The 1,153,433-nt window shown below is 46.0% G+C and overlaps 4 protein-coding genes and 1 non-coding gene across 13 annotated transcripts; 1 reads left to right on the top strand and 4 right to left on the bottom strand.

Annotated features, from left to right (window-relative positions):
- Window positions 1-216,318: 216,318 nt before the first annotated feature.
- On the top strand, window positions 216,319-578,888 carry CASTOR2 (cytosolic arginine sensor for mTORC1 subunit 2). Its single transcript, XM_063953739.1, has 9 exons — window positions 216,319-216,707; window positions 397,131-397,201; window positions 513,763-513,956; window positions 529,133-529,265; window positions 538,180-538,303; window positions 540,353-540,463; window positions 541,053-541,135; window positions 555,481-555,575; window positions 570,909-578,888. The coding sequence occupies exons 1-9, from the start codon at window positions 216,595-216,597 to the stop codon at window positions 570,972-570,974; spliced, it is 990 nt and encodes a 329-aa protein (XP_063809809.1). The 5' UTR covers window positions 216,319-216,594; the 3' UTR covers window positions 570,975-578,888.
- An 18,327-nt stretch (window positions 578,889-597,215) lies between these two features.
- Window positions 597,216-754,446, bottom strand: RCC1L (RCC1 like). 6 transcript variants are annotated; one of them, XM_063953734.1, is made up of 14 exons: window positions 754,242-754,446; window positions 727,609-727,697; window positions 712,550-712,679; window positions 704,364-704,662; window positions 668,985-669,114; window positions 654,425-654,553; window positions 651,735-651,801; window positions 628,157-628,208; window positions 617,974-618,058; window positions 605,140-605,321; window positions 603,440-603,527; window positions 602,937-603,110; window positions 601,804-601,889; window positions 597,216-597,666 (listed from the first exon to the last, which is right to left on the bottom strand). In XM_063953734.1, exons 4-14 carry the CDS (start codon window positions 704,646-704,648, stop codon window positions 597,589-597,591), a joined length of 1,356 nt encoding a protein of 451 aa, XP_063809804.1. In that variant the 5' UTR covers window positions 704,649-704,662; window positions 712,550-712,679; window positions 727,609-727,697; window positions 754,242-754,446; the 3' UTR covers window positions 597,216-597,588. The 6 variants fall into 6 exon arrangements, with proteins under 6 accessions (XP_063809804.1, XP_063809803.1, XP_063809807.1 ...); XM_063953733.1 differs by lacking the exon at window positions 712,550-712,679; XM_063953737.1 differs by lacking the exon at window positions 727,609-727,697.
- Window positions 667,040-667,158, bottom strand: LOC135051361 (5S ribosomal RNA). The gene has a single exon (XR_010242201.1). It is a non-coding gene; the product is annotated as a 5S ribosomal RNA (ribosomal RNA).
- A 13,013-nt stretch (window positions 754,447-767,459) lies between the features above and the next one.
- On the bottom strand, window positions 767,460-800,018 carry NCF1 (neutrophil cytosolic factor 1). 2 transcript variants are annotated; one of them, XM_063953730.1, is made up of 11 exons: window positions 799,483-800,018; window positions 793,732-793,812; window positions 786,391-786,466; window positions 783,985-784,150; window positions 783,093-783,151; window positions 781,853-781,975; window positions 780,817-780,924; window positions 780,295-780,412; window positions 779,970-780,071; window positions 770,874-771,010; window positions 767,460-769,425 (listed from the first exon to the last, which is right to left on the bottom strand). In XM_063953730.1, the coding sequence occupies exons 1-11, from the start codon at window positions 799,549-799,551 to the stop codon at window positions 769,301-769,303; spliced, it is 1,164 nt and encodes a 387-aa protein (XP_063809800.1). In that variant the 5' UTR covers window positions 799,552-800,018; the 3' UTR covers window positions 767,460-769,300. The 2 variants fall into 2 exon arrangements, with proteins under 2 accessions (XP_063809800.1, XP_063809801.1); XM_063953731.1 differs by lacking the exon at window positions 793,732-793,812.
- A 69,785-nt stretch (window positions 800,019-869,803) lies between these two features.
- Window positions 869,804-1,152,412, bottom strand: GTF2I (general transcription factor IIi). 3 transcript variants are annotated; one of them, XM_063953727.1, is made up of 33 exons: window positions 1,152,144-1,152,410; window positions 1,137,127-1,137,226; window positions 1,108,186-1,108,324; window positions 1,103,600-1,103,701; window positions 1,064,096-1,064,279; window positions 1,044,102-1,044,130; window positions 1,043,794-1,043,836; window positions 1,041,093-1,041,136; window positions 1,035,633-1,035,710; window positions 1,019,597-1,019,650; window positions 998,372-998,428; window positions 997,105-997,209; window positions 981,701-981,766; window positions 981,384-981,567; window positions 972,613-972,671; window positions 972,334-972,405; window positions 971,539-971,722; window positions 950,074-950,132; window positions 949,870-949,941; window positions 940,827-941,010; window positions 939,870-939,928; window positions 929,696-929,758; window positions 928,356-928,448; window positions 927,497-927,562; window positions 915,343-915,526; window positions 915,191-915,243; window positions 914,795-914,872; window positions 902,292-902,375; window positions 886,474-886,657; window positions 884,867-884,895; window positions 882,828-882,869; window positions 874,070-874,111; window positions 869,804-870,412 (listed from the first exon to the last, which is right to left on the bottom strand). In XM_063953727.1, exons 2-33 carry the CDS (start codon window positions 1,137,220-1,137,222, stop codon window positions 870,372-870,374), a joined length of 2,829 nt encoding a protein of 942 aa, XP_063809797.1. In that variant the 5' UTR covers window positions 1,137,223-1,137,226; window positions 1,152,144-1,152,410; the 3' UTR covers window positions 869,804-870,371. The 3 variants fall into 3 exon arrangements, with proteins under 3 accessions (XP_063809797.1, XP_063809798.1, XP_063809799.1); XM_063953728.1 differs by lacking the exon at window positions 1,035,633-1,035,710 and having other exon boundaries at window positions 1,152,144-1,152,411; XM_063953729.1 differs by lacking the exons at window positions 869,804-870,412; window positions 886,474-886,657 and having other exon boundaries at window positions 874,067-874,111; window positions 1,152,144-1,152,412.
- Between the last annotated feature and the right edge of the window lie 1,021 nt (window positions 1,152,413-1,153,433).

The following is a 1,153,433-nucleotide window of genomic DNA, read 5'->3' as shown; positions in this document are numbered from 1 at the left end:
TAGATAGATAGATAGATAGACAGTCAGAATAGATTATACTTACTGTCTCCGCTGGCTCAGGCAGTTTGGTGCAGCTGCTGGCAGATCCCGGGCAGGGAGTGAGGAGGGAGCCACAGCAGCGCACTGTAATTGGTGGCTGCAGCTGTCCCCTCTCCTTCCACATTGGCTGCCCGCTGCCACCGCTGTGAATGCTGGGATGAGGGAAGAGCATCCCAGCATTCACAGCAGCGGCGGCCAGCCTATGTGGAAGGAGAGGGACAGCTGCAGCGGCGCCGCCACCAATTACAGTGCCCTGCTGCGGCTCCCCCTCCCTCCTCTTCCTTCTCTCCTGCCCCCAGAGCTGCTCCTCTCCTCAATCCGGCACACACAGGTGACTTGTTATGAGTCAATTTGACTCATTACAATCTTTAGCGTGTATGAGCATCTTGTTGCAATGTGTGTCCTTTTTCAGGATTACACCATACCTGCGATTGCGTATGACTAGGGTGTGGCCAACAAAAAGTCACAAACGTTGCTGGCTGATGTGGTATGACTTGCAGGTGCTATAACCCTGGTGTAAGAAGCACACTGACAGTGATTACTGCATCTGATTTGAAACACATCCAGTTATGCAAAAACACACACAAAAAGAAAATAGTATGCAGTGCCCGCACGCTTGTTTCACACAAAGGGGCAGATGTACTGAGCATTGGAAAGAGATAAAGTAGAGAGATAAAGTACTAGCCAATCAGCTCCTAACTGCCATGTTACAGGCTGTTAAAGGGCTTGTTGTACCAAGCCTTGAAAAGTGATAAATTGCACGGCGATAAAGTATCAACCAACCAGTTCCTGTCAGTTTTCAAACCCAGCCTCTAACAGTTAGGACCTGATTGACTCAGAGGCATTTCAACAGAGGAGGGGTCCTGTGTGCACCTCCGGGTGTGCCCCCTCCTCTGCATGGCGCTGTGGACTCCGGCATTTTGCCAGAGTCTACTGCGCATTCGCAGGTCTCCGGAAACAAAGCGCCCGCCATGAACCATAGACCAATGCGCGGTGGCCATTTTGGTGCCGATTTCCGCCTCGATCGCAGCGCCCGACGCTGGACTCCGGAACGGTAAGTAATAAAATGGGTGCCGTGTGTTTGATGTGGGCCCCACCGCACACATTGCACCCATTATAGAAACGCCAATGGATTGGCTGGTACTGTATCACCGTGAAATGTATCACTTTTCAAGGCTTAGTACATCTCCCCCTCAGGGGTCCAGATTATCAAGCCTTGAAGAGTGATAAATTGAACGGTGATAAAGCACCAACCAATCAGCTCCTAACTGTCATTTTTCAAACACAGCCTGTAGCATGGCAGTTCGGAGCTGATTGGCTGGTACTTTATCACCGTGCAATTTATCACTCTGAAAAGCTTGATAAATCTGTGCCTTTATCTCTCTTCACTTTATCTCTTTCTAAGGTTTAGTCAATAGACTCCAAAACCACACATCTTTTGACAAATCCTTCACATAGTTCATCATAACGTGTGAGCACTCATCTATCATAAACTCAACCACAATTTGTAATATGACAAACTTTTCAACAAATTATTCTCTCAGTACAAACAATTCTTTCACATGATGCTGAGATTGCTGATTCACTGGTACTTTATCACCGTGCAATTTATCACACTCCAAGGCTTGATAAATCTGGGCTTTTATCTAGTGCTGGATTTCCCACTAGGCACTTGAGGCACGTGCCTAGGGGCAGCACCTGCTGGAGGTGGCACGGCAAGACCCCCCACCCCCTCCACCCCCTCGCATCAGAGAGCATCTTTTGATCGGGTTGTGGGCGGAGAGTCACGGGCCGCGGGGATCAGGTCGTAAGGCTGTAGCAGGGCGCCGGGAGCACAGACACAGAAGTGCAGCTGGCTGAAGGAGCTGGTGCGGGAGCGCTGGCATTCTAGGTGGGCTGCCTGCGCTGGGCTGTGCTGTGCTGGGCCGGGGGGTTTGTGGGGGGGGGGGGGGGGGGGCAAGGTGTTACTTGCCACCGGGCTGGTGTGATTTAACCCCCGAGGGGCCACCTGCTACCTGCAGCCGTACACTGTAGTGTAAACACATCCCTGGCAGCTGGAAGACAGACAAATGCCCCCACAGTGCCAGATACACAAATGCCCCAGTATCTGACACACATTGCCCCATAGTGCCAGATACACAAATGCCCCCACAGTGTCAGATACACATATGCCACCACAGTGCCAGCTATACATTGCCCCACAGTGTCAGATACACATTGCCTCAGAATGCCAGATACACAAATGCCACCACAGTGCCAGATACATGTAAACAGAGCAGCTGATCAGCATCTTCTGTTAGTCTAGCCCAAAGGTTTTCAGCCCCCAGAGCCAAAACCCCTGATACCTGCTGTGAGCGCTAGCCTACAGACAAAACCCCCGCCCCCCTCCAGAAAAGCCACACCTCCCTTTGAATAGCCCCACCCGCAACGTGACATCATTACAGTGCAACCATCATTCTGTGAAGATGGGCTGACACTGTGCCCATCTGGAGTTAATTTTCCCAGAGGGGAGAAGTGTGGAGCCAAGAAGAACCGACAGTAAAGTCGGTAAGTGCTGCTCAGTGGTGCACGTAGAAATAATGTCGGCGCGCACCCAAAAAATAAAGTGGGCGTGGCCAAATGCAACATGGGGCGTGGCCAATGAAAAGGGGGGGTGATACACATATGGGGGGGCAGATACACATATGACCCCAATAGTGCCAGATACATGTTGCCCCAGAGTGCCAGATACACAAATACTCCCACAGTGTCAGATATACAGATGCCCTGACAGTGCCAGATACACAAATGCCACACCATGCCAGATACACAAATGCCCCCACAGTGTCAGATACACATATGCCCCACAGTGCCAGATACACACTGCCCCACAGTGCCAGATATACATTGCCCCACAGTGTCAGACACACATATGCCCCACAGTGCCAGATATACATTGCCCCACAGTGTCAGATACACATTGCCCCAGAGTGCTAGATACACAAATGCCCCAATAGTGTCAGATACAAAAATGCCCCCACAGTGCCAGATACACATTGCCCCACAGTGCAAGATACACAAATGCCCCAGTGTCAGATACACATTGCCCCAGTATGCCAGATACACAAATGCCCCCACAGTGTCAGATACACAAATGCCCCTACAATGCCAGATATACATTGCCCCACAGTGCCAGATACACATTGCCCCCACAGTGCCAGATACACAAATGCCCCCACAGTGCCAGATACACATTGCCCCACAGTGCCACATAAACATTACCCCACAGTGCCAGATACACAAATGCCCCAGTGTCAGATACACATTGCCCAACAGTGCCAGATACACAAATGCCCCCACAGTGGCAGAAATACATTGCCCCACAGTGCCAGATATATAAATGCCCCCACAGTGCCAGATGCACATTGCCCCCACAGTGCCAGATATACAAATTGTCGAAGTTGAAAATATTTCAGTACACACATCACGTACAAACCATCCATTGAGACAGTGTTATGATAAGGATTGCAAAATTAATTTCATGGACTGTTTCTTTCACCGTTTTTCTCTGTTTCCCCCCATACCCAGAAAACATCCAACCGGAAAAGATGTCAGCCCTACCCAAAATGTTTATGTGAATGTATTGATATAGATATATATATTATAAGGGCACGGTCGTGCCCTTATATTAAGGCTGAATCGAACAAACGGAATTCTCCCATAGCGAACTTTTGAGATGGGGGCATGGTGTTTGAGGGGCTACACCTCAAAAGTGATTGGACGTATTGAGCCGAAATTTGGCATGGGCGCGTAGAATCGTCACCCGGTGCTGCATGCCAAATTTCAGGGCAAAATAATAAAAAATGAGGAATTGGGAGTAACCTAAAGTTCCAACTGTCAGTTTTTTTCTGTGACTTCCTTTGTGGCTTTTTGACATCGTTTTCCTATAGAGTGAATTAGAAATTTTTTGGGAAGGCATAACTCAGGATAGGGGATGAATTAAGACTTGGGGTTTGTTTTATTAGATAGATCTTGTCCCAGTGTAGTGCCTTTTGGGGTTGTGGTTTCTCAGAAAGTTACAGATTTTTTTTAATTAAGTAAAATATGCCCCATTATAAAGATAGGGCTTTTCAATTTGTTGCGGTGCGGCTGCGCAGTGGCCGCCAGCAGGGGGTTTACAGAGAGTAGCTTCACTAAGTTGGGTGTAGGAAGATGGATGACGCTGTACATCTGTCTCTGTCATTGGTGGCATAATGTTGTAAGGCTCTAGTAGCCTCACGCGCTATGCAATGGCAGTTGGGCACGAGGAGAGAGCGGGAAGCAGTCTCGTGCATGAAGAGGAGAGCTGCAGGCGGCGGGAGGACGAGAAGGAGCTGCAGGCGGTGGGAGGACAGCCCTGGGTGTGAGCCGTGAGCACAGTGGGTCTCAAGGAGAGTGTACAGCGACTTGAGGAGACCTAAGCAAACCCCTCCCCTAACCCGAAGTGGGAGCGTCTACGAGCCGCGACTACGGAGGAAGCCGGGTCCCCTTACTGGAGCGTCAGTGGGAGGAGATCGCCGGAGCCGCGACAACGAAGGAAGCCGGGTACCCTTACTGGAGCGTCAGCGGGAGGAGATCGCCGGAGCCGCGACAACGGAGGAAGCCGGGTCCTCTTACCTGAGCTTCAGCGGTAGCAGTGAGTATATGACTTCCGCCATATCTTCTCCCCCCATCCCATCTAACCTTCCCACCGTAGCATAGTAGAAGGAACCCTCCACACCCCCAATCAACGGGTGTCGCTCAGATCCCAGCAATACTTCCAAGGGGGATTGAATGGACACCGGGCAGAGCCAGAGGGGGTCCACTGGGGGGGGGGGGGGGGGGATAAAAAGCCATATAGTGCTGACTGTAGCTGAGCTGAAGGGAAGTGGGATAAATGTACATTTATTACCAAAGAAGCTCCTCACAGGTCAGTGCTTACTTCATAACTGCTGGGGTCAATCTACTGTGTATCCGGCCACCCCCCTCCCCCCTCCCCCTCCCCCCTCCCCCCTCCCGTCCCCCTGCCGTGTGTCCAGCCACCACCCCTCCCCTGCTGTGTGTCCGGCCTACCCCCTCCTCCCTGCTGTGTGTCCAGCCCCCCCCCTCCCTCCCTGCTGTGTGTGAAGCCCCCCCTCCCTGCTGTGTGTCCAGCCCCTCCCCTCCCTGCTGCGTGTCCGGTCCCCCCCCTCCCTGCTGTGTGTCCGGTCACCCCCCCCCCCCTCCCTGCTGTGTGTCCGGTCACCCCCCCCCCTCCCTGCTGTGTGTCCGGTCACCCCCCCCCTCCCTGCTGTGTGTCCAGCCACCCCCCCTCCCCTGCTGTGTGTCCAGCCACTCCCCCCTCCCCTGCTGTGTGTCCAGCCACCCCCCCCCTCCCCTGCTGTGTGTCCGGCCACTCCCCCCTCCCCTGCTGTGTGTCCGGCCACTCCCCCCTCCCCTGCTGTGTGTCCGGCCACTCCCCCCCTCCCCTGCTGTGTGTCCGGCCACTCCCCCCCTCCCCTGCTGTGTGTCCGGCCACCCTCCCTCCTCCCTGCTGTGTGTCCGGCCACCCCCTACCCCCTTCCCTCCCTGCCGTGTGTCCGGTCACCCTCCCCTCCCTGCTGTGTGTCCAGCCACCCCCCCTCCTCCTCCTCCTCCTCCCTGCTGTGTGTCCGGCGACCCCCCCCCTTCTCCTCCTCCCTGCTGTGTGTCCGGCCGCCCCCCCCCCCTTCCCTCCCTGCTGTGTGTCCGGCCACCCCCCTCTGCTGTGTGTCCGGCCACCCCCCCTCCCTGCTGTGTGTCCAGCCACCCCCCCTCCCCTGCTGTGTGTCCGGCCACCACCACCCCTCCCTGCTGTGTGTCCGGCCACCCCCCCCTCCCTGCTGTGTGTCCGGCCACCCCCCCTCCCTCCCTGCTGTGTGTCCGGCCACCCCCCCTCCCTCCCTGCTGTGTGTCCAGCCACCACCCCCCTCCCTGCTGTGTGTCCGGTCACCCCCCCCTTCCTACTGTGTATCCGGTCACCCTCCCCTGCTGTGTATTCGCCCACCCCCACTCCTCCCGCTGTGTCCGGCCACCCCTCCCCTGCAGTGTGTCCGGCCACCCTCCCCTCCCCTGCTGTGTGTCCGGCCACCCTCCCTCCTCCCTGCTGTGTGTCCGGCCACCCCCTACCCCCTTCCCTCCCTGCCGTGTGTCCGGTCACCCTCCCCTCCCTGCCGTTTGTCCGGTCACCCCGCCCTCCCTGCCGTGTGTTCAGCCACCCCCCCCTCCCTGCTGTGTGTCCAGCTAACCTTTCCTCCCCTGCTGTGTGTCTGGCCGCCACCCCCCCTCCTCTCGCTGTGTCCGGCCACCCCCTACCCCCTTCCCTCCCTGCTGTGTGTACAGCCACCCCACCCCTCCTCCTCCTCCCTGCTGTGTGTCCGGCCACCACCCCCTGCTGTGTGTCCGGCCACCCCCCCTGCTGTGTGTCCGGCCACCCCCCCTGCTGTGTTTCCGGCCACCCCCCCTCCCTGCTGTGTGTCCAGCCACCCCCCCTTCCATGTGTCCGGCCTACCCCCTCCTCCCTGCTGTGTGTCCAGCAACCACCACCCCTCCCTGCTGTGTGTCCAGCCCCCCCCCTCCCTGCTGTGTGTCCGGTCAGCCCCCCCACCTCCCTGCTGTGTGTCCAGCCACCCCCCCCTCCCTGCTGTGTGTCCGGTCACCCCCCCCCCCACTCCCTGCTGTGTGTCCAGCCACCCCCCCCCCTCCCTGCTGTGTGTCCGGTCACCCCCCCTCCCTGCTGTATGTCCGGTCACCCCCCCCCTTCCTGCTGTGTGTCCGGTCACCCTCCCCTCCCCTGCTGTGTATTCGCCCACCCCCACTCCTCCCGCTGTGTCCGGCCACCCTCCCCTCTCCTGCTGTGTGTCCGGCCACCCTCCCCTCCCCTGCTGTGTGTCCGGCCACCCCCCCATCCCCTGCTATGTGTCCGACCACCCTCCCCTCCCCTGCTGTGTGTCCGCCCCCCCATCCCCTGCTGTGTGTCCGGCCACTCCCCCCCTTCCCTGCTGTGTGTCCGGCCACTCCCCCCCTCCCCTGCTGTGTGTCCGGCCACTCCCCCCCTCCCCTGCTGTGTGTCCGGCCACCCTCCCCTCCCCTCCCCTGCTGTGTGTCCGGCCACCCTCCCTCCTCCCTGCTGTGTGTCCGGCCACCCCCTACCCCCTTCCCTCCCTGCCGTGTGTCCAGTCACCCTCCCCTCCCTGCCGTGTGTCTAGTCACCCTCCCCTCCCTGCTGTGTGTCCAGCCACCCCCCCTGCTGTGTGTCCGGCTACTCTCTCCTCCCCTGCTGTGTATCTAGCCACCCCCCCTCCTCTCGCTGTGTCCGGCCACCCCCTACCCCCTTCCCTCCCTGCCGTGTGTCCGGTCACCTTCCCCTCCCTGCTGTGTGTCCAGCCCCCCCCCCCCTCCTCCTCCCTACTGTGTGTCCGGCCGCCCCCCCTTCACTCCTTCCCTCCCTGCTGTGTGTCCGGCCACCCCCCCCCTCCCTGCTGTGTGTCCGGCCACCCCCCCTCCCTGCTGTGTGTCCGCCCCCCCCCCTGCTGTGTGTCCGGCCACCCCCCCTCCCTGCTGTGTGTCCGGCCACCCCCCCCCTCCCTGCTGTGTGTCCGGCCACCACCACCCCCAGACACGCAGCGCCTGACACACACACACGCATATGCAGCGCCTGACACACACACAGACGCAGCACCTGACACTCACACGGACCTGACACACACTCACACGCAGCACCTGACACACGCATATGCAGCGCCTGACACACACGCACACACGCAGCACCTGACACACTCACACGGACCTGACACACACGCACACACTCACACGCAGCACCTGACACACACACACATGCAGCACCTGACACACACTCACAGACACGCAGCGCCTGACACTCACAGACACGCAGCGCCTGACACTCACAGACACGCAGCGCCTGACATACGCGCACACGCAGCGCCTGACACACGCGCACACGCAGCGCCTGACACACGCGCACACGCAGCGCCTGACACACGCGCACACGCAGCGCCTGACACACGCGCACACGCAGCGCCTGACACACGTGCACACGCAGCACCTGACACGCGCACACGCAGCACCTGACACACGCGCACACAACAGGCACACGCAGCACCTGACACACACGCACATGGAGCACCTGACACACACGCACATGCAGCACCTGAACCACACGCACATGCAGCACCTGACACACACGCACATGCAGCACCTGACACACACACTCACACGCACCTGACACACGCACTCACACGCAGCACCTGACATACTCACGCGCACACGCAGCACCTGACACACGCGCACACGCAGCACCTGACACACGCACACACGCAGCACCTGACACACGCGCACACGCAGCACCTGACACACGCGCACACGCAGCACCTGACACACGCGCACACGCAGCACCTTACACACGCGCACACGCAGCACCTGACACACACGCACACGCAGCACCTGACACACACGCAGCACCTGACACAAACGCACATGCAGCACCTGGCACACGCAACACCTGACACACACACTCACACGCACCTGACACACGCACTCACACGCAGCACCTGACATACTCACACGCAGCACCTGACACACACGCAGCACCTGACACACACACACGCAGCACCTGACACACACACACGCAGCACCTGACACACACACGCAGCACCTGACACACACACACACACACGCAGCACCTGACACACACACACACACACTCAGACACGCAGCACCTGACACACACGCAGCACCTGACACACACACACGCAGACACGCAGCACCTGACACACACACACACACGCAGCACCTGACACACACACACGCAGCACCTGACACACACACGCAGACACGCAGCACCTGACACACACACACGCAGACACGCAGCACCTGACACACACACACATGCAGCACCTGACACACACACACGCAGACACGCAGCACCTGACACACACACGCAGCACCTGACACAAACACACGCAGCACCTGACACACACACACACACACAGCACCTGACACACAGACATGCAGCGCCTGACACACACATGCAGACATGCAGCGCCTGACACACACACGCAGACATGCAGCACCTGACACACACACACACACACACATACACACATGCAGACATGCAGCACCTGACACACACATGCAGCACCTGACAGACACACACACACACACACAGACATGCAGCACCTGACACACACACACACACACAGACATACAGCACCTGACACACACACACACAGACACACACACACAGACATGCAGCACCTGACACACCCACACACATACAGACATGCAGCACCTGACACACCCACACACATACAGACATGCAGCACCTGACACACACACACACACACACAGGCAGCACCTGACACACATATATACATGTGGCATTTAACGCACACATGCACAGCACCTGACACACAATCATATACACTCAGAGCACCTAACACACACATACACTCGCAGCACCTCACACACACTCGTATACACACGCAGCACCTGCCACTCACACATATATACATTCAGCACTTGCCACTCCCACATACATGAACAGCACCTAACACACACATATATACATGCAGCACCTGACACACACATACACGCGCAGCACCTGACAGTCACACACATACAGATGCGACACCTGACACAAACACATACACGCTCAACACCTGACACCCACGTGGCAGCTGACGCATACAAATGCAGCACCTGAGATACACACACATACACGTACAGCACCTGACACACACATGTATGTACACGCGCGGCTCCAGGCACACAGATACGTACGTACACACGCGGCACTTGACACATACACACGTACACGCGCGGCACCTGACACACACGTACGTACGTACGTACGTATGTACGTACGTACGTACGTACACGTGTGGCACCTGACACACACACACACACAAGCGCGTGGCTCCTGACACACACATGTACGTACACGCGCGGCTCCTGACACACACACGCGTATGTATGTATACGCGCGGTACCTGACACCTACACGTATGTATGTATATGCGCGGCTCCTGACACCCACACACATGTACACGCGTGGCTCCTGGCACACACACACACGTACACGCGCTGCACCTGACACATAAAGGCGTGTACGTACACACATGCACAGCACCTGACATACATAGATGTAGGTACGCGCCACCTGACACACACACACGTACACGCACGACACCTGACACACACGTACGTACACGCACGGCACCTGACACACACATACGTGCACGCACGGCACTGACACGTATGTACGCGCACGGCACCTGACACACACGTACATACTAGTGATGAGTGGGTTCGGTTCGTCGGAATTCAAACCCCCCGAACTTCACCCATTTTACACGGGTCCGAGGCAGGTTCGAACCTTCCCGCCTTGCTCGGCTAACCCGAGCGCGCCCGAACGTCATCATCCCGCTGTCGGATTCTCGCGAGATTCGGATGTCTGCATACGTGAAAAGGGGTCCCATGTGTAAACATGGGACCCCTTTCAGTCCGTCTGGTCCGGGTGTTCGGTTTGTTGTTTTGCCAAGTACGCGGATTTAATCTGGAACCTGGATCAGGTGAGTATAATTATCTTTTATTTTCAGGTACCCGTGGATTCTACTTGGAGAAGAGGACCGACTGCTTCGTGTCAACATAGTTAAGTATGTGTGTGTCGGCAGGTGTGAAATAAAGTTTTACTTTCACGGTGTCTGTCTCCTGTTTTTATTTGGGTATTTTTTTCCAGTAGAACTACAGGTACCAGCGGGCCCGTTTTACTCCCGCATACTGGTACTTGTGGTTCTCCAAGTACCAGCTTGCGGGGAGGCTTGCTGGGACTTGAAGTACTACTGGAAAAAACAATATTCTTTCAATTTTCTCAAGGCTATCAGCCTCCCATCCGCAGCCCTTGGATGGGGGGGACAGCCTCGGGCTTCACCCCTGGCCCTTGGGTGGCTGGGGGGGGACCCCTTCAATCAAGGGGTCCCCCCCAGCCACCCAAGGGCCAGGGGTGACTAGTTGGATATTTAGTGCCACGTCCGCAGTGCACTGTATAAAAGTGACCCCGGCTGTGGCATTATCTGTCCAGCTAGTGGAGCCCGATGCTGGTGTAAAAAATATGGGGTACCCCTACTCTTTTTGTCCCCCGTATTTTTTGCACCAGCACCAGGCGCAGAGCCCGGTGCTGGTTTTAAAAATACGGGGGATCCCCTGTCCGTTTTTCCCCCGGATTTTTAGAACCAGGACCGGCTCGAAGAGCCCGAGGCTGGTTATGCTTTGGAGGGGGGACCCCACGCAAAAAATTTTTCGGGTTTTTCACATTCCATTTAAAAAAATAATAATCTTTTAAAAAATATATAAATAATACTTGTGCCTCCAAAAAAGACAAACCAAGTACCTAATCCCTTCTAATATAAATAGATATGCTATTACCAAAAAAGAAAATAGCAAAAAAAACATGTTTTTAAAAAATTTTATTAGATTCCGCCAGTGTGGTGGATTGAAAATTACGAATTTACTGTTTAAAAGCACTGTTGTCGAATTTACAAACTTCAATTGAATATACTTTTGTCGAATTGCCGCATTTGTACCATTGCAGAAAAGTCGAATTTGTCAAATGTCGAATTTTAAAAAATCGAGTTTTGAAAGCCTGTAAGAATAGGCCACGCCCCCTTCTTCACATCAGCCGTCCCCTTCTACCCCTGTACCTTGCTCTCTCCTGATTGTGCTCTCTCCCATCTGTTGGACTAGGCCCCGCCCCCTTCTTACTCTCCAGTGACCGCTCTCTCCTGACAAGTGGACCAGGCCTGCCCCCTACACGCTGCTGGTGTCTTCATTGTTACTTGGTCTGGAGCTCTGTTGGGGAGAGAACTCACGTGAGCTCATTAAGAATGAGGAACTGGGATGTTTTAATTTTATTGTGAGTAGCGTAGTGTGGTGATGTAGTATGTTGTATGGGGGGTATAGTGTAATTATGAAGTGCAGCATATGAGAGGGCTATAGCATAGTGATGTAGTGTGGCATATGGGGGGTGGTAGCGCATAGGCGTGCGTACAGGGGGTGCCTGGTGCGCACAGGCACTCCCTAATGTCCAGCACCGCTGCAAGCCATGCTTGCTGTAGCACAGTGATCGCTGAGTGTGTGATCGGTGGAGCCTAGCCTGCAGCTCATTTCCGTACCTCCCCCCACCGCTGCGCCCGCCCCCCCTCTGCCTGCTGCTAATACTATGCTGAGTGCATTCGTCGGCGGCCTCACTAGGGGGACTGGCGTCACCTTGCAATGTGACGTGGTGATGTCCGCCCATGCTCTCCTCCCGCCCACCTGTGCTTTCCTCCCGCTGCGGTCTCTCAGTCCTAGTGTGCCGCGGCCGCCACGCCACTGGCAGTGTTCCTCTAGGAGGGACTGGGAGCCGCCGGCAGACACATTCTGCTGAGACTTACTTGTCAGTGCTGGTTCCGGACGGCAGGTGGCCGGTGGGAGGGCAGACGGGGAGCAGGTGTCACAAGGAGTGTGTGGGTAACTAATTCACAATACTTCCGCTCAACGTGGCACTGCTGGTCCTTCATCTCCCATGTCTCTTCACCAGGTGGCGGGCGGCCCGGAAATTAAGTGATGTGTTGTGCAGCAGTCAGTGTGAAGTGACTGTGAGTAACACTGGTGGTGCTGATGATGCTGCTGCAGAATCGGGAAGCAATTAATTCATAAATATAATGTACTCTATCAGTGTATTATACATACATAAACATGTACATACGTGAATTTGTGTATACATGTATATGCATGTATATACATGAGTGTGTGTGCATATATATATATATATATATATATATATATAAATAAGACTTGGGGTTTGTTTTATTAGATAGAGCATGTCCCAGTGAAGTGCCTTTTGGGGTTGTGGTTTTTCAGAAAGTTACAGGTTTTTTTAATTAAGAGAAATATGCCCCATTATAGAGATCGGGCATTTCAATTTGTTGCGCCTGCGCAGTGGCCGCCAGCAGGGGGTGTACTAGAGTGCCTTCACTTGAGAGCCGCAATATGGCCGCCTTCTCCCCGGTTATTCTGTAAATAGGAAAAGAACCTCACAGGTTCACATAGGGCAGAGTTGCCACTACTAGTGCAGGGCTGTAACGTACAGTACTAAGGAAAAGCCATATACTAAAGCGGCACGGTGACCTCACCCCTCTCAGAGACACCAGGGCGTAGCACACTGTACGGGGTACACTTGGTACACACACCAGTTAGATCAGGGCAGCACTATAGGACCCTCCTGTAATGCTGTGCTGGCGGCGTGTAGTGATCAGGGCACTGGGAGACTGGCTGGCTGGTCTCCGTCTCTGCTGCCTATAGAACTTCCACCTCTGTTATATATCAGGGCTGCTCTCCTGTGTGTTCTCTTCCTCTCCTACCTCACACTGGAACTGGCCGCCCAGAGAACGAGAGGGCAGCGGCTGACATCAGAGAGGGTGCAGCAATCTGTGTGGGCAGAGCCCCTCACAGCAAGGTGTCCTTATGCTGTGCCCCGTGTAATCACTGTGATCCATACAGACTCTCACCCTGGTATGCTCTCTATTTATTATTTATTTTTTTACACTGCGGCATGCTCGAGGGAAGGGAGCAGGCACCCCCCCACCCCACCGCCACTACTCCTCCGCCAGCATCACTGCCGAGCCGGTCAGTGTTCCGGCGGCAAAGAGCAGTAGGCAGCCACCAGCAACAACAGTCAGGAAGCTGTTACTCCCGGCAGCAGTAGCATCAAGCTGCAATTCAGCCAGCGGCACGATGATCCGGGAGACAGTGGCAGCACAGGGAAGCAGTACCCCCTCCAATCGCAGCACCAACCAGCAACCCGCCCCCAGCAGCAGCACCACCCTGATGATAGGTAAGATGCATTTTGGTGTCACAAGAAGGTGGCCGGAGTAGTGGCTGGCTGTGGTCACACCCCGGGGAAAAGTGATAGTGACTTCAGTGTCCCCTTGCGCGGGGATTGGATGTGTAGATGTATGGAGGCTATGTATGTATAGATGTGAGCGGCAGTGTGCGGATGTATGAGAGCGGCAGTGTGCGGATGTATGAGAGCGGCAGTGTGCGGATGTATGAGAGCGGCAGTGTGCGGATGTATGAAAGCGGCAATGTACGGCTGTATAACTGCGTTGGTGTGCGGCTGTATGAGTGCGATGGTGTGCGGCTGTAAGAGTGCAATGGTGTGCGACTGTAAGAGTGCGGCGGTGTGCGGCTGTAAGAGTGCGGCAGTGTGCGGCTGTAAGAGTGCGGCAGTGTGCGGCTGTAAGAGTGCGGCAGTGTGCGGCTGTAAGAGTGCGGCAGTGTGCGGCTGTATGAGAGCGGCAGTGTGCGGCTGTATGAGAGCGGCAGTGTACGGCTGTATAACTGCGTCGGTGTGAAGCTGTACGAGAGCAGCAGTGTGCGGATGTATGAGAGCGGGGTTGTATGGCTGTATGAGAGCGGCAGTGTACGGCTGTATGAGAGTGGCAGTGTGCGGCGGTAGGAGTGCGGCAGTGTGCGGATGTATGAGAGCGGCAGTGTACGGCTGTATGAGAGCGGCGGTGTGTGGATGTATGAGAGCGGCGGTGTGTGGATGTATGAGAGCGGCGGTGTGTGGATGTATGAGAGCGGCAGTGTGCGGATGTATGAGAGCGGGGTTGTACGGATGTATGAGAGCGGGGTTGTACGGATGTATGAGAGCGGGGTTGTACGGATGTATGAGAGCGGGGTTGTACGGATGTATGAGAGCGGCAGTGTATGGATGTATGAGAGCAGCAGTGTACAGTTGTGTGAGAGCGGCGGTGTGCGGATGTATGAGAGCGGCAGTGTATGGATGGCAGCGTCATAGGGAGGGATGTCTGAATGCTGTTATAGGATTCCTAATACAAAATGGAATCCGTATAGTGGGTGGGGCTGGCACCACGTTGGGCTTGATGGGCAGGTAGTGCTGCAAGCACACCCAAATTGGCGTCTGACGTCGCCCGCAGTCCACACTGTTGTGAGGAATCAGAGTTAATTTTGACTGTGTAGTGTACTCACAGAGGACCTACCGCCCGTCCCCTCCTCGCATCTGAGCAGCAGGTCAGGCTCTTATTTTCTTTTTAATCAGGAGAGGCCGAGTGAACTGTGAGCAGGGGGGCAGAGCTACATGGGACCCAGAGGGGCTGCTGTGCTGTCAGAGAAGGAGAGGAAGAGAGAGATGAAGCTACTGCAGATCCCCAGCTGATTGTGAGGTGCCGGGTTGAAGGGTGATGTGATCACCCTTCTCCCTCGCTGCCGCTGGGGACCGCATCTAGGCTTCCTCCATCGAGGGCATGCGGCGCAGCAGTGGGCAGCGTGTAATGAGTTTGTCTGACTCATTATACTGCTGCCTGTTGTGGACACCTCCGTCCGTACGGACTGGTGTACATGCCCATCACAGAGGTGACAGTGTTGGTGGAAGTGCTGCCCAGCTCTGACCCTGCAGGCCTCCCTGATCTGGCTGCGGCCGCTGCTGCTGCGGCCCGAAACCCCTGCCCGGTCCCCTCCATAGACTTCTGCCTGGCCAGCGCTGAGGTACTAGGGGTAGCCCAGCTGCGGGAAGGGTATGTCTCTGGCTTTCTCTCCGGCAGGGGAAGGTAATAGCGGCGGAGGAAGTGCTGCCCACCTCAGACACTGCAGGCCTCCCCGATCCAGCTGCGGCCACAGCTGATGCTGCCAGAACCCCCTGCTGGTCTCCTTTGTTGACTGCCGCATGGCCAGTGCTGAAGTACTGGGGGTAGGCCAGCTACGGGAAGAGTGTCTCTGCCTCGGGCTCTCTCTCTCTGGCAGGGGAAGGAAGGGCTGATTCTCTGGCACAACAGGGAGGGCTGGGCTGCAGGAACACAGCACTGGAAGAAACAGGAGGCCGAACTCATGACCAAAAAGTGAGCAGTGCAGTGATCAGCCCCCTGGTCTTTCCCTCTCTCTGGGTGCAGAGCTGTATTCTACATAGAGAGCTGGGATGGGAAGAAGGGGAACGGCACCTGACATACACATACACGCGCAACACCTGACACACACACATATACACGTGCGGCACCTGACACACACACACGTAGCATCAGACACAATAAAATAAACATGCAGCACCTGACCTACACATACACGCGCAACACCTGACACACACACATATACACGTGCGGCACCTGACACACACACGTAGCATCAGACACAATAAAATAAACATGCAGCACCTGACACATGCATATACATGCAGCACCTGACACATGCATATACACGCAGCACCTGACACATACATATACACACAGCACCTGACACATACATATACACGCACACCATCAGACACACTAATATACACATGCAGCACCTGACACACACATACACACGCAGCACCTTACTCACACACACATAGACACGTGCAGCACCTGACGCACACACATGTACACGCGCAGCACCTGACGCACACTCATGTACACACGCAGCACCTGGCGCACACTCATGTACACGCGCAGCACCTGACGCACACTCATGTACATGCGCAGCACCTGACACAGACATACGTATTCATGCACAGCACCAGACATACACTTGTACACACGCGGAGCACCTGATACTCACACACATATACACCCGCAACACCTGACACACACACACACGTGCGGCAGCTGACGCATATACACGCACCATCAGACACACTCATATATACACGCAGCACCTGACACACACACACACACAGGAGCTGACACACACATACACAGGCAGCACCTGACACACACACATATACACGCGCAGCACCTGACACCACACACTCACACGTACAAGCAATGCATTTCACGCCTACCTCCAGCCTCAGTTACAGGCTGCTGCCACCTACCCCCCTCCCTGCATCAGCTGCAAAGGCAGCAAAATATTTTGACCAAAGTCTAAAGGCCCATACACATTAAACGATGTCGCTCTGTGAGCGACATCGTCTAATGTTTCCCCCTCCCGGGCCGGCGGCCGACTGTACACACTGAGCGATATGACCGCTCATATCGCTCAGTGACGTCACGCCCCCGCCAGCCCTGCATGAAGGTTGTGGACGACAGTCCACATCCTTCATGCATGCCCTACCGACAGCGACGATTGTTGCCGACACGCGGGTCCGCGCATCGTTCATCGCTGGCGGCATACACACTTAACGATAAAACGAGCGACGTCGCTCAAGGAGGGGGAAAATGAGCGACGTCGCTCATTAAATCGTTAAGTGTGTACGGACCTTAAACAATTCGGTTTGGTTAATAAAATAATTTTGCACAGAACAGTGATGTTATACGAACATTTTCATTAAACATTTAAAAAATCAAATGTTTATTCTTACAGTAAAATTTTACATTTCTGAATAAAAAAAATAAATTTAAAAAAAGCGATGAAATTCCATAGACAAAAAACCTTACGGTTTCACATGTCCCATTAAGGCTTCTTAGACATGATCGAAATTTCAGAAACCTGCTGTAACTCTTCCACTCAAACTCCAAAAAGCAATGAAATTCCGATCATTAAGGCTGACACCTTAATGGACGTGTTCCTTGCGCAATACAGATACGGTATGCCATCACAGCCTGTGGGTAGGTGCAGATTCAGCACTCTCACAGAGTGAGATTGCTGTCACTCACACAATGGTGGAGCTGCTAATTCACAGATTTGTGTGCTCATTGGAATACACACATGCAGTCTATGCAACTGAAGGTCTGAGCGGAAGACAAAGCTGCTCAGATGAGGTATGAGTGTTGTTGATTGGAGGGAGGAGAGCGGTGTGGATGGGGGAACAGAAGTGTGTGGATAGAGGGAACACTAAGCAGCACTGATGGGTGGGGGACAAAGAAACACGGGGTAATTCAGACCGCAGCAGCGATCGCAGTCTGAATTAGTTTGTGAGGTGCGCACGTGCAATGGCCGCACTGCGCGTGCGTACCCCAGGAGCCCAGTGATATGCTATCAGCATCTCACTGGCTGCGATCACCCTGCCTGATTGATAGGCAGAGGTGGTTGCGGGGAAGGAGGGGGGCGTGCAAACAGCGTTAGAATGCCATTGGCAGGGCATGGTCTGCACAACGGAGGCGTTTCCCAACCATTTGGGGGTGGGCTGTGGCGGTTATCCCCCTGCCAAGAGCGCAGGACCCACGAAATTTACCTTCAGGATGTCAGCTACATGAATGGGGTAAGAGTGGTGTGGATATGGGGTAGATTAAGCAGCAAGTATGGGAAGGGAGACAGAGCTGTGCAGATGGGGGAAATGGTGCTGATGGGTTGAAAACTCTGGCATGGATGGGTAGAAAACTGGTGCAGATGGGAGAGAAGACAGTGTGCCATGTACTGGAGGAGACAGAGTGACGTTGAAGAGGGAAACACTGAGCAGCACAGAGAGAAGGAAACTGTGGTACAGACAAGGCACAGGTGCGGAAAGACAGATGGTGCAGATAAGTTAGTACAGACTAGCACAGATGGGAGAACACAGCAGTAGGGATTGGGGAAGACAGCAGCATGGAGGTGTATAGGGGAAGCAAGTGTAGATGCATAGACAGTAGATGGGGTATTATAGTTTTAGCAATTAACCAAGATATTTTGAGGGAGCTAAATGTGTATACTAACTGAGATGGAAGCTGTTGTAACAAGGTGGGATTGTTGTGACCGAATGGGATGGTTGTGGGCACTGTGTGGGATGGGAGCACCACAAAACTGCTCAGACCTTCAGTTGCATAGACTGCATGTGTGTATTCCAACGAGCACACAAATCTGTGAATTAGCAGCTCCACCATTGTGTGAGTGACAGCAATCTCACTCTGTGAGAGTGCTGAATCTGCACTTACCCACAGGCTGTGATGGCATACCATATCTGTATTGCGCAAGGAACACGTCCATTAAGGTGTCAGCCTTAATGATCGGAATTTCATTGCTTTTTGGAGTTTGAGTGGAAGAGTTACAACAGGTTTCTGAAATTTCGATCATGTCTAAGAAGCCTTAATGGGACATGTGAAACCGTAAGGTTTTTTGTCTATGGAATATATAGATAGATAGATAGATAGATAGATAGATAGATAGATAGATAGAGAATCCAATAGAGCACGGCACTCAGAGACAGCAAGTAGTGAAAAGTTTAAATTTATGTTCCAATGTCAACAATTGTTTCGGAGTAACACACTCCGTCGTCAGGACAACATAGTATCAAGCCAAGTAACAGACAAACAGACATTTACCCCCCTAAATACCTGTAACACCACGTTTGCCACAGCCCACCGCGTTCAGGCCTGCACTCATGTCCCCAGGCTGACTTCCGCCATGCACTTCCGGTCCCTACGTCAGCCGTCGCCAAGGAGACCACACATGCGTTCCACCCGGCGGCAGCTTGCGTTTCAGGATCGCAAGGAGGCCGGAAGCCGCTTCTCAGGGACACAAGGGGCTAGAATAAAAACAGCAGGAATTTAAGCATTACTGTGAAAAATACAATACAATAAAACATACAAAAATAGCACAGATACATAGCACACACCATGGCCAGGATTACCCCAAAGCTGATAATCATATACAGTACAATACTTATATAAACAAAGATAGACACTACCTTAAACTAACGAATTCCATTTGATTTTTTCATTTAAACCACCCGGGAAGCTAGTTCCGAGTCTCATGATCCACCTAGCCTCTTTGACAAGTAAATATTTTGCTCTGTCACCTCCCCTCAAGCTGAGGGGGATGTGATCAATCAAAGGGGTATCCCTACTAGCTGCAATATCATCACCTTCAGAGGCCGCAAATTCGCTATCGGAACTTGAATGAGGCATGTTCCTAGCCTGTGATGGAGATTTTTTTGTGCCGGAGATTTTTTGTGCCACGGTCTACTTGCTCACGGAAATTTTCGAGGTGCATTGGAGGGTTCACCCCCTGAAAACCAGCGGAAAACCTGGTAATCTTCATAGTCCGCATCTACGGACATTTTTTTATTTCTCTTGAATTTAAGCAACTATTTTTTATACTGAAGGCACTGTGATTCCAGTTTTCTCATCCAATCCTGAGACGTATCTTCTTCCAGGATCTTAATGTGATCTCGTTCAAATGCATTGATTTTAGATCTGGTAGCTGTTAATTCTTGATTTGCTTCGTCAATTACTAAAATCATCAGGTCAAACGCGCATTTATTCAGTATCGCTATCCATTTGCGTACAAATACTGGGTTGCTACTGTAATAAACAGTATGATATTAGGTTTGTGCTGATATGTTCTACATCTCATGTGGTGTACATCATTGTTTGCCCGTGTGGCTTACATTATGTAGGCCAGACAATTCGCAAATTTTCTGAACACATGGCGGCACATCGATCAGCCATTAAACTGATTTTGGAAGGAAAGAGTATAGACCAACCAGTTGCGAAACACTTTAAGCAGTCAGGGCATACTTTGGATTCTCTTCGATATTTTATGATTGATCACGTTCCCCTCAGCTTGAGGGGAGGTGACAGAGCAAAATATTTACTTGTCAAAGAGGCTAGGTGGATCATGAGACTCGGAACTAGCTTCCCGGGTGGTTTAAATGAAAAAATCAATTGGAATTCGTTAGTTTAAGGTAGTGTTTATCTTTGTTTATATAAGTATTGTACTGTATATGATTATCAGCTTTGGGGTAATCCTGGCCATGGTGTGTGCTATGTATCTGTGCTATTTTTGTATGTTTTATTGTATTGTATTTTTCACAGTAATGCTTAAATTCCTGCTGTTTTTATTCTAGCCCCTTGTGTCCCTGAGAAGCGGCTTCCGGCCTCCTTGCGATCCTGAAACGCAAGCTGCCGCCGGGTGGAATGCATGCTGTGGTCTCCTTGGCGATGGCTGACGTAGGGACCGGAAGTGCTTGGCGGAAGTCAGCCTGGGGACATGAGTGCGGGCGTGAACGCGGTGGGCTGTGGCAAACGTGGTGTTACAGGTATTTAGGGGGGTAAATGTCTGTTTGTCTGTTACTTGGCTGATACTACGTTGTCCTGACGATGGAGTGTGTTACTCCGAAACAATTGTTGACATTGGAACATAAATTTAAACTTTCCACTACTTGCTGTCTCTGAGTGCCATGCTCTATTGGATTCTTTATTACTTTGATTCGGGCACCTGAGCACGTTGTACAGATTATAGGAGTGCCGGCTGCTGCTGTATTTATATATATATATATATATATATATATATGTGTCTTATCTTCATCTCTGCAACCTCCAGTTAATGGCACACATAGTCGACAGGTGTTACCCACATATACTAGCACTCACATATGTTCCCCCTCCATGTATCATCAACTAAATGTGCTCCCCATTTGTTGGTACTAGAAGGCGAAGAGGCAAGGGACTAAAAGCCCTTGCCCGAACGAAGCTCGGTAGTGTTTGTTTGCCCAAGTACAGACCCTTAATACGGGATTTAATGTATACTTCGCAACACCTCGAAGCTTATTTAGAACATATACGGCACGATGATACATGCCCCTCAGACATTGATTCATACATACATGCTTTTTTACTATCCAACTAGGTTACTCATTTCCCACCTACTACTCTCCCCCGATCATCCAAACTTGTATATATTGTGTAGATAATATTTTCTGTTTAGTAGTAAAGTGTAGCAGTTAGTGATGACTGCCAAAGGGTGGACTGTCGAAGATTAAAATATTTAAGTACACACATCACGTACAAACTACACACAGATGGCCTCCGTGCGTGCACGTATTTGCAATTTGCGTATGATCGCTCCCGCGGTCCTGCGTATTAGCGCGTGGTATGAGTAATTACGGTAGTATTTGTGATTGCATGGAAAAGCCATAAAAACACATTACATATTTAATCCAAATAGTGCACAATGTACACATAGCCCACATGCACTGCACCAGCGATTTATACTTGTTTAAATGGTACAGCAACAAAGGGATTCACCTTTACAGGATAGGAGGGGACAGAACTAGGTTATAAGGTGGTGTTTGGTATCCAGCTGTAGGGTATTTTAAGAGCAATATTCCGGTGTTGGTTTGCAGAAGATCGCATGCTCCTGCGGATAGTTATGCGCAGGAGCAGAATATTAATATTAACTGTATTTACTGTACTCTTGATACGCGGCGGAAACCCAGAGGAGAACATCTGCAAGTGCACCTGGACCAGACATCGCCCACCTATTCAAACCGACCTATGACCTCTCCTGTACTGTAAATGACCATCCCTGTGTCCAATGGACAAAGAGATTAAATGTATAAAAGCCAGCTGCAGGCCAGGTCACTCTCTCAATCTCTGAAGGTCATCTACCTTGATGACTGAGGACTGGACCGGAAGCGCAGGCGAACAAACGTATGTACCACTGACTGTAGCCTCTTTTCTCTTATTGTAATTGTACCTTTGTTGTAACCTCCTTTTATCAATTATATGTTGGCGGGTCGGATCCCAACTTCTTAAATACAATTGGTGTCGTGTCTCTTTCTCTGCTAGATTTGTAAGTGTATTTCAGACACACGTGAAGCTGCAAAGTGCTCACGGTGTGTCGTTGAGTGTGTATGCACCGCGTGTACTGTGTACGTTCATCGCGGCGTTAGTACCCAAAGTGCGTACACGGTACGGGGCTTTGTATGCTAACTGAGTAATAAGTACGTAGGTTAAGGATTGCATACAGCAGCCGCAGCGGCTCGATGTTAAAGTGTATTGAGCGTGTTTTAAGTATTGCTTTAGTCCTGTAAGTAAATCAGCATTTACAATTGGGGGCTCGATCCGGGTTTTCACACACTCAAAGGCTAGCAGGTCATAGCAAACTCTAATCTATCAGCAAAAGGTGGAAATATATCTATGTTAAACCTTTTTCTAGTTGCTGGATGTTTTAAAACCCTATTTGTGTGCTATTAGATTGCGTCTGCTCTGTCTGGTCTGCAGAGGTGCTGATAGAACCCGTAGGTAAACAGGAAAAAAGCTATTTAAAAATCTGTGTAATTTTTTTTGGCACCAAAAGCGTAACAAAGAGTACCAATATTTTGCATACTCCCCCCACATAGTGTTGCCATAATTTATTAGTCATTTCTAAACCTGTGTGAAATCAGATACATTTGTTTGCTATATAGATAAATTTGAAATAAATGTATTTAAGGGAGTAATTATAAAAACACAAAACGCAGTTCTCGACCATTCATAAAGGGTTATACAGAACAAGTGTGGGTTGTGTTTGTGGGCGATTATAGTTTGTATTGCTCACATTTATAGAGATTGTGTGATTGGTTTTATTGCGGACGCACGTTGGTACACGTGGTCCGGACAAAGTACAGGAGAGCGTTCGTGGCGTAAAAGGCACGCTGGTCGCGTGTTTACGCAAGGTTGCATAGGAATATGGACGCAAAGTACAAAGCACACAATATTTGTTCAATTAAAGGTGGGATAGTATACATTTAATACAATAGCACATAACTATCCGATTTCCAAAAACAGGTTACCTTAAAAAAATGTAGTTTAAAAACTGTAAGTACCTCTGAGGTAAAGCGGCCGACCTAAGGGAGTAAAAATTTTCTGTACAGAAAAGAAAAACAAGGTGTATTTGAGTGAGTGAAAGTGGAGTGAGAGGATTTGAACCCTGGAAATTCGTGTCCCGTGGGTACACCAAGTGAGTGTAGACTTGGTGACGTGAGGCGGCTGACTCACGTTAATATAGATAGAGATAATACACAAATCGTGAGATTTGTAGAGGAGCGTGACATAGAATTGTGCAGAAGTATAGAAATTGTGAATTGAAGTTTAAAAGTTTTATATTACGCTCCGGCTGAGAATCGCAGCTTGTATATTCGATTCCAGTGGTCGTAGGGCGGATAGGTAACAAGTACCTATACGCTGTGCGATTGGACCGCATGTTTGTGGGTGCGATACATAGTACAACTTGATACCCCTTTACGAGCTTTTGCGTAAAATCGCGGTATCATTAGCGCTGTGTAGAGTATAAGCAAATGTGATTTGTGTAAGCCATAAAGGGAAGTTTTCGCTGGTCTCTCTTAGGAAAATCTTCAACGGTAGATATTCACTGGAAAAGGTAAGTTATTCCTAAAACTTCCAGTGAATAGAAGCCAGTTAGGGCCTCACTGGGTACGCGGTGGTCACTATTGGAGTGAGTCGTGGTATGTCAGCAGAGAAGGAGCGAGTGAAATCGCTAGGTGTCTTTCACCGTCTATTTGTGTTGTGCATTTGGGGATTGCGTTTATAGGCAGAAAGTCCGCGATGGGATCCAACTGCACAAGCAGTGGGCGTTTGGTAGCTAGGGTTCAGGCGGAAGAGTTGAGACCGAGAAGGTCAGAATTGCAGCTGAGAGGGTCAGCAAGGTTTATTATGTGTGAAAAATATGGTTCACACACGGAGGCTTTTTGCAATGAGTGGGTACGTATAACTGCAGAAGATAGGGCCCCATTCCCAAAGGTGGGTAGCTTTGAATCAGAGGTGTTACAGAACATAAGGATTAAAGTATGTCTGATTAAATCCAGAAAACAAAGGGTCAGACATACAAATTGTTGAAACCTGTGGCAGCAAGAGCGGGAGTTGCAGACGGAACTAGCTCGCACAGCAAGTTCCAAATCTAGCGGGAAAGCGATTGCGAGCGCACCACCACCACCATATATTGATGGGGAGAAGTTGGCTACAAGCAATGGTGCATCAGTAAAAGATAGGAAAGTGATAGATAAATGTGTTAACCCTAACCCTTGCCAGTTGTATCCCATCTTAAATTTTCCTCAGGATTGTGAGCAGGAAGATGAGCCCAGCACGATATCGGCACTCTCTCTAGCAGCCACCATACAGGATACTCAGGTGGGCACGGCTCAACCACCAAGGGTTGTAGCGAGGCCCCCCAGCGGAGGGGTGAGTGAGGTTGTGTTCACAGGTAAGTACGGCACCATACACTATGCAGAGACAGTAGCTCCCCGCATTATAGAGTCAAGCCAGAATGATGTAGTTGAATTAAATCCTGTCAGGGTGAATGCAGTTCCCAACGGGAGAACTGACGCTCAGGGAGTAACTTCCATCAGGAACATTGCCATGCATTGTCCCTGATCCCGGGCAGAGTTAAGGTCAATTATGTCAGAATTCCCCAATCCCAGAAAAGATCTAGTCGGATGCCAGAGGTTCATTAAAGAGTTAGGTAACGCCCACGTGCCCACAAATAAAGATTGGCGAACAGTGCTACGGATGTGTCTACCTTCAAATATTGACATCACGAAATTCATAACGGATTGTAAGTTAGACGCAGAGGTACCTCTCACTGATGAATACAATCAGGAGAATGTACGGCAAATCAACCTGAAATTAGGAGTCTATTTCCCTACTGTTGTTAAATGGAATAAAATCTTCTCTATAAGACAAAAGGAAGGTGAAATGGCATCCGAATATTTCCATCGAGCACTGCAGGAAATAGCTAGATACACTGGGATCGAGGACATTAAGGATAATGCACATCACAGGGAGGTAGCTGTCTCTGTATTAATGGATGGGTTAAAGGAGGCACTGAGGACAAGAGTGCAAACCTCTCTACCTAATTGGAGAGTTATCTCGGTGGCTGCGCTGAGAGAGTCCGCTGTCGAGCACAATCGGAACATCAGTAAGCACAGGGAGTCACAAGGGGATAAGCTGATGACGGTAAGTATACAGGCTCTTACAGGAAAGCCACATCAGCCAAAACCCCAGACCCCTGATGGTAAGTCACAGTCAATAGTATGCTTCTATTGTAATAAGGAAGGACATTTTGCAAGGGACTGTAGGAACAAAGGGACACATAACATATACAGACCCCCTAGACCTGAATACAAGCCATACTACAATTCACATAATTGGGATCAGGGACCATATAGAAGAGATTATGAGCCACATAGAGGGGAAATGAGGAGGTACCCACCAAGGAGGGACTGGCAGGCCTCCGAAAAATCACAGCTACCCCCCTCACATATTGTAGCTGCTAACGCGCTGCGGGAGGGTCCCACTATACAATAAAGGTTGGGCCACACCTGTAGTCTGCAGCCAGTGAAGTTGATTGCTAGCCTTGGTAGTGAACCAGAGGTTATGGTTGATGTAGCTGGTGTACCATTACCTTTCCTTGTAGATACAGGGGCAGCCAGATCAGTGTTGAATTCCACATCAGGTGTAAAAACCACGGGTAAAACGATTTCGGCAATGGGAGTAACAGGAACAGTGCAACAATACCCTTTGAGTAGACCTGCAGAGATTACTGTCACGTCTAGCAGAGTTTAAGGATCCGGCAGCTGAGATTTGCCTGAGGAGGTAGCAGGCTGTGAATGAACCAGATGAGGGGGCTGGATATAGTTCCTTTGCATGGGACACAGAGCAATGAAGAACGTAGGCGGGGTTTGAGAGTCAATGGAAAGTATTTATTATGTACAGGGCTGAGGTAGAGAACGGAGGCTGGAGCACGATGGTTAAAGACGTGGCTGGAGGCGAAGAACTGTGGACTGTGATTTGAAAGACTAGACTGTAGATGATGAACTGTGGAACTGCAGATGGTGGTTGAAGACGTGGTTGGAGACAAGGACTGTGGTTTGGAAAACGAGGCTGAAGATAATAATCTGCAGACTGTGGTCGGTGGTACAAAGGCGTGGCTGGTGAAGGAGATCTGTGGAGTGTGGCTTGAAAGACGAGGCAGAAGACCCGGGGCCGACTGTGCCCAAAGAGTCTTACTGGACCGGGTTTTCCAGGAGCGCTTCCACAGGCTGTAGCAGGCTAGAAATGGCAGGGCTGCAGCAGCAACAGAGAAGCGACCAAGCAGGATCAGGAGGAACCAGAATACAGCAGGAATCCTGGGAGCACAGGCTAAAGCACCTACAACAGGGTTGTAACTAGAAGCACTGGCGTCCCTGTCCTAAACCAGCGCCCTTTTATAGGGAGAGCTTCCCCTGGATTGGCTGGAAGAAACAGGAAACAGGAACTATGCTTAAAACTTGGTCTCCAGCATGGCGGCGCCCAGTAATGCAGAACTTTTTGCAAAGCCACATTGCTCACTGCCCCTGGTCTCCAAGCTACGGCTCAGCAAGTGCGACCCGCTGTAGCAGCGTCCCGCCGCCACGAGCGGACCCCCTCACCGCCGCTACTGCTGCCCATGGATCCGGCGCAGCAGCCCACCTCCGCCGCTGCCCGCACATCGCCAAGGAAGCCAGCCCCGCGGCCCCAGCGTACTGGTAAGGCTCCGGACGCTGACAGTACCCCCCCCCCCTTTGTGGGTGGACTCCAGACACCTATGTGGTTTAGTTGGAAACTTGGCATGAAATGTCCGAAGAAGTCTTGGAGCATGGACATCCTCTGCATCTACCCAAGATCTCTCCTCTGGCCCATACCCCTTCCAATCAACAAGGTACTGGATGCGACCATAACATCTGCAAGAATCGAGGATCTTGTGAATCTCAAATTCGTCTCCATGTGCTGATTGGATCTTGGGTGATTTAGGCAGAGCTGCTCTGAACCGATTAAGTACCAATGGTTTTAAGAGAGAAATATGAAATGCATTAGGAATTCTTAACTGCGGAGGTAATTTCACTTTGTAAGCCACAGGATTCAAAAAAATTTAGATTGGGTAAGGCCCAATAAATCTGGGAGCAAACTTTTTTGTAGGAACCTTTAATCTTAGGTTAAGTGTGGAAACCCAAACCCGATCTCCTACCTTAAGGCTTGGTGCAGCTTTTCGTTTCAGATCTGCATAGGTCTTATATCTCTTGGATGTCTTGAGCAAAGTCTTGTGAACTTGTTTCCAGGCTTCAGTAAATTGTCATAGTGTTGACTCTGCGGCAAGAACCTCAAGCGTAGTCAGAAGTTGGAAGTCAGGAACTCTTGGATGGTAACCATAATTAATGAAGAATGGGGAAGATTTTGTGGCAGAGTGATAAAGATTGTTATGGGCAAATTCTGCGAATGGGAGGAAGTTCAGCCAGTCGTCCCGTGAGGAGGACATGAATAAACGCAGAAAAGTCTCCAGATCCTGGTTCACTCTCTCTGTTTGACAATCCGTTTGGGGATGATATCCTGAGGAGAAGTTTAATTTCACGCCAAGAGCAGAACATAGGGATCTCCAAAACTTGGCCACAAATTGAGGACCTCTATCAGACACGATTTCCTGTGGTAGACCATGGAGTCAAAAGATCTCTGCTATAAACAATTTTGCCAACTGGGGTGCAGATGGAAGATTAGCCAGAAGAACAAAGTGTGCCATTTTAGAGAATCGGTCAACTATGACCCATACGGTGTTCCGCCTACCAGACGTAGGTAAATCTGTAGTAAAGTCCATAGAAATATGCGTCCATGGTCTTAGTGGTACCGGCAAAGGATGGAGTAACCCGGCTGGTGGACCTTTGGGACTTTTATGCTGGGCACATTTTGGACAGGCAGCTACGAATTCCTGAACGTCAGTCCTGAGATGAGGCCACCAGTAGGAGCGCTGAATGAATTTAAGTGTCTTATGACCGCCCGCATGGCCCATGAAGGAGGAGGAGTGAGCCCATGTAAGAAGTTTTTTGCGAAGATTTGGTGCAATGAAGGAGGAGGAAGTGGAGAGGTATTAGTTGCAGAAAGAGAGGTGGATTCCAGCATAAATTGCTCTTTTGAACAGTCAGAGGGTTCTTCTGAACTTAGGGAGCGAGATAATGCATCTGCCTTTTTGTTGAACCTGATCGGTAACTAAGTTTAAAATTAAAATGGGTAAAGAAGAGTGCCCATCTTGCTTGGCGTGGGTTCAGACATTGGGCTGACTGTAGATTCAGGAGATTCTTGTGATCCGTGGTCACCGAAATTGGATGCTGAGCTCCCTCCAACAAATACCTCCACTCCTCAAAGGCCAACTTAATTGCCAGTAATTCCTTTTCCCCAACAGCGTAATTCTGTTTAGCGGGGGAGAATCTTCGCGAGAAGAACGCACAAGGATGGACCTTCTTGTCCTCGGAAAGCTGGGATAATACTGCTCCTACTCCTACAGTAGAGGCATCGACCTCCACCAAGAACGGACGGCTGAGATCGGGTTCTCGAAGAACTGGAGCAGTCGTGAAGGCCTCCTTTAAAGATGAAAAAGCTTCCAAAGCCTCCGGAGACCACTTGACAGGATCGTCTCCCTTCCTAGTTAATGCGGTTATAGGAGCTATGACAGAAGAATAATTTTTAATGAATCTTCGGTAGAAGTTAGCAAACCCCAGGAAACGTTGAATTCCTTTAAGGGTAGCTGGAAGTGCCCAATCCTGAATCGCCTGGACTTTAGCGGGGTCCATCTGTAACCTCTGCCCTGAAAGAATGTAACCGAGGAATGGAATCGTGGGTACTTCAAAGGTGCACTTCTCTAACTTACAGAATAACCGATTCCTTCGTAAACGAGTTAACACTTCTTTGACTTGTTCCCGATGGGTCTTCAGATCCCTAGAAAAAATGAGGTTGTCATCCAGATGCACTACCAAGCAGTCATAGAGGAGATCTCTGAAGATTTCGTTAACGAACTCTTGAAAGACGGCTGGGGCGTTACATAGGCAAAAAGGCATTACCAGGTATTCGTAATGGCCATCGCGGGTATTAAATGCCGTCTTCCATTCGTCCCCTGGGCAAATACGTATAAAATTGTAGGCCCACCGTAAGTCCAACTTAGTAAATACAGTAGCTCCTTTAATACGGTCGAACAGTTATGGAATCAGAGGTAACGGATATCTGTTCTTAACTGTTATGTCATTGAGACCTCTATAGTCAATACAGGGCCGCAACCCCCATCCTTCTTTTTGACGGAAAAAAACCCCGAACCGGCCGGAGATGTAGAAGACCTGATGAACCCTTTCTCCAAGTTCTCCCGGATATACTCCGACATGGCCTGTGTCTCAGGAAGTGAGAGAGGGTAAATTCGACCTCGGGGAGGAGTATTACCGGGTAATAGCTCAATGGGACAATCCCAAGTACGATGCAGAGGCAAGGTGTCTGCCCCATGCTTACTGAAAACATCTTGAAAAGCTTGGTACTCCACAGGAAAGCTGGAAGGGCTGGAAGAACCGAGAGGTCTAACTGAAGGTAAACAGTTCTGAAAGCAGTCTTGTCCCCAAGAGAGAACATCCATAGTTTGCCAATCTATGTGGTGATTGTGTCTGATTAACCATGGAAACCCTAGGATTAGTTCATGAGAGGCTTTAGGAATTACAAGGAAAGAGATTTCTTCTGAATGGAGAACTCCGACCTTCATCTTGAGAGGAATAGTACGAAAGGATATAATTCCCTCAGGGAGATAACTTCCATCCACTGCAGTAACAGAAATGGTACGATCCAAATGAACCATTTGTATTCCAGAACGTTTAACCAGAGCTGACGTAATGAAGCTTTCGGCGGCTCCGGAGTTGAGTAGTGCAGGGATGAGAAGAGAAGAAGAAGAGAGCTCCATTTGGGTTAACAGGACAGACTCTTTCTTGGTTTGTAATTCTGAGAATTCTCCTAGCTTGACCTCTCCAGCACAAACTAGGAGCGGGCGTTTCCCAGATGTAGATTGCAAGTTTTAACAAAGTGATCAGATGCACCACAATACAGGCAGAGGTTCCCTTGTCGCCGTCTCTGACGTTCTTCATTGGAGAGGTGGGAGCGATTCATCTGCATGGGTTCTTCCGCAGTTGGTGATGATGGTGTTGGTGGAAGAACAACTCTAGGCTTTGGACGATCTGACCGCAACCTCTCCATACAGCGTTCTCTGTACCTCAGGTCTAACTTATGGCATAAAGAAATTAGTTTATCCAACTTATCAGGTACGTCCTGAGTTGCGAGGTCATCTTTGATCTTTTCGGAGAGACCGCTCCATAAAGCTGCAATGAGAGCCTCCTCGGTCCAGTTCAGTTCTGAGGAAAGGGTGCGAAACTGGATCACGTACTGACTGACAGTACGCGTGCCCTGACGCAGGCGCAGGATCTCCAATGAGGCGGCAGAAGTCCTGCCCGGTTCGTAGAAGATTCTTCGAAAGGTGGCCATAAATTCTGGATAGTTAGATAAGATGGGATCCATCCTCTCCCACAAAGGTGAAGCCCATTCCAACGCTTGCCCGGTAAGTAAAGAAATTATATAGGCTACTTTGGTTCGTGCTGATGGGAAGTTGGCAGACTGTAGTTCGAACTGGATTTCGCACTGGTTAAGAAACCCGCGGCATTGTTTTGGATTCCCATCGAATTTACTGGGAGGAAGGAGGAGGAAGCGGGACCGGAGGTGCTAATGTGGGAGCAGCTGTAGATACTTGACGGGTCGTCATGGCAACACAGAGAGAATCGAGACGTTCGGACATACTCTGCATGAACTTCATGATTTGAGATTGTGTGGCCTCCTGCTTAGTTAAGCGAGAACAGATATCTGCAGTTGAATCTCCTCCTGAGGCCTGATCACCCATCGAATCCATTGGGCCAGTGCTTACTGTCACGTCTAGCAGAGTTTGAGGATCCGGCAGCTGAGATTTGTCCGAGGAGGTAGCAGGCTGTGAATGAACCTGATGAGGGGGCTGGATATAGTTCCTTTGCATGGGACACAGAGCAATGAAGAACGTAGGCGGGGTTTGAGAGTCAATGGAAAGTATTTATTATGTACAGGGCTGAGGTAGAGAACGGAGGCTGGAGCATGATGGTTAAAGACGTGGCTGGAGGTGAAGAACTGTGGACTGTGATTTGAAAGACAAGACTGTAGATGATGAACTGTGGAACTGCAGATGGTGGTTGAAGACGTGGTTTGGAGACAAGGACTGTGGACTGTGGTTTGGAAAACGAGACTGAAGATAATAATCTGCAGGCTGTGGTCGGTGGTACAAAGGCGTGGCTGGTGAACGAGATCTGTGGAGTGTGGCTTGAAAGACGAGGCAGAAGACCTGGGGCCAACTGTGCCCAAAGAGTCTTACTGGACCGGGTTTTCCAGGAGCACTTCCACAGGCTGTAGCAGGCTAGAAACGGCAGGGCAGCAGCAGCAGCAACAGAGAAGCGACCAAGCAGAATCAGGAGGAACCAGAATACAGCAGGAATCCTGGGAGCACAGGCTAAAGCACCTACAACAGGGTTGTAACTAGAAGCACTGGCGTCCCTATCCTAAACCAGCCCCCTTTTATAGGGAGAGCTTCCCCTGGATTGGCTGGAAGAAAGAGGAAACAGGAACTATGCTTAAAACTTGGTCTCCAACATGGCGGCGCCCAGTAATGCAGACCTTTTTGCAAAGCCACATTGCTCACTGCCCCTGGTCTCCAAGCAACGGCTCAGCAAGAGCAACCCGCTGTAGCGGCGTCCAGCCACCACGAGCGGACCCCCTCACCGCTGCTACTGCTGCCCATGGATCCGGCGCAGCAGCCCACCTCTGCCGCTGCCTGCACATCGCCAAGGAAATCCGACAACAAGAAACAGAGAAAAATCTGCACTCTCCAAATGCCATATAGAATATCTAAACAAAACCCCGATTATAATATCTGGAAAGATCCTATAATCTCATATCGGGGGTGCTACCTAAGACAACCATGTGTAACGCCTATTAAACAAAAAGAAAATGGGGTTGTACTGCTAGGTGCACTAAACTAGAATAAAATTTAACTTTTATTAATACATTGTATTAAAAGACCGATATTTCGGACAGTGTGCGAAAGGAAGCCAGCCCCGCGGCCCCAGCGTACCGGTAAGACTCCAGACTCTGACAATTACGATAGGGCCCTTGCAAACCAAACATTCTTTTCTGTTGGCTGCATCGGCTCCGACTAATCTACTCGGCAGAGACCTGTTGTGTAAAATGCTGTATGTCATATACTGTACTCCTGAGGGTGTCTTCTTGGATATACCTGAGAACCATGCTCAAGAAGTGCAAGATATATTAGACACCCCTCAAAGACTAATGTCGCACTCTACTGTTATAGACACGTGTCCATCAAAGGTAGAGGAAATGATCTCGCAAATACCGGGTTCCCTTTGGACCAAAGATGGACAGGACACTGGATTGATGGCAAATGTAGCTCCAGTAGCAGTAAAAGATGGCAGGATAGCTCCAAATATCCCTCATTATCCTCTGAAGGCAGAGGTAGAATTAGGAGTGTATCCTGTCATAGAGCGGCTGCTACAACAGGGCATCCTAATCAGGACGTCCAGCACCGCCAATAGACCCATCTTCCCTGTGAAAAAGAGTGGGGGGAGAGGTTACAGGCTAGTGCAGGATCTAAGGGGGATAAACAAAATAGCTGAGAGCCAATTCCCCGTAGTGCCCAATCCAGCTGTCATCCTCATGCAAATTCCCTCTACAGCAAAATTCTTCACTGTTATTGACCTCTATTCTGCTTTCTTTTCTGTCCCTCTTCACCCTGACAGCCAATACCTCTTTGCCTTTACGTACAGGGGAGTACAGTACACCTGGACTCATCTCCCCCAAGGTTTCATTGACAGCCCGAGTATCTTCTCCCAGGCCTTGCATGACTGTTTACAATCCTTTCAACCTGAGAGTGGATCAGTGCTAATACAGTATCTCGATGACTTGTTGTTGTGTTCTGACTCACTCGAATCGTCCTTGAAAGATACGAAACAGCTTCTGTTTCATCTTTCCCAGACAGGACACAAGGTTTCAAAGGATAAGTTGCATTTGTGCCGGACCAGGGTCAAATACTTGGGACACTGCTTGACACAAGGACTTAGACACCTCACCACTGATAGAATACAGGCGATTTGCGACATGACTCTGCCACAAACCCAGCAACAGATCCGCACTTTCCTTGGAAAGTGTGGGTACTGTCGTAACTGGATTCCGGGGTTCTCTATAATGGCTTTACTTTTGCAAAAAATGGTCTCTTCGAACAAACAGGAACGGATCTCTTACACAGATGAGTCCGAACTGGCGTTTGAGAGACTCTGCATTAGGTATGCCAGATTATGAGAAGCCCTTCGAATTGTACGGTACTGAAAGTGCTGGGTGCGTGGCAGGAGTCTTAACACAGAGACATGGTGATGCCAGCAGACCGGTAGCTTACTACAGTGCACAGTTGGACACTGTAGCACAGTCTCTCCCCACTTGCTTTTGCGAGGTGTTGCAGCAATGGCTTTGCTGGTAAGTAAAAGCGAGGACGTAGTGTTAGGACACGACTTGAACATCCATACACCTCATGCAGTATCAGCCTTGCTAAACTCCACCCAAACCAGACATGTCTCATCTGCTTGGTTTACAAAGTGGGAATTATCACTGATGGCCACCATTAAGAGATGCAGCTCACTAAATCCTGCAACTTACTTGCCAAGTGTGCCTGGTCATGCACAAAGGGTGGAGCATGAGAACGATGGTGAAGGAGGATTTAGTGTAGATACTGATACTCATGATTGTATGGAATACCAGAACCAAACTTTCACTGCGAGACCTGACATCAGTGACAACCCACTGGAAGGAGTAGACTTTACCTTCTACACTGACGGTAATTGCCAGAAACAGACGGAATCGGGAGACTTGTGCACCGGATATGCAGTTGTAGATGATGAAGGTATCATAGAAGCTGAACCACTTGGACCACCACACTCAGTGCAAGTCGCTGAACTGGTTGCCCTAACCAGAGCATGTGAGTTGGCCAAGGGTAAGTCAGCTAATATATACACAGACTCTAGGTACACCTTTGGAGTGGTGCATTATTTTGGGGCCCTATGGCGCCTCAGAAATTTCATGACGGCAGCTGGTACACCTGTAGCGCATGCGTCTCATATCAAAAGGCTTCTGACAGCAATACAGGAACCAGACAGAGTGGCTGTTATCAAGAGTAAAGCACACACTTACAACCAAGACCCAATCTCACTTGGTAACAGCCGGGCAGACGAAGCTGCTAAATCAGCAGCAAGCACCACCATACAAACGACCATCACACCACTGATGACATTTAACACGGTCAACACACAGCAGCTAATTGAAATGCAAAATTTGTGTTCCCTACAGGAAAAGGCGGTCAGGAGTCCTCAGGACTTTGGACAGGTGGACACGGTAAGCCAGTGGCCCCCAGAGCATATCTTCCAAGTCTAGCTGAGGCGGCACACGGTCTGACTAATCTGGGCAAAGAGGGTATGTGCAAGCTGGTAAGAGCCTACTGGTGTGCACCAGGATTCTCTTCTCATGCAGGTAAGAGAGCAATGACATGTTTTACTTGCTTGAGGAAGAATATTGGTAAGACAATACCAACAGAGCCATCCCATATCCCTCCTACAGACAGACCTTTTCAGGTAATACAAATCAACTTCATACAGTTACCACCCTGTAGGAATTTGTAATATGTGTTAGTATGTATCGATGTGTTTTCCAACTGGGTAGAAGCGTTCCCTGCTGCCACAAATACTGCTACGTTCACTGCAAAGAAAATTGTGCAGGAATTTGTGTGTAGATATGGTATCTCTAGAGTGATTGAATGTGATAGGGGTACCCATTTTTCAGGTGAAGTCTTTCAGGTCATGTACAAACTGATGGGAATTAATAGCAAGCTACATACTCCATACCGACCACAGGCGAGTGCAAAGGTAGAGTGAACAGCACTATTAAGAACAAGCTGAGCAAAGTGATGGCTGAAACAGGATTACTGTGGCCAGAAGCTTTGTCACTAGTGTTGTACAGCATCAGAACCACTCCCAGGTCACCGCTTAACTTATCACCCTTTGAAATTCTTTTTGGTCGACAACCTCATGTAATGATAGACCCCCAGGATGATTTGAAATGCAATAATGAAATAACTGTGAGATATTTGGTTAGGATGAGCCAGCAGCTGAGAAATCAACAAAGAAATCTAAAGCTGGTGATTCCTGACCTACCGAACAGTAATTGTCATGACATTGAGCCTGGGGATTATGTGATGATACAAAATTTTCTACGCTCAGGTTGCCTCATTGACAGGTGGGAAGGACCATACCAAGTCTTGTTAACCAGCACTACAGCATTAAAGGTCGCCAAAAGAGAGACTTGGGTCCACTCGTCCCACTGCAAGAAGGTCGCTGACCCGGAGAAAACTTGTGACAAAGAGCAAGGTGAAGAGGTCCTCATATCACTAGAGAGTCTATTCTGGGAAAGCTGAGAGGCAGGACTGTTGAACGGCACCTGAGCGCGGAAAGCAACAAGATCAAGGACGGTTGTCGCACCATTTTCTTTTTTCACCCCCCCTGCATTTTCCTTTCTTTTCTCCTCCTTATCTTCCTTCCCCTAATGAAATGGATCTATCACAAGAGACTGCTTTTCAGGTTCTGCTAGTAATTCTGTTTTTGCTCAGGACAATTTGTTTTGGTGAGGGTCCCAGAGAGGTCGAGCAAGGATCTGGAATGGGTTCTGATGGCAAGTACGAATTTGTAGGATCTCAGGAGCAGCACATCACTCGAGTAAAGGCTGGTATCAGTAAGCGCTCTGGTAGTCATGGAGCTCGGAGGCAATGTGATGAGTTATTGTCTGATGAATATTGTATTTGTAGGAATTGTGAGAACATAGTCGAAGACGGGTGCATCCAGAGATGTCAGTCCAACAGTAAGATCGATATGAACCGACAACCATTGAGTGATTACCACTCATTAGTGGGTAAGGTCTTAAACCAGACAGAATAGTGGGTGTGCTCACAGGTACCTCAAGGACAGAGTAAGTCAGGATTAGTACCATACCCTTTAGCAATAGATGAGGTACTGGAATTATGGGGTGGGAGACCGGTGGACAAGAAATTCAATATATCTAGGCCCCCTAGCTTGAAGCTCCACCAGTACAACGTAGATAGGTCCCTGTTGTGTTTTAATATTTCCAATTTCCGAAAACCAGGAAATTGGGAAGTGACATGGAATAACCAGACAATTACTTTTTCACACAGAGCTGATAGGATTCCTATCGACTCTGAACTTGTACGCAAGATAGCCAACAGTGAAAAGTATTTCCGGTACCGGTATACACGTGGAAGCAAAACCATGTGGGTTCGAAAGGTATCGCAGGGGTATTGTGCCCACATCATCCAGCCCAATACTTGTACTGAGCAAATGAGAGAACTAGGGATTGGTTTCTTTACATGGAAAGTTTGCAATATGGTGATGTTACATTTTGTCCCCTATGTTCTCCCAGATGATGCCTATTTCATATGTGGGAGGAAAGCGTACAAGTGGCTTACTCCGAGCTCTGAGGGATTGTGTTATATTGGGAGAGTACTACCAGAGGACATGACCATAACCCACGACAAAATGAAGACGTTCATCGCAGCGCTCAGACTCCTTATACTCATACCCACTATGAACACATCATCAAGAGACACCTCATAGATATGGCAGAGCACGCAGCCTCTGATTTGATCCATGAATCCACCGGGATTCAGTTCCTCCTCGCATTAGATATTACCAGTACTGCCAGAGGAACTATAAATTATAGGTATATCCATGCGCTAGCGAACTTGATAGACAATATCACCGAGATGTATGATGACACCTTCAGGTATGCGGGAAGGGAGATACAAGCCTACAAGAAAGAACTGATGCAGCACAGGATGGTCCTTAATTATGTCACAGCCGTGACAGGTGGGTACTGTGTTACCCTGGCAACTCAATATGGTGTGAAGTGCTGTATGTATATTACAAACAGTACTGACGACCCCACGGAGATCATCAATCAGAAGATGGATGAGATCTTGCAGTTGAAGTGGGAGTTCAGGAGGAAGCACAATCTTACCGTAGCGACTGTGGGTAATGAACTGACTGGCTGGGTCTCATGGTTGAACCCGCGCAAATGGTTCTCAGGGTTAGGAGAGTGGGCACAGAATGTTATTATGAGTGTGGGGAAGTTTCTCTTCTGTATCCTGGGAGTCATCATAATTATTGGCCTGATATTCAGGTGTGTTCGAATTCTAACGCGGCGCAAGCACAGCACAAATTTAATGAGTCTAAGGAGTGAGAGCGCTGTTACAGCAGCAGATTTAATTTATGATCCATCCATAGAGACAATGTTATGATAAGGATTGCAAAATTAATTTCATGGCCTGTTTCTTTCACCATTTTTCTCTGTTTCCCCCCCATACCCAGAAAACATCCAACCGGAAAAGACGTCAGCCCTACCCAAAATGTTTAAGTGAATGTATTGATAGATATATATATATATATGTGTGTGTGTCTTATCTTCATATCTGCAGCCTCCAGTTAATGGCACACATAGTCGACAGGTGTTACCCACATATACTAGCACTCACATATGTTCCCCCTCCATATATCATCAACTAAATGTGCTCCCCATTTGTTGGTACTAGAAGCCGAAGAGGCAAGGGACTAAAACCCTTGCCCGAACGAAGCTTGGTAGTGTTTGTTTGCCCAAGTACAGACCCTTAATACGGGATTTAATGTATACTTCGCAATACCTCGAAGCTTATTTAGAACATATACGGCACGATGATACATGCCCCTCAGACATTGATTCATACATACATACATGCTTTTTACTATCCCACTAGGTTACTCATTTCCTAACTACTACTATCCCCCGATCATCCAAACTTGTATATATTGTGTAGATAATATTTTCTGTTTAGAAGTAAAGTGTGGCAGTTAGTGATGACTGCAAAAGGGTGGACTGTCGCAGTCGAAAATATTCAGTACACACATCACGTACAAACTACACACAGATGGCCTCCATGCGCATACTTGTTCTGCCGTGCGTGCACATATTCGCACGCGGTCCTGCGTATTAGCGTGTGGTATGAGTAATTACGGTAGTATTTGTGATTGCATGGAAAAGTCATAAAAACACATTACATATTTAATCCAAATAGTGCACAATGTACACATAGCCCACATGCACCGCACCAGCGATGTATACTTATTTAAATGGTACAGCAACACAGGGATTCACCTTTACAGGATAAGAGGGGACAGAACTAGGTTATAAGGTGGTGTTTGGTATCCAGCTGTAGGGTATTTTAAGAGCAATACTGTACTGTAAATGACCATCCCTGTGTCCAATGGACAAAAAGATTACCGTTTCCATTGTGTTAGGTTTTGGACAAATGTATAAAAAGCCAGGTCACTCTCTCAATCTCTGAAGGTCATCTACCTTGATGACTGAGGACCGGACCGGGAAGCGCAGGTAAACAAATGTATGTACCATTGACTGTAGCCTCTTTTCTCTTATTGTAATTGTACCTTTGTTGTAACCCCCTTTAATCAATTATATGTTGGCGGGTCGGATCCCAACTTCTTAAATACAATTGGTGTCATGTCTCTTTCTCTGGTAGATTTGTAAGTGTATTTCAGACACACGTGAAGCTGCAAAGTGCTCACAGCGTGTCGTTGAGTGTGTATGCACCGCGTGTACTTTGTACGTCCGTCGCGGCGTTAGTACACAAAGTGCGTACACGGTACGGGGCTTTGTACGCTGAGTAATAAGTACGTAGGTTAAGGATTGCAAACAGCGGCCGCAGCGGCTCGATGTTAAAGTGTATTGAGAGTGTTTTAAGTATTGCTTTTAGTCCTGTAAGTAAATCAGCGTTTACAATATGCCCCCACAGTGCCAGATACACAAATGCCCCCACAGTGCCAGATACACATTGCCCCCACAGCACCAGAAATACAAATGCCCCCACAGAGCCAGATACACAAATGCCCCTACAGAGCCAGATACACAAATGCCTCCACAATGCCAGATATACATTGCCCCAGAGTGCCATCCCCCCTCCCCCCCCCTGCTCACTGCTGCCTCTGTTTATGCTGTGTGAGGGGTGGAGAGCGCAGCGCCTCTCCTGCCCCTCAATGCTCGTGAACTCCGGTCTCCGCAGCTTCGGCGGCGGGTATCTCAAATGATGTGCCGGTTTATTAGCCAATCAGAGCTCGTGGACCAGCAGCCAATCAGGAGCCGCGGCTGCCGGTCCACGAGCTCTGACTGGCTAGCAAACCGGTGCCTTATTGAGATCACCCCTCCCCGCCACTGCAGCTGCCGGAGCAGAGACCGGACATCACAGAGATTTGAGGGGTAGGAGAGGCGCTGCTCTCTCCTTCCCTCACATAGTAGCCAGCGGGATGCAGGTATGGTGGACGGCCCTGCAGTACGGCATACTGGCTGGGAATTTCTTACTGGTACACCGTACCGCCATACTTGCAGCACTGGTGCTGCTTCATACAGAGAATGAGAGTAGGGGAGGTGGTTATAAAAACTTACACTGTCCCATGCCCACACTATAAGTCCTGTTCCCTCATAGCTATCTATTATCCTCACTTTCTCATGCCCACTCTATATATACTGCACCCTCATAGCTATCTAATGTCCTCACTGTCCCATGCCCACTCCTTATGTACTGCCCGCTCATAGCTATCAAATGCCCTCACTGTTTCATATCCACCCACTCATAGTTATCTAATACCCTGTCTGCTACATGCCAGTGACGTGCGGTGGGGTGAGGCAGGTGAGGCAGAGCCTTTCCTGTCATACTAACGTTTGTGCCAGGGTTTTGACTGTAAAGTATATGAAAAATACAAACAATATGTTATAAATATCTTCTTTGCATTATTCTAATAATTTTTATAGCCAAAACTCTGGAGTAAAAAGTCTATGGCAGTGCCTCACCTACCTATCTTTACCGCACATCTCTGATCAAAACTCAGCAAATTTCCTGGAATTTATACTGCTGCAACTGTGTATAATGCCCAATTGTACGCTTTAGTTCATATACTTGTGTGTAAATCTGGCTCTGGGGAAAGCCAGTGCCTCCTGAGCCATTTAGCTCACCGCACGTCCCTGCTACATGCCCACTCCATACATCCTACCCCCTCATAGCGATCTAAACCCTCACTGTCCCATGCCACTCCATACATCCTGCGCCATCATATTCTCCCTGTGCTTTCATGGGTTTTCTCCAGGTACTCCAGTTTCCGCTCAGAACCCAAAAATATACTGGTATTTTAGTTGGCTCCAAACAAAACGTACCCCTAGTGTGCAAGTGTACGTGTAGATGGGCCAAGTGGTTCTTATCTGCTGTCAAAGTCTATGTTTCTATGTATCCTAGCTAACTAATATCCTCGCTGTCCCATGCCCACTATATACATCCTGCGCCCACTATCAGGGCTTCCATCAGGGGTTATAGCAGTAAGATGCCTGGACCAGGCTGGAGGGCTCACTGACCCCCAGCATCAAGGGGAGCAAGGGGAACAAGATACCCATCCTGATCAGAAGAATCTTCAAGGGGCTGGCAGCGGACCATACTCAGGGGTCTATTTATTTTGTCTGTCAAAGGCATGGACCTGAAGGATGCCACCCATGAGGAGACTGGAGCTGAAGATGAATGGCAATGAGGTGACACTGGAGGGTGAGTACAGCCAGGGGTTAAAGTGAGCCGGAACGGGGCGGAACTGCGTTCCGTCAGTTCCAGTTGGAGACGGAACGCAGTTCCGCCTCCTTCGGCTCACCTCACCCCATGTGTCCCCGGCGCCGCACAGGGAGATGACGGGCGCCCGCTGAGATTGTGTTACCAGCGGGCACCCGGAGGCAGGAGCTCAGTACTGAGCTCTGGCTTCCGGCTTTGTCAGTGCGCGCTGTGGGAGAGACGTCATGACGTCTCTCCCATAGTAACGAGGAGCGGGCACACAGAAGACTGCAGCGGCCGGACATGGAGCGGGGCTTGGTAAGTACGGTGTGTTGTGTTTCTGTTTTTTTTATTTGTGTAGCGGCGCATCTACTGGGGGGGTATTGCTACTGGGGGCAAACAACTGGGAGGTGCATTACTACTGGGGGCAAACTACTGGGGGCATTACTACTGGGGGGCATCTACTGGGGGCAAACTACTGGGGGGGCATTACTACTGGGGGGCAAACTACTGAGGGGCATCTACTGGGGCAAACTACTGGGGGAATTACTACTGGGGGGCAAGCTACTGGGGACAAACTACAGGAGGGCATTACTACTGGCTGGCAAACTACTGAGGGGCATCTACTGGGGGCTAACTACTGGGGGCTAACTACAGGAGGGCATTACTACTGGGGGCATTATTACTGGCGGTGTAACTACAGGGGCTAAACTACTGGGGGCATTACTACTTGGAGGCATTACTACTAGGGGCTAAACTACAAGGGGGCATGACTACAGGGGCTAAACGACTGGGGGCATTACTAAAGGCAACATTACTACTGGGGTCAATATTACACAGGGGCATTACCATTAAGGGCATTACTACTGGGGGCACTACTAATGAGGTCATTGTAAAGGGGGCACTTCATAAGGGGCATCACTCCTGGGGACATAAGGGGCACTGCTATTGCGGGCATTTCATAAGGGGCACCACTACTATGGGCTCTATATAAGGGGCATTACCACTGTGGGCACTGTGTAAGAGGCGCTACTGCTGTGGGCATTATGTGTATTATGGGGTGCTACTACTGTGGGCATTATTACTATCGTGTAACACTCCCCTTTTATGAGACCATGCCCCTTTTTGCGACGCGCGGCGGTGCACGCAATACCTTTGTTACTTTGGCGCCGTCGGGAGGGGGGTGAGTTCCACCACCTCTCTAGGACCACTTTAAGCACTGAGTACAGCCATGCTGTGGGGGTTCTATGGGCAGGTCCTGGGGCTCTGCTTTACTGCAGTGTCACCTGTTCTGGATGGTCTCCTGTACTGCGGGGGTCTCCAGAATTGTGGAGTATCCTGTACTACAGAGTTTCCAGTACTGCAAGGGTCTCCTGTACTGCAGTACCTAATGTACTGGGGTTTTCCTGTACTGTTAAATTTCCTGTACTGGGGTCTCCTCTACTGCAGAGTCACCTATACTGCAGAGTGCCTTGAATTGCTTGGTCTCCAGTACTGCAGGGTCATCTTTACTTCAGTTGTCTGTACTGGGGTCTCTTGAACTACAAATTCTCTTCTGCTGTAGAGTCTGTAGAAAGAGAAGACGCTGTAGCAGCCTATGTCCTGTGGGTGTGGTCCTCTCAGTCACCAGCAGATAATAAGATGGGCTTTATAATCATATTTGCACCAATAACTATTTTCAGGAGGGCGTCAATGAAATCATAAGGCTTTGTGACCATGGATGCTGAGTGTAGTTGTGAATATGGGGGGCAATATAATTGTGCCTAGGGGCGATTTGACACCTAAAAACTCCTCTGCTTTTATCTCTCTTCACTTTATCTCTTTCCAAGGCTTAGTAAATAGACCCCAGAATCACACATCTCTTGATACATCCTTCACACAGTTCATCATAACGTGTGAGCGCTCATCTATCATAAACTCAACTACAATTTGTAATAAGAAAAGACAAACTATTCAACGATTTATTCTCCCAGTACAAACAATTATTTCACATGATGCTGAGATTGCTCATTGGTTGGTACTTTATCACTGTGCAATTTGTCACTCTCCAAGGGGCCTATTTATTAACATTAGTTTTAGTAAAATATTGTGAAAAAGGGTGTTTTCACACCCTTTTCAGTGGCGTAACTACAGCCCCTGCCATGGCATGGGGGCGCGGCGCTGGCGGGTTTGCTGAAAGCTGCCCGACAAAACAGTAAGAGTCAGTGACAGTGATTGATTCTTCCTATAGAGAGGACGTCAGTCTCGAGTGGCCACCCAATTAGAAGAGGTGAAGGCGGAGCTCCAGTGCCTTTGTGAGGGGTAGGGATGCCGGGCGATGCGGCACTGGTGTGGAGTTTGGACGGAGACCAAGAGGCTGGGCTGCTGCAGTGGTGGTCCCACTGCCCGTCCCTGGCTGGACCGTATATACCGCGCCTGCTAAACACACAGTCACACTGTGTCTGTGAGCTGCTGCGGAGGTGACCCCACTGCCTGGCCCCAGCCGTGAACCTGGTGTGTCTTAGAGACGCTGTTCAATCAGCAGTGCACAGCAGGTGGGAGATGCTATCAAACTTGCTGTTATAAATTATAATTTTGTTTTCATGGCAATGAGCCCTGGCCTGAGACGATAGAACCATCCAGCCTGAGGTCACTCTATAGCCTACCTACGGCACTAACTCTCTTTTATTCTGGCAATTAACCCTTTCATGGCTTAATTTAAGGCCTCTCACAAACAAAGAAACATGCAATTTAGGAATTTTAACAAAGTGCTTGTGATTGAAAGTGACTACTTCATGTCTTATGTTATGCTGCCGTAATTATTCTCTTCCTTGTACCATCTTCACAAGCGAATCATTTCACCCTCAACTCCTGCGATTGCTTATATGATCCTATCATTTTATCTTTGCCCCCCAATTTTCATTCTAAAGGGGGGTACTGATGGAGTGATATTCTAAGCAGTCTGACTAGATTGCTTAGAATATGAGCATTATCACTCCGTGTGTACCCCATACCGCGATAGCGATGCACAGCCCCGCGCATCGCTATCGCTGCTGCTAGATTGGCCTGCATGCACGCCAATCTAGCGGGTCGCTCACTTCAACCGCTCGGTGAAGTGAGGGCCCCCCCGTCTCCCCCCGCACGCTCAGCACAGATCGCGATGTGCTGAGAGGCGGGAGAGATGTGTGCTGAGCGGTCTATATGGGCCTTTAAACTGATGCACAATTTGTCCAAGTCAACCATAATTGCTCTTTGTGGCGTGCACTCTACGTTAGTATCTAGTCACTAATGGGCCTATTCATCATCAGGGTTGATTCCGCAACAAGCATGACACCCAGTGCATGAAACCCCTAGCAATGACTATTACCCACTGGCAACGAGCTTGACACCCAGCACATGATACCCCTGGCAACAAGCATAACACCTAGCACATGAAACCCCTGGCAACGAGCATGACACCCTGAGCATGAAAACTCCTGGCACCGTGCATAGAACCAAGAGCATGAAACCCCTGGCAACGAGCAGGTAATTTAAAAGTAATTAGAAGCTGTACTGTAGGGCTTAATGTGTATTGGGCATTGCAGTGTGTGGCATAATGTATCACGGACATTGCGGTCTGTGTCATAATGTATCACGGACATTGCAGTGTGTGACATAATGTATCACGGATATTACTGTGTATGTCATAATGTGTCACAGGCTATACGTTGTGTGATATACTATATCACGGGCATTGTGGTATGCGGTATAATGTCTCAGGGGCATTGCAGTGTGTAGTATAATGTATAATGGGCATTGCGATGCATGGCATAATGTGTCACAGACTTTACTGTGTGTGGCATAATGTTTTGGGGGCATTACGGTGTGTGGCATATTGTGTGATGGGCATTACTGTGTGTGGCATAATGTCTAAGGGCCATTGCAGTATGTGGCATAATGTATACTGGGCATTGCTATAAGAAGGAAAAATGACAAATAATGTAAGGGGCATGAATCAGGATTCTTTTTTTTCCTGTGGTGGCCAACGTCTGGGCGTGCAGGTTGCAAAACTGGGGTATAAGGTAGTATTTTTCTGCGATGCCACGCCCCTTTATGCAAAGACACACCCATTTCAACAAGACCACGCCCCCTTTTGCATCGTGCATCTTCGGCACGTGCAGATTCATCGCTTTACTAGTGCCAATTATGGGGGGTGGGGGCGCCAGAGAATGTTTTGGCTTGGGGGAGAAAAATTTCTAGTTACACCACTAACCCTTTTCACATTATTTTAGTATCACCTGAATGTATTAAAGGGCATTTGGAGCAGTTTTCATGAAAAACTGCTCCAAACCCTTTAATTAACTTTTTTTTAGTAACCCACATCGCATTCCCCATACTTATAATGGGAAATACGATCTGACCAGATTTACTAAAAAAAAAAATGTGAAAAAATACAGCAGTGTGCCCTGTGATAATCTCGCCAGCTCAGGCTTGCGAGTTCACAGGGCAGCACTGCGATAGGCAGGCATTTGCCCAGCTTTCTCCTTGCAGAGAAAGCTGAGCGGGGACCGGGCTCCAGTGATCAGCTCTGTGTGTCCGATGGAAACACAAGCTGATCAATGTGTAAGAAAAAAAAACACATACTCACCTGTCCAGGGTGCCGGTGTCCGCTGATCCGGTGAGCACTGCCGGGCGCCGGGTCCCCCATGTGCTGCAATGTGACCCTGGTGCAGTAAAGTGACGCTGCAAAATGGCAGCACAGTTTACAGCATCAGGGGTCACAGCGCAGGAGATGGACCCGGCGCCCGGCAGCCTCCTGAAGCAGCGCGGACCGGCTCCCTGGACAGGTGAGTATATTATTCTGCTGGGGGGGTCCATGGCGCGCGGGGGTAGTCTCGACATGGGGGTTGACAGGGCGGCGGTAGTGGTGATTTATGAGAAATACCCAGATGATGCTGCGAAGTGTCATCGCAGGGACAGAGCTTGACCGCAAGCTCTGTTCCTGCATGCGATAATTGATACATCCCTGCAATGTAATCAATTATGGCAGTGTAAGTTTGGGCGATTTTAACACCTGTCATCCGCATCCTGGAAGCAGATGGTGATAAATAGGCCCCCAAGACTTGATAAATATAGGCCCTGTGAAATGAAAAATGTATTGGTTGGTATTTTAATCTTTCTCCACTTTCTCTTTCTCCAAGACTTAGTACATTTTCCCCTAAGAATGCTTATCTCCCTGGGGAAGCTTGTACATATATTTTTAAATGTCATAAAAAAATAATCCAATTTGTGTCTGCTTCACTTCACATTTCACTTTCTGCAAGCCACTTGGTTACTTATTTTCTGCACTATCTTACCATTAATTATATTGTGCTCCTATTGTATTGTATTATATCATTGCCATAGCTATAGAATTTGTGGTGCACACGGGCCCCCGGATTCATGGGGGCTCACACCGCACACCCTGCAGTGCAACTATAATTACACTTAACTCTCCTGAGTTCCACTTTGGTCAGTACTTCAGAACAGCAGAAGTCACCGGGAAAATGGTGTGGCAAACGTTTTCCCAGTGATTTATGCATGCACAATAGAGAAGTCTCCATGAACATGACACTGGCATCATGTTCCTGGAAACCAGCACATGTGCAGCAAACTCCAGAGTCTACTACGCTGCAAGAGGAGGAGGACTGCATGGAGTCTGCATACGGGCCATCTCCTCTCTCAAAACATGATCAGTATGAATTACCGACAGTCATATCCTGACCGCCGGGATCCCGACTGCCAGTAATTTAACTGCATCCCCTCAAAACATCTCTGCATTGCATACTGTGATTTTTAGTAGTCTCAGTATCCACATGGAAGCCATTCCGCATCTGACCAGGTACGCGAAGAGGAGGGAACCACAGCTACTGACGACAAGCCTGCATTTCACCTGGTTTCAATTAGCCATGGAACCTGTGTAATCGACAAGCATCCCGGTTTAAAGGGATCAGTGGTGTAACTAGGGGCCGCAGCCCCTGCGATCGCTTGGAGGCGTGCAGGGCTGCGGGGCGCCCTAGCCGCTGCCACTGATTTTTGCTGGGAAGGAGGGACACGGAGGGCACAGTGCGTGCTTCTCCTGTGTGTCCCTCCTGGGGCTCCGGCGTGTCTGTTAAATGAAGTGCTTCATTTAACAGACACGCCGCTGCCGCCGGAGAAGCAGGAGGGACACACAGGAGAGGCGCGCGCTGTGCCCTCCATGTCCCTCCTTCTCGAATCGCACAGCAGCGGGGGAGCCCGGGGGGGAAGGGGGCTTTACCCAGCACTGGGGGAGCATATTTGGCACTGGGGGGTATGTGTGTACCTGGCACTGGGGGGTGTACCTGGCACTGGGGGAGCATTTTTAGCACTGGGGGGGCATATTTGGTACTTGAGGGGGCATATCTGGCACTGGGGGCATATGTGTACCTGGCATTCTGGGGGAATATCTGGTACTGGGGGCATATGTGGCACTGGGAGCACAGCACTAGCAACAAGCATTAACCCCTGGTTACAAGCACAACACCCAGCTCATGAAATCCCTGGCAACAAGCATTACCCCCAAGAACGAGCATGACACCCAGTGCATGAAACCCCTGGCAACGAATATTACCCCCTGGCAACAAGCTTGAAACCCAGCACATGCTACCTCTGGCAACAAGCATAACACCTACCGCATGAAACCCCTGGCAATGAGCATGACACCCTGAGCATGAAAACCCCTGGCACCGTGCATGGAACCAAGAGCATGAAACCCCTGGCAACGAGCAGGTAATTTAAAAGTAATTAGAAGCCTTACTGGTGGACTTAATGTGTAATGAGCATTGCGGTGTGTGTCAATGTGTCACAGGCATTACGGTATGTGGCATACTATATCATGGCCATTGTGGTATAATGTCTCAGAGGCATTGCAGTGTGTGTCATAATATATAACGGGCATTGTGGTGTGTGGCATAGGGTATAACGGGCATTGCCGTATGTCTCACAGGCATTACGTTGTGTGGTATACTATATCACGGGCATTGTGGTATAATGTCTCAGGGTCGGAAGACTTCCTGTTTGGTGCTGCATGGAGTAGCAGCTACCTGAGCCAGCTCCAGTGCCAGCCACCTATCTACCCTGCTACACGCCTTTTCCAGGCTTCTAAACACCCCCTTACAGCACCCCATACCTGCCTCAGGTTGCCCCCCCACCTGTGTATGGATCGCTTCCTGGCCGGGATGCCGGGGAAATCAGCCCGTTCATGGCCCGATCCTGATCGCGGGTCCACATCCAAAATGGCACCTGCCACTCCATATACATAAAAAACATGCAGCGCTATAATAAGATATATGCAGACAGGTGTCAAATAAGAAAAATTTTTATAAAATTTATTTAACACTAAGATGAAGTATATTAAAAATAAGCATATGCAACATTAAAAATAGGAGCTCATATATGATTCAAAAAACCAGTCTCTGGTATATAGGACTTAAGGGGCTCTGATAGTAATGTCCAGTGGTTAGTGGACCTATATGATATTCAGCCTTTTATAGGGATTTGAAAGATTCCACAGTGAATTACCAATCTTTAGAGATGGATGGTCCCTTAGCGGTGGTTCAGACTGCACCAATTCCAACGCAGAAATGAGGGAAGAGAATGTGGATTCACAACAGGTTTGCACACCATACGAAGAGTCCCAGGCTTGGAAGGTCCACTGTCCGATTATCTGGATGTCCCCAGGGTCCTTTTTGTAGTCCAAAGTCACAGTCCTGACGCGTTTCGCTGTCACAAGGGACAGCTTTATCAAAGGTATGTCTCCTTACTCCATTCTCCCCTTTTTATAGGGGCTTAATTGCATATGATCATTGCACCTGTCTGCAATCATTCTAATTGTGCATATATACATTTACATAAAAACATAAATTCTCTAAATCATATAGTTTAATAAGGCAAAGCTATCTATCATATAGTAATTAAATGTTAAAAACGAGTGTTTGAAAGTAGTAAATAATAAGAACAAACCCCAATAATAAATATCCATTTAATAATTATTTCAAGCACTAGATGGAATGAATAATAGCAATTCACTGGACTCCTTTGTCTATAATACATTTCTCACTCTAGTGTCCGGGATATTTCTGGTCACATGACGTATTCGTCATAGATCACATGGTCGGCATCTATCTCCACACAGTCTATTTCTGTGTCTCAGTAAATCCGCTCACGTGACCTTTACTATCGGTCACATGATCGGGTCTCCTACTCCAATCATATCATTAGACAGCAGCCCAATCCTAAGGGTCACGTGGCTCACATATTATAGCGGTGCCGCGCTCGTATAACCCATAACGCCTGATTTCCGGGAACAACATAGTTGCGGTCATGTGACACACACGTCATCAGTCACATGATCGTTTTCTCCTCTAAAACGTAGATGTATTTATCCATACATCATAATGACGTGGATCTCTAGCATGTGACCTGTAAGAAGCCAATCATGTGTATTCAAATAGACAGTCTTCCTGATGTTTCCCTCCGATCACATGATCGGCTGCCCACATCTCACATGTTATATATTGACCAATAAGATTAATGGTTGCTATAGTTACTTATAAACACTATGTTAATCTTCATTAGAAATATTCAATAGCATTCAATGTCTTCAAAAAGCAGCTTTTAACATATATAAATGCAGTTTTTTAACAGGAATCTACAAATATTCATTCCATCTACAATTCATCTCATAAGAGTATATTTAATATATATTAATAATAGGCATTCATAATACTGCATTTAATTCCATGCCTTCATTTAATCCGTAAGGATGGAGGGCATTCATTTTGAAAATCCAATAAATTTCTTGTTTCTGTAGCCTTTTAAACCTATCTCCTCCTCGCCTAGTAACCGGAATATGTTCTAAAACAATAAGCTTTAGCGTACTTGGGTTGCTCTGATGATATATTTCATAGTGTCGTGAGACACTATGATCTGATTTTTTATTAATGATGTTGCGTCTATGTTCTAAGAATCTTAATTTCATTTTCCGAGTTGTTCTTCCCACGTAACATAAATTACATGGGCATTGTAATAAATAAATTGCCCAGCTGGTCTCACAATTCATAAAAGATCTTAATAAATACTCTGTGTCATCAAGTGCACATTTTATACTTTTAGTGTTATTCTGAACATATCCACAAGTTATACATCTTGACCTATTACATTTAAAACATCCATGTGGTCTCATTGGTAACCATGTATTTGATCTAGTAGATTCTTCTTGTGTTGCCTCTTTTAATTGGCTCGGTGCTAATTTATCTTTTATAGTAATATTTTTCTTAAAAATAATACGTGGAGTTTCCGGAATCAAATCTCTTAGAATAGGGTCCTGTTTTAGTATAGAATAGTTCTGTTTCACAATTTTCTTAATTTCAAACGATCTGTTATTATATTTAGAGATAAACAAAACATCTTTTACATCTATATCTATATTGTTCTTTGCTCTGATTTTTGGTTTAAGCAAATCTTCTCTATTCATTTTCTCTACCCCTTCTAATGCTCCACTTAGGAGTTCTTCTGGATAATTTCTCAATCTAAATGATTCCAACATCTCACTTGCTTGTTTAGAAAAAGCATTATGTTCTGAACAATTTCGTTTAAGGCGTTGTAATTGACCTCTGGGAATGTTCTTCTTCCAAGGTGCATCTAAATTTAATAACCAATTCTATCAGAGACATTGAGCAATCATTAAGAACAGATTCCCATTTCTCTTGGTAATCTGTATTATCTCCAAATATGGATGATTTATTAATACGTAGGCCTCTAGGGATCATTTTTGTGTCAAAGTATTTACGTAGGTTAACGGCATCTAGCCAATTTTTTGTTTCTAATTTAATGAGTTCTTCCAATTTATAAAAATCTTCCTTTAATCCTGGATTTTCACTTCTATTAGTATCTAACATATCTTTTTCAAATCCTCCCCATTTAGATAGATAGCCTTGCCTCCTAACATTTCTATTATCAAAATTAGAGAAACAACTCATATTGGCTGCGTGGTATTGACTATGTGTGTTAGAGAAAGAAAAAAGAATAACCTCACAGGAATGTGGGTTGCCACGCGCTTGATATGAGAAGGTTCTCTCAGCTGCTGCCAAAAATTGGATAGTCAATCCAAATAATGAACAATTTTAATTTGCAATTCACTCATACATTTCATTCATCCTGTATCCATTATTTGGATATCACATTACAGATTATAGATGGAGAAATACATACATCTAATTATACTAAAGAAGTAGGAAATAATGCCTATCTTAACTATACTAGTGCTCACTATGCACCTTGGAAGAAGAACATTCCCAGAGGTCAATTACAACGCCTTAAACGAAATTGTTCAGAACATAATGCTTTTTCTAAACAAGCAAGTGAGATGTTGGAATCATTTAGATTGAGAAATTATCCAGAAGAACTCCTAAGTGGAGCATTAGAAGGGGTAGAGAAAATGAATAGAGAAGATTTGCTTAAACCAAAAATCAGAGCAAAGAACAATATAGATATAGACGTAAAAGATGTTTTGTTTATCTCTAAATATAATAACAGATCGTTTGAAATTAAGAAAATTGTGAAACAGAACTATTCTATACTAAAACAGGACCCTATTCTAAGAGATTTGATTCCGGAAACTCCACGTATTATTTTTAAGAAAAATATTACTATAAAAGATAAATTAGCACCGAGCCAATTAAAAGAGGCAACACAAGAAGAATCTACTAGATCAAATACATGGTTACCAATGAGACCACATGGATGTTTTAAATGTAATAGGTCAAGATGTATAACTTGTGGATATGTTCAGAATAACACTAAAAGTATAAAATGTGCACTTGATGACACAGAGTCTTTATTAAGATCTTTTATGAATTGTGAGACCAGCTGGGCAATTTATTTATTACAATGCCCATGTAATTTATGTTACGTGGGAAGAACAACTCGGAAAATGAAATTAAGATTCTTAGAACATAGACGCAACATCATTAATAAAAAATCAGATCATAGTGTCTCACGACACTATGAAATATATCATCAGAGCAACCCAAGTACGCTAAAGCTTATTGTTTTAGAACATATTCCGGTTACTAGGCGAGGAGGAGATAGGTTTAAAAGGCTACAGAAACAAGAAATTTATTGGATTTTCAAAATGAATGCCCTCCATCCTTACGGATTAAATGAAGGCATGGAATTAAATGCAGTATTATGAATGCCTATTATTAATATATATTAAATATACTCTTATGAGATGAATTGTAGATGGAATGAATATTTGTAGATTCCTGTTAAAAAACTGCATTTATATATGTTAAAAGCTGCTTTTTGAAGACATTGAATGCTATTGAATATTTCTAATGAAGATTAACATAGTGTTTATAAGTAACTATAGCAACCATTAATCTTATTGGTCAATATATAACATGTGAGATGTGGGCAGCCGATCATGTGATCGGAGGGAAACATCAGGAAGACTGTCTATTTGAATACACATGATTGGCTTCTTACAGGTCACATGCTAGAGATCCACGTCATTATGATGTATGGATAAATACATCTACGTTTTAGAGGAGAAAACGATCATGTGACTGATGACGTGTGTGTCACATGACCGCAACTATGTTGTTCCCGGAAATCAGGCGTTATGGGTTATACGAGCGCGGCACCGCTATAATATGTGAGCCACGTGACCCTTAGGATTGGGCTGCTGTCTAATGATATGATTGGAGTAGGAGACCCGATCATGTGACCGATAGTAAAGGTCACGTGAGCGGATTTACTGAGACACAGAAATAGACTGTGTGGAGATAGATGCCGACCATGTGATCTATGACGAATACGTCATGTGACCAGAAATATCCCGGACACTAGAGTGAGAAATGTATTATAGACAAAGGAGTCCAGTGAATTGCTATTATTCATTCCATCTAGTGCTTGAAATAATTATTAAATGGATATTTATTATTGGGGTTTGTTCTTATTATTTACTACTTTCAAACACTCGTTTTTAACATTTAATTACTATATGATAGATAGCTTTGCCTTATTAAACTATATGATTTAGAGAATTTATGTTTTTATGTAAATGTATATATGCACAATTAGAATGATTGCAGACAGGTGCAATGATCATATGCAATTAAGCCCCTATAAAAAGGGGAGAATGGAGTAAGGAGACATACCTTTGATAAAGCTGTCCCTTGTGACAGCGAAACGCGTCAGGACTGTGACTTTGGACTACAAAAAGGACCCTGGGGACATCCAGATAATCGGACAGTGGACCTTCCAAGCCTGGGACTCTTCGTATGGTGTGCAAACCTGTTGTGAATCCACATTCTCTTCCCTCATTTCTGCGTTGGAATTGGTGCAGTCTGAACCACCGCTAAGGGACCATCCATCTCTAAAGATTGGTAATTCACTGTGGAATCATTCAAATCCCTATAAAAGGCTGAATATCATATAGGTCCACTAACCACTGGACATTACTATCAGAGCCCCTTAAGTCCTATATACCAGAGACTGGTTTTTTGAATCATATATGAGCTCCTATTTTTAATGTTGCATATGCTTATTTTTAATATACTTCATCTTAGTGTTAAATAAATTTTATAAAAAATTTTTTCTTATTTGACACCTGTCTGCATATATCTTATTATAGCGCTGCATGTTTTTTATGTATATTGTTCATTATTTGGATTGACTATCCAATTTTTGGCAGCAGCTGAGAGAACCTTCTCATATCAAGCGCGTGGCAACCCACATTCCTGTGAGGTTATTCTTTTTTCTTTCTCTGGCACCTGCCACTCAGCCTGATGCCGGGGACCCTGCCTCTGGACCACAGGCTGACGGACCTGCTTCAAAAAGGTCAGGTAAACGGCCTCCCAACGCTGAGCAGCCCCCTGACCTCCCTCTGTCCTACCAAGATATAGTTAAAGCAGTGAGAGAGACAGTGCAGCCCCTGCTCCAGGAACAAGCACAAACACATGCTGCAGCTTTGTAACAAGCAGTTACTGATATAAAGAGTCAGTGTAAACAACTTGCTAAATGTATCTCTCATGTTAAACACACTGCTGGGGAAAATTTCCAAGCTATAGCTGACATGAAGGAGGGAATGATCAAGTTACATGATTCTGATGCAATGGTGAGGGCAAAGTTGGACGATCTCAAGAACAGATCGAGGCGAAACAATTTCCGTCTGATTGGCCTTCCGGAAGCCATCAAAGGACCCGCGTTGTATGACTTTCTGCATAATACCCTGCCTGATTTATTGGGGATACCTGACATTTGTTCCGATTTAGTTGTGGAAAGGTCCCACAGGACGGGTCCTGCGGGTATGTCTTCCGCTGCCTCTGCTAGACCCAGACCAGTGCTGTTTCGATGCCTCAACTTCTTACACAAAGAAGCCCTGTGGTCTGCATCACGCAAGAAGAAGGATCTCATTTGGGAAGAATCTCGGCTCTTAGTGTTCCAAGACTATTCCCCTGAGCTTACCAGGCTGCGTAAAGCTTTTTCCCCTACCTGTTCTAAATTGGGCCAAGCGGGGCGTAAGTTCGCCTTGCTATACCCGGCGAGATTGCGGGTATTTAAAGGTGCCTCATTTAAAGATTTCACAGTTCCTGAGGATGCAGAGGAATATATCTCCGAAGCAAATCGTTCCGAGAATGAGGCTGACTGACTATGTTGACCCAGGAATTTCATGGATAATGTGTAATTTTCCAATTTACATGTGATAGCTGTTCGTTTCTGCAGTGCCCTTGTCATTTTATTTTTCCCTAATGTTTTGGATGTGGTTTTGCAGTCATGTACACCTTGTCTGACTCTGAACATGTCTTCAGACAGGGGCAGTCTCCATACTGTTCTCTCCTTTCCTGTGGTCATATATTTATGTTTGGGTAACCAGTACTCCCTTTTTGATTATGATAGGTGGTGGTGGCTAGGAGTGTGTACCTCCATGCTGCATAGTGCAAGGCCTTCCTTGCCTGCAGTGAAGTCTCTTGAAGAGAGAATTCAGAGTTTTCCAAGCAAGGAATTCTCTGAAACTGTGTTTTTTGTTTTACTGTTAATATGTTTATGTGTTGTTTTGGTGTGGCTGGGTATGTCTGGTTGTCTTGTGTCCAAAGGCGTATCTAGGGTAGGGCGAGTGGGGCACGTGCCCTGGGCGCCTTGGCAGGCCCAGGAGAGGGGGGAGCCGCCGCCGGCCAGGGCATCATGCCCCCGTCAACCCTAAATGTGAGGGGAGGAGAGCGCAGCGTCTCTCCCTCCCCTCACCGCCGCTGCCAGCACTAGCAGCGCTGCTGTGTCCGGTCTCCGGCGTTAGCCAATCAGAGCTTGCGGACCGGCTCCTGATTGGCTGCCGGTCCGCGAGCTCTGATTGGCTAGCGACCGGCGCCAGACAGCCGCCGGAGACCTGGAGCGGTGAGGGAACGGAGAGGCGCTGCACTCTCCTCCCCTCACATATCAACAACAAGGCGGCCGGTGAGTGACCGGGGGGGGGGAAGAGGGGGTCGGCGGCGGCACAGTGGGCATGTATCTGGCACCAAATGGGGCATGTAACTGGCACTGAGTGGGGCCTGGCACTGTGGGGCAATGTAACTGGCACTGTGGGGCAATGTAACTGGCACTGTGGGGCAATGTATACGGCACTGTGGGGCAATATAACTGGCACTGTGGGGCAATGTATCTGGCACTGTGGGGCAATGTATCTGGCACTGTGGGGCATGTATACGGCACTGTGGGGCATGTATCCGGCACTGTGGGGCAATGTAACTGGCACTGTGGGGTATTTATCCGGCTCTGTGGGGCATTGTATGTGGCACTGTGGGGCAATGTAACTGGCACCGTGGGCCATTTTCAGTGGTCACACCCCTTCTGGAGCATGGCCACACCCCTTCTGGTGTGTGGCCACGCCCGTTCTTTCGGCGCGCGCACATCCTTCTTTTTGTGTTTTTATTTTTATTTTATTTTATTTTGGGGGGGGTGCCATTTTCCATCTTGCCCTGGGCTCCGAAAACCCTAGCTACGCCTCTGCTTGTGTGTCCCCCCCCCCACTTCCTCAGGTTCCCCCCAGTATTTCCTTACTTTTCTGTTCATGAATTGATATTGTTATTACACTGTTTTATATATTGTCTGTCTGTCTTTCTCAATATAAGACGGATTTATGGCTACTCTTAAAGTAGCGACCTGGAACGTCGGTGGTATACACTCACCGATCAAAAGAAAAAAAGGTCTTATATACCTGAATAAATTGAAGCTAGATTTTGTACTCTTGCAGCTAACACATCTCCTCTCCCCCGAAGCCCAAAAATTGGGTACTTTAGGCTGGCGTGTTCTTTCTGATGCCCCCTATACCACAAAAGCTAGAGGTGTTATGATTCTAGCTAGATCCCGACTTCCGATCCAGATAATAACATCTGCACCAGACCCAGAAGGCCGGTTTATAGTACTGGAAATTGATGTTTATGATATGAGATTGTTTTCTGTACCGTTTATGCCCCCAATAAGTACTCTAAACAATTTATCTGCCTACTCATTTCAAAACTTCTCCCATATTCATCTATGCCGTTAATTATAGGCAGGGATTTCAATATGATATCCTCGAAAATACTGGATACTAATTCTTCCACATACTCGAGATCCCCCCCCCCCCCCCCAAGCTTGGTATTCCATATATAATGCAACAATTGAAGACTACTGATGTGTGGAGATTCTTTCACCCTACGGAGAAGGAATTTACATGTCTCTCTGCCGCTCATCATACATTGTTACGTATAGACTTCCTCCTATTGTCTGATCATTAATCCCCAGTTCGGTGCAGACTAGCATAGAACCTATGGCCATCTCTGATCATTCTTTGGTTTGGGTGGAATTTTCTACTTCTCTGGATGTGGGTGCTTTTAGGAGGTGGCGATTTCCTACTGATTTTGCTTCCTCTGTTTCCTTTAGGGAACAATTAATAGTGTTTTGGGAGGACTTTCAAAAGGAAAATGCTGACATGGCTCTAACTGACCCTCAACTTTTTTGGCAGGCTGCAAAAGCTGTTCTTCAAGGTCGTATAATAGAATTTGTATCTCGCCGTAAAAAGCAGTTTGCTACCACTTCTAAATTAGCCCAACAGACATTGACTGAGACTTATACTACTTTTAAGACAAAACCCACATTATCCTCCAGACGTCTCTACCTTGCAGCTAAAACCCACTTTGAGGCCACTTTAAAAACCTTAGGAGGTAGACATGCCTTCCATAAAAATCATAGGTTTTACCGTTTTGGAAATAAAACAGGACGACTGTTATCAAATTTATTAAAGGGAGTTTCTCCAGACTCGCTTATACAGGCGCTTAAACGCCCTGATGCTTCCCTTGCTACAGAATCTAGAGATATAGCGGCTGTGCTTTCCGGTTTTTACTCGGATATATATGCAACCCCCCAGATTGATTTGGATTCTAAATCTTCTTTTTGGCAGTCTCTGCAGTTACCGGTTCTTGATTCTTCTCTGGCTAATGGCATCTGTGCTCCAATTAGTCTTCCAGAATTTGAGAAAGCAATAAGGTCTCTGAAGCCAGTTAAGACTCCAGGTCCCGATGGTTTTTCAGGGGAATTTTATAATATCCTACATTCTCGCATAGTTTCAACCCTGACGGACGTGTTCAACGTTATTTTGTGTTCCCATAAAATCCCATGATACTTTAATGACGCCATGATTCGTCTTCTCCCTAAACCAGGGAAAGACCTTAATCTCTCAGGCAGCTATAGGCTCATCTCACTACTTAATGTAGATTACAAATTATTTACAAAAATTTTAGCAGACAGATTGAAACTCCTTTTACCCTCTTTAATTCATATAGACCAGACTGGATTTATCACTGGGCGGCACTCCTCTAACAATATTCGAAAAGTCCTGGCTACGGCGCACTGGGTGGGGCTCAGTGGGGAACAGAACCCACACTTTATATTGTCTATAGATGCTGAGAAAGCTTTTGATTTAGTCAGTTGGGATCATCTGTTTACTACGTTATCACACTTTGGGTTTCCGCTGGGCCTCTCCAGTGTGCTGCAGACCCTGTATGCTTCCTCGAGCTCACGTATACTCTGCAATGGCTAACTCTCTGAACCAGTGCAATTGCATAGAGGTACCCGACAGGGCTGCCCCCTGTCCCCCTTACTGTTCGCCCTAGCTATAGAGCCTCTGGCTGTAGCTTTGAGAGAACTCCTGCAGTTTTCTGGAATTTCTATCGGTCATCGAGAATTGAAATTAAGCCTTTTTGTTGACGACATGTTATTGTTTATTACAGACCCCCACAAATCGATACCAGCCATAATGTCCTTGCTATTCAAGTTCGGCTCCTTTGCTGGATATAGAATTAAGATGTCTAAATCCGAACTTTTACCACTTAACCCCTCCGCATTACACATGGCCTCCTCTCCTGTCCTGTCGCAATTTACATTTAACACTTCCACACTTAAATACTTGGGCATCCTTATCCCTATAGAGCTTTCAAATCTTTATTCAGTTAATTTTTCTCCTATCCTAAGGTGTCGCAATCTTTATTTTCTTGGTCTACGCTCCCTATCTCCTTACTGGGTAGAGTAGCCGTACTAAAAAGCATCATATTCCCTAAGATTTCTTATGCTCTTCAATTATTACCTCTTCAACTTAACAAGGCTGATCTTCTTGCTTATGACAGACTATTCACGAAATTTTTATGGAGTGGAAAACGATCCCGCATAGCCCTATCCAAACTCAAGCTTAAGAAACCCAATGGGGGTCTAGCGGTACCGGATTTAGCAGCGTTCTCCAGGGCAGTTTCTTTTAGATACCTTTCAGATTGGCTATTAGAGTCTTCCACCTATGCTAACTATGATATTGAACAAGCCCTTGTGGCACCGTATGATCTGCGTGCACTGATACATACCCCAAAAAATCTGTTACCCATAAGTGTCAAGAACAATATACTATTTTGGGATACTTACCAAGCTTGGGGGACCATAAATTTTGCCTTAGGTAGACATCCTGGGCGATCTAGATTTATTCTATTTTTGGGCAACCCTTGTTTTACACCGGCTTTGGAAAACATCAGGTTTCAAAATTGGAAACAGAAAGTTATAGCGGTGGTGAGAGATGTTTTCGATCCAGGAGGTGTTCTGTACTCCTTTCAGGACCTAGTGGAGAAGTTTGGACTTCATTGCTCAGACTTTTTTATGTATCTCCAACTTCGCCACTATGTCCAGTCCTTACCGCCTGTGTGGAGGTCCGAGGATGGGCCTGATCCCTTGGTAGCTTTGCTCACTAGGACGAACAAACAAGGTTTTAAGACCCAATGGATTTACTGGGACCTACTACCTACGGGTAATAAGTTAAATAAGATGTGATTACTTTGGTCACAGAGGTGGAGTGTTGATTTTTCCCCGGATGTAGCTTGGGCAGATACCTTTAAAGTTGTACCAAATGTATTTAAAGTGTTACACTCTTCCCAACTGCAGGAAACTCATTACAAGTTTTTACACAGAGCCTATATATCGCCGGGAAGGCGGAAACATATGGTTCCTGCGGAATCAAGCAGGTGCCCCAAGTATAAGGCACCAGATGCCTCCTTTATGCATAATTTCTGGCATTGCCCCAAGATAATTAAGTTTTGGCACAAGGTACAATGGTACATAAGCCACACTTTTGGTATTAACATCCCCCTGACTCCGGATTCCTTTCTGGGCATGTTTGTTTCGACCTGGAACTTACCTCGCTCACACTCAAATTTTGTTCCCCTATTATGGGTGATTCTTACAGTTGGGAAGAAACTGATTTTAACTCAATGGATCTGTGCGTCCCCCCCCCCAAGGTTGAAAGTTTTGAAATCCTCTTTGATAACACTATTATACTTTGAGAGGCAATCCACCTTGCCAGATTTAGGTACCAAAGTAACCCACTTTTATAAGAAATGGGGCCCCCTGGTGGAATCCTTAGCTCCTTTGCAGCGCACTCATATATTACAACTGTTTGATGGCCTTTCGTTGACATCTTACAAAACTGTTGTTACGTTCCTGGTGCTCAGAACAAGAGAGATGTTGCGTAGTGAGTCCAGAGCACCAGAACGTGATGCTGAAATAAGGTGTGGTATGGAAATAGCCACTAGCAGCCTACCTCCATTGTTTCACCCGTGTGGTCAGTTCATACCTGCGTAACTATGGTTTCTTGGGCCCACGGCAGCCGCGTTTGAAGGGCGGATTAGGTCTGCCCAACTCCGATGCCACCAGGTCTTAGAGTGAGACAAGGCGTGAACCGAGACAGGATAATAACAAGGGGACCTCTAACTAAAGCAAACAGAAGGCTAGGGGCTACTAACAACCCTAAAACTAAATACATGTGCGGCACGCCGCCAAAGGAAAAGAACAACAAAGGAAATGCTGTCCACACGCCGACACTATACTGTTGTGTACCGGCGGTGACAGCATATGCAGAACCCTCTGCAAAACACCAGTAACAGATATAACCAAGGAATACAGCGGCCTAGGCTGACGGACGCGGCAAAGCCGCTACTCACGGAACCGGTACAAATACTGGCAAACGGACAGGAACCCCCAACGTAGCCGACACAGGCTCTCAGAACCGGAGGACAGGCAGAATCCCAAATGACAGACCGGTGGACACCAAGAAGCCAGATACTCGACCAGGAACAGACAAAGCCACAGGACTTCTGGACAGGAACGCCTCACGGCAGGACATGGGATCAGACACTGGAACCGACACTCAGGAACCGACACTCAGGAAACGACACTCAGGAACGGTCAGGAACTAGCTCAGAACTCAAGAACTATCACCGGCGTCTGTGTATTGCACTGAGCCAAAATATAACAGAGAGCCCTAATTAATTATGTCGTGCAGCTGCCCTGTTGCATGACTCCAAACTGACAAGATGCAATTAGCAGACAGGTGAGGCCAAACACATGGAAACAGGCTGCAATTACACAGACTCACCACCGACAGCAAACAAGAATCTTCTAACCCAGAGCAAAGGGAAATCCTGGCCTGCAAGAGAACTATAAACATAAAATACGGAAAACAGGAATGAACCACTACCTGTGGTTCATAACAGTACCCTCTCCTTAAGGGTGAGCTCCGAACACCCAATGACACCCACGGGGAACATAAACAGAAGTATAACATAAAATACATAACCAAAATGCAAAACAGGAATGAGCCACAGCCGTGGCTCATAACAACTGTGTCTGATGACTGATCATTTTTTCTATTTGTTCTGTTATTGCCCCAATATATGTATTTAAAAAACAAAAAATAATTTACTCTCTTTTGACTACTGGTAGGGGAGTCCTGATCTCCAAACCCCCCCTTCCCTTTTTTCGTCTGTGTGTCTGTGGTATGAATGTGTGGTTGAATGTTCTTTCAAATCTGTTTATTTTATTGGTTATGTGTACTGCCATTCTTTATATCTCTGGGGAGTTGTTTGAAGAATACGTTTTTGAGATGACTGTTTATGATTCCCTCCATCTTATCACATTCTGATTTGTACAATTCTAATGCTACATGGCTTTTTGATACCAATTGTCTGTTTGTATTCATTATTGAAAAATTCTCAATAAAAACATTTTTTTTTTTTTTAAATGTCTCAGGGTCATTGCAGTGTGTGGCATAATGTATCACGGACATTGCAGTGTGTGGCATAATGTATCACGGACATTGCGGTGTGTGTCATAATGTGTCACAGGCATTGTATGTGCTATAATGTATCAGGGGCATTGCAGTGTGTAGCATAATGTATAACAGGCATTGCGATTCCTGTCATAATGTGTCACAGCCATTACGGTGTGTGGCATAATGTGTCGGGGGCATTGCGGTGTGTGGCATATTGTGTCATGGGCATTATTTTATGTGGCATAATGTCTAAGGGCCATTGCAGTATGTGGCATAATGTATACTGGGCATTACTATAAGGAGGAAAATGACAAATAATGTAAGGGGCATGAATCAGGATTATTTTTTGTTCCTGTGGTGGCTAACGTCTGGGCGTGAAGGTTTCAAAACTGGGGTATAAGGTAGTCTTTTCCTGCAATGCCATGCCCCTTTGTGCAAAGCCACACCCATTTCAGCTAGGCCACACCCTTTTTTGCAGATTCATCGCTTTAGTGGTGCCAATTATGGAGGGGCGCCAGAGAATTTTTTAGCTTGGGGGAGAAAACTTTCTACTTACTCCACTGAAAGGAATGGTATGGTAAGCATAATTTTATGGAACTGTTTTGCAATAAATCTCCTATGTGCCATTTGTCAGCCTTTTTTATATAAATTAAACAGGTCACCTTTGTTTTGTTTTTTATAACACTACATTTAAGGCAGGAAAATGCTTGGTTTACAGTAACTCTGATCGAAATAAGTTGTGAATACATTCTGAAATAGGTCAGGGACAGGAGCGGTTCTTGGTGCGGGCAAGCAGTGCATGCGCCCGGGGCGCTGCGGCCTGGGGGCACGGCCGCAGGCACCACCGTCTACCCGCACCCCACTCCCCGGCTGCAGTAGACGCTGTGGGCTGTGTGGGCGTCCGCTGCAACCAGCTCCAGTGACAGACACTAGAGGTCATTACTGACCTCTAGTGTCTGTGCGCCGCTGCTATGGGAGAGACGTCATGACGTCTCTGCCATAGCGAGGAGCCGCGGCAGCAAGACGGAGCATGAGCAGCAGCTGCAGCGGTCGGGAAGCAGGAGCGGGGCAGTGGTAAGTATTGAAGGGTTTTTCTGTGTGTGTTTGACAGTGACAGGGGACACAGCAGCAGAGGGCACAACTACTTGGGGCACAGTAGCAGAGGGCACAACTACTGGGACAAATCTACTGGGGGCACAACTACTGGGGCAAATCTACTGGGGGCAAAGCAACAGGGGGCACAGCAACAGAGGGCACAACTACTGGGGACAAAGCAACAGGGGGCACAACTACTGGAGCAAATCTACTGGGGGCAAAGCAACAGGGGGCACAGCAACAGAGGGTACAACTACTGGGGGCAAAGCCACAGGGGGCACAGCCACAGGGCACAACTACTGGGGGCATAGCTACTGCGGGCATAGCTACAGGTGGCACAGTTACTGGGGGCACAGCTACAGGGGGCAAATCAACTGGGGGCACAACTACTTGGGGCAAATCTGGGGGCATAACTGTGGCCATGCCCTTCCCCTATGAAGCCACGCCCCTATTTTCTGGCGCGCACTAACTGTTTTGTCGGCGGGGGGCACCAGTGGAAACTTTCGCACTGGACGCCACGAGATGTAGAACCGGCCTTGATCAGGGAGGAACTGGAAACTTGTGCAACACGCTTTGAAATCAAATCTCAGTGGTGGAAAAATTGGATAATGAATAGTGAATATTAGAAATAATTTTATACAGACAAGATTGTTTTGTTTTGGTAATCCCTTTTATTCCCACACATCATGTTTGCTCAGGTGTGCTACTGGCAAGTACTGAACTGATTTACTCTGGGGCTTCTCTCATACTACTTCACCAGACATGCTCTACTAATGGGAGTTTGTAATGCATTTCAATTTATTAACAAGTTAAACATCTACATATAGGCGCACAATACTGTACTTCACATTTTATTTTATACAATTAAATTATACTATTAGCCCAAAAGCTATTGTAGTGCCAGATTTAAGTTACAAACATTTCCTGCAGCATGTCTGGGGCGTGGATGAAAGGGATCCCTGCCATGTTCCGTTTATTATTATTACCAGTTATTTATATAGCGCACACATATTCCGCAGCGCTTTACAGAGAATATTTGGCCATTCACAGCAGTTTCTGCCCCAGTGGAGCTTACAATCTATATTGCCTGCCACATGCACACACAGACATATTCATGCTAGCAAGTTCGTAGCTACCACAGGTGCAGGCAGTGCAGCTGCTATGGGGCCCAGAGCTGAGAGGGGCCCACCTTCCCTGTCAAAGTTACATGTGTTATATACAATTTTCGCCATTGGGTGGTGCGCAGGGGTCCTTTCAAACTTTTTCCATGGGGCCTGCAATATATCTAGGTAAGCCCCTGGACCTGCTCATTGTAGGGTGGTATAAAATGAACTGGAGGGCATTTTAATGTTATATAATATGAACCGAGGCACTGTAATGAGGAATAATATAGTAACATAGTAACATAGTATTTGAGGTTGAATAGAGGCAAATTGCCCATTGTGTTCAACCTGCTTTAAGTTGTGATGATTCTACATACTTGCTAAATAATGTTTTATGACTAGTTAGCTACTATAACTCATGTTACCCCCGGATTAGCCACGTTGATATTTTAAGTATTATAACCTTGGATAGCTTTTTAATTCAGAAATTTTTTTACATTACCACCTTCCCTGGCAGGGAATTCCACATCCTGATTGCCCTAACAGTGAAGAATCCTTTCCTCCGTCACGTTCGGAACTTTCTCTCCTCCAGTCGCAGCGAGTGCCCACGTGTCCTAAACTGTGTTCTTTTAATAAATAATTCCTCTGATAACTCTTTGTGATGTCCCTTTACATATTTGAAGATATTAATAATATCTCCTCTTAGGCGCCTCTTTTCTAGTGTATACATATTCAGCCTAGTAAGTCTTTCCTTATAGTCCAGTCCTTCTAGGCCTTTAATCAATTTAGTAGCTCGCCTTTGAACACTTTCGAGTTCACTGATGTCTTTTTTATACAATGGTGCCCAAAACTGAACACAATATTCCAGGTGCGGACGTATCAATGTCTTATACAGCGGCATGATTACATCCGAGTCCCTTGTCTCAATTCCCCTTTTTATGCACGCTAGCACCTTACTTGCCTTCTTTACTGCGTTTTGACATTGTATACGGTTATTAAGCCCATTATCAATGAATACCCCCAAATCTTTTTCCAACTCTGTTTTCCCTAGCCGTTCCCCATTTAATATGTAGGATCAGGGCTGTCTTAACAGCAGTGTGGGCCAGCAATACACTGGGGCCCCTACCCATCCTCCATGGGTGGGGGTGCTATCAGCGGCAGCTTTGATGTCCCACGGGCGGTAGGGGTGTTCAATCCTCCGCTCAGCATGTAGAACCTGGAGCAGTAATTTCTGCTAATAACTCCTTTACTGCACAGGGAGGGAGAACACTAACTGTAAAAGGTGGCATTTGGCTGAATGAAGGGCTCCGGTACATGACTTTCAGGGTGGTATGGGGTGTTTAATACGTAAGGGAGGGGCCGATAGTGGAGTGGACTTAATTTTCATCATTTTCTGGTGACAGAGCAGCTTGCTTGACTGCAGGTATCTCAAGTTCCTGGAAAAAGATTTCTTAGCTTTGAATAGGATAAAAAATTAGAGTGTCTCACCTTCAGAAGGTACTGGGGACTTGGGGATCAGACTTCAGGAGCCAGAGCAATCCACCAACAAATATATAAAACTGCATATTAGGCATGTGGAGCTTGAGTAGGGACCAACTGCTTGAAGGCTGATATCTCTGGATCTGGGCATAGTAGAGACAAGCTGCTAGTGTCCATCGAAAGTGGAGAATCCCAGCTTTTGAAATGTACCTTCAGAAAACCTCTAAGTCATACAGAGCCCGAGATATCTGGCTGGGAAGAGCAATTAACAGGCTTGGATGGGGACCACTGCTTTGAAGTCGGATATCTCTGGTTCCCTAGGACCGATTTTAAAAAATCTGGTACCCCTGGAAAAAGGGGACCCTCAGCTATCAGCCCATACGAAAAGATGGCCCTGTGTAGGATGCAAGTTTGTTTTTAGTCCCAAAATGCATAACCTTGCATTTGTCTGTATTGAACCTCATTTTCCATTTAGACGCCCAGAGTTCAAATTTAGATAGATCATTCTGCAAGGACTCCACATCCAATTCTGAATTAATTACCTTACACAGTTTAGTATCATCTGCAAAGATTGACACTGTGCTTTCCAGGCCTATTTCTAGGTCATTGATAAATATGTTGAACAGTAGTGGTCCGAGTACGGGCCCTTGTGGTATTCCGCTGACTACTGGGGACCAGGTTGAGGACTTCCCGTTGACCACTACTCGCTGTACCCTGCTATCCAACCATCTGCTTATCCATGTGCAAATAGTTTTTCCTAGGCCAATCTCCTTTAATTTGATCATCCGTTTCCTGTGAGGAACTGTATCGAAGGCTTTTGCAAAATCTAGGAAGACCACATTCACTGCTTTTCCTTGATCAAGATTATTGCTCACTTCCTCGTAGAAGCTAATTAAGTTAGTCTGACATGACATGTCCCTCACAAACCCATGCTGGTTCTTGCTAATAATCCTAGCGGACTTTAGATACTCCTGTATGACGTCCCTTAGAATTCCTTCCAATATTTTCCCCACTATAGATGTTAAACTAACTGGTCTGTAGTTTCCTGGAAGATTTTTGGATCCCTTTTTAAATAATGGCAATATGAACGGGGGTGCACTATATATCATAATGTGAATTGGGGGTACTGTGCGGCAAAATGTGTACTGGCAGCTCTGAAATGTGACATAGGGTGAACTTAAGCACTACTGCAATTCATAAAAGAAACTAGGGCACTACTATGGGGCATAACATTAAAGGTTGGTGTCACCCGGTGGGGAAACTCATGGTGTCACCCCCCCATGAAGCTCCTCCCATATCACACCCCACCACACCAAATCCATAGTAATGTTTTACTAAATATAACTGCTTTTGATCATTATTTTCAAAAAATTAGGGTGATTCTCCAGAAAGTGAACATAAAGTCCCATGCATCACATGCTTTAAAACATTTTTTCCTTTTAAATTGGTCTGTTAAGAAATTTTTGTTATATGAAAACTTAATTGCTTAGTAGCAGTGCCTTACCCTATTACTTTACACCCACTAAAATCTTGGTATTTTGGAGAAGCATGTGGTTTGAATTTGTGTAGCTGTCCCGTAAAGTGTACCCACTCCGTGCTGCCACGATTCACCAGCAGCATTCTGCAGACATGGAGGTGGCCAATAAGGTGAGAGCTGGGGGGAAAGAATGAAGCACACTGTGAGGATAGATGGGGAGCAGGGAGGGGAAGCCGTCAGGATTCCGGCTGTCTGTATCCCGGCAGTCAGAATACCGACGCCTGAATACTGACCATATTCTGAATGCCAACACTGGCATCCAGAATGGGTATAACATCCCGGTACCACTGGGTTGAAAGGGCTCACTGGGACATGAAGGGAAAGTATTAGTGGGGGAGACAGGCAGGAAAAAAGCCAAGGGCTTTTAACATGAGAGCTGAGAGAAGAGAGCGGGAGTGTCACAACTGAGGGCCTGAGCTGACGGGAGGCAGCCTCAGTTGTAGGGGCTGAGATGTACCGGAACCTGGGAGGTTGTATCAGACCCCTGGACATGTAAGTAACATGAATAATAACTGCCCGAAGGCGTGACCACGACAACTTGGATAAAAGTCAATGATGTTTATTATGACAACTCCGCAACACAGCAGCAGTAAAAGAAAACGTAAAAGTCAGCAAAGAATAAATACAGTTCGTGGGTACTACAGGATGGCAGGAGCCACAGGGCACTGGTAGTGTGAGATAGTTCTTATGATCTTCTAGATGGAAAGTCCTTACCAGGCCCGACTGTAGCAATGGAGATAACCCAGGATTGTGCCAGCTGGTGTTCCAGGAAAAGCTGGGTTGCTGAAGATAAAACAGCTGCTGTGGATACTGGCTGGAACCAGACTGTTGTTAGCACGGAGTGGATACTGGCTGGAACCAGTTAAATAATAAATGAACTTGGGAGCGATGAAATATGAACTGAAATGTAGAACTTGAGAGCGGAGAAATAATAATACCGGTGGAGAGTGGTAAAGTGTAGAAAGGACACCGGCCCTTTAAGGGAAGCTGTACTCTGCTGGAAGCTGAGCTGGAAGCAGGTAATGTTGTAGCTGGAAACAGATGAATCCACAATGGATTGGAGAGTCAGGCTACACCGCAGGTGGAATGCTGGTGCGGGTCTCTATGGTGGAAGTCTTGAGACAGGAGCTGGAACCTGGAAGACAATCACAGGAGAGAGACAAACAGGAACTAGGTTTGACAACCAAAGCACTGACGCCTTCCTTGCTCAGGCACAGTGTATTTATACCTGCAGCAAGGAAGGGATTGGCTAGGCAATTATGCAGATTATCAATACTGAGAACAGATTGGTGGAAATGATCAGCTGACAGAATCCAAGATGGCTGCGCCCATGCAGACACTTGGAGGGAAGTTTGGTTTGTAATCCATGTGGTAATGAAAACAGTAATGGCGGCGCCAGCCACCGGAGACAGGAGGCGCCAGGCTGACAGATGCACATCCAACCACGCGGACACAGCGGAGGCCGCGGCTGACGTAATCGCCACTCTGACACTCTGCATGCAGAAGTTCAGGGACGGCGGCGGAGGCCGCGGGAGACGCCATGCCAGGTGTAATATGGCGTTTACTGTGACAGCGTCCCAGAGTGACAGGAGAGGATACAGGAATGTACACATCAGGATAACAGATGGGATCCGGTCCTGGAGCGCTGAGCCAACCTTAGGAGGCATCTGATGGGTAAGAAATGGCGTCCAGATACCCGGATCGTGACAGCACCCCCCCCTTTAGGAGTGGCCCCAGGACACTTCTTTGGCTTTTGAGGAAACTTGGAATGGAATCTCCGGACCAAGGCAGGAGCATGGACATCAGAAGCATTGGTCCATGAACGTTCCTCAGGACCATAACCCTTCCAGTCAATAAGATATTGTAGTTGACCGTAACGGTGACGTGAGTCCAGGATCTTGGCCACTTCATACTCAACGCCTCGTTGAGTTTGGACTTTCGGAGTTGGGGGAAGTGAGGAATGAAACCGATTCCAGATCAGCGGTTTCAACAGGGAAACATGGAATGTCCTGGGTATTTTTAAGAAGGGAGGCAACTGGAGTCTGTAAGCAACAGGATTGATGACTTGTTCAATCTTGAAAGGACCGATATAGCGAGGTGCAAACTTCATACTGGGAACTCTTAACCTCAAATTCTTCGTGGATAACCATACCCGATCACCCACCTTGAGAGCAGGAACTGCTCGACGCTTCTTATCCGCAAACTTCTTGTACCTGAACGATGCCTTGAGCAGAGCTGATCGTACGCTCTTCCAGATATTGGCAAACTGATGCAAGGTGATATCCACTGCGGGAACAGAAGTTGCTGGAAGCGGTTGGAACTCAGGGACTTTAGGGTGGAATCCAAAGTTAGTGAAGAATGGTGTTGAAGCAGATGAAGAATGATACTGGTTGTTATGACAGAACTCGGCCCAGGGAAGTAATTGAACCCAGTCATCTTGAGAGGAGGACACATAGATGCGGAGGAAGGCCTCCAAGTCCTGATTCACCCTCTCGGTTTGACCATTGGTCTGAGGATGGTAAGCCGTGGAAAACTTTAGCTTGACTTGGAGGACTTGACATAAACTTCGCCAGAATTTGGCTGTGAATTGAACTCCTCGATCTGAGATAATTTCTTCAGGAAGACCGTGGAGTCGGAAGATCTCTTGTATGAATACTTGAGCCAACTTGGAAGCTGACGGAAGACCGGTGAGAGGAATGAAGTGTGCCATCTTGGTGAACCGGTCAACTACCACCCAGATGGTATTGAACTTGTTACACATGGGTAAGTCTGTAATGAAATCCATCGACAAGTGGGTCCATGGTCGACGGGGAACGGATAGTGGAACCAGTTGCCCCGCAGGCGACTGGCGGGATACTTTATGTTGGGCACACTTTGGGCAAGATGCAATAAACTCCAAGACGTCCTTTTTCAGAGTTGGCCACCAATAGGACCTAGAGATAAACTCCAGGGTTTTTTGGATACCTGTATGTCCGGCAAAACGGGAAGCATGGGCCCAATGCATGAGCTTCTTCCTTAGCATCGGCTTCACAAAACTTTTCCCTGATGGGGGCGTAGAGTCCATCCCTACCGTGGAGAATGCCAACGGATTTATAATAGGATGCTTGTCTGAAGACTCTGACTCATTTTCTTGCTCCCATGAGCGGGAAAGGGCATCGGCCTTGCGATTCTGAGAGCCCGGACAGAACTGGAGTTTAAAGTCGAACCTGGAAAAGAAAAGTGCCCATCTGGCCTGACGAGGGTTGAGACATTGTGCGCCCTTCAGGTATAAAAGGTTCTTGTGGTCTGTAAGTATGGTGATTGAATGAGAAGCTCCCTCCAACAGATACCTCCACTCTTCTAGAGCGAGCTTGATGGCTAGCAACTCCTGGTCGCCAATGGCATAGTTGCGCTCAGCTGGGGAGAACTTCCGGGAGAAGAAACTGCAAGGGTGTAAATGGCCATCTTTAGCCCTCTGAGATAACACCGCTCCTACTCCAACGGAGGAGGCATCCACCTCTAAGATGAAAGGAGAGTCGATGTCAGGCTGTTTCAGAACAGGCGCAGAGATGAACCTTTGTTTTAAAAGATGAAATGCTTGCATGGCTTCTTCAGACCACTTGGACGGGTTAGCACCCTTCTTAGTGAAAGCAGTAATAGGCGCCACAATGGTGGAAAAGTCTCGTATAAACTTTCGGTAATAGTTGGCGAACCCTAAGAACCTCTGGACCCCTTTGAGGGTTAAGGGTACCGGCCAATTTTGGATTGCTTGTAGTTTCTCAGGATCCATCTCTAGTCCGGAACCGGACACAATGTACCCTAGAAACGGAATGGACTTGACTTCAAAGACGCATTTTTCTAATTTGCAATAGAGATGATTGACACGGAGACGGGACAGAACCTCTTTAACCCAAAAACGATGTTCCTCTAAATCGTTGGCAAAAATGAGGATATCGTCTAGACAGACCACGACATGACGGTATAGAATGTCTCTGAAGATCTCATTGACAAAATGCTGGAAGACAGCTGGAGCATTGCTCAATCCGAAGGGCATGACGAGGTACTCATAATGTCCGTCACGGGTGTTAAAGGCGGTCTTCCACTCGTCACCCTCACGGATCCGGATGAGATTGTATGCACCTCGCAAGTCCAGCTTTGTAAAGATGGTAGCTCCGCTAACTCTGTCAAAGAGCTCAGTAATCAGGGGTAAAGGATAACGGTTCTTGATGGTAATGTCGTTCAAACCTCTGTAGTCGATGCACGGCCGCAGACCACCATCTTTCTTTTTTACAAAAAAGAAGCCTGCGCCGGCTGGAGAAGAAGAAGGTCGAATGAACCCCTTTGCTAGGTTCTCTTTAATATATTCCTCCATAGAATGCGTCTCAGGCAGAGACAACGGATAAGTTCGGCCTCGAGGTGGAACCTTCCCTGGAACGAGATCAATCGGACAGTCCCATTCTCTATGAGGAGGAAGGATATCAGCAGAAGCTTTACTGAACACATCCGTGAAATCTTGATATGGAGGAGGTGGAACATCAGACGACCTGGGGGAGGAAGAACAGACAGGCAATACTTTAAACAAACATGTCTCAGCACAGGAGGAACCCCATGCCAGGATTTGCGTAGTCGTCCAATCAATTGTAGGATTGTGAAGACGGAGCCATGGAAGGCCCAGGACCACAGGATGTGTGGCTCTTGGAATCACTAAAAAAGAAATAAGTTCGGAATGAAGAACTCCCACTCTCAGACGAACTGGTAGAGTCCTTAAAGAAATAACTGCATCAAAAATTTTGCTGCCATCCACGGCAGTTAAAGAAATGGACGAAGAAAGTCTCTCGGTGGGTAGGGACCACCGTTTAACATAGGCTTCGGTAATAAAGTTCCCAGCTGCTCCGGAATCAAGGAGGGCAATGACGTTCCGATAACGTTGAGCAACTTGAAGCGAGACTGGGAGATTACAATCTTGAGGAGATGGAGAGGAGATCATTACTCCTAGCCGGCCCTCTCCTTGGCGAGCTAGGATTTGGAGTTTCCCGGACGTTTGGGACAGGCATTAATGGTGTGAGACGGAGCTGCACAATAGAGACAGAGAAACTCGGAGAGACGTCTTCGGCGCTCAGCAGGAGTTAAACGGGAATGGCCAAGTTGCATGGGCTCATCTTTAGATGGTGACAGTTGACGAGGAGGAGGAGCAGAAGATTTTGGAGCAGATGATCTTCCACGCTCAGTTGCTCTCTCTCTGAAACGTAAATCAACTTTCGTGCAGAGTGAGATTAGCTCATCTAACTTAGAAGGTAAGTCTCTGGTAGCTAACTCATCTTTAATACGCTCAGATAAGCCATGCCAGAATGCAGCATACAGGGCCTCGTCGTTCCATGCCAGTTCGGATGCCAGGATCTGGAACTGTATCAGATATTGTCCTACAGTACGTGACCCCTGGCGTAAACGGAGAATCTCGGATGAAGCTGAGGTTACCCGGCCTGGCTCGTCGAAGATGCGCCTGAATGTTGACACGAAGGCAGTGTAGGAAGATAGCAGGGTGTCGGACCTCTCCCATAACGGTGATGCCCAATCAAGGGCTGAGCCACTGAGAAGAGAAATAATGTAGGCAATTTTTGTACGGTCACTGGGAAAATTGCCAGGTTGTAGCTCAAACTGAATCTCACACTGGTTGAGAAATCCCCTGCAGAATCTTGGAGATCCGTCAAATTTTGCTGGCGTTGGAAGATGAAGACGTGGAGCAGAAATGGGTAAGGTGGGTGGGGTTATAGCTGGAGTCACTGTGGTTGACGCACCAGACGCGCCTGATCCACGGAGAGTTGTCTGAATCCCATCCAGCCGAGTAGAGAGATCCTGGAGACAGCGGATGATGTGGCCCTGTGCAGCCTCCTGATGTTCTAGTCGGGCTGCCAGTTCTTGCATCGGCCTGGCCGCTTGATCCTGGTCTCCGGCTGGATTCATTAGGTCAGTGCTTACTGTCACAACTGAGGGCCTGAGCTGACGGGAGGCAGCCTCAGTTGTAGGGGCTGAGATGTACCGGAACCTGGGAGGCTGTATCAGACCCCTGGACATGTAAGTAACATGAATAATAACTGACCGAAGGCGTGACCACGACAACTTGGATAAAAGTCAATGATGTTTATTATGACAACTCCGCAACACAGCAGCAGTAAAAGAAAACGTAAAAGTCAGCAAAGAATAAATACAGTTCCTGGGTACTACAGGATGGCAGGAGCCACAGGGCACTGGTAGTGTGAGATAGTTCTTATGATCTTCTAGATGGAAAGTCCTTACCAGGCCCGACTGTAGCAATGGAGATAACCCAGGATTGTGCCAGCTGGTGTTCCAGGAAAAGCTGGGTTGCTGAAGATAAAACAGCTGCTGTGGATACTGGCTGGAACCAGACTGTTGTTAGCACGGAGTGGATACTGGCTGGAACCAGTTAAATAATAAATGAACTTGGGAGCGATGAAATATGAACTGAAATGTAGAACTTGAGAGCGGAGAAATAATAATACCGGTGGAGAGTGGTAAAGTGTAGAAAGGACACCGGCCCTTTAAGGGAAGCTGTACTCTGCTGGAAGCTGAGCTGGAAGCAGGTAATGTTGTAGCTGGAAACAGATGAATCCACAATGGATTGGAGAGTCAGGCTACACCGCAGGTGGAATGCTGGTGCGGGTCTCTATGGTGGAAGTCTTGAGACAGGAGCTGGAACCTGGAAGACAATCACAGGAGAGAGACAAACAGGAACTAGGTTTGACAACCAAAGCACTGACGCCTTCCTTGCTCAGGCACAGTGTATTTATACCTGCAGCAAGGAAGGGATTGGCTAGGCAATTATGCAGATTATCAATACTGAGAACAGATTGGTGGAAATGATCAGCTGACAGAATCCAAGATGGCTGCGCCCATGCAGACACTTGGAGGGAAGTTTGGTTTGTAATCCATGTGGTAATGAAAACAGTAATGGCGGCGCCAGCCACCGGAGACAGGAGGCGCCAGGCTGACAGATGCACATCCAACCACGCGGACACAGCGGAGGCCGCGGCTGACGTAATCGCCACTCAGACACTCTGCATGCAGAAGTTCAGGGACGGCGGCGGAGGCCGCGGGAGACGCCATGCCAGGTGTAATATGGCGTTTACTGTGACAGCGTCCCAGAGTGACAGGAGAGGATACAGGAATGTACACATCAGGATAACAGATGGGATCCGGTCCTGGAGCGCTGAGCCAACCTTAGGAGGCATCTGATGGGTAAGAAATGGCGTCCAGATACCCGGATCGTGACAGGGAGAAGGAAGATAGAGAGGGGGTAGAGAGAAAGTAGAGAGGGAGGGAGAAGTCCCATGGGCCCAGCACTGGTGGTAGCAACTGCGCCCAGTCGCTTGCACGTCCCTCGAGCTGGCCCTGCATCAGAGGCCTGGCAAGTCAAGTAGTATCAGAGAGGAGGGCAGGGGAGGGGCCCCCCTCCGATACTCCGGTCACAGACCGCCTCCTCCTACTTTGTTACAGCCTGCGGCCGGCTGCAGCCTACTGCGACCTCCTTCACTGCTACTTTTTAAATAAAAAAATGGCAGAAACAGAGGGGCCATGTTCCCTCCCCATCCCTGGATCAGCTAGTGCACACATACATAGATTTTATAGGGGAACACTGACAAAGATTGTACAGGTCCCAGGGGCACACTGACACACCCACACAGGGACCAGAAGCACACTGACACAAACACATTGTACAGGGGCACACTGACTCACATTGTACAGGGGGGCTAGCAGCCATGCAGAGGCGCATACTGTACCTTCCAAGTTCCCACCTCTGCCATAGGGCGGCTCCAGCTCCCCCTTGTCACCAGATACTGTACTGAGTCCCTGTTGCTTCTAACAATATATAAAGCCATTCTGGGGTTCACGAGTGTGCAGTGGCGCAAGACTGGGTCATTGGATTGGCGATTGTTTTATTATGTGACACTTTAGCCCACGTACACCGCGGAAGACACTTCTTGGAGTGGAGGGATCTGATTTCTGTTGGTTTTATGTCTTTGCTAACCACGGGCAGCTGTGCATTAGAGATTTGGAGGATAGTGAGTGCAGCGCTCGGGATTGGTACTACCAACTGAGTTGTAATAGAGCCTGTGGCGAGCAAAGCTTGCCACCTGCCATAATGCAATAGCCAAGGAGTGCATGCAATGTCTGTTAACACATCTCCTCTCAGGGGCCACGTGGGGAATGTGATGGTCTGCAATGTGTGGCCCCTGGGGGAGGGGCGTGCAGGGAGGTAGAAATGAGCATGCAGCGAGGGGGCAGAGGGAGGTCTGTGCAGTGCGGGCACGCCGGGCAATGGCCAGACGCACTTTATGGATGGTGCTGACAGGGTGTCTGCATCGCTGGAGGGCTGGGAGGCGGGGGAGGACGCACAGCCGCTTATGAAGGAGCAGTCCAGGGCCGGCGGCAGCGGCACTGCAGACAGTCACTCACTCTCTGCAGCAGCGCCTTTTACATTCCCTGCGTATGTGTCGGACCGGCACAGCAGCGGGGATGCGGGCATAACAAGTGTCTGTGCCTGCAGGGGGGTGCGGTATGAGTGTGGCTCTTTTTGGTGTCACCCCTTGGAGGTGACATCCGGGTGCGGGCCACACCCCCCGCAACCCCCTTGCGACACCTCTGGGCTCTACTATAGTTTAGAAAATAAACAAGGGCCCTATTATAGGTGTAAAATTAACAACTGCTGCAGAGAAGTGTCTCTCCAGAAGCATTGGGACGGGGGCCCCTGCAACATGTTGCTATGGGGCCCACAAAGTTCTGGCTACGCCCCTGCATGCTAGGGTTAATTTTGTACAGAGCCAAGTAACCTACCTGTATATTTTTGGATTGTGGGAGGAAACCAGAGTACCCGGAGGAAACCCACGCAAGTACGGGGAGACTATACAAACTCCACACAGTTAGGACCATGGTGGGAATCGAACCCATGACCTAAGTGCTGTGAGGCAGTAATGCTAACCATTACACCATCCGTACATCCATACTACTTTCCATAGGCAAAAATAGACAAATTAGTGATAGTTTAGTTGTAAAGAGCATAACTGCCAGAATCTACATTTAAAATGCAGTTGTGGCAGAGGCGGAACTACTGCCAGTGCAACCAGTGCGTTGCACTGGGGCCCACCGCTGTCCAGGGGCCCAAAGCATGTAATGAGTCAAACTGTCTCATTACATGCCGCTGTGTGCTGCGGGCAACCGCTGTCCGCAGCACACAGCCGCCCGGAGAGGAGCGCAGCGGCACGGGGGTAAGGAGGAGGAGGGAGGTGGAGGAGGGAGCCGCAGCAGCACTTTGTTACTGGTGGAGGCGCTGCTGCTGCTGCCCCTCTGCTTCACTATAGGCTGTCTTCCGAGAACAGCCTATAGTGAAGCAGAGTGGCAGCAGCATCAGCGCCTCCACCAATAACACAGCGCTGCTGCGGCTCCCTCCTCCACCTCCCTCCTCCTCCTCCTCTCCTGCCCGGGAATCGTCAGAAGCTGCACCGAGGAGCCTGAGCCAGCGGAGAGGGTAAGTATAATTCTTCTTTCTTTCTTTCTTTCTTTCTTTCTTTCTGTCTTTCTTTCTGTCTTTCTTGGGACTGCCTGCCGCAATGTGTAAAAATGGGGAATCTGCCTGTCGCAATGTGTAAAAAGGGGGAATCTGCCTGCCGCAATGTGTAAAAAGGGGGAATCTGCCTGCCGCAATGTGTAAAAAGGGGGAATCTGCCTGCCGCAATGTGTAAAAATGGGGAATCTGCCTGCCGCTATGTGTAAAAATTGGGAATATGCCTGCCGCTATGTGTAAAAAGGGGGAATCTGCCTGCCGCAATGTGTAAAAAAGGGGGAATCTGCCTGCCGCAATGTGTAAAAAAGGGGGAATCTGCCTGCCGTAATGTGTAAAAAGGGGGACGCTGTCTGCCGTAATGTGTAACAAGGGCACGCTCTCTGCCGTAATGTGTAAAAAGGGGACGCTGTCTGCCGTAATGTGTAAAAAGGGGGACGCTGTCTGCCGTTATGTGTAAAAAGTGTACGCTGTCTGCCGCTATGTTTAACAAGGGCACGCTGTCTGCCGCTATGTTTAACAAGGGCACGCTGTCTGCCGTTGTGTTTAAAGTGTACGCTGTCTGCCGCTATGTGTAACAAGGGCACGCTGTCTGCCGTTATGTGTAAAAAGGGGACGCTGTCTGCCGTTATGTGTAAAAAGTGCACGCTGTCTGCCGTAATGTGTAAAAAGTGGGACGCTGTCTGCCGTAATGTGTAAAAAGGGGACACTGTCTGCCGTAATGTGTAAAAAGAGGAATCTGTCCGCCCAGGGCCGTAACTAGGGGGGGGCTAAGGGGTCACGTGCCCCGGGCGCCGGATTTCAAGGGGCGCCGAGAACTCTGCCCGGCTCCCTCGACAATCCTTATGCACCCTCTGACTGCAGTACATGTACATGGAACCCTCCTGACAAGAGCAAATCCCTACCCTCGCCGAGCTACGGAAGAAGGGACCACGAGAACCCGCACCCGGAAGTCAGAGGACGCTTTTCACCAGCCCCATAGCCGGCACAGCAATCCCCTGCACAAACTGAGTGCGGGATCTGGAGAGAGGCGAAAAGGGACCACGAGACTCCCGCACCCGGAAGTCAGAGGGCGCACATTACCTTCTGAGTAGCCGGCGCAGCAATACCCTGCACAGGGATCCGGACTGAGGGTTAGAGCAGTCACCAAGCTCCAGGGACATCAAAGGGAAAAATGCTTCTTGCATGCCACCAGCTATTTCTCCCATTAGGAACAAGGCTCTATCCGGAACGAACTGTCTACACACTGGTGAGTGGAGAGCGATCTCTAGCAGGACCTACCACTTACTTTGTTACATGCTCAGATTTTTCATCAAACTCCACAAATGTTATCTACATTCACTCTAAGGGGACATAGGTCCCAGGATTAGGGGGCCTATGGAATAATGGGAGCCCTAAAAGATATCCTGAAATCTGCCTCAGTGTACTGTAAGTCCCTATAGAGGGACACTGTGCAGCATTAAAGACTTAAGAACAAATGGGATGGCACTGTGCATGAACCGCAACTTTATTCCATAATAAAGAACAGCATTTATTTTATTTCATTTTCACATTCTCCCATCTCTCTCTCCCTCTCCTCTATCTCTCTCCCCCTCTCCTCTCTCTATCTCTCTCCCTCTCTCTCTCCCCCTCTCCCTCTCCTCCCCCCCCCCCCTCTCTCTCTCTCTCTCTCTCTCCTGTGGGTCGATGTAATGTCAGTGAGGGGTACTATTGTGCAGTGTAATAAGAATAAGGTGCACTACTGTGTGGCATTTTGTTTAATGTTATTTATTTATCTTAATTCTTATTTTTTATTTATTTTTATTATTTTGTTGTATTTATTTTATTTTATTATTATTATTTGTTGTTGCTGGTGTGTGTGTGTGTGTGTGTGTGTGTGTGTGTGTGTGTGTGTGTGTGTGTGTGTGTGTGTGTGTGTGTGTGTGTGTGTGTGTGTGTGTGTGTGTGTGTGTGTGTGTGTGTGGGGGGCGCTAAATTACTGCCTTGCCCCGGGTGCCGAAAATCCTAGTTTCGGCCCTGGTCCGCCGTAAGGTGTAAAAGGGTCTCTACCTGGTGTAGTGGTGCTACTGTGCGGCGTAATTTGAATAATGGAGACTACTGTGCACCGTTTTATGAATTGGTATTATTTGTGGCCACACCCCTTCCCCACGAAGCCACGCCACTATGTATTTTTGCGCGCGCCTACGGCGCACACTGCCCCTGTTTTGCATGCAGGGGTGGGGCTCCGATGCCGTTTCTTGCACACAGTGCTAAAATGTCTAGTTACGACACTGTTGCTAGGTAACCATTTCTCTGGCCCTGAGCAGGTCCCCCTCACCAGATCCTCTCCAGGGGTGATGGGGTGGACTTGGATGGGATGGGGGGGGCCAAAGCATTTTGTCGCACCTTGGCCCTCCGCTTGCTAGTTCCGCCACTGAGTTGTGGTGTGATATTTTTGCTATTTGTTGCAATGCGGTAATCAAATTACCGCTAGAATTAATCATGCTTCAGGTTCCGGGACAGAGCATCTGAGAAGCAACTGTCGGAAAAGTTGGAAGAACAGTGATAGTTACCACTATCACTTTGCTTCCTGTTATGGACTTGGTTAGCTAAATGTGCATGGGCAGTTGTCGGGCTGCGCATGCGCAAGTATAGGCTGGCGGGGAGGCGGATGATCCCTCACCAGAAAGCGGTATGATCAGTCGGCTGTTTAGTATCTAAATTTAAACAAGACTTGGCCCTGACCATACTGGCATTACAATACACGCTTTTACTAGCAGAGAAGCGTTTGTAATTATATAATGTTTGACATACAGTGCTACTGGTCCTTAATGTAACACAACTTTGTAAGGGTCCTTAGGTGTGAACACTCTACAGTATGATTGGTGTAACCTGTGCCTTTGCTATTAGCCAATGGGGGGGTCATTCCGAGTTGATCGTAGCTGTGCTAAATAAAGCACAGCTACGATCATCTTCCCTGACATGCGTGGGTCCGCCCCCCCCCCCCCCCCCACCTCTCCGCACAAATACAAAAGCATCGCACAGCATTGATGCTTTTGTATTTGCGGAGTAACTCCCGGCCAGCGCAGCTCCTGCGGCTGGCCGGGAGGTGATCGTCGCTGCCACTGGTGCAGCGGCTGCATGAGATGTCACGCAGCCGCCGCGGCCTGCACCCCCTATGGTCCAGCCACACCTGCGTTGGCCGGACCACGCCCCCTAAACGGTGGCTTAACGCCGCCGTCCAGCCCCCTCCTGCCCTGCGACCGCCTCTGCCTATCAGGCAGAGGCGATCGCTACTGAATGACGGCCTTTGGCTGTCCGGCATGCGCCGGCACATGCGCAATCCCGGCCCGATCACTGCACTGCGATAAACTGCAGCGAGCGATCGGGTCGGAATGACCCCCTATATTGCTGCCACAAGTAGAAACTTTACTGAAGAAGGTAAAAATTACATAATAAAAACTGAAAAGGACTGCATAGACCTTGATAGATACATAATCAACTATTATAAAAGTTTTATATGTGACCTGCCGCCTAATTTGAAAGCGCTCTATCATTACATTAGGAGAGGTTACATTTTAACACTAGACAGAACTAGAGTGCAAATGACACTTGTGTTAAAGCCAGAACAACATCTCCAGCTATTACCCAATACATGTCATAAATACATAAATAGTGACACTAAGATTGTACTGGCATCAGGATTCCTGACTGGTATTACTGACAAAGATCTGGATTATTATTATTATTATTATTATTATTATTATTATTATTATTATTATTTATTTATTTTTCCTTTTAAATGTTAGAGAAGAAACTGATAGGGAAATATTCTAAACTGAGTCTGGTAGGAGGGACATAGAGGAAGGAGCCAGCCAACACTATTAAACTCTTAAAGTGCCCATGGCTCCCAAGGGACCCATCTATACCCCATGGTACTAATGTGGACCCCAGCATCCTCTAGGACGTAAAGGGCCCTACACACTGGCCGACATGACTGCACGATATGAACGATCTCGTTCATTAATGAACGAGATACCGTTCATATCGTGCAGTGTGGAGGCTCCAGCGATGAACGATGCGCGGCCCCGCGCTCGTTCATCGCTGGTCCCCCGTCGGCTGTGCATGCAGGCCAATATGGACGATCTCGTCCATATTTGCCTGCACTTCAATGCAGCCGGGTGACGGGGGGAGTGAAGAAACTTCACTGCCCCCCCCCCCCCCCCCCCCCCGCCACCGGGTCGCCCGTCGGCAGCTCGGTGGCGGATCAGCCAGTGTGTAGGGCCTATAAGAGAATATATAATCTAACTCCTGTAGCGAAGCAAAATGGACACTCTGCAAAGCTCCTTTAATTAGACATCTGAGGGGGATTTGATTCAGTTCAGTGGCCGCTCTTGTTTAGTCTAATGGTGCCCATACACTTGTGAGATAATCGGTGCTATCCTTCGATTTCAACTGCATCTGTGAGAGAAATTGAAGGATTGTATGCACATTTTAGGTACCTTGAGACGTGATGTGCGGGCACGCCGGTCGAATCTCACGTCTCAAGATATTATGTGCTGCACTTAATATTTATCGAATCGCAGTGCGATCACGTGTTTTTAAAAACACATGCTATATATCGCACTGCTATGTGCGATGGGCACCCGCCGGGAGCGGATGGAGGCCGCTCCCACTCGGCGGTGACATGCCCATCATGCAATTACCATGCGATCTATCGCATGATCGCATGGTAATCACTTTGGCAATTTGGTGCGATTTCATCGCACCTGAACTGCCAGTGCGATGCCCCGCGATGTTGCGTCGCTGGGCATCGCACAAGTGTATGGGCACCATTAGCCTTGTTTGTATTCAGCAAAGGATTTCTCATCATAAATGTGCTTTATATAGCTCCAGTTTACCAAATAAAATGAAAGTATTTCAAAGAGTTCAGATATAAACAGCGGAACTAACAAGTAGTAGTCCACTGTTGCCTCTGTTCTCTATTTATGTCAATGAAGACCCTGGCTAAAGCTTAAAGCTATAGCACTACAGAAGGGTCACAGGTAGCTGGGGTAGATCACAGATTAGATACTACTGACATTACAGGGGAAAATGCAGGATTCAAGTGTGGTGTGGAGGGGTGTCCGTATAAATGGGACACACACAAACAGACAGTTAGATACTGTATATCAGGGGCGGATTGGGAACAAAAAGCAGCCCTGGAAAAAATTTGTACTAGCGGCCCCACTTGGGCAGCACCAGAGGTGTAAGGTCTAGCCATGGGCCATGGCAACAGCACCCTCCCCTCCCCCCCCCCCCCCCCCCCCCCCCCGCCCACAAGACTTTCCAGATAATGGGGATGTCTAGCATCGAGGGGAAGTTAAAAGGAAATAAAATTAAATGTTATGAGCACATTATATGATACACCTTCAGAATTTAGGAAACTATATAATTCTTTAGAAAGATATATTTTCTTGCTTATTACACCAACCATATCCCAATCACTATTCACTTAATCTTATACGTCAGCCAAGCAGGCAGACAGAGCATACACTAGATCATCTGCAATCACAGGATAAGTGGCAAAGTAATTTTCATATATGCAAATTGTTTGGCATCTTATTCATTATGTCTATAAATAGGACCACATGTCCTCAAACAAAATAGGCCCCGCTGGTGCGTCGGCCCACCAGGAATCTTCCCTGTAGACCCTATGGCCAATCTGCCTCTGCTGTGTGTATATGTATGTATATATGTATATATATATATATATATATATAGAGAGAGAGAGAGAGAGAGAGAGAGAGAGAGAGAAAGAGAGAGAAATAACATACACACACACACACACATATACACACGTATTTATGTTTATATATAGTAAATAAATATAAACTCCTTTTACTGACTGGCACCACCAATGCTGTCCTTGCTGTGCCCGGTGCACGCCTTAGACCGCCTCCTTAATCTTATACATACTCCACAACAGCAGCACTCGAAGACTAAATAGCATCCACAATACACTTAGCAGTGTTCTTCCAACGTTTCAAAGTGATTTTCTTTTTTGTCAGTGAAGCAAAGTACATTTACAAAGCTTACCTTATATCAATAATATCAAAACTTCCCGCCGGGACCACATACCCGCCTGGCAGAGCACAAATGACGTCATTCCGTTGGTTGCACTGGCCTTCCAGGCCCCGGTTGAAGACGTTTTCTTAGTGAACACCCGTCACCTAGTACCAATAAGACATCAAGATAAAAACACATACTATATGAGCAAAGTTTACAAAAGTTACTATGAAACAGAATACCAGAGTAGTTTGTTATTCTGTTTCATAGTGACTTTTGTAAACTTTGCTCAGAATCTTCCCAAACGTACTTGATCCCCTTAAAGTTAAATGGAAGAATATTGGCATTTCAAACGAGCAATGGTTGCACATTTTGGGCTCTATCAAATATACCACTCCTTGTGTTCGATATCGGCAGGTGTACTTTTATGTTCTTCATAGGGTATATCGTATGCCAGTATTCTTACAGCAAGCTAACCTTAGAGCCGATACCAACTGCCTTAAATATCAAGAGGAAGATTCAGGGTTTTGGCATATGTTGTGGGACTGCCCAAAGGTGTCTCCATTCTGGGATAAAATATGGAGAGATACATTACTCACGGCCCCTCTTCCTCGTCTGAACCCTAGAGTTTGCTTGTTTGGCTTAGAATCAGAGGAATCGCACTCGCGGGTGCTCTATCGTTATACTCTAATCCTTACTACTTTGGCCAAAGTTTTTGAAGTGCAAACTTGGTTTGTGGTTGAACATCCTGATCCTCACAAATGGAGAGCCCAGTCTGAATTAGGCCCAACATGTACCTGTTTGGGGCCAAAGTGATTTTCTTTCCTATATAGGGCCACTGTGTGTTATTTTTTTTTCCTTTTGAGACCAATGTGTTTTATTGTTTTCTGTAATATAAGGCAGTCCTATAGTCTCGTTTGAGATGCCAATAGTTGACACCCACAAACACCTTCTTCCTGTCAATCTCCTTGCAATCGGCTGTGCGAATGGATTCTTCGTTAAACCCATCGCACAGCAACGATGCGCTTTGCACCCATGAGACACGCCTGCGAATTGCGGTGCATACGCATGCGCAGTTCTGACCTGATCACAGCGCAGCAAAAAAAACCTAGCCTGCGATCAGGTCTGAGTGACCCCCCATGTGCACTGCAGGTGAGTCAAATATAGCATGTACAGAGAGAGGTAGATTTGGGTGGGTTATATTGTTTCTGTGCAGAGTAAAAACTGGCTGCTTTATTTTTACACTGCAATTTAGATTTCAGTTTGAACACATCCCACCCAAATCTAACTCTCTCTGCACATGTTACATCTGCCCCACCTGCAGTGCACATGGGGGGTAATTCAGACCTGATTGCTGTGGTGCAACTGTTTCTAGGGAGTGTCCGGAAAAACGCAGGAGGGACCCAGTATTTTGTGGGACGATTCATGACGTCAGCTCCGGCCCCGATCATCGCAGCGGGTGAGTAAGTCCTGGGCTGTGCAGAGACTGCATAAACTGCTGATTGTGCAGTTCTCCAGCACATGCGATCGCATACCAGCATAAACAACAAAAACCTTCTCCTGTAGGCTGCGACTACCTGATCGCAGGACAGCAAAAATCGGTGCCCATCGATCAGATCTGAATTAGCCCCATGGTTTTGCCCATTAGCTAACAAATTTGCTACTGAGATCAAGTCTGAATTAGGCCCCTAGTTAGTGTGAAACTTGTCCAACTCAAATGATTGATTTATTTAGTCCAATTTCCCAAGTTTGAAAGGAGATTGTTTAAAAACATTTTAGTGCCATAACTTCATAACTTTTGTGAACTTATTAGTGGCTCTGGATACAAGTAAAATAGTATTTGTTGCCTCTCTGTAGAATGAAACATGACTTGAATCCAACTAGTTTTTAAACAAGAATAGAAAGTATTCTTTTAACTCTATTTTTAAAAAGTGGGGAAAATAGTATTAATATAGAAAAAAAAACATAAATATATATATATATGTGTATATATATATATATATATATATGTACACAGTGGGGTACATTTACTAACATTCGTAATTCCCGAAAATAGGTCAAAGTTCAATCACGAATGACATCGACAGTGTAAAACTGCAACTTTTTGAATTTATTACGATGGATTTACTAAGCTGTCGTATTCGTGTTTTTCTTTTCTTCCGATGTCGATGTCATTCGTTTTTTTTTACCTAATTTTACGGCAGTGATTAGCAAAACACTGCCTTTTTTTTTTTACAATCAATCTCGGCCGGATCTGTGTGATCCGTGCTGGGGTTCTTTTATTTTTTTATTTTTAATTAAACAATGTAAAATCCCCAAAAAAATTGCGTGGGGTCCCCCCTCCTAAGCATAACCAGCCTCGGGCTCTTTGAGCCGATCCTGGTTGCAGAAATATGGGGAAAAAAATGACAGGGGTTCCCCCATATTTAAGCAACCAGCATCGGGCTCTGCGCCTGGTCCTGGTCCCAAAAATACGGGGGACAAAAAGAGTAGGGGTCCCCCGTATTTTTAAAACCAGCACCGGGCTCCACTAGCTGGACAGATAATGCCACAGCCGGGGGTCACTTTTATATAGTGCCCTGCGGCCGTGGCATCAAAAATCCAACTAGTCACCCCTGGCCGGGTACCCTGGGGGAGTGGGAACCCCTTCAATCAAGGGGTCCCCCCCCCCCCAGCCACCCAAGGGCCAGGGGTGAAGCCCGAGGCTGTCCCCCCCCATCCAATGGGCTGCGGATGGGAGGGCTGATAGCCTTTGTTGTAAAATAAAAGATATTGTTTTTAGTAGCAGTACTACAAGTCCCAGCAAGCCTCCCCCGCATGCTGGTACTTGGAGAACCACAAGTACCAGCAAGCGGCGGAAAAACTGGCCCGCTGGTACCTGTAGTACTACCACTAAAAAAATACCCAAAAAAACACAAGACACACACACCGTGAAAGTATAATTTTATTACATACATACACACATACATACATACTTACCTTATGTTCTCACGCAGGTCGGTCCTCTTCTCCAGTAGAATCCAAGGGGTACCTGTTGAATAAATTCTACTCACGAGATCCAGGGGTCCAGGCTCCTCGGCAAATCCAGGGATAATCCACGTACTTGAATAAAACAAAAAAAACGGTTGCCCGACCACGAACTGAAAGGTGACCCATGTTTGCACATGGGTCACCTTCCCACGAATGCCAGAAACCCACTTTGCCTTCTGGCTAAGTGGGTTTCTTCAGCCAATCAGGGAGTGCCACGTTGTAGCACTCTCCTGATCAGCTGTGTGGTCCTGTCCTCACTGACAGGCAGCACACGGCAGTGTTACAATGTAGCGCCTATGCGCTACATTGTAACCAATGATGGGAACTTTCTGCTCAGCGGTGACGTCACTTTAGGTCAACCGCAGGGCAGAAAGTTCCCATCATTGGTTACAATGTAGCGCATAGGCGCTACATTGTAACACTGCCGTGTGCTGCCTGTCAGTGAGGACAGGAGCACACAGCTGATCAGGAGAGTGCTACAACGTGGCACTCCCTGATTGGCTGAAGAAACCCACTTAGCCAGAAGGCAAAGTGGGTTTCTGGCATTCGTGGGAAGGTGACCCATGTGCAAACATGGGTCACCTTTCAGTTCGTGGTCGGGCAACCGTTTTTTTGTTTTATTCAAGTACGTGGATTATCCCTGGATTTGCCGAGGAGCCTGGACCCCTGGATCTCGTGAGTAGAATTTATTCAACAGGTACCCCTTGGATTCTACTGGAGAAGAGGACCGACCTGCGTGGGAACATAAGGTAAGTATGTATGTATGTATGTGTGTATGTATGTAATAAAATTATACTTTCACGGTGTGTGTGTCTTGTGTTTTTTTGGGTATTTTTTTAGTGGTAGTACTACAGGTACCAGCGGGCCCGTTTTTCCGCCGCATGCTGGTACTTGTGGTTCTCCAAGTACCAGCATGCGGGGGAGGCTTGCTGGGACTTGAGTACTGCTACTAAAAACAATATCTTTTATTTTACAACAAAGGCTATCAGCCCTCCCATCCGCAGCCCATTGGATGGGGGGGGACAGCCTCGGGCTTCACCCCTGGCCCTTGGGTGGCTGGGGGGGGGGACCCCTTGATTGAAGGGGTTCCCACTCCCCCAGGGTACCCCGGCCAGGGGTGACTAGTTGGATTTTTGATGCCACGGCCGCAGGGCGCTGTATAAAAGTGACCCCCGGCTGTGGCATTATCTGTCCAGCTAGTGGAGCCCGGTGCTGGTTTTAAAAATACGGGGGATCCCTACTCTTTTTGTCCCCCGTATTTTTGGGACCAGGACCAGGCGCAGAGCCCGATGCTGGTTGCTTAAATATGGGGGAACCCCTGTCATTTTTTTCACCGTATTTCTGCAACCAGGATCGGCTCAAAGAGCCCGAGGCTGGTTATGCTTAGGAGGGGGGACCCCACGCAATTTTTTTTTTAAAAATAAGCACTTTCCCACCCCTTCCCACTGATATACATGCACGGATCTCATGGATCCGTGCATGCCTATCCAAACACGAATAAAAAAAAAAGTTCTGTTTTTTTTTAGCACTTTTTTACGAGTTGTAATTTTTCACGGCAGTGTTTGTTCTTTTTTTGCTTTGCACTTCTTAGTAAATGACCGAGATTCATACTTAAACAGCCGCGTTTTGACCGATGGTGTATTCATTCGTAATTTTTTACCTGAACTTGCAAAAAATTACGAATGCCCTCATCACTGCCGTGATTAGTGTTTAGTAAATGACCGAGATTAACCGAGATGACACTTTGAAGAAAAAACGGCATCTCGGTCAAAATCGGGAGCTTAGTAAATATACCCCAGTGTATGTGTGTATATACTGTGTGTATGTATGTATGTATATATATATATATATATATATATATATATTGCAGAACAATCAAAATGTTCCACCAAATGTACACTGTATAAATGCAGTACATTGATAATTTCAGTTCAAATAAGTATTTTAGAGGATGCAATGTTAACTGGATCTTTGAACATATTTGTTGGGAATATGGGAATGTCAGTATGTAAAGAACACATTGGAGAGTGTTCAAAAAGTGATAGACATAGCTATTTGCTGATAATTTACAATCCCGGCCCTACAAGCAATACCTGGGGCCAAATGCAATATGGTCTGAGTTTGCCATGATGCGGAATAAACTCACACAAACTCGCAAATTATGCAATGTAATAGGGTCCAAGCCGAGTTTTCAGTGCCAAAAAAAACCTCACATTTGTCCTCTCATGAGATTTCAGACCAGAAAGCTTCCAAGTTTCCAGACCAACCGGAATGCAAATTTAATTATGCGAGTTGCACAGTTAGAAAGTAAGTCACCCAGTGGCACACAAAAGTCCCTGATTTAAGCATCACACACCATATCTAAACCCTGGATCCTCCATTTTGTACTTTAATAGATAGTAAGCGTTTTTGAGAGGAGGTGGTTTCAGAGAGCGTGAGCTTGTTTTGGTGATTTTGGAGTCCTTTTGTGAGAGTTGGAGCGGACATGACATCCAGGATAGTTGTCAGAGAGAGGAGGATGGAAGAGGAGGAGGAGGTCATGTCCCATCAGCAGCCTGAGGGGGACATGTACTAAGCAGTGAGAAAAGTGGAGAAGTGAGCCAGTGGAGAAGTTGCCCATGGCAACCAATCAGCATTGACATAACATTTATAATTTGCATACTATAAAAGTATACAAAGCAGCTGATTGGATGCCATGGGCAACTTCTCCACTGGCTCACTTCTCCACTTTTATCACTGATTAGTACATGTCCCCCTGAGTCTGAAACAGAGCAGGAAGAGAGTGAGGAGCAGGAGGTGGAGGACCGTGATGAGGAAGAGGAGGCTGCTGAACCTGGCAAGATGAAGGCAGGGTGCAATGTCAGATTCTCATACGATGAAAACTGCACCCTGGTTCATGCTATATTGCAGGTATTCCCATGCCTGCTGGGTGCCCAGACACACAAGACCCCTATGTCCCGTAAGGAGGCCATGTAGAGGACGATCCAGGACTTCAAGAGGTTGCTGAAAGGCAGATGGCTGAGAAGTGCCATGAGGGTCGCAGGACAGGAGGAGGACATGCATCACCGGTCCACTACATGTAATTCGAGGAGGAGCTGAAACAGTAAATCCCTCCAGAGGTGTTTCCTTATTTTCATGTAGTGTACACGGACCATCCTGTGTCCCCACCTCGTCCTGGTAAGTAAACACACAAAAATCCCCTTTTAACTATAACAACCTAAATGAGTGTCAACTGTTGATTTTTTTAACCTCTGAAAAACATGCAAGTTTGCATGTTCCTGGACTCAGGGTCGGATTAAGCCTTGGGGGTAGGTTGGCCAATCCCGGGATAGGGATCGTCAGGATCCCGGGATTTAGGCCAAAAAACGTCTGGGATTCAATCCCGGGATTGGAAGCTCCAATCTAGGGGATTGAGGGATCAGGCGGCCCTTGGTTTTTTTAATCTAAGCAGCGTTGAGCATCCTCAGGACATTCAGACGCTGCCCGGCTCCCCCATGCAGCGTGACGTTCAGTCACAGGTCACGCTGCGCCATCCACCGTCACCTGGCGCTGACCGCTGTTGGAGGCCGCAAGACAGACGGATGTTTCCCACCCGATCGCCCCCGTTGTATGGGGAGTTACGTGTGCAGGGCGGGCGGGGTGGGGCGAGGCAAGGTCCAGGTGGGGTCGGGCGAGGCAAGGTCCGCCCCGGACACATAGGGAAAAGCCAAACCCGGGTATCCCAGAATTGACCATTTTTCAATCCCGATACATTTCTTGGCACATGCATGGGAGAGATTCGTGGGTCTCTGGACAAATGGGGGGGGGAGGCAGAGATATGGGGGGTAATTCAGACCCAATCGCTCCTCTGCGAATTTGCAGAGGTTTGCAATTAGATAGTAGCCGCCCAGACAGAGTGAAAATCTGCCCCATGCAAGTCTGCGTAAGCCTTACGAAAATTTCTGCAAACGCCGGTCAGCTGCAAATGCGTTCGCAACTCACTCATCTAATGATTTTTCCAGTCTGTTCGTAGGCCAGGACGTCACACACCCTCCCTGAAAACGATTGGGCATGCCTGTGTTTTTCCTGACACTCCCAGAAAATGGGCAGTTACCACCCCCCAAACGCCGACTTCCTGTCAGTCAACTTGCGTACACCTAGCGATCAAAAAAGACATTATTTTTTCGCAGTTTGGCCTCGCGCGTGCGCATTACGATCCATACGCATGCACAGTCGATCGATAAACAGCGCATTCGATGGATAAACAGCGATCAGGTCTGAATTGGGCCCAAGACTTCTTTTGCCAGCCATGTCCAACCATCTTTGGAAATAGTTATAGCAGTCTCTACACCACCCATATTTGTAATGTTGGTATACACAGGCTGTACATCAGGGCCGTAACTACGTGTGCAAAGTATGCTTTGCACACAGCGCACTTTAGCTGAGGACGTACTGTGCGATGTGACCCCGATTGGCCGCCCTATTTGTGTTGCAGCACTGTCTGCTGTAGGCAGTGCTGGCGAGTTCCCAGGGGGAAGGAGAAGAAGTGTCATGCTCACCTGAAGAGGACTGGAGCATCCATGGAGCTACCTTACCCAGCCGCCAACCAAGTAGAGAGGAAGTGCCGGCAGGAGTTCAGGAGCCAGTGACTGGAGTCTGCAGTGTCAATTACAGCGTACGTGGTGGAGCGGCACCTGCTGCCGGGGTGTCCTTGGGAGTGCCTGCCTGGAAGGAAGTCATCCAGGAGAAGACCAGAGTCCGCGGGAAGAAAAAAGCCACGCAGGAGCGGGGGTAGAGAGGAACAAACTGGTGGAGGAGTCCCCCTTCTTGGGGCCACAGAAGATCCAGCACTGGAGACCAAGGGCGCGTAGGCACCGTGGAAGACAGTCCAACCGGCTTCAAGACCCCGTCAGGGCCTGCGGAATGACACACACAATGAGGCCTGAAAGACCCCCTACAGAGGAGCCTTGGAGAGATGGGTGAGAAAGGAGCGCTATGGTGGGCAGGGGTGTAGTGAGGGTGGCTCCGGCGGAGCCCGAGCTCCAGGCGCCAAAAAAGTTAGAGGGCGCACTGCCACCCACCACGGACCATTGTACTGGCAGCTGCAGAGCAGGAGGAGACGAAGCAGAGGGCCGCACACTGAATCTGACTCGGAGACTAGGGCCCAGATTGATCAAGCCTTGGAGAGTGATAATAAATTGCAGTGAAAAAAGTACCAATCAGCTCCTAACTGTCATTTTTCAAACGCAGCCTGTAACATGGCAGTTCGGAGCTGATTGGTTGGTACAGTACTTTATCACCGTGCAATTTATTACTTTCCAAGGCTTGATAAATCTGGGCCTAGGTATGGAATAGGACAGGCCAGAGACGACAGCAGGATATACTGAAAGCTGGCACATGCCGGAGCTCTGCCCGCCCTCTTTATATGTTTCACTGTCTGCTTGTAGCTGTGCAGCAGGGATACTTCTGTCCTGCTACACCACTCTCTGCCTTGGCTGCTGCAGCACCTCTTTCTGTCCCTGAAACTTTTGCCCTGATCTCCACAAGGTCTAGAACCAGCCCTGTCACTAATTTAGGATTTTTATATATTGTTTCTTTTCAAATGTAACATGCCACCACATATTGACTAGGCTCCCCATTCAGTACAGGGAAGGGGGGCGCCAAAACATATGCTTGCTCCAGGCAATATGGCACCTCGCTACACCTCTGATGGTGGGAGTAGGAACCGTAGGAGTTGAGCCAGCTGCCAGCCAGGATTGGCGAGGACCCTTTGTGCAGCAAGAGCAGCTTGGTGCGGCGTTATACATCCTGGGTCTGCTCAGGAGTTCGGAGGTGGCAGAAGAGCTGCAACACAGGGTGGTGAGGAGAGACAAAGGGTTTTTTTTGTTTTCTGATGCCCTTCCGCTGCATACTCTGCTCTGTAAGACTAAGCCAACCTGTGCCCCAGTAACAAGTTAATAAGGGCGTAGGCTCCCCTTGTTCCAATAGTGCTCACATTGTTGAAGGAGTTTTTAACGGGTAGGCTCCACTTGTTAAAAAGGAGAAAATATGCAGCGCTATAAACTGGATATATAAATGTATATAATTTATTAAAAGAAGAATTTAAGTTGCAATATCTCATAAGTACTTATGTAATAACACACAATGAATACTTTTTTAAAAAGCTTATTAACATAAAACAGATGGGGCAAACTCAGCACAGCAAATCAAGATAGAATAATATCATATGTAGAAGCCTCACATGATCCTTTGTTTGGAGTCCATGGAATTATAGCCACAGTCCCAGGGGTGCATAAAACACTGATTAAATGTTGATAGTCCTTGTGGAGTGGGTTGCACAGACCTTTAGAGCTTGAATCCGGGCATCAAAGTCCTCGTAAAAGTTTGGTCCTATACTCCTTATTGTGGACGACAGCGTATCCCTGTTTTCACAAATGGTGGACTTCTAGGCGTTATTCCAGGACATCTGTAGGAATAATGGTGCAGGCTTCTCCAAAACCGACGCGTTTCGCTGTGTCTACAGCTTCATCAAGGTATATGTGTCCATTGTGAGAGTGCCCCTTATAAAGGCTGTGCTGATTGCCCAATAGTTACAGCTGTTGCTCATTGCAAATATCATACATTTAAAAATGTTTAAAATAAGACTATAACCAGTTTAATTAGATTGTGGTTAGTGGAGACAAGGTAATATGTATTAAGGAACTTAGTTTGAGTAATGATTTTTTAATTATAAAATTTAAAATGTAGAGCACTTCCTGAATATAGCTGCTGGTCACATGACCGCGGATCAGTACTTCCGGTCTCTGGAACGCATACCAGAGACTCATTGGTGGGTTTGCAGTGCCCTACGTCCGTCCACGTGATCGGCTGCAGCCCTACTGTGATGACGAGATCCCTCTGATGTATAGAGGGAAGTAGTAGTCATGTGACCGGGCTCTTTCGACCGTGACGCAAGTCACAGGAAGCGCATCACCTCCGTTTGTATACAGACACAGTCACGTGATCAGACCCTTGAAAGGGCATAATTTGCCCACAGTTGGAAGAAGACATATTTAAAGAGGTGTAACACTGTAGGGGTGCAAGGTGCCTTTTCCTGGGGAATATGGCAGGACGCAGCAGCTGAGGAACAACACAAGTCCAGTTTCTGGTACAACTGACCCCGGCCAGTTTTATTGAAACAGAAAATAAAACAAACCCCAAAATAAAAAATACCTTGCCTGTCCGGCACTAACTAAACATAAGATGTTCCTAACTGTCACTAAACAAAACACAGAGTTCTTCCGTACATACTGTATAGCTTACTTGCATCAGAAAGCGTGTCTCTCACACACAGATCCTGCAGCCTTCCCAGGCAGTCTGCCCATACTAATCAGGTTAGAAGCACTATATCACTCTTACACAGCTGAAACCCTGATTAGCCCTCTGTGAGGCCAAAGACCCGAACTGGGCCCAATGTCTAGAACTCGCCTTATCTCTCTCTCAGAGCCTTTACCCAGCTTTTACAGCAAACTGAAAAGGTTCAGACAAAACAAAAAGCATTTTTCCTAGAAGTTAACATTTTCTAAAACATGTAAGACAAGAACCTGGGACAAATATACCTGCCCTCAAACACTATCCCAGTGTTCTTGTCACATATCCCCCTCCCCTGTTTCGACCTAGGGGCCGGAACACTTGTAGCCCCCAAACAGAAGATGCGAGACAATGCATCTGCGTTGGCCAATTGTGTTCCCGGTCTATGTTCGACAGTAAACTTAAAGTCCTGCAACGCTAGAAACCATCTAGTTACACGAGCATTCTTGCCTCTATTTACATACATCCATTTTAAAGGGGCATGGTCTGTCACTAGTCTGAATTGTCTACCCAAGAGGTAATATCTCAAGGTATCTAGTGCCCACTTAATGGCCAAAGCCTCCTTTTCCACAATGGCATACCTTTTTTCATGCTCATTGAGTTTCCTACTCAAATAAATGATAGGGTGTTCGTCCCCATCTCTGGTTTGGGACAGCACAGCACCTATCCCTACCTCTGAGGCATCTGTCTGTACCACAAATTCTTTTGAAAAATCTGGTGTTATCAACACCGGTTGTGAACACAAAGCCACTTTTAACGCTTGGAACGCCTTTTCTGCATCAGGGTTCCATTTCACCACATTTGACTGCTTCCCTTTGGTAAGGTCTGACAACGGCACCGCTGTGGTCGCAAAATTAGGAATAAACCGTCTATAGTACCCAGTAATTCCCAAAAAAGCCCTTACCTGTTTTTTATTCACTGGACGAGGCCAGTTTTGAATAGCATCAACTTTATTCAATTGGGGCCTAATCAGACCTCTGCCTATGGTGAAGCCTAAGTATTTGACCTCCTCCATTGCGAGGCAGCACTTCTTTGGGTTAGCAGTTAACCCTGCCTCTCTGATTGAGTCCAGTACTGCTTGTACTTTAACCAAATGTGACCCCCAGTCTGTACTGTGAATTACCACATCATCCAAATAGGCAGCTGCATATTTTCTATGGGGCCTCAAAATTTTATCCATCGCCCGTTGAAAGGTTGCTGGAGCCCCATGCAACCCAAAGGGTAACATCTTATACTGGTACAGCCCCTCCGGAACCGAAAAGGCTGTTTTTTCTTTGGCGCTATCAGATAAAGGTATTTGCCAGTAACCTTTGGTCAGGTCCAATGTGGTGAGAAACCTGGCTGTTCCCAGCCTTTCTACAAGCTCATCCACACGGGGCATGGGGTATGCGTCAAACTTGGACACCTCATTTAACTTACGAAAGTCATTACAGAAGCGTATGCTACCGTCGGGCTTCGGGATGAGCACTATGGGACTGGACCACTCACTGTTAGACTCCTCTATGACTCCAAGTTCTAACATGGTTTTAACTTCCTTAGAAATAGCTTCTCGCTGAGCTTCAGGAATCCTATATGGCTTTAAATGAACCCTGACCCCTGGTTCTGTGACAATGTCATGTTTTATTATGGTCGTTCGGCCAGGCAGCTCTGAAAATACCTCCCTATTTTGGATGAGAAATTCTTTAACCTGATTGTTCTGATCAGCTGATAATGTCTCTGACACCTTCACTGCGGGAAGCAACCGGGGTGAAGACACCGAAGGGCAAGGCTCCGCTGACAGAGACAACCTATCTTTCCAGGGTTTGATTAAGTTAACATGGTAGATCTGTTCGGGTTTTCTCTTTCCCGGCTGGTATACTTTGTAATTAACCTCATTCACTTTTTCCCTAATCTCAAATGGACCCTGCCATTTAGCTAGGAATTTGCTTTCCACAGTGGGTACCAAAACAAGAACTCTATCTCCAGGAGCAAATTCCCGTATCTTGGCACTCCGGTTATAGACCCTCTGTTGAGCACTTTGGGCCTGTTCCATGTGCTCTCTGACAACAGGTACCACGGCTGCAATCCTATCCTGCATTTGTGTTACATGCTCAATAACGCTTCTAAAAGGAGTGGGCTGTCCTTCCCACGTCTCTTTGGCAACATCCAACAGCCCTCTGGGGTGTCTACCATACAACAAATCAAATGGAGAAAACCCCGTAGAGGACTGAGGAACTTCTCTGATGGCCATTAACAAGTAGGGCAACAAACAATCCCAGTTTTTCCCATCTCTCTCAACAACCTTTTTTAACATACTTTTTAATGTTTTATTAAACCTTTCCACCAACCCGTCAGTTTGGGGATGGTAGATGGACATCCTGAGGTGAGTGACCTTAAATAACTTGCACAATTCTTTCATGATCCTTGACATAAATGGAGTACCTTGGTCAGTCAAAATTTCTTTTGGTATTCCCACTCTACTAAATACCTGCACCAGCTCCCTAGCTATCGCCTTGGTTGTGATAGTGCGTAAAGGGACAGCCTCAGGATATCGAGTGGCATAGTCCATAATTACCAGGATATACTGATGGCCCCGAGCAGACTTTAACAAGGGCCCCACGAGATCCATGGCTATTCTGTCAAACGGGACCTCTATAATAGGCATGGGAACTAGTGGGCTCCTGAAATGGGGTCTAGGGGCATGATACTGGCACTCAGGACAGGAAGAACAATATTCAGACACTTCTTTATAAACCCCTGGCCAAAAGAACCTTTGTAAAACTCTTTCAGTGGTTTTTTCTGCCCCTAAATGTCCTGCGGTAACGTGACTGTGAGCTAAATCTAGTACCGTTCTCCGATAAGGCTGGGGAACTACCAGCTGTTCCACCACATCCTCACCCCTTTTGACAATGTGGTACAAGAGCTCATTACAGATGGTCATGTGGGGATACGTAACCCTGTCACCTGGTACCACAGGTTCCCCATTAACAATCTTAACATTCTCTCTAGCCTTTATTAAGGTAGGATCCTTTAACTGTTCAGACGCAAACAGATCCTTCTTTACCTCCAGGTCAGGCACGCTTTCAGTTCTCACTACTATGTCTCTGTTCCCGGCAAGAGGGTCCTCACTGGACTCCCCATCTGTCACTTCCCCAGCCAAACTAGCAAAAGGCAAAGGGCCAGAAAGTTCCGAAGACCCACGTACATCCATAAAATCACCGGTATTATCAACTGGCTTTTTACTTCTCACATCTGTTGATAACCGTGATTCCCACAGTTTCCAAAAATGAGGAAAATCCCTCCCTATTATGGCCTCATGCACCAAGGTAGGGTCCAGTCCCACTTTAACCATTGCTGACCCACAACAAGTTTCTATATTCACCTCAGCAGTGGCATAATGTTGGGTATCCCCATGTATGCAAGTTACCCCAATAGGTATTTGCTGGACCTTTAAGGGGTTCACTAACCCAGCTTTCACGAGGGTAACTAAACTTCCTGAATCTAGCAAGGCCTCTACCCGGTTACCTTCTAAGAACACATCACACATTTGTTTTTCCAGCTCAGGTGAAGGTACCACAGTACAGGCTAACCTAGCAAAGAAAGATATTCTGCGACATTCAAAGGCAGCATCACATTGCATGGGTTCTTGCGTGACTGGGCAATTGGCAATAACATGACCTGGCATACCACACCTAAAACATTTAACCACACGATTATCAACCCATTTGGGCAGCATAGACCGTTCTAGCCCCATTGGCCTGTTTCCAGGGCCAGTGTTTACAGTCTCTCCAGCCTTGCGTTCTTTTAACCGCCCAGCAACGTTTTCCCACGGAACAGTCTTACCAGTCTTTACTGAAGGGCGCTGTCGAGGATCTATGGGTTGCTGGGTGGTCATCAGTAGTTCCTCTGCTGCCAAATACCTCTCTACCATGTCCACTAATTGGTCAGCAGTACCCGGGTTTCCATGGCTCACCCACTTGCGCAGGACCATGGGCAAAGATCTCAAGTAGCGGTCCATGACGACTCTTTCCACCATCTGGGGACCAGTTAATGTCTCTGGCTGTAGCCATTTTTTTGTTAGCTGAATAAGGTCGTGCATCTGGGAGCGCGGAGGCTTCTCCATGGCGTACAGCCAACGGTGCACCCGTTGTGCTCGTACTGACAGCGTGACTCCCAGGCGGGTCAGGATCTCAGTCTTTAGTTTATCATAGTCCCGAGCCTCAGCAGGGCTTAAATCAAAGTAAGCTTTTTGGGGCTCACCTGACAGGAAAGGTGCCAGCAGACTGGCCCACTGTGCTTTCGGCCAGTTCTCACGCTCGGCAGTCCTTTCAAACGTGGTCAGATAGGCCTCCACATCATCAGCCTCTGTCATTTTCTGCAGGAAGTGACTGGCTCGTATAGAACTAGAGCTGGTTGGAGCACTGACGGCCACATCTCCAACCCGAGCTGCAAGTCTCTGCACCACTTCTGCTAAGGCCTCTCTATCCTGACGCTGTTGCCTGTAAAGTTCATCAACAACTGCCTGCTGTTGTCTCTTATTTTCCTCCATTGCCACCTGCTGCTGTCTGTTGGCCTCCTGCTGTAGTCTCCAATTTTCCTCCATTGCCACCTGCTGCTGTCGGTTGGCCTCCTGCTGAGCCGCTGTAGCTTGCAGCAAGGCTTTAAGCAGATCCTCCATGTCAACAGATTTTTCAGGCGGCTTTGCAGCTGCTTTCACCCAGGACATATATCAAACCCTCAGGGGTGAGTCTCAGTAACTTCACACTGGGCTGTATCTGCATAAACCACCGTTTTCTGCAGGCCTCACAAAGCTGCTGCTTTCACTTATGCGCAGAACGGCCTGCTCGCATTCTCCACCAAGTTGTAACACTGTAGGGGTGCAAGGTGCCTTTTCCTGGGGAATATGGCAGGACGCAGCAGCTGAGGAACAACACAAGTCCAGTTTCTGGTACAACTGACCCCGGCCAGTTTTATTGAAACAGAAAATAAAACAAACCCCAAAATAAAAATACCTTGCCTGTCCGGCACTAACTAAACATAAGATGTTCCTAACTGTCACTAAACAAAACACAGAGTTCTTCAGTACATACTGTATAGCTTACTTGCATCAGAAAGCGTGTCTCTCACACACAGATCCTGCAGCCTTCCCAGGCAGTCTGCCCATACTAATCAGGTTAGAAGCACTATATCACTCTTACACAGCTGAAACCCTGATTAGCCCTCTGTGAGGCCAAAGACCCAAACTGGGCCCAATGTCTAGAACTCGCCTTATCTCTCTCTCAGAGCCTTTACCCAGCTTTTACAGCAAACTGAAAAGGTTCAGACAAAACAAAAAGCATTTTTCCTAGAAGTTAACATTTTCTAAAACATGTAAGACAAGAACCTGGGACAAATATACCTGCCCTCAAACACTATCCCAGTGTTCTTGTCACAGAGGATAAATATTGTTTCTTTTTTTCCCTATGTGCAGAAAATGTATATTAATTCTCTTAACAGATTGATAACAATAGATCAGCGATGTTGTACCAAACAGAGATAGATTTTACCACTTAGATATAGATAGACATTAATTGACATAAATATTCTAAAGAGATAAATAAGAGATATAATTGATGTTAAAGTTAATAGGGTTGGGCTATTTCTATACGGTTCCAATATATAGGGAGAAGATTTAAAATAAAATAGTACCCATAACAGAACCCTTTGCTGACCTCTTGTGGCCATCTAACAGAATAAAGTTAGTAAATGTTAACGTTGATATAGATTACAATACTGCATTTAATTCAAATGCCTCATTGAGGCCACTTGGATATAGAGAGATCAATTGAAATGTCCAGAAAATTTCCTGTCGGCATAAACGGGTATATCTGTCTCCCCCCCTACATGTAGGTGCAGAGGCGGATTGGCCATAGGGTTTACAGGGAAGATTCCCGGTGGGCCGACGCACCCATGGGGCCTGTTTAGTTTGAGGACATGTGGTCCTTTTTATAGACAAAATTAATAAGATGCAAAATAATTTGCATATATGAAAATGACTTTGCCACTTAGCCTGTGATTGCAGATGATCTAGTGTATGCTCTGTCTGCCTGCTGGGCTGACATATAAGATTGAGTGAATAGTGATTGGGATACGGTTGGTGTAATAAGCAAGAAAATATCTTTCTAAAGAATTATATAGTTTCCTAAATTCTGAAGGTGTATCATACAATGTGCTCATAATATTTAATTTTATTTATTTTTAACTTCCCCCTTGATGCTGGACATGCCCACTATTTGGAAAGTCTTGGGGGGAGGGTGCTGCTGCCATGGCCCATGGCTAGACCTTACACCTCTGGTGCTGCCCATGTGGGGCCACTAGTACAAAATTTTCCAGGGCTACTTTTTGTTCCCAATCCGCCCCTGTGTAGGTGTAATATGCTCCAGTCCGACTAGTCGTAGAGAGCTGGGGGTCTTTGTTATGGTGGTGCAAGAAATGTCTTGATAGACTATGTTTCGTAAATCCATTCATAATATTTCTGCGGTGTTCCATAAATCTCAGTTTCAGTGTGCGAGTTGTTCTGCCGACATATTTCAAATTGCATCCACACTTGAGTAAATAAATAACCCATGATGAGTTGCAATTAATAAAGGTAGAAATATTGATAGTTTTCCCTTCTGAAGCTAGATCTATTAATTTGGTTTTATTACATGCGTAAGTACATGTAGTGCATCTGTTGGCTCCACATTTAAAAAAACCTTTTGGTTTCTTTGTTAGCCAACCTTGTTCGCACTTATCCCCTTTATTCAATGTATGAGTTTTGAGTTGACTTGGGGCTAATATATTCTTTAAGGATCTATTCTTTTTGAAAATGAAGGTGGGTTTTCGGTGGAAGAATATTATTCAATATTGGGTCATTTAAGAGCATATGGTAATTCTGTTTAATCATATTTTTTATTTGGTTTGATCTATTGTTAAATTTGGAAATAAATGCCAATTCATTCTTGTTCTTTTATTATTTATTATTTATTAGCAGTTTCTTATATAGCGCAGCATATTCCGTTGCGCTTTACAATTAGAACAACAATTATAGAACAAAACTGGACAAAGACAGACAGACAGACAGACAGAGGTAGGAAGGCCCTGCTCGCAAGCTTACAATCTATAGGGAAATAGGCATTGATACACAAGGATAGATGCTACCTGTTACATAATGGTTCCCCAGGTTGCTAGGTTCTTAATGGGTTGTATATGATATGATCACCCAGCAATGTTGGAAGACAAAATGTGAGTTTATGTGGACTGTACAGAGGGGATGTAACTTGATAGGGAAGCTGTTAAGGTTATGTGTGTGGGTCTGAAATTTGGTAGGCTTGTCTGAAGAGATGAGTTTTCAGAGAACGTTTAAAGGTTTGGAGACTAAAGGAGAGTCTTATTGTGCGTGGGAGTGCATTCCACAGAGTGGATGAAGCCCGGGTAAAGTCCTGTAATTTTGAGTGGGAACAGGTAATACATGTGGATGAGAGACGCAGATCTTGTGCAGAGCGGAGAGGTCTGGTAGGGAGATATTTTGAGATGAGTGAGGAGATGTATGATGGTGCAGTTTGGTTAATAGCCTTGTATGTAAGTAAAAGTATTTTATATTTGACACGGTAGAAAACCGGTAACCAATGGAGGGACTGACAGAGCGGATCAGCAGATGAAGAACGTCTGGCGAGGAAGATTAGCCTTGCAGCTGCATTTAAAATGGATTGAAGTGGTGATAGCCTATGTTTGGGAAGACCAGTAAGGAGACTATTACAATAATCAATGCGGGAGATGATGAGTGCATGCATTAGAGTTTTTGCAGTGTCTTGTGTAAGATAAGGGCGTATTTTGGATATGTTTTTAAGGTGCATGTAACATGATTTAGAGACAGATTGAATGTGTGGAACAAAGGACAGTTCAGAGTCAAAGGTGACACCTAGGCAACGAGCTTGTGGGGTGGGGTGGATAGTTGCATTGTCAACAGTTATAGAGATATCAGGTTGGTAACTACTCTTAGCTGGTGGGAAAATAATTAATTCGGTTTTGGAAATGTTGAGTTTGAGGTGGCGAGATGACATCCAAGATGAAATGGCAGACAGGCATCCAGTGACACGAGCCAATACTGGTGGTGACAAATCTGGGGAGGATAGGTAGATTTGAGTATCATCAGCGTACAAATGATACTGAAATCCAAAGGAGCTGATTAGTTTACCAAGAGAGGAGGTATAGATTGAGAAAAGCAGAGGACCTAAGACTGAGCCTTGCGGTACTCCAACTGATAGAGGTAGAGAAGAGGAGGTAGAATCAGAGAAGTGAACACTGAAAGAGCGATTAGATAGGTAGGATGAGATCCAAGAAAGGGCTGTGTCCTGAAGACCTAGGGATTGTAGTGTTTGTATGAGAAGAGAGTGGTCAACAGTGTCAAAAGCAGCAGAGAGATCTAGAAGAATAAGTAGTGTGTAATGGCCTTTTGATCTAGCAGTGACTAGATCATTCACTACTTTGGTCAGTGCCGTCTCTGTGGAGTGTTGGGCACGAAAGCCTGACTGAAGTGGGTCCAATAAGTTGTGCGAGTTAAGAAAGTGTGTAAGGCGAGTGTAGGCAAGCCTCTCGAGTAGCTTGGAGGGACTGGGTAGCTGAGAAATGGGACGGTAGTTAGAGAGTGTGTTTGGGTCAGAGTTATGTTTTTTTAGAATGGGAGTAATGACTGCATGTTTAAACAGAGAGGGAAAGATACCAGTAGAGAGAGAGAGAGATTACAGATTTTAGTTAAGGTTGGGATAAGCACAGGAGACAAAGTTTTACTGACCTGTGAGGGTATAGGATCAAGAGGAGAGGTAGTGGAGTAGGAGGATGAAAAGAGTGTTGATACTTCATCTTCACTTGTGGGATCAAATGAAGAGAAAGTGCCAGAGGGTTCAGGTAGGGAATTGAGCAGGTCACTGGCTGAGTTAGAGCATACCATTTCATCTCGGATTTTATCAATCTTATCCTTGAAGTAGGAAGCAAGTTCTTGTGCACGGATAGTAGCTAGTGGGGGAGGTGAGGGAGGGTAAAGAAGTGATTTAAATGTATTAAAAAGTCGCTTGGGGTTGTTGGCATGATAAGAGATGAGAGATTGGAAATATGTTTGTTTGGCAGTGTCCAGGGCCTGACGATAGGAGTGGTAGGTAGTCTTATATGTGAGAAAGTCACTTGGATTCTGAGATTTCCGCCACTGACGTTCTAATTTACGTGACAGTTTTTGTAGGTGTCTTGTTGATTTAGAGTGCCATGGTTGGCATCTAAGCCTACGTGGAGTGTGATGGGTAGCTGGAGCCACTTCATCAAGGGCACTCTCTAGGGTCTGGTGCAGGTGTGATACAGCAGTATCAGGTGTAGTAAATGTAGAGATTGGTGAGAGCAGTTGTTGCAGAGAAGTGGAAAGTTGCTGAAAATGTATATTGTTAGTATTTCTGCGGGTTAGAGGAGGCTTGCTTGGTTTTAGTGTCCTAGAATTTAAAGTAATAAAAGAGATTGTGAAGGTGATCAGGTTGTGATCAGAGAGAGGGAAAGGAGTGTTAGTGAATTCGGAAACTGAGCAGAGCCTGGTGAACACAAGATCAAGGCAGTGGCCCTCATGGTGAGTAGAGGAGTCGGACCATTGGGTTAGGCCAAGAGAGGAGGTTAGAGTGAGGAGTTTGGATGCATGAACAGATTGTGGACTGTCAAGAGCTATATTGAAATCGCCCATAATGATGGTGGAGATGTCAGAGGATAAGAAGTGTGGGAGCCAGGCAGAAAAATCTTCTAGAAATTGTTGTTTAGGTTGCCCAGGAGGGGGATAGATAGCTGCAACACGCAGAGAGAAGGGGGTGAAAATCCTGATAGAGTGAACTTCAAATGAGGTGAATGCGAGTGATGGAACCTGAGGAAGAACAGTGTATGTGAAAAACCATGACAGTAAGATTCCGACCCCACCACCTTTACTATTATTAGGCCTAGATGTGTGTGAGAAGTGGAAACCACAATGTGACAGTGCTGCAGGGGAGGCAGTGTCTGATTGTGTGAGCCATGTTTCTGTTATAGCCAGCAGATTAAAGTTGTGAGATATGAAGAGGTCATGGATGGATGTTAATTTGTTACAAACAGAGCGTGCATTCAATAAGGCACATTTTAGTGATTTGGAGGGGGATGGGAGACACGTGATATTTATGAGGTTAGATGGATTTCTATGTTGTTTTGAGACAGCAGAGTGTGAGAGGGAAAGGTGGTTGGGGCCTGGATTTGGTGATATGTCACCAGCTAATTAAAGCAGAAGAGTGAGATAAATATTGGTGGATGTTTGCGAGTGTTTGTACTGGTGGCCAATTGCGGTTGTCAAAGTACTTGCAGAGAGGAAAGTATAAATCTCATGAGTGTTTAGAAGAGGGGAGTGGAGAATAGAAGCTGTAATGTGTCCAGAGGGGTAAGTTTCAGGGTGAGTGTAGAATGTGTTAAATTTGGTGAGAATTCCATGATTTGAAATTAAAAACAGTAGTTTGATGAACATGCTGAGGTTGTTTGTGTTTTATGGGTTATGTGGAGTTAGAGTAAGTTGTTAAAGTAAGTTTCCTTTTCTTGATGTTGGTCAATGTTTGTTCAACTGTTTTTTTTAACTGTTCGGATAACACACTTATTAATTCCACACTTAATAAATTCCAGCAAGCTACCCCTAAACTGACTCAAAAGAAATACTGTCTCTGATTAGGAATAGGCCTACCTCTGAACATTTGGTCACCTGATTGAAATGCTTATTGATCATAGAACAAATTGCACAGGGTGGGTCAACAGACTAAAACTACTCTAGCTATTCACAATAAATTCAATCACATAAATAGGAAATTACAAGAAAAACATCACATACATTCAAATGTAAGATGTGGTTTGTACGCAGCATGTGTGTCAGTCTGAGCCTGGTAGCATTTTTTAATTTAGTACAAAGAAGGGTGGATCTTTCTATTAGATTAACCTCTAGTGCTGCTTTATTTAGTATATGTTGTGGATAATCCCTATCACCAAAGGATTCTAATAAACCGGTCGCTTGAGTCTCATATGCTTGAATACTTGAACAATTCCCTTGGGAATGTTGTTTTTCCATGATTGGTAGTGCGCACTCTTATAGTTTAAATAGGAGTTATGATCAACATCTTTTACATAGTTGGAAGTATGGATACAGTTATCTAGTATCTCCAGAGTGATATCCAAGAAGTTAATTTTAATGGGACTATAGTGAGCAGTAAAAGTTAAATTAAATGTGTTAGTGTTGAGGGAGTTAACCAATTCAAAAAAAGTGTTATAATCCCCATCCCAAATTAAGAATAAATCATCAATGTACCGCCCCTTGTTAAACTAATATTTAAAGCTCATTGATTGCATAGACTGCCTAACTTAACCTGGTGCACTACAGGTACTACAGCGGCCTGTTTGTGTTGAACTGTCCCTTAATTAAAAGTCTGAAGGGGCTCTTACTGTGCTGTAATGTGTATAAGGGGCTCTTACTGTGCTGTAACGTGTATAAGGGGCTCTTACTGTGCTGCAACATGTATAAGGGGCTCTTACTGTGCTGCAACATGTATATGGGGGGGGCTCCTACTGTGCTGCAACTTGTATAAGTGGCTCTTACTGTGCAGTATAATTTGAACAACGGACACTACTGTGTGGTGTAATGTGAATTAATACTATTATGTAGCCACGTCCCTTCCCTGTGAAGCCATGCACGCCTTTGCCATGCACTGTTCCTGTTTTAACTATGGGGAGGGGCACCAATTTTCTTTCTGGCACAGGGCACCAAAATGTCTAGTTACGGCTCTGCTGTACATACATATTAAGAAACCCATATGTGGGCTCCAAACAAAGTATACCAATTGCCTAAGTAGGTAGATGGCAGTGGCGTGACTAATATGGGTGCGGTGGGTGTTGCTGCTATGGGGCCCCGGCTGCTTCCAGGGCCCACTGCTCCCCTGGCACCCAGTTACGGGATGAACGTCCGCCGACGATAGCACCGCCCTCAGCAGCCATGTGAAGGATGTGGCAGGGGGTGTGGGGGGACCTTACCAGGCAGGCTCAGTGCACCAGCAGCAGAGCAGCACTGCCGCGATCTGCGGTAATTTCGGGATCGGGGCTTAATGTGGTGAAGTTCCCGCCCCCTCTGTTAGTCTGCTGCAGCAGGTAATGTATCTCCTGCTTAATCCCCTTCTCTCTATACCCCCACTCTCTCCCTGACACTCTCTTGCTACAATCTCTCTCTCTCTTTGACACTGTGTCTCCCACCCCACCCCCTCTCTCTCTCTCTCTCTCTCTCTCTGTGACTGGCTCTCTCTCTCTCTCTCTCTCATGCCCTTACACTGTCTTTTTCTCTGGCACTGTCTCTCTCCCTCCCTCTTTCTCCCTGACACTATCTCTCTCTCTCTCTCCCACCCTGACACTATCTCTCCAGGATACTGTCTTTCTCTCTGACACTATCTCTCCCTCCCTGAAACTCTCTCTCTCCCTGACTGTCCGTCTACCCCTCTCTCTTTCCATGACACTGTGTGTTTCTCTCTCCCTGACACTGTCTCTCTCTCTCCCTGGCACTGTCTCTCTCTCCCTCTCTCTGCCTGGCACTGTCTCTCTCTCCCTTCCTGATAGTGTGTCTCTCTCCCTGACACCCTGTCTCTCTCGTTCTTTCTCCGTGTCTCTCCCTAACACTCAGGGCCGTCTTTTTGTATGGGCTCAATGGGCTCTTTCCCAAGGGCCCCAGGGGTCTAACTGCCCTAGGCTGGTAGCTGAGGGTTCCCTCTTTCCAGGGGTACCAGATTTTTGAAAATCAGCCCTGGGGAACCAGGAGATATCTGACTTCGAAGCAGTGGTCCCCATCCAAGACTGTTAATTGCTCTTCCCAGCCAGATATCATGGGTTCTGTCTGACTTATAGCTTTTCTGAGGGGACTCTCCAAAATATGGGACCCCTTCCCTTTCAGTGGACACTGGCAGCTTGACTCTACTATACCCTGAACCGGAGATACAAGCCTTCAAGCAGCTGGTCCCTGCTCCAGCTCCACACATCTGGTTTGCAGTTTTATATCTTCACTGGTGGATTGCTGTGGATTCTGAACTCTGATCCCCAAGTCCAAAGTACCTCCGGAAAGGTGGGACTCTCTAGTTTTTTATCACATTAAAGCTAAGAAATCTTTTTCCAGGAACTGGAGATATCTGCAGTCAAGCAAGCTGCCCTCCCTCCGGAAAATGATGAATATTAAGCCCACTCCACTATCCACCCCTCCCCTGCGTATTACACCCCCCCTCCCTCCCTGGAAGTCATGTACCAGGGCCCATTCATTCAGCCCAATGCCTCTTCTAATTTAGTGTTCTCTCTCCCACCCCATCTTCCACCATCTGTGCAGTAAAGGAGTAATTAGCAGAAATTACTGCTCTAGGTCCTACATGCTGAGCGGAAGATAGAACACCCCATACCGCCCGATGATAGCACCCCCCACACCTACCGCTGGAGAATCGGTAGGGGGCCCAGTGCATTGCTGTGCCCAGGGGCCTACACTGCTGTTAAGACAGCCCTGCTAACACTCTCACTCTCTCTCTTGCTCCCATTCTCTTTCACTCTCCCTCCCTGAAATTCTCCCTCCCTCTGACACCCTCTCTCTCTCCCTGGTGTCTCCTCCCTCTCCCCCCTTTTTCTCTCTCTCTCTCTCCCTGACCCCTCTCTCTCCCTCTTTCTTGCTCCTCTCTCTCTCTTTATCTGTCTCTCTCCCTGACACACTCATTGGGGTATATTTACTAAGCTCCCGATTTTGACCGTGATGGCGTTTTTTGTTCTAAGTGGCATCTCGGTCATTTACTAAACAGTAATCACGGCAGTGATGAGGCCATTCGTATTTTTTTTCTTGTCCAAGTGAAAAATTACGAATGAATACACCATCGGTCAAATTACGCCTGTTTAGATGTGAATCTCGGTCATTTACTAACCATTCGTAATTGTATTTGCTGCCGCGAAAATGGTTTCGCGGCCGCGAAAAATTACGATTCGCATTTTTTTCCTAAAAAAAAACGCGCCAGCCTTTGAAAACCGCGTTTACATGTGAACTGAATTATCCATTACTCACACCTGTTTTTTTGGCCCTATAAAAGTGTTTCAGGCACATTCTGAACTTCTCTCACTCTGAAATGGCGGCTGTGGTGTGTGGCAATGGATTTTTGTTGGCTGTGGGATACGTTAGACTGCTCCATGAGAATTCCAGGAATCAGGACCAGGTAAGTGAACATGGCCAACAGGTTGTCCAGGTACCGCGGAGGCTGCGCCAGCCTCGTTTTTTTAGAGGTCGTTTAAACCTAAATGCATTGTCCGATGATAGGGTCATACAGATGTTCCGCCTAAATAGAAACAACATTTTTCACCTGTATGACCTTGTCAAACTGGGCATAGACCCTGAGACAGCACGCTCTCGCTCTGTCTCAGGCCTACACAAACTCCTGGCTGTGTTACACTTTATGGCTACTGGGAGCTTCCAGGCTGTGGCAGGCGACGTCATTGGGATCTCACAGCCCACCTTTTCAAAATCTTTGATGCAGGTGAGTCTAAAAATACATATGCGGTTATGGCTAAGTGTTGCTTGTGTAAGTTGAAACACCACAGTATTGTAGAGAATACCTAACATGACACTCACCTTAGCTTATTTAATGTCCACTCAGGTTTTGGATGTGTTGGAGCCACACATTAAAGCCTCAATCTGCTTCCCTACTGAGGAGTCGGAGTGGAGTGCTGTCAGGGTAGCTTTCTATGAGCTTGCTGGCATGCCCAATGTGCTGGGGGCCATAGATTGCACACACGTTCAGCTGAGATCACCTAAGGGCCGCCAGTATATATATACTAATAGGCATATGGATCAATCAACTAATGTCCAGGTGGTCTGTGATGCAAACTTAAAAATTATGAGTGTTGTTGCAGGTTACCCTGGTGCCTGCCATGACTCCTTCATCCTCAGTCAGTCATCGCTCTTCGATAAATTTGAGGAGGGACAAATGCCTGATGGCTGGCTGTTGGGTATGTTGAAAATGTTATGTGTGTATGTCTTTTAACCACAGCCTAGATTTTGGAGGAGGTGAGAGAATAATCTAACATATGTCCTAATGTTGACTATATGTTTTTCAGGTGATGGGGGTTACGGCTGCTACTCTTGGCTCCTTACTCCATTGTCCCTACCTGATTCTCCTGCTGAACACAGTTATAATCATGCACATAAGGCTACGCGGAATGTGATAGAAAGATGTTTTGGGGTGCTGAAGTCACGTTTTCGGTGTCTTGATAAATCTGGTGGCCTTTTGTTGTATAGTCCCTCAAAGGTGACTCGAATTGTGTTCTGCTGCTGTTTTCTCCATAATCTGTGTTTAAGTCAACATCTGGCACATGGTGAGGGAGAAAGCAGTCAGCAAGCAGAGGAGTTAGATACATCTGGTGACAGTGTGAGTACAATTGTAGGGAGGCAGGTACGTCAAGAAGTGATCCTGCGATATTTTACAGGTAAGTTTTATTATGCTGTAATTATCCTTCACTAAACACTTTGCTCTACTTTCTATTGTGTGTTCTGTTACTTACTGTTTGTTGTTTATAGTGGTGTGTCCATTGTGCTTAGTTGATGCTAACAAAACATTTACAGTCATTACCCTTGAAAAACATAACTACATACATACAGACCAGCTTCTTAAATTTTGGAGACGGACACAGGAATGTGTTTTTTTAACAAATTCTTTTATTTATTTGCACAAAAAGTTTTATGTTATTTTTTTCTTTTGTGTGTGCTGGGTGCTGGCTCACTGGCACGTGCTCTTGATGAACGCCGGACAGGGGAGGTTACTGGCGTTTGAACAGGGGTCGTGGTTCCCGAGCTGGAGGTAACTTGCTGAGCACCCATCATAGCAATATTGCTGCTCAGATTATTTAAACTGGCAATCAGCTGAGTGTTTGTAGCAGTGTGGCTGGCTACAATCCTGGATAAGGCCTCATTCACCACTTGATTGTGTTGAATTATCTGAACTAGTGCCTGCTGATGTCGCTGTTGTTCATCTATAATGCGGGATAAATTAGCATTCATTTGGCTGTTTTCTGCCCTAATTTGCTCCATAGAGGTAGCCATTCTCCCTACTTGTACTATTAGTCTGCCCGAGTTGCGACTAATACGCGGTAGATGATGGGGCAGACTGGCAAGGTGTTGTGTATGTTGGGTCAGGGTGGCATTGCTTTGGGCCTGTTGGCTTGTCCAACTTGCCCAAAAATCGTCCGGAATTTGGCTTGGGGGCGGAGCTTGTGGCAGTTGTGGACTGCTGGATGGTTGGGGTATATCCTGCAACTGGATTGGCATGCTTGGATCCACAGCTGTTAATTGCAGTGTGAAGGATGGCTGTTGTTCTGGTCCCTGCTGGTCCTCGGCGGACATCAGGTTGTGCTCTGTATGGGGTAGGCAACATGCAATGTTGTAATTTTTAGAATTTGTCAAGGCTAATGCAACACATTATTACATTCCTAAAACTACATTTTTGCATTAGTAGCTCTTGTTTTTTGCAACTTAAAAAATTGTTAACATTTTTTGATAAAAAAAACAACACAGGCGCAAACATTGGCAAATTAGCATATTCCTCACCTAACTAACTTCCCTCCACAACATTACACTGTTAGATTCCCTCCCCTCACCACGATATAGACTACTTACCTGTATAGTCCAGAGGAGCTGAGCAAGTAAGCCATCTACATACTGGACAGGGGCGATGTGTGAACACTGTAATAGGTTTTTTTTTTGGGCCCAAAATTTATTTGTCTTCATATTTTTGAAAAATGTGAACGTGTGTGTGCTTAATGTATACTCAAATCTGTTCTTTTCATACAAATAGGTTGTCTAGACCATCCACTAAGACCTTATCTATTTTTAATAAAGCACCTTGAGCAATTGAAGACGTGACATCACATTGCTTGTTGAGGAAAACATGTAAACTCCAAACCAACTAACAACATCTTAAGTGTACTGTGTATATTATTGCTTATGTGTTTAATTTATGTTTTTACTCACCAGATAACTGAGGTGATCTGGGCTCATCACTCTGCGAACTCGCCAATAGTGCCAGTGGTGGCTGGGGTGACACTGCCGATAGTCTTCGCCTGGGTGGGGATGATGGAGGTGCAGAATCAGAGCCAAGACGCCGTGTCTTAGTTGGCCTCCTGGGTAAGTGTCCCAAGCCCTGTGATGGGCGCCTTACAGGAGGTCGGCTTCCAGAAGCAGAACCTAGGTGCAAAATTTAGCATTATTATTTTGTACTTCTATGTGTTTTCAGAATATGTGACTACAGTGAAGACTTACCTGCAATACCACCATCATCCTGACTGGTCTGAGGCCTGTCTGGGCGGCTGGTCTGTGTGACTGTGGAAAAAGTGACCCCAACATTATTACCATGTTTTTTGTCAAATGAACCAGTGAAAACCATTAATGTACTGTAAGCATCTATTTGGTTTGGTTTCCAAAAAAAAAATAAGCTTAAGAGCTTCTATATTCATGATTTTTAGTTGAATATCAAAATGTACTTGATGTGGCACACAATAAAGTTTATACCTAAAAGATTTTGGACTCAGATATTGCAGAGATTCAGTACTTGGCAATTTTAAAATAATTTAATGTTTTAAAAATTGCCCCGCTTTTAAGTTTTTACTTAAAACAAATACATTTTGAGGTTTTAAAACAAACACACATGTTCAAGCATTATCGCAAAAAATTGCACCAAAAAAAAAAAAAAAACATTTAAAAAAACTGCACATGTTTTTGTTATTAAAAAAAAAAAAAAAAAAAGGAGCAAAAAAACACATTCAAAAAACAAACACACCTTAAGGGAGCATAGGCATGCAATCTGTTTTTTGCAAAAAAAAACATCCTTAAAACTTTAAAAATTACATTAAAGAAATTGAACACACATTTTAAGAACAATAATACAAAACAAACTTACCATCCTGCGTGGGTCGGTCCGAATCCCGGACATGAGTAGCAGACACCACCTCGCCAGGAATCAATGCCCGCACAGGCTCCTCCCAGTCCCGATAGCTTACACGTAAAGGTGGCCCACCTCCGGTTCTACGTGCAGATTTGGACTCTTTGGCCATCTTGGCCTTGACACGCCGCTTAATATCGTAAAATCGCTTGCGGCACGTGTCCTCTGTCCGCCTCACCACACCCTCACTATTTACAGCAAGTATAACTTGCCCCCACAGGGCAGACTTCCTGCGGGAGGACACCCTGGCAGCATCCTGACCAAACAATTGGCGATGGTGCTTCATCAGCTCACGTACCAACGCCATGTTTTCAGCATAGCTGAACTTTATATTCCTGCCAGTCTTGGTAGTGGTGCGTGGCTGCGGAGCCACAACACCATCACTATCACTGGAAAATCCAGCAACAGGCACCCCCTCCTCCTCCTCCTCACTAACCTCCTCCCTCTCACTACCCCCCTCCACCTCACTACCAGCCTCCACCTCACTACCAGCCTCCACCTCACTACCAGCCTCCACCTCACTACCAGCCTCCACCTCACTACCAGCCTCCACCTCACTAACCTCCGCCACCACACTGACCTCTGAGTCGGACATGACAAACAACATAAAACACTGAAAAATGAAAACACAAAACACACTCCTCCACTACTCCTACTACACACCACACAGCCAACACACGCTCACTCACTCACAAACAATGACAAAAGACTGAAATAATAAAACAAGGACAAAAAAGCTTACAAACTGGGAAAAAACAATACTACAAAGTTCACAAGACTCCTAACACACACAGTACAGCACTCAACAATCACCAAACTCCTCTCCAAATCCACCAAAAACTCCACCAAACTCACCAACTCCAAATACACCTTCCTCTCTCCTCTCCACTAGCTAAACCCACGAGGTGCGGAGTGTTTGGGGCGTTTTTATAGTAACATGCACAGACACTCCTCCTTTACGAATACAACCAATCACGGCCGCGTGACGTAAACGAAACTTAGAAGTCAAAACGCGGCAGCAAATTCCAAATCACTGCCGTAACAGACTTGTGACGCAGTCGTAAAAAAAAACCCCCAACGCGGCCGCGAAATAGCAAACGCGGCCGCAATCAACAGCAGAAAAGCACGAATGACATCGACATCGGAAGATTGAAAAAATACGAATACGAACGCTTAGTAAATGAGTCGTAATCAATTCAAAAAGTTGCAAGTTTACACTGTCGATGTCAGTCGCGATTGAACTTGAACATGATTCTGAAATATACGAATCTTAGTAAATAAACCCCATTGTCTCTCACTCCCCTCACTCACTATCTCTCTTTCCTCTCCCCTAAGGGGCATTGTAGTGACAAAATCAAAGATTTTAAATTAAAGATGTAATGCCAGATATAATAGGTATTCCAGGTGGATTGCGCAGTGATATGTGAACATTCAGAAGATAATAAAAATAGTGTAACAGGAAACTTGGGAAATAAAATGTGAAATCACTTCCTCCACTGTGGCATTTCTTAAGATGCATACACACTTGCATACACATTGGCTAAATTATCGGCCATTCTATTGAACGGCCAATATATCACAGATCCATCGGCCAGTGTGTATGAGCGATATGTCTGTGAACGCCTTTATTCACAGACATATTGTGTTGGCCTTGCAGCAGAGCTAATGGCCAATACATCCATCAGTAAAACCAATCAACATTTCTCAAAAGTATTCTAGTCCACATTTTGTCAAGAACATATTCAGCAAGTGTGATGACAGTCCCTTTGTCAACATATCAGCAGGATTGTTCTCGCTTGCTATGTAAGCCACATTGACAGACTTGTTTTCCACTAACTCACGGATAAAGTGATGTTTAATGGCAATGTGTTTGAACCATCCATAATGCTTGGTGCTGGAAGACAAATCAATTGCTCCCTTGTTATCACACGCAATGTTGATAGTCTCACTGTGGTAAAGAAGGCTAAGCTCACATAAAGTCAACCTTTATCCATAAAGCTTCTTTTGCAGTTTCTGTAAGTGCCATGTATTCCACCTCAGTGGTGGATAGATCAACAATGGGTTGCCTTCTGCTCGCCCAACTGACGGCTGCGCCTGCCAAAACAAACAAGTACCCCGTATAGGAACGACGGTCATCCTCGTCTGATCCCCAATTGGCATCACAGAAAACTTCCAAAGTCATACCTTTTGACTTTGTAAACACCAACTTTAATGAACTTTTAGCTTTTAAGTACCTTAAGATTCTTTTGACTACATTCCAGTGTCACCTCCCAGGGTTAATTGCAAACTGGCTTGCCCGGGTCACTGCATGTGTGATATCGGAGCGAGTCCCAATACTTGCATACATTAAACTACCAACAGCATTTTGATAAGGAACATCTCCTCCTGACTGGTTGGTGACATGGCCTTTACCATCTTTATGCTTTTGTCAATAGGAGTGCTCACTGGTTTTGCATCAGACATTCCATACTTGCAAAGTATTGCTTCAATATATGTCTGTTGCAGGGCCGGTTCTAGACCTTGTGGCACCCAGGGCAAAAGTTTCCTTTGGCACCCAGTTAGTGCACGGCAAACATAGGGGCGTGGCTTCATAGGGAAGGGGCATGGTCAGTTTTGCTCCCTGTAGTTTTGCCCCCTGTAGAGTTGTGCCCCCAGTAGCTGTTGTGCCCCCAGTGAGCTGTGCCCCCAGTACTGCACCCCCACTAGTTGTGCCCCCAGTAGTTGTGCCCCAATTAGTTTTGCCCCCATTAGTTGTGACCCCATTACTGTGCCCCTAGTAAAAAAATAAAGAATATTCACCAGCCCCATTCCTGTTTCCCGACCGCTGCTGCCCTCCATCTCCGGTGCCGCTCCTCAGATCTATGGGAGAGACGTCATAGGAGCGCACAGACACTAGAGGTCAGTTATGGCCTTTAGCGTCTATAGCTGTTCTAAACTGCCGTGTGGTGCGTGATGACATCAGGCACCAGAAGCGGAGAAAGGTCCTCTCCGTGAAGAGAAACTAGACGCTAACTCACTGCGCGTCTAGTTTCCCTTTGCAGAGAGGACCTCTTGCTAACCACCTCCACCACCCCAGTTAGAAGCGGCTCATACCATGGTGGCGGCGCCCCGGGCAAATGTCCTGCTTGCCCGTGGCAAGAGCCGCTACTGGTCTGTTGATCAATTGTAATTTGTAACAGTCCCATCTTTCAGGTTTTGTACAACACCTCATGCCTAACAAATAATTTGCAGGGCCTAAAACCTTTGGTTTGAATCTTTGTTTTAGCTGCTGTTTTGCATTAGTAATGTGCTTTTCTTGAACTGCTAGCAATAGATCATCCACATACACAACTATCATGAACCGCTTTTCTTCTATAGTTTTGTGATATAAGCAGTGATCAGTCTCTGACCTAATAAAGTTCCTCTCTAGCAGCACAGCATCCAGCTTTACATACCAACAAGGACCACTTTGCTTTAAGCCGTACAAAAATTTCTTTAAGAGGCAAACTTTTCCCTATTGGAACATATTCTCATCAGAATGTTCAGGTGGTTCCATATAAATCTCTTCAATTAACTCTCCATTTAGGAATGCAGACTCAAAGTGTAACTGGTATAACAATAAATCATGAAGTGTAGCAATGACTAACCTCAAGGCGTTGTGCCTTGTGACAGACGAAAAAATATCTCCGTAGTCAATCCCGAATTTTTGTGTGTATCCTTTAGTGACAAGGCGGGCTTTATAATGAGCAATAGTCCCGTCCGCATTCAGCTTTCACTTGTTCTTGATTGTCTTGCTGTTATTCGGCCTGTCAACTACAGTCCATGTACTGTTATCATCCAGAGCTGACAGCCAGTGCCGTAACTAGGTGTGTGCAGATGGTGCCTTGCACACAGTGCATTTGTGCTGTGGGCGCACCATCTGCATCCACCCCAACTGGACAACTTTGTATATTATGATAGCTGCTGGCAGCCGCTGCAGCGCTGATCAGGCAAAATGTGTATCCGCCGTGTGCTAGTTCCTCCCACCCCTCTCCGCCTGCTGTGGGACTTCCGGGTATCTTGCGTCTGCAGAGCTCAGCTGACGGTGAGGACACAAGATGGCAGGGAGGGGCGGATTCATGGACCACTGAAGGAACCCACTTGGCAGGAGCACTCATGCTGCCGAATTGCTCAGCTCGCTGTTGCCAGCAGCGTGTACCAGATGCCCCGTCTGTGTGAACGCCTGAGAACCAGGTTCACTGGCCGCACAGGCTGTAGATGACAGTTCCAGCACATCTCCTGTTATCCCGTTCTGCATGCCCAGGACCACGCCCCCGATCCTCCCCCACATGTCCGTGTGTGTAGGGGAGTCAGGAGGACGCCAGGTGTGAGAGTGTGCAGGGTCACCAAGAAAGCTGCAGCAGCAGTGAGACGTCCGGGTTCTCACCCTGACCCCAGTGACTGCATACTAGTGAAAGTATTGTAACCCCGCCCACAAGCTCGTGGCCACGCCCCGTTCCTTCCCCATGTTTGTGTGTGTGTGTAAGGAGTCAGGAGAATGCCAGGCAGTATGTGACAGTGTGCAGGGTCACCAAGAAGGCTGTAGCAGCAGTGTGACACGTCCGGGATCTCACCCCATTGACTGCATAGTGAGAGTACTGTAACCCCGCCCCACAAGCTCAGGGTCACGCCCCCTTTTCTCGTGTGTGTGTGTGTGTGTGTGTGTGTGTGTGTGTGTGTGTGTGTGTGTGTGTGTGTGTGTGTAGAGGAGTCAGGAGGATGCCAGGCATGATGTGGCAGTGCGCAGGGGGTCACCAAGAAAGCTGCAGCATTGTGACATCTCCAGTCCAGAATCTCACCCCAGTGATTGAACAGAGTGAGTAACCCCGCCCCCACTGCCCATTACTACAGCCCCATTACTCTGCCAGACATGACTTTGGGGAGATTCAAATGATTGAAAAGTCAGTTGGGTGTCTGTTTTTTCCTGTCTATTAGATAGGAAAAACCAGACACCCAACTGACTTTTCAAACAATTTAATATCCCCAATTGAATGCTGACATCTCCCTAGCGATGATGAGCAATGTGTCAGCCAGTGTATAACTGTAGCGTTGTGCCCGGCTCCCTCTCTGCATGACGCATCACTGCTGATATACAATAGCCGGCAGTGCTGGGCAGCAGTCTCAGTCTCCCCGTGTGCTCCACCCCACTCCTCCTCCACTCGTGCAGCAGCCCAGTGTCCTTGCAGCATACAGGCTGGTACAGGGATGCGCCTCCTTCCGGCAGGGTGCTGCACAGAGGATGCTGGGCGGACGTGTTTGAACAGGGCCCCCGCCACCGCCTTCACTGTCATGGCCGTCCGCACTCCCAGGAAGAGGAAGCTCCGCCGCCAAGTGAGTGCACTGCTGTCACCATTACATAGGTACCTGTGTGCGTGTCTCTCCCCCATGTGCTCAGGCTAGGCTCTGGCTACTGAAGCCTAGCTGTTGCTGCATGCTGCCAGTCATGTAAATTAAGCCACAGCATCTCTATCCATCTCCCTCCTCTCTCTGTCTCCTTTCCACCACAACTTCTCTGTTTCTCTACTTGCCACCTTTCTTTCTCTCTCTCTCTCCCTCTCTTTCTCTCTCTCGTGACTCTACCTGCCGTAATGTGTAAAAGGAGACTCTACATGCCATAATGTATAAAACATGGCTCTACGTGCTGTAATGTGTAAAAGGGGGCTCTACCAGGCGTAATATGTGACAGGGGCTCTACCTGGCGTAATAGGTAAAAGGGGCTCTACCTGGTGTAATGTGGTGTAAGTGGTGCTACTGTGCAGCGTAATTTGAATAATGGAGACTACTGTGCAGTGTCATATGCAGTGGTATTATTTTGTGGCCACACCCCTTCCCCATGAAGTCACTCCCCTATATTTTTTGTCACGCTCCATAGGCGAGCACTGGCCCTATTTTAAATATGGGGTGGGGGGCGCCGATGCTGTTCCTTGCACACATCTCTGAAATGTCTAGTTACGGCACTGCTGACAGCTCTGTATCTATTGCTGACTTCCATTCTCTCCACTTGATTTTGCTTCCTGTATATATTGGGGTTCAGAGTAAGCTATATTTGCATATTCCTCACTGTATCTCTTGGATGGAACATCTTTATTGCTCCTCATGGAACTTCTGTTTCCTGATTGGGTATCCGCATTAACTCTTTCAGGTTCAGAAACGCTTTCCGCTGCCTGTACATCCAGCGATACATATTGTTGGTGTGATTCTTGTTCCACTGTTCCAGTGATTGGTGCATTCTCCTGGAACACCACATCTCTAGACTTTAGAAGACGTTTGTTTGTAATGTCCCAAAGCCTGTATCCTTTGCTTTCTTCACAGTATCCTAGTATAATACATTCCACTGACTTTGGATCTAATTTCCGGCTTTTCTCCTTTGGTATATGTGCATAAGCTTTACAGCCGAAGACACAGAGATGGCTTACGGTTGGCTTTTTCTTGGGCCACGCCTTGGACCACGCACGGTTTTTAAGATATACTGCAGTAGACACTGCTACCACTCAAAAGCTTTTCTCCAGGCCTGCGTCAGACAACATAGTCCGTGTTCTCTCAACAATTGTACGATTTGCACGCTCACTCACACCATTTTGTTCTGGCGTGTACGTAATTGTTAGTTGATGCTGTATGCCAGATTTTTTTCAGGAACTGTGCTAAAACTGTATTGTCATACTCTTTGCCATTGTCGGATCTCAAGACTTTTCATTTCTGACCCTGTCTGAGTCTCCACCAGATTCTTGTATTCCACAATTTTATTGGGAATTAAGCTTTTAGTTTTCATGAAATACACGTGTCATCCTCTGCTTTACTAGTAGACTTAGGAAATGAGATGCGAGTTTGCCTTCCTTTTATACAACTCTCACACACAGGTCTCTCAGTATTACTCACAGTGGTTTCAGTTGCCATTCCATCGAGTAGTTTCTGGACGTTGTCATATCCCAGATGACCTAGGCACCTGTTCCACAGCTCCATCGACAGGTTTAAATCAGAGGCCGCCATTGCAGGACACTGCTCGGTGTCAAGGACATACAGTTGGTTGCACCGGGTTGCTGAAGCAATTCCAGTCCCTTTCTCATTTTTTACCATACATTTGCCCTTTGCAAACTGGACTCTGTAACCCTTTTTCTCCAGGATGCTTATAGCAATGAGATTGCTTCCCAAATCTGCCACGAACAAGACGTCTTGGATGTCCGTAATAACTGTTTCACTGTTAATTCTTAGATGCACTGTGATTGTCCCAAATTTTGAAGCAGTAAGAACTTTGTCTCCAATCCCTTTTACTGTAATGGGTTCATATGCTGTCAGTGAATTGAACCATCCCTGATTACAACTGAAATGTCTAGTGGCCCCCAAGTCCATGTACCAGCAATCCTTCTTGTGACTATCTACTACATTCAATGCTGACTCATTTGGTTTGTCCGCTTCTTCTGCATACCACTGCAATTTCTCAGTCTGCAATCTGAGAACTTGCGCCCCACTTTGTGCTTGAACTTATGCTTTTTGGACTAAGTACCTTTTGTGTATAAGGCAGAACCCTCAGCATGTGTCTCAACAGGAATTCGTTCTGCTGAGCTATTGACAATATTTTATCAATATAATCTTTCATGTCTTTACAGTCACTTAACTTTGTCCCGTACAGCATACACCTCAAGTTTATTCTACTCATCAGACCTTTGTCCTCATACGCCATTTGCAGAGCTGCCCACATGTCTTTGGCTGACACTTTCCCGCTGATAATGGAGTAGACGTGTTGTTCCATGGCCAAGCCTATCGTCCTGATGGCTCTATCCACTTCAACTGGGTTTGGGTTTGCTCCTGGCTCAATTGTGACTTTCACCAACTTTTCCCGCTTAAGCTGCATCTCCATGGCGAATTTCCACTTTGAGTAATTCTCTGAGCCTTTTAGCTTTGTCAAGTTCATGCTGTTCCCTGTACTGTATATTCTTCTCTGTATTTAATAAAATTACTTCTTCTTTAATCAACTGCACTTTTATTTCTTATGTACCTCTGTTTTGGAATGCCTTTCTGACTTGGGGTCCTGGGCCCATAACCTGTTGGCAGAGTGTTGCGGTGTCGGATAGGGATGTTAGTCCACACAACGGCACTTAACCAGGATGATTGGTGTCGAAGTCGAAAATATTTCAGTACACCCATCATGTACAAACTACACACAGATGGCATCCGTGGGCGTACTTGTTCTGCCGTGCGTGCACATATTCGCAAGTTGCATATGAATGCTCCCGCAGTCCTGCGTATTAGCGCGTGGTATGAGTAATTATGGTAGTATTTGTAATCACATGGAAAAGCCATAAAAAACACATTACATATTTAATCCACATAGTGCACAATGTACACATAGTCTACATGCACCACACCAGCGAGTTATACTTGCTTAAAGGGTATAATAACAAAGGGATTCACCTTTACAGGATAGGAGGGTACAGAATTAGGTTATAAGGTGGTGTTTGGTATCCAGCTGTAGGGTATTTTTAGAGTAATATTCCGGTGTTGGTTTGCGGAAGATCGCATGCTCCTGTGAATAGTTATGCGCAGGAGCATAATATTAATATCAACTGTATTTACTGTACTCCTGATATTCGGCGGGAACCCAGTGGAGACCAACTGCAAGTACACCTGGACCAGACATCGCCCACCTATTCAAACCGACCTATGACCTCTCCTGTACTGTAAATGACCATCCCAGCGACCAATAGACAAAGAGATTACAGTTTCCATTGTGTTAGGTTTTGGACAAATGTATAAAAAGCCAACTGCAGGCCCGGTCACACACAATCTCTGAAGATCATCTACCTTGATCACCGAGGACCGGACCGGGAAGCGCAGGCGAACAAACGTATGTACCATTGACTGTAGCCTTTTTCTCTTATTGTATTGTATTATTGTTGTAACCCCCTGCTAGTAAAATAACCGTTGGTGGGTTGGACCCCAACATAGTTTTGAAATACAATTTGGTGTCGTGTCCCATTTTCCTGCTAAGGTTTAAGGTGTATTTCTATCACATGTGTAGCTGCATTGTGCTCTCAGCGTGTCTGTGTGTGTGTGTATGCACTGTGTGTACTTTGTACGTCCGTCGCGGCGTTGGTACGCAAAGTGCGTACACAGTACGGGTCTTTGTACACTAACTGTGTAAAAAGTACGTAGGGTAAGGATTTCATACAGTGGTCGCAGCGGTTCGAATTTAAGTGTATTAAGGTATTGATTTTTGTCCTTTAAGTAAATCAGCATTCACATTGGTTTATTCAGATAACAGAGATAACAGCTTGTAGCATATAGAAGATGTTCTGCAGCAGCAGAAACTCACAGTATACATGTGATGCAATACAGCGGTGACACAGACTTAACACTCACGGGATGCGGCTGTGGGGTAGACAAGGTCACACACTCAGGAGAGCAGAAGCTGCACATCAGTGCAGTTTGTCTCTCCCAGGAAGAACTCTCTCAGACTGTGCACTAAGCACCTCCTCCTGCACTGAGCTACCACTAGGACGGAAAACACTAGAGCAGGGAAGCTGCCTCTAGTGCTGGGAATGGAGACAGACAGCAGATTGATCCACTGTCTAACAAGTGAGACCCTGTGATATACTTCATTCGACATTCCAATCATGCATGTATTGTGCACTACTGCCAAAATACAGTCACCAGCTTAAGCACCACTCCATACTGAGAGTTTGTTATATGCATAACTGTGAGTTCCGCTGTACATCCACATTGCTGCCAAATATACCACTCTACTGGTTAAGTACTGGGCTGCTTCGTGAATTTTAGAAATCCGTTGGTGTGTACTATTACTCTGCTATGCCATCATCAACAGTACACACATTTCAAACGGACATGAAGAAGAGTGTCCCCACTGTCACAACTCTCGCTGGGATGATATGGATGCTGACCATACTCGTAGGATTGGCACAGACTCAGAGCAGAGGCACGGAGTCTAATATATCAGTTGTCTTCACCAGGATCCCCACAAGTTGCTTTTTTATACCCAGTACACATAGCCATCTGACTGGGTTCCACATGTGCAGGACTGGTGTACACTGGAAGAACTGAAGGCAGGTAGTGAACTGGGCATGTACTGGAGCGTAGTTGACAGAAACAGGTTAGAACCAGACAGACAACATGGTACCAGGTGGTGGGCAGACTCAGGTCAGGAAAATAGCCAAGATCAGATCCAGAAAGACACAAGAAGCAGTACCGAAGAGAGTCATCAGACGGACCTGATCGTTACACAGGTACTGTAAGTACACTGGGATCTCTAACAGAACAGATGCTGGAGAACAGGTAGTGATCCTATTACGCTGGCACTGAATAGTGCTCAGAGACTTCCTTATATAGCTGGTGATTTCAACATGATGTCATGTAGGTGCACCTATCGCTTTGAATTCTAGACCGGAGTGCACGTTCTTATGGGAGCCACTGTCGCCGGGAGCAGAGTTGCAGTGGAGGGGAGATGCCAGCGGTCAATGCACCATCCAGGAAGTATGAATGCAGGACCTGGCAAGTAGGTACTGGGATCTGGCACACTTTGACACCGTCCTAAAAAAAACATAGGGGTCTCTTCAACATAGTCTCTATTTGTGTTGTGACACAGGTTTAGTTGATTGACAAATGAATGTACAGTACTTGTATATGACCAGGTTCGGTATGGATTACCAGGAGGTGGATGCCGGCTGTTAAAATGCGGACAGCGGTATCCAGCATTCGCCAGAATGCTGGCAGCGGGGTGAGCACTAAAAGTACCCCTTGTGTGCTCACTGCGCTCGTCAAGCTACGGGCTGGTGGCTCACACATGTGGACACACACAAGTGGGAAAAGCCCTGTTGCGCCGAGATTCCAGCTGGCGGCATTGCCGGCTGGTATGATTCCAGCGTCGGTATGCAGACTGCAGGGATCCCAGCAGCCCAGAGGTGTAGCTAGGGTTTTTGGAGCTCAGGGCAATATTACGAATGGCGCCCCCAACACCCCCCCCCAAAAAAAAAAAAAATGGGTAAAAGGTAACTGTGTGCGCGCCGAAAAAATGGGCGTGGACACATTCCTGAAGGGGCGTGGCTACTGAAAATGGGCCGTGAAAACACATTCACCTGCGCCAGTTACAACACATTATACACATTGCGCCAAGTAAAGTACGTTATACACATTGCGCCAGGTAAAGTACGTTATACACATTGCACCAGGTAGAGCACGTTATACACATTGCACCAGGTAGAGCACGTTATACACATTGCACCAGGTAGAGCACGTTATACACATTGCACCAGGTAGAGCACGTTATACACATTGCGCCAGGTAAAGCACGTTATACACATTGCGCCAGGTAAAGCACGTTATACACATTGCGCCAGGTAAAGTACGTTACACAAATTGCGCCAGGTAGAGCACGTTACACACATTGCGCCAGGTAAAGTACATTACACACATTGCGCCAGGTAGAGCACGTTACACACATTGTGCAAGATAAAGTACGTTATACACATTGCACCAGGTAGAGCACGTCACACACATTGCGCCAGGTAGAGTTCGTTATACACATTGCGCCAGGTAGAGCACGTTACACACATTGCACCCGGTAGAATACGTTATACACATTCACCTGCGTCAGTTAGAACACGTTATACACATTGCGCCAGTTAGTGTTCTATACACATCGCGCCAGGTAGACCATGCGACAGCAGGGAGTAGGGACTGAGGCAGCGGCAGGGAGTAGGGACTGAGGCGGCAGGGAGTAGGGACTGAGGCGGCAGGGAGTAGGGACTGAGGCGGCAGCGAGTAGGGACTGAGGCAGCAGAGAGGAGGGACTGAGGCAGCAGAGAGTAGGGACTGAGGCAGCAGAGAGTAGGGACAGAGATGCAGGAGAGAGTGCAGCCTGGAGCCCCCATTGGGAAGCACCACCGTACCAGCACCCTCCATGGACCATGCCCCCACCGCGTACCTGTAAGAAGCGCTCCGGTGGCCGCCTGGGTGAGGAGAATCAGCGGGGAGAGCGGCGGCATCCGGCCTCGGGGACAGAGACCGAACTGCTCTGAGGTCAGTAGAGGAGTCGGTCGGGCGGGTGTCCAGTGGGCTGCCAGGGAGCAGCGGCTGACACACGTGCGCCACTTGCAGCCATTATTCATGTGGGGGGGAGCACGTGGAGCAGAGGATGAGGGGAGGGCGGGAGATCATACTCCTCATGGTCTTCGCTCCTTCCAAGTTCCTCCCTCTGTTGGCAGCAGCACAATGACGGCGGCGGTGGGCAGCGGGCGAGGTAACTAATAGGGCCTACACACTGGCCGACATCACTTAAAGAACAAGATACCGTTCATATCTTTGAGTGTGGAGGCACAAGCGATGAACGATGCGCGGCCCCGCACTCGTTCATCACTGGTGCCCCGTCAGCTGTGCATGCAGGCCAATATGGACGATCTCGTCCATATTTGCCTGCACTGCTATGGAGCTGGGTGACGGGGGAATGAAGAAACTTCACTCCCCCCGTCCTGCCCCCCCCCCCCACCGCCGGGTCGGCCGTATCCGCCATCGGGCAGCTTGGATCGGCCAATGTGTAGGGCCCTTAAGGGGGGCTGAGCAGGTAAGCTGCCCTGGCCGGTGGCGCCCCCTTCTGCTGGACCACCCACGGCGCCCAGGGCACGTGCCCTGCTCAACCCCCCTTAGTTACGCCTCTGCAGCAGCCCGTAAATTAAACGCATCCCGTATGACCATCTATATTTTCCTGTGCTGAAATATTTCATAGACTTTTAATTAAGCACAGATGAATGAATTAAATTGTAAAGTAATTGGGGAAAGTAGCAAGCCAATTTGTGCCAGGTGAAATAAGCAGTGCTGTAATATATGCTAAATTGACTATTCTTTCTCCAAGAGATTCATTATTCCCAGACGGTTTGTCTTTTGTATGTGTATTTTCTGTGTCTTTGAAGTGCAAGCTTGTTTGCACTATCTAGTGAATAAGCCTTTGTAACTAATAATTATTCCAAGGACTGTTCAAGGTCCAGGAATACACAAGTGAGATCTGAGAATCTGCAACCATAATATCAATAAGAACACAAGGCAAAGTTTATTGCTGCCAGGTGCATGTTGTTTATTAAAGGCATACTGTATTCAACACATAATTTATTTCTTAACAAATGTCACATTGCATAAAAGAGTTATATGATTATACTATTAAGAACATGCTATAGCCTGAGGGCTAAATTTGATAACGCTTTTAAAAATGAAAAGAGGTGATGTTGCCCATAGAAACCAATTAGATTCTGTGTTTTGTCATTTTCTAAGATGCAATATAGAAATGTTAGACATAATCTGATTGGTTGTTATGAGCAACATCACCTATTTTATTTTTAGAAACTTTAGTAAATTTACACCTCAATAATGGTTGTAAAAGTGAGACAACAGGAGGACATTTATCATTAGGAAAGTTGTTTTCTAGACTAGGGTTTAGTCCTCCATGCACCCTAATGATTTAAGCATACCTCGGAGTCCCTACATGACCTTCTCCACAAGAGGGACAGAATGCTCTGCTACTGGACTTCTCTTTTAATTTATGATTGCTGTCACCTGTGGTGAAACACCTTTTTTTATCAAGTTCAACACAGGTGTCTGCAATCATAAATTAAGAGGAAAGTCCAGGAACAGAGCATTTTGTCCCTCCTGGAGAGGGTCATGTTGGGAGGCATGATTTAAAGATAGCAATGCTTGTGCACAGATGGTATAGTCCAGTGATGGGGAACCTTTGGCACTCCAGCTGTATTTGAACTACACATCCCAGCATGCCCTGCTACAGTTATGCTATTTAGCCATGCTAAGACTGTAGCAGGGTATGCTGGGATGTGTAGTTCAACAACAGCTGGAGTGCCAAAGGTTCCCCATCACTGGTATAGTCAAACTGTCGGAGGTATTAATTACCATGCTGAGGTACCATTTCATGCTAAAACTGGGCATACACTGTACAATTATCCCAAACACTGGAAAATGGACAAAACCTGTCGTTTATACAAATTGGTTAAATCACTGACAGGTTTTATCCATTTTCCAGTGTTTGGGAGCAAATGGTCGATTGTCAGTTTAGTTGCTCCCATCCATTACCAGGTTTTCATTCCAAGTTCCAACCATAGATTATCTGCCAGATAATTGTATAGTGTATGCCCAGTTTAAGCACAGGTAAGCCACCTGCGCTTAAATATACTTAAAAAGTGAACTACAGTAGTAGTGTGCGTTGCTGACCGGTTTTGCCAACCACTGATCTAGACTTTTCTCTCATTTGCCCATATAAATTCAGTATAGCTGCACCTCTTCTCTGGAACTCTGCAATACTTTAGATTCTAATACAGTTCTTCAGACTTTAACCATTTGTTGACCATCCACCGTATTACAACAGGCTACTAACTTTAAAAAAATGTAAGGCAGAACATTTTGGGAATACTATTGTGTACACGCAGAGTAATGCAATCATATAGTCACTAACTTTAAATATTTCACAGGAATTGTGTTACTGTGACAGCAATATGGAAATGACAAGTAATGCAAATAAAATGCCACTTATGAGAAGCATAGCCAGGGTGGGTGCAGGGGGAGCAGTCGCTTCCCTAATTGAAAATCTGCTCCTAATTGGCGCCTATGCCAGCCCCTGTACCATCAGTGCAGTCAGGCCCGGCGACAGGGGGGGACAAAGGGGACACTTTTGCAGAGTACCAAGGTTCAGGGGGGCCCCAAAGATCAGGGACACAAATAAAGGGGCCACAGTGCCAATAGTGGGGGTAATTCCAAGTTGATCGCAGCAGGATTGTTGATAGCAACTGGGCAAAACCATGTGCACTGCAGGGAAGGCAGATATAACATGTGCAGAGAGAGTTACATTTGGGTGGGTTATTTTATTTCTGTGCAGGGTAATAATGGCTGCTTTATTTTTACACTGCAAATTAGATTGCAGATTGAACACACCCCACCCAAATCTAACTCTCTCTGCACATGTTATATCTGCCCACCCTGCAGTGCACATGGTTTTGCCCAGTTGCTATCAAAAATCCTGCTGCGATCAACTTGGAATTACCCCCATTGTTTTTTAAAGTGTTTTCTCCAACTTCTCAATTTCAGTAGAAATACAATTAGCAGGCCACCTAAACCTTCCCACCTCCTTTTACCCCATCACTTTGTCCAGTCTCTGTGGTCCATGATGTTTTGCAATCATTATGCACATCGCTGCACTGGCGCTTTTCTGTATGTTCCTGCCGGGCTCACTGACAGTCTGAGTGAAAGGCTCCATTTTTTTTAAAGATCCCCTCTGAGGAGGCCCCAGAGATATCAGTGTGCTGAGCCCCAAGATTTTTGTTGCTGGCCCTGACCCTAACCCAGACCCCTAAACCATACTTGCCTACCTGACCCTCTCCATGAGGGAGAAAATGCTCTGTTCCTGGACTTTCCTGGTAATGTATGATTGCCATCACCTGTGGTGAAACACCTTTCTTATCAATTAACTAGCTCACCACAGGTGATGGCAATCATACATTACCAGGAAAGTCCAGGAACAGAGCATTTTCTCCCTCATGGAGAGGGTCAGGTAGGCAAGTATGCCCTAAACTAGGGGTGGGCAACATGCGGCCCGCGGACCGATCCTGCCTGGCCCGCTGTGCCCCACCAGAGTGCAATGACAAGAGGCCCGACAGGCCGCTTGTCATTGCACTGCTCGCAGACGCGGCGCCGCTGAGGAAATCCCGGTCACGTCACATGGTCAGCTGACCGGGATTTCCTCTATCTCATGCGCTGGGCGTCACGGGGGGCGGCGCTGGGCGGGCACTGCAGAGTGGGACTCGGAGCAGAACGAAGCGGCCAGTGGGGAGCACAAGCGGAGGCCAGTGGGGAGAAGAAACGGCGGCCAGCGGGGAGAAGCAGCAGCAGCAGCGCCGATCATCACTGACAGTGGGGATCGTCACTGACAAATAGGTAAACCCCCTGGATAAAGCTAAAGCTGCCCTATAAGTTATGGGGAGGGGAGTTAAAAACGGTTGTATGGGTTTAGGGGAGGGGGGGGGAGGGTAAGGACTGCTATATAGGTTTAGTGGAGGGTGGGGAAAGGGGGGTAGGGACTGTCTGCCGTAATGTGTAAAAACGGGGGCCCTGTCTGCCGTAATGTGTAAAAAGGGGGACACTGTCTGCCATAATGTGTAAAAAGGGCACGCTGTCTGCCGTAATGTGTAAAAAGGGATCTCTTTTTGAGTATTTTGTGTGTGGCCCTCGAATATTCGCTGGAAGTGTTAAGCGGCCCCCCAGCTGAAATAATTGCCCACCCCTGCCCTAAACTAACCCTAATGCCTGCAGTAAAATTCTATGTTTCTATGTATATAGTGTATTGCAAGAAAATATCTGAATCCAATGGTACCATAAGTGCGGTATATACTTGCATTTCTTTGATTGGTGAGAACTTCTCCCCTAATTGAATTCAGCCCTATGAATAGAGATTGTGTGATAACTATGCAGCAGTCACAGAAAGGGTTAATCTCTGCAGGTTGTTACTCAAATTACATTGTTGCATGTTTTTGCAGAAGTGGAGCTGGGAGCTGTAACCCACAGACCAGCTGAAATAATTAAGCTGGGTAGACACTAGACCAGTGGTTCTCAAACTGTGTGCTGTGGCACCCTGGGGTGCCTCAGGACACTTGCAGGGGTGCCTTGGATTGGTGGCCCAGGACCAATTTAAATTATTTATAGTCAATGTTATAAGCAATACCAGTGCTGGTGTCTGGCAATCATAAAATATGTGGTCAAACAGAAGCAAATCCTGTCCCCCACCATATAACTGGTCCTAAAGATGACATATAGACAGATAGATAAACTATTTTTTCAAAAGCTCCACTATGCCAAGTTAAGGGGGTTTGAGGGGGCCCCAGAGATATCAGTGTACTGGGCCCCAAGATCTCTGTTGCCGGCCATGAGTGAAGTACCTGTTCCAGGCACCGAGTACACAGCACCGTAAAAGATGTGATGTGATTACACCGCCAGTCAGAGATCATTAACGTGGGGCGTGGGGGGGAGAGTGTAGAATGCACACTACCAAACATATAGAGACTAAGGCAGGGCATTGGGAACAAAATATAACACATAGAGGGGCAGCACGGTAAAGAACACACAGGTGTTGGCCCAATATAATAACAGATATGGGTGAGTGCACATTATACTAGATACAGATGAGGGAAGTGAAGTTCACAATACATGACATATAGGGCCTAATTCAGACCTGATGACTAGGGTGCGTTTTTTGCATCCCTGCGATCAGGTAGTCACCTCCTACAGGGGGAGGGGGAAATCGCTGTACAGGGGTGCGATCGCATGTGCCGGAGAGCTTCACAAACAGAAGTTTGTGCAGTCTCTCTCTGCACAGCCCAGCACTTACTCTTCCAGTGCGATGATCGGGGCCGGAGCTGACGTCAGAAACCCTCCCTTCAAACGGCTGGTCCATCCTGTGTTTCTCTGGACACTCCATAAAAACGGTCAGTTGCCACCCACAATAGGCCTCTTCCTGTCAGTCACCTTGCGAATGCCCGTGCAATCGCTTTTCTTGCACCATACCGTTGCTGTGGACCAACGCACCTGCTCATTGCGGTACATGCGCAGTTCAGACATGATCGCAGGCTGTACTAAAACACAGCCTAGCGATTAGAGATGAGCGGGTTCGGTTCCTCGGAATCCGAACCCGCCCGAACTTCAGGCTTTTTTACACGGGGCCGAGCGACTCGGATCTTCCCGCCTTGCTCGGTTAACCCGAGCGCGCCCGAACGTCATCATCCCGCTGTCGGATTCTCGCGAGGCTCGTATTCTATCGCGAGACTCGGATTCTATATAAGGAGCCGCGCGTCGCCGCCATTTTCACACGTGCATTGAGATTGATAGGGAGAGGACGTGGCTGGCGTCCTCTCCGTTTAGACTAGAGTACTAGAGAGAGACACAAATTTTGGGGAGCATATTATTAGGAGGAGTACTACTTGCTGCTGATAGTGTGACCAGTGACCACCAGTTTAATTAATCCGTTCTCTGCCTGAAAAAAAACGATACACAGTGTGACACAGTCACATACCATATCTGTGCTCAGCCCAGTGTGCTGCATCATATGTAATACTGTATATCATTATCTGACTGTGCTGAGTGCTCACTGCTCACACAGCTTAATTGTGGGGGAGACTGGGGAGCAGTTATAGCAGGAGTACATATTTTAAGTACAGTGCACACTTTTGCTGCCAGAGTGCCACTGCCAGTGTGACTGACCAGTGACCATTGACCACCAGTATTGTGATTGTCTGCTGACCACCAGTATATTGTGATTGTCTGCCTGAAAAAGTTAAACACTCGTCGTGTGGTGTTTTTATAAACGCATTCTGCAGACAGTGTCCAGCAGGTCCGTCATTACATAATATATACCTGTCCGGCTGCAGTACTAGTGTGATATATATATATTTTAATTTTATCTCATTATCATCCAGTCTATATTAGCAGCAGACACAGTACGGTAGTCCACGGCTGTAGCTACCTCTGTGTCGGCAGTCGCTCGTCCATCCATAATTGTATACCACCTACCCGTGGTTTTTTTTTTTTTCTATCTTCTTGATACTAGTAGCTTACTTTAGGAGTCTGCAGTGCTGAGTCTGACAGACAGTGTCCAGCAGGTCCGTCATTACATAATATATACCTGTCCGGCTGCAGTACTAGTGTGATATATATATATTTTTTAATTTTATCTCATTATCATCCAGTCTATATTAGCAGCAGACACAGTACGGTAGTCCACGGCTGTAGCTACCTCTGTGTCGGCAGTCGCTCGTCCATCCATAATTGTATACCACCTACCCGTGGTTTTTTTTTTTTTCTATCTTCTTGATACTAGTAGCTTACTTTAGGAGTCTGCAGTGCTGAGTCTGACAGACAGTGTCCAGCAGGTCCGTCATTACATAATATATACCTGTCCGGCTGCAGTACTAGTGTGATATATATATATATTTTAATTTTATCTCATTATCATCCAGTCTATATTAGCAGCAGACACAGTACGGTAGTCCACGGCTGTAGCTACCTCTGTGTCGGCAGTCGCTCGTCCATCCATAATTGTATACCACCTACCCGTGGTTTTTTTTTTTTTTCTATCTTCTTGATACTAGTAGCTTACTTTAGGAGTCTGCAGTGCTGAGTCTGACAGACAGTGTCCAGCAGGTCCGTCATTACATAATATATACCTGTCCGGCTGCAGTACTAGTGTGATATATATATATATTTTAATTTTATCTCATTATCATCCAGTCTATATTAGCAGCAGACACAGTACGGTAGTCCACGGCTGTAGCTACCTCTGTGTCGGCAGTCGCTCGTCCATCCATAATTGTATACCACCTACCCGTGGGGTTTTTTTTTTCTATCTTCTTGATACTAGTAGCTTACTTTAGGAGTCTGCAGTGCTGACAGACAGTGTCCAGCAGGTCCGTCATTACATAATATATACTTGTCCGGCTGCAGTACTAGTGTGATATATATATATATATTAATTTTATCTCATTATCATCCAGTCTATATTAGCAGCAGACACAGTACGGTAGTCCACGGCTGTAGCTACCTCTGTGTCGGCAGTCGCTCGTCATCCATAAGTATACTAGTATCCATCCATCTCCATTGTTTACCTGAGGTGCCTTTTAGTTGTGCCTATTAAAATATGGAGAACAAAAATGTTGAGGTTCCAAAAATAGGGAAAGATCAAGATCGACTTCCACCTCGTGCTGAAGCTGCTGCCACTAGTCATGGCCGAGACGATGAAATGCCAGCAACGTCGTCTGCCAAGGCCGATGCCCAATGTCATAGTACAGAGCATGTAAATTCCAAAACACCAAATATCAGTAAAAAAAGGACTCAAAAATCTAAAATAAAATTGTCGTCGGAGAAGCGTAAACTTGCCAATATGCCATTTACCACACGGAGTGGCAAGGAACGGCTGAGGCCCTGGCCTATGTTCATGGCTAGTGGTTCAGCTTCACATGAGGATGTAAGCACTCAGCCTCTCGCTAGAAAAATGAAAAGACTCAAGCTCGGCCACTAGGGTCGCTTATCTTACTCACACAGCTACCTCATTGCGCATCTTTTTTTCTTTGCGTCATGTGCTGTTTGGGGAGTGTTTTTTGGAAGGGCCATCCTGCGTGACACTGCAGTGCCACTCCTAGATGGGCCAGGTGTTTGTGTCGGCCACTAGGGTCGCTTATCTTACTCACACAGCTACCTCATTGCGCCTCTTTTTTTCTTTGCGTCATGTGCTGTTTGGGGAGTGTTTTTTGGAAGGGCCATCCTGCGTGACACTGCAGTGCCACTCCTAGATGGGCCAGGTGTTTGTGTCGGCCACTAGGGTCGCTTAGCTTACTCACACAGCTACCTCATTGCGCCTCTTTTTTTCTTTGCGTCATGTGCTGTTTGGGGAGTGTTTTTTGGAAGGGCCATCCTGCGTGACACTGCAGTGCCACTCCTAGATGGGCCAGGTGTTTGTGTCGGCCACTAGGGTCGCTTAGCTTAGTCATCCAGCGACCTCGGTGCAAATTTTAGGACTAAAAATAATATTGTGAGGTGTTCAGAATAGACTGAAAATGAGTGGAAATTATGGTTTTTGAGGTTAATAATACTTTGGGATCAAAATGACCCCCAAATTCTATGATTTAAGCTGTTTTTTAGTGTTTTTTGAAAAAAACACCCGAATCCAAAACACACCCGAATCCGACAAAAAAAATTCGGTGAGGTTTTGCCAAAACGCGGTCGAACCCAAAACACGGCCGCGGAACCGAACCCAAAACCAAAACACAAAACCCGAAAAATTTCAAGTGCACATCTCTACGTAGTGATCAGGTCTGAATTAGGCCCATAGTTTCTTTGGGGGGATATAAAGAACAAAATACAGATTACAAACAGGTGAGGGGGAGAGCGCAATACAGATCATGGGGCACAATATTGGCCTTACAGGTTAGAGCAGTAATTTTCAACCTTCAACTCGCGGTACACCGGCAAGACTTTAAAATTGCCAAAGCACACCATCAGTGCCTCACGGGGGTAATTCCAGATACCTGCCCCCCCATAGTAATTCCAGATACCTGCCCCCCCATAGTAATTCCACACACCTGCCCCCTCATAGTAATTCCACACACCTGCCCCCCCCCCCCCCCACAGTAATTTCTCACTCTATTTCCAGGTTATCCAGACTATGGATAGACACTGTGTTGGCTTGTCCGTCGTGATCGGAGCTTATCTCTGATCAGGTAGCATTCACCATTCTGCACATATGCAAAAAGGGGTGGTCTTCAGTATGCCGGCTGTCGGGATCCCGGCGCACAGTATACTGGCACCGGTATCCCGACAGCCGGCATACCGACACTTATACTCCCTCGTGGGGGTCCACGACCCCCCTGGAGGGAGAATAAAATAGCCACCGTGCCCGCAGGGGCTCATCGTACTAAGATCTGATCAAAATAATGTTATCCCAATTTTACAACTGCCGCTAATTACCTGCTATTGTAATTTTTTTTTTTTCCATTGCTCGATTCACCCCACCATGTGTTTTTCCTGTAATGTTAACCTCCACTGATTGCACACCTTGCCATTGTGCCCTACATGCAGGGTACATCATACTACTACATAAGCATCAGTTTTCCCATATATGAACTTGGCCCTTGTATGGCTCACCTACCACAGTGTAACCTTCAAAGTGCGCCGAACATGGCTGCCCCATATGGTACACTTGTGGATGGGATGAAAAATACATGGACCTTGTGGTTTTGTTGGAACCCTACTCTAAACTGTAGGACTCTGAAATCACCCCCATTTTGTGTCATCTCTTCTAGGGGTGGACTATTCCACCTTGGGTAATCCTACGCTGAGCGCCCAAGATGGCTGCCGCACTTGGTACCTTGTGAGGGTGGAATACACAACCCTTGGAAGTTATTACCCAAAATGCCTACACCAATCCTGCATTATGCTTTCTGTGTGCTTAAGGTTTTCTTTTATGTCTGTGTGGCTTATCTATTGTTGTATTACTTAAATCCTCTGTATCATGTGTATTGTTTTTGATGTCTGTAAAGCGCCTTGAGTCCTGTTGGAGAAAGAGCGCTATATAAATAAAATTATTATTATTATTATTATTATTATTATTATTATTTGCGCTCGCCACACTGTTGGTAAGCCGGCGGTCGGGCTCCCGGCGCCGGTATGCTGGTCGCCGGGAGCCCGACCACCGGCATACCATACCACACCCTGCAAGAAGATAGTGATAGAGATGGGGAAAATAGCGGGAGCTGCTGCGTATGCACGAATACCTTTCCAAAGCTCAACCCCTCCCCCCCCTCGCTGCGGCACGCCCTGTATGCGTGTGTGCCCGACTGCCCTGTGTACCCAGCTGCCCTAATTGCAGGAGGATTCTTCTGGAATTTGGATAGAAAAACATCTCTCAACTAAAAGGGAAATTGGAGGGTGCTGGCATAGGGGTTGGAGGCTGAATATATACTGGACCTTGTGGCAGGACTGGAGAGACAGAGTGGGGCTAGAAGTGATGCATTTTATAAGGGGGAATAACAGCTCCCAACTTACACTCATTATTAATACATTTTATTTATAGGGCGCCACAAGTGTTTTGCAGCGCCGTACATACGGCAGACATTAGAACAATATAGGGTACACAGAACTTAACATTACAGTAACATAAAAATTAAAACAGAACATGTAACAATTAGCAACACAATTCTCAGTACACACTACAGCCGAGATGAAAGGAAGCAAAGAGGTAGTCGTCATTCTACTAGGGGCAGACAGCCGCTGGGAGAGATAAACAGTAATGAGCGAGAGGAGATGCACGTATAGACATTTGCTACGTAGGAGAGAGCTATAATTGAAGTGCGAAAGAAGAGGGTTGTGAGAACAGGAGAGAAGAGGGCCCTGCTCCAAGGAGCTCACAATCTAGCAGGTGGTGGAAGACAGATAGGTGACATGAGGTGTGAGCAAGAAAAAAGCAGCCTGATGGTAGGAAGTAAGTGAGGCCAAGGCATGAGATTGTGGTTTGGCCTCGAAAGCAGGTTATGCGGAAGGATACGCTTTGAAGAACAGGTGGGTTTTCTGTGCCCATTTGCAAGGTCGGGGAGAGTCTCATGGAGCGAGGGAGCTCGTTCCAGTGAAGAGGGGCAGCACAGGTAAAATCTTAGATTCGCACATGGGATGCAGTGACCAGGGTAGAGGATAGGTGACGGTCATTGGCCGGGAGGGAGTATGTAGGGAGATAAGGTTGGAGATAGGTAGGGAGCAGTGGAGTTAGAGACGGCCTTGTACCTGAGGGTGTGGAGTTTGAAGAAGATTATGTAGGGGAATGGGAGCCAGTGCAGGTTTTGTCGAAGAGGAGTGGCAGTTGTGGAGCGGCGGCAGAATATGATGTGGAGCCTGCTTCTTGATTTGTGCATATTTCAGACTGGCACCACACCCCCTTGGAGAATAGAGGTATTAGCTGCTGCTGTCTGTAATGATCATACAGAATTCGTTATCCTTTTATAGGAACCAGACCCATCAGACTGTGGATATGCAGGAACTCCTACATACATTGGGCTATATTTAGTGAGAGCTATTGGTGTTCAAAGTTTAACCAGCAGATCTAATAGAGTTTGGACGGAGAGGAATGTAATGATATCAGGTGGTCCCAGAACTGGTATGAATCTGCCAGGGGCCGCAATGTCCAAATATGATTATATTGTACTGTTTGTGGGCATACCTCTCAACTTTACCATAGCAATAAGAGGGGAAAAGGGGCGTGGCTTTGGATAAAGGATGTGGCTTCAGAGAAAGGGGCGTGGCTTTGTGGTAATATCGCGAGCCACTGCCCCCGTTTCTCATCACCATGGGGCATGGCCAGCGCTCAGTGAGCCACTGGCATGCCCCCAGTCACTCTGTCTCCGTGAATAGATGCTGTGTGTGCATGCGCACAGCGTCTATTCACCGCTGCTCTGCTAAGCAGGGCAGCGAGTGCAGGAGTCTCCCAACTGCCCCTCCCCCAACCATGGGACACTGCAGTCAGCAAGTGGGACAGTCCCAAAACACCGGGACTGTACCACGAAAATCGGGACAGTTGGGAGGTATGTGTGGGGAGCAATGGCAAAAACTTTTAGTGTCAGCAACTAATATTTGCAGGGACATTGGGCCAGATTCATTTTTGTAAGTAAAGCAAAAAAGCACACAACTGGGCAAAACCATGTTGCACTGCAGGTGGGGCAGATGTAACATGTGCAGAGAGATTTATATTTGGGTGGAGTGTTCAAACTGAAATCTAATATTTGAGGGCTACATGCAAAAGCCAGTATTTACCCTGCACAGAAAAAAATCTAAATGTACCGTATTTGCTCCCCTTGCATGGCAACATGGTTTGTTTCAAGCACAAAGTTCCCTGCTTTTTTTTTCTGCTTTACTTACAAATATGAATCAGGCCCATAGTTCTTATCATTGAGATGCTTAATGGATGCATGTTTGCAGAGCCGGCCATAGGTATAGGCAAACTAGGCAATTGCCTAGGGCATTTGATATGCCTAGGGGCATCAGCAGCTTCTGCTGATTAAAATGATATGCGGCATGCCTATATTCTGTATGTAGCATTTAATTTGCAGATACAGTCTCACACAGTATATAGGCATGGTGCATATCATTTTAATCAGCAGAAGCTGTTTGTGCATCCTAGTCACATAGCAATGTAAATAAGATGCATTTTCATAAAAAATGATGTGTCTTGAGGCAAGATTTATGAGGACACATCTGTATCCAAGCAGAGGCAGAGGTCACAGTGTTAGTGGCAGTGTGACTGCTGTGTGCATGTGAGTGGGTTGGTTGTGCAGTAGTGTTCGGAATATGTGTAAGGAGCATTATGTGTGTCATGTAAAAATGCATTAATAATGTGCAACATATGTGTAAAGGGGCACTATGTGTGTCATTATGTGTATAAGGCATTAATAATGTGCGGCATATGTGTAAGAGGCATTATGTGTGTCATTATGTGTTTATGGGCATTAATAAAGGTTGTCATAATGTGTAAGGCGTATTATGTTTCTAAGGACATTAATAATGTGTGTCAAATGTGTAAGGGGTATTACTGTGTGGAATTTTGTATAAATGCATTACTAATGTGTGGTATTATGTGCTCTACTATGTGGCATTGCATATAGAAAGGGCACTACTGTGTCGTCTAATGTGAATAAAGAGCAATAGGGTTTAGCGTAATGTGAATAAGGAGCAATTCAGTCTGATGTAATGTGAATAAGGGGCTCTACTGTAGGTAAAGTGATACTGCTGTGGGATGTAATATGAATGATGGACACTATCGCATGATAAAATGTGAATAAAGTTGCAGTACTGTGTGGCGTAATTGGAATTGGTGTTACTATTGTGTGGCCATGCCCCTTGCCAGCAAAAACACACCCCTTTTTGGGATGTGCGCCAAATGTGTGAACTGTTCCTATTTAAAATATAGGGGGTACAAACACCAAAATAAGGACTGCTATGGGTGAGGGCTGATGGTGCTGGGAAAGAGGTGCAAGGTTAGAGGCGGAACCAGCGGTGGTGCTAGGGGGCACCAGCCAAAATCTTGCCTAGGGCATCATATTGGTTAGGGCCGGCTCTGCATGTTTGGCTTGTCTGAAATGATACAAAGCTTGAAGACAGGCCAGTAACCTTATGACTGTGAACATACTAGGCCTTAAAAAATGAATAAGAGGGTGGTGAATTATTTTGGAAAGATGAGGTCATTTACCATGGCCCTCATTCCGAGTTGTTCACTCGCTAGCTGCTTTTAGCAGCATTGCAAACGCTAGGCCGCCGCCCTCTGGGAGTGTATCTTAGCTTAGCAGAACTGCTAACGAAAGGTTAGCAGTTCTGCTATTAAATATTTCCCTGCAGTTTCTGAGTAGCTCCAGACCTACTCCTAGATTGCGTTCACTGCAGACTGTTTGGTTCCTGGTTTGACGTCACAAACACGCCCTGCGTTCGGCCAGCCACTCCCCCGTTTCTCCTGACACTCCCGTGTTTTTCCCTGACACGCCTGAGTTTTTTAGCACACTCCCGGAAAACGCTCAGTTACCACCCAGAAACACCCCCTTCCTGTCAATCACTCACCGATCAGCAGTGCGACTGAAAAGCGCCGCACGATCAACATCAAAACTGCTAAGTTTTTAGTTAAATAACTAAGCGCATGCGTGCTGCGCACCATACACATGCGCATTTAGCAACAAATCGCAGCATAGCGAAAATCGTCAACGAGCGAACAACTCGGAATGACCACCCATGTACCATTTGGAAGACCATATATACATGTTATATTGTAAGACATTGCCCTGGGCATGTTTATAATACAAAAACAATTAGCATAGAGGAGAACCACAGGTTGGATTAGAAGAAGAGGAGAATTTAAGGTGGTGGCTAGCTATATAGTTATATTTGTGGGGATCCCCAGGAGTTGGTTGGGGTTGTGGAGAGGTTGGGAGGAGAGGTCGTATTCTGCATGGCTTTGCTGCAGAATATGGCTCCCTGTTCAAGTAAAGACAATTGTCTTAAGACATTGGTCTTCATTTTTGTATATAGATGCAATTGTTCTGAGTATGAAGAATACGATGGTTAAGAATATTCAAAGTATACGTTTTGTTATGTATCTGACGAAAGGTAATGATGACATTTTACACAATGCTTATAACTGGTGATTTTATTGTTATTAAGGATATTATATACATTGTGGAATATTGAGTGTTTCAATAAAAATTACATTAAAAAAAGTCAATTGTCTTGGATGATCAGTGCCATTTTTCAGCACTGCAGACAGAGGGGGTAATTCCAAGTTGATCGCAGCAGGAATTTTGTTAGCAGTTGGGCAAAACCATGGCCCTCATTCCGAGTTGATCGGTCGCAAGGCGAATTTAGCAGAGTTACACACGCTAAGCCGCCGCCTACTGGGAGTGAATCTTAGCTTCTTAAAATTGCGACCGATGTATTCGCAATATTGCGATTACTAACTACTTAGCAGTTTCAGAGTAGCTCCAGACTTACTCTGCCTGTGCGATCAGTTCAGTGCTTGTCGTTCCTGGTTGACGTCACAAACACACCCAGCGTTCGCCCAGGCACTCCCACCGTTTCTCCGGCCACTCCTGCGTTTTTTCCGGAAACGGTAGCGTTTTCAGCCACACGCCCCTGAAACGCCGTGTTTCCGCCCAGTAACACCCATTTCCTGTCAATCACATTACGATCGCCGGAGCGAAGAAAAAGCCGTGAGTAAAAATACTTTCTTCATAGTAAAGTTACTTGGCGCAGTCGCAGTGCGAACATTGCGCATGCGTACTAAGCGGATTTTCACTGCGATGCGATGAAAAATACCGAGCGAACAACTCGGAATGAGGGCCCATGTGCACTGCAGGGGAGGCAGATTTAACATGTGCAGAGAGTTAGATTTGGGTGGGGTGTGTTCAATCTGCAATCTAATTTGCAGTGTAAAATTAAAGCAGCCAGTGTTTACCCTGCACAGAAACAAAATATCCCACCCAAATCTAACTCTCTCTGCACATGTTATATCTGCCTCCCCTGCAGTGCACATGGTTTTGCCCAACTGCTAACAAAATTCCTGCTGCGATCAACTTGGAATTACCCCCAGAGATTCAGTTACTGGCATTGTGGTCTCCAGTACACATGTGCAGGATTTGACAGACATCCAAACTTAGGGGGTAATTCTGAGTTGATCGCAGCAGGAATTTTGTTAGCAGTTGGGCAAAACCATGGTGGTCATTCCGAGTTGTTCGCTCGGTAATTTTCTTCGCATCGCAGCGATTTTCCGCTTAATGCGCATGCGCAATGTTCGCACTGCGACTGCGCCAAGTAAATTTGCTATGCAGTTAGGAATATTACTCACGTTTTTTTAATCGTTCTGGTGATCGTAATGTGATTGACAGGAAGTGGGTGTTTCTGGGCGGAAACAGGCCGTTTTATGGGCGTGTGGGAAAAAACGCTACCGTTTCTGGGAAAAACGTGGGAGTGGCTGGAGAAACGGAGGAGTGTCTGGGCGAACGCTGGGTGTGTTTGTGACGTCAAACCAGGAACGACAAGCACTGAACTGATCGCACTGGCAGAGTAAGTCTCGAGCTACTCAGAAACTGCACAGAGATGTCTTATCGCAATATTGCGAATCTTTCGTTCGCAATTTTAAGATGCTAAGATTCACTCCCAGTAGGCGGCGGCTTAGCGTGTGCAATGCTGCTAAAAGCAGCTTGCGAGCGAACAACTCGGAATGAGGGCCCATGAGCACTGCAGGGGAGGCAGATATAACATGTGCAGAGAGAGTTAGATTTGGGTGTGGTGTGTTCAATCTGCAATCTAAATTGCAGTGTAAAAATAAAGCAGCCAGTTTTACCCTGTGCAGAAACAAAATGACCCACCCAAATCTAACTCTCTCTGCACATGTTATATCTGCCTCCCCTGCAGTGCACATGGGCCCTCATTCCGAGTTGTTCGCTCTGTAAATTTCTTCGCATCGCAGCAATTTTCCGCTTATTGCGCATGCGCAATGTTCGCACTGCGACTGCGCCAAGTAAATTTGCTATGCAGTTAGGTTTTTTACTCACGGCATTACGAGGTTTTTTCTCCGTTCTGGAGATCGGAGTGTGATTGACAGGAAGTGGGTGTTTCTGGGCGGAAACTGGACGTTTTATGGGAGTGTGTGAAAAAACGCTACAGTTTCTGGGAAAAACGCGGGAGTGTCTGGGCGAACGCTGAGTGTGTTTGTGACGTCAAACCAGGAACGACAAGCACTGAACTGATCGCACTGGAAGAGTAAGTCTCGAGCTACTCAGAAACTGCACAGAGAAGTCTTATCGCAATATTGCGAATCTTTCGTTCGCAATTTTGAGAAGCTAAGATTCACTCCCAGTAGGCGGCGGCTTAGCGTGTGCAATGCTGCTAAAAGCAGCTTGCGAGCGAACAACTCGGAATGACCACCATGGTTTTGCCCAACTGCTAACAAAATTCCTGCTGCGATCAACTCAGAATTACCCCCTTAGGGTCATAACTGCTACTACCATAAATTGTTAACTCACCTGGCAATCTCTACTAGATAATTTCCTACTGTGCCTTATAACATTGCTGGTCTTGCTTGTGGGCCTAATTCAGACCTGATCGCAGAAGCAAATTTGTTAGCTAATGGGCAAAACCATGTGCAATGCAGGTGGGGCAGATCAGAACCGGATTTAGACCTCATGGGGCCCTAGGCAAGACACCGGTTTGTTGCCCCCTCCCTCAAACCATCCATAGAACTATACTCGTATTGCTGATTCATGCCCCTTACATTATTACACACACACACACACACACACACACACACACACACACACACAGAGCCATGGGAACATTGGGGGTGGGAGAGACACATGGGGAGAGAGGGAGACATCTGGAGAGAGAGACACACTCAGACATGGGCAGAGGGAGAGAGAGACAAACCAAACTGTGGGTGCATATACGGGGGGTAAATAGTTGATAGGGAGGAAAACATATTAAAGAAAAACAGAAGGCCTCAAGAATCCATTCATCCAACATCAATATGCATCCTGCCAACACGGCCAATGCAGCTCTTACTCTCCCGCTCAGTGAAGGTGTGGATGATAATGTAATGTCTAATACCTAAATAAAATAGCAAACACCCCACAATGAATTCAGTACTGTACATAAGATCAATTCAGCTGCAATTACTATATGCACTGCTTACTCTGGTAATATTAATGTGTTTATGTTCATGTGTAGTGCAGCTTTCTCCACCCTATGACACTAGCCCACGCTGCCGCCAGACTATAGCCCTCATTCCGACCTTTTTGCACTGCTGTGCAGTGGCAAACGCAGGATTTGCATGGGGGGGTTTCCAGAACTGGGCAGAGCCAATCACGGGGGTGGGGACTTAGGTGACCCAGTATATGCTGGGTCCGTAAAACTAGTGTGTGTGTGTGTGTGTGTGTGTGTGTGTGTGTGTGTGTGTGTGTGTGTGTGTGTGTATATATATATATATATATATATATCTACACACACACACATATATATATATATATATATATATATATACATAGTCATACACACACACACATACATATACACGGGTGGTCTTCAGTATGCCGGCGGTCGGGCTCCCGGCGACCAGCATACCGGCGCCGGGAGCCTGACCGCCGGCATACCGACACTTATTCTACCTCGTGGGGGTCCACGACCCCCCTGGAGGGAGAATAGAATAGTGTGGCGCGCGTAGCGAGCCCGCAAGGGGCTCATTTGCGCTCGCCACACTGTTGGTAAGCCGGCGGCCGGCCTCCCGGCGCCGGTATGCTGGTCGCCGGGAGGCCGGCCGCCGGGAGATCGTAGTGAACCCATATACACATATACATAGCATATTAAACATGCATACATATATATATATATATATATATATATATATACACACACACATACATACAGTACACATATATATATACACATGTGTATATATATATATATATATCTCATATGTGTGTGTGTGTGTGTGTGTGTGTGTGTGTGTGTTTGTATGTATGTATGTATGTATGTATATACATGTGTATATATGTAGGCACATGGATATATATGTACTATAATTAAAATAAAGTAAACTTTTATTGCACTTGCAAGTGCCACCAGGATGACAGCAGGCTGCAGAGGATGCTAGACAGTCATTAATAATACTCATGCAGCTAAAAAAAAAAAAAAAAAAATTTTTTTTTTTTTTTTTTTTTTTTAGTGGAGGGGGGTTTCTGGGTACTCGGAAACCCCCCCTGGGTGCGCCACTGCTGTGATCAGGAAGTCGCCACCTACAGGGGAGGGAGAATTCGCTGTGCAGGGCTGCGCTCGCTTGTGCAGAGAGATGCACAAACAAAAGTTTGTGCAGTTTCTGCACAGCTCAGCACTTACTCACCCGCTGCGATGATCTTGTCCGGAGCTAACGTCAGGAACCCTCCCTGGAAACGGCTGGACATGCCTGCGTTCGCCCAGACACGCCTTCAAAACGGTGGGTTGACACCCCCGGCCAGCCTCTTCAATCTTCTAGCGTTCGCCGCTGCAAACCCTTTCTTCGTTCAATTCATTGCAGCGACGTGCCTGCACATTGCGGCCCGCACGCATGCGCAGGACATACCCGATCGCACGGTTGCAAAAAAACTGCAGCATGCGATCGAGTCGGAATGGACCCCAATGGCTGTCACATTAGCTACATGATACTTTAGCAGTGCCACATCCTAACCCTCAATATCTCCATGTCTCCTTAGCAATGCCCCCCAGGATGTGCACCCCACTATGTAATATCCCGGGGGCAGTGCCCCCACTGTGTAACATCACTGGGCAGTGATCCCAACTGTGTAACATCCCTTGGCAGTGTCCATCTCAGTAACATTAAATAACACTCAATGTGCCCATACCTCCGCAGTGTAATGCCTCTGGGCAATGCCCTCATGTATAATGGTACCTACACCATGTGCCCATGCCCAGTCTAATATTCCTGTGTAATGACACTGGCTATATTTCATCATGCATCAAGGTATAATAACCTTGTGTAATGCCACCATATGTACCCCAGTGTGCTTTCCGGCTGTGACACTGCCAGGCCGGCGGAGATCATGGCTGAGTGCCCAGCCCCACTGCCTGCTGGGATCTGGGATCCAAGATTCATTCTGACCTTGGCAGACTTTATAATCAATTTAAAATCCGAATTGCAAAGCACTGATTGTTAAGCAGTGCTTTGCCATGAGGATTTTAGATTAATTATAAAGTCTGCCACAGTCTGGATGGAATGCACTGCTTGTGGGAGGACAAAGTGTTCCCCCACAAGCGTTGCATGAACTGACTGCACGCAGGGGAATACCCGATCCTCCCCTGCAAATATTAGCCCACGGACCCCCCCATCAAGGCCGCCGAGCCTTAGGTAGACGCTTACGTTGCCTAACCGTAAATCCGCCTCTGGGGCAGATATAACGTGTGCCGAGAGAGTAAGATTTGGGTGTGTTATACTGTTTCTGTGCAGGGTAAATACTGGCTGCTTTATTTCTACACTGCAATTTAGATGTCAGTTTGAACACACCCCACCCAAATCTGACTCTCTCTGCACATGTTATATCCCCCCCCCCCCCCCTGCAGTGCACATGGTTTTTCCCACTAGCGAACAAATTTGCTGCTGCGATCAGGTCTGAATTAGGCCCTGTGTCTCCAATACCTGTTGCTGACCCTTAGCTTTCACTTGACTACCTTCTGTCTGCGGTCTTATCTGTTGGAAATATGTGTACTGACTCAGCTCCGTTGCCTGGACCATTATATAAACCCTACTGTTCAAACATGACCGTCAGTGTATGAGATTTTATGGTGCCCACACACTGAGCGATTTGCAAACGATGCATTCTCGTTAACGATTTCCCTTGAACTCCCCCGACAGCTTCCCGGCAGTCCTGGTCAAACTATATAGTACAATATACACAGGGCCGGAGCTTCCACTAGGCAGCTTTAGGCAGCTGCCTAGGGGCGCCGGGACCTGAGGGGGCGGCCTGCTACAGCCAGGGCCGGAGCTTCCACTAGGCAGCTTTAGGCAGCTGCCTAGGGGCGCCGGGACCTGAGGGGGAGGCCTGCTACAGCTGCCTGAAAAAGGTAGCGTGGTCCTATCTTTCACAGCCACTGCAATCCTCCCAGGACTCGTATCTTACAGTAGCCGTGACTGCTAAGCTCCTGTATTGCAGCCTCCAGCTCCACCTCCACAAGGCACAGGCAGTAACTGTGACAGCTCCTGGAGTCCTGGCTGGGGGTGACATGCAGCACTGCTCTTCATTCCAGGCTCTTTCACAGACTACTCAGTCCCAACTCTGCATCGCAGCCTGCAGGTAGTGGCTGCACAGTGTACTCTCTGCATTTGAGTCCACTGAGGGGGGGGGGGGGGGGGGAGGAGATGAGCAGCAGGCATGCACACAGTTTGGGGGGGATGAGCAGCAGCATGCATACAGATGGTGGGGGGATAGGACAGCAGACTTTTAACACAGTGGGGGGGGGGTGAGAGTAGCAGGCACCCACACAGACTGGGGAGATGGGGAGAAGAGAGCAGCCATGCAACAAACTGGGGGTGGGGGAGAGCCGCAACATGCCTTTCATCTGAAGGGCGGGTAGGGGGAAGGGGCAGTAGGCAGAAGTTTTGCCTAGGGTGACGAGAAACCTTGCACCGGCTCATACACATAAGATATATCTTACGATATATCTTAAGATCTGGGAGTGGCTACATCCAGGAGCATGCTGTCGTTAACGATGGCTTCAGATCCTGACTGCAGCAGGGAAGATCAGAGGATACATCAAACGAGCAGCGAGGATGAGCATCGGATAGTTAATGTTCGTGGACAACAAACATCTTGTACTTTTGTAAATGATGGATCGTTATGATGGATCTTTTTCGCAAAATCAGCCCTGAAATTGCTCAGTGTGTGAGCACCTTTAGATTTGCATTTGGGTTTATGTACCTCTTCCTTGTTTGCTCTACTCTGGCCTCCAGTGTACCAGACGTGGATTGCCTGCATATGCGAGTCTCCATACTGCCTCCATACGGTTGCGCAACATACCTTTGTACAAAATAAATATCCATTGTGGTTGCTTGCCTACTGTACCTTTATAGTGTGTCACTGATACTGGAGTTCATCCTATAAAATGAGTGGTCTAGGCAGCCCTGAGAGGGTAGGTAATACCACCGACTAGACACTGTATTTTATATAGTGCATGCACAACTTCAAGCAATACACTGTAGAGAATATACCATAGTTTTGTGCAGTATAATGTAACCTATGTATAATATACACTTCAAGTGCACAGTCTGGAACCTGAACCCAAGAGGAGGAAGTGGCCATCAGGCATTGGGGCCCACTCAGGGTTTCCCCTGTAACCTATGTGACCAATCTGAGCTGTCCATCAGAGCGCTAGCACGCCCCCACTGTGAGGCATGCATCACATTTCTTTGTTCTATGCGGTCTTATTGGCCGCTGTGTATCACCGCCCATCTGTAAAGGCAGTGTCCATCAGTGTGAGAGATGAGGCTGAGCTGCAGCTGCCTCATCTCTGTCTCTTCCTGCAGTTGAGGGAGCCCTGCAACTTTGGTAAATTTTATCTATATTGCATTAATACAAAGAAGATGCTTATAAGTTATGAATATCTTCTTTGTGTTATCCCAATCATTTTTATAATGAGAACTCTGATCATGATAGGGAACATGACAGGTGATGCACTGCCTCCCCTGACTGCACGTCCCTGTTTGTGGGTATTACCTGAGCCAGTAAGGAAAATAGTGCTGAAGTGATTAGTTGGGAGTAGGGGAGATAGGAGGTGGGCAGCACATGCCTTGCAGGGGAGAGCATATGCTTAAAAGAAGTACTATAGACACATGCACCTCATACTATACTGTATACTATATATGACATTTCAATGGAGTATCATATTTTGTACAAATAGGGTAATGTGAATTTAACAACGTCAAGCTGAACTTCTATGCCATCATTAGGCATCAGTGTTCATATTTGTGTACTATTTGTGGTATACACAAGTTGGATAATTGTAAACACCAGTGGATTCAGCATATGAGGTAGGTCACACAGTGAGACTTAATTTCAGGTTTATTGCAGTTTGCAAATGTACAGCCGTACTCATAGTAACAATGGTCCTCATTCCGAGTTGATCGCTCGCTAGCTGCTTTTAGCAGCAGTGCAAACGCTAAGCCGCCGCCCACTGGGAGTGTATCTTAGCTTAGCAGAAGTGCGAACGAAAGGTTAGCAGAACAGTGCTGAAATGTTTTCAAGCAGTTTCAGAGTAGCTGCAGACCAACTCCTTCCTTGCGATCACTTCAGTCTGTTTGGTTCCTGGTTTGACGTCACAAACACGCCCTGTGTTCGGCCAGCCACTCCCCCGTTTCCCTAGGCACGCCTGCGTTTTTACCTGACACGCCTGCATTTTTTAGCACACTCCCGGAAAACGGCCAGTTACCACCCAGAAACACCCACTTCCTGTCAATCATTCAACGATCACCAGTGCGACTGAAAAGCGTCGCTAGACCTTGTGTGAAACTGCATAGTTTTGTGTGATAGTACGCCACGCGTGCGCACTGCGGCCCGTACGCATGCGCAGAAATGCCGATTTTTAGCCTGATCGCTGTGCTGCGAACAATGGCAGCTAGCGATCAACTCGGAATGACCACCAATGGCAGGTAGCGGAGGTTAAGCGGACCATCTGGTCATGTAAGTGTAGTGGTATGTAGGACATCACAGGGAGCTGTGTAATACTATGGCGCTCACACACTGTGGCAAGATGGCACCATGCATGCACTGAAGAGATATAGACATACATCTTGGTAAAGGACCTAATGCCTCAAAAGGACATTTATGGAGATAGCATAGTAACCTACTTCAATACCAACAATAAGCATACACTTGTACACCTGATGGAAGTATGATTGGTTTTCAGTTTTATACATCTTATAGCTCAGCATACACACAACAGTAGGATTTGTTTGCAATAACATTTTTATGTCTACACTTGGGGGTAAATTTACTAAGATGGGAGTTGTACTTAAGATGGGAGTTGTACTTAAGATGGGATATTGCCCATAGCAACCAATCAGATTCCAGGTATTATCTTCTAGAAGGTGCTAGATAAATAGAAGTAGAATCTGATTGATTGCTATGGGCAACATCCCATCTGAAATAGAACTCCCATCTTAATAAATTTACCCCTTAGAGTGCAAACACTTTCAAATTTAAATAAGGCCCTTAGTGTATGTCCTTTCAGTCTAATAAATTATTTCCTCTGTATGGGTCATTAGGTCAACCACACTTAGGTCGACAGTCATTAGGTTGACCACTATTGGTTGACATGCATTAGGTCGACATGGTCACTAGGTTGACATGGTCATTAGGTCGCCATTAATAAGGAGGTCAAGGAAGCAATGGCTAATAAGAAACGTGCTTTCAAAACATTTAAATCTAATGGAGGGGAGAAGTAATTCCGGTATTACAAGGAATGCAATAAAAATGTAAAAAAGCGATAAGGGCAGCTAAAATTATAAATGAAAAAAAATCGCTATGGAGTAAAAACAATCCTAAAAAGTCTTATAAATATATAAACAGTAAAAGGTTAAAAAAAGGAGAATGTAGGCCCATTAAAAAATGAATTGGGAGCTTTGATAAATGATGACAAATTAAAATCGGAAATATTGAACACATTTTTTTCATCAGTATTTATCATGGAGGATGAGCCGGTGGCATTGTTGCATAACGACGGTGACAGTAATGACTCTTGGCTTCATGCTTATTTAAGTGAGGAAGTAGTCCTAGAGAGACTAGGTAATGTGAAGATTAATAAATCACCAGGCCCAGACGGTATTCATTCAAGGATTTTTATGGAGCTTAGGTTACAGCTAGCAAAACCCCTGTACTTAATTTACCATAGTTCAGTTAGATCAGGCATGGTACCAAGGGATTGGCGCGTAGCGGAGGTAGTGCCTTTATTCAAAAAGGGAAATAAAAATGATCCTGGAAACATTAGCACAGTTAGTTTAACCTCTATAGCGGGTAAAATATTGGAAGGCATTTTGAGGGATAGCATAGGGGATCACATACAGGTTACAAAGTTTATTAGTAAAAGTCAGCATGGGTTTGTAAGGGACAGATCATGCCAAACCATCTTAATTAGCTTCTACGAGGAAGTGAGCAAGAATCTTGACCATGGAAAAGCAGTGGACGTGGTGTATTTAGATTTTGCAAAAGCCTTTGATACAGTGCCTCATAGGAGACTGATCAACAAATTACGGGAACTTGGCCTAGGTAACATTATTTGTACATGGATAAGTAATTGGCTGGATAACAGAGTGCAACGAGTAGTGGTCAATGGGATGTTCTCCAGTTGGGCACCAGTAGTCAGCGGAATACCACAAGGGTCAGTTCTTGGCCCTCTGCTCTTCACTATATTTATCAATGATCTAGGAATAGGCCTTGAAATCACAGTATCACTCTTTGCAGATGATACTAAACTGTGTAAGTTAATTAATTCAGAAGGCGATGTGGAGTCCTTACAGAGTGACTTAGTTAAACTGGAAATCTGGGCATCTAAATGGGGAATGAGGTTTAATATAGACAAATGCAAAGTTATGAATTTTGGGAGGAAAAAACACACATGCATCCTACACTCTGGATGGGGAAAATTTAGGAGTAAGTATGGTGGAAAAAGATGTGGGGGTGCTCATAGATAATAGGCTTAATAAAAGTACACAAAGTCAAACTGCAGCAAAGAAGGCAAGTAAAGTGCTTGCTAGTGATGAGCACCGGAAATTTTTCGGGTTTTGTGTTTTGGTTTTGGGTTCGGTTCCGCGGCCGTGTTTTGGGTTCGAACGCGTTTTGGCAAAACCTCACCGAATTTTTTTTGTCGGATTCGGGTGTGTTTTGGATTCGTTTTTTTTTTTCAAAAAACCCTAAAAAACAGCTTAAATCATAGAATTTGGGGGTCATTTTGATCCCAAAGTATTATTAACCTCAATAACCATTATTTCCACTCATTTTCAGTCTATTCTGAACACCTCACACCTCACAATATTATTTTTAGTCCTAAAATTTGCACCGAGGTCGCTGGATGACTAAGCTCAGCGACCCAAGTGGCCGACACAAACACCTGGCCCATCTAGGAGTGGCACTGCAGTGTCACGCAGGATGGCCCTTCCAAAAAACACTCCCCAAACAGCACATGACGCAAAGAAAAAAAGAGGCGCAATGAGGTGGCTGTGTGAGTAAGATAAGCGACCTAAGTGGCCGACACAAACACCTGGCCCATCTAGGAGTGGCACTGCAGTGTCACGCAGGATGGCCCTTCCAAAAAACACTCCCCAAACAGCACATGACGCAAAGAAATAAAGAGGCGCAATTAGGTAGCTGTGTGAGTAAGATAAGCGACCCAAGTGGCCGACACAAACACCTGGCCCATCTAGGAGTGGCACTGCAGTGTCACGCAGGATGGCCCTTCCAAAAAACACTCCCCAAACAGCACATGACGCAAAGAAAAAAAGAGGCGCAATTAGGTAGCTGTGTGAGTAAGATAAGCGACCCAAGTGGCCGACACAAACACCTGGCCCATCTAGGAGTGGCATTGCAGTGTCACGCAGGATGGCCCTTCCAAAAAACACTCCCCAAACAGCACATGAGGCAAAGAAGAAAAAAAAGAGGCGCAATGAGGTAGCTGTGTGAGTAAGATAAGCGACCCAAGTGGCCAACACAAACACCTGGCCCATCTAGGAGTGGCACTGCAGTGTCACGCAGGATGGCCCTTCCAAAAAACACTCCCCAAACAGCACATGACGCAAAGAAAAAGAAAAGAAAAAAGAGGTGCAAGATGGAATTGTCCTTGGGCCCTCCCACCCACCCTTATGTTGTATAAACAGGACATGCACACTTTAACCAACCCATCATTTCAGTGACAGGGTCTGCCACACGACTGTGACTGAAATGACGGGTTGGTTTGGACCCCCACCAAAAAAGAAGCAATTAATCTCTCCTTGCACAAACTGGCTCTACAGAGGCAAGATGTCCACCTCATCATCATCCTCCGATATATCACCGTGTACATCCCCCTCCTCACAGATTATCAATTCGTCCCCACTGGAATCCACCATCTCAGCTCCCTGTGTACTTTGTGGAGGCAATTGCTGCTGGTCAATGTCTCCACGGAGGAATTGATTATAATTCATTTTAATGAACATCATCTTCTCCACATTTTCTGGATGTAACCTCGTACGCCGATTGCTGACAAGGTGAGCGGCGGCACTAAACACTCTTTCGGAGTACACACTTGTGGGAGGGCAACTTAGGTAGAATAAAGCCAGTTTGTGCAAGGGCCTCCAAATTGCCTCTTTTTCCTGCCAGTATAAGTACGGACTGTGTGACGTGCCTACTTGGATGCGGTCACTCATATAATCCTCCACCATTCTTTCAATGTTGAGAGAATCATATGCAGTGACAGTAGACGACATGTCCGTAATCGTTGTCAGGTCCTTCAGTCCGGACCAGATGTCAGCATCAGCAGTCGCTCCAGACTGCCCTGCATCACCGCCAGCGGGTGGGCTCGGAATTCTGAGCCTTTTCCTCGCACCCCCAGTTGCGGGAGAATGTGAAGGAGGAGATGTTGACAGGTCGCGTTCCGCTTGACTTGACAATTTTGTCACCAGCAGTTCTTTGAACCCCAGCAGACTTGTGTCTGCCGGAAAGAGAGATCCAAGGTAGGTTTTAAATCTAGGATCGAGCACGGTGGCCAAAATGTAGTGCTCTGATTTCAACAGATTGACCACCCGTGAATCCTTGTTAAGCGAATTAAGGGCTCCATCCACAAGTCCCACATGCCTAGCGGAATCGCTCTGTGTTAGCTCTTCCTTCAATGTCTCCAGCTTCTTCTGCAAAAGCCTGATGAGGGGAATGACCTGACTCAGGCTGGCAGTGTCTGAACTGACTTCACGTGTGGCAAGTTCAAAAGGTTGCAGAACCTTGCACAACGTTGAAATCATTCTCCACTGCGCTTGAGACAGGTGCATTCCACCTCCTATATCGTGCTCAGTTGTATAGGCTTGAATGGCCTTTTGCTGCTCCTCCAACCTCTGAAGCATATAGAGGGTTGAATTCCACCTCGTTACCACTTCTTGCTTCAGATGATGGCAGGGCAGGTTCAGGCGTTTTTGGTGGTGCTCCAGTCTTCTGTACGTGGTGCCTGTACGCCGAAAGTGTCCCGCAATTCTTCTGGCCACCGACAGCATCTCTTGCACGCCCCTCTCGTTTTTTAAATAATTCTGCACCACCAAATTCAAGGTATGTGCAAAACATGGGACGTGCTGGAATTTGCCCAGATTTAATGCACACACAATATTGCTGGCGTTGTCCGATGCCACAAATCCACAGGAGAGTCCAATTGGGGTAAGCCATTCCGCGATGATCTTCCTCAGTTGCCGTAAGAGGTTTTCAGCTGTGTGCGTATTCTGGAAAGCGGTGATACAAAGCGTAGCCTGCCTAGGAAAGAGTTGGCGTTTGCGAGATGCTGCTACTGGTGCCGCCGCTGCTGTTCTTGCGGCGGGAGTCCATACATCTACCCAGTGGGCTGTCACAGTCATATAGTCCTGAGCCTGCCCTGCTCCACTTGTCCACATGTCCGTGGTTAAGTGGACATTGGGTACAACTGCATTTTTTAGGACACTGGTGAGTCTTTTTCTGAGGTCTGTGTACATTTTCGGTATCGCCTGCCTAGAGAAATGGAACCTAGATGGTATTTGGTACCGGGGACACAGTACCTCCAACAAGTCTCTAGTTGGCTCTGTAGTAATGATGGATACCGGAACCACGTTTCTCACCGCCCAGGATGCCAAGGCCTCAGTTATCCGCTTTGCAGCAGGATGACTGCTGTGATATTTCATCTTCCTCGCAAAGGACTGTTGGACAGTCAATTGCTTGGTGGAAGTAGTAAAAGTGGTCTTACGACTTCCCCTCTGGGATGACCATCGACTCCCAGCAGCAACAACAGCAGCGCCAGCAGCAGTAGGCGTTACACGCAAGGATGCATCGGAGGAATCCCAGGCAGGAGAGGACTCGTCAGAATTGCCAGTGACATGGCCTGCAGGACTATTGGCATTCCTGGGGAAGGAGGAAATTGACACTGAGGGAGTTGGTGGGGTGGTTTGCGTGAGCTTGGTTACAAGAGGAAGGGATTTACTGGTCAGTGGACTGCTTCCGCTGTCGCCCAAAGTTTTTGAACTTGTCACTGACTTATGATGAATGCGCTGCAGGTGACGTATAAGGGAGGATGTTCCGAGGTGGTTAACGTCCTTACCCCTACTTATTACAGCTTGACAAAGGCAACACACGGCTTGACAAATGTTGTCCGCATTTCTGTTGAAATACTTCCACACCGAAGAGCTGATTTTTTTGGTATTTTCACCAGGCATGTCAATGGCCCTATTCCTCCCACGGACAACAGGTGTCTCCCCGGGTGCCTGACTTAAACAAACCACCTCACCATCAGAATCCTCCTGGTCAATTTCCTCCCCAGCGCCAGCAACACTAATATCCTCCTCATCCTGGTGTACTTCAACACTGACATCTTCAATCTGACTATCAGGAACTGGACTGCGGGTGCTCCTTCCAGCACTTGCAGGGGGCGTGCAAATGGTGGAAGGCGCATGCTCTTCACGTCCAGTGTTGGGAAGGTCAGGCATCGCAAACGACACAATTGGACTCTCCTTGTGGATTTGTGATTTCGAAGAACGCACAGTTCTTTGCTGTGCTTTTGCCAGCGAGTCTTTTCATTTTTCTAGCGAGAGGCTGAGTGCTTCCATCCTCATGTGAAGCTGAACCACTAGCCATGAACATAGGCCAGGGCCTCAGCCGTTCCTTGCCACTCTGTGTGGTAAATGGCATATTGGCAAGTTTACGCTTCTCCTCCGACAATTTTATTTTAGATTTTTGAGTCCTTTTTTTACTGATATTTGGTGTTTTGGATTTTACATGCTCTGTACTATGACATTGGGCATCAGCCTTGGCAGACGACGTTGCTGGCATTTCATCGTCTCGGCCATGACTAGTGGCAGCAGCTTCAGCACGAGGTGGAAGTCGATCTTGATCTTTCCCTATTTTTGGAACCTCAACATTTTTGTTCTCCATATTTTAATAGGCACAACTAAAAGGCACCTCAGGTAAACAATGGAGATGGATGGATACTAGTATACTTATGGATGGACGAGCGACTGCCGACACAGAGGTAGCTACAGCCGTGGACTACCGTACTGCGTCTGCTGCTAATATAGACTGGATGATAATGAAATAAAAAATATATATATATCACTACTGCAGCCGGACAGGTATATATTATATAATGACGGACCTGCTGGACACTGTCAGCACTGCAGACTCCTAAAGTAAGCTACTAGTATCAAGAAGATAGAAAAAAAAAACACCACAGGTAGGTGGTATACAATTATTGATGGACGAGCGACTGCCGACACAGAGGTAGCTACAGCCGTGGACTACCATACTGCGTCTGCTGCTAATATAGACTGGATGATAATGATATAAAAAATATATATATATCACTACTGCAGCCGGACAGGTATATATTATATAATGACGGACCTGCTGGACACTGTCAGCACTGCAGACTCCTAAAGTAAGCTACTAGTATCAAGAAGATATAAAATAAAAAAACACCACAGGTAGGTGGTATACAATTATGGATGGACGAGCGACTGCCGACACAGAGGTAGCTACAGCCGTGGACTACCGTACTGCGTCTGCTGCTAATATAGACTGGATGATAATGATATAAAAAAATATATATATATCACTACTGCAGCCGGACAGGTATATATTATATAATGACGGACCTGCTGGACACTGTCAGCACTGCAGACTCCTAAAGTAAGCTACTAGTATCAAGAAGATAGAAAAAAAAACAACAGGTAGGTGGTATACAATTATGGATGGACGAGCAACTGCCGACACAGAGGTGTCTACAGCCGTGGACTACCGTACTGCGTCTGCTGCTAATATAGACTGGATGATAATGATATAAAAAATACATATATATCACTACTGCAGCCGGACAGGTATATATTATATAATGACGGACCTGCTGGACACTGTCAGCAGCACTGCAGACTCCTAAAGTAAGCTACTAGTAGTATCAAGAAGATAGAGGAAAAAAAAAACACCACAGGTAGGTGGTATACAATTATGGATGGACGAGCGACTGCCGACACAGAGGTAGCTACAGCCGTGGACTACCGTACTGGGTCTGCTGCTAATATAGACTGGATGATAATGATATAAAAAATATATATATATCACTACTGCAGCCGGACAGGTATATATTATATAATGACGGACCTGCTGGACACTGTCAGCAGCACTGCAGACTCCTAAAGTAAGCTACTAGTAGTATCAAGAAGATAGAAAAAAAAAAAACACCACAGGTAGGTGGTATACAATTATGGATGGACGAGCGACTGCCGACACAGAGGTAGCTACAGCCCTGGACTACCGTACTGCGTCTGCTGCTAATATAGACTGGATGATAATGATATAAAAAATATATATATATCACTACTGCTGCCGGACAGGTATATATTATAATGACGGACCTGCTGGACACTGTCAGCACTGCAGACTCCTAAAGTAAGCTACTAGTATCAAGAAGATAGAAAATAAAAAAACACCACGGGTAGGTGGTATACAATTATGGATGGACGAGCGACTGCCGACACAGAGGTAGCTACAGCCGTGGACTACCGTACTGCGTCTGCTGCTAATATAGACTGGATGATAATGATATAAAAAAAAATATATATATATCACTACTGCAGCCGGACAGGTATATATTATATAATTAATGACGGACCTGCTGGACACTGTCAGCAGAATGCGTTTATAGAATAAAAACACCACACGACGAGTGTTTAACTTTTTCAGGCAGACAATCACAATATACTGGTGGTCAGACAGTGGTCACTGGTCAGTCACACTGGCAGTGGCACTCTGGCAGCAAAAGTGTGCACTGTTAAATAATATGTACTCCTGCTACTGCTCCCCAGTCTCCCCCACAATTAAGCTGTGTGAGCACTGAGCACTCAGCACAGTCAGATATACATAGATGATGCAGCACACTGAGGCTGAGCACAGATATGGTATACTGTTACTGTGTCACTGTGTATCGTTTTTTTTCAGGCAGAGAACGGATTATATTAAATAATAATATAATAAAACTGCACTGGTGGTCACTGGTCAGTCACTAGTAAACTCTGCACTCTCTGAGTACTCCTAAACTCCAGTAAATCAAGTGTCTCAATCTCACTCTCTCTCTTCTAATCTAAATGGAGAGGACGCCAGCCACGTCCTCTCCCTATGAATCTCAATGCACGTGTGAAAATGGCGGCGACGCGCGGCTCCTTATATAGAATCCGAGTCTCGCGATAGAATCCGAGCCTCGCGAGAATCCGACAGCGGGATGATGACGTTCGGGCGCGCTCGGGTTAGCCGAGCAAGGCGGGAAGATCCGAGTCTGCCTCGGATCCGTGTAAAAAGGCTGAAGTTCGGGGGGGTTCGGATTCCGAGGAACCGAACCCGCTCATCACTAGTGCTTGCGTGCATTAAACGGGGCATAGAGAGAAGAGACGAGGATGTAATCCTGCCACTGAACAAATCATTGGTATGGCCGCACCTGTAATATTGTGTTCAGTTCTGGGCACCGTATTAGAAAAAAGATATCGGGGAACTAGAAAGAGTTCAAAGAAGAGTCTCTGGAGTACAAGGAAAGGCTTGCTAGGTTAAATATGTATACACTAGAAAAGAGGCATCTAAGAGGAGACATTATTAATATCTTCAAATATGTAAAGGGTAATTACAAGGAGCTAGCAGCGGATTTGTTTATTAAAAGAACTCTATATAGGACGTGTGGGCACTCGCTAAGGTTAGAGGAGAGTAAAATTCCATACACAACATAGGAAAGGGTTCTTCCCAGTAAGGGCAATAAAGATTTGGAACTCCCTGCCGGAGAGGGTAATAATGGCAGACTCTGTAAATGTATTTAAAAGCGGATTGGACAAATTTCTAAATGGTAAATGTATCCAGGTCTATAGCAATTAACATATTGACATTACATTATCTGGGAGTGGTAAGAATCATAGTTTTCATGTGGTACTAAGCCATTACTCCAGCAGACACATAATATTATATGAATAGATTAATGCAGAATACAGTTTGAACCCGATGGGCAGTTGCCTCTTTTTAACCTCACTGACTATGTAACTATGAACAAGGACAACATGGAAAAAGGTCGAGACAAGTTGTTTTACTTTTTTAGGTGTTGTTTTCTTCGTAAAGTGTTGGTTTCTTTGTAAAGAACCACAATTAATGCACCATGTCCCCTCGCATGGCTCACTTCACTCGCCATGCTTTGAGCAAGGTGCCTCGCTGCGCTCGCCACAGGTTACTATTCCCAATCGTAGTCCACGTGGATCGTAAAGTATAAAATAAAAAAAAAGTGAAATACTAATGTGACTACTACATGTCTACCTTTTTCCATGTCAACCTAGTGACCATGTCGACGTAATGCATGTCGACCAATAGTGGTCAACGTAATGACTGTCGACCTAAGTGTGGTCGACCTAATGATCGTATCCCCTCTTCACTATGCTTTCATCTTGTACTTTGTTATAATCCATGATAAATTTGAAAAGCTATTAAATCCTGCCCACCCCTCCTGTGCTCCAAGCTATACAGTTTGAGAAACATATTCTAATCTTGAAATATATTTGGCTATTACAGTGCTCCTCATTTATCTATCCCATCAGACATTGCAAGATTCTCGATGTTTACAGCTCGGTAGGTGTTTGTCTGAGTAAATATACTATATTATTTTAAGAAGCTGTTTACAACAATCGGTGAGTCATGAGTCATTTTCTACTTGTTATCATTTGCCAAAATTAAAACTGCAGAAACTAAAAGTGGCAGCTGTTGTAGTCTCATACTGTATATATAGCTGTGTTTGATGCACTCATCTTGTATAGACTCAGAAAGTTCATAAACAAAATACCTACGTATGGGCTAAACTTTACTGGCAAACTACACCTACAAAAATATGAGGCATTTGTCAGTGACGTTATTTGTGTTAGGTACTTTTATTTGCAGAATGGAAGAAAGAACATAGCTGGTGAGGATGATAAAAAGCTATGTTGCAACGATGTTACAAAAACATACATTTCAAAGTCTGCATTATAGTGACTGATCTACAAACATGTCCCTTCACATTTATCTCGCAATCAGGTCGCACGTGGGGCTGCATCATGATCGTGACTAGCCATGACAGCGTACAACCTCTTCACGGGAGCGTACACACCCATGCAATCTTATGGATTGCAGGTATGTATGCAATGCATGTTCATGGTCACCGGCACGCTAGTCGTGGCAATTGATTTGCGATTGCCACGGCTAGTGGTAAAGATGGGCAAGTCTCATCTGTACCTAGGGAAAAAGTGCAAGATCACTGGGCCTGATTCATAGTTGTACATTATTTGGATGTTCACACAGTGGAGCCATTGCCCTACTAAACAGCCATTTTGCATCTGTGTAGGGAGATACTAGGGAATGCCATATAGCTGCAGGGATGCTTACCTAAAGAGAAACCAGAAATGAATTGAATTGATCAAAAAGTTTTTTTTCAAACAGTATGATTCTAGAGCCAGACGTTAGTTATGAGGATTGATCTACTGTACTTAATAAATGAGAAGAAATGTATGCTGAAAGAGAATAGAATTCGGTGGAAAGTAATAACCCTTGTACAACATCAAGCTAATCAGCTGATCCCCAAGGGTTTGCAAATCACCAAATCTCCATCATTTGACTCATCAAGGGAATGTTTTAAAAAGCAGTGGAACATCATGTGCCCTAATAGACCTGATATTAAAAGACAGAAGATTAAATTTGAGGGATGTGAATCAGGAAAATGAATTCATTAAACACATTGCTGTCTCCTTTTTAGACTTAGAATATGTTAAAAATTGGGAGAAAATTTTGATACAAATTACAAATTAGATTAAAAAAATACAAAAGATCTGAGAGTTAAAAAATAAAAAAATACCAGAGAGATTTTGGCCTATCTAAAGAAACAGTGAATCAACAAAGGAAGCTATGACCATCATTAGCACCACTCAGCAAGAAAGAAATGTCCCTTACCAGCAAATTAACACAGGGAAAGCTAATTATGGAAGTAAAACTCCATTTAAACACCACAGGAGAAATAACTTTCTGTCAAATTAGTGTGAGAAATTATTTGTAAACAAATGGATCCCAAAAGAACAGACCCAAAATACATGGACACAAAGACAATGGAGAAAGCCACTTATAGAAATAGAATCCCTGTTTATAATGACAGATACATACAGAGAGGAGAGATCTCAGATACCATTGGGGAATAGATTTGATCCACTGAGGAGAAACAGCAAAATGAAAAAATCTTTTTAAACTGGGATCCATGGATACCAAGAAAAGAATGACCCCCAAAAAAGCAAAAGGAGTAAAAGAGGAGGGACTAACATAAAAATAAAAATAGATAAAAGAACCATAAATACACAGGATAAAAAAATATCAGTAGAAAATAAAGAAAATTTCTTTAATTTAAGTTCATATAAGCTGGCTGACCAAGAACTAGAGATCCTACAAAAAGGATTTAAGATTACCTAAACTTCACACATTAATATGTTTGAAACATACATTGATTTGCAAAAACTGATATGTAAATTATAAAAAAAGTTCTTTCACTCCAAAAAAAAATAGTTCTAATGAGAATCTTACTCAAACATCCACCTCCATAACTCCCTTTAAACCTAAATATTTTTTTTGCCTAAACATGTTAAAGGAAATTGCATGGAAAGTCTTAGTATCCTAGTGGATCGAGACATAAAAAAAGATCAACAAAAAAATAGGATAAATGTAACCAAGAAAGAACGATTGGCTTGTTAACTCGCTTAAACAAAGTAAGCAAAATTATTATCAAAACATCAGAGGGCCTGTTGTGGTTATGAATAGGGAGAATTATATTGCAGCGGCAAATAGACAATAGTGATGTCACTACATATAAAAAGTTAGGAAGTGATCCCACTTCTAACATTACCAAAAAATGTAATTGATCTCACAGAGAGGTCTGTTTAAAAAGGAGCATTATTAAAAAAGGAATTTATTAACATCTCAAGCCACACAGTCGCAAAAAATGTTATCTTCCCAAAAATCCACAAAACCCCCTATACGATTCCAAGTCAAATAGTGTTACCTTGAACCTCTCAGAAATGATAGCTCACTACCTTCAGCCATTGGTAGTTCAAAACAATTTGTATTTGAAGGCTATGTCTGATATGCTAAGAAAAATTAATGGTATTATGTGGGAAGATAGTTATTTTTTAGCAAACACCAACATAAGTACTTGGTACACAATCTTAGACTTGTAAAAGGACTGCAAAGATTTAACTTTCTTTTTAAATGGAAGGTGATTACTCTCAGGAACTAAAGGGTTTTATAATAGAATCCATATCCTTTATCCTTCAAAAGAACTACTTCTATTTTAATGGGTTATTTTAGTTACACATTTTAGGAACTACAATGGTCATTAGGTTTGCCCCCAGTTATGCAAATTTATTTATGGTGTATTGGGAACACATCATGATAGAACCATATAAAAGAGAGGGTCAAACCTGGTGTGCTGGTTAAGTTTTATTGATGATATCTTTTTTTATATGGAAGGGGGATTTAGGGGTTTTAAATAAATTCTGTCAGGTTTTAAATGTGAATAATTTTAATATCCAGTTGTCTTTTAAAACCAGTCAGACAGAAATACACATTTTTAGATTTAGTTATCTTTGGTAAAATTGGAAATTTCTGCACAACAACCCGTAGGAAGGAAACAAACTCCAATTCTTACATTGATATCACCAGCAAACACCACAGACAGTGACTTGACAACATTCCTTTGGATCAGTTTAATAGACTCAAGAGAAATTGTACTGAAGAAGGAATCTTATCCACAGAAATGGAAAATATTTGAAAACCCAATCTGTAAAAGATAAATTAGTCTGGAGCATTCTAATAGAAACCAAATAGTAATAGATGAAAGGATTCCATAGATGTGACTTGTGCCTCATGTGTCACTCCACTTGTAAAGATCCAAGGAAAACTACCACCATTGAAATAAATGGTAATAGTAGGAGTTACACCATTAACAACTTTGTAACATGCAATTCTCTAAATGGAATTTTATGATTAGAATGTATTGGATTGGTTTATGTAGGTAAAACCAAAAGGAATCTCAAAATTAGGATGTCCAAACTACAATATTAGAAGAAGCCCTTTGAGCCATCCACTGTCAGAGCACTTCAAAACTGTGTATAACAATTAAAAAATTAGCATTATTAGATTTTTAGGCATTGAATAGGTTTAAAAAAAATGCACAGATGTGGAAAGAAGATGGCCCAGAAAGAAAGAGATGCACAGATGTGGAACTAAGAATGGCCCAGAAAGAAATGCAATAGATTTATGCACTGGACACTTTCACACCAAAAGGTTTTAATTCATATTGAGTGCAAATGGTTTTTAAATGAATATTTATTCATACTGTTTTAATCCTGCACCTATTTTATTCTATATTTTCTATTATATGTTTTTATATATTTGTTATTACTTTTTTTTAATCAATTTTCATGTTGCTTGGAAACCTGGATTAAGCACTTTATGCGCCTCCCTATAGCTAGGGTGGAACTGTGCGAGAACACATAGAACGGCACTAAAACTCAATGAAGGTGGAATAAAGAAAGAATACCATTACCCAGTATGGAATCATGGTTTGTTTATTTATTGACAACACTATCTCAAAACTCTAATATTGTTAGGCGCCGCGGTCCGAGTTCTCTTCGTGGCCCGGCGCCTAGCAACTAGGGACGCCAAGCGTGCTGAGCCGCCGGGTCCCTAGCGACGCTAGGACGCCGTGCGCGCTGAGCCGCCGGGTCCCTAGCGACGCTAGGACGCCGTGCGCGCTGAGCCGCCGGCTCCCTAGCAACGCTAGGACGCCGGGCGCGCCGAGCCGCCAGGACCCTAGCAACGGGGACGCCACGGGCGGACTGCGTTCCCCGTTGCAGGGTCGATCAGTTAATTAAAGACACATGTTTTCTGGTCGTGCAGCAAGGCAGCTGCACGACATTTATGTTAATCAGGCTCTGAAACCCTGATTGGAGGATTCAAGGTTTTAAGCCTTCTCAGTGCCTCACACACTGAAGGACATTCCTGTCCTCAGTCTCTGAATCTTGGTGTTTGTCATCTCATCCCAAGGAGTCTTCTGGTCCTCATCTACCCGCAACAGTCGCTAGAGGATCTCATGTGGTTTCGTGAGTGGCGGCTCTGCCGCGTGCTGCGGCCTAGGTCGCTTTATTTTGTATTCTGTTTTGGAGCATTTGCGGAGGTTTCCACTTCCACAGTCCTCCGGAACTCGGCGGTGCCGGGTAGGAGAGTGGACAAGTGGGTATTTTGGTTGTCCTTTTCCCTGGCGGTTTTCCGCACATACTCTAGTTTTAGGTTAGTTTGTAGCCCCTGGCTTTGTTGTTTAGTTAGAGGGCCCCTTGTTATCACCCTGTCTCGGATCTCTCTTTGTCTCCCATTAAGACCTGAGGGGGCATCGGAGTTGGGCAGACGTAATCCGCCCTTCAAACGCGGCTGCCATGGGCTCAAGCAACCATAGTCTCGCAAGAGAGTTCTGACAGCACGGGTGAGACAACGGAGATAGGGCGCCAGGGGCTATTCTCGTTCCCACTCTCTTTCCCAGCATTACGTTCCAGTACTCAGGTCCTTGCTATAAGATCTCCCCAGACCAGAGTATTGGAATCATAACATTATAACCGGCCCACAAAACTTAAAATTAAAGGGGGTTTAATTTTTTTTCTCATTCTGTTTTTGTGAGAGTTTATCGGCCTCATGAATCCGACAGGTTTAGGACCAAATCCCGGTCAGCTCTTAGTCAACCAGATGCAAGAACTTACTCAGATGGTTCAGGATCTTTCTCTTCGGGTGAGATCGCAGGAAGATCTTTTGCGAGCCTCCCCAAGGGTAGTCCCAGAACCAAAGATGCATTTACCCGACCGTTTTTCCGGTGACAGAAAGGGTTTTTTTAATTTTAAAGAAGCTTGTAAGCTATATTTTCGTTTAAGACCTGCATCCTCTGGTACTGAATCCCAGCGTGTTGGGATTATTATTTCATTACTCCAGGGTGATCCCCAGACCTGGGCGTTTGGTTTAAAAGCTGAGGATCCTGCGTTGTTATCTGTAGATGCCTTTTTTAAGTCATTAGGGCTCTTGTATGATGACCCAGATAGAGAGGCGTCAGCTAAGAGTCATCTGCGCGCTCTCAAACAGGGTAGAAATCCAGCGGAGGTTTATTGTACCGAGTTTCGCCGTTGGTCGAACGACTGTGGCTGGAATGACCCGGCCCTGCGCAGTCAGTTTCGCCTCGGTTTATCTGATTTCATTAAAGACAGTCTCCTCCAGTACCCCGCTCCTGAGACTCTCGATAAACTCATGGAGCTTGCTATAAAAATTGATCGTCGTCTCCGAGAGCGGAGGGCTGAAAGAGGAACAACTGTAAGGCCTAGTCCTTGTGTTTATACCTTCCCAGAGGACGTCGAGGAGCCCATGCAGATGGGTCTCTCCCGGCTGTCTCCTGAGGAAAGAACCAGAAGACAAAATTCCGGTCTTTGTTTGTACTGTGGTGGTAAGGGACATTTTGCTCGTAACTGCCCGAACAAGTCGGGAAACACTCTGACCAGGTGAATTGTGAGGGGGTTCACTTAGGTCTGCAGCTTTTCTCCTCAAACAACTCTCTATTAGTCCCTGTTAAGGTTTCCTTTGGCAGCCTCAGTTCATTAGTGGCGGCCTTTGTCGATAGTGGAGCTGCAGGAAACTTTATGGATTTAACTTGGGCTAAGGCCTTAGGCATTCCACATTTACCGTAAGATAGATGTATCACCATGCACGGCTTAGATGGGGGTCCGCTTTCCAACGGGGTAATTACTCACCGTACACCTCCAGTAGTACTTACAGTAGGAGCCTTACATTCTGAAGATATAGAATTCTACCTTACACATTGCCCGGCAGTTCCTGTAGTTTTGGGTCACCCTTGGCTTGCCTTTCATAATCCCACCATTGATTGGCGGTCCGGGGAGATTTCCCAATGGGGTTCTTTTTGTGCTAAAGAATGTATTTCTTATCCAGTCAGGGTTGCAGCAGTCGTCCCAGAGCTCATTCCTGTGGAATACCAGGATTTTGCCGATGTGTTTTCCAAAGGCAATGCGGACATTCTGCCTCCCCATCGGTCCTATGATTGTGCAATTGAACTAGTTCCAGGTGCCACTTTGCCTAAGGGGAGATTATATGCCTTGTCCGGGCCAGAAACCACGGCCATGAAAAATTATATTCAGGAAAGCCTAAAGAAGGGATTTATTAGACCATCAAAATCTCCCTTAAGTGCTGCTTTTTTCTTTGTGGAGAAAAAAGATGGCTCGTTTAGACCATGCATTGATTTTAGGGCACTGAATAAGATCTCTGTTAAAAACACCTACCCTTTGCCGTTAATTTCTGTACTCTTTGATCAGTTACGTTCCGCCGTGATTTTCTCTAAAATTGACCTTAGGGGAGCTTACAACCTCATCCGAATTAAATCTGGGGATGAGTGGAAGACGGCTTTTAGCACTCAGTCGGGTCACTATGAATACCTGGTGATGCCGTTCGGCCTGTCAAATGCTCCGGCGGTTTTTCAAGACCTCATTAACTGTGTTCTCCGTGACTTCCTAGGGAAATTCGTGGTCATTTATTTAGACGACATCTTGATATATTCTGAGTCGATGGAACAACATGTTACCCAGGTGCGTCTGGTTCTTCAAAAGTTACGTGAGAATCATTTATATGCCAAGCTGGAGAAGTGTGATTTTCACATCACAGAGGTATCTTTTTTAGGGTACATAATTTCCCCCCAGGGATTTTCTATGGAACCGAAGAAGCTCCAGGCCATCCTTAATTGGGCGCAACCCACTAATTTAAAAGCAATTCAGCGCTTTTTAGGGTTTGCGAATTATTATAGGCGGTTCATTCATACTTTTTCTGACCTGGTCGCTCCCATAGTAGCTCTGACTAAAAAAGGAGCGGATCCCTCCAACTGGTCGCATGAAGCTGAGTTGTCCTTCCGGGCCTTGAAACAAGCCTTTGTCTCGGCTCCTGTTCTCAGACATCCTAATCCGGAACTGCCCTTTATTGTGGAGGTTGATGCCTCAGAGGTTGGAGTGGGGGCTATCCTTTCTCAGGAAGATCCGGAGTCTCTGGAGTTACATCCTTGTGCCTTCATGTCCAGGAAATTCTCCTCCGCTGAATCCAACTATGACGTTGGTAATCGGGAGTTACTGACAGTAAAATGGGCTTTCGAGGAATGGAGGCATTGGCTGGAGGGAGCTAGACATACTATTTCAGTTTTTACTGACCATAAGAACCTGCAATATATTGAATCAGCTAAACGGCTTAATGCTCGGCAGGCACGTTGGGCATTATTTTTTACTCGTTTCAGGTTTATAATCACCTTCAGGCCTGGTTCCAAGAATACGAAAGCAGATGCCCTGTCACGTAGCTTCTTCCGGTTCACAATAGCAATCCTGTTGTTACCCCCATAGTTCCATCTTCGGTCATCCGGGCAGGCCTCACACAGGATTTATTTACTCAGTTAAACCAGCTTCAACACCAAGCTCCTAGACTTACTCCTGCTGGTCGTCTTTATGTCCCTGAATTTTTGAGAGGCACTGTTTTAACTGAGTTTCATGACAACAAAGTCTCAGGGCATCCGGGTATCACTAAGACCTTGGAGTTAGTCTCTCGCTCAGTGTGGTGGCCTAGTCTTTCTAAAGACGTTAAGGAATTCGTCCATTCCTGTCAGGTTTGTGCACAGCATAAGGTTCCTCGTTCGTTGCCTATCAGGCAACTCATGCCTTTAACTGTTCCTCTCAGGCCATGGTCTCATATTTCCATGGATTTCGTGGTTGATCTTCCCCTTTCAGCCGGATTCCGAGTCATTTGGTGGTAGTGGACCGTTTTAGTAAAATGGCTCATTTTATTGCTCTTCCCCGATTGCCTTCTGCTCAAGGGTTGGCAGTTTTGTTCCTCCGCCATGTGTTCAGGCTTCATGGTTTGCCCACTGATATCGTTTCTGATCGGGGTCCACAATTCATCGCACGATTCTGGAAACGTTTTTGTGCCTCATTGAAGATGAAACTGTCTTTAACATCTGGTTACCACCCACAGTCTAACGGGCAAACCGAACGAGTCAACCAGTCATTAAAACAGTATTTACGTTTGTATTCGGCCAAACTCCAGAATGATTGGTCCGAGTTTCTCCTTTTGGCTGAATTTTCTTATAATATCTCTTGTCATTCCTCCACCAAAGAGTCTCCATTCTTTTCAGTTTTTGGCTTTCACCCTAGAGCCAATTCTTTTTTTCATCATTCTCCAGTCTCCTCGCTGACCTTAACCTCCCATCTCAGAGCAATTTGGAGAAAAGTGCACCTTGCTCTCAGAAAAGCGGCCTTCCGAGAAAAGAAATTTTCTGATAGGCTCCGACGTCCTTGCACTTTTAAGGTGGGAGAGAAGGTGTGGTTGTCAACTCACAACATCAAGCTTCGACAATCCTCGGCTAGACTGGGACCCAAATTTATTGGACCGTTTCTTATCATTAAGAAGGTCAACCCAGTTGCCTTTCGGCTACGTTTACCAAGATCTCTCAGAATTGGAAATACCTTTCACTGTTCCCTGTTGAAACAATATGTTTCTTCCAGTAGATTTCCTCGGAGGACCTCTCAGGGTAGATCTCCAGTGGATGTACAGGGACAACAGGAGTTCTTGGTAGAGAAGGTTCTTGATTCTAAAATGTCCCGGGGCCGGCTTTATTTTTTGGTTCACTGGAAAGGCTATGGTCCGGAGGAAAGGTCTTGGGTCCTGGATAAGGATCTTCATGCCCCTAGACTCAAGAGATCATTTTTTCTGGAATTTCCTCAGAAACCTGGCTTTAGGGGTTCATTGACCCCTCCTCAAGGGGGGGTACTGTTAGGCGCCGCGGTCTGAGTTCTCTTCGCGGCCCGGCGCCTAGCAACTAGGGACGTCGAGCGTGCTGAGCCGCCGGGTCCCTAGCGACGCTAGGACGCCGTGCGCGCTGAGCCGTCGGCTCCCTAGCAATGCTAGGACGCCGGGCGCGCCGAGCCGCCAGGACCCTAGCAACGGGGACGCCACGGGCGGACCGCGTTCCCCGTTGCAGGGTCGATCAGTTAATTAAAGACACATGTTTTCTGGTCGTGCAGCAAGGCAGCTGCACGACATTTATGTTAATCAGGCTCTGAAACCCTGATTGGAGGATTCAAGGTTTTAAGCCTTCTCAGTGCCTCACACAGACGCCGGTTATAGCTTCCTGCATGCTGCTTTGGTTTGCTGAACGTCTTTTCCAGTTCTGCTGTGTCCGGTCATTCCTGTCCTCAGAGTCTCTGAATCTTGGTGTTTGTCATCTCATCCCAAGGAGTCTTCTGGTCTTCATTTACCCGCAACAGTCGCTAGAGGATCTCGTGTGGCTTCGTGAGTGGCGGCTCTGCCGCGTGCTGCGGCCTAGGTCGCTTTATTTTGTAATCTGTTTTGGAGCATTTGCGGAGGTTTCCGCTTCCACAGTCCTCTCCGGAACTCGGCGGTGCCGGGTTGGAGAGTGGACAAGTGGGTATTTTGGTTGTCCTTTTCCCTGGCGGTTTTCCGCACATACTCTAGTTTTAGGTTAGTTTGTAGCCCCTGGCTTTGTTGTTTAGTTAGAGGGCCCCTTGTTATCACCCTGTCTCGGATCTCTCTTTGTCTCCCATTAAGAACTGAGGGGGCATCGGAGTTGGGCAGACGTAATCCGCCCTTCAAACGCGGCTGCCATGGGCTCAAGCAACCATAGTCTCGCAAGAGAGTTCTGACAGCACGGGCGAGACAACGGAGATAGGGCGCCAGGGGCTATTCCCGTTCCCACTCTCCTTCCCAGCATTACGTTCCAGTACTCAGGTCCTTGCTATAAGATCTCCCCAGACCAGAGTATTGGAATCATAACAAATATGGCATTCTGGTAGTCACAGAGCCTAAACAGCAACATTAGGCAACAACTTCAGGTGGAACGCAAATATCACTTCTGGCTTCTGGTTTTAGCGCTGGAACACAAATTAACAGCACTTCCAATTTTGATTGGTGAGACATTTCCGATGACCAGCCTTAAATAGAATGGTTTGTTAACAGTATAGTACCTGCACTTGAAAAAGGATCACTGGATTTGAAATGTAATTTGCGGATGCCATGCCACGCTAGCGTGTACCCCTTTGAAGGACTCTATCACCAGGCAAAGTTCTGTGGTGTTTTGATGAACTTGCCTTTATTTCAGGCATTGGCCATCACATTCTGTTTGCACACACCACCATGGTATGAGGCTAGGGAATCTTGTATAAGTATATGTATATTATTTTATGCTTTTGACATTTTAAATTGTGTTACTGACACTGCATATTATTAAGCTTTTTCTATGTGTAATAAATATGTTCACCACATATTAAGTCTAAGCTTATGTCCGAATCATTGGGTATCATTAGACTTACGGGTATTATATAACATCTAATTACCACCACTTGGTAAATGTAATTGAATATCTCTAGGAAAATAGTGCTGTACACATCCATATACTCTTCTATTTATATTAGAATCCAAATATACCATCAGAAATTTGATATCACGTAAGGTTTTTGAGATTTTTAGGAAAATGTGATTTCTGTGTTTATGTATCAGCAGAGACACTAAAAATCACTATATCACAAAGAAGTGGCCAGAGAGAGAAACCTATGTTGCTGGAGAGAGAAATGTCAAGTACACATCATTGGTTGAGCTGCATAAAATAATTTCACCTCTACTTCACATTAATTGAGGCCTATTGAAGAATTTTGGGAAAGTTCTGGTTAAAGAAGGCCAGGCTTTCAGTTATTTGATAGAAAAGTTTCCGAAGTTAAATGAAGCAAAGCTAAAAGAAGACATATTTCTTGCCCCCAAATAAGGAAACTGCTTATGGATGAAATAGTTTACGCTAAATTGACAGAAATGTAGTCTGCACCTTGATCCTTCTTCAAGGCTGCTATACGTGGATTCTTATGGAACAGAAAAGAGGCCAACTATGGGGTAAATTTAGTAAGGTGGGAGTTTTTAGAACTGGTGTTGTTGCCCATAGCAACCAATCAGATTCTATCTATTATCTTCTAGAAGCATCTAGATAAATGTTAAGTAGAATCTGATTGGTTGCTATGGGCAACATCACAAGTTCTAAAAAAAACTTTACCCCTATGTATCTATCATGAATTAACTATTGAACAACAACAAGAATATGGGTATAGAATGTCACTTAAAATACACTTTTTAAATTCCCATCTAGAATTTTTCCCTGATAACCTAGGTAGTGTAAGTGATGAACAGCGGGAATGTTTTCACCATTCTGACAATGGAGCATCACTACCAAGGACGCTGGAAACCTGCAATGATGGGGACTACTGCTGGTTCTTTTTTAGAGAGATCAATGAGACACAGTACAAATGGAAAGCGTCAAATTTCTATTTCACTAAAGCAAAATAACTTTACAATTTATCTTTTAGTAATAATTAGTGTACATTACAACTAATTTGACTGTTCAGAGTTTCTGAAGTTTAATTTCTGTGATTTTTAAGCATTTTTGTAGCTTTATTTAGTATTTTATAAATGAATACAATCAGAATATTTCAATTCTGTAGAGATTAATTGACATTTTCACTTATCTTCGCTGGCATTAGTGTACAACTATGAATTAGGCCCATTGTAAAGTATTCCAACAGGTAATAGATAAATATTATTAATAATCCTTTCAGACAGAAGACAGCTCCAACCCATGTCCGATCCAAGATACAGAACACTGGTCCGAGTCGGGGCTTTGGATGTACTTAACCTTTCATGCCACCGTCCCTGGGTCCTGGATTATTCCCGGGCCATTGCTGTTCACACAGGACACTTGGAGATGATGTCCTCTCCAATCGCTCCTGGGCCGGCCAGTCAGCAGGCTTTAAAGCATGAACTGCCTTTCACATTGCAGCCAGCATGAGTCAAGTCCAGGAATATCCCTGGTCACGACCCAAGTCTGGGACCCGGGATGCACAACCCGGGTCAACCCTTTCACACGTGCCTTAGCAATAACCTGGGTTTGCAGCTCACTGTGAAAGGGGTATAAGACTGGGGTTACCATATTTTTAATTAAAAGAGGAGGACATTGTGATAACTTTTTAGACTACATTTCCTTTTGATTTTGTCCAGAGAAATGCATTACATGTACAAGGTATGGAGTAGCTAGACAAGACAAGTTTGAACTGGCATGGGACAGCAGACCAGAATGTCTCCATAGAAATGAGTACATCTTGTTACAGAACATGCTGCTTTGTTCAAGCACCAACACTCAGGGAAAGATTGGAGAATAAACTACTGTTACGATGCCGGGGCAACGGCAGGGGTCATGCTGCATTCAGCAGCATGGCCCTCACCAACGGTGTCCGACGGAGGATGTCGCTGACAAAGTGTGGGAGCGTGCATTATCAGCGACATAGTGCGTACACACTGGACAATTTGAACGATATGTTGTTCCAATCCATCGGAAGCGGGCACATCGTTCAAGTTATCAGCTAGTGTGTAACCAGCATTGAAGTATGGTTTTACTAAGTCTAAAACGAAAAGGAACTGGCAGCCTGTTGTTCTCAAAAAATGTAATGTAGGCAGTGAGGTATTTTATATTTTTTTATTATATTTTTAATACTATAAAAGCACAAATCAAATCAATAAAAATAAATTAATAAAAAACAATATATATATATAAAACATCACAACTATTGGAGGGGAAGCCCAAGGTTGAGAAAATTAAGTTATTGTACAAACAACAAGTTAAAGGCAGAAGCAAATTTGATGCTTTAAATTATTGGTAGTACATGCAGAAAAGGGTTATTGTTAGGAGCAGGTTTGCAGTATGTCCTAAAGTTAATGGTAAAATCAATTGAAGGTTCACTTACTCATATCAATTGGAGATAAAAGAAGGATATTAAGTTAAGTCACCATTCATAAGGAAAAATAGGGCAGCCCACACTGTCCTCTGATAAGAGCTCTGCATCAATGAGAATAGTAACCATTAACCACCAGTCCACAGGTAGGAGCTGCACACACAGCCTTTGCAGGATAAGCCACACCTACACTTGACGCGTTTCAACACACTGGTCATGTGTTTTTCTCATAGTTTAGTGTTAATTCAACTTCAGACCTTGTTTCCAGTATGCTCATCAGTGCACTGTAGGGGACAAAATTAGCTAATAATTGTGTTTTAGGGGACCGAAAGGGCTATGGGGATTCGTAGGTAAGTATGTGTTAGAGTGTGTCTATGTATGTAAGTGTGATAGTGTGTATGCAAGGGTGTTTTATTAAAGCTATACTATCTATGGTGCCCATGTGCTGTCTTTATTGTAATATTTGTTTTACTGGTGGGACTACAAGTACCAGCTGGCCCATTAATGCTCTGCACACTGTTTCTTGTGGTTTACCAAGTACCAGAATGCGGGGGAGGCTTGCTGGGATCTGTAATTCGGGTGGTCTTCAGGTTGCCGACTGTCGGGATCCTGGCGCACAGTATACCAGCGCCGGAACTGACAGCCGGTATACCGACAGTTTTTCTCCCTCGTGGGGGTCCACGACCCCCCTGGAGGGAGAATAAATAGCGTGGTGCGCGTAGTGCGCCACCGTGCCCGTAGCGTGGCGAGCGCAGCGAGGACCCAAGGGGCTCATTTGCGCTCACCACGCTGTCGGTATGCCAACGGTCAGGCTTCCGGCGCCGGTATGCTGGTCGCCGGGAGCCCAGCCGCCAGCATACCATACCACACCCCTGTAATTCCACCAGTAAAGCACAATATTTAATCTTTCTTTTACTCTGAAGTTACGGACTATCAACTCAGCACCCACAGGGTGCCCAACTAACCCTTCGGTGCCCTGGAAGGAGGACCCCTTTATTGGAGGTCCCCACTCCCTTAGGGAACCCTGGCCAGGGCTGACTAGTTGGGGGGTAATGCTACAGCCACAGGAACCAGTATAAACGTGTCACCCAACTTAGCTAGTAGAGCCCGGTGCTGGTCTTAAAAATACGGGGGTCCCCTATGTCCTTTTTTCCCCATATTTTTGGAACCAGGACTGGTTCAAGAGCCCAGTGCGGATCTCAGTGAATTTTTCCCCTGTATTTTTAGAACCAGTATCAGCTCAAAGAGCCCAGAGCTGATTATGCATGGGAGGAGGGACCCCATGCATGTTGTTTTGTGTGTTTTCACACACTTTTTTTACATTTTCACACAGAGAAGCCTGCACGGATCTCACTGTTCCGAGCATGTTTCTCCAAACACACTGCTCAAGAGGTGGTCTATTTGAAACTTCTATTTTGGTCCGAGTTTCCTCCATTTACACCCGTGTTTGTATGATGCACACCTGTGTTTGAAAATTTGATTCTTAGTAAAATTCCATGTTATATTGATGTCTATGGAAAATGCACTTGAGTTTGACTGATGGTGTATTTGGTCGAATATTCATGCTCACCCGTGTATTGCACTTCTAATTTACTAAATCCATGATTGGTGTAAATGAACGAGTTTGAAAATACACCTGTGTTTGCCAACCCAGGCAAACACGGAGCTTAGTTAATTTACCCCTTGGTGCCAGACTGCAATGAAGTATGACATCCACATGGTTACACTTTATGTCCACACCCATTTTTTGAAGTTGCCCTACTGTCTCTAGCATTCTATATATATATATGATCCTGCATGTCCGTTCCTTTCCAATTTTTATTGTTTCACTTGGTACTGTTTTCTCAGGGTAATTAGTTTATTGTTTAAATTTGACCTTTCATGAATCTTCTGTAATGCATCTCACATGCCTGTTGTGGTAGTCTCAAATCTTATGTGAATGAACTGCACTGTCTTATCCCATACTTCGATATTAAGCTCTGGTCTGTCTCAATAAACTCCCACAAGTCCTCTCTGCAGAGCAGCAGTTTAAACTTACATTTCTATAATACATAATTGTCATTATTCCATTTAGCCACTGATAATGTAAACCCCCGTGCTGCTGGCCATTTACTTTTCATTATTTTACTCCCTTTCAAATACAGTGTTGAGTTACTCACATACTCTTGTAGGTTTTAATGTAGGATTGCTTGTATTCTTTGGTATTGTGTTTGGGATCATGACCTGTTGCAGAATATGTTGAAGGATCAACAAACAGGGAACAATTGCGGGATTATCAATAAGAACATTCTACAAAAGAGTACACTGTTGCAACTTAACTTATCTACTGTACCTTCAGTGTAGCTTCATGTGTCATACTTAATTGCAAGCTCTTGTTATGCTACAACATATCTGTCAATTGCTAAACCAATCCTTTAATATTGAATTAAAAGCTCTTTGTGGACTGAAGAACAAAGTGATTCCTAAACCACTAGGGTTTCTGTTGTAACTTATACCCCTTTTCCACTAGCTGTTTTTACCCGTGTTTTTGCACGGGAGCGCGCATCGACACGGATTTTTAGTAGGTGGAAACGGGTCAACACGGGTTGAGTGACCCGGGAATCCAACCCGGCTATTTACCTGGGTAGAACACGGTAATGACACGGATAGCGGTGCAGTGGAAACGGTCATTACACGTGTTTTCAGACCCGAGTAACGCTTTGAGACGCTGATTGGCTGCTTCTGGGGCACTGGAAGATGATGTCATCCCTGGGAGACACGCTGGGCACATGCAGGCACCGCAGCAGCAAACAACACTACGCTGGGCACATGCAGGCATTGAGGCAGCTTGCAAACAAAACACTCTGAAGTCGCGCTGGGTACATACAGATATTTTTATTGCAGCAGCTTCCAAACAAACAGACAATATACAGCAGCAGAAGCTCCAGCACAGCAACATGGCTAGCCATACCTGGTCAGACACAGAGATCAAAGAGCTGCTTAATATTCGGGGAGAGGAAGAAATAAAAAGGCAGGTGACTGGAACAGTTAAGGATGCTATCGTCTACAAGAACATATCCCTTATGCTGGCAGAAAGGGGCATCCAAAAAACCCAGCAACAAGTCGTTAACAAATTGAAGGCACTACGCAGACAATTCACCAAAGTACATGACCATAACCGCAAGAAAAGTGGTGCTGGGCGTATGGAATGGCCATATTATGACCTATGCTATAGTGTCTTCGGCAAAACTGCGATAACAAATCCCATAGCACTATCGTCATCCAGCTCTGCCAGTCGCCAGATGTCAGTCGACGAGGACTGTGACGAAACACAGCACAGCCTTCCCAGCTCACAATGCAGCCCATCATCCCCGCTGCTTATATCGGACAGCAGTTTCGAAGACTCGACCGTCAATGATGATTCCATCAGTGCCACTATTGAGGACGTACCACAGTCTCAGGCGGAGACGTCGCAACCCCCCAAGACCACGACTTTGCGCTCAAATAGTAAGTATTACCATTACAAATACAGTTGCAGCAGTCCCTATATGTAAAGGCATGGTAATGTTGCAGAGTATAGCTAGTGTGCAGGTGGGAGAAGGCCACAAACACGTATATGCTACCACTGCTATTTTTTTATAGAATCATGGTAATGTTGCAGAGTATAGCTAGTGTGCAGGTGGGAGAAGGCCACAAACACGTATATGCTACCACTGCTATTTTTATATTGTTGCTTACATTCTGTTTCATCTCCTTCACAGTCTACAACGTTCCACAGCGGAAAAAGAAACTGAACAAAACAGAACAAACGGTCAAAGCAATGAAGTCCATTATCGTGGATCACCTGCGGCAGATAGTGAGGCAGATAGTGAGCTCAATGCCCAGGAAGATGCACGGCTTGAGAAATTTCTTGCGTCAGAAAAAGAAATGCATCAAACTTTTATGAGTCAGTTAATGGCCATGCATGATAGGCAGATGACATTTTTTGAACGCACGTTTGCACGTACCATAGGGAATACCACACAAGCACAACAGCAAGACACAGCCTACCCACACCACCCATATGGTCCATACAACTATGAGCCTCCCTCAAATCCCCAAACACAAATCCCGCAATCCTCAGAATTTCGGGTATATAGACAACTGCCTTAGAGCAGCGGGTTATAAAACAATGTTTGTGTTTTAAGGTTCTGTTTGCACTGTATCCTCAACCCTGATACATACAAATGCAAACATTATTTTGATTTTACAGAGTGCCCTGTTGGCACTTTAAACTTTTATATTGTTACCTCAGAAAATGGGCAGTGGGATCCAGATATTGGGGCTACCTTTTTATATTGTTACCTCGGGAAATGTGCGGCAGTGTGATCCAAATATTGGGGGTAACCTGATACCTGCCAAACCAAACATTAGGGTTTTTTTTTTACAGAGTGCCCTGTTTGCACTTTACTCTTTTACCTCAGGGCAGGTGTCTTCACCATGTGGCCCTCTAGCTGTTGTGGAAACACATAGCAACACATGCTGGTACATGTTGTTCCACAACAGCTGGAGGGACACATGTTGAAGACCCCTTGAGTTATGTGGAATTTTACAGTGACATGTTTGCACTTAAATATTTTATATTGTTACCTCAGAAAATGTGCGGCAGTGTGATCCAAATATTGGGGGTAACCCGATACTTGCCAAACCAAACATTAGGGTTTTTTTTTTACAGAGTGCCCTGTTTGCACTTTACTCTTTTACCTCAGGGCAGGTGTCTTCACCATGTGGCCCTCTAGCTGTTGTGGAAACACATAGCAACACATGCTGGTACATGTTGTTCCACAACAGCTGGAGGGACACATGTTGAAGACCCCTTGCGTTATGTGGAATTTTACAGTGACATGTTTGCACTTAAATATTTTATATTGTTACCTCAGAAAATGTGTGCCAACTGTTTAAAAGAAAAAATATAATAACAACTTTTGAACCAAATTTTTATAACTGAAAAACGAAATAAACAAAAATTGTTTGCACACAAAAACTTGTCTGTCTTCTCTACTGCAACATTGTTTGAAGATTAGCTGCAATGGTGGCCCTTATGCACTCGCTGGCAGCGTCATGCTCCCCCACCAAGCCTGGTGCATCATGTACAGCGACCCCCGCCCCATGATCATGTATATTCCACTCGGGGAGAAAGTTTTCCTCTTGAATCTCACATATGTTATGGAGAATGCAGCAGGCCGCTACTATATCTGGCATTATTTTCAAGTCCACATCATTCCTCTTCATGAGGCAGCGCCAGCGTCCTTTTAAACGCCCAAACGCATTCTCCACTGCCATACGGGCCGAACTTAGGGCATGGGTATATGATGTCTGTTCGGGGGATTAGTGAACATGCTGGGTGTAGCCCTTCATTAGCCAGCGCTGTAATGGGTATGCTGCATCACCAATGAGATGGACCGGGATGTCCACACCATGTACGATCACCGATTTCTGTTAATAAAACATTAATATTATTACAGGGGTAAAACTTGACTATTGGTTTATGGGCAAACATTTCAGTTTAAGTAGTAAATAATCTTACCTCTCGAGGGAAAAGCCATCCACCAAGCTTGTCCTCAGCAATACTGTAAAGATCGGAGTTGGCGAGAACCCTTGCATCATGTGACCGTCCGGGCCACCCTATGAAGACATCTGTGAAACTAAAAATAAAGGTTTATGCATTATCATAAAACAGCCAAGCCTATTTCAAACACATTAGTGAAACAGTGCTTACCAGTATTTGTGGTCCACTACCGCTTGCAGAACAATGGAATGCCAACCCTTACGATTGTAATAGTCTGCTGGGTTGTCACGGGGGGCGATGATGGGGATGTGGGTCCCATCTATGGCACCAGCACACTGTGGGTAGCCACGCTTTTTAAACCCTTTTATAGTCTCATCTAGCCGCTGTCCTGGTGGCAAGGAAATAAAGCGATGGTACATGGTATCCAGCAATGCCCGCGTGACCTGGTTGACAATCTTGCAGACCGTGCCAATCCCTACTCCAAATAAACTGGAAACTGTGCGATACTCTCCAGGGGTAGCATACCACCAGAGAGCAATCGCTAATCTCCTGGCTGGCTCAATGGGCTTACGGAACCTGGTAGTCTGCATGGTTATTGCGGGGGACAGTAGTTCCAAAACATACTCGAATGTAGCACGAGACATCCTGAAGTTTGCCATCCACTGCTCCTCCTGATATGCTAGAATAGTCTGCATGAATGCTTCCCCATGTCTGCGATCTCTCATCCACATTCTTCGGCTTCGTGTACAGTTCATTGTTATGAGAGAAATAACAACAGTGGATGATATACGCGCTCTCCTCCTTTTCAAATATTTGCGTCGATAGGTAGCCCTCTCTGCAAAGAATTGAGCTCTCCTTCTCCAGCTCTGCAGTAGGTAGCACAAGGTGAAAAGCTGCATCAAGCTGTCTGTAGCAGAAAGCAGCAGTAAACTGCAAACAGTCTGCGACTCCATGCTAGACACAGCTACTGCACCGGCGTCCATTGCTGCAATGCTGTGAGCAGGCCCCACCCCTCTGTTTTGGTCCTTTTGATGACATCATCTTGATGAGACAGTAAAAAGTCCATTTGTAATGACAGCAATAGGCTTTTACAGAGCTTACCCGGGTTAGGTGGAAACAGATCAGACACAGGAATAACCCGTGTCGAAGTGTAGTGGAAACGGTGGAGCCGACACGGGTTGTAGCCGTGTTAAACATCCCGGATCGGACACGGTACGTAGGGGGAAAAGGGGTATCATATGGTAGGAGCAATGTTATTTCTGTTTAGGAGTCATTGTCTAAAGGGTAATCATTCATTTTGATATTCATGGGTTTCACAAGTGGGTGGACACCAAACTGTAGTGACTAATTCAGTAGTCCAGTAGGAAGCAGACTTGAGTGAAGTCATTGTTACTAGTAACTATGCTCACCCAAGTGATAACAAAGAGACATGTAAGGTATTACTGTCATTCTACATTGTGTGGCCTGTTAGAGAGATATGTTTCACTAGAGCTGTATAAGTGGAGAGAGCTTTTCACAAGGCTACTGGTAGCAGTCACCAGCTACTACTCTATCATTTTAGTGGCCAGACCTTATTAAAAGAGCAACATTATTTTGTCATTATAGATTTCTCATGTAAGTGTGCTGAGGAACCAATTCCACTGCCTTAACTTAACATGCATTATATCACAAAAGTAGGACACCAGGTAGGACATTGTGGCATAGGGGCACCATGTCTTTACAATTGAAGGGAGTTCTCATAAAACACTAGGCACTATTCTAGACAGCCCAGGTGCAGATATGTGCACAACACTGCATAATGGCTAATATACTCATATAGGGCCTGATTGTGAGTCACATGCAATCCACATACAATGCAGATGTTCACATAGTTTAATGTTTATTTGCAACCATGCATGTGCGAAAAGCTCTGAAAGCCCCTTTGGTGCATGCATTACACAGAATAGATGCATGAATGTGCTGTTGTGTTCAGGTCAGGACAGTATCAGAACGATGGCAGAAAAGTTACAGGCGTTCCTGGGGTCTGACTGGGAGCTGCCTAAGTGCACACAAACATGAACCATTCAGCAGTAGTATTATGGGAGTGTCACTGGCATATCAGTGCATGTGACTATGTTCACACTAATCCAGTATAGGAGGCCATGGTCAGAGAAACTGCACCTGCCACAGAGCGGGTGCAAGTTTCAATGGTACGGCCGATGGTGGTGTACACAGGTGCTAGAAGTAGACTTCTCAGTCCTTGTACAAATGGATGTACACAAGAGAAGGATTTTGTAGTGGCATTTACATAAATATACAGGCAGGTTACCACCAATTGGGGCTGCTGTATGTGCTTTCACGTGCTACTCAGATTTAGGCCCCTAGTTCCATACATACAGTGTGGGAGCAAAAGCTGCATTCAAATCTGAATTAGCTCCAATAAGGGTGGCCAATCCGGGCCATTTTTTTCAATCCCGGGTATTGGGATTGAAAATTGATCAATCCCGGGATTCTCGGGCTACTCAGGATTGGTTTATTTCCTGTGTCAACAATGCCCCCCCAACTCCCCCGACCCCGCACACATAACTTACCACCATGGTCCCTGGGAGGGTGGGTAACTTCCTCTGGTTCGGTGTGGTCTGTGTAGCGGGTGGCGGGTGGCTGGCTGCGCAGCATGACCTCTGACTTCATGTCACGCTGCGCAGGGGGAGCCGGAAGAAGGGAGCCGGGCAGCGTCAGAGCCTCCTGAGGACGCTCAACGCTGCCCGGCATTAAAAAAAAAAACAGAGAACCACATGATCCTGAAATCCCAGGATGATTGAATCCCAGCCAATTTTTGGCCTAAATCTCAGGATCCCGCCAGTTCCGATACCTGGATTGGCCACCCTAGCTCCAATTACTGCATAATAAATTAAATGTAGAATGCATAACATTATTTTTAATACATCATTAATTGAGTAATTAAAATAGTGTACAAATAATAATGAAATAATAAAATACACAAATCACACCTAAGATATCTCAGGGTATAAATTTCTCTTGTGGCATGAATGTAAGACGGCTACAATGGATATCAATTAGGGAGCTCCATATTCTCCAAGAAGCCGATAGTCACTGAAATGAAGATATTGTGGGTGACTACAAGATAGATTGGTGCAGTCCCGAGTGATAATGCTTGATAGCACCAGGTGGGGTAAGCAGATGTTATTACCTCTCCGGTGGGCTGGTGAGAGCCGGGCGTCCCCAACTAGCAGTCCTGCAATGCCCACAACCACTATGCAGTGGGGAGGAGATGAAGAAGCCGCCTGGTTTAAATTGCTGACTGTGGCGGCGAGATGTGCAGCAGCCGCTTGTAGCAAAGACACAGTCAGGTAGGGATCCGGCTGGATCGGTTCAGGTTGCACCTATAGAGACACCTGAGCAAGGTGTGTGAGAGGGCGGGATCCTGACGCATTTTGTCACGCTCCACGTGACTTTTTCAAATAGTCACGTGGAGCGTGACGAAACGCGTCAGGAATCGGTGGATCGCCTTCAGCAGCAGCATCTAACAAATAACAGCAGCTCATTCAGAGGCAGGCTACTCTCTGTATCACCAGCTTCACTAAGAGGCATGTCGCTGACAACCTCTTAGAAAAACTAAGGCATGTCAGCAAAATGGCTTACCCCACTTGGACTTTCCTCATGATCTGTGATTTCTGATAATGCAACATATATTGTAAGAGCTTTACAGGTGGGTGAATTCAAACACGTCCCATGTTTTGCTCACACAATCAACTTGGTGGCACAGGGTTTTTGTTTTTTTAAATGACAGGGGTGTGCAGGAGATGCTGTCTGTGGCCTGGAAAATTTTGGGACATTTTTGGCATTCAACCACAGCACGTAGGAGATTGCAGGGGCTGCAAGAACAGTTAAATTTGCCCTGCCACCAACTGAAGCAAGAGGTGGTAACCTGGTGGAATTCCACCCTTTATAAGTTTCAGCAGATGGAGGAACAGCAAAAAGCCATCCAAAGCTAATCAATAAGCCATGACATTGGGAGAGGAGGGGAAGTGTGCCTTAGAACAATGCAGTGAAGAATAATTTCTGCGTTGTGCAAGGTACTGAAACCCTTTGAAGTAGCCACCTGTGAAGTGAGTTCATATACTGCTAGCTTGAGTCAGGTGATTTCCCTAATTAGAGTTCTGGAAAATCAGTTTGAGAAATTGAAGGAGGAGATTAAAAAAGCAATTTTACGATGTATGTTGGACTGGCAGATCAAGTCCTTTATTCTCATTGCCAGGATCCAAGGGTTGGCAATATCTTGAAATTGGATCATTACATTTTGGAGACTGTGCTTGATCCTATGTTCAAGTCATACATCATGTCTTTCTTCCAGACAAAGAGCTACTGGTGAGCAAGTTGTCAACTCAAGTGGTATATGACATAACAACATCTCCTCCTTTAGTTTCTCCAGCAAATTTTGCTGCCAGGATAAAAACTCAGCTTTTCCAAGAGAACCTGTGGTGATGCAGAGGTGTCAAAACAACATTTTGACATCTGGTTGGGTCTAAAAGAATTTGCCAAGATCAGTGACACCTCTACCGTAACACCATCTTATACAGTCAACATCCAAAGAATGGTGGATATTTATTTAAATTACACCATACAAATAGGCATGTCACAGAGTCCCTTTAAGTACTGCAAGGAAGAAAAGGCAATTTGGAGGCTCTTGTACAAACTCATTTTGAATTGCCCAACCCTCCAGTGTGTACTCAGAAAGAGTTTTTAGTACAGCCGGGAACTTTGTCAGCTATCGGTGTAGGAGGCTACTCCCTCACAATGTGGTAAAGATGATGTTCATTAAAATGAAATTGCACGGGGAAGACTTTTACCAGCAATTACATCAAAGTACAGAGACTTCTGTAATGGTGGGTTTCAATGGGGATTAATTAATGTTGTGTGAGGATGAAGTACACACTGATGAGAGTGAGGAATTGGATGAGGAGAATGACGTCTTCCAACTGTAGAGAGGACTAACAATACCGTTAGCTGCCTTAAGCCCATTGGTAGCTTGTTTTGTGGGGGTACAACAAACAAAGCACTTCAGTCACAAAAGTGGCAGTCCCTGTCGCTGAAGTGCTTGTTTGTTAAACTGCGCATTTCCTTTTTAATATCCAACATAAGGGTGTTAATATCCTACATACTGTAGTTGCTGTGTGTCAATGTTTCATAAATGTGCTATAAACTGCCATGTGTTTGTGTCACTAGTCTGCTGCTTAATAACCTGCCAGCTTACTGTAGTCTTTTGCCTAAACTGGATAAAAACAATATTGTGAGCTATGAGGTGGTCAAAAAGGACTGGAAATTACTGGGAATAAATATTATTGCAGTTAAAATACTGTAGGAATAAAAACATCCCAAATTATGTGATTTTAGATGTTTTATCAATTGAAGAAAAAATACAGATCCAAAACCCGACGATGAATTAGGACCAAAACCAGCAAAACTGGGCCGGCGACATCTCCAGTTAATTCCAATAGCCTGTGTTCAACTGCTTTGACAAACTGACAGATCAGAAATATACCCCTAAAAAGTAGATTATAATAACACAGTTTTTAATTTAATTTTAATATCCAGTCTCCAGTGGAAATAATATCTGTTGGTATTGGGCCTAAGTCAGGTTGGATCGCAGTGTGCAATCCAACTGCAAATTTTCAGAAAAAGATACAGGCGCGTGCTATCGGTCTATATAGTCTGTGGAGTACCTTTACTATAGGGCCTATGGTGTACTTTTACTATAGAATTTATAGAGTACTTTTACTATAGAATCTATGGAGTACCTTTACTATAGAGTCTATTCAGTACTTTTATTAGATGAGTCTATGGAGTACTTTTACTATAGTCTAAGGAGTACTTTTACTATTGAGTCTATGGAGTACTTTTACTAAGTCCTTCTGCTTTTGCACTTTTGGAAAATATCTTCCGTATAACCTTTTTTTTCTGCTGTCCTTTTTGCAAATGTATAAGGCACATTGGGGCAAATGTATTAAGCCTGCAGAAGTTATAAAGAAGTGATATAGCAGTGATAAGTGCAAGGCACCAGCCAGTCAGCTCCTGTCATTTTTCAAATCCATAATAATTGTCTGGTGCGTTATCACCTTGACCTTCACTGCTTTATCACTTCTTTATCTCTACTTCAGGTTAATACATCTTACCCATCAGAGGCGGATTTAGACCTCATGGGGCCCTAAGCAAGACACCAATTTGTTGCCCCCCCCTTCCTTAAACAATCCTCAGTGTGCTCCCCCACCTATCAATTGTAGCAGACAGGTCCCCGCTCATTATGCCCCCCAGTCAGTGTATGCTCCCCAATCTGCCCCCCAGCCAATTATAGCAGGCAGATGGTAGTTGTACTAGTGTACTGATTATTATTTATTACCAGTTATTTATATAGCGCACACACATTCCGCAGCGCTTTACAGAGAACATTTGGTCATTCACATCAGTCCCTTCCCCAGTGGAGCTTACAATCTATATTCCCTACCACATGTATACATTCACACTAGGGTTAATTTTGTCGGGAGCCAGTTAACCTACCAGTATATTTTTGGATTGTGGCAGGAAACTGGAGTAACCGGAGGAAAGCCACGCAAGTACGGGGAGAATATACAAACTCCACGCAGTTAGGTCCATGGTGGGAATAGAACCCATGACCTGAGTGTTGTGAGGCAGTAATGCTAATCATTACATCATCCGGGCTGCCCTTAAAATCACACCTGGCAACTATCTAGTCACTGACAGCCTGCCGGAAGTATTCAGCCAGCCCAGCACTCTGACATTTTTGGCGGAAATCAAAAAGGCCCTCCCAACTCCATGATCTGTCGGCATGCCCTCTGGGACCTTCCCGGCCCTTGCAGCTGCTTTGGTTGCATAGTGGTAAATCCGCTACTGCACGGTGGCAAGTTCACTAACTTAATTGTCAGACCTCGCATAATGGAGTCACACTAAAGGCACTAATATATAGTCAATACAATCACTGACTGAGGGGTGCAATAATGGACACTATATGTTATGGGGTACATGCTAATAGGGGATGGGTCACGTACTACAATCAGTGTGTGTGTTTGTGTGTGGGGAACACTGATATATAATGCAGGCACCCATACCATACTGTACCTCTCAGCAGGGGCGGATCCAGAAAAAAATTACAGGGGGGGCACCATAAGGGGCGTGGCTTCGTTGGAATGGGCGCGGCTTCGTTTAAATGGGCGTGGTATTGCAGGAAAAGACTACCTTATACCCCAGTTTTGCAACCTGCACGCCCAGACGTTGGCCACCACAGGAAAGAAAAATAATCCTGATTCATGCCCCTTACATTATTTGTCATTTTTCCTCCTTATAGTAATGCCCAGTATACATTATTCCACATACTGCAATGGCCCTTAGACATTATTCCACACACAATAATGCACATGACACAATATGCACACACTGTAATGCCCCAGACACATTATGCCACACACCGTAATGTCTGTGACACATTATGACAGGAATCGCAATGCCCGTTATACATTATGCTACACACTGCACTGCCCCTGATACATTATAGCACATACAATGTCTGTGACACATTATGCCACACACTGCAATGACCTTGAGACATTATACCACAATGCCCGTGATATAGTATACCATACACCGTAATGCCTGTGACACATACCGCAATGCCCGTTATACCCTATGCCACACACCGCAATGCCTGTTATATATTATGCCACACTGCAATGACCCTGAGACATTATACCACATACCACAATGCCCGTGATATAGTATACCACACACCGTAATGCCTGACACATTATGACACACACCGCAATGTCCGTGATACATTATGCCACACACTGCAATGACCCTGAGACATTATACCACATATCACAATGCCAGCGATATAGTATACCATACACCGTAATGCCTGTGACACATTATGACACACACCGCAATGTCCGTGATACATTATGCCACACACCGTAATGCCCATTACACAATAAGTCTTACAGTAAGGCTTCTAATTACTTTTCGAATACCTGCTCGTTGTCAGGGGTTTCATGCACTGGGTGTCATGCTCGTTGCCAGGGGGTTTCATGCTCTTGGTTCCATGCACGGTGCCAGGGGTTTTCATGCTCAGGGTGTCATGCTCGTTGCCAGGGGTTTCATGCACTGGGTGTCATGCTCGTTGCCAGGGGTTTCATGCACTGGGTGTCATGCTCGTTGCCAGGGGTTTCATGCACTGGGTGTCATGCTCGTTGCTAGGAGGTAGTCCTTGTTGCTAGGGCTGTGCTCCCAGTGCCACATATGTCCCCAGTGCCAGATATTCCCCCACGGTGCCAGGTACTCACATGCCCCCAGTGCCAAATATAGCCCCCCCCCCCCCATGTGCCAGGTACACATATACCCCCAGTGCCAGATATTCCCCGACAGTGCCACATATGCCCCCAGTGCCAGATATCGCCCCCCCCAGTGCTATATATGCCCCCAGTGCCACATATGCCTCAGTGCCAGATATTCCCCCCCCAGTGCCACATATGCCCCCAGTGCCAGATATCCCCCCCCCAGTGCCACATATGCCCCCCAGTGCCAGATATCCCCCCCAGTGCCATATATGCCCCCAGTGCCAGATATTCCCCCCAGTGCCATATATGTCCCCAGTGCCAGATATTCTCCCCCCCCCTCCCTGCCAAATATGCCCCCAGTGCCAGATATTCCCCCCAGTGCCATATATGTCCCCAGTGCCAGATATTCCCCCCCCCTCCCTGCCAAATATGCCCCCAGTGCCAGATATTCCCCCCCAGTGCGTCCCCCCCTTCCTCCGCCGCCGCCGCCGCCGCTGCTCCCCCCCCCCCGCTCCCCTGCTGTTAGGAGGGACACGGAGGGCACAGGGCACAGTGCACGCCTCCCTGTGTCCCTCCTGTGTCTCCGGCGGCCGCGGGTCACTGTAATAAAGGAAGTGCTCACGAACGGCACTTCCTTTATGAGACCAGCGGCCGCCGGAGACCCAGGAGGGACACAGGAGAGGCGCGCACTGTGCCCTCCGTGTCCCTCCTAACAGCAGGGAGGAAACGAGACCGCAGACTGACATGCGGACCCTCGTCCGCATGTCAGTCTGCACTAAAAATGACAGGGGGGGCACGTGCCTTGGTGCCCCCCCCCTAAATCCGCCACTGCCTCTCAGTCAATGTGACTGTATTGACTATGTATCAGTGCCCCATTGATTGTAGTAGGCATCTCCCATACACTGTAGGACTTAAAATAGAGTATTATAGCATGTTGTTATATCACCAGTCAGTGCGTGCTCTCCCCCCCCCACCCCCCCAATCATGACTGTCACAGGCAGATGGTAGACACTGTACTTAAAATAACACTGCCCATCCCCAATTCCCCGCCACAGTCCCGCCTGATTGGAATTTGAAGTAGCTGGTGCATGTTGTACAAAATTTTAAAAATACTGTAATAAAGTACACTGGAAGACCTCATGGTTTTCTCTGTCCACATCCTGGCTCTTCTGTCTAAGCATCTGATGTCATACACATGTGTTTCATGACTGGTCATACGCACAGAACTGCAGGACTGGAGACATAGGCATGCGCTGGAACCGGCACCCAACAGCTGTATAATCACTGACAGTCTGCTGGGAATATTCAGCCAGCCCAGCTCTCGGACAATTTCGGTGAAGCTCGTGGTCTGCCAGAAATGCCCTGTATAACAGCCTTGTCGGAGGGCCCCCTGGGACCAGCAGGGCCCCCTGAGACCAACAGGGCCCTAAGCAGCTGCTTTGGTTGCCTTGTGATAAATTTTCCTCTGTTCCCCATTGTTTCTTCTTTACAGGTATGCTGAGGATGTGGCTAGCTTTCATTAACAATGTAAACGTACATTGGCAGAATCATAGTTCTAGACATGCTACAAGATATTACATGTGATATCTATTTTTGATTGCCCTTTATATAAGAGAACAAATAATATAGTACCCTGGGTTTGAAAAATATTCCTCCATTTTTTAGAACAGAATGAAGAAGTTAGATTTAACCACATATTATTTGACATAGCTTTTTATGTAGGATAACCCATTCTGTGCTTGTTATTGAGAATACAGTCTCGGTAATCTTTTATGTCTGAGTAGAGTTCTGAACAGAAGTTGGGACAGAAACAGTGACAGATCGAAGTGTTCCATTGTGTCGCAGTCCGTTCATACAGTACCTTGTCATTACTTTACTACTCTGACACTCAGGTGCTTAGTATTACTAATCAGCGCTGTGAGAGTTGGACTGATCTGCTGATGGGTTAAAGTTGGTACACACTGGCATGATGTCAGGCTGATATGTCGGTTCTGGACAATTCAGAATGACAAATCGGCTTGATCACTCAGTGTGTATTGGCAATTAGCGGAGGCCTGCGATCGCTAGCGACATTGCTAGGTTTGATGTGCTGCACATCTAACCTATAGATAACACTAGTGACCACAGCATATGTAATGAAGGAAGGAGCGATATGTAATTTCGACTTTCATTACCTCACGCACTGTGTACCCAGGTAACGATATGTCTGCCCTTTGGGCCAACATATTGCCTGGGTACACTTCCCATCAATCTGTACCCAGATAAAGATTACTGCTGGGTTTATTAGGCATCCATTCATCACTTGTAATAGAATTTGCTTGTCTAGCTGTTTGTGCTCTGTACATGAATAAAATCTACTCAGTATTAACCCTGCTCATCTTGATCGATTTCTGCCACACCACACTGAATTGCATGTGTCCACCCACAATAAGAATGACATAGTCATGGATAAATGTGAGAAATATGGTCAGATTGAGAATGCTCACACACTGCAGGATGTCGTGAGATTGCGGCCAAGATTGCCGCTCCTTACCGATTGAGATGATTATAAAAAAATTTGTCCGGAACGCTCTGGAACGCCTGAAGGTGTTCTGAAATATTACATCGCCTGGAACGGCATTCTGGAACATCCTGGGCGAGGGGCATTGACAGAGTTTGGGGAAGGGGGGCTGCGGGAGTGATTAAGCATACCAGTAATACCAGTGTTATGAGAGCTCCTGGGGCCGCGGGGGCGCATCCACCCATAGCATTTTAAAAACCCCTCTAAAAATGCCCGCCACTGAGAAGGAGACAGATGCTAGAGGTCAAGTAGGACTGGTATGCTTCCTCACCCCTGCACGCCCTCACCCTTGGAAATGAGCATGAGAACCCAGAGCATATAACCCCTGACAACGTGCAAGAAATCCTTGACAACGAGCATTAGAACCTTTGACAATGAGCAGGTAATTTAAAAGTAATTAGAAGCCTTACTGTGGGACAAATTTTTGTAAGTGGCATAATTGCGTGTGGGGCATAAAATAGCGTCAGGGCCATAACTATGTATGAAATAATGTATTATGGGCATTACGATGTGTGGCATAATGTGTAATGTGCATTATGTTATGTGGCATAATGTGTAATGGGCATTACGGTGTGTGGCATAATGTGCAATTGGCATTACGGTATGTGGCATAATGTATATTTGGCACTATGGTGTGTGGCATAATGTGTAAAGGGCATTACAGTGTGGTGCATCATGTTTATGGGGCAGTATTATAAGGAGGAAAATGACAAATAATGTAAGGGGCATGAATAAGGATTTATTTATTTTTTTGCCTGTGGTGGACAATGTCTGGGCATGCAGGTTGCAAAACTGGGGTATAAGGTAGTCTTTTCCTGCAACGCAATGCCCTTTGCAGCAATGCCATGACTTTTACAGTGAAGCCACCCCCACTTACCTGGAGCACGCGCCTACGGTGCGCACACATATTTATTCTTGCAAAGAATAATTCTTTATTTTTACAAAGGTGCCCCCCCACTGAAGCTCCTCCCATATTAGCCACAGCTCTGCCCACCACTGCCCACCCCCAGGAGTTTCTGAACCTGTTTTTCTTCAAAAACAGCACTGACTACATATATGTCACTAGATGTACCATGTGGTGTATATAATATGGGTGGCATTCATGTGACCGGCGGTCAGCAGACCGACGGTCACATGACCTCCCCAAAAATCCCACCCCCTCACTTTACCGGTGGTCGGCATGCCGACCAACAGGAACTGTTTCCACTCGTGAGTGTCCACGACACCCATAGAGTGGGAATAGAAACCATGCGGTTGCCACCGAGCCCGCAAGGGGCTTGCTGCACTCGCCCCTACCTGCCGGGATTCCGGCATCGGTATGCTGCCGGAATCACAGCATCGGTATGCTGAACGGTGGTAAGGAGACCATCGGTCAGCCATTCTACACACATATAATATTGGTCACTAGAACGTTCCCTGTATTGTATATAAGTTACTAGAAGGTTCCCTGTATTGTACATAATGGTCACTACAGTGGTTCCTGAATTGCACAGAGGTCAATGTAATTTTCTCTGCTTTGTTAGTTCTGCGACCAATGCTATATCTTCGTACGAAGGCACTGGGATTTGCACAGCCTACAGGGGATATCTTTATACAAATCCCGCTGACTTTGACATTCGCATATTTTCACACACATTAGCGGAAATCTCTGAATCCCACAACCCTAGTCAGGGAATTTGTGGCTTAAGCCTTACACTGTCACATGAACAGTATTTGATCTTGATATGAAAATAAAATCAGTTGTCTGTTGACTTATCTTAAAGGTAAACAAGTTGCACGTGTCCCTGTTGCATCGCTCTGTCATTACTGCAATATTCCACTGACTCACCGACCTGTTTCTCAGCAATACTTTGGTTATACAGTATATACTACAGCTGGAATTTGATAACAGGTCTTACACAACCCTGAGTCATAACAATAGCTCAGTATTTCAATCATTGATCTAGTTCTTTTGTCATGTTTGTTTTGTGCTCAGCAAAGAAGTAGACAGATGAAATTGATTTTGGTCCAATTTATCTAAAACTGGTTATTGAAATTGCAACCTGTGCAGCCAACTAAGCCTTGGAAGACGTATATGAAATAGATTCCAGCGACGAGTTGATTCAGTGTTTATCAAAGCAAAGTGAGGATGAACAATCATATTTTATAATTAATAAAACTTTCCTAGTTGATGAAATGGACATACAGTATATGTGATCATTCTGAGGACATATGTAGCAGAACTGTCTGTAAACATATTTTCTTTAGATATAAGTCCAAGATATGTCTTTGATCAAAACATAAACTGGTCCCATTACATTATTTATCTAAAAATAAAATATATAGTGCCTGATTCTGAGTTGAATGCAGCGCCGATGCAGTGGAGTGATGTTTTTCGTATGTACATGCATTTGAGTTACATTGCACATGCATCCACGATTTTGTACATACTAAAAGAGTCACAGTACAGACCTGGATACACAGTATCAGAAATGTTCCTGGACACTGACTAGGAGGTAACGAGGTGGCTACAAAGACGCACAGAGTTGTTGGGCAATATGTAATAGCCTCTGAGGTGCAGGCTGCTCATGAATTTGTGCAAGGCAGCCCGTATTTTTAAAGTGGCAATCATTTACAGGGCAAAACCAGGTCAGTTTTATCTTGTAAATGATTGCCGCTTTAAAAAATGTGGACAGACTCACAGAAATTCCTGAACAGTCTGCACCTCACAGGCTGTTGCATATTGCCCCTTGCGTTTTATGGGAGTGTTATGAGCAATTAGTCGACAGTGGTTGTGTACAAAGACACTGAGCTGCTCACATAGCAGGCATTACCCAGACAAAGTAACTGCATCTGCCATAGGGCAGGTGCAAGTTTTGATAGTGAAACCGATGTTGCATCTAAGGGGGTGCCAAGTGGTTTTTACAGCACCCACAGATGCTGCGAGTGGGCATCTCAGTCCTTGCACATTTGGGCACACGGATGTAAACTGAGGAAGGGCTTTGTAGTGGCATTAGCCTAAAGAATTAGCCACTTGAATCAGGCCTATAATCTTAACATAAACATATGAATAACTAAATATATAGCAACTGTGCATAGTCTTGACTAGCCTATAACTAACCAATGAACTTAATTATGGACACAAAGATGAGCCCAAATGTAGTGCTTGAGCCTATGAAAACAATTCAGAAGGGTATATATGGGTATATTCAATTGATGTCGGATCCTTTCCGACGGAAAGGATCCGATATTTCAGTAATAAATTTGCGGCCAAATCCATCAGGTTTTGGCCATTCCCGACAATTCCGATCCACGTGTTTACCGACAAGTCGAAATTTCTGACTTGTCGGATAAACGGCAGTATGATTGAATAGGTCAAATCTGGATTCGACCTTAAATTGTCAGAAACTGATGTTTATCCGACAAGTCGGGAATTCCAACTTGAATTGCATAGACCCCATAATCTCCAATTCAAAATTGCATGCATTAGACCGTATATCATTGTGGTTTTACTCTATAAAACCGACTGCATTTGCTGCAAAAAAAGTACGTTCTCATCACATTATCAGTTTGTAACAGCTCTTAAAAGTAGGGAAGTACAGAGATGGAAAATAGAACTAATTTAGTTATTAGGTGTCCTATAACCAGAGTTGGCCACAGGGGTACAGAGGAAACCCCCGGTAGGCCCCACTGACTGGGGGGCCCACCTACTCTTCTAGGGATCAGGTTCCACACTGTGCACTTGTATTATACATTATACATATGTTACCTCATATTGCACAGGACTATGGTGTATTTTCTACAGTGCATTGCCATTATTTATCTGGTACATTATCCTGTATGCAGTAGCAGTATTTATTTACTGTACTTTACTATTCTATTTACTCTCTAATGATCAGCCAAACCTTTGTGGCAGCTGGCCACGCCTCCTCTGAAGACTGGCCACTCCTCCAAACATATGCCCCTATAACGGCATTCCCTGGTGGGCCCTTCATGCCCCAGTCCGACACTGCCTATAATAACTACATCTTTTTTTGTAGTGAGGCCCCATCAATGTTCTTACCCTGAAATATGTACCCTTCACCAAGAGGTCATTCATTTTGGGCAGCATTTGCCATTTCAGATAGCAGTAAGGCCTAATGAAAATGTATAGCCTGCTCTGTTATTTACCAACATTCTTCTGTGTCTTTCAACAAAACCTCCACTGAAACCTGACCGGCTGCTCATATGGTGCAGAGGCGCCATTGATGTCTGCACCTTGTGTATGAACATCTTGTAATAAATCATTGTCCTAACACAAAATTAAATGGACACAATCTGCCCCCCCCCCCCCCCTCCCCCCCCCTCTCCTAAAAAAAAAAAAAAGCCACAGACGTGACTTTACACAACTGGCCAACAGTTACATTTCTAGATAATTTTATGATAACTTTGCTCCTAGGGGGCCTTATTCAAGTTTGTTAGCAAAGCAAAAAAAAATTGTTATTGGGCAAAACCATGCTGCACTGCAGGTGGAGCAGATGTAACATTTGCAGAGAGAGTTAGATTTGGGTGGGGTGTGTTCAAACTGGAAATAAAGCAGCCAGTATTTACCCTGCACAGAAACAATATAACCCACCCAAATCTAAATCTCTCTGCACATGTTACATCCGCCCCACCTGCAGAGCCCAATTGCTAACTTTTTTGGTTTGCTAACAGACCTGAATAACCCCCAGAAACTGATAATGTTAATTTGTACTGCGACTGCTTCCAAGCTCACTCTTTCACAACAACATGTTTATACAAGTATATTGGATTACCTAAATTATTAGAATACAACATTAGATTACTTCATTTCGCTTTGCATAAGGGGAGTTCCCAAGAGAGGGAATAATCCCAGCGTTCAGGTTGGCATCCATTTTGAATGGCATTGCCTGATTGATTCTCTTCCTGGACTTGTACCTCCCTATTGTGGTGTGTACCCATTGGTGGTCATTCCGAGTTGATCGCTCACTAGCAGTTTTAAGCAGCCGTGCAAACGCTATGCCGCCTCCCACTGGGAGTGTATTTTAGGTTAGCAGAAGTGCGAACGAAAGGATCGCAGAGCGGCTGCAAAGTTTTTTTGTGCAGTTTCTAAGTAGCTCTAAACCTACTCAGTGCTTGCGATCACTTCAGACTGTTTAGTTCCTGTTTTGACGTCACAAACACGCCCTGCGTTCGCCCAGCCACGCCTGCGTTTTTCCGAACGCTCCCTGAAAACGGTCAGTTGACACCCAGAAACGCCCATTTCATGTCAATCACTCTGCGGCCAGCAGTGCGACTGAAATGTTCCGCTAGACCCTGTGTGAAACTACCTCGTTCGTTGTAATAGTACATCGCGCGTGCGCATTGCGCCGCATACGCATGCACAGAAGTGCCTTTTTTTGCCTCATCGCTGCACAGCGAACGAATGCAGATAGTGATCAACTCGGAATGACCACCAGAGCCAGCCCTAACCAATATGATGCCCTAGGCAAGATTTTGGCAGGTGCCCCTGTCAAAGTCAGAAAAATATCCCTATACACGCTGCCATATTTGCACCTCACGCTGGTCCGCGCTGCGCATGCGTGCGCTTTCCCGTGATAGCGCATACCCGCTGATGCGTGCACCCGCTCGCATCGGTATGCGTATTTACGGTAAAGAGTATGTAGTCGTAGCGTGCGACCCAATCGTTACATATTTACACAATTAACGTAGTTTATAGATCATGGTCCTTTTGATAGATTCTGAAAGTTTGGTTAATATAGAATGTCCCTGAACGGAGGAATCCCTCTTTGTATTGTAGGAAGGGTCTAACAGGAGTCATACAGCAGTGTTTGGTACCCATCGGAAGAGTATTTAAATAGCAATATTCCGGTGTTGGTTTGGAGCGTATTAATCGCTCGTGCGAATAGTTATGGACATAAGGAGTTTATGTCCATTACTATTATTTACTCTTACTCAGGTATGCGGCGGGAAACCCAGTTTCCCACCCACCTGAGCTGTTTGAAATCGTCACAGCCCACCTGTATGAATCAACCTATGACCTTTTGTTATGATGCGAAGCCGAATTCCTGTGTCCAATGGACGACAAGATTGTAGGGACCATTGGATTGCATTGTGTGTGGAGCATAAAAGACGGGCCTGTGGCATCCAGCTTTCACTTCTCATCAAACGGTTCTCATTGCTGATAATCGGGAAGCTGGATGTCCAGAAGCGCTTGCGATCGTTACCCTTGTGCGTAAGTTTTTCTCCGTGATCATATTGTCTTACTGTGAGCCATTTCTCTCATCTCTCTCTCTCTCTACTCTTTCTCTCATATTCTCCTTAAAGTATCTTGAATTGTATTGTATTTATAGTGTAGTTATTTGGTTAGGAAGTCTCTGTTATATTGTAGTGTATCATTTGTACTGTGATTCCTTTTTACAAGTATATTAGTTATAATACATTTAATAGGCTTTGGACCCTAAACAAGTATCTGTGTATTTTCTCATAGTGTTAAGTGTTCACAGAGCGTCGGTGACGCTCAAGCAGCTTTGTAGTTAATCAGGTTACACCAGGTTGCACTTACACACTGTCTCTACATAAAGGTATACTGTGTATCTCATTGTTAAAGGTATAGATATCAAGGTATAGCGTTGTGAGCGTCTGCGCCGCTAGTGATCTCCTCGTGGTCTCGAGCGTCCGCTACGCCATAGCGAATCATTACGTTTGTCTGTAGCCAATAGTGTGCCAGTCTGTGATCTCTGGGCCGTGAGCGAACGCGACGCTTGAGCGTCTCGCCTACGGCTGAGCGATCGTTACGCAAGTAGCGTACCCTTACGGTACTTCTTACATAGTCAGCGTACAGTGTTCTTAGACCTCATAAAGGGTTATAAGTACGATAAATAGATTCAGCTTTATCAATTGGCGGCTCGTCCTGTCCTTCACATATCTGCACTAGGTAGATCAGCAGACATTATCCCCCAGCAAAGGGTGGGAGGTTGTCTCGCAGTGCTGACGGGATAAGCGTCTGCTTCGCTTAGATAAAGAGTGCTGAAGGAATCCGGGAACCGGAGGTAAGAACAAAACGCTTGTGTCTTTTAAAACTGTTTATTTGTCTTCTGTCTTGCGTACACACGCACGCATACATATATCTGCATTTCTTTTTCATTTTCGTATATCACTATCCTGTTTGCCAATTTTATAGTTGATAGAAAAGTGCTAAAAGAGACTTGCTGTTATTTTATAGTTTAAGAATAGAGGTAATAGTTAAAAGTGTAGAGAAACACACAGGTTTGCCTGGGAGATAAGGCAAAGCCAGTGGGGTACGCGGTAGATGATCAGGGATCGTCTACATTGATAAAAGTATATTGTGTTACGGTGGATCTTTGCATTGCATACACGTGTCTCTAACAAAGACTAGCGTACGCAATCCAAAGGCCGACGCACGCAGCGTACATTACGCAACGGAGCGTCCGGTTACGCCCACGTAGCTCAAATCACGAAAAGTTGAAATTTTAGCGCAAAGCGATAATTAACGCAAAGGCGATAGTTAGCGCTAAGCGGTAAATAGCGCAAAAGGCGATAAATAACGCAAGTCTATTTTTGGAAAATCTGAAATTTAGTTTAACAGATCCTGCTCCTAATTGGTAACACAGCTGGGCTAAAGAAAATTTCTGCGCAGAAATAGATATAGAAACGAAAGTGTACATGTGTTGAGTGAGTGTGTTTTTACCACATAAGAGGTTGAACCAAAAAGAAATCGGGTACTCGTAAGGGACATACGTGTAAGTGACATATACGGTGGCTAGGGAGGCATCCTTGGTTAAACATAATATTTGAGCATTAGAGTATAGCGGACCAGTATAGAACAAGACCAGGAGGTCAGACCAGGAGGTCGTACAGACAAGACCAGGAGGTCATAAGGAGACAAAGAAGTCCGCTATAAAGGTAAGAGGCACAACCCCGGGGGTTGGTGCAGAACCCATATAGGCCATATAAGCTCTGGCTGAAGGAATTCGCAGCCGAAATTTTCGATTCCACTGATCTCTCAGTACATAACAGGTAGTGCTTATGTACTGAACGATTGTACCGCACGTCATTGTGTGCATTAGTAAACCTGACTAGTATCATTTTGCGTACAAAAGTCATAAACGCTAGTTGTACATTCTGACGTGATTTGTGTAATTTTTTATTTTTGAAGGGAAGTTCGCTGGTCACTCAGGAACTATCTAGCAACCCCACCTTTACTGGAAAGAGTAAGTGTCCTGCGGGTAACCCTCATATGTTCCAGTAAACAGAAGGTTTTTGGTAGGGCCCTGTATCGAGTACGCCAGCACCATATCGGTGTGATCAGGTCGTATTGGTCGAGGTGGGCGAGTGAGTGGGGTACTCGGTAAACCGCCACCGCCGGCCTATTTTGAATAATTTGGTTTGCTGTAAGGGTTCGCTGAAGACCGTGAGTAGTAAGCAACACCTGCAGATTATGGGGGCCAGTTGTTCAGGTAGGGGGCGATCAACCTCGGTTCGGGTTGATTCAGAGAACCGACCAGTCGGGTCGGCAAGGTACATCATGTGTGAGAAATACGGAAGTCACACAGAGGTTTTATGTGATGAATGGGAGAGAATGACTGTACAAGACAGGGAGAAATTCCCAAGAATAGGTAGCTTCAGTCCAGAAGTGTTACAAAATTTAAGGAGGAGGATATGTCTCATAAAATCAACAAAGAGACGAATCCAGCATCATGATTATTTACAGTTATGGCAACAGGAAGGTGAGATACAGAGAGGTTTGGCTCTGGCGGCGGGATCTGGGGCAGTCAGGAAACTGATAGCCACAGCCCCGCCTCCACCATACATTGCAGGAGAGAAGTTGATTGCGGAGAAAAACGCACTGGGGTGTAAAACACAAACTCTTAGCAACCCGGTAAATGTTAATGATGTTAACCAAGTAACCCATGCAATTATTGACCCGTGCAAGTTGTACCCTGTTCTGAACTTTCCTCAGGAGTGTGATCAAGAAGACGATTCGGCAACAATTTCAGCTCTCTCTCTAGCGGCCACCATATCAGAAACCACAGTAGGAACTGCACCACTCATGAGATTAGTGAAGGCCCCTAGCGGAGGGATAGGTGAGGTCGTGTCAACGGGTAAGTACGGCACCATGCATTATACCGAAACAATTTCACCACAAGTTGTAGAATCTACACAGAATGAGGTTGTTAGAGTTAACCCTGTTAGAGTAATAGCAGTTCCCAATGGGAAAACAGATGTATCAGGAGCCACTCCCATAAGGAACATTGCCATGTACACACCATTTTCCCGAATGGAATTAAGAACCATAGTGTCCGAATTTCCTGACCCCAGGAAAGACTTAGTTGCTAGCCAAAAATACATCAGGGATCTAGGGAACACTGTAGAGCCCAACAACAAAGATTGGCAGATACTGCTAAGAGCTTGTTTACCTTCAAATGTCGACTCAGTTCAATTCTTGGCTGATTGTGGACTAGATAAAGATGTACCGCTTTCAGATGTGTACAACAAAGATAACGTAAAAAGGATAAATTTACAGTTAAAGGAGTATTTCCCAGCCGTTGTTAAATGGAACAAAATATTCTCCATTAGACAAAAAGAGTCCGAAACGGCAGCAGAATATTTTCACCGGGCACTATTAGAAATGGCAAAATACACTGGTATAGAAGACATTAGGACCAACCCAAACCATCAAGAAGTAGCAGTATCTGTACTGATGGATGGTTTAAAGGAAACATTAAAGGCTAGGGTACAGACCACGCAACCATGTTGGCGAGGTCTGTCAGTGTCCATTTTGAGAGAGGCTGCTATTGATCACGACAGAAACATCACCAGGCACAGAGAATCGCAAAGTGATAAGTTAATGTCAGTAAGTATACAGGCGCTGACCACAAAGCAGCCTGCGTATGTACCATCGAATCCTGTAAGTAAGTCAACTGAAATAACTTGTTATTCCTGTAACAGACAGGGACACTATGCACGAGACTGTAGAATAAAGAGTGTACAAAGATCTTTTCAACCCCCTAGACAACGACACAACACAAGACATTGGGAGCAGGGTCCACAGAGGCGGAGTTTTGAGCCACATACAGGGGAAACAAAAAGATACCCCCCGAACAGAGATTGGCATGCCTCTGGTAGTTCCCAGCTAACTCCCTCACAAGTAGTTGCTGCCAACGGGATTCAGGGAGGTCAGCATACCCAATAGGGGTGTGGCCATACCTGTAATCTGCAGCCAGTTAAATTGATTGCCAGTCTTGGAAGTGAACCAGAGATTGCAATCAATGTAGCTGGTAAAACTTTAAACTTTCTTGTAGACACAGGGGCGGCCAAGTCAGTGATAAATTCGACAGTGGGCATGAGAACCACTGGTAGGACAATTCCAGCCATGGGAGTAACAGGAGTAGTCCAGCACTACCCTGTTAGCAAACCAGCCGAGATTACAATAGGACCTTTGCATACCAAGCATTCCTTTTTGCTAGCTGCATCGGCACCAACCAATCTCCTGGGAAGAGACTTACTATGTAAAATGGGGTGCGTCATTTATTGTACTTCTGAAGGTGTATTCTTGGACATACCTGAGAATCACGCTCAGGAAGTACGAGACATGTTAGACTCCCCATCAAAATTAATGTCACATTCCATTAGGACAAATAGGAATCCATCCCAAGTAGAAGAGATGACTTCCCAGATACCAGAGTCACTTTGGACAAAAGACGGACAGGACACTGGATTAATGGCAAACGTAGCTCCAGTAGTTGTACAAGTAAAAGATGGTAGGATAGCTCCAAAAATCCCACAGTATCCTCTGAAGCCAGAGGTGGAGTTAGGAGTTTTCCCAGTAATAGAGCGCTTGCTACAACAGGGCATTCTGGTAAGAACGTCCAGCACTGCCAATAGTCCCATCTTCCCTGTTAAAAAGAGTGGGGGGAGGGGTTACAGGCTAGTGCAGGATCTAAGGGGGATTAACAAAATAGTTGAGAGTCAGTTCCCCGTAGTGCAAAATCCAGCTGTCATCCTAATGCAAATTCCTCCCACTGCCAAATTTTTCACTGTTATTGACCTCTGCTCCGCTTTCTTTTCGGTACCTCTGCACCCTGACAGCCAATATTTGTTTGCATTCACATACAGAGGAGTCCAATACACGTGGACTCGACTACCCCAAGGTTTCATAGATAGTCCAAGTATATTTTCTCAGGCTTTGCATGATTGTTTACAGTCTTTCCAACCAGAGAGTGGATCAGTATTAATACAGTATGTGGATGATTTACTACTGTGTTCTGATTCATTGGAAGCATCCCTGAAGGATACGAAACAGCTCCTGTTTCATCTTTCAGACACAGGACATAAGGTTTCCAAAGACAAGTTGCAATTATGCCAAACTAAGGTAAAATATTTGGGACACTGTCTAACACAAGGACTGAGACACCTGACCGCTGATAGAATCCAAGCAATTAGAGACATGACACTGCCACAAACCCAGCAACAGATCAGAACGTTTTTAGGAATGTGTGGGTATTGCCGTAATTGGATCCCAGGGTTTTCCATATTGGCGCTACCTTTGCAGGAAATGGTCTCCTCAAACAAACCTGATAGGATTTCGCATACCGACGAATCCGAAACAGCATTTGAGAGACTCAAACAGTGCCTAACGCAGGCGCCAGCACTAGGTATGCCAGACTATGGGAAACCCTTTGAACTATACGGAACAGAAAGTGCTGGTTGCGCAGCAGGTGTACTAACCCAAAAACACGGTGACGCCAGCAGGCCAGTTGCATACTACAGCGCTCAGCTAGACACGGTAGCACGATCCCTCCCCACATGCTTGCGAAGCGTTGCTGCAATAGCATTGCTAGTAACAAAAAGCGAAGATGTTGTGCTAGGCCACAACCTCACAATCCATACACCACATGCAGTGTCAGCCTTATTGAATTCTGCCCAAACCAGACACGTCTCATCAGCGAGGTTTACAAGATGGGAATTGGCACTAATGGCCCCAGTAAACATCACTATAAGGAGATGCAGTGCATTAAATCCTGCAACATATCTCCCAGGTGTGTCTGGTCAGGCACAAAGGGTGGAAGGTGAGAGTGCTGGGGAAGGAGGATTTAATACAAAGGAAGATACACATGATTGTATGGAATATTTGACCCATAATGTTACCGCAAGGCCTGACATCAGTGACAATCCACTGGAAGATGCAGAACTCACGTTCTACACGGACGGTAGTTGTCACAGACAGTCAGACTCGGGAGACTTGTGTACTGGATACGCAGTCGTAGATGACCAAGACACCATAGAAGCGGAACCGCTAGGCCCACCTCACTCAGCCCAGGTTGCCGAACTGGTCGCCCTAACCAGAGCATGTGAATTGGCTAAGGGTAAGTCAGCCAATATCTACACCGATTCTAGATACGCATTCGGGGTAGTCCATGATTTCGGAGCCCTATGGCGCCTTAGAAATTTCATGACGGCAGCTGGTACACCGATAGCGCATGCAGCTCACATAAAAAGGCTTCTAACAGCGATACAGGAACCCGACAGAGTGGCTGTTATCAAATGTAAAGCACATACATATAGTCAAGACCCAGTATCACTTGGTAACAGCCGAGCAGACGAAGCTGCTAAGTTAGCAGCTGCTACCCCCATACCGACAAACACCACACAACTGATGGTATTTTATACCATCAACACACAGAAGTTGTGTGAAATGCAGAATTTGTGTTCCGCACAGGAAAGAGCAGTCTGGAGGGCAAAGGGATATGGCCAGGAGTCCTCAGGGCTCTGGACGGATGGACATGGTAAACCAGTGGCCCCCAGGACATATCTTCCATGTCTGGCTGAAGCAGCTCACGGGCTGACTCATCTAGGCAAGGAGGGAATGTGCAAATTGGTAAGAGCATACTGGTGCGCCCCAGGATTCTCCTCTCATGCGAGTAAAAGAGCAATGTCATGCCTTACCTGTCTGAGAAAGAATATTGGAAAGGCAATACCTACAGAACCATCCCATATCCCACCTGCCGGCGGCCCTTTTCAGGTAATACAAATTGACTTCATTCAATTACCCCCATGTCGGAATTTGAAATATGTACTTGTTTGTATAGATGTTTTCTCAAATTGGGTCGAAGCATTTCCAGCGGCTACAAATACCGCTATGTTTACAGCTAAGAAAATTGTGCAGGAATTTGTATGTAGATATGGTATCCCTAGAATAATCGAAAGTGATAGGGGTACCCATTTTACAGGGGATGTCTTTCAAGGAATGTGTAAGTTGATGGGAATTGATAGCAAGCTGCACACTCCGTATCGTCCACAGGCGAGTGCGAAGGTCGAAAGAGTGAACAGCACTATTAAAAATAAATTGAGTAAAGTAATGGCAGAGACAGGATTGACGTGGCCAGAAGCTTTACCCATTGTTTTGTATAGCATCAGAACCACTCCCAGGTCCCCTCTGAATCTGTCCCCCTTTGAAATCTTGTTTGGTCGACAACCGCATGCCATGATTAACCCTCAGGATGATTTGAAATGTAACAATGAAGTAACTGTAAAGTACTTAATTAACATGAGTAAACAGTTGAGGAACCAAAATGAAAATCTGAAGTTGGTGATTCCTGATCTACCTGATAGTAATTGTCATGACATTGAACCTGGGGATTATGTAATGATACGAAATTTTCTACGCTCAGGTTGTCTTATTGATAGATGGGAAGGACCATACCAGGTCTTATTGACTAGCACCACAGCATTGAAGGTTGCTGAGAGAGAGACTTGGGTCCATTCATCCCACTGCAAAAAGGTTGCTGATCCAGAGAAGTCCCGTGATAAGGAACAGACGGTAGAGGTTGTATCACTGGAGTGTCTGTTCCAGGAGGACTGAGGCGGCACCTGAGCCTTGAAGACCGAAAGCAGTTGTCGACTCCCCAATCCCTTTTATTGTTTTTCTCCACTTCCCATCCCCTCTCCCTTGAAATTTCTTTTTCCCCCTTCTCATTCTTCTCCATTTCCTCCTCAAAGATGGACTTGCCCCAAGAGACTGTGATCCGGATTTTCCTGTTAACCATGATGTTGACTAGAGCAGTCTGTTCCGGCGAGAGTACCATGGAGGTCGAGAGAGGTTCTGGAATGGGTTCCGATTATGATGATGGAGGCGTAGTTTTCCAAGATCAACCTAACCAACAAGCAAAGGCGAGTATCAGAAAGCGATCCGATAGCATTGATCATAGAAGAAATTGTGACGGATTGTTAGCTGAAGAAAACTGTATCTGCAGGCTTTGTAACAATGTCATTGAAGATGGGTGCATAAAGAAATGCCAATCCAGTTTTAATATCCATATGGACCGGCATCCATTGAGTGATTATCACTCCTTAGTGGGTAATGTATTAAACAAAACAGATTGTTGGGTATGCTCTCAAGTACCTCAGGGTCATAGCAAATCAGGGCTAGTACCATTTCCTTTAACGATAGGGGAGGTACTTGAGTTAAATGGTGGGAGACCGGTGGACAGGAGGTTTAATATCTCCAGCCCTCCTAGTTTGAAGCTCCACCAATACCATGTGGATAGGTCCCTCTTATGTTTCAACATCTCCAATCCCCGACAGCCGGGAAATTGGGAAGTGTCATGGAGCAACCTGACCATGACCTTCTCGCATAGAGCAGATAGAATGCCTACAGATACAGAGCTTGTACGCCACATAGCCAGTAGAGGAAAATCTTTCAGGTATAGATATACCTTAGGAAATAGGATTACTAGAGTTGGAGAAGTATCACCAGGATACTGTGCACATATCGTACAACCTGATACGTGCATTAAGCAGATGGAAGAATTAGGGCTAGGAGATTTCACCTGGAAGGTATGTAATATGGTAATGTCCTACTCCGTCCCATATGTTCTCCCCGATGATGCATATTTCATATGCGGGAGAAAGGCGTACAAGTGGCTTGCCCCAAACTCTGAAGGATTGTGTTATATTGGAAGAGTATTGCCTGAAGTGATGACTGTAACACATGATAAAATGAAAGACATACACCGTGGTGCCCAAGCTCCTTATACTCACACTCATTACGAGCACCTCGTTAAAAGACAACTGTCAGAAAGGTTAGAGCATCCGGCCTCCGATCTGATCCATGAATCCACCGGGATTCAGGTTCTGGTGGCGGTAGATTTCACTCGCACCGCTCGAGGAGTGATGAATTATAGATACATTTCCGCACTCGCCAATTTGTTAGATAATATCACTGAAATGTATGATGACACGTTTAGATACACTGGAAGAGAACTCCAAGCTTATAAAACAGAACTAGTACAGCATAGAATGGTTCTTAATTACCTCACAGCAGTGACAGGCGGATATTGTGTTACATTGGCAACACAGTACGGCGTGAAGTGTTGCACGTATATAACGAATAGCACCGAGGATCCGGTAGAGGTCATATACCAAAAGATGGACGATATTCTCCAATTGAAGTGGGAATTTCGCCGAAAACACAATCTCACTCTTGCTGCTGTAGGTAATGAGCTGACTGGTTGGGTGTCATGGTTGAACCCGCGAAATTGGTTCTCCGGTTTGGGAGACTGGGCTCAAGGAGTCATAATGGATGTTGGAAAGTTTCTCCTATGTATTTTAGGTGTTGTTATATCTATTGGATTGATATTTAGATGCGGGCAGGCTTTAATGAGGTGCAAACAAAGTACAAGAGTGATGAGTTTGAGGAGTGAGGAAACTGTAATTAACCTGGATTTGATTTATGACCCAACGATAGAAACCAGGATGTGATGAAAATGCGATTATACGGTCCGTTTCTTTCACCTGTTTTTCTGCTTTTCTCCAAGATAAAAAGACCCCCTTGGACGAGGAAGCTGACGAGACACTATACAGACAACGGATGGACCAAAGAAAGAGTTTTGACCACTTGAGAAATGGACACTTGATGAACTTTGCCATGGATCCCCAGTTTCCCTAGTATTTTTAAACTCACGCTAGCCCAACATTTTTTGTAAATCTGATGGCACTGACAAAGCTTGTTGCTCATGCCTAAGGAGCAAAACAGCGCAAAGAAGACGACTATCAACTGATACCGAACAAAACTTCGACGACAGATGTACATTTACCTGACATAGAATATCATTGCATTTTCCATAAGTGTTCTTCATCTTCATCTCTACAACCCTCAGGTAATAACACACATAGTATAGGGAATACAGGCACAGATATCAGCAATCACATATTCCCCCATTCATGTATCATCAACTAAAATGTGCTCCCCATTTTGTTCAAAATCCGAAAAGAGCTCGGTAAAGTTTGACAGCCCATCCACAGACCTGTACCGCAGGATAAGAAGGAATTCAAATGTATACTTCGCAATACCTCGAAGCTTGATTTACAACACGTACGGCACGATGATACATGACCCCCCAAACATGGACTCATACACACATGCTTCTGCTATCTCACTAGGTCATACCCTCTTCACACCTACTCCTCTCTCCTCCCCTACCCAACCATGGAAATGAATTAACCCCTGACATATATTTTTCTCTTTTTGAAATGTTTTAGAAGGTGGCAGTTATTATTGACTGCCAAAGGGTGGACTGTCAAAGTCAGAAAAATATCCCTATACATGCTGCCATATTTGCACCTCACGCTGGTCCGCGCTGCGCATGCGTGCGCTTTCCCGTGATAGCGCATACCCGCTGATGCGTGCACCCGCTCGCATCGGTATGCGTATTTACGGTAAAGAGTATGTAGTCGTAGCGTGCGACCCAATCGTTACATATTTACACAATTAACGTAGTTTATAGATCATGGTCCTTTTGATAGATTCTGAAAGTTTGGTTAATATAGAATGTCCCTGAACGGAGGAATCCCTCTTTGTATTGTAGGAAGGGTCTAACAGGAGTCATACAGCAGTGTTTGGTACCCATCGGAAGAGTATTTAAATAGCAATATTCCGGTGTTGGTTTGGAGCGTATTAATCGCTCGTGCGAATAGTTATGGACATAAGGAGTTTATGTCCATTACTATTATTTACTCTTACTCAGGTATGCGGCGGGAAACCCAGTTTCCCACCCACCTGAGCTGTTTGAAATCGTCACAGCCCACCTGTATGAATCAACCTATGACCTTTTGGTATGATGCGAAGCCGAATTCCTGTGTCCATTGGACGACAAGATTGTAGGGACCATTGGATTGCATTGTGTGTGGAGCATAAAAGACGGGCCTGTGGCATCCAGCTTTCACTTCTCATCAAACGGTTCTCATTGCTGATAATCGGGAAGCTGGATGTCCAGAAGCGCTTGCGATCGTTACCCTTGTGCGTAAGTTTTTCTCCGTGATCATATTGTCTTACTGTGAGCCATTTCTCTCATCTCTCTCTCTCTCTACTCTTTCTCTCATATTCTCCTTAAAGTATCTTGAATTGTATTGTATTTATAGTGTAGTTATTTGGTTAGGAAGTCTCTGTTATATTGTAGTGTATCATTTGTACTGTGATTCCTTTTTACAAGTATATTAGTTATAATACATTTAATAGGCTTTGGACCCTAAACAAGTATCTGTGTATTTTCTCATAGTGTTAAGTGTTCACAGAGCATCGGTGACGCTCAAGCAGCTTTGTAGTTAATCAGGTTACACCAGGTTGCACTTACACACTGTCTCTACATAAAGGTATACTGTGTATCTCATTGTTAAAGGTATAGATATCAAGGTATAGCGTTGTGAGCGTCTGCGCCGCTAGTGATCTCCTCGTGGTCTCGAGCGTCCGCTACGCCATAGCGAATCATTACGTTTGTCTGTAGCCAATAGTGTGCCAGTCTGTGATCTCTGGGCCGTGAGCGAACGCGACGCTTGAGCGTCTCGCCTACGGCTGAGCGATCGTTACGCAAGTAGCGTACCCTTACGGTACTTCTTACATAGTCAGCGTACAGTGTTCTTAGACCTCATAAAGGGTTATAAGTACGATAAATAGATTCAGCTTTATCACCCCCTAGCACCGCTGCTAGTTCTGCAGGAGATGCCTGGCATGAGTCGGCTGGCAGCTATGCTAACGTCTGGCACCTTTTGTTTATGAAAATGTGTCTTATTTGCATTACTATGTGGCTAGGATGCACAAACAGCTTTTGCTGATTAAAATGATATGCGGCATGCTTATATTCTGTGTGCCACTGCGGCTGTATCTGCATATGAAATGCTACATTACAGTGATTTCCAGGACTACACTGCAACGTAGCATTTTGTATGCAGATACAGCCGCAGTCACACACAGAATATAGGCATGATGCATATCATTTTAATCAGCAGAAGCTGCTGGTGCCCCTAAGCATACCAAATGCCCTAGGCATTTGCCCAGTTTGCCTATGCCTAAGGCCGACTCTGATGACCACCATTGTCTCTACCAGAGATAAAAATCATGGGCAAATACATTTAGGAGAATCTTTAGTGAGGCTTGGTTCATAAATCCACTACCCCTAGCAGAGTGGTATTTTCATTTTTGAAGATGAAGGCTGGGGGGTTATGACCTTGCATTGATTGAAAGGTCTGAATGCAATCAATATAAAGAATCAATATACTCTTCCCTTCATCCCTGAGCTGTTGGGGCACATAAGAGTAGTTATATCTATTAAGTCTTATTCATATATGGAAGGACACAGATGGAGAACTGCTTTCAATACCTGTTTATAAGACCACTGGTATCCCCATGTAGCTAGTTGACGTGGCTCTGTGATGTGAAGGTGTTTGTAGTGATCAGATTGAGGGGGGACATACTTATTTACATTTTGGAGAACTACAGTTTAAATCTTCCTGGAAAAGGTTTGGTGTACAACTATACATTTCTACAACATATTGCCTACGATAGATGGAAACAGTGCATCAAGACCTAGAAACGTTCCGCAAAACACATGTCGTGGCTGACAAAAACGATTGGGTGGATCTGGTACTATGGGACAAATCTTCCTTTTTTTTTTTTGTCATGTATGACGTACACCCTCATCTTCCTGCAGTCACTTCTGTTCTTAGTCCAAAGGTCCCTGCTGGGAGTTTCTGACTACAAGAAATCATTTGGACCCAAATTAAAGAGAACTTAATCCAGGCTTCATCACTCTCCAGGCTTCATCTCCCCGGGATAAGTTATCTGCCCAAAATATCCATCTTTGGCCCTCATTCCGAGTTGTTCGCTCGCTAGCAGATTTTAGCAGCATTGCACACGCTAGGCCGCCGCCCTTTGGGAGTGTATCTTAGCTTAGCAGAATTGCGAACGAAAGATTAGCAGAATTGCGAATAGAAAATTATTAGCAGTTTCTGAGTAGCTCGAGACTTACTCCTACACTGCGATCAGCTCAGCCCGTTTCGTTCCTGGTTTGACGTCACAAACACGCCCTGCGTTCGGCCAGCCACTCCCCCGTTTCTCCAGACACTCCCGCGTTTTATTCTGGCACACCTGCGTTTTTCCGCACACTCCCAGAAAACGGTCAGTTTCCGCCCAGAAACACCCACTTCCTGTCAATCACACTCCGATCACTCCAACAATGAAAATTCTTCGTTCGGACGTGAGTAAATATACTAAGTTTTGTGCTAAAATACTTAGCACATGCGCACTGCGTACCATGCACATGCGCATTTTTACCTTAATCGTTCCGTTGCGAAAATCGGCAACGAGCGAACAACTCGGAATGACCCCCTTTGTGTACTGACTAAAAAGTATGCACCACAGTACATTGGCTCTTTAAGATCCTCCAGAGATCTAATCCTGTGGCCTTTAAATTAGAATTGTCAGCTTCCTTATGAGTACCAAATGTGCCTCCATATTAAAATCATTGGTAATCAGCTGCTTCTCTTCTATCAGTTCTCCTCCCTGTTACGTCCTTGTTCAACAAGAATAATATGAGAAGAAGAAAAAAAAAGATTTTTATCCTCGTCTCCAAGGGTGTTTTGCAAATCTGTTTGACTGGATGTACATCCCTGAGGAATGTTTGAGGCCAAAACCACTGCAGACCACACTCTTTGTCTTCTTAAAATAATCCACACAGAATATCCAGATAATCTAGAGTCCACTCATAAGAGTGAAAGTACTGTCAGCCATCTGGTGATCTCTTTTTGGGTTCAGTATTTGCCACTCTTGGGGCTTTATTCATGTCCTGCTCTTAATGCACCATTCCCCTATGATTTTTCTCAATGGTTGCATCCATAAACCCATGGCTCTAATGAGAATTTAAAGGGACAGTCACATTAAGGTTGATGTCATGTAGCATGGCTAAATTGAATGAGTTAGAACAGCTCTGTGCACATTTCTGCACCAGAATATTAGAGGTTTATTTACCAAGCATTGGGTTATAAAACCCAGGGCTTCTGATAGTGTCCATTTTGCTATAATCAAACTGGCATAACCCCAGTCATTTTATGTACGATACCCAGTGTGTCTATATTCCTAGTTCCTGTCAGGACTGTAACCTGCGGTTCTTCCAGGAGGGAAGTCAAAATTGCCTTGCGGGTATAACCTGTGGCAGGGTAACTGGTTAAGATCGGGAGTGTATGACCTGGGACTTCGCCCTGGGTAGTTTGCGTCCACACATACCAAGAACCAGTGTCAGTGCGCATTCACATGCAAAATAAAGCACAGATTTTTGCTGCATGTGTGATTCCAAATTAATCCACTAAATCAGTTTAATCTATGACATCTGACTTTTTTCTAAATTCTGTAATATCTCCATTTCTGTCTACATTTTTTTACAAAATGTCAATACATACAAAGAATTTGTAGAAATGTATATAGAATAATGTGAATATAAGAATAGAAGGTCAGAAAGCAGTTCAATAACCAAGCAGTCTCATGTACCTTGGCTTAATGTGGGCAGTGTATTCCCTGGCTGAGGAAACTAAGATGGCCAAAGAGTGAAATAAGACATGAGCAGTATATAAGGTAATGTTAAATAAAGTGTCAAATACAGGGTTTGTAACCCTCTGCCATGAAAATGTCTTAAACTGGACACAATAATGAAAGACACTGTTATGTGTTGATAAGTGATATCAGAGAATGCCAAAGAAAATGCAAATAATGTACCACCTAATATATTAGGGTATTATTATTATTATTATTATTATTATTATTATTATTATCAGTTTCTTGCGCCTGCATGAGATGGGGACATGACCATGGCTCATGGGGCGTACCACGAGTCACGGGGGCTGATCTCACGGCACTCCCCTGTCTCTATTTCTGCCGGACAGCCAAGCAGAGAGGCAGGAGGCTGAGCTGCTTGACCCATCCCCAGTCTCTCTATTGTGGCATTTGTCAGAAATGCCAGATGGCCAGTCCAACCCTAGTCACAACCTATTGCCACACTTCCAGGAGCAGAAGATGCCACCCCTGCCAAACACGAGATAAGATGTTTGGTGGAGTGCAGCTTGGGATGTCAGATCTGAGGGTACAGTATTTAAAATTATATTACCATAATTTTTCTCAGGGCTCCTCTATTTCTCTCCCAGCCTTTCTGAAAACGATGGAGGTTGTGAGCAAAAGGACCAATTCAAGCCAAAGCCATTAATAAAACTAATTTTCTTGTTCTGTAGCGCTGGTAAAATTATACCACTTTCACATCGCCTTTAGCGGGACTTGTGCAGGGGTCCATCCCGGGTGCGACCCACTTGAGACCCCTTTCTGTCTGTCGGGCCCAACACGGCATATTGCTGCATCGATTACATCACCGCTTGGAGATCACATTCACGTGCAATAACCCGGGTTATTTTTGGCAGTGTTAAAGGGGTATTAGTTTCACTGTCACATTGTAACTCTAGGGGCTACGGCTGGGGTAGAGTGATGTCACCTTAGTAAAACACCCAGCTCCAATCCCTACAGTGTGTGGCTAGGTACTGTGGGCTTGCACCTCCTCTAAGACCAACCCTGTGCCCTTCTCACCTCTCACTTCATATGTTCCTCATCTCTTCCCTTTCAGCTCCCCTTTCTCCTCCAATCTTCTTTCCTTGCAGTACCCCCCTGACCTCGAACCATTTCCAACAGGGTTCAGCTGAAAAAGTACCCTGTAAAATCTCATTACACTTCCATGTACAGCCTCAGCCAGGGTGCGAGCTATAAGTGAATCCTATCTCTTCGTCTTCTATATAGTCACTCAAATGTTCCAAATTATGTTTTGGGGGCATATATAACACACACATTTTGTAGGAAATCACACGAAAAATCAGAATACCATTGGTTCTGCTGCTGCAGCAGATATCAGCGCTTTCCCTGTTTGCCATTGCAATAGCAATGGTGTTAACCAATGTAGTCTATGGGCTACATATTGCATAATTTATTGGGAGAGGGATTGTTCAGATCCCTCCCCGGTAACAGCCACTGGTGCATGCGCTGTCTTATGACCGCGCATGTGCAGTAGGACCGCAGCACAAAGTAAGGTGATCCCTAATGCAATCACTTTAGCTTAAACGTTGCTGGGATGGGCTCCTATTAGAGCACCTATCCCTGGATGGGATTTTTAATACATCTTGGCAGAAATGTATTTTTTATTGCCCGAATAGCAGCAATCAGAAATTCTATTTATTGAGTCTAACCTCAATAAACAGACAATGGCCCCTTAATGTTATATTCTTCTTCTAATACACTATTATTCCCCTTAGTGTCCTCTATGCTGTCTTTACATAACTAGATAGATATTTCATCAGGTAGGTGGTGTAGCAGGTCTAGCTGCCCCTGAGGAGGGTGATATTCAGCGATATAGGGGCGCCAAAATGAAACTATATCCCCCCCCCCCCCCCACAACCAAAAAGGTTGCGATGTCCCTCGGAATTATACTCTTTAAACTTTTCTTATTATATTAATAGGATGATCGAGGACTTTACGAGATGGCAACATCTGCCAATTTCTTACTTGGGTAGGTGTCACTTGTATAAAATGGTGTCTTTTCCTCGCCTACTTTACCCGATACAGATGCTTCCGTTTTTGCTATTAAAAAAAGATATACATACACTAAATAAAGCCATTACTAAATTTATATGGGCGAATAAGCGTCCTCGTATAGCGCTGTTCAAATTAAAACAACCACCCTCACTTGGAGGAGTTAATCTCCCCTGCCCGGAAGATTACTCCTTAGCAGCTAATTATAGATGCGCCCTAGATTGGATAGGTAACGGAGACAATTTTGTTAACAAGGCTCTGGAACAAGCTTTGTATCCCAGTTATGATTTGTTACAGATACTACATTTTCCGAGTTCCTTTATATTACAGGATATAAAATCAATTCCATTATTATATGCTCCTTACAAGGCGTGGCAGCAAATTAGAAAACGTTCTAAACTCACTCTGACTCATTCCTTGTTCCAGCCTTTATTTGGGAACCCGGCTTTTCAGGGAGGGGATGCGGGCAGGATTGTACGTGGTTGGCACCTCCGGGGACTCCGTTCATTGGCCCTCATTCCGAGTTGTTCGCTCGGTAAAAATCATCGCATCGCAGCGATTTTACGCTTAATGCGCATGCGCAATGTCCGCACTGCGACTGCGCCAAGTAAATTTGCTATGCACTTAGTAATTTTACTCACGGCTTTTTCATCGTTCTGGCGATTGTAATGTGATTGACAGGAAATGGGTGTTACTGGGCGGAAACAGGCCGTTTTATGGGCGTGTGGGAAAAAACGCTACCGTTTCCGGAAAAAACGCAGGAGTGGCCGGAGAAACGGAGGAGTGTCTGGGCGAACGCTGGGAGTGTTTGTGACGTCAAACCAGGAACGACAAGCACTGAACTGATCGCAGATGCCGAGTAAGTCTGAAGCTACTCAGAAACTGCTACGAGGTGTGTAATCGCAATATTGCGATTACTTCGTTCGCAATTTTAAGATGCTAAGATTCACTCCCAGTAGGCGGCGGCTTAGCGTGAGCAACTCTGCTAAAATCGCTTTGCGAGCGAACAACTCGGAATGACCTCCATTGTTTCAATTTTTGAATGATGACTGTTCGGCGGTATTATCGCTGTCCCAATTACAAACTAGATACCCGACTTTGAAATTTCCCTTTTTTGCATATTTTCAGATGCGTAGTTTTGCTACACACATTATGACGCACCTACAGCCCATTGATCGTACTTTTCTACTGGATGGCATTGTACGACGACGTTTAGACTCCCCCCATTCTACATCTTTAATATACTCTTACACCAGACGGAAGATTGACTATACTAAACTTACTGCGGGCATAGCTAAATGGAAGGATGTCTTTCCGAGAGTGGATTTGCACACTATTATTAAATGGTCTAATTTGCTTAATAAACAATTGGTATCTTCCTCTTATGCAGAGATGCATTTAAAAATTTTACATAGAGCTTACTATACCCCTAGGCTGCGATTCCTTACAGGGGCAGCAGACAATTCTCAATGTTTCAAATGCAAGTCCCCCAATGCTGATATTATACACTGTTTATGGTCTTGCCCAATTATACAATCATTCTGGGAACTAATACAGGTGTACATCGGGGTTAACTTGGGTATTCCATTTACAATGACAATGGCATGGGCCCTTTGGAATTATGTAGAACCTTACACTCCCGCTTTATCCAAGGGTACAAGACTGCTTCTGGCTCGCATTGCAGCAGCAGCAAAGAAAACAATACTATCTCAGTGGATACAAAAAGATCATATTCCTGTGTCTCTTGTGTTACCACGGTTAATATTTCTATTCCAAATGGATTGGACAGAATGTTCTCTAGATGTTGAATCTCGTGCTCCTAAGTTTTTTGCAATATGGCTGCCTTTTTTGATCACATTACCTGTGAACACCAAAGAAAGTATACGTAAAGTGGTACGGTTAACGACGTGGTATAATATGGCAACCCTCACCGATGGGTCGCCACCGTTTTGAGCTTCTTTAGATAGGTCTTTTGCCGTTGGACTTTTAACACCTCACTTATAAATATAGTCATACATATGTATAATTGACTAATTTTGATGTACTGTATTTCATGATCATTAGGGTTTATACTATTTTGTTTAGCAATTTCCCACATTTAACATGTCACAATAATATACGGACAGTGGATTTCTATGTTCGCCTTTATTGATATGTATTAATACTGTTACATGTGTGTTACTTTTCTTCTCTTCAATAAACACAATTTAAAAAAAAAAAGGTTGCGATGCCCCTGTCCAAAAGTGATGGACTTTATTATCTTTATGTATATGTACATGGAATTCATAAGCCATCATTCTAGCACACTCTGATTTTTTTTTTGAATTATTGAAATATTTGAGAATAATTTCACATCCTCAAACATTTGACGTTCACTTTCAGTTTTGTTGCATACAAGAAGAATCAAGATGCCTAAAAACCCAAAGTGTACACGGAGAATACATGTTTCAGTTACAGTACATACCAGGGCCGTAACTACCTGTGTGCCAGTGGTGCATTGCCCACAGCACAACTGCACTGTGAGTGCACCATCTGGCAGCACCACCTGGCACCCGAACGGCTGCTCTCTCTCTCTAGCCACTCACCATCACGACCGGTCCCTGGAGACTGCCACTGCAGCGCTGCCCTGTATATGGTGTGCGCTCCGCTCAGCTCCTCTGCTGCTGAGCGCATCCACTATACATATACAAACAGCAGCTTGGAAGCCGCTGCCAGCTTTACCTTCTCCCACTCCCTGGATCAGATGCTCCGTGTCCGCCCCCCAGTGTAATCGGCCTCAGTCCTCCCTCATGCTGGCAGTGGGCAGGGGAGGCGGATGGAGGAGCTGACAGGAGGATGCCAGGAGCGAGGACAGGTGAGGAAACAAGCGGGCAGCGGAGGAGCCGGAGGACAAAGTAGCTGACAGGAGAATGCGCTGGACGGTGGCCAGGAGCGGGGACAGGTGAGGGAACCAGCGGGGATGGGGAGGAGATAAACGGGAGGAGCAGAGACAGGAGCCGGCAAGTGAGGAGCGGGCTACATATACGTGCACGCACGTAACCCCCCTGCCTGCTGGCACATATGACAGTTTTTTGGGGGGTTTAGACGGATAAGCTCAGGCTGGAATGCAGCAGCTGCAAGCAGCCATCCTTCACACGGAGAGGCTGGGCTAGTCTCCACCTCATTAACTGCACTAGGTTAGTGTTCCAGATGCAGGGTGGGGGTGTTTTGCAGATCATGCAGAGTGCATATTTAATAACATGCTGGCCAGGTCACTACTCACTGTTTTCTCCAGGGCCGTAACTAGGCTGCCTGCCGTAATGCATAAAAATGGGGACTCTGCTGCCTAATGTATAGAAAGGGGGCCTCTACTGCTATAATGTGTAATAAAGGGGGACTCTCCTGCTGTAATGTGTAAAAAATGGGACTCTCCTGCTATAATGTTTAAAAAAGGGAGACTCTGTTTGACTAATGTGTAAAAAGGGGACTCTGCCTGCTGTAATGTATAGAAAAGGGGGACTCTGCCTGCTTAATGTATAAAAAGGGGGACTCTGCCTGCTGTAATGTGTAAAAAGGGGGACTCTGCCGCTGTAATGTGTAAAAAGGGGTACTCTGCAGCCATAATGTGTAAAAGGGGGCTCTGCCTGCTGTAATGTTTAAAAAGGGGGACTATGCTGCTGTAATATGTAAAAAAGGAGACTCTGCCTGCCTAGTGTGTAAAAAGGGGGACGTTGCCTGTCATAATGTGTGATAGGGACTCTACCTGCTGTACTGTGTAAAAGGGGCTCTACCTGGCATAATGTGTGTAAGTGGGGTGGTCTTCTGTATGCCGAATGTCGGGATCCCGGCGCACAGTATACCGGCGCCGGAATCCCGACACCCGGCATACCGACAACTATTCTCCCTCGTGGGGATCCACGACCCCCCTGGAGGGAGAATAAAAGAGTGTGGCACGCGTAGCGCGCCACCGTGCCCGTAGCGCTCCTTTGCGCTCGCCACGCTGTCGGTATGCCATACTACACCCTGTAAGTGGCGCTACTGTGTGGCGCAATTTGAATAATGGAGACTTTGGTACAGCGTAATATGAATTGGTATTATTTTGTGGCAATGCCCCTTCCTCATGAAGCCACGCCCCTATATTTTTGGCACACTGGTCCTGTTTTGTATATGGGGGCGCGCCGATGCTGTTTCTTGCACACAGCGCTAAAATGTCTAGTTACGGCACTGCCTGGTGTAGTGGCGCTACTGTGAGGTGTAATTTGAATAATGGAGACTACTGTGCACAGTAGTATGAATTGGTATTATTTTGTGGCCACACCCCTTCCCCATGAAGCCACGCCCCTATATTTTTTATGCGCGTCTACCGCGCACACTGTCCCTATTTTACATAGGGGGGGGCCACCAATGCCGTTTCTTGCACACAGCGCTAAAATGCCTAGTTACGGCCAGAGCCGGCCATAGCTATAGGCAAACTAGGCAATTGCCTAGGGCATTTGATATGCCCAGGGGCATCAGCAGCTTCTGCTGATTAAAATGATATGCAGCATGCCTATATTCTGTGTGTAACATTTCATATGCAGATACAGCCACAGTCTCACACAGTATAAAGGCATGCTGTATATCATTTTAATCAGCAGAAGCTGCTTGTGCATCCTAGCCACATAACAATGCAAATAAGATGCATTTTCATTAAAAAATGTGCCCGACGTTAGCACTGAGGCAAGATTTATGAGGACACATCTGTATCCAAGCAGAGGCAGAGGTCACAGTGTTAGCAGCAGTGTGAGTGCTGTGTGCATGTGAGTGGGTTGGTTGTGCAGTAGTGTTCGGAATATGTGTAAGGAGCATTATGTGTGTCATGTAAAAATGCATTAATGTGCAACATATGTATAAGGGGCACTATGTGTCATTATGTGTATAAGGGCATTAATAATGTGTGGCATACAGTATGTGTAACAGGGTACTACTGTATTTGTCATTATGTGTATAGGGGCACTAACAATGTGCAGCAAATGTGTAGGGGGCACTATGTGTGTCATTATGTGTATTAGGGCATTAATAATGTGCGGCATATGTGTAAGGGACATTCTGTGTAAAAGGGCATTAATAAAGGTTGTCATAATGTGTAAGCACATTATGTTTAGAAGGACATTAATAATGTGTCTCATATGTGTTAGGGGCATTACTGTGTGGAATTATGTGTTTAAGGTGCTCTTCTATGTGGTGTTGCGTATAGAAAGGGTACTACTGTGTCGTCTAATGTGAATAAAGAGCAATAGGGTGTAGTGTAATGTGGATAAGGAGCAATTCAGTGTGATGTAATGTGAATAAGGGGCTCTACTGTGAGGAGTAACGTTTATAAGGTAAAGTGATACTACTGTGGGATGTAATATTAATTATGGAAACTATCGCATGATCAAATGTGAATAAAGTGCAGTACTGTGTGGCGTATTTGGAATTGGGGTTACTATTGTGTGACCATGCCCCTTGCCAGCAAAAACACACCCCTTTTTGGGCTGTGCGCCAAATGTGCGAACTGTTCCTATTTAAAATATAGGGGGTACAAACACCAAAATAAGGACTGTTATGGCTGAGGGGTGATGGTTCTGGTAAAGAAGTGCAAGGTCAGAGGCGGAACCAGGGGTGGTGCTAGGGGGCACCAGCCAAAATCTTGCCTAGGGCATCATATTGGTTAGGGCCGGCTCTGGTTACGGCACTGGTACATACATACAGTACTGTGGGGGATATTTATCAAAACTTGGAGAGAGATAAGTAGAGAGAGATCAAACTTCTGTCATTTTTAAACACAGGCTGTAACATGGCAGTTGGTATCGGAGTGGTTGGTACTTTATCTCTCGCCCACCTTTGATACATCTGCCACTACACGTCAGGGAATTGCTGGAGATGGATAACTATATCGTTGAACTATATAGCGTTCGACGATATAGTGCGTATACACTGAACAGTATTGTTCAACGATAATGTTCAGTTACGTCACTGCCGCCATTCCCGAACATGCAGCTCAGCCCGACATTGATGGGTTCAGCTGCATGTCAGCTCAATATTGGTGATCGCTGAATGGTGTGCTAGAACGCATATCGTTCATCAGTCACCAATATTGGCCCCATACACGCTGGACAAAGGCCCTCATTCCGAGTTGATCGCTCGCTAGCTGTTTTTAGCAGCCGTGCAAAGTAACGCATAGTCGCCACCCACTGGGGAGTGTATTTTCGCTTTGCAAGTGTGCGAACGCCTGTGCAGCCAAGCTCTGCAAAAACATTTTGTGCAGTTTCAGAGTAGGTCTGAACTTAGTCAGCCCTTGAGATCACTTCAGTCTTTTTGGCGCCGGAATTGACGTCACACACCCGCCCTCCAAACGCCCGGACATGCCTGCGTTTTCCCTACCACTCCCAGAAAACGGTCAGTTGACACCCATAAACGCCTTCTTCCTGTCAATCTTCTTGCGATCGGCTGTGCGTATGAATTCTTCGTTAAATCCATAGCTCAGCAACGATCTGCATTGGACCCGTACGACGCGCGTGCGCATTGCGGTGCATACGCATGCGCAGTAGAGACCTGATTGCAGCGAAAATCGGCAGCGTGCGATCAACTCGGAATGACCCCTAATATAAGCCTAAAAATAAACGATAATGACATTTATGTCGTTATCATTATTCTTTTAGGCTAAAATCGCCTAGTGTATACCCCCTTCACGCTATATAACGAGCATAGATTTGTGTCAGATTAATACAATAAAGATGGTACAGTATAGAGAAAACTTAATGTCAATGCATACCCCGAAATACAATAAATGCGTAGCTCATCACATTTTCTTTTCTTTTTTTTATTTCTTTCATACTCATAAGTGCACAGTCATTCATTAACACTAAATAAATCGCGACCCAGACCCCTCATTCCACATATCACGATATGACATAAAACGTTAATGCTGCATTGTGAAGGCAACATTGTAGATAACTGGCAGCTAAGCTGTTTAAAAAATCCGATATTTCATGACTGAATGAAATACAGATTGCACAGCCCGCAGCAGCAGCAGCAGATCTGGAGGATAGGACTCAGGAGGAGGACTACACTTCCCAGTCTGCCCCAGTGCGGTGGCGCATGCGCAGTGGCGGCCGGCTGGAGTGGCAAGTTGTTTGTTCCAGTGTAGCAGCAGCTGCTCTCTCTCTGCACTCTGGAGGAGCTGCCGCTGCTGCTGTTCCATCCAGTCTTCCTGACCTGAACTCATTCTCCTACTAATCCCCCTCTTTCCTTCTATCTCCTGCCCCTTCTGCTCTCTCACCGAGCTCCTCAGCAGGCAGGGGGGCTGCAAGTCAAACAACAATATTCCCTATAGATGATCTACAAATGAGAAGAAGAAAACGATGGAACTGCATATTCTAGAACACAGGCTAAAAGTGGCCAGCATAGCCAAGGAGAACATCCAGTTCTTCACCTATGGATTAATCAAACTTGCTTTTTTGTCATCCAAAACCAGGTAAGTGTCTGCACGGCCGGAGGGCAGGGGAGAATGACATAGTGCAGCTCAGTCGCTCACTCTCACTGGTTGATTCCATGGCAGAGAACCTCAGAAAAACAACTTCATCTTATTGAATTGTTTGAATCCCACAGGGCGACTGTGAGCGTCATTAGGTGCTGGGATGCATGATGACACTGAGCACTGAATGAATGGAGCAGGTGTTGTTTTTGTCCAGAAAATAAAAGTATAACATAATCGCCAAGCCAGGACAGATGGACAGGACATAGAGCCCCCCTTACAGTTATTTGTCTCCCACATCTAAAGGGAAATGCTGCTGCTCTAAGATCTGGACAGGCTCCTGGGCATCTCTAGTGACATGTTTTCCTCCAGCTGTAGGTCTCTCTCTGGGCAGTAAACATGGGCTGGATGGTAATTTGGATTATTTATGCATTTTAGTGTTGCAGCAGATTTTTCTTTTTTTTTGAGGCCTGATATACATCTCCTGTACTGCTAGGGGAACCTATTTGTACTAGGTTTTAGAGCTAACTATTCAAATCTTTCTGTTGTTAGCTTAGTGTTTATTGTTCTATAGGTCATTAACAAGGGGCACAATTGAATGGGAAGTAAGGGGAACATGGATAAAGTTTGCATAGAGGATCAATGGTTCATCTGAAACAATGGCTTGGTTTTGATAAGGGGGAGTGGCAGTCTATCTACAGCTTGCTGAAATGTGCACAGATATTATTTGGAGCTTTGTCTCCCCAGTGGTTCAGCACTGCCATTGTTTGCAAAGTAATTTATTCCAGACCGTGTTTACTTTCTTTCCCTGTGTACTGGGGGGGATGTAACAGTGTAATTCCCACGTGTAAAAATAAGGTGTGGGTGTGTGACTGCTTGCAGCTCCCCAATGACACAAAGACTAGTTATTTAGCCTATCTGGAGTTAAATACTTAATTTGATTATTTGATAATAGCTGGTAAACCTTTTTCCTTTATGTGTCCCTATTCGGAGCAGTTAGTAGGTGTATTTAGTTATATATTGAGAGAAGGAAAGAAAAAGGCTACATTTGTTAGTATTTATAAATAAGAACAGCAGGGATGAGTCTTGGCAGATTTAAGGTGTATGGCTCCTTTTGTTTCAGTTCTGCCTTTCATCAGCTGAGTTGTTGCTTGTTTGATTAAATACTGTAGATGTTTACAAAGTGTCTTGGGGGGAGGAAATGTGGCTTTAATATGTAACACAAAAAGAAACGGTGTCTGTTACAGAGGCCTAAGATTTTTCCATGTATGCAAATTTAGCAGCATGAGGCATATTGGAGATTATTTGTGCCCCACACCCACGCAAAATTTTGCATTGATGCCTTGTTGTTGTATGTTTTTGGATTATTGCTGAGTTTGGAAAATGTCATAGAACATCTGAATGAACAAATGTCAGCCTGCCACCAATGAATGGCTTTATTCTTCACTTAATATACGTACTGCAGCATTGTATTACCCAGTGTTTACTGACTATGTCCTCTTTAGTAATGGGCCCTACACACTGGAAGGTAACACTGAACGATATGAACGTTCTCGTTCATTAAATGAGAACTCATTTAGTGTGTAGGCACCAACGATGAAAGATGCGCGGCCCCGCACTCGTTCATCATTGTTGCCCCTTCGCTTATGCATGCAGGCCAATATGGACAATCTCGTCCATATTAGCATGCAGTGCTATGGAGCCGGGTGACGGGGGGGGGAGTGAAGAAACATCACTCCCGGGTCACCCGCCAGCCGTATCGACCGTCGGGCACCTCGGCGGAACGTCGCTGAATGTGTAGGGCCCTTTAGTGTCATCTTAAATGTAAAGGGTAATACTGGAAGATCAGTGTTATGTCCTTTTGTAAGTTTTCTAATTGTGAGAGACCTCTAACTAGGCTTACCATACTATCCCTTTAAATCGGGACACTCATGAATTACACAGTTTCTGTGGCTGGCTGATTTGAAGCCTGCGTTTCACCTGGCTTTAATCAGCCACAGAACCTGTGTAATGCATGAGCGTCCAGATTTAAAGGGATAGTATGGTAAGACTACCTATAACCAACACCTATATATTTGCCTTGCGGTTTTGATTTTACCAGAGTGCGTTGTTGAGACTAGTTACAGTATATGATTGTGGCCTTGTATTTTTCTTTCCATTACCATCCTTTTAGCCTACAGTATGTGATGTATGTTCAGATGTGCCTTGACTTGATACACAAGTAGAGTTAATAACTGTATAAAAACAGTGAGTTCTAATGTCACCACTTCATTGTTTATCTGTGTATTACAAAGAATAATGCACTCCTTTATTGTAAATTCAATACAAATATGAAGTCATCCCGGCCTACTGTACATCCTTGTGCTCTGTATATAAAGCTGCTCAACGACTTTTAATATCCTCATTTTCTACTTATATTCTAATAATAGCTTGGGCATTGTAAACAGTAATGCCAGAATTGTTGATTCCAAACCAATTGAGTATTGGAGGGATAATGAACCTAAATGTTAAGGGGGGTACTCACGGAGCGATTGCTGCTTAAAATCTAAGCAATCTTACTAGATTGCTTAGATTTTAAGCAGCGATCACTCCGTGTGTACCCTTCATAGCGATGCGCAGCCCCGTGCATCGCTATCGCTTGTGCTAGATTGGCCAATCTAGCAGGTCGCTCACTTCACACGCTGGGTGAAATGAGCGGCCCCCCCTGCACGCTCAGCACACATCGCGATGTGTGCTGAGCGGGGGGGAGAGATGTGTGCTGAGCGGTCTGTGTTTACGGGGCTATAGTGCGCACTTGTAATCCCCATCTGCGTGCACACACCTTGTCTGGAGTATGCACAGTTTCGATTTCATTCTAAAGCGCATGTGCAGAATGTAGGTATAGCCACAAGAATCATCTGCATTTCCCCTTGTGCAGTCAGGCCCAGAAGCTTTTTGCTGTATTATTGGCCCTGTTTGCTAGATAAACATTTTCTGACAATCCTATCCATGACCAGTCTTTGTATATGGAAGAATAGTGTATGGGCTCATCATATCCTTAAAGAAAAATAATTCTGTTTTCATTAAAATGTAGCTAGAGGCTGATAACTTTCTAAGTAAAGTGTTGTAAAGGTTCTGATCATTCAAACAAGTGTTGAAATCAGCTATTACAGGGAACCTTTTTGGCTTCTGTCCAAGACTCATAATAAAATTACATCATTATTTATTTGTCTATCCAAATATATTTGCATTGGTATTATTGAAGAAAGAACATTCCAAGGGATTCAGAAAATAAATGCTTAGTTACTGTAAAGGTGTGTACACACTAGGCGACGGGGAATTTACCGGCGATGGACGACTATATTGTTGAACGAAATAGCGTTTAACGCTATAGTGCGAACACACTGAACATTGGGGCAGATGTATTAACCTGTAGAAGGCATAAGGAAGTGATAAAGCAGTGTTAAGTGCAAGGTGATAATGCACCAGACAATCAGCTCCTAACTGTTAATTTACATATGGGAGCTGATTGGCTGGTGTTTATCACCTTGCATTTATCACTGGTTTATCACTTCCTTATGCCTTCTCCTGGTTAATACATCTGCGCCATTATCGTTAAACAATAACGATCAGTGATGTCACCGCCGGCCCGGCATTCCCCAACATGCAGCTCAGCCGGACATTGACGGGTTGAGCTGCATGTCAGCTCAATATTGATCGCTGAATGGCGTGCGGGAGTGCTCATCGGTCACAAATATTGCCCTCATACACACTGGACGATATAAACCTGACTTTATTGTAACTTTAATGCATCATTGGGGTCAATTCAATTCGGCAACTTATGAATAGCGCCGGGAATTAGCTCCCGACGCTATTCAATTCAGCTTCAGTTAAGTCGGCGATGTCCCGTTCTCGCCCACTAAACAGGTTGAATTGTCGGGAGAACGGGCCTTCTCCGACTTAACTCCCCGGCGCGAGGCTGATTCCCGACAGAATCAGCCTCGCGCCGGCCGCGAGGCAGCACTTTTGTCGGGTTTCTTCTCTCATCCCCCGAGGATGAGAGAAGAATTCCCGACAATTGCGGGTAACTAGCGGCTGAATTGAATAGCGTCGGGAGCTAATTCCCGGGCTATTCATGTTGCCGAATTGAATTGACCCCAATGCAAGTGTCTGTATATTGGTTACAGTGATTAGCATTGTTGCCTCAATTCTGACCAGAGCACTCTTTGGGGGAAATGTAACAAACCTGGTTTTGCTGCGTATATGCCGCATTAAAAATCCGGGCAGCCTATTACATTTCACCCTTTATGTGGTGTGTGTATGATCTACAGTATCTGTGGTTATGCGGGATTCATCTGAGTGGTCAGATTTCATCACAAAGTTTGAAAAATATATTGGCGAGGTAATTGGTTTTGGTTGAAATGTAACCTAATTTTATGTGGCTGAAAAGGTAGAGTGAGAGCTCTGCAGGGGCGGGATTTATGAGAATGCCTGAATATTCTCTGTAACATGCAGAAAGGGAAATAATTGTTTAAAAAGTAATTGAAGCTGCACAACAACCTGTACAACTATTTTCGTCTCACTGTTTCACTCTTCCCAGCTGCCCAGCCTCTTAGTATTTTATTTCCTAAGGGGAGTACTAGTTTGGCTTCAATGCTCCCATAAACCTAGTGATAATGCACTGCAGGGCAATACTGAAATAAATGCAACATGAGGTGAACCCTTGTCACAAAGTGTGTGTAAAATATGTATATAATCAGTGCCTGTGGTCCATTGTTTTATACACTAAGCAGTTCTTCAATCCATTTGCCAGTGTTAATTATTGCATGCATACATGTATGCGTGTTATATATGTAATGTAAGCTATGCTGGAATTCTGGCCATTAATTCGAAAACACTTTTCACATATCATCTAATACAGGTTGAGTATCCCTTATCTAAAATGCTTGGGACCAGAAGTATTTTGGATATCGGATTTTTCCATATTTAGGAATAATTGCATGCCATAATGAGATATAATGACTATGGGACCTAAGTCTAAGCACAGAATGCATTTATGTTTCATATACCTTTATAAACACAGCCTGAAGGTAATTTTAGCCAATATTTGTAATAATTTTTTGCAATAAACAAAGTGTGTCTACATTCACACAATTCATTTATGTTTCATATACACCTTATACACACAGCCTGAAGGTCATTTAATACAATATTTTTAATAACTCTGTGTATTAAACAAAGTTTGTGTACATTGAGCCATCAAAAAACAATGGTTTCACTATTTCAGTCTCACTCAAAAAAGTCCGTAATTTGGAATATTCCGTATTTCGGAATATTTGGATATGGGATACTCAACCTTTATTGAGGTTATGATACCTCACAAAAAAGTTTTTTTTTTTGTTTTTCCCCCCAATGTAAATATTATGATAAAATTGCATTTTTGTCCCCTACAGTAAATTATACTTGGGATGGAGTTGGTAAAATAACTTATTAGTGGGGTCATTCCGTGTGACTGTGTTAATTTTTAGAAGTTTAAATGCACCACACAAAAAATATGCTGAAATTCAACATTTTACAAAATATGACCATAACATATGGGGTATTTAGTCATAAGTAATGCTTGGCAGCAGAAACAAGTGTGCACTCATAGTAGTTACATTTTGTTGTTTATATGTGTGACTCATGTTACAACAGAATGGATTTATGAACTTATGGGACTTGTATTGCTTTAAACATGTTTCCTAATTATTTAAACAATATGATTGTTATACGATACACTTATAAGACCCTAAACTTATGATTGACACACAAACCAAAAATTGTCCCTTAACAAAACTATACTTAAAATAAATTTTGATATGTGACTAATGTTACATACGAATGTGACTCGCGTTACTAATCGGTCACCAGTGAAAGTACTCTAATACAAATTACTGAAACTTGTAGAATCCACGTGAATTAATCAGTGTAGGCCTGTTTATCTTCCTGATTAACTATGAAGATGTAGAATATATTTTATCTGGTGATGTTGGCCATTTGAAATCTTTTATTAGCATAAATATACTAAAATGTTAGTGGTTATGTGAAATGTAATTTTCATGTATTGAGTCCTATATTTCATGGAATAACCTAGTGGGTTCCTTTATATATTGATGTTTGTGTATTTTTATGCTATTTTATCACCAGTATCATACTTAAGATACTAACCACGTACGTGACAAAGCCATTAATTTGGGGAAAGATCCAGATGTTTATTACCATCTCAATTGTTGGCGGCGGTATTGATTGCTGTAACTAATTGCTGATGTCTTGGGTTGTGTGTGCTTACCATTTACAAGAATCGTGCAGCCACTCTGACTAAGCTGAAGCATTGGTCTGCACACACAAGGCAAAGAGACCTACAGAGAGGAATTCCTTGTACCTCAGCCAATATCTTATGATCCATGAGTTAGGCCTTACTGTTTTCAATGTGGCATATAGTTATTTTTCACTGGAATTTATTTCCTACACCAGAAGTTCTATTACAGCAATTTGTTATGTGAAGAGACTACAAATCCCATAAATAAATGTGGTACATTTATGTAGTATTACTTGACTAATCTTCAACAACCCTTTTATAAGGAGGTACGGAAGGTACCATTAATCTAATATTCAGATTATAGTGACAGTCCAGCCTAGTCCCTGTTTGTTTGTTTATTTATTATCTTAACCTAGAGGTTCCCAAACGCAGTCCTCAAGGCAACCCAACGGTCCAGGTTTTAGGTATATCCATGGTTCAGCACAGATGGTTAAATCAATTTGACTGAGGTGCTAATTAAGCCACCTGTGGCCAAGCATGGATATCCTTAAAACCTGGACCATTGGGGTGCCTTGAGGACCTCGTTTGGGAACTTCCGGCTTAACCATTATACGTGATGCTCTAAATTAGCGGCATATTATTCATGATTAGCTATGTGGCCCATACCAATTATTTTAAAATTGTTCTAAATTGTATATTTGTAGTTCATTTTACTTTAGTAAAATGTTTACAATTTATACACATTTTGACTCTTTATCGGATCCCAATTGAGATTAGCGTCCTGCTTTGTTATTTACAATTTTGTTTTGGGCAGATGCAGATCCTACCATCATTGAGCTGTTCTCTTTATGGGAATGGTAACAAATACACCTGTGTTGTTCTTTTGCTACAGGTGTGCTGCATTACTCTCCTTGTAAAACATGTGTTGGTATACATTACTATGTTGCCCTGCACATTTATGTACAAGCTGATGAAGCTCGGGCTTGTACAAACAAAGAACTATGTTGTCAAAGTGTTTTGAACGCCTTTAATTGGTGACACTGACAGCAATAAAACCAGAGGCGTACAGAATGAGAAGCTAATGTTGTTAATCCAGCCTTTTTCTCATTTGAATGTGGCATTCATGAAGGATATTTACTGCAGTGTTTGTGGAATGTTAGTATGCCTTGTATGTGTGTTTAGTACATTATGGGGTATATGCAATTGCGGTCGAATTCCAGAAATTGTCGAAAAACTGGACTTTTTCTTTAAAAAAAAAAAAATCGACAATGCAATTCAGTACTTTCCGTCAAAAAAACGGACTTTCAAAATTCGACTTTTTGAAATTCGACATTTGTCAAATTCGACTTTTCTGCAATGGTACAAATGCGGCAATTCGACAAAAGTATATTCAATTGAAGTTTGGAAATTCGACAACAGTGCTTTTAGACAGTAAATTAGTCATTTTCAATCCGCCACACTTTGGTGGGTGAATCTAATAAAAAACTTTTAAAACATTTTTTTTTATTGGTAATAGCATATCTATTTATATTAGAAGGGATTAGGTACTTGGTTTGTCTTTTTGAGAGGCACAAGTATTATTTATATATTTTTAAAAATATTATATATATTTTTTTTTTTAAATGGAATGGTAAAATCCCCCCAAAAAATGGCGTGGGGTCCCCCCTCCAAAGCATAACCAACCTCGGGCTCTTCGAGCCGGTCCTGGTTCTAAAAATCCGGGGGGAAAATGGACAGGGGATCCCCCGTATTTTTAAAACCAGCACCGGGCTCTGCGCCTGGTGCTGGTGCAAAAAATACAGGGGACAAAAAGAGTAGGGGTCCCCCGTATTTTTTACACCAGCATCGGGCTCCACTAGCTGGCCAGATAATGCCACAGCGGGGGGTCACTTTTATACAGCGCTCTGCGGCCGTGGCATTAAATATCCAACTAGTCACCCCTGGCCGGGGTACCCTGGGGGAGTGGGGACCCCTTCAATCAAGGGGTCCCCCCACAGCCACCCAAGGGCCAGGGGTGAAGCCCGAGGCTGTCCCCCCCCATCCAAGGGCTGCAGATGGGGGGCTGATAGCCTTGAGAAAATGACAAAAATATTGTTTTTTCCTGTAGTACTACAAGTCCCAGCAAGCCTCCCCCGCAAGCTGGTACTTGGAGAACCACAAGTACCAGCATGCGGGAGAAAAACGGGCCCGCTGGTACCTGTAGTACTACTGGAAAAAAAATACCCAAATAAAAACAGGAGACACACACCTTGAGAGTAAAACTTTATTGCACACCTGCCGACACACACATACTTACCTATGTTGACCCGCTGACTGCCACGTCTCCTGATCCGACGATCCGGGGTACCTGTGAATAAAATTATACTCACCTCAATCCAGTGTCAAGATATAAATCCTCGTACTTGGCAAAACAAATAAACGAACACCCGGACCAGCGGACTGAAAGGGGTCCCATGTTTACACATGGAACCCCTTTCCCCGAATGCAGAGACCCCCCCGTGACTGCTGTCACAGAAAGGTCTCTTAAGCCAATCAGCGAGCGCAACGTCCTGGCACTCTACTGATTGGCTGCACGTCTGAGCTGTCAGACAGCGCATCGCAAAGCCTCTCCATTATACTCAATGGTGGGAACTTTGCGTCAGCGGTGAGGTAACCCGCGGTCAGCGGCTGACCGCGGGTAACCCCACCGCTGACTGCAAAGTTCCCACCATTGAAAGTAATGGAGAGGCTTTGCGATGCGCTGTCTGAGGTCACACGCGCATACAGCCAATCAGGTGAGTGCAACGAAGTAGCGCTTCCTGATTGGCTGAAGGGACCTCTGTGACAGGAGTCACGTGGGGTCCCGGCATTCGGGGAAAGGGGTCCCATGTGAAAACATGGGACCCCTTTCAGTCCGCTGGTCCGGGTGTTCGCTTATTTGTTTTGCCAAGTACGAGGATTTATATCTTGACACTGGATTGAGGTGAGTATAATTTTATTCACAGGTACCCCGGATCGTCGGATCAGGAGACGTGGCAGTCGGCGGGTCAACATAGGTAAGTATGTGTGTGTCGGCAGGTGTGCAATAAAGTTTTACTCTCGAGGTGTGCGTCTCCTGTTTTTATTTGGGTATTTTTTTCCAGTAGTACTACAGGTACCAGCGGGCCCGTTTTTCTCCCGCATGCTGGTACTTGTGGTTCTCCAAGTACCAGCTTGCGGGGGAGGCTTGCTGGGACTTGTAGTACTACAGGAAAAAACAATATTCTTGTCATTTTCTCAAGGCTATCAGCCCCCCATCCGCAGCCCTTGGATGGGGGGGGACAGCCTCGGGCTTCACCCCTGGCCCTTGGGTGGCTGGGGGGGGGGACCCCTTGATTGAAGGGGTCCCCACTCCCCCAGGGTACCCCGGCCAGAGGTGACTAGTTGGATATTTAATGCCACGGCCGCAGGGCGCTGTATAAAAGTGACCCCTGGCTGTGGCATTATCTATTCAGCTAGTGGAGCCCGATGCTGGTGTAAAAAATACGGGGGACCCCTACTCTTTGTCAACCGTATTTTTTGCACCAGCACCAGGCGCAGAGCCCGGTGCTGGTTTTAAAAATACGGGGGATCCCCTGTCCATTTTCCCCCCGGATTTTTAGAACCAGGACCAGCTCGAAGAGCCCGAGGCTGGTTATGCTTTGGAGGGGGGACCCCACGCCATTTTTTTCCGTGTTTTTTCCCGTTTTTACCCGTTTTTAAAAAATCTGAACAAAATCCGTCAAATCGGCCGTTTTTCGTCAGCGGGACTGTCGAATCCGTTTTTTACTGCATATGGTCAATTTCGGCACCCACTTGCCGAAATTAGACTGTCGAATTGTGTCGAATTGAAAAACGGCCGAAAAATTGCCGCGATTCGCCGCTAATTGCATATACCCCTATATTTGAAAACTAACAAAATAAAAGGGGTTTTTAAAAATTCCCCATGTTTTCATACAGTTTTAGTATATGACTTGTATTACTTACACACGTGTATTCACATATAGTATCCACTTACATGGTATATGTTTATACAGTAAACACTTAGTAAATAACTGTTGTATTTGGAGCAATATCCCACATTCAGCTGAGGAACAGACTGCAGTAACATCAGGTGCTCACTCTGTACCCTTCTGAATCCAGTGATGTCATTGTCACTAATTAAAGGTGCTCAAAACGAGTGCACACATCCCCTGAGATCCCCTATAATTTAACTCTTACAACTCCAAGCAAGTATGAGCAATGCAGCCTTTAAACGGTGGTACTGGACAGTTAACTATAACAAACATAATAACTATTAATGTAATATTTAGTAGCCACAGTGATTCATTAATTCTCCATACATAAATTATGTCACAATAACATGCATTATTGTACTTGGCAGAGCTTGGTAATATTACCAATATAATTTATATGGCAGAATTATTTTACACAAGTTGTGCCCATACACGTTTGACCTATCTAGTAGCACTGTGAGGTTCCCCAACCTTAAAACTACCCACTGTTATTCTTTCTCCATGTGGACAACTCTGTAAATCTCATGCAAGGTCTCCCGTTAAAAAAATTTGAGGCTGGGAATGTTTGTTTGGTTGATTAAAGATCACAATTAAAATCATTATGTTGCGGGTATTACATGTTATTAGAATAACTCATGAAGTAGGACTTTGCGCCTGAAATTGGATGTTGCTATATGAATGGATATTTTTTGAATAACTGACCTACCTTATAGTTAAGTGTAACCATGGAAACTGTTGGAGAATCTTAGTCTTAAGTAGAGTTACCCTTCAAGACAATTAGCAGCTATTGTTTCCCAATTTACTATGTATTGTCTTTGGTCTGAAAAGAGCCATTATTGTTAAATGGGGTAGAGTGTGGTGGTGTTTCTGTTTTCCTGTACTTAAAAGAACACTCATTTAATATGATAGATAACTTTTAGTTAAGATAAATGATGGTGATTATGGAATTCACAGTCTAGATCTTATATGAAAAGTATTTTGGGACATATGTATTAAATTGTGGTCTGCCCCCTAAAAATGTACATTGCTATATCATATCTATGCAGTGAGGAATATTTTTTCAGGGGGTATGTATAGTCCTACAGTCACCAGGGCGTGAGCTCCGATAAGAGCACTTCCCTGCAAAGAGAAACAGTAAATTGATTACTTACTTAATCACTTTGCCACCATGTTCAAACCTGGCCATACAATTGTGACAACATTACAGCAGGCATTGTGGTCTCTCCAGCCCACCAAAGGGCTAATGCCATCTAAAGATGGCATTAGCTGTGATGCCATCTAAAGATGGCATTAGCTGGTGCAAGGAAGTTATGAAAACTAAGCTTGTTATAGAGCTCATGTATGCCTTCTGCATAGATAGATATGGGAATGGCTGGTGATCAGAAAGCAAGAGGTACTAATGATATCTAATGCTTTCAATCCTGTTACATACTTAATTCTGTCTTTACAATCATTTCTGCATGTTTTAAGGGCAGAATTTTCTTGATCTGCCCCTTTATCTTATTTGACTGAAGAAATAATTCTACATTGTAGAGCTAAATTTGTTAGCTCTGTAACTTTTTTTCTTCTTTTAGTCTCCGCAGGTTTTTTTTGGTGCAGGAAACTGGAAAACAATAGGTTTTCCTAAACGACTGAAAGCAGATGTATGTGTGTGGACATGGTCATATTTGTGAACACTCTTTGCTTGAAGACTCTTTGCTTTTTGTACAATACATGTTTTCAAATCATTCCCCTTTGTTTGCTCTTACTGTAAAGAATCCTTTTCACATTTGAAGGCTTTTTTTTCCATTAATAGAATGGTTAAGTACAGTTTTTTTCTAATTCATAAAATGTCCACTGTAATATAATTAGCCATATGTCAAACTACAGATATGAAGGCTATGGGAGAGTCTATAACAGTGGTGTGTCCTAGTGGCTGCTTGCAGTCTGCATGTTTTTGATGGAAAAGGGAGTATAATGGTACTGTAATATAATTTGTAAAGTTTAATGTCTTTTGTGAAGTTTGTAGTTTAGGTTACATGCAGATGATGTATGAGGCATACATAAAATACACATGAAATTCCCTTCACAATTCAATAACCTGCAGAGGCAATACACTTACACACAAAAATAAAGTACCGCTCCATAATTGAAGCCTTCATAATTGTTATATGTATTTCCAGTGCTTTTACTCTGATGGGTACCCAGCAGTGCTCAGTACCGACAGTATATAAATATATGTATAGCATAATAGGGTGGTCTTCTGTATGCCGGCGGTCGGGCTCCCGGCGCTTAGTATACCGGCGCCGGGAGCCCGACAGCCGGCATACCGACACTTATTTTCCCTCGTGGGGGTCCACGACCCCCATAGAGGGAGAATAAAATAGTGTGGCGCGCGTAGCGCGCCCGCAAGGGGCTCATTTGCGCTCGCCACGCTGTCGGTAAGCCGGCGGTCGGGCTCCCGGCGCCGGGATGCTGGTCGCCGGGAGCCCGACCGCCGGCCAGCCGCAGTGATCCCGCATAATATATAATTTTTAATTTTAACTAGTTCTGGATACAGGAAAGAAAATTGGTGAAATTATTTCAGATATGAAAATAATAAGTGTCAGTTGATTTGTCTGGAGTATGTAAGCTACTATAAGGAGGTAATTCAATTGTTTGCACCAGCAGCTGTCAGTGCCCAACGGAGCAATTCAATTGTTGATCCATTTGGGCACTAACAGCTGCCAGCGCCGGTATTTCTATTCGCAGCCCGCTATGCTGGTGAGTAGAAATGTGCAATAAAAAATGTACGATACTTTAGTCGGGTGTAGCCATTTTGCTTGGCTATACCAGACACTGGAGGGGGAAATTAGTGCATAAAAAAAAAAAAAAAAGGAATTCAGTGCACCCCCTATTCTCCCGTCACTTTAGATGGGGGATTGGGTGCGGATTAACAATTAAATTCCCCACATATCATTTAGCAATTTGTAACTTTTAAGTGAATACTGGTACCTTTTTTATGGAAAAATTTTTCGGATTGAGGGGTCTCTCCTTCCGACACCTTTACCCTAGCAGCGCTGTTCTTTAATAATTCTTCACAGATTCGGCATGTGGTAAAAAAACGATGACATTAAAATGTGCCTGCCTTTCTAACCTCAAATAACGTTTTATGTGCATAATTTAAACAGTTACTGCTAAAACTAGAAGCCAAGCTGTGATTCCTATTTTCTAGAAAATATAATATACAGGTCAGCTGAAATTCTTAACTCTTGCTTATACAAAAACATCTATGGAAAGATATATTTATATAACTGTTACACATGTTCAGTGAATGCAGTTAGACACCCAGATAAGACCGGACTGAAGTAAGTAAAGCAGGCTGACAAAAACATTGTATATGTAGGAAAGTTTGGTTACTAATAATAATATAGCAGTATGAAATTTAAATTGTAGTACCAAACCTGTAACCTCTCTACTGCATCTAATGAATGAAATATGAAAAAAATAAAAAAAATGTAAGTACAGGTTGAGTATCCCTTATCCAAAATGCTTGGGACCAGAAGTATTTTGGATATCGGATTTTTCCGTATTTTGGAATAATTGCATACCATAATGAGATATCATGGCGATGGGACCAAAGTCTAAGCACAGAATGCATTTATGTTTCATATACACCTTATACACACAGCCTGAAGGTCATTTTAGCCAATATTTTTAGTAACTTTGTGCATTAAACAAAGTGTGTATACATTCACACAATTCATTTATGTTTCATATTCACCTTATACACACAGCCTGAAGGTCATTTAATACAATATTTTTAATAACTTTGTGTATTAAACAAAGTTTGTTTACATTGTGCCATCAGAAAACAAAGATTTCACTATCTCACTCAAAAAAATCTGTATTTCGGAATATTTGGACATTGGATACTCAACCTGTAAAAGTTTACATTAATACAGTAATACTATTGCATTATATTAGTAACTGTAGAGACTGAAACAAACATCTCTTATTTTGGTCAGGAGCTGAATTATTTTGTAGGATTGGAATACTGTTTACGTACTATTTCTAGGAATTTTGAAATGTCTCTTCAGAACACCATCCGGTTTACAAATGTCCTGGTAAAAGCTTGTAACTGCCATATATGCATCGTTCACAGCCGTTAAGAAGCCCACTGCTGGGGGGGGAGGGGGGGCAGTGTTGTGTGGTACATGGGGCCCTTGCATGTTGCTTTGAGGCCTACAGATGACTGGTTATGCCTCTGTTACTGTGTAGCAACAGGCCCACTCAAGGGTTTGTTACCATTGCTGGATCCAGAAATTTGACAAGTATCTACTTGAACACCAGGCTGGCACTCTGCAAATGCTAAAGATCTTATTCCACATCCATCATTAGCAGTGTAGAGATTTTAGCACATGTGATGACAGCTAGTTTTAGTTGTGTAGTGCACACATCATAAAATATTAAACTTACTATTAAAATGCCTTAATGTAGTTTATTAACTAATATTAAACAAAATTATCAAAACACTGCTGACAACACATACAATTACAGTGTAGCCATACATCAGAATTTGGTTTGATGTCTGCACTTTGAAAAATTAAATCACAGTGCTGATTAGTTATATCTGAGGCTTGTGATTGAAGATGAACGATACTTGGCCTGGGAGTGTAGTTATGACAGTAGTGGGATGGGAGTGGCTGGATTTTGTCCATCTGGGTCTTTTACATGTATAGCCAGATTGGCCTCCTATCCTATAGCGAAACGGCAGGAAATGACCATGTCACCCAAAAGTGACCATGTCAGCCTTAACCCAATTTTAGGTCTCTTCCTAATTAACAAGTAATATAGGCGATGTCTCAGATTTTGAGTTTTAAAAACCTTTAATGATTGACTCTCTGGTATCAATAATGTGTTATTGCCCCAACATGTATTACACAGCCCTCCAATACAATAGCATGTGTTTTGCGCTCAAGAAATTGGAGGGGGAAATGTCATTGTTCAAGACTGGATTATTTTGTATGTTTTATATGCTAAACAGAAAGGTCCTGAAATAGGAAATCATTGTGCCAAATGGATAGAGCTAAAATTGTGAACCGTTCTCCTTACAGCTCTAGGTCTGGCCTGACACCCACCAAACAACTGATTACGTTAATGTGTGCAACATGTAAAGGCCCATACACACTGTGCGATTTTGAGCTGAAAGCAGGTCACTTTTGGTGTGTTGAGCTGTTTTCAGCTCAAAGCCGCCCAGTGTGTATGCACAAGCGATGAGCGGTGAGCGCTGATGCGCGCTCTCGCTTCATCGCTGGCGGCCGCCGTTCATCTGCTGGTATTACCAGTAGATGAACGGCGGGGTGAACGGCTTTCCATAGCGTCCTGCTATGGAAAGCTGCTCACCCCCGCTGACATCGCTGGGCAGCGGGGAAAAGCACTCAGTGTGTATGCACTGAGCACTTTTCAGCCCAGCGATGTCAGCGATCATCGCTGTGTATACGCGCTGCGCAAAAAACGCCCAGTGTGTATGCACCTTAACAACAGTAAGAATTGTTGTGCAGAACTACTACATATGTATCTAGGTACATTTGAACCTGGAGAAACAAGATACCGTGTTTGATAGCCTTGTCACTCTGTGTTAACAGTTCTTGTATTCTTATGTTCTTTTTAAATATCTGAAACTTGTAACCAGATGACTTGGACAAAATAGATGATCTATATATCTGTTGCTGAACACATTTGTTCATGTCTCTTCTTATCCTACCATTATGCCTGTCCAATCTGTCATCTGAAACTGTAATCAATCACTTAAAGAAAATAAAAAACATTTCTTACATGAGATGTATAAAAAAATCGCACTCAAGAAATACAGTTGTATCTGCTTACATCTACCCCCTCTGCATGTTAAATAGCCCTTCTAGTCACGCTATGCCCTGACGTGACTGTAGCGCCAAGCATCTTTTTGTGCTATTTTCCCATTAAAATGTCATATTTGCAAAACTATGTACATAGGATGCATAAACAGCTCTTGCTGATTTTGATATGCAGCATGCCTATATTTTTTTGTGCAACCGTGGCTGTATCTGCATCTGAAATGCTACGCTTATACGCGTTTCGTATGCAGATACAGGCGCAGGCGCACACAAAATATAGGAATTCCATATATCATTTTAATAAGACAAGTCAGTCTGTGTTTCTTATTCACACAACATGGGACCGGTCAGCTCATTCACACAAGTCATCTCCAGCTGCGTGGTGTATTGAGGCAAGATGTGTGAGGACACCTCTGTAAGTAAAAAAAAATATATTGATTATACAATAATAACGTGAAATTCCTGAAAGCCCTAAATGGAGTTTTATATTTCTACAGTTTGAAAACGTAGCAATTGGTTCAATAGTTAAAATGAAATAATAGCTCACCTGTCATGGCACTATAGCAGAATGGTAACACAGCAATAGACACTGAGTAGCCAGTATGTTAGGCACTGCTCTTACAGTGTTATTGACTGCTCAGTCAACTACAGCATCCAGTGTTCAGGCAGAGCTTTAGAACAGGGAGGCAGCAACAGATCTGCAGTTTTAGAGCCTGTTTGGAATAAGGATTTAAACCGCTTCGATCGGGATATGTTGGCTGTCAGACACACTAACAATGTATAAGGAAAAGCAACTGACGTTGCTGTGCTATCGCCAAACTAATATACAACTACGAATGGTGTTCTTCTGGTAAGAAACTGTTGTTGAAAGGATACTGCTGAAGCTGGTACGGTTTGTTCAGAGTTACAGATGTACTACAGTAAGCCAACTAAAAGCTGACATCCGCTTTGGTGCCATAGGAGGCATAACTCTCTAAACTTTGTCACAGAAGGAATTTGGCTGCTAGTAATCCAAAAAGTTCCAAGTCTAAAGGGGGAATTAAATAGTTTTTATGCCCCTGATCTCCAGTCTAAAGTGACAGGGCGATATTCAGTCGTTTGTTCCGGCCCTGCGAGTTACTGGACGCCCATGTCACATCCAAATGCTTAAGGTGGCTATGCCTGTGCGAAGTACTGGATGATCTGCTCTACTCTTGTGTCCTAAAAAGCCCCACTTTTCCAGATTTCTACTCGCGGCCTCAGGATGGTGCGAGCAGAAATAATGGACGCCTGTTGGCACAAACAATTTAATTGGTACCGTCACTTTAGACGGAAGCTGTAGGCAGCACATAAGAATTAAATCCCCCCCCACCACCAAAAAAAAAATCAAAAAAAAATCATGTGGTTGTATTGGACTTATGGTGTGTACACACGGTGAGATTTTTTTCTTACGATTTTTACTATATAGTCAAAATCGTAAGAAAAGTTAGTGCAGATTGCAAGGTGAAAGTCACCTTGCGGTCCCGATGCGATGCCGATGCGCGGTCCCGAACGGTCGGCATCGCAAGCCTAGATAGACTGTGCAGGCAAGTCAATATTGACTATCTCATAGAAAAGAAAGTCAAAATTGACACTTAGCCAAAATCGTACATAAGCACAGTCATTATGTGCTTGCGATACCGACCTAGCCCCTATCGCACAGTGAGAATCGGGGTTAGCCCGAATCTCACCGTGTGTATGCACCTTAAGAAACGCACACTCTGGAGGTGGACTGTTCTGCTGAGTCCCTGTTTCTGCTGTTTCACCTTTATAAGAAGACAAGAGTAAAACTAAAAGAGTTGAGTCAATTGATTCATGCTTCATGGTGACAACAATGCTGGGTGGTGATGATGTTATTGTACAATACAAAGTGTTTTGTTGGCACACAGTGGATCCTTAATATTATTAGAGCTCTTTTTGATATCTATAATCATCTTTATACATTAGATGCAGTTTTTCATGGTAAGTGTACAGATCTGTGAGTGGGATTATTATTTTATATAAGAAGCAGAGGCAGAACTCTGGGAGGCAATGGAGTCATCTATCGCCGGGCTCCTGCTCTGAAGGGGGGCACCTCTCCTCCCATTCTGTGACACCATTGAATTAAGTTAATTGATAGCTGTCGCTGTTTTTTCAGTGGCCGACTTCCTCACTGGTCCCTGCACTTTACAAATCACACCCTCTTTATTATACTGAATATACTCATTTTTACAAGTATCACACCCAGGATTAGAAATCACAACACACTGGAAGCAGAAACCTTACTGATGAAGCTGTTTGCTCCTGTATAGGAAATATGAGAATTTTAACTATATGAAGATACTTCTCTGACAATTACACATAACTTCATATAGTTAGAATTCTGATGCTTCCTCTACAGGAGCAAATAGCTCCATCAGTAAAGTGTCTGCTGTTAGTGTAACAGGTCATGGGTTCTAATCCTGGGTATGACTGCTAAGAAATGTGTGATTTTAAAATAAAATACAATTAAATGTATAAATAGAGTATATAAATTGTTTTCAGAACACTACACACACACACACACACACACACACACACACACACACACCACACACACACACACATATACACGCATACATATATTTATCTTAATATAGGAAATAGGGGGGCACCAATATTTATCTTGCCTCCGGGCGACTGTGATGAATTTACGCCACTGATAAGAAGGTTAATGCTTTTTGCTTTGAAATTAGGAATGTTCTAGAATGTTTTTTTTTCTGGACTGTATGTGAATACATGTAGTAGATGTTTTTAATGAAGTAGCCATTAAGTGTCACGTATAGCATTTTATGCTGCTCCCACATACCCTGCAGTGCAATACGCCATAATAAAACAAGGCTGGGCACTTACAGATTATGAGCAGGGCCCTCTTACCTATTTATCCATCTAAAGCACAGGTTAAAGCTATGCAGAAATAAGGGCACAGGAGTGCTACATGATGGTACAATCTGGCAGATATGCTTTTCAATATATTTTGTGTAGCACCAAACATTTAAACGTGCGTAATCAGCCCAAATAAGCTCTAATCACTCACTTTGCGGTGAAGCTTTGCGGTTGAGCTATGCAATTTAGGATAGTCCCACCAAAATCAGTACAGTTGGGAGGTATGATTTAGTATGTCCACACATTAATATTTATGGAATGCAACTTGTGATCCCCAACCACCAGTTTGTTGCTGTACCTATTAAATGGAGACACCTATTTTAAAATGCCATGTCAAAGGCATCTTATTCATATTAAGGTTGTGTATTTGCTATGGTTCTACGCTTTTTGTTGACATGGCTGCTATGAAAATTCCTTACAGTTCAATTACACACGTAGAGAGAATAGAAAATTGCATGTTAAAGTATTTGTAATACCCTTTTCATTGAAATATAGAAATTACATTTTTTTTTTTATTTCTTAACCAGTGACTCAGGACCTGTCTTTAACATATCCATTAAATCCAATGTATGGAAAAGCCAGCACATTTAGAGTTTGAAAAATATTAAGAATAATTTTATGTTTCCATAATAAATAATCCAGAATTCCCATTGTTTATTATGGTCCTTTAGCACGCTACAAACAGCCTATTCCTAGGAGCAAAATAATTGGCTCCCTGTCTTATTTACAGGCTAAATACTGTATATGTAGTCTAGTTTTTTTTACCCCTTTATTATTTGATTTCCTCTTAAGTCTATTCTGTCACATGTCACTGTGGTAGTTTATAACCAAATTGGTTTGACATAGATGTGTAAGTGTCCCAAACAATTTTATTTATTCATCAAATTATATATAGTGTGTTTGGTCGCAATTTTGTCACATTTACTGTACGTATCTATGTTCCGCTCAAACGCCTAACAAATGGGTCTGTACGGCTTTTGTCTACCTGTGGCTAAACATGGTCCTAAATCTGGCATGATCATCTTTATAGGTATGTTGCGGTTTTTACAAATACTTTAGTGTAAAGGGCCCTACACTCTGGGCGATAATACTGAAAGATATGAATGATCTCGTATATTAATGAACGAGATAACGTTCATATCTTTCAGTGTGGAGGCACCAGCGATGAAAGATGCGCGGCCCCGCGCTCGTTCATCGCTGGTGCCCTGTCGCTTAAGCATGCAGGTCAGTATGGACGATCTCATCCATATTTGCCTGCACTGCTATGGAGCCGGGTGATTGGGGGAGTGAAGAAACTTCACTCCCCCCGTCACTTCCCCCCGCCGCTGGGTTGCCCGGTGACCGTATCCACCGTCGGGCAGCTCGGCGGCAGATCGCGCAGTGTGTAGGGCCCTCAAGAACTAGCAGACGTGATCACGGCAAGTTTTTATTAGCCTGCTTATTTGTTTGCTCAGAAAGTTGATAGTATATACATAATGCATTGACATGCAAACAATAATTATCCACAAGGCATGTTTAAACAAAAAAAGGACACTTAGACACAGGTAAGGCAGGTAAAGCAAACCATTACATAATCTCATTTTTTTTATGCCTTACATTGGGAAGCCTATAAACAGGGGGTTTCCTAAATGGTCATTGCATAAAATGCAGTAGTATTTGGATGAGTATTTTGCCTGTTGAAAGCCTTAAGACTCGCTCATTTTATGTAGAATGCCCAGGAGTTGTAGAGTTAAAGCCACACGTTGGTAAGGTCAGCACATTGTAAAGTTGGTTTAAGCACTGGTTACCAGGCAGGTGAAGATGAAAATGACTTTGCTTTGCATGCTGTGTGTACAAAGCGAATATGAGGAAGTGTTTGCATAGACTGACATTTTGATAATGTTAAAGATAACCATCTAGGGCCTGTAATGTAGGAAAATGCCTCTATCTTTATCCCCATTGTGGAAGTTGTAGGCAAAATAGCTGTATGTTCTCCTGCTCTTTCTCCAAATACAGTAAATGTGTCTTTGATGCAATTGACAATTAAAAGGAGCTATTAAACAGAAGCAAATAATAATGTTATGTGATTCGAGATGTTAAAAGGAAGCAAATAATGATGTTATGTGATTACATCATGTGAATTTGTTGTTCCAACCTTGTTTTGTTTATTCTGTTAGTGATTTTGTAATTCAACCGTGCCATGAAACTGCCTTGGCAACCACTGTCAAATGGCACATGATGCAGTGAGCAGCGGCCTTTTTTGAACTCAATTTGCTCTGTGCACTATAAAGTCCTTCTCCTCCTTCTTCCCCTATGCAAAGTTTTTTTTTCTTTCACATTGCTGCATCACAGCACTGGGGCCATGAGTTAATTCTTAACATATGGGTAGGTAAATTGGAATCTGACAAAAATTAACCTGTGTGTATGAGTGCTTGTGTGTTTATTTAGTAACAAGTGATATTCTTGTTATCCCTCATTACTAATCTTAAATGGTGCTCCAACCAATCAGCTCCTAATGTGGGCCATAGAGCAGACCAACATTCCTCTAACCTCCAACCATCCAACTTGTCAGTTCAAATAAAACAGTGCGCCACACGCCAACCTTTATCATCAGACCACCAACTTCTGTCCAAATTGTTATGTCACAGAAGTAGGTGTTTAGTGTCTGCCTAATTCTGCATGTTTCAAAAACTTTAAAAAAACAAACCCAAACAAACAACCTATTGCATGTCTATTTATTTACGTAGTACTAGGTTATTATTTTCCCAGGGGTGGCACAGAGACGTTGTTGACCAGAATGCCCCCATAGTGTCAGTCCCGGGAGGTACCTAGATCTGTATTACCATGGAGCCCTGTAGTGTTAGTCCCAGGAACACTTAGATGTGGATGACCAGAGCGCTCCCCGTAGTGCCAATGACCTCATTGTGGGGGGTTGTTCCGACATTTGAATATTCAATTACCTGTCGGATGTAGCCGTTCTCGACAATGCCAATCCCACTTTCTCTAACGTCCTAGTGGATGCTGGGGACTCCGTAAGGACCATGGGGAATAGACGGGCTCCGCAGGAGACAGGGCACTCTAAGAAAGAATTAGGACTACTGGTGTGCACTGGCTCCTCCCTCTATGTCCCTCCTCCAGACCTCAGTTAGAATCTGTGCCCGGTCAGAGCTGGGTGCACTTTAGTGAGCTCTCCTGAGCTTGCTAATAAGAAAGTATTTTATTAGGGTTTTTTTATTTTCAGAGAGATCTGCTGGCAACAGACTCTCTGCTACGTGGGACTGAGGGGAGAGAAGCAAACCTACTAACTGCGGATAGGTTGCGCTTCTTAGGCTACTGGACACCATTAGCTCCAGAGGGATCGAACACAGGAACTCACCCTTGGTCGTCCGTTCCCGGAGCCGCGCCGCCGTCCCCCTCGCAGAGCCAGAAGACAGAAGCCGGCGAGTGAAGCAAGAAGACATCAAAATCGGCGTCAGAAGACTACTGTCTTCATATGAGGTAGCGCACAGCACTGCAGCTGTGCACCATTGCTCCCACAATAACCCACACACTCCGGTCACTGTAGGGTGCAGGGCGCAGGGGGGGGGGCGCCCTGGGCAGCAATTAGGTACCTCTTGGCAAAAGCAGCATATATACAGTTGGGCACTGTATATATGCATTAGCCCCCGCCATTATTTTACACAAAATCGCGGGACAGAAGCCCGCCGCTGCGGGGGTGGGGCTTCTTCCTCAGCACTCACCAGCGCCATTTTCTCTCCACAGCTCCGCTGAGAGGAAGCTCCCCAGGCTCTCCCCTGCAGAAGCACTATAGAAGAGGGTGAAAAGAGAGGGGGGGGCACATAAATTGGCGTAAAAACAATATATACAGCAGCTACTGGGTTAACACTACGTTACTGTGTGATTCCTGGGTCATATAGCGCTGGGGTGTGTGCTGGCATACTCTCTCTCGGTCTCTCCACTGGGCCTTGTGGGGGAACTGTCTTCAAATAGAGCATCCCCTGTGTGTGTGGTGTGTCGGTACGTTGTGTCGACATGTCTGAGGTAAAAGGCTCCCCTAAGGAGGAGAGAGAGCAAATATGTGTGTGTGAGGGTGTCTCCGTTGACAACGCCGACACCTGTTGGATATGTGTAATTAAGTGCTACGGTGAATTTATTGCACAAAAGATTAGAGAACAGACAGGAAATCTACCCATGTCTGTCACTCTGTCGCAGAGACCTTCAGTGTCTCTCAATGCTCACTATCCAAAATAATAAACACTGATGTCGACTACGATAATGCAAAGTTACAGCCAAAAGGGCAGAAAAGTATTCAATATATGATTATTGTAATAAAAGATGATTTGCATATCACTGATGACTAATCTGTCCCTGACACAAGGGTACACATGTTTAAGGGGAAGAAAGCTGAGGTAAATTTCCCTCCTCTCATGAGGAAAAAGAGCGGGAATCTCCAGACAAGAGACTGCAGTTTCCCACAAAGAATTCTCGGGCAGTATCCTTTCCCCACTAGGGCCAGGATACGATGGGAATCTTCCCCTAGGGTGTCACTTTTGCCCAAAAGGTAACCTGTCGTAACAGCTATTCTCAGGGATGCTGCAGATAGCGTGCACATTCTGGTACACTACTCAGACCGGCGATTGTGTCGGCATGGGTTTATAGCGCTGGGGCAGCGTGGACAGGTACCTTATCAGCAGAGATTGAGACCCTAGTATGTATGTATGTGTGTATATATATATATATATGTGTATATATATATATATATATATATATATATATATATATATATAAAAACATGCCCAAAGAGACATGAGTATACTGGACAAAGCTATGTCGATTTCTGCTTGACGTGTCCTGTAGAATATGCAATGGACAGATGATGCGGACTTAAGAGGCATATGGAAGGCTGAGGATTGTGTGGAGAAGGGTTCTCGGACCTGGTCTCCACAGCTATAGCTGGTAATTCTGATGTTTTGCCTTATATTCCTGCACAGCCTAGGAAAGCACGACATTATCAAATGCAGCCTTTAGAGCAAAGAAACAAGAAAGTCCGAGGTGCGTCCTTTCTTGCCAGAGGCGGGGGCAGAGGAAAGAAGCTGCACAACACAGCTAGGTCCCAGGAACAGAAGTCCTCCCCGGCCTCTACAATAATCCACCGCATGTCGCTGGGGCTCCACAGGCGGAGCTAGGCCCGGTGGGGGCACGCCTGCGTAAGTTCAGCCACAAGTGGGTTCACTCCCTGTTAGATCCCGGGGCAATAGATATTGTGTCTCAGGTATGCAAGCTGGACTTTGAGAAGATGCCCCCTCACCGACGGCCCTGCCGGCTTCCCCCCAGAGGGCAACAGTGTTAACTGCAATTCACAAATTGCATCTTCAGCAGATGGTGGTCAAGATTCCCCTCCTTCAACAAGGAAAGGGTTATTATTCGACCATGTTTGTAGTACTGAAACCGGACGGTTCGGTCAGACCCATATTGAATTTAAAATCCCTGAACATATACCTGAAAAGGTTCAAGTTCAAGATGGAATCGCTCAGAGCGGTCATCGCAAGCCTGGAAGGGGGGGGATTTTATGGTGTCTCTGGACATAAAGGATGCATACCTTCATGTCCCCATTTATCCACCTCATCAGGCGTACCTCAGATTTGTGATACAGGTTTGTCATTACCCATTCCAGACGTTGCCGTTTGGTCTGTCCACGGCACCGAGAATATTTACCAAGGTAATGACAGAAATGATGGTGCTTCTGCGAAAGCAAGGAGTCACAATTATTCCATACTTGGACGATCTCCTCATAAAGGCAAGGTCCAGAGAGCAGTTGCTGATCAGCGTAGCACACTCTCGGGAAGTGTTGCAACAGCACGGCTGGATTCTGAATATTCCAAAGTCGCAGCTGATTCCTACGACGCGTCTGCCCTTCCTGGGCATGATTCTGGACACAGACCAGAAGAAGGTTTTTCTCCCGGCGGAGAAGGCTCAGGAGCTCGTGACTCTGGTCAGAGGCCTCTTAAAACCAAAACAGGTGTCGGTGCATCAATGCACGCGAGTCCTGGGAAAGATGGTGGCGTCATACGAAGCCGTTCCCTTCGACAGGTTCCATGCGAGGACCTTTCAGCGGGATCTGTTGGACAAGTGGTCCGGATCGCATCTTCAGATGCAGTGGCTGATCACCCTATCCCCCAGGGCCAGGGTGTCTCTTCTGTGGTGGCTGCAGAGTGCTCACCTTATCGAGGGTCGCAGGTTCGGCATTCAGGACTGGGTCCTGGTGACCACGGATGCAAGCCTCCGAGGGTGGGGGGCAGTCACACAGGGAAGAAATTTCCAAGGGCTGTGGTCAAGTCAAGAGACTTGTCTGCACATCAATATCCTGGAACTAAGGGCCATATACAACGCCCTAAGTCAAGCGGAGCCTCTGCTTCGCAACCAACCGGTGCTGATTCAGGCAGACAACATCACCGCAGTGGCTCATGTAAACCGCCAAGGCGGCACAAGGAGCAGGGTGGCGATGGCGGAAACCACCAGAATTCTTTGCGGGGCGGAGAATCACGTAAAAGTACTGTCAGCAGTGTTCTTTCCGGGAGTGGACAACTGGGAAGCAGACTTCCTCAGTAGGCACAACCTCCACCCGGGAGAGTGGGGACTTCATCAAGAAGTCTTTACACAGATTACAAGTCGTTGGGAACTGCCACAGGTGGACATGATGGCATCCCGCCTCAACAAAAAGCTACAAATATATTGCGCCAGGTCAAGAGACCCTCAGGCGATAGCTGTGGACGCACTAGTGACACCGTGGGTGTTCCAGTCGATTTATGTGTTTCCTCCTCTTCCTCTCATACCCAAGGTGCTGAGAATCGTAAGAAAAAGAGGAGTGAGAACAATACTCATTGTTCTGGATTGGCCAAGAAGGACTTGGTATCCGGAACTGCAAGAAATGCTCACAGAGGACCCATGGCCTCTGCCTCTCAGACAGGATCTATTGCAACAGGGGCCCTGTCTGTTCCAAGATTTACCGAGGCTGCGTTTGACGTCATGGCGGTTGAACGCCGGATCCTAACAGAAAAAGGCATTACGGATGAGGTTATTCCTACGCTAATAAAGGCTAGGAAGGACGTGACGGCTTAGCATTATCACCATATATGGCGCAAATATGTTGCTTGGTGTGAGGCCAGGAATGCCCCTACAGAGGAATTCCAGCTGGCCGTTTCCTTCACTTCCTACAGTCGGGAGTGACTTTGGGCTTAAAATTGGGGTCCATTAAGGTCCAGATTTCAGCCCTATCCATTTTCTTTCAAAAGGAACTGGCTTCTCTTCCTGAAGTTCAGACGTTTGTAAAGGGAGTGCTGCATATTCAGCCCCTTTTGTGCCACCAGTGGCACCTTGGGATCTTAACTTGGTGTTGTTTCCTGAAATCACACTGGTTTGAGCTACTTAAAACCGTGGAGTTAAAATATCTCACGTGGAAGGTGGTCATGCTGGTGGCCTTAGCTTTGGCTAGGCGTGTGTCAGAATTGGCGGCTTTGTCACATAAAAGCCCCTATCTGGTTTTCCATATGGACAGGGCAGAATTACGGACTCGTCCGCAATTTCTGCCAAAAGTGGTGTCCTCTTTTCATTTGAACCAACCTATTGTGGTGCCTGCGGCTACTCGTGACTTGGAGGATTCCAAGTTACTAGATGTAGTCAGGGCTTTGAAGGTTTATGTGGCCAGAACGGCTGGAGTCGGGAAAACTGACTCGCTGTTTATCCTGTATGCATCCAACAAGCTGGGTGCTCCTGCTTCAAAGCAAACTATTGCTCGCTGGATCTGTAACACGATTCAGCAGGCTCATTCTGCGGCTGGATTGCCGCATCCAAGATCTGTAAAAGCCCATTTCACAAGGAAGGTGGGCTCTTCTTGGGCGGCTGCCCGAGGGGTCTCGGCATTACAGCTTTGCCAAGCTGCTATTTGGTCGGGTTCAAACACCTTTGCAAAATTCTACAAGTTTGATACCCTGGCTGAGGAGGACCTTGTGTTTGCCCATTCGGTGCTGCAGAGTCATCCGCACTCTCCCGCCGTTTGGGAGCTTTGGTATAATCCCCATGGTCCTTACGGAGTCCCCAGCATCCACTAGGACGTTAGAGAAAATAAGATTTTACTCACCGGTAAATCTATTTCTCGTAGTCCGTAGTGGATGCTGGGCGCCCGTCCCAAGTGCGGACTTTCTGCAATACGTGTATATAGTTATTGCTTAATAAAGGGTTATGTGAGGTTGGCATCCATTGGTTGATGCTCTGTTGTTTGTTCATACTGTTAACTGGGTAAGTTATCACAAGTTATACGGTGTGAGTGGTGTGGCTGGTATGAGTCTTACCCTGGATTCCAAAATCCTTTCCTTGTACTGTCAGCTCTTCCGGGCACAGTTTCCTTAACTGAGGTCTGGAGGAGGGACATAGAGGGAGGAGCCAGTGCACACCAGTAGTCCTAATTCTTTCTAGAGTGCCCTGTCTCCTGCGGAGCCCGTCTATTCCCCATGGTCCTTACGGAGTACCCAGCATCCACTACGGACGACGAGAAATAGATTTACCGGTGAGTAAAATCTTATTTTTTTTTACAGTCAGATTTGGCATCGATTCCAACAAAACACATGGATCCACGGTTATTCCGCCGATCCATGTTTTCCGACAAGTCGGAATTGCCAACTTGCCGGAAAAACGGCAGCCAAATTGAATAGGTCGGAAGAGTTTCCGACCTGAAAAAGTCGTAAACTGACGTCTTTCCAACAAGACGGCAGTTCCGACTACAATTGAAAACACCCCTATACGGGGGTGGATAGTGGTGGCTGTACTACTGGTAGATTACTCACCCTGATGAACAGTATAATGGTAATAATGCAGGCAGTGGGATTATGTGGTATTTGCTGCTGTGTCGCTCCTCTCTCTGTGCCCAGTGGCCATGTGCTTTGCCAGGGAACAGGTCTTGGGTGGGGTTGATCCTGTGCACATACTGCAGTGGTTGATTAGTTTAGTTTTTATGCCAGTAAATCATACAGAAATAATTTCTTCACCACTTATGCTGAAACTGGAACCAGCACTGACTCAGGAGTTCGGGGAAGGGGGGGGGGGGGGGGGGGGGGGGGAGTCGAGATTCGGCGGGTGGGCGCAGTGCCCTCACCCTTAGCCACAAATTCACATAATTTCCTGGCTTGGCACAGTGATAGGGGCCATGAGTGAGTCCACGGCCGCCACAATGTCTTGATGCAGCGGCTGACTGGCAGCTGTGGAGGAGTACTTAGTGCCTGCAGTGGGTGAGGGGATGCTCCACTGCTTTATCTGCAGGGGACAGGTGTTCCAGGAACAGGAGGTCCGGCTGGCAGTCTGGTGTCTGGCCCAGGAGAGCTGCGCCTTCTTAACCTTTTTAGAGCAGCTGCAGAAGTGGGCAACCAGAGTGCACGTCTGCTTCTGTAAAAATCATTCAGTTTGAGGAGATACGTTCCCCCTAAACTGAAAGAATAGTCACCCAACTAGTTGGGAAAAATCAAACATGAATCAAATAAATGTTTGTTCCCTCACACTGCCAGGTTGCCATTCCAACTAACCAACAAGTTGTCTGGTTATAATAATATTGTTCTGGTGTATGGCCAGCTTAACTGTGATTTGATTGCTAAATGACAGGAACTGATTATTGGAGCACCCTGTTCCTTGTTTCCTGCCCAATGCGACCAACATGACACATTCAAAATATCTAATCAGAGGGTACTGCTGGACAATCCAGCATGTCTGATCAATCGATATTTCCGGTCGGTCATCCGCATGTTATCTGGCGAATATAGGTGGTTATTCAGAGTTGTTGACAAACCCAAAAAGTTAGCAATTGGGCAAAACCATGTTGCACTGCTGCAGGTAGGGCAAATGCAACATGTGCAGAGAGAGTTAGATTTGGGTGGGTTATATTGTTTCTGTGCAGGGTAAATACTGGCTACTTTATTTTTACACTGCAATTTAGATCTCAATTTGATCACACCCCACCCAAATCTAACTCTCTGCACATGTTACGTCTGCCCCACCTGCAGTGCAGCATGGTTTACAAAATTGCCAACTTTTTTTGGTTTGCTAGCAACTGAATAACCTCCTTAGGGCAGATTGTCCAAATAATTGTATTGTGTATGCCCAGCATGCCGGGACTCTATAAGTAAGCATTTCTTTAGTGTTGATGGTTGCAAAAATACACAGATCTGCAGCTTTTCACGGATCCTGTGGGATATATTTACTAAAGTGTGGTTTTCAACTGTGAAGATGTTGCGTAATCACATTGGGATATTATTTACTAAAGTGCAGGTTTATAGAAGTGGAGATGTCACCCATAGCAACCAATCAGATTCTACTTATTTATCTAGCACTTACTAGATTATAATTGCTAGAATCTGATTGGTTGCTATATGTAACATCTCCACTTCTATAAACCTGCACTTTAGTACATATATCCCAATGTGATTACGTGTGAAAAAGGGCTACAATTGGATAGCCCGATAATGACCATCTGGAAATTACCGCAGCTAATAGGATACCCCCTGAGTCTGTAATCTCCAATGGTTCAAGGACTAATGTAAAGGAAAAATATTCCCTGTACAGCCATTGTATATGGTGCCACAAGAAATCCGCAGCGCCCATTACACAGTGCATAATCAAATGAGCAAACAAGAAAACAGCACTTACAGTTCAAGACAATATAGGACAGGTATGGAAAACGCGGGAGTATGGAGTATACGATAGTGTAAGAAAAAGAAAGGCACATGACGAGAGAAGGCCCTGCTCTTGCGAGTTTGCAATCTACAAAAATGGTGGTGATTATATAAGGCATACACTTGAATAGAAGATAAATCGTGACCCTGCCCAAATGAATTTAGAATTGAAATACAAAGTATATAAAGTCTCCACTCCAGCCACAATTAGTCCTGCTCACACATTTAAAAAAAACATAAGAAGTAGAATTGATTAGAAGCCCAATCGAGAACTGCATATGTTTACCATGTAACATCAGAAATGAAGTTGGGTGGTGGAGTTGTATAGGAATTTGTGGTTGTTTGCAGATAGGAATGGTGAATGAGTCTTCCATCAAATGTAATAATTGATTACATGGGTGTTTTTTTATCAGGTGTAGATTAGCAATTTTAAAGTGGTTCTGCAATGTATTCTGAAAGTTGCATCATGTTGTGAATGGAGTCCGGTATCTGTAGGTGGGGACAAATCATCAAAAGATGGAATAATGCATGCACCACTACGACATTGCAGTGAATCACTGGTGGTGTTACACTATTGGAGGTACAGTAGCATACATGCACACAGTTCCCCTTTCAGGAACATAACAGGAGGAAGCTGTACCTAATGTACCTACCTCCTGACTGTCCCTGCTGTCAGCACAGTCCTCACTGCACATAAGACCAGATATGACAGTCTCTTGTATTTCAGCTTTCATTATATGCTGCTGGAGTCTCAACATCAGTTCCTGCTTGGCTATTTCCTAGAATGTTGGGACCGTATTTGGAAAAGGGATACTAATCAGTTAACCCAAAATTAAAATAATATACACATGTAACAAATAATTATTTCCCTCAGTCTGTTCCAACGTTACGTTGCTGGGATTTAGGACTCATCTGTAGCACAAACGACATGGTGGCTGCTCCCTGGGGTAGGACACACACTTACAGTATGCCTAAACAGTTGTCACTTTTCCAAAGTTTACGTTTTAAATTCATTACAGGGAGTTGTTGATCATAAGGGCTTCCTGCACTTGGCGTTTGTCTCTAACATATTAGTCTCTTTCCTCTCCCTACTTCGTCTTTTTCATTCATATACAGCATGGTTACCATGGTATAGCTATAGCCACATGGGATATATAATGAAACTATTAAACTAAAACTTTGCCTGACAATGACCATCTCCCTTTACTGAACACAATTTAGCAAAGAAAAGTTGTTGAGGTTAGGGTGACTGTACCTGTTAATTACTTGTGTAGAGCTGTGCACACTTTTCCCCTTATATATTCTTATTTGAACTGTGTACGTGACATATTATGTGCTGGTGTTTGTGTTTTATTTGAGTCATCCTATAGTCACATAAATATGTAGACTTATGAAGATTGCATTCCACAGTATGTTTTATTAGCATCTTTTCTGTTATGTGTCTGGGCTTAGTTCTCCTGGGACCAACAACACTTGAGGGATTGATCTCAATGCTAGTAGATTAGCAATAATTTTCTGGGTTTAATGGCATTGTTACATTTGCAGAAACATGAGAACACATGCAGAAAGTAGGCATGCCTTAGGAGTATTGCCTGTTTTTGGAAGAAAATAAACAAAATAAAAACCAATGTTTAAGGGGCCCTTACCTCACTCTTGGGGCAATTACCCATTTTGCCAATGCCGAGTCCAGTGATCAGCAAAATCCAACATGTTGGACAATCTCAATTTGCAGATTCCGACCCATAAATGATCGGGATTAAGGAGTCTGGGATTTTTAACATGCCGGATTTTGACGAACCCCTGAGTGCGCCTGTCAATATCGGGCTCCTTAGTATGGACCCAATATTCATCAATTGGGTTTACCTGAATAATGTAGACAGTCAATAGGTTAACCACTGTTGGTCGACATGAGGTTTTTTTTTTATTATATTTTTGGTGGTGTTTTCTCCATAACATGACCAGGAACCCTGATTACTGCATCGCTGGCCATGCTGCGGGCAAGGTGCCTTTCTCCGCTGCCACTGCACTTGGCACAGGTTACTATTCCCAATTGTAAGCCACGTGGATGGTAAAGTATGAAAAAGTTGAAAATAAAGAAAAAATATTAAAAAACGCATGTCAACCTTTTCCTATGTTGACCATTGCCACGTTGACCTATTAACAATGTCAACCTATAGTGGTACTGTCGACCTAACATCTGAATACCGTATGGACCCCTTTACTCAACCCACTTCTTTAATTGCAATTTAGAACTGAATCAAAGGAAGAAAAAAAAAAAATTCCCTCTTAGTCATCTTTTCCAATCAAAAGTTAAATAGAAATCATTGTTAAATCACTGGCATGGTTGCATCAGATGCGAATATGCCAGGCTGGGCTTTCCCCAACATGGTCGCATCTGATGCAACCAGTCAGAAACACCCACTGGGCGGCTTACTGAATATGGGTGTAGATGCGAGAACAGGCATTATGAGAGAGAAGCGGTCACATTATGTGTGCTGATTTTCTTCCCCATGTAAGACAGGAGTGATTACCGGTAATTGCCGGGGGTGCTATGTGCCCCCGTTATTAGCAGGCTGCAATCTACAAGATAGGACGCCGATATGCCAGGCAATGTATGAACGGTCAGTTGAACTGACAGTTCCGACAGCTGCAGCTGTTGTTGCCTGGCACACAGATCTTTCCCTGGCTGTATCGTGCATAAAAAAAACAAAAACTTGTTTTTCTTCTTCTAAGAAGCCGCAGGTGTTGCTGGGTACAGGGCCGGATTAACAATGGGGCGGATGGAGCTGCAGCTCCAAGCCCCCATTGAAAATAGGCCCAGAGAGTTCCCTGCAGTGCGGCCAGTGCTGACAGGAAAAAATATATTTCCTGTCATCACATACAGCAGCGCACTCACCTCCGGCTGCCCATTCACCCCACCACGGCACTAAACCTGGCTTTCCTTGCAGTATCGTTGTGAGGCTCCGCCCCCATGCTTATACTTACCCTCCCCGCTGCAGCTTCCCAACAGGAAAAAGCTTCATGAAAGAGGGGAAGAGTCTGGGGAGGGGCTGCTGTCTTTTGGGAGAGCTGTCTTTTAGGTGACTTGCAATCCACACCAGGCCCTGAGGTCTCTTCCTCTGTAAGTGGTGTCAATATCAGTAAGTGTTGTGTGTGTGTGTGTATGTGTTAGTAAGTGGTGTCTGTGTCAGTAAGTGTTGCGTGTGTGTGTCAGGAAGTGGTATGTGTCAGTAAGTTTTGTGGTGTGTGTGTCAGTAAGTAGTATGTTGTGTGTGTCAGTAAGTGGTGTCTGTGTCAGTAAGTTTTGTGTTGTGCCGTGTGTGTCAGTATGTAGTATCTGTCAGTAAGTGGTGTGTGTGTCAGTACGTTTTGTGTGGTATGTGTCAGTAAGTTTTGCATTGTGTCAGTAAGTAGTGTCTGTCTGTAAGTTGTGTCTGTCCAGTAAGTATTGTGTTGTATCTGTGTGTGTCAGTAAGTAGTGCCTATGTTGTGCGTGTGTGCCAGTAAGTAATGTCTGTAAGTAAGTGGTGACTGCGTCAGTAAGTTTGTGTTGTGTGTGTCAGTTAGTAGTGTCTGTCAGTAAGTGGTGTGGTAAAGAATGAGCGTTTGTTTTAATGTGGCACCTGTGAAAAAAAGTTAGTTATTAAAAATAAAAGTTTACAGCCCTTTATATGAGCCCTTTTGGCGGTGTAGTACACAGACTTGTCCGGAATTTAGACCTAACTGTCCCTACCTTACTGATGGCCACGGGATTACTTAGCCTGGTGTAGAAGCAGCTGTCCGTGGCTTGCTGGTATAATCGTGTCTCTCACTACTGCTGCGTCCAGCAGGGGAGACGTGGTGGATAAGCGGTAACACAAAGGATCTATACAAACTAACGTCCAGCGGATCCAGCGATTGCCGAGTGACGTAAACTGCTCAACTTCCCTGCAGCACGTCTCCCCCGCTGGACGCAGTGGTAGTAAAACGCGATTATACCAGCAAGCCACGGCCAGCCGCTTCTACACCAGGCTGAGGAATCCCGTGGCCATCAGTAAGGTAGGGACAGTTAGGTCTAAGTTCCGGACAAGTCTGTGTACTACACCGCCAAAGGGCTTATATAAATGGCTGTAAACATTTGTTACTAATAACTAACTTTTTTTCACAGGTGCCACGTTAAAACATAAGCGCTCATTCTTTACCACACATTTATTATTATAATTTGAGCTGCTATATATCATTAGCGCAGAAAACATTTATATATAAATTGTCAGTAAGTGATGTCTGAGGCATTTAGTTTATCTGTGTTAGTAAGCGGTATCTGTGTCAGTAAGGGTTATGTGTTAGTAAGTATGTATGTACCAATAAGTGTTATCGGTTAGTAAGTAGTGTCTGTGTCAGTAAGGGGTGTCTCAGTAAGTGGTCTGTGTCAGTAAGTTGTATCTATGTCAGTAAGGCGTGTCTGCCAGTAAGTTTGTATGTTCCAACAAGTGGCATCTGTGTCAGTAAGGGTGATCTTTGTTAGTAAGTGGTATCTGTTAGTAAATGTGTTTGTATCAGTAAGGAGTGTCTGTGTATGTAAGTGTGTGTGTCAGTAAGTTTATATCAGTGTGTTTGTGTCAGTAAGTGTCTGTCAGTAAGGGGTGTCTATGTCAGTAAGAGGTCTCTGTGTCCGTAAGGGCTATCTGTGTCCATTAGAGATGTCTGTATAGGTAAGTGGTATCTGTCAGTAAGGGGTGTCCGTGTCCAGGGCTGCGTCGGGTTGGGGGGAACTGCTGGACAGGAGTACCTGTCCTGGATAGAAAGTGGGGTTCCCTCTGGCTCTTACAGTAAGGGGCTGACACTGTACTTAAACTCTGCGCGGCCGGGCCAGAGCTTATCTTCCAGCTTAGATATGGCCCGGTAACCAGCCAACCTGGCAGCCCACCATTTGTGGGCCAGGAGAGTGCTTGGCAGCCAGCATCTTTTCACTGGTGAGAACCTTTATATTAATGTTGCTGCCAAGAGGGGTATGTGTATGTGTGTGTGTGTGTGTGTGTGTGTGTGTGTGTGTGTGTGAGGGGGGTGAAACAGAAGGAAATGTGAGTGTGAGTGTCGTGGTCACTGAGAGACAGAGGGGAATGTTTGGTTTTTTGTTTTTTTTTGGGGGGGGGGTCACTGAGAGACGGGAATGTGGGGAGGGGATCCGGTCTTTAGGTCGACAGTAAGTAGGTCGACAATGTTTTGGTCGACCACTATTGGTCGACAATAAGTAGGTCGACAGGGTTTCTATGTCGACGGGGTCTTTAGGTCGACGTGTTCTAGGTCGACAGGTCAAAAGGTCGACATGAGTTTTTTTACTTTTTTTTGTTGTTGAACTTTTTCATACTTTATGATCCATATGGACTACAATTGGGAATAGTAACATAGCCCGAAGCATGCGAGGGGACACGGTGAACTAATTGGGGTTCCCGGTCACTGTACGGAGAAAACGACACAAAAAACACCATCAAAAAATCATGTTGACCTTTTGACCTGTCGACCTAGCATCCCTGTCGACCAATAGTGGTCGACCTACTTACTGTCGACCTTACATACCGCACCCGTGGTGAGGTGGGTCACAGAGACAGGAAAATGTGTGGGTGTCACTGACACAGATAGGAATGTAGGGGCAGTATTTGAGAGACAGAGGGTAAAGCCCAGTACCCACGGGCCGATATAGGAGAGATGTGTGCTGAGCGAAGCGCTCAGCACACATCTCTCCTGCCGCTCAGCACAGCGCGATCTGTGCTGAGCGTGCAAGGGGAGACGGGGGGGCCGCTCACTTCACCCAGCGGGTGAAGTGAGCGACCCGCTAGATTGGCCTGCATGCAGGCCAATCTAGCAGCGGCGATAGCGATGTGCGGGGCCGCGCATCGCTATCGCCGAGGGGGCTACACACGGAGCGATCATCCCGATATTCTAAGCAATCTAGTCAGATTGCTTAGAATATAGCTCCGTGAGTACCCCCTTAATGTGGCGAGGGGGTTCACTGAGAGACAGGTCAATGTGGCCATGTCACTGAGGCAGAGGGTAATGTGTGGAGGGGGTGTAACTGAGAGACAGAGGGAAATATGGCTATGGGGGTAGCATATGCATGTGTGAGGCTCTGTGGGTCGAGGGGGGGGGGGGGGGGGTTACCTATTTTTTTCATCCCAGGCCCCACAATTTCTGATGGCAGCCCAGTCCCTGCCAGTAGGAGTGTTTGTGTCACTAAGTTGTATCTATTATTAAGTATGTATGTGCCAATAAGTGGGGTCTGTGTCCGTAAGTGCCATATGTCAGTTAATGGTGTCTGTGTCAATAAATGTTTGTGTTAGTAAGGTATGTCAGTAAGTGTTTCTGTGTCAGTAAGTGGAATATGTCAGTAAGGGTTGCCTGTGTTTATAAGTGATATCTGTCAGTAAGAGGTGTCTGTGTCAGTAAGAGGTCTGTGTAGGTGTCAGTAAGTGGTATGTATCAGTAAGTCTGTGTCATTAGGTGGTGTGTATGTTCATAAGTGTGTCAGTTAGGTGTTTCAGTAAGTGTGTAAGTAAGTGAGTCTATATTTGTATTTGTGTCAGTAAGGGATGTCTGTTGGTAAGCAGTGTCTGTCTGCAAGTGTGCCTGTGTCAGTAAGAGATGTCTGTCGGTAAGTGGTGTCTCTGTCAATAGGTTTCTGTATCAGTAACTGTGTCCCATGAACCCTCAGTTCACTGTTTGCTCTGTTTTGCCCCTATCTCTGCTCCCCTTTCCCTATCTCCTCTGTATTGCCCCCCTCTTTTCCAATCTTTCCACACCTGCTCTGTTTTGCCCCATTGTTTCTCCCCTTTCCACCTTCTTTGCATGTTGATACAGCTCTCTGTATCATATGGCGGTCACTGCGATGCCCCCTGTATTAAATGCTGGTCACGGAGATGCTCTCTGTATATATGGTGGTCACTGATGCTCTGTATTATATGGAGGTTACAAACTTTTTCTTGTTATAGCGCCACTATTAAGTGGTTGAAGGTAGGCATTAGCTTTGACCTCCATCGATATAGCCACACCCATGGCACAGGCCACACCCCTATTTAGACCACACCCACACCACACTGGTCACACACCCACATCACTAATCACACCACCGCAGCGCTTGTCACACCTCCTGCCGAGGCACATAATAGGCCCTTCCTAAATTTCAGCTCCAGGCCGATGTGGACCTTAATCTGGCACTGGCTGGGTAAATACGAGCCAGCACATGTGCACTGAGACACAAACGCCGGTGAGGAGAGCTGATAATAGGAGAGCAGACGGGTGATATAACGCTTTCCCACAATGGCAACAGCTGCAATAATACACGCTGCCGGTATCTTGACCAGCTTCACCGCGATCTGGAGGTAAATCAGGTCCTTGCAAATACCGTCTGTAGCCTACATGTTCGCACATCTACCCCATAAACTTCCAGCAGCTACCAATCTCAGAATGACTTCCTAGCCCCCTGCATCCTAGAGCTTTTCTTGCAGCTGGTGGCTGCAGGGAGGAGCAATATAATGTAAGTGAAATTTAAGTGAAGCAGCTCCCAGCCCCCCAGTGTATGCCTGACGACTGCAGAGAAGAGCAGCGCCCCGGAAATGTCGTATTGAGATGTCACAATGCTCTGATAAGTGATGATGTATCTGCAATCAATGTTTCTAAAAATCGATATTTGAAATATGTGTTTTAAAAAGAAAAGGTTGTTTTTTTTATAAAATCATGTTGGATACATTTTAAATAGATTTACTCCACTTAATTCAGTCATAAAAAATGGCAAATTCTGTGCGGTTTTTTGGGGGGGGAAATTAAGTGATTTAAACAGAAGCTATCATGCATATTGTTTAATTTAGATTTAACCTTAACTTTAAGGTGAGAATATCAGGGTTTTTTTTTTTTTTTTTTAAATAATATTTTATTGCAGAATTGCATACATAAATACAAATATACTGTATCAGTGTAAGGTAAGTGACAATTGTCTGAGAAAGCACATTGTATCAGGTAACGTATGAAATAGTTGGAGAAAAAAAAACAGGGAGCACACATTTCAGCCAGTGCCGTAACTAGGCATTTTAGCGCTGTGTGCCAGAAACGACATTGGCGCCCCCCATGTAAGATAGGGGCAGTGCGCGCCGTAGGCGCGTGAAAAATATATAGGGGCGTGGCTTTATGGAGAAGGGGCGTGGCCACAAAATAATAGCAATTCATACTACGGTGCACAGTAGTCTCCATTATTCAAATTACGCTGCACAGTAGCGCCACTACACCAGGTAGAGACCCTTTTATACATTACAGCAGACAGCGTCCCCCTTTTTACACATTACGGCAGACAGCGTCCCCCTTTTTACACATTATGGCAGACGGGAGAGAGAGAGAGACTTACCATCTCCCCGCTGACAGGCTCCTCGTGCAGCTTCCTCGGTGCAGGCAGGTGAGAAGGAGGAGGAGGGAGGGGGACTGGAGCCGCAGCAGCGCTATGTAATTGGTAGTAAGCGCCGCTGCAGCAGTCCCCTCTTCTTCCGTATTGGCTGCTGGGGATGCTGGGATGGAGGAACCACATCCCAGCATCCACAGCAGCGCCAGGCAGCCAATACGGAAGGAGAGGGGGCTGCTGCAACGGCGTTTACTACCAATTAAATAGCGCTGCTGCGGCTCCAGTCCGCCTCCCTCCTCCTCCTTCTCACCTGCCCGGCGCTGCTCTTTTCTCCCTCCACAGCGCGGCGGCACACAGCACAGAACAGGCGACATGTAATGAGTCAATTTGACTCATTACATGCCGCTGGCCGTGCGCCCTCAGGGCAACTGCGCTGTGTGCCAAGCCCACTTGGCATACACGTAGTTACGGCCCTGATTTCAGCAATCAACAAACAGAGAACATACATTTAAAAAAAAGTTAAATTAAAGGGCAATCTAAAAAGACCATGAAAAGGCATAATATAATCAAAATCAGAATGGGGCAAGGCCATTCGTAAGTACGTCGAGGTTATACCACAAGGTCAGAGAATACCGCCTTTCTCAGTGGGGAATATCAGTTTTATAAATAGAACATTTTGCACAATTGTCTTTATTTTTTTTACTCCCTTGTATTAGACCACCCTTCATTATGGAGCTTTATTTGTTCCTAGTGCAACTTTTGCCCCTCAGCCCCCATGCTTTGTTTTTTTTACTGTGTTCCAAAACAATAGGACCTGTGGCTTAGTAGTCACCGAGTGATGCCTAAGGGTCTTTTAGAAATATACTGTAGTAGATCTCTGTGCACAATCCATCAAATTGTGTAAAGCTAAAGGAAAACACTTTATATGGCATTGCTTTGTATTACAAAATATTGGGCATTTTTGTTTTTACCCCATGGTCACATCTCTTATTATTAGGGGTAGGTGAACTTTCCAACTTGTTTTAGTTTGACTATGGGCCAGATTCAATTACAGGACATGTGGTAATTTACTGCACCAGTAAAAGGTTTGTATCCTCAGGCTTTATCGCCCAGGCCTATTCAAATACAACCCCTTTTCCTCATGTGGTAAATTGCCAGCTACAACGCATTAACCCATAGAATCCGGGACAAGTTCCCAGAGCTGAGTGAACAGCTTTGCGGCACCCGCAATTAGGGCAGTCTGTGCATATCTCTGTTCAAGCCTCATCAGTCTCAAACAGAAATTTACATCAACTACGGGCTGCCACAAGCTATAATTAAGTAGCCCCAGCAGATCAATTAGCCCATGGTAATTAAACACAGCTAATTGAATTTGACCCTATATGCTAGTGGTTTTTAAACTTTCTTGAATCATGGCGCCCTAGAGTGTTGGCATTTTATGCACAGCACCACTAGGTCGAAAATTTCTTATTGAAAAATTCTGGAAAAAAAAAATCTTAAGAAAATTGTGCTTGCCTGTCATCCTTAGGTTCCGTTATGTGGCATTGGACAGGATTGTGCTTATTTTTGTCCACACATTTTATGACTGGCAGCCACCATCACTGGTTTTGCCCTTCACATGGACCATAAATATTTTTTTATTTGGTTTTGGATCATAAACCTGTGGCACCAGGGGTATATGCAATGACTTTGGTGTGACAGTTGGATGGAGCTGACAGAAAATTTACAATTGCTTTTCCAATGAATATGGTTATCTACATATGGTAGTTCTTGTTTGTCACCCACACAAATTCACAATAGAAAAATATAACAAAAACAAACAAACCTATAAACAACGTTATTTATTAAAAACCAAAATCTGTATGTCTCAGGTCGAGCTTGTCAGAAATGTAGGTCTTTTGATAGATACACATTTTTTGGGTTAATATATTCAGTATTATTCACAGTCCTTTACTGTTTCACTATGAAATGGATTACTCTTAAGGGGGTACACACATAGCGATTTATGCTTAATTTCTAAGTGCTTAGAAATTAAGCACACATCCCTCCGCATGTATACCCCATAGCGATGTGTGGCCCCACACGTCTCTATCGCTGGCTCTAGTTTGGTCTGCATGCAGGCACAATCTGGCTAAGATCAAATGGCTCTCATTGAGCCTTGCGGTCTAGTTAGGATCGAGCTAGCACACATTGCAGCGTGTGTGCAGACACCAACTGCGATGTGTGCTGAGCACGAATCTCTACATGTGTACCCCCCCTTAAATAGTATACATTTGCTACTTGAAAGTTGCAACCGCTTTCAGCAAATGACTAGTGAACACAAGCTCTGTTTGTTTTTGTTTATTTGAATATGCCTTTGGTCTAATATTTTTTTTCCTCATATCTTCAGTGAAAACATGTTTATTGCATTCTGTGTGATCAGTTCTCATCAGGCTCAGTTTCTTTACTAGAATGGAGAAATAACTTTGTTGATGACTAAACCATGTGACTTCTAATGCGCACTGAAAAAATTATACTTTTCTTTTCATCATTTAAGTGCTAGGGGTTTATTGTTTTTTTTTTTTTTTTTTAACCATTAAACAGTCTATTCATTTTGTGTTTTTTTTTTTTTGTGTTTTTTACTTCATGCTATGTAATCCCAATCAGAGCATTGCATACTGTGAAATGGCAGGGCTGTGCTGTGTAAGATGGTGTCCTGTAATTATTCATCTAATAGTTTTGTCCATCTCCCAGACTCCTTTTTTTTTTAGTTACAAGACCAACTAGAATGTGTCTGACCTCACATGAATAGCTGTAGCACTTTTTGTCTTGTTTTTGTAACAGCCCTGAGGGCAAAATCTGTTTTTAATGCAGTGACCTTTGTCTCTGCTATTAGACACAATGCAGGTTTTACACTGCTGGTTTACTATAGTATAGATGTAAGCACCAAACACTTTAAATCTTAAGAAGCATTATGCTGATGTGTTATCTAAGATTTATGTTGTCTTGTGCAGTTGCCCACAGTGTGTATGCTTATATATATTTCAAGTGTGGTTGGAGGCGGCACTTATGTATGTGTGTGTGTGTGTGTGTGTGTATGTATATATGTGTGTGTATATATATTTTATATATATATATATATATATATATATATATATATATATATATTGTGGAAGGGTGACACAAGGAGTATATTTGGGCTGTTTGGCACTGGGCCCTTTTTGCTTTTATTTGTGTCAAAACAAGTGAGTGTTGTGATTTGAACCATATCAATATATTATTTTTTATGTTTTAGAGTTTATTGGATTTTTTGTTGACTAAGGGGACCCTTCTGTGCAGAGCCTTAGCTAGAAATGTCAGTGCTTGATCAGGGGGAAAACACACCCGCTTGTATACACTTTAACCAAATTAACCATAAATATTAATTTTCTGCTCCCCCTCCCCCTCCTAAAGCATATAGCCTTGGGATTATGCCCCTCTTAGCCCTAGTTATGACCCTGCATCAGTGCTACCTCCCATGTGATTTCTAGTCATTATGGTGTCTCCTTTCTGTCATTATGCTAATCTCTTATTTATCACTAATGAGAAAAATGCTTTGGGGGAATAAGCTTCAGTATATTTAATAGGTCACTGAGTAAAAGTGAGATACAACTTTACAGAAAATTTGCTGTGAGAATAGCTGAGTTTTTTTGCCACGTGTGACCCAAAATGACTCCAGTGCCTGTTTATAGATAAAAAAAAATAAAAAATGATAGGCTATTGATTGGTCATGCTGGTAAGCGTGGCTGGAATATGTTCCCAGATCACTATTGGCCTCGGTGTACAGTCTACTTCAGACCAAATTTAGCAGAATGCTGTAATACTGGAAGTGTGCTGGCCATTTGACTTGTTTGTGTTGATATGTAGTTAAATGGTTAATCGCTACCTGCTGTCTCTTACCTGTGTGTTATTGTGCATTACTCTGAAATAACTAAATAAGATCACATGTCTGAGTAAATATGATTCACCAAACTCTAGATTCCAAGTGCAAGACTTCTTTAAATGCTGCTATAAAAGGATCTGCATGTGCAGAAGTATGTCACTGTGTTATTAGAGCGCTACAGTGCTGTACAGCTCTTAGCTTAAAGCCCAGTACTCACGGGCCGATCAAGGAGAGATGCGTGCTGAGCGAACCGCTCAGCACACATCTCTCCTGCCGCTCAGCACAGCGCGATCTGTGCTGAGCGTGCGGGGGGAGACGGGGGGGCCGCTCACTTCACCCAGCGGGTGAAGTGAGCGACCCGCTAGATTGGCCTGCATGCAGGCCAATCTAGCAGCGGCGATAGCGATGTGCGGGGCCGCGCATCGCTATCGCCGAGGGGGCTACACACGGAGCGATCCTGCCGATATTCTAAGCAATCTAGTCAGATTGCTTAGAATATCGCTCCGTGAGTACCCCCCTTAAGAGAGATTGATACCTTAACGTATTGAGTGTTTGTCTTCTATCACTTGTACACTGTTATATTGAATAAAACCTACTTCAGTTTGTAATCAACATGTGGACTAACCTCCTTGCTCACATCTGCTATGCACCTACCAACTTATAGGCATTTGCCAACTGTTTTTACCAAACAGAAAAATTGGCCCATTTGTGGCCACCTTTAAACACTATAGATGAAACCATCCAAAATGTAATATTTTACTGTATGTTCCCTCTTTTCTAAATATGCTAATTTTAGAGATGTTGGTAGGGTAAATAACTTTTAATGTGTGTTGCCTAAACAAATATTCATCAGCTTTTAGATGATTAAGCTATGACCAGTATTGACTAACATTGTGCCTTAGTAATGATACCAAGTCCTAATGAATTGGCAGGCAACATTGATAGGACTATTGTTTCAGCCTGTAAAATGTCTCCCTCCAGTGCATGTAGGAAATGGATTCACTTAAGGATATCATTTGCACACAATGGTATGAATTAACATTTGTGTTTTGGTGCTTTTAGAAACCATTAAAATTTAAGGTCAAAATCAAAAATAAATGTAAATTTCTAATTTTTTAAGTAAAGTGCAAATGGTTTAAATGCGGCCTTGTAAGCTTATGTTTACATGCTGACTTTATTATCACGTGATAAGCATCCCAAGACGATCCACTTCTTAGTCAATTGGAATCTGTCATTTGGAATGATTTATTTATCAGAAATAAAACTCTAAACACCATATAGTAGAATTAGGATTATATATCTGCTTAGTGCAGGTACGGACAGGCATAGGCGAAAGTAGACATTTGGTTATGGGTGGTCCCACTGCTATTTTTGTAGAATAATATGTTCAGAAACTTCTGGGGGTGGGCGGAGCTGTGGGTAATGTGGGAGGAGCTACATTGGGGCACCTTTGCAAGAAGAATTTGTGCTCGCCTCAAAAAAGGTGTGTGGCCTCACTGCAAGGGGCATGGCTTTGCTACAAGGGGCATGGCCTTGCAGGAAAAGACTACATTATACCCCAGTTTTGCAACCCATACGCCCAGACATTGCCTACCACAGGAAAAATCCTGATAACCCCTTAAATTATTTGTCATTTTTCCTCCTTATAGTAATGCCCATTACACATTATGCCACACACCGTAAATGGCCATTACACATTATGCCACACACCATAAATGGCCATTACACATTATGCCACACACTGTAAATGGCCATTACACATTATGCCACACACCGTAAATGGCCATTACACATGCCACACACTGTAATGCCCATTTCACAATATGCCACACACCGTAATGCCCATTTCACAATATGCCACACACCGTAATTCCCATTACACAATATGCCACACACCGTAATGCCTATTACACATTTGCCACAGAAACCGTAATGTCTATTACACGTTATGCTACACACCTCAACACCCATTATGCGTTATGCCACATACCGTAAAGCCCATTACATATTATGCCGCACAGTTTTAGCCCTGACACCATTTTATGCCCCACACACAACTTATGCCACACAGTAAGTCTTCTAATTACTTTCAAATTACCTGCCTGTTGTCACGGGTTTCATGCACTGGGTTTAATGCACGTTGCCAGGGGTTTGATCTTCTGCTCATTGTCAGGGATGAGGGCAGGTGCGGGCATCAGTAAGCATAGCGCTAGCCCCCACAGTGGATTGAGACGCGCTGGGGTCAGCAGAAGCGCTTCCGACTGTAGCAGTATAAAAAAAGCTCTTAAAATGCCCGCTGCCGAGGAGACAGGGGCTAGAAGTCAAATGTGACTTCTAGCGTCTGTCTCCTCATCGGCGGTGGGCATTTTAATTTTTTTTTAACACTGCTACGGACGGAAGCGCTTCTGCTGCCCCTAGCACGTCTCAATACACTGCGGGGGGTGCAGAGGCTAGCGGTATGCTTACTGATGCCCGCACCCACCCTCCCAAACTTTACTGGGGTGAAAAATAGCCCTGGTAATTTTATTAAATTTATGGTGATCCGGATAATGGGTGGTCCGGTGCACCCACGGACCACCCCCTAGTTTTGCCTATGCTGACAGGCAGCTTTAACATTTGTCGGAAGTAGTTATCAAGTATGACATTATTTCTGTTATGGCAAATTGATTAATGTAACACTATTTTTTATTGGTATGGCAAATAAATAACCACTGAATGCATTTCTGAATTGCCCGAATGCAGGGCCAGTGCTATGGTGTTCAGCACCCCCTGCAAATTATAAATTTGGGCCCTCCCATATTTAACAAAGGGACAGTCTTCACGCGAAAGGCGTGTGCTACAAATAAGGGGTGTGGTCTCACAAAGAAGGGGTATGGCCACAGAGTAGTACCCCCAATTCAATTACACCACACAGTAGCACAGTCTTATTCACATTACACCGCACGTAGTGCACCTGATTCATGTTATACCACACATTTGTGCCCATTATACACAAAGACCACAGTAGTGCCCCTTATACACAAAATCCAAAGTAATGCTCTTTATACGCCATGCCCACAGTAGTGCCACTTATACACATAATGCCCTCAGTAGTAGTGACGTAAGGTGTGTGAAAAGAGCAGTAGAGAAATAAGAAAGGGGAGGTGGGAGAAGTCAAAAGGTAAGAGGAACAGTGTGTTGTGAGGGGAACAAGGAAAAAGTGAGTGGTGTTGGAAAATGGTGGAACAAAGGTGAAGTACAGATATTTTAGATGGGGTACAAGGTGACAAAGACATTAGGGAGACAGCCAGATGCTGGGCAGAGAGAGGGTGGGAGACAGATACTAGGGTAGAGAACAGTGTGGGACAACCAGATGTTGTGGAGATAAAGGGTAGGACAGCCAGATGCTAGACAGAGAAATGGGAAAGCAATCAGATTCTGAGCAGAGAGGAGAGATGATAGCCAGATGCTGGGCAGAGAGAGGGGGGAGACGGACGCTGGGCAGTCAAATGGTAAGAAATTCTTATGCAAGGCAGAGAGTGGGATAGACATATGCTAGGCAGAGAGGGGGACAGGTGCTGGGCAGAGAGAGGAGGGGAGACAGATACTGGGAAGAGAAAAGTGTGGGATAGCCAGATGCGGGGCAGAGAAATGGGAAAGTAACCAGATTCTAGGCAGAGATATGGAGTTAGAAGCCAGATGCTAGGCAGAGAGTGGGGGGAGACAGATGCTGGGCTAAGAGAGGGGAGAGACGGGGGGGGCAGCCATATGCTGGGCAGAGAGGGGAGACGAGGCAGGTGCTGGACAGAGAGAGGAAGGGACACAGATGCTGGTCGGGGGAGAGGGGGGACACATGCTGGACAGAGAGAGAGGGGGGGCAGATGCTGGGCAGAGAGGGGAGGCAGATGCTGGGGAGAGAGGGCACTAGGCACAGAATACGCATAGACAGATTTAAACATGTAGCAGTCAGAGAGAGACACAAGCTGCATAGAGAGGGTGGCAGAGATAGGCAGGAACTGTGGGGACACAGGAGGCAGGCTGATTACTCACAAACGGGGCCATTTTGTGAGATCTTTAGTGTTCTAGAGGTCAGGGGAGCATGTGACAGTCTCCTCCAATCAGGGGCTATAATAATCAGTATGTGCAGAGCTCCTCCAATCACAGCTCGACACATGCCCTTTTGCTGAGATCAGGGAGTGAGTATTTCCTCTTCGTGGAAAGGACCCTGGACATAAAGTGAGGGCATAAGTTTTCTTCTGCCCTTGCAACATGTTAATTTTTTCTCCGATCTCCATTTGTTGTAGGGTATTTTGTTGCATTTATGCTGCATTGTACCCTCGTGGACTCACTTTGCTCGAAACAGGTTACTACATACCCTCCAACAATTTACACATAAAAATCGGTACAAATTTGAAAAAGTGGCGTGGCCACGCCCCTTTTCTCTGACGTCCTAAGTGGATGCTGGGGACTCCGTCAGGACCATGGGGAATAGCGGCTCCGCAGGAGACAGGGCACAAAAGTAAAAGCTTTAGGATCAGGTGGTGTGCACTGGCTCCTCCCCCTATGACCCTCCTCCAAGCCTCAGTTAGATTTTTGTGCCCGGCCGAGAAGGGTGCAATCTAGGTGGCTCTCCTAAAGAGCTGCTTAGAGTAAAAGTTTTGTTAGGTTTTTTTTTTATTTTCAGTGAGTCCTGCTGGCAACAGGCTCACTGCATCGAGGGACTTAGGGGAGAGAAGTGAACTCACCTGCGTGCAGGATGGATTGGCTTCTTAGGCTACTGGACACCATTAGCTCCAGAGGGAGTCGGAACACAGGTCTCACCCTGGGGTTCGTCCCGGAGCCGCGCCGCCGACCCCCTTGCAGATGCCGAAAAGTGAAGAGGTCCAGAAACCGGCGGCAGAAGACTTTTCAGTCTTCATAAGGTAGCGCACAGCACTGCAGCTGTGCGCCATTGTTGTCAGCACACTTCATAGCAGCGGTCACTGAGGGTGCAGGGCGCTGGGGGGTGCGCCCTGGGCAGCAATGATAGTACCTTATTCTGGCTAAAAATACATCACATATAGCCCCTGGGGGCTATATGGATGTATTTAACCCCTGCCAGGTCTCAGAAAAACGGGAGAAGAAGCCCGCCGAAAAGGGGGCGGGGCCTATTCTCCTCAGCACACAGCGCCATTTTCCCTCACAGAAATGCTGGTGGGAAGGCTCCCAGGCTCTCCCCTGCACTGCACTACAGAAACAGGGTTAAAACAGAGAGGGGGGGCACTTATTTGGCGATATGACTATATATATTAAAATGCTATAAGGGAAAAACACTTATATAAAGGTTGTCCCTGTATAATTATAGCGTTTTTGGTGTGTGCTGGCAAACTCTCCCTCTGTCTCCCCAAAGGGCTAGTGGGGTCCTGTCCTCTATCAGAGCATTCCCTGTGTGTGTGCTGTGTGTCGGTACGTGTGTGTCGACATGTATGAGGACGATGTTGGTGAGGAGGCGGAGCAATTGCCTGTAATGGTGATGTCACTCTCTAGGGAGTCGACACCGGAATGGATGGCTTATTTAAGGAATTACGTGATAATGTCAACACGCTGCAAGGTCGGTTGACGACATGAGAGGGCCGGCAAACCAATTAGTACCTGTCCAGGCGTCTCAAACACCGTCAGGGGCGTTAAAAACGTCCTTTTACCTCAGTCGGTCGACACAGACACGGACACTGACTCCAGTGTCGACGGTGAAGAAACAAACGTATTTTCCTTTAGGGCCACACGTTACTTGTTAAGGGCAATGAAGGAGATGTTACATAATTCTGATACTACAAGTACCACAAAAAAGGGTATTATGTGGAGTGTAAAAAAACTACATGTGGTTTTTCCTGAATCAGATAAATTAAATGAAGTGTGTGATGATGCGTGGGTTTCCCCCGATAGAAAATTATTGGCGGTATACCCTTTCCCGCCAGAAGTTATGGCGCGTTGGGAAACACCCCTTAGGGTGGATAAGGCGCTCACACGCTTATCAAAACAAGTGGCGTTACCGTCTCCAGATACGGCCGCCCTCAAGGAGCCAGCTGATAGGAGGCTGGAAAATATCCTAAAAAGTATATACACACATACTGGTGTTATACTGCGACCAGCGATCGCCTCAGCCTGGATGGGCAGCGCTGGGGTGGCTTGGTCGGATTCCCTGACTGGAAATATTGATACCCTTGACAGGGACAGTATTTTATTGACTATAGAGCATTTAAAGGATGCATTTCTATATATGCGAGATGCACAGAGGGATATTTGCACTCTGGCATCAAGAGTAAGTGCGATGTCCATATCTGCCAGAAGATGTTTATGGACACGACAGTGGTCAGGTGATGCAGATTCCAAACGGCACATGGAAGTATTGCCGTATAAAGGGGAGGAGTTATTTGGGGTCGGTCCATCGGACCTGGTGGCCACGGCAACAGCTGGAAAATCCACCTTTTTTTACCCCAAGTCACATCTCAGCAGAAAAAGACATCGTCTTTTCAGCCTCAGTCCTTTCGTCCCCATAAGGGCAAGCGGGCAAAAGGCCAGTCATATCTGCCCAGGGATAGAGGTAAGGGAAGAAGACTGCAGCAGGCAGCCCATTCCCAGGAACAGAAGCCTTCCACCGCTTCTGCCAAGTCCTCAGCATGACGCTGGGGCCGTACAAACAGGTGCGGTGGGGGGTCGTCTCAAGAGTTTCAGCACGCAGTGGGCTCACTCGCAAGTGGACCCCTGGATCCTACAAGTAGTATCCCAGGGGTACAGATTGGAAATTCGAGACGTCTCCCCCTCGCAGGTTCCTGAAGTTTGCTTTACCAACGTCTCCCTCCGACAGGGAGGCAGTATTGGAAACAATTCACAAGCTGTATTCCCAGCAGGTGATAATCAAAGTGCCCCTCCTACAACAAGGAAAGGGGTATTATTCCACACTATATTGTGGTACTGAAGCCAGACGGCTCGGTGAGACCTATTCTAAATCTGAAATATTTGAACACTTACATACAAAGGTTCAAATCAAGATGGAGTCACTCAGAGCAGTGATAGCGAACCAGGAAGAAGGGGACTATATGGTGTCCCTGGACATCAAGGATGCTTACCTCCATGTCCCAATTTGCCCTTCTCACCAAGGGTACCTCAGGTTCGTGGTACAAAACTGTCACTATCAGTTTCAGACGCTGCCGTTTGGATTGTCCACGGCACCCCGGGTCTGTACCAAGGTAATGGCCGAAATGATGATTCTTCTTCAAAGAAAAGGCGTCTTAATTATCCCTTACTTGGACGATCTCCTGATAAGGGCAAGGTCCAGAGAACAGTTGGAGGTCGGAGTAGCACTATCTCAAGTAGTTCTACGACAGCACGGGTGGATTCTAAATATTCCAAAATCGCAGCTGTCTCCGACGACACGTCTGCTGTTCCTAGGGATGATTCTGGACACAGTCCAGAAAAAGGTGTTTCTCCCGGAGGAGAAAGCCAGGGAGTTATCCGAGCTAGTCAGGAACCTCCTAAAACCAGGAAAAGTGTCAGTGCATCATTGCACAAGGGTCCTGGGAAAAATGGTGGCTTCTTACGAAGCGATTCCATTCGGCAGATTTCACGCAAGAACTTTTCAGTGGGATCTGCTGGAAAAATGGTCCGGATCGCATCTTCAGATGCATCAGCGGATAACCCTGTCTCCAAGGACAAGGGTGTCTCTTCTGTGGTGGCTGCAGAGTGCTCATCTACTAAAGGGCCACAGATTCGGCATTCAGGACTGGGTCCTGGTGACCACGGATGCCAGCCTGAAAGGCTGGGGAGCAGTCACACAAGGAAAAAATTTCCAGGGAGTGTGATCAAGTCTGGAGACTTCTCTCCACATAAATATACTGGAGCTAAGAGCAATTTACAATGCTCTAAGCTTAGCAAGACCTCTGCTTCAAGGTCAGCCGGTATTGATCCAGTGGGACAACATCACGGCAGTCGCCCACGTAAACAGACAGGGCGGCACAAGAAGCAGGAGGACAATGGCAGAAACTGCAAGGATTCTTCGCTGGGCGGAAAATCATGTGATAGCACTGTCAGCAGTGTTCATTCCGGGAGTGGACAACTGGGAAGCAGACTTCCTCAGCACGACCTCCACCCGGGAGAGTGGGGACTTCATCGGGAAGTCTTCCACATGATTGTGAACCGTTGGGAAAGACCAAAGGTGGACATGATGGCGTCCCGCCTGAACAAAAAACTGGACAGGTATTGCGCCAGGTCAAGAGACCCTCAGGCAATAGCTGTGGACGTTCTGGTAACACCGTGGGTGTACCAGTCGGTGTATGTGTTCCCTCCTCTGCTTCTCATACCTAAGGTACTGAGAATTATAAGACGTAGAGGAGTAAGAACTATACTCGTGGCTCCGGATTGGCCAAGAAGGACTTGGTACCCGGAACTTCAAGAGATGCTCACAGAGGACTCATGGCCTCTGCCGCTAAGAAGGGACTTGCTTCAGCAAGTACCATGTCTGTTCCAAGACTTACCGCGGCTGCGTTTGACGGCATGGCGGTTGAACGCCGGATCCTAAGGGAAAAAGGCATTCCGGAAGAGGTCATTCTTACCCTGGTCAAAGCCAGGAAGGAGGTGACCGCACAACATTATCACCACATGTGGCGAAAATATGTTGCGTGGTGTGAGGCTAGGAAGGCCCCACGAAGAAATTTCAACTCGGTCGATTCCTGCATTTCCTGCAAACAGGAGTGTCTATGGGCCTCAAATTGGGGTCCATTAAGGTTCAAATTTCGGCCCTGTCGATTTTCTTCCAGAAAGAAGTGGCTTCAGTTCCTGAAGTCCAGAAGTTTGTCAAGGGAGTACTGCATATACAACCCCCTTTTGTGCCTCCAGTGGCACTGTGGGATCTCAACGTAGTTCTGGGATTCCTCAAATCACATTGGTTTAAACCGTTCAAATCTGTGGATTTGAAATATCTCACATGGAAAGTGACCATGATGTTGGCCCTGGCCTCGGCCAGGCGAGTGTCAGAATTGGCGGCTTTGTCTCACAAAAGCCCATATCTGATTGTCCATTCGGACAGGGCAGAGCTGCGGACTCGTCCCCAGTTTCTCCCTAAGGTGGTGTCAGCGTTTCACCTGAACCAGCTTATTGTGGTACCTGCGGCTACTAGGGACTTGGAGGACTCCAAGTTGCTAGATGTTGTCAGGGCCCTGAAAATATAGGTTTCCAGGACGGCTGGAGTCAGGAAAACTGACTTGCTGTTATCCTGTATGCACCCAACAAACTGGGTGCTCTTGCTTCTAAGCAGACGATTGCTAGTTGGATGTGTAGTACAATTCAGCTTGCACATTCTGTGGCAGGCCTGCCACAGCCAAAATATGTAAATGCCCATTCCACAAGGAAGGTGGGCTCATCTTGGGCGGCTGCCCGAGGGGTCTCGGCTTTGCAACTTTGCCGAGCTGCTACTTGGTCAGGGGCACACCCTGGCTGAGGAGGACCTGGAGTTCTCTCACTCGGTGCTGCAGAGTCATCCGCACTCTCCCGCCCGTTTGGGAGCTTTGGTATAATCCCCATGGTCCTGACGGAGTCCCCAGCATCCACTTAGGACGTCAGAGAAAATAAGAATTTACTTACCGATAATTCTATTTCTCGTAGTCCGTAGTGGATGCTGGGCGCCCATCCCAAGTGCGGATTGTCTGCAATACTTGTACATAGTTATTGTTACAAAAATCGGGTTATTATTGTTGTGAGCCATCTTTTCAGAGGCTCCGCTGTTATCATGCTGTTAACTGGGTTCAGATCACAGGTTGTAAAGTGTGATTGGTGTGGCTGGTATGAGTCTTACCCGGGATTCAAAATCCTTCCTTATTGTGTACGCTCGTCCGGGCACAGTATCCTAACTGATGCTTGGAGGAGGGTCATAGGGGGAGGAGCCAGTGCACACCACCTGATCCTAAAGCTTTTACTTTTGTGCCCTGTCTCCTGCGGAGCCGCTATTCCCCATGGTCCTGACGGAGTCCCCAGCATCCACTACGGACTACGAGAAATAGAATTATCGGAAAGTAAATTCTTATTTTTCCTATACTTTTCCTGCAAGTTTGGAGAGCCAAAAATCTGTACAGACCATAAAAAAGGTACTGTACCTGCCAAAAAGGTACAGTTGGAGGGTATGGTTACTATTCTAATTAGTTTGTGACGTTAACCCAGTGCATTTTGGGAAAGGTCCTCTCCACAAAGGGAATCTAGGCGCTACCAGGGAAGGGAGTTTAGGCTCTGCACCGCAGTGAGTTGCAGGGACTTCCCCTGCTGCTGCTCTCTCACACTCTGACTCATAGAATAAGCATACGATCTAACACCCCCCTCTGCTGACGGTGCCTCTGCCTCTCATGCAGCGTGAAAGGCTCAGCAGCAGCCGACAACAGCAGAGCAGGGAGAGCGTCTCTCCAGCCTGGTAACTCCCTACTTTGCAGACTCTGCTAAGTGTGTAGCTATGGGGGTTTAGTATGGTATGCCGGCGGCCGGGCTCCCGGCGACCAGCATACCGGCGCCGGGAACCCGACCGCCGGCATACCGACAGCGTGGCGAGCGCAAATGAGCCCCTTGCGGGCACGGTGGCGCGACGCTATTTTATTCTCCCTCCAGGGGGGTCGTAGACCCCCACGAGGGAGAAAGTGTCGGGATTCCGGCGCCGGTATACTGTGCGCCGGGATCCCGACAGTCGGCATACCCAGCTCCGGGCCTGCCCGAACGTATTTAAAAGTGACATGAGTATAGAAACTCTGCATGGTCACCCTTTTGTTTACCCATTATTTTCATCTTCCTGTGGACACATTTTAAGGATGGATATTAAACAATCTGACTGTATTTAGTATACATAATTAAATAATGTCTTTATGGGCTGAGTATACTTCATGAGAGTGTTTTGGGTTTATTTTTCAATAATACTATAGCTATCATTAATGGATTTTTACTGTTTGAGTTAAAGCCTCTCATGCTAAATTGACTTACATATGTGGGTATTCTTGAATGTCCTTTTACCAATATGTAAACCATCCCTGTTGGGACAATTGAACAAAACCAGCAGCTTATTTTTTTTGTTATTGAAATGCCGCCCCGCTCTGGGATTGGGACAGTTGGCAGTTATGTTGTGGAGGTTGGGCCTTTTGATGATGCCTCTAAGTACGGGTGTGGTTCATCAAATCGACAGTGTCTAGGTCGACAATGTTTAGGTCGACCGTCACTAGGTCGACATGGATGGAAGGTCGACAGGGTTTCTAGGTCGACATGTGCTAGGTCGACAGGTCTAAAGGTCGACATGAGGTTTTTTTTTTTTTGTGGTGTCATTTTCTTGGTAGAGTGACCGGGATCCCAAATTAGTGCACCGCTTCGCTCGCCATGCTTCGGGCATGGTGCCTTCGCTCCGCTACCGCTTTGCTCGGCACACTTTACCGTTCCAATCGTAGTCCACGTGGATCGTTAAGTATGAAAAAATTTAAAAAAAGAAAAAAAATGTGAAAAACTCATGTCGACCTTTAGACCTGTCGACCTAGCACATGTCGACCTAGAAACCCTGTCGACCTTCCATCCATGTCGACCTAGTGACTGTCGACCTATAGTGGTCGACCTAAACATTGTCGCCCTAGACACTGTCGATCTTCAGACCGGATCCCTCTAAGTACATGTATGTCAATAGTACACATGCTGAGCCTGGGAGCAGGTACGTTCTCTCTCTTCCCATGCCAACAACATTGATGCTGCCCTATTTCCTCCCGTCGGGGATGGAGTGTGGTTTAAAATAGTTATTAATTTATGTATTTACCTGTGTGCAGTAACCACTCTGCTTCTAGTCATTAGACTTAATGGGTTGGGAATGGGATCCTGGCGGTCAGAATACAGACGCCAGGATCCCGACCGACAGAATGACAGCAGGGGGGAGAGTGCAACAGGTTCTATTCCCACTCCATGGGTGTCGTGGACACCCAGGAGTGGGAATAGCTGTGGCAGCGCTGGCAGCATTCTGGCGGTCGGGATCCCGGCGTCAGTGTTCTGACCGCCGGGATCCTGACTACATCACGACTTAATACACTGCCAAATATCCCAGTAAGAAGTTTTCACCTCTGCAAATATTTTTAGGTTTTGAATCTCCTCCACTTTTTTGTTTTTATATCTGAGATGTTTCATATGCTTCCTGAAATACACATTTTATCTTACGTCCTAGAGGATGCTGGGGATGGGTATAGACGGGCTCCGCAGGAGACATGGGCACTCTAAAGACTTTAGATGGGTGTGCACTGGCTCCTCCCTCTGTGCCCCTCCTCCAGACCTCAGTTAGATCCTGTGCCCAGAGGAGACTGGATTTACTGCAGGGGAGCTCTACTGAGTTTCTCTGAAAATACTTTTTGTTAGGTTTTTTATTTTCAGGGAGCACTGCTGGCAACAGGCTCCCTGCATCGTGGGACTGAGGGGAGAGAAGCAGACCTACTTAACTGATAGGCTCTGCTTCTTAGGCTACTGGACACCATTAGCTCCAGAGGGTCGGAACACAGGTGTTGTCCTCACTGTTTGTCCCGGAGCCGCGCCGCCGTCCTCCTCACAAAGCCAGAAGATAGAAGCCGGGCGAGTATAAGAAGAAAGAAGACTTCACAGGCGGCAGAAGACTTCAGATGTTCACTGAGGTACCGCGCAGCGGTAACGCTGCGCGCCATTGCTCCCACACATACACACACAGAAGGCACTGTAAGGGTGCAGGGCGCAGGGGGGGGCGCCCTGGGCAGCAATATTAACCTCAAGGGACACTGGCTAATATATTAGATACTGCGGAGGCAGTATATTGAAACCCCCCTGCCAGTATAAAGAATTTGAGCAGGACCGAAGCCCGCCGTTGAGGGGGTGGAGCTTGATCCTCCAGCACTAACCAGCGCCATTTTTCTCCACAGCAAGCTGCAGAGAAGCTGCTCCCCGGACTTTCACCTGCTGAGCAAGTACAGAGGGCAAAAAAGAGGGGGGGGGGCACATTTAATTGGCGCAGTGATTGTATTATTTATTCTATAAAAGAGCGCTGTACAGTCTGGGATTTTATTCCAGTGGCGCTGGGTGTGTGCTGGCATACTCTCTCTCTGTCTCTCCAAAGGGCCTTATTGGGGGGCTGTCCCCATAATTGTATATCCCAGTGTGTGTGGGGGTGTCAGTACGTGTGTGTCGACATGTCTAAAGCGGAAGGCTCGTCTAAGGAGGAGGTAGAGCAGATGTTTGTGGTGTCTCCGTCGGCGCCGCCGACACCTGATTGGTTGGATATGTGGAATATTTTAAATGCAAATGTGTCTTTATTACATAAAAGATTGGACAAAGCAGAGTCCAGAGAAAAAGCAGGGAGTCAATCCATGGTTTTGACTGTGTCACAAGGCCCTTCGGGCTCTCATAAACGTCCCCTGTCCCAGGTAGCAGACACTGATACCGACACGGATTCTGACTCCAGTGTCGACTACGATGATGCGAGGTTACACCCAAGGGTGGCCAAAAGTATTCATTATATGATTATTGCAATAAAATATGTTTTGCATATAACAGAGGACCCCTCGGTGCCTGACACGAGGGTATGCATGTTTAAGGAGAAGAAACCTGAGGTAACCTTTCCCCCACCTCATGAGCTGAACGCTTTATTTGAAAAAGCTTGGGAAACTCCAGACAAGAAACTGCAGATTCCCAAGAGAATTCTTATGGCGTATCCTTTCCCGCACAGGACAGGTTACGGTGGGAATCCTCGCCTAGGGTGGACAAGGCTTTGACGCGCTTGTCCAAAAAGGTGGCGCTACCGTCTCCAGACACGGCAGCTCTCAAGGATCCTGCTGATCGCAGACAGGAGACTACCTTAAAATCAATTTATACACATACGGGTGCCTTGCTCAGACCAGCAGTAGCGTAGGCATGGGTATGTAGCGCAATAGCAGCATGGGCAGATACCTTGTCATCTGACATTGACACCCTAGATAAGGATAGCATTTTATTGACCTTGGGTCATATTAAAGACGCAGCGTTATATATGAGAGACGCTGCGAGAGACGTTGGGATGTTGGGTTCAAGAGCCAATGCCATGGCAATTTCTGCTAGGCGAGCCCTGTGGACCCGCCAATGGACGGGTGATGCCGATTCAAAGAGACATATGGAAACTTTGCCTTACAAGGGTGAGGTTTTATTTGGGGAGGACCTCGCAGACCTGGTTTCCACAGCTATCGCGGGTAAATCTTCTTTTTGCCTTATGTTCCCCCACAGCAAAAGAAAACACCTCAATATCAGATGCAGTCCTTTCGGTCGCATAAGTCCAGAAGGGGTCGGGGCTCTTCCTTCCTCGCCAGAGGTAAGTGTAGAGGGAAAAGAATGCCTGTTACAGCTAGTTCCCAGGAACAGAAGTCCTCCCCGGCTTCTACAAAATCCACTGCATGACGCTGGGGCTCCACTGCAGGAGTCCGCGCCGGTGGGGTCACGTCTTCGACTCTTCAGCCAGGTCTGGGTTCTGTAAGATTTGGATCCTTGGGCGATAGAAATTGTATCCCAAGGCTACAAACTAAAAATTCGAAGAAGTGCCTCCTCGCCGATTTTTCAAGTCTGCTTTGCCAGCTTCTCCCCCAGAGAGGGAAATAGTTTCAGCTGCAATACAAAAGCTGTGTCAACAGCAAGTGATTATCAAGGTTCCCCTAATGCAACAGGGGAAAGGGTACTATTCAACCCTATTTGTGGTCCCGAAACCGGATGGCTCGGTCAGACTCATTCTGAATCTAAAATCCCTAAACCTGTATCTAAAAAAGTTCAAATTCAAGATGGAATATCTCCGGGTAGTGATCTCCAGCCTGGAGGGGGGGGATTTTATGGTATCACTAGACATAAAGGATGCATACCTTCATGTCCCCATTTATCCTGTTTATCAGGCGTACCTGAGATTCGCTGTACAGGACTGTCATTACCAGTTTCAGACGTTGCCGTTTGGGCTGTCCACGGCCCGAGGATTTTCACCAAGGTAATGGCGGAAATGATGGTGCTCCTACGCAGGCAGGAAGTCACAATTATCCCATACTTGGACGATCTCCTGATAAAAGCGAGATCGAGAGATCAGTTGCTGAAAAGCGTGTCACTCTCCCTGAGAGTGCTGCAGCAACACGGCTGGATCCTAAATCTGCCAAAGTTGCAGTTGATTCCAACGACTCGGCTATCATTTTTAGGCATGACTCTGGACACGGAAAAGAAGAGGGTTTTTCTTCCAACGGAAAAAGACCAGGAACTCCAGAGCATGGTCAGAGACCTGCTAAAACCAAAAAGAGTGTCAGTTCATCAATGCACTCGAGTACTGGGAAAGATGGTGGCGGCCTACGAGGCCATCCCCTTCGGCAGGTTCCATGCGAGTACTTTTCAGTGGGACCTTCTGGACAAGTGGTCGGGGTCCCATCCACAAATACATCAGAGAAAAAGCCTTTCCCCCAGGGCCAGGGTGTCTCTCCTGTGGTGGCTGCAGAGTGCTCACCTTCTAGAGGGTCGCAGGTTCGGCATTCAAGACTGGGTTCTGGTAACCACGGACGCAAGCCTCCGAGGATGGGGAGCAGTCACACAAGGCAGAAATTTTCAGGGACTGTGGTCAAGCCAGGAGGCTTGTCTACACATCAACGTGCTTGAATTAAGGGCCATATACAACGGCCTACGACAAGCGGAGACTCTTCTTCGCGACATACCTGTTCTGATTCAATCAGACAATGTCACAGCAGTGGCTCATGTAAACCGCCAAGGCGGGACAAGGAGCAGAGTGGCAATGGCGGAAGCCACCAGGATTTTTCGCTGGGCGGAAAATCACGTAAGCGCGCTGTCAGCTGTCTTCATTCCGGGAGTGGACAACTGGGAAGCAGACTTCCTCAGCAGACACGATCTCCATCCAGGAGAGTGGGGTCTTCATCAAGAAGTTTTTGCAGAGATAACAAGTCGTTGGGGGCTTCCTCAAATAGACAAGATGGCGTCACGCCTCAACAAGAAACTTCAGAGGTATTGTTCCAGGTCAAGGGACCCTCAGGCTGTAGCGGTAGACGCCCTGGTGACACCATGGGTGTTTCAGTCGGTCTATGTCTTCCCTCCTCTTCCACTCATCTCAAAAATACTGAGAATCATAAGACGAAAAAGAGTCCAGACAATACTCATTGTTCCGGATTGGCCTTGAAGGGCCTGGTATTCAGATCTTTAGGAAATGCTCACAGAAGATCCGTTGCCTCTTCCTCCCAGGGAGGACCTGTTGCAGCAGGGGCCCTGCGTGTTCCAAGACTTACCGCGGTTACGTTTGACGGCATGGCGGTTGAACGCCAGATCCTAGCTAGGAAAGGTATTCCGGGGGAAGTCATCCCTACTCTGATAAAAGCTAGGAAGGAGGTGACGGTGAAACATTATCACCGTATCTGGAGGAAATATGTATCTTGGTGTGAAGCCAAGAATGCTCCTACGGAAGATTTCCACCTGGGCCGTGTTCTCCACTTTCTGCAGACAGGAGTGGATATGGGCCTAAAGTTAGGCTCCATTAAGGTGCAGATTTCGGCCCTGTCAATATTCTTTCAGAAGGAATTGGCTTCTCTCCCAGAAGTCCAGACTTTTGTAAAGGGAGTGCTGCACATCCAGCCTCCTTTTGTGCCCCCAGTGGCGCCATGGGACCTTAACTTGGTGTTACAGTTCCTTAAGTCACACTGGTTTGAACCTCTTCAAACAGTTGAGTTAAAATTTCTCACTTGGAAAGTGGTCATGTTGTTAGCCTTGGCATCTGCGAGGCGGGTGTCCGAATTGGCGGCTTTGTCTCACAAAAGCCCTTATCTGATTTTCCATGTGGATAGAGCAGAGTTGAGGACTCGTCCTCAATTTCTGCCTAAGGTGGTTTCATCGTTTCATATGAACCAACCTATTGTGGTGCCTGTGGCTACGGGTGACTTGGAGGATTCCAAGTCTCTGGATGTAGTCAGGGCCTTAAAAGTTTATATAGCCAGGACGGCTCGGGTTAGGAAAACAGAGGCACTGTTTGTCCTGTATGCAGCCAACAAGGTTGGCGCTCCTGCTTCTAAGCAGACTATTGCCCGCTCGATCTGTAACACGATTCAGCAGGCTCATTCTACGGCTAGATTGCCATTACCAAATTCGGTAAAGGCCCATTCCACTAGGAAGGTGGGCTCTTCTTGGGCGGCTGTCCGAGGTGTCTCGGCATTACAACTTTGGCGAGCAGCTACTTGGTCGGGTTCAAACACTTTTGCTAAATTCTACAAGTTTGATACCTTGGCTGAGGAGGACCTCATGTTTGCTCAATCGGTGCTGCAGAGTCATCCGCACTCTCCCGCCCGGTCTGGAGCTTTGGTATAATCCCCATGGTCCTTACGGAGTCCCCAGCATCCTCTAGGACGTAAGAGAAAATAAGATTTTAAACCTACCGGTAAATCTTTTTCTCCTAGTCCGTAGAGGATGCTGGGCGCCCGTCCCAGTGCGGACTAAATTCTGAAAGGCTTGTATATAGTTATTGCTTACATAAGGGTTATGTTACAGTTTTGATCAGTCTCTGGCTGATGCTGTTTTGTTTCATACTGTTAACTGGTTCGTTTATTCCATGTTGTACGGTATGGATGGTGTGGGCTGGTATGTATCTTGTCCTTAGATTAACAAAAATCCTTTCCTCGTACTGTCCGTCTCCTTTGGGCACAGTCCTTTTAACTGAGGTCTGGAGGAGGGGCATAGAGGGAGGAGCCAGTGCACACCCATCTAAAGTCTTTAGAGTGCCCATGTCTCCTGCGGAGCCCGTCTATACCCCATGGTCCTTACGGAGTCCCCAGCATCCTCTACGGACTAGGAGAAAAAGATTTACCGGTAGGTTTAAAATCTTATTTTCCCTCTTACCATACATCATTTTTATATTTAAAACTTGTAGTTTGTTTTAACCTAGCCAAACAGGCCCAGCAGCTGATCAGGCCACATACAATATGAAACATTGTTTGTGTGGCTACTTTCTGACAATAAGCTCTGTGGGCTGTGGAATGAGCAGGTCATGTGTATCAGATAACCCAAATTAGACCTCTGCTAAGAAGCCACACAGAGTTTTAGCTAGGGCTCCAGAGAAGCAAACACTAGTGTATTATTTGTTTTCAGTCTTGTGCTACTTTGTGTGAAAATTAATTGCTAAATTCTCTAAGGACTGTTTACACAATTAGTCATTTGAAAATGCAGCAGTACTCTGCCTAAAACAAAATAGCCATATGTATATATCTGTAACTTGTAATTTTCCACACGCTTTTTATAGTGCAACGACACTTACAAATTGAAATGTTATATGAAGCATGATGGTAAATATGTTATACAATCCGCCCGTAATTTTCCTATAGTGTTTGTTATTATCACAGACTAGTGTCCACCCCTTCCCACCCTCTGTTCTGTCTGCTTTCCCTCTCTTATTTTGTTATGGCTCCACCCCACCATTCTATCCCTCCCCCTGTCCTCGCTGTTCACCCCACACTACTCCTTTCTCAGCGGCTGGTCCTCCTCTTTTAGGACTGTTCTGTCCAGGGGCGTTTCTACAGAGGAGGGGGCCCGTGTGCACCTCCGGGTGGGCACCCTCCTCTGAATGTCGCTGTAGACTTCGGCAATGTGCCGGAGTCTACTGTGCATGTGCAGGTCTCCGGAAACATGGCGCCCGCCATGATCCGGAGACCAATTTGGCTACCGCGCATGCGCGGCGGCGATTTCCGCCGCGGATGCTGCTGCGCCCGCCGCTGGACTTCGGTTAGGTAAGTATTTAAATGGGTGCAATGTGTGTGGTGTGGGCCCCCCCTGGACCTAGGGACCCGTGTGCACCGCACCCATTGCACCCATTATAGAAACGCCAATGTTTCTGTCTCTCAAAGGTTATCCGGTCAGGATTCCGGCAGTCAGAATACAGATGCTGGAATTCCGACACTACTCAGAATTCCGATATGGGCATCCTGAATAGGGTCACTGGCCCGGAGCCAGGATCCCGAGCGAGCATTCACCAGGCTGCCAGAGAGTGGGTATGGGGCTGTTGGTATGGTATAGGCTGTGGGGGGAGGGTTAGGATTAGGCTACAGCCTGGGAGGGTGTTGGTATAGACTGTGGGGAGGGTGGTTGGGTTAAGGCAGGGAGGGTTAGGGTAAGGTGGGGGTAATTTTAGGCTGTAGGAAGGGGGGGGGGGGTTTAGGCACCACTGGGGAGGGTTAGGGTTAGTCTGCGGGAGTGGGTGTGTTAGGTTTAAGCTGCTAAAAGGGAGGGTTAGAGACCGAGACCTTCTGCAAGTATTATATAGATCTGTTGGACATGTTATATGATCTCCTAATGACCACACACATAGACCAACTCGCACGGATGGTGTGTTGGTTAGCATTGCTGCCTCACAGCATTGAGGTCATGGATTCGATTCCCACCGTGGCGCTAACTGTGTGGCGTTTGTATATTTTCCTGTGATTGCGTAGGTTTCTTCTGGGAACTCCGGTTTCCTCCCACAATCCAAAAATATACCAGTAGATTTATACCCCTTTCACATCGCACTAAAAACCCGGTATCGACACGGCATATTGCCGTGTCGAAACGGGTCCGTGTGCAATGTGAAAGGTCCTTTGGTGAATTAGCGGGTCACCTGACCCGGTAATTCAACCCGGTAAAAAAGAAGGGTTATTACCGGGTTGATTACCGGGTCAGGCGCAGTGTGAATGGGAGCCGTTCCGATGCGACACGGCTCCCATTCACAGCATAGGCAGAGGCGGCGCAGGAGATGAGCTCATCTCCCGGCGCCGCCTCCACCCCCGCCCCTGCTGCTGCTGCGCCCTCCGCTGCTATGGCAACCGACCCGGTATATTGCCGGGTCGGAAAGCCAGCAACGGAGCGCAAATGCCGGATCCCACCCGGTAAGTACACGTTTCTCTTACCGGGTAGGATCCGGCATTTGCGATCTGAATGCAGCATAATTGGCTCCCAACAAACATTAACCTTCGTGTGTAAGTGTGTGTATGTACATGGGCAGACTAGATGGGCCAAGTGGTTCTTATTTGCTGTCAGCTACTATGTTTCTATGATCTTTTGGCCCAATCAAAATTTAAACAGATTGGATTTTGTTTGAAACCAGGGTGTCATCTGGTACCATTAACTAAAAAAAATAATTGTATGTGACCAGCTTTTAATGTCCATAGAAAGTTCTTAGTGAAATATTCAAAGCTAATAGATACAGATACCGGCCCTCATTCTGAGTTGATCGCAGCAGCAAGAAAGTTAGCAATTGGGCAAAACCATGTGCACTGCAGGGGAAGCAGATATATCATGTGCAGAGAGAGTTAGATTTGGGTGGGTTATTTTGTTTCTGTGCATGGTAAATACTGGCTGCTTTATTTTTACACTGCAATTTAGATTGCAGATTGAACACACCCCACCCAAATCTAACTCTCTCTACACATGTTATATCTACCCCTCCTGCAGTGCACATGGTTTTGCCCAATTGCTAACTTTCTTGCTGCTGCGATCAACTCAGAATGAGGGCCACCATGTATAAAGATACACATTATCTTAGATCCAGAGGGCGCATCAGATTAAAAAATTTAAAAGGATTTTAAGATATTAATTAATTACAATCAAAAGAAACATTAATAAACAGTGCCACATAACAATACACGAGAACGAATGAGAATTCTTTACGGACTTTCCACTTTAAATAGTTGATGCAGGAATGTTTTTAGTATCCAGAGTTTTACTGCACATTTAAATTGAAGGAGTTCAATAAATAGGAGGCGGCTACAAGTGTAGATAGATAGATAGAGTCTGCACTATGCTGCCACCTCTCTGTAACTCACCACTAAAGTGTAGATCCGTTGGCTGTTGGCTGAGCTATATTGGTAGGGATCAGCAACTTAGCAGCATTCCCATGCAGCGGGAGGAGAGGGAGGGCGCGACTCACAGGAGGTCCGTGCCGAGCTCTGTGATGCGAGCCTCTATTGAGTGCGGCTTCGGATATGAAACTCTGTGCTGTGCAGCTCCGGTCTTTAAGAGGCTGATGGTGATGTCTCTCGAATGCCGCTTGGATTATGTCCGTGTGTAGAAAGTCCAGGCTGGCTAAATGCCTTTCTCTGCCGTTGGGGTAAGGCGGTTTCCTCAGAAGCAGTAGCATATCCTATTTGGAGCTGTAATTTTACAGCTGCTAATTAATTCTCCGTCGGGGCTATCCTATTAGCCCCGATGCCGGCATGCTCTTCCCCAGATGTCAGCACTTGTAAGGGATAATGCTTCAGGTGCAAGGTACATCAGGACCTTCAGAGCTGCAATAATACATGGACCTGGGAACTTTATCCTGGATCCCATGTGTTATCGCCCGCAAAAGAATAGGATAGCCTGGTACTCGCCATTGGGATAAAATCGCAATTCCTGCCAAATCCATTCCTGCTGGGACTAATTGGATACCCCCCTTAGACACTAATCTCCAAACTGCAAGTCTCCACTCCAAACTGCAAAAATTGACGTTGATGATTAAAGCTTTTCTGTACAGTACTGCAGACAAGTGTATGCACTGCTGTCACCTTCTCACTGACTGGAAATGAGTGCTGCAGGATAATGTCATATTGCAGCAACCAGCTCCTGTCACTGTGGAGGAGTCTGCATTTTGGGGTCACCTCTTGGAAGGGGTGGTCTTCTGTATGCCAAATGTCGGGATCCCGGCGCACAGTATACCGGCGCCGGAATCCCGACACCCGGCATACAGACAACTATTCTCCCTCGTGGGGGTCCACGACCCCCCTGGAGGGAGAATAAAATGCCCGCAAGGGGCTCCTTTGCGCTCGCCACGCTGACGGTATGCCGGGGGTCGGGCTCCCGGCGCCGGTATGCTGGTCGCCGGGAGCCCGAGCGCCGGCATACCATACTCCACCCTTGGAAGGGGTTACCACTCTTTTAACACTTCTGATAAATGAAAGATGATCAGTTATAATGCCTTTCATCATTCCACTTTTTAGAGTACTTCATTCTCCATCACTAACCACAAAAGCAGATTATTAACCTAAAATTTGTTACATGCCTGCTTATTTAGGACAAATCTCAATAGTAGTATGTCCGCTTTTTTTCTTCTACACAATGAAATCACTGACCGTGCTTATTTTAGGTGTGTATCCACCAACCTTCATGGTGCATTTCCAGGAACCCAATGACAGACATGGGTCCTAGCCCACAGGTTAAGAATTCATGATTGATCCAACTACTAAAGCAGAATAGAGAAAAATTTTGGATCATGGATACAAATCTATGGATTTGGTCCTCCTCCGTAATATTACACATACCTCTAAGTACATGTATCTCCATAGTACACATGCTGAGCCCGGGAGCAGATGAGTTCTTTCTCGTCTCATAACAACAAAATTTATGTTCTCATAATTCCTCCCACATTTATATACAGTCTCTTTATATAGCGCAGCATATTCTGTTGTGCTTTACAATTACCGGGAGTCATGGGGGCATGTCCGCGTGGCATGCTAGCCGAGCGCCATGGAGCTGCTCAGCCAGGCCTCCAGACAACCGGGCCGTCTCATTGGACAATCAGTCAAAGTCGTAAAAAAAGTTTGCTCATATCGCACCATGTGTATACAGCTTGTGATGCCGATGCACGCTCCCGTGGGGTCGGTATCGCAAGAAAAAATAGACTGCAGGTAAGGCAATTTTGACTACATTGGGGTCAATTCTATTCGGCAACTAAAGAATAGCGCCGGGAATTAGCTCCCGACGCTATTCAATTCTGCTACTAGTTGCCCGCAATTGTCGGGAATTCTTCTCTCATCCCCGGGGGATGAGAGAAGAAACCCGACAAAAGTGCTGCCTCGCGGCCGGCGCGAGGCTGATTCTGTCGGGAATCAGCCTCGCGCCGGGTAGTTAAGTCGGAGAATGCCCGTTCTCCCGACAAAACTACCTGTTAAGTCGGCGAGAACGGGACATCGCCGACTTAACTTTAGCTGAATTGAATAGCGTCGGGAGCTAATTCCCGACGCGATTCTTTAGTTGCCGAATAGAATTGACCCCATTGTGTACAATCTTGTTTCTAGTACAGTCAAAATTGTATATAGTCAAAATCGCAAATAATATAGTAAAATTGGTGGCTCCGGGGAGTTCAAGGGAACTCGCATAATCAAAATTGGCACATAGTCAAAATCTCACCCATACCTCCCAACTTTTGAAATGCATGAAGAGGGACAGTGGCGCACGTGAAGCGTGCGCGCCCAGAAAGGGTGCGTGGCCTCACGGCAGAGCTGCAGTTGCGATTTATACCCCCTTTTACCGTCACTGAGGGGGCATGCCAGTGCTCTCTGAGCTGCTGGCATACCCCCTCTGTCACCTGTGAATAGACGCATTTGCACAGCGTCTATTCACCGCTGTTCCGCTAAGCAGAGCAGCAGTGACAGGAGCCCACCAACTGCCCCCCCCCCCCACCGTGGGACTTCCCCGCAAAAATCGGGAAGATGGGAGATATGCTCACCGTGTGTGGAGGTATGCACACCTTTTACTTCCTGGTTCACTCTTTGACTATTGCTATACCTTATGCTCCCAATGCTCTCCTGTTTGCACCCCTATGTGACAATTCTGTCATATAGGGGTGCAAACAGTCCTGCTTTCCTGAACCTAGTGAGTTAGCTCTCCCCTCTAATATTTTTCATGCCTTTATCTTCAAAATATACCTCAGCTGAACTGTAAAAGCCATATAAATATAGTGGATTATGTTTTCTCCAGGGACAAAGTTGCTCCTCCTTTTACTTGCTTTACTCCTACCTCTGAATCAGTCCCAGTGTGGCTAATGTGCAAATAGCAGAGCAGTAGGTGCAAATGGTAGTGACATCTCCGCACCACTGGCAATTTGCCCCCAGCTTAAGTAATTGACCTGATCATGCTTTCTAATGATAAATTACCTGGTATCCGGTTGATAGGTCGACAAGCATATATGGTCAACAGGTTCAAATGATCGACACAACATATGGTTGAAATAAGTTTTTTGGGGGAGGGGGATTTTTTTTTATTTTTGTTCAGCTTTTTCATACTTTACCATCCACATGGACTACGATTGCGAACGGTAACCTGTGCTGAGCACAGCAGTAGCGGAACCCAGGCACCTTGCCCAAAGCATGGCGAGGGAAGTGAGGGAACACGGTACACTAATTGGGGTTTCATATGCTGAAACTTACAAATTGACACCCAAAAATCATTAAAAATTTGTGTTGGCCATTTCATGTGTTGACCATTTTGACCTTTTGCCCATGTCGACCATTTGGGGTCAACCTTTTCATTGTCAACCTATTATACCACAACCAAATTGTCTGTGGCATCTTGGCCAGACATGAAAAACGCACAATACTTAAAAATATCCACCAGTAGCATGGGTTCCCTCTTGTGGTTTGTTCTAATGCTTAATCTGTCCTCCTAACTGGTCCCACAGTGCTGCCCTGCTGGCAGTGCCTTGTATAACCACATATAGCAGATCTATCTACATTGCTGTATGCTAGTTCTCAAAAACTGTTTTGTTGTTTCACTGAATCATTGTAGACGTTAAATGTAACAAAAAACAAGAAAATTAGAAGCGTGAAGTCTGCTGAGAATCCTTCTATCATGACATGTTTACTCCTCCAGAAGAACAGTTTGTACATAAGTTTTTTAATAAATAAATTGAATCTGATCTGCATTTACAAACTCCCCTTTGTTTGCAGCACTGATACTGTTTGTGGAGTTTGTCATTTATAGTCTACATATCTTCTAAATTTAACTAAAATTAAGTTTCAGAGTTCAAAATTTAGATATGGCTATGTGTACTAAATTATTCTAGATTAGGGGATAAAGGTATCCTGTAAATGTACTTACATTGTTGTGTTCATTTCTGTTTCTGGGCCTGATTCAGAGATAGATGCAGTTTGTGCAGCAGCTGTCCGAAAAAAATCAGCAAAAAGCAGCAGGAGGCGTCTTGTGTAAGTAGACTCCTCCTGGCAGCTTCTGTAATCCGTTACTGCACCCTAGACGCAGCATCGGATCAATTGCATGAACATCGGCCATATGACTAACCATCAGGTTACCTAGGATGGCCGGGCTGTTCACGCCACTGGGGCCACAGGTGCCAGGAAGATGCAGACCATGCCTCTCCACTGCCAGAAACGCTGCCCAGCTCAGCCCACCCCCTGCTCTCAAACACCGGCGGCCTGTTCATCAGGCTGTGGCTTGCAGGCACCGCATGCAAGGACGCAGGATCGGGTCCTGCACATTTGCAGCCGCTTCACCAATGAGGATTTAGGTAAACTATTGGGTTTATGTACTGTATATCTCTTGAGTCAAACCCTCTATTTGATTATCCACTTCAGCTGGTAAATCTGCAAATGTGAAATAAGTGAATAGAACAAATTCACATTTGTTACAAATACAGGTTGAGTATCCCTTATCCAAAATGCTTGGGACCAGAGGTATTTTGGATATGGGATTTTTCCGTATTTTGGAATAATTGCATACCATAATGAGATATCATGGTGTTGGGACCTAAATCTAAGCACAGAATGCATTTATGTTACATATACACCTTATACACACAGCCTGAAGGTCATTGTAGCCAATATTTTTTGTAACTTTGTGCATTAAACAAAGTGTGTGTACATTCACACAATTCATGTATGTTTCAAATACACCTTATATACACAGCCTGAAGGTCATTTAATACAATATTTTTAATAACTTTGTGTATTAAACAAAGTTTGTATACATTGAGCCATCAAAAAACAAAGGTTTCACTGTCTCACTCTCACTAAAAAAAAAAGTCCGTATTTCGGAATATTCCGTGTTTCGGAATATTTGGATATGGGATACTTAACCTGTACTACAAATCTTATCGTGTACTGGATGTAGTGTTTGTAATCAGCGGAGGCAGCCATCATTTCACTAGGAACTAGTGACTTCACACTGCAACTTATTTGTATCATTGGGTGATATTATAATTTTTTTTTTGTGTGTGTGTGTGTATATATATATATATATATATATATATATATATATATATATATATATATATATATACATACATACACACACTGCTCAAAAAAATAAAGGGGACACCAAAATAACACATCCTAGATCTGAATGAATGAAACATTCTAATTAAATACTATGTTCTTTACATAGTTGAATGTGCTGACAACAAAATCACACAAAAATTATCAATGGAAATCAAATTTATTAACCCATGGAGGTCTGGATTTGGAGTCGCACTCAAAATTAAACTGGAAAACACACTACAGGCTGATCCAACTTTGATGTAATGTCCTTAAAACAAGTCAAAATGAGGCTCAGTAGTGTGTGTGGCCTCCACGTGCCTGTATGACCACCCTACAACGCCTGGGTATGCTCCTGATGAGGTGGCGGATGGTCTCCTGAGGGATCTCCTCCCAGACCTGGACTAAAGCATCCGCCAACTCCTGGACAGTCTGTGGTGCAACGTGGCGTTGGTGGATGGAGCAAGACATGATGTCCCAGATGTGCTCAATTGGATTCAGGTCTGGGGAACGGGCAGGCCAGTCCATAGCATCAATGCCTTCATCTTACAGGAACTGCTGACACACTCCAGCCACATGAGGTCTAGCATTGTCTTGCATTAGGAGGAACCCAGGGCCAAACGCACCAGCATATGGTCTCACAAGGGGTCTGTGGATCTCATCTCGGTACCTAATGGCAGTCAGGCTACCTCTGGCGAGCACATGGAGGGCTGTGCGGCCCCACAAAGAAATGCCACCCCACACCATTACTGACCCACTGCCAAACCGGTCATGCTGGAGGATGTTGCAGGCAGCAGAACGTTCTCGTTGGCGTTTCCAGACTCTGTCACGTCTGTCACGTGTTCAGTGAGAACCTGCTTTCATCTGTGAAGAGCACAGGGCGACAGTGGCGAATTTGCCAATCTTGGTGTTCTCTGGCAAATGCCAAACGTCCTGCACGGTGTTGGGCTGTAAGCAGAAGCCCCACCTGTGGACATCGGGCCCTCATACCACCCTCATGGATTCTGTTTCTGATCGTTTGAGTAGACACATACACATTTGTGGCTTGCTGGAGGTAATTTTGCAGGGCTCTGGCAGTGCTTCTCCTGTTCCTCCTTGCACAAAGGCGGAGGTAGCGGTCCTGCTGCTGGGTTGTTGCCCTCCTACGGCCTCCTCCACATCTCCTGATGTACTGGCCTGTCTCCTGGTAGTGCCTCCATGCTCTGGACACTACGCTGACAGACACAGCAAACCTTCTTGCCACAGCTCACATTGATGTGCCATCCTGGATGAGCTGCACTACCTGAGCCACTTGTGTGGGTTGTAGACTCCGTCTCATGCTACCACTAGAGTGAAAGCACCGCCAGCTTTCAAAAGTGACCAAAACATCAGCCAGAAAGCATAGGAGCTGAGAAGTGGTCTGTGGTCACCACCTGCAGAACAACTCCTTTATTGGGGGTGTCTTGCTAATTGACTATAATTTCCACCTGTTGTCTATTCCATTTGCACAACAGCATGTGAAATTGATTGTCAATCAGTGTTGCTTCCTAAGTGGACAGTTTGATTTCACAGAAGTGCGATTGACTTGGAGTTACATTGTGTTGTTTAAGTGTTCCCTTTATTTTTTTGAGCAGTGTGTATGTATGTGTATATATTGTATGTAAAACATGGGGATACAGAAAAAAAGAAAAGGGGGTAATAAAATGGGAAGCGAATAATTCAAGGGCGGGTGAGGGAAACGGGTCAACCACAGGCATCAAATAAACAAAAATCACAAAATATATACAAGTCACCTGATTCTCCAGTTGGGGTTTCGTTTAAATTGAAAGGAGAGGAAGATCTCCCTGGAGGTGGACTTGCAGGGGGTTCGTTTTTTTGAACATCGAAGGAGCATTATTAATAAATGTCCTACACACACTGTGTCTAGGCCCTTTTCCTTGAAACATTCTGCCGATCCCACTCCTCTCTCTATTGTATGTATTGAACATGTCATTCCTACTGCTAGAGGTGGAGATAGATTCAAAATACTTTGTGCACGAGAAGTTTTTTGGATGCTCAAGTTTAATTAGTTACACCGAGGGTATCAATGAGACCATTGAACTAAATTCTGTTCTCTAATTTAAACCTATAAATGCTGTAAATATATGGTAATTTTTTTATTCATACAGTTTTGCATGTATATGATATATATCATCATGTCCACATCCTTATATATAATCGGTCACTTTTATATATTAGGGATATCTACTTAAACAATTGTAATAGTTAGACAATTGTAAAAGACATGGGTCCATTTTCTAATTTGCATATCAAAAGAAATGTGTTTATATGTTTATTTGCTCTGTGTATATATACAGAAAATTAGCCCGTATATACGATTGTCCAAGCAAGGGTTCATGGAATAGATATATATCATATGTATTCTTACTACAAAGACCAGAATGCATCCGGGTACTGCAGAAAGTTTTGCGGTCCCTGATAGGAGAGAAGAAACCTGTTGCAGTGTAATGTGCCTCACCATTGGTTCTTCCGTTCATTCGGCTGGAGCCCGGTCACGTGACCAATTCTAATCATGTGAGCGGAACTCCGGGAACCGGTAGATTGTGCATCCACTGTCAAAGATCTCTAAGAAGGGAATATCCCCTCGAATGTTGATATATAGAACATATATTATAGAACATGAGTTTCCATAAACTATGGGTTATAGCGCAGGATCTATTGATTCATATTGATAAATCTATTTGACATTGAAAAAGCTCTAGGAGACTGAACATATCTTGTACTACAAATTACACAACACACTGCGACGACGGTCAATGTAATACTATCTGTGATAGGACAATCATAGTGTATACTTCTTACCCATTGGACATGATGTGGTTGAGGTACGGTCACGTGACTGTACTGATCATGTGATCGGAGCTCCAGTAACCTCCAGATGCTAAGATTGTTGTTGTTATTTCTATTGCGAAATTTATATTGTTTTTTAATGTATTAGTGTTGTGACTATATTGGGACACATAGGACTCTTCCTCATATATATTTTTTTAAACTAATTTTCAGAACGGCTTGTTCAATTATGTGAGTGTCTAACTGACATAGACCGGTGACACTGATTAAGTTACTCAGTAGGGTATATAAAGAGGCTGAGATGGGCATTTGTTACAGGCTCCTGGGAAAGCTGGTTATACCAGAGAAACGCGTTGATCCTGAGCCCACCACGCTGTACACTGTGATTTGCCACTTGGAATCCTATTACACGCTGACATCATTTGGACTTTCATACCTGTTTGGGATTTTTCAACACCTGGCCTATTGGATCCCAGCTGATAGAGGAATCTTTCCTAAGCTAAGGGATAAGGGCACTGCATCACCTACAATTGGCTTACCGGTCACATCATACCCAATATATATGGGACATTGTTTATACTATTCATCATCCGGTATATCATCTATCCATAATACAGGAATATCCAATTTCAAGTCCTAGTCAGCCTTTCCATGTATTTGTGGAAATATAATATCATTAACACAGATCAGTGTGGATTTTAACATCCTTGTGCGTGTATGTGTATATATATATATATATATATATATATATATATATATATATATATATATATATATATATATATATGATTTTACTGTGTATTATTTAATAAATGTGTTATAATTTACATTCAATAAGCCGTTCTGTTGGCCTTTTTCATAAGACAGCCAGCGCTGGTGTATACATAATTTTATCTTTTGCTTTTACATAGGGAACTGACCTTCCCTACACCAGCTGCTGTTGATAGCGCACTTGAAAATCTATTCATTTACTTGTTTGCGGGGGAAGCGTCCGTACCCTCTGTTATATATAAATGCCATGGGAGCCATTTCATAATGGGAGAAAAGAGAGCTGTAGAAAAAGGGACTGCACTAGTCTCCATATCGAAATAGAATTGAGTTTTATAGAGAACTTTTGCTGATGGTGGAGGGGAGGAAGATTTTCAGTGCTGGGCAATAGTGACCCAAGAACATAATGGGCATATTTGGGTACATTACAACTAGGGTACCAATGCAGAAAGACAAGAGCAGGGTTTGGGGTTAATGTGAGGCATTAAACATCTTGAACCAGGACAAACACTTCCACCCAGAATGGGCTTAAAATGGGGCATTTCCAGAAGACATGGAAAATAGTACCCTCAGAATGACAGAGACGCCAACAAAGTTTGGAAGTAGCATGCCATATCCTATGTCATTTATAGGGGGTCAGACACAATCTATTTCAAAGTTTAACATGCATTTCAGTATGACTGGTACATTTAGATATGGAGGAGAGGTGGATAAGTTCCCATTGTTGAGTAAAGGTACATTGAATGTCCGCCTCCCATTGAAGCTGAACAGAGGATTCGACCATTAAATCTGGGGGTGACAATAACCAATACCAAAAAGATATGGCACCATGGGAGGACGATTTAGACAATCTACTCAAAAGATTATCTAGGGAAGCCTGAAATACAGGTTTAGAATGGGAGGGTTTTGGATCCTGCACTGACCTAGATTCAGAGTACAAACGTAATCATGTAAGGGCCAGAGATGGACAATAATTATTGGAAATTCCTATCTGTCCGTATGGCGGTGCGCCCAGAGTCAAAAAAATAAAACAATAATACGTGTACAAGGAGAAAAGTATGACTCTTGTTTGGGCGCACTCTTGTTAAATTATCTAAGTTTTAGTTGATAAATGAAGTGCCCGAAGGTTAGTGATATAGTCTTTGGATTCTGCTCTCTAAAATACGTAAAAACTCAAGATGACAAATTAGACAGAAATAGCCATTGATATGCCTGATGGGAGATTTGTCTTCCAAAGAAATTATAAAATGTTCAGATCTTAATTATGCCTGGATAATTGCATATCGGAAAGTAGCTACATATTATGCTGCCTCCGTCTGCCAAAGATCTGTACAAACTGAGTTTGTATTAATGCAGCCCTAGATTGGGTTAGGTACGTGAGTGGAAGAGCCCACACACTACTAAACTCCGCTGCTCGGAATGGAAGTGAACAAGCCCGTGACCGGGTGAAACGCGTTTTCCGTTTGGGCACTTTGCCTGTCCGACATCTAAATGGGTGATATTTAATGCCTTACTGATGCATGTCTGATATATATATTTTTTTTTGGGTGATATTTATTGCCTTTTTCATTAAGCATTAATGCTTTTTTTTTTTAATACTTTTTGCGCCTTTGAAACAATCTCTGTCACCTAAATTACTGGTATTTCCAGCAGAGCTGTATGTTTTCTTCTGGGCACCTTGCCTGTCTGACATCCAAATGGGTGATATCTAATGTCTTACTGATGTATGTCTGACATTTTTGGGGTGATACTTATTGCCTTTTTCATTAAGTATTTATGCTTTATTTGAATACTTTCTGTGCCTCTGAAATAATCTCTGTCACATAAATTGCAGGTATTTCCAGCAGAGCTGTATTTCATATGTGTGTACTCCCCATGTGGGTACTTTGGGATACAGACTGGTGATAAGGGTGGGCAATTTGTGGCCCCGCAATTGCTATTTCTGTCTAATTTGTCATCTTGAGTTTTTACGTATTTTAGAGAGCAGAATCCAAAGACTATATCACTAACCTTCGGGCACTTCATTTATCAACTAAAACTTAGATCATTTACCAAGAGTGCGCCCAAACAAGAGTCATACTTTTCTCCTTGTACACGTATTATTGAAGCCTGAAATACAGCAGGATTAGTACTTATTTTATCCACCCAATGCTGAAGTTGGGAATAATAAAACCAAGCAGAGGGGTCTAAATTAAATTTAATACTAAGGTCAGCAAATAGAGGAAGGAAAGAAAAAATCTGCTAAAGACCCAATGCCTAACCATACCCAATAGGACATATGAAGCTGGGGCAATGCACCATCTAGCGCCCAAAGAGAGACATTTCTAGTAGGGAGGGTAATGTCCAGATGGGATGAGTACTTAAGTGTGCCAGGGACAATGGAGATTGCGGGCGGAGTAGCCATGATAACCAAAGAAGGTCAGGGAGAGGAAAATCTTGAAGGAGGGCAAGTTACAAATCAACCCAAGGGGGTAAATTTACTAAGATGGGAGTTCTATTGAAGATGGGATGTTGCCCATAGCAACCAATCAGATTCTATTTCTCATTTATCTGGACCCTTCCAGAAGATAATACCTGGAATCTGATTGGTTGCTATGGGCAACTTCCCATCTTAAATAGAACTCCCATCTTAGTAAATTTACCCCCAGGTGTAGATTGGGGAGGGAGAAACCAGTCACATAATTGACAGCGCAGGCCAGCCTCATGGTATCTAGTGATGTCGGGGAGGGTGAGACCCCCTTTGATTTGGAGCGAATCATTCGGGTGTAAGCTACAGGTAGTCTGTTGGGCTTACGTTTCCACACATACGAGAGCATCAATCACCTCATGTGGCCTATTATATATAATAATAAACCTAGAAAACCACAATTTGATGGCAGATTAGAAACACTTGGACCATCTAGTCTACCTGCTCAGGGCCGTAACTGGGGGGGGGGGGGAGGGGGTCACGCGCCCCGGGTGCTGGAACGAGGGGGGCGCTAGGGAGGCTGTTCCATAGGCAAAATTACATGAGGGCACCGTGCGCGATGCTGTCACACGCATCGAGGGAGGAGAGGGCGAGAGGACGGAAACGAGTCTGGCAGCGGCTGAACCCTTGTGCGCGGGACTGATGAGAACACGCTGGCTGCAGTCACGCTGCAGACTCCTCAGATAGGGGAACTTTCACAGCAGTCTCCAGCAGCCCTGAGCAGTGCACACAGCCCTCCCCCATGCCTGGGAACAGGGGGAGGGACACAGTGCAGCAGCGTGGCCTCTGAACGAGCGGGAACTGGAGCCGAACTGTGACAGAGAGAGGAGAAGAGATTTACGAGGTATGTTTCTCTGCCAGACAGCTCCCCCTCTACAACGTGTGTGTGTGTGTGTCAGTGTGCATCTGGTCCCTATACAGTGTGTGTGTCAGTGTGCATCTGGTCCCTATACAGTGTGTGTGTCAGTGTGCATCTGGTCCCTATACAGTGTGTGTGTGTCAGTGTGCATCTGGTTCGTATACAGTGCGTGTGTGTGTCAGTGTGCATCTGGTCCCTATACAGTGTGTGTGTGTCAGTGTGCATCTGGTTCGTATACAGTGTGTGTGTGTCAGTGTGCATCTGGTCCCTATACAGTGTGTGTGTGTCAGTGTGCATCTGGTTCGTATACAGTGTGTGTGTGTCAGTGTGCATCTGGTCCCTATACAGTGTGTGTGTGTCAGTGTGCATCTGGTCCCTATACAGTGTGTGTGTGTGTGTGTGTCAGTGTGCATCTGGTTCGTATGCAGTGCGTGTGTGTGTTTGTCAGTGTGCATCTGGTCCGTATATACATTGTGTGTGTCAGTGTGCATCTGGTCTCTATACCGTGTGTGTGTGTGTGTCAATGTGTTCATAAACAATCTGTTTTTGTGTCAGTGGGATCGTGGTCTGTGTGTGGGTGTCAGTGTTCCCCTGGGACCTGCACCATGTGTGTGTCAGTGTGCCCCCTATACAATCTATGTAATGTGTATACACGGCTCCTCTCTGCTGTAGTGTGCATAAGTGTCTCCTCTGCGGTGTAACGTGTATAAGCTGTTGTACTGTTTTGTAACATTTATAAGTGGCTGTACTGTGGTGTAACGTGTGGGATTATATATAATTGTATTATAATTATCTTTTTGTGTTTAAATTTTTTATTTTATTTTAGTTAATTTATGTTTTTTACTTATTTATTTCCCTGGAGGAAGGGGGGGGGGGGGGATTTACTGTCTTGCCCCGGGTGAGAGCAATCCTAGTTTCTCTGACGTCCTAGTGGATGCTGGGGACTCCGAAAGGACCATGGGGAATAGCGGCTCCGCAGGAGACTGGGCACAAAAGTAAAAGCTTTAGGACTAACTGGTGTGCACTGGCTCCTCCCCCTATGACCCTCCTCCAAGCCTCAGTTAGATTTTTGTGCCCGAACGAGAAGGGTGCATACTAAGGGGCTCTCCTGAGCTGCTTAGAGTAAAAGTTTAAAGTAGGTTTTTTATTTTCAGTGAGACCTGCTGGCAACAGGCTCACTGCACCGAGGGACTAAGGGGAGAAGAAGCGAACTCACCTGCGTGCAGAGTGGATTGGGCTTCTTAGGCTACTGGACATTAGCTCCAGAGGGACGATCGCAGGCCCAGCCATGGATGGGTCCCAGAGCCGCGCCGCCGGCCCCCTTACAGAGCCAGAAGACTGAAGAGGTCCGGAAAATCGGCGGCAGAAGACGTCCTGTCTTCAATAAGGTAGCGCACAGCACCGCAGCTGTGCGCCATTGCTCTCAGCACACTTCACACTCCGGTCACTGAGGGTGCAGGGCGCTGGGGGGGGGCGCCCTGAGACGCAATAAAAACACCTTATATGGCAAAAAATACATCACATATAGCTCCTGGGCTATATGGATGCATTTAACCCCTGCCAATTTTTCCATAAAAAAGCGGGAGAAAGGCCGCCGAGAAGGGGGCGGAACCTATCTCCTCAGCACACTGGCGCCATTTTTTCCTCACAGCTCCGTTGGAGGAAAGCTCCCTGACTCTTCCCTGCAGTCCTGCACTACAGAAACAGGGTAAAACAAGAGAGGGGGGGCACTAATTTGGCAGATAAATATATACAGCAGCTATATCAGGGAGAAACACTTATATAAGGTTATCCCTGTATATATATAGCGCTCTGGTGTGTGCTGGCAAACTCTCCCTCTGTCTCCCCAAAGGGCTAGTGGGGTCCTGTCCTCTATCAGAGCATTCCCTGTGTGTGTGCTGTGTGTCGGTACGTTGTGTCGACATGTATGAGGAGGAAAATGGTGTGGAGGCGGAGCAATTGCCTGTATTAGTGATGTCACCCCCTAGGGAGTCGACACCTGACTGGATGGTCTTATGGAAGGAATTACGTGATAGTGTCAGCACTTTACAAAAGACTGTTGACGACATGAGACAGCCGGCAAATCAGTTAATACCTGTACAGGCGTCTCAAACACCGTCAGGGGCTCTAAAGCGCCCGTTACCTCAGATGGTCGACACAGACACAGACACTGACTCCAGTGTCGACGGTGAGGAAACAAACGTATTTTCCAGTAGGGCCACACGTTACATGATCACGGCAATGAAGGAGGTTTTGAACATTTCTGATACTACAAGTACCACAAAAAAGGGTATTATGTGGGGTGTGAAAAAACTACCCGTAGTTTTTCCTGAATCAGATGAATTAAATGAGGTGTGTGATGAAGCGTGGGTTTCCCCCGATAAAAAACTGCTAATTTCTAAAAAATTATTGGCATTATACCCTTTTCCGCCAGAGGTTAGGGCGCGTTGGGAAACACCCCGTAGGGTAGATAAGGCGCTCACACGCTTATCAAAACAAGTGGCGTTACCGTCTCCTGATACGGCCGCCCTCAAGGAACCAGCTGATAGGAAGCTGGAAAATATCCTAAAAAGTATATACACACATACTGGTATTATACTGCGACCAGCAATCGCCTCAGCCTGGATGTGCAGTGCTGGGGTGGCTTGGTCGGATTCCCTGACTGAAAATATTGATACCCTGGACAGGGACAATATATTATTGACTATAGAGCATTAAAGGATGCATTTCTATATATGCGAGATGCACAGAGGGATATTTGCACTCTGGCATCAAGAGTAAGTGCGCTGTCCATTTCTGCCAGAAGAGGGTTATGGACGCGACAGTGGTCAGGTGATGCGGATTCCAAACGGCATATGGAAGTATTGCCGTATAAAGGGGAGGAGTTATTTGGGGGTCGGTCTATCGGACCTGGTGGCCACGGCAACGGCTGGGAAATCCACCTTTTTACCCCAGGTCACCTCTCAGCAGAAAAAGACACCGTCTTTTCAGGCTCAGTCCTTTCGTCCCCATAAGGGCAAGCGGGCAAAAGGCTACTCATATCTGCCCCGGGGCAGAGGAAGGGGAAAAAGACTGCAACAGACAGCTTCTTCCCACGAACAGAAGCCCTCCCCCGCTTCTGCCAAGTCCTCAGCATGACGCTGGGGCCTTACAAGCGGACTCAGGCACGGTGGGGGCCCGTCTCAAGAATTTCAGCGCGCAGTGGGCTCACTCGCAAGTGGACCCCTGGATCCTGCAGGTAGTATCTCAGGGGTACAAATTGGAATTCGAGACGTCTCCCCCTCGCCGGTTCCTGAAGTCTGCTTTACCAACGTCTCCCCCCGACAGGGAGGCAGTATTGGAAGCCATTCACAAGCTGTATTCCCAGCAGGTGATAATCAAGGTACCCCTCCTACAACAGGGAAAGGGGTATTATTCCACGCTGTTTGTGGTACCGAAGCCGGACGGCTCGGTGAGACCTATTTTAAATCTGAAATCCTTGAACACTTACATACAAAGGTTCAAATTCAAGATGGAATCACTCAGAGCAGTGATAGCGAACCTGGAAGAAGGGGACTATATGGTGTCTCTGGACATCAAGGATGCTTACCTCCATGTCCCAATTTGCCCTTCTCACCAAGGGTACCTCAGGTTTGTGGTACAGAACTGTCACTATCAGTTTCAGACGCTGCCGTTTGGATTGTCCACGGCACCCCGGGTCTTTACCAAGGTAATGGCCGAAATGATGATTCTTCTTCGAAGAAAAGGCGTCTTAATTATCCCTTACTTGGACGATCTCCTGATAAGGGCAAGGTCCAGAGAACAGTTAGAGGTCGGAGTAGCACTATCTCAAGTAGTACTACGACAGCACGGATGGATTCTAAATATTCCAAAATCGCAGCTGATTCCGACGACACGTCTGCTGTTCCTAGGGATGATTCTGGACACAGTACAGAAAAAGGTGTTTCTCCCGGAGGAGAAAGCCAGGGAGTTATCCGACCTAGTCAGGAACCTCCTAAAACCAGGCCAAGTGTCAGTGCATCAATGCACAAGGGTCCTGGGAAAAATGGTGGCTTCTTACGAAGCGATTCCATTCGGCAGATTCCACGCAAGAACTTTTCAGTGGGATCTGCTGGACAAATGGTCCGGATCGCATCTTCAAATGCATCAGCGGATAACCCTGTCTCCAAGGACAAGGGTGTCCCTCCTGTGGTGGTTACAGAGTGCTCATCTTCTAGAGGGCCGCAGATTCGGCATTCAGGACTGGGTCCTGGTGACCACGGATGCCAGCCTGAGAGGCTGGGGAGCAGTCACACAGGGAAAAAATTTCCAGGGCTTGTGGTCAAGCATGGAAACGTCACTTCACATAAATATCCTGGAACTAAGGGCCATTTACAATGCCCTAAGTCAGGCAAGGCCTCTGCTTCAGGGTCAGCCAGTGTTGATCCAGTCGGACAACATCACAGCAGTCGCCCACGTAAACAGACAGGGCGGCACAAGAAGCAGGAGGGCAATGACGGAAGTTGCAAGGATTCTTCGCTGGGCGGAAAATCATGTGATAGCACTGTCAGCAGTGTTCATTCCGGGAGTGGACAACTGGGAAGCAGACTTCCTCAGCAGACACGACCTCCACCCAGGGGAGTGGGGACTTCACCCAGAAGTCTTCCACATGATTGTGAACCGTTGGGAAAAACCAAAGGTGGACATGATGGCGTCCCGCCTCAACAAAAAACTGGACAGATATTGCGCCAGGTCAAGGGACCCTCAGGCAATAGCTGTGGACGCTCTGGTAACACCGTAGGTGTACCAGTCAGTGTATGTGTTCCCTCCTCTGCCTCTCATACCCAAGGTACTGAGAATCATAAGAAGGAGAGGAGTAAGGACTATACTCGTAGCTCCGGATTGGCCAAGAAGGACTTGGTACCCGGAACTTCAAGAGATGCTCACGGAAGACCCGTGGCCTCTACCTCTAAGAAAGGACCTGCTCCAGCAGGGACCATGTCTGTTCCAAGACTTACCGCGGCTGCGTTTGACGGCATGGCGGTTGAACGCCGGATCCTGAAGGAAAAAGGCATTCCGGATGAAGTCATCCCTACCCTGATCAAAGCCAGGAAGGATGTAACTGTGCAACATTATCACCGTATTTGGCGTAAATATGTTGCGTGGTGTGAGGCCAGAAAGGCCCCTACAGAGGAATTTCAACTGGGTCGTTTCCTGCATTTCCTGCAAACAGGACTGTCTATGGGCCTAAAATTAGGGTCCATTAAGGTTCAAATTTCGGCCCTGTCAATATTCTTCCAAAAAGAACTAGCTTCAGTTCCTGAAGTTCAGACGTTTGTCAAGGGAGTACTGCATATACAGCCTCCTTTTGTGCCTCCAGTGGCACCTTGGGATCTCAATGTAGTTTTGGGGTTTCTAAAATCACATTGGTTTGAACCACTCACCACTGTGGACTTAAAATATCTCACATGGAAAGTGGTAATGCTGTTAGCCCTGGCTTCAGCCAGGCGTGTTTCAGAATTGGCGGCTTTATCCTATAAAAGCCCTTACCTAATTTTTCATACGGACAGGGCAGAATTGAGGACTCGTCCTCAATTTCTCCCTAAGGTGGTTTCAGCATTTCACTTAAACCAGCCTATTGTGGTGCCTGCGGCTACTAGGGACTTGGAGGATTCCAAGTTACTGGACGTAGTCAGGGCCCTGAAAATATATGTTTCCAGGACGGCTGGAGTCAGAAAATCTGACTCGCTGTTTATCCTGTATGCACCCAACAAGCTGGGTGCTCCTGCTTCTAAGCAGACTATTGCTCGTTGGATTTGTAGTACAATTCAGCTTGCACATTCTGTGGCAGGCCTGCCACAGCCAAAATCTGTAAAAGCCCATTCCACAAGGAAAGTGGGCTCATCTTGGGCGGCTGCCCGAGGGGTCTCGGCTTTACAACTTTGCCGAGCAGCTACTTGGTCAGGGGCAAACACGTTTGCTAAATTCTACAAATTTGATACCCTGGCTGAGGAGGACCTGGAGTTCTCTCATTCGGTGCTGCAGAGTCATCCGCACTCTCCCGCCCGTTTGGGAGCTTTGGTATAATCCCCATGGTCCTTTCGGAGTCCCCAGCATCCACTAGGACGTCAGAGAAAATAAGAATTTACTTACCGATAATTCTATTTCTCATAGTCCGTAGTGGATGCTGGGCGCCCATCCCAAGTGCGGATTGTCTGCAATACTTGTACATAATTATTGTTACAAAATTCGGGTTATTATTGTTGTGAGCCATCTTTTCAGAGGCTCCTCTGTTATCATGCTGTTAACTGGGTTCAGATCACAAGTTGTACGGTGTGATTGGTGTGGCTGGTATGAGTCTTACCCGGGATTCAAAATCCTTCCTTATTGTGTACGCTCGTCCGGGCACAGTATCCTAACTGAGGCTTGGAGGAGGGTCATAGGGGGAGGAGCCAGTGCACACCAGTTAGTCCTAAAGCTTTTACTTTTGTGCCCTGTCTCCTGCGGAGCCGCTATTCCCCATGGTCCTTTCGGAGTCCCCAGCATCCACTACGGACTATGAGAAATAGAATTATCGGTAAGTAAATTCTTATTTTTGGCCCTGACCTGCTTCATAGTGTCTTACTAATCTAAGCGCTTGGCTCACTGATCAAATAATTGCTAATTCCTATTGTACTGATTCTTTACATTATGTGTTTTTGTTCTGATATTTTACTGTGCTTTCTTCTCCTGCCCCATGTGTTTGCTATTATACAGTCTTCTGATTTTTCTGTTTTGTATGTGTGTGCTGTGTAGACTTTCTATAAATAGACTCAAGTGAAAAAAAAAATAAAAAAATATTGCCAATTCCACTGGGTTACGTTCTTGTGTTTGTTGGTTCAGCCCCCCAAAAATAACTTCACTCGCCGCTTGTAGGCAAATTCTGTGGTAAGATAATTGGTACCTCTGACTAGATTTTGCCCACACTATATTAAGGGTTGTCAGTTAATATATTGTATGATTTGTGTGTGACTACAGAAATATGTTATATGTATTAACTTTGGAATATTGAATATTTGTAGTTGAAATGTAGAAAATACTTTTATTTTCTGTTACAAGGGGATTTCAAATGACCACAGGACTTAACGCCCTAAGGATGCACTTAATGTGAATTTCTGTTCACACCTCAGGAGGGTGTAAACACAAATCTGCGTAAAAGGCTTACTGCATGTGGTAATTGCATAGCTCCGGGAACTAACCTGCAGGATATAAGCGAGTAGCTCCAGACACTTAAACCCAGACCTAAAAACCAGTGGTAAATTCCAAGACTAATTGAATTTCCCCCTAAGTGTGGCTCATAGGGACATTGTAGCATTTGCAATGGATAAGTGAAGAAACCCACAAGGCTAACTTGAAACTCGTAGATAACTGCTGTCCCTCCTAAGTTACATCCCTGGAGTATTGGAGGAGTTTTTAACAACTTTGAGAGACTCCTACTGAAAAACTGACTGCATATGCACGTTGTCCGTTTCTGGAGCCCGTCGGTTGCAGGAGAGAGATCGTAAGATCCCTCTCCTGAGAGAATGCCTCCACAGTCCTAAAACAGTATCTGCATAGTTTTGTGAAATACCGGCTTGATAAATAGACCCCTATAACTCCGTTATAATGGCAATATCTGGAATATAGCAGGTCATAAGTGTTTTTTTTTTGTGACAAATTCATTCAAATAATTTTCATTTGCAAAAATGTAAGCGGTCAGTGTGTAGTACAGTAATGTTGTATTTAAACTGCACATCTTCTTGGCAATTAGAGGGAAATACAGAAAAAAAGTGCTAGTTTGTCAGTTGACTAATGTAATGTACTGCTTGCAAGCAAAGGTTTGGCTATTTCCTCTCCCGTGGTTACAGGGAAATATTTTGACTTCAACAATTGTTTCAAAGAACAAACTTGAGCTGATGTGTTTTAGCATTGTCACTGTTTGTGACTGCTTTGCATCCTATTCCAGTTTCAGCTGTTTCCTCTGATGTACATCAATAGTACATCCTGTCAGTGGCATACTGATATCAGGTCATGAGAACACATTACAAAGGCAACCTAGAAATCAGCATTACATTACACTTTCAAATAGAACAGTAATTAAAAAAAATATATAGGAAGGTCATTCAAATTGTGCAAGTGACCTTTAAAAAAAAAAATTCTATTAAATCCTCATAAACATATCTTAATACTGTTGTATGAGCTGGGTTTACCCTTCTGTGCCATCATATCGGACTGTGCAGATGGGGCATCTGTTTATAAAAATTTTTACATGTGTTCTTTTTGGCACCCATTTCATCCTACCTGCCATCACCCTTACTCTCTTTTGAACCTGTAATTCCCCCTCACCCCTTCTTTTTCTTTTTCTTTTCTTCAAAGTGTCCTTGTCTATGTCTAATTGTCGGACTTGTTTTAGATGTCTTTTTTTTTTTAATGTGATGTTTGAATAACGATGGATACTATTTTGGTTATTTGGGATGTATTTTGTGCTTATCTAAACTTCTTATCATTTACAGTATTATGCTGCACCTGTTGTACCTATTTTCCTGATCACAGTTTTTATCTTCTGTCCTTGTTACTTAAAATCAATAAACATATTGAAAAAAATCAATCAATCAGGAATAGCTACTCAACTCCGTCTTTTATCCTTTCTGTCAGCAGCCCTTTTTGTTCTCTTCTCTGTTGACCTATCATAATAGATGATCACTTAATTAGAACTACGCTCCTTACGTGACCTCATCACTTTAGTTTAAGGAATATGGCAGTGACATCTGCACATATCACATCTAAATATAAATCTCAGCTCATGCGATTAACTTCTCGGAAGACTTTACTTTTTATGGCTAGTTAGAGGTAGCTTTCAGTCTGATATGTGTCACATGCTTCATTGGCATACATTTAAGGCTAGAGAAGCGCTAGAACACTCTCCCCTGGTTAAAGCCCTGACAATAATGTGCAGCACTTGCTCACCTCCTCTCAACGTTTCCAGTATTTCCAGCACACAGTGTAAAAGTCTTGGTTGTCAGTGTAGAATTGGTTCTGACCTGCCGCACTTCAGGAAGGGAGAGAGAGAAGTGACTGCTTCTGCAGCAGCCTCTCTCCCCAGCACACTCTGCTGTGTGCTGGGCTGGGGATAGAGGCAGCAGTAGTCAGTCCTCTCTCTCCCGGTGTGGGGGAGCAATCCCACCCGCTGCCCACTGGATTGGACACCCTGTGCGGCACTATAGATCATTTTTCATATTCTGTAAGGAGGGCTGCCCCTGCATTGACCACGCCCCTCCCTGTACCAGTGCCCGGCAAAGCTGTTGACGCCTCTGTTTATGATAGCATACAGTAGACAGCACATCTGTGGCCTCAAACTCTGTAGCTTCCAAGGTTTCTGATCACATGAGTTTAGTTGCGTTGGAATTGGGATACTGGTGGTTGGGATGCCGGCTGTCAAAATACCAACAGCGGCATTTTGAATGTTAAAATACGGACACTGGTGAATTTAGGTAGCTAACCCTGATCCCTAACTCCCCATACCGTAAGCCAACTTTTTTTGCAGACTAAATCCAACCCTCCCCCCCCCCCCCCCTCCCTGCAGCCTAACTCTAACCTTCTCCTCCTCCCCTCCCCGCGCAGCATAAACCTAATCTCCCCACCCACCCCGCTTACCTCTCCGGCGGCCTGTGCAAGCATCATTCGGCATGCCAGGAAAGTGATGAATGTCAGGATTCCAGCGGCAGCATTTGGAGTATTGTTGGTATTCCGGCGCCGGTATTTAGACATCTGGGATCCCAACAGTCGGGATCCTAACCGGATCCCGTTAAGTTAGTATCACAGGATATTTACCCCACTCCAATATCTACTTTAAGCCATGCATTTAGCATTATTGCCGAATGCCAATATTAGAATATTTAGGATTAAGGCTGTTGTTTATTTAAATCGTGGATGGCATGTGTGTTAATAACTTCACATTGCAAATAGGCTTTTACTACTATTATACTAATGATGTTAGAGGTTTCAAAAGTCCACTCCATGATAACCTTGTCAGTTGGTATGGCTTTAAATTTAGGATTCTAAGTGTTATTCTGTATAACAAAAAGTCACATGAAAAAATACATTTTGTGCACGCAATTTAACACCGAGGATGAGGAAACCATAGGGGAAATTAAATTGCTTTATAACCTCTCACAGCATAGCATCTATCCATTGCCTTTTTTTTTTCTTTCCTTCTGTCTGTGATGTAAGCAGCTTTAATTTCACTGCATGGTGCAAGTTCTACAAAGTATCTATTAGCATCCCGCAAACTCACAGCAGTGCTTCTTGAAAAGACTTCTTCAGATCTGATTTTTTTTTTTTCATAACGACATAGTTATTAGAAGTATTCCCATAACTAGAAATAGTGCAGGCAAGAAATTTTATCGAAATGACCCAGAGACTCTGCAAATTAACGACACATACACACTCTTCTTCTTTTTGTATCATTCTCGTTAGGGAGACCAATCCCGGACCGTTTTTTCAATCCCGGGAATCGGGATTGAAAAATGCTCAATCCCGGGATTCCCGGGATTGAACTGTACGTTTAATTAACCCCCCCATTTCAAGTTCAGAATAAAAAAGTTAAAAAAAATACCGTACTCACTATGGAGTAAAGGGGTCCCCAAGGTCTAGAGGCAGGACAGAGCTGGCAATTGGCAGTGTAGTAACAAACAGGGCCAGCCGTTGGTAGTGTGTCACCCACAGGTCTGGCATCCTCCACCGCTCAGTATGATGGTGGGCAGGCGTGCTGGAGGGCAGGCGCGCTGGAGGGTGGACGCAGCGGACCCAGCTGGGATGGGGCTGCGCAACGGGACCTTGCAGACCTCACACCACACACAGCAGGGCAGCAGGAGCCAGGCAGCGTCTTAGCCAAGCGCTAGTGCTCAGTGGCGCTGCCCGGCTAAAAACACAATATGCGCAGCTTAATCCTGTGAATCCCGGGATTGGAGGCTCCAATCCCGGGATTCAAATCCCCGCATTTTTTGGCCTCAAATCCCAGTATCCCAATGATCTGGATCCCAGGATTGGCCACCCTAATTCTCATCTCTCATTATTAGTGTTATTTTGTGTTTTAATACTGCTCAGTTTAGGCTTATTTATAGTTAAATTAATCTCGTCAGTGGATAGACGTCATGGGACATATTCAGTTATACTGCAGCAAGTTTTTTTCCTATTCAGTTAGCTGGACACATTTAGCCCCATATTTTTCAAAGTGATTTAAATTAACACAGCATTTTCTCGTAGTCCCAGCCACTGAGCTTATGAAAAGTTTCTGAAAATCCATTTTTAAGGTAAAAATGTTGGGACTTGGTTCAGAACCCCTGTGACCACCTCCCCTAATGATTAATTAGGCTCTTATTACTTAATTATTCATTAATTAATTATCTTATATGTTATTTTGGGCTTATTCTGCAAAGTGCAGACTAATGGGTGTTGTATGTATATGACTGGTGTTTTTAACCTTGCAGGTGGGAGTTACAGGGTTTATTTTTAACACTTTATATAAGTGGCTTCAAAAATCTGTTTACTGGTATTTTTATGCATCCTAAAGTAACCTAGAGCATTTACTTTCTTGAAAAATCTTGTTTTTGTATGATTTTTTTCACTTAAAAAAAATGCAAACTGCCATTTAAAACATTTTAAACATAGAAACATTGGGGGGGAATTCAATTGTTATCATCCTCCGATCTCCCATCGGGAGATTGCAGGGACGATATTCAATTGATCCCTGATCGCGCCCATTAGTGTCTGGCTAAGCCGCATAAAGCAGCTAAACCTGACTAAGCTAATGGACGCAATCCCAAAAAGCCCAAACAGGTAACTTTTAACGCATATTAACTTGCACCCCGGCAGCTGATCATGCCCGAACGGAGCTACAATTGAATAGCTCTGTTGTGTGCCATCTGCTGGCTGCCAGCCGCCAATACAATTGAATTCCGGCATAGAATTTGACGGCAGATAAGAACAACTTGGCCCATCTAGTCTGCCCAAAATATTTTTCTTTTGCCCACTAATATACATCTATACTATTATCCTAATTTTTGTATTATTTTTTTTTTGGGGGGGGGGGTAATTTGGGAGTACAGCGTAATTTCCCCACACTTACCGCGGCTATTAACAGTCCAAATAACTGCTTTTCCCATTTGAATTGGCTATGAACCGGGATGCTGTAATTGGATTTAGAGCAGGTTAATTCAAGCTGAGGTAAAATATAAATATATATATATATATATATATATATATATATATATATATATCTAATGGAATATACCCCTAGTTCAGTGGTTCCCAACCTCTGTCCTCAAGTACCCCCAACAGTTCATGTTTTCCAGGTCACCTAGCAGTTGAACAGTTGTACTCCTAGTCACTGACAAATTTTAAAAGACCCACAGGTGGAGCAAATAATTTCACTTGCAATCCTGTGTGGAGACCTGGAAAACGTGAACTGTTGTGGGTACTTGAGGACCGATGTTGGGAACCACTGAACTAGGGGTATCTTTATTTTTTGTCTCTCTTATATGCTGTCTTGATTTGCCATTACAGATTCCCCACCTGCAGTGCTGCACGGTTTTGCCCATTTGTGTGCATTTTTGGTTTGCTAACAAACACGAATAAGGCCCCTAATTCTCTAGTGCAGCATTCAAGTGTTTTGTTTATAATGGCTGGGTGCCCACCCCAGAGGCGTCACCGGGTGTGGTGACACCCGGTGCGCGCTCCTGATCTCCTGCCGCGATCGCTACAAAAAGGGGGCGTGATCTTGTACTTAGGGGGCGTGGCTTCGCGGGGATCCCGGAATCGTCACTCTGGGGGCGTGCCCAGCATCTCCGGAGATGCTAGGCTTCCCCCAGAGCCAGTCTCCGTCCGCTGTCGTCTCCTCTTCTGTGACAGGAGCCGGGTGCTCTAGGAGACTTTCTCACTGCAGCACCTGGTTCCTGTCAGTGCGGAGGAGCTGACATTTGGTGTCACCCTCCTCCAGGCGTCACACCCGGGTGCGGGCCGCACCCCCCGCACCCGCCTTGTGACGGCACTGGCCCACCCTACTATACAGCCTGGAGCTCCCTTGCCACCTCTTTATGTCATGTATGCTATGTAGCTCAACAAAACACTTGTGCCCCTGTTCTGTTCAACGTAAGTGGCACTTTCAATCTGCCCAACTTCTTCCAACAGCCAGTGTAGTCCTCTGTTATTTTAAAATATTCCAAGATGAGCACTGTGTAAATATAGAACTATGTGTAATTTTTTTAAAAATAAATAAATATATATTATAATAAATAATCAGCATCAGTACATTAGTACTGTAGGAGCTGTGATTGTTATAATCAAGTTGACCATCGGAAGTTACTATAATAGAAGTCACATACAGTACAGGTGCAAACAGCTACCCAGAAGAGAATTGTCTGCACAAAAGTAGGATATTGTATTTTCCCCAAGCCATGCAGTACATAGATATACTGCCAGTGCTGAAAACATGCCCTAACAAAAAAACCTGATTGGAATCTACGCCATTGCCCCAGCGCTGCAGCCTGCGATGCTAACTACTGCGCCACCTTGGAAAAAAACAATGTCTATGGGACATCTGGGAAACAAAAAAATCAAAAGTGCTTCAATTACTTCTATTATTCAAGGCTCAGTAGTTTTTGTAATGAGATCTACTCAATATTTAAAAAATATGCTTTAAAAAAAAATAAAAAAAATAATATATATATATATATATATATATATATATATATATATATATATATATATATAAACGGTATAGACAAAGCACACAATATAATCCATTTTTATAAAGGTTCATATCAGAACTGCAAAGTCAGCAATTTCTCGGATAATCTCATACAAGATGTGTAATACATAGTTCTAATGCATCTTTTTCTAATCTTACACACTTCAGAAGTTGGGGCACATGGACCTGAAAACTATTACAACAGATGGCAACACCCTAGTGTAACACATCTAAAAATAATCAATTATTTTATATTTACCTATGAACAGGCTATTTCACGATCTTTGTTAAAATGAGATAATGAATTAATTGTAAGTTGATGTTAACGCCAATACATTTTCTGTGTAACTTCAAAACCTATTTAAAACGGTATTCTACTTGGTAGTAAGGGCATTACATTTTGCTTGCATAGTTAATTGTTGCAAATGTAACTTATGTTTCTTGTTACCAGGAGATAAAAATCTCACAGATAGCTATAATTTTCCAAAAAGTGATTATACCACTTGTCATTGGCTGCTGTGAAGGAATAATGTATCCTGCTGTCGTCATGTGATGTTGGGTGGGTGTGGGTGTCTGTAGTTTGATTTGTACATTCTAGAAATACTGTTCATTTTTGTGCTCCTAAAGAAATATACCATGCAAGTGTACTTCAGATGTGATCTAAATATATGCATCATTCAAATTATACTGGAGTAGAATTATACTGGGCAGCATTACTTATGGGGCCGGATGTAATGCGCCCGAGTTCGGATGCCTTGCGGGATGCCAGGCAAACTCGGATGTTTTTTTAAACCATGCCTTGTAAGTGATTGATTGCCTCTTTTAAAAAAAAAGTATGAGTTCAGCTGAAATCTGGCGGCGTTACATCCGGCCCATAATCTTAGAGGTGTGCACAGGTTTTTCCATGTGTGCCCTGACACACCATTATGTCTGTGGGCCCAGCACTGCTTGCAGTGCAAAGTGTCAATAGAGGACACAGAAAGCCCTTAAAATGTACACTCTCCAGTCTGTGTAGTGTGTACTCCTTTACACATCTGTGTTTCAATGCGGTTTGGAGCACATGAAAAAATCAAACAAGTGGAGCAATGAGAGATATCAGACCAGACCTTTTTTTCACTTTGGACGCTTCAGGGTGAGCATTAGGGTAAGGTATACCACACATTTCATAGCATTTATATAAACCATATTGTCACAAAAGAGCTATAATCGCCTAACCAGTGCGATATATGTATAATTGCCTGCCTTGTGTTACAGTTATTTCATTCCCCCATTTACTATTGCATGTTAGCCATCTATATACACAGATTTATTCACAAACGCTTCTATTTATCACTGATTTAATTGTCCAAATGATTCAATATTTATAAATAAGTCAGCCGGGTACTGTATTTGATAAATAATTCTTTAATTTTGCATTTCGTGTACAGATATGTATATATATTTATATGTGTATGTGTAATACACACATATATATATATATATATATAATCAAAAGTCATACCGGCACTCCCAGAGGTAAAACAGATTCCTTTGCTGCGGTGCCCTCCAAGTCAGCAATGTGACAAACGTAGATAGTGGAGAAACGGCGGCACTCAAGCAGGCTTAATCGTTGTGAGGATAAAATTTCCTTTAATCACCTACATGTTTCGGGGAAAATCACCCCGTCCTCAGGGCTCAGACAACAATAAAAACATGTGTATATAACACTTAAATACACCACAGACAAAACGACAATAATACAAAGATTGTACTCACCTGTCCTCACGGCGCTGCCGCCCATCCGCACATGCTGCACGCTTCCGTGTCGCTGAGTGGTGACGTCACGGTGCGCCGCGGGACAGGGAGATCGTCATAGCAACAAACAGTAAACAATTACAGGCATCCATCACGCCTGTATGAAAAAACATAATACATTAAAGAGACAACACATTTAAAAAGACAACACATTTAAAATACATATAAATCACCGCCAATGGAGAGGTCCCAGCAACACATAATCCAAGTATTTAAACTACCTCAGTAAAGACATGTTGAATGCTTCTATTGTTAATCATACAAAGTACAATTAGCAATTTAGAAAATAATAAATACAGGTGACCGACCCCACATAAAAGTATATAATAATAATAATATTTGGCCCTAAAGTAGACATTGGATGCCCAGATTCTCATTAAGGCCACCGGGCGATAATGTACCCAAATTGAAGATCCAACGGGACTCCTTCTGCAAGAGTAATCTATCCCTATTGCCACCCCTCAAAGAAATAGGGGTGCTATAGGTGCCTTGGATGTGCCACATGTAACACCCTACAAACTGGCACTACTTTCAATCACCCTCAAACGGGCCAGAAGATCCCTATTAGATATCGCCTAACGTGTACTACCACCCATGTAATTTATTTACTTACATGCCCATGTGGTCTAGCCTATTTAGGCAAAACCATACGACAATTTAGGGAACGGATGGCACTTCACAGGAGTGCCATCAAAAAAGCGTTTGAGAAGGGCACGAGTGACCAGCCCTTTGCACGTCACTGTTTGACAGCTAAGCATGGGGTGGCTAGCATTCGGGCTATCCTTATTGATCATACCCCTATTTCTTTGAGGGGTGGCAATAGGGATAGATTACTCTTGCAGAAGGAGTCCCGTTGGATCTTCAATTTGGGTACATTATCGCCCGGTGGCCTTAATGAGAATCTGGGCATCCAATGTCTACTTTAGGGCCAAATATTATTATTATTATATACTTTTATGTGGGGTCGGTCACCTGTATTTATTATTTTCTAAATTGCTAATTGTACTTTGTATGATTAACAATAGAAGCATTCAACATGTCTTTACTGAGGTAGTTTAAATACTTGGATTATGTGTTGCTGGGACCTCTCCATTGGCGGTGATTTATATGTATTTTAAATGTGTTGTCTTTTTAAATGTGTTGTCTCTTTAATGTATTATGTTTTTTCATACAGGCGTGATGGATGCCTGTAATTGTTTACTGTTTGTTGCTATGACGATCTCCCTGTCCCGCGGCGCACCGTGACGTCACCACTCAGCGACACGGAAGCGTGCAGCATGTGCGGATGGGCGGCAGCGCCGTGAGGACAGGTGAGTACAATCTTTGTATTATTGTCGTTTTGTCTGTGGTGTATTTAAGTGTTATATACACATGTTTTTATTGTTGTCTGAGCCCTGAGGACGGGGTGATTTTCCCCGAAACATGTAGGTGATTAAAGGAAATTTTATCCTCACAACGATTAAGCCTGCTTGAGTGCCGCCGTTTCTCCACTATCTATATATATATATATATATATATATATATATACAATTGTCCGGCACTCCCTCCCGGATAAGAATTATTCTTGCTGCGGTGCCATCTTAAGCTCCATGGAGCTATTGTAGTATATGCAAATAAGCGGCACTCACCAGACTTCTTATAAAAATTAAAACGGTCCTTTATTAGATCCTACGTTTCGGGGATACCCCCGTCGTCAGGGACAGCATGAACATATGTTCATGCTGTCCCTGATGACGGGGGTATCCCCGAAACGTAGGATCTAATAAAGGACCGTTTTAATTTTTATAAGAAGCCTGGTGAGTGCCGCTTATTTGCATATACTATATATATATATATATATATATATATAAATCGCAAGTCCGGCACTCCATGCTTCAGGCTGTAGCTGCGGCGGTGCCCTCGCAATGATGGGGTACAGGTTGCATAGGTGCGGCACTCATACCAAAAAATGAAGAAGAAAAAAATTTGGTATGAGTGCCGCACCTTTGCAACATGTGTGTGTGTGTGTGTATGTATATATATATATATATATATATATATATATATATATATATATATTCATATATATATTCATATATATGTATGTATGTATGTATTAGGATTTTGGTACCTACTGGTAAATCCTTTTCTCGTAGTCCGTAGTTTTCCTGCAAATGTTATTTGGTTCAGTACCACTTTGCTTAGTTGAGTACTGCATTGTTGCTTGGTAAGTAAGGTTTCAGCCGTTGCTGAATAGTTCAAGCTAGCTGTCTTGACGTGCCTTGTATGTGTGAGCTGGTATGAATCTCACCACTATCTGTGTTAAGTCCTTCTCTCGAAGTATGTTGTCTCCTCGGGCCCAGTTTCTAGACTGAGCCTGGTAGGAGCGGCATAGAGGGAGGAGCCAGCCCACACTCTTAAAGTGCCAGTGGCTCCTGGTGGACCCGTCTATACCCCATGGTACTTATGTGGACCCCAGCATCCTATACGGACTACAAGAAAAGGATTTACCGGTAGGTACCAAAATCCTATTATATAAAATGCGAAAGCCCTCACTAATGATCACTATTGCTCTTACTTTCCGATTTGTTAGGAAGATGACGGGCTAGTGGGTTAGAGATAGGGAGCCTGAGATTTGTGTACATGCTGTTTGTGGACCGGTGCCTGGTTAAGGTATCAGGTAAACTTGCTGTGATAAAGACCTGTTTACTGTGCTGTGAAAGTAAACTGACTGCTTTTCTCTACAACTGTGTCAGCGTCTTGTCTGGTGGAAGGTCGCTTGTTACAATAGGTATTCTGCAGGTGGGAATTAGGAAAACTACGTAATTAGAATTTTCATAAACCTCCCCTAAGGGGATGAAAAGGGGTTGACATAATGACGTCACTACCGATGCATGGCTTGCGCTGCGTGAACGATAACGCCCAAGCGGACAATCAGTTCAAAATTTGGATTGCACCTCCAGTGTGTAGAATTTCATAAACTACAAAGATGGTCCTGTCTGTTTTTACCGTATCTGCTACGGGTGCTCCTCGGGTAACGCCAAGAACCATGGATTAATATTTCTTACATTAAGATGTCTCAAATTTTACATCTCTATAGATTTACCAAATTTTTAACACATTTATATTTACAACAGTTAAAAATATCAGAAACTCCTGTGCGAAGAATAGGTAGAACAGCTAGATTAATATAATAATAAAATAGCCACTAACTATTAATTTTTTTTATTTTTAATTATGTATACATGTTTACTAAGTAGGACAGCTTATAGGGGCAGTATGTGCATTTCCTACCCATTTACTGTACACTCCATTCAAGATGGCATATGGTACAGTACAGTGCAAATACTTTACAGTTATTGGTACTTTTTGGTCTGACAGTACCAACACATCCAAGTGCCACCCCTAGGCACATGCCCCATAGCTTATCTTACCGGCGCTAATGACAACTAAGGGCTGATACTGGCATTAGCACAAAGTTGCAAATGTATTATGGCTGCAGCAGCGTCCGACTTAGAATTAATCCCTTCATGAGTACTAGTGTCTAAGCATATAAAATATGGTTAAAGACGGAGTTACAGAATCGGTTATAAAGCACCATTAATTACATAGTACTAATACCAAAGTGTATTGGAGAAAGAAAATATCTTTAATAACTATTATTAATTTTTGTTTCTAAAACTAATTCAAGAACTTTTATTTCTATCTAAGACCTTTTTTACACGTTTTTCTTAGTTTTTATTGCAGGGCTTAATGCAGAAATATTGTAGTAACAGATTCACGCTACTGTGCTAAAGCCAGCTTCTGGCACATTTCTACCAAGTGCCCCTCTACTCTCTGCTTTCTACACAAGGCAGATCAGTGATGGGAAATCATTCTCATTTCCCTGGCCTCCTCTGTGCCTGATCTCACCAGGGGGAGGAGCTACGGCCGAGCAAGGTACCCGAAAAGTACCCTTGCGGGCTCGATTCGCTCGCCGCGCTTCGGACACGGTGGCTCGCTCCGCTTCGCTCGCCACCGTGCCCGAAGCGTGGCGAGCGTACTTTTCGGGTACCTTGTTCGGCCGTAGCTCCTCCCCCTGGTGACGGGTCTCCTCCCCTAGGTACGTCAGACGGTTCCTTCTCCCACTCCGATATAGAATCAACCCTACCCCCACGCCACTTGAAACAGCTTAAAGCAAAACCTCCACCACCACCTCGAGCTAGCTGCGGGATCACCCGGCCCCCCTCTCCCTAGCCGCGGAACACTGAAAGCACTCAAAGTCAGCTCCCTCTCCCCAGCCGTGGGTTACCCACTGCAACAGAGGCACAACTCACCAAATCGAGGAGAGCTGCCACGGAGCTGTGCCATGTCCGGACTGGCAAGGCTCCACCTCCTGTTTTTAAAGCCTGCAGCCAGCCACCACGCCATCACTCAATCTGGCAGGCTAGGGATTGGCTGCAGTGGAGTGCGTCCCAGGGACCCACCCATGTTGGAAAAGTGAGTCCCCGGTCAGGAATAGTGAGTAAAATACGCGCTATAGCGCATTTTTGCGAAAACTGGACCCATACAGACTCTCTTCCTGTATTTGGATGTTGGCAGCTTTTCCTGCTTTGAATAGCAGTACTCCTTTAACAGTATGGAAAATAGTGTCCAATGTAGTTTTAGTGGCTTTTATCGTCATTGTAGCACATAGTGATAAAATGTAGTAATAGTACAGAAATAGCCTGTATTACCTGTATGAAAAAGAATATGGAATATGTTTGTTTGAAGTAAGCAAATTATTTGTATTATTTGGGGGGGGGGGGTGTAAGGAAATGCACTATTGTCTGACCTTTCCTGTATGTAAATCTTTATTTAGAGTAGTTTTTTTTTTCTGATTGTGGAGATAGAAAAAAAAATGTGTGTGAATTGGTAACTACCTAGCAAACAAGAAGTTACAGAATGGTATTTTATTACTTGGATGTACTTTTAAATGAAGGATTTTATTACTTGTTGAATACACAAATTCCCACCTATGTGTTTGTTACACCAAGCAGCCAAATATCATTTATATGCAATATATGCTTACAATACTAACCCTGGATTACCCAGGTTCTATGACTGATTTAGTCAGCCAGCCACAGAACCTGTGTAGTTCATTAGTGGCCTGGTTTAAAGGGATGGTATGGTAGGTCTCTGTATATATGAATTTCACCCAGCAATGCAGCTCAGAGTACACTAACTCTGTAATTCTCAACAATTTCCATAGAAATGTGAACAGTGCACACATAGTATAGTTATGTAAAACTTAACGCAAAAGAAAAATTCCTGGTTTTGTTGATGATCTACTTGACCTGACATATGTGGATAATCCATCTAATTAGTGTAGTTGGCCATTTCAGTACAATGAAGTATGCAGCCATGCAATCTCCATAGTCCAGTATTAGCAGTAGAGTGGGTCACAATGAAGAGCTCTGTCACAGGATGCCACCTTTCTAACTAGTCAGATTATCAACAACAGCAAAGTGTTAGGCCACATAGAATGGGACTGCTGAGTGCTGAAGTGTGCCGTGCATAAAAATAGTCTGTACTCCGTTGCAACACTCACTACCAAGAACTTAATGGATTGGGTTTCCAGGCCTGAGCAGCTGCCTACAAGCCTTAAATCGCCATATAGAATGCCATTAGAGCTGTAGAAATGTGTTCTCTGAAGTGACATATCAAGGTTCACCATCTGGCAATGTGACTTATCGAAGCACAAGAAAAGGGGAAAAAATGCTCTGCGCACCAAAAATCACTTAGAATTAATTAATTGATTAATTAAGTGCAGTCTAGCAAGTAGAATGGTTGACTCAATGATGCTTGACCTTTTTTAAATAAAAAATATTTTATCAAACAATAAATGACACAAAACAAAATATATATATGTTTTGTGTCATTTATTGTTTGATAAAATATTTTTTATTTAAAAAAGGTCAAGCATCATTGAGTCAACCATTCTACTTGCTAGACTGCACTTAATTAATCAATTAATTAATTCTAAGTGATTTTTGGTGCGCAGAGCATTTTTTTCCCTTTTCTTGTGCTTCAATTAGTTGTTCAGCCTAACCAGCTGTTTGGCTCAGCAGCCCATTAGGTCACGATTTTTATTGATTACCATTTGGTAAATTATCACCATATATTGTATTTCAGCGCCAGATATATATACAGTTTGAGATCTATCTCTAGCTGTATGTGTTTATAATTTTTCACGTTAAATGTGACTTATCAGTTGAAATTTAGCAGATGGGAGAGCGCTGCCTGCCCGATTGTGTATTGCCAACTGTAATGTTTGGCGGAGGACGAATAATAATGGTCTTGGACCGTTTATCTTGGTTTGGACTGGGCCCTTTGGTTTCAGTGAAGAGAAAGCTTAATGCTACAGCATGCAATGACGTTCTAGATCATTTTGTGCTTCTAACTTTGTAGCAACAGTTTGGGGGAGGTCCTTTCATGTTTCTGCAGGACAATGCCTTGTGCACGAAGCGAAGTCCACCAATACATGTCTGACTTCAATCATAACGAGCACTTATCGGGATGAATTGGGACATAGACTACAAGCCAGGTTTTATGACCAACATCAGTGCCCTATCTTACTTAATACTCTTGAGGCTGATGTCATGTTGCAGAATGTAGTATAAAGCCTCCCCAGATGAGTAGTGATTGCTACAGCTGCAAAAAAAGAGACCAGCTCCATTTTGTTGCCAATGGTTTTGGAATGGGTTGTTCATCAAGCACAAATGGCTGTGATGTCCATGTGTCCCTATAGCTTTGGCCAGACAGTGCATGCATGTTTGGGTTCACCTTTGTGTGTGTGTGAGCCACTTGTTTAGTGCTGCCCCAAGTATTAACAGAAGTGCTTCATATATGTTACCTGTGTGCTTGTTAAGCGAGCAATACATGCTATGAATGTTGTATTAGAAGTTGGGAGCACAGATTGGAGGGCCACCATTTTAGCAGCAGTAAATAAAGAGATATCAGTATGCTCTGGTGTGCTGTGAGGTAGAACAGCTGATCTTACACCAGAACAGCTTAATCTGTGTTAATAAACTAAAGATGCTGTATAGGTTTTTGCTTGCACTATTTATTATGAGAAATGCCTACCTGATTTGCTGTCACAGGCTGTTGGTGTGAACCCACTGTGTCATTAGTGGTTTGATGCTTGCTTACCTGGGAGTGCTTATGAAGTGAAAGCTTTTGGGGAGGGTCGGAGAGGTTGACTATACGTGATGGCTGCTGTGCCGTCTGTGTAGCGCAGTTAAGTCGTTACATTAGAAATAGTTTGGGGCAGATGTATTATCCTGCAGAAGGCATAAGGAAGTGATAAACCAGTGATAAGTGCAAGGGGATAAACGTACCAGTCAGTCAGCTTCTAACTGTCAATTTGGATATTGGAGCTGATTGACTGAAGTCTAAGCAATCTGACTAGATTGCTTAGATTTTAAGCACGGATCTGCCGTGTGTATGCCCCCCAGTGATAGCGATGCACTATCGCCGGTGCTAGCAGGCTCAATCTAGCGGGTCGCTCACTTCAGCTGTGTGAAGTGAGCGGCCCCCCGTCGTTGCTCCCCCTCGCTCAGTACATCGCGCTGTGCTGAGTGGGGGAGAGATGTGTGCTGAGCGGTCTGTGTTAAGATCGCTCAGCACACATCTCTCCCGTCAGTACCCCCCTTAAGGACCTGCTTGTTTACAATCTCATGCGGGTACATGAGAGTTGGCTCAGAATAGACTTGTTGAGTAAATTAAGAATGGATAGAGAGAGGTCCTGGGTTGAAGCCAAACGCTCCCCCCCCCCCCCCCCCCCCAAAAAAAAAAAGATAGGGTATATTATTTATAACACATTTCTTAATTCATTCATTATTGCCAAACAGGGATAATAACTAAAGACGTTCATTAAGAAGGAAATGTAATTACTGTACACCACAGAGACATCTTTGAACATAGAAAACACTTTTGAAGTAATGCTGAAACTGCTATTTTGTATACAGATCTGGATGACCACAGCAAAACGTAATCATTTTATGAAATAACATTTAAAGGCCCTTGCTTCTAGGACAGAGCTTTTACAAAGTGTGTTCTATTCTTTTTAAATATGGGCAGTATCGTTTCCTGTGTTCTGTACTTTTTTTCAAACCGTGTTAGCTAACAAAAAGGACTGTGCTGGTGGCTTTCCCTACCTCCTGTTATTTTAATTATAGATATCTTGTATAGCTCAAACAAGGTATGAATAATTGTGAATACTTTTCAGAGCTTGTATCCAATAGGCAATGTCAGATGGCGTTGCCTATTTGGTACAAGCTCCAGAAAACTTAGCTGGATAACTTCTAAAAATGGCAGGTTTTGGACGTTTGATCACATTTTAGTCCTTAGTACATCCTGCCTAAAGTCTTGTATAGTGCCTCTTACCAAGGTTCAGGTAACCTAGGCTATGGATACCACTTTTAGCATAGTGGTGATTGTGACCAGGAACTTGAGCCACCTTTCTAAGATGACCAGCATTGCATAAACTTTCATGCTGCAACGCAGTCAAGGGGAAATATTGGCGCTGTGAGCCAAATATGGGTGGAATGTGAAATTATGTAGCCTTAGTGCTGTGCAAAATTGTATAAATGTGTGGTTAAATGTATTGACAGTGCACTTTTACATATTTGTTGAAAGAGTCTGTGTGACTAAGTATTTGATTAACCATTTTGTAGTGTATTTTGGTATTTCTTTAGCTTACAGTTTCCATAAGGAAGGAGACACTTATGTGTTAAATCAGATTGTGTTTAAATCAGAATAATTAAGTGTGCTTACTGGTGGCTAACTATGCTGTGTATTATACATGGCTGTGGAATTGGAGACAATTTTGTGTGGAACCTGTAGGACTGTATCCACTCCGACTCCAGCTTCAAAATGAAAACTTAGTACACATATCAGCAATCGCATTAACGCATGTACAAGCGCCTATGATTCATTATTCTCAATTTCCCAGGTACTACCTTGGGGGTAAGATGCATCATAGCTAAGGAAGGACCAAATCTCACAAGGTGCATTTTTTGAGGTTTGATCGCTTTTCTCATGTGTAGATGTATCGCGTTCTGATGCTTGGACCCGGTAGGCAGGTGTTGCCTAACAGAAGCCTATGGGCTTCTTATTCAGACTTCCTTGAGAGGTATTGAATTGGATCCATCCCAGCACCCCCTGTTTCACATGCGTCACCTGACGTATGCACAGATGGACTCCCGAGTCATAATCCGGTAATCCTTCTATCACAAAGGACCATGGGAAATGTCCTTTGTGATTTTTTACAGCGTATACAGATTTAATAAACTCTGCTATGCTTGCGATGAGTGGTTTGGTGCACCACATGCAAAATACGATGCTTGATGCATTCTTCTGCCCCATATCAGTCTCACGTGTCTCATCACGTGAGCCTGATCATTATCATGAATAATTTTTTTTTCAAGTGGCAAGAAGCAAAAGCCAATAAAGTACTGTTGTCCGAGACAAAAAAAATAAATGCGTAGTTTGTGACATATTTTATTTCATTTAAATTTAGCAAAGTTTTCTTGTCCAGAATTTTTATAGAATAAAGATATTTGGGGGTACATTTATAAAAGCTTGGAGAAAAGTCCTAACCAATCCGCTTCTAACTGCAATGTTACAAGCTGTTTAAAAGATGGCAGGTGCTGATTAGTGTCGACCATTTCCATGTGTCGACCATGTCAATGTCGACCAATAGAGGTCGACCTTAACACTGTCGACCATTCATACTGGAACATTTTCATGCTTCAAGCCTGCATCTGCTTGTATCCGATGACTATCAGAATAGTGCCAAATGATGTTCTATACTCCGGCTGTCTTTGTGTTAAACTTAGTGTCTCCAAGCTCAAGCCTGCTGCCCGGTAACAAGCACAATACAGGTCCATAGTAAGCGACCAGTGAGAATTAGTGGATGCTAACAAGGATGTGTTGCAGCAGCATGGCCACACATACCCAAAAGTAAGTGGTTCCAAGTCCCCGGTGTAGGAGCTCTGTTGTGGCAGCGAGTTAGCCACCCATGATGCTATATGAGGAATCTGTAACAGGAGATTATCATAGGTGTGCGCAGGGGGGGTGCCTGGTGCGCACAGGCACCCCCTAATGTCTGGCACCCCGATCTCACATGCCTGATTCAGCAATCGCCGAGCAGGCTGATTACCGATTACTTGTCCCCTCTGCGCTGCACCCTGTAAGGACTGCATTACTGACCGGACGCCTGGGTTAATCAAGGGTGCCTCTGACACCGGCTTTCAAATTCCCAGCTCCACCTCCATGTACAAAAAGAGTGTGATGTGACGTGATTACGTCATGCTGCTCGCACGCCCACCCGTCACACCCGCCATATACACACCTCTCTCCTTCTATGCTATGCCAACGCCAGCCACTGATGAGGATCAGCATGCAGCCAGCGTTCCTCTTAGGAAGACAAATTCAATACTGGCAGGCGTTTGGCAGCAGCATTGACACGTCACTCGTTTTTCCAGCAGCAGCAGTACTAGTCTGAAACTGTGAGTGTCAGTGAGTGACTGACTTGTAAGTAAGCTGCTGCAACTTGCAGGGGAAAGAGAGGGTGAGCCAGAGTAGGCTGAGGGGTATCCGGACTCCAGGTCGACAGCACAAAGGTCGACACACCTTAGGTCGCCACCAATTGGTTGACACACCTTAGGTCGACAGGAACAAAAGGTCGACAGGAACAAGGTCGACATGGAAAAAGGTCGACATGAGTTTTTCACGATTTTTTTCTTTTTTTGAACCTTTTCATACTTAACGATCCACGTGGGCTACGATTGGAACGGTAAAGTGTGCCGAGCGAAGCGGTAGCGGAGCGAAGGCACCATGCCCGAAGCATGGCGAGCGAAGCGAGCCATGCGAGGGGACGCGGTGCACTAATTGGGGTTCCCGGTCACTCTACGAAGAAAACGACACCAAAAAAACATAAAAAACTCATGTCGACATTTTCCATGTCGACCTTGTTCCTGTCGACCTTTTGTCCACGTCGACCTTTTGTCCATGTCGACCTAAGGTGTGTCGACCAATTGGCGTCGACCTTAGGTGTGTCGACCTTTGTGCTGTCGACCCTCAGTCCCAGACCCGGCTGAGGAGGAGCAGTGTAATTGCAGTGAGTGCCATCAGGGGTGTTTGTTTGGTGCACACCACAACATCTGACAATGTATCTGCTTTATTAGGATTGGTACAAAGGTGGATATTTTATATGCGTTGACCATCAATAGATGGTGCTAGACATGCCCAAAAGGCGGTGCTAGACACACCCCTCCGAAGGTGCACCCCCTAATAAAATGTGCTGCGCACGCCAGTGGAGATTATTGATGGCAAAAGGGAATCCCTATACCCAGGAGTGGCAAGTAAGCCCATTAGTTGTTCAAGGAAGAACAATCATTATTCAGATTGTACTGCTTGTTAGTTACAGTAAGGTTGTCCGGTCACAGTGATAATGTAACTACCAAGGTGCTTAAGTACAAAAATGTATTTGCTACTAAGCGCTTCTGTCAGGCCTGCTCCTGGGGTGGGGAGGGGCTTCTGATGTTAAAGGTCTGGGGTGGAGGGCCAGACATTTCTCACCTACCACCACTTCCTGAAGCTCACTGTAGTGATCAGGCTGTGGCTGGTAACCAAAAGGAATGTATAGTTTAGACTCATTATTGGTTAGTATAACCATTGACTGAGTAATATGTGGAGCTTCAGTAAGTGTGAGTTGGAGAAATATTGTTTATTTGCTATACGTGGGTCCCCTTACACAATTTTGCTATAGGTCTCATGCCTAACTACTTACCTGTTGTTTCTGAGAAAGTGAGTGATCACTTCTAACAATCCAAGGGAAAAAACGGGGACAACTCTCCCAACATATACCTTAAGACTGAGGGGCAAATCGGATTTAGAAAAAGAAAAGAAAAATGACGTCTGTGTGGGTGGGGGATGGTGATTGGGTAGGGACTTAGAATGCTTACTTCTCCCCATCCATTTTTCACATAAAAAGGTGGTCGGAGCCTACTTTGAAACTTGTTTGCACCCATAAAGACACTATTACCCTGGGTGGCTGTTGAACACATTTTCAATATTTTGTTTGGAGGGCAATACATGCCCTATCACCTCAGTAATACCACCTGTGCATGTGTGGGTACTCATATCTTAAAGAGGGGAGTCCTCTCTTTCAAATAATGTGTCCCCCTTATGGTTATTGTCTGGTGCCCACCTGTGTTCACCAGATAGAATCATCTTGCGCTGCAGGAAAAAAATAATTTTCTATAAATAGGGTGCCCTATCTCTACCATACCAGCACAGACATGTTAGGTATGGGGAAAAGAGTCTCCATGCTGGTTAATGTCTTGTGATCCCCAGACAATTACTAAAACAATATGTACCATTTTCCACAATAAAATAATAATAATACCAATAATAATGGGATCCCCTTGCTTAATGTAGGGTTTCTAAATTACTTTTTTTTTTTACAGTATATCTTGTTGGGCTACCATATTATTCATACGCATAATGGGGAATTTAGTTGATCACGGAAAATTTTCACGTGAAAAAAATTAGACTTAGCAGCAATTTATTTCCCGACAGTGTTATTGGGCAATTCAATTGTGGTCCTTTTTTATTTGCGTGAAAATTTACCCATTTTCACGCGAGAAGCACAGGTTCCAGGATAAGTTTCCAGATCCATGTATTTTCATGGCCACAAAAACAAGTCAATTATCTGGGATTTTTTTTCCTCCTGCAGGTGAAAAAAAAAATCCCTGATACTGCCAGCTATCGGGACTAATTGAATAAGCCCCTGGGGATCAATTAGCTGTGGTAATTTATTGCTGCTAATTGTATTACCCCCATAGTGTTTAAATTGTGGTCGTGAAAATTAACAAAAAAAGTTTACATTATCATTTTCAAGTGGAGACTTTGTTGTGGAAACCTCATAGAATACAGTTTTTTTTTTGTTTTGGACAGATTGATTTTTTGTATACAAAATAATACTAAAATAACATCTTTGGCTATTTAGGTAAAATTGTGTACAGCATGTTAGATGTAACAAAAGATTAATGGTATTTTCTGGAAATGTAGTGTCCTTTGAAAGATGGCATCATTTTTGTAGGTGCTTCATAAAAAAAAAATAGTGATATTGATTTTGGACTGTAATGAGTGCAAATATCCCTAACTGCGCTTAGTTTAGTGGTGAGAGAAAAGGTTAACAAAGTGTTAAAATCATACAAGTTGGTCACCAATAACTAACATTTCTAACTTCCAGGAAACTATGCGAATGGGTTACTACATCACATGTTGCTTCTTAGACATATAGGGGGGTATTCAATTATTTGAAAAGTCGGTTGGGTGTCTGTTTTTTCTTATCCTGTCTATTAGATAGGAAAACTCAGACACCCAACTGACTTTTCAAACATTTGAATTCCCCACATAGCGTCAGCTCTATGGTACTCTAACACAGTGGCGGAACTTGTGAGTGGTGGGCCAGGTGCAAAAATATAATTTGGGCCCCCCTCCACCGTAACCCAAGTTCACAATGTGCCGCACAGCAGTGGATGACGGAGAGTGACAGCATAAAGCAGGGGCAGGCAGAGGGTTACAGTGGAATGCAGAAGGAGGCAGTAGGTGACAGGGATACAAGCACAATGTCCTGTGTGGTGTGGAGAACAGGGGGCATGTACCTTGGTGGGGGCAGGAGCGCAGCGGGCTCTACTCTGTCTGTGACAGGAGTCCCTGCCCCTTGTTCTTTCCTCAGTTTGGTATCAGGCAAACTCTGACAGTGTCGGTTACACTGGTTGTGAGCTGCCTTTAATTCACAGGCAGTGGTGAATCAGAATAAATGTGCAACTGTCTTAATTAGAGGCAGTATGTGACTGATCATCAGTGCTAATAGGTGGCAGGACTCCTCTATCAGTCTGACAAACATAAGGTCAGCCCTGCCTACTTAAGACAAGGGGACGGTCCATCAGGCAGTGAGGCCCACCCTGTTCTCTGCACTGGGCCATTCATCCGACATTGCTCAAAAATGGTTTATTGGAGGGCTAGGGGTTAACTCATTGCTGATCTGGGCAGCAGTGGGCCCTTTAGTCCTCAGGGGCCCCAGTGCAATGCACCTGCTGCACCAATGGTAGTTCCGCCTCTGCTTGAACACTTAATATTTGTACTGCACTAATCAAGTCTATACATGGCATTTATTAGTCATATGAAGGAGCATACTCCATATTTAACAAATGTGACCAGTGGTGCAATTGGACACATCTACATAGTTGCTTAAGGTGCAGTGGTTAGGTGGGACTAACGTACTGAATGAGATTTTAATATTGTGTTGATTAACATAATGTGAGCTTGCAAGCAGGGCCGTCTGAACCTTCTGTTTCCTCTGTAGCGTCTTATACACTTTCCATTCTTTGTGCTACTGTGTCCACTAACCTTATGATTGTTACGTGATGAGTTTGATTTGCTCATGCTCTGAATTGTATGATTATACCTTCTGTGAGAATTGACACAAGTCCTGTTCCATTAACTGTTCTCTTATTTGTATATTCATGTCTCTCTCTTGTTTTACATTTATTTTTCTTTCTGTTTCATTGTTTTCCTTGACTGATGCTGCAGAACTCGTGATGCCTTTTAAATAAAGATTGCTAATCATGATATTTGAGGGAACACTAACCCAGATTATGAACGTTTTCTCATGTGATTTCTCCGAGGAGCTATAAAGAAATATAAAGATTTTTGGCTAAATTTAAATATATCTTGGGATTATAGATAAGTCTTGCTTGTGTACTAAAAGTTCTCACCCCTACACCTACCTGCAGTAAGGAAGTGGAGTGACACAGTTAAAGGGGACGTAGTTATGTGACCAGCAGTCAGGAGACCGGCGGTCACAATACCGACGCCTGGAACCCGCCCTCTTACAATACCGACAGTCGGCATACCGACTGTCAGGGACTGTTTCCTGAAAGTCCAAAACATCTTTAGAGTGGGAATAGAACATGCAGTGAACCCGCAAAGGGGCTTCATTGCGCTTGCGCCCCCCCCCCCCTCTCCCATCCCCTTCCCCGGCATCCAAAAGCCGGGATCACTGTGTCTGTATGGTGACAGTCACATTTATTTATTTTTTGTAAAGAGGGTGTGGGCCCAGCAACTAGCAATGATGTCGTTGTCTCTCACAGAAATGTACTGCATTTACCCAAAGTGACAACATAGGACAGATGGTACTTTCACATTTTCCTTTCTGCCCACAACATAAATTAAAAGAAACATTCAGTAGTCATTTACAGTAATATAATTGTCATTGACTTGTAAGGTGCCACAAAGTTATGCAGTATCACACAGCAGGGAAAATAGGGCAACCATAGAACAGGAACATGCAAGATAAACGAAATAAATACAGGTTGATTATCCCTTATCAAAAATTCAAAATCCCACATCTTTGGGTCCTCTACTGAGATAATGACATATTTGATATATTATGTGTATATATAGATATATAATATGTATATGTGTGTGTGTGTGTGTATATATATATATATATATATATATATATATATTTTTATTTATTTATTTATATTATATATGTCATTATCTCAGTATGGGAACCAAAAATGTGTCCTTTTGAATAAGGGATACTCCACCTGTACCTGCCATGAAAACAAAGGGAATGGAGTTTTTTTTAATTTTTTAATTTTTTTTAATTTAATTTTTTTGTACAAAGGAGGATTTTCAGAGCATATTTAATTGTTTGAATGGGGAGAGTCTGGAAGTTCTGCTGGGACATTTCTTGGTGGGTAGCAGCATACGAGAATTCTGTTATATAGGATTCAAAAATAATTATCAGCTAGCAGGTGAGGGGCAGGTCAGAGGTAATTCTAAAGGCCCGTATTCACGGGCCGATGTGGGAGAGATTTGTGCTGAGCAAACCGCTCAACACACATCTCTCCCACCGCTCAGCACAGCGCGGTGTGTGCTGATCGTGCAGGGGGAGACGGGGGGGGGGAGGCGCTCATTTCACTTAGTGGGTGAAGTGAGCGACCCGATCTAGCACCAGCGATAGCGATGCGCGGGGCTGCGCATCGCTGTCGCTGTGAGGGCTACACACGGAGCGATCATGCTTAAAATCTAAGCAATCTAGTCAGATTGCTTAGATTTTAAGCAGCGATCGCTCCGTGAGTACCCCCCTTAAGAGGCTAGGATACTTGGCAGATAAGTTTTTAAACTGATTGAGGGATAACCCGCCCCCATGGCAGAAAAATCTCATGAATATTACGGTTAGTGGCTGCAGCAGCACAAATATTGAGGGTGGTCGAGAAGACTAGATTTATTGTGACACTTAAGACGGATTGAAGCGAGAATTGATGGGTGTGAGGAATGACAGCTACATGTGTAACTCAGAAAATTAGAATATCGTGCAAAAGTTCATTTATTTCAGTAATTCAACTTAAAAGGTGAATCTAATATATTATATAGACTTATTACATGCAAAGTGAGATGTTTCAAGCCTTTATTTGTTATAATTTTAATGATTGTGTCTTACAGTTTAAATAAACCCCAAATCTAAAATCTCAGAAAATTAGAATATTACATAGAATTAATAAAAAAAGGATTTCAAATACAGAAATGTCAGCCCTCTGAAAAGTATAATCCTGAATGGAGCAACAATTGAATTGCTCTGTCAAACGACATCTAGTGGCTGCTGGCATACAAAACACTTTAATTCCTCCCGTTGAGGTGAGGAGCAGCGTTAACGTTTTATTATATAGACTATGACAGTTGCATATCTGTGTGTGTGTGTGTGACTGAGTCTCTGAATCGATATACGAAATGCTACAATGTAGCAGTGGTAGCTTTTTTTTAAATAAGGTTCTGTTCTGCTCCGTATACAGACTGTCACACACAATCTACAAGTATCCTATATCAAATTAATCAGCACAGTCTTCGCAGGCATCTCGCGTCGCATGACATATTGAGGCTAGATGTATGAGGACACACTTGTAGTTTCTATTGCAATTCATTGTCTTGTTACTCCTTAATGCCTTCTGAAGATTAGAAGAAACCAGAGAATTATTGAGGACTTTGGAAAAGGTCAGCTGCTTACTTGATAACATTCCAAGAATCCTAGCATGCTGCTAACTCCAGCAGGAACATTAAGTAGGCTGGCAGTGGCCGCCTTAACGGATAGCATAGGCTCATTCCTGAAGCATGCTTACTGGAAAGAAATACTCAGTGCACATTTAGAAATAGTCCGTTCCTCTTGCAGCAGTGTTAAGTTTCTACTAGTGTCTACTGTACTTGACCAAGATGAAAAAGGATCAGCACCCGCACTTCATAACTTCTAGTAATGCTTTTATTGGAAAGTAGTAGATGACTCCATTGTTAGGATTCCAGAACCTGGAATTTGTCTGATCTGTTTTCGTTCTGCCTGCTAACATTTCAAGATATCTGTTTCTGTTCTGACCATTGGGGCCTTAAAAATAAGCTGAAGAAGTGAGCTTTGCAAAAGTACTTAACATTACAATTCTGCAGTACTTTATCTGTTATTCTCAGATATTTCAGTAAGGCTGTGTTAAAATCTTGTTTTAATCATGTCCAAATCATATTTAATTTTTATTTTTTTTATACTACCTCCATAGGTTGTAGCAAATGTATTTTTCCAATTTGAGATATGGAGGTGAAGGCGTTAACGTGGACAAACTTTAGTCTTATAAGGTCAAAGTGACTACACTCATTAATCTGTCCTCTCCAGATGCCTAAACAAAATGATTTACATTTCCTGGGCCTAGGTTGCCAAATATTTAACACAGAGATTGTATTTGCTAATTCAGAGATGTATGCCAACCTGATGGGATAATTTGTGACTGACTGTCACAATACCGATGCTGGGATCCCGGCATCTGACATGGCATGCCGACCAACAGGGACTATTCCCACTCGTGGTTGTCCACGAGACCCATAGAGTGGGAATAGAACCTGTGGCGAGGGTACTGAGCCCGGAATGGGCTTCGTTGCACTCTAACCTGCACTCTTCCTGATCACTACTGCAGCTGCCTGGAGTCAGCAGGGTGACGGGGAATCTTGGAGGACTGGACTCTGGAGGGTGAGATTCTGCCTACACGTTAGAGTAGCTGAGTCAGGCTGAGGGCTGCTCTTCAGATTACTTCCACAGGAAGAGATGGCAGTGTACCCTCTCAATTAATCACTCCGCACCCATAATCTGCAGTTTGCTCCTAAACTCCATGACCTGTAACCTCAGGCCTCTCCCCAGCACTCTCTGCCCTGTAATCCCAATAGACCTCACACACATCCTCCTCACACAAACACTACTGCCTCAAGGACATGGAGCCCCCCTATTTTCCCCTACATGAGTCCCTAAGGAGCATCTCACCCCCCCCCCCTTCCCTTCATGACGTGTAGCCAGCCCTGATGTGACAGATACCCTCACCCCTCACACCACGCAACTTACCGTGTCGGCTGAGGACTTCCCACAAGATGAGCAGGCAGCAAGTTCTCCAGCTCTGCCTTATGTCTGGTGGATGCTGGTGGCGAGAGGAGGCTGGGGAGGGAGCTGGGAGAGATGAGAGGAATCTGATACGAATGAAGCTGGGATGGTGGTGTGACTCTGATTTAGCGCCACCTCTGAGGCACAATATCACGAGATGTCAGTGACATTTCCAGAGGCAGTGACAGAGTGCAGTGAGCTCAGCGGCGGCCGCTGGTTACTGAACAGCTAGGCCGTCAAGGAGAACCAGAGTGCAGGCAGCAAAATGCCGTTCTGCCCTCCATAATTGTGGTGACTATGTGGGGGCACTTTAAGTGTGGGGGCCCCAGGATCACTGCCCCTGCTGTCCCGCTTTTAATCCGGCCCTGCCCGTACTGCACAAGTGCAGATCGGGTCCTGCATCGCCAGATGTCGGATGTGTGAAAGGCTGCAACTATTTGTGGGCATGCAGAGGGCGACGATGAAGAGTGTTTTACAAAATGGTGTGTGTCAGCCCCGTTTTGTAGGCGTGTCGAGGCCAGGATCTGTGTCTACCAACACAGCTTCACTGGTCCTGGCAGCGTGAAAACACCGGCCATCCCGAGTAAGCCGAGATGACCAATGTTAACGTAGAGCCAGTTCTTTGGGAAGTGAAAGTAAAACAATTATTTAAAAGGTGTTTTAATCTAAAGAAGAACGTTATGCTGTGCTTTGCATAAAATAATGAGAAAAATAAATAAAGACCTAGCCAGAGGGACACATTATACATACCTCCCAACTGTCCCGGTTTTCGCGGGACAGTCACTTTTTTGGGGGACTGTCCCGCTGTCCCACCTGTAGGCCGTAGTGTCCCGCGGTGGAGGTGATGCTGTGCGTCTATTCACTGGTGACAGAGGGACTGGAGGCATGCCAGCAGCTCATAGAGCACTGGGCATGCCCCCAGAGTGATGGAAAATGGGGGCGTGGCTTGCGATCGTGGCATTGCTGCAAGGTCATGCTCCTTTTACATAGGCCACACACCATTTTCTGGAGTGCACATCTTTGGTGAGTGAGAGGACCCTCTTTAGGGATTCAAAATGTTGGGAGGTATGCATTATAGATAAATAATAATAAAAGTAACCCATAAAGCACTCAGTACAATAGGATTGAACGTCTTTGTACAATAGGATTGTACGTATTTTCTAGTCTAGACAACTGTATTAAATGAGATGCACATTATGTATATTCTAAGCATATAACAGGTAACTGTGTGTAACGCTCACATTCTGTGGGTTATGTTGTCTCTAATTGCTGAGAAACACAGTATTAACTACTTTTGTGGCTGGCAGACGTTACTGTTGTGTTTTGCCCAGCTGTCAAATAATAATTACACACTGACCTCATTCAAGTCATGCATGAAATCCTGTGACTTACCTTCATTTATGTTCGTTGTAGCCTGTCTTAAGGGCCCCATAGACTACTGCGACATGTTGGACCCTCATGTTGCAGGCGATCACCCCGGCAGCCTCCCGGGGGGCAGCATCGCATAAGATACATCGTATGCTGTCCTTTTGCATACAATGTATCTTGTGCGATCCCAGCCATGCCTGCGGGGTCCGACATATCACAAGTGCAGCACATTCAATCTAGGGGATCCGATCCAATGCTCACGGGAACGCGCATCGGATCGGATATAAAACACATCTGAAATGCCCGATTTCATCCGATATATCGTCCCGAATGGCCAAAATCAGATGAAGTCGGGCATTATTGTTCTAGTGTATGGGGCCCTTTAGAGATGAAGTCTGTTCATTGATATGTTATGTATTTTAGCAACCTTTATGTTGCAGTAAGAAATTAAGTGTTAGTGGTGACCAGATGTAAAGAACTACTAAGGCCCTTTGAAAATTCAGAATATTTAAAAGAAGCAAAGGAATAAAGATCGGTTTACTATCTATCTTCCTTGTAGAGCAAGTGTATGTATGTACAGTATGTATAGATACAGTGCTGTATATAAATATACCTGGTAATAAATAAATAATGGATTTGTTGTGAAGGTGCATGGCCATTGAATAGTACCACTTCACATTACACTGGACAGTAGTACCCCTTATTCACGTTATGCCACACTGTTGAGCCGCTTATACACATTATGCTACACAGTAGAGCCCCTTATACACGTTACACCATGGTAGAGCTGTTATGGAAGTAGCTGTATTTAACTATTTACTTGTTAAAACAAATACATTAAAAACACTATATATTCCCTGACTGACCTGACCTCACAACCCCCCAATTCCTCAATGAAAATAAAAGCCCAAATGTAACCCCCCACCACAGACCTGATAACCCCCCATTCTGTAATTGAAAATAATGCCCCAAAACTGCCCCCCCCCTCCCGATCTGATAATCTTCCGATGCCTCAATGAAATTAATGCCCAAATCTGACCCCCCCCAACCGCCCAATGCCTCAATGAAAAATAATGCACCAAATGTGACACCCCCTCAGACCTGAAACCCCCCCAAATCTCCCAATGCCTCAATGAAAATAATACCCTGGAACTGCCATCCCAGACCTGATAATCCCACTATGCTTCAAATAAAATAATGTCCCAGAATTGCCTGAGGGACAGAGAGAGATGCTGCAGCAGCCTGAGTGAGGTGCTGCCACTTCTAATGCAAAGAGAGGTGCAGCAGCTGGGGCAGAGACAGCTGCGGCAGCATCTGAAGTAGAGACCTGTATTGCAGCTTCCAGGAAAAAAAGAGGTACTGCAGCAGTGAGGGGCAGAGAGTGGTGCTGCAGGACAGAAGTAACCCTGCTGCACAGCTATAAGCAGACAGCGGGCGGGATGTACTTATGTACATCGCCGCCTAGTGCCACGATGCTGATTTCATATGTACTTATATATGCAATCAGCATTGCGGAGGACAGCTCTTTTTCGATAAGAGCTGTCCTCTGTGATGCGCAGCGGCTGCCTTACTTCCAGGATTCAGCGGGTGCGAGGCATGCTGGGAGGGATCCGATCAGATGCCTGCAGCGAGAAGCCCATTGGCTTCTATTGGGTATCGCCAGCAAAAGCTGGTGAACCCTGCCACGGTGCTGACCTGGCGGCCGGGGGATAGTACATTAGGAAAATTTTCCGTTTAGTACATCCCACCCAGTGAGACATATAAAGAGGGTGGGCAGACCTCCGGCATGTGCCAGTTGCCAGTGTCTCCTGCTGTCACCACTGGCCTGCCCTGTTCCCAACCTAGTCTGAGTCATTGTGCATCCCCTTGACTTCTCCACGTCATACTCTGCGGCTGCCAGTACAGTGCAGACCGGGAAGGGGGGTGGCGGGCGGCATTGCACCCTCTAACTTTTTCGGAGGCCGGAGCTTGCACTCCTCCGGAGCCACCCTCACTACACCTCTGCTCACAGGTACTAGGATGCTCCCAGGACTTATACTTATGGTAGTATGAGTTTATGTAAAATCCAGTTGGCAACAGTGAGAGAGATTGGAGTAGATATTGTGCTGAATGCACCCAGAGAGAATAGAGTACAAATGTTAGGGGTCAAGGGGCAGGGAGCCAGGAACAATGATGCAGCTGGTATGTTGTCAGAAATTAGGATCTGGAGCAGCAACTAAGTGCAGGCAGACTAGCAAGGAGTCATAGAGTATAGTGCTGCTGATCAATTATCAGGAAACCAGTAAGTGGAAAATCCAGCAGCAGGTAAGCTTCCATAGGGCAGAGCGCTATAACCAGCAGGGAAGCTCAGCCCTGTCTGCCTTTTATATCCCCAGCAGCCAATCATGAATCCCACACAGAACAAGCACCCACCAGTCTTGATTGGAGGCTGCGATCACGTGACTGCAAACACAAAGTGCCCTCAGATGCAGCACCGAGGTGGAGAGGCGTCCCAGCTGTTCAGCAACAGCCGGGACCAGCAGCCATTGTGAACTACAGTGATGCTACAGTGCGGCAGCTCGAGAGTCCCAGCTGTCTGGCAACAGGCGGGATAGAGGGATCAGTGTGAACCGTTGTGGCCAGTGGGGGTGGCTCATGACAGCAGGAAACATCTACGTATCACCTCCTTCAATTATTGTCAAATGTAGTAAACCGATCTAAATGACTGACTGCTCCGGTTAAAACACATTTCTTTTTTTGTTTTTTTTCAACGAGATGCAGATCATTTGCTGGCTGTCGGGATCCCGGTGGTCAGGATACCGACGCCGGAATCCCGGCGCACAGGGGCTATCCACACTCATGGGTGTCCACGACACCCACAGAGTGGGAACAAAACCTGTGGCGAGCGCAGCGAGCCACCAAGCCCACAAGGGACTCTTTGCGTTTGCCCCGCTGCCGGCATACAGGCGACTGGGATGCCGCTGTTGGTATACTGATGGCCATCATCCCGACCACCGGTAAATCATACTGAACCCTTTTTAACTGGCCTACAAGAAATTTTGCCGTCACGTCCCTTTTTTTTCTCCTTTGTGAGAGGCTGCGCCAAGAATCCATGATGGGCAGGCTTACTTTGCCCATAGTAGCACTGCTTGGTGAATTAGGCGAATAACTAGAAGCAGACCCGGTATACAGCATGAATTGTCACCCCAGTTTCTGTGTCTAAAGCTGGGTACACAGTAGATGATCCTGGATCGTGGCCAACAGCACGATCGACGGAACCTAATGTCAGTCGGCTGCACACACTGATCGATATATTGCGCGACATATCGTTCAGTGGCCACATCCGGGAACATGCTGTTGTTAAAGATATCTTGTGATGTGCCTATACTGCAGGCAGATCAGGAGATGCGAGGAACGACGCATGGGAGTGCGCAATAGTGCCTAAACACTAGACGATCTGGATGATTTGTAATTCAAGTTTGGCTCAAAACAACAAAACGTCCAATATATCGTCTAACGTGTACCCAGTTTTAAGGGGGCAAGCAATAGTCTGCAGCACTGCTTGTTTCTTCTGATCAGGTCCTCCGAGTCCAGCCACATTTTCACAATTGTAGAATTGCTCACTAATGTTTGTTCTGTTCATCAGAAAAATGTCTCTTGTTAAATTAATCCACCTCCTCTCATGGGGATGTAGTTAATATACCATCTTTCATGATCCCAGTGTTCAGGAGCCTGATGCCGGAATTCCGACAGATGGTAAAATGCCGGCGGTCGGACCATCGATCGATCCCTGGTATTCCGACACGGGTGGTGGGTCCACGCCACCACCCGAGGGAGAATAGAACCAGGTCCGAAACTCGCTGCCGGCATTGCGACTGGCAGGATGTTGCTGTCGGGATCCTGACTGCCGGTTCTCATAATGATCCCCCTCTCAATAGCTTAACAGGGTCTCTGACCATTATCTTATGACCGAGATTTTGCACAAGAGCAACCCAAAGAGTTTTATCAGGAATATACTGTACATTTCAGGTTTGGAATCAGGGGAATATTGAATGAAAAAAGTAAGCAAAGTGAAGACTGCTTTACAAACAACATGAATAGTACTGGATCCTGTGAACCAACTAGGTTTTGTTTGCTTAAGGGCATTTTGTTTGCAGATAATATTCTTGTTTTAAAGCATGTGATGTTTATTGGTTGAGATAACAGGACATATATCAAGCTGTCCCTTAAAGGAGTAATTAAATTAACATTTTAATATATATTGACTTGAGGTTTTATATTGCTAAAACTAAAAATATATATATCCCATACAGCTACTAACTTGTCTGTGTATGTTCAAAGCGTAATCTGCTATCAACAAAGGAAAGATCCATGATTATGTAACTTTCATGGATGCTACTTTCTCCCTAATTACCTAGCTTATTCTGCAATACTACTCAAATACTTAACATTATTTCTGAAGGTGAGGCAGCAATTTTGTGTACACTGATGGGGGTTGCTAAGTAATCAGCTATCCCCCCCCCCCTCCCCACACACACACACACACACACCTAGGACTCTTTTTTTTTTACAGAAGCCAAGTAACCTACCAGTATATGTTTGGACTTTGTAGGAGCAAACTAGACCACCAAGAGGAAACCAATAGACACACTGATAAAATGTGCAGTCTCTGAGGTGTTGGTGGTGCTTTGAGGTAAAAGTGCATATCACTGTGCCACCATTCTGTTCAAGCACTTGATAGTAATAACATTGTACAACAACAAAGTGAAACAAATGAAAGCATACTGATCAAATGCAGACCTCCCAACTGATCCGATTTTTGCAGGACAGTCCCGTTTTTTGGGGGGACTGTCCCGCTGTCCCACCCACGGGCCTCAGTGTCCCGCGGTGGCGGGAGGGCAGTTGGGAGGCTCCTGTCATCGCTGTCCTGCAGAGCAGTGGTGAATAGGCGTTTATTCAGTGAAGGGAGAGTTAAGGGGGGTACACACGGAGCGATAATCTAAGCAATCTGACTAGATTGCTTAGATTTTCAGCAACATCGCTCCGTGTGTAGCCCCCTCAGCGATAGCGATGCGCGGCCCCGCACATCGCTATCGCTGCTGCTAGATTGGCCTGCATGCAGGCCAATCTAGCGGGTCGCTCACTTCAAATGAAATGAGCGGCCCCCCCGTCTCCCCCCGCACGCTCAGCACAGATCGCGCTGTGCTGAGCGCCGGGAGAGATGTGTGCTGAGCGGTTCGCTCAGCACACATCTCTCCCAAATCGGGCCGTGAGTACTGGCCTTTAGAGGGGGCATGCCAGCAACTCAGAAACAGGTCTGAAACAAAATACTATATTAGTCCAATCATAGTAGAGTATATTATCAAACACATTTCACTTGGCTCAGCCCCACACCCCACTCCTGTTATCTGAAACTGAGAAACAGCTGGAGCTGTAGGACTCAGTCAGTCCATAGGTCTTCATTAAAGTTCTTTGTTGGACAGCTATGGATAGATTATGGTATTCAGATTTTCTCAGCTGTATTTGAAGCAACTGGCTGCAGATTATGGGGTCTGTTCATCAAACAGTGAAAAGTGTGGAGAAGTTGCCCATTGCAACCAATCAGTTGTGTATAATTTTATAGAATGCACTTTATAAATGTTACTTCAACACTGGTTGCCATGGGCAACTTCTCCACTGGCTCACTTCTCCACTCTTTTAACTGCTTCATGAATAGACACTAATGTCAAATTCTGGGATCAATACCTATTTACTTTAAAATGTAGCATTTTGTATTCCGTAGAAATTATTCAAAAGAAAGTTGAATACCTCCCATAGCCTTTCCTAGAAGTAATCACAAATATGCATCTCTGAATTTTAAAAATACTTTGGTTTATTTTTATAGACTGCAAAACTATAAAAAGGATGAAGAAAAATCTGCTTCATTATTCTCGGCAATAAGATATAAACATTGGTTGAATTTCCTTCTTGAATACAAAGGTCTTGGGAAGGTCAATCTGTCGTACAGTTTACCCAAAGTAAATGACATGTAAAATGTTTACAAACACTTTAGGTAGTTTTTGGTATCTAGCACCTAGGTGAGGCAGAATCAGCATGTCAATGACATTTTGTTCATTTTGTCCAGTCTACACTGCATTTGGAATAAAATAGTTATATGTATGACACACTGAGTACCTAGTACTCCTCTTTGTGTTGCTACTAACTACGCCTGTGTTTGTCATATAATAGACATAGGGTGTTGGGATAGGTAGTATATGAACACTGCTTGTCCTTTGAAAAAACAAAGTTGGCTCCAGTGGTTACGCAGAACTGTTCCACTGGCCTGGACTTTCTAGATATTTTAGTGTGAGAAGTTTATTTTCCCTCATCAAGATTGGCAGAAGGTGATGATGAACAGAACACCATTATTATCAATTGTAAAGCTTGTGAGTTGCTCACAGAGGTAATCACAGAAACTAGGCAAACTCCTAAAATATGATTATGCATATTTCTCTAGCATCCATAAGGGATATTGGGGAAACATAGTACGATGTGGTATAGACTGGGTCCAAAGGAGCCGGTGCACTTTAGAAGCTATTAGAGACGTCCTGCACATTCCTAAAAGGTGACAGAGGAGGATGAGTAATCTTATTATAATGTAAACAAAGAAATCCTCTGCTACTTTTCCTGCATCAAGAGAGTTAAATTCTCTACTTGAAGAGACTTGGGTTAATCCTGATAAAAAAAATTTCATATCCCAAAAAGGTTCCTCACATCATTCCCTTTTCCTCAGGATGATAGGAAGAAATGGGAAAATCCACCGATTGTTGATGCATCGGTATCTAGGTTATCACGTAAGATAATCTTAACTGTCCCTGGGGCAGCCTCCTTATAGGACACTGACCGCAAGATTGAGACCACTCTCAATTCTGTATATACAGCTGCTGGGGTGGCCCAAAGACCCACTATTGCTTGTGCATGGATCACTAGGGCCATTGCAAAATGGTCAGGTAACCTGATTGAGGGATTAGATTCCTTATCCAGGGGGGGGTAGTTTTACTACGAGCAGCTCCAGCGGCTCACCAGCGCAATTTTCCCTCTGCAGTTCTACACAGACAGGCTGTCGGTGAAGCGCAGCTTCTCCAGAAGGACTCCAGCTTACCTCAGAGGTACCAGGGGCTCATAGTAAGGGGGGGAGCATTATTAGAGTACTAAGCTCCTATCAGGGTTCTTAGTCTGCGACCCAGCTCAGGGCCGGCTCCAGGCATGTTCGACATGTGTGGCCGCGCAGGGCGCCACCCTCAATGGGGTACTTAAAAAAAATCTAGCTCGGGGTGCTAGTAGGCCTGGAACCGGCCCTGACCCAGCTAAGCTTGACATTAGCACTAAGGGCGTGGTGTGGTTGGCTCCTATATACTCTGTGTCTTCCTGGAAGGGCTCTGTGTGGGTTAACTGTGTTTTAACCTTTCGTGTGTGTGTGTGTGTGTGTGTGTGTGTGTGTGTGTGTGTTTTTCACATTTACAATGTCAGGCAAGGAGTGTGTTTCATACACAGCAGAGTGTCTTTCTTCCTCAGGGGGATCACTACTGTGTACTCAGGATAGTACACATTCTCAGGCTAGTGGGTCCAAACCAGCAGGGTTTGATTCCCTTAAAGGGATGATCTCACATATTTTGAATAAATAATCCCATAAATGAAAGAGAGACGCAATACTTAAGGCAGTCTGTGGATGTGGTGATGAATAGAGATTCAGTTCCCATACCGGCATCTCAGACCCCTACCATTTGTCCGCAAGAGCGTACACTGGCCCAGATCCTGCAGGCTGACACTGATGATGATGTTTCAGGAATACAGGCTCTGATAGAAGTTATTAGAGATATCCTGCACATTCCTGATAAGGTGACAGAGGAGGATGAGAAATCTTATTTTAATGTAAACAAAGAAATCCTCTGCTACTTTTCCTGCATCAAAAGAGTTGAATTCTCTATTTGAAGAGACTTGGGTTAAGCTTGATAAGAAATTTCAGATCCCAAAAAGGTTACATCATTCCCTTTTCCTCAGGATGATAGGAAGAAATGGGAAAATCCACCAATTGTTGATGCATCGGTATCTAGGTTATCACGTAAAATAATCTTAACTGTCCCTGGGGCAGCGTCCTTAAAGGACACAGCTGACATCAAGATTGAGACCACTCTCAAATCTGTATATTCAGCTGCTGGGGTGGCCCAAAGACCCACTATTGCATGTGCATGGATCACTAGGGCCATTGCAAAATGGTCCGGTAACCTAATTGAGGGATTAGATTCCTTATCCAGGGGGAATGTAGTTTTACTCCTACAACATGTACAGGACTCTGCAAATTTTATGGTGGAGGCCATAAAAGAAATAGGCTTGCTCAACACACGCACCACTGCCATGGCAGTGTCAGCACGCAGGGGCTTATGGCCATGCCAGTGGACTGCGGATACGGATTCCAGGAAGGGCGTGGAAAGCCTACCATACACCGGTGAGGCCCTATTTGGAGATGAACTGGATACGTGGATATCCAAGGCTATAGCGGGTAAGTCTACATATCTTCCTTTCCGCAGCCCCCCCAGTTAGGAAGACCTACTCGGCTCCAACTTTACAGTCCTTTCGGACAGCCAAATTTAAAAATAAAACCAGAGGATCTTCTACAGCCTCCAGAGGCAATAGAGATAAACCCAGAAAACCAGCAACTGCAGGTTCACAGTAACAGAACTCAGGTTCTGTTTCCTCAAAGCATTCAGCATGACGGTGGACCACACTTCCTGGACGACAGGCAGGTGGGAGCACTATTAAGAGATTTCAGTCACACATGGGCGACATCATGCCAGGATCACTGGGTCAAAGATCTTATCACTCGGGGGTACAGGCTAAAGTTTCAGGAACTCCCACCTCACAGATTCTTCAAATCAGGCTTACCAGCTTCTCAAGAAGCAAGTATGACTTTACAGGAAGCAACTCAAAAGCTGGGACAGACTCAGGTCATTGTTCCAGTTCCACCTCATCTGCGCAACAAGGGTTATTATTCCAACCTGTTTGTGATACCGAAGCCGGGCGGTTCGGTAAGACCCATTTTAAACCTCAAGTCACTGAACCCGTACTTACGAGTGTTCAAATTCAAGATGGAGTCTCTGAGAGTGGTGATCTCAGGTCTGGAGGAGGGGGAATTCCTGGTGTCTTTGGATATCAAGGATGCGTACCTTCATATTCCAATCTGGCCGCCTCATCAGGCTTATCTACAGTTTGCATTACAGTACTGTCACTACCAGTTCCAAGCCCTGCCATTTGGCCTCTCCACAGCATTGAGGGTGTTCACCAAGGTAATGGCAGAGATGATGTTTCTCCTCCGCAAACAGGGAGTGAACATAATTCCGTACCTGGACGATCTGCTGATAAAGGCACCATACAGGGAAAGGTTGTTGGACAACATTGCCCTCTCAACTCGTCTAGTCCAGGATCACGGGTGGATTCTGAACCAACACTGAGGCTTCCATTCCTGGGGATGATACTAGATACCGAGGCACAGACCGTATTCCTTCCATTGGAAAAGGCTATGGTAATCCAGTCGATGGTGAGGGATGTTCTGAAACCGACCCGGATATTGGTTGTCAGGAAACCATTCTCCCAATCAACATTCTGGAACTAAGGACCATATACAACGCCCTTCTACAGGCATCACATCTTCCTCAAGATCAAGCCATTCAGGTGCAGTCGGACAATGTGACGGCAGTAACGTACATAAACCGGCAGGGCTGAACGAAGAACAGAGCATCAATGTCAGAGGTAACAAGGATTCTGTTCTGGGCAGAAAGACACGCTGTGGCGTTGTTGGCTATCTTCATTCCGGGATTGGACAACTGGGAAGCACACTTCCTCAGCAGACACGACTTACACCCGGGAGAGTGGGGTCTTCACCTGGAGGTGTTCGGGTGCTTGACACATCAGTGGGGGTTCCTCAAATCAACATGTGGACCTCTCCTCTCAACAAGAAGCTCAAACGCTATTGTTCCATGTTGAGAGACCCAGGCTGTGGCGGTGGATGCTCTGATGACTCCATGGGTTTACCAGATGGTGTACGTGTTTCCACCACTTCCATTGATCCCAAGACTACTCAAAAGAATAAAAAGAGAAAAGATTCAATATATACTCATTGCTCCGGACTGGCCAAGAAGGGCCTGGTATGCGGATCTACTGGAGATGCTCTTAGAGGACCCGTGGCCTCTACCTCTTTGCGAGGATCTTCTGCAACAAGGGCCATTCATTTATCAAGACTTAACACGGCTACGTTTGACCTCATGGAAGTTGAGCGTCAAATTCTAGCCGGAAATTGATCCCGGACAGGGTTATTTCAACTTTGATCCAAGCCAGAAAGGGGGTAACGTCTAAATATTATCCCCGTATTTGGAAAAAATACGACCCTTAGTGTGAAAACAGGGAATTTCCTGCAGTGGAATTTCAACTGCGATGTTTTCTCCTTATTCTGCAGTCAGGGATGGACGTGGCCCTACGCTTGGGCTCCATAAAAGTCCAGATTTCGGCCTTGTCCATTTTCTTCCAGAGACAATTGGCATCCCTCCCGGAGGTTCAGATGTTCTTGAAGGGTCTTCTGCACATCCAACCGTCCCTTTGTGCCTCCCACAGCACCTTGGGATCGCAACGTGGTGTTGCAGTTTCTACAATCAGAATGGTTTGAGCCTATACAGGAGACTGACGTGAAGTTTCTTACGTGGAAAACCGTCACACTGTTGGCCTTAGCTTCAGCAAGGCGTGTGTCGGAACTGGGGGCGTTGTCTCACAAAAGCCCCTATTTGATTTTTCATGAAGATAGAGCTGAACTCAGAACTAGTCAGCAATTTCTTCCTAAGGTGGTGTCTGCGTTTCATATCAACCAACCTATTGTGGTTCCAGTTGTTACTGACACCTCTGCTACTTCAAAGTCCTTGGATGTTGTGAGGGCTTTGAAGATCTAAGTGAAGCGGACAGCTCGTCACAGAAAATCAGGCTCGCTGTTTGTTCTCTATGATCCCAATAAAATTGGATGTCCTGTTTCAAAGCAGTCTATTGCTCGCTGGATCAGGCTTACTATCCAGCATGCTTATTCTACGGCATGTTTGCCGATTCCAAAATCTGTACAGGCCCACTCTACTAAGTGGGTGGGTTCTTCCTGGGGGGCTGCCCGGGGTGTCTCGGCTTCACAGCTCTGCCGAGCAGCTACTTGGTCAGGTTCGAACACGTTTGCTAAGTTCTACAAGTTTGATATTTTGGCCTCTGAGGACCTTTAGTTTGGTCAATCAGTTCTGCAGGAACCTCCGCACTCTCCCACCCGGTTTTTGATATTTGGTACATCCCCATGGTACTAAATGGACCCCAGTATCCTCTAGGACGTAAGAGAAAATAGGATTTAAATTACCTACCGGTAAATACTTTTCTCGTTTTCCTGTACTGTTACTTGTTAAGTACTGTTGTTGGTTCAGCTGTTGCTGTTCCTCATCAAGTTTGGTTAGCATGGCTTTCCTCTTGTTTTGTGTGTGCTGGTTCGAATCTCACCACTGTACTTTTAATTCCTTCTCTCAAGGTATGTCCGTCTCCTCGGGCACAGTTTCCTAGACGGAGTCTGGTAGGAGGGGCGTAGAGGAAGGCGCCAGCGCACAGTATCAATTTCTTAAAGTGCCCAAGGCTCCTAGTGGACCTGTCTATACCCCATGGTACTAAATGAACCCCATTATCCTCTACAGACTCCGAGAAAATGATTTACCGGTAGGTAATTAAAATCCTATTTTTGTGCACTTTCCCATTTGCTCCTGAAGGTAGGAAATTCTGGGAAGAAGCCCCGGGGATTGACATATCAGTCTCTCGACTGTCCAAAAATGCGGTGCTGCCTGCCCCGGGCTCCTTTACCATGAAGGATCCTGGGGACAAAAAAATAGAGACTACTCTCAAATCTATTTACATGGCAGCAGGTGTATCGCAGAGGCCGGTCATAGCAGGTTGCTGGATGACCCATGCCATTCATACGTATGCTACTCAAATTCAGGGTGGCCTCTCTGGGATATGCCTCTGGTCACTATGGTGACTCTCCTCAAGCACATTCAGGGTGCTACACGCGTCCTGTGTGACTCACTTAAGGAGATGGGGAATATTAATGCTAGGACTTCTGCTATGGCAGTGTCGGCACGCAGGGCTTTGTGGTTGCGTCAGTGGATAGCGGACGCAGAATCAAAGTGCTGTTTGGAATCCCTCCCCTTTTCTGGGGAATGGCTCTTTGGGGTTGAGATGGATATGTGGATTTCCAAAGTCACTTCTGGGAAATCCACGTTTCTCCCCTCTGGGGCCCCGCCGGCTAGGTGTTCTTATCCGGGCCATCTGTTCCATCCTTTCAGTCTAACAGATTTCGATCTACGTCCAGAGGTGCCTCCAATGCGAATAGAGGCACCAGAGATAAGTCAAAAAGAGCTGTCACCACCGGTTCTCAGGAACAGAACACCAGTTCCACTAAGCCCTCAGCATGACGGAGCCCACCCACCCAGAGAGATCTCGAGCTGGGAGCTCGACTGCGTCACTTCAGCCGCATCTGGGAAGGCTCCAGCTAGGATACCTGGGTAAGGGAACTCATTTCTCAGGGCTACAAGCTGGAGTTCGACGGTGCTCCTCCCCAACGATTTTTCAAATTAAGCTTGCCAGCTTTGGAGGTTATGCGGGTTACGTTGCAACAGGCCATCCAAAAGTTGGTCCAGTCCCACGTCATTGTTCCAGTACTGATGCCACAACGAGGCAGGGGTTATTACTCCAACCTGTTTGTGGTACCACAGCCAGACGGCTCAGTATGGCCCATCTAAAGTCCTTGAACCCTTACCTAAAGGTTTTCAAGTTCAAAATGGAATCCCTGAGGGCAGTGATTGCGGGTCTGGAAGAACAGGAATTCATGGTCTCCTTGGATATCAAGCACGCCTACCTTCATGTTCCAATTTGGTCAACTCATCAGGCTTATCTGAGGTTTGCCCTATTGGATGATCACTACCAGTTCCAGGCACTACCCTTTGGCCTGTCCACGGCTCTGAGGGTATTCACGAAGGTGATGGCGGAGATGATGCTCCAACTCTGGGTCCAGGGTTTTAATGTTGTCCCTTACCTGGACGATCTTCTGATCAAACCAAGATCCAGGGAGCTTTTATTGCTCCATATTGACCACACTACCCAGCTTCTGTCACACCATGTGTGGATTCTCATTCTACAGAAGTCCCACCTGGAGCCGACTCAATGGCTCCTGTTCCTGGGGAGGTTGCTGGATATGGTGGCCCAGAGGGTGTTCCTCCCAGAGGACAAAGCGAGAACACTTCGGGAGATATTCCGCATGGTGCTCCGACCTGCTCGAGTGTCCATCCATCTTTGCATCAGATTGTTAGGGAAGATGGTCGCCTCATACGAGGTGATCCAATATGGGAGGTTCCATGCCAGAATGTTTCAATTGGATCTCCTGAGCAAATGGTCTGGCTCACATCTACAGATGCACCGGATGATTCGGCTGTCACCTCAGGCAAGGATTTCCCTCCTGTGGTGGCTGCAGTCCTCCAATCTCCTGGAAGGCCGGAGTTTCGGGATCCAGGACTGGAACTTCCTCGCGACGGATGCGAGTCTGAGAGGACGGTGAGCTGTCACCCAAGGGGTGCAGTTCCAGGGTAGGTGGTCAACCCACGAAGCCCTCCTTCTGATCAACATTCTGGAACTTCGGGCGATCTAAAATGCTCTGCTTCAGGTCTCTCCTCTGGTCACGGATCACGCGATTCAAGTTCAGTCGGACAATACCACAGCGGTGGCATACATCAGTCGGCAAGGAGTGACAAAAAGCAGAGCCTGCATGCGAGGGTATCAAAGATAATCCTCTGGACGGAAAGAAATGCAAGAGCAATGTCGGCAACCTTCAATGTCGGCAACTAGGAAGCGAACTTCCTGAGTCATCATGATCTCCACCCAGGGGAGTGGGGACTCCACCATCAGGTGTTCCAGCAGATCATTCACTGGTGGGGCTGTCCACAGATAGACATGATGGCTTCTCTACTCAACAAGAAGCTTCACTGGTATTGCTGAACCAGGGACCCTCAAGCGAGGGCAGTGGATGCACTGACGTCGCCTTGGCCTTACCGGCTGGTCTACCTGTTTCCTTCGATTCCGTTGCTCCCAAGGGTGCTCAAGCGAATCAGAAATCAAGGAGTCCAGGCAATTCTGATTGCCCCGGATTGGCCTCGGAGGGCGTGGTACACAGATCTTCTGGACATGTCCGTCGAAGACCCTTGGCCTCCACCACTAAGAAGCGATCTTCTTCAACGGACCGTTCGTCTACCCGGACTTACGGCGACTTCGTTTGACGGCATGGAGGTTAAGCGGAACATTGCACTTGGGACGTTTCTCACGTTTCCTGCAGGATGGTGTGGATAAGGGCTCACATCTGGGTTCCATTAATGTCCAGATTTCAGCTCTCTCAATTTTGTTTCAGAAGAAATTGGCAGTGTTGCCAGAAGTTCAGACCTTTTTGCAAGGGGTACTTCACATACCACCTCCTTTTGTGCTGCCTACTGCACCCTGGGATTTGAATGTGGTGTTGGATTTTCTACAGTCCTCCTGGTTTGAACCTCTGACGACGGTAGAAGACAAGTACCTCACGTGGAAGACGGTGATGTTACTGGCCCTGGCTTCTGCTAGACGTGTCTCAAAATTGGTGGCCTTATAGTGTAAAAGTCCATACTTGGTCTTTTACAAGGACAGAGCGGAGTTCCGGACTAGGCAGCAGTTCCTGCCAAGGTAGTCCCTGCGTTCCACTTGAATCAACCTATTGTGGTTCCGTCAAGTTCTGGCACTTCTGCTCCTCCGGAGACATTGGATGCTGTGCAAGCCTTGAAGGTCTTTGTCAGGCAAACTGCTCGGATCAGAAAGACTGATTCCTTGTTTGTGCTATATGATGCACAGAAAAAGGGTTGTCTTGCTTCGAAGCAGTCCATTGCTCGTTAGCTTAGGCTTACTATCCAACAGGCCTATGTGTCGGCAGCCTTACCTGTTCCTAAGTCTCTGATGGCCCACTCTACAAGATCTTTGGGCTCTTCCTGGGCGGCTGCCCATGGAGTCTCGGCCTTGCAACTATGCAGAGCTGCTACCTGGTCGGGGAAGGACACTTTTGTTAAGTTCTACAAGTTTGATACCCTGGTCAAAGGGGATTCCCAGTTTGCTGCAGCAGTCTCCGCACGTTCCCGCACGTTCTGGAAGCTATGGGACGTCCCCATCGTACTTAGTATCCCCAATATCACTTATGGATGTTAGAGTAAATAGGATTTTAATTACCTACCGGTAAATCCTTTTCTCGTAGTCTATAAGGGATATTGGGCGCCTGCCTCAGTGCGTTGACTTTTCTGCAGGTTCTCTGTTATGTGGTTACCTGTTCAGCTGTTACTGTTATTGTTACCAGCCGTTGCTGGTTGTTATGCGTTTGTGGTGTGCTGGTATTAAATCTCACCACTCTTTGTTCTCATGTTCCTTCTCTCATATATGTCCTTTCTCCTTCGGGCACTGTTTTACCTATAACTGCGTAAAGGGGAGGGGTGTAAAGGGGAGCAGCCAGCACACCCAGTGAAGAAGTTTAAAGTGTGCTGGCTCCTTTGGACCCCGTTTATACCCCATCGTACTAAGTCTCCCCAATATCCCTTATGGACTACGAGAAAAGGATTTACCGGTAGGTAATTAAAATCATATTTTTACCACAAGATGCTAATTTAGCTCATAGATTGACTTAAAAGTAAAATGGAACAGATTTTGGGCCTAATTCAGATCTGATCACTGGGCTGCTAATTTTGCTGTCCTGTGATCAGATAGTCGCTGCCTACAGGGGCAGTGTAAATTCACTGTGCATGTGTAGCTGAGCTGCAAAAAATCTGTGTGTGCAGTCTCTGCGCAGCCCAGGACTTACTCTTCCAGTGCGATAGAATCAGGCTGATCGGGGTGGGAGCTGATGTCAAACACCCTCCCTGAAAATGCTTGGACACGCCTGCGTTGTTTCCGGACACTCCCAGTACATGCTCAGTATCCACCCACAAACGGCATCTTCCTGTCAATCACCTTGCGAATGCCCGTGCGATCGGATTTTTCGCACAATCCCGTCACTGACTGGCGATTCCCGTTGTTGCTGTCCGACGCGTGTGCGCATTGCGGTGCATGCGTAGTTTGGATCTGATTGCCTGCCGTGCGAAAACGCACAGCAGCGATCAGATCTGAATTACCCCCATTGTTCCATCAGAAAAGAGCTGTTTTGACCACTTTACACTGCAAACATTACAGCTTGCCACGCCTCAAATATGGATATATGTGAAGTATATATACTAATGGCGATCAATCGGAGCCCTCCCTGCATTACGGTCAGATTTATTTATTGAAGCTGTTGTTTATTTTACATAAAATTTAGTTTTTGTGCTATTACAGGTAGATGTCACTTTTGTTGATTAAATGTATTGTTTTAACTTATTTCTGGGATTAACTGTAATTAGTGTACCTTTTGAAGGTTAGAAGGCCCTACCATGCGCGATAATATATATATTTATAATACATACTGTTACAATTGTCTTGAATTCATTAAGCTACAAGCTGCCTGAAGTTGCTAAAGCTTCTGCTAATGGGATCAGTAGGCTAGCAGACTGCCACGCAGAGCTGGATATTACTGTGTTGTGGGAAGCAGCATACAGTATTTGTAGAGCTTGTTGCAGTCATTAATTATGTTATATAAGGTTTGAGGATGTTTTCGCTTCTTCATATAGCTTATTAGTAATGCTTTCTGTTTGCTTACTGCAGATCAGGGTTGGAAAACAAACTGTTTAAAAAAAAAAAAATGTTTTTTTTGTTAAACCAAATTATTTTTTTTTGCATTAATGTTTTAATGGAAAAAAATTGAACCATGTATTAGAAACCTCGATCAACCATGTTTCAATGCTTTCTACATTAATAATGTTATTTGGCTTTGATTTGATTTATTTTACATATTTCAATAAAACCAAATGTTTACTGCTTATTATTTCTATTACATCTGAATATATGAGCTTGCGATCAGGGCCATCCTACCTCTATGTCTGTCTGTTTTTGCCCAGTTTTGTTCTATAACTGTTGTTCAAATTGTAAAGTGCAACGGAATATGCTGCGCTATGTAGGAAACTGCTAATAAAGAAATAATAAAATAAATAGACTAAACATATTAATACATACAAAGTACACTCATAATAGATGAAATTGAAAATAAGAACAACAAGTTAATGTTGAACATTAGTCTTATTTATTATAATTAAATAAATCTGAATAGTAATACAAAATGGAAAATGCAAAAGCACTATACACACACACACACACACACACACACACACACACACACACACACGGTTGGTTCTAGTCCTTTTTGCGCCTCGGACGGGAAATAGGGGCGTGGCTTCATACAGGGGGCGTGGTCAGTTATGCCCCCTGTACAGTAGAGTAGCGCCGCTGAAATGCTGTGCGGTGCGTGATGACGTCATCGCGCACCACACAGCAAAGGACCTCTCCACGAAGAGAAACTAGACGTGTAGCGTCTAGTTCCCTTCATGGGGAGGACCTTTGCTGTGCGGAGCGCGATGACGTCATCACGCACCGCACAGCAAAGGGCCTCTCCACGAAGGGAAACTAGACGCGTAGCGTCTAGTTCCCTTCACAGCGGGACCAGCGGTGGGACACAGCGGGGGGTGGGGGGCACAGCAGTAGCGGATTTTACCATAGTGCGGCGCCCTCCAGATGGCGCCAGCGCCCTCCGGAAGGCGTCGCGCCGGGCAAATGTCCTGCTTGCCCGTGGCAAGATCCGCTAACACACACACACAAGCACACAAGCACTGGTCATGTCACTGGCATTAAACACTTTGAATACAAACATGTTTTTTAGTATAATGGGCTTTCTTTAATAAGTTACGGTGCCGTGCCTGTACTAACAGCATAATAAAAAAAACAGTGGTTTTATTTTAAAAAAACATTTGGTTTAAACAGTGGTTTTACCCAAGGTGGTTTAAACCAGCCAACACTGCTGCAGATACTACGTTTCCAGGTTTTTCATCAAAAATATGTTTAAACCTACAATAGCTGAAACACTTGACTGTGATTTAATTCAGAAAATTGATACATTAGTAGTTTACATCATTGTAGCATGTGAAGAGCATTTTCACAGGATATTTTTGCGCAAATTTATAGAGGGCTCTCTAACGTGTTCTATCTTTGGGATGCAGTCAGTTTACCTCCAATCAAAATCCCGACGTTCAAAATCCCGACACCAATTGACCGATGGTCAAAATCCCGACAAGGTCAAAATACCGACATGGACAAAATACAGACATTTAAAATACCGATAAGGTCAAAATACCGACATGTAAAATGCCGACAGGTCAAAATACCGACATGAGTTTTTCATGATTTTTTTCATTGAAACCGACTTTTTCATACTTTACCATCCCAGTGGACCTGGAGGGGGAATATGGCGAGCGTACACGGTACACTTTATATGGTGTCCATGTTGACTTATGTCGACATACACACAAAAAACAACAAGAAAACGTGTGTCGGTATTTTGACCTGTCGGCATTTTACATGTCAGTATTTTGACCTTGTCGGTATTTTAAATGTCGGTATTTTGTCCATGTCGGGATTTTGACCTTGTCGGGATTTTGACCATCGGTCAATTGGTGTCGGGATATTGAACGTCGGGATTTTGATTGGAGGTATTTCATACCGATCCCCTATCTTTCACCTTTTTATTTTTTGCAATGTAAATATTTAAGGATGAATGCTTTAAATACTCCTGTTAGGACTTAACCTGTGATGGTATAAATAAGGTGGGTTGCAGTGATGACAATTTAGCACTTGTTTGCCTTCAATTACACAATATTTTAATGGTTTTCTCCCAGAGCATTTCTGTCAGAATGATTGAGGTGTGATAATCCCTTTAGAATACAATAGAATAAAAAGCATACCTTACTGGCAAACATGATCTGTAAGCGGTTTGACATCATCAGGGCATGACCAGGTAGGAAAAAAGCGTAACTACGAACAAGAGCAGGCAATTAAGTAGTATACACATTCCCCACTTGTTAGACACAATTAATGGGCCTATGTAGTAAGTCGTGTAGAGAGATAAAGTACCAGCCAATTGGCTTGTAACCACCATGTTACAGGCTGGGTTTGAAAAATGAAAGGTGCTGGTCGGTTGATGGTTTATCTCTCCGTGTTATCACTCTCCAAGGCTTAGTACATTTGCACCTGTGAGGCTACATTCCCTCTTTAAAGGAACAGCAGAACATGAATTATCTTATAAGGAAAGTCAAAGTGCTGGGTGTGTATAATAATGTATAGAGCAATATTACTCAAGGAACCAAGGACGGATTAAGGGAGAGGCGACAGGGGCGGTAGTCCCGGGGTCCCCACACACTGTAAGTGGAGTTTTGTAACTCTAGCAGCTCAACTGTCAGTGTCAGGCGAGGCGCTATGTACATGCAGTCTTGTGGGATAGTATAGTGAATTCCCACGAGACACTGATACTGATCTAGGGATGGACGTTAGAAGCCCAGCATTGAACTAGTGAAAAGATTTGCGCACGTGCAATACCGCCGTATCGCGGATGGCAAGGGACGGGATAGGGGTTGGTTCTCTGGGTGGGATAAGGGGCGGGGCTTGGAGCAGTCAGGGACGTCACCTGTTCGAATCACCATCGGATCATTACCATTTGATGGCGGCAAACATCGGAATGTAACCATCGAATGATAAAAACACTACCATCGCAAGAAAAACCTTGATAGCCGATAAACATTGACCATCGATGTCCATCCCTATACTGATTCTGAGTGGCCATGTCTGGTGCAGGGGCGCGCAGTCCCTGCTTCTACGTCGCTATGCCCAGGAAGTCTAATTTCTGTGTGGGGTCGCTGTGTGTGACTGCTGAAAGGGGTGCTTTTTGTGTGTTTGACTGCTACCGGGTGGTGCTGTGCGTGACTGCTGTGCGGGAGGGCACTGTGTGTGTTTTTTTTTTATGGTACAAGGAAGGGGGGGGGATTGCTCATGCAAAATTAAACTAACGGGGGCCCCCACCAGCCTTAATCCAGCCCTGCAAGGAACAGTAATAACTTTGATATGTAGTGTATATCCACTTCAGTATTCCAGTTACCAACTAGTGAGCCACTTGACCATGGTAAACTATGTTTCTTCTAATAAACATGCTTCATTGGAATGTTGTAGGAAAACGACATACATTTGGTTGCAATTTTCTATGGTGCAATACTTCTATTATCCTGAAGATGGTGCTGCACAACATGCATAAACCACAATTTTAGCTGTAAAATACTGTAGCTCAATCAGATTTCCCAATACACACGGTTATTTAAAAAAAATAAACAGTGTCTGTTATAGGCAAAAACTTTGGATGAGTCCTTCATTTAAATATTAATATCATTAACAACCATCCTTACAGAAATATGTTCTACCGGTCCACCCATTTTTACCCACTGCCTTGTGACACAATGGCGTAAAATACCTGCAGTACTTCACAAGTCTGTAACAGAAGTAACTACAGCTGTACTAAACATAACTGGTGTCTGTACTGATCAGTATAATGACAAATGTAATGAGCTGACTTGTAATGCGACAGTGATCTTGTTAAGCCCATGCATAATATTTGCTTTCTTAATACAAAGGCTGATTGAGCTGGAAAACTTCATAGATAAATGCAGCCTGTGTTTGCAGGCCTACGCTGCTGGGAATATGAGCTGTGAGGCCTTGTGTTTTGTGTTAGATTTAAACTGAAGCAAACCTAAAATTTGCAGATATTTACTCGCGTAAATAATACTGCCACAATACCAAAATAACAACTAGATCCAAAATGTAAGCTTAATTTCAATACAGGTTGAGTATCCCATATCCAAATATTCCGAAATACGGAATATTCCGAAATACAGATTTTTTTTAGTGAGAGTGAAATAGTGAAACCTTTGTTTTCTGATGGCTCAATGTACACAAACTTTGTTTAATGCACAAAATTATTAAAAATATTGTATTAAATGACCTTCAGGCTGTGTGTTTAAGGGGTGGTCTTCTGTTTGCCGGCGGTCGGGCTCCCGGCGCTCAGTATACCGGCGCCGGGAGCCCGACAGCCGGCATACCGACAATTATTTTCCCTCGTGGGGGTCCACGACCCCCATAGAGGGAGAATAAAATAGTGTGGCACGCGTAGCGCGCCACCGTGCCCGTTGCGTGGCGAGCGCAGCGAGCCCGCAAGGGGCTCATTTGCGCTCGCCAAGCTGTCGGTAAGCCGGCGGTCGGGCTCCCGGCGCCGGGATGCTGGTCGCCGGGAGCCCGACCGCCGGCCAGCCGTAGTGAACCCGTGTTTAAGGTGTATAGGAAACATAAATTGTGTGTATGTACACACACTTTGTTTAATGCACAAAGTTATAAAAAATATTGGCTAAAATGACCTTCAGGCTGTGTGTATAAGGTGTATATGAAACATAAATGCATTCTGTGCTTAGATTTAGGTCCCATCACCATGATATCTCATTATGGTATGTAATTATTCCAAAATATGGAATAATCCGATATCCAAAATACTCCTGGTCCCAAGCATTTTGGATAAGGGATACTCAACCTGTATTTAAAGGTTTATAAGTGAGTTATAGATGCTTACATTGTAGGTTAATGTCTTCACAAGTTATTGTCCTTAGTAAATAGCCATTCTGGGGGGGGGGGGGGGTACAATTGTTTACCCTTCCCCCTCACAGCTACCACTAGATGGCGCCCAGTGGAGCAATGCAGTTGTTTCTCCACTCGGGCGCTCATGCAGAAGGGGGAACACATTTCAGCAAGCAACCTCCTGAGATATTACCTGAAATGTGCAAAAACTCAGTGGTTTGGGCGCAACAGGAATTTGAGTGCCCTAACCAGAACTTTGCGCAGCTAAACCCGGTACTAATGGGTGTGCACACATTGCATGCACACCTAAGGGGGCAACAGCTCTGTTGGGCGCCGATACATTTGGGTGGCAACAAAACGATTCAAGTCCCCTCTCAGTATGATATAGCATCTTGCACCATCTTACAGCTATCCGGATGATAGATCTACAGTGTCTAGGTTGACATGCATTAGGTTGATGGGTCAAAAGTTGACAATGCTTAAGGTTGACAGGTTCAAAAAGTCGACATGGCAATGGTTGACACATTTTCTGTTTCTGAGACAGACTGATCTCTGTGCAGAGACGTAAAAGGTGAGTTATTGCATGCAGTGCATTCGCAGATATGAATTTACGCATGTTTACGTATGTCCGACCTATTCTGAGTTAGATGGAATTGGCTTACCATGACATTTGGTATTTCAGGATAGGAACGCGTGCTGCAACAATGCCATCTCACAGAACCACCCTGGGAATGCTATATGCATGTGTCAAGAGCTCAGAGCCGTGCGTATGTAGAAGGAATTCTTTTTTCTGGCAGATCTCTTGCACGGGGCTGGTGGCTGTGCCCATACCATATATGGTGATTGACGTTAAATCAATGGGCGGCACAGCTTCCTTCTTGCAGCCACACAAACCCCCTGCATTAGCTGTGCAGAAACTTGCAGTAGAATACGGTAGTATATCAGGCTTCAAACACAGCCATTTTGCATGCAACTCGTGTGTGGACTTAAATTGAAGTTTACATAAACACAACATAAACACATTAAAAAGGATTTAAATATTGGTACTTGGGGGTATACATACAAACTATAGGCGGGATGTAATGAAATCTGAGTTCAGCGGCCGTGCGGTATGCTGGCCAAACTCGGATGTTTTTTTAAAGGGGCAATCATTTACAAGGCATGGTTTAGCCTTGTAAATGATTGCCCCTTTAAAAAGCGCCCGAGTTCAACCGGCATCATCACACTGAACTCGAGCATCATTACATCCTGCCCAATATGTAAAATATATTAGAGAGAAAGAAAACCATAACACTGCAGTATTTCTTTTTTGTTTGAAAGCAATTTCGCAAAAAATGCGTTAGTTTTTTTTCCGTTTGTTTGGTTTATAATAGTAGGAATAGTTACTGCACTTAACACATACTTGCGTACTTTTGAAAACTAGAATCATGGAGACTACAGTAGGACGTGACTTGCAAAGAGTATTGCGCCGTCGCGGGTACATATCAAACTCTTGCCAAAGGCGTGTCTAGCTCCACATATGAGCATGTCTATGCTTAAATGCTTGTTGCGAGGGTTTTCTTTATACCATTAGTAACACTATATTTTGGGAAGTTTTGCAAGTAATGATACTAACATTGCTGTCTGCAATACTGGGTTCCTTGTTTGTAATATTTATTCGCTGAGATAATCTTTTGTTCTCACTCAGCACAATATATATGATAGATGTGATGCCTATGCAATACATTCCAAATGCAATTTGACCTTGTGTGAATTCATCCCTAAGCGTATACTTATGATTTTGGTGTATTAAATGTTATTTTATTGCAGGGTTGCACAATTTAAATCAAACAATTAATTCATGATTTACATAAAAACATTAAAAAACTACAACTTTTGCTTAGAAAGAGATAGACGTGTATGTGCGGCCAGTCCTTTTTTTTTTTTTTTTTTTAAGCTCAGTTGGGAAGAATAATGGATGTTGTATAGGAGATTCTACCAAGTATATACTACCAAGTGACGTACGCTGGAATACTATTGCAGACTGTTTGGAGTCCTTTCTGAAAAACTGGCCTATTCTTCTTAGATGTGATGAAAATAAAGATTATTAACAAAGTTAATAACTTTGGTATTAAGCGGAGTGCTGAAGATTATTTGGCTCGACTGAAACCTGTAGCTGTAGTCCTAGATCGTACACAAAGATGCAACTGCACAATCAGTGAGGTCGTACAAGTGTGGAAAAAGCTGTTATAGGCCCTACACACTGGGCGATAATAGTCAAAGATATAAACGATCTTGTTCATTAATGAACGAGATACCGTTCATATCTTTGAGTGTGGAGGTGCTGGTGCCCCGTCAGCTGTGCATGCAGGCCAATATGGACGATCTCTCGTCCATATTTGCCTGCACTTCTATGGAGCCGGGTGACGGGGGAGTGAAGAAACTTCACTGCCCCCCCGCCGCCGGGTCTCCAGTCGGCCGTATTCGCCATCGGGCAGCTCGGCGGCGGATCGTTAAATGTGTAGGGCCCATTAGATGATCTTGAAGAGATTGGACACCACAGCAATGTGGCAAAGGCAAGAGCTAAAATTGCACTCACAGATGCCCACTTGCTGGCTAATATACTTGATCCTAGGTATAGGGGAAAATCTTAGTCCTGCTGAAACTGAGACTGCTATAGAGTTTGCTCATGTCAATAATCGTCAGATTATGCCGGTCATCAACTTTCGTGCATCCATGAAACCATTTGCACCATACATGCTTGAAGTGAACACTTTACGCCAAGTATCTCCTCTAGGATGGTGGATGTCCTACGCATCTCAACTTCAGTTACACTTCTGTAGTAAATATTCGGAAGCAGATGTTCACCGCAGTTTCAAGTGCAGGAATTGAAAGGATTTTTTCCACGTACGGCTTTGTACAATCCAAAACACGCAAAAGATTTGGAAATGAAAAAGCAGCTAGGCTAGTTGCATGCTACAGAGTCTCTATTCTGTTGAGGACAAACGTGAGGACGTGGACAGACATGTACATGTTTGACTCAGACTTAAACAACTGTAATTCACAGCCTAATTGTACTTCTTGATGCAACTATTTAGTGTGTATTTATTCTATTACTGTGTTCATTCTGTTACTGTTCTCACTTCAAAAATTGTTCATGTATTACTAAAACAAGGTGTAAACATCTAAAATTTAACAGTTTACTTAAAAAAAGTTAATTAAAAAAATCCTATTTAAATCCACAAAATCTGATTTAAATCAATAAAAACTGATTTTTTTTATTTTTAATTTAAAAAAATCTGATTTTTATGCAACCCTGTTTTATTGTGAACACTGGACTGTCTGAAACTTGTAGGTCCTACCTATATTTATTGGATGTGATGTTTTCCATACCTTTGTAGCTTTAGCCAATTCATTACGGACACCAGATACTCTATTTAATCAAATGTGGTTAACTAAAGAAAGATTCCTAGCAAAAATTCATACCCTTGTAGCAGCAGCAGCAGATGCTATGGGTCAGTGCACACCAGCACAGATAAAAAAAGACCCTGTGCGTGATCATGTGCTGCTGTCTCTCTCTCTTCTGTCAGGGGTTCACACAAGGTGGGATAATGAGTAGTCAGCAGGGACTCCTTAGAAGCTACAGCAAATCACTGAGCTTACAAAGAAATTCATTAGGGGCACCCCTGGCAGGTTCTGAAGAATCCAGGAGAATTGAAGTACAATGCCGGGCAGCAGGAGATTTATGACTAAAACGGTAGCTGCGGGATGGTAGGCAACTATGATGTAACAGCTACCCGGTATTTAGCAGCACAGTAAAACTGTATGACACATTGGCAACAAGGGCCTGATGTAGAATGTGCAGAGAGATTTATATCCCTTTCAGACTACCACGATAATGCAGGATATTGCCAGGTGACCTGAGTCACAACCAGGGCCGGATTTAGCCTCAGGGGGGCCAGGGGCGCTTAAGACAGGATGCCTACTCCTACTCCGGCCCTCCAAATCTTGGCAGCACCGCCCCCACTTGTCATCCTACTCTCCCCCACTATGGGACTGCACAGTGCAAGTGCAGCTGTCAGAAAATGGAGGCTTTCAGCGCTACCCAGCCACGCTCTGTCTAACCTCCGCCACAAGCCCTGGCGTGCTTCGTCATCTGTGCAGTCTCCTGGCATCCTGTGAGGTGAGCCGCTACGCTGTGTCTTCCCTGTCAGCACCGATGGATCCGGCGACCTTAGCAAACTTCCTAGGCCTCACCACGCCGGAGTTCCCTCCAAAACCAGCGATGGATGTTCCCATGACAGTTCCTGGTCAGCTGACCTTCTTGGGCCCAATCTAGAATCACTTCCTCATCAGGTGAATTCTTCAACCAGTCAGCAGTGAGCAGGAGGTATAAATTCCAAGTCCCAGCACTGGCAAGCTGTCAGTGCTTTGTTGTCTTTTACTTTGTGTAGAGATCCTGAATCTCCAGCTGTAGTTGACTAAGTACTAATCCCATCTCAGTATTAGTGGACTCCCTGGCTGATATTAAAGGGCCATACCACTATTTACATCTCACTGTGTCCAGGTGCATAGGTGTGCCATCCCAATGCATCTCAAGACTGTTCTGAATACCACCGCGGCATCTGTGCCTTGGTGGTTCCAACCAGCATCCGGAAAACCTGCATTGCTGACATCAGACAGCATTCTCAGAAAACCTGTGCTGCACTTCGGAAAACCTGCATTGCTGACTCCACACAGCATTCTTAGAAAACCTGTGCTGGAGGTTCCGTCCAGCACTTCAGAAAACCTGCATTGCTGACTCCACACAGCATTCTTAGAAAACCTGCTCCGCTGGTTCCGTCCAGCATCTGGAAAACCTGCTTTGCTGGTTCCGTCCTGCATCTGGAAAACCTGCTGTGCTGGTTCCGCCCTGCTTTCTGCAAATCCACACCGCTGGTTCCGTTCAGCCTCTGCTAATCTGATTGCTGGTGACTCCCAGCATTTCTACTGCTAAGACTTCATAGACTTCCCGTTCTCAGTGACCATCCAGCTACCCATTTCACTGGTGGTTCACGCCACCAGTGTTTCAGTATTCAAATAGCTGGTCACTTCCTCTCCTACGTTCCTCAGCCAACTGCCACATTTGCATAAGGAGATCGTATCTTAAGCCTGCGCAATTCTGTCCACAACTCTAAAGTCCAGACCCAGAGACCAGACCTAGACTGGGTTCACAAATAACCACAGCCGTGACAGCAGCAGTGTGCTTGGGGGAAGAAGAAGAGTGTATATTAGATTGTGTGTATAAAATTTAAATTGATGGTGTGTGTATATATATATATATATATATATATATATATTGAAACTAATGCTTTAATAATGCCTGGATACACACAGAAAAATAAAACCTACAATCTGTCTTGTCACATGCAAGAATAGCAGCAGCCTCTGTACTTAATTACACACTGGGACAGGACTCAGGAGGACTCACTGTGTGTCTCTGTCTCCAGTCCTGAATGCTCTCATCAGATAACAGGTTGCACAGGACTCAGACATATCAGTCTAGCCTGCTGTGTATGGAAGGGGGAAACTGGGATCCCTGGGTCACTTACAGCCCTCCCCCCTTCTATATCACCTTTGAACGGGAAGCTCTGTGCTAGCCTGCCTGCATTCTGGATGCTAGGTTCTTCATTCTGCTGCTGCACAAGAGGGAGACCTGGTGATGTGTGCACCGGGCTGGGGGTTGGGAGTGTCTTGGCCTTGACAAAGAGTCTGTGATACAGTGTCTATCCTGCGCCTTGCAGAAGTGAGCTGCGTTGAGACTTCTAGTATCTTTTTCTGATCGAATGTGCATTCAATTGCTATACAATTTTATAAAACCACTTCACAGACTACACTGATTAATATGATATGCGACACTTCTTTTTGTGTGCGACTGGAACTTGTTGTGGAAAACAAAAGCAGCGGCTGCTGAATCGCAGCACTTCATTTACATCTTCAGACTCAGTCGCCAAGTTGCACAGGATTTTGGCGTGCTGAGAAGGGATGTTTGCTTTACCTATAAAATTATAGCTATAACATAACTGGGCCTAGCTAAAAAAAATAACTTCACTCAAAACTCCAAAATTAGTTTCAGGTGGTCTTCAATGAAATCAAATCTGCTGACTGCATTCACTTGGGTCGCTACTTGCTTAGAGACCTTTTTTTGCCTAAATGGGAAGCTGATATGTGAAATTACTTGACTGGCTTCAATCTGGCTAAGCTGGAAGAGGATGGTAGAGTGTGGGACTATTAGATGTACCAGGCACTCTGGCTGATGCAGCAAATAGGGCGTGCATGGTAGAAAGCGTTAGGGTTTTTATTTCATTTTGAGGGTCATTCCACGTCAGTTCAACAAGGGTTGTCAACCACCCATCTCAGATTTTATGAACATTTTTTAGTTAAGAGAGGATGTCAAAAAAACTATTTCTGCCAAATATCTCAACTGTCTGACAATTCGTTTATTATACGTTGATTTTTCAGTTTATTAAATTATTTACTAATCGCGGCTTCTTTATCCAGTTTAGTTGAAGTATGACAGGTGTTTATTAAGGAATCACAGCAAAATTTGCACCTCTAATTTAACTCTTCTTCCTGAATCCAAAAATCCAAACCAAATCACTTAATCTGCCTTACGTTTCGAGTTACAGCAAAAACACATTTTTTGAAAAATACTTAAAAACGCTAGGTTCAATCAACATTAGATATCCTAAATTTTTTTAGGCGTTTTTAACACAGAGGTTCCCAAACGTGGTCCTCAAGGCACCGCAACGGTCCTGGTTTTAAATGTATCCATGCATGGCTACAGGTTACTGAATTAGCACCTTGGTCAATTTGATTTAACCATCTGTGCTGAGCCATGGATATACCTAAAGCCTGGACTGTTGCGGTGCCTTGAGAACCTCGTTTGGGAACCTAAGGTTTAATAAAAGTATACATTACTACCATACAAAAAAATCAGCATGGTACTCTGTTTCATAGTGGAAAAAATAATCATTACGTTGGCGTTCAATTACTGTTGTATCACATACATAATTAACACAAGAAACCACGAAATGTAAAAACATAAATATAACTTGAGTCCATAACAATCACATTCTTTCCCTTGTTTGGAACCTGTTGTAACGGTCTTGAATTTTTCGTGTCAGCAGACAGTGCCTTCCAGTCCTTCCTTGGATAGTGGGCACTTCCGTTACACAGAGGACGTGAAAAAAAGGAACAAAACACTGAAGGCCAGGACAACACATTTGTTGATTTGGTTTTGTTTCATGAAGTGTACCAGCGTTTCATGAAGTGTTCCTCCTCATTAAATTGAATAATATACCCATTGTGCCAGATGTTATCATACACTGTTGCTATGTATGTTCCAGGTTGCAGATCACTTTTGTCTACATTTTTTGTGACTGGTCAAAGTGATACTAAAGGGGTTATGCAATTAATCATGGTAAATTAACACAGCTAATTGTCCCGCCGGGGGCTGTCCGATTAGCCCCGTAAAGCTGCATCCCGCTCCGACTTATAAGGGATTTTGTTTCACCTGCCTCAGGCATGCAAAACCAAATCCACAGAAACGGGGCTGTTTCTACCAAAAACACACTGGTTTCACTGAACCGGTGTGTTTTTGGGAGATAATGTATTTTTTTACAGGCGACCAAATTGTATAGCCAGTAAAAAAATAAAAATAAAAAAAAATGAGTGAAGCATCAGGAAAAATGTATAGATTTATTTTCACCTGTAATTGTATACCCCCCAAACTGTGGTTCCTGCTGTCTCCATGTCATCTGATGACATTTGGAATACGTGTGGTTCATCATAACTAATAGGCCGAAATTGGTGATGAGTACGTGTTCCTACCACAGTCTTTGCTGTTTCTAGATGGCTATGCAGCTTGGTTTTGCAGTCTTGTATTACATTTCAAGACTGTAATACTGTAATCGAGTGGGGTAGTATGGGGTCAGAAGCTGTTTCAGGTACCTTGGGCCCTGGTCATGTAATGCCTTGAAACTCCGTAAGCCAATCTTGAAGATGATTCACCATCTTACAGGCAGCCAGTGAAGGGAGTAGAGGATGGGGTGTTATGTGGTTAGAACGGGGCTGGTTGGTTAACAGCCTGGCAGCTGTGTTTTGCACCAGCTGTAAGCGTTGCAGTTCTTTGCTGGGAGACCAAGGTAGAGGGTATTACAGTAGACCTATCGAGATGATACAAATGCTTGTATGACTTTTGGCAGATCATCTGAGGGAAATAAGTGCTTGATTCTGGCTATGTTCCTCAGGTGAAAGAATGAGTATTTGATTGTGGCTGATATCTGATGTTTAAGTGTCAAGCCACCATCCAGGACAACACACACGATCAGTGGTCTGTAATTTTGAATTCCCGAGTGTTCCCGAGTGTAAGTCCAGTTGGTTGGCTATGCTGCAGTCTTGTCCTTTGATGTTGCGGTCGTATCATAAGGACCTCTGTTTTATCAATTTCATGATTTTGTTTCCTCCACTATGAAACAGAGTACCATGCTGATTTTTTGTGTGGCAGTAATGTATACCTTTATTAAGCACCTAAACATTTTTGGGATATCTTATGATGTTGTTGTTGTTGTTGTTATTATTATCCTTTATATGGCGCCACAAGGGTTCCGCAATGTCCAATTACAGAGTACATATGAACATAATCAAAACAGGAAAACAGTGACTTACAGTTGAAGGCAATATAGGACAAGTACATGGTAACGAAGCATAACTACATCAGTAGACGACACTGAGATAAGTATCAAGGTGGCTGAAACTGCAGGGTTTGGGCAGTTGAGGATTATTAAAGTAAGAAAAGGATAAGCACATAAGGGAAGAGGGCCCTACTCGTGAGAGCTTACATTCTAAAGGGGAGGGGTGGACAGATGGGGGTGACGCAGATGGGGTAGATCGAGCTTGGGACAAAGGGTTAGGATGAGATTTGGCTGGGTTTGGTAAAGAAGTGGGTCTTAAGAGCCCATTTGAAGTTCTGTAGCGAGGTGGAGAGTCTGAGGGGGAGAGGGAAAGAATTCCAGAGTAAGAGAGCAGAACGTGAAAAATCTTGGAGATAGGAGTGAGAGGGGAGGTGAATGTAGTGCCTTTGGTGAGGAAGATGAGCCGGGCTGCAGCATTGAGGATAGATTGTAGTGAAGAGAGGTAATTGTCAGGGGTGCCAGTCAGGAGGAGATTACAGTAATCCAGTCTGGAAATAATCAGTGAGTGGATAATGCTCTTGGTGGCATCCTGGGTGAGTAAGGGTCTGATCCTGGAAACGTTTTTGAGATGAAAATTACAGGTTTGTGAGAGGTGCTGAATGTGTGGTTTGAAGGAGAGGGAGGAGTCAAGGATTATGCCAAGACAGTGTACTTGGGGGCTAGAGGAGATAGTCATGCCATCAATGGATAATGAGGTTGTGGGAGGTGAGGTTGTGCGGGAGGGTGGGAAGATGATCAGCTCAGTCTTCGACATGTTGAGTTTAAGAAAGCGCTGGGACATCCAGGAAGAGATAGCAGAGAAACTGTTGGAGGTACGAGTGAGGAGAGGTCGGGAGGAAAGGTAGATTTGAGTGTCATCCCCGCATAAAGATGATATTGGAAGTTAAAAAGAACTAATGAGATCACCTGAAGAGGAAGTATAGAGAGAGAAAAGGAGAGGACCAAGAACAGAACCTTGGGGGGACACCAACAGTTAGTGGTAGTTGGGGGGAGGTAACGTCATGAGAGGAGACAGAGAAGGAACGATCAGAGAGATAGGAGGACAGCCAGGAGAGGGCAGTATCACGCAGACCAAGAGAGTGAAGGGTTTGCAAAAGGAGAGGGTGGTCCACAGTGTCAAAAGCAGCAGAGAGGTCAAGAAAAATAAGCAGAAAGTAGTGGCCCTTGGATTTGGCTGCATGGAGGTCATTGCAGACTTTTGTGAGAGCAGTTTCAGTGGAGTGGAGAGAGCGGAAACCAGACTGGAATGGGTCAAGCATTGAGTGGGAGGAAAGAAAGGCAGTGAGGCGGTTATAGACAATACTCTTAAGGAGTTTGGAGGCAAAAGGGAGGATAGAGATGGTTCGATAGTTGGGGAGGGTGTTTGGATCAAGGGTAGGTTTTTTAAGAATAGGGGCGATAAGAGCATGCTTGAAGGCTGAGGGCACAGTGCCTGATGAGAAGGAGAGATTGAGAAGGTGGGCAAGATGGGAACAGGCAGAAGGCGAGAGGTAGCGGAGGAGGTGGGAAGGGATAGGGCCAAGTGGGGAGATGGTGGGGGGAGGAACAGATGAAGGCCATGACCTCCTCACCAGGTACATGGGAGAAAGATGTCAAAGTTGCTGAGAGGGAGGGGGAGGGGTGACAAGGGATGGGTAGTAGCTGGTTGCTGGTCTGGTGGGATGTGATGTCCTAACGTATGGAGTCAATCTTGGATGTAAAATAAGTGGCAAAGTCAAGAGCAGACAATGAGGATGGGAAAGGAGGTAGTAGTGAGCAGAGGAGAGAGTTCAGAGTGGCAAAGAGGCGCGTGGGTTGGAAGACTGGGTAGAGATGAGAATTTTGAAGTATGATTGTTTAGTGAGGGAAAGGGCAGCTCTGAAGGATGAGAGCATACATTTAAAATGGAGGAAGTCTACCTTAGAGTGTGATTTCCTCCACTGTCGCTCGGCAGCATGTGAGCATTTTTGAAGATATCTGGTGCTTCTGGTGTGCCAGCGTTGAGGTGTTGATCTGCGAGGATGAATAGTGGTTGGTGGAGCGACAGAGTCAAGAGCAGAAGTAAGAGATGCATTGTATAGGGATGTGGCTTGTTCAGGGCATGAGTGAGAGAGAATTGTAGAGAGAAGTGAGTCGAACAGGTAGGATAGGGATGAGGTGTCAATAGCCTCAATGTTACGCTTAGTGATGGTAGCCTTAGGAGGGAGAGATGGGGAAGTGGAGATAGATAAGTTGAACGAGAGCAGGTGGTGGTCAGAGAGGGGAAAAGGGGAATTGGAGAAATCAGAAATATTGCAGTGGTGAGTGAAAACCAGATCCAGTGAGCTTCCGTTCACATGGGAGTGTGAGGCGGTCCACTGGTAGAGACCAAGTGAAGAGGTGAGGTAAAGGAGTTTAGAGGCAGGTGATTTTGTGGGGTTATCGATAGGGATGTTGAAATGGAGGGAATATCAGAAGAGAGGAAGTGAGGTAGCCAGGAAGCAAAGTTGTCGAGGAATATGGAGGAAGTTCCAGGTGGATGGGTAGATGGCAGCAACTCAAAGATTAGTAGGTTTGTAGAGGTATATCACATGGACCTCAGATGTAGAGAATATAAGGTATGGTTCTGGAGGTATAAGTTGGTATGTGTAGTTAGAGGGTAAAAGGACCCCAAAATCACCACCATGGCGTCCCCTGGGTTGGGCTGTGTGTGAGAATGTGAGGCCCCCAGCAGAGAGTGCAGCAGGAGAAGTAGTATCAGAGGGGGTAATCCAGGTTTCAGTAATAGCTAGGAGATGCAGAGAGTTGGAAATGTTGATTGAACCTAGCGTTTTTAAGTATTTTCAAAAAACGTGCATTTTTACCGTAACTCAAAACGTAAAGCAGGTAAAGTAATTTGGTTTAGATTCGGGAGAAAGAGCTACCTTAGGGGTCCAAATTTCATGGTGATTCCTTAATAGACACTTGCGATACTTCAAATAAACTGGACAAAGAAGCTGCGATTAGTAAATAATTTAATAAATTGAAAAATCAATATTTCATAAATGAATTCAGACAGTCGAGATATTTGGCAGAAATAGTTGTCTTGACATCCTCTCAACGAAAAAAAAAACAACCTAAAAATCTGAGATGGTTTTTTTTTTGGGGGGGGGGGGGTGATTTGATGTGGAATGACCCTTATGTTATCGTACTCCATAATTTCTTTGCTTATTTTTTCAAAATGATATATAAAAATACTGTAGGTTACCATTTTGCTGACGATGTCCATTTTAAAGAAATAATTTGGCAGTGTTGAAACAGTTTTAAATTCATTATGCAGTACGTATATGTAGTAATCTATAGGAAATATAAAGTGTTCTTCAGATCCTTAAGTGTCTATAAAATTAAATCTCTCCTGTATGAGAATACAGAATCATATGTTCAGTATTTCCAAACCTCACTCATGAAATTATGCTCTTGACCACAAAAGTATACTTGACTGAATTTCTCAGTACCGTACTAATGACAATGATGCAAAGTAATTTGGGAGTATTTGCATGTAAAAGGGGATGATTTGAATACTGCCTTCATTCCCAGGGGCAGCTCAGCAGCCTATGTGGTATTCATTTTGCTCCCTACCTCCACGCACGTGATTTACAGTCCCCTGTTTACTGAGAAATTCTACCAAGTTCGTTTATATTTGTGTGAAATGAAGACTTCAGTTGGCTTCCTGCTGCGGACCACTGCTGTGAGGATGATGCTTTGGGGTTTTGGCTGAAGGCAATGTTTTTATTAGCTTGTACTTAAAATATTCTGTAACAAGAGAATGTGGTCTAAAATCTGCGAGATTGTTGCAGTGGGTGTGGGATCACTGAGATACCATTACTGCTAGCTAGGGATGTGCAGAATTCCTGTCAACAGCACAAGCTGTGTTCAGATTGGGACGCTGAGGTGTGGATAACGTGCTGGATAGAATGTTTGTGTCTGTTTGAGGACAAGTAAACTCTGTTTTGGACAATAAATTATTTTTGTTGTAGTCTTTGTGCCATATATATTTTTATGGGATGTGGTCAGGTTCCCTGCGGTTGAAATCCCGATGTCCAGAATGCAGACATTGCCATCCCGATGGTCAGAATCCTGATGGTAAGTACAGTACTGGGGTTAGGGCTAGGCTGCGGGCTGTGGAAGGGGTGGGTCAGGGTTAGGATTACAGTTAGGGTTAAAATACTCACTGGGATCATTGGGATTTTGAATGTTGGATACCGCTATTGGTACTCGGACCGTTGGGATTTCAACTGCCGAGATATCAATACCATCCCATTTTTACTGTCCTTGAAGATAGTATATGTAGCTTCTCTGTTATCCAAGTTTCTAGGTTGCGTCCTGCTCTGAGCCAGTATGAATAACACTTGCGTGTAAGAAATAATGGTTCTCATTACTTAGCATGTGCACTGACAGATATTCATAGCTCAGATATCTAAGGATGCTACAAGAAAGGACATAATGCAACATTGTATAGGTTTAAAAAGTAGCTACCATCTTTTACAGATTACTTGCATTTGGTATATGAGCTCTCCAATTCCGTAATGCTACCCTCTGCGTCACCTTACTGATTCCTGAGACTCTTGTATTATTTTTCTTCCTATCACATTTGCTGTTACGCCAATAGTTGCTTGAGAACTGTATTTTTGTTGTTGTCATAATAAAAATAAATTGCACAAAGTAAAATAATTACCTATCTTTTTGCTTCAAACTGTTCTGAAGAAATGCAGTAGTTAAAATAAAAAAGGACTGTCAGTGTGCCGCTACAGTGCAACTTTTCTGCCTTACCTTTTCTGATATCACTGGTTTTAGTACTATTTCCTTTGTTACCAGGGCCTGCAATGCCTTTTCATGGTAAAGCTCCTTCTGCTTAGTTGGCAGTATAACTTGTTGGATATGTTGGGCCAAAACACAGTTAATCCACAGGTCATCAGCAGCAATAAAAACAAGTGGCTAAGCCAGCCTGTTACTGTAGGAACAGAACTTACAGGCAGTGTGCTCTGCAGAACCTTTGTCACTGGGGCATGGACACTGTTTATGCTGCCACATTATACAGCATATTACTCTTCAGCAAAGGAAGCTTCGCACTTCAGGAAAAGCTCTAGAATTTTTCGTTATTATTATTGTTATTATTATATAGGGCCTAATTCAGATCTGATCGTAGATGTGCAAAAAAACGCATAGTTACGATCAAAATCTTTGACATGCGGGGGGACGCCCAGCACAGGGCAAGTCCGTCCCACGTGCAGGGTCCTGCTCCCCCCCCACTGACATGCAAAAGCCTTGCACGGTGGCAAGGCTTTCGCACCTGCCGAGTATCTCTGTGCCTACACAGCCTAGGCCACCCGACATGTTTTTTGGCCACAGCAGCTGCGTGTGACATCTGGTCCAGACACGCCACTGTTGTCAGGACTTCGCCGCCCTCCCCCCATGCCGCCGCAACGCTGTTCCATGCAGCCGACCGCCTCTGCGTCCAGGGTCTGAATTGGGCCCATACTTATATGGCACTATCATATTCCACTGTGGTTTCTAATTGTCACTGAGGCTAATTTTCTTTTATGCGTTCTTCCCAATTTAAATATATAATCTCTCTCTTAATTGTATTGCAGACCTATGTCCTGGACAGCAGGACATTTATAGTTTTTAAACCCAGCACTAAGCAGACATGCGTGGTACGGTTCCCTTTTGGCCAAAAGCCTGGACACACTTTATTAAATGGTAATAATAAATGTATTTGCAAATGTTTTAAAAATAAAATGTACCCCCCAGCCCTGGTGTCTATTGGTGCTTTGGCCCCTGTCCACTATGAATGGAGCTCTGTAGAGCCAACAGGGGTGTCCTTCATTCCTAGAAGCCCATAGGTAACTCATCTGTAGCCCATGGATGAAGTGGTGGCTTTTGCCCACACATAGACCCATTTAAACGACAGTGACCAGCAAGATAATCTGTTAATGGGGCCTCCTGAGTTTGTACTCAAGATGTGCATATACTTGTAGGAATCACCTCCAGCAAGTTATTGCACTGGAGTCCGGTAGCTGCAGCATCCAAGTACATGGAAAGAGGGAGCCAGGACCCAGGGTAAAGATTCTACAGGTATTTTGTAGACTTTAGATTTCCAACTTAGACTTACTGGTATCAATGAGTGACAAGGGGCTATGGGCCTAATTCAGGCCTGATCGCCGCAGCAAAATCTAATGGGCAATACCATGTGCACTGCAGGTGGGGCTGATATAACATGTGCAGAGAGAGTTAAGGTGGGTACACACTAGGCAGTGTGCTCTATAAGCAACATCACCTACTGTTTCCCCTCCTGCGTTAGGGGGGTTGGCGGCAGTGCGTACACACTGAGCGATATTAAACGATATCGCTCAGTGACATCACACCGCGGCCGGGCATGCTCACAGTTTTTGGACGATAGTCCATATCAAGCCTATTGTGTATCTTGTTTCTGTGCAGGGTAAATACTGGCTGCCTTATTTTTACACTGCAATTTAGGTTTCAGTTTGATCACACCCCACCCACATCTAACTCTCTGCACGTTATATCTGCCCCACCTGCAGTGCACATGGTTTTGTCTCCCCCCACCCCCCACCCCCCATGCTAGATTATTAAAAGTATATGCAAAAGTATATGCAAATTGTTACACGGGATTAGACTTTTCATTTTTATAGTGTTACTTGCATTCATATATACAGATTTTCATATAGGCCTTTCTGTAATGCAGGTAACAAGCAAGGATTTATAATGTATTACGATTTATCAGGGAGTAAGTGATATTAGATTAATAATTGACAGATTACAGATGAAAATAACAAAACAAACTAGTCCATCTGGAATGGAAAGAGAAGACACAGCTGTCTGAGTTTGACAGTATAAGTGCATATGAATATAACAGTCTGGAGCCCCCATGGCTTCGATCTAACCAGGTCAGCTGAGTGGTCTTGACCCTTTGGCTTTCAAGACCGTTTCAAAATAAGAGTTTTTCTCTGACGTCCTAGTGGATGCTGGGGAATCCGTAAGGACCATGGGGAATAGCGGCTCCGCAGGAGACTGGGCACAGCTAAGAAAGATTTAGGACTACCTGGTGTGCACTGGCTCCTCCCACTATGACCCTCCTCCAGACCTCAGTTAGAATCCTGTGCCCGGCAGAGCTGGATGCACACTAGGGGCTCTCCTGAGCTCCTAGAGAGAAAGTATATTTTAGTTTTTTTATTTTACAGTGAGATCTGCTGGCAACAGACTCACTGCAGCGAGGGACTAAGGGGAGAAGAAGCGAACCTACCTAACTGGTGGTAGCTTGGGCTTCTTAGGCTACTGGACACCATTAGCTCCAGAGGGATCGACCGCATGGAACCGGCCATTGATGTTCGGTCCCAGAGCCGCGCCGCCGGCCCCCTTACAGAGCCATAAGCAAGAAGAGTCCAGAAAATCGGCGGCAGAAGACATCAGTCTTCACCAAGGTAGCGCACAGCACTGCAGCTGTGCGCCATTGCTCCCATACACACTTCACACTCCGGTCACTGAGGGTGCAGGGCGCTGGGGGGGGGGGGGCGCCCGCCCTGAGCAGCAATAAAAACACCTTGGCTGGCAAATATATCACAATATATAGCCCCAGAGGCTATATATGTGATAAATACCCCTGCCAGAATCCATAAAAAAGCGGGAGAAAAGTCTGCGAAAAAGGGGCGGAGCTATCTCCCTCAGCACACTGGCGCCATTTTCTCTTCACAGTGCAGCTGGAAGACAGCTCCCCAGGCTCTCCCCTGTAGTTTTCAGGCTCAAAGGGTTAAAAAGAGAGGGGGGGCACTAAATTTAGGCGCAATATTGTTTATACAAGCAGCTATTGGGGGAAAAATCACTCAGTTATAGTGTTAATCCCTGCATTATATAGCGCTCTGGTGTGTGCTGGCATACTCTCTCTCTGTCTACCCAAAGGACTTTGTGGGGTCCTGTCCTCAGTCAGAGCATTCCCTGTGTGTGTGCTGTGTGTCGGTACGGCTGTGTCGACATGTGGGATGAGGAAGGTTACGTGGAGGTGGAGCAGAGGCCGATAAATGGGATGTCGTCCCCTGTGGGGCCGACACCAGAGTAGATGGATAGGTGGAAGGTATTAACCGACAATGTCAACTCCTTACAAGGCTGGATGACGTAAAACAGCTGTGGGACAGCCGGCTTCTCAGCCCGCGCCTGCCCAGGCGTCTCAAAGGCCATCAGGGGCTCAAAAAAGCGCCCGTTACCTCAGATGGCAGACACAGATGTCGACACGGAGTCTGACTCCAGTGTCGACGAGGTTGAGACATATACACAATCCACTAGGAACATCCGTTACATGATCTCGGCAATGAAAAATGTGTTACGCATTTCTGACATGAACCCAAGTACCACATAAAAGGGGTTTTATTTTTGGGGAGAAAAAGCAGCCAGTGTTTTGTTCCCCCATCAGATGAATGAATGAAGTGTGTAAAGTAGCGTGGGTTCCCCCAATAAGAAACTGGTAATTTCTAAAAAGTTACTGATGGCGTACCCTTTCCCGCCAGAGGATAGGTCACGTTGGGAGATATCCCTTAGGGTGGATAAGGCGCTCACACGTTTGTCAAAAAAAGGTGGCACTGCCGTCTTAGGATACGGCCACCTTGAAGGAGCCTGCTGATAAAAAAACAGGAGGCTATCCTGAAGTCTGTATTTACACACTCAGGTTATATACTGAGACCTGCAATTGCCTCAGCATAAATAGTGCTGCTGCAGCGTGGTCTGATACCCTGTCAGATAATATTAATACTATAAGACAGGGATAATAGTTTGCTAACATAGAGCATATTAAAGACGTCGTCTTATATATAAAGGATGCACAGAGGGATATTTGACGGCTGGCATCCAGAATAAATGCAATGTCCATTCTGCCAGGAGGGTATTAGAAACCCGGCAGTGGACAGGTGATGCTGCCTATAAAAGGCACATGGAGATTCTGCCTTATAAGGGTGAGGAATTGTTTGGGGATGGTCTCTGGGACCTCGTATCCACAGCAACAGCTGGGAAGAAAATTTTTTTTTTACCTCAGGTTTCCTCACAGCCTAAGAAAGCACCGTATTTTCAGGTACAGTCCTTTCGGCTTCAGAAAAGCAAGCGGGTCAAAGGCGCTTCCTTTCTGCACAGAGACAAGGGAAGAAGGAAAAAGCTGCACCAGCAGCCAGTTCCCAGGATCAAAAATCTTCCCCCGCTTCCTCTTAGTCCACCGCTTGACGTTGGGGCTCCACAGGTGGAGACAGGTGCGGTAGGGGCGCGTCTCGGGAACTTCAGGGACCAGTGGGTTTGCCCACAGGTGGATCCCTAGGTTCTGCAAATAGTATCACAGGGATACAGGCTGGAGTTCGAGGCGACTCCCCCTCGCCGTTACCTCACCTCAGCCTTGCCTGCTGCCCTCGGAGAAAGGTAGTACTGGCGGCAATTCACAAGCTGCACCTCCAGCAGGTGAAATCAAGGTACCCCTCCTTCAACAAGGCCGGGGTTACTATTCCAAAATGTTGTGGTACCGAAACCAGACGGTTCGGTGAGACCCATTCTAAAATTAAAAGCCTTGAACACTTATATACGAAGGTTCAAATTCGAAATGGAATCGCTCAGGGCGATTATTGCAAGCCTGGAGAATTTCATGGTATCACTGGACATCAAGGATGCTTACCTGCATGTCCCTATTTACCCTCTTCACCAGGAGTACCTCAAAATTGTGGTACAGGATTGTCATTACCAATTACAGACGTTGCCGTTGGTCTGTCCCCGGCACCGAGGTATTTACCAAGGTAATGGCCGAAATAATTATCCCGTACTTGGACGATCTCCTTATAAAGGCGAGGTCCAGGGAGCAGTTGTTCGGCGGAGTAGCACTATCTCGGGAAGTGCTACAACAGCACGGCTGGATTCTGAATATCCAAAGTTGCAGCTGGTTCCTACGATGCATCTACTATTCCTGAGTATAGTTCTGGACACAGAACAGGATAAAAAGGGTTTCTCCCGGAGGAGAAGTCCAAGGAGTTGTCGTCTCTAGACAGAGACCTCCTAATACATATACTGGTGTCGGTGCATCAATGCACGCGAACCCTGGGAAGGATGGTAGCTTCTTACGAAGAAATTCCATTCGCCAGGTCCCATACAAGGATTTTCCAGTGGGATCTGTTGGACATGTGGTCCGGGTCGCATCTTCAGATGCATCAGTGGATAACCCTGTCTCCAAGGGCCAGGGTGTCGCTGTTGTGGTGGCTGCAGAGTGCTCATCTTCTTGGGGGCCGCAGATTCGGCATACAGGACTGGGTCCTGGTGACCACGGATGCCAGCCTTCGAGGCTGGGGGGCAGTCACACAGGGAAGAAACTTCCAAGGCTATGGAAAAGTCAGGAGACTTCCCTACACATAAATATTCTGGAACTAAGGGCCATTTACAATGCCCTAAGTCAGGCTAGACCCTGCTTCAACACCGGCCGGTGCTGATCCAGTCAGACAACATCACGGCGGTCGCTCATGTAAACGACAGGGCGGCACAAGAAGCAGGATGGCGATGGCAGAAGCCACAAGGATTCTCCGATGGGCGGAAAATCATGTGTTAGCACTGTCAGCAGTGTTCATTCCCGGAGTGGACAACTGAGAAGCAGACTTCCTCAGAAGACACGACCTCCACCCGGGAGAGTGGGGACTTCATCCAGAAGTCTTCCAAATGATTGTACACCGTTGGGAAAGGCCACAGGTGGACATGATGGCGTCCCGCCTCAACTAAAAGTTAAAAAGATATTGCGCCAGGTCAAGGACCCTCAGGCGATAGCTGTGGACGCTCTGGTAACACCGTGGGTGTACCAGTCGGTGTATGTGTTCCCTTCTCTGTGTTTGGGTCTACTGCTCTGTGCTGCCACGTCGTCATGGCAACCGGGAGACGAGTGCTAGCGGAGTAATCTGAGCGTAGCTGATACTCCGGTTCGGGTCTTTTGCTGTGCAGTGGTTACAGGCTCTGTGCACGGCAGGGGATCCGGTGCTGGTTTTTGTGCTCACCGTCTGTGAGGTCTGAGTGGGGCGTGGACAGCACCTGCTATATAAACCCTCTTCTCAGGTTAGGCAGATGCTGCTGAATCTTTGTTGGTTAGTCAGTTCCTGAAAGCTAGCTAGTACTGTGTAAACTTTGTATTTGTTTGTTGCTTACTGCAAATAGGCCTTGGGATTTGGTATTACACTATGCCAATCCAGACCTAGCAGTAAGACTGGAGTCAGTCGTTTAACCTGCTGGGGTTCTTTTGCTACTCTGTGAACCTAGCAGGTTTGCGGCTGTATTCTCAGACTTGCCTGCCAAAATCCTTTCTCACTGTGCAAGGTGTTCAGGTGTCAGTTTAGTGGCAGTTAGCTGAACCAGTGCACTGCAAGTGAGGACTAGGATTGTGGAGACTCTCCTTGTGTCTATTACTCCATCTCTGACCAAGGAGTTTACTGCCACACCCGTTGGTAACCCTTTAGGGTTTTGCTGTTGCCCTTAGCAACAGCATTTCGGGTTCTCTACGTATTAAATCACAACATCTCGCTTCTTTCCATCTGAGCATTCCTAATACTAGGGAGACACCCAGTTTCTTAGCCTTTGGGCTTCTCTGTTCACTTTGTGTTTATTTTGTTACCCTATCACCTTCTATGTATGTAATGTCATATTCCCCAGTCTGTCTGTGAGTTCATTTGTTTTGCATCCCGCTCCGTTCAGACACCAGTACATTCCTGCTGGCACTGGTGTGCATAACATATTCAGCAGCCTAATACTCCTGTTGAAATTTTGTGGGAATATGGAGCATACCCCTCAAAATACTTTGCAACAGGTGGTCGATCAGGTGCAGGTCCTGACTCGACAATTTAATGATTTGTCCATTAAAATGCACACCTCGCAGGCCGCTGGCGGAGCTCCCGCAGCAGCAGTGCCTTCAGGGGTTAAGGAGCCGAAAGTAAATCTCCCGGATCGTTTTTCTGGAGATCGCTCGCAGTTCTTTTGTTTCAAGGAGAGCTGCAAGCTATATTTCCAGCTTAGTCTTCTGGGTCGGAGATTCAGCGGGTGGGCATAGTGATTTCCTTGCTACAAGGAGACCCACAGGTCTGGGCATATGGGTTGCAGCCTGACTGTCCGTCGCTTAAAAGTGTTGATGTTTTTTTTACGGCACTGGGCATGTTGTATGATGATTCTGACAAGACGGCCTCAGCCGAAGCTCAGATTTCGATCCTTAAGCAAGGGCGAAGGCCAGTTGAGGTTTATTGTACGGAGTTTCGGAGGTTGGCCCATTATACCCAGTGGAATGACCCAGCCCTGAGACACCAGTACCGAAGAGGTCTTTCTAACCAGTTAAAAGACCAACTGGTACAATATCCCTTGCCTGATAGCTTGGATCAGCTCATGCAGTTATCCATTCGGGTGGATAGACGGCTGAGAGAGCGCAGGCTTGAAAGGGAGACCGAGGTTTCCTTCTTTCCCAAGGGAACCTCAGACTCTGAGGAATTTTCCGAGGAGCCTTAGCAGATTGGGGCTACCCGCCTCTCCTCGCGTGAGAAGACGCGGAGGAGACAGCAGGGGTTATGTTTGTACTGTGGGAATAAAGGTCATGTGGTAGTATCATGCCCAGAAAAGCCGGAAAACTTCAGGGCCTGAGGGTGATGGGAAATATCCTGTCAGGCCAGAAGTCAGAATTTCCCAAGAAGACTTTTATCATTCCGGTGACCTTGAAGATCCTCGGTCAAACTGTCAAGACTGAGGCCTTTGTGGACAGTGGGGCCGACGGGGTTTTTATGGACCGCCAATTCGCCCTGAAACACTCTGTTCCCTTAGTACCCTTGGCATCGGAGATTGAGATTTGTGGGTTAAACGGGGAACCATTATCCCAGGGTAAAATTACCTCTTGCACTAGCCAGATTTCTTTGTTTTTTGGAGCCACACACTCTGAAAAATTGTCCTTTTATGTGACTGTCTGTACTTTTGCCCCATTGGTGTTGGGGTTACCCTGGTTAAGGGCCCACAATCCTCAATTTGACTGGGTCTCTGGGGAGATTCTTAGTTGGGGTACTGATTGTTTCAGGAGTTGCTTGAGCCTTCCAGTCAGGCTTTCGCAGCTAAGTTTGCCAGGATTGCCAGGATGTTATGCAGATTTTGCGGACGTGTTCTCCAAAAGAGTTGCAGAGGTACTACCTCCCCATCGCCCCTATGACTGTGCCATTGATTTGTTGCCGAATGCTAAGCTTCCCAAGAGCAGGTTGTACTCCCTGTCACGTCCTGAGACTCAGGCTATGGCAGAGTACATTCAGGAGAACTTGGCTAAGGGGTTTATCAGACCTTCACAGTCTCCAGTTGGATCGGGGTTCTTCTTCGTGGGTAAAAAGGACGGTTCGTTGCGACCCTGCATCGACTTCAGGGAATTAAACCGTATCATGATTAAAAACTCATACCCACTGCCTCTCATTTCGGTCTTGTTTGACCAGCTTCGTACTGCCACCATTTTTTCTAAGATTGACCTACGCGGTGCGTACAATCTAATCCGAATAAGAGAGGGGGATGAATGGAAGACTGCCTTTAATACCCACTCAGGGCATTATGAATATTTGGTGATGCCTTTTGGGCTCTGTAATGCCCCGGCAGTCTTCCAGGACTTCATGAACGATGTGCTCAGGGAATATTTGGATAGATTCTTAGTTGTATACTTAGATGACATCCTAATCTTCTCCCATTCCCTGGAGGAACATCGGAAGCATGTACGCTTAGTCCTCCAGAAACTCAGAGACCACCGGCTTGGGGCGAAGCTGGAGAAGTGCGAATTTGAAGTTCAGCAAATCGCATTTCTAGGATATATTATCTCCCCAGAAGGTTTCCAAATGGAGGGTTCCAAGGTACAGGCAGTCCTGGATTGGGTGCAGCCCACTAGTTTGAAGGCGCTTCAGCGTTTTCTGGGCTTTGCGAATTTTTATAGACGATTTATCGCTGGATTTTCGTCTATAGTGGCGCCCTTGGTGGCACTCACTAAGAAAGGGGCGGATGTTGCTCACTGGTCTTGTGAGGCCAAAGCGGCTTTTGCCTGTCTCAAAAGGGCATTTGTCTCGGCCAAGGTGCTGCGACACCCAGATCCAGAGCGTCCTTTTGTGGTGGAGGTGGATGCCTCTGAGATGGGTATTGGGGCAGTGCTCTCTCAGATGGGGGTGTCTGATAATCGCCTTCATCCCTGTGCTTGCTTTTCCCGTAAATTTTCGCCTGCCGAGATGAATTATGACGTGGGTAACCGGGAATTGTTGGCTATTAAGGATGCACTCGAGGAGTGGAGACACTGGCTTGAGGGGGCTAAGTTTGTGGTCTCAATTCTCACCGACCATATGAATTTGGCATATTTAGAGTCGGCGAAGTGCCTTAATGCCAGGCAGGCACGATGGGCTTTGTTTTTTGCTCGCTTTAATTTTTTGATAACATATCGCCCTGGGTCAAAAAACATCAAGGCTGATGCGCTCTCGCTGAGTTTTGCTCCAATCCAGGAGACCACCGAGGAGCCATTGCCCATTGTGTCCCCATCATGTATTAAAGTGGGCATTACCCAGGACCTCTTGTCATTAGTCCTTAGAGCACAGGAGCAGGCTCCTCCAGACCTTCCGGTAGGTCTTTTGTTTGTGCCTCCTAGGTTAAGACAGCGAGTGTTCCTGGAATTCCATGCCAAGAAGTCGGCAGGTCACCCGGGTATTGCCAGAACTCGGGAGTTGCTATCTAGGGCGGTGTGGTGGCTAGGGATGTGGATCAGTGGGTTCGGGCATGTGACATCTGTGCCCGAAATAAGACTCCTAGAGGGGTTCCTGTTGGCCCATTACATCCACTCTCTATTCCATCTAAGCCATGGACCCACATTTCAATGGATTTTGTGGTGGACTTGCCCAAATCCTCGGGGATGACAGCCATCTGGGTTGTCGTTGACAGGTTTTCGAAGATGGCGCACTTCGTTCCATTGGTTGGGCTGCCATCGGCCAGATGCCTGTCTGAATTATTTATGCTGCATGTTGTGCGCCTCCACGGGTTGCCACTTGATGTGGTCTCTGACCGCGGATCCCAGTTTGTGGCCAAATTCTGGAGGGCATTTTGTTCCGATCTCCAGATTTCTGTCAGCTTGTCGTCAGGCTACCATCCGCAGTCTAATGGGCAGACTGAAAGGGTGAACCAGTCCTTGGAGCAGTTCCTCAGGTGTTATGTCTCCAAGTGTCAGACTGACTGGGTTGCTCATCTGTCCATGGCGGAGTTTGCCTATAACAACGCGGCTCACTCTGCTACAGGGATCTCTCCCTTCCTTTGTGTGTATGGGCATCATCCTAAGGCCAATTCTTTTGACCCCCAGGACTCCACGCCTGGTGGTTCCTCTGTGGTTTCGGTCCTTAGAGGTATTTGGAGGAAAGTGAAGAAAGCCCTTGTGTCTGTGTCATTAGTGACCAAAAGGGTTTTTGATAAGCGGAAAAGACCCTGCAGTTTCAAATTAGGAGACTTCGTCTGGTTGTCTACCAAGAATTTGAAGTTGAGACAGCCATCTCATAAGTTAGGCCCCCGGTTCATCGGTCCTTATAAGATCACTAGGGTTATCAATCCGGTGGCATTTCAGTTAGATCTACCCCGTTCTTTGGGTATCAATAAAACATTTCATTGTTCCCTTTTAAAACGGGCGATTTGTAATCCTTCTTCCAGTGGAAGAACTTCCCCTCTTCTGATACGTGGCCAGAGGGAGTTTGTTGTTGAAAGGATTCTTGACTCCAAGATGGTTCGGGGTCGGCTGTCATTTTTGGTGCACTGGAAGGGGTATGGCCCGGAGGAGCGGTCGTGGGTGCGCAGTTGTGATCTTCATGCCCCCAGACTGTTACGCTCTTTCTTCTCGCAGTTCCATGATAAACCCGATGGTAGGGGTTCTTTGACCCCTCGTCAAAGGGGGGGTACTGTTAGGGTCTCCTGCTCTGTGCTGCCACGTCGTCATGGCAACCGGGAGACAAGTGCTAGCGGAGTAACCTGAGCGTAGCTGATACTCCGGTTCGGGTCTTTTGCTGTGCAGTGGTTACAGGCTCTCTGCACGGCAGGGGATCCGGTGCTGGTTTTTGTGCTCACAGTCTGTGAGGTCTGAGTGGGGCGTGGACAGCACCTGCTATATAAACCCTCTTCTCAGGTTAGGCAGATGCTGCTGAATCTTTGTTGGTTAGTCAGTTCCTGAAAGCTAGCTAGTACTGTGTAAACTTTGTATTTGTTTGTTGCTTACTGCAAATAGGCCTTGGGATTTGGTATTACACTCTGCCAATCCAGACCTAGCAGTAAGACTGGAGTCAGTCGTTTAACCTGCTGGGGTTCTTTTGCTACTCTGTGAACCTAGCAGGTTTGCGGCTGTATTCTCAGACTTGCCTGCCAAAATCCTTTCTCACTGTGCAAGGTGTTCAGGTGTCAGTTTAGTGGCAGTTAGCTGAACCAGTTCACTGCAAGTGAGGACTAGGATTGTGGAGACTCTCCTTGTGTCTATTACTCCATCTCTGACCAAGGAGTTTACTGCCACACCCGTTGGTAACCCTTTAGGGTTTTGCTGTTGCCCTTAGCAACAGCATTTCGGGTTCTCTACGTATTAAATCACAACATCTCGCTTCTTTCCATCTGAGCATTCCTAATACTAGGGAGACGCCCAGTTTCTTAGCCTTTGGGCTTCTCTGTTCACTTTGTGTTTATTTTGTTACCCTATCACCTTCTATGTATGTAATGTCATATTCCCCAGTCTGTCTGTGAGTTCATTTGTTTTGCATCCCGCTCCGTTCAGACACCAGTACATTCCTGCTGGCACTGGTGTGCATAACACTCTGCCTCTCTTACCCAGGATAATGAGAATAATAAGAAGGAGAGGAGTAAGAACTATACTCATTGTTCCGGGTGGGCCAAGAAGAGCTTGGTAACCAGAACTCCAAGAAATGATCTCAGAGGACCCATGGCCTCTGCCGCTAAGACAGGACCTGCTGCAGCAGGGGGCCTGTCTGTTCCAAGACGTACCGCGGCTGCGTTGGACGGCATGGCGGTTGAACGCCGGATCCTGAAGGAAAAGGGAACTCCGGAGGAAGTTATCCCTACGCTATTTAAAGCTAGGAAAGAAGTGAACGCTAACCATTATCACCGCATATGGCGGAAATATGTTGCGTACGGTGAGGCCAGGAAGGCCCCAAAGGAGAAATTTCAGCTAGGTCGATTTCTGCGCTTCCTACAGTCAGAGGTGACTATGGGCCTACAATTGGGTTCCATTAAGGTCCAGATTTCGGCTCTATCGATTTTCTTCCAAAATGGAACTGGCTTCACTGCCTGAAGTTCAGACTTTTGTTAAGGGAGGGCTGCATAGTCAGCCCCCGTTTGTGCCTCCAGTGGCACCGTGGGATCTCAATGTGGTGTTGGATTTCCTGAAGTCGCATTGGGTTGAGCCACTTAAATCCGTGGAGCTATAATACCTCACGTGGAAAGTTGTCATTCTGTGGGCCTTGGCGTCGGCCAGGCGGGTATCAGAATTGACAAAAGCCCTTATCTGTATTTTATATGGGAAAGGCGAAATTGAGGACTCGTTCCCAATTCCTTCCTAAGGTGGTATCAGTTTTTCATGTGAACCAACCTATTGTGGTGCCTGCGGCTACTTGGGACTTGGAGGATTCCAAGTTACTGGACGTAGTCAGGGCCCTGAAAAGTATATGTTTCCAGGACAGCTGGAGTCAGGAAGACTGACTCGCTATTTATCCTGTATGCACCCAACAAGCTGGGTGCTCCTGCTTCTAAGCAGACGATTGCTCGCTGGATCTGTAGCACGATTCAACTTGCACATTCTGCGGCTGGACTGCCGCACCCTAAATCTGTAAAAGCCCATTCCACGAGAAAGTGGGCTCTTCTTGGGCGGCTGCCCGAGGGGTCTCGGCTTTACAACTTTGCCGAGCTGCTACTTGGTCAGGGGCAAACACGTTTGCAAAATTCTACAAATTTGATACCCTGGCTGAGGAGGACCTGGAGTTCTCTCATTCGGTGCTGCAGAGTCATCCGCACTCTCCCGCCCGTTTGGGAGCTTTGGTATAATCCCCATGGTCCTTACGGAGTCCCCAGCATCCACTAGGACGTCAGAGAAAATAAGATTTTACTCACCGGTAAATCTATTTCTCGTAGTCCGTAGTGGATGCTGGGCGCCCGTCCCAAGTGCGGACTGTCTGCAATACTTGTATATAGTTATCATTAACTAAAATGGTTTTTGTTGAGCCATCTGTTGAGAGGCTCTGTTATGTTCATACTGTTAACTGGGTATCATATCACGAGTTATACGGTGTGATTGGTGTGGCTGGTATGAGTCTTACCCGGGATTGAAAATCCTTCCTTATTGTGTCAGCTCTTCCGGGCACAGTATCCTAACTGAGGTCTGGAGGAGGGTCATAGTGGGAGGAGCCAGTGCACACCAGGTAGTCCTAAATCTTTCTTAGCTGTGCCCAGTCTCCTGCGGAGCCGCTATTCCCCGTGGTCCTTACGGAGTCCCCAGCATCCACTACGGACTACGAGAAATAGATTTACCGGTGAGTAAAATCTTATTATAACAAACATCAACATTTTATCCCCGATTATATATTTATATATTTATATATATATATATATATATATATATATATATATATATATATATATATATATAGTGCATCTGACTGGAAGAAGATTGTTCAGTACAGTAGAATATTAAGATTGTGCCACATTAGAGTACTTATGAATTTGCATTAAACTAAAAGGTAATAAGTTATTAGCACCGGTTTATCAGATAAAACACCCATTTTCGGAGAGTACCTGCAAATATTAAGTATCACCCCAGCGTACCATTTATGGACCTCAGCAGATATCTCCATATTTGCTGCATCCCTAAATTTGCTACAGCAGCTGTATACCCCAGAGGTACTGTGAAAGCTGTCCGATTTACCAAAATGCAGAATGCGAACTTTAAGGCCATCCATTACAAGACTGTCTCTGATGCCCCACGTCAGTGGTAGGAAGACCAACTCTACCCATCTGCATGGAAAAGACATTCAGAATTTGTTTTTGTTCTACCAAGTAGTCAAAAAATAATAATTATTGTACAGAGCTTGGAGGTTTGGCCAAACTGCTGTATTCTAGTCCCATAATCCTTTTCCAGTTGATATGGGGGATAAATATTCTTTTATGTTCCAGAATCGAGGCGATGTTGACTACAAACATAGCATTCGTGACACAACATCTTTCCCAAGATTGTCAGACCAACTCTCCAGAATGTACCAGACTGCGATATGAATGTCAAGAGACTTATATGTACTGTACTGCTCAGATTGGTATCCTGTTATTATATCAGGATTTCCAGGAACTGCAAAATTGCTGCTCCCAGTCTTTACCAAATTATTCAGCCTCTGTGGTGGGGTTCCTATTGTCTGCTCCTGGTAGTACCTTCTCTCAGAGTTTTTTTCCAGGTTATCCTCCAGTGCCATGAACTTGATCTGGCTGCAGGAAACTGAGGCCATAAAGAGCCCCACTATGTCCTTGAGAGCTGCCAGTGTGATGGGCCCGGGGTGGCTGACCTGAGTGTGGGAGATCCAGAGCGGCAGAAGAGGGGTGGTAGCCCCCTGTACATGGTACCCAGCTAGTTTTCACAACCATCCACATTGTGCATCGTCCCAATGCTCAGAGGAGCTCAGTGTCTGAGGAGCACGTCTTCTATGGGCTCTGCGGATTCACCATGCTCTGGCTACAGACTCCTATCCCTATCATGCAGCATAAAATGTTTTGTAAAAACAGAACTTGTTACCGGGGCTAATAGAATATCCCCCTTTATCTATTGTGGAAAAACAGTGACTTGCAGAAATCCGTCGAAATCAACAGTTCGTTTTACCGCTGCTCCAGTCACATTTTGCTCTACAACTGGCACAGCTGCATGGTAAGACATTTATTTATTTATTTTTAAACTCTCTAGGGAAACAGAAAAAGTTCCAGTCAATAAAAACATACAGAATATAGGGGGGTAATTCAGATCTGATCGCTGCTGTGCGTTTTCGCATAGCGGGTGATCAGATCCAAACTACGCATGCACCACAGTGCGCCGGTGCGCAGACGGCTACAACGGACATCGCCGGTCAGCTGCGGGATGGTGTGAAGGATCCATTTGCACGGGCGTTCGCAAGGTGATTGACAGGAAGAGGCCGATTGTGGGTGTCAACTGACGGTTTTCAGGGAGTGTCCGGAAAAACGCAGACAGGCTCAAGCGTTTTCAGGAAGGGTGTCTGATGTGAGCTCCGGCCCCGATCAGGATTCAATCACATTGGATAAGTAAGTCCTGGGCTGTGCAGAGACTGCACAAACTGATTTTTTTGCAAAAAAAAGCAGCCCTGCGATCAGATCTGAATTACCCCCATAGTACAAACGTTTCACAGGTAAGACCTTTATTTTGTTGATGGTTGAACCGTTACCCCAATCTCATTTTTCTATTCGACTGGCACATCTACGTGGCAAGACATTTATATCGATTCCTCCACCATATTTTTAAGTTCAGCCATTCTCTCAAAATAGGTCTCACAGTAACAAAAAAACTTATAGGACATTATATATATATAAAAGCCATAAGGTGTGTGGCAGGTGCACATTAAACCTAGCAGGCATATGATGTGTGAGACAGTTGCCAGGTTTTAAGACTCTGTGATAGTGTAGGACCTACATGAAGGTGGGGTACCTTGGCGAGCGGTTTGCAGGCTTCTGTGCATTGGCCAATTCACTAACTAAACCCATATCATTTATTTATTGATGTGTTGAGGATAAGTGAGCTTGCTATGGTGAGTGCTGGGTTTTCTGTTCGTGTGTATGTGTATAATATATATACACACACATACATATATATATATATGTGTGTGTATATATGTGTGTGTGTGTGTGTGTGTGTATATATATATATATATATATATATATATATAAAATCTACCCTTATTTCTTATTTTCTGTTTGTAATGGAATAATTAGGGATGAAAGCATAACAATAATTCTGTTGATGTTTATTAAGAGGAAACAAGGTCTCATATACAGTATACACTGACTAGCCTTTAATATATGCCTTATGCCACTTATAGCTACCATTCTCTAATAATAACTAGTGAAACACAATCCTGCTTTATATATATATATATATATATATATATATATATATATATATATACATACATACATACATACAGGTTGAGTATCCCATATCCAAATATTCCGAAATACGGAATATTCCGAAATACAGACTTTTTTGAGTGAGAGTGAGATAGTGAAACCTTTGTTTTTTGATGACTCGATGTACACAAACTTTGTTTAATACACAAAGTTATTAAAAATATTGCATTAAATGACCTTCAGGCTGTGTGTATAAGGTGTATATGAAACATAAATGAATTGTGTGAATGTAGACACACTTTGTTTAATGTACAAAGTTATAAAAAATATTGGATAACATGGCCTTCAGGCTGTGTGTATAAGGTGTTTATGAAACATAAATTAATTCTGTGCTTAGATTTAGGTCCCAGGGATAGTCAACCTGAGTGTGTGTGTATGTATGTATATATATATATATATATATAATTCTAGATAATATGACTAATAAACATATGGACATATAACTCTTATACTGGCTGTCTTCCCTTCACTTCTGACTTTTCCATACCCTTCCACACTACTCCCACATCCTTCTGAATGTTGTCAAGTTTCTAAAATGTGTTTTCTTTCTTATCTTGCGTCAGTAAGATCGTATATATCTTTTTATAATCTAGTGTATGAAATATCTGTATTTCATATATTTCTGAAACTTGTTTTTTTACATAACTAATTTTATCTCTTATATTTGGAAATATTATTTTTTTTTGGATCGGTTGTAAACTGAAATAAAAACAGATTACATAAAAATAGAGTCCTTAGTTTCTATAAACTTAAGTTTATGAATACTTAATTTCCCATTCTCTACAGTGCTTTTATTTTTGTATTTTTTCCATACTTTTCCTATATCCTACAAATATTTTCCTTAAATATATGTAATAATCTAAAACTGCAGCAGCTTGGGGACATGATATAGTGTGAGGTGCAATCCTAGTTACAGAACAGAACAAGAAAGCAGATAGAGAGCAACACGAAATTATAGATATAAAAGATTAATGCAAATCTATGCATAGTATATGCATTCCACTGTACAAGTTTATATTAATCAAATACATTTTGACGTTAGATTGCTGTTATATGCAGAAAATACATTAGCTAAAACGTTTAAACATTTTCAGCTTCATAAGGTTTTATTATGTGACAAATATCAGCTCAGTGTTAAGTGTATACTCTTTGTGTATAATAATATTATTTCTAAATAAAAACAAATGTAGAACAGAGGGTGGGAACATTCAAAAATCAATATTTACAAACGTGTTGAGGAATCACTTAAGGGAAATGTTTCACTTAGACGGTGTAATAAAATAATTATGGGTAGAAAGTTAATAAAAAAGGGCAAGAGGGCTTTTGAGAACAAAAAGGGAAAGTGCGCTTCCAGCAGTGATTGAGAACAAACAACAACAACAACAACGAAGTATACACTTTTTTTCTTTTGTATTTCAGTGAAAAGAATGAAGTATTAAATTAGAGCTTAATGGGATGAAGAAATAAACTAGGAAATTTATTAAGGAACCAGACTGCAAGGGGGAGGAAATAATAACCTGGGATCCCAAATCAAATTAACCTGGTCACCCTGGTCTCTTAACTATACTAAACATATTTTACAATCTACAGAAGGCAGAAAAAAGGGTCCTTCCAGAGTTTTCCTGTAGCAGATTTTGTGGTGTCTAATATGTGAAGAGCTGATTTATCACATTGGAAACTAAAGCATTGGGATTGATAACCACTGGAGTGCTGACCATGGAGAAAGTTGAATTTTAACAGAATATTTTCAAAGTGTGACATATCTTCCAGAACAAAAAGATTTTTAGACACTCCATATATGTGTAAAATACGTGAAATAATTCTATCTAACAGGGATCTACATAGCCTGCTAGATGAGAAACACAGCTTGGCTTTGGAAAGAGTATAGCACACTTTTAGTGTAGATGCTCTGTGCTGTCCTACGGCACATGGAAAGGTAGTGCAGTAATCCCAGCTTTTGTATCATTTGTTTCACTTTATTTACACAGTCAAGTATCCTAAATTGTGGATCAAATGCATATGAGACCCAAAGTAACAATATCTCGTGATGCTTCATTTATTCACATCACTTGTTATAAGGTGATGGTTATTTTGCAAAGCTTAATAATTCCTGCAATAAAGAGTACTACATCTGAAATAGGATATTAATACCATTAGGGTGAATTTCTGCATCACTTTTCTGACCATTTATCTCCATGATGTAATATGTGTGCTGGGCTTTATAGCTCTGGATTCTTGTCTTCTTGTCTGAAATAAAAATAAAATAAAATTCAGATATTGAAGTGGGTAAGGGTACCATTTTATTTGACTCTGTGTTGCTTTCATTGCTAATCTGGGCACAATGTAATTCGGCTACCAGTAAATTACTTATCCCCATGATCAGCATATTATTTTGCCCAGTGTCCAGGACATACAACCAGATTTCCAGTATACTGCATACAAGCCAAAATGTTAACCCTGCACCACCTAAAGTCACTGCTATACAGTACCTTGCCCACCACATGACGACATAACTACTCCATGCCTGCCATATTCTGTGTATCGCAAAGCATAACAACCTTGTCCATGACCCACAGCTTCATGCCTTCCTCATACTCATATTGCCAACAAAACAGCCTAATACCCACTACAGCGGCCCATGTATTTGTAACGCATGTGAAAGTATCTGTCATCACTATAGCTTTATAACTGGTACAAGAGATCCATCTGGGATCATATGGATCTCTTTATATGCTCCTCTCCATATAGTCTGCAATTCTGTCTACACGCCCTCAACCTGTCCCTGCCCCCATACCAACGTATGAACGCCCAGTTGCTCTCACAAGTGGAGATATGACTGAGATGTACTTTTTGGAGACACTGTAGTCCTAATTTGTTAAAGTGAGAATGGTGGAATTACCCCTGCTATACTCTAAGCCAGGATTAAACAAAATTATGTTTCTGTGAGCTCAAAGATATTTATGTCCTCTTGACCATTGGATGTGTTTATCCTCTGACCATCTTAATAGGAATTTACCATCATGTATGCTGTGATGTTCCAAAGTATCTTCAGCAAAGGAATTATCTTCCAAAAACATTTGAAGCTAAAATAAATATCTTCTCCTGCATTGGTTTGTATTCAGTGATCAGCAGTTATGCCCCAAACCCTTAACTGTTTTTGACTGTCTTGAGGTTGAGCCCAGTGTCTCCAAGCTTAGGCTCCTCTACCTGCTACCAGCGCAGTACTGACCCATAGGAAAGTAGCCAGCATAGATTTAGGCGATAAACTAGGAGGTGTTGCAGCAGCGTGACCACACATAAGTAAGTGGTTCCAGGTGCTAGTAGCCTTTGAGAAGTGGTGAGAGGTGCTGATGTATTAGCCTGTAACAATTATATTTCAATATAGTGAAATGTCCTAACTTTTCCCTGTTTGTCCTGTGGGGAGGATGAGGCAGCCCCTGGTTCCAGAAGAATCTTCCCCCCACCCTGGTGGCTATGTTCAGTGAGCTGCCGATGGGTTCTAGCTGACACCCACCCGAGTTTGGATTCCTATAGGAAGCCGGAAGGCTCTAGTCTCAGTAGCAAGGATACTGCTGTTCCCGAGTTTAGCTGCTTAGCCTCTTGAGCCCATTTTCATCCAGAGAGAGCAGTCAGCAGTTATTCTGGATGTATTTTTTTTTTGGGGGGGGGGGTGAGATGAAGAGATAACTGCCCCATTTCTAGATTTCAAGGTGTCTGGTATTGGCCAAGGACTGTGCTTTCTCCATGCAACCTCATGCACAAAGGCACTGGTGACGATGTTAGACCTCTCAATGATGTACGTGCACAGTAAATGCATGGATTGCTTAAAGGGACTGGCTGGTTTACACATTCTGTATTGTGTGCTGATACTAAATAAAAGGAGTTCTATTTTGTGTGTATTCACTTAATCTCCTTGATGATTGTGTATCATTTGTATGCAGTGACATTCTTTATTTCCTCAACTAGCAATAGGCTGTGTTTAAAAAAAAAATATTTTATTGGACCTAATGAACATCATCTTGCTCCAAGATGCTTACATCTATTTGTATCTTCTGTTTATCAGTAAGTGCAAAATGTTTAACAGTTCATTAGGTGGCCTTACTGTTGAGCACTGTGTCTCCAACCATAAGCTGTCTGCCTGCTTCTGAGCACAGCATTGGTCTATCACAGTGGTTCTCAAACTCGGTCCTCAGGACCCCACACAGTGCATGTTTTGCAGGTAACCCACAAGTGCACAGGTGTATTAATTACTCACTGACACATTTTAAACAGTCCACAGGTAGAGTTAATTATGTCACTTGTGATTCTGTGAGGAAACCTGCAAAACATGCGCCGTGTGGGGTCCTGAGGACCGAGTTTGAGAACCTGTGGTCTATCATATAGGTGGCCAACAGGTGTTACAGTAGCGTAACCACACGGATGTAAGCCCATTCAGTTTGCTTAAGGGATAGAATATATATCTTCTCGGCAGTCTGTGCTGTTTAGCAAAATAAGGTCATCCGGTCACTCTTACAAAGAGCTTAGATTTAATGAACTAGGAGAAGAAAAACCATACATGCCACATGTCATATTTCCCAATAACACAAATTTACTATTTCCCATTGCTGTGAATTTACTACTTATTTGAGGGTAGGGTTACAAGGGCCTAGAGTTGTGTTTTGTTTGGGAAAATCAGGTTGTTTCTCTAAAATGTGCACGTTTTTTATATTTAAGATGTTAAAGTTGGTAAGTATACAAATATCACATACTGTATTCCTCTACTACTGCTATTGTTAGTATTATAATCCTTTTAATAGCGCCAAAAGGGTTCTGCAGCGCCTAACAGAGTACATAAACAAAAAAGAAAACAGTGACTTATACCCCTTTTACACTTGTAGCACGGGTCGCAGCCGGGAGCCTGACATGGCTGCGACCCGTGCTACAGCCCCTTCTACACTAGCTCCATCAACTCGGCATATTGCCGGGTTGGTGACGCTGATGCGGCAGGGGCGGCGCTGGGAGATCACATGATCTCCCAGCGTCGCCCTTCCATTCACTGTGAATGGGAGCCGTGACGCCTCGACGCGGCTTCCGTTTACACTACACAGCTTACCGGGTTGAACACGTGTTCAACCCGGCAAGCTACCCGGGTAGGATTCCCGGATCACTTGATCCGGGAATTTGCAGGAGGACCCTTTTCCACTAGGAAAAAACACGAGTAAATGCGCGCCCCCGCACATTTACCCGTGTTTTTAGAGCTAGTGAAAAAGGGGTATTACAGTATAAGACCATGAAGGACAAGTACATTGTATATAAACTATGAGGCATCAGTGGTCATAGCACTCAAATAAGCAACAGGGTTATTCTGTGTTCTGAAGCACTGAAAAGTACAGTATTTGTAAGTTTTATGTTGTAAATGCAGGTAGCATAAAGAAACAAATATTCAAAAAGGTTTTTACAGACATTGTGCGATTGTCATGGTTGTTCCAATATTTGTTTTCTTGGTCATGCATTGCAACCTGACCCAGCCAACTACCTTCTGAGGCTTTTTCATGAATAATAAGCGAAATGCTGCTGAAGGAAAGTAGCTTCTCTCACCAAGCCTCATGACTATTTAATTACGTGGAGCAACCCAGAGATGAAAACATATCACCAAGTAATTCAGGCCGTTTAGCCATCAGAATACATATTAAACTGGCTTGCAGAGCAGTGTTTTTACAATGTAGTTTATGAGAAACTATAAAAAGACAATCCCCCCCCCCCATCATTTCAGATGCTGAGCGGTAAAATGTCTTCTCTTCGGTCTCTTGCATTTTAAAGCAGGATTTTGTCAGGTTACAATTTCACATTTATTAGTCTTAACTTTGAATGTGCAAAAGTGTGTAGTTAGTCTAATATACCAATATGTAGTGCGGCCAGGTTTCTATGCCAAAATCATGGGATGTATTTATGTGACCCGGTCACAACACCTCCCCCTACATCCCGCCCCCTGAGAATCCCGACAGTCGGCATGATGACTAGCAGGGACTATTCTCACTTGTGGGTGTCCACAACACCTATAGAGTGGGAATAGAGCCCATGGCAGCGTGGTGAGCGCAGAGAGCCTGCAAGGGGCTTGTTGCGCTCGCTACCCCCTGCCGGCATTCCGCTGCCAGGATACCGGCGGAAGCATGCTGACTGGCGGTCATGCATACCCAACCCCAAAATCACCACAGTGCACTCAGTGGGTTACTGGTCAGATTACTGGTGGTGGGAGTGCAGAAAAAAATTGACATCACTTTTATGTTGTTTTTTTTTTTGTTTAAGTGTACTTATGCTACAGCACCAGATTCAGGTGGGTGTGGCACTGAATGGATTAAGTCATGGCAGACAGGCACAGAGACTAGTGTATTTAAAATAATGCCTCTGTATCTACTGTACATGAACTCAAGAAGTGCAGGGCAGGCTGGTAGTCCCAGTCTGAGAATTGCCATACTAGACCACTGAGGAGATATAGGAGCAACAGCTAGAGGACTGCTGTCCTTGTATCTGGCCGCTACAACTCTGGATTTCTGGATGGGAGATCTATAGATAAGATATCTTCTCCTGCACTAAGAATTCCACACACCAAAGGGGAGAATACTGAACCACCAGGGCAGATTGGTTCATAGTAAGCAGCTAGTGGCGAATTAGCCATCACCATCCAGGAAGCGCTACAGTTGTGTGCCCACATGTACCCAGAAGTAAGTGGCACTCCAGTTGCTTGTGTAGGAGCCTTGAGGTGTCTGCAGTTTAGCCTCCTCATCTTTCAGCCCCTTTGAGATGGGAAGATATTTTTTGAAAGAAATGACACACATTGTTGCTAATCTAGTCCTGGAGCATCAATGATAAACTCTCACAGCTTGGCCAAGTCCTTATCGGCACAATGAATACTCTTGGCCTCACGCTAGTTTTGTTTTAGAAGCCTCTGGCTTGAAAATAAACCCAGACAAACCGATACCCCATTTGGTTCTCAGTCACAACCCCTCAAGATATAACTTCTCCCATGGAGAGGTGTTAATTTCCAGGTACTAATGGCAAATCTGGTGCTCTCTTTTATGTAATGGGTGCCTGGAGTATCTTGCTCTCTTGTCCATTACTATAATAAGAATGCTATTGCTCCTGTTTGTAAATTACAATTCTTCCCACACCATCAAGCAGCTTGGTTTGGCACAAGTACTGGATAACTGAAGTAGTGAGTGATGGGGCTTGAGAGGCAATGTTTTATAAATCACATCTTAGAAGAGTGGATCGCCACCTTGGGTATGAGTACCCCAATGCGTGTGCGTGGTGATGGGGGGTGGAGGTTACTTGCTGTGATTTTCAGGGGTTCCCCTAAATGTTTTCTGTAATGGCAGGACATCCAGGTGATAGTTAGACATATAGGGAAAGCAGTACCCTAGGGATCTCTAACCCATGAATTACAGTATGACCCTCATAACAGGCAGATACATACAGTGACGTGGCATCATCCTCTGATACTGCAGGTTAATATATGCTTATGGATTCAAAATAATACATCTGTAAAATATTTAATTGAAAGAGTATCCCTGTTACATAACAAAGCTTACAAAAATACTAAGCAATATGTGCAGTTGTACTGTCTATTTACATTGTCTGTAATGGTAACATGTGAGAAATACAGTTGTACAATGCAATCTATTCTTGTCTTTTCATTCTTTTAAAACTTGTCTATAGCACATCTATTACTTTTGTATTTAGCAGCACCCATACATTTTATCGAATTACAATTCTATTCATTATAAATGTTTTGGAAATGTTGGGGGTACAAAAAATGGAAATAGGCTGCTGTGTACATGTGGAAAATGATTGATAACCACTGTTGTTGTGTATCCAACTTATTGTGGAGAATCAGTCCACAATCACCTGTAAGAAGTTAAGATTCCTGTCAGTTGTGATTATGGAAGCAGTGGCATCTCTGGGGTCAGTGTCTCAAAGTGTGCCAAATAGAGCCCATGCGCATCTGTAAAGGGTGTATGGTCTCACAGGGAAGGAGTCCTGGCCTTGTGGCACCCCACACACACACACTTTTTTTTTTTTTTAACTCTGTGGGCATGCCCATAACTCCCAGAGATGTTGGGCTGCCCCTGGCTCCTCATTAGTGTGTGGGTGTTGGTGCTGCCGATAATGGCAAAGTGCACCTTCCAGGCACTGAGGATTAGACTGCATTTCAGATAGTGAAACCCTGTGTGGTCCGCGCCCCACTATTGACGACATTGTATGGAGGTAAACAGCAGACCGATTTAGCTATTCTATATGGTGGAGAGGCTTTGCAGGCCACAATGCAGCCTCAGCCTGGTGTGATCCTCTGAAAGCGAATGAAATTGAAATGAAATTGAAATCTAGATTTGATGATAAGGCATCATCCATCTGGGCTGTAAAACATACTCTCCTGGAAGTTGCAGGAGACTCGCGATTTTTCAGGTAGTATCCCACATGCCATTCGCTTCCTAGTGAAGTCTCCCGATAAGAGCTGTCCTTTCAGATCTCTGGACTTCAGGTTTAGGACCCGGGAGTCCTTCTGCACATGAACGCAGGGTGCTGGGAGGGATCTGATTAAGTCCCTCTCAGAAGGAAATGTGGAAAGAAGCCCATAGGCTTCTATTGGGTAACTCCATCTAAAGATTGCATTACTCACTGGGTCCAAGCTCTGGAATGTATCACGTTCCAGAGCTTGGTACATATTTTAAAAACATTTACAACATTAGTCAGAGTCGTCTTATCTGGAGGAACATGTTGCAAGGTTTAAGGGAGGTTTGATAAATTTACAGTTCTAACATGAAGTAGTGTATTGCTTGAAAAATAAATTTTCCCTTCAAGTGTGCTATAGCAAATGTTTTTATTGTTTATATGAAGACTTCAGTGACGGCAGAAGACTTCAGTGTCCTGGAGGTACCGCGCAGCGGTCGCGCTGTGCGCCATTGCTCCCACACACCAACGGCACTACAAGGGTGCAGGGCGCAAGGGGGGGGGGGCACCCTGGGCAGCAATATACCTCTTTAAGAAGCCTGGCATGACATGTATACAGTGCACGGACACTGTATACAAACCCCCCCCCAGCATGAACCGCTAAAATAACAGCGGGGCTGAAGCGCGCCGAGCAGGGGGCGTGGCTTAGCCCTCACAGCACGATACAGCGCCATTTTCTCCAACAGTCCCCGCCAACAGCACTGTGTGCAGTAGCAGTGTAAATGAAGGGGGGCACAGTGATTAGTGCAATATATAGTAAAGTATAGCACTATATTAGATAATGGCCGTGTAGTCAGTGTGTTGTGCATAAGTGTCTGTGTTTTCCCTGTCAGATACCCACTATAGCTTTTAGTACACATGTGTCGACATGTGTGAGTGCTCTGTCGCAGACAGTTATGGGAATCTGTCGGCATTGCCGACTCCTGTGGTACTTGATTGAGTAAATGAAGTGTCAGCAGGTCGGTAGTTGTATACTTTTCAAAGAGTAAACACGTTATGGGAGATGCAGTAATATGTGGGTGACCCTGTCGGCACCAACTGTTAATACTGGGTGTAAATTAACATGCTGTAACTAACTTATGCCTGTATATATATATTTATATGTATATGTATGGTACGGTTCCATGGGCCTGTAGCTCGAGCACAGACATGGTAGTATTGTGGGGGAGTGATATTAAAATGATATACGTATACTTCCCTCGGACCTCTCGGGGTCGCAAGAATGTTCTTTTGCCTGGTACTACTCCCTGCTGTCGACGAATACTATGTTTTATGTCGACCATAAGGTTTCCTGGTTAGATCCACAACTGGGGCATTCAGTACATGGACATACACATTCAGAACACATTGATGTCACTAGGGACCCGGCGGTTCCGGACAAACTGCTTATATGTATGATATATATATATATATATATATATATATATGTAGGATATGTGTGTATATGTGTATTACAATATGTATATTCATATTACGATTTCTAATGAATGCTGAAGTAAAAGTATTCCTTCTCATGTGCTGGTCGCTCTGTTGATACAGCTCTAGGTCGGCCGTGACGAGTTGGTCTCAGATCCTCACAAGGCGTCTGAGTGTTTATTCTTTTCCCGCCGCGGATAGAATACTGTGAAAGTCAACTCCTGGTCGGCACGGGGCCCTGTCGCAACGGATCGTATACAGGAAGCTAAGTGATATATTATTTCTGTGCCTTTAAGTTATTTGCATTTCATGCGCATGGGGGAGTGCTTGTATTCGGAAAGGCATCCGATAGAATTACCCTAGAGAGAGAGGGGATGTTTCTTATGTTGGTTCTTCTCTATAACATTGCGGCAGGCTGCCGTGCGACTACAGGAGGGGTGACCAGGGGAATGCTGAGGCTGACTGAGAGATATACTGGAGTTTTTCCCTGTGACGGTGTACCGCTGTTTGGGGATGCCTCAGTTAAGTCACTCTTGGCAGATACCACTGGTAAGTCTACCTTGGTGTGATAGGTTCCCTCACAACAGTTGGTGACGCATTCTTTGTAGGATGCAGTAATTTTAACCGGTTCGATACCGTTCTTTTTTCCCTTTCTGTGCAGATAGTGGAAGGTGAAAAGGTAAGAGTTCTGCAACCTTGTTAGGTTCGCAGAAGCGGATATCGTCTTCTGTTTCTACCACATCCACCGCATATCGCTGGGTCTATCTGGCTGAAGCCCACACCGGTGGGAACTCGTCTAATACTCTTCAGTCAGTCCGGGAATGGACTTGGATCTGTGAGTTAATAATGGAATCCAAAGGGGGACATACTGGAGTTTACAGTTGATTCCCCTCACTGATTTTTCAAATAGATCTTACCGATTCCCCTCTGAAAGGGGAGGTAGTACGCGACGCCATACCAGAGTTGCGTCAGGTTCAGGACATTGTCCTGCTGTCCCTAAAAAAAATGTAAAAAAAGAAACAACGATTTCTACTTACGAAGTTGAACTACAGGTTGGAATCTCCCAGGCCAGGGAGCTCCAGCACGTAAAGGTAGAAAAGGGTTTAAATGCGTTTTTCTCCGCATTCAGCTTACCTGGGTTGATGTCCAGGATTGTCTTTGCCATTTCACCGGAGTGATAGCAGTATGATGGTTTTCTTTCAATAGTAAGAGCCATTGTTATTCTGTACTGAGATGCTCTCCTGATTAAGGCGAGGTCAAGAAACAAGTGGTGAAAATCGTTGTTTCTCTCTGACTGTTCTTCAACACAGGGAATGGCTGTTGTTCCCAACGACGCAGATGTCGGAGGTGGGTATCAGAGTAGATACTGAACTGTTGAGGTTCTGTGTTTTCCTGTGGAAAGAGGTCTGAGGATCTGGAGTCGGATCAGATTAGCAGTGACAATCCATCAATATGTTCCGTTGATGAAGAAGATGGGTGCGGCCTAAGAGGCCTTTTCGGTGAGCAAGTCAAATGCCAGAGTGGTTTTCACGGGACCAGTTGAAAATGTGGTCCGGGTCTCACCTGCACATGCACCGGAATATAATCCTAATGGCCAGGATATCACTCCTGAGGTATCTGCTCAGTTCTCACCTCCTAGAGGGACGAAGGTTCGGGATCCAGGATTAGATCCTGGTGTCCATGCATGCAGATCTCCGAGGCTGGGGAGCAGTCCTTGCAATGGAAGTATTTCCAGAGGGAAAGGTCAAGCTGGGAAGCTTGTCTGCAATAAGCTTTCTTGAATTAAGAGCTATTTTCAATGAACATATTCTTCGTGATCTGCCGTCTTGATTCTGTCGGATGACTTGACAGCAGTGACGTAAGTGAGCCGCTAGGGCGGAACAAGGAGCAAAGCCGCAATGGCAGACGCAGCAAAAGTTTTCCGCTGGGTGAAAAGACTGGTAAACGCTATATTAGCAGTCTTCGTTCCGGATGTGAACGACAGAGAAATAGGTTTCCTCTGCAGACGCGATCTCCATCCGGGAGAAATACAGTCGTCATCGAGAAGTTTTCACAGAAGTGACAAGTCTTTGAGGAGTGCCTCAATTGGACATGTTGGCGTCTCGCCTCAATGAGAGACCTCAGGGATATTGTTCCAGGTCAAGGGACACTCAAGCTCTAGCAGTGGATGCCCTCGTGACACCCTGGGTGTTTTCAGTCGGTCTATGTGTCCCCTCCGCTTTCACTCTTCTGAAGGTGATAAACGTAAGAAGAACAAAGGTTCAGGCGATCCTCATTGTTCCGGTCTAACCAAGGAGGGCTTGGTATCCAGTTCTTCAAGATTTACTCATAGAAGATCCCTGGCCTCTTCCTCTACAGGAGGAACTGTTACAGCAAGATCCAGATGTGTATGAAGACTTAACGCGGCTGCGTTTGAACGTCATATCCTAGCCCGAAAGGGTATTCCCAGTGAAGTCATTTCCACACTAATTCAGGCTAGAAAAGAAGTAACTGCAAAGCCTTACCACCGTATTTGGCGTAAATATGTGTCTTGGTGTGAATCCAGGAAGGCTACTACGGAAGACTTTCAGCTGGGTCATTCTTCTCCATTATTTGCAAGCAGGTGTGGATGCAGGCCTAACGTTAGGCTCCATTTCAGTGCGGTTTTGGCCTTATAAATTTTCTTTCAAGTAAAGAATTGGCTACCTTTCCGGAAGTTCTGACCTTCATGAAAGGAGTACTGCACATCCAACCTCCATTTGTGCCACATTGGCACCGTGGGACCATGACGTGGTGTTTAGTTTTCTTGTGTCACACTGATTGGAACCTTTATGAAAGGTTGTGTTAAAATTTCTCTCTTGGAGAGTGGTTATGCTTTTGGCTTTGGAGTCCGCAAGGCGGGTGTCGGAAGTAGTGGCTTTGTCTCACAAGAGCCCCTGTTTGATCTTTCATGTGGACAGAGCGGAATTGAGAACTCGGATAATAGTTCTGCAAAATAGTGGTTTCTGTGTTTCGCAGAAAGCAACCTATTGATGCCTGTGGTTCCTTAAGCATTGGCTGATTCAAGGTCTCTCAAAGTAGTCAGTGCTTTGAATATTTATGTCGCCACTTGGCTCAGCTTGGGAAAACAGAGGCTCTGTTGTCCGGTCTGCTCCCAGCGTGATTGGGGCGCCTGCATCTCTGCAGTCTGTTACACGCTAGATCTGTGATATGATTCGGCGTGCTCGTTCTACGGCTGGATTGCTGTTACCGAAGTCGGTGGAGACGCATTCTACTAGGAAGATGGGCTCTTTTTGGGCGGATGCCCGAGGAGTCTCGGCGGTTTAACTTTGCCGAGCGGCCACATAGTCGGGTTCAAACACTTTTGCTAAGCTCTACAAGTTTGATACCCTTGCTGATGGGGACCTTATGTTTGCTCAATCGGTGCTGCAGAGTTGTCCGAACTCTCCCGCCCGGTCTGGGGCTTTGGTATAAACCCCATGGTCCTTACGGAGTCCCCAGCATCCTCTAGGACGTCTGAGAAAATAGGATTTTAATACCTACCGGTAAATCCTTTTCTCTTAGTCCGTAGAGGATGCTGGGTGCCCGTCCCAGTGCGTACTGTGTCTTCAGTTATTGGTTATGGTTACACTCTTGTGGTTTCTTTTCTGTCAGGCTGTTGCTGACGTTGTTCATGCCATGGCATGCGGTGTCTTATTATTGGTTGTGTTGACACACAGGTTGTGTTACATATTCTCTCAGCATGTGGCTGTGTATTTTTCATGCCGTTGGCTGGTGTTCTATTGAATGCCACGTTCTGCGGTATGTTCGAGGTGTGAGCTGGTATGACACTCACCGTGTTTAAACAATAAATACTTTACTCGAAATGTCCGTCTCCCTGGGCACAGTTCTCTAACTGGAGTCTGGAGGAGGGGCATAGAGGGAGGAGCCAGTTCACATCCATTCAAAGTCTTATAGTGTGCCCATGTCTCCTGCGGATCCCGTCTATACCCCATGGTCCTTACGGAGTCTCCAGCATCCTCTACGGACTAAGAAAAAAGGATTTACCGGTAGGTATTAAAATCCTATTTTTGGTGGCCCATAAACAGCACTCTTGGTAACTATTAATAATAATAATAATAATAATTTTATTTATATAGCGCTCTTTCTCCAATAGGACTCAAGGCGCTTAACAGATACATAGCATAATATAGTACAGAAAATAATGAAGTACATTTTCATAAAATACAGAAGCATGAAGATACTAAAAGGGACACTATGGAAATGCTTTAGTAAACAGAAAAGTCTTGAGTCTACTTTTGAAGGATTCTATAGTTGGGGCCTCTCGCACTGTGCGGGGAAGTGAGTTCCATAGAGTCGGAGCCGCATGACTAAAAGCTCGACCCCCAGATGAATTACGGTAGATTCTAGGTACTGCTAAAAGTCCTTCATCTACAGATCGCAGTAATCGAGTGGGGCAGTATGGGGTCAGAAGCTGTTTCAGGTACCTTGGGCCTTGGTCATGTAATGCTTTGAAACTCAGTAAGCCAATCTTGAAGATGATAACTATTGATAACAAATGGTTAATAATTATCATGCTGTTTTGATTTAAAACATCCAGTAGCTGCTTCTTCTGTAAGTGGTAAGCACAAATTTAAAGGTGGTTTAATTGGTCTTAAATAAATTATTTACTACTACTACTACTACTACTACTACTACTACTACTACTACTACTACTACTACTACTACTGTTTTCAAAAATACATGTAAAGTATACGTTTGCATACTTTAACAGAACCTGGCATATCTGGCTGTCTTTATGCATATGTTATGACAGGGGTAGATACGGGGGCGATGTTAACACTGCAACTCACCTCTGCCATGAGAACACCAGGACCAATGACTACTACTCCTCTGTCCAAGAACATCATGACTGCCCCGGGGACTACCCCTCATGCTGAGCAGGGAACTGAGGAGCGAGCGCACCAGGACCAGACTTTGCTGGGTCATTTCCATTGGACATTAGTGTGCTCCCCACATTCCCACACCCACCCGCACTGCTCTCATGAAACCAGGACATATATAATTTTCGCAAAATAATGTTAGTACAGTTTTTCTGCAAATGTGTTTTTCTCTTCTCTTTCTTCTTACAGCGTACTTCCACCCCACGGTGTGCTATTCCTGTAATGTTTACCTCCATTGATTGAACACCCTGCCAGCAGTAACCTACGTAGTGCGCCCCACATGGCTGCCTCGGATGTTTCCTCCGTGGGCAGGGTGTGCTTCATTTGGATCTTTCCATGCATGATGCATACTCCTACACTCGTGTCCGTTTTCCCATACATGCATCTGGGGCTTGTATGGCTTATCTCCCACTGTGTAACCTTCATAGTACGCCCAACATGGCTGTCTTATCTGGTGCGCTTTTGGATGGGATGTAAAATACATGGACCTGATAACTTTGTTGGAACCCTACTCTGAACTTTAGGACTCTGCAATCTCCCCATTTTGTGTTATCTCTTCTAGGAGTGGACTATTCCACCCTGGGTAATCTTACGCAGTGCGCCTAAGATGGCTGCTGCACCTGGTACCTTGTGAGGGTGGAATATACAATCCTTGGAGGTTATTAAACAAAATGCCTACACCAATCATGCATTATGCTTTCTGTGTGCTCAAGGTTTTTTTTTTATGTCTGTGTGGTTTATCTTTTGATGTATTACTAAAATCTTCTGCATTATGTGCATTGTTTGAGTTCAAGTTGGCGCCACGGATGGCTGCCTTGGTGCTGCTCTGCCAAGCAGCCTTCGTTTTTAGTTTTACATGTATAATATGTCTAATATGTACAGTTGCAATGTGCAGTATGAACTCATACGTGTAATGTATGCTACGTTTTTCCCCTTCTTATGCTATGTATTCCCCCTTCATGTTGCTGCTTGGCAATGCATTGTACCACGAAAAATTAATAGTGTACATGAGTACACCTGGCTAATAAAGCTGATTCTGATTCTGGTTAAGAGAGTAATGAAAGGGCCTGGATGGAGACTGCACACCGGCCCCTCCTCTCTAGCAGACAGTGACTCTGAGCACTAGGTGGTGTGCGGTCACACCATTTTCCCACCAATTTTCTCTAGTGCGAATGCGCAAAACACCAGGAAAATGGCACAGTGGCCATTTTCATGGCATTTTGCTCATGCGCTGTAGGGGAAATCACCAGTTTTCCTGGAGACCTGTGCACCACCTAATGCTTAATGCACATTATAGATATGCCAGTGTGTAGATGAGGTTTTCACTTTGTGTGCCATATATTCAACATTACAAGCCAACATAAATTCTGGAGTGCCCCCACCATTACAATATATACAGAAGTGATAAATGATAGCAAAAATTTCAGGGGCTATGTTTGTTTGTTTTTTGTAATAAGTTTGCTGAGGTTCGGTTGCTATGCTAACCATCCTTGAGTGTCACCATCTGGTACTAGTGCCAAGGGTTGCCCACCCCTCTGCTATTAAATTTAGAATGAACTGTTTTATATCTGATATTTTCTGTAAAACATGGCTGAGAGAGGCTGTGTGCAGTGTCCTTTTAATATGGATATTGACAGGACGGATGTGACACAGGAGAACGGCGGTTGGGAAGGATGCTGGCGGCTAGAGCTGAGATAGTGGAGGTGGAGGCTAGGGCTAAGACTTCCGGGGGGAGTGGGGGTGGCAGCTATGTCTAACACCCCCCCTCTATTGCCAGGAAAACTTCTGCCTCACAATCTTAATTTTATTGATATTTTCTATTCTATTTAAATCCTAAAATTTTGACATGTATAATTGTATCACAAACAGCTCTTTTATGTAAGACCACTTCCCTTTTAGGCTTAATGGTTTGCTTGGCAAGAACTATAGTGTTCCACAGCTGTAGCCTACCGTCTTTCACTCACCTATAAATCTGCTTTTGTTTTGGTGGTGTTGTTTCAGCTACAGTAGAGGAATAAATTGGCTGAAATAGGCGGCTGCTTAAATGGTTACAATTACAGAAAATATTGACTAAAGGTTTATTGAGAAGTGCCAAGCCTCACAATGATTCCCACTTTCATTAGGGAGATGATTGTGTATATGATGGGAAGGAGGGTGGGAGCGACGTGCTGATAGAATTTTACCATGGACTGAGTTGTTTCATCTCGGCAAGGTTTACTGGTCTATTAATACATGTGATCTACATTCTGTGAGCTGCTAAGATAAAGACAAGACATATGTTTTCTAACTGTCAAACATTGCAAGCCTGACGGGGAGGGGAAGTGCTGAATGGCTGAGCATGCTGTCCTTAATCTGTCATAATACAGACATAAATACATACAGTGCTAACATACATGTAAACTGTATTTGAATATTTCATTCAGAAGCAACATTTGCTCTAAACCATAGCAACGCTCAGATTTTCTTTATTTGTGTAACCTCTACTAGACCGATAAAGGCTAACAGCTTCTTATTGGCTGTTCAATTGTTGCAACTCAATGCAATATTGGTAGACAATCTCTTAAGAGTCTGGGATAAACACTATGGAGTTCTAGGGGACTTAACTGCTACCCCAGTAGTCAGAACCTTTGTCATAACTGCTGAAAGTCTCCCCTGTCTCCAGGCTGACCTTGTACAGCACAGAGGGAAAAAGGATCCAAGATCAGCATGAGAGGCATCTCAACTGCTTGGTCCCATAGCAGCTGCTACCCTGGCAGTTATGCCACTGGTTATACCCACATAGTTATCAATCTTGCAGCAGATCTATGCCAGTGTTCACAATTAGGAATGTATAACGTTGCTAAAATATAAAATTCATTTCATTTGAAGCAAGCCATCTAATGTATATAAAAAGAATAGGCTACTTTTTGGTTAGCAGTCTGTATTAATATCTCATAAACATTACATAAAGGGAAAATACTCCGCACCAAATCCATATGTTGCAGTTTGCCTGAATCTAACATTTAGTTTCCATATTAAAACGTAAGCAAGAGAGGCCTACAGATTCTAGTTGTATAGATCAGTTTGGTTCATGGATGTGCTAGGTCTGGTATACATAGCTGGGAAAGAAACGTTTTAGTCCGTTTGTCATATGGTCATGCCCTGTCTGTTTTCTGTAGAGTTCACCCTTTTTAACCACTGGAAATTGTGATGAACTAGGGAGTGCAGCATTTCACGACCACATGTCATGCCCCCGTCCTCTTTATGCTGGTGGCTAGCCCACCACTCTGGGAGCTGATTTGCAGCCCCAGCCTCACCCGACGCACGCCCTCAGAATGTCATACACCAGGAGAAGTGCTATTGTGGACACAAGGTCACATCCCCTTTGGCCTGTGCAAGGAGTCCACACTGGGTGACACCAACCCTAGTCACGCCAATGCCCATATATAATATCTGCTACCTCTTTGTTAAATAGCTCCAATGCTCAAAAATGTAGCAGTCCTTTCAACACAGATGTTTTCGTAGCATTGATCACATTTTTGCACTTAACAGACAGGCCCCTCAGAGATTTGGTTAATAGCCAAAAAAAATTCGGAAATTTATTACCGTATTAATATTACAATACAAAAATGTCTAACAATTGTGTTTAAATGATCTAAAAAAAATTTTGTTTTTCCTTTTAGCTGCAAGTTTTTCAGTCTTACAGAAACTCCAGAAGATTATACCATAATTGTGGATGAAGAAGGTTTTTTAGGTATGTTGATTTGTTATGTGTGCTATACAAAATGTACATGTGTGAAATAATCCCAATATCGCTTCATGCATGGTCCCAATATGACCCACCTTAACTTAAAAATATTCCAGGTTCATTATCAGTCAGTGCCAGCCATAGCAGCATATCAGTAGATGAATCTAGGCACCTGCATGTTGTGCCAGTTGTTAGGCGTACCTAAAACAGTGAGTAATTTACATAATCCACTAATGCACATTGAGCACCAGCTGTAGACATGAAGCAGAAGCAGCTGCCAGGACTGGCAACGGAAATCTTGGGGCCCAGTACACAGGTTTTTGGGGATGCTCTGCCCTTCCCGGTAGGTACAGGTTCATCGCCACTGGATCATCCTAGCCTGTGTCACTCCAGCCTGTGTTTATCCAGCACAATCCCTGTCTCTCCAGCCCCCAGCAGGTATAGAGCTTATCAACCATTGGCTTATTCTTGCCTGTGTTGCTTCAGTCTGTGTTTATCCAGCACAATCCTTGTCTCTCCAGCCTTCTTTCCCCTTTGTCTCTCCATCTCCATTCATCAGCTCGTCTTTCCTGTATCTCGTAGCCTCATTTGCCCTGTGTCTCTCAGCCTCATTCCCAACACCTGTGTCTCTCCGCATCATCACCCCCTTCTGTCTCTCAGCCTCAAGACCCACCCCCCTCCTGTTGTGTCTCTCAGCCTAATCCTTCCAACTGTGTCTCTCAGCCTCATCTCCCCCACTGTGTCCCCCAGCTTCACCGCCTCCCCCCCCCCCCCCCCCCCCCCGTGTTTCTAAACCTCATCCCGTGCTTTTCAGCATTATCAGCCTAACCCCCAGTGTGTCCCAGCCCCATCATCCTTGGTCTCTCCAGGTATGGGTCGTTGGGTCGACAGTCATTAGGTCGACCACCGAAGGTTGACATGGGCATTAGGTCGACACGTACTAGGTCGACAGGTGAAAAGGTCGACATGAGTTTTTGGAATTTTTTTGGTGCCGTTGTCTTTGTAAAGTGACCGGGAACCCCAATTAGAGCACCGCGTCCACTCGCTTCGCTCGCCATGCTTCGGGCAAGGTTCCTCGCTCTGCTACTGCTGCGCTCGGCACAGGTTACCGTTCCCAATTGTAGTCCACGTGGATCGTAACATATGAAAAAATCCAAAAATGTAAAAAAGTGAAAAACTGTCGACCTTTTGACCTGTCGACCTAATGCCCATGTCGACCTGATGACTGTCAACCTAAGTTGTCTCGACCGAACGACCGTATCCCGTCTCTCCAGCACGTCATTATATTTTCCCAGCCTCATGTCTTAAGCTTTATCCTCCCTACATCTCCAACCCCCTCCCTAACACATCTCCCAAGCACAACTCACTCTTTCCTCCTGCGGGTGTGGATCATTAAATCGACAGTCACTAGGTCGACAGGGTTTGAAGGTCGACAGGGTTTCTAGGTCAACATGTTCTAGGTTGACAGGTCAAAAGGTCGACATGAGTTTTTCATGTTTTTTCTGTGTCGTTTTCTCCGTACAGTGACCGGGAAGCCCAATTAGTGCACCGTTTTTGACTATGTGATTTCCCTTGAACTCCCCCAGAGCCCAGATAGCACAGATCTTGACTATCTGTACTTTCTATTTTGTCTATGTACGGTTTTGACTAAGTGCCAGTTGTGACTATACTTTGTACTAGATAGTACACTAGATAGTCAAGACTGACTTGCCTGCAGTGTATCTAGCCTTGCGATACCGACCCCACGGGAGTGCGCATCAGGATCAAATCTCTATTGCAAGCTGCCTAACACCTTGAGATATGCACTTACTTTCCTTAAGATTTTAACTATATAGTCAAAATCTTACAGATTTATCTCACCGTGTGTACACACCTTTACATTGACAGTGTGGCTCTTGGCTGTAATGTAACTGCCAAGTGGCTCACTTCAGATCCCAAGGGGAGAGAATGCTGTACTCGCCAACTTCCTGCCAAATTGTACAGCAGTAGTGGGAAGAGATTCCAGTAGGTTAGTACTGGCCCTGCATTGTAGAAGGACAATGTGTAGATAGCAGTTATTGGCCTGTATTTGTGGTTATTGTATGACAGCACTACCAACAGGGTTCAGTGTGGCCCCAAGGTATTTACTACCTTGGCCCCTGTTTGTTTATGTGACCAAATTTAGTCTCTGATACCGTTGCTTGGTGATAATATTGTGTGTACCTTGTGTAAAGGGGGGTACACACGGAGCGATAATCTAAGCAATCTGACTAGATTGCATAGATTTTCAGCAAGATCGCTCCGTGTGTAGCCCTAACAGCGATGCGCAGCCCCGCGCTTCGCTATCGCTGGTGCTAGATTGGCCTGCCATACAGGCCAATCTAGCGGGTCGCTCACTTCACCCGCTGGGTGAAATGAGCGCCCCCCCCCCCCCGTCTCCCCCCGCACGCTCAGCTCAGATCGCGCTGTGCTGAGTGGCATGAGAGATGTGTGCCGAGCGGTTCGCTCAGCACACATCTCTCCTGCATCGGTCCGTCTATATGGGCCTTTAGGTTGAATTATCTTTAATTTCACATTCACTCGACAGTTGCTTAGAGAAGTCTGTAATTGTTGAAGGTAAATAGAAAATGCCTGAAAGTCTGAAAGGTTAGAAATTATTGTTCAATAGTGAAATTGTCTTCAGCTGATTATTTAAAACAAATGAATCAATCAAGTTTTTATAAAAAAATAATCAACAAATAACTATCAATTAGAATGGTGTCCATCCTTTTACCAAGTTGCAGTGACTATGTTAAAGTTGGCAAACCGTAATTAAACAGTAATTGTGTATTCAAATCTGCAGATAAATACTTTGTGTTTTTGTCTGCTTTTATTTACTTTAGCTTGATTGAGAAAATGTAATTTAATCAGGAGTGCTTAAACAAGGCTGTATAGGGGGGTACACACGGAGCGATCCGTGCTTAAATTCTAAGCAATCTGACTACATTACTTAAATTAAGCACGGATCTCTCAGTGTGTATGCCCATAGCGATAGTGATGCACGGTTCCGCGCGTCGCTATCGCTGACTCTAGATTTGTCATGCATGCATGCCAAATCTAGTACATCGCTCATTTCACCGCTGGGTGAAATGAGCCCCCCCCCTCCCCTCGCTCAGCACACATTTCGCTGAGTGCTGAGTGTGGGCGGGAGATGTGTGCTGAGTGGTCTGTGCTAGAGTGCTCACCGCCTATCTCCCCTGTGTGTACGGGGTTTAAATGTATTTTGTATCTAAAAATCTGCCAAGAAAAGATTGTGTTTTACATCTCTATATGGGTGGTCTTCAGTATGCCGACTGACGGGATCCCGGCGCACAGTATACCGGCGCCGGGATCCCGACAGCCGGCATACCGACACTTATTCTCCCTCGTGGGGGTCCAAGACCCCCCTGGAGGGAGAATAAAATAGCGCGCGCGCCACCGTGCCCGTAGCGTGGCGAGCGCAGCGAGCCCGCAAGGGGCTCATTTGCGCTCGCCACACTGTCGGTAAGCCGGCGGTCGGGCTCCCGGCGCCGGTATTCTGGTCGCCGGGAGCCCGACCGCCGGCATATCGTAGTGAACCCCTCTATATAGTAGTTTTAAGAAATTATCTTTGCACTTTGAAAGCTTAAGCATTAATCACTGTTCATTGTGTATTTTGTTTATGTCATGAGTCCCATTTTAGAATAACCTATATCTAATTATACAATGAAAGTTAAGTTTTAATATATCAGTACTGCGAATATTCTGAGAGCATCCTCTCTTAGAGTACTTTGTTTTCTCCCTGACTATTTACCTGAATCAAACTATTAAATCTAATACATACTTTATTGTTCTTGTTTCAGGATATAAAGTGCTATACCTCAAGTTTATAATCTGCCTGAAATGTAATTTTACCTAAAAGACTTGCACACTATTTTCTGTATGAAACTGGCTTATTTGATTTATTTTTTTTGGTGGGGGGGGGGGGGGGGGGGGGGATTTAGAATAAAGAAATAAAAATAGCTACTGTAAATGGTTAATGTTATTGTTCACTCAGTGGTTTATTCCAAGAACAAAATGGTTGTTTTATGCCAGGGGTGGCCAAACTGCGGCTCTTTCATCCGCCGCATGCGGCTCAGCCGGGTCCTGGCCACCGCTGCCCTGGCCCCACCGTTCCCCCGTGCTCACTGCGCTGCTGCTGTCATTCTGTGAGGGGAGGAGAGCGCAGCGTGCGCTTCTCCTGCCCCTCACTCTCCGGCGGCGGTCCGTGAGCCAATCAGAGCTCGTGGACCGGCAACTAAGGCTGCCGGACCGCGAGCATTCATTGGCTCACGTACCGGCGCCTAATTGAAGAGACACAGCCTCCGGAGAGTGAGGAGCAGGAGACGCGCATGCTGCACTCTCCTCCCCTCACAGACCGCAGCAGCAGCCCGGTGAGCAGCACGGGGGAAGGGGGGGGGGGGTCATGTGTATCTGGAACTGGGGGCATTGCTGGCACTGTGGGTAAGTGTATACCTGGCACTGGGGTCATAGTTGGCACTGGGGAGACATGTATATCTGGCACTGTGGGGTCACTGGCATTGGGGGCATAGCTGGCACTGTGGGGACATATATATCTGGCTCTTGGGGGACATGTATATCTTGCACTGGGGGGCATATCTGACACTGTGGGGACATATATATCTGGCACTAGGAGCATAGCTGGCACTGTGGGGGCATATATATCTGGCACTGGGGGCATATCTGGCACGGGGGCATAGCTGGCACTGGGGGCAGAGCTGGCACTGTGTGGGGACATGTATATCTGGCACAGGGGGCAGAGCTGGCACTGTGTGGGGACATGTATATCTGGCACTGGGGGCAAAGCTGGCACTGTGTGGGGACATGTATATCTGGCACTGGGGGCAGAGCTGGCACTGTGGGGACACTTCATTGGGGGCATAGCTGGCACTTTGGGGACATATATATCTGACACTGGGGGCATATCTGGCACTGGGGGGACATGTATATCTGGCACTGTGAGGCATATATGTATCTGGCACTGTGGGGACATATGTGTATGTGGCACTGTGGGGACATATGTTTCTGGCAGTGTGGAGGCACCCATTTTTGACACTTTTATATGTATGTGGCACTGTACTGGGACATTATATGTATTTATCACTGCACAACATGACTAAAAACGGAGTTATGACACAAGGTCATACTCCTACAAACGTCATAACGACGCACAAAATGGGGTGTGGCTTTGTGAAAAATAGGCCACGCCCATATTTTTTTGCGTGCGCGCCTTCGGCGCGCACATGATACTGGCTTCTTGCCCTTGACTACAGATCTTTTCTGGCTCTTTGCCTCTGGCTGGTTGGCCACCCCTGTTTTATGCCATGCATTCTTATGTATCACCTGACAGTGTCATCATTGCAATCATATTTTGTGCAGTATTTGTCTTTTTTTGTGCAATAATACACACACACACACACACACACACACACACACACACACACACACACACACACACACACACACACACACACACACACACTGCATTGCCAAAAGTTTGATGACATTAGAACCTTGTGTGCATGTTGAACATCCAAATAAAGGTAGGTTTTCCATTGAATTTTGCGAACATGACTGTGGAGATCCGCAGCTGCTCAGCCATGAGCATTATTGATAATGGGCGGTAAGGCTTGGCTAAGTCAGCCTTCCAATTCATCACCATGGTGTCCGATGGGGTTGAGGTTGAAGCTCTATGCAGGCCAATCTGTTCTACACCAAGTTCTGTAAACAATTTTCGATGGCCTTTGCTTTGTCAACAAGATAGAGCCTTTCCCAAACATTGCCACAATGTTGGAAGGACAAAATACTCTAGAACAGTGATGGGAAACCTTTGGCACTCCAGTTGCTGTTGAACTACACATCCCAGTATGCCCTGCTATAGTTTTAGCATAGCCAAATAGCAAAACTGTAGCAGGGCATGCTGGGATGTGTAATTCAACACCAGCTGGAGTACCAAAGGTGCCCCATCACTGCTCTAGAATTTCATTGTATGCTGTAGTGTTAAGATTTAAATTCTCTGGAACTAAGGGGCCTGGGTCAATAAAGCTCTAAACATTCAGTTAGGAAACATTATTATGCTGTCTTCTAAACCCAGATGGTTAAATGTGATTTTCCTCTCCAAGTAATGGGATCTGATCAAAATAGCGGCAGTTGGGATCTCGAAAGTCAGGAAACATACAGCGGGATCCTGACGGCCAGAGTCCCAACACACTCTGGAGGTAAGTACCAGGTTTACGGCACTAGGGGGAGTTTTAGGGTTAGGCTGTGCTGGAGGGTTAGGGCTAGGCTGGGAGAGATGGCGGTTTGACTGTGGGAGGTAGGGGTAGGATCTGTTTGGGTTCTGGCCATCAGGATTATGTTGTTGGTATCCTAACTGCCAGGAGTTCGTACTTCGTACCCAACAGCCAGAGAACACTTTTCCACTGCTCAAGGGTCCAATACCGATGTGCTTTTCACCACTCTAGCTAATGTATGGCATTGCACACATTAATTTGAAACCATCTTGGTTTTAGCAGCCCAATCCACTTATAGTTCTTGTGCTGATTTTATTTCCAGAAGCAGTTTGAACTGTGTACTGAGTGTTGCAAAACACAGATTATTTTTATACACTGCACACACACTCATTCTGTGACTGTGTATGGCCTAATGCTTTGTAGCGGAGCAGCTGTTCCTAAGCTTCTCCAGAATAATGGTGCATACAGTTGGCAATCAAATTTATTCCATACTTAACTGCCCCAATCAGTGCCATGATGAAAGTCACTGTACTTTTCAGTATGACCCATTCTACTGCTAATTTTTGACAATGATGATTCCTAGGTCACAGTCTCCAGCTATATAAAGCTAAAAATTGAGCATCCAATCAAGCTGGGAGGCATTTGATATGCCGGCTGTCGGGATCCCGGCGCTTAGCATACTGGCGCCGGGATCCCGACAGCCAGCAAACTGAGAACTATTCTCCCTTGGGGTGTCCACCCCTGGAGGGAGAATAAATAGTGTATCGCGCCACCGTGCCCGCAGCGAGCCCGCAAGAAGCTCTTTTGCACTCGCCCCGCTGCCGGCATGCTGGCGGTCGGGATCCTGAAGCCAGCACGCTGGGCGATAGGTTCCCGACAGCCCACATACTGTAGTATACCCAATCAAGCCACATCTGACTCCAAAGTCTGTTTGGGTCATACCTATAGTCCTATGGAAATTATTGGCAGATAAAGTATAGCTGACAAAGCAGTAATGTTTTCCTAAACCCGCAATCTCCACCCTTTCAAGTTGCTATAAATGCAATGGCCCACAACATAAAAACATGAAATCTTGTCTTTCCTAGTGGTTACAGAGCAAGTGCATTTGTGTGCCCCTAGCCAGCATTGTACACAAGGATTAGACTAGTCCACCTGCCACCTCCCAACAGTAAAGCTACATACACACGGCGCGATGCAGCTTAATGGCCGATACTGACTAAGTTGTGGCCGGAGGCATGTATCGGCCCCGCCTGCACCCACTATATTTTCTTGCGATGATGATTTTGAGGGACAGCGCATTGCCATCACAAGCTTATGCACATGTTGCGATATGCACTATGTTTACGTGCGATGTGAACTATATTTCTCTATCGTCCTAGTGGATGCTGGGGTTCCTGAAAGGACCATGGGGAATAGCGGCTCCGCAGGAGACAGGGCACAAAAGTAAAGCTTTCCGATCAGGTGGTGTGCACTGGCTCCTCCCCCTATGACCCTCCTCCAAGCCAGTTAGATTTTTGTGCCCGGCCGAGAAGGGTGCAATCTAGGTGGCTCTCCTAAAGAGCTGCTTAGAAAAGTTTAGCTTAGGTTTTTTATTTTACAGTGAGTCCTGCTGGCAACAGGATCACTGCAACGAGGGACTTAGGGGAGAAGAAGTGAACTCACCTGCGTGCAGGATGGATTGGCTTCTTGGCTACTGGACACCAGCTCCAGAGGGACGATCACAGGTACAGCCTGGATGGTCACCGGAGCCTTGCCGCCGGCCCCCTTGCAGATGCTGAAATAAGAAGAGGTCCAGAATCGGCGACAGAAGACTCCTCAGTCTTCTAAAGGTAGCGCACAGCACTGCAGCTGTGCGCCATTTTCCTCTCAGCACACTTCACACGGCAGTCACTGAGGGTGCAGGGCGCTGGGAGGGGGGCGCCCTGGGAGGCAAATGAAAACCTATTTTGGCTAAAAATACCTCACATATAGCCTCCGGAGGCTATATGGAGATATTTAACCCCTGCCAGAATCCGTTAAGAGCGGGAGACGAGGCCGCTGAAAAAGGGGCGGGGCCTATCTCCTCAGCACACAGCGCCATTTTCCCTCACAGAAAGGCTGGAGGGAAGGCTCCCAGGCTCTCCCCTGCACTGCACTACAGAAACAGGGTTAAAACAGAGAGGGGGGGCACTAATTTGGCGTTAGAAATATATAAAAAAGATGCTATAAGGGAAAACACTTATATAAGGTTGTCCCTATATAATTATAGCGTTTTTGGTGTGTGCTGGCAAACTCTCCCTCTGTCTCTCCAAAGGGCTAGTGGGTCCTGTCCTCTATCAGAGCATTCCCTGTGTGTGTGCTGTGTGTCGGTACGTGTGTGTCGACATGTAGGAGGACGATGTTGGTGAGGAGGCGGAGCAATTGCCTGTAATGGTGATGTCACTCTCTAGGGAGTCGACACCGGAATGGATGGCTTATTTAGGGAATTACGTGATAATGTCAACACGCTGCAAGGTCGGTTGACGACATGAGACGGCCGACAAACAATTAGTACCGGTCCAGACGTCTCAAAAACACCGTCAGGGGTTTTTAAAACGCCCGTTTACTTTAGTCGGTCGACACAGACACAGACAGGGACACTGAATCCAGTGTCGACGGTGAATAAACAAACGTATTCCTTATTAGGGCCACACGTTAAAGGCAATGAAGGAGGTGTTACATATTTCTGATACTACAAGTACCACAAAAGAGGGTATTATGTGGGATGTGAAAAAACTACCATAGTTTTTCCTGAATCAGATAAATTAAATAAAGTGTGTGATGATGCGTGGGTTCCCCCCGATAGAAAATTATGGGCGGTATACCCTTTCCCGCCAGAAGTTAGGGCGCGTTGGGAAACACCCCTTAGGGTGGATAAGGCGCTCACACGCTTATCAAAACAAGTGGCGGTACCGTCTATAGATAGGGCCGTCCTCAAGGACCAGCTGACAGGAGGCTGGAAAATATCATAAAAAGTATATACACACATACTGGTGTTATACTGCGACCAGCGATCGCCTCAGCCTGGATGTGCAGAGCTGGGGTGGCTTGGTCGGATTCCCTGACTAAAAATATTGATACCCTTGACAGGGACAGTATTTTATTGACTATAGAGCATTTAAAGGATGCATTTCTATATATGCGAGATGCACAGAGGGATATTTGCACTCTGGCATCAAGAGTAAATGCGATGTCCATAACTGCCAGAAGATGTTATGGACACGACAGGGGTCAGGTGATGCAGATTCCAAACGGCACAAAGGTGTATTGCCGTATAAAGGAAGAGGAGTTATTTGGGGTCGGTCCATCGGACCTGGTGGCCACGGCAACTGCTGGAAAATCCACCGTTTTTACCCTAAGTCACATCTCTGCAGAAAAAGACACCGTCTTTTCAGCCTCAGTCCTTTCGTCCCTATAAGATCATATCTGCCCAGGGATAGAGGAAAGGGAAGAAGACTGCAGCAGGCAGCCCATTCCCAGGAACAGAAGCGTTCCACCGCTTCTGACAAGTTCTCAGCATGGCGCTGAGACCGTACAGGACCCCTGGATCCTACAAGTAGTATCCCAGGGGTACAGATTGGAATGTCGAGACGTTTCCCCTTCGCAGGCTCCTGAAGTCTGCTTTACCAAGGTCTCCCTCCGACAAGGAGGCAGTATGGGAAAAAATTCACAAGCTGTATTCCCAGCAGGTGATAATTAAATTACCCCTCCTACTACAAGAAAAGGGGTATTATTCCACACTATATTGTGGTACTGAAGCCAGAAGGCTAGGTGAGACTTATTCTAAATCTAAAAATTTTTTGAACACTTACAAAGGTTCAAATCAAGATGGAGTCACTCAGAGCAGTGATAACGAACAGGAAGAAGGGGACTATATAGTGTCCCGGGACATCAGGGATGCTTACCTCTATGTCCCAAATTTGCCCTTCTCACTAAGGGTACCTCAGGTTCGTGGTGCAGAACTGTCACTATCAGTTTCAGACGCTGCCGTTTGGATTGTCCACGGCACCCCGGGTCTTTACTAAGGTAATGGCCGAAATGATGATTCTTCTTCGAAGAAAAGGCGTCTTAATTATCCCTTACTTGGACAATCTCCTGATAAGGGCATAGTCCAGGGAACAGTTGGAGGTAGGAGTAGCACTATCTCGGATACTGCTACAACAGCACGGGTGGATTCTAAATATTCCAAAATCGCAGCTGATCCCGACGACACGTCTGCTGTGCCTAGGGATGATTCTGGACACAGTCCAGAAAAAGGTGTTTCTCCCGAAAGAGAAAGCCAGGGAGTTATCCGAGCTAGTCAGGAACCTCCTAAAAACAGTGCATCATTGCACAAGGGTCCTGGTAAAAAATGGTGGCTTCCTACGAAGCAATTCCATTCAGCAGATTTCACGCAAGAACTTTTCAGTGGGATCTGCTGGACAAATGGTCCGGATCGCATCTTCAGATGCATCAGCGGATAACCCTATATCCAAGGACAAGGGTGTCTCTCCTGTGGTGGTTATAGAGTGCTCATCTTCTAGAGGGCCGCAGATTTGGCATTCAGGATTGGATGCTGGTGACCACGGAGCCCAGCCCGAGAGGCTGGGGAGCAGTCACACAAGGAAAAAATTTCCAGGGAGTGTGATCAAGTCTGGAGACTTTTCTCCACATAAATATACTGGAGCTAAGGGTAAATTTATAATTCTCTAAGCTTAGCAAGACCTCTGCTTCAAGGTCAGCCGGTATTGATCCAGTGGGAAAAACATCACGGCAGTCGCCCACGTAAACAGACAGGGCGACACAAGAAGCAGGAGGGCAATGGCAAAAACTGCAAGGACTTTTCGCTGGGCGGAAAATCATGTGATAGCACTGTCAGCAGTGTTTCATCCCGGGAATGGAAACTGGGAAGCAGACTTCCTCAGCAGGCACGACCTCCACCCGGGAGAGTGGAAACTTCATCGGGAAGTTTTTTCCACATGATTGTAAACCGTTGGGAAATACCAAAGGTGGACATGATGGCGTCCCGTCTGAACAAAAAACGGGACAGGTATTGCGCCAGGTCAAGAGACCCTCAGGCAATAGCTGTGGACGTTCTGGTAACACCGTGGGTGTACCAGTCGGTGTATGTGTTCCCTCCTCTGCTTCTCATACCTAAGGTGCTGAGAATTATAAGACGTAGAGGAGTAAGAACTATACTCATGGCTCCGGATTGGCCAAGAAGGACTTGGTACCCGGAACTTCAAGAGATGTTTACAGAGGTCTTATGGCCTCTGCCGCTAAGAAGGGACTTGCTTCAGCAAGTACCATGTCTGTTCCAAGACTTACCGCAGCTGCGTTTGTTGGCATGGCGGTGGAACGCCGGATCCTAAGGGAAAAAGGCATTCCGGAAGAGGTCATTCCTACCCTGGTCAAAGCCAGAAAGGAGGTGACCGCACAACATTATCACCACATGTGGCGAAAATATGTTGCGTGGTGTGAGGCCAGGAAGGCCCCACAAAGAAATTTCAACTCGGTCGATTCCTGCATTTCCTGCAAACAGGAGTGTCTATGGGCCTCAAATTGGGGTCCATTAAGGTTCAAATTTCGGCCCTGTCAATTTTCTTCCAGAAAGAATTGGCTTCAGTTCCTGAAGTCCAGAACTTTGTCAAGGGAGTATTGCATATACAACGCTCTTTTGTGCCTCCAGTGGCACTGTGGGATCTCAACGTAGTTCTGGGATTCTTCAAATCACATTGGTTTAAAACCAGTCAAATCTGTGGATTTGAAGCATCTCACATGAAAAGTGACCATGTTCTTGGCCCTGGCCTGGACCAGGCGAGTGTCAAATTGGTGGTTTTTTTCTCAAAAAAGCCCATATTTGTTTGTCCATTCGGACAGGGCAGAGCTGCGGACTCGTCCCCAGTTCTCTCCCTAAGGTGGTGTCAGTGTTTCACCTGAACCAGCTTATTGTGGTGCCTTGCACCTACTAGGGACTTGGAGGACTCCAAGTTGCTAGATGTTGTCAGGGCCCTGAAAATATAGGTTCCAGGACGGCTGGAGTCAGGAAAACTGACTTGCTGTTATCCTGTATGCACCCAACAAACTGGGTGCTCTTGCTTTTAAGCAGACTATTGCTAGTTGGATGTGTAATACAATTCAGCTTGCACATTCTGTGGCAGGCCTGCCACAGCCAAAATATGTAAATGCCCATTCCACAAGGAAGGTGGGCTCATCTTGGGCGGCTGCCCGAGGGGTCTCGGCTTTACAACTTTGCCGAGCGGTTATTTAGTCAGGGGCAAACACGTTTGTAAAATCCTACAAATTTGATACCCTGGCTAAGGAGGACCTGGAGTTCTCTCATTCGGTGCTGCAGAGTCATCCGCACTCTCCCGCCCGTTTGGGAGCTTTGGTATAATCCCCATGGTCCTTTCAGGAACCCCAGCATCCCCTAGGACGATAGAGAAAATAAGAATTTACTTACCGATAATTCTATTTCTCGGAGTCCGTAGTGGATGCTGGGCGCCCATCCCAAGTGCGGATTATCTGCAATACTTGTACATAGTTACAAAAATCGGGTTATTATTGTTGTGAGCCATCTTTTCAGAGGCTCCGCTGTTATCATACTGTTAACTGGGTTTAGATCACAAGTTGTACGGTGTGATTGGTGTGGCTGGTATGAGTCTTACCCGGGATTCAAAATTCCTCCCTTATTGTGTACGCTCGTCCGGGCACAGTACCTAACTGGCTTGGAGGAGGGTCATAGGGGGAGGAGCCAGTGCACACCACCTGATCGGAAAGCTTTACTTTTGTGCCCTGTCTCCTGCGGAGCCGCTATTCCCCATGGTCCTTTCAGGAACCCCAGCATCCACTACGGACTCCGAGAAATAGAATTATCGGTAAGTAAATTCTTATTATATATATATATATATATATATATATATATATAGACAGAAATATAGCCCGAAGGGCGCTAGAGCATCAAATTCAATTGTCCATATATAAGTCCATACGTTTTTATGGATCCTTTCAATCGTGTTGTTAATGGACTCGATTAACTCCCAATTTGAAGTGGATATTCTGATCTCTTTCAGATCCAGTGTTCGGTTGCAATCAGCCAAATATTTTACCTAAAAAATACCCTCTCACCAAGAGATGTAGACACCCAAAATATAGCCTTAGATTAGTAAAATTCCGATGTTTATTAATAACATCCAACATAAAATATATAATGTGTGGAGACCGAGGTCTGACAGGTATTTTAGCACTGTTAAGTTTGTGTGCCACTTATCCTGACGAAGGGGCTGCATCAGTGGCGGAACCAGCGAGCGGTGGGCCCATGTGCGACAAAATGGCTTGGGCCCCCCCATCCAATCCAAGTCCACCCCCTCACCCCTGGAGAGGATCTGGTGAGGGGGGACCTGCTCAGGGAAGTGGATACCTAGCAACAGTGCCGTAACTAGACATTTTAGCACTGTGTGCAAGAAACGGCATCGGAGCCCTACCCCTGCATGCAAAACAGGGGCAGTGCGCGCCGTAGGCGCGCGCAAAAATACATAGTGGCGTGGCTTCGTGGGGAAGGGGTGTGGCCACAAAATAATAACAATTCATAAAACGGTGCACAGTAGTCTCCATTATTCAAATTACGCCGCACAGTAGCACCACTACACCCGGTAGAGACCCTTTTACACCTTACGGTGGACAGATTCCTCTTTTTACACATTACAGCAGACAGCGTCCCCTTTTTACACATTACGGCAGACAGCGTCCCCCTTTTTTACACACAACGGCAGACAGCGTGCCTTTTTTACACATAACGGCAGACAGCGTGCACTTTTTACACATAACGGCAGACAGCGTCCCTTTTTACACATAACGGCAGACAGCGTGCCCTTGTTACACATAGCGGCAGACAGCGTACACTTTTTTCACATAACGGCAGACAGCGTGCCCTTGTTAAACATAGCGGCAGACAGCGTACACTTTTTTCACATAACGGCAGACAGCGTGCCCTTGTTACACATTACGGCAGGCAGATTCCCCCTTTTTACACATTGCGGCAGACAGCGTGTCCTTGTTACACATAGCGGAAGACAGCGTACACTTTTTTCACATAACGGCAGACAGCATGCCCTTGTTAAACATAGCTGCAGACAGCGTACACTTTTTTCACATAACGGCAGACAGCGTGCCCTTGTTACACATTACGGCAGGCAGATTTCCCCTTTTTACACATTGCGGCAGACAGCGTGTCCTTGTTACACATAGCGGCAGGCAGATTCCCCCTTTTTACACATTGCGGCAAGCAGATTCCCCCTTTTTACACAATGCGGCAGGCAGATTCCCCATTTTTACACATAGTGGCAGGCAGATTCCCCATTTTTATACATTGCGGCAGGCAGATTCCCCGTTTTTACACATTGCGGCAGGCAGATTCCCCATTTTTACACATTGCGGCAAGCATATTCCCCGTTTTTACACATAGCGGCAGGCAGATTCCCCATTTTTACACATTGCGGCAGGCAGATTCCCCATTTTTACACATTGCGGCAGGCAAATTCCCCGTTTTTACACATTGCGGCACACAGTCCCCCTTTTTTGTAGGAAAGAAAGAAAAAGAAAGAAAGACAGAAAGAAGAATTATACTTACCCTCTTCGCTGGCTCAGGCTCCTCGGTGCAGCGTCAGACGATTCCCGGGCAGTAGAGAATGAGGAGGAGGGAGGTGGAGGAGGGAGCCGCAGCAGCGCTGTGTCATTGGTGGAGGCGCTGCTGCTGCTGCCCCTCTGCTTCACTATAGGCTGTTCTCGGAAGACAGCCTATAGTGAAGCAGAGGGGCACCAGCAGCAGCGCATCCACCAGTAACAAAGCGCTGCTGCGGCTCCCTCCTTCACCTCCCTCCTCCTCCTTCCCCCGTCCGTGCTGCTGCTCCTCTCCTCTGTGGGCGGCTGTGCGCTGCGGGCAGCGGTTGCCCGCAGCGCACAACGGCATGTAATGAGTCAATTTGACTCATTACATGCTTGGGCCCCTGGACAGAGGCGGGCCCCAGTGCAACGCACTGCTTGCACTGGCGGTAGTTCCGCCTCTGGGCTGCGTCCCCGCAACGTTGATGCACTAAGTATTAAATTGCACTTTCAGAAGACTCCGAGTGCCGCCTCACTGTTCGTTTGCTTTGATACAGAGGTGGGCTACCCTTCAGAGGAAGGCACCCTGAGCAAATATCTGGTTGCAGTGAGGGACTGCTCGAGTACTGGGTCGTTTGGATGGTTTTATATATATATATATATATATATATATATATGGAACAAGCAGAGGCCGTGCTCCATAGTGCATGAATCTGTTTAAAAAGTTTTAATACACAATCTTGAACTTTACGGCCTCCTGGCGAAGTCTGAGTGATGAAACGCGTTGGTACGTGGCCTACCGTTTAGATGTCTGACAATGGAACCTGGTGAAAATTGCTGTGTACCCCGTGTTGGATATGTCCAAGCTATTAATACTTGTGGTGGCCTGACCGCTACAGTTGGTACGTAATTTTAAACCTGTATTGTCCCTACTGTTCAAGATTGTGTATTAAAACTTTTTAAACTGATTCATGCATTATGGAGCGCACCCTCTGCTTGTACCTGTTATAGATTTTTTACCTGGCTGTGGATCCGGGATTATTGAGGGGAGCTGCCAAACTAAGTTGACTGAGTGCCTGCAGACCGGCGGTGGAAGATCCTTAACTAGAAACCAGCTTGCAATTTGAAGGATATTAATCCAGTCTGGGACTTGTAGTTCCACACGTGAATCTGAAGGTGGATTTATTGTTAAAACTTATATATGTATATATATATATCTATATATACAAGCTAACAACCGGCACTCTCACTTCCAACATCACCTGCCGCGGTGCCCATTACATGTATGAACAGTTCAGCCGAATTATGGCACTCTGCGGTCTCATTCAGTCAATAAAACACAGCTCCAGAAAGCTTGTAGCGACGTTTCGGCTTTAATAGCCTTTGTCAAGCATAATCACCAACACAGTTTAACAATTCTAAGTGCACAATTTAAATACCCTTACCTCTCTCATAAAACATGACAACACCCATTTTAACTATCAGTACCACTAAGAAAACATTTCTACTTGCACCACTAGGCATGGTGCTATCATAGCCATTTAGTATCCAGGTAATGCATGAATGCAGTCTCTGGGTGACAGAGTATACTCCCTTATAGAGAACAAGCAACTTGTGGACCATGCTTTGGGCAAATACACTAAAATATTTGCTTATTGAAACTATAAATATTCATAAGTGAAAAGTAAAGTACGGAAATAGACTCAAATAAAACTGTATTTAATTTTCAATGTACGTTAGTAGAAGAAGAAATATGGCTAATACAGAATTGAGCAGACAACAATGTAATTCAGTTAGCTGGACTGTAGAACAGACTACAGCAGGAAGCTCTGATGAAGAGGGAAGGATGGATGTAACGGATCCCCAGTATGGCTCTGTGCAAAATGTCATTACAGCAAGGATTTGTGGAATATAGTACAAATTTATATTCCTAATTCTCACACAAATGCCTCCCAGTACAGCTACAGAAAACATTTTATTGTCATTTAAGTGTCTCACCTACTTAATTATATACATACTAGTTAAAAGCCCATCAAAATGACGGACACCGGGACCAGGTTATATTAGGAAGACGGGCGCTACTCACACAGGAGTTTCGGGGTTTAAGAATTACCTGCTGCTGGGTGCCGGGACTCTGTCATGCTGAGTGTGTGTGTAGCGTTAACTTTTTATAAATATAAATGCTGTATATCTGTAATGGGCAGGCTATAATGATGCTGCACTACACCACTTGTAAGCTCACCAGTCTTTGCGCAGCTCCCAGCCAGTCTGGGGGGTAGAGGACACCAGCAGCTGTCCGGAGAGGTCTGGCCATGGCCTGTCCAGACTATGGGAGTGGCAAGCAGAGAACCCTGCCCCTCCATTGGTGTACAGTATATATAAAGCAGCTGAGCCGCTTATCTACCTCACCCGCAGCCCCAGCACCGACCCCTCCTCCTCCCGGTCACTGCTGTGCTCACCTGACACAGGGTTTTACCTCTTCCTGCCAGACTGATTCATCTTCTCCCCCCACCGGTAAGTGGCCACACGTGTCCCCGATGCTCTGAGTGCTGCGGGACAGTGTTGTGGTTCCTGCATCCGATTCCTGGTTACTAAGTCTCGGGATGGAAAGTAAGCTGGGATTGCAGCATAGTATATGGAGGAGGGGGTGCAGAGTATGTGGTATATGGTGGGAGCAATATATGGAGGGGGAGGCAATCAGTAGACCGCCTGTTGGGATCCCGGCGGTCACAATGCTGACACCGGAATCCCAACAGATGGTGAAATGCTTCCACAGGAATACTGGCGAGCCAGGCTATTCTCCCTCTGTAGGTGTTCCAGACACCCATAGAGGGAGAATAAAACCTCTGGCGAGCCACCATGCCCGCAAGGGGCTTTCTAGCGCTCACTCCACTGCTGGCATACTAGAGGCCGGGATGCCGCTCTCCGTATCTTGACGGCTGGCATCCCGGCCACTGGTAATTAGTATGTATTCCTATGGAGGAGGGGGTGGCATGTATATAGGGGGCACTATATGGAGGGGTGTGGGGGTGCAGTGTGTATTTAAGGGCAGTATATTGTGGGGGTGCAGTGTATATAGGGACAGTATATAGTGGGGGGGGGGGGGTGCAGTGTACATAGGGAGTGTGTGTGTACGTATCACACAGAGGTGACTATTAAAAAAAATCTGCAACTCTCTCCACTGTCCCTATCTGTCCCTACCAATCCAGTCTCTCCCCAGTCCCTATCTAACCCACCCCCCCTCTCTCCCCATGTCCTATCTGCCCCTACCTCCCCCCTCTCCCCCCTCTCCCCTGTCCCTATCTGCCCCAAACTCCTGCCCTCTTCCCCCCCCCCAGTCCCTATCTGCCTCTTCCCCACTCTCCACCCCTAGTCCCTATCTGCCCTTACCCAAACTCTCTCTCCCCAGCCCTCTCTCTCCATATGCAGCAAGTGTGAAACAGTCAGATCAGTATTATTACCACCAGCAGCAGATTAGAAGGCTGTAACATCTCCCTGCAGCTTCACATTCAGTTTGAGCTGTCACAGCAAACAGGTGAGGAGCAAAGTTGGCTTTTATTATATAGAATTATTTTTATATTATAATTATCTAATTATTGGAGTTGACGAGGAATTCGGGGAGTAAACAATGGGTGAAAATAGAACTACTCTCCACCGGTTTGCACCTTGATTTTCTGCCATGGTGTTCAAAGATAGGACGAAATGACCACCTGACAGGTGGTCCTACTTTGACAATGTGGGGGAAGTTGCAGGACAAACTAGGCATTTCAATAGCGGTGTATCCATTGACTCCCTTTGTTTGCAATCCCAGGTTCCTACCTGGTACTTCAGATGGAACCATTGCTTCTTGGAAGGACGCGGGTGTCACCAGAATATGCCCTCTCATTTCAGTTGGCTCGTATACACCTTTTGAGACACTGTTAGAGGAGACAAGTATGTCGAAAGCAGACTATTGGTTCTAAATACAGATTCAACATCTTATCTCATCCTTGGGGGGCAGACTATATGGGATAGGGACCTTACCCCATTCCAAGAATTATGTACCCAACCACTCACCCCCACTCATGTCATTTCCAAGATACACCAAATTCTCTTAACGGCAGTTTTGCCCCCTAGCCCAACATACCAAGAGTCCTGGGACTTAAAGGAATTCAGATAAACTGGGATAAGACATATCAGACAACTAGTGCCTGCTTGTCTAGTATTGATGTAATGGAGACACAATATAAATTATTATTGAGATAAATTATTTTCTCTAACGTCCTAGTGGATGCTGGGGACTCCGTAAGGACCATGGGTAATAGACGGGCTCCGCAGGAGACTGGGCACTCTAAGAAAGATTTAGTACTACTGGTGTGCACTGGCTCCTCCCTCTATGCCCCTCCTCCAGACCTCAGTTAGAATCTGTGCCCGGTCAGAGCTTGGTGCATTTTAGTGAGCTCTCCTGAGCTTGCTAATAAGAAAGTATTCTCTGCTACGTGGGACTGAGGGGAGAGAAGCAAACCTACTAACTGCGGCTAGGTTGCGCTTCTTAGGCTACTGGACACCATTAGCTCCAGAGGGATCGAACACAGGAACCTAACTTTGGTCGTCCGTTCCCGGAGCCGCGCCGCCGCCCCCCTCGCAGAGCCAGAAGACAGAAGCCGGCGGGTTGAAGCAAGAAGACGTCAAAATCGGTGGCAGAAGACTCCTGTCTTCATATGAGGTAGCGCACAGCACTGCAGCTGTACGCCATTGCGCCCACACTAACCCACACTCTCCGGTCACTGTAGGGTGCAGGGCGCAGGGGGGGGCGCCCTGGGCAGCAATTAAGTACCTCCTGGCAAAAGCAGCATATATACAGTTGGACACTGTAATATGCATGAGCCCCCGCCATTAATTTTACACAAAATCGCGGGACAGAAGCCCGCCGCTGAGGGGGCGGGGCCTTCTTCCTCAGCACTCACCAGCGCCATTTTCTCTCCACAGCTCCGCTGAGAGGAAGCTCCCCAGGCTCTCCCCTGCAGACTTACAATAGAAAGAGGGTAAAAAGAGAGGGGGGGGGGGGGGCACATAAATTTAGCGCATTAATCATATATACAGCAGCTACTGGGTAAACACTAAGTTACTGTGTGATTCCTGGGTCATATAGCGCTGGGGTGTGTGCTGGCATACTCTCTCTCTCTGTCTCTCCTAAAGGCCTTGTGGGGCTCCTGTCCTCATATAGAGCATCCCCTGTGTGTGTGGTGTGTCGGTACGCGTGTGTCGACATGTTTGACGAAGAGGGCTATGTGGAGGCAGAGCAAGTGCAGATGAATGACGTGTCTCCGCCGACGGCGCCGACACCTGATTGGATGGATATGTGGAAGGTGTTAAATGATAATGTAAACTCCTTGCATAAAAGGTTGGATAAAGCTGATGCCTTGGGACATTCGGGGTCTCAGCCCATGCCTGATCCTACAGCGCAGAGGCCGTCAGGGTCTCAGAAGCGCCCACTATCCAAAATTGTTGACACAGATATCGACACGGATTCTGACTCCAGTGTCGATGACGATGATGCAAAATTGCAGCCTAAAATGGCTAAAGCCATCCGCTACATGATTATAGCAATGAAGGATGTATTGCACATATCAGAGGTAAACCCTGTCCCTGACAAGAGGGTTTATATGTATGGGGAGAAAAAGCAAGAGGTGACTTTTCCCCCTTCACATGAGTTAAATGAATTATGTGAAAAAGCGTGGGATTCCCCCGATAGGAAAGTGCTGATTTCCAAAAGGTTACTTATGGCGTACCCTTTCCCGCCAACGGACAGGATGCGCTGGGAATCCTCCCCTAGGGTAGATAAAGCTCTGACACGCTTATCTAAGAAGGTGGCCCTGTCGTCACAGGATACGGCCGCCCTGAAGGATCCTGCAGATAGGAAGCAGGAAAGTATCCTGAAGTCTGTTTATACACATTCAGGTACTCTACTGAGGCCGGCAATTGCGTCGGCCTGGATGTGTAGTGCTGTAGCAGCATGGACAGATAATCTGTCTGAGGAACTGGATACCTTAGACAAGGATACCATTTTACTGACCCTGGGGCATATAAAAGACGCTGTCCTATATATGAGGGATGCCCAGAGGGACATTTGCCTACTGGGCTCTAGAATAAATGCAATGTCAATTTCTGCCAGAAGGGTCCTGTGGACTCGGCAATGGACAGGTGATGCCGACTCCAAAAAGCACATGGAGGTTTTACCTTACAAGGGTGAGGAATTGTTTGGGGACGGTCTTTTGGACCTTGTTTCCACAGCTACGGCTGGGAAGTCAAATTTTTTGCCATATATTCCCTCACAGCCTAAGAAAGCACCGTATTACCAAATGCAGTCCTTTCGATCACAAAGAAGCAAGAAGGTCAGAGGTGCGTCCTTTCTTGCCGGAGGCAGGGGTAGAGGAAAGAAGCTGCACCATACAGCTAGTTCCCAGGAACAGAAGTCCTCCCCGGCATCCACTAAATCCACCGCATGACGCTGGGGCTCCACAGGAGCCAGGAGCGGTGGGGGCGCGTCTCCGAAATTTCAGCCACCAGTGGGTTCGCTCACGGGTGGATCCATGGGCTATACAGATTGTGTCTCAGGGATACAAGCTGGAATTCGAAGTGATGCCCCTCACCGTTGCCTCAAATCGGCCCTGCCAGCTTCCCCCATGGAACGGGAAGTAGTGTTAGCTGCAATTCACAAGTTATATCTCCAGCAGGTGGTGGTAAAGGTTCCCCTCGTTCAACAAGGAAGAGGATACTATTCCACAATGTTTGTGGTACTGAAACCGGACGGTTCGGTCAGACCCATATTGAATTTAAAGTCCCTGAACATTTATCTGAAAAGATTCAAGTTCAAAATGGAATCGCTCAGAGCGGTCATTGCAAGCCTGGAAGAGGGGGATTTTATGGTGTCTCTGGACATCAAGGATGCTTACTTGCATGTCCCCATTTATCCACCTCATCAGGAGTACCTCAGATTTGTGGTACAGGACTGTCATTACCAATTCCAGACGTTGCCGTTTGGGCTCTCCACGGCACCGAGAAAATTTACCAAGGTAATGGCGGAAATGATGGTGCTCCTTCGAAAGCAAGGAGTCACAATTATCCCATACTTGGACGATCTCCTCATAAAGGCGAGGTCCAGAGAGCAGTTGCTGATCAGCGTAGCACACTCTCAGGAAGTGTTGCAACAGCACGGCTGGATTCTGAATATCCCAAAGTTGCAGCTGATTCCTACAACGCGTCTGCCTTTTCTGGGCATGATTCTGGACACACACCAGAAGAAGGTGTTTCTCCCGGCGGAGAAGGCTCAGGAGCTCGTGACTCTAGTCAGAGACCTCTTAAAACCGAAACAGGTGTCGGTGCATCGCTGCACGCGAGTCCTGGGAAAGATGGTGGCATCATACGAAGCCATTCCCTTCGGCAGGTTCCATGCGAGGATCTTTCAGTGGGATCTGTTGGACAAGTGGTCCGGATCGCATCTTCAGATGCATCGGCTGATCACCCTGTCCCCGAGGGCCAGGGTGTCTCTTCTGTGGTGGCTACAGAGTGCTCACCTTCTCGAGGGCCGCAGGTTCGGCATACAGAACTGGGTCCTGGTGACCACGGATGCGAGCCTCCAAGGGTGGGGGGCAGTCACTCAGGGAAGAAACTTCCAAGGGTTGTGGTCAAGTCAGGAGGCTTGTTTGCACATAAATATCCTGGAACTAAGGGCCATATACAACGCCCTGAGTCAAGCGGAGCCACTGCTTCGCAACCAACCGGTGCTGATTCAGTCAGACAACATCACCGCAGTGGCTCATGTAAACCGCCAGGGCGGCACAAGAAGCAGAGTGGCGATGGCGGAAGCCACCAGGATTCCTCGTTGGGCGGAGAATCACGTGTAAGCACTGTCAGCAGTGTTCATTCCGGGAGTGGGCAACTGGGAAGCAGACTTCCTCAGCAGGCACGACCTCCACCCGGGAGAGTGGGGACTTCATCACGAAGTCTTCACTCAGATTACAAATCGATTGGAACTGCCACAGGTAGACATGATGGCGTCCCATCTCAACAAAAAGCTACAAAGGTATTGCGCCAGGTCAAGAGACCCTCAGGCGATAGCTGTGGACGCACTGGTAACACCGTGGGTGTTCCAGTCGGTCTATGTGTTTCCTCCTCTTCCTCTCATACCCAAGGTGCTGAGAATCGTAAGAAAAAGAGGAGTGAGAACAATACTCATAGTTCCGGATTGGCCAAGAAGGACTTGGTACCCGGAACTGCAAGAAATGCTCACAGAGGACCCATGGCCTCTGCCTCTCAGACAGGACCTGTTGCAACAGGGGCCCTGTCTGTTCCAAGACTTACCGCGGCTGCGTTTGACGGCATGGCGGTTGAACGCAGGATCCTAGCGGAAAAAGGCATTCCGGAGGAAGTTATTCCTACGCTGATAAAGGCTAGGAAGGACGTGACGGCAAGACACTATCACCGTATATGGCGAAAATATGTTGCCTGGTGTGAGGCCATGAAGGCCCCTACAGAGGAATTCCAGCTGGGCCGGTTCCTGCACTTCCTACAGTCTGGAGTGACTATGGGCCTGAAGTTGGGGTCCATAAAGGTCCAGATTGCGGCCCTATCCATTTTCTTTCAAAAGGAACTGGCTTCTCTTCCTGAGGTTCAGACGTTTGTTAAGGGAGTGCTGCATATTCAGCCCCCTTTTGTGCCACCAGTGGCACCTTGGGATCTCAACGTGGTGTTGGGTTTCCTGAAATCCCACTGGTTTGAGCCACTTCAGACCGTGGAGCTAAAGTATCTCACGTGGAAGGTGGTCATGCTATTGACCTTAGCTTCGGCTAGGCGTGTGTCAGAATTGGCGGCTTTGTCATGTAAAAGCCCCTATCTGGTTTTCCATATGGACAGGGCAGAAGTACGGACTCGTCCGCAATTTCTGCCGCAGGTGGTGTCATCTTTTCATTTGAACCAACCTATTGTGGTGCCTGCGGCTACTCGTGACTTGGAGGATTCCAAGTTGCTTGATGTAGTCAGGGCTTTGAAGATCTATGTAGCCAGGACGGCTGGAGTCAGGAAGACTGACTCGCTGTTTATCCTGTATGCATCCAACAAGCTGGGTGCTCCTGCTTCAAAGCAAACCATTGCTCGCTGGATCTGTAGCACGATTCAGCAGGCTCATTCTGCGGTTTGCCGCATCCAAAATCAGTGAAAGCCCATTCCACAAGGAAAGTGAGCTCTTCTTGGGCGGCTGCCCGAGGGGTCTCGGCATTACAGCTTTGCCGAGCAGCTACTTGGTCAGGTACAAACACATTTGCTAAGTTCTACAAGTTTGATACCCTGGCTGAGGAGGAACTTGTGTTTGCCCGTTCGGTGCTGCAGAGTCATCCGCACTTTCCCGCCCGTTTGGGAGCTTTGGTATAATCCCCCTGGTCCTTACGGAGTCCCCAGCATCCACTAGGACGTTAGAGAAAATAAGATTTTACTCACCGGTAAATCTATTTCTCGTAGTCCGTAGTGGATGCTGGGCGCCCGTCCCAAGTGCGGACTTTCTGCAATACGTGTACATAGTTATTGCTTAATAAAGGGTTATGTTATGTGGGCATCCATTGTTGATGCTCTGTTGTTGTTCATACTGTCGACTGGGTAAGTTTATCACAAGTTATACGGTGTGATTGGTGTGGCTGGTATGAGTTTTACCCTGGAACTCCAAAATCCTTTCCTTATAATGTCAGCTCTTCCGGGCACAGTTTCCTTAACTGAGGTCTGGAGGAGGGGCATAGAGGGAGGAGCCAGTGCACACCAGTAGTACTAAATCTTTCTTAGAGTGCCCAGTCTCCTGCGGAGCCCGTCTATTCCCCATGGTCCTTACGGAGTCCCCAGCATCCACTACGGACTACGAGAAATAGATTTACCGGTGAGTAAAATCTTAATTTTGCCCAACTAATGTGCATGAATATTGTCCAAGCCTATACCCCTCTTTGCTGTAGATGTGGTCAGGAGCAGGGCTCATTAATACCCCTTTCACACAGCCCCAAATTTCCCGGGTTATTGCACATGAACGCGCACCAACCCGGGAAATTTCTCGGTGTGAAAGGGTACAGGGTCAAAATCCCGGGATTCCTGCCCCGGCATTTCAACCCTGCAATCGACCAGGGTTGGTCCCGGGATCCTCCCGGGAACCTGGTCTGTGTGAACGGGAGCCGGGTCAATGCGCCCCGGCTCCTGTTCACTTTCTATGTAGCAGGCGGCGCTTGGAGATCATGTGATCTCTTGCGCCGCCCCCGCCGCGTCACCGCTGACGTCAGCAACCCGGCAATATGCCGGGGTACTGACTGCGGTATGCAAGGGGTCTTACCCGGGAATGTCCCTGCATGATCCAGGGACCGTATTCCCGGGTAAGACCCCTGCATATCTGGTGTGAAAGGGGTATTATGCATATTTGGTGGGCTAGCTCTGTGATTGTTTCATACTGGGATACTATTAGAAGGCTAGCCGCGGAGATACTGGGTTTGTCTGTTCCAATGGGGCCTGACTTTTGGTTATTGTCTCACTCTGATATACCTATCTTTAAATATAAGAAGTCATTACTAAGGCATATGAATAAAGCAGCTAGAGCGGTATTGCCGGTTCGTTGGCATTTGTCCTCACCACCACCTGTGTGGGATTGGTGCTATCGTATGGACTTCTATATGGATGGACGAAATCTATTTCTCTACTCCAGAGAAGCATCATATTTATTTAGCTATCTGGTTCGGGTGGTTGGAGTTCAAATCATCCTCTTCATATAAGGCCTTAGTACCTATGGATTCGGTTTGATATGGATGTGCATAACTTTTTTAGTATTTTTATTGCAAGTTCTTGAAGTGTGTGGGAGTGGTGTCCCATGCCGTCACGATCTATCCCCTTACCTTCTTTCTCTCTCCTCTCTTTCTTTCTCTCTGGTCTATCAAGTTTAACTCTTCTATGGATATTTGTTTGGTGTTTTCTGTTATCATGTTTCTGTTATCATGTTTCTGTTATCATGTTAACTAGTTTCAATACAACAGTAGTTAATACAAATACTGACTATTTAATGGCACCCCTCTTTTTCTTATTGTATGTTCTTTTGTACTAATGCCTATTAATGACCTGTATATTGATTGTATATTTGAAAACTGGTACCTGTACTTGGGAAAAAAAAGAATTTATAAACAAAAAATAATTATCCAGTTATTATTTAGTTATGACTGTCAGTTATTTATATTGGACACGCATATTCCACAGTGCTATACAGAGGATATTCAGTCCTCATCAGTATGCATGGTGTAGTAACATAAAAAAAACTTGCTTTTGGAGTATTTGTTATTTTTTTATATTTACTTAGGCAACAAAGTCATAACTGAAGAGCTCAGGCTGGAAATAGAAGTAGAAAGCAATGTATTTAGTAAAAGCTGTGGGAGGGCTCATACAAACCATTAGTTATCAGTCATCTGAAGGTGTAAAAATAAAAGTTTTAAGGTTCTTGCTAGGTTTATCTTTTATAATGTTTTGGCATAGTGGTATGAACTGTTGGGTTTCAGGGCATGTAAAGAATGAAAGAAATAGCATATTGTGAAAAGAAAGATGTGTGATGATTGTTAGATGATGTGGGATGGGCTCAAGATCAGACCATAGAACCCCCTGGCTAGCACAATTAAAGCGTGTCAGAACTATCCACGTGGACATCTATTGGCAATAGTAACCTGTGGCGAGCCGAGTGGAGTGAGCCACAGAGCCCAAAGTGTAGCGAGTCTATGAGGCTAAACGTTTTAATGTTCTGAACAAGTTTAATGATGTTCTGAAGCAGTTCAGTTACACTAACCCAGGGGGTCCCATGTTCTGAGCCTGTGGGATGTATAAAAATCTAACAGTTGAGATAATCATGAAACTCTACACATAGTTTTGCTTATTTGTTGATAAGAGTGGACTATCAGCCATTTACGTATTCCAGATGGACAGTGCCCACATAGCAATAATAGTATTTATTTGAACACTTGCTTGGTATGTCAACCAATATCCCTTAAACAAAGTATCACTTAAACATGACAGCACATTGGCTGCAACTTTTATGTCACATGCCTCCTGTGATTATCGTTAATGTTTATGTCACATGCCTCCTGTGATTATCGTTCATGTTTATGTCACATGCCTCCTGTGGTTATCGTTCATGTTTATGTCACATGCCTCCTGTGGTTATCGTTCATGTTTATGTCACATGCCTCCTGTGGTTATCGTTCATGTTTATGTCACATGCCTCCTGTGGTTATCGTTCATGTTTATGTCACATGCCTCCTGTGGTTATCGTTCATGTTTATGTCACATGCCTCCTGTGGTTATCGTTCATGTTTATATCACATGCCTCCTGTGGTTATCGTTCATGTTTATGTCACATGCCTCCTGTGGTTATCGTTCATGTTTATGTCACATGCCTCCTGTGGTTATCGTTCATGTTTATGTCACATGCCTCCTGTGGTTATCGTTCATGTTTATGTCACATGCCTCCTGTGGTTATCGTTCATGTTTATGTCACATGCTTCCTGTGGTTATCGTTCATGTTTATGTCACATGCCTCCTGTGGTTATCGTTCATGTTTATGTCACATGCCTCCTGTGGTTATCGTTCATGTTTATGTCACATGCCTCCTGTGGTTATCGTTCATGTTTATGTCACATGCTTCCTGTGGTTATCGTTCATGTTTATGTCACATGCCTCCTGTGGTTATCGTTCATGTTTATGTCACATGCCTCCTGTGGTTATCGTTCATGTTTATGTCACATGCCTCCTGTGGTTATCGTTCATGTTTATGTCACATGCCTCCTGTGGTTATCGTTCATGTTTATGTCACATGCCTCCTGTGGTTATCTTTCATGTAATAATAGTTTGATTAAAACTTTGTTGTCCAAGTAAAAATCTAGCTATTGCTTTAATTTATGCTTGTCTACACTGTAAGAAATTGGTAAAGACAAGGAATATCAATTAAATATAAGCATAATCCATCACTACAAGAATGTGCTGCATTTCTAAAACCCGTCTCAAACAGATATGTAGGTTAAAGAATGAAATGTGTTGACGCTCAGCAGTACTGGGATGCAGCTTCAGACGCAGCTAATAAACGCTGAGTGAGGCGAATGTACACAATGGATAACCAGATAATGATGTCGGTGGAAGTAAACATTTCTGCACTTACTTCCTAGCAACTATCTTTCTGAAGAGATGGAAGAAAAGTATTTTTGGCAGATGTTTAACAGAGATTCCACTGCTGCTGACAAGAGCTCAGTCTAGTCCGAGACTGTGTGACCATTAGTTACTGGGCAGAATATCCTGCAGCTACATAGGAATGGGCGAAATGTATGCTGGGCAAACAAGAACATACTTTCTATTGCTGCCACGTAGGAGGAAATAGAGCCTTAATTTTGTCTTTAGGGCTCATACTCACTGGTGTATTTTTAGTGCCTTTTTTTTAAAGAATGTAAAAGGGGGATGTGGCCGGTAAGCCAAGTCATGCAACTAAAATGGCCACCACTACCACTATCAAGGAACAATGGGGCAGATGTATTAAGCCTGGAGAAGTGATAAAGCAGTGATAAGTGCAAGATGATAACACATCAGCCAATCAGCTCCAATATGTAAATTGACAAGAGCCGATTGGCTGGTGTGTTATCACCTTCCGCTTATAACTGCTTTATCTCTTCTCCAGGCTTAATACATCTACCCCAATGTCTGCACTGTATGCCTAGTGTGAACTGAATATATGTAGCTAATGTTGTGCAAAGTATGTTTTAATGTGTACATCTTAAATCTTATTTTTAGTGGTGGATTAGGGTATTTAGTCCCAGCGCTGTGCGCAGTTATAGAATTCTATAAACCTATTTTTTTAATTTATTAAATGTGAACTTTTAGCTAATATTATTTTTTTTTATTTTTTTTTTAAAGTCTTTATGACCGTTGAAAAGTATATTAACCGACTGTGTCCTGTACAGCTAATAACATGTTTATTAGTCATTTACTCTGGTGACAGTGGTGACTTTTTGAAATTTCTGTGTTTTTAAGTTTGCTAGGGATGTCTTAAATCACAGGTTCTCAAACTCAGTCCTCAGGACCCCACACAGTGCATGTCTTGCAGGTCACGCAGAAGGTGCACAGGTTTATTAATTACTCACTGACACATTTTAAAAGGTCCACAGGTGGAACTAATTATTTCATTTGTGATTCTGTGAGGAGACCTGCAAAACATGCACTGTGTGGGGTCCTGAGGAATGAGTTTAAAAACCTGTGTCTTAAATAAAGGAGACTGTTAGGTGTCTAGTAAAATTGCTGCTCAACCTCAATTCAGATATTCGAAAGATGAACTCAGTTGACAGATTCCTTTGAAATTGAAGGTCTATGTTTAAGTTTGAAAAGCATATATGCTAATTAATGCAGTATTTAAGAATGTCCTAATGTGTTTTTCTTACGGGTGCTGGTTTACTCCCTGCCAACTTGTGTTTGTTAAGTCTATGTAAAACATAGGTCTGCAAACTCGGTCTTCAGGACCCCACACAGTGCATGTTTTGCAGGTCTCCTCACAGAATCACAAGTGAAATAATGAACTCCACCTGCGGACCTTTAAAAATGTGTCTGAGAGTAATTAATACACCTGTGCACCTGCTGGGTTACAAAACATGCACTGTGTGGGGTAATGAGGACCGAGTTTGCAGACCTATGATGTAAAAGAAGGACTTTGTTTTTTTGTTTTTATTTTTAAATTCAATACATTTTTATTACATTTTGCATATGTCATATAGAAACATTCTAACATTACAAACAGTTAAAATAAAATAAAATAAAAGTGGTTACAGAAAAAAGGAACAGATGGTGTAGTCTCATATACAAGCATTGGAATACTTGGACATGTTTAGTACAAGTGCAAAAATTATTTAAGTGTTCTTTACGGTACAGGTGGTGTTTGGAAACGTAACATTATATCAATCTATTAATGATATAACTTTAATGGTGTATGCTGCATTGGGAAGCATTCCTAACCCTAGACTTAGGGTTGATTAGCATGCGGCGAGTCCAGCCATCTATCCTAAATACTATGAAATTTCAGTTCTCCATTCCTTGACAAGTACACAAATTTTTCATGTTGGATAGTGTTGTTAACTAAAGATTTCCATATTGCCAGCGTGGGACCACTAAGGGCCATCCAGGTTCTGGCAATACAAACCTTGGCAATTGTGCAGAGGTTGAAAACATAATGTCTAGCCCTTTTATGAAGATGTTCTTCATGAATTATTGATAGTATGCATGCAGCAGAAGTAAGCACATCTCTGGGTAACCCCATGGAAACAATAACTTTGATGATTGCCTTCCAAAATCTAGTTAAGATAGGGCAGGACCATGACATATGCCAAAAAGTTCCCTCTCCTAGGGTGCACTTAGGATATCTCGCATCTGCTCTTCCACCAATGCGAAAGAGCCGTATAGGGGTCATGTGTACTCTATGTACCAAGAAGAATTGGATTTGTTGGAATCTCACTGAGTTAGTGGAATACCGAATATTTCCTAGAGCCTCCTGCCAGTCCTCCTCTGTGATATCTTCCATATCCGAGACCCACTGCAATTGAAGGCCTAGTAAAGTATTATTATGGAATGCTGCAAGCAACGCCGCATAAATTCTAGATACCAAATATTGTGGGCCGACAATAGGGTTTTAAAAGAAGGACTTTGTAAACTCAAAATTTAGAGAAATCTTTTGACCATTTTAGGAGTATTACATCTCTATTCAGTGTGTACTTTGGTGCATTTAACCGAGTACTGTCCTTATGAAGACATTTATTTGGGGCTAATTAATGTCTACTTCAAGAAATGCCTGCATCTGCTTGTATCCTATGACTGTTAAGCACAGAACTCCTAACCATTCTCCGGCTTTCTGCTGTTGAGCCCATTGTCTCCAAGCTCAAACCCTCTGTCTGCTACCAAGTGCAGCACTGGTCCATAGGAAGTAAGTAGTCAGCATTAGCCAGAACCAACCTGGAGATGCTGATGGGGAAACAGGCCAGGTGCCAGTGGAGGGGCATGGTGGTGGCTGTGAGTTGCACACCCACAATGCAGAGGAATGAGTTAGAAACAGGCGATTTACTAATGGTGAAAGGGATTACCTATTCCCTAGCAGTGGCAGAATAAGCCCACTGAAGTTGATTAAGGTAGTAACCTTTACTGGACCGCCTGACAGAATAAAGTTATTCTGTCACAGGGGTTGCCACCAGAAAGCAATTGTTTCTAGTGTTAATCTACCCTCTGGTGGTGTTTGTCTATTACCTTTTAAACACATTTTTTAAATGTAACCACATATAAGCATGTAAATGCATGGGGAAGCCTACAAGAAGCCCTACAACACGGATGTTGTAAAATGTATGTATTCATGTCTGGGTTTGAGGTGCAGTTTTACTACATTAATAGCTTTGTTCTCTATTTACTCAGGTTACAAAATTAATCCTCAAAAGATAGAAACTGTTGATTTTTATATGGACACCACAATGTTCACTGTCAACAACAAAAATTCCCTTTTAAATGGCAGTTTAAACAAAATTAAATACCTCGGCATTCAGATTGCTAGACATTACCACTAATTGTTTCCAGCAAATTTTCCCTACATACCTTCCCAACTTAAACAGGATCTTGACAAGTGACATTCCAACTTCACCTCCTGGGTAGGCTGTATCAATACCATTAAGATGACTGTCCTCCCCAGACTTCTATACCTATTCCAAATATTGCTGACCTGGCAGCTGAAGTGCATTAGACAGCCTGGAGGGAAACCGGTGGAATCAAGCTAGGTGTAAGTACGCTATTTGACATGTCACATGATGTCAATGTCATGTAACACGTCATCCTGAAATATTCCAGTGTTCTATTTTGTTTTTTGAATTTTGAATAACAGATATGGGAGGCTTAACCTGTATTTACAGACACAATGTGTTGGCTCTCATCCTGAGCTTTCTCATTCCTTGTCTACCTGAGATTATGTTGTTAAACGATTTGGGCTTCTGCACCCTCCAGTCGTATAATTCTAATTTTCAATACTCCTAGCTCTCGTCCTTGGTGACGAATGGTATTAGATACTGTACCTTAATGATCTCACACACAACCAAACCTTCCCTCCTTTCTCAATCCAATTTCCATATTCATAACAAATGGGTTTCCCTATGCTGAGCTACTGTGCATTGCTGGACAGGAGACGTTTCCTGAGACCTCCAAAGCGGTGACTGACATCAGCCCAAGTGCCCGAGTTGACCCAAGCAGCAAGCCCCTTTATTACATCTTAAATATAATTCAGTATATCTCTTTATTTCAACACACACATATACACACATATATATATATATATACATACACTGCTCAAAAAATTAAAGGGAACACTTCTTAAACAACACAATGTAACTCCAAGTCAATCACACTTCTGTGAAATCAAACTGTCCACTTAGGAAGCAACACTGATTGACAATCAATTTCACATGCTGGGGGCGTGGCCTGGATATCCTGGAGAGTAGATGTGGATCCCAGAGCTCCTGCTTATTTAACCCTATTACTAAACCTCATCCTCTCCTCATCATCGCCAGATTGCTTCTAATTCCTTATAGGGATCCTTTATATCCTCTGGCACCTGCTGTGGGGGACCCGCGGAGTCGGAGAGTGCTTTTAAGCGCTCCCGCGGACTGTGGCCTTCCCCCTGGCCTAAAGCCGGGAGCTCGATTTTGGGGCTGGATCGACGGAACGGGCCGGACGTCCTTCAAGAGCCCATCGCCTCTCTGCCTCCACACAAGTGTCCTCCAGCACCTCCGGAGCCGCTCCAGAGGACGAATCAACCAGCAGAGACCTCCTGCTCCCTCATACTGCAGACGGCTCGTGACCCGATGGAAGCGCCCGGAGCTCAGACTGCGGACCCGCCAGCCGGAAGAAGACGGGATCGAACGTGGGCAACGGGGTAAGTCGAGAGGTTGACTCTCCCTACACCCCTAGCCCTAAGACCCATTCTCCGGAGCCGCAAAGAGTTGAGGCCTAACCTCTGGACCGGAGCCGGGACCTCAAGTAAGACGCCGGCCCGCCCACAGGTCACAGACCCGATTTGCCCACTCTGGAGCCCCCTAACAAGCCCCGGAAAGACCCCTCCCTCCTGCTCTTTCTGCGAGTGCAAATTCCCCAACAAGCTTGGCCACTGCTCACTGCTAAAGCCTATCCGGAGGGGCACGGACGCTGCATGCCGTCCCCCCTCGATTGCTACCCCCCCACAGTGGTCAGAAATATTGCTGGCATTCGATCCTGCAGGAAACCCGATCCACCTCTACATAGGAGATCATTGGAGCTAGCTCCGAACCCAGCCGGTGAACCCCCTCTCCCGCTCCCAGCTGCAGTTCTTATCCCCCGCTGAGTGGTGCCGCCCCGGTCACTGGCTGGTCCGTATCCGGGGCACGCTTCCGCGTTTTCTGAACGGGGGTCAACGCAATAAACGGCCTCCTCAGGTCACATTACACCCCCCTCCGGTGGAGAGGTACCGCGAAAGCTCTCGTCCGCTTCTTCCCACCAATATTCTCCACATCTGCAGAGTCCCTCCAGCCTCTAAATTTCTCCTATTTGCTGTCTGGCGCCCACACATCGCCATGTACTGCCCTGGACTTTTGTTCTCTACTACTCTACCCGAAGCCACCTGATGGCCATCTGAAACCAGGCCACGGGGGATGACCGCTCCCTAAGAACCATGTCGCCACATGTATCCTGCTGATCCTGACACACCTTGAGCTACTTGCAAACATCCTCCCTACTACCCCCCTTCCGGAATATGAGACGTACCTCGAAATCCTCTAGACGGAGCAAAAACAACCAACCACGAAAAGTCACGAGGTCTCAATCTGATCTGAGGCCCTTCCTTCATCCCACGATATCCCCACAGATGGAGAGCCATTCCTCTCCCCGCTCCCCTACCTCTCCCTCAGCTTCTTTGACCTCGAATCCAGCTGATGAGATGGCTGACCTTACGTCAGCTAGTAGTCGCGAGCTCCGGGATATCCTGACCTTCATGAGGTCCCTTCCTACGAAGCAAGACCTTCAAGACACCATCAGGAACGAGCTCGCCTCCATCAAAAGCGATATTTCACACCTATCCGACCGAGTGGTTACCCTAGAGGAAGACCAAGAAGCCAATGCTTCCTGTATGTCCCAGCTGAGGGACTCTGTCCTTGCTCAGTCCAAAGAAATCTGAGCTCTACAATCCAGAATGACGGATATCGACAACAGGGGCAGACGGAATAACATCCGAGTCCGGGGTCTCCCGGAGGAGGTTCCCCAATCTGGGCTAGTGGACGCCCTGTCCAAGATATTCAACGAACTTTTGGGAACAAAATCGGATAATGTCATCACTTTCGACAGAGCCCACAGAGCCCTTAAACCGAGGGGCCTCGCCACTGACCGGCCTCGTGACGTCATTTGCCGGCTCCATTACTTCGCCCAGAAGGAGGAAATCATGTTCAAAGCCAGACAACTTGATGGTATTGATTTCAATGGCAGCACTATAAGCCTCTATCAAGACCTTTCCTGGTACACACTCCAGCAGCGGAAATCCCTGAAACCCCTGACAGACTAACTGCGGAAACGTCAGATCCGCTACCGCTGGGGATTTCCCTTTCACCTTCAAGCCTGTTCCTCTGGGAAATGGTACACCCTGTCGTCCCACACAGGCCTCAACCCCTTCTGTACCTCCCTAGGCCTCCCTCCATTGCCCATTCTGGACTGGGAATTTCCTCTTTCGGATGTACCTCCTCCTAAACGGGCTCCTAACGTGGAACCATGGCAAGAGGTTCGAGGCACTGAGAGGAGATCCCAGTCAACTACATCTCCTTCCACAACCAACTAGCTGTAAAAGACCCGTCTGATTGATATTGTTATTCCCCACAACAGAAATGCTTGCTGTTAAAGCAATGTTGGAGGGTAATTTTTTCTCTCTCGAAGGGTACACGACGAGGTTACATGTCATCTCCCAGTTATTTACAGAGGTCGTTGATAAATGGTTAATGTTCCTGTATATGCTGACCGGCGAGGGGAGGGAGCTGCGGACTTAGCCGCTGCCCTTGTCCCCCCTCCGACCACCCCCTTTTTTTATCCCTCTTCCCTCTCCCTTTTCCTGTGTCAGTTTCAATATGTTATTGCTGTTATTATGGTTCGGGTTGCGGTTCACCCCCATTCCCCCTACAATACCCGCCTCTGGCTATTTGCCGGTAGGGAGACTGACGGGGTCACGGCTCAGTCTCTCTCCTGCGGGTCTTTTGCTGATGTTATTACATTGTTTTTGTACTCCTTTCTCTTTTATTTCTTTTTCCATGCTTGCTCTTCCTTCTCCCCCTTCCTCCTCCCTCCACTTTAAGGTTCCTGGGAACGTGTTCTACTTCATTCCGCCATGAGCACCCCGGGAAAGATTAAAGTACTATCCCTCAATGCACGAGGTCTCAACTCTCCGGAGAAGAGATCCAGTCTTCTACGTCTGTTAAGGTCTGAAAGAGCAGACGTTGCATTAGTACAGGAGACCCATTTCAAGGTTGGAATCCGTAACCCCTCTATCACCAATCGCTACTTTCCAGTAGCGTTCTACAGTAACACCCCCGGTAGCAAATCCAAGGGAGTGGCTATTGTTTTCTCCAGGGATTTACGTGTCTCGGACGTAGCCATACACAGGGTGGTTCCGGGAAGGTTCCTTATTTTGACTTGCAAGATCTCTGAGCAAATATTCACCTTTGCGGTGATGTACGCCCCTAACCAGGCCCAACTATCCTTCTTTAACTCCTACCTCCCGAAATTAGATTCTTTGTTGCAAGGTGTCACGGTTTTAGGTGGTGACTTCAACTGGACATTGGACCCTAATACTGACACCTCATCCCAAACCTCTAGATTTGTTGCAGCTAAATACCGCCGCGTTAAACACCTACTCCACACACAACAACTAGCCGACTCCTGGAGAACCCTCAACCCCTCAGGACGTGACTACTCCTATTACTCACACCCCCACCGGGTTTATTCCCGCATTGATTATTTATTCCTCAGCCACAGACACCTCCCGCTTCTTATAGATGCCACTATTGGCCCTATCACATGGTCTGATCATGCTCCGGTGACCCTAACCTTGACCCTCCCTCACGGCTCTCACAAACAATGGACCTGGAGACTCAATGAGTCCCTCATATATGACACACTCTGTAAAGAAGCCTTAGACAAAACTCTAGATGACTATATTGCCACGAATGTCACGGATGATGTCTCCCATCTCACCGTGTGGGAAGCACATAAATGCGTCCTTCGCGGCAAGTTGATACAACTGGGCACCCACAAAAAGAAACAGAGACAGTCTCTGATCACAGGTCTTTTACATAAAATTCACACCCTCGAGACATCCCACAAAGTATCCCTGTCAGATGTGACCCTAGTAGAACTGTCAGAAGCCCGCTCCCAGCTGAATAAGCTCCTCTCTAACAACATAACCCACTCCATCCGTAAATGTAAACAGAAATACTACCAGTGGGGCAATAAGCCTGGCCGAGTCCTAGCTCATGCTATACGAGCTCAACACTCGGCCTCATTTATTGGCTCGGTGAAAGACGCCGGGGGGACTCCCAAATTTAAATCACCCGAGATTGGGGCCTGTTTCGCACACTTCTACACCTTGCTCTATAATCTAGAGAACACATCCCCTGATGCAAATCCCCACCTTCTACACCAAAAAATAAGGGACTATCTGAAGTCCATCGACTACCCTGTTCTTCCACCTTCGGAGCTTAATACATTAGAAGCCCCCTTCACCACCCAAGAGATAGACCGGGCCATCTCCTCTATGGCGTCGGGGAAAAGTCCTGGCCCCGACGGCTTCACTATCGCATACTATAAGGTGTTTAAAGATAGACTGCTCCCTCTCCTGCTCCGTGCATTTAACTCAATTTCATCTGGCTCCCACTTTTCCCGTGATTCACTTGAGGCCCACGTATCGGTGATACCGAAACAGGGCAAAGACCCTTCGGCCTGCTCCAGCTACAGACCCATCTCCCTCCTCAACGTAGACCTGAAAATCTATGCGAAGATTTTGGCAAACAGACTTAACGTGCTGATCCCTCTCCTGGTCCATAGCGACCAGGTGGGTTTTGTGATGGGCCGAGAGGCCAAAGACAACACCACCAAAATCCTCAACCTTATCCACCTAGCATCCCACAGTTCTACCCCCACCATTTTACTCTCTACTGACGCCGAAAAGGCATTTGATAGGGTCAGTTGGAAATTTATGGAAACCATCTTGGAGCACATAGGCTTAGGTCCTAATGCACTCACATGGATAATGGCCCTATATGATTCCCCGACGGCAAGGGTTCGCGTAAACGGCACCCTGTCGGATCCATTCACCATAACCAATGGCACCAGGCAGGGCTGCCCACTATCTCCTTTGATCTTCGTGCTATGTATCGAGGCATTGGCCAGGTCCATTCGGGCTAATCAGGCTATCAAAGGTTTCACCGTAGGTGATGGTGAATATAAACTAGCCTTATTTGCCGACGACCTCTTGGCCATAATATCACACCCTACTGACTCCCTCCCGCACCTAATGAAAGAACTAGACCTATTTGGACACCTCTCCAACTTTAAAATTAATTATAATAAATCTAGTGCTCTTAACATTTCCGCTCCTGCAGACTCCGTTATGTCCCTTAAACGCTCCTTTCCTTTCTCGTGGCAACCTTCCCACATAACATACCTAGGTGTTAAGTTGAGCGCTAAAGAGTCCCAGTTATTCTCACTGAACTATTTACCCCTATTGCAAACGATTCGGAATGACTACTCCAGATGGAATATGAAATTCTTATCCTGGTTCGGAAGGATAAACGTAGTTAAGATGAACACCCTCCCTAAATTATTATATGTAATGCAGACCCTCCCGATCCATATCCCGGAGACCTGGTTTCGATCTATTTCATTCTTGATTCAACAATTTGTTTGGCAACGGAGGAGACCTAGGATTAGTCGCTCCCAATTGACAAAACCGATTGTAAGGGGAGGCCTTCAGCTTCCCGATATAAAACATTACTACCATGCCATCCTTTTGAATAGAATTATAGATTGGACGAGATACCGAGAGCTTAAACAATGGGTGAAGTTGGAGGGCCTGTACGTACAACAATTTCCAGAAATATTCCCTTGGCTCCCCCCCCCCCCCCCAAACTGCTCAACCCCCACCCTACCATTACTCCTACACTTGCTACGTGGAAATCACTGCGCATATTACCCTACATCTCTTCTAAATTCAGCCCCCTGACGTCCTTCCTGGCCAACCCTGAATTTGCTCCGGGAATCAATCCAGCCCACTTCTCACACTGGGCATCATCAGGTTTGTTCAGGGTCGGCCAGATGGTGTCATCAACTGGAGTAAAGCAGTTCTCAGACCTTAGGGCAAAATGGGACATCCCCCAACAGGACTTTTGGAAATTCCTGCAAATAAGACACTTCTTGATATCTAGCTCTAGACTCCAGAAAGCCGCCAGAGAGATGACCCTTTTTGAGAAACTTTGCGTCGCCGTCCATGACCCGACTCATACTATCTCCACGCTTTACAAGATTGTCTGCCATACCCAACCCACCGATACTCCATCCTATGCTGTGGCATGGGAAAGAGACCTAGGCATCTCTCTATCGTGTAGAGACTGGGAAAAAATTTGCTTAAAAACCCATACAAGCTCTGTTTGTGTCCAAGTAAGAGAGACTCAATATAAAGTCATGACAAGATGGTATAGGCACCCCTCCCTGCTCCATGCTATGTACCCCTCCTCGTCGGCACTCTGCTGGCGCTGCTTCTCCTCCTTTGGCACCCTTCTACATATTTGGTGGACATGTCCACTAATACGACCCTTCTGGCAGGAAGTTATACACATCTCCCAGATCATCCTTAAGACCCAAATCCCACATGACCCAGCATTCTGGCTCATCAATCATTCAACAATTCCAATGTCTCAACACAAACACTCCCTACTACGACACTTAAGCAATGCAGCACGTGCTGTGATCCCAGCTAGGTGGAGATCCCAAACTCCTCCCACGAGTCGTACATGGTTCACGAAATTGAATTATTTCATGAGAATGGAAGACCTGTTCCTCTCATCGATAGGCAAATCTAGTGAATTCGATACTACTTGGGCCCCCTGGTTGGAATACAAGACCTCCCGGGCTTACCTGGCCACTCCCTTGGATGGTAACTGAAATTTTTCTTCTCTACATCCCATAACCTTATTAAGTGGTAACCCCCCCCCCCCTCTACATTCCCAACCCCCTCTGCCCTTCTCTTACCCTTTTCCTTTCTTACCCCACACATCTCTTTACTTCTATCTTATCGCCCTCGGGCGCCCCTATTCTTTTACTCGTTTATTCTATTACTCTACATATTCATGAAGTGTGGGAGTGCCTTCACAAATGTAGGACAAATTTATTTCCTACATCACTTAGTAAACGCCACCCCTAACACACCTATGCGTTCCTACAGGGTTGTTTACTCTTCCCTTTGACATCTGTACAACTCGACTTGTATTCAATGACTATGCACTGTTGGTATTGATGTTTTTCTACCTGTATTTGTGTGGGGGTTTTCCCTCTTTTTGTTGATGCATTTAAAACCTTTAATAAAAACTGATTAAACAATTTCACATGCTGTTGTGCAAATGAAATAGACAACAGGTGGAAATTATAGGCAATTAGCAAGACATCCCCAATAAAGGAGTTGTTCTGCAGGTGGTGACAACAGACCACTTCTCAGCTCCTATTCTTTCTGGCTGATGTTTTGGTCGCTTTTGAAAGCTGGCGGTGCTTTCACTCTAGTGGTAGCTTGAGACGGAGTCTACAACCCGCACAAGTGGCTCAGGTAGTGCAGCTCATCCAGGATGGCACATCAATGCGAGCTGTGGCAAGAAGGTTTGCTGTGTCTGTGTCTGTCTGCGTAGTGTCCAGAGCATGGAGGCGCTACCAGGAGACAGGCCAGTACATCAGGAGACGTGGAGGAGGCCGTAGGAGGGCAACAACCCAGCAGCAGGACCTCTACCTCCACCTTTGTGCAAGGAGGAACAGGAGAAGCGCTGCCAGAGCCCTGCAAAATGACCTCCAGCAAGCCACAAATTTGCATGTGTCTACTCAAACTATCAGAAATAGACTCCATGAGGGTGGTATGAGGGCCCGACGTCCACAGGTGGGGGTTGTGCTTACAGCCCAACACCGTGCAGGACGTTTGGCATTTGCCAGAGAACACCAAGATTGGCAAATTCGCCACTGGCGCCCTGTGCTCTTCACAGATGAAAGCAGCTTCTCACTGAGCACATGTGACAGACGTGACAGAGTCTGGAGACGCCAAGGAGAACGTTCTGCTACCTGCAACATCCTCCAGCATGACCGGTTTGGCAGTGAATCAGTAATGGTGTGGGGTGGCATTTCTTTGGGGGGCCGCACAGCCCTCCATGTGCTCGCCAGAGGTAACCTGACTGCCATTAGGTACCGAGATGAGATCCTCAGACCCCTTGTGAGACCATATGCTGGTGCAGTTGGCCCTGGGTTCCTCCTAATGCAAGACAATGCTAGACCACATGTGGCTGGAGTGTGTCAGCAGTTCCTGCAAAACGAAGGCATTGATGCTATGGACTGGCCCGCCCGTTCCCCAGACCTGAATCCAGTTGAGCACATCTGGGACATCATGTCTCGCTCCCTCCACCAACGCCACGTTGCACCACAGACTGTCCAGGAGTTGGCGGATGCTTTAGTCCAGGTCTGGGAGGAGATCCCTCGGGGAGACCATCCGCCACCTCATCAGGAGCATGCCCAGGCGTTGTAGGGAGGTCATACAGGCATGTGGAGGCCACACACACTACTGAGCCTCATTTTTACTTGTTTTAAGGACATTACATCAAAGTTGGATCAGCCTGTAGTGTGTTTTTCCACTTTAATTTTGAGTGTGACTCCAAATCCAGACCTCCATGGGTTAATAAATTTGATTTCCATGGATAGTTTTTGTGTGATTTTGTTGTCAGCACATTCAACTATGCAAAAAACAAAGTATTTAATAAGAATATTTCATTCATTCAGATCTAGGATGTGTTATTTTAGTGTTCCCTTTATTTTTTTGAGCAGTGTATGTATGTATAGGTGTGTGTGTGTGTGTGTGTGTGTGTGTGTGTGTGTGTATATATATATATATATATATATATATGTGTGTGTATGTATAGATGAGTGTGTATATATATATATATATATATATATATATATGTGCGTGTGTGTTTCTGACTTTGAGGAAAGGATGGGAGTGCGTTAGATGTAGTTGTGACTGTAGTGTAGGGAAATTGTAAATTTGTGTAAGTTTTTTTTGCCTCATAGATTCTGTTGGTTGATTGATAAGATATAGACACACACACCTTCCAAAAAGCAGCAGGCTTTCATTTTTTGTAATAAAGCATTTTTGTGTTTAGTAGGGTCCTCTTTTATTGCTGTCCTGATAGGGCAATTGTGATAAGAGTACAGCAGCAGTCATAGCTGACGCGTTATTAATCTCTCATTGCCTAGGAGAATCATGGTGCACTTGTAATGTTGCTATGTGCATACTCATGTGACTTGATCAGATGATTCAGCAGCACTTAACTACAGGGATGAGTAGGACTTGCCAATCACAGTTTTGAGCTGCAATGTAAAGGGAGAAAACCACATACCCTTATCAGCGGGTGTGGTATGTTTCCTCTGCACTTGGGATCTCAGCGCCCAGCAAACCGGCGCCTGGATCCTGCGCCAAAAATACCCTTTGCAGGCTCGCTACGTGCGCCTCACTATTTGTTTCTCCCTCCAGGGGTGTCATGGACACCCCAAGAGGGAGAATACTTGTCGGTATACTGGCGGTCAGGATTCCGGCATCGGTATGGTGAGCATCGGGATCCCAACAGCCGGTATATCAAGTGCCTCCCTTATTAGCCAAGGGGTAAAGCCTCTCATGAGAAAAAGAAAATGTATAGCTCGGTTTTATATGTCATTAGAGAGGAGCAAATTGGCAACTTTCAAATAGGGAACATAAGTGGAAATAATTGGTTATTATCTTTTATCAATTCATATTAATTGAAATAAGCATAAAACAAAATGCTGGTCTCTGTAATCGGCTGTTGAGTTAGTAATCCTTCCACATGTGTGCCAGTGGATCAGTGGGCTAAGGACAAGCTGTTTTGCATCTGAGAGCAAAACATCTAAGAATAGAACTAGCAGGATATAATAGTGTTCAGATTGATTTTGTTAAGGATCCTTCACACCTGACTGACGTAATGTTACAGCACTATTATGACTCACACAGCTACTTATAGAGAGTATCGTTGAAGTGTGTCTTTCATTTTAGTTATAATTTTTTAATGTTCTTGTTCACGTCTCTGAAATAAAAAAGATAGCATTATATTGTGTGCTTGTACAGGTTGAACCTCGCTTATCTGAAAATACTATGGTTAATTTTGTTTATGCAAAAAATTGTTTTATTCCAAACAAAGGGGGAGATGTATCAAAATTTAGGGAAAGTGAAGGCAGATAAATTACCAAGGAATCGGCTTCTAAAGCTGGGTACACACTATATATTGGCAGATATATCCATAGTTGCAAACTTCCAGGCTGCTCTCCCCGGGAGAGAGCAGCCAGGCCGGCATAGAAGGAGAGCAGGGCGGGCTAATGACACATCACAGGGGTGGGGTGAGGATATAAATATAGCTGTACGGGGGTGTGGCAGTTGTGATGATGTAATTGTAGCCATGCCCCCGCCCTATAATGCTGAGATTGCCGTCATTAAACAGCAGGGGGCGTGGCTACGATGGCTCAATTCAGCGAAAATTGCATCATCGGCTTCCCGGACCGCCCACTCTACTCGCAAAGTCTGCGGCCAGGTCTGGGGGGGCTGCAAGAATCGGGAGACTTGCCTATTTTTACGGGGAGCTGGGATGTCACAGCTGGGCGTGCAAATTTAAATTCCCACCCAGCTGGATGAGAGGACAGACACATATAGCAGCCGATCAGTAAGGGTGAATACTTACCTGAATTGGCCACTCTGTAGGCGCGACATTGGGTCATATGTCAGTCTGGTGTGTAAAATGTGAAATATGTCAGGAACTGATTGGTTAGTACTTTAGCTCTTTCCACTTAATCTCTCTTCAAGCGATGTTAAATCTCCCAAAAATGTCCACATACGTGTGGTAACATTGTAACAAACTCCTGGGTCAAGCGCAATCTTACCAGATAAGACACTTGAATACTTTTGTATATAAAAAGAACTGAAATGTAAATGTATACCTTTATTGGAAACTAGCGTTTGCTCACAGCTTTGCTCACGTGTATGTCTGTTATTGTTCAGCAGAACTAATTTTAAAATTTTACCAATATTGTGATATACATTTTATATTGTAGACCATGATCACAAAATGTCTTTGTAACAATATTTGCCATTTTTTCTTCAGGGTTTAACACAAAAAGATGCTTGGGGCTACTAACTCGTGAGCAAGCCGCGTAAAGCTGCCCATGGGGAAAAAAAGCTGGTTCTGAGATCTACGCCTGCAGCCCTGAGCGTTTGTCTCTATGACCGTACACACACACCAATAAGCAATAATCCACAGTTTTCTTTATTTTTTTATGTAAAACATGTACTATTTTTCTGGGAAAACTAGGTTCAGGAACTACAGGTCTGGGGGTGGAGCTATTAAAAAAAAATAAAAAAAAATATATATATATATATATATATATATATATACTGTAATCGATAGATAATAGAATGACATTTTTTGAAAATAAGACATTCAAAATGGACTTTAAAATAAAAATTGTCTTTCGTGAAAATACATTTTGGCGCAGGACAGGATCAATGTTTATTTCTAGGTCACTATGCTATACCATAGTGGAAATGCAATCCAAATTCATCCCGTAGTTTTTGCCTGATGCCGGTACGAACAGACAGACACAAATTCCATTTTTTTTATTTTCTCCATAGTTCATACACCATGAGTACATTTCTCCCAAAATAAATTCTTTGTACAAACACAACCATTACAGCTTTTATTATAAGTATAGATGATCGCAAATTTTAAAAACTATTGAGCAACTTCACGTGACAAATTAAAAATGAAACTAAAATGATGTGTGTGATACAGAAGTTTCCGTTACACGTAAATAATCTAGGATGCACAAAATACATACTTAGGGGTATATTCAATTGAAGTCGAAAACTGCCGTCTGTCGAAAAGACGTCAGTTTTCGACTTTTTAAGGTCGAATCCTGATTCGACCTATTCAATATTTTCCTAAATTTTTCGACAAGTCGATGAATTCAACTTGTCGAAAAGCACGTGGATTGGCGGAATAGCTGCCGATCCACGTGCTTGTGTCGAAAACGGGGCCAAAACCTTGACCATCTCAGTCCGACATCAAAATGATGTCGGACTGAGATGCGGACCCAGAGGAGGAGAGGGGGGGGAGCCGCAGGAAGAAGGGGGACAGCCGGTGGGCATACAGGGAGATCAGCGCTACAGTAGCGCTGCAGCTGGATGTCACTCAGCCGCCTGACCTCACGGCAGCTTCCACTCGGCTCCAGCACGCTGCTGGAGCCGGGTGGAAGCTGCCGTGAGGTTGGGCGGCTGAGTGACATCCAGCTGCAGCGCTACTGTAGCACTGATCTCCCTGTATGCCCACCGGCTGTCCCCCCGCGGCTCGCCCCCCTTCTCCTCTGCGTCCCATCTAAATTCGACTTGAAAAAGTCGAATTAAGATGGGATTGAATAGGGGTTGTCGGATCCATTCCGACAAATACATGTCGGAATGGATCCGACTTTAATTGAATATACCCCTTATACCGCTTTTATACTAAGATGACGGGTCGCACCCAGGAGCCCGATATGGGTGCTTCCTGGGTGCAACCCGTCAAGAGACCCCTTTCAGACAGCAGCCCGTCCCAGCATATTGCGGTGTTGGTGATGTCACCACTGACATGTGCGATTAAATGATCTCCAAGCGCCGCCTCTTCTCTATGCAGTGAATAGGTCCTGGGTTGCATCGACCCGGCAAACACGTTTACACTGCACCGCGATCCGGGTCCTTCCCGGTACCTACCTTGCAAGCTAGCCGGGTTGGATTCCCTGGTAACTGGAGCTGGTTGAACCCTTTTACACCGAGTACTCCTGGGTTATCACGGCAATATCCTGAGCTTTTAGTGGTGGTGTAAAAGGGGTATTACCTTCTCTTCAGGTTTCTCTTCTGGGAGAAGATGCTGCTTGGCACTTTGGTGTGATGGGTGGGTAGGGGGGGGGGGGGTTGTCATGTTATCAGGCCCCCAAAATGATGTGATTTGTGGGTCACCAGAGGATCGTAACTTATACATCTTTGTGATTTGCTGCTATGAATTAATAAACTTGTTTACAACCGTCAAGTACAAGCCTGGTGAGGTGCTCTCTTGCATACCCAGTACTTATTAATAAATATATATAATAAAACAAGGTCAGAGCGCACGAAAGCACCTAGTAGATATTAATTGTGCTGACATGGGTAATGATGTCAGGAGTCACTTTGCTCAGTGATAAGGGACACATGCCTTTTATTAACCCTGATGCAACTGCTTGATTAATCCCTTTGCTTGCAGCAATGTGCAGTGTGTTAAGCTTCTCTCACCTTAACACCAGCTATTTAATGACATTGCAATGTGGAACACTGTGCATCCTCTTCTACTAGAGCGCTTGTGATTGTTTGTTCCGGCTTTTAATGAAGTCTAGTATATCCACATCTTTGTCAGCCTTAGGTAACGCTGTTTTCTAGTATTTGGCCAAACTGCATAGAGATTTATTAAATCAGGTCCAATTTAGTTTGGTGAAGTGTAATCAGTGCTTAGCTTGTTTACAACACTTCAGATTTTTTTTTAAATTATATATAGGTTAATGGGGATGTTTACTAAATGAATCTTGCAGGAAATATCAATCTGGGACTACAGCTGCTGTGGTCCCCATGTATGAAGCAGCCCCCAAAAGTTTCTACAGAGACTGCTAATTGGTCAAATTTGGGAATGTGAAGCATTGTAAAACTTGACCCCGAGAGCTAATTCCATGTTTAGATGGCACCAGCTATTGTAGCCTGTGGGCTACATTTCACAAACATTTCTGGGAGAGGGATCCATACGCAGGATTGTTTGCTTGCACATGCGCATTCTGATGATAAATGTTTCTTATTGCTGCGATAAGAGGTTGTAATTTCCTGGACCAATTACTGATATTTAATGAATATGCCCCTTAATGTGATGAAAAAGCAAGCCTATACCTAAACCCTTGTAATTGCTAATGTTACGATATTAACGTGTGGCTTCAGGAAATTTAGCACATAGGTGCCGTTTCAAATGGGGTTTTTTCCCTCTAGAGGCCACCCAGCTGCAGCAATTCAGTTCTGCTGTATGGGCGCGCTGCGGCGGACACCTTTTCTCTGACGTCCTAGTGGATGCTGGGAACTCCGTAAGGACCATGGGGAATAGACGGGCTCCGCAGGAGACTGGGCACTCTTAAAAGAAAGATTAGGTACTATATCTGGTGTGCACTGGCTCCTCCCTCTATGCCCCTCCTCCAGACCTCAGTTAGAATCTGTGCCCGGCCAGAGCTGGATGCACCTAGTGGGCTCTCCTGAGCTTACTAGAAAAGAAAGTATTTGTTAGTTTTTTTTATTTTCAGTGAGATCTGCTGGCAACAGACTCACTGCTACGAGGGAGAAGATAAAGATGAAAAACGGCGGCTGGGGGGGGGGCGCCCTGGGCAGCAATTAGTTTACCTTTTGGCAAAAATAGCACATAATACAGTGTATAACACTGTATATGTGCAAAAAACCCCGCCATTAACATTATAAAAAGCGGGAGAAGCCCGCCGCTGAGGGGGCGGGGCTATCTTCCTCAGCACAGCCAGCGCCATTTTCTCTTCACAGCTCCGCTGGAAGGACGCTCCCCAGGCTCTCCCCTGCAGTATTCAGTACGACAAGGGTAAAAAAGAGAGGGGGGGCACATAAATTTAGGCGCAAATTGGTGTTAATAAGCAGCTATTGGGAAAAATCACTCAGTATAGTGAAAATCCCTGTGTTATATAGCGCTGTGGTGTGTGCTGGCATACTCTCTCTCTCTGTCTCCCCAAAAGGACTTTGTGGGGTCCTGTCCTCAGTCAGAGCATTCCCTGTGTGTGTGCGGTGTGTCGGTACGGCTGTGTCGACATGTTTGATGTGGAGGGCTACGTGGAGGCGGAGCAGGAGCCGATAAGTGTGATGTCACCCCCTACGGGGCCGACACCGGAGTGGATGGATATGTGGAAGGTATTAACCGACAGTGTCAACTCGTTACATAAAAGGTTTGATGACGTAACAGCCTTGGGACAGCCGGCATCTCAGCCCGCGCCTGCCCAGGCGTCTCAGATGCCATCAGGGGCTCAAAAACGCCCGCTAGCTCAGATGGCAGACACAGATGTCGACACGGAGTCTGACTCCAGTGTAGACGAGGATGAGACAAATGTACAGTCCACAAGGGCCATCCGATGCATGATTACGGCAATGAAAAATGTGTTGCACATTTCTGACATTAACCCGGTTACCACTAAAAAGGGTATTATGTTTGGGGAGAAAAAGCAGCCAGTGACTTTTCCCCCATCTGATGAATTAAATGAATTGTGTGAAGAAGCGTGGGGTTCCCCTGATAAAAAAACTAGTGATTTCTAAGAGGTTACTGATGGCGTACCCTTTCCCGCCAACGGATAGGTTACGCTGGGAGACATCCCCTAGGGTGGACAAGGCTCTCACACGATTATCTAAAAGGGTGGCACTGCCGTCTCAGGATACGGCCGCCCTAAAGGAGCCTGCAGATAGAAAGCAGGAGGCTATCCTGAAGTCTGTATATACACACTCAGGTACTATACTGAGACCTGCTATTGCTTCAGCATGGATGTGTAGTGCTGCAGCAGCATGGTCTGATACCCTGTCAGACAACATTGATACCCTCGACAGGGATGCTATTTTGCTAACCATAGAGCATATAAAGGACGTTGTCTTGTATATGAGGGATGCACAGAGGGACATTTGCCGGCTGGCATCTAGAATTAATGCAATGTCCATTTCTGCCAGGAGAGTATTATGGACTCGGCAGTGGACAGGTGATGCTGATTCTAAAAGGCACATGGAGGTTTTGCCTTATAAGGGTGAGGAATTGTTTGGGGACGGTCTCTCGGACCTCGTATCCACAGCAACAGCTGGGAAGTCGAATTTTTTACCTCAGGTTTCCTCACAGCCTAAGAAAGCACCGTATTATCAAGTACAGTCCTTTCGGCCTCAGAAAGGCAAGCGGGTCAGAGGCGCATCCTTCCTGCCCAGAGGCAGGGGTAGAGGGAAAAAGCTGCACCAGACAGCCAGTTCCCAGGAACAAAAATCCTCCCCTGCTTCCACTAAGTCCACCGCATGACGCTGGGGCTCCACAGGTGGAGCCAGGTGCGGTGGGGGCGCGTCTCCGGAACTTCAGCGACCAGTGGGTTCGCTCACAGGTGGATCTCTGGGTTCTACAAGTGGTATCTCAGGGATACATGCTGGAGTTCGAGGCGATTCCCCCTCGCCGTTACCTCAAATCAGCCTTGCCAGCGGCTCCCAGGGGGAAAGGGAGGTAGTGCTGGCGGCTATTCACAAGCTGTACCTTCAGCAGGTGATAATCAAGGTTCCCCTCCTTCAACAGGGACGGGGTTACTATTCCACAATGTTTGTGGTACCGAAACCAGACTGTTCGGTGAGACCCATTCTAAATTTAAAATCCTTGAACACTAATGTAAGGAAGTTCAAGTTCAAAATGGAATCGCTCAGGGCGGTTATTGCAAGCCTGGAAGAGGGGGATTTTATGGTGTCGCTGGACATCAAGGACGCTTATCTGCATGTCCCCATTTACCCACCTCACCAGGAGTACCTCAGGTTTGTGGTACAAGACTGTCATTACCAATTCCAGACGTTGCCGTTTGGTCTGTCCACGGCACCGAGGGTATTTACCAAGGTAATGGCCGAAATGATGATACTCCTTCGGAAGAAGGGAGTTATAATTATCCCGTACTTGGACGATCTCCTTATAAAGGCGAGGTCCAAGGAGCAGTTGTTAGTCAACGTAGCACTATCTCGGGAAGTGCTGCAACAGCACGGCTGGATTCTGAATATCCCAAAGTCGCAGCTGATTCCTGCGACGCGTCTGCTGTTCTTGGGCATGATTCTGGACACAGAACAGAAGAAGGTGTTTCTCCCGGTGGAGAAGGCCCAGGAATTGTTATCTCTGGTCAGGGACCTCCTGAAACCAAAACAGATGTCGGTGCATCACTGCACGCGAGTCCTGGGAAAGATGGTAGCTTCTTACGAGGCAATTCCATTCGGCAGGTTCCATGCAAGGATCTTTCAATGGGATCTGTTAGACAAGTGGTCCGGATCGCATCTTCAGATGCATCGGCTGATCACCCTGTCCCCGAGGGCCAGGGTGTCTCTGCTGTGGTGGCTGCAGAGTGCTCATCTTCTCGAGGGCCGCAGATTCGGCATACAGGACTGGGTCCTGGTGACCACGGATGCAAGCCTCCGAGGTTGGGGGGCAGTCACTCAGGGAAGGAACTTCCAAGGACAGTGGTCAAGTCAGGAGACTTCCCTTCACATAAATATTCTGGAACTAAGAGCCATTTACAACGCCCTGAGTCAAGCAGAACCCCTGCTTCAAAACCAACCGGTGCTGATTCAGTCAGACAACATCACGGCTGTCGCCCATGTAAACCGACAGGGCGGCACAAGAAGCAGGATGGCGATGGCAGAAGCCACAATGATTCTTCGATGGGCGGAGAATCACGTGCTAGCACTGTCAGCAGTGTTCATTCCGGGAGTGGACAACTGGGAAGCAGACTTCCTCAGCAGGCACGACCTCCACCCGGGAGAGTGGGGACTTCATCCAGAAGTCTTCACGCTGATTGTAAATCGTTGGGAACGGCCACAGGTAGACATGATGGCGTCCCGTCTCAACAAACAGCTAAAAAGATATTGCGCCAGGTCAAGAGACCCTCAGGCGATAGCTGTGGACGCACTAGTGACACCGTGGGTGTACCAGTCGGTTTATGTGTTCCCTCCTCTTCCTCTCATACCCAAGGTACTGAGGATTGTAAGAAAGAGAGGAGTAAGAACTATACTCATCGTTCCGGATTGGCCAAGAAGAACTTGGTACCCAGAACTACAAGAAATGATCTCAGAGGACCCATGGCCTCTGCCTCTCAGACCGGACCTGTTACAGCAGGGGCCCTGTCTGTTCCAAGACTTACCGCGGCTGCGTTTGACGGCATGGCGGTTGAACGCCGGATCGTAAGGGAAAAGGGCATTCCAGATGAAGTGATTCCTACGCTGATAAAGGCTAGGAAAGACGTGACAGCACAACATTATCACCGTATATGGCGAAAATATGTTGCTTGGTGTGAGGCCAGGAAGGCCCCTACCGAAGAATTCCAGCTGGGTCGATTCCTGCACTTCCTACAGTCAGGAGTGACTATGGGCCTAAAGTTAGGATCCATAAAGGTCCAGATTTCGGCCCTATCTATTTTCTTTCAAAAAGAACTGGCTTCACTGCCTTAAGTTCAGACGTTTGTTAAGGGAGTGCTGCATATTCAGCCCCCTTTTGTGCCTCCAGTGGCACCTTGGGATCTTAACGTTGTGTTGGATTTCCTGAAATCCCACTGGTTTGAGCCACTTAAGACCGTGGAGCTAAAATATCTCACGTGGAAAGTGGTCATGCTATTGGCCTTAGCTTCGGCTTGGCGTGTGTCAGAATTGGCGGCTTTGTCGTGCAAAAGCCCTTATGTGATCTTCCATATTGACAGGGCAGAATTGAGGACTCGTCCCCAATTTCTCCCTAAGGTGGTATGAGCGTTTCATTTGAACCAACCTATTGTGGTGCCTGCGGCTACTAGGGACTTGGAGGACTCCAAGTTACTAGATGTAGTCAGGGCTTTGAAAATATATGTAGCCAGGACGGCTGGAGTCAGGAAAACTGACTCGCTGTTTATCCTGCATGCGCCCAACAAGCTGGGTGCTCCTGCTTCAAAGCAAACTATTGCGCGCTGGATCTGTAGCACGATTCAGCAAGCTCATTCTGCGGCAGGATTGCCGCATCCTAAATCAGTAAAAGCCCATTCCACAAGGAAGGTGGGCTCTTCTTGGGCGGCTGCCCGAGGGGTCTCGGCTTTACAGCTTTGCCGAACTGCTACTTGGTCGGGTTCAAACACGTTTGCTAAGTTCTACAAGTTTGATACCCTGGCTGAGGAGGACCTTGCCTTTGCTCATTCGGTGCTGCAGAGTCATCCGCACTCTCCCGCCCGTTTGGGAGCTTTGGTATAATCCCCATGGTCCTTACGGAGTTCCCAGCATCCACTAGGACGTCAGAGAAAATAAGAATTTACTCACCGGTAATTCTATTTCTCGTTGTCCGTAGTGGATGCTGGGCGCCCGTCCCAAGTGCGGACTCTCTGCAATACATGTATATAGTTATTGCTTAACTAAAGGGTTATTGTTATGAGCCATCTATTACTGAGGCTCAGTTGTTGTTCATACTGTTAACAGGGTATGGTTATCACGAGTTGTACAGTGTGATTGGTGTGGCTGGCATGAGTCTTACCCTGGATTCCAAATCCTTTCCTAGTAATGTCAGCTCTTCCGGGCACAGTTTCCCTAACTGAGGTCTGGAGGAGGTGCATAGAGGGAGGAGCCAGTGCACACCAGATATAGTACCTAATCTTTCTTTTAAGAGTGCCCAGTCTCCTGCGGAGCCCGTCTATTCCCCATGGTCCTTACGGAGTTCCCAGCATCCACTACGGACTACGAGAAATAGAATTACCGGTGAGTAAATTCTTATTTTTACATATAGCGAAACAAAGGAAAAGTTCCACATTTTCGAGTGGAGATCGTAGCCGACAGTGTCAGCACCTATAAGGATTATACTGAGTTGCAACATATTTGTGTTTATATTGACAATTTCAGGTCACTTTGGAAATAAAAGCTTTTTTTCCTGCAAACAATATAAAGCCATTACTTAGTGGTTTATTTCCCGGTACAGCAGTATTTAAAGAACAGTAAAGCAAAGGTATGGAGAAAATGTGCTGTTACAGATTAGTTGTCAGGATGTTTTCCCCATAGTTCATGTTATTTCTGAGTACACACTGCTTCTTGTCTGTTCGAGTTTGGTATGCCTTTCAGTTGCCGGTTTTGTTTGTGTGGTGTTATTGGCCTTCACATTTTGTTTTGTATAATTTACTTAGTTTTTCATTAACAGCAAAATCATGGCCCTCATTCCGAGTTGTTCGCTCGCAAGGCGATTTTAGCAGAGTTACACACGCTAAGCCGCCGCCTACTGGGAGTGAATCTTAGCTTCTTAAAATTGCGAACGATGTATTCGCAATATTGCGATTACAAACTACTTAGCAGTTTCAGAGTAGCTTCAGACTTACTCGGCATCTGCGATCAGTTCAGTCAGTGTCTTTCCTGGTTTGACGTCACAAACACACCCAGCGTTCGCCCAGACACTCCTCCGTTTCTCCAGCCACTCCCGCGTTTTTTCCGGAAACGGTAGCGTTTTTATCAACATGCCCATAAAACGCCGTGTTTCCGCCCAGTAACACCCATTTCCTGTCAATCAAACTACGATCGCCGGAGCGAAGAAAAAGCCGTGAGTAAAAATACTATCTTCAGAGCAAAATTACTTGGCGCAGTCGCAGTGCGAACATTGCGCATGCGTACTAAGCAGAAAAACGCTGCGATGCGAAGAAAATTACAGAGCGAACGACTCGGAATGAGGGCCCATGTGTCCTCCTTTTTGCTCCACTGGAATGGTTCAGTAAAAATAACGTGATGGGGAATTGTCCCTTGGAACACTACTGCGTTCGACATACTTAGATGCATCATCTCCGGATGAAACTGTCCCTGGAAATTAATTTAAAATGTAGGTAGCTATGTTATTGATGACCATGTCTGTATATCATAGTAATAACAGAAAACAAACTTTGATACACTTTTTATGTTACAGTGAAATAATAATAATTGGCAGCAGTCCCTCTTTGCCAACCATGCCAACCACTCAGGCATACACACCGATATTAACAAAACCATACCTAAGAGCCATACTCTTTTTGTTGCCAAATATACTAGGACAGGCCTGGTCAACCTCTGACTCTCCAACTGTTGTGAAACTACAATTCCCAGCATGCCCTGCCACAGTTTGCTATTGCGGAATGCTAAAACTGTGGCAGGCCATGCTGGGATGTGTAGTTGAACAATAGCTAAAGAGCCACAGGTTGGCCAGGCCTGTATTAAGGTCTCCTTTCTATGCATGTAGCGGGGACCAAATGTATTGGGATACTTACATAGAAAAATAGAATTTTATGGCAAATAAGAACTTTTTACCCTGTCTAGTCTGCCCTGTGATAACAGATAAAAAGGTAGAAGCCAACTTCTGGGTCAAATGTAATAGGGTGCTGGATTCTGAAACTGCTGAAATTACGGCAGGTAAGCAGACAAATTTAAAGTGACAATATTTAGTAAAGCAAAACCTACTTAGTTTTAGCATACTAAACATTGCTGCTGTAAATTGTGCTGATTTTGCACCTAAGTCGTGCTTTTTCGTCACAGCCCCATGGAAGGCATGTCGTAAAAGCAACAATTTAGTGGCTAATGTGCTACATAGAAGCGCGCTGAATTACTAGCATCAACCCTGATTTTTATTTATTTTTTTACAAACTACAGTGCGTGTGTTAGGTGCAATGTGGATTTCAGATAACCTCAAAAGTTATAACGGAGTTCTTTTTTAAAGAAATAATAAAGCAGAACTGCTAGTTTACTTCAACTAAATGCAGCATCAACCTTAAACTAGGCTGCTGGGGTATATAGTCCTATGCTTGTTTTCATTTCAGCCCATGTCTGATGAAATAAACACTTCTCATGCTTGTCCAACTTTGTTAGCTAGACTATGGCCCAGAACACCCTCTAGTGGTTAATCAAAGACGGCATATAAAGAAATAAACAAAACTTTTGCAGTCGGACACACCACTCAAGCACTATGCAGAGGACAGGATCAACATCCATTTTGACCCAAAACAGTGTGTACTTGCAGCCCCATATATAGTGTTGCACTTTATTTTGATTGCAATCATGCAATGTATCTTGTCAATTACCCATTCACACAGCTGAAAATTGTGTGTGTTGCTACAGGTTATTTCATTCTGATATAGTTGTGCTACATGAGACAACTTAACTTCCATTATGAACAAAACATGAACACTGTGCTTGGACCTTTATACTAGGTTCAGTATGTGGAGTAAAACAGGACGGGATTTGTTCAAGGAAGAGTCACAGTTTTACCTCATAAATAAATCATCCCTCATTGCAGTCTGTGTTCCTATGCATTTCCAGGGATAATGTCCCCTGTGCTGCAACTTAATCATAGAGGCCATTATAATGATCTTTATTTGCCATGTAGGTGGCTGTTTTGTCATTATGTGTGCATACCTCCCAACATGACCCTCTCCAGGAGGGACACAATGCTCTGCTTCTGGACTTTTTTCTTCATTTGTGATCGCCATCACCTGTTTTGAACAGGTAAATGAATAAAGAAAGGTATTTCAGCACAGGTGATGGCAATCATAAATTAAGAGGGAAGTCCATGAGCAGAGCATTCTGTCCCTCCTGGAGAGGGTCATGTTGGGAGGTATGTGTGTGTAATAACTTCACTTTCACAGGATAGCATTGTTTTCCCCCAATACTTAACCAAAAGTTTCATGAAAAATGACTTGTATTGAAGAATGAGGAGATGTTAGGTACGTACGACACAAGTATGCGGCAATTGCGGCTATGTCCTTCCCACTACCAGTGTGTGCTTCACTAACACAAACCATATCCCCAAATATATTTTACATATACTGTATATTCAGACTAGTAATGTGCACCGGAATTTTTCTGGTTTTGGATTCGGTTCCACGGCCGTGTTTTGGATTCGGACGCGTTTTGGCAAAACCTCCCTGAAAATTTTTTGTCGGATTCGGGTGTGTTTTGGATTCGGGTGTTTTTTTACAAAAACCCCTCAAAAACAGCTTAAATCATAGAATTTGGGGGTCATTTTGATCCCATAGTATTATTAACTTCAATAACCATAATTTCCACTCATTTCCAGTCCATTCTGAACACCTCACACCTCGCAATATTATTTTTAGTCCTAAAATTTGCACCGAGGTCGCTGGATGGCTAAGCTAAGCGACCCAAGTGGCCGACACAAACACCTGGCCCATCTAGGAGTGGCACTGCAGTGTCAGGCAGGATGGCAGATTTAAAAAATAGTCCCCAAACAGCACATGATGCAAAGAAAAAAAGAGGTGCAATGAGGTAGCTGTGTGACTAAGCTAAGCGACCCAAGTGGCCGACACAAACACCTGGCCCATCTAGGAGTGGCACTGCAGTTTTCTAGCGAGAGGATGAGTGCTTCCATCCTCATGTGACTCTGAACCACTAGCCATGAACATAGACCAGAGCCTCAGCCGTTCCTTGCCACTCCGTGTCGTAAATGGCATATTGGCAAGTTTACGCTTCTCATCAGACGCTTTTAATTTTGATTTTTGGGTAATTTTACTGAACTTTTATAGTATACTTGACGACACAAAGGTAGAGCAATGGACTACTGTACTGTACTGCTATATATATTCTGGTGGTCACAGCAACATTCTGCACTGTCCCCTCCTACTATATACTGCGCACAACTAAAATGCAGCACAGGTATGGATGCATAGTATACTTGACGACACAGAGGTAGAGCAGTGGACTACTGTACCGTACTGCTATATATATACTGGTGGTCACAGCAACATTCTGCACTGGCCCCTCCTACTATATACTGCGCACAACTAAAGGGCAGCACAGGTATGGATGCATAGTATACTTGACGACACAGAGGTAGAGCAGTGGACTACTGTACCGTACTGCTATGTATATACTGGTGGTCACAGCAACATTCTGCACTGTCGTCCTACTGTATACTACAATGCAGCACAGATATGGAGCATTTTTCAGACAGAGAACGTAGATATTTTCAGCACACTGAGCACAGATATTTGCAAGCACACTGAGCAGATATTTGCAGCACACTGAACACAGAAACTGAGAGAACGCAGCCACGTCCTCTCGCTATCATCTCCAAAGCACGAGTGAAAATGGCGGCGACGCGTGGCTCCTTATATAGAATACGAATCTTGCGAGAATCCGACAGCGGGATGATGACGTTCGGGCGCGCTCGGGTTAACCGAGCAAGGCGGGAAGATCCGAGGCTGCCTCGGAACCGTGTAAAATGGGTGGAGTTCGGGGGGGTTCGGATCCCGAGGAACCGAACCCGCTCATCACTAATTCAGACAGATTAAAGATAGGGGGCAGGTGTTCCCACAACCTAATTCCTCCCACCCTCAACTTCACACGGCATGGTTCTGCTGTATGGCGTGCCTACTACCCAGTGCTGTGATAGTATTAACTGCAGGCAGCACACCCTATGCATGAGGGGCATTGACGCCATTTATGCGTAGATCATGCAAAAACAGTTTACAATGACATTTTATTGGCAGGGCCACCACTAGATACTTACGCTGGATAACTAACTCAATACACACCTGTTATATTACATATTATATTCAAGATCTCCTAAAAACCCACTCTAATTACTCATCAATATCCCTTTTATCTTGTTTAATAAATTTTATCAATCTTTCATAAGAATCCAATGTTACGTTAAAGGCCCATATAAATATGGCTATGTAATGTATGTAGTTGCAATATTTACATTACAAACACAGCATTTTTGAAAAATTGTACTGCCGACATCCGCACTGATGACATGCATCATGCCGACATGTCAGTATCAACATTGTGAATGTCTGCATTTAAATGTTTTCAGTGTGTACATGTTTTTGTTTTTGATTTTTAATACAAAGCTGATTTTACTGGTGCTCAGTGACTGTACACACAACTTAAGGGACCTACACACGGAGCAATATAAGCTAACGATATAGACTATATAGTCTATATCGTTAGCAAACTAGTGCATATCGTTCCGTGTGTATAGTACTAACGATGAACGATGCGCGCTCCCGCATATTGTCATCGCTGGAAAAAATCGACTGTGCATGTTCATATCGTTTGTGTGTTTGTAGTGAACGATATTAGGCTATATAGTTCATAGTCAAAATCGTTCAGCGTGTATAGTCAGTATAGTTGGTTCTGGACTCCGGGAGCTTCAATGGAAATAGTTACGCTAAAATCGTTCATAGCCAGAATCACACCGTGTGTAGGCCCCTTTAGCTATCAGGATGCTTTCACCACCTCGACAATCCAGTAAAGGGGCCTAGTAAATAGATAATGAGATCACTGTGGCTTCAGGCAAAAAAAAAACAGTAAAAGAGAAAGCGCTAGTAATCAGTACTGGTTGAGTATCCCTTATCCAAAATGCTTGGGACCAGAAGTATTTTGGATATTGGATTTTTCCGTATTTTGGAATAATTGCATACCATAATGAGATGTTATGGAGATGGGGCCCAAGTCTAAGCACAGAATGCATTTATGTTTCATATACACCTTATAAAAACAGCCTGAAGGTCATTTAATACAATACTTTTAATAACTTTGTGTATTAAACAAAGTTTGTGTACATTGAGCCATCAGAAAACAAAGGTTTCACTATTTCACTCTCACTCAAAAAATTCCGTATTTTGGAATATTTGGATATGGGATACTCAACCCCGTCACTGCCTCCCCGCCGCTTCGTCCGTCAGCCGTATCCGCCGTCGGGCAGCTTGGCGGGGGATCGCGCTGTGTGTTGGGCTCATTAGTTGCAATGCAGTGTCCCATCCTGGCCAGGAATTTCTAACATTATAAAACGTGACTTCAGGCAGTGAGTACTAGAATAACTGGCGTGCAGTGGTGCTGGGTGGCACATGTGCCCCTCCGCCTTCCCCGACCTCTTCTGAGAGTTCGCCCATTGCCATGACCGCCATCTTTGGCTTCAGCCCACCAAGAAGGTATGCATGTGTACAGAACAATACAGTCCTGTGTCAGTCAGTAAACACTGCACCAGTGTCCTCTTATCTGGACATTCACCACTTGGCCACTTGCCATGTCTGCCATCGTTTGCTTGGCAGTGTAGTCCTTTATGTATTTATATTGTATTGTTGTAGCTGAAATAGGAAAGGGAATAGAGTGATGTTTTATTAGATCCATGACTGGATTGGTTCCAGTGTTTAACCTTTCAATGATAAAGGTCCATTTTTATCTCCACAATAGCTGACTGGTTACTGAGGGGTCTATTTACTAAGCCTTGGATGGAGATAAAGTGGACGGAGATAAAGGTGTCTGCCTTGGACAGAGATAAAGTACCATCCAATCAGCTCCTCACTGCCATGCCACAGGCTGTGTTTGAAAAATGACAGAAGCTAATTGGTTGGTACTTTAACTCCAACCAAGGCTTAGTAAATAGACCCCTCTGTCCCATCTACTGCAGGAGTCCGACATCTTCAGCCAGCAGACAAACTGCTGCTGACACTGCTTACCTTGGTCGGTGGGCAGAGTCAGTGATTTCACTCTGGATTCTGGCTACAGTCGTTGGCTAGCTTGTTTTTGATGTCTGAATCTAAGTGCACAGATTGGCTAAGCTCAGAGTCTGTCAGGGGTGGCAATGAGGCTAGTAAGTTACAGGGATCGAGTCACATGGGTCCCAGATACCGACTCATTGTCATTCTCACGGATGTAGTGCACTGCGCATGTGACTTCTGCTGTAACACTTAGCAAAAACATTGGTGTTCTGAACCCCATGTTTTTAACCAACGTTTTGTGACCACTGTTAAAAACATTGGTACTACTGATGTTTTCATTTGATGACTCATACGTAATCTGAAGAGAATCCTAAAGCACACAGCACATAGCTTTCGCACAATGCCAGCAATCATTTCCATCCAGCTATAAAAACAATGTTGCATCTCTACCAAATGTTCCTTTGGTCAGATGTTTGTCTGTGGTTCTTTTGTGCTCATTATCTCAACAGGGTCTCTTTACCTGGCCAAAGACCTTAATTATTTATTCAAGGGTGTGCCCCATTCTGCTGTACTGTGTGACTTTCCTGTAAGAAATAAAGGATAATAATGATATTATTATTATTATTATTATTATTATTATTATTATTATTATGTGTAAAGGTATCATAGAAAGTCTAATAAAGCCAGTAATCTTTGGAGAGAGAAAGAGGGAGTATAAAGAAGGGGAGAGAGTGATGTAAATTGGTGTTAAAAACAGGTAGAAGAAAGAGGAAAGCAACAAGAGGAAGATAGGCCAGCAGAAAAAGATGTGGGAATGGTGAGACCAGCGGAAGAAGATGTGGGAATGGTGAGAGAGACGGACAAGCAAAAAGTTTGAGACCTAAAGGTGGGAAGAGAGGCAGATTGGGAAATAGGGGCAGACAGTTTATAAAGGTGGTGGGGGAGAAGGAAAAAAAAAAAAAAGCCCAGCAGCACTGGACAAACCAACGAATAACTGGTCCATATTACTATCATAGAATTATCTAAACTACCATTTGTGCAGTATTGAAATGTATATAATGCAGTTACTAAGTAGATGAAAATGAACGTAAATTAAAGGGGTCCGAAAGTGTGCAGTCTCTGAAGGTGTAGAACAGTGGTTCTCAACTGCAATCCTCAAGTACCCCCAACATTTCTGTCTGTGGAAGTAGGTGGGATAATTACTGACCCAGCAAAATACATGAACTCACCTGTGCATGATCAAAGCATTTCACAAAACATGACCTGTTAATGGTACTTGAGTAGTAGAGATGAGAACCCCTGGACTAGCTTGTTGACTTTCGGATATACCTCTCCTAAGCTCCTCTGGTTGATATAGTTATTGACTGGGACCTGTAGTTCCTCAAGCTGCCTTCTGTTTCTAACAATCATTCTCTGTGCTGACAACCCCTAGGAATAGGTTTGTTAAAAATATTAGAGGATAACCGGGGGGACCTACCATCTCAAATAAAAGCAGGTAAGGGAATGCTTTGGACTTTATTGCGGAGAGAGACAGGGGCCGCCACCGTAATATCCTGGAAACGATAGAGCCATTTGGATGGTATTCATTCTGACAGCTATGATCCTGCCCAGCCACAAAATGATAATCCACTTCCTAGAACCCAGATCAGCCTGTTTAGAACAAAGTTGTTGGAAATTTTGCTGAAATAACGTCATACTGTGATGTCAGAAAAATCCCAAAAATATCTACGTTTTTGTGTTACCACTTGAAGCTATAGTGGGCCTCAAGGGATTCAGGGACCTGATGGGAGACATGAACAAGGATGGTCTCCGATTTTGAGTAGTTGAATTTGTATCTGGACAACATGATAGCGGTCCAGGAGACTAAAGATCGGACAGATCCGTGGCTGCGAGAGAGTTAGCAAAATGTAATTGGCAAGGAGAGTCATTTTAGAGGTGGTGTCTCTGACACACACTTTCTGAATGTTGGGATTCATTCTGATAAGAGACTAGGGATTCAGTTACCAAGGTGAAGATCAGAGTGGATAAGGGACAACCCTGTCTGGTACCATTTTAAATAATAACCCCCCCCCAAAACCCTCCGCCCCCAAACAAAAACAAAAAACACAATGATCTGATGTGGTACCATTATAGAGACCTAGAGTGAAGAGTAAGAACACCAGTCAGAAGGTCCCTCATTATTCTGAAGGATTGTAAAGTATGTAGCATAAAGATCCAGAAGATCCTATCAAATGCCTTCTCTGTTTCAAGCTTAAGAACAATAGCTGGGGAACTTCTTGAGTTTATAATGTGAATTAAATCTATGGTCCTGTGCGTTTTGTCCTGCGATTGACGCCCTAGTATGAAACTCAGTTGATCGTAGTGAATCAAGGCGGGGAGGACCTGATTAAGCCAAATGCCAGGATTTTATCTTAAATTTTAACTTCCAGATTGAGAGGGGAGATATGTCTTTTCCTGGCACAATTGTGTGGATCCTTAGTGCTTGTTAGAAATTATTTTTATTCTTAGAGGCCATGTTTATCAGGGCCGTCTTTTGAGCCACCCGAGGTTGGAGGGAGAGGCATCCGAAAGGGAGTTTAAGATAAAATATTGTGTAAGAAGGGAGCTAAGGTGCGTGAAGGCTATAATTTAATCACCATGTCATCAGACAAGGGCAGTCAGAGGTGCCAGAAAGGTCAGTTGAGATCGGGGAATCGTTGGACTAAATTATGGGGTAGACCTGAACTTGTGTCAAAGGGAGGGCAAAGTCGTTACTGAGCAATATCATATCTATATGGTAATAGGAGTTGTATACTGGAGAGAAGTACGTATATATTAAGTTAGAGGTTCCCTAATCTGCCAGGAATCGTAGAGGAGCTCAGATTACATGAGAGCAAGAAGGGCTTTAAAATTATGGAGGTCAGCTTTGCCCGATTTAGTGATGACCGGGGTAGACCTATATAGCGTATGGCAGTGGTTCTTAAACTCTGTCCTCAGACCCACACACATTTCACGTTTTCAAGATCACCTATCAGGTGCACAGGTGTATTCGTAACTCACTGATACATTTTAACCACTTAACTGACATTCTCCGATCACATGCGACCACACCACATCACTGTGTCCCCCAGTTTTTGATGAGGAGATCCGTTCTGCAGATGTGCGGAAGTACACTCTGCCTGGGTAAGTGCTAGTACGGCAGGGAGTGAGTAATGATGGCTTGCTGCTGTAGAGTGGCAGGGGGGAGAGAGATGAACAGGAGGGCTGTGTAGCAGAGAAAATGTCTAAGGGTGTCAGGAGCAGAGGCCAGGAGGGATTAGTAGGAAGCAACAGATCCTGAGCCACTACCTGGTCCAAGTCTATGGGATGCCTCAGAGTGACACAGGGTCTGCGCAGCAGCTTCCTCAGCATTGAGGGTGAGCAGGTCAGCCTTAATGGCAGTGTCTCACAGTACATGTGGGATTTCCCCAATCTACACTTATTTATGGGATCTACAGTATATATTAGACTGTCAACAGAATCTTGTCCTTCATTTTGTACAGATGAGCTGATAATTGTACTAAGTAGCTACAGAAGGCTTCTAGACTGTTGCAGCTAAGCTTCATAGCATTGTAACCTGTATCTGTCACCATATTCCAGTATGGATAATCATTGGATGGATGTTTAAGAGTTAATTTATATACAGCGTAGTCTTTAGTTAGCAAGTACAGACGTGTCCTCTTATATCCTTGCTGCAGTCATGCTAAACAGCCCATCAAGTCACGCCATGACGTGGTGGGAATCTGTAGCTGGTGAGCGTCTTTTTTTGCGTTTATTCAACTGCAATGGGTATTAGACACAACATAATGCAATGGGACGCACAAGCAGTTGATTAAAATGATATGCAGCATGCCTATATTCTATGTGTAATTGCGGTTGTATCAGCATCCGAAATGCCACGTTACAGTGTTTTCCAGAAATAGCATAGTATTTGTATGCAAATACAGTTGCAGTCACACAAAGAATATAGGCATGTTGCATATAATTTTAATCAGCAGAAGCGACCTGTGCGTCATATTGCATTACATTCCATCTAAGACGCATTGTCGTGGAAAAAAATTACAAAAAAAGACGCTTGGTGCTACAGAGTCACATGGCACTAACGCGTTATGTGTAACTTATAGTGCACAGAGCAAAGATGTAAGAGGACACGTATGTATAGTAATGTGATTTCAGTGTCATATTTTTTTATCCAGTTGCCGTATACTCCCCCCACTTACCCCAAAAAAATGGCCAATTTCCATTTATTCCACAAAACAACGTGAAGCCAAGATGTTCTCGGCAGTATAATGGGGAAATAGCACTGTACCTGACCTTGAAATGTTAGCATGATTTGGCAAGGAGAAAACAGGCTTCATGTTTTGTCCTGTTGATTGCTAGTCAGCTGTCACCTATTTGCAGAATGAATGCCCTACACATACTGCATTTAGAGCTCTTGCCCTGCAGTGAAAAACATGTTTTCCTCATCCATACCAGACAGAAACACACCCAGCACTACTACGTACAATCTTCTCTATGACTTCTTTGTAAGAAATGAACGGCATTGATGTTTTATGGTGGTCTTATAAAAGCGGATTATTGATTTTCTTGTGGAAAGCTAGTGCTTTTCATGACTATGCTTTTCTAATCCAAGTTTCATGTTCTGAATACATGAAAAACAAATCAGGTTGAGCAATGTTTATAGAACCAGTGCAGAGAAAATACACAGTTTGTTTGTTTTTTTTTTTCCTTTTATTTTTATACTTATTTATCAATTTAAATCATATTTGCTCCCCCCACCCCATGCCCAAGGACAGCGTTCATGTGATCATTGCAGCGATTTCATTTACTTATTGTACAAATGTATTTTTATTATGGTCACTTTGTGTATATTATTGTAAATAACGGAAGTGTACATCAACTGCCTCCATTGTAAAGTTTTGCATATTTTTTTTTGTACAACGCGCACAAATTCCTCACTGTTTTTTATAGCTGTTGCTAGTGGCCTCCTACATACTTTCTAAAGAGCAAGTAGGAACCCTGCATGTGCTTCTGAAAAGGTGTTCGGCTTCACTGTGGCATGTCCTCATGGAACACCTCAGTTTTACATCACTCTCAGGGTGTGCCCTGCACTCCCAGTGATGCTGGGCTGTCCCCAGGCTCTCCCCGTACTATGGGCTTGACGAATGTTTGTAAGGTATTGCTTAGCCGCAAGGAAGCAGCTGTGCAATTCTGTGTCATTAAAATTCTAATGTAGCTGGAGACACCTGTAGTAGATAGATGCCTCCTGTTAGCATTAGGGAGGAGAGTAAATGAAGGCTGTATAGGCATGAAATTATATAAGGGGTCTTTGGTTTGTGATGTGTTAATGAGAGAGCTTGTGTAGGGGAGGTAACGTAGGAGGTGTATATATCTAGGGAGGCAGCAGCAGCACTTCATTTTGGGTACCTGGAAATCCCGCCCGCCCTCCCCTTTTTTGTTGTTTTGATGCTCTCTGATTGGCTACTATTTGGCTTTAAATTTCAATTTTACCTTTCGGCGGGAAGGCACTTTTGACCAGTGGCCACATGGGGCATAAATAGTCTTTGAGGGGCAACTACCCTTTCCAAGGACGGCTCGTGAGTTCTGCCCGTACGGGGGTACGATGGGCATTTTCGTAGGAAATGGTCATGCTATGCCATAGTGAAGGGTAGTGTTTGCCTTATCAGGGCAGGTTATGCTTTTGGCCGGATGAGGCGTTTAAGTCACCTCATATTATAAAAGATGGGGTGTTTAAGTCGCCGCCATTAATATATAACATCAATTGGCTAGAGCTGGTCATCAAGCGCTTTCCTTGCCATCCCTTACCAGAAGGGTCATTCCACTTAATAAATACATTAATGACCTTTTAAAACTTACGCAGTTGTTGTCCATGTCTTATTGTGTCTGTGTCATTTATTTTAGAAGATGAGCTAGCTTATTGGTTATGCAAAGGTAATCACAATAAATCAATAGACACCTTATCTGAGTGCTGCATCTGAGGACACAGCAGATGGTCGCGGTTCATGATGGTTACAGGCACCGGCCAGCCTGCTTAAACTGAAATTCACTCAGGGTGGCAGTAGGATCCAGACACCGGGGTCCAGAAAGTCTGTGCCTGACGACGCAGTCCCTGGACCCATCACACCTTAAAAACATGGGCGACGCCTCAGTTTTGAATATTTGTGCCATTTGCCACCCCCGCTTTGCCCCCCAAATGCTGCAACATGTCAGTCATGCTTCTGCTGACAAGGGCCTGCGAACGACATCACAAGAGCCATTCTGCACATGTGCGCAGACCTCCAAACACCTGATGGTTTGCATACAAATATGAATTAGGCCTTGTGAGTCCATTAGCATACGCTCGCCTTCTGTTTACCTGATGCACTGCTATGCAGAGCAGTGATGGGACTGAGTGCTCCTGCCCCCACAACTTTTCCCCAAAAAAGTGGACTGTGCTGATGAAAGCAGAACACTTGGGAGGCATGTCCTATATAACAGTCCATGCAGATCGACTGCTCTCTGTTTCCCAGAATGCAGCACGTATGAAATAGATCTTTCTGATTATAAAGGAAATAACTTATTTTAGTCTTGCCTAATAAATTGCAATCTGCGGCATGTCTGGACAAGAATTTTAAAAGTGCAGTAAATTAATGGTCATAATTGATATCTATGACTATTTAAGTTGCTTTACATAAGTACTACTGTATATATGAGTTGAAGTTGTACTACACAGACGCTACAAATATCTGCCATGGGAACTTTCCTAGTTGATTCCTTTATATCAAACAGTAAAAAATATTTATTTATTTTTTAACTGTGTAGACAGCGGGGACCTGACAGAGAGTAGTGCCATGTGGTGTCTACACCAAGGACAGGTTAGTAATCTAATGGAACGCTATATCAGTTCAGCTGCAGAACCCAGTGAATGCAGCTGTCAGGGTTGTTTTCACCTTTCTGTTCATCCTTTCATCTTTGCCCTTCTTCATTGAAACAGCTTCTGCTACAAATTCTGTACACATGTGGCTCTGTATACTGAGTGATCAAGATGCCAAATACAAGGCATGCAGCTACTCCAAGCTGACGACTACGCTAGGGTCAGAGTAAGCAAGGGGGGGCGAGGCACATAAGAGAGGAAGGCCTGGGGGAAGGGGTGGTGTCTGTTAGGTTGTGTGTATTAAATTTAAACCAATGGTGCATATTAGATTAAAACTAATAGTTTAACAATACCTGGGTAATGTTTATAGTGCCACCTAATTGATATTTTTTTTAATAAAGTTTTCTTGTTGTGGAACAAAGACAGCTTAACCTTAAAATACACACACAAAAATAAAATCTATAATTTTTCTTGTCACTTGCAAGAATAGTAGCGGTCTCTGTACTACATATACACTGGGACAGGACTCAGGAGGACTCAATGTGTGTCTCTCTCTTTACACCTGAACGCTCTCATTAGATAGCAGGTTACACAGGACTCAGACACCCAGGCGGGGATGAGGGGAAGCTGGGATCCCTGGGTCACTTACAGCTCTTTCCCCCCTACTATCTCTTCTTGGTTGGGAAGCTTCGTTGGTAGCTCATGAAACCTGTGTCTCTGTCTGTACTGCATATTGTCCTGCCCACCTTTGGGCTGCCTGGTTCTGCTGCTGCACAAAAAGGAGAGGTAGTGATGACAATGTGCGCAGACCGGGGCTGACAGAGGTGGGCCCGGGTACAGTACAGTATCCCCTGCGTCCTTGTCGTCCCTGACGCCCCCCCCCTTTAATCTGGCTATGGCGTACACATGCCACAAAGGTGTAAACATCATCTCTAGAAGAGGAAGGCAAAATGATTAATGTGAAATGGTGAAGGATTGTCAGTTGGTCATTCTAAAATTTGACTTCACCTTCTACTCAAATACACAGCAACACAACATTGTTCAACAGTTATTTCCAAGGTGATGTTTCAGAGGGTAGCAATCCTATCATAGCCAGGGATGCATCACAATGTGCAAAATAACAAAGTAAACTATAAGACTGCTTCTGGGTTGCGGATACATACCTCCCAACATGACCCTCTCCAGGAGGAACAGAATGCTCTGCTTCTGGCCTTCCCTCTTAACTTACGATTGCTATCACCTGTGCTGAAACACCTTTCTTATCCATTAACCTGTTCAAAATAGGGGCCGGCAATCATACATTAAGAGTAAAGTCCGGAAGGAGAGCATGGTGTTCCTCCTAGAGAAGGTCATGTTGGGAGGTATGCGGATATGAGTGAATGTCTTCTACTGTCAGGTGTTGAAATTGAAAATCAGGCTCAGTGTTGGTGAACAATACAGTGATTCCAACCACACTGCTTTTTTTCTTATTGTTTTCGTAGTTTCCTCTTGGGGAAAAAAAAACAAACAAAAAAACATAGCATGCATCATTCCTCTTTGATGCTTGGACAAAACACATTGTGATCCAATTGTCAACCAAGATTTGTGCCATTTTTATCACGTAAACATAGTTTAAGTACATAGCTTTATGTGTTTTCCATCTGTTAATTTATCAGGACTGCGTGGTCAAAAATGAGATAAATGCCCAACACATTTGTGGGTAGCGTAGGTGATTGAAGTAATTTATCACATTGCCTTTATTTAGGCTTACCATACTATCCCTTTAAACGGGGACACTCATGAATCACACAGGTTGTGTGGCTCGCTGACTTCAAGCCTGTATTTCGTCTGGTTTTAATCAGCCAGAACCTGCGTAATTCATGAGTATACCGGTTTAAAGGTATAGTATGGTAAGTCTACGTATTGGAGTCCAGAACAAACTTGCCAACACTACTGCAAAATTGGCAGTTGCTGTCTTAAGGGCCCCCGTACACTAATGCGACATGTCCATCTGACATGTCGCAGGCGATCACCCCGGCAGCCTCCGGAGGGGGGGGGATGCAGCATCGCTTAAGATACATCGTATGCTGTTCTTTTGCATACGATGTATCTTGGGCGATCCCAGCCATGTCTGCGGGGCCGGACGTGATTGAATGTGCAGCACATTCAATCTGGAGGATCCGATCCGATGCTCACGGGAACGCGGATCGGAAACACCTCCAAAATGCCTGATTTCGTCTGATATATCGGGCCGAATTGGACATTATCATCCTAGTGTATTGGGGCCCTTTACAGAGAGTTTGGCTTTGTCTTTCTGAACCAAAACAGTAATGATTTATGGCATCCAGTCCTAATGGACCTGGCTATGCAGCTAAAATTCGTAAATTTTAATCTACATCATAAGCAAACCTCCCAACACCTTAGCATATTGTTATCCAGTAATAAAATATTATGAGAAGCAATTTTACCCTTATATCATTTGTGTTCAAATGCAGAAATGTATTTTGTTAGTGCAAGAATGGGGCAATTTAATTGTTTGTATTGTAGCTCCCATCTAAAGAGCCCTGGAGCTGTTCAATTGTTAAGTATGACCAATTGAATCCCCACCCTCCGCTTTAATTCCCACAACAGACCCTTTTTAAAATAAAAATAAAAATTAGAAGTAATCACACAAATATTACTCCTCGGAACTATGGGAGATTTAATTATTATTATTATTATTATTATTATTATTATTATTATCATATGCTATGGAGAACAATTAAATATCTGTACAGGAAAATGAGGCTTTAAAAATGTATAAATGAGTAATTTTCCTCATATCTCCCATGCTCATCAGCAAAGTGGCTCTCAAACATTGTGATAATGATCTTTGACCCCTAACAATATTGAGGGTCCATTGAGATACATAGTAAGTAACACTTGATTGCTATAACTTACCTATACAGGTTGAATCCCATATCCGAATTGGTTGAGTCATTTGGATATCTGAGGTTTCCGTATTTTGGAATATTTGCAGCCCATAATGAAATGTATTGGAGGTGGGATCCAAGTCTAAATGTGAATATACACAAATATACTCATGTCCTGAAGGTAATTTTATATAATACTAGCTGTTCTTTCCGTTCTTCACACGGGAGTTTCTGATTTTCACGGTTGTAAATATAAATGAGTGTTAAAAATTTGGTAAATGTATAGAGTTGTAAATTTGAGACGTCTTAATGTAAGTAAATATTAATCCATGATTCTTGGCGTTACCCGAGGAGCAGCCATAGCAGATACGGTAAAAAGTGACAGGACCATTTTTGTAGTTTATGAAATTCTACACATTGGAGGTGCAATCCAAATTTTAATCCGATTGTCCGCTTGGGCATTATCGTTCACGCAACACAAGCCACGCATTGGTAATACGTCATTATGTCAATCCCCTTTTCATCCCCTTAGGGGAGGTCTATTAAAATTCTAATTACGTAGTTTTCTTATTTCCCACCTGAAGGATACCCATGTTAAATTTCTGCTTATTAACATATTGGGAAGTAAGAGAATTAGTGATGAGTCAGTCAGTGATATAGATTTAATAATTTTGTGCATGAAACAAAGTTTATGTACATTGAACTATCAGAAAGCAGTGGTGTCACTATGGCAGTCATGCTCAGAAGGATTTTGAAATAGAATTTTTGGATATGGCATACTCTGTTTTTAGCAACTTCTACATTGGTTTACCACCTCTGCTTCTGCTGATAGGTTATCAGTTTGCCTGATGATGTGAATATTTAACAATATATCTTGAATGGTATCCGGTCTCTAGGTTGACCACTATTGGTCGATATTAAGTATGTCAACATGATCTGTAGGTCGACATGTTCTAGGTCGACATGAGTTTTTCACATTTTTTTGTTTCATATTTTTTACCTTTTTCATTCTTTACGATCCACGTGGACTACGAGGGGACGTGGTGCACTAGTTGGGGTTCCCGGTCACTCTATGGAGAAAACGACAACAATTTTGTCCTGTCGACCTTGTACATGTCGACCTAGAGACCTAGAAACCATGTCGACCTTACTGTCGAACAGTAGTGTTTGACTTAGACACTGTCGACCTATGATCCAGAATAAAGTGCTAAGTGCATGTGTACCTGAAGCTTATTTAAAGTGCATTTATCTGCTAAATAATGTACTCAGCACTGGTTGTTTGAATCATGGAACTTGCAAGTGCCCCAGGGGCTGGTGCAGATGTAAATTATTGATCAATGGTTCTCAAACTGGGTACCGTGGCATCCCGGAGTGCCACTGGGCACCAGAAAGGGTGCCCTGGCTTGGTGGTCCACAACCAATTCAAATTATTTATGGTCAGTGTAGAAGACAAAACCAGTGCTTGTGGCTTGCAATCATAGAATATGTGGTGGACAAACTAAAGCGAATCCTGTCCCTCACCACATAACTCAACCTAAGAATGATATATATAAGAAACTTATTTAAAAAATAAATAAAAAAAAAATCTGAATTTCTCAATAACAAACCTTTGGCCTAGGGGTGTTGTGAAAAAAATTCTTATACTCCTAGGGCGCCATGATTCAAAAAAGTTTGTGAACCACTGGTATAGATCATTAGCACATGGAAGCAGTGTGAGACTGGGTCATGAAGGGACTGGGGAAATGCAGTGGTAAGGGCCCATGCTTAGGGGTGTAGCCACAGAGGTTTTTCAACCATTAGTGGTGCATGGCCTAGGCCCCTTGATAAATACAGTGTGTGTGTGTGTGTGTGTGTGTGTGTGTGTGTGTGTGTGTGTGTGTGTGTGTGTGTGTGTGTGTAGATAGATAGTAAATACTGCTAGTGCATACAAAAAACAGCACTGCACTGTACAAAGGTTTAATTCAGCTTCTAACGCTGAAGTGTGAAATCGCTATTTAGTGATTTCTGCATATGCCGCTGCATGCATGAGGACTGTCCCGCAGCACTCAGATCAGAGGCATCGGGGAGACGTGACAGCTTACCGTGCCTCCCCTGCCTATCTTTTCTACACATCTCTGATCAAAACTCACCAAATTGCTAGCAGTATATACTGCTGCACCTGTGTATAATGCCCACATGCCCCCTTGTTCTCATATATCGTGTGTAATTCTAGCTCTGGTACTAGCCAGCGTCTCCCTAGCCATTTACCTCACCGCACGTTTATGACACACACACACACACACCCATGACAGAGCCCCGCCTCCCAGCAGCAGGACTTCCAGAAACCCGTTAGTTCCTGTGTGAGTAGCGACCACCCTCCTAATATAATCCAGCCCTTGTGTCCGTCATTTTTACTGGCTTTTAACTAGTATTGAAATGATTGATTAAGATCCATAACTGGTTAAGCAAACTCTACTAGCAATGAGTTTTTATTCTAGTACAGCATGCAACAGGAGTTGGTAAAGTAGCCCATTAATCTCATTCTACTCACAGTGAGGTCATCCTGGGCTTCCTAGGTTTTACCAGTACTCAACAGATTAGTTTAAATATGTATATTGCTGGAAGGATTTTATGAAGCCATTGCTTCCATAGTAAAATTAAATATTTAGTCTGCTGAAAATAGGCAAGTCCTACTGGAGTTTATTCAAGCAACTATATTACTGTGTTCAGTCAAACAAAATAAAATACTTACATTAATAGCACTGTTATGTAATACTAGTTATATAATTCCAGTCTGTGCCAAAAATGACTGTTCTAAAATGTCAGAGTTACAACATACTGGATGGGATCTAATATCTCTAATGCTTGTAACCTAGGATTTTCCTAACACTTTTTTTTCTTTTTCATTTTGTTTGCTATGCTTACATTATGCTTAATCATATTTTAAAAATGATGCCTCTTCCTTCATTACCTAAAGGGGGTACACACGTAGAGATTCGGGCTTAGCGCAATGTGGGCTTAGCACACATAGCAGTTGGTGCCTGTACACACTGCAACGTGTGCTAGCCTGATCCTAACTAGACTGCAAAGCTCAATGAGAGCCATGCGATCTAGCCAGATTGTGCCTGCTTGCAGAGAACAATCTAGAGCCAGCGATAGCGACGTGCGGGCCACGCATCGCTATCGCTATGGGGTATACACACGGAGCGATGTGTGCTTAGTTTCTAAGCAATCTAGTCAGATTGCTTGGAAATTAAGCAAAAATCACTGTGTGTGTACCCCCCTTTAGCATACCTCTCCGCTAGAACACAGTGGATGTATGTAGTCACTATTACAATATCTGTCCTGATTTGAGGGAACTATACTACAGATCAGGAGTTGGTAGATAAGTCACTATTGGATGCCCTATGTAACAATGGCCTGCATGCGTGGCATTGAAATGGTGTATTCCCCATTTTGTGGGTGTGGCAGGCCACCTATGACTCCCTCTAATGCACCCTGCCACTTTGCAGCAGCAGGTATATATTGTCTGATTTCCTTACTGAATAAGATGTATTTCATATTTATCGTTATGATTGTTCTATATGTAATTTCATTTAAGAAAATTCCCCCAATTTACTGTTTGTTTTGTCTAAAAGAAAAAAAAAGAAAAAAATCTTCTCATTTATGGCCATCACTTCCCACTTGTCATTTGTGAGTAGCTATATGTATTACCTGATGGCTATATCAGCGTACCGTTCTCAATCACAGTCCACGTGGATGGTAAAGTATGAAAAAGATTAATTAGAAAAAAGCAAAACCTTAAAAAAAACTCAAGTCGACCATTGTCATGTCGACCAACTTAACCTATTGACCATATTGACCGTATGCATGTAGACATATTGACTGTCGACCTTTTGCATGTCGGCCTATCATCTGGATACCACCACCACCAAAAATGAGCAAGTCTCATGATAATGCATTCAACATATCGGTTAATTCTGGATCTGTATTATATATTTTACCATACTGTTCCCTTTCGCTACACTGACACCAAAATAACTTCAATCACATTCCCATTCTGGCGTTTAGTCAGTTGTCATTTGCTCCCATACAGTTCCAGATTTTCTTTCCAACCAGAAAGATTGGACAGATAATCTTACAATGTGTATCCATCTTAAGTCTCCACAGAAAAATGCCTAGAACGGCCCACTCAGGAGTAAAAGCCATAAAGTTGACCAGGTGGGTCTCACCTCCCCACCTTACCCTCCAGAAGCCCTGGACCACTGGACACTTCTAGTGATAAAGACCAGCCTCCTCCCTGGCACATGTATAGCAAGTATGAGAATCACACAGACCAGTGTTTCCCAAACTGGGTGCAGCACCTGCAGAAGTCAATGTAGAAGGCACAACCAGTGCTTGTGGCTTCCAATCATATAATATGTGGACAAATAGAAGCAAATCCTGTCCCTCACCACATAACGGAACATAAGGATTACATAATATGCACTGCTTATTTAATTTAATAACAAACTTTTGGCCTGGGGGTGCTGTGAAAAAAATTCTGACACTCAGAGTGCCATGATTCAAAAGAAGTTTGGAAACCAATGGGATAGACCCATTCTATACTGTCTGTTGGGTACAAATAAGTCCTATGATACACATTCAAGAAAAGCTCATAATATCTACTAGGAGTCTGCATTGTGCACGAGATCATCAAATACTCAAGCTAAATCAGTATTATGGTGTGTTAGTGATGTGCACCGGACATTTTTCGGGTTTTGTGTTTTGGTTTTGGGTTCGGTTCCGCGGCCGTGTTTTGAATTCGGACGCGTTTTGGCAAAACCTCACCGAAAATTTTTTGTCGGATTCGGGTGTGTTTTGGATTCGGGTGTTTTCTTTTAAAAAACCCTAAAAAACAGCTTAAATCAAAGAATTTGGGGGTCATTTTGATCCCAAAGTATTATTAACCTCAATAACCATAATTTCCACTCATTTTCAGTCTATTCTGAACACCTCACAATATTATTTTTAGTCCTAAAATTTGCACCGAGGTAGCTGTGTGACTAAGCTAAGCGACCCAAGTGGCCGACACAAACACCTGGCCCATCTAGGAGTGGCACTGCAGTGTCACGCAGGATGGCCCTTCAAAAAAATACTCCCCAAACAGCACATGACGCAAAGAAAAATGAAAGAAAAAAGAGGTGCAAGATGGAATTGTCCTTGGGCCTTCCCACCCACCCTTATGTTGTATAAACAGGACATGCACACTTTAACGAACCCATCATTTCAGCGACAGGGTCTGCCACACGACTGTGACTGAAATGACTGGTTGGTTTGGGCCCCCACCAAAAAAGAAGCAATCAATCTCTCCTTGCACAAACTGGCTCTACAGAGGCAAGATGTCCACCTCATCATCATCGTCCGATTCATCACCCCTTTCACTGTGTACATCCCCCTCCTCACAGATTATTAATTCGTCCCCACTGGAATCCACCATCTCAGGTCCCCGTGTACTTTCTGGAGGCAATTGCTGCTGGTGAATGTCTCCACGGAGGAATTGATTATAATTCATTTTAATGAACATCATCTTCTCCACATTTTCTGGAAGTAACCTCGTACGCCGATTGCTGACAAGGTGAGTGGCGGCACTAAACACTCTTTCTCTGACGTCCTAAGTGGATCCTGGGACTCCGTAAGGACCATGGGGAATAGCGGCTCCGCAGGAGACTGGGCACAACTAAAGAAAGCTTTAGGACTACCTGGTGTGCACTGGCTCCTCCCACTATGACCCTCCTCCAGACCTCAGTTAGAATCTTGTGCCCGGCTGAGCTGGATGCACACTAGGGGCTCTCCTGAGCTCCTAGAAAGAAAGTATATTTAGGTTTTTTATTTTACAGTGAGATCTGCTGGCAACAGACTCACTGCAGCGAGGGACTAAGGGGAGAAGAAGCGAACCTACCTAACAGGTGGTAGTTTGGGCTTCTTAGGCTACTGGACACCATTAGCTCCAGAGGGATCGACCGCAGGACCCGACCTTGGTGTTCATTCCCGGAGCCGCGCCGCCGGCCCCCTTACAGAGCCAGAAGCAAGAAGTGTTCCGGAAAATCGGCGGCAGAAGACTTCTGTCTTCAACAAGGTAGCGCACAGCACTGCAGCTGTGCGCCATTGCTCCTCATGCACACCTCACACTCCGGTCACTGATGGGTGCAGGGCGCTGGGGGGGGCGCCCTGAGGGCAATATAAGACACCTTGGCTGGCAAATCATCACAATATATAGTCCCAGGGCTATATATGTGATAAATTACCCCTGCCAGAATCCATAAAAAAGCGGGAGAAAAGTCAGCCGAAAAGGGTTATCTCCCCCAGCACACTGGCGCCATTTTTTCTTCACAGTGCAGCTGGAAGACAGCTCCCCAGGCTCTCCCCTGTAGTTTTCAGGCTCAAAGGGTTAAAAAGAGAGGGGGGGCACTAAAGTTAGGCGCAATATATGTATACAAGCAGCTATTGGGGGAAAAATCACTCAGTTATAGTGTTAATCCCTGCATTATATAGCGCTCTGGTGTGTGCTGGCATTCTCTCTCTCTGTCTCCCCAAAGGACTTTGTGGGGTCCTGTCCTCAGTCAGAGCATTCCCTGTGTGTGTGCGGTGTGTCGGTACGGCTGTGTCGACATGTTGGATGAGGAAGGTTACGTGGAGGCGGAGCAGAGGCCGATAAATGGGATGTCGCCCCCTGTGGGGCCGACACCAGAGTGGATGGATAGGTGGAAGGTATTAACCGACAATATCAACTCCTTACATAAAAGGCTGGATGACGTAACAGCTGTGGGACAGCCGGCTTCTCAGCCCGCGCCTGCCCAGGCGTCTCAAAGGCCATCAGGGGCTCAAAAAAACGCCCGTTACCTCAGATGGCAGACACAGATGTCAACACGGAGTCTGACTCCAGTGTCGACGAGGTTGAGATATATACACAATCCACTAGGAACATCCGTTACATGATCTCGGCAATGAAAAATGTGTTACACATATCTGACATGAACCCAAGTACTGTACCACATAAAAGGGGTTTTATTTTTGGGGAGAAAAAGCAGCCAGTGTTTTGTTCCCCCATCAGATGAATGAATGAAGTGTGTAAAGAAGCGTGGGTTCCCCCGATAAGAAACTGGTAATTTCTAAAAAGTTACTGATGGCGTACCCTTTCCCGCCAGAGGATAGGTCACGTTGGGAGATATCCCCTAGGGTGGATAAGGCGCTCACACGTTTGTCAAAAAAGTTGGCACTGCCGTCTTAGGATACGGCCACCTTGAAGGAGCCTGCTGATAAAAAGCAGGAGGCTATCCTGAAGTCTGTATATACACACTCAGGTTCTATACTGAGACCTGCAATTGCCTCAGCATAAATAGTGCTGCTGCAGCGTGGTCTGATACCCTGTCAGATAATATTAATACCCTAGACAGGGATAATATTCTGCTAACATAGAGCATATTAAAGACGTCGTCTTATATATGAAGGATGCACAGAGGGATATTTGCCGGCTGGCATCCAGAATTAATGCAATGTCCATTCTGCCAGGAGGGTATTAGAAACCCGGCAGTGGACAGGTGATGCTGCCTTTAAAAGGCACATGGAGATTCTGCCTTATAAGGGTGAGGAATTGTTTGGGGATGGTCTCTGGGACCTCGTATCCACAGCAACAGCTGGGAAGAAAAATTTTTACCTCAGGTTTCCTCACAGCCTAAGAAAGCACCGTATTTTCAGGTACAGTCCTTTCGGCTTCAGAAAAGCAAGCGGGTCAAAGGCGCTTCCTTTCTGCACAGAGGCAAGGGAAGAAGAAAAAAGCTGCACCAGACAGCCAGTTCCCAGAATCAAAAATCTTCCCCCGCTTCCTCTGAGTCCACTGCATGACGCTGGGGCTCCACAGGTGGAGACAGGAGCGGTGGGGGCGCGTCTCGGGAACTTCAGGGACCAGTGGGCTTGCCCACAGGTGGATCCCTAGGTTCTGCAAGTAGTATCACAGGGATACAGGCTGGAGTTCGAGGCGACTCCCCCTCGCCGTTACCTCACATCAGCCTTGCCTGCTGCCCTCGGAGAAAGGTAGTACTGGCGGCAATTCACAAGCTGTACTTCCAGCAGGTGAAATCAAGGTACCCCTCCTTCAACAAGGCCGGGGTTACTATTCCAAAATGTTGTGGTGCCGAAACCAGACGGTTCGGTGAGACCCATTATAAAATTCAAATCATTGAACACTTATATACGAAGGTTCAAGTTCAAAATGGAATCGCTCAGGGCGATTATTGCAAGCCTGGAGAATTTCATGGTATCACTGGACATCAAGGATGCTTACCTGCATGTCCCTATTTACCCTCTTCACCAGGAGTACCTCAAAATTGTGGTACAGGATTGTCATTACCAATTCCAGACGTTGCCGTTGGTCTGTCCCCGGCACCGAGGTATTTACCAAGGTAATGGCCGAAATAATTATCCCGTACTTGGACGATCTCCTTATAAAGGCGAGGTCCAGGGAGCAGTTGTTCGTCGGAGTAGCACTATCTCGGGAAGTGCTACAACAGCACGGCTGGTTTCTGAATATTCCAAAGTCGCAGCTGGTTCCTACGACGCGTCTACTGTTCCTGGGTATGGTTCTGGACACAGAACAGGATAAAAAGCGTTTCTCCCGGAGGAGAAGTCCAAGGAGTTGTCGTCTCTAGACAGAGACGACCTAATACAAATACAGGTGTCGGTGCATCAATGCACGCGAGCCCTGGGAAAGATGGTAGCTTCTTACGAAGAAATTCCATTCGCCAGGTCCCATGCAAGGATCTTCCAGTGGGATCTGTGGGACAAGTGGTCCGGGTCGCATCTTCAGATGCATCGGCGGATAACCCTGTCTCCAAGGACCAGGGTGTCGCTGTTGTGGTGGCTGCAGAGTGCTCATCTTCTAGGGGGCCGCAGATTCGGCATACAGGACTGGGTCCTGGTGACCACGGATGCCAGCCTTCGAGGCTGGGGGGCAGTCACACAGGGAAGAAACTTCCAAGGCTATGGAAAAGTCAGGAGACTTCCCTACACATAAATATTCTGGAACTAAGGGCCATTTACAATGCCCTAAGTCAGGCTAGAACCCTGCTTCAACACCGGCCGGTGCTGATCCAGTCAGACAACATCACGGCGGTCGCTCATGTAAACCGACAGGGCGGCACAAGAAGCAGGATGGCGATGGCAGAAGCCACAAGGATTCTCCGATGGACGGAAAATCATGTGTTAGCACTGTCAGCAGTGTTCATTCCCGGAGTGGACAACTGAGAAGCAGACTTTCTCAGAAGACACGACCTCCACTCGGGAGAGTGGGGACTTCATCGAGAAGTCTTCCAAATGATTGTACACCGTTGGGAGAGGCCACAGGTGGACATAATGGCGTCCCGCCTCAACAAACAGCTACAAAGATATTGCGCCAGGTCAAGGGACCCTCAGGCGATAGCTGTGGACGCTCTGGTAACACCGTGGGTGTACCAGTCGGTGTATGTGTTCCCTTCTCTGCCTCTCTTACCCAGGATAATGAGAATAATAAGAAGGAGAGGAGTAAGAACTATACTCATTGTTCCGGGTTGGTCAAGAAGAGCTTGGTACCCAGAACTTCAAGAAATGATCTCAGAGGACCCATGGCCTCTGCCGCTCAGACAGGACCTGCTGCAGCAGGGGGCCTGTCTGTTCCAAGACGTACCGCGGCTGCGTTTGACGGCCTGGCGGTTGAACGCCGGATCCTGAAGGAAAAGGGCATTCCGGAGGAAGTTATCCCTACGCTATTTAAAGCTAGGACAGAAGTGAACGCAAACCATTATCACCGCATATGGCGGAAATATGTTGCGTGCTGTGAGGCCAGGAAGGCCCCAAAGGAGAAATTTCAGCTAGGTCGATTTCTGCACTTCCTACAGTCAGAGGTGACTATGGGCCTAATATTGGGTTCCATTAAGGTCCAGATTTCGGCTCTATCGATTTTCTTCCAAAATAGAACTGGCTTTACTGCCTGAAGTTCAGACTTTTGTTAAGGGAGTGCTGCATAGTCAGCCCCCGTTTGTGCCTCAAGTGGCACCGTGGGATCTCAACGTGGTGTTGGATTTCCTGAAGTCGCATTGGGTTGAGCCACTTAAATCCGTGGAGGTACAATACCTCACGTGGAAAGTGGTCATGCTGTGGGCCTTGGCGTCGGCCAGGCGTGTATCAGAATTGGCGGCTTTGTCATACAAATGCCCTTATCTGTATTTTATATGGATAAGGCGGAATTGAGGACTCGTTCCCAATTCCTTCCTAAGGTGGTATCAGTTTTTCATGTGAACCAACCTATTGTGGTGCCTGCGGCTACTTGGGACTTGGAGGATTCCAAGTTACTGGACGTAGTCAGGGCCCTGAAAAGTATATGTTTCCAGGACGGCTGGAGTCAGGAAAACTGACTCGCTATTTATCCTGTATGCACCCAACAAGCTGGGTGCTCCTGCTTCTAAGCAGACTATTGCTCGCTGGATCTGTAGCACGATTCAACTTGCACATGCTGCTGCTGGACTGCCGCACCCTAAATCTGTAAAAGCCCATTCCACAAGGAAAGTGGGCTCTTCTTGGGCAGCTGCCCGAGGGGTCTCGGTTTTACAACTTTGCCGAGCTGTTACTTGGTCGGGTTCAAACATTTTTGCAAGAGTCTACAAGTTTGATACCCTGGCTGAGGAGGACCTAGAGTTTGCTCATTCGGTGCTGCAGAGTCATCCGCACTCTCCCGCCCGTTTGGGAGCTTTGGTATAATCCCCATGGTCCTTACGGAGTCCCAGCATCCACTTAGGACGTCAGAGAAAATAAGATTTTACTCACCGGTAAATCTATTTCTCGTAGTCCGTAGTGGATGCTGGGCGCCCATCCCAAGTGCGGATTGTCTGCAATACTTGTTTATAGTTATTGCTTAACTAAAGGGTTATTGTTGAGCCATCTGTTGAGAGGCTCAGTTATATTTCATACTGTTAACTGGGTATAGTATCACGAGTTATACGGTGTGATTGGTGTGGCTGGTATGAGTCTTACCCGGGATTCAAAATCCTTCCTTATTGTGTCAGCTCTTCCGGGCACAGTATCCTAACTGAGGTCTGGAGGAGGGTCATAGTGGGAGGAGCCAGTGCACACCAGGTAGTCCTAAAGCTTTCTTTAGTTGTGCCCAGTCTCCTGCGGAGCCGCTATTCCCCATCGTCCTTACGGAGTCCCAGCATCCACTACGGACTACGAGAAATAGATTTACCGGTGAGTAAAATCTTATTTTCGGAGTACACACTGGAGGGAGGGCAACTTAGGTAGAATAAAGCCAGTTTCTGCAAGGGCCTCCAAATCGCCTCTTTTTCCTGCCAGTATACGTATGGACTGTCTGACGTGCCTACTTGGATGCGGTCACTCATATAATCCTCCACCATTCTTTCAATGGTGAGAGAATCATATGCAGTGATAGTAGACGACATGTCAATAATCGTTGGCAGGTCCTTCAGTCCGGACCAGATGTCAGCACTCGCTCCAGACTGCCCTGCATCACCGCCAGCGGGTGGGCTCGGAATTCGTAGCCTTTTCCTCGCACCCCCAGTTGCGGGAGAATGTGAAGGAGGAGATGTTGACTGGTCACGTTCCGCTTGACTTGACAATTTTCTCACCAGCAGGTCTTTGAACCTCTGCAGACTTGTGTCTGCCGGAAAGAGAGATACAACGTAGGTTTTAAATCTAGGATCGAGCACGGTGGCCAAAATGTAGTGCTCTGATTTCAACAGATTGACCACCCGTGAATCCTGGTTAAGCGAATGAAGGGCTCCATCCACAAGTCCCACATGCCTAGCGGAATCGCTCTGTTTTAGCTCCTCCTTCAATGTCTCCAGCTTCTTCTGCAAAAGCCTGATGAGGGGAATGACCTGACTCAGGCTGGCAGTGTCTGAACTGACTTCACGTGTGGCAAGTTCAAAAGGTTGCAGAACCTTGCACAACGTTGAAATCATTCTCCACTGCGCTTGAGTCAGGTGCATTCCACCTCCTTTGCCTATATCGTGGCCAGATGTATAGGCTTGAATAGCCTTTTGCTGCTCCTCCTTCCTTTGAAGCATATAGAGGGTTGAATTCCACCTCGTTACCACCTCTTGCTTCAGATGATGGCAGGGCAGGTTCAGGTGTTTTTGGTGGTGCTCCAGTCTTCTGTACGCGGTGCCTGTACGCCGAAAGTGGCCCGCAATTCTTCTGGCCACCGACAGCATCTCTTGCACGCCCCTGTCGTTTTTTAAATAATTCTGCACCACCAAATTCAAGGTATGTGCAAAACATGGGACGTGCTGGAATTTGCCCAGATGTAATGCACGCACAATATTGCTGGCGTTGTCCGATGCCACAAATCCCCAGGAGAGTCCAATTGGGGTAAGCCATTCTGCGATGATCTTCCTCAGTTGCCGTAAGAGGTTTTCAGCTGTGTGCGTATTCTGGAAAGCGGTGATACAAAGCGTAGCCTGCCTAGGAACGAGTTGGCGTTTGCGAGATGCTGCTACTGGTGCCGCCGCTGCTGTTCTTGCAGCGGGAGGCAATACATCTACCCAGTGGGCTGTCACAGTCATGTAGTCCTGAGTCTGCCCTGCTCCACTTGTCCACATGTCCGTGGTTAAGTGGACATTGGGTACAACTGCATTTTTTAGGACACTGGTGACTCTTTTTCTGAGGTCTGTGTACATTTTCGGTATCGCCTGCCTAGAGAAATGGAACCTAGATGGTATTTGGTACCGGGGACACAGTACCTCAATCAAGTCTATAGTTGGCTCTGAAGTAACGATGGATACCGGAACCACGTTTCACACCGCCCAGGCTGCCAAGGCCTCAGTTATCCGCTTTGCAGCAGGATGACTGCTGTGATATTTCATCTTCCTCGCAAAGGACTGTTGGATAGTCAATTGCTTACTGGAAGTAGTACAAGTGGTCTTCCGACTTCCCCTCTGGGATGACGATCAACTCCCAGCAGCAACAACAGCAGCGCCAGCAGCAGTAGGCGTTACACTCAAGGATGCATCGGAGGAATCCCAGGCAGGAGAGGACTCGTCAGACTTGCCAGTGACATGGCCTGCAGGACTATTGGCATTCCTGGGTAAGGAGGAAATTGACACTGAGGGAGTTGGTGGTGTGGTTTGCGGGAGCTTGGTTACAAGAGGAAGGGATTTACTGGTCAGTGGACTGCTTCCGCTGTCGCCCAAAGTTTTTGAACTTGCCACTGACTTATGATGAATGCGCTGCAGGTGACGTATAAGGGAGGATGTTCCGAGGTGGTTAACGTCCTTAGCCCTACTTATTACAGCTTGACAAAGGCAACACACGGCTTGACACCTGTTGTCCGCATTTGTGTTGAAATAATTCCACACCGAAGAGCTGATTTTTTTTGTATTTTGACCAGGCATGTCAATGGCCATATTCCTCCCACGGACAACAGGTGTCTCCCCGGGTGCCTGACTTAAACAAACCACCTCACCATCAGAATCCTCCTTGTCAATTTCCTCCCCAGCGCCAGCAACACCCATATCCTCATCCTGGTGTACTTCAACACTGACATCTTCAATTTGACTATCAGGAACTGGACTGCGGGTGCTCCTTCCAGCACTTGCAGGGGGGCGTGCAAATGGTGGAAGGCGCATGCTCTTCACGTCCAGTGTTGGGAAGGTCAGGCATCGCAACCGACACAATTGGACTCTCCTTGGGGATTTGTGATTTCGAAGAACGCACAGTTCTTTGCTGTGCTTTTGCCAGCTTAATTCTTTTCTTTTTTTCTAGCGAGAGGATGAGTGCTTCCATCCTCATGTGAAGCTGAACCACTAGCCATGAACATAGCCCAGGGCCTCAGCCGTTCCTTGCCACTTCGTGTCGTAAATGGCATATTGGCAAGTTTACGCTTCTCCTCAGACGCTTTTAATTTAGATTTTTGGGTCATTTTACTGATCTTTTGTGTTTTGGATTTTACATGCTCTGTACTATGACAGTGGGCATCGGCCTTGGCAGACGACGTTGATGGCATTTCATCGTCTCGGCCATGACTAGTGGCAGCAGCTTCAGCACGAGGTGGAAGTGGATCTTGATCTTTCCTTATTTTTTTAACCTCCACATTTTTGTTCTCCATATTTTAATGCGCACAACTAAAAGGCACCACAGGTATACAATGTAGATGGATGGATACTATAGTATACTTATGGACGACGAGTGACGACACAGAGGTAGGTACAGCAGTGGCCTACCGTACTGCTATATACAGTGTAATGGACCTGGTGGACACTGTCAGCAGACTGCGTTTATAGTATAAAAAAAAAAGACACCACAGGTATACAATGTAGATGGATGGATACTATAGTATACTTATGGACGACGAGTGACGACACAGAGGTAGGTACAGCAGTGGCCTACCGTACTGCTATATACAGTATAATGGACCTGGTGGACACTGTCAGCAGACTGCGTTTATAGTATAAAAAAAAAAAGACACCACAGGTATACAATGTAGATGGATGGATACTATAGTATACTTATGGACGACGAGTGACGACACAGAGGTAGGTACAGCAGTGGCCTACCGTACTGCTATATACAGTATAATGGACCTGGTGGACACTGTCAGCAGACTGCTAAACTAGTATAAAAAAAAGCCACCACAGGAGTGTTTTTCAGGCAGACAAACGTATACTGGTGGTCACTGTCAGCAAAACTGTGCACTGTACTCCTGCTATAACTGCTCCCCAGTCCCCACAATTAGGCAGTGTGAGCACTCAGCACAGATATATATCATGCAGCACACTGAGCACAGATATGGTATGGAGCGTTTTTTTCAGGCAGAGAACGGATAAAAAACTAGCAAAACTCTGCACTGTACTCCTCCTAACAGCTGCTCCCCAGTCCCCAATCCTCCCCACAATAAGCTAAGCAATCAGATCAACTGTGTAGTATACTATTAATAATTAACTATATAAACGGAGAGGACGCCAGCCACGTCCTCTCCCTATCAATCTCAATGCTCGTGTGAAAATGGCGGCGACGCGCGGCTGCTTATATAGAATCCGAATCTCGCGAGAATCCGACAGCGGGATGATGACGTTCGGGCGCGCTCGGGTTAGCCGAGCAAGGCGGGAGGATCCGAGTCTGCTCGGACCCGTGTGAAAAAGGTAAAGCTCGGGTGGGTTCGGTTTCTCGGAAACCGAACCCGCTCATCACTATGGTGTGTACACACAGTGAGATTTTTTCTTACGATTTTGACTATATAGTCAAAATCGTAAGAAAAGTTAGTGCAGATCACAAGGTGAAAGTCACCTTGCGATCCCGATTCGATGCCGATGCGCGGCCCCGTGCGGTTGGCATCGCAAGAATAGATAGACTGTGCAGGCAAGTCAATTTTGACTATCTTTATAGAAGAGAGAGTCAAAATTGACACTTAGCCAAAATCGCACATACAGTAGTCGGTATCGCAAGCACATAATGAGTGTGCTTGCGATACTGACTATGTGCCGACCTAGCCCCTGTCACATAGTGAGAATCGGGCATAGCCCGAATCTCACCGTGTGTATGGGCCATTAAAAAGAGCGGGGAATTATGTGAACCATTTGCCCATCCCCTGACTGATCAAGTCATAAGCTAGGTCCTCACTTAGAAATTTATAATAGAAGTAAATGGCCTTATGTGAGGGTGTTGGTCCAAAGGATTATGCCAGTCGGCAGCTGAGGATGCTCACACTGCAGAAGCATTGTAATGTTGCGCCTGAAAGAGAGTTAGGAGATAAGCAATCCTGTCAGGGATTGCTGTGCTTTGAAATCAAGTAGGTGACTTAAACTATGAACCCCCACCCTCCACCCCACCTTCCTGAAAGTCTAGATTATGTAAACACAGTATGTGGATCAATTTATGAGCATTAAGGCAGGACTTACGATGCAGAATGTGCCAAAGGCGTCTAGACATCATTAGTAGGGAATTGTCATGAACCTCTGCCGAAACTTTCTGATCATGGATATGAAGAAAGTACTTTAAAGCCTTTGTTGGTAAAAACTGTACTCTAGGGATGTATAGGCGTAGACATCTTGGTCTTGTATATTACATACAGAATTCTTGGCGCAACATTTGAAGACAGAGACTAATGTCAGACTGAATATAACATTTAATAATCTCAAATTAAAAGATTGCTTAATAAGCATATGATTAAAAATGATTAGTTCATTCAATGGGTATAGCCAATATAGAATACTCTGTGTTGAACCAATTTTAATTAAAAGTCAATGCCTCAACGGCAAAAAATGTCCTGAGACCTGGTATCCTTAGCCAAATAGGCTTGTGATGTATCTCATTAAACCAGTCTATGTCAATATTTCAACGGTGTAGCCTCTTATCTTTCTACACTTTGCTGTGCAAATAACTTGATCCACACTGGGAACCTTTCCGCAACATGCAGTCATTAAAGTAACTTTATGGGGGTAAGTCCACTACTTCCTGGTGACACTTTAGCTGATTACAGCGCTCATGTACCTCTCACTGATAGTATGGTGGATCCCCGTCTCCGCCGTCCTCGTTCCCCTCTGCTAATGTGGTCCGTAGAAGATTTGGGCTCGTCCTTGCTGTAGAACAGTGGTGCAGCTTCCAACGCGTTTCCCCCCTACGGACCACACACGCCGGCTAACGTCACCGGAAACCGCAAAACCGGAAGCCAGAGCGGTGCGTTCCACAGACTGCAAGCTGTGTAGAGCGACGGATCACCACGGCTCTGGGAGGCGGCTGACATTAGCAGAGGGGAACGAGGACGGCGGAGACGGGGACCACCATACTATCAGTGAGAGGTACATGAGCGCTGTAATCAGCTAAAGTGTCACCAGGAAGTAGTGGACTTACCCCCATAAAGTTACTTTAATGACTGCATGTTGCGGAAAGGTTCCCAGTGTGGATCAAGTTATTTGCACAGCAAAGTGTAGAAAGATAAGAGGCTACACCTTTGAAATATTGACATAGACTGGTTTAATGAGATACATCACAAGCCTATTTGGCTAAGGATACCAGGTCTCAGGACATTTTTTGCCGTTGAGGCATTGACTTTTAATTAAAATTGGTTCAACACAGAGTATTCTATATTGGCTATACCCATTGAATGAACTAATCATTTTTAATCATATGCTTATTAAGCAATCTTTTAATTTGAGATTATTAAATGTTATATTCAGTCTGACATTAGTCTCTGTCTTCAAATGTTGCGCCAAGAATTCTGTATGTAATTAACCCTAACCAGTGAGGGTACTGGTTTAATCTACGGCTGCACCATTTTGTTTGTCACTTTTGTAGAAATTTCTCCCTCCTTTTCCCCTTTTTTTTCTCTTTTATCTGTCTTTCTTTTTTCCATAAAGGAGTTAGCGCAGATAATATCATACTTTAAGTTCCATCTTGGTCTTGTAGCCAATCTGTTAGAAATCTCAACTGGGAGTCATGGTTATAGACGAAATATATCCCTCCATCAGATTTGGGTTGATACAGCTTTCTAAGGCTAATACAAGCCTTGCTGTCCTACCAGAGAAATTACCAAAACAGCTTGTTAATAAGCTGAATGCCGTTTGTAGTGAGGAGAATTGGTAGTGACTGCAGCATGTAATAGAGACGGGGGAAAGTAATCATCTTGATAAGGGCAGTCCTACCAAGATAGAAGAGGGACAAGTGTTTCCAACCCATGAGATCCTCAGTAATAATTTGGATAAGCTGAGATACATTCATTTCATATTATAAAGCAGAATTCTTAATCAAAATAATACCCAAATATTCTAGGTAAGAGAAGGCTCAGATGAACCGGAAGGAGTGGTGATGGAGAAACATTGCCTTTGATTTGTGCGCATTAACTTTTAGGCTAAAGATGTAGCCAAACTGCCCATTGTTTGGCATAATCAAAGGAAGTGACTGTTGGAGGCCCACAATATATATAAAAGGATGTCGTCTACATATTATGAATACGGAGTAGAGAATCAATAGCAAATTTGAAGAGGAGAGGGGATAGAGGGCATCCTTGACAGGTGCCCTGTCCTAACTCCATGGGCTTGCACGCAGTTCATTAATCAACAGTGACGTAGAGGGAGAATGATGGGGGGAAAACGAAGCAGCTAAATAGAGTCTGGGGCAAATTCCCTACGATTTAAAACCTCAAACAAATGGGGCCAGCAGTGATTTTTATAAAAAAAAAAACCTGTAGTGTTTCAAGTGGACTGACTCTCTAGAAAAGTAGGTCAGTGATGTTAAAAATAAAATCTTTTACAGATAGGAGCGTATATCAAATAGCAATTTCATAATACTATATGTAAGAAGTTTCTGTTCAGCTTTGATCAGATATACTTCCTTCCCCCTCCAGCCCTAATGCTGGTGGAATTGGTACTTGAGGCATGCCACAGTGTCTCCCGAGCCACTTTGAGTTATCAAAGAGTCCCATGCCCTCCAGGGCTGGAGTTCAGGGCCCTTGGGCTCTGTGTCTGACTGACTCAGAGGAATGCAGCGAGCACATTACATCGGACACTAAAGTGCACTGAGCAGTTTCTCTCAACGTACTCTACCCGAATGTTAGGCGTGAAGACGTCAGGCAGTGTTTATCAGTGAGCCATATTTACACACCCACGCATATATGAACCTGATAGTTCATGTGGGCATTATACAAAGGTGCAGCAGTATATACTTTGTTATCCTAAGTATAATACTAACCCTATTTATAAGTTATAAATATCTTCTTTGTATTCTAATAATTTTTATAATCATAACTCTGGATATACAGGAGTATGACAGCTGAGACTCTGCCTCCCCTTATGTCACGTCACAGATGTTTATATCCCGGCGGGAGTGACGTTAGCAGGTAGTGATTGATTGCACTGGTGAGTGCGGCTACACCACCAGCCACCACACTACACGGAGCTTTCAGGATGACTACGGAGGTGACTACATAGCTGCAGACATTTAAGCTGGAAGCTACTGTGCGTTAGTCTTTTAAATAACTGGATAGCACCGGTCACTAAACCCCGGAGCTAAAATCCTGCTGTAAGTCCCGCAGATAATTTAATTCCGCCTATAGTCTCTGTAGAGGAAATTAATGAATAAGTTGGTTTTGTCTATATGTGCCGGTTGTTTGTCATACTTGTTATGTTTGAACCTGACAATGGGGGTCATTCAGACCCGATCGCACGCAAGCTTTTTTTTGCAGCGGTGCGATCGGGTCTAAACTGCACATGCGTATGCACCGCAATACGTAGGCGCATCAGCCACCAGCGACGGGGATCGCCGGACAGCGACTGGTTTTACGAAGAAAGCAATCGCACGGGCGATCGAAAGAAGGTTGACAGGAAGAGGCCGTTTGTGGGTGTCAACTGACCATTTCTAGGGAGCGTCCGGAAAAACGCAGGTGTGCCCAGCCGTTTGGAGGGAGGATTCCTGACGTCCGCTCCTGACCAGATCATCGCAGCGGCTGAGTAAGTCCTGAGCTGTGCAGAGCCTGCACAAACTTTTGTTTGTGCAGCTCTCTGCACATGCATTCGCACCCCTGCACATTAACTAACCCCTCCCCCTGTAGGCGGCAACTACCTGATTACAGCACTGCAAAAAAACGCCTGCGTGCGATCAGGTCTAAATCACCCCCAATTTCACCAAATAGTGTTATGCTGAAACTCAAAGCTATATCCCCAAGCTGTTTTGTTGTGAGAGTATTATACACGTGAATAAAATTGGCAAGAGTGCTTTGGGTAAGGCTGGCAAAAGAGCATTGGATGAAGACTAGAATTTTGCAACAGAAATAAAACAAAAACAAAGAACAGTTCTATAGTTCATGGATGTTTTGTAAGCAGAGACTTCATTTAAGAAGGTAGCTTACTGTAAGTCGTGTAACAGGAATATTATTAAAATGTTATCTTGTAATATTTATATTAAACAAGTATAAAGTTAAATCTTGAACAAAGCATGAATGAGCCTTTAAGTAAGAAAACAGAGAACTCATGTAACCTTATTGACTTCTGATAGACAATTCTAAAAGATTGTTGGGTGCCTTTGGGATTGACATTAAATAAAAATGTGTGACATTGCTAGACTTTTGTTAATGATCATACAGTCATTATAGACTTCTTTAGCCAGAATTTGTGTGATACCATGCACTTCTCTCTAGATCAGTGGTTTCCAAACTTTTTTAAATCACGGCGCCCTAGAATATCATAATTTTTTTCACGGCACCCCTAGGCCAAAAATTTCTTATTGAGAAATTTAGAAAGAAATATTACATTAAGTAGATCGCGTTTATATGTCATCCTTAGGGTCAGTTGTGTGGTGAGGGACAAGATTTGCTTCTGTTTGGCCACATATTTTATGACTGGCAGCCACCAGCACTGGTTTTGCCTATTATATTGACCATGAATAATTTGAATTGGTCCTGGACCACCAACCTAGGGAACCCCTGCAAGTGTCCCGAGGCAACCATGGAGCCACGGCGCATATATATATATATATATATATATATATATATAAGCTAGGTGACCCATAGCGCCCTACGGGCGCTCTTCACATCGTCGCAAAGGGCTACGCCCCCTTAACCCTTGCATGCCTTTGGGCCGTGCAATATTTAGATTATATGGAGTATTTCCTCCAATCATAATTCTGTGAGTGGTTAAATATTGCATGGACAAAGGGCGTGCGATGGTTAATGGGCCGTGGTCCCTTGTGACGGCGTGAACAGCGCACGCAGGGGACGATTAATCACCTAGTAGGTGCTGTGGTTGGGGGAGTGGCGGGTGTGGGGCAGACGCGGATGGGGGAGGGAGTCCGGGGGTGCTCGCGGTCTCCGTGTGGCTGGCTCCGGCCTGGGCGCAGTGATATCAGACAGCCTCTCTCTGCCTCGGTCTGGAAATCCCCGCCGGCCGGGGAGGGGGGAGATGGAGCTGGGGAGAGAGGGCGGGGGGGAGAGAGGAGAAGGCAGGGGTGGGAGACATAGTGGCCATACATACAGCGGTGGCGCTGACTGACTGAGGAGCGCCGTCCTCCTCCTCCTCCTATTGGCCTAGCTCTGTGACTCTGATTGTGACTCCACCCAGTGTTAGCCACACAGTCACAGAGTGACAGATCTGGGCAATTATATAGGAGATAAAACACCTCTTGTAGGCTTAATAGCCTAAACACATGAAGCACTTCTTGTAGGCTTGATAGCCTAAACACATAAAGCATTTCTTATAGGTTTAATATCCTAAACACATAAAGCACTTCTATTACTATTCTAAACACATAAAGCACTGCTTATAGGAGTAATATCCTAAACACATAAAGCACTGCGTATAGGGATGAATATCCTAAACACATAAAGCAATGCTTATAGGATGACTATCCTAAACACACAAAGCACTGCGTATAGGGATGAATATCCTAAATACATAAAGCAATGCTTATAGGATGAATATCCTAAACACATAAAGCACTGCGTATAGGGATGAATATCCTAAACACATAAAGCACTGTTTATAGGAGTAATATCCTAAACACATAAAGCACTGTTTATAGGAGTAATATCCTAAACACATAAAGCACTTCTATTACTATTCTAAACACATAAAGCACTGCTTATAGGAGTAATATCCTAAACACATAAAGCACTGCGTATAGGGATGAATATCCTAAACACATAAAGCAATGCTTATAGGATGACTATCCTAAACACACAATGCACTGCGTATAGGGATGAATATCCTAAACACATAAAGCACTGCGTATAGGGATGAATATCCTAAATACATAAAGCAATGCTTATAGGATGAATATCCTAAACACATAAAGCACTGTTTATAGGAGTAATATCCTAAACACATAAAGCACTGTTTATAGGAGTAATATCCTAAACACATAAAGCACTGCATATAGGATGAATATCCTAAACACATAGGGGGTCATTCCAACCCGTTCGCACGCTGCTGGTTGTCGCAGCGGTGCGAACGGGTCGGGACTGCGACTGCAATGTGCACGCGCGTCGTTGCCCAGCGACAGCCGTCACCGGGCAAAGACCATAAGAAAGTGATTGCTAGTGCGATTGCAAGAAGATTGACAGCAGGGAGGCGTTCTGGGGCGGATACTCACCATTTTCTGGGAGTGGTAAGTCCAACGCAGGTCTGTCCAGGCGTTTGAAGGGTGGATGTCGGACGTCAATTTTCGAGACCTGCATCGCTGGATTGATCGCATAGGGTAAGTAACTCTTACCCTGGTCGTGTTTTAGAGGACTCTCTTTTTTGCATAGCAGGGCGGCACAAGCGATCGCAGCCCTGCTATGCAGAAATACACTCCCCCATAGGCGGTGTCTAGTTGATCGCACGGCCAGCAAATAGTTGCTACGTGCGATCAACTTGGAATGAATAACACAATTATCATTGTTTTCAGACCACTAATCAGGCAAATGTTTTTTTTCCAAACATCGTTGAAGAACGTTTATTTAAACTTATCCAAAATAATGTAATTAAAAAAATATTGGGGGGAAAAAATGTGAAAAATTAGTAAAATATCAATTTCTCCAACATCGGAACATAGGATCATCAACGACAAAATATCAAAAACCATATTAACTTGCGCAAAGCAACCACCAGGTACAAACTGGGGTGGATGAGGGGGGAAGGGGGGGGGGGTTAAGTTACATCTCGCGGGTGGCTGCTCCTCTGTGCAGCTGCTGGGTGGGGGCACAGCACACACTGGGGAGAGGGGAGCAGAGGGGCTAGGAAGCGGATCTAGGCACGGGCAAGCAGGGCAGACATCCCGCAGGCGCCCGCCGCCCACCTGCACCCCGCATTCCGGCTGCAGCAAGCATCATGGGCAGTGGGGCGCCCGCTGCAGCCGAAGCTTAATAATTGACCTCTAGTGTCTGTGCGGTACTATGGGAGAGACGTCATGAAGTTTCTCCCACAGAGAGGAGCCGGCGGCAGCCAGAGACGGAGCAGCGGCAGCAGCGGTCGGGAAGCAGGAGTGAGATTGGTGAGTGTTTTTTTTTTTCTTTACTTTTTTTGTAAGCGGCATAACTACTGGGGCATCTCTACTGGCGGCATATCTGGTGGGGGCATCTCTACTGGGGGCACATCTAATGGGGGCATCTCTACTGGGGGCACATCTAATGGGGGCATCTCTACTGGGGGCATAACTACAGGGTGATCTCTACTGGTGGCACATCTAATGGGGCAAATCTTCCGGTGGCATCTCTACTGGGGGCATAACTACAGGGGCATCTCTACTAGGGGCACATCTAATGAGGGCAAATCTACAGGGGGCACATCTAAGAGGGCATAATTACAGAAGCATCTCTATGGGGGCATATCTACTGGGGGCATAACTATAGCGGCACATCTACAGGGGGCATAACTACAGGGGCACATCTACAGAGGCTATGCCCCTTCCCTATGAAGCCATGCCCTTATTTTTTTACGTGCGCCTTAGGCGCGCACTGACCCTGTTTTGCCTGTCATGAGGGGGGCGCCAAAGGAAACTTTTGCCCTGGGCGCCACAAGGTCTAGACCCGGCCCTGGCTAGAATATCATCTTTCAGCAGCCAGACACTCTGTGTATTTGACCGGTCACATCATTTGCGACCAGATCAGGTAACACAAATAATATGCTGTCTGGTGTGGTTGCAAGCGACGCAACCATGCCAGGCAAGTGGTTAAATATTCAGCATGTTATTTGGTCTAGACTTGGCGGTCCTCCGAATGTTTGGTGTGCTCATATATTGTAAGTAGTATTCCAGCTGGAGATGTTCTTGGACCTGTCCGACATGCAAAGTATAACTGGCAGGATACCACCGCAGCTGTCACTACAAAGCTTCTGAACAGAACAGCATTTTGGTATATTTTGTGTTTCTGGCTTTGAAGATGTTTGTTAGTTTTGTTTGTATCATCCCACACTAGTCCCACAGCAGATGTTGTCCTCTAATGACTTAATCTTGTCACATCCACCCAGGTAGTCAATTTGTACTTTTTTATGTGTCATTTTATGTAAGTGCATCAAAATAATCTACAAGCTTCTTAGCTATATACTGTCAGTTGGGAAGATGTTTGGAACTATTTTACATTCAGGACACACTTCACTATAAAGAAGTAATTCTAATAGCTTGTGAATTGTATGCATTGGCGACTTCCTATAACAAGAAAAAAGGCATTTTGTTTCCCCCAGCACTCTGAATGATAACAGTAACCAGATTTAAATCCCACACAATATTGGAATTCAGAGATCTCGGTTACATATATTTGCGCAAATGTATGAATAAGCCCCAAAGCCGCGTCAAGGCCTCTCTGTATATTATATATAATCAGCATAAACCAGAAAGCCCAGTGCAGCATACCAGTGAAAAAACTATAGTGTTAATAAATTAGTGTTAGGAAGCCGAAGCTATCGGGGAAGTGATACTTATCACTTCCTTTATAGCTTCGGCTTCCTGACACTAATTTATTAACACTATAGTTTTTTCACTGGTATGCTGCACTGAGCTTTCTGGCTTATGCTGATTTTTTGGGGTGCCACACCCTGCACCTAGATATAGTGCTAGGGACCCCAAATATACAGAGAGGCCTTGATGCAGCTTTGGGGCTTATTCATACATTTGCGCAAATATATGTAACTGAGATATCTAAATTCCAATATTTGTGTGGGATTTATATGTGGTTACTGTTATCATTCAGGGTGCTGGGGGAAACAAAATGACTTTTTTTCTTGCTTGGAAATACCCCTCCCTTTCAAGCACCTGCATGATATCACTAAGCTAATTGAGCATCTGCCACTATATACAACTTCCTATAACGCCTGGCAGATGTTTTAAAGGGGAATTCATTTAAAATGCAAAACATGGTTTGTTTTGCCTTTTTAATTATTGCCCCTTTAAAACATTGGCCAGACTCTCCGGTAGATTGCCGATGCCTGCAATTCGCAGGCTATTACATTTACCCCTAAGCATTTGATTAAATGGAGTATCTGACCTCTACTCAGAAACACATTTTGCCAAAAGTAGTACAAGCTGCAAAATCATTGCCACTATGCAGTTGTTGAACAATGTCTCAGTTGCTATAAATTTACCTAATTTCAGTGTAAGTAGCATGTCATGAGATGCTGAATTTCAACATGAGGCTATGACTTACAGTGTACTGTACATAAATGATAAGTCTATTAAGCTCCACTGCCACCTACTGTTGAAAAGAAAACTGGAAAACAACTTCAAGTTACAGCCCTAAGGCTCTTGGTTTGGGGAAAAGCACGTTAGCAAAATGTTACAGTAGGTGGTGGTAGTGCGATTTTAAAGACATTAAAGCTTTCCTATATGATTTATTTAGTTATAAAGAAATGTGATAGCCAATAATAATAATAATAATAATAAAATAATAAGTTCTGGCTACAAAAAGGCATCCAATAGACTATTTGAAGCATCACCATTCTCGTTCTTCCAAATGACATTGGGAATTGCTGCTTCTGGGTGAGTACACACTATACAATGTATTATTCAATCTTTGTAGTTTCAACTACTATCGTAAAGTGTGTTCACTCAATCCATCATTAACAAACGTTCATCGCATCGTCCGTCAGATCGGATTATGCGATGTACACTGTGGGACACATCTTGTGGTGTGTACGCAGGACCACATTATATGTTAAACTCTGAAGCTTGCCTCTGTTCTATTTGATGATTACATATTGTGTACAGGACGGAGCAACGTTCCGAAGATTGCATATTGTGTATGCTAGAAATCTTGTGTTCTGGGATTAGAAACAGAATTTGAAAGCAGATATGAACCTTTTGGGCCACTAATGCTGCCCTAAACACATGTACAAGCACACGCTTACACACTAGGGTGGATTTTTGTTATTAGCCAATTAACCTACCGGTATATTCAGGAAACTGGAGTACATGGAGGAACCACACGCAAGTATGAGGAGAATATACAAACCCCACACAGGGCCATTGTGGTAATCGAAGCAATGATCTCAGTGCTGTGCTGTGAGGCAGTAATGCTAACCATTACACCATCCGTACTGCCCATTGAATGACTGTTGCATCATTTTTTACGTTGTTCAAGTGTGTACCTAACTCAAGTTGGCAGATCAGTTCAAAATTCATATATGGTGGCAAGTGTTCAAGACGTTTGTCATTTTAAAGGATTATCTAGACACTTTTGATTGCATAGTCGCATGAAAAGTTCTAAAAGCTGGTGACTAAAGTGGTAGTTGTCTTCCTGTCATATTTACTGGCTACTATGTGATTTGGCTCATTAAAAGCACCCAGTGAACGAACACTTATTTGAATGTAGCTAATGGTTCTATTGGTTGATTTACCAATATCTGAGGTTTCAGATGGGTCTCCTTAATTGACATATGTATAGATGTTTGGGATTACATATCCTAGAGTAGAAATTATGCATTATTACTTATTTTGATCAGTTATATTCAGTATCTGCTGAAGCAGTTCTAATGACTTCCAATATTTCATCTCTCATAAGAAGAATAACACTTTGTAAGCCTATTGTGGGTTTTCTCACTGAATAATTAATTGGAATAGAACAATGTAATGCTGTTTACCCACCCACTGAGAAAAAGTATTTGGAATGTTCTAGATGAAAAGCTTTTTTTATCAGCACTGTGCTTTGTTTGCCCAAATAATTCATTGGATATCTTATCGGATCAGCTTGATTTCAGTGTTAAAGCTTCATTGTTTCAAAAGAATGCTGTACTCGAAACTTTTTTGCTTCAAAGTAACGTGGTCTGATGAGGGCACGTGTTTGTTTTTATACTAAACCTTCATCAAACACTAGAATCTCAAGAGTTTTTTATTGTATATTTTTGACTTGTTTTTTTTTTTTTTATTTGTTTTCACCTTCAAAAATGACAGATCCTGGAGATTATGGAGATTACAGATTTGCTGTAAACAGGATTAAAAAAAAAGCACAAAACACATTTTCATCCTGAATCTCACTGTTAAAAGCCACAAAATAGCAGCTTCTAAAGCTGGCACAGTTACTACACACAATTGGCCATATTTAGAGAAGAACATACATACATGCTTCCATAAACTGTATTTGGAGTTTCACATATTGTAAGGTACATTCAATTTAAAAAAAATAAATAATAATCAGCGCTAAATGGTCATAAACTAAATGAGTAGGTCAGTAATTATACACATTTAATTCATAATAAAATTCAATAAAACATCCTTATGGAATCAATAAAATAAGTGCAGAAAAACCCCTTAAAAAAGGGGAAGTATGGAATGTTACTCCCGATCACATTTATCTCAAAATGGAGGAAATAATAGGACCTGTTCCCATAATGTAGTCCCCTTCTAGGTTTATGCGGACCAAATGGATAGTCTGAACTACGCAATAGTTACCACAAGTATGTCCAAGGGTTATTAAGCGGCTCAGCACTCCGCAAGATTGCAGTTCCTTGGTGAGGTGGAAGCAAAGCAATGTCCTCAGTTCAGATGGTATACCTCCAGCACAAGTCCATGAAAATCAGTAGTGGGGTCTTGGTTCAGGTCCTCAGGTCTCCAGATGGTACAAGTCCAAAAAGTGATCCAAGGGAGCAGCTTACTTTCACAACTGGATGGATAGGGGTGGTCTTCAAGCATAGATGCAACCAAAACTAAATACAGGTTAATATTTATATTTACTTACAAGAACCCACATTAGCGGCCCCATTGTGTTCTGGATGCAATGTGATACACTATCTGGTACATATCGCTAGTAAGAAATGTATTGTGTAATAGAGATAAATGTAAGAAAGTAATACAGACACCACTTTGCTTATATGTTGTAACATACAGGCAATAATTCTCGGCTCAATGTGTTTACCTGGAAGTATACATACTTTCCATTCAGAATGCATGGGCACATAAAACAGATGTGTCCTCAAACATCTAGCCTCAATATGCCACACAGCGTGAGATTCCTGGCGTGAGTGAGCTGCGAGGTCCATTGCCACTCTTCTAATGTCAGACATCCTTTTTTTGGCCAAAAATTATAGATTTGATACAGTATGTGACACTTATATATTGTGTGTGACTGAGTCTGCATAAGAAGCACAACAGAACTTGTACTGGAAAAAAGCTACATCTGCTACATTGTTCATATACAGATTCAGAGACTCAGTTGCACACAGATATACAAATGTCACATATCAAACTAATCAGCTCACTCTCCTGGTATATCCTAGCTGCATCATGTTGTGACTAAGATGCATTTTTGTAAAAAAAAAGATGCAAAATTCGCCCGATGCTAACAGTCTCTCACAGGACCGGGTGCCCCTAGAGGGTCTATTTGGAGCAATTGCAGCAGCGACGTACAGGACACAATCTGTAAAGCCCCGTACACACGGGGAGATTCCCCAGAGATGTGTGCTGAGTGATCTAGCACAGACCGCTCAGCACACAGCGCGATGTGTGCTGAGCGCTCTTTTCACTCATCTGTGAAATGAGCAATGTGCTAGATTGCAAGCAGGCCAGTCTAGCACCGGCGCTATCTCTGTGGGGCATACGCACAGAGAGATCCGTGCTTAATTTCTAAGCAATCTGGTCAGATTGCTTAGAATTTAAGCACGGAACTCCCCGTGTGTACCTCCCTTAAAGGCCAGTACTCATGGCCCGATGCGGGAGAGAAGTGTGCTGAGCGAACTGCTCAGCACACATCTCTCTCGGCGCTCAGCACAGCGCTATCTGTGCTGAGCGTGCGGGGGGAGATGGGGGGGCGCTCATTTCACCCAGCGGCCAATCTAGCACCAGCGATAGCGATGCACGGGGCTGCGCATCGCTATCGCTGTTAGGGCTCCACACAGAGCGTTCTTGCTGAAAATCTAAGCAATCTAGTCAGATTATCGCTCCGTGTGTACCCCCCTTAAGAGTATATCTGGAAAGACAACAAGAAAACTGGTGATGCTTCAGATGTAGAAGGCTCTTTCACAGAATTTACTGGGCACTTATTGTACACAGTTTTTGCATAAATATTCTTTGTAACTCCATTAGATAAATCATGGAAAAATAAATAATAAATGGTTGCTAATCTCCTTACTCATTCTCCCACTTCCCTAAGATTTCATGTCTTGTCTCACCGACAAAGTGTGGGTTTATAGAAGTGGAGATGTTGCTCCTAACAACAAATTAGATTCTAGCAATTATTTATTAGAACAGGCATTCCCGACCTCTGTCCTCAAGGCACACTAACAGTCTAGGTTTTAGTGATATCCATGCTTGAGCACAGGTGACTTAATTAGTACCTTGTCCTCAGTTATTTTAATTTAACCATCTGTGCTGAAGCACACGGTGAGATATTTTCTTACAATTTTGACTATATAGTAAAAATTGTAAGAAAAGTTAGTGCAGCTCACAAGGTGAAAGTCACCTTGCGATCCCAATTCGATGCCGATGCGCAGTCCCACGCGGTCGTCATCGCAAGCCTAGATAGACTGTGCAGGCAAGTCAATTTTGACTAACTCATAGAAAAGATAGTCAAAATTGACACTTAGCCAAAACCACACATAGTCAGTATCGCAAGCACACTCATTATGTGCTTGCGATACTGACCTAGCCCGTCAGATAGTGAGAACTGGGCATAGCTCGAATCTCACCGTGTGTATGCACCTTAACTAAAACCTACACTGTTAGTGTGCCTTGAGGACTGAGGTTGGGCATGCCTGTTCTAGAAGGTGCTATGTAAATGAGAAGTAGAATCTGGTTGCTATGGGCAACATCTCCACTTCTGTAAACTTTCACTTTAATAAATAGGGCCCTTAGGGGGGTATATTTACTAAACCTAAAACTCCTCTTTCTCCTGCAAATCATCTGGAGAAAACACTACCCCCCCCCCCCCCCCCCCCCAACTTCTCCCTATTTATAGAAGAGAGAACTGCAGTCAAGTAAACATTTTCACTGAGGTTTTTCTCAGTGGTGCAGCCCCATAGGCTACAATAGGGAGTGATCAGTTACCTTTCTCACATGCTCCGCAGCCTTAGATATGGGACTATTTAGGACTGGGTATGGGAGAAGTAAGAATGGCTGGAGGTGGGGACTGAAGGGGGTGGGGTGAAAAGCTGACTTGACCTGGGTCAGGGTTGCCGACATTCCAGCTCCCCCGCTGGGAGCGGAGGCGAGGTCGGTGCATGCGAGCGTTACGTGGCATAGGAGGAGTGGTGTGGCTCAGGATACGAGGCCGCGCAGGTGGTGTGGTGGTCGCGTCATTGGGGCCACGCCCCTATTATACAATGACGATATTACAGGCATTTTATAGCAGGGGGCGGGACTACGATGAAGCGATTCAGCATGAAACGTGTCATCGGGCTCCCTCGGACCGCCCACTTCTGCTTTGTAAGTGGGTGGCTGAGGGGGGGCTGCGCTGCTGCAAGAGACTTTCCCATCTTTTCCAGCCGATCGGGAGTAGCACACGATTTTAGGGAGCCTCTCGGACGTTCTGGGAGGGTAGGCAAGTATGACCTGGGTCCATTATTTACATATGAATACCACCACAATCTTTGTTCCTATAGCTACAGCGGGTGGCAGTTTTCAATGGACGGGGTTTTTCTGGTTATTAGATTGGTCCAATATATAATTAATATTTAGGGTCCTATTTAATAAGCCCATTTTTCATAAAAAACTGTGAAGACTGAACTGGCCACATGAGTAGTGGTAATAATCGATTGACATTTGCACTTTTACAAACATCTACTTGAATGCTTTTATTTGTTGCCATGAGGATATTTTCTCCTTGGTATTTAATTGATTTTGCTTCTGTGCATTGCACGCATATCTACAAAGTTTCTAATGACTATTTTTCTTTAACTGAAACACTGCTGGATTTTGCAATGAAAGAATCCATCTCTGTTTGAATTAACTGGTGAGAATCCTCCTAGGGGCAATGATCGGTTCTGGATTCCTCTAATCCGCTCATACAGAAATAACCTAATATGTTTTAGCAGAAGTTGCAAATTACTTTAATTAGTGGAGCCAGTTTCCTCAGAGGAAAAGCTTGTTTTTATGTACCAATACATTTTGCATATGATTAGAGGTTTTCATTTCAATATGATTGCCATGCAGTGTAATGCTTGATGAGAGCTCTTACTCCTCCCAAAATAATGGCACCTTTAATTCATCTGATCAATCTAATAATTGTGTAGGTTTTTCTATCCTGTTTTATATCTGGTGGGAAAACGGCTTCCTTGCCTAAACTGAATAGGGAGACATGTTTAGTAATGATATAAATGTGCAGGGTAAAATAAGAGGTATCAAATGTCTAATTATGATTCTACTTGGGAGCCCAACAGATAGTGCGGTAGGAGACAGTCCTACAGTTCTGATGCCTGAAGGTTATCTTCTATAGGAGACACATGATAACAAAAGACAAATAAATAAAAGACACTGAGACATAATTTGGCATTAAAAAACTTTAGCAGTATGTCAAATGACATTAGATGATAAACTGTATGGTGGCATAGAAAAGAATAGCCAGGAATCTGCACGGACCATCAATAAACGCAATAATATTCCTTTCAAATACTTACAAAAACTAACCATAAACAACACCTCTGAAAGCTAATAGGCTATTTAAACACCATGTGACCACCCCACAATCCTATCCCCTGCCGTATAAGTTAACCAACGACAAGCTTATTCAGCCTTCTTTTACAGATGGACATCGGAAGCCAACCATCATATGATGGCTAGGCTTCCGCCATTGATACTTTCGATGCGATGGTTACTAACCATCACGTCAAAAGTATTGGATGGTGAAGACTAATTATATGACTTGTGCATGCATTAAAACCATGCAGCGCGGTTGGCAGGAGGCGGGATTGGGGGCAGGATCGGGGGGCGGGGCCAGTACTCCTCTACACTCATCAATGGGTATGACCTGCTCAGTGATACTAGCCTACAATGCAGGCTGCATGTGGTCTGTATATACTGTTCCAGCACTGGGAGTACCCTCTGTATATACTACTTCATCACTGGGCATTGTGAGTGTATAATATATAGATAATATACGCACACAATCCCCAGTGATGAAGTAGTATATACAGAGGGTACTCCCAGTGCTGATGGAGCAGTGTGTATACATATATAGAGTTGCAGCAACACTAGGAGTGCACACATTGGGGCGGATGTATTAACCTGGAGAAGGCATAAGGAAGTGATAAACCAGTGATAAGTGCAAGGTGATAAACGCACCAGCCAATCAGCTGCAGTATGTTAATTAACAGTTAGGAGCTGATTGGCTGTACATTTATCACCTTGCACTTATCACTGGTTTATCACTTCCTTATGCCATCTCCAGGTTAATACATCTGCCTTATTGTGTGTTATCAGTCACACTGTATGTGCTGAGCTCCGTGTATCAGACTGTGGCAATTTCTGTGTGTGAGTGGCTGGCTGCTGCAGCAGGGAGAGAGCGGGCTGTACTGAGAGCCAATCAGAGCTAACAATGTGCATTGTTGCCTAGCAGCAACCTAGAGAGAGGAGGGAGTAATGGGCCCTACACACTGGCCGACATCACTGCACGATATGAACGTTATCTCGTTCATTAATGAACGAGATAACGTTCATATCGTGCAGTGTGGAGGCACCAGCGATGAACGATGCGTGGCCCCGCGCTCGTTCAACGCTTGTGCCCCTTCGGCTGTGCATGCAGGCCAATATGGACGATCTCGTCCAAATTTGCCTGCAGTTCTATGGAGCCGTGTGACTCCCCCCGTCACTGCACGCCGTCGGGCAGCTCGGCGGCGGATCGGCCAATGTGTAGGGCCCATAACAGGACTGAGCTGGCTCATGTGTGAGCCAGAGAGTCAGCCTCCAACGAGCCCAGGAAGAATCTTTTCTTCAAGAGATTCTGAAGAGGCTGGATAGGTTGCAAGTGATTATTAAGGCGAATGGAGTGATGGGTGTTGCAGTAGAAGAAATGTGAATGAATATGGAGAGGTGGTGGCCTTTCCTGTAATGCCGCTTTCAGACAGGTGACCTGGGAATTTGCAGAGTCTAGCAAGCTGGCAAATTTTTAGCTCCATGACCCTGGTCGACTTAGTCCTGGGTTGGTTCCTTTCACACATGCAGTAATCCCGGGGTTGATGTACGTTAACGTGCAAAAACCCAGGATATAGCTGCATGTGTGAAAGGAGATAAGCAGATCATTGATCATTTTGTTAAGGAAGTTTTACGCTGGAGCCCGATTGCAGACTGTTTAGCAGAGCTTGAGAGGATGAAAACAAGGTTGTCAATTTTATAGAAGTCGGTTAAATGAGTTATTGGAGAGCAGGGACGGATTGGGGCCTTAATTCGGCCCTGGCAATCGTGAATGCGCGCGCATCACTGGGGGCGCACACGCGTCACGGGGGGTGTGTGTTGCGCGACATATGGGATCATGCCGCGAGTCATGGGGGCGTGGACTTGTTGCACCCCCCCATTACCATGGTGACGGTTGCTTGGGGCGGGTGAGCGTCGCGAGTCCGGGGGCGTGGACTCACGGCACGCCCCCATTTCCATGGAGACGATGGAACCAGAGAGCCGGAGGCTGCGCTGTGCACGGCCTTCCCGGCTCCCTGAGTGACCGATTCGGCCCACCTGCCCATCGGCTCTTCTGGCTTGTGCCAGAAGTGCCAGATGGCCAGTCCGGCCATGTTGGAGAGACTTTAGGATTTTTGGTCAGGTAATATTTCAAGTATTTCAGGTCCCGGTGAGCAGAGCAAGGGCGATAGGGGAGGTCTTCCCAGGCCCCCACACTGGTGTTTGAATTGGAGGAACCTCAGTCCGGCGGCTCCGCTGTTCATAAAAAGCAGCCACCGGGGAGCTCCTTCGTGTATAGTGAGTGTCGCTGGATTGTGCAGTGACTTCCTGCAACACACTGAGGCGGCCATGTCTGCTGCTGCTGATTGCTGCACACAACTGGCAGAGTGTGGAACGATGTGTGCAGCATGTCTTTCTCCACTCTGTGGACTGGCCCATTGGGAGAGGTTAGTGTGTCAGAGGTGCACTCAGGGGTGTAGTGGGGGCCCCCACAACTTTGTTGCCCCTGCGACCCCACCACCCTTAATCTGGCGCTGCCAGTGGAGGAGGTGCTTTAATACTCCTTCCTCGGTATGATGGGATGTTTACATATGAAGCTATTGCCTGCTTTGTAAGATATCTTGTATATGTATTGATCCACAAAAGCCCAGGGGTTCCCTAAATTAAATCAATATGACAGTACTTGAACAGTGTGAGAGAGCCATAGATTATGAAATAGAAGCATTGTCAATACATAAATACATTCATTTGTTCTAGCTATTTTTAAGTTGTTACAGCACTGACGTGACATACATTATTAATTGCATGTGGAATATTGCTTAATTTTATTGCAGTATTTGCCGCATAGATTAACATGTAGCTTTGTTGTGCTCAATTACAGTCAAGCTGTGTATTATTTATACTATAAGGATACATGTATTCATTTATACTGTAGCATACTAGTTTTTCTAATACAGAAGTGCTCTCTAACCACTGATTAGTAGTGACTAGTGATGACAACATCTCTAAGTACCGCATTTAAAGCCAGTAAAAGAAATATTCATTTTCTTTGTGTTTTATACAGGTATAACTGATCATGAAGCAGTGTAAGCAGGGTTGGCAACAGAAATCTTGGGGCCCCGCTACAGTGACATCTCTGAGGCACCCTCAGATTAGATAGATTATATATATATATATATATATATATATATATTTAATACAGTGTGTGTGTGTGTGTGTGTGTGTGTATATATATATATATATATATATATATATATATATATATATAGCTATATACTGTGTGTGTATGTGTGTGTGTGTATATATATATAGTTTTTTAATTTTGATTTCCCTACATGATGGCTGAGGCCCATCCTTGACTGTTTAGGGGTACTCTCCTCATGATACTCCCCTTGTACTTGCATTTGCAGAGGCTCTATTGACTGAGGTGCCACTATTTGGATAAGTTATCCAGGAGTTTTTTTTCTGTGAAGTAAGTGGAAATCAGTATTTGGTATAGGTGTCATTTGGTATTACTTTTAACCCTTACTACATTGGGAACCTGCTATATATTATTTGTTGTTTTATCTATAGGCCAATATGCTGGAGTGACCGGTAGTCCGTCCACAGTGTTGTACTGCCGATTTATACTTGTTTTAGTAAGTACGCCATTAATATAACCTCTGGCGACACACTACAGTTGGGTGACATGATACTTAACTCTCACTCTCTATTTTTCATCTCAGTGGGTATACTTGTAAGTGAGATATCCACATCTGGTTGTATCACTACCTCCTGGCACTTCTTTCTTGTAATTATGCGAATTGCACTTTAATGGTGATTTTCTGATTGGGCCCGTGAGACTGATTGTATATATTCATTCTATGTATTTGTTATTTGTATAGGTTACGATCATTTGACAATATGATTATATGTATGGCTTGTCTTGATAAAGGCTCCATTTATTGAGCCGAAACGTCGACCTAATAAAGCCGATTGTGAGACCCAATAAAGCCTATTGTGAATTAAGAAATTTCGTTGGATGATGTGCAAAGGAGAGTGCCCCCCAGGAAACTGGAACTACTACTATATATATATATATATATATATATATATATATATATATATATATATAGATATATATAGATATAGATATATATAGATATATATAGAAAAGAGTCCAACAATGTGGAGGTGCACTCTTCCAATTACACGATTTCCAGCAGCTTCAGTTTTTCACAATAACTTTATTGTAGTCGATATCAGGCTTATTTCGGTCGACATTTCGATCCTCAGTTTAGGATCTTTATCAAGACAAGCTTCCATTTATACACAATAGTTTGAAAGCATCACATATAGATTACTACAAAAAAACAGACAAAAAACATAAAGATACATACAATAACAAAAAACAAAAACATTGATGGATTACCAGACCCCAGCAACCTTAGTTCACAATTAACACCCACTCTGGGTCATATGTGCAGTACCACGTCTCTGTCAGCAATCACCGTGCGCAAACCACAACACCGTGGGCGTGTGCCACCGGGAACTAATGTATAATACTCACACCACAGCAAATCATGCAGCTACACCACACCACCCCTGTGTTACTAACATCGTACACTTACTCGAAAAAATCAATAAGTCGTATTCAGACAGTATCGGGGCTGTACAGCTTACAAGTCAACAGTCAGATGAAGATTCTGCTGTAATGGATCAAAACATGTGGAGATGGAAACGCATCTAGATACACACATATACACTTGCGTATACATCTAAACATATACACATGTGTAAATAGGGGGCCACCAATCGATAGGAATAAATAATACTTACTCAGAAAATTACCTAATTCTCAATCATGGAACAACTCAGACAACCGTGATAGTAACTCTGGAACAAATACCAGAAAGCTGTAACAACCATCCAATGGAGGCCCAAAGGTGTGTAAATCCTTAAAAGTTTCAGTACTCACCCAAAAGGATCAAAACTCTCCCTCACAGCATCTACAGCCACACAGTAAAAAAAGCTCATGTGCTGACCTTATATACCCCTACACAGGAAGTGGGCAGTGTGCACGTGAAAAGAGACCTACCTCGCGCAATTCTACATAACAGGCAAGATTCAATAAGAACCTGCATGCCTATCATCTCCTACATGCTCATATATGCCAAAACACACGGGTAATATAATTTCTCTGACGTCCTAAGTGGATGCTGGGACTCCGTAAGGACCATGGGGAATAGCGGCTCCGCAGGAGACTGGGCACAACTATAAAGAAAGCTTTAGGTCTAACTGGTGTGCACTGGCTCCTCCCACTATGACCCTCCTCCAGACTTCAGTTAGAATCTTGTGCCCGGCTGAGCTGGATGCACACTAGGGGCTCTCCTGAGCTCCTAGAAAGAAAGTATATTTTAGGTTTTTTATTTTACAGTGAGATCTGCTGGCAACAGATTTACTGCAGCGAGGGACTAAGGGGAGAACAAGCGAACCTACCTAACTGGTGGTAGCTTGGGCTTCTTAGGCTACTGGACACCATTAGCTCCAGAGGGATCGACCGCAGGACCCGACCTGGATGTTCGGTCCCGGAGCCGCGCCGCCGGCCCCCTTACAGAGCCAGAAGCAAGAAGTGTTCCGGAAAATCGGTGGCAGAAGACTTCTGTCTTCAACAAGGTAGCGCACAGCACTGCAGCTGTGCGCCATTGCTCCTCATGCACACCTCACACTCCTGTCACTGGGGGGGGGGGGGGGGGGCGCCCTGAGGGCAATATAATACACCTTGGCTGGCAAATCTACACCATATATAGTCAGGTAGGCTATATAGGTGTAAAAATACCCCTGCCAGAATTCCAGAAAAAGCGGGAGAAGTCCGCCGGAAAAGGGGCGGGGCTATCTCCCTCAGCACACTGGCGCCATTTTTCCCTCACAGCTCCGCTGGAAGGACGCTCCCTGGCTCTCCCCTGCAGTGTCAAGCTACATAAGGGTAAAAAAGAGATGGGGGGCACTAACTTTAGGCGCAGTATATATAATATAAGCAGCTATAAGGGAAAAAACACTCATTTATACTGGGATCCCTGTGTTATATAGCGCTCTGGTGTGTGCTGGCATACTCTCTCTCTGTCTCCCCAAAGGGCTTTGTGGGGTCCTGTCCTCTGTCAGAGCATTCCCTGTGTGTATGCGGTGTGTCGGTACGGCTATGTCAACATGTTTGATGAGGAGGCTTATGTGGAGGCGGAGCAAATGCCGATAAATGTGATGTCACCCCCTGCGTGGTCGACACCTGAGTGGATGGTTCTGTGGAAGGAATTACGCGACAGTGTCGACTCCTTGCATAAAAGGTTTGACGACATACCAAATATGTGCCTGCCCAGGCGTCTCAAAAGCCATCAGGGGCTTTAAAACGCCCGCTACCTCAGATGGCAGACACAGATGTCGACACGGATACTGACTCCAGTGTCGACAACTATGAGACTAATGTATCTTCCAATAGGGCCACACGTTATATGATTGAGGCAATGAAAAATGTGTTACATATTTCTGATGTTACCCCGGGTACCACAAAAAAGGGTATTATGTTTGGAGAGAAAAAACTACCAGTTGTTTTTCCTCCATCTGAGGAATCAAATGAAGTGTGTGAAGAAGCGTGGGCTTCCCCCGATAAGAAACTGGTAATTTCTAAGAGGTTACTAATGGCGTACCCTTTCCCGCCAGAGGATAGGTCGCGTTGGGAAACATCCCCTAGGGTGGATAAAGCGCTCACACGCTTGTCAAAGAAGGTGGCACTACCGTCTCCGGATACGGCCGCCCTGAAGGAATCTGCTGATAGAAAGCAGGAGGCTATCCTGAAGTCTATATATACACACACAGGTGTTATACTGAGACCAGCTATTGCTTCAGCATGGATGTGCAGTGCTGCAGCTGCATGGTCAGATTCCCTGTCGGAAAATATTGATACCCTAGACAGGGACACTATATTGCTAACCGTAGAGCATATTAAAGACGCACTCTTATACATGAGGGATGCACAGAGGGATATTTGCCGGCTGGCATCTAAAATAAGTGCAATGTCCATTTCTGCCAGGAGAGGGTTATGGACTCGGCAGTGGACAGGAGATGCAGATTCTAAAAGGCACATGGAAGTTTTGCCTTATAAGGGTGAGGAGTTGTTCGGGGATGGTCTCTCGGACCTCGTTTCCACAGCAACAGCTGGGAAGTCTACATTTTTACCCCATGTTCCCTCACAGCCAAAGAAAGCACCGTATTATCAGGTACAGTCCTTTCGGCCCAATAAGGGCAAGCGGGTTAAAGGCGCGTCCTTTCTGCCCAGAGGCAGAGGTAGAGTGAAAAAGCTGCAGCATACAGCCAGTTCCCAGGAGCAAAAGTCCTCCCCTGCTTCCTCTAAGTCCACAGCATGACGCCGGGGCTCCACAGGCGGAGCCAGGTACGGTGGGGGCCCGTCTCAAAAATTTCAGCGATCAGTGGGCTTGCTCACGGGTGGATCCCTGGATCCTTCAAGTAGTATCTCAGGGGTACAAGCTGGAATTCGAGACGTCTCCCCCCCGCCGTTTCCTCAAGTCTGCCTTGCCAACAAATCCCTCAGGCAGGGAGGCAGTGTTAGAGGCAATTCACAAGCTGTATTCCCAGCAGGTGATAGTAAAGGTGCCCCTACTTCAACAAGGACGGGGTTACTATTCCACAATGTTTGTGGTACCAAAACCGGACGGTTCGGTGAGACCCATTTTAAATTTGAAATCCTTGAACACATATATAAAAAAATTCAAGTTCAAGATGGAATCGCTCAGGGCGGTTATTGCAAGCCTGGACGAGGGGGATTACATGGTATCACTGAACATCAAGGATGCTTACCTGCATGTCCCCATTTACCATCCTCACCAGGAATACCTCAGATTTGTGGTACAGGATTGTCATTACCAATTCCAGACGTTGCCGTTTGGTCTATCCACGGCTCCGAGGGTATTTACCAAGGTAATGGCCGACATGATGATACTCCTTCGAAAAAAGGGAGTTATAATTATCCCGTACTTGGACGATCTCCTGATAAAGGCGAGGTCCAGGGAGCAGTTGTTGGTCGGGGTAGCACTATCTCGGGAGGTGCTACAACAGCACGGCTGGATTCTAAATATTCCAAAGTCACAGCTGGTCCCTACGACACGTCTACTGTTCCTGGGGATGGTTCTGGACACAGAACAGAAAAAAGTGTTTCTCCCGGAGGAGAAGGCCAAGGAGCTGTCATCTCAGGTCAGAGGCCTCCTAAAACCAAAACAGGTGTCGGTGCATCACTGCACGCGGATCCTGGGAAAGATGGTAGCTTCCTACGAAGCAATTCCATTCGGCAGGTTCCATGCAAGAACCTTTCAGTGGGACCTGTTGGACAAGTGGTCCGGATCGCATCTTCAGATGCATCGGCTGATAACCCTGTCTCCGAGGACCAGGGTATCTCTGCTGTGGTGGCTGCAAAGTGCTCATCTTCAAGAGGGCCGCAGATTCGGCATACAGGACTGGGTCCTGGTGACCACGGATGCCAGCCTTCGGGGCTGGGGGGCAGTCACACAGGGAAGAAACTTCCAAGGACTATGGTCAAGTCAGGAGACTTCCCTACACATAAATGTTCTGGAACTGAGGGCCATTTACAATGCCCTAAGTCAGGCAAAACCCCTGCCTCAAAACCAGCCGGTACTGATCCAGTCAGACAACATCACGGCAGTCGCCCATGTAAACCGGCAGGGCGGCACAAGAAGCAGGACGGCGATGGCAGAAGCCACAAGGATTCTCCGATGGGCGGAAAATCACGTGTTAGCACTGTCAGCAGTGTTCATTCCGGGAGTGGACAACTGGGAAGCAGACTTCCTCAGCAGACACGACCTCCACCCGGGAGAGTGGGGACTTCATCCGGAAGTCTTCCAACTGATTGTAAACCGTTGGGAAAGGCCACAGGTGGACATGATGGCGTCCCGCCTAAACAAAAAGCTAGAAAGATATTGCGTCAGGTCGAGAGACCCTCAGGCGATAGCTGTGGACGCTCTAGTGACACCGTGGGTGTACCGGTCGGTTTATGTGTTCCCTCCTCTTCCTCTCATACCAAAGGTACTAAGGATAATAAGGAGAAGAGGAGTAAGAACTATACTCATTGTTCCGGATTGGCCAAGAAGAGCTTGGTACCCGGAACTTCAAGAAATGATCTCAGAGGGCCCATGGCCTCTGCCGCTCAGACAGGACCTGCTGCAGCAGGGGCCCTGTCTGTTCCAAGACTTACCGCGGCTGCGTTTGACGGCATGGCGGTTGAACACCGGATCCTGAAGGAAAAGGGCATTCCGGAGGAAGTCATTCCTACGCTGATTAAAGCTAGGAAAGAAGTTACCGCAAACCATTATCACCGCATTTGGCGAAAATATGTTGCGTGGTGTTAGGCCAGGAAGGCCCCAACGGAGGAATTTCAGCTGGGCCGTTTTCTGCACTTCCTACAGTCAGGGGTGACTATGGGCCTAAAATTGGGTTCCATTAAGGTCCAGATTTCGGCTCTATCGATTTTCTTCCAGAGAGAACTGGCTTCACTACCTGAAGTTCAGACTTTTGTTAAGGGAGTGCTGCATATTCAGCCCCCTTTTGTGCCTCCAGTGGCACCTTGGGATCTCAACGTGGTGTTGGATTTCCTAAAGTCACATTGGTTTGAGCCACTAAAAACCGGGGAATTGAAATATCTCACGTGGAAAGTGGTCATGTTGTTGGCCTTGGCTTCGGCCAGGCGTGTATCAGAATTGGCGGCTTTGTCATGTAAAAGCCCTTATCTGATTTTCCATATGGATAGGGCAGAATTGAGGACTCGTCCCCAGTTTCTCCCTAAAGTGGTATCAGCTTTTCATCTGAACCAACCTATCGTGGTGCCTGCGGCTACTAAAGATTTGGAGGCTTCCAAGTTGTTGGACGTAGTCAGGGCCCTGAAAATCTATGTTTCCAGGACAGCTGGAGTCAGAAAGACTGACTCGCTATTTATCCTGTATGCGCCCAACAAGTTGGGTGCACCTGCTTCAAAGCAGACTATTGCTCGCTGGATCTGTAGTACGATTCAGCTTGCACATTCTGCGGCTGGACTGCCGCGTCCTAAATCAGTGAAAGCCCATTCCACAAGGAAGGTGGGCTCTTCTTGGGCGGCTGCCCGAGGGGTCTCGGCTTTACAACTTTGCCGAGCAGCTACTTGGTCGGGGTCGAACACATTTGCTAAATTCTACAAGTTTGACACCCTGGCTGAGGAGGACCTAGAGTTTGCCCATTCGGTGCTGCAGAGTCATCCGCACTCTCCCGCCCGTTTGGGAGCTTTGGTATAATCCCCATGGTCCTTACGGAGTCCCAACATCCACTTAGGACGTCAGAGAAAATAAGATTTTACTCACCGGTAAATCTATTTCTCGTAGTCCGTAGTGGATGCTGGGCGCCCATCCCAAGTGCGGATTGTCTGCAATACTTGTATATAGTTATTGTTTAACTAAAGGGTTATTGTTGAGCCATCTGTTGAGAGGCTCAGTTGTTATCATACTGTTAACTGGGTATTGTATCACGAGTTATACGGTGTGATTGGTGTGGCTGGTATGAGTCTTACCTGGGATTCAAAATCCTTCCTTATTGTGTCAGCTCTTCCGGGCACAGTATCCTAACTGAAGTCTGGAGGAGCGTCTTAGTGGGAGGAGCCAGTGCACACCAGTAGTCTAAAGCTTTCTTTATAGTTGTGCCCAGTCTCCTGCGGAGCCGCTAATCCCCATGGTCCTTACGGAGTCCCCAGCATCCACTACGGACTACGAGAAATAGATTTACCGGTGAGTAAAATCTTATTATAAACAATGGTGAGTGCTGAATTTTCTGTTTGTACATATTTAAGTAGGTGGCCATGGACTACATGCACCCCACCCTATGAGCGGTGAGTGCAGACATTGCACCCCGCTTCTGGGGTGGCGAGTGCTGTGGTTTTATATTTGTTTGTATATTGCAGGGTTAATCTTTGGTTAACTCATATTAACTGTGGCCACAAGCTTTTTCATGCACTCCTATGTAAACTCAATTGTTCTAAACCTGTGTCAGCTGCTCCTTAGTAATTTATCAGCCAGTGTCAGGTGACTAGTGTATCTTTAAAAGCCATAAGGTATGTGGCAGGTACACATTAAACCTAGTGGGCATATTTGCAGTTATATTATGTGTGATACAGTTGCCATGTTTTAATTTTTAAGAATCTGTGATAGTGTAGGGCCTGCAAGAAAATGGGGTACCTTGGCGAGCGGTCTGCAGGCTTCCGTGCATTGGCCAATTCACTAACTAAACCCCCATCATTTATTTATTGATGTTGTTATGAGGATAAGTGAGCTTGCTATGGTGAGTGCTGAATTTTCAGTTTGTGTGTGTATGTATGTATATGTATATATATATATATGCAGATAGATAGATAGATAGATAGATAGATAGATAGATAGATGATATAGCTTTTGACCTGGAAACTTGTTTAGCTGATATCTAGGTTTCACCCTTATAATGACATCAGTTTAGTGCCTAAGCAGTAATACTCGTCACACAATTGGTCACACAATTGACTGCCAGCGGGATGCATCACAGTGCAAATGTTATTAGTGATTGTCCTCTCTGACATTGAGCCCCTCCAGAGTACAATATAGAGCTGTACTAGAGTTCAAGCTGACTCATAAAGGCAGCTGAAGGTCTATAAGGGATTTCTGCTTTTTACTAAATCTTAATTTACACAACACGTTTGATTACTCGTAAAGCAACAACCATAAAGCTAAATTGGTTTTGCTGTCCTATTTCACAAGAGACCAAAACAGGACTCGAAACAAAACGTTTCCTTTTCCAAATGTTTGTCTTCTACCAGCTTACCTGTCTAACGTATTGATTTGTACATGCCCTTCTACATACATTGCTTGAGCTTTCAAATTTCCTTTTATGTTTTTTTACAAAGGCCTTTATATCACATCAAGGGCAGAGTAACTTATTTTTGTTTGCATGCTTATGACACGGGTCAGCTCAGCTAAATTGGAATTAGGCCGTTTCTTGCGATAATTTGAAAGCTAGAAAACACCTTTAAATCTCTGAACCAGTGAAAATGTAATTATTATTATGACAGACAATGCCACAACAGGGTACAGAGGCACATGTGACGATATTAAAAAATAATGCTGGGAGCAGATGAGGGCCTAAGGCACACTGCATGCTGGAAAATGGAAGCAGACATTCAACATTACCAGCCCAAAAAATATCTGATGTGTCACCACCATTACAACATATACAGTCATTTACAAAAGTAATACATGTGTAAGAAAATGGTTAGTTTATTCCCATATTAGGAAGCTAGATTACTCTGTTTAGGGTGGTAATTTGCAACATGGACACACACAGTATACATGCTTAAGACTTTTGTACCGTTATTTGAATATAAGTAGCACTAACTGGATTTTTTGGGTAGTCTGCCTCACTCCCAGAAGATTGGGCACTCCTCCTGCATTCTGCCTGCGTTTTAGTGAAGCAGGCAGAATGAGGAGGCAATAACTGCAGTTATGGCTCCGAGTAGAGGGGCAGGGTTAAATTATGTGAAAATGCATCATTTAGCCCTACCCTTTCACCACAAACCTGCATATTACAGCAGTTTACCCCAAAAGTGGCTACCAGCGTGTCCTCTCCAGGCTTCTCCCAGAGAGCAGACATACATACTGTAGTAGGCAAGTATGACTAACTGTGGCAGTCTTCACTCACCAGACTTCGGTAGGTATGCAGGCCATATTTTGGAACACTGCCATAACTAGACATTTTAGCACTCACCCCCCCTCCCCCATATGTAAAGCAGGTCCAGTGCGTGCCTACGGCACACAACAAAATATAGGGGCGTGGCTTCATGGGAAAGGGCGTGGCCAGAAAAATAATACCAATTGACTTCTACTTTTTTCAATTCCGACGCACAGTAGCGCCACTTACACACATTACACAAGGTAGAGCCCCTTTTACACATTACGCCAGGTAGAGCCCGTCACACATTATGCCAGGTAGAGCCCCTGTCACACATTACGCCAGGTAGAGCCTCTTTTTACACATTACTCCAGGTAGAGCCCCTATCACACATTACGCCAGGTAGAGCCCCTTTCACACATTACAGTGGGTAGCGACACCTTTTACACCATACGGCAAGCAGAGCCCTCGTTTACACATTACGGCAGGTAGAGTCCCCTTTTACACATTATGGCAGGCAGAGCTCCTTTTTACACATTATGGCAGGTAGAGTTCCCTTTTACACATTATGGCAGGCAGAGCCCTCTTTTACACATTACGGTAGGTAGAGCTCCTTTTTACACAAAATGGCAGGTAGAGCTCCTTTTTACACATTACGGCAGGCAGAGCTCCTTTTTACACATTACGGCAGGCAGAGCTCCTTTTTACACATTACGGCAGGCAGAGCTCCTTTTTACACATTACGGCAGGCAGAGCTCCTTTTTACACATTACGGCAAGAAGAGCTCCCTTTAACACATTACGGCAGGCAGAGCTCCTTTTTATACATTACGGCAGGTAGAGCCCCTTTTTACACATTATGGCAGGTAGAGTTCCCTTTTACACATTACGGCAGGTAGTGCCCCTTTTTACACATTACGACAGGCAGAGCCCCTGAGACACATTATGCCAGGTACAGACGCAGATACACTATATGCCAGGTACAGGCCACATTATGCCAGGTAAAGCCCCTAGCACAGACACACAATGCAGCGCTGAAATGGGTGTTGCCATTGGTTCTGCGCCCACAGTGCATATGCGCTGTGTGCCAGGCATCACTGGTACACACCTAGTTACAGCCGTGCTTTGGAAGGAGTAGCACAACAAGTGAGGGGACTGACATCGCAATTGCCATTCAAAACATCCACAAGTGCTTCTCCACTGGTCCATTTCACTGTTTTCACTATTTGATACATCAATCCCTATGTTACAAACAAATAGAAATGATATGTAAAGCTTTTTGTTATAGTTTTACTGTAATTACAGAAAAAAGCACCTTCTTAGATACTGTTAGTTGTAGATTCAGTCCTCTCAGCTGTCATCCCACTGTGCCCAGATGTCAGTACTGACTCCCACAGTGGACATATCTGCCTAGCAACTAAATAATTTGCTCTAGAAAGAGAACAACATGTGGGATGTGGTGTACACCAGCAATTTACTGAGCAGTTTTATCTAAAATAGATATACTGAAAAGGCTTTGTATTTAAAGGTCAAGATGTATATTTAAGTACATGTTTTTGGAGAACATTCAACTATTTATTAGAAATGATGACGTTGTGTACGGAGCTGCTTATCAACTAATTTTTTTATGGACTAAAAAAATACAACTTCTCACCAATTAGCCAAATTCTTTTTAATGTACGCTAACTGCTAACTAGGAGTGAAATATTCACTTTGTTGAAATTCAAAATTAAATATTTAAAAATATTCTCAGTTTCAGAAAATAATATCAGTTATGACCAGGCCCAGCGCTACCCACTCAGCAAAGGGATGCAGTGCAGGTAGGCGCCAGGCTTGAGAGGCACTCTCCCTGCCCTGCATCCCCGCTGCTGCGCCGCCTGTCCCCCCTGCTGCTGCCGGCTGCTGTGCCTGTCACACTGTGACAAGCAGCGGTGCCGGCAGCTTTAAGCATCCTCTCCCCTCCCAAACTGTGTGACAGTGTGCAGTGTTTACTCATTGTGCAGGAAGACCCAAAAGTGGGCGGAGCTACATGGAACCAAGGGGCGGAGAAACAAGGGACCAGGCTGATAATGAGGAGGAACAGGAAGATGGATAGCTCCGGCCAGCCAGACTTCCTTTTAGTAAGAAGTAAAGAGTGAGTGAGCTTGAGAAAGTGTAAGTGTGTGTGTGTGTGTGTGTGTGTGTGTGTGTGTGTATATATATATACATATATATATATATATATATATGTGTGTGTGTGTATCTGTTTGTGTATCAGTGTGTGTGTGTGACTGGGTGGTCAAAATGTTTGTAAGCAGCACTACTACAGGGGGGATTTTGTGTCAGCGCCACTACTAGGGGCATTTTGTGTAAGCGGCACTACTACGGGGGGATTTTGTGTAAACGGTACTACTACGGGGGGATTTTGTGTAAACGGTACTACTACGGGGGGATTTTGTGTAAACGGTACTACTACGGGGGGATTTTGTGTAAGCGCCACTACTACAGGGGGGGGATTTTGTGTAAGCGACACTACTGCAAGGGGCATTTTAAGTGGCACTACTACAGGGTGGGATTTTGTGTAAGTGGCACTACTACAGGGGGAATTTTGTGTATAAGAAGCACTACCAGGTGCTGTGTTATGTGAATAAGATTGTGCTACTGTGGCATAATTTAAAATGGGGGTAGTATTGTGTGGCCATGCCCCTTCTGTGTAAGACCACACCCCTTTTTCAGTGTGCACCAAAGACGTGTGCTGTCCCTGTGTAAAGTATGGGAGGGCGGAAATTTTATATTTTTTAGGGGGCGCCAAACACCCAAGCACCGGTCCTGGTTCTGACTTAAACTTTTAAATGTAATTGTATTGTTATATTATACATTTATTTTATTACTCAAAATAGACCTTGTTTACAAAAAAGTTTCTGTGAGGGAATGCATGCACATTAGATAATGGCACAAAGTTCTCTGTTGTTCTGCCCTTTAGACCATAGCCAATCAGGACTGCAACTGGGCTCCAGTACTAAAAGACCCCATTGAGACTACAGATGTATGTTTGGGGAGTATTAATTAATCTGAGATGATAACAGAGATTTGCCATCACTGTTTATTGCAGAAATAGAATTAAGCTCAGTTCCCTGGTAATACTGGTTGCTGAGTACCCTAAAACCCCTTTCACACCGCAGCTTGTACCCGGTAATTTGCCGTTTTTACTGGCTTCCTAAACGGTTCGAGCTGCGATGTGAAAGGGTCACCTTCAATTTACCATTTACAAAATACTGGTATTTTGAAACGGTAAAAAAGCAGGGTCCTACCCGTTTCAGACCCGTTTAATTGTGCAGTGTGAAAGGGTCTGAAACGGTATTTGCAAGCCCCAGAAGGTGATAGGCTGTCTCCATGTGTGATGTCACCAGGCAGAAGCAGGAAATAAACATTTAAAATGACAACCACTGTTTTGTATGGGTGAAACGGGTTCAGTGTGAAAGGTACCAAAACGGTAATGAAATGGTAATATACTGGTTACAACATGCAATGTGAAGTAGGTTTAACTGCTCAGACCCGTTTTAAGAACCGTTTCAAAAGCAGGTCTTGCGATGTGAAAGCAGCATAACTGTACTGCTTGCCAGACCATGTAGGAGCTCAGACATATGCATAGACACTGGAAAGCCCAGTTCCACCTTTCTAATAAATAAAAAAAAGTGAATATAAATGTAAAATTAAAAGAATGGTTTACTTCACTAAAGCATTTTCTCTAGATGTAATAGTGATAGGACAACAGCAATACTGTTTTCTTTCTTAAATAGGCTTTAGTATAAAAGCTGCAGCGATGGACACTGCCAGCGGTATACATTAATACATATAAAAACAGAGTAAGGTCTTTTCACCACTTAATAAATATGCCCAGTTTTTTATTTAACAAAACTGTAATGTTGGAAAGGCATTTGTAATACGGAACAATGTATTTTATCTTCCTGCTCCTTGTATGAATATTTTAATATGTTAGTAGAAGTGTACATAAAATACCATGCGTGTTTGAGAAAAAACTAAATTTCTTTCTTTGTTTTTATGTTCTTTACAGAACTCCCATCCTCCGAACATCTAAGTGTAGCAGATGCAACATGGCTCGCCCTTAATGTGGTCTCAGGGGGTGGAATTTCATCCAGCTCTCAACCTATTGGAGTAACCAAAATAGCTAAATCAGTCATTGCACCACTGGCGGATCAGAACATCTCTGTGTTTATGTTATCCACCTATCAAACAGACTTTATATTGGTAAGGCATTTTGCTACTTTATTTTTTTATTTTTATTATAAGCTTGTTATTTTAAGTCATTTATTGTGCACTAACAGTCCATTTACAAAAATAAAAAGCTAGAACTTTTCTCTGTGGGAACTTATTGTAAGAAGAACACTCCTGCGTTAGACCAAGTTAGAAGATGACACTTGTTAGCGGTATAATTATATCTTTTTAAACTCTCAGAGCATAAACTAAAATCACAAAAATACAATCTTCTAGGATTTTTTTTTTTTTCAGCCTAAATGTGTAAAGTATGAGCAAGTTTTGTGCTACAGGTAATTTGGTAGTCAGGCAATTCTATTCATACTAGATCAAAGATCAATTTTATATAAATGCTTCCGTTCTCTTGCCCTCCTGCATTGGCTTAATTCATACTCCCTACTTCATTACATGTGATTTGAAAGAAACAGCTTAGAATGCATTGGTGTTGAGATGTTCTACTCTTACAATGCTTCAATCTTAGTCACCTTACATGGTGGTGATCTCAGTTACTAAAATGTCTCTGGTCGGCTAGTCCCTAAGGGAGAAATGTAATTAGCCGTGGTAATTTGCTGCCGGCTAATTGAAGCAGCAGGGCTATTCAATTAGTTCTGAGGGCAGCCCGCAGACTGCAGTTAACAGGGATTTTTTTCAAGCCTTGGCAGGCTTGAAAAGAAATCCCCAATAAATTGCCTGTTTTCGGGTGCCGCAACCATGTTAACACATAGGTCCAGGAACTTATCTCAAATTCTATGGGTTAACGCTCATTAACAGTTAATTTACCAGGCGAGAAAAAGGGGCTTTAATTCAATAGCCCTGGGAGTAAAAGCCGAAGGCTACCACCCTTTTTCACACCCACTAAAGTATCAGGGCTAATTGAAGTTTTCCCTTAGGGGGATTTCAATTGGGTGCAAGGTTTTCACTGCAAAAAAAACACACATATACTCACACACATACACACAGCTCTGCTTCAGGAGTCCGGATACCAATGCTGGATGAAGTAGACACCGCTTTGGAACGTGAGTAATTACGGACTAGCTTAGCTAATTGGAAACTTACAATTTCTTAATTAGTCCTTAAGGATGTTCCACAGGGGTACTAAACATTGCTGTTTCTAAACAATATGCCTCCCAGTGTGAACAGTAAAACTGTGCCCCTATCCCCCGGATATTTTAAAGATGTAGTATATCGAGAAACATTTGCATGCACCAAAGGGGGTTGTGGCATAACTGCAAGGGACATGGCCTCTCAGGAAAAGACTATCTTACACTCCAATTTTGCACCCTGCACCTCCAGATGATTAGCCACCACAGGAAAAAAAAACTCCAGATTCATGCCCCTTACATTATTTGTAATTTCTCCTTTATAGTAATGCCCCTTACACATGATGCAGCACACCGTAATGCCCCTTACACATGATGCAGCATACCATAATGCCCCTTACACATTATGCCACACATTGTATTGCCCCTTTCACATTGTGCCACACACTGTAATGCCCCTTACACATTATGCCATATACCGTAATGCCCCTTACACAATATGCCACACACCGTTATGCTCCTTATAACATTAAGTACCCCTTACACTTTATGATGTCCCACACAGTAGTTCACCACCACCATATTATGCCACACACACATTATGCCATACAGTAAGGCAACACAAACTTTTGAACTAATTGCTAGTTGTCAGGGGTTTCATGCTGCCTCCCATTTGGTGCCTGCGATCACGTGGGTGCAGTCACTTGGTCAGGGGGATATTTAATAAAACATAATTATATCATAAAAGCTGGAAAATGTGATATTTATGTTTTATGGAGATAAATATCTCTTCTCCAGTGGCAGTTGCAGCGCAGTCCACAATTCAAATAGGGGAGCCACACAAACTGCCACCCCAAACGTTGCCAAACATTGCTGTTCGGGACTCACTGGCAGTTGGTGTGGCTCCCCTATTTGAATTTTGGACTGCGCTGCAACTGTCACTGGATCTCCGTAAAACACAAATATCACATTTTCCAGCTTTTATGAGATATTTATGTTTTATTAAATATCCCCTTAGTCACTGTAGCTGCCAGCATTTTCCGCGGTCCCGGCACTTCTGGGTACTGCTGTTCACATCTTCGCCTTTCCCTCTTATTAGAGGTACTAATGGTCCTCTAACATCCACCACAACGGACTCCTCTGCAGTGGTGGCCATTTTGTGAGGGAAATTTTAAATCATATTCCATGTGGACGGCCAGACTGCATGGAATACTGCTGCTGAAACACTGGCCACCCGTCTTGCCTGGCATTAGAAATGTCCCTAGTGCCAGAGGAAGTTCTGCTGATTTTTCCTAAACAATAAAGATTTTAGGAAAAATCAGTCTTGCTCTAGAAGTGCGAAAAAATAGACGCAGTGATTTGTATAGAAATCACTGCCTCTCATTTGCTCTCTTTTAATTGAATAGCAAACGTTTTAAAGTTCCCACTCTCAATAGTGTTCTATGCTATGTTGTCGGAATTCTATAAACTTTCTATAAATTCTGTAACATAATATATAATTATTTAAAATAAATAAGCTTATAAATAAATAAATAAATAAATAAATAAACTTTCCTTTCCAATTGCATCCCCACTGTACAGTCCACACATATCCTCACATGTTTTCTCTTTCTTCACTCTCCCATCTTCCTGACCCCAGGCCAACATTGCTGTGTGATCATATCATACAGCCCACCAACAACCCTTGCAATCTGGTGGACCATTATATAATGAATAAATCCTATCAATGCCTATTTCTTTATAGACTGTAAGCTTGAAAGCAGGCCCTTCCTACCTCTGTGACTGTTTTGTTTCAGTGTTGTTTCCAGTTGTAAAAATAGGATTTCTCCGGCTGGGTCCACAGGTTATCCACAGGATAACATTGGGATATGCCGGAGCGACAGCGGAAATGGCACCAAATAGTCACAAGCTTTCTGGCCTCCCAGGATGCATCGGGCTACTCCATATAATCCCGCCCACCGACTCAGTCAAATCAGTTTTTTGTTTGGTGCGGCAGGAGCCGGACCATGGTCACAGGGATGCTGCTAAGGCAGCCCTAAGCTTTTGTTATTTTATTTTTATAGTCTTACTAAGTTTTGAGTGATCTTTCCTAACAGCGTCTTAAACGCATGCTGGAAAGAGTCGCTCCAACAACTCCCCGCCGGGTGTTGCAACAACGCTTACCCGCGGGTATTAGTGCTGTCTTGACGGGCGTCTGTGTTGGATGTTCTAGCAGGTCCAGCAGACGTTACCAGGCTGTGGCCGGAGCATGGGGAGAAGGTAAGGCACCGATTCCACTTACTAGAGGAATTCGGACACAGCCGCACTGTATGGGAGGAGACTACCAAACAGTGGCTAATGCGCCGCCACTCTTAAGTGCAACAACGCTATGCTGCAGGGATCATAGGTGCCAGGACTAGGCTGAGGCCGCGATCCTTGTGGTTTATGTCAGCAGGGGGAGTCAGACGCTCTCCTGGTCGCCCCTCCCCCCAGTTCATGACCAGTTTCCGTGCGTTTCCTGTCCATGAACTGATGACCTCACTTCCGTCTCAGACGCTACCACGAGGGTACTCGGTCGTAGCTTAGACGTTGCGATTGTGTACACTAGAGTTGCCGCCGAGACCGGTTCGCAGACAGGAGCGTCTGCATACACTCATCGTTCACGGAGCGTCTGGGTCTGTTATTGAGCGTCTGTGTCTCTCATCAGTTACCGGTGTGGCAGTGTACACCAGTAGCGTCTGAATCCACTCAGCGTCTGTCAGGCGTATTGATTGATTTTGGAAGTGGGGTGAGTCTCCCTGTATCCCACTCTAACTGAGTAAGGGTTATACAGTACTAAAATTCTTTCTACTTGTAAGTATGAGTAGTTAATTTTGGTACACAATGCATATGAGACCTGTACAGTACTATTGTTTTCTGCATAACATGTCTGAGAAAACTTGTGATAATAGCTGTTTAAAAACAGAAGTGCAGTAATTGTAATCCTACATACTAGAAAAGTATTCTTTGGTTGATTATATTCTCATATGACAATGTCTAATAATTAACATGTGACTGACTGCTAGTGTGATTGCTGACTTTTATATGTTTGTCAAGCATTGTTTCTGATACTCAATTAAGGTGCTCGGATTGTAGTCAAATTGATATCACTTCTATATCAATATAGGTGATTTTCAGTCACAGAGAGTGTAGTTTTTGTAAGATGGATTATTTACCATGTCTAGGAGCGGCAAAAGTGACGAAGACACTTTATCAGGGGCTCCTACACCCTTAACATGCTTATCTTGTAAGATAGGGATTTTGGATGAAATAACCCAGTATGTTGCTTATGAGGAGTTATGTGCTAACTGTTTTGCGTATAAGCAAACTAAAAAGCAGGCCCTAGCGCAGTAACCAGTAGAGCCACCATGGGGTATGTTCACACAGACTTTGTCTACAATAGCGGACAGATTAACACTTGCAGTTCCACCCCCGGGAATAGCTTACACTATTAACCCATACATGCAGCTCCCTCCTTATGGTTTGATGCCAACAGCTTCTACAAGTTGCCAGGCTATTAATACCAGGGTAGATACATCCATGTTACAGACTACACAAGATGTTACAATAGATGAGTATACAGTGTATTCAAATACCCCATATGATGACCAGTCGGAGGTCTTCAGCACAGAGGATACAGCTGAGCTCATTGATGCCATGAAAGCTATTATGTGTCTGGAGGAACCAGCCAAAGCAGTGTCAAAATCTAAGGCACCTAAGTTTAAACGTCCAAAATTGGTTAAGACTGAGTTTCCGGAGTCAGAGGATCTGACAGAAATTATGGAAGGACCGTGGGCTACTCCTAATAAAAAGTATAAGATTCCGAAGAAATGGGATTCTTATTATCCTTTTTCAGCTGGGGACTGTTCAAAAAGGGAGGTTCCTCCTAAGGTAGATGCACATGTTGTACGACTTGTGCGTAAGTCTTCTTTACCATTACCGTCTACCTCACTGGATGATGTCACAGATAGAAGAGTAGATGGTTTCTTGAAAAATATTTTTTTCTCTCTCAGGGGCTGTGGTAAGGCCAGCTATGGCTTCAGCCTGGATGGCGAAAGCAGTGGTAGAATGGGCGGAGGAATTAGAGAGTGGCCTCGCCATACCTACCAGGGAGCAGGAGTCTCAGCTAGGCTATATAAAACAGGCTGGGCAATATTTGGAAGAAGCAGCAATTGATATGGGTACGATTGCTTCTAAAGCATCAGTCTTAACGTTAGCCGCTCGTACAGCAGTCTGGCTACGTTCTTTTGAAAGCGGATGCAGAATCCAAGAAAGCTCTTGAAGTGTTGCCTTTCACTGGGAATATTCTTTTCGGAAAGCAATTGACAGATATCCTGGAGTCGGAAGCTGAATCCAAGAAAGTTACATTTCCGGCAAGCTATGCCCCTAAATCGAGGGGAGAAAAATTTCGGCCGTTTCGATGGAAAGGTAGATCTAAAGGAAAGGTTGAGACTAACCAACCCCAGTACAATAAATCAGCTAGGGGCAAGAAGCAGTGGGCCAGTAGACGGCCAGCTTCCAAACCAGAGCAGAAGCCATCAGTTTGAGGGTACGGGCCTCTGCCTGGAGGATTCCAGGGTTGGGGGCCGACTCCTTCACTTTGCACACATTTGGCGCCAGTCGACGACAGATGCTTGGGTGCAGAAGGTGGTATCTCTTGGTTATGGTTTCCCTTTCAGGAAGCAGCCTCCTCAAAGGTTCTTTTGCACCAGCCCGTCTCATATAGAGTCAAAGGCCAGGGCTCTGCAAGAAGCAGTTCAGAAATTGCTTCAGTCTGGGGTAATTATCCCGGTACCCCTGACACAAAGGGGACGGGGGTTTTGCTCAAACCTGTTTTTGATCCAGAAACCAAATGGATCATTCCGACCAATTCTCAACCTCAAAGGGTTAAACGAATACATTTGGGTTCCAAAGTTTCATATGGAGACATTACGCTTCATAGTATTGGCCATGGAACCAGGAGATTACATGGTATCTCTGGATGTACAGGATGCTTACTTGCATGTGCCCATAGCATGGTCACATAAGTGTTACCTCAGGTTTGCCATCCTCCAGCAGCATTATCAGTTCCAGGCTTTGCCCTTTGGGCTAGCAACAGCCCCCAGGGTATTTACCAAGATTATGGTGGTTATGGCAACTTATCTCCGCAAGCAGGGAATAAGAATTTTTCCATACCTAGACGATCTGTTAATCCTGGCTTAATCTCAGGAGTTACTCTTGGGCCATCTCCAACAGACAATAGTTAGTCTACAAGGACACGGATGGCTTATAAATTGGGAGAAGTCGTCCCTGAATCCATCACAACGGATGGTTCACTTGGGGGCCATATTGGATTCAAGTCTACAAAGGATTATTTTACCGGAGAAGATCATCTCCAAATTACAGGTAATGACCCAGGAATTGTTGCACAGTCAGACAGTTTCAGTCCATGCAGCAATGCGACTGATGGGTCTGATGGTGTCAACATTCGACATGGTGGAATATGCGCAATTCCACTCCAGACCCTTGCAGCACCTCATTCTAACCAGATGGGATGGAAGACATCAGACAATAAAGAGACAGATGATAAAGCTTCCAGTAAGTGTAAAAAGGTCACTAGCTTGGTGGCTACAGACGGACCATCTAGACAAGGGGGGGACCCTTTTGGATAGCAGATTGGCAAGTACTGACAACGGATGCCAGTCTTCAAGGCTGGGGAGCAGTGTTCAAAAATGTTTGGTTCCATGGAAAATGGATCACGAAGGAAAGTTGCCTGCCAATAAATTTGTTGGAAATAAGGGACACATATATGGCTCTAGTTCAGGCAAAGGACATTCTGTGGGGAAGACCAGTCCAGATCCGTTCAGACAATGCAACAGCAGTAGCATACCTCAACCATCAGGGAGGTACTCACAGCAAAGGACTGATGGAAGAAGTAACTCACATACTAAGGTGGGCATTGCTTCATCTTGCGGCACTATCCGCAGTGTTTGTACCGGGAGTTCTAAACTGGGAAGCAGATTTTCTCAGTCGACACACCATTCAGGAGACCGAATGGGCATTACACCCGGAGGTATTTCAAACTCTAGTAGACAGATGGGGTCTGCCAAAGATAGATCTCATGGCGTCCCGTTGGAACAACAAAGTTCCAGCATACGGGTCGAGAACAAAAGATCCCGGGGGCGATCCTTGTAGACGCACTGTCAGTGAAATGGGAATTTCATCTGGCATATCTATTTCCTCCTATCTCCCTGTTGCCCAGCGTAGTGAGGAAAGTAAAGCAGGCAAAGGGAGCCATAATTCTAATAGCTCCAGCCTGGCCCAGAAGACATTGGTAGATAGATCTGCTAAGGATGTCCCTGGAAGCTCCAATTCTGCTTCCTCAACGTCCAGATCTACTGATGCAGGGGCCTTGTTGTCACAGCCATCTGGAACGGCTGTCTTTGACGGTGTGGCTGTTGAAACCTCTATCCTGAAATCAAGATGTTTTTCACAACAGGTAATTCAAACCATGCTTAGAGCAAGAAAGCCTTCTTCAGCTCGGATTTATCATCGAATATGGTAGGCCTGTATTCTTTGGTGTAACAAGGGAGGTATGAATCCAAGATCTTTTAAAGTATCCAGGATTTTCTCAAAGCAGGAATGGATAAGAGTTTAAAAATGGCTTCTTTGAGAGTTCAAGTATCAGCATTAACTGTATGGTTTCAGAGAAAGATTGCGAACCTGCAGGATGTGCGTACTTTCTTTCAGGGAATGTTGCACATTCAACCACCGTTTGTTCCTCCTGCAGTACCCTGGGATTTAAATCTGGTTCTTAAATTCCTTCAGGGGGCTCCGTTTGAACCACTTAAGAGAGCAGATCTTAAATGGTTAACGGTTCTTTTTCTACTGGCAATGGCGTCAGCTAGAAGAGTGTCAGATTTAGGGGCACTATCGTGTAAGTCTCCTTTTCTGATCTTTTATCCAGATAAAGCAGTTCTCAGAACTAGATCTGGTTATCTACCGAAGGTGATCTCAAAGTTTCACCTGAACAAAGAAATTGTAGTCCCAACTTTTCAGGTATCAGGACTGTCTGCGGGAGAAGCGTCGCTGGATGTAGTTCGTGCATTAAGAATTTACGTGGATCGTACTAGCGCCATCAGAAAGACAGATTCTCTCTTCATTCTTTACAGATTTCACAAAAGAGGATGGCCTGCTACTAAACGGACGCTAGCAAGATGGCTTCGAATGACAATTTCAGAAGCATATTCTCGTGCTGATCTCCCTGTTCCGGCTAATGTCTCTGCATACTCTACACGTAGGGTAGGTCCTTCATCGGCAGCACAGCATGGTGTTTCAGCAGAACAGATTTGTAAGGCAGCCACATGGTCTTCCATTAACACATTCATTAGACATTATGCCTTGGATACTTTTGCCTCTCATGACGCAGAATTCGGGCGAAAGGTTCTCCTGGCTAATCAGGAGCGTCCCCACCACTAATAATGGCTTTGGGAATCCCAATGTTATCCTTTTTGATAACCTGTGGACCCAGCCGGAGAAATATACCGTTATGGTAAAAACTTACCGTTGATAACGGGATTTCTCCTATGTCCACAGGTATCCACAGGGATCCCACCCTGACGCACCTGATTTGAGGATCTTGACAATCACTAAACCTCTTCCCTCTTGTATGGAAGGGTGTGCATGTGTGTTCTTATCGCCTGAATAGGGTTCTACATGATACTTCTGCCTAATTGCTGTGAAAACAACTGATTTGACTTAGTCGGTGGCCGGGATTATATGGAGGAGCCCGATGCATCCTGGGAGGCCAGAAAGCTCGTGACTATTTGGTGCCATTTCCGCTGTCGCTCCGGCATATCCCAATGTTATCCTGTGGATACCTGTGGACATAAGAGAAATCCCGTTATCAACAGTAAGTTTTTACCATAACGGTATATTTTGGTTACCTACTGGTAAATCCTTTTCTCATAGTCCGAAGAGGATGCTGGGGTCCACATTAGTACCATGGGGTACAGACGGGTCCAGCAGAAGCCATTGACACTTTAATAGTTTGAGAGTATGGGCTGGCTCCTTCCTCTATGCCCCTACTACCAGACTCAGTCTAGAAACTGTGCCCGAGGAGACGGACATCTTCGAGAGAAGGATTTAACACAGATAGTAGCGAGATTCATACCAGCTCACACATACAAGGCACATCAAGCTAACTAGCTTGAAAAACTCAGCAACTGCTGAAACATTACTTACCAAGTAACAATGCAGTACATAACTAAACAAAGTTGTACTGAACCAGATAACGGTTGCAGGAAAACGAAGCTCTGGGCGGGTGCCCATCATCCTCTACGGACTACGAGAAAAGGATTTACCGGTAGGTAACCAAAATCCTATTTTCTCTTACGTCCTAGAGGATGCTGGGGTCCACATTAGTACCATGGGGATGTACCAAAGCTCCCAGACCGGGAGGGAGAGCACGGATGCTCCTGCAGAACTGATTGACTGAACTTCATATCATCAGAGGCCAAAGTATCGAACTTATAGAACTTAGCGAACGTGTTCGACCCAGACCAAGTAGCCGCTCGGCAAAGATGTAACGCCGAGACACCCCGGTCATCTGCCCAGGAAGAACCCACCTTACGAGTAGAGTGGGCCTTAACAGATTTTGGACACGGCAAGCCTGCCATAGAATAAGCATGCTGGATAGTGAACCTAGTCCAGCGAGATATAGTCTGCTTTGAAGCAGGACACCCAATTTTCTTGGGATCATACAGGACAAACAAAGAGTCCAATTTTCTGTGATGAGCAGTCCTCTTCACATAAATTCTCAAAGCCCTCACCACATCCAAGGACATTGACGAAATTGAGGAGTTAGTAGCCACTGGCACCACAATAGGTTGGTTGATATGAAATGCCGACACAACCTTTGGAAGAAACTGCTGACGTGACCGGAGCTCAGCTCTATCTTCTTGGAATATCAAGTAAGGGCTTTTACAGGACAAAGTCCCCGATTCTGACACACGTCTAGCAGAAGCTAAAGCCAACAACGTGACAGCCTTCCATGTAAGAAATTTGACCCCAACCTCCTGTAGAGGCTCATACCAGTCTGACTGGAGAAACCGCAACACCACGTTAAGGTCCTATGTCGCCGTAGGCAGTACAAATGGAAGTTGGATGTGCAGAACTCCCTTCAAAAAGGTCTGAACCTCAGGGAGGGAAGCCAATTGTTTCTGGAAGAAAATGGACAGTGCCGAAATTTGGACCTTCACAGATCCCAACCTCAGGCCAATATCCACACCTGCTTGCAGGAAGAGGAGAAAACATCCCAGTTTAAACTCCACCGCAGGAAACTTCTTGGACTCACACCAAGAGACCTAATTCTTCCAAATACGATGGTAATGTTTAGACGTTACCACTTTCCTAGCATGTATCAGGGTAGGAATGACCTTCTTCGGAATGCCCTTCCGAGCTAGTATCAGACGTTCAACCTCCATGCAGTCAAACGTAGCCGCGGTAAGTCTTGATAGGCGAACGTCCCCTGCTGCAGCAGGGCCTCCCGAAGAGGCCTCGGCTCTTCCTGCAAGAGTATCAGAAGGTCCGCGTACCAAGCCCGCCTTGGCCAGTCTGGAGCAATGAGGACCGCTTGAACCCTTGTTCTCCTTACGAGCTTTAGAACTCTTGGAATGAGTGGGAGTGGTGGAAACACGTACACCGACTGGAACACCCACGGAGACACCAGGGCGTCCGCCGCCACTGCTTGTGGGTCCCTCGACCTTGAACAATAGCGTTGAAGCTTCTTGTTGAGATGAGAGGCCATCATGTCTATTTGGGGTAACCCCCAAAGGTCTGTTATTTCCTTGAACACCTCCGGATGGAGATCGTGTCTGCTGAGGAAGTCTGCTTCCCAGTTGTCCACTCCCAGAATGAAGAATGCAGAGAGCGCCAACACGTGTAGGATTCTTGTCACCTCTGACATTGCAGCTCTGCTTTTCGTTCCGCCCTGTCGGTTTATGTAAGCCACCATCTTTACATTGTCCGACTGTACTTGAATGGCCCGATTTCTTAGAAGATGGGCCGCCTGAAGAAGACTGGTGTAGACGGCTCTTAGTTCCAGGATGTTGATGGGCAAGCCGGCTTCCAGACTTAAACACCTTCCTTGGAAGGTTTCCCCTTGAGTGACTGCGCCCCAGCCCCGGAGGCTCGCATCCGTGGTTAGAAGGACCCAGTCCTGAATCCCGAACCTGCGGCCCTCCAGAAGGTGAAGCAATTGGAGCCACCAGATGAGTGAAATCCTGGCCTTTGGCGACAGACAAATTCTCTGGTGCATGTGTAGATGAGATCCCGACCACTTGTCCAGGAGATCCAGTTGGAATGCCCGGGCATGGAACCTCCCGTACTGGAGAGCCTCATAAGAGGCCACCATCTTCCCCAAAAGGTGAATGCATTGATGAACCGACACCCGGGCTGGCTTCAGGGCATCCCGGACCATTGTTTGTATCACCAATGCCTTGTCCTGCAGAAGAAACACCTCTGCACTTCCGTGTCGAGGATTATCCCCAGAAAAGACAACTTCCGGGTTGGTTCCAAATGAGATTTTGGAAGGTTCAGAATCCAACCGTGGACTCTGAGTAGGCGGGTCGTGAGTACAATGGACTGCAACAGCTGCTCCTTGGATGATGCTTTTATCAGTAGATCGTCTAAATAGGGAATGATGTTCATCCCCTGTTTTCGGAGTAGAACCATCATCTCCGCAATCACCTTGGTGAACACCCTTGGGGCTGTAGAGAGGCCGAATGGCAGGGCCTGGAACTGGAAATGACAGTCCAGTAATGCAAAATGGAGATAAGCCTGATGCGGTAGCCAAATCGGAATGTGGAGGTACGCATCCTTGATATCCAGGGATACTAGGAATTCCCCCTCTTCCAGACCTGATATCACCGCCCTGAGAGACTCCATTTTGAACTTGAACTCTTTAAGAAAAGGGTTCAGTGATTTTAGGTTCAGAATGGGCCCGACCGAACCAACCGGTTTTGGTACCACGAAAAGGTTGGAATAGTAACCCATGGCTTGCGAATGAGGAGGCACTGGCACAATGACCTGTGCCTCCACCAACTTCTGAACCGCTGCTTGTAGGACAGTCCTGTCCGCCAGCAGAGCTGGCAAGCCTGATTTGAAAATCGGTGAGGAGGGAGATTTTGAAATTCCAACCTTTATCCCTGGGACACACTATCACCCAGGGACCCAGGCCGAACGATACCCAGACGTGACTGAACTGTCTGAGCCTTGCTCCCACCGGCCCCACCTCCAGGCCGCGCGGTCCACCGTCATGCGGAGGACTTTGGCGTACTGGAAGCAGGCTTAGTTTCCTGGGAACCTGCCCCAGCAGGTTTCTTGGATTTAGCTTGACCTCCCCTAAAGAAGGTATTGGACGGTTTGGCCTTTCTAGGCTCTTTCGGCCGAAAGGACTGCAATGCTGATGAAGAGTAGGATTTCTTCGGAGCAGGTGCAGCTGAGGGAAGGAACGGAGACTTACCCGCCGTAGCCGTGGATATCCACGCATCCAAAGCTTCCCCAAAGAGAGCCTGACCTGTGTAGGGTAGGGACTCCACACTTTTCCTAGATTCCGCGTCGGCCGACCACTGGCGCAGCCACAGTCCCCGACGAGCTGATACAGACATGGAAGAGATCCCCGCAGCCATGGAACCCAGGTCTTTCATGGATTCTACCATAAAACCTGCTGAATCATTAATGTTACGCAAAAACAATTCAACATCACCCTTATTTATTGTATCCAAATCCTCGGGCAAGATGCCTGAACTTTTCACTATAGCTTTTGCAATCTATGCACTAGCAATAGTGGGACGTAATAGGGCCCCCGAAGCGGTGTACATTGATTTAAGTGTATTATCAATATTTTGATCAGCCGGCTCCTTTAAGGCGGTAGATCCCGAAACAGGCAAAACCACCTTTTTTGAGAGTCTGGACACAGATGCGTCAACAATTGGTGGGCTTTCCATTTTTTTCCTATCCTCCTCAGGGAAAGGAAACACCACCTGGACCCTTTTAGGGATCTGGAATTTTTTCTCAGGGTTTTCCCATGCTTTCTCAAATATAGCATTCAATTCCTTTGATGCAGGCAAGGTTAGCGAGGCTTTCTTATTTTCAGTGAAAAAAGCCTCCTCAACCTGCTCAGGTGTTGTATCATTAATATTCAACACATCCCTGATAGCCTCTATCATCAATTGCACCCCCTTTGCAGACCCCCGCAACACATCCCCATTACCGTCTGTGGTATCAGAATCGGTATTCGTGTCATTTTGCATGACATGAACAAGCGCACGTTTGTGGGGGTATATAGTGGAGCATCCTGAGGTACCAGAATTTGGCCATACTGCCATAGAGTTCTGTAATACCTGGGTTGCGGATTCAAGACTTGCAACCCTATCTGAAATCTGAGAAATCCAAGATTTGATAGAGGAAAACCACTCGGGTTCCCTTGCTGGAATCTGTTTTAAACCAGTACAATCCTGATTACATGAAATGGGATCATCCTGGGAGGACATATCCTCCGCAGCATATGACACAGTGTCCCTGGACATAGCTAAAGGAGACCACAAAACACCACACACACACACACAGTTTCCCACCCAAGAACGGCAAGAGAGACAGAGATTGGAGCCAACCCACACACAGCGCTTTTAACCAAAGGGAGACCCCTTGTCTGCGCTGACTGTGCACCTTAATAGGATATGCAGTCGTATTGCAGCCTCCCCTCCCCCCCCCCCCCCCCCCCTTCTACAACTCCCTGGTACCGTGAGAGATAGCTGGAGTTGCTGTGGAGGTACCTTCTTTCTCCTGATCAGCGCTGTGCAGGTAGGAAAATGGCTCTGAACGCTGCTGGGTCTGCGCTGAGGAGAAGCTCCGCCCCCAAAATGGGGCTGTCTTCCCGCTCTTCATCTGATTATACTGGCCTGAGGATTGATGCTGGCTGAGATCCTGGGACCCCGACAGGCTTTGTGACCAGTGTAGGGTGTAAGCACTGACACAGGGCGCCCCTCACTATGTACTGCTGAGCCATCCCGGAGCGCTCCTACCCTGCTACCGCCATCTTCACACCAGCCCCCTCGCCACAATCTTCAGCTCTGTAAGGGGTTGGCGGCATGCTGCTGGGGTGAGCGATCCCCTGTGGCGGGGAACAATCTATCCCCTCAGGAGCTCAGTGTCCTGTCAGCGGAGTAAGTGGCTCAGACCCCGCAGGGCGGACACTACTCCCCCCCTTCGTCCCACGCTGCAGGGAGGCTGTTGCCAGCAGCCTCCCTGTAAAATAAAAAAAGGCTAAAATAACATTTTACTAGAAAAGCTCTGGAGAGCTCCCCTAGCTGTGACCGGCTACTCCGGGCACATTTTCTAAACTGAGTCTGGTAGGAGGGGCATAGAGAGAGGAGCCAGCCCACACTCTCAAACTCTTAAAGTGCCAATGGCTCCTGGTGGACCCGTCTATACCCCATGGTACTAATGTGGACCCCAGCATCCTCTAATACGTAAGAGAAATGCAATGTAATTTGTTGCGCTATATAAGAAACTGTTAATAATAATAAATAATAATAATGAATTCTTAGGAGGTACCATGCTCTCTTTATTATATTTATTTGTTAGCAGTGCAGGTCTGTATTAATAGAAGCACCTTATAATGAAGCACCACTGGTCTTTCTATTGAGATAGACTAAACTCTTTCAGTTCCTCCACCCTTCTCTCTTATAGGACATAAACCTAACCCCATGAGCTTTAAAAATGGTCACACCCACAAAAACTGTTGCAGCTGTTAATTACATTGGTTAATTACAGCAAGTGAAATATGCTCTAGGTCAGAAGTTGCCGCTATGACTGTTACATTCCCTTCTCAAGAAAATAGGTTATAGTGTTACAGTTTATGAATCAACACATTAATGATATGTTCTAGGGCTATGTTTCTATTTTGAATTTATTTTGGAATGCAAACTATAAGGTACAAATAGCAATCTGTTGCATAACAGAAGTACCTAAGTGAGTTTAGCAAAGAATAGTCAAGTACAAATAAGTAAAGCGACATGATTGCATCCTTACGTTATTGCTCAGCTGTGGATTTTTTAAACACTCTTTCAGGTACGCGAGAGGGATCTGCCTTTTGTGATGCACACGCTGGCAGCAGAATTTACTATATTGCAAGTAGTGAACGGAGAGACTGTAGCTGCTGATAATCGTGGAGTGACGAATGGATTTGTGAAACCCAAGCTTGGTATGAATCATGTACCAAACATAAAAGGAAAAGGGATATTGGAAATCTGACATTCACATGTTATTGTAGATGGCATCAAAGACTTCATTACCAGTCCATACAGTCAAACGTGATTTTCAGAATAGTTTATCTAAAATATCTATTTGAGCTTACAATTGATTGTGCTATTTAATCATTAGGTATTACTACTACTACAGATAAATTTACTTTCTGTAGCTGGTAATTGACTGTAACTGTAAAACAATGTAGTACAAAATATTTCCATGTTGCTTATGAGATAATTGAATCTCTTGATTGGCTTCCTTGAAAAACAAGTAAAATTAATTATACTAATCACTATTTGTACAGTTCACTTGATTTGGCAATTTTTTTTTTTAAATAAAGTATTTTTATTTCGAAGGAGAGTAGTTTGCATACAGACATTGCATAACAGGAACACATTAAACACGTAATGACCTGTCCTCATCGGGGAACAGCATTCACTTTCGACTTATTTTCAAACTATGTAATTTGCTCATAGGCGCATAGGAATGTACAGTTATATATACCATTATTTTGCATTATCCGTATACTCTAGTATTCATGAAATCACATTATACTTTGTTTTGTTTCCCCCCCCCCCCCCCATCAAATATAACTCTTACGGACAATCCGTCTGAGTAAAACCCTTTAAAAGAGAAGAAAACAATCAGAAACCAAACACAGAGAACCCCAGAAATAAAAAAATTAAAAAAACAAAGAGACAAAAAACATTATGGGGAAGAGGACGCATTGGGGGATACTAGCACTCTAAATCCTACCCTGTCCAGATGGGCACAGAGCCACTCTCTCATTCACAACCCATTGGGTGAGAGGGAAGCCTATGGCCCTAGAAGATCATAACTTGGCAAATCCAGGACCTGTTAGTAACCCTATCACCATTAAGTTGTAGGGTCTGGGACGGAGTATATGGATTCCAGCCATGGAGACCAAATTCTTTCAAATTTAGCGGAGGCATTGTGTTTCATATAAATGTATCGTTCCTTAAAAACAGTGTCGTTTATTAGTGCCCTAAGAGCGGGGAGTGTAGGGCCCTTAGGGGCCATCCATAGCCTCGCAATGCTCACCTTCGCCATTGCACATATGTTGCGAGCATATAGGCCCTCTGGACCAGACACAAAGTCAGAGCTACCCATTCCCAGGATGCAAAATTGCGGAGTAAGCATGGCCTCGTCCACCCCTGTGTTCCCCAGAATCGATCCGACCCCCGCCCAGAAAGCCCGCAACACCGGACAATCCCAAATGAGGTGCCAAAAAGTACCTGCAGTCATCCCACACTTAGGGCAGTCACCCACACGACCCGTCCCGAATTTGGCCAGTCTGGCCGGGGTCATATATATTCTATGCAAGAGGAAGTATTGTATCTGTTGATACCTGATGGATTTGGTAACCGTGCACGGAGTTTCCAAAGCAAGGGCCCAGTTCTCTTCATCTATGGGGCCCAGATCCTGCTCCCATTTGACACGGAGACGTGTCAAAGGATCTATATGGAGTTTGGCGAGTAGATAACCATAAGCATGGGAAATCATCTTAACTCGACCCAGCATACTTACAAAGGTCTTAATGGGAAATGGTATAATTTTAGGGGGGGAATTGGCGAATTGGGACTGCAAGGCATGTCTGAGCTGGAGGTATCTAAAAAAATAGGAGTTAGGCAAATTAAACTCATCTTTTAGTTGTTGGAAGGATTTGAGCGTATTATCCGTATAAAGGTGATTTATGGAAATCACTGATTTAGGGGCCCAAACTTCCCTCCCCTCGAGCGCATACAGTTCAGGGAGCCATTTAGAATACCAGAGGGGGGTGTCTGGGTCCAATCCATCACATTTCAAAAGAATTTTTAGTGCCTGCCACACCTTCATGGCTTGGTATATAAGAGGAGGGAGGAACCGGGCCAGGCTCCCACTCAGCAACACCTGCAGGGGGGATAAGTCGGGGAAGTAGCATTGGACAAATACCCAGTGTAGAGAAGTGACGCCAGTATCCTGCACCCATGCACTAATATGAGACAGCTGAGCGGCATAGTAGTACATCTGAAAGTTTGGCAAGGCCAGACCTCCGTCGCTGCGCAGCCTGGTGAGAGTGTTCAGTTGTATTCTAGGACGTTTGCTAGCCCATATTAAAGAAGACAGGACACTATTCAATTTTCTAAAGAAGGATGGATGAATATATACAGGGGATTGCAGAACCACATATAGAATCTTAGGTAGTATTATCATTTTTACGAGGCTGACCCTGCCAGATACAGTCAATGGAAGCTTACACCAAGTCTTGGATTTACGAGTAATTTGTTGCATGATCGGATCAAGGTTCAAAGGTGTAAAGTCAGAGGGGTCATTGGTTACCTGAATCCCAAGATATTTAAATTTCGCCGTCCAACATAGCGGTAGGGAGATTTTAGGAGCAGCAGGGGGGGGGGGGCAATCACAGGCATAATAGAGGACTTAGACCAGTTAATATGAAGGCCTGAATATACGCCGAACTCCTCAATCAATTGCAACACTGTAGGCATAGACCTGGTGTAATCCTGCAAAAACAACAGCATGTCGTCAGCGTAAAGGGCAATCCTATCCTCACGAGGGCCGGTATGAATGCCTACCACGCCTGGGTGGGACCTTATTAGACAGGCCAAGGGTTCGATGGCCAGGGCAAACAAGGTTGGGGACAGAGGACATCCCTGCCTGGTCCCGCGAAACAGGCGGAACGAGGGAGAGATATAGCCATTCACTGAGATCCTGGCAGTCGGGTGCTGATAAAGCAATTTAATCCATTTTATAAAATTAGGCCCGAAACCCATAGCTGTCATGACCTCCCATAGATAGGACCACTCGATACTGTCAAATGCCTTGGCGGCATCCAGTGAGACCACTACCGAGTCAGAGGGGAAGTCATATGGGATTTGTAAGATGGTATATAATCTACGTAGGTTAATAGAAGTGGACATCCCTGGCATAAAGCCGGTCTGGTCGGAGTGGATAATGGAAGTAATTACGGTGTTGAGTCGAACTGCTAAAATCTTTGCCAGGATCTTAGCGTCAGTGGGAATCAATGATATCGGTCTATAGGATTCTGGGGATCTAGGGTCTTTTCCGGGCTTCGGGATCACTATAATAATCGCCTCCGTCATAGAGGGGGGAAGTTGATCATTAACAAAAATATCAGAATACAGGGCATGAAGCCTAGGACCGAAGAAATCAATGTGGGTCTTGTATACCTCTGAGGGGATGCCGTCATAGCCCGGTGCCTTGCCGCTGGGAGACAAGCCAATAGCCGCCGTTACCTCTTCCAGAGTTAAGGGTGCCTCCAGCATCTCAGAGGCCTCCGGGGGGAGTGTGGGTAGGGGAATATTACTTAAATAAGCGGAGAGGTCTGATGTCGAGTCTACCAGTTGTGAACTGTAGACCTCAGCATAGTAGGAGCGGAATAGCTGCGCAATTTCCGGCGTGGTGTTCACAAGGGCGCCATCGCTACCGGTCATCTGAGCAATTGTAGAACCTGGGCGGTCACTGTGCACCAATCGAGCCAACAGGCCACCTGGCCTATCGCCCTGCATGTAAATATTAGTAGCCTGAAATAGAAGCGAGCGCGAGTTTTTATCAGACAGATGAGCCACCCATGCCGACTGGGCCGCCAGCCAGCGTACCTTCAGCGCAGGGGTGCCATCCACCAAGTATCTAGATTCCAAATCCCTGGCGTCACTCTCAAGGGCTCGCTCTCTCTCCCTGCAGGACATTTTGAGGGCAGAAATACGTCTAATATACGTTCCCCTTAGGAATGCCTTAAATGAATCCCAAACCACTGTTCCGGGGGCCGAGCCTACATTGTCAGTAAAGTATCCCTCCCACTGAGTCACCTGGTCAGAGCAGTCACCTATTTGCAGCAGCCAGGAAGGATGCAGTTTCCAATAAGATTGACCCCTCTGGCTCACCATAGCGAGAGTCAACACCATAGGGGAGTGATCAGATATACCCCGGGCCTCGTATTGGACGTCAACCACCCTAGGGAGAAGAACGGGGGAGAGTAGGGTCAGATCGATCCTGGAGAACGAACCATGCGTGCCAGAGAAGCATGAAAACTGTCTAGTCGTAGGGTGCCGAGCTCTCCACACATCCACCCACTGCAAATTATTCAGAAAATCAGCAAATTTAGTAGGACTAGAGCGGACCCCAGCAGCCTGCGGAGAGCGCCATCTGTCTAAAGCTAAATTCATGACATTGTTAAAGTCACCCAAGCAGATTACCGGGGTGTCCGGAGAGGAGGCTATGAATGAAGCGGCTTGCTGTAGTACATCGTACGAGAATGGGGGGGGGATATAAACCGCCAGTATGTAGTAGGGTTGGGAACTTAGTCTACATTCAAGGAACACAAATCGACCGTATTTGTCAGTCTTGACCGATACCAGCTCAAATTGGACCGATTTCTTTATCAGGATTGACACACCCCTGGAGGAAGAGGAGTGAGAAGCGTGATAGGCCCAGCCCACCCAGGGTCTTCTAAGTGACAGTAACCTATTCCCCTCCAAGTGAGTCTCGCAGAGACATGCAACATCCGGGCCATATTTCCGAAGTGTAGTTAATACTAAGGAACGCTTTATCTTATTATTTAAACCTCGAACATTCCATGTCAGAAATTTCAAATTAGCCATAGATCTGGTAATATTTTATGTAGTAACCTAAAGATACAGTCCAGCGAATATTCCTGGAAATTGTTAGTGAGGGTAATAACAGTGCTATACTACTCAATCCCTGATTCTTAATCGACAGTATCCAATGCATCAGACATACTTCCCACATCAAAATGAATGTACTCCAAAACAAATTTAAGCATGAGAAAAATAACAAACTATAGAAAGAAAAAAACTTGTGTAAGGCACAGCAACAAGCTGTTCGCTGAACTCTCCCCCCCTCCCCGTATACCACCCCTAACTTCGGCATACTTAAATCCCAAACTATCGTTTCTATCTCTCAAGGGCTAAATACTAAACAAAACCCTTAACCAAAGTCAAGCGATCAAGAGAAAGAAAAGAAAAGTCCTGAGCCACCAACGCCAAGGGGGTGCTCCCTGGACAATGGGTAGATGCCTCTGGTGGTCCCAACCGATCATTAGACAGTGCAGGGCCTCAATCCGGGGCCATCTGGCGCGCTCCCGGAGCATATCTGTCCAGCCATTGGGCCGCCTCTCTAGGGGAATTGAAGAATTTGGTTTCCCCGTCCGCTACCACCCGGAGTCGGGAGGGGAATAGCATAGAGTAGGAGACGTTCAGGTCTCTGAGGCGCCTCTTGATAGGCATAAACTGGGCTCGATCCTTCTGGACTTCCGCGGCAAAATCAGGAAAAGCAGACACGGTAACCCCGTTTCTGGTAAGGGGGCCTTTTGTGCGTCCCAACCGGAGGACCGAGTCACGGTCCTTATAATGCAGAAATTTGGCGATGAAGGTGCGCGGAGGGGCGCCAGGAGGTAGAGGAGGAGATGGTATCCGGTGTGCACGCTCCACCGTAAACTGCCGTGAAGGATTCAGCGCCGTACAGTTCCTTAAGCCATGACTCCAGGAAGACCTCAGGCTGGGAGCCCTCCTCCTTCTCCGGCAGGCCCACAAATCGCACATTATTTCTACGCAGCCGACCCTCCATGTCTAGTAATTTGGATTGAAGGGATGTTACTTGCTGGGTTACCGTGGAAATAGATTGTTTCATAGGACCGCACATATCCTCCAGATTCGAGACACGGGTTTCTGCCTCCCCCACTCTCTCTCGTATGCGCTGGACGTCCTGCCGAAGCAGTGAGAGATCACACTGCACTTTCTCCATCTTATCTGAAAGACGCTGTTCCGATCCAGCTATTGCCTCCAGCACTTGTTGAAGAGATGGAGCTGCGGGTGTGTTAGGGGATTCAGCAGCTGTTGCAGATGGGGAGTAGGAGTGGGACGGAGAGGCCCCCTGCGAAGCGGCCTGCGAGGCCCGTTGGTTTAGTGGGTTAGGTTGTCTGGCAAATTTCTCAAGCTTCGCCGCAGCCGTGCGCTGGCCGTCCCGAACCATGACGGACAATAGGTAGTAACAGACACTCCGGTATAATCTCAGGTCAAAAGCGTAGAAGGAGACTTCAGCAATGAGTGAATTTTAGGGTTGTAATAAGCAGAAACACATCCGCAGCTGGTCTCCAAAGTAGTAGGCAAATGTAAAAGAAAGTACTGGCAGCGTCCCAGAATATAGGTGAGAGCAGGAGCGATGCAGTTATTTAGTATGTAAAATAAGACAGCAACTGAAGTCAAAGTGTAATTTGATCCCAGGAGGTAGAAGTCACTCACCAGTTACATATCAGTCAGCCTTTAAGTGAGAGTGTTCCCTCTATGACTGGAAGCAGCAGTCCAGAGCAGTGGGGCCGGGAATCTCCAAAATTGAGGCCGGGGATCCGGAGGAGGTATAGGCCGCAAATCCGGAAGTATGTCTCCTCGGCCGTACAGACCCCGGGGAGAGCGGGGAAATCGCCTGCCGGTGCCCTGCAGCGTAGGGAAGAAAAGCAGGGTATTCAGGCACACCAAAGGGGCCAGGATATTACAGGAGGATGTTTAATCCAGGGAGCTCCCGGGATCTGCTTCCTACTCCTGTGCTGCCGTGGCCACGCCCCGATTTTGCAATTTTTAAATCTATCTCGCTTTTATAAAATCAGTGTTCTCATCTTAATTAATGGGTACAGTTTACCTACACTACATAGGCAATCATAATCTTACAGACTACTTATATTTTAATAAAACTATATACTTTTAAATGGCCACATTACCTAATGAGAATTCTTGTAACACAATATGTAATAGACCGATACAAATAATTTGAACCCCTATCAGATGTGGCTCCAGAGGTGTGGCTGCAGCCCAGTCCAAAATTCAAATAGTTAGACACACCAACTGCCACCCCAAACACTGCCAAACAGTGCAGCTTGGACTCACTGGCAATTGGTGTGGCTCCCTATTTGAATTTTGGACTGGGCTGCAGCCTCACTTCTGGAGCAGTCACTGATCCCAATGTAAAATTATAGATGTTTCACATTATGGTGGGATGCATGGTGGATCGCATTGTGAATGTGATGCATCCCACCAGTGGCGGATTGTACTTATGGGCTGCAGGACTGCAGCCCCAGCAGGTAAAATCCGCCACCCAGTTCAGTGTGGGCGAAGCCAGATGCAGTCCATGACTGCACTGGCTTCACTGTGACTGGCAGTGACTTCCTATTGGAAGTCCAACCTGTCAGCCGCAGACACACAAGGCAGTCCCATTGGTAGGTGTTTCCTCCTCCGGGACTGCCAGACCAGGCTGCAATTAGCAGAGAGACGGCTTCCTGTAGGAAGCCCCTCCCTGCCTGGTCATCAGCCCAATCCTGCTTCTATGGGCTGCAGCCAATGCAGTCCATAGAAGCCATGTGTTTGCACATGCGCACTCAAGCCGCCGCTTGTGCGCATACACCGGGACCCTGCACCTGTCAGCTCCATTGCGTAGGTGCCGGGACTCTCTGGCATGGGTAGCAGCAACCCCCGTACCTAAAAAAAAGGTAGGCGCTGCCAGGCAACCCACCACTCATCACATGCATGTCGGTTTTTACTAACACTGTTTGCATGAATATTTAAGCAAAGGACAACTCTCAAGATGAGAGCTATCCTTTGCGGTGTGGGTACTTATGGGTTGGGAGTCCGTCTGCACATGTATTTAGTGACTCATGCACTGTGGGAGGTGCTGGATCCCTCTCAGGGTGTGATAGAAGCCTAAAGATAGTGTTATCCACTGCATTCTAAGCTTGATGCATATGCGGTATTTAGCCAAACCTATTAACACTTATTAACACTGCATTTTCTGAGGTTTGGACGCATTTTTAGCAATGCTGCATCCCGCCCTGTATGTGGAATTTCTCTGGCCCTACACAAAGCAGTTCTACTGTTCAAGGCATGAATAGAGCGATGGGATCACATTCTTATTGGTAAACATGGGTGGCCTAATAATGTGAGGTCCTGCACAAACATTCTAGTAACCTTTACCAGCATGCCTGGATATTATTCGGTCAGTTTTAATAGTATCATTATCTGGCATCACAGTGATTTAGGGTGACATGTACTAAGCAGTGATAAAAGTGAAGAAGTGAGCCAGTGGAGAAGTTGCCCAAGGCAACCAATCAGCATTGACGTAACATTTATAATTTGCATACTATAACCATATACAGAGTAGCTGATTGGTTGCCATTGGCAACTTCTTCACTGGCTCACTTTTCCACTTTTATCACTAGTGCCCATGCACATGGATATATTACATACAGTAGCAGCATGACTGCAAGCTATTGTCATCTGTTAGCCACTTTGAATAGATCTCTGCAGTGTTGCTCAGTAGGCTTAAGGCCCGTATTCACGGGCAGATCTAGGGAAAGATGTGTGCTGAGCGAAGCGCTCAGCACACATCTCTCCCCCCGCTCAGCACAGCGCGATGTGTGCTGAGCGTGCGGGGGGGAGCCGCTCATTTCACCCAGCGGGTGAAGTGAGCGACCTGCTAGCACCAGTGATAGCTATGCGCGGGGCTGCGCATCGCTATCGCTGTAGGGGGTACACACGGAGTGATCGCTGCTTAAAATCGAAGTAATCTAGTCAGATTCCTTAGATTTAAGCAGCGATCGCTCCGTGAGTACCCCCCGTTTTACAAACAGGAATCTAAACTCATTGATATGGTAATTACATGTTAAATGGTCCTTTGTCCTAATAAAGAACATGCACTAATTACATTATTTCTGTATTTTTATGTATATTGCAACTAGGCATTCTATATTGTCTTTTAATAAACACTGACAGTAAAATGTTATTATGATAAAAATAGGATTAATTTCTCTGCTCCTTTTCATTTAGTTCAAAGACCAGTTATTCATCCACTTTCCAGTCCCAGCAATATGTTCTGTGTTACCAGTCTGGATCCTTATACACTCCCAAGTGTGACTACACTCCTAATGGATGTTATGTTTTACTCCAATGGGTAGGTATCTAGTATACGGCAAGCATTAGGCCTTTCAGCATCTAATACATGTATAGTACTGCACTTTTTTTTGTAGGACATGTTAAGGGTCTAGACCCCCAGTGTCTTCAGTAGACCTAATGGGAAGAATGCAGAAGATCTGTCCTATTATACCTACGTCAGTGAGGTGCTTGTAGTTTAGTATGTAATGGCAACTAAACCAGTTTATTACTGTTTGGTTTTGTAAGTTATGTCTTTCAAAGTACAATAGTTGAATCCTTCCATTACACCTTGGGTTAACATTTGAGACTTCAGAGTCCTCCAAGAAGTTATCTACTGAAAGTATAAATCATATTCCCAAACTAAATTTGCAACATGTGTCATCTTTTATTCTGGCGCTTGTGGTTAAACACATTAAACTAACGAACTTTTCTGCTGCGCACATGATTAACAGTTCCTGTAAGGCCGGGTACACACCTAGACTAGAGCGATATCTGCACAATTTGCCATCCCGGACAGACAAATCATGTGTGTATGCCCCATGGCATGCTTCCGCAAGTCGCATGCGAGATCTTCTGGTTGGCTGAGCTGCACGGCCAACCAGAAGATATTGTATGTGGCGCTGTGCACGTTAATGAAGGATCTGGAACTAGTTAATTACATCGGGCAGTGTGTACCAGCAATCTTGCATAGTCCGGGACGAATTTCCTTCGGTTGGCCTGATGTGTACCCGGCCTAGGAGCTGAGACTACTCTCTTCTAACCGATTTGATGCATGTATGGTGTAATTTCTAGGTAGCAGGTAAGTATATTAGAAACCTTAAATTTAAGCTTTGATTTCTACTGGAAACAAGTAAGAGATAACAGATGAGTCACTTAGACTAGGATCCATAGCATAATAAATACAACTACAGGAGGGATTTATATACCGTGACAGTGAGAGAGAAAACCTCTACATAATCTGTACCCTTGACTTGACAATGGTCTTTTAAATAGGAAATAAAAATTATGCAACATGGCTTCAAAATAATCCCTGATTGTGCATGTGAAGTAATGTACCAACGGAGTTGTTTCCAGGCTTTACAATTCTCAACGCTAAGATTGCATATGAATATTCGTTGCATATATTTACATGCCTAATAATAAGTTTACAGCAGTGGCGTGCGGTCTGGTGAGGCAGAGCCTTTCCTGTCATACTAACGTATACGCCAGAGTTTTTACTATATAATGTATATGAAAAAATACAAAGAATACATTAGAAATATCTTCTTTGCTATTTTATTCTAATAATTTTTATAGTCCAAACTATGGAGTAAAAAGTCTATGGCAGGTGAGGCACTTTACCGCACATCTCTGATCAATACTAAAGGGAGGTACTCACGGAGTGATATTCTAAGCAATCTGACTAGATTGCTTAGAATATAAACCTGATCGCTCCGTGTGTAGCCCTTACAGCGATAGCGATGCGCTGCCCCTCGCATCGGTATCGCTGCTGCTAGATTGGCCTGCCGTGCAGGCCAATCTAGCGGGTCGCTCACTTCACCCGCTGGGTGAAGTGAGCGCCCCCCCCCGTCTCCCCCCGCACGCTCAGCACAGATCGCGCTGTGCTGAGCGGCAAGAGAGATGTGTGCTGAGCATCTCTCCCCGCATCGGCCTGTCTATATGGGCCTTAACCAAATTTCCATTAGTATATACTGCTGCACCTGTGTATAATGCCCACATGAACCCTTTGGCCTATATATTGTGTGTAAATCTGGCTCTGGTACTAGCCAGTGCCTCCATTTACCTCACCTCACATCCCTGGTTTACAGGTGTACATTTCAGATGAAAAAGGTCTGCTATTCATAAGTGTCTTAACTTGTTTTCCTCACCAATTCGCATCAATGAATAAATCGGTGAATCACTATAGAACTTGTTATTTGAAGCAAATTTGTATTAGCTGTGATATGCGTTAATGTGTACCATGGTAGATTAATGAAAGACACTATAGTCCACAACATGTATGTTATGATCTTGGCTTCTCTTCTACAGTGGAGTCCATTACTGAGCTCTGTGTGCTGTGTATTTGTAGAGTAAAAGATTCGGTGGTAGGCAGTGAGGAATCTGGTCACATCCGGTTCTTCTCCTTCTCCCTCATTGAGGGCTACATTTCTTTGGTGATGGATGTACAGACGCAGCAGAGGTAAGGTCTATCTGAGAGTTGTAGTTGTCGGACATGAATAGGTGCACTCCATTGTGGGAAATTAACTTGGTCTGATTTCAAAATCAGAAATACCAATAGACATGGTTTCTGAGGGAAAAGGAGATGAGAAGTGAAGGGACCAATTAGTGGGGCCAGGGCTTTGTCCTGAATGCTGTGTCATCTCCCCGGTTTTAGCCCCTAAAACCTGTATGGGGAATTCTGCATAACAAATATCATTCATTTGTTTCTTTTACAGCAAGTCTGTTCAAAATATTTTAATGTTATTCTTTTGAAAACATTTACAGAACTAAAGTACCCTCTTGAATGGTTCAAAAGATTGTTTTCATTTAGTGGTAACATGTACTTGAGTCACAGGTTCATGGGAAGTATAGAGTAGCGGTGAGCGACAAATGCCTTTTATTTCGTTTCTTTTAGGAACAGTCTGAATAAAGTTGCCTTGTGCTGTTTATATGCATTGCAGTGTATTAAAAACAACAATAGGGTTGTTATTCAGAAGCCTTTACTTTGTGTTGTTAAGATTGAATATGTAATCTTTTCCTGTTCAATTATGTACCACCTTTGTGCATAGGTTTCCTAATAATTTGCTGTTTACAAGTGCGTCAGGCGAGCTCTGGAAGATGGTTCGTATTGGCGGACAACCTCTTGGTTTTGGTATGTACGTAAAATAATCCCATAATATATCATGGGTGATGTATCAAGCAGTAAAAAGATTGGCCAAGTGGAGAAGATGATCAACCAATCAGCTTCGAGGTAGCTTTTATCAAGTGCATTCAATAAAATGCTAGGTAGAAGTGATTGGTTGCTGTGGGCAACTTCTACACTGCTTTATGCATCACCTTCTACATTACAATTGTTAGGTTTGGTCCTAGTCCTTCAACCTCTGCAACTATCTTAACGGGCAACAGTCTTAGCTTCTGATGACTGTGTCACAGGTTTTAACATTTGTCCCCAACAGAGTTTAAGCGAAAGCAGGTTCTACTACCATGGTTTGGATTCATGTTGATGGTTTGGAATTCATCTGATCATACCATCATTTGCACAGATACTTGACACGTGCCTCCAGTTGTATTTACTTTCATTTACATAGCTGTAGGTTTCAAAAGTAACATAGCGGTATGATTTAGCACAGAGGTTCTCAAACTCGGTCCTCGGGGGCACACAGTGCATGTTTTGCAGGTCTCCTCACAGAATCGCAAGTGAAATAATTAGCTCCACCTGTGGACCTTTTAAAATGTGTCAGTGAGTAATTAATACACCTGTGCACCTGCTGGGTTACCTGCAAAACATGCACTGTGTGTGCCCCCGAGGACCGAGTTTGAGAACCTCTGATTTAACACAATGGGGGTCATTCTGAGTTGATCGCTAGCTGCCGTTGTTCGCAGCGCAGTGATCAGGCTAAAAATCGGTATTTCTGCGTATGTACCGCAATGCACACGCGCGACGTACGGGTATAAAGGCCTTTGTGGTTTTGCACAGGTTCTAGCGACGTTTTCATTCGCACTGGTGGCTGCAAGAAGATTGACAGGAAGGGGGCGTTCCTGGGTGTCAACTGACCGTTTTCAGGGAGTGCTTAGAAAAACGCAGGCGTGCCAGGGAAAACACTGGCGTGGCTGGCTGGACGCTGGGCGAGTGTGTGACGTCAAAAGCCAACCCACCAATGTTAGAATCAACGCACACGAAGAGTAAGTACAGGGCTGGTCTTGTTTTGCACAAAATGTTTTTGCAGGCGCTCTGCTGCACAGGCGTTCGCACTTCTGCAAAGCAAAAATACACTCCCCAGTGGGCGGTGACAATGCGTTTGCACGGCTGCTAAAAACTGCTAGCGAGCGAACAACTCGGAATGACCACCAATGTCAGGAAACAGCCGCCACCAACGTACAAACAGAATTGTTTCCACATATACTTAAATGGAAATGTAATACAATCTAGTTCCTAAGACCAACTACAGATTTTTTTGTAACATAGCTGTAGATCTGTAATATATAATAATATAGTTAAACAGAGGTAAGAACGATCTAAAACACAAAATTGTACATAGATTGTACAAAGCATGGGGTCATGAGCTGTGTGAGAGGCAGGCTGGTTAAACATGCATTTGCTTGACAATAATAATAGTGGTATTTTGGGCAAGTGTCTACCTTGAGTACAAAAAAGGTTTACTGATCAGTGAGCTGCGGTAAGGCATGGGGAACTGGAAGACAATCTAAGAGATAGAACTGAGTCATATTGTGTAACTAGAGAAGTCTTGCAGTTGCCCACCTGAGGGGGAGAGCAGAACGAGAAAGAGTTTGGCAGCAGATGCAGGAAGATTATAACGTGGAGCTTGGAAAAGACTTATAGAGATGATATATCTAGGGTGTCCTGACTAATGTACGGTGCCTGGCTGCCTGTGAGTAATCTGATGTAGTAAGATCAGGTGCCTTCAATATTTCTTCACAATAACTGTAGGGGGCTTAGTTAGTAATCATAAACGTGGTAGTTAATGTTGAAGTGATAAAGAGGGTGAACCAAGATCTATGTGACACCGAATACAGGAACGGATTTTAAAGATGGCTACTGGGCCTATTTATGAAAAAAGTCCCTAGAGGTAGGCTTTTTTTTTTTTTTTATATCGGTCTCTCTATGAAGTTGTTAACACCGTAGGTAACCCCCACTAGTAATAATATTCAACGGGTTTCTCTGGCAATAGCCTGCCCATGCAAAAACATTTAACAAGGGTCACTATAGTGTGGCAAAAGTCCACTAAGTGAGCAGTTCTATTACGCTTGTAAGCACAATTACAATAAGCCGATTCTGGTGGCGCTACAGGTAATTAAATTGGCAGTCTGTGAGTGTCACGTGTAATAATTTATTGTAAAATACAGATTTGAACATAGATTGTCACGTTTCTACATTAGAAAATGTAGCTGTTAAGAAAATAAATAAATATAATTAGTTGTATTAGAGTGCTGTGTCAAGGAGGAATCACAGTATAGCAAGTGTATCTGCTATTTCACTTGCAGTTAGCTTCTAACTGTATTTCTCTTACGTCCTAGAGGATGCTGGGGACTCCATAAGGACCATGGGGTGTAGACGGGCTCCACAGGAGACATGGGCACTCTAAAGACTTTAGATGGGTGTGCACTGGCTCCTCCCTCTATGCCCCTCCTCCAGACCTCGGTTAGATCCTTTGCCCAGAGGAGACTGGATGCACTGCAGGGGAGCTCTACTGAGCTTCTCAGAAAAAGACTTTTGTTAGGTTTTTTTATTTTCAGGGAGCACTGCTGGCAACAGGCTCCCTGAAAATAAGGCTCTGCTTCTTAGGCTACTGGACACCATTAGCTCCAGAGGGTCGGAACACAGGTCTCACCCTCGTTGTACGTCCCGGAGCTGCGCCGCCGTCCTCCTCACAGAGCCGGAAGATAGAAGCCGGGTGAGTATAAGAAGAAAGAAGACTTCAAAGGCGGCAGAAGACTTCAGATCTTCACTGAGGTAGCGCGCAGCGGTAACGCTGTGCGCCATTGCTCCCACATTCACACACACTGACGGCACTGTATGGGTGCAGGGCGCAGGGGGGGGGGGGGGGGGGGCGCGCCCTGGGCAGCAATCATAAACTTCTAGGGTCACTGGCATAGATATATATATATATACTGCGGAGACAGTATATTACAGAAACCCCCGCCAGTATAAACATTTGAGCGGGACCGAAGCCCGCCGTTGAGGGGGCGGAGCTTGATCCTCCAGCACTAACCAGCGCCATTTTCTCCACAACACGCTGCAGAGAAGCTGGCTTCCCGGACTCTCCCCTGCTGAACACAAGTACAGAGGGCACAAAAGAGGGGGGGGGGGGGCACATTTATTTGGCGCAGTGAGTGTATTATTATATCTATATATATATATATATATATATATATATATATATATAAAAGCGCTGTACTGACTGGGATTTTATTCCAGGGTCCGGTGGCGCTGGGTGTGTGCTGGCATACTCTCTCTCTGTCTCTCCTAAGGGCCTTATTGGGGGACTGTCTCCATATAGATATATATACCTGAGTGTGTGGGGGTGTCGGTATCTGTGTGTCGGCATGTCTGAAGCGGAAGGCTCATCTAAGGAGGAGGTTGAGCAGATGATTGTGGTGTCTCCGTCGGCGACGCCGACACCTGATTGGTTGGATATGTGTAATGTATTAAATGCAAATGTGTCTTTATTACATAAGAGATTGGACAAAGCAGAGTCCAGGGAAGTAACAGGGAGTCAATCCATGGCTTTGGCTGTGTCACAGGGCCCTTCAGGGTCTCAGAAACGTCCCCTGTCCCACGTAGCAGACACTGATACCGACACGGATTCTGACTCCAGTGTCGATTACGATGATGCGAGGTTACACCCAAGGGTAGTCAAAAGTATTCATTATATGATTATTGCTATAAAAGATGTTTTGCATATCACAGATGACCCCTCTGTCCCGGACACGAGGGTGCGCATGTTTAAGGAAAAGAAACCTGAGGTAACCTTTCCCCCGTCTCATGAGCTGAACGCTTTATTTGAAAAGGCTTTGGGAAACTCCAGACAAGAAACTGCAGATTTCCAAGAAAATTCTTATGGCGTACCCTTTCCCCGCGCAGGACAGGTTACGGTGGGAATCCTCGCCCAGGGTGGACAAGGCTTTAACGCGCTTGTCCAAAAAGGTGGCGCTACCATCTCCGGACACGGCAGCCCTCAAGGATCCTGCTGATCGCAGACAGGAAACGACCTTAAAATCAATTTATACACATACGGGTGCCTTGCTCAGACCTGCAGTAGCGTCGGCATGGGTATGTAGCGCAGTAGCAGCATGGGCAGATAACTTGTCATCTGACATTGACACCCTAGATAGGGAGAACATTTTATTGACCTTGGGTCACATTAAAGATGCAGCCTTATATATGAGAGACGCTGCGAGAGACGTTGGGCTGTTAGGTTCAAGAGCCAACGCCATGGCTATTTCTACTAGGCGAGCCCTGTGGACCCGCCAATGGACGGGTGATGCCGACTCAAAGAGACATATGGAAGTTTTACCTTACAAGGGTGAGGTCTTATTTGGGGAGTGTCTCGCGGACCTGGTTTCCACGGCTACCGCGGGTAAATCTTCTTCTTTACCTTATGTTCCCCCACAGCAAAAGAAAACACCACAATATCAGATGCAGTCCTTTCGGTCGCATAAGTCCAGAAGAGGTCTGGGCTCTTCCTTCCTCGCCAGAGGTAAGGGTAGAGGGAAAAGAATGCCTGCTACGGCTAGTTCCCAGGAGCAGAAGTCCTCCCCGGCTTCTACTAAATCCACCGCATGACGCTGGGGCTCCACTGAGGTAGTCCGCGCCGGTGGGGGCACGTCTTCGACTCTTCAGCCAGGTCTGGGTTCTGTCAGACGTGGATCCTTGGGCGATGGAAATTATATCCCAAGGCTACAAACTGGAATTCGAAGAGGTGCCTCCTCGACGATTTTTCAAGTCGGCTTTGCCAGCTTCTCCCCCAGAGAGGGAAATAGTTTTAGCTGCAATTCAAAAGCTGTATCAACAGCAAGTGATTATCAAGGTTCCCCTGGTCCAACAGGGGAAAGGGTACTATTCAACCCTGTTTGTGGTCCCGAAACCGGATGGCTCGGTCAGACCCATTCTGAATCTAAAATCCCTCAACCTGTACTTGAAAAAGTTAAAATTCAAGATGGAATCGCTCTGGGCAGTTATCTCCAGCCTGGAAGGGGGGGATTTTATGGTGTCACTAGACATAAAGGATGCATACCTTCACGTATATCCTCCTCATCAGGCGTACCTGAGATTCGCTGTACAGGACTGTCATTACCAGTTTCAGACATTGCCGTTTGGGCTTTCCACGGCCCCGAGGATTTTCACCAAGGTAATGGCGGAGATGATGGTGCTCCTGCGCAGGCAGGGAGTCACAATTATCCCATACTTGGACGATCTCCTGATAAAAGCGAGATCGAGAGATCAATTGCTGAAAAGCGTGTCGCTCTCCTTGAGAGTGCTGCAGCAGTACGGCTGGATTCTAAATCTACCAAAGTCACAGTTGATTCCAACGGAACAGAAGAGGGTTTTTCTCCCAGTGGAAAAAGCCCAGGAACTCCAGAACATGGTCAGGGACCTGCTAAAACCAAAAAGAGTGTCAGTCCATCAATGCACTCGAGTACTGGGAAAAATGGTGGCGGCCTACGAGGCCATCCCCTTCGGCAAGTTCCATGCGAGGACATTTCAGTGGGACCTTCTGGACAAGTGGTCGGGGTCCCATCTACAAATGCATCAGAAAATAAGCCTGTCCCCCAGGGCCAGGGTCTCTCTCCTGTGGTGGCTGCAGAGTGCTCACCTTCTCGAGGGTCGCAGGTACGGTATTCAAGACTGGGTTCTGATGACCACGGATGCGAGCCTCCGAGGATGGGGAGCAGTCACACAAGGAAGAAATTTTCAGGGACTCTGGTCAAGCCTGGAGGCTTGTCTACACATCAACGTACTGGAGTTGAGGGCCATATACAACCGCCTACGACAAGCGGAGAATCTTCTTCGCGACCTACCAGTTCTGATTCAATCAGACAACGTCACAGCTGTGGCTCATGTAAACCGCCAAGGCGGGACAAGGAGCAGAGTGGCAATGGCGGAAGCCACCAGGATTCTTCGCTGGGCGGAAAATCACGTAAGCGCTCTGTCAGCTGTCTTCATTCCGGGAGTGAACAACTGGGAAGCAGACTTCCTCAGCAGACACGATCTCCATCCAGGAGAGTGGGGACTTCATCAAGAAGTTTTTGCAGAGATAAGTCATTGGGGACTTCCTCAAATAGACATGATGGCGTCTCGCCTCAACAAGAAGCTTCGGAGGTATTGCGCCAGGTCAAGGGACCCTCAGGCAGTAGCGGTGGACGCCCTGGTGACACCATGGGTGTTTCAGTCGGTCTATGTGTTCCTTCCTCTTCCGCTCATCTCAAAAATATTGAGAATCATAAGACGAAAAATAGTGCAGACAATACTCATTGTTCCAGATTGGCCTCGAAGGGCCTGGTATTCAGATCTTCAGGAAATGCTCACAGAAGATCCGTGGCCTCTTCCTCTCAGGGAGGACCTGCTGCAGCAGGGGCCCTGCGTGTTCCAAGACTTACCACGGTTACGTTTGACTGCATGGCGGTTGAACACCAAATCCTAGCTGGGAAAGGTATTCCGGAGGAAGTCATCCCTACTCTAATAAAGGCTAGGAAGGAGGTCACGGCAAAACATTATCACCGTATCTGGAGGAAGTATGTATCTTGGCGTGAAGCCAAGAATGCTCCTACGGAAGATTTCCATCTGGGCCGTTTTCTCCACTTTCTACAGACAGGAGTGGATAGGGGCCTAAAGTTAGGCTCCATTAAGGTACAGATTTCGGCCCTATCAATTTTCTTTCAGAAGGAATTGGCTTCTCTTCCAGAAGTCCAGACTTTTGTAAAGGGAGTGCTGCACATCCAGCCTCCTTTTGTGCCCCCAGTGGCACCATGGGACCTTAACGTGGTGTTACAGTTCCTAAAATCTCACTGGTTTGAACCTCTTCAAACAGTTGAGTTAAAATTTCTCACTTGGAAAGTGGTCATGTTGTTAGCCTTGGCATCTGCGAGGCGGGTGTCCGAATTGGCGGCTTTGTCTCACAAAAGCCCCTATCTGATTTTCCATGTGGATAGAGCAGAGTTGAGGACTCGTCCTCAATTTTTGCCTAAGGTGGTTTCATCGTTTCATATGAACCAACCTATTGTGGTACCTGTAGCTACGGGTGACTTGGAGGATTCCAAGTCCCTTGATGTAGTCAGGGCCTTAAAAATTTATGTAGCCAGGACGGCTCAAGTTAGGAAAACAGAGGGACTGTTTGTCCTGTATGCAGCCAACAAGGTTGGCGCTCCTGCTTCTAAGCAGACTATTGCTCGCTGGATCTGTAACACGATTCAGCAGGCTCATTCTACGGCTGGATTGCCGTTACCAAATTCGGTAAAGGCCCATTCCACTAGGAAGGTGGGCTCTTCTTGGGCGGCTGCCTGAGGCGCCTCGGCATTACAGCTGTGCCGAGCAGCTACTTGGTCGGGTTCAAACACTTTTGCAAAATTCTACAAGTTTGATACCCTGGCTGATGAGGACCTCGTGTTTGCTCAATCGGTGCTGCAGAGTCATCCGCACTCTCCCGCCCGGTCTGGAGCTTTGGTATAATCCCCATGGTCCTTACGGAGTCCCCAGCATCCTCTAGGACGTAAGAGAAAATAAGATTTTAAACCTACCGGTAAATCTTTTTCTCCTAGTCCGTAGAGGATGCTGGGCGCCCGTCCCAGTGCGGACATATTTCTGCAAGGCTTTTATATAGTTATTGCTTACATAAGGGTTATGTTACAGTTAAGATCAGTCTTTGGCTGATGCTGTTTTGTTCATACTGTTAACTGGTTGCGTATATTCCATGTTATACGGTGTGGATGGTGTGGGCTGGTATGAATCTTGCCCTTAGATTAACAAAAATCCTTTCCTCGTACTGTCCGTCTCCTCTGGGCACAGTTCTTTAACTGAGGTCTGGAGGAGGGGCGTAGAGGGAGGAGCCAGTGCACACCCATCTAAAGTCTTTAGAGTGCCCATGTCTCCTGCGGAGCCCGTCTATACCACATGGTCCTTACGGAGTCCCCAGCATCCTCTACGGACTAGGAGAAAATAAGAATTTACTCACCGGTAATTCTATTTCTCGTAGTCCGTAGTGGATGCTGGGAACTCCGTAAGGACCATGGGAAATAGACGGGCTCCGCAGGAGACTGGGCACTCTTAAAAGAAAGATTAGGTACTATATCTGGTGTGCACTGGCTCCTCCCTCTATGCCCCTCCTCCAAACCTCAGTTAGGGAAACTGTGCCCGGAAGAGCTGACATTACTAGGAAAGGATTTGGAATCCAGGGTAAGACTCATACCAGCCACACCAATCACACTGTACAACTCGTGATAACCATACCCAGTTAACAGTATGAACAACAACTGAGCCTCAGTAACAGATGGCCCATAACAATAACCCTTTAGTTAAGCAATAACTATATACATGTATTGCAGAGAGTACGCACTTGGGATGGACGCCCAGCATCCACTACGGACTACGAGAAATAGAATTACCGGTGAGTAAATTCTTATTTTCTCTGACGTCCTAGTGGATGCTGGGAACTCCGTAAGGACCATGGGGATTATACCAAAGCTCCCAAACGAGCGGGAGAGTGCGGATGACTCTGCAGCACCGAATGAGCAAAGGCAAGGTCCTCCTCAGCCAGGGTATCAAACTTGTAGAACTTGGCAAATGTGTTTGAACCCGACCAAGTAGCAGCTCGGCAAAGCTGTAAAGCCGAGACCCCTCGGGCAGCTGCCCAAGAAGAGCCCACCTTCCATGTGGAATGGGCTTTTACTGATTTAGGATGCGGCAATCCTGCCGCAGAATGAGCTTGCTGAATCGTGTTACAGATCCAGCGCGCAATAGTTTGCTTTGAAGCAGGAGCACCCAGCTTGTTGGGCGCATGCAGGATAAACAGCGAGTCAGTTTTCCTGACTCCAGCCGTCCTGGCTACATAGATTTTCAAAGCCCTGACTACATCTAGTAACTTGGAGTCCTCCAAGTCCCTAGTAGCCGCTGGCACCACAATAGGTTGGTTCAAATGAAACGCTGATACCACCTTAGGGAGAAATTGGGGACAAGTCCTCAATTCTGCCCTGTCCATATGGAAGATCAGATAAGGGCTTTTACACGACAAAGCCGCCAATTCTGACACACGCCTAGCCAAAGCGAAGGCCAATAGCATGACCACTTTCCACGTGAGATATTTTAGCACCACGGTCTTAAGTGGCTCAAACCAGTGGGATTTCAGGAAATCCAACACAACGTTAAGATCCCAAGGTGCCACTGGAGGCACAAAAGGGGGCTGAATATGCAGCACTCCCTTAACAAACGTCTGAACTTCAGGCAGTGAAGCCAGTTCTTTTTGAAAGAAAATAGATAGGGCCGAAATCTGGACCTTTATGGATCCTAATTTTAGGCCCATAGTCACTCCTGACTGTAGGAAGTGCAGGAATCGACCCAGCTGGAATTCCTCTGTAGGGGCCTTCCTGGCCTCACACCAAGCAACATATTTTCGCCATATACGGTGATAATGTTGTGCTGTCACGTCTTTCCTAGCCTTTATCAGCGTAGGAATCACTTCATCTGGAATGCCCTTTTCCGCTAGGATCCGGCGTTCAACCGCCATGCCGTCAAACGCAGCCGCGGTAAGTCTTGGAACAGACAGGGCCCCTGCTGTAACAGGTCCTGTCTGAGAGGCAGAGGCCATGGGTCCTCTGAGATCATCTCTTGCAGTTCTGGGTACCAAGTTCTTCTTGGCCAATCCGGAACGATGAGTATAGTTCTTACTCCTCTCTTTCTTACAATCCTCAGTACCTTGGGTATGAGAGGAAGAGGAGGGAACACATAAACCGACTGGTACACCCACGGTGTCACTAGTGCGTCCACAGCTATCGCCTGAGGGTCTCTTGACCTGGCGCAAATTTTTTTTAGCTTTTTGTTGAGGCGGGACGCCATCATGTCTACCTGTGGCCGTTCCCAATGATTTACAATCAGCGTGAAGACTTCTGGATGAAGTCCCCACTCTCCCGGGTGGAGGTCGTGCCTGCTGAGGAAGTCTGCTTCCCAGTTGTCCACTCCCGGAATGAACACTGCTGACAGTGCTAGCACGTGATTCTCCGCCCATCGAAGAATCCTTGTGGCTTCTGCCATCGCCATCCTGCTTCTTGTACCGCCCTGTCGGTTTACATGGGCGACCGCCGTGATGTTGTCTGACTGAATCAGCACCGGTTGGTTTTGAAGCAGGGGTTCTGCTTGACTCAGGGCGTTGTAAATGGCCCTTAGTTCCAGAATATTTATGTGAAGGGAAGTCTCCTGACTTGACCACTGTCCTTGGAAGTTCCTTCCCTGAGTGACTGCCCCCCAACTTCGGAGGCTTGCATCCGTGGTCACCAGGACCCAGTCCTGTATGCCGAATCTGCGGCCCTCGAGAAGATGAGCACTCTGCAGCCACCACAGCAGAGACACCCTGGCCCTCGGGGACAGGGTGATCAGCCGATGCATCTGAAGATGCGATCCGGACCACTTGTCTAACAGATCCCACTGAAAGATCCTTGCACGGAACCTGCCGAAGGGAATTGCTTCGTAAGAAGCTACCATCTTTCCCAGGACTCGCGTGCAGTGATGCACCGACACCTGTTTTGGTTTCAGGAGGTCCCTGACCAGAGATGACAATTCCTGGGCCTTCTCCACCGGGAGAAACACCTTCTTTTGTTCTGTGTCCAGAATCATGCCCAAGAACAGCAGACGCGTCGCAGGAATCAGCTGCGACTTTGGGATATTCAGAATCCAGCCGTGCTGTTGCAGCACTTCCCGAGATAGTGCTACGTTGACTAACAACTGCTCCTTGGACCTCGCCTTTATAAGGAGATCGTCCAAGTACGGGATAATTATAACTCCCTTCTTCCGAAGGAGTATCATCATTTCGGCCATTACCTTGGTAAATACCCTCGGTGCCGTGGACAGACCAAACGGCAACGTCTGGAATTGGTAATGACAGTCCTGTACCACAAACCTGAGGTACTCCTGGTGAGGTGGGTAAATGGGGACATGCAGATAAGCGTCCTTGATGTCCAGCGACACCATAAAATCCCCCTCTTCCAGGCTTGCAATAACCGCCCTGAGCGATTCCATTTTGAACTTGAACTTCCTTACATAAGTGTTCAAGGATTTTAAATTTAGAATGGGTCTCACCGAACTGTCTGGTTTCGGTACCACAAACATTGTGGAATAGTAACCCCGTCCCTGTTGAAGGAGGGGAACCTTGATTATCACCTGCTAGGAATAGCCGCCAGCACTACCTCCCTTTCCCTGGGAGCCGCTGGCAAGGCTGATTTGAGGTAACGGCGAGGGGGAGTCGCCTCGAACTCCAGCATGTATCCCTGAGATACCACTTGTAGAACCCAGAGATCCACCTGTGAGCGAACCCACTGGTCGCTGAAGTTCCGGAGACGCGCCCCCACCGCACCTGGCTCCACCTGTGGAGCCCCAGCGTCATGCGGTGGACTTAGTGGAAGCAGGGGAGGATTTTTGTTCCTGGGAACTGGCTGTCTGGTGCAGCTTTTTTCCTCTACCCCTGCCTCTGGGCAGAAAGGATGCGCCTCTGACCCGCTTGCCTTTCTGAGGCCGAAAGGACTGTACTTGATAATTCGGTGCTTTCTTAGGCTGTGAGGGAACCTGAGGTAAAAAAGTCGACTTCCCAGCTGTTGCTGTGGATATGAGGTCCGAGAGACCGTCCCCAAACAATTCCTCACCCTTATAAGGCAAAACCTCCATGTGCCTTTTAGAATCAGCATCACCTGTCCACTGCCGAGTCCATAATACTCTCCTGGCAGAAATGGACATTGCATTAATTCTAGATGCCAGCCGGCAAATGTCCCTCTGTGCATCCCTCATATACAAGACGTCCTTTATATGCTCTATGGTTAGCAAAATAGCATCCCTGTTGAGGGTATCAATGTTGTCTATCAGGGTATCAGACCATGCTGCTGCAGCACTACACATCCATGCTGAAGCAATAGCAGGTCTCAGTATAGTACCTGAGTGTGTATATACAGACTTCAGGATAGCCTCCTGCTTTCTATCTGCAGGCTCCTTTAGGGCGGCCGTATCCTGAGACGGCAGTGCCACCCTTTTAGATAATCGTGTGAGAGCCTTGTCCACCCTAGGGGATGTCTCCCAGCGTAACCTATCCGTTGGCGGGAAAGGGTACGCCATCAGTAACCTCTTAGAAATCACTAGTTTCTTATCAGGGGAACACCACGCTTCTTCACATAATTCATTTAATTCATCAGATGGGGGAAAAGTCACTGGCTGCTTTTTCTCCCCAAACATAATACCCTTTTTAGTGGTAACCGGGTTAATGTCAGAAATGTGCAACACATTTTTCATTGCCGTAATCATGCATCGGATGGCCCTTGTGGGACTGTACATTTGTCTCATTCTCGTCTACACTGAAGTCAGACTCCGTGTCGACATCTGTGTCTGCCATCTGAGCTAGCAGGCGCTTTTGAGCCCCTGATGGCCTCTGAGACGCCTGGGCAGGCGCGGGCTGAGATGCCGGCTGTCCCAAGGCTGTTACGTCATCGAACCTTTTATGTAAAGAGTTGACACTGTCGGTTAATACCTTCCACATATCCATCCACTCCGGTGTCAGCCCTGTAGGGGGCGACATCACACTTATCGGCTCCTGCTCCGCCTCCACGTAGCCCTCCTCATCAAACATGTCGACACAGCCGTACCGACACACCGCACACATACAGGGAATGCTCTGACTGAGGACAGGACCCCACAAAGTCCTTTGGGGAGACATCGAGAGAGTATGACAGCACACACCACAGCGCTATATAACACAGGGATTTTCACTATACTGAGTGATTTTTCCCAATAGCTGCTTATTAACACACATTGCGCCTAAATTTATGTGCCCCCCCCTCTCTTTTTTACCCTTGTTGTACTGGATACTGCAGGGGAGAGCCTGGGGAGCGTCCTTCCAGCGGAGCTGTGAAGAGAAAATGGCGCTGACTGTGCTGAGGAAGATAGCCCCGCCCCCTCAGCGGCGGGCTTCTCCCGCATTTTATAATGTTAATGGCGGGCGGTTTTGCACATATACAGTGTTATACACTGTATTATGTGCTATTTGTGCCAAAAAGGTAAACTAATTGCAGCCCAGGGCGCCCCCCCCCCCCCACCAGCGCCCTGCACCCAACAGTGACCGGAGTGTGTGGTGTGCTATGGGAGCAATGGCGCACAGCTGCTGTGCTGTGCGCTACCTTAATGAAGACAGGAGTCTTCAGCCGCCGTTTTTCATCTTTATCTTCCGTCTTCTGGCTCTGCAAGGGTGACGGCGGCGCGGCTCCGGGAACGGACGATCGAGGTCGGGCCCTGTGTTCGATCCCTCTGGAGCTAATGGTGTCCAGTAGCCTTAGAAGCACAAGCTAGCTGCAAGCAGGTAGGTTTGCTTCTCTCCCCTCAGTCCCTCGTAGCAGTGAGTCTGTTGCCAGCAGATCTCACTGAAAATAAAAAACCTAACAAATACTTTCTTTTCTAGTGAGCTCAGGAGAGCCCACTAGGTGCATCCAGCTCTGGTCGGGCACAGATTCTAAGTGAGGTCTGGAGGAGGGGCATAGAGGGAGGAGCCAGTGCACACCAGATATAGTACCTAATCTTTCTTTTAAGAGTGCCCAGTCTCCTGCAGAGCCCGTCTATTCCCCATGGTCCTTACGGAGTTCCCAGCATCCACTAGGACGTCAGAGAAAAAGATTTACCGGTAGGTTTAAAATTTTATTTTTCTTGATAGAGTTCAAAACTACTGACATAGGACACAAAATGTGACAGAGGATCAAACATTCTAATGCCCCCGACACATTTAGCGACCCGCCGCCGAGCTGTCCGACGGAGATACGGCCGACGGGTGACCCGGCGGCGGGGGGAGTGAAGTTTCTTCACTCCCCCGTCACCCAGCTCCATAGCACTGCATACTAATATGGACGAGATTGTCCATATTGGCCCACATGCATAAGCGACCCGGCACCAATGATGAACGAGCGCGAGGCCTCGCATCGTTCATCGTTGGTGCCTACACACTGAACGATATGAACGAGTTCTCGTTCATTAATTAACGAGAACGTTCGTATCGTTTACTTATATCTTTAAGTGTGTAGGGCCCTTAAGACCTGCCTATAGATCCCCTTCCACGCTAAAGAGATATCCTAAGGCATATATATATTCTCATGGATACTGTATCTAACAAACAAAAAGTTGGAGGCATTTTATGGAAGAGTGCTAAGAAAACGTTACAAATGATAAGTTTTGTATTAAACTCTTGCAGAGCATATGCCATCTCCCACTTTTTATATTTAATTGAGAATTACTCTTTTTTTTTTTAGATGAATGTGGGATTGTTGCCCAAATCTCAGAGCCTTTAGCTGCTGCTGACATCCCTGCCTATTATATCAGTACATTTAAGTTTGATCATGCACTGGTAAGTTTCATAAAACCTTAAATGCGTATTACATTTTTCAGCAGTAGTAATATGACTATAAATGCAATGGCATGATTGTTTGTATTAGGCAAAATACTGTACTTTGTATCTGCGTGTATATTGGCCGCTACATTTGTCTCTGCTGGTTATAGATCACAAGATTAGGGTCAGATTTACCTGCTAGATACTAGATTTGTTGTACATAAACAACCCGAGCTACTGTACCTGTGTATATTTATTATCCTGTATACTGGAGACTTAGGGGTATATTTTAAGTGCGGGTTTATAGAAGTGGAGATGTTGCCTATAGCAACCAATAATATTCTACTTATCATTTATCTAGCACTTTTTAGAAGATAATAGCTAGAATCTGGTTGGTTGCTGTGTGCAACATCTCTATTTCTATAAACCGCATTTCCTTAAATATACTTCCTAGTTACATACCTGCCTAATTTTGCCCCATGTTTGCTAGCCCTTCCCCTAAAACCACCTTCTGAATATCATAATGTGCACAACATTAAGTTGGATATCACCCATCAACCTTCCAATCCATTTGGGAGAAACCGGTCTATCAGGATAGCAGTATGTTGTTAGGCCCTGCTTTGCACACTAGCCACCAAATTATGCTTAGATTTACTTACTAGATACAAATGAAATGAAGCCAATAAAGCTAATTTACAAAAGGGCAAATACCTCTTTTAGTGTAACAAGCCTGTTTTTGAACAAAGCACGTGAATTGGTGGGACAGAATTTCAGGTTCCATAATTTTGCCAAGAGGAGTGTGATGGAAGCGGGCCTACTTTTTCTAAGTGGGTTTAGGTACATTGACAAACCCAATGTGTACTGGTGCCATTTCACAGTCTAACAATTCCACTTATTGTTTTGTTAGCGTACAGTGTACAATTAGTGTCCCCTGTGTGATAGTCTCTACCTAAAATCACAGTTACAGCTGCTATTATTTTCCTACTTAAAATACAAGGGTTAGGCAGGACAAGGTCCCCATAAGTCTTTATCCTTTCAAGCTGTATTGAGATGTGGTTGGAGTTGCTTCTTTTGTCACAAAGTATCAATTACTGTTACTTTGTGCATGCGCAGGACCCATTCTGTGTGTGTGCGCGAATGGTTCCTGCGCTGTTGGATGCAGGACAGCAGCTGACTGTCAGTGATTGACAGTCTGCTGCCATGCGGAGGGCGGGGAGGGAACAGAGACAGCCTCAGTTTTGTAAACAGAGGTGTGTCGCCGTCATTTAGGGGGAGGGACAGGTGTCTTGTGGTTCCCCATGGGTGCCAAAAGCCGCCCAATAGTGAGTGATTTGATGCTGCAGCTTAGGACGCATCATCACCACTGCTGCTTCCAAGGAACAGATGCATCACTTCATGTCAACAGTGTGCCCATTTACAAACAGTGATATTCAGCAATATACTGTTGGTATGACAAGGCTAGCAAAGCATTGGTTAATTGCAGCAGGAATATGACCGTGAAATCAGCTTAATTAAGTATTGTACTCAGTCACCAGATCTTATCTCACTTGAACATCTGAGGAAAACTATCATATGTGTTCTTTGGTCTAGATATTCTCCACCAGACACATCAACAGTTATAGGATTGTAGTTTAAAAAATGTGTTTTGTGCATGCCCCATTGCACTCAGGTTCTGAGGACAGATCGGGTGGCAACTTCTCACTATATACATGTTGTTGATACTTCATTAAGTACACTTGCTTGTTAACACAAATATCAAAGCAGCCAGTTATGTGGAAGCAACTCTGTACACAAAAGCATACAGACAAAGGGCCTAATTCAGACCTGATCGCTTGCTAGGGTTTTTTTGCAGCGCTGCAAGCAGATAGTCACCGCCCATAGGGGAGTGTACTTTTGCTTTGCAAGTGTGCGATCGTATGTGCAGCCAGGCGGTACGGAAAATATTTGTGCAGTTTCTGAGTAGCCCGGTCCCGGAATTGACGTCAGACACCCGCCATGCAAACGCTTGGACACGCCTAGGTTTTCTCTGACGTCCTAGTGGATGCTGGGAACTCCGTAAGGACCATGGGGAATAGCGGGCTCCGAAGGAGGCTGGGCACTCTAGAAAGATTTATGACTACCTGGTGTGCACTGGCTCCTCCCACTATGACCCTCCTCCAAGCCTCAGTTAGATTTTGTGCCCGGCCGAGGTTGGATGCACGCTAGGGGCTCTCCTGAGCCCTTAGAAAGAAAGTATAGATTTAGGTTTTTTATTTTCAGTGAGACCTGCTGGCAACAGGCTCACTGCAGCGAGGGACTAAGGGGAGAAGAAGCGAACTCGCCTGCTTGCAGCCAGATTGGGCTTCTTAGGCTAATGGACACCATTAGCTCCAGAGGGATCGACCGCAGGCCCAGTCCTTGGTGTTCGGTCCCGGAGCCGCGCCGCCGTCCCCCTTACAGAGCCAGAAGCAAGAAGAGGTCCGGAAAATCGGCGGCAGAAGACATCAGTCTTCACCAAGGTAGCGCACAGCACTGCAGCTGTGCGCCATTGCTCCTCACACACACTTCACACTCCGGTCACTGAGGGTGCAGGGCGCTGGGGGGGGGCGCCCTGAGAAGCAATTATAACACCTTGGCTGGCAAAAATACCACAATATATAGCCCCAGAGGCTATATATGTGGAAAATACCCCTGCCAGAATCCAGAAAAAAGCGGGAGAATAGTCCGCGGAAAAGGGGCGGAGCTATCTCCTGCAGCACACTGGCGCCATTTCTCCTTCACAGATCCGCTGGAAGGAAGCTCCCTGGCTCTCCCCTGCAGTCTACACTACAGAAAAGGGTAAAAAAAAGAGAGGGGGGGCACTAAATTTAGGCGCTGTATAAATTATATAGAAAAAGCAGCTATAGGGGACATAACTCAGTTAGTCCCTGCATTATATAGCGCTCTGGTGTGTGCTGGCATACTCTCACTCTGTCTCCCCAAAGGGCTTTTGTGGGTCCTGTCCTCTGTTGGAGCATTCCTTGTGTGTGTGCGGGGTGTCGGTACGGCTGTGTCGACATGTTTGATGAGGATAATGATGTGGAGACGGAGCAGATGCCTTTAGAAGGGATGTCACCCCCTGCGGGGCAGACACCTGAGTGGTTGAGCTTATGGAAAGAAATGAGTGCACGTATAGACTCCTTACATAAGAAATTTGACGACATGCCAAATGTGGGACAGCCGACTTCTCAGCTCGTGCCTGTCCAGGCGTCGCACAGGTCATCAGGGGCTCTAAAACGCCCGCTACCTCAGACCGCAGACCCAGATGTCGACACTGATACTGACACCAGTGTCGACGACGATGAGTCTAATCTGATACCCACTAAGGCCATTCACTGCATGATTGAGGCAATGAAAGAGGTGTTACACATTTCTGATATAAATACAGGTACCACTAAAAAGGGTATTATGTTTGGGGAGAAAAAACTACCCGTAGTTTTTCCCCCATCAGATGAATTAAATGAAGTGTGTGAAGAAGCGTGGGCTTTCCCTGATAAAAAATTGGTAATTCCTAAGAAGGTACTAATGGCGTTCCCTTTCCCGCCAGAGGATAGGTCACGTTGGGAAACACCTCCTAGGGTGGATAAAGCGTTTACACGTTTGTCTAAAAAGGTGGCACTACCGTCTCCGGATACGGCCGCCCTCAAGGAACCTGCTGATAGAAAGCAGGAGGCGATCCTGAAGTCTGTATATACACACTCAGGCATTATACTTAGGCCAGATATTGCGTCAGCTTGGATGTGCAGTGCTGCCGCTGCGTGGTCAGATAAACTGTCAGAAAATATTGACACATTAGACAGAGACACGATCCTGTTAACCATAGACCATATAAAAGACTCAGTCTTATATATGAGAGATGCACAGAGGGAAATCTGCCGACTGGCATCTAAAGTTAGTGCATTGTCCATTTCTGCTAGGAGAGGCTTATGGACTCGCCAGTGGACAGGAGATGCAGATTCTAAAAGGCACATGGAAGTGTTGCCATATAAGGGTGAGGAATTATTTGGGGATGGTCTCTCGGACCTAGTTTCCACAGCAACGTCTGGGAAGTCAGCATTTTTACCCCATGTCCCCTCACAGCCTAAGAAGGCGCCGTTTTATCAGGTTCAGTCCTTTCGGACCCAGAAAAACAGGCGTGGAAAAGGCGGGTCTTTTCTATCCAGAGGCAGAGGTAGGGGAAAAAGGCTGCAACAAACAGCAGGTTCCCAGGAGCAAAAGTCCTCCCCCGCTTCTTATGCCAAGTCCGCCGCATGACGGTGGGGCTCCACAGGCGGAGCCTGGTACGGTGGGGGGCCGCCTCAAGAATTTCAGCGATCAGTGGGCTCGCTCACAGGTGGATCCCTGGATCCTTCAAATAGTATCTCAGGGGTACAAACTGGAATTCGAGGCGTCTCCACCCCACCGGTTCCTAAAATCTGCCTTGCCGATTGCTCCCTCAGACAGGGAGGCGGTGCTAGCGGCAATTCACAAGCTGTATTCCCAGCAGGTGATAATCAAGGTACCCCTACTTCAACAAGGCCGGGGTTACTATTCCACACTATTTGTGGTACCGAAACCGGACGGTTCGGTGAGACCCATTTTAAATTTGAAATCCTTGAACACATACATAAAAAAATTCAAGTTCAAGATGGAATCGCTCAGGGCGGTTATTGCGAGCCTGGAAGAGGGGGATTACATGGTATCCCTGGACATCAAGGATGCTTACTTGCATGCCCCCATTTTCCATCCTCACCAGGAGTACCTCAGATTTGTGGTACAGGATTGCCATTACCAATTCCAGACGCTGCCGTTTGGACTGTCCACGGCACCAAGGGTATTTACCAAGGTGATGGCGGAAATGATGATACTCCTTCGAAAAAAGGGAGTTTTAATTATCCCGTACTTGGACGATCTCCTAATAAAAGCGAGGTCCAAGGAACAGTTGTTGGTGGGAGTAGCACTATCTCAGGAGGTGCTGCACCAGCACGGCTGGATTCTGAATATCCCGAAGTCACAGCTGGTTCCGACGACACGGCTACTGTTCCTTGGTATGATTCTGGATACAGTCCAGAAAAAAGTGTTTCTCCCGGAGGAAAAAGCCAGGGAGTTGTCATCTCTAGTCAGAGACCTCCTGAAACCAAAACAGGTATCAGTGCATCGCTGCACGCGGGTCCTGGGAAAGATGGTGGCTTCTTACGAAGCAATTCCCTTCGGCAGGTTCCATGCCAGAATCTTTCAGTGGGACCTGTTGGACCAGTGGTCCGGATCGCATCTTCAGATGCATCGCTTGATAACCCTGTCTCCAAGAACCAGGGTGTCTCTACTGTGGTGGCTGCAGAGTGCCCATCTTCTAGAGGGCCGCAGGTTCGGCATACAGGACTGGGTCCTGGTGACCACGGATGCCAGCCTTCGAGGCTGGGGGGCAGTCACACAGGGAAGAAACTTCCAAGGACTATGGTCGAGTCAGGAGACTTCCCTTCACATAAATATTCTGGAACTAAGGGCCATCTACAATGCCCTAAGTCAAGCAAAATCCCTGCTCCTACACCAGCCGGTGCTGATCCAGTCAGACAACATCACGGCAGTCGCCCATGTAAATCGACAGGGCGGCACAAGAAGCAGGATGGCGATGGCAGAAGCCACAAGAATCCTCCGATGGGCGGAGAATCATGTACTAGCACTGTCAGCAGTGTTCATTCCGGGAGTGGACAACTGGGAAGCAGACTTCCTCAGCAGACACGACCTCCACCCTGGAGAGTGGGGACTTCATCCAGAAGTCTTCCAGATGCTGGTAAACCGTTGGGAAAAACCACAGGTGGACATGATGGCGTCCCGCCTCAACAAAAAGTTAAAAAGATATTGCGCCAGGTCAATGGACCCTCAGGCGGTAGCTGTGGACGCTCTAGTGACCCCGTGGGTGTACCAGTCGGTTTATGTGTTCCCTCCTCTGCCTCTCATACCAAAGGTATTGAGAATAATAAGAAAGCGAGGAGTAAACACAATTCTCGTGGTTCCGGATTGGCCAAGACGAGCGTGGTACCCGGAACTTCAAGAGATGCTCTCAGAGGACCCGTGGCCTCTACCGCTCTGACAGGACCTGCTACAGCAGGGGCCCTGTCTGTTCCAAGACTTACCGCGGCTGCGTTTGACGGCATGGCGGTTGAACACCGGATCCTAAAGGAAAAGGGTATTCCGGAAGAAGTCATTCCTATGCTTATTAAGGCCAGGAAAGATGTTATGGCAAAGCATTATCACCGCATATGGCGGAAATATGTTGCATGGTGCGAGGCCAAAAAGGCCCCAACAGAGGAATTTCAACTAGGTCGATTTCTGCATTTCCTGCAAGCAGGAGTGAATATGGGCCTAAAACTAGGCTCCATTAAAGTACAGATCTCGGCTCTGTCGATTTTCTTTCAAAAAGAACTAGCTTCAGTACCTGAAGTTCAGACATTTGTGAAAGGAGTGCTGCATATTCAGCCCCCGTTTGTGCCTCCTGTGGCACCTTGGGATCTCAACGTGGTGTTGAGTTTCTTAAAATCACATTGGTTTGAGCCACTAAAAACCGTGGATCTGAAATATCTCACGTGGAAAGTGGTCATGTTATTGGCCTTGGCTTCAGCCAGGCGAGTGTCAGAATTGGCGGCTTTATCATGTAAAAGCCCTTATCTGATTTTCCATATGGATAGGGCAGCATTGAGGACTCGTCCCCAATTTCTCCCTAAGGTGGTGTCAGCGTTTCACCTGAACCAGCCTATTGTGGTGCCTGCGGCTACTAAGGATTTGGAGGACTCCAAGTTGCTAGACGTTGTCAGGGCCCTGAAAAATAAGAATTTACTTACCGATAATTCTATTTCTCATAGTCCGTAGTGGATGCTGGGACTTCCGTAAGGACCATGGGGAATAGCGGCTCCGCAGGAGACTGGGCACAAAAAGTAAAAGCTTTAGACTAGCTGGTGTGCACTGGCTCCTCCCCCTATGACCCTCCTCCAAGCCTCAGTTAGGATACTGTGCCCGGACGAGCGTACATAATAAGGAAGGATTTTGAATCCCGGGTAAGACTCATACCAGCCACACCAATCACACTGTACAACCTGTGATCTGAACCCAGTTAACAGTATGATAAACGTAGGAGCCTCTGAAAAGATGGCTCACAACAATAAACAACCCGGTTTTTTGTAACAATAACTATATACAAGTATTGCAGACAATCCGCACTTGGGATGGGCGCCCAGCATCCACTACGGACTATGAGAAATAGAATTATCGGTAAGTAAATTCTTATTTTCTCTGACGTCCTAGTGGATGCTGGGACTTCCGTAAGGACCATGGGGATTATACCAAAGCTCCCAAACGGGCGGGAGAGTGCGGATGACTCTGCAGCACCGAATGAGAGAACTCCAGGTCCTCCTCAGCCAGGGTATCAAATTTGTAAAATTTTGCAAACGTGTTTGGCCCTGACCAAGTAGCTGCTCGGCAAAGTTGTAAAGCCGAGACCCCTCGGGCAGCCGCCCAAGATGAGCCCACTTTTCTTGTGGAATGGGCTTTAACAGATTTTGGCTGTGGCAGTCCTGCCACAGAATGTGCAAGCTGAATTGTACTACAAATCCAACGAGCAATCGTCTGCTTAGAAGCAGGAGCACCCAGCTTGTTGGGTGCATACAGGATAAACAGCGAGTCAGATTTTCTGACTCCAGCTGTCCTGGAAACATATATTTTCAGGGCCCTGACTACGTCCAACAACTTGGAGTCCTCCAAGTCCCTAGTAGCCGCAGGCACCACAATAGGTTGGTTCATGTGAAACGCTGAAACCACCTTAGGGAGAAATTGAGGTCGAGTCCTCAATTCTGCCCTGTCTGAATGAAAAATTAGGTAAGGGCTTTTATATGACAAAGCCGCCATTTCTGAGACACGACTGGCTGACGCCAGAGCTAACAGCATGACCACCTTCCATGTGAGATATTTTAATTCCACAGTGGTGAGTGGTTCAAACCAATGTGATTTTAGGAACCCTAAAACTACATTGAGATCCCAAGGTGCCACTGGTGGCACAAAAGGAGGTTGTATATGCAGTACCCCCTTGACAAACGTCTGAACTTCAGGCAATGAAGCCAGTTCTTTCTGGAAGAAGATCGACAGGGCCGAAATTTGAACCTTAATGGATCCTAATTTTAGGCCCATAGACAGTCCTGCTTGCAGGAAATGCAGGAAACGACCCAGTTGAAATTCCTCTGTGGGGGCCTTCTTAGCCTCACACCAGGAAACATATTTTCGCCAAATGCGGTGATAATGTTTCGCAGTTACATCCTTCCTGGCTTTGATCAGGGTAGGGATGACTTCATCTGGAATGCCTTTTTCCATCAGGATCCGGCGTTCAACCGCCATGCCGTCAAACGCAGCCGCGGTAAGTCTTGGAACAGACAAGGTCCCTGCTGGAGCAGGTCCTTTCTTAGAGGTAGAGGCCACGGGTCCTCCGTGAGCATCTCTTGCAGTTCCAGGTACCAAGTTCTTCTTGGCCAATCCGGAGCCACGAGTATAGTCTTCACTCCTCTCCTTCTTATGATTCTCAGTACTTTTGGAATGAGAGGCAGAGGAGGGAACACATACACTGACTGGTACACCCACGGTGTTACCAGAGCGTCCACCGCTATTGCCTGAGGGTCCCTTGACCTGGCGCAATATCTGTCCAGTTTTTTGTTGAGACGGGACGCCATCATGTCCACCTTTGGTTTTTCCCAACGGTTTACAATCACTTGAAAGACTTCTGGGTGAAGTCCCCACTCCCCCGGGTGGAGGTCGTGTCTGCTGAGGAAGTCTGCTTCCCAGTTGTCCACTCCCGGTATGAACACTGCTGACAGTGCCACCACATGATTTTCCGCCCAGCGAAGAATCCTTGCAGCTTCTGCCATTGCCCTCCTGTCTGTTGACGTGGGCGATTGCCGTGATGTTGTCCGATTGATTCAATACCGACTGACCCTGAAGCAGAGGCCTTGCTTGACTTAGGGCATTGTAAATGGCCCTTAGTTCCAGGATATTTATGTGAAGAGACGTTTCCATGCTTGACCACAAGCCCTGGAAATTTCTTCCCTGTGTGACTGCTCCCCAGCCTCTCAGGCTGGCATCGGTGGTCACCAGCATCCAATCCTGAATGCCGAATCTGCGGCCCTCTAGAAGATGAGCACTCTGTAACCACCACAGGAGAGACACCCTTGTCCTTGGAGATAGGGTTATCCACTGATGCATCTGAAGATGCGATCCGGACCATTTGTCCAGCAGATCCCACTGAAAAGTTCTTGCATGGAATCTTCCGAATGGAATCGCTTCATAAGAAGCCACCATTTTTCCCAGGACTCTCGTGCATTGATGCACTGACACTTGGCCTGGTTTTAGGAGGTTCCTGACTAGCTCGGATAACTCCCTGGCCTTCTCCTCCGGGAGAAACACCTTTTTCTGGACTGTGTCCAGAATCATCCCCAGGAACAGTAGACGTGTTGTTGGAATCAGCTGTGATTTTGGGATATTTAGGATCCACCTGTGCTGACGTAGCACTACCTGAGATAGTGCTACTCCGACCTCTAACTGTTCCCTGGACCTTGCCCTTATCAGGAGATCGTCCAAGTAAGGGATAATTAAGACGCCTTTTCTTCGAAGAAGAATCATCATTTCGGCCATTACCTTGGTAAAGACCCGTGGTGCCGTGGACAATCCAAACGGCAGCGTCTGAAACTGATAATGACAGTTTTGTACCACAAACCTGAGGTACCCTTGGTGAGAAGGGTAGATTGGGACATGGAGGTAAGCATCTTTGATGTCCAGAGACACCATATAGTCCCCTTCTTCCAGGTTCGCTATCACTGCTCTGAGTGACTCCATCTTGAATTTGAACCTTTTTATGTAAGTGTTCAAGGATTTTAGATTTAAAATTGGTCTCACCGAGCCGTCCGGCTTCGGTACCACAAACAGCGTGGAATAATACCCCTTTCCCTGTTGTAGGAGGGGTACCTTGATTATCACCTGCTGGGAATACAGCTTGTGAATAGCTTCCACTACCGCCTCCCTGTCGGAGGGAGACGTTGGTAGAGCAGACTTCAGGAACCGGCGAGGGGGAGACGTCTCGAATTCCAATTTGTACCCCTGTGATACTACCTGCAGGATCCAGGGGTCCACTTGCGAGTGAGCCCACTGCGCGCTGAAATTCTTGAGACGGCCCCCCACCGTGCCTGAGTCCGCTTGTAAGGCCCCAACGTCATGCTGAAGACTTGGCAGAAGCGGGGGAGGGCTTCTGCTCCTGGGAAGAGGCTGCCTGGTGCAGTCTTTTTCCCCTTCCTCTGCCCCGGGGCAGAAATGAGTGGCCTTTTGCCCGCTTGCCCTTATGGGAACGAAAGGACTGAGTTTGAAAAGACGGTGTCTTTTTCTGCTGAGAGGTGACCTGGGGTAAAAAGGTGGATTTTCCAGCCGTTGCTGTGGCCACCAGGTCCGATAGACCGACCCCAAATAACTCCTCCCCTTTATACGGCAATACTTCCATATGTCGTTTGGAATCCGCATCACCTGACCACTGTCGCGTCCATAACGCTCTTCTGGCAGAAATGGACATCGCACTCACTCTAGATGCCAGGGTGCAAATATCCCTCTGTGCATCTCGCATATATAGTAATGCATCCTTTAAATGCTCTATAGTTAATAATATACTGTCCCTATCCAGGGTATCAATATTTTCAGTCAGGGAATCCGACCAAGCCACTCCAGCACTGCACATCCAGGCTGAGGCGATTGCTGGTCGCAGTATAACACCAGTATGTGTGTATATACCTTTTAGGATATTTTCCAGCCTTCTATCAGCTGGTTCCTTAAGGGCGGCCGTATCGGGAGACGGTAACGCCACTTGTTTTGATAAGCGTGTGAGCGCCTTATCTACCCTAGGGGGTGTTTCCCAACGTGCCCTAACCTCTGGCGGGAAAGGGTATAGTGCCAATAATTTATTAGAAATCAGCAGTTTTTTATCGGGGGAAAACCACGCTTTATCACACACCTCATTTAATTCATCTGATTCAGGAAAAACTACTGGTAGTTTTTTCACACCCCACATAATACCCTTTTTTGTGGTACTTGTAGTGTCAGAAATATTCAATGCCTCCTTCATTGCCGTGATCATGTAACGTGTGGCCCTACTGGACATTACGTTTGTCTCCTCACCGTCGACACTGGATTCAGTATCCGTGTCTGGGTCTGTGTCGACCATCTGAGGTAACGGGCGTTTTAGCGCCCCCGACGGTGTCTGAGACGCCTGAACAGGCACTAATTGATTTGCCGGCTGTCTCATGTCGTCAACAGTTTTTTGCAAAGTGCTGACACTGTCACGTAATTCTTTAAACACGACCATCCAGTCAGGTGTCGACTCCCTAGGGGGTGACATCACTAACACAGGCAATTGCTCTGCTTCCACATCATTTTCCTCCTCATACATGTCGACACAATCGTACCGACACCCAGCACACACACAGGGAATGCTCTGAAAGAGGACAGGACCCCACGAGCCCTTTGGGGAGACAGAGGGAGAGTTTGCCAGCACACACCAGAGCGCTATATATATACAGGGATAACCTTATGTAAGTGTTACTCACTTTATAGCTGCTGTTTTATATTAGCTGCCAATAGTGCCCCCCCTCTCTTGTTTTACCCTGATTCTGCAGCAGGACTGCAGGGGAGAGTCTGGGAGCCTTCCTTCCAGCGGAACTGTGAGGGAAAATGGCGCTTGTGTGCTGAGGAGATAGGCTCCGCCCCCTTCACGGCGGCCTTTTCTCCCGCTTTTTTTAGGAAAACTGGCAGGGGTGAAATGCATCCATATAGCCCAGGAGCTATATGTGATGTATTTCTTTAGCCATATAAGGTTTAAACATGTTTTATTGCGTCTCAGGGCGCTCCCCCCCAGCGCCCTGCACCCTCAGTGACCGGAGTGTGAAGTGTGCCTGGAGCACTGGCGCACAGCTGCAGTGCTGTGCGCTACCTTATCTGAAGACAGGAACGTCTTCTGCCGCCGATTTCTCCGGACCTCTTCGCTCTTCTGGCTCTGTAAGGGGGCCGGCGGCGCGGCTCCGGGACCCATCCAGGCTGAACCTGTGATCGTCCCTCTGGAGCTAATGTCCAGTAGCCAAGAAGCCCAATTCACTCTGCACGCAGGTGAGTTCGCTTCTTCTCCCCTTAGTCCCACGATGCAGTGAGCCTGTTGCCAGCAGGACTCACTGAAAATAAAAAACCTATTTAAACTTTTACTTCTAAGCAGCTCAGGAGAGCCACCTAGCATGCACCCTTCTCGTTCGGGCACAAAAATCTAACTGAGGTTTGGAGGAGGGTCATAGGGGGAGGAGCCAGTGCACACCAGCTAGTCTAAAGCTTTTACTTTTTGTGCCCAGTCTCCTGCGGAGCCGCTATTCCCCATGGTCCTTACGGAAGTCCCAGCATCCACTAGGACGTCAGAGAAATATATGTTTCCAGGACGGCTGGAGTCAGAAAATCTGACTCGCTGTTTATCCTGTATGCACCCAACAAGCTGGGTGCTCCTGCTTCTAAGCAGTCTATTGCTCGCTGGATTTGTAGTACAATTCAGCTTGCACATTCTGTGGCAGGCCTGCCACAGCCAAAATCTGTAAATGCCCATTCCACAAGGAAGGTGGGCTCATCTTGGGCGGCTGCCCGAGGGGTCTCGGCTTTACAACTTTGCCGAGCAGCTACTTGGTCAGGGGCAAACACGTTTGCAAAATTCTACAAATTTGATACCCTGGCTGAGGAGGACCTGGAGTTCTCTCATTCGGTGCTGCAGAGTCATCCGCACTCTCCCGCCCGTTTGGGAGCTTTGGTATAATCCCCATGGTCCTTACGGAGTTCCCAGCATCCACTAGGACGTCAGAGAAAATAAGAATTTACTTACCGATAATTCTATTTCTCATAGTCCGTAGTGGATGCTGGGCGCCCATCCCAAGTGCGGATTGTCTGCAATACTTGTAAATAGTTATTGTTAACTAAAGGGTTATTGTTGAGCCATCTGTTGAGAGGCTCAGTTGTTTTCATACTGTCAAACTGGATATAGTATCACGAGTTGTACGGTGTGATTGGTATGGCTGGTAAGAGTCTTACCCGGGATTCTAAATCCTTCCTTATTATGTCAGCTCGTCCAGGCACAGTGTCCTAACTGAGGCTTGGAGGAGGGTCATAGTGGGAGGAGCCAGTGCACACCAGGTAGTCATAAATCTTTCTAGAGTGCCCAGCCTCCTTCGGAGCCCGCTATTCCCCATGGTCCTTACGGAGTTCCCAGCATCCACTACGGACTACGAGAAATAGAATTACCGGTGAGTAAATTCTTATTTTTTCAGAGACTCCCAGAAAACAGTCAGTTGCCACCCACAAACGCCTTCTTCCTGTCAATCTCCTTGTGAACGACTGTGCAAATGGATTCTTCGTTAAACCCATCGCACAGCAACGATCCGCTTTGTACCCGTGCAACGCGCCTGAGCATTGCGGTGCATGCGCAGTTGTGACCTGATTGCAGCGCAGCAAAAAAACCTAGCATACGATCAGGTCTGAATGGCCCCCATGGTCAAGATGTTCAGATGGTGTTCAGACCAAACACGAGAATGAGTGAGAAAATTGCTCTAAGTGACTTTAACAGTGGTGCCATATGGGATAGGGTTTAGTATCTGCTGATTTCCAGGGATTTATATCACAATAATCTTTAGTGTTTGCAAAAAATGGTACACTAAACAAAGTGTGTCCAGGGAGTGCATTTCTGTGAGTGAAGACCCTTGAAACGAGTTCAGAAGAGAGTGGCCAGACTGGTTCAAGTTGACCGGAAGACAATAAAAACTCAAATAACAATGCATTGTAACAGTGGTGTCCAGAAGAGCATCTTTGAACACGACACTGAGCCTTGAAGTGCATAGGCTACAATAACTCAAGACCACACTAGATTTCACTTGCTAATTAATTACAGGAAACTGAGGCTACAATGGGCACAGGACAGATGTAGATTGGAAAAGCTTCACCTGATCTGACAAACCTTGATTTCTTCTGCGACTTGTCAGAATTTGGTGGAATCCTCATACGTCCATATAGTGGTGTAATGTAAAGGGGAAAATTTTCTGGTAACAAATTAGGCCCCTTAATACCAACTGAGAATCGTTTAAATGCTACAGCCTACCTGAGTTTTGTTGGTAGCTATATACATTCCTTTATGACCACAGTTTAGCAATGGCTACTTTTACCAGGATAAGCATCATGTCACAAAGCACGTGTCACCTCAAGCTGGTTCAACGAAAATTACAATGAGTCCAGTGTGCTCCAGTGACCTCCACATTCATAAAATATCAATCCAGTAGAGCATCTTTGAATCTCTAAGGAATATTTCCAACACCTTTTACGACAATTAGGCTGTTCTTGAGCAAACTGGGGTCCCACCCAGTACTAGAACGGCGTACCTTACAAAGTGGCCACTGAGTGTATAATAAAATGGGCACAATTAAGTTCTTCACTAAAGTTCTTTTCAGACTGAAATCCCGGCAATTCAGTGTCGGGTCGTTTTGCTGGTCTCTGTCTGACCCCCTCCCCCCTTCACACAGAGGAGCAAATTTCTACACGGTAATTTGCGCCTCAACCCAGGTATTTTGTCTGTGTGAAAGGGTCAACCAGAGTAGAAATTCCTGGGCATCTGAACCTAGTAAGTTCCTGGGTCGAAGTCTTGGGAATTTCAACCCGGGTTAACCCTGTCACATAGAAAAAGGACCCGTGTTTATCGGCAAATTACCGGGTAGAACTGCTTCACTCGGTAATTTCACTTTCTGTGTGAAAGGGGTATAATTCACAGCTTTTGTCTGTTAATCTATTTTGCTATTTTACTGTAATACGACATATATTTGACTTCAGGTGCGGTAATTATGATGCATAGCCTTATGTTGTCATCAGCATTGCTTATAATGGAGGTAATTCCGAGTTGATCGCAGCAGGAACTTTGTTAGCAGTTGGGCAAAACCATGTGCACTGCAGGGGAGGCAGATATAACATGTGCAGAGAGAGTTAGATTTGGGTGTGGTGTGTTCAATCTGCAATCTAGATTGCAGTGTAAAAATAAAGCAGCCAGTATTTACTCTGCACAGAAACAATATAACCCACCCAAATCTAACTCTCTGCACGTTATATCTGCCTCCCCTGCAGTGCACATGGTTTTGCCCAACTGCTAACAAAGTTCCTGCTGCGATCAACTCAGAATTACCCCAATGATCTGTTGATTAATGTATTTGTTCTTAGTGTTAGCTGCATTATAGATCAGCATATTTGTTTTCTTCACATTTTGTTTGATCTTTGCAGGTACCTGAAGAAAACATTAATGGTGTCATTAATGCTCTACAAGTCAGCCAAGCAGAGAAGCATTAGAGGTCCTCTGGCTGGTGGCTCCTTTTTATTCTCTGTGCAGTATTTTGAGACAAGGTGAATCTCTAGAGGTGCCATGAAGGACAAGAGACACTGAAATGGAGATGAACACGAAAATCTCCAGCAATTTTTTATTTTTTTTCCTTTTATTCACATATTGGTTTTCTTTTGTTAGTTTCCAAAGTGATCTGTAACCTTCCTGCTAACTTGTTATGGGGGTGGGGGGGGGGGAAGAAAAAAGAAAAAAAAAAAGAAAAAATAGAATTTCACAGTTGCAATTAGTTATTACTGAGATGCAGTGAAGCCTTGGTTGTATATATATGATCTGCACCTTATAGATGTGTTAATGTTTCATTCGGGAGCATCTTTCTGGAAAGTTTTGCAAGCTTAAAAATGAATGAACATCACACAATGGTGAAGAATATTGCACTGTATTCATCTATACTACTTCAAATGACATCAGACTTGCATAAAGATTGTAATCCCACAACTAAGTACTACATATTTTAGTAGGTCTCATGCTTCTAATCCTTGCCAACTCTTGAGAGCAATAGTTTTCCGGCTCCTCCTGCTTGGGACACGGATTGAAGTTGTTGGGTGGAATGGATGACCTACATCAGCTGATCTCACTGCAGTTTCCATGTAGAGATGAAAGAGGGAGTGTTGGCAGCTTTGTATAGTTCCATGCACCTTTATTCTGCTTTTACCCCCCTTTTTGTTTCTATGCATGGTGAGCTGTGCTTTTGTAGTGAATATGCTAGCCAAAAGAGCCTTTTAGAGCTTTTCAATTGTTGGACTATGACCATGTAAATCATGCAAGCAACATCATTCTTTTGGCCTTGCTTTCAAAGCCGCCACTGCGGCCAAACAAATGCATCTTTGTAAAAGAAAAAAAAAAGTAGTCATGACTAAGCAATTCATAAACTAATTTCTTTCAACTATACAGTAAGAAAATAATAATAAAAAATACAATCCCCTTCCCCGCCCCGCATGACTAATGTGGATCCTCACTCGTAACTATGTTTGTCCTAAACCTCTACGGTCACGGTTACACAGCAAACACTAAACCGAACCCTTAGTTGATAATTGTATTTTGTGCGAATACCTGCATTGAATCTCTTGCACTATACACTTAAATATTTCCTAAAGACTGAATTGTGACTATGATTAATTATGGTAGCAAACAAATTTCTGAAAATTCATGGGAAATCAAGTTAGTGGAATTTACATTATTTGCTATGATTTGGTGCAATTGGCAGGTTTAAAGCACATCAACACCTCCTCTTAGTGAAGGCAAGCACATTGTAGGCTATAAGCCTGACTGGTTCATCACCAAAATGTGCTGACACAATGGCTGACTTCATTGTGCGGAGGTGACAAGTATATTTTAAATACAAATGTGGCCTAATAGATGTGTATGCAATAGCAGTTTGCACAACTTTAGAAATTGTTAAATATTTTTTTTCTTGCCATAAGATATCATTAATGTTTATCACTCAGAATTCATCAGGGTAATGAACTGTTAGGTCAAGAATTTGGACTGGAATTTGGACTGATATTTCATACTTTGTATTATAGTGTATAATTCATTCAGCTTCACTGATTGTAGCCATTTGTTACTGTTCCTGGGCAGCTTACCCCACCATATGTCTCACCTGCACTCCTTTCCTTAGCAGCTGTTTTCAACAACCGTAGTGATCATTTTATAAAAATAATTAACAGTTTGCATATTCACACATATTTTAACAATATTTATTTGTTAGACATATCCTGCCAGTTCCAGATTCTTTTATTTTTATTCAATAGGTCTGAATTGTACTTAACCTTTTATAGTATCAGGCAGAAGCTCTAATTACTTCATCATATCAGCGTAACAGAAAGTGTGATGATAATACAGTGGACGTAATCTTTGGTACTCAACATTGCTGTTCTCCTCTTGACATTCTTTGTATGTGTGTGTGTATGTATATATATATATATTCTATACACATACATATACAATGTTGTTTATGCATACGCACATGCTGTTAGTGCAAATTCAGATATGTATTGAGGCCTGCAGACAAAACAAAAATTGTAGAAAGACATTCTTGTGATCACAAATAAATTACCAATCTCATCCATCTTAAACACACTCAATAATTAGAGTAAATATCTAGACATAATCAAAATGCTTTCAAAATTACCCCCCCCCCCTCCCCCAAATTTTACAGACCAACCACTAAACTGTTTATTTTCCTAATGATACCCTATACAAAGACATAATGGGACTTTAATTCTGCTCTTAATGTTGCCTGCACAAGAGAATGCATATACTAGACATGCCATTAAATGATCTGTTTGTTCAAGATATGAGAATACTCGGGGTATAGTCTACTACAGGGAATGAAATCTTGTTTCATTGTTTCACCATTTCAATGGTAGAAGAGGGCAGTCACATTTGTAGAGTCCATGTGAGACAGAATGTACAATTAATATCAGTCACTTGCAGGAATGAAGCCTTAAGCTGTTCGTCTGATCATCAACCCTAGAGCTTAAATGTTAGATATTAATTATACAGGTATCTGACACCATTTCCTTTTGCCTAGATTAGGATAAAACGAAGCTTCAAAAACTGTTAAGGAAAAAAAAGTTGGAGAACAAATGAAAGAAACTATTTTTTTTGATCGAATTATCAGAGTTTTGTCATTAAATTCTAATAGTTACTTTTATTTTGAAGTGTCTGTATAGTTACTCAACATTTTAATGTTATTCTATACATCTTTATTCTTTAGAGAAGTAGAACATTCTGAATATATAGTGTATAAAAGGAGCAGTGACAATTACTGACGCACTGCACATTAGCGTGTCAGTAATTACATAGATGTACAATATACAGTATAGGACCATCCAGGGTATTGGCAGCAGTGACAGAGAATGACCTTCTGTCTCCCTTTTACCGACCTCCCAGCACTGCTGTGACTTTTGCACATTCTCTGCAGCGCATAGCTGGCTCGCAGGCAAGTAATGGGGATTCTACCCAACAATGTCTGAGCAAGGTTCAGTTAAATAACCATCATCACCGCCTCCTCCCTTTACCAAGAACCCCTATTAGTGCATAATGTCAGGATCTCCTCATACAATTATTTTATTTTATTTTTATTACAATTGGTAAATCTACCTGTCAAGTGCAATACAATGCGGTTCCCTGGAAAAATTGACTTTACATAAAATATTTGTACAGAATTTGTGTATACAAATGTTTAATGACCGTGACTGAAAAAACAACAAGATGAATATTTTATTAGAGCCAAAGATATATTCTGGACTGTAAGTGCTCACAGTTTATGCACAGGACAAATGTCCTCCCTTCGCTAAAATCATCTGCTGTACCAAATTTGTTTAGCTTCATATATTAATGTTTTGTTACTTTGTGATTTATATTAATCACAATATTTTAAACTGCGAAAAAGCACAAATCTGTAAAACATTGTTTGAATTGAAAATAATCGTAAACAAATGAGTCCTCTATGTCCAGCATTTATATGAGGAAATCCTGAAACAATGAGCCAGGGGGAGTATTTGTAAATATAGATTACAATGCAATACACTAATTCTCCAACAGTAGTATTTTTACATCTGCTTTTTGTGACACTTAGTATACACTTGTAGGGCTACACATGATGGAGGCAACCATTGGAATGGGTTTACATACTGTATGTGAGTTAGACAGTGGCCAGGATCCCAACGCAGTTGTGATGCTACATAAAGCATTTTAGCTGTGCAGGCACTCTAACTTTAAACGTGTCACTTTACCAGCGCGTTTAAAGTTATAATGCCCCCACGGTTAAAATTCTGTAAGTAGCATCACAACTGTGCAGCGATACTGGCGCTGCCATTTTGGTTTCAACGTAGTCACTGTTGACAAAGTGACTGATTATATACTGTGGGATGAACCATTTTTAATGAGATCGTGACTTATTAATTCATTAGATTACACTGACATCCTTAGTCCCTTGTAATGCAACTGGATGAACGCTGCCTCTGTTGTATTGAAGAGACAGTAACACTTTATAAAGATTTGAGATTGCATACTTGCCAACTCTCCCGGATCATCTGGGAGACTCCTGAAAATAGGATGGGCAAGTCTCCTGGAGCCGCCCCCACCCACCGAAGTGGGCTGTACAGGCAGACGATGATGCGATTCACGTTGAATTATGTCATCATGGCCCTGCCCACCTGCTTCACAATGCCGGTAATAGAGGTATTGTATAGCACGGGTGGGGCCACAAAGTAATTGCATCATCACCCCCCCCCCCCCACCCCCCAAGTACCATCCTCCTCTGCGGCGCCACATCCCTTGTAATATCGACCTGGCAGTCCCCTCCTGCAGAGGCCAGACCAAAGGTCAGCAAGTATGCTGATAATGTATACGCTTATACAGTCCTCCAATGAGCACAGCTAGCAGAGTGCATGCCTTGAAATAAGCCCAGAATAAAATGCCATATGATACATATGGCTCTGCAGCACTTCATATGGTGTATCTTCTTGCTCTGCCAAAGACTTGCTCTTAGTAAAGTTGTGTAGGTTATTGTGGATGACTTATTAGCATTGGTGCACCAGCAAGCAGTTTATTCTTATCTAGTGTTGCTGCCTGGAAGGACCATGAACTAGGGATTACTTGAATCTGGCAGCAACCATTGTGAGCCTTACTGGAATGAAAAAGAGTTATTCTAACTTTTATTTTTGTAAACATTGCACTCAGGCCATTTGTTGATACAGAATGTATGGTGTGTGCTTCTGTTTTTAAAGATGATGCCTTTTTTTAGTCCATGTTATTAAATCTGAGAAGTAGGCCATCAGCTCTTAATAGAAGAACGATAAGAGTTAATTTCTTCCCACCAGCACTACTGGAGTTAAACATTGGCCAAAGTGTCATGTCTCCCAGTAACCGTACATATTAGCCACCAGGAAGTGACAATCCTGGGGAAAGGATATATATGAGGTTCTCTAGCTAAAGCAAAAACAAATGAAGTACCGTTGATTGCTAAAATAATGTAAGTCGTGTATATCTGGACAGGTCGCTTGTGCATAAACTACTATGTATTCTCTACCCGCAGTACATACTTAATGTTTTGTAGTAGGTGGAAATCCCCATTTCATTTTGAGGGCCTTTTTTTCTGATCCTGGTAGCATAGAACAGATGATTTAATTTGGGATACAGGCATTTGTGAATGAAATGCCGTTTACATGATCTAGCTCTCTGCTACATTAGAGCTACATTGGGTCTGTAACACTAAAATGTCTGCGTTGCAGCTTCCTCCCCTCATCCTTGAGTAAAATAGAAGGTGGTTTGCCATGATACTACTATAAGAAACCCAATTACAGATTTATTGATTGAGTTTCAACAATCTCTTAGTAAGTGTCCACGTTGTCTTGGTGTATTTAAGTATGTTCACACTAAAGTATCTAAACTTGCAATAGTTTCAGAAGCTTACTAATATTGTACATTAGATTCCCATAGCAATATGCATCACAGGCTGTTCCAATTTGTAAATCAGCCATATGCCTAGGATGCATTGAGAAGGCAATGCTCAATAGCTCTAGCTAATCACACTAGCTATATCCATTAATAGTGAATTTCTAATATTTTTCTTATCATACTGGCTTTATGTACTTCTACCTACCGTAATAACCCAGCACATGGAGTAATGGTGGAAAGGCTCTTTAGGTGCATTGCCCAGGAGAACCTCAGGGGTACCTATGCTGTAAAACCAGTCAGGGCGACACGATACTGTAGTGTTGTTACTTGTTTAGTTTTACGCATTGTTTGTTGCGTTTATTGGCGGTTTTTTAAGCTATTGATTGAAATGTTTTTCTTGCAGTACTGTGAAAGGAGAGAGCCAGAATTGAAGCCATGCAGGTGTCAGGTGATAGGGAATGTGCAGAAATAAAATGAGTATTTTTAAAAATATATATTAGGGAAATGGATTTGTCTGTTATTGGTTATAAACTGGCCCAGCACTGAATAAAATAGATTCATATGGGCTTCATGGTTCAAGAATTAATATTGCTAAAATAGAAGTGGATCCTTAATGAGAACACTTTATCATTAACCAACAAGATGCACACGTGGGATGCAGTAAAAATCCCGCCCGTGGGGATCCCAACTGTCAGAATACCGACGGATCTTGGAGGTAAGTACGGGGGTTGTAGTTAGGCTGTGGGAGTGGAGGAGGTTATGGTTCGGTTGTAGGTGGGGTGGCTTTAGGGGTAGGGTGTAAATACCAGGCTCCATCGGGATACCCAACCCGTTTTGTAGGCATCTATCTTTATACCATTCTGAGCAGCCTCTTTCACTTTATTCAACTGACACTTGAAAGGACTCTCTAAGACATAGAATGTGACTGTACTGATAACTTATGTTGTTAAACTTCTTTAAAAAAAATTACATTTTCAAATAAGTTGTCATGACTTAGAAACTGTTGAATAATATTTATAACAAATAGTAAGCTTATTTAATAACACAATGCAGTGCTTTAACCCATAGAATCCGATTGCTGTGATTTTATTAAGGTGTGCTTGATTAGGGTGTCAGTCCTATACACTTACATGTTCCAACTTTTAGTGGGAGAGGCTAGAGCAACCTGTAACAATCAGTGAATTGGAATGAGTACTACAACACATAAGGGGAAGTATGGTCATTTTGCGATGGGGCAATGTCCTGTCCAGTTGTGTGATTGTAAGGATGCAGTTTACCCAACAGTTCTGTAGAGTGACACCAAGTTCCTGATGCTGGAAGATTGCAATATCAAACACATCCTTACATGAAGCACAGTTCGTAATAACAACTTTTTAGTTGTGTTTATATCAAAATGAAGGTGCTCGGTTGTTATGGGTTACAGCACATTTGCACACATTGCACTATGTTATTGAATGTCATATCATGTTTAATTTAGGAGCCTCTTCTATTTGAACTAGATTTGCTTTCATTAATAGGCAACTAAATATGTTTACTTAATTATCCGTGATCTTATTGCAGTGCGATATTTTGTATCCTCTTATGACTATTGAGCATACAGCTAGTGTGCTTGATCATTTCAATTTATGTTGTTTTGCCTTTGTCTGTGTTACTTTTGTGTTTACTATACATATCTGCTGGAAACCCTTTAATAGTATTAGAGATAATTGGTAGCCAATGCTGAAACGGATAACTTGCGGTGGTCATTACATTATAAAAATTGAGTCAAAATGGCATGTTACCATGAATTTGAAAATCAGTATTTGCTTGAAAGTGTGCACGCTATCTACACTAGAGGCGGACATTTTGTGGACTGTGCCAGTATTCAGAAGAAAGCAGCTTTTTAATTTACTATATTGAAATAAGTGCATCAACAAGCACTGGTGAAATTCATTTTGTGCCTCATGTCTTAGTAAAGTCACTAGAGAATGGATGGGAATAAAATAGGTTTAGTCCACAAAATGACTACCTACGCCTTGTGCAATGGTTGGGTCCACTTTCACTAGAGCTCAAAGGAAGTACATGCTTATTATGACTGGATAATCACAGATTTGTGTGTCCTGCATCGTCGGAAATATCAAACTCCATGTAACAAGCTAATATATTTCTTTGTTTCTGTACACTTTCCAAATAATTTTCACACTCCATTTTAAATTGTTACCCTGTAAAAATCTTACTTTGGTGTTAATTTGCACAAGGCACAAGTCATCCAAAGAAAATAAGTATTACTTTTATTATAAAAGAAAAGAAAGTCTTTTCTCATTACTTTGCTCATTTCTTAGTATTGGTGCCTTTCTCATACCTCTGTTTTGAAATTGTGTTTTTATTGATTATTATACCCTTGGACTTAGTCTCATTGTGTAGAATTTGGGAATGAATAGATAAAAACAAATTATTTTACTTCATGCTTGAATGACCATATTTGTGTGCTGAGTTCTTATTTGTTCACACTACCTGGTACATGTTCATCCTACATTGAACACTGTCAAAGTGTAGGTTATAATGATATACCCTGTAACGCTGTCACATATAACAGTTGTCTAAGCAAGACATCCTCTCAACACAATAAAACATTCATTTTTGTATCCACTAGCAGTTAGGGTGACAGTAGCACTTTGAGAAAATAATTTGGTACGGTCATCTGTCATATTCACGCTATTAAGTGTCTCACATCAGTAGAGGATGTTTCACAGTTTTAAAATGAAAACCAAATGTAATTTGAGGCTTATATTTTTTTCCATCATTAGTAGTTAGGTTTTTTTTTTAAATAGAAAAATAAAATAAGGGGGCTACAGAGAAAATGGACAAAAGGCTACAGGCAAGGAGTAGGACATGTGTCAGGCTCATAATAATTGAGTGAGGAACATTACAATGCATTCAGATGCACACCGCATACATTACCAATAGAAAACATTGTACAAACGGTAAGGTCCTGTCCTCCTAAACCATAAAAGGTAGATGGTTGGCTAGCCAAGTAAGGTAGCCCCAACTGCGGTGTATTCATGCCAGGAAAGTAATTTGCAGATAGGACAGGATGTCTTCTCTATCTCTAAATTACATTTTCTGCTGCTGGGTACACTGGGCTCCACAAGGATAGACATTGGGGTATAGAGTAGGATCTTGATCCGAAGTACCAACAGGCTCAAAAGCTTTGACCTTCTTCCCAAGATGCATAGCACCGCCTCCTGTATACCCCGCCTTCGTGCACAGGAGCTCAGTTTGAAGTTGGTGCTTGCAGTGCAAGCATGTAACAGGAAGAGCTGCTCACAGCAGCTCTAGAAAAGCTTTTTCTGAGGAAAAAAGAAGACTACAAGGGCTGCAGCAGAGGCACAGATTGTGCTGGATGTCAGTAGACATTGCCTGCTGCAGCTTCATCTGTCCCCCAGCAGCGCTGTACACTCCCGTGCCCTAGTTGCTGGGTACCTACAGCAGGAGGCTTCGGTTTTCTTCCAAGTTAGTCACACACGGCTGGGGCTCTCCGGGTTCGCGTGGCCGCACTTCGGGAGGAGGTAAGTGGGTCCCGCTCGCGGGACCCGCACTTTATCGTGATCCGGCGCGGCCGGTGGGAGGCGGGCCACGCGCGCGGCCGGTGGACACTGTGGCAGTACAGGCGATCCCACTAGATCACCAGGGCATGGGTGCAGGTCAGGTTTTCTCTCTAAACCTTTTTTACAAGTAGCCGGTGGTTTTGCCAGCAGAGGGGATAAGGCTTAAACCTGGAGCCCCTCCCCCAGCCCCAGGGCGCCATTTTCTGCAAATGTTCCCGCCCTGGAGCTGCATATCTGTCTCTCCCTCACTCCCTGGCAGTGTCTGCGGCGCCATTATCCCTCAGCTCACTGTTCCTGGGACTGCTTGGGCAAATCCTCCTATGTAAAGCCGCCTGGTTGTCAGTGCTGTGACTTTACAAGACACTTAAGTATTCTACTTGCCTTTTTTAGTCAGTGTTAGTTAAGAAAGAGGGCACTTAGTCAGGGTTTCCTAGTACAATTACCCTGTGATATGCATCCAGTTCTACTGTGTACTGTTATATCTATTGTTATATAGCTGCGTAAGCTAGTCCAGTGCAGTATTATTGTTAGTAATAACCTCTGCATTGTACAGACTGTGACTATTTGTGTGTGCATTTCGTGTCTTTCATTCAACCTGCTACCCCTATATTCTATAACCTGAGGGGGCTTGGTGCGTCAGGTTTTATCTAATATAGGATATTCACAAAGATCTACTGTATTACGTATTTTTCTCTGTGATTTAGTCACCATATCTCTCCTTTATCTCTGCTGGTGCTGACTACACTGCGCAGGGGTTTGGGCTAGAGGTATTGTGCTGCTGACAAATTGTACTGTGTTACTTGATACTGCAAGTTATATCATGTCTGCTTCTGAGGGTAACGGTTCTGGGGCTGAACACACTGCCGGTGTTGCTGAAGCCGCAGATACCTATGAGGAGAATATAGCGGCTCTGGTTCTGGAGGCTCCTTGCCCCCCAGTGGGACGGTGGCAACGGGGGCAAATAATGACCCGCCGTGGGCCGCTTTTTCCGCGCTTCTGCATACGCTAGTTCATAAACTAACACCCCCTATGGGACCCCAATGCCGGTGCAACCGTTTGTGGTCCCTGCAGCTAACCCGCCGTGGGCGGACAATTTATCTGCTCAAATAAAGAAGTTGAACCAGTCCCTGACTACTAAAAAGTCTGACCGTCGCTCGCCTACGTCCAAGGGGTCAGCTAAGCGGGCGCTTGTCTCCTGACAATCCACTGCTGTCACTGACACCTCGTCGGATGAAGACGGCACTTACACTGACCCCACAGGTTCTGACTCAGATACGGCTGATGGGGAGGGTGGTTCACATGTGGATGTTCCTGATCTTTTGGAGGCTATTAAGTAAATTTTACAGATTACGGATGATCCCGAGCCATCCGTTCCTCCTAAGAAACCAGATAGGTTCAAGCGTCAGAAGGTGATTAAACAAGTTTTACCTCACTCTGACCACCTAATTGATATACGTCAGGAACCCTGGGAAAACCCGGGTACGAAGTTTGTGCCTCAAAAGAAGATGCTGGCTCGCTATCCCCTCGCGCCGGAGCTGTCTAGGAATTGGGAAACGCCTCCTCCAGTGGACTCACATGTGGCTAGGATGGTGGTTTCCTCAGCTCTACCGGTCACCACCGTCACGTCTCTAAAAGAGCCTACGGATAAACGTGTGGAGGGTTGTCTGAAAGCGATTTACACCCTCACGGGTGCTGCACAAAGGCCCACTATTGCAGCTACTTGGGCTGCAGAGGCCATTGAAGCAAGGGCCTTGGAGTTAGATGCTGAAATCTCCTCTGACCATGCTATACAATGCTTGTCTTATATTGTCACAGCTTCTCGTTGTATTAAAGAGGCGGCTTCTGATGCCGGTATCCTGGCAGCCAAGGCCTCTACTACGTCAGTCCTGGCTCGCCGGATATTGTGGCTGAGATCCTGGTCTGTGGATCTGGACTCTAGAAAAACCCTGGAGGTACTCCCTTTTAAGGGAGATATTCTGTTTGGGGAGGATTTAAATAAGATTGTGGCTGACTTGGCTACTGCCAAAACTGCCTGTCTGCCAAGTACTGCTCCTTCTGGGTCGAAGGCTAAAGGTACTTCCTTTCGCCCCTTTCGTCCTTCAGGTAAAGCAAAAGGTCAGGCGTACAACAAGCAGGCCCGCACTTCCAAACCTGGTAAGCCTAAGCCCAAAAGAGCCTGGGCGGCCCGTCAGCCAGGATCCAAGACAGATATGCCTGCTGCATGACGGGGCGGGCCTCCCTCTGGGGGATCCCAGGGTGGGGGGCTGGCTTCTAGGGTATACCCAGGAATTGTCGAAGACCATTTCAGATGCCTGGGTATGGGAAGTAGTCAGCTTTCAAGAACCGACCCCCTCATCGATTTTGCCAGACAGATGTCCCGTTGGACAAGACAAAGGCAAACACTCTACATTCGGTGGTACAGACCCTCCTGGATACAGGAGTTGTAGTACAGGTGCCTTTTGCGCAGAGGGGCTTGGGGGTACTATTCTCCACTGTTTCTAGTCCCGAAACCGAATGGGTTCTCCCGGCCCATTCTCAACCTCAAGGCATTGAACAGGTTTGTGAAGGTTTCCAGGGGCCGGATGGAAACCCTTCGCTCTATAGTTCTGGCCTTGGAACCTGGGGACTTCATGGTCTCCCTGGATATACAGGATGCTTACCTGCATATTCCTATAGCAGTGTCTCATCAGCAATACCTCAGATTTGCGATTGGCAACTGCCATTACCAGTTTCGGGCGTTACCTTTTGGTTTAACAACGGCTCCGCGAGTCTTTACAAAAGTCATGGCGGTGATGACGGTGGTACTCCGCCGTCAAGGGGTCAGGATACTGCCGTATTTGGACGACTTGTTAATCCTGGTAAATTCCCAAGAACTTCTCCTGCGTCATCTAGATGTGACGGTCCGGTTTCTGCAAGCCCACGGGTGGCTCATCAACTGGAAGAAGTCATCCCTGATCCCTGCTCAGAGCATGGTGCATCTGGGAGCACTATTGGACACTCACAACCAGCAGTTGTTCCTGTCTCAGGAGAAAGTCCTGAAACTTCAGGACAGGATTCGTTGCTTCCCATCTCGTCCGCAAGTGTCGATACATTCGTCGATGCAGGTGCTGGGCCTCATGGTGTCAGCATTCGACATGGTGGAGTACGCTCAATTTCACACTCGCCCTCTCCAGAGGCTGATTCTAGCCAAATGGGACGGCCTGCCTCACCGCATCAGGTCTCAAATGATCTCATTAACTCCGGAGGTCCGTCTGTCGTTGCTCTGGTGGCTCCAGGACCAACAACTGTGCAGGGGCCGTCGGTTCTGGATATCCGACTGTTGACGACAGATGCCAGTCTAAGAGGTTGGGGCGCGGTGCTGGAGCAACACTCCCTTCAGGGGCGGTGGACCAAGGAGGAGTCCCTCCTCTCGATCAATATTCTGGAGTTGCGGGCGGTCTTCAATGCCTTGAACCTAGCCCAGCATTTAATTCAGAACCGACCTGTTCAAGTACAGTCAGACAATGCCACCACAGTGGCTTACATAAATCATCAAGGCGGCACTCAAAGCCGCCTAGCAATCAAGGAAGTCTCACGGATTCTACAGTGGGCAGAACGCCATCTACCGGCCATATCAGCAATATTCATTCCGGGAGTCCTGAATTGGGAAGCGGACTTTCTCCGTCGTCAGGACGTGCATGCTGGCGAGTGGGGCCTCCATCCAGAAGTGTTTCAACTCCTAGTGGAAAGGTGGGGCCTTCCAGATGTAGATCTGATGGCGTCTCGACACAATCACAAGGTTCCGGTCTTCGGAGCAAGGACAAGGGATCCTCAAGCAGCATTCGTGGATGCGCTGGCGGTACCGTGGAGATTTCGGCTGTCGTAGGTGTTCCCTCCGATGTCACTCCTGCCCAGGGTAATTCGGAAGTTCAGTGCGTCCCCTCCCATAAGGAACTGCTTTAGGACATCTCCAATGTCTATCCTTGTGGAGCCCAGTGAACCCAGCAGCAGAAAACGAGTTTTATTGTAAGAACTTACCTTTGTTAAAACTCTTTCTGCGAGGAACACTGGGCTCCACAAGGCGCCCACCCTGACGCACTTAGCTTCTTTGGGTTGGTATGGCATTAGCCGCTGACACTTCTCCTGTCGGGAGAGTGTGGTGTTTGTGGCAATTGGCAGTTGTCGTCTCTTTTACTTGCTACTGGATTGGGCTGGTTAACAAAACTGAGCTCCTGTGCCCGGAGGCGGGGTGATATAGGAGGCAGTGCTATGCATCTTGGGAAGAAGGTCAAAGCTTTTGAGCCTGTTGGTGCTTCGGATCAAGATCCTACTCTATACCCCAATGTCTATCCTTGTGGAGCCCAGTGTACCTCGCGGAAAGAGTTTTAACAAAGGTAAGTTCTTACCATAAAACTCGTTTTACTTTAGTAATGATATGGTTATTACAGTCCTTATATACAGTCCTTAGGTCGACACTCAATAGGTTGACTACTGTTGGTCGACATGCATTAGGTTAACACATGAAAAGGTCGACATGAGTTTTTCATAATTTTTTTTAACTTTAACCTTTTCATACTTTTATGATCCACTTGGACGACGATTGGGATTAGTACCCTGTGCCTGGCAGAGCGAGACACTTTGCCTGAAGCATGGCGAGCGAACACAGTGCACTAATTGGGGTTCCCGGTCACTTTACGAAGAAAGTGACACAAAAAATTAAATCAAACTCTTGTCGACCTACTGCCTGATGACCTAAATAGGGTCGATCTTACTATAGGTACAGTTACTTTGCTGTGTTCATCTGGTTATGACATGTCATACGGAGACATATTCCTGTGCCATCTGTTTTCAACGCAGCCTGCGTCTGTGGGAAAACAACACCCTGCTACAGTACACTGTGCTAAACCACTACTGCTTAAGCTTTTTTTTTTATTGGATAGGACTATTTTCATTGCAAGAGTTTAATGCATGATTTACAGGTCTTTGCATCTGTGGCTTTCTGCTGTGTCTTTGGTAGGAAGAACATGAAGTCACCAGGCCTTACACCATAAAGTACTTTCTTAAATACTGTAGTACTAATCTGTCTGAAGAGTTGAGCACATCCACAGTGGAGGAAACATTGAGGAGGAGAATAAAAGGATGTGTGCTACAAGAAAATGGCCACCGCTCTCCAGCACCCTGATTGCTATATCTGTCTACTCAAGGATGTGTGATTAATCAGGGAATATGTAATGAACTGCTTAAAACCTAGGGGAAGGGAATAAGAAATACCAGTAAACCGTACAGTGCAGCATATTTCTCTTACGTCCTAGAGGATACTGGGGTCCATTTAGTACCATGGGTATACACAGATCCACTAGGAACCATGGGCACTTTAAGAATTTGATAGTGTGGGCTGGCTCCTCCCTCTATGCCCCTCCTACCAGACTCAGTTTAGAAAATGTACCCGGAGGAGCCGGTCACGCTTATGGAAGCTCCTGAAGCGTTTTCTACATTTATTTTCTATGTTTGTTGTTTTCAGGCAGGCACCAGCCTGCCTGCTTCGTGGGACTTAGGGTCGAGGAGAAATGGCCCAACTTCTTGAATGGTTAATGGTCCTGTTCCCCGCTCACAGGACACTGAGCTTCTGAGGGAACTATTTGCAAGCCCCACCACGGCGGGCGTACATTCCCACAGCACGCCGCCACCCCATACAGAGCCAGAAGAATGAAGAGTGGTTTCTATACGGGGCAGAATGCATCTCCGGACACCGTACACAACTGCATCCCCGTACCCATACGGGCACAACAGCCTTAAAATGGTTCTCTCCATTTTAAGCACCAGATTCCTCAGCCAGTATAAAAAAAAGCGACATTTTCCCGCTGCAGTGGACACAGACGCTGACAGGACAGGGACGCGCAGCTCCTCCAGTGTGACTCCAGATTACCTCAGCGGTACTAAGGTTTCATAGCAATGGGGCAGCGACTATTAGTGTTCTAAATCCCCTATCAAGGTACTTAGTCTGAGACCTGGCTAAGCTTGGCATTAGCGATAAGGGTGCGGTGGGGGCTGGCTCCAGCCACCTCTGTCTCTCCATGAAGGGCTCTTTGTGGGATAATTGTGCTTAACCTTTACTGTGTGTGTGTTGTCACATTTACATTATGTCAGGCAAAGAGTGTGTCTCTTGTACCGCAGAGTGATCCTCTTCACCAGGGGGCTCACTACTGGGTACTCAGGGTTCACAGACTAGCGGGGCTGAACCGGAAAGGGTAATTCTCTTAAGGGACTGATCTCAACTCTTTCTACAAAATTGTACCACAATGAGAAAGAGACACAATACTTAAAACAGACTGTGGATGAGTTTATGGACAGAGACTCAGTCCCCAAAACAGCGCCCAACTCCCCTGTCCTTTGTCCGCAAAAGCGTTCTCTGGCCCATATCCTGCAGTCTGACTGACAGGTCAGACATGGGGGAGGTGGACTCAGAGGGGTAGGGGTGGGGGATGCAGCTCTATCACAGGGAATAGAGGCTCTTATAGAGGCTATCAGAGATGCTCTGCACATTCCTGTTAAGGTGTCAGAGGAGTGTGAGTAATCTTACTTTAATGTAAAAAATAAGTCCTCAGTCACTTTTCCTGTGTCAAAGGAATTGAATACCCTGTTTGAAGAACCATGGGTTAATCCTCATAAGAAGTTTCAGATCCCTAAAAGGTTGCTCTCATATTTTCCTTTTCCTCTGGAGGATAGGAAAAAATGGGAAAATCCACCGATAGTGGACACATCAGTCACTAGGCTCTCACGTAAAATTGTATTGCCTGTTCCTGGTCCAGCCTCCCTGAAATACACGGCTGAGCATAAAATTGAGATTACACTCAAATCATTGTACCCAGCTGCTGGGGTGGCCCAAAGACCCACTATTGCATGTTCGTGGATCACTAAAGCCATTGCTAAATGGTCAGGTGACCTAATTGAGGGGTTAGATTCCTTATCTAGGGGTATGTTGTCTTACTCCTGCAGCATATACAGTACTCTGCGAACTTTATGGTGGAAGCCATAAAGGTAATAGGCGTGCTTAACGCACGCACCACCGCTATGGCAGTGTGGGCACGCAGGGGATTGTGGCTATGCCAGTGGACTACTGACACGGACACCAGGAAAGGCACGGAAGGCCTACTATTCACAGGAGAGGCCTTGTTTGGAGATGAATTAGACAAATGGATCTCCACATCTACTGCGAGTAAGTCTAAGTATCTTCCTTCCGCAGCCACCTCAACCAGGAAGACTTATTTAGCTTCTAAGTTTCAGTCCTTTCGGACGGCCAAGTTCAGGGGCAAATCCAGAGGTGCTTCTACGTCCTCCAGTGGCGCAAGAGGTAAACCACGCATACCAGCAACAGCAGGTGCTCAGGAACAGAGTTCAGGCTCTGCTTCCTCAAATTCTTCAGCATGACTGTTGACCGCAATGCATGGAAGGCTGTCCGGTGGGAGCCTAACTACAATTCTTCAGTCAGATCTGGTCAAATTTGTACCAGAATCCCTGGGTCATAGATCTTATTTCCCAGGGCTACAGACTGGGGTTCCAAAGGCTCCCACCTCACAGATTCAGTTCAGGCTTGTCAGTTTCACAAGAGGCAAGTATAACTTTACAGCATGCCATCCAAAAACTGGTACAGACTCGGGTCATTGTTCCAGTTCCACCTCATCTACAAAACAAGGGATATTATTCCAACTTGTTCGTAGTACCAAAGCCGGACAGTTTGGTAAGACCACTTCTGATCCTCAAGTCTTTGAACCCGTACTAACAAGTGTTCAAATTCAAGGTAGAGTCTCTGAGAGCGGTGATCTCCGGTCTGGAGGAGGGGAAATTCCTAGTGTCTCTGGCTATCAAGTGCATACCTTCACATTACGATCTGGCCGCCTCATCAGGCTTATCTCCAGTTTGCACTGCAGGACTGTCACTACCAGTTCCAGGCCCTGCCATTTGGTTTCTCCATAGCACCAAGGGTGTTCACCAAGGTGAGGGCAGAGATGATGTTTCTACTCTGCAAACAGGGAGTGAACATAATTCCGTACCTGAACAATCTCTGGATAAAGGCGCCGTCTAGGGAAAGGTTGCTGTACAGCATTGCTCTCACCCAAACTCCTCCAGGATCACAGGTAGATTCTGAACCTTCCAAAATCTCACCTAGAGACAACACGGTGGCTCCCATTCCTGGGAATGATACTGGATACGGAGTCGCAGAAGGTATACCTTCCGTTGGAAAAGGCATTAGTAATCCAATCAATGGTTCGGGAAGTCCTGAAGCCAACAAGGGTGTCGGTACATCTGTGCATTCGCTTACTGGGAAAAATGGTGGCCTCTTACGAGGCGCTTCAATACGGAAGGTTTCACACAAGACCCTTCCAGCTCGATCTGTTGGATAAATGGTCCGGATCACATCTGCACATGGACCAGAGGATCCGTCTGTAGCCAAAGGCTAGGTTCTCCCTTCTGTGGTGGCTACAGTCTCCTCACTTCGTCGCAAGACGGAGGTTCGGAATTCAGAACTGGATTCTGTTAACCACAGAAGCAAGCCTCAGAGGTTGGGGAGCAGTCACTCAGGGGGTGCAGTTTCAGGGAAGATGGTCACGTCAGGAAGTCATCCTTCCACTCAACATTTTGGAGGTGGCGATAGATGCCCTGACAACACCATGGGTTTATCAGGTGGTGTACGTGTTTCCTCCACTTCCTCTGATCCCAAGAATTCTAAAACAAATAAAAAGGAAAAAGGTTCAAGCAATACTCATCGCTCTGGACTGGCCAAGAAGGGCCTGGTACGCGGACCTTCTGGAGATGCTCCTCGAAGATCCGTGGCCCCTACCTCTTCGCGAGGATCTTCTGTAACAGGGCCCGTTCGTCTATCAGGACTTACCGCGGCTACGTTTGACGACATGGAAGTTGAACGGCTGCTTCTAGCTAGGAGAGGGATCCCTAACAAAGTTATCCCAACTATGATCCAAGCCAGGAAGGGGGTAACGTCTAAGAATTACCATTGTATTTGGAAGAAATCCGTCTGGTGTGAGAGCAGAAATTATTCTGCGGTGGAATTTCATCTGGGACATTTCCTGCTTTTTCTGCAGGCAGGCGTGGATGTGGGCCTGCGTCTGGTCTCCATAAAAGGTCCAGATGTCGGCCTTGTCCATTTTCTTTCAGAAACAATTGGCTTCTCTCCCTGAGGTCCAGACGTTCTTAAATGGTGTTCTGCACATCCAACCTCCCTTTGTGCCTCCCACGGCACCTTGGGATCTCAATGTGGTGCTGCAGTTCCTCCAATCGGACTGGTTTGAGCCTTTACAGGAGGTGGATGTAAAATATCTTGCGTGGAAGACCGTCGCACTGTTGGCCTTGGCTTCAGCAAGACGTGTGTCGAGGCTTTGTCTCACAAAAGTCCCTATTTCATTTTCCATGAGGACAGAGCTGAACTCAGAACTCGGCAGCAATTTCTTCCTACAGTGGTGTCCGCATTTCACATCAACCAACCTATTGTGGTTCCGGTTGTCACCGACAGCTCTGCTACTTCAAAGTCTTTGGATGTTGTGAGGGCTTTGAAGGTGTATGTGAACAGAACAGCTCGTCACACAAAGACAGACTCGCTGTTTGTTCTTTATGATCCCAATAAGATTTGGTGCCCTGCTTCAAAGCAGACAATTGTACGCTGGATCAGGCTTACAATCAAGCATGCTTATTCCACGGCAAGTTTGCTGTGTCCAAAATCTGTACAGGCCCACTCTACTAGGTCGGTGGGTTATTCCTGGGCGGCTGCCCGGGGTGTCTCGGCTTTACAGCTGAGCAGCTACTTGGTCAGGTTCGAAGTTCTACAAGTTCAATACTTTGGCCTCTGAGGACCTTCAGTTTGGTCAATCAGTTTTCCAGGAACCTCAGCACTCTCCCACCCGGTTTGGGAGCTTTGGTACATCCCCATGGTACTAATATGGACCCCAGTATCCTCTAGGGCGTAAGAGAAAATAGGCTTTTAATTACTTACCGGTAAATCCTTTTCTCGTAGTCCGTAGAGGATACTGGGCGCCCGCCCAGTGTTTCGTTTCTTCCTGCACTGTTACTTGGTTAAGTATTGTTGATTCAGCCGTTGCTGTTCCTGGTTTAAAGTTTGGTTAGCTTGGCTTTCCTCTAGTTTGTGTGTGCTGGTTCAGAATCTCACCACTATCTATATCTATCCTTCATCTATCCTTCTCTCAAAGTATGTCCGTCTACTCGGGCACAGTTTCCTAGACTGAGTCTGGTAGGAGGGGCATAGAGGGAGGAGCCAGCCCACACTATCAAATTCTTAACGTGCCCATGGCTCCTAGTGAACCTGTCTATACCCATTGTACTAAATGGATCCCAGTATCCTTTACGGACTACAAGAAAAGGATTTACCGATTTTTTAATGGACAGTCATATCTGGGTTCTGGTCTTTAGGTTAACAGGGACTCTAGGTCAACATGACAAAAGGTCGACATGAGCTTTTCACTTTTATTTTAAGTTTTTGAACTTTTTCATAATTTACAATCCATGTGGACTACAATTGGGAACTGTAACCTGTGCCGAGCGCAGCGGTAGTGGAGCAAGCCATGCAAGGGGACACAGTGCACTAATTGGGGTTCCCACTGTACGGAGAAAACAACAAAAAAAACTCATGTTAACCTAGTACATATCGATCTAGAGATCCTGTCGACCTAGAAACCATGTCGACCTAAGTCTAATCTACCTAACATACCACACCAGGCGTGAATTTCTTTCCTGGATTTTACCAGGATTCCTGACGTATGTCAACTAAATGTTCAGAGTGAGGTAAAACTTGTTTAACCACTTTCAGACGTTTAAATCTGTCCGGTTTCTTAGGGGCAGTATCAGGCTCTTGGTCATCAGCAATTTGAAGAATTATCCTGATAGCCTAGTCAGGAACATCCACCTGTGAAACAGATTCCCCATCAGAATTATCAGTATCTGTGGGGGTCAGTATATACGCCATCCTCGTCAGATGAGGTGTTTGGGACGTTGGTGGATTATGAGGAAGTAATAGCCGCTTGGAGGACCCCTTGGTTTGAGGCGGGTGAGGGTGAGATTTCTGTTTATTCAGTGATTGGTTCAATTGCTGTAACTGAGTGGACAGTTGATCTGCCCATGGCGGATTAACCGCAGGGACCATAAGCGGTTGTACCGGCATAGGAGGTCTCATAGGGGGTGCAAGTCTAGTTACCAGCGTACTCAATAACGTGGAGAAAGTAGCCCAAGGTGGGTCGTTATGAACCCCCGTTGCTACAGTTCCACTGGGGGGTAGGGAACCCTCAGAACCTGAACCCTCTGCTGCTAATTTTTACTCTAATATTTCTGCAGCGTCACCACCACGCAATGTTAGATCAGCCCCTAGCTCCATTGCACCTTGTAGCCGACATGTTCGAAAGCTCAAATCACGGGCAACCCAGTACAATATCAGCAGCCTAATACCTTAACAAGAACCCCATATGCAGTGTATTAGCACAAACAGAGAATTCAAGAGGTATATGGTGACTGAAAATCACAGAGAAAAATACACAGTAAGTATATCCTGTGAAACACCTATATTAAACAATAACCCTGACGCACATAGCCCCCTCAGGTTACAGAATATAGGGATAGCAATCTGAGTGAGATACACTAAATGGAAGTCACACAGCAGCTATATGCACACACACACATAGTTTCATTGTACAATGCAGAAGTTATGACATGCAATAAAACTGCACTGGACTAGCAATACAGAGTAATACTAAGTATAGCTATACACTCAACAGATATACATCCAGTCTTTACTGTGCATTGTTATATCACAGGGTACTTGTACTAAATAACCCTGACTAAATGCACTTTTTCTTAACTAACACTGTCAACAGACATGCAGAATACTTAAGTGTCCTGTAAAATGCACAGCGCTGACATGCAGGCGGCTTTACAGAGGAAGCTTTGCCCAAACCGTCCCAGGATCAGCTCAGCATGCAGTTATGGCGCCCAAACGCTGAGAGGGAGTGAGGGAGAGAGAGAGATGCAGCTCCAGGGCGGGAACATTTACTCTAAATTGCGCCCTGGGGGAGGGGCTACAGGTCAGAGCCTTATCCCCTTGCTGGACTTCACCACCGGGTACTGTGGGCCTAAGTAAACGGATTTTTGAGAGAATCCGACCTGTGCCCTTGCCATGGTGGTCTGGTGGGGTCCCTGTACTGCCACAGTGTCCACGCCAGCGCGCGTGCGGCCCACCTCCCACCGGATCGCGGTTTACAACGGGTCCCGCCTGGGGGTCCCACTTACCTCCTCCCTGAATGCGGCCATGCGATCCTGGAGAGCTGCGGTGGTGTGTGTGCCTGACTGAAGAAAACCGGAGCCTCCGCTATAAGTACCCGGCAACCAGGGAGCGGGAGTATACAGCGCCGCTGGGGGAGGTGATGGAGCGGCAGCAGGAGATGTCTGACTGCCATCTAACACTCACAGTGTCTCTGCTGCAGCCCTTGAAGTCTTCATTTCTCACTTAATAAAGCTCTTCTGAGGGCTGCTGGAGCAGCCCACCTGTTGTATGCCTGCACTGCATGGCACCAACTACAAAACTGAGCTCCTGGGCACGGAGGCAGGGTTATAGAGGAGGCAGCGCTATGCATTCTGGGAACAGTCAAAGCTTTTAGCCTGTTGGTGCCTCGGATCAAGATCCTACTCTACACCCCAATGTCATTCCCTGTGGAGCCCAGTTTACCCCACAGCAGAAATGACAGGAGCTAATTGGTTGGAGCACCATTTAACATTCGTAATGAGTAATAACAAGAATATCACTCGTTATTAAATCTACACCTATTTGTGCATCTGTGCTCGCTCTTTCTGGGACCAAGGCATTTAGTTGATCACTTACGGTGAAAACTGCACATGGTTTGAAAAACTCCTATCACATTTGCATCTGACCGACATTATCTAGCTGCTACACAACTTGGAAAATAAAGAAACATTAGAGCTGCCTAGATAGATATAGATGTACATATAAACTCAACCATCTAACTGCCTTGATGATGCTCATATACAGATGAACGCAAGTATATTTTATGACACATACCTAAGATGGAGACACACACACACACACACACACACACACACACACACACACTCTCTCTCTCTCTCAACTGAATGCATGTGTTGCTTTTACAATCTCCATTAAATGCTTTTTCGAACATACTATAGGAATGTACAGTATACCTTACACACGCTATATTTAATTAAAGCTAAAGTGGCAAAGTATGAAAAGGTAGACATTTTATAATGTTGCAGAATCACGTATAACGTATATAAATGATGCAAATGCAATGCATCTAGGGTGGCCAATCCCAATAGGGATTGAAAGATGATCAATCCCGGGATTAGTTTGTTTTCAAGGGGGTTAATTCAGACCTGATCGCTACTGTGTGTTTTCGCACAGCGGGCGATCAGGTCTGAACTGCGCATGGGCATGCTAGACATGCGATCGGCATCTCAGCCCAGCGATTGCCTCTGCCTGATTGGCAGGCAGAGGCGTTCGCTGAGCGGGAGGGGGCGGGCCGGCGGCATACGGCCGCCATTTTGGAGGCACAGTCCGGGCAAAGCAGGCGTGCCGCGGCGTGACATCACACGCAGCCGCTGCGACTTGGGATGCTGCGTAAAGTCGCCTACCAGCACAGCAATGATGCGCAGGTAGGGGCTTACTTGCCGGGTGCGATAGCATCGCCGCCGTGCGATGACATTGTGCAGCAGGGGGAGGGCTAAACATGCGGGCGGCTTAGCCCTGTGCTGGGCGTCCCCCCGCATGTCAGGATGGCTGATTGCAGCTGTGCAAAATTTTGCTTGTTGGGTCAGGAGGGTATCCTGTCCCACATATTAGGGTTTCTTATGCTTTCCTGCCTCTATGTCAGGCCTGGCCAACCTGTGGCTCTCCAGCCCAGCTGTTGTAAAACTACAAGTCCCATCATGCTTTGCCACAGTTTTGCTATAAGGGAATGCTAAAACTGTAGCAGAGCATGCTGGGATGTGTAGTTTCACAACATCTGGAGAGCCACAGGTTGGCTATGCCTGCTCTATGTAGTTCTTAGTCCCCAAAACATAATCAACAGCAGATATTTTTATTCTGGAAGAATCCTAGCTCGCTTTCTTTAGCCACAGATATGTCCACATACAGTGTTGCTGAAGTCGCTGCAGGTTTCGGCGACTTGTCCATGATCAACCGCTTTCTCACTCAAAATGTGCATCTTATTCGTATAAATATAACAACTGCACACAACAAAACTACACTTCCCAAAAAAATAAAGGGAACACTTAAACAACACAATGTAACTCCAAGTCAATCACACTTCTGTAAAATCAAACTGTCAATCAGTGTTGCTTCCTAAGTGGACAATCAATTTCACATGCTGTTGTGCAAATGGAATAGACAACAGGTGGGAATTATAGGCAATTAGCAAGACACCCCCAATAAAGGAGTTGTTCTGCAGGTGGTGACCACAGACCACTTCTCAGCTCCTATGTTTTCTGGCTGATGTTTTGGTCACTTTTGAAAGCTGGCGGTGCTTTCACTCTAGTGGTAGCATGAGACGGAGTCTACAACCCCCACAAGTGGCTCAGGTAGTGCAGCTCATCAAGGATGGCACATCAATGCGAGCTGTGGCAAGAAGGTTTGCTGTGTCTGTCAGCGTAGTGTCCAGAGCATGGAGGCGCTACCAGGAGACAGGCCAGTACATCAGGAGACGTGGAGGAGGCCGTAGGAGGGCAACAACCTAGCAGCAGGACCGCTACCTCCGCCTTTGTGCAAGGAGGAACAGAAAGAGCACTGCCAGAGCCCTGCAAAATGACCTCCAGTAAGCCACAAATATAGAAACATAGACTTTGACGGCAGATAAGAACCACTTGGCCCATCTAGTCTGCCCCTTTTTTATTTTATCCTTTAGGCAATCTCAACCCTTTTTTAACCTTAATTCTTTGTAAGGATATTCATATGCCTGTCCCAAGCATGTTTAAATTGCCCTACAGTCTTAGCCTCTACCACCTCTGATGGGAGGCTATTCCACTTATCCACTACCCTTTCTGTGAAGTAATTTTTCCTTAAATTTCCCCTGAACCTCCCCCCCTCCAGTCTCAATGTATGCCCTCGAGTTCTAATACTTCTTTTCCTTTGAAGAATGTTTCCCTCCTGAACTTTGTTAAGACCCTTGATATATTTGAAAGTTTCTATCATGTCCCCCCTTTCCCTTCTCTCCTCCAAACTATACATGTTAAAATCTTTTAGCCTTTCCGGGTAAATTTTGTGATGTAGGCCATGCACCATTTTAATTGCCCTTCTTTGTACACTCTCTAGTGTATTTATATCCTTCTGGAGATAGGGTCTCCAGAACTGGACACAGTATAACAGATGGGGCCGTGTCTACTCAAACGATCAGAAACAGACTCCATCGTATGTGTATAATACTAATTCCTGTGTAGTTACGGATGCAGGCCAGCATCTTGACAGGTGTTTTGCTGCATCTGCAATGTGTATATAGGGAGGCCAATCCCGGGGCATTTTTTCAATCCCAGGATTCGGGATTGAAAAATGCTCAATCCCGGGATTGCAGTAGGGATCAGTGTAGGGAGCAGGGAGAGTATATGTGGAGGGCAGCGAGGGGTGAAGGGTGGGTGTAGGGAGCATGTAAGGAGCAGGAAAGGAGGGTGGGTGTAGGGAGCAGCGGCAGAGTGAGTGTAGGGAGCATGTAAGGAGCAGGAAGGGAGGGTGGGTGTAGTGAGCAGGAAGGGAGGGTGGTTGTTGGGAGCAGCGGGAGGGTGGGTGTGTATGGAGCACGTAAGGAGCAGGAAGGGAGGGTGGGTGTAGCGAGCAGGGAGGATTTCAGGAGCAGAGAGGGAGGGAAGATGTCTGGAGCAGTGAGGTAGTGTGGGTGTAACGACAACACTTACTAATTAATGGGCCGCGGGCACCAGCCAATAATTCAATCACACACCAGCAATACATGATAGACTTTCCCAGTATTAAGCTCACAAACAGGTCATGAATATATATTGTCTATACATACAATCCTGGGCCGCGGGCACCAGCCATAGGACACACACTCACCGTGCTGGCGGCATTTCAAATGTAACGCTGGCCGCCAGCCAGTCAGAACTGGCAGTCAATCAGGAGCCGCGGTTGCTGCCGCGTCCCTGATTGGCTGCCGGTCTGCCAGCTCTGATTGGCTGGCGGCCGGCGCTACATTTGAATTGCCGCCAGCGGCTGCTGTATCTATCTCGCTGACAGCCGGGCAGCGCTGTGCTGTAGTGCTCAGCGCTGTCCGGCAAAACTGCGCATGCGCACTCTAATCCCGTGAATCCCGGGATTGGAGGCTCCAATCCCGGGATTCAAATCCCAGCATTTTTGGGCCCAAATCCCAGGATCCCGCCGATCCCGGGATTGGCCTCCTTATGTGTATACAAGCTAAATTTAAAGAAATATAGATAACGCTCTTCTCAAAGAAACTCAAACTAGTGGTATGAGGACACATCTGTATATCCTTGAAAAGGTCAGGGTTTTTTTTCTAAAAATGGCATTAATATGGTATAAAGTTTCTATTACTCCAAATAAAGAGGGAAGCCCTGGTAATGTCCAGGGTCCAGCTTGCGGTGTGAATGGGTTTTAAGTCGGTGTGGACAGTTTGAAACCTGTGTTCAGTGACCTGGGCTAGACCCAGGATTGTGGTGTGAAAGGGTTATTAGACACTTCTGCTCTCACTACTGTATACGTATTGCAGTGTATACAGCTCGCACTAGCCCTTTTTTTACGTTTTGTACCCCATACCTCACCTAGTCCTCAATATAAAGTTACTGAAAAACAAATTAATGACCCATTCACCTGGTGATCAAGTTAAAGATAAAATAAAGAAAGAAATGTGTATGGAGATATATATATACATACGGTTCATAGTTGTTTTGTGAACACTAATAAGGAAAATTGATTTAGGCAACACACAGTAATATTACTCAGTAATATTGGCTCCGATTTCTCAGATTTGTAAGTGAGCAATGTCAGCTTCAGCAATCCTCTACTGTGGGAAGGACTGCGCAAACCCTGCAACGTGCACTTTGCATATCTGAGCATTGTGCAAATCCACAGGTGTCTACATCTGCTCCACCATCGACACAACATCAGCCATACCATCAACTGCTCAAACAGCCGACATACACACACACGTATGTGCATAGATACCCATTTCAGCCTTTATTTTCCCCCAATAAGCCAACATACATTTTACACAAGAGAGGGTTATAAATTGCTCCAGTCAGTTTCACATGGGTACTGTATTCTGCCCCATTTTTATATGAATCACTGGGTCATAAACAGCAGTGTGTAATACATTGTATAAGATGATGTGCAGATCACAGAAATGTTTGCTAATTCTTTCCTTGTGCCACAGACACAGCTAAGTTACATCAAACAAGGCAGGACGATTCCCATTTACAACAAACTAGTTGCATTGGTCTGTCTTGATCAGTATCTCATGAAATCTTACATGCCAAGACTGAACAACAGTACATAACAGAGTACCCTGCAATTCTTTTCTTCTACTCAGGTAATTGATTTCACCAGCGCAATCATGTGGTCAACACCACATGCAACTTCCACCACTTCTCCAGGAACAGTTACCTAATGAAAAGTCAAAACAGAGTTCTAACATTAAAGCATCATCAGCGTATTAGGATATTTCAAGTACAAAAAGATAAGCTATATAAAAGGTAGTGTTCAGAGTACAGGAAATAAAGACACGAACGCAGAAAAGCTGCAATATCTCCCGCAACTCACACTGCCAATACAACTTGAGTGAGAGCCACCAGAAGCTATGACTTTGTAGGGACTATCCTGTCACAGCTGGAAATGATGCAAGGACCATAGCTAGTATACTATTTTATGGGAATTATAGGCATAGCATGTTCTGTCATCTAGCTAAATCATGTATATCAGGTAACCTTTAATTCATTGTGCTCTTTATCTATGTATGGCTTGTAGTTTATCAATTAATTTACACAATAGCACTTCATCCCCTACCTTGAGTCTATTTCTAGATGTATGAGCCACAGCATCTAGTGTATTCATTCCTCATTTCCTGCCACTTCTATTTGCTAACAGTATTGAAGTGAATAAGACGAGAAAAACCTGAAGCCAATGTGAGGCTGGAGCTGTGCATTCAAGGAGTTATGTTAGTGGAGTCAGGGCTACGTGTGACAGGGGGAGCGTGCTGATCTGATGAGGGGAACTGAGGTAAGCAGGAAGACAAAGACAGCAAAAGGATCAAGCTTTCCCTGGCTGCAGCGTTTGTAGTAATGCAAAGCTCCATAAAAACTGGTGCAGGAAATGCAAAACAAGTTCCTGCACCCAACTGTTATGTCTATGAATAAGCACGGAATGCCACTAGTTACACTGGCAATACAATCTGACTGTCACTAGATCAGCATAACATGCATCTTAGAAATATCCTGTACTCTGAGCTCCCTTATTATTCTGTATTGTTTTTACTAGTGTACTTGACTGGTTTTCTTTTATGCTATATAAAGACAATGGATTTCAGGTTTCCCCTCCTAATCATGATTATTACAAAGAGGGAATTAGGGCCCTCATTCCGAGTTGTTCGCTCGTTAGTGGTTTTCGCAACGGAGCGATTTGTCGCAAACTGCGCATGCGCAATGTTCGCAGTGCGTCTGCGCCAAGGTAATTTGCCAAAAAGTTAGGTATTTTACTCACGGCTTAACGAAGAAATTTCTTTGTTCTGGTGATCGGAGTGTGATTGACAGGAAGTGGGTGTTTCTGGGCGGAAACTGGCCGTTTTATGGGTGTGTGTGAAAAAACGCTGACGTTTCTGGGAAAAACGGGGGAGTGTCTGGGCTAACGCTGGGTGTGTTTGTGACGTCAAACCAGGAACGAAACTGACTGAACTGATCGCAATGGCAGAGTAAGTCCCGAGCTACTCAGAAACTGCTAAGAAATTTCTATTCGCAATTATGCAAATCTTTTGTTCGCAATTCTGCAAAGCTAAGATTCACTCCCAGTAGGCAGCGGCTTAGCGTGTGCAAAGCTACTAAAAGCAGCTAGCGAGCGAACAACTCGGAATGAGGGCCAATGTCCTTTTTCCAATTTTAACGTCTCTCCTCCTTATATTATACTCCTCCCTATATTACACATTTCACTCCAAGGCCCTCATTCCGAATTGTTCGCTCGCTAGCTGCTTTTAGCAGCATTGCACACGCTAGGCCGCCGCCCTCTGAGAGTGTATCTTAGCTTAGCAGAATTGCGAACGAAAGATTAGCAGAATTGCGAATAGAAATTTCTTAGCAGTTTCTGAGTAGCTTGAGATTTACTCCTACATTGCAATCAGCTCAGCCCGTTTCGTTCCTGGTTTGACGTCACAAACACGCCCTGCGTTCGGCCAGCCACTCCCCCGTTTCTCCAGACACTCCAGAGTTTTATTCTGGCAAGCCTGCGTTTTTCCGCACACTCCCAGAAAACGGTCAGTTTCCGCCCAGAAACACCCACTTCCTGTCAATCACACTCCAATCACTACAACGATGAAAATTTTTCGTTCGGACGTGAGTAAATCTACTAAGTTTTGTGCTAAAAATACTTAGCGCATGCGCACTGCGTACCATGCGCATGCTCATTTTTGCCTTAATCGCTCCGTTGCGAAAATCGTCAACATGCGAACAACTCGGAATGACCCCCCATGTCACCTTTATAAAGAGAACGGTGTCTCCATGAAGAAGTCTATGGATAAACTGTTCTAAGTTTTGGCATCAGCAGGCAAGTAAACAACAACCTGGAAGTAGCTAGGCATTCCATATGTGCTCTACAAGTAATGCTGCAAGCTTATTGTGGCAATAACGTGGCTTGGAACTGCATACACAGGGTCTGATTCAGAGTCACATACAAGTTTGAATGTGACTGCTTCTAGCGATGTCTTAGTAAACGGAGCATGAATCACAGGCTGAACATGCATCTTTAAGTATTTCCAGATGATTGTGACCCATACTGTACATAAGAGAAGAATTCCATGGAAGTGTAGCAAGAGATGCAATCTATACTGATTTGTTTATATATACAGTGTATACCAAATTCTGCCACAAATCCTGCACCTAGCATTGTCAAGACAACCTCTGCTCTCGTGGATGCAGAACTGGAGTGCAAGAAGGTCATAACCATGCTACCAAGATGGCCAGGGACTACAGGCAGTGACTATGGGCCTAACTCAGATGTAATATGTGCAGAGAGATTTAAATTTGGGTGGGTTATATTATTTCTGTGCATGGTAACTACTGGCTGCTCTATTTTTACACTGCAATTTAGATTTCAGTTTGAATACACTGCAACTACAGTGTAGTTAGGGGACTCAGACACTCATTTCGTGCACTGTATATACTGTAAAGTCAATGAGCTACATTATTCCTTTCACACATTAGTTGCGTCTGCATACACAAGTGTTTTAACACATTCATTTGCGTCTGTATTAACTATCCACACAGTGATTTGGCATCCAGGAACTTAGGGAGGAGCTTTTATCTCTCCCCATTATACTTAATACTACGGGATTTGGACGCTCACATATCCCTAACATCAACAGACCATACTGTATCTGTAACTTGTTCGTTTGCATCTGTATATGCTGTACTATTTGCATCTGTACTGTATATACTATTATAGACTGTATGACATACTGTAGCATAATGTAGCGTAATGAGAAACACCAGTAAAGTAGTTCTTACGCTGTAGTTCAGTATTGTATTTTAATGGAGACCACACGCTTGCGCATTGGTGATTTTAAAAAGCGACATCTGGTGGATGATCTTAGGTATTACACTCAAAGGTAACGCCAAACGCTCTGTGCGCCTCCCTTCAACTAGGCGTGCCTCCTTGCACCCAGACACGCTGCGTATGCCTGATCGTGACTAACGCCTCAGTCAGCCAAGATAACGGAGGACTCATCTGTAATTCTCTCTCTGCACATGTTATATCTGCCCCCTGCAGTGCACATGGTTTTGCCCTTTAGAGAAAAATTATGCTGTTGCGATTAGGTCTGAATTAGGCCCTGTATCTGTTAAACCTTGCTCACCTTTACATAGTTCTATTTATTTATGGTTATAGAAAGCACTATTTTTAAGTCAAGCCTTTACACACTCTTTCGTGCTGGTATATGGCATATTTGAAAATAAATTGTAAAGAGAAATGGAATTACTTTTATTGGCAATGCAACAATAATGGCTAACATTATAAATCGTCAAGTAGTCTTTATTCAAAAGCAGCATATAAGTGCGGAGGATGTGTGTAGCAAAGTTATATAGCGCCTTGACATTTTATTGGCGGAATTCAATTGATTATCGCGCCCGATCTCCAGTCTAAAGTGACAGGAGATCACGTGGGACGATATTCAATGGAGTCCCGTTATCACGCCCATAGAGGTCGGGTGTAGCCGCGTAAAGGGGATAAACTCAACCAAAGTGCTGGACGCGAACACGAAAAATACACCTTTCACTCATTTCCGCTTATCAGCCTGGGGGGGGGGAGGGGGGGGGGGGTGCGAGCTGAAATGCAGACGCCAGCAGTCATCGCGCCCGAACGGACCTACAATTGAATAGCTCCGTTTGGGCACCATCTAGTAGCTGCCGGCGGATAAACATTGAAATCTGTAAATAGGAAAGACGAACATGTTTTCTATTGTATTTTTTGTTGCTTTTTTTTTTTTAAAGTCTCCATGTCTCACTGTAGAAATACCATGTAGTACTTATAATGATAACTTACCCGCCATGGAAAATACTGATCATCAAATCGTCCGGTACCCAAGCAACCTCTTATATTTTTACCCCAAACAAAGAGTTCCCCGTTGTCTGAAAGTGAAAGCGAATAAACACAATGAAGTACGTGTCATGTCTGAATGAGTTAATAAAATCCATCGTTCATGTAAAACAAAGTACACAGTAAGATGGAGACATTGAATTTTCCTGCCTTTCTCAGATATTCTAAATGCTACAGCATCTTTCAGCAGACTACTTTATTTTAAAACAGGTTATCTTCTTACATGTTTAGTCACATGGTACAGGGTAGCTCTTTGCTTTGGACACTGTACAAAACACTAGCTAAATAATACCGTATTATATCCAATCTGTCTTTTACTCATCATAAATTATATGAAGCACAAGGAATATAAATAGTAGGTAAGAAAAACAACACCCAACCCTCATTCACTGTGTCATTTATGTAAAACAGCAGTACAGAGGTACTTACATGCCGTGTCGCATAGATATCATAATTATTAGTAAAAAGTTCTCCCTTGGTTTTGGTGGAGCTATTTTGTCAAAGTGTACTCTTAAAGTAACACTAAACTCTAATTTTATACTTTGGAGTGTTGTATACTAAGTGGTCTTACCTTAATGAACAAGATCTCTCTCTCCATGCAAACCTGTCTTGTACTACCAGTATATATATATTTATTTACTTATTTTATGAATTCTCATTACTGTATATCCAATCACTAAATTAGGAAAATGCACAAGCCCCAAATTTCTATCAGCAGTGTTATTGAAATGTTTACTCTGCTTTATTTGTCTATGGGGCATATATATATATATATATATATATATATATATATATATACACACACATACACACACTGTACATACAAATACACAGAAGAAAGATAATATATCCTAAGTGGATTTTTTCAGTGTGGGCAGAACTGTGTTGTATATGTGAAAAGCAGTAATCTATCACTGTTACATGTATAAATATATGGCTGCTAACTTTAGTGTTCATTTTCTTTTCTCTGACTGCATCTATGTGACATGGCATTTCTATCATTGGATCAGATGATACATGAGGTGAAACAATGGAAACGACAGATCCAGCATACAAATGGTGCTTAATCACAAACTTACTTGTGACTGCAGCAAAGTGCCCAAGTCCAGAAAAGATCTTGGCGACCCTCACATTCTGGTTGAAGTCACTTAAGCCAAACAATGATGGAGGAATCATCTCAGGGACTGCAGTCTCCAGCATGCTTGGGCCTTTTCCAAGGATACCATAACCCCAAACAAAGATATTCCCATCATCTACACACAAGAGAATATATGATTTTATTGGTGTACAGTGTCAATATGCAGTTGTCTCCTACATCACAAAGTGTTTTGAATGGGCCAAAAATACAGTATCTAAACATTAGCACTTTATAATTTGGTTTTCTTCCAGTTGGGATAATATGGTTTAATCTTCATTTAAATATGCACTCACTGATTCAGCCCTTCCCACTTCCAGAAAGGACTCCATAACACGATGAAGAGCTGGGAGAATCACCTTTCCGTGCAAGCATACTGACAAATTAACTTTCATTGAAATATAATTAAGTTATTCAAAGTTAGCAGTAATTTAGTTTTACACTCACCATTTAAAAGAGCACAGCTAGTACCACCACACGCTACCTGCTTCACCTTCCCAACATGCCGGAATGGTAAATACTGGGGTACATTAACCTAGATGATATCCAATATACATTTATTATCTCTGTCATTGCAATCAAACAAACAAACAAACAAACAAACCTGTTTATTTACTAAACAGAGGTTAAAATTGTTTTGGTTGAAAAGATTTTAGACAAAGGGGGTACCCAATAAGGCACAGTAATTTACCATGGTTAATTGGTTTGCCAGGGGCTGTATTTGTCTGTAATCCAAAGAATAAAAAATCTAGGAAATATAAAAAGTCCTTTGGATGCAACGTGTCAGAGGTCCTCCTGGAACTGTGACTGGAAACACTTCTTGTATATTTAAAATCCATCATAAAACAGTATTGTGTAATTATGTATATATTATTTGGAGGTAATCTACATATCAAAATTGCTCCTGTCCTGTGAGAAAGTCATTACTGAAAATAAGTGCTGCCACAAAGGTTAATATCCCAAAGTATATTTCAGATAAGCTACAATGGGTGTGGTATTGAAAGTCGACAGTAACTAGGTCGACAATGTCTAGGTCGACCACTATTGGTCGACAGTAACTAGGTCGACAGGGTGTCTAGGTCGACAGGGTCTTTAGGTCGACATGTTCTAGGTCGACAGGTCAAAAGGTCGACATGAGTTTTTAATGTTATTTTGGTGTCGTTTTCTTCGTCGAGTGACCGGGAACCCCAATTAGTGCACCGCGTCCCCTCGCATGGCTCGCTTCGCTCGCCATGCTTCGGGCATGGTGCCTTCGCTCCGCTACCGCTTCGCTCGGCACAGATTACCGTTCCAATCGTAGTCCACATGGATCGTTAAGTATGAAAAGGTTCAAAAAAAGAAAAAAATTGTGAAAAACTCATGTCGACCTTTTGACCTGTCGACCTAGAACATGTCGACATAAAGACACTGTCGACATAGACACCCTGTCGACCTAGTTACTGTCGACCAATGGTGGTCGACCTAGACATTGTCGACCTAGTTACTGTCGACTTTCAGTCCGGATCCCGCTACAATTACAGTATATTTTATTTCGTTACAAGGTTTGGCTCTATTGCACAAACCATGGTAATTCCAAAAAGTCAATACACACTTGCTGCAATAGTTGGTTGTATGCCTGTAATGGTGATCTTGTGGTTAACAGTGGCTCAATGTCCATAGGCAATATGGCTGGTGTAATGGTTAGCATTACTGCTTCACAGCACTGAGGTCATGGGTTTGATTCCCACTATGGACCTAACTGTGTGTAGTTTGTATTTTGCTCCCGAGCTTGTGTGGGTTTCCTCCGGGTACTAGGGTTTTCTCCCAAAATCCCAAAATAAGTGTGCACTTGTACATGTGTTTAGGGCCGACTAGATGGTTCTTATCTACTGTCAAATTCTATGTTTCTATACTGAAAGGATCTACTTGTGTTTCAAGCCTAGGTGCACTTTAAACTAGAGCATTTCTGTAACTGTAATTAGTGCTGTGCTCAGAACCCTGTATTACAGTGAGTACAAGTAAAAGAAATGTCACTAGTTTTAAAAGTAGCAACTTACAATAACATTTCTTTATATTACACAGTTACAGTAACTTGAATTTGCACTTACAAATCCATAACTAGCACTAAGTAGTGATAGTAGGAGAAATGGGCTGTTAACGTTACTTACTTGTGAGAGGTCAGTGATGGATGCAAACTGCAAGTATTCAGAATTTCCCCAGCCATATACATCTCCTTTATCCGATACCGCCAGACAACAATCTCCATAGGTGGCCACCTGAACTACATTCACACCATCCAAATCACCAGAAAGCTTTGTAGGAACACTGCTGATGTTATAATGACCAATACCTGGAGAAAGACAATAAAAAAATAAAAAATTCAACTAACGTCTACAGAATCAATTTTTTCATGTTTCTAAATAGTTTTAATCACTGCAGAAATGTACAAATGTAAGTACATATTTTTGAGTTATTTAAGTCAAATCAACCTTTTGTGACTACACTTGCATAGAGCAATTTCAATATGGCAGCCATGCCAGACCAACATTTGTTTACTATGAAGAGTTTAAGCATGTAGTAGGTGAGATTCTCACCTTTTCAGTGCCTACATATGATAGAAATTTGTAGGGCTATATGAGCGACTTCACATTGGCTTTATTAGTTTGTTATTGTTCTTTTATTGCCCGGATATTACACAATATATAGAAAAACAGGTTAAAAAAAATAAAATTAAATCTGCATTGATGGGCCCACATGTTAAATTGAAACAGACGTATTATTGAACTGCACATATTACATTTATTTTTGCTATTTTTGTTACTTGCTATAAACAAATACATTGCTTTCTAACACACTACCTTATCTATAGTATTAAGATTTTTATTGCACCCTGGGCAGTGGTCAGGGAACATGGGTAAATTACCCCAAATGGGGTAAAAATGAAATTCCTGGGGGTAATGGACGGTCGCGCTGCTGAGACACAGCCCCGTACAGCACTGGCCGGCTCGCAATATGACGTGCTGACATCACACCGCGGTCCCTCCTGCCCGCCCTGTGCTCCTGTCTGCCCTGTGCTGTGCTGACGTCACACCGCGCTCCCTCATGCCGTCCGTCCTGCGCTGTCCTGTCCTCCTACCCGCGGCCCACCAACCCACACACAGAACTTGAAGTGTTCTGGGGCTGACCGCTGACGGAGTTCTGCAGGATCAGACAGTGGCCCACATAACAGTGGGAAATTCCCACTGACATTACTGAGGCGAGGATGTGACTATCTGTCTCCTAAAAGTCGTGTCCCCTTCCCCCCTTATCCATCTTTCTTACATTCATTCTGTGTTTTGGGGAGAAAGTGTTAATTAACCCATTCATTGCCAAAAAAATAATTGGTGAAAATAATAATAAAATATATATATATATATATATATATATATATATATATATATATATACACATACATACATACATATATATATATATATATATATATATATATATATATATATATATATATATATATATATATATATATATATATAGTTAGTCCATGGATGCAACCCGGCACTCTGCTGTCCCCGTAGGAGTTTTCGCTCTGGTGCCCTCCTAGGGGTGAAATGGCCCCAAAACAAGCTGAAGGGTGTAGGCGGCACTCAGAGTCTTGCACACTGTCGTTTAGAAAAAAGCCATGTGTGTTTATTAATCGACGTTTCGGGAGACGAACTCCCTTCCTCAGGACACAGCAAACAAGTGACAAACCAAACTTAACAACTTAAATACCTTTGTGAAAAGAAAATTGGGTATCCCGCACAGAACCTAAACAATAATAAATGAATACCAGCTTGTACAAGAATTATCTCACATTGATTTAGTATCAACGCCGGAGGTGCTCCACGGAACTGAATATCACATACTCTAACAAAGGAAACCCAGAAATGATTTCCAGAAGAAAAAAGTCCCTTTGTGGAGCACTCTTTTGTGTGTATAATTATTGATTTAATAAAACATAACTTTTATTCACTCTTGTTAAAAAACTAACTAGACATGAACATACAATACAAGTACAATAAACATGTATATAATGCGCTCACCAAATAATAATGGTAGTGGTGGTATTTTTAAAGCATCAGACGGATAAATACATGTAACACATCAATACACCAATTGTTAAATTTTAATTATAAAACTTTAGATGCTATTTCATAATCATCTCCAGCCAATGGTACCCTTGAAACGAATCTTAGTGAATTAACCATTTTTCATACAGTTCATTCACAGGCTATCTGTTTATGATAACTTATATTAAATCATAGACAATATGCCGTAGGTGCTGCATTAAACATGATACCATGATCTACATAAAGCCACATAGATAAATCATAACTCATGCTCCCAATGATCAGAGGAAATTATCATCCTGAACATATGACTTTAAAAATTATTTTGAAAAAAATTATTATGCAAGCTACCCAGAAAGCCAAATATCTGCATTAATGGTTGTTTCTTATAACAGTTATTGTCATAGCCTGGCTTCCATGCCCTCTCCCTTGTGTAAGTGTCAGATATAAGTTTCAGTGCACTATACTAGGATAGAAAGTGATAACCAGTATATATGCACAATAATGTATGATTTCCTTCCTTTCAAATCAAGGTGGCTAACGTCGGCATATCTAAATATATTTATAGGTGATATGGACACTTTTAACCAGATGGTAAACTCCTTAAATGCACTTGACAACCCGGTTAAATTCACCTGTCAGGTTGACCAACACAGCATCAACTTTCTGGACATAACTGTCACTTTGACTGAGGGCCGAATCACCACTAGTCTATTAGGTATATGCAATTGCGGTCGAATTCCCGAAATTGTCGAATTTCGGGTCATTTTCGACCAAAAAAAAAAATCGCCTATGCAATTCAGTGCTTTCCGACCAAAAAACGGACTTTCAAAATTCGACTTTTTGAAATTCGAATTTTTGCAAATTCGACTTTTCTGCAATGATACAAGTGCTGCAATTCGACCAAAGCATATTCAATTCAAGTTTGGAAATTCGACAGCAGTGCTTTTAGACAGCAAATTCGTCATTTTCAATCCGCCACACTTTGGAGGGTGAAAACAAATAAAAAAAATTTAAACATGTTTTTTTTTGTGGTTTTTTTTTTTGGGAATAGCAGATCTATTTATATTAGAAGGGATTAGGTATTTTTTTTTTTTTTTTTTTGGAGGCACAAATATTATTTATATATTTTTTAAAATATTATTTATTTTTTTATTTATTTTTTATGCTGGAACGGTGAAATCATAAAAAAAAATGGCGTGGGGTCCCCCCTCCAAAGCATAACCAGCCTCGGGCTCTTCGAGCTGGTCCTGGTTCTAAAAATGCGGGGGAAAAATTGACAGGGGATCCCCCGTATTTTTAAAACCAGCACCGGGCTCTGCGCCTGGTGCTGGTGCCAAAAATACGGGGGACAAAAAGCGTAGGGGTCCCCCGTATTTTTAACACCAGCATCGGGCTCCACTAGCTGGACAGATAATGCCACAGCCGGGGGTCACTTTTATGCCGTGCCCTGCGGCCGTGGCATTAAATATCCAACTAGTCACCCCTGGCCGGGGTACCCTGGGGGAGTGGGGACCCCTTCAATCAAGGGGTCCCCCCCCCCCCAGCCACCCAAGGGCCAGGGGTGAAGCCCGAGGCTGTCCCCCCCCATCCAATGGGCTGCGGATGGGGGGGCTGATAGCCTTTTGTGATCATGAAAAGAATATTGTTTTTTCCAGCAGTACTACAAGTCCCAGCAAGCCTCCCCCGCAAGCTGGTACTTGGAGAACCACAAGTACCAGCATGCGGGAGAAAAACGGGCCCGCTGGTACCTGTAGTACTACTGGAAAAAAAATACCCAAATAAAAACAGGACACACACACCGTGAATGTAAAACTTTATTTCATACGTCGACACACACATACTTACCTATGTTCACACGCCGACATCGGTCCTCTTCTCCATGTAGAATCCAGGGGTACCTGAAAATAAAAGATCAATATACTCACCTCAACCAGGCTCCAGAGATAAATCCACGTACTTGGAGAAAAAAACAAACCGAACACCCGCTCCATGCCGGACTGAAAGGGGTCCCATGCTGACACATGGGACCCCTATCCCCGAATGCAGAGAGACCTGTCAGTGACCGCTGTCACAGAAAGGTCTCTATAGCCAATCAGGAAGCGCAACTTCGTTGCGCTCATCTGATTGGCTCTGTGCGTCTGAGCAGACAGCGCATCGCACAGCCCAGTCCATTATATTCAATGGTGGGAACTTAGCGGCTAGCGGTGAGGTCACCCGCCGGTCAGCGGCTGACCGGCGGGTGACCCCCCCGCTAGCCGCTAAGTTCCCACCATTGAAAGTAATGGAGCGGCTTTGCGATGCGCTGTCACATCACAGACAGCGCACAGCCAATCAGATGAGCGCCACGGAAGTAGCGCTTCCTGATTGGCTGAAGGGACTTCAGTGACAGGAGTCACGTGATGTCCCGGCATTCGGGAGAAAGGGGTCTGATGTGAAAGCATTGGACCCCTTTCTAGTCCGGTATGGATCGTTGTTCGTTTTTTTGTTTTGCCAAGTACGTGGATTATCTCTGGACCTGGATGTACCTCTGGACGCTGGAAGGTGAGTATAATTTTTTCACAGGTACCTCGGATCGTCGGAGACCGTGGCAGTCGGCGTGTCAACATAGGTAAGTATGTGTGTGTCGGCGTATGAAATAAAGTTTTACTTTCACGGTGTGTGTGTCCTGTTTTTATTTGGGTATTTTTTTTCCAGTAGTACTACAGGTACCAGCGGGCCCGTTTTTCTCCCGCATGCTGGTACTTGTGGTTCTCCAAGTACCAGCTTGCGGGGGAGGCTTGCTGGGACTTGTAGTACTAATGGAAAAAACAATATCTTTTTATTATCACAAAAGGCTATCAGCCCCCCCATCCGCAGCCCATTGGATGGGGGGGGACAGCCTCGGGCTTCACCCCTGGCCCTTGGGTGGCTGGGGGGGGGGGACCCCTTGATTGTAGGGGTCCCCACTCCCCCAGGGTACCCCGGCCAGGGGTGACTAGTTGGGTAGTTAATGCCACGGCCGCAGGGCACGGCATAAAAGTGACCCCCGGCTGTGGCATTATCTGTCCAGCTAGTGGAGCCCGATGCTGGTGTTAAAAATACGGGGGACCCCAACTCTTTTTGTCCCCCGTATTTTTGGCACCAGCACCAGGCGCAGAGCCCGGTGCTGGTTTTAAAAATACGGGGGATCCCTGCCCAATTTTTCCCCTGCATTTTTAGAACCAGGACCAGCTCGAAGAGCCCGAGGCTGGTTATGCTTTGGAGGGGGGACCCCACGCCATTTTTTCCCCCGGGTTTTTCCCGTTTTTTACCGTTTTTTAAAATCGCGGCAAAATCCGCCAAATCGGCCGATTTTCGCCCGCGATTCTGGCGAATCCGTTTTTCATTGAATATGGTGAATTCCGGCAGGCACCTGCCGGAATTCACCTGGCGAATTGAGTCGGAAAAAAAAACGGCGAAAAATTGCCGCGATTCGCCGTGAATTGCATATACCCCTATATAGGAAACCCACGGACAGAAACACTCTTCTACTCTCAAGTAGCCAACACCCACCGGCATTAAAGAATAACCTCCCAGTGTCACAATTCCTCAGGGTGATGCGGAATAATTCAGAAAAAGACACCATGGAGAGTCAACTATCAGAGATGACCAGTCGATTTATACAACGAGGCTACAGGAAGGAAACAGTATCCGGATGTCTCTTAAAGGCCAGGAATAAGTTTGCCGAACCAACTATCAATACCAATGATACAACAACTGCAAATCGGATGGTTTTCACCACCACATACAGCAACGAATCAAATAAGATCGCCAGGTCCGTCCGTAGACACTGGCCAATTCTCGCAACTGATGACCAGCTTAAACTAAAAAGAAGTGGTCCCCCAATGATGGCTTATCGTAGGGCACCGAACCTGAAACAGTTACTGATGAGACCACTGATGGAACAGGGTCCCTCCCCTCCACGACACAAACTTGGCTTCATGAACAACGCCCAGGATGTTTCAAATGCACAGGCTGCACCACCTGCAGGGGTATGCTCACAGGACCGTCTTTTCCACACCCCCATTCAGGACGACCAATAGCGATTTAATTCAGACTGCACTGTCTGATGGATCACCTCATTTATATCCTTACCTGTCCATGTGGACTTTACTATGTTGGGATGACCTCCAGGCGATTCAGAGACAGGATGGCAAATCACAGAACCTCTATCCATCAAGCAATCATAACCGGTACAGCGACATTACCAGTAGCGCGACACTTTCTGCTATCAAGACATCAGGTATCGGATCTCAGAACAAAACTTATTGATTGGATACCTCCACCACCCCGAGGGGGGGACCGTATCCTGTTGCTTAAGAAGAGGGAGAGTTCATGGATCCATAGATTGGACACCATTGCCCCTAGGGGCATGAATGAAAATAACCCATTATCAATTTTCTTAAAATAACTGTGAACCCCTCATTTTTCTTCATAAATCTGAACTCCTATGTCTAATCAACTTTTTTTTTTTCCCCCCAATATACCGACTATGTATTCTGTTTGTCCACCTCTATGATTTGTTCCTTGAATTTATCCTGAACCCCTAACCAAGTACTTTGTTTAATGTACCTGATATACACTCTACTTGTACTATTCGATATCAGTATTACTTGTATGATCTGAAGTCATTACTAATACCTTGCATTTATCTGCTGCTAATTAACACACGTTATGTTTACCCGAATTGAACTCACAGGCTTCATTATATACCCCATTAGGAGAACACAACACAATGGGCAAACCTTATTTGATTTAATTAATCTTTCTACAAATATACACTAATGTGCATCTATACGTAAAAATATGTCTATACTTTATTCATTAAGTGATGAGCCCTATATTATAAGATGCTCCCACACTTGTACATAGACTTGTAAGTGACTGAGGATGTGTCAATACACACACCGCACTGCCCATTAGCTGCCGCGGCTCACTTCCGGTAATACCGGAAGTCGGCACTTGCGTTCCATTATGCGTTCCACCAGGTCCGGCGCATGACCCCAGCGTGAGGTAGCACTTGACAATGGCTCCCTCCACCAATATGCCTCCCCGGCGATGCGGTTGTATAAGCACTACAACAGATTACACATATTTAACATATATTAAGTCCATATTAACACGCGCGATCACTTCCGGTTTCACAGGAAGTGACCCCGTGCGTGTCACCATGCGTTCCACCACGCTTTCAATCATCAGGAAGGCGGGATTGGCGCCTTTTATGGGTATATAATAGGGGCCTGTGAGGCCCATCTGGTGCTCCAGTTTCCCTACTCAACTTTGGCTCCCGTTGCACTGCTGTATGGATGTTTTTTGCTGTGTTACCTTGATAAAGGTCCCGGTGTGGACCGAAACGTTGGACATTACCTGGAAAACTGTGAGATAAAACTTTGAAATAAATATTCACTTTTTTGATTTTCTATTTTAATTTGGAGAGTGCTGTCTTTCCACATAGTGGAGTTACTGTATGTTGTACTATGGGCCCCATCCCCTACGGGATTGGACTCTGACTGGCACCCCACCACTTATCTATGTTAAGTGAGAGTGCAGGGACCCCCCAATAAATATATTTTGGGGTATAAGGTAAAAAAGTTTCCTGACCCCTGCTGTAGAGGTACACAGAAAAACGACAATCTCGGTACTACAGTAATTTGTCAATAAGTGCGCAAATAAGCATTGTGGCGATACCTGGCAGCACATAGCGCTAAATTTAGTTTCTCCCAGACTATAAATATAGTGTAAGTGGGGAAAAAGGGATACGATATGTTCTATGAACAGAAAAATAGAAACCAGACGATACGGCTCCCCAAAAACACTATATCCACATTTTTATACCCAATGTTAGTAAGGAAGCTTCCGAATTATTGTTTACCAAACAAATATTTTACTCACAAATAAATGTTAAATCAACACCACTGACCCTCAAACCAGTCATGACGTCTCTCCCATAGATCCAAGGAACGGGCGGCCAGGCGGAGGTCAGCGGCCCGGAAGTAGGAACGGGGCTGGTGAGTATTCTGGGGTTTTTCTGCGTGTGTGAAGGAGCGCTACTTGGGGGCAGCTTCTACTGGTGGCAGCTGTACTGGGGGCATAAGTACAGGGGCATCTGTACTGGGAGCATCTTCTGCTGGGGGCATAACTACAGGGGGCAGCTTCTACTGGGGGCATCTGTACTGGGGGCAGCTTCTACTGGGGTCATAACTACAGGGGGCATCTGTACTGGGGGCAGCTTCTACAGGGGGCATCTGTACCAGGGGCAGCTTATACTGGGGACATAACTACAGGGGGCATCTGTACTGGGGGAAGCTTCTACTGTGGGCATAACTACTGGGAGCTGCTCTACATAATTTAAATTGGGGATACAATTGGGTGACCACGCCCCTTTCTTTTTTTAAACCATGCCCCTTTTTTTGCGGCACGCGCCTACAGCGCGCACAATCCCTTTAGAACTGGGGCCCCTTTAAGCACTGCCTCTCTCCCTCCCCATGACTCTCCCCCCTTCCCTCTCTCTCTCAACATGCCTCTCTGTGTGTGTGTAAAAGGGACTAACATGTAAAAGCATCTCCACTACTGTCCGGTGTAATGTGAATTGATATTAGCCACGCCCCTTCCCACGAAGCCACGCCCCTTTATGTTCCACTAAGGGACGCCAAAATATATACCCGCTTACCAAAAAAATTAGGCTTGGGCCGGTCCTGGGGGTAATTTAGACCTGATCGCTGCTGTGCGTTTTCACCAAATCAGATACTCTGCGGGCTGAGGCGATTACCAAGAGGAAGAGAGTCTTTGTGGTCAACAACCTGAGGTCAGCAGTAGCCAATGGTTCAAAGGGAGGCTGTTGTAATGCCCGAAGAAACAAGGACAAATCCCAAGGAACCACTGGAGGGACAAGGGGAGGTTGAATTCAGAGTACCCTTGAAGGAAGGCATGGACATCCGGCATAGGAGCAAGTCTTTACTGAAACCAGATGGACAGAGTTGATACTTGACCTTTGAGAGAAGCAAGGCGGAGACACATGTCCAGGCCAGCCTGTAACAATGCTAGGAGTCTAGAAATCCTTAACACCAGAGGATCATAGTGTCGATGAGCACAACACTGAAAGTAAGAGTGCCAGATACAGTAATATATGTGAGCTGATGCTGGTTTCCAAGCATTAAAAATGGTTTGATTAACCGTACTGAAAAACCCTTTATTCCTTAGGATGGATGACGCCAAAGACAAGTGAGCTAGGTCCAGGTGAAGTGAGAAATTAAAAGCTTGGGCTGCATCATGTAGTCCCACTGTTCAACGGTGAACAGCTCCTGCTGGCACCAAACAAAAACTGAATAGCCTGAGCTGTGGGTGGGGTATGAGGGAGAGTTACCCAGTGCATCCTGGGAGGCTCAAAGCTTTGCTGTTCGGTGCCTGAATCCTGGTCTCCACCAAGCATACCCCAAGGTTAACCCTATGGAGACCATGGACCCTGAAGAAGAAATTTCATATAGAAGGGAAAGAAACAATTATACCAGACATATATGGAAAGTGCCAGTTCCTAGGGTTACAGAAAGTCCCAATCTAGTGCCAACAGTCCAATAAAGTCTCAAATGGCATAAAGTCCAGCATAGCCATGGTTCCTGTCCTATTCTCCAATGCATTTTGAGGTTATCTTTTTTAAAGGTGGAATTCTATTCATATGTATCAATCATAAATTTGTTGTTCCTACATTCGACGTCTCCACTGGTCCATGAACTCAGAAAACACAGACCAACCAGACAGTAAGTCCAAAGAGAGACAAAGATTCATCTTGAGGCCTGGGTCATCCTTCAGTGGGTTAATGCAATATCCAAATTTGCTAAAAAAAATTCCTATAGCTATAAACTTCTATTTAAGTACTATTTTCCATTCTTCTGGCGGTGCCGCACCGAGAAATTGCGCTGTTTATCCACACAAGTGTTTATATCAATGCATGTAGCATGAAGTCGCACAGAGTGGTATAAGATATTGGCACACCAGGAATGTATTATTGTAACAATTTTAATTGGGGTTTTTTCCCCATTATTTTCTTAGGTTTTTTTTCTCATCCAAATGATGACTGTCTGATTGAGAAGTGAGCGCTATGAAGGGTCTTATGTTTTTATTGATATTTGATGCTACAGCATGATTAACAAGCTACTGGCATTTGGTGGCGAATACAGGGAGGCAACAGGCAGCGCTGCAGAAAACACTGGCGTATACAAAGACGTAGCAGCTGCATGAACTGCGCCCATCTCTGAATCAGGCCAACAGCACATAGTATGCAGCACACTGAATACACTGGAAAGTGATGTAATGCGTACCATTCTAGCCCTATCCTTACACTCGTTGATGTGACAATCAAACATACAATCCAGCAACTGTTGTGTACTAACAGGGAAAGGCTTATAGAGGGAACTACAGATGTAGCCACCTTTATCTTGACCGATTCTCCGCCTAGACGGACGTTTTGTCACACTAAGGCGATAGCTTAGCTTGCGGAGTTTAATCACAGGCAGACGCGTTGTGGCGATTCTAGATACTCAGCATGCATTACACGTCTCCACCAATGAGTGGCTAATGCTCCACTAATCCAGTACTTTCGATCCTATAGCGGCGGATTGATCTACAGCTCTGGCAATGGTCAGTGACAACTGTAATGTTAATAGATGGTGACCAATGGTCAGACGGTGAGAGTTCTCAATATAAATAGTTTATACAGGCCCAAACGAACATGTTAAAACACTTGTGTATTCAGACGCAAGATTGTGTATGGAGACGCAACTAATTGTGTAAAAGGAAGTATGTACAATGCATAAACACCGTGCTTTTGAAATACATGTACAGTATGAGCGTCCGAGTTCCCGTGACATTCACTTAATTATAATTTTTTTCTTTGTTATACATTCAATGGAAGGGTGCACACAGGTTTCACATAAATCTTGTCTTGTAACCTGATCGGAACTCCCTACCTGTCTACTGCATGAACTGTGCAGGCTCCCAGGGGGGAAGGGGAAAGTGGGTAGGGCGAGGCAGTGGAAAATACAGTGTTCAAAGAACGGGCCAATGCTGAAGGAGCGTCAGAATCCCCTAGCTAAAATACACAGGGTCGATAGGGATAAGCAAGGTCTATGCACATAACGATACACCAGACCCCATCGCATCACAAATTTACAAAATGTCCGAGGCACATTGCCCCGTGACCTACAAAATCTGTGCTGTTACTTGCGCCATAGCCGAGGGCCTCCATGGGGCAAGGAGTCATAGGCGGTAGCCATTTCAATTGAGTCTGCCCTGCTATAGAATTGTATGTGTACCGTACGGTGCATAGAACCTTGACAGTAGAAACTCTCCTGCAGCTTTGCCCTTATTTATGTAAAACTTGTGTTTTGTCAGTTTGCTATGCGATCGAGCCCGGTGTAACGTAATGTGCATAGACCTCGCTTATCTCTATCGCCCCTGTGTATTTTGGCTAGGGGATTGTGACGCTCCTTCAGCATTGCCCCGTAGCCTGCAAAACTTATGCCATCTCTCACTCCATATCCGAGCGCTGTCTGCCACGTGGTGGGGGTTCAGGGGCGGCGGCCATTTTTGCCAAAGTGTTATGCGATCGAGTCCGGTGTATCGTAATGTGCATAGACCTTGCTTATATCTATCGCCCCTGTGTATTTTAGCTAGGGGATTGTGACGCACCTTCAGCATTGCCCCATAGCCTGCAAAATCTGGACTGTTACTTGCTCCGTAGCCTAGGGCCTCCGTGGGGCAAGGAGTCATAGGTGGTAGCCATTTCTATTGAGTCTGCCCTGCTACAGAATTGTATGTGTACTGTACGGTGCATAGAACCTTAACAGTAGAACCGCTCCTGCAGCTTTGCCCTGGTTTATGTGAATAAAAAAAAATAATAAAGTGTCTGGAAAAAACTAACATGCATTCGTACTTTAGGAATCGCACCCGGGACTCTGAGTATAGGAAGCGGAACACTTCACCACTTCGCCGCAGACAAATGAATAAATCCATTGGTTTTGATTATGCTGTAATGGCTATGGGATTAGGACGCTAACATACTGTACAAAATTCCTAATCTCAAGAGGCAATAGTGAACTTCTAACACGTCCATTTGCGACAGTGTACACTACTGGTCTTATGTTGTTTTGTCTGCGGGACTTGGACGCTTACATATTCATAAAGTACTGTAAATGGATCATATACTGCATGCTGTACTATTGGCGTCTGTACCGTATATACTGTATTAAATAATGAGTATTTCCTGTATTAAATAATGCAGCGTAATGAGTATTTACTGTATGCAGCGTAATGAGATGCCTTAGTAAAGTGGTCCTTATTATATATTTCAGTATTGTATTTTATGGGAGACCACACGCATGCGCAGTGGTGATTGTAAAAAGCGACATCTGGTGGATGATCGCAGGTATTACACGTAAAGGTAACGCCAAACGCTCTGTCTGCCTCCGTGCCATTAGGCACGCCTCTCTGTGACTAGGCGCGCCTCCCTACGCCCCGGTACGCTGCGTATGCTCGATCGGGACAAACGCCTCAGCCAGTCAAGATAAAGGTGGCTACATCTGTACAGTGGGTGGGGTAATTATACTGGGAAAACATAACTTCACAATCTGCTTATATTTATACTGCATAAACAGATTTGTATTTTAAGTTGAAGCATTTCCTAATTGGCAGTCACAGAGCATGAATTGGCAACAGTCAAGTAGGTAGACCTAAGCACAGATTATTCCACCCAGTTTGGGGTTCATGGATATAGCCTGGGGTTGTTCTGATTGCATGCTAGAGTGATCTTGCAAAATGAATCCTCAAAATGCTCCCCTCATTGTACATGTAGACACAAAAAAACTGCAAAAAAATTACCTGTTTGCCCATCAGCTCCCCAACCACATGAATACACTTCTCCTTGCTCCGTCCTGAACAGACTATGATCTTGTCCACATGCAACCTGCAAACAAAGAGAAAAACAGCATTTACAGAAGCTGGCTGCACACAAACACTGCTTAATATGTTGTGAGCAAAAAAAAAAACCCCCAAACCAACAAACCTAAAATCCCACCAGTAATACAATGAAATCTATCACAAAAATGGATACATATTATCTCAAAACCCCCTCCACGCATGCCAAATGCAGCATTCGGAAAAGTTTTACATGGCATGCAGAAAATTCAGATTATTTTAGGACCAATATGCAAGTTTCAGACAAAAACCAAAGCCCGATAGTTTATTATTTAAAGAGCAATTTATTTGAACAGTTACAGATTGTAAACAATACCGATAAGTCTAAAGTGACAAATTCACACGCACACGTAAATGTTTCTATTTATGTTGTTTGAGCGCCTGGCTCCTATGCCTACAGCTCAGCCTTAATGGGAGCTTGCTATTATCCCATTACCAAACCACTTGTCACATTTCACCTCAGCTGTCCTTGGACTCTGTGCTGTATCGCCTTGGATCTCTCATTGTAGTTCTTGGACACTCCACTGCCATGATGGCCCAACCTAAATGGCAGTGCCACTTCTAGTCTTATCTCAGGCTGCATCCACCCAAACCCCTCTTCCAGCAAGACTGAGCAGCTCAAGACTCTGAGACCGTGGACTCCATCTTGGAGGATCTCCAAATCTACACAAACAGCCTTGATCAAGTGATGCTGGGTGCACGATGTGTTACCCAGCCGACCCAACGTCCAATGTAACGATACATCTGCTGTCATGTTCAAACTGAACGATGTAACGACTGATAGAACGATCTGTTGTTCCGTCCTTCATTACTATGCATGGTTCCACAAACAAAATTGTCGGACTGAGCAGAATGTACGGCCAATCTGACAATGCAACAAATAATGCTGGGGGAGCGCACATAGTGCGTACACACTGGACAATTTGAAGTTCTGATCAGCTGAAAATCGGGAAATCATTGAAGATGGGTATGGGTCGTTGGGTCGACTCAACTTAGGTCGACAGTCATTGGGTCAACCACGATAGGTCGAAATGTGTTAGGTCGACAGGGCAACTAGGTCGACATGGTCGTTAGGTCAACCTGTACTAGGTCGACAGGTGAAAAGGTCAACATGAGTTTTTGAAAAAAAAAAATTGTGTCGTTTTATTCATAAAGTGACGGGGAACCCCAATTAGTGCACCGCTTCGCTCAGCACAAGTTACCGTTCCAATCGTAGTCCAAGTGGATCGTCAAGTATGGAAAAATCCAAAAAATGAAAGAAAGAAAAAAGTGAAAAACTCATGTCGACCTTTGGACGTGTCGCCCTAGTACAGGTCGACCTAATGACCATGTCGACCTATCGTGGTCAACTCAATGATTGTCGACCTAAGTTGCGTCGACCTAACAACCGTATCCCTTCAAGATATCGTCTAGTGTGTGCCCAGATTTAAGCTCTCAACACAGCCGAGAGTCCCTATAGCTGGGGTGGATTCACATGAAGGTTTGATGGTTGTACTTTTCTCCCAAGAGGATGAAGCTAAAGCTCTAAGTAAATAGAAGATTCCCTATGAAGATAACCCTTGAGCCCTGCCCCCGGCTTCCAATTTGGCCCAAAGCGGGTCACAGTTGACGTTACATGTCTTTCTCCTCATTTCCATCCCCCGTTATATACTTACTGACTTAGACTAGTTTATGGTGATTTTCTTTTTACCTTTTTGGAGGTTATACTTGACTCTCACTTAAGTGTGGTTTTGTTTATTGCACATCGTTTACTTATTTGCCTATGTTAACCTTTTGTTTCTCTTAATACTGTATCTGATATTTGATACTTTTACCTTGCTCCTTCCCTCTATATAGAGTTACTTATGTTGTTATTTTTTATATTCTGACTGTTATATACTAGATGGGATGGATAGATTCAATGAAACCCGCCTCAATCCTAATGGTTAAGGTTTTGACTATTAATGCCAATGGTCTGAACTCCCCTAATAAATATAAATTCTTTTCTTTTTTTTTGTGGAATTAGTTTTTATTGCAATAGACACATGGAATATACAAAACATTTAGCATTTCAAAAGGGTAAACATAAGTAGTTGAGAAGCATTAGTGTAACCTCTGGACTCCTAAAACAGCAACCTCTGTCCTGACCGCACTGAATTCCTCCCGTTTATTGGCACCATACAAGAGAATGTCATCCATAGCTGTATAATGATCAGGTCTGGAGAAACATTTCTTAATTGTGTGTGGAGAAGTGGTTCTCCAATAAACTGGAATGACCGCTTTAGCAGCAGTATTGATATGTTTAAGAAGTGACTTTTTATAGCAGGATATGGGGACTGTGAGCCTATACAAGAGCCAACAGAGGGATCAATTGGGGAGTCTACATCCGTGATCTCCTTAATCAATTCCAAAGCTGGATACCATAAGGGTCAAAGAGCCGGGCACCAAATATGTAAGGAGGAACCTAAAACTTGGGTACTATTATTTATTTATTTATTAACAGTTTCTTATATAGCGCAGCAAATTCCGTTGCGCTTTACAATTTGAAATAACAATAACAAACTGGGTGATAACAGTCATAGAGGTAGGAAGGCCCTGCTCGCAAGCTTACAATCTATAGGGAAATAGGCATATGTACACAAGGAAAGGTGCTATCTATTGCATAGAATGAAAAGACATGTGAGGATATGTGTGGACTGTACAGAGTGGATGTAATTTGATAGGAAGGTTTATGAAAGTTATGTGGGCGGTTCTGGAATGTGATAAGCTTGCCTAAAGAGATGAGTTTTGAGGGAACGCTTGAAGGTTTGGAGACTAGAGGAGAGTCTTATTGTGCGTGGTAGGGCATTCCACAGAGTGGGTGCAGCCCGATGAAAGTCCTGCAGTCGTGAGTGGGAGCGAGTAATGAGTGTGGATGAGAGACGCAGGTCTTGTGAAGAGCGAAGAGGTCGGGTTGGGAGATATTTTGTATTAAGCGAAGTGATGTACGTTGGTGTAGTTAATGGCCTTGTGTGTGAGTAAAAGTATTTTATATTGAATGCGGTAGAGTACAGGTAACCAATGGAGGGACTGACAGAGTGGATCTGCAGACGATGAACGTCTAGCAAGGCAGATAAGCCTCGCCGCTGCATTCAGAATGGATTGTAGTGGTGAGAGTCTCGTTTTGGGAAGACCAGTTAGGAGACTATTGCAATAATCAATGCGGGAGATAATGAGAGCGTGGATTAGAGTTTTTGCAGTGTCTTGTGTAAGGTATGGTCGTATTTTGGATATGTTTTTTAGATGCATGTAACATGATCTTGAGACAGATTGAATGTGGGGAACAAAGGACAGATCAGAGTCAAGGATGACACCTAGGCAGCGAGCTTGTGGGGTAGGGTAGATAGTCGAGTTTTCAACAGTGATAGAGATATCAGGTTGGTACCTACTATTGGCCGGTGGAAATATAATTAACTCTGTCTTTGAAATATTAAGTTTGAGGTGGCGAGATGTCATCCAGTATGAGATGGCAGAAAGGCATTCAGTGACACGGTCCAGTACAGATAGGGACAAGTCAGGGGAGGATAGGTAGATTTGAGTATCATCTGCGTACAGATGATACTGAAAACCAAAAGAGCTGATTAGTTTACCAAGAGATGAGGTATAGATAGAGAAAAGCAGAGGACCCAAGACTGAGCCTTGCGGTACTCCAACTGCAAGAGGTAGCGAAGAGGAGGTAGATTCAGAGAAGCGAACACTGAAGGAGCGATTAGATAGGTACGATAGGAACCAAGAAAGGGCTGTGTCTTTAAGACCTAGGGATTGTAGTGTCTGTATGAGAAGAGAGTGGTCTACAGTGTCAAATGCAGCACATAGGTCTAGAAGAATAAGTAGTGAGTAGTGGCCTTTAGACTTCGTAGTGACCAAATCATTAACCACTTTAGTCAGTGCCGTCTCTGTGGAATGTTGGGAACGGAAGCCTGACTGAAGTGGGTCCAACAAAGTGTATGAGTTAAGAAAGTGTGTGAGTCGAGTGTAGGCAAGTCTCTCAAGTAGCTTAGAGAGACAAGGGAGCTGAGAGATAGGGCGGTAGTTTGAGAGAGCATTAGGGTCAGAATTTTGTTTTTTTAAAATAGGAGTAATCACTGCATGCTTGCAGAGTGAATGAAAAATACCAGTAGAGAGAGAGAGATTACAGATGTTAGTTAAGGTAGGGATGAGCACCAGAGACAGAGCTTTACTTATTTGTGAGGGTAAAGGATCAAGAGGAGAGGTAGTAGAGAAGCAGGATGAGAAGAGTGATGATACTTCATCTTAATTTGTGGGATCAAATGAAGAAAGAGTGCCAGAGGGTTCAGGTAAAGAACGGAGCAGGTCACTGGCTGCCGAAGAGCATACCATTTCATCTCGGATCTTAGCAATCTTCTCCTTGAAGTAGGAAGCAAGATCCTGTGCCTTGATAGTGGCTGGTGGGGTAGGTGCGGGAGGATTCAGAAGTGATTTAAATGTACTAAAAGAGCAAAACACCCTGGGGAACATACATGCGAGAACACTATGGCACCTATAACATCTGGATAATACTTTAAACTGGGTCTCAATGATAGAATAGCTCACTGGAGCACGAGAATGTAGTTTCAAAGATTTTAAACCAATATTTTGGATTCAGCTGTATACCAAAGTCACACTCCCAGTCCACAGTAAATTTAGGTAGTCCCTTGAATGTGTTCTCAAACAAGAGAGTTTGTACCCCACCCAAGGAAATGGGTCGGATGAGAGGGGGCCAAAAAAGTGTTTCAAAGCTGGTTGAGGATCTCTAAACATGCTCTATGCATGTCTTTGCCTTGCAGATAATGCTTGATTTGAAGAGAATGCCATATCTCTAAATCTTGCAAATCCATGTTGTCTGAATGTCACCAAAGGTAGACACACCCAAAGAATTAATCAGCTGGCCAATGCGTGATACCCCGGCCCGTGTCCATCAATTGAACGTAGAGGGAGTGGTTCCTGGGGCAATGTCAGGGTTGTTAAACAATGATGTCAACTGAGAGACTACAAAGGAAACAGGGTTGCTTCTGAAGACAATTCCAACAGACCAGCATTGTGCCACCATAGTTGGGTGAGAAATAGGAAGCAGCAGTAGAGAAATTGAATAAGAAATGGGATCAGATCTGTCTACGGTCTTGTCTGCTCCATAATCCGTCCTGAAATAACAGCAGCAAGGTATGTGTCAAAATGGGGAAGTTGAAACCCCCCAATATACAAATGTCAGAAAAGTACATCATCTCTGACCCCTCACGAAATCCCTGACTAGATGGTGGACAGCTTTAAACCACTGCTTAGGTATATGTATGGGGAGAGAATTTATTTATTTTTTCTCATTGCATAAGGTGGACATTAATGTGAGTCCATCTGGGGATATGGCGCTGTAGTACCCTGGAGTGAAAGTGAGCAAAAGGTACTGCTTCAAAAGATATCCCAGTAACTGCATACACCACCGTATGGACACACGACGAGGAAGCAAAATCGACTTCACCCAGGACTGTAGAACTAGAGTCTTGTCTATAGGAAGAAAAACCTTTCAACTGGATGTGTTGAACAGGAGCTCCAGGAAAATCATTTTCTGGCCCGGAACTAGGTTGGATTTGGGAAAATGGATAATGCAACTGCGTTCCTCTAACACAGGTAACAGCACCTGCAGCTGGTCTTAGAGAACAGTCGGGGAAGGTGCTTTTATCAACCTGTCATCTAGGTAGGGATGATGGTGATACCCTTGTGACGCAATGATGCGATAATGGGGGCTAGGACCTTAGCGAACAGTCTGGGGGCGGAAGATAGCCTGAAAGGCAGAGCCCAAAACTGAAAAATGATGTGCCACAATGGTAAACCAGAGGATCTTGTGAACCCGCTCCCAAATAGGAACCTGCAAATAGGCATCTGTGAGGTAACATGATGCCAGGGACTCCCCTACTTCCACTGAAGCAATGACTGAACGTAAAGATTCCATCTTGAATCTTTACACCCTAAGATAAGGCTTTAACCCTTTTAAGTTCAGAATGGGGTGAAGAGTTCCATCCGGCTTTTGCACTAGAAACAGAGTAAAATCCCAATCACTCCTGGAGTGCAGGAAGCGTAGACACATCCAGGAGAGCTCCTACTGCCCCCTGGAAGGCAGGCCAACGTACCCTTTCCTCTACGGTTACTACAAACAGTCTGCAATCGAGAGCCTAGTAAATCCAGAATGTATCATTGAAAAAGGACACACCAAACCCAGAAATTCTTCCCCAACCGGACTCAGATATCCTGGAACAAGAGAAGACTAGCACCTACTCTCAAAGTTCCGGGACTGATCTGAAACAAGTTATGCATTCTGCCAGTCCTCCTGGCCATACAACCTTTTGGCATGGACTTCCTCTGCCCACTGTTTGAGGCCAGGCACTCCCCAAGAATTGAAAGGGACTAAACCATAGGGGACTGGTGCCGGCAGGAACCAGTGGGAGATATGCAATCTTACCTCCTGTTGCCTGAGTGATGATCTTGTCATGCTCTGGAGAAAACAGGGACATCCCCTTAAATGAAATCTCGTCTAATCTCTTCTTAGATTCGGCATCCACCTGCCAGGATCATAACCATAACCAAACGGTTCTTTTGGCTAAAATGGATAATGTGGACATACCAATAATGAGGGAAATTACATCTAATGATGCATAACCCACAAATATGGATGTTTGCTTTAGGTTGTCAATGAGTACAAGACAATCAGGTGTTGCCCCAGACTGGATGCCCTGTGCCAGTTGTTACGACCAGACTTCCATAACCTTGGCCGCCCAAGACCTTGCTAAACTGGGCGACGAGAAAACAATGACTAAAGCAAAGCTTCAGACTTGGGGCCTTATTCAGATCTGATTGCAGCAGCAAATTTGTTAGCTAATGAGCAAAACCATGTGCACTGCAGGGGAGGCAGATATAACATGTGCAGAGAGTGTTACATTTGGGTGGGGTGTGTTCAAATTTAAATCTAAATTGCAGTGTATAAATAAAGCAGCTAGTATTTTCCCTGCACAGAAACAACACAACCCACCCAAGGGGGTCATTCCGAGTTGTTCGCTCGTTATTTTTTTCTCGCAACGGAGCGATTAGTCGCTAATGCGCATGGCCAATGTCCGCAGTGCGACTGCGCCAAGTAAATTTGCTATGCAGTTAGGTATTTTACTCACAGCATTGCAAGGTTTTTTCTTCGTTCTGGTGATCGTAGTGTGATTGACAGGAAGTGGGTGTTTCTGGGCGGAAACAGGCCGTTTTATGGGTGTGTGTGAAAAAACGCTACCGTTTCTGGGAAAAACGCGGGAGTGGCTGGAGAAACGGAGGAGTGTCTGGGCGAACGCTGGGTGTGTTTGTGACGTCAAACCAGGAACGACACTGACTGAACTGGAGCTACTCAGAAACTGCTAAGTACTGTCTATTCGCAATTCTGCTAATCTTTCGTTCGCAATTTTGATAAGCTAAGATTCACTCCCAGTAGGCGGCGGCTTAGCGTGTGCAAAGCTGCTAGAAGCAGCTTGCGAGCGAACAACTCGGAATGACCCCCCAAATCTAACACTCTGTGTACATGTTATATCTGCCCCACCTGCAGTGCACATGGTTTTGCCCATTAGCTAACAAATTTGTGGCTGCGATCAGATCTTAATTAGGCCATTAGTCATCCTGTAAGGCAGACTACTGGTTGTGGGCAGAACTGTGGCTCGTGCCAGGCAGACAATAGGCACATCCACTGAAGGGGGTATCTGTATTCACAAATGGATAAATTATACCTAAACCCAGCAGAAAGTTTAAAAGGCCTCTCGGGCTTAAGCCAAGCTTCTCCTAACACTTCTGCAAAGTGAGCAAAAAATAAGATTTTACTTACCGGTAAATCTATTTCTCGTAGTCCGTAGTGGATGCTGGGGACTCCGTAAGGACCATGGAGACGGGCTCCGCAGGAGACATGGGCACTTTAAGAAAGAATTTAGATTCTGGTGTGCTCTGGCTCCTCCCTCTATGTCCCTCCTCCAGACCTCAGTTAGAGAAACTGTGCCCGGAAGAGCTGACAGTACAAGGAAAGGATTTTGGGAATCCAGGGTAAGACTCATACCAGCCACACCAATCACACCGTATAACTTGTGATAACTTTACCCAGTTAACAGTATGAACAATCACAGAGCATCAGATAAACTCTGATACAACTATAACATAACCCTTATTTAAGCAATAACTATATACAAGCATTGCAGAAGAAGTCTGTGTCTGTGTCCCCTTGCATTATCTGGGCCAGAGACCTTTTCTGGGAACTGGATGGGACCCGAGTGGATGATATGGAGGGGTCAGTAAACAGTACATCCTACACAGACTGCCTCCAATATTTAGTCTGTTGTTCAGACTCAGAGAATTTCTTTGCAAGCATTGACATATTCTTTTGCAACATTCTCACCCACTCCGGCTCCTTCTGAGAGGGACGGGCCACCACATTACCCTCTTGTGCATCTAAAATGGGTTCTTCCTGGGAAGAACCCTCCCATGTCTGACATGTTACACACTTGTACACACACACACACACACACACACACACACACACACACCCTATCACACAGGGGAGCTATTGGGGACAGACCCACACCAAAGTCTATCAGAGACACAGAGGGATTTGCCAGTCCACACACTGTGCCTTATATGTGAATTGTGGAAATATTACCCACTTACAGCGCATATACCAATAATAGGCCCACAGACCTAATTATAATGAACACTCCACTTCTATAACACCCTGTACTTGTATCAGCGTTGTCATGAGGAGAAACAGCGTTCAGGAGCTTCACACTGGCGTTTCTGCAGGAGAAAATGGCGCCCAGTGAGTGTTCTGGCAAGTCTGAGGAGAAACCCCGCCCCCCTGTAATGGCGCGATTCAGCCTCAGCAATGTAACATTTATACTGGCTGAGGAAGGCACATCAGTGGCTGTACATGTATGTACCCTTTTTGCCAGTGAGAGTAAGGTTTTAAAACATGCCCTCAGAGCGCCCCCCCCCCCCGCGCTCTGCACCCTTGTGCCGAGAGACATGGTGCGCAGCGTCCCGCCGCGTACCTGTATGCCGCCAACGATGACCGGAGGATCCCCTCTCTGCAGGACTCCGGTAATATACTCACCAGCCTTCTGACTTCTGGCTGTTACGGGGTAGCGGCAGTGCTGTGGGAATGAACGCTGACCAGGCTTTGGCTGTGTTCAGTACCCTTCAGGAGCTAATGGTGTCCTATCAGCGGAACCATTACCTAATTGAGAAGTTGGTTCCTACTTCCCCCCCTAAGTCCCACGAAGCAGGGAAGCTGTTGCCAGCAGCTTCCCTGTAAAATAAAAAACCTAGGAAAGTATTTTTTCCAGCAAAGCTCTGTAGAGCTCCACTAGTGTGCATCCAGTCTCCTGGGTACATTTTCTAAACTGAGGTCTGGAAGAGGGGCATAGAGGGAGGAGCCAGTTCACACTGTTGAAAAGTCTTAAAGTGCCGAAGGCTCCTGCGGAACAGTCTATACCCCATGGTACTAAAGTGGACCCCATCATTCTCTAGGACGTAAGAGAAATATATTACAGAGTACGGGTGCATGGCCATATGTGTTACAGAGCATGCAAAGACACAATTACTAAAATTTGTCTAATATATACATCTCTCTGTACCAGACATAAACAGAATCAGTCATATTTGATGTCATTTTTTTTTTAACAGTGTGCTATCATTATGCCATCCAGAGCAGACTAAATATGGTAGGACAGTCATTGGCTAATTGTCAGGTTAATGTTAGTTCCTCTAATGTTATTTCCAAAAGTAATGTATTGTAAGCTCTCGTAAGTAATAATTTCTAAAAAAAAATAAAAAATACAAAATATCTGAAAGTCTACGATATTGTATAAATTATTAGTCATCTTAATTGCACCTTGTAAATGAACAATAATATCTAAGCACGATACTAGAAATTAATGTACCATGTTGTGCACTAGCAGCTGTTTTCATTTACACAAATTCATGTACTATATACTAGTTTCTATAAATATAATCAATCACAGATTAGCAGTACTGGGTGGCAGCACCATGCCAAAAATCACTGTACCTGAACAACTCTGCTTTCTAGTTTCCGAACCCTGTGAATCAACTGACTTTCACTAGAGGAAAGAGACACAAAATAGTTAAGAGGAGCCTGTTAAAATAGGATTTTAATTACCTACCGGTAAATGCTTATCTCGTAGTCCGTAAGGGATATTGGAGGAATATAGTACGATGGGTATAGACGGGGTCCAAAGGAGCCGGTGCACTTTAAATTTCTTCAACTGGGTGTGCTGGCTCCTCCCCTCTATGCCCCCTCCCACAGGCAGTTATAGCTAAAATAGTGCCCGAAGGAGAAAGGACAAACAGTACTTGAGAGAAGGAACATAACAACGAGTGGTGAGATTTACACACCAGCACACCACTAACATAAAACAACCAGTTGCAGCTGGTAACAAGACAGCAACAACTGAACAGGTAACCATAGAAGAGATAACCTGCAGAAAAGTCAACGCACTGAGGTGGGCACCAATATCCCTTATGGACTATGAGAAAAGGATTTACAGGTAGGTAATTAAATCCTATTTTCTCTAGCATCCATAAGAGATATTGGGGGAATCTAGTACGATGGGGACCTCCCAAAGCTTCCAGAACGGGCGGGAATGTGCAGAGACGTCTGCATCACCGCCTGCCCAAACTGGGAATCCTCTTTGGCCATGGTATCAAACCTGTAGAACTTCACAAAGGTGTTCTTCCCTGACCAGGTAGCAGCTCGGCATAGTTGCAAGGCTGGGACTCCACGGGCAACCGCCCAGGAAGAACCCACCGATCTGGTAGAGTGGCATTCAGAGACTGAGTACCAGTTAAGGCTGCCGACACATAGGCCTGTTTGATAGTAAGTCTAAGCCAATGAGCAATGGACTGCTTTGAAGCAGGGCAACCCTTTTTCTGCCCATCATATAGCACGAACAAGGAATCTGTCTTTCTGATCCGAGCCGTTCTCTTGACATAGATCAAGGCTCGCACCGCATCCAATGCCTCTGGAGAAGCAGAAGTGCCAGAACTTGACGGAACCACAATAGGTTGATTGAAGTGGAACACAGAGACTACCTTCGGCATGAACTGCTGCCTAATCCTGAGCTCTGCTCTGTCCTCATAAAAGACCAAGTAAGGGCTTTTACGCGATAAGGCCCCCCAATTCTGAGATAAGTCTAGCAGAAGCCAGGGCCAAGAACACCACCGTCTTCCACGGAGGTACTTTTCTGCTAAAGTCATCAGAGGTTTAAACCAGGAGGACTGTAGACATTCCAACACTACATTCAAATCACAGGGTGCCGTGGGCGGTGCAAAAGAGGTTGAATGTGAAGCACCCCTTACAAGAAGGTCTGAGCTTCTGGCAATAATGCCAATTTCTTCTGCCAGAAAATTGAGAGAGCTGAAGTCTGGACCGTAATGGAACCCAGAAGCAAGCCCTTAACCACACCAGCCTGCAGGAAATGTAGGAAACGTCCCAAGTGGAACTCCGCAGGCGGATACGTGCGTTCCTCGCACCAATAGACATATCTTCTTCAGATATGATGATAGTGTTTTGACATCACAGGTTTCCTGGCCTGAACCATGGTAGCAATAACCTTTTTGGAAAGGCCCTTCTGAGCTAGGATGTTCCGCTCAACCTCCATGCCGTCAAACAAAGTCGCTGTAAGTCTGGGTAGACGAACGGTCCTTGCTGAAGAAGATCTCTTCTTAGTGGTAGAGGCCAAGTGTCGGACGGACATGTTCAGAAGATCCACGTATCACGCCCTCCGAGGCCAATCCAGGGCAATCAGAATTGCCTGAACTCCTTGATTTCTGATTCGCTTTAGCACCCTTGGGAGTAATGGAATTGGAGGAACCAGGTAGACCAGCCAGTAAGTCCAAGGCGACGTCACTGCATCCACTGCCCTCGTCTGAGGGTCCCTGGTCCGTGAGCAATATCAACGTAGCTTCTTGTCGAGTCGAGAAGCCATCACGTCTATTTGTGGGCGGCCCCACCGGTCAATGATCTGCTGAAACACCTGATGGTGGAGATCGTGACGACTCAGGAAGTCCGCTTCCCAGTTGTCTACTCCCGGAATGAAGATTTGCGGACAGTGCTTTTGAATTTCTTTCTGCCCAGAGGAGTATCTTTGACACCTCTCGGATGCAGACACTGCTTTTTGTTCCTACTTGTCGAATGATGTACGCTACTGCCGTGGCGTTGTCGACTGTACTTGGATTGCGTGATCCCTGAGCAGAGGAGAGGCCTGAATCAGGGCATTGTAGATCGCCCAATGTTCCAGAATGTTGATCGGAAGAAGGGCTTCGTGGGCTGACCACCTGCCCTGGAACTGAGCCCCCTGGGTGACAGCTCCCCATCCTCTCAGACTCGCATCCGTCATGAGGAGGATCCAACCCTGAATCCCGAAACTTCTGCCTTCCAGTAGGATGGAGGACTGCAGCTACCACAGGAGGGAAATCCTGGCCTGAGGTGACAGCCGTATTATCCCGATGCATCTGAAGATGTGATCTGGACCACTTGCTCAGGAGATCCAATTGAAACGTTCTGGCATGGAACCTTCCATACTGTATCGCCTCGTATGAGGCTACCATCTTCCCCAACAATCTTATGCGAAGATGGATGGATAGTCGCGTAGGCCGGAGGACCAATCAGACCATCTCCTGAAGTGTTCTCGCTTTGTCCTCTGGGAGGAACACTTTCTGGGTCACTGTATCCAGCAACATTCCCAGGAACAGGAGCCGCTGAGTTGGCTCCAGGCAGGACTTCTGTAAATGGAGGATCCACCCATGGTATGACAGAAGTTGGCTAGTGCGGTCTATATGGAGCAATAAAAGCTCCCTGGATCTTGCTTTTATCAGGAGATTGGAACATCATCTCTGCCATCACCTTCATGAACACATTCGGAGCTGTGGACAGGCCGAAGGGTAGCGCCTGGAACTGGTAGTGATCGTTCAAGCAGGGCAAACCTCAGGTAAGCCTGATAAGGTGGTCAAATCGGGATATGGAGATAGGCGTCCCCGATACCCAGGAAGACCATGAACTCCTGTTCTTCCAGACCTGCAATCACTGCTCGAAGGATTCCATCTTGAATCCAAAAACTTTTAGTAAGGGTTCAAGGATGTCAGATTCAAAATGGGTCTTACCGAACCACCCGGTTCCGGTACCACCAACTGGTTGGAGTAATAACCCTCTCCCTGTTGTTGCAGTGGCACTGGAACAATCTTAGGATGGCCTGTTGCAGCGGAACACGCGTATCCTTCAGAGCTGTTAAGCTTGATTTGAAAAATCGGTGGGGAGGAGCACTGTCGAACTCCAGCTTGTAGCCCTGAGAAATGAGATCCTGTACCCAAGTATCCTGGCAGGAACTTTCCCAGATGCGGCTGAAGTGACGCAGCCGAGCTCCCACCTCGGGGTGGGCGGGTAGAGTCATGCTGAGGCCTTAGCGGAAGCTGAACTAGTGCTTTGTCCCTGGGAACCAGTAGCTGCTGGCTTTTTTTGCCTTACCTCTGGTGCCTCGTGCAGCATTTGAGGTGCCACTGGTTCAAGATCGAAACCCAGCGGTCTGAAAGGACTGAGTAGATGGCCATGGGTAGGAGCGCCTAGCCGGTGAGGCCCCTAAGGGGAGAAATGTGGCATTACCCACAGTAGCTTTGGAAATCCCCAAAACCAACTCAACCCCAAATAGTCACTCCCCTGACAAAGGCGAGAGACACCACACTACGCTTGGAATCTGCATCCGCTGTCCACTGGTGCAGCCATAAAGCTCTGTGCGCTGACACTGCCATGGCAGTAGTACTCACATTAATAGCGCCCAACTCTTTAAGAGAGTGGCACAGGACGCATGCAGTATCCTGAAGTTGTTTGATCAGAGTAACCCTAATCACCAGATACATATCCCCACGAGGCCCTCTTGAACTGGGCCGCCCAGGTGTGAATAACATGTGTCAACCAGAAACCTGCTATCACAAGTTTTTGATATATACCAGTTGCTGTGGAATAGACTTCAGCATCAACAGCCAGGGGATCTTCCCAGTTTTTCCTGTCTTCAGGAGAAATGGGAAAGTGTTAAGAAGCGTCCGGCCACCTGGAAATTTTTATCAGGATTTTTCAAGGTCAACTTAAACATATCATGTAATTCTTTAGAATCAGAGAAAGTGACGCTAACCTTTTTCTGTGAGTAGAAAAATTAATGCTTTACTGCATCGTCTTCTACTGCGAGTTGTAACACATCCCTGATAGCAAGTATGAGGGGCTCAAGCCCTTGTGCAGGAGATGAATCCTCAATAATAGCGTCCAGCCCCTCCCCCTCCTTTTGTCCCTCTTCATCAGTTACTGAGAGTAAGCAGGCAGCCCACGTGTATGTGGCCCAGAGCCAGGGAAAAGGGTCTGTCCTCTGCCTCTTTCAGCCAGGTGCTCTGTGTCTTATGACAATTTTGCAGAGGGCTGAGAAAATATGTCCCCCCAATACCTGTTTTCACAACCGCTAGCCAGTGTACACAGGGGGCTATAATGGGACCCCCCAAGAGGGTCCCATATGCCGACCCTGCGTTTTTGCCGCACCAAGAACCGGGGGACCCCCCTAGCGGAGCCCTCGGTTTGTACTCACTACTGTCGTAACCTTCAGCCAATGTTAGGGGTGCACAGCAAGCTGCGATTGTGACCGCTAAGGTGCAGTGCCCCGCTGTACAATACCCTCTCAGGATGGTGGTCCTGCAGCGGGGAAGCGGCTCTGACACCACGCAAGGCCGGTGACCCGTCTCCTCCCCCCTCATCCCTCCCTAACTCCCACGGTGCAGGCATGCTGTTGCCCAAACAGCATACCAAAAATAACAAAGATTTTAAAGAAACTGAGAAAAAGCTCTTGGAGGTTCAGAGATGTGCATCCTCTCTCGAGGGATCTTTTTTCTACTAAACTGCCTGTGGGAGGGGGCATAGAGGGGAGGATCCAGCACACCCAGTTGAAGAAAGTTAAAGTGCACTGGCTCCTTTGGGCCCCATCTATACCCATCATACTAGATTCCCCCAATATCCCTTATGGATGCTAGAGAAATGCATATTTTGCATATTTAGTCTTTTAAAATAAATTGAGCTTAACAAACAAATTACAAAGGGAGAAGTACAATGTGTGGACAAAAACTCCAGAGCTTAACATCTAACCATTGTAAAATGTACTAAAGTTAAGAAACAGTCACAGAAAGTGGTTGGTTAATAAACTCATGCATTTGCAAGATCCTGCTAGTTCTCACCATTCCGGATAACACCTTTTATTTTCTTCTGATCCAACAAAGACATGGGATGGATGTAATGGCTTGCGAGACGTCCGGAGCTCTGAGACACCTGCCGAACTCGTACATTTTTTTTAAAGCAGCAAACGTTTACAAAGCAAAACCTTGTTTTGCGTTGTAAAGGTTTGCGGCTTTAAAAAAAACATGTACGAGTTTGGCTGGAGTTGCCATCCGGGGGCGGGGACGGAGCCAGCATTGGGGCCAGGTGCGGCATTGGGAGATGACATCATCTACGCGCTGCCTCTCCCTATGCAGTCAACGGGTCCCGGGTCACATTGACCTGGCAACCCGTTGACACTGCACCTGACCCGGGAATAACCCTTCTTTATTAACGGGTTGAATTAACGAGTCAGGCAAAACTCGTCCATGGCTCCTTTCACACTGCACAGCGACCCGTGCCGACTCTGTAATATACCGGGTCGATACCGGGTTATTTTTGCGGTGTGAAAGGGGTATTACAGACTAAGGGGTATATTTAATAAAATGCCCTCAACAACCAGATTCAAGCTATTATCTTATACAAGGTGCAAGAAAAATGATAAGAATAATCTGATTGGTTTCGATGGGCAACACCACCTCCACTTCTATTTAGTAAATATACCCCGAAGAGCCAACATGAAACAATGATGGCATTACAAATGGACCTGATGAGGATCCGCTAGGTAATACTGGCAGACGGAATGCCGGCTGTCAGTATACAGACAGCACTCAGATGCTCCTGCTGATAGCACGTGAGGTTATATTGAGAGCATGCTTAGTACGCCAAGTGTGAAATTATGCAACACAATGTTTTCAACTGTTTTGCAAATCAGTATCAAGAAAAATAAAAATGGAAAGAAACATCTTGAACATAACTTAGATGTTTAAGGAATGCAAATATATTATATGGTAGTGTGTTGGCATTTTTTTTATATAATTAGCTGCGACTCCCCACCCACTACCTATCATTGCATCACTTTTCCTCAAGTGAATGATTCTTAAACACGGACTATAAGATGGGCTGCTCAGCCTGGCCTAACACTCACCAGACCTTGAACGTGATTTAGCAGGAAACCTTTAAAAGTTCTAAGTGCATTCATATACCCATCAGAGGCACAGACAAAGTGGCTACAGCTAAGTGTCAAAAATGTAAAACAAGTGCCCACACATATCAAAAACACTTTAAGGGGGATATTAAAATGTGGGTGATGTCTGCAAAGCGCCGTCAGAACAGCATAATGGGAAGGAAAACATGAAATGTTGCATTAGTGTAAGTCTCGGGAACATGCAAAGGGATGTCACATCACCAAGAACAAAGGCTTTGTTGTAAGGAAACTCTTTAACATTTATAGATTGTTAAATTGTTAGATTGTTTCTCAATGAATCCCACTCAAAAAAATAGGATTTTACTTACCGGTAAATCTATTTCTCGTAGTCCGTAGAGGATGCTGGGGACTCCGTAAGGACCATGGGGAATAGACAGGCTCCGCAGGAGATAGGGCACTTTAAGAAAGCTTTGGATTCTGGGTGTGCACTGGCTCCTCCCTCTATGTCCCTCCTCCAGACCTCAGTTAGAGAAACTGTGCCCAGAGGATATGAACTGTAATAGGAAAGGATTTATGTAACCTAAGAGCGAGATTCATACCAGCCACACCAATCACACCATATAACTTGTGATAAACTACCCAGTTAACAGTATGAACAAGTAGCATAGCCTCGGTTCAAGACCGACCAACTATAACATAACCCTTATGTAAGCAATAACTATATACAAGTCTTGCAGAAGAAGTCCGCACTTGGGACGGGCGCCCAGCATCCTCTACGGACTACGAGAAAAAGATTTACCGGTAGGTTTAAAATCTTATTTTCTCTAACGTCCTAGAGGATGCTGGGGACTCCGTAAGGACTATGGGGATTATACCAAAGCTCCCAAATGGGCGGGAGTGTGCGGATGACTCTGCAGCACCGATTGAGCAAACAGGAGGTCCTCCTCAGCCAGGGTATCAAACTTACAGAACTTTTCAAAGGAGTTTGAACCCGACCAAGTAGCAGCTCGGCACAGTTGTAGAGCCGAGACCCTTCGGGCAGCCGCCCAAGAAGAGCCCACCTTCCTAGTGGAATGGGCCTTAACCGATTTAGGCAATGGCAATCCTGCCGTAGAATGCGCCTGCTGAATCGTGTTACAGATCCAGCGAGCAATTGTCTGCTTTGAAGCAGGAGCGCCAACCTTGTTGGCCGCATACAGAACAAACAGAGCTTCAGTCTTCCTGATCCTAGCTGTTCTGGTCATGTAAATCTTCAAAGCCCTGACCACATCCAGGGACTCGGAGTCCTCCAAGTCCCGTGTAGCCACAGGCACGACAATAGGTTGGTTCATATGAAAAGATGAGACCACCTTGGGCAGAAATTGAGGACGAGTCCTCAACTCTGCCCTATCCACGTGAAAAATCAGGTATGGGCTTTTATATGATAAAGCCGCTAATTCCGAAACACGCCTTGCAGAAGCTAAGGCCAACAATATGACCACTTTCCAAGTGAGGTATTTCAACTCCACTGTTTTGAGTGGTTCAAACCAAGGTGACTTGAGGAAACTTAATACCACGTTAAGATCCCAAGGCGCCGCCGGAGGTACAAAGGGAGGCTGAATATGCAGCACTCCCTTCACAAAAGTCTGTACTTCAGGAAGAGAAGCCAATTCTTTTTGAAAGAAAATGGATAAAGCCGAAATTTGGACCTTTATGGACCCTAATTTTAGGCCTAAATTCACTCCCGTTTGAAGGAAGTGAAGCAGACGGCCCAAATGGAACTCCTCCGTAGGAGCAGCTCTGGCCTCACACCAAGAAACATATTTCCGCCATATACGGTGATAATGTTTTGATGTCACATCCTTCCTAGCCTTGATCAGGGTAGGAATGACCTCCTCCAGAATCCGTTTTTCAGCTAGGATCCGGCGTTCAACCGCCATGCCGTCAAACGCAGCCGCGGTGAGTCTTGGAACAGACAGGGCCCCTGCTGCAGCAGGTCCTGCCTTAGAGGAAGAGGCCACGGATCTTCTGTGAGCAACTCTTGCAGATCCGGATATCAAGTCCTCCTTGGCCAATCTGGAACAATGAGAATTGTTCTGACCCTTCTTAGTCTTATTAATCTCAACACCTTGGGTATGAGAGGCAGAGGAGGAAACACATAGACCGATCTGAACACCCATGGTGTCACCAGAGCGTCTACCGCTACCGCCTGAGGGTCTCTTGACCTGGCGCAATACCTCTTTAGCTTTTTGTTGAGACGGGACGCCATCATGTCTATTTGAGGCAGTCCCCACCGATCCACGATCTGTGTGAAGACTTCTTGATGAAGTCCCCACTCTCCCGGATGCAGGTCGTGCCTGCTGAGGAAGTCCGCCTCCCAGTTGTCCACCCCCGGGATGAACACTGCTGATAGTGCGCTTACATGGCCTTCCGCCCAGCGCAGAATCCTGGTCGCCTCTGCCATGGCCACTCTGCTCCTTGTGCCGCCTTGGCGGTTTACATAAGCCACTGCCGTGATATTGTCCGACTGAATCAGAACCGGTTTGTTCTGAAGCCACTCCTCCACCTGGCGTAGGGCGTTGTAAATGGCTCTTAACTCCAGGACATTGATGTGGAGACAAGTCTCTAGGCTTGACCAGAGACCTTGGAAATTTCTTCCCAGTGCGACAGCCCCCCAACCTCGGAGGCTCGCGTCGGTGGTCACCAGGATCCAGTCCTGAATGCCGAACCTGCGACCCTCTAGGAGGTGAGCACTGTGCAGCCACCCCAGGAGAGATACCCTGGCCCTGGGAGACAGGGTGATCCGTTTCTGCATCTGTAGATGGGGCCCGGCCCATTTGTCCAATAGGTCCCATTGGAAAGTCCTCGCATGGAACCTGCCGAAGGGGATGGCCTTGTATGAAGCCACCATCTTCCCCAGAACCTTTGTGCAATGATGCACCGAAACCTTTTTTGGCTTTAAAAGGTTCCTGACCAGGGCTATGAGCGAGCTCCTGAGCCTTCTCCACCGGAAGAAAAACTCTTTTTTGGTCTATGTCTAGAATCAGGCCCAAAAAGGTCAGACGCGTTGCAGGTACTAGCTGGGATTTCGGTAAATTGAGAATCCAGCCGTGCATCTGCAACGTCTTCACGGACAGAGACACGCTGTCCAGCAACTTCTCCCGAGATCTCGCCTTTATAAGGAGATCGTCCAAGTACGGGATAATTGTGACTCCCTGCTTGCGCAGGAGCAACATCATTTCCGCCATTACCTTGGTGAAAATTCTCGGGGCCGTGGACAGACCAAACGGCAACGTCTGAAATTGGTAGTGACAATCCTGTACTGCAAATCTCAGAAACGCCTGGTGAGGGGGGAAAATCGGAACATGAAGGTACGCATCCTTTATGTCCAGGGACACCATCCAATCCCCTCCCTCCAGGCTGGCGATGACCATTCTGAGCGATTCCATTTTGAACTTGAACCTCTTCAAGTACAGGTTCAGGGATTTTAGATTTAGAATGGGTCTGACCGAACCGTCCGGTTTCGGTACCACAAACAGGGATGAATAATAACCCTCTCCTTGCTGGAGATGAGGAACCTTGATTATCACCTGTTGAATGTACAATTTGTGAATTGCCGCTAACACTAGCTCCCTCTCTGACGGGGAAGCCGACAGAGCCGATTTGAAAACCCGGCGAGGGGGCATGTCTTCGAATTCCAGTCTGTATCTCTGGGAAACTATCTCTATTGCCCAGGGATCCACCTGTGATTGAACCCAGACGTGGCTGAAAAGACGAAGACGTGCCCCCACTTGATCTGACCCCCCCCGGAAAGCCCCAGCGTCATGCTGTGGACTTTGCGGAAGTAGGGGAGGACTTCTGCTCCTGGGAACTGGCTGAGTGCAGCTTTTTTCCCTTGCCTTTACCTCTGGCAACGAAGGACGATCCTCGTACCTTCTTGTTTTTATTGGAATGAAAGGACTGCATTTGATAATGTGGTACCTTCTTAGAATGCTGCGGGGGAACATAAGGTAAAAAATTCGATTTACCGACCGTAGCAGTAGAGACTAGGTCCGAGAGGCCTTCTCCAAACAACTCCTCCCCCTTGTAAGGCAATGACTCCATATGCCGCTTTGAGTCGGCGTCTCCCGTCCACTGTCGGGTCCACAAGAGCCGCCTAGCAGAAATAGACAGAGCGTTTATTCTAGAGCTTAGTAAACAAATGTCTCTCTGAGTATCCCTCATATACAAGGCAGCATCTCTGATATGCTCCATGGTCATTAGAATGGTATCCCTATCTAAGGTGTCCATCTCCGTAGATAAGGAGTCTGCCCATGCCACGACAGCACTACAAACCCAGGCCGACGCCATGGCCGGCCTAACTATAGTTCCTGAATGTGTGTAAATGTGCTTCATGGTAATTTCCTGCTTGCGATCAGCAGGATCCTTGAGGGAAGCAGTATCCGGAGAAGGCAGTGCTACCTTCTTGGATAAGCGTGTCAGCGCCTTGTCTACTTTATGCGCAGATTCCCATCGTATCCGATCCTTCTGTGGAAAAGGATACGCCATGAGAATCCTTTTGGGAACATGGAGTCTCCTATCCGGAGATTCCCAAGCCTTTTCGCATAATTCGCTTAGCTCAAATGAGGACGGAAACGTGACCTCAGGCTTTTTCCCTTTATACATGTGAACCCTCGTGTCAGGGACAGGGGGCTCCTCCGTGATATGCAAAACCTCTTTTATGGCAATAATCATGTACCTAATACCTTTTGCCACCTTCGGCTGTAATTTTGCATCCTCATAGTCGACACTAGAGTCAGTATCTGTGTCGGTATCTGTATCAGCGACCTGGGATATGGGGCGCTTTTGAGACCCTGAAGGTCCTGGCACCACAGGGACAGGCATGGACTGGCTACCTGACTGATCCCTAGCTTCAGCTTTGTCTAATCTTTTATGCAGGAGATTTACATTTGCATTCAAGACATTCAGCATAGCCACCCAGTCCGGTGTCGGCGTTGCCGACGGCGATCTGACATTCAAGCACTCCCCCTTCACATTAAGCGAGCCTTCCTCATCAAACATGTCGACACACACGTACCGACACACTGCACACACCCAGGGAAACTTTTTCTGAAGACAGTATCCCCTGAAAGGCCCTTTGGAGAGACAGAGAGAGAGTATGCCAGCCAACACCCCAGCGCAACAACCTGGAGACCAACACAGAATGCTTTTCCCCAGCAGCGCTGTATTATACTTTATCCGCCAATTATGTGCCCCCCCCTCTCTTTTTAAACTCCCTTCTCCGTGTGTAAGCAGGGGAGAGTCTGGGGAGCTTCCTCTCAGCGTTCTGTGGAGAGAGAAATGGCGCTGGTGAGTGCTGAGGGAGAAGCCCCGCCCCCTCGGCGGCGGGCTTCTGTCCCGCTCAAAATCGTGTAAAATGGCGGGGGCTCAATTATATACATGTACAGTGCCCAGCTGTACATGTATATACCTATTTGCCATCTAAGAGGTGTTATTATTGCTGCCAAGGGCGCCCCCCCTGCGCCCTGCACCCATACAGTGACCGGAGTGTGTGAGGTGATGTGGAGCAATGACGCACAGCTGCAGTGCTGTGCGTTACCTCTGTGAAGCTGAAGGCCTCTGCCGCCTGAGACGTCTTCTTGCTTCTGTTCTTCTGGCTCTTTGAGGAGAACGGCGGCGTGGCTCCGGGGGTGGACGCCCAGGACGAACCTGTGTTCACCCCCTCTGAAGCTAATGGTGTCCAGTAGCCGAGGAAACAGATCCTATCAGTTAAGTAGGTCTGCCCCTCTCTCCTCAGTCCCTCGATGCAGGGAGCCTGTTGCCAGCAGTGCTCTCTGTGAAAAAAGTAAAAATCCAAACAAAAATACTTTCTGTAGCAAAGAACTCAAGAGAGCTCTCTGCAGTGCGCCCTTCATCCTCTGGGCACAGTGTAAAACTGAGGTCTGGAGGAGGGACATAGAGGGAGGAGCCAGTGCACACCCAGAATCCAAAGCTTTCTTAAAGTGCCCTATCTCCTGCGGAGCCCGTCTATTCCCCATGGTCCTTACGGAGTCCCCAGCATCCTCTAGGACGTTAGAGAAAATAAGATTTTAAACCTACCGTTAAATCTTTTTCTCGTAGTCCGTAGAGGATGCTGGGGACTCCGTAAGGACCATGGGGATAGACGGGCTCCGCAAGAGACATGGGCACTTTAAGAAAGACTTTAGATCTGGTGTGCACTGGCTCCTCCCTCTATGCCCCTCCTCCAGACCTCAGTTAGAGAAACTGTGCATCAGTCCAAGACCGATGAGACTATAACATAACCCTTATTTAAGCAATAACTATATACAAGTCTTGCAGAAGTAGTCCGCACTTGGGACGGGCGCCCAGCATCCTCTACGGACTACGAGAAAAAGATTTACCGGTAGGTTTAAAAATAAGATTTTACTTACCGATAAATCTATTTCTCGGAGTCCGTAGTGGATGCTGGGGTTCCTGAAAGGACCATGGGAATAGCGGCTCCGCAGGAGACAGGGCACAAAAAGTAAAGCTTTTTCCGATCAGGTGGTGTGCACTGGCTCCTCCCCCCATGACCCTCCTCCAGACTCCAGTTAGGTACTGTGCCCGGACGAGCGTACACAATAAGGGAGGATTTTGAATACCGGGTAAGACTCATACCAGCCACACCAATCACACCGTACAACTTGTGATCTAAACCCAGTTAACAGTATGATAACAGCGGAGCCTCTGAAAGATGGCTTCCTTCAACAATAACCCGAATTAGTTAACAATAACTATGTACAATTTATGCAGATAATCCGCACTTGGGATGGGCGCCCAGCATCCACTACGGACTCCGAGAAATAGATTTATCGGTAAGTAAAATCTTATTTTCTCTATCGTCCTAGTGGATGCTGGGGTTCCTGAAAGGACCATGGGGATTATACCAAAGCTCCCAAACGGGCGGGAGAGTGCGGATGACTCTGCAGCACCGAATGAGAGAACTCCAGGTCCTCCTTAGCCAGAGTATCAAATTTGTAAAATTTTACAAACGTGTTCTCCCCTGACCACGTAGCTGCTCGGCAAAGTTGTAATGCCGAGACCCCTCGGGCAGCCGCCCAAGATGAGCCCACCTTCCTTGTGGAGTGGGCCTTTACAGATTTAGGCTGTGGCAGGCCTGCCACAGAATGTGCAAGTTGGATTGTGCTACAGATCCAACGAGCAATCGTCTGCTTAGACGCCGGAGCACCCATCTTGTTGGGTGCATACAATATAAACAACGAGTCAGATTTTCTGACTCCAGCTGTCCTTGCAATATATATTTTTAATGCTCTGACAACGTCCAGTAACTTGGAGTCCTCCAAGTCACTTGTAGCCGCAGGCACTACAATAGGCTGGTTCAGATGAAATGCTGACACCACCTTAGGGAGAAAATGCGGACGAGTCCGCAGTTCTGCCCTGTCCGAATGGAAAATCAGATATGGGCTTTTGTAAGATAAAGCTGCCAATTCTGACACTCTCCTGGCAGAAGCCAGGGCTAGAAGCATGGTCACTTTCCATGTGAGATATTTCAAATCCACCTTTTTTAGTGGTTCAAACCAATGAGATTTTAGGAAATCCAAAACCACATTGAGATCCCACGGTGCCACTGGAGGCACCACAGGAGGCTGTATATGCAGCACTCCCTTAACAAAGGTCTGGACTTCAGGGACTGAAGCCAATTCTTTTTGAAAGAAAATCGACAGGGCCGAAATTTGAACCTTAATAGATCCCAATTTGAGACCCATTGACAATCCTGATTGCAGGAAATGTAGGAATCGACCCAGTTGAAATTCCTCCGTCGGAGCACTCCGATCTTCGCACCACGCAACATATTTTCGCCAAATTCGGTGATAATGTTGCACGGTTACTTCCTTCCTTGCTTTAATCAAAGTAGGAATGACTTCTTCCGGCATGCCTTTTTCCTTTAGGATCCGGCGTTCAACCGCCATGCCGTCAAACGCAGCCGCGGTAAGTCTTGAAACAGACAGGGACCCTGCTGAAGCAAGTCCCTCCTTAGAGGTAGAGGCCACGGATCTTCCGTGATCATCTCTTGAAGTTCCGGGTACCAAGTCCTTCTTGGCCAATCCGGAACCACTAGTATCGTTCTTACGCCTCTTTGCCGTATAATTCTCAATACTTTTGGTATGAGAGGCAGAGGAGGAAACACATACACCGACTGGTACACCCAAGGCGTTACCAGCGCGTCCACAGCTATTGCCTGCGGATCTCTTGACCTGGCGCAATACCTGTCCAGTTTTTTGTTGAGGCGAGACGCCATCATGTCCACCATTGGTCTTTCCCAACGGGTTACCAGCATGTGGAAGACTTCTGGATGAAGTCCCCACTCTCCCGGGTGAAGATCGTGTCTGCTGAGGAAGTCTGCTTCCCAGTTGTCCACTCCCGGGATGAACACTGCTGACAGTGCTATCACATGATTCTCTGCCCAGCGAAGAATCCTTGCAGCTTCTGCCATTGCACTCCTGCTTCTTGTGCCGCCCTGTCTGTTCACATGGGCGACTGCCGTGATGTTGTCCGACTGGATCAACACCGGTTTTCCCTGAAGCAGAGGTTCTGCCTGGCTTAGAGCATTGTATATTGCTCTTAGTTCCAGAATGTTTATGTGAAGAGACGTTTCCAGGCTCGTCCATACTCCCTGGAAGTTTCTTCCTTGTGTGACTGCTCCCCAGCCTCTCAGGCTGGCGTCCGTGGTCACCAGGATCCAATCCTGTATGCCGAATCTGCGGCCCTCCAATAGATGAGCACTCTGCAACCACCACAGAAGAGACACCCTTGTCCTTGGAGACAGGGTTATCCGCAGGTGCATCTGAAGATGCGACCCTGACCATTTGTTCAACAGATCCCTTTGGAAAATTCTTGCGTGGAATCTGCCGAATGGAATTGCTTCGTAAGAAGCCACCATTTTTCCCAGGACTCTTGTGCATTGATGTACAGACACCTTTCCTGGTTTTAGGAGGTTCCTGACAAGCTCGGATAACTCCTTGGCTTTTTCCTCCGGGAGAAAAACCTTTTTCTGAACCGTGTCCAGAATCATCCCTAGGAACAGCAGACGAGTTGTCGGCATTAACTGGGATTTTGGAATATTCAGAATCCACCCGTGCTGTTTTAGCACTTCTTGAGACAGTGCTAATCCCATCTCTAGCTGTTCTCTGGACCTCGCCCTTATTAGGAGATCGTCCAAGTATGGGATAATTAATACGCCTTTTCTTCGAAGAAGAATCATCATCTCGGCCATTACCTTTGTAAAGATCCGAGGTGCCGTGGACAATCCGAACGGCAGCGTCTGAAACTGATAGTGACAGTTTTGTACAACGAACCTGAGGTACCCCTGGTGTGAGGGGTAAATTGGAACGTGGAGATACGCATCCTTGATGTCCAAGGATACCATAAAGTCCCCCTCTTCCAGGTTCGCTATCACTGCTCTGAGTGACTCCATTTTGAACTTGAACTTCTTTATGTACAGGTTCAAGGACTTCAGATTTAGAATAGGCCTTACCGAGCCATCCGGCTTCGGTACCACAAAAAGAGTGGAATAATACCCCTTCCCTTGTTGCAGAAGAGGTACCTTGACTATCACCTGCTGAGAGTACAGCTTGTGAATGGCTTCCAAAACCGTCTCCCTTTCGGAGGGGGACGTTGGTAAAGCAGACTTCAGGAAACGGCGAGGTGGATCTGTCTCTAATTCCAACCTGTATCCCTGAGATATTATCTGCAGGATCCAGGGATCTACTTGCGAGTGAGCCCACTGCGCGCTGTAATTTTTGAGACGACCCCCCACCGTCCCCGAGTCCGCTTGAGAAGCCCCAGCGTCATGCTGAGGCTTTTGTAGAAGCCGGGGAGGGCTTCTGATCCTGGGAAGGAGCTGCGTGTTGCTGTCTCTTCCCTCGACCTTTGCCTCGTGGCAGATATGAATAGCCCTTTGCTCTCTTATTTTTAAAGGAACGAAAGGGCTGCGGTTGAAAACTCGGTGCCTTTTTCTGTTGGGGAGTGACTTGAGGTAGAAAGGTGGATTTCCCGGCTGTAGCCGTGGCCACCAAATCTGATAGACCGACTCCAAATAACTCCTCCCCTTTATACGGCAAAACTTCCATATGCCGTTTTGAATCCGCATCGCCTGTCCACTGTCGCGTCCATAAAGCTCTTCTGGCCGAAATGGACATAGCACTTACCCGTGATGCCAGTGTGCATATATCCCTCTGTGCATCACGCATATAAAGAAATGCATCCTTTATTTGTTCTAACGACAGTAAAATATTGTCCCTGTCCAGGGTATCAATATTTTCAATCAGGGATTCTGACCAAACTACCCCCGCACTGCCCATCCAGGCAGTCGCTACAGCTGGTCGTAGTATAACACCTGCATGTGTGTATATACTTTTTTGGATATTTTCCATCCTCCTATCTGATGGATCTTTAAGTGCGGCCGTCTCAGGAGAGGGTAACGCCACTTGTTTAGATAAGCGTGTTAGCGCCTTGTCCACCCTAGGAGGTGTTTCCCAGCGCTCCCTAACCTCTGGCGGGAAAGGGTATAATGCCAATAATTTCTTTGAAATTATCAGCTTTTTATCAGGGGCAACCCACGCTTCATTACACACGTCATTTAGTTCTTCTGATTCAGGAAAAACTATAGGTAGTTTTTTCATACCCCACATAATACCCTGTTTAGTGGTACCTGTAGTATCAGCTAAATGTAACGCCTCCTTCATTGCCAAAATCATATAACGTGTGGCCCTACTGGAAAATACGGTTGATTCGTCACCGTCACCACTGGAGTCATCGCCTGTGTCTGGGTCTGTGTCGACCGACTGAGGCAAAAGGCGTTTCACAGCCCCTGACGGTGTTTGAGTCGCCTGGACAGGCACTAATTGATTGTCCGGCCGTCTCATGTCGTCAAACGACTGCTTTAGCGTGTTGACACTATCCCGTAGTTCCATAAATAAAGGCATCCATTCTGGTGTCGACTCCCTAGGGGGTGACATCCTCATATTTGGCAATTGCTCCGCCTCCACACCAATATCGTCCTCATACATGTCGACACACACGTACCGACACACAGCAGACACACAGGGAATGCTCCTAACGAAGACAGGACCCACTAGCCCTTTGGGGAGACAGAGGGAGAGTTTGCCAGCACACACCAAAAGCGCTATATATATATCAGGGATAGCCTTATAATAAGTGCTCCCTTATAGCTGCTTTGTTATATCAAAATATCGCCATAAATGTGCCCCCCCCTCTCTGTTTTACCCTGTTTCTGTAGTGCAGTGCAGGGGAGAGACTTGGGAGCCGTCCTGACCAGCGGAGCTGTGAGAGGAAATGGCGCCGTGTGCTGAGGAGATAGGCCCCGCCCCTTTTCCGGCGGGCTCGTCTCCCGCTATTTAGAAAAATTAGGCAGGGGTTAAATATCTCCATATAGCCTCTAGGGCTATATGTGAGGTATTTTTAGCCTTTATAGGTACTCATTTGCCTCCCAGGGCGCCCCCCTCCCAGCGCCCTGCACCCTCAGTGACTGCCGTGTGAAGTGTGCTGAGAGGAAAATGGCGCACAGCTGCAGTGCTGTGCGCTACCTTTAGAAGACTGCAGGAGTCTTCAGCCGCCGATTCTGGACCTCTTCTGATTTCAGCATCTGCAAGGGGGCCGGCGGCGTGGCTCCGGTGACCATCCAGGCTGTACCTGTGATCGTCCCTCTGGAGCTTGATGTCCAGTAGCCAAGAAACCAATCCATCCTGCACGCAGGTGAGTTGACTCCTTCTCCCCTCAGTCCCTCGCTGCAGTGATCCTGTTGCCAGCAGGAATCACTGTAAAATAAAAAACCTAGCTAAACTTTCTCTAAGCAGCTCTTTAGGAGAGCCACCTAGATTGCACCCTTCTCGGCCGGGCACAAAAATCTAACTGGAGTCTGGAGGAGGGTCATGGGGGGAGGAGCCAGTGCACACCACCTGATCGGAAAAAGCTTTACTTTTTGTGCCCTGTCTCCTGCGGAGCCGCTATTCCCATGGTCCTTTCAGGAACCCCAGCATCCACTAGGACGATAGAGAAATCTTATTTTCTCTAACGTCCTAGAGGATGCTGGGGACTCCGTAAGGACTATGGGGATTATACCAAAGCTCCCAAATGGGCGGGAGTGTGCGGATGACTCTGCAGCACCGATTGAGCAAACAGGAGGTCCTCCTCAGCCAGGGTATCAAACTTACAGAACTTTTCAAAGGAGTTTGAACCCGACCAAGTAGTAGCTCGGCACATCTGTAGCGCCGAGACCCCTCTGGCAGCCGCCCAAGAAGAGCCCACCTTCCTAGTGGAATGGGCCTTGACCGATTTAGGTAACGGCAATCCCGGCGTAGAATGCGCCTGCTGAATCGTGTTACAGATCCAGCGAGCAATAGTCTACATTGAAGCAGGGGCACCAATCTTGTTGGTTGCATACATGACAAACAGTGCTTCTGTTTTTCTGACTGTAGCCGATCTGGCCACGTAAATTTTCAAAGCCCTGACCACATCAAGGGACTCGGGATCCTCCAAGTCACGCGTAGCCACAGGCACCACAATAGTTCATATGAAAGGATGAAAACACTTTTGGCAGGAATTGAGGACAGGTCCGCAATTCCGCTCTATTCATATGGAAAACCAGATAGGGGCTTTTATGTGATAAAGCCGCCAATTCAGACACTCGCCTAGCCGAAGCCAAGGCCAATAACATGACCACCTTCCAAGTGAGATTTTTCAACTCCACCGTTTTAAGTGGTTCAAACCAGTGTGACTTAATGAAACTTAACACCACGTTAAGGTCCCAAGGCGTCCCCGGAGGTACAAAAGGAGGCTGAATATGCAGTACTCCCTTCACAAAAGTTTGTACTTCAGGGAGAGAGGCCAATTCCTTTTGAAAGAAAATGGATAAGGCCGAAATCTGAACCTTAATAGATCCTAATTTTAGGCCGAAATTCACTCCAGTTTGCAGGAAGTGAAGGAAACGGCCCAGATGGAATTCTTCCGTATGAGCATTCCTGGCCTCACACCAAGAAACATATTTTCGCCATATACAGTGATAATGTTTAGATGTCATGTCCTTCCTAGCCTTTATTAGCGTAGGAATGACCTCATCCGGAATACCCTTATCCGCTAGGATCCGGCGTTCAACTGCCATGCCGTCCAACGCAGCCGCGGTAAGTCTTGGAATAGACATGGCCACTGTTGCAACAGGTCCTGTCTTAGAGGAAGAGGCCACGGATCTTCTGTGAGCATTTCCTGCAGATCCGGATACCAGGTCCTTCGTGGCCAATCTGGAACAATGAGGATTGTTCTCCCTCCTCTCCCTCCTACCATTCTCAACACCTTGGGTATGAGAGGAAGAGGGGGAAATACATAGACCGACTGGAACACCCACGGTGTCACTAGGGCATCTACAGCTACTGCCTGAGAGTCTCTTGACCTGGTGCAATACCTCTGTAGCTTCTTGTTGAGGCGGGACGCCATCATGTCTATCTGTGGCAGTTCCCACTGACTTGCAATCTGTGCGAAGGCTTCCTAAAGAAGTCCTCTCTTGGATGCAGGTCGTGTTTGCTGAGGAAATCTGCTTCCCAGTTGTCCACTCCCGGAATGAACTGCTGAAAATGCGCTTACATGATTTTCTGCCCAGCGGAGAATCCTGGTGGCTTCTGCCATTTCCACTCTGCTCTTTGTGCCGCCTTGGCGGTTTACATGAGCCACTGCGGTGATGTTGTCTGACTGGATCAGAACCGGTAGGTCGCGAAGTAATGTTTCCGCTTGCCGAAGGGCGTTGTATATGGCCCTCAGCTCCAGGATGTTGATTTGAATACAGTTTTTTTGACTTGACCCAAAGACCTTAGAAGTTTCTTCCGTGTGACTGCTCCCCCACCTCGGAGGCTCGCATCCGTGGCTACCAGAATCCAGTCCTGGATGGCAAACCTGCGACCCTGCAGAAGGTGAGCACTCTGCAGCCACCATAGGAGAGACACCCTGGCCCTAGGGGACAGGGTGATTAACTCATGCATCTGTAGATGTGATCCGGACCACTTGTCCCGTAGATCCCATTGGAAAATCCTCGCATGGGACCTGCCAAAGGGAATGGCCCCGTAAGATGCCACCATCTTTCCCAGGACCCGAGTGCAGTGATGCACTGACACCTGTTTTGGTTTTAATAGGTTTTTACCAGAGTCATTAGTTCCTGGGCCTTCTCTATCGGAAGATAAACCCATTTCTGGTCCGTATTCAGAATCATACCCAAGAAGGGTAGACGAGTCATAGGAACCAACTGTGACTTCGGGATATTGAGAATCCAGCCGAGTTGCTGTGACACCTTCAGCGAAAGTGACACGCTGTTCAACAACTGCTCTTTTGATCTCGTAGGAGCACCATCATTTCCGCCAATTACCCTGAAATTGGTAATGACAATACTGTACCGTAATTCTCAGGTACGCCTGATGGGGTGGATAAATGGGAACATGAAGGTATGCAGCCTTTATGTCTAGATACACCATAAAATCCCCCCCTTCCAGGCTGACGCTGATCGCTCTGAGCGATTCCACCTTGAATTTGAACCTTTTCAAGTATAGGTTCAGAGATTTTAATTTTAAAATAGGTCTGACCGAACCGTCCGGTTTCGAGACTACAGCCAAGGTTGAGTAATATCCCCTTCCTTGCTGAAGGAGGGGAACCTTGAGCACCACCTGTTGGAGATACAATGTGTGAATTGTATTTAATATTATCTCCCTTTCTGGGGGAGAAGCCGGTAGGGCCGATAAGGAAAACCGGCGATGAGGCACCTCTTTGAATTCCAGCTTGTAACCCTGAGAAACAATTTCTATTGCCCAGGGATCCACCTGTGAGTGAACTCAGATGTGGCTGAAGAGTCGAAGACGTGCTCCCACTGGGGCGGACTCCCTTAGCGGAGCCCCAGCGTCATGCGGTGGATTTAGTAGAGGCCGGGGAGGACTTCTGTTCCTGGGAACTAGCTGTGCCCTGCGCCCTTACCTCTGGTAAAAAAGGACGCTCCTCGTACTTTCTTGTTTTTCTGCGACCGAAAGGACTGCATTTGATAATGTCGTGCTTTCTTAGGCTGTGAGGGAATATAAGGCAAAAGATCAGATTTACCAGCTATAGCTGTGGAGACCAGGTCCGAGAGCCATTCTCCACACAATTCCTCACCCTTGTAAGGTAAAACCTCCATATGCCTCTTTTAGTCGGCATCACCTGTCCATTGCATGTTCCACAGGACACGTCTAGCAGAAATCGACATAGCGTTGACTCTAGAACCCAGTAGACCAATGTCTCTTTGAGCATGTCTTATATATAAGACTGCATCTTTTATATATCCTAGGGTCAATAACATGGTATCCTTATCTAGGGTTTCAATCTCCGCTGATAAGGTATCTGTCCACGCTGTTACAGCGCTATAAACCCATGCCGACACAATCGCCGGTCTGAGTAGTGTACCAGAATGTGTGTAAATGGACTTCAAAGTACTTTTCTGCATCATATCTGCAGGATCCCTGCGGGTAGCTGTATCTTGGTATGTCAGCGCTACCTTTTGGGTAAACGTGTCAACGCCTTGTCCACCCTAGGGGAGGATTCCCATCGTATCCTGGCCCTAGCAGGGAAAGGATACGCTATGAGAATTCTTTTGGGAAACTGCAGTTTCTTGTCTGTAGATTCCCGCTCTTTTTCACACAATTCATTTGGTTCATGAGAGGGGGAAATGTTATCTCAGCTTTCTTCCCCTTAAACATGTGTACCCTCGTGTCAGGGACAGATGGGTCATCAGTGATATGCAAAACATCTTTTATTTCAATAATCATATATTGAATACTTTTCTGCCAGTTTTGGCTGTAACTTTGCATCATCGTAGTCGACACTGGAGTCAGACTCCGTGTCGGTATCAGTGTATTATTTTGGATAGTGGGCGTTTTGAGACTCTAAAGGTCCCTGCGACATAGGGACAGACATGGGTAGATTCCTTGTCTGTTCTCTAATCTTTTGTGCAATAAATTTACCTCAGCACTTAATTCCACATATCCAGGCAGGTGTCGGCGTTGTCGACGGAGACACCACACAAACACACATTTGCTTCATCTCCTCCTTAGAAGAGCCTTTTATCTCAGACATGTCGACACACACGTACCGACACACCACACACTCAGGGAGTCCTCTTATCTGAAGACAGTTCCCCCACAAGGCCCTTTGGAGAGACAGAGAGAGAGTATGCCAGCACACACCCAGCGCTAATACCCCAGGAAAAAACACACAATGTAAACACCCAGTAGCGCTGTAATACTATTATTTGCTGCCAATTATGTGCCCCCCCCTCTTCTCTGAAACCCCCTTTCACCGTGGATAAGCGGGGGAGAGTCCAGGGAGCTTCCTCTCAGCTGTGCTGTGGAGAAAATGGCGCTGGCGAGTGCTGAGGGAGAAGCCCCGCCCCCTCGGCGGCGGGCTTCTGTCCCGCTTAAATATAATAAAAACTGGCGGGGGCTCTTTATATATACAGTGCCTAGCTGTATATATATCTCTTTTGCCAGAAATGAGGTTTATATTGCTGCCCAGGGCGCCCTGCACCCTTACAGTGACTGCCGTGTGTGAGAGCAATGGCGCACAGCTGCACTGCTGTGCGTTACCTCAGTGAAGATCATGAAGTCTTCTGCCGCCTCTGAAATCTTCTTTTCTTCTCATACTCACCCGGCTTCTATCTTCCGGCTCTGTGAGGAGGACGGCGGCGCGGCTCCGGGACGAACTCCAGGGTGAGACCTGTGTTCTGACTCCCTCTGGAGCTAATGGTGTCCAGTAACCTAAGAAGCAGAGCCTTGAAACTCACAGAAGTAGGTCTGCTTCTCTCCCCTCAGACCCTTGATGCAGGGAGACTGTTGCCAGCAGGCTCCCTGAAAATAAAAAACCTAACAAATATACTTTCTGTCAGAAAGCTCAGGAGAGCTCTCTGAAAAGCACCCAGTCTCCTCTGGGCACAGTATCAAACTGAGGTCTGGAGGAGGGGCATAGAGGGAGGAGCCGGTGCACACCAGATCTAAAGTCTTTCTTAAAGTGCCCATGTCTCCTGCGGAGCCCGTCTATCCCCATGGTCCTTAAGGAGTCCCCAGCATCCTCTAGGACGTTAGAGAAAATGGATATTATGTTTCAGAAACTGGTTTCTAGGAGGGGGTAAAACGGTTATAAATAAAATATATACCTAACGTTCATACATCACTTTCCCGTTTTTACAGAACTATTAATATTGAAACCCAAGGCATAACAAGGTCATCCAATATTTCTTACCTGTAAATCTCTCCTTCGATAACCTGTCTCGCACACTGTCCATATGAATTGTTCCCAATGCTAAAAACTGGAACAATAATTTATATTAGGTCTTGGCATTTTGATTTGATATGGCTCATTCATTCAAATTGTTCATTACACAGTAACTTCTACTTGACAATCTCTAAATAAAACATTGTGAACATTCTATAACGGATATTTCTGGCAGTGACATTTCCATGTAAAAAACAAAACAAAAAAACAACCCAAAACCGTTATGTTTATGGATCAGAATGAAATCTATAATGTCATAATTCTGTTTGTTACTATACATCTCTATTGGAATATATACCGTAGCATAAGTAACGTTATCGCAATTTAATCAGAAAGAGATTACAAGATAGCCCTAGCCTATCTAGATAAGATACAAGGGAATGACAATGGGCTTATTAGTGTGAATTGACATTCCATCGTAGAAACACAGATATAATATGACAGATGAGGACCAACATGTCTAATAAATTTGCAACGGCACCCTAGCTCATCACAAATGTCACATTTTAGGGCCACAAGAGTGCATAATTTCAAATGTCTTTGAATAAGGAGTACAGTGTTTACCTCCTTTACAATTCACTTCTTTCACAGTTATCCCTTTCCATCTGCATATTGGGGGTCATTCCAAATTGTTCGCTCGCTAGCTGCCTTTAGCAGCATTGCACACGCTAGGCCGCCGCCTTCTGGGAGTGTATCTTAGCTTAGCAGAATAGCGAACGAAAGATTAGCAGAATTGCGAATAGAAAATTATTAGCAGTTTCTGAGTAGCTCCAGACCTACTCACAGATTGCGATCAGATCAGGCCGATTCGTTCCTGGTTTGACGTCACAAACACGCACTGCGTTCGGCCAGCCACTCTCTCGTTTCTCCAGACACTCTTGCGTTTTTTCCGGGCACGCCTGCGTTTTGCCGCACACTCCCAGAAAACGGCCAGTTTCCGCCCAGAAACACCCACTTCCTGTCAATCACACTTCAACGATGAAAATTCTTCGTTCGGACGTGAATAAATCTACTAAGTTTTGTGCTAAAATACTTACCGCATGCGCACTACGTACCATGCGCATTTTTGCCTTAATCGCTCCGTTGCGAAAATCGGCAACGAGCGAACAACTCGGAATGACCCCCATTGTACAGAGTTACTATACAGGTCTAGCTGGTACCAGTACACCCAACACTGCTTTATATGACAAATAATTTTCTTGTTCACAGTTTTTACAGTTTATAGAACACTAAATTTATAAATAAAGGTCAGTGGTATTATCCTACAGGTCAGATAAATCTATACTTGGCCAAAGTACTACATGGGACAATACACAGACAAACATGATGCACACTATAATTATATATTTAATTAGTAAGATCCAATAAAAAAAACTTATCTCATGCAGATACAAAAAGACACCAGTAGGCCCACTCACACATCATAGCCTTCTTGACCCCATAGTATGGGGATTTTACTGCAAGCTTTTCCAATGCGCACTGTATGTATGGTGCATTGCAGACTGCAACTGATCTCTAACTTGGCAAAGATAAGCATGTGCAGTAGGTGGTCAGACAACTGGCTCAGCTCTCTTATGGTTGAGTAAGAGGTGAGAGGGGAGCAACAGACAGTAAGAACCACCAGGAGTTTCACCGGTACCCTGGTGGGCCTGTTCAAGCCAGCCGACAACACCAACTAAATCTTTATGCAATAACTACTGGCTTTGCCTTTTCATTTATTTCCAGTTTACATTTATAGGCCATTTGTGTGGACTGGGCTGGGGTGGGCGGGTCTTCAACCCAATCCAGAGTATCCCGAGATTGACCTTTTTTCAATCCTGATACCTGGGATTGAAAAAAAGGCCGGGGATTGGTCTCCCTAGAGCTATCCAATTGTTAAAAAAATGTTGCTGTAATTTACCCATAAAAAAAAAAAAAATTGGAAAGAAAATGTAAAATTAGACTGTACCTCCACAAAATAAAAATTGGGTAATAGTATAGATGTCTATTACTGTCCCAAATAATAATATTTTTTGCACTTTAAAAATGGCAGACATACAGTACATTTTTTTTCTTTCAATTCTAACTAATAAAATGAAAATGTAAAAAATAAAGGTGATTTTGGGGATATTTGAAGCAACTTCCAAAAAAAAAATAATAAAAAAATAAAAAAAAATTTTTAAATTTAAATAAATACGTTAGTTACATTTGGGATCCATAAAAAAAAAGTAAAAAAGATGATTTTGGGTAATTTGAGGTTACTTTTTCCCCAACAAAATAATGAGATGCAATTATTGTCACAATTAAACTAATTGAGAAACCCCACAGCTGTCTGCTTGAAATTTAAGGTGCCATGGGGAAAAAAAAGAATAATGCTTATAATTAGATATGTCTCTAAATCATCAGAATTGTGCCAAACTCAAAGGCTATTCCATAAGGGCCTTAGGTGGTTATACCTTAAATAACATATAACATAAAACTATGTCTAGCTAGCATAAACATTCTCCAGTGCTAGGGACAGGTAGCAAAAATATATATGTTTTTGTTACAGTATCTTCAAATAATTTTTTTTCTAGCTACAATAAAGTTTATTTTTCTCAAGATGCAACACACAATGGTTTTTAAATATTTGTAGTTTACATTTACATGAAATGCAATGATCAACTCTGTTACTGTACCTCCTTCTTTATCTGTCAAAACAAGGGAGTGTGCCCTGCCACAAGACACTTGCAACACTCGTGTGTCTTGCGGCTTGTCCAGTGGCAGAGGAACCGGTGATGGCTCCAGAATGTATTCATAACCTTTAGCTACAAAACAAAGTTCAATAGAAGTTAAATAACAGCAGTACACATCCTGATCTACATGTCAGGTTATTATAAAGATATACAGGTTGAGTATCCCTTATCCAAAATGCTTGGGACCAGAGGTATTTTGGATATGGGATTTTTCCGTATTTTGGAATAATTGCATACCATAATGAGATATCATGGTGATGGGACCTAAAGCTAAGCACAGAATGCATTTATGTTACATATACACCTTATACACACAGCCTGAAGGTAATTTTAGCCAATATTTTTTATAACTTTGTGCATTAAACAAAGTGTGTCTACATTCACACAATTCATTTATGTTTCATATACACCTTATACACACAGCCTGAAGGTCATTCAATACAATATTTTTAATAACTTTGTGTATTAAACAAAGTTTGTGTACATTGAGCCATCAAAAAACAAAGGTTTCACTATCTCACTCTCACTCAAAAAAGTCCGTATTTCGGAATATTCCGTATTTCGGAATATTTGGATATGGGATACTCAACCTGTATCTTATATTCTACATCCTCGTTTGGACCACATGACTAACCACTGCAAAACCAGGTTACATAACTATTCTTTGTGCTATAGGTTTCTCATACTTTGCAATATGCCAATGTCTAGTATTTTAGACTTTACTCATCTATCTGCTCTGGTACATCCTCTCACACTACATATGTGGCACTATTTCAAGCATCTATGGCAGTATTTCATTAAGTCATCTTTTTTATGGTCTACTATCATTTTATTGTAAGTGACATTTGGTGATGTCTTTGAATTACTACTTAGTACAGTGTTGTTAAACTGTGGTATTTGGGTCAAAAATTATATTTGGTAGACACCTTGGGATGAATGAATTATAAAACAAAAAATGCTGGATTTAACTATAACCCACATTGGGAAATATTTATTAAAACATAGTAGTAATATCATTATTATTAATATTATTATTATTAACAATAAAACAACAACAACAGGTGAAAATAAAAAGGTTGTCTTGCCCACAACAACTAAGTTATGTATAATGTAAACAAGGTATATAACATGTTACCATGGTCTAACGTCAAATACAATGCAGCTGTGGAAAACCACTAACGCTATGGACCTTTTTTCTAGCTCTATTAATAACGGGATTTTGGTACTTACCGGTAAAATCATTTTTCCGATTCCACAGGGGACACTGTAAGGTCATTACGGTGGGGGTATAGATGGTGGACAAGTGGAGCCGGCATTTTAAATTCTTTGAACAGTGACTGACTGGCTCCTCCCCTCTATGCTACCCCAACAGACCAGTTTCGAAAACTGAGCCCGAGAGGAGACAGCTCGATACAACACGACATAGTAGGAGGAGAAAGAACGAGAATACATACACACACTGCTCAAAAAAATAAAGGGAACACTAAAATAACACATCCTAGATCTGAATGAATGAAATATTCTTATTAAATACTTTGTTCTTTACATAGTTGAATGTGCTGACAGCAAAATCACACAAAAATTATCAATGGAAATCAGATTTATTAACCCATGGAGGGCTGGATTTGGAGTCACACTCAAAACTAAAGTGGAAAAACACACTACAGGCTGATCCAACTTTGATGTAATGTCCTTAAAACAAGTCAAAATGAGGCTCAGTAGTGTGTGTGGCCTCCACGTGCCTCTATGACCTCCCTACAACGCCTGGGCATGCTCCTGATGAGGTGGCGGATGGTCTCCTGAGGGATCTCCTCCCAGACCTGGACTAAAGCATCCGCCAACTCCTGGACAGTCTGTGGTGCAACATGGTGTTGGTGGATGGAGCGAGACATGATGTCCCAGATGTGCTCAATTCGATTCAGGTCTGGGGAACGGGCGGGCCAGTCCATGGCATCAATGCCTTCGTCTTGCAGGAACTGCTGACACACTCCAGCCACATGAGGTCTAGCATTGTCTTGCATTAGGAGGAACCCAGGGCCAACCGCACCAGCAAATGGTCTCACAAGGAGTCTGAGGATCTCATCTTGGTACCTAATGGCAGTCAGGTTACCTCTGGCGAGCACATGGAGGGCTGTGTGGCCCCCCAAAGAAATGCCACCCCACACCATTACTGACCCACTGCCAAACCGGTCATGCTGGAGGATGTTGCAGGCAGCAGAACGTTCTCCTTGGCGTCTCCAGACTCTGTCACATGTGCTCAGTGAGAACCTGCTTTCATCTGTGAAGAGCACAGGGCGCCAGTGGCGAATTTGCCAATCTTGGAGTTCTCTGGCAAATGCCAAACGTCCAGCACGGTGTTGGGCTGTAAGCACAACCCCCACCTGTGGACGTTGGGCCCTCATACCACCCTCATGGAGTCTGTTTCTGATCGTTTGAGTAGACACATGCACATTTGTAGCTTGCTGGAGGTCATTTTGCAGGGCTCTGGCAGTGCTCCTCCTGTTCCTCCTTGCACAAAGGCTGAGGTAGCGGTCCTGCTGCTGGGTTGTTGCCCTCCTACGGCCTCCTCCACGTCTCCTGATGTACTGGCCTGTCTCCTGGTAGCGCCTTCATGCTCTGGACACTACACTGACAGACACAGGAAACCTTCTTGCCACAGCTCGCATTGATGTGCCATCCTGGATGAGCTGCACTATCTGAGCCACTTGTGTGGGTTGTAGACTCCGTCTCATACTACCACTAGAGTGAAAGCACAGCCAGCTTTCAAAAGTGACCAAAACACCAGCCAGAAAGCATAGGAGCTGAGAAGTGGTCTGTGGTCACCACTTGCAGAACAACTCCTGTATTGGGGGTGTCTTGCTAATTGCCTATAATTTCCACCTGTTGTCTATTCCATTTGCACAACAGCATGTGAAATTGATTGTCAATCAGTGTTGCTTCCTAAGTGGACAGTTTGATTTCACAGAAGTGTGATTGACTTGGAGTTACATTGTGTTGTTTAAGTGTACCCTTTATTTTTTTGAGCAGTGTGTGTATATATATATATATATATATATATATATATATATATATATATATATATATATATACACACACACACACACACATAGATACACACACACACACACACACACACACACACACACACACACAGTATCCCTTATCCAGAATGCTTGGGACGAGAAGTATTTTGGATATCGGATCTTTACGTATTTTGGAATTGCATACCATAATGAGATATCATGGCGATGGGACCCAAGTCTAAGCACAGAATGCATTTATGTTTCATATACACCTTATGCACACAGCCTAAAGGTAATTTAGGCAATATTTTTTATAACTTTGTGCATTAAACTAAGTGTGTATACATTCACACAATTCATTTAGGTTTCATATACACCTTATACACACAGCCTGAAGGTCATTTAATACAATATTTTTAATAACTATGTGTATTAAAGAAAGTTTGTTTACATTGTGCCATCAGAAAACAAAGATTTCACTATCTCACTCAAAAAAATCCGTATTTCGGAATATTCTGTATTTTGGATTATTTGGATATGGGATACTCAACCTGTATACACACAAATATTAAACAAACAAGAACAATTGTCATTGTCATCTGTCAACATTAATGTAAATAACTGAAGAAAATTCTCCCACACTGGAGAAACTAAACCCAAAGATGCCCAGCGCTGGGAGGGCGTCCAGTGTCCCCTGTGGAATCGGAAAAATGGATTTACCGGTAAGTACCAAAATCCTGTTTTCGCTTTTATCCACTAGGGGAACTGGGAAGTCATTATGGTGGGGATGTCCCAGAGCTCCCATTACAGGTGGGAAAGCGCTGAGAGTCGTGTAAAACCGCTCAACCAAACTGAGCAGCCAAAGCCGCTAAAGTATCAAACTTGTAGAACTTGATAAACGTATGTTTCCCCGAACAAGTTGCTGCTCTACACAACTGCGTCAAGAAAACTCCTCTAGTAACCGCCCAGAAAGAACACACTGGCCTAGTGAAATGGGCGGAGACCGAAGTAGGCGAAGGTGGCGATGCTGCTAAATACGCCTGTCGAATAGTAAATCTGATCCAACGTGCTAATGTGTCTGTTTTGAGGCCAGCCATCCAGGCTTGGCGGGATCATAGAGCACAAAAAGAGCAAAGTAGCGGTTCTCTCTACATAAATCTGCAGGGCCCGAACAACGTCCAGGGATCTTGAAGAGGGAGAGTCGCCTGAGACTACCGCAACCACAATAGGCTGATTAATATGAAAGGCTGAAACAACCTTAGGAAAAAAAAAAGAGCTGTGAGTGCGAAGTTCCGCTCTGTGCTCATGGAAGATCAAATACGGAGGACAGCACGAGAGAGCTCCCAACTCAGAGACCCGTCAAGCCAAGGCCAGTGCCAACAGTAACACCACCTTCCACGTAAGGAATTTGAGCTCCATCGATCCCAGAGGCTTAAACAGGAATGATTGCAAAAATGAAAGAACCAGATCCAGATCCCAGGGAGCTGTGGGAGGAACGAACGGTGGCTTAAGGCGGATAACCCCCTGAAGAAAAGTCTGTACCGCAGCCAGTAAGGCCAATTTTCTTTGGGGAAAAAATTGACAGGGCAGAAATTTAAACCTTTAGCGACCCTAGGCTCAAACCCACCGAGAGGCCAGCCTGGAAGAAAAGGAGAAGCCTGGCCAACCTAAAGGAAGTAGGCGAGAAATTACGCTGTTCACACCATGAGATGTATGACCTACAAAATGCGGTAATAGTGTCTAGAAGTGACCTCCTTTCTAACACTCATCATAGTAGGAATCACTGGTGTTGTGATGCAGTTTTGTCTTAAAAGTTCCCACTCAACAACCACGCCGTCAAACATAGCCGCTGTAAGTCTGGATAAACGAAAGGACCGTGTGACAGCAAATCCCGTCTCAGAGGTAGCGGCCATGGGTCGTCTATGACTAACTGAAGGAGATTGCTATACCAAGTTCTTCAAGGCCAGTCTGGAGCCACGAGTAGAACTCTGACAGTTTCCCGTTTGTTTCTTTTGAGAAGACGTGGCAATAGGGGAAACGGCGGAAACAGGAACGCAAACTGGAAAGTCCAAGGGATCGTCAATGCGTCAACCGCCTCCGGATCTCTGGTGCGAGAGCAATACCGAGGAAGTTTGTGGTTCCTTCTGGACGCCATGAAATCGATCTGCGGGGGTCCCCATCAAGGAACCAGTTGCTGAAAAATCTGCAGATTTAGTTCCCATTCACCTAGATGCATATCCTGACGACTTAGGTAATCGGCCTCCCAGTTCTCCACTCCTGGTATGAACACCGCCGATATTGCTACTGCATACCTCTTGGCCCATAAGAGGATCTTGGTGACCTCCTTCATAACGGCTCTGCTGCGGGTGCCCCCATGGCGATTTATGTATGCCACAGCTGTGGCATTGTCTAGACCATTTATGACTGACTGCAGAGACTCCATATTGAATTTGACTATTCTCAAAAAAGGATTGATACTCTTTAAATTCAGAATGGGTCTTACCGAGCCGTCCACCTTCGGCACCATGAACAAACTGGAATAAAATCCCTGTTTCTGTTGGTGTAAAGGTACAGGAACGATGACACCCTTCTCCAGGAGATTCTGTACCGCCAAGAGAAGAGAATCCCGATGCTTCTGTGAAACTGGTAAACCTGTTGTAAAATATCTTGGAGGCGGATGTAACAAACTCGAATCTGTATCCCTGAGTAACCATGTCTCTTACCCAGGCGTCTGTGCAGGTTTCCGACCAAATCTGTACGAAACTTAGTAACCGAGCTCCCACCCTGGGATCCCCCAAGAGGGAGTGAAGCACGTCATGCGGCAGGCTTAGTGGCTGATTTAGGGTCCGTCTGTAAGGCAGCTGTAGCTGTGGCAAGACCACGTCCTCTGCCACCTCTGAAAGACATGGCTCCACCTCTAGCATGTCCTCTGAACTTTGACGGAGGCCGAAAGGACCGAAAAGACAGTCCAGAGTAAGTCTTTCTGGGAGGAGGAGCTGCAGAAGGAAGATATGTTGACTTACCTCCCGTGGCCTTAGAGAATAGCGTGTCCAGTTCCTGACCAAACAGGAACTCACCATTATACGGTATTGCTTCTACCGCTTTCTTGGAATCCACATCTGCTTGCCGTTGCTTAAGCCAGAGCGCACGGTGAGCTGAAATAGACAAGGCCGTTATCCTGCATCCGATGGTTCCGGCGTTCTTGGATACTTCCCCCAAATATACCACAGACTCTCTGATATGTTCTGCCAGAGAAATCAATTGATCTGTAGGGAGACCAGATGGTAAACCTGTTACCAATTGTTCTGCCCAGGATTCAATTGCCTTGTTAACCCACATACCAACCAGAGTAGGACGAATAAGTATCCCTGCTGCTGTGTAAATAGACTTTAAGGTATATTCTAACCTGCGGTCTGCTTGCTCCTTTAACAAGGTAGCGCTAGCCACCGGTAAGATGGTCTTCTTTGACAATCTACATAGAGAGGGATCTACCCAGAGGAGGGTTGTCCCACGTAGCTCTATTTTCCTCTGGGAAAGGATACAGCAGTAACAGTCTACGTGTAACTTGGAATTTCCCATCAGGGTGCTTCCATGCTAGTGCAAAATGATCATCTATTTCCGTGGAAATAGGAAAGGAGGTCGCACTCTTTGTTTTTTTGTAAAAAAAAAAGCAGGCTGTGGAGGAGTCGGATCAGATTCTGTAATTTGTAACACCTGGCGCACTGCCACTATGAGAGCATCTAAGCCCTCTGATTCAATATCCTGAATTACCTCTGTATCGGGGTCCTGAGGAGCCTCATCCTCCTCTAACGGAGGGATATCTTCCATGTCTGAGTCGTCAGACTGCAAAACCGCTGGTAACGGTCTCTTTTTGGAGCCTGCCTGTGTAGAAACAGAGGTGGGGGATTTAGATGCCCCCATAGACTTACGTAACTCCTCTACTGACCTGGCTAGACAGTGCGCCCACTCTGGTTCAGATAGAGAAGTTTGAGCTCTGGATTCTTCTCTATCTTTACGGGAAGCTGCCAGCTCGGCCGACAGATCTGTCATGACTCCGGACAATTGAACCAGCCATGGTGGAGTGGGATCCTGCATATAGTTGCAGGTGCTGGACTTCACAGTTATCACAATGGCCCTCATTCCGAGTCGTTCGCTCGGTAATTTTCTTCGCATCGCAGTGAAATTCCGCTTAGTACGCATGCGCAATATTCGCACTGCGACTGCGCCAAGTAATTTTACAATGAAGATAGTATTTTTACTCACGGCTTTTTCTTCGCTCTGGCGAACGTAGTGTGATTGACAGGAAATGGGTGTTACTGGGCGGAAACACGGCGTTTTCGGGGCGTGTGGATAAAAACGCTACCGTTTCCGGAAAAAACGCAGGAGTGGCCGGAGAAACGGGGGAGTGTCTGGGCGAACGCTGGGTGTGTTTATGACGTCAAACCAGGAACGACAAGCACTGAACTGAACGCAGATGCCCAGTAAGTCTGAAGCTACTCTGAAACTGCTAAGTAGTTTGTAATCGCAATATTGCGAATACATCGGTCGCAATTTTAAGAAGCTAAGATACACTCCCAGTAGGCGTAGGCTTAGCGTGAGCAACTCTGCTAAATTCGCCTTGCGAGCGATCAACTCGGAATGAGGGCCAATATAATGAACCCTCAATCTGTTGAGTGAACTTTGCAGAGCACTTCTTACAAGCATATAGCTTCTGAGAAGCCATGGAAAAAGTGTATCTGCCAGTCATTGTCCATAATAAAAAAAAAAAAAAGTATAACTCACAGACGTTCCTTAAACAGTTTTATTATATAATAGTGACTCTAACTATTCTCCCCCTCTATACTGGTATCAACGATACCCGACTACCGCTCTGAGCCTTCCGGTTCTGCAGCGTCCTTCCTCTTCTGAAATGGCACCGAGCTGCAGAAAGAAGACGCGGCCTTCTGAGCACTGCACTTTGGAGCGTAGCTCCGCCCCCCGCCTCTGGCGCCCTGCTAGGCGGGAAATTCAAAGATGCTTTCTAGCGGTTAGCGCTGAAGTATCGCCACTGTACAGAGTGGCTCCGGTACTCAGCGCGTAGACAGAGTGCCCTGCCAGAAGAAGACGCGGCTTTCTGAGCACTGTGCTCCGGAGCTTAGCTCCACCCCCCTGCCTCCGGCGCTCTGCTAGGCGGGAAATTCAAAGATGCTCCAAGCATGAGTGCAGAAGTACCACCGCTGTACAGAGCGGCTCCGGTACTCGCGCTGGAGCAGAGTGCCCTGTAGGAAGTGATCCGGAGGCTCTGCTAGTCAGAGCGCCGTTTATACTCACAACTGCCTTGCTGAACCGGCTGGGCACTAGGCTGTGGGGACCCTAGCAGACATGCATGCAGTGTCTGTACGAGTTCCTCCAGGACTGAAGTCCTTGTAGCCGGGACAATGGCGGCAGTTTAAAGAAACTGTGCCAAAGTCCCACCGGCAGCTCCCACGGTGCAGACAGAGAGGGGCAGTAGGCTACCTGTCTGTCCGCAGCTGGAAAAGAGAGAAATCTCTGGAGAAGCCCAGAGAGAGGACCGGCTCCCTCTGGCACATTTTTGAAACTGGTCTGTAGGTGATGCATATAGGGGAGGAGCAAGTCACTATTCAGAGAATTTAAAGTGTCGGCTCCACTTGTCCACCATCTATACCCCCAACGTAATGACCTTCCAGTGTCCCCTGGTGGATGAAGGAGAAAATAGGATTTTGGTACTTACCAGGTAAATCCTTTTCTTTGAATCCATAGGGGGCACTGGAGTACTCTTGGGATATGGACGGCTTCCACAGGAAGTAGGCACTGAATAAATTAATTTTGGGACTATACCTCCCCTCCATATCCCTGAGTACCTCAGTGTTTTTTACTGAGCCGAACAGGAGCGATAGAGAGGTTGACAATTGAGCATTACATATAACATAACGGACAACAATAAAGTTAACCCAACATTACTGACAACTAAACAGTTGACACCATAACTTGTTAATCTGAACCAGTCGGTGAAAGTGTGTTACCATAAGATCTACTGAACCTACCCCAAACCGCTCTGGGTGGGCGTCCAGTGCCCCCTATGGATTCAAAGAAAAGGATTTACCTGGTAAGTACCAAAATCCTATTTTCTCTTTCATCCACTAGGGGTCACTGGAGTACTCTTGGGATGTACCAAAGTCTCCTCCGTGGCGGGAGAGCTGTTTGGCACCTGTAACACTAAACGGCCAAAGCTAGATGCTGATGCCGCAAACGTATCAAACTTGTAGAGGCGCACAAACGTGTGCACCGAAGACCATGTAGCCGCCCGGCAACGCTGTGTCGTAGAAGCTCCACGACTCGCTGACCATGATGTTCTCACAGCACGTGTGGAATGAGCTGTTATCGATGTAGGTGGCTGTAACCTAGCATGAAGGTAAGCCTGACGTATGGTCACTTTAATCCAACTGGATAAGGTCTGCCTAGAAGCTGGCCAACCCATCTTGGCAGCATCATAGAGAGTAAACAACGTATCCGTCTTACAAACGGTCGCCGTTCGATACATAAATGCGTAATGCGCGTACCACATCCACCTACCAGAGTCTCCTGTTAACATAGGAACTACTATTGGTTGATTGATGTGAAAAGATGACACTACTTTTGGCAGAAAAGCAGAATTTGCTCGGAATTCCGCTCTGTCATCATGAAACCTAAATACGGTGGTTTGCACGACAAAGCACCCAACTGAAACACGCCTTGCTGACGCTAAGGCTAAAAGAAACATTGTTTCCCCAAGTGAGAAATTTAATATTCACTTGTTGTAAGGGTTCATAAAAAGACTAAGAAATCTAAAAACCAGATTCAAGTCTTATGGCGCAGTAGGTAGAGTGAATGGAGTCTGAACTCTGAGGACACCCTGCCTAAAAGGTGTGAACCGACGGCAATAGGGCCAATCTACTATGAAAATAAATGGACGCCGCCGATATCTGCACCTTTAGTGTGGATAAACTCAGACCTCCATCTAACCCCATCTGTAGAAATAACAAAAGACGGGATAACTTAAAAGATGATGTCGGAAACTTCAGAGCTTCACACCAACCTACATAGGCACGCCAAATTCTGTAATGATGAGCTGCCGTAACCGGCTTCCTAGCTCGTAACATGGTTGGAATAACCGATTCTGGAATGCCCTCTTTCCTTAAGAGGGCTGTCTCAACAGCCACCCCGTCAAACGTGGCTGCGCTAAATCGGGTAAGAGGAATGGACCCTGCTGTAACAGGTCCGAACGTAGTGGGAGCGGCCAAAGACAGACTGCGAGTAGACCGCGGAGATCCGAGAACCAAGCTCTCCGGAGGCCAAAGAGGCGTCACTAGTATAACTGTGACGGACTCTCCTTTGATCCGTTTTAGCCACAGAGGGAGCAGCGGAAACGGTGGAAATAGATACACGAGACTGTATGGCCACGCGATTGAGAGAGCATCCACCGCCACTGCCTTTGGATCTCTCGTTCTGGACACGACCTGGGGCGTTTGATGATTGCGGCGAGATGCCACCAGGTCCACCTGCGGGTAACTCCACTTCTGGAGCAGCATGTGGACACATCTGTACCTCCCGCATTGCCCTCCGGTTTTTCGTTTCTCCTTGTTTGTTGATGTATGCGACTGCTGTCGCATTGTCTGACTGCACCTGAACAGCCTGAGCCTGCAGCCCGTGCACTACTTATAGTAGCGCATTGTAAATTGCCCGGAGTTCCAGGACATTTATAGGCAGCAATCTTTCGTGATCCGCCCAGAGACCATGGAGCTGATAATTTTGAACTACAGCTCCCCAATCTCTGAGACTTGCGTCCGCCGTGAGAATTATCCAATTCCAGGCACCGAACCGTTTCCCTGCGGTTAGATTCTGTACTTTGAGCCACCAGAGTAGAGACTCTCTGGTCCTTGGAGACAACCTCACTTCTGCAGTAAATCTGCAGATGCGAGCCCGACCACTGTGCGAACACATCCAATTGAAAAGGACGAGAGTGAAGTCCTCCGAACTGAAGCGCTTCGAAAGCCGCCACCATTGTCTAATAGGCGAATGCCCAAGTGACCGAGACTGTGCGTGGCTTGAGCACTAATTGTACCAGATGACGAATGACCTGTACTTTCTGTTCGGGTATGTAAATTCTTTGATTTACCGTATTGAGAATCATACTTAAGATTTGAAGTCGTTGAGACGGAATCATCCAGAAATTCGCGTAGACAATGGTAGGAAATCAGATTTTCCTCCCCACTTGGTCTGCGATCTATCTCGTTTGGAATCCGACTCCGCCTGTTAGGAACGTAGCCAAAGTGGACGTTATGCGCTACTAGCGAAGCTAGAACGCAAGAACCAACTGCCAACGTCCAAAGAAGCTGTAGGCAGCAAGAAGTGTAAGGTGGTCTTTATTTAGGGCAAACCTGAACCGGAATGCCCTGCCACTACAGCCTTGTTACCTCAAACCCTTACCAAAGCAGGGCGAAGCAACAGCCCTACTGCTGTGTAGGGTATACTCCGATATGTAGTAAAACCCCCAATAAATGCAATTGTCTCTGATTGGAAATTGTTCAGCCTTCGCTGAGAACCTGACGTACTGGCTTGGTGCTATGAGGGCTGGTGGCAATCGACCGCAACAATCTAACTGAAACTGTCTGTGCCGTCTTTACACAGAGTACTAACCACTATATGATCACGGCAACTTAAACAAGCCAGGTAGGAGACGAACCTACAATCTTGTTATGCATAGTCAGATGCGATATACATTGCGCCACTGGCCCAGATTCGTATTTGTCCGACACACTGTGTGACCGACTTTGCAGCGAAGCTGCTTGTTTGATTATGCATAAATGCATATAGCAGAGGATAGTTTCAATCTGCCTACCTCTGGGTTATGGGCCCAGCATGCATCCATTGCAGTACTCTGCTGCACATGTAAGTGCAAGAGATCATGTACTCCAACCAGTAAGTACACCACGGAAATAACGTGTGTATAAACCTGCATTACCGTGCATGTGGTTACCAGCAATAGTGAATCTTCCTGTAGAGTCATGCTGTACAAAAACAATTAATAAATTAAACTCCTAACAACACCCCGCTCCTCCAGAGTCTAAGTGTTGTAGGGCAGCAACTTCCGAGAAAGAACCAGGAAGTAACATTAAAAGAAAAAAATTGTCTTTTTTTTTTTTTTTTTTTTTTAAACACCTGTTAAACCAGGATCTGAACCAGTGTTCATGCAAACACAATGTTCACTGTGGCCGGAAAGCCTAACCACTTGGCTACCGAGCCACCTGTAAAAACAATAAGCAAAACTGCTGTGGTGTGGCCATGTCTGCAGTGCTCAACAGATAGTGTTAATAAGCACTGAGTGCTGATCAATTATTCTTGCTTACTGCAAAATAGACTTTTAATGTCAGCATATTATATATACATATATACAACAATGTATATTCACACATGTTCAGACTTTAATAATATATATATATATATATCTATATATATATATATATATATATATATATATATATATACACACACATAGTATCTACAGCACCTTGTATTCCCAGGTGGTCTCCCATCCAGGTACTAACCAGGCCCAACACTGCTTAGCTTCCAAAATCAGTTGAGATTGGGCGTATCCAGTGTGGTGTGGCTGTAGATCCCCTATACACATATCCTGTACACAGGTATAACACATTTTTACAAGTCTGAACTAAATGTGACCTCTCACAGGCTTAAAACCTGAGATGACTGCTGCTTGACCACAGCTTAGTTAATGGGCCCTTCTAGTGGCCGGCGCCGGGAGCGCGCTCTGGAGAGCTATCCTGACTGTAAAACCTATAGTAGGTTTATATTGATAGTGTAAGCCCAAACTGAGCTATTTTTAACAGTTTAAACTAGCATGTATTAGTATGCAATCTAGTTGGATCACCAGTTTCCCAGATGGTAAAACAGTATGCAACCCTGCTTAGCTTCCAAGCTCAGATGAGTTTGGGCGTATCCAGTGTGGTGTGGCTGTAGATTAAAAATACCTACAGCACCTTGTACTCCCAGGTGGCTAATCAGGCCCAACACTGCCTAGCTTCCAAAATCAGAAGAGATTGGGCGTATCCAGTGTGGTGTGGCCAAGTGATTTAAGCCAAAGCTGCTGCAGGTGAGTGAACTCACACGGCTCCACAGATACTGATTTATAAGCACCATGTGCTTTACAATTGTTATAATATACTTACTTTACAACAAATGAACAAAACAAGTATTTGGCTGCCACAACCATGAATCAGATTTGCAGTGTTTAGGATAATATCATTATAAACAGTTATGATATAAATAATTATGTATATCCATGTTTTAGACATGGCAGGGAAACTGCTTATTAGTAATTGCTGGTGTCTTACTCATGCAGACAGACAATACAACCAAAACAAAAACAAAGACCGACAACTTGCACGACTCAGTAAATAGCACTAAGGTGTCTCTATTATATCTGGCCAAGTGCAGTGCACGCCAGCCATATGCCTGCTCCCAAATTCCCCTTAACACCCCTGCGCCTTCAATGGAGGAGAGATGTAACACAGGAATTTCTGGAAATACAACAGGAAACATGGTTAATCTTGCTTTAACCAGGACTTCATAGCCTTTTGTAAAACATATGCAGCTCTGCTGTATTCCCTTATCAATAAGAGTTTAATCATGAGATTTTATCCAGTGACCCTGACATTTCTGTGTGCAGGGAACATCACTGTGGCAGCAAAGTTACTCACTAGGCTAAGAAACCTGCCTTTTGACTCTCATTTGTGTGTCCCCCCATGCTCCGTATACCGTTCTCTCTACACGGAGCCGGGCTATGGTGGAGAGGGAGCCCGAAGCGGCATCGAGGGCCTGGGCCACACACACACACACACACACAGTGTCCCACACAGTGGGGCGGCAGCGTGAGCTGACCGCCCCGTTCAACATACCTGGACCCTGTGGTGAGGGCTATGACGGGCCTTCTCTGTAAGTTCCGTCCAGCCTTTACTGCAGGTTTTAGTCCTGCAGGTGGTAGTGAGGGAGCTCTTTTTTGAGAGGTCCGACACCCACAGCTGCTAAAGCAGCCTTCACTTATCCCGGACCCACCTATTGGAAGGGGGGGAAGGGATGTTGAAAATCGTTGAAAAAAGAAAAAACTTAGAAAAAAATCCAATGAAATGTGGACCTCTGTGGCAGCAAAGCCACAAGCCTACTAACTGTGTCGAGCACAGAAAAAACACTGAGGTACTCAGGGATATGGAGGGGAGGTATAGTCCCAAAATTAATTTATTCAGTGCCTACTTCCTGTGGAAGCCGTCCATATCCCAAGAGTACTCCAGTGACCCCTAGTGGATGAAAGAGAAATAGACTACTATCTTGATCACACCAATAGCACAGCCTTTATAAATATAACCAAATATCCAATGGTAGCAGTGCATATAACATATAATGTATTCCCTTGTAGGAATAGTGCTTACTTTTATCTCTTCTACTTCTATGAAACCCAATTTGAGAATCCTTATTTAGTCCCATGCCCCAAACCTTTGTGATGTCGCTTGTCTTGGAAGATAATAGCGTGAAACCATAGCCACAGGCTGCAGATGAGATCTGCAAAATCACAAACAGGATAACAATAAGTTTAGGGCAACGTGGCCACTTATATTGAAGGATAAAAATAATAACTTTGGGCAGAAGTTATTCAGGATGCTGTATTTGCTTGCACTGTGCTGCTCCATCTTCCTGTAGAGGTCACTGGGAAGATGGTGCCGCAGAGGAGAAGCACGTTTTCTGGAGCAAGGTAAATATACTTCTTATGTATATTGTATACTTTTGAGGTTGCACTGTAAATTCAGAGTGCAGCAGCCTTACGACACTTCGGAAACAAAACACCAATGCTCCAAACATATAGTTCAATTAATATTTTAAGTGTTGGCAAATGGCGCCATTCCCAAAAAACATGTTTGCCTCGGAAAACCCTCTACAGTCAAACAGGAAATAAGAAATAAATATATTCAAATTTTATAAAAAAGTGCATACAAGTGCATAACAGTGAAAATAATTTCTTAAAAATGCTTAAAAAACATACAAATAGGGTGATACAATGCAGGTACAAGTATTCAGTCCTTATGGGGTCTCTCACTAATTGTAATGGCTGCGGTGGGCTTAACTCTTTAACAAAGCAAGAAGGTCCCGAGCTGCAGAGCACGGCACCGCCGCAGATCGTATATACTCAGGGGAGTTTGGTGTGAACCCAGGCAGCCGCCGGGGCCCCCCAAGAAGCTCGGGCTCAAGTAATTAGTGCCTGGCACCCCCTTCCTGCTGACATCATGTGCCGACCACAGCGCCATATGTCAAGGAAACCACACTAGCATCTTCCTCTTATTAGGACCGCCTTTTTTATTTGACTGTAGCGGTGTTAAGCTGAAGGAAAAGGGAGAGGGGTCAGAGGGGAGAGAAACACTCAGATGGTGGAGTATATTACAGATGAGAGACACATAAGGAGGACAGAGATGAGAGCTATAGAGACAAGGGGGTATATTTACTAAAGTACAGGTTTTTAGAAGTGGAGATTTGCTTATAGCAACCAATCAGATTTTAGCAATTATCTTTTAGAAGGTCCTAGATAAATGATAATGTGATTTTGGTACTTACCAGAAAAATCCTTTTCTTTGAATCCATATGGGGCACTGGAGTACTCTTGGGATATGGATGGTGCGATAGCAGGGATAGGCACATTTAAATATTTAAATGCGTAACCCTCCACCCTGTCCATACTCCCATAATGCACCAGTGTTTTTACTGTGCTGAACAGGAGACAAAAGAGAGAGTAACAGTGGAGAATTACATGTAACATTATAACATAACGAACAACTAGAAAGTTGAACAGACAACAGATAATCATCTGAACATTCAAACAAGCAGGTGGTAATGCTTTTTCACAAGATAAACTGAACTTACCACGAGACAGGTGAAACTGCTCTGGGCGGGCGTCAGGTGCCCCCTAAGGATTCAAAGAAAAGGATTTATCTGGTAAGTACCAAAATCACATTTTCTTTCTCATCCACTAGGAGTCACTGGAGTACTCTTGGGCCGTACCAAATTTTCTCCCTTGGGCAGGAGAGCTGGTTGGCACCTGTAACACTAGACGGCCAAAGCTAGATGCTGATGCTGCAAAAGTATCAAACTTGTAAAAGCGCAGAAACGTCTGCACGGACGACCATATAGCTGCACGGCAAGCTGTGTTGTGGAAGCTGTACGACCTGCTGCCCATGACGTTCCCACCAGACGCGTGGAATGTGCTGAATTAGATGCAGATGGTGTAGACTAGCATGAAAGTAAGCTCGACGAATGGTCAGCTTAATCCATCTAGCCAAGGTCTGTTTGGAAGCTGGCCAACCTACCTTGACTGCATCATAGCGAACAAAGTATCAGTTTTACATACTGTCGATGTTCGAGCCACGTAATTACGAAGAGCGTGAACCATATCCAAAATAGCTGGAGTTCCTCAATCTTCTCATAAAACGGGAACTACAATTGGTTGATTTATGCGAAAAGCTAATAATACCCTTGGTAGAAAAGCGGGATTCGTCCGAAGCTTGCTCTATCATCATGAAACACCAGATAAGGTACTTTGTATGATAATGAACCCAATTCAGAAACACGCTTTGCCGAAGCTAAGGCTAGGAGAAAAACTGGTTTTCCCAAGTTAGAAACTTAACATCAACTTGTTGTAAGGGTTCAAAATTTGAAGACTGAAAAAAAAATAACAACTAGATTTAAGTCCCATGGAGCCGTAGGTGGTATAAATGGAGGTTGAACTGTAGGAAAGTTTGAACTGCTGGCAAAAGAGCCAAACGCCACTGAGAGAAAAGTGACAAAGCGGATATCTGCATCTTTAGGATTTGCTAAATGTAGTCCTCCATCTAATCCAGTCTGTAAAAATAGTAAAACACGGGATAACTTGAAAGAAGACGTCGGAAATTCTGGGATTCACACCAAGCAATATAAGCTCGCCAAATCCTGTGATAATGAGCTGCAGTACCTGGCTTCGTCGCTCGTAACATGGTTGGTATAAACGACTCTTGAATGTCCTCTCGTCTTAAGAGAGCGGTTTCAGCAGCCACCCCGATTACGCAGCCATGCTAAATCGGGGTAAAGAAATGGACCATGCTGCAGAAGGTCTGGACGTAGAGGTAGTGACCACGAATCGTCCGTGAATAGACCGCGGAGATCCAAGAACCAAAGTCTCAGAGGTCAATAAGAAGCCACTAGTATGATGGTTGTGGATTCTCTTTGATCTGCCTTAGCAACCGAGGGGGCAACAGAAATGGCTTTACGGCCAAGCTATCATGAGAGCGTCCACTGACTCTGCCTTTGGACCTCTTGTTCTTGACAAATATGTCGGTATCTGGTGACTTCTGGTGAGATGCCATTAGATGCACCTGTGGGAAACCCCTCCGCTAGACTAACATCTGGAACTTCTGGATGTAATGCCCATTCCCCTGGATGAAAATCCTCGCGACTGAGATAATCTGCTTCCCAGTTGTCTACGCTTGGAATGAATACTGCTGTTAATATCACTTGATGATGTTCGGGCCAATTCAGGATTCAAGCAACTTGTCGCATGCCATGCAACTCCAAGCCCCTCCTTGTTTGTTAAAGTATGCGACTGACGTCGCATTGTCTGACTGAACCTGGACAGGCTGACACTGGAGAATGTGGACTGCCTGTCGCAGAATGTTGAAAATAGCTCTGAGCTCCAAGACATTTATTTACAGTACTCTCTCACGGTCTGACCACAGACCCTGAAACTGACAATGTAGAACTACAACACCCCAGCCTCTGAGGCTTGCCTTGGTTGTCAGAATTATCCAATTCCAGACTCCGAACCTCTTTTTTGCAGAGAGATTGCTTGATTGGACACTCTGACCCTTGGAGACAAAGGCACTATTAAATTAATCTGTCGATGGAAACCTGACCACTGTGCTAGAAAATCCAGCTGAAAAAGACGCAAGTGAAATCTTCCGAACTGGATTGCTTCGAAAGATGCCACCTACTTTCTTAACAGTTGAATGCACAAGTGCATTGAGAACAACTTTGGTCTAAGCACCAACAGTACCAGATGACGAATACTTTGTGCTTTCACCTCTGCAAGACTCGTTGCTCTACCGTATCATGGATCATTCCCAGAAATTGAATTTGTTGAGACGGAATAAGGCTCGACAATCCAACCGTGCTGTACTAAGACATCGTACTTTAGTAACACATTTTGAAGGAGCATTTGTTGATATAAAGCCTTGATGAGAAGGTCGTCTAAATACGGAACTATTATTAACCCGTGGAGGATCTGTGTTGCTCCGAATTTTGCCATGGCTCCGTTACCAGCTTATTGAGTGAATCTGACAAAAAAACAAACAAAAAAAAAAACAGTCGTCCTTTGTTTTTCTGCAAATAGGACCTCATTCTTTAACAGGTTCTTCAGTTTCTGTAAAATATAGAACCTGGCACGTGGCTCTGATGAGCTCAACAATGTTGGAAGCATCAGGAATCTGCGCGACAATGTGTTCACTATCTGACTCCAGCCACCATCCTTTTCCTGAGACAACAATTCAGGTACAGTATCGTCAGATTGTAAAAAGGACAATATAGGGACTTTCTTAGAAACCCGATGACTACTATGAGGCGTTCGAGTTTTTGTAGACTTTTTTTTTTAATGCAATATTTTTATTGAAGAGATGTCGAATAAATCAATACAGGTCAAACAGGAGACTATGACACCAAATAGCTTCAAAAGAACACACATGCTATCCCATAGGATATGTAGACACATAGAAATGAGGGGTGCATCAGCATTGCAATAGAAGTTTCGACAACAGATTTTCTGTAATTTAACGATAGTCGAGAAGAGAAGAGGAAAGAGAAGATCAGGGATGAAAAGAGAAAGAAAGAGAGAAGAGGGAGGGTGGGGAAGGAAAAGGAGACCACTTAGGAGGTATTCACGGTTAGATTGCTACATAGATGATGGCCATAACCACCATCAGGCCTAAACACAGGGAACAAATGCTCAATGAATTTGGCACCTAAACAATAAGGCTTTGATACAGTAAATCACACCCGGGAAATAGAGGTTTTAGCATAATTGAACCAGGCTTCCCATGTTCTCATATATTTGTCCGACCTATCACACAAAGAAGCTGTGATTTTCTCCATCGTGGAGATATACCGAATTTTAGACAGCAACATGCTCATGGGAGGAATACTGGGCTTTTTCCAGCATTTAGCTAACACACATCTGGCAGCATGAAGGATTTGGAGTAAAAGACAATTCGTGCGGCTGCAAATATTAGACAAAGGCAGGCCCAGCAAGGCCGTCCAAGGACCCAATGTAACTTGGGTGCCAAGAACAGATCCAATAAGGGTCTCCACTTGGACCCAGAAAGGGCGGATTTTGGGGCAGGACCACCAGATGTGTTTGATGTCTCCAATCTGACCACACTCTCGCCAGCACAATGGGGAGGACCCAGGGAAAATCCTATGCAAAGTCGCTGGGACCAGATACCATCTGGTATAAACTTTATAGGAGTTTTCCTTTACTAGGGAGGAAATAGAGGACTGGGCGACATTTTGCCTAATGATCTCCCATGAATCCCCCCCAGGTGGGGGGCCCAAGTCCTGCTCCCATTTACTTTCATGAGGCAGAGTGTCTGCTGAGTTCAGTGAACGTAATAAACTATACAATATAGAGATAATACCTTGTCGTGTAGGAGAGTAAACACAGAGTCGCTCAAAAGGGGTAAGTTGGCGAATGACCTTAGACTTTGGTAGGGAACTCAAGAAAGAGCGGAGTTGTAGAAATTCGTAAAGAACAGGTTGGGTGATACCATATTTGTCACTTAAAGTGTTTAAAGAGCGCCAGGAAGTACCCTCAATTAAATCAAAAACCAGTTCCGGACGTGGGTTCAGTTGGAACCACGAATGGGAACAGAGGATGGAGCCAGGAGGGAAATCCTGGTTATCCCAGATAGGAGTGATGGGGGATGGGAACGTAGAGAGACCATAATGCCGAATGCAGAAAGACCATAGGGAGCAAGTGAGTTTTGTAGTGGGAGCGCACGCTTGTATCTTCTGATGAGGCTTAACAGGTGTAAGTAAGGAAACCAGAGTGGAAACCTTGGCCGACAAAAGTTCAATTTGTATCCAGGGTAAGTGGGGTATTTGAGAGAACCAGGTAAGTGCCTGGCTCAGGTGAGTGGCATGATAGTATTTGCGGATATCCGGTAAACCTCTGCCTCCATCCACCGGGTCCCTTATCAGGGTGGAAGTCTTAACTCTAGGGGGTTTACCAGACCATACGAATTTTAAGAAGAGTTTCTGCATTCGACACAAAGCCTCTGCGGGGATGCGTACTGGGATTGTTTGGATCATATATAAAAGCCTGGGTAAGATGTTCATTTTCACCGAGACTATACGTCCAAACCAGGACATGATCTGTTTGTCTTAAGCTCGTAGATCAGATTCAATACAATTAAAAAGGGTTGGGAAATTTTCGGAGTACAGGGACCCATAGGAACTCGTGATAAACACACCTAAATATTTAATTTTCTTGAAGCGCCAAGACAAATTAAAGTTAGTGGCAAGGAGAGACCTGGTTTCCTCACTGAGCTGCAAGGGAAGAGATTCCGACTTGGAGTAGTTGATGCGGTACCCTGAATAATGAGAATATGATGATAAAGTTTTAAATAGGTTAGGGATGGATGTATGGGGAGAGGAGAGAGTTAACAGGACATCATCCGCAAATAATGATAATTTAAACTCCACATCCTCAACTAATACACCTTTAATATCAGGGTTCGCTCTAACCATACATGCCAGGGGTTCGATAGTCATAGCAAAAATTAATGGTGACAAGGGGCACCCCTGGCGCGTACCGTTGGAAATTTGGAATAGACAAGAGTCCTTGCCATTTACCCGAATTCTGGCTGAAGGGTTGGAGTAAAGTGCCTGGATGCCCTGGAGTAGGCTTCCTCCCAGGCCGAACCTACGCAAGGTAGCAAACATGAAGGGCCATAATATTTTATCAAAAGCCTTCTCTGCATCAAGCGAGAGAAGGATAGAAGGCATTTTAGCTTTGTTAATAAGATGAACTAATAAGAATTTACTTACCGATAATTCTATTTCTCATAGTCCGAAGTGGATGCTGGGGACTCCGTAAGGACCATGGGGAATAGCGGCTCCGCAGGAGACTGGGCACATCTAAAAGAAAGCTTTAGGACTAACTGGTGTGCACTGGCTCCTCCCTTTATGACCCTCCTCCAAGCCTCAGTTAGGATACTGTGCCCGGACGAGCGTACACAATAAGGAAGGATTTTGAATCCCGGGTAAGACTCATACCAGCCACACCAATCACACCGTATAACCTGTGATCTGAACCCAGTTAACAGTATGATAACAGAGGAGCCTCTGAAAGATGGCTCACAACAATAATAACCCGATTTTTGTAACAATAACTATGTACAAGTATTGCAGACAATCCGCACTTGGGATGGGCGCCCAGCATCCACTACGGACTATGAGAAATAGAATTATCGGTAAGTAAATTCTTATTTTCTCTAACGTCCTAAGTGGATGCTGGGGACTCCGTAAGGACCATGGGGATTATACCAAAGCTCCCAAACGGGCGGGAGAGTGCGGATGACTCTGCAGCACCAAATGAGAGAACTCTAGGTCCTCCTCAGCCAGGATATTAATTTTGTAGAATTTTACAAACGTATTTGCTCCTGACCAAGTAGCTGCTCGGCAAAGTTGTAAAGCAGAGACCCCTCGGGCAGCCGCCCAAGATGAGCCCACCTTCCTTGTGGAGTGGGCATTTACAGATTTTTGGTTGTGGCAGGCCTGCCACAGAATGTGCAAGCTGAATTGTACTACAAATCCAACGAGCAATAGTCTGCTTAGAAGCAGGAGCACCCAGCTTGTTGGGTGCACACAGGATAAACAGCGAGTCAGATTTCCTGACTCCAGCCGTCCTGGAAACATATATTTTCAGGGCACTGACAACGTCTAGCAACTTGGAGGCCTCCAAGTCCCTAGTAGCCGCAGGCACCACCAATAGGTTGGTTCAGGTGAGACGCTGAAACCACCTTGGGGAGAAACTGAGGACGAGTCCTCAATTCCGCCCTGTCCGAATGGAAAATCAGATAAGGGCTTTTTCAGGATAAAGCCGCCAATTCTGACACGCGCCTGGCCCAGGCCAGGGCCAACAGCATGACCACTTTCCATGTGAGATATTTTAACTCCACAGATTTAAGTGGTTCAAACCAATGTGACTTTTGGAACCCAAAACTACATTGAGATCCCAAAGTGCCACTGGAGGCACAAAAGGAGGCTGTATATGCAGTACCCCTTTTACAAACGTCTGAACTTCAGGGACTGAAGCTAGTTCTTTTTGGAAGAAAATTAACAGGGCCGCAAATTTGAACCTTAATGGACCCCAATTTCAGGCCCATAGACACTCCTGTTTGCAGGAAATGTAGGAATCGACCCAGTTGAATTTCCTCCGTCGGGCCTTACTGGCCTCGCACCACGCAACATATTTTCGCCAATTGCGGTGATAATGTTTTTGCGGTTACATCCTTCCTGGCTTTGATCAGGATAGGGATGACTTCATCCGGAAAGCCTTTTTTCCTTCAGGATCCGGCGTTCAACCGCCATGCCGTCAAACGCAGCCGCGGTAAGTCTTGGAACAGACAGGGTCCTTGCTGGAGCAGGTCCCTTCTTAGAGGTAGAGGCCACGGATCCTCCGTGAGCATCTCTTGAAGTTCCGGTTACCAAGTCCTTCTTGGCCAATCCGGAGCCACGAATATAGTGCTTTCTCCTCTCCATCTTATCAATCTCAGTACCTTGGGTATGAGAGGCAGAGGAGGGAACACATACACTGACTGGTACACCCACGGTGTTACCAGAGCGTCTACAACTATTGCCTGAGGGTCTCTTGACCTGGCGCAATACCTGTCGAGTTTTTTAATCATGTGGACGACTTCTGGGTGAAGTCCCCACTCTCCCGGGTGGAGGTCGTGCTGAGGAAGTCTGCTTCCCAGTTGTCCACTCCCGGAATGAATACTGTTGACAGTGCTATCACATGATTTTCCGCCCAGCGAAGAATCCCTGCAGCTTCTGCCATTGCCCTCCTGCTTCTTGTGCCACCCTGTCTGTTTACGTGGGTGACTGCCATGATGTTGTCCGACTGGATCAACACCGGCTGACCTTGAAGCAGAGGTCTTGCTAAGCTTAGAGCATTGTAAATGGCCCTTAGCTTCAGGATATTTATGTGAAGTGATGTATCCAGGCTTGACCCTAAGCCCTGGATATTCCTTCCCTGTGTGACTGCTCCCCAGCCTCGCAGGCTGGCATCCGTGGTCACCAAGACCCAGTCCTGAATGCCGAATCTGCGGCCCTCTAGAAGATGAGCACTCTGCAACCACCACATGATGGATACCCTTGTCCTTGGTGACAGGGTTATCCGCTGATGCATCTGAAAATGCGACCCGGACCATTTGTCCAGTAGGTTCCACTGGAAAGTTCTTGCGTGGAATCTAACGAATGGGATTGCTTCGTAGGAAGCCACCATTTTTACCCAGAACCCTTGTGCATTGATGCACTGAGACTTGGTTCGGTTTTAGGAGGTTCCTGACTAGCTCGGATAACTCCCTGGTTTTCTCTTCCGGGAGAAACACCTTTTTTCTGGACTGTGTCCAGGAACATCCCTAGGAAACAGAAGACAAGTCGTCGGAACCAGCTGCGATTTTGGAATATTGAGAATCCAATCGTGCTGCCGCAACACTACCTGAGATAGTGCTACACCGACTTCCAACTGTTCCCTGGATCTTACCCTTATCAGGGAATCGTCCAAGTAAGGGATAACTAAAATTCCCTTCCTTCGAAGGGATATCATTTCAGCCATTACCTTGGTAAAGACCCGGGGTGCCGTGGACCATCCCTACGGCAGCGTCTGAACTGATAGTGACAGTTCTGTACCATAACCTGAGGTACCCTTGGTGAGAAGGGTAAACTTTGACATGAAGGTAAGCATCCTTGATGTCCCAAGACATCATGTAGTCCCCTTCTTCCAGGTTCGCAATCACTGCTCTGAGTGACTCAATCTTGAATTTGAACCTCTGTATGTAAGTGTTCAAAGATTTTAGATTTTAGATTTAGAATCGGTTTCACCGGGCCGTCTGGCTTCGGTACCACAATAGTGTGGAATAATACCCCGTTCCCTGTTGCAGGAGGGGTACCTTGATTATCACCTGCTGGGTGAATGGCTTCCAAAACTGCCTCCCTGTCAGAGGGAGACGTCGGTAAAGCCGACTTTAGGAAACGGCGAGGGGGAGACGTCTCGAATTTCAATATGTACCCTTGAGATATTAGCTGAAGGATCCAGGGGTCTACTTGCGAGTGAGCCCACTGCGCACTGAAATTCATTGAGAACGGGCCCCCACCGTGCCTGAGTTTGTAAGGCCCTAGCGTCATACTGAGGGCTTTTGTAGAGGCGGGAAAGGATTTCTGTTCCTGGGAACTGGGTAATCTCTTCAGCCTTTTTCCTCTCCCTCTGTCACGAGCAGGAAAAGAGGAACCTTTTGTCCGCTTGCCAACAAAGGACTGCGCCTGATAATACGGCGTCTTATTTTGAGAGGCGACCTGGGGTACAAACGTGGATTTCCCAGTTGTTGCCGTGGCCACCAGGTCTAAAAGACCGACCCCAAATGTCCCCTTTTAAAGGCAATACTTCCAAATGCCGTTTGGAATCCGCATCACCTGACCATTTTACTGGTAGAATTGGACAACGCACTTATACTTGATGCCAGTCGGCAAATATTCCGCTGTGCATCATGCATATATAGAAATGCATCTTTTAAATGCTCTATAGGCAATAATATACTATCCTTATCTAGGATATCAATATTTCCAGTCAGGGAATCCGACCATGCCAACCCAGCACTGCACCTCCAGGCTGAGGCGATTGCTGGTCGCAGTATAACACCAGTATGTGTGTGAATACATTTTTGGATACCCTCCTGCTTTCTATCAGCAGGATCCTTAAGGGCGGCCATCTCATGAGAAGGTAGAGCCCTTGTTCTTACAAGCGTGTGAGCGCCTTATCTTCTGAATCTTAAGGGCATTATCTATTTCTTCAATAGTTATCTCCGAACCCAACTGAGAAACCACCGGAGCACTCAACGACGGTAAATTGCATTTATCCAAAAGGGACTCAATCCCCTCGCTGAATCTCAGTGAAGGTGAGGAAGCCGCATCCGCATTATATAGCGATTTATAGTATTCCTCAAATTCTCTAAGAATGTGGTCAGGCTCATGTGTCAATACCCTTTGTTTAGTACGGATAGACAAGATATTTGGGCTCTCAGCTTCCTGGCAAGAAGTTTGTCTGCCTTATCCCCTTTTTCGTAATAAATCTGATTGAGGCGCCTAAGGCATTGTTCCGTCTTATGAGAGAGCAACATATTGAGTTCACCCCTAACTTTAAGCAGCCGATCCAAGTCAGCTGGGTGCAGGGAGGACCTATGAATTTCTTCCAGACGATGGAGCTGGTCAGTCAACTCCAAAATCTTCTGGGAGCGTTGTTTAGTGAGCCTAGCTGCGATCTGTATGAAGTGGCCCCGAAGGACTGCCTTATGAGCCTCCCACAGGGTCATATTGGACATACCAGGGGTCTGATTCAAGTTAAAGTAATCAGTCAGTACCTGAGAGACTTGTGGCAGAACATCAGTATGCTGGAGAAGGGCGTCATTGAGGGACCAGGAGGGAGGAGAAAGGGTGCAGGACAAACCTGAGAGGGTCAAAGATACCGGGGCATGGTCAGACCATGTAATTGGGTGAATAGAACATTTTTGGATCTTAGAGGTTAAATCTCTCCCAGTCATAATCATATCAATCCTCGTATAAAGATTATGCACTGGTGAAAAAAAAGTATAGTCTTTGATTAAGGGGTCAAGGACTCTCCAAGAATCAAAGAGTAGGTGGTTTTTAAGTAATGACAACATGGCTCTAGAATTACGATTGCTTGTATGGGACTGGGAAGGGGGGAAGGGGGGGTGTGCGATCGAGGCTGTGGTGGAGTATGGTATTGAAATCTCCTGCCATTAAAACATCACCTTTTCTATATTGGGCGATCTTGGAGTCTAAGAAAGCGAAGAATGAGGCCTGATTAGCATTAGGGGCATAGACATTAATCAGAATTATAGGAACATTATTAAGTTTGCGTGGGCGGGAAACATTATGGCGACCCCCCGTTTCTTCTGGGAGTGATCGCATGCATGTATAACTACCGGGTGACGTCTAGATCACAATTCAGGATGGGAAGTACCTCTGAAATGTGTCTCCTGAAGGAACACCAGATCTCCCGCAACCTGTTTTAGAAAAATAAATAATTTAGTCCTTTTCTGGGGGCTATTAAGACCCTTCACATTGTAAGTTATAACGTTAACCGACATAACAGTGTATCAAAGAGCAGAGCTATAGCATCCCTAAACACACCGGGTTGGTCTCCTGGTCTCCTGAGGAAACAACGGAGAGATGAGAGGGAGAAGGTAGGAAAAAGAGAGAAAGAGGAGAAGAAAGACATCGAGAACAATACAAACAGAACAAATGCAACAATAAACCGAGCCAAAGACCCATTGTACTTATCGTACGGGTCCACACGTTTGAGCTCCCGTATGGGATATTAAGGGGGAAAATATCTCCCTTATGCTCAAAACCGGCTATGATGGCTCAGTGGAGGGTGTGGCGTCACACACCTATGAACCTACGGGAAGAGGAGGAAGGAAAAAGGACGAATAGGGCGACCCTGGGGGGTCGGAGCAACATTTGGTAACAGTAAATCACATCAGAACCGTATGAACATTAACAACATGAGTTCAAACAGAGAAGCTCAGTGAAAGAGAATAGAAAACATCTAAAATACAAAACACTATAGAATATAGTAATATGCAGTAACCCATCAAGGCAGTTCGTGGAAGAAAGGTCACGGAGGGTCACGTCTGGAGGAGGTTTTTGCCGGGACCGTCGACCAAAGACGGCGAGGTGCACGTTGTGGGAGAGGTGAGCTCGGGGTGCGTTGAGGGCCAGGTACAGCCTGTGGGGGAGAAGGCTTACCAGGCGCCGGGGGGGGGGGGCAAGTTCAGTTTCAGAAGAAGCCGGTGGGCATCCTCCTTGGATCGTGCCAGTAGCCGCTTCCCATCAAGCTGCACTATCAGGGTGAAGGGATAACCCCATCTGTATCTGATTTGGTTCTCCCTGAGAATCTGGGTAAATTCCCTCAGATCAAAGCGCCTCTTAAAAGTAGTAGGGGATAAGTCCTGAAATACCAGCAGCCTATGTGTTTCAAGCAGACACAAGTCCTTGTTACGAGCAGCAGTTAGAACTCTGTCCTTAGTTTTGAAATAATGACAGCATAGAACCACATCTCTCGGAGGGGACGATGGTGACGGTTTTTGGCGCAGGGAGCGATGAGCCCTGTCCAGGAGGAAAAGCTCAGGTGGAGTGTCCGGCAGGATATGTTGAAAGAAGCGGGTGAGGAAATCTTCCAATTGAGCAGGTTCCACCGACTCCGGAATATATTTAATGTACAGATTGTTACGTCTTGCGCGATTATCTGCGTCCTCCCGTTGGTCTTGGAGGAGGTAAATGTCTTCCTGCATGACAAAAACGGAGTACTCCATTTCCTGCTGGAAATTGATAACTTCGTCAAGTTTCTGTTCGACGTCATTAGTACGGGCACCAAGGTCCGAGATCTCATCTTTGAGACCGGAGATGGCCTTGTGGATCTCAGAGTGGAAGGCCTGTTTCAACGACTTCATCTCATTAAGGATAGAGGAAATGCAGTCTTTCGTGGAAGAGTCTAGCACAGGTGATTCTTCCTCTGATTCCTGATATAGGAGCAGGTTGTGGGGCGGGAGGCGGTTTAGAGGAGTTAGGCTTCATTTTAGAAATAAAGGAGGTCAAATCCGTGGATGGTGCTGATTTTTTGGACCTAGGCATGGCATATGACAGTCCCGGAAATAAAGGATGATCAAAATTCAAAACTGAGCAATAGCATAGAAAGTTAGAGTTCCATTATATTATGTGCAATGAAAGTAAACATGAAGCCCCCAGGGCAGCCTCCAGTATGATTTAGCAGAGCATTCCTCTGCGTAGTAGCATCACAGAAGGCTGGAGCATAATTCAGATGTAGTAGGTTGCACGAGCCAGGAGATGGCGCACCCTGGTTATAGATTGTAATGTAAGGAGGCCCAGAGTCCTAAAAATACATCAGGGAGCCCCAGCAATATACAGCAAGGCACAATAGTACTCAGATGGGGGCCACAGCAGTGGGAGCCTATGCAGGGGGTATTATAGGGCTGCAGGGGTACCCAGTGAGTGGGGGCAATCGCTGGTGCAGTGAAGGGAGAGGCAGCTCACTTTTAGGTGAGGAAGGATGGCCACCGGCAATGAGCCCCTCCAAGGACTGCAGGTGACATCTGGCCTTCCAGGAGCTGTGGAGGGGGGCCTTATAGCTTTCTTGCAGTGAGGTAGGGCAGAAAAGTAGAGCCTGCGGCCGGCATGCAGGTCCGCTGGAACTGGGGGGGAGAAAGGAAGATGCAGATAGGAGCCCTCCGGGACATACACTAACTACCCTGATGCTGGACAGCCCACCTGCTCCGCTATACAGAGAGAGCAGATGGCCGCCGCTGTGGGCTACCCACTGCTGAAGCGTCTGGCGGCACTGCTCCCGCCGATCCCAGCCGCCAGAGGAGAGTCCAGGCTGTGAGGGGGAGCGGTGAGGTAAGCTCCAGCGAGCGGGCCGGTAGTGAGGGCGGACCCGGTCACCCGCGCACGGCTCCATCGCCCGTGTCGGAGTCTCTCCAAAATCCAGGCCCCGGCTTCACATAGGTAGTAGGGCCGCAATCCGCAGAGACAGCCTGAGCTGTCTCCCGATTCCGCAGCACGCTCCCACAGAGGCAGGAACACGGGGTGAGAGGATGGGCCACAGAAGCAGGGGGAATGGAGGTGCAGAGAGGGGCAAAAAGGGCTTTCTGCAGGCTTGCAGGCTGGAGCCCATGTAAAGAGCAGCTCTCTCGGTTGCCAGCCAGGCCACGCCCCCCAGTTTTTGTAGACTTTTGTAAACCATGCAAAGCGCTGGTAAACTGTGGCTACTCAGAAAGCAATGATTTCGCATCAGTCCTTGCTGCCTCACAGGCTCTTCGTGTATCGGTCAATTCTGACGCCAGATCAGCCATTACTCCATCATTAAGCAACACATTATCACAAACATCGCAGACAAGTTGCTTTTGTTTTAACCTTGCGGCTGCTTTTCTAGTCATCTTCACACTGACAGACACAGTTATACAGTGACCTCGACTCAGTAATAAACTGAAGGGTTTGTGAGACAAAGGCTTAGCACTTTGCTACAACTATGTCTAATCAAAGAGTGCATCACTGACCCTACTAACACCCCTGCCCCATCTGATGGCTGTGGTTAGTAGTACCGACACCAATACCAGCAATAAAGAAGCAGGAAGTAACACACAAAATATACGTTATGGTAAGAACATACCGTTGATAACGGTATTTATCCTAAGTCCACAGGTTCCACAGGATACCATTTGGATATGATGAAGCGACAGCGGATTTGCACCAATCGGTCAAAGCTTTTCGGCCTTCCAGCATGCAACGGACCCGTTCATATATCCCCGCCTCCTGGCTCAGGCAAATCAGTTGTGTTCCAAAGCTCAAGGTAGGAGCATCAGGCGAGAAGAACACACATACACACCCTTCCGTACAAGAAGGAAGAGGTTAGTGAGTAAAAGGATCCTCAAATCAGGTGCGTCAGGGTGGGATCCCTGTGGAACCTGTCGACTTAGGAGAAATAGCATTATCAACTGTAAGTTCTTACCATAACGTATATTTCTCCAGCAGGGTCCACAGGTTATCCATAGGATAACATTGAGATTTCCCAAAGCAATTTAGTGGTGGGGACGCTCCTGATTGGACAGAAGAATCCTTCGCCTGAATTCAGCATCATGAGAGGAAAAGGTATCCATGGCATAATGTGTAATGAATGTGTTAATGGAAGACCATGTGGCTGCCTTACATATCTGTTCTGCTGAAGCACCATGTTGTGCTGCCCATGATGGACCTACCTTACGACTACAGTGAGCAGAGACATTAGCCGGAACAGGGAGATCAGCTTGAGAATATGCTTCTGAAATAGTCATCCAAAGCCACCTTGCCAGTGTCTGCTTATCAGCAGGCCATCCTCTCTTGTGAAATCCATACAAAATGAAGAGAGAATCTGTCTTTCTGATGGCACTGGTATGATCCAAGTAGATCCTTAAGGCATGGACCACGTCCAGCGATGCATCTCCCGCAGAAAGGCCCGGTACCTGGAAAGCCGGGACTACAATTTCTTTGTTAAGGTGGAATTTAGATATTACCTTAGGATCTAGTTCTGAGAACTGCTTTATCTGGATAAAAAAAATAAAAAATAATAATCAGAAATGGGGAACGACATGACAATGCCCCTAAAATCTGATAATCTTCCAGCTGACGCCATGGACAGTAGAAAGAGAACTTTAGCTGTTAACCATTTAAGATCCACTTTGTTAAGTGGTTCAAATGGGGCAACTTGAAGGGCCTTTAGGACTAAATTTAAGTCCCAATGCACTGGAGGAGGAAAAATAGGAGGTTGAATGCGCAGCATTCCCTGGAAAAAAGTATACACATCCTGTAAGTTGGCAATTTTCTTTTGAAACCATACAGTCAATGCTGACACTTGCACTCTCAAGGAAGCCACCTTCAAACCTTTATCCATTCCTGCCTGAAGGAATGCTAAGACCCTGGAAACTCTGAAAGACTTGTGGTCCATTTTCCATTCACTGCACCAATGAATATAGGTTTGCCATATTCGGTGATAAACGTGAGCTGAGGAAGGTTTCCTTGCTCTGAGCATTGTTTGAATTACCTGCTGTGAGAATCCTTTTGACTTCATGATAGAGGTTTCAAGAGCCACGCCGTCAAAGACAGTCGATTCAGATGTCTGTGTGTAACAAGGACCCTGCATCAGTAGATCTGGACGTTACGGTAGCAAGAGTGGAGCACCCATCGACATTCTCTGCAGATCTGTGTACCAATGCCTTCTGGGCCAAGCAGGAGCTATTAGTATCACGGCACCCTTTCCTTGCTTTATCTTTATCACCACCCTGGGTAATAGGGTGATTGGAGGAAACACATAAGCCAGATGAAAGTCCCATCTCACTGACAGGGCATCCACAAAGATCGCGCTGGGATCCTTTGTTCTTGACCCCATCATAGATAGCCCTTCTTCTTACTTCTATCGTAAGAACCATAGTCTGCGTTCTTATCGTCTGATGCAAACCCATTCCATTTGGCAAGAATCAGCTACTGCAGTGGCCTCGAGTGGAACTGTGCATACTCCACCATGTTGAATGTTGACACCATCAATCCCATCACACACACTGCTGCGTGAATGGATACCTTTTGACTGTGTAACAAGTCCTGAATCCTTGACTGAACCTTGGATATCTTGTTCAGAGGTAAAATAACGCTCTGAAGACTTGAATCCAGAACAGCCCCCAAGTGAGTCATCTGCTGTGACGGAACCAGAGAAGATTTTGCCCAATTTATGAGCCACCCGTGATTTTGCAGACACGTTATTGTCTGTTGCAGATGACATAGGAGCAATTCCTGCGACTGATCCAGGATTAAAAGATCGTCGAGGTATGGAAAAATTCTTATCCTCTACTGGCGGAGATAAGCTGCCATTAAAACCATAATCTTGGTAAATACTCTGGGGGCTGTGGCTAAACCAAAAGGTAGGGCCTGGAGCTGAAAATGCTGTTGGAGGATAGTGAAACTGAGATAACACTGATGGGACAGTGCTATAGGAACATGTAGGTAAGCATCCTGTATATCCAGGGATACCATATAATCCCCTGGTTCCATGGCCAAAATAATGGAACGTAAAGTCTCCATATGAAACTGAGGTACCCAAATGTACTTGTTCAGCACTTTGAGATTGAGAATGGGCCGAAATGACCCATTTGGTTTCTGAACTAGAAACAGGTTGGAGTAAAAACCCTGTCCTTGTTGTGCAGGAGGAACTGGAATGACCACTCCTGACTAAAGTAATTTATGAACTGCCTCTTGCAAAGCCCTGGCCTACGTCTCCAGAGATGGGCTGGTACAAAAAAAACGTTGAGGTGCGTGCTTCTTGAAGGCAAAAGTATAACCTAGAGATACTGCTTCCTGCACCCAGGCATCTGTTGTAGACTGCTGCCAGATCTCTGAAAACTGAAGAAGTCGGCCCCCTACCCTGGGATCCCCCAGGTGGAGGCCCGCACCATCAGACTGATGGCTTATTATCTGTTTTACCACCCGGTCCTCTGGTAGCCCAATGCTTTTTAGTCTTACCAGACTTGTATTGGGACTGCCTGCCATCACTTTTTCCTTTAGCTTTTCCTTAAGACCGAAAGGGCCAAAAAGCCGTAACTTTAGGTTTGAAATTGTATGTGGATGGAAACTTTACCTTCTTGGAGTCTGCTTCTGACTCCAAAATATCTTTCAATTTTTTACCAAAAAGAATATCTCCAGAAAAAGGCAAAGATTCCAAAACCTTCTTAGATTCTGAATCAGCTTTCCACGTACATAGCCAAACTGCTCTGCGAGCAGCAATTGTTGAAGCTGATGCCCTGGAGGCAATAGTACCCATATCCAGAGCTGCTTCTTCCAAGCACACTGCAGACTGTTTTATATGTGCTATATGGGATTTTTGCTCTCTAGATTCTATTGAAAAATCCCCCTCCAATGCATCAAGCCCAGGCAGCCACTGCCTTTGCCATCCAAGCTGAAGCCATGGCTGGCCTTACGATTGCCCCAGACAGGGAAAAAATGGTTTTTAAAAAACCATCCACTCTCCTATCCGTGACATCATTTAATGATGTTGAAGGCAACGGTAATGTAGGTTTTCGCACTAATCGAATCACATGCGTATCTACTTTAGGAGCTACCTCCTTTTTAAACAATCTCAGCTGGAAGAGGATAATTGGAATTCCATTTCTTTGGAATTTTAAACTTCTTATTGGGCGTAACCCAAGCCTCTTCCATGATTTTCGTCAGCTGATCTGACCCTGGAAACTCAGTCTTAACTGTTTTGAGACGTTTAAACACAGGTGCCTTAGTTTTTAACACAGGCTCTGCTGAATCCTCTAAGGAGAAAATGGCTTTCATTGCTTTAATTAACTCAGCTATATCCACTGAGCTGAGACTTTCCTCCTCATCTTTGTATGCCGAATCAGAGTTTATTGAGCTTTCATCCTCCGATGAATCCTCATCAGAAACGTGTAGCCCGTGAGGATGAAGATTTACTTACCCCTGGCTTCCACTGACTACCACTGTTTCTTTTGAGAGTCTGCTACTGGAAGTGATAAACCGTAGGTGGGAAGCTGCATGTAAGGGTTAATCGTGTAACCTATCCCTGGTACAGCAGTTGGAGAAATTATCCGTTCAGCTATACTGGATAATGTCTGTTCAAACATAGCCCAAGGTGGATCAACCTGCACCTGAATCTGCCTTGTATTTTTCAAGAGACTCTGGTGAAAGCTAAAACAATTTGCACACAAACCATCCTGAACCAGATCCTGAGAGGTTAACACAGCTTAGCAAGACAAACATGATATGAGTGTTGGTGTTGCTGTGAGTATATCTTCCTCACCTTTGCCGCTCCAGCTTGCACCAGCATTGAGCATCGGAATAGAAAAAAAAATGACAGAATATATAGTAAAGTCAGCAATCACACTAGCAGTCAGTCACATGTTATAAATTAGTATAATAAGAAATATGAGCACATCATCAACTACATTTCAAGTATGTAGGAGAACATATTACTGAATCATGTTTAAACAGATTTACCGTGGAGGCGTGGCCTGGAGGCTGAGTGAACAAGCTGTGTTTCTGGTGAGCTCCCAGGGACCTGGGAGTTTTCATATAAAATCTCAGCCTTTACATTATTTTTATTGGCCTAAAATACCCTGCATACGTCCCTATAGCACTGGGGCAGGTGGCGAGTTTGAGCTGCGGAATCGGGGAGCCGGTCTCCTGGCTCCCGCGGATTGCGGCCTACTCGTCGCCCAGAATTTTCACTCCGTTCCTCGGCGGAGGGACGGACCTGCCGTAGACGCTGTACGGACCTGCCTCCACCCTGCTCATCGCAGGGACATTGAAACAGAACCCCTGGGGATCCCTGTTGGCTAGCGGAAGGAGACCTGGGACCTGATAGAAGCCGGGAGGTGCGCTCCGGGGCGCGGGCGGCGGCCATCTTGGAGGACGGAGCATGGGAGCTGAGGCGGCGGAGGCACGGAGAAGACGCCTGACGGACCTAAGAGGTGAGCGTATAGCAGCATCCTCCCCACTGAAGTGACTGCTCGCCACCCCCGCCCGAGTCCCGGGTGTGTACACCGTCCACCGGCAGCGCGCTGCTACGAGGGGCCGTGGGCCCGGCCGGGGCTATCCCCCCCCCTGCTTGTTGGATAAAAGCGTGCAGCCGGGATCTCTTGCTCCTGGGCCTACGAAGGGACTGCAGCTGCGGGACCCGACGGAGCGCCATATCCCTGCTCTCCCCCACCAACATTTACCTATCCCCGCTCCTGCCACATCCAGCGGCATCCAGCAAGAGTCCGCAGTCGTCCCCCTAACGGTCGACCACCAGGTGGCGTGCGGATCGGTTTGGGGCCCTCTCTGGAGGTTGTTTCCCGTCTTCCGGACCTCACCTGATTGCTGAGCCCTGCTCACCCTCCCCCCTGCTCACCCTCCCTCCTGGACCCACAGCATTGACATCGCAAAGCACACCTGGGGGCCCTAAACTGAGGTGAGCCCCACACATGCTGGCACACCATCTCTCTCCCCAGCATTTGATTTAAACCTATACGCAGGAGGTGCCTCTTGGCCCTTTTCAGTGAGACCATCATTCACCGGGCTCAATCTCGCTCACTCTCCCCCTAAGGGCCACCTATAACCATATATAACTGGGGCTATTTGTTTCTATCTCAAGGCACTGGACTTTTCCTATACTACAACCTACAGCCCGGGGGTGCCACCCCCCCGGCCCTCTGCCGGAGTCTCTCTATACGATACCCAAGTCCCCCATGATCTCTTCAAGCCGGGGAATGCTCTGCTGAATTCCCATGGGCACGACCCGGGGGGTCTTCTCATGCTCTGTCTCTATGCAGCCTACATGATGGATCACTAATTACTTACGTTATACCTCAGCTCTGACCTATGACCTTCGCTATCTTCGGGACTGTCCTACACCATGCCTAAATCTAAATCCAAGTCTAAGAAAGCCACAGCTTCGGCGGAAATCTCGACCTTTATATCCAAGATGAAGTCTAGTGCGGCCAAACCCCTAGTTGCCCCCCCTTCTGACCTGGTTTCGGAATCTGAGGAAGAATCATCAGTCCCTGAACCTTCCATGAAAGAATGCTTCTCCTCAATTCTAACGGAAATGAAGTCGCTGAAGCAGGCTTTCCACTCGGAGATCCACAAAGCCATCTCCGGCCTTAAGGTCGAGATATCCGATCTTGGAGCCCGCACTAATGAGGTGGAACAGAAAATCGATGAAGTCATCACCTTCCAACAGGAGCTGGAGCGCTCAGTACAAGTCATGCAGGAGGATATATACCTTCTCCAAGATCAACAAGAGGACGCTGATAATCGCGCAAGACGTAACAACCTGCGCATTAAATATATCCCAGAGTCAGTAGAACCAGCCCAACTGGAGGATTTTCTCCTCAGGTTCTTCCAGCACCTCCTACCGGACATTTCCTGCGAGCAGTTCCTCTTGGACAGAGCCCATCGCTCACTACGTCAAAAGCCCTCAACCTCATCTCCCCCGCGAGACGTAGTTTTACGCTGTCACTATTTCAAAACCAAAGAGAGAATTTTGTCAGCTGCCCGGAATAAAGATGTGTGCCTCTTCGAATCACATAAGCTATTGGTGTTTCAAGACTTATCCCCTACTACTCTCAAGAGACGCTTTGATTTGAGGGAGTACACCCAAATCCTCAGAAATAACAAAATCCGCTACAGATGGGGCTTCCCTTTTGCTCTAATTGTACAGCTGGATGGGAAAAGTCTGGTAGCACGTTCCAAAGAAGAGGCTCACAGGCTCCTGTTGAGACTGAACCTGCCCCCCCCGGAGGCCAACAAACCTCCCTCCCCACGGGATGCGCCAGATCTCCGACATTCCCCAAACTCACCCCTCCCTCAGCGAGCGCCTAGACGTCTTTGGTCGACAGTCCCGGAGAAAACCTCTACAAGCCATGACCCGCCGTGAAAGTTTCTGCACAGATGTACTGCTGGGTCACTATAGGCGTAAAATGTCAATGTTTTACAAACTAGTTTAGAGTTGTAAGAATCTCTTTCTGAGTTGAGATTGTTTATTTGCTTATTTACTTATATAATTCCAACGGTGGTCCACTGTGGCAGGTTGTTACAACGACCCCCTCGGTCGCCCCCCCCATAAGTTTAATTGGTGGGCGTCCCGGTGGCCGAGGCCGCGCCCTCCACCGAGCCTCCATAGTCAGTTTTGAGCATGAGGGAGTTCTCTTCTCCCTTAAATTCCCCATACGGGTGCTCAAACATACAGACCCGTACGCAGCGTACAATGGGTCGGTGGCTCGGTCAATTCTACTTGTTTATTTTACAGTATCTTAAAGGTCTTTTTGTGACTTTTATGATTTTTCTTTTTTTTCTTCTTTCTCTTTTTCTTCCCCTTATCTTTCTTCCCCAACTTCCCGCTCTTTCTCTCCCCCTTGTTCCCCTCGTTTCCCAGGGAGTCTACTTAAGGTTCAATAAGAACTCTTATGCTATACTTATACCTGTAACATTATGTCTGTTAACGTAATATCCTACAATGTGAAGGGCCTTAACAGTCCTCAAAAGAGGACCAAGTTATTTCTTTTTCTGAAACAGGTGAGGGGAGATCTGGTATTCCTTCAGGAGACGCATTTTAAAGGGATTTCCCACCCTGAACTATGTTCTAGACGCCACCCTGTTGCCATACACGCCTGTGATCGCACTCATAAGAAAAGAGGGGTCGCCATTCTGATTCCCGCCCATTTACATTTGGAATCAGACCGAATCATTAAGGATAAGCGCGGTAGGTTTCTCATTATAGTAGGTAAACTTAATAATGTCCCTATCACCATGGTTAATGTCTACGCTCCCAATATTAACCAGGCCTCGTTCTTTGCTTCCTTAGACTCCAAAATCGCCCAATGTAGGAAAGGTGACCTCTTAATAGCAGGAGACTTTAACACCATACTACATCATAGTCTGGATCGCTCCCATCCCCTCCCACGGTCCCAGTCCCGTATCAGCACCCGCAACTCTAGAGCCCTACAGTCGCTGCTTAAAAATCACCTCCTATTTGACTCCTGGAGGGTTGTTGATCCCCTAATTAAGGACTACACGTTCTATTCTCCAGTCCACAATCTATATACTAGAATTGATATGATTATGGTCGGAAGGGACCTAACATCCAGAATCCAGAACTGCTGTATTTATCCAATCACGTGGTCTGATCACGCCCCGATTTCTCTGACTCTGACTGGGCTAGCCCGCACTCCTCCCCCCCCCTCCTGGTCGCTTAACGACGCCCTCCTCCAACAACCTGAAGTATTACAGCAAACCACTCAGGTATTAACTGACTACTTCAACGAGAACCAAACCCCCGGTATATCCGATACGACCCTGTGGGAGGCACACAAGGCGGTCCTTCGGGGCCACTTCATTCAGACTGCGGCCAGGATCACCAAGCAGCGCTCCCAAAAGATTCTAGAGTTATCTAACCAGCTCCACCAAATGGAGGAAGTGCATAAGTCCTCTCTAGACCCTGCTGATTTTGAGACGGTTCTTAAAATCAGAGGAGAACTTAATTCACTATTGTCTCATAAGACTGAAATGTGCCTTAGACGTCTTAACCAGATTTACTACGAAAAAGGGGATAAGGCGGATAAACTATTAGCCAGAAAGTTGAGGGCTAGGATTTCCTCCAAAAATATCTTATCCATTCGCACCAAACAAGGGGCTTTGACCCATGATCCTGACCGCATTCTGGGTGAATTCGAGGAATTTTACAAATTGCTGTACAACTCGGAATCTACCCCCCCCTCATCACCGAGACTTGAAAAGGGAATTGATTCCCTCCTAGACAAATGTAACCTACCGTCACTGAATAGCGCGACAGTGTCCCAATTAGGCTCTGAGATTACTATTGAAGAAATAGAGAACGCACTAAAAACTCAGAAACCGGGCAAAGCCCCTGGACCCGATGGGATGTCAATTACTTATTATAAGAAATTTAAGGGATTGCTTCTACCCCACCTTTGCCGGCTCTTCAATGGTTTCCTAAGTGGTAACCCTCTATCACCCCGTACCTTAGAGGCACGAATAGTCTTAATACATAAACTTGGGAAAGATCCCAACTCCTGTGCCAGCTACCGCCCCATTTCCTTATTGAATAACGATATTAAGTTATTCGCCAAAATTATAGCCTTAAGATTAAACCCTGTCCTCCCGCGCCTAATACACGCTGACCAGGTGGGCTTCATCCCAGGCCGACAAGCCAGAGACAATACACGAAGAACTATTAATCTGGTTCATCTTATTAACAAAACTAAAATACCTTCTGTCCTTCTCTCACTAGATGCAGAGAAGGCTTTCGACAAAATACTATGGCCTTTCATGTTTGCCACTCTACGCGGATTTGGTCTGGGAGGAAGCCTACTTCAAGGCATTCAGGCACTTTATTCCAACCCCTCCGCTAGAGTTCAGGTCAACGGCAAAGACTCTCAACTCTTTCACATTAGCAACGGTACACGCCAGGGGTGTCCCTTGTCTCCACTAATTTTTGCTATGACGATCGAACCTCTGGCGTGTACGGTTAGGGCCAACCCCGATATCAAAGGCATACATGTTGGGGAAGAGGAATTTAAACTGTCATTATTCGCAGATGATGTCCTCCTGACTATCTCCTCTCCCAATATATCCATCCCTAATCTATTTAAAACCCTCTCATTATACTCTCATTACTCTGGATATCGTATTAATTACTCCAAGTCGGAGGCCCTCCCACTACATCTTGATGAGAATACCAGATCTCTCCTTGCTGCTAACTATAACTTCTCTTGGCGCTCCAAGAAAATCAAGTACCTTGGAGTGTACATTACAAACTCCTACGACTCTCTATACTCTGAAAACTTCCCTGCCCTTTTCAAATGTATAGAGTCTGACCTTAGAGCTTGGGACAAACAGATTATAGCCTGGTTTGGACGGATAGTTTCAATTAAAATGAACATCCTCCCGAGGGTCTTATATCTGATCCAAACAATCCCCGTGAGCATCCCTGCTGAGGCCCTATGTCGAATCCAGAAATTATTTGTAAAATTTATATGGTCTGGTAAGCCCCCAAGAATTAGGACCTCCACTCTGATACGTGACCCGCTGGCGGGGGGTAGGGGATTGCCGGATATTCGTAAATATTATCATGCAACCCACCTGAGTCAGGCTCTGGCATGGTTCTCCCCTGCCCCCCACCTGCCTTGGATCCGAATCGAGCTTCTGGCGGCCGGGGTCTCCTCTTTGGTTTCCCTCCTCTCACCGACCAAGCCACTGCGGTCATTACAAACCTGTATCCCTTCGACAAAACTCACTTGCGCCTTGTGGCTCTCCTGCATTCGACATTATGGCCTATCCACTTTCCCATCTTCTATCACGCCCATATGGGATAACAGGGACTTCCCTCCAGGCTCCACTTTGCAATCTCACTCGTGGCTTCATCTGAATCCACGCCCGGGTATCGTATTTGATTTCATAGAGGGCTCCTCATGGCGTTCTCTACAATCTTTAAGTGACAGATACGATATCCCCCAACCCGTGTTTTACGAATATTTACAGCTCCGCTCCTTTTTAAGTTCCCTTCCCAAATCCCAGGTTATCCGCCAACTCACCCCCTTGGAACGTCTATGTATTTACTCTCCTATGCGGCAGGGTATTATCTCTATACTCTACGGATTATTACGTTCCCTGAAGGCAACAAGCACCCTCCCCCATGAACAGAGGTGGGAACGGGACCTAGGCCCTCCACCTGATGAAGACGCATGGGAAACCATTAGACAAAAGGTTGCCCAATCATCAATTTCCTCCCTTGTGAAGGAAAACTCTTATAAAGTCTACACTAGATGGTATCGGGTCCCAGCAATACTGCATAAAATTTTTCCCGGGTCCTCCCCATTGTGCTGGCGTGGATGTGGCCAGATCGGAGACTTTAAACACATCTGGTGGTCATGTCCCAAAATGCATACGTTCTGGTCTCAAGTGGAGGCTCTCTTAGGTTCTGTCTTCTGTTCAAGGATAACTCTGGACCCCTGGTCAGCTTTGCTGAGCCTACCTTTACCCAACCTAGACAACCAAGCTAATAGCTTAGTTCTTCAAATCTTACATGCAGCCCGCTGTGTAGTGGCAAAAAATTGGAAAAATACCAATACTCCCTCTAGAAGCATGCTAATTGCTAAAATTTGGCATATTTCCACGATGGAGAAAATCACAGCCTCCTTACATGACAGGTCGGACAAATTTAGGAGGATATGGGAACCATGGTTCACCTATAATACGCCCCACGCTACCGGGATTGGATGAGATATGTCACACTATGAGGCAGCTCTCTACACCACATAGGTCCCAATTAACTTAAGAGGTGTAATACAGACCCTGGTTGTACAGATGGTGTGATTGGTAGCTGGGAAATATTACTCTCCTATCACATGTACTCACCTAGTCCGCCTCTCTGACGAACCACCACTCTCCCACCCCCCCCTCCCTCTCCTTTCTTGCCCACACTCTTTTTCTCTCTCCTCTTATCAGAACCTTTCTTATTATTTTCTTTATATGATTGTTTGATGTTTAAACATAAAAAATTGTGATGGTCGAGTCATGCATACATTGGGTATTGTCACAATATGCCTTTGTCTCTGTAATATTCGGTTACTCCCTAGGGGATAACTTGTATGTGATTAAGCATTTACTTGGAGCTATCATCTCCTGTTTGTTCTGTACTTGCATGCTCGACTTTTCTTTAATAAAAATATTAATTAAAAAAAAAAAAAACAGATTTACCGTATTCAGACGCATAGCGAAAGAAACAACAGTAATAGTATACAGACTCATATGCAATAGGCACTTATCTAACTATTCGTACTCAAAAAGGTAGATAGAGACTTAGTGCTGTATTACCCGTACTCAGTATAGTGGGATACACGGAGACTCACCTCGCTTCCAGGACCGATCAATACGTTAGCGAATGCTGAGTGGATCCAGATGCTACTAATGTACACTCCATGAACCTATAGTGAACACAGACGCACCTGTCACACAGCCGCCTATGCTGCGGCGTCTGAGACGGAAAACAGTTCATGGCGGGAGACTCGGAGTAAACTGGTCATGAACTGGGGGGAGGGGCGACCAGGAGAGCGTCTGACTTCCCACTGCTGACATCAACCCTAGGGATCGCGGCCTCATACTATTCCTGGAGCCTCTGATCTCTAAGGCCTAGCGCTGGTGCACACAAGGTGTCCGTATTCCCCTTCTTAGCGGAACCGATGCCTTACCTTCTCCCCGTGCTCCGGCCACAGCCTGGTAACGTCTATTGGACCTGCTAGTATATCCGACACAGACGCCCGCCGAAACAGCACTGTACTCGTGGGTAAGCGTTGTTGCGACCTGGCAGAAAGTTGTTCTTTCTAAGGTACGTATAAGACGCTTTTTAGACAGATCACTCAAGAAGAAACAGTAAGACTACAAAAATAAAATAAGAAAGCTTAGTGCTGCTAAAAACCAGCAGCCCTCTGACCATGGTCCGGCTCCTGTCGCACCAAACAAAAAACTGATTTGCTTGAGCCAGGAGGCGAGGATATATGGACGGGCCCATTGCATGCTGGGAGGCCGAAAAGCTTTGACCGATTAGTGCAAATCCGCTGTCGCTTCATCATATCCCAATGTTATCCTGTGGATAACCTGTGGACCCTGCCAGAGAAATGGCGTCCATACATGTGGTTAAGCAAGAACATACGCATACATATTGTTTCAAACGTTTCTAAGCAATACAAATAGATCTTTTTTCCCATATATAATGAGAGAACCCTTAACTATGGAACCCTCGTTATATGCAGTCTTCTATGCAACCTCTGGGAGCGTACCGAGCGCTCCCTGTAATTATACATGTCCACAATCATGCCCCCAATGCCTGACGCTCACCCAGTGGGGATATGCGATAGGCAAATCATAGATCATGCTCCCTGCACCCTCTGTGTGCTGGGAGCCGTGTGCGCTGCACCACAAACATGGTCCTAATCCTTGCCGCTCACCCAGCGGGGATACGCAACAGTCATATACATAGATCATGCTTCCTGCACCTTCTGTGTGCCGGGAGCGGTGTGCACTGCAGTCGGCGCCTATTTGGTGCAGAGACCCCTTCACTGTGCACAGCAAGCTCATCTGATGCGGCTCTGGGGTTCTCCCGGCGGCGACTCTCGGAGGCTCTCACCGCTACAGTGACAAGGGACCTCCCCTACGATCTCTCCTCCACACCGGTGCACATAGCATTCCCGCCAATAACATGGAGCGTCGGCAGTAAACCGCCCGCTCTTTGCTTATCTTAAAGCCAGTGGAGTCTTCCCCTGAATGAATCTCTGCAGCTGGAGGAGCCGGATGCTCAATCCCGGACCCTCACTTCTTAGTAACTGGGGAAGGGATTGTGTGCTGTATGGCTGAACATGGCAGTGCTCCTCTGCAAGCGCCCACGTGTCAGCAGCGGCTGGAGGCAGTACAAACCCGGAACCACACTTCTCAGTAAGTGGGGAAAAGATTGTCTGTAAAAAAATAAGATTTTACACACCGGTAAATCTATTTCTCGTAGTCCGTAGTGGATGCTGGGGATTCCGTAAGGACTATGGGGAATAGACGGGCTCCGCAGGAGACAGGGCACTCTAAGAAAGAATTAGGACTACTGGTGTGCACTGGCTCCTCCCTCTATGTCCCTCCTCCAGACCTCAGTTAAGGAAACTGTGCCCGGAAGAGCTGACAGTACAAGGAAAGGATTTTGGAATCCAGGGTAAGACTCATACCAGCCACACCAATCACACCGTATAACTCGTGATAAACTTACCCAGTTAACAGTATGAACAACAACAGAGCATCAGACAAACCTGATGCAACCATAACATAACCCTTATTTAAGCAATAACTATATACAAGTATTGCAGAAGAAGTCCGCACTTGGGACGGGCGCCCAGCATCCACTACGGACTACGAGAAATAGATTTACCGGTAAGTAAAATCTTATTTTCTCTAACGTCCTAGTGGATGCTGGGGACTCCGTAAGGACCATGGGGATTATACCAAAGCTCCCAAACGGGCGGGAGAGTGCGGATGACTCTGCAGCACCGAATGAGCAAACACAAGGTCCTCCTCAGCCAGGGTATCAAACTTGTAGAACTTTGCAAAGGTGTTTGAACCTGACCAAGTAGCCGCTCGGCAAAGCTGTAATGCCGAGACCCCTCGGGCAGCCGCCCAAGAAGAGCCCACCTTCCTTGTGGAGTGGGCTTTTACTGATTTTGGAAGCGGCAATCCAGCCGCAGAATGAGCCTGCTGGATCGTGTTTCAGATCCAGCGAGCAATAGTTTGCTTTGAAGCAGGAGCACCCAGCTTGTTGGACGCCTACAGGATAAACGGGATGCGGTCAGGATGCCGCCGGACGGAATCCCGGCGGTCGAAATACAGACGCCGGAATCCCGACCGCCACAATCCCGACATATTCTCCCTCCGTGGGTGTCCACGACACCCATAGAGGGAGAATATAATAGTGTGCCGAGCGTAGCGAGGCACCGTGCCCGCAGCGTGGCGAGCGAAGCGAGCCCGCAAGGGGCTTCGTTCCGCTCACCACCCCTGTCGGGATTGTGTGGTCGGGATTCCGGCGTCGGTATTTCGACCGCCGGGATTCCGACCGGCGGCAATTAGTACTGATCCCGGATAAACAGCGACTCAGTTTTCCTGACTCTAGCCGTTCTGGCTACATAAACCTTCAAAGCCCTGACTACATCCAGTAACTCGGAATCCTCCAAGTCACGAGTAGCCCCAGGCACCACAATAGGTTGGTTCATATGAAAAGATGACCCCCACATTTGGCAAAAATTGCGGACGAGTCCGCAATTCTTCCCTGTCCATATGGAAAACCAAATAGGGGCTTTTATGTGACAAAGCGCCAATTCTGACACACGCCTAGCCGACGCCAAGGCTAGCAGCATGACCACCTTCCACGCAAGATATTTTAACTCCACGGTTTTAAGTGGCTCCAACCAGTGTGATTTCAGGAAACTCAACACCACGTAAAGATCCCAAGGTGCCACTGGGGGCACAAACGGGGGCTGAATATGCAGCACTCCCTTTACAGACGTCTGAACTTCAGGTAGAGAAGCTAGTTCTTTTTGAAAGAAAATGGATAGAGCCGAAATCTGGACCTTAATGGACCCCAATTCTAGGCCCAAAGTCACTCCCGACTGTAGGAAGTGAAGGAAACGGCCCAGCTGGAATTCCTCTGTAGGGGCATTCCTGGCCTCACACCAAGCAACATATTTTCGCCGTATACGGTGATAATGTTTAGCCGTCACGTCCTTCCTAGCCTTTATTAGCGTAGGAATAACCTCATCCGGAATCCCTTTTTCTACTAGGATCCGGCGTTCAACCGCCCTGCCGTCAAACGCAGCCGCGGTAAGTCTTGGAACAGACAAGGTCCCTGCTGCAACAGATCCTGCCTTAGAGGCAGAGGCCATGGGTCCTCTGTGAGCATTTCTTGGAGCTTTGGATACCAAGTCCTTCTTGGCCAATCCGGAACAATGAGTATTGTTCTCACTCCTCTTTTTCTTATGATTCTCAGCATCTTGGGTATGAGAGGAAGAGGAGGAAACATATAAACCGACTGGAACATCCACGGTGTCACCAGTGCGTCTACAGCTATCGTCTGAGGGTCTCTTGAGCTGGCGCAATACCTCTGTAACCTTTTGTTGAGGCGGGGTGCCATCATGTCCACCTGTGGCAGTTCCCACCGACCTACAATCTGCGCGAAGACTTCTTGATGAAGTCCCCACTCTCCCGGGTGGAGGTCGTGCCTGCTGAGGAAGTCTGCTTCCCAGTTGTCCACTCCCGGAATGAACACTGCTGACAGTGCTCGTACGTGATTCTCCGCCCATCGAAGAATTCTGGTGGCTTCCGCCATCGCCACCCTGCTCCTTGTGCCGCCTTGGCGGTTTACATGAGCCACTGCGGTGATGTTGTCTGATTGAATCAGCACCGATTGGTTGCGAAGCAGGGTCTCCGCTTGACTTAGGGCATTGTATATGGCCCTTAGCTCCAGGATATTGATGTGAAGGTAAGTCTCCTGACTTGACCACAGCCCTTGGAAACTTCTTCCCTGAGTGACTGCCCCCCACCCTCGGAGGCTTGCATCCGTGGTCACCAGGACCCAGTCCTGAATGCCGAACCTGCGGCCCTCGAGTAGGTGAGTACTCTGCAGCCACCACAGAAGAGACACCCTGGCCCTGGGGGATAGGGTGATCAGCCGATGCATCTGTAGATGCGATCCGGACCACTTGTCCAACAGATCCCATTGAAAAGGTCCTCGCATGGAACCTGCCGAAGGGAATGGCCTTGTATGACGCCACCATCTTTCCCAGGACTCTCGTGCATTGATGCACCGACACCTGTTTTGGTTTTAAGAGGTCTCTGACCAGTGTCATGAGTTCCTGAGCCTTCCCCGTCGGGAGAAAACCTTCTTCTGGTCTGTGTCCAGAATCATGCCCAGGAAGGGCAGACACGTCGTAGGAATCAGCTGCGACTTTGGAATATTCAGAAACCAGCCGTGCTGTTGTAACACTTCCCGAGAGCGTGCTACACTAATCAGCAACTGCTCTCTGAACCTCGCCTTTATGAGGAGATCGTCCAAGTATGGGATAATTGTGACTCCTTGCTTTCGCAGGAGCACCATCATTACTGCCATTACCTTGGTAAATATTCTCGGTGCCGTGGACAGACCAAACGGCAACGTCTGGAATTGGTAATGACAATCCTGTACCACAAATCTGAGGTACTCCTGATGAGGTGGATAAACGGGGACATGAAGGTAAGCATCCTTTATGTCCAGAGACACCATAAAATCCCCCTCCCTTGCGATGACCGCTCTGAGCGATTCCATCTTGAACTTGAACTTTCCAAGTATATGTTCAGGGATTTTAAATTCAATATGGGTCTGACCGAACCATCTGGTTTCGGGACTACAACATGGTCGATTAATAACCCCCTCCTTGTTGAAGGAGGGGAACCTTGACCAACACCTGTTGAAGATACAATTTGTGAATTGCAGTTAACCCTGTTTCCCTCTCGGGGGGGAAGCCGGCAGGGCCGTCAGTGAGGAGGCATCTTCTCAAAGTCCAGCTTGTATCCCTGAGACACAATATCTATTGCCCAGGGATCTAACAGGGAGTGAACCCACTTGTGGCTGAACTTACGAAAGCGTGCCCCTACCGGGCCTAGCTCCGCCTGTGGAGCCCCAGCGACATGCGGTGGATTTCCGTAGAGGCCGGGGAGGACTTCTGTTCCTGGGAACTAGCTGTGTTGTGCAGCTGGTTTCCTCTGCCCCCGCCTCTGGCAAGAAAGGACGCACCTCGGACTTTCTTGTTTCTTTGTTCGAACGGCTGCATTTGATAATGACGTGCTTTCCTAGGCTGTGCAGGAATATAAGGCAAAATATCAGAATTACCAGCTATAGCTGTGGAGACCAGGTCCGAGAACCCTTCTCCACACAATCCTCAGCCTTCCATATGCCACTTAAGTTGGCATCATCTGTCCATTGCATATTCTACAGGATACGTCAAGCAGAAATCGACATAGATTTGCCTCTAGGACCCAGTATACTCATGTCTTTTTGGGCATGTTTTATGATATATATCTCTTAAGACAGCATCTTTAATATATATATATATATATCTATCTATATATCTCTATCTATATATATATATATATCTATCTATATATCTCTATCTATATATATATATATATATATATATATATATATATATCTCTCTCTCTCTATATATATATATATATATATATATATATATATCTATATATATATCTATATATATATATATATACACACACACACACACACACACACACACACACACACACACACACACACACACACACATACATACTAGGGTCTCAATTTCTGCTGATAAGGTACCTGTCCACGCCGCCACAGCGCTATAAACCCATGCCGACACAATCGCCGGTCTGAGTAGTGTACCCAAATGTGCACGCTATCTGCAGGATCCCTGAGAATAGCTAGGGCTACCTTTTGGGCAAACGTGACACCCTAGGGGAAGATTCCCATCACATCCTGGCCCTAGTGGGGAAAGGATACTGCCTGGGAATTCTTTGTGGGAAGCTGCAGTCTCTTGTCTGGAGATTCCCGCTCTTTTTCCTCATGAGAGGAGGGAAATTTACCTCAGCTTTCTTCCCCTTAAAATGTGTACCCTTGTGTCAGGGACAGAAGAGTCATCAGTGATATGCAAATCATCTTTTATTACAATAATCATATATTGAATACTTTTCTGCCATTTTGGCTGTAACTTTGCATTATCGTAGTCGACACTGGAGTCAAACTCCGTGTCGATATCAGTGTCTATTATTTTGGATAGTGAGCATTGTGAGACTCTGAAGGTCTCTGCGCCATAGGGACAGACATGGGTAGATTTCCTGTCTGTTCTCTAATCTTTTGTGCAATAAATTCACCTTAGCACTTGCACATATCCAAACAGGTGTCGGTGTTGTCGACGGAGACACCCTCTCACACACATATTAGCTCCATCTCCTCCTTAGGGGAGCCTTTTACCTCAGACATGTCGACACACACGTACCGACACACCACACACACAGGGGATGCTCTATTTGAAGACAGTTCCCCCACAAGGCCCTTTGGAGAGACAGAGAGAGAGTATGCCAGCACACACCCCAGCGCTATATAACCCAGGAATCACACAGTAACGTAGTGTTAACCCAGTAGCTGCTGTATATATTGTTTTTACGCCAAATTTATGTGCCCCCCCCCCCCCCCCCCCCTCTCTTTTTCACCCTCTTCTATCGTGCTTCTGCAGGGGAGAGCCTGGGGAGCTTCCTCTCAGCGGAGCTGTAGAGAGAAAATGGCGCTGGTGAGTGCTGAGGAAGAAGCTCCGCCCCCTCAGCGGCGGGCTTCTGTCCCGCGATTTTGTGTAAAATAATGGCGGGGGCTCATGCATATATACAGTGCCCAACTTTATATATATCCACTTTGCCAAGAGGTCTCCAATTGCTGCCCAGGGCGCCCCCTCCTGCACCCTACAGTGACCGGAGTGTGTGGGTGTAATGTGGGAGCAATGGCGCACAGCTGCAGTGCTGTGCGCTACCTCATATGAAGACTGGAGTCTTCTGCCGCCGCTTTTGAAGTCTTCTTGCTTCTCACACCGGCTTCTGGCTCTGCGATGGGGACGGCGGCGCGGCTCTGGGATCGGACGACCAAGGGTGCGTTCCCGTGTTCGATCCCTCTGGAGCTAATGGTGTCCCGTAGCCTAAGAAGCATGACCTATCCGCAGTTAGTAGGTCTGCTTCTCTCCCCTCAGTCCCACGTAGCAGAGAGTCTGTTGCCAGCAGATCTCTCTGAAAATAAAAAATCCTAACAAAATACTTTCTATCTAGCAAGCTCAGGAGAGCTCACTAAAGTGCACCCAGCTCGTCCGGGCACAGATTCTAACTGAGGTCTGGAGGAGGGACATAGAGGGAGGAGCCAGTGCACACCAGTATTCCTAATTCTTTCTTAAAGTGCCCTGTCTCCTGCGGAGCCCGTCTATTCCCCATGGTCCTTACGGAGTCCCCAGCATCCACTAGGACGTTAGAGAAATAAAATGTAAAGTCTGGAGCTAAATCCAGCACGTACCTTTCCCTGAGAGGCACAAACACACTGGTGGTGTTATGGGAGTATAGAGAGGGTGGAGGGTTACACATTTAAATATTTAAATGTACCAATCCCTGCTATCGCACCGTCCATATCCCAAGGGTACTCCAGTGACCCCTAGTGGATGAAAAAGAAAAGTAGAATCTGATAGGTTGCTATGGGCAACATCTCCACTTCTAAAAACCCGCACTTTAGTAAATATACCCCTAGGAGAGAGGGGGACAGGGATTAGAGAGAGAGACGAGAGGTGGACAGAAATGAGAGACCGACAGGGGAGGGGGGCTTGAGACGAGACACAGCTGGCGACCTGGCAAATGAAGTAGCTTTGCCAATATAGCTACCAGTACTCTGTGTGCTATCTTGTGAGCACATCAGTATTATCCACCTTCGTCCCAATATTAAGTGCTAGCATAACACTGCCCATTTGTACATTTTCATAGCATAAGAGCAAGTGCTATAATTAAATTCTCTTCCTGTTTTATAATTAGATGTATAGAGGTGATCATTTCTAGGTTAGTGTACTGTCTACCGATAAACCTAAATAATATTATATTAGGTAATCTCATATTGAACGTTAAGTGAACTTTACACAGTTCACTCTGCAATACTGGCAGAATAGTTCTATACGGTTTTCAACTTAAAAGTCATATTTGCATTTTACATATTTTAAATGCATATTTGTATAACATACCTTTTCATCCATATCCAACCTATATGGAGTTAGCTGGAATTGTTTGGGTTTTTTCCTTCCTGTGTCCGGTACTACAAAGCTGGGTATCCCTAATGCTCCAGTGTAAGAGAAGCCCCAAACAAAAACACGGTCCTTTCTCTTAGATGTTTTTCCAACATACTGAAAGGTTGGAAGCTCATCCCCGGATTTGCTTTTCCCCACCGGAGTTGCTAAGTGTCTCACAAGTACAAATCTGGGTTTCAGGTTGCACAAGCCTCGGCCAACAAGGAACGATGTACTTGCCATTCTTCTTCCTAAGGCTGGAATGACAAACAGTTTATAAAAATATTGATTGTCATGGCTAGGGCAACCACAGAATAAGAAATAAGAATGTTAATAGTAACACAAAAGCATGCAAGCTCTGCTTGTGTGTCATTTGTAAGCTGATTTGTAGTTGGAGGTGTTGGACCAACATGTAATCAATGTAAACCAACAGTGATGCAAGATTCTTGTCACACTAATTCTAGAAGACTGTTTTAAACGCTTCAATCGCTTATTTTCGTAAAGCACACAACACAAAAAAAAATCTACAAAAGACTGGCCATGATAAAAACTGTAAGGTTACTTATAATGGTAAAAGAAGAATAATCTTCATTGTTTATTTGTATGCTGACACAAATTCAATCAACATAAAATACAGGAACAATATCAAGCACAACAAGACATGGGACCCGATGCTGATTGGATCTCAGGTTTCTATCACATGCTGGGGGCCGCCTAGCGCAGGGCAAGGCTACTCAGCATGCTGACCATGTCATCCAACGGCTGCGACCGCAATTCAGCTGTGGATGCCCCGTCTTCGCAGCCCGGCTGTCACAGGGGCCTTGCGAGGCCAAGAAATGTGTGACCTTAGCCTCGCCACTCCGAAAAAACGTAGCAGACACGCACCCAATTTCTGGCAATGCTGCCCGTTCCTGCCCCCTGAACGCTTCTGCCTGTCAATCAGGTAGAGGCTGTTTACGGAGGGCTGCCTGCGATCATGCGCAGTATGTGTCCTCATCTGCAGTTTTCCGATAATCGTGAAACTGTGCAGCGGATCGCACAAGTAATCTGTACTGAATGAGGGCCTCAGTCCCACACAGAAATAAAAGTTTCATATCAAATTAATCAGAACGGTTTCCTTGTGCATCCTAGATGAATTGGGTTGTAACTAAGACACGTTTTCGGGCAAAAAAAAAAAAAAAAAGATTCTCACGCAACCTGGCGTGCCAATATCTATACCAGAATAATACAGCTTCAATAATATTGCAGCATGAAACATAATAGGTACAGGCAGGATCCTGGCGGTCACAACCTTGGCTGTGGAATCCAGACACTCAAAATGCCAATGGATTCCAAAACTGAGTATTAGTGTTAGGGTTAGATTTAGGGTCAGGCACACTAATCACAAGAAAAAACATTTCTGTAATAGGTATCTATTTAGTAAAAGCTAAAAACAGCTATTCTCCAACACTTTAGCTGGAGAAAGCTGTAGATAATAGGATTTTTGGTTACTTACAATTGAATCCTTTTCTCTTGAGCAGACTGGGGGATGATGGACAATGGGAACTGCAGGTTGGGACTAGAGATGGCACTTAATGTAAACTGTAGCTTTAAATCCAGAGCGTCTATCCCCTGCAACCCCATAATTCCAGTACATATTTAAAAGATTTCGAAAAGGAGTTGCAGTAACCAAGTGAAACTGTTAGAACAATAAAATAAACCAGTAGGGAAAAGATGGTCAAGAACCAACACCTTGCACAACTGATTGTGAGGGAAAGAATGCAGTATCCCCAAGCACGCTTAAGAGAAAAGCACTAAATGGTAATGAACCAAAAAATAAGAATTTACTTACCGATAATTCTATTTCTCATAGTCCGTAGTGGATGCTGGGGACTCCGTAAGGACCATGGGGAATAGCGGCTCCGCAGGAGACTGGGCACATCTAAAGAAAGCTTTAGGACTATCTGGTGTGCACTGGCTCCTCCCCCCATGACCCTCCTCCAAGCCTCAGGATACTGTGCCCGGACGAGCGTACACAATAAGGAAGAATTTTGAATCCCGGGTAAGACTCATACCAGCCACACCAATCACACCGTATAACCTGTGATCTGAACCCAGTTAACAGCATGATAACAGAGGAGCCTCTGAAAGATGGCTCACAACAATAATAACCCGATTTTTGTAACAATAACTATGTACAAGTATTGCAGACAATCCGCACTTGGGATGGGCGCCCAGCATCCACTACGGACTATGAGAAATAGAATTATAGATAAGTAAATTCTTATTTCTCTAACGTCCTAAGTGGATGCTGGGGACTCCGTAAGGACCATGGGGATTATACCAAAGCTCCCAAACGGGCGGGAGAGTGCGGATGACTCTGCAGCACCAAATGAGAGAACTCCAGGTCCTCCTCAGCCAGGATATCAATTTTGTAGAATTTTACAAACGTATTTGCTCCTGATCAAGTAGCTGCTCGGCAAAGTTGTAAAGCCGAGACCCCTCGGGCAGCCGCCCAAGATGAGCCCACCTTCCTTGTGGAGTGGGCATTTACAGATTTTTGGCTGTGGCAGGCCTGCCACAGAATGTGCAAGCTGAATTGTACTACAAATCCAACGAGCAATAGTCTGCTTAGAAGCAGGAGCACCCAGCTTGTTGGGTGCACACAGGATAAACAGCGAGTCAGATTTCCTGACTCCAGCCGTCCTGGAAACATATATTTTCAGGGCACTGACAACGTCTAGCAACTTGGAGGCCTCCAAGTCCCTAGTAGCCGCAGGCACCACCAATAGGTTGGTTCAGGTGAGACGCTGAAACCACCTTGGGGAGAAACTGAGGACGAGTCCTCAATTCCGCCCTGTCCGAATGGAAAATCAGATAAGGGCTTTTTCAGGATAAAGCCGCCAATTCTGACACGCACCTGGCCCAGGCCAGGGCCAACAGCATGACCACTTTCCATGTGAGATATTTTAACTCCACAGATTTAAGTGGTTCAAACCAATGTGACTTTTGGAACCCAAAACTACATTGAGATCCCAAAGTGCCACTGGAGGCACAAAAGGAGGCTGTATATGCAGTACCCCTTTTACAAACGTCTGAACTTCAGGGACTGAAGCTAGTTCTTTTTGGAAGAAAATTGACAGGGCCGAAATTTGAACCTTAATGGACCCCAATTTCAGGCCCATAGACACTCCTGTTTGCAGGAAATGTAGGAATCGACCCAGTTGAATTTCCTCCGTCGGGCCTTACTGGCCTCGCACCACGCAACATATTTTCGCCAATTGCGGTGATAATGTTTTTGCGGTTACATCCTTCCTGGCTTTGATCAGGATAGGGATGACTTCATCCGGAATGCCTTTTTTCCTTCAGGATCCGGCGTTCAACCGCCATGCCGTCAAACGCAGCCGCGGTAAGTCTTGGAACAGACAGGGTCCTTGCTGGAGCAGGTCCCTTCTTAGAGGTAGAGGCCACGGATCCTCCGTGAGCATCTCTTGAAGTTCCGGTTACCAAGTCCTTCTTGGCCAATCCGGAACCACGAATATAGTGCTTACTCCTCTCCATCTTATCAATCTCAGTACCTTGGGTATGAGAGGCAGAGGAGGGAACACATACCCTGACTGGTACACCCATGGTGTTACCAGAGCGTCTACAGCTTATTGCCTGAGGGTCCCTGGACCTGGCGCAATACCTGTCGAGTTTTTAATCATGTGGAAGACTTCTGGGTGAAGTCCCCACTCTCCCGGGTGGAGGTCGTGCTGAGGAAGTCTGCTTCCCAGTTGTCCACTCCCGGAATGAATACTGCTGACAGTGCTATCACATGATTTTCCGCCCAGCGAAGAATCCTTGCAGCTTCTGCCATTGCCCTCCTGCTTCTTGTGCCACCCTGTCTGTTTACGTGGGTGACTGCCGTGATGTTGTCCGACTGGATCAACACCGGCTGACCTTGAAGCAGAGGTCTTGCTAAGCTTAGAGCATTGTAAATGGCCCTTAGCTTCAGGATATTTATGTGAAGTGATGTCTCCAGGCTTGACCATAAGCCCTGGAAATTCCTTCCCTGTGTGACTGCTCCCCAGCCTCGCAGGCTGGCATCAGTGGTCACCAGGACCCAGTCCTGAATGCCTAATCTGCGGCCCTCTAGAAGATGAGCACTCTGCAACCACCACAGGAGGGACACCCTTGTCCTTGGTGACAGGGTTATCCGCTGATGCATCTGAAGATGCGATCCGGACCATTTGTCCAGCAGGTCCCACTGGAAAGTTCTTGCGTGGAATCTGCCGAATGGGATTGCTTCGTAGGAAGCCACCATTTTACCCAGAACTATTGTGCATTGATGCACTGAGACTTGGCTCGGTTTTAGGAGGTTCCTGACTAGCTCGGATAACTCCCTGGCTTTCTCCTCCGGGAGAAACACCTTTTTCTGGACTGTGTCCAGGATCATCCCTAGGAACAGAAGACACGTCGTCGGAACCAGGTGCGATTTTGGAATATTGAGAATCCAATCGTGCTGCCGCAACACTACCTGAGATAGTGCTACACCGACCTCCAACTGTTCCCTGGATCTTACCCTTATCAGGGAATTGTCCAAGGAAGGGATAACTAAAATTCACTTCCTTCGAAGGAATATCATCATTTCGGCCATTACCTTGGTAAAGACCCGGGGTGCCGTGTACCATCCATACGGCAGCGTCTGAACTGATAGTGACAGTTCTGTACCATAAACCTGAGGTACCCTTGGTGAGAAGGGTAAATTTTGACATGAAGGTAAGCATCCTTGATGTCCCGAGACATCATGTAGTCCCCTTCTTCCAGGTTCGCAATCACTGCTCTGAGTGACTCAATCTTGAATTTGAACCTCTGTACGTAAGTGTTCAAAGATTTTAGATTTAGAATCGGTCTCACCGAGCCGTCCGGCTTCGGTACCACAACAGTGTGGAATAATACCCCGTTCCCTGTTGCAGGAGGGGTATCTTGATTATCACCTGCTGGGAATACAGCTTGTGAATGGCTTCCAAAACTGTCTCCCTGTCAGAAGGAGACATCGGTAAAGCCGACTTTAGGAAACGGCGAGGGGGAGACGTCTCAAATTCTAATTTGTACCCCTGAGATATCACCTGAAGGATCCAGGGGTCTACTTGCGAGTGAGCCCACTGCGCGCTGAAATTCATTGAGACGGGCCCCCCACCGTGCCTGATTCTGCTTGTAAAGCCCCAGCGTATACTGAGGGCTTGGCAGAGGCGGGAGAGGGTTTCTGTTCCTGGGAACTGGCTGATTTCTGCAGCCTTTTTCCTCTCCCTCTGTCACGGGGCAGAAATGAGGAACCTTTTGCCCGCTTGTCCACGAAAAGACTGCGCCTGATAATACGGCGTCTTCTCATGTTGAGAGGCGACCTGGGGTACAAACGTGGAATCCCCAGGTGTTGCCGTGGCCACGAGGTCTGAAAGATCGACCCCAAATAACTCCTCCCTTAATAAAGCAATACTTCCAAATGCCGTTTGGAATACGCATCACCTGACCACTGACGTGTCCATAACCCTCTACTGGTAGAAATGGACAACGCGCTTAGACTTGATGCCAGTCGGCAAATATTCCGCTGTGCATCACGCATATATAAAAATGCATCTTTTAAATGCTCTATAGGCAAAAATATACTGTCCCTATCTAGGGTATCAATATTTTCAGTCAGGGAATCCGACCACGCCAACCCAGCACTGCACATCCAGGCTGAGGCGATTGCTGGTCGCAGTATAACACCAGTATGTGTGTAAATACCTTTTAGGATACCCTCCTGCTTTCTATCAGCAGGATCCTTAAGGGCGGCCATCTCAGGCGAAGGTAGAGCCCTTACAAGCGTGTGAGCGCTTTATCCCCCCTAGGGGGTGTTTCCCAACGCACCCTAACCTCTGGCGGGAAAGGATATAATGCCAATAACATTTTAGAAATTATCCGTTGTTATCGGGGGAAACCCACGCATCATCACACACCTCATTTAATTTCTCAGATTCAGGAAAACTACAGGTAGTTTTTCCTCACCGAACATAATACCCCTTTTTTGGTGGTACTCGTATTATCAGAAATGTGTAAAACATTTTTCATTGCCTCAATCATGTAACGTGTGGCCCTACTGGAAGTCACATTCGTCTCTTCACCGTCGACACTGGAGTCAGTATCCGTGTCGGCGTCTATATTTGCCATCTGAGGTAACGGGCGCTTTAGAGCCCCTGACGGCCTATGAGACGTCTGGACAGGCACAAGCTGAGTAGCCGGCTGTCTCATGTCAACCACTGTCTTTTATAAAGAGCTGACACTGTCACGTAATTCCTTCCAACAGTTCATCCACTCAGGTGTCGACCCCCTAGGGGGTGACATCACTATTACAGGCAATCTGCTCCGTCTCCACATCATTTTTCTCCTCATACATGTCGACACAAAAGTACCGACATACAGCACACACACAGGGAATGCTCTGATAGAGGACAGGACCCCACTAGCCCTTTGGGGAGACAGAGGGAGAGTTTGCCAGCACACACCAGAGCGCTATATATATACAGGGATAACCTTATATAAGTGTTTTTCCCCTTATAGCTGCTGTATAGTTAATACTGCGCCTAATTAGTGCCCCCCTCTCTTTTTTTAACCCTTTCTGTAGTGTAGTGACTGCAGGGGAGAGACAGGGAGCTTCCCTCCAACGGAGCTGTGAGGGAAAATGGCGCCAGTGTGCTGAGGAGATAGGCTCCGCCCCTTTTTCGCGGACTTTTCTCATGCTTTTTTATGGATTCTGGCAGGGGTTAAATGCATCCATATAGCCCAGGAGCTATATGTGATGCATTTTTTTGCCATCCAAGGTGTTTTTATTGCGTCTCAGGGCGCCCCCCCCAGCGCCCTGCACCCTCAGTGACCGAAGTGTGAAGTGTGCTGAGAGCAATGGCGCACAGCTGCAGTGCTGTGCGCTACCTTGTTGAAGACAGGACGTCTTCTGCCGCCGATTTTCCGGACCTCTTCTGCCTTCTGGCTCTGTAAGGGGGCCGGCGGCGCGGCTCTGGGACCCATCCAAGCTGGGCCTGTGATCGTCCCTCTGGAGCTAATGTCCAGTAGCCTAAGAAGCCCAATCCACTCTGCACGCAGGTGAGTTCGCTTCTTCTCCCCTTAGTCCCTCGATGCAGTGAGCCTGTTGCCAGCAGGTCTCACTGAAAATAAAAAACCTAATCTAAAACTTTCACTAAGAAGCTCAGGAGAGCCCCTAGTGTGCACCCTTCTCGTTCGGGCACAGAGATCTAACTGAGGCTTGGAGGAGGGTCATGGGGGGAGGAGCCAGTGCACACCAGATAGTCCTAAAGCTTTCTTTAGATGTGCCCAGTCTCCTGCGGAGCCGCTATTCCCCATGGTCCTTACGGAGTCCCCAGCATCCACTTAGGACGTTAGAGAAATCCTAATTTCTCTTGCAGCAAGGCTGGGGGGACACTGGACCATAAGACGTTGAACAGCCACCCTCAACGGAGGGAACACTCAGGATGCCTGACTGGAGAACTGTACACCCAAAGTGAGGGCTGCCAGAGGCAAAAATAATCGTTAGGGTAGACTTACCGTTGATAACCCTATTTCTCCTAAGTCACCAGGATAACATTGGGATATGAGGTAGCAACAGCGTATTGGCACCAAATGCTTTCAGCCTCCCAGAATGCAACGGGCCCGTCCCTATGTCCCCGCCTCCTGGCTCAGGCAATTCAGTTGTTTCTCCAAAGCTCAAGGCAGAAGCATCATAGAGAGCCCTAATCAGGCGAGAACACCACACATGCACACCCTTCCGTACAAGAAGGATGAGGTTAGTGAGTGAAAGGATCCTCAAATCAGGTGCGTCAGGGTGGGATCTCTGTGGATCCTGTCCACTTAAAAGAAATAGAGTTATCAACAGTAAGTTTACCATAACGATTATTTCTCCTGCAGTGTCCACAGGTTATTCACAGGATAACATTGGGATTTCCCAAAGCAATTTAGTGGTGGAGATGCTCCTGATTGGACAGGAGAATCCTTCGCCCGAATTCAGCATCCTGAGAGGCAAAGGTATCAAAGGCATAATGTCTAATGAAGGTGTTAATGGAAGACCATGTGGGTGCCTTACATATCTGTTCTGCTAAAGCACCACGTTGTGCTGCCCATGATGGACCTACCTTACGAGCAGAGTGAGCAGAGACAATAGCCGAAACAGGGAGATCAGCTTGAGAATATGCTTCTGAAATCGTCATTCAAAGCCACCTCGCTAGTGTACGCTTGTCATCAGGCCATCCTATCTTGTGAAACCTGTAGAGAATGAAGAGAGTGTATGTTTTTCTGATGGCACTGGTACGATCCACGTAGATCCTTAAAGCATGGAAAACGTCCAACGATGCATCTCCCCCAGAAAGGTCCGGCCCTTGGAAGACCGGGACTACAATTTATTCGTTAAGGTGGAATTTAGACACCACCTTAGGAAGATACCCAGATTTGGTTTTGAGAACCGCTTTATCTGGATAAAAAAAAAAAATCAGAAAAGGAGGTCAACATAACAATGCCCCTAAATCTGAAACTCTTCTATCTGAAGCAATAGCCAGTAGAAAGAGAACTTTAGCTGTCAACCATTTAAGATCCACTCGTTTTAGTGGTTCAAATGGGGAAACTTGAAGGGCCTTTAGAACTAAACTTAAGTCCCAAGGCACTGTAGGAGGGGAAAAAAATAAGATTTTAAACCTACAGGTAAATCTTTTTCTCCTAGTCCGTAGAGGATGCTAGGGACTCCGTAAGGACCATGGGGTATAGACGGGCTCCGCAGGAGACATGGGCACTATAAAGAACTTTTAGTATGGGTGTGCACTGGCTCCTCCCTCTATGCCCCTCCTCCAGACCTCAGTTACAAAACTGTGCCCAGAGGATATGGACAATATGAGGAAAGGATTTTGTTAATCTAAGGGCAAGATTCATACTAGCCCACACCAATCAACCCATATAACCTGGAATATACACAACCAGTCAACAGTATGAACAAAAAACAGCATCAGTCAAAGACCGATTCCAACTGCAACATAACCCTTATGAAAGCAACAACTATATACAAGTCTTGCAGATTTAGGGGGTAATTCCAAGTTGATCACAGCAGGAAATTTTTTAGCAGTTGGGCAAAACCATGTGCACTGCAGGGGGGGCAGATATAACATTTGCAAAGAGAGTTAGATTTGGGTGGGTTAATTTTGTTTCTGTGCAGGGTAAATACTGGCTGCTTTATTTTTACACTGCAATTCAGATTGCAGATTGAACTCACCCCACCCAAATCTAACTCTCTCTGCACGTTATATCTGCCTCCCCTGCAGTGCACATGGTTTTGCCCAACTGCTAAAAAAATTTCCTGCTGCGATCAACTTGGAATTACCCCCCTAGTCCGCACTGGGACGGGCGCCCAGCATCCTCTACGGACTAGGAGAAAAAGATTTACCGGTAGGTTTAAAATATTATTTTCTCTTACGTCCTAGAGGATGCTGGGGACTCCGTAAGGACCATAGGGTTTATACCAAAGCTCCAAACCGGGCGGGAGAGTGCGGATGACTCTGCAGCACCGACTAAGCAAACGCAAGGTCCTCCTCAGCCAGGGTATCAAACTTGTAGAATTTTGCAAAGGTGTTTGAACCCGACCAAGTTGCTGCTCGGCAAAGCTGTAATGTCGAGACGCCTCGGGCAGCCGCCCAAGAAGAGCCCACCTTCCTAGTGGAATGGGCCTTTACGGAATTTGGTAACGGCAATCCAGCCGTAGAATGAGCCTGCTGAATCGTATTACAGATCCAGCGAGCAATAGTCTGCTTAGAAGCAGGAGCGCCAACCTTGTTGGCTGTATAGAGGACAAACAGAGCCTCTGTTTTCCTAACCCTAGCCGTCCTGGCTACAATAATCTTTAAGGCCCTGACTACATCTAGGGACTTGGAGTCCTCCCAGTCTCCCGTAGCCACAGGCACCACAATAGGTTGGTTCATATGAAAAGAAGAAACCACTTTAGGCAAAAATTGAGGACGCGTCCTCAACTCAGCTCTATCCACATGGAAAATCAAATAGGGGCTCTTGTGGGACAAGGCCGCCAATTCTGACACCCGCCTTGCAGATGCCAAGGCCAATAACATGACCACCTTCCACGTGAGAAATTTTAATTCAACTGTTTGAAGAGGTTCAAACCAGTGAGAACTCAGGAATTTTAAGACCACGTTAAGGTCCCACGGTGCCACTGGGGGCACAAAGTGGGGCTGGATGTGCAGCACTCCCTTCACAAACGTCTGGACTTCTGGGAGAGAAGCCAATTCCGTCTGAAAGAAGATAGATCGGTCCGAAATCTGTACCTTACTGGAGCCTAACTTCAGGCCCATATCCACTCCTGTCTGTAGAAAGTGGAGAAATTGGCCCAAATGGAAATCTTCAGTAGGAGCATTCTTGGCTTCACACCAAGATACATACTTCCTCCAGATACGGTGATAATGCTTAGCCGTCACCTCCTTCCTAGCCTTGATGAGAGTAGGGATGACTTCCTCCGGAATACCTTTCTCAGCTAGGATCCGGTGTTCAACCGCCATGCCATCAAACGTAACCGCGGTAAGTCTTGGAACACACATGGCCCCTGCTGTAAAAGGTTCTCCCTGAGAGGAAGAGGCCACAGGTCTTCTGTGAGCATTTCCTGAAGATCTGAGTACCAGGCCCTTCGAGGCCAATCTGGGACAATGAGTATTCCCTGCACTCTCTTTAGTCTTATGAGTCTCAATATCTTTGAGATGAGAGGAAGAGGAGGAAACACATAGACAGACCGAAACACCCATGGTGTCACTATGGCGTCTACTGCTACTGCCTGAGGGTCCCGTGACCTGGCACAATACCTCCGAAGCTTCTTGTTGAGGCGTGACGCCATCATGTCTATTTGAGGAATTCCCCAAAGACCTGTTATCTCTGCAAAAACTTCTTGATGAAGTCCCCACTCTCCTGGATGGAGATCGTGTCTGCTGAGGAAGTCTGCTTCCCAGTTGTCCACTCCCGGAATGAAGACAGCTGACAGAGCGCTTACGTGATTTTCCGCCCAGCAAAGAATCCTGGTGGCTTCCGCCATCGCCACTCTGCTCCTTGTCCCGCCTTGTCGGTTTACATGAGCCACGGCTGTGACGTTGTCTGATTGAATCAGAACCGGAAGGCCCCGAAGAAGAGTCTCCGCTTGTTGCAGGCCGTTGTATATGGCCCTCAATTCCAGTATGTTGATGTGTAGGCAAGCCTCCTGGCTTGACCATAATCCTTGAAAATTTCATCCTTGTGTGACTGCTCCCCATCCTCGGAGGCTCGCGTCCGTGGTCACCAGAACCCAGTCTTGAATCCCGAACCTGCGACCCTCTAGAAGGTGAGCACTCTGCAGCCACTACAGGAGAGACACCCTGGCCCTGGGGGACAGGCTTATTCTCTGATGTATTTTTGGATGGGACCCCGACCACTTGTCCAGAAGGTCCCACTGAAACCTGCCGAAGGGGATGGCCTCGTAGGCATCCACCATTTTTCCCAGAACTGGAATGCATTGATGAACAGACACTCTTTTTGGTTTTAGCAGGTCTCTGACCATGTTCTGGAGATCCTGGGCTTTTTCCAATGGGAGAAAGACCCGCTTTTGTTCCGTGTCCAGAATCATGCCTAGGAAAGATAGCCGAGTCGTTGGAACCAATTGTGACTTTGGCAGATTGAGAATCCAACCGTGCTGTTGCAGCACTTTCAAGGAGAGCGACACGCTCTCCAGCAATTTGTCTCTCGATCTCGCCTTTATCAGGAGATCGTCCAAGTATGGGATTATTGTGACTCCCTGCCTGCGCAGGAGCACCATCATCTCTGCCATTACCTTGGTGAAAATCCTCGGGGCCGTGGAAAGCCCAAACGGCAACGTCTGAAACTGGTAATGACAGTCCTGTACAGCGAATCTCAGGTATTCCTGATGAGGAGGGTATATGGGGACATGCAGGTATGCATCCTTTATGTCCAGTGACACCATAAAATCCCCCCCTTCCCGGCTGGATATGACCGCTCGGAGCGATTCCATCTTGAATTTGAACTTTTTTAAGTACAGGTTTAGGGATTTCAGATTTAAAATGGGTCTGACCGAACCATCCGGCTTCGGGACCACAAACAGGGTTGAATAATACCCTTTTCCCTGTTGAACCAGGGGAACCTTGACCACCACTTGCTGTTGACACAGCTTTTGAATTGCAGCTAACACCACCTCCCTTTCCGGTGGCGAAGCTGGCAAGGCCGACTTGAAAAATTGGTGGGGGGGCACCTCTTCGAATTCCAGCATGTAGCCCTGGGAAACAATTTCGATTGCCCAAGGATCCACTTCTGAAAGAACCCAGATTTGGCTGAAAAGTCGAAGACGTGCCCCCACCGGTGCGGACTTCCTTAGGGGAGCCCCAGCGTCATGCTGTGGATTTTGTAAAAGCCGGGGAGGACTTTTGCGCCTGGGAGCTAGCCAACGCAGGTGTTCTTTTCCCTTTACCCTTACCTCTGGCAAGGAAAGAGGAGCCCCGACCTCTTCTGGCCTTATGCGACCGAAAGGAATGCATCTGATACTGTGGAGGTTTCTTTTGCTATTGGGGAACAAAAGGTAAAAATGTAGATTTACCCGCGGTAGCTGTGGCAACCAGGTCCGTGAGCCCCTCCCCAAACAACACTTCACCCTTGTAAGGTAAAACCTCCATATGTTTCTTGGAGTCTGCGTCACACGTCCATTGGTGGGTCCATAGAGCTCGCCTCGCAGAAATAGCCATCGCATTTGTAATGTCCACCCACAAACAAACACATGACATTTACGGTGCCGAAAACTTGAACTAAATTGTGGGGTGCTAGTGTGAATCAGGTTCGGGTGATCAGAGCGGCAGACCTGCTTTACCTCTCAGACACAATGACAACACAAACATAATATAGTATCCAACTCCATTTTATTATCCTAACAAAATTTACAAGTGGCAGGTAAACAGGAAACTGGCGCACAATTGAAGCAGGCTGGTTATGGCTTCTAAATAACAGTCTCAGGTAACCAGCGTTAGCAATACAGGTAGCAGGTAAGCAAGTAACTGGTGCACAATTGAAGCAGGCTGGTTATGGCTTCTAAATAATAGTCTCAGGTAACCAGCGTCAGCAATACAGGTAGCAGGTAAGCAGGAACTTGTGCACGATTAAAGCAGGCTGGTTATGGCTATTAAACGACAGTCTCAGGTAACCAGCGTTAGCAATACAAGTAGCAGGTAAGCAGGTAACTTGTGCACAATTAAAGCAGGCTGGTTATGGCTACTAAACAACAGTCTCAGGTAACCAGCGTCAGCAATACAGGTAGCAGGTAAGCAGGAACTTGTGCACGATTAAAGCAGGCTGGTTATGGCTATTAAACGACAGTCTCAGGTAACCAGCGTTAGCAATACAGGTAGCAGGTAAGCAGGAACTTGTGCACAATTAAAGCAGGCTGGTTATGGCTACTAAACAACAGTCTCGGGTAACCAGCGTCAGCAATACAAGTAGAAGGTAAGCAGGAACTTGTGCACGATTAAAGCAGGCTGGTTATGGCTATTAAACGACAGTCTCAGGTAACCAGCGTTAGCAATACAAGTAGCAGGTAAGCAGGAACTTGTGCACGATTAAAGCAGGCTGGTTATGGCTATTAAACGACAGTCTCAGGTAACCAGCGTTATCAATACAAGTAGCAGGTAAGCAGGTAACTTGTGCACAATTAAAGCAGGCTGGTTATGGCTACTAAACAACAGTCTCAGATAACCAGCGTCAGCAATACAGGTAGCAGGTAAGCAGGAACTTGTGCACGATTAAAGCAGGCTGGTTATGGCTATTAAACGACAGTCTCAGGTAACCAGCGTCAGCAATACAGGTAGCAGGCAGGCAGGAACTTGCATAAAAAGAACTATCAGTACCAGCATTCCTTAATAGCGGACAAATGCATTAACGTTAGCTTTCACACTGCTGGGCGGAGCTTGCATAAAATGAACTAACAGTACCAGCATTCCTTAATAGCGGACAAATGCATTAACATTAGCTTTCACACTGCTGGGCGGAGCTTGCATAAAAAGAACTATCAGTACCAGCATTCCTTAATAGCAGACAAATGTATTAACATTAGCTTTCACACTGCTGGGCGGAGCTTGCATAAAATGAACTAACAGTACCAGCATTCCTTAATAGCGGACAAATGCATTAACATTAGCTTTCACACTGCTGGGCGGAGCTTGCATAAAAAGAACTATCAGTACCAGCATTCCCTAATAGCGGACAAATGCATTAACATTAGCTTTCACACTGCTGGGCGGAGCTTGCATAAAAAGAACTATCAGTACCAGCATTCCTTAATAGCAGACAAATGTATTAACATTAGCTTTCACACTGCTGGGCGGAGCTTGCATAAAATGAACTAACAGTACCAGCATTCCTTAATAGCGGACAAATGCATTAACATTAGCTTTCACACTGCTGGGCGGAGCTTGCATAAAAAGAACTATCAGTACCAGCATTCCTTAATAGCAGACAAATGTATTAACATTAGCTTTCACACTGCTGGGCGGAGCTTGCATAAAATGAACTAACAGTACCAGCATTCCTTAATAGCGGACAAATGCATTAACATTAGCTTTCACACTGCTGGGCGGAGCTTGCAATAAAAGAACTATCAGTACCAGCATTCCTTAATAGCGGACAAATGCATTAACATTAGCTTTCACACTGCTGGGCGGAGCTTGCATAAAAAGAACTATCAGTACCAGCATTCCTTAATAGCAGACAAATGTATTAACATTAGCTTTCACACTGCTGGGCGGAGCTTGCATAAAATGAACTAACAGTACCAGCATTCCTTAATAGTGGACAAATGCATTAACATTAGCTTTCACACTGCTGGGCGGAGCTTGCATAAAAAGAACTATCAGTACCAGCATTCCCTAATAGCGGACAAATGCATTAACATTAGCTTTCACACTGCTGGGTGGAGCTTGCATAAAATGAACTAACGGTACCAGCATTCCTTAATAGCGGACAAATGCATTCACATTAGCTTTCACACTGCTGGGCGGAGCTTGCATAAAATGAACTAACAGTACCAGCATTCCTTAATAGCGAACAAATGCATTAACATTAGCTTTCACACTGCTGGGCGGAGCTTGCATAAAAAGAACTATCAGTACCAGCATTCCCTAATAGCGGACAAATGCATTAACATTAGCTTTCACACTGCTGGGTGGAGCTTGCATAAAATGAACTAACGGTACCAGCATTCCTTAATAGCGGACAAATGCATTAACATTAGCTTTCACACTGCTGGGCGGAGCTTGCATAAAATGAACTAACAGTACCAGCATTCCCTAATAGCGGACAAATGCATTAACATTAGCTTTCACACTGCTGGGTGGAGCTTGCATAAAATGAACTAACGGTACCAGCATTCCTTAATAGCGGACAAATGCATTCACATTAGCTTTCACACTGCTGGGCGGAGCTTGCATAAAATGAACTAACAGTACCAGCATTCCTTAATAGCGAACAAATGCATTAACATTAGCTTTCACACTGCTGGGCGGAGCTTGCATAAAAAGAACTATCAGTACCAGCATTCCCTAATAGCGGACAAATGCATTAACATTAGCTTTCACACTGCTGGGTGGAGCTTGCATAAAATGAACTAACGGTACCAGCATTCCTTAATAGCGGACAAATGCATTAACATTAGCTTTCACACTGCTGGGCGGAGCTTGCATAAAATGAACTAACAGTACCAGCATTCCCTAATAGCGGACAAATGCATTAACATTACAAAACAAATATGCGGGGCACAGCACTAGTGGGGAGCCTCTCCCCCTGGAATACAGTAAATTGCTCCCACATTGCAGAGTCCTGGCAGCGGAAGGGGTTAAATAAAGGGACACAGGGGTACTTAGGGGAGCCTCCCCCTGAATTTAACTTAGGGTGTGGGGCTTGCAGAGTTTAGCAACGGAAGGGGTTAAATTAAAAGGACACAGGGGTACTTAGGGAAGCCTACCCCCTTTTAACAATGTGTCCCCTTTGCAGAGTTTTAGCAGCGGAAGGGCTCAAGATAGGGCACAGGGAAATAAAGGGTGTCTACCCCCCCCCTTTTTGGCAGAATTTGGGCAGCGGAAGGGTTTAAGATAGGGCACAGGGAAATAAAGGGTGTCTACCCCCCTTTTTGGCAGAGTTTTAGCAGCGGAAGGGCTTTTGCCAGGGCAGAGTTTGGGCAGCGGAAGGGTTTAATAGTTATCTCACCCCCTGCTGCGGCGCTTCTGCCACCTACGATCCGGCCTTCGTCTTCGGCGCCACCCGGGATGCAGAGCACCGCACCGGGGATGCACCTTCGAGCAGATGTCGGCCCCTGGATCCAGTCCTCCGTCTCCTGGCTCGGTCACTGGCGTCCTGAAGAGCTGCTGAACCTCCGCGATGTCTTCTCCCTCTCTCCTCTTTAGGCGTCCGGTCGGCGTCACAGGTCTCCAGCCGCAGGTCGCTTTTCTCCGTGCAGCAGGCTCCGGTCCGCGCCGTCATCTCCCACGCTGGGGTCTTCTCGGGTCCTCGCCGTACTCCAGCCGCCAGGGGTCCTCGCTGGGGTCTTCTTCCCGGGGTCGTCCTTCGCGGTGCCTGCGCGCTTCTCGCCACTCCAGCGGCCGCTTTTCTTCCTGATCCAGGGGATGGGGGTCTTCACTGCTCTGCTGAACGGGCTGCGGTTCCTCCGTTCCAACGCTCCAGTCTCTCGGCAGCGGCGGCTCTTCTCCGCACTCCATCCCCGCTGGCTCTGACGCGGCCAGCTCTTCCCCTCTGCAGCAGGGTCTCCAGTCGTCTTCAGCGCCGACGATCTCCATGGCGTGGCAGGCGGCTCCTCTTCTTCCCCAGGCAGGTCATCACGTCAAATCCCGGTGGCGGCTGAGCTGGGCAACAGGCTCACTTGAGCAGAGGCTCCTCACTTCAGGCTCCCGAATACTACATGGCTCCACTTCCCCAGGTACACTTTCCCATCCTCCAGGGTCTCTTTCTCCTGTGCTGTGAGGCTTCTTTTAAGGGTCCTGGTGCTCCTCCACCTCCCCTCTCCTCTATGATGACTGGCTCCCGGGGCCCCAGCAACAGACTACCCCCTGGTCACTCTGCCCTACAACCCAGGGGACCCAATCAGCTGGGGACATGTTTCCCAGACTTTTTATGTTGCTGGGTAAGAAGTGACAGGACCAGAGAATTGGCGGCAAAATCCCTGTCCCAATCTGACAGGGTCACATAAAGTTCACCCCACGATCTACTCTGGGACTTGTAGTTCCACAATGTAAAAAAAAATCACAAGGGGATCTCCATGGTGCAATAGCTTCAGGGTATTACATTCTTCCCCCCTAAAATTATACGTGTCCTCACGTATACACCTTAACACTATACATCGGTTAACATAAGCCTTGAACTGGGTACAGCTCTGTTGGCAAACAAGTCATTGTGTCTGGAGCACAGGCCCGCCTGCGATTCTCTGATCCTGTTCGTGACGCCAAAATTTTATGTAATGTCCACCCACAAACAAACACATGACATTTACGGTGCCGAAAACTTGAACTAAATTGTGGGGTGCTAGTGTGAATCAGGTTCGGGTGATCAGAGCGGCAGACCTGCTTTACCTCTCAGACACAATGACAACACAAACATAATATAGTATCCAACTCCATTTTATTATCCTAACAAAATTTACAAGTGGCAGGTAAACAGGAAACTGGCGCACAATTGAAGCAGGCTGGTTATGGCTTCTAAATAACAGTCTCAGGTAACCAGCGTTAGCAATACAGGTAGCAGGTAAGCAAGTAACTGGTGCACAATTGAAGCAGGCTGGTTATGGCTTCTAAATAATAGTCTCAGGTAACCAGCGTCAGCAATACAGGTAGCAGGTAAGCAGGAACTTGTGCACGATTAAAGCAGGCTGGTTATGGCTATTAAACGACAGTCTCAGGTAACCAGCGTTAGCAATACAAGTAGCAGGTAAGCAGGTAACTTGTGCACAATTAAAGCAGGCTGGTTATGGCTACTAAACAACAGTCTCAGGTAACCAGCGTCAGCAATACAGGTAGCAGGTAAGCAGGAACTTGTGCACGATTAAAGCAGGCTGGTTATGGCTATTAAACGACAGTCTCAGGTAACCAGCGTTAGCAATACAGGTAGCAGGTAAGCAGGAACTTGTGCACAATTAAAGCAGGCTGGTTATGGCTACTAAACAACAGTCTCGGGTAACCAGCGTCAGCAATACAAGTAGAAGGTAAGCAGGAACTTGTGCACGATTAAAGCAGGCTGGTTATGGCTATTAAACGACAGTCTCAGGTAACCAGCGTTAGCAATACAAGTAGCAGGTAAGCAGGAACTTGTGCACGATTAAAGCAGGCTGGTTATGGCTATTAAACGACAGTCTCAGGTAACCAGCGTTAGCAATACAAGTAGCAGGTAAGCAGGAACTTGTGCACGATTAAAGCAGGCTGGTTATGGCTATTAAACGACAGTCTCAGGTAACCAGCGTTATCAATACAAGTAGCAGGTAAGCAGGTAACTTGTGCACAATTAAAGCAGGCTGGTTATGGCTACTAAACAACAGTCTCAGATAACCAGCGTCAGCAATACAGGTAGCAGGTAAGCAGGAACTTGTGCACGATTAAAGCAGGCTGGTTATGGCTATTAAACGACAGTCTCAGGTAACCAGCGTCAGCAATACAGGTAGCAGGCAGGCAGGAACTTGCATAAAAAGAACTATCAGTACCAGCATTCCTTAATAGCGGACAAATGCATTAACGTTAGCTTTCACACTGCTGGGCGGAGCTTGCATAAAATGAACTAACAGTACCAGCATTCCTTAATAGCGGACAAATGCATTAACATTAGCTTTCACACTGCTGGGCGGAGCTTGCATAAAAAGAACTATCAGTACCAGCATTCCTTAATAGCAGACAAATGTATTAACATTAGCTTTCACACTGCTGGGCGGAGCTTGCATAAAATGAACTAACAGTACCAGCATTCCTTAATAGCGGACAAATGCATTAACATTAGCTTTCACACTGCTGGGCGGAGCTTGCATAAAAAGAACTATCAGTACCAGCATTCCCTAATAGCGGACAAATGCATTAACATTAGCTTTCACACTGCTGGGCGGAGCTTGCATAAAAAGAACTATCAGTACCAGCATTCCTTAATAGCAGACAAATGTATTAACATTAGCTTTCACACTGCTGGGCGGAGCTTGCATAAAATGAACTAACAGTACCAGCATTCCTTAATAGCGGACAAATGCATTAACATTAGCTTTCACACTGCTGGGCGGAGCTTGCATAAAAAGAACTATCAGTACCAGCATTCCTTAATAGCAGACAAATGTATTAACATTAGCTTTCACACTGCTGGGCGGAGCTTGCATAAAATGAACTAACAGTACCAGCATTCCTTAATAGCGGACAAATGCATTAACATTAGCTTTCACACTGCTGGGCGGAGCTTGCAATAAAAGAACTATCAGTACCAGCATTCCTTAATAGCGGACAAATGCATTAACATTAGCTTTCACACTGCTGGGCGGAGCTTGCATAAAAAGAACTATCAGTACCAGCATTCCTTAATAGCAGACAAATGTATTAACATTAGCTTTCACACTGCTGGGCGGAGCTTGCAATAAAAGAACTATCAGTACCAGCATTCCTTAATAGCGGACAAATGCATTAACATTAGCTTTCACACTGCTGGGCGGAGCTTGCATAAAAAGAACTATCAGTACCAGCATTCCTTAATAGCAGACAAATGTATTAACATTAGCTTTCACACTGCTGGGCGGAGCTTGCATAAAATGAACTAACAGTACCAGCATTCCTTAATAGTGGACAAATGCATTAACATTAGCTTTCACACTGCTGGGCGGAGCTTGCATAAAAAGAACTATCAGTACCAGCATTCCCTAATAGCGGACAAATGCATTAACATTAGCTTTCACACTGCTGGGTGGAGCTTGCATAAAATGAACTAACGGTACCAGCATTCCTTAATAGCGGACAAATGCATTAACATTAGCTTTCACACTGCTGGGCGGAGCTTGCATAAAATGAACTAACAGTACCAGCATTCCCTAATAGCGGACAAATGCATTAACATTAGCTTTCACACTGCTGGGTGGAGCTTGCATAAAATGAACTAACGGTACCAGCATTCCTTAATAGCGGACAAATGCATTCACATTAGCTTTCACACTGCTGGGCGGAGCTTGCATAAAATGAACTAACAGTACCAGCATTCCTTAATAGCGAACAAATGCATTAACATTAGCTTTCACACTGCTGGGCGGAGCTTGCATAAAAAGAACTATCAGTACCAGCATTCCCTAATAGCGGACAAATGCATTAACATTAGCTTTCACACTGCTGGGTGGAGCTTGCATAAAATGAACTAACGGTACCAGCATTCCTTAATAGCGGACAAATGCATTAACATTAGCTTTCACACTGCTGGGCGGAGCTTGCATAAAATGAACTAACAGTACCAGCATTCCCTAATAGCGGACAAATGCATTAACATTACAAAACAAATATGCGGGGCACAGCACTAGTGGGGAGCCTCTCCCCCTGGAATACAGTAAATTGCTCCCACATTGCAGAGTCCTGGCAGCGGAAGGGGTTAAATAAAGGGACACAGGGGTACTTAGGGGAGCCTCCCCCTGAATTTAACTTAGGGTGTGGGGCTTGCAGAGTTTAGCAACGGAAGGGGTTAAATTAAAAGGACACAGGGGTACTTAGGGAAGCCTACCCCCTTTTAACAATGTGTCCCCTTTGCAGAGTTTTAGCAGCGGAAGGGCTCAAGATAGGGCACAGGGAAATAAAGGGTGTCTACCCCCCCCCCCCTTTTTGGCAGAATTTAGGCAGCGGAAGGGTTTAAGATAGGGCACAGGGAAATAAAGGGTGTCTACCCCCCTTTTTGGCAGAGTTTTAGCAGCGGAAGGGCTTTTGCCAGGGCAGAGTTTGGGCAGCGGAAGGGTTTAATAGTTATCTCACCCCCTGCTGCGGCGCTTCTGCCACCTACGATCCGGCCTTCGTCTTCGGCGCCACCCGGGATGCAGAGCACCGCACCGGGGATGCACCTTCGAGCAGATGTCGGCCCCTGGATCCAGTCCTCCGTCTCCTGGCTCGGTCACTGGCGTCCTGAAGAGCTGCTGAACCTCCGCGATGTCTTCTCCCTCTCTCCTCTTTAGGCGTCCGGTCGGCGTCACAGGTCTCCAGCCGCAGGTCGCTTTTCTCCGTGCAGCAGGCTCCGGTCCGCGCCGTCATCTCCCACGCTGGGGTCTTCTCGGGTCCTCGCCGTACTCCAGCCGCCAGGGGTCCTCGCTGGGGTCTTCTTCCCGGGGTCGTCCTTCGCGGTGCCTGCGCGCTTCTCGCCACTCCAGCGGCCGCTTTTCTTCCTGATCCAGGGGATGGGGGTCTTCACTGCTCTGCTGAACGGGCTGCGGTTCCTCCGTTCCAACGCTCCAGTCTCTCGGCAGCGGCGGCTCTTCTCCGCACTCCATCCCCGCTGGCCCTGACGCGGCCAGCTCTTCCCCTCTGCAGCAGGGTCTCCAGTCGTCTTCAGCGCCGACGATCTCCATGGCGTGGCAGGCGGCTCCTCTTCTTCCCCAGGCAGGTCATCACGTCAAATCCCGGTGGCGGCTGAGCTGGGCAACAGGCTCACTTGAGCAGAGGCTCCTCACTTCAGGCTCCCGAATACTACATGGCTCCACTTCCCCAGGTACACTTTCCCATCCTCCAGGGTCTCTTTCTCCTGTGCTGTGAGGCTTCTTTTAAGGGTCCTGGTGCTCCTCCACCTCCCCTCTCCTCTATGATGACTGGCTCCCGGGGCCCCAGCAACAGACTACCCCCTGGTCACTCTGCCCTACAACCCAGGGGACCCAATCAGCTGGGGACATGTTTCCCAGACTTTTTATGTTGCTGGGTAAGAAGTGACAGGACCAGAGAATTGGCGGCAAAATCCCTGTCCCAATCTGACAGGGTCACATAAAGTTCACCCCACGATCTACTCTGGGACTTGTAGTTCCACAATGTAAAAAAAAAATCACAAGGGGATCTCTATGGTGCAATAGCTTCAGGGTATTACACATTGGCTCTGGAACCCAGCAGCCCAACGTCTCTTTGAGCGTCCCTCATAAATAAGATTGCGTCTTTAATGTGGGCTAATGTTAATAAAATGGTATCCCTGTCTAGGGTATCAAGGCCTTCTGACAAGATATCTGTCCATGATGCAACTGCGCTACATACCCATGCCGATGCTATTGCCGGTCTGAGCAAAACACCTGTATGCGCATAAATAGACTTTAAAGTAGTCTCCTGTCTGCGATCAGCATGATCCCTGAGGGCTGCCGTGTCCGGAGACGGTAGCGCCACCTTCTTGGACAGGCACGTCAAGGCCTTGTCCACCCTGGGAGAGGATTCCCAACGCACCCTGTCCTGAGCAGGGAAAGGATACGCCATAAGAATCCTTTTGGGAATCTGCAGTTTTCTATCTGGAGTTTCCCAAGCTTTTTCAAACAACTCGTTCAGCTCATGAGAAGGGGGAAAGGTTACCTCAGGTTTCTTCTCCTTATACATGCGCATCCTCGTGTCAGGGACAGAGGGGTCATCTGTGATATGCAAAACCTCTTTCACTGCAATAATCATACACTGAATACCCTTTGCCACTCTTGGGTGCAATCTTGCATCATCGTAATCGACACTGGAATCAGAATCCGTGTAGGTATCAGTGTCAGTTATTTGGGATGGTGACGTTTTTGAGACCCCGACGGGCCCTGTGACCCAGCCCAATCGGTGGATTGACCCCCAGCTTTTTCCCTGGACTCTGCCAGGTCCAGTCTCTTACGTAATGAGGCCACACTTGCATTTAACATATGCCACATGTCCATCCATTCATGAGTCGGCGTTGCCGACAGACACACCACTCATTCGCTCCACCTCCTCCTTGGACGAGCCTTCCGCCTCAGACATGCCGACACAAACGTACCGACACCCCCACACACACAGGGATATATCTATAAGGGGACAATTCCCCAACAAGGCCCTTTGGAGAGACAGAGAGAGTATGCCAGCACACACCCAGCGCCTACAGATACTGGAAAATAACCCAGATAGCGCTTTTATCACCAATCAATGTGTAATACACTCACTGCGCCTTGAAAATGCCCCCCTCTTTTCCAGCCCTCTGTCACCGAGTTCAGCAGGGGAGAGTCCGGGGAGCCAGCTTCTCTGCAGCGTTCTGTGGAGAAAATGGTGCTGTTAGTGCTGAGGGATCAAGCTCCGCCCCCTCCAGCGGCGGGCTTCGGTCCCGCTTCAATATGTAAAAAATGGCGGGGGATTTCTCCATTTACTGCCTCCGCAGCCTAATGCCTCCTGATATGCCATACCCGAGGTTTATTGCTGCCCAGGGCGGCCCCCCTGCGCCCTGCACCCACTAGTGCCTGTACTGTGTGTGTAGTGTGTGGGAGGAATGGCGCGCAGCGTTACCGCTGCACGCTTACCTCAATGAAGATCTGAAGTCTTCTGCCGCCTTGAAGTCTTCTTTTCTTCTTATACTCACCCGGCTTCTATCTTCTGGCTCTGCGAGGAGGACGGCGGCGCGGCTCCGGGACGAACGGCGGGGTGAAACCAGCGTTCCGACTCCCTCTGGAGCTAATGGTGTCCAGTAGCCTAAGAACAAGAGCCTATCATTTAAGTAGGTCTGCTTCTCTCTCCTCAGTCCCACGATGCAGGGAGCCTGTTGCCAGCAGTGCTCCCTGAAAATAAAAATAATAAGATTTTAAACCTACCGGTAAATCTTTTTCTCGTAGTCCGTAGAGGATGCTGGGGACTCCGTAAGGACCATGGGGATAGACGGGCTACGCAGGAGACATGGGCACTTTAAGAAAGACTTTAGATCTGGTGTGCACTGGCTACTCCCTCTATGCCCCTCCTCCAGACCTCAGTTAGAGAAACTGTGCCCAGAGGAGACGGACAGTACGAGGAAAGCATTTTTGTTAATCCAAGGGCAAGATTCATACCAGCCACACCAATCACACTGTATAACTTGTGATATAGTATCCAGTTAACAGTATGAAAACGACATAGCATCAGTCCAGGACCGATGAGACTATAACATAACCCTTATTTAAGTAATAACTATATACAAGTCTTGCAGAAGTAGTCCGCACTTGGGACGGGCGCCCAGCATCCTCTACGGACTACGAGAAATAGATTTACCGGTAAGTAAAATCTTATTTTCTCTAACGTCCTAGAGGATGCTGGGGACTCCGTAAGGACCATGGGGATTATACCAAAGCTCCCAAACGGGCGGGAGAGTGCGGATGACTCTGCAGCACCGATTGAGCAAACAGGAGGTCCTCCTCAGCCAGGGTATCAAACTTACAGAACTTTGCAAAGGAGTTTGAACCCGACCAAGTAGTAGCTCGGCACAGCTGTAGCGCCGAGACCCCTCTGGCAGACGCCCAAGAAGAGCCCACCTTCCTAGTGGAATGGGCCTTGACCGATTTAGGTAACGGCAATCCCGCCGTAGAATGCGCCTGCTGAATCGTGTTACAAATCCAGCGAGCAAAAGTCTACTTTGAAGCAGGGGCACCAATCTTGTTGGTTGCATACATGACAAACAGTGCTTCTGTTTTTCTGACTGTAGCCGATCTGGCCACGTAAATTTTCAAAGCCCTGACCACATCAAGGGACTTGGGATCCTCCAAGTCACGCGTAGCCACAGGCACCACAATAGTTCATATGAAAGGATGAAAACACTTTTGGCAGGAATTGTGGACGGGTCCGAAATTCCGCTCTATCCATATGGAAAACCAGATAGGGGCTTTTATGTGATAAAGCCGCTAATTCCGACACTCGAAGCCGAAGCCAAGGCTAATAACATGACCACCTTCCAAGTGAGATTTTTCAACTCCACCGTTTTAAGTGGTTCAAACCAGTGTGACTTAATGAAACTTAACACCACGTTAAGGTCCCAAGGCGTCACCGGAGGTACAAAAGGAGGCTGAATATGCAGTACTCCCTTCACAAAAGTTTGTACTTCAGGGAGAGAGGCCAATTCCTTTTGAAAGAAAATGGATAAGGCCGAAATCTGAACCTTAATAGATCCTAATTTTAGGCCGAAATTCACTCCAGTTTGCAGGAAGTGAAGGAAACGGCCCAGATGGAATTCTTCCGTAGGAGCATTCCTGGCCTCACACCAAGAAACATATTTTCGCCATATACGGTGATAATGTTTAGATGTCATGTCCTTTCTAGCCTTTATTAGCGTAGGAATGACCTCATCCGGAATACCCTTATCCGCTAGGATCTGGCGTTCAACCGCCATGCCGTCCAACGAAGCCGCTGTAAGTCTTGGAATAGACATGGCCCCTGTTGCAACCGGTCCTGTCTTAGAGGAAGAAGCCACTGATCTTCTGTGAGCATTTCCTGCAGATCCAGATACCAGGTCCTTCGTGGCCAATCTGGAACAATGAGGATTGTTCTCACTCCTCTCCCTCCTACCATTCTCAACACCTTGGGTATGAAAGGAAGAGGGGGAAATACATAGACCGACTGGAACACCCACGGTGTCACTAGGGCATCTACAGCTACTGCTTGAGGGTCTCTTGACCTGGTGCAATACCTCTGTAGCTTCTTGTTGAGGCGGGACGCCATCATGTCTATCTGTGGCAGTTCCCACTGACTTGCAATCTGTGCGAAGGCTTCCTAAAGAAGTCCTCTCTTGGATGCAGGTCGTGTTTGCTGAAGAAGTCTGCTTCTCAGTTGTCCACTCCCAGAATGAACTGCTGAAAATGCGCTTACATGATTTTCCGCCCAGCGGAGAATCCTGGTGGCTTCTGCCATTTCCACTCTGCTCTTTGTGCCGCCTTGGCGGTTTACATGAGCCACTGCGGTGATGTTGTCTGACTGGATCAGAACCGGTAGGTCGCGAAGCAATGTTTCCGCTTGCCGAAGGGCGTTGTATATGGCCCTCAGCTCCAGGATGTGGATTTGAATACAAGTTTTTTGACTTGACCCAAAGACCTTTTAAGTTTCTTCACTGTGTGACTGCTCCCCCACCTCGGAGGCTCGCGTCCGTGGCTACCAGAATCCAGTCCTGGATGGCGAACCTGCGACCCTGTGGTAGGTGAGCACTCTGCAGCCACCATGGGAGAGACACCCTGGCCCTAGGGGACAGGGTGATTAACTGATGCATCTGTAGATGTGATCCAGACCACTTGTTCCGTAGATCCCTCATCTTGAGTGCCGGATGTGTTCTCAAGTATATATATATATATATATATATATATATATATATATATATATATATATATATATATATATCCCCGAAGTTCCAGTATATTTATTGGCAGGAAACCATCTTGGTCCACTGCCCCTGGAAACAACTCCTTCCTGACACCGCTCCCCAGCCCTGAAAGCTGGCATCCGTTGTCAGAAATTTCCAATCTGATATCCAAAATGGTCTCCCTTTGTCCAGATGGTATGTCTGTAGCCACAAGGCTAATGGCCTCCTCACTTCCAGAGGAAGGACCATACTCTGCGTTTTTATTGTCTGATGAAAACCATTCCATTTGGAAAGGATCAGAAGCCTCGAGTGGAACTGAGCATACTCCACCATGTCAAATGTCGACACCATCAACCCCATCACACGCATTGCTGCATGAATGGATACCCTTTGACTGTGTAGCAGCTCCTGAATCCTTGACTGAATTTTGGATATTTTGTTCAGAGGTAAAATTACTCTCTGAAGACTCAAATCCAGAATCCAACATAGCCCCCGCTGTGAAGGATCCAGGGACGACTTTGCCCAATTTATGAGCCAACCGTGTCTCTGCAAACAAGCTTTCTCTAACGTCCTAGTGGATGCTGGGGACTCCGAAAGGACCATGGGGAATAGCGGCTCCGCAGGAGACTGGGCACAAAGTAAAAGCTTTAGGACTAGCTGGTGTGCACTGGCTCCTCCCCCTATGACCCTCCTCCAAGCCTCAGTTAAGATTTTGTGCCCGAACGAGAAGGGTGCAATCTAGGTGGCTCTCCTGAGCTGCTTAGAGTAAAAGTTTAAATAGGTTTTTTATTTTCAGTGAGACCTGCTGGCAACAGGCTCACTGCATCGAGGGACTAAGGGGAGAAGAAGCGAACTCACCTGCGTGCAGAGTGGATTGGGCTTCTTAGGCTACTGGACATTAGCTCCAGAGGGACGATCACAGGCCCAGCCATGGATGGGTCCCAGAGCCGCGCCGCCGGCCCCCTTACAGATGCTGAAGCAAGAAGAGGTCCATAAATCGGCGGCAGAAGACTTTCCTGTCTTCATAAGGTAGCGCACAGCACTGCAGCTGTGCGCCATTGCTCTCAGCACACTTCACACTTCGGTCACTGAGGGTGCAGGGCGCTGGGGGGGGGGGCGCCCTGGGAAGCAATGAATTTACCTTATTTGGCAAAAAATACATCACATATAGCTCCTGGGCTATATGGATGTATTTAACCCCTGCCAGTTTTCCAGAAAAAAGCGGGAGAAGAGCCCGCCGTGAAGGGGGTGGGGCCTATCTCCTCAGCACACAGCGCCATTTTTCCCACACAGCTCCGCTGGTAGGAAGGCTCCCAGAATCTCCCCTGCATCCTGCAACTACAGAAACAGGGTAAAAAAAGAGAGGGGGGCACTTATTTGGCAAAATAACAGATATAAGCAGCTATAAGGGATAGACACTTATTCTAAGGTTGTCCCTATACATATAGAGCGCTCTGGTGTGTGCTGGCAAACTCTCCCTCTGTCTCCCCAAGGGGCTAAGTGGGTCCTGTCCTCTATCAGAGCATTCCCTGTGTGTGTGCTGGGTGTCGGTACGTGTGTGTCGACATGTATGAGGAGGAAAATGATGTGGAGGCGGAGCAATTGCCTATAATGGTGATGTCACCCCCTAGGGAGTCGACACCTGAATGGATGGCCGTAATTAAGGAATTACGTGACAGTGTCGGCACGTTACAGAAAACTGTTGACGACATGAGACAGCCGGCAGCTCAGTTAGTGCCTGTCCAGGCGTCTCAAACACCGTCAGGGGCTATTAAATGCCCGTTACCTCAGTGGGTCGACACGGACCCAGACACAGACACTGACTCCAGTGTCGACGGTGAAGAAACAAACGTATTTTCCAGTAGGGCCACACGTTACATGATCACGGCAATGAAGGAGGTTTTGCACATCTCTGATACTGCAAGTACCACAAAAAGGGGTATTATGTGGGGTGTGAAAAAACTACCCGTAGTTTTTCCTGAATCAGATGAATTGAATGAAGTGTGTGATGAAGCGTGGGTTACCCCCGACAAAAAACTGCTAATTTCTAAAAAATTATTGGCACTATATCCCTTCCCACCAGAGGTTAGGGCTCGTTGGGAAACACCCCCTAGGGTGGATAAGGCGCTCACACGCTTATCAAAACAAGTGGCGTTACCGTCTCCAGAAACGGCCGCCCTTAAGGAGCCAGCAGATAGGAGGCTGGAAAATATCCTTAAAAGTATATACACTCATACTGGTGTTATACTGCGACCAGCAATCGCCTCAGCCTGGATGTGCAGTGCTGGGGTGGCTTGGTCGGATTCCCTGACTGAAAATATTGATACCCTGGACAGGGACAATATATTATTGACTATAGAGCATTTAAAGGATGCATTCCTATATATGCGAGATGCACAGAGAGACATTTGCACTCTGGCATCAAGAGTAAGTGCGATGTCCATTTCTGCCAGAAGAGGATTATGGACGCGACAGTGGTCAGGGGATGCGGATTCCAAACGGCATATGGAAGTATTGCCGTATAAAGGGGAGGAGTTATTTGGGGGCGGTCTATCGGACCTGGTGGCCACGGCAACGGCTGGGAAATCCACCTTTTTACCCCAAGTCACCTCGCAGCAGAAAAAGATACCGTCTTTTCAGGCTCAGTCCTTTCGTCCCCATAAGGGCAAGCGGGCAAAAGGCCACTCATATCTGCCCCGGGGCAGAGGAAGGGGAAAAAGACTGCAACAGACAGCTTCTTCCCACGAACAGAAGCCCTCCCCCGCTTCTGCCAAGTCCTCAGCATGACGCTGGGGCCTTACAAGCGGACTCAGGCACGGTGGGGGCCCGTCTCAAGAATTTCAGCGCGCAGTGGGCTCACTCGCAAGTGGACCCCTGGATCCTGCAGGTAGTATCTCAGGGGTACAAATTGGAATTCGAGACGTCTCCCCCTCGCCGGTTCCTGAAGTCTGCTTTACCAACGTCTACCCCCGACAGGGAGGCGGTATTGGAAGCCATTCACAAGCTGTATTCCCAGCAAGTGATAATCAAGGTACCCCTCCTACAACAGGGAAAGGGGTATTACTCCACGCTGTTTGTGGTACCGAAGCCGGACGGCTCGGTGAGACCCATTTTAAATCTGAAAGCCTTGAACACTTACATAAAAAGGTTCAAGTTCAAGATGGAGTCACTCAGAGCAGTGATAGCGAACCTGGAAGAAGGGGACTACATGGTGTCTCTGGACATCAAGGATGCTTACCTCCATGTCCCAATTTGCCCTTCTCACCAAGGGTACCTCAGGTTTGTGGTACAGAACTGTCACTATCAGTTTCAGACGCTGCCGTTTGGATTGTCCACGGCACCCCGGGTCTTTACCAAGGTAATGGCCGAAATGATGATTCTTCTTCGAAGAAAAGGCGTCTTAATTATCCCTTACTTGGATGATCTCCTGATAAGGGCACGGTCCAGAGAACAGTTAGAGGTCGGAGTAGCACTATCTCAAATAGTACTACGACAGCACGGATGGATTCTAAATATTCCAAAATCGCAGCTGATTCCGACGACACGTCTGCTGTTCCTAGGGATGATTCTGGACACAGTACAGAAAAAGGTGTTTCTCCCGGAAGAGAAAGCCAGGGAGTTATCCGACCTAGTCAGGAAACTCCTAAGACCAGGCCAGGTGTCAGTGCATCAGTGCACAAGGGTCCTGGGAAAGATGGTGGCTTCTTACGAAGCGATTCCATTCGGCAGATTCCACGCAAGAACTTTTCAGTTGGATCTGCTAGACAAATGGTCCGGATCGCATCTTCAAATGCATCAGCGGATAACCCTGTCTCCAAGGACAAGGGTGTCTCTCCTGTGGTGGTTACAGAGTGCTCATCTCCTAGAGGGCCGCAGATTCGGCATTCAGGATTGGGTCCTGGTGACCACGGATGCCAGCCTGAGAGGCTGGGGAGCAGTCACACAGGGAAAAAATTTCCAGGGCTTGTGGTCAAGCATGGAAACGTCACTTCACATAAATATCCTGGAACTAAGGGCCATTTACAATGCCCTAAGTCAGGCAAGGCCTCTGCTTCAGGGTCAGCCAGTATTGATCCAGTCGGACAACATCACGGCAGTCGCCCACGTAAACAGACAGGGCGGCACAAGAAGCAGGAGGGCAATGACGGAAGTGGCAAGGATTCTTCGCTGGGCGGAAAATCATGTGATAGCACTGTCAGCAGTGTTCATTCCGGGAGTGGACAACTGGGAAGCAGACTTCCTCAGCAGACACGATCTTCACCCGGGGGAGTGGGGACTTCACCCAGAAGTCTTCCACATGATTGTAAACCGTTGGGAAAAACCAAAGGTGGACATGATGGCGTCTCGCCTCAACAAAAAACTGAACAGATATTGCTCCAGGTCAAGGGACCCTCAGGCAATAGCTGTGGACGCTCTGGTAACACCGTGGGTGTACCGGTCAGTGTATGTGTTCCCTCCTCTTCCTCTCATACCAAAAGTACTGAGAATCATAAGAAGGAGAGGAGTAAAGACTATACTCGTGGCTCCGGATTGGCCAAGAAGGACTTGGTACCCGGAAATTCAAGAGATGCTCACGGAAGACCCGTGGCCTCTACCTCTAAGACAGGACCTGCTCCAGCAGGGACCATGTCTGTTCCAAGACTTACCGCGGCTGCGTTTGACGGCATGGCGGTTGAACGCCGGATCCTGAAGAAAAAAGGCATTCCGGATGAAGTCATCCCTACCCTGATCAAAGCCAGGAAGGATGTAACCGTACAACATTATCACCGTATTTGGCGTAAATATGTTGCGTGGTGCGAGGCCAGGAAGGCCCCTACGGAGGAATTTCAACTGGGTCGATTCCTGCATTTCCTGCAAACAGGACTGTCTATGGGCCTCAAATTAGGGTCCATTAAGGTTCAAATTTCGGCCCTGTCGATATTCTTCCAAAAAGAACTAGCTTCTGTTCCTGAAGTTCAGACGTTTGTCAAGGGAGTACTGCATATACAGCCTCCTTTTGTGCCTCCAGTGGCACCTTGGGATCTCAATGTAGTGTTGGGATTCTTAAAATCACATTGGTTTGAACCACTCACCACTGTGGACTTGAAATATCTCACATGGAAAGTGGTAATGCTGTTAGCCCTGGCTTCAGCCAGGCGTGTATCAGAATTGGCGGCTTTATCCTATAAAAGCCCTTACCTAATTTTTCATACGGACAGGGCAGAATTGAGGACTCGTCCTCAATTTCTCCCTAAGGTGGTTTCAGCATTTCACTTAAACCAACCTATTGTGGTGCCAGCGGCTACTAGGGACTTGGAGGATTCCAAGTTGCTGGACGTAGTCAGGGCCCTGAAAAATAAGAATTTACTTACCGATAATTCTATTTCTCGGAGTCCGTAGTGGATGCTGGGGTTCCTGAAAGGACCATGGGGAATAGCGGCTCCGCAGGAGACAGGGCACAAAAGTAAAGCTTTTACAGGTCAGGTGGTGTGTACTGGCTCCTCCCCCTATGACCCTCCTCCAGACTCCAGTTAGGTACTGTGCCCGGACGAGCGTACACAATAAGGGAGGATTTTGAATCCCGGGTAAGACTCATACCAGCCACACCAATCACACCGTACAACTTGTGATCTAAACCCAGTTAACAGTATGATAACAGAGGAGCCTCTGAAAGATGGCTTCCTAAACAATAACCCGAATTAGTTAACAATAACTATGTACAAGTATTGCAGATAATCCGCACTTGGGATGGGCGCCCAGCATCCACTACGGACTCCGAGAAATAGAATTATCGGTAAGTAAATTCTTATTTTCTCTATCGTCCTAAGTGGATGCTGGGGTTCCTGAAAGGACCATGGGGATTATACCAAAGCTCCCAAACGGGCGGGAGAGTGCGGATGACTCTGCAGCACCGAATGAGAGAACTCCAGGTCCTCCTTTGCCAGGGTATCAAATTTGTAAAAATTTACAAACGTGTTCTCCCCTGACCACGTAGCTGCTCGGCAGAGTTGTAATGCCGAGACCCCTCGGGCAGCCGCCCAAGATGAGCCCACCTTCCTTGCGGAATGGGCCTTAACAGATTTAGGCTGTGGCAGGCCTGCCACAGAATGTACAAGTTGAATTTTGTTACAAATCCAACGAGCAATCGACTGCTTAGAAGCAGGTGCACCCAACTTGTTGGGTGCATACAGTATAAACAGCGAGTCAGATTTTCTGACTCCAGCCGTCCTTTAAATGTATATTTTTAAGGCTCTGACAACGTCCAACAACTTGGAGTCCTTCAAGTCGTCTGTAGCCGCAGGCACTACAATAGGCTGGTTCAGGTGAAACGCTGATACCACCTTAGGGAGAAAATGCGGACGCGTCCGCAGCTCTGCCCTATGTCGAATGGAAAATTAAATAAGGGCTTTTATAAAACAAAGCCGCCAGTTCAGATACTCTCCCGGCCGAAGCCAGGGCCAGTAACATAGTCACTTTCCATGTGAGATATTTCAAATCCACATTCTTTAGTGGTTCAAACCAATTGGATTTGAGGAAATCTAAAACTACATTTAGATCCCACGGTGCCACCTTAGGCACCACAGGAGGCTGTATATGCAGTACTCCTTTGATAAAAATCTGGACCTCAGGGACTGAGGCCAATTCTTTTTGGAAGAATATTGATAGGGCCGAAATTTGAACCTTAATAGATCCCAATTTGAGACCCATAGACAATCCTGATTGCAGGAAATGTAGGAAACGACCCAGTTGAAATTCCTCCATCGGAGCACTCCGCTGCTCGCACCACGCAACATATTTTCGCCAAATACGGCGATAATGCTTCGCGGTGACTTCCTTCCTTGCCTTTATCAAGGTAGGAATGACTTCTTCTGGAATGCCTTTTCCTTTTAGGATCTGGCATTCAAACGCCATGCCGTCAAACGCAGCCGCGGTAAGTCTTGAAAAAGACAAGGACCCTGCTGAAGCAGGTCCCTTCTCAGAAGTAGAGGCCACGGATCGTCCGTGACCATCTCTTGAAGTTCCGGGTACCAAGTCCTTCTTGGCCAATCCGGAGCCACTAGTCTTACTCCTCTTTGCCGTATAATCCTCAATACCTTTGGTATGAGAGGCAGAGGAGGAAACACATATACCGACTGGTACACCCAAGGTGTTACCAGCGCGTCCACAGCTATTGCCTGCGGATCTCTTGACCTGGCGCAATACCTGTCCAGTGTTTTGTTGAGGCGAGACGCCATCATGTCCACCATTGGTTTTACCCAACGGTTTTATAGCATGTGGAAAACTTCTGGATGAAGTACCCACTCTCCCGGGTGAAGGTCGTGTCTGCTGAGGAAGTCTGCTTCCCAGTTGTCCACGCCCGGGATGAATACTGCTGACAGTGCTATCACGTGATTCTCCGCCCAGCGAAGGATCCTGGCAGCTTCTGCCATTGCCCTCCTGCTTCTTGTGCCGCCCTGTCTGTTTACATGGGCGACTGCCGTGATGTTGTCCGACTGGATCAACACCGGTCTTCCTTGAAGCAGAGGTTCCGCCTGGCTTAGAGCATTGTAGATTGCTCTTAGTTCCAGAATGCTTATGTGAAGAGACTTTTTCAGGCTCGACCACATTCCCTGGAAATTTCTTCCCTGTGTGACTGCTCCCCAGCCTCTCAGGCTGGCATCCGTGGTCACCAGGATCCAATCCTGCATGCCGAATCTGCGGCCCTCCAATAGATGAGCCTCCTGCAACCACCACAGAAGGGATACCCTTGTCCTCGGCGACAGGGTTATCCGCAGGTGCATCTGAAGATGCGACCCTGACCATTTGTCCAACAGATCCCTTTGCATGGAATCTGCCGAAAGGGATTGCTTCGTAAGAAGCTACGATTTTTTCCCAGGACTCTTGTGCATTGATGTACAGACACTTTTCCTGGTTTTAGGAGGTTCCTGACCAGGTCAGATAACTCCTTGGCTTTTTCTTAGAGAAGAAAAACCTTTTTCTGAACTGTGTCCAGAATCATCCCCAGGAACAGCAGACGAGTTGTCGGCATTAATTGGGATTTTGGAATATTCAGAATCCATCCGTGCTGCTTTAGCACCTCTTGAGATAGTGCTAAACCCATCTCTAGCTGTTCTCTGGACCTTGCCCTTATTAGGAGATCGTCCAAGTATGGGATAATTAATACGCCTTTTCTTCGAAGAAGAAATATTATCTCGGCCATTACCTTTGTAAAGACCCGAGGTGCCGTGGACAAACCAAACGGCAGCGTCTGAAACTGATAGTGACAGTTTTGTACAACGAACCTGAGGTACCCCTGGTGTGAGGGGTAATTGGAACGTGGAGATACGCATCCTTGATGTCCAAGGATACCATAAAGTCCCCTTCTTCCAGGTTCGCTATCACTGCTCTGAGTGACTCCATCTTGAACTTGAACTTCTTTATGTACAGGTTCAAGGACTTCAGATTTAGAATAGGCCTTACCGAGCCATCCGGCTTCGGTACCACAAAAAGAGTGGAATAATACCCCTTCCCTTGTTGTAGAAGAGGTACCTTGACTATCACCTGCTGAGAATACAGCTTGTGAATGGCTTCCAACACCGTCTCCCTTTCTGAGGGGGACGTTGGTAAAGCAGACTTCAGGAAACGGCGAGGTGGCTCCGTCTCTAATTTCAACCTGTACCCCTGAGATATTATCTGCAGGATCCAGGGATTTACCTGCGAGTGAGCCCACTGCGCGCTGTAATTCTTGAGACGACCGCCTACCGCCCCCGAGTCCGCTTGCGAAGCCCCAGCGTCATGCTGAGGCTTTTGTAGAAGCCGGGGAGGGCTTCTGTTCCTGGGAAGGAGCTGCCTGTTGCTGTCTCTTCCCTCGTCCTCTGCCTCGTGGCAGATATGAATAGCCCTTTGCTCTCTTATTTTTAAAGGAACGAAAGGGCTGCGGTTGAAAGGTCGGTGCCTTTTTCTGTTGGGGAGTGACTTGAGGTAGAAAGGTGGATTTCCCGGCCGTAGCCGTGGCCACCAAATCCGATAGACCGACCCCAAATAACTCCTCTACGCATCGCCTGTCCACTGTCGCGTCCATAAAGCTCTTCTGGCCGAAATGGACATAGCACTTACCCGTGATGCCAGTGTGCAGATATCTCTCTGTGCATCACGCATATAAAGAAATGCATCCTTTATTTGTTCTAACGACAGTAAAATATTGTCCCTGTCCAGGGTATCAATACTTTCGATCAGGGACTCTGACCAAACTACCCCAGCACTGCACATCCAGGCAGTCGCAATAGCTGGTCGTAGTATAACACCTGCATGTGTGTATATACCTTTTTGGATATTTTCCATCCTCCTATCTGATGGATCTTTAAGTGCGGCCGTCTCAGGAGAGGGTAACGCCACTTGTTTTGATAAGCGTGTTAGCGCTTTGTCCACCCTAGGAGGTGTTTCCCAGCGCTCCCTAACCTCTGGCGGGAAAGGGTATAAAGCCAATAACTTCTTTGAAATTAGCAGTTTTTTATCGGGGCACCCCACGCTTCATCACACACGTCATTTAATTCTTCTGATTCGGTAAAAACTACTGGTAGTTTTTTCACACCCCACATAATACCCTGTTTAGTGGTACCTGTAGTATCAGCTAAATGTAACATCTCCTTTATTGCCAAAATCATATAACGTGTGGCCCTACTGGAAAATACGGTTGATTCGTCACCTTCACCACCGGAATCAGTGCCTGTGTCTGGGTCTGTGTCGACCGACTGAGGCAAGGGGCGTTTTACAGCCCCTGACGGTGTTTGAGGCGCCTGGACAGGCACTAATTGAGTGTCCGGCCGCCTCATGTCGGCAAACGACTGCTTAAGCGAGTTGACGCTATCCCGTAATTCCACAAATAAAGGCATCCATTCTGGTGTCGACCCCCTAGGAGGTGACATCCTCATATTTGGCAATTGCTCCGCCTCCACACCAATAACGTCCTCATACATGTCGACACACACGTACCGACACACAGCAGACACACAGGGAATGCTCTATACGAAGACAGGACCCACTAGCCCTTTGGGGAGACAGAGGGAGAGTCTGCCAGCACACACCAAAAAGCGCTATATATGACAGGGATAGCCTTATGATTAAGTGCTCCCTTATAGCTGCTTTTATATTAATATATTGCCATTTATTTTGCCCCCCCTCTCTGTTATACCCTGTTTCTGTAGTGCAGTGCAGGGGAGAGACCTGGGAGCCTTCCTGACCAGCGGAGCTGTGACAGAAAATGGCGCCGTGTGCTGAGGAGATAGGCCCCGCCCCTTTTTCGGCGGGCTCGTCTCCCGCTATTTAGTACATTTAGGCAGGGGTAAATATCTCCATATAGCCTCTGGGGCTATATGTGAGGTATTTTTAGCCTTTTTAAAAGGTTTTTCATTTGCCTCCCAGGGCGCCCCCCTCCCAGCGCCCTGCACCCTCAGTGACTGCCGTGTGAAGTGTGCTGAGAGGAAAATGGCGCACAGCTGCAGTGCTGTGCGCTACCTTAAGAAGACTGCAGGAGTCTTCAGCCGCCGATTCTGGACCTCTTCTTGCTTCAGCATCTGTGAGGGGGCCGGCGGCGTGGCTCCGGTGACCATCCAGGCTGTACCTGTGATCGTCCCTCTGGAGCTTCATGTCCAGTAGCCAAGAAGCCAATCCATCCTGCACGCAGGTGAGTTCACTTCTTCTCCCCTCTGTCCCTCGTTGCAGTGATCCTGTTGCCAGCAGGAATCACTGTAAAATAAAAAACCTAAGCTAAACTCTCTAAGCAGCTCTTTATGAGAGCCACCTAGAATTGCACCCTTCTCGGCCGGGCACAAAAATCTAACTGGAGTCTGGAGGAGGGTCATAGGGGGAGGAGCCAGTACACACCACCTGACCTGTAAAAGCTTTACTTTTGTGCCCTGTCTCCTGCGGAGCCGCTATTCCCCATGGTCCTTTCAGGAACCCCAGCATCCACTTAGGACGATAGAGAAATATATGTTTCCAGGACGGCTGGAGTCAGAAAATCTGACTCGCTGTTTATCCTGTATGCACCCAACAAGCTGGGTGCTCCTGCTTCTAAGCAGACGATTGCTCGTTGGATTTGTAGTACAATTCAGCTTGCACATTCTGTGGCTGGACTGCCACAGCCAAAATCTGTAAAAGCCCATTCCACACGGAAAGTGGGCTCATCTTGGGCGGCTGCCCGAGGGGTCTCGGCTTTACAACTTTGCCGAGCAGCTACTTGGTCAGGGGCAAACACGTTTGCTAAATTCTACAAATTTGATACCCTGGCTGAGGAGGACCTGGAGTTCTCTCATTCGGTGCTGCAGAGTCATCCGCACTCTCCCGCCCGTTTGGGAGCTTTGGTATAATCCCCATGGTCCTTACGGAGTCCCCAGCATCCACTAGGACGTTAGAGAAAATAAGAATTTACTTACCGATAATTCTATTTCTCATAGTCCGTAGTGGATGCTGGGCGCCCATCCCAAGTGCGGATTGTCTGCATTACTTGTACATAGTTATTGTTACAAAAATCGGGTTATTGTTGTTGTGAGCCATCTTTTCAGAGGCTCCTTCTGTTATCATGCTGTTAACTGGGTTCAGATCACAAGTTGTACGGTGTGATTGGTGTGGCTGGTATGAGTCTTACCCGGGATTCAAAATCCTTCCTTATTGTGTACGCTCGTCCGGGCACAGTATCCTAACTGAGGCTTGGAGGAGGGTCATAGGGGGAGGAGCCAGTGCACACCAGCTAGTCCTAAAGCTTTTACTTTGTGCCCAGTCTCCTGCGGAGCCGCTATTCCCCATGGTCCTTTCGGAGTCCCCAGCATCCACTACGGACTATGAGAAATAGAATTATCGGTAAGTAAATTCTTATTATTGTCTGTCGCAGATGACACTGAAACAATTCCTGAGATTTTGCCAGGATTAATAAATCGTTGAGGTATGGAAAAATCCTTATCCCCTGCTGACGGAGATAAGATGCCATTACCACCATAATTTTGGTGAACACTCTGGGAGCTGTGGCCTGTCCAAATGGTAGGGCCTGAAACTGAAAATGATGCTGGAGGATAGCAAACCTTGAAAAATAATGTGCCAATTTTAAAGGCGTTCAAATTTGTTTTGTTCACTATCACTACAAAGTGTACCCTATACAGTGTCAATTTTATATGAAGACTACAAGAGGATATCCCTTAGGGCGCAACTGTAATTTTATGGCTTATGGTTTTACGCAATAATTATTAAATATTTATAATAACAATCAGGTATTAAATGAAAGGAACCAGTCTACATATTTTTACTTTTTTACACAGCTCTCTATTTACATATTATTTGAATATTAAAATAGGATAAATCCTTTTCTCGTAGTCCATAGAGGATGCTGGGGTCCACATTAGTACCATGGGGTATAGACGGGTCCACTAGGAGAAATTGGCACTATAAGGAGTTTGAGAGTGTGGGCCGGCTCCTCCCTCTATGCCCCTCCTACCAGGCTCAGTCTGTGCCCGAGGAGACGGACAACTTCGAGAGAAGGATTTTTACACAGATAGTGGCGAGATTCACACCAGCTCACACACAAAGCAAACCAAGCTAACTAGCTTGAAACATCAGCAACGGCTGAACAAGATTACTTACCAAGTAACAAAACAGTACGTAACTAAGAACTAAGCAGTACTGAACTAAGTAACCACTGCAGGATAACGAAGCGCTGAGCGGGCGCCCAGCATCCTCTACAGACTACGAGAAAAGGAGTTACCGGTAAGTAATTAAAATCCTATTTTCTCTTACGTCCTAGAGGATGCTGGGGTCCACATTAGTACCATGGGGATGTACCAAAGCTCCCAGAACGGGAGGGAGATGGTGGAGGCTTCTGCAGAACTGATTAACCAAACTTTAGGTCCTCAGAGGCCAAAGTATCAAACTTGTAGAACTTAGCAAACGTGTTCAACCCCGACCAAGAAGCTGCTCGGCAAAGCTGTAAAACCGACACACCCCGGCAGCCGCCCAGGAAGAACCCACCTTACGAGTAGAGTGGGCCTTAACAGACCTAGGACACGGCAAGCCTGCCGTAGAATACGCATGCTGGATAGTGAACCTGATCCAGCGAGATATTGTCTGCTTAGAAGCAGGACACCCAAGTTTCTTGGGATCCTACAGGACGAACAGACTCCGATTTTCTGTGACGAGCAGTCCTCTTCACATAGATTTTCAGAGCCCTTACAACATCCAAGGACTTTGATGAGATTGAGGAGCCAGTAGCCACTGGCACCACAATAGGTTGGTTGATTTAAAAAGCCGACACAGCCTTTGGAAGAAACTGCTGACATGTCCGGAGCTCAGCTCTATCATCATGGAAGATCAAGTAGAGGCTCTTACAAGATAAAGCCCCCAACTCCGACACATGTCTAGCAGAAGCTAAGGCCAACAAAGTGACAGCCTTCCACGTGAGAAACTTGACCTCAACCTCCGGCAGAGGTTCAAACCAATCCGATTGGAGAAACTGCAACACCACGTTAAGATCCCAGGGCACCGTAGGTGGTACATAGGGAGGCTGGATGTGCAGAGCCCCTTTCAGAAAAGTCTGAACCTCAGGAAGGAAAGCCAACTGTTTCTGTAAGAAAATGGATAGGGCCAAAATCTGGACCTTTACTGATCCCTGTCACAACTGAGGGTTTAGGCTGACGGGAGGAAGCCTCAGTTGTAGGGGGTGAAATGAAATCAAACTTAGATGGTTTAATCAGACCCCTGGACATGTAAGTGTGGAAGGAAACCCGAAGGTGTGACCATGACAAGCAGGTTAAAAGTCAAATGAAAGTTTATTAAACAGACTCCGTATAATCACAACAGCGTTCACAGTCAGAATTAGCAGTGGCAGATAATACAGTTCCTGGATCACTAAACCATAAAAGGTATAACAGAGCACTGGTAGGTTGCAGAACGGATGTTATAGTCCTTGGGTAGAATAACCTTACCAGGCCAGGCTGTAGTAGTGGAGACAACCGAGGAACACGCCAGTAGGTGTATGAGATGATGCTGGTAACTGGAATGCACTGTAGGAGTCACTGGACGGAACCAGCCAGATGGTGGAGACACGGAGTTAAAACTGAAAGATGCTAGGGTGCGTGGAAACAGATGAAATGAAGAGTGGTTACCGGTGGTAGTGGATACTGCTGGTAAGTAGAAATCCGCTGGGAGAACACCGGCTCTTTAAGGAGGCTGAATTCTGTTGGAAGCAGGTTGCTGGAAACAGATGGGTTAATAGCTGAAAGCTTGGAAGCTGGAAGCAAACGAAGTAATAGCTGAAAGCTGAAGCAGTCACAGAGGATTGCAGAGTCAGGCTGCACCGCAGGATGGAAAGCAGGTGCGGGTCTCTTTGTGGATGCTGGAGACAGGAGCTGGAACCTGGATAAACAAACCACAGGAGAGAGAGACTGGAACAAGGTATGACATTCAAAGCACTGACATCTATCTGGCCCAGACACAGGATACTTATACCTGCTGCTATGCAGGCATTGGCTAGGCAATTATGCAGATTCCAGAGATGGTGGATTGGAGGAATTGGAGCATGTGATCAAATCCAACATGGCTGCGCCCATGCTGGAACCTGGAGGGAAAACCTGGTTTGGAATGATATGTGCAAACATAGTGATAATGGCGGCGCCGGCCGCGGAGGGCAGGAGACGCTATATAACAGTTACATGCTGGGACACATGAAGGACAGCGGAGACTGCGGGAGGCATGATAAATTACTCTGAGAACCCGCAGCAATAACACAGTAACGGCGGCGGAGGCCGCGGAGGACGGGAGACGCCATGTTGGATTCAAACATGGCGCCGCTGTGGTAGTGTCTCAGAATGACAGGAGGGATGTGCAGAGTGTTGACACAGATGAGATCCGGATTTGGAACGCTGGGCCAGTCTCAGAAGACACCTAAACGGCAGGTAATGGCGTCCAGATACCCGGATCGTGACAATCCCAACCTAAGGCCCATATCCACACATGCTTGCAGGAAGAGGAGAAACCGTCCCAGTTGAAACTCCACTGTAGGAAACTTCTTGGATTCACACCAAGATACATATTTTTTCCAAATACGATGGTAATGTTTAGACGTTACTCCTTTCCTAGCCTGTGTCAGGGTAGAAATAACCTTGTTCGGAATGCCCTTCCGAGCTAATATCTGGCGTTCAACCTCCATGACGTCAAACGTAGCCACGGTAAGTCTTGATAGGCGAACGGCCCCAGCTGTAGCAGGTCCTCCCAAAGAGGAAGAGGCCTCGGCTCTTCTAGCAGTAGATCCAGAAGATCCGCGTACCAAGCCAGTCTTGGTCACTACGGAGCAATGAGGATTGCCAGAACCCTTGTTTTCCTTATGAGTTTTAGAACTCTTGGAATGAGTGGAAGTGGAGGAAACACGTACACAGACGAACACCCACGGAGTCACTAGGGCGTCCACCGCCACGGCTTGCGGGTCCCTCGACCTGGAACAATACTGCCGAAGCTTCTTGTTGAGACGAGAGGCCATCATGTCTGTTTGAGATACACCCCAAAGATCTGTTACCTCCATGAACACCTCCGGACGGAGTCCCCACTCTCCTGAGGAAGTCCGCTTTCCAGTTGTCTTCTCCCAGAATGAAGATTGCCGACAGCGCCAATGCATGTGTTTCTGCCCAGGGGATGATTCTTGTTACCTCCGACATTGCAGCACTGCTCTTCTTTCCACCCTGTCGGTTTACGTAAGCTACTGTCGTTACATTGTCCAGCTGCACTTGAATGCTCCAATTCCTCAGAAGATGGGCCGCTTGGAGAAGACCGTTGTAGACGGCTCTTAATTCCAGAATGTTTACCGATAGTCCGGCTTCCAAACTTGACCACCTTCCTTGGAAGGTCTCCCCTTGAGGGACTGCGCCCCAGCCCCAGAGACTTGCATCTGTGGTTAGAAGGATCCAGTCCTGAATCCCGAACCTGCGGACCTCCAGAAGGTGAGGTAATTGCAGCCACCAGAGGAGTGAAATCCTGACCTTCGGCAACAGACGTATTCTCTGGTGCATGTGTAGATGAGATCCCGACCACTTGTCCAGGAGATCCAGTTGGAAGGGCTGAGCATGAAACCTTCCATACTGCAGAGCCTCGTAAGAGGCCACCATCTTCCCCAGAAGGTGAATGCAGTGATGAATCGACACCCGGGCTGGCTTCAGGACATCCCGGACCATTTTTTGTATCGCCAACGCTTTCTCCTCCGGAAGAAACACCCTCTGCACTTCCGTGTCGAGGATCATTCCCAGAAAGGACAACCTCCTGGTCGGCTCCAAATGTGATTTTGGAAGATTCAGGATCCAACCGTGTTCCCTGAGTAGATGGGTCGTGAGAACAATGGACTGTAACAGTTTCTCCTTGGACGATGCCTTCATCAGCAGATCGTCCAGATATGGAATTATGTTCACCCCATGTCTGCGGAGCAGAACCATCATCTCCGCCATCACCTTGTTGAAGACCCCCGGTGCTGTGGAGAGGCCGAATGGCAGTGCCTGAAACTGATAGTGACAGTCTAACAGTGTGAATCGGAGAAAAGCTTGATGCGGCGGCCAAATCGGAATGTGGAGTTACGCATCCTTGATATACAGGGATACCAGGACTTCCCCCTCTTCCAGACCTGTTATCACCGCCCTCAGAGACTCCATTTTGAACTTGAACTCCCTCAGAAAGGAGCTTAGCGATTTCAAGTTCAGAATGGGCCTGACTGAACCATCCGGTTTCAGAACCACGAAAAGGTTTGAATAGTAACCTTTGTTTTGCAAATAGGGTGGAACTGGTACAATGACCTGTCACTCCACCAACTTCTGAATAGCTTCCTGTAGGATAGCCCTGTCCGCCAGCAAAGCTGGCAAGCTTGATTTTAAGAATCGGTGAGGAGGGAGATCTTGAAACTCCAGCCTGTACCCCTGGGACACAATATCTTGCACCCAGGAATCCAGGCCAGACGGCACCCAGACGTGACTAAAATGCCTGAGTCTCGCCCCTCACCGGCCCCACCACCAGGCCGCGCGGCCCACCGTCATGCTGAGGACTTTGGCGTACCAGAAGCAGGCTTCTGTTCCTGGGAACCCGCAGCAGCAGGTTTCTTGAATTTTGGCCGACCTCCTCTAAAGAAGGTGTTGGACAGCTTGGCCTTTCTTGTTTTAGCAGCCTGAAAGGACTGTGATGCAGCTGAAGAAAAAGGTTTCTTCGTAGCAGGTGCAGCTGAGGGAAGAAAAGGTGACTTAACCGCTGTAGCAGTGGAAATCCACGCATCCAACACTTCCCCAAAGAGAGACTGACCTGTATAGGGTAGGGTCTCCACACCTCTCCTGGATTCCGCATCGGCAGACCACTGGCGCAGCCAAAGACCTCTACGAGCTGAGACAGACAAGGAAGATATCCCTGCAGCCATGGAACTCAGGTCTTTCATGGATTCCACCATAAATCCTACAGAATCCTGAATGTTACGTGAAAACAATTCAACGTCAGTTTTATCCATTGTATCCAAATTTTCAAGTAACGTGCCTGACCACTTAATAATAGCTTTGGAAATCCATGCACAGGCAATAGTAGGACAGAGTCTCGCCCCTGAAGCCGTGTATATGGATTTGAGCATAGTGTCAACTTTGCGATCAGCCGTTTTCTTTAACGCGGTAGATCCTGGGACAGGTAAAACCACCTTCTTTGAGTGTCTGGATACAGACGCGTCAATAATGGGTGGGTTTTGCCATTTTTTCCTATCCTCCTCTGGGAAAGGGAAAGCAACCAGAACCTTTCTAGGGATCTTACATTTTTTTCTCTGGGTTTTCCCAGGCTTTCTCAAATATAGCATTTAATTCCTTAGATGCAGGGAAGGTTAGCAAGGCTTTCTTATTGTCAGTGAAGAAAGCCTCCTCAACCTGCTCAGGTGTTGTATCAGCAATATTCAACACATCTCTAATGACCTCTATCATCAACTGCACCCCCTTTGCAAGAGATGCCACCCCCCTCAGCACATCCCCATCTGCCATGTCAGAATCGGTATCCGTGTCATCTTGCATAATCTGAGCAAGAGCACGTTTGTGGGAACATACAGTAGAGGGCCCTAAGGTAACAGAACCGGAGCAACTGCCATAGAGTTCTGTAAAACCTGAGTTGCAGATTCATTTTGTGCAACCCTATTAGAAATCTGAGAAATCATATTTTTAATTGAGGCTAACCACTCAGGCTCCCTTGCTGGGACATGTGCTAACACAGTACAATCCTGATTACATAGAATGGGATCTTCCTGAGAGGACATATCCTCTGCAGCATATGACAGAGTCCCTGGACATAGCTTAATGGAGACCACAGACACTCCACACACACACACAGGGAAGGGAAGACAGTTTTTCCCCTAAGAAAGGCAAGAGAGACACAGAGAGATTGGAGCCAACCTACACACAGCGCTAATTGATAGGGAGACTCCTAACCAGCGCTGACTGTGCACCTTAATAGGTTACACAGTCTGTATACAGCCCCCCTCCCTTCTACAACCCCCTGGAACCATAAAAGATAGCTGGAGTTGATTTGGAGGGACAGCTCACACTGACAGCGCTTCTGCAGGCAGGAAAATGGCGCTGAGCGCTGCTGGGTCCGCTCTGAGAAGCTCCGCCCCCTTACATGGCGCTGTCTCCCCGCTCTTCTGAAGATTATATTGGCCTGAGGAATTCTGCTGGCTGCGATCCAGGGACCCTGACAGGCTTGTAGGTCAGTGTAGGCGCTGGCTCAGGACGCCCCTCACAGCGCCGCACTGTGTACCGCTGAGCCCCGGAGCGCAGCTAGTACGGCGCTCCATACCCTGTTGCCGCCATCTTCACACCGGCTCCCCGCTTGCTAGGGGGGCCGGTGACTAACTCGTCACCGATCTTCTGGCTCTGTAAGGGGTTTGCGGCATGCGGCTGGGGTGAGCGATCCCCTGTGGTGGTGAACATTCGATCCCCTCAGGAGCTTAGTGTCCTGTCAGCGGAGATAGTGGCTCAGACCCCGCAGGGAGGACACTATTCCCCCGAAGCAGGGAGGCTGTTGCCAGCAGCCTTCCTGTGCCAAACTCTAATTAAAATAATAAAACTAAAAGGACTCCTATGGAGCTCCCCTAGCTGTGACCGACTCCTCCGGGAACATTTTCTAAACTGAGTCTGGTAGGAGGAGCCTAGAGGAAGGAGCCAGCACACACACTTAAACTCTTAAAAGTGCCAATGGCTCCTAGTGGACCTGTCTATACCCCATGGTACTAATGTGGAACCCAGAATCCTCCAGGACGTAAGAGAAAATAAACCCCTATGTTTGTTGTTCGACTGGAACGTGAGAAAATAAGATTTTACTCACCGGTAAATCTATTTCTCGTAGTCCGTAGTGGATGCTGGGAACTCCGTAAGGACCATGGGGAATAGCGGCTCCGCAGGAGACTGGGCACAACTAAGCGGTCACCTCCTTCCTAGCTTTAATCAGCGTAGGGATGACTTCCTCCGGAATGCCCTTTTCCTTCAGGATCCGGCGTTCAACCGCCATGCCGTCAAACGCAGCCGCGGTAAGTCTTGGAACAGAGAGGGCCCCTGCTGCAGCAGGTCCTGTCTGAGCGGCAGAGGCCATGGGTTCTCTGAGATCATTTCTTGAAGTTCTGGGTACCAAGCTCTTCTTGGCCAATCCGGAACCACAAGTATAGTTCTTACTCCTCTCCTTCTTATTATTCTCAGTACCTTGGGTATGAGAGGCAGAGGAGGGAACACATAAACCGACTGGTACACCCACGGTGTCACTAGAGCGTCCACAGCTATCGCCTGAGGGTCCCTTGACCTGGCGCAATATTATATTTTTTTTTAGCTTTTTGTTGAGGCGGGCTTGCCATCATGTCCACCTGTGGCCGTTCCCAGCGATTTACAATCAGCTTGAAGACTTCTGGATGAAGTCCCCACTCTCCCGGGTGGAGGTCGTGCCTGCTGAGGAAGTCTGCTTCCCAGTTGTCCACTCCCGGAATGAACACTGCTGACAGTGCTATCACGTGATTTTCCGCCCATCGGAGAATCCTTGTGGCTTCTGCCTTCGCCATCCTGCTTCTTGTGCCGCCCTGTCGGTTTACATGGGCGACCGCCGTGATGTTGTCTGACTGGATCAGCACCGGCTGGTGTTGAAGCAGGGGTCTTGCCTGACTTAGGGCATTGTAAATGGCCCTTAGTTCCAGAATATTTATGTGTAGGGAAGTCTCCTGTCTTGTCCATAGTCCTTGGAAGTTTCTTCCCTGTGTGACTGCCCCCCAACCTCGAAGGCTGGCATCCGTGGTCACCAGGACCCAGTCCTGTATGCCGAATCTGCGGCCCTCTAGAAGATGAGCACTCTGCAGCCACCACAACAGCGACACCCTGGTCCCTGGAGACAGGGTTATCAGCCGATGCATCTGAAGATGCGATCTGGACCACTTGTCCAACAGATCCCACTGAAAGATCCTTGCATGGAACCTTCCGAAAGGAATTGCTTCGTAAGAAGCCACCATCTTTCCCAGGACTCTCGTGCAATGGTGCACCGACACCTGTTTTGGTTTTAGGAGGTCTCTGACTAGAGATGACAACTCCTGGGCCTTCTCCTCCGGGAGAAACACTTTTTTCTGTTCCGTGTCCAGAACCATCCCCAGGAACAGTAGACGCGTTGTAGGAACCAGCTGCGACTTTGGAAAATTCAGGATCCAGCCGTGCTGTTGTAGCACTTCCCGAGCAAGTGCTACTCCGATCAACAACTGTTCCCTGGACCTCGCCTTTATAAGGAGATCGTCCAAGTACGGGATAATTAAAACTCCCTTTTTTCGAAGGAGTATCATCATTTCGGCCATTACCTTGGTAAATACCCTCGGTGCCGTGGACAGACCAAACGGCAACGTCTGGAATTGGTAATGACAGTCCTGTACCACAAATCTGAGGTACTCCTGGTGAGGAGGGTAAATGGGGACATGCAGGTAAGCATCCTTGATGTCCAGTGATACCATGTAATCCCCCTCATCCAGGCTTGCAATCACCGCCCTGAGTGATTCCATCTTGAACTTGAACCTTCTTATATAAGTGTTCAAGGATTTTAAATTTAAAATGGGTCTCACCGAACCGTCCGGTTTCGGTACCACAAACATTGTGGAATAGTAACCCCGTCCCTGTTGAAGGAGGGGTACCTTGATTATCACCTGCTGAGAAAACAGCTTGTGAATCGCCTCCAGCACTGCCTCCCTGTCCGGGGGAGCTGTCGGCAAGGCAGATTTGAGGAAACGGCGAGGGGGAGACGTCTCGAATTCCAGCTTGTACCCCTGAGATACTACTTGTAGAATCCAGGGATCCACCCGTGAGCGAGCCCACTGGTCGCTGAAGTTCTGGAAACGGGCCCCCACCGTACCTGGCTCCGCCTGTGGAGCCCCAGCGTCATGCGGTGGACTTAGAGGAAGCGGGGGAGGACTTTTGTTCCTGGGAACTGGCTGTATGTTGCAGCTTTTTCCCTCTACCTCTGCCTCTGGGCAGAAAGGACGCGCCTCTAACCCGCTTGCCTTTCTGGGGCCGAAAGGACTGTACCTGATAATACGGTGCTTTCTTTGGCTGTGAGGGAACATGGGGTAAAAATGCTGACTTCCCAGCTGTCGCTGTGGAAACGAGGTCCGAGAGACCATCCCCAAACAACTCCTCACCCTTGTAAGGCAAAACTTCCATGTGCCTTTTAGAATCTGCATCTGCTGTCCACTGCCGAGTCCACAATCCTCTCCTGGCAGAAATGGACATTGCGTTTATTTTAGATGCCAGCCGGCAAATATCCCTCTGTGCATCTCTCATGTATAAGACAGCGTCTTTAATATGCTCTACGGTTAGCAATATAGTGTCCCTATCTAGGGTATCAATGTTTTCCGACAGGGAATCTGACCACGTAGCTGCAGCACTGCACATCCATGCTGAAGCAACAGCCGGTCTCAGTATAATTCCTGAGTGTGTATATACAGACTTCAGGATAGCCTCCTGCTTTCTATCCGCAGGTTCCTTTAGGGCGGCCGTGTCCGGAGACGGTAGTGCCACCTTTTTAGACAGACGTGTGAGCGCTTTATCCACCCTAGGGGATGTCTCCCAACGTGACCTGTCCTCTGGCGGGAAAGGGTACGCCATTAGTAACTTTTTTGAAATTACCAGTTTTTTATCGGGGGAAGCCCACGCTTCTTCACACACTTCATTTAATTCATCAGATGGGGGAAACACCACTGGTAGCTTTTTCTCCCCAAACATAATACCCCTTTTTTGCGGCACCTGGGGTAATATCAGAAATGTGCAACACATTTTTCATTGCCGTAATCATATAACGAATGGCTCTATTGGAATGTACACTAGTCTCATCGTCGTCGACACTGGAGTCAGTATCCGTGTCGACATCTGTGTCTGCCATCTGAGGTAGTGGGCGTTTTAGAGCCCCTGATGGCTTTTGAGACGCCTGGGCAGGCACGGGCTGAGCAGCCGGCTGTCCCACATCTGCTATGTCGTCAAACCTTTTATGTAAGGAGTTGACACTGTCGCGTAATTCCTTCCACATGTCCATCCATTCAGGTGTCGACCCCGCAGGGGGTGACATCACATTTATCGGGACCTGCTCCGCCTCCACATAAGCCTCCTCATCAAACATGTCGACACAGCCGTACCGACACACCGCACACACACACAGGGAATGCTCTGACTGAGGACAGGACCCCACAAAGTCCTTTGGGGAGACAGAGAGAGAGTATGCCAGCACACACCAGAGCGCTATATAATGCAGGGATTCACACTACACACAGTGATTTTTCCCCTATAGCTGCTAATATTACACAGATTGCGCCTAAATTTAGTGCCCCCCCTCTCTTTTTTACCCTATGGAGTCTGGAAACTGCAGGGGAGAGCCTGGGGAGCGTCCTTCCAGCGGAGCTGTGAGGGAAAATGGCGCCAGTGTGCTGAGGGAGATAGCGTCTTCTTGCTTCTGGCTCTGCAAGGGGGACGGCGGCGCGGCTCCGGGACCGGACGACCGAGGCTGGGCCTGTGTTCGATCCCTCTGGAGCTAATGGTGTCCAGTAGCCTAGAAGCCCAAGCTAGCTGCAAGCAGGTAGGTTCGCTTCTCTCCCCTCGGTCCCTCGTAGCAGTGAGTCTGTTGCCAGCAGATCTCACTGAAAATAAAAAACCTAATTGATGCTTTCTTTTCTAGAAGCTCAGGAGAGCCCCTAGTGTGCGTCCAGCTCGGCCGGGCACAAAATTCTAACTGAGGTCTGGAGGAGGGGCATAGAGGGAGGAGCCAGTGCACACCAGGTAGTCCTAAATCTTTCTTAGTTGTGCCCAGTCTCCTGCAGAGCCGCTATTCCCCATGGTCCTTACGGAGTTCCCAGCATCCACTAGGACGTCAGAGAAATAGTCACTAATATTCTCTCTGTAGCTGCTGTGCCTGTAGCCCATACCAACACTAATATGTACAGGAATGACAGGTTACTATGTATAAATTACTGACAGACCAGAATATTAAATGCCTCACCTGCAGGATGCCAGATTTATATGCCTGAGCAGCTAAGCTTACAGTACATATATAGCTCTATACAGCGATACTGTGACACCCATGCAGCCACTCATCTTATCATCGGTGCCGGCGCATCATACTGTACACGCTGTTAGCAGCCAGCACGGGCGCAGCCATATTGCTGACCTCCCACAGGCAAACAAACTACAACTCCCGGGTAGCAACTCATGGTCTCAGCTCCACCAATCAGAGTGGTGCGCGAGAAGGGACGACGCATACTGTAGTTTAATTGCGGATGCTGCCACCTTGCGGGGGAATGATGCAATTAGCCCCGCCACTTCCTCGGACACGATGGTCCGTGCAGTAATTTCACCCACAGACCCCCATAACCTTGGTTTATGTCATGGGAATGATCCCTCACTGGAGGCGGAACTCTATGTGACATTGTGGCAGTCGGTGTTAGCGTTAGGACAAATGAGAAGTTGCGGTCACCGACATTACTAATTCTCATTGGTCAATGGCAGGAACATAATAAAATGGGGAGTGAACTGTGCTAGATAATGTGTGACATATTAGTTGGGCTCAGTCTCTGCTATAGGGTTGAAGACTAGTAGAGAATGCTGAACTCGTCATTATGGCTGTGCATGAGCATACATTCATTGCTCTGCTTCTGGACTTTTCTCTTACTTAATGTATGATTGCCGGCACCTGTGTTGAACAGGTTAATGGATAAGAAAGGTATTTCAGCACAGGTGATGGCAATCCTGGAGAGGGTGATGGCAATCCTGGAGAGGGTCATGTTGGGAGGTACCTGTATGTTATCGCATAGTTAAAATCAAAGATAGCCAAAATCTCCCTGTGTGTATGCACCTATAATCTAATCAGTCAACATGTTACATGTTGCTGACACATTCAGACCGGGAAGTATTACTAAATCACAAAGATTAGTCTGTCTAAGGGGCCCTACTCACTGGCCGACCCGCCGACGAGCGACCCGGCGGCGGGGGGGCAGTGACGGGGGGAGTGAAGTTTCTTCACTCCCCCCGTCACGCGGCTCCATAGAACTGCAGGCAAATATGGACGAGATCGTCCATATTGGCCTGCATGCACAGCCGACGGGGGACCAGCGATGAACGAGCGCGGGACCGCGCATCGTTCATCGCTGGAGCCTCCACACTGAAAGATATGAACGAGTTCTCGTTCATTTATGAATGAGATCGTTCATATCTTTCAAAAAATCGGCCAGTGTGTAGGGCCTATAACTTTGCCAAGCTGGACTACTTTATCTTTGTACATATATGAAAGGTAATTGACTTTTATCAAGTTATCTTCAGTTTATGGGACTAGCTTATCGAGTAGCAATGTTGTAAGAGATCTTGTACAATGCAGATTGCAATCAGGAAGTACAATCATTTTAAATTAATTTCTTTGATAGCAGTTTTTAATATGATATTGTTATTCTGAAACATGTTTTTACAACTCAGTCACTACCTGTTGGCAAATTAATAATTCATGTATTACTGGGGTAATGTGTTTTCATTACCCCAGTAATTTTGGGGTAATGCTCCATACAGTAATTTTGAGGTAAACGTCCATTATTATTGTCTACTCTCCTGGAACATCTGGGAGACTAACACATTTTTAGGGAATTACATGGACTCACCAAAGAGTAGGTGATTCTCCCGCATTCCCACCCACTTCCTGTTCAATTGGACAGGATGGAGGGTGAGATGAGCTTGGCCTAATAACTAGAAGCACTCATTTCTGCCCCTTTCAGTGATCAGCTGTAAGTCCCTCCGGGCACTATCCAGGATGGATTGCTTGGCAAGAAGATGACTGGTATTTGTGAGGTATCTTGCTGTGGAAACTTTGGGTGGTATTCAAATGATATATTACACCCAATCTCCTTTCTAAAGTGATCGTAATCAGGATTAATTGCATAAAGAGTTGGGCGTCTCTCTACCCCAGGGGTAGCGAGCTGAAATGATGATACTATGTCCGTCAGCAGAAACAGAATGGGTGTGGAAGGGGGTGAAAAGAATTGAATACCTCCCTTTGACAGCTCAGAGTAATGAGTGAACCTTGACTGATGATCACAGCATGGGGGGAGTGTGTTACTCACTCTGCTATTGAAAGTGACTTTCACTGTAATATGAGGTTCCGAACGAGGTGCATTTCATGGTACACCCGGTTAATGGGCAAATGCTGTTTCACCACCATCCTGCAAACTTCTCCTACTTGAATCCATAATACTGATGTATGCAGTGGTCCAAAAGGGAATTTAGAAGGGGGTTACTAACATGTAATAGAATGGCAGGGTATCTGGGATATAGCTAGACCCTCAGAAACTATAGGGATTTTCACTCCCTCCTTCCATCCCTCACCCCTGCACCTGTCACTCCCTCCTTCCAATTATCAGCCCAGCACCTCACTCCCTTCCTTCTATTTCTAACCTATAGTACTCCAGCCAGCATTAGGTATTTACTACAACTGACAGTGATTCTGACCGGCAGGCAGGCATAGAGTTTGGTGACATTTGTAAAAAGATCCCTGTTTGTGTCAAAGGAGTAGCCCCCCTTCCCCTTCTTGCTGCCCTTACAGCATCACAGTCAAGATGCGGCCCCAGGTCCCAACTGTGGCAGTTCTGTGCGGTGGCAATTGCAGCCCTCCAGTCGGCCCTCTCTCTATCCACCAATCAGAGAAAAGGGGGGATTGTCTGTACCTGCAGCAGATCCTCAGTGCAGAAATGAATGCACTGAGTGGATCTGTGAATCTGAGCAGCTGTGAGTCAGATTCACAGCGGTTAAGGAAAACCGCTATGTCCAGGCCCAGTGCTCAAAGTACCATTGTATACTACTGGCCTACTTCGAGCACTGAATGTATGTGTATTTGAATGGTTAGCACCCCTGTAGTACTTATAGTTAATGACTATGGACCCTATTCAGCAGCGATGGCGGCCAGTGACCGCTAATGGCGGCCAGAGATGCGATCGCAATACAATTGCGATCGCAACAGTAATTTAGTGTAACCCGCTGCCTGCGCAGTTTGTCCTGTATGCTCCCAACAAGATTGGGGCTCCTGCTTCCAAGCAGACTATTGCACGCTGGATCTGTAATACAATTCAGCAGGCTCATTCTACGGCAGGATTGCCGTTACCGAAGTCGGTGAAGGCCCATTCTACCAGGAAGGTGGGCTCATCCTGGGCGGCTGCCCGAGGGGTCTCGGCATTACAGCTTTGCCGAGCTGCTACTTGGTCGGGATCAAACACCTTTGCGAAGTTCTACAAGTTTGATACCCTGGCTGAGGAGGACCTCTTGTTTGGTCAATCAGTGCTGCAGAGTCATCCGCACTCTCCCGCCCGTTATAGAGCTTTGGTATAAACCCCATGGTTCTTGAAGCATCCCCAGCATCCTCTAGGACGTATGAGAAAATAGAATTTTAATACCTACCGGTAAATCCTTTTCTCTTAGTCCGTAGAGGATGCTGGGCGCCCGTCCCAGTGCGGACGGTGTCTGCAGTTATTGGTTGTAGTTACGCACATGTTGTACTGAGTTCAGTCAGTCTGTGACTGTTGTTGATCATGCCGTTGCATGCGTTGTTATTGAATGCCATGTTGTACGGCGTGTTGGTGGTGTGAGCTGGTATGTACTGTATCTCACCTTAGTTTAAAACGTTAAATAAATCCTTTCTCTATCGTCCTAAGTGGATGCTGGGGTTCCTGAAAGGACCATGGGGAATAGCGGCTCCGCAGGAGACAGGGCACAAAAAGTAAAGCTTTTACAGGTCAGGTGGTGTGCACTGGCTCCTCCCCCTATGACCCTCCTCCAGACTCCAGTTAGATTTTTGTGCCCGGCCGAGAAGGGTGCAATTCTAGGTGGCTCTCATAAAGAGCTGCTTAGAGAAGTTTAGCTTAGGTTTTTTATTTTACAGTGATTCCTGCTGGCAACAGGATCACTGCAACGAGGGACAGAGGGGAGAAGAAGTGAACTCACCTGCGTGCAGGATGGATTGGCTTCTTGGCTACTGGACATGAAGCTCCAGAGGGACGATCACAGGTACAGCCTGGATGGTCACCGGAGCCTCGCCGCCGGCCCCCTCGCAGATGCTGAAGCAAGAAGAGGTCCAGAATCGGCGGCTGAAGACTCCTGCAGTCTTCTAAAGGTAGCGCACAGCACTGCAGCTGTGCGCCATTTTCCTCTCAGCACACTTCACACGGCAGTCACTGAGGGTGCAGGGCGCTGGGGGGGGGCGCCCTGGGAGGCAAATGTAAACCTATATAAGGCTAAAAATACCTCACATATAGCCCCCAGAGGCTATATGGAGATATTTAACCCCTGCCTAAATACAATAAATAGCGGGAGACGAGCCCGCCGAAAAAGGGGCGGGGCCTATCTCCTCAGCACACAGCGCCATTTTCTCTCACAGAAAGGCTGGAGAGAAGGCTCCCAGGCTCTCCCCTGCACTGCACTACAGAAACAGGGTTTAAACAGAGAGGGGGGGCACTAAATTGGCGACATAAATATATTAAAGATGCTATAAGGGAGAAACACTTATATAAGGTTGTCCCTATGTAATTATAGCGTTTTTTGGTGTGTGCTGGCAAACTCTCCCTCTGTCTCTCCAAAGGGCTGGTGGGGTCCTGTCCTCTGTCAGAGCATTCCCGGTGTGTGTGCTGTGTGTCGGTACGTGTGTGTCGACATGTATGAGGACGATGTTGGAGGAGGCGGAGCAATTGCCTATGATGGTGATGTCACTCTCTAGGGAGTCGACACCGGTATGGATGGCTTATTTAGGGAATTACGTGAGAATGTCAACACGCTGCAAGGTCGGTTGACGACATGAGACGGCCGACAAACAATTAGTACCGGTCCAGGCGTCTCAGAAACACCGTCAGGGGTTTTTAATAACGCCCATTTACCTCAGTCGGTCGACACAGACACAGACACCGACACTGAATCCAGTGTCGACGGTGAATAAACAAACGTATTCCTTATTAGGGCCACACGTTAAGGGCAATGAAGGAGGTGTTACATATTTCTGATACTACAAGTACCACAAAAAAGGGTATTATGTGGGAGTGAAAAAACTACCTGTAGTTTTTCCTGAATCAGATAAAATAAAATAAAGTGTGTGATGATGCGTGGGTTTACCCCGATAGCAAATATTGGCGTTATACCCTTTCCCGCCAGAAGTTAGGGCGCGTTGGGAATGAATAAGGCGCTCACACGCTTATCAAGTGGCGTTACCGTCGCCAGATACGGCCGCCCTCAAGGAGCCAGCTGATAGGCAGCTGGAAAAATATCCTAAAAAGTATATACACACATAAGGTGGTTATACTGCGACCAGCGATCGCCATCAGCCTGGAGATGCAGTGCTGGGTTGGCTTGGTCGGTTTCCCTGACTGAAAATATTTGATTGATATAGAGCATTTAATAGGATGCATTATATATTTATGTATGCGAGATGCACAGAGGGATATGTGCACTCTGGCATCAAAATAAGTGCGTGATCCATATCTCCCAGAAGATGTCATGGACACGACAGTGGTCAGGTGATACATATCCCATACGACACATGGAAGTATGGCCGTATAAAGGGAAAGAGTTATTTGGGGTCGGTCCAACGGACCTGGGGGTCTCGGCAACAGCTGGAAATCCAACCTTTTTACCCCAAGTTACATCTCAGCAGAAACAGACACCGTCTTTTCAGCCTCAATCCTTCCGTTCCCATGAGGGCAAGCGGGCAAAAGGCCAGTCATATCTGCCCAGACATAGAGGAAAGGGAAGTAGACTGCAGCAGACAGCTCCTTCCCAGAAAAGGAAGCCTTCCACCGCGTCTGCCAAGTCCCCAGCATGACGCTGGGGCCGTGTAAGCGGACTCAGGTTAGGTGGGGGTGTAGTCTCAAGAGTCTCAACGCGCAGTGGGATCACTCGCAAGTTGACCCCTGGATCGTACTAGTATTATCCCAGGGGTACAGATTGGAGAGTCGAGACATCTTTTCCTCGCAGGTTCCTGAAGTCTGCGTTACCAACGGCTCCCTCCAACAGGGAGGCAGTATTGGGAAAAATTCACAAGCTGTATTTCCAGCAGGTGATAATCAAAGTACCCCTCCTACAACAAGGAAAAGGGTATTAGTCTTCCACACTATATGGTGGTACTGAAGCCAGACGGCTTGGTGAGACATAGTCTAAATCTGAAATCTTTGAACACTTACATAAAGGTTCAAATCAAGATGGAGTCACTCAGAGCAGTGATAGCGAACCGGAAAGAAGGGGACTATATGGTGTCCCTGGACATCAAGGATTACCTCCATGTCCAAATTTGCCCTTCTCAACAAGGGTACATCGGGTTCGTGATACAGAACTGTCAATATCAGTTTCAAAAGTTGCCGTTGAATTATCCACGGCACCCCGGGCCTTTACCAAGGTAATGGCCGAAAAGATGACTCTCTTCAAAGAAAAGGGCATCTTAATTATCCCTTACTTGGACGATATCCTGAAAGGGGCAAGTTCCAGAGAACAGTTGGAGGTCGGAAAAGAACTATCTAAAGTAGTTCTACGATAGCACGAGTGGATTCTAAATATTCCAAAAATCGCAGCTGTGTTTTCCGATGATACGTCTGCTGTTCCCAGGAATGATTCTGGGCATAGTCCAGAAAAAGGTATTTCTCCTGGAGGGGAAAGCCAGGGAGTTATCCGACCTAGTCAGAAACCTCCTAAAACCAGGCCAAGTATCAGTGCATTAATGCACAGGAGGCCTGGGAAAAATGGTGGCTTCTTACGAAGCGATTCCATTCGGCAGATCTCACGCAAAACATTTTCAGGGAGATTTGCTGGACGAATGGTCCGGATCGCATCTTCAGATGCATCAGCGGATAACCCTGTCTCCAAGGACAAGGGTATCTCTTCTGTGGTGGTTGCAGGAGGCTCATCTACTGGAGGGCCGCAGATTCGGCATACAGGATTGGATCCTGGTGACCACGGACGCCAGCCTGAGAGGCTGGGGAGCAGTCACACAGGGAAGAAACTTCCAGGGAGTGTGGACGAGCCTGGAAAAGTCTCTTCACATAAACATTCTGGAACTAAGAGCAATCTACAATGCTCTAAACCAGGCGGAACCTCTGCTTCAAGGAAGACCGGTGTTGATCCAGTCGGACAACATCACGGCAGTCGCCCATGTAAACAGACAGGGCGGCACAAGAAGCAGGAGTGCAATGGCAGAAGCTGCCAGGATCCTTCGCTGGGCGGAGAATCACGTGATAGCATTGTCAGCAGTATTCATCCCGGACGTGGACAACTGGGAAGCAGACTTCCTCAGCAGACACGATCTTCACCCGGGAGAGTGGGGACTTCATTCAGAAGTTTTCCTCATGATAATAAACCGTTGGGAAAAACCAATGGTGGACATGATGGCGTCTCGCCTCAACAAAAAACTGGACAGGTATTGCGCCAGGTCAAGAGATCCGCAGGCAATAGCTGTGGATGCGCTGGTAACACCTTGGGTGTACCAGTCGGTATATGTGTTTCCTCCTCTGCCTCTCATACCAAAGGTATTGAGGATTATACGGCAAAGAGGAGTAAGAACGATACTAGTGGCTCCGGATTGGCCAAGAAGGACTTGGTACCCGGAACTTCAAGAGATGGTCACGGACGATCCGTGGCCTCTACCTCTGAGAAGGGACCTGCCTCAGCAGGGTCCTTGTCTTTTTCAAGACTTACCGCGGCTGCGTTTGACGGCATGGCGGTTGAACGCCAGATTCTAAAAGAAAAAGGCATTCCTGAAGAAGTCATTCCTACCTTGATTAAGGCAAGGAAAGAAGTCACCGCAAAGCATTATCACCGCATTTGGCGGAAATATGTGGCATGGTGCGAGGGTCGGAATGCTCCGACGAAGGAATTTCAACTGGGTCGTTTCCTACATTTCCTGCAATCAGGATTGTCTATGGGTCTCAAATTGGGATCTATTAAGGTTCAAATTTCGGCCCTGTCTATATTCTTCCAAAAAGAATTGGCCTCAGTTCCTGAGGTCCAGACTTTTGTCAAAGGAGTACTGCATATACAGCCTCCTGTGGTGCCTCCGGTGGCACCGTGGGATCTAAATGTAGTTTTAGATTTCCTCAAATCCCATTGGTTTGAACCACTTAAGAAGGTGGATTTGAAATATCTCACATGGAAAGTGACTATGTTACTGGCCCTGGCTTCGGCCAGGAGAGTATCAGAACTGGCGGCTTTATCTTATAAAAGTCCTTATTTAAGTTTCCATTCAGATAGGGCAGAGCTGCGGACGCGTCCGCATTTTCTCCCGAAGGTGGTGTCAGCGTTTCACCTGAACCAGCCTATTGTAGTGCCTGCGGCTACAAACGACTTGGAAGACTCCAAGTTGTTGGACGTTGTCAGAGCTTTAAAGATATACATTTCAAGGACGGCTGGAGTCAGAAAATCTGACTCGCTGTTTATACTGTATGCACCCAACAAGTTGGGTGCACCTGCTTCTAAGCAGTCGATTGCTCGTTGGATTTGTAACACGATTCAACTTGCACATTCTGTGGCAGGCCTACCACAGCCTAATTCTGTTAAGGCCCATTCCACAAGGAAGGTGGGCTCATCCTGGGCGGCTGCCCGAGGGGTCTCGGCATTACAACTCTGCCGAGCAGCTACGTGGTCAGGGGAGAACACGTTTGTAAAATTTTACAAATTTGATACCCTGGCAAAAGAGGACCTGGAGTTCTCTCATTCGGTGCTGCAGAGTCATCCGCACTCTCCCGCCCGTTTGGGAGCTTTGGTATAATCCCCATGGTCCTTTCAGGAACCCCAGCATCCACTTAGGACGATAGAGAAAATAAGAATTTACTTACCGATAATTCTATTTCTCGGAGTCCGTAGTGGATGCTGGGCGCCCATCCCAAGTGCGGATTATCTGCAAGACTTGTACATAGTTATTGTTAACTATTTCGGGTTATTTTGTTTAGGGAGCCATCTTTCAGAGGCTCCTCTGTTATCATACTGTTAACTGGGTTTAGATCACAAGTTGTACGGTGTGATTGGTGTGGCTGGTATGAGTCTTACCCGGGATTCAAAATCCTCCCTTATTGTGTACGCTCGTCCGGGCACAGTACCTAACTGGAGTCTGGAGGAGGGTCATAGGGGGAGGAGCCAGTGCACACCACCTGACCTGTAAAAGCTTTACTTTTTGTGCCCTGTCTCCTGCGGAGCCGCTATTCCCCATGGTCCTTTCAGGAACCCCAGCATCCACTACGGACTCCGAGAAATAGAATTATCGGTAAGTAAATTCTTATTTTTCCTCAAAATGTCCGTCTCCCTGGGCACAGTTCCTATAACTGGAGTCTGGAGAAGGGGCATAGAGGGAGGAGCCAGTTCACACCCATTGAAAGTCTTATAGTGTGCCCATGTCTCCTGCGGATCCCGTCTATACCCCATGGTTCTTGAAGCATCCCCAGCATCCTCTACGGACTAAGAGAAAAGGGATTTACCGGTAGGTATTAAAATCCTATTTTTTCTGATTCAAACACCACAGACATGAGGTGGTCCAGCCAAGGTCACCATACAATGATAAAGTTGTCAGTTTTACTCTTAAATATACTGTAACTCGTGATGTGCTCCATTCAGGGCCGGTTCCGGGGCTTCTGGCGGCCCGGGCGGCATTAGGGGGCGTGGCTTCGTACAGGGGGCGTGGTCATTTACGCCCCCTGTACAGACTGAAATTATGTGTGGTGCACGATGACGTCATCGCGCACAGCAAAGGTCCTCTCCACGAAGGGAAAATAGACAGCGTCTAGTTTCCCTTCGTGGAGAGGACCTTTTCTGTGCGGTGCGCGATGACGTCATCGCGCACTGCACAGTAAAGGACCTCTCCACGAAGGGAAACTAGACGCGTACGCGTCTAGTTTCCCTTTCCAGCGGCAGCGGGGGGGTAGCGGCCAGCGGCAGCAGGCGGGCAGCTGGGGCACACAGCAGCATCGGATCTTGCCCTGGTGCGGCGCCCTCCGGAAGGCGGCGCCCCGGGCAAAAGTCCTGCTTGCCCGTGGCAAGATCAGCTACTGGCTCCATTGTACAAGTGAACCAACATTTTGCTGCATTCAATATACTGTATGTCATATCAATTTCTGAGTGTTTTTATCACTTCAGGGATACAGTATATCTGTGAAGCAGGGAATATGATGGTGAGCTAGGGATTTGAACATTAGTGATAAGGAACAATTAATCTTCCACATATATATGAATACATGGGACAGAGTGCCTTCCTGGCCACACTCCCTCCCACAAAATGGAGAGGAGGAAGGGAATATGTTATGGAGACGCAGCTGCTGAGGACTAGGTACTAACTCTGATATATTTTTAGGGTGTTTTCCTTGAAAGGGACAAAAGATGCTGAAAAGCCGACAACGACGTGAATCTGCTTCCAAATATTGGTCTAGGGTTTCCAACATATTGTGCTGAAAAATACATGTTTTTCTTTGGATGGGGGGACAGGACCATCACAGACCATACACCTGCCTTGACTTTAATTTTCCCCTCCTGCCCAACCCACTACACTGTAGTCTGCATGGTGGTTATCCTCTGCTTGTGTCTACTGCTCTCTGCTCCCCCACGTGTCTGTCTTTATCACCCCCTTTTAATTAGTCTCCAGTGTTTTATGTATGTATATCTCTGTAACTCTGTCTCCCCATGTTTTGTGTGCATCTTTGTCTTGGGTATATGTCCCTTTCGGTTGGGGGGGGGGGGGGTGTGTACCACAACCAGTTTCTCTCTGCTCATACCACACAAATGTTTGGGACTGTCTTCACCACATGGGTGCCTGTCCTTATCCCCACCCCTTCCCCTCCCTTATGTGTGTCCTCCATCCTGCTGATTCTACCTTCATATCCCTCCTGGCGCATTATCTTGCTCCACACCTTCTCCCCTTTATATTACATTTCTTCCCTCTTCCTCCCTTTAATTCATCCTGTTTTTATGAAGTGATTGGCAGAACCAGTGCTGTTGGCTGCCGATCAGGACAAACAGAGGTGGATGAAAAGAGGCACAACCATGTCCATCACCACATAATTAAACCTAAGGGTGGCTAGTAAGCACTATATTTTCTGATTGAAATGCAATTTATTTATTCATCAAGTTCAAAACCACATCACTGCATTTCTTTTGATGCACATTTTTCCTGCGCATAGATCCCACTTTTTTATTGTGTATAAGAAATAAAGCGCTGTTGCATATCACAGCCAGTAGTGGATTTACCAGAAGGCCACCACAGTGGCTGCTTAGAACCCAGTTACTCCCAGGGGTCCCGCCAACAATGCTGTATAAAGGGCATTTCTGGTAGACTGTGATCTTCACCAAAATTGTCAGAGAGCTGGGCTGGGTAAATACTCCCAGCAGGCTGTCAGTGATTAGATAGCTGTTCAGTGCTTCAGAGCATGCCTGCATACCTCCCAACATGACCCTCTCCAGGAGGGACAGAATGCTCTGCTTCTGGACTTTTCTCTTAATGTATGATTGCTGACACCTGTGTTGAACTAGTTATTTGATAAGAAAGGTGTTTCAGCACAGGTGATGGCAATCTTAAATTAAGAGGGAAGCCCAGGAGCAGAGCTTTGTGTCCCTCCTGGAGAGGGTCATGTTGGGAGGTATGCAGAGCCGGCCCTAACCATTATGATGCCCTAGGCAAGATTTTGGCTGGTGCCCCCTAGCACCACCGCTAGTTCCGCCTCTGACCCTGCACCCCTTTCCCAGCACCATCAACCCCCACCCATAGCAGTCCTTTTTTTTGTTTTCCAACCCCCTGTAATTTAAATAAGAACAGTGTGCACATTTGGCCTTACACATATGCCGCACATTATTAGTGCCCTTATACACATAATAACACACATAGTGCCCCTTACACATGTTACACATTATTAATGCCCTTATACACATAATGACACATGTAGTTCCCAACGTGAGTCAACTGGCAGCTCTGCTAACGTCGGGTGCCTATTTTTTATGAAAATGCATCTTATTTGCATTGCTATTTGGCTAGGATGCACAAGCAGCTTCTGCTGATTAAAATGATATGTGGCATGCCTATATACTGTGTGCGACTGTGGCTGTATTTGCGTACGAAATGCTACACACAGAATATAGGCATGCCGCATATCATTTTAATCAGCAGAAGCTGCTGATGCCCCTAGGCATACCAGATGCCCTAGGCAATTGCCTAGTTTGCCTATACCTAGGGCCGGCTCTGGAGGTATGTGCCTATGTCTCCAGTCCTGCAATTCTGTGCGTATGACCAGTCATGAAACATGTTTCTATAACATCAGATGGGCAGAGAGAGGAGTCTAGGACGCACACAGAGAGAAACATGAGGTCTTCCAGTGTACTCTATTACAGTAACTTTTTTAATTTTGTGTAACATCCAACTAGTACAAATTCCAATCTTTTTTCTTTCAACTTTTGCAAATAATATAAAATTAAATGGAAAACAAGGGCATAGGTGCTGTGAGTGCAGCTGCTATGGGGCACAGCTGAGAGGGGCCACCTTCCTTGTCAAAGTTACATTTGATATATTCATTATTCACCATTGGGTGGTACATAGGGGCTCTTACAAACTTTTGTTCTAGGTATCTAGGTATGCCCATGGACCTGCTCGTTGTAATATAGTATAAAATTATAATGTTACATAATATGAACTGGTGCACTGTAATGTGGCACGATATGAAGTAGAGACACTATAATGTGGCATAATATGAAACGGGTGCATTAATGTAATGTGGCATAATATGAACTTGGGACACTGTATGTCATAATGTGAATTGGGAGTAGTGTATTGCAGCCCTACAATGTGATATCATATGAACTAGGGCACTGCTATGGTCATATGAAAAAAATAAACTAGGACACTATTATTGGGCATACAATTAACTAAGGCACTGTTATGGTTCAGAACATGAACCAACCAGGGCACTATTATATGGCATAGAATAAATAACTGTTACGGAGAGGTGTATCTGTAGAAGCATTGGGAAGGGGCCCCTTAAAAATTTTGCTATGCGGCCTATAAATTTCTGGCTACGACCCTGAATGTAAACACTACAGTATTTCTTTCTAGAACAATATGCTCCCTTTAGTGTTACATAATTATGTTTGTTGCAAATAAAGAGTAGTACATTATATTGACACAGAAAAAGTTCAAAAGCCTCAGATGTGAGCAAATTCATTAATAAAGTTAAAAATTATAAAGAGATGCTACAAAAAAATAGATTTATTCTGGAATAAAAGGCACCTCCAGAGATTTCCTTACCACAGTGGTGACAACTTAATTAACAAAATGTAAAAATGATTGGACGCCTATCTTACATATAACATTGCTTCTAGCTATAATTACTATATCACATTCAAAACGTATCCAGGGAATTAACCATAATCGGAGCTTCAGCAAGTTAGGGAGTTGAGAAATTGCCTGATTGCTTATGTACTTGGTGGACCTTACAAAATCTTGCTCTGAAGACCACAAATTAAATGTTAAGTTTGTAGAAAAAAGTGTATTTTGCTCAGTGTATTACTGTCGGTTATGGGTTCTTTAAGCCAACCACAGTATTTGAACATGAACACTTTGCTAATTTACTGTATGTTGAAACATTTGCACAGTTGCAACACACTGTGTGACAATCACTTGTACAGCTATTGCCAGTTACACTGAACTGCTTCCTGCTTAGTCAATAATGGCATTCCTCAACATTTTATTTTCACTGTAAAACTATATTTCATAGAACACCACTCAATCCACTGAATCTCATAATGATAAAGAACACTTTTTTGTATACCTATAGCAAATCAAAACAGTATATGAAAAGTAGTAAAACATTTGTATAGACTGCTTAAAGAAATGCAAAAACAATAATTTAACAGCTACCAACTATATATAATCATAGATGTTGCATCGAGACATGATAACATATGTGGCACGGTGAGGTAGCATTGTCTAGGTTTGCTGTGGATCAGAGAGATAGGCAGGAGCATCTTAATGTATAGGCACGCTGGACAGCTGCCAGGGTCCCACAATTCTAGGGGCCTTTGAGTAGGGGCGGGTGGTGGTTACACAATCAGAGCAGCGAGGCAGCACTCTCTACCTGCCTTCTAGTCTGCTGTTAGACAGTAAATGGCTGTCAGCATGCTGATTGGTGGATGTCTGGAGCTATCCACCAATCTATTCACTGTATGGGACCATGTGAAGAGATGGAGCAGGACTGCAGGAGGGGCATGTTATGATTTTTTTTTTTTGTATTGGATCCAAATTTAATTGGGTGTGTAGGGGTTCCAGTGCATTGTTTTGTACGGACCTGGAGATAGGGCCAGTTAGTGGTTACAGGACCTGATTCAGAGGAGGACGCATAAGTGCCTGCAGCTATCAAACATCTTTGGCTTTATGCAAATGCTGCTACAAAATACTTCCCCTATGTACATCCTTGTGTCAGAATGTGCAAGGACTGTGACGCCCACTTCCAGCGACCGCACGTGCAGTAATACTGTACCACCTGGATCGTCTTTAGACACCATTGGTCGCACCACTGAAACTCTCACTAGCCCTATAGCAGGTGCAGTTTCCTCATCTATATATGGCCTCCTATGTGGGTGAATGAGCATCTGTGTATGCAACAACTGTCACTGACAATCCCATATCACACCCATAAGACAGACCACCTGCATGCATGTGCTAAGCCATCTCCCTTTCACTGCCCAGGAACACCCACTTTCACTATAATTCTCCCTGCGTGCACCTGAAGTTAGGGTGGTGACTGTGCACAGACACAATCGGGATGTATGAGCAATAGCATACAATCACTCCACTGCATCCGCCATCAGCAGTGTGTCCTCCTCTAAATCAGGCCGCAGTTTGCTGGCAAACAGTAAAAGGAGGAAACAGCTTACAGTTGAAAAAATTATACATTAGGGTGTAATTGATTTAACAAAGATGTATGTAGGTGGAGATAGCTCATTGTTCAGCTGCATTCTGCCATCACTCATCTGTTCTGTTACCCTCTGCCCATCTCTGCGGATCTTAATTTTTCATTAATCGCAGTTCAATTAGTTCACTGTACGAATCTTGTTCTTTGTATCTTCTGTACATCGGTCCAGAATAAGCTCTTTGCTTGGCCTTGGTGGAATGGCAGGTTGGGCTTTAGTTTTATTTTCCCCTTCATTGTCTTCCTCTACAATGAAAGTAAGACAGTAAATACAGTTACATTTTAATACACCGCAAATATCTATACATTGTCTCGAAAGAGGATAGGCAAAACCAGTGCCAATCATAAAACATGTGGACGATCAGAAGAACAACTGTACACCACCACATAACTGACCCTACAGATGACAAGTAGGCACAATTTACTTAATTTAATATTTTTTGCATATCTATCAATAAATAATCTTTATCCTAGGGGTGTCGTGAAAAAAGATTCAAGGAGGTTTGGGAACCACCGGATTAGCCTCTTGCCATATTGCATTCCTTAAATGTTTTAAATCAGTACATTTAGATATAAAAAAAGAATTTACATTTTTGTTTTGATAGTAATATATGCTATTGTAGCTTTTGGTTATCATAGAATTGTCTCTTTACTTTTATATATATATATATATATATATATATATGGTGCCACAAAGGTTCTGTAGGACCATTCGGTATATTGGGGATTGTATACAGCAAAATATGTAGATAATTTAGACAGATACAAACTAGTTTACAAATTTAACTATTGTCGAAAAGTGCTCTGTTCTAATCCACAGATTACATAAGAATTAGGGGAGGCAGCAGGAGAAGGTGCACCACTCGTAACTAACATTTTAGAGGAAACATGGTCAGCAGAGCTGTGAAATACAGAGGCTGGAGAGTTAGGAGTTGAGGTAGGCTTGAATGAAAAGATGAGTTTTAAAGCTGGTAGGGTGTTTTTGGGGTTAATGCATGTGTGGAGATATAGGAGCAGTTTGATAAGTTTTGAAAGCCACCGTGAGGTCAAGAATGTTAAGAATCCAAAAGTTTACCAGAGATTTTGTGGAAGCTGTTTCAGTGGAATGGAGAAAAGGAAAACTTGATTGGAGTGGGTCCAAGAGGGAATGGAAGTAGAAGACAGGGAGGCAGTAGTAGACCACGCGCTCAAGGAGTTCGGAGACGTAGGGAATGAGAGAAATGGGATGGCAGCTGGAGTGGGAGGGCTGGGTCATGGAAGGGTTTCTTGATAATGGGGGAAACAAAGTTTGTTCCAGAGGAGATGGATAGGTTGAGAAGTTGAGGGAAGGGCAACACAATAGGTTGGACATGGTGGTGGCAGTGATAGGAGAGTTGAAGGTGGGGGAAGAAGCCGTGAGGGCTGAAGGATTGGTAGAAGCTGAGACATAAAGTAGGACTGTTTGGAAAATGAGATCACAGAGCTGTAGGGGGAAAGAAATAATTTAAGTTCAAAGTATTTTACATTTACATGAATATGATCAAATATAGAAAATGATGCCACATTTCATTCAACTTAATTCTCATGCACCTAAGTGCAATAAGAGACAACATAGAACTGTATTTTATACGTAATTACTTGAAGAGGATGTGTGTACAACTTGTAGTGGAGTGTGCTGAAGCCGTATACTCTGTGTTGTAAAGGTCAATACTTACCAGTGGCTGTAGACTTCCTATCATCAATGATAGACTGACGCTGTTTCAGATATTTTTTGCTGTTCCTCCTATATGAATCCTGACTGATCTCTTTACGTTTTTGCTTGTGAATGCTATTAGCATTTGAAATTGTTCTTCTACAATGCAAACAATACATTAATATACAATTATTTTATTGAACAAAATTATTAAAATAAACATATGTTCATATCGCTTGCTCTCTTAATGAGCTAATTTTACTGGAATTTATCCCAACTTATAAAAAGATTCATGCTGATAAAAGCAATTTACAGATACACTGTGGTTTTCTGACATAACTGCACCTGCCCGTGTGCTTTGCCAAATACAAAACACACCATTTATGCTTGCCTTGCTCTTCTATCTTCATATGTATGCATACATAGCCCTGTTAATCTGTGTTTATATCATTCACCTTCATTATATTTTATAACGGGACGCTTAACAGCTAGTGAAAGGAAATCCCTGGATATGATAATCATTGTGGCAACCTTGTTGAACTGGAGCATGGTTAGGTGCCTTTAAGATACCAGTAATCAGGACAGGAACAGAGCTCTATACCACTCTGTGCCACCCCTGCCCAGAAACCCGTGACATAATGATGTAACACCTTGGGGAGGGCCCGTTAGTACTAGGAAGTGGAGCACTGCCCAGAGCGTCCATGAGCTGCAGGATTGCTACTGGCTGCAGGGGCTACGAGGCTGCCCCTGGGGCCCTTCATCCTGTGGGACAGCACTTCTGACATACCCCTAGTTACTCCCTGCCAGTAATGTAAATTCAGTAAAAAAAAAAAAATCTGCAGTGGGGTACATTGGTTTCCACAGGGAAAATCGGGGTGTAGAGATGGATCTTGATCCAGGCACCAACAGGCTAAAGCTTTAGACTGTCCCAGGATGCATTGGGGCCTCCTCTATAACCCCGCCTCCAGGCACTGTGAGCTCCATTTGTAAATTGGTGCCTGCAGAAGCAGGTCACTTAACAGGGGGGCTGCACTGGGCATCCCTGAAAAAGCTTTTAGAAGTCTTCAAGAGCTGCAGCACTTACATGTCAGGTGACATTCTTTGCCGCGGCTCCGTCACCTCCCCAGCGGTGTCGAATACTCCCGCTGGCTCTATTCCCAGGTACTTGTGGTGGAGATGATCCGGCGTTGGGCACACGGTCGCAGCACTCTCCTGGTTTGCATGGCTGCTATTAAATCGTGTTCCGATCGCAGTCTAAGGAGATGTACTGTGACGCTGGCGTGGACACTGTAACCGAGCAGGGACCCCACTATATCCACCAGGGCATAGGAGTACAGGTCGGGTGTACTAATGCCCACTTTATTAAGACTCCATAGTACCAGGTGGTGAGGACCAGCATAGGGGAGAAAGCGATTGACCTGTAGCCCCTCTCCCAGCTCCGGGCGTCATCTACTGTGGTGTTTCCGCCATGGAGCTGACTCACACTCTCCCTCACTCTCTGACTGAGATGCTGGGCGCCATCTTCTGAGAATAGCTTCGACTGGTCTCTGGGACTGCAGGGCAAGGTCTTCTCTGTAATTCCGTCTGTATATCAGCGCCGTGATTTTACACACACTTAAGTATTCTACATGTCATTATTAAGACCGTGTTAGTTAAGAACAAGTGTACCTGGGCCAGAATATATTGTACGAGTATCCTGATATATACATCTGGTCTCAGACCATGCATTGTTATATATATAATATACATATACTAGTCCAGTGCAGTTTTATTGTATTACTGAAATAATTATCTGCATTGTCACTGTGACTGTGTATGCCTATATCTGCTGTGTGGATTTCACTTTCAGTGTATCCCAGCTATATCTACTGTATCACTGTATTTGATTGCTCGCTAGCAGTTTTTAGCAGCCGTGCAAACGCCTTGTCGCTGCCCACTGGAGAGTGTATTTTAATTTTGCAGAAGTGCGAACGCCTGTGCAGCAGAGCGCCTGCAAACACATTTTGTGCAAAACAAGACCAGCCCTGTGGTTACAAGTGACACGGTAATGACGTCAGATACCCGCCCGGCCACGCCTGCGTTTTTCCAAACAGTCCCAGAAAACGGTCAGTTGACACTCGGATACTCCCTCTTCTTGTCAATCTTCTTGTGATCGGCTGTGCGACTGAATGCATCGCATGAAATCCGAGAACGCTCCTGCATCCTTCAGCGCATGCGCCAAGGATTTGCCTGAGGGGAAAGCTTTGTATGACTGTCTGTGTACTATGGGGGTCAATCCGACCCGTTCGCATGCAGCAGTTTGTCGCTGTGGTGCGAACGGGTCCGGAATGAGCATGCGCGGCCGCAGTGTGCGTGCACGACGTTGCCCGGCGACAGGGGTCGCCGGTTTACATCTCGTCCAACAAAGAAAGCGGTCGCACAGCCGACCGCAAGAAGATTGACAGAAAGAAGGCGTACCTGGGTGGATCCAGACCATTGGAGACCGTTTTCGGGGAGGGCAGAAGAAAACACAGGCGTGTCCAGCAGAACGGAGGGCGGAACGTCAAAGCCGCCCCCAGCATCGCAGAGATCGTCGCACAGGGTAAGTATGTCCAGGCCTAGTCTACTAGCATCCCTGCTAGGCTAAAATACACTCCCCCATAGGCGTGGACTAGTTGATCGCAGCAGCAGCAAAAAGTTGCTGGCTGCGATCAACTCGGAATGACCACCAATGTGCCATACTTCTCCCAGTCAGTCTGTGTCTCCCTTAACCGATCAGGAGCAACCGTGCCGGAGTTCTCAACTATGCTCAATACGCTTGTGACACGCCTTATTCCCCCTATGGGACCTCCTGTGCCATTACAGTCACATCTTGTCCCTATGGTAAATCCACCTTGGGTGGATAATTTCTCAAACCAGTTGCAGCAATTGAGTCAATCATTGGTTAGACATAAAACTGCCCCAAGTCACTCTCGTGTCATGGGGTCATCTAAGCGGGCTGCTTCCTCCTCACAATCCACTAATCTATCCGAAGATTCTTCTGATGAGGATGGGGAGTATACTGCCCAGTCAGACACTGACACAGCTGCTTCTGACGAGGAATCTACTACTCAGGTTGATGTCCCTGACTTAGTGGTTGCTATTAAGCAGATCCTACAAATCACTGATGATGACGAGGATTCCACTACGTGTCTAAGAAACCTGATAAGTTTGAACGTCAGAATGTAACTAAAACGTTATTACCGCATTCTGACCATCTAGTGGACATATGACAAGAACCCTGGTCTTCTCCTCCAGGAAAGAAGTTCTCCCTGTCTAAAAAGGATGGTAGCTCGCTATCCTCTCCCTACAGAGTTGTGTAACAAGTGGGAAAATTCACCGCCGGTGAATTCCCATGTCACCCGTCTAGTGGTGTTGTCTACTCTGCCTGTCACCACTGTCGCCTCACTGAAGGTACCGACAGATAAACGTGTGGAGGGATGCCTGAAGTCTAATTACTCCCTTACAGGTGCTGTACATAGACCCATTATAGCGGCCTATTGGACTGCAAAAGGAATTGAAGCATGGGTTCAGGCATTAGAGGATGAGCTGCTCCAGGATATATCTGACATTGCCAGATAGTATCTGTCTCACATAACCACCGCCGCCTATTACATTCAGGAGGCGTCCTCTGAGGCGGGTGTGTTTGCGGCCAAGGCATCGACTACTTACATCCTGGCTCGCCGTATTCTGTGGTTGAGGTCATGGAAGGTGCACCTGGACTCCAAAAAGACCTTGGAGGTACTCCCTTTTAAGGGAGACATCCTGTTTGGGGAAGACCTCAATAAAATTGTGGCTAACTTGGCGGCTGCTAAGACTGCCTTTCTCCCTAACACTACTCCTTCTGCACAGAAGGCAAAAGGTACCACTTTTCTCTCCTTTCGGCCTCAAGGGAAAGCAAAAGATCAGGCATACCCGAGACAATCTTTTGCTTCCAAAACCACTAAGCCCAAGGCTAAACAATCCAGCCCGTCAGCCTGCTTCTAAACACGACAAGCCTGCTGCATGACGGGACAGGCCTCCCCCCCCCCCCCCTGGGGGATCCCAGGGTGGGGGGCTGACTTCGGCGATTCACCCAGGTCTGGTTAAAGACCACTTCAGATGCATGGGTGCAAGAAGTTGTCTCTCACGGGTACGCAGTCTCTTTCAAGAGGTGTCCCCCTCGCCAGTTCTGCACAATGGTTATCCCTTCGGATCCGTTAAAAGCGCAAGCTCTACAAATGGTTGTGAGTTCCCTCCTGGATACAGGAGTGGTGGTGCCGGTAGCTTTATCCCAGAGGGGCAGAGGATACTACTCAACCCTGTTTCTAGTACCGAAACCCAAATGGGTCTTTCCGGCCTATACTCAACCTCAAATCACTGAACAAGTTTGTAAGAGTATCCAAGGTCCGTATAGAAACTCTGCGCTCAATTGTACTGGCCATGAAACCAGAGATTATATGGTATCTATGGATATACAAGATGTTTGCCTGCATATCGCTATTGCCATATTGCATCAGCAATATCTGCGGTTTGCTATTGGCAACCTTCACTATCAGTTCCAGGCTCTGCCGTTTGGACTGGCCACGGCCCCTCGGATCTTAACCAAGATTATGGCCGTGATGAAGGCTCATCTCCGTCGCCAGGGAGTAAGGATCCTGCCGGATCTGGACGACTTGCTGATCCTGGCAAACTCCCACGATGTCCTCCTCAGTCATCTGCAACTGATGGTAAACTTCCTACAAACCCACGGATGGCTCATCAACTGGAAGAAGTCCTTGCTGGTTCCTGCTCAGAGCGTGGTGCACCTGGGGCACTGCTGGACACACACAATCAACAGCTGTTTCTGTCTCCAGAGAAGGTCCTGAAGCTTCAGGACAGGATAAAATACTTCCTCTCTCGCCCAAGAGTGTCGATACACTCGGTGATGCAAGTACTAGGCCTGATTGTGTCGGCTTTCGACATGGTAGAGTATGCTCAGTTTCATTCCCACCCTCTGCAGAGGTTAATCCTTTCCAAGTGGGACGGTCTACCTCATCGGATTAGATCTCACATGAACTCCTGGACTCCGGAGGTTCGTCTATCGCTGACCTGGTAGCTACAGGATCAGCAGTTAAGCAGAGGCCGTCCCTTCTGGACCCCCAACTGAGTCCTACTGACTACGGATGCCAGTCGGAGGGGCTGGGGCGTGGTGTTGGAGCAACTCTTTCCAGGGTCGGTGGACCAAGGAGGAATCACTCCTCCCAATAAACATTCTGGAATTGCGGGCACTGTTCAATGCTTTTCTCGTCCCTGCCTCTGTTAAAGGATAAGCCTGTTCAAGTACGGTCAGACAACGCCACCACGGTGGCATACATAAACCATCAAGGCAGTGGCGCACGCAGGGGGGGTTTCCAAGTACCTGGAAACCCCCCCCTGATGAGCCAAGTTTTCCTTTTGAGACAGAGACAGCTGTGTCTCCGTCTCAGCAAAATAGCCGCGATCGCGGGTGCGGAGCTGCAGCAAACACAGAGAGCTAAGTATGCAGCTCTCTGCTAACAGTCACGGGGGCGGGGGCTCCTTCCCTCCTCACACGTCCGCTCCTCTGCTCCCAGCCCACTGTGTACTGTATACAGTATGTAAGTTTTAAATCTTTGTTTCTGTGTGTATTTGTACAGTATGTATGTGGGTTTGTTTGTGCCTGTGTATGTACTGTACGTACGTATGTTTCATTATATGTTTGTGTATGTATATATGTGTGATATATATATATATATATATATATATATATATATATATATATATATATATATATATACACTATATACATACACACACGCACATACATACATACATACACAGTTCAGATATGCGACTGGCACTATCGTGACTTAATCTGCAGCAAAATAGATCCAGTAGACGGCGGTGCTTACTATTTTCAAACTGTTTTCAAAGATACAAAAAAACAACCATACATGTTCTTACCTCTATAGGATAACATCCAGTGATCTCTATGCCGCTGTCCCTGCAAACGATGACATCAGAGATCACTGGGTGTTATCCTATAAAGGTAAGAACATGTACAGTATGGTTGGTTTTTTTGTATGAAAACGGTTTGAAAATAAACTGAAACGTTGGAGTAAGCACCGCCGTCTACTGGATTTATTTTGCTGTAAATTACGTCCCGAGAGTGCCACCCGCATATGTGAACTATATTCTAGCCGACACCTGGGTATTTATTTATGTATGGATGGAGTGCAGATTGTCCGGGACTATATATATATATATATATATAAAATGAATGGCACTCCTGACTAATACTAAGTCAGATAATATGTATGGAGACAGAACGGCACTCATAGAGACTGGTAAACCATAGAAAATCGGCACAGGACACTGTAGCTGTTTGACAACGTTTCAGAGTTACTGTAGACTCTGAAATGTCGACAAACAGCTACAGCGTCCTGTGCCGATTTTCTATGGTTTACCAGTCTCTGAGTGCCGTTCTGTCTCCATATATATGTATGTGTGTGTGTATATATGTGTGTGTGTGTGTGTGTGTGTGTGTATATATATATATATATATATATATATATATATATATATATATATATATATATATATATATATATATATATATATTACACATACATGCACATATACATACATACACACCCACCCACGGAAACCCCCCTTGCTAGATCCTGCGTTTGCCCCTGCAAGGTGACACTTGAAGCCGCATGGCAATGATGGAAGTGTCAAAAATCCTTTGTTGGGCGGAACGCCATCTGCCAGCAATATCGTCAGTGTACATTCCGGGAGTCCTCAACTGGGAAGCGGATTACCTCAGTCGTCAGGACGTGCATGCCGGAGAGTGGAGTCTTCATCAAGAAGTCTTTCAACTTCTAGTGGACAAATGGTGCCTACCAGATGTAGACCTGATGGCATCTCGACACAATCACAATGTTCCGGTCTTCTGATCAAGAACCAGGGATCCTCAAGCAGCGTTGAGGACACATTGGCAATTCCATAGAACTTTCGGCTGCCCTATGTGTTTCCTCCAGTGTTACTCCTGCCCAGGGTTCTATGGAAGTTCAAGCAAGAAGGAGGAATACTACTTCTAGTCGCTCCAGCGTGGCCAGACTGCATTGGTTCTCAGACCTGCAGCGTCTATTGATAGAGCATCCCCTTCTACTTCCTCAAAGCCCAGCCCTCCTCGTTCAGGGCCCGTGTGTCTACCCGGACCAGGCCAGACCGGCTTTGATGGCGTGGCTCTTGAAGCATCACTCCTGAGGGCCAAAGGATTCTCCGAGGCGGTTATCCAAACTATGCTGAAGGCCCGAAAATCGGCATCTGCAAAGATATATTACAGGGTTTGGATTTCTTACTTCACCTGGTGTGCTGCTAAGAATTACGATGCATACAAATTCAGAACTTCCAGACTTCTGGCTTTTCTGTAACAAGGCCTGGACTTAGGCCTTCGTCTGGCCTCCCTCAAGGTTCATATATCTGCCTCGTCTGTGTGGTTTCAGAGAAAAATTGCGTCTATTCCTGACGTTCATACTTTCACTCAGGGCGTGTTACGGATTCAGCCTCCCTATGTCCCTCTTGTGGCTCCATGGGATATGTCTGTTGTCCTGAATGCCCTGCAAGAGTCTCCATTTGAACCTCTTGAGTCAGTGGACCTTAAATGGCTCACGGCCAAGGTCCTGTTCCAACTGGCTATTGCCTCTGCTAGGAGGGTGTCAGACCTAGGTGCTTTGTCCTGTTGTCCATCCTTTTTGATTTCTCACCGTGTCCGGGCAGTTCTTAGAACTGGGTATTTGCCTAAGGTGGTGTCATCTTTTCACCTTAACCAAGAGATTGTGGTTCTGGCCTTTATCTCTTCTGATTTGTCCTCCAAAGAGCGGTCTTTGGATGTGGTACGGGCTCTCCGTATTTATGTGGAGAGGACTGCCTCTATCAGGAGGTCAGATACCCTTTTTGTTTTGGTTTTCACAAACGTGGCTGGCCTGCGAATAAACAAACCTTGGCCAGATGGATTAGAATGGTGATTGCACAAGCATATGCACAGGCTGGACTTCCAGCTCCTGCTGCTATCAAAGCCCATTCTACTCGACCTGTTGGACCTTCTTGGGCAGCCCGCCAAGGCGCTTCCGCTGAACAGTTGTGCAAGGCGGCTATGTGGTCCTCAGTGAACACGTTCATCACATTCTATGCCTTTGATACTTCCGCCTCCCGGGATGCTTCCTTTGGACGCCGGGTTCTTGTGCCCGCTACGGTGCGTCCCATCTCATGAGGAACTGCTTTAGGACATCCCCGATGTTTCCCTGTGGAAACCAATGTACCCAGCTGCAGAAAGGGAAATTTATAGTAGACCTACCATGGTTAAATCTCTTTCTGCGAGGTACATTGGTTCCACAGGGCGCCTGCCATGACGCACTTAGCTTCTATGGGTTTGTATGCCATTAGCCGTTAGTCCCTTCTCCTGTTGTGAGAACGTGGTTCTATTTAACTAACATCTACCTTCTCTTTTAACCGCTCCTGCATTGGACTGGTTAACGAAACTGAGCTCACAGTGCCTGGAGGCGGGGTTACAGAGGAGGTCCCAGTGCATCCTGGAACAGTCTAAAGCTTTAGCCTGTTGGTGCCTGGATCAAGATCCATCTCTACACCCCGATGTTTCCCAGTGGAACCATAGTACCTCGTAGAAAGAGATTTAACCATGGTAAGCCTACCATAAATCTCCTTATTTGACCCTGGTGCATGACAATATTACCAAGTATCTGTACCGTATACTGTATGCTTTAGTGGATCAGATATAGGGGTACGACCACTGAGTCAACTTTTGACATGAATTATTAGATCCCATTAGTTGCATGTATGAGGGTGGGGCGATTGTACCTGGCTCTCATACACTGTACAGCTTCAGTGTTAGGTCAGGTTACCACTGAAGATTGATTTTATTTTTTTCATATCTGAACAATTTTACATTTTGGTGTGTGTGTGTGTGTGTATGTCGGAGGTTATAAAGAGTCTTTTGAACATATTAGATGTTGGAAAATAAGGTTACAGACCAATCAAACAAGATATGAACCCCTCTACTGTTAAAATTTGATATATAGGTCAGCATTGCTCATACCTCCGTGGTGGCAATCCCTTTGACTGGCTCCTATTTGAAGGAAGAGCATCCCCAGATTTTTGGAGATAAATTGCAGGGAAATATCCAGTGGTGCTGTCTTTCCTGGATCAAAAACAGTTAGCCACTCAATGAACAACACTTATTATTTATTGACAGTGTATTGGGTAATTGTATCACGTAGACATTATGCCTATTATAAAAACATTAAGCAATAGATCATTAAACAGAATTCTATAAATAATGAATTACGTGAGCAGTATTTTTATTTGTAATCATGGTCAATAATTGATTGTACAGGAAATCTGTTCCTGCTGATTGCTCGTACCTGACAACCCACCAGCCATCAAGGAGCTTGTGGATTACTTCAACTGTATCCCCCTCCTTCACAGACAACTCATCCTCCATTTTTGCAGAATAGTCTCTCGTTGCGACATGTAGTTCACCTGTTTACAGATAAGTTGAACAGTTCTGCATGGCACTAATTGGTTTTACCTGTCTGCCAGAAACAGGTTCAGCACAAAGGTCTGATTTTTTTTCTTGGGAAGTGACAGTAACATTGACAGATAATGTCCCTCTATACTGGGGATTAAATTAGATACATTAGGACCTACTGCTTTTAAGATTTCACCAGGTAGAAACTGAAATACACAATTTTACTTTTTCCATGTATTGGAGCTACTTTTTTTTAGACCGCTTCACTACAGTATAATGCACTGAGATAAAGGACAGAACTTATATTGAAAGAAAAAGAAATATCTAAGATGCTAATATCATCTTTTCTCTGCTCTAAAACATATTTTGCTAAATCCAACACCAATAGTAATGCTGTACATAAGCTCATTATAACCTTCATAATTGGGATCTTGTTCTTCAGGCTCATCTGGGCTATCAAGTGGCTCAAGGTAAGCAGCCGGTAGCCAACCCCGCTTGTTCTTCATCTGGCAGAACCACCAACCTGAAAGACAGAAAACATTCTACAGTATAAACCATGGTTCTGTGATAAGACACATAAGGCCAAATGCAAAAGGGGACAATTTTTTGGGCAGGTACAAACTGGCAGCTTCTCGCAAGGTTTAAAGGTGTGAGGTTTGTCTGCAGCTCACAAGTGTAAAAGTGATTTACAGAGTTCGAGGCTATTACATATGTGAAAACATGACCGTTTGTTTGTGCCTAAACTCGCACCTTGTAATGCGAGTTTCATTACAAGGTACGAGTTTGACAGAGCATGCGCAGATCAGCGAAATTCATGCATGCTTCTAAATGTAAAAAAAAAAATCGACCTGCCAACCCCCCCCCAAGAGCATAACCAGCCCGGGACTCTTTGAGAAGGTCCTGGTTAAAAGATCTAGGAAACAAAAAATGTGTAGGGTTCTCCTGGATTTTAAGAACCAGCACCATGCTCCACTAGTGGTGGGTAATGCCTCAGCCAGGGGTGACACTTGACGAGGTCCCGTGGCCGAAGCATTATTCCCCACTAACTAGTTAGCCCTGGGTGTGTGCGAATGGATCCTGCAATGTTGCAAGTAACCCTGCATCAGACTGACAGTGATTGACAGGAGCGACAGCCTCCGTTTGTGAAAACGTAGGCGCATCAACACCTTTTTGGGGGAATAGGTCAGGAATCTCCACCCTTGGATGGAGATTTCCTTGCCCTTGTGATGGGCAGCTTGCGTGGCACCATGGTTGCTATAAGCCGCCCAATGGTGGGTGCCTGATCCGATGCTGCGTCCTAGGACACAGCTCAGATCACCACTGTCCCTGTGTTCTGAATTTTATGGCCTCATCAAACTTTACATCCCAGCCTATAACGATGTATACCAATGAATTTATATTTTAATTAAAATATAGCCCCCCCCCCCCACACAAAAAAAAAATTAAAATACCATTTTCGTTTTTCTCTACTACATCAACCGCATCTTCAGCTTTTACTGTCAGCTCTGTCTTGGAACTCTTTTCATAGTCTGCAATTACTCGGTAGGACTGGAGAATAATTGGACCTGTTATATCTGACATAAGAACATACAATACTTAATGAATAGCCATCATACTATAAAACAAGACGTCTATGCTTTTTCTCAACAACACATTAAACATTTTCATCCTATTTTCTTTAGCTGTCATTATGTACTATCTAATCACACTGCTCCCTAAGGGTGGCAGTATAATAGCCTCTGATTTTCCAGTGAACTGCAAATTGCCATGTATAATAGAGACTAAATTGTCCAAAAACTTTCAAAGTATTTACAGACATGGTCCCCATTACAATTTTTTTCTGTGTTCTTCATACAAATTGCAAATTGTTTGATGTAATAAACGGCAAGTCCATAAGCCACCAAAACTATGATAAAACTGCCGATTGCAGTGAGTGCTAAAGTAATAAAATAAAAAATTGTGCCCCATTTTAAAAGTAATAGTATAATCTAGTCACATAATAAAAAATTTATTACTAAGCTGGTAGCACCAAAAAAATAATGTGGCTTCAAATAAAAAATAATAAATATTGCCTTATTGTAAATAAATTATTACTATATATGGTTAAATTATAAAGAAAAGAAAAAATGCCAGGAGAAAAAAAGCTTAGTACTTACCTGTCCCCTCATTAATGGCTTGATCATACCTGGTCTAATGACTAGTTAGAAAAATGACTAGTTAAAAAAAAACCCACATAGTCCGAACACAACTTAAGGGGGGTACTCACGGAGCGATCGCTGCTTAAAATCTAAGCAATCTGACTAGATTGCTTAGATTTTAAGCATGATCGCTCCGTGTGTACCCCCTACAGCGATAGCGATGCTATCGCTGGTGCTAGACTGGCCTGCCTGCCAGCATTCCCTAATAGCAAAACTGTGGCAAAGCATGATGGGATTTGTAGTTTTACAGCAGCTGGAGAGCCACAGGTTGGCCAGGCCTGCCGTAGAGTGTGACTAGGTCACCCCTCCCCCATACCCACATGTAGAGGGAGGTCAGTTCTGTATCCTGCACAGTTGTGTGCCTTACATACATATTTGCATAAGTTCCCATTGTGTGCAACTATAGGGTGGTTTTGTGGGGGCCACTGCATTTTTTGTACTGTTATTGGGTTAAGCCTAGCTGTTATTTAAACAAAATAGATATTTTCCTTACCGGACACATTTTTCTTTGTGGTTTCTACCTTCAGCAAGAATGTTTCAGGCTTACGACCACTGAAAATGCAGCAATAAATGTGTTACAAAACGCAACCAACCATATAACCTATTACCACAACATCCTCCTCGTTGAGTGTAAGAAATATGTCAGGCAATTCATTGCTTCATGCTGGCTGACATGTGCTATAGCAAATGAAACTAATTTACATATATGTAACTGAAACTGGGCAACAGTAGGTGACACCATGATTGCTAATTAAGTGATGGTGTAATAAAAATATATTGGTAAGTAAGTCATAAGTCATAGGACCTGTTTGAGAGATGGACGCAATGTTTTGCCACTTCGCATGCAGCTAAGTCACACTGCACATGTGCAGCAATGGTCTTGCAACAGGGTCACAAGTAGGATTTTTTTGCAAAGTGATTGACAGGCAGGGTGGCGATTCTGGGAGGTAATGGGGGAGTGGTGATTCAATCGCAGGCTTGTCACAACCGTTTCTGGTGCATTTAACAGCTTGTGCTGCGATCTTGTAAACATGACTCCAGCGTCTTACTTCCAAAGCCCATGCTGCGCGACCATAAGGAAACTCAGAAGTTTGATGATCAACCGATGTGTGTCCGATGGTTGCGTCTTCTTACACAAGCGGCAAATCTGAGACACAGTGGGCATCTCAATACAAATCCTGGTGGCTGTGATATTTGCATATTTTGTTGCACAGTTGCTGTGTACAGGATCGCAGCTGAGAAGGCATTTGCTTTCATCTCTGAATCAGGCCCAAAGACATTAGCAAGACACAGCATTTATTACTCTTATTATTGATTGTAATCATTCTATGCTAAAGCATGTGTGTCATAACAGTACTAATCAGGAAAACATAAAGTATCCTCACTTGTTGCTTGATGTGGGGTTCACATCATCTGGTCTGACCTTGAAGAAGTCGATAACATGAGGGCAGCGGGATATCTTAGGGGGCAGATTGATTAGAGACGAGCAATAATCAGCCAGGGTGATCTGTCTGTTCTCTGTAGACCTCAGGCCATCAAACCACTTTGGTGCTGAAAAAGCAACATCATTGTCAAATCTGTAGTGGGGTTATTGTTACATTATATTATCATAATGCAACACAAGGTAAGTCGCAGATAGATGATAAATTACATATCTACCTTCAATTGGATTTCAATTTTCTAGTTTACTTACATTGTGATTTTTAACTAATTTAATCTATGGCTAATAAGCTGCTTTATAACACATAAGTTAAGCAAACTAGACAATAAAAATTATTTTGGTTTAATAAACACATCAAATATTTCTCATTACTGTGGTTGGATCAATGTAAGAAACGCTACTATCATTTAGGCAAGTGCTACAGGCTTTTAAAGTTGTCACACTGAAACTCATGTTTTATCTTCATCAAACAGGTGGTTCAACCGATAGGTTTCAGTTCCCCTTCCATGTATTCAATATGTAAAAGCTGTCTAAAGAAAGTATAAGAAATAGCACACACAAGTAGCAGCTGTGTTGTCAGTGGTAGCTACACTATGTACATATTCCTAAGTTTCCATTTATGCAGGTAGTGCTTGCAATGGTCAGAGTTTGTACTCATCTAGAAATGATTGTGTAAGGTTAGTGAGTTGACAATGATATAACTACAGTGCTCCTTATACTTTTGTTTTCTGGTAACAGGTAGGGTTCTATTTGCTACATGAGTGCTCAGTCATTTTATTTTTGGTTTTGGCTTTTATGTAAGAGCTCTTATTCTATCAGGTGATTTGATGAGAGAGATATTAATAGATGGATGGGGTATAAAGATCGAATTGGAGAGAGACAGAAAAATCAGGGTAGATTTTTAAGGCTGATAATGGCCGACGAAAAGGTGGGTCTCCTTATGAACTGGGAATTGAACAAGAAATTGTCTGGTGATTTGTTTATATGAACCTTTTTACGCTTAAGGCCCATATAGACGGGCCGATGTGGGGAGAGATGTGTGCTGAGCGAACCGCTCAGCACACATCTCTCCCGCCGCTCAGCACAGCGTGATCTGTGCTGAGCGTGCGGGGGAAGACGTGGGGCCGCTCACTTCACCCAGCGGGTGAAGTGAGCGACCCGCTAGATTGGCCTGCATGCAGGCCAATCTAGCAGCAGCGATAGCGATGTGAGGGGCTACACACGGAGCGATCATGCTGATATTCTAAGCAATCTAGTCAGATTGCTTAGAATATCGCTCCGTGAGTACCCCCCTTTACTGTTACACCATATAATTGAGAAATATGCAGTTGATATTTAACAGTTTTATCCTATTGAAATAATAAATATTGTATTTATTTACTGTACTTGTATTTGTATATAGTGTTTTAAAATGTAAACTGTAAATTCCCTAATGTGCCACCAGATTTTGGGATCTATTCATAAAGCAGTGAAACCCGTGGAGAAACAGACCAGTAGAGAAGTTGCCCATGGTAACCAATCAGCATCTCCCTTACATTGTATAGAATGTACTTGATAAAGGCTTCCTTCAAAGCTGATTGGTTGCCATGGGCAACTTCTCCACTGGTCCTTTTCACCACTCTTTTTACTGCTTCATGAATAGACCCCTTAATCTGGGCATTTTATCATTTTCATCACTTTCTTAATTGTCCTCCACATTGTTTTAGCAGACGACTGATGCAAATGCTATACTTCCATCCCCAAATGCCAGCTGTGTCTACCACACCCTGTGATATTATGTTTGAGGAAGTGTTAAAGTTCACGGTTGCTGTAAAAATGTCATATATAGGCAGAGAAGAATAAACAAAGCCATGCACAATACATTGAATTCACGGAATTGATTTGTTTTGCTATTATTTGCATGATAGGAAGATGATATTAAGTTTCCCTTGTACAATAAACAGTTGTCTAGCATCCACAACACTTTCACCAACCTCACCCTCCATTAGTGGGAACCCAGACAACAATTAAACAAAACAAAAACCTTTCTACCACCCAACATCTAATATACACCCATCATTCCATCAGTTAGGAAACAGGTAGAGGTTAGTAAAATGAAAATCTTACTTATTACAGAAAATACAAGTACAGCAAGAAGGATTTTGAGATTATTTAGGATTGTAAATCCTTTATTAAAATTTACTTTGAAACATTTTGTTGTAGTGTTTTAATACAATAATATGTATATAAATTATACAACTAATATACAACTAAACAAACCCTGTCATCCAAATTGCAAAATAATCACAACTTTAGTGAAGTCCTTTTCACAACACCAAACGTGTCATAAAGTATTACTTAGCAGATTTACCTGGTAAGTGAGGGATAGTTCTGTGTTCTTTGTTTATGTCTCCAGACTCAATGGGAAATAATTCCTTCAGTGCTTTCTAGAAGAAATGTAAGTAAGCTATAAGTAAGTAAGCAGTATATGCTATGGCCAACTGCTACTTCTCCATGACTTCACATAGGGTTTTATATATATATATATATATATATATATATATATATATATAAAATGGCAGAAGAGTTTCCAACAACTGAAACATTTTCCATGGCATCTGCTACAGGAATAGTGATTTGTAACATATAGTAGGCATACCCTTTCCCTATACTTACTAGGAGTTATGTCTTCCGATACGGCGAATCAGACTGACATATAGAGCATATTGTCTAAGTGTGTTCCCATTATTGCACACTACCAAATGGGCGAACCTGGCAAACAAAGGCATGCATAGGAATGTAGTCGTGAACGATATATCGCGCAGTGGTGCAAAATATCGAACAGTATGTACAGGACAGCCAGTGTATCGTTACATTGGCCATCCTGTCGGCTGGGTATACACATCATGAAGCGTGTACCCAGCTTTAGTCCCACACTACTACCATTACTCAGAAAATAAGGTAGCTAGAGTCAGAAAATATACAGGTACTCGCCTAAAATGAAAAGCTGACTTACAGCATCTTCATACACTTATATTATTCATTTCTGAAATTAGTTCACCGATTTCTCCTTGTTCAGGAACTACGTAGATATAAGAAGTATAAATTATACAGAGAAAAATGGTGGCAGTACTGCAAACACATGGGTACCATCCAAAAAACCCACTAGACTCTATAACACCAACAGAATATTATTATTACCCTTGTGATTCTATTTTATTGTATAATTTCTATAGGTAGTAAAATGAAGAAAGACAAGGTAAGGACAGAAAAAGACCACTAGTGCCAATTGCAGATTATGATCCAATACGGAAAATTGTATTCAGCATGCAAAACATGAAGACGGACACTATATTGTTGGTTGCATAAACTGTCACATTGTCAGGTACACAATTTCACAATCTATTCTGGAAATTGGGGACATGTAACAGCTACATTATGCACTGAGAGGGGATATACAGTAGCAACACTTTTCACAGCTAGAAGGGTCCTGACAGAAGGTAGGAGGAGGATCACCATTCTAACTACAGCTGGTTCTGGGGACGCCTGGCCTAATCAAAATCTAGCTGTTTTGTCTACTTGTTATGTAGACCATTTGGAATGGTGAGAGACCACCTAAACATTCTGTAGACGTTTTTATATTTCTGTTTTGAATAAAATGTTATCACACTATGGGAAAATATCAATTTTTTCATATACCTGCTGAGAATAAAGGACGGAATTGGGAGGCAGAATAAGGAGAAATATCCCACTGGATTGTACCCGCTTCCACACACGTTTATTGTCTACCATAAACAGTAGACAATATTTAATGGTACGAGGCCAATATTTCCTTATTATAGTGAATTGATTTTTAATCATAATATACTATATGGTTGGTTGTTCTTTTGTTTTTTTATGAGCGCCCATGGACTTTTATGGTGATGTGTGAATTGTCCATATCCATTCAAGTGTAAGGTGACACTTTCCTTTCTCCATTGTAGTCCAAGGAGCAGCCTTGGCGCACTTGATTTTATCTTAACTTTGTTCTGTTTTTACTTTTCACAGCACATGGGTCTGGAAGTATATGCAATATTCACAAATCATGAGATTTACTGATTTTTATAGATGGAATTTGTGGAATTTTATGGCAGGCATACACAAATTGGAGTATAAGAACAAACAATATCATCGGAGATACTCAACGCTGGTGGTAAAAATTCCCAATTCCCATGTAACATAGAATGGGCTTTTATCTCTGAATATAGTTGTTTACATAAAGATATCGAGAGAATTATAAAAAATAATTGGAAATTGTTAGAACAGGACCCCATTTTAAAGGGGAAAATCCCCACTAGGCCTTCCTTTATATATAGAAAATCTGGGTGGTATTCATGTGACCGCCGGTCAGCTGACCGACAGTCACATGACCTCCTCCACAAGCCCGACGGGTCACTGTCCCGATGGTCGGCATGCCGACCAACAGGGACTATTTCCACTCGTGGGTGTCCACGACACCCATAGAGTGGGAATACAACCCGTGGCGACTGCAGGTCGCCACCGAGCCCGCAGCGTGGCGAGCGCAGCGAGCCCGCAAGGGGCTTGCTGCACTCTCTCTCTTCCCTGCCGGGATCCCGGCGTCGGTATGCTGCCGGGATCCCGGCGTGGGTAAGCTGACCGGCGATCAGGAGACCGCCGGTCAGCCATACTACACCCAGAAAATCTAAGTCTTTGAAGGATAAACTGGTTAGAAGCACCCTTAATGAACAAAAACAAAGCAGTGAACGTGTACGAGGTTTCCATCGCTGCGGATCTTGCTTAGTTTGTAAAACTGTGAAGACCAATACCTCTAAATACAGAGAAATTAAAATCAATGGGAACTGTTATAAAATCAACCAGTTTATTACTTGTACATCCAAGAACGTAGTCTATGCCAATGAATGTAAGTGCGGTCTTATTTATGTTGAAAAGACTACTAGGATGTTAAAAACAAGGCTCTGTGAACACATTTATAGCATTAGAAAGGGGTTAGAAACACAAACCCTCTCTATGCATTTTAAACAACAACATGGCTCAAAAGAATGTGCAATAAGAAATTTTTGGGGAATAGAATTAGTTAAGGGTACATGAAAAAATAAAAATATTGAGACTAGGTTAGCTAAAACCGAAATGAAATGGATTTTTAATTTGAAAACATTGGTACCACAGGGTCTCAATGGGGAATTTGAATTGAAATTGTTTTTAAATTAATATTATTTGCACTTTATATTATTTCATTGAAGGTTGTAATGGGGACTTTTAATGGATATATAATTGAGACTATTTGTATTAATCTTTAATTTTTATGTTTTTATCTTTTATCTATGCACTTTATGATGCCATACTACTACTACTACATACTATGTTTACGATGACTTACGGAACGCATGTGACCCGCAAATAAACTTTATTATTATTTATTTATTACCAGTTATTTATATAGCGCACACATATTCTGCAGCGCTTTACAGAGAATATTTGGCCATTCACATCAGTCCCTGCCCCAGTGGAGCTTACAATCTATATTCCCTATCAAATGTACACACAGACACAATCACACTAGGGTTAATTTTGTTGAGAGCCAATTAACCTACCAGTATATTTTTGGATTGTGGGAGGAAACCGGAGTACCCGGAGGAAACCCACGCAAGTACGGGGAGAATATACAAACTCCACACAGTTAGGGCCAACATAGTTGAATTCTAACATGGACCGTATGACCGGAAATTACGTTTTAAGTGTTGGAACGCACTTTGAGCCGCAAGGAAGTGAACTTATAGCGTCCGGGCAGAAGTCTATGAAAGACGTAATGTCACGTGACCGGAAGTGACGACCGCCGTAGCGCAGCGTTTTTGAACAACGTAATTTACATTGTTACACCTGAAAACTGTTTGAGGATCATAGGGGTATATATATAGGGGAGAGTTTTAGTATTGCACAATCCGCTTTTGAGAAAGGTTACAACCGAAACGCGTTAAGCGGGATTGTGCTGTGTATCCTGACGATTCCCTCTACATTTCTCATCTACCTCCTGGAAGGAAAGCCGTGAGTTACCGGGACTCTGACTATACCTGCTGTAAAAACCATATCAGCAATCCAGTGGGGTGCCATTTGGGAAAGAAGGAATACCGTTTTGAGATATGCCTTTTTTATTTGTCTACCATGTGAGTGCACCTGTGTCAAAAAAAATATCCGTTTGTCCAAGGGTGTACTGCACTATTTTTTCCCCCTTCCTTTTCTCGTTATATGTGCATTGGAAGTGGCTGGCTATTGAGCTGTTAGAAGAAGTCTGAATACTAATCCTGTGGAACGGGATAATTCCAATGATACTAAGATGTGCCTGAAACCATTTGGAGTTTTGTGAGTGAGATGTATTGAAAATAGAATCCAGTGTCATCTGACAAAAGCATTCTACACTATTGTGTTTTTCTTTTTTTGTTTCTTGTTATGTACCTTAGCGGCAATTGCCAATAAGGACATACGTTATATAGGTTTGGTCCATTTACATGTTAAATCCAGGGAGCGCCTAAGTGGAGTATATTATCTGTACATTACTATTAAACTGTAGTTGCCATGTTCTTGACCATTTTTCAAGCCTAGCTAGGTCATCAATGTACTTTTATGTAATTTTTTTTATACTGAAATCCTGGGTTTTCTGTTCTAATGGACATACTGTACACTAGCTGGCCCATGTAATATTACCTCTTATGTTGTTCTGTATGCTGACCGTGATTATTCTATCTGGCCCTACTCTGTATATTGGACAAATGCACCACACCTCTTAATTTCTAATGACAGTTGCATTGCACAATTATCTCTGACTACTTGTAGCTTTTTACCTGTCCTTGCTTGGAATAAAAAGATATATCAGTACCTCCTGATGCTCCACTAACACTTCTAAGTTTGATGGTGCCACATAGTGGTAAGCATCTGGACAAACTGGTGAGCCATGTCTGTAACGCTGCCAAATCTTTAATAGCTGAAAACTGGAAGTCTCCCACAGCACCTTCATTAGTGGCCCCTCGGCCCTGGTTAATTTGGTGGCCTCAATGGAGTATATTACATGCTTGCAAAACAACTTCCTGCCCATTGCACCTATTAGAGATATGCCAAAGTGTACACTTTGGCCCCTGGGTACACACCACACACCCTGCACTCATATAAGTATACTTACCCCTCTGGAGTTCCATGGCGGCCAGCACTGTAGACAGAAATCACTTATAAAATATAGAGCTGTGAACATTTACCTGGTGATTTGCTAATACGCTATAGAGATATCCCCGGGAACATGGGGCCTGCGCCTTGTTCCCGGGGACATCTCTATTGCACATTAACAAATCACAGCATCAGCAGTAGATGCTGGCAGAAAACCAACATATACTGCACCACGAGGCAGGTGGGGGCCCGCACGGAACCTGTACACTGACCCCCTCCTCCTTTAAACCTCCCTTGTCCCTGGCCACTTTCACATGGCATCATTTTCAATCATCACCTCTACCTGGTCACTAACTTCCCAACTCTCCCCCTTTTTGCATTTCTTTCCCTCCCCTCAGTGTCTCCTTTTTCATTTGAATATGTTTTTGTTCCCTATTCCCATATTTACCATCCCTTTTTTCTCATTTTGTTATTGCCTCCCACACTCCCCATCCCCCTCCCCCATCCTTGTTATTCGTTAATATTGTTTGTTCTCACTTCAATTCATGTTTATTATTCTATGCCTATAACAAATGTCCAGTGGGTCCTGGGCATGTTACTTTGGCAACCGGGTATACTTTTTAGTCTTTGGAGTTTATTCTCCTTTCTACACTGTTTGTACAATTTTGTTATGTGGGTACTATGCGTACCCTATGTATTGTACCTGTTGTTTATGTAAAATGATTGAATGTAAACATTTTGTCTTGAAAACAAAACAAAAAATATATGGAGATATCACTTATATGTACAAGCTTTAAGACAACTGCAGTAGCACTAACTACCTCAGTATACAACATCAAAGCATTTTTATTAGGAATTCTTTCAAGAATCAAACAAAAACAAAAAAGGTAAACAAAAACAGAGCAGTTGCTGTTATTTTTGAAGAAATGAATGTAGAAATAAATTAGCATGGAAAACATAGAAGACATAATAAAATAGGAAATTAATTTATTTAAACATATAATTCCATGTGACATACCTCCCAACATAACCCTCTTAATGTATGATTGCCGGCACCTGTGCTGAAACACCTATCTTATCCATGAACCTGTTCAAAACAGGTGTCGTCAATCATAAATTAAGAGAAAACTCCAGGAGCAGAGCATTGTGTCCCTCCTGGAGAGGGTCATGTTGGGAGGTATGAACCAGAGTAGAGTTAGTACTGAAATCAGAGACGTGAGGTGAGGTTAATGGCTCAGGAGGCATTAGCTACTACCAGAGTCAGATTTACAAACAAGGGCCCTCATTCCGAGTTGTTCGCTCGCAAGGCGAATGTAGCAGAGTTACACACGCTAAGCCGCCGCCTACTGGGAGTGAATCTTAGCTTCTTAAAATTGCGACCGACGTAGGCGCAATATTGCGATTACAAACGAGATAGCAGTTTCTGAGTAGCTTCAGACTTACTCTGCCTGTGCGATCAGTTCAGTGCTTTTCGTTCCTGGCTGACGTCATAAACACACCCAGCGTTCGCCCAGGCACTCCCGCCGTTTCTCCGGCCACTCCTGCGTTTTTTCCGGAAACGGTAGCGTTTCCAGCCACACGCCCCTAAAACGCCGTGCATCCGCCCAGTAACACCCATTTCCTGTCAATCACAATGCGAACGTCGGAGCGATGAAAAAGCCGTGAGTAAACTTACTTTCTTCATAGTAAAGTTACTTGGCGCAGTCGCAGTGCGAACATTGCGCATGCGCACTAAGAGAATTATCACTGCGATGCGATGAAAAACTCCGAGCGAACAACTCGGAATGAGGGCCAATATACGAGTCAAAGCATTCATGTGGGCATTATACACAGAGATGTGTGGAAAAGATAGGCAGCGGAGGCACTGTCAAACCTGCCATAGACTTGTTACTTCAGAGTTTTGACTATAAAAAAGGAGTAGAATAATATAAAGCAGATATTTCAAATACAGTATATTCTTTATATTTTTCATATACTTTATATAGTCAAAACTCTGGCTTATATGTTAGCATACCTCCCAACTGTCCCGATTTTCGCGGGACAGTCCCGTTTTTTGGGGACTGTCCCGCTGTCCCACCCGCGGGCCGCAGTGTCCCGCGATGGGGGGGGGGGGGGGGGGGCAGTTGGGAGGCTCCTACACTCACTGCTCTGCATAGCAGAGCAGTAGTGAATAGACGCTGTGCGCTGTCTATTCAGCGCAGACAGTGGGAGAGAGGGCATGCCAGCAGCTCACAAGAGCGCTGGGCATGCCCCCTCAGTGACGAAAACGGGGGCGTGACCCACGAAGCCACGCCCCTTTTCATATACCACGCCCCCTTTTCGGGAGCGCGTGTGTCCCTCTTCATTGGGGACCAAAGTTGGGAGGTATGTGTTAGTATGACATGAAAGGTTCTGCCTCACCTCAGCGCATATCACTGACTGAAATACAGCTTATCTTTTATTTAACTACATAAATTTTAATTGCAGAAGTAATGTTCTGTTTAATTTAATTAGTCTAGTTACCAGGTGAAGTCAATAATAAAAAAACAAATAAACTCACATGGAATTCATAGATTTCAGTATATTTCCTGTACACAACTTTTTCTGTAAGATCCTGCCACTTTACCATGAACATGTACACCTAGTAAATCAGAAAACAGTAATGAGCATTAATAGATCACAACATATTTATTATTATTACATACCTCCCAACTGTCCCGATTTTGGCGGGACAGTCCCGTTTTTCACGGTCTGTCCCGCTGTCCCACCCACGGGTCGCAGTGTCTCGAGAGTGGGGGAGGGGCAGTTGGGAGATCCCTCCCTGTCACTCGCTGCTCTGAGGAGAGCAGCGGTGAATAGACGCTGTGCGCATGCGCACAGCGCCTATTCCTGACAGAGAGGGAGAGGGGGCATGGCCAGCAGCTCTCACAGCACTGTCCATGCTCCATAATGACGAAAACGGGGGCATGGCTTGCGATCGTGGCACTTGCCACGAGGCCACGCCCCTAATTTCGGGGCACATGTCCCTCCTTGAATACAAGCAAAGTTGGGAGGTATGTTATTATCCTATATTTATATGGCACCACAAGCGTTCCAAAGCACCTAACACAGTACATAAACAAATGGACAACCTAGTAAACAGTAGTGATGTGCACCGGACATTTTTCGGGTTTTGTGTTTTGGTTTTGGATTCGGTTCCGCGGCCGTGTTTTGGATTCGGACGCGTTTTGGCAAAACCTCCCTGAAAATTTTTTGTCGGATTCGGGTGTGTTTTGGATTCGGGTGGTTTTTTTTACAAAAAAACCTCAAAAACAGCTTAAATCATAGAATTTGGGGGTCATTTTGATCCCATAGTATTATTAACCTCAATGACCATAATTTCTAGTCTATTCTGAACACCTCACAATATTATTTTTAGTCCTAAAATTTGCACCGAGGTCGCTGGATGACTAAGCTAAGCGACCCAAGTGGCCGACACAAACACCTGGCCCATCTAGGAGTTGCACTGCAGTGTCAGGCAGGATGGCACTTCAAAAAATAGTCCCCAAACAGCCCATGATGCAAAGAAAAATTAAAGAAAAAAAGAGGTGCAAGATGGAATTGTCCTTGGGCCCTCCCACCCACCCTTATGTTGTATAAACAGGACATGCACACTTTAACAAACCCATCATTTCATCGACAGGGTCTGCCACACGACTGTGACTGAAATGACTGGTTGGTTTGGGCCCCCACCAAAAAAGAAGCAATCAATCTCTCCTTGCACAAACTGGCTCTACAGAGGCAAGATGTCCACCTCCTCCTCATCCTCCGATTCCTCACCCCTTTCACTGTGTACATCCCCCTCCTCACAGATGATTAATTCGTCCCCACTGGAATCCACCATCTCAGGTCCCTGTGTACTTTCTGGAGGCAATTGCTGGTGAATGTCTCCACGGAGGAATTGATTATAATTCATTTTGATGAACATCATCTTCTCCACATTTTCTGGAAGTAACCTTGTACGCCGATTGCTGACAAGGTGAGCGGCTGCACTAAACACTCTTTCGGAGTACACACTGGAGGGGGGGCAACTTAGGTAAAATAAAGCCAGTTTGTGCAAGGGCCTCCAAATTGCCTCTTTTTTCTGCCAGTATACGTACGGACTGTCTGACGTGCCTACTTGGATGCGGTCACTCATATAATCCTCCACCATTCTTTCAATGGTGACAGAATAATATGCAGTGACAGTAGACGACATGTCAGTAATCGTTGGCAGGTCCTTCAGTCCGGACCAGATGTCAGCACTCGCTCCAGACTGCCCTGCATCACTGCCAGCGGGTGGGCTCGGAATTCTTAGCCTTTTCCTTGCAGCCCCAGTTGCGGGAGAATGTGAAGAAGGAGCTGTTGACGAGTCTCGTTCCGCTTGACTTGACAATTTTCTCACCAGCAGGTCTTTGAACCTCTGCAGACTTGTGTCTGCCGGAAAGAGAGATACAACGTAGGCTTTAAACCTAGGATCGAGCACGGTGGCCAAAATGTAGTGCTCTGATTTCAACAGATTGACCACCCGTGAATCCTGGTTAAGCGAATTAAGGGCTCCATCCACAAGTCCCACATGCCTAGCGGAATCGCTCTGTTTTAGCTCCTCCTTCAATCTCTCCAGCTTCTTCTGCAAAAGCCTGATGAGGGAAATGACCTGACTCAGGCTGGCAGTGTCTGAATTGACTTCACGTGTGGTAAGTTCAAAGGGTTGCAGAACCTTGCACAACGTTGAAATCATTCTCCACTGCGCTTGAGTCAGGTGTATTCCCCCTGCTTTGCCTATATCGTAGGTAGCTGTATAGGCTTGAATGGCCTTTTGCTGCTCCTCCATCCTCTGAAGCATATAGAGGGTTGAATTCCACCTCGTTACCACCTCTTGCTTCAGATGATGGCAGGGCAGGTTCAGGAGTGTTTGCTGGTGCTCCAGTCTTCGGCACGCGGTGGCTGAATGCCGAAAGTGGCCCGCAATTCTTCGGGCCACCGACAGCATCTCTTGCACGCCCCTGTCGTTTTTTTTAAATCATTCTGCACCACCAAATTCAATGTATGTGCAAAACATGGGACGTGCTGGAATTTGCCCACATGTAATGCACGCACAATATTGGTGGCGTTGTCCGATGTCACAAATCCCCAGGAGAGTCCAATTGGGGTAAGCCATTCTGCGATGATGTTCCTCAGTTTCCGTAAGAGGTTGTCAGCTGTGTGCCTCTTATGGAAAGCGGTGATACAAAGCGTAGCCTGCCTAGGAACGAGTTGGCATTTGCGAGATGCTGCTACTGGTGCCGCCGCTGCTGTTCTTGCTGCGGGAGGCAATACATCTACCCAGTGGGCTGTCACAGTCATATAGTCCTTAGTCTGCCCTGCTCCACTTGTCCACATGTCCGTGGTTAAGTGGACATTGGGTACAACTGCATTTTTTAGGACACTGGTGACTCTTTTTCTGAGGTCTGTATACATTCTCGGTATCGCCTGCCTAGAGAAATGGAACCTAGATGGTATTTGGTACCGGGGACACAGTACCTCAAGCAATTCTCTAGTTTCCTGTGAATTAACGGTGGATACCGGAAACACGTTTAACACCACCCAGGCTGCCAAGGCCTGAGTTATCCGCTTTGCAGCAGGATGACTGCTGTGATATTTCATCTTCCTCGCAAAGGACTGTTGGACAGTCAATTGCTTACTGGAAGTAGTACAAGTGGTCTTCCGACTTCCCCTCTGGGATGACTATCGACTCCCAGCAACAACAACAGCAGCGCCAGCAGCAGTAGGCGTTACACTCAAGGATGCATCGGAGGAATCCCAGGCAGGAGAGGACTCGTCAGACTTGACAGTGACATGGCCTGCAGGACTACTGGCTTTCCTGTCTAAGGAGGAAATTGACACTGAAGGAGTTGGTGGTGTGGATTGCAGGAGCTTGGTTACAAGAGGAAGGGATTTAGTTGGCAGTGGACTGCTTCCGCTGTCACCCAAAGTTTTTGAACTTGTCAATGACTTCTGATGAATGCGCTCCAGGTGACGTATAAGGGAGGATGTTCCGAGGTGGTTAACGTCCTTACCCCTACTTATTACAGCTTGACAAAGGCGACACACGGCTTGACACCTGTTGTCCGCATTTCTGTTAAAATAATTCCACACCAAAGAGGTGATTTTTTTTTGTAATTTGACCAGGCATGTCAATGGCCATATTCGTCCCACGGACAACAGGTGTCTCCCCGGGTGCCTGACTTAAACAAACCACCTCACCATCTTCTCCTCCTTGTCAATTTCCTCCTCAGCGCCAGCAACACCCATATCCTCATCCTGGTGTACTTCAACAGTGACATCTTCAATTTGACTATCAGGAACTGGACTGCGGGTGCTCCTTCCAGCACTTGCAGGGGGCGTGCAAATGGTGGAAGGCGCCACCTCTTCCCGTCCAGTGTTGGGAAGGTCAGGCATCGCAACCAACACAATTTGACTCACCTTGGGGATTTGTGATTTAGAAGAAAGCACAGTTCTTTGCTGTGCTTTTGCCAGCTTAAGTCTTTTCATTTTTCTAGCGAGAGGATGAGTGCTTCCATCCTCATGTGAATTTGAACCACTAGCCATGAACATAGGCCAGGGCCTCAGCCGTTCTTTGCCACTCCGTGTCGTAAATGGCATATTGGCAAGTTTACGCTTCTCATCAGACGCATTGAATTTTGATTTTTGGGTCATTTTACTGAACTTTTGTTTTTTGGATTTTACATGCTCTCTACTATAACATTGGGCATCGGCCTTGGCAGACGACGTTGATGGCATTTCATCGTCTCGGCCATGACTAGTGGCAGCAGCTTCAGCACGAGGTGGAAGTGGATCTTGATCTTTCCCTATTTTACCCTCCACATTTTCGTTCTCCATTTTTTTAATGTGTGGAATTATATGCCAGTAATATATCAATAGCAATGGCCTACTGTACCGTACTGCTATATATTATATACTGGTGGTCAGCAAAATTATGCACTGTCCTCCTACTATATATACTGCGCACAACTAAAATGCACCACAGGTATGGATGGATAGTATACTTGACGACACAGAGGTAGGTAGAGCAGTGGACTACTGTACCGTACTGCTATATATTATATACTGGTGGTCAGCACAATTATGCACTGTCCTCCTACTATATATACTGCGCACAACTTAAATGCACCACAGGTATGGATGGATAGTATACTTGACGACACAGAGGTAGGTAGAGCAGTGGCCTACTGTACCGTACTGCTATATATTATATACTGGTGGTCAGCAAAATGTAAATAATGTACAATCAAATCAAATGTCCTTTACACTCTTTTAAATTATAATAAGTTATAATATTCTGTATCCATGACTGCATTAAAAAAAAATCATACTTCCCAAATAAGTTTATGCATGACATTATTACAATACAATCAATATTCAGTCCTGTGCAGAAATCTGTGTATTCGTTCAGATGGTCGACACTCATTAGGTCGACATGGACAATGGTCAACACATGGAAATCGACATGGCTTTTTAAAGATTTTTTTTTTTTTTTACTTTTTCAGGCTTCACCATCCACGTGGACTATGATTGGGAATAGTAACCTTGCCCGCAGCATGGCGAGTGAAGCGAGCCATGTAAGGAGACGCAGTACACTGATTGGGGCTCCTGGTCATGTTACGAAAAAAGATGACACCAAAAACAGTTCAAAAATCCATGTCGACCTTTTTCATGTGTCGACAATTTGTCCATGTCGACCATGTCAATGTCAACCAATAGTGGTCGACCTAATGACTGTCGACCTTAACATTGTCGACCATTCATACTGGAACCAGAAATCTGTTACCTAACTCCCCCCCCCCCTCCCGCCCCCCCTCATACAAAAGTGTTTCCCATTTTAGGCTTATATTTTTGTTTGTTACAAATCCCATTCGCATTTGCATTGTAATCAGTTAATATACACTGTGTATACATATGCTAGGAAAAATGGAAACCGTTATAGGACAATCATACAGTTCTACCCTCTTCTCTCAGTACCGTAATTAAGCTTGAAGTTTGATCTTGCTAAGAAGATTTAGCTGCTTACACTAATAAGAATAAATATTAATAAATAAGTAAATATAAACAAATATTTATCATTCTTTACACTGTCCTTACAATAGTATAAATGCAACATAACATTTATGGAAAATATTTACATGTACTACATTACAAAATTGCATAACCTACTGTTATATGGAAATATATTGCTTTGTCAATAAGGAAACATCCATTAAATAGTAAGAAATGTATATTAAAATGTACTTACATAATGCTGGCTGGGAAGGAATCTCTTCTCAAAGCCAAGCAGCTGGACATGCCTGGTGTAGGACGTCATTATACAATGTAATATTCTGCAGTTGCTGCACAGCTGAGGATGTTACTACACTGAGGCTACAGCCTTATATATTCAGCAAGTGCCCACAGTAAAAAGGAGGGGCTCAGCACTGATTGGCTGATGATAACAGTACCATTATCAAGTATTTTATTTTCAGGAGTTCAGTCTGAGAAATTCAACTTCTTCCTAGAAAGAGGATATTTACAGAAGAATAGTGACACATACACATATTTTGAGAACTTGTGTGTGTATTTATAATGTGACATGTATCACATACACCGGATACAGGTCAAAACGGTAGGTTTATACTTTTTCCACAAGTCTGGTCACTCATATGGTATAAGAGCAGTTCACAGCAGGTTACAAGTCACAGCATAACACTTTATGCCCTGACAAGCAAAATTAGTACAGACTCCAGTGGCTCCTAGCGTAACCCCACACCCACAGCCTATCACCTGGGCAGCTTGTCTACTATCAGGAGCATGATCCCTGTGCACTGACAGCATTTTTAAGGCTAGCTAACAGGTGCTACTAATCACCTTAGCTGCAGTTCATATCTGACCTTGAAACCTCAGGCCAAATGTAATAGAGTGAGAAAGTGAGAGATTTGGTTAGGTTTTCCAGTTTTTTTTAAAGTGGCAATCATTTACACAGCAAGATGAACCTACTTTTGCAGTGTAAATGATTGCCACTTAAGAAAAAACCTGCAAAACCTTACCAAATCTCTCACTTTCTTAAACTCTTACTCTATTACATTTGGCTCCTGGACTGCATCCATATCCAACTGCTGTTGCCACTAGTACCCTTCTGTTAAGTCAAGGGTGGTGAGATGCTAACTTTTCTACTAATTCATCAATTTAGGGCATAGGGTCAAATTGAGAAACTTTATTTTATTTTCAGAAATCATTACAGAATCTTAAAACTCCCGAAAGTTTAGACACTAAGCCAATGGTATTATTCCATTCACTGTTTGACTCTTCTATGACCCCTAGACGCAGCATCTCCTCCACTTCCCATTTTACTTCTGCCCATTTAGCCTCAGGTATGAGATATGATCTTTGCTTTATCACCACTCAGGGAGGAGTAATAATATCATGTTGTATAATTTGGGCTTTCCCCGGGATGGCAGAGAACACATCTTAGCACTGTGCTACTAAGTTTACGACTTCTTGTTTCTGGGTGGGATTCAAGGTGACTTCAAATGGAACCTGACAATCTGGAGTTTTCATGGCCGCTAAAGGGGGCTGACTGGTACTCTCTTTCCAGGGTTTTAATATATGAACATGGTAGACTTTCTTCTACCCTCTTGCTGAACCTTATAGTTAACAGGTCCCACTGCTTCTATGATTTTATAAGGGCCTCACCACTAGGCACACAATTTGCTTTCAGTGGTGAGTGCAAGAACCAGTACCTTTTCACCCGGCTTAAAGGACCGGTTACCTGCAGTAATGTCATAACTACGTATTTGACGCTGTTGAGCCCATCTCATAAGCTCGTTCAGAAGTGGCTCAATTTGCCTTAAACGTTCATACAGTTTGGCCACAAACTGAACGATGTTAGGCTCTTGTGGTGACTGCTGCTTCCATGGCAGCCATCGGGGGTTCTGCGGGGTCTGGAGTCCCGGGCGCTTACAGATAAGGGGGCCCACACCTGGCTCCTACTGCCAATACCTGTAGAGCTGTACCAGGCTGCGCAACAACAGCAGGCTGATGCCCAGGAAGGACTTCTTAAAACAAGCCTTACCTGTGCATCAGCTCTCCGTGAATCATTCTTGCAGGTCCGCAATGCTTCACCTGTATGTAACATCACATTGTGTGACTGCACATTAGGGTGGAGTGGTGCAGTAGATTCGTTTTTTTCTGGGGGGGGGGGGGGGGGGGGGGGGGTTGCCCTGTCAGTTTTGTCAGTCCCGGGCTCCACAATTTCTGATGGCAGCCCTGGCTGCTTCCACCCTTCTTTTAACAGATCTTAAATTCCCCTGGGTTGTCTACCACAGATATGTACGAAGGTACTAAACCCCTTAGAGGCTTGGGGTACCTATTGAACTGTAAACATCATATATGGTAGGAGTAGGTCCCAATTACACTTCTCCTGAGACACCGCCCTGCTTAAGGGTTCGGTTAAAGTATTCAACCAAGCTGTCTATCTGCGGGTGGTAATCTGAAGTAGTAATTCGATCTACCCCTAACAAAGTTCTTTCATTAATTTAGAACAAAAGGGGTACCCTGGTCCATCAGGACCTCTGTTGGTATTCCCAAATGGGTTCATATAATTACTAATTCCTGGGCAATACTGCTAGACTTCATAATTACGTTGCTATATGGCCAGTGAAATGTATGAAGGGCATATCGTGTGCTGCCACAGGGGGTGTGATCAGTGTTGCAAAGCAGTTCTCCTTGTGTGGACAGGGGGATGTTCTGGCACGCTACTTCGCTACACTACCTTCCCACACTACATCTCTGCACTATATCACATACACTACATCTCCGCACTGTATCCCTATGCTACCTCCCCACACTACATCTCTGGTGGTGAAGGGGGCAGAGACACAGGTGGAGAAGGGGGGCAGAGGCATAGATGGTAAAAGAAGCAGTGGCACAGGTGTGAAGGTGTCAGAGCTAGAGGTCAAAGACACAAAAGGTGCAGTGGGACAGATTCTAAAGGGGCTGTGGCATGAATGATATGGCCAGACATAGGCAGTTGTTGTGGGATCTGATCCATCTGATGGGAGGCGGCTGCACTGCCTGACATTACAGGTGCTTCTGACAGTTGGATGAAGGGACAGGGTATAGGGGTGAGGCTCAAGTGAGGGCATCTGGATGAAAGGGCAGGGTATAGAGGTTAGGCTCCCTGAATTATGGGATGGGATGTAGGCACGACGGTATCTGGATCAAGGGACAGTGTGTAGGAGTGAGGGTGCCTTGAAGAAGGATGGGTGTAGGAGTGAGGGTATCTGGATGAAGGGACAGTGTGTAGAGGTGAGGGTGCCTTGAAGAAGGCTGGGTGTAGGAGTGAGGGTATCTAGATGAAGGGACAGTGTGTAGGGGTGAGGGTGCCTGGAAGAAGAGATGGGTGTAGGGGTGAGGGTGGCTGGAAGAAGGGATGGGTGTAGGCATGATGGTATGCATCTGGACATGCTGACATGCTATTCAATGTCTCAAATGAGCATTCAGTAAGCAAACATTTATAATATATATGTAGTACAGAAAAAAAATATCTATCATTAGAATATCTATAAAGAGTAAAAATGGCCCAACCTCTTGAAGGGTTAATGGTCCCCTTCCCCGCTGACAGGACACTAGTTACTGAGGGAACTATTCGCAAGACCCACCACGGCGAGCGTACATTCCCGCAGCACGCCGCCACCCCTAACAGAGCCAGAATATAGAAGAGTGGGTTAGCAGGTCACCGGCCATTATGGCATGAGGGTACGGAGATGCACGACTTCTATGTGGGGCGGCTGGGTCTCCAGACTCAGTACACAGTTTGGATGCACCGCTTCTGAGGGAGCTAACTGAATTTAAGTACACTACGGGTGTACACAGTACCCAGACTGGCATTACAGATTTAAAAGGCGCTGACTCAATTTTAAGCACTAAATTTATCTCAGCCAGTATAAAGAAGCAGGAAGACCGTGCGCCATTGAAGGCGCGGGGCTTCACTGTGAGCGGATCCAGCAGCTCACCAGCACCATTTTCCCTCTGCAGTGGATACAGACGCTGACTGACAGGGATGCGCAAGCTCCTCTGGAGAGACTCCAGATTACCTCAGCGGTACCAGGGGGTCATAGCAGTGGGGGAGCGCTTACTAGTGTACTAAATCACCAAACTGGGTACTTTGTCTGTGACCCGGCTAAGCTTGGCATTAGCAGTAAGGGCACTGTGTGCTGGCTCTCCTGTGTGCTGTCTCGCCTGAAGGGCTCTTTGTGGGTTAATTGTGCATTTAACCTTTTCCTGTGTGTGTGAGCTGTCACTGTCACAGTATGTCAGACAAAGAGTGTTTCATGTAAGGCACAGTGTTCCTCTTCTCCAGGGGGTTCACTGCAGTGTACTCAGTGCAATACATCCTCCCAGGCTAGCGGGGCAGAGCCAGCTTGGCTGGATTCCATTATGGGAATGATTTCCAATATTTCTAGTAAATTGTCCCACAATGAGAAAGAGACGCAATACTTAAGAAAATCGATGTCTGAGTTTATGACCAGAGTCTCAGTACCCAAACCAGAGTCTCAGTCCCCTATCATTTGTCCGCAAAAACGTCCTTAGGCCCATATCCTGCAGTCTGACTCTGATGAGGAGGGGTCAGACATGGAGGAGGTGGATGTGGACTCAGAGGTGGGGGAGGCTACTCTGTCACAGGGAATAGAGGCTCTCATAGAAGCTATCAGAGAAGTTCTACATATCCCTGATAAGGTAACAGAGGATACTGCGGAATCTTATTTTAATATATAGACAAAATCTTCAGCCACTTTTCCTGTGTCAAAGGAACTAAATACCCTGTTTGACGAACCGTGGGTTAATCCTGATAGGAAATTTCAAATCCCTAAAAGGTTGATATCATCTTTTCCCTATCCTCCTGAGGATAGGAAAAAATGGGAAAATCCAATGATTGTGGATGCATCAATATCTAGGCTGTCACGGAAAATTGTATTGTCGGTCCTAGGTGCAGCCTCCCTAAAAGACACAGCTGATCGTAGAATTGAGAATACTATCAAATCTTTGTATGCAGCTGCTGGGTGGCCCAGAGACCCACTATACCATGTAGGTGGATTACTAAGGCCATCGCTAAATGGTCGGGTAACCTAATTGAGGGGTTAGGTACCTGGCCTCAAGGGGAGATTATTTTACTCCTGCAACATATACAGGACTCTGCAAATTTTATGGTGGAAGCCATAAAAGAAATAGGATTGCTTAATGCACGCACCACTGCTATGGCAGTGTCAGCATGCAGAAGCTTATGGCTATGCCCGTGGACTGCTGACGCGGACTCCAGGAAAGGCGTGGAAGGCCTACCATTCACAGGAGAGGCCTTATTTGGAGATGAAATAGACAAAGCTACTGCGGGTAAGTCCACGTATCTTCCTTCTGCAGCTCGCCCAGCCAGGAAGGTCTACTCAGGACCTAATCTACAGTCCTTTCGGACTGCCAAGATTAAGGGCAAAACCAGAGGTTCTTCTACAGCCACCAGAGGCGCTAGAGGTAAACCACGAAAACCAGTAACTGCCGGTTCACAGGAGCAGGGCTCTAGCACTGCTTCCTCAAAACCTTCAGCATGACGGTGGACCGCGATGCCTGGAGGACTGGCAGGTGGATGCCCGACTACAATCTTTCAGTCACATCTGGACAACATCATGCCAGGATCCCTGGGTCATAGATCTCATTTCCCAGGGCTACAGACTGGAGTTTCAGGAGCTCCCACCTCACAGATTCATCAAATCAGGCTTACCAGTTTCACAGGAAGAAAGTATATCCTTACAGGACGTCATTCAAAAAGTGGTACAGACTCAGGTCATTGTTCCAGTTCCACCTCATCTGCAAAACAAGGTATATGAGGGGTAATTCTGAGTTGACTGCAGCAGCACGTTTGTTAGCAATTGGGCAAAACCATGTGCACTGCAGGGGGGGCAGATATAACATTTGCAGAGAGAGTTAGATTTGGGTGGGTTATTTTGTTTCTGTGCAGGATAAATACTGTCTGCTTTATTTTTACACTGCAATTTAGATTTCAGTCTGAATACACCCCACCCAAATCTAACTCTCTCTGCACATGTTATATCTGTGCCCCTGCAGTGCACATGGTTTTGCCCAACTGCTAACAAATTTGCTGCTGCAATCAACTCAGTATTAAGCCCATTATTCCAACTTGCTTGTAGTACCGAAACCGGACGGTTTGATAAGACCGATTTTGAACCTCAAGTCGTTGAACCCGTACTGACGGGTTTTCAAATTCAAGATGGAGTCTCTGAGAGCGGTGATCTCAGGTATGGAGGAGGGAGAATTCCTAGTGTCTCTGGATATCAAGGATGCATACCTTCACATTCCGATCTGGCCACCGCATCATGCTTATCTGCGGTTTGCACATGCAGGACTGCCACTACCAGTTCCATGCCCTGCCATTTGGTCTCTCCACGGCACCGAGAGTGTTCACCAAGTTGATGGCAGAGATGATGTTTCTACTCCGCAAACAGGGAGTGAACATAATTTCATACCTGGAAGATCTTCTGATAAAGGCTCCATCCCGGGAGCGGCTGTTGGACAGCATTGGCCTCTCAACCAGACTACTCCTGGATCACGGGTAGATTCTGAATTGACCAAAATCTCACCTCGAACCGACGCAGAGGCTTCCTTTCCTGGGAATGATACTGGACACAGAGTCTCAGAGAGTGTTCCTTCCCTTGGAGAAGGCTATGGAAATCCAGTCGATGGTTCGGGCTGTCCTGAAGTCAACCCGGATCTCTGTGCATCTGTGCATTCGCCTTCTGGGGGAAATGGTGGCCTCTTACGAGGCGCTTCAGTATGGAAGGTTTCATGTGAGGCCCTTCCAGCTGGATCTGTTGGACAAATGGTCCAGATCGCATCTTCACATTCACCAGAGGATCTGTCTGTCACCAAGAACCAGGATCTCCCTTCCGTGGTGGCTACAGACTTCTCACCTCGTCGAGGGTTGGAGGTTCGGGATTCCGAATTGGATTCTGCAAACCACAGACGCAAGCCTCAGAGGTTGGGGAGCAGTCACCCAGGGGGTGCAGTTTCAAGGAAGATGGTAAAGAAGTCGTCCTTTCAATAAACATCTTGGAACTCAGGGCAATCTACAACATCCTTCTGCAGGCCTCCTCTCTACTTCAGAATCAGGACATTCAAGTCCAGTCAGACAATGTAACAGCGGTAACCTACATAAACCGACAGGGTGTAACGAAAAGCAGAGCAGCAATGTCAGATGTGTCAAGAATTCTCCTCTGGCCGGAAAAACACACCGTGGCATTGTCAGAGGTCTTCATTCCGGGAGTAGACAACTGGGAAGCAGACTTCCTCAGCAGACACGACCTAAACCCGGGGGAGTGGGGTCTCCACCCGGAGGTGTTTCCGGTGGTTGACACGTCGGTGGGGATATCCACAGATCGACATGATGGCCTCTCGACTCAACAAGATGCTCAAGCGGTATTGTTCCAGGTCTAGAGACCCACAAGCAGTGGCGGTAGACGCTCTGACAACTCCGTGGGTCTACCAGCTGGTGTACGTGTTTCCTCCACTTCCTCTGATCCCAAGAATTCTACAGAGAATAAAAAGGGAAAAGGTTCAGGCAATCCTCATTGCTCCGGACTGGCCTCGAAGGGCCTGGTACGTGGATCTTCTCGAGATGCTGATCGAAGATCCGCGGCCTCTGCCTCTTCATGAGGATCATCTGCAGCAGGGCCCGTTCGTCTAACATGACTTACCGCGGCTACGTTTAACGGCATGGAAGTTAAACGGCTGATTCTAGCCAGAAGAGGGATTCCTGACAAGGTCATCCCGACTATGATCCAGACCAGGAAGGGGGTAACGTCTAAACATTACCACCGTATATGGAAGAAATATGTCTCTTGGTGTGAAACCAGACAATATTCTGTGGTGGAATTTCATCTGGGACGTCTCCTGCTTTTTTTGCAGTCGGGAGTGGATGTGGGCCTGCGCCTAGGCTCCATTAAAGTCCAAATTTCCAAAAAGGCCTTGTCTATTTACTTTCAGAAACAATTGGCGTCTCTCCCTGAGATCCAGACATTTTTGAAAGGTGTTAAGCACATCCAGCCTCCCTTTGTGCCTCCCACGGCACCTTGGGATCTCAATTTGGTGCTGCAGTTCCTTCAATCGGACTGGTTTGAATCGTTACAGGAGGTTGACGTAAAGTACCTTACGTGTAAGACCGTCACACTGTTGACCTTGGCCTCATCAAGACGTGTGTCAGAGCTAGGGGCAGTGGCGTAACTAGAAATTTTTCTCCCCCAAGCCAAAAAATCCTTCGGCGCCCCCCCCCCCCCCCATACACCCCGTAATTGGCACTAGTAAAGGTAGAAAAATGCGCGCGCCGCAGGCGCGCGCTGGCAAAAAGGGGTGTGGCTTTGTCAAAATGGGCATGGCTTTGCGTGGAGGGCGTGGCATTGCAGGAAAAGACTACCTTATACCCCAGTTTTGCAACCTGCACGCCCAGACGTTGGCCACCACAGGAAAGAAAAATAATCCTGATTCATGCCCCTTACATTATTTGTCATTTTTCCTCCTTATAGTAATGCCCAGTATACATTATTCCACATACTGCAATGGCCCTTAGACATTATTCCACACACAATCAGTGATCGCGCTGATCCCAAAAAAAAGTGGGTCCCAGGGACCCTTCACTTTTAAAAATTGGGGTCCTACCGGTCTTTTTCTGGGTCCCATCGGAATGAAGGTTCTTATTAATTTTAATCTTGTTTGGACACTACAAAAGTGTTGCAAGATGGGGGGGATGGGGTGACAATGCTGCTGGGCTGTGTAGCACGCAGGACACCCTGCACCAGAGCTGTAACTAGACATTTTGGTGCCCTTAGGCAGAAAGTGAATTGGTGTTAGACCACTTAGACCATAAAGAACAGGTAGTGCGCGCCGTAGGTGCGCCGCAAAATTTTAGGGGCGTGGCTTCATAGGGAAGGGGCGTGACCACATAATAGTATCAATTCACATTACACCACACAGTAGTGGCGCTTATACACATTGCACCAGGTAGAACCTCCTATGCACACTGATCCAGGTAGATCACGTCATACACTTTGCTCCAGGTACAGCACGTCATACACTTTGCACCAGGTACAGCACGTCATACACTTTGCACCAGGTACAGCACGTCATACACTTTGCACCAGGTAGAGCACGTTATCATACACATTGCATCAGGTAGAGCATGTTATCATACACATTGCCGCTAGGTAGAGCAAGTTATCATACACATTGCCGCTAGGTAGAGCAAGTTATCATACACATTGCGTCAGGTAGAACACGTTATTATACACAATGCGCCTGGTAGAGCACGTTATTATACACAATGCGCCTGGTAGAACACGTTATTATACACAATGCGCCTGGTAGAGCACGTTATAATACACATTGCACTAGGTAGAACACGTTATTATACACAATGCGCCTAGTAGAGCACGTTACTATACACATTGCACTAGGTAAAGCACGTTATCATACACATTGCGCCTGGTAGAGCACGTTATTATACACATTGCACCAGGTAGAGCACGTTATCATACACATTGCGCCAGGTAGAACACGTTATCATACACATTGCGCCAGGTAGAACACGTTATCATACACATTGCGCCAGGTAGAACACGTTATCATACACATTGCGCCAGGTAGAGCACGTTATCATACACATTGCGCCAGGTAGAACACGTTATTATACACATTGCGCCAGGTAGAACACGTTATTATACACAATGCGCCTGGTAGAGCACGTTATTATACACAATGCGCCTGGTAGAGCACTGAGGCACATTGCAGTAACCACTCACTTATCACCTCCAGTTGTACGAAGGGGCCGTTTGACACAAGTGGCTCCGCCCCCAGCAGCAACTCACTGACACTCACCATTTTTTCTGACAGCACAGTGCAGTGAGTGCACTGGCACAAGTAGCCAGCCTGCGCCTGTAGTAGCCGCAGCCTGGAGGAGCTCTATGTGAAATCGCAAGCAGAGGCTGTTCTCTGGCAAGAAGGAGCTCGTCCAATCGCTTCCCCTGACGGGCTGGCCACTGCTAAATATACCGATAATCAGTTCCAACTGTGTCAAAGTAGTGGAGCCCCAGGTGCAATGGGAAAGTCAGTGTCACTGCACAGTTGTACTGATTACTGGTATATTTAGCAGTGGCCAGCCCGTCAGGGGAAGCGATCGGAGGAGCTCCTTCTTGCCAGCCTCTGCTTGCGATTTCACAGATAGCTCCTTCATGCTGCGGCGCCGGCTGGCTACTTGTGCCAGTGCACTCACTGCACTGTGCTGTCAGAAAAATGGTGTCAGTGAGGCCCTGACACTCTGAGCGGCCTCACATTGCACACACGGAGCTTGCAGCCCCCGGACATCCCGCATCTGCACCAGCTACTCCAGGTGAAGCGGGGCGATGCAGCACTGTCTACTGCTTACCTACAGCGGGAGCTGTGCAGCCCGGCCGGCTCCTGCTGGAAGGTAGTTGTCGGGTCTCGGTGGGGCGTTGAGCGGGTCCCGGGTAGGGGGGTGGCGGCGGGCAGATCCGGAGCTGTACTCCCAGTCGCAGAGGAGGGTGCTGGCGGCAGAGCGGCAGTGGAGCCGGATGAGCGGGGCCAGTCTGTCAACCCTGCAGCACAGATTCATGTGCTGGCGGGGAGCAGGATTCAAAGCGGAAGATGCTGCAGGCTGTGATTGGATGGAGACTACAGGAGGTGATTGGCCGAGGAAACAGCCAGTCACCTCCTGCATTCCGCTGACAGGCTTAACACATGCAAACACATATTCAGATGAGCGCGTCCTGTGGGACCCGCTCATCTTCTAAATGTGAGTCCCGGGCGGCTGTTTCTGGGTAAAATACGCGCCATAGCGCGTTTTTGCGATCACTGACAATAATGCACATGACACAATATGCACACACCGTAATGCCCCCTACACATTATGCCACACACCGTAATGCCCCCGACACATTATGCCACACACCATAATGCCCCCGACACATTATGCCACACACCGTAATGCCTGTGACACATTATGACAGGAATCGCAATGCCCGTTATACATTATGCTACACACTGCAATGCCCGATACATTATAGCACATACAATGTCTGTGACACAGTATGACACACACCACAATGATCCTGAGACATTATACCACATACCACAATGCCCGTGACATAGTATACAACACACCGTAATGCCAGATACATTATGACACACACTGCAATGTCCGTAATACATTATGCCACACACCGTAATGCCCATTACACATTAAGTTCTACAGTAAGGCTTCCAATTACTTTTAAATTACCTGCTCGTTGCCAGGGGTTTCATGCTCTTGGTTCCATGCACGGTGCCAGGATGTCATGCTCGTTGCCAGGGGTTTCATGCACTGGGTGTCATGCTCGTTGCTAGGGGGTAGTGCTTGTTGCTAGGGCCGTGCTCCCAGTGCCACATATGCTCCCAGTGCCAGATATTCCCCCACAGTGCCAGGTATATGCACCCAGTGCCAGATATTCCCCCACAGTGCCAGGTATATGCACCCAGTGCCAGATATTCCCCCACAGTGCCTGCTTCCCCCCCCAGTGCCAGGTATATGCCCCCCCCAGTCCCGGGTATATGCCCCCAGTGCCGGGTATATGCCCCCCCAGTGCCAGGTATATTCCCCCAGTGCCAGGTATATGCCCCCCCAGTGCCAGGTATATGCCCCCAGTGTCAGGTATATGCCCCCCCAGTGCCAGATATTCTCCCACAGTGCCAGATATTCCCCCCCAGTGCCAGGTATATGCCCCCAGTGCCAGGTATATGCCCCCAGTGCCATGTATATGCCCCCAGTGCTAGGTACATGCCCCCCCCAGTGCCAGTTATATGCCCCCAGTGCCAGGTATATGCCCCCAGTGCCAGATATCCCCCCCCAGTGCCTGCTTCCCCCCCAGTGCCAGGTATATGCCCCCAGTGCCGGGTATATGCCCCCCCAGTGCCAGGTATATGCCCCCAGTGCTGGGTATATGCCCCCCCAGTGCCGGGTATATGCCCCCAGTGCCAGGTACATGCCCCCTTAGTGCCAGATATTCCCCCCCAGTGCCTGCTTCCCCCCCAGTGCCAGGTATATGCCTCCAGTGCCGGGTATATGCCCCCCCAGTGCCAGGTATATGCCCCCCCAGTGCCAGGTATATGCCCCCAGTGCCAGGTACATGCCCCCAGTGCCGGGTATATGCCCCCCCAGTGCCAGGTATATGCCCCCAGTGCCAGGTACATGCCCTCAGTGCCGGGTATATGCCCCCCCAGTGCCAGGTATATGTCCCCAGTGCCAGATCTGCCCCCCCAGTGCCAGGTATATGTCCCCAGTGCCGGGTATATGCCCCAGTGCCTGCTCCCCCGGCCCCCCCCTATGTGTTGGAGGGACACGAGCGCATCGCGCGTCTCTCCTGTGTCCCTCCTGGCTCTCCCCCGGCTGGTCTAATAAAGGAAGTGCCGTTCGTGAGCCAATCAGAGCTCATGAACGGCACTTGCTTCCTTAGACCGGCCGGGGGAGAGCCAGGAGGGACACAGGAGAGACGCGCGATGCGCTCGTGTCCCTCCAACACATAGGGGGGGGGGCCGGGGGAGCAGGCACCGCAGGGAGGGAGAGGAGATCGCAGATTGACATGCGGACGCTCGTCCGCATGTCAATCTGTTCTAAATCAGTGGCGCCCCCGCAGCCCCTCGCCCCCAAGCCACCGCGAGGACTGCGGGGGCAGTAGTTACGCCACTGGCTAGGGGCGTTGTCTCACAAGAGTCCCTACTTAATTTTCCATGAGGACAGAGCTGAACTCAGAACTCGTCAGCAATTTCTTCCTAAGGTGGTGTTCGCTTTTCACATCAACCAACCTATTGTGGTTCCGGCTGTGACGGATACCTCTGCTACTTCAAAGTCTTTGGATGTTGTGAGGGCTTTGAAGGTGTATGTAAAGAGAACAGCTCATCACGGAAATCCGACTTGCTGTTCGTTCCTTATGATCCCAATAAAATTGGGTGTCCTGCTTCAAAGCATTCAATTGCACGCTGGATCATGCTTACTATCCAGCATGCTTATTCCACGGCAGGCTTGCCGGTTCCAAAATCTGTACAGGCCCACTCTACTAGGGCGATGGGTTCTTCTTGGGCGGCTGCCCGGGGTGTCTCGGCTTTACAGCTCTGCCGGGCAGCTACTTGGTCAGGTACGAACACGGTTGCAAAGTTTTACAAGTTCGATACTTTGGCCTCTGAGGACCTTCAGTTTGGTCAATCAGTACTGCAGGAATCTCAGCACTCTCCCACCCGGTTTGGGAGCTTTGTTACTTGTCCATGGTACTACATGGATTCCCAGTATCCTCTAGGACGTAAAAGAAAATAGGATTTTAATTACCTACAGTCACGATCCGGGTAACTGGACGCCATTATTTACCTTTCAAGTGTCTCCTGAGGCTGGCTCAGCATTCCAGGGCCATATCCCAGCTGCGTTGCTGATATCCTCACTTCGCATCTCCTCCCTGTGATCCTGCAGCGCTGTCACAGCAGCTTTATAAGTCTGACTTCTTAAATCCTAAAATGGCGTCTCCAGCCCTCCGCGGCCTCCGCCGCCATCCCTGTGGTTCCAGTGTGCAAATAATCAAATATGCCCTCCGCGGCCTCCGCCGCCATTACTGTCATTTCTCCACATGGTTTCACAAACTGACTTTCCCTCCAAATGCTAACATGGGCGCAGCCATGTTTTTCCCACTCACATGCTATCACTGCACCTATCCGCTGCACTGCTGAACTCTGCATAATTGATCAGCCAATGCCTGCCTCACAGCAGGTATAAATATCCTGTGCCTGGACCAGGAAGTTGTCAGTGCTTTGGTTGTCAAACCCAGTGTTTCCAGTCTCAGCTACTTTTGGTTGTTTGCTAGTTCCAGGTATTTCCAGCTTCTGTCTTCAACTCCACTAGAGACCCGCACCAGTTACCAACTTGCGGTGCAGCCTGACTCTGCAGCGTCCTATCATCGCACCCTGCGACTGGCAGCGTTCTAACACCGGCTTCCAGCTGTATCCAGTCTCCTGTAACTATCTGTGCTCTGCCATCAGTTTCCAAGAAACCATCGGTGCTTCGCCATCGGTTTCCAAGATACCATTGGTGCTTCGCCATCGGTTTCCAAGATACCATTGGTGCTTCGCCATTGGTTTCCAAGATACCATCGGTGCTCCGCCATCGGTTTCCAGATACCATCGGTGCTCCGCCATCAGTTTCTAGATACCATCGGTGTTCCGCCATCGATCCCTAGCATCACCAGTTCCGCTCATCTGTTCACCAGCTACACTGGTTCATCAAACACTTCCACACCATGGACGTGCAGTCAGGGGAGGCAGTGCCTCCCCTGTCATAATCATTAAAATAATATAAAGAAAATACTTATGACACATATTCTGTGTCATAAGTATATGCATTAGGCTTTATATTATTTTAATGATTCTTGGTGCCTAAATATTCTTTTTAAATGAGTTTAGGAGGCACCGCTGTCGGTGCCTCCCGCTGTCAGTGCAAAGGGCAGGAAGCGGGGAGGCAGGACCAAGAATTGGGCAGTAAAAGCCCATTAAAAAATGCAGCTGAAGGGGAGTGGCAGGGGCGTGCTTTCAACCCATAGCACGCCCCTGTAGCTAAGACTGACCACCAGCAGCAGCAGCGGTGGAGCGGGAAGCTGCCGGCTGCCCGTCAGCCCAGAATCAGCAGAGTGGGAGGGGAGCTGTCCCGGAACCCAAACCTCTGTCCCGCCCGGGGTGTGAGCGCACCTTCCCCTTGTCCCTTCGCCGCCGTCGTCCCTGAGTCCCACCGCCGCTGTCCACGAGTCCCGCCGCCGCTGTCCCTACTCAGCCCCTGAGACCAGCTTCCTGCTGCCGCCAGCTGTCTTCCGCTCTAAGGGGCTCCGGAGCATCGCCGCAGCTGCCAGCTTCTGCGTCCTGTGGATGGTGGATCGTGGTCCCCCCAAGGCGAGTACCACACACACATACATACACACACACACACACACACACACACACTCACTCTATCTCTCTCTCTCTCGTCTGCTGATGTAATGTGTAAGAAAAATAAAAAAAGGGGACGTCTGCCGTAATGTGTAAAAAAGGGGGACGCTGTCTGCCGTAATGTGTAAAAAGGGGACACTGTCTGCCGTAATGTGTAAAAAAGGTGACGCTGTCTGCCGTAATGTGTAAAAAAGGGGGACGCTGTCTGCCGTAATGTGTAAAAAGGGGACGTTGTCTGCCGTAATGTGTAAAAAAAGGGGACGTTGTCTGCCGTAATGTGTAAAAAAGGGACGCTGTCTGCCGTAATGTGTAAAAAAGGGGACGTTGTCTGCCATAATGTGTAAAAAAAGGGGATGCTGTCTGCCGTAATGTGTAAAAAGGGGACGTTGTCTGCCGTAATGTGTAAAAAAGGGGGACGCTGTCTGCCGTAATGTGTAAAAAAGGGGACGCTGTCTGCCGTAATGTGTAAAAAGGGGTACCTAACTTTGAACCCAAATTCCCCAACTATTTCAACTCAAGGGCTACCTAAAACACTTATTTAAAAAAAATAAATGTTGAAATAAAAAAAATAGAAGTAGGCAGGCACTGTCAGCCTACTTCCATGACATCACAAGTGGCGGTAAGGTTCATCGCCGGACTTTGCGGATCATTATGGCTGCAGTGCCTCACCAGCCAATGACACCACCGCACGCCACTGTTCCACACAGTTCATCATCTGGTCCGGTTCTACCCGGCATTTCATTTGTGATTACCCAGTGTCATTGATTCTTCAGTACTCCCAGCTTCCAGTGTAACATCAGCTGGCCAGGTCCTATTCTCAATTCCATTACTCAGCAGATGGGTGTTGGTCAAGGACTTTCCATCTCCTAGTTCAGCGGTGGCCAACCTGTGGCTATTGAGCCACATGCGGCTCTTTCTTTCTTCAAATGTGGCTCCTAACACACAAAGTCACATGACCACAACAGATCCGGTAACCCCTGCTCTCCAGAGAAACACGCAGCAGCACTACAGGGACTTAGAACTGAGGGAGCCAGATACTAGAGATGAGACACCCACCAGCAAACAGAGGACACATAATGGGCTGCTGCAGTGGCATGAATTGGGGGAAGCTGAAGTGACACATGAGGGTGCTGGCTGAAGTGACAGGAAGGTGCTGGCTGAAGTGACACATGAGGGTGCTGGCTGAAGTGACACATGAGGGTGCTGGCTGAAGTGACACAGGAGGGTGCTGGCTGAAGTGACACATGAGGGTGCTGGCTGAAGTGACACATGAGGGTGCTGGCTGAAGTGACAGGAGGGTGCTGGTTGGAGTGACACATGAGGGTGCTGGCTGAAGTGACACAGGAGGGTGCTGGCTGAAGTGACACATGAGGGTGCTGGCTGAAGTGACACATGAGGGTGCTGGCTGAAGTGACAGGAGGGTGCTGGTTGAAGTGACACAGGAGGGTGCTGGCTGAAGTGACACAGGAGGGTGCTGGCTGAAGTGACACAGGAGGGTGCTGGCTGAAGTGACAGGAGGGTGCTGGTTGGAGTGACAAGAGGGTGCTGGTTGGAGTGATACATGGGGGAGCTGAAGTGTATTATGTGAATCTGGATTTTTCAATATATTTTATGTGGATCTGGCTTTTACAATTATTTTATGTGGAAGTGGCTTTTTCAATGTATTTTATGTTGGCTTTGGCTTTTTCAATGTATTTTATACCAGGGGCGTGGCCTAGAAGGCACTAGGCCACACCCCATTTTTGCATGTGCGCCTTCGGCTCGATGTCGGCTCTTTGACGTACTAAACACACTTTTTTTGGCTCTTTGTCTCTGACTGGTTGGCCACCCCTGTCCTAGTTACTCAAGACTGTCTTGTGATATCACCACACCTCAAAGACATTCCAACCACTGCTGCATTCCTAGGAACTGTATACTGTTTTATTTCTTCATACCTGAATGCTGCAACTGCCGATGTACCATCTGAACTGTGCTTAAATAAACATCTCAACTTTTCTCCTGTTGTCGTGGTCACGCCTTCGGGCTTTGGTACTGCAGGTCCATCTGTATGTCAAGGAATCTCATACCTCCCAGGTTCACATACACATCAGCCCCTACAACTGATGCCTCCCTTGGTCAGCACCAGCCCTCAGTTGTGACACCTACCAGTAAATCCTTTTCTCGTAGTCCGTAGAGCAGAGGTTCTCAAACTCGGTCTTCGGGGGCCCACACAGTGCATGTTTTGCAGGTCTCCTCACAGAATCACAAGTGAAATAATTAGCTCCACCTGTGGACCTTTTAAAATGTGTCAGTGAGTAATTAATTCACCTGTGCACCTGCTGGGTTACCTGCAAAACATGCACTGTGTGGGCTCCCGAGGACCGAGTTTGAGAACCTCTGCCGTAGAGGATACTGGGCGCCCGACCGGTGTTTCGTTCTTTCTGCACTATTACTTGGTTAAGTATTCTGGTTTGTTCAGCTGTTGCTATTCATGTTTCAAGTTTGGTTAGCATGGCTTTCCTATTGTTCTGTGCTGGTTCGTAATCTCTCCACTTTCCTTATCTATCCTTCTCTCAAAGTATGTCCATCTCCTCGGGCAAAGTTTCCTAGACTGAGTCTGGTAGGACGGGCATAGAGGGAGGAGCCAGCGCATACTATCAAATTCTTAAAGTGCCCAAGGCTCCTAGTGGACCTGTCTATAACCCATGGTACTAAATGGATTCCCAGTATCCTCTACGGAGTACAAGAAAATGATTTACCGGTAGGTAACTAAAATCTTATTTTCGTACCACTCCCAGATGCTTAATGTCAATATATTAAATGCTATAGCCTTAGATACTTTTTTCAGCTAGAAATCTGTCCAATCCATTTTTAAATGCATTTACAGAGTTCGTCATTATTACCTTCTCTGGCAGGGATTTCCAAATCCTTATTGCCCTTACGGTGAAGAACCCTTTCCTACACTTCGTACGGAATTTTCTGTCCTCTAGCCTCAGTGGGTGTCCACGTGTCCTATACAGAGTTCTATTAATAAACAATTTCCCTGCTAACCCTTTATATTGACCCTTTACATATTTGAAGATATTAATAGTGTCTCCTCTTAGTCTCTTCTTTTCTAGTGTATACATATTTAACCTAGTGAGCCTTTCCTCGTACTCCAGTATCTCTAACCCTTTAATTAGTTTAGTAGATCGCCTTTGAACTCTTTCGAGTTCCCCGATATCTTTTTTTATAATATGGTGGGCAAAATTGAACACAATGTTCCAGGTGTGGACGTACGAATGATTTGTACAGCGGCAGGATTACATCCTCGTCCCTTGTCTCAATACCCCGTTTTATGCACGCAAGGACTTTACTTGCCTTCTTTGCTGCATTTTGACATTGTGTACTATTATTAAGCCTATTATCTATGAGCACCCCTAAATCTTTTTCCACTACTGTTACTCATATGAGGATGTAGAGAGCTCCAGATGTTAGCGGCGGTTGCCAGCAGGGTCTCATGCCCGGAGGTCTCTGCATAAACTGACATTGTCTCACTTCACACCTCGATTTAGAAATATACAGTATAGTGTTCCATCGGAGGTTTAAAAGGTGTGCTGCTGTGCTAGGCTGTTGGTGGTGACAGGTAAAAAAAAAACTGCAGTGGAAGGTTGTTAACCTCCTTTTGTAGAAATGAGAACTCAAAAGATAATAAATAGATCTCCTAACCCCTTCAGTGGTGAGTTTTCAATTTAAAAACACACCCTGGGGGGGGTGTTTTTAAATTGGTGTGGGAGCAGGGAGGGGGGAAGGTGCAGGGGGGGGGGGGGGAGTGACGGGGCAGGGCGAGGTTATTGCCTGGCGATTCCCAGCCCCATCGCTGATTCCGGGCCGTGTAGTGGTGCACGGGAATCAACATAAGCCATTATACAGCTAAGCCAGCCCTCCCACCCGGCCAAAAGGAGATCGGGGGTGGGCTAAACTCCGTAATGAAGTATGCTGATTCCCGGGCACCATGCAATCTGCACGGCTGTCCCCAGGCAATCAGCAGGTAGTATGCACGGAAATCTTCCGAGGTAGCCAGGGCTATCAGCGCTGGCTACCCCGGAAGAGTTCCGTGCATACCACTGAAGGGGTTAATGTGAAGAATTAAAATATAAGAAAATAAACTCATAGTTTATGAGTGCCATTTATTTGTTTTTACATTTTATCTATAAATGTTGCCAAAATAAAATATACCGTATATACTCGAGTATAAGTCGACCCGAATATAAGCCGAGGCACCTAATTTTACCACAAAAACCTGGGAAAACTCATTGACTCGAGTATAAGCCTAGGGTGGGAAATGCAGCTCTAGCCGTACACAGCACTCATAGTGCCAGATATGCCCTCATACTGCCAGATATACCCCACAGTGCCAGATATGCCCTCATGCTGCCAGATATGCCCCACAGTGCCAGATATGCCCTCATGCTGCCAGATATGCCCCACAGTGCCAGATATGCCCTCATGCTGCCAGATATGCCCCACAGTGCCAGATATGCCCTCATGCTGCCAGATATGCCCCACAGTGCCAGATATGCCCTCATGCTGCCAGATATGCCAGATGTGCCCTCATGCTGCCAGATATGCCCCACAGTGCCAGATATGCCCTCATGCTGCCAGATATGCCCCACAGTGCCAGATATGCCCCACAGTGCGATATGCCAGATTTGCCCTCATGCTGCCAGATATGCCCCACAGTGCCAGATATGCCCCACAGTGCCAGATGTGCCCTCATGCTGCCAGATATGCCCCACAGTGCCAGATGTGCCCTCATGCTGCCAGATATGCCAGGTATGCCCCACAGTGCCAGATGTGCCCTCATGCTGCCAGATATGCCCCACAGTGCCAGATGTGCCCTCATGCTGCCAGATATGTCAGATATGCCCCACAGTGCCAGATGTGCCCTCATGCTGCCAGATATGCCCCACAGTGCCAGATGTGCCCTCATGCTGCCAGATATGTCAGATATGCCCCACAGTGCCAGATGTGCCCTCATGCTGCCAGATATGCCCCACAGTGCCAGATATGCCCTCATGCTGCCTGATATGCCCCACAGTGCCAGGAAGGGTACTTACCCTCCATCGCTCCCGCGTTGTCTTCTGAAGGAGGGACACGGAGGGCACCGCGCGCGGCTCTCCTGTGTCCCTCCTGCGTCTCCGTCTCCGGCGGCGTGTGTGTGTTAAATGAAGTGCCGGTTCGTGAGCCAATCAGAGCTCACGAACGGGCATTTCATTTAACACACACACACGCCGCCGGAGACGGAGACGCAGGAGGGACACAGGAGAGCCGCGCGCTGTGCCCTCCGTGTCCCTCCTTCCACTGACTCGAGTATAAGCTGAGGGGGCTTTTTCAGCACAAAAAAACGTGCTGAAAAACTCGGCTTATACTCGAGTATATACGGTAAATGTTTACTTGTCACAGCCCAAGTGGTGAGATTGTGGTGAGAGGGCTTGTGTTTCACCACAATAGCCCACATTCTGGTGGGATCAGCTCCCTCCAAGGGAGAAGAAAACAAGACCTGGACATTCTACAGCTGCAGTAGAGATTTGGAACTCCGGATTTTGTGGATTACCCAGATCCAGCAGGAAGAGTTTAAAACTCCCATTCACCTAGTTATGTGCACTGATGCCCGTTAGAGGCCAGCGAGTAGGATACAGTTCTATGGCACCAGGGACTGTGGACATTGGCTGTACCAGGACAGCAGGACAAGTGGGGCTGCAAGCCATTGCAGCGGACTGATTGCTGAGCACAAGGAGTGCTAGGACTTTTTATATTTGTTTATGTTCTGTTATGTACTTGTGTTAACAGGCCTAAGCCTGTGTGTGTGTGTACATTTAAATAAATATATATATATATATATATATATATATATATATAATATATATGTAAAGAGAGAGATAGGGGTATCAGCGACCGACAGTGTCTGATAAAATATGATATAAATATGAAGAAACTTGCTGGATACGTAATAAAAAATAACAGTATATTTATTTATACAATTTAAAAAATGATTAGGGTGGGTAAAAAAGCGGAGGATATATAATGCTAAATGAGACTGGGTAAAAATATAGCTAAAACAACTAGATCAAATACATTCAATAGAAACAATAAATAATTAAATATAGGATAAGAGAGTGCTGCTTATCTTAAAAATGGAGAGTCAATTGAGGTACACCCTGAGGTATATATATAGTAGAAAACATACTGCGGCACTCGGAGATTTAAACGTGTCAAATTATATTTCAAAACAGCAACATGGGAGCTTTCATGTTGCTGTTTTGAAATATAATTTGTCACGTTTAAATCTCCGAGTGCCGCAGTATGTTTTCTACTATGTACTATCATTGGATCTGAGGGCACCGGAGTCCAATATTACGTCTGAGGGAGTGCCGGTCTAAAAGAATTGATTTTATTTATATATATATATATATATATATATAGAAGCAATGTACGGCGGCACTCGGAGTGCCGCCGTACATTGCTTCTATTATGTGGACCTGCTGAGGTACCTAGGAAGGCACCGGGACATTTGTCTATCTATTGGGAGTGCTGCCCGAACGACGTCTATATATATATATATATATATATATATATATATATATATATACATATATAATATCTATATACACATACAGGGGCGGAACTCTGGGAGGCAGTGGAGTCGGCTGCCGCCGGGCTCCTGGCCTCAAGGGGGCGCATCTTCTCCACACTGTCTCCCGCTGCCTGACTCCTGAAGAGGAGCTTTCGTGTCAGTGTCAGGGGGAGCCCGCAGATCAGGAGGACTGGAGGAGCTACTCGCAGCCTGGAACCTGTCACCGGAGGAGGAGGAGCTCGTAGCAGCATGCGCACCCTCAGCGTTCTGAGGGAAAATCCCACCGGCCAGCCGCTGTGTGCTCCAGCTCTGCGGGTAAGTGGAGGTCCAGGGCAGCCTCACTTACCCATCCTTGTGACGGTCACATTATCGTGCGTGCCGAATGCCGGTGATTGGGCGGGCGGGCGCGCGCGCGGGAGGGGGGGGGGGTCTTATTGTATACATTGCTGGGAGGTGCTGCACTTAGGATCCCTTCAATAATGACACACACAGCAGCACCATTATATAATCAATATTTCAATCTGGTACTATAGATTGTCACCAGGATACCATACCTGATGACAATCTATAGTACCAGATTGAAATATTGATTATATAAAGGTGCTGCTGTGTGTGTCATTACTGAAGGGATCCTAAGTGCAGCACCTCCCAGCAATATATTAAAACTTCTTGTGGGGGCACCAGAATAAGTAAATGTATATATATATATATATATATATATATATATATAGAGAGAGAGAGATGTGGAATTCAGTGGCACTCCACAGACTTGAATATATTAAGAATAAATAATTAATCCATGAATTAAATAAAGTATGGAGTATTAACTGTATACAAGTCTGTGGAGTGCCACTGAATTCTACATCTATATGAGACCGTTGCTTTGACCTAAGGAGGGCACCACAGCAAGAATTAATTGTACCCTCAAAGGAGTGTCAGGCTCACAGTCCTATAAAAAAATAAAATATATAGATATATATATATATATATATATATAGAGATATATATAGAGGCAAAGTGTGACATCCCTAGATGCTCCCAACACCAGGTAAGAGATACTGCATGGCACTCCAGGACGTCTTTGAATCAATTACATTTTACTGCAATATATAACCCAGAATCGTTGATATATTGCGGTAAAAGTTTATTGATTTAAATAAGTCCTGGAGTGCCATGCAGTATCTCTCACCTGGTGTTGGGAGCATCTAAGGAAAGGACGCCACACTTATATACATCATTATCAACAAGGGCACCCAGGCAACTGCATATACAATAGTGAGTACTGAACCACAAGATGAATATATATATATATATATATATATATATATATATATATACATATATATATATATATAGTATTATCATTTATACCCCTTTTCCACTAGCTGTTTTTACCCGTGTTTTTGCACGGGGGCGCGCATCAACACGGATTTTTAGTAGGTGGAAACGGGTCAACACGGGTTGAGTGACCCGGGAATCCAACCCGGCTATTTACCTGGGTAGAACACGGTAATGACACGGATAGCGGTACAGTGGAAACGGTCATTACACGTGTTTTCAGACCCGAGTAACGCTCTGAGACGCTGATTGGTGCTTCTGGGGCACTGGAAGATGATGTCATCCCTGGGAGACACGCTGGGCACATGCAGGCATTGAGGCAGCAAACAAAACACTCTGAAGTCGCGCTGGGTACATACAGATCTTTTTATTGCAGCAGCTTCCAGACAATATACAGCAGCAGAAGCTCCAGCACAGCAACATGGCTAGCCATATCTGGTCAGACACAGAGATCAAAGAGCTGCTTAATATTCGGGGAGAGGAAGAAATAAGAAGGCAGGTGACTGGAACAGTTAAGGATGCTATCGTCTACAAGAACATATCCCTTATGCTGGCAGAAAGGGGCATCCAAAAACCCCAGCAACAAGTCGTTAACAAATTGAAGGCACTAAGCAGACAATTCACCAAAGTACACAGCCCATCATCCCCGCTGCTTATATCGGACAGCAGTTTTGAAGACTCGACCGTCAATGATGATTCCATCAGTGCCACTATTGAGGACGTACCACAGTCTCAGGCGGAGACGTCGCAACCCCCCAAGACCACGACTTTGCGCTCAAATAGTAAGTATTACCATTACAAATACAGTTGCAGCAGTCCCTATATGTAAAGGCATGGTAATGTTGCAGAGTATAGCTAGTGTGCAGGTGGGAGAAGGCCACAGACACGTATATGATACCACTGCTATTTTTTTAATAGAATCATGGTAATGTTGCAGAGTATAGCTAGTGTGCAGGTGGGAGAAGGCCACAAACACGTATATGCTACCACTGCTATTTTTAAATTGTTGCTTACATTCTGTTTCATCTCCTTCACAGTCTACAACGTTCCACAGCGGAAAAAGAAACTGAACAAAACAGAACAAACGGTCAAAGCAATGAAGTCCATTATCTTGGATCACCTGCGTGAGGCAGATAGTGAGCTCAATGCCCAGGAAGATGCACGGCTTGAGAGATTCCTTGCGTCAGAAAAAGAAATGCATCAAACTTTTATGAGTCAGTTAATGACCATGCATGATAGGCAGATGACATTTTTTGAACGCACGTTTGCACGTACCATAGGGAATACCACACAAACACAACAGCAAGACACAGCCTACCCACAGCACCCATATGGTCCATACAACTATGAGCCTCCCTCAAATCCCCCAACACAAATCCCGCAGTCCTCAGAATTTCGGGTATATAGACAACTGCCCTAGAGCAGCGGGTTATAAAACAATGTTTGTGTTTTAAGGTTATGTTTACACTGTATCCTCAACCCTGATACCTACAAATGCAAACATTATTTTGATTTTACAGAGTGCCCTGTTGGCACTTTAAAGTTTTATAGTGTTACCTCAGAAAATGGGCAGTGGGATCCAGATATTTGGGCTACCTTTTTATATTGTTACCTCAGAAAATGTGCGGCAGTGCGATCCAAATATTGGGGGTGACCCGATATCTGCCAAACCAAACATTAGGTTTTTTTTTATACAGAGTGCCCTGTTTGCACTTTACTCTTTTACCTCAGGGCAGGTGTCTTCACCATGTGGCCCTCTAGCTGTTGTGGAAACACATAGCAACACATGCTGGTACATGTTGTTCCACAACAGCTGGAGGGACACATGTTGAAGACCCCTTGCGTTATGTGGAATTTTACATGTTTGCACTTAAATATTTTATAATGTTACCTCAGAAAATGTGCGGCAGTGCGATCCAAATATTGGGGGTGACCCGATATCTGCCAAACCAAACATTAGGTTTTTTTTTATACAGAGTGCCCTGTTTGCACTTTACTCTTTTACCTCAGGGCAGGTGTCTTCACCATGTGGCCCTCTAGCTGTTGTGGAAACACATAGCAACACATGCTGGTACATGTTGTTCCACAACAGCTGGAGGGACACATGTTGAAGACCCCTTGCGTTATGTGGAATTTTACAGTGACATGTTTGCACTTAAATATTTTATATTGTTACCTCAGAAAATGTGTGCCAACTGTTTAAAAGGAAAAATATAATAACAACTTTTGAACCAAATTTTTATAACTGAAAAAACGAAATAAACAAAAATTGTTTGCACACAAAAACTTGTCTGTTTTCTCTACTGCAACATTGTTTGAAGATTAGCTGCAATGGTGGCCCTTATGCACTCGCTGGCAGCGTCATGCCCCCCCACCAAGCCTGGTGCATCATGTACAGTGACCCCCGCCCCATGATCATGTACATTCCACTCGGGGAGAAAGTTTTCCTTTTGTATCTCACATATGTTATGGAGAATGCAGCAGGCCGCTACTATATCTGGCATTATTTTCAAGTCCACATCATTCCTCTTCATGAGGCAGCGCCAGCGTCCTTTTAAACGCCCAAACGCATTCTCCACTGCCATACGGGCCGAACTTAGGGCATGGGTATATGATGTCTGTTCGGGGGATAAGTGAACATGCTGGGTGTAGCCCTTCATTAGCCAGCGCTGTAATGGGTATGCTGCATCACCAATGAGATGGACCGGGATGTCCACACCATGTACGATCACCGATTTCTTTTAATAAAACATTAATATTATTACAGGGGTAAAACTTGACTATTGGTTTATGGGCGAACATTAGTTTAAGTAGTAAATAATCTTACCTCTCGAGGGAAAAGCCATCCACCAAGCTTGTCCTCAGCAATACTGTAAAGATCGGAGTTGGCGAGAACCCTTGCATCATGTGACCGTCCGGGCCACCCTATGAAGACATCTGTGAAACTAAAAATAAAGGTTTATGCATTATCATAAAACAGGCCAAGCCTATTTCAAACACATTAGTGAAACAGTGCTTACCAGTATTTGTGGTCCACTACAGCTTGCAGAACAATGGAATGCCAACCCTTACGATTGTAATAGTCTGCTGGGTTGTCATGGGGGGCGATGATGGGGATGTGGGTCCCATCTATGGCACCAGCACACTGTGGGTAGCCACGCTTCTTAAACCCTTTTATAGTCTCATCTAGCCGCTGTCCTTGTGGCAAGGAAATAAAGCGATGGTACATGGTATCCAGCAATGCCCGCGTGACCTGGTAGACAATCTTGCAGACCGTGCCAATCCCTACTCCAAATAAACTGGAAACTGTGCGATACTCTCCAGGGGTAGCATACCACCAGAGAGCAATCGCTAACCTCCTGGCTGGCTCAATGGGCTTACGGAACCTGGTGGTCTGCATGGTTATTGCGGGGGACAGTAGTTCCAAAACATACTCGAATGTAGCGCGAGACATCCTGAAGTTTGACATCCACTGCTCCTCCTGATATGCTAGAATAGTCTGCATGAATGCTTACCCATGTCTGCGATCTCTCATCCACATTCTTCGGCTTGGTGTACAGTTCATTGTTATTAAAGAAATAACAACAGTGGATGATATACGCGCTCTCCTCCTTTTCAAATATTTGCGTCGATAGGTAGCCCTCTCTGCAAAGAATTGAGCTCTCCTTCTCCAGCTCTGCAGTAGGTAGCACAAGGTGAAAAGCTGCATCAAGCTGTCTGTAGCAGAAAGCAGCAGTAAACTGCAAACAGTCTGCGACTCCATGCTAGACACAGCTACTGCACCGGCGTCCATTGCTGCAATGCTGTGAGCAGGCCCCACCCCTCCCTTTTGGTCCTTTTGATGACATCATCTTGATGAGACAGTAAAAAGTCCATTTGTAATGACAGCAATAGGCTTTTACAGAGCTTACCCGGGTTAAGTGGAAACAGATCAGACACGGAAATAACCCGTGTCGAAGTGTAGTGGAAACGGGGGAGCCGACACGGGTTGTAGCCGTGTTAAACATCCCGGATCGGACACGGTACGTAGGTGGAAAAGGGGTATGACTGTATCAGTGCGCAGTATGTTAGTGTCCATGGAATAAAGTGACTTGCATACTCCCTTTAGTGTGGACGGTGTAATGGTTAGCATTACTGCCTCACAGCACTGAGGTCATGGGTTTTGTTCCCGCCATGGCCCTAACTGTGTAGAGTTTGTATATTCTCCCATTGCTGGCGTGGATTTCCACCAGGTACTCTGGATAGGTAGGTTATTTGGCTCCCAACAAAAATTAACCCTAGTGCATGAGTGTACAGGGGCAGACTACATAGGCCAAGTATTTCTTATCTGCCATCAAATTCTATGTGACAGGTCTCGCAATAGTACAGCTGTCTGGTTCTCGCCTCCGGCCGGGGAGAGGGAGTGCAGACTAGAGTCCTGGGAGCTGCTATCCACCTCCTCCTTCTCCAGTGTGACCTGCCACCTCCACACTTCCCTATGATTTGTCCCTGAACTGTGATCAGGACTAACGCTAGGAGAGAAAGCCTTGTGATGAACATCTGCTTAATTCTCCATGTCCGCCACCCTGCATGACACCCTGCCTGCTGTATGTGAGAGTGTAGAGAGCAGTCACTGGACGTTGTGTCCCCTATACTCTGCGGGATATCAGAGTTATTTCTGCGTCTTCCGTCATTCTGCTGCGGAGCCCATCCACACACTGCTGATGCGGGGGTCACCCACTTTATAGGCTGCTACACAGGTACTTATGGTGTTAAAATAGGAAGAAGAGCTGTTGTGTAGCCTACACATGGAGCCCTCCTCATCAATCCCTATAATTATGGGGATTGTTATTAACTGAGCCAGGGCAGTCGGACTTAATCCCCTGCTGTATTGTTCTTGAAAGTGGCGTTTGTGTGTTTTTGATATATACATACTGTATATCGGCACACCACTGCGCCAAAGCATCTACATTGTGACACGCTAGTGGGTGAGGGAGTACTGTAGATTTGCTATAAAGGTATGCTGGTGTCTATTTTATTGTGATGACTGACTTGGAGTGCGTCCACTTTGTATGTGTATCTATATTACTATTGGGAAAGGCACCTGAGCACGCTACTACTGTTCAACATGAGTGCCGGATAGCTATATATGAAGGGCGTGTGTGTCTACAGTATGTAGGGGGGGGGCACCAACACTTATCATGCCTCCGGGCGACTGGGGCGAACTTACGCCACTGTACACATATATATATCTGACAGAAACACCCCAGTTCTGTCATGGTATGGTACTTTCACATTAGTTTAATGTTGCTAACTAAAAGATTGTGTAAATAAACTCTAAAGGCCCATATAGATGGGCCAATGTGCGGGAGATGTGTGCTGAGCGAACCGCTCAGTACACATCTCTCCCGCCGCTCAGCACAGCCTGTGCTGAGCATGCGGGGAGAGATGGGGGGGGCGCTCATTCCACTAGCACCAGCGATGCGCGGGGCTGCGCATCGCTATCGCTGTAGGGGGTACACAAGGAGCTATCCTACTTAAATTCTAAGCAATCTAGTCAGATTGCTTAGAATATCGCTCCGTCAGTACCCCCCTTTAGCTGCTCAAAGATCTTATACCAGAAATGTGGCTGTTATCTACAAGGGCACCGTATTCATAAAGCATAAAACAGAAGAATAAGAGTGCATTGGTGGAGTGCTGTTTTAGCAATACAAGATATTTGCTAGCAGGGACGGACTGGGTCTGAAATCGGCCCTGGCATTTGTGTGCACACGCGCGCCTTAGGCGTGCGTGTGCACAAGACAGGGGCTCGCGCGGACACTACCGACTGGGGCATGGATTTGCGGCACACCCCATTTTCCATGAAAATGGGTGGGGGAACGCGACACAGCACTCGGGGGCATGATGTGAGTCATGGGGGCGTGGACTTGTGGTATGGAGATGTGCAGGGGAGCAGCCAGACCAGAGAGCCTTCCCGTCTCTCAGTGTGACAGGACCAGCCCACCAGCCCTTCTGGCATTTGCCAGATGTGCCAGCTGGGCAGTCCGGCCCTGTTTGCTAGACACTTTTACATGAACAGTGAACCAGCTACATCTTTGTCCCTAGTCTAATACACCAAAGGCCGCTTCAAGCAAAAGTAGCAGTAGGCTTAGAGAATTACAAGTGAACATAAAGTCTTACTTTTAGGACAATAAACTCACAACACTTCCTCTTTACATGTTTTAAAAAGAAGAAGTGTGCACATGTGTCAGAGTTCTGTGTTAGCTCATGACTGTTTCATCATGCAATTTTCTCTTTTAACCTAAACATAGGAAGCTGTAATGGAGCTTGAAAGGAAAGATAATGCACGTAGCCTAACTGCAACTAGTTGCAAAACACAGCACTGTGTGGGATAATCAGGTTTGTTAGCAAAGCATAAAAGCACACTAATAGGCTACCAGGTTACACGGCAGGTGGGGCAAATAAAACATGTGCAAAGAGAGTTAGATTTGGGTTTGTTATATTATTTCTGTGCATGGTAAAAACTGGCTGCTTTTTAGATTTCAGTTTGAACACACCCCACCCAACAATGCAAATACAGGTTGCCATAGCAGCCTCAGCAGTTCATAAGCTGCACATGGCCATAATTATATATAAGATGAATGGTGGTCATTCCGAGTTGTTCGCTCGGTAATTTTCTTCGCATCGCAGCGATTTTCCTCTTATTGCGCATGCGTAATGTTCGCACTGCGACTGCGCCAAGTAAATTTGCTATGGAGATTGGTATTTTACTCACGACATTACGAGGTTTTTTCTTCGTTCTGGTGATCGTAATGTGATTGACAGGAAGTGGGTGTTTCTGGGCGGAAACTGGACATTTTATGGGAGTGTGTGAAAAAACGCGACCATTTCTGGGAAAAACGCGGGAGTGGCTGGAGAAACGGAGGAGTGTCTGGGCGAACGCTGGGTGTGTTTGTGACGTCAAACCAGGAACGACAAGCACTGAACTGATCGCACTGGAAGAGTAAGTCTTGAGCTACTCAGAAACTGCACAGAGAAGTCTTTTCGCAATATTGCGAATCTTTCGTTCGCAATTTTGATAAGCTAAGATTCACTCCCAGTAGGCGGCGGCCGAGCGTGTGCAATGCTGCTAAAAGCAGCTTGCGAGCGAACAACTCGGAATGAGGGCTAATATTATTAAATGGTGCAAACTGTACCTGTATACTTAAGAGGAGCATTGCACATCTATTAATGTGCTGCTATGACAACCTGTATTTGTTGACAACAAGAAACAGTATTCGGCACCCGGGAACTCTAAACCTGTCCCCTGCAACCTGTCCATGAATGATGGTTCAGGTGTCCAATGTCACTTCTGCCACAGCGCCGGTGCTACATTGGGACTGCAGTGGACAGCAGGAGGAGATGCATGGAGTGCCGGGGGTGGGGGTATAGGGGATAGAGAGACTCTCCCTCCCTAACACTGTCTGTTTCTCCCCCTCTTTTCCTGATACTGTGTCTCTCTCTGGCAGTGTCTCTCTCTGGCAGTGTCTCTCTCTCCCCTAACTCTATCTTGCTCCTCCCCCCTCTTTCTGACACCGTCTCTCTCTTGCAATAAATAGTGGCAAACTGCTCTAATCAAGCTGGTAACAATCCTCAGGTGCTGCGGGAGGGGGTTACTATAGACAAGAAAAACAAAAGGGATTTTTCCCACGCACTCTGCTGGCTGTTAGTAAGAAGAACTATATACTATGTAATAATAGAAAATTTAGAGCTCTTCGTTACATATGTTTTGCAAAACATATGTAACGAAGAGCTTTAAATTTTCTATTATTACATAGTATATAGTTCTTCTTACTAACAGCCAGCAGAGTGCGTGGGAAAAATCCCTTTTGTTTACCGTCTCTCTCTTCCCTGACACACTCTCCCTCTGACACTGTCTCTCTCTCCCTCCCTGACAGTCTTTCTCCTTCTCTCCCCCTGACACTGTCTCTCTCCCTCCTTGACACTCTCACTCTCTCTACCTGAGTGTCTCTCTCTCCCTTTCTCTCCCTGACACTCTCACTTTCTCCCCTCTTTCTCTCTCCCTCCATGCATACCTCCCAACTGTCCCGATTTTCGCGTGACAGTCCCATTTTTTGGGGACTGTCCCGCTGTCCCACCCGCGGGCCGCAGTGTCCCGCGATGGGGGGGGGGGGGGGCAGTTGGGAGGCTCCTGCACTCACTGCTCTGCATAGCAGAGCAGTAGTGAATAGACGCTGTGCGCATGCGCAGCGTCTATTCAGCGCAGACAGTGGGAGAGAGGGCATGCCAGCAGCTCACAGAGCGCTGGGCATGCCCCCTCAGTGACGAAAACGGGGGCGTGGCCCGCGATCGCGGGTCCTCCCGCAAAGCCACGGCCCCTTTTCATAGGCCACAACCCTTTTTGGGAGCGCGCTCTCTCTTGCTCCTCCCCCACATTCTCTCTCTGACACCCTCTCTCTCCCCTTTCATCCCTTTCTCCCTGACACCCTCTCATTCCCTATTTTTCTATGAAACCATCTCTCTCTCCCTCTCCTCTGCCCCTGACACCCTTTTTTTCTCTCTCTCACTCCCCTCACTATCTCTCTCCTGTTCTCCTAAAGGGCATTGTAGTGACAGCAGCAGGGGGGGGGGGGGGGGGGACTTTCAGAATTTTGCTGTGGGGCCCACAAAGTTCTAGTTATGCCCCTGGCTAGGTCTCATAGGAGAAATGTCTCCCAAGCTATGCCGTGCGCTGACTGGACACATGTACAGTCTATTATGCTGCCTTAACTTCAGCATCTGAATGATGTAAGATCGTTGTATGGACTAAAACTCATTGCACTTTATTATAAAACAGATGTGCTGGTCCTCTATCACGTGTGCTGCAAGGCTGCTGAAGATAATTATATACTGTATGTATCCAGTTGGACCTGCCCACCCAACTATCCCCCCCCCCCTGCTGAAATGTGGACAAGTGTGCGTTTCCCTCTCTGCTCCTATGTCCTGAATTTTTTTGGGAATTTGGACATGCACCTTCCAGTGTGATTTTTATTAATATATATTCAAATTGTGGTCATTATCTTGTTTATTGTTTTTTTTGGGATTGTTGTCTTTATTTTACTCACATGGATTACAATATTGTAGACATTACTGGCACCAAAAGATTTACAAATAAGGACGTGTCTAAGATTCTCTTTACGGATACAGACCAGCTGACTTTCGACATGGATAGTCTAGCTGAGACTTATTCTGATTTATTAAATCTAGTAAGAGGCTTGTTGAACTTGAGTTACTAGGCCTGACAATATCCCAGTACCCCAAAGATAATCTTATCCCAAGGGGATTTAGAAATAAAAAAATCAACCCACTTTGGGCTGGTCCAATAAAGAGTTCTGTTAATCTTGGCACCAGATATTAAACCAGTGCAGTCGGGATTACAAGATCTTGGTCATACAAGTTAATTCCGACATAGAGAATGTACAAAAGGAAATTGTATTGTGTCAGGCCTCCTGTATTTACAATTTAAAATCGGACACCAGTAACGACGGGCTTACAAAACTAGAAGAATCTATTTCCTGCTTTAAAGCAGAATTACTTTCCATTAAAAAGAATACATACAGGAGGGTAAACGAGGACTATAAAGAATTGTGTGTATATCCTTGGTTAGCAGGCCAGATTGCAGACAACACTGGAGAGGGGCAGTGCCAGATTAAGGTCCACATGGACCTGGAGCTGAAATTGATGAAGGACCTACTGTGTGCCATCACAGGGACTGTGCAACCAGTGCTGTGATTAGTGATGTGGGGAGATATCCTGTGCGGCAGCACCAAGGGGTGTAAAGTCATTCCAGTGGCAAGTTAGAATTTGGAGCTCATAGGGTCATCTATGCTCATATGTGCCTACACAATGCCTAGGTGTACTCCTCTATGTCTTTATGTGCCTGTATGTGCTCCTCTACATCCATATATGCCTATGTTTATATGTGCTCCTCTATGGGTTGGGTATGGGATCCTGACAGTGAAGATGCCGGCGGCCAGAATACCGACAGTGGCATCCTGATGGTCAGAATCCTGATATTACTTGGCAAGTATACTAACCCTACCCCTTACCCTCTCCCTAACCCTCCCTCAGCCTAAAACTAACTCTCCTCTCATGCAGCCTAACCCTAACCTTCTCCATAGTGCTTAACCATAACCTCTCCTCCCGCAGCATAACCCTAACCTCTCCTCCCGCAGCATAACCCTAAGCCTCCCTGGCATACTTGAATTTTGTAAAGGGGGGAGAGAGAGAGAGAGAAGGGGACAAGAGAGAATAGGGGAAGAGAGAAAGAGATAAAGGTGGTGAGAGAGGGGGAGAGAGAAAGAAAGGGGGAAGTAATGGGAGGAAAAGAGAGAAATGAGAGGGAGAGAAAGAGAAGGGGGAGACAAAGTAAGAGAGAGAGTGAGGACGGGGATAGACAGAGAGAAGGGGAGACAGAGAGAGCGTAAGAGAGGGGGAGGGGAGAAGTGGAAGAGAAAGGGGAAGAGAAAGGGAGAAGGGGGGAGTGAGAGAAGGAGGGAAGAGAGAAAGAAGAGGAGACAAGGGTGTAACAGAGAGGAGGGGGGTATACAGAGAGAGATAGACAAGGGGAGACAGAGAGAGAGACAGAGAGAGAGAGAGAGAGAGAGAGAGAGAGAGAGAGAAAGTAAAGGGTGGAGACAAAGAGACAAGGGGGATGATAGATATATCTATAGAGAGAGAGAGAGAGAAGGGGAGACACAGAGAGGTGAAAGAGAAGTGGAAGAATGGTAATCCCCTAAGAGAGGAGAGAAAAGGGGGGGAGACAGAGACAGACAGAGAGAAATATAAGGGGGGAGACAGAGAAAGAGAGGGACAGGGAGAAGGGTGGGAGACAGAGAGAGGGAGAAGGGTGGGAGACAGAGAGTAGGGGAGACAGAGGAGGGAGGGGGAGCGGCAGAGAGATAGAAGGGGGTGTCAGCAAGAGAAGGGGGAAATGCAGGGAGAGAGAGAGAGAAGGGGGAGAGGTAAGAGTGAAAGAGAAGTAGAAGGGGGAGAGAGTGAGAGGACAAAGAAAGCAGCAGAGAGAGAAAGGAGAGAGAAGGGGGATACAGGAAGAGAGATAGAAGGGGGGGACAGAGAGAGAGAGAAAATGAGATGGGATATGGAGAGAGAAGGGGGAGGAGAGACAGAAGGGAGGGAGTGAAAGAGATAAAGGTAAGAGAGAAAGGGGGGAGAGAAAGAGATAAAGGGGGTGAGAGAGTGAAAGGGGGAGAAGTAAGGGGTTGGAAGAGAAAGAAAGAAGTGAAAGGGGAGAGAGATATAAAGGGGAGAGAGTGAAGGAGGAGACGGAGAGAAAGAGAAGGGGGAGACAGCGAGAGAACTGGGGAACTCAGAGAGAGAGAAGAGGGAGAGGTGAGGGGGAGAGGTGACAGTGAAAGATAAGAAGGGGGAGAGAGAAAGAAAAGAGAAAGCGGGAGAGAGAAAGGGGAGACAGACAAAGAAGGGGGGCAGAGAGATAGAGGGAGAGAGAAGGGGGAGACAGAGAGAGAGGGGGGAACAGAGTGAAAGGGGGGCGAGAAAGAGATAAAGGTGGTGAGAGAGTGAAAGGGCGGAGAAGTAAGGGGTTGGAAGAGAAAAAGTGAAAGGGGGAGAGAAAGATATAAAGGGGAAAGCGTGGAGGGGGGAGACAGCGAGAGAATGGGGGAACTCAGAGAGAGAGAGAAGGGGGAGAGGTGACAGTGAAAGATGGGGAGAAGGGGGAGAGTGAGAGAGAACAGACATAGTGGGAGAGAGAAATGGGAGAGAAGGGGGAGACATAGAAAGAAGGGGGGGCAGAGAGATAGAGGGAGAGAGAAGGGGGAGACAGCGAGAGGAGAGGGGGAAACAGAGAGAGAGAGAGAAGGTAGGAGAGAAGTGTGCATTAGTGAAATGGTTGAGACAGGCATTCCTATCCCCCCACACCCTGTACAAAGGGCACTATTTAGCTCCTCCTTCACACCGCCCCTTGCCCACAGGTGTCACTGTGTACCTTTGGTAACAGCAGGTCCCACCATCATCAGCGCTGCAGTAGTGGGTCCCCCCCATCATCAGTGCCGCAGCAGCTGATTCCCCCGTCATCAGCACCACAGCAGCGGGCCCCAGTCATCGACGCCGAGCAGCTGGTCCCCAGTTATCCATGCCGAGCAGCAAGTCCTTATTCATCCATGCTGAGCAGCGAGTTCCCAGTCATCAGTGCCAAGCAGTGGGTCCCAAGTCATCAGCGCCAAGCAGCGGGTCCCCATCATATGGTTTTCACCCTGGGGCTGGTCACTAGATCATGATGCTGAGACCCAGCAACAGTAGCAACAGCGAGGAGGAGCTAAGAGCAGAGAAGGGGGAGGAAACGTGAGGAAAGGTGTTGGAATGCCTCTTTCTGTTCTGTTTCAGCCGGTGGCCAGCCTCTACTCTCACTCTTAGCGCTGGATGATGGCTCTGCCATATGCCGGTGCGTATGTGGGCACTAGGTGGGGTGGAGGGGATAAGTGGATGAGGCTTCAGACAGCCACTGATGGTGACAGAAAAAAATATTTTTTCTTGTCACCAATGTCTAACAGCACCATCTGGGCCTATTTTCATGGGGGCCCTGGAACTGCAAGTCCATTTGCTCCATTGTTAATCCGGCCTTGGAGAGGGTATTTGGAAGTAAGAAAAAATCTGAATTACAGTTTACTGATATTGATTCATATACACCACACAGTGACTCAGATCAGTCCAATAAGAGCTCTTTTTAGAGGAGACAAGATATATACAGTACAAGGAGAAGGATAAAAGAAAAAAAACCTGCAGGAGAAGGGGTGTCAAACACATGAAGGGGAAAGGGTCAAAAGGTAATGATGAAGTAGTGGTTTTTTATCTTTCTAATTATACTCCTGCTATTCCTGAACTGACTGTATTGAATAAAGGTCTATTGTTTGTACAGATATACAAACAGAAACCATCTGAATGTGAAATTGAACTTTACAAGTTCTGCAGACAGCACAGATTAAAGGACTTCTTTCTAGATAAGCACCTACTATTTTAGATACCACTACCCTATTTAAAAAATATAGTACCTTCGATCCCTCTTCAGCTAACCCCTCAATTGAAACCTTTACAAGGTTGGTAAAAAAAATGATATAGTACCCCAGCTACATAGGCAAAGATGCACCACTCCAATTTAACCCATGATGGATCTTTGGCTATACGGTCACTGAGAGACAATACTGAGATTATAATTTGCCCCGTGGATTGTAATTATGAACCACATGGATTATGTGAATGAGATTATGAGACAACTATCTGACACAGTGGGGTTTATTTACTAAGATTCGTATATTTCAGAATCATGTTCAAGTTCAATCGCGACTGACATCGACAGTGTAAACTTGCAACTTTTTGAATTGATTACGACTCATTTACTAAGCGTTCGTATTCGTATTTTTTCAATCTTCCGATGTCGATGTCATTCGTGTTTTTCTGCTGTTGATTGCGGCCGCGTTTGCTATTTCGCGGCCGCGTTGGGGGTTTTTTTTACGACTGCGTCACAAGTCTGTTACGGCAGTGATTTGGAATTTGCTGCCGCGTTTTGACTTCTAAGTTTCGTTTACGTCACGCGGCCGTGATTGGTTGTATTCGTAAAGGAGGAGTGTCTGTGCATGTTACTATAAAAACGCCCCAAACACTCCGCACCTCGTGGGTTTAGCTAGTGGAGAGGAGAGAGGAAGGTGTATTTGGAGTTGGTGAGTTTGGTGGAGTTTTTGGTGGATTTGGAGAGGAGTTTGGTGATTGTTGAGTGCTGTACTGTGTGTGTTAGGAGTCTTGTGAACTTTGTAGTATTGTTTTTTCCCAGTTTGTAAGCTTTTTTGTCCTTGTTTTATTATTTCAGTCTTTTGTCATTGTTTGTGAGTGAGTGAGCGTGTGTTGGCTGTGTGGTGTGTAGTAGGAGTAGTGGAGGAGTGTGTTTTGTGTTTTCATTTTTCAGTGTTTTATGTTGTTTGTCATGTCCGACTCAGAGGTCAGTGTGGTGGCGGAGGTTAGTGAGGTGGAGGCTGGTAGTGAGGTGGAGGCTGGTAGTGAGGTGGAGGCTGGTAGTGAGGTGGAGGGGGGTAGTGAGAGGGAGGAGGTTAGTGAGGAGGAGGAGGAGGGGGTGCCTGTTGCTGGATTTTCCAGTGATAGTGATGGTGTTGTGGCTCCGCAGCCACGCACCACTACCAAGACTGGCAGGAATATAAAGTTCAGCTATGCTGAAAACATGGCGTTGGTACGTGAGCTGATGAAGCACCATCGCCAATTGTTTGGTCAGGATGCTGCCAGGGTGTCCTCCCGCAGGAAGTCTGCCCTGTGGGGGCAAGTTATACTTGCTGTAAATAGTGAGGGTGTGGTGAGGCGGACAGAGGACACGTGCCGCAAGCGATTTTACGATATTAAGCGGCGTGTCAAGGCCAAGATGGCCAAAGAGTCCAAATCTGCACGTAGAACCGGAGGTGGGCCACCTTTACGTGTAAGCTATCGGGACTGGGAGGAGCCTGTGCGGGCATTGATTCCTGGCGAGGTGGTGTCTGCTACTCATGTCCGGGATTCGGACCGACCCACGCAGGATGGTAAGTTTGTTTTGTATTATTGTTCTTAAAATGTGTGTTCAATTTCTTTAATGTAATTTTTAAAGTTTTAAGGATGTTTTTTTTGGCAAAAAACAGATTGCATGCCTATGCTCCCTTAAGGTGTGTTTGTTTTTTTAATGTGTTTTTTTGCTCCTTGTTTTTTTTTTTTTTTTTTTTTTATAACAAAAACATGTGCAGTTTTTTTAAATGTTTTTTTTTTTTTTTGGTGCAATTTTTTGCGATAATGCTTGAACATGTGTGTTTGTTTTAAAACCTCAAAATGTATTTGTTTTAAGTAAAAACTTAAAAGCGGGGCAATTTTTAAAACATTAAATTATTTTAAAATTGCCAAGTACTGAATCTCTGCAATATCTGAGTCCAAAATCTTTTAGGTATAAACTTTATTGTGTGCCACATCAAGTACATTTTGATATTCAACTAAAAATCATGAATATAGAAGCTCTTAAGCTTATTTTTTTTATGGAAACCAAACCAAATAGATGCTTACAGTACATTAATGGTTTTCACTGGTTCATTTGACAAAAAACATGGTAATAATGTTGGGGTCACTTTTTCCACAGTCACACAGACCAGCCGCCCAGACAGGCCTCAGACCAGTCAGGATGATGGTGGTATTGCAGGTAAGTCTTCACTGTAGTCACATATTCTGAAAACACATAGAAGTACAAAATAATAATGCTAAATTTTGCACCTAGGTTCTGCTTCTGGAAGCCGACCTCCTGTAAGGCGCCCATCACAGGGCTTGGTACACTTACCCAGGAGGCCAACTAAGACACGGCGTCTTGGCTCTGATTCTGCACCTCCATCATCCCCACCCAGGCGAAGACTATCGGCAGTGTCACCCCAGCCACCACTGGCACTATTGGCGAGTTCGCAGAGTGATGAGCCCAGATCACCTCAGTTATCTGGTGAGTAAAAACATAAATTAAACACATAAGCAATAATATACACAGTACACTTAAGATGTTGTTAGTTGGTTTGGAGTTTACATGTTTTCCTCAACAAGCAATGTGATGTAACGTCTTCAATTGCTCAAGGTGCTTTATTAAAAATATATAAGGTCTTAGTGGATGGTCTAGACAACCTATTTGTATGAAAAGAACAGATTTGAGTATACATTAAGCACACACACGTTCACATTTTTCAAAAATATGAAGACAAATAAATTTTGGGCCCAAAAAAAAAACCTATTACAGTGTTCACACATCGCCCCTGTCCAGTATGTAGATGGCTTACTTGCTCAGCTCCTCTGGACTATACAGGTAAGTAGTCTATATCGTGGTGAGGGGAGGGAATCTAACAGTGTAATGTTGTGGAGGGAAGTTAGTTAGGTGAGGAATATGCTAATTTGCCAATGTTTGCGCCTGTGTTGTTTTTTTTATCAAAAAATGTTAACAATTTTTTAAGTTGCAAAAAACAAGAGCTACTAATGCAAAAATGTAGTTTTAGTTATGTAATAATGTGTTGCATTAGCCTTGACAAATTCTAAAAATTACAACATTGCATGTTGCCTACCCCATACAGAGCACAACTTGATGTCCGCCGAGGACCAGCAGGGACCAGAACAACAGCCATCCTTCACACTGCAATTAACAGCTGTGGATCCAAGCATGCCAATCCAGTTGCAGGATATACCCCAACCATCCAGCAGTCCACAACTGCCACAAGCTCCGCCCCCAAGCCAAATTCCGGACGATTTTTGGGCAAGTTGGACAAGCCAACAGGCCCAAAGCAATGCCACCCTGACCCAACATACACAACACCTTGCCAGTCTGCCCCATCATCTACCGCGTATTAGTCGCAACTCAGGCAGACTAATAGTACAAGTAGGGAGAATGGCTACCTCTATGGAGCAAATTAGGGCAGAAAACAGCCAAATGAATGTTAATTTATCCCGCATTATAGATGAACAACAGCGACATCAGCAGGCACTAGTTCAGATAATTCAACACAATCAAGTGGTGAATGAGGCCTTATCCAGGATTGTAGCCAGCCACACTGCTACAAACACTCAGCTGATTGCCAGTTTAAATAATCTGAGCAGCAATATTGCTATGATGGGTGCTCAGCAAGTTACCTCCAGCTCGGGAACCACGACCCCTGTTCAAACGCCAGTAACCTCCCCTGTCCGGCGTTCATCAAGAGCACGTGCCAGTGAGCCAGCACCCAGCACACACAAAAGAAAAAAATAACATAAAACTTTTTGTGCAAATAAATAAAAGAATTTGTTAAAAAAACACATTCCTGTGTCCGTCTCCAAAATTTAAGAAGCTGGTCTGTATGTATGTAGTTATGTTTTTCAAGGGTAATGACTGTAAATGTTTTGTTAGCATCAACTAAGCACAATGGACACACCACTATAAACAACAAACAGTAAGTAACAGAACACACAATAGAAAGTAGAGCAAAGTGTTTAGTGAAGGATAATTACAGCATAATAAAACTTACCTGTAAAATATCGCAGGATCACTTCTTGACGTACCTGCCTCCCTACAATTGTACTCACACTGTCACCAGATGTATCTAACTCCTCTGCTTGCTGACTGCTTTCTCCCTCACCATGTGCCAGATGTTGACTTAAACACAGATTATGGAGAAAACAGCAGCAGAACACAATTCGAGTCACCTTTGAGGGACTATACAACAAAAGGCCACCAGATTTATCAAGACACCGAAAACGTGACTTCAGCACCCCAAAACATCTTTCTATCACATTCCGCGTAGCCTTATGTGCATGATTATAACTGTGTTCAGCAGGAGAATCAGGTAGGGACAATGGAGTAAGGAGCCAAGAGTAGCAGCCGTAACCCCCATCACCTGAAAAACATATATAGTCAACATTAGGACATATGTTAGATTATTCTCTCACCTCCTCCAAAATCTAGGCTGTGGTTAAAAGACATACACACATAACATTTTCAACATACCCAACAGCCAGCCATCAGGCATTTGTCCCTCCTCAAATTTATCGAAGAGCGATGACTGACTGAGGATGAAGGAGTCATGGCAGGCACCAGGGTAACCTGCAACAACACTCATAATTTTTAAGTTTGCATCACAGACCACCTGGACATTAGTTGATTGATCCATATGCCTATTAGTATATATATACTGGCGGCCCTTAGGTGATCTCAGCTGAACGTGTGTGCAATCTATGGCCCCCAGCACATTGGGCATGCCAGCAAGCTCATAGAAAGCTACCCTGACAGCACTCCACTCCGACTCCTCAGTAGGGAAGCAGATTGAGGCTTTAATGTGTGGCTCCAACACATCCAAAACCTGAGTGGACATTAAATAAGCTAAGGTGAGTGTCATGTTAGGTATTCTCTACAATACTGTGGTGTTTCAACTTACACAAGCAACACTTAGCCATAACCGCATATGTATTTTTAGACTCACCTGCATCAAAGATTTTGAAAAGGTGGCCTGTGAGATCCCAATGACGTCGCCTGCCACAGCCTGGAAGCTCCCAGTAGCCATAAAGTGTAACACAGCCAGGAGTTTGTGTAGGCCTGAGACAGAGCGAGAGCGTGCTGTCTCAGGGTCTATGCCCAGTTTGACAAGGTCATACAGGTGAAAAATGTTGTTTCTATTTAGGCGGAACATCTGTATGACCCTATCATCGGACAATGCATTTAGGTTTAAACGACCTCTAAAAAAACGAGGCTGGCGCAGCCTCCGCGGTACCTGGACAACCTGTTGGCCATGTTCACTTACCTGGTCCTGATTCCTGGAATTCTCATGGAGCAGTCTAACGTATCCCACAGCCAACAAAAATCCATTGCCACACACCACAGCCGCCATTTCAGAGTGAGAGAAGTTCAGAATGTGCCTGAAACACTTTTATAGGGCCAAAAAAACAGGTGTGAGTAATGGATAATTCAGTTCACATGTAAACGCGGTTTTCAAAGGCTGGCGCGTTTTTTTTTAGGAAAAAAATGCGAATCGTAATTTTTCGCGGCCGCGAAACCATTTTCGCGGCAGCAAATACAATTACGAATGGTTAGTAAATGACCGAGATTCACATCTAAACAGGCGTAATTTGACCGATGGTGTATTCATTCGTAATTTTTCACTTGGACAAGAAAAAAAATACGAATGGCCTCATCACTGCCGTGATTACTGTTTAGTAAATGACCGAGATGCCACTTAGAACAAAAAACGCCATCACGGTCAAAATCGGGAGCTTAGTAAATATACCCCAGTGTGTTATAAAAGGTTATTATTTGATCCAACAGATAAATACAAAAAAATAAATTAACTCAGTCATTCAGATGGGCTTTACCAATGGTTGGATAGACATACACACGGTCATGTTTATGACACAGGGTTTTCCAAAAATCCCGTTACTTTACATGCTACCCAAAAGTCATAAATCGACGGTCTCTCCACCTGGGCAAACAATAATTTCTTCAATGGATTCACTGTGCCAATTTATTTCACAATTTGTAGATTATTATCTACAGTCAGTGATGCATAATACACCCTATCAGCTGATGGATACCTCGCACTTTCAAAATAATTTGGCAATTCTTGGTTCACCTCCTGCTGGTTGTCTGCTGGTGACACTTGATGTCACCAGCTTGTATACCAATATTAACCATAATGAAGGAATGAGGCAGTCCAATGCACCATCAGTTAAAGTCTACATTATAAAGGTCTGTTTATAGAGATTTTATTGTTACTCATTGAAGTGATATTGCATAAGAATTATTTCCTTTTTTAGAATTATTATTTTCTACAGTTGAAAGGCACCATGATGGGGTCTAATATGGCCCTTAGTATGCCAATCTGTACTTGTATGAGTATGAAAAAAACATACATTATGGCGAACCTAGTATACCTAAATATGTAGCTAGCTATATGCAATACATAAATTACCTTTTTTTGTGTAGATTGGAACTGTTAGGATGCTGGAGGACTTCGTGGATTTACTCAAATCCTTATCTGGGTCCATCAGATTTACATGTAATTATAGTGCTATAGTGTACTCGCCACCCCCAGGCATCCCAGCCTGGGGGTGGCGAATACAGCCCATTCCGGTGAGTGCGGTGGTTTCCTGTATATATACAGTATATATATATATATATCTCTTGGGCTTCTGGGTGAACTCATGCTGTGATGCTGTCTATCTTGACAAAGGTTCTAAGTGAACCAAAAACGTTGACATGCTGCTACTTTGATTGCTGCTAATTCTATCACGTGCATCTCACGCGATGGAGCAAAGTGGTGAGTGCCTGTACTACTGGATTTGATATTTATAGACTTTTTTGGCCCATTATGGTGCACCGCCTTGTACAGTATACTATTAAAGCTGTGAGTGTGGATTCACTATATATATATATATATATATATATATATAGCGTTGTGAATACTCTCCGGATGCACTATATATTTATATATATATATATATATATACATACATACACTATATATATGCATCCGGAAAGTATTCACAACGCTTCACTTTTTCCCCATATTTTATTATGTTACAGCCTTATCCCTAAATGGAATAAATTATTTTTTTCCCCTTGAAATTCTACACACAATACCCCATAATGACAATGTGAAAAAAGTGTTTTTGAGATTTTTGCAAATGTATTAAAAATAAAAAAAACTAAGAAATCACATGTACATAAGTATCACAGCCTTTGCTCAATACTTTGTTGATGCACCTTTGGCAGCAATTACAGCCTCAAGTATTTTAGAATATGATGCCACAAGCTTGGCACACTTATCTTTGGGCAGTTTCGCCCATTCCTCTTTGCAGCACCTCTCAAGCTCCATCAGGTTGGATGGGAAGCGTCGGTGCACAGCCATTTTCAGATCTCTCCAGAGATGTTCAATCGGATTCAAGTCTGGGCTCTGGTTGGGCCACTCAAAGACATTCACAGAGTTGTCCTGAAGCCACTCCTTTGATATCTTAGCTGTGTGCTTAGGGTTTTTTGTCCTGCTGAAAGATGAACCGTCGCCCCAGTCTGAGATCAAGAGCACTCTGGAGCAGGTTTTCATCCAGGATGTCTCTGTACATTACTGCATTCATTTTTCCCTCTATCCTGACTAGTCTTCCAGTTCCTGCCGCTGGAAAACATCCCCACAGCATGATGCTGCCACCACCATGCTACACTGTAGGGATGGTATTGGCCTGGTAATGAGCGGTGCCTGTTTTCCTCCAAACACGACACCTTGCATTCACGCCAAAGAGTTCAATCTTTGTTCCATCAGACCAGAGAATTATGTTTCTGATGGTCTGAGAGTCCTTCAGGTCCATTTTGGCAAACTCCAGGCAGGCTGCCCTGTGCTTTTTACTAAGGAGTGGCTTCCGTCTGGCCACTCTAATATACAGGCCTGATTGGTGGATTGTTGCAGAGATGGTTGTACTTCTGGAAAGTTCTCCTCTCTCCACAGAGGAATGCTGTAGCTCTGACAGAGTGACCATTGGGTTCTTGGTCACCTCCCTGACTAGTGCTCTTCTCCCCCGATCGCTCATTTTAGACGGCCGGCCAGCTCTAGGAAGAGTCCTGGTGGTTCCGAACTTCTTCCGTTTACGGATGATGGAGGCCACTGTGCTCATTGGGACCTTCAAAGCAGCAGATATTTTTCTGTACTCTATTTGTGCTCAGACATGCACTGTCAAGTGTGGGACCTTATATAAACATGTGTGTGCCTTTCCAAATCATGTCCAATCAACTAAATTTACCACAGGTGGACTCCAAGTAAACTCTAGGAACATCTCAAGGATGATCAGTGGAAACAGGATGCACCCGAGCTAAATTAGTGCTTCATGGCAAAAGGCTGTGAATACTTATTAACATGTGATTTCTTCATTTTTATTTTTAATAAGTTTGCAAAAATTTAAAAAAACTGTTTTCACGTTGTCTTTATGGGGTATTGTGTATAGAATTTGGAGGGAAAATTTATTCCATTTTGGAATTAGGCTGTAACATAACAAAATGTGGAATAAGTGAAGCTCTGTGAATACTTTCCAGATGCACTATATATATATATATATATATATATATATATATATAGCTATCTCTCTCTCTCTCTTTCTCTATATATATATATATATATATATAAAAAATAGGAGTAAAGCGCCACGTGTGAGGGAAAACAACACCTGGAAATAAAATATATATTTATATGTAAAAAACACTCCCTTGTAAATAATAGGGTGTCAGCCGTCCCCTAAAAAGTTTTACAGCATTGGTAAGATGCTGTATAAAATTAAGATGAGTATGGGTAGATAGGGGTACTGGCGACCAGCTGGTGTTTTTATATACCAAAATATTTAGCGGACTAGGGTAATATGTATAAAGGACTGGATTAAGAAAAAAACTCCTTTTTTTTAGGTAAAAGAGAAATAACAATTTATTTTATCAATCATAAAAAATATTTTACACTTGCTTTCTAAAAGATATATATAAAACCGATTCCTCTACAAATATAAAAAAATGTATTAAAACGGATTATATAATAAAAAGCAGTTATATAAAAATATATTAAGACATAAAATGGAAAAAAAATAATTTTTTTGAATTAGTAGTTATTAAAAAACAGCTTAACTTAGGATGGAGGGTCATACAGGAGTTTTTTTCTTAATCCAGTCCTTTATACATATTACCCTAGTCCGCTAAATATTTTGGTATATAAAAACACCAGCTGGTCGCCAGTACCCCTATCTACCCATACTCATATATATATATATATATACACACACACACACACACACACACACATACATATCTGCCTCAGCACTACAATGGTGACCTGTGCCAAACACACACCACCTCTGGGATAACCATCACTTGAGAATATATCTGGGCAAAGTTCTGCCACCATGCTCTACAATCCAGTTTTTCCTGGCTTTGGGCACCATTTGGTACAGAATCTCTATATGCCTTTGGCCACTGAGGGGCAGAGGGTCCCCAAGCCAGACTATCTATCTATCTATCTATCTATCTATCTATCTATCTATCTATCTATCTATCTATCTATCTATCTATCTATCTATCACTATAGATATGTATACACACCTATGGGGCTATAGCTGAATAGTTACAGGATGTGTGAGATTTGTGGAATCATTTGTCCTTTTGTTGTCTGGGAACCAGGGGAGGGAATGTATGACTTGTTCTTTCATACATTACATAACCCTGTAGCGATGTGTACAGCACCGGGAGGAAGCGGAGCTCTGGGCTGTTGTTGTACATATTGACTGTCTCTTTTTGTTGTCAGTTTATTAAATCCATATCCACCCAGCAGGGTGTCATTAGCCATCATGCATAAATATTGTGTTCAGATTGCATGTATTTATTTTTTTTCATTCACCTGACAGGCTTGAGTTTGACCCACATGTAACATTAGTGCCGGAAAGAATGGCTTATGATGAAAACCACTAGGCAGAAGTGCAGGTCAGTAGCATGTTGTGGTTGTGGGCAGACCCGGGTGCTGGGTGGAGTAATGCTGCGTTACTTTGTTGTCCTGCAGGTATCCATGGGCCACTCTGTTTGATATGACAGGTGCCGGCGGATTGCTTGTCAAGCAAGAAGAGCGCCGCTATTGGGGGCGAGGCTACATGTAAAAAACAAGTTTCCTGGCCGTCAGATGGCCCCCACAGCTGGACAGGTTACAGTGGTCAGGTACTGGCAGGGGTGCCCCACAGGCGCCCCTGCCAGTACCTGACCACTGTAACCTGTCCAGCTAGTCTGTGCCACAGTAGTGAATACTGCAGGGCACAGGCATGAGGAGAGCCCATCCCTAGCAATTGGCGCTGTAGACTGTGGCTTTATGCAGGCACCATGTCCCAGAGACTTCTCTACTGCAAATGTGCAAATCTCTGGAAAAATGGCCACAGCGCCTTTTTCCCAGTGATTTCTGACTGCAGCACCAACCGATGTGGGACTCAGAAGAGGTAAGTATTATTATACTGTACTTATACATACACCAATGACACCTGTGTCTGTACCATATACACCTGGTTTACTACAAGTCATCATCACCATAATCATTGTGCATCTGCCCTATACCATATCTCCCAGCATCGGTACCTAGGAAACAGGTACTCCGCTTGGGTGGCGAAGCCGCACCCGCACGAAAAAGGGGCCATGGCCTATATAAAGGGGGCATGGCTTAGCGGGCATGTCGCAACCGTAAGCCACGCCTCCCATTTTTGTAACTGTGGGGGCATGGCCAGTGCTCTGTGACCTGCTGGAATGCCCCCAGTCCCTATCTCCTGTGTATAGATGCTGTGCACTAAGCAGAGCAGCCTTCTGGAGCGGTCTCTCCGATAAACTCAAGGATGACTTAACTACACAGGATATCCCCTCAAGGCTTGATGATCTTATTTCTTTATGCAATAAGCTGGATCTACGGTACAGAGAGCGATGCTTGGAGAGGTCCAAAGGTGAACGTCCCAAAGTCCGGCTAGGCCAATTCCCATGGCAATCCTCCCCTCCAGCCGAAAAACCTATGCAGGTTAATCGATTGCGGCTTACTAACGAGGAACGCTGGAGACTTTGTATGTATTGTGGCTCAGCGAGCCATTTTGTTAAGTTCTGTGATCTTCGGCCGGGAAACTCCTGCTCCTAGCTTACGCAGGAGAGATAAGCTAGGAGTATTCACTGAATCACCTCCAAGATAGGACTCTGTTCTAACAACGCTTCTTGAAGTGCCTCCTACCGCCCTCCACATCTCTGCTTTACTCGACTCGGAGGCAGCAGGAAGTTTTATTACCTCCAACTTGGTCCTTGGTCTTCTTCATCCGCCAAGGCTGGATTCTTTTTTGTAAAGAAGTATAATGGCCTGTGGCCCTGAATTAATTACTGGGGTCTCAACAAAATTACCGTTAAGAATCGATATCCTCTGCCCTTAATGACTGAGTTGTTCGACCGGGTAAAGAGGGCCACTGTCTTCACTAAGTTAGATCTGCGTGGAGCCTACAACTTAGGGGGTAATTCCAAGTTGATCGCAGCAGGAAATTTTTTAGCAGTTGGGCAAAACCATGTGCACTGCAGGGTGGGCAAATATAACATGTGCAGAAAGAGTTAGATTTGGGTGGGTTATTTTATTTCTGTGCAGGGTAAATACTGGCTGCTTTATTTTTACACTGCAAATTACATTTCAGATTGAACACACCACACCCAAATCTAACTCTCTCTGCACATGTTATATCTGCCTCCCCTGCAGTGCACATGGTTTTGCCCAATTGCTAACAGAATTCCTGCTGCGATCAACTTGGAATTACCCCCTTAATTCGTATTCGACCCGGGGATGAATGGAAGACAGCCTTCAATACACGTGACGGGCATTACGAATATCTTGTGATGCCTTTTGGACTGTGTAATGCCCCAGCGGTTTTCCAAAACTACGTTAACAAGCTTTTTATAGATCTGCTCTACAAGTGTCTGGTGGTCTATTGGATGACATTCTAATCTTTTCTAAAAACCTTGAATCTCATTGTGCCCAAGTTAAGGAAGTTTTGTCCCATCTAAGGAGTAATCGACTCTTCTGCAAGTTGGAGAAGTGTACTTTCGAGGTTCCTTCTATCCCCTTTCTTGAATACGTTATTTCCGAAACTGATCTTTGAATGAATCCGGCCAAAGTGCAAGCCATCCAGATTTGGTCTGTTCCCTCCAAGCTTAGAGGCATCCAACACTTCCTAGGCTTCGCTAACTTCTAAAGGAAGTTCATCAGGAACTACTCTTCCATTGTGGCTCCCCTCACTGCATTAGCTAGGAAGGGAGCACACCCGGCGGCTTGGTTACCAGAGACGATGGAGGCTTTCTTGACTCTGAAACAGGCGTTCACATCCGCACCCATTTTCCAACAACCTGACTTAAGTCGTCAATTCCAGGTTGAGGTTGATGCATCTTCGGTGGGAGTGGGAGTCATCCTATCTCAAGTCTTTGAGGACAAGAAAGTTCATCCTTGTGGATATTTCTCCTGGAGTTTCTCACCAGCGGAGTGTAATTATCCTATTGGAGAACAAGAGTTGCTGGAAATTAAGCTCTCCTTCGAGGTATTGAGATATCTGCTTGAGGGGGCACAACATCCAATTAGAGTATTCAAAGACCATAAGAATTTGCTGTATCTTCAAACTGCAGTGTCTGAATCCACGACAAGACCGATGGGCACTTTTTTTCACTCATTTCAACTTTAAGCTCAGTTTCCGTCCAGGTCCACTAAACAAGATGGCGGATGCTCTCTCTCGTTCTTTAAGCTCCAACGAGTCCCCAGTTCTGATGGAGAGGCACCCAATCGTGGATCAAACATCCTTCCTGGCAACTCAAATTTTTCCGACACCTTCCGCCCAGGAAAATCTTCATAGCTCCTAATCTTCGGAAGAAACTCCTTACTTGGGCTCATGCTTCTCCATTCATGGGTCATGCTGGTGGACCCAAAACTCTCAAATTCATTCAGTGATCCTATTGGTGGCCACATCTCAAAGCGGATGTGCAAGAGCTCATTGCTGCCTGTCCAAAATGTGCTCAACACAACAGCTCAAAGGGCTCACCACCTGGTCTTTTACACCCACTGCCTATACCCACCCAACTATGGACTCACATCTCTATGGACTTTGTTACTGATTTACCATCATCTAAAGGTCGGAATACCACCTGGGTCATAGTAGATCAATTTTCGCCTCAGAGGGAAGGGGGTGGGGGTACTGTCAGGCACTTGGGGCTTATATCCAGAGCCAGGGTCTAGGGCTTGCCCGTCCAGCTGGTGGTGGTGCTGCTGAGGTACGGTGGGACTGTCGGCGGTGACGGTGCGGCTGCCGGAGTGTGGGAGACAGAGGACCTGGTGGATAAGGGGGCGTGCTCGTGTGTCTGCAGCACTGGGAGCCGCTGTGTTGAAGACTAAGGTTCTCTGTGTCCAATCGCTGTTCTCTGTGGAATGCTCAGTATAATGAGCTCCTTCAGGAATTTCCTGTGGTTTCCCGTGATACAAAGGGTCTACAACTCCGCTGTGCAAGCCTGTTTGTCACCTTCCCCTGCACCCCTGTGGGTGGCTTCTCAGTTCCGCAGTCCACAGCTGTCCGCCCTCCGAGCGGCACTGTGGGTGCCCTGCGACTGTAAAGGGGCTCCCCGATCATCTGCAGTGCCTCCTAGTCATGTCTATTCGGCATCCATTCCTCAGTCTTCGAAGCAGCAATATCCAGTGTTCTTCAGTCACTCCTCCACAGCATTCATTCTTCAACAGTATATCCAGTGTTCTTCAGTCACGCCTCTGCAGCAATCATTTTTCAAGTTAAATCCAGTGTACTTCAGTCACGCCACCGTGGCATTCTTCAACATTGATATCCAGTGTTTTTCGGTCACGCCACCGCATCATTCATTCTTCAACAGTTAAATCCAGTGTCCTTCATTCAAGCCTCAACAGCATTCAATATTCAGCATCGGTCTTCTAGGTTCTTCAGCCACGTCTTTTTATTGGACATTCTTACAGTTCCTTCCAGAGTATTGCAGCCCTGCCCTTAAGTTCTGTTCTTCAGTTACTCATCCTAGAACCTCGAGTTATAGGAGAAAGAACTACATCCGGCCTCCCCAGTTCCGCCCTGCTTCCACAGCCACTCCTCCGATGAAAACCCAGCCTTCGGATTCTCAGCTTCAGCCCATTGTGACAATATAAGGGCACGCTGCAGTATACTTTGCTGTTTTGTCTGGTTGTGTCCATATAGAGACTACAGACTAATTGTGACTGTGCAGTATAGTGACTGTATATAGGGGCACGCTGCTGTGTGTTGCACTGTACTGGCTGTGCTTTACTCAAGTGCGCTTTGTTCACGTGCATCTATAAGCCCTGTAATCCTCGCAGTTCGAGCCAAGCTGCAAGTTTAAAAATAGAAAAATAAAAAATATATGTATTGTTTCTGTACTGGTTAGCTGGTGCACTTTACTCAAATGCGCTTAGATCACGTGCATCTATAAAGCCCTGTGATCCACGCAGTTCAAACCGAGCTTCAAATTTAAAAATAGAAAAATTAAAAATATATATCTATTGGTTTTGTTCTGGTTGGTTGGTGCGCTTTGTTTACGTGCATCTATAAGCCTTGCAATCCGCGCAGTTGGAGCCGAGCTGCAAGTTTATAAATAGAAAAATAAAAAATATATATCTATTGTTTTTGTACCGGTTGGTCGGCATGCTTTACTCAAGTGTGCTTTGTTCACAAGCATCTGTAAGCTCTGTGATCCACGCAGTGATTTGCAACTTGAAAAATGGATAACTATCAGTTTATACTAGTGCAGCAGCTGCTGCCACTAGTCTTGGTGACGATGCTAGTCCAGCAACATCATCTACTAAAGCCTTTTTGAAAGGGAAGGTTTAGTGCAGAAAAACATAAAATTATCAACATGCCATTCACCACATGCAGTGGCAAGGAAATGCTCAGGCCTTGGCCTTTATTTCTGAGTGGTGGTTCTGCAACTGTCAGTGAGGTATCTTCTTCTGCCTCTCATGACGATGTAAGAACTTTTCACTCTGTCTAGAAGAGTTGTCATAAAAATTAATACCACTAAGGCAGTAGAACAAACTGTGCATTCAGAACCGTCAAACATTCCTGAGGAACATTTAGGGGTGTCCACATTAGCTCTGTATGAGTCTGACATTTCTAACACTGTCCTCATAGGAGAAACCTCTTTTGCCTCCTTCCATCGTTTCTGCACCAACTGCACATGTGGGGTACACTACAAGTAAAGATGATGATGAGGACATAATAGAAATTGAGGATTTATGTGTGTACTACTACTATCTGACACTGAGGATGTTCATGATGTTGTTGTGAATCAGCCACCAGCGGCTGCAGTTCTGGCCCGTGATAAGAAGAAAGCCATTGTGATGCCTGAGCATAAGACCAAAAAAGTCACTTCTTGGGTGTGGGATTATTTTTACCCTAATCCTGACAATGTTTGTGAAAGCATCTGCTCCATTTGTGAGGCCAAAGTTAGCAGAGGTAGGGTCATTAGCCATCTAGGCACCTCCTTCATGTTACGTCATTTGTGGCGAGTTCATGAAATTTATTTTACAAGAATATAATGTAATTAACACCCTCATCATCAACCTCCTCATTAGTGATCGGAGGTAGTCCTTCCAAAAATTGTCTTGTGGAGGCCCAAACAAAGCAAGCACTTCAGCCACAAAAGTGTTAGTCCTTGTCGCAGAAGTGCTTGGTTTCATAAACTGTGCATGTTCCATATTGATTTCAAAATATGCAGAAAGTAATCATACAGACAGCTATGGAGCATCATAGCATTAAATACAAGTACAAAAAGTACACAAATCATTAAATCAATAACCGTATACATGAAATCTCAATACACAAAACACAGAATACATTCAAAAAAGAAGAACATAAGAGGGGAGAAAAACGATACAAAAGACAAAGACACAATAGGGTAAATGAATAGACAAGAAAAAACATACTGCACATGCCCAGGGGCACAGCTATCGTAATAAACTTGAACACTTACAAAGCTGCGTCAGAGTTCAGAGAACTCAAAACCGATAAATCAATAGGAGCACTGTAAATAGTAGAATGCCCCTGTGTTTCTCTGTATTCACTCCACTTAAGCCATCGCATATGAATTGAGGAAGCCGATGAAGAGTATTCGCTACCGGCTGTCTCAAATATAAAATGTTTATGGATTTTATCAATAATGGTATGTATGCAAGGTACCGACTGCGATTTCCACAGCTGCCTTATTGCAGCTTTAGTTGAAATCAAATTATGGGCAAGAATGTAACTGTCACAACTTAGTAACCGATGCTCAGTGTGATGTAGCAGAGCAACCACTGGATCGTCAGGGAGATTTATTCTCAATATGTCAGGTATAAGTCCACAGCGGCCTCAGAACCGGGCACTCCCAAAAGATATGAAGGATAGCACTAACACAGCCACACTTTCTCCAACATTGGCCCTCATTCCGAGTTGTTCGCTCGCTAGCTGCTTTTAGCAGCATTGCACACGCTAGGCCGCCGCCCTCTGGGAGTGTATCTTAGCTTAGCAGAATAGCGAACGAAAGATTAGCAGAACTGCTACTAAATAATTCTTTGCAGTTTCTGAGTAGCTCCAGACCTACTCACAGACTGCGATCAGCTCAGTCCGTTTAGTTCCTGGTTTGACGTCACAAACACGCCCTGCGTTCGGCCAGCCACTCCCCCGTTTCTCCAGACACTCCCGCGTTTTTCCCTGACATGCCTGCGTTTTTTAGCACACTCCCGGAAAACGCTCAGTTACCACCCAGAAATGCCCCTTTCCTGTCAATCATTCACCGATCAGCACTGCGGCTGAAAAGTGCTGCAGAATCCATAGCAAATCTACTAAGTTTTAAGTTAAATAACTAAGCACATGCGCCCTGCGTGCCTTGCGCATGCGCATTTTGCAACAAATCGCAGCATAGCGAAAATCGGCAACGAGCGAACAACTCGGAATGACCCCCATAGTTGGGACACAGAGGGCCAGATAAGATGTTGCCGCTGTGGACTGACGTATGCTCTATAATGCAATTTGAAAAACATTTCAGAATGTTGTAAACATTTAGACATTTTAAAACACAATAAGGAGATCGAGTCCCACTCCGCATCTTGAAATACTCTGGATAGATCTCTCTCCCACTTAATTTGAGATAATAAATTACTCGTCATATTCAATAAAACAATATATTGATACCATCTAGATATACCGTAACCCTATGGCCAGGAGATGACAATCTAATAGATAAACTACTGGCAACAGAGGAGTAAACAATGTATCCGTATTAGTATATAGCCAATGACGCAATTGCAAATATTTGAAGAAGTCGTGCTTCAGGATATTAAATTGTGATCGCAGCTGGGAAAAGGAAATTATCCGCACTAAAAATGTCTTTCAAGCTCGATTTTCCCGCTTCAACCCAAGAATATAGTCTGAAATTAGGGATAAAGTTGGCAATAGTCTTGATAGAAAGGTCAGCTGCTGGTAGGGAGACTGCATTATCAGCTGAGATTACTGCATGCCAGATCTGTATTGTGGATCTAATCGCGGCACCAGGACCAGTCCATGAAGGGGAAGCCTGCGCAGGGAATAACAACAAATCAGTGAGCGCATGTGTTTCTAGAAAGGAACATTTCATAATGACCCAAAGTTTAGGGGACTGTATGGCAAACCAGTCTCGGGCTTGACTGACTAAGGAGGCAAGCAGGATGATAACTGTCTAAATCAGGATAAGCAACGCGCCTCCGGAGCGTTTAGGTAAAATCAAGGTTCGCCTGGCTATACAGGGCCTAGAACCTTTCCAAATGAACTGAGAAAAAATTCTATTAGCTTTAATACTAAAGGACTTAGGGAATTTACAAGGGATACCACAAAATAAGTACATTAGTTTAGGTAACAACAGCATCTTAGCAGCAGCGATACGTCCTAGCCAAGAAATTTCATGAAGCGACCACTATTTAATCAATCTCTCGAAGGAACCCAGCAAGGGCGTAAAATTACAGTCAAAGAGGTCAGTATCCTGAGCTAGATGCACGCCTAAATATTTAATGGATCTCGTCTGCCATGCAGTAGGACAAGTGCTGTCGGTAAAATATGAAGTGGAAGGGCTTCAGTTTTAGAGGTATTTAATTTATAGTAGGAAACTTTTGTGTATATATCTAAAATTGCATGAAGCCCAGAAAGGGAGGTTTCAGGGTGAAAAAGGCAGAGCAAGATATCGTCAGCAAAAAGGCTGATCTTGTGATTAATTCCTCCTATCTCAGGGCCCTCTACATCTGTAGCGGTTCTAATAGTCTCTGCCAGGGACTCGATAGCCAAAGCAAAGATAAGGGACGACAAAGGGCACCCCTGCCTAGTGCCAACCCCCAAAGAGAGGCAGCCATTCACAAAAACCCTTGCAGAAGGGACAGAATATAGAGCCAAAATGGAATCCGAAAATCTTTCCCTCGAAAACCAAATTTAAATAAGACAGACTTTAGATATCCCCAATGCAGCCTGTCAAATGCCTTCTTAACGTCCAATGACAAGACTAACAAAGATGATCTATACAAATTACAGTATTTAATAGTATTAAGGACTCTCTGAGCATTATCTGGATCCTGCCTGCCCGGTACAAAACCAATTTGATCTGCAGCTATAAGAGAAGGTAGAAAGGACCAGAGGCGATTGGCAATCATCTTAGCATAAAGCTTTCTGTGTTTAACAGCGCTATCGGGCGATAATTTTGGACCGAAGTGGGGGTATTACCCGGTTTAGGGATGGCAACGATTTGCGCTTCCAAGATCTCCCTCGGGAAGTTCCTAGCACCAGATGCCTCATTGAAAACCTTTAACAAAACCGGAGCCAATTCCGCCTTAAAGCTTTTATAGAAATTAGACGGAAATCAGTCAGGACCAGGGGCTTTATCAAGCTGCAAAGCATCTATAACCGCTTCAAGTTCCGAATTGGACCAAGTGGAGCAGAGGGCCAGGCAGGTCTCAGAATCTAACTCAGGAAGGGACAACTTACCTATAAAGGACTGAAAGTCCGCCTCGATGGGTTGGGGAGTATCAGGATCAGATTGCAAATTATAGAGTTGAGAATAATACTCTACGAAAGCGTTTGCAATGTCATGTGGATCTGAGACCTTAGAGCCCGTAGAAGTATAAATATGGTGAATTCGAGCCATAGAACGACGACCACGTAATTTCCGGGCTAAAAGCCGGCCAGCTTTATTCCCAAAGACATGAATTCAAATGATATATCACGCCCAATCTCCTCTATAAAATGATCCCTGTTATTGTGCATATTGTGCCCATAGTAATCAGGTTTAGCCGTGTAAAGGGTTGGGTGCCTCGCTACTCCATGGGCAGCAAGTTGAAACAATGATACCATGCCCCCAAGGGCAGAAACAGAACGGGTGTGGAAATAGGTGAAAAGAATTGAATCCCGCCCAAAATTTCTGATTCAATGAGCTATATTGCATGTACTTCACGGAGAGTAAAGGTGTTAATTCGTTCCCTCGCAGAAAGCAGAAGCTTAAAGATGGACTTATTAAGGGGATCTACTTTGTGCGCAGCCTCAAGCCTGGCTACCTCACTCTCAGCTAACAAAAAGTTACACTTATGAGCCCTCGAGCCTAGATGCTGCTTGAATGGCTGACCCCCTTAAAACAGCTTTGAAGGAACACCAATGACTAAAAACTGAGGTGTCCTCAGGCTTATTAGTATCCATATACAGTTTAAGAGATTGAATAGATTGGAAGGCCTCCGGGTTGGAAAGTAGATAGTTCCCTAACCTCCAGGGATCAGGGGCAACTTTACGAGCACCCTATTCCCAGACAACCATTAAGGGGGAGTGGTCCGACCAAGTCATATGGAGTATATAAATTTTACTAATAGATGGTAGTGTCCACTTATCCGTTAAAAGTAGATGGTAGTGTCCACTTATCCGTTAAAAGTAAAACTAGGTCGATTCTAGAGTAAAAGGAATAATCTCTAGCTGTGGGGTGCTTGATCCGCCAGGCATTGTAAAGGTCATTATCTCCAAATAAATGATGGAGACCTAAAGCTTTGTCTGGGGGAGTCAGAGGTCTAGAGGGGAAAGACATGGTGGGACGAGACCTCTCAATAGAGGGGTCAACAACCATAATAAAATCGCCAAGCACCTTTTGCATGTTTATGTACCAGCGAATATAGCTTTCTGCAAAATGTGAGCTGTTTAGAATTAGGGGCATAACACGAAACTAGAGTGACCTCAGCATCATCTAGGCGTCCTATCAAAATTAAATAACGTCCTTCTGGGTCAATATATTGTGAATCTAATATAAAAGGGCAATGAAGTGAGACAAGAATAGCTACACCTGCCTTTTTAGTGGGGCCGTTCGCCATATAACAGGTAGGGTAACGATTATCAGAAAAACGCGGGGGGGGGGGGGGGGGGTCAGACCTCCTAAAATGAGTTTTCTGAATAGCAACTATGTTCTTTTTAATTTTATGGAAGGTAGACAGGGCTAACCTATGCTTTTGTGGGGAGTTTAATCCCTTAACGTTCCGTGGGGGTAATTCCAAGTTGATCGTAGCAGGAATTTTGTTAGCAGTTGGGCAAAACCATGTGCACTGCAGGGGAGGCAGATACAACATGTGCAGAGAGAGTTAGATTTGGGTGGGTTATTTTGTTTCTGTGCAGGGTAAATACTGACTGCTTTATTTTACACTGCAAATTAGATTGCAGATTGAACACACCACACCGAAATCTAACTCTCTCTGCACATGTTAAATCTGCCTCCCCTGCAGTGCACATGGTTTTGCCCAACTGCTAACAAAATCCCTGCTGCGATCAACTTGGAATTACCCCCCAAGATACAATATTAACCATAGAGAGTACTTGAATGTCTGATAGTGATAGGTAAGTAAATAAGCTCGAAGAAACCACAGTCTGTTCCCTAGGCACATAAACTGGGAGACAAAAAGTAGACAACACAAAGGCAGAGCCTCCGAAGTATAAGCCTGTTGACTGGTCAACCTGAGCCAACGAGAAATTGATTGCTTAGAAGAAAGACGACCAATCTTTGTGGTATCATAAAGGACAAACAGCGAATAAGATTTTCGATGAAGAGCCGTCCTCTTGACATAAACCTTCAGAGCCTTCACCACATCCAAGGACTCAGGCCCAATGGAAGCGTCAGACAACACCGGAATCACAATGGGTCGATTGACATGAAAAGCGGAAACCACTTTTAGCAAAAACGGAGGACGGGTCCTGAGTTCCACCCTGTCTTCATGAAAAATCAAATAAGGGCTCTTACAGGATAAAGTCCACAATTCAGAGACACATCTTGCAGATGCCAATGCCAGTAACATCACCGTCATCCAGGTGAGAAATTTTAACTCCACCCTATGCAAGGGTTCAAACCAGTCCGACTGAAGAAAGGACAAAACCACATTGAGATCCCATGGAGCTGTGGCAGGTACAAAGGGCAGTTGCAGATGAAGAACTCCTTTTAGAAAGGTTTGTACTTCCGGCAACATTGCAAGTTGTTTCTGGAAGAAAATAGAAAGAGCCGAAATCTGGACTTGGACGGAGCCTAGGCGTAGGCCCATATCCACTTCTGCTTGCAGAAAAAGTAGAAAACAAACAATTCTAAACAACACAGGAGACACCTTTCTACTTTCGCACCAGGAAACATATTTCTTCCAGATACAGTACGATGATAATGTTTTGACGTTACCATCTTCCTGGCTTGGACCATGGTGGAAACAACCAGGGAGGGAAGACCTTTTCTTGCTAGAATCTCCCTCTCAATTCCAAACTGTCAAACGTAGCCGCTGTAAGTCTGGATAGACGAACGGACCTTGTTGAAGAAAAGCTTTTTGGAGAGGTAGAGGCCAGGGATACTCAGAGCTATGGTTAGAGGTCCAAGTACCACGCCCGTCGAGGCCAATCCGGGGCAATTAGAATTGCTTGAACGCTTTCCCTTCTTAGTCTTTTTAGAACCCATGGGATTAGTGGTAGAGGAGGAAACAGATACACAAACTGGTACCCCCACGGCGTCGTCAGCGCATCCACTGCTACAGCCTGCGGATCCTTCATTCTGGAACAGTAATGGCATAGTTTCCTGTTGAGATGAGAAGCCATCAGATCTATCTGCGGACAGCCCCACTGATGGATTAGCTGTTAAAACACCTGGGGATGTAGACTCCATTTCTCCGGATGGAGGTCGTGTCGGCTGAGGAAGTCAGCTTCACAGTTGTCCACTCCTGGAATGAATATGGCTGAGATGGCCTTACGTTGGCCTCCGCCCAGAGGAGGATTTTTGACACTTCTCGCATCGCCGCTCTGCTTCTAGTTCCCCCTTGTCGGTTTATGTTCGCCACTGCCGTGGCATTGTCCGACTGAACTTGGATCGGCTGATCCCACAGGAGATGGGAAGCTTGCAGCAGAGCATTGTAAATTGCCCTGAGTTCCAGGACATTTATGGGCAGTGCCGATTCCTGAACTGACCATCTCCTTTGGAACTGGACTCCTTGGGTCACAGCCCCCCAACCTTGCAGGCTGGCATCCGTTGTGAGTAGAATCCACAAGTGGATATTGAAAATCTTGCCTTCGATCAGGTGAGGAACTTGCAGCAACCATAATAGAGAAATTCAGGCTTTCGGAGATAAGGTTACTTCCTGATGCATGTGAAGACGAGACCCTGACCATTTGTCCAGCAGATCCAGCTGAAATGGGCGGGCATGAAATCTGCCATGTTGGATTGCCTCGCAAGCAGCAACCATCTTGCCCAGCAAGCGTATGCAAAGATGAATGGACACCTTGCGAGGGCGGAGCACCGAGCGGACCATAGCCTGGATAGCCAAGACCTTGTCCATCAGAAGAAACACCTTTTGAGACACTGTATCCAGTATCATTCCCAGGAACTGAAGACGTGGGTCGGTTCCAGGTGAGATTTCTGGAAGTTTACGATCCACCCATGATCCGTAAACAGCCAAGTCATCAGATTGATGCTGTGCAATAGACGCTCCCTGGACATAGCCTTTATCAGGAGATTGTCCAAGTAGGGGACTATGGAGGTCATTCCGAGTTGTTCGCTCGCAAAGCGATTTTAGCAGAGTTGCTCACGCTAAGCCGCCGCCTACTGGGAGTGAATCTTAGCATCTTAAAAATGCGAACGATGTATTCGCAATATTGCGATTACACACCTCGTAGCAGTTTCTGAGTAGCTTCAGACTTACTCGGCATCTGCGATCAGTTCAGTGCTTGTCGTTCCTGGTTTGACGTCACAAACACTCCCAGCGTTCGCCCAGACACTCCTCCGTTTCTCCGGCCACTCCTGCGTTTTTTCCGGAAACGGTAGCGTTTTTTCCCACACGCCCATAAAACGGCCTGTTTCCGCCCAGTAACACCCATTTCCTGTCAATCACATTACGATCGCCAGAACGATGAAAAAGCCGTGAGTAAAATTACTAAGTGCATAGCAAATTTACTTGGCGCAGTCGCAGTGCGAACATTGCGCATGCGCATTAAGCGGAAAATCGCTGCGATGCGAAGATTTTTACCGAGCGAACAACTCGGAATGAGGGCCTATGTTGACTCCCAGTATGCGCAGTTGCAACATAATCTCCGCCATGACTTTGGTGAAGACCCTCGGAGATGTGGACAGACCAAAGGGCAAGTCCTGAAACTGGAAATGGTTGTCCAAGATGGCGAACCTGAGGTAAGCCCGATGAGAGGACCACATAGGGATGTGTAGGTAAGCATCCTTGACATCTATGGATACCAGGAATTCCCCCTCTTCCAGACCGGAGACCACTGCCCGCAGGGATTCCATCTTGAATTTGAACACTCGTAGATATGGATTTAGAGACTTCAGGTTTAAGATGGGTCGCACCGAACCATCCGGTTTTGGAACGACAAAAAGACTGGAGTAAAAACCCCTGTTGTGGAAGGGAAGAGGTACAGGAACCACCACCCCTGTCCACAAAAGTTTTTGAATGGCCTCTTCCAAGGTAACTTTTGCTGCGGGCAAAATTGGTATGCCCGATTTGAAATATCTGTGAGGAGGAAGTGTTTGAAATTACAGCCGGTAACCTTGGGAAATGAGGTCCCTCACCCAAGGATCCTGGCAGGACTTAGCCCACAATGGGCGAAGTGTTGAAGGCGAGTACCCACCTGAAAATCGCCTTGCCGCTGGGGCCGTCACGCGGAAAGCTTAGCGGCAGGGGATCTGGTGGTCTGGTCCAGGAAAGCAGCAGCTGCAGGTTTACGGGACTTACCACAAGATCCTCTCGGAGTGGTGGAGACGCCCCGACCCCTTCCTCTGAACGCCTCTCGAAAGGACTGCAAAGAGGGTCCTGTGTAAGTACGTCTAGCAGGTGGCGCAGCCAACGGCAGATAGGTAGACTTACCCGCCGTGGCCTGGGAGATCCATTTATTTAATTTGTCCCCAAACAAGGCATCATCTGTAAAGGAAAGATTTTCTACACCCTTTTAGGAATCCCCGTCCGCTGACCGGGTGGTCTTCAGGTTGCCGACTGTCGGGATCCTGGCGCACAGTATACCGGTGCCGGAATCCAGACAGCCGGCATACCGACAGATTTCTCCCTCGTGGGGGTCCACGCCCTCCTGGACGGAGAATAAATAGCGCGCGCCACCGTGCCCGCAGCAAGCCCGCAAGGGGCTCATTTGCGCTCGCCACACTGTCGGTATGCCGGCGGTCGGGCATCCGGCGCCGGTATGCTGGTCGCCGGGAGCACGGCCGCCGGCATACTATACCACACCCCCGCTGACCATTGACGTAACCATAAAGCTCTGCGTGCTGAAATAGCCATAGCAGTAGTGCGGCCATTTATCTTACATAATTCCATTATAGCCCTCGCTCATAAAATTAGCAGCATCCTGTATGTGTTGTAGCAGAGTAACGACCTCATCCTGGGGCAGAGAGAAACCATCAATAACAGAATCGGACCACTTTACCATTGCCCTGGAAATCCACCCATAAACAATTGTGGGGTGCTGTGCTACACCCGCTGCCGTATAAATTGCCTTGAGAGTGGTCTCAATTTTACGGTCAGCAGGTTCTTTCACGGATATAGCCCCTGGTACCGGCAGTACCAATGTCTTAGACAGTCTGGACACAGACGTGTCGACCAACAGGGTCCCAGACCTTCCTGTCCTCAGCGGGAAGGGGAGTTTAACTCTTTAGACACAGGAAAAGTGGCTGAGGACTTTGGTCTAACATTAAAGTACAACTCCTCATCTGGTTCAGACTCCTGATCTGGGATGTGAAGAACTTCTCTAAGCGCAAAAATGAGGGCCTCCACTCCTGGGGACAGAGTGCTGTCCTCATCCATCTCATCATCATCCACATCAGGCTTATCAGAATCAGACTGGAGCACCTGTGGCAGTGAGCATTTATGTGAAACCACCAGAGGGGGCTGAGAAGCCTTTCAGGTATCTGCTGTTTTTGCCATAGAATCAATAGACTGTTTCAACACCTGCCTCTTCCTTTTAGCTGCAGCTAATTCTGAGTTGACATTCTGAATCTGGCATTTAAAATTGTCCAAAAAGTCAGGTGCCTGTGAACTGTGGGGGTCATTTGGACCTGTTCGCACGCTGCCATTTTTCGCAGCGCAGCGATCAGGTCACTACTGCGCATGCGTATGCACCGCAATGCGCATTGACCAGACAAGCTGAAGTGATCGCAAGAGCTGAGTAAGTTCAGACCTACTCAGAAACTGCACAAAATGCTTTTGCAGGGCTCAGCTGCACAAGCGTTTGCACACTTGCAAAGCGAAAATACACTCCCCTATAGGCAGCGACTATCTGATCGCAGCGCTGCAAAAAAGTAGCTAGCGAGCTATCAACTCGGAATTACCCAGTGTCCCTGTGGAGATAAGGAGCACTGTTCACACATGAGCGACCCCGCTGAAGACGGGGTTGAGTTACAGAGCAGCACACATTACCATGTCAACAGACATCTTGCAGAACTGTAATACAGCGCAGCCCACTGACCAACACCTCCACACAGACCCTACAGAGCCCCTGGAGTGACACTGAGGACCGGACACCAGCACACAGAACACAGCAGTACAATGTGTAAAATATGTGTATGACTTGACAGGAGTGCAGCGGCGTCACCGCTGGAGTGCTCCCCCCTCTCTATGACCCCATGGTCTTGTAGCAGCGTGGGTCTCTGGAGGAGCAGCGTTCATGCAGCCTAGATGATCCGCAACAGCAGGAAATGGCGCCTTCCCACCTCTGGTCCCGCTCCGGGAAACCCCGCCCCCTGTAATGGCGCGCGGTCCCTGATTCATAGATAAGACTGGCCATGTCATTAAAACATCAGAATATGTATAACATTACACACAAAGCCTTTAGTGACAGTGACTACTGCGGGGCATCTGCCCTGAGCCAGTTTGTCTGCGGCGGGCACCGCAGCTCGTGGCCCGTGACCGCCGCACGACTTGCTGTCAAAACTGCACTGGGGACCCGCTTACCGAGACCCCGGTGTAACACTTACCGCACCTGGAATTTCGGCATCTGTTAGAGGGTGGCAGCTGGCTGCTGGTGTTGGCACACATACTAACAATGTGTGATCAGTACCTCAGCTCAGTGTCCTGTCAGCTGGGATTATGAAGCATTAACCCTCAGGAGGTTGGTTCAGTCTCCCCTCTAAGTCCCACGAAGCAGGTAGCCTGGCTGGCAACCAGGGTTACCTGAAAACTATAAACTAAAACAAAAACTAAAGGAAACTCTCTGGAGCTCCAGAGAAATGCACCCGGCACCTTGGGCACATTTTTCTAAACCGAGTCTGGTAGGAGGGGCATAGAGGGGAGGAGCCAGCACATACATATACACACTAAAGGTTATAAAGTGCCAAGCTCCAGTGTACCTGATTTATACCCCATGGTACTAAAGTACAGAACCGCAGTATCCACTAGGACGTAAGAGAAATAAAATAATATTTTATATATATATATATATATATATATATATATATATATATATATATATATATATATACACACACAATACAAAGTTCCCGGCACTCAAACTGTAAGCAGCAGCAGCCACGGTGCCCTCCTCAACGGATATTAATGTAGGTAACAATGGAGGCGGCACTCTCTGGACTTGTAACAATAAACTGACACTGTACCACCACATACAGTACTAACGTTTCGGATAGTTTAATCCTTCATCAGAGTACAAAAACAGACATAACATGAACTTACCTATATAGATACCAGTCACCAGTGAATCAAACACACCCAGAGCGCGGCTTCCCGGCAGCATGCAGTCGCCATGACGTCACTGTACAGCGCCCGGCGTCAGGCTTCCCGCAGCCGTCCAGGTTGCCTAGGAGACAAGTGAAGCAGAAACATTTTGACTGTGAAGCCCCAAGCACCAATAGATCGTAGCGCTTCCGTATTAACACACATAGCATAATATTAACAAATAGATTTAAGGGTTTCAAAACATGCCTCCCATTAAAAAATTGAGATCACAGGACATAGCCTATGATTCTACTACTTATTGGTACCCACAGACTCGAATGGTACCGCAACTAAATATAACAACAATTATAATTACACTAAAGAGCTGTATAGTAAAATGACCATACATTTAGTGAAGGCATGTTTTAGATAACCCCAGTCTACTGATAGGGTTAGAATGGAGACTCAGAGATAATGAACAAGAACCAGAGAGCGATCAGCATATCATAGTGGTAAATATAGTCAAGAAAAAATCTAAAAAAGATCTGAGGAAGCAAAAAAGCAAAATTTAAAGAAAACATGTCAGCGAGAGATGTTCATTTAACCCTGCTGGGGCAATGGTGCCCAAATTGAAGATCCATCTTGCTTCTAGTTTCAATAGGGCTTTCTCACTATTTCCCCCTCTGATAGATGCTGGTACATGATCTATCATCTTGTATTGCATTGAGGCCAACGGATGCTTATGTTCTCGAAAGTGCCGTGCAACCGGCTGGTCACAGGCTTGTCCTTCCAACGCTTGTCTTATAGTACAACGGTGAGCCGCCATCCTCTCTTTAAATTGTCGGGTCGTCTTCCCGACATACAATAGCCCGCAAGGGCATCTGATGAAGTAGATTACATACCGACTATTACATGAGAAGATGTGTCGTATATGGTATATCCTTCCAGAGTGTGGATGTACGAAGGTATTTCCCCTTTCCAGATAACTGCAGGTTACACACCCTGTACAGCGGTAATTGCCAGGCTTTTTAGAGAGAAAATGTTGGCTAACAGGTTTAGAGAAAGAAGTAATGTCTGTGCGGACAATACGATCTCTGATATTCCGTCCACGGCGATAGCAAGGCATAATAGTACTGTTCTTTAAGGAGGATAGGCCAGGATCCTGACTAATCAGAGGCCAGTGTCTTTTAGCTGTTCCTACAATATCCCTACTAGCTGTGGAAAAAGTGCTCACAAATGGAAAAGCATCCTTATTCGTCCTTCTCAACTTAGTTTCCATAGTACTCTGGCGTGGAATAGACAGAACTTTTGCTTTGGCACATTGAAGCATTGTGCGGTCATAGCCTCCTGCCATAAATTTGGCTATCATCTCATCCATCAGAGTGGATGCTTCATCCGGGTTGCTGCATATTCTGTGTACCCACAGTAACTGAGAAAAGGGGAGTCCCTTCTTCAAGGCTGGAGGGTGATGGCTTGAGGGAATCAATAAAGTATTACGATCTGTCGGTTTTTGGTAAATAGATGTGCTGATGCCGGATCCATTTGACTTGATTTTAACGTCCAGATAATGAACCTCTTCTTTACTAATGGTGTATGTGAATTTGATGTCTTCATCGACCCTATTTGCTTGCAGTAAGGTCTGCTCAAGCTGTTCCTGGGTCCCCGTCCAGATCAAGATCACATCATCGATGTAGCGTAAGTATACAAGAATGTTCTTGGCAATCTCTGGTGGTGATAGAAAGATACTGCGTTCAACATTGAACATGTAGCAATTAGCATAGGTAGGGGCCACACAGGACCCCATTGCACAGCCCCTTCGTTGCAGAAAAAATTGCCCATCGAACATAAAGTAGTTGCGGGTCAACGTCAGCTCCAAGAGCCGGAGATATAACTTCACATCTGGCCCCGTGTAGTTAGCATTATTACTGATCATCATTCTCACCGCCTCAATCCCTTTATGATGGGGGATATTTGTGTATAAACTAACGACATCCAATGTCGACAAGATGAATGGCGGGGTTGATTCAGTAATGCATTCCAGATGTTTCAATAAACTTGTAGTGTCCCGTAAATATGTGCTTTGCATCTGCACTATAGGTTGCAGGTAATGATCTAGGAATTGAGAGATTGAGTAATATAGGGACCCTCGGGCCGATATTATTGGTCGTCCCGGAGGACATTTTGCGTCCTTGTGCAATTTGGGGAGAGTGTACAGTATTGGCACTACTGGATGACTTACAGTCAGTGCTGCTGCACATTTTTCAGTGATAATCTGCATATTCACTGCCTCCGCCAATAGATTGTCAATCTCCCTTTTAAAGCCAATAGTCGGATCTGACTCAAGTTTTTCATATACCCTGGTGTCATTCAGCTGCAAAAGAATGTCCTGTTTGTAATATTCCAGGTCCATTACCACAATTGCCCCACCCTTGTCGGCGGGGCGAATCACGATGTCATCATATTTACTGATGTCAGACAGTGCTTTAGACTCCTCCCGTGATAAGTTGTACCGTCCTGGATTTTTGCACAATCGTTTATCACGGATACAGTTGTCCATCAACCTTGTGAAGTTTTGAATGGAGGAATTTTGAGAAACGGGGTCAAAGAAAGAAGGCTGTTTCACAGGTAGATCAGTTTCTGGTGCATATGGAGCGGCTTGATTAAAATGCTCCCTAAGCCTGAGAGCTCTGTCTAATTTATAGACATCCACCTTACTTAAAAAGGCATCATGCTTGTTTGTGGGAATAAATGATAGGCCGCGATCCAATACCTTTAACTCTACCTCAGTGAAGTTCCTAGCAGAGAGATTGATCACTATTTGTTCTTTTTCTGATCTGCCTTTTTGCCCTCTCTTGCATTGTCCCCCTCGTCGGGTAGTATGTCGCCGCGGGCCTCCCTCTGTGCCCGCGTGCTTACCCCTAAAGGGGGTTTCTTTGAATTTCCTCGTCTTCCAGCTCTGTCCGATTCACTAGCTGATGAATTACCACCGCCTGAGGAATCCGTCTCAAAGTTTTTTCTTCCCCGTTGTTGCATGTAAGTCATCCAGTAGTGCCAATACTGTACACTCTCCCCAAATTGCACAAGGACGCAAAATGTCCTCCGGGACGACCAATAATATCGGCCCGAGGGTCCCTATATTACTCAATCTCTCAATTCCTAGATCATTACCTGCAACCTATAGTGCAGATGCAAAGCACATATTTACGGGACACTACACGTTTATTGAAACATCTGGAATGCATTACTGAATCAACCCCGCCATTCATCTTGTCGACATTGGATGTCGTTAGTTTATACACAAATATCCCCCATCATAAAGGGATTGAGGCGGTGAGAATGATGATCAGTAATAATGCTAACTACACGGGGCCAGATGTGAAGTTATATCTCCGGCTCTTGGAGCTGACTTTGACCCGCAACTACTTTATGTTCGATGGGCAATTTTTTCTGCAACGAAGGGGCTGTGCAATGGGGTCCTGTGTGGCCCCTACCTATGCTAATTGCTACATGTTCAATGTTGAACGCAGTATCTTTCTATCACCACCAGAGATTGCCAAGAACATTCTTGTATACTTACGCTACATCGATGATGTGATCTTGATCTGGACGGGGACCCAGGAACAGCTTGAGCAGACCTTACTGCAAGCAAATAGGGTCGATGAAGACATCAAATTCACATACACCATTAGTAAAGAAGAGGTTCATTATCTGGACGTTAAAATCAAGTCAAATGGATCCGGCATCAGCACATCTATTTACCAAAAACCGACAGATCGTAATACTTTATTGATTCCCTCAAGCCATCACCCTCCAGCCTTGAAGAAGGGACTCCCCTTTTCTCAGTTACTGCGGGTGCAGAGAATATGCAGCAACCCGGATGAAGCATCCACTCTGATGGATGAGATGATAGCCAAATTTATGGCAAGAGGCTATGACCACACAATGCTTCAATGTGCCAAAGGAAAAGTTCTGTCTATTCCACGCCAGAGTACTATGGAAACTAAGTTGAGAAGGACGAATAAGGATGCTTTTCCATTTGTGAGCACTTTTTCCACAGCTAGTAGGGATATTGTAGGAACAGCTAAAAGACACTGGCCTCTGATTAGTCAGGATCCTGGCCTATCCTCCTTAAAGAACAGTACTATTATGCCTTGCTATCGCCGTGGACGGAATATCAGAGATCGTATTGTCCGCACAGACATTACTTCTTTCTCTAAACCTGTTAGCCAACATTTTCTCTCTAAAAAGCCTGGCAATTACCGCTGTACAGGGTGTGTAACCTGCAGTTATCTGGAAAGGGGAAATACCTTCGTACATCCACACTCTGGAAGGATATACCATATACGACACATCTTCTCATGTAATAGTCGGTATGTAATCTACTTCATCAGATGCCCTTGCGGGCTATTGTATGTCGGGAAAACGACCCGACAATTTAAAGAGAGGATGGCGGCTCACCGTTGTACTATAAGACAAGCGTTGGAAGGACAAGCCTGTGACCAGCCGGTTGCACGGCACTTTCGAGAACATAAGCATCCGTTGGCCTCAATGCAATACAAGATGATAGATCATGTACCAGCATCTATCAGAGGGGGAAATAGGGAGAAAGCCCTATTGAAACTAGAAGCAAGATGGATCTTCAATTTGGGCACCATTGCCCCAGCAGGGTTAAATGAACATCTCTCGCTGACATGTTTTCTTTAAATTTTGCTTTTTTGCTTCCTCAGATCTTTTTTAGATTTTTTCTTGACTATATTTACCACTATGATATGCTGATCGCTCTCTGGTTCTTGTTCATTATCTCTGAGTCTCCATTCTAACCCTATCAGTAGACTGGGGTTATCTAAAACATGCCTTCACTAAATGTATGGTCATTTTACTATACAGCTCTTTAGTGTAATTATAATTGTTGTTATATTTAGTTGCGGTACCATTCGAGTCTGTGGGTACCAATAAGTAGTAGAATCATAGGCTATGTCCTGTGATCTCAATTTTATAATGGGAGGCATGTTTTGAAACCCTTAAATCTATTTGTTAATACTATGCTATGTGTGTTAATACGGAAGCGCTACGATCTATTGGTGCTTGGGGCTTCACAGTCAAAATGTTTCTGCTTCACTTGTCTCCTAGGCAACCTGGACGGCTGCGGGAAGCCTGACGCCGGGCGCTGTACAGTGACGTCATGGCGACTGCATGCTGCCGGGAAGCCGCGCTCTGGGTGTGTTTGATTCACTGGTGACTGGTATCTATATAGGTAAGTTCATGTTATGTCTGTTTTTGTACTCTGATGAAGGATTAAACTATCCGAAACGTTAGTACTGTATGTGGTGGTACAGTGTCAGTTTATTGTTACAAGTCCAGAGAGTGCCGCCTCCATTGTTACTTACATATATATATATATATATACACACACACACACACACACACACACACTATATATATATACATATATATATATAATTTTTTCTTGTAGCAGTACAAAAACAAGAAAAGAAAAAAAAAAGGGGGGGACCGTGAGGGCTCTCAGAAGGAGTAAATAACTTCTATGCCATATGGGAAGAGCAATCCAAAGGAGGTGACTGCAGGGTGTCACGGGGAAGAGTCATTACAAGTAACAGCTATATCCGGTCATGAATCAGCCTCCGGAGTGAGGCAGGTATGATAGTTTAAAAGAGAGCACTGTGTAGTTACAGACACCTGAAGAGCGATCAGTAGTGCTTGAGGTATCCGACCACCCCAGGTTGAAGGACAATAGGCCAGGCCAATTAGAGCAGCAGATATAAGCACCGCAGTCTATTGGGAGAAACAACTAGCAAATTCCCTCAGATATAGAGCTGTGGCCTCCCCCAAACTTTAGGGCAGAAGGCACATTCACAGGGGAGAGAGCAGGAGCCAGCTTACCTCCCAGAGCACCCCTGGCTGATATGCAGCAATAGATGTCTATAGGCAGTCAGTATATCCAGTGGGGCTCACCTGCCAGAGCGTCTGTCAGCCTGTGTTCAGCCAAGATGGCTGCCGCAGCTCAGGAGGATGCCAGTGGAGACGAGTCCCGTCGCAGCAAACTGGTCGTATTTTCCGTCTGTCCGGGCTGGGACTAGCTGCACGGGATGTGGAGGGAAGCCCGCTGGCCTCAGGTATGCAGACGCAGCCAGGGCAGCAGCGGTTGAGGTCACGATCTCCGCCGTGTTCACGGCGGAGCTTAGGAAGCGGGTCCGGTCCTCAAGAGAGCCCCCAGCCCCACACGAAGGAAAGGCCGCAACTTACAGGGACGGATTGCGCCGACCCCCGGCTCCGCAGCGCAATGCACCCCAGTGCAAGAGGTACCCACAGTGCCAGAAGGGTCAGTAGGGGCAGGCGTTGGTTGGGGAAGAGGGAGAATGGAGGAGATGGGGAGACTTTTCGCTGGAGCTCCGGTAAATTACTGCCTGTCTCCTTCCCGTCCAGGCGACGTCCCCTGCATGTCCTTTTTAATATCCAACATAAGGGTGGGACTGAGGGCCCAGGACAATTTCACATTGCACCAGCTTTCATTTCTGTTACTGCTGTGTGAGGGGGCACTGCACATAGCGCTGCAGGGTAGGGGGTGCTATTGGCAGCACGTGTCAATTATCTGTTTTAATTACTTTCACTTGCAGCTTCCTCCCTTTTTGGTGCCCAGCATCTCCTGACCGCCCCTGTCTCCTACCCTGACCCATTCTGTAACTAATACCAATACAACATTCATGAACTCAACTTGTGATTTATTTGTTATTCAGTCACACTGTTCTTTATTACATTTCAAGATGCTGACATACCCAGGATTCGAACCCATTGCCTGTGGCATTGTAGTTAGACAATCTATTCATTGAGCTATCTGCCCATGCATAGAAAGGTAGACAATTCTAAGCTAGAGAATTCTAACTATTTGAAGTTTACCTTAAACTTTGTGAACAAATGATCAGCATTGCAGCTGAGCAGATCTATGTAGTGTGTGGCTGCAAGAGTTTGGATGTGTGGCTGCACACCACATAGATCTGCTCAACCGCAATGCTGATTGTTTTTACAAAGTACAAGTAGCTTCATAGTGTTCATAGTGTGTATGCAGGATCAAACAGCTCAATGAGTAGGGTGTTTAATTAGAATTATACAGGTTACAGGTTTGAATCCTGGGTATGCCAGTATATTGAAATGTGTTATATAATGTATTCTACCTCATTTCAGTTTCTAGATTGTGCATTTGTAATAGCAATAATAAATAATAATAAAACATGTGAAATAATGAATGAAAGAATATACTGTAGTGTAATTGAACTGATAACACATTTTAAAGACTCAGCTCTTAGAAAACAATTTATTTGTTGCAGGATATTCCAGTAGACAGGAAGGGATGTAATAAAGAATATGTTATATCCAATGAGAGATTTTATCTATCTCTGTCACTCAGACCATTTGTACTAAATATTATACCAGGACATCAATGAATAAAAGCTCTTGAGAGAAGCCAAACCTGAAAAACATGCAGTGTGTTAGAAGTGGACCATATTTGTGGTTCAGAGAAAGCACCCAGCCTCCTTATTTGCTATGCTGAGTCAGTGAGCAGTGTGTCTTCCTGCACGGATGGAAATATTCCTCTCCTCTTCCATCCTAAAGGCTTCCCAGGAAGTCAGTTTAAGTTATGCACCATAAAAGAATCCAATTGGATCAGATAAACATAATAATATAAAAGACATGATGGATCTTCAAACCTCCAAATCAAAAATATATGTTCCTTGAAATCCAGATATCATTCTTTCATGACAATCTTTTCTTATCCAATTCACAGAACTTGGAAGAAGAAAGAGAAATTTCTCTCTAAAATTTACCAAAAATAGTCTGTATAGAAGGTGCTCCTATTATATGACGATATTACACATCCTTGTGGTTCCTTTCAGTGTCATCATCTTTAGCTTAAAAAAAAAGAAACAAGAATTCTATTATGGTAACTTTTTCTGCCTTTACAAATGATGAAATAGTTGTTGGTCATTGCATTTTTCCTAGCATCCATGAAGACATTTTAAAAAAGCTCCTCATACAGTAAATTAAAAAACTGTGACTTAAACAACAAAATTAAGGGGTCTATTTAGCAATAATCGTGATATGACTCCAGAACATTTGGCTAGGCTGTCCTGCGAAGTCCCCGCCAGTATTCTTTTTGACCAGCTGAAAAGAATGTCTGCCTCTATCCAGAACTGCGCAAGCTACAACTTTAGGTCGGGTATGCGAATCCTGATGCCCCATATAATATGCTTGCTTAAGTAACACTTTTGACTGCTAACTAGGCCCCACATTTGTAATGCTCCACCTCCCTGCCCTGGGGAGGGGTAAAAGCACTAGCACATCTTTAGTTTTAGGATCAATTATCCTTCACATACAACTATGAGGTTTCCCCGTTAGAAAGGTAAAGAGCCCTGGCTCCAGAGATAGAACCCCATTTAGCAAGTCTGGTGCGAGAGAGAGGCTGTAGCTGGCATACTGGAGCAGGCTTTGGAGCTTGCAGCTGGAGCATAGGAGTCTATGGGGCAGAAGATTTGGGGAGTGATAAAAGGGAGAGAGATAAGTACCAGCCAATCAGCTCCTGACATTTTTCAAACACAGCTTGTAACATGACAGTTAGGAGCTGGTTGGTTGGCACTTTATCACCGTGCAATTTATCACTTTTCAAGGCTTAGTACATCTGGTCCACAGCCTGTAACATGGCAGTTAGGAGCTGATTGGCTGGTACTTTATCTCTCTCCAAGGCTTAGCACATAGGGGGAGATGTACTAAACAATGAAAAGAGTGGAGACGTGAGCCAGTGGAGAAGTTTCCCATGGCAACCAATTAGCATTGAAGTAACATTTATCATTTGTATACTATAAAATTGTACAGAGCAGCTGATTGGTTGATGGGGCAACTTCTCCACTGGCTCACTTCTCCACTCTTATCACTGCTTAGTAGATCTCCCCCTCTGTCACAACTATGGGGATCATTCCGAGTAGATCGTAGTCCTGCAAAATTTTGCAGGGCTACGTTCATGACAATAGACATGCGGGGCCGGATAGCCCTGTGCTGGGCATCCCCCCGCATGTCTATTGTCATGATAGTAGCCCTGCAAATTTGTGCCCCCCCCCCCCCCCCCCGCAGAAGTGCAAAATCAGGCAGAGGCAATCGTAGCTCAGTGACGGCCTTTGGCCATCTGGCATGCGCCAGCACACTGCGGCGCCAGCGCATGCGCAGTTCTGACCCGATCGCTGCGATAAACTGCAACGTGCGATCGGGTCAGAATGACCCCCTATATGCGTCTCTTCCTAGTAGCATAACATTTTAAAAATAAATGTAAAATGTAAGTAATATTTTTATCCAATTAACGGAATGACATTAAACCTAAACAAGATGCCGATATATAGTTCCGAAAGTTAATGCTTGTGACGTTTGTTGGGGAACAAAGTGAAATGAACATTTGTCAGTAAGTGTGTGAGTATAGGTCCATTTTTTTTTTACAGTTTTCAGTATTCAGTACAAAAGTCCATGTACAGTATCAGCCTGACTGGCAGCAACACCCATGTGTACAAGGGCCCTCATTCCGAGTTGTTCGCTCACTAGCTGCTTTAAGGAGCATTGCACACGCTAGGCCGCCGCCCTCTGGGAGTGTATCTTAGCTTAGCAGAATAGCGAACGAAAGATTAGCAGAATTGCTACTAAATAATTCTTTGCAGTTTCTGAGTAGCTCCAGACCTACTCCTAGATTGCGATCAGCTCAGTCCGTTTAGTTCCTGATTTGACGTCACAAACACGCCCTGCGTTCGGCCAGCCACTCCCCCGTTTATCCAGATACTCCCGCGTTTTTCCCTGGCACGCCTGCGTTTTTTAGCACACTCCCGGAAAATGCTCAGTTACCTCCCAGAAACGCCCCTTAACTGTCAATCATTTACCGATCAGCAGTGCGACTGAAAAGCGTTGCACGAACACCAGCAAATCTACTAAGTTTTGTGTTAAATAACTTAGCGCATGCGCTCTGCGTACCATGCGCATTTAGCAACAAATGGCAGCATAGCGAAAATCGGCAACGAGCGAACAACTCGGAATGACCACCAAGGCCTTATGCAGCTCTGTGCCAGGTTTGCACAAAGTGCCCTTAATCATACAGACCACAGCATCACTGTATTTTCTCTCAGAGAGCACATTTAGGACCTGAACCTGAGGTGGAAGTAAAGCAAAAAAGTGCCAAAACTACTGTCAATTTTTTATTTAACTATATAAAACTATTTTTTTTCCAAAAACAACCCCCCCCCCAAAAAATAATAATAATAATAATAATATATAATAATATATATATATATATAGATATATATATATATAAATATAATTTTTTTTTTTATGATCAAATTATTTAAATAATAGCTGTTTAACACTTATGCAGTAGAATTTTATTAACAAATCTGGATATTTGTTAATAAAATTATACTGTGGGACGGGATGTAATGAAGTCTAAGTTCGGCGGTCGTGCAGGATGCCGGCCAAACTCTGAAATTTTTTTAAGGGGCTAAACCATGCCTTGTAAATGCCCTTTTAAAAAAAAATGTCAAGAGTTCGGCCAGCATCCCGCACGACCGCCGAATTCAGACTTCATTACATCCCGGCCTGAATCGTATTTAGGGCCTAATTCAGCATGAGTTTTAGTTGTGCGACTATTCGCACAACTACAACTCATTGCACTAACATGCAGGGGGCTGCTCAGCACAGGGCAAGGCCGCCCAGCATGCCGGGTCCCTCCCTGCTAACATGTGAACGCTTCACTTAGCAGCGAAACGCTCGCATGATAAGTTTAGCCCCCGTGCTTACGCAGCCTAGATGTTCCCGCAAACTCCACCCCAAAAACACTGCATCGACGCCCCCGTCTGCCCCGCAAACACCTCTGTCTGTCAATCAGGCAGAGATGTTTGCATTAGTGAGATGCCGCCGCATCTCACTGTGTGTGCACACGCAGTGCGGCTCCTGCGCATACTGCACAAGGGCTTCAGCATGCGACCGCATCGCAGATGCGTCTCATGGTGAATTAGGCCCTTAAATTGCTATTATTTACATAATGTGATGATAAAAAAAAAAATCGACAAGTTTGGAAAAAATATTAGCCAGTTAAGTAGTTAAAATGTGCGTAGAGATTTACATTTGACAGGGTTGTCAAGACTTAAATCAAAACTGCATTCATATATAATAAGAGACTAATGCTGCTCCTCACCTCTACGGGGGCAATTCAAGTGTTGTGTGTGCCGGCAGACACTATATGGCGTCCGAAAGAGCAATTCAATTGTTGCTCCGTTCGGGTGCACACAGCCGCCGGCTCTGACATTACTGTTATGTTCTTCCGTCATTTTGATGGGTTGGTAACTAGTATAAATTTGTGGGCTACATGCAAAAGCAGCCAGTATTTACCCTGCATGTAAAATAATACATTTATATGTACCCCTTGCATTGCAACATGGTTTGCCCAGGTGCACAGTCACTTGCTCGTTTGTGCCTACTCCCACCTAAGCATCAGTCCCTTATTCTACAATACATCATTTCTAATCACACAAAAAGACTACCTTCTTCTACAGGTTCCTCTGTTTGACTCTTGTCAGGTTTACCTACAAATAAAGGACAAGAAAAGCAGCAATAAATCCCATTGTGTGTATTAGAGAAAATGCCAGTTTTGGCAGCATACTGTAGTGTCTTTGTTATGTACTGTATAACTAAAAATAGTGTTATATGTGAGAACAAGAATCAGAGAATAATCCTTTGTAATGTATGTGGGGCTTTGGTGCAGTGTCTGTAGCACATATAAAGCTGCCTTTTAAGTCCCTAACAGCCAGAGTATTTTTACACCTTTGTGACCAGGCATCATCAACACTATTTCTAAAAATTGTTACAGTACAGAGAGGACAAAAAACACAAACGCAGTGTAAAAAACAAAAAAAGGAAAACAGCAAGTGCGTGCATTGTGGAGACCTGTATTAAATAGTACAGCTTAACACAATGTGGAAATAGCAGGGCCAGCATTTGCAATAAATTAATGTGTTCGGTTTTCAAATGTAATTTTGTTTGGGTGTTAAGAAGAACCCTATCACTGAGGTGCAACCAAGAGTGATGCTTAACCTGGGTACTGATGATGTTCTCAGCTACTGGGCCATGGTGCAACCACGTTCTGGGGAGGATGGAGGCATCTAAAATGGTCAGGGGTGATACTGCATCTAGTATAGACATTGTGAAGTGTAACCCCTAGTGTTCTCTAACGCTATGTTGGCACTATACAAATAAATTATAATAAAGTCAATTATTGATTGAAGGGCTTATATATTTTGCAAGTCTGATAATAAACACCAATAAGTGGCATTTCTTAGCCAATAAACTAATTATAAATGCTTTAATTGGTCTACTTTTCCCTTATCTGTATGTCGTCTGAGAGCTGTGTGAATTTATTAGATTAATTACAATATTATTTTGCACCTACTGTAGATTGTATTTTATTCATTCTATTTTATATGCTACTTGGCGTGTACCAGTCACCAGCTCACTTTTTAGTCTTTTCTCTACTGCCTGCCACATCAGCTTTTAATACCCTGATCCAGGAGGAGACATGAAGGGACAGGTCTGTGGATGGCATCAATGAATGAAGGTATAGCAAGGATGGATCTAGAGCAACTCTACCACCTCATGCAATCAAGGACACTGGTGTCCGCAGGTGGGGAAGGCTGGCAAATATGAAACATAACAGACATGTCTATTATCTGACCCCTGTGGTATATAACGTTTCCCAGAGTAGTTTTAAGCAAAAAATAAAAAAGGCAAATAGTTGCAAATTGCAAAGCTCCAAAAACTTTTAAATTATTCCAATCAGTCTCTCTGGAGGACATCTGCAGTAATGGCACTACCAATTAACTTTTTTGTTAAACAGGTATGTCTATTTGAAATCTTCCAATGTCTCCTATTAAAATCAATGATGTAAATGTCATCAATTAAACATAATGCCTGACCCGAATCATCATTGTACATACTGTATTAGATCAGCTGCTCACACAAACTGCAAGCATAGAAAAGGCAATACTGGCTACAATAATACCTACTATACAAGATTCCTTATATAAAAGAGCTATAAATATCATTAACAAACATTCAAGTAAAAAGCTCCATACCTTGCTAGTACTTGAAAATTTTTATATTGGGTTTACTTTTAGGGGGGTATTCTATTAGTTGTGATAACGTGATCCGCGAACGTGGCTAATGTTATCGCACCTATCCCCGAAAAATCATGTTAGCGCACCCATCCTATCCCAAATTGGCGATAATGGGATTTGCGCGATAATTCTAGCCGGCAAAAGCAGTGATAACTATAGGAGAAAATGGGGATATCTGCCTGTACCCCACAAAAAGCAAAACTAATATACGAAAACATTATAGAAGTCTATTATTGGTTATAATAAAAGTATTTAGTGTAATTAAATTAAGTCAAATGGCTGTTATATGCATTTTTTTAAATGTTAAAAAATGACAAAGCATTTTTTTTTCAGCAAAATAAGTGCTGTCATTACATTTGGGGTACATAAAAATGGGTATAAGTATAAATTTTGGTCATTTCAAGGGACTGTTAATAAAAAGTGGAAACAGGTCGATTACTCCAACCTGCAAGTCTAAAAACACTTGTCCCACTCTAAACACACTCTTACCTGTTCAATACCTTGTACCCCAATTTCCATCATTTTGCTTTTTTACCCCAAAAACGACATGTCATTATTAGCTAATTAGAAAAAACAAAAAACTTCTAAATGCCTAATTGGTCATTCAGCGTGGTGTCCCACGGGTGCAGAACCAAATCCTGACAGTTTTAGCTCAAAATAGGGATTTTGCACTACTTATCCCCTGCTCAGAGATAGTGAAGAGAAATCCACAATAAGCCCTATGGAAACTTATCGCGATAACTTATTGCCGGTAATAGGATACCGAATTATCGCATTCGCGATAATTTATTGCAAAACCACAATATCGCGGCTAATAGGATACCCCCCTTCATGTGGGTATCCGGGCTATACATCTATACACTAACAAGGTCAACAGTCAATAGGTCTACCACTAATGGTAGACATGCATTAGGTCGACAGGGTCAAAAGGTCAACATGACAATGGTAGACACACATGGTAGACACAATTTTTTTTAATGTTTATTTCATTTTTTTTCTGCTTTTTCATACTTTACCATCCATGTGGACTACCATTGGGAATAGTAACCTGTGCTGAGGGCAGTGGTAGCAGAGCGAGGCACCTTGCCCGAAGCATGGCGAGTGAAGCGAGGCATGCGAGGGGACACAGTAAACTAATGGTGCTTGTTTGTGGCAGAAAAGTGACACAACACCCTAAAAAAAAAAAATAATAATAATGTCTACCATTTCCATGTCGACCTAATGCATGTCTACCATTAGTGGTAGACCTATTGACTGTAGCCCTTTTTAGTGTAGATCTAATAATCCACAGCCCTTAATGTGTAACCCCGTGTGAGCTAATGTTTGATGTTGTTGTAGAATATGTATTTTAGGATTAGTTCGTTTTTAAGTAAACACTAAAAATAGGATTTTAATTACCTACCAGTAAATCCTTTTCTTGTAGTCCGTAGAGGATGCTGGGGTCCACATTAGTACCATGGGGTATAGACGGGTCCCATGGAAGCCATGGACACTTTAAGAGTTTAATAGTGTGGGCTGGCTCCTCCCTCTATGCCCCTCCTACCAGACTCAGTCTAGAAACTGTGCCCGAGGAGACGGACATACTTTGAGAGAAGGAAATACACAGATAGTGGCGAGATTCATACCAGCTCACACATAACAACAGAAATCCAAGCTAACTAGCTTGAAGCAATTCAGCAACGGCTGAACAACAGTACTTAACCAAGTAACAAATGCAGGAAAACGAAGCGCTGGGCGGGTGCCCAGCATCCTCTACGGACTACAAGAAAAGGATTTACCGGTAGGTAATTAAAATCCTATTTTCTCTCTTACGTCCTAGAGGATGCTGGGGTCCACATTAGTACCATGGGGATGTACCAAAGCTCCCAGTATGGGATGGAGAGCGCGGAGGCTCCTGCAGAACCGATTGACCAAACTTTAGGTCCTCAGAGGCCAAAGTATCGAACGTGTAGAACTTAGCAAACGTGTTCGATCCTGACCAAGTAGCCGCTCGGCAAAGTTGTAAAGCCGAGACACCCCGGGCAGCCGCCCAGGAAGAACCCACTTTACGAGTAGAGTGGGCTATAACAGATTTTGGACACAGCAAGCTTGCCGTAGAATAAGCATGCTGGATAGTACACCTGATCCAGCGAGAAATCGTCTGCTTAGAGGCAGGCCACCCAACCTTGTTGGGATCATAAAGGACAAACAGCGCGTCCGACTTTCTGTGACGAGAAGTTCTCTTCACATAAATCTTCAAAGCCCTTACAACATCCAAGGACTTTGAAGTAACTGAGGAGTCAGTAGCCACTGGCACCACAATAGGTTGGTTGATATGAAAACTCGACACAACCTTTGGAAGAAATTGCTGACACGTCCTGAGCTCAGCTCTATCTCCATGGAAAATCAAGTAGGGGCTCTTGCAGGACAATGTCCCCAATTCCGACACACGTCTAGCAGATGCTAATGCCAATAGTTTGACCGCCTTCCAAGTAAGGAACTTGACATCAACCTCCTGTAAAGGTTCGAACCAACCCGAATGCAGGAACTGCAGCACCACATTAAGATCCCAAGGAGGCACAAAGGGAGGCTGGATGTGCAGAACCCCTTTCAAGAAAGTCTGAACCTCAAGGAGGGCAGCCAATTGTTTCTGGAAGAAAATGGACAAGGCCGAAATCTGGACTTTTATGGAGCCCAACCGCAGGCCCACATCCACACCTGCTTGCATAAAGAGGAGAAACCGTCCTAGTTGAAACTCCACCGTAGGAAACTTCTTGGATTCACACCAAGACATGTACTTTTTCCAAATTCGATGGTAATGTTTAGACGTTACTCCTTTTCTAGCCTGTATCAGGGTAGGAATAACCTTGTTTGGAATGCTCTTCCGAGCTAAGATCTGGCGTTCAACCTCCATGCCGTCAAACGTAGCTGTGGTAAGTCTTGATAAGTGAACGGCCCCTGTTGCACAAGGTCCTCTCGAAGAGAAAGAGGCCTCGGATCTTCCAACAGTAACTTCAGAAGATCCGCGTACCAAGCCCTTCTTGGCCAGTCTGGAGCAATGAGGATTGCCTGAACTCTTGTTCTTTTTATTAGTTTGAGAATCCTTGGGATGAGTGGAAGTGGAGGGAACACATACACTGTCTAGAACACCCACAGAGTTACCAGGGCGTCCACCGCCACTGCCTGTGGGTCCCTCAACCTGGAACAGTACCTCCGAAGCTTCTTGTTGAGGTGGGAGGCCATCATGTCTATTTGAGGTACACCACAAAGACTTGTCACCTCTGCGAACACCTCTGGGTGGAGGCCCCACTCTCCCGGATGGAGAATGTGTCTGCTGAGGAAGTCCACTTCCCAGTTGTCCACTCCCAGAATGAAGATTGCTGACAGCGCCACTGCATGCTTTTCTACAAAGAGGATGATTCTTGTTACCTCTGACATTGCAGCTCTGCTCTTCGTTCCACCTTGTCGGTTTATGTGGGCCACTGTCGTTACATTGTCCGACTGAACCTGAATGGCCTGATCTTTCAGAAGATGTGCCGCTTGCAGAAGACTGTTGTACACGGCCCATAGTTTCAGAGTTTATCGGAAGGATGGATTCCAGACATGACCACCTTCCTTGGAAGTTTTTCCCTTGGGTGACTGCTCCCCAACCTCTGAGACTTGCACCCGTGGTTAGGAGGATCCAATTCTGAATACCGAATCTGCGTCCCTCTAGTAGGTGAGAAGTTTGCAGCCACCAGAGGAGCGATATTCTGGCTTTCGGTGACAGACGTATCCTCTGGTGCATGTGAAGATGAGATCCCGACCATTTGTCCAGGAGATCCAGTTGGAAAGACTGTGCATGAAATCTTCCGTACTGTAGAACCTCGTAGGAGGCAACCATCTTTCCCAGAAGGCGAATGCACTGATGTACCGATACCCGGGCAGGCTTCAGGACATCCTGGACCATTGCTTGTATCACCAATGCTTTCTCCTCCGGTAGAAACACCCTCTGTACTTCTGTGTCGAGGATCATCCCCAGGAAGGACAGTCTCCTTGTCGGCTCCAAATGCGACTTTGGAAGATTCGGGATCCACCCGTGATCCTGGAGTAGTTGAGTTGAGAGAGCAATGCTCTGTAACAGCTTCTCCCTGGAAGACGCTTTTATCAGCAAATCGTCCAGATAAGGAATTATATTCACCCCCTGCTTGCGGAGGAGTAGCATCATCTCCATGACCTTGGTGAACACCCCCGATGCCGTGGAGAGGACAAACGGCAGTGCCTGGAACCTACAGTGACAGTCCAGCAGCGCAAATCTGAGATAAGCCTGGTGAGGCGGCCAGATCGGAATGTGAAGGTACGCATCCTTGATAGCCAAAGAAATTTCCCCTCCTCCAGACCTGAGATCACCGCTCTCCTAAACTCCATCTTGAATTTGAATTCTCTCAAATAAGGGTTCAATGACTTTAAATATTGGCCTGACCAAACCATCCGGTTTCGGTACCACAAACAGGTTCGGATAATAACCCTTGTTTGTTAAGTGAGGTGGAACTGGAACAATAACATTTGACCTTAGCAATTTTTTAATGGCTTCCTGTAGGATAGCACTTTCTGTCAGCAAAGCTGGTAAGCCTGATTTGAAGAATCTGTGAGGTGGGAGTTCTTGAAACTCCAATCTGTACCCCTGGGTAACAATATCTTGTACCCAGGGGTCTTGGCCTGATGACGCCCAGACATGACTGAAATTTCTTAATCTTGCTCCCACTTGCCCGATCTCAGGGCTGGGAGGTCCACAATCATGCCGCGGATTTTGAGGAAGCAGAACCGGGTTTCTGTTCCTGTGAACCTGCTGATGCAGGTTTTCTGGATTTCCCCCGGCCTTCTCTAGAAGAAAGTGGCAGGGGGTTTGGACTTTTTAGCTTTCGCGGTCCGAAAGGCCTGCATGTTAGATGTAGGATAAGATTTCCTAGTAGGTGGTGTAGCTGAGGGAAGGAATGTTGACTTACCAGCAGTTGCCGTGGAGATCCACGCATCTAACGCTTCCCCAAACAGAGCCTGACCTGTGAAGGGTAGGTTCTCCACACTCTTCTTGGATTCCGCCTCCGCAGACCATTGGCGCAGCCAGAGTCCCCTGCGTGCCGAGACAGCCATGGAAGAAGCCCTCGCATTAGGATGGCCAAGGTCCTTCATGGCCTCCACCATGAACATGCAGAATCCTGTATGTGACGTAATAACAATTCAATGTCACTTCTATCCATAGAATCTAATTCCTCTAGTAATGTGCCTGACCACTTTACTATGGCTTTAGAAATCCACGCACAAGCAATAGTAGGCCATAAAGCTATGCCAGTAGCTGTGTATAATGATTTGAGTGTAGTCTCAATATTACGGTCAACCGGCTCTTTTAAAGCGGTGGACCTTGGGACAGGTAAAACCACTGTTTTAGACAACCTAGACACAGAAGCGTCTACTACAGGTGGGATTTCGCACTTTTCCTGTCCTCTTCAGGGAAAGGAAAAGCAATGAGAAACCTTTTTGGGATCTGGAATTTTTTCTCCGGGTTTTCCCAGGATTTTTCAAACAATGCGTTTAATTCCTTAGACGCAGGGAATGTAATAGAGGATTTCTTAGTATCAGTAACGTAAGTCTTCTCTGCAGGTTCAGGTACCTTATCAGTAATGTGTAAAATGTCCCTAATAGCCTCAATCATACATTGCACCCCTTTAGAAAGGGATGTATCTCCCCCCTGCATATCCCCATCACCGTCACCTGTATCAGAGTCGGTATCCGTGTCAACTTGCATTATTTGGGCAAGAGCACGCTTCTTAGTGTAATTAATTGGGGTCTTTGAAGAGGTAGTGGGAGCTGAATACGACAAAACCTCAACAGACTTTTTCAAAACCTGTGTTTCAGTCTCATTTTGATTTATTCGAGATGAAATCTGGGATAACATTCCCCTAATGGAATCCACCCATGGGGGTTCGCATTCAGAAGGCTGAAACAGTATATTACAGTCCTGAGTACAAGGAATAGACTCTTCAGGCGAAGATACACACTCTGCAGCACAAGATACAGAGTTCTTAGACATGTTTATGTGAGTTATACATTCACACACAGGAAAATGCAGACACAGTTTCCCCCAGAGTACCTTCAGAGAGACACAGAGTATAAGGAGCCAGCCACACATCGCCCCAGTAGGCAGTTTATACAGTAAACAGCCGGCGCTTTCTGAATAACCTTAATAGATTAAACAGTTAATATCTCACTCCCCTCCCGTCTATAACACCCTGGTACCGCAAATGTATGCTGGAGTTATGTGGAGGGCAGCGCTCTCTGTCAGCGTCTCTTCAGTGTGATCTGCAGGGAGAAAATGGCGCTGGTGAGTGATGGATCCACTCTGAGGAAGAAGCTCCGACCCCTGTAATGGCGCTTCTTACCACACTTAGAGATGGCCTGAGGTAATTCTGCAGCAAACAGTGGGTTAGACCTTGTAAGCTATACATGACCAGTGTAGGGTATTGTGCTGGCCCAGGGTGTCCCTCACAGCGCCGCACTACAAGTACCGCTGAGCCCTCCGGAGCGCAGCCTGTCAGAGCTGCGCTCCTACCCTTGTGCCGCCATTTCCCGCCGGTGACCAGCTTACCGGGGCACCGGCGTCATACTCACTACTCCATCTTATGGTTCTGTTAGGGGGTGGCGGCCATGCTGCGGGAGTGACCGGTCGCCTCGAGGGCTTGCGATCAGCACCCTCAGGAGCTCAGTGTCCTGTCAGCGGAGATAGAGGACCATAAACCTCTAGGGTTGGTTCCTACTCTCCCCCTAAGTCCCACAAAGCAGGGAGGTTATTGCCAGCAACCTCCCTGTACCCAACTCTTTCAAAAAAAATAATAAAACTAGAAAAACTCCTAGGAGCTCCCCTAGCTGTGACCGGCTCCACAGGGCACATTTTCTAAACTGAGTCTGGTAGGAGGAGCATAGAGGGAGGAGCCAGCCCACACTATTAAACTCTTAAAGTGCCCATGGCTCCAAGGGACCCGTCTATACCCCATGGTACTAATGTGGACCCCAGCATCCACTAGGACGTAAGAGAAATAAAAAGAATATTGGAACCACATATTGCCATAACCTTAAATATTTTGTTTTAACATGTGCTTCAAAACGTATGATTTACCAGATTTTGTAGACTGCTCAGTTTCACAGTCTTCTGTTACTTCTGAAATATAAGGAAAGAATGTACACTTAGTTGATAATTTCTCATTGAAGACTGTATATAATATAAAATAAGACATTTACGGGGACATGTACTAAGCAGTGATAAAAGTGGAGAAGTGAGCCAGTGGAGAAGTTGCCCATGGCAACCAATCAGAATTGACGTAACATTTATAATTTGCATACTATAAACATATACAGAGCAGCTCATTGGTTGCCAGGGGCAGCTTATCCACTGGCTCACTTCTCCACTTTTATCACTGCTTAGTACATATGCCCCTTAGAAATGGCAGAAATCTTAACTGATTTGTGGCGTATCCCCCATCTAACCATTCACTATACTGTATCTACAGGAAGCCTGGTTTAGTGCCCACCTAGGGTCTCTGCATTTCAATACATGAACATCTCAGACCCAAATGATAAGATTGGAGAAGTCATTATGATGATCAACAGCTTTTGAAGATTTCATGGGATGAGCTAGGCAAGCATAAACAATAAAAAGGTTAATACTGTTTGTGATTTATTAAGAGTTGGATGTGTTTGCGCTCCAAACATACACACAAAAACAAGTGCACAAATAAGCATATTTATGTATGTTCAGTTGGATGTGACTGAAAACATTAGTATTAGTGACAGGCATATGCCAGCGGTACAAGTGCATATAATTACACTTAACAATAGTCTACAGGTGCAGCTTGCTACAGTCACATTAACCAATCTGTACACAATCTAATAATTTAATGAAATATTGGGCCTAATTCAGATCTGTTCGCTCGCTAGCGTTTTTCGCTGATCAGCGATCAGGTAACTACTGCGCATGCGTATGCACCGCAATGCGCAGGCACGTCGTACGGGTACAAAGCAGATCGTTGCTGTGCACTGGTTCTAGCGAAGAATCCATTCGCACAGCCGATCGCAAGGAGATTGACAGGAAGAGGGCATGTGTGGGTGGCAACTGACCGATTTCTGGGAGTGATTGGAAAAACGCAGGCGTGTCCAGGCTTTTGCAGGGCGGGTGTCTTTTGTCAATTCCGGGCTCGAATAGGCTGAAGTGATCGCAGCGGCTGAGTAAGGTCAGAGCTACTCCGATACTGCACAAACTGTTTTTGTACTGCTCGGCTGCACATGCGGTCGCACACTTGGAAAGCTAAAATAGCTAGTGAGCGAACAGATCTGAATTAGGCCCATTGGCCCTCATTCCGAGTTGTTCGCTCGCTAGCTGCTTTTAGCAGCATTGCACACGCTAGGCCGCCGCCCTCTGGGAGTGTATCTTGGCTTAGCAGAATAGCGAACGAAAGATTAGCAGAACTGCTACTAAATAATTCCCTGCAGTTTCTGAGTTGCTCCAGACCTACTCCTAGACTGCGATCACCTCAGTCCGTTTAGTTCCTGGTTTGACGTCACAAACACGCCCTGCGTTCGACCAGCCACTCCCCCGTTTCCCCAGCCACTCCTGCGTTTTTACCTGGCGTGCCTGCGTTTTTAGCACACCCCCTGAAAACGGCCAGTTTCCGCCCAGAAACACCCACTTCCTGTCAATCACTCTATGATCTCTCGAGCAGTTAAAAACGTCGCTCAAGCTTGTGTAAATCTACAAAGTTTTGTGTGAAAGCACTTGCGTACCATGTGCATTTTTGCCATTTATTCACTTAATCGCTGCACTGCGAAAATCGGCAGCGAGCGAACAACTCAGAATGACCCCCATTGTCTGTTAATTTGCAATGAAGTTTTATTACTGTGTTTGTTCCAAATTATAATGCATTACAGTATATGATGGCACTATATAATTGTCTCCAGGTGAAGTCACCATGCAGCAGTTGCTTGGTAATACACCAGTAACAGTGGAGACTATGATGTAAGCAAGGTGTTTCTTCTTCTACATCACTACCACAGAGCTGTAATGCAAGGAGAGAGCATAACACAGCATGAAGCGCTGCTCAGAAACAGTCAGCATAGAAAGCATGGGCTCTGATACGTTTGCACTGTCAGAAATATACTTACGATTGTTAAGCACCAATCCAGGAAAAGGCCTATAACATAAAAAGATATTAGAAAACAAAATTAGTCCTACAATTTCTGTATTTCTTTCCAGGTTACATTTTAAAAATACTACCAAAAACTTTTTAGTGAGTTGCTATAAAAAACATATTGTGTGGTAACTATTTCAAACATTTAATTATATACAGTACACGTTTGTTTTTATTGTTGTTAAACAATTAAGGAAAATTCCTGTCAGGCGTACAACTTCCTCTTTATTCTGAAAGGTCATCACCAATCTTGCTTAGTCGTCTTGTTTATATCCACAACTCTAGACTTGTTTTGTTTCTATTCACACCATGAATTTATCAGTAGCTATAGGAATTCCCCCATTAAAAAGAGGTTGGGAGAAAAAAGTTGTTTCTGTATAATTAAGGAACTATAACATAACCACTGACCACCAAAATGAAACAGAAATTACATACAATGGTTGTAGGGAATCTGGTCAGGATGCCGGCAGTCAGAATACCGATGCTGGAATTCCGACTCAACTCTGAATGGTGACACCAGTATCCTGAAAAGAATCACCAGCTCGGTGACGGAAGCCCGTCCGCTGGGTTTCTGAATGAGAAACCGCCACAGAGGTATACCCCCCTGGGGGTGGGGAGGATGTGGGGGTGGTAGTTTAGGCTGCGGGGGGATGGGTTAGGCTGTGGACAGGGGGGGAAAGATAAGGTTAATGCTGTGGGGGAGGGGGGGGGGGCTAGGTTAAGGCACCCCCAATGAGGGTTAGGGTAAGCTTGCGGGGAGGGGTAGGTTTAGACTACGGGGAGGGGGGGTTAGGTTTAGGCACCATCAGGGAGGGTAAGGCTGCTGGGGGAGGGTTAGGGTCATGGTGCAGAATGGGGGTGTGGGGACTAAGTGTAGGCTGCGGGGAAGGGGAGGGTTAGCCTACGGGGAGGGTTAGGCTTAGGCTGCAGAGAGGGAGGGGGGTTAAGTTTAGGCACCACCAGTGAGGGCTAGGTTTAGGCTGCTAGAAGGGAGGGTTAGGGAGCCAGTGGGAGAAGGTAAATATGTTTACCTTCCCCTGTCGGGATTCTGATCATCGGGATGCCACGGTTGGTATTCTGACCGCCGCCATCCCAGCCGCTGGCATTTCAATCCCTACCCGAATGTAGAAATATACAGGGACTAGTGAATACACAGGACTAGAACATCAATATTTATAGTCGGGCAGAGAAATGATTTTAAGTTTATTTCCCTTATTTCTATATTTGTCTCAGCTACTCACTGACTATGTAGCATGGGGATGGGGCACTGTGCAATTCAGAGTAAACTTCATATTGCTGAACACATTTATCTACAAGAGGTTCAGTCAGCACATCTGACATACAGTATACTGTATATACAATTACTGAAATTAAAATGTGATAATTATGAAGATCTAGGGCCGGATGTAATGATGCCCGAGATCACCAGGAGCTGCCTTGTAAGTGATTGACTTTTCACAAAACACGTCAGAGATCGGCCGGCATCTTGCACCTCCGGCGATCTCGGGCATTACTACATCCGGCCCCAAGTGTTACCTAGGTTATCAGTGGAATTATGTAACTCTACTTTAAGCCACTCACCTTATAACAGTAAACTTTATAAATTCTGCTGAGTCCAGTATTCTGCGCATGGAACTTATTTCTAGGTAACTTGGGGCTTTGAATGAAACCCCTGATGGCATTCCATCTACTACAACACATCCTGGATTGGTGGTTATTTTCCTATAGGGCACTTTCACTGGGAAACTCATGCCAATTGCTTCCCCTATAAAATAGCAATGCTAAATGTGAATATGTATAGGTAAATAGTAAAAAAAAGGAACTGTAACAGAAGTAGTTAAACTGAAACTGACACATACATAATGTGGCTGATGCGGGTGGAATGTGTGTCTGTAGATGGTGGGAGTTTTCGCACTGTGCATGTTCTGGAACAGAGCATACAGAAGTACGGGTGAAGCAGAGCCATATGCATTTCAGTAGCATCTACCTCCACAACTGATGCAGTGCAACTGGGCTGTAATGGGGCATTCTCCCCTAGGTGTGTATAGTGTTGGACTGAGGCATGTAGGGCCCACCGGGGGGATGCAGTGTTAGGGGCCCATGTTAGGCTTGTGACCAGTCTACAGAGGGTGTGTGGCCTTCCACCTCATTGGTTTGACTAACCATTAGAGAGTGCAACGTTTGGGCCCCTTCATAAATATATACAGTAAATTCAGCTGCTGCATGCATGATAATGTACCACATTAATAACAGCAATGCACTGTAGAAAAATAAGATTTTAAACCTACCGGTAAATCTTTTTCTCGTAGTCCGTAGAGGATGCTGGGACTCCGTAAGGACCATGGGGATAGACGGGCTCCGCAGAAGACATGGGCACTTTAAGAAAGACTTTGACTCTGGGTGTGCACTGGCTCCTCCCTCTATGCCCCTCCTCCAAACCTCAGTTAGAGAAACTGTGCCCAGAGGAGATGAACAGTACGAGGAAAAGATTTTTGTTAATCCAAGGGCAAGATTCATACCAGCCACACCAATCACACCGTATAACTTGTGATAAACTACCCAGTTAACAGTATGAACAAACAACATAGTCTCGGTCCAAAACCGATGAAACTACAACATAACCCTTATGTAAGCAGTAACTATATACAAGTTTTGCAGAAGAAGTCCGCACTTGGGACGGGCGCCCAGCATCCTCTACGGACTACCAGAAAAAGATTTACCAGTAGGTTTAAAATCTTATTTTCTCTAACGTCCTAGAGGATGCTGGGACTCCGTAAGGACCATGGGGATTATATCAAAGCTCCCAAACGGGCGGGAGAGTGCGGATGACCCTGCAGCACCGATTGAGCAAACAGGAGGTCCTCCTCAGCCAGGGTATCAAACTTATAGAATTTTGCAAAGGTGTTTGACCCCGACCAAGTAGCAGCTCGGCACAGCTGTAGTGCCGAGACCCCTCGGGCAGCCGCCCAAGAAGAGCCCACCTTCCTAGTGGAATGGGCCTTAACCGATTTTGGCAACGGCAAACCTGCCGTAGAATGCGCCTGCTGAATCGTGTTACAGATCCAGCGAGCAATAGTCTGCTTTGAAGCAGGAGCGCCAATCTTGTTGGCCGCATATAGAACAAACAAAGCTTCTGTCTTCCTGACCCTAGCTGTTCTGGCCACATAAATCTTCAAAGCCCTGACCACATCAAGGGACTCGGAATCCTTCAAGTCACGCGTAGCCACAGGCACTACATTAGGTTGGTTCATATGAAAAGATGAGACCACCTTAGGAAGGAAGTGAGGACGAGTCCTCAATTCCGCCCTATCCACATGAAAAACCAGATAGGGGCTTTTATGTGACAGCCGCCAATTCCGAAACTCGCCTTGCTGAAGCTAAGGCCAACAACATGACCACCTTCCAAGTGAGGTACTTCAACTCCACCGCGTTGAGTGGTTCAAACCAATGTAACTTAAGGAAACTTAACACCACGTTAAGGTCCCAAGGCGCCACCGGAGGTACAAACGGGGGCTGAATATGCAGTACTCCCTTCACAAATGTCTGAACTTCAGGAAGAGAAGCCAATTCCTTTTGAAAGAAAATAGATAAAGCCGAAATTTGAACCTTTATGGACACTAATTTTAGGCCCAAATTCACTCCAGTTTGAAGGAAGTGAAGGAAACGTCCCAAATGGAATTCTTCCGTAGGAGTATTCCTGGCCTCACACCAAGAAACATATTTTCTCCATATGCGGTGATGTTTCGATGTCACGTCCTTCCTAGCCTTAATCAGGGTAGGAATGACCTCCTCCGGAATACCTTTTTCCGCTAGGATCCGGCATTCAACCGCCATGCCGTCAAACGCAGCCGCGGTAAGTCTTGGAACATACAGGGCCCCTGTTGCAGTAGGTCCTGTCGAAGAGGAAGAGGCCACGGGTCTTCTGTGAGCAACTCCTGCAGATCCGGATACCAAGTCCTTCGTGGCCAATCCGGAGCAACGAAGATTGTTCTCGCTCCTCTTCGACTTATTATTCTCAACACCTTGGGTATGAGAGGAAGAGGAGGGAACACATAGACCGACCTGAACACCCAAGGCGTCACCAGGGCGTCTACCGCCACCGCCTGAGGGTCCCTTGACCTGGCGCAATACCGCTTTAGCTTTTTGTTGAGACGGGACGCCATCATGTCTATTTGGGGCAGTCCCCACCGACCCACGATCTGTGCGAAGACTTCCTGATGTAGTCCCCACTCTCCCGGATGCAGATCGTGTCTGCTGAGGAAGTCCGCTTCCCAGTTGTCCACTCCCGGAATGAACACTGCTGACAGTGCGCTTACATGACCTTCCACCCAGCGAAGAATCCTGGTGGCTTCTGCCATTGCCACCCTGCTCCTTGTGCCTCCTTGGCGGTTTACATGAGCCACTGCTGTGACATTGTCCGACTGAATCAGAACTGGCTTGTTGCGAAGTAATGCCTCCGCTTGACGCAGGGCGTTGTATATGGCCCTCAACTCCAGGACGTTGATGTGGAGACAAGTCTCTAGACTTGACCAGAGACCTTGGAAATTTCTTCCCAGTGTGACTGCTCCCCAACCTCGGAGGCTTGCGTCCGTGGTCACCAGGATCCAGTCCTGAATGCCGAACCTGCGGCCCTCTAGGAGGTGAGCACTGTGTAGCCACCATAGGAGAGATACCCTGGCTCTGGGAGACAGGGTAATCCTTTGATGCATTTGTAAATGAGACCCGGACCACTTGTCCAGTAGGTCCCATTGAAAAGTCCTCGCATGGAACCTGCCGAAAAGGGATGGCCTCGTAAGATGCCACCATCTTCCCCAGGACACGTGTGCAGTGATGCACTGAAACCTTTTTTGGCTTCAATAGGTTCTTGACCAGAGCCATGAGCTCCTGAGCCTTTTCCATCGGAAGAAAAACCTTTTTCTGGTCTGTGTCCAGAATCAGGCCCAAAAAGGTCAGACGCGTTGTAGGAACCAGCTGTGACTTCGGAATATTGAGAATCCAGCCGTGTTGCTATAACATCTTCACAGACAGTGATACGCTGTCCAGTAACTTCTCTCGAGATCTCGCCTTTATGAGGAGATCGTCCAAGTATGGGATAATTGTGACACCCTGCTTGCGCAGGAGCACCATCATTTCCGCCATTACCTTGGTAAAAATTCTCGGGGCAGTGGAAAGCCCAAACGGCAACGTCTGAAATTGGTAATGACAGTCCTGTACCGCAAATCTCAGGAACGCCTGATGATGAGGAAATATCGGAACATGAAGGTATGCATCCTTTATGTCTAGGGAAACCATCCAATCCCCCCCTTCCAGGCTGGCGATGACCACTCTGAGCGATTCCATCTTGAACTTGAATTTTTTTAAGTACAGGTTCAGGGATTTTAAATTCAAAATGGGTCTGACCGAACCGTCCGGTTTCGGTACCACAAACAGGGTTGAGTAATACCTTTTTCCTTGTTGCAGAAGGGGAACCTTGACTATCACCTGTTGAAGATACAATTTTTGAATTGCATTTAACACTAACTCCCTCTCTGAAGGAGAAGCTGGCAGAGCCGACTTGAAAAACCGGCGAGGAGGCACCTCTTCGAATTCCATCCTGTATCCCTGAGAAACAATCTCTAGTGCCCAGGAATCCACCCGGGAGTGAACCCAGATGTGGCTGAAAAATCGAAGACGTGCCCCCACTTGAGCTGACTCCACCAGGGAAGCCCCAGCGTCATGCGGTGGATTTTGCCGACGCAGGGGAGGACTTCTGCTCCTGGGAACTAGCTGTGTGCAGCTTCTTCCCCTTGCCCTTACCTCTGGCAAGAAAGGACGATCCCCGTACCTTTTTGCCTTTATTTGAACGAAAGGACTGCATTTGATAATGAGGCGCCTTCTTAGGTTGCGGGGGAACATAAGGCAAAAAATTAAATTTACCTGTTGTAGCAGTAGAGACAAGGTCCGAGAGGCCTTCTCCAAACAACTCTTCCCCCTTGTAAGGCAACGACTCTATATGCCGTTTTGAGTCGGCATCCCCCGTCCACTGCCGGGTCCACAAGAGTCGCCTAGCAGAAATAGACATAGCATTTATTCTAGAGCTTAGTAAACAAATGTCTCTTTGAGCATCCCTCATATATAACGCAGCATCTTTTATATGCCCTAGGGTCATTAAAATGGTATCCTTATCCAGAGTTTCAATCTCTGCTGATAGGGAATCAGTCCATGCTGCGATAGCACTACAAACCCAGGCCGATGCCATAGCCGGCCTAATAATAGTACCAGAATGCGTGTAAATGGACATCATGGTAACTTCCTGCTTGCGATCAGCAGCATCTTTGAGGGTAGCAGTATCCTGGGATGGCAGTGCTACCTTTTTTGATAAGCGTGTTAACGCCTTGTCCACCTTAGGCGAAGATTCCCATCGTATCCTGTCCTTTTGTGGGAAGGGATACGCCATAAGAATCCTTTTGAGAATTTGCAGTCTCCTGTCTGGAAATTCCCAAGCCTTTTCGCACAATTTGCTTAGCTCATATGAGGACGGAAAGGTGACCTCAGTTTTTTTCTCTTTATACATGTGTACCCTCGTGTCCGGGACAGGGGGTTCCTCAGTGATATGCAAAACGTCTTTTATCGCAATAATCATATAACGAATACCCTTAGCCACTTTTGGCTGTAATTTTGCATCCTCATAATCGACACTGGAATCTGAATCCGTGTCGGTATCTGTGTCAATGATTTGGGATAATGTGCGCTTCTGAGACCCGGAAGGTCCCGGTGCCACTGGGACAGGCATGGTCTGACTACCTGCCTGTTCCCTAGCCTCAGCTTTGTCTAATCTCTTATGTAATAAATTTACATTAACACTCAAGACATTCCACATATCCATCCAGTCCGGTGTCGGCGCTTCCGAAGGCGACCTGACATTCATGCACTTCCCCTCCTCCTTAGGTGAGCCTTCAGCGTCAAACATGTAGACACACACGTACCGACACACTGCACACACACAGGGAATCTCTTTTCTGAAGACAGGTTCCCCCTAGGCCCTTTGGAGAGACAGAGAGAGAGAGTATGCCAGCACACACCCCAGCGCTATAACCCAGGAAAAAACACAGTATGTTCCTTCCAATAGCGCTGAAACACCTGTAACCGCCAATTATGTGCCCCCCCCCCTCTTGAAAACCCACTGTCACCGTCTGTAAGCAGGGGAGAGTCCGCGGAGCTTCCTCTCAGCGCTGTGCGGTGGAGAGAAATGGCGCTGTGAGTGCTGAGGGTGAAGCCCCGCCCCCTCGGCGGCGGGCTTCTGTCCCGCTCAAAATATGTAAAACATGGCGGGGGCTCTTTTATATACATGTACAGTGCCCAACTGTACATGTATATATCTCTGTTTGCCATAGGAGAGGTTTATATTGCTGCCCAGGGTCGCCCCCCCTGCGCCCTGCACCCTTACAGTGACCGGAGTGTGTGAGGTGTATGGGAGCAATGGTGCACAGCTGCAGTGCTGTGCGTTACCTCAGTGAAGCTCACGAAGTCCTCTGCCGCCTTTGAAGCCTTCTTTCTTCTCATACTTACCCGGCTTCTTTCGTCTGGCTCTGTGAGGAGGACGGCGGCGCGGCTCTGGGACGAACGTCCAGGACGAACCTGTGTTCCAATCCCTCTGGAGCTAATGGTGTCCAGTAGCCTTAGAAACAAGACCTTGCAACTCAGAGAAGTAGGTCTGCTTTTCTCTCCTCAGTCCCACAATGCAGGGAGCCTGTTGCCAGCAGTGCTCCCTGAAAATAAAAAACCTAACAAATATACTTTCTTAGCAGGAAACTCAGGAGAGCTCCCTACAGTGCACCCATCTCCTCTGGGCACAGTCTCAAACTGAGGTCTGGAGGAGGGGCATAGAGGGAGGAGCCAGTGCACACCCAGAGTCAAAGTCTTTCTTAAAGTGCCCATATCTCCTGCGGAGCCCGTCTATCCCCATGGTCCTTACGGAGTCCCAGCATCCTCTAGGACGTTAGAGAAATACACCATCAAGTACATAGCCTGGAACCTGATCCTTAGAGCAGGAGGTGGGCCCCCAGGCAATAGGGCCCACCGGTGGATTTCCCTGTACCCCTGTGGGCCAGTCCAAGCCTGGGCGTGTAGTTGCAACTGCGGGCAATGCAGACCAGTATGTGTAAATAGGTCTGTTTCCTGATGTATCTATTGCATCTAGTATAGGGCTGGTACAAGTGCACACTGATGGAGACTAGTGCCCAACATCCCAGCATCCTGATAGGGGGCGGACACACCGAAACATGCATATGACTCCGCATATGGGCAGATATATACATTTTGTTCCAAGCACACAATGGAGGAGTACAGTATATTTTCCAGATTTCCATCCATCTCAGCCTCAGGGACAATATATACAAGACTGCCCTGATCCTAGAGGTCTGTGAAGAATGTATACCATGACAATAATATAGTGCACCTACTTGTTGCCAATAAAAACACATAAATGCAAAAATATACAGGGTGGATAATAAGTATGGGACACATCTTTTTTTTTTTTTTTTTTTGAAATAATGTTTTATTGATTATATAAGGATATAAACATACAGATGCAACGTTGTAACAATAGATGGCATATAAGGAACGAATGACATATTATGATCAGGAGGGAGGGGAACTCAATAGATCTATCAATAAATAGTTGTCTCGCTTGCCTCCATGAAGACAGATTACCAAAATGCTACAACTATCCATTAAAGTTAAGAGAAAGGGGGGGAAAAACAAAGAATATGAAGAAGGGGGGGGGGGGGAGGGGGGAGGGAGGGAAAGGTCGGCCAGTCCGAGCCACCGATAGATACAACTTTTCGATGTAGGTAAGGTCCAGACAACATCTCAAATAATCAGCATCAAACATATAGAATGTAGCACTAGGTATTAGATGCTAAATGGTTGTCAATGGAGGTTCAGCGTTGAAATGCAAGGTCCATGGTGTCCATGTCTCGGTGAAAGAGAGTGGGGAGTCTCGAAGAGAGGCCGTAATTCGCTCTAACTTATATGTGAACCAAATTGCATTAATAGTAGCGACCATAGTAGGAGGGGCCACAGATTTCCACTTGGATGCTATTAGACATTTGGCTGTGTTCAGAATATGTTTAATTAGGGCTCGTTGATGGCGCGAGGTGTTAGGGATGGGACGGGAGAGTAGTGAATAAAAAGGTGAGTCCGGCACGGTTAAGTGCGTAACTTCTAGAACCAATTTATGAATTTGTCCCCAATATTGACGAATTGTTGGACAAGACCACCAAACATGCAGCAAGCTCCCCCTGCAACCACATAATCTCCAGCACTCGTCCGAGCACGTTGGATAAATAGAGTGTAATCTAGTAGGTACCAAGTACCAGCGATAGTACAATTTATATGAGTTTTCGGCTATACGAACCGAGATAGAGCTCTTGGTAATTTCCTGTCTAATATCCTCCCATTCCTCTACGGTTAAGGACTCCCCCACCTCCCTCTCCCACGCCAACTCGTGACTCTCCTTGGGGGGGACATTGTGTGACAGTAACACTCGATATATGCGTGAAAGGAGACCCTTCGTTAAGCGAGAGCCGCAGCACCATATTTCCAGGGGGGTAGCTATGGAGGGATTGGTGGGTTTAGGGAGTGAACCGTAGAAGTGTCTAATTTGCAAAAATTGGTAAAATACCGAGTGAGGGAGCAAGTAGCGGGATTGTAAATTTTCAAAGGATGGGAATGAGGAAAGAGGGGCAATGTCCTGAAGGAAGAGAATATTGTGTGTTGTCCAGTGTTGAAATGCAGCGTGGTTATTACCCGGTGGGAACAGTGGGTTGTTCCATAGAGGAGTTAGGTAGGGATTGTGGGATCGGAGTTGATAGAAGCGAGTGCAAAAATCCCACACTGTCAGGGAAAAGCGCACTGTTGGCAAAAGTAAAGTAGAGGCGGGTCGGGAGCGGGGTGGGGACCACAGCAGGGTTGCAAGTGAGAAGATATGGAGAGATTGTGCCTCAATGCATGTCCACGTTCTCTGCGCTGGAGGTGAGTGCCAGAGGACACATGAAGCTAGGTGTGCGGCTCGATAGTATCGAGTAAGGTCTGGTACGCCAAGACCGCCTTCCGAGCGGTGTTGTTGTAATAGCCGTATCTTAACCCTGGGTTTCTTCCCAGCCCATATAAAGCTAGATATATCCCGCTGTAGATTCTTTAATATTTTGACTGGGATGTGGATAGGCAGGGTTTGCCATAAGTACAATATCCGTGGTAATAAATTCATTTTGACTGCTGCTATACGGCCAAACCAGGAAATAAATAATTTATTCCAGGCCGCAAGATCTGTTTTAATCTGAGATATCAGTCGTGGGAAGTTAGCAGCATATAGCGATGAATAAGATTTGGTTAGATAAATACCTAAATATTTAAGTTTAGTATTTTGCCATTTACAGGCAAAGGAAGAGCGTAAAGTAGTGATATCCTGCGGGGGGATATGTAAATCTAGGATCTCTGTTTTGTCTGCATTGAGTTTATAGTTTGAAATGGAGCTATATGTATGGATCTCCTGAAAAAGCTGTTGTAAGGACGTGTATGGGTTAGTCAAAGTCAGGATGACATCATCTGCATATAGAGCGATTTTATATTCATGGTTGTCCACCAGGACACCTGAGATATTGGGATTCAGACGGATTTTCGCCGCCAGTGGTTCCATAACTAGGGCAAAAAGTAAAGGGGAAAGTGGGCATCCCTGACGGGTGCCATTTTTGATAGACAGGGGCGAGGAAGTAAGGCCATTAACCAGAATTGACGCTGAGGGGTTATCATAAAGCGAGGTGATGGCATTATAAAATGAGCCTTGGATACCGATTGCTTGAAGAGTATGCTGTATGAAGGGCCAGGCTACCCTATCAAAGGCTTTTTCCGCGTCAAGAGCCACCACCAATGTTGGGGTGGCGTCCCGATGGGAGAGATGAATGAGATCTATAAGGCGTCTAGTATTATCCGCAGCCTGTCGATTGGGGATAAAGCCTACTTGATCTGGGTGTATCAGTGTGGGAAGGTGAGGGGCAAGTCGATTAGCCAGGATTTTGGCGAATAACTTTAAATCTGTATTCAATAACGATATGGGTCTATAGTTCTTTAGTTCCATAGGATCTCGATCAGGTTTGGCAATAACTACAATATTGGCTCTGGTAGTCGCTGCATCGAGGGAGTTCCCCTCCATCAGCGAGTTAAATAGTGAATGTAACATGGGGAGAAGGGCTTGGGAGAATTTCTTATAGTATATGGCAGTATATCCGTCTGGACCCGGTGCGGAGGAGCGACGGAGCTGCCCGATTGTGAGGAGAATTTCTTCGCGTGTAATAGGATCATTGAGCAATTCAATGTCCGTTGTGGATAATTTCGGTAATTGACAAGAAGAAAGATAGTGTTGGATATTTGTTATATAGTGTGGGTCAGTAGCAGCCTCAGAGGGGAGGTTATAGAGGGAAGCATAGTAATCCTGAAAGAGGGAAGTCATCACTTTAGGGTCAGTCGTTGCGGATCCGTCAGGACATCTTAATGCCAGGATTCGATTGAGCGTGCGTTTCTCACGCAGTCGCCGAGCCAAAAGTGTATCCGCCTTATCCGACTTTTCATAGAATTTTTGGCGGATCCATAATAACGATTTGATCGTTTTCTTTGTGAGTATTTGGGTTAGTTGCCCTTTCAGGGCAAGTATCTTTAAATATAGTTTACGTTTGGGGAAACGCTGATGACGGAGTGTCATAGATGCTAATTCGGTCTCCAGATCTGCGATCCGTTTAGACTCAACCTTCCTCTGAGTTGATGTAAGGCTAATAAGGAGCCCCCGCAACGTTGCTTTGTGAGCTTCCCATAATATTGTGGGCGATATTTCGGGGGAGACGTTATCATTTAGGAAGTGGTGAATCGCTTCCTCTATTCGAGTCACATTATCAGACTTAAGAAATAAGGACTCATTAAGGCGCCACTTGCGGGAAGTCAGAGGTCTATGGGGACAAGCAAGATCAAGCAGAATCGCATAGTGGTCAGACCAGGTGGTCGGAATCACTTGGGCTCCCAATAGGGATTGGGTGGAGTCCCTATCTACAAATACATAATCAATACGCGTGTATATATCGTGTTGTGGGGAATAGTGTGTATAACCCTTAGCAGAAGGATAAAGTGTTTTCCAAGCATCATATAAATTATGTGCGGTGACACAGGTCTGAAGGAGTTTAGATAATTTGGCGTGAGGAGAGGGCCCTACATCTGGTCGGGATCTGTCAACATGGGGATCCATTGTAGCATTGCAGTCACCGGCCATAATGACCCAGGAATTCGAGAATTTAGAGAGGTGGTCAGAGAGCGTTCTAAAAAAGGAGCCTTGCTGCATGTTTGGAGCATAAATTGACGCCAGAGTAATGGGAGTTTGATTAAGGGATCCGGAAAGAATCACAAATCTGCCATGGACGTCACAAATTGTGTCTTGGACGACTAAGGGTAGGTCTCGATGAACCAGGATGGCAGTGCCTCTACGTTTAGTTGACATTGTGGAGTAGAAGGCATGAGGATAGCGTTTAGAGCTTAAGGAGGGGTGAGGGGTCTTAAAATGGGTTTCCTGTAGGAATATGATATCCGCCTTTTGCCTGGCGAAGAACTGAAATGCCATGGACCGCTTGGTCGGGGAATTAAGGCCATTGACGTTAATGGATAAGACTTTCAAAGTCATGGGGGTCGAAGGTCTGAGCAGCTCAGTAGAAAGGGTAGCTCTGGACATGGACGACCTTGGGGTATGAAAGAGGGGGGGTAGAGAGAGTGGTAACAGGTAAAAGAGATCGTGTAGACGACCTGTAGGGTTAGACCTTTTCCTAGAGGCGGGTTAGGTCTAGGAGTGAGGGGGCGGGCACCAAGCGGGCGGCCCCTTCGGGGTGTGGGATCACATCTATAGTAACACATAACTAGGAAACGAGGAACATATAAGAGGGTATAAGGAGGGGGAGGTACATTCCGCGAACCAGGACAGGAGGGGAACGGAAAGTTCAGATCAGGCAGTAAATAGAGATAAGTAGAAAATAAAGGACAGCTCTATCATCATACATATTGACGATTACTGTGCGAATTTACATAGATTAAACCAAGGCATCTCAAGGCATAACATTAAGGTGGTTCACCATATTGTACGGATAAATCAATGTCGGTGCTCGACCACAATAATGTCTATAATCGTCATCTCCAGGGTCGGTGTCCGAGTAGCCCCCTCGGCTCTAGCAGTAGATTAGCCTTCCCAATTCAAGGCACGCAACCAGCAAAGGAAAGAGGGACCACTCTGAACCGAGACACAGGAGGCTCAAACTGCGCACAACTGATCTAGCTAATAGACCCAGATGGGGCCAATAATATTGTATAAACTAAAGTGTAAGAAACTAATGTAACATATGGATTATATCAAGAGAAGAATCAGTTGCAAAACAGCCCATTTCTCTATAGTGAGAGTCAAGGTGGGCAACATGTAAGGAGCTATATCCCCGAAGTAGGCAAACCGAGCCCGGAGGGGCAGACCGTCCCGCGGAGCAGAGCAGGCGGTGAGACCGTCTATCCCCAAGGGCGCGGCCAGCCCCCCCTAGGTCAGAGCCGCCCAGCAGCGCCATGTAGGGACGAAATAAAACATCTTGGAATACTGAAATAGGCAGACCTTAGAGATCTAACATGTAAACTAATATATCAGTATGTCATTATAACAGTAAACATGGGAAGGGTTCAGAAAACATTGTCCAGTACAATCACTGATCCGAAGAGGGGATTCCGCTCGTTTATTTAGTAGACCATTCGGGAGTAGGAGCCTCAGGTCTCCCAGGGGGGGCGACAGGAAGTTGCTTTCGGATCTCGTCAGGAAGAGACTCAAATAAGCCCAAGGTTTTGAGAAAATCATATCCCTGGGAGGGCGTTTTTATCGAGTGATGAGAGCCATCTTTCGTGACATGAAGCTGGAACGGGAAACCCCATTTATATTTGATGGAATTATCTCGAAGGACTCTAGTGATAGCGGTCAGGTCCTTGCGCTTTCGGAGTGTGGAGGGGGCTAAGTCCTGGAAGATCTGCAGTTGGGTTCCAGAATAGAGAACCGTTTGTTGATCCCGTGCCACCATCATAAATTTCTCTTTCGTCTTGTAATAATGAAACCGCAGGATGACATCTCTTGGGGGTTGGGACGGTGGTGGACGTGGGCGTAGAGCTCGGTGTGCTCTATCGAGAAGGAGGAGGTCCTTTGAGACTTCGGGGATCATGGTTTGCAATAGGCCCTCTAGAAAGGTCGGGAGGGTCTCCATAGTAACGCTCTCCGGAATGTTACGGATCCGGACATTGTTCCGGCGATTCCGGTTGTCCATATCTTCTAAGTGTTCTTCTTGCTGGGCAATGTCCGCCCGGATCTCCGCTAGTTCCTGTTCGACCACCACCTGGTATTGGCAGACTTCATCCACTTTACGTTCCAGGGTATCCGTGCGGGTGCCGAGATCAGCTAGTTCAGTTCTAAATTCAGTCAGGATTGACCTCATTTCCGTTTGAATGGTCTTAGTGACGATTGCCACTACATCTTGGGTCGTAAGACCTGACTTTGGTGTAAGATCGTCATCGGCATCCGACTGGGGGTCCACAGAGGGGGAGCCTCGTGATGTAGCACCTGCTTTTTCCCATGCTCGGAGGATACTAGGCTTAGCTTGGGCAGGTGTTTTGCGATTCTTTTGTGACATGGCGGAATGATAGAGGTTGATAGCTGTCCGGTGGTAATACCGGGCCAGTAGAGTTGTTGACACGGTCACGGGATGGGCTGGGAGCAACTTCCAGAGATTTGATAGATGTTATGAAATGTGAGGTCCTAATCACATCCTGGTCGCAGAATGATTTAGTGTAGAGCTGGTATCATATGAACCTCATTTGGTAGTGGGCATAATAAGTAGTAATTAAGTGTGGAGCACAGGCGGCATCGTCGAATGAGGTAGGTAGTCCCCACTAGTGCCGATCCCGGTAGCCAGGTGGGAGAAGAGAAAAAAAAAGAAAAAAGGAGGGGGGGGGCACGCCCACCAGGTCACGGACCAGCCAGTGACCGGTCGTCGTGCAGCAGGATCTTATCACTGAACGTGTGCCCACTTCAGCTGATGGCACAGCACATCGATGAGTCGAGCCTGTTGCCCCACCACACGCCTCCCGCTTCTCTCCCGTCTCTCGGGGTCCCGTCCCGCTTCTTGATCCGTGCTCCGGGGCCTCAGTGCTGCATGCAGAGTGTTGGAGGCTGGACGGCCGGAGGTCGTAGGAGTCAAAGCAGACCTACTATGCTGCCCAGTGAGCCATCCACAGCCGTGAATGGACTCGCAGCGGGGCAGGGGGCCTCTCGCGATCTCTTTGTGCTCAGCGGAAGCCTGCAGGGGAGGGGGGGGAAGAGCCCGCTGCACGGGGTAGCCCTCACCCCAGTGTGCTTATAGGTGATGCGGCACGAGGGTAGTCGCAGAGCGATCTATGATGCCTCTGACAGACCGGGGGGGGGGGGGGGGCGCCGTCTGGCTGGCGTCCGGATCGTGGCAGCAATGAGCGGGTGGTTGATTAGTGCTCGCGGGGGGGGAGGGAGCTTCTGTTACCTCAGTGTCGCCGGGTGTATAAGTCGGAGGCCTCGGCACAGTATCCTCCGGTCACCGCCGAGTCTCTCCTCTCCTTTCGTCCCCCAAGATGGCCGCCGCACGAACCCTGCAGTGCCGTCGGGACGGCGTCCGGATCGTGGCAGCGATGAGCGGGTGGTTGAGTAGTGCTCGCGGGAGGGGAGGGAGCCGCTACTACTTCAGTGTCGCCGGGTGTGTAAGCCGGAGGCCTCCGCAGAGTATTCTCCGGTCACCGCCGAGTCTCTTCTCTCCCTCCGTCCGCCAAGATGGCCGCCGCACGGACCTTGCAGCGCGTCGCTCAGCTCCAGTTCGGCAGCAGACGGGTCCCGCTGGACGGGGATCAGCACTGGGCTATCTGTAGGGATGTCCGCCCAGGGGACCAGGACCAGGCTGGGCCCACTGGCGCTCCAGGAAGGTAAACCACGCTGCGGGGGGATGCTGGAAAATCGAGGCCCCGGTTTCTGTACAGCGAGTGGGCCGCAATCCGCAGGAGCCAGTAAACCGGCTCCCCGATTCGGCGGTACCGACTCACTGTCTGCTCCAGTAATGTAGGGTGCTGATCCAAGGAGTTTGGGTGCTCATATAAGGGTGAGGAGGCTTATTACTAAACATATACTCCCAGGTCCCTGGGAGCTCATGAGCATCACAACCTCCACGTTCAGCATCCAGGCCCGACACATCTTTTTTTTAATTTACAAGAGCGTGGCACTTGCCCATCTTTAATATGTCTTGTATTTCAAAGTCTGACTTTGGGAGTTAATGTTGGTCTCCTTTCCAGGACATTATTTCTTAATGTTACGGCCGAGCGATGAAGCCTGTATGCTGACTAGCCCGACCGTAGACAGACCCATGCCCACGTGAGACTGATTGTGCATGCTTTGATCGAGCACAAAGCACCCACTGGCTGACTAGTGTAGTTGTGGTCAGACACCCACACACAAGCTGCATATTTGTCACTTTCTTTCTCCCTTTTTAATCCTTGTCGATTTACTTGACAAGCCAAGCTCGGTGGTAACAATCCAACATATGTGATCTCAAACCTTGAACAGTGCTTTGAACTCATGTACCTTGGTTATGTATTACACAGATGGTCATTCAGACCCTACCGCTTATGTGACGTCACACGCAGCCACTCCAGAAAAAAAAAAATGGCCGCTGACCGCCTGATACTAGGGGTCACCCTTAGATCCGATACGCTCTCAATTAGACTGCGAATGCATCGGTAGGCGGCCTTACACATGCTGAGCAGCCTTGCCCTGTTCTGTGCGGACCCTAGCATGTGCAGAGATGAACGCAGATCTGACTGCATATGCAGCCATCTGCCTTCATCTGTGAATAACCCCCATAGTCCTTAATAAATGTGCTTGTTCCAGTCCTAGATACTTGCATCTAAAATGTGTCCCATTATTATGAGACACCCTGTTAATATAAAACCAACCATCCAAAGTGCAGCACTACCCACTATGAATAATCACATACAATAGCACAGTATTCTGCCAAGCTCTGCATCTAAAGCGTTTTAAGGAACAACATTAATCTGTGTGATTCAAATCACATTTAATGTCACATAAGGGTTTTGGAAAACTCACCTAGTTTGTTATTCTTAGTGTAAATGAATTAAGGACAATATAATTTATAGTCATACAATCTTCCTTTCTTCTGCACAGCCAGTACATGTGCTATGACTAGAGTATACAGTAATGGAAAGAAGAACCCTTTACTATTGTATATACTTTCTGAATACAAAATGGCAGTGCCCTGTTACGCCTCACAGCTTACCAAACTTCTGACTGAACACTTCGTTGACTTGCTCCCGCAACTGACGGGCTTTGTCAACTTTGATTGCTCTCTCATTGTCCACATCTGCAAAATAATATAAATAAAATGCATTACAGATGATTAAGGATGAATATCTTATTTGTTATGAAAGCAAATGTTTTAACAGCACATCCCTGCCTCACTGACAGCAGAACATTTCTGCCTCACTGACAGCAGGACATCCCTGCCTCACTGATGGCAATCACATCCCTGCCTGACGGCAGCACACCCCTGCCTCACTGACGGCAGCACACCCCTGCCTCACTGACGGCAGCACACCCCTGCCTCACTGACCGCAGCACACCCCTGCCTCACTGACGGCAGCACACCCCTGCCTCACTGACGACAGCCCATCCCTGTCTCACTGACGGCAGCACACCCCTGCCTCACTGACGGCAGCACACCCCTGCCTCACTGACGACAGCACACCCTTGCCTCACTGACGGCAGCCCATCCCTGCCTCACTGACGGCAACACACCCTTGCCTCACTGACTGCAGCACATCCCTGTCTCACTGACAGCACCTCACCACCTCAATGACAGCAGCACATCGCCGCCTCACTGACAGCAGCAGATCCCCGCCTCACTGACAGCAGCAGATCCCCGCCTCACTGACAGCAGCAGGTCCCCGCCTCACTGACAGCAGCAGGTCCCCGCCTCACTGACAGCAGCAGGTCCCCGCTTCACTGACAGCAGCAGGTCCCCACCTCACTGACAGCAGCAGGTATCCGCCTTACTGACAGCAGCAGGTCTCCGCCTCACTGACAGCAGCAGGTCTCCGCCTCACTGACAGCAGCAGGTCCCTGCCTCACTGACAGCAGCAGGTCTCCGCCTCACTGTCAGCAGCAGGTCTCCGCCTCACTGACAGCAGCACGTCCCCGCCTCACTGACAGCAGCACGTCCCCGCCTCACTGACAGCAGCACGTCCCCGCCTCACTGACAGCAGCACGTCCCCGCCTCACTGACAACAGCAGCTCCCCGCTTCACTGACAGCAGCACGTCCCCGCCTCACTGACAGCAGCAGGTCCCCGCCTCACTGACAGCAGCACGTCCCTGCCTCACTGACAGCAGCAGGTCCCCGCCTCACTGACAGCAGCAGGTCCCAACCTCCCTGACAGCAGCAGATCACCGTTCGCTGACAGATATACACAATTCTCACCCTATTTTATTCACTTACACGGTTATCCAATTATGTGTTTATTTATTACATTTTATTCAAATTAAACAGCCTATTCAGAACTATTGTTTACTCCTATTCTGTTTCACAATATTTTGTCACAACAGGGGCCATTTTCTATCAAAGATATACCACTTTTGGGTGTGCGGTCGCGCTCTGATATACGCACACCTTGGGTGGTTGAACACACACTAATGTGTGCATATATCAAAGCGACAGCACACCCAAGAGTGGTATATCTACTATACTATATATATGGGTTCGGTATGGATTACTGGCGGGCAGGATACCGGCTGTCAAAATCCCGACAGCAGCATCCCACCGGCCAGAATGCCAGCAATGGGGCGTGCGCCGAGAGTCCCCTTGCGGGCTCGTTCAGCTCGCCACGTTGCGGGCTCGGTGGCGAGCAGGATCTTTTCCCACTCTGAATGTCATGGACACCAACAAGTGGGAATAGACCTGTTGCGCCGGGATTCCGGCTGGCGGCATTTTCGGCTGTCAGGATTCTGGAGTCGGTATCCTGAATACCGGGATCCCGACTGCTGGCAAATTGACTGCATCCCATATATATACATACATACATACATACATAACACAATATTGTGCAAGCACAGTTTTAGGCAGGCGTGGAAAAAAATGCTGCAAAGTAAGAATGCTTTAAAAAATAGAAGTGTTAATAGTTTATTTTTGTCAATTAACAAACAGCAAAGTGAATGAAGAGAACTCTAAATCAAATCAGTACTTGGTGTAACCACCCTTTGCATTCGCATTACGCATGCGCAAGGAGTAATGGCGACAGAAATTGCCTACAGATCATAATTGCAATGTAGCCGCTGTTTGACATACAGTAAGCCAGCATTTCTGGGTGGAAAAAGTGCGTGCCCAGGTGTTGTTTGGGGAGGGGGTCTGATGTCAGCGCAGACCACTTCCAGGCGATCTAAGTCACAGATTAGTGGCATCCTCAGACCTATCCACATTTGCTCAGATGGCAAAGATTCTTTGATGTACCGGGAATTGCGCATGCATCTGTGAGTGGATAGCGAACTGTGATGTATTCACAATTTTGCACAGGGCGATTTTCTTGCTGACGGGGTGGCGCCTTTCCACTCGCAGACAACAGCAATTTCTATGAATAGCAATCCATGCTGAATTAGGGCCTCGGTATGGAGGTTGTTCAAAACATCTTGGAGAACTAACCAAAGATCTTCTGTGGATGTAGGCTATCTCAGATCCTTCTGTCTCTTCATGTAATTCCAGACAGACTCGATGATGTTGAGATAAGGGCTCTGTGGGGGTCATAGCATCACTTCCAGGACTCCTTGTTCTTCTTGACGCTGATGATAGTTCTCAAAGACATTGGCTGTATGTTTGGGGCCATTGGGGGTCATTCCGTAATAATCGTTCGCTGCCGATATTCGCAGCGCAGCGATGAGGGAAAAAAAATAAGATTTTACTTACCGATAAATCTATTTCTCGTAGTCCGTAGTGGATGCTGGGGACTCCGTCAGGACCATGGGGATTAGCGGCTCCGCAGGAGACAGGGCACAAAAATAAAGCTTTAGGATCAGGTGGTGTGCACTGGCTCCTCCCCCTATGACCCTCCTCCAAGCCTCAGTTAGGATACTGTGCCCGGACGAGCGTACACAATAAGGAAGGATTTTGAATCCCGGGTAAGACTCATACCAGCCACACCAATCACACCGTACAACTTGTGATCTGAACCCAGTTAACAGTATGATAACGTAGGAGCCTCTGAACAGACGGCTCACAACAATAACAACCCGATTTTTTTGTAACAATAACTATGTACAAGTATTGCAGACAATCCGCACTTGGGATGGGCGCCCAGCATCCACTACGGACTACGAGAAATAGATTTATCGGTAAGTAAAATCTTATTTTCTCTAACGTCCTAGTGGATGCTGGGGACTCCGTCAGGACCATGGGGATTATACCAAAGCTCCCAAACGGGCGGGAGAGTGCGGATGACTCTGCAGCACCGAATGAGAGAACTCCAGGTCCTCTTTAGCCAGGGTATCAAATTTGTAGAATTTTACAAACGTGTTCTCCCCCGACCACGTAGCTGCTCGGCAGAGTTGTAATGCCGAGACCCCTCGGGCAGCCGCCCAGGATGAGCCCACCTTCCTTGTGGAATGGGCCTTGACAGATTTAGGCTGTGGCAGGCCTGCCACAGAATGTGCAAGTTGAATTGTGCTACAAATCCAACGAGCAATCGTCTGCTTAGAAGCAGGAGCACCCAGCTTGTTGGGTGCATACAGTATAAACAGCGAGTCAGATTTTCTGACTCCAGCCGTCCTTGAAATATATATTTTCAATGCCCTGACAACGTCCAGCAACTTGGAATCCTCCAAATCGCTAGTAGCCGCAGGCACCACAATAGGCTGGTTCAGGTGAAACGCTGACACCACCTTAGGCAGAAAATGAGGACGCGGCCGCAGTTCTGCCCTGTCCGAATGGAAAATCAGATATGGGCTTTTATACGATAAAGCCGCCAATTCTGACACTCTCCTGGCTGAAGCCAGGGCCAGTAGCATGGTTACTTTCCATGTAAGATATTTCAAATCCGCCGATTTGAGAAATCCCAAAACTACATTAAGGTCCCACGGAGCCACTGGGGGCACAACCGGGGGCTGTATATGTAGTACTCCTTTTACAAAAGTCTGGACTTCAGGAACTGAAGCCAATTCTTTCTGGAAGAAAATCGACAGGGCCGAAATTTGAACCTTAATGGACCCCAACTTGAGGCCCATAGACAATCCTGTTTGCAGTAAATGTAGGAATCGACCCAATTGAAATTCCTCCGTGGGGGCCTTCCTGGCCTCACACCACGCAACATATTTTCTCCAAATGCGGTGATAATGTTGTGCAGTCACCTCCTTCCTGGCTTTTACCAGTGTAGGAATGACCTCTTCCGGAATGCCCTTTTCCCTTAGAATTCGGCGTTCAACCGCCATGCCGTCAAACGCAGCCACGGTAAGTCTTGGAATAGACACGGTCCCTGTTGAAGCAGGTCCCGTCTTAGAGGTAGAGGCCACGGATCTTCCGTGAGCATCTCCTGAAGTTCCGGGTACCAAGTTCGTCTTGGCCAATCCGGAGCCACGAGTATCGTTCTTACTCCCCTTTGCCGTATAATTCTCAGTACTTTTGGTATGAGAGGCAGAGGAGGAAACACATACACTGACTGGAACACCCACGGCGTTACCAGAGCGTCCACAGCTATTGCCTGAGGGTCTCTTGACCTGGCGCAATACCTGTCCAGTTTTTTGTTGAGGCGAGACGCCATCATGTCCACCTTTGGTTTTTCCCAACGGTTCACAATCATGTGGAAGACTTCTGGATGAAGTCCCCACTCTCCCGGGTGTAGATCGTGTCTGCTGAGGAAGTCTGCTTCCCAGTTGTCCACTCCCGGAATGAACACTGCTGACAGTGCTATCACATGATCTTCCGCCCAGCGAAGAATCCTTGCAGCTTCTGCCATTGCTCTCCTGCTTCTTGTGCCGCCCTGTCTGTTTACGTGGGCGACTGCCGTGATGTTGTCCGACTGGATCAACACCGGCTGACCCTGAAGCAGGGGTTTTGCCAGGCTTAGAGCATTGTAAATCGCTCTTAGCTCCAGTATATTTATGTGAAGAGACATCTCCAGGTTTGACCATACTCCCTGGAAGTTTCTTCCCTGTGTGACCGCTCCCCAGCCTCTCAGACTGGCATCCGTGGTCACCAGGACCCAGTCCTGTATGCCGAATCTGCGGCCCTCTAACAGATGAGCACTCTGCAACCACCACAGCAGAGACATCCGGACCATTTGTCCAGCAGATCCCACTGAAAAGTTCGTGCGTGGAATCTGCCGAATGGAATCGCTTCGTAAGAAGCCACCATCTTTCCCAGGACTCTTGTGCATTGATGCACAGACACCTTCCCTGGTTTTAGGAGGTTCCTGACAAGTTCGGATAACTCCTTGGCTTTCTCCTCCGGAAGAAACACCTTTTTCTGAACCGTGTCCAGAATCATTCCCAGGAACAGCAGACGTGTCGTCGGGGTCAATTGAGATTTTGGAAAATTCAGAATCCACCCGTGCTGTTGCAGCACTATTTGGGTTAGTGCTACTACGTCCCCCAGCTGTTCCCTGGACCTTGCCCTTATCAGGAGATCGTCCAAGTAAGGGATAATTAATACGCCTTTTCTTCGTAGAAGAAACATCATTTCGGCCATTACCTTGGTAAAGACCCGAGGTGCCGTGGACAATCCAAACGGCAGCGTCTGAAACTGATAATGACAGTTTTGCACCACGAACCTGAGGTACCCTTGATGTGAAGGGCAAATTGGGACATGCAGGTAAGCATCCTTGATGTCCAGGGACACCATAAAGTCCCCTTCTTCCAGATTCGCTATCACTGCTCTGAGTGACTCCATCTTGAACTTGAATTTTTGTATGTACAGGTTCAAAGATTTCAGATTTAGAATAGGTCTTACCGAGCCGTCCGGCTTCGGTACCACAAATAGTGTGGAATAATACCCCTTTCCCTGTTGTAGGAGGGGTACCTTGACTATCACCTGCTGAGAATACAGCTTGTGAATGGCTTCCAATACCGTCGCCCTGTCTGAGGGAGACGTTGGCAGAGCAGACTTTAGGAACCGGCGAGGGGGAGACTTCTCGAATTCCAACCTGTAACCCTGAGATATTATCTGCAGGATCCAGGGGTCCACCTGTGAGTGAGCCCACTGTGCGCTGAAATTCTTGAGTCGACCCCCCACCGCCCCTGAGTCCGCTTGTAAAGCCCCAACGTCATGCTGAGGGCTTTGCAGAAGCCGGGGGGGGGGGGGCTTCTGCTCCTGGGAAGAAGCTGCTTGGTGCACTCTCTTACCCTTTCCTTTGCCTCGGGGCAAATATGACTGTCCTTTCGCCCGCTTGTTCCTATAGGAACGAAAGGACTGCGGCTGAAAAGACGGTGTCTTTTTCTGTTGGGAGGGGACCTGAGGTAAAAAGGTGGATTTCCCGGCTGTTGCCGTGGCCACCAAATCCGATAGACCGACCCCAAATAATTCCTCCCCCTTATACGGCAATACTTCCATATGCCGTTTGGAATCCGCATCACCTGACCATTGTCGCGTCCATAAACTTCTTCTGGCAGATATGGACATCGCACTTACTCTCGATGCCAGAGTGCAAATATCCCTCTGTGCATCTCGCATATATAGAAATGCATCCTTTAAATGCTCTATAGTCAGTAAAATACTGTCCCTATCCAGGGTATCAATATTTTCAGTCAGGGAATCCGACCAAACCACCCCAGCACTGCACATCCATGCAGAGGCGATGGCTGGTCGCAGTATAACACCAGTATGAGTGTATATACTTTTCAGGGTAGTTTCCAGCCTCCTATCTGCTGGATCCTTGAGGGCGGCCGTTTCAGGAGACGGTAACGCCACTTGTTTTGATAAGCGTGTGAGCGCCTTATCCACCCTAGGGGGTGTTTCCCAGCGCGCCCTAACCTCTGGCGGGAAAGGATATAATGCCAATAACTTCTTTGAAATTAGCAGTTTTCTATCGGGGTTAACCCACGCTTCATCACACACTTCATTCAATTCGTCTGATTCAGGAAAAACTACAGGTAGTTTTTTCAGACCCCACATAATACCCCTTTTTGTGGTACATGCAGTATCAGAGATATGAAAAGCCTCCTTCATTGCCGTGATCATATAACGTGTGGCCCTACTGGAAAATACGTTTGTTTCTTCACCGTCGACACTAGATTCGGTGTCCGTGTCTGGGTCTGTGTCGACCGACTGAGGTAAAGGGCGTTTTACAGCCCCTGACGGTGTCTGAGACGCCTGTACAGGTACTAACTGGTTTTCCGGCCGTCTCATGTCGTCAACTGATTTTTGTAATGTGCTGACATTATCACGTAATTCCATAAATAAAGCCATCCATTCCGGTGTCGACTCCCTAGGGGGTGACATCACCATTACCGGCAATTGCTCCGCCTCCACACCAACATCGTCCTCATACATGTCGACACACACGTACCGACACACAGCAGACACACAGGGAATGCTCTTATCGAAGACAGGACCCCACTAGCCCTTTGGGGAGACAGAGGGAGAGTTTGCCAGCACACACCCAAGCGCTATAAATATATAGGAACAACCCTATAGAAGTGTTGTCTCCCTTATAGCAGCTTAATATATATATCAAAAACGCCAAAAAAAGTGCCCCCCCCCTCTCTTTTTTACCCTGTTTCTGTAGTGCAGTGCAGGGGAGAGTCCTGGGAGCCTTCCTCGCAGCGGAGCTGAGCAGGAAAATGGCGCTGTGTGCTGAGGAGATAGGCCCCGCCCCCTATTTCGGCGGGCTCTTCTCCGGAGTTTGTGAGACCTGGCAGGGGTTAAATACATCCATATAGCCCCAAGGGCTATATGTGATGTATTTTTTAGCCAGAACAAGGTATTCTCATTGCTGCCCAGGGCGCCCCCTGCAGCGCCCTGCACCCTCCGTGACCACTGGTGTGAAGTGTGTGACAACAATGGCGCACAGCTGCAGTGCTGTGCGCTACCTCATGAAGACTGAAAAGTCTTCTGCCGCCGGTTTCTGGACCTCTTCGCTTTTCGGCATCTGCAAGGGGGTCGGCGGCGCGGCTCCGGGACCGGACTCCATGGCTGGGCCTGTGTTCGATCCCTCTGGAGCTAATGGTGTCCAGTAGCCTAAGAAGCCAATCCATCCTGCACGCAGGTGAGTTCACTTCTTCTCCCCTAAGTCCCTCGTTGCAGTGAGCCTGTTGCCAGCAGGACTCACTGAAAATAAAAAAACCTAAAAACTTTTTCTAAGCAGCTCTTTAGGAGAGCCACCTAGATTGCACCCTGCTCGAACGGGCACAAAAACCTAACTGAGGCTTGGAGGAGGGTCATAGGGGGAGGAGCCAGTGCACACCACCTGATCCTAAAGCTTTATTTTTGTGCCCTGTCTCCTGCGGAGCCGCTAATCCCCATGGTCCTGACGGAGTCCCCAGCATCCATTAGGACGTTAGAGAAATGGCATTTATGTGCATGCGTATGCCCCGCAATGCGCATGCACGACGTACGGGTACAATGAACGATGTGGTTTTGCACAGTCTCTAGCGAAGATTTAAGTCGCACTTACGGCCGCAGAGTGATTGACATGAAGTGGGCGTTTCTGGGTGTCAACTGACCGTTTTCAGGGAGTGTTTGGAAAACCGCAGGCGTGCCAGGGAAAACGCAGGCGTGGCTGGGCGTTTGCTGGGCGGGAGTGTGACATCAAATCCGGACATGAATAGGCTGAAGTGATCGCAAGCGCTGAGTAAGTTTTGAGCTACTCTGAAACTGCACAAATTGTTTTTGCAGAGCTCAGCTGCACATGCGTTCGCACTTCTGCTAAGCTAAAATACACTCCCCAGTGGGCACGGCTGCTAAAACTAGCTAGCAAGCGATCAACTTGGAATGACCCCATTGTCCTGCAGCAGAAAACACCTGGAGCCAATCAGACGCCTCCCTGATGCATTGAAGCACAAAGAAACAAGCAACGTTGAGGACAGTAGATGCAGTGGTCGACCAAGGAAACTTAGTGCATCTATCATGCTTACTTCCCTTTGAAATCGGAAGATGTCCAGCAATGTCATCAGCTCAGAACTGGAAGAAACCAGTGGGATCCAGATACACCCATCTACTGTTCTGAGAAGTCTGGCCAGAAGTGGTCTTCATGGAACAATTGCGGCCAAAAAGCCATACCTTCAACGTGGAAACGAGGCCAAGCGATTCAGCTATGCACGACAACTTAGGAACTGGGGTGCATAAAAAGGCAGCAAGTGCTCTGGACTGATGAGACAAAATTTAAAATATCTGTGTGTAACAGAAGGCAGTTTGTTCGCCGAAGGGCTGGAGAGCAGTACAATAATGAGTGTCTGCAGGCAACAGTGAAGCATGGTGCAGGTTCCTTGCAAGTTTCAGGCTGCATTTCAGCAAATAGGGCTGCATTCCTGCAGATGATCACTAATGTCCCAACACTGTCCATGATTTTAGGAATAGTTCTGGTATACAAGCTTGGGTGCAGAGGCTGGTACCAGTTCACTGTATGCTGCAGGATGGGATGGCTCCAAATCTAGACAGCAAGCATTTGCACCATTTCAGCTGCACCAGCTCATAATGCATCTATCTTCCTTGTTAATAAAGTTGCTCTGTGCTCATTAGAGACTAGGGGGAAATTTTACTAAAGTTCGACTTTGGTCGATCCCCCCCCCCCCCCTCCGCCCCCCGAAAAAGCCGCAATTTAGTGAACTGTGTATTTACTAAGTATTCATTTCCATGGAAGTCACATGGCAAATGGGTCTTCGTACTACATAGCACGACCAAATTGGCACATGAATCTCACACAAAAAACACACCTCAATGCACCACTTTCAAAAATCAACATATGCAACTTTCCACTGGCTCACTTTTCACTGCTTAGTACATCTCTCTCCAAGGTTTGATATATCTCCACCTAAGGGAAGCATTGTTCCAGTTCATACACACAGGGCCCAATTCAGATCTGATCGTAGATGTGTTAAATTTAGCACATCTATGATCACTTACTCTGACATGTGGGGGGACGCTCAGCACAGGGCCCCTACCCAACGCACAGGTACAAAAGCGTTGCACGGCGGCGATGGTTTTGTACCTGACGAGTAGCTCCCTGCCAGCGCAGCTCCTGCGCGCTGGCAGGCCGCTACTCGCCACGTCCCGGGTCGCAGTGGCTGCGTGTGATGCCATGCAGCCGCCGCAGCCGCCCCCACAATGGTCCAGAAACTCCTCTATTGTCCGGACCGCGCCCTGCCAATGGCTTCTAACGCCATTGGCATGCCCCCTCCTGCCCCGCCTCTGCCTGTCAATCAGGCAGAGGCGATCGCTGCCCTGAGATGATAGCATCTCACTGGGCTCCTGGTGTACGCACGTGCAGAGCGGCCGCTGCGCGTGCACACTCCACAAATTAATTCAGACTTTGATCGCTGCTGCTGCGATGCAGTCTGAATTACCCCCACAGTATGTTCCACTGGTGTGCTTATTGGTGTTACATTGGGAATGGCTGCTGTTAGTGTCCTCCTTAAGAGGCCTCAGCAGTGTTGTCAACAGCTCACTAACACCTTTCACTACCACCTTCAGTAGAACAGGCTAGATACCACATTCCTAACATTTAAGCCCGAGTTCAGCAGTGAACATCCTGTCATAGCTGGACAGGCTGTGCATCCGCATGTGCAGTTACTACTAACCTGGCTAACTCTTTTAAGTTATACAGTAGATATTCAGACAGCCATCTAGCGTAATCCTACATATACCCTGTTTTTTGGGGGGGTTCTCTGCTTTTCAGTCAATAATTATTACTAACTACTATTACTGTTGCAGCTTACAAGCTAGTCACTCACACCGTGTCATCTGCACACCAATCTGGTGTCCTAGTTGTAGAAGAGATGCCATCAAATACACCTGAAATGACCAGTGACATTAACTATAGTTGCAGGTACATCTACGCCCCCTGTCCAGATACAGCCAGCTGCCAGGGTCCTCAGCCCTCTCTTAGCACTGGTCCCTGTATGTCTGGACTGCCTTGGCTATAGAAGGTTTAGCACCACATATTACAAGGCAATACTATTTCCAGGCTAATTAGAAGCCTTTCAGAACTGCTGGGATGGCCATTGTCACAGCCTCTATCTGTCCACTGGTCTAGAGGAACTGCAGTCTAACGGGTGTACTATGAATTGCCGGCTGTCGTGATTCCGGCGCCCAGCATACCGGCGCTGGGATCCCGACAGCCGGAATGCCGGCAGCGGGGTGAGCGCAAAAGAGCCCATTGCAGGCATGGTGGCTATTTATTCTCCCTCCAGGAGTCTTGTGGACACCCCAAGAGGGAGAATAGTTGTCGGTATACCGGCGATCGGGATCCCGGCGCCGGTATGTCGAGCGCCGGGATCCCGAAAGCTGGTATAACGACTGCCACCCCAGTCTAACACTAGCAGGATCCCCAACGGACACAAGGAGAGGGATTTTACATTATACTGACATTTTATGTGTATATAAGATGTATTCTCATACATCTAGTGTAATTGCCCCATATGGCGCGAGAAGTTCAGTGGGAAAAGCTGCTCACAGTGTCCTAGACATTAACAGCGCAGGTTTTGGTTTTACACACATACATAGTCGCAGATGAAGCACAAAAAAAGCCGCAGGCGTCCATATCCAGTGGCCTAACTACCAAGGGTGCACAGGGTGCAGCTGCTATGGGGCCCGTGCTACTCCCAGGTCCCGCTGCTCCCTGCCACGGAGTACCTCTGATGCCCGCCGTTCCCCCTTCACCCCCAATGGAATAAACGTCCACCGCTGATAGCACCCCCCTGCAGCCACAGAGGATGTAGCAGGGAGGCCCTACCTGGAATGCTCAGAGCAGCAGCAGAGCAGTGCCATGCCACGATTTACATAGATTTAGGGGGCGGGGCCTAATGCTGTGAAGCCCCGTCCCCATTAGAGACCTCTGCTGTAGCAGGTAATGTATCTCCTGCATGCCCCCCCCACCCCCCTCTCTACCTTCGCTCTCCCCCTGTCTCTCTCTCTGGCACTGTCTCACCCTCCTTGATAGTGTGTCTCTCTCATTCTCTCTCTCCCTGACACCCTCACTCTTTCTTGCTCCCGCTCTCTTTCGCTCTCCCTCCCTGACACTCTCTCTCCCTATGACACACGCTCCCTCCGTGATGCCCTCTCTCTCTACCCCTCTCACCCCATTTTCTCTCTTTCTCTCTGACACACTCTCTCTTGCTACTTTATCTCTTTCTCTTATTCCCTGTATTTATTTATTATCATAAAATGCACATTGGGGTAAATTTACTAAGATGTGAGTTCTATTTAAGATAGAATGTTGCCCATAGCTACCAGTCAGATTTCAAATATTATTTTCTAGAAGTAGAAGTAGAATTTGATTGGTTGCTATGGGCAACATCCATCTTAAATAGAACTCCCATCTTAGTAAATTTACCGCATTGTGAGTGATATACAGTAGATGCTCAGCACAGCCAAGTCACACGGTGCGCTGAGATTGGCTCTTTGTCAGAAAGAGAGCAACAGTGTTGGGGTTATTGCAGATAGTAAGTTTGGGTGGCTAATAAAATGAACGTATAATAAAAATGTTGTAGCACTGGTGTCTAGATTGAAGAATACTCAAGCCACAAATGTGAGCTGTTTCTAATGGAAAGTAATAGAAATAAAGTACTAAAATGGGAACCATGCCATGTACCTGGTATAGTTACTTGTATAATATTGAGATCTTCAACTCCAGATGCTGTAATCGATGTGTTATTGGCATTGATCCTTTCTTAAAGGGATAATAAAAATAGATTGCAGCACGATTATGATTTGAATAAGATTTTATATGAATGAAGAAATAATGTACAACAGTGTGACACTTCATACAAGACATCAGGATTATACATCAATTACAGATGGAAAGAGATGTTTTATTATAACAACGTAGCCTAAATAGCCATGAGTAGTCAAGCATATTTAGTCATTTACAATGATTATTAAACAATAGGCATGAATTGTTAAACAATGTAGAGGGCAAGGTCTGCTACAATAAAAATGAATACTATTTGATGTAGATTAATGGGTGGATAATTAGTGGAACACTTACTTTGTGGGTAGTGTAAAGATGTGTCCTTGGCTGCAGCCTCAAATAATTCAGGCCTGGTGAAAGAGAATTATAAACATTATATACATACATTTAAAAAATATGTTATAATACATTTTAAAATACAGTATAATACAAAGTAGAAATTGCCTTACTTTTTAATAATAAATTTAATCTTCGCATGGTTTCTGAGAATTTTCTCTAGTCTAGGAATGCCAAAAGTAGAGGGTCTGCGGAATGGAACTCCCTCAGGCAGTCCTTCAACGTAGAAATCTTCTGGGTAGGACTCAAATAGTGCAAATGGGACCTTGAATGGTTCTTTCATACCCAAGGCTTCACCTTAACAAAAATTTTTTATAATGATTATAATATAAATTATTTCAGTTGTTTTAAATCAAGAAGGAAAGAAAAAGATTGAAAATGTATTCCACAAAGAAGAAGCCTAAACGGTCATGAGAATGACTGCAGGCGCTGGCACTTTAAGCTGATCACAATTCTGGCAGATCAAATTCTTCAAATAGGATCTAATCCAATGTGGTTTTGATAGTTTAGGACGTAGTGACACTCTTTTACAGAATTATAAGTCAAACAGAGAAATGGAGAGCAACCTCAACTCCAGTCCAAAAACTTACCAGTGATCTCAGTATACTATCGAATTACAAGCTATGTATGCTTTAGATTTTACTTAAATATGTAAATTTACAACCCTACTTCTTCTTTTCTCTTTTATCAATGGACGTTAAAGTACTAGCTTAAATTCTTGTTACAAGCGTAAATTTTTTATTTTTTTTAAATTCGACAATTTTTATTGTAGATTTTTGTTTCATTTACAATACAAAAAACAAAACATAACCTAAAACTACAAGCATTGCTGATGACAACAGTATCATGCAATATATATCCCACCATACAATAGTAAATAAACATAATCGGACGTTATCTGTAAATAGACCTATAAGACATACCACTGCAATCCTATAGATAAGAGTAGAATAAAAATAAAAAAATAAATAAAAAATATACAACGAATTCCAATGGCATTATGTGGATCTGTCGTTATTCAAAAACTGTTGTATACATTCATATCCGATATAGAAAGTAGTAACTTGGGTGAGAAACATTTAAATAACATAATCATGCAAACAGTACAAATTCCTAGCTACAGGTAGCATCGGGAAATATTATGCAGAAGCTATTCTCGCATCTGCAGATGTAGCAATGTGAGTACCTCTAACATATGGCGATGCCAGCCATCTATCCCATATCGCATAATATTTAGTAATGACTTTCCTGGACATGTAGAATACATTTTTCATGTGCCACCGTAGTATTCACTAGGGCAATCCAGGAATCAATATCTGGGCCAGTAGGTGCCATCCACGACCGGGCTATAGAAACCTGTGCAAGAGCACACAGGCTGATAACATAACGTCTGGAGGGGGCATCCAGCAACTCCTCATCCACCACCGCCAGTATACACACATGGGGGGTCAGCACATCAACAGGTATACCAGTGGAAACCATAATCTTAAGTACTTCCCGCTAGAAGGCCTGAACCACCCCACAGGACCAAATCATATGCCAGAAAGTGCCCCCATCCAGAGTACATTTGAGACATCTAGAATCCATTCTTCCTCCGAATCTCATTAACCTCTCAGGAGTAATATAGACTCTGTGTAAAACAAAAAGATGCACCTGTTGGTAACGGACCGCAGTGGTCGCCAGTCTAGAGGCACCCAGTGCATCCTCCCAGGTGTCATTAGATATGAGCCCTAGATCACTTTCCCATCTAGATTTAAGAGAGAGAAGGGCCTCACCATGATAAGCACGTAGTAGAGTCGAGTAAAATATGGATATAGTGCAATTTTGGAAATTAACAAATCGTTCCCGAAACTGGCGTGTCCCGGAGCACCAAGGGAGTGTCCGCAAATTGAGTTTGGCAAGCATTGCGGAGTTGTAGATATCGATAAAAATAGAAGGTAGGAATATTATAATCCTCCTGCAATTGTTGGAAAGACTTAAATATACCCATATGATATAATTGCCCAAGAGATTGCCCTCCCCGGCAGTTCCAGACCTCCCGTATCTGTAACGAAGCAAGCTCGTTAAGAGTATGTGCGTAAGCCAAAGGCGTTTCCGGGTCCCAACCCTCTCCCTGGAGCAATCTATGCGTCTGTCTCCATACCATAATTGCTTGTTTGACAACGGGGAGGTTAAGTAGCGATACATTGTCACTCAACAGTAGTTGTAATGGGGTGCAATTCTGATCAGTTACATAGAGAATTCGGGAGATCAATTCATCTCTAGCAGGATCATGTAACCACTTACTGATATGTACCATTTGTGCCACTAGATAATATAAACTGAATTTAGGGAGGGCCAGGCCCCCAGAGTTGGGTGGGCGTGTAAGGGTGTCTAATTTTATTCTGACCCGGCGGCTAGACCATACAATAGAGGACAGAAGACTATCTATTTTCCTAAAGGTTTTTAATGGGAGATAAACAGGAGAGTGTTGTAATGCATATAGCAACTTAGGCAGGGCCATCATTTTCACTAAATTAATTCTACCCGTTATAGTTAGAGGTAAAGTCCCCCACACCGCAATACGGGAATGCAAATAATCCATATGAGGTTTTATATTCAAGAAAAAGTATTGAGAAGGATTATTTGTGACCCAGATTCCCAAGTACTTAAATGAGTCCACCCAGCAGAGAGGGAGGGCCACGGGCGGGACACCAGGACAAGCACCACGAAAGGGCAGTATGCAGGACTTATCCCAATTGATGGACAAACCAGAGTACCCGCCGTAGGTGTCAATAACACGCAGCACGTGTGGCATGGTATTGCAGTAGTCTGATATAAACAGCAGAATATCATCCGCGTATAGAGCAATTTTGTCCGTGACGGGGCCCACCCGGAACCCCCCCACCCGCAAGTCAGAACGCACCAGACACGCTAAGGGCTCCACCGCCAGAGCAAAAAGAATAGGGGATAGCGGGCAGCCCTGCCTTGTACCCCTAGCTAGAGGAAATGCAGAGGAGATAAATCCGTTTATCGAGACCCTGGCTAATGGGGCGGAGAATAGTAGCTTGACCCACCGTATAAAGCGTGGTCCAATGCCAAAGCGGGCCATAGACCCCGACAAGAATGCCCACTCCACTGAATCAAAAGCTTTAGCAGCGTCAAGATACACTATAACAGAAGTGTCGGCGTCCCCGCGAGGGCCCTGTAAGTGTGTGAACAAACGCCTAAGGTTAGTTAGAGTCAGTGGCATGCGGTGAGGTCAGTGGCTGGTGAGGCACTACAGCCATAAAGTCTGCCGAATCCTGCCGATGGCCCCTACCGCCGCCGAGCCAATGCCCGCTACTTGCCCTGAGCCGCTGCCTGCTGCCACCACCAATGGCTTACAAACTCACCCACCATCAACTGACCCAGCCCTCCACCACTAATTTGCATCTCAGTCCGATGCCGCCAATGCCCGCTGCCTGCCTGCTCATCATACTTGTGATATATTGTACATTTTTATAGAAAAAATAAATAAATTAGTGTTTGGGACTGGGAAGGGAGTGGGAGGAGGACATGAATGCAATTTTGTTGTCCAGGGCTTCCATTAACTTAATGGAAAAGGGTCTGAATGGGTTAAAAAAAAAATGATTGAAGTCCCCCCTCCAAAGTATAACCTGCCTCGGGCTCTTTGAGCCGGTCCTGGTTGTTTAAATACTGGGAAAAAATTGGACAGGGGTTCCCCGTATTTAAACAACCAGCACCGGGCTCTTTGTCCGGTCCTGGTTCCAAAAATACGGGGGACAAAAGATGTAGGGGTCCCCCGTATTTTTAAAACCAGCACCGGGCTCCACTAGCCAGGGACATAATGCCACAGCCGGGGGACACATTTATGTAGGTCCCTGCGGCCGTGGCATTACCCCCCCAACTAGTCACCCCTGGCCGGGGTTCCCTGGAGGAGTGGGGACCCCTTAAATCAAGGGGTACCCCCCCTCCAGGCACCCAAGGGCCAGGGGTGAAGCCCGAGGCTGTCCCCCCCATCCGTGGGCGGTGGATGGGAGGCTGATAGCCACGTGTGTAAAAAAAAGAATATTGTTTTTTGTTGTGGAACTACAAGGCCCAGCAAGCCTCCCCCGCTTGCTGGTACTTGGAGAACCTCAAGTACCAGCATGCGAGGAAATAATGGGCCCGCTGGTACCTGTAGTTCTACAACAAAAAAAATACCCAAATAAAAACACAACTCGCACACCGTGAAAGTAAAAGTTTATTAAAAACACACTTACACACTCACACATACTTACCTATATCCCACGCCGGTCACGTCCACTTGTCCAGTAGAATCCAATAGGGGTACCTGTAAAAATGAGAGAGAGATTACTTACCTACATCCCACACCGGTCACGTCCACTTGTCCAGTAGAATCCATTAGGGGTACCTGTAAAAGTTAAAATTAGGCTTAAGGTGGGTACACACTAGAAAGATATATCTGCAGATCAATTGATCGGCAGATATATGTACGGATGGATCGGGCAGTGTGTTGAACATACACACTGCCCGATTCGTCGGGGACTGACGTCATGAACTGGGCGGGCGTGTACACACGCCCGCCCAGTTCAGCTGTCAATCACCGCCGGCCGCCGCAGCATGTGTACGGCCATAGTTCAATCCACAGGAGGGAGGGAGGGAGGGAGAGAGAGAGAGAGAGAGAGAGAGAGAGAGAGAGAGAGAGAGAGAGATGTGCTGTACTCACCACAGGCGCCTCAGGCTGTCCCTGCACTCCGGACGTGGCTCCGCTGCAGACAGACACCCGATGCTGAGGCTGGAGGAGGCGAGCGCCGCCCGCCGCTGCTGAACTTTTAGCACTTTTAGGGGCGAACGCCAGCAGCAGGTGACGGAGTAAGGGGGGGGGGGGGGGATGAAGGGAGGGGAGCAGCTTACTATCCCTCCGCCTCGTATGGATGATTGGACCAGCGGATCCAGTGCTGGATCCGCTGTCCAATCATTTCTGCCTTGCTGACAGTGATGTCAGCGAGGCACTTCTAGAGATGCCGCTTTGCCTATGTTTTTCAATGGGCTTTTACAGCCCAGTTCTTGGCCCCGCCCCCCGCTCGATCCCCGTTTCCATTATCTACGGGAGGCACTGCTATCAGTGCCTCCCAAACCTATTTCAAGCCCTAAAATTATTAGAATAAAATAAAGAACATACTTATGACACAGAATATGTGTCATAAGTATGTTCTTTGTGTTATTTTAATAATTAATCACAGGGAAGGCACTGCCTCCCCTGACTGCACGTCCCTGGTTAGAGTGGACCGCCCCGGCACGAAACCGGTCTGACTCTGGGTGGATAATTTGGGTGATAACAGAGTTTAGTCTGAGTGCCAGGATCTTGGCTAAGACCTTGACATCAGTAGAAAGTAACGAGATAGGTCTATACGAATCTACCCGCTCCGGATCCTTATCTGGTTTTAAAAGTACTATTATCAAAGCCTCTGTCATAGAATCTGGCAGTGAACCGAATTCCAACAAGTCATTGAACAGAGCAAGCAATTTGGGGCCATAAAAGTCAATATGCTTCTTATAGAGCTCAATAGGAATTCCGTCTAGCCCTGGTGCCTTGCCTCCAGGAAACGATTTAACGGCTGTTCAATCTCCGTCAATGACAAGGGGGAATCCAGGAATTCAACCGCCACATTAGAGAGCGAAGGCAATGGTATACCGGCAAGATAATTGTGTATTTCTGTGAAATCAGCCGATAATCTCGTACTATACAAACTTTTATAATAAGCAACAAATTGGTCCGCTATTTCAGGGGTTTTCACATAAGCTACACCATCATCCCCGCATATCGCAAGGGCAGTATTAGAAGATTTATCTGTCGCCGCTAAAGGTGCTAAATAAGTACCAGGCCTGTGGCATAGTATGAGTGTTGGGCATACAGCAAACGGTATTTGGCTTTATCAGAAAGACAGTTCCTCCATTTGGATTGCGCAAGCAACCATGCGTCCTTGGAGGATACCAATCCATCATGTAAATATTGGAGTTCTAGGGACCTACATGACGCTTCAAGCTCCAATTCTTGGCGTTTGTAGCCAGTTTTTAAAGTAGCAACCCGTCTAATTAAGGAACCCCGTATAAAGTCTTTAAATGCGTCCCAAAGGATTGTTGGGCTAGCAGTACCCCCGTTCAGCTCCAGGAACTCCCGCCATGCATGCTCAAGCTCCGCACCTGTACCCATCTGTGAAAGCCACAATGAGTTAAATTTCCAAAATAATTGCCCCCGGGTACCCCCTGTATCCAAATTCAATAGTATTGGCGAGTGGTCAGAGATACCTCTAGTTGCATACTGGACATCTACAATTTTAGGAAGTAAACAGGGGGAAACCAGGGCCATATCAATCCTAGAAAAGGAGGAGTAAGTAAGCAAGAAACAGGAAAACTGGCGGGCAGCTGGATGCCATGCCCTCCAGACGTTCACCAAACCCATACCCTCCACCAACAGTGCAAATTTACCCGGACGTGGACGAGGCACAGTAGTATTGGTGCTGAATCTATCCACACTGAGACAGCTAACAATAATAAAGACATAGAATTTATCTGACATTTAAGAAAAATATATCTACCCCACTGATCCACCTGAATCTGACCCAAGACAAACGGGACAGACCTGCGAATCAAGATGGAGACACCTCTGGAATGAGAGGTATGTGTGGAGTGGTATGACCACCCGACCCAAGGCTTTTTAAGAGATAAAACTTTGGCTCCCTCCAGGTGCGTCTCCATAAGACAAATAATATCTGCAGAATACTGCCTAATTTGCCTAATCACTAAGGCCCTTTTAATTTTATCATTAAGGCCCCGCACATTCCAGGATAAAAAATTTAAACTAAGTGATGCCATAATATATAATAGCACCAAGTGCTAAATGTGCCAAAAACATTGAAACTATATGAAAAAGATAGAAAAGCAACCCATTGAGAAAGGTTTCTCTGAACATGTCGCAACAGCAATGCTTAAAAAACATCAACAGACTAAATCCCCTGTCCCCCCCCCCCCATACAACCCCCCACCCTGTATACCGGCCCGAACTGTAGCATACCTAATCCCTAAAAACCTCCCAACAACTAAAAAACTAGTAAAGAGGACAAAAAAAAACAGTGGCCAAAGGCAGGCATTGCTTCCCCGCCCAGGCCTAACCCTCCCAGGGCCAAACAGGCACCCAACACCGGAAAACACAGGGGCCCAATATCAAGTGTAACATTTAGTATACTAACAATAAAGTTTATATCGTCCCTCTAGAAGGAAAGAATCAATAAACATCAATACAGCAACTGTATACATATATACTTAATGACAAATTGTAGCCCGGTCAGCGACCAGCATCAGCATTCAGTCATTTGCCAGAGCGCGCCCTGCCGGGAACTGCCGATCAACCCACGTCGCCGCCTCCCGCGGGGTCGAGAAGAATTTCGTCTCTCCTCCCGCGACCACCCGCAATTTTGAGGGAAATAGCATAGCATAAGGGATATTAAGTTCCCGGAGGAGTCTCTTAATTGGAAGAAATTGGGCTCTCTCCTTCTGAATATCAACCGCAAAATCAGGAAAAACCGAGATCCGGGTACCATTCCATTTAAGTGGGCCTTTGGTACGTGCCAGGGTAAGAACCATGTCCCGATCTTTGAAGTGAAGGAATTTAGCAATAAACGTACGGGGAGGAGCCCCCGGCGGTAGTGGCCGCATAGGGATTCTATGTGCTCGTTCCACCGCGAAGTGTGACGTAAAAGCATCCGTTCCAAAGAAATCTGTAAGCCACTTCTCCAGAAATTGCTCAGGTGCAACACCCTCTTCCTTCTCAGGCAAGCCCACGAATCGAATGTTATTCCTTCCCAGACGCCCCTCCATATCGGTTAATTTTTTCTGCACTTCCGTCATCTGGGATTCAAGGGTAGTTGTGCGTTGTCCAAGCGAAGCCACAGTATCCTCAACAGTAGAAATGCGGGTTTCCGCCTCCCCCACTCTCTCTCTAACTCGTGGTGGATCCTGATGGATTATAGATAGATCGGATTGCATTTGAGTGATTTTGTCAGCTAGCCTGCCTTTGCTGGCATTACCTGCATCCAGTACCCTTTGGATAGCATCCTTTGAAGCCTCAGGGGGATTGGAGCCAGCACTCGTAGCCGGAGAGGGGTCAGAGGAACCATCCTGCGACCCCCCCGTCCTCTTATTTTGCGCAGGGGGATTTCTAGCGTATTTTTCAAGCTTGGCCGCAGCCTGTTGATTCTTCCCCATAGTATTTTATATAATCACCCCCAGAGGGAGTTACAGCACTAAATGTGAAAGTTATGGTAAAACAAGCAGGCAGACCTCCAGTCGGTGTTATATCAACAAATCAGGAAACACACAGTGGTGGGCCAGCAGCCTCCAGCTGGATATATATAATGAAAAGGTAAAAAGTCACAGTGATATAATCCAAGCAGCAACTATGCAGCCTTTGCACAGGCACACAGGGGACACCCTACAGAGGATCACCCCAGACTTTAATGCAGATCAGTAGGCTTTGGAAGGGTAGCCCCAATCCAGTAGCTCCAGCAGGGGTTCCAGAGGCTGCAGCTGGGAGCACCAGGGAGGCTTATTGGTATAGTCACCCCCCTCACCACCCTATTATGAGAAACAGGAGGACAGAGGCAGCAGGAGCGTTGCTTCCCTGCAGGAGGCAGCAGACACTAGGGGCACACTCAGCCCAGCTGATCAGAATATATCCCCAGCACGACCGCGCCTCCCAGCCGCCGACCGGAAGTAGCACGGCCAGCCGTGGCCGCAGCACGGGAGACCGGAGCTGTCTTCACAGGGTCTGAGCGGCAGCAGGAGGTGGGAGGCAAGGAGCGCACACAGCGCGACCGCGTCTCCCAGCCGCTGACCGGAAGTAGCGCGGTCGGCCGCGGCAGGGGAGTCCGGAGCCCTCTTCACAGCAGTGGGTCTGGGCGGTAGCAGGAGGGGGGAGGCAAGGAGCACACACAAATCTCTCCCCGGCAGCCCGACAGGCAAAGCAGAAGCAGCGCACAGCGTCCCACATGGCACGGCAGCAACCAGGTCGGAATCGTCCTGCCGGCCAGTCACCCCCACAGGAGAGCAGAGCGGGCAATACACACTCAGGAGGGTGCACCCAGTATTAAGGCAAGTCTGGGTCACCTTTTAATCCCGGGGGGGAACTTGCAGGATAGGTTTACAGGAGATTCGGGCAAGAAAGCTCTGCACAGTACGTGCTACTCCATGCCCATCGTAGCCACGCCCCTGCTACAAGCTTAAATTTAGTAATTACATCAGGATACGCTCGTTAGGTCGAACCAACTTAGGTCGACAAGCATTGGGTCAACCACGATAAGTCGACATGCGCTAGGTCGACAGGGTAACTAGGTCGACCTGTACTAGGTCGACAGGTCTAAAGGTCGACATGAGTTAAAAAAAAAAAAAATCATTTGTTTGATTTTTCCATACTTGACGATCCATGTGGACTACAATTGGAACGGTAAACTGTGCCGAGCGAAGCGGTAGCAGAGTGAGGCATCTTGCCTGAAGCATAGCGGGCGAAGCGAGGGGACACTGTGCAATTGGGGTTCCCCGTCGGTTTATGAAAAAAAGACACATTTTTCCCAAAAAAACTCATGTCGACCTTTTCACCTGTCGACCTAGTACAGGTCGACCTAACGACCATGTCGACCTAGTTACCCTGTCCACCTGACGCATGTCAACCTATCGTGGTCGACCCACTGATTGTCGACCTAAGTTGAGTCGACCCAACGACCCATACCCCTCACATTAATTATTCACCCAGACCAGATGGGATTTATGCTGAGGAAGTCTACAGTTCAGCTGAATGGGGCTACCCATGGTACGTGCTCAGTAAATTTGCTTTTGGGCCTCAATTTGTCCACAGGATTCAGTTATTATACTCTTCCTCGGCGGCACAAGTGTCTGCCAATGGTTATAATTCAGCTCCATTTCCGGGACCCGTCAGGGTTGTCCGTTATCTCCAGCCCTGTTCGCGATAGCCATAGAGCCATTGGCCTGCCTTTTTTGCACTGATCTAGATGTCCATGGTATTAGAACTGGTTCTAAAAAACTCCCACCTTAGTAAATTTACCACTATGTCTCTCTAAAGGTGGGTACACACTGATAGATATATCTGCAGATCAATTGATCTGCAGATATATCTATGGACGGATCGAGCAGTGTGCTGTGCATACACACTGCCCGATCCGACGGGGACTGACGTCATGAACTGAGCGGGCGTGTACACGCGCCCGCCCAGTTCAGCTGTTAATCACTGCTGGCTGCCCGTACACACACAGCGATGCGCCAATATATTGGTAGATATACTGGCCGTCGGCTGTGCTGCGGGGCCGACGCGATGTCTGTGAATGACGGAGTTCACAAACATATCGCTCGTACACACTGGTCAACGAACCCGCAATATATCGGCTGTTCAATAGAACGGCCGGTATATCGGCCAGTGTGTACCTACCTTAAAGTAATAGTTTTGCGGCCGATTCCCGATCCATTTAAGTGGAGGGTCTTGGTGAATGATGTGTTTAAACATGAAAAACATATGTTCAAATCTCGCAATTCAATGTCTAAATTTCCGGACAAATGAGACAGGTTGTGTCACTCGAGGTTAGGCAGGGAGACTGGTGCAACAGTAACCCCACAGACTAATCTATCTATACTACAGTATGTATGGGGTGCGATTTGATGGGGCAGTACTTTCTCTGCTTATCGCACTATACCAGTGCCGTAACTAGGCATTTTAGCGCTGTGTGCGAGAAACGACAGTGGCGTCCCCCCCCCCCCCATGTAAGACAGGGGCAGTGCGCGCCGTAGGTGCGCGAAAAATTTATAGGGGCGTGGCTTCACGTGGAAGGGGCGTGGCCACAAAATAATAGCAATTCATACTACGGTGCACAGTAGTCTACATTATTCAAATTACGCTGCACAGTAGCGCCACTACACCAGGTAGAGCCCCTTTTATACATTACAGCAGACAGCGTCCCCCTTTTTACACATTGCGGCAGCCAGTCCCCCTTTTTACACATTGCGGCAGCCAGGACCCCTTTTTACACATTGCGGCAGCCAGGACCCCATTTTACACATTGCGGCAGCCAGGCCCCCTTTTTACACATCGCGGCAGCCAGTCCCCCTCTTTACACATTGCGGCAGCCAGGACCCCTTTTTACACATTGCGGCAGCCAGGACCCCATTTTACACATTGCGGCAGCCAGGCCCCCTTTTTACACATTGCGGCAGCCAGGCCCCCTTTTTACACATTGCGTCAGCCAGACCCCATTTTACACATTGCGGCATCCAGGACCCCCCCCCTTTTTACACATTGCGGCAGCCAGTCCCCCTTTTTATACATTGCGGCAGCCAGGACCCCTTTTTACACATTGCGGCAGACGGTGTCCCCCTGAGAGAGAGAGAGAGAGAGAAAGAGAGAGAGAGAGAAAGAGAGAGAGGGATATACTTACCTTCTCCCCGCTGACAGGCTCCTCGTGCTGGCATCTCCCTCTCGGTGCAGGCAGTGAGATGAGAAGGAGGAGGAGGGAGGGGGGGCAGGGAGCCGCAGCAGCGCTATTTGATTGGTAGTAAGCGCCGCTGCAGCATCCCCCTCTCCTTCTGTATTGGCTGCCCGGCGCTGCTATGGATGCTGGGATGAAGGAACCGCATCCCAGCATCCATAGCAGCGCCGGGCAGCCAATACAGAAGGAGAGGGGGATGCTGCAGCGGCGCTTACTACCAATCAAATAGCGCTGCTGCGGCTCCCTGCTCCCCCTCCCTCCTCCTCCTTGAACCCGGCGCTGGTCTCCTCTCCCTCCAGCCGCGCACGGCGCACACAGAGGCGGCATGTAATGAGTCAATTTGACTCATTACATGCCGCTGGCCGTTGCTCCCTCAGGGCAACTGCGCTGTGTGCCAAGCCCCCTTGGCACACACGTAGTTACGGCGCTGCACTATACTAACAGCATGCCAATATGATTTTATATGCCTCTGCTGTTTTCCTGAACCTGGTATATATTGCATTATTTTCTCTTCTGTTTTTGTATACTGTTTGTCAGACAGGTGTATTTGTTGCTGCCCGTTGGTCTCTTTGTATTCTGCTAGTATAGCACACTGACAAACCACTCTGAATTTTCTATGTTTTGATGACTGTATTGTTTTTTAACAAGAAAAATACAAAAGAAAAGATGATTTAAAAAAATATGTAAATATACAGACACGAAGGTTATTAAGTAAATCATTTACGTTACTTACCACATTTCTCATCAAAGAGTGCCTCCACTTTTTGTTTTAGGTCTGTTATTTTAGCATTCCAGGCTTCTGTTGTTGACAGAAAGAAAGACATGATCCTTCGCATGGCAATCTTGTTTTACTTTGTATGATACATTACTGCAGAGGTAATTAATTTGGACTTTTATTCCAAATCACAGCAGAAATATACATGAGATATTTCTTAAAAGAGTCAACATGAGATATTCAAATGTCAAGATACTGTACTGTAAGTTTGGGGCCATATTTGCTAAACAGCATTTTTGATAACAGTATTTGATAACAGAGGCCGATCTTTTGCCACTAGGGGGAGAAAGCTTATATTCCCCCCAAAAGTTTCCTTTACATTGGGTGGAGAGAGTTATACATTATGTGTATAGTGACACATGGTTACCGATACAGGGGGGCCTATGGACACTCGTGGGTGTTGTGCCACTGTGGATCTGTTGCCGCTGGTGAATCTATTAAAACTGGTGGAGGGAGTTAATTTTACAATGGGACCTATGAACACAGTAGAAAGGGGAATGCAAGACACCCCTGTGATGTTTTTTTTTTTTCAAATAAATGTTCAAATATCTTTTTAAAAATTTGTTCTAAACGAAATAACATTTTTGTAAAACAACAATTTCAGAGTGGTTTTTGGTAAAAAAAATTGTATCCAGTTAAGTGAATAAAAAATAAATAAATTACACTTTAGGACAATGGCAACATTAGCAAAAAAGGTTAGGGAGAAAGTAGTTTCTTGTATTTAACCAAACAACAGATCTCCTTGAAATTAAAATCTTGTTAAATTCACAGAGCACAATTATGTATATTAGACATTAAAATGAAAAAAAAATTTTACCAAAGGAAAACTCTCTTCCCCGCGGTTTACAAGTCACAGTGGAACCATTAGTGTGTTGAGTACTGTGTGATACAATTTTGGATTTGTCTGAACCTGCAAAAATACAAAACATTAAAACGTAGTAATTTAAGTAGGAGTACCTGAAGCACATTTAAAACAAAGTGCAGTATGTTGCGAGATGATAATCCAATCAAATCGGACTAGATTATTATGTGGCATTTTGGTGTCCTTGGCAGATGATCCCTGTGGTCGTGTGTGAACATTCACATTTTCACTAGTCTACCTAGCACCAATGTAAAGCAAATGTGATCTAGCCCTTTACTGCAAGTGCCCAGCAGCTGTCTCTCATCCAATTTGGCCATCTATACTCGTACACCAGGTAAACTGGACAGTGATGACAGCGGCCTCTTCAAGTATAGGAATGTGGTGAGTATGTGGCTAGCTTTTACTTGCACTTTGTGGACCTCATTTACAAAGAGCACCAGATGCACTCTACCATGGTTTTGCCTCTATGAGCCCTCATGGTCCAATCATTAAATTCCACACCTTTAATCCCTGAAAGCCATCACTGTACTTGAGATTGTGCCTTGATGTCTCGAGAAGAAAACAAACCTTTGGGCATATTGTAAATGTCTCAGTAATGTCCTACCCCCGAGCACCTATGCAGCACCTCTTCCAATTTAATATGGGTTTTTTTCTCCTAAAATGCTGCTACTTTTAGCCTTACTTATGGCTAATACAGTCATGAGTATGAAGGAAACATGGGAACTGTGGTTAATACATTTGGTACTTTTTGAAGATAGTGTAACTTTTCATCATTGCTTTGGGTGCACGTTAAAATACACAACAGTATTAATGGGTTGGATGGAAAGCATTTGCAGAGGCACGTGCCACTGTAATAAAGACGCCATGTAAAGGAGACTGTGTGAAATAAGTATAAATAAGAATAGGTCGGGCTCCAGCCCCAGAAACTACTAGCACCACCCTGAAAAATATTAATTGACGAATTACAAACATTTTCCAACGTTGGCCACCTGTAAGTGGCTAGTGGTGATGGAAATTCTTTAAGAATAGCTTTGAACATTTGTGTGTTTTTTTGCAATATGCAGAGTTCCATGCAAGTCTGCACAATGGATGGATATCGTGATTTTCAGTAACTGCGCGTGTGGGGACCTGCAGTCATCACACATATGACAAGTGTGTTGTAGATGTGTATTCAGATCTGTGTAATTTCAGATAGATCACCACACACCCTGCAACCTTTGTAGACCAACCACTGACCCCAAAGAGTGTAAAGTCAGTACTGAAATCAGCAGTATGTGCCTTCATGGCAGTCTTACCTTCATCTGTAACTTCTGCAGTTGTATTCCTTGGACTCCGCTCTCTGCAATTATTCTGAAATGCTAGAAATAAAAAATGTTAACCAGTGACTGCACAAATAATGGAAAGAATCATACATAATAATGTGTAGCAGCATCACACGCGCTAACCAGTGCGGAGTGGCGGCAGACCTCGGGATTCCAGCGTTTGGGATCCCAGCACGGGCATTTCAATCCATATTGGGATGCCTGTGTCGGTATTCCAAACAATGTTGGGATTCCGAACAGCTGGGATCCCGAACGCATCCCATTTCAGGCAATAGGATTTGAGTGAAAGCAAAACGTAGTCAAGTATATGCTATTTTATTTACATTTTTTTTAAACAATATTCTTTTCTACATTGTTAGTCTGTAATAATGGTTTAGATGATGACATATCATATTTGATCTCAATACTGTATTCTGCACTTCTATAAAAGCTTATTTTGATCTTTTTAAATATTGCTGATTTCTGATCCCACCTCAGGAGAATCACCATATTTGCCGACATTGTGACTTTGTCAAGCTAATTCTTCTTCTGTAGCCTGCAAGATCTGCAACATTTTCACCTCCTTTGTATGAAACTGTATAGATTGCCAAGATCATAATCCAAAGAGTCATAGAAATATTTTTACTGTCATGCATAAATAAAGACTTAAATGCATTGAATGCCAGACCAGGATCTATGGAGACTGTTACTGAAGGAAGAATCTTCTTGATGCCTGCATGCCGGCAAGGTGCTGCCAGCGGGAAGGAAGCAGCACTGGGTATAAAAGAGGGAGCCAGCAATGCTATTGGAACTCCCCCTCTCTCCCGCTGCCTACTACCTGTGCTTATAGCTTAAGATAACCACAAATCCAAAATCTCAGAAAATTAGAATATTACATAAAATAAAAAAAGGATTTTAAATATAGAAATGTTGGCCCTCTGAAAAGTATAATCATGGATATGTACTCAGTACTTGGTTTGGGCCCCTTTTGCATGGATTACTGCGTCAATGCGGTGTAGCATGGATTCTATCAGCCTGTGGCACTGCTGAGGTGTTATGGAAGACCAGGATGCTTCAATAACGGCCTTCAGCTCTTCTGCATTGTTCGGTCTCATGTCTCTCATCTATCTCTTGGCGTTGCCCTATAGATTCTCTATGGGGTTCAGGTCAGGTGAGTTTGCTGGCCAATCCAGCACAATAATCCCACGGTCACTGAACCAGGTTTTGGTACTTTTGGCAGTGTGGGCAGGTGCCAAGTCCTGCTGGAAGATGAAGTCAGCATCTCCATAAAGCTTGTCTGCTGTCCTGGTAGACGGCTGCGTTGACTCTGGTCTTAATAAAGCACAGTGGATTAACACCAGGAGATGACGTGGCTCCCAAAATCAACACAGACTGTAGAAACTTCACACTGGACTTCAAGTATCTAGGATTGTGTGCCTCTCCATTCTTCCTCCATACTCTTGGACCTTGGTTTTCAAATGAGATGCAAAATTTGCTCTCATCAGAAAAGAGGACTTTGGACCACTGAGCAACAGACCAGTTCTTTTTTTCTTGTCAGAAAAAGGCCATTCAAAAGTGTGGGGGAGCTTCACAAAGAGTGGACTGAGGCTGGAGTTAGTACATCAAGAGCCAACACACACAGACGGATCCTGGACATGGGCTTCAAATGTCGTATTCCTCTTGTCAAGCCGCTCCTGGCAAACAACGTCAGAAGCGTCTTACCTGTGCTAAAGAAAAAAAGAGAATCTATGGGGCATTGCCAAGAGAAAGCTAAGAGACATGAGACCGAACAATGCAGAAGAGCAGTAGGCCACTGTTAAAGCATCCTGGTTCCATAACACCTCAGCAGTGCTACAGGCTGATAGAATCCATGCCACGCCGCATTGAGGCAGTTAATTATGCAAAAGGGGCCCAAAGCAAGTACTGAGTACATATCCATGATTATACCTTTCAGAGGGCCGATATTTCTGTATTTAAAATCCTCTTTTTATTGATTTTATGTAATATTCTAATTTTCTGAGATTTTGGATTTGGGGTTTTCTTAAGCTGTGAACCACAATCATCAAAATTATAACAAATAAAGGGGGACATTTACTAAGTAGTATTAAGAGCGGAGAAGTGAGCCAGTGGAGAAGTTGCCCCATCAACCAATCAGCAGCTCTGTATTATTTTATAGTATGCAAATTATAGATGTTACTTCAGTGCTGATTGGTTGCCATGGGCAACATCTCCACTGGCTCACTTCTCTGCTCTTATCACTGCTTAGTAAATGTCCCCCAAAGGCTTGAAATATCTCTCTTTGCATGTAAAGAGTCTATATAATATATTAGTTTCATCTTTTAAGTTGAATTACTGAAATAAATGAACTTTTGCACGATATAATAGTTATGGTAGACTTACCGTTGATAACTCTATTTCTCCTAAGTCCACAGGATCCACAGGATAACATTGGGATATGAGGTAGCGACAGCGGATTGGCACCAAATGATCAAAGTTTTCGGCCTCCAAGAATGCAATGGGCCCGTCCTATATCCCCGCCTCCTGGCTCAGGCAATTCAGTTGTTTTGCAAAGCTCAAGGCAGGAGGATCATAGACAGCCCTAATCAGGCGAGAAGAACACACATGCACACCCTTCCATACAAGAAGGAAGAGGTTAGTAAGTGAAAGGATCCTCAAATCTGGTGCGTCAGGGTGGGATTCCTGTGGATCCTGTGGACTTAGGAGAAACAGAGTTTAACAGTAAGTCTACGATAATGATTATTTCTCCTGCAGGGTCCACAGGTTATCCACAGGATAACATTGGGATCACCCAAAGCAATTGAGTGGTGGGGACGCTTCTGATTGGACAGGAGAATCCTTCGCCCAAATTCAGCGTCCTGAGAGGTAAAGGTATCAAAGGCATAATGTCTAATGAATGTGTTAATGGAAGACCATGTGGCTGCCTTACATATCTGTTCTGCTGAAGCACCACTTTGTCTTGCCCATGATGGACCTACCTTACGTAGAGTGAGCAGAGACATTAGCTGGAACAGGGAGATCAGCTTGAGAATATGCTTCTGAAATCGTCATTCGAAGCCACCTCGCCAGAGTCTGCTTGTCAGCAGGCCATCCTCTCTTGTAAAATCCGTGTAGAACGAAGAGAGTGTCTGTTTTTCTGATGGCACTGGTACGATCCACATAGATCCTCAAAGCACGGACTACGTCCAACGATGCATCTCCCGCAGACAGGTCCGGCCTTTGGAAGGCCAGGACTACAATTTCTTCGTTAAGGTGGAATTTAGACATAACCTTAGGAAGATACCCAGATTTGGTTCTGAGAAGCACTCTATCTGGATAAAAAAAATCAGAAAAGGAGGGCGACATAACAATGCCCCTAAATCTGAAACTCGTCTAGCTGAAGCAATAGCCAGTAGAAAGAGAACTTTAGCTGTCAACCATTTAAAATCCACTCGTTTTAGTGGTTCAAATGGGGCAATTTGAAGGGCCTTTAGGACTAAACTTAAGTCCCAAGGCACTGTAGGAGGAACAAAAGGAGGTTGAATGTGCAGCATTCCCTGGAAAAAAAAGTGCGCACATCCTGTAGGTTAGCAATTTTCTTTTGGAACCATACAGTCAATGCTGACACTTGCACTCTCAAGGAAGCCACCCTTAGACCTTTGTCCATTCCTAACTGAAGGAATGCTAGGACTCTGGAAACTCTGGAAGACCTAAGATCAAATTTCCGTTCACTGCACCATTCAATATAGGCTTGCCATATTCGGTGATAAATGCGAGCTGAGGAAGGTTTCCTTGCTCTGAGCATTGTTTGAATTACCTGTTGTGAGAATCCTCTTGCTTTCAGGATGGAAGTCTCAAGAGCCACGCCGTCAAAGACAGTCGATCCAGGTGCTTGTGATAGCAAGGACCCTGAGACAGTAGATCTGGACGTTGAGGGAGTAGGAATGGAGCATCCATCGACAACCTCTGCAGATCTATGTACCAATGTCTTCTGGGCCAAGCTTGAGCTATTAGTATCACGGCACCCCTTCCTTGTTTTGCCTTTCACATCGGCCTGGGTAACAGGGCAATTGGTGGAAACACATAGGCCAGACGAAAGTCCCATCTCACTGACAGGGCATCCACAAAGCTTGCTTTGGGATCCATTGTTCTTGACCCGTATACGGGAACATTGTTGTTCTGACAGAACGCCATGAGATCTAACTCCGGTAACCCCCACTTGTCTAGCAGAATTTGGAAGACCCCGGGGTGTGAAGCCCATTCGTTTGCATGAATGGCGGGTCAACTGAGAAAATCCACTTCCCAGTTTAGGACTCCCAAAATGAACACTGCGGACAAGGCTGGATAATGAAGTTCTGCCCACTTTAACGTGTGACTTACCTCCTTCATTGCTTTTTGGCTGCGAGTTCCTCCCTGATGGTTGAGGTACGCTACCGTCGTTGCATTGTCCGAGTGGATTTGGACTGGTTTCCCCTGAATGATGTCGTTTGCCTGAATAAGTGCCATATATATGGCCCAAAGTTCCAATATATTTATTGGCAGGCAACTCTCTTCCTCGGTCCACTGCACCTGGAAGCAACTCCTTCCTGACACCGCTCCCCAGCCCTGAAGGCTGGCATCCGTTGTCAGAATTTCACAATCTGATGTCCAAAAGGGTCTCCCTTTGTCCAGATAGGATGTCTGCAGCCACCAGGCTAATGACCTCCTTACTTCCAGAGGAAGGACCATAGTCTGCGTTTTTATTGTCTGATGAAAACCATTCCATTTGGAAAGGATCAGACGTTGCAGAGGCCTTGAGTGGAACTGAGCATACTCCACCATGTCGAATGTCGACACCATCAACCCCATCACACGCATTGCTGCATGAATGGATACCCTTTGACTGTGTAGCAGCTCCTGAATCCTTGACTGAATTTTGGATATTTTGTTCAGAGGTAAATTTACTCTCTGAAGACTCGAATCCAGAATCCAACACAGCCCCCAAGTGAGTCATCCGTTGTGACGGAACCAGGGACAACTTTGCCCAATTTATGAGCCAACCGTGTCTCTGCAAACAAGCTATTGTCTGCCGCAGATGACACTGAAGCAATTCCTAAGATTGTCCCAGGAATAAAAAGTCGTCGAGGTGTGGAAAAATCCTTATCCCATGCTGACGGAGATACTGTAAGATGCCATTACCACCATAATTTTGGTGAACACTCTGGGAGCTGTGGCCAGTCCAAATAGTAGGGCCTGAAACTGAAAATGTTGCTGGAGGATAGCAAATCTGAGATAGCGCTGATGGGACAGTGCTATAGGAACATGAAGGTACGCATCCTGGATATCCAGGGATACCGTAAAATCCTCCGGCTCCATGGCCAAAATAATGGAATGTAAAGTCTCCATATGAAACCGAGGCACCCAAATGTACTTGTTCAGCACTTTGAGACTGAGTATGGGCCGGAACGACCCATTTGTCTTCTGGACTAGAAACAGGTTGGAATAAAAACCTTGTCCTCGTTGTGCAGGAGGAACTGGAATTATCACTCCTGACTGAAGCAACTTCTGAACTGCCTCTATCAAAGCCCTGCTCTTCATTTCCACTGAAGCCTGGCTGGTACAAGAAAACCTTTGAGGAGGGTGTTTCTTGAAAGCAAATGCACAACCGTGAAATACCGCTTCTTGCACCCAGGCATCTGTGGTAGAGTGCTGCCAGATCTTTGCAAACTGAAGAAGTCGGCTTCCCACCCTGGGGTCCCCCAGGTGGAGGCCCGCACCATCAGGCTGATGGTTTATCTTCTGATTTGAAAGCCGGCCCTCTGGTAGCCCAATGCTTTTTAGTCTTACCAGACTTGTCAGACTGAGACTGTTTGCCATAAACCTTTCCTTTTGCTTTTCCTTGAGTCCAAAAGGGCCGAAAAGCTGGAAATCTAGGCTTGAATTTATGCGTGGAAGGAAACTTCACTTTCTTGGAGTCTACTTCTGACTCCAAAATACTGTTTAATTCTTTAACAAAAAGAATATCTCTACTAAAAGGTAAAGACTCCAGAACCTTCTTAGATTCTGAGTCAGCATTCCATGTACGTAGCCAAACCGAGCTGCTACTGCTGAGGCTGATGCCTGAGAGGCAATTGTACCCATATCCAAGGCTGCTTCTTCCATAAAAATAGCTGCCTGTTTAATATGTGCAATATTGGATTTTTGTTCTCTAGATGCCATTGAAAGGTCATCCTCCAATACATCAGCCCAGGCTGCCACTGCTTTTGCCATCCAAGCAGAAGCCATGGCCGGTCTTATGATTGCCCCAGACAAGGAGAAAATGGTTTTAAGAAAACCATCTATTTTCCTATCTGTGATATCATTTAATGATGTTGAAGGCAATGTAGATTTTCGCACCAATCGAATGACATGCGTATCTACTTTACTTTGGGAGCCACCTCCCTTTTTAAACAGTCCCCAGCCGATAAAGGATAATGGGAATTCCATTTCCTTGGAATTCTAAACTTCTTACTGGGTGTAACCCAAGCCTCTTGCATAATTTCTGTCAGCTGTTCTGACCCAGGAAACTCAGTCCTAACTATTTTGGGACGTTTAAACACAGGTGCCTTAGATTTTAACAAAGGTTCTGCTGCCTCCTCTAAGGATAGAATGGCTTTCATAGCACTAATTAGCTCAGGAATGTCCACTGAGCTGAGGCCTACCTCCTCGTCTCTGTATGCAGACCCAGTTTGCGATGAGTCCCCATCCTCCAACGAGTTCTGATCTGAAACATTTGTTGACTGTGAAGATGTTGTTTCATGTCTATGTGATTTACTTACCATCGGCCTTTCAGCCTGTTTCTGTTGAGAGGCTGATGATTCCTGTACTGGATGTGATAACATCCATGTGGAATGTTGCATGTAAGGGTTAATATGGTAACCTATCCCTGCAAAAGTAGCACATGGGGGTTCAACTTGAACCTGTGCCTGCCTCGGATTATTGAAGAGGCTTTGGTGAAAGCTAAAACAATTTGCACATAATCCATTTTGAACCAGATCCTGAGAGGTTTAACCCAGCTTTGCAAGACAAACATGACATGATTGTTGGCGCTGCTGTGCAGAGTGTATCCTTCTCACTCTTACCTCTCTTAGACATTATAAATAAATCACACACCTTTATAGTGTTAACTACACAAATTGTGACTGCAGTCACTTTAAAATTTGTTAAAGTGACATACAATCCTATTGCTCCCTGCTTTGCACAAGCATTGAGGATCGGAATACACAGAAAACTGACAGAAAATAGTAAAGTCAGCAATCACACTAGCAATCAGTCACAGGTTATACATTAGTATAATAAGCAATATGAGAACATAATCAACTACAGATACATTTCAAGTATGTAGGAGAAACATATTACTGCATTACCTTATATAGGAGTTTAAACGTATTCAGTCGCACAGCGAAAGAAAACAGCAGCAATAGTTTACAGACGCATATGCATCAGGCACTTATGCAACTATTAGTACCAAAGGTAGATAGAGACTTAGGGGGTAATTCCAAGTTGATCGCAGCAGGAATTTTGTTAGCAGTTGGGCAAAACCATGTGCACTGCAGGGGAGGCAGATTTAACATGTGCAGAGAGAGTTAGATTCGGGTGTGGTGTGTTCAATCTGCAATCTAATTTGCAATGTAAAAATAAAGCAGCCAGTAGTTACCCTGCATAGAAATAAAATAACCCACCCAAATCTAACTCTTTCTGCACATGTTATATCTGCCTCCCCTGCAGTGCACATGGTTTTGCCCAACTGCTAACAAAATTCCTGCTGCGATCAACTTGGAATTACCCCCTTAGTGCTTTATCACCCGGCTCAAGAGAGTGGGATACAGGGAGCCTTCACCATGCTTCCAGGATCGATCAATACGTTAGTGAACGCTGAGTGGATCCAGACGCTGTTAGTGTACACAATCGCCCCGTGAACTTACAGTGAACACAGACACCCAAGTGAACACCTACACACCAGTCATACAGCTGCCTATGCTGCGACTGGGTCCTTTTAGATACACAGCATCTAAGACGGAAGCAGGAAATCAGTTCATGGCGGGAAACTCGGAGGAAACTGGTCATGAACCGCGGGGAGGGGCGACCAAGGGAGTGTATTACTCCCCACTGCTGACATCAACCCTAGGTATCGCGGCCTCATACTACCCCTGGAGCCTATGATCCATGAGGCCTAGCGCTGGTGCATCCAAGGTAGCAGCTGCATCAGCGACTGTTTTGTAGTCTCTATCCCGAAACAGTGCGGCTGTGTCTCGCGGTTCCCTACTAAGCGGAACCAATGCCTTACCTTCTCCCCGTGCGCTGGCCACAGCCTGGTAACGTCTGCTGGACTTGCTAGTACATCCTACACAGTCGCCCGCCGAAACAGCACTGTACACGTGTGTAAGCGTTGTCGCGACCCAGCGGGGAGTTGTTGGGTCGACTCTTTCTAAGGTATGTACAAGGTGATTTTTAGAAAGATCGCTCAAAAAATATAGTAAGACTATAAAAATAAAATAAAAAAGCTTATGGCTGCTAAAAACCAGCAGCCCATTGACCATGGTCCGGCTCCTGCCACATCAAACAAAAAACTGAGCCAGGAGGCGGGAATATAGGGACGGGCCCTTTGCATTCTGGGAGGCCGAAAGCTTTGATGGTTTGGTGCCAAGCCGCTGTCGCTACCTCATGGATAAACTGTGGACCCTGCAGGAGAAATTCTAATTTTCTGAGTTTCACCTGTAAATCATCTAGGCTTCCCTAATTGCATCAGGAAGAGATAATTAGTGACCATACAAATGATTTGATGCAGTGGAAGTTTTAATGTGCACCAACTAAGCTGCAGCTCACTAGATCAGTGGTTCCCAAATTTTCTTGAGTCACCCAAAGTATCAGCACCACCTAGGCCAAAAGTGTCTTATTGAGAAATTCTGAAAATAATATTAAATTAAGAAACCTGTCAGTTATGTGGTGCAGGTTAGGATTCACTTATGTTTGTCCTCATATTTTATGATTGGAAGCCACAAGCACTGGTTATGTCTATTACATTAACTGTAAGTAATTTGAATTGGTCCTGAACCACCAATCCAGGGCACCCCTGCAAGTACCCAGAGGCACCTCAGGGTGCTAAGGCACACAGTCTGAGAACCACAGCACTATACACATCACAAACACAGTTTCTAAGATGTTATACTACAATATAAACACTTAGAAAGCCATATAGTGAACACTTAATAGAAGGTTTGAGGTATATGTAATGCTTAGTGAAGAATATATTTGTGGGCATTTTAAAAAACACACTGGTTGTTCATAGAGTAACATTAGTAGATAACTAAAATAGAATATTAAGGGACAAGTCATACACGCGCGCACAATCATATAACATATATAAAGTGAGGAATATTCTTGTGTAATATTGTAAGTAAAAAGGTTACATGTACTAGGTGGGTTAAAAGTATTACGAAAAAAGGGGGTGAAGAGAACCTAAATTCTCACTAGGGCTTACCCAGGTAGGCCTGGGAACTAAGGGGGTCATTCCGAGTTGATCGCTCACCAGCTGTTTTTAGCAGCCGTGCAAACGCTATGCCGCCTCCCACTGGGAGTGTATTTTAGCTTAGCAGAAGTGCAAACGAAAGGATCGCACAGCGGCTACAAAATAATTTTGTGCAGTTTCAGAGTAGCTTCAGACCTACTCAGCGCTTGCGATCACTTCAGACTGTTCAGTTCCTGTTTTGACGTCACGAACATGCCCGGCGTTCGCTCAGCCACGCCTACGTTTTTCCTGGCCCGCCTGCGTTTTTCCGAACACTCCCTGAAAACGGTCAGTTGACACCCAAAAACGCCCACTTCATGTCAATCACTCTGCGGTGGCCACTGTGACTGAAAAGCTTTGCTAGACCTTGTGTGGAAACACATCTGCCGTTGTGAAAGTACGTCGCGCGTGCGCACTGCGCCGCATATGCATGCGCACTGCGCCGCATATGCATGCGCAGAAGTGCCTTTTTTTGCATCACGCTGCGCAGCGAAAATTTTCAGCTCTCGATCAACTCGGAATGACCCCCTAAATTACATACTATTAGGACATAGCTTGGGTGGAGGCACAGTCTATTTACGTGTCCTACCTAGTGAAGAAAGGTAGAGGTGGGTTACATAATAAGTCATTAATGCAATTTCTTACCTTCAGTATTTATTTTATCAATAAGCTCGGGAGGCAGATGAGGTGCCACAAGCTGAGGCCTATTGGGAAAGAATTTGCTATTAAATGTAAGTAACAAATTGCCACTTCTCATCTTAGGACTATGGAAAACTGGAGTTTAAGCATGATATGGCAGCTATCACTATTTCTCATCTTATACAGTAGAATTTTAAAAACATTATGTGATTTGTGCCTTCTCTTAAGGTGAGTACATACTGGCCAATATATATCGGCCGTCAATTGAACAACTGATATATTGATGATCCCTCGGCCAGTGTGTACCACCAATATGTCTGTGAACAACATTGTTCACAGACATATCGCATCAGCCCTGTAGCACAGCCTATGGCCCAAAGATATACAGATATATGGGCACATCGTGCTGTGTATACGGGCAGTCAGCCGATTGCCCTGCACAAGCCAGCAGTGATTGACAGCGCAACTGGACTGTAGATATTCCTGCAGATCAACTGATCTGCAGATATATCTATAAATGTGTACCCAGCATTAGTATTTATTTACATGCAAAAAAATTGTCGGCATGTACAGTATATAAATAACATTAAAAGATGACATAAAAAAATATAAATAAAATGCTATTATACATTATCTACAGTTAAATCACATGAGTACAGAGAGATAAACACATTTATATTTTCCTGGGGTGCTCTCATGAGAATTATAAAGTTGAATGTATGTGAAGGAGGCTACTATACATGTGATTTTATATTATTGCACAATTAATTTTATGCCTTTTCTAGTTATCATATGTTATTAAAGTTATATATATTGTACTTTTCTAATTCTTTTATATGCCTTTTTTTTTTTTTTTACTTTACTTTGAAATCAAGCATTTGTAAATCTCATCCGGAAATCCTACCAGTACTGATTCAACAAATTAAACACGTCACAATTTGGTATAATAAATGTTGCACTTACTTCTTAACAACAAACTTGATTTTGGAACTTAATCTTACTATCCTTTCTAGCCGAGGAATCCCAAACCATGTGGGGCTACGGAATGGAATTCCTTCTGGTAATCCTTCCACGTACAGGTATTCTGGATTAGACTCAAACACTGGGTAAGGAACTTTTAGTGCTTCTGAGAGGCCTAGGGCTTGTGCTAAAATACAAGAAAGCAACTTAAAAAATAGAAAACATTGTCAGCTGTAGCCTGGTAAATAGCCTTCACTATCTATTCACTGAATTGTTCCTATCATTACTAGATGTACCGTTTTGCTAGTTAAGGTGCAAAAAGAAGTTTACTACTACAGAAACTATTCCATTACTATAGAATTACTTTCAAAGATATTTGTGATTCATACAGTATAGACTTCACATGGAATTGGAAGAACTATTTTTCATTATTGCTAATGCACTGTATGTCTCCCAATTAAACCTTTGATATGTTTTGTTCACTTTGAATGCTTTCTTTTAGAATATATTTTCAGTACCATACTTATTAAGAGTTGTGTACATAAAAGGCTGACTTACTTAAATTACAAGACAATCATTATAGGAGACATTTGTAGCATACGGGGGTACTCAATTATTTTTTCAATCGTTTTTCGCCCATTTTTGAACCTTTTTTCGCCCACGCCTTTTCACTTTTTTTGTTGTTGAATTGACATGGGCGAAAACTGACCCAAAAACGGACGAAAACGCCCGCAAATTTGACAGAACATGTGGATCGGCGGTGAATTCGCCGATCTACGTGGTTTTCGCCAGTGCCGGATTTTTCAACCAGCCGAAAAATCGGCATGGGCATTGAATAGTGCAAATTTAAAAAAACCTCAGATAATTGACGATTTTTCGACTAGTAGAAAGATCCGGCAATAATTGAATAGCCCCCAGAGTGTATTTCTTCTAGCAAGGTGTTTTATGCTTATCTTTGAAATATGTGAACAGGTTATTCACATAACGACTCATTATTTCTGTAATATGTGTACGCTTGCCACAGCATGTGAGAGATCATACAGAACAAAGGGGGTCATTTCAGACACGATCGCAAGCTAGCTTTTTTTGCAGCGGTGCGATCGGGTCTGAACTGCGCATGCACCGCAATGCGCAGGCGCGTCGGCCACCGGCGACGGGCATCGCCAGACAGCAACGGATTTTACGAAGAAAGCGATTGCAGCAGTGATCGCAAGAAGATTGACAGGAAGAGGCAATTTGTGGGTGGCAACTGACCATTTCTAGGGAGTGTCCAGAAAAACGCAGGCATGTCCAGCCGTTTGGAGGGAGGATTCCTGACGTCAGCTCCTGGCCGGATCATCACAGTGGCTGAGTAAGTCTTGAGCTGTGCAGAGACTGCACAAACTTTTGTTTGTGCAGCTCTCTGCACAAGCGTTCGCACCCCTGCACATAAACTACCCCCTCCCCTTGTAGGCGGCAACTACCTGATCACAGCACTGCAAAAAAACGTCTGCGTGCGATCAGGTCTGAATCACCCCCAAAATTTGTTATCGCATTTACTCTATGTCATTAATAAGACAACTTCTATCATGTATTCATGTTGTGTATGAATATAGTAATATATGGAATTGGTATGTTTTACACCGGAAGGCGGGATGACGGCTGTCAGTATATCGACAGCGGCATCCCGTTTGTCAGAATCCCGGCAGAGAGTCCCTTCGCTCACCGCGCTTCAGGCCTTGCGACTCGATTCACTCGCCACAGGTTATATTCCCACTCGGTTGGTGGCGCGGACCCACCAACCAAGAAGGAATACCCTGCGGAGATCGGGATTCTGTCTGGAGGTATTTCACTGGCATTTGGGATACCGGCATCGGTCTCATGAACGCCCTGATCCCAACAGCTTGTATTTTAACTGCATCCCTAATATTCCTAGGATTTAAACATAATCTGCCATAACAAAACTGGTCAAAGTACCAATTCTGTTCAGTGCATTGAGGTTTTTTTTTTAAGATGGACCACAAGTGTTAGTGTGTAATTCTTACTTGACTCCAAGGGGTAGATTTACTAAAGCTTCTAAAACAATGCAGTGGTAGTGTTGCCTATAGTAATCAATCCGATTCTGTTTATCATTTTGTAGGATGCAACAGAGAATGATAGCTTATATCTGATTGGTTGCTATGGGCAACACCACAACTTTTAATTTTTAGAAGCTGTATTAAATCTATCCCCAAGTGTCTAAGTACCATTACTCCTTGCCTTCAACTGTGAATGGGCCATTATTCTTGGCCTACAAAGTTCCTTGAGACATGTGTGATTGTGCTGTTATTCCTGGCCTCCATTATTCTTAGAGGTCTGTTTATTACGGCCGGGTACACTCTAGAACAATCTCGGCCCAATATGTAGTTTCCGTCTGAATCGGAATGACATACTGGCTAGATCGTTCAGTGTGTGGCCAATCTACACGCTCCCACGGCCAACCGGATGATATCGCATGTGGTGCAGTGCAGTGTAATGAAGGACAAAACAAGGGATTGTTCTGTCCTTCACTACATCATCTGATGTGTACCACGGATACATACAATATGTCAACCTGTTGGTTGGCATATCATCCGGGTACACATTGTTCTAGTAAGCCTTGGAGAAGATAAAGTAGAGAGAGATGAAGTACCGGCCAATCAGCTCTTAACTGTCCATGTTACAGGCTGTATTTGGAAAATGACAGGAACTGGTTGGTTGGTACTTTGGGGGTCATTCAGAGTTGTTCGCTCGGTATTTTTTTCTCGCAACAGAGCGATTAGTCGCTAATGCGCAATGTCCGCAGTGCGACTGCGCCAAGTAAATTTGCTATGCAGTTAGGTATTTTACTCACAGCATTACGAAGTTTTTTCTTCGTTCTGGTGATCGTAATGTGATTGACAAGAAGTGGGTGTTTCTGGGCGGAAACTGGCCGTTTTATGGGTGTGTGAGAAAAAACGCTACAGTTTCTGGGAAAAACGCGGGAGTGGCTGGAGAAACGGAGGAGTGTCTGGGCGAACGCTGGGTGTGTTTGTGACGTCAAACCAGGAACGAAACTGACTGAACTGATCGCAGATGCCGAGTAAGTGTGGAGCTACTCAGACACTGCTAAGAAGTGTCTATTCGCAATTCTGCTAATCTTTCGTTCGCAATTTTGATAAGCTAAGATTCACTCCCAGTAGGCGGCGGCTTAGCGTGTGCAAAGCTGCGAAAAGCAGGTTGCGAGCGAACAACTCGGAATGACCCACTTTATCTCTCCCCAAGGTTTAGTACATAGGCCTCCTAGTCTCCAAGTGTCAGCGTACCATTTTTTCCTGGCCTCCAAGTGTGAATGTCACATTTCTCTGGCAGGGTCCACAGGATAACAATAGGATATGATGAAGCGACAGCAGATTTGCACCAATCGGTCAAAGCTTTTCCAGCCTCCCAGCATGCAAAGGGCCCGTCCATATATCCCCGTATCCTTGCTCAGGCAAATCAGCTTTTTGTTTGGTGCGGCAAAAGCCGGACCATGGTCAGAGGGCTGCTGGTTTTTAGCAGCCCTAAGCTTTCTTATTTTATTTTTATAGTCTTACTGTTTTTCTGAGTGATCTTTCTAAACAGCGTCTTATATGTACCTTAGAAAGAGTCACTCCAACAACTCTCCGCCGGGTCGCGACAACGCTTACCCACAAGTACAGTGCTGTTTCGGTGGGCGTCTGTATCGGATATACTAGCAGGTCCAGCAGACGTTACCAGGCTGTGGCCGGAGCACGGGGAGAAGGTAAGGCATTGGTTCTGCTTAGAAGGGGAATACGGACACAGCCGCACTGTTTTGGGAGACCACCAAACAGTCGCTGACGCGGCTGCCACCTTGGGTGCACCAGCGCTAGGCCTTAGGGATCAGAGGCTCCATAATTAGTATGGAGCCGCGATCCCTAGGGTTGATGTCAGCAGTGGGAAGTCAGACGCTCTCCTGGTCTCCCCTTCCACCGGTTCATGACCAGTTTCCTCCGAGTATCCCGCCATGAACTGTTTCCCGCTTCCAGCTCAGATGCTGTACACGAAGGGGACCCAGTCGCAGCATAGGCTGCTGTATGACTGGTGCATCCGTGTTCACTGAGCGTCTGTGTTCACTCAACTGTAGGTTCATAAAGCGGCAGTGTACACTAGTAGCGCCTGGATCCACTCAGCGTTCGCTAAAGTATTGATCGATCCAGTAAGTGAGGTGAGTCTCCCTGTATCCCACTCTACTGAGTACTGGTTATACATCACTAAGTATCTATCTACCCTTTGAGTATGAATAGTTAGATAAGTGCCTATTGCATATGAGTCTGTATACATTTACTGTGGTTTCTTTCGCATTGCGTCTGAATACATTAGATCTATTTAAACCTGATGCAGTAATATGTTCTCCTACATGCTTAAAATGTAGTTGTAGGTGATGATGTGCTCATATTGCTTATTATACTAATGTATAACATGTGACGGACTGCTAGTGTGATTGCTGACTTTACTATATTTCTGTCAGTTTGTTTATGCCGATGCTCTTTGTTAGTGCATGGGTAGGGTCGGATTGTATATCACTTTAAGAAATTTAAAGTGATTACAGTCACAAAATGTGTAGTACACTGTGGGAGTGCTGATTATTTATCATGTCTAAGAGCGGCAAAGGTGAGGAAGGTACACTCACAGCAACACCAACACTCATATAATGTTTGTCTTGCAAAGCTGTGTTATCCTCTCAGGATCTGGTTCAGGATAGTTTGTGTGCAAAATGTTTTAGCTTTCACCAGGGGTTAATGGAAAATACAAGGCAGATTCAGGTGCAGATGGATCCACCTTGGGCTATATTTGCACAGACTTTATCCAGTATAGCTGAATGGATAATTCCTCCAACTCCTGTACCTGGGATAGGTTACACTATTAACCCTTATATGCAGCTCCCTACCTATGGTGTATCACTTCCAGCAGCAGCTTCTCAATAGAAACAAGCTGATAAGCCGATGGTAAGTAAATCTTCACCCTCACAGGCTACACATGATGCAGATGAGGATTCATCGGAAGATGAAAGCTCAATTAATTCTACTTCGGCATACGAAGATGAGGAGGAAGGTCTCAGCTCAGTGGATATAGCTGAGTTAATTAAAGCAATGGAAGCCATTCTATCCTTAGAGGACTCAGCTGAGCCTGTGTTAAAAACCGAGGCAACTGTGTTTAAACGTCCCAAAACAGTTAAGACTGAGTTTCCAGGGTCAGATCAGCTGACGGAAATTATGGAAGAGGCTTGGGCTACACCAAATAAGAAGTTGGAATTCCTAGGAAATGGAATTCCAATTATCCTCTTCCAGCTGGGGATTGTTTAAAAAGGAAGGTGGCTCCTAAAGTAGATACGCATGTAGGGGGTAATTCCAAATTGATCGCAGCACCAATTTTGTTAGCAGTTGGCCAAAACCATGTGCACTGCAGGAGGGGCAGATATAACATGTGCAGAGAGAGTTAGATTTGGGTGGGGTGTATTCAAACTGAAATCTAAATTGCAGTGCAAAAATAAAGCAGCCAGTATTTACCCTGCACAGAAACAAAATAACCCACCCAAATCTAACTCTCTCTGCAAATGTTATATCTGCCCCCCCCCTGCAGTGCACATGGTATTGCCCAATTGCTAACAAAGTTTCTGCTGCGATCAACTCAGAATTACCCCCGTAATTCGATTAGTGCGAAAACCTACATTACTTTTGTTTCAACATCATTAAATGATGTCACGAATAGGAGAATGGATGGTTTTTTAAAACCCATTTTTTCCCTGTCTGGGGCAGTCATAAGGCCAGCCATGGCTTCAGCTCATATAAAATAGGCTGCAATGTTCCTGGAAGAAGCAGAATTGGATATGGGTACTATTGCCTCCAGGGCATCAGCTTCAACAATCGCTGCCCACAGAGCAGTTTGGCTACGTACGTGGAAAGCCGATTAAAAATCTAAGAAGGTTTTGGAATCTTTGCCCTTTTCTGGAGATATTCTTTTTGGTAAAGAATTGACAGATATTCTGGAGTCAGAAGCAGACTCCAAGAAGGTCGTTTCCTTCCACATAACAATTTCAAACCTAAAGTTCCGGCTTTCCGGTCCTTTCGGTCTCAATACAAGAAGTCTGGTAATACTAAAAAGCATTGGGCTACCAGAGATGCCTGCCAATAAATATATTGGAACTTTGGGCCATATACATGGCACTTATTCAGGCAAAGGACATTCTTCAGGGAAAACCAGTCAAGATCCGCTCGGACAATGCGACGGCAGTAGCGTACCTCAACCATCAAGGAGGAACTGGCAGCCAAAAATGATGGAGGTAAGTCACAAACTAAAGTGGGCAGAACTTCATCATCCAGCCTTGTCCGCAGTGTTCATTCCAGGAGTCCTAACCTGGGAAGCGGACTTTCTTAGTTGACAAACCATTCAGGCAAGCGAATGAACTCTACACCCGGGGGTCTTCCAGACTCTAGTAGACAAGTTGGGGTTGCCAGAGATAGATCTCATGGCGTCCCATCTGAACAACACAATACTCACATACGGGTCAAGAACAAAGAATCCCAGAGCGATCTTTGTGGATGCCCTGTCGGTGAGATGGGATTTTCATCTGGCTTATGTGTTTCTTCCAATCAACCTATTACCCTATTACCCTGGGTGGTGAGAAAGATAAAGGTGCCGTGATACTAATAGCTCCGGCTTGGCCCAGAAGACATTGGTACACAGATCTGCAGAGGATGTCGTTGGATGTTCCACTTCTGCTCCCTCAACGTCCAGATCTACTGATGCAGGGTCCTGGTTATCACAGACATCTGGATCGACTGTCTTTGACGGCGTGGCTCTTGAAACCTCTATCCTAAAGTCAAGAGGATTCTCACAACAGGTAATTCAAACTATGCTCAGAGAAAGGAAACCTTCCTCAGCTCGCATTTATCACCGAATATGGCAAACCTATATTCATTGGTGCAGTGAATGGAAAATGAACCCTAAATCTTTCAGGCAGGAATGGATAAAGGTTTGAAGGTGGCTTCCTTAAGAGTGCAAGTATCAGCATTGACTGTATGGTTCCAAAAGAAAATTGCCAACTTACAGGATGTGCATACTTTTTTTCCAGGGAATGCTGCGCATTCAACCTCCTTTTGTTCCTCCTACAGTGCCTTGGGACTTAAGAATAGTCCTGAAAGCCCTTCAAGTTGCCCCGTTTGAACCACTTAATAAAGTGGATCTTATATGGTTGACAGCTAAAGTGCTCTTTCTACTGGCTATGGTGTCAGCTAGAAGAGTATCAGATTTAGGGGCATTATCATGTCATTCCCTATTTCTGATTTTTTTTATCCAGATAAAGCAGTTCTCAGAACTAGATCTGGGTATCTTCCGAAGGTGGTGTCTAAATTCCACCTTAATGAAGAGATTGTAGTCCCGGCTTTTCAGATAGCGGGCCTTTCTGCGGGAGATGCATCGCTGGACGTGGTCCGTGCATTAAGGATCTACGTGGATCGTACCAGCGCCATCCGAAAAACAGATTCTCTCTTCATTCTCTACGGATTTCACAAGAGAGGATGGCCTGCTGATAAGCAGACACTGGCAAAATAGCTTCGGATGATGATTTCAGAAGCATATTCTCAGGCTTATCTCCCGGTTTCGGCTAATGTCTCTGTTCACTCTACTCGTAAGGTAGGTCCATCTTGGGCAACACAACATGGTGCTACAGCAGAACAGATATATAGGGCAGCCACATGGTCTTCCATTAACACATTCATTAGACATTATGCCTTGGATACCTTTGCCTCTCATGAAGCTGAATTCGGGCGAAGGATTCTCCTGTCCAATCAGGAGCGTCCCCACCACTAAATTGCTTTGGGAAATCCCATTGTTATCCTGTGGATAACCTGTGGACCCTGCCGGAGAAATATACTTTATGGTAAGAACTTATCGTTGATAACGGTATTTCTCCACAGGATCCACAGAGATCCCACCCTAACGCACCTGATTTGAGGATCTTTTTACTCACTAACCTCTTCCTTCTTGTACGGAAGGGTGTGCATGTGTGTTCTTATCGCCTGATTAGGGCTATCTATGATGCTCCTGCCTTGAGCTTTGGAATACAACCGATTTTCCTGAGCAAGGAGGCAGGGATATATGGACGGGCCCGTTGCATGCTGGGAGGCCGGAAAAGCTTTGACCGATTGGTGCAAATCCACTGTTGCTTCATCATATCACATTGTTATCCTGTGGATCCTGTGGACTTAGGAGAAATACCATTATCAACGGTAAGTTCTTACCATAACGTATATTTTTGTTGGCCTACAGGTGTGAATGTGACATTATTATCAGACTCCAAGTGAAAATGTGATATTATTCTTGGCTTCAAAGGGAAGTGTTCCATTATTCCTAAGGGAATACATTGTATGTATCCGTGGTAGCGCAGGCTATTACATTTATCCCCTGGTCAGTGTGCCATTACTCCTGGTCTCCAAGTGTAAATGTGCCATTGTTCTGAGAGACACATTTACATACCTCCCAACTGTCCCAATTTTCGCAGGACAGTTCTATATTTTTGGGACTGTCCCGCTGTTCCATCCGCGGACAGCAGTGTCCCTCGGTGGAAAGGCAGTTGGAAGGCTCCTGCACTCGCTGCCCTGCTTTGCGCATGTGCACAGCGTCTATTCAATGGAGACAGAGGGACTGGCTCACGATCGCGACATGCCCGCAAAGCCAAACTCTCTTTCTGTAAGCCACACACTCTTTTCGGGCAGCCGCAGCTTCGCCGCGCAAGACTAGTTCCTCTTTTCAGAGTCCAGATGTTGGGAGTTATGCATTTAGGCTGTTCCAAATAAAATGTATTGCACATCTGATAATCAGGGACTCACTGTACAAAAACAGATTTGGGACACACAGCTTGCACAAACAATAAAATTGGTAGATGCTGCAAATGGTAGAATGATTAGATTTTACTTTTGCAGAAACTGCTTGGAAGAGCAATACAGGAAAACTGTCACTGTTTACTAATACAAGTATAATTATTAATAATAATAAAAGCACAATTTACCAAATTTTGTGTTAAAGATTTCCTCAACTTGTTTTCTTAATTTAGTAATCCTGACATTCCAGTCTTCTTTCGCTAGATAACAAAGACACAACAGAGAATGTAGCCGGTTGTTATTTCATAACATATTGCAATGAACTAACACAGAGTACAGGAGACCGTAAAGAGAAAGGTGAGATACAAGATGCTATGTCTTGTCATATGTACCTCCAGCGTTTGTTCTGTTCTGAACAGCTTCTGAATTTGTCTGTGTGAGCAGCTCTGGTCTGTAAAAGAGAACAGCTAAATGGATGTGGAAATAGCAACACCAATTAAAATGTCCAAATCCAAAATCGAATGTTACTAGCAGAATATCCATGTAGATGAGTAAAAACAACAGGAGAAAAATATAAAGTTAAACACTAAATGAACCTTTCACTCTGTTCTAACAGACAAAGATTCTGGAATAGGACACTTCCACCACTTTTATCTCAGACCTTGGGGATAATTCAGATCTGATCGCAACAGCAAATTTGTTCGCTAATGGGCAAAACCATGCTGCACTGCAGGCAGTGGCGTAACTAGAAATTTTTCTCCCCCAAGCCAAAAAATTCTTTGGCGCCCCCCCCCCCCCCCTTCATGCTCCATAATTGGGAGCAAGAGAGGGATAAATATGCGCGTGCCAAAGGCGCGCGCGCCAAAAAAGGGGCGTGGTTTTGTTGGAGTAGGCGTGGTTTCGCATAAAGGGGCGTGGCATTGCAGGAAAAGACTACCTTATACCCCAGTTTTGCAACCTGCACGCCCATACGTTGGCCACCACAGGAAAGAAAAATAATCCTGATTCATGCCCCTTACATTATTTGTCATTTTTCCTCCTTATAGTAATGCCCAGTATACATTATGCCACATACTGCAATGGCCCTTAGACATTATGCCGCACACAATAATGCACGACACAATATACACACACTGTAATGCCCCCGACACATTATGCCACACACCGTAATGTCTGTGACACATTATGCCACACACCGTAATGCCTGTGACACATTATGACAGGAATCGCAATGCCCGTTATACATTATGCTACACACTGCAATGCCCCTGATACATTATAGCACATACAATGTCTGTGACACATTATGACACACACCGCAATGTCCGTGATACATTATGCCACACACTGCAATGCCCGATACATTATAGCACATACAATGCCTGTGACACATTATGCCACACACTGCAATGACCTTGAGACATTATACCACAATGCCCGTGATATAGTATACCATACACCGTAATGCCTGTGACACATACCGCAATGCCCTGCCCATTATACCCTATGCCACACATCGCAATGCCAGTTATGAATTATGCCACACTGCAATGACCCTGAGACATTATACCACATACCACAATGCCCGTGATATAGTATACCACACACCGTAATGCCTGACACATTATGACACACACCGCAATGTCCGTGATACATTATGCCACACACTGCAATGACCCTGAGACATTATACCACATATCACAATGCCCGCGATATAGTATACCATACACCGTAATGCCTGTGACACATTATGACACACACCGCAATGTCCGTGATACATTATGCCACACACCGTAATGCCCATTACACATTAAGTCCTACAGTAAGGCTTCTAATTACTTTTCAATTACCTGCTCATTGTCAGGGGTTTCATGCACTGGGTGTCATGCTCGTTGCCAGGGGTTTCATGCTCTTGGTTCCATGCACGGTGCCAGGGGTTTTCATGCTCAGGGTGTCATGCTCGTTGCCAGGGGTTTCATGCACTGGGTGTCATGCTCGTTGCCAGGTGTTTCATGCACTGGGTGTCATGCTCGTTGCCAGGTGTTTCATGCACTGGGTGTCATGCTCATTGCTAGGAGGTAGTCCTTGTTGCTAGGGCTGTGCTCCCAGTGCCACATATGTCCCCAGTGCCAGATATTCCCCCACGGTGCCAGGTACTTACATGCCCCAGTGCCAAATATAGTCGTCCCCCCCATGTGCCAGGTACACATATACACCCCCAGTGCCACATATGCCCCCAGTGCCAAATATGCCCCCAGTGCCAAATATGCCCCCAGTGCCAGATATTCCCCCCGTGCCATATATGCCCCCAGTGCCAGATATTCCCCCCCAGTGCCAGATATTCCCCCGTGCCATATATGCCCCCAGTGCCAGATATCCCCCCCAGTGCCATATATGCCCCCAGTGCCAGATATTCCCCCCCAGTGCCATATATGCCCCCAGTGCCAGATATTCCCCCCCAGTGCCATATATGCCCCCAGTGCCAGATATCCCCCCCCAGTGCCATATATGCCCCCAGTGCCAGATATTCCCCCCCAGTGCCATATATGCCCCAGTGCCAGATATCCCCCCCCCAGTGCCAGATATGCCCCCAGTGCCAGATATTCCCCCCAGTGCCAGAAATGCCCCAGTGCCAGATATTCCTCCCCCCCCCCCACGCCGTCGCTTTTTGGAGGGACACGGAGGGCACAGCTCGTCTCTCCTGTGTCCCTCCTGCTGCATCATCTCCGGCGGCCGCGGGTCTAATAGGGGGAAGTGCCGGTTCGTGAGCCAATTAGAGCTCACGGACGGCACTTCCCCCTATTAGACCCGCGGCCGCCGGAGATGATGCAGCAGGAGGGACACAGGGAGGCGCGCTGTGTGCCCTCCGTGTCCCTCCAAAAAGCGGCGGAGGGAAGGAGACTGCAGACTGACATGCGGACGCTCGTCCGCATGTCAGTCTGCTGTAAATCAGTGGCGCCCCCGCAGCCCCTCGCCCCCAAGCCACCGCGAGGACTGCGGGGGCAGTAGTTACGCCACTGACTGCAGGAGGGGCAGATATAAAATTTTCAGAGTTAGTTAGATTTGGATGGGTTATATTGTTTCTGTGCAGGGTAAATACTGGCTGCTTTATTTTTACACTGCAATTTAGATTTCAGTTTGAACACACCCCACCCAAGTCTAAATCTCTCTGCACATGTTATATCTGCCCCCCCCTGCAGTGCACATGGTTTTGCCCATTTGCTAACAAATTTGCTGCTGCGATCAGATCTGAATTAGGCCTTTTGTTAGGACCTACATGTTTCGCTGATTGGTCATATATACAGTAATAGAAAAAGCGGACCATAACAAGGACATTCAGCACAGTGAAAGGCCAGGGGATTCCATTACTTATGCCAGTATTGTGTTTGTTGTGACCAGTTATATGAATCACAGGAATTTTAATAATGAAAACAATGTATTTCAGGTAGGTACTTTTTTAAAACTTCTTATTTTAATTATATCCCTTACAACATAAGCAGTTGACTTTATAAATGCTTTTTTTTTGTTGTGATATGCATAACATGTGCCCTGTTTTTATTTAAGCAATATATTATTTTAATCATTTCAACAGAACAATATACTTGCCAATAGTACAAGTCATGGTATAAAGAACTGTGAGTTCTTATACGCTCTCTGATTGTCTGTGTCTAGTACATAGTTTACGCTATTACTCTGTGCAGGCTATAAGCTAATTCAGGGGGTTTAGGGGGGTACACACGGAGCGATTTTTGCTTAATTTCTAAGCTTAGAAAAGAAGCATACATCACTCTGTGTGTATGCCCCACAGCGATAGCGATGCTTTGCCCCGCGTTTTCACCTGTCCGGAAGCAGACACATGGATCCAGGAACTTATCCCAGTTCCTGTGTGATTTTGTGCACATACAAAAAAAACAGCCCAGTGGGTAATTGAATGGAAAAAAAATGCAGTAAAACGAGAATTTACAGCAAAAACGTATTACGGATAATTGAATTCCCCCCCATAATGGGAATGCGGCACATCAGTTAGCAGTTACACATCTTCTCCACAAAGAAATGGTCAAGAAGGAGGAAAGCTAGTGGGGGTGGGTGGCCAGGTGCAAACGCACTATTTCTAGGGGGGAGTTTATAAATGCTTGATTTTACAGCAAATCTGGCCAGCCCATGAAGACGGAATAATTAGCTATAGGTGTTTCTTCAATTGATGTCGGATCCTTTCCGACAGAAAGGATCTGACATTTGAATATTCAATTAGCGGCCAAATCCGAAAGGATTTGGCCGTTCCCGACAATGCCAATCACACTTTTTTTAAAGTCGGATTAACATTGTCGGAAACGGGGCTAAAAGCTGTCGGATTTGGCCGCGATTACGACAAAACACGTGGATCCGCGGCTTTTTCCACCGGTCCACGTGTTTTCCGACTAGTCGGAATTGGCAGGAGTACTAAATAGGTCGGAACAGTTTCCGACCTAAAAAAGTCGGAAACTGCAGTCTTTCTGACAAGACGGCAGTTCCGACTACAAGTGAATACCCCCCATAGTCTGCCTCATACAAAGTGCAGTGCATGTAATACTTCAGACATATAGAGGACCAGTATCACAATAATTGTGGCTTTTTTTTTTTTATTCTAGCGCGTGTGGCACCATTCTACAGCTTAGTTCCCTGCTCTGTGGAGCACTGGAGCAAGTCTGGGAGTCCTGGGGAACGGCAGAAGAACCTAGCACCGACCCTAGACATATATGTACACAGTGGTTTCTTATACACTTGATAGTGTATATAGGCCCTCATTCCGAGTTGATCGGTCGCAAGGCGAATTTAGCAGAGTTACACACGCTAAGCCGCCGCCTACTGGGAGTGAATCTTAGCTTCTTAAAATTGCGACCGATGTATTCGCAATATTGCGATTACTAACTACTTAGCAGTTTCAGAGTAGCTCCAGACTTACTCTGCCTGTGCGATCAGTTCAGTGCTTGTCGTTCCTGGTTGACGTCACAAACACACCCAGCGTTCGCCCAGGCACTCCCACCGTTTCTCCGGCCACTCCTGCGTTTTTTCCGGAAACGGTAGCGTTTTCAGCCACACGCCCCTGAAACGCCGTGTTTCCGCCCAGTAACACCCATTTCCTGTCAATCACATTACGTTCGCCGGAGCGATGAAAAAGCCGTGAGTAAAATTACTTTCTACATAGCAAAGTTACTTGGCGCAGTCGCAGTGCGAACATTGCGCATGCGTACTAAGCGGATTTTCATTGCGATGCGATGAAAAATACAGAGCGAACAACTCGGAATGAGGGCCATAATACAGTATTAACAATTAGCAATATAGATGATCTAAAACAGTGATTCCCAAAGTGAGTCCTCTCCCTTAACAATGCATGTTTTCCAGATCTCCTAGTTGGTATTTGGGTGTATTCATTATCGGCTGACATATTTTAAAATAAGAATTTACTTACCGATAATTCTATTTCTCGTAGTCCGTAGTGGATGCTGGGAACTCCGTAAGGACCATGGGGAATAGCGGCTCCGCAGGAGACTGGGCACAAAAGTAAAAGCTTTAGGACTACCTGGTGTGCACTGGCTCCTCCCCCTATGACCCTCCTTCAAGCCTCAGTTAGGATACTGTGCCCGGACGAGCGTACACAATAAGGAAGGATTTTGAATCCCGGGTAAGACTCATACCAGCCACACCAATCACACCGTACAACCTGTGATCTGAACCCAGTTAACAGCATGATAACAGAGGAGCCTCTGAAAAGATGGCTCACAACAATAATAACCCGATTTTTGTAACAATAACTATGTACAAGTATTGCAGACAATCCGCACTTGGGATGGGCGCCCAGCATCCACTACGGACTACGAGAAATAGAATTATCGGTAAGTAAATTCTTATTTTCTCTGACGTCCTAGTGGATGCTGGGAACTCCGTAAGGACCATGGGGATTATACCAAAGCTCCCAAACGGGCGGGAGAGTGCGGATGACTCTGCAGCACCGAATGAGAGAACTCAAGGTCCTCCTCAGCCAGGGTATCAAATTTGTAGAATTTAGCAAACGTGTTTGCCCCTTACCAAGTAGCAGCTCGGAAAAGTTGTAAAGCCGAGACCCCTCGGGCAGCCGCCCAAGATGAGCCCACCTTCCTTGTAGAATGGGCTTTTACAGATTTTGAAATATTAGGTAAGGGCTTTTATAGGATAAAGCCGCCAATTCTGATACACGCCTGGCTGAAGACAGGGCTAACAGCATTACCACTTTCCAAGTGAGATATTTTAAGTCCACAGTGGAGAGTGGTTCAAACCAATGTGATTTTAGGAACCCCAAAACTACATTGAGATCCCAAGGTGCCACTGGAGGCACAAAAGGAGGCTGTATATGCAGTACCCCCTTGACAAACGTCTGAACTTCAGGAACTGAAGCCAGTTCTTTCTGGAAGAAAATCGACAGGGCCGAAATTTGAACCTTAATGGACCCTAATTTTAGGCCCATAGACAGTCCTGTTTGCAGGAAATGCAGGAAACGACCCAGTTGAAATTCCTCTGTAGGGGCCTTCCTGGCCTCGCACCACGCAACATATTTACGCCAAATACGGTGATAATGCTGAACGGTTACATCCTTCCTGGCTTTGATCAGGGTAGGGATGACTTCATCCGGAATGCCTTTTTCCTTCAGGATCCGGCGTTCAACCGCCATGCCGTCAAACGCAGCCGCGGTAAGTCTTGGAACAGACAGGGTCCCTGCTGGAGCAGGTCCTTTCTTAGAGGTAGAGGCCACGGGTCCTCTGTGAGCATCTCTTGAAGTTCCGGGTACCAAGTCCTTCTTGGCCAATCCGGAGCCACGAGTATAGTCCTTACTCCTCTCCTTCTTATGATTCTCAGTACCTTGGGTATGAGAGGCAGAGGAGGGAACACATACACTGACTGGTACACCCACGGTGATACCAGAGCGTCCACAGCTATTGCCTGAGGGTCCCTTGACCTGGCGCAATACCTGTCTAGTTTTTTGTTGAGGCAAGACGCCATCATGTCCACCTTTGGTTTTTCCCAACGGTTCACAATCATGTGGAAGACTTCTGGGTGAAGTCCCCACTCCCCCGGGTGGAGGTCGTGTCTGCTGAGGAAGTCTGCTTCCCAGTTGTCCACTCCCGGAATGAACACTGCTGACAGTGCTATCACATGATTTTCCGCCCAGCGAAGAATCCTTGCAACTTCTGTCATTGCCCTCCTGCTTCTTGTGCCGCCCTGTCTGTTTACGTGGGCGACTGCCGTGATGTTGTCTGACTGGATCAGCACCGGCTGACCTTGAAGCAGAGGTCTTGCTAGGCTTAGAGCATTGTAGATGGCCCTTAGCTCCAGGATATTTATGTGAAGTAATGTCTCCAGGCTTGACCACAAGCCCTGGAAATTTCTTCCCTGTGTGACTGCTCCCCAGCCTCTCAGGCTGGCATCCGTGGTCACCAGGACCCAGTCCTGAATGCCGAATCTGCGGCCCTCTAGAAGATGAGCACTCTGCAACCACCACAGGAGAGACACCCTTGTCCTTGGTGACAAGATTATCCGCTGATGCATCTGAAGATGCGACCCGGACCATTTGTCTAGCAGATCCCACTGGAAGGTTCTTGCGTGGAATCTGCCGAATGGGATTGCTTCGTAAGAAGTCACCATCTTTCCCAGGACCCTTGTGCATTGATGCACTGAGACTTGGCCTGGTTTTAGGAGATTTCTGACTAGTTCAGATAACTCCCTGGCTTTCTCCTCCGGGAGAAACACCTTTTTCTGGACTGTGTCCAGGATCATCCCTAGGAATAGAAGTCGTGTCGTCGGGATCAGCTGTGATTTTGGAATATTGAGAATCCAACCGTGCTGGCGCAGCACTATCTGAGATAGTGCTACCCCGACTTCCAACTGTTCCCTGGATCTTGCCCTTATCAGGAGATCGTCCAAGTAAGGGATAACTAAAACTCCCTTCCTTCGAAGGAGTATCATCATTTCGGCCATTACCTTGGTAAAGACCCGGGGTGCCGTGGACAATCCAAACGGCAGCGTCTGAAACTGATAGTGACAGTTCTGTACCACAAACCTGAGGTACCCTTGGTGAGAAGGGTAAATTGGGACATGTAGGTAAGCATCTTTGATGTCCAGAGACACCATATAGTCCCCGTCTTCCAGGTTTGCAATCACTGCTCTGAGTGACTCCATCTTGAATTTGAACCTTTGTATGTAAGTGTTCAAGGATTTTAGGTTTAAAATTGGTCTCACCGAGCCGTCCGGCTTCGGTACCACAAATAGTGTGGAATAGTACCCCTTTCCCTGTTGTAGGAGGGGTACCTTGATTATCACCTGCTGGGAATACAGCTTGTGAATGGCTTCCAATACTGCCTCCCTGTCTGAGGGAGACGTCGGTAAAGCAGACTTTAGAAAACGGCGAGGGGGAGACGTCTCGAATTCCAATTTGTACCCCTGAGATACCACTTGAAGGATCCAGGGGTCCACTTGCGAGTGGGCCCACTGCGCACTGAACTTCTTGAGACGGGCCCCCACCGTGTCTGAGACTGCTTGTAAAGCCCCAGCGTCATGCTGAGGACTTTGCGGAGGCGGGAGAGGGCTTTTGTTCCTGGGAACTGGCTGTTTGTTGCAGCCTTTTTCCTCTCCCTCTGCCAAGGGGCAGAAATGAGGCGCCTTTTGCCCGCTTGCCCTTATGGGGCCGAAAGGACTGCGCCTGATAATACGGCGTCTTCTTAGGTTGAGAAGCTACCTGGGGTAAAAATGTGGATTTTCCAGCAGTTGCCGTGGCTACCAGGTCTGATAGACCTACCCCAAATAACTCCTCCCCCTTATAAGGCAATACTTCCATGTGCCTTTTAGAATCCGCATCACCTGACCACTGCCGCGTCCATAAACCTCTTCTTGCAGAAATGGACAGCGCGCTAACTCTTGATGCCAGTCGGCAAATATCCCTCTGTGCATCACGCATATATAGAAATGCATCCTTCAAATGCTCTATAGTCAGTAATATACTGTCCCTATCTAGGGTATCAATATTTTCAGTCAGGGAATCCGACCACGCCAGGCCCGCACTGCACATCCAGGCTGAGGCGATTGCTGGTCGCAGTATAACACCCGTGTGAGAGTATATACATTTTAGGATATTCTCCAGCTTTCTATCGGCAGGTTCCTTTAGGGCCGCCGTATCAGGAGAGGGTAGTGCTACCTGTTTTGACAAACGTGTGAGCGCTTTATCCACCCTAGGGGGTGTTTCCCAACGTGCCCTATCCTCTGGCGGAAAAGGGTACGATGCCAATAACCTTTTAGGAATTATCAGTTTTTTATCGGGGGAAACCCACGCCTCATCACACACTTCATTTAATTCCTCGGATACAGGAAAAACTACAGGCAGTTTTTTCTCACCAAACATAATACCCTTTTTAGTGGTACTTGTATTATCAGAGATATGCAATACATTTTTCATTGCTTCAATCATGTAACGTGTGGCCCTAGTGGAAGTCACGTTTGTCTCCTCATCATCGACACTGGAGTCAGTATCCGTGTCTGTGTCTGCCATTTGAGGTAACGGGCGTTTTAAAGCCCCTGATGGCGTTTGAGACCCCTGGACAGGCACAAGCTGAGTAGCCGGCTGTCTCATGTCGTCAACGGTCTGTCGTAAAGAGCTGACACTGTCACGCAATTCCTTCCATAAGCTCATCCACTCAGGTGTCGACTCCCTAGGGGGTGACAACTGTATAATAGGCAATTGCTCCGCCACCATCTCATTTTCCTCCACAAACATGTCGACACAATCGTACCGACACACCGCACACACACAAGGAATGCTCTGATAGAGGACAGGACCCCACTAGCCCTTTGGGGAGACAGAGGGAGAGTATGCCAGCACACACCAGAGCGCTATATATAGACAGGAATACCACTATAAAATGTGCTTTTCCCTTTATAGCTGCTGTTAGTATCAAAACTGCGCCAAATTAGTGCCCCCCCTCTCTTTTTTACCCTTTTCTGTAGTGCAGGACTGCAGGGGAGAGTCAGGGAGACGTCCTTCCAGCGGAGCTGTGATGGAAAATGGCGCCCGTGTGCTGAGGAGATAGGCTCCGCCCCCTTCTCGGCGGCCTTTTCTCCCGCTTTTTTGTGAGTTCTGGCAGGGGTTAAAATACATCCATATAGCCCTGGGGGTTATATGTGGTGTATTTATGCCAGCCAAGGTGTTTTACATTGCTGCTCAGGGCGCCCCCCCCTAGCGCCCCGCACCCCCAGTGACCGGAGTGTGAAGTGTGCCTGAGTAACAATGGAGCACAGCTGCAGTGCTGTGCGCTACCTTGTTGAAGACTGATGTCTTCTGCCGCCGATTTTTCCGGACCTCTTCTTGCTTCTGGCTCTGTAAGGGGGCCGGCGGCGCGGCTCTGGGACCGAGCTCCGAGGCTGGGCCTCTGTTCGGTCCCTCTGGAGCTAATGGTGTCCAGTAGCCTAAGAAGCCCAATCCACTCTGCACGCAGGTGAGTTTGCTTCTTCTCCCCTTAGTCCCTCGATGCAGTGAGCCTGTTGCCAGCAGGTCTCACTGAAAATAAAAAACCTAAAACTAAAACTTTCACTAAGAAGCTCAGGAGAGCCCCTAGTGTGCACCCTTCTCGGCCGGGCACAAAAATCTAACTGAGGCTTGGAGGAGGGTCATAGGGGGAGGAGGGGAGGAGCCAGTGCACACCAGGTAGTCCTAAAGCTTTTACTTTTGTGCCCAGTCCTCCTGCGGAGCCGCTATTCCCCATGGTCCTTACGGAGTTCCCAGCATCCACTAGGACGTCAGAGAAAAGAGTAATTCGTGATATTGAGATCAGAGCCGGTGTCAAAGGGGACACCTGTACCGGGGCTCAAAGATCAGAGGAGCACAAAGGATATGCCACTTAGTGCCCGGCAGGAATGTGAGCCGTCTTGTTCAAATAGAGCTTTGAGCTGTAGACGGTGTGGCCGCAGAGATATCATTGTATGTGTATATATATATATATATGGGCCCCAGAGGTATCATTGTACCAGTCCCCAAGATTTCTGTTGCCAGCCCTGATTGAGATGTGTGCAACATGAAATGTTAGGGTTCCCTGAAGTCCACGTTTGTCAAACACTGGTGTATAGTATAAGCTGTTGGATAGATTTAAAAAAACAGGGTGTCAAACATATTTATCTCATATAAATAAGTTAAGAATTGAGCTCTCTAAGCACACACCCACCTCATGTTAAGATGCATGCGTCTTCTTGCTGGAAGCTGCTTTCTGTGGTCTGGTGCGCTGATTGAGGGCTTAGATACACACATAAACTTGGTAGGAAAAGCTGCTACCGCTGGGCATGTGCAGCAGGGATGGGCGGTGAGCTAAATGGCTCAGGAGGCACTGGCTAGCACCAGAGACAGATTTACACGCAATATATGAGCCAAAGGGCGCTTGTGGGCATTATACACAGGTGCAGCAGTATATACTCCTGGAAATCTGGTGAGTTTTGATCAGAGAAGTGCGGAGAAGGTAGGTAGGGGAGGCACTGCCTTATCTGCTATAGACTTTTTACTCCAGAGTTTTGGCTATTACAATTATTAAAATAATGCAAAGAAGATATTTCAAACATATTCGTTCTATTTTTCATATACTTGATACAGTCAAAACTCTGGTGCAAACGTTAGTATGGCAGGAAAGGCTCTGCCTCACCTGCCTTTCCCAACTGCATGTCACTGATGTGCAGCAGTTCCATTCTGTCCCTTTTACTGCATGTTAATACAGATGTGTATTAACTAGCTTCAATAGGCAAGGTAGCACAAAATTCCTGGTGCGTAAGAGCCGCTATGTTCTGGGCACTCTGCTAGTGCTGGGTTTATTTTTATCCATATATGAGTCTTATTCACAACACGATGCAGCTAGGACGCACCAGGAGACTGTACTGATTAATTTGATATTTGACACATATTTCTGTGTGCGATTTAATCTGAATACGAAACACAGCAGAATTTGGCATGGAAAAAGGCAGCGGCTTCTGCATCGTAGCACTTCGTATACTCAGTAGCACACAGAAATATAAGCACTTCATGTTATCACAGGACACACAGTGGTATGTCTTGGTTACATCACGTTGCGATTAAGACTACTTTACAGCAAAAAATTATAGCAGCCACTAACAGAGTCTCATGGGACTTGGCGCACGAGAGGGTTTGTTTGCACGACTGCAACAAAGACGCATGAGTACACATCTGTGTCTAGTGAAATCATATATCACTGCTGTTGTGATCATAATTCAAGCCTCTGGATGGGCCGGTGTGTGTTTGTTTGTGTGGTGTGTGTGTATGTGTGTGTTTATGAAGGCAGTGGATCTAACATGCCATGCTGCATTTGGCAGAATGGCTTCATTAGCGGTATCTTCTGGTTGACCCTGCAGCAGGGTCAACCAGAATATGTTGCATGTGACCACGGTAGCGTGCAAATCGGGAATACACACTTAACGATATGACCGATTTGTTGTTTGATATGACCGATTTGGTTGGAAACAAAAAATTGTCCCAATATTATTCTAGTGTTTACCCACCCTTAGACTTATTTTTTTTTTTAATCAGGTTTAAAACTTTATTGTATTTAAAATTATTATAGTTAGTGTATGTGTGTATATATAGAGAAATAAAGGCAGGTACTTAACCATCATGCAATACCATCAGGGAAGTGTTTGAATGGCTCCAAATTTATTCTGCAGCAGGGCAACGACCCCAAACATATCGCCAATGTCATTAAGAACTAACTTCAGGAAAGAAGAACAAGGAGTCCTGGAAGTTATGATATGGCCCCCACAGTCCCTGATCTCAACATAATCAAGTCTGTCTGGAATTACATGATTAAACAGAAAGATTTAAGCAAGTTTACATCCACAGAAGATCTGTAGTTAGTGCTCCAAGATGTTTGGAAAAACCTCCCTGCCGAGTTCCTTCAAAAACTGTGTGCCTAGAAGAATTGATGCTGTTTTGAAGGTAAAGGGTGGTCACACCAAATATTGATTTGATTGAGATTTCCCTCATGTTCATTCACTTTGCATTTTGTTAATTGATAAAAAATATTTTACTTACTTACGGACTACGAGAAATAGATTTACCGGTAAGTAAAATCTTATTTTCTCTAACGTCCTAGTGGATGCTGGGGACTCCGTAAGGACCATGGGGATTATACCAAAGCTCCCAAACAGGCGGGAGAGTGCGGATGACTCTGCAGCACCGATTGAGCATACACAAGGTCCTCCTCGGCCAGGGTATCAAACTTTGCAAAAGTGTTTGAACCTGACCAAAGTAGCCGCTCGGCACAGCTGTAATGCCGAGACCCCTCGGGCAGCCGCCCAAGAAGAGCCCATCTTCCTAATGGAATGGGCCTTAACTGATTTTGGCAGCGGCAATCCAGCCGCAGAATGAGCCTGCTGAATCGTATTACAGATCCAGCGAGCAATAGTTTGCTTTGAAGCAGGCGCCCCAAGCTTGTTGAAAGCATAAAAGGTTAAACAAAGATTCTGTTTTCCTGACCCTAGTCGTTCTGGCTACATAAATTTTCAATGCCCTGACCACATCAAGGGACTCGGAATCCTCCCAGTCCCGCGTAGCCACAGGCACCACAATAGGTTGGTTCATATGAAAAGATGAAACCACCTTGGGCAAAAATTGAGGACGAGTCCGCAACTCTGCTCTATCCACATGGAAAACCAGATAGGGGCTTTTGTGAGATAAAGCCGCCAATTCCGACACTCGCCTTGCCGATGCCAAGGTCAACAACATGACCACTTTCCAAGTGAGATACTTAAATTCCACCGTTTTAAGAGGTTCAAACCAGTGAGACTTAAGGAAACGTAACACCACGTTAAGGTCCCAGGGTGCCACTGGAGGCACAAAAGGAGGCTGGAAATGTAGCACCCCTTCACAAAAGTCTGTACTTCCGGAAGAGAAGCCAATTCCTTCTGAAAGAAAATGGATAGGGCCGAAATCTGAACCTTAATGGAGCCTAATTTTAGGCCCAAATTCACTCCAGTCTGTAGGAAGTGAAGGAAACGGCTTAGATGGAATTCCTCCGGAGGAGCATTCCTGGACTCACACCAAGAGACATACTTCCTCCAAATACGGTGATAATGTTTCGCTGTCACGTCTTTCCTAGCCTTTATCAGAGTAGGAATGACCTCATCCGGAATGCCCTTTTCCGCTAGGATCCGGCGTTCAACCGCCATGCCATCAAACGCAGCCGCGGTAAGTCTTGGAATAGACAGGGCCCCTGTTGTAACAAGTCCTCTCTGAGAGGAAGAGGCCACAGATCTTCTGTGAGCATTTCCTGCAGATCCGGATACCAGGCCCTTCGAGGCCAATCTGGAACAATGAGAATTATCTGTACTCCTCTTCGTCTTATGATTCTCAATATCTTGGAGATGAGAGGAAGAGGAGGAAACACATAGACTGACTGGAACACCCACGGTGTCACCAGGGCGTTCACTGCTACCGCCTGAGGGTCTCTTGACCTGGCGCAATACCTAGGTAGCTTTTTGTTGAGGCGTGACGTCATCATGTCTATCTGAGGCAGTCCCCACTGACTTGCAATCTCTGCGAAGACTTCCTCATGAAGTCCCCACTCTCCTGGATGTAGATCGTGTCTGCTGAGGAAGTCTGCTTCCCAGTTGTCCACTCCCGGAATGAAGACTGCTGTCAGAGCGCTTACATGATTTTCCGCCCAGCGAAGAATCCTGGTGGCTTCTGCCATTGCCACTCTGCTCCTTGTTCTGCCTTGGCGGTTTACATGAGCCACTGCGGTGATGTTGTCTGACTTAATCAGAACCGGTAGGTCGCGAAGCAAATTCTTCGCTTGAAGAAGGCCGTTGTATATGGCCCTCAACTGCAGTACGTTGATGTGAAGACCAGCCTCCTGGCTTGACCAGAGACCCTGGAAGTTTCTCCCCTGTGTGACTGCTCCCCAACCTCGGAGGCTCGCATCTGTGGTTACCAGAACCCAGTCCTGAATGCCGTACCTGCGACCCTCCAGAAGGTGCGCACTCTGCAGCCACCACAGGAGAGATACCCTGGCCTTGGGGGACAGGGTGATCATCTGATGAATCTGTCGATGAGACCCAGACAACTTGTCCAGAAGGTCCCATTGAAAAGTCCTCGCATGGAACCTGCCGAATGGAATGGCCTCGTAAATCGTCACCATCTTTCCCAGAACTCGAGTGCAGTGATGCACCGACACCCTTTTTGGCTTCAATAGGTCCTTGACCAAAGACACGAGTTCTTGGGCCTTTTCCGTCGGAAGATAAACCCTTTTCTGGTCTGTATCCAGAACCATGCCTAAGAAAGGCAACCGAGTCGTTGGAACCAACTGTGACTTCGGGATATTGAGAATCCAGCCGTGCTGTTGCAACACCCTCGGGGAGAGTGATACGCTGTCCAGTAACCGTTCTCTCGATCTCGCTTTTATTAGGAGATCGTCCAAGTACGGGATAATTGTGACACCCTGCTTGCGCAGGAGCACCATCATTTCCGCCATTACCTTTGTGAAAATCCTCGGGGCCGTCGAAAGCACAAACGGCAACGTCTGAAATTGGTAATGACAATCCTGTACAGCAAACCTCAGGAACGCCTGATGAGGCTGATATATGGGGACATGAAGGTATGCATCCTTTATGTCCAGGGAAACCATATAATCCCCCCCTTCCAGGCTGGCGATGACCGCTCTGAGCGACTCCACCTTGAACTTGAACCTTTTTAAGTATAGGTTTAAGGATTTGAAATTCAAAATGGGCCTGACCGAACCGTTCGGTTTCGGGACTACAAACAGGGTTGAGTAATACCCCATCCCCTGCTGCAGCAGGGGGACTTTGACCACCACTTGCTGAAGACACAATTTTTGAATTGCATTTAACACTATCTCCCTTTCTGGGGGAGAAGCCAGTAGGGCCGATTTGAAAAACCTGCGAGGAGGCACCTCTTCGAATTCCAGCTTGTAACCCTGGTACACAATTTCTATTGCCCAGGGATCCACCTGTGAGTGAACCCAGACGTGGCTGAAAAGTCGAAGACGTGCCCCCACTGGGGCGGACTCCCTCAGCGGAGCACCAGCGTCATGCGGTGGATTTTGTAGAGGCTGGGGAGGACTTCTGCTCCTGGGAACTAGCTGTGGTTGGCAGCTTTTTCCCCTTGCCCTTACCTCTGGCAAGAAAGGAAGATCCCCGCACTCTCTTGGGTTTATGCGACCGAAAGGACTGCATCTGATAATGTGGTGCTTTCTTAGGCTGTGAGGAAACATAAGGCAAAAAAGATGATTTACCTGCCGTAGCCGTGGAGACCAGGTCCGTGAGACCTTCCCCAAACAATTCCTCACCCTTGTAAGGTAAAACCTCCATATGCCTCTTCGAGTCGGCATCGCCCGTCCATTGTCGAGTCCATAGGGCTCGTCTAGCCGAAATCGCCATAGCGCTGGCTCTGGAACCCAGTAGGCCAATGTCTCTTTGAGCATCTCTCATATACAGGACAGCATCTTTAATATGACCCAGGGTCAATAAAATGGTTTCCTTATCCAGCGTATCTATATTGCCCATGCTGCTACAGCGCTACAGACCCAAGCCAACGCTATCGCCGGTCTGAGTAAGGTACCAGTATGTGTGTAAATAGACTTCAAGGTAGTCTCCTGCCTGCGATCAGCAGGATCCTTGAGGGTTGCCGTATCTTGAGATGGCAGCGCTACCTTCTTGGATAAGCGAGTAAACGCTTTATCCACCCTCGGGGAGGATTCCCACCGTATCCTGTCCTTAGTCGGGAACGGATACGCCATAAGAATCGTTTTGGGAATCTGCAGCTTCTTGTCTGGAGATTCCCAAGCCTTTTCAAATAATTTGTTCAGCTCGTGAGATGGGGGAAAGGTTACCTCAGGTTTCTTTTCCTTATACATGCGCACCCTCGTGTCAGGGACAGAGGGGTCATCTGTGATATGTAACACCTCTTTTATAGCAATGATCATATAATGAATACTTTTAGCCAATTTTGGCTGCAACTTTGCATCATCGTAGTCGACACTGGAGTCTGAATCCGTGTCGGTATCAGTGTCTACTATTTGGGATAGTGAACGCTTTTGAGATCCAGAAGGTCCCTGCGGCATAGTGAAAGGCAGGGTTTGACTCCCTGTACACTCCCTGGACTCAGCTTTGTCCAACCTTTTGTGCAATAAATTCACATTTGCATTTAAAACATTCCACATATCCAGCCAGCCAGGTGTTGGCGTTGCCGACAGAGACCTCACACTCATTTGCTCCACCTCCTCCTTAGAAGAGCCTTCCGCTTCAGACATGCTGACACACGCGTACCGACACACCACACACTCAGGGAATTCTCTATCTGGAGACCATTCCCCCACAAGGCCCTTTGGAGAGACAGAGAGAGAGTATGCCAGCACACACCCAGCGCTAATGACCCAGGGAAAAAAGAAAATTACCCAGATAGCGCTTTTAGTATATATCTATATAACACTGCGCCAATTTATGTGCCCCCCCCCCCCTCTTTCAAACCGTGTTCAGCAGGGGAGAGTCCGGGGAGCCAGCTTCTCAGCGGTGTGCTGTGGAGAAAATGGCGCTGGTGAGTGCTGAGGATCAAGCTCCGCCCCCTCAGCGGCGAGCTTCGGTCCCGCTCATCTATTTAAAAAAAAAAAACTGGCGGGGGATCTCTGATATATCACGTAGAGCCCATAAATGCCCTGATTTTGCCAGCCAGAGGTTTAATTGCTGCCCAGGGCGCCCCCCCCCGCGCCATGCACCCTTACAGTGCCTGCCGTGTGTGTGTTGTGCGGGAGCAATGGCGCGCAGCGTTACCTCAGTGAAGATCCGGAGTCTTCTGCCTCCTCTGAAGTCTTCTTTCTTCTCATACTCACCCGGCTTCTATCTTCCGGCTCTGTAAGGAGGACGGCGGCGCGGCTCCGAGACGAACAGCTAGGAGAGACCTGCGTTCCGACTCCCTCTGGAACTAATGGTGTCCAGTAGCCTAAGAAGCAGAGCCTAGCAGTTAAGTAGGTCTGATTCTCTCCCCTCAGTCCCTCGATGCAGGGAGTCTGTTGCCAGCAGGCTCCCTGAAAATAAAAAACCTAACAAAATTACTTTCTTTCAGGAAACTCAGGAGGGCTCCCTGTAATGCACCCAGTCTCCTCTGGGCACAGTATCAAACTGGAGGAGGGGCATAGAGGGAGGAGCCAGTGCACACCCATATCTAAAGTTCTTTTTAGTGCCCATGTCTCCTGCGGAGCCCGTCTATTCCCCATGGTCCTTACGGAGTCCCCAGCATACTCTAGGACGTAAGAGAAATAAAGTGTATCCACATGCAATAATATGGCAGTAAATTATTCAAAACAAACTTTATCGCAAAAAAAAAAAAGGTACTTTCTGTTGATTCCTTTTCTCTAAATCAGGCTGGGGGAAACTGGACCGAACCAACTGTTGGAAGACGTCTGGATGAAGTGACCACTACCCCAAGAGAAATGGCATTCTACTTAGGAAATCCGCTTACCAATTTCCCACACCTGGTATGAACACCGCCTAGAGTGACGCATCAAAGTCCTCCATTCAGGAACGCTGATAATTTACAAATGCCACTGCCGTGGTGTTGTCCAACTTAATACGTACAGGACGGCTGGCTACATTCTGGAGGTTCTGGGCCTTGGACTCTGGCAGTAGAGAGGTGTCGAAGGACACCCCCGGGAACAGCAGGCGCTGACAAAGAATCAGGTGAGACTTCTTGAAATTCAGGATCCAGCCATGATCCTGAAGTACTTGTACCATGCAATCTAGGTGTACCTGTAACTGTGAAACCAAAACCGGCCTTCATAAGCAGATCGTGGGGAGCAGACCGACATGAAGACCTCCTGGCCTATGATGGGAACTTTGCGGTCTGCGGTTAACCGCAAGGTTAATTGGGGTCACTCTTGTGGGTGACCCCAATTAACTTTGCGGTTAGCCGCAGACCTCAAAGTTCCCATAATAGGACAGAATGGAGCTGCGCTAAGCTCCATTCTAGCCGCTGCGCTCTGCCTGATTGACATGCCAGGAGCACACAGCCAATCAGGAGAGCGCTATGACGTGGCGCTCCCTGACTGGCTGGCGGGATCTTCAGTGACAGCAGTCACGGGGGGTCCCGGAATTCGGGAAAAGGGTTTCATATGTAAACATGGAACCCCTTTAGTGCATTGGACCGGGCTTTTTTTTTTTTAACCCTGTGGATTCTACATGGAACGAAGAGGGCCGATCATCACTGGAAAATAGGTGAGTATTTTGGGCTTTTTTTTGACAAGGGGACCGAAGGGCTCCGTGGGACACTAAGTAAGTATGTGTGTGCGTGTAAGTGTGCATCTATGTTAATTAAAGTTGTACTGTCACGGTGTGTGTGACTTGTTTTTATTTGGCTATTTCTTTTGTTGTAGAACTACAGGTACCAGCGGGCCTGTTATTTCCCCATATGCTGGTACTTGTGGTTCTCCAAGTACCAGCAAGCAGGGAAGGCTTGCTGGGACTTGTAGTTCTACACAAAAGACAATATTCTTTTTTTACACAAACAAAGGCTATCAGCCCCCCCATCCACCGCCCAGGGATGGTTGGGGGGGGATTTGGGGAACAGCCTCGGGCTTCACCCCTGGTCCTTGGGTGCCTGGAGGGGGGGGGGGACTCCTTGATTTAAGGGGTCCCCACTCCTCCAGGGAACCCCGGCCAGCGGTGACTAGTTGGGGGGGGGTAATGCCATGGCCGCAGGGACCTATATAAAAGTGTCCCCCGGCTGTGGCGTTATCTCTCTGACTAGTGGAGCCCGGTGCTGGTTTTAAAAATACGGGGGGACCCCAGTCAATTTCCCCACGGTATTTAAACAACTTGGGCTGGCTCAAAGAGCCCGAGGCTGGTTATGCTTAGGAGGGGGGACCCAACGCAATTTATTTTTATTTTTAACTGTTTAAATACTTTTCATACCGTACGCAATGAAGCTCTGCACGGATCTCACTGATTCGGCCGGGCTTCATTGTGTTATGTCCGGCAGTGTTTTACTAATCACTCCCGTAAAACACTGCCCGACAATACGAATAACATCGACATCGGAAAATATGAAAAACTAAAACTCGGCACCTTAGTAAATTACCTAAAATAATTTCAAAAAGTTGCAGAAACAGACAGCCGATAAAATTAGAGATTAAACTACCACCAATTCGGCAAGAACATGAATCTTAGTAAATAAACCCTCATATCTTCACAGGCTATACCAAGCGTTTTCCCACCAAGAATCGGGTACACCCCTCTACGTATGCACTTAAAGAACACTGGCCTGCTGGGGGTTGCAGTGGGGAGCAGTGTAGGTGCGAAAGCTACAATTTTATTTTATTTAAGTGCCAGCTCCACAGTTTTAACCCACTACCCCATGGTCCAGTGTCCGCCAGCTATAATGAAGGAGAAAGGGCATATTACCACAAATGATACATGCAAATTGAAGATGTTTTTGCGTAGACAGCATATGCAGCTATTTTCCAACTAGTGATCATCTTCATCATCATCATCATCATCAGGCATGCTTGCACCTTCCTATACAAGGTGCAAAAGGTAGGCCTCCTAACAGGCGTGCTTACAGATTAATCTGGCACTCATTTCCAGGAACATGCTCTCACTGAACTTTGCTTATGTGAAAAAGCATCTTCCCACCCCAGTTCCCCCTCTGTCATTGTGCCCAAATTGCATATGACTCAGACTAGCCAAATTTAGTGGTGGCATAAAGAGTATGTTTCAAAGTTCCAAATTGAAATGTGTATCCAGAGGTGACCTTTGCCCTTCAGCACCCTCCAACTGCCTGCTCTAATGGCCCCTACCTACCCACAGTATGTTATGGTAAGCATAAATAAAATCAGCGGATCCCAGGATGGCAGGAAAATTTTAAATGGTGCATATAGTAGATCGGGACCCAGCACACCCTCTGGTGCCAGGTATCCCTTCCCAGTGTCAGAACGGAGTTATCGACAAAGAACAGGCACTGTTACCCTGCTCCCAAGTGCCTTAAGAAGGCTGAGGCATGCTGTAGGAGAAATAAAGAGCAAAATCTCCCTATTTCTAATAATAAACTGAGTCTGGGTGGGGTGAAGGGCTCAGATACGTACGGGGTTCCAGTTTTCAATAATTTAACTATTTACTGCCTACTCATCAGCCTCCCGTCTAAGGGGGTCATTCCGAGATGATCATAGCTGTGCTAAATTTAGCACAGCTAAGATCATTCACACGGACATGCGGGGGGACGCCCAGCACAGGGCTATCCCGCCCCGCATGTCAGTGCCTGCCCCCCCCCCCCCCCCCCCCCGCAGAAGTGCAAAGGCATCGCACAGTGGCGATGCCTTTGCACTTCAAGAGGAGCTCCTGGCCAGCACAGCTTTAGCATGCTGGCCAGGAGCTAATCATCGCTCCCCCGGCCCGCAGCGGCTGCGTGTGACGTCACGCAGCCGCTGTGACCCGCCCCCCGCTCGGTCCTTCCATGCCTGCGTTGGCCAGACCGTGCCCACGAAATGGCTACCAAATGCCACCATTCAGCCCCCCCCGACGCCCAGCGACCGCCACTGCCTGTCAACCTGTCAATCAGGTAGAGGCGATCGTAGCGGCACGACGGCCTTCTGGCATGCGCCGGCGTCGCAGTTCTGACCCGATCGCACCGCTGCGATGAACTGCAGCGTGCGATTGGGTCAGAATGATCCCCTAAACCCATAGCTGTGCAGTGTTCCTCAGATATGGGCAAAAGAGAACTATTAGACATCAAATTCCGTATCATGTGTGCAGTAAATATGTCAAATAATGTCCATAACATCAGGAAATAAAACACTTACCTTTTAACAACAAATTTTATCCGGTTTCCAACCTGAATAATCTTTTCCAGTCTTGGAATTCCATACCAGGATGGGCTTCTAAAAGGGATGTTCTCAGGCAGCCCCTCAACGTACATATCTGTGGGGTTAGCCTCAAACTTCTGGTAAGGTACAGGCATGGGCTCGGTTTTTCCCAAAGCTTCAGCTGCAAACAAAAGACATTAAAAATACTGAACTATAAGCACTAGCATACCTCCCAACTTTGTCCTCATCGAAAGAGGGACACATGCGCGGCGAAGTCGCGCGCTCCCGAAAAGGGGGCGTGGCCTGTGAAAAGGGGGTGCGTCTTCGCGGAGGACCCGCAATCGCGAGCCACGCCCCGTTTTCGTCACTGAGGGGGCATGCCCAGCACTCTGTGAGCTGCTGGCATGCCCCCTCTCCTTCTGTCTCCACTGAATAGACGCTGTGCGCATGTGCATAGCGTCTATTCACCGCTGCTCTGCTAAGCAGAGCAGCGAATGCAGGAGCCTCCCAACTGCTTCATCCCCACCACGGTACACTGTGGCCCGCGGGTGGGACAGTCCCCAAAAAACGGGACTGTCCCGCGAAAATCGGGACAGTTGGGAGGTATGCACTAGGATTAAAGTACAAGGTTAACTGAATTACCACCTCCCTAATATCTCAATACAGAAATGTTGCTGGAAGGAACAGAATAAAATCTTTATTAGCAATCATGAATTTGTTTGAAGATTCATGAAATAAATATGTGTATGAGTAAAGCATATCACTAACATGGGAGAAAACAAAAGCACTTACCAAACTTTTTACTAAACAGCTGATCAACAATTTTTCTTAATTTTGTTATTCTTGCATACCACTCTTCTTTCACTAAAAATAAGCCAGTGAGAAATAGTGTAAAACAGAACATCCAGAAATGACAATGAATATTGTTGTCAAACCTGGTCGTGTACCCCATTTTACAAAAGAATGTAATTCTAACTACAATTCCAACTTAAATAAATGAAACAATAGACAAATAAAGAGGCTATTTCAGACAAAATCTGAGAGCATGACATAGAAATGAAGTCAAATTACCTCCTGAATTTGTTTTTTCAGTGGTCATAGCTTCTATTGTAGTGTTCAAAAGTTCAGGTCTATAAAAAGTGATATTAGAACATTAATATAATTGAAGACATTTGCAGAGCTCAACAATGACACATATAAATTATAACAAATTAGAAACCTCTTTCATTCGGTTCCTTTAATCATTACAAGTCCGATAACAGATCAAGTGACAAATATACAGAATAAATCAATACATATTCGGCAGATGTACAGTAACTGGGCACAAATACAGGTTGACTCAACTATACTTCACAGTAGTGTATGGATTACACATAAGGTTACAGTAGATTAAAAAAGAGGAAGTATAGACATACAGTAGGTTATTAAAAAAATCCAAGAAACCGTAATAATTAATGAGATACTAATGTAACCAGTGGGTGCACCCATATATGTTCAGTCTCCACCATTACATTAAGAGCAAAACCTGTGTAATGTAATAAATTATATTTTCCTACATCCGACTACTGTTGGAATATGTGCAACCCTGGAACATACAGGGATAGATTTATCAAAATTCGGAGAGAGATAATGTGGAGAAAAATAAATTACCAACCAATCAGCTTCTGGCTGTCATGTTACAGGCTGTAGTTGAAAAATGACAGTTAAGAGCTGATTGGTTAATACTTAGGCTGGTATTCAATCACCAGTGAAGACACATCGGTACAGATGTTTTTTGCATTTTTTACCCTAAAAATTCTCCCCGAAAACACACAGGTTCAGAGAAACTTGTGTGTTCTTGGTAGAAACAGCCCTATTTTTGGACGAAAACGGGGGTGTTTTCTGGGATTTTGCTTTGCCTGCCTGAGGCAGGTGAGACAATATCCCAGATAAAACGCAGCTCGCGCCTGCTTATCGGGGCTAATGGTATAGACCCTGGCGACACAATTACCCACTTTAATTCTCTCTCAGCTCTGATAAATCTCCTGCTTAGTCCCTGGTCCTGGAAGATTAGAAACCCATTCATATGATCAGTCATGAAAGTGCTAACTAAGCATATGAACCCAGAAAGTCTTTTTTGATAGATTATTACCTGAAAATCTGAGTAACATGCTTACCAATATTTACCACAGGTCATGCTATGCCTGTACAGCAATTTGTCTTTTCTACAGGTTCCAGAACAATATAGAATTTAGCTGCTCATCTGACAGGAAATGCATTCTGACATTATATTTGTGTTTTTATAGGTTATAGGTATAGGACGCCTCATAATCTCAGAGAATACCAATAATATTATTTATACACTATAGCACTTTTCTCCCAATAGGACTCAAAGTGCTCACTGCCTGGTGGATCTACCTCATAGTGAAAATGTGTATATGAAACATATAATAATTGATTTTAAACTATAATTTAAATGATTAATTGTATATTTAAATGTAATCCCCAAGTGATGTTCATACATTTATAATCTCCTGTAAAGGGTGTGGTATAAAAAGTCTACATTCAAAATGTCGACACCAAAATGCCGACATGTTCTGAATGTTAACAGTCTGAATGTCAATATGGATGTTAGGGCAACAGAAGAAATGTGGACATTCACAAATGTCGACATGGGCAAAATATCAATATTTAACACGTCGACACCAGGTGTCAACAGTAGCATACATTTTCTGCATCCTTTACCCTAAAAATAACACTAAAATGTACGGTCAGCAGTCTGGTGTGAACTTGTTACATGTCGACATTATGAACATGTCAACTTTTCTGGCTGTCAAGATTCTTACCGGATACCCCTGTAAATTATATCACTGTACCAGTGTCTCAATAGATCTCTCTTGCTCACTGTTGCTGATAAACATAGAGGAGATATACACAGTAGAATTGAAATAGCAATAATTTAAAAAGGCAAAACCAGGTTGGTTTTACCTTTTAAATGATTGCTACTTTCAAACATCAGGCAGACTCTCCGAGAACCCGCAGATACTTGCAGTTGTATTTTAAGATTAATTGTCCTTTAACCCTTTTGCTGCTGAGGGGTTTCTCACCCCTGTGCTGAGGCCATTTTACAAAGTTAGTGCTCATCACATTCCAACATCAGTATCACGGATTTTAATAATAACAACAACAACAACAACAACAACAACAACAACAACAACAACACTGTGCTATATTGTATGGTGCTCACAGGTGCTAATTTGTTAGAGGGAATTTGCCTCTTTCATCTGTGGATTACAGATGAAATTTCAGGTGTGATAGGGCACCTAGTACCCCTCTAAAAACATACGGAAAACAAAAGCTTTTATGTAGTCACAAAATTTGAAAGCGAGGACACCATCTTTCTATATTATAGTGTTGGGGATATAGAGGGACTTAAAGTCCCTCTTTCCACCATTTTAATTAATTACTTTATTTGCAACAGTGCTGCCGACACGCATGTGCACACTTCCAATTTTGGCAGGAAATTTTGTTTTGGGGCGAGCTATACCTGCCGCTACAAAGGTCAGGGTAGCTCACTCTCTTCACTGTAGACCTTATTCAGGTTTGTTAGCAAACAAAAAAAACTAATGCACACTAATGGACAAAATCATGTTGCCCTGCAGATGGGACAGATGTAACATGTGCAGAGCGAGTTAGATTTGGGTGGGGTGTGTTCAAACTGAAATCTAAATTGAAGTGTAAAAAATAGGATTTTAATACCTACCGGTAAATCCTTTTCTCTTAGTCCGTAGAGTATGCTGGGGTCATCATAGAACCATGGGGTATAAACGGGATCCGCAGGAGACATGGGCACTTTAAGACTTTGAAAGGGTGTGAACTGGCTCCTCTCTCTATGCCCCTCCTCCAGACTCCAGTTATAGAAACTGTGCCCAGGGAGACGGACATTTCGAGGAAAGGATAATTTTGTTAAAACTAAGGTGAGATTCATACCAGCTCACACCTCAAGCATGCCGCAGAACATGGCATTCAACAGAACACAGGCCAACGGCATGAACAATTTCAGCAACAGGCTGATCAAAACCGTAACACAACATGTGTGTAACCACAACTAATAACTGCAGATACAGTACGCACTGGGACGGGCGCCCAGCATCCTCTACGGACTAAGAGAAAAGGATTTACCAGTAGGTATTAAAATCCTATTTTCTCATAAGTCCTAGAGGATGCTGGGGTCATCATAGAACCATGGGGTTATACCAAAGCTCTAGAACGGGCGGGAGAGTGCGGATGACTCTGCAGCACCGATTGACCAAACTTAATGTCTTCATCGGCCAAGGTGTCAAACTTGTAGAACTTTGCAATTGTGTTTGACCCCGACCAAGTAGCTGCTCGGCACAGTTGCAATGCCGAGACCCCCCAGGCAGCCGCCCAGGATGAACCCACCTTTCTAGTAGAATGAGCCTTCACCGATTCCGGTAACGGCAATCCCGCCGTGGAATGAGCATGCTGAATTGTGTTACAAATCCAGCGTGCAATGGTCTGCTTGAAAGTAGGACACCCAACCTTATTGGGAGCAAAAAGGACAAACAGAGCCTCTGTTTTCCTAATCAGAGCCGTTCTGGCAACATAAATCTTCAAAGCTCTGACCACATCCAGAGATTTTTACTCAGCGAAGGCGTCGGTAGCCACAGGCACCACAATAGGTTGGTTCATGTGGAAAGAGGAAACCACCTTCGGTAGAAATTGTTGACGTGTCCTCAATTTAGCTCTATCTTCATGGAAGATCAAATAAGGGCTTTTGTGAGACAAGGCCGCTAACTCAGACACCCGCCTTGCAGATGCCAAGGCCAACAGGATGACCACTGTCCAAGTGAGGAATTTCAACTCCACCGTCCGTAAAGGTTCAAACCAATGTGATTGAAGGGACTGCAACACCACATTAAGATCCCATGGTGCCACTGGAGGCACAAACGGAGGTTGGATGTGCAACACGCCTTTCTCGAAAGTCTGAACTTCTGGAAGGGATGCCAATTGTTTCTGAAAGAAAACCGATAAGGCCGAAATCTGTACCTTAATTGAGCCCAATTTTAGGCCGGCATCCACACCAGCTTGTAGAAAATGGAGAAAACGTCCTAGCCGAAACTCTTCTGTAGGAGCCCCCTTGGATTCACACCAAGAAACATATTTTCTCCAAATACGGTGGTAATGTTTAGACGTTACCCCCTTTCTGGCCTGAATAAGTGTGGGAATGACTTCACTGGGAATACCCTTACGGGCTAGGATTTTGCGCTCAACCGCCATGCCGTCAAAAGTAGCTGCGGTAAGTCCTGATACACGCACAGCCCCTGTTGTAACAGGTCCTCGCGCAGAGGAAGAGGCCAGGGATCTCCTATGAGTAATTCCTGAAGATCCGGATACCAAGCCCTCCTTGGCCAGTCTGGGACAATGAGGATCGCCCGGATCTTTGTTCTTTTTATGATCTTTAGAACCTTTGGAATGAGAGGAAGTGGAGGGAATACATACACCGACTGAAACACCCACGGTGTCACCAGTGCATCTACTGCAATTGCTTGAGGGTCCCTTGATCTGGAACAATATCTCTGAAGCTTCTTGTTGAGACGACATGCCATCATGTCTACTTGAGGAACTCCCCAATGACTTGTCACCTCTGCGAAGACTTCTTGGTGGAGGCCCCACTCTCCTGGATGGAGATCGTGTCTGCTGAGGAAGTCTGCTTCCCAGTTGTCCACCCCTGGAATGAAGATCGCTGACAGAGCGCTTGTATGCTTTTCCGCCCAGCGGAAAATCCTTGTGGCTTCTGCCATTGCCACTCTGCTTTTCGTTCCGCCTTGACGGTTTATGTACGCTACTGCTGTTACATTGTCCGACTGGATCAGCACAGGCAGATCTCGAAGAAGATGTTCCACTTGCAGAAGGCTGTTGTAAATGGTCCTTAACTCCAGAACATTTATGTGGAGACAAGTTTCCTGACTTGACCATCTTCCTTGGAAGTTTTCTCCCATTGTGACTGCCCCCCAGCCTCGGAGGCTTGCATCCGTGGTGACTAGGATCCAGTCCTGTATCCCGAACCTGCGGCCCTCTAGGAGGTGAGAGCTGTGCAGCCACCACAGGAGTGATACCCTGGTCTTGGAAGCCAGGATTATCCTCCGGTGCATGTGTAGGTGGGATCCGGACCACTTGTCCAACAGGTCCCACTGGAACACTCTGGCATGGAACCTGCCAAACTGAATGGCCTCGTAGGCCGCAACCATCTTCCCCAGCAACCGAATGCATTGATGGATTGACACTCTTGCTGGTTTCAGAATTTGTTTGACCAGACTCTGAAGTTCCAGAGCCTTTTTGGAAGAAAGACTCTCTGTAGTTCTGTGTTCAATATCATTCCCAAAAACGACAACCGGGTCGTCGGAATCAACTGTGATTTTGGCGAGTTTAGGAGCCAACCATGTTGCTGAAGAACTGTCAGGGAGAGTGCAACGTTTTGCACCAACTGGTCCCTGGATCTCGCCTTTATCAGGAGATCGTCTAAGTATGGGATAATCGTGACTCCTTGCTTGCGAAGGAGAACCATCATCTCCGCCATCACTTTGGTGAAAATCCTTGGAGCTGTGGACAGACCAAACGGCAACGTTTGAAACTGGTAATGACAATCCTGTATTGCAAACCTCAGGTAAGCCTGATGCGGAGGATAAATGGGAACATGTAAGTAGGCATCCTTTATGTCCACCGACACCATAAAATCCCCTTCCTCCAGACTGGAGATCACTGCTCGGAGAGACTTCATCTTGAATTTGAATTTCTTTAGGTAGAAATTTAGGGATTTCAGGTTTAGGATTGGTTTGACCGAGCCGTCCGGCTTCAGGACCACAAACAGGCTCGAATAAAAACCTTCTGCCTGTTTTGACTGGGGAACCCTGACGATAACTTGATTTTGACACAAATTTTGTATTGCGACGCAAACTACCTCCCTGTCCGGAAGAGAAGCTGGTAAGGCCGATTTGAAAAAACGGCGAGGGGGAACGTCTTGAAACTCCAGCTTGTACCCTTGGGATACTATTTGTAAAACCCATGGGTCTAGGTCCGAACGAACCCAAAACTGACTGAAGAGTTTGAGACGTGCCCCCAACGTCATGCGGTGGAATTGGCAGAAGCCTGGGAGGACTTCTGCTCCTGGGAGTCTGACAACGCTGGTGATCGTTTACCTCTTCCCCTTCCTCTAGTAGCAAGGAAGGAAGAACCTTGGCCCTTTCTGTATTTATTGGGCCAAAAGGACTGCATCTGATAGTGATGCCTTTTCTTTTGTTGTGGAGGAACATAAGGTAAAAAGGATGACTTACCCGCGGTAGCTGTAGATACCAAATCATCAAGGCCGTCACCAAATAAGGCCTTACTTTTATATGGTAGAGACTCCATACTTTTCTTGGAATCAGCATCAGCATTCCATTGGTGAATCCACAACGCTCGCCTAGCTGATACTGCCATGGCATTGGCCTTTGATCCCAAAAGACCAATATCTCTCACAGCTTCCTTAAGGTATGCTGCAGCGTCCTTGATATAACCCAGCGTTAAGAGGATGCTATCCCTATCTAGGGTATCTATTTCAGAAGACTAGTTGTCTGCCCACTTTTCGATAGCACTACTTTACCATGCAGACGCAATGACAGGTCTGAGTAGCGTACCTGTGGTCGCATAAATGGACTTTAACATAGTTTCTTGTTTACAATCTGCAGGATCCTTAAGGGCCGCCGTGTCAGGTGACGGGAGAGCCACCTTTTTAGACAAACGTGACAGAGCCTTGTCCACAGTGGGGGGTGACTCCCACTTTTCCCTATCCGCCAAGGGAAACGGATAAGCTACCGTAATTCTTTTGGGGATCTGAAACTTTTTGTCAGGACCTTCCCACACTTTTTCAAATAGCGTGTTCAGTTCATGAGAGGGAGGAAACGTCACCTCAGGTTTCCTTTCCTTATACATACAGACCCTTTTATCAGGGACAGCCGGGTCCTCAGTGATATGTAGTACCTCTTTAAACGCCACAATCATGTACTGAATGCTCTTTGCCAATTTTGGATCTAATCTGGAATCGCTATAGTCGACACTGGAATCAGAGTCCGTGTCGGTATCAGTGTCTGGCAACTGGGCCAGCGTACGTTTCTGCGACCCTGAGGGGACCTGACTTTGCAATAACATATCTTCTACAGATTTCTTCCATGCCTGGGTCTGAGACTCAGACTTATCTAGCCTCTTACTAATAAGAGCCACATTAGCATTCAAGGCGTTCAACACATTTACCCAATCCGGCGTCGGCGGTGCCGACAGGGTCACCCCCACAGCCGTTTGTGTCCCTAATACAGCCTCCTCCTGGGAAGAGCCTTCAGCCTCAGACATGTCGACACACATGCACCAAACACCCACAGACACACCGGGCATATAGGGGACAGACCCACAGTAAAGTCTGTCAGAGAGACACAGAGGGGATTTGCCAGCTCACAACCCAGCGCTAAATCAATGGGTCTGAAAACACCAAGAATTAAAGCGCTTTTACAATCACATATATATTGCACCAACTGACCTGCCTCCCCCCCGTTTTGCATCCCTGGTACTTGTCAGTGTGAGGAGGACCAGCGTCTCTGCAGCCTGCGGAGAGGAAATGGCGCAGTGAGGAAGAAGCTTCGCCCCCTTCATGGCGCGCTTCTGTCCCGCTTTTTCTGATGTTTATACTGGCGGGGGTTAGGACAGTGCCGTGGCACTAACGTCCCCTCTTGCCAGTGGAATAATGAGGATGATTTTAGCTGCCCAGGGCCGCCCCCCCCCCCCGCACCCTGTAGTGCTGTGTGTGGGAGCTCGGCGCGCAGCGTCTGCCCGCTGCTCGGTACCTCAGAAAATGCCGTCAGTGAAGCTGAAGTCTTTTCTTCGGTTACTCACCTGTCTTCTGACTTCTGGCTCTGAAAGGGGGTGACGGCCAGCTGCGGGAGTGAGCATCTAGGCGTACCCAGCGATCAGCACCCTCAGGAGCTAATGGTGTCCTGTAGCCAGAAGCAGAGCCCTTGAACTCACTGGAAGTGGGTCATATTTCTCTCCCCTAAGTCCCACGAAGCAGGGAGACTGTTGCCAGCAGCCTCCCTGAACATAAAAAAACCTAACAAAAAAGTATTTTTCAGAGAAACTCAGTAGAGCTCCCTGTAGTGCGTCCAGTCTCACTGGGCACAATTCTAAAACTGGAGTCTGGAGGAGGGGCATAGAGGGAGGAGCCAGTTCACACCCTTTCAAAGTCTTAAAGTGCCCATGTCTCCTGCGGATCCCGTCTATACCCCATGGTTCTATGATGACCCCAGCATTCTCTAGGACGTATGAGAAATAAAGCAGCCAGTATTTACCATGCACAGAAACAATATAACCCACCCAAATCTCTCTGCACATGTTACACCTGCAGTGCACATGGTTTTGCCCATTAGTGTGTTTTTTTGTTTTACTAACAAACCCGAATATCCCCTTGTGTATGCATATGCAAGGACGAGCCCCAAGCATACTCTGCAGGGAAGGGGTTAACGTAAGTGTAAGTCTTTCTTCCCAATGGTGAATTGAGAAACAAACTAGTATTTACTAAATTCACACAGGTTTTTTTTATTAGACTTAATACTAACAAATTAATACATATGAACTTTTGATTAGCAATGTTAATATTACATATACATACTTGAAAACAGCCTACACTTCTATTTATAATCAGGTTCATGTTTTGACTCTGACACCACTGTTAGAAATCCATTCCCGACATCTACTGCTTGTTGGGTCAAAAAGAATTACTTCCTAAAGAAGACACTAATCACATAACAACAACATACTTTTTGATGACATATCGTATCCTTTCCCGTGCTAGCAGTATCCTTTCGAGGCGTGGAATTCCATAAGTTGATGGTCTCCTGAATGGGATTCCTTCTGGCAGGCCTTCCACATACAGGTCTTCTGAATTTGACTGGAAAAGGTGATATGGAATGGATACTGGACAACTGACGTTTATGGCTTCAGCTTTTAAAAGAATACATAAAACATAATGTTCACCAACAAAAAAATAATACAATATAAAATAACATTATGAACTAATTAATACTGTTATTACTACCAAGTCATCTCTGTTAAAAAGCTGAGCATATCAACGTACCATACTTTCTTTCAAACAATTCTTCCACCTGCTTTCTTAGCTCAGTAATTCTTGCATTCCACTTTTCTGGGGGGAAGGAAAACAGATACTGAACTTAACATCACACAATAACCAGCTGTTACCCCTAATGAGCACTGGCACAGAGAGATGGGTACAACCCCCCCAGAGCACATGCACCATCTGCCAGAATATAACTGGGAAGATGGCGCTGCCCAGGGAGGAGGGACACGCTTCCCATGGCAAGCAAAATAAAATGCTTAAACAACAACCTCCTCCCAATCACGGCTACGCTAGTACTTTTTACCTGACCCAGGTCTGGTGTCGCTCTCTACAGCCCGGTTATTGACCACCAAGGTTGGCCCTATATGATAGGTCAGGTTTAAGGGGGAGAATCAATTCTTCACTATTGCTGCAAAGTGCCTTAGGGAGTGCTCAGTGGTGATGAGGGGGGTACTTTTTTCAGAACAATACTTTCTTTTGACTGTAAGTTTGGCGACTATCTTTTTTCTACTTGGCTGTTACAAGGAAAATGAGCATACATAATAAACTCTGCACTTACCATGGCTTTGTTTCTAGTTATTCATTTATTTATTTCTTTTTAAAAATTGTGTTTGTTTTTTAGATTTATAAGGGACTACAGAAAAAAAGGGAAGGGGAAGGGAAGTCACACAGGGCCTGATTAAGAGGTGGATGCAGGGACGGCATTGGATGCAAGTTATGGTTACCGCTCTGAGACACAGATCGAAATTAAAATCCATGCAATTTTGATTGGCATTCTGGGTGGTAACTAGTGGGGTGGCCAGCAAGACTCGGATGTGTCACGGTCAGTGACTGCAAGCAGCTGCAGTGACTCAGACGCACAGCAGATGATTAGCGCAGCAGCCCAGGGCATCTCAATAGGAAGGCCGCCAGCTACAGCATTATCATACAAACACAGACACATCGGCAAAAGACGCATTTCGCAACTGCAACTAAAAGAAAACATGTTGTTTGAGTAAGCATCAAATACATATACATTCTGACAAATGAATGCAAAATATATAATAAAAACAGTTTTCATAACAACTTATAATGCTGCCAAACAAACCAAAAAACATTGATTACCTGAGGGTTCTCCCTGCACCTCTCTAATGGGAAACTATAGGACAGAATTTAGGTTGTTTATATAATAAATACTTCTATACTCCAGTTCTTGTGCTGTACTATGCTAGTACTGAATATGAATCATTTTTATGTTTGCTATGTTTTTGTAAAATATATATATATATATATATATATATATATTTATTTAAGTTAAATTAGTTCATAATGGTAAATGTAACATTAATAGTTTAACCATTTGCACTTTGGCTAGCGCAGCTTAATATTTCTTACTTTTAGGTATTCTAGTTAGGATGGCAATTTCCCCTTTGGAAGCAGCTGATGGGAGGTGTTTTTAATAATACCAGTACCTTTTTTCAGATCAGTTGATATTTATATGCACTTCGTTTGCTGTGAAAGACTGAATGTGGATCCCTGCCTGGTCACTTCAAGCTAACCCTCTAAATGTTAGTGTCTGAAGTGAAATAAAGATGGATCCTGTCCTGGAAGACTGGCCCGACTTAGAATTGACCTAAAGACTCTTGGACTATATTGTCTATTGATGGCAAAGGTCCAAACGCGCTATGCGGCACTCCTGCTACCAAGAAAGAATAGGCTAAGTAAGCCATCTGTGACCATTTCACCCTCGAATCAGAGACTAGCAGTACTAACTGGTTTTCACTAAAACCTAAGAATAGGCCTGACTACCTGCTACGGGAATAGGGCAGGAAGGAAAGTTATGCAAACCAAATTACTATCCTTTTACACTCACTTAATACATGATCATGGCTACTTCTGGACAACGTATAAAAATTCCTGGCAGTTAGTATAAAAGTCCAGGGGGTATATTTAATAAAATTCAATTTTGGAAAGCACTTTATAAATCTTCAAAATCGATTCCTTTTGGAGTTTCTAAACTTTTTCAAAAATCCCTTATTTACTAAAAATCGAACTCGATTTGGATTCATGTTTGGAGGGGATTTAGAATTGAATTTATGAAATCCTTTCCTAAATCGAACCTCAAATACCTTGAAATCCCCAGCAAAATAGAATAGAACACCCTCACTGCATCATATTGTTGCAAATGTATCAAATGCACACTAATTAAAGGGGAAGCTCTCTCTTTACATTGTTTATACATGAAAACATAAATGATGTTTAAAATTTTGTAGTTAAAAAAAATTGTCAAAAAAATTGTGTAACTGTATTTTGCATAATTTTTTTGCGTGATTATGCAATAGACAGCAGTAGAGCACAATGTCGAACATTTTTGCAAAATGATATAAAAAGCGGGATTTTAAAACCCACCGGTAAATCCCTTTCTCATAGTCCATAAGGGATACTGGGGTTCACTTAGTATGATGGGGTATAGAAGGGGTCCAAAGGAGCCGTGCACTTTACATTTCTTCAACTGGGTGTGCTGGCTCCTCCCCTCTATGCCCCCTCCCACAGCCAATATAGATAAAACTGTGCCCGAAGGAGAAAGGACATACTTGAGAGAAGGAACATAATAACAATGGGGGTCATTCCGACCTGATTGCACGTTAGGATTTTTCGCTGCGCTGCGATCAGGTCACTACTGCGCATGCACCGCAATGCGCAGGTGCATTGTACGGGTACAAAGCAGATTGTTGATGAGTGATGGATTTAACAAAGAATCCATTCACACAGCCGATCGCAAAGAGATTGACAGGAAGAGGGCGTTTGTGGGTGGCAACTGACCCTTTTCTGGGAGTGTTTGGAAAAATGCAGGCGTGTCCAAGCGTTTGCAGGGCGGATGTCTGACGGCAATTCTGGACAAGAACAGGCTGAAGTGATCGCAGCGGCTGAGTAAGTTCTGAGCTACTCAGAAACTGCACAAAACGTTTTTGTAGTGCTCGGCTGCACATGTGATCGCACACTTGCAAAGCAAAAATACACTCCCCTAAAGGCGGCTATCTGTTCGCAGCACTGCAAAAAATAGCTAGCGAGCTATCAACTCAGAATGACTCCCAATGAGTGGTGAGATTCATACACCAGCACATCATAACATAAAATGACCAGCAACGGCTGGTAACATCAGCAAAACTGAGCATGTAAACTTTAACCAAGAACCTGAAGACAAGTCAATGAACTGAGGCGGGCGCCCAGTATCCCTTATGCACTACGAGAAAGGGATATACCAGTAGGTATTAAAATTCCGTTTCTCTAGCATCCATAAGGGATACTGGGGTTCACTTAGTACAATGGGGACGTCCCAAAGCTTCCAGAATGGGCGGGAATGTGCGTAGACGTCTGCAGCACCGCCTGCCCAAACTTGGCTAGGGTATCAAACTTGTAGAACTTCACAAATGTGTTCTTCCTCGACCAGGTAGCAGCTTGGCATAGTTGTAAGGCCAAGACTCCACAGGCAGCCACCCAGGAAGACCCCACCGATCTTGTAGAGTGGGCCTTCAGAGACTGTGGATCAGGTAAGGCTGCCGACACATAGGCCTGTTGGATAGTCAGCCTAATCCCACGAGCAATGGGCTGCTTAGAAGCAGGACAACCTTTTTTCTGCGCATCATAGAGCACGAACAATGAATCAGTCTTTCTGATCCGAGCCGTCCTTCTGATATAAATCTTCAAGGCTCGCACAGCATCCAATAACTCCGGAGGAGAAGAGGTGCCAGCACTAGACGGGACAACAATTGGTTGATTCAGGTGGAACGCAGTGACAACCTTTAGCAGGAACTGCTGCCTAGTCCTGAGCTCCGCTCTGTCCTCGTAAAAGACCAAGTTGGGACTTTTACGCGATAAGGCCACCAATTCTGAAACACACCTATTAGAAGCCAGGGCCAGTAACATCACCGTTTTCCACGTGAGGTACTTGTCTTCCACTGTCGTCAGAGGTTCAAACACCACATTCAAATCCGTAGGCGGCACAAACGGGGGTTGTATGTGAAGTACTCCTTGCAAGAAGGTCTGGACTTCTGGCAACACTGTCAACTTCTTCTGAGAGAAAATTGAGAGAGCTAAAATCTGGACCTTAATGGAAACCAGACGTAAGCCCTTATCCACACCAGCCTGGAAGAAACGCAAGAAACGTCCCAAGTGGAATTTTGCAGGCAGATATGTGCATTCCTCGCACCAAGAGACATATCTTCTCCAGATAGGATGATAGTGTTATGACGTCACAGGCTTTCTGGCCTGAACCATGGTTGCAATAACCTTCTTGGAAAGACCTTTGTGAGCTAGGATGTTCCGCTCAACTTCCAAGCTGTCAAACGAAGACGCTGTAAGTCCGGTTAGATGAACGGTCCTTATTGAAGATCTTTTCTCATTGGCAGAGGCCAAGGGTCTGCGATGGACATTTCCAGAAGATTCGTGTACCACGTCCTCCGAGGCCAATCCGGGGCAATCAGAATTGCCTTGGTCCCTTGATTCCTGATTCGCTTGAGCAACCATGGGAGCAACGGAATCGGAGGAAACAGGTAGACCAGCCGGTAAGGCCAAGGTGACGTCAGTGCATCTATTGCCCTCGGCTGAGGGTCCCTGGTCCTGGAGCAATGCCAGCGAAGCTTCTTGTTGAGCCGAGAAGCCATCATGTCTATCGGTGGGCAGCCCCACAGGTCGATGATCTGTTGAAACACCTGTTGGTGGAGAACCCACTCTCCTGGGTGGAGATTGTGACGACTCAGGAAGTCCGCTTCCCAGTTGTCCACCCCCGGAATGAAGATGGCTGACACTGCTCTTGCGTTTCTTTATGTCCAGAGGAGTATTTTTGACACCTCCTGCATGCAGGCTCTGCTTTTTGTCCCTTCTTGTCGATTTATGTAGGCCACCACCAGGCAATCCAGGTTCATTGTCCGACTGAACCTGGATTGCCAGATCCCTGAGCAGAGGAGAGACCTGAAGCAGAGCATTGTAGATCGCCCGAAGTTCCAGAATGTTGATGGGAAGTGGGGCTTCGTGGGTTGACCACCTGCCCTGGAACTAAACCCCCTGGGTGACAGCTCCCCATCCTCTCACTCGCATCTGTCGTGAGGAGGACCCAATCCTGAATCCCAAAACTGCGACCTTCAAGCAGGTTTGAGGACTGTAGCCACCAGAGGAGGGAGATCCTGGCCTGAGGTGACAAACGTATTATCCAGTATATCTGCAGATGTTACCCGGACCACTTGCTCAGTAGATCCAATTGTAATGTTCTGGCATGGAACCATCTGTATTGGATGGCCTCATATGAGGCCACCACCTTTCCCAACAATTTTATGCAAAGATGGATGGATATCCGAGTAGGCTGTAGGACCAGTCGGACCATCTCCTGGAGTGTCCTTGCTTTGTCCCCTGGGAGGAACACTTTCTAAGCCACAGTGTCCAGAAACATACACAGGATCAGGAGTCGCTGAATAGGCTCCAGGTGAGACTTCAGTAAATTGAGGACCCACTCATATTGTGACAGCAGCTGAACAGTGCAATCTATATTGAGCAGGAGAAGTTCCCTGGATCTCGCTTTTATCAAGAGATCGTCCAGGTAAGGGACAACATTGACCCCCTGGACTCCTAGTTGAAACATCATCTCTGCCATCACCTTCGTGAAGACCCTCAGAGTTGTGGACAGGAAGTAGGGTAGCGCCTGGAACTGGTAGTGATCGTCCAGTAGGGCAAACCGCAGGTAAGCCTTATGAGGCAGCCAAATTGGGATATGAAGATAAGCATCCTTTATATCCAGCAAAACCATGAACTCCCGTTTTTCCAGACCCCAATCACTGCTCTCAGGAATTCCATCTTGAACTTGAAAACCTTTAGGTAAGGGTTCAGAGATTTTAGATTCAGAATGGGCCTTACCGAACCGTCCGGTTTCAGTACTACAAACAGGTTGGAGTAATAACCCTTTCCTTGTTGTTGTATTGGCACTGGAACAACGACTCGTGACTGAACCAACTACTGGATGGCCAGTAGTAACGGGACTCGTGTATCCTCCAAAACTGGTAAGCTTGATTTGAAAAATCGTTGGAAAGGAGCACTGTCGCGCTCCAGCTTGTAGCCCTGAGAAATAAGGTCCTTTACCCAGGTATCCCAGACGCGGTTAAAAAGACGCAGTCAAGCTCCCACCTCGAGATCCCCTCGGGGTGGGGGGGCACCATCATGCTGAGGCTTTTGTGGAAGCTGCGCTGGTGCTTGGTTTCTGAGAACTGGCAGTAGCTGATTTTCTTGCCTTACCTCTGGTGCCTCGTGTCGCATTGGAGGCACCCCGGGCTCTTGATCGGAACCTGTTAGTCCGAAAGGACTGAGTAGACGGCGCCTAGCCAGCGGGTCTCAGAGGGGAGAAATGTGGATTTCCCCGCAGTGACCTCAGAAATCCACACATCTAGCTCAACCCCAAAGAGCCACTCCCCTGAGAAGAGAATAGACTCCACACTGCACTTGGAATCTGCGTCCCGACAAAGCCCTGCACTCTGACACTGCCACGGTAGTAGTCCTAGCATTGATAGTGCCTATTTCCTTGAGGGAGTCACACAGGATACGTGCAGTGTCTTGAATGTGTTTGAATAGGGTCACCCCCCGCAAGGCCCTCTTGAATTTGAGTAGCCCAGGTATGGATGGCATGAGTCATCCAGCAGCCCGCTATCATATACACCAGCCGCTGTGTAAATAGACTTCAGTGTAATTTCTATTTTCCTATCCCTAGGGTCCTTTAGTGGAAAGTAGCCAAGAGCTGGTAGCACCGCCTTTTTTGAGAGGCAGGAGACGGAGACGTCTACGTCTGGGGGTTCTTCCCAATATTTCCTACTTTCAGGTGTAAGTGGGAATGTTGTAAAAACCTCTGTGTAACCTGATATTTTTTATCAGGATTTTTCCAGGCTTGTTTAAATATGTCATCTAATTCCGGTGAATGAGGAAAAGTGACACTGAGCTTCTTCTGTGCTAGGAAAAACGACTGCGGTACACCCGCATCTTACAAAGGGATTTGTGATACATCCCTGATAGCAAGAATGAAGGGGTCCATACCCTGTGCAGGAGTAGAATCCTCTGCATTAGGCGCTAAATCCTCCCCCTCCTCCTGTATCTCCTCTTCAGATTCTGAGAGCAAATCAGTTAGCCCATGTTTTAGTGGCCCTAAACTAAGGAGAGGGGGCTGTTTATCATCTGCTTTAGCAGCCAGATTTGCAACAGCTTGTTGCAGTTGTTGTGTTGTCTGTTGATTAACAGAGAGCTGAAAAGACATGTCTGCCATCATAGTTTTTATGGCACCAAGCCAGGATGGCTCCTGACCCTCCCCCCCAGTCTCCTCAATAACTTGGGAGGATTGATTGCATTGCTCACATGACAGGAAGCCCACGGTTGAGGAAGAGAATCTGGTGTGACAGACACTGCATAATTGGTGTTTGACCATGTTTACAGTACAACACACAAAAGGTATAACAGCAAGCCTGCCCTTTACTGTATGTGAGGAGACCCAGTGAGAGAGGGACAGCACACCCAGCCTGTCAGACTCAGTAAGACTGCAGGCTAATAAATATATCACAGTAAAGCCGGATTGTTGTCCTATCCAGGACACTATAATGTGTACAATAGCGGCTCTCCCCCTGTTTTACACCCCTGTAGCAGTTTGCTGGGTATCCCGGAGTGCTGGAGGAGCTGTGTGTTCTTGCTGCTGCAGCGCTGGGCAGAGAAAGGCACCAAAATGCCGCTGGTCCCACTCTGAGGAAGCTCCGCCCCCTCTAATGGCGCCAGAGCTTATACTGTTATCTATACTGGCAATGTCTCCTGATAATGTAAAAACCTCACAGTGTATGCTAATTTTTACTCTGCTGCCAGTGTACGCTAAAGCCCCCCTGGGAAGGGTCCCATATGCCGCCCCTGCCATTGCGCCGCACAAAGAACCAGGGGACCCACCCTAGCGGGGCCCCCGGTTTGTACTCACCATTCTTCTCACCTTCAGGCTGCGTTAGGGGTGTGCGGCGTGCTGCGATTGCGACCGCCAAGGCGCAGTGCCCCACAGAACAACAACCTCTCAGGACGGTGGTCTGCAGTGGGGAAGCGTCTCTGACACCTTACAGAGGCCGATAACTGCCCCCCCCCCCCCCCCTTAACTCCCACGGTGCAGGTATGCTGTTGCCCAAACAGTATACCGAAAATAATAGAGTTTAAAATAAACTGAAGAAAAAATCCACTGGAGCTTCCAGAGTGTGCATCCTCTCCCGAGGGCACATTTTTCTAAACTGGCTGTGGGAGGGGGCATAGAGGGAAGGAGCCAGCACACCCAGTTGAAGAAATTTAAAGTGCACTGGCTCCTTTGGACCCCTTCTATACTCCTTCGTACTAAGTGAACCCCAGTATCCCTTATGGATGCTAGAGAAACAAGTCTTTCAAATAAATATATATATATATATATATATTTATTTATTTTTTCTTTTCTAAATCCAAAGATGCATTCTTTTATGGATTGGGTGGCTATATGTGCCTCTTTATACTTATGCTTAGCAGGAGTTTGTGGATTTAACAATGGAGTCAGAAGCCAAGAGCAACAGCCATACCATAAATAACCTTTTTGGGTGGAAGGGGAACAAATTAGAACAATATAGTAACATTTACTATTAGTTGCTTTATTAGCACATACTGGTATCTTACACAACAACCATCCCACTGGCATTGGATGTAGGCATCATGGGTTGAATCAGAATAGCCAGTTATTTCACTCATGTTTTTACATTTCTATATATTTTTCGGCCAAACTGTCCAATATTATGCTCTAGTGCTATCCATTGCACAATAATAGAATACGTTTGTTGTCTATAAGTAGAAATATGTGCTCTATTCAACTCATTAAGCTGCTGATGGTGGTCTGATCGTTGCTCCAGGGTTATCTCAGTCAGGTGGTGAATTGTTTTGTGTAGGTAGGTGCACAACATACCATAACCTTGGATATCCATTACTTTTTAAGTATCCAAAAAGGTATAGGTTTTTCGGTACTTAAAAAGTCATCACTATCAATTTCCTATCATTAGAATAGGATTAGAAGCCAAAATCGAATGTCAAAGATCATTCTAAGCATTTGGGGATTTGAGGTTCGATTTAGAGTTCGATTTCAAATTGAACTTTAGTAAATTAGGGGATTTCATGTTGGTCTATGGGAAAACATCAATGTTTTTCAGAAATTTGGTTTCTATTGGGATAGGACTTGAATCTGCCTTTAGAATCGATTTGACATTCGATTTGGGCTTTAGTAAATCTGTTCAACCCAAATCGAATGGAAATTTAATTGAACAGAATGCCCGATCTCTTGAATCACCAAAACGAACTTTAGTAAATTTTGCCCCAGGTGACTGGGCATCCCTCGGCTTCCCTTAACTCGAATCCTTAAAGCTGCACAATTCCCCTTCCCTCTTTAATTAGCCCTAGCCGCCACCCCCCAAGGGTTAGGGACGGAAGGTATGGGGGGGGGGGGTAAAAATACTTATCCCCTCCGATGTCGGGATACTTCGGTCGGTCATGTGACAGCCGGCATCCCAACTACAGGGATATAGTATGCATTCCATGATAACAAACCTTCACGAGCTAACTCAATTAGACGCAATGTTTTGTAGTAACCCTGTGGCTATGTTTCTGCACAATGTTTAATTAATAAGCATTGCTGTTTGCTTGCACCTTATATGGGTGAGAGCAAAAGCGAGTAACATTTTCATTAATATAATTGTATTAATGAAAACATAATATAATTGCAGTATTTTACTATGAAATTGAATCAGACCCATAAGAAGTACATCTTAAGACAGGAACCTGATTGGTTTCACAATAATGGCAACCAACGGCAACAAGCAATTTAAAGAATGCCAATGACATTAACTGCAAGGGAAGGGAGCTTTTTTCTTTTTTTTTTATAAATCAAGAACTGTATACGTGTTTTATATTACAATGATGATTTTACCAAAACTGTACTAGTAATGTTACATTTTTCACAACTGCATGACAGTTCCACATTCCAGGAATATTTGGGGCTTCCCTTGTTTGCAGAGGCAGGGGGGACCTTATCTTAATGTATATTGAACTACTGCTACACTTTTGTTATCTGGGATAGGATGACGGCATCCATACCTGAACCACATCAACCCCTTACACAGACAATTAATTCTATCAAATTTATTTCCTGGAATGTAGGTGGGCTCAACACCCCCCTATTAAATGTAAAAGGATTTCTTTGTCCCTCAAAATACTTAGTTGACTTGCAAGAGACTCACTGGAAGGCAAATGAGCGCTCAGCCTTACATGAGGGCTGGATTGAAGAGTGCCTTTCTGCCTCTTACCGTTCCAAATCTAGGGGAGTAGCAACTGTTTTCATCAGGCACCTTCCTTACACTACCTTAAATATGGTTTTGGACCCAGAGGGTCGATACATCTTAACAGATTTTCAGATTTATGATGCCAAATTTACATTGTTTCATGTGTATGCACCTAATAGTGACTTACAGGCTATTACTCAGAACATAGTGGGTCATTATGCAGCGATCTGCGTTCATCTTTGAATAACCCCCATAGTACAATAAATTATAATGTAACATTTGGCAGAGACTTTAAGACAGTATCAGAGCCAGCTATCGACAAGTTCCCAATACCATTGAATCGCACAGCATATCTCCCAATTGTCTGCAAACCACTCTTTGGTGGACCCCCCATTTTCGGATTATAACCTTGAGTATTGGGACAACCCCGACTTGTTTTAGGAAAACATCTACAGTGATTAAGGGGGGACATAAATTTATAATGAAATATGTTGCAAAGAGAAATAAGGAAATTAGGTCCCAACATAATGAATTACAGCATTCTATACAGGATTGCCTGCGGAATTACATTTCAAACCCCAATGAAACCACCCACACCAAGTATGTTCAATCTCGTAAATTATTGGACAGCACAGGCCCAATTGAACCTGGATTACACTAAACAAACATATTTTCGCTGAGATAACAAAACAGGAACAGTACTAAGTAATATGACTAAATCCTTTAAACGTAAGCTCCACATGGCAGCCCTTTACGATAGTCACTCCTCTACTCTGCTTACCAAAACTTCAGACATTGCTAGGACATTTCTAGCTTATTAACGTCATAGTTATGGCGCTACCCCGCATGACAGTGTCTGAATGTCTGAGTTAATAGATGAGGCAGCCCTCCCTTGTATTCCCCCGGAACAGAGGGAGGCACTGGGAAATGAAATAACTGAAGAGGAGATTGCTGGAGCTATATCAGCTATGTATTTGAATACATTTCCAGTAGAATTACAATATCATGCTTTAGGAGTTTGTAGTAACAGTGCTTCATGCACTTTTCTGTCATATTAAAACGGAAGCCCCTGCCTAGTTTTAATCAAGCATTTACCTTCCTTATTCTAAAACCAAACAAAGATCTGACCCCTCCCTTTCTCCTACCGTCCTTTTACCTTGCTAAAGGTCAGTTTTAAAATAATGGCCCAAATATTAGCAGACAGACTGCAGGTCTTTCTTGACTCTATACTTATGGACCATCAATTGGGCTTTGCCGGAGGTAGACACTCTGTGCAGGGCATTTGTACAGCCATTGCAGCGGTGATCGTGGCTAGTCTCAAATCTGACTCCTCAAGTATTCTTTTGCGCCTTAATGCCACAAAGGCATTTGATATGGTGTCTTGGACCTATTGTTACGAAAGGAGAGGATTTGGACCGAGTTTTCAAGCTCTAATTAATTTTTTTACACTCTTCCTACTACCTCGTTGTTAGTTAATGGGACTGTGGGAGGGGGCTTTTGATGTCCAGGGGAACAAGAATGGATTGTCCTTTTTCACCTTTGCTCTTTAATTTGGCTCTGGACCCCATATTCAGAATCTTAAAGAATTGGCCACCGTTTCAGGGTATAAAAATTGGAGAGGAAATTGTGAAAATATTGGCCTTTGCGGACAATGTTCATTTTATTTGTATCAGACCGAAGTGGGACCTTTGGACCGATGATGGTGCGAATCAAAGAATTGGATTGGTGTCGGGATTTAAGGTTAATTTTGAGAAGTCTACCACCTTCTGCCTGAGACAGGGTTATACACATCCGGCATGGTTTAGGGAGACTCCCATTGGATGGGTGACTAAATCTATAACATATTTAGGGGTGAAAATTTCCCAAAATCTCAGTATGTCATATGCACTCAATTTGAACACTGTTACACAGGGGTACATTTACTAAGCAGTGATAAGAGCGGAGAAGTGAGCCAGTGGAGAAGTTGCCCATGGCAACCAATCAGCACTGAAGTATCATCTATAATTTGCATACTATAAAATGATACAGAGCTGCTGATTGGTTTATGGGGAAATATCTCCACTGGCTCACTTCTCCGCTCTTATCACTGCTTAGTAAATGTACCCCACAGATGTGTCCTCCTACATCCTTGCTGCAGTCACGTTAAATAGCCTTTCAAGTCACCTCGTGCAGTGGCGTCACTCGGTAGCACCAAGTGTCTTTATCTGCGACTTTTTTATGTTAAAATACGTCTTTGACACATCACTGTGTGAATATGATGCACAAGCAGCTTATGCTGATTAAAATTATATGCAGAATGCCTATATTCTTTGTGTGACTGCGGCTGTATCTCCATACAAAATGGTATGCTACAGTGTTTTCCTGGAAATCACTGTAACGTAGTATTTTGTATGCAGATACAGCCGCAGATGCACACAGAATATAGGTATGCCACATATAATTTTAATCAGTAAAGTCTACTTGTGCGTCCTAGCAATGCTTTTAAGACACATTTTTGGCAAAAAAGATGCCCGGCGTTAGTAGAGCTGCATGGGACCCGTCAGCTCACACATGCCAGGCATCTCCCCCTGCATGGCGTATTGAGGCAAGATGTATGAGGACACATCTGTACACATTATTAAGGATGAAGCAGAGAAGTGGCGACATCTTAACCTATCGTATTTAGGCCACACAAACTTAGTGAGAAATATCTTGTTCCCAAGAAGTCTTTACACTCTTCAGTCTCTAAGATACTATAGAGACTGAAAGAATAATGCACACTTTTATTTGGAATGGTAAGAGGGCTAGTGGTACTACTTTCCCTAATATTACTGCTAACAGTCATGCTGCCCATCTTCCATATTTAAGAGACTGGCTTCATAACAAAGATAAATATACTAATACTACATCGGAGACTGCTTTTTTGAATGGCATTAGCTTAACCTCTTTTTTGTACTTACAGGATAGAGAGATACTTGTATTGGTTAAAGCTAACCCATTATTAATGCCTACCCATAAAGTATGGCATATTTTGCGCCACAAGCTCTCCTTGAACTCATATGTATCAACATTTCTTTCTTTGATACATAATTCTAATTTTCAAAATGGGACTGCCGGTCATCCTTTTACTTTCTGTTACAGGCAAGGTATTACTTGTGTTCGACAATTCATGACTTGTCGATCACACTGCTGTTTGCACAGGTGCTGCCACAATGAGGGTCATTCAGATCTGATTGTAGATGTGCTAAATTTATCACATCTACGATCATTTACTCGTTTGTACTTGGCGAGTAGCTCCCTGCCAGTGCAGCTCCTACGTGCTGTTAGCATCTCACTGGGCTCCCGGGGTGCGCGTGCGCACTTTACAAAGTGATTCAGACTTCGATCGCTGACGCTGCAGTCTGACTTACCCCCAATATCCTATGCTTTGACCTTTTCTTTTAGCTTATTTACAATCCCAGCATTACAGATGGAGCCCTCCTCATCTATCCCTTTAATAGGATTAACTGAGCCAGGGCAGTCATACTTAACCCCTGCTGTAATGACTTAATCCCCTGCTGTATTGTTCTCTCTGTATTGTATTGCAGCTGAGAACAATAGATGAAAGGCTTATGCTAATAAGCCTTGGTGCACCTAGGCGCAGCAGAGAAGGCTAGAGGAGCGTGGCTCCATCTGTATGTGGCTGGTCTCTCCAGGGTGCTCTCACCGGATGATCATATTAACTCTTTAGATGGCTTGTCAATGAGGGAGAACCCCTCCTGTAGACCAATATTGATACATTATTATTTTCTTCAAACTCCTTTACAGTATGATACACTGAAAACTGAATTGGCACAATCCTCAATAACCACAAAAAAAAAGCTGTTATGAACACTTGAAACATCTATTAAGCTAATCCTTGCAGCGTCCTATGTAGAACTATTTCTGAACATATTTAGTAGTACTTGACCCATCATCGTAGACACCTTATGCGGGAGACAGTAGATCATTCATGCCCTATGTGTGGCTCACAAATGGCTGAATTAATGCTCTGTTTATGGGTATATCCGGTAATACGTGATTTTGGTATGGGGTACGCTAATCGTCATTTATTTAATTGCCTATTCCTGACTTCAGAATGGAAAATTTTTGGCATCTTACCCGAAGGAACTCGTATAGTGCAGAAGGAACGAAAATTATTGACATTGCGATATCAGCAATAGCCAAAAAATGCATTCTTCAAATGTGGATACAGCCTGAGCCCCCTCCGTTTTCCTTCTTTTGAGAAAAACTCTGTCATCTTTTATTAGAATGTAGTGGTTGGAGGCCTCGCTACAAAAGGAGAGATTTAATGTTTGTTTGTTTTTTGGGGGGGGGTTTAAACATGGGAGAGCTACATAGCTACCCTCTCCCACTCACTTAAGGAACAAATTTGGAAGTGTTTTAGGAATTCGTTATTTTATAAGATGCGTGTATATTACCAAGATCCACCAATTTCCCTCACTAATGATTAGATCATGGTTGATCTATGCCTTGGTGAACTCTTGTTTCTTAAACATGAATGGATGGAAAGTAGATACATGGATCCAGGTTCACACCATTTTCTCAGTCTTCGTTCTCTTTTTTGACACCATTTTGGAACATACTGCTTATTTGATCTTGTTGAATGCATCATAACTGTTCTTGATATGTGTTGCACTATACTCATATTGAAAGTACTTCTTTGATATTGTATTTGTGTTTGTCATGCTTCAATAAAGAAAAAGTTGTTTGGGGAAAAAAAATACTTGAGAGCAATACAACTACATTGCTAGCTTATACTGATCAACGTGATGTGCAACATTTGCATATCTGTGTGTTGATCTGTGTAAGAAAGGCTCCGATACGAAGCTCCGTAGATTTTTCCCAAGCAAAGTTCCATTGTGCTTCATCTGTGACTTTGTAAGTGTTTAACACTATTCCCAGTGCAATTAAAGTCGCAGCCCAGCTTCTCTAATACACTGAGAGAGGTGTTTCACTGCATATAGACATTAGTTATATGAGGACACATCTCTAAAACAACTACTGTATGCAATTCTAACAGCAAATTTAACTCAGTAATGCTTATGACTGAAAAAACCTTACCAAAATTAAACTCCCGTGTTTTCCTCTTGCATTGTATTAACTGTTCATTAACTGGTAGGCTTTCTACGCTTTTCTGCTTCTTATGAGGTGGCACATATTCATCATCTAAGGAGAGGAAAGGATATGAAGGGGTTAACATAGGACACTCCGACAATTGCCAAAAACTCGGAAATCAAAATATAACAGCTACAGAAAAATACTGGTGATGGAAGTTAATGCATACTTACTTCTCTCCCAAAATTACAGTGACACTCATGAATTTTAGGTATTTAAGGTATTTCTACCAGCACCCGCGAAAGTGGACAACACTACCACCTCTTGCACTTTTCTGGTTTAGTGGGCACAGATGAAGCGATACACTATGAATCTCATATTCTCAGTCCAGCCCACCTCAACGTAATGCTGGGAATTACAGCAGAGCACAATCCACAGCACCATACCCCTATCCCTCCCGCATGGCTCTACCCCTCTCGATCTCTAGGAGAGCAGATCGGAGAAGTAAGGAAGTATGAGTCAATATGAAAAATGATTTGTGCTAGAGAGCAATATTCAAGTTGTCCTGTACTTTATTTCCCTGATACTGTTTACAGTTATCAACCTGTTAGATGTGCAATTTTGATATTACAACCATTGTTCTCATCTGTGTTCATTGTACATGCAGAGGTCATCGATATTAAGCTGTTCATAAAGTGTTTTCAACCAGACTACTGTTATAGAAGCTGCTCCTTTCCTCTTCTCTATGTTGAAAGCAGCATGGTAAAATTTGAAGCATGTGTTTGATCCTGTCTGCACAGAAATAAAGGGTTCCTGTTTGATTATACTTTCTGCTGCTCCTACATAGCGTATGTGCTAACACAATAACAGTGTATTTGGTTTGTCATAAACAAAATACAACATAAAAAATGTATGGAGAACATAGTCCCATTCTAAAAATTCAGGTACCCATCATCAGCAATTACAAGATAACAGTTTGTCAGGGAACATTCAAAGAAGGCCTTCAACGTTCAACAAATAGTCGGAATACTCATATATGCAGAGACCATTCTATCTGACAAATGTGTCTACTCGAATAATAAGTTTCCCAATTGTCTAATAACTCAGCCGAAGAAGCTTTCCTCCCACAGAATCCAAAAAATTTCTCTCAACGCCAGTGAACTCCTTCTACCCACCTATTATTTATATACGCAACAACAATGGCATTGTTAGACTGCATACAGATCGGTCTACCCTGCAAGGTTGATTGGGCCTTTTTCAAAGCATTCCTTACCACACTGAGTTCCAGTACACTGCTTGGAGGCGGTATCACTGCCATGGACCAAAGACCCTGTAAGTGAAGATGCAAGGTTACTGCCTCCATCCTTGAAGACTTGCATAGATTATTACAATTTCACAGAACCAGCGGGATGTCAGTGAGTGTGCCACTAAATAGAAACATCTTTTTAAAAATATATTTCAATGTATTTTATTTATGGGGTGTCTAGCACCACCCTGGGGCAGATCCTTTAATTATTAACAGTTCCAACCCCGTGGCCATTGATTATTGATTAATATATTAACATTAATTAAACTATCGCCCAAACTCCAGAATCTATATATGCCCCTGTAGTGATCCTACAAATGAAGATGAAGTGTCTGCACTCTTCTCATCTGCCTACTCTACTACCTCTCCCGTTGACTCTATACCCTCACAAATTAGTAAAGCTCTGCCTGCTGTGCTCATCCCAACCTTAACTAAAATCTGTAATCTCTCTCTGTCTACTGGTATCTTTCCTTCTCTGTACAAGCATGCAGTGATTACTCCCATTATGAAAAAACAAAACTCTGACCCTAACTCTCTCTCTCTCAAACTACCGTCCCATCTCTCAGCTCCCATGCCCCTCCAAGCTACTTGAGAGACTTGCCTACACTCGCCTTACACACTTTCTTAACTTACACAGCCTACTGGACCCACTTCAGTCAGGATTTCGTGCCTAACACTCCACAGAGACAGCACTGACTAAGGTAGTGAATGATTTGGTCAATGCTAAATCTAAAGGCCATTACTCACTACTTATTCTCCTTGATCTCTCTGCTGCTTTTGACACTGTTGACCACTCTCTTCTCATACAAACACTACAATCCCTAGGTCTTCAGGACACAGTCCTTTCTTGGTTCTCATCCTACTCATCTAATCGCTCCTTCAGTGTTTGTTTCTCTGATTCCACCTGCTCTTCGCTACCTCTCTCAGTTGGAGTACCACAAGGCTCAGTCTTAGGGCCTCTGCTTTTCTCTGTCTATACCACATCTCTTGGCAAACTAATCAACTCTTTTGATTTCAGTACCATCTGTATGCGGATGATACTCAAATCTACCTACCATCCCCAGATTTGTCACCATCTGTATTGGCCCGTGTCACTGAATGCCTTTCTGCCATTTCATCTTGGATGACATCTCGCCACCTCAAACTTAATATTTCCAAAACAGAATTAATTATATTTCCACCAGCCAATACTAGTTATCAACCTGATATCTCTATCAGCAATCATCTCTACCCCACAAGCTCGCTGCCTAGGTGTCATTCTTGATTCTGAACTGTTCTTTGTTCCCCACATTCAATCTGTCTCAAGCTCATGTTACATACATCTATGAAACATATCCAAAATACGACCATATCTTACACAAGAACAGCAAAAACTCTAATCCACGCTCTCATTATCTCCCGCATTGATTATTGTAATAGTCTCCTAACTGGTCTTCCCAAACATAGGCTCTCACCAATACAATCCATTTTGAATGCAGCTGCGAGGCTAATCTTCCTCGCTAGACATTCGTCTGCAGAACCGCTCTGTCAGTGCCTCCATTGGTTACCGGTATTCTACCGTATTAAATATAAAATACTTTTACTTACATACAAGGCCATTAACCAAACTGCATCAACATACATCTCTCCACTCATCTCAAAATATCTCCCTATCCGACCTCTCCGCTCTGCACAAGATATGCGTCTCTCATCCACACGCATTACTTGTTCACACTCAAAATTACAGGAATTTATCCGGGCTTCACCCACTCTGTGGAATGCCCTCCCACGCACAATAAGACTCACCTCTAGCTTACAAAGCTTTAAACCAGGGGTGGGGAACATCAGGCCCGAGGGCCTTATAAGGCCCGCAGAGCCACTTGATCCGGCACGGCCAGGCTCACCTAACTGGGCGCCCGCTGAGTAGCAGCCGGAGGCAGGAGCTCACTCCTGAGCTCCGGCTTCCAGCTCTGGCAGTGTTATGGGAGAGATGTCATGACTTCTCTCCCACAGTTCTGAGGAGCGAGCGGCCAGGCGGAGGGCAACGGTCCGGAAGCAGGAGCAGGGCTGGGGAGTATTGTGTTTTTTTTTCTTTTAATGTGTGTGTGTAAGCGTCGCTACTAGGGGGCATATCAACTGACTGGTGGCATATCTAATAGGGCATAACAAGTGATGGGGCATATCGAATGAGGCATAACAAGTGACGGGGCATATCTAATGGGGCATAACAAGTGACTTGGGGCATACTTACTGGGGCATAACAACTGACTGGGGGTATATCTACTGGGGGCATAACTACTGACTGGGGGCATAACTACTGGGAAATAACAACTGACTGGGGCTATATCTACTGGGGGCATATCTACTGACTAGGGGCATACCTACTTGGGCATAACTACTGGGGGCAGACTCATTTTTAAGTTGATAATTTTTGTATGGCCCCCAAAGGATTTTAGAAATATCCAAATGGCCCTTGGTAGAAAAATTTTTTCCCACCGCTGCTTTAAACGTTCCCTGAAAACACACCTCTTCAGACAAGCCTATCAAATTCCAGACCCACCCACATAACCTTCAGTACTTCCCTATCTAATTACATCCTCTCTGTACAGTACACATAACATCACATATCTTGTCTTTCTCTTACGTCCTAGAGGATGCTGGGGTCCATATTAGTACCATGGGGTATAGACAGGTCCACCAGGAGCCATTGGCACTCTAAGAGTTTAATAGTGTGGGCAGGCTCCTCCCTCTATGCCCCTCCTACCAGACTCCGTTTAGAAAATGTGCCCAGAGGAGCCGGTCACAGCTAGGGGAGCTCTACTGAGTTCTCTTTGTAAGAGAGTTTTATTTATTTCTTTCAGGATTTTTTGTTTTACAGGGAGGCTGTTGGCGACACCCTCCCTGCAGCGTGGGACTGGGGGGGGGGGGGTGAGCAGCGTCCGCCCCGCGGGGTCATGAGCCACTGCTCCCGCTGACTGGACGTTAGCTCCGGGGGACCCGATCGCGCCCCGCCACAGGGGAACGCTCGCCCCAGCAGCCGGCCGCCACCCCCCCAGATGCTGAACATGGCGAGTTAGTCACTATACCCCCTTGCAAGCGGGGGGACAGTGTGAAGAGGGCGGCTATTAGGGCGGGAGCGCGGCCTTGACCGTGCTCCTGGGCGGCTCAGTGTACCTTGGTGCGGCGCTGGGGGGAGCGTCCTGGGCCTGCTCCAGACCCCACACTGGTCATCTCCTGACGGGGTCTGCGGATTCGGGTCAGCCTCTGTTCCTCCAGGCCAGTATAATCTCTTTACAGAGCGGGAAGCCGGCGCTATTGAAGGGGGCGGAGCTTCTCCTCAGAGCGGACCCAGCAGCGTTCAGCGTCATTTTTCCTGACTGCTCTCACTACCAAGTGGATCCAGGTCCCTCCAGAGCAATCTCCAGCTATCTGTACGGTACCAAGGGAGTTGTAGAAGGGGAGGGGGGGGGGGGGGGGGGAGCTGTATACAGACTGTGTCACCTATTAAGGGACACAGTCAGCACTGGTTAGGGACTCCCTATACCTTTAATAGCGCTGTGTGTGGGTTGGCTCCAATCTCGGTGTCTCTCTGCCATTCTTTGGGGGGAAACTCTACCTTCATAATACCCTGTGTGTTTGTGGGGTGTTGTGTGTGTGTGTGTGGTAACATGTCTAGGGACAATGTATCATATGCTGCAGAGGATTTATCCTCACAAGAGGACTCCATTCCATGTAATCAGGATTGCACAGTTTTAGCGCAGATCCCTGCTAGAGAGCCAGAATGGTTAGTCTCTCTGAGGGGGACTATTTCCCAGATTTCTGATAGAGTTGCTAGGACTGAGCACGCCACTCATGTCCTCCAGTCCTCTATGGTTGTTTGGTCTGATACTGCCTCCTCGGGGTCCCCTGTGATTCATTCTCAGAAACGTGCACTTGCAATGTTGCAGGATGACACGGACACCGACTCTGACACTGCAGACGGGGATGTGTCGAGGGGAACGGCATCACTTGCCAAGGGGATACAGTTGATGATTGCGGCTGTTAGAGATGTTTTGCACATTTCGGACACAGCTCCGGATCAGATGGAGGAGGCCTTCTTTACAGAAAGCAAGAAGCCCCCCCTCACCTTCCCAGCATCCAAAGACTTTAACCCTATCTTTGAAAAGGCCTGGGAAACTCCAGAAAAGAAATTTCAGATACCTAAGAGGGTTCTGGTTGCTTTTCCCTTCCAAGAGGAAGATAGGAAAAAAATGTGAGTCCCCGCCATTGGTCGATGCCTCTGTATCTAGGCTGTCCAAACAGGTGGTGCTGCCGGTACCAGGATCTACCGCATTGAAAGACCCGGTGGATCGCAAGGTGGATGCTACGTTAAAATCCATGTACACGGCTTCTGGGGCTATATTAAGGCCTACTATAGCCTGTGCTTGGATTGCAAAAGCTATTGCCAGGTGGTCTATCACTATGCAGGAAGAATCGGCTACGCTGGATAAAGATGACGTTGATATGTTTTTACGCTATATTCAGGATTCTGCAGGGTTCCTAGTGGATTCCATGAAAGGACCTGGGCTCCATGGCTGCGGGGATCTCCTCTATGTCCGTCTCGGCTCGCAGGGGTCTCTGGATGCACCAATGGTCTGCGGATGCGGAATCCAGGAAGAACGGGTCAGGCTCTCTTTGGGGAGGCGCTGGATGCGTGGATTGCCACGGCTACCGCGGGTTAAGTCTACTTTTCTCCCCTCAGCTGCACCGGCTACAAAGAAGCCTTTTACACCAGCTGTGTCAAAGCCCTTTCGGCCCACGAGGCAAAGAAAAAACAAGCCTTCAAACACCTTCTTCAGAGCTGGTCGTGCAAAAGGAAAGAAACCTGCTCCCGCAGGTTCCCAGGCCCAGAAGCCCACTTCTGATGCCACTAAGCCCTCCACATGACGGTGGACGGCTGGGCCTAGAGGACGGTCAGGCGGGGGCGAGACTCCGACAGTTCAGCCACGTCTGGGTGTCGTCTGGTCTGGACCCCTGGGTCCTGGATATAGTGTCCAGGGGGTACAGACTGGAGTTTCAAGATCCCCCGCCTCACCGTTTCTTCAAGTCAGGCTTACCAGCTCTGCTGGCGGACAAAGCGATTCTTCTGGAGGTCATCAGAAAATTGGTGGTGTCGGAAGTCGTCGTTCCGGTTCCGCCTCAGCAGTGGAACAAGGGTTATTATTCAAACCTTTTCGTGGTACCGAAACCAGATGGTTCGGTACGGCCTATTCTGAACTTAAAGTCTTTGAACCTTTATCTCAGGGAGTTCAAATTCAAGATGGAATCTCTGAGAGCTGTCATCTCAGGGCTAACGGAGGGGAGTTCCTGGTGTCTCTGGACATCAAGGATGCTTACCTCCACATCCCCATTTGGTCCCCGCATCAGGCATACCTCAGGTTTGCGCTGTTGGGCGACCATTATCAGTTCCAGGCGCTGCCGTATGGCCTCTCCACAGCACCAAGGATTTTCACCAAGGTGATGGAGGAGATGATGGTTCTTCTCCGCAAGCAGGGGGTGAACATAATTCCTTATCTGGAAGATCTCCTGATTAAGGCATCGTCCAGGGAGAGGTTACTGCAATCCATCGCGCTCATGACACAGCTGCTCAGGAAGCACGGTTGTGTCCTGAACCTTCCAAAGTCTCATCTGGAGCCGACATGGAGGCTGTCTTTCCAGGGAATGATCCTCGACACGGAGGTGCAGAGGGTGTTTCTCCCGGTGGAGAAGGCATTGGTGATTCAAACCATGGTCCGGGAGGTCTTACGGCCTACCCGGGTGTCGGTTCATCAATGCATCCACCTTCTGGGGAAGATGGTTGCCGCCTACGAGGCTCTGCGGTACGGCAGGTTTCCTGCTCGTCCATTTCAACTGGACCTCTTGGACCAGTGGTCGGGCTCTCACCTACACATGCACAAGAGGGTACGCCTGTCTCCGAAAGCCAGGATTTCACTCCTCTGGTGGCTACAACTTCCACACCTTCTGGAAGGCCGAAGGTTCGGAATTCAGAACTGGATCCTCTTAACCACAGATGCAAGTCTAAGAGGTTGGGGAGCAGTCGCTCTGGGGTAAACCTTTCAAGGAAAGTGGTAGTTTCAAGAATCCCTTCTCCCGATAAACATCCTGGAGCTAAGGGCCGTGTACAACGCCCTCCTGCAAGCAGCACATCTGCTACAAGATCGGGCTGTTCAGGTACAGTCGGACAACGTGACCACTGTGGCCTACATAAACCGACAAGGCAGAACGAAGAGCAGGGCTGCAATGTCAGAGGTGTCACAAATCCTTCTCTGGGCAGAAAGGCATGCTGTAGCGATGTCAGCTATCTTCATTCCGGGAGTAGACAACTGGGAAGCAGACTTCCTCAGCAGACACGATCTCCATCCAGGGGAGTGGGGCCTCCATCCGGAGGTGTTCGAGGAAGTAACCGCTTGGTGGGGGGTTCCTCACATAGACATGATGGCCTCCCGCCTCAACAAGAAGCTGGGGAGGTACTGTTCCAGTTCGAGAGACCCTCAGGCAGTGGCCGCACTGGCAACACTGTGGGTGTTCCAGTCAGTGTATGTGTTCCCTCCACTTCCTCTGATCCCAAGGGTTCTTCAGCTGGTAAGAAGAACAGGGGGGTTCTGGTAATCCTCATTGCTCCGGACTGGCCGTGAAGGGCTTGGTATGCGGATCTGCTGGATCTTCTTCTGGAATATCTGAGGCCCTTACCTCTTCAGGAGGATCTGCTGCTGCATGGGCCGTTCACCTATCAAGACTTACCACGGCTACATTTGACGGCTTGGTGGTTGAATGCCAGATCTTCGCTCGGAAAAGTATCCCGAGCGAGGTTATTCCTACCCTGATTCAGGCTAGGAAGGGGGTAACGTCTAAACATTACCACCGTATCTGGAAAAAATATGTTTCCTGGTGTGAATCCAGAAAATTTCCTGCGGTGGATTTTCAACTCTGACAATTTCTCCTTTTCCTGCAAGCAGGAGTGGATATGTGCCTGAGATTGGGCTCCATCAAGGTCCAAATCTCTGCCTTGTCCATCTTCTTTCAAAAGCAATTGGCTGTCCTTCCTGAGGTTCAGACCTTTTTGAAAGGGGTTCTACACATCCAACCTCCTTTTATGGCACTAATGGCACCCTGGGATCTAGATGTGGTGTTGCAGTTCCTACAATCAGCTTGGTTTGAGCCTCTACTGGAGGCTGACATCAAGTTTCTCGCGTGGAAGGCGGTCACTTTGTTGGCTTGGGCTTCTGCTCGATGCGTGTCGGAATTGGGGGCATTATCTTGTAAAAGCCCTTATCTGATCTTTCATGAAGACAGGGGGCGGAACTTAGGACTCATCCGCAGTTCCTGCCTAAGGTTGTATCGGCTTTTCATTTAAACCAGCCTATTGTGGTGCCAGTGGCTACTGACTCCTCAATTGCTTCAAGGGCCTTGGATGTTGTGAGGGCTTTGAAGATCTATGTGCAGAGGACAGCTCGTCATAGGAAAACTGACTCTCTGTTTGTCCTTTATGATCCCAAGAAAATTGGGTGTCCTGCTTCGAAGCAGTCGATTTCACGCTGGATCAGGTTCACTATCCAGCACGCCTATTCTACGGCAGGATTGCCGTGTCCGAAATCGGTTAAGGCCCACTCTACTCGTAAAGTGGGTTCTTCCTGGGCGGCTGCCCGGGTTGTCTCGGCACTGCAGCTTTGCCGTGCTGCGACTTGGTCTGGTTCGAACACGTTTGCCAGGTTTTACAAGTTCGACACTTTGGCCTCTGATGACCTCAAGTTTGGTCAAGCGGTCTTGCAGGAGCTCCGCGCTCTCCCTCTCGTTCTGGGAGCTTTGGTACATCCCCATGGTACTAATATGGACCCCAGCATCCTCTAGGACGTAAGAGAAAATAGGATTTTAATTACCTGAAACGGTAAATCCTTTTCTCGTAGTCCGTAGAGGATACTGGGCGCCCGCCCAGCGCTTCGTTTTCCTGCTTTGGTTTTATAGTTCAGTTCTACCTGGTTCCTAGGTAAGTTCTGCACTGTTTACTGTTTCAGTACTGTTTCAGCTGTTGCTGTATTTTTCCAGCTTGTTAGCCGGGTTTGTCTGTTGCGTGAGCTGGTATGAATCTCACCACTATCTGTGTATTTCCTTCTCTCGAAGTATGCTGTCTCCACGGGCACAGTTTTCTAGACTGAGTCTGGTAGGAGGGGCATAGAGGGAGGAGCCAGCCCACACTATTAAACTCTTAAAGTGCCAATGGCTCCTGGTGGACCCGTCTATACCCCATGGTACTAATATGGACCCCAGCATCCTCTACGGACTACGAGAAAAGGATTTACCGTTTCAGGTAATTAAAATCCTATTTTCTTTACTCTCACACCCTCCTGACCCTTGGCCAACATTGCTGGGTGATCATATCATACAACCCATTAAGAACATAGCAATCTGGTGGACCGTTATGCAAATAGTAGCATCTATCCTTGTGTATCAATGCCTATTTCCCTATAGATTGTAAGCTTGCGAGCAGGGCCTTCCTACCTCTACGTCTGTCTGTTTTTACCCAGTTTTGTTCTATTACTATTGTTCTAATTGTAAAGCGCAACGGAATATGCACAGCAAAGCAAGTGACAACAAGTAGCTCAGAGGGGACGGATCAGGTACCTCTGTTCAAGAAGTAGCATAGGAGCTGATGATCATACAACAGCCTGCTCTGCAGATTGACCGTTAGCTAGAACTGCTCAGAGGTGAACTTCAGTTCCCCTACATGCACTTATTGTCATAAACAGCTGCGACTCTTGGAAGGTTGCGTCACTTAGAAAGCCACCTATGGGGTGGCTGCTCCCTGTTAACCAGTTCCATTGGTGGTAAAGCGTAAACTACTGGAAAAACAATGTGGGATCAAATTTAAAAGTCTAATTTCTACCACTGTGGTCTCTACCTGTGCTTCCTGGATTCAGGCCCACATACTGCTATTATTTGAACTTGCATTGTGCATAGATTTCAACTGTAGTTTGCCTTTCCCAACATTTGGAATTATATTTTGTCTTTAACCCTTATTATTGTGGTTTCATTCATTGTTGCTCTATACTGGGCAATAGATAATAATTTAAATATATATATTGTACTTATTTGCACTATTGCAGAAATACTCTACAGTCTTTCATGACTGTCATTGAGCATGGGGTAGATGTAAGAAGCGCCTGTATGAAGAGGGGTCAATGTAAGAATGGTCAGACACCTGCAACTATTGATTTCAACAGCTGCAGGTGCCGAAGCACTATCTCCCGAGCAGGGACATCGCTTTCCCTGGTTGTGGCGGGTGTCGGCTCCGGGCTGCAGGTGAAATCTTGCACATACCCAGTGAGCCGGCTGGGGGAAGGGGGTGGGGGGAAACACACAGCACATCAGCACTAGGTAGATGCACTGTGGGCGCTTGCAGGCATCGCCGGAGTGGGGAGTTTTCACTTGCCCTCTCCAGCAGCCGAAATGTTCATATATCTTGGCGCTAGTGCTTTCCGCTTCCCCTCTGTAAAGTGGGAAGAGTGCGGAAAAGTGGCAAGAGTGATACCGGCACAATATGCCGGTATCATACATCTACCCCATATTTTTTATATTGATTAGTACCTTTAAAATACTGATTAGTGTCCTGTTGACTCTCTCAATAATATGAATCCATGATAAATCCTTACTACTTAGCTGAAATCCGAGAACAGAAAGTAAAAAAGGTTACAGTCTGGTTTATCAAATGTATAAGGTGTTATTCATAAAACAGTTAGCATTGTTCCCCAGATTGGCGATGGAGAAATAGACTAAATTAATGTTGTTTCTAGCCTAATCTATTTGGGTGTTGGCGATCTATGTGCTCTATATAAAGTGATCTCTTCTACAAATACCGAGTTGCTTGGGCTCAATTTACTTCCCATGCCAAACTAGCATACCCCATAATACCCATACTTGCAGAATCATGGCCCTCATTCCGAGTTGTTCGCTCGCAAGCTGCTTTTAGCAGCTTTGCACACGCTAAGCCGCCGCCTACTGGGAGTGAATCTTAGCTTATCAAAATTGCGAACGAAAGATTAGCAAAATTGCGAATAGACACTTCTTAGCAGTTTCTGAGTAGCTCCACACTAACTCGGCATCTGCGATCAGTTCAGTCAGTTTCGTTCCTAGTTTGACGTCACAAACACACCCAGCGTTCGGCCAGACACTCATCCGTTTCTCCAGCCACTCCCGCGTTTTTCCCAGAAACGGTAGCGTTTTTTCGCACACACCCATAAAACGGCCTGTTTCCGCCCAGAAACACCCACTTCCTGTCAATCACATTACGATCACCAGAACGAAGAAAAAACCTCGTAATGCCGTGAGTAAAATGCCTAACTACATAGCAAATTTACTTGGCGCAGTCGCACTGCGGACATTGCGCATGCGCATTAGCGACTAATCGCTCCGTTGCGAGAAAAAAATAACGAGCGAACAACTCGGAATGACCCCCATGCACAAAGGGGGTAATTCAGACCTGATCGCTGGGATGCGTTTTTTGCTGCCCTGCGATCAGATAGTCGCCGCCTACAGGGGGAGGTCTGTGCAGGTGTGCGATCGCTTTTGTTGCAGAGCTGCACAAACATCAGTTTGTGCAGTCTCTGCTCAGCCAAGGACTTACTCAGCCGCTGCGATTGTTTCAAGCTGATCGGGCCAGAGCGGATGTCAGACACCCTCCCTGAAAACGGCTGATCCCACCTGCGCTTTTCTGGACACTCCTGTAAAATGGTCAGATGGCACCCACAAACGGCCTCTTCCTGTCAATCACCTTGCGAACGCCTTGCGTTAGAAATTTTCGCCCCATCCCATCGTTAGGCACCAATGCCCGATGCAGTCGACCGACACTGCCGGTGCAGTCATCCGACGCGCCGGCGCATTGCGGTGCATACGGATGCGCAGTTCAGCTTTGATCGCTCGCTGTGCGAAAACACGCAGCAGCGATCAGGTCTGAATTACCCCCAAAGAGCTGATCACTTTAACAGTACACACTATCTGGAATTCACAAGGAGGATTTCTGTACACTATTTTCATTAAATGCACATTACATGGCAAAAACGAAAAAACGTTGCAGGCTGATAATCATAGGTTGCTGTCTGAATTAGGAGAAAACCCAATGCATTTTGTTGCAATTTAGTCATGAATAATGTCATAAAGTAAATGCTAAGAATCACGGAGTGACTTATCATTAAGATGTGACATTATCTTTGCAGGATTTCACCAAACCTTACATTGGCAATTCTAGGGCTACTAAATACTAATACGCGGTTACCAGCCTTCAACAGTGACTTTTATGTGTCCTAGCTGGTTTCAGGAGCAGCTTGCTGAAAGGTATCTTCAGTAGGAGGCAGTACACAAATTATATTAATAACTGAAATACTTAGGCGCTTAATACTAATGAATAAAATAATAAGATTTTAAACCTACCGGTAAATCTATTTCTCCTAGTCCGTAGAGGATGCTGGGGACTCCGTAAGGACCATGGGGTATAGACGGGCTCCGCAGGAGATAGGGCACCTAAAAAGAACTTTGACTATGGGTGTGCACTGGCTCCTCCCTCTATGCCCCTCCTCCAGACCTCAGTTAGAGAACTGTGCCCAGAGGAGATGGACAATACAAGGCAGGATTTAGCAATCCAAGGGCAAGATTCATACCAGCCCACACCAATCAGACCATGTTACCTGGAACATACATAACCAGTTAACAGTATGAACAAACTACAGTAACGGTCCAAGACCGATGTCAACTGTAACATAACCCTTATGTAAGCAACAACTATATACAAGTCTTGCAGAGTTTCCGCACTGGGACGGGCGCCCAGCATCCTCTACGGACTAGGAGAAATAGATTTACTGGTAGGTTTAAAATCTTATTTTCTCTTACGTCCTAGAGGATGCTGGGGACTCCGTAAGGACCATGGGGTTTATACCAAAGCATCCAATCGGGCGGGAGAGTGCGTATGACTCTGCAGCACCGACTGAGCAAACGCTAGGTCCTCATCAGCCAGGGTATCAAACTTGTAGAATTTAGCAAAAGTGTTTGACCCCGACCAAGTCGCCGCTCGGCAAAGTTGTAAAGCCGAGACGCCTCGGGAAGCCGCCCAAGAAGAGCCCACCTTCCTAGTGGAATGGGCCTTAACCGAATTTGGTACCGGCAATCCAGCCGTAGAGTGAGCCTGCTGAATCGTATTACAGATCCAGCGAGCAATAGTCTGCTTCGAAGCAGGAGCGCCAATCTTATTGGCCGCATACAGGATAAACAGAGCCTCTGTTTTCCTAATTCTAGCCGTCCTGGCTACATACATTTTTAAGGCCCTGACTACGTCCCGGGATCTGGAATCCTCCAGGTCACTTGTAGCCACAGGCACCACAATAGGTTGATTCATATGGAACGAAGAAACCACTTTAGGCAAAAATTGCGGACGTGTCCTCAATTCAGCTCGATCCACATGAAAAATCAAGTAGGGGCTCTTGTGTGACAAAGCCGCCAATTCTGACACTCGCCTTGCTGATGCTAAGGCCAACAACATGACCACCTTCCAGGTAAGAAATTTCAACTCAACCTTGTTAAGCGGTTCAAACCAGTGTGATTTTAGGAACTGCAACACCACGTTCAGGTCCCATGGTGCCACTGGAGGCACAAAAGGGGGCTGGATGTGCAGCACTCCCTTTACAAACGTCTGGACTTCTGGAAGAGAAGCCAATTCCTTCTGAAAGAAAATCGAGAGGGACGAAATCTGTACCTTAACCGAGCCTAATTTCAGGCCCATATCCACTCCTGTCTGTAGGAAGTGGAGAAGACGACCCAGATGAAAACCTTCCGTAGGTGCATTCTTGGTCTCACACCAAGACACATACTTTCGCCAGATACGGTGATAATGTTTTATCGTCACCTCCTTCCTAGCCTTTCTTAACGTAGGGATGACCTCTTCCGGAATCCCCTTTTTCGCTAGGATTCGGCGTTCAACCGCCATGCCGTCAAACGTAACCGCGGTAAGTCTTGAAATACACAGGGCCCCTGCTGCAACAGGTCTTCCCTCAGAGGAAGAGGCCAGGGATCTCCTGTGAGCATCTCTTGTAGATCCGAGTACCAGGCCCTTCGAGGCCAGTCTGGGACAACGAGTATCGTTCGTACTCTTCTTCGTCTTATGATTCTCAACACTTTTGTGATGAGAGGAAGAGGAGGAAACACGTAGACCGATTTGAACATCCACGGTGTTACCAGAGCGTCCACTGCTATTGCCTGAGGGTCCCGAGACCTGGCGCAGTACCTCTGAAGTTTTTTGTTGAGGCGTGACCCCATCATGTCTATTTGAGGAGTTCCCCAAAGACGTGTTACGTCTGCAAAGACTTCTTGATGAAGTCCCCACTCTCCTGGATGGAGATCGTGTCTGCTGAGGAAGTCTGCTTCCCAGTTGTCCACTCCCGGAATGAAGACAGCTGACAGAACGCTTACATGATTTTCCGCCCAGCGAAGAATCCTTGTGGCTTCCGCCATCGCGACTCTGCTTTTTGTCCCGCCTTGGCGGTTCACATGAGCCACTGCTGTGACATTGTCTGATTGAATCAGAACCGGTAGGTTTCGAAGAAAACTCTCCGCTTGTCGAAGGCCGTTGTAAATGGCCCTGAGTTCCAACACATTGATGTGTAGACAGGACTCCTGGTCTGACCAAAGACCCTGAAAATGTTTTCCCTGTGTGACCGCTCCCCATCCTCGGAGGCTCGCGTCCGTGGTAACCAGGATCCAGTCCTGAATTCCGAACCTGCGACCCTCCAGGAGGTGAGCACTTTGCAACCACCACAGGAGGGACACTCTGGTCCCTGGGGACAGAGTTATTTTCCGATGTAAGTGCAGATGGGACCGGGACCACTTGTCCAGAAAGTCCCATTGAAAAGTCCTTGCATGGAACCTGCCGAAGGGAATGGCCTCGTAGGCCGCCACCATTTTCCCCAGAACTCGAGTGCATTGGTGAACTGACACCCTTTTCGGTTTTAGCAGGTCTCTGACCATGTTCTGTATGTCTTGGGCTTTCTCTATTGGGAGGAAGACCTTCATTTGTTCCGTATCCAGTATCATACCTAGGAACGGTAGTCGAGTTGTCGGAATCAACTGTGACTTCGGTAGATTTAGAATCCAACCGTGTTGCTGGAGCACTCTCAACGAGAGCGCCACACTGTTCAGCAATTTCTCCCTTGATCTCGCTTTTATCAGGAGATCGTCCAAGTACGGGATAATTGTGACTCCATGCTTGCGCAGGACCACCATCATTTCCGCCATTATCTTGGTGAAAATCCTCGGGGCCGTGGAGAGTCCAAACGGCAACGTCTGAAATTGGTAATGACAATCCTGTACAGCGAATCTCAGGTATTCCTGATGGGGGGCATATATGGGGACATGAAGGTACGCATCCTTTATGTCCAGAGAGACCATAAACTCCCCCTCCTCCATGTTGGCTATTATCGCTCTGAGAGATTCCATTTTGAATTTGAATCTTCTTATATACAGGTTTAGGGATTTCAGATTCAAAATAGGTCTGACCGAACCGTCCGGTTTCGGGACCACAAATAGGGTTGAATAGTAACCTCTTCCCTGCTGGTGCAGGGGGACCTTGATTATCACTTGCTGTATACACAGCGTTTGAATTGCAGCTAACACTACATCCCTTTCCGATGTGGAAGCTGGTAGGGCCGATTTGAAAAATCGGCGCGGGGGCACCTCCTCGAATTCCAATTTGTAACCCTGGGAAACTATTTCCAACACCCAGGGATTCAGGTCCGAACTGACCCAGGCCTGACTGAAAAGTTGAAGACGTGCCCCCACCGCTGCGGACTCCCTCAGGGGAGCCCCCGCGTCATGCTGTGGGTTTTGGAGCAGCCGGGGAGGACTTTGGTTCCTGGGCACCTGCCGAAGCAGGTGCTCTCTTGCCTCTGCCCTTACCTCTGGCGAGGAAAGAGGATCCCCGACCTCTTTTGGACTTGTGCGACCGAAAGGACTGCATCTGATAGAGTGTTACTTTCCTTTGCTGTTGGGGAATATATGGTAAAAAATTTGATTTACCTGCTGTGGCTGTGGAAACCAGGTCTGTCAGCCCATCCCCAAACAATACATCACCCTTGTAGGGTAGTACTTCCATATGTTTCTTGGAATCCGCATCACCCGTCCATTGGCGAGTCCATAAGGATCTTCTCGCTGAGACAGACATGGCATTGGCCCTAGAAGCTAGCAATCCAATGTCCCTTTGAGCATCCCTCATAAATAAGACTGCGTCTTTAATATGGGCTAGAGTTAGGAATATAGTATCCTTATCCATATTATCAAATTGATCTGTCAGCTCATCTGTCCAAGCTGCAATTGCGCTACACACCCATGCCGACGCAATTGTCGGTCTTAGCACAGCACCCTTTTGAGAATAAATACACTTTAAGGTAGTTTATTGCCTGCGATCTGCAGGGTCCTTAAGGGCCGCTGTGTCAGGAGACGGTAGCGCCACTTTCTTGGACAAGCGCGTCAGGGCTTTGTCCACAGTGGGGGGTGATTCCCAAATCTCCTTGTCCTACTTAGGGAAAGGGTATGCCATATAAATTCTTTTGGGGATCTGCGGTCTCTTATCCGGAGTCTCCCAAGCTTTTCATAAGAATTCATTTAATTCATGAGATGTGGGAAAGTTAATAATCTGTTTTTTTTCCTTAAACATGTGTACCCTTGTGTCGGGGACAGAGGGTTCATCCACAATATGCAACACATCCCTTATTGCCACAATCATACACTGAATGGTTTTAGTCACCCCAGGGTGCAATTTTACTTCGTCATAGTCGACACTGGAATCAGAATCCGTGTCGGTAGTAGTGTCTTGTGTTAAGGGACGCTTTTGAGACCCCGACAGGCCCTGTGAGTCGGTCCAATCTGAGGATTGACCCCCTGATGTCCCCCCTAAATCAGCCTTATCAAGCCTTTTATGTAAAGATGCCACACTTGCATTCAACATATGCCACATGTCATCAAATCTGGAGTCGGCACAACCGACGGGGACACACCACTCATTTGCTCCACCTCCTCCTTGGAGAAGCCTTCCGCCTCAGACATGTCGACACACACGTACCGACACCCCACACACAGGGATTAACCTATAAGGGGACAAAACCCCAACCACGTCCTAAGGAGAGACAGAGAAAGAGTATGCCAGCACACACCAGCGCTTAAAAACACTGGAAAAAATATGTCCAGATAGCGCTTTTTTATATATAATATGCCAATTCCCACTCACTGCGTCGCTAATGTGCCCCCCTCCTCTTTTTTCCAGCCTGTGAGTTCAGCAGGGGAGAGACCAGGGAGCCAGCGTTTTCCTCATGCAGCTTCTGTGGAGAAAATGGCGCTGGTTAGTGCTGAGGATCAAGCCCCGCCCACCCGACGGCGGGCTTCGGTCCCAGTGATTTTTCCATAAAATGGCGGGGGATCATAGATTTACTGCCTCCGCAGTCTAATCCAACTGTATTTGTGCCAAAATGTGAGGTTTATTGCTGCCCAGGGCGCCCCCCCCCCTGAGCCCTGCACCCTTCAGTGCTGCTCTGTGTGTGTGTGACTGGAAGCAATGGCGCGCAGCTTACCGCTGCGCGCCTTACCTCATGAAGATCTGATGTCTTCTGCCGCCTAAGATGTCTTCTGCCTTCTCTATCCGGCTTCTATCTTCGGCATCTGTGAGGAGGACGGCGGCGCGGCTCCGGGACGAACCCCAGGTGAGACCTGTGTTCCGACTCCCTCTGGAGCTAATGGTGTCCAGTAGCCTTAGAAGCAGTGCCCAACTTGACAAGCCAGCTCTGCTTCTCTCTCCTCGGTCCCACGATGCAGGGAGCCTGTTGCCAACAGGACTCCCTGAAAATAAAAAACCTAACAAAATTCTTTTTCCACAGAAAACTCTGGAGAGCTCTCTGCAGTGCACCCATTCTCCTCTGGGCACAAGATCTAACTGAGGTCTGGAGGAGGGGCATAGAGGGAGGAGCCAGGGCACACCCATAGTCAAAGTTCTTTTTAGGTGCCCTATCTCCTGCGGAGCCCGTCTATACCCCATGGTCCTTACGGAGTCCCCAGCATCCTCTAGGACGTAAGAGAAATATAATATTACCCAGCAGCGGATTGGCATGCCGGGACGCCAGATCGGATTCCGTTTGGCCGGTCCGGCGTCCCCTCTTGACTGCCCGCCACCCCCAAGCAGGCTGCCAGCCGCGATCGCTGCAGCGGTCACTGAAAGCTTCTGCGCATGCGCAGAAGCTCAGTGAAGCACTTTTAACATGGCTGCCGTCTAAGCTTCTGCAGCCCCTCCTCCTCCCCATAATGCATTGCTCAGTATTACGAGCAGTGGCTCCGCCACCCCTCCAGCCGCATTCACGTCTAGTATTGACGTGTTCCGCCTCCCAGCCCTGTCACAGCACACTGACTGCAGTGCACAGACAGGACACTGTGACTGCATAAAGGACTGCATCACACACCAATATGTGTATATAAATATATATATATATATATATATATATATATATATATGTATATACATACACACACACACACACACACACACATATACAGGGGCGGATTGGTATGCAGGTACGCCGCAGCGGATTTCGTTTGGCCGGTTCGGTCGTCTCCTCATTGGCTGGCCGTCACCCCCTATGCAGGCCGCTGCCGCCAGCCGCGATCGCAGCAGCGTTAACTGAAGCTTCCGCGCACACGCACAAGCTCAGTAAAACATTTAAAAAATGGCTGCCGTCGGAGCTGCTGCGCTTGCGCAGCCGTGCTTCACTGAGAGCGAGAGCTTCAGTTAACATTGCCGCGCTGGCGGCGGCTTCCATAGGGGGTGGTGACGGCCAGCGAATGAGGGGCAACAAGCAACATTACTGACGGCTCCGCAGGTGAGTGCTGCTGCTGCAGCATATGGGTTGATCGGGCGCGAGGGGGAGACAGTGACAGGGCACTACTGTGTGGCACAGTGGCAGTGCTGCTAAATGTGCATGAGATGTTATTACTGTGTGTGCAATATACTGCATCTAAAAGGCATTATTACTACTGTGTGTGCAATTTAGTCTAGTCCCTTACCCTAACCGTCCCCACCCACAGCCTAACCCTCGTTCCCGTAGCCTAACCCTCCCCCCCCCCCCCGCAGCCTAACCCTAACCTCCCCTCCCTCAGCCTAACCCTAAGCTCTCCCTGCAGTCTAACCCTAACCTCCCTCCCCCGCATCCTAACCCTATCCCCCCCCCCCCCCCCCGCGGCCTAACCCTCTCCTCCCGCGACCTAACATTAACCGCTCCTCCGGCAGCCTAACCTTAACACCCCCCCCCACCCCTGCAGCCTAACCCTAACCTCCCCCCGCAGCCTAATCCTGACCCTCCCCGGAGCCTAACCCTCACCCTGCAACGTCAGATAAAATGCCTCTCAGTCTGATAGGTATTTTATCTGCCTGTGCAGCGGCAGATTAGCAATGTGTATAACGTGCTCTGCATGGTACAATATGTATAATGTGCTTTACCTGGTGCAATGTGTATAATGTGCTTTACCTGGTGCAATGTGTATAATGTGCTCTACCTGGTGCAATGTGTATAAATAATGTGCTCTGCCTGGCGCAAAGTGTATAATGTGCTTTATCTGGTGCAATGTATATAATGTGCTCTGCCTGGCGCAAAGTGTATACCGTGCTCTACCTGGCGCAAAGTGTAGATGTGCTCTATCTGGCACAATATGTATAACATGCTCTACCTGGCACAGTGTGTATAGGAGGTTCTACCTGGTGCAATGTGTAGAAGCGGCACTACTGTGTGGTGTTGTGTAATATGAATTAGCATTATTGTGTGGCCACGCCCCTTCCCCACGAAGCCATGCCCCTAAAATTTTGCTGCGTGCCTTTGGCACACACTTTCCATCCCTACATTTAGTCAGGCCTTCTGAGCAGTAATCCCACGCACTTGACAGACTCCACCCCCTCAACAGACCCCACCCCTATTAGAGCTGCTTTCATAAATTTTCCGGGCTGGTTTTTGATCCCAATCCGCCCCTGATATTACCCATTCAATATGTAGGATTCATTATCCACTGCTCAAAAAAATAAAGGGAACGCTTAAACAACACAATGTAACTCCAAGTCAATCACACTTCTGTGAAATCAAACTGTCCACTAAGGAAGCAACACTGATTGACAATCAATTTCACATGCTGTTGTGCAAATGGAATAGACAACAGGTGGAAATTATAGGCAATTAGCAAGACACCCCCAATAAAGGAGTTGTTCTGCAGGTGGTGACCACAGACCACTTCTCAGCTCCTATGCTTTCTGGCTGAAGTTTTGGTCACTTTTGAAAGTTGGCGGTGCTTTCACTCTAGCGGTAGCATGAGACGGAGTCTAGAACCCACACAAGTGGCTCAGGTAGTGCAGCTCATCCAGGATGGCACATCAATGCGAGCTGTGGCAAGAAGGTTTGCTGTGTTTGTTAGCGTAGTGTCCAGAGCATGGAGGCGCTACCAGGAGACAGGCCAGTACATCAGGAGATGTGGAGGATGCCGTAGGAGGGCAACAACACAGCAGCAGGACCGCTACCTCCGCCTTTGTGCAAGGAGGAACAGGAGCACTGCCAGAGCCCTGCAAAATGACCTCCAGCAAGCCACAAATGTGCATGTGTCTACTCAAATGATCAGAAACAGACTCCATGAGGGTGGTATGAGGGCCCGACGTCCGCAGGTGGGGGTTGTGCTTACAGCCCAACACCGTGCAGGACGTTTGGCATTTGCCAGAGAACACCAAGATTGGCAAATTCGCCACTGGCGCCCTGTGCTCTTCACAGATGGAAGCAGGTTCTCACTGAGCACATGTGACAGACGTGACAGAGTCTGGAGACGCCAAGGAGAACGTTCTGCTGCCTGCAACATCCTCCAGCATGACCGGTTTGGCAGTGAGTCAGTAATGGTGTGGGGTGGCATTTCTTTGGGGGGGCCGCACAGCCCTCCATGTGCTCTCCAGAGGTAGCCTGACTGCCATTAGGTACCGAGATGAGATCCTCAGACCCCTTGTGAGACCATATGCTGGTGCGGTTGGCCCTGGGTTCCTCCTAATGCAAAACAATGCTAGACCTCATGTGGCTGGAGTGTGTCAGCAGTTCCAGCAAGACGAAGCCATTGATGCTATGGACTGGCCCGCCCGTTCCCCAGACCTGATTCCAATTGAGCACATCTGGGACATCATGTCTCGCTCCATCCACCAAAGCGACGTTGCACCACAGACTGTCCAGGAGTTGGCGGATGCTTTAGTCCAGGTCTGGGAGGAGATCCCTCAGGAGACCATCTGCCACCTCATCAGGAGCATGCCCAGGCGTTGTATGGGGGTCATACAGGCACGTGGAGGCCACACACACTACTGAGCCTCATTTTGACTTGTTTTAAGGACATTACATCAAAGTTGGATCAGCCTGTAGTGTGTTTTTCCACTTTAATATTGAGTGTGACTTCAAATCCAGACCTTCATGGGTTAATAAATTTGATTTCCATTGATAATTTTTGTGTGATTTTGTTGTCAGCACTTTCAACTATGTAAAGAACAAAGTATTTAATAAGAATATTTCATTCATTCAGATCTAGGATGTGTTATTTTAGTGTTCCCTTTATTTTTTTGAGCAGTGTATTTACAATCCCACAGTAAGCGAGGCAGCTAATCTTTTCGATGGCCTTTTGTACAAGAAGTGGAAGTCAGAAAGAGAAAATATTTGTTTTCTATGAAATTAAGAAAAACAAAATGGGTAGGTAACATTGCCATGTACCCAGTAGGTCACACACAAGAATGCAGTGTCTTAACTTGCTATGGCAACATCACACAAGAGGGAATCATTGCCAGAGTGCTAAACTGAAAAGTGGCTTTGTTAAGTATATTTTGATATTTTGCTTGTAATCTAAAATCAATAAAACAAATTAACTTCTGCATTTTTTCATGATTTTAGCATACCATAAATACCATTTAAATAGCTGCAGATTTATGTTTGCAAATATGTTGAAAATATGCAATAATTGCCTTCTGAATGGTAAGTCACAAGTTTTGTCATGTACGCTTCTTTAGCTAGATCTACAATCAACACAGGTCATAAATCAACACTAAAGATATCTGAATTAATGGTTGGTTAATTCTATGAATCACTCTTTATATTTCCTAACCTCCATTATCGTCCATCTCTGTTCCCACATTGGAATCCTCGCCATAAGCATGTCCTTGAAACATAAAAAAAGAGGGATTATTTAATAATATATTACTGTGAGTTGCTAAATTAGTGATATTCGCGAAAATATTGTACTAAAAGGCTGTTGAGCTCCTGAAATAGTTAGACAGCTCAGGATTCAAAAGGAAGCATGAGCAGGGAGTCACGTGATTGGCAGCCAGTACTGTAGCCAGGTCACGAATTAGGCCAGTATGCTTAGCAGCAACTACATACAAATGTGCAGCTTTGAACTAAACCAATCTCTCACTAGGCAGAAAAGCCCCAGTGACAAGAACAGCACAAGAGAATAAAACTGAATGAGAACATGTGACTGTCCTATACAAGCAGACTGTGATGACAGTATAAACTATACATCAATGTAAAGGTGTGTACACGCGGTGAGATCCTTGCTATGTCCGATTTTGACTATGCGATTTCCCTTGGAACTCCCCCAGAGCCCAGATAGCACAGATTTTGACTATCTGTACTTTCTATTTTATCTATGTGAGATTTTGACTAAGTGCCAATTTTGACTATACTTTGTACTAGATTGTACACTAGATAGTCAAGATTGACTTGCCTGCACAGTGTATCTAGCCTTGCGATACCGACCCCACGGGAGCGCGCATCGGGATCAAATCTGTATTGCAAGCTCCCTAACACCTTGAGATGTGCACTAACTTTCCTTAAGATTTTGACTATATAGTCAAAATCTTACTGATTTATCTCACCGTGTATACACACCTTTACTTTTTTAGAATTTACAGAGATAGGTCCAGTATTTTCCACAGTATGCACAGTAACAATTAGGAATTCAAATCCCCAAAGCAGTTTATAATACTGGGATTTTGAGATTACCCGACTCCCAATTTTGTGATCCAGGGATTATTCCTGGGATAATAAGTAAAAGAAAAAGGGGTAATAAAAGCATTAAATTTTTAAATATGATATAGTTTTTCTTTATTTATAACAAAACAGTAATGCAGTTTTTTGGTTAGAGGCTTGTCCTAATCTGCTTTCTATTCCCAGTGCTACCTACTACTTCTCTTCACAAACCCCCATGACCTCCCTGCTATCTTACAACCCTCATCTTCCCTGCTATCCATACCCCCTGCCAGGGGCGTAGCTAGAACTTTGTGGGCACCATATCAATATTTTGAAGGGGCCCCCGTCCCAATGCTTCTAGAGAGACACTTCTCTGCAGCAGTTGATAATTTTATTCCCTATAATAGTGCCCTAGTTCATTTTCTGAACCATAGTAGAGCCTTATTTAATGTTATGCCCCATAATAGTGCCCTAATTTCTTTTATGAATCATATTAGTGCATAAATTCACCCTGTGTCACATTTCGGAGCTGCCAGTACACATTATGCCGCACAGTACCCCCAATTCACATTATGATATATATTCATATTGTGCCTCATTACAGTGCCCCAGTTCAAATTATATAACATAACAATGCCCTCCAGTTCATTTTATACCACATTACAATGAGCAGGTCCAGGGGCATAACTATATATATCAGGCCCCAAGGAAAAAGTTTGAAAGGACCCTACGTACCACCCAATGGCGAAAAATGTATATAACACATGTAACTGTGACAGGGAAGGTGGTCCCCTCTCAGCTCTGGGCCCCATAGCAGCTGCACTGCCTGCACCTATGGTAGCTATGCCCTTGCACACTGCACTGTTGTAATTGTTATCCAGTTCCCCCACATAACCCCATCCTTCCTGTATCAATCTCTCCCCTCCAGTCCTCCCTATCAATCTCCCCATCCTCCATGCCATTCATTTCCCCACTCCTATCCTCCCTGCTATCCCCTCCCTCTATTCCTCCCCACTTCCTCCTTGATATCTTCCGCTCAACTCCTCCCCATTCACTTACCCTAGTCAAACAGTGGGAACGATGGTCAGAAGAGAACCTCTTCTTGTCGCTTCTCTATCGCTCTTGACAGCTGGTGCGTTGTCCAGTCCTCTTGGAGGCCCAGCTGCAGCAGAAGAGCTGGATTACATGTAACAGTGGCTCTCAGACACTGACAGACTGTGAGCACGTAGAGCTGTGATGAGGTTACCGCATAGCGTGTTCCAAGCATATCAATAAGAGCCACCACATCACATGGACTGCTACAGGACTCTTCTACTGTGGGTGGCCAGCAAAGGATTGGACAATGTGCCCAGCAACAAGAATTGGAGCACCTAATCTGGCTCCTCGCTCCCCTAGCTCCCCCTCCCCTCCCCCCGACACAGTGTGTTATGACTCCCACAATACCTGGGATTTAATGTTTTCAATCCCAAGCATTTCCAGAACCATAAACAGTCCAGGATCCCAGCACTGCAATAGTAGCAGTGTCCTGCCATTTTCCATTCTGGTCAATGACTCCTCTTCCCCACACAGCCCATCCTCCTGACTCACTTACTATACTGTACGCAATAATAAAGCATCTTGCATGAATAACCCTTTTGTCCAGCTTTACTCTCTGAGCAGTGTAAACAACTTCAGTAAATTATAAGATTATTTTCTTGCCAATTGCTGGAAGGCAGAATATGCTCACTGATGTATGCAGAGGCTGTAACCCAAGTGATTATCTCTTAGAATTGGTATCAGTACCAAAATGTACAGTTTGATACATTCTAGTTATACTATACTACGACAGTAAAACAATTCTCATTTTAGTTTTTAGTTGTTTTTTTTAAAGAATCAGTGTGAATGTATTTGTAATGAAAGCTCTTGTTCCTTTGCACTCAAGATTCATCATAGTTTCAGCAAGTTTATAGTGTGGCAAACTGTACTGGATGGAAAATAAGATTTTACTTACCGATAAATCTATTTCTCGTAGTCAGTAGTGGATGCTGGGACTCCGTAAGGACCATGGGGAATAGCGGCTCCGCAGGAGACAGGGCACAAAATAAAAGCTTAAGGATCAGGTGGTGTGCACTGGCTCCTCCCCCTATGACCCTCCTCCAAGCCTCAGTTAGGATACTGTGCCCGGACGAGCGTACATAATAAGGAAGGATATTGAATCCCGGGTAAGACTCATACCAGCCACACCAATCACACCGTACAACTTGTGATCTGAACCCAGTTAACAGTATGATAAACGCAAAGGAGCCTCTGAAAAGATGGCTCACAACAATAATAACCCGAATTTTTGTAACAATAACTATATACAAGTATTGCAGACAATCCGCACTAGGGATGGGCGCCCAGCATCCACTACGGACTACGAGAAATAGATTTATCGGTAAGTAAAATCTTATTTTCTCAGACGTCCTAGTGGATGCTGGGACTCCGTAAGGACCATGGGGATTATACCAAAGCTCCCAAACGGGCGGGAGAGTGCGGATGACTCTGCAGCCCGAATGAGAGAACTCCAGGTCCTCCTCAGCCAGGGTATCAAATTTGTAGAATTTAGCAAACGTGTTTGCCCCTGACCAAGTAGCTGCTCGGCAAAGTTGTAAAGCCGAGACCCCTCGGGCAGCCGCCCAAGATGAGCCCACTTTCCTTGTGGAATGGGCTTTTACTGATTTTGGCTGTGGCAATCCTGCCACAGAATGTGCAAGCTGAATTGTACTACAAATCCAACGAGCAATCGTCTGCTTAGAAGCAGGAGCACCCAGCTTGTTGGGTGCATACAGGATAAACAGCGAGTCAGATTTTCTGACTCCAGCCGTCCTGGAAACATATATTTTCAAGGCCCTGACAACGTCAAGCAACTTAGAGTCCTCTAAGTCCCTGGTAGCCGCAGGTACCACAATAGGTTGGTTCATGTGAAATGCAGAAACCACCTTAGGTAGAAATTGAGGACGAGTCCTCAATTCCGCCCTGTCAGAATGAAAAATTAAGTAAGGGCTTTTATATGATAAAGCCGCCAATTCTGACACACGCCTGGCTGAAGCCAAGGCTAACAGCATCGACACCTTCCATGTGAGATATTTTAAGTCCACAGTGGAAAGTGGTTCAAACCAATGTGACTTTAGAAAACTCAACACCACATTGAGATCCCAAGGTGCCACTGGAGGCACAAAAGGAGGCTGTATGTGCAGCACCCCTTTTACAAAAGTCTGAACTTCAGGTACTGAAGCCAGTTCTTTCTGGAAGAAAATCGACAGGGCCGAAATTTGAACCTTAATGGACCCTAATTTTAGGCCCATAGACAGTCCTGTTTGCAGGAAATGAAGGAAACGACCCAGTTGAAATTCCTCTGTAGGGGCCTTCTTGGCCTCACACCACGCAACATATTTACGCCAAATGCGGTGATAATGTTTTGCGGTTACGTCCTTCCTGGCTTTGACCAGAGTAGGAATGACTTCTTCTGGAATGCCTTTTTTCCTCAGGATCCGGCGTTCAACCGCCATGCCGTCAAACGCAGCCGCGGTAAGTCTTGGAACAGACAAGGCCCCTGCAGTAGCAGGTCCTTTCTTAGAGGTAGAGGCCACGGTTCGTCCGTGAGCATCTCTTGAAGTTCCGGGTACCAAGTCCTTCTTGGCCAATCCGGAACCACGAGTATAGTTCTTACTCCTCTCCTTCTTATGATTCTCAGTACTTTTGGTATGAGAGGCAGAGGAGGGAACACATACACTGACTGGTACACCCACGGCGTTACCAGAGCGTCCACTGCTATTGCCTGAGGGTCCCTTGACCTGGCGCAATATCTGTCCAGTTTTTTGTTTAGACGTGACGCCATCATGTCCACCTTTGGTTTTTCCCAACGGTTTACAATCAGGTGGAAGACTTCTGGGTGAAGTCCCCACTCTCCCGGGTGAAGGTCGTGTCTGCTGAGGAAGTCTGCTTCCCAGTTGTCCACTCCCGGAATGAACACTGCTGACAGTGCTATCACATGATTTTCCGCCCAGCGAAGAATCCTTGCAGCTTCTGCCATTGCCCTCCTGCTTCTCGTGCCGCCCTGTCTGTTTACGTGGGCGACTGACGTGATGTTGTCCGATTGGATCAACACCGCCTGACCCTGAAGCAGAGGTTTTGCTTGACTTAGGGCATTGTAAATGGCCCTTAGTTCCAGAATGTTTATATGAAGAGATGTTTCCATGCTTGACCACAAGCCCTGGAAATTCCTTCCCTGTGTGACTGCTCCCCAGCCTCTCAGGCTGGCATCCGTGGTTACCAGGATCCAATCCTGAATGCCAAATCTGCGGCCCTCTAGTAGATGAGCACTCTGCAGCCACCACAGGAGAGACACCCTTGTCCTTGGCGACAGGGTTATCCGCTGATGCATCTGCAGATGCGATCCGGACCATTTGTCCAGTAGATCCCACTGAAACGTTCTTGCATGGAATCTTCCGAATGGAATCGCTTCGTAAGAAGCCACCATTTTTCCCAGGACCCTCGTGCACTGATGCACTGAGACCTGGCCTGGTTTTAGGAGGTTCCTGACTAGCTCGGATAACTCCCTGGCCTTCTCCTCCGGGAGAAACACCTTCTTCTGGACTGTGTCCAGAATCATTCCTAGGAACAGTAGACGTGTCGTTGGAATCAGCTGCGATTTTGGAATATTTAGAATCCACCCGTGCTGACGTAACACTACCTGAGATAGTGCTACTCCGACTTCTAACTGTTCCCTGGATCTTGCCCTTATCAGGAGATCGTCCAAGTAAGGGATAATTAAAATGCCTTTTCTTCGTAGAAGAATCATCATTTCGGCCATTACCTTGGTAAAGACCCGAGGTGCCGTGGACAATCCAAACGGCAGCGTCTGAAACTGATAATGACAGTTTTGTACTACAAACCTGAGGTACCCTTGGTGAGAAGGGTATATTGGGACGTGGAGATAAGCATCTTTGATGTCCAGAGACACCATATAGTCCCCTTCTTCCAGGTTCGCTATCACTGCTCTGAGTGACTCCATCTTGAATTTGAACCTTTTTATGTAAGTGTTCAAGGATTTCAGATTTAAAATTGGTCTCACCGAGCCGTCCGGCTTCGGTACCACAAACAGCGTGGAATAATACCCCTTTCCTTGTTGCAGGAGGGGTACCTTGATTATCACCTGCTGGGAATACAGCTTGTGAATGTCTTCCAAAACTGCCTCCCTGTCGGAGGGAGACTTTGGTAAAGCAGACTTCAGGAACCGACGAGGGGGAAACGCCTCGAATTCCAGTTTGTACCCCTGCGATACTACCTGTAGAATCCAGGGATCCACTTGCGAGTGAGCCCACTGCGCGTTGAAATTCTTGAGACGGGCCCCCACCATATCTGAGTCTGCTTGTAAAGCCCCAGCGTCATGCTGAAGACTTGGCAGAAGCAGGGGAGGGCTTCTGCTCCTGGGAAGCGGCTGCATGGTGCAGTCTTTTTCCTCTTCCTCTGCCCCGGGGCAGAAAAGAGTGGCCTTTTGCTCGCTTGTACTTATGGGAACGAAAGGACTGAGTTTGAAAAGACGGTGTCTTTTTCTGCTGATGTGAAGTGACCTGGGGTAAAAAGGTGGATTTTCCAGCCGTTGCCGTGGCCACCAGGTCCGATAGACCAGCCCCCTTTATACGGCAATACTTCCATGTGCCGTTTGGAATCCGCATCCCCTGACCACTGTCGCGTCCATAACGCTCTTCTGGCAGAGATGGACATAGCACTTACTCTTGATGCCAGGGTGCAAATATCCCTCTGTGCATCACGCATATATAGTAATGCATCCTTTAAATGTTCTATAGTTAACAAAATATTGTCCCTATCCAGGGTATCAATATTCTCAGTCAGGGAATCCGACCATGCGACTCCAGCACTGCACATCCAGGCTGAGGCGATTGCTGGTCGCAGTATAACACCAGTATGTGTGTATATACTTTTTAGGATATTTTCCAGCCTTCTATCAGCTGGTTCTTTGAGGGTGGCCGTATCAGGAGACGGTAACGCTACTTGTTTAGATAAACGTGTGAGCGCCTTATCTACCCTAGGGGGTGTTTCCCAACGCGCCCTAACCTCTGGCGGGAAGGGATATAATGCTAATAATTTTTTAGAAATTAGCTGTTTTTTATCGGGGGAAACCCACGCTTTATCACACACCTCATTTATTTCCTCTGACTCAGGAAAAACTATTGGTAGTTTTTTCACACCCCACATAATACCCTTCTTTGTGGTACTTGTAGTGTCAGAAAGGTTCAATGCCTCTTTCATTGCCGTGATCATGTAACGTGTGGCCCTACTGGACATTACGTTTGTCTCGTCACCGTCGACACTAGACTCAGTATCTGTGTCAGGGTCTGTGTCGACCCACTGAGGTAACGGGCGTTTTAGCGCCCCTGACGGTGTCTGAGACGCCTGGACAGGCACTAATTGATTTGCCGGCTGTCTCATGTCGTCAACAGTTTTTTGCAAATTGCTGACATTATCACTTAATTGTTTAAATACAATCATCCAGTCAGGTGTCGACTCCCTAGGGGGTGACATCACCAACACAGGCAACTGCTCCGCCTCCACATCATTTTCCTCCTCATACATGTCGACACACGCGTACCGACACACAGCACACACACCGGGAATGCTCTGATAGAGGACAGGACCCCACTTAGCCCTTTGGAGAGACAGAGGGAGAGTCTGCCAGCACACACCCAGCGCTATATATATATATACAGGGATAACCTTATATAAGTGTTATTCCCTTATAGCTGCTGTTATTATCGTTATTTGCTGCCAAAAATGCCCCCCCTTCTCTTTTTTACCCTGATTCTGAAGCAGGACTGCAGGGGAGAGTCAGGGAGCCGTCCTTCCAGCGGAGCTGTGAGGGAAAATGGCGCTTGTGTGCTGAGGAGATAGGCTCCGCCCCTTCACGACGTCCTTATCTCCCGCTTTTTTGTGTAAAAATGGCAGGGGTTAAAATACATCCATATAGCCCAGGAGCTATATGTGATGTATTCTTTTTGCCACCTAAGGTATATACTGTTATATTGCGTCTCAGGGCGCTCCCCCCCAGCGCCCTGCACCCTCAGTGACCGGAGTGTGAAGTGTGCTGAGAGCAATGGCGCACAGCTGCGGTGCTGTGCGCTACCTTAGTCTGAAGACAGGATGTCTTCTGCCGCCGATTTCACCGGACCTCTTCGTCTCTTCTGGCTCTGTAAGGGGGACGGCGGCGCGGCTCCGGTGACCCATCCAGGCTGAACCTGTGATCGTCCCTCTGGAGCTAATGTCCAGTAGCCTAAGAAACCCGATCCACTCTGCACTCAGGTGAGTCCGTTTCTTCTCCCCTTAGTCCCACGATGCAGTGAGCCTGTTGCCAGCAGGACTCACTGAAAATAAAAAAACCTAAACTAAACTTTTATTCTAAGCAGCTCAGGAGAGCCACCTAGATTGCACCCTTCTCGGCCGGGCACATAAATCTAACTGAGGCTTGGAGGAGGGTCATAGGGGGAGGAGCCAGTGCACACCACCTGATCCTTAAGCTTTTATTTTGTGCCCTGTCTCCTGCGGAGCCGCTATTCCCCATGGTCCTTACGGAGTCCCAGCATCCACTAGGACGTCTGAGAAACACTGCATATACTGCATGCTGGGTATAATATAATCATAACAGCTATTGCTTCAGAAACGTAAGGGTTGAAATCAAATTTAATTCACAAAATAGGAGCGTTAATACACAGTGCAAAATTTAAATGTCTTTTTTGCATGGAAGATCACTTATAGAAGGCACCAAGAATGAAAAGAAGACAGACATGGAAGTGTTCCTACAACATACTATGACACTAAAGGTGGCTGTCACCTCGATATTAAGGCCGAAAATATGCCAAGCCAGTGCAATAAACCAATGTATATACAGTAACACCACAAATTCCAAATGAAAATCAACACTTTAAATAAATAAAATTAGGTCAGTTACTACCTTACTTTTCTGCACTAAAACCTTAGAAATAAATGAGGAAACATTCAATGTACTGATCGAGGGGAAACAGAAGGTTGCTCATTTGACAAGATCATCAGGTCACATAGACAAACTTATCCTCAAAATGAGCCTAAATTAACACTGTGTGAGAAAGCAGTTGTAACAGTACTACGTAAACTCCGCTGTCTTGGAGTAGGGGTCTCTGTGTATGTATAGGTGACTGCAGGGAGTTGATGGCTTCACTCCAGAGAGGGCTTGTAGCTGAAAATACTGTAATTTCACATTATCTACAGTCAGTTTAATAGTGCAAACTACTGGCATAAAACAAGTTTAGTTATACAACATACGAAATAATATTAAACAATGCAGGGCGATTCAATTAGCCATGAGACAGACCACAGGGTTTTAGCTCATGGGTTAAGTGCCAAGAACGATTCAGTTGCTGCCCACGGTAAGCACGCAACTGGTTCCGATTGTGCATTTACTAGGGCTATTTGTGATGTAATTGACAGGCAGTAATTGCATAGTTCCGGGCACTTAACCCGGGAGCTATGCTTTCCCACGTTAGCCGTGGGCTTACTGTGAAAAGTAATTGAATAGCTCTTGGCACCTAACACGTCCTGCGGCTAATTGAATCATCCCCAAAGTGTCTATAAAATGAAAAAGTGTAAGTGAAGAGCTGGCTTTTTGAGACAAGATGCAATCTTGTGAGTAGCTCACATATTTTTACCTTAAACTGCAAAACCATACTTTATATAGATTTTATAGTACAAATAAACTTCAAATTTGACCAAATGGTCAAGTATTACTAAGCTTTTTAAAACCATATGGAATGGTAGCGGCTACAGCCCCTTTACTGAATGTTGGCTCTGACATCCACAGACCACGTGACCTATGGAACATACCATTTCACCAGCAACGGCAGTGGGAAGAGCAAGGTCGGTGGGCTAGCAGATTTACTATCCATGTCACCATCTATTCCCTTTAGTAACTTGGTGGCAAGCGGAGCGAGCCACCAAGCCTGAAGCATGGCGAGTGAAGCGTGCACACGAGGGTACACTTTGGGTCCCATGTTCTGCACCTTGCGGTTCACATGGTATGTTCCATGGTTCACGTGGTCTAACTCCCTCTGAGGCAACATTCACTGAAGGGGACATAAACCTAATCTTTTAAATATAGCCAGAACTGGCTTAAAATGGTATTGGATAAACTTTGTAACAAAAAAATACCTCATAACAATGTTTCTGTGTTGTCTACTTTAATCATTAGAAGCAAAGTTTTTACAAACAATTTTCAGCTTGCTGGCAAGTATTACATTTATGGGAATTGTTTTGATCCTAGTTCCAAAAAACTTAGTGTACCTTTTTCCTACAGATTGGTGGCAGCTAGCCTACCGGCTGAAACAATATACGATAATGCAGCCTATCAAATTGTTCCCATAGAAGTGGACAAATTAATATCTGATTGAATTTACCAGCAACTGTCAGAGCAAGAATCTCTCAGCAAGAAAAGTCGTTTGATTGTGTTGGTTTATTTCAGATTCTGCCTTCAAAGTAATAAGACATAATTCCCCCAAAAAAGACAGTCTTAATACCTTGTATACATATAATTGGGGGAAAAAATGTGTAACCTGCCGTAATAGCCCAAAACATTCATTTTTTTTCTTAGCTGTACTAGATAATGATAGGATTACGACAGCTACTATAAGTTTTTTAAATATAACTATAAGTTACCACACAATATGTGTACAATTATCTCTACATCAATCTTCAGAAATATCCTCCAATGCATCTTATCCTTTGTTAAATTTCCCAAAACAATACTACACAAAATAAAACAAGAACAATGGAACAAGTTTGCCAAAATGTGATGTTTATATATAGGTAGTGCTTTAATACCAGCCACACACTGATAAATAGAACGCAACATAATGAACACACGCTGACTACAAGCTGGCAATTCATGTACAATTTATTATTCATTTACATAGAATCAATCTGCATTGTGTGAAGGAGACAGCAGGACAACAAACAAACATCTGAAAAAAAACATACTAAACTAGCTGGCATAGGCATAGTTCATATAATAAATAAGCTGCAAAGAGCGGTTAGTATTAATGCTATAAATTCAAAAGCAGAACTATATTTTTCTATTACAGTGCAAAATATGTATAGAGTAACAACCACAGAAAACTGACCTAGGAGAATAACATAAAAAAAACTATCACACTTGAGTGTACTAAAATGTATTAATCACACACATATGTAGGCCAATCTCTAATTCCTAAGGACTATACAGGTACTATAAATAGCTCCAAAAGATAACGGATATATGAATAAAATATTTACAAACTTACCTATATTAAAATACAAGTTGCATATCCAAATAACAGCAGAAGGGACTTCCAATTTAAGAGGGACAAAAACACTGGTTTACCTGATTTGCAAACTGTTATTTCCACAGATACATAAGAATAAAGGTAACTAAAAGTCATTGGGAATATGGAGGAAAATAGCTGCCAACTATTATCCATAGATTTAAAATACAAAGTTACAGCTTTAGTCATGGATATATCGGTTTACAGTTCATTGGATTTAAAGCAAGCTGCTTTCTTTTCTTTCCATTATAAGTAGCAACTGCTGAAAGTGAAGAGGTACAGTGACTAGTTTGGTTGAATCTTGTTTCAGAGACATGCTGCCTTTTGTTGGATTTGGCTTCACTTGCAGAATAACATATATCATTGCAGAAAGTGTCACCATCAGTGGTGATGTGAGATAGGTCAAGAAAGTTGTGTAGGGAGTCAAGTTCAAAATCTTTAGCATTGGGAGGGACCTGAGCGATTCCATTATGAGATGCGCTGAATAATATACTCTGTACGTCCTGCTGTGTGTTTAGTCTAGAACACTGGTTAATATTCTGTTGTGTATTTGAACTAGAAAACTTTGCAGTCTGGTGCTGTGCATTTGACCTGGAAAACTCCAAAGTGTTGTTGTTTGCATTTACTGCAGCCAAGTCCAGCCCCTGCATCTTCTGGAGAAGGTGTTTGGTGGCGCTGAGGTTTGTGATACGGCGTTCTGTATGAATGCCAGCTCTCTGGACCATGGTTTTTAAAATAGTCTCAATAGAATGAATGCCTAGAGCTTGATTTTTGTACCACTGTGGATCTAGCTGCTGTAAGCTGGGTTTCCAGTTTATTGCCAGATAAAATGGGGCACTAGCCTCCTGCATTTTTGGAGGTCTGTGATGAGTAAATATTTTGTAGTTCCTTACAGGACACCTTTCAGGATTTTCAGGGCTAGCGAATGCTTTAGGTCTGTGTTTAAATTCACACTGTCCGGCAACTACATGGTTCTTTCGCTGACTATCTTTGTCATACTGGAGGTACTCATTGCCATTGTCATCTTTAGATAGAATTATGTCCCCCCACCGTAGATGCCTCATTTCTATATTGCCTCTTATTCCAAAATAAATGCAATTATTTAGCCACATTGTATTCTGCAAGGAATAAGCATTATGTGGCCCCAGCTGTTTAGTGACATACAGCTGATGAATCTGCTCATCCGTTAACTCATCCGATGCATTCTGCCTGCACCCTTTTCCTTTTGTCTTTAGTTCCCTCTGTTTCAGTTTCAAAGCATCCCTTGTAGGTTTAAAGATGGCATCAGTAGACATACTTGTGGGATAGTTTACTTGCTTAAGGTAGCGCTCAGTGCTCTGGAATATTGACCTAAGTGTTAGTGGCTCATATTCGCTGTTATCTTTCTTCTTGACATTGAGCAAGTAGTGTGACATTAGGTGGCTGAGCTCCCCTGGTGGTATGTCATAAATAGGCCTCCCTTCATTAAAGTTCATAGAAAAGTAGGCATGTAGGTTATGGATGTCACACATGGTTTTCCTCAGAGTGTTCTTATTTTCTGTTCGCTGCAGAAATGATTGAAGATCTTCAGAAAACAGAAAGTCAGTCTTATTGTTTGTAGCAGCTCTGGTGCCAGGATTTACGGATTGCTCTTCAGATTCTTCCCCAGAGGAGATATCTGTAAAATATCCATCAGCTTCCAAGACGTCCGTGTTCTGTAGAAATTCTTCTAGTAGAGAGTTAATGTGTAATATTTACTATATATACACACATCCCTCTACAACAGTATGTTTATACACATGCCTTCATTTACTACAAATGTTAAGTCTCCTACAAAGTGATGAGCTTCACCTTCATGCTACTGTGACACAGTGAATATGTTTAACTCAGAGCGAGCTAGGATCATACGCACTCAGTGCTATATTAGAATTACATTTGACTATTCTGTTCCATATAGAAATTTTCATGCATAGTATCAGCATGATTAATTTAACTATTAATAGTTAGAGCATTAACGTAAAGCTTTGTACACAGGTCTATGTAAAATTAAAGACTCCATCACTAATTTGTTTCAATCTGAAACAAATGAAAAACTGTAGAAGCATCACCGCAATTTAAGCATTGTACACCATAAAAAGTCAATGCTCCTAGTACAAGAAGTGTGTGTGTATGTGTGTATGTATGTGTGTATGTATGTATGTATGTATGTATGTATGTATGTATGTATGTATGTATGTAGGTATACATTTTATATATATATATATATATATACATACATACATATGTGTATGTGTGTATATATATATATACACACATACATATATATATGTGTGTGTATATGTGTGTATATATATATATATATATTCTCCTATTATGGGGTGTATACAATTTATGTCGGATCCTTTCCGACGGAGAGGATCAGAGATTTGAGTATTCAATATGGCCGTTCCCGACAATGCCAATCTGACTTTTTTTTTAAAGTTTGATTGACATTGTCAGAAACGGGCCTAAAACCTTTCGGATTTGGCCGCGAATCAGACAAAACAAGTAGCCGCCGATCCACATGTTTTCCGACAAGTCAGAATTGCGGACCTGTTGGAAAAACGGCAGCCAAATCGAATAGGTCAATTTGGCTATCCAACCTAAAAAAGTCGGAAACTGGCGTCTTTCCAACAAGACGGCAGTTCCGACTACAATTGAATACACCCTTGAATCCACTACAAAATAAGAGAAAAAAACTTTGATGTATAATGCAGGAGAATTATACATCAAATCAGACAGGTAATATTCAGGACAGACATGCTTCCAGCCATCTCTAACTTGCTCCTGACGGGAAGATGCAGTAGATATATGTAATCCCCACCTCTAAAATGATTAAGCATGTTATGCTCTGTTTTGCACTTGTAATGGTATCAAAGCTTTTTAACAAACATAAAAGATAAATGATAGTATCTCACAGTGCACAAGTAAAGCTGCTTATGTACTGTACAACAGTTAGACAGCTACACCTTTGCACCAAACAACAACATGTATCAATACAAAACATTGTGTGCGATGGTGCTAAACATTTAATAAAACAGCATTTCCCTTATATGCACTTGTGTCCGCTGTCTCTGTAATCCGTAGAGTTAACCACAAAGATAATAAACACAGAAAAAAGAGGTTGCATATTAGTTCATGAATCATAGTACATACAGGGGGGAATTCAAATGTTTGAAAAGTCGTTTGGGTGTCTGTTTTTTCCTGTATCTTAGATAGGAAAAAACAGACACCCAACTGACTTTTCAAACAATTGAATATTCCTCATACTGTGACAAACCAGCAATCAACCATCACCACCAGTAACAAGGATTCAACTGGGTCACCCAATAACCAAAGCGCTTACAGTCTCAGGGCAAATGAAATAAGTGTGAGAATTGGATAAACATGGATCTCTTCCTCTTTCTTTTAGAGGATTTTGTATGTTTGTCATGTGATCTGTAATAAATGATTTTATACTATAGAACCTTTGTTTTTTTACATTTCTATGAAACTTCAACATTGTTGAGAGTGAAAACTTGACTTGAAGGAAGAATGTTCTGAATGAAAAAGGAAGGAAGGGCTCTTCAGGTTCATCCAATACTCATCCATTTCATTCGACCTGAGGCTTTTGTTAGTGGAAGACCACACTGAATCCTTATTACAGTTGGGGATTGTGAATTCCTTGGTCCTGTCATTCTTAAACTCTCATAAATATGGAGTATGATTCATGAACTGTAATATGCAACCCCTTTTTTCTGTATTTAACAATGGACATAAGTGGAATATAAGGCAAGTGCTGTTTTACTGTATGTTTAGCGTGTTGCACACAAGTTTCTGTATTGATGCAAACCATTTGACATTTGCATGTAATACTATATTATCAATGAATCCTGTTTCATAACGAATAACCTGTGTCCTTTAACTCAGGTGTTCTTATTTAATCAATTGTATTTCCTGAGCCTCTGGTAGTCCTGTTTTATATAATGAGAGATTACTTGGAGAATTTTTAAAATCACTTATGCTGATTATTAGATTTATAGTAATTTACACAACGTGTAGTCTGAATACATAAAATATTCTGGTAAGTGTTAAAACTGAGGTAGCACGCTTTCAATCTGAACATAGCAATGTGATCAGTAGCCTAGCCGGGGGGGAGAGAGGCGTCTGCAGGGGGAGCAGAATTCGGCAAAGGGAGTTCTTATCGGAACAAAAGAGGCATGTTGAGGGGTCTGATGGCATGTAAGGGACATGTGGCAGATCTGATGGGCTTAATAAGATCAACGCAAGAAACCCTGGGCCTGTGATGCCTATTTTACCCATATATGCTCCCCGTCAAGCCAAAAGTTGCCTATGCCGCAAACTATGATTCATTGGTCTTAAGTGAACAATATTGAAGCACAACAAAATAAGTCAATTTCACTATACTGCCAATGAGGATTCTTTATACACGCATACAGTATTTTCTCTAGATTCTGTATATGCCCAGTTATGGCAATATAAACTAGTACAGGCAATATATGCAGTAGCTAAAATAAACTGCAAATTGAAGGTCTATTGTCCAGTACTGTTATGAAGTATTTATAAAATTGGAGTAATAAAGCAGTCTATCCCTGCATGAAAGGATGTTAGAATTGCAATCTCAGTGGAAATACTGCTGCTACTTTTCAGCCTCACTAAATTAAGATGACTGATTGATATGGCACATGGATTCATGGACTCCTGTAAAATACAAAGCTTTTTACAGAACTGCACATGTTTGATTTCTAAATAGTTCATATTTGGAATTTTAAAAAAAATCATTACCTTGGAAATTAAATTTATAGTAATCCTGGTCTTCAGCCTCTTCTTTTATTGTCACTGTGGTTAGTGCAAATGAATTTTCTGCAATTAAAAATTATACGGTCATTCTTCTGTTTTTATATTAAAATAGTGAATTTATAGCCGTTTATGAATGTCTGGCAATTGCAAAGTATACAGCAATTAATTGGGCCAATTCTCTGTTCTGCAGAATACTGCATCAGTTGACTGGTAAACATGTTGGATTTTGCCAATCTCGATTCGCCGATTCTGACCCAAAAATGTTCAGATATGGCAAGTTGGGGAATCTTAACATGAAAACTTGCTGATCACGGGAGATAACAAAACATAAATAAACACACGTGTCTTAAGTATAAAAATTTATTTGTAGAGTATAAAAGTAAAATAAAAAAGAAAGAAAATAGGATAAAAGGAAAACCTTATAAACAAAATATAGCATCTCTTCTGGACAATATAACTTTCTATAAAGCTATAGAAAACTAACATGTTAGCAAAACTAGAGAAACAGAGAACGCTTTTGGCTTAAAATTCATAAACATTCATATAGTGAATTTATTTTTCTATTTAGGTATAATTTAGATTTTATAATGCTCAAAATGAAACTACAAGAAATTAAAGCACTATTTGTCATAAAAAAAGATAATATAAAACTTAGCATAAGATTCTTTTAATTATAGGTAATAGGTATTGTAAGTTAACTGGTACATAGGTCTGCTCATAAAGACAAATAATATTCAAGGTCATTAAGCCGTTAATTGTGCAGCACAGGGGATTTGTATTCATCACACTTTAACGTTATTCGTTTGTGTACGTGATGAGCATAAGTGAATGCAGGGTAGATGTATTATACCCGCACATACCGTATCATTATATTGAGGCGAAGCAGGAAGAGGCAGCAACAACAAGTATATCAGTGGCGTGCGGTGAGGTCAGTGGCTGGTGAGGCACTGCAGCCATAATGTCCGCCAAGTCCTGCCAACGAAACCTACCACCGTGGAACCAATGCCCGCTACCGTCGCCATCCCTGATGCCCGCTACCCCCACCACTAATGGCCACTGCCCCCACCGATGGCTTACAAAATCACCCACCATCAACTGCCCAGGCCCCCCGCCACTAATTCGCATCTCAGTCTAATACCGTCGATGTCAATGTCTGCAGCCAGCCTGCTCAGAAGACTTGTGATGAGCAGGCGGCTAATATATTGTACATTTTTATAAAATAAATATTAGTGTTTAGGACTGGGGAGGGAGTGGGAGGAGGACATAAATGCAATTTTGTTGTCCAGGGCTTCCATTAACTTAATAGCGCCGTGGGTGCGGCGCTATTAATTTAATGGAAGTCCTGGACAACAAAATAGCCAGCAGTGGGTGACAGGGAGATGGTGACGCCAGGTAGTTGACAGCAGTGGGTGAGAGGGAGAGGGTGACAGGGACACGGTGACACCAGGTAGTTGAGAGCAGTGGGTGAGAGGGAGAAGGTGACAGGGAGATGGTGACAGCAGCGGGTGACAGGGAGTGACGCCAGGGAAAAGGTGACAGCAGCGGGTGAAAGGGAGTGATGCCAGGGAAAGGGTAACAGCAGCGGGAGACAGGGAGTGACGCCAGGGAACGGGTAACAGCAGTAGCAGTGGGTGAGATTATGACAGAGAGAAATAAAGGGTAATAGGGATAGGCAGTGAATTACATTATAGTGCTATTTACTTACCTGGTCCTGGGCCTAGAACTGCAGTGTGGCGCTTAAGGGCCCCATACATTAGACCGATAATGCCGGCTTTCAGCCCAATTCTGGCATTCGTCCCGATATATTGGGTGAAATCGGGCATTTTTGGTGTGCTTTCCCCCCGATCCGATGCACGTTTCCATGTGCATTGGATCGGATCCCCCTAGATCCGACATATCACGAGTGCTGAACTCGTTATATGTCGGATCCCGCAGTTAATGGATGGGAAAGTAAAAGATACATCGTATGCAAAAAAAACGGCATACGATATATCTAATACTATCTTACCAACGGGGAGGATGCCGGGAGGTTGGAGGAAATCTTATATGACATGACGGACCGTCATGTTGTATAAGTGTATAAGAAACAGCATTGGCACCCCCCTCCTCGTATTTAAAATAGGGCCAGTGCGTGCAAAAAAATATAGGGGCATGGCTTCATGGGGATAGGGCGTGGCCACAAAATAATACCAATGCATATTAAACTGTACAATAGTCTCCATTATTCGAATTACGCCGCACAGTAGCGCCACTCACACACATTACACAAGGTAGAACCCCTGTCACACATTACGCCAGGTAGAGCTCACTTTTACACAGTACGGCAGGCATTGTCCCCTTTTTACACAGTACGGCAGGCATTGTCCCCTTTTTACACAGTACAGCAGACATTGTCCCCTTTTTACACAGTACGGCAGGCATTGTCCCCTTTTTACACAGTACAGCAGGCATTGTCCCCTTTTTACACAGTACGGCAGGCGTTGGCCCCTTTTTACACAGTATGGCAGGCTTTGGCCCCTTTTTACACAGTACGGCAGGCATTGTCCCCTTTTTACACAGTACAGCAGGCATTGTCCCCTTTTTACACAGTATGGCAGGCGTTGGCCCCTTTTTACACAGTATGGCAGGCATTGTCCCCTTTTTACACAGTACAGCAGGCATTGTCCCCTTTTTACACAGTACGGCAGGCATTGTCCCTTTATACACAGTATGGCAGGCATTGTCCCCTTTTTACACAGTATGGTCAGGCATTGTCCCCCTTTTTACACATTACGGCAGGCATTGTCCCCTTTTTACACATTACGGCAGGCATTGTCCCCTTTTTACACATCACAGCAGGCATTGTCCCCTTTTTACACAGTATGGTCAGGCGTTGTCCCCTTTTTACACATTACGGCAGGCATTGTCCCCTTTTTACACATTACGGCAGGCATTGTCCCCTTTTTACACAGTATGGCAAGCATTGTCCCCTTTGTACACATTACGGCAGACATTGTCCCTTTTTACACAGTACAGCAGGCATTGTCCCCTTTTTACACATTACGGCAGGCATTGTCCCCTTTTTACACAGTATGGTCAGGCGTTGTCCCCTTTTTACACAGTACGGCAGGCATTGCCCCCTTTTTACACAGTACAGCAGGCATTGCCCCCTTTTTACACAGTACAGCAGGCATTGCCCCCTTTTTACACAGTACAGCAGGCATTGCCCCCTTTTTACACAGTACAGCAGGCATTGCCCCCTTTTTACACAGTATGGCAGGCATTGTCCCTGAGAAGGGTGGAGGCACAGGGGCAGCAGAGCCCGCACTCACCTCATGCTCCCCTGGGCCGCGATGCTTGAAGTGGGTGTAGAGGGAGAAGGGAGCACCACCGCCCTGGAGTTCCACTGCTCCGTGCTGCGTGGATGGCCTCCAAGTTGCCCAGTGCGGGGAACTGCTGCCGGGTGATCCGCATTGCTGTGGCCAGCCGTACTGCGGTCACTGCGTAGGCGCCGGCTAACAGAAAAACATTTCAAGTTCTGACGGCACCGGGCACCCCCCTCTCAGGTCTGTCACTATACAGGGGGACGGGCTGGGGGACGGGCAGGCAGGGATGGTGGGGCATGTTCCTTGGTGCCCCCCTCCCGATTCAACCACTGGCCAATCGATTCCGACTAAAGTGACAGGGGCGTACTTTCATATGAGCTGAAAGCACGCCCTTGTCAAAGCGGCACTTCTACTAGGTGCTGCTTACAGGGATTTTTTCAATGGGTGTTTGCTGTCCATCGCCTGGCCCCCGCCCCCCGCTTCCGGCCCGGTCACGCTGACATCGGGAGGCACCAAGAAAGGTGCTTCCAAAACACTTTAAAACAGGTTTTTTAATAAAGATAAATATGATTAAAATAATATTAAGGCTAAAGCAGATACTTATGACACAGAATATGTGTCATAAGTATCTTCTTTCTATTATTTTCATCATTATGACAGGGGAGGCAATGCCTCCCCTGCCTCCCCTGACTGCACGTCCCTGAAGTATATACTGCAATTAAACAACTGCAAAAGGAAATCACTAGCGTAACACTGACAACGTGGAATATAAACAAAATGTATTGTAAAAACTATACAAATGATGGAAGAAAAATGACATTGGAAGCAGATTATCTTTTTCTGAATTAGAGAAACTTGTTTGTCAGGGATCGGCGTTCAGTGGCATCTCACATACCAGTGCGCTGGTGTGCAGGCCCCCGGAGGTCACGGCCCCAGTTTGCAGCTGCATGAATGCTCTGTCCGCGGGCACGGTGGCCATTGTCATTGTGTACCCCTGAAGTCTATCCAGTGTGTACCCCGCTGTGTTCCCGCCATCTGTGCAGCATGGGCGCCGCCATGACACTTGCGGTCAGCTGACCTGTAACACCCAACCCTGCGCTGTGTCTGCACACAAGCCTTGCTTGGCTTTGTGGACTTGTGTATATATACAGACTGTGTGGATCTATCGCTGTTGGTTTCCAGACCAATCACCGGAGTTACTTATTGCCTGTATTCACTGTCATCAGTTGCATTACTATCATCTGCATATTTGATCCTGTTACCATCTACTTCCAAGTCGACCATCGATGTTTGCCATCGGCTTCCAAGCCGATCATCACTGTTGTTAATCTCACTGGTTTCCAGACCATCACCTGTGACTGTTGTTATACCTCTGTCAGCTTCCTTGCTCAAACCATCAGTATTGTCATTGTGCTCCAGTTACTGTTCATACCTCTGTGTGCTAAATAAACATCATTGCGCACATGCGCAGGAATTTACTACAGCCTCGTTTCCTCCACCGCACCACCACTGACCCACTAGTGTCCCCTCTGGGAACAGACACAGTTACAAACCTGACATTGTTTTATACATTTTCTCACAAAATCATTCAGTAGTTTTTCAGTGTACAGTAAATCAGCAATAAAAGTCACCGATATTGCCAGAGTCTTAGCCAAAGAACTACATCTTCACTACTCATGCGCAAACAAAGCCAATGAAAGACTATGGGGGAGATGTGTCAAAAATTTGAGTTAGATCAAGTGGAGAAACATAGAAACATAGAATTTGTCGACAGATAAGAACTACTTGGCCTATCTAGTCTGTCCCTTTTTTTTTTTTTAATCTCTAACCTTAATTGATCCTTATTTCTTTGTAAGGATATCCTTATGTCTATCCCATGCATGTTTAAATTGCCCACAGCAAACACTCCAGCTTCTAGCTATTACATATCTAGTATTTGTTTAATGTACTGCAAAATTAGATTTGGTTCTTTGATAAACTTGCCTTGATACCATCGTAAGCTCAAATATTATCTGGCTGCTGTCATCTATGGACACTGATTGTATTCCCCTTAATACAAGCTACAAAACGTAAGATGTTTTTTTGATGTTTAATACTGTAGAAATAGGTAATGAATAGACATAACAATATAGCGACATACCAGAGTCCTCACTTGGCTCCGCTTTCACCTGTACAGGATAGTAGCTTCGACATGGCAAAAGAGTAAAAGAGTTTCAGAATAAACACTCTATCCAAGTATTCACATGCTATAAGAACAATTGGCAAACTAAAATAAAGGTAACCTACAGAGTCTATTAGGTAGCTTCCATTTCCCATTTCTACGCAGTGCACATTTTTTTCGCACATACAATGCATTTAGCGTTCACTGTAGATACAGGGTGCTGATCAGTAAGGAGGCCATATTTTAATTTTCATACACAAAATTGTACATGTAAAGCCACGGTAGCCATAGCGATACATCACAACTAAACTTAGGCCCATCATAATTGAAATATAACCTCCACACTAATCACAACGCTGTACCTAGAGTGATGAATTTATAACTTCAACATAACTAAGGTTACAGATCCTTTTATCAGATTACACTATTTTTTGTAATCGACAACGTAAATATATTTTCCCTGTGCTTGCGAGGGTTTCCTCCGTGTACTCCGGTTTCCTCCCACAATAAAAAAAAATACTGGTAGGTTAATTGGCTCCAAACAAAATTAACCCTAGTGTGAATGTGTACATGTACAGTACATGTGGTAGGGATTATAGAGTGTAAACTGGTGTGAATGGCCAAATATTCTCTGTGGAGCACTGCAGAATATGTGCGCGCTATATAAATAACTGGCAATAATCTGTAAGTGTATGTAGTATAAATGTTTTACATTATTTATACAATGTCATTGAAACTGAAACGACACCTAACAATTGGCTTCCAGACAGGGGCGTCTTAAGAGAGGAGGGGGCCCGTGTGCAGAATCCGGGTGGGCCCCCTCCTCTCCACGGCATTGTAGGTTCCGGCAATATGCTGGTGTCTACTGCGCATGTGCAGGTCTCCCGAAACATGCCCGCCATGTTTTGGAGACAAAAGTCGTACTGCGCATGCACAGCGCCAATTTTTGGAAGTGTTTCTTTGCCGCGACGGCTGCCGCTGCAGCGCCCAGCGGTGGACTTTGGAACGGTGAGTATGAAAATATGGGTGCAGTGTGTGCGGTCTGGGCCCCCCCTGGACCCAGGGGCCCTTGTGCACCGCACACATTGCACCCATGATAGAAACGCCAATGCTTCCAGAGCAGAATTTAATGAAATCATCTAGTGAAGCCTCACACCAAAACCATAACAAATGTGCTTTCTCATTTTTCAAACTTGGATAATTAAAGCATCACTGCAACTGCTTGCAATCGCATGCTGGGGGCCGCCCGGCATGCTAATGGCGGCAAGCAATGCAATAGCAATTTGATTGCATCGCTAAATAAGGGAAGACCCTGCCTCTGCAGCCTGGCTGCGAAAGCAGTCAGGCCGCTGCTATGTTTCACGTGGCAGCAGCCGCATGTGACGTCACAAGGCCGCTCCAAAAATGGCCCAGACTTGCCTCCATTTTTGATGAACAGCCCTGCAACATCGCGTCACCGGCCCCAATCGCCCAGCAAATGTCTCTGCCTGTCCATCAGGCAGTGGAATTCGCATTATTGAGATGCGATCGCATCTCCCTGCATGCGCAGTGCGGGCCCTGCGCACTAACCAGAAAACCGTGGAAAAGCGGACACATCTCAGATGCGTCTTCAGCTGAATAAGGTCCTAAATTCTATTTAAAGGTGCAAATCCTTTTAACAACAAGGTGCGCTTTATTGGTTTATTTTTGTAAATTAAATCATAATCATGAAAAGATTTTCCTTATAATTTTCCTATAATAATTTTCCTTAGAGACGGATTCAAGATACTAGTGATTTGTTTTCCAACTGTCATATCACCATAGCAACGCACATGTGATGTGACATATAACATCTGGGCAATTCAATTAAATACAAGTTTTCTTATCATTGTTTTAATGAGGCTAAAGTGCCAAGAACAATTCAATATATAACCACAAGATGGAAAAGTGCTTAATATTTTTTTTTTTTTGCTTTCACCTCCACATTTTCGATATACTTTTGAATTTTACACTAACAGTAATGCCAATACAATCTATTTTACTGATAGAGAACCTCAGTGCATGAGAAGAAGGTTATACTGCATTCTAAAATTTCAAACGCAGCATTACAATTTTATACTGCAAAGCGAGGCATAAACCTGTAAGAACTAATTCAACCTATTTAAAATGCAGTTACATAAATGTAAAAAAGAACATTAACATTATGGGCCTAATTCAGACCAAGTCGCGCGCAGGCTATTTTTTGCACTGCTGCGACCAGGTAATCGCCGCCTACAGGGGATGGGGTAAGAGCTTTGCAGGGGTGAAATCGGCTGTGCAGTGAGCTGCACAAACAAAAGTTTGTGCAGTTTCTGCACAGCTCAGGACTTACTCACCCGCTGCGACGATCCGGACAGGTGGCAACGTCAGGAAACCTCCTCCGTAACGGCTGGGCACGCCTGCGTTTTTCCGGACACTACCGGAAACTGGTGAGTTGCCACCCACGAACGCCTTCTGCCTTTCTTTGTTAGATGCGTTGCTGCTCGGCATTGCGGGCCATGCGCATGCGCTGTTTAAACCAGATCGCACGGCTGCAAAAAAAATGCAACATGCGATCGGGTCTGAATGACCCCCTAAGTGCAATAATACACAAGACTGCATTTGAAAGTAATGTAATTTGCCAGTTGTAAAGGTTCATATAATATGTCATAGGTATGAGTACCTTTCTGAGTAAGATGCTTCTGTCTCAGCTGTATTGCTTTCATCTACAACAGATTACAGAAAATATTTTACTACAAATGTCATCTAAGGTATTCAGTGAATAAAGCGGGAAGTAAAATGTGGTGTAGAGTATGCTATAACAAAGATGCAACACAGCAATACATCTAGATTCCTTTTGAAACATTCTTCCCCCATATAAAATAATATTATTTTATGGTCACAGGCCATGGGCATTTACCAGGTCAGCATGCACTGTTTAGTACTGAACTTAAACAAAAAAGCCCTTCCTTCCCATAGTTAGGTATTTACCTTTTAAATTGATCCCATCAAGAAACGGTCTGTGTCATAAAACAAGAAAAACACAAAATAGTAATTATTTCATAATATAAATTAAAATAGCAGAGTTTCAATATACAGAAGAATTCTAGAACGGTCTTCCACTACATTACAACAGATAGGAAAAGGAGATTTATGGTAGACTTACCATGGTTAAATCTCTTTCTGCGAGGTTCACTGGATTCCACAGGGAATACATCAGGGTGCAGAGTTGGATCTTGATCCAAAGCACCAACGGGCTAAAGCTTTGACTGTTCCCAGGATGCATTGCACCGCCTTCTCTATAACCCCGCCTCCAGACACTGGAGCTCAGTTTCGTTAACCAGTCCAATGCAGTAGCAGGTAAAAGAGACGATAGATGTTAGTCACATAGAACCACATTCTCACGACAGGAGAAGGGACCAGCGGCTAATGCCATACAAACCCAAAGAAGCTAAGTGCGTCAGGGTGGGCGCCCTGTGGAATCCAGTGTACCTCGCAGAAAGAGATTTAACCATGGTAAGTCTACCATAAATCTCCTTTTCTGCAGCGGGGTACACTGGGATTCCACAGGGAATACATCGGGGATGTCCTAAAGCAGTTCCTACTAGGAGGGGACGTACCGTAGCGGGCACAAGAACCCGGCGTCCAAAGGAAGCATCCGGGGAGGCGGAAGTATCAAAGGCATAGAACCTGATGAACGTGTTCACTGAGGACCACGTAGCCACCTTGCACAATTGTTCAGCGGACACGCCATGATGGGCCGCCCAAGAAGGTCCAACAGACCGAGTAGAATGGGCTTTGATAGCAGGAGCTGGAAGACCAGCCTGTGCATAGGCTTGTGCAATCACCATTCTAATCCATCTGGCCAAGGTTTGCTTATTTGCAGGCCAGCCACGTTTGTAAAAACCAAAGAGTACAAAAAAAGGTATCTGACCTACTGAGGGAGGTAGTTCTCTCTACGTACATACAGAGAGCCCGTACCACATCCAAAGACTGCTCTTTGGAGGACAAACTGAAGAGATAAAGGCCGGAACCACAATCTCTTGGTTAAGATGAAAAGATGATACCACTTTAGGTAGATAACCAGGGCGAGTTCGAAGAACTGCCCGGTCACGGTGAAAAATCAGAAAGGGTGGACGACAGGACAAGGCGCCTAAGTCCGACACTCTCTTAGCAGAGGCAATAGCCAATAAAAACACAACCTTAAGTGTAAGACATTTAAGATCCACAGACTCAAGAGGTTCAAATGGAGCTTCTTATAGGGTATTTGAGACAACAGACAGGTCCCATGGAGCCATAGGGAGGCTGAATTCATAAAACGCCCTGAGTGAAAGTATGAACATCAGGAATAGACGCAATTTTCCTCTGAAACCACAATGACAAGGCAGATATATGAACCTTGAGAGAGACCTGACGAAGGCATAAACCTAGACCTTGTTGCAGAAAAGCCAAAACCTAGAAGTTCTGAACGAATAGGCATCATAATTCTTAGCAGCACACCATGTGAAGTAAGAGTTCTAGACCCTGTAATAAATCCGTGCAGAAGCCGGTTTGCGAGCCTTCAACATAATTTGAATAACCGCCTCAGAGTGAAGCTTCAAGAGCCACGCCGTCAAAGCCAGTCTGGCCAGGTCCAGATAAACACAAGGGCTCTGAACGAGGAGATCTGAGCATTGAGGAATTAGAAGAGGCCTTTCTTCCATTTTATCTTGGATGACATCTCGCCACCTCAAACTTAATATTTAAAAAACAGAGTTAATTATATTTCCACCGGCCAATAGTAGGTAACAACCTGATATTTCTATCACTGTTGAAAACTCGACAATCTACCCTACCCCACAAGCTCGCTGCCTAGGTGTCATCCTTGACTCTGATCTGTCCTTTGTTCCCCACATTCAACCTGTCTCAAGATCATGTTACATGTATCTAAAAAACATATCCAAAATACGACCATAGCTTACACAAGACACTGCTAAAACTCTAATCCATGCTCTCATTATCTCCCGCATTGATTATTGCAATAGTCTCCTAACTGGTCTTCCCAGAACGAGACTCTCACCACTACAAACCATTCTGAATGCAGCTGTGAGGCTAATCTTCCTTGCTAGACGTTCATCGTCTGCAGATCCACTCTGTCAGTCCCTCCATTGGTTACCTGTATTTTACCGTATTCAATATAAAATACTTTTACTCACACACAAGGCCATTAACCAAACTACACCAACGTACATCACTTTGCTTATCTCAAAATATCTCCCAACCCGACCTCTTCGCTCTTCACAAGACCTGCGTCTCTCATCCACACTCATTACTCGCTCCCACTCATGATTGCAGGACTTTCATTGGGCTGCACCCACTCTGTGGAATGCCCTACCACGCACAATAAGACTCTCCTCTAGTCTCCAAACCTTCAAGCGTTCCCTGAAAACTCACCTCTTTAGGCAAGCATATCAAATTCCAGAACCGCCCACATAACTTTCATAAACCTTCCTATCAAATTGCATCCACTTTGCACAGTCCACACATATCCTCACATGTCTTCTTATTTTTCCCTTTCCCTTCCTCTCGACCCCGTTTCATCATTGCTGTATGACCATGTCATACAGCCCACCAAGAACCTTTGCAATTTGGCGGAAAAGTATGCAATAGATAGTACCTATCCTTGTGTATCTATGCATATTTCCCTATAGATTGTTAGCTTATGAGCAGGACCTTCCTATCTCTATGACTGTTTGTTATTACCCAGTTTTGTTATATCATTGTTATTTACAATTGTAAAGCGCAACAGAATTTGCTGCGCTATATAAGAAACTGTTAATAAAATAAACAATAATAAGAGGACGCTCTATTGATAGACCCTGCAGGTCTGAGAACCAATGCCGTCTAGGCCACGCTGGATCAACTAGAAGTAGTATTCCTATTTCTTTCTTGAACTTCCATAGTACCCTGGGCATGAGTCACACTGGAGGGAACACGTATGGCAGCTGAACGTTCCATGGAATTGCCAGTGCATCCACAAATGCTGCTTGAGGATCCCTTGTCCATGATTCGAAGACCGGAACCTTGTGATTGTGTCGAGACGCCATCAGGTCTACATCTGGTAGGCCCCCCAAGACTTCCGGGTGAAGACTCTACTCTCTGGCGTGATTGTCCTGACGATTGAGGAAGTCCGCTTCCCAGTTGAGGACTCCAGGGATGAACACTGCTGATATTGCTGGCAGATGGCGTTCCGCCCAACGGAGGATTTTTGAATCTTCCAGAATTGCCATGCGGCTTCGAGTGCCGCCTTGATGATTTATGTACGCCGCCGTGGTGGCGTTGTCTGATTGTACCTGAACAGGCCTGTTCTGTACTAGGGGCAGGGCCAGTGTCAACGCATTGAACACTGCCCGCAATTCCAGAATGTTTATCGGGAGGAGAGACTCCTCCCTGGTCCACCAACCCTGGAGAGAGTGTTGCTCCAACACCGCGCCCCAACCCCGCAGACTGGCATCCGTTGTCAGGAGGACCCAGTTGGAGATCCAGAAGGGACGGCCCCTGCTCAACTGTTGGTCCTGTAGCCACCAGCTCAGTGACAGACGAACCTCAGGAGTCAAGGAGATCATTTGAGACCTGATCTGATGAGGCAGGACGTCCCACTTGGAAAGGATTAACCTCTGCAGAGGGCGGGAATGAAATGGAGCGTACTCTACCATGTCGAAAGCCGACACCATGAGGCCTAGTACTTGCATCGCAGAGTGTATCGACACTCTTGGGCAAGAGAGAAAATATCTGATCCTGTCCTGAAGTTTCAGGACTTTCTCTGGAGACAGAAACAATCGTTGGTTGTGTGTGTCCAGTAGTGCTCCCAGGTGCACCACGATCCAATCAGGGACCAGCGAGGACTTGTTCCAGTAGATGACCCACCCGGGGGCTTGTAGGAATTGGACCGTCAGTTCCAGATAACTGAGGAGAACCTCTTGGGAGTTCGCCAGGATCAGCAAGTCGTCCAGATGCGGCAGGATCCTGATTCCCTGACGGCGGAGAAGAGCCGTCATCACAGCCATGACCTTGGTGAAGATCCAAGGGGCCATGGCCAATCCAAAAGGCAGTGCCTGGAATTGATAATGTAGGTTGCCAATAGCAAACCGCAGATATTGCTGATGCGACATGGCAATAGGTATGTGCAGGTAAGCATCTTGTATGTCCGGGGATACCATATAGTCTTCGGGTTCCATGGCCAGCACTATAGAGCGCAAAGTTTCCATACGGAATTTGGATACTCTCACAAACTTGTTTAATGATTTGAGGTTGAGTATAGGCCGGAAGAACCCATTTGGCTTCAGAACTAGAAACAGGGTCGAATAGTATCATCTGCCTCTCTGAGACAGATGTACCGCACTACCACTCCTGTATACAGGAGGGATTGTACAACCAAGTGTAGAGCTTGCAATTTTAACGGATCCGCAGGGATAACTGTTATACAAAATTGGCGACGGGGGTCGTCTCTTGAAAGAGATTGTGTACCCATGAGAGACAACTTCCCGCACCCAGGCATCCGAAGTGGTCTTTAACTGGGCCTGGGGAAACAGCAGAAGTCGGCCTCCCACCCTGGGGAGGCCCGCCCCGTCATGTGGCAGACTTGTCTTATTTGGAAGCAGGCTGACGGGCAGCCCAGGATTGTTTAGATTTAGGCTTAGTGGTTTTGGAAGCACGAGCCTGTTGCAGATACGCCTGACCCTTTGCTTTCCCTGGAGGTCGAAAGGAACGAAAGGTGGTACTTGTTCAGATCCTCCCCAAATAGGATGTCTGCCTTAAAAGGGAGCACCTCCAAGGTCTTTTTGGAGTCTAAGACCACCTTCCAGGACCTCAACCACATAATTCAACGAGCCAGGATAGACGTAGTAAATTCCTTGGCCGCCATTACACCTGCATCAGAGGCCGCCTCCTGAATATAGCGGAAGGCTGTGGTAATATAAGACAGATATTGTCTGGCAGCGTCAGAAAAATCCTGAGGCAGCTCATCCTCAATTGCCTGAACCCATGCTTCAATTCCTTTCGCAGCCCAGGAGGCTGCCATAGTGGTTTTATGTACCGCACCAGTGAGAGAGAGTAAATAGACTTCAGGCATCCCTCCACACGCTTATCCGTTGGTTCCTTCAGTGAGATGACAGTGGTGACAGGTAGAGTAGATGACACCACAAGACGGGCGACATGAGAGTCCACCGGCGGTGGAGTTTCACACTTGTTACTCAACTCCGCAGGGATAGGATAACGAGCTAGAATCTTTTTAAACAGGGAAAATTTCTTTCCTGGTGAGGACCAGGATTCCTGACGTATGTCAATTAAGTGGTCAAAATATGGTAAGACTACCTTAGCAACCTTCGGATGTTTGAACTTATCAGGTTTCTTAGACACAGTAGTAGGCTCAATGTCATCATCTATTTGAAGAATTAGCTTAATAGCCTCCACTAGGTCAGGAATATCAACCTGGGTTGTAGATTCCTCCTCAGAAGCAACTGTATCAGTGTCTGACGGATCAGTATATTCCCCATCCTCATTGGAAGAATTATCTGAAATATTAGTGGATTGTGAGGAAGAAATGGCCCGTTTAGATGACCCCTTGGCCCCAGAGGGGCATGGGGTAGACTTTTGTCTAACCAAGGATTGATTTAATTGTTGTAATTGGGTAGACAGAGTATTCGCCCAGGGCGGATTAACTACAGGGACAATATGTGGCTGCAATGGCACTGGAGGTCCCACAGGGGGCGTAAGACGTGTCACAAGTGTACTCAGCATACTTGAGAACGCTGCCCAAGGTGGGTCCTGATTGGCCACAGGTGCTGCAGGTTGACTGGATGTATGGCAATCTGTGGTGCCAGTACTGCAGGATGCAGAAGCGTCCGCAGATTTCCCGCCCTCTGTGGCAGACATTATAAGGAATGTAGCCTTAGGGCGTAACAGTACAATATAGCCAGACAAACACAATGCCTGTAAAAACAATGCCTGTTATGTGACAGTAAACACAGGACACAAAACAGAGGATTTAAATGGTATGAGGTGACTGAAACACACAGTAAAAATACCAAATTGTATATTCTGTGTAACACTATAAGCATAGGGAATGACATTGGGGATGTTCTAAAGCAGTTCCTTATGGGAGAGGACGCACTGTAGCGGGCACAAGTACCCGGCGTCCAAAGGAAGCATCCTGGGAGGCGGATGTATCAAAGGCATAGAACTTTACGAACGTGTTCACTGAGGACCACGTAGCCGCCTTGCACAATTGTTCAAGGGTCGCACCATGGCGGGCCGCCCAAGAAGGTCCAACAGACCGAGTAGTTGGGCCTTAATAGTAGTAGGAGCTGGACGACCAGCCTGTACATAAGCATGTGCAATCACCATTCTAATCCATCTGGCCAAGGTCTGCTTGTGAGCAGGCCAGCCACGTTTGTGAAAACCAAACAGTACAAAGAGAGAATCAGACTTCCTGATAGGAGCTGTCCTCTTCACATAGATACGGAGAGCCCGTAGCACATCCAAAGACCGCTCTTTGGAAGACAATTCAGGAGAGGCAAAGGCCGGGACCACAATCTCCTGATTAAGTTGAAAAGAAGACACCACCTTAGGTAGGTACCCGGGACGTGTTCTAAGAACCGCCCGGTCACGGTGAAAAATCAGATATGGTGACTTACAGGACAAAGAACCCAAATCCGACACCCGTCTGGCAGAGGCAATAGTCAGCAGAAACAACACCTTAAGAGAAAGCCACTTAAGGTCTGCCGATTTAAGAGACCCAAACGGAGAGACCATTGCAACGCCTCCAGAGCCACCGACAAGTCCCAAGGAGCCAACGGAGGGTTGTAAGGAGGTTGATTCCGCAACACGCCCTAAGTAAATGTATGAACATCAGGTAAAGTTGCAATTTTTCTCTGGAACCAAACCGACAAGGCAGAAATATGAACCTTGATGGAGGCAAGACGAAGGCCCAAGTCCAGGCCCTGTTGTAGAAAAGCCAAAAGTTTGGTCGTACTAAACTTGTAAGCGTCATGATTGTTAGATGCGTACCAAGCAAAGTAAGAATTCCAGACCCTATGGTAAATCCGAGCAGAAGCCGGTTTCCAGGCCTTCAACATGGTTTGAATGACCGCCTCAGAAAATCTTTTGGCCCTTAAGACGGAAGCTTCAAGACCCACGCCGTCAAAGCCAATCGGGCTAAATCCTGATATACACAGGGGCCCTGAACGAGAAGATCTGAGCGCTGCAGAAGTAGAAAGGGCATTCTATCGAGAGACCCTGAAGGTCTGAGAACAAATGCCTTCTGGGCCACACTGGAGCGATTAGAAGTAGGATTCCTCCTTCTTGCTTGAACTTCCTGATTACTCTGTGGTTGTGATGAGATGCCATCAGGTCCACAACTGGAAGGCCCCACTTGTCCACAAGGAGTTGAAACACATCTGGATGGAGGCTCCATTCTCCGGCGTGTACGTCCTGATGACTGAGAAAGTCCGCTTCCCTGTTTAGGACCCCCGGAATGAACACTGCGGATATGGCTGGCAGATGGCGTTCTGCCCACTGAAGAATCCTTGATACTTCCCTCATTGCTATGCGGCTTCGAGTGCTGCCTTGATGATTGATGTAAGCTACCGTTGTGGCGTTGTCCGACTGTACTTGAACAGGTCTGTTCTGTATTAAATGCTGGGCCAAGTTCAATGAGTTGAACACCGCCCACAATTCCAGAATGTTTATCGGGAGGAGAGCCTCCTCCTTGGTCCACCAACCCTGGAGGAAGTGTTGCTCCAACACCGCACCCCAACCTCTCACACTGGCATCCGTCGTCAGAAGAACCCAGTTGGAGATCCAGAAGGGACGACCCCTGCTCAATCGTTGGTCCTGAAGCCACCAACTCAGTGACAGACGGACCTCCGGAAACAAGGAGATCATTTGAGACCTGATCCGTTGAGGCAGGCCGTCCCACTTGGCAAGAATTAGCTTCTGCAGAGGGCGGGAATGGAATTGAGTGTACTCCACCATGTCGAAAGCTGACACCATGAGACCTAGCAGAGATAGGAAGCATCGAATCCTGTCCTGAAGCTTCAGGATTTTCTCCTAAGACAAGAACAACCGCTGGTTGTGAGCGTCCAACAACGCCCCCAGGTGCACCATGCTCTAAGCAGGGACCAGGGAAGATTTCTTCCAGTTGATGAGCCACCCGTGGGCTTGCAGAAACTGGAGCGTCAGATCCAGATGGCGTAGGAGAATTTCTGGGGAATTCGCCAGGATCAACAAGACGTCCAGGTACGGTAGGATCCTGACCACTTGACGGCGGAGCACAGCCGTCATTACCACCATGACCTTGGTGAAGACTCACGGAGCCGTGGTCAAACCAAAAGGTAACACCCGAAATTGGTAATGGAGGTTGCCAACCGCAAACCTCAGGTACTGCTGATGCGACACTGCAATGGGAATATGCAGGTAAGCATCCTGTATGTCCAGGGAGACCATATAATCCCCAGGTTCCAAGGCTAGAACAATAGAGCGAAGAGTTTCCATACAAAACTTGGAGACCCTCACAAATTTGTTAAAGGACTTGAGGTTAAGAATGGGCTGGGAGAACCCATTCGGTTTTGGGACTAGGAACAGCGGTGAATAGTACCCCTTGCCTCTCTGAGCCAGGCACCTGTACTACCACTCCTGTGTCCAGGAGGGACTGTACTACCGAATGAAGAGTCTTTGCCTTCACCTGATCCGAAGGGACGTCTGTCAGGCAAAATCGATGATGGGGACGATTCTTGAAGGATACGGCGTAACCTCGAGTGACTTCCCGTACCCAGGCATTGGAAGTGGACTTCAACTATTCCTGTGTATACCCTAGAAGTCGGCCCCCCACCCTGGGATCCCCCAGAGGGAGGCCCGACCCGTCATGCGGCAGGCTTGTCAGTTTTGGAAGCAGGCTGACGGGCAGCCCAGGCCCGTTTAGGCTTATTGGGTTTGGAAGTGCGAACCTGTTCCGGGTACGCCTGACCTTTTGCTTTCCCTGAAGGACATAAGGAGCGAAATGGAGTACTCGGCACCGAAGGAGCAGTACTAGGCAGACATGCTGTTTTAGCAGAAGCTAAGTCAGCCACTATCTTGTTGAGGTCTTCTCCGAAAAGAATATCTCCCTTAAAAGGGAGTACCTCCAGGGTTTTCTTAGAGTCCATGTCCACAGACCAGGACCGTAACAAGAGAATCCGGCGGGCCAAAATGGACGTAGTAGAAGCCTTGGCTGCCAGAATACCGGCATCAGAAGCCGCCTCCTTAATGTAATGAGACGCTGTGACAATATAGGACAAGCATTGTCTAGCATGATGAGAAGCGTTGGAAGGCAACTCCGCCTCCAGCTCCTGAGCACACGTTTCCAAAGCTTCTGCAGCCCATGTCGCTGCAATGGTGGGCCTATGCGCAGCACCGGTTTGGGTGTAAATTGCCTTTAAACAACCCCCCACACGCTTATCCGTCGGCTCTCTCAGGGACGTGACGGTAGTTACCGGCAGAGCTGAGGATACCACCAGCCACGCCACCTGCGAATCCACTGGCGGGGGTGTTTCCCAATTTTTACTTAGCTCCGCAGCGAGGGGGTAGCGAGCCAGCATCTTCTTCTGAGGCGTGAATTTCTTTCCTGGATTTCCCCAAGACTCCTGACGTAGGTCGACTAAATGGTCAGAGTGAGGTAAAACTTGTTTAACCTGTCCGGTTTCTTAGGGGCAGCATCAGGCTCCGGGTTATCATCAACTTGAAGAATGAGCCTGATAGCCTTCAACAAGTCAGGAACATCCACCAGCTTCCCCATCAGAAGTATCGGTATCAGAATCTGTGGGGTCAGTATACACGCCATCCTCATCAGACGAGGTGTCTGGGACGTTGGTGGATTGTGAGGAAGTGATTGCCCGCTTAGAGGACCCCTTGGTCTTAGGCTGGCGAGGGTTAGACTTCTGAGTAGTCAGTGATTGGTTCAATTGCTGTAACTGATTGGACAGTTGATCTGCCCACGGCGCGTTAACCGCAGGGACCATAAGCGGTTGTACCGGCACAGGAGGTCACATAGGGGAGTTAGTCTAGTTACCAGCGTATTCAATAGTGTGGAGAAGGTAGGGTCATTTTGAACCCCCGTTGCTACAGTCCCACTGGGGGGCAAGGAACCCCCAGAACCTGAACCCTCAGCTGTTATGTTATCCCCAAATGTGTCTGCAGCGTCAACACAACGCAGTGTGGGATCAGACCCAGCACCGTTGCCCTTTGTAGCTGACAGTCAAAAGCTCAATGCAAGGCAACACTGTACAATATCAGCAGCACAGTACCTGACAAGAACCCCCTGTGCAGTGTATTTCAGCACAAACAGGGAATTCTAGAGGTATATGGTGACTAAAAATCACAGAGAAAAATCCACACTGAGTATATCCTGTGAACTACCTATATTAATGATAAACCTGACACACTTAGCCCCCTCAGGTTATAGAATATAGGGATAGCAATCTGAGTGAGATACACGAAATGGAGGTCACACAGCAGCTATATGCACACACACAGAGTCACAGTTTGTACAATGCAGAAATTATTACATGCAATAAAACTGCACTGGACTAGCAATACAGAGTAATACTAAGTATAGCTATACACTCAACAGATATAACAATTCACAGTAAAGACTGGATGTATATCACAGGGTACTTGTACTAAATAACCCTGACTAAATGCACTTTTTCTTAACTAACACTGTCAGCAGACATGTAGAATACTGAAGTGTCCTGTAAAATGCACAGCGCTGACATGCAGGCGGCTTTACAGAGGAGGATTTGCCCAAACAGTCCCAGGATCAGCACAGCTTGTCCTAATGGCGCCCAAACGCTGACAGGGAGTGAGGGAGAGAGAGATATGCAGCTCCAGGGCGGGAACATTTACTCTAAATGGCGCCCTGGGGCTGGGGGAGGGGCTACAGGTCAAAGCCTTATCCCCCTGCTGGACTTCACCACCGGGTACTGGGGGCTTAAATAAACGGTTTTATGAGAGAAAACCGACCTGTGCCCATGCCCTGGTGGTCTAGTGGGATCCCTGTACTGCCAGAGTGTCCACGCCAGCGTGCACGGCCCGCCTCCCACCGGCCGCGCGGGATCACGATTTACAGCGGGACCCACTTACCTCCTCCCTGAGTGCGGCCACGCGATCCAGGAGAACAGTGGTTGTGTGTGTGACTAATTTGGAAGAAAACTGGAGCCTCCGCTGTAGATACCCGGCAACCAGGGCGCGTGAGTGTACAGTGCCGCTGGGGGAGGTGATGGAGCTGCAGCAGGAGATGTCTGACTGACATCTAATACAAACAGAACAAAATACAGGTACAGCTTGGTGTGCTGGGGGGCACCAGGGGTTTATCCCCAATGTATTTCTGACATCTAATACAGTCAGTGTCTCTGCTGCAGCCCTTGAAGTCTTCAATTTTCTTTAAAAGCTTCTTCTCAGGGCTGCTGGAGCAGCCCCTCTGTTGTATGCCTGCTTACTGCATGGCACCAACTACAAAACTGAGCTCCTGTGCATGGAGGCGGGGTTATAGAGGAGGCGGCGCTATGCATTCTGGGAACAGTCAAAGCTTTGAGCCTGTTGGTGCCTCGGATCAAGATCCTGCTCTACACCCCAATGTCATTCCCTGTGGAGCCCAGTGTACCCCGCAGCAGAAATAGTGGTAGCAATATGTGATACAAGAGACTGGAATCCCACACAACAGCTACAGGCACACTCAGTCACATGTACAATGCAGAAGTTATTACATATAAACAATAAAACTGCACTGGACTATTAATTTACATATAAATAATTTTGAGTATAGATATAACAATGCACAGTAGATACTGGATGTATATCACAGAATACTTGTACCAAATATTCAGATAGCAGTACACTTGTTCTTAACTTACACTGTCTAAAATGACATGTAGAATACTTAAGTTCCTGTAAATGCACAGCACTGAGGAGACAGGCGGTTTTACAGAGGAGATAGAGCCCTGCAGTCACGGAGATCAGTCCAGCTAGTAGTGAAGATGGCGCCAAAATCTCTGTCAGGGAGTGAGGGAGAGTGTGAGGCAGCTCCAGGGCAAGAACACCAGCAGTAGATGGCGCCCGGAGCTGGGGGAGGGGCTACAGGCCAGCGCCTAATCCCTGTGCTGGTCCTCACCACCGAGTACTGTGGAGCCTATATAAAATGGATTTTATTAAATCCGACCTGTGCTCCCTGCCCTGGTGGATATAGTGGGGTCCCTGTGCAGTACAGTGTCCACTCTGGCGGCGCAGTTCGTCTCCTGGGACCGCGATTAACCGGCGGGTCCCACCTGGGGGACCCTCTTAACTCCTCCCTGATGTGCAGCCACGTGATCCTGGAGAGCGTCAGCGGGGGTGTGCCTGATGACTGGTGCGCCTCCGCTGCAAGTACTTGGGAACCCGGCCGTGGGAGTATGCAGCGCTGCTGGACAGGTGATGGAGGTGGAGCAGAGCATGTCAGAATGACATAGAAAGTGATGCAGCCCTTGAAGTCTTCTTGAAAAGCTCATTTCAGGGCTGCGCTACCTGTTAGTGACCTGCACTGCAGGCACTAACTTACAAACTGAGCTCCAGTGCCTGGAGGCAGGGTTATAGAGGAGGCGGTGCAATGCATCCTGGGAACACTGAGGAAGCCACCAACGGCATATCGAGGCGGTGAAACGCGTATGTGGAGGAGTGGATAAGTGAGTTTATAGCCGGCCGGCTAAGTTATTTACAAAGCGATTGATAGGCATACTCTGTATGACGGCTCATTAACCAACTAACCAACTCGGCACCCGGACCCCAGTGCTAAGGAGGAATAGGGAGTGCGCTCCCGGACCAGAGTATTATTGTAGCCATACTTTCATTCAGAGACAGCCTCGACACCCTAGTTCTAAAGGGAAGGACATTCAAAAGCTAGCCATAACCGCATCATTAACATCGCTTTGCTGACTTACGGCTCATGGGACGGTTATTAATCAATGACTGGTATTCAGTTTAACCCCACAGACATAGGGGCATCATAAGAATATTTTATTATCCCTTTGCTGCTATAAAAATATATTTTACGGACATCAGACAAAATACTATACATTGCAGGGACGCCTGCAAAGATATAGGAGTCACCTATGAGCAGTTTTATAGTCAGTGAAACGACTATGTGTGCACTTAAGTTCTTAATTTTCGTTTTTAAAGGGATTTATGTATGCTAATTATGTGTTATAGAGGCATTGAAGGTCCTTATTACTATATTTATTGTTTGTGCAATATATGAAATCCGGCCGGTGATTGTATAAATATTTTTAATGATTGTGATAGTGAATAAATGTCTATAATTGGATGTTAAGCGCAGTTCCAGTTTGTTTTTTTATTTCTTGTTCTATTAAAGTGGTGGCAGAGGAACCAAGCCCCAGGAACGTGCGGCTAACATCCGATTTAAACACTAGCGCCCAATTTTGTGTTTTCTTTCTTGTACTAAAAGCTTTAGCCCGTTGGTGCCTCGGATCAAGATCCAACTGTACACCCCAATGTATTCCCTGTGGAATCCCAGTGTACCCCGCTGCAGAAATATACAGTAGATAGGTAAACACAGAAGATATACAGCTCAAATAGCCACAGTGTTTGAAATATAATATAACAATATTTAGGGTGTCACAGTATTATGACATGTCTGGGTCTGCACCAAGGCAAGTTTAAAATAAGCAAAATAAAATTAATGTGACATACATCATCATCACACTCTGTGGCAGGGTTCCAGCTTTTGGGACTCCTGACTGCCTCTGAATAATCACCAGAGTAAAGTCACACTCTGAAAGATTATTTACAATATTAAGGGGGGTATCCAATTAGAGGTAATACATTGGGTGCGAAAAAGCGTCCGTTTTTCACCGATATTTTTTTACAGGCTTTTAATTTGGTCGCCTGTAAAAGAAACACATTATCTCCTGAAAACACACAGCCTCAGTGAAACCTGTGTGTTATTGGTAGAAACAGCCCCGTTTTCGCATGAGGCAGGTGAAACAAAATCCCCGATAAGCAGTGTCTCGCGCTGGCTTATTCGGGCTAATTAGATATCCCCTGGCGAGAAAATTTGCCGCATTAAATTACCTTAGCTAATTCGATACCCCCTAAAGGTGTTACTGAAGTCAAATACTAAAAGGGAAGATTATTTTATCAAGATTGTGATGTACGTTACTAACTTTACAGTGAAATTAGGCTGTACTATTGATGTTATAATGCTCAAAACTGCATGACAAGTAGTTAAAAAAATAAGATTTTAAACCTACCGGTAAATCTATTTCTCCTAGTCCGTAGAGGATGCTGGGGACTCCGTAAGGACCATGGGGTATAGACGGGCTCCGCAGGAGATAGGGCACCTAAAAAGAGCTATTACTATGGGTGTGCACTGGCTCCTCCCTCTATGCCCCTCCTCCAGACCTCAGTTAGAGAACTGTGCCCAGAGGAGATGGACAATACAAGGCAGGATTTAGAAATCCAAGGGCAAGATTCATATCATCCCACACCAATCATACCATGTAACCTGGATCATACATAACCAGTTAACCGTATGAACAATAACAGTAACGGTCCAAGACCGATTCCAACTGTAACAGAACCCTTATGTAAGCAACAACTATATACAAGTCTTGCAGAGTTTCCGCACTGGGACGGGCGCCCAGCATGCTCTACAGACTAGGAGATATAGATTTACCGGTAGGTTTCAAATCTTATTTTCTCTTACGTCCTAGAGGATGCTGGGGACTCCGTAAGGACCATGGGGTTTATACCAAAGCATCCAATCGGGCGGGAGAGTGCGTATGACTCTGCAGCACCGACTGAGCAAACGCTAGGTCCTCATCAGCCAGGGTATCAAACTTGTAGAATTTAGCAAAAGTGTTTGACCCCGACCAAGTCACCGCTCGGCAAAGCTGTAATGCCGAGATGCCTCGGGCAGCCGCCCAAGAAGAGCCCACCTTCCTAGTGGAATGGGCCTTAACCGAATTTGGTACCAGCAATCCAGCCGTAGAATGAGCCTGCTGAATCGTATTACAGATCCAGCGAGCAATAGACTGCTTCAAAGCAGGTGCGCCAATCTTATTAGCAGCATACAGGACAAACAGAGCCTCTGTTTTCCTAATTCTAGCCGTCCTGGCTACATAAATCTTTAAGGCCCTGACTACGTCCAAGGATCTGGAATCCTCCAGGTCACTTGTAGCCACAGGCACCACAATAGGTTGATTCATATGGAATGAAGAAACCACTTTAGGCAAAAATTGCGAACGTGTCCTGAATTCAGCTCGATCCACATGAAAAATCAAGTAGGGGCTCTTGTGTGACAAAGCCGCCAATTCTGACACTCGCCTTGCTGATGCTAAGGCCAACAACATGACCACCTTCCAGGTAAGAAATTTTAACTCAACCAGTGTGATTTTAGGAACTGCAACACCACGTTCAGGTCCCATGGTGCCACTGGAGGCACAAAAGGGGGCTGGATGTGCAGCACTCCCTTTACAAACGTCTGGACTTCTGGAAGAGAAGCCAATTCCTTCTGAAAGAAAATCGAGAGGGACGAAATCTGTACCTTAACAGAGCCTAATTTCAGGCCCATATCCACTTCTGTCTGTAGGAAGTGGAGAAACCGACCCAGATGAAAATCTTCCGTAGGTGCATTCTTGGTCTCACACCAAGACACATACTTTTGCCAGATACGGTGATAATGTTTTACCGTCACCTCCTTCCTAGCCTTTATTAAAGTAGGGATGACCTCTTCCGGAATCCCCTTTTTTGCTAGGATTCGGCATTCAACCGCCATGCCGTCAAACGTAACCGCGGTAAGTCTTGAAATACACAGGGCCCCTGTTGCAACAGGTCTTCCCTCAGAGGAACAGGCCAGGGATCTCCTGTGAGCATCTCTTGTAGATCCGAGTACCAGGACCTTCGAGGCCAGTCTGGGACAACGAGTATCGTCTGTACTCTTCTTCGTCTTATGATCCTCAACACTTTTGTGATGAGAGGAAGAGGAGGAAACACGTAGACCGATTTGAACACCCACTGTGTTACCAGAGCGTCTACTGCTACTGCCTGAGGGTCCCGAGACCTGGCACAATACCTCCGAAGCTTTTTGTTGAGGCGTGACGCCATCATGTCTATTTGAGGAGTTCCCCAAAGACGCGTTACGTCTGCAAAGACTTCTTGATAAAGTCCCCACTCTCCTGGATGGAGATCATGTCTGCTGAGGAAGTCTGCTTCCCAGTTGTCCACTCCCGGAATGAAGACAGCCGACAGAGCACTTACGTGATTTTCCGCCCAGCGAAGAATCCTGGTGGCTTCCGCCATCGCGACTCTGCTTTTTGTCCCGCCTTGGCGGTTCACATGAGCCACTGCTGTGACATTGTCTGATTGAATCAGAACCGGTAGGTTTCGAAGAAGACTCTCCGCTTGTCGAAGGACGTTGTAAATGGCCCTGAGTTCCAACACATTGATGTGTAGACAGGACTCCTGGTCTGACCCCAGTCCCTGAAAATTTCTTCCTTGTGTGACTGCTCCCCATCCTCGGAGGCTCGCGTCCGTGGTAACCAGGATCCAATCCTGAATTCCGAACCTGCGACCCTCCAGCAGGTGAGTACTTTGCAACCACCACAGGAGAGACACCCTGGGCCCTGGGGACAGAGTTATTTTCCGATGTAAGTGCAGATGGGACCTGGACCACTTGTCCAGAAGGTCCCATTGAAAAGTCCTTGCATGGAACCTTCCGAAGGGAATGGCCTCGTAGGCCGCCACCATTTTTCCCCAGAACTCTAGTGCATTGGTGAACTGACACCCTTTTCGTTTTTAGCAGGTCTCTGACCATGTTCTGGATGTCCTGGGCTTTCTCCAGTGGGAGAAAGACCTTCATTTGTTCCGTATCCAGTATCATACCTAGGAACGTTAGCCGAGTTGTCGGAATCAACTGTGACTTCGGTAGATTTAGAATCCAACCGTGTTGCTGGAGCACTCTCAGAGAGAGCGCCATGCTGCTCAGCAATTTCTCTCTGGATCTCGCTTTTATTAGGAGATCGTCCAAGTATGGGATAATTGTGACTCCATGCTTGCGCAGGACCACCATCATTTCCGCCATTATCTTGGTGAAAATCCTCGGGGCCGTGGAAAGCCCAAACGTCAATGTCTGAAATTGGTAATGACAATCCTGTACAGCGAATCTCAGGTATTCCTGAAGGGGGGAATATATGGGGACATGAAGGTACGCATCCTTTATGTCCAGAGACACCATAAACTCCCCCTCCTCCATATTGGCTATTATCGCTCTGAGTGATTCCATTTTGAATTTGAATCTTTTTATGTACAGGTTTAGGGACTTCAGATTCAAAATAGGTCTGACCGAACCGTCCGGTTTCGGGACCACAAATAGGGTTGAGTAGTAACCTCTTCCCTGCTGGTTCAGGGGAACCCTGATTATTACCTGCTGTAGACACAGCGTTTGAATTGTAGCTAAGACTACATCCCGTTCCGATGTGGAAGCTGGTAGGGCCGATTTGAAAAATCGGCGAGGGGGCACCTCCTCGAATTCCAGTTTGTAACCCTGGGAAACTATTTCCAACACCCAAGGATTCAGGCCTGAGCTGACCCAAGCCTGGCTGAAAAGTCGAAGAAGTGCCGCCACCGGTGCGGACTCCCTCAGGGGAGCCCCAGCGTCATGCTGTGGGCTTTGGAGTAGCCGGGGAGGACTTTTGTTCCTGGGCACCTGCCGAAGCAGGTGCTCTTTTGCCTCTGCCCTTACCTCTGGCGAGGAAGGAGGATCCCCGACCTCTTCTGGACTTGTGCGACCGAAAGGACTGCATCTGATAGGGTGGTACTTTCTTTTGCTGTTGGGGAATAAATGGTAAAAAGTTTGATTTACCTGCTGTAGCTGTGGAAACCAGGTCCGTCAGCCCATCCCCAAACAATACATCTCCCTTGTAGGGTAGAACTTCCATATGTTTTTTGGAATCTGCATCACCCGTCCATTGGCGAGTCCATAAGGATCTTCTCGCAGAGATAGACATGGCATTGGCCCTAGAAGCCAGCAAACCAATGTCCCTTTGAGCATCCCTCATAAATAAGACTGCGTCTTTAATATGGGCTAGAGTTAAGAATATAGTATCCTTATCCATCTTATCAAAATCAGCTGTCAGCTCATCTGTCCAAGCTGAAATCGCGCTACACACCCATGCCGACGCAATTGTCGGTCTAAGGACTGCTCCAGTATGAGAATAAATACACTTTAAGGTAGTCTCTTGCCTGCGATCTGCAGGGTCCCTAAGGGCAGCTGTGTCAGGAGACGGTAGCGCCACTTTCTTGGACAAGCGCGTCAGGGCCTTGTCCACAGTGGGAGGTGATTCCCAAATCTCCCTGTCCTGTTTAGGGAAGGGGTATGCCATATAAATACTTTTGGGTATCTGCGGTCTCTTTTCCGGAGTCTCCCAAGCTTTTTCAAAGAAATCATTTAGTTCATGAGATGTGGGAAAATTTATAATCTGTTTCTTTCCCTTAAACATGTGCACCCTTGTGTCGGGGACCGAGGGTTCATCCGCAATATGCAACACATCCCTTATTGCCACAATCATACACTGAATGCTTTTTGTCACCCTAGGGTGCAATTTCACTTCGTCATAGTCGACACTGGAATCAGAGTCCGTGTCGGTAGTAGTGTCTTGTGTTAAGGGACGCTTTTGAGACCCCGACGGGCCCTGTGAGTCGGTCCAATCCGAGGATTGACCCCCTGATGTCCCCCATAATTCAGCCTTATCAAGCCTCTTATGTAAGGATGCCACACTTGCATTCAACATATGCCACATGTCCATCCATTCCTGAGTCGGCACAACCGACGGGGACACACCACTCATTTGCTCCACCTCCTCCTTGGAAAAGCCTTCCGCTTCAGACATGTCGACACCACGTACCGACACCCCACACACACAGGGATTAACCTATAAGGGGACAAAACCCCAACCAGGCCCTTAGGAGAGACAGAGAGTATGCCAGCACACACCCAGCGCTTAATAACACTGGAAAGATATGACCAGATAGCGCTTTTATATATATATATAAAATGACCAGATTCCCACTCACTGGGCTCAAAATGCCCCCCTCCTCTTTTTTCCAGCCTGAATGTTCAGCAGGGAAGAGACCAGGGAGCCAGCGTTTTCCTCATGCAGCTTTTGTGGAGAAAATGGCGCTGGTTAGTGCTGGGGATCAAGCTCCGCCCACCCGACGGCGGGCTTCGGTCCCGGTGATTTTTTTATAGAAAATGGCAGGGGATCGTAGAATTACTGCCCAGCAGCCTAATCTACCTTGTCAGTGCCCAAATGTGAGGTTTATTGCTGCCCAGGGCGCCCCCCACCTGCGCCCTGAACCCTTCAGTGCTGCTCTGTGTGTGTGAATGGGAGCAATGGCTTACCTCATGAAGATCTGATGTCTTCTGCCGCCTATGATGTCTTCTGCCTTCTCATACTCACCCGGCTTCTATCTTCGGCATCTGTGAGGAGGACGGCGGCGCGGCTCCGGGACGAACCCCAGGTGAGACCTGTGTTCCGACTCCCTCTGGAGCTAATGGTGTCCAGTAGCCTTAGAAACAGAGCCCAACCGTTAAGCCAGTCCTGCTTCTCTCCCCTCAGTCCCACGATGCAGGGAGCCTGTTGCCAACAGGACTCCCTGAAAACAAAAAACCTAACAAAATTCTTTTTCAACAGAAAACTCTGGAGAGCTCTCTGCAGTACACCCATTCTCCTCTGGGCACAAGATCTAACTGAGGTCTGGAGGAGGGGCATAGAGGGAGGAGCCAGTGCACACCCATAGTAAAAGTTCTTTTTAGGTGCCCTATCTCCTGCGGAGCCCGTCTGTACCCCATGGTCCTTACGGAGTCCCCAGCATCCTCTAGGACGTAAGAGAAATGTAAGAAAGTCAAATATGGTACTCACCTTTTAATACTAAAGGATATTATGGATTTGTTGGCTAAAATCTGCTGTATAGTTTCAATGTCATATTTTAATGGATCTGTGAGTGGTACATCCTTTGGCAGGCCACATACAGTGATCGCAGTGGGGTCTCTTGTTAGCTTGTCATAGGGAACAGGCACTGGAGCTGATTTTCCTAAAGCATTACCTAATAGAGGAAAGACAAACATAATGGAGTCAATTCAATTACCCGTGAGAAGGGGTTAGTCGGCAACACCACCAATGGAAACAGAACTTTCCTCAATCGCAGCCGAATTTCACCTCGGACTAGTGGATTTTTCTATGCAGACTTACAGTGCTGCAAACAAAAATCTGTGAGTCTAGAATATCGTAAGTGCTGCATATAGCCAGACTTAGGCTGGGTAGACACTATTCCAACATAGCAGTGATCTGGTAAGCAGCCAGAGTACAGGCGGTCTGCAGGTTGACTGTACACACAGCCAGACACGCTGATATATCGTGACAGGGCTATCGTGACATGTCTGTGAATGATCTTCCTCACAGACATATCAGGTGTACACACCCGCCAAATCACTATCGATATACTGTTTGTTGCTGAAATGAAAGATATATTTTTAGTGTGTACCCAACCTTACACTAACCACAAGGGTACTTGTGAGTAACTTAATTGACCCTTTTGTATCTTATATATATAACTTTTCACTGCAACTTGTACATGGCACTGACTGCTGAAAATATGTATATTTTTTTGTTTATCATTATTTTAACCATGAATTCCCTTATTCTAGGGACAGGAACATTCATTCATACATTCAATAAATATTAAATATACTGTCATACATTACATTTTATTATCTATTGCCATAAAAACAGCATATTTAAAACACAATTTAAAAAGGATGATTTATAATAAAAAAAGAGGATTTTTGTTCACTTACCGTTGAATCCTTTTCTCTGAAGCAGGCTGGGGAACACTGGACCATGGAATTGCAGGTTGGCTGGAGAAGTTGGCACAGAAACTATACTGTAGCTTTAAATTCTAAGCTCCTCCCCCCTGCAGCCCCATAATTCCAGTACTTCTTTATAAGAGTCTGGGACGGAGTAGCAGGAACACAATGAAACTGTTATAACAATCAAATAAACCAGTAGGGAAAAGACAGTCAAGAACCAAAACCTTACACGACTGAGCGTGAGGGAGGGAATGCAGTGTTCCCCTGCCTGCTTCAGAGAAAAGGATTCTAGGGTAAGTGACCAAAAAATCCTCTTATCTTTCAGCAAGGCTGGGAAACACTAGACCATGGGACTTTCTCCAGCAGCCCCCAGGGTAGGGAATGCTCAGACTGCTTGACCGGAGAAATGTAGGTGACGCCAGGGGCAAGAACCTGAAAATGCTAAAACGAGTGGACAGAGGACCAGAGAGCTGCACGACAGACTTGTTTCACCAAAGCCTTGTGTTGTGCTGCCCTGGAGATTGCCACTGCCCCTACACAGACCCCCTGGTGTTGGTCGCCTTGCCCTATGTGCGATGGACAGAAAACAGGATTTTGGTACTTACTGGTAAATCCCTTTCTCCGATTAAACAGGGGACACCGAAGTGCTCTAACAATGGGGTATAGAGTGTGCGCTTCCCGGGAACTGGCACTTTAGAATTTAGAAGTGTGAGTAGCTCCTCCCCCTCTATACCTCTTCTACAAGTCAGTTTTAATAAACCGTGCCCAAGGAGAGCTGGAAGAATAAACTTCAGAGGAGGAGTGAAGGAAGTACACACAACAGACACAACACATAACAGGTGTGAAACATAGGTAAAACAGTAAAAATAAAATTTAAAAAAAGAACTGAAAACAGTTAAACACATAATGACAATAACCATGGCAGATAGGAACAGCGCAGGGTGGGCGTCAAGAGTCCTCTGTGGAATCGGAGAAAGGGATTTACTGGTAAGTATCAAACTCCTGTTTTCTCCTTTATCCACTAGGGGACACTGGAGTGCTCTTTACAAAGGGGACGTCCCAGAGCTCCCATCACGGGTGGGAGAGCGCTGAGAACCCTGCAAGACAGCACAACCATTTTGAGAAGCCGAGGCCGCAAAACTGTCAAAACTGTAAAACCGGACAAAGGTATGCTGGCCGGAACCAGTGGCCGCTTGGCTGCCTCCCACGAGGGACCCACAGAGCATGTAGAATGCGCTATAATGGAAGCCGAAGGCTCCCTGGATGAGGCCAGACGTATCCATTGTGCAAATGTCTGCTTTGATGCTGGCCAACCAGGCCAGGTGGCATTATACAGAGCAAACAATGAGTCTAATTTCCTCAGAGAAGCAGTCCTGTCCACATAGAGCCTGAGAGCCCTGACAACGTCCAGAGATCTGGAAGCGGGAGAGTCTTCTGGAAGAACCGATGCCACAAGTGGTTGGTTAATGTGGAAAGTCAGGACCGCCCCTGAAAGGAATGACATATCCTTACAGAGTTCGGCCCTATCTTCCTGGAAGATCAAGTATGGAGGGCAACAGGGCAGAGCTCCAACACTTTTCTGGCAGAACCCAGGGCGAGTAGAAGTACCACTTTTGATAGGTACTTCAACTCCACCTTCTTCAATGGTTTGAACAGAGAGTCCTGTAAGAATGAAAGGACAATCTCCAGGTCTCACGGTGCCGTGGGAGGAACAAAAGGTGGATGTAAACAGACAACCCGTGAAGAAAGGTTTGAACATCTGAAAGCAAGACCAGTTTCTTCTGGACAGAGACGGACAACGCAGACACCTGCACCGACCTAGACGTAATACGGCTGAGAAAACCTGCTTACAGGAAAAAGGAGGAGCTGTGACATCTTGAAGGTAGTGGGAAACATTCCACGACGTTCACACCAGGATGGGTAAGCGTTCCAGATGTGGTGGAAGTGCCTGGAAGTAACTTCCTTCCAGGGGCCCAAGCATAGTAGGGACAACTGCCGACAGAATCCCTCTTTGCCTTAGTAATGCCCTTACAACAGCCACGCAGTCAAAAAAAATCACCTTAAGTCTGGATAGACGAAAGGCCCCCGTTGTAGCAGATTCTCTCGTAGCAGTAGAGGCAACAGATTAGCTATTAGAAGCAGACAAAGGCTGGAATACCAAGCTCTGCGTGGCCTTCTCTCTCTTGGTATTTTGGGGAGGTGGCTTCGAACACCTGATGGTGGAGTATGATGGCAGATGTACATCTTAAAAGCCACCTAGCCTCCCCAGCGCTGAACAAAACGAGGTAGCAGAGGGAGTGGTGGAAACAAGTAGACAAACTGGAACCGCCAAGATGTCGTGAGTGCATCTACCACTACAGCTGTCAAGTCCCCTTGTCCGAGAACAATACTGCGGCAGTAGATTGTCAAAGTCAGAAAAATATCTCTATGCACACTGCCATATTTGCACCTCACACAGGTCTGCGCTGCGCATGCGTGCGCTCTCCCGTGCGTGCGCATACTCGCTGTTGCGGGCACCCGCGGGCGCGCGGTATGTGCATTTACGGTAGAGTTCATGTGTTCGTAGCGTGCGACTCTTTCGTTACATATTTCCACTATATAATGTATTTTGTAGATCATGGTCCCTTTGATAGATTCTGAAAGTTTGGTTAATATAGAATGTTCATGAACAGAGAAATCCCCCTTTGTTTGATACGAAGGGTCAGACAGGAGTAATACAGTGGTGTTTAGTACCCATCGGAAGAGTATTTAATTAGCAATATTCCGGTGTTGGTTTGAAGCGGATTAATCGCTCGTGCGAATAGTTATAGACATAAGAAGTTTATGAACATTTACTGTATTTGCACTTACTTATCCATGCGGCGGGAAACCCAGTTTCCCTCCCACCTGAGCTGTTGGAAATAGTCACAGCCCACCTGTATGAATCAACCTATGACCTTTTGTTATAATGCGAGGAGGAATTCCTGTGTCCAATGAACAATAAGATTGTAGGGACCATTGAATTGTATTGTGTGTGGGGCATAAATAGACAAGCCGATCACATCCAGCTCTCACTCTTCAACGGTTATCATTACTGAAAATCGGGAGCTGGATGTCCAGAGGCGCATGCGATCGTTTCCTTTGTGCGTAAGTTTTCTCTGCAATCATATTGTCTTTCTTGATGTTATGGGCCATATCTCCCTCTCTCTCTCTTCTCTTCTTTCTCTCGTACTCTCTTAATTGTAATAGTATTGTATTGTATTTCCTGTGTAGTTATCTGGTTAGGTAGTCTATGTTATATTGTAGTGTATGACTTGTATTGTATTAATTCTTTTGCAAGTATAACATTCATAATATATATATTAGGCGTTGGACCCTAAGCACGGTATCTGTGTATTTCTTATAGTGTTAAGTATTCACAGAGCGTCGGTGACGCTCAAACAGCTTTTAAGTTAATAAGGTTACACTGTGTTGCATCTACACCCTATCTCTACACTAAGGTTTTACAGCATATTACATTGTTTTTGGTTTAGATTTAAAGGTTTAACATTGTGAGCATCAGCGCCGCTGGTGATCTCCTCGTGGTCCCGAGCGTCCGCTACGCTATAGCGAATCATTACGTTAGCCGGCAGCCAATAGCGTGCCTGCCTGTGATCTCTCGGCCGTGAGCGAACGTGACGCTTGAGCGTCTCGACCACGGCTAAGCGATCGTTACGCAACGAGCGTACCCTTACGGTACTCCATACGTAAATAGCGTACAGTGTTCTTAGACCTCATAAAGGGTTTTATATAAGATAAATATTTAGCTTTATCAATTGGCGGCTCGTCCTGTCCTTCACATATCTCTGCTAGGTAAATTCAGCAGATATTATCCAGCAGCAAAGGGCGGGAGGTCATATTCCTCGTAGTGCTGTTTGGATAAGCGTCTGCTTCGCTTAGTAAAGGGTGCTGAAGGAATCCGGAACCGGAGGTAAGAACAACACGCTAGTGTCTTTTAAAACTGTTTATTTCTGTCTTGCGTACACACGCACATATCTGCATTTCTTTTTCATTCGTGTATTTTCATATATCACTCTCCTGTTTGCCATTTTATAATTGATAAAACGTGCTAAGGGAGATTTGTCGCTATTTCATAGTTTAAGTGTAAAACCCACATGCAACTCTACCTAAGGTAAAAGGAGAGATTGGTGTGTTGCGCGGTAGACGATCGAGGATCATCTACATTGATAAAAGTGTTAGTTGTGTTGCGGTGGACATTGGTTTTGTGTACACGTGTCTCTAACAAAGGGCTGAGACTCGCGTACGCCAAGGCCGACGCACGCAGCGTAAATTACGCAACGGAGCGTCTGGGTACGCCCACGTAACTCAAGTCACACGACAGTTGATTTTTAAGTAGCGCAACAGGCGATAAGTAGCGCAACAGGCGATAAGTAGCGCATCAGGCGATAAATAGCGCAAAATCTATTTTTAGTGTCCGAAATTTAGATTAACAGATCCTTCTCCAAATTCACAACACATCTGGTCTAAAGAAAATTTCTGCGCAGAAATAGAAATAGAAGCAAAAGTGTACGTGTGGTGAGTGAGTGTTTTGTATATATAAGTTTATACAATTTTACAGGTTGAACCACAAGAAGTCGAGTTCTCGCAGAGGTACATGAGAGACTTGGGTTCATTCGTCCCATTGTAAGAAGGTTGCTGATCCAGAGAGGTCCCGTGATAAGGAACAGACGGTAGAGGAAGTTGTATCACTGGAGTGTCTGTTCCAGGAGGACTGAGGCGGCACCTGAGCATTGAGAATCACAAGATCAAAAGCAGTTGTCGATTCCCTGTTCCCTTTCATTGTTTTTCTCCACTTCCCATTCCCCCTCCCTCAAATTATTTTTCCCCCTTCTCATTCTTCTTCGTTTCCTCCTATAAGATGGACTTGCCCCAAGAGACTGTGATCCGGATTTTCCTGTTGACCATGATGTTGACCAGAGCAGTCTGTTCCGGCGAGAGTACCATGGAGGTCGAGAGAGGTTCTGGAATGGGTTCTGATGACAGAGATGGAGGCGTAGTTTCCCAAGAACAACATAATCAACAAGCAAAGGCGAGTATCAGAAAACGATCCGATAGCATTGACCATAGAAGGAATTGTGAAGGATTGTTAGCTGAAGAAAACTGTATCTGTAGGCTCTGTGACAACGTAGTTGAGGATGGGTGCATTAAGAAATGCCAATCCAGTTTTAATATCCACATGGACCGGCATCCCTTGAGTGACTATCACTCTTTAGTGGGTAGTGTGTTAAATCAAACAGATTGTTGGGTATGCTCTCAAGTACCTCAAGGTCACAGCAAATCAGGACTAGTACCATTTCCTTTAACGATAGGGGAGGTACTTGAGCTAAGTGGTGGGAGGCCGGTGGACAGGAGGTTTAATATCTCCAGTCCTCCTAGTTTGAAGCTCCACCAATATCATGTGGATAGATCCCTCATATGTTTTAACATTTCCAATCCCCGAAAGCCGGGAAATTGGGAAGTGTCATGGAGTAACCAAACCATGACCTTTTCATATAGAGCAGATAGAATGCCGACAGATACAGAGCTTGTACGCCACATAGCCAGTAGAGGAAAATCTTTCCGATATAGGTATACCCTAGGAAATAGGATTACGAGAGTTGGAGAGGTATCACCAGGATACTGTGCACATATCGTACAAGCTGATACGTGTACTAGACAGATGGGAGAATTAGGGTTAGGAGATTTCACATGGAAGATGTGTAATATGGTTATGTCCTACTCCGTCCCATATGTTCTCCCCGATGATGCATATTTCATATGCGGGAGGAAGGCGTATAAGTGGCTTGCCCCAAACTCTGAAGGATTGTGTTATATTGGAAAAGTACTGCCTGAAGTAATGACTGTATCACATGCCAAAATGAAGGATATACACCGTGTTGCCCAAGCTCCTTATACTCACACCCATTACGAGCACGTAGTTAAACGGCACCTGATAGAAAGAACAGAGCATCCGGCCTCTGACATGATCCATGAATCCACCGGGATTCAGGTTCTAATCGCGTTAGATTTCACTCGCACCGCCAGAGGAGTGTTGAATTATAAATACATATCTGCGCTCGCAAATTTGTTAGACAATATCACAGAAATGTATGATGACACGTTTAGGTATACTGGAAGAGAACTTCAAGCTTATAAAACAGAACTGGTTCAGCATAGAATGATTCTCAATTATCTCACGGCAGTAACAGGTGGATATTGTGTCACACTGGCAACGCAGTACGGCGTGAAATGTTGCACATATATTACAAATAGTACCGAGGACCCGGTCGAGGTCATAGACCAAAAGATGGACGATATTCTCCAACTGAAGTGGGAATTTCGCAGGAGACACAATCTCACCCTTGCTGCTGTGAGTAATGAGCTGACTGGTTGGGTGTCATGGTTGAACCCGCGAAATTGGTTCTCCGGTTTAGGAGAATGGGCTCAAGGAGTCATAATGGATGTTGGGAAGTTTCTCCTATGTATCTTAGGTGTTATCATAACGATTGGCTTGATATTTAGATGCGGTCAGGCTTTAACGAAGTGCAAACGAAGTACCAGGGTGATGAGTTTAAGGAGTGAGGAAACTGTAATTCCAATGGATTTGATTTATGACCCAAATGTAGAAACAATGATGTGATGAAAATGCGATTTCTACGGTCCGTTTCTTTCACCTGTTTTTCCGTTTTCTCCAAGGTAAAAAGACCCACTTGGACGAGGAATTTGATGAGCCGATATACAGACAACAGATGGATTAAAGAAGAAGTTTTGACAACCTGATACGCAGATTTTTGATGAACTTTGCCATAGATCCCCAGTTTCCCTAGAAATTTTAAAATTACGCTAGCCCAACACTTTTGTAAATCTATGGACATTGACAAAGCTTTTGCTCGCACCTTATGGGCAAAAGCACAAAGAAGACTGCATTCAACAGACACCAAACAAGACTTCAACCGACAAATGTTCATTTACCTGACATAGAATACCACTGCATTTACCGTAATTATGTCTTTTCTTCATCTCTACAACCTTCAGGTAATTACACACATAGTATAAGGAATACAGGCACAGATATCAGCAATCACATATTCCCCCATTCATGTATCATCAACTAAAATGTGCTCCCCATTTTGTTCAAAATCCGAAAAGAGCTCGGTAAAGTTTGACAGCCCATCCACAGACCCGTACCACGGGATAAGAAGGAATTCAAATGTATACTTCGCAATACCTCGAAGCTTGATTTAAAACACGTACGGCACGATGATATATGACCCCCAAGCACGGATTCATACACACATGCTTCTGCTATCACACTAGGTCATACCCTTTTCCTACCTTCTCCTCTCCTCCCCTACCCAACCATGTAAATGTATTAACCCCTGACATATATTTTTCTCTTTTTGAAATGTTTTAGGAAGTGGCAGTTATTGTTGACTGCCAAAGGGTGGACTGTCAAAGTCAGAAAAATATCTCTATGCACACTGCCATATTTGCACCTCACACAGGTCTGCGCTGCGCATGCGTGCGCTCTCCCGTGCGTGCGCATACTCGCTGTTGCGGGCACCCGCGGGCGCGCGGTATGTGCATTTACGGTAGAGTTCATGTGTTCGTAGCGTGCGACTCTTTCGTTACATATTTCCACTATATAATGTATTTTGTAGATCATGGTCCCTTTGATAGATTCTGAAAGTTTGGTTAATATAGAATGTTCATGAACAGAGAAATCCCCCTTTGTTTGATACGAAGGGTCAGACAGGAGTAATACAGTGGTGTTTAGTACCCATCGGAAGAGTATTTAATTAGCAATATTCCGGTGTTGGTTTGAAGCGGATTAATCGCTCGTGCGAATAGTTATGGACATAAGAAGTTTATGAACATTTACTGTATTTGCACTTACTTATCCATGCGGCGGGAAACCCAGTTTCCCTCCCACCTGAGCTGTTGGAAATAGTCACAGCCCACCTGTATGAATCAACCTATGACCTTTTGTTATAATGCGAGGAGGAATTCCTGTGTCCAATGAACAATGAGATTGTAGGGACCATTGAATTGTATTGTGTGTGGGGCATAAATAGACAAGCCGATCACATCCAGCTCTCACTCTTCAACGGTTATCATTGCTGAAAATCGGGAGCTGGATGTCCAGAGGCGCATGCGATCGTTTCCTTTGTGCGTAAGTTTTCTCCGCAATCATATTGTCCTTCTTGATGTTATGGGCCATATCTCCCTCTCTCTCTCTTCTCTTCTTTCTCTCGTACTCTCTTAAACGTAATAGTATTGTATTGTATTTCCTGTGTAGTTATCTGGTTAGGTAGTCTATGTTATATTGTAGTGTATGACTTGTATTGTATTAATTCTTTTGCAAGTATAACATTCATAATATATATATTAGGCGTTGGACCCTAAGCACGGTATCTGTGTATTTCTTATAGTGTTAAGTATTCACAGAGCGTCGGTGACGCTCAAACAGCTTTTAAGTTAATAAGGTTACACTGTGTTGCATCTACACCCTATCTCTACACTAAGGTTTTACAGCATATTACATTGTTTTTGGTTTAGATTTAAAGGTTTAACATTGTGAGCGTCAGCGCCGCTGGTGATCTCCTCGTGGTCCCGAGCGTCCGCTACGTTATAGCGAATCATTACGTTAGCCGGCAGCCAATAGCGTGCCTGCCTGTGATCTCTCGGCCGTGAGCGAACGTGACGCTTGAGCGTCTCGACCACGGCTAAGCGATCGTTATGCAACGAGCGTACCCTTACGGTACTCCATACGTAAATAGCGTACAGTGTTCTTAGACCTCATAAAGGGTTTTATATAAGATAAATATTTAGCTTTATCAAGATGATTTGTCTGGACGCCATAAGATCAACTTGTGTAAGGCCCCACCGATGGACCAGTTGTCGAAACACCCGAGGATGGAGAGCCCGCTCCCAAGGATGTATGCCCTGATGACTTAGGTAGTCGGCCTCCCAATTGTCTCTGCCGGGAATGAATCTTGCTGATATTGACACGTCGTTGTCACGGTTCGGGTAACTGGTCATCATTTCTTACCCGTCAAGTGTCTTATGAGGCTGGCTCTGCGTTTCAGGGTCGGGTCCCAGCTGTGTTGCTGATGTAAATATTCTGCATCGCTTCACTGTTGGCCCGCAGCGCTGTTACAGTGCCCTTCTCAGTATACTTGTCAGGTCCCAGAATGGCGTTCTCATCTCGCCGCGACCGCCGCAGCCGTGCCTGTGCTTTCAGTGTGCACAGAGGTGGGTGTGACGTCTCATGCTCACTGCAGTCTCTGTCACTGTCCCTGTGGCCTTGCTGCGCGGGTGAACAGGTGTGGCGTCTCCTGCCCGCCGCGATCTCCGTTGCCGCCGGTCCTGTGCCTTCAGTGTGCAGAGAGCAGGGTATGACGTCTTCTGCCCACTGCGGTCTCTGCCGCTGTCCCTGTGGTCTGGCTGTGCAAATGGATAGTGTGGCGTCTCCTGCCTGCCGCGGCCTCCGCCGCCATTGCTGTTGTTTTCCACATGATTTTCCCCAAGCTGACTTTCCCTCCAAGTGATAACATGGGCGCAGCCATGTTGCTTCTGGTCACATGCTATTGTTTCCTCCAATCCACTGGGCTACAGAACTCTGCTTAATTGGTTAGCCAATGCCTGCATCCCAGCAGGTATAAATATCTTGTTTCAGAGCTGGAGGATTGTGAGTGCTTCAGTTGTCATCCCAGTGATACTAGTCTCTCCTCATTGTGGTTGTTTCTGTCTTCAATACTCCACTAGAGACTCGCACCAGTCCTACTCCTCATGGTGCAGCCTGACTCTGCAGTGTCTCATCATTGCACCCTGCGTCTGGCAGATTACTAAACACCAGCTTCCAGCATTTCAGCTTCCAGCAGTGCCCTGTCTCTGTTCTACATCGATGCCCTGCCATCGTTCCCCAGTAATCTGCGATCCCAAGCATAACCTGTGATATTTATTCGCTCTCTAGCTACATTAGTGCACTCCCGCACTTCCACTACAGCTATTCAGTTGGACCACTCCCATCTGGTAAAACCCGGCAGTTTACAACACAGTCACCAGCTTCTGAATTACCTCAGCTGGCCAGTTCCTGTTTCCAATCCGCTTCTGAGCACATAGGTGTTGGTAAAGGACATACCACCTCCAGGTCCTTCAAGACTGTCTCCTGATTGCACCACACCTAGAGACTTCCTAATGCGCTTCTAGGAACTGTGACTTGTTATCTGTTGTATACCATACTGCAAACTGCCAATACACCTGTTGTGCTGTGTTCTTAAGAAAACACGTTGAACAGATCTTCAGTTGTCGTGGTCACGCCTTCGGGCACTGGTACTGCAGGTCCACACGCATGTCCAGGAGTCCTATCTTACCTCCCAGGTTTAAGTACTCCTCAGCCCCTACAACTGAGGCTTCCCATAGTCAGCACCAGCCCTCAGTTGTGACAGTCGTATTCCTCCGCCCAGAGAAGGATGCTGCTTACCTCCCTTATTGCCGCTCAACTTCAGGTGCCATCTTGTTGGTTTATGTATGCCACTGCAATGGCATCCTACGACTGGACTCTAACGGCTTGGCCCCGCAACAGGGCGAGCCTAGAACACTGCCTGCCATTCCAAGATGTTTATAGACAGAGTCACTTCCTGTGGAGTCCAGCGACTTGGAAGTGGGTGTCCTGAGTCACTGCGCCCTACCCTCACAGGATTACGTCTGTGGTGAGTCCAATCCCACACTCTGAACCTCTAATCCCGGAGGTGAGATGAGGTCAACCAGAGTAGAGATATCCAAGCTCTAGGGGCCAATGTCACTCTCTGGTGAAGGAACAAGTGGGATCCCAACCTTTGTAAATCCAGCTGAAAAGGTCTTGAGTGGAACGGCCGTAAGGAATTGCTTCTAAGGCCGCAACCATCCTCCAGAGTAGTCGTAATGCATAAATGCATAGACACTCGTTTGTGTTGTAGGATCCTATCCTGAATGGCTTTCACCTTGTCCTGAGGGATGAAAATCCTGTCTCACAGTTTCCCAGAATATACCCAGAAACTGTAGTCGCTATGGGGGTAATTCAGACCTGATCGCTTGCTACCGTTTTTGCAGCGATGCAATCAGGTCAGAACTGAACATGCGTATGCACCGCAATGCGCAGGCGTGTCGCACAGGTACAAAGCGGTTCGTTGCCCTGCAATGGGTTTGTGCGAAGGATCCATTCGCACAGGCGATCGCAAGGTGATTGACAGGAAGAAGGCATTTGTGGGTGTCAACTGACCGTTTTCTGGGAGTGGTTGGAAAAACGCAGGCGTTCCCAAGCGCTTGCAGGGCGGGTGTCTGATGTCAATTCCGGTCCCAGACAGGCTGAAGTGATCACAGCAGCTGAGTAAGTCCTGGGCTACTCAGAAACTGCACAAAATCTTTTTGTACCGTTCGGCTACACATGTGATCGCACACTTGTACAGCTAAAATACACTCCCCAGTGGGCTGTGACTATGTGAACGCAGGACTGCAAAACACAGCTAGCGAACGATCAGGTCTGAATTACCCACTGTGTCAGTTGTAGATGGGTGGATCTTGGCTTTTCCGAAGTCACATGTCGTATGAGGAGTCTGTGAGGCACTCCTATGTTCTGGAATAATTGGTTTCTGGAAGAAGCCTTCCAGGTAGAGAATGATCTTGATGCCCCTTGTCCTCAGGAGTGCCATCTTTATTGCCCATGACCTTCATGAACCCCCTGGGGCCCGTGGCAGGCCGATGCATAAGGTCTGGAACTGATTATTTCAGTCCTCAATGGCGAGTCGCCGATACATCTGGTGAGGTGGACAGATGGGTATGTGCAGGGAAGCGTCCTTGAGGCCCAAGGACACTAGGAACTCTTTCTCCTCTAATCCTGCAATGACTAAGTGAAGGGATTCTATCTTGAATTTGAAAAACTCTCAGAAAAAGGATAGAGATCCTTTAGGTTCAGAATAGGTCTGACCGAGCTGTACGGCTTCAGAACCACGAATAAACAGGAGTAGAACCCCTGTTTTAGCTGAGGTGTGGGGACTGGCACCAACACTCAAGCTGTCAGGAGTTTGTCTATAGCCTCCTGTAAAACAACACGCCTGTTGTCTGAAGCCAGCAAACAGGTGGTAAAAAACCGAGGAGGCGGCTGGAACCGGAAATTGAGTTTGTACCCCGGAGTGATGAGGGCTAATACCCAGGCGTCTGGGCAGGATTCTGCCCAGACATCCCGAAGACCCGCAGACGAGCTCCCACCCTGGGGTCCGCCGGGTGAGAGGGAAACCCGTCATGCACTGGGTTTCGTGGTGGACTTGGCGTCCTGGAGGGAAAAGGTCGCCGTTCTCTGAAACCATTAGATAGTGCTGATTCTTCTCTGGAACAACCTCTGAATCTTCCAGAGGTATGAAAGGACCAAAAGGTAGGTCCAGATTAAGGCCTTCGACTGGCCGGCACAGCTGAGAGAAGAAAAGTAGACTTACACCCAGTTGCCTGGAAAATCCACTTGTCCAGGTCAGGCCCGAACAGGATGTCGCCAGTAAATGATAACACTTCCACCTCCCTCTTTGATTCTGCATTTGTTTGCCACTGTTGCAAACAGAGAGCTCTGCAGCCGACACCGCTAAGGCGGAGGACCTATAAATGAGATAACATACCTCCTTAGATGCCTCGCCTAGATAAGCGGCTGACTACTCACTGTGCTCTGCAAAGGGAATAAGATCCTTCTCTGGGAGTCCTGCTCGCAGACCCTCAGCTAGTTGTTTCACCCAGACTTCAATGACCCTGTTGACCTGGCTGCCTACCAGTGCAGGACGCAGTGTTATGCTTGCTGCTGTGGTAATAGACATTCATTTTCTGTCCACTGCCTCCTTTAAGGAGGGACTGGCAGCCCTGTCTTTTTGGAGAGACGAAACACTTCGGAATCTACTATAGGGGGAGTCTTGCATAACTTCTTGCTGTCAGCAGGTAAGGATATGTCGACAAAAGTCGATGGGGCACCTGGAATATTTTATCCGTGTTTCCTGGCCGCTCCAATGCTCGAAAGGAGGCAGCCGATCTATGCTTTATTCCAAAGTAGAACGGCTTAGCAGGACCGTGGTCCGCTTCCTCCACCTTTAAAACTTGGCGTATTGCGAAAATCAATGCCTCAATGCCCAGGGACACAGGCTCCGGTTCCTCTGGGATCTGTTCCTCCCCTGTGTGTGGAAACCAACCCCACACTAATGGGGGCATATGCTCATCTTTGAGTCGTCCGACTGCAGAACACAGGGTAACTGTCTCTTTTTGAAGACTTGTGTCACAGAGGGGGATGGGACTATGCCCTTAGTGAGCCCTTTCACTGACCTTACTAGGACCCGAGCCCATACAGGTTCTGGGTCTGGTGAGGGGTCTGATTTCTGAGATCTGTCAATCAGGCAGAGGCGATCGCTATCCTAAGAGCCGTCGGCTGTCTGGCATGTGCAGTTTAGACCCAATCGCTGCTGTGCAAGAACGCACAGCAGCAATCGGGTCTGAATGACCCCCTAAGAGTTAAGGCAGGCAGGAGAGTAGGGCAGAGGAGGAGGATAATCACTCTAGCCCCAATCAGTGCTGTTAGCAATGCTAAAACACTAGGCACAGTATATGAAGTGACTAAAGTGAAAGTGAAACTCAGTTACGTGTTCAATTACTCTCCTGACAAAACCTCTAAATCATTGAAAACTCACGATCTTGTGTAAGGTCTGATCGCTGCCTTAGAAGGTCATCGGAGTGCTCAGCAGCAGCCGCTCTTAATCAGTGTTACAGGGACCACTGGAGAGTGGGTCCTCTGCCTTTAGTAAAGGGCGCCGGCTTCTGCTATCCCGTGATAGCGCCAGGGCAGCTGGGAGCAAGGAGCTAAACTCAGGAAGTTAGCTCCGCCCCCCTGCAACGGCGCTCTTTTATGCGGACCACTGCTGGGACTGCCTATATCACGCCATTTGTTTGTGCCTGGCAGGCTGATAATCGGGAGTCAGGCATAATACTCGCAGAGCTGCCCTTTGCTTGCCGGTGGCAGTTGTGGCTAGGGGGACGAGACGCATGCCGCATGAAGCGGCATCCAGTGCTACCCCAGAGATGATGGTCTCTGAGCCAGGGAATCAATGCGCGTACTTTGAGCAAATGCGGATGCCCTTTTCATTCTCTTTAGAATTCTTGGGATCAGAGGAAGTGGAGGAAACATGTACACCATCTGATAGGCCCATGGAGTAGTCAGGGGGAGTCTACCGCCACTACCTGTGGGTCTCTCGACCTGGAACAATACCGCCTGAGCTTCTTGTTGAGATGAGAGGCCATCATGTCGATCTGTGGATATCCCTAACGACTTGTCAAGCATCTGAACACTTCCGGTCTGAACACCTCCCTGGGTGCAGGTCGTGTTTGCTGAGGAAGTCTACTTCCCAGTTGTCTTCTCCTGGAATGAAGACCGCTGACAACGCCACAGCGTTTCTCTCTGCCCAGAGGAGAATTCTTGACACCTCTGACATTGCTGCTTTGCTTTTCGCTCCGCCCTGTCGGTTTATGTACGTTACTGTCATCACATTGTTCGACTGGAACTGAATGGCCCGATCTTGAAGAAGATGTGAGGACTGCAGAAGGGCGTTGTATACGGCCCTGAGTTCCAGAATGTTGATTGGAAGGACGACTTCCTGACTGAACCATCTTCCTTGAAACTGCACCCCCTGAGTAACTGCTCCCCAACCTCTGAGGCTTGCGTCTGTGGTTAGCAGAATCCAGTTCTGAATTCCGAACCGCCAACCCTTGACGAGGTGAGAAGTCTGTAGCCACCACAGAAGGGAGATCCTGGCTTTTGGTGACAGATGGATCCTCTGGTGCATGTGAAGATGCGATCCGGACCATTTGTCCAACAGATCGAGCTGGAAAGGTCACTATTGTCCCCAGAAAGCGAATGCACAGATGTACCGATATCCGGGTTGCCTTCAGGACATCCCGAACCATCGACTGGATTACTAATGCCTTTTCCAACAGAAGAAACACCATCTGCGACTCCATATCCAGTATAATTCCCAGGAATGGGAGCTTCCGTGTTGGCTCTAGGTGAGATTTCGGAAGGTTGGTTGAGAGAGCAATGCTGATCAGCAACTTTTCCGTGGACGGTGCTTTTATCAGGAGATCGTCCAGGTACGGAATTATGTTCACACCCTATTTGCGGAGTAGAAACATCATCTCTGCCATCACCTTGGTGAACACCCTCGGTGCCGTGGAGAGGCCAAATGGCAGGGCCTGGAATTGGTAGTGACAGTCCTGCAGTGCAAACCGTAGATAAACCTGATGAGGCGGCCAGATCGGAATTTGAAGGTACGCATCCTTGATATCCGGAGACACTAGGAATTCCCCCTCCTCCAGACCTGAGATCACCGCTCTCACAGACTCCATCTTGAATTTGAACACTCGCAAGTACGGGTTCAACGACTTGAGGTTCAAAATTGGTCTTACCGAACCGTCCGGTTTTGGTACTACAAACAAGTTGGAATAGTAACCCTTGTTTAGTAGATGAGGTGGAACTGGAACAATAACGTGAGTCTGTACCGGTTTTTGGATGGCATGTTGTAAAGGGGTGGTCTTCAGTATGCCGACTGACGGGATCCCGGCGCACAGTATACCGGCGCCGGGATCCCGACAGCCGGCATATTCTCCCTCGTGGGGGTCCATGACCCCTCTGGAGGGAGAATAAAATAGCGTGCGTAGCGTGGCGAGCGCAGCGTGGCGAGCCCGCAAGGGGCCCATTTGCGCTCGCCACACTGTCGGTAAGCCGGCGGTCGGCCTCCCGGCGCTGGTATGCTGGTCGCCGGAAGCCCGACCGCCGGCATACCATAGTGAACGCGTTGTAAAGTTATACTTGCCTCTTGTGAAACTGGCAAGCCTGATTTGAAGAATCTGTGAGGTGGGAGCTTTTGGAACTCCAGTCTGTAACCCTGGGAAAATAGGATTTTAATACCTACCGGTAAATCCTTTTCTCTTTGTCCGCAGAGGATGCTGGGGATGCTTCAAGAACCATGGGGTATAGACGGGGTCCGCAGGAGACATAGGCACACTTTAAGACTTTGATTGGGTGTGAACTGGCTCCTCCCTCTATGCCCCTCCTCCAGACTCCAGTTTAAGTAACTGTGCCCAAGGAGGCGGACATTTCGAGGAAAGAATTTATTGTTAAACCACGGTGAGCATCTTACCAGCTCACACCTCACTATGCCGCAGAGCGTGGCATTCAATAGAACACCAGCCGACGGCATGAAGAATATGCAGCAATACGCTGACATAAAGCGTAACACAATCTGTGTGTGTAAACACAACCAATAACAGTACAACGCATGCCATGGCATGAACATCATCAGCAACAGGCTGACTTAAACACAACACACCACGTGTGTAAACATACCCAATTACTGCAGATACAGTACGCACTGGGACGGGCGCCCAGCATCCTCTACGGACTAAGAGAAAATGATTTACCGGTAGGTATTAAAATCCTATTTTCCCATACGTCCTAGAGGATGCTGGGGATGCTTCAAGAACCATGGGGTTTATACCAAAGCTCTAGAACGGGCGGGAGAGTGCGAACGACTCTGCAGCACCGAATGACCAAACAAGAGGTCCTCCTCAGCCAGGGTATCAAACTAGTAAACTTCGTAAATGTGTTTGATCCCGGCCAAGTAGCAACTCGGCCAAGCTGTAATGCCGAGACTCCTCGGCCAGCCACCCAGGATGAGCCCACCCTTCTAGTAGAATGGGCCTTCACCGATTTCGGTAACGGCAATCCTGCCGTAGAATGAGCCTGCTGAATCGTAGCACAGATCCAGCGCGCAATTGTCTGCTTGAAAGCAGTAGCCACAATCATATTGGGAGCCCATAGGACAAACAGAGCCTCTGTTTTCCCAATATGAGCCGTTCTGGCGACATAGATTTTTTAAGCTCTGACCACATCGAGAGACTTCGATTCCACCAAGGTGTAAGTAGACACTGGCACCACAATAGGCTGGTTTACGTGAAACCACTTTTGGCAGAAATTGCTGACGAGTTCTCAACTCCGCTCTATCAGCATGGAAGATTAAATAGGGGCTTTTCTGAGACAAAGCCGCCAATTCAGATACCCGTTTGCGGATGCTAAGGCCAACATCATGACTACTTTCCAAGTAAGAAATTTTAAAGCAACCTTATGTAAAGGTTCAAACCAATGAGATTGCAGGAACTGCAACACCACATTAAGATCCCATGGAGCCACAGGGGGCACAAAGGGAGGTTGGATGTGCAACACGCCCTTCAAGAAGGTCTGTATTTCTGGAAGGGAGGCCAATTCCTTCGGACAAAGAATAGATAAGGCCGAAATTTGTACTTTAATGGAGTCTAACTTTAGGCCCGCATCCACACCTGCTTGCAAAATATGGAGCAACCGCCCCCGCGGAAAACTCCTCCGTAGGAGCTTTCTTGGATTCACACCAAGACACATATTTTCTCCAAATACGGTGGTAATACTTTGCCATTACTTCTTTTCTAGCCTGAAGAAGTGTGGGAATGACTTCACTGGGAATATCCTTCCGGACTAGGATTTGGCGTTCAACCGCCATGCCGTCAAACACCGCCGCGGTAAGTCTTGATACACGCACGGCCCCTGTTGTAACAGGACCTCTCGAAGAGGAAGAGGCCAGGGATCTTCTATGAGCAACTCTTGAAGATCTGGATACTACGCCCTCCTTGGCCAGTCTGGAACAATGAGTATCGCCTGAACCCTTGTTCCTCTTATGATCTTTATCACCTTGGAATGAGTGGAAGTGGAGGGAACACCTAGACCGACTGAAACACCCACGGTGTCACCAGGGCATCCACCTGTATTACTTGAGGGTCCCTTGACCTGGAAAAATATCTTTGAAGTTTCTTGTTGAGGCGAAACGTCAACATGTCTATTTGAGGAATTCCCCAACGACTTGACACTTCTGCAAATACCTCTTGATGAAAGCCCAACGCTCCTGAATGGAGATCGTGTCTGCTGAGGAAGTCTGGTTCCCAGTTGTCTACACCCGTAATGAAGATCGCTGACAGAGCGTTTACATGCCTTTCCGCCCAGCGGAAAACTTTTGTGGCTTCTGCCATTTCCGCTCTGCTCTCCGATCCGCCCTGGCGGTTTACGTACGCCACTGCTGTATGTTGTCCGACTGAAATAAGACGGGCAGACCATGAACAAGATGTTCCATAATGTTTATGTGCAGACAAGCTTCCTGGCTTGACCATTTTCCCTGGAAATTCGTTTCCCCCTGAATGACTGCACCCAGCCCTGGAGACTTGCATCCATGGACACCAGGATCCCATCCTGGATCCCGAACCTCCGTCCCTCTAGGAGGTGAGAACTGAGCAGCCACCACAGTAGAGAAACTCTGGTCCCGGAAGATAAGATTATTTTCCAGTGCATGTACAGGTGACACCCGGACCACATGTCCAATTGGTCCCGCTAAAAAACACTCTGGCATTTAACCTGCTCACTGAATGGCCTCGTAGGCCGCAACCCACTTTTTCAGCAATGGAACGTATTGATGGATTGACACTGTTGTAGATCTGACCCGACTCTGGATCTTCAGAGCTCTTTCCATTGGAAGAAACAAACTCTCAACAGTTCTGTACCTAACATGTTTCCCAACGCCGACAACAGCGTCGTTGGAATCAACCGTGATTCTGGCAAGTTCAGGAGCCAACCACCTTGTTGAAGATCCATCAGGGATAAAACAACGTTTTGCACCACTTGTTTCTTGCCCTCCCCGTACGCAGGAGAGCGTCCCAGTACAGAGTAATAATGCTTTTACTATTGAAGGAAATCATCATACCGCCATCACTCTGGTGATATGGCACTGACAATCCTGAATAGCAAATCCAGGTAAGCCTAATGCGGAAGAACCGTATTTAGACCCTCTATCTCCTTTAACAGATTGGAGATCCCTGCCCCGAGAGATTCCATCTTGTAGTTCAACTTCTTAAGTAGAAATTGTTTGGAATTGTTCTGACCAGGCCTTCCGGCCTCAGAAGTACGAAAAAGCTTGAATAACAGCAGTGATCGCAAGGTAGGAGTAAGTTTCGAGCTGCTCAGAAACTGCATGAAAATTTTTACGCGCAGTTCTGCAAACCTTTCGTTCGCACTTCTGCTAAGCTAACATACACTCCCAGAGGGCGGCGGCCTGGCGTGTGCACTGCTGCTAAAAGCAGCTAGCGAGCGATCAACTCGGAATGAGGGCCTCTATTCATAAACTCATCTACAGTCTGTTTTAAGTATTCCTTCTCTTTCTCATTGCGGGACAATTTTTTCGAAAGAGTTGTTATCATTCCCTTAAGAGAATTAACCCATTCTGGTTCAGCCCTGCTAGCCTGTGAACCCTGAGTACCCAGTAGTGAGCCCCCTGGTGAAGAGGAACACTCTGCGGTACAAGACACACACTCTTTGCCGGACATAATGTAAATGTGACAGCACACACACACAGGAAAAGGTTAAGCACAATTAACCAACAAAGAGCCCTTCAGGGAGACACAGAGGTGTTTGGAGCTAGCCCCCACCGCGCCCTTATCTCTAATACCAAGCGTAGCCGGGTCACAGACTAAGAACCCTGATAGGGGACTTAGTACACTAATAGTCGCTCCCCCCCTGCTATGACCCCCGTTACCGCTGATGTAATCTGGAGTCACACTGGAGCTACGTGTCCCTGTCCTGTCAGCGTCTGTATCAACTGCAGCGGGAAAATGGCGCTGGTGAGCTGCTGGATACTCTCATAGTGAAGCCCCGCCCCTTCAATGGTGTGCGGTCTTTCAGCTTTTTTTATACTGGCTGAGGAATCTGTTGCTTAATATGGAGAGAACCGTTTTAAGACTGTTGTGCCTGTATAAGTACTGTGTACAGGGACGCAGTTGTGTACTGTGTCCGGAGATGCATTCCGCCCTGTTTAGAAGCCGTGCGTCTCCGTACTCTGATGCCGCTATAATGGCCGGCACCTTGCTAGCTGGGACGCTGGCTCTGTACTCACCACTCTTCTGGCTCTGTTAGGGGTGGCGGCGTGCTACGGGAATGTACGCTTGCCGTGGTGGGTCATGCGAATAGTTCCCTCAGGAGCTCAGTGTCCTGTCAGCGGGGAACGAGACCATTAACCATAGAGTAGTTGGGCCATTTTTCCCCCTAAGTCCCACGAAGCAGACAGGCTGGTGCCAACCAGCCCTGCCTGAAAATAACAAACATATAATAAGAATTTACTCACCGGTAATTCTATTTCTCGTAGTCCGTAGTGGATGCTGGGAACTCCGTAAGGACCATGGGGAATAGCGGGCTCCGAAGGAGGCTGGGCACTCTAGAAAGATTTAGGACTACCTGGTGTGCACTGGCTCCTCCCACTATGACCCTCCTCCAAGCCTCAGTTAGGACACCGTGCCCGGACGAGCAGACATAATAAGGAAGGATTTAGAATCCCGGGTAAGACTCTTACCAGCCACACCAATCACACCGTACAACTCGTGATACTATATCCAGTTTGACAGTATGAAAACAACTGAGCCTCTCAACAGATGGCTCAACAATAACCCTTTAGTTAACAATAACTATTTACAAGTATTGCAGACAATCCGCACTTGGGATGGGCGCCCAGCATCCACTACGGACTACGAGAAATAGAATTACCGGTGAGTAAATTCTTATTTTCTCTGACGTCCTAGTGGATGCTGGGAACTCCGTAAGGACCATGGGGATTATACCAAAGCTCCCAAACGGGCGGGAGAGTGCGGATGACTCTGCAGCACCGAATGAGAGAACTCCAGGTCCTCCTCAGCCAGGGTATCAAATTTGTAGAATTTTGCAAACGCGTTTGCCCCTGACCAAGTAGCTGCTCGGCAAAGTTGTAAAGCCGAGACCCCTCGGGCAGCCGCCCAAGATGAGCCCACCTTCCTTGTGGAATGGGCATTTACAGATTTTGGCTGTGGCAGGCCTGCCACAGAATGTGCAAGCTGAATTGTACTACAAATCCAGCGAGCAATAGACTGCTTAGAAGCAGGAGCACCCAGCTTGTTGGGTGCATACAGGATAAACAGCGAGTCAGATTTTCTGACTCCAGCCGTCCTGGAAACATATATTTTCAGGGCCCTGACAACGTCTAGCAACTTGGAGTCCTCCAAATCCCTAGTAGCCGCAGGCACCACAATAGGCTGGTTCAGGTGAAACGCTGACACCACCTTAGGGAGAAATTGGGGACGAGTCCTCAATTCTGCCCTATCCATATGGAAAATCAGATAAGGGCTTTTACATGATAAAGCCGCCAATTCTGACACTCGCCTGGCTGAAGCCAAGGCCAATAACATGACCACTTTCCACGTGAGATATTTCAGATCCACGGTTTTTAGTGGCTCAAACCAATGTGATTTTAAGAAACTCAACACCACGTTGAGATCCCAAGGTGCCACAGGAGGCACAAACGGGGGCTGAATATGCAGCACTCCTTTCACAAATGTCTGAACTTCAGGTACTGAAGCTAGTTCTTTTTGAAAGAAAATCGACAGAGCCGAGATCTGTACTTTAATGGAGCCTAGTTTTAGGCCCATATTCACTCCTGCTTGCAGGAAATGCAGAAATCGACCTAGTTGAAATTCCTCTGTTGGGGCCTTTTTGGCCTCGCACCATGCAACATATTTCCGCCATATGCAGTGATAATGCTTTGCCGTAACATCTTTCCTGGCCTTAATAAGCGTAGGAATGACTTCTTCCGGAATACCCTTTTCCTTTAGGATCCGGTGTTCAACCGCCATGCCGTCAAACGCAGCCGCGGTAAGTCTTGGAACAGACAGGGCCCCTGTTGTAGCAGGTCCTGTCTGAGCGGTAGAGGCCACGGGTCCTCTGAGAGCATCTCTTGAAGTTCCGGGTACCACGCTCGTCTTGGCCAATCCGGAACCACGAGAATGGTGTTTACTCCTCGCTTTCTTATTATTCTCAATACCTTTGGTATGAGAGGCAGAGGAGGGAACACATAAACCGACTGGTACACCCACGGTGTCACTAGAGCGTCCACAGCTATCGCCTGAGGGTCCCTTGACCTGGCGCAATATCTTTTTAACTTTTTGTTGAGGCGGGACGCCATCATGTCCACCTGTGGTTTTTCCCAACGGTTTACCAGCATCTGGAAGACTTCTGGATGAAGTCCCCACTCTCCCGGGTGGAGGTCGTGTCTGCTGAGGAAGTCTGCTTCCCAGTTGTCCACTCCCGGAATGAACACTGCTGACAGTGCTAGTACATGATTCTCCGCCCATCGGAGAATTCTTGTGGCTTCCGCCATCGCCATCCTGCTTCTTGTGCCGCCCTGTCGATTTACATGGGCGACTGCCGTGATGTTGTCTGACTGGATCAGCACCGGCTGGTGTAGGAGCAGGGATTTTGCTTGACTTAGGGCATTGTAGATGGCCCTTAGTTCCAGAATATTTATGTGAAGGGAAGTCTCCTGACTCGACCATAGTCCTTGAAAGTTTCTTCCCTGTGTGACTGCCCCCCAGCCTCGAAGGCTGGCATCCGTGGTCACCAGGACCCAGTCCTGTATGCCGAACCTGCGGCCCTCTAGAAGATGGGCACTCTGCAGCCACCACAGTAGCGACACCCTGGTTCTTGGAGACAGGGTTATCAAGCGATGCATCTGAAGATGCGATCCGGACCACTGGTCCAACAGGTCCCACTGAAAGATTCTGGCATGGAACCTGCCGAAGGGAATTGCTTCGTAAGAAGCCACCATCTTTCCCAGGACCCGCGTGCAGCGATGCACTGATACCTGTTTTGGTTTCAGGAGGTCTCTGACTAGAGATGACAACTCCCTGGCTTTCTCCTCCGGGAGAAACACTTTTTTCTGGACTGTATCCAGAAACATACCCAGGAACAGTAGTCGTGTCGTCGGAACCAGCTGTGACTTTGGGATATTCAGAATCCAGCCGTGCTGGTGCAGCACCTCCTGAGATAGTGCTACTCCCACCAACAACTGTTCCTTGGACCTCGCTTTTATTAGGAGATCGTCCAAGTACGGGATAATTAAAACTCCCTTTTTTCGAAGGAGTATCATCATTTCCGCCATCACCTTGGTAAATACCCTCGGTGCCGTGGACAGTCCAAACGGCAGCGTCTGGAATTGGTAATGGCAATCCTGTACCACAAATCTGAGGTACTCCTGGTGAGGATGGTAAATGGGGACATGCAAGTAAGCATCCTTGATGTCCAGGGATACCATGTAATCCCCCTCGTCCAGGCTCGCAATAACCGCCCTGAGCGATTCCATCTTGAACTTGAATTTTTTTATGTATGTGTTCAAGGATTTCAAATTTAAAATGGGTCTCACCGAACCGTCCGGTTTCGGTACCACAAATAGTGTGGAATAGTAACCCCGGTCTTGTTGAAGTAGGGGTACCTTGATTATCACCTGCTGGGAATACAGCTTGTGAATTGCCGCTAGCACCGCCTCCCTGTCTGAGGGAGCAATCGGCAAGGCAGATTTTAGGAACCGGTGGGGTGGAGACGCCTCGAATTCCAGTTTGTACCCCTGAGATACTATTTGAAGGATCCAGGGATCCACCTGTGAGCGAGCCCACTGATCGCTGAAATTCTTGAGGCGGCCCCCCACCGTACCTGGCTCCGCCTGTGGAGCCCCACCGTCATGCGGCGGACTTGGAAGAAGAAGCGGGGGAGGACTTTTGCTCCTGGGAACCTGCTGTTTGTTGCAGTCTTTTTCCCCTACCTCTGCCTCTGGACAGAAAGGACCCGCCTTTTCCACGCCTGTTTTTCTGGGTCCGAAAGGACTGAACCTGATAAAACGGCGCCTTCTTAGGCTGTGAGGGGACATGGGGTAAAAATGCTGACTTCCCAGACGTTGCTGTGGAAACTAGGTCCGAGAGACCATCCCCAAATAATTCCTCACCCTTATATGGTAACACTTCCATGTGCTTTTTTGAATCTGCATCTCCTGTCCACTGGCGAGTCCATAAGCCTCTCCTAGCAGAAATGGACAATGCACTTACTTTAGATGCCAATCGGCAGATTTCCCTTTGTGCATCTCTCATATATAAGACTGAGTCTTTTATATGGTCTATGGTTAACAGGATCGTGTCTCTGTCTAATGTGTCAATATTTTCTGACAGTTTATCTGACCACGCAGCGGCAGCACTGCACATCCAAGCTGACGCAATAGCTGGCCTAAGTATAATGCCTGTGTGTGTATATACAGACTTCAGGATCGCCTCCTGCTTTCTATCAGCAGGTTCCTTGAGGGCGGCCGTATCCGGAGACGGTAGTGCCACCTTTTTAGACAAACGTGTGAGCGCTTTATCCACTCTAGGGGGTGTTTCCCAACGTGACCTATCCTCTGGCGGGAAAGGGAACGCCATTAGTACCTTCTTAGGAATTACCAATTTTTTATCAGGGAAAGCCCACGCTTCTTCACACACTTCATTTAATTCATCTGATGGGGGAAAAACTACGGGTAGTTTTTTCTCTCCAAACATAATACCCTTTTTAGTGGTACCAGTAGTTATATCAGAAATGTTTAACACCTCTTTCATTGCCTCAATCATACAGTGAATGGCCTTAGTGGGCATCAGGTTTGACTCATCGTCGTCGACACTGGTGTCAGTATCCGTGTCGACATCTGGGTCTGCTTGAGGTAGCGGGCGTTTTAGAGCCCCTGACGACCCATGCGACGCCTGGACAGGCACGAGCTGAGAAGTCGGCTGTCCCACATTTGGCATGTCGTCGATTTTCTTACATAAGGAGTCTATACGTGCACTCATTACTTTCCATAAGCCCATCCACTCAGGTGTCTGCCCCGCAGGGGGTGACATCCCTTCTAAAGGCATCTGCTCCGCCTCCACATCATTATCCTCATCAAACATGTCGACACAGCCGTACCGACACACCGCACACACACAAGGAATGCTCCGAATGAGGACAGGACCCACAAAAGCCCTTTGGGGGGACAGAGTGAGAGTATGCCAGCACACACCAGAGCGCTATATAATGCAGGGACTAACTAAGTTATGTCCCCTATAGCTGCTTTTTATATTATATATGTATTGCGCCCAAATTTAGTGCCCCCCCTCTCTGTTTTTACCCTGTTCTGAAGTGTAGACTGCAGGGGAGAGCCAGGGAGCTTCCTTCCAGCGGATCTGTGAAGGAGAAATGGCGCCAGTGTGTCTGAGGGAGATAGCTCCGCCCCTTTTCCGCGGCCTATTCTCCCGCTTTTTTCTGGATTCTGGCAGGGGAATTTACCACATATATAGCCTCTAGGGCTATATATTGTGGTATTTTTGCCAGCCAAGGTGTTTTTATTGCAGCTCAGGGCGCCCCCCCCCAAGCGCCCTGCACCCTCAGTGACCGGAGTGTGAAGTGTGCATGAGGAGCAATGGCGCACAGCTGCAGTGCTGTGCGCTACCTTGGTGAAGACTGATGTCTTCTGCCGCCGATTTTCCGGACCTCTTCTTGCTTCTGGCTCTGTAAGGGGGACGGCGGCGCGGCTCCGGGACCGAACACCAAGGACTGGGCCTGCGGTCGATCCCTCTGGAGCTAATGGTGTCCAGTAGCCTAAGAAGCCCAATCCGGCTGCAAGCAGGCGAGTTCGCTTCTTCTCCCCTTAGTCCCTCGCTGCAGTGAGCCTGTTGCCAGCAGGTCTCACTGAAAATAAAAAACCTAAAATTATACTTTCTTTCTAAGGGCTCAGGAGAGCCCCTAGTGTGCATCCAACCTCGGCCGGGCACGAAATCTAACTGAGGCTTGGAGGAGGGTCATAGTGGGAGGAGCCAGTGCACACCAGGTAGTCCTAAATCTTTCTAGAGTGCCCAGCCTCCTTCGGAGCCCGCTATTCCCCATGGTCCTTACGGAGTTCCCAGCATCCACTAGGACGTCAGAGAAAATAAGATTTTAATTACCGGTAAATCTATTTCTCGTAGTCCGTAGAGGATGCTGGGACTCCGTAAGGACCATGGGGAATAGACGGGCTCCGCAGGAGATAGGGCACTTTAAGAAAGCTTTGGACTCTGGGTGTGCACTGGCTCCTCCCTCTATGCCCCTCCTCCAGACCTCAGTTAGGGAAACTGTGCCCAGAGGAGATAGACAGTACGAGGAAGGATTTTTGTAAATCTAAGGGCGAGATCCATACCAGCCACACCAATCACACCGTATAACTTGTGATAAACTTACCCAGTTAACAGTATGAACAACAACATAGCCACGGTTCCACCCAAAAACTATAATATAACCCTTATGTAAGCAATAACTATATACAAGTCTTGCAGAAGAAGTCCGCACATGGGACGGGCGCCCAGCATCCTCTACGGACTACGAGAAATAGATTTACCGGTAAGTAAAATCTTATTTTCTCTAACGTCCTTGAGGATGCTGGGACTCCGTAAGGACCATGGGGATTATACCAAAGCTCCCAAACGGGCGGGAAAGTGCGGATGACTCTGCAGCACCGATTGAGCAAACAGGAGGTCCTCCTCAGCCAGGGTATCAAACTTATAGAACTTTGCAAAAGTGTTTGTCCCCGACCAAGTAGCTGCTCGGCACAACTGTAATGCCGAGACCCCTCGGGCAGCCGCCCAAGAAGAGCCCACTTTCCTAGTGGAGTGGGCCTTAACCGATTTCGGTAACGGCAATCCTGCCGTAGAATGCGCCTGCTGAATCGTGTTACAGATGCAGCGAGCAATAGTCTGCTTTGAAGCAGGAGCGCCAACCTTGTTGGCCGCATACAGAACGAACAAAGCTTCAGTCTTCCTGATTCTAGCTGTTCTGGTCACATAAATCTTCAAAGCCCTGACTACATCCAGGGACTCGGAATCCTCCAAGTCCCGTGTAGCCACAGGCACGACAATAGGTTGGTTCACATGAAAAGATGAGACCACTTTTGGCAGAAACTGAGGGCGAGTCCTCAACTCCGCCCTATCCACGTGAAAAACCAAGTATGGGCTTTTATGTGATAAAGCCGCCAATTCGGAAACACGTCTTGCCGAAGCTAACGCCAACAACATGACCACTTTCCACGTGAGGTATTTCAACTCCACAGTTTTGAGTGGTTCAAACCAAGGTGACTTGAGAAAATGTAACACCACGTTAAGATCCCAAGGCGCCACCGGAGGCACAAAGGGAGGCTCAATATGCAGCACTCCCTTCACAAAGGTCTGTACTTCAGGAATAGAGGCCAATTCTCTTTGAAAGAAAATGGATAAGGCCGAAATCTGGACCTTTATGGACCCTAATTTTAGGCCCAAAGTCACTCCTGTTTGAAGGAAGTGAAGTAGACGGCCCAAATGGAACTCCTCCGTAGGAGCAGCTCTGGCCTCACACCAAGAAACATATTTCCGCCATATACGGTGATAATGTTTTAACGTCACGTCTTTCCTAGCCTTGATCAGGGTAGGAATGACTTCCTCCGGAATCCCTTTTTCCGCTAGGATCCGGCGTTCAACCACCATGCCGTCAAACGCAGCCGCGGTAAGTCTTGGAACAGACGGGGCCCCTGCCGCAGCAGGTCCTGCCTTAGAGGTAGAGGCCACGGATCCCCTGCGAGCAACTCTTGCAGCTTCGGATACCAAGTCCTCCGTGGCCAATCCGGAACAATGAGTATTGTTCTGACCCTGCTTCTTCGTATTATTCTCAACACCTTGGGTATGAGAGGAAGAGGAGGAAACACATAGACCGATCTGAACACCCAAGGTGTCACCAGAGCATCTACCGCTACCGCCTGAGGGTCCCTTGACCTGGCGCAATACCGCTTTAGCTTTTTGTTGAGACGGGATGCTATCATGTCGATTTGAGGCAGTCCCCAACGATCCGTGATCTGTGCGAAGACTTCTTGATGAAGTCCCCACTCTCCCGGATGCAGGTCGTGCCTGCTGAGGAAGTCCGCCTCCCAGTTGTCCACCCCCGGGATGAACACCGCTGACAGCGCGCTTACATGGCCTTCCGCCCAGCGTAGAATCCTGGTCGCTTCTGCCATGGCCATTCTGCTCCTTGTTCCGCCTTGGCGGTTTATATGAGCCACTGCCGTGACATTGTCTGACTGAATCAGAACCGGTTTTCTCCGAAGCAATTCCTCCGCTTGACTCAGGGCGTTGTATATGGCCCTCAACTCCAGGACGTTAATGTGGAGAAAAGACTCTTGGCTTGACCAGAGACCTTGGAAATTTCTTCCCAGTGTCACTGCTCCCCAGCCTCGGAGGCTTGCGTCCGTGGACACCAGGACCCAGTCCTTAATGCCGAACCTGCGACCTTCTAGTAGGTGAGCACTGTTCAGCTACCACAGGAGAGATACCCTGGTCCTGGGAGACAGGGTGATCCTTTGATGCATTTGTAAATGGGACCCGGACCACTTGTCCAAGAGGTCCCATTGAAAAGTCCTCGCATGGAACCTGCCGAAAGGGATGGCCTCGTAGGAAGCCACCATCTTCCCCAGGAACCGCGTGCAATGATGCACTGAAACCTTTTTTGGTTTTAATAGGTTCCTGACCATGGCTATGAGTTCCTGAACCTTTTCGACCGGAAGAAAAACCTTTTTCTGGTCTGTGTCTAGAATCAGCCCCAAAAAGGTCAGACGCGTTGTAGGGACTAGCTGGGACTTCGGTATATTGAGAATCCAGCCGTGTATCTGCAACGTCTTCATGGACAGAGACACGCTGTCCAGCAACCTCTCCCGAGATCTCGCCTTTATGAGGAGATCGTCCAAGTATGGGATAATTGTGACCCCCTGCCTGCGCAGGAGCACCATCATTTCCGCCATTACCTTGGTGAAAATTCTCGGGGCCGTGGAAAGCCCAAACGGCAACGTCTGAAATTGGTAGTGACAGTCCTGCACTGCAAATCTCAGGAACGCCTGATGCGGGGGGAATATCGGAACATGAAGGTAAGCATCCTTTATGTCCAGGGACACCATCCAATCCCCCCCCTCCAGGCTGGCGATGACCGCCCTGAGTGATTCCATTTTGAACTTGAACCTCTTCAAGTACAGGTTCAGAGATTTCAGGTTTAAAATGGGTCTGACCGAACCGTCCGGTTTCGGGACCACAAACAGGGTTGAGTAATATCCCTCTCCTTGCTGGAGATGAGGAACTGTGACAATCACCTGTTGAATATACAATTTTTGGATTGCTGCCAACACTAGCTCCCTCTCTGACGGGGAAGCCGGAAGAGCCGATTTGAAAAATCGGCGAGGAGGCAAGTCTTCGAATTCCAGCCTGTATCCCTGAGAAACAATCTCTAATGCCCAGGGATCCACCTGCGAGTGAACCCAGACGTGGCTGAAAAACCGAAGACGAGCCCCCACCAGATCTGCCTCCCCTCGGAAAGCCCCAGCGTCATGCGGTGGACTTTGCAGATGCAGGGGAGGACTTCTGCTCTTGGGAACTAGCTGTGTGCAGCTTTTTTCCCCTGCCTTTCCCTCTGGCAACAAAGGATGATCCACGTACCTTCTTGTTTTTATTGGAACGAAAGGACTGCATTTGATAATGAGGTGCCTTTTTTTGTATGCTGCGGGGGACATAAGGTAAGAAATTTGACTTACCAGCCGTAGCCGTAGAGACAAGATCCGAGAGGCCGTCTCCAAACAACTGCACCCCTTTGTAAGGCAAGGACTCCATATGCCGCTTTGAATCGGCATCTCCCGTCCACTGTCAGGTCCACAAGAGCCGCCTAGCAGAAATAGACATAGCATTATTCTGGAGCTTAATAAACAAATGTCTCTCTGAGCATCCCTCATATACAAGGCAGCATCTCTGATATGCTCTATGGTCATTTGAATGGCGTCCCTATCTAAGGTGTCAATTTCCGTAGATTAGGAATCTGCCCATGCCACAACCGCACTACAAACCCAGGCCGACGCTATAGCCGGTCGAGCAATAGTACCGGAATGATTGTAAATGTGTTTTAAGGTAATTTCCTGCCTGCTATCAGCAGGTTCCTTGAGGGAAGCCGTATCCTGAGAAGGCAGTGCCACCTGTTTGGACAAACGTGTCAGCGCCTTGTCAACTTTTGGCGAAGATTCCCAGCGCATCCTATCAGTTTGTGGAAAAGGATACGCCATGAGAATCCTTTTGGGAACTTGTGGTCTACTATCCGGAGATTCCCAAGCCTTTTCGCACAAGTCACTTAATTCAAATGAGGATGGAAAAGTGACTTCAGGCTTTTTCACTTTATACATGTGTACCCTCGTGTCAGGGACAGGGGGTTCCTCAGTAATATGCAAAACCTCTTTAATGGCAATAATCATGTACCGTATACCCTTAGCCACCTTCGGCTGTAATTTTGCATCTTCATAGTCGACACTTGAGTCAGTATCTGTGTCGGTATCTGTGTCATCGATCTGGGATATGGTGCGCTTCTGAGACCCCGAAGGACCTGGCGCCCCAGGGACAGGCATGGACTGGCTACCTGACTGATCCCTAGCTTCTGCCTTGTCTAATCTTTTATGCAATAGATTGACATTTGCATTCAAGACATTCAGCATATCCACCCATTCCGGTGTCGGCGTTGCCGACGGCGACCTGACATTCAAGCACTCCCCCTCCACATTAAGCGAGCCTTGCTCGTCAAACATGTCGACACACGCGTACCAACACACTTCACACACACACAGGGAACCCCTTTCCTGAAGACAGTATCCCTGCCAAGGCCCTTTGGAGAGACAGAGAGAGAGTATGCCAGCACACACCCCAGCGCAATAACCCTAGAGACCAACACAAAATGTTTTTCCCCAGCAGCGCTGTATAATATGTAAACCGCCAATTATGTGCCCCCCCCCCCCCCTCTCTTTTAAGCACCCTTTCACCGTGTGTAAGCAGGGGAGAGTCCGGGGAGCTTCCTCTCAGCAGTGCTGTGGAGAGAAAATGGCGCTGGTGAGTGCTGAGGGAGAAGCCCCGCCCCCTCGGCAGCGGGCTTCTGTCCCGCTCAAACTTAGTAAAATATGGCGGGGGCTCTTTTATATACATGTACAGAGCCCACCTGTACATGTATATAGTCTTTTTGCCATGCAGAGGTTTATATTGCTGCCCAGAGCGCCCCCCCCCATGCGCCCTGCACCCTTACAGTGACCGGAGTATGTGAGGTGTATGGTAGCAACGACGCACAGCTGCAGTGCTGTGCGTTACCTCAGTGAAGCTGAAGGCTTCTGCCGCCTGACGACTTCTGTCTTCTGTACTTCTAGCTCTGTGAGGAGAACGGCGGCGCGGCTCTGGGGGTGGACGCCCAGTAAGAACCTGCGTTCACCCCCTCTGGAGCTAATGGTGTCCAGTAGCCGAGGAAGCAGAGCCTAACTATGACAAGAAGGTCTGCTCCTCTCTCCTCAGTCCCTCGATGCAGGGAGCCTGTTGCCAGCAGTGCTCCCTGTGAAAAAGTAGTAAAAGGTAGAAAAAAAATAAAAAATCCAAACAAAAATGCTTCTAGGCAGAGAACTCTAGAGAGCTCTCTGCAGTGCACCCATCTTGCTCTGGGCACAGTGTAAAACTGAGGTCTGGAGGAGGGGCATAGAGGGAGGAGCCAGTGCACACCCAGAGTCCAAAGCTTTCTTAAAGTGCCCTATCTCCTGCGGAGCCCGTCTATTCCCCATGGTCCTTACGGAGTCCCAGCATCCTCAAGGACGTTAGAGAAAAAATAAATGCAAAAAACTCTTCAGGAGCTTCCATAAGCGTGACCGGCTCCTCCGGGCACATTTTCTAAACTGAGTCTGGTAGGAGGGGCACAGAGCGAAGAGCCAGCCCACACTATCAAATTCTTAAAGTGCCCATGGCTCCTAATGGACCCGTCTATACCCCATGGTATTAAATGGACCCCAGTATCCTCTAGGACGTAAGAGAAAATCATTTAGCTACAATAAGGGCTGCACTGCAGCCCCTGAAAACATGCCCTAGTCCATAAGGTACATAAAGAAGACTGAAATTCTGGGGTTGCAGGGGGAGGAGCTTAGAATTTAAAGGTACATTGGGGCAGATGTATTAATCTGGAGAAGGCATAAGGAAGTGACAAACCAGTGATATGTGCAAAGTGATAAACGCACCAGCCAATCAGCTCCAATATGTAAATTAACAGTTAGGACCTGATTGGCTGGTGCATTATCATCTTGCACATATCACTGGTTTATCACTTCCTTATGCATTCTCCAGGTTAATACATCTGCCCCAATATACTTTATGTGCTAATTCCTCCAGCCAACCTGCATGGTCCAGTATTCCCCAGCCTTGCTGAAAGAGAAATAAAATAAGATTTTACTCACCGGTAAATCTATTTCTCGTAGTCCGTAGTGGATGCTGGGACTCCGTAAGGACCATGGGGAATAGCGGCTCCGCAGGAGACTGGGCACAACTAAAGAAAGCTTTAGGACTACCTGGTGTGCACTGGCTCCTCCCACCATGACCCTCCTCCAGACCTCAGTTAGGATACTGTGCCCGGAAGAGCTGACACAATAAGGCAGGATTTTGAATCCCGGGTAAGACTCATACCAGCCACACCAATCACACCGTATAACCCGTGATGCTATACCCAGTTAACAGTATGAAATATAACTGAGCCTCTCAACAGATGGCTCAACAATAACCCTTTAGTTAGGCAATAACTATAAACAAGTATTGCAGACAATCCGCACTTGGGATGGGCGCCCAGCATCCACTACGGACTACGAGAAATAGATTTACCGGTGAGTTAAATCTTATTTTCTCTGACGTCCTAAGTGGATGCTGGGACTCCGTAAGGACCATGGGGATTATACCAAAGCTCCCAAACGGGCGGGAGAGTGCGGATGACTCTGCAGCACCGAATGAGCAAACTCTAGGTCCTCCTCAGCCAGGGTATCAAACTTGTAGACTCTTACAAAAATGTTTTAACCCGACCAAGTAACAGCTCGGCAAAGTTGTAAAGCCGAGACCCCTCGGGCAGCCGCCCAAGAAGAGCCCACTTTCCTCGTGGAATGGGCTTTTACAGATTTAGGGTGCGGCAGTCCAGCCGCAGAAAGTGCAAGTTGAATCGTGCTACAGATCCAACGAGCAATAGTCTGCTTAGAGGCAGGAGCACCCAGCTTGTTGTGTGCATACAGGAGAATTAGCGAGTCAGTTTTCCTGACTCCAGCTGTCCTGGAAACATATACTTTTCAGGGCCCTGACTACGTCCAGTAACTTGGAATCCTCCAAGTCCCAAGTAGCCGCAGGCACCACAATAGGTTGGTTCACATGAAAAACTGATACCACCTTAGGAAGGAATTGGGAACGAGTCCTCAATTCCGCCTTATCCATATAAAATACAGATAAGGGCTTTTGTATGACAAAGCCGCCAATTCTGATACACGCCTGGCCGACGCCAAGGCCCACAGCATGACCACTTTCCACGTGAGGTATTATAGCTCCATGGATTCAAGTGGCTCAACCCAATGCGACTTCAGGAAATCCAACACCACGTTGAGATCCCAAGGTGCCACTGGAGGCACAAACGGGGGCTGACTATGCAGCACTCCCTTAACAAAAGTCTGAACTTCAGGCAGTGAAGCCAGTTCTATTTTGGAAGAAAATCGATAGAGCCGAAATCTGGACCTTAATGGAACCCAATTTTAGGCCCATAGTCACCTCTGACTGTAGGAAGTGCAGAAATCGACCTAGCTGAAATTTCTCCTTTGGGGCCTTCCTGGCCTCACAGCACGCAACATATTTTCGCCATATGCGGTGATAATGGTTTGCGTTCACTTCTTTCCTAGCTTTAAATAGCGTAGGGATAACTTCCTCCGGAATGTCCTTTTCCTTCAGGATCCGGCGTTCAACCGCCATGCCGTCAAACGCAGCCGCGGTACGTCTTGGAACAGACAGGCCCCCTGCTGCAGCAGGTCCCGTCTGAGCGGCAGAGGCCATGGGTCCTCTGAGATCATTTCTTGGAGTTCTGGTTACCAAGCTCTTCTTGGCCAACCCGGAACAATGAGTATAGTTCTTACTCCTCTCCTTCTTATTATTCTCATTACCCTGGGTAAGAGAGGCAGAGAAGGGAACACATACACCGACTGGTACACCCACGGTGTTACCAGAGCGTCCACAGCTATCGCCTGAGGGTCCTTGACCTGGCGCAATATCTTTGTAGCTTTTTGTTGAGGCGGGACGCCATCATGTCCACCTGTGGCCATTCCCAACGGTGTACAATCATTTGGAAGACTTCTGGATGAAGTCCCCACTCTCCCGGGTGGAGGTCGTGTCTTCTGAGAAAGTCTGCTTCTCAGTTGTCCACTCCGGGAATGAACACTGCTGACAGTGCTAACACATGATTTTCCGCCCATCGGAGAATCCTTGTGGCTTCTGCCATCACCATCCTGCTTTTTGTGCCGCCCTGTCGGTTTACATGAGCGACCGCCGTGATGTTGTCTGACTGGATCAGCACCGGCCGGTGTTGAAGCAGGGGTCTAGCCTGACTTAGGGCATTGTAAATGGCCCTTAGTTCCAGAATATTTATGTGTAGGGAAGTCTCCTGACTTTTCCATAGCCTTGGAAGTTTCTTCCCTGTGTGACTGCCCCCCAGCCTCGAAGGCTGGCATCCGTGGTCACCAGGACCCAGTCCTGTATGCCGAATCTGCGGCCCCCTAGAAGATGAGCACTCTGCAGCCACCACAACAGCGACACCCTGGCCCTTGGAGACAGGGTTATCCGCCGATGCATCTGAAGATGCGACCCGGACCACTTGTCCAACAGATCCCACTGGAAAATCCTTGCATGGGACCTGGCGAATGGAATTTCTTCGTAAGAAGCTACCATCATTCCCAGGGCTCGCGTGCATTGATGCACCGACACATGTATTTGTATTAGGAGGTCTCTGTCTAGAGACGACAACTCCTTGGACTTCTCCTCCGGGAGAAACCCTTTTTATCCTGTTCTGTGTCCAGAACCATACCCAGGAACAGTAGACGCGTCGTAGGAACCAGCTGCGACTTTGGAATATTCAGAATCCAGCCGTGCTGTTGTAGCACTTCCCGAGATAGTGCTACTCCGACGAACAACTGCTCCCTGGACCTCGCCTTTATAAGGAGATCGTCCAAGTACGGGATAATTATTTCGGCCATTACCTTGGTAAATACCTCGGTGCCGGGGACAGACCAACGGCAACGTCTGGAATTGGTAATGACAATCCTGTACCACAATTTTGAGGTACTCCTGGTGAAGAGGGTAAATAGGGACATGCAGGTAAGCATCCTTGATGTCCAGTGATACCATGAAATTCTCCAGGCTTGAAATAATCGCCCTGAGCGATTCGATTATGAACTTGAACCTTCGTATATAAGTGTTCAAGGCTTTCAATTTTAGAATGGGTCTCACCGAACCGTCTGGTTTCGGTACCACAACATTTTGGAATAGTAACCCCGGCCTTGTTGAAGGAGGGGTACCTTGATTTCACCTGCTGGAAGTACAGCTTGTGAATTGCCGCCAGTACTACCTTTCTCCGAGGGCAGCAGGCAAGGCTGATGTGAGGTAACGGCGAGGGGGAGTCGCCTCGAACTCCAGCCTGTATCCCTGTGATACTATTTGCAGAACCTAGGGATCCACCTGTGGGCAAGCCCACTGGTCCCTGAAGTTTCAGAGACGCGCCCCTACCGCACCTGTCTCCACCTGTGGAGCCCCAGCGTCATGCGGTGGACTCAGAGGAAGCAGGGGAAGATTTTTGATCCTGGGAACTGGCTGCTGGTGCAGCTTTTTCCTTCTTCCCTTGTCTCTGTGCAGAAAGGAAGCGCCTTTGACCCGCTTGCTTTTCTGAAGCCGAAAGGACTGTACCTGAAAATACGGTGCTTTCTTAGGCTGTGAGGAAACCGGAGGTAAAAAAAATTCTTCCCAGCTGTTGCTGTGGATACGAGGTCCCAGAGACCATCCCCAAACAATTCCTCACCCTTATAAGGCAGAATCTCCATGTGCCTTTTACAGGCAGCATCACCTGTCCACTGCCGGGTTTCTAATACCTCCCTGGCAGAATGGACATTGCATTAATTCTGGATGCCAGCCGGCAAATATCCCTCTGTGCATCCTTCATATATAAGACAACGTCTTTAATATGCTCTATGTTAGCAAAATATTATCCCTGTCTAGGGTATTAATATTATCTGACAGGGTATCAGACCACGCTGCAGCAGCACTATTTATGCTGAGGCAATTGCAGGTCTCAGTATAGAACCTGAGTGTGTATATACAGACTTCAGGATAGCCTCCTGCTTTTTATCAGCAGGCTCCTTCAAGGTGGCCGTATCCTAAGACGGCAGTGCCACCTTTTTTGACAAACGTGTGAGCGCCTTATCCACCCTAGGGGATATCTCCCAACATGACCTATCCTCTGGCGGGAAAGGGTACGCCATCAGTAACTTTTTAGAAATTACCAGTTTCTTATCGTGGGAACCCACGCTTCTTTACACACTTCATTCACTCATCTGATGGGGGAACAAAACACTGGCTGCTTTTTCTCCCCAAAAATAAAACCCCTTTTATGTGGTACTTGGGTTCATGTCAGAAATGTGTAACACATTTTTCATTGCCGAGATCATGTAACGGATGTTCCTAGTGGATTGTGTATATATCTCAACCTCGTCGACAGTGGAGTCAGACTCCCTGTCGACATCTGTGTCTGCCATCTGAGGTAACGGGCGTTTTTTTTTGAGCCCCTGATGGCCTTTGAGGCGCCTGGGCAGGCGCGGGCTGAGAAGCCGGCTGTCCCACAGCTGTTACGTCATTCAGCCTTTTATGTAAGGAGTTGACATTGTCGGTTAATACCTTCCACCTATCCATCCACTCTGGTGTCGGCCCCACAGGGGGCCACATCCCATTTATCGGCCTCTGCTCCGCCTCCACGAAACCTTCCTCATCCAACATGTCGACACAGCCGTACCGACACACCGCACACACACAGGGAATGCTCTGACTGAGGACAGGGCCCCACAAAGTCCTTTGGGGAGACAGAGAGAGAGTATGCCAGCACACACCAGAGCGCTATATAATGCAGGGATTAACACTATAACTGAGTGATTTTTCCCCCAATAGCTGCTTGTATACATATATTGCGCCTAAATTTAGTGCCCCCCCTCTCTTTTTAACCCTTTGAGCCTGAAAACTACAGGGGAGAGCCTGGGGAGCTGTCTTCCAGCTGCACTGTGAAGAAAAAATGGCGCCAGTGTGCTGAGGGAGATAGCCCCGCCCCTTTTTCGGCTGACTTTTCTCCCGCTTTTTTATGGATTCTGGCAGGGGTAATTTATCACATATATAGCCCTGGGACTATATATTGTGATGATTTGCCAGCCAAGGTGTCTTATATTGCCCTCAGGGCGCCCCCCCCCCCCCCAGCGCCCTGCACCCATCAGTGACCGGAGTGTGAGGTGTGCATGAGGAGCAATGGCGCACAGCTGCAGTACTGTGCGCTACCTTGTTGAAGACAGAAGTCTTCTCCCGCCGATTTTCCGGAACACTTCTTGCTTCTGGCTTTGTAAGGGGGCCGGCGGCGCGGCTCCGGGAACGAACACCAAGGTCGGGTCCTGCGGTCGATCCCTCTGGAGCTAATGGTGTCCAGTAGCCTAAGAAGCCCAAACTACCACCTGTTAGGTAGGTTCGCTTCTTCTCCCCTTAGTCCCTCGCTGCAGTGAGTCTGTTGCCAGCAGATCTCACTGTAAAATAAAAAACCTAAATATACTTTCTTTCTAGGAGCTCAGGAGAGCCCCTAGTGAGCATCCAGCTCAGCCGGGCACAAGATTCTAACTGAGGTCTGGAGGAGGGTCATGGTGGGAGGAGCCAGTGCACACCAGGTAGTCCTAAAGCTTTCTTTAGTTGTGCCCAGTCTCCTGCGGAGCCGCTATTCCCCATGGTCCTTACGGAGTCCCAGCATGGTCCTTACGGAGTCCCAGCATCCACTTAGGACGTCAGAGAAAAGTTTTAACACTACAACAGTAATTGTTCTTATGTAAACAAAGATTTCCCTTTTCTTTTTCATTAAACAATTGTCAGCAAAGGGCAGAGGCATAAACAATCTCAGCGACATACACTCGGCGACTGTATCAGATTAATGTATCGTCTTGCATATGCCCTCCTGCAAAGTTTACTGAGCACATTGCAAATGGCTAAAAAGAAGGAAGCTAAAAAGAGAATTCAATGTATTCAGTAAAAGTTGAAAGGAGGCTTGCTTGGTTATATTGTGAAATCAATCCAGAAAAATATTTATTCCTATGGTCAGAAAAGCTATGCAGTTGTTTTGAAGATTGGTCTGGTGATAATCCATGCTCCTTTTACACACTCCTAAACAATTTTCCTTTAAATATAATAGTTAAGTAGGGTAAGTGGCCCCCTGACTAATATCATCCAAGCTTAAAGTATATTACAGCATACAGGTCATCTGGATTCTGCAGCAAATAAGTAGAAATATCAAACTGCCCCTTAAGGCAGCAGAACAATAATAAATATGATTTTAATATAATATTATCAGCTGAAACATGTATATTAAAAAATTGGTGGAGTTCCAGAGCAAAAATGTGCATAAAATGAAAAACTACAAATGTCATAGTACCATAGCAAATACAGAACAAATCTTCAACTGATTTTCTGAGAGAGTCGCCGTCTGCTGTAAGCCTTAGTGCCTTGATTACTGGTTCTTTATCATCCAAATTACCTGCAACAAAATCAAGTCCAAAAAGATTGTAATATTCAACATTTAAAAAAAAAGAAAGAAAGAAAACAACACTATACAATAAAACATAGGTCTTAACAGTACACTATTTTTTTTAATCTATCGATATAGTATATATATAATTTATTTGTAAAAAAAAGAATACCGATTCCTATGCGCAAAGGGCATAGCTACCACAGGTGCAGGGAGTGCAACTGCTATGGGGCCCAGAGCTGAGAGGGGCCCACCTTCCCTGTCACAGTTACATGTGTTATTTATATGTTTAACCACTGATAGAAACTTTAGGGCCTTCAATAATATGTAGTTATGCCCCTGGACCTGCTCCTTGTAATGTGATAGAAAATGAACTGGAAGGCATAATAATGTTACATAATATGAACCGGGGCACTGTAATGTGGCACAATATGAAGTGGAGGCACTAAAGCATGGGCGTAACTATAGTGGATGCAAGGGTGCCATTGCTAATGGGCCCAGTGGCTTAGGGGGATCTATACCAGGGACGTGCAGTCAGGGGAGGCAGTGCCTCCCATGTGATTAATTATTAAAATAATATAAAGAAGATACTTATGACACATATTTTGTGTCATAATTATCGTCTTTATTTAATTCTAATGATTTTCCTGGCTTAAATGTGTTTGGGAGGCACTGATAGCAGTGCCTCCCAAACATAATGGAAACGGGACAGTGCGGGGGGGCAAGCAGTGGGCTGTAAAAGCCCATTCAAAAAGATGGGTAAAGCGGCACTGAAACAAGTGCCTCGCTGACAGGGACACCACCCCCATGTCAGCGAGGCACCTGTGACTGGACAGCGGATCCAGTGCTGGATCCGCTATCCAATCACCCATACGCGGCGCAGGAGGCGGTGAGTGGCGTTGGAGGTAGCTGGGAGGAGCAGTGGCCCTGCAGTGTGTGCAGCTCTCCCCCGACTTCCTCCGCCGGCACCGTCCTCCAGCTGACAGGAGCGGCGGTGTGTGGCTCTCCCCCTCCTCCGCCAGCTCCGTCCTCCCACTGACAGGAGCAGCGGTGTGCGGCATTCCCCCCCCCCCCCCCCACCTCCGACGGCTCCGTCCTCCCGCTGACAGGAGCATCAGTGTGCGGCTCTCCCCCTCCTCCGCCGGCTTCATCCTCCCGCTGACAGGACAGCGGCGTGGCCCTGCAGTGTGTGCGGCTCTCCCCAGCAGCAGCAGGTTAGTCTCTCTCTCTCTCTCTCCCCCTCCTGTGGCTTGCAGTTTGTAAGTATAATGTTCATTTTTACAGATACCCCTATTGGATTCTACTGGACAAGTGGACGTGTGTGAGTGTGTTTTAATAAATTTTTACTTTCACGGTGTGTGAGTTGTGTTTTTATTTAGGAATTTTTTTGTTATAGAACTACAGGTACCAGCGGGCCCGTTATTTCCCCGCATGCTAGTACTTGAGGTTCTCCAAGTACCAGCAAGCGGGGGAGGCTTGCTGGGCCTTGTAGTTCCACAACAAAAAACAATATTCTTTTTTTTTTTTTTTTTTTACACACATGGCTATCAGCCCGGCACCCACCGCCCAGGGGTGCTGGGGACAGCCTCGGGCTTCACCCCTGGCCTTTGGGTGCCTGGAGGGTTAGTGACCCCTTGATTTAAGGGGTCCCCACTCCTCCAGGGAACCCCGGCCAGGGGTGACTAGTTGGGGGGGTAATGCCACGGCCGCAGGGACCTACCTAAATGTGTCCCCCGGCTGTGGCATTATGTCCTTGGCTAGTGGAGCCCGGTGCTGGTTTTAAAAATACGGGGGACCCCTACATCTTTTGTCCCCCGTATTTTTGGAACCAGGACCAGACTAAGAGCCCGGTGCTGGTTGTCTAAATACGGGGAACCCCTGTCCAATTTTTTTCCTAGTATTTAAACAACCAGGACCGGCTCAAAGAGCCCGAGGCTGGTTATACTTAGGAGGGGGGACGTCACGCATTTTTTTTTTTTTTTAAACCCATTCAGACCCTTCTCCATTAAGTTAATGGAAGCCCTGGACAACAAAATTGCATTCATGTCCTCCTCCCACTCCCTTCCCAAACACTAATTTTTTTTTTCTACATTTTTTTTACAATATATCACAAGTATGATGAGCAGGCAGGCAGCGGGCATTGGCGGCATCGGACTGAGATGCAAATTAGTGGTGGAGGGCTGGGTCAGTTGATGGTGGGCGAGTTTGTAAGCCATTGGCGGTGGCAGCGGGCATCGGCTCAGAGGCAGTAGCGGGCATTGGCTCGGTGGCGGAAGGGGTCATCGGCAGGATTCGCCGGACATTATGGCTGTAGTGCCTCACCAGCCACTGACCTCACCGCACGCCACTGATCTAAACTCAGGTTGTAAAGTTGCATACCAATTTTCCAGGTCTGCCTGCCACTGTAATGTGTCATGATCTGAACTGCTCATTATAATGTAGAGGGCGCTATAATGTTACATAATAAGAAGTGGAGCGCTGTCCATGTAAGTTAGACTGAGTTCAATCACTACCGCTAACTTCAAGTATGTCACCTATATCTCATGCCTTATTGTACTCCTGGTATGTTTCTTTATTAATGGTTAATGCCCCTCTACCCTTATCATCTAGAGAACTTATTTTTATTCTTGATGCTATATTTACATCTATATGTTCTCCCACGTGACAATTCACATGCGGTCAAAGGGATGTAGTTATTCTGATTTCTCATTGTGGACCAGTTTACTGTGCCATTGATATATTATTGTATAACCATGTGTATAACAAACTTGTACCGGTCTGTCCCCTCCCCCTATCCTCTTTTTAATTTTGTACTCCCTCCCTTTACTTCTATTGATAAATAAGTTCAATAAAAATGTAATTTAAAAAAAAAAAAAAAAAGAAGTGGGGCACTGTAATGGGCCACAATATGAAATGGAGGCACTAGCGGCCTGATTCCGACTTGGTTGTTCTTGTTGCTGCTATCTTTTGCCATACGCAATTGCTATTATTTGCTAACATGCGCAGACGCTAACCTGCGCATAGTGATACCACTGCTGTGATATTTCAGTACCATCGTCACAAATGGGAACATGTCACAGAGTCTGAGTGCCTCTGAAGACGTGTGGGCTCAGCTGTTCTCCTGGAACGCAAAGGGCTCTCCAGAAGCAAGTAAGATCACAACTGCTAATTTGTGCACGCCCAGAAAATGCTGCCTGAACGGCCATGACACGCCTGCGTTTACCTGACCACTACCCATTATCACCCCCAAATGCTGTCTTCCTGTCACTCACTTTGCATCTAATTCTTTGTTACGTCCGCTATAGCAATTCAATCGCTGTGCATGCGCACTGCGGCTCATATGCATCTGCAGTAGGAAAATACTGACCGATTTGTGTCTAATAGCCGCCTTGTGTCCGCATCTGAATCAGGCCCAGAATGTCATAATTTGAACTGAGGATACTGTGTGGCATAATGTGTACTGGCAGCCTTACAATGTGACATCATGTAACCTAAGGAACTACGATGGTTCATAAAATAAACTTGGGCACTACTATGGGACATAATATTAACTAGGGCACTACTATGGGTTGAGAAATTAACTAGGGCACTATTGTGGGGCATAAAATGAGTAACTGCTGCGGAGAGGTGTCTCTCAAGAATCACTGTTACAGGGGCCCCTTCAATATGTTGCTATGGGGCCCACAAAGTTCTGGCTACAGCCCTGCCTATGCATAATATAAAAAGACAAGTGCCAATGGTTGATACATTTGCAGTTTTGATACCCTTCTCCTTTTGCTCCTCTGGCCACTCCTACATATTTTTGAATGGTTATTTTATAGTTGACACAGACTGCCAAATGATATTAATGATACCAAGGAAACATATAGCAAATCTTAAAAGACAATCAGTACAACTCTTTTTAGTGCTGCACATTGCAGTGTATTCAATTAGTGTTGCATCCTCTCCGACGGAGAGGATCCGACACTGCAGCATTCAATTTGCGGGCATTTGACAGGTTTTTGCCCATTTTCAACTATGCCAATCAGACTTTTTTTAAAGTCGAATCGGCATTGTCGAAAACAGGCAAAAAACCTGTCAAAAATGACTGCAAATTCGACAAAGTACGTGTATCGGCGGCAAATTCGCCGATACATGTACTTTTTCGACAGGGTCAGGTTTTCCGATCCGTTGAATTTATTGAATTTGGTGGGCACGAATTTGCCTGAAAAACATTTTTCGACCCGAACTGAATACACCCCATTGTCTTCAATGGCTTACATGGTACACAGGTATGCATGCACTGCATTTTGAGACAGGAATGAGAGAAAAACATATGGAAATGAAGACTTAAGGTATGTTCATTGCTGGGAATATTATTCCTGTTTACTGTTTGTCACCAGCCTAACAAGTAACAATTTGGCAGGGATATCGTGTATATACTGTACACAAGATTAAGACCAAACACAAATATAAGAATTTGTGTATATCATGAAATATTTGAGCTTACTTACAATATTGTAGAAAATCGTTCTGGAAATCCTTCCTGGCATCTAAGAAGGCTTTTCCTTTCTTACTGCCAATAATCACAGCTTCTGAATCGTAAACAGCAATGCATGCTACTTCTGCCTTCACCCTGGCAAACTCCTTGCACTACAGAGAAAAATACCATATATCTGTATACTGTATAAGTAAATATCTAAATAGATCAATAATCAATATTCCAAAAGCGTAGCAATGCTGTAACAGCGCTAATTATATTACGTTCAACATGGACTGTTACTCATGTGGGCTGACTCAGAGTTGCATGCAAGCTGACTACAAGTGCATCCACATGTTGCCTGTATGCAGAGTTCTATACATCCTTGCATGTGCACTGCCTATGAATTCGCTTGTGACTGCAGTCATCATCACTATCAACCAGGGCCGGATTAAGGGCCACATGGGCCTGGAGCTGAAAATATTCAAGGACCTATTATTAGAATCGGGGGAGGTGTGAGAGCCATATGGACATGTACATCCCCTACACTATCAGCTCCAATGTCTCTCTAAATATGTAAAAATATAAATAATTGCATGAATTTGTAAGAAAAATAGAAATGCAATCTTAATAGATATAATGTGGCCAGCTGGTGGCTAGTGATAATCATGATGCCATGATGATGGGCCTATTTTTATGTGGAGGCCTGGAGTTGGAGCTCCATCCACCCCATTGTTAATATGGCCCTGCTATCAGCCCCATAGCAGGTGCAAGAGATCTGTCTACAATCAGCCCATCATTCCACTTACACACCCACAACACAATTTCAGAACACTTATCCTAAATGCAGACACTCCACTGCAGCCCAGTTATACCCGTTAACTGCAACTGGAGATGTAACCAAGATGCGCAAGACTTGGAATCGCCCATAGCTGCTCATAATTTGTGTATGTACGGCTCAAAATCACGCACAGTGCAAAACAATACCACAAGTTCCATCCGTAGAATGGACTTGTGTGGAACTCTGAAGTAGCCAATTACGTTTGGTGTACGATAGTGGAGCATATATTATTCTGGTTGGGAATTGTATTTTAAGAGTGTAATGAATAATAATAATGATTTTGTCTATGTATTAACTAGATAGCATAGTCCACTAGTTTTATATCAGTGGTAGGGTAACCCCTTCAAATCTAACTCTCTCTGCACATGTTATAAGTGCTCCCCCCCCCCCCCCCCTGCAGTGCACATGGTTTTGCCCATTAGCTAATAAAGTTGCTGCTGTGATCAGGTCTGAATTAGGCCCTTAAAAGGAAGCTAGATACCACCTTTGGGAGGTAACCTCGTTTGGTCCGCAGGACTGCTCTATCATGATGAAAGACCACAAACAGAGAATGGCAAGAAAGTTCTTCTAAGTCTGACACCAATCTTGCTTATGTTATGGCCTATGCTGTTAACCATTGTAGGTCAACAGAGTCCAGAGGTTCAAACAGGGACTGCCGCAAGGCACAGAGAACTATAGACATATCCCATGAGACCTGCACTTTAAGAGAAGCAAGGAGGAGGCAGAGATCCTCACCTACCTGGAGAAAGGCAAGGATCCGGGAAATCCGAAAAACCAGAGGATCATAGTGATGTTGAGCACAACACTGGAAGTAGGCATGCCATACACTGTAATGGATACGAGCTGAAGCAGGCTTCCAGGCCCGGAGCATCGTCAGTACAACAGAACAAGAGAAACCTTTAGATTTTAAGAAGGATGACTCAAGAGCCATGCAGTCAAAGACAGACAAGCTAGGTCCGGGTGCAGACAGGGACTTTAAGACAAGAGTTCTGGTTGCAGAGGGAGTGGGAATGGTACGTCTATGGAGAGACTGTGGATATCCGTGAACCAATGGCTCCTGGGCCAAGCCGGGGATACAAAGATCGAAGTGCCGCCCTCCTGCTTGAATTTGCAAAGCACTCTGGGTAGGAGGGATACCGACGGGAAGAGGTATGCCAGATGGAAGGTCCATGTGACTGCCAGCGCATCCACAAAGGCTACGCCGGGGTCTCTTGTCCTGGACCCGTACAAGGGAAGCTTGCAGTTGTGTCGGGAGGCCATAAGGTCCACCTCTTGAAGATCCCATTTGTACAACAGGAGCTGGAAGACGTCTGGATGCAGAGACCACTCTCTGGAGTGTATATCTTGGTGACTGAGGAAGTCTACCTCCCAGTTGAGAATCTCCAGGATGAAGACTGCGGAGATTGCCTGGTGATGGAGTTCTTTTTACTGGAGAATTTGTGTTACTTCTTCCATTGCCGAGACACTGCGAGTGCCTCCCTGATGATTTAGATAAGCCACTGCTGTGGCATTTTCTGATTGGACAACCCTGAAGAATGTCTTGAGCCAGGGTGAGGGTCCAACAGCATGAAGCTCCAGAACGCTGATTGGCAAGTCCCGTTCTGCTGGAGTCCAGTGGCCATGAAAGGAGTGGGTTCCGGTGACTGCTTCCTATCCGTGGAGGCTTGTGTTCATTGTGAGAAAGACCCAATCCGGGATCCAGAATGCCCGGCCCTGGGCAAGGTGGGAGGTCTGCAACCACCACAATAGGGAAGTCCGAACGGTCACAGAGAGAATCATTGTTTGTGATTTTATTTGCTTGGGGCATCCGTTCCACATGGATAGGATCAGGCGCTGTAGGGGCCATGAGTGGAACTGAGCATATTCCACCATGTCGAAGGTGGAAACAATGGATCACAATGTCTGCATGGCTGAGTGACTGGATACTCTATGACTGTGGAGTCATCTGCGCACTCTTAGGTGAAGAGACGCAATCTTGTCCTGTGGGAGGAAGATCCTCTGTGCGTGAGCATCTAGAAGAGCTTTCAGATGTACCATCCTCTGAGAGGGGCTCAGACTTCTGTCAGTTGATTAGCCACCCGTGTCATTGCAGGAAGGCTATGGTAAGCTGAAGATGGTGGATGAGGACATAGAAACATAGAATTTGATGGCAGATAAGAACTACTTGGCCCATCTAGTCTACCCCTTTTTTATCCTTTAGGTAATCTCAACCCTTTTTGAACCTTAATTCTTTGTAAGGATATTCATATTCGTATCCCAAGCATGTTTAAATTGCTCTACAGTCTTAGCCTCTACCACCTCTGATGGGAGGCTATTCCACTCGTCCACTACTCTTTCTGTGAAGTAAGTTTTCCTTAAATTTTCCCTGAACCTGACTCCCTCCAGTTTCAGTGTATGTCCTCGAGTTCTAATACTCCTCTTCGTTTGAAGAATGTTTCCCTTCTGAACTTTGTTAAAACCTTTGGTATAGTTGAAAGTTTCTATCATGTCCCCCCTTTCCCTTCTCTCCTCCAAACTATACATGTTAAGATCTTTTAGCCTTTCCGGGTAAGTTTTGTGATGTAGGCCATGCACCATTTTAGTTGCCCTTCTTTGTACACTCTCGAATGTATTTATATCCTTCTCGAGATATGGTCTCCAGAACTGGACACAGTATTCAAGATGAGGCCGTACCAATGACCTATACAGTGGCATTATTACTTCTTTTTTCCTGCTACTGATTCCTCCGGCTGTGCAACCAAGCATCTGACTTGCCTTTCTCATTGCTTTGTTGCATTGCTTTCCTGCCTTTAAGTCACTTGAAATAGTGACTCCTAAATCCCTTTCCTCCTCAGTAGTTTCCATTATAGTACCCTTAATACTATATTTAGCCTTTGGGTTTTTGAGACCCAAATGCACGATTTTGCATTTTTTAGCATTAAACTGTAGTTGCCACGTTCTTGACCATTTCTCAAGCCTAGCTAGGTCATCAATCATTTGTTTTACCCATCCCGGTGTGTCTACCCTGTTGCAAATATTTGTATCATCTGCAAAAAGGCATACTTTCCATTTAATACCATTTGCAATGTCACCAACAAAGATATTAAAGAGAACTGGTCCAAGTACAGATCCCTGGGGTACTCCACTGGTAACATTTCCTTCCAAATATTGCACTCCATTTACTACAACTGTCTGTTTCCTATCCTGCAACCAGGTTCTTATCCATTTAACTGTTTTGTAATCCACCCCCACGCTTTCAAGTTTATTTAGCAGTCTGCGATGTGGGATAGTGTCAAATGCCTTACTAAAGTCTAAATATGCTACATCTACAGCTCCCCCTTGATCTATTATTTTCATCACAGAGTCAAAAATAAGAATTTACTCACCGGTAATTCTATTTCTCGTAGTCCGTAGTGGATGCTGGGAACTCCGTAAGGACCATGGGGAATAGACGGGCTCCGCAGGAGACTGGGCACTCTAAGAAAGAATTAGGACTACTGGTGTGCACTGGCTCCTCCCTCTATGCCCCTCCTCCAGACCTCAGTTAGGGAAACTGTGCCCGGAAGAGCTGACACAATAAGGAAAGGATTTGGAATCCCGGGTAAGACTCATACCAGCCACACCAATCACACCGTACAACTCGTGATACTATACCCAGTTAACAGTATGAATAACAACTGAGCCTCACGAACAGATGGCTCATAACAATAACCCTTTAGTTAGGCAATAACTATATACAAGTATTGCAGACAATCCGCACTTGGGATGGGCGCCCAGCATCCACTACGGACTACGAGAAATAGATTTACCGGTGAGTAAATTCTTATTTTCTCTGACGTCCTAGTGGATGCTGGGAACTCCGTAAGGACCATGGGGATTATACCAAAGCTCCCAAACGGGCGGGAGAGTGCGGATGACTCTGCAGCACCGAATGAGCAAACTCAAGGTCCTCCTCAGCCAGGGTATCAAACTTGTAGAATTTTGCAAACGTGTTTGATCCCGACCAGGTAGCAGCTCGGCAAAGTTGTAAAGCCGAGACCCCTCGGGCAGCCGCCCAAGAAGAGCCCACCTTCCTCGTGGAATGGGCTTTGACTGATTTAGGATGCGGCAGTCCAGCAGCAGAATGTGCAAGTTGAATCGTGGAGCAGATCCAGCGAGCAATAGTCTGCTTAGAAGCAGGAGCACCCAACTTGTTGGGTGCATGCAGGATAAACAGCGAGTCAGTCTTTCTGACTCTAGCCGTCCTGGAAACATACATTTTCAGGGCCCGGACTACGTCCAGCAACTTGGAGGCCTCCAAGTCCCGAGTAGCCGCAGGCACCACAATAGGTTGGTTCAAATGAAACGCTGATACCACCTTAGGGAGGAATTGGGGACGCGTCCTCAATTCTGCTCTGTCCATATGGAAGATCAGATAGGGGCTTTTACAGGACAAAGCCGCCAATTCTGACACCCGCCTAGCCGAAGCCAAGGCCTAAAGCATGACCACTTTCCACGTGAGATATTTTAATTCCACGGTCTGTAGTGGCTCAAACCAATGTGATTTTAGGAAATCCAACACAATGTTGAGATCCCAAGGTGCCACTGGGGGCACAAAAGGGGGCTGAATATGCAGCCCTCCCTTAACAAACGTCTGAACTTCAGGCAGTGAAGCCAGTTCTTTTTGAAAGAAAATAGACAGGGCTGAAATCTGGACTTTAATGGATCCCAATTTTAGGCCCATAGTCACTCCTGACTGTAGGAAGTGCAGAAATCGACCCAGCTGAAATTCTTCTGTGGGGGCCTTCATAGCCTCACACCAAGCAACAAATTTTCGCCATATGTGGTGATAATGCTTTGCTGTCACATCTTTCCTAGCTTTTATCAGCGTAGGAATGACTTCAACCGGAATGCCCTTTTCCATCAGGATCCGGCGTTCAACCGCCATGCCGTCAAACGCAGCTGCGGTAAGTCTTGGAACAGACAGGGCCCCTGTTGTAGCAGGTCCAGTCTGAGAGGCAGAGGCCAAGGGTCCTCTGAGATCATTTCTTGTAGTTCCGGGTACCAAGTCCTTCTTGGCCAATCCGGAACGATGAGTATAGTTCTTACTCCTCTCTTTCTTATTATCCTCAGCACCATTGGTATGAGAGGAAGAGGAGGGAACACATAAACCGACTGGTACACCCACGGTGTCACTAGAGCGTCCACAGCTATCGCCTGAGGGTCCCTTGACCTGGCGCAATATCTTTTTAGCTTTTTGTTTAGGCGGGACGCCATCATGTCCACCTGTGGCCTTTCCCAACGGTTTACAATCAGTTGGAAGACTTCTGGATGAAGTCCCCACTCTCCCGGGTGGAGGTCGTGCCTGCTGAGGAAGTCTGCTTCCCAGTTGTCCACTCCCGGAATGAACACTGCTGACAGTGCTATCACGTGATTTTCCGTCCATCGGAGAATCCTTGTGGCTTCTGCCATCGCCATCCTGCTTCTTGTGCCGCCCTGTCGGTTTACATGGGCGACCGCCGTGATGTTGTCTGAATGAATCAGCACCGGCTGGTTTTGAAGCAGGGGTCTTGCCTGACTTAGGGCATTGTAAATGGCCCTTAGTTCCAGAATATTTATGTGTAGGTAAGCCTCCTGACTCGACCATTGTCCTTGGAAGTTTCTTCCCTGCGTGACTGCCCCCCAACCTCGGAGGCTTGCATCCGTGGTCACCAGGACCCAGTCCTGTATGCCGAATCTGCGGCCCTCTAGAAGATGAGCACTCTGCAGCCACCACAGCAGAGACACCCTGGCCCTCGGGGACAGGGTGATCAGCCGATGCATCTGAAGATGCGATCCGGACCACTTGTCTAACAGATCCCACTGAAAGATCCTTGCATGGAACCTGCCGAATGGAACTGCTTCGTAAGAAGCTACCATCTTTCCCAGGACTCGCGTTCAGTGATGCACCGACACCTGTTTTGGTTTCAGGAGGTCTCTGACCAGAGATGACAACTCCTTGGCCTTCTCCTCCGGGAGAAACACCTTCTTCTGTTCTGTGTCCAGAATCATACCCAGGAATAGCAGACACGTCGTAGGAACCAGCTGCGACTTCGGAATATTCAGAATCCAGCCGTGCTGTTGTAGCACTTCCTGAGATAGTGCTACTCCGATCAACAACTGCTCCCTGAACCTCGCCTTTATAAGGAGATCGTCCAAGTATGGGATAATTATAACTCCCTTCTTTCGAAGGAGTATCATCATTTCGGCCATTACCTTGGTAAATACCCTCGGTGCCGTGGACAGACCAAACGGCAACGTCTGGAATTGGTAATGGCAGTCTTGTACCACAAAACGGAGGTACACCTGGTGAGGTGGGTAAATGGGGACATGTAGGTAAGCATCCTTGATGTCCAGTGATACCATGTAATCCCCTTCTTCTAGGCTTGCAATAACCGCCCTGAGCGATTCCATTTTGAACTTGAACCTTCTTATATAAGTGTTCAAGGATTTCAAATTTAGAATGGGTCTCTCCGAACCGTCTGGTTTCGGTACCACAAACATTGTGGAATAGTAACCCCGTCCCTGTTGAAGGAGGGGAACTTTTATTATCACCTGCTGGAGGTACAGCTTGTGAATTGCCGCCAGCACTACCTCCCTGTCCGGGGGAGTAGCTGGCAAGGCTGATTTGAGGTAACGGCGAGGGGGAGACGTCTCGAATTCCAGCTTGTATCCCTGAGATACCACTTGTAGAACCCAGGGATCCACCTGTGAGCGAACCCACCGGTCGCTGAAGTTCCGGAGACGGGCCTCCACCGCACCTGGCTCCACCAGTGGAGCCCCAGCGTCATGCGGTGGATTTAGTGGAAGCAGGGGAGGATTTCTGTTCTTGGGAACTGGCTGTATGGTGCAGCTTTTTCCCTCTACCCCTGCCTCTGGGCAGAAAGGACGCGCCTTTAACCCGCTTGCCTTTCTGGGGCCAAAAGGACTGTACCTGATAATACGGTGCTTTCTTTGGCTGTGAGGGAACCTGGGGTAAAAATGTCGACTTCCCAGCTGTCGCTGTGGAAACGAGGTCCGAGAGACCATCCCTAAACAATTCCTCACCCTTGTAAGGCAGAACCTCCATGTGCCTTTTAGAATCAGCATCACCTGTCCACTGCCGAGTCCATAATACTCTCCTGGCAGAAATGGACATTGCATTTATTCTAGATGCCAGCCGGCAAATATCCCTCTGTGCATCTCTCATGTATAAGACTACGTCTTTAATATGCTCTATGGTTAGCAATATAGTGTCCCTGTCAAGGGAATCAATGTTATCAGACAGGGAATCAGACCACGCTGCTGCAGCACTGCACATCCATGCTGAAGCAATAGCAGGTCTCAGTATAGTACCTGAGTGTGTATATACAGACTTCAGGATAGCCTCCTGCTTTCTATCCGCAGGCTCCTTTAAGGCGGCCGTATCCTGAGACGGTAGTGCCACCTTTTTTGACAAGCGTGTGAGCGCTATATCCACCCTCGGGGATGTCTCCCAACGTACCCTGTCCTCTGGCGGGAAAGGGTACGCCATTAGTAACTTTTTAGAAATCACTAGTTTTTTATCAGGGGAAGCCCACGCTTCTTCACACACTTCATTTAACTCATCTGAAGGGGGAAAAACCACTGGTTGCTTTTTCTCCCCAAACATAATACCCTTTTTTGTGGTACCTGGGTTAATGTCAGAAATGTGCAACACATTTTTCATTGCCGTAATCATGCAACGGATGGCCCTAGTGGAATGTACATTAGTCTCGTCGTCGTCGTCACTGGAGTCAGACTCCGTGTCGACATCTGTGTCTGCCATCTGAGGTAGCGGGCGTTTTTGAGCCCCTGATGGCCTTTGAGACGCCTGGGCAGGCACTGGCTGAGAAGCCGGCTGTCCCACAGCTGTTATGTCATCGAACCTTTTATGTAAGGAGTTGACACTGTCGGTTAATACCTTCCACATATCCATCCACTCTGGTGTCGACCCCGCAGGGGGTGACATCACATTTATCGGCACCTGCTCCGCCTCCACATAAGCCTCCTCATCAAACATGTCAACACAGCCGTACCGACACACCGCACACACACAAGGAATGCTCTGACTGAGGACAGGACCCCACAAAGTCCTTTGGGGAGACAGAGAGAGAGTATGCCAGCACACACCACAGCGCTATATAAACAGGGATTTACACTACACAAAGTGAATTTCCCTATAGCAGCTATAATATACAGTTTTGCGCCTAAATTTAGTGCCCCCCCTCTCTTTTTTACCCTATGTAGTCTGGAAACTGCAGGGGAGAGCCTGGGGAGTGTCCTTCCAGCGGAGCTGTGAGGGAAAATGGCGCCAGTGTGCTGAGGTAGATACCCCGCCCCTTTTCCGGCGGACTTCTCCCGCTTTTTTATGGAATATATGGCAGGGGATTTTACACATATATAGTCTTAATGACTATATTATGTGTTATTTTGCCAGTAAGGTACCCTTATTGCAGCCCCAGGGCGCCCCCCCCCCCCCCAGCGCCCTGCACCCATCAGTGACCGGAGTGTGTGGTGTGCATGGGGAGCAATGGCGCACAGCTGCAGTGCTGTGCGCTACCTTAATGAAGACCGAAGTCTTCTGCCGCCGATTTTCAGGAACATCTTCTTGCTTCTGGCTTTGCAAGGGGGACGGCGGCGCGGCTCCGGGACCGGACGACCGAGGCAGGGCATGTGTTCGATCCCTCTGGAGCTAATGGTGTCCAGTAGCCTAAGAAGCCCAAGCTAGCTGCAAGCAGGTAGGTCCGCTTCTCTCCCCTAAGTCCCTCGTAGCAGTGAGTCTGTTGCCAGCAGATCTCACTGAAAATAAAAAACCTAAATATAACTTTCTTTTCTAAGAGCTCAGGAGAGCCCCTAGTGTGCATCCAGCTCGGCCGGGCACAAAATTCTAACTGAGGTCTGGAGGAGGGTCATAGAGGGAGGAGCCAGTGCACACCAGGTAGTCCTAAAGCTTTCTTTAGTTGTGCCCAGTCTCCTGCGGAGCCGCTATTCCCCATGGTCCTTACGGAGTTCCCAGCATCCACTAGGACGTCAGAGAAATAATGATCTGGGTGATCTGCTATTGCCTTGTCTGCCTCCACCAAATTCTCACTCTCTGTCTTAAGTCTTATTATTCCTCCATTTGATTTTTTTCTTTCATTTATATACTTAAAAAAAGTTTTGCCCCCTTTATCTACTGACTGGGCCATTTTCTCCTCAGCTTCTGCCTTTGCACGTCTGATTACTTTCTTAGCATCCTGCTGTTTGTCAAGATACACCTCTGTCGTTATTATTTTGAGTCTGTTTGTATTTCCTAAAAGCCATTTTTTTTGCTTTCACACTAGTTGATACTTCTTTTGTGAACCACACTGGCTTCCTTTTCCTGGTGCTTTTCCTAACCCTTTTGATACAAAAGTCTGTTGCCCTTAGTACTTCCCTTTTCAGGTTTTTCCACCACTCCTGCACTCCTTGCAAGTCCCTCCAGCCCGCCAATGAATCACTTAAACATTTCCCCATTTTTGCAAAGTCAGCATTCCTAAAATCCAACACCTTTGTTTTTGTGTGATAGGGGTTGGATCCTATCTTTATACTAAACCATACTGCTTAATGATCACTGGAACCCAGGTGCTCACCCACATATGTGTCTGATATCCTGTCACCATTTGTGAGAATTAAATATAATATTGAGTCTTTGCGAGTGGGCTCCCTCACCAATTGTTTGAGAGATGCTCCCTGTAAGGAATTTAGAAATTTGCCACTTGTAGCTGAACTAGCAAAAAAACCCTCCCAAATTACATCAGGTAAATTAAAGTCTCCCATGATTATGACTTCTCCCTTTAAAGCCATTTTAGTGATGTCCAACAATAGGTTCCTGTCCAAATCCTGCCCCTGGCCTGGTGGTCCATAGATCACCCCAATGCAAATAATATCCTTCTCCCCGGTTTCTATGGTGATCCAAAGGGCCTCAGTTTTGTCTTCAATATTTTGTATTAAAGTAGCATTTATGTTTTTTTCACATACATTGCTACCCCTCCTCCGATTCTTCCCATTCTATCCTTCCTAAATAAATTGTATCCTGGTATAGCAATGTCCCAGTCATGATTCTCATTGCACAATGATTCTGTAATTGCCACAATATCCAGGTTATCCCTTGTCATTATTGCAATTAGCTCTGGAATTTTGTCTCCTAAGCTCCTAGCATTTGCACACATAGCTTTAAGAATTTGGCCGGTGCATCTGTTACTAGTAGCCATGTCAAGAAAGTACAAAATAAATGACTAGTTTAAAGTTGAAATTCCTTGTTTGGTGATGTTGCTCAGTGTTTGTTATTTATTTTCTTTTACTAGTCAGTAATCATACTCTGTCCATTACACCACGACTACACCTCACTAAATATAAAGATATAGTACACCTGACCACAATGGCCAATTGTTCAAAGGAGGTAAACACCAGTCAGCATGCAATAATAAACTGTTTCACCGAGCAACTTCCCCACACATGCAATGACAATTACAAGAAAATCCTTACATCAAAAAACATACATGAGTTTGTATAAGAGAGAACTGTAGTGAGCAGATTGGGGATGCTTTTTCATAGGTTAAAAAAACAGATAATATGCATAAGATGAATTACATACTTTTGAGGCATTAAGGCAGTCCATTTGTGGTAGTGTTGGTGTGTTGATGTTTCCCTTCGGTTTAACACAGGTATAACGCTAATTTTATAATAACACTTTTATGTCAGCACTTCTATGGAAGCACTACCACCCGACGGCTACCAGCCTTAGCCTAGACCAGGCATTCCCAACCACGGTCCTCAAGGCACACCAACAGTGCAGGTTTTAGTGATATCCAGGCTGCAGCACAGATGGTTAAATCAAAATAACTGAGCTACTAATTAAGTCACCTGTGCTGAAGCCTGGATATCACTAAAACCTGCACTGTTGGTGTGCCTTGAGGACCGTGGTTGGGAATGCCTGGCCTAGACAATAAATAGAAACAATTGCCATGTGAATGCAATGATTGCAAACTCCTCCCAATACAATCCCACTTCAAACTAAGGCAATAAATTATCAATATGTTTAGGGAGTAGTCCTCACTGGCGCCAAGCAGCTCAGATGCCACAGAATTCAAATAAATGTCACCACATTTAGCTATACATACAAAAAAACAGAATTTAGAAAACTGCAATACATCACAAGCGCTGAAAACATTAATACGACATCACCCGAACGTTCCTTTTTGGGTTGGATGGAATATTCTTTTTATCTGGTATTCTTCTTAGATTCAGACCATTTAGGTATGGGGACTCCAACAAAGGTGGTATGAAAAAAAACAGATATAATAAAAAAAACCAATGAGTAGTAAGCTTTTGTAAAAACCAAGGTAAATATAGGTGCCTTTTATAGAGAATTGTTTAATCTTCTAGGGAACTATATAGAATCCAAAGCGTACCCCACTCACACTTTAAGCGGGGATATACAAGCACATCAAGGTTTCTTTATAAGAGTGGTGGCTTCTACCGTTTTCCAAACACCCAGTGCAGATCTCAAGGAGTTCAACCAAGTAAGACTATGGATGAGTTAGGTGTGAGAAGTTGATGCGTACCCCAACACTCACACTGGAAAGGCGGATATGAAACTCATCAAGGTATCTTTATCTTCTTAAAGAAGAAGTCGCGGTCCTGGTGTAGTGTATTTCAAATCACAGATCTGACCACAACAGCTCCAAACAGGATAACATGGAATAAAATGGCAAAGAAAAAAACCAATATGTAGTATGTTCTGTTTAACCCTATTGGAAGTTTTAGGTGAGGTGTGGCTTAAGTACCTCTGACTAATTAAAAATGATTCCAAAGCGTACCCCACTCACACCTTGAACTGGGACTATAAAGCACATCAGGGTTTCTTTAAGGATGCAGACTTTTTCCCTTGTATTACACCCGGTGTTAGTCTTATAGCGCTACAGCCACTCAAAGATGTGATGAGCCATACAGATGCGTACCCAACACTCACACTCAGAAGGAAGGTGGGAAACCCATCAAGGTATCTTTCTCTCCTTTAGCCAAACAATAGATTTATCAAAATGTGGCGTACCCCAACTCACAGTTTGAGGTACTGAGTGACTCCCATAAAGGTATCTTTTAGGTTCCAGAATAGGAGAATCTTTCTTGCTTGGGTTTAGTGGTTCACCAGAAAAAAATGTGTAACTCCCACAACAAAAATAGAGGAAGGGGGTTACAATATTTATTCACAGTACATGGGAAACACGATGACAAAAAATATGAAAAAAAAACAAACATATGCAGCCGCACATGTAACAATGGGATAAAAATGGCAAAGAGGAATTATTTTGAAAACCACTTGCACAAAGAGAATAAATATAAAAAATAAAAATTAAAAAATAAAGATAAAATCCAGATGGTGGAAAGCTACTCACACTCCTGCTGTCAGCAGGAGTGTGAGTAGCTTTCCACCATCTGGATTTTATCTTTATTTTTTAATTTTTATTTTTTATATTTATTCTCTTTGTGCAAGTGGTTTTCAAAATAATTCCTCTTTGCCATTTTTATCCCATTGTTACATGTGCGGCTGCATATGTTTTTTTTTTCATATTTTTTGTCATCGTGTTTCCCATGTACTGTGAATAAATATTGTAACCCCCTTCCTCTATTTTTGTTGTGGGAGTTACACATTTTTTTCTGGTGAACCACTAAACCCAAGCAAGAAAGATTCTCCTATTCTGGAACCTAAAAGATACCTTTATGGGAGTCACTCAGTACCTCTCAAACTGTGAGTTGGGGTACGCCACATTTTGATAAATCTATTGTTTGGCTAAAGGAGAGAAAGATACCTTGATGGGTTTCCCACCTTCCTTCTGAGTGTGAGTGTTGGGTACGCATCTGTATGGCTCATCACATCTTTGAGTGGCTGTAGCGCTATAAGACTAACACCGGGTGTAATACAAGGGAAAAAGTCTGCATCCTTAAAGAAACCCTGATGTGCTTTATAGTCCCAGTTCAAGGTGTGAGTGGGGTACGCTTTGGAATCATTTTTAATTAGTCAGAGGTACTTAAGCCACACCTCACCTAAAACTTCCAATAGGGTTAAACAGAACATACTACATATTGGTTTTTTTCTTTGCCATTTTATTCCATGTTATCCTGTTTGGAGCTGTTGTGGTCAGATCTGTGATTTGAAATACACTACACCAGGACCGCGACTTCTTCTTTAAGAAGATAAAGATACCTTGATGAGTTTCATATCCGCCTTTCCAGTGTGAGTGTTGGGGTACGCATCAACTTCTCACACCTAACTCATCCATAGTCTTACTTGGTTGAACTCCTTGAGATCTGCACTGGGTGTTTGGAAAACGGTAGAAGCCACCACTCTTATAAAGAAACCTTGATGTGCTTGTATATCCCCGCTTAAAGTGTGAGTGGGGTACGCTTTGGATTCTATATAGTTCCCTAGAAGATTAAACAATTCTCTATAAAAGGCACCTATATTTACCTTGGTTTTTACAAAAGCTTACTACTCATTGGTTTTTTTTATTATATCTGTTTTTTTTCATACCACCTTTGTTGGAGTCCCCATACCTAAATGGTCTGAATCTAAGAAGAATACCAGATAAAAAGAATATTCCATCCAACCCAAAAAGGAACGTTCGGGTGATGTCGTATTAATGTTTTCAGCGCTTGTGATGTATTGCAGTTTTCTAAATTCTGTTTTTTTGTAAGGCAATAAATTAGCTTACACAAACAGGCATTACATACCAATAAGGCAGCCAACTAAAGCTTTACAAAGGGAAAAACAAAACCATAAAAAAACTCTTCTTCAATGTACCTAAACTATGCAATCATGGTATTCATTTGAGCTAATCAGCAGATGCAGTACAACTTGCTGGTATGTGTAGTTCCACGAATCGTACCTAAACTAGGACCTCCATGGACTGTGCTAAATCAGCAAGTCGTTCAGATAAGGGAGTATTCTGATCCCGACAATGAAGCTCAGCCACCATGACCGCCATGAGTTCGGTAAAGACCCTCTGCGTCGTAGAAAGTCCAAAAGGCAGAGCCTGAAATCGGAAATGCTAGTGTCGGATAACAAACCGAAGATATTGCTGATGAGAGGGAGCTATAGGCATATGGAGGTAATCATCCTGGAAGTCCAGAGAGAGACCATAAAGTCCCCAGGCTGCATAGCCAGGAAAATGGAACGGAGGGTTTCCATATGACACCTGGTCACTCTGAGATATTCGTTCAGCAACTTGAGATTGAGGATGGGCTGATGAGACCCATTGGGTTTCTTAACCAAAAAGAGTGTTGAGTGATAAGTTGTCTGTAGAACCTGCAGGGAAGCATTTATGAAAGTACTGACGTGAAGGTCGCCTTATGAAAGAGAGGGCGTACCCATGAGAGACCACTTCCTGCATCCAAGTGTCTGCTGTGATCAGACGCCAATAGGGTGTGAACTGAAGAAGTCGACCTCCCACCCTGGGATCTCCCAAGAGTTGGCCAGTCCTGTGAGGCTGAGGGTTTATCCTCGGGCTTGGTAGCTAGGCATCTAGCAGCCCAATCTTGCTTGGTTATGGGTATAGAGGCCTTAGTGAATTGAGATAATCTAGGAAAAGCTTATCCTCTGGCCTTGCCAAAAGGATCAAGTCCTAGGTCGGGAAGAGGAGCCTGTTTAAGAGGATGCAAAAGTAGTGATAATCTTGTCCAGCTTGGGTCCAAAAAGACATTCCCTTGTATAAGGGAGTGCCTCAAGGGCTTCCTTAGGATCCGCATCAGCTTTCTATGAGCTAAGCCAAAAGAATTCTGCAGGCTCCCACTGCCGAAGCTGAAGCTTTGGAGGTTAGGAGGGCAGTATCCAGAGCCGTAAAAGGCAGCATCCTTGATGTTGGCGATAAAGGACAGTTGCTACTGAGAAGCATTTGAGGGGAGCCTGTTTTCCAAAGCATCCACCCAACTCTCAATAGCTTTGGCCACCCAGGCAGTAGTCGGATGAGAAATAGCTCTTGTGAGTGAATTTACTGATTTGAGACACGCATCCACCTGTCTATCTGCAGTATGCTTGAGAGAGGATGTCGCAGGGATAGCTAAGGTAGAGCTTTTCACCAAATGTGTGATGTGGGAGTCCACTGCGGGGGAATTTTCCCACTTAGTACAGTCTGCTGTTGGACGTGGTTAAAAGGAAGTCAGCCATTTAGGAACATGGAACTTTTTACTAGAAGTTTTCCAAGCATGACCTCAGTTACTTTTGACATTTGCCAAGTGGATCCTTAGCCTTAGGACAGGGCTTGACAAATTTTTCTAAAATCTACGATAGAAGTTTAGAAGCCAGATCACCGTCCGTCCCCCCCCCCAAAAAAAAAAAGACTGAAAACCCCCCACAGCCACATTACTAAGCAGCTTCCTCCCATCACCTGGGCAAACTAAACCCTCATGGCCACACAACTGAGGGGGTACCCACAGGCAAACAATCCCTCCACAGCTACTCCCCGCACACAACCCCCCCCCCCCCCCCTCCCCGTGACCACATACAATCACCAGCCACATTTAGGCTCTTCTTAATGGAGAGCTCTATGCAGCTGGAGTTTGGAGACAGCAGACAGCACAGGTCGGGTCGGACACTCGGCACATGCTCTCCTGTGCATGAAATAGCTGCCGCAATATAGGCACACCCACCAATCTAAGCTTTGACTGCTGGGGCTGGTGATCTGTTTACTCCCTCCCTGCATAATCTGGTAGCCAAGCAGCAAAATCTAGGGGCCATGGCAACCTGACCCCTGGGATTTGTCAAACCCTGCCTTAGGAGCCGGTTTCACATTTTCCAATTGGAGAGTAAATTTAACAGCTCTTACTAAAGCAGTCACATTAAATTTAGACTGTAAAGTCATCCTCCCCTGAGAGGGATTCATCGTCCGAAAGGACGGTATTCTCTGCTTAACCACAGGATTTATCAGAATCTGACAGCGGTGTAGACTGTCAGAATGGCAGCACGCTTAGTAGTAGTAGTGGTAGGAAAGGATCCTTGGCCCTGCAACATATGGTGAATTGCAGCAGAAGAGGCAGAGAACATGTCCATCCATGAAGGTGGGACTGGCGTGAGTGGTACAGTCTGATGTACCTGTTGAGGTACTTGGTGCGGTTCATCCGTAGGGGGAGCTATTACTGGGGTTGCAATGCGGTCTACAATCTTAGCCAGCAACTGAGAAAGAGGAGCCCAAGGGAATTAATGCGCTGGAATCGGAGGGACTGACTGACCGGCAGGGGAGTAACAAGAGGCACACTAACCATCTTTTAACACATCCTGTGATGACAAACCTGCTGAGTAGGTCCTGCATGACACTAAAGTAGTGTCAAGAGTCTGTTTAGTTCCCTTGCCTTTGCTTGACATAGCTTGCAAGGATGTACAACAAACAATATGGCAATAAGCAGTGTACAACAGCACAAATACAGGTATATACATTTTACAATATAGCACCACAAATGCAGGTAAATGTGGGGCCAAGTAAACCCAATACACACCAGTATTCAAAGGGTTACAATGAGAAATGAGGAAAAAATATAAATTGACAGAAAGAAAAGTCAAATAGCAGAGCTAGCATAAGTCACATGAATTTAAACTGCAAAGAGCACTACAATCAACCACTGAACTGCAGTGGCAGGTAGGAAATAGCGCTGTATAACCTTAGTCCAGGGAGAGGTATACAGGGAGACTGGAACCAGCGTTCCAGGAGACCTGTGCAGTGTAGATAGCTGCCTGGTGTCTCACAGAGGAAGGAGGGTGGAGGAGGAGCAGCTCAGAGGTGGGAAAACCGCTGTGGAATTGCGCCCTGGGCTGGGGGAAGGGCTGTGGGGGAAGCACTTACTGTTAGGTGCCGCGGTCCGCGGCGCCGCTCGGTCTGCTTCCGAGCGACGCTCACGGCCACCGCACCTCCCTCCCTGCCCGGCGCCTAGCAACGCCAGGACGCCGTGCATACTGTAGCCGCTGGGTCCATAGCAACGGGGACGCCATTGGCGGACCACGTTCCCCGTTGCCAGATAGGATTGATTAGTTGCTCGTGCAGCAGGGCAGCTGCACGGCAACTAGTAATTAGGGTCTGGGGGCTGGTCTTGCTGGCCCTCCTGTCATTGGCCAGCAGGGTCTTTTTATGGAAGCCAGCACACTGCAGCCTCGCCGGTGATAGCTTCCTGTATGCTGTTCCTGCCTTGCTACGTCTGTTCCTGGTCAGCTGTATCTGGTCGATCCTGCTCCCTGTGCTCCTGAGTTCTGGAGTTCTGAAGCCGGTCCTGGGAATCCTTCCTGTCCAAGTGAACCTGTCGTGGTCATCTGGGGGTTCTCGCTTGTTGGGGTTCTCTCCCGGTTTCGTGAGTAGCGGCTCCTGCCGCGTGTTGCGGCCTAGGCCGCTTAGTCCCTGTTTTACTTTTGTATTGGTGGTTTTTGCGGAGGTTTCCGCTTTTCACTGTCCTCCCCGGAACTCGGCGGTGCCGTGTGGGGGTGTGGACAGTGGTATCTTTTGTTGTACTATTCCTTTGGCGGCGTGCCGCACATATATTTAGTTTTAGGGTAGTTAGTAGCCCCTAGCTTCTGTTTGCTTTAGTTAGAGGTCCCCTTGTTATTATCCTGTCTCGGTTCACGCCTTGTCGCACTCTAAGACCTGGGGGCATCGGAGTTGGGCAGACCTAATCCGCGCTTCAAACGCGGCTGCCGTGGGCCAAGAAACCATAGTCACTCAGGCGTGAACTGACCACACGGGTAAAACAACGGAGGTAGGGTGCTAGGGGCTATTCCCGTACCATCCCTTATTTCAGCGTCACGTCCTGGTGCTCTGGACTCTCTACACAACATCTCTCTAGTTCTGAGCATCAGGAATGTAACATTATCACCGGCCAAAAAACAAAACAAAAATAAAATAATATTAAGAGTTATTTGTTTTTGGTGGGCCTTGAAATTCGGCCTCATGAATCCGGCAGTATTAGGACCGAATCCCAGCCAGCTTTTGGCCAACCAGATTCAGGAACTAACTCAGATGGTTCAGGATCTTACTCTTCGGGTGAGATCGCAGGAAGATCTTTTGCGAGCCTCCCCGAGTATGATTCCTGAACCAAAGATGCACCTTCCTGACCGTTTTTCAGGTAACCGAAAGGATTTTTTTAATTTCAAGGAAGCTTGTAAGCTTTATTTTCGTTTAAGGCCCCGATCCTCTGGTACTGAGTCTCAACGGGTCAGGATTGTGATGTCCTTACTACAAGGCGATCCGCAAACCTGGGCTTTTGGGTTAAAAGCCGATGATGTTGCCTTGCTATCTGTAGATGCCTTTTTTAAGTCTCTAGGCCTTTTGTACGATGACCCTGATAGAGAAGCGTCGGCTGAGAGCCACCTGCGTGCACTTAAGCAAGGGAAAAATCCAGCAGAGGCATATTGTACCGAGTTTCGCCGTTGGTCGAACGACTGTGGCTGGAATGACCCGGCCCTGCGCAGTCAGTTTCGCCTCGGTTTGTCTGAAGTTATTAAAGACAGTCTCCTGCAGTACCCCGCTCCAGAGACTTTAGACAAACTCATGGAGCTTGCTATTAAAATTGATAGTCGTCTCCGGGAGCGGAGGGCTGAAAGAGGAGCTAGTTTCAGGCCTAGTCCATGTGTGTATACTTTCCCTGAGGATGTCGAGGAGCCCATGCAAATGGGTCTCTCCCGGCTGTCCCCAGAAGGCTAAATTCTGGTCTTTGCTTGTATTGTGGTGAAAAGGGACATATCGCACGTAATTGCCCGAATAAGCAGGGAAACGCTCTGACGCAGTGAATTGTGAGGGGGTTCACTTGGGTCTCCAGTTGATCTCCTCTAATGATTCCTTATTAGTTCCTGTAAAAATTTCCTTTGGTAACCTCAGTTCGTTGGTGTCGGCCTTCGTCGACAGTGGAGCTGCGGGAAATTTCATGGATCTTGGTTGGGCTCAGGCTTTGGGCGTTCCACAGATACCTTTGGAAAAACGTATCACCATGCACGGCTTGGATGGTGGTCCGCTTTCTAATGGGGTAATCACTCACCGCACACCTCCAGTACAACTGACAGTGGGGGCCCTACATTCGGAGAAAATTGAAATTTACCTTACCCATTGTCCGGCTGTCCCCGTAGTTTTGGGTCACCCCTGGCTTGCCTTTCATAATCCCACCATAGATTGGCGGTCTGGGGAGATTTCCCGATGGGGTCCCTTTTGTGTGAAGGAATGTATTTCCCGTCCAGTCCGGGTTGCGGCAGTCACCCCAGAACTTATTCCTTTGGAATATCAGGACTTTGCCGACGTTTTCTCCAAGGGTAATGCGGATATTCTGCCTCCTCATCGGTCCTATGACTGCGCTATAGACTTAGTTCCCGGTGCCTCTTTGCCTAAGGGGAGACTATATGCCCTGTCTGGGCCGGAAACTACGGCAATGAATGATTATGTACAGGAGAGCCTAAAAAAAGGCTTCATTAGGCCCTCGAAATCTCCATTGAGTGCAGGGTTCTTTTTTGTTGAGAAAAAAGATGGGTCGCTCAGACCATGTATTGATTATCGGGCTCTGAATAAAATTTCTGTTAAAAACACCTACCCCTTGCCACTGATTTCAGTACTGTTTGATCAGCTCCGGACTGCCGTTATCTTTTCCAAGATCGATCTTAGAGGGGCTTACAATCTCATCCGAATAAAATCTGGGGATGAGTGGAAGACGGCTTTCAGCACACAGTCGGGACATTATGAATACCTGGTGATGCCGTTTGGGCTGTCTAATGCTCCTGCTGTATTTCAAGATCATATTAACGACGTCCTTCGCGACTTTCTAGGAAAGTTCGTAGTCGTTTATTTAGACGACATTTTGATTTACTCTGAGTCTTTTGAACAACATAATACCCATGTGCGACTGGTCCTTCAGAAGTTACGGGAAAATCATTTATACGCCAAACTGGAGAAATGTGATTTCCACATCACAGAAGTGTCCTTCCTGGGGTATATTATTTCTCCTAAGGAGTTTTTCATGGAACCAAAAAAACTCCAGGCCATCCTAAATTGGGCACAACCCATGAACTTAAAAGCAATTCAGCGCTTTTTAGGGTTTGCAAATTACTATAGGCGTTTTATTCATACCTTCTCAGATTTGGTTGCTCCTATTGTGGCATTGACTAAAAAAGGAGCGGACCCTTCAATTGGTCGCTTGAAGCCAAGTCTGCCTTTCTGGCCTTAAAGCAGGCCTTTGTCTCAGCTCCAGTACTCAGACACCCTAACCCGGATCTCCCCTTTATTGTCGAGGTAGATGCCTCAGAGGTTGGAGTGGGGGCTATCCTTTCTCAGGAAGACCCGGAGTCTCAGGAATTACACCCATGTGCCTTCATGTCCAGAAAATTCTCCTCCGCAGAATCCAACTATGATGTTGGTAATCGAGAATTGTTGGCAGTTAAATGGGCTTTCGAGGAGTGGAGGCACTAGCTGGAAGGAGCAAGGCATACCATTACGGTGTTTACTGACCACAAGAACCTGCAGCATATTGAGTCAGCTAAACTAGAGAGGAAGAAAAAATAGAAGCGCTCAACACTAACTGACCCTGTGATCCAAGATTAAATCACAACTAAAGTGTCCAAAGGGATTTTTGATATAGTAAAATATATTTATTACAATACAAAAAATTAAGCACAATAAACCAGATATATATCTGACATAAAAACCCTTATCCTCACTGAAATTATGTGATCAACAGATATTCTACATTCATATCAGTTACAAGTGTCAGCTAGATAACTAGTAGCAATATAGTTGTAACAATTGTTGCAATAGAGTAACCAAGCTGTTTATTTGGCACTGTTGAATATATACTCAGACACAATTGTTAAATGTAGAATTGATTATAGATAAGGAGTACACTCATAGGCTCTATATACCAGAGCTGATATTCTGACACGTCTCTAAAGTTCCAGGAGCCGATGGCAGGTGATAATGAATAATTAAATTACCTCTCCGGTAAGGCTGGCTGGTCCCGAGCGTCCTCGGGTGAGTCCAGAAAGCCTAGATTGAACTGCAGAGTTAAAAGCACTACCGTGCTAGCCGAAGTCCCGCTGTAGAGTCTGCTGTCCCTGGGCGTGCACCGCCCGTTGCAGTTTGTAGGGAAAAGACAGGTAGATGGCGGCTATAATGGAGAGCCCGCTGCGGGAAAAAGCACCTTAGTGGAACTCCTCGATCTCCCTGGACTGGCACCGTCCGTTGGAGATGTAGGGGAGAGAGGCTGCTGGTTAGCCACTGGTGCTGTGCGGAGATGGAAGTACGGCTTTATCCTGTCCTGGCTGACGCACTGTTTGCTCCCGTGAAAGAATTACCGGAGCCGTGCGGAGAGTATCAGATACAACAATCGGTCAGTGAGGCGTAAGGGGGAGGAGTCCTGACGCGTTTCGTCACGTGACCCGTGACTTTTTCAAAGATGACTCCAATAGCTGTGTGCACTCTATTTAAGGTATTCATAACAAATTACCCACAGGTTTATTCAATTCAATCAGCACAATCAGTAATTTACCTGTTACAAAATAATCCCTTCAGGACACCTTTGGTTGTTTTAAAACTAATTAAAAAACTATTTATAACAACAGTTAGGTGGAGGCTCTCTCTCTCCACAACAACTGTTTGTTAGTACCACATAGAACAGTATAAGACAATGGCGGAGTTAATTTATACATAAAAGAAAATAGATATAAAAACATATATATAAAGAAATATATATATATATATATATATATATATATATATAATATTATATTAACACAGTAAAAATAATAAAACATGAAATAAAAATAGATATGGTTGCTTTAATAATCATTCAAATTATTCAATTTATTATTATTTTATATTACTATTTTTAATTTACTGTTTACATTCCATATTTTACTCTTTATCTTATTTTTTATATATATCTTTAATCATTACTCTGGCAGCTATCAACGGAAATCACAACGTAGATTAAATGTGAAATATATTAGATAAAAATACGTTAGCATAATAAAAAATAAAAATAAAGATATAAAGATATTAAAAAATATATTTATATAAAGAATACGAATATAAATATAAATAAAAATAAAATCAAAAATAAAAAATAGATAAAGGTCACCAGTTAAAACTAGAGAAATGAGCGTATAAACTAAGGAGACAGTATGTGCTGGGCCCAATAGTTCTATGGTACTAGTCCTGTTTAAGTACCCATAATTGTGATAAAGTCAATAATCATGGGTGAACCCATTTTAAAAGAGAGGGCTATAGATAGTTGTTCCAACTTCCACACCTTTTTCATGGGTGGAGAGATCAATAATCATTAATAATGCTCTAACGGTCCAGTACGTGCATAGGGGAGCAGCTTCAAGCGTAAGGAGAGACCCAAGGTTTCCCTATAATATAAGGGAAATCAAAGAGGACAACGGCGAAGTAATAGATGTGAAGTTGACTAAAAATGAAGAGAAGAAAAGAAAAGGAGGAGGAGTGGACGGGGAGGTCGAAGTTCTATACGCTATATTATGGATCAATTTCGATATATTCGTTGAGGCCCTCAGGACTGAGGGTCCGCAACCGGTGTATCCAGAAATTCTCCCTGCGGCATAATCTGCCAAACCTGTCTCCCCCTCTGATTGTAGTACTGATGGTTTCAATACCCACAATTACTAGACCTTTAGGGTCCTGATTATGGGATTGAAAAAAATGCCTTGAGAGCCCATGTTTAAGAAAGCCCTTTAGAATGTTACGCCTGTGTTCCAAAAAACGGACTCTAAGTTTACGTGTGGTCCTCCCTATATATTGGAGGCCACAGGGGCAAACCAACATATAAATGACATACTCACTATTACAATTGATAAATGATTTGATCAGATGTTCCTCTCCCATGGCAGATGTAAACACATGTGTATTGTTCTGAATATATGAGCATGTTATACAACTGCCTAGGCCACATCTAAAACAGCCATCAGGTCTAGTTGTTAACCAGGCAGATGAGGAATTACAGCTGTCACCGTCCCCCCGTCTCCTGTCTATGAACAGACTAGGGGCGAGTTGTTGTGTGAGATTCTCTGATTTTTTAAAAATCACTAAGGGGGACTTGCCAATTACTGGTTTGAGGACTTTATCCATGAGTAATATAGAGAAATTGTCATTCAGAACCTTTTTGATCTTACCGGAGGCACTGTTAAATTTTGAAATAAAATGCGGAAAATCTGCTTTGAAAGATGCATTCTCAACCCTGTAATGGAGAAGTTGTGTCCGATCTAAATTATTCGCCTTTTCCAGTGCAGAGTTGATTAAATCCACAGGGTAACCTCTGGTTTTAAGAGCACTTGTGAGCTCGAGTGCTTGTGTATTGAAGTCCTCCTGGTTGCTACAGTTGCGCCGTAATCGACGCAACTGTCCCAGTGGGATATTCTCCATCCAAGGTCTAAAATGCATACTTTCAAAGTGAAGAAAGTTATAGTTATCCACTTCCTTCCTATAGGTCTTGGTGACTAAGATATCATCCACGATAGAAAGAGCAATATCAAGAAAAGAAATGTGCTTATTATTAACTGTGCAAGTGAACTGTAAATTAAATTCATTATCATTTAGCTGGGCGGTGAAATGTGTAAATTGTGAATAATCCCCATCAAAAATAAAAAACAGGTCATCTATGTAACGGCCATAGAAGACGAGGTCCGCGCCTAAGTCCCGCCCCCATATGTGCGCGTCCTCAAACGCGCCCATATATATGTTGGCGAAGCTCGGCGCGAACCTCGTCCCCATGGCCGTCCCAAGTATCTGCAAATAATAAATTTTATTAAAAATAAAATAATTGTGAGACAAGATGAAAGAAATTGAATCTACGATGAATTTACGTAATCTATCTGACAAAGTGTCAGTACTATTCAATTGATGTTCTATTACTGCTATCCCTTTGTTGTGGGGAATATTAGAATATAAGGAACTTACATCACATGTGACAAAAAAATATGTGTTCTTCCACTTTATCTTAGCCATAGAATTTAAGAAAGCAGTGGTATCTCTAATATGTGAACGTAAAGAAACAGCATGTGGTTGTAAGAAAAAATCAACAAAATGTGATAAGTTAGCAGTAAGTGACCCGACACCAGAAATAATAGGTCTGCCAGGGGGAGTGATCAGTGATTTATGTATTTTGGGTAAGTGATAATAAGTGGGTGTGATGGGATGTGAGGGAATTAAATAACTGGTTTCTTCTTTCGATAGAGCTCCATCGTTAAATGCATCCTGTACCATTGAAGTTAGTGCCGATAAATAGACTTTAGTAGGATTGCCTATTAATTTAACATAAAGGTTACTGTCACCTAATTGCCTGTCGGCTTCTAAGAGATAGTCTGCTGTGTTCTGAATGACAATACTCCCTCCCTTGTCAGCCGGCTTAATGACAAGGGAGGGATTTCTCATTAATTTCTGTAATGAGTTTCTTTCTCGAGTATGCAAATTCTGTTTGTACTTAGCTACCTTAGCTTCCCTGATACAGATATCATTGAAATCATCAAGGGTTTTCCTATAGAATATGTCAATTTGTGGACTTCTATATTGCAGAGGAAAAAACTGAGATCTATTTTTAAATCTACTGGTTCGTTCATTAGATCTTACCACAATGTCTAAGCTATTAGCTTTGTAAAAAAATTTTTTAAGATAATTGAGACACATTGGCGCAGCAAAAAAATCTCCTTTCCCCTCTTCTGAGTCAGCTAAACGGCTTAATGCTCGACAGGCACGTTGGGCGCTGTTTTTTACTCGTTTCAGGTTTATTATCACCTTCAGGCCCGGTTCCAAAAATACAAAAGCCGATGCCCTGTCACGTTGTTTTCTTCCAGTTCACAATAACCACCCGGCTACTACCCCCATAGTCCCATCGTCTGTCATCCGGGCTGGCCTCACACAGGATTTATTTACACAGCTAGTCCAGCTTCAGCAGCAGGCTCCCAAAGTCACTCCTGCAGATCGTCTCTTCGACCCTGAATTTCTGAGAGGCACTGTTCTAGCTGAGTTTCATGATAATAAGGTTTCTGGTCATCCGGGTATCACTAAGACCTTGGAGTTAATCTCTCGCTCAGTGTGGTGGCCTAATCTTTCTAAAGATGTAAGGGAATTTGTCCGTTCCTGTCAGGTTTGTGCTCAGTACAAGGTATCTCGATCATTGCCGGTCGGGCAACTCATGCCTTTAGCCGTTCCTCTCAGGCCATGGTCACATATATCCATAGATTTCGTGGTGGACCTTCCTCTTTCAGCTGGATTTCGAGTCATTTGGGTGGTAGTAGACCGTTTTAGTAAGATGGCCCACTTCATTGCTCTCCCCCGATTACCCTCTGCTCAAGGGTTGGTTGGCAGTTTTATTTCTCCGCCATGTGTTCAGGCTCCATGGTTTACCCAGGGCTATTGTCTCTGATCGGGGACCGCAATTCATCGCCCGTTTCTGGAAACGTTTTTGTGCCTCATTAAATATGAAACTCTCTTTAACATCTGGGTACCATCCACAGTCTAACGGACAAACTGAACGTGTTAATCAGTCGTTAAAACAGTATTTACGGCTATATTCGGCCAAACTTCAGAATGATTGGTCTGAATTTCTTCCTTTGGCCGAGTTTGCCTATAATAACTCTTGTCATTCTTCCACCAAGGAGTCCCCATTCTTTTCGGTCTTGGGCTTTCATCCTAGAGCCAATTCTTTTTACCCTCATTTTCCAGTCTCCTCGTTGACCTTAACTTCCCGTCTCAGAATGATTTGTAAAAAGGTGCACCTTGCCCTTAAGAAGGCTGCCTTCCGAGAAAAAAAAAATTTCTGATAGGTTCCGACGCCCATGCACTTTTAAGGTGGGAGCTAAGGTGTAGTTGTCAACCCGCAACATCAAGCTCCGACAACCCTCGGCTAGATTGGGACCCAAATTTATTGGACCGTTCCTTATCGTTAAGAAGGTCAACCCAGTTGCTTTTCGGCTACGCTTGCCTAAATCACTCAAAATTGGCAATACTTTTCACTGTTCCCTTCTGAAGCAGTATTTTTCTTCCAGGAGATTCCCTCGGAAGACTTCCCAGGGTAGACCTCCGGTGGATGTTCAGGGGCAACAAGAGTTCTTGGTGGAGAAGGTTTTAGATTCCAAAGTTTCTCGGGGCCGGCTTTATTTTTTGGTTCACTGGAAAGGCTATGGCCCGGAAGAAAGGTCTTGGGTCCTGGATAACGATTTACATGCCCCTAAACTTAAGAGATTATTCTTTCAGGAATTTCCTCAGAAACCCGGCTTTAGGGGTTTTTTAACCCCTCCTCGAGGGGGGGGGGTACTGTTAGGTGCCGCGGTCCGCGGCGCCGCTCGATCTGCTTCCAAGCGAAGCTCACGGCCACCGCACCTCCCTCCCTGCCCGCCCAGCGCCTAGCAACGCCAGGACGCCGTGCGTACTGTAGCCGCCGGGTCCCTGGCAACGCTAGGACGCCGGGCGTCCTCAGCCGCTGGGTCCATAGCAACGGGGACGCCATTGGTGGACCGCATTCTCCGTTGCCAGATAGGATTGATTAGTTGCTCGTGCAGCAGGGCAGCTGCACGGCAACTAGTAATTAGGGTCTGGGGGCTGGTCTTGCTGGCCCTCCTGTCATTGGCCAGCAGGGTCTTTTTATGGGAGCCAGCACACTGCAGCCTCGCCGGTGATAGCTTCCTGTATGCTGTTCCTGCCTTGCAACGTCTGTTCCTGGTCAGCTGTATCTGGTCGATCCTGCTCCCTGTGCTCCTGAGTTCTGAAGCCGGTCCTGGGAATCCTTCCTGTCCAAGTGAACCTGTCGCGGTCATCTGGGGGTTCTCGCTTGTTGGGGTTCTCTCCCGGTTTCGTGAGTAGCGGCTCCTGCCGCGTGTTGCGGCCTAGGCCGCTTAGTCCCTGTTTTACTTTTGTATTGGTGGTTTTTGCGGAGGTTTCTGCTTTTCACTGTCCTCCCCGGAACTCGGCGGTGCCGTGTGGGGGAGTGGACAGTGGTATATTTTGTTGTTCTTTTCCTTTGGTGGCGTGCCGCACATATATTTAGTTTTAGGGTAGTTAGTAGCCCCTAGCTTCTGTTTGCTTTAGTTAGAGGTCCCCTTGTTATTATCCTGTCTCGGTTCACGCCTTGTCGCACTCTAAGACCTGGGGGCATCGGAGTTGGGCAGACCTAATCCGCCCTTCAAACGCGGCTGCCGTGGGCCCAAGAAACCATAGTCACTCAGGCGTGAACTGACCACACGGGTAAAACAACGGAGGTAGGGTGCTAGGGGCTATTCCCGTACCATCCCTTATTTCAGCGTCACGTCCTGGTGCTCTGGACTCTCTACACAACATCTCTCTAGTTCTGAGCATCAGGAACATAACACTTACCTCCCCTTGCTAATGTAAGACACTGGTTCCCTGGCCTGTTGTAAAGAGTCCCAAGCGCCAGTATAATTGTACCCTGGTGGTCTAGTGCAGTCTGCTGCCGTGGCCCAGATGCACTTCAGCACCTCTGGTCCGTCTCCCAGGACCAGAGGTATGGACTGCCAGCGTGCAGGTTCCGCAAACGGGAACCCGCCTTATTTGCCCCCATTGAACGGCTCCAGTCCTGGGCTGTCCGGGTGCCCCTGTTTGCAAAGGCGACCGGTACCCGCCGAAAGTACCTCGCCGGAGTTGGAGTTTCTGTGCCATCAAGGGTGTAGGAGCTGCAGGGGACTGCCCAGCGCTGTCTCAGTCGTAAAAAAAAAAACCAATAAAACTTTAAAAAGAAAGCTTGGGCAGCTTAAAAGCAGCCCCACTGTTACAGAAGGTGCAGCTCCTGCTGGCACCAAAACTAAACTGAAGAGCCTGAGCTGTGGGCGGGGTATGAGGGGAGAAGGACCAGAGCATCTTGGGAGCAAAAAGCTTAACTGTTTGGTGCCCTGATCCTGGCCTCCACCATCATACCCAAGGTCATCCCTATGGATGCCTATGGACCCTGCAGAAGAAATATCAATTGATCAAAGCAGCAGAGAAAAGACATCATCCTGTTTTATCCCAAACTAGACTGTGTAAAATACATTAGAAATACACAAATTATTTGTTAAATTCTCCTGAATTAGTTGAGAATTTGGGAGTTTATGGCCTGTGTCATTTCCTATTTACATTGGTCATTAATAGCATAGTTTACCATTGACTCCAGTGCAGACATAAAATGTTTTAGAGCTTCTTTACTCTCCAAAGGTTCATTGTGCATCAGCAGCAGTGGTGGTGTCAAGTGAGCCATTTTCCTAGTTAGAGAATAAATAAATAAATAAATAAATAAAGGTAAAAAGCCATTGCCTGTTAACAAATAAAAAAAAAACATTACAGTTTTAAGTACCTGAAACGTGTAGCAAATTGAAAAACTCTGAAAATATGAACTTAAATATCAAAATCCGATCCATCTGTTATTAATCGCGATATCGGGCCTAATAAGATACCATTCTTAGTCTGTGTTTTCCACTGATTTTCTGTGGTTAGTGTCAATTATTCTATTTTACTCAGAATTGTTAACAGTTTATATAAATGTAATCTAAGCATACCATAAATTTTGACCACGTTTAGGAAAAATTTTACCTTCCTTTTAATTTTAATAAGATCCTTTAGGTTTCATAATATTGTAGAAAGCACTTGACTACAGGTGGAACAAAATTCTTTAAGGCATACGACAATCTAGAGCTTGTCATAATATAGTCAAGGAATTTCCGTGGAATGCGGTTAAGATGCTGACTGCCGGCACCCATTAGAATGTCGACATCGGAATCCCAACAGGGTCAGGAGACCGATGCAGGAATCCCGACAGCCGGCATCCTGAAAGCCGGCGTCCCGGCTGTAAGTATAGCTGGTGGGTTAGGGATGGGGGGGTGATTAGGCAGCACCTGGGGGGGGGGGGGGAAGCGGTGTTAAGGTTAGGTTGAAGGCGGGAGTTAGGGTCCACCAGGGAGGGTTTATGTTTAGGCACTAAGGGGGGAAGGTTAGAGTTGGGCTGCGGGGAAGCGGGAGGGTTAGGCTCCAGCATGGGGAGGTTAGGTTTAGGCACTAAGGGGGGAGGGTTAAGGAAGGGTGTTTAGGATTAGGCACCACAGAGTTAGGATGCGAAAAGGGAGGGTTAGGGTGTAGGGAAGAGGGGGGTAACATACTTACCTTGCCCCTGTCGGAATTTTAAACATTGGAATGCCAGATCTGCGTTCATCTCCGCACATGCTGGGGGCCACCCAGCATGCGTGAGGCCGCTCCCCGATGTGTCCGTAATTAGATTGCGGAGGCATCAGATCTAAGGTTGACCCCTAGCAGCACAGCCAGGCCATCAGCAGTCATTTTTTGTTCAGGAGCGGCTGCCCGCCCCCGTTTTCCCAGTCCCACCCCTGCAACGCCGACGCTTTTCAATCACATTGCAGGTGCATCCTTCAGGGAGATGCGGCCTCAATGTGTAAGGTCGCGCACAATGGCCGTTATGCGTGCGCAGAACACCTGGATGTGGCCGCAGCGAGCGCTGTGCAGCTGCGTCCAGGTCTGAAATGGGCCCCTGTCTGTAACAGTAGAATTTACACACAGTATACTATGGGCATATTCAAGTGTCCCCTGATGAAGATTTGTGCAAAAGAAAAATGGTGTATTAACAATTTTCCAGCCAAAATTTTCACGTTTTCCCCTGCCTCAGGCTTGTGGGAAAAATATCCCAGATAACTGCCAGCCTCAGGCATATTCCCCTATGCACTCTAGCCATTTCCATAACTCTGCAAAGATACCTGTTCAAACTGTCTACATGGGCACTTTGTGATGTACCAGCGAAACACAAAAAGTGAATAATTCAAAGCATGACCATTCTACTAGCAGCTGATGAAATTTCATGAAATTATTTTTAGACTGTCTATATTATCCAGAAAAAATGATTAGGTAAAAAAGCCCTTGCAATCTTCAATTCCATGCACCTGCAAGAGGTTGAAATGAACGTGATGCGTATAGCATCCCGGCCGTCAGGATGCCGACGCTATAATCCCGACACCGGTTAACTGGCAGCCGACATCCTGAAGATATCGTGGTACGGATTAGGGCCCGAAGGGAGAAGGGGGGTGGGGCGGGGATTAGGGTCAGGCACCAGGTGCGGGGAGGGGGGTTAAAAAAGCCACAATTTTGCTAGTTGCAAATTTACTAAGGATTCATTTGCATAGAAGTCGCAAATCAACAAAATTACCATCGGCACAAACACTTTTTAAATGATTGGTATCAGTGGAATCGCACATTTACAAAGTATCGTCTTTGCAAAATCACTGCAGTTCACACCAAAATCACTACAAAATCGCACCCCAATGTACGAAATCAATGCACTGTTTTTTTGGGAGTGTTGACAGGTGTGAACCATTTTTAGGACCCAACCAAAGTCCCACTAAAATTGTGCAAAAAACATACCTCAATGCACCACTTCTAAAAAAGCAATAAGTGCAAACCATTATAATTAAGACTAAACCAATCACAATGCTAATAAAGGTCCACCAAGTTACCTGCACCACTCACTTTCTGCTCCCAACCACGGCTGAGGCAGGTTTTGCTGTAGCCTGCATCTAGGCACACATTTTATGTGTCCTGCACCAGCTGCCTGATTTGGCATTTTGTCGCATTACGGCAACTTGTGGAGCAAATTGAGACATAAATTGGTTTGTGAGGCATTCTACGGCATTCAAATGTGAAAGCTGCAAAATCGCCAGAAATCACACACTCTAAAACGCGACAACATACACCATCGAAAGACAAAGGGGGTCATTCAGACCTGATCGCTGCGTGTGTTTTTGCACAGCGGGCGATCAGGTCCAAACTGCGCATGCATATGCACCGCAATGTGCAGGCGCGTCGCACGGGTACAAAGTGGATCGCCACCCAGCTATAGGTTTGTGCGACAGATTCATTTGCACGGATGATCGCAAGGAGATTGACAGGAAGAAGGCGTTTGTGGGTGTCAACTGACCGTTTTCAGGGAGTATATGGAAAAATGCAGGCGTGTCCATGCGTTTGCAGGGAGGGTTCCTGACGTCAATTCCGGTCCCGGACAGGCTGATGTGATCGCAGCGGCTGAATAAGACCTGGGCTGCGCAGAGGAAGAGGATATACAGCGCTAAACACTAGATATATATAATATAACGTTTTTATTAAACAGAATAAATTTTTGGTTGCAACCACATATATAAAATGTAATAAAATAAGAATTTACTTACCGATAATTCTATTTCTCATAGTCCGTAGTGGATGCTGGGGACTCCGTAAGGACCATGGGGAATAGCGGCTCCGCAGGAGACTGGGCACATCTAAAGAAAGCTTTAGGATTAACTGGTGTGCACTGGCTCCTCCCCCTATGACCCTCCTCCAAGCCTCAGTTAGGATACTGTGCCCGGACGAGCGTACACAATAAGGAAGGATTTTGAATCCCGGGTAAGACTCATACCAGCCACACCAATCACACCGTATAACTTGTGATCTGAACCCAGTTAACAGTATGATAACAGAGGAGCCTCTGAAAAGATGGCTCCCAACAATAATAACCCGATTTTTGTAACAATAACTATGTACAAGTATTGCAGACAATCCGCACTTGGGATGGGCGCCCAGCATCCACTACGGACTATGAGAAATAGAATTATCGGTAAGTAAATTCTTATTTTCTCTAACGTCCTAAGTGGATGCTGGGGACTCCGTAAGGACCATGGGGATTATACCAAAGCTCCCAAACGGGCGGGAGAGTGCGGATGACTCTGCAGCACCGAATGAGAGAACTCCAGGTCCTCCTCAGCCAGGGTATCAAATTTGTAGAATTTAGCAAACGTGTTTGCCCCTGACCAAGTAGCTGCTCGGCAAAGTTGTAAAGCCGAGACCCTCGGGCAGCCGCCCAAGATGAGCCCACTTTCCTTGTGGAACGGGCTTTTACAGATTTTAGCTGTGGCAGGCCTGCCACAGAATGTGCAAGCTGAATTGTACTACAAATCCAACGAGCAATAGTCTGCTTAGAAGCAGGAGCACCCAGCATGTTGGGTGCATACAGGATAAACAGCGAGTCAGATTTCCTGACTCCAGCCGTCCTGGAAACATATTTTCAGGGCCCTGACAACATCCAGCAACTTGGATTCCTCCAAGTCCCTAGTAGCCGCAGGCACCACAATAGGTTGGTTCAGGTGAAAACGCTGGAACCACCTTAGGGAGAAACTGAGGACGAGTCCTCAATTCCGCCCTGTCCGAATGGAAAATCAGATAAGGGCTTTTACAGGATAAAGCCGCCAATTCTGACACGCGCCTGGTCCAGGCCAGGGCCAACAGCATGACCACTTTCCATGTGAGATATTTTAACTCCACAGATTTAAGTGGTTCAAACCAATGTGACTTTTGGAACCCAAACTACATTGAGATCCCAAATTGCCACTGGAGGCACAAAAGGAGGCTGTATATGCAGTACCCCTTTTACAAACGTCTAAACTTCAGGGACTGAAGCTAGTTCTTTTTTGGAAGAAAATTGACAGGGCCGAAATCTGAACCTTAATGAACCCCAATTTCAGGCCCATAGACACTCCTGTTTGCAGGAAATGTAGGAATCGACCCAGTTGAATTTCCTCCGTCGGGCCTTACTGGCCTCGCACTACGCAACATATTTTCGCCAATTGCGGTGATAATGTTTTTGCGGTTACATCCTTCCTGGCTTTTGATCAGGATAGGGATGACTTCATCCGGAATGCCTTTTTTCCTTCAGGATCCGGTGTTCAACCGCCATGCCGTCAAACGCAGCCGCGGTAAGTCTTGGAACAGACAGGGTCCTTGCTGGAGCAGGTCCCTTCTTAGAGGTAGAGGCCACGGATCCTCCGTGAGCCTCACTTGAAGTTCCGGTTACCAAGTCCTTCTTGGCCAATCCGGAGCCACGAATATAGTGCTTTCTCCTCTCCATCTTATCAATCTCAGTACCTTGGGTATGAGAGGCAGAGGAGGGAACACATACACTGACTGGTACACCCACGGTGTTACCAGAGCGTCTACAACGATTGCCTGAGGGTCTCTTGACCTGGCGCAATACCGGTTGAGTTTTTTAAACATGTGGACGACTTCTGGGTGAAGTCCCCACTCTCCCGGGTGGAGGTCGTGCTGAGGAAGTCTGCTTCCCAGTTGTCCACTCCCGGAATGAATACTGTTGACAGTGCTATCACATGATTTTCCGCCCAGCGAAGAATCCTTGCAGCTTCTGCCATTGCCCTCCTGCTTCTTGTGCCACCCTGTCTGTTTACGTGGGTGACTGCCATGATGTTGTCCGACTGGATCAACACCGGCTGACCTTGAAGCAGAGGTCTCGCTAAGCTTAGAGCATTGTAAATGGCCCTTAGCTTCAGGATATTTATGTGAAGTGATGTATCCAGGCTTGACCCTAAGCCCTGGATATTCCTTCCCTGTGTGACTGCTCCCCAGCCTCGCAGGCTGGCATCCGTGGTCACCAGGACCCAGTCCTGAATGCCGAATCTGCGGCCCTCTAGAAGATGAGCACTCTGCAACCACCACAGGATGGATACCCTTGTCCTTGGTGACAGGGTTATCCGCTGATGCATCTGAAAATGCGACCCGGACCATTTGTCCAGTAGGTTCCACTGGAAAGTTCTTGCGTGGAATCTAACGAATGGGATTGCTTCGTAGGAAGCCACCATTTTTACCCAGAACCCTTGTGCATTGATGCACTGAGACTTGGTTCGGTTTTAGGAGGTTCCTGATTAGCTCGGATAACTCCCTGGCTTTCTCTTCCGGGAGAAACACCTTTTTTCTGGACTGTGTCCAGGATCATCCCTAGGAAACAGAAGACAAGTCGTCGGAACCAGCTGCGATTTTGGAATATTGAGAATCCAATCGTGCTGCCGCAACACTACCTGAGATAGTGCTACACCGACCTCCAACTGTTCCCTGGATCTTACCCTTATCAGGGAATCGTCCAAGTAAGGGATAACTAAAATTCCCTTCCTTCGAAGGGATATCATTTCGTCCATTACCTTGGTAAAGACCCGGGGTGCCGTAGACCATCCCTACGGCAGCGTCTGAACTGATAGTGACAGTTCTGTACCATAACCTGAGGTACCCTTGGTGAGAAGGGTAAATTTTGACATGAAGGTAAGCATCCTTGATGTCCCGAGACATCATGTAGTCCCCTTCTTCCAGGTTCGCAATCACTGCTCTGAGTGACTCAATCTTGAATTTGAACCTCTGTATGTAAGTGTTCAAAGATTTTAGATTTTAGATTTAGAATCGGTCTTACCGAGCCGTCTGGCTTCGGTACCACAATAGTGTGGAATAATACCCCGTACCCTGTTGCAGGAGGGGTACCTTGATTATCACCTGCTGGGAATACAGCTTGTGAATGGCTTCCAAAACTGCCTCCCTGTCAGAGGGAGACGTCGGTAAAGCCGACTTTTGGAAACGGCGAGGGGGAGACGTCTCGAATTCCAATATGTACCCCTGAGATATTACCTGAAGGATCCAGGGGTCTACTTGCGAGTGAGCCCACTGCGCACTGAAATTCATTGAGAACGGGCCCCCACCGTGCCTGAGCTTGTAAAGCCCTAGCGTCATACTGAGGGCTTGGCAGAGGCGGGAAAGGGTTTCTGTTCCTGGGAACTGGCTGATCTCTGCAGCCTTTTTCCTCTCCCTCTGTCACGAGCAGAAAAGAGGAACCTTTTGTCCGCTTGCCAACAAAGGACTGCGCCTGATAATACGGCGTCTTATTTTGAGAGGCGACCTGGGGTACAAACGTGGATTTCCCAGCTGTTGCCGTGGCCACCCTTTCAAAGGCAATACTTCCAAATGCCGTTTGGAATCCGCATCACCTGACCATTTTACTGGTAGAATTGGACAACGCACTTATACTTGATGCCAGTCGGCAATTATTCCGCTGTGCATCATGCATATATAGAAATGCATCTTTTAAATGCTCTATAGGCAATAATATACTATCAATATTTTCAGTCAGGGAATCCGACCATGCCAACCCAGCACTGCACCTCCAGGCTGAGGCGATAGCTGGTCGCAGTATAACACCAGTATGTGTGTAAATACCTTTTTGGATACCCTCCTGCTTTCTATCAGCAGGATCCTTAAGGGCGGCCATCTCATGAGAGGGTAGAGCCCTTGTTCTTACAAGCGTGTGAGCGCCTTATCCCCCCTAGGGGGTGTTTCCCAACGCACCCTAACCTCTGGCGGGAAAGGGTATGCAGCCAATACTTTTTAAGAAATTATCAATTGTTATCGGGGGGAAACCCACGCATCATCACACACCTCATTTTATTTCTCAGATTCAGGAAAACTACAGGTAGTTTTTCCCTCACCGAACATAATACCCCTTTTTGGTGGTACTCGTATTATCAGAAATGTATAAAAACATTTTTCCATTGACTCAATCATGTAACGTGTGGCCCTACTGGAAATCACGGTTGTCTCTTCACCGTCGACACAGGAGTCAGTATCCGTGTCGGCGTCTGTATCTGCCATCTGAGGTAACGGCCGCTTTAGAGCCCCTGACGGCCTATGAGACGTCTGGACAGGCACAAGCTGAGTAGCCGGCTGTCTCATGTCAACCACTGTTTTTTTATATAGAGCTGACACTGTCACGTAATTTTCAACAGTACATCCACTCAGGTGTCGACCCCCTAGGGGGTGACATCACTGTTACAGACACTCTGCTCCGTCTCCACATCATTTTTCTCCTCATACATGTCGACACAAACGTACCGACACACAGCACACGCACAGGGAATGCTCTGATAGAGGACAGGACCCCACTAGCCCTTTGGGGAGACAGAGGGAGAGTATGCCAGCACACACCAGAGCGCTATATATATACAGGGATAACCTTATATAAGTGTTTTTCCCCTTATAGCTGCTGTATGTTTTAATACTGCGCCTAATTAGTGCCCCCCTCTCTTTTTTTAACCCTTTCTGTAGTGTAGTGACTGCAGGGAAGAGCCAGGGAGCTTCCCTCCAACTGAGCTGTGAGGGAAAATGGCGCCAGTGTGCTGAGGAGATAGGCTCCGCCCCCTTTTCGGCGGCCTTATCTCCCGGTTTTTTGTATATTCTGGCAGGGGTTAAATGCATCCATATAGCCCAGGAGCTATATGTGATGTATTTTTTGCCATGTAAGGTATTTCTGTCATGTTTTATTGCGTCTTAGGGTGCCCCCCCCAGCGCCCTGCACCCTCAGTGACCGGAGTATGAAGTGTGCTGAGAGCAATGGCGCACAGCTGCAGTGCTGTGCGCTACCTTATTGAAGACAGGAACGTCTTCTGCCGCCGATTTTTCCGGACCTCTTCGCTCTTCTGGCTCTGTAAGGGGGCCGGCGGCGCGGCTCCGGGACCCATCCAGGCTGGACCTGTGATCGTCCCTCTGGAGCTAATGTCCAGTAGCCAAGAAGCCCAATCCACTCTGCACGCAGGTGAGTTCGCTTCTTCTCCCCTTAGTCCCTCGATGCAGTGAGCCTGTTGCCAGCAGGTCTCACTGAAAATAACAAACCTAAACTAAAACTTTCACTAAGAAGCTCAGGAGAGCCCCTAGTGTGCACCCTTCTCGTCGGGCACAGAAATCTAACTGAGGCTTGGAGGAGGGTCATAGGGGGAGGAGCCAGTGCACACCAGTTAATCCTAAAGCTTTCTTTAGATGTGCCCAGTCTCCTGCGGAGCCGCTATTCCCCATGGTCCTTACGGAGTCCCCAGCATCCACTTAGGACGTTAGAGAAAATAGGTATAGTGAATAAAATAGGGCAAACACAGCACAGCACTTGGTTATGTATATTACCACTGTTAGAGGCCACTCACAGTCTCCTGTATAAATCCTTTGGAAAGAAATGTGCCACAGTCCAAGGGGTGTATAAAACACTTGTAGAGATGTATAGTCCATACGAAGTGAATGGAGGACCTTGAAGCTTGATTGTGGACAATTATAGTCCTAGTGAAAGCATGGTCTCATACTCGTCTGTTGGACATCACAAGCTCCCCTTCGGCATAAGGACTTCTAGGCGTATTCCAGAATGAGGATGTTTGGCTGTAGTGGAGGCCTCTGCAAACCAACGCGTTTCGCTGTAACAAACAGCTTTATCAAGGTGTGTGTGTGTCCACTGTAAGGATGCCCTTTTTAAAGGCTGTGCTGATTGCCCATTGTTTACAGCTGTATCACATTTACAATCATTAAATAGCTTTTTTGTCCGATTGCATCAATACTATTCATCTACAAGTGAGGGCGATTATGCCCATGGTGATAGTCAGCCGGCAAGTCCGGGCTGCCAGTACGTGACGCACTTCCGGGAATCGCGTCACGTAAGCGGTCCCGATCACGTGATCGGGTACGTACTGTCAACACGTGACGTTCTCTCCGGGAACCGCGTCACCCAAACGGACCCGATCATGTGATCGGCAAGTTCCTGTCTTTCATAACTTCTATGCAGTATTAGGAGCCGATCACATGTACGCAATTAGCGTCACGTGACCGACTCCTCCCCATTTCAAACACCTATTATGTTCTGGTATGCGTTCCAAGGACAGGAAACATACACATGCGGTCACATGACCGTGATTTTGAATCAGGAAATGTCCTTTAGAAATTAACATTGAATATAAGTATTCATAATCAAAAGTGGTTTTTATACACATGTACACTTGTCTCCATATATGAACAATAAACTAAACTAGATACATTTTTATTTTTCACGTTATTTAATGATTGTAAATGTGATACAGCTGTAAACAATGGGCAATCAGCACAGCCTTTAAAAAGGGCATCCTTACAGTGGACACACACACACCTTGATAAAGCTGTTTGTTACAGCGAAACGCGTTGGTTTGCAGAGGCCTCCACTACAGCCAAACATCCTCATTCTGGAATACGCCTAGAAGTCCTTATGCCGAAGGGGAGCTTGTGATGTCCAACAGACGAGTATGAGACCATGCTTTCACTAGGACTATAAATAATTGTCCACAATCAAGCTTCAAGGTCCTCCATTCACTTCGTATGGACTATACATCTCTACAAGTGTTTTATACACCCCTTGGACTGTGGCACATTTCTTTCCAAAGGATTTATACAGGAGACTGTGAGTGGCCTCTAACAGTGGTAATATACATAACCAAGTGCTGTGCTGTGTTTGCCCTATTTTATTCACTATACCTATTTTATTACATTTTATATATGTGGTTGCAACCAAAAATTTATTCTGTTTAATAAAAACGTTATATTATATATATCTAGTGTTTAGCGCTGTATATCCTCTTCCTATTAGCATTTTTCAGGGATTGACTATCCCTGCAAACAGCTGCTTTGGGTCAAACAACACATTTTGAAGCGCCGGGTTTATTACCTTGGTAATTTTCCTGGGCTGCGCAGAGACTGCACTAAATCTGTTTGTACAGCTCTGCTACACATGCGTTTGCACACTTGCACAGCTAAAATACACTCCCCCTGTAGGCGGCGAATATCTGATCGCAGCAGTGCAAAAATCGCTCGCTAGCGATCAGGTCTGAATTAGGCCCAAAGACGCAAGTGAAAAGGATTGTTAGTAAATGTGAGATCTTTGTTTCCGGTGATTAGGGCTGATAAGGGGCGATATGTAATCTCATCCCAAATCGATTTTTAGTAAATTTCCCAGAGTTGGGAGCAAAGCAAAAAAGAGCAACTAACTTGTGCACCTTGGTAAAACCATGACGCACTCCACGTGGGGCAGATACAAAAATATGCAGAGATTTAGATGTGAAGGGGGGTGTCCTGAATCAGATCTAAATTGCAGTGTAAAAATAAAGCTGCCCATCATTTGTGGGCCACATGCAAAAGTAACTAGTATTTACACTGCATGCAAAAACATAATATATGTGCACTCCTTGCATTGCAACATGGTTTGTTCCAAACACAAAGTTGCTTGCTTTTTTGTTTTGCTCCCACCTCCATCATCCTGCTCCTTCCCTCAAACTCTGGCTCCATCCTCTCCTCCATCACTGGAGGTGGTGAAGACAGTGTTCATTGAGTAGGTATTCAGTAGTACGAAAGGGGCAGCCATCTGAGGGGTGTGCAATAAGTTTCCGGATGTGCAGTGCATAGGTAGAGTAGACACAATCTGACTGTCTCAACAGAGCCGACTGGAGAGCCAAATGAGGTGGGCCACAGTTGATGTGACCGCCAGGGCCGTGGCCCAGTTAGAGAAGAGATAGGCATCTCATCTGGATCATTCTGCTTGATAATCCACAAAAAGCTTGGCTTAAGCAATGTTTCTGCATGCTGGGTGCCCCATCAACTTACTTGAGAGTGGAAGGACGCTTGAGTGACTTGGTGCCGCAACAAGTGGCACCAAGCTTGGCCTGAACAATGTTTCTGAATACTGGGTGCCCTATCAACTAACTCGAGAGCAGAAGGAGGCTTGGGAGACTTGCTGCCGCAACAAGCTGGCCATGTTTGATGGCGGTCGCTCAGACTCTGGGACTACATCAGCGGCGATGAATCCTGGATCTACAGTTTCGACCCAGAGACCAAACAAAAGTTTGTTTAGTGGAACCCAGTTGGAGGTGTGCCACCACAGAAGTTCTGATGTAAGCTCAGCATGGCCAAGCAGATGGTGGCTGTTTTTGTGGCCAAAATTACACATGTAGTTACCATTCCACTCATACAGCAGTATTCCGTCACTAGGGACTGGAATGCCAACCAATGACTGTTGCAAGTGCTGGAAGCCATTTCCAGGCACTGTCCAAGAACTCACGCATGTGGTGTCTTTCTCCTTCAGGACAATGCAAATGTCCACAAGTCCAGGAAAGTGGTGGATTTTCTGGCCCATGAACACATCCAGGAGCTTGGTCATCTGCCATACAGTCTAGACCTGGGCCCCCACAAATCAAGCGCAAGATGCCGGAGTTAATTTTGACCCACTGAAAGCTGCAGTGGGGATATTCTTCCAGCATGTAGAAGACATACCTGCTTCAGACTAGTCCAGCTACTTCACCAAGTGGTTTGAGCGCATGTCTCTTTGCATAGACTCCTCTGGTGAATACTTTGAAAAAATGTAATGTTCACTTCGTTTGTAAATATAATACTTTCTGTGCATCCGGAAACTTATGACAAAACTGTAACATGGATCTTGGTCATTTAATACTGGTTTTGAAATATAAAATGAACATGGTGACTTCCCTCACACCAAGTTGTACTGTTTTCCTTTTAACAGTGCGCACCCTGGATGGATAAGTGAACTATCTGCTTTATAATCTGCATCCGCACAGATGTTTTTTCTCCTGTAACATTATGGGGTAAATTTACTAATATGGGAGTTCTATTTAAGATGGGATGTTGCTCATAGCAACCTACCAGAGTCCAGTATTATATTCGAGAAAGTGCTAGATAAATGAGAAGTAGAATCTGATTGGTTGCTATGGGCAACATTCCTTCTTAAATAGAACTCCTATCTTAGTAAATTTACCCCTATGGCTCTTTTAAGGCATGTAGGACATCTTTTTGAAAAACTGAGCACCAGTCCTGCACTCACTTGTGGCTGACTTTGGCTACAGCAGCCGGACCAGATGCTCACAGTATCCCTGTTACAAAGAAAAGGAGTCCAGGCTATTGATTGGGCGCATGGAGCAGAGTATGCAGCCAGTGCTGTTAAATCAGAACCTAGTAGTGGGTTATTTTCTTGAATAATGCATTGCTGAGATTCATTATCCACCTCTATGTTACACTTTGTCAGAGAAGCACACATCTAGGTGACAGGTAAGTAAAAAAAAAGTCCTGATGTCCCCTCAATGACATCTATAAGTAATGCAAAGGTCTAAACGGAGCAGTATTTGAGGTTAAAAACGTCAAAGTTTAATTCACTGGAAGGGGGTAAGTAGTAGGACATTTACATAATGTTAACACTTTTGCACAATACAATTCTACGACTTTCTTTGGCTCTGCATAGCAGAGCATGAATGTGAAGACAGCCACAGATCACAGAAATGAGACATGCAGCTTGATGAACAGACAATAGAGATGCAAAACCAAACTGTCTTCCCAAGCGCTTCGAAATGATGTCCATTGACCTGTCTGAAGAACAAAATAGTTCAAAATAAACTTTAGCCCACTTGATTCTAGCATCTAGATGCTAGAATCAAGTGGGCTAAAGGACCTCTGACGTCAGCGGGATGAGCCATGTCACCAGGGGGAGTAGCTAGGCCAGCAGGATAGTTCTGTCACTATCCACGCCACCAACTACTCCCTTTAGTAACCTGGTGGAGAGCGGAGCGAGCCACTGTGCCCGAAGCGTGGCGAGCGAAGCCAGCCCGCGAGGGTACATTTCGGGTACCCTGTTCGTCCATGACTCCTCCCCCTTGCGGCGTTTGTATATTCTCCCCATGCTTGCATGGGTTTTCTCCGGGTACTACAGTTCCTCCTATAATCAAAAAATATACTGGTGGGCCTTGGATAAAGTGGAGAGAGATAAACTACCAACCAATCAGATACTGACATTTTTCAAACACAGCCGGTAACATTGCAGTTTGGAGGTGGTTGGCTTGTACTTTATCTCCATCCACTTTCTCTCTTTCCAAGGCTTAGTACATAGACCCCTTCCTCATACCTCCCAACTGTCCCGATTTTCGCGGGACAGTCCCGTTTTTTGGGGATTGTCCCGCTGTCATACCCGCGGCCCGCAGTGTCCCACGGTGGTGGGGGGCAGTTGGGAGGCTCCTGCACTCGCTGCTCTGCTTAGCAGAGCAGCGGTGAATAGATACTGTGCGCATGCGCACAGCATCTACTCAGGGGGAGACAGGAGGAGAGGGGGAATAACAGCAGCTCACGAAGCGCTGGGCACGCCCCCTCAGTGACGAAAACGGGGCGTGGCTCGCGATCGCGGGTCCTCCACGAAGCCACACACCCTTTTCATAGGCCATGCCTAAGTAGAATCTGATTGGTTGGCAGCATTCCATCTTAAATCCCCCCAGGTATGAATTACCCTCTATATTCCCGACCAATTGTACACGCACACACTTGGGTATATAGAGAGAGAGAGAGAGAGAGAGAGAGAGAGAGAGAGAGAGAGAGAGAGAGAGACTAATGCTGGGTACACACTAGACCAGAGGTTCTCAAACTCGGTCCTCGGGGGCACACACAGTGCATGTTTTGCAGGTAACCCAGCAGGTGCACAGGTGTATTAATTACTCACTGACACATTTTAAAAGGTCCACAGGTGGAGCTAATTATTTCACTTGCGATTCTGTGAGGAGACCTGCAAAACATGCACTGTGTGTGCCCCCGAGGACCGAGTTTGAGAACCTCTGCACTAGACGATGTGTACCCAGCATGACATTGCTGGCAATGGATCTCGGCATTGGCAATGCCACGTGGTGCGCGCGGGGGGGGGGAGTAGCGTTAGGCAGCATGCCATCTTTGGCGACATTCCCAGAATGCTCTGTATGTACAGACGAAGGGGGATGTCGCTAGTAACCTGCAGGAGTACGCATTGCTAGCAGTGTAGTGGGTGCTCACTAGCCGGGGGGGGGGGGAATAAGTAGCGTTAAGCAGCATGCCAGAGCAGGCGACATCCCCAGAATGGGCTGCATGTACAGACGAAGGAGGATGTAGCTAGCAAACTGCGGGAGAACGCATTACTAGCGGTGTAGAGGGTGTATACTGGCCGATTTTAAGAATTTGTCGCAACTATTGGTCGTTATCACCAAATTAATTTAAAATGTCGTCTAACGTGTACCCGGCTTAAAAAAACAGAAAGGGATTGTTTCCTTATGTATCCATCTATATATAAATATTTAAAAGTATTCAGAGGATTGCAAGACGTAAAAAAAAATCACATCTAAAAGTGAGCTGGTTGCATGTACAATGACACCATTTCATGGGTGACTGTCTGAGGAAAGCTATAACCACAACAAAACTAAGTTGATGAACTGCTGTTAAATACATTGACTTAAATTGGTTTACTGTTTACTCTCTTCAGTAGACTCCAAAAGTGTTAATTACCATCATGCAAACCCCGCCCATGCGGATGAAGTGAACCAATTAGAGTTCCGATAGGTTATTAGGTCTCTGCATCAGCTGATGATTGTTTTCAGGAGCGGAGACACTGGAAAGCAATGCATTGTACAAGCATCCCAGCTGCCTACTAGCCAGCCACACGTTTCAGTCACTCAGCCCTAGGCTACGTCTTACCTAGACCACGGGCTTTTTGCTGCAGATGGCGAGTATGCGGGGACAGCAGCCTTAGGTACCGCTCGTCGCTCCTTATGCCAACAGAAGCCCTCTCAATGGTACATGCAACCGGCCTGAGCTCTCCACCGTGTGTCTCCCAACCCAGGCCGCCCTATGCACACTGTTGCTGCTTTATTTGCTTCATTTTTTTTTGCCTCTCCGTCCTAGTTTACTCTCCAGCTGCAGGCTGCCGCGCATGCCCACTAGCCGCGCTGCACTCTGGGAGTTGTAGTTCCTTAAGGCAGTGACTGATGAGCGTGATGTTGGTTGTGGGACTACCTATCCCAGCATCCTCTCCTGCCGATGCGACGTGCTGCTGCCTGGTACTGCTCTGTCTCGAGAACAAAGCAGATATATCTACACAGCAGCGGCGGCCCTAGTAATGTGTCTATATGGCTACTGTATCTGTGCTGCTGTGTGTGACATGGCTGCACGCCTCCACACACTGCCGTGTTACTGGTGGTCGCCAGCCCTGTATACTGGTGCAGTAGTGGACAGTCAAAGGACTAACTGGCTAAGAGCTCCTGTTTCTTTTTGTGCAGTATTATACAAAATATATGGCTGTGATTACACAAGAGAGGCTGTATGTACTATGTCAGTGACTGTATATGGTCATCTTTGTAGGTTCCTAACAAATAATTTTAAAATGTTTGTAGTCCGTGTTCTATAGAATAAACGATAAACGTAGGAAAAATAGGATTTTGATAACCTACCGGTAAATCCTTTTCTCCTAGTCCGTAGAGGATGCTGGGGACGACATCAAGACCATGGGGTATAGACGGGATCCGCAGGAGACATGGGCACTCTAAAGACTTTTAATTGGGTGTGAACTGGCTCCTCCCTCTATGCCCCTCATCCAGACCTCAGTTGTAGGAACTGTGCCCAGGGAGACTGACATTTCGAGGAAAGGAATTACTTAACTAGTGGTGAGATATCTACCAAATCACACTCTTAACCATGCCGCACACATGGCATTCAACATAACACACGCCAACAGGCATGAACCAATTACAGCAACATGCTGAAACCAAGATAACACAACTTGTGTAACTTTAATAACTAAACTGCAGGTAAAGTACGCACTGCGACGGGCGCCTAGCATCCTCTACGGACTAGGAGAAAAGGATTTACCGGTAGGTTATCAAAATCCTATTTTCTCATACGTCCTAGAGGATGCTGGGGATGACATCAAGACCATGGGGTCTATACCAAAGCTCCAGTATGGGCGGGAGAGTGCGGATGACCCTGCAG

Source organism: Pseudophryne corroboree, chromosome 2 (genome assembly GCF_028390025.1).
Source record: "Pseudophryne corroboree isolate aPseCor3 chromosome 2, aPseCor3.hap2, whole genome shotgun sequence".
Classification (NCBI taxonomy): domain Eukaryota; kingdom Metazoa; phylum Chordata; class Amphibia; order Anura; family Myobatrachidae; genus Pseudophryne; species Pseudophryne corroboree.
The sequence above is the reverse complement of the archived record's forward strand: the minus strand, read 5'-3'. Positions and strand labels throughout refer to the sequence as shown.

Coding starts and splice junctions, on each gene's coding strand:
- CASTOR2 (XM_063953739.1), top strand. CDS start 216,595: ATGGAACTGCATATTCTAGAACACAGGCTAAAAGTGGCCAGCATAGCC. Junction 538,304..540,352: donor GTTATGTTTTACTCCAATGG/GTAGGTATCTAG, acceptor GTGTATTTGTAG/AGTAAAAGATTCGGTGGTAG. Junction 555,576..570,908: donor TTAAGTTTGATCATGCACTG/GTAAGTTTCATA, acceptor TGATCTTTGCAG/GTACCTGAAGAAAACATTAA.
- NCF1 (XM_063953730.1), bottom strand. CDS start 799,551: ATGACGTCCTACACCAGGCATGTCCAGCTGCTTGGCTTTGAGAAGAGA. Junction 786,467..793,731: donor CTGAAATCTATGAATTCCAT/GTGAGTTTATTT, acceptor CATTTCTTCTAG/AAAGCACTGAAGGAATTATT. Junction 781,976..783,092: donor CACAAAGAAAAATGTGTCCG/GTAAGGAAAATA, acceptor TTCTTATGTCAG/ATATAACAGGTCCAATTATT.
- GTF2I (XM_063953727.1), bottom strand. CDS start 1,137,222: ATGGCTCACTTGACACCACCACTGCTGCTGATGCACAATGAACCTTTG. Junction 1,103,702..1,108,185: donor GAACGATTTTCTACAATATT/GTAAGTAAGCTC, acceptor ATTTTGTTGCAG/GTAATTTGGATGATAAAGAA. Junction 941,011..949,869: donor AATCTTTAACACAAAATTTG/GTAAATTGTGCT, acceptor CTTGTATTTTAG/CACAAGCCCTAGGCCTCTCA.
- RCC1L (XM_063953734.1), bottom strand. CDS start 704,648: ATGGCAAGTACATCGTTCCTTGTTGGCCGAGGCTTGTGCAACCTGAAA. Junction 651,802..654,424: donor TTTGACAGATAAAGAAGGAG/GTACAGTAACAG, acceptor TTATTGTTCCAG/TTTTTAGCATTGGGAACAAT. Junction 605,322..617,973: donor GGGAGCTGATGGGCAAACAG/GTAATTTTTTTG, acceptor GTCTTTCTCCAG/GTATTGGTCATTATAACATC.